Source organism: Pristiophorus japonicus, chromosome 11, assembly GCF_044704955.1.
Source record: "Pristiophorus japonicus isolate sPriJap1 chromosome 11, sPriJap1.hap1, whole genome shotgun sequence".
Classification (NCBI taxonomy): domain Eukaryota; kingdom Metazoa; phylum Chordata; class Chondrichthyes; family Pristiophoridae; genus Pristiophorus; species Pristiophorus japonicus.
In genome coordinates, this window is record NC_091987.1 from 149,426,293 (window position 1) to 150,282,080 (window position 855,788).

General features: G+C 48.1%; 4 protein-coding genes and 1 pseudogene across 13 annotated transcripts in view; 2 read left to right on the forward strand and 3 right to left on the reverse strand.

The window, feature by feature from the left end:
• Window positions 1-992, reverse strand: part of akap11 (A kinase (PRKA) anchor protein 11) — a 130,566-nt gene extending 129,574 nt beyond the window's left edge. For 5 of the 6 annotated variants that reach the window (XM_070894152.1, XM_070894153.1, XM_070894151.1 and 2 more), the window contains exon 1: window positions 906-992. The gene's annotated coding sequence lies outside the window, so the exon portion shown is untranslated. The remainder of the gene's footprint in view (window positions 1-905) is intronic. The other variant, XM_070894150.1, reaches the window with a different exon arrangement.
• Window positions 993-140,767: 139,775 nt separating this feature from the next.
• Window positions 140,768-792,365, reverse strand: dgkh (diacylglycerol kinase, eta). Of its 4 annotated transcripts, XM_070894156.1 has the most exons (31): window positions 792,181-792,365; window positions 771,036-771,230; window positions 539,849-539,959; window positions 507,386-507,466; window positions 382,368-382,472; window positions 379,137-379,269; window positions 357,986-358,092; window positions 347,340-347,465; window positions 345,478-345,580; window positions 335,587-335,749; window positions 310,410-310,518; window positions 306,884-307,023; window positions 298,448-298,532; window positions 275,887-275,978; window positions 270,361-270,460; window positions 255,552-255,834; window positions 253,601-253,726; window positions 251,267-251,407; window positions 245,158-245,275; window positions 244,403-244,513; window positions 241,010-241,106; window positions 232,426-232,533; window positions 230,003-230,116; window positions 228,223-228,357; window positions 226,094-226,260; window positions 209,596-209,701; window positions 203,438-203,530; window positions 198,640-198,759; window positions 193,070-193,178; window positions 168,921-169,051; window positions 140,768-152,530 (listed from the first exon to the last, which is right to left on the reverse strand). In XM_070894156.1, the coding sequence occupies exons 1-31, from the start codon at window positions 792,229-792,231 to the stop codon at window positions 152,441-152,443; spliced, it is 3,750 nt and encodes a 1,249-aa protein (XP_070750257.1). In that variant the 5' UTR covers window positions 792,232-792,365; the 3' UTR covers window positions 140,768-152,440. The 4 variants fall into 4 exon arrangements, with proteins under 4 accessions (XP_070750257.1, XP_070750258.1, XP_070750259.1 ...); XM_070894157.1 differs by lacking the exon at window positions 228,223-228,357; XM_070894158.1 differs by lacking the exon at window positions 168,921-169,051.
• LOC139276542 (U2 spliceosomal RNA) lies at window positions 569,629-569,866 on the forward strand (annotated as a pseudogene).
• A 59,139-nt stretch (window positions 792,366-851,504) lies between the features above and the next one.
• On the reverse strand, window positions 851,505-854,771 carry LOC139276333 (major centromere autoantigen B-like). Its single transcript, XM_070894161.1, has 2 exons — window positions 854,533-854,771; window positions 851,505-852,433 (listed from the first exon to the last, which is right to left on the reverse strand). The coding sequence occupies exon 2, from the start codon at window positions 852,358-852,360 to the stop codon at window positions 851,632-851,634; it is 729 nt and encodes a 242-aa protein (XP_070750262.1). The 5' UTR covers window positions 852,361-852,433; window positions 854,533-854,771; the 3' UTR covers window positions 851,505-851,631.
• The window catches only part of vwa8 (von Willebrand factor A domain containing 8), a 463,584-nt gene continuing 462,444 nt past the window's right edge, over window positions 854,649-855,788 (forward strand). For both annotated transcript variants that reach the window (XR_011595909.1, XM_070894160.1), the window contains exon 1: window positions 854,649-854,865. Coding sequence is in view for 1 of the 2 variants with exons in the window: in XM_070894160.1 (XP_070750261.1) it covers window positions 854,727-854,865 (139 nt within the window). In the remaining variant the exon portion in view is untranslated. The remainder of the gene's footprint in view (window positions 854,866-855,788) is intronic.

The following is an 855,788-nucleotide window of genomic DNA, read 5'->3' on the forward strand; positions in this document are numbered from 1 at the left end:
CTCCCTCCCTCAAGCCAGTCTCTCTCTCTCCCTCCCTTCCTCTGCTCTCGCTCTCCCTCCGCTCTCTCTCGCTCTCCCTCCGCTCTCTCTCTCCCTCCCTCCGCTCTCTCTCTCCCTCTCTCTCCCTCCGCTCTCTCTCTCTCTCTCTCTCTCCGCTCTCTCTCTCTCTCTCTCTCCCTCCGCTCTCTCTCTCTCTCTCTCTCCCCCTCTCGCTCTCTCTCTCTCTCTCTCCCCCTCTCGCTCTGTCTCTCCCTCCCTCCGCGCTCTCTCCCTCCCTCCTTCCACTCTCGCTCCCTCCACTCTCGCTCTCCCTCCGCTCTCGTTCCCTGCTCTCGCTCTCCTTCCCTCTCCCTCCGCTCTCGCTTTCCCTCCGCTCTCGCTCGCCTCTCGCTTTCCCTCTCCCTCCCTCCGCTCTCGCTTTCCCTCTCCCTCCCTTCGCTCTCGCTCGCCCTCTCCGCTCTCCTCCCTCCCTCCCTCCGCTCTGGTTCTCCCTCCCTCCGCGCTCTCTCTCTCTCTCTCTCTCTCTGTCCCTCCGCTCGTTCTCTCTCTCTCTGTCCCTCCGCTCTCTCTGACTCTATCCCTCCGTGCTCTCTTTCTCTCTGTACCCCTCACACACACACTCTCTCTCTCTCTCTCTCTCTGTACCCCTCATATTCTCTCTCTCTCTCTCTCTCTGTACCCCTCACACACTCTCTCTCTCTCTCTCTCTCTCTACCCCTCATATTTTCTCTCTCTCTCCCCTCCCAACCCCCAGGCCCGGGTCCGGTGTTGCTGTGGGCCCCGAGCCCTGGGCTGATGTTGGGACCGAGACTGAATGACCCCGCGCGGCGGCCGCGGTGGCGGTGGCGGTGCGGCGCCCCCAGCCGCTCTCCCTCCCCCAGTGTCCCTCCCTCGGTGTCGCTCACCTCGGCTCCCCGCTCCCGGGCCCGCGCCTGTCGGGACCAGTCCCGAGCCTCCGCCGCCGAGCGCCGGGTGGCGTGCGCGCGCGCCGCCAGAGGGGGCGCTGTGGGCAGGTCAAAGGTCGCAGCCAGGCCTCGGGCCTTGTCTTGGCCACTCAGGGTGAGCCTGGGGCCCAGCCCCCCACACAAACACTCAGTGCTGGGCTCCGATGGTTAAGAGGCACAACCAGGACAATCATTCCACGTAAATTCTCATTCAAACCAAAGAAAAGAAAGACTTGCATTTGTATAGCGCCTTTTGCGACCACCAGACGTCTCAAAGCTCTTTACAGCCAATGAAGTACTTTTGGAGTGTAGTCACTGTTGTAATGTAGCACACCGGGGATAACTCCCCCGCTCTTTTTCGAAATAGTGCACCAGAATCTTTTACGCCCACTTGAGAGAGCAGACGGGGTCGTGGTTTAAAGTCTCATCCAAAAGAGGGCACCTCTGACAGTGCAGCGCTCCCTCAGCACTGCACTGGAGAGTTAGACTAGATTTATGTACTTAAGTTCCTGGAGTGGGACCTGAACCTACAACCTTCTGACTCAGAGGTGAGTGTGCTGCCCGCTGAGCCACGGCTTACACTGGGAGGACAGTAGCATCCTCGACCAGGCCAACATTGAAGCACTGACCACACTTGATCAGCTCCGCTGGGCGGGCCACATTGTCCACATGCCTGACACGAGACTCCCAAAGCAAGCTTTCTACTCAGAACTCCTTCACAGCAAACAAGCCAAAGGTGGGCAGAGGAAACGTTACAGGGACACCCTCAAAGCCTCCCTGATAAAGTGCAACATTCCCACCGACACCTAGGAGTCCCTGACCAAAGACCACCCTAAGTGGAGGAAGTGCATCTGGGAGGGCGATGAGCACCTCGAGTCTCATCACCGGGTGCATGTAGAAATCAAGCGCAGACAACGGAAAGAGCGTGCGGCAAACCAGTCCCATCCACTCCTTTTCCCTCAACGACTATCTGTCCCACCTCTGACAGGGGCTGTGGCTCTCGTATTGGATTGTTCAGCCACCTAAGGACTCAATTTAAGAATGGAAGCAAGTCTTCCTCGATTCCGAGGGACTGCCTATGATGATGACACTGTCAAAAGGAAAAGTAATTCAATTCGTATCAGTTTAGTGACCGGGTCAACCACATACTCTACACCCTGCAGTGCCCACCGATCACGGAATGCCCCCAAACAGACCAGTGGACTCCCTCATCAGCACTGCCCGGGCACAGACAACACACACGGAGGAGGGGCAGGTAGCCACGGCACCGTTTCCACGGGCCGCACTCATCCTGGATCGGTGATTAGCCAGGTCCAGGAGCAGACCGATGAGGAGATCCTCCTACCTGTACTCTCCACTCCGCACCAAGTCTCGGGACAGGGAGAGGTTACTTGCCATTGATTTCCATCTGCAGTTTAGCCATCGTGGATTATTTTCAGTGAGAGTCAATGGACACGAAATGTGGCACCTTACTGCCGGCAGTTAAGGTAGTTTGGAGAAAAAAAAATGGCGTCCGCCTCACATCTGTCCACTTTCAGCGCTGGCCGGCATCTTGCCGACGGCATTAGCATAGGCGGGACGTGCAGCAGTAGGCAGAGCATGAGATCAGTCAGCGTGTAACGCTAATTTGACGCACGACCTGCCAGTTTCAATGTTGCCATTACAAAGAGCGCCCTCTCCTAAACACACATGGCTGAACATGTGTTCAGCTGCACGAGGGACCAGCGATACTTCCAACTTGCAGGTAAGTTGATTATTTCTCTTGTACTGGCTCTTGCAGAGTTTATATGAATACGGGCTTGCTGGAAGACAGTTATAACGTTGTTAAAGTGTGCAGGGAGTGCTGCTGGACTTTGGGAAACTGCTAGCTGCTACTGGAAGCCACTGACTGCACCACTTGCTCCCAGTCATGGAGGCTTTACTTGCAGTACCCCTCGCGCTGCAGCATGGCAGAGAGATGCAGCAAAGGCAAGCTGCTCACCGAGGGAGGAGGCCGCACCCACCTCAGGCCTACAGGGAGCACTTCTACCTGCCAGGACCAGTGTGTTTGGCGGCTCCGCTTCACCAAGGGGGAGGTCACACAACCTCCTGGAACCAGACCTGCAGCCTCCAGGCCAGTGGCTCTCCCAGTGGCCCTCAAGGTGACCGTGGCCCTCAATCTTTTCGCCAGTGGGTCCATCCGGGCCGGAGCAGGAGACATTGCTAACTTCCCACAGTTCGCCATTCATCGCTGCATCCGGGAGATCACAGAGGCTCTGTACTTGAGGAGAAGAGACTTCATTGTCTTCTCCCTGAACACAGAGACGCAGGAGAAGTGCGCACACATGACCTTGCCAGGATAGCGGGCTTGCTCATGGTGCGGAGGCGCCATCGACTGCAGGCACCGTATACCGATCCTGAGATATTCTGCAATCACAAAGGCTACCACTCACTTAATGTACTGTTGGTGTGCGGCCACACCCGGCACATCGTGACAGTGAATGCCCGGTATCCTGGCAGCAGTCATGATGCTTTCATCCTGCGCCAGTCCGCTGTGCCAGCAGGACCCGAGGGTGACTGCTCGGTGACAGGGGCTATCCGCTCTGCAACTGGCCACTACCCCACCACTCGAGGCCAGCACTCAAAGAATGACAGCCATGCATCCAGCAGACCATCAGGGTGCTCAAGCAACAGTTCCGCTGCCTTGACCGCTCGGGAGGAGCCCTCCAGTACTCGCCGGAGCGGATGTCCCAATTCATGGTCTGCTGCATCCTCCACAACTTGGCCATCACGAAGGAGCAGCCCTTGCCACCACGAGTTCCGCAACCACCACAGGAGGAGAAACATAGAAACATAGAAAATAGTTGCAGGAGCAGGGCATTCGGCCCTTCGAGCCTGCACCACCATTCAATAAGATCATGGCTGATCATGCACTTCAGTACCCCTTTCCCCTTTCTCTCCATACCTCTTGATCCCTTTAGCCGAAAGGGCCACATCTAACTCCCTTTTGAATATATCTAACGAACTGTCCTCAACAACTTTCTGTGGTAGAGAATTCCACAGGTTCACAACTCTCTTGAGTGAAGAAGTTTTCCCTCATCTCAGTCCTAAATGGCTTACCCCTTATCCTTAGACTGCGTTCCCTGGTTCTGGACTTCCCCAACATCGGGAACATTCTTCCTGCATCTAACCTGTCCAATCCAGTCAGAATTTTATATGTTTCTATATGTTTTTATATGTTCCTCTCATTCTTCTAAATTCCAGTGAATATAAGCCGAGCCGATCCAGTCTTTCTTCATAGGTCAGTCCTGCCATCCCGGGAATCAGTCTGATGAACCTTCGCTGCACTCCCTCAATAGCAAGAATGTCCTTCCTCAGATTAGGAGACCAAAACTGAACACAATATTCCAGGTGAGGCCTCACCAAGGCCCTGTACAACTGCAGTAAGACCTCCCTGCTCCTATACTCAAATCCTCGCTATGAAGGCCAACATGCCATTTGCCTTCTTCACCGCCTGCTGTACCTGCATGACTACTTTCAATGACTGATGTACCATGACACCGAGGTCTCGAGAAGGAGGAAGGGAGAAGGCAGCCTGCAAATCCTCGTTCTGGACAGGCTGTCCATGAGCGCATCATCAGATTCTGGTTCCCCTGAATGTAACCCCAGATCCCCATTGCTCAACACTTTCCCACCTTACCATCCTTCTGTCACGGAACATCACAGCATCCTCTTGGGCACAAAGCTCTAATGAGAGCCACGACTAAACACACATTCCAAATCACATTTATAAATCATTCAATCCAATCTTTCAGAACAAAGTCAACTAATCACCCTTGTGCATTCCCTTGGTGACTGTCGTCGTGTGCCTCCGCCTATTTTAGTGCTTCTAGACAGTGCTACTCCTGTGGTGGCAGCATGGCTGGTGGAAGGCTGCTGACTTTCCATAGAGGACACAGCAGATGGCCTTGCAGGACGACCTTGAGCAGCCCTGGGCCTAGAAGGCCCGGCTGTAGACTGTACTGCACCAGCTCAGGCCTGGACGGCAGCAGTCTCGGCCGTCTGGCTGACAGGCAGCAGCAAGGGCACTGGTGGGAGGACCAGTGCTGTCATCCTGAGAAAGTACAGCAGGTACGGGCTTCACGGAACCACTGCAGCTCCCCCGGGTGCAATCCAATAGAAAAATACTGCGGATGCTGGAATAGGAAATAAAAACAGAAAATGCTGGAAATCTCAGCGGGTCAGGAAGCCTCTGTGGAGAGAAACTAGAGTTAATGTCTGACGAAGGGTCATCGACCCGAAACGTTAGCTCTGTTTCTCTCCACAGATGCTGCCTGACCCGCTGAGAATTCCAGCCTTTTCTGCTGTTAATCCAAAAATACTTGGCTGTGAAGCACTTTGGGATGTCTTGAGGTCATGGAAGCTGCTATAAAGGCCAGTTCTTTCCTTCTCCGAGCCCACAAAATTCAAACAAGCTAAATTTGGAACAAGCCACAAAAGTGCAAAATTAAAGTGGGCTTTGAGGCCCAGACTGCCAGGGTTCAGAGCCACTTGTAGCCTCGGGACTGGAGGCAGGACACCCCCTGGCTTAAATTACCGTTCAATTTCTAATGGTTTTGCAATCTAATTCATTTTTTCTTGCGAATTATCGGAAGTTTCCCGCAGACAAACACCTCCGACCCCCCAAAAAATTAATGAAAATACCTGGTGGTCCCAGAGGACGTTAGGATTGCGCTGCGAGGCCTAGTTGTGCAGTCCAGCGTGCGGGAACATGTCTTCCAGGATCGTATGTGTATCCTGGGATTATGTGGGCCTGGACCACCAATCATAGTGTAGTATTCTCATTCCTAGTAATAGGTGTTCCGAGCTCCATTACTGTCAATGAGAATACCCCTAAAGTCAAATAAAACACACACAGAAATAAAAACAATACTTCACTTTAAAACATTTATAGAAATTGCATTAAATGAAATGTTTTAGAGAAACATTCATTTTTTTGAATTCAAAATAAATGTTTTAATAGTGTTAAAAATAAACTTACCTTCTTAGACAGGTTTTTTAACATTAAAAATAAGTAGTAACATTTAATTTTTCTATGTTTTAAAACTCTTACGCTGGTAAAAGTAGGCTATATCCCTGCTTTTACCAGGCGCAAGAGTTTGAAGGACATTCGCTGGGCAAGAGTTGGGCAAATAGCCCAAATCTCCGCCTATGAATGTCCTTCTCCCGGGGATGCGTGCGATCTGTCAAAGACATTGACAGATCACAAAAGCCGGTTCTCGGCATTTGCGAGGCCTCTGATCGTACACACCCAGAGAGGCTGCAATTTTCAGACCATCATGATACACATTTGTACAAGGAAAGAGCTTAAACAGGATGACTGGGGAAAACCTCATCTGAGGGCAAATGATACCTTCAAAGGCATACAAATGGCCTTGCAAAGTAAACATGTACCTAACAATAGCACCATGGAACTTGACACCATAGGAGACAAGTCAGTTCACTGTACCTGAGCCAGATCAAAGCAAAAACATACATGAGCTTAAATGGATAAACACCATTCACCAACAACAACTTGTATTTATATAGCGCTTTTAACGTATTAAAACGCCCCAAGGCGCTTCACAGGAGTGTTATAAGACAAAATAAATACATTTGACGCTGAGCCATGTAAGAAGAAATTATGGCAGGGTCAAAGAGGTAGGTTTTAAGGAGCGTCTTAAAGGAGGAAAGAGAGTTAGAGAGGGGGAGAGGTTTAGGCAGGGAGTTCCAGAGCTTGCAGCTGAAGGCACGGCCAACAATGGTTGAGCGATTACAATCAGAGATGCTCAAGAGAGCAGAATTTGAGTATCGCAGCGATCTCAGGGGAGGGGGCTCAATTTTCCCAGTAATTTGCACCATTTTTTTTGGCGCACGCCGCTTTTTTTGGCCTAAATTTAAAAATCCAAGTTTCCTCAATCTTTGTGCGCCAGCGTAACTCAGTTAGTTACGATATTTAGAGGTTAGATTTTTTTTCATAGAGGGTGTAACCTGATGTCTGTGACAGTTTTTCACAATTATGGAAGTTTGGCCAATTTAAATTTCTCCTAGGGCGGCGTATGTGACACCCCCGAAAAACCTTCTGGGCACTTAAGAGAAACCATTAAAATATCGGCGCAGAAAGACGCCATTGTTTTTATGCAAAGTTTTGGAGGGAGTCAAGAACACATAAATATCTATAATCATGCTTAAATTTTTAAAACACAGGAAATGGAAGTTTAATGGAATTCTTTAAAATTTTCATTTTTTAAAAACTGACCCGCCACCACTGAACATCTCCAAACCGGGCTCGAGGGTCGGAGCGTCAGCCGGCAGAATTAGTCCCTCGCCCGGACACGGGCTCGGGGCTCGGCTTGAAAAGAAGCCCGGGGGGCTATGGAAGGCGAACAGAAGGCATGAGAAGCTGACATTACGCATCAAACATTTCCCGATCATTGGGCCTGCTCAGACCTGGGTGTGGTCCATACTAGAGCGTCGACCTTGGGGAGAGAGAACAAGGAACCTTGTCCTGCCTGCCGTTTTGAGCTTCTTGTCAAGGTAAAATGTAATAATAGGGGCAATACTAACAGTGCCCATACCTTGTGCAAGCCTTCTGCATGATGGTGCTGTGGAGGAGACAATTGATTCGATGTCATCGCATGAGGAACCTCAGAGCACGTAGGATGATGGGCAGGAGGCCTTACCCACGTCGGGTAAATCGAGACAGGCGTTCGTACCTGCACCTGAGTGATGCAGACTGTGTCAGAAGGCCGCGTTTCCGCAAAGAAGTTGTAATTGAGATCTGTGAGTTAGTAAAAGCAGACCTGCAACCTAGAAGTGTCAGGAGGATTGCTTTGTCAGTTGAAGTGAAGGTTACAGCCGCACTTTCATTCTATGCATCTGGATCATTCCAGGCTACAACTGGAGATGTGTGCACCATTTATCAACATGCATCACATGTCTCCATTCGACAGGTGACAGCTGCACTATATGCCCGGAGGAATGACTACATAAAGTTCCCCATGACCGTCCAAGCAATGCGTGAAAGGGCTGTGGGCTTCTTCAGGATTGCTGGCTTCCCAAAGGTACAGGGCTGCATTAATTGTACCCACGTCACCTTGCAAGCACCTTTGGATGATTCTGAGATGTACAGGAACAGAAAAGGCTTCCACTCTGTTAATGTGCAGCTTGTGTGTGACGACATGCATCGCATCATATCAGTTGATGCAAGATAGCCTGGGAGCACCCATGACGTGTTCATCCTAAGCGAGAGCGTTATATCTGCCATGTTTCAGTAGCAGCCAGAAGGACACAGCTGGCTTCTGGGAGACAAAGGGTACGGCCTCGCCACCTGGCTCATGACCCGGACGGAAGCTGACTGGGAATACAACATGTCGCACATTGTGACGCGCAGCATAATAGAGAGGACCATTGGCATCTTGAAACAGTGTTTCCGATGCATGGACCATTCCACTTGCAATACTCCCCTGAGATTGTCGGTCAGTTCACTGTTGTGTGCTGCATGCTGCATAATTTAGCCATCATGAAGCAGCAGCAGCTCATAGTCGAAGACCCACCTGAGGTGAGAGTGGCTGATGATGAGGAGGAAGATGCAGATGACGAGGAGGAGGACGAGGAAGCCATGGAACTACCTGAACCCAGAGCACGACGGAGAAGGGCAGTCCGTCGTGCCCCTTTAACAATTGCTCGAGCCTTGCGCCAGCAGCTCATCCGTGAACGCTTTGCTGCCTGAAGGCTCAGCGACAACTATTCCACATGGACCATGTTTACTGTTTGGACCTGTTCCGTAATGTGTTGCGTCAATGGAACAAATACTGGAAATGATTCTTCTTTAGTTCAAAAAGTTGTTAATAATGGAACAAATAATGTAAATGATTCAGTTATAATGTAAAATATATTTTATTCAAAAGTTTAACAAACATTTGTTTGTACTTAACTTCAATAAAAAATATTCTTGCATCAAACTTTAAAGTTTTCAGTTAAGAACTTTAACATCACTTACAAACTCTAAGATCATTTAAAAACTTTAAAGATCACTTACTTGTAAATTTATATAAACTTACAAAAGGCTTTTAAGTTGAGAACCATTACAACAATAATAACAACAACAACAGCAACAAAGAAAGGCTGCACCCACCTCTCTACCTTATTGTAAGACCGCCCGCTGCGCTTGGTCTTGGTGACTCCACCCCTGCCCGCAGGCGGTGGCGCAGCATTTCTCGGGTTGGTACCAAGCTTACTCTTTCGAACATCTCGGGTAATGCGCAGCTCTTGATGGTGGGAAGGGGGGGCAAGCGGTAATGTGGAGTGCCCGGCTTGGGCCTCTTCAGAGGTTGGTCTGGAGATTGGAGTGGGAGTGGTAATTGATTCTGTCAATGGGGGCGGGGTCTGGGCGTGTTCCCTTATTGTAGCAGCTAACTCCGACATTCCCTCCCTCATGTGCCCTGACAGTGTGTCAGCTACCTGCAATATTCCCTCCCTCATGTTCGCCGACAGTGTCTCAGCTACCTGTGACATTCCCTCCCTCATGTGCGCCGACATTGTATCTGCTGCCTGCGACATTCCTTCTCTCATGTTCCCGGACAGTGTGTCAACTACCTGCGACATTCCCTCCCTCATGTGCACCAACAATGTATCAGCTGCCTGAGACATTCCCTCCCTCATATTCTCGGACAGTGTTCCCATTTCTCGTGAGAGTGTTGTTACTTCTCCTGACAGTCCCGATACCTCATCACCCACCCCAGTGATGGTGTCCAGGTCAATGCTCTCCACACTCATTGCCATCATCTGAACCACATCTGTTAGATCCTGCACCTCAGGAGAGCGCTGTCTAGCTCTCCTTCCACTTCTCACCCTGGGTGTGCCTCACTGCATCCCACTGGGACCCGCAGCCTCGGATGGTGGGGCCCTGGGTGTGCCTCACTGCACCCCACTGGGTCTCGCAGCCTCAGACGGTGGGGTCCTGGGTGTGGCTTGCTGCATCCCACTGGGACCCGCAGCCTCGGATGGTGGGGCCCTGGGTGTGGCTCGCTGCACCCCACTGGGTCTCGCAGCCTCGGACGGTGGGGCCCTGGGTGTGGCTCGCTGCACCCCACTGGGTCTCGCAGCCTCAGACAGTGGGGCCCTGGGTGTGGCTCGCTGCACCCCACTGGGTCCCGCAGCCTCAGACAGTGGGGCCCTGGGTGTGCCTCACTGCATCCCACTGGGACCATCAGTCTCGGACTATGGAAAATCATGGAATGTCCCACAAACACACACAAACCACTCAGGGAAGCAGCTGGCACCTCAATGGGCAGCCAACAGTGGGGCCTTCATCCATCTCCCTCCCCCTCACCCCCATGCTCTTGGTCTGTAAGGTAGGATTGGAAGATATTCTCCTCTTCAGACTCGTCTGCATCTGAATCTTCTTCTGCATCGTCAGAGTTGGCCTCAAGTTCTGCAAAATATAACAGAACAGACAAATGGTTAGCAGCAGAGGAGGGGGCAGGGTGGGTGGTATGAGTAGGCTCACACAGCGCAGACAGCAGGCTGATCTGAAGGACCACGATGAATGATAGCACATTGCATCAACCGAAGCGTAGCTGACGGAGACATCTCCATGAACCGAAGCATGGCTAGACCGCGCAATACTTAACTTTTAACAAAACCAGACTGTGGAATTTTCAGGACTTACCCTCTTCCTCGAGTGTGGGCCCAGCTTGAGCAGCGGTGGTTGCTTTTCTCCAGGCAGGACCCATCAAAGCAGTGACCCTCTCTTCCAAGGGTGTCAGTGGCTGCAGATTTGCCGGGCCTCCTCCTGGTCAAGTTCTTTCTCGTTTGTTGTGTGCCACTTTCCTCTGCAAAGATGAAAACATAACTTTTTAGAGAGGGTGTCTTTCCGCTGGGTGGGACATATACAGCTGGTCACATTTACAATTGCAATTGAATTGAATAAATGAAAATATTACTTACACTAACTACTTGACCAAGGTCCTGGCACTTCTTTTTACACTGGCCTCCAGACCTCGGGATGGTCACCATGGCACAGTAATCTTCTGCAAGTTGCTTCCAGCGTTTCTTCATTTCTTTTGGTGGAACTTTTAAGTGACCTTTGCTGGTATCCAGCTCGTGCCATCTGCCCTCGATCACAGTAACTAGTGCCTCCACTTCATCCTGTAAGAAATTCTTGGTCTTTGCGCCGCGTTGCATCTTATATTGCAGCTCCCAATTTTCAACTGAGAATTACATTTCTCACACAAAACTGGCTCTTCAAAAATGTTGGAATGCAGACCTGGAGCTGTTCTGGGCATGTGCGCCCGTAGCAGTCATGTCAAAAACGTCCTTTTTTTTCGCGCATGCGCAGAAGAGGGGGGCATCGTTTTTCGGCATAGACATTAGGCTCCACCCCCCGAAGCTATAGGGCAGGTTGAGCGGCGCCAAGTTCAAAAAATAGAACGGGAAAACTTGATAGTTATTTTTTGGAGTAGTCGGGGCCAAGAAAAACGAGCGTAATTCTGGCAATACGCCAAAAAAACGGCTTTGGAGAAAATCGAGCCCAATTAGTGGGCAGAAGGGCAATGAGGAACCTAGAATTGGGAGATTAACATAAAGGTCTCTGGTGTGATTGGGCTGGCTGCAAACCACCAACCCACTTTATTTTACATAGAATACACAGATAAACAGGATCTAGTTTTATAGTGAGGCACAGCTATTAGCTGCTGCTCCTTGTACCATAAACGAACAAATGCATCTATCGGTACTTTAGGCTACATTTAAATTAACAGTCTCTGAAATAACCGGCACTAACCTTTTCTCTCAAACATCGTACATCTTCGTACCTCAGCCTGGAGTTTCTCAGCCTCCTTCATCCACTCCAGAACGAGGTGTCTGACTGTTCCAGACAGACTCTGGAAAGTGGACCTCTCCAAATCCCCTTTTTCAACTCTGTGACGAGAATTGGTCCGCCGAGGTGCCAATCAACCTTCAACCAAACCCTTGCGCCATGGTGCGAAGCCTCATGTGACACCTGACTGTTGGTCTAGCTAAACCTCCCTGCCAGTCAGATTGGATGAAAACCTGTTTCAGCACCAGGGTGCGGACTGGTGTTGGATACACTCAATGACTTCCCATTGTCTCAACGCAGATGCAATATTTAAAAGTAAATAAATTATGATAGCTATAATGCCTAGCCCAGCTGGCGTTCTACCCAAGACCCAACCTAAACAATATTCTAAATGACTTGTGTATCTCTGGGAGTTAACCCTTTGTAAGTGGAATCTAACTTCACAGCATCACATTTAAACCAGAATCCCTTCTAGTTAAAAATCCCACAACGTGACACTTGCCAACTCTATCAGCTTTTCACTTGAGCACCTTATTTTACTCATTATTTAGCTTTGCTCATCAACATATCTCTCCACTTCCTTTTATGTTCACCTCAAGTTGGCTGCCGCGTTTCCCACATTACAAAAGTGACTACACTCCAAAAGTACTTTATTGGCTGTAAATCACTTTGAGACATCCGGTGGTCATGAACGGCGCTATATAAATCCAAGTCTTTCTTTCAATTTTTTTGCCATCAGTTTCAGCATTAATTTCTTGGCCTTGAGATTCCGCCAGGTTACACTGGTTTTTCCAGAAATTGGCCAGACCAGCACGAAAGATGGAGGAATTTCAAGTGCAAGTTACATCCGGCGCAAATCGAGTTTCTGCGATCTCTTGCGCTGGTTTTAAACGCATTCCACTGGAAGCAGGCTCCACCCACAAAACTGGCCATGCCTCCCAGACCGAACTAATCGCGGGGTGAGTTTCCGCTAATTTGCGGCCCTTCGAGAAAGCTCTTAAAATTAAGCTGGGGGGTAGGGGGTTTGGCTGCAAAGGCACCTTTTAAAAAGTTTTTAAAAAATATTTAATTTACTAAGAAACTGACTACTTGCACACTAAAGAATCTACTAATTGGTTCTGTATAGTTTTTAAAAATCACTTTCAGTTATTTAAAATCAGGTTACTCTCAGGTGGTAGACTGGACCCGGATTAAAAATGCTTACTTGTTGTGATAAACCCATTTTCAGCTGTATTAATAAAACTGCACCAGGTTACTCTTAAATAACCAAATAATACAAGAAAAAATAATGAATTTGTGAAACACTGGCCGATTGTGCTGGTCCGTGGATGATTTTACATTTGTGATTATGTGAATGGGGTTAAATGGAATCTGGAACCTTAAAATCAGTTCAGAAAACCAGCGCAATTTTGAGTGCAATTTGCACCCGGATTGCCGATTGTGAGACTCTACCCACTTGAGCCTTTTATTTTATCCTTTAATTTTCTATAAAGTTCTTTTCTATGCTGTCCCATTTTTGCCCTTAATTAGTTTGTTTTGCCTTTTAGGTGTCGTGGTGTGGGGGTGGGGAGATGGGGAAGGGCGGAAATGCAGTTCAGCTGACAGGATTTCACAGTAAAGAGCAGAGAGAGGACACCTTCAAACCTTTTTGTGCTGGGTGCTGATAGATTTTACAAATGAATGTCACATACCACACCTGGAGTATTATGTACAGTTTTGGTCTCCTTACCTAAGGAAGGATATACTTGCCATAGAGAGAGTGCAACAAAGGTTCACCAGACTGATTCCTGGGATGGGGGATTGTCCTATGAGCAATGCAAGGAAGGTAGTGCAGGGATCCCCTGCGGTCATTCCCCTGCAAAACAGATACACCGCTTTGAGTACTGTTGAGGGAGATGACTCATCAGGGGGGAGCAGCAGCAGCAAAGTTCATGGCACCGTGGGTGGCTCAGCTGCACAGGAGGGCAGGAAAAAGAGTGGGAGAGCTATAGTGATAGGGGATTCAATTGTAAGGGGAATAGATAGGCGTTTCTGCGGCCGCAACCGAGACTCCAGGATGGTATGTTGCCTTCGTCGTGCAAGGGTCAAGGATGGCTCCGAGCGGGTGCAGGACATTCTGAAAAGGGAGAGTGAACAGCCAGTTGTCGTGGTGCACATTCGTACCAACGATATAGGTAAAAAACGGGATGAGGTCCTACGAGACGAATTTAAGGAGCTAGGAGCTAAATTAAAAAGTAGGACCTCAAAAGTAGTTATCTCGGGATTGCTACCAGTGCCACATGCTAGTCAGAGTAGGAATCGCAGGATAGCTCAGATGAATACGTGGCTTGAGCAGTGGTGCAGCAGGGAGGGATTCAAATTCCTGGAGCATTGGAACCGGTTCTGGGGGAGGTGGGACCAGTACAAACCGGACGGTCTGCACCTGGGCAGGACCGGAACCAATGTCCGAGGGGGAGTGTTTGCTAGTGCTGTTGGGAAGGAGTTAAACTAATATGGCAGGGGGATGGGAACCAATGCAGGGAGACAGAGGGAAACAAAATGGAGGCAGAAGCAAAAGTCAGAAAGGAGATGAGTAAAAGTGGAGGGCAGAGAAACCCAAGGCAAAAAACAAAAAGGGCCACTTTGCAGCAAAATTCTAAAGGGTCAAAGTGTGTTCAAAAGGCAAGCCTGAAGGCTCTGTGCCTCAATGCGAGGAGTATTCGGAATAAGGTGGACGAATTAACTGTGCAGATAGCAGTTAATGGATACGATGTGGTTGGCATCACGGAGACATGGCTCCAGGGTAAGCAAGGCTGGGAACTCAACATCCAAGGGTATTCAACATTTAGGAAGGATAGACAGAAAGGAAAAGGAGGCAGGGTGGCGTTGCTGGTTAAAGAGGAAATTAATGCAATTGTGAGGAAATACATTAGCCTGGATGATGTGGAATCGGTATGGGTGGAGCTACGGAATACCAAAGGGCAGAAAACGCTAGTGGGAGTTGTGTACAGACCTCCAAACAGCAGTAGTAATGTTGGGGAGGGCAACAAACAGGAAATTAGGGGTGCATGCAATAAAGGTGCAGCAGTTATCATGGGTGACTTTAATATGCACATAGATTGCGCTAACCAAGCTGGAAACAATACGGTGGAGGAGGATTTCCTGGAGTGCATAAGGGATGGTTTTCTAGACCAATATGTCGAGGTGTCAACTAGGGGGGAGGCCATCTTAGACTGGGTGTTGTGTAATGAGAGAGGATTAATTAGCAATCTTGTTGTGCGAGGCCCCTTGGGGAAGAGTGACCATAATATGGTGGAATTCTACATTAGGATGGAGAATGAAACAGTTAATTCAGAGACCATGATCCAGAACTTAAAGAAGGGTAACTTTGAAGGTATGAGGCGTGAATTGGCTAGGATAGATTGGCGAATGATACTTAAGGGGTTGACAGTGGATGAGAATGGCAGACATTTAGGGATGAACTACAACAATAGTACATCCCTGTCTGGCGTAAAAATAAAAAAAGGAAGGTGGCTCAACCGTGGCAATCAAGGGAAATCAGGGACAGTATTAAAGCCAAGGAAGTGGCATACAAATTGGCCAGAAAAAGCAGCGAACCCGGGGACTGGGAGAAATTTAGAACTCAGCAGAGGAGGACAAAGGGTTTGATTAGGGCAGGGAAAATAGAGTACGAGAGGAAGCTTGCAGGGAACATTAAAATGGACTGCAAAAGCTTCTATAGATATGTAAAGAGAAAAAGGTTAGTAAAGACAAACGTAGGTCCTTGCAGTCAGAATCAGGGGAAGTCATAACTGGGAACAAAGAAATGGCAGACCAATTGGTTCGGTATTCACGAAGGAGGACACAAACAACCTTCCGGATATAAAAGGGGTCAGACGGTCTAGTAAGAAAGAGGAACTGAGGGAAATCCTTATTAGTCAGGAAATTGTGTTGGGGAAATTGATGGGATTGAAGGCCGATAAATCCCCAGGGCCTGATGGTCTGCATCACATAGTACTTAACGGAGGTGCCTTGGAAATAGCAGATGTATTGACAGTCATTTTCCAACATTCCCTACACTATGGATCAGTTCCTATGGAGTGGAGGGTAGCCAATGTAACCCCACTTTTTAAAAAAGGAGGGAGAGAGAAAACAGGGAATTATAGACCGGTCAGCCTGACATCGGTAGTGGGTAAAATGATGGAATCAATTATTAAGGATGTCATAGCAGCGCATTTGGAAAGAGGTGACATGATAGGTCCAAGTCAGCATGGATTTGTGAAAGGGAAATCATGCTTGACAAATCTTCTGGAATTTTTTGAGGACGTTTCCAGTAGAGTGGACAAGGGGGAACCAGTTGATGTGGTGTATTTGGACTTTCAGAAGGCTTTCGACAAGGTCCCACACAAGAGATTAACGTGCAAAGTTAAAGCACATGGGATTGGGGGTAGTGTGCTGACATGGATTGAGAACTGGTTGGCAGACAAGAAGCAAAGAGTCGGAGTAAATGGGTACTTTTCAGAATGGCAGGCAGTGACTAGTGGGGTACTGCAAGGTTCTGTGCTGGGGCCCCAGTGTTTACACTGTACATTAATGATTTAGACGAGGGGATTAAATGTAGTATCTCCAAATTTGCGGATGACTCTAAGTTGGGTGGCAGTGTGAGCTGCGAGGAGGATGCTATGAGGCTGCAGATTGACTTGGATAGGTCAGGTGAATGGGCAAATGCACAGCAGATGAAGTATAATGTGGATAAATGTGAGATTATCCACTTTGGTGGTAAAAACAGAGAGACAGACTATTATCTGAATGGTGACAGATTAGGAAAAGGGGAGGTGCAACGAGACCTGGGTGTCATGGTACCTCAGTCATTGAAGGTTGGCATGCAGGTACAGCAGGCGGTTAAGAAAGCAAATGACATGTTGGCCTTCATAGCGAGGGGATTTGAGTACAGGGGCAGGGAGGTGTTACTACATTTGTACAGGGCCTTGGTGAGGCCACACCTGGAGTATTGTGCACAGTTTTTGTCTCCTAACTTGAGGAAGGACATTCTTGCTATTGAGGGAGTGCAGCAAAGGTTCACCAGACTGATTCCCGGGATGGCGGGACTGACATATCATAGAAACATAGAAACATAGAAAATAGGTGCAGGAGCAGGCCATTCAGCCCTTCTAGCCTGCACCGCCATTCAATGAGTTCATGGCTGAACAGGAAACTTCAGTACCCGCTTCCTGCTTTCTCGCCATACCCCTTGATCCCCCGAGTAGTAAGGACTTCATCTAACTCCCTTTTGAATATATTTAGTGAATTAGCCTCAACTACTTTCTGTGGTAGAGAATTCCACAGGTTCACCACTCTCTGGGTGAAGAAGTTTCTCCTCATCTCGGTCCTAAATGGCTTACCCCTTTTCCTTAGAGTGTGACCCCTGGTTCTGGACTTCCCCAACATTAGGAACATTCTTCCTGCATCTAACCTGTCTAAACCCATCAGAATTTTAAACGTTTCTATGAGGTCCCCTCTCATTCTTCTGAACTCCAGTGAATACAAGCCCAGTTGATCCAGTCTTTCTTGATAGGTCAGTCCCACCATCCCGGGAATCAGTCTGGTGAATCTTCGCTGCACTCCCTCAATAGCAAGAATGTCCTTCCTCAAGTTAGGAGACAAAAACTGTACACAATACTCCAGGTGTGGCCTCACCAAGGCCCTGTACAACTGTAGCAACACCTCCCTGCCCCTGTACTCAAATCCCCTCGCTATGAAGGCCAACATGCCATTTGCTTTCTTAACCGCCTGCTGCACCTGCATGCCAACCTTCAATGACTGATGTACCATGACACCCAGGTCTCGTTGCACCTTCCCTTTTCCTAATCTGTCACCATTCAGATAATAGTCTGTCTCTCTGTTTTTACCACCAAAGTGGATAACCTCACATTTATCCACATTATACTTCATCTGCCATTCATTTGCCCACTCACCTAACCTATCCAAGTCAATCTGCAGCCTCATAGCATCCTCCTCGCAGCTCACACTGCCACCCAACTTAGTGTCATCCGCAAATTTGGAGATACTACATTTAATCCCCTCGTCTAAATCATTAATGTACAATGTAAACAGCTGGGGCCCCAGCACAGAACCTTGCGGTACCCCACTAGTCACTGCCTGCCATTCTGAAAAGTACCCATTTACTCCTACTCTTTGCTTCCTGTCTGACAACCAGTTCTCAATCCACGTCAGCACACTACCCCCAATCCCATGTGCTTTAACTTTGCACATTAATCTCTTGTGTGGGACCTTGTCGAAAGCCTTCTGAAAGTCCAAATATACCACATCAACTGGTTCTGCTTTGTCCACTTTACTGGAAACATCCTCAAATAATTCCAGAAGATTTGTCAAGCATGATTTCCCTTTCACAAATCCATGCTAACTTGGACCTATCATGTCAACATTTTCCAAATGCACTGCTATGACATCCTTAATAATTGATTCCATCATTTTACCCACTACTGAGGTCAGGCTGACCGGTCTATAATTCCCTGTTTTCTCTCTCCCTCCTTTTTTAAAAAGTGGGGTTACATTGGCTACCCTCCACTCGATAGGAACTGATCCAGAGTCAATGGAATGTTAGAAAATGACTGTCAATGCAGCCACTATCTCCAAGGCCATCTCCTTAAGTACTCTGGGATGCAGTCCATCAGGCCCTGGGGATTTATCGGCCTTCAATCCCATCAATTTCCCCAACACAATTTCCCGACTAATAAAGATTTTCCTCAGTTCCTCCTCCTTACTAGACCCTCTGACCCCTTTTATATCTGGAAGGTTGTTTGTGTCCTCCTCAGTGAATACCGAACCAAAGTACTTGTTCAATTGGTCTGCCATTTCTTTGTTCCCCGTTATGACTTCCCCTGATTCTGACTGCAGGGGACCTACGTTTGTCTTTACTAACCTTTTTCTCTTTACATACCTATAGAAACTTTTGCAATCCGCCTTAATGTTCCCTGCAAGCTTCTTCTCGTACACCATTTTCCCTGCCCTAATCAAACCCTTTGTCCTCCTCTGCTGAGTTCTAAATTTCTCCCAGTCCCCGGGTTTGCTGCTATTTCTGGCCAATTTGTATGCCACTTCCTTGGCTTTAATACTATCCCTGATTTCCCTCGATAGCCACGGTTGAGCCACCTTCCCTTTTTTATTTTTACGCCAGACAGGAATGTACAATTGTTGTAATTCATCCATGCGGTCTCTAAATGTCTGCCATTGCCCATCCACAGTCAACCCCTTAAGTATCATTCGCCAATCTATCCTAGCCAATTCACGCCTCATACCTTCAAAGTTACCCTTCTTTAAGTTCTGGACCATGGTCTCTGAATTAACTGTTTCATTCTCCATCCTAATGCAGAATTCCACCATATTATGGTCACTCTTCCCCAAGGGGCCTCGCACAACGAGATTGCTAATTAATCCTCTCTCATTACACAACACCCAGTCTAAGATGGCCTCCCCCCTAGTTGGTTCCTCGACATATTGGTCTAGAAAACCATCCCTTATGCACTCCAGGAAATCCTCCTCCACCGTATTGCTTCCAGTTTGGCTAGCCCAATCTATGTGCATATTAAAGTCACCCATGATAACTGCTGCACCTTTATTGCATGCACCCCTAATGTCCTGTTTGATGCCTTCCCCAACATCACTACTACTGTTTGGAGGTCTGTACACAACTCCCACTAACGTTTTTTGCCCTTTGGTGTTCTGCAGCTCTACCCATATAGATTCCACATCATCCAAGCTAATGTCTTTCCTAACTATTGCATTAATCTCCTCTTTAACCAGCAATGCTATCCCACCTCCTTTTCCTTTTATTCTATCCTTCCTGAATGTTGAATACCCCTGGATGTTGCGTTCCCAGCCCTGATCATCCTGGAGCCACTTCTCCGTAATCCCAATCACATCATATTTGTTAACATCTATTTGCACAGTTAATTCATCCACCTTATTGCGGATACTCCTTGCATTAAGACACAAAGCCTTCAGGCTTGTTTTTTTAACACCCTTTGTCCTTTTAGAATTTTGCTGTACAGTGGCCCTTTCTGTTCTTTGCCTTGGGTTTCTCTGCCCTCCACTTTTCCTCATCTCCTTTCTGTCTTTTGCTTTTACCTCCTTTTTGTCTCCCTCTGTCTCCCTGCATTGGTTCCCATCCCCCTGCCATATTAGTTTAACTCCTCCCCAACAGCACTAGCAAACACTCCCCCTAGGACATTGGTTCCGGTCCTGCCCAGGTGCAGACCATTCGGTTTGTACTGGTCCCACCTCCCCCAGAACCGGTTCCAATGCCCCAGGAATTTGAATCCCTCTCTGCTGCACCACTGCTCAAGCCACGTATTCATCTGCGCTATCCTGCGATTCCTACTCTGACTAGCATGTGGCACTGGTAGCAATCCAGAGATTACTACTTTTGAGGTCCTACTTTTTAATTTAGCTCCTAGCTCCTTAAATTCGTTTCGTAGGACCTCATCCCTTTTTTTACCTATGTCGTTGGTACCGATGTGCACCACGACAACTGGCTGTTCTCCCTCCCATTTCAGAATGTCCTGCACCTGCTCCGAGACATCCTTGACCCTTGCACCAGGGAGGCAACATACCATCCTGGAGTCTCGGTTGCGGCCGCAGAAACGCCTATCTATTCCCCTCACCATTGAATCCCCTATCACTATCGCGCTCCCACTCTTTTTCCTGCCCTCCTGTGAAGCAGAGCCAGCCACGGTGCCATGAACTTGGCTGCTGAAAGAAAGACTGGATCAACTGGGCTTGTATTCACTGGAGTTCAGAAGAATGAGAGGGGATCTCATAGATACGTTTAAAATTCTGACGGGTTTAGACAGGTTAGATGCAGGAAGAATGTTCCCAATGTTGGGGAAGTCCAGAACCAGGGGTCACAGTCTAAGGATAAGGGGTAAGCCATTTAGGACCGAGATGAGGAGAAACCTCTTCACCCAAAGAGTGGTGAACCTGTGGAATTCTCTACCACAGAAAGTTGTTGAGGCCAATTCACTAAATATATTCAAAAAGGAGTTAGATATAGTCCTTACTACTAGGGGGATCAAGGGGTATGGCGAGAAATCAGGAATGGGGTACTGAAGTTGCATGTTCAGCCATGAACTCATTGAATGGCGGTGCAGGCTCGATGGGCCTAATGGGCTACTCCTGCACCTATTTTCTATGTTTCTATGTTTCTATACTCATCATCATCATCATCATCACAGGCAGTCCCTCGAAATGAGGATGATTTGCTTCCACGCCGAAAAGGGATGAGTTCACAGGAGTTTCAATGAAGGACCTAATATTCCAGATCCCGAACTACATCATGAAGGCTGGAAGATGCCTGTGCGTGGATTTTTTTAACGTGTGGTGGCCGTTGCACACCAGCCACCGCACGGGCTTGACAGAGCTAGGTCTTGGTCCAGTAGCAAGGATTAACCAGGACGACTGGAGACCAGCTCTGCTGCATGGACCTAGTGCGCACACATATCGCAGTTTGGGCTGGCCCGTGCTGCCTTGGGCCCTCGCCTCTCCTGGGCCCAGTGGCACCATGGGCCAGTCCACACTGCGATATATTCTAGGCCTATATTCTCTAGAGTTTCGAAGAATGAGAGGTGAAATCATTGAAACATACAAAATTCTTACAGGGCTTGACAGGGTAGATGCAGGGAGGATGTTTCCCCTGGCTGGGGAGTCTAGAACCAGGGGTCACAGTCTCAGAATAAGGGGTTGGCCTGAGATGAGGAGAAACTTCTTCACTCAGAGGGTGGTGAATCTTTGGAATTCTCTGCCCCAGGGGGCTGTGGAGGCTCAGTCTTTGAGTATATTCAAGACAGAGATCGATAGATTTTTGGATATTAAGGGAATGAAGGGATATAGAGACAGTGCAGGAAAGTAGATTTGAGGTCGAAGATCAGACAATATCTTATTGAATGGCAGAGCAGGCTTGAGGGGCCGAATGGCCTACTCCTGCTCCTAATTCGTATGTTCATCTCAAATTGACATGCCAAGTTTCTACAGTATCTCTCGAAACCCACAGGAATATCCATTTTAAAAGTTAATTAATAAGATAATTGCATCTTTTCTAGGGGGAGAAAAAAAGAAATAAAATGATATTTCCAAAAATATGTCGTAGCTGTGGCACAAAAGATTATGGGCCCAAAATTACAGCAGCATTATTGTGTCACCAGAAGTGATGTCATGGCACTGACGCGGTCATCAATTGTGGGGTCAAGTGATCTTCAGACATGCTGTCAGGAGCAGAGGAAAACAGGAAGGCTCAAAATCATCTCCGGTATCAGCCCTGACTCAGTGTGTAACTATCCCACCTCTGAGTCAGAAGGCCATGGGGTCAGGTCCCACTCCAGATACTTCAGAACCTAAATCAAGGTTGTGTCTGCTCTCTCAGTTGGATGTGAAAGATCCAATGGCCACTATTGGAAGAAAAGCAAGGAACCATTCCCGGGTCTTGGCCAATGTTTATGCCTCAACCAGCACAAGATTAAGAGATTATCTGCTCATTTAACCCACTGCTGTTTGTGGGAATTTGTAGAGAAAATACTTTTTGCCCGCCGCATTTCCCACAGCGACTACACTTCAAAAGTAATTCATCGGCTGTAAGGCACTTTGAGACATCTTGAGGTCATGAAAGACGCTATAGAAATGCAAGTTCTCTCTTTCTTCTGAATGGTTACCAGACATGGGTTGGGGTTAAGGTTGTGGGGTGGTGCGGGGTTGAGGGATGGGAAATAGTTGAGGGAGAGACAGAGATCTGGTGCTTAAAGGGACAATGAGAACAGTGGAGAATGCAGGCAACCTGTGCAAGAAGGATGGCGGCAAGGATCAAGATAAGAGCAGCTGACTATGGGGCAGGAGGGGCAGGTTGGTTGGGATGAGTCAGCTGGAAACCTGCCAAATGTGTGGAGGGAAGTGACTGAGGCAACGATGCCACTTCCTGGAACCCCAGGACTCCATTGCATGTGCAGGAAGAACTTCAGCCAGAGCAGCAAAGATAAGCTGCCTGCTCCCCTCCCCTCCACCCTTCCGTACATTCTCTTGGTACAGACGGCAATTTCATTCATTATCTCATTGTGCTGTAGTGAAACTCTTGATACATTTTACCATCTTGTGTCAGCTGCTACCTACACGCACACCATCCCACCCAGCATACCAAAAATGAGCAAGTCTCCCTAACCACACTTGTCCTTTCTTGCTTTCTGCCACTCAACCCATTGTATATGTCCCTTGAAAGAGCTGTCCAATTAGTCCCGCTCCCCCGCTCTTTCCCCATAGCCCTGCAAATTTTCCACTTGAAGTATTTATCTAACTCCCTTTTGAAAGTTACTCATCATCATAGGCAGTCCCTCAGGGTCAAGGATGACTTGCTTCCACACGAAAAATGTGGACAGGTGTAAAAAAAGGACGGGTAACTGATGAACTCATTTTAAACGGTGGAAGATGCCTGTGCATGAATTATTTTAACGCGAGTGGCCTTGGCACACTAGCCACCACACGGGCTTGATGGAGCGAGGTTTTGATCCAGTGGCAAGGGGATCCCAGACCAGGCTCCTCTGCATGTGCCAATACAGACACACAAACTCAAACATACTCCTTCCTGCCTCCTTCCCACAGGACCTATACATGGAATTCACAGTACACATGTTACTGTTGAATCTGCTGCCACCTCCCTTTCAGGCTGTGCATTCCAGATCATAACAACTCGCTGCGTAAAAAACATTCTCCTCATTTCCCTTTGTTTTTTTGTCAATGACCTTAAATCTGTGTACTCTGGTTACTCACCCTCCTGCCAGTGGAAACAGTTTCTCCCGACCTACTCTATCAAACCCCCTCATCATTTTGAACACCTCTATAGCTTCTTTTGTAAAAGGTAACAGGACGACATGGCATGAGATCTTGCGTGATATCATTGCTAGGTACTGTCACAGAGACTCATACAACACATAACCGACAGACGTAATCATGATTATTTCCTTAATCTTCCCTGCTCTAAGGAGAACAATCCCAACTTCTCCAGTCTCTCCACATAACTGAAGTCCCTCACCCCTGGTACCATTCTCGTAAATCCCCTCCGCACCCTCTCCAAGGCCTGGACATCCTTCCTAAAGTGTGGTACCCAGAATTGAACACAATACTCCAGCTGAGGCCTAACCAGTGATTTATAAAGGTTTTGCATAACTTCCTTGCTTTTATACTCTATGCCTCTATTAATAAAGCCAAGGATTCCATGTGCTTTTTTAACAGCCTTCTCAATTTATCCTGCCACCTTCAAAGACTAGTGTACGTATACCCCCAGGTCTCTCTGCTCCTGTACCCCCCTTAAAATTATACCAATTATTTAATATTGCATCTCCTCATCTTCCTACCAAAATGTATCACTTCACATTTCTGTGTTAAATTTCATCTGCCATGTGTCTGCCCATGTCACCAGCCTGTCTATGTCCTCCTGAAGTCTGTTACTATCCTCCTCACTGTTTACTACATTTCCAAGTTCAGTGGCATCTGCAAACTTTGATCTGTAGTCCTATGTACCCAAGCCTAAGGCTTACAACCTTACTGTAATAAAAGACACTATCCAAGCATTACAGCAATACTCATGTCCTCTCTCTCTCTCTCTCAGGAAAATGTGCCCCATACTCGCCGGGAACCTCAGGCCACCACAGGTGCTGGCCCCTCCAGTAATGGTCCTCTGAAACTCATGAGGAAGGAACCTTGGAGATCCTGGGCAGACATGCACAGAATGACATAAAATTACATGGGCCTAGAAATTGAATATAGCCATGAAACGGGCAGTGTTAAGGCTAAATGATGTTAAGCTGCGCCACCTTAAAATGGTCCAAGTAGCATGCAAAACTCATGCTCAGTCCTCATTAACATGATTATAGTCATGATTTCAGTGCCAGAGCTGCTGCTCATTGGCTTGACGCTCAACAGGTGGACCAATATCGGGGCCAGTCTAATTCCCAGTCATGCGTGGCACAGGCTTTATTCAGTGCTTAAAGGGGAGGTGCATTGATGCTACAGCAACTCGTTGTCAATGTAGTGTCCTGCACCTTACTACAAACTCACACGAGGCATAGATATATCAGACACGGTCACTCTGTGACCTTCACCTTTATTCCCAGGACCAAGGAGTGCTGACCCTGGGTGGGACCTGCCCTTTTATACCTGGAAACCCAGGTGAGGAGTGTCTCCCGCAAGTTCACCCCCTGTGGTCAGGGTGTGCATTTCTAGGGTACAAGTGCAGTGTACATGAGTTACAGTTACATGACTATGTCATTGCAAGATGGTTAAATACATTACATTACCTCCCCCCTTAAGTCTTTGTTTCAGAGGTTAAGTCTGTCAGGTGGTTGACGCTCTCTCGTGGAGCGCCGCAGTTGTGGTTCTGGTGGCTGAGCCTCGCCATGCGTCTCTGTCACTTGAGGTGATTCCGGCCTGTCCGGGCTGGCCGCAGGGACTGTGCATGCTGAGGGCTGTCTTTGTTGCTCGTATGCTGGCAGTGGTGTGGGTGCCATCTCATGTTCTTCTTCAGGTTCCTCCATGTCTATGCTGAACCTTTTCTTTACTTGGTTCAAGTGTTTGTGGCATATCTGCCCATTGTTTAGTCTGACCACGATGACTCTATTTCCTTCTTTGCCAATTACGATGCCCTCAAGCCACTTGGGTCCCAAAGCATGGTTAAGAACAAATACCGTGTCATCTATTTCTATACACCTCTCCCTTGAGTTTCAGTCATGGAGCTCGGTTTGGGACTGGCGCTTGCCCTCAACAATGTCTGCCAGGGCTGGGTGAATGAGGGACAGCCGTGTCTTGAGCGTGCGTTTCATGAGGAGTTCCGCTGGCAGGACTCCCGTGAGCGAGTGCGGGCGGGACCTGTAGGCCAGCAGGAGGCGCGATAGGCGGTACTGAAGGGAGGGTCCTTGGATGCATAGCATGCCCTGTTTTATGACTTGGACCGCACATTCCGCCTGGGTATTGGAAGCCGGCTTGAACGGCGCTGTCCGAACGTGCTTGATACCATTGCCCGACATAAACTCCTGGAATTCATGGCTGGTGAAACATGGGCCATTGTCGCAAGTCATACGCGGACTCTCCACAGTGATGGATGTCATGCACGAGTTCAATATGATGCACTCGATCCACTTCGAGTATACATCGACAACGATCAGGAACATTTTCCAGATGAACGGGCCCGCATAGTCTACGTGAATACGTGACTATGGTCTGGTGGGCCAGGGCCACGGGCTGAGTAGGGCCTCCCTGGGGGCATTGCCCAGCTGGGCACATGTCGTGCACCTGCGAAACCAGTGTTCCAGATCTGAGTTAATCCCCGGCCATCATACATATGACTGAACAACGGCCTTCATTAATACGATGCCAGGGTGCTCGCTGTGGAGTTCCCTGATGAACGCTTCCCTTCCTTTCTGGGGCATGACTACCCGGCTTCCCCATAGCAGGCAGTCGGCTTGGATGGAGAGCTCATCCATCTGTCTCTGAAACGGTCTGACTTCCTCGGGGCACGCCCTGAGCGCTGGCGCCCAATCCCCAGTCAGGACACATTTCTTTATCATGGATAGGAGGGGGTCCCTGTTGGTCCAGAGTTTGATCTGGCGGGCTGTGATGGGGGAGCCCGCAGTGTCAAAAGCCTCAACGGCCATGACCATCTCGGCGCTCTGCTCCGATGCCCCCTCAGTGGTGGCCAGTGGGAGCCTGCTGAGCGCATCAGCGCAATTTTCGGTGCCTGGCCGGTGCCATATGGTGTAGTCATAAGCAGCCAGCGTGAGGGCCCAGCGCTGTATGCGAGCTGATGCATTGGCGTTGACAGCCTTGCTGTCGGACAACAAGGATGTTAACGGCTTGTGGTCCATCTCTAGCTCGAACTGTCTACCAAAAAGGTACTCGTGCATCTTTTTCACACCGTAAACACACGCGAGTGCTTCCTTCTCGACCATGCCATATCCACGCTCTGCCTGGGAGAGCGACCTGGGGGTATAAGCCACCGGTTGGAGTCGGCCATCGTCATTACCCTGCTGCAACACAACACACACCCAACCCCGTAGGATGACTCATCGTATGTTAAGACCAGTTTTTTACAGGGGTCATACAAAGTCAACAGTTTGTTGGAACACAGCAGGTTCCTCGCCTTATTGAAAGCCCGTTCTTGACAGTCCCCCCCAAACCATTCACAACCTTTATGCAGGAGCATGTGTAATGGCTCCAACAATGTGCTTAAGTTCGGCAGAAAGTTCCAAAAATAGTTCAAAAGTCCCAGGAATGATCGCAACTCCGACATGTTGCCAGGTCTGGGCGCCCGGCGGATCACCTCCGTTTTTGATTCAGTGGGCCGGATCCTGTCTGCGGCAACCCTCCTGCCCAAAAATTCGACCTCTGGGGCCAAAAACACACACTTGGCCTTTTTCAGCCGCAAGCCTACCCGATCCAATCGGCATAGCACCTCCTCCAGGTTGTGGAGGTGTTCTTCGGTGTCTCGACCCATTATGAGAATGTCGTCTTGGAATACGATTGTTCCAGGAATGGATTTGAGCAAGCTTTCCATGTTTCTCTGAAAGGTGGCTGCTGCCAAACGAATGCCAAATGGAGACCTGTTGTAGACAAATAATCCCTTGTGCGTCGTGATGGTGGTCAGAAGCTTGGATTCTTCAGCCAGTTCCTGAGTCATGTAGGCCGAAGTGCGGTCCAACTTCGTGATCAGCTTGCCACTTGCCAGCGTGACACAAAGGTCCTTCGCTCTTGGATGCAGGTATTGGTCTTGCAGCGATACTCGGTTGATGGTGGCTTTGTAGTCGCCACAAATCCTAACCGAGCCATCTGCTTTGAGGACAGGATCGATGGGACTTGCCCAGTCGCTGAATTCAATGGCCGAAATTATTCCCTCTCTGAGCAACCTGTCCAATTCACATTCAATTTTTTCATGCATCACATACGACCATGCTCTGGCTTTGTGGTGCATTGGTCTGGCGTCCGGAGTGATGCGTATCACTACTTTGGTGCCCTTGAACGTTCCGACACCAGGTTGAAACAGTGACCCGAATTTTTGCAGGACCTGCGAGCATGAACTTTGCTCCACGGATGAAATGGCGTGCACATCCCCCCATTTCCAATTCGTGGAGAGGCGTGAGTCCGGGGTCGGCGAGAGGCCTATAAAAGGCCCAACGCGGCAGCAGTCGGGAGGTGCGTGGAGCGGCGTGAGTCCGGGGTCAGTGAGAGGCCTATAAAGGTCGCGAGTTCAGCAGTCGGGAGGTGCGTGGAGAGGCGTGAGTCCGGGGTCAGTGAGAGGCCTATAAAGGCCGCGAGTTCAGCAGTCGGGAGGTGCGTGGAGAGGCGTGAGTCCGCGGTCAGTGAGAGGCCTATAAAGGCCACGAGTTCAGCAGTCGGGAGGTGCGTGGAGAGGCGTGAGTCCGGGGTCAGTGAGAGGCCTATAAAGGCCACGAGTTCAGCAGTCGGGAGGTGCGTGGAGAGGCGTGAGTCCGGGGTCGGCGAGAGACCTATAAAGGCGGAGCTTGTGCAGCTATAGGGAGAAGGCAAAAAAGAAGTAGAAATAAATAAAAAGGTGACGTCACAGCCAAGGGGGTAAGTGATTGGCTGGTGATTGGTGAGTAGTTTTTCTTTTTTCTCTTCTATAACAGTGAGTAAACTTTAGCATTGTGGTTGCCAATTTAAGTGTATCTAAGGGTTAAGTCATGGCAGGAGAGCTCGGTCACGTGATATGCTCCTCCTGTACCATGTGGGAACTCAGGGAGACTGGAAGTGTCCCTGATGACTACGTGTGCGGGAAGTGTATCCGCCTCCAGCTCCTGACGGACCGCGTTGCGGAATTGGAGCTGAGGGTGGATTCACTCTGGAGCATCCACAATGCTGAGAATGACGTGAGTAGCACGTGTAGCGAGTTGGTCTTACCGCAGGTGAAGGGTCCACAGCCAGATAGGGAGTGGAAGACCAGCAGGAAGAGTAGTGCAAGGAAGGTAGTGCAGGGGTCCCCGGCGGTCATCCCCCTGCAAAACAGATACACCGCTTTGAGTACTGTTGAGGGGGATGACTCATCAGGGGAGGGCAGCAGCAAGTTCATGGCACCATGGCTGGCTCTGCTGCACAGGAGGGCAGGAAAAAGAGTGGGAGAGCAATAGTGATAAGGGATTCAATTGTAAGGGGAATAGATAGGCGTTTCTGAGGCCGCAACTGAGACTCCAGGATGGTATGCTGCCTCCCTGGTGCAAGGGTCAAGGATGTCTCGGAGCTGATGCAGGACATTCTGAAAAGGAAGGGTGAATAGCCAGTTGTCGTGGTGCACATTGGTACCAACGATATAGGTAAAAAAAGGGATGAGGTCCTACGAGACGAATTTAAGGAGCTAGGAGCTAAATTAAAAAGTAGGACCTCAAAAGTAGTAATCTCGGGATTGCTACCAGTGCCACGTGCTAGTCAGACTAGGAATCGCAGGATAGCTTAGATGAATACGTGGCTTGAGCAGTGGTGCAGCAGGGAGGGATTCAAGTTCCTGGGACATTCGAACCGGTTCTGGGGGAGGTGGGACCAGTACAAACTGGACGGTCTGCACTGGGCACGACTGGAACCAATGTCCCAGGGGAAGTGTTTGCTAGTGCTGATGGGGAGGAGTTAAACTAATATGGCAGGGGGATGGGAACCAATGCAGGGAGACAGAGGGAAACAAAATGGAGACAGAAGCAAAAGACAGGAAGGAGATGAGTAAAAGTGGAGGGCAGAGAGACCCAAGGCAAAAAAACAAAAAGGGCCACTGTACAGCAAAATTCTAAAGGGTCAAAGTGTAATAAAAAGGCAAGCATGAAAGTTTGGTGCCTCAATGCGAGGAGTATTGGGAACCCAGGAGAGGGCTCTGAGCTAGTTAGAGTGGGTGAGAGCTCAGATGAACAGGACCCCAAGAAAGAATGCAAAAGGCAGGAGGCAACAGAGCAGAGTAGCACTGGGGTAAGTGAAACCACAAGGTGATAGGAAGGGACAATATGTATGAATATAAAGGGGCTGCAGGAGGGGTCAAAACTAAAAATCATGGTTTAAAAACTAGTATTAAAACACTCTATCTAAACGCACGCAGCATTTGAAATAAAGTAAATGAGTTGATGGCACAAATCATTACAAATGAGTATGATTTGGTGGCCATTACAGAAACATGGTTGCAGGGTGGCCAAGACTGGGAATTAAACATACAGGGGTATCTGACAATTCGGAAAGATAGACAAGAAGGGAAAGGAGGTGGAGTAGCTCTGTTAATGAAGGATGATATCAGGGCAGTTGTGAGAGACGATATTGGCTCTAATGAACAAAATGTTGAATCATTGTGGGTGGAGATTAGAGATAGTAAGGGGAAAAAGTCACTGGTGAGCGTAGTTTATAGGCCCCCAACTAATAACTTCATGGTGGGGCGGACAATAATCAAGGGAATAATGGAGGCATGTGAAAAAGGAACGGCAGTAATCATGGGGGATTTTAACCTACATATCGATTAGTCAAATCAAATCGCACGGGGTAGCCTTGAGGAGGAATTCATAGAATGCATACGGGATTTTTTCTTAGAACAATATGTTGCAGAACCTACAAGGGAGCAAGCTATCTTAGATCTGGTCCTGTGTAATGAGACAGGAATAATAAACGATCTCCGAGTAAAAGATCCTCTCGGAATGAGTGATCACAGTATGGTTTAATTTGTAATACAGATTGAGGGTGAGGAAGTAGTGTCTCAATCGAGCGTACTATGCTTAAGCAAAGGGGACTACAGAGGGCAAGTTGGCTAAAGTAGACTGGAAACACAGACTAAACGGTGGCACAATTGAGGAACAGTGGATGACTTTTAAGGAGCTCTTTCATAGTGCTCAACAAAAATATATTCCAGTGAAAAAGAAGGGCGATAAGAGAAGGGATAACCAGCCGTGGATAATCAAGGAAATAAAAGAGAGTATCAAATTAAAAATCAATGCGTATAAGGTGGCCAAGGTTAGTGGGAAACTAGAAGATTGGGAAAATTTTAAACGACAGCAAAGAATGACTAAGGAAGCAATAAAGAAAGGAAAGATAGATTACGAAAGTAAACTTGCGCAAAACATAAAAACAGAAATAAAAGCTTTTACCGATATATAAAACGGAAGAGAGTGACTAAAGTAAATGTTGGTACCTTAGAAGATGAGAAGGGGAATTTAATAATGGGAAATGTGGAAATGGCTGAGATCTTAAACAATTATTTTGCTTCGGTCTTCACAGTGGAAGACACAAAAACCATGCCAAAATTTGCTGGTCACGGGAATGTGGGAAGGGAGGGCCTTGAGATAATCACTATCACTAGGGGGGTAGTGCTGGACAGGCTAATGGGACTCAAGGTAGCCAAGTCCCCTGGTCCTGATGAAATGCATCCCAGGGTATTAAAAGAGATGGCGGAAGTTATAGCAGATGCATTCGTTATAATCTACCAAAATTCTCTGGACTCTAGGGAGGTACCAGCGGATTGGAAAGCAGCTAATGTAACGCCTCTGTTTAAAAAAGGGGACAGATAAAAGGCAGGTAACTATAGGCTGGTTAGTTTAACATCTGTAGTGGGGAAAATGCTTGAAACTATCATTAAGGAAGAAATAGCGGGACATCAAGATAGGAATAGTGCAATCAAGCAGATGCAACATGGATTCGTGAAGGGGAAATCATGTTTAACTAATTTACTGGAATTCTTTGAGGATATAACGAGCATGGTGGATAGAGGTGTACTGATGGATGTGGTGTGTTTAGATTTCCAAAAGGTGCCACACAAAAGGTTACTGCAGAAGATAAAGGTACGTGGAGTCAGAGGAAATGTATTAGCATGGATCGAGAATTGGCTGGCTAACAGAAAGCAGAGAGTCGGGATAAATGTCCTTTTTGGGTTGGAAATCGGTGGTTAGTGGTGTGCCACAGGGATCGGTGCTGGGACCACAACTTTTACAATATACATAGATGACCTGGAAGAGGGGACAGAGTGTAGTGTAACAAAATTTGCAAATGACACAAAGATTAGTAGGAAAGCGGGTTGTGTAGAGGACACAGAGAGGCTGCAAAGAGATTTAGATAGGTTAAGCGAATGGGCTAAGGTTTGGCAGATGGAATACAATGTCGGAAAATGTGATGTCATCCACCTTGGAAAAAAAACAGTAAAAGGGAATATTACTTGAATGGGGAGAAATTACAACATGCTGTGGTTCAGAGGGACCTGGGGGTGCATGAATCCCAAAAAGTTAGTTTGCAGGTGCAGCAGGTAATCAGGAAGGCGAATGGAATGTTGGCCTTCATTGCGAGAGGAATGGAGTACAAAAGCAGGGAGGTCCTGCTGCAACTGTATAGGGTATTGGTGAGACCGCACCTGGAGTACTGCGTGCAGTTTTGGTCACCTTACTTAAGGAAGGATATACTAGCTTTGGAGGGGGTACAGAGACGATTCAACTAGGCTGATTCCGGAGATGAGGGGGTTACCTTATGATGATAGATTAAGTAGACTGGGTCTTTACTCGTTGGAGTTCAGAAGGATGAGGGGGGGATCTTATCGAAACATTTAAAATAATGAAAGGGATAGACAAGATAGAGGCAGAGAGGCTGTTTCCACTGATCGGGGAGACTAGAACTAGGGGGCACAGCCTCAAAATACGGAGGAGCCAATTTAAAACCGAGTTGAGAAGAAATTTCTTCTCCCAGAGGGTTGTGAATCTGTGGAATTCTCTGCCCAAGGAAGCAGTTGAGGCTAGCTCATTGAATGTGTTCAAATCACAGATAGATAGATTTTTAACCAATAAGGGAATTAAGGGTTATAGGGAGCGGGCAGGTAAGTGGAGCTGAGTCCACGGCCAGATCAGCCATGATCTTGTTGAATGGCGGAGCAGGCTCGAGGGGCTAGATGGCCTACTCCTGTTCCTAATTCTTATGTTCTTATGTTCTTATGTTCTTATGTTCTTATGTTGTTATATCTCGGCTAGCCAACTCCTACCCAAAAGCGCGGGGCCATTTCCCAGAACGATCCAGAGTGGCGGCCGGTTCTGTAATCCATTATGTGTTACCACCAAGTTTGCACTGCCCAGCACTGGGATGATCTCTTTGGTGTACATCCGTAGCTGCATCTCAATGCGTTCCAGTTTGGGCCTTCTAGCTCTGTGTGGCCATAGTCTCTCAAATTGTTAGGCACTCATGAGTGACTGGCTAGCTCCCATATCCAGCTCCATTTGCACCGGGATGCCATTCAATAAGACTTTCAGCATCATGGGTGGCGTTTTAATGTATGGGCTGTGGAAGTCAGCCACATGAACCCGCTGAACTTCAGCATCTATGGCTTTACCCCAGGCCTCATCCTGCATTGCAGACCCCTCGTCTGGTTCCTCTGTCTCGCAGATTAGCCTCGCTACTGTCTTTTTGCACATCCTGGCCAAGTGTCCACTGACATTACAAATCCTACAGGTATATTGCTGGAACCTGCAGCTTTTCGCAGTGTGTCTACCTAACGCACCTCCAGCATGAGCTGAGATTTAGATTGCTGTTCACAAAAGGACTATTACCAGGCATTCCTCTTTGATTGCCCATTTGGCTGTTTCTAAGCACTCTGATGGTGGGTGTTAATGGTCCCATCGCGGGACGTATTGTTCCTCGAGATGGCGTGAATTGCCGATCCCCTTTCAATTGTCGTTATTGCGGGTCCACCCTAGAGCCTGTTACTGCCTGGACGGTTTCGAAATGCCCTGCGGGGTCCCGAGCTGCGTTCACCATGTTAAGTCCCTGGTCCATCGGCACGTTTGGACCAGGGCTGCGCGCGTAAATTAGCTCGGTCTCCTCTTCCCCGCCATAAAGATCTGAGCTATCAACGCTGCCCCTTCTAAAGTCAAATCCTTAGTCTTTATGAACTTCCTGAAAATGCCGGCATGATTAATGCCTTCGATGAAAAAGTCCCTTAACATCTCCCCCCTGCAGGCATCGGAGAACTTACAGAGACTGGCCAAGCGCCGCAGTTCCGCCACGAAGTCTGAGACGTTCTGTTCCTCCCGACGCCGGTGAGAGTAGAACCGGTGCCGGGCCATGTGTACGCTACTCACCGGCTTGAGATGCTCACTGATCAGCTGGCTGAGCTCTTCAAAGGACTTGTCCGCCGGCTTTTGGGGTGCGAGCAGGTCTTTCATCAGCGCATACGTCTGTGGTCCGCAGCTGGTCAGTAGATGCACCCTCCGCTTGTCAGCTGCTGTCTCTTCCAGCCAGTCCTTTGTTACAAAGCTCTGCTGGAGTCTTCCTATGAAGTCATCCCAGTCCTCACCCACACAGTAACGTTCCTCTGTGCCACCGGTGACCATCCTCGTGGTTCGGTGATTCCCGTTTCTCGTCACCAAATGTAGTGTCCCTGCACCTTACTACAAACTCACACGAGGCATAGATATATCAGACACGGTCACTCTGTGACCTTCACCTTTATTCCCAGGACCAAGGAGTGCTGACCCTGGGTGGGACCTGCCCTTTTATACCTAGAAACCCAGGTGAGGAGTGTCTCCTGCAAGTTCACCCCCTGTGGTCAGGGTGTGCATTTCTAGGGTACAGGTACAGTGTACATAAGTTACAGTTGCATGACTATGTCATTGCAAAATGGTTAAATACATGACAGTCAAGCCAGTTGGAACTGTAGCTGTTCCCACAAGCACAAGCAGCAAGAGTGAATTGAAAGTTATGGCAGATTGTCATAACAGGGAAAGAGCCAGGAGGCTCTCTGACAAAGCCCTGGAGGCGCTGGTTGTGGCCGCGGAGAGGAGGCAGTCTGTCCTCTTCCTACACACTGGAAGGAAGCCCTTGCCACATATCTACCAAAAGTCAGTCAGGAGATAGCCGCCCATGTGACGGCCGGCACTGTGGTGCCAAGGTCAAGACACCTAGTGCAGGAAGAAGTTTAATGACCTCACATGAGTGGTCAAGGTGTGGAAATTTACTTTTAAAGTTACATTTTCTGTTAAATGTATCCTTTTGTAATAAAACAAAATGGAGCCTCAGTTCTCCCAGAAGCCCCTGCAGCAGACAGCCTGTCTCTGCATAAACATACTAACCTTGACTGACAGCCAACTAATTTAGTAAAGCAGAAGCCATCTGTGTGAGTGAGTGAACCTTGAATTTACCCTCCCTAACAGAAAGAATGTCAGGATACGTCCTGTTAGAATTATACTCCCTGCTAATAACTGTCACTGTGCTAAACCTTCGAAGTATTAGATAAAGGCTGCAGATAGATATGTAGAGAATTAAAACAAGGATGTAATGTTAATTAAGTAATTAAAGAACTCCTTATCTGTAGTTGCTGACCACAAGGACAGAACTGATACATGTAATGGAACCATAATTTCTTTGTTTGTTCTTCTGTATAAAGATAATGTGTTTTTGCACTACTGTAGAAGTCTTCACTTAGCCTTTGACTCAGTGAGACTTTTCCTTGCAGCAAGTAAATCTATTAAAGGAACATCTACCGAGCTGTTTATGTCAGAGTTTCATTTTTTTTTAGTTGAATTGAGAGTCGAGATTTCGACAGTTTCATGGAGGTTCCACCAAGGTCGCTTATCCTCTATTCTGTGAGTGAACGGATGCAAACATAGTGTCTCTTCAGTGAAGGACTTAACTGGCCAGAATAAGGTGAGCATTTTGCTCGCAAAGGGTCTCTTTACTGTTGAACTGCATATGTAATCTGTTGTCCACAGTGGAGGTACTGTGATCTACGAGACTCGACATTTAAGAGCTAAAGTTATTTTTATAACCATTTCCTTCTCGGCCTGTAAGCAGAAGGGATCTGATCCTGAAAATATCCGATCTGGATGCAGCCTGGATAGATCTTCATTAGTTTAAGGTAAAAGAGCACTATCGATCGAAAGAGGTGATCCTTGTGGGATAGGATCAGAGTCCTTGTGGGATAGGACCATTTTAGATAAGTTAAGGACTCAGTCTGTAGTGGCGTACAACGCAGACTGAGAATTGACTATATGTTTAGATAGAGTTTAAGGCTATGATTTGTATACCCGCGTGGATGTTGTTTGTCTTAATTGTCCTTGTTATACTGTTGTGTTCAGTACTTTTGTGCGATATTGCAATTAACGAAATGGGAAGAGTCACTCGGGAAAATTGTGATTCGGAAAAAAAAAAATTGATTGAGAAAAGAAACAGTAACTGATTGATCAACTGCAGTTCGTGCCAACATATCTCACACACCCAGACTGAGCCCGAATTAAGAGCCTTTTCAGGCCACGTGACGGCCAGGGGAAGTGAGCGTAGAGAACTCGTTGACCGAAAGGATTGTGAGATCAGAAACTGTGAAAAATCTTAATCATCCAGAATGGGTGCCGGAGCAAGTAAAACACCACCTAAGGGCACACTAGCCTATTTTATGCTCCAGAATTGTGGTCAGTCTTCAATTGACCACCTAAACAATTGAGTAAAGTGGACTCAGGGCGAAAACAGGCCATTTCCACCCAATGGTTCATTCAATTTAGGAAGAATAGGATGTCTAGAGGAGTGTCTTATGAACAGAGACCCAGAAAAAAAAGTAATAAAAAAAGGCCTGGGTTCCGATTCTTCGAGCCCACATAAAATTAACAGAGGAAGTAAATCAATATGTAAGAAAAGGTAAAAAAAAAGAAAACCTGATAGTGACGTATGGATCCAAAAATAGAGCTGGCTAAACAATAAGCTTTGTTGAATGAAGAGAGACTTTTGTGAATGTCTGTCATTGAATGAGAGTGATTTTGACTGCGGAATTTTTCATGTGTTTTCATGTGTCTGAAAGCCTGTTTGGGAAAGTGGTGGAGTTGTCTGTTTGTTTGAAAATGTGGGTGGAACTAAAACAGAGTGAAGGTTTTTTTTTTAACCCTTCGTAGTGTTGTCCTGTATTTGGGAAGTTTAAGTGTGTGAACCTTATTGAATTATATTTTAAGTTAGAAACACAGTTGTGGATTTATTCGGATGATAAGTTACGGAGCTAGGAAATGCACAAAGGATAGGTTAGTTGAGCAAAAGATAAAAAATACATGGTCCCAGTGGTTTAAAAAAAAATTTATTTGACACGCTCACTTACTTGTCGAAAGAAAACCCGCAATCATTGATTACATTGGGTTGAAAGACATAAATTTAGTCTAGGAATGAGAGAAAGAACGGAGAAGGAAAGTTGTAATGCATTTTTTTTTCAAGCCTGCGTGGGTTTCTCGAGGCTGCAGGCTGGGAGAATATTCTCCCATTGTCCTTTGTGTAAAACCTTGAAGAGAAAGCTTCTGGCTCAGTAAGAAGATAAATAAAAGATTGACAGTACAATATTTGATTTGGGATTTTGAGATATTTCAGGTGATTCTCCTTGATAAACATTTTGGTTGTATAGGAAAAATCTTGGGTTTGGAAGCCTTTTAATAAAATTACACAACTAATGAGTCAGGAGCTGAAGCTTAAAAGGTTGTAATTTATGAGACACTGTGTCATAAAATTGAAGTTCATAAATGAGAAGTCCATTTAACACACCGATTTTTCCGGTTCAGAAGCCCAATAGTGACAAAATGGAGGTTTGTCCAAGACCTACAAGTTGTGAATGAATCTACTATATTCTCACAATGCTTAGAGAAGTTGATTTGGAATTAAGTATCCCAAACCGCTTTCCAGACTCTTAAACAGTCCCTCACTTCAGCACCAGCCTTAGGATTACCAGATTACACTAAGCCATTCAACTTATTTGTCCATCACAAGTCGGGTTTTGCACAATCTGTTCTAGACAGCAACCGGTAGCGTATTTCAGTACCCAACTAGACCCAGTGGCATGCGGAGTACCAGGATGTTTTCCCTCTTTGGCAGCAGCTTATTACGCTGTACAACAAGCTCAGACAATAACTCTAAATCATCAGACTATTTTGTATATCCCACACTGTCGAGATTTTACTAAATGTGCCACCCCACACCTAACTTCTGCAAGAACCACTAAATATGAAGTTGAACGATTATCAAATCCGAACCTTATCATTAAAAGATGTACATTCACACATGCGGGCAAAGGGGTGACGGCAGATTATATTTTGGCAACTTGGTATGCACCAGGTATTTCGGCAATTGCAAAATAAATCTGTGAAAATTGTGTTACCTGTCAGACAATGAATCCAGGTAAGACGGAAAAAGTAGAGTCTGCCTCCCACTCAAATCCTTTTGTACATTTAAAAATGAATTTTATTGAATTACCTATGTGTATGGGATTTAAGTATGTATTAGTTATTGTAGCTGTATTCTCGAGATGGATTGAAGCCTTTCCGTGTAAAAAGGCTGATGTCACTACTGTTGCTAAATTTTTGTTAAAAGAAATCGCACCGCGCTTCGGAATTCCCGCAAAGCTTTCTAGTGACAATGGGTCACATTTTACAGGAACTGTTATAAAAGAAATGTGTAAAGCATTACAGACCAACCAATGTATTCATTGCAGTTATCATCCACAATCAGCCGGACTTGTTGAAAGACATAATGGAATGCTTAAAAATAAGCTGGCAAAATTATGCAATGACACTGGTCTAAAAAGGGTAGAACTGCTGCCCTTAGCCTTGATGATAATGCGATCTGCAACTAACAGAACAACAGGCCTGTCACCGCATGAGGTGGTTATGGGACGGCCCCAACGACTACCTTTTACTGCACCGTTTACGTTAAAACAAATGGACATCCATAAAATGGAAGAAAATATGTTGAATTATTGTATTGCACTAACCAAATGTATTTCCAGCTTTCATTCACAGGTAAAAGAAGCCAAAGTCGAACCAGAAGAAGGGAAGTGTCATAATCTGGAGCCTGGACATTTCGTTGACATTAAATTTTTTTAAAGAAAAAGCAGCCTACAACCAAGATTTGAAGGACCATACCAGGTCTTGCTGACAACTAGTACTGCAATCAAGATAAAAGAAAGACCAACATGGATCCATGCGTCCCATTGTAAAAGGGAAACCAACAAGGAGGAATGAATAAGGAACTGTATGGATTATGGGGACTGATAGTACTGTGCTCAACAGGGTTGTGCCTTGTGTCATCGATAGTACCATGGGTACGGAAACACGAACAAAGGGAACTACAGGAAAATGTTTTTATGGCACTGAATCATAAGTATGCTCAAGAAAGGAACTTGTCTGACTGTTGGATATGTTCCCATGGACCTGTCCACTCCGAAGAGGGTATTCCCTTAAGATCCGTCCCCTTTAATGAATCAGAAATGGCAGAATGGCTAATAGTGCAAAATAGGACAAACCTAACCAAAGTGTCAGAAACGAAGGATCTAGCAGAATGGTGGTCAGCAGGATATAATCTTACAACTTTCCAGGGATAGTACCAGCCAAATTATAGTAATAGCCGTCAGCTACCCTTCCTAAGTATTACCCCCGGGAAAGGAAATCCTGAAGGTATGATATGCCTAGGACCAGAAGTGGGGCGCAGCAAGTGTCCCCAATTGACTAAATGGCAAGCTACGACAAATCATACTGACGGGAGAAAGATAGCAACCTTTAACTGGACTATGGTCCTTAATAAAACCTCAGGTAAAAGGTGGGACGGGGAGACCACTCGAATATGGATGGCACGGAAGGACCAGAGACTGACGTCCTATAATTGCACTTACTTTATTTGTGGCCATAAAGCCTACCCATGGTTACCAGCCAACTGGACAGGTTCCTGTTATTTAGGATATGTGATACCCTTTATTAGGACAACAAAGACTCTAAGGGATGCCTATGGAAGTCATAGACCTAAACGGGATTTGACATGGTTAAATGAAATAGTCGAGGTAATGATACCACCCTACGGAATAGCATTGAACGAATGGCAATTACGGGAACTGGCTAATTTAGTAGAATCAGTAGCCAACACAACTTCCCAGGCCTTTGAAAAGTTAAATGACGAAATGGTAGCCATTCGAACGGTGGCTCTCCAAAATCGTATGGCCCTAGATTACCTCCTAGCCAAGGAGGGAGGGACATGCGCATTAATTGGTGAAGAATGCTGTACGTACATCCCAGATAATTTAGAAGAGACCAGCAATCTAGCTGAATATATTAAGAAGAGGGTGAGAGAGTACAAACAAACTATTGGCCACCTTGTGGAATTCGGTAGCCGATTGGCTGGGATCCCTGGGAAAATCCTTGGTACAGGGTTTGATCATGTTCTTGCTGATAATCTTTGCCTTATACCTTTTGTTTGTATTAGTTAAGTGCTGCTGCGCCAGGTTGGGAGAAACAATATTACCAACCGAGACCACTGCTTGGGTTATGGTAGCAACAACTACTGAAGGTTCTTGTGTGGAAATAGAAAGACTGTGCAAGATTAGAATGGGTTAAGTTGTCCTTGTAAAGGACAAAAAGGGGGAATGTGGACATTTACTTTTAAAGTTACATTTTCTGTTAAATGTACCCTTTTGTAATAAAACAAAATGGAGTCTCAGTTTTCCCAGAAGCCCCTGTAGCAGACTGCCTGCTTCTGCATAAACATACTAACCTTGACTGATAAGCCAACTAATTTAGTAAAGCAGAAGCCATCTGTGTGAGTGAGGGAACCTTGAATTTACCCTCCCTAACAGAAAGAATGTCAGGATACGTCCTGTTAGAATTATACTCCCTGCTAATAACTGTCACTGTGCTAAACCTTCGAAGTATTAGATAAAGGCTGCAGATAGATATGTAGAGAATTAAAACAAGGATGTAATGTTAATTAAGTAATTAAAGAACTCCTTATCTGTAGTTGCTGACCACAAGGGCAGAACTGAAACATATAATGGAACCATAATTTCTTTGTTTGTTCTTCTGTATAAAGATAATGTGTTTTTGCACTACTGTAGAAGTCTTCGCTGAGCCTTTGACTCAGTGAGACATTTCCTTGCAGCAAGTAAATCTATTAAAGGACCATCTACTGAGCTGTTTATGTCAGAGTTTCATTTTTTTTTTAGTTGAATTGAGAGTCGAGATTTCGACAAAGGTGAGGGAAGGCTTCAGCAAATACCATGCCACACCATCTGCACCACAAGCCTCTAACACTGCTCAATGCAGCACACCTCCACACTCACCTACCCATCACAATCAGAGCTTCACTTTACTCTCACAAGCTTACCACTGCTCACACCCACATCTCATACCTTGCCCATGCTGACAGCTATTCCACTATCACCCAAACACATTGCACCACACTCACTCACACACTTTTCTTTCTCTTGCTGGCTAAGCTGGCACATAACTGCCGGAGCAGCAGCTTATTGGGGGTGGGGGGGCGGGGGGAGGCTGAAACGCAGGGCTTCAACCATCTGGAGGAGCAAGTTTTCCAGCAAATTGGGCAGCATCTCTTCTCACTTTCAGGCTACTGATGCTGAATGCATGCCTATCTGGCTCTCCCCCCGCCCCCCCCCCCTTCCCCCTCTGCTCACCAGAACACGGCTCTTGTGCCTTCCTGCTTTCAGATAATCAACAACAAGCACTGGAGCAGCCTCACCCCGAGGCAATGCACGAGAGTGAGCGGGGAGAAGAAAAAGAAGACACACTCACTGCATCTGTCCCTCTCAGACACCAGCTCAGAAACACTGCGTGTACTTTCATCATCATAGGCGGCCCCTCAAAACGAGGATGACTTGCTTCCACGCCAAAAGGAATGAGTTCACAGGTGTTTCACTGAAAGACCTAATATTCCAGATCCCAAACTACATGTTGAAGGGTGGAAGATGCCTGTGGGTGGATTTTTTTAACGTGTGGTGACCGTTGCACACCAGCCACCACACGGGCTTGACAGAGCTAGGTCTTGGTCCAGTGGCAAGGATTATCCAAGATGACTGGAGACCAGCTCTGCTGCCCGGATCTAGTGTGCACATATCGCAGTGTGGGCTGGCCCTGAACTCACGCCTCTCCTGGGCCCCGATCTTGTCCCTCTACAATCTCTCGCTGCTCCTTCGCCCCAACCTCGCCGCTCCTGTTGTATCTGCCCACGCTCCAATCAGCGACCCGGACCTTGATGATGTCACTCTTCGCTGCCATCGCCCTCCTGGCCGCTCGCCGCTCCATCTGTGGCCCCGACCTGCCGCTGGTGCGGGATCTGCACAGGGTGATGCACCGGGCAGTAGTGGGCTGCAGCAAGGCCAGGGGGAAAGGGTAGCTCGCGGTGCACGGGTTCTGCTGCACGGGACCCAGCTGAGGACCTCAATGGAGCAGCCTTTAGAAGAAGGGTGATGGGCGTACACACCGAACTGCTAGGTGCTATGGCAAGCCTGTCAGAGAGCCTCTGGTCAATGTGAAGGAGCGTGGAGGTGTCTGCCTCCAACATTGCAGGGGGCTCTGCGCAGAGCAAGGAGCTCAGGATTTCCAGGCTGGAAATGAGAGAAGACCGTGATAGTGCGTCTGATGGGCGCTGCCATGGCAGCACAGGTGGAAGCAACTCACTGTCTCAGTGCTACAGCAGAAGCTCAGACCACTTTCATGCAGTCTCTGCTTAGTGCCACCCAAGCTCGTACCGCTGGCATCGTGACTGGCTTTGCAAGTGTGCACCAGGGCTTGCAGGGTGTGGCAGCAGCCCAGCAGTCTGTTCTCCAACAATGCTGGGGCCCTGCCCCAGGGGAGTGGCAGTGGGTCAGTGAAGCAGGACCTTGCTGTCCGCTCTCAAGACGACTCCATTCCCATTCCCACCACAACCACCCTGTCAAAGCCCTTGCCGCTGTCTGTCAGCCAGCCAGCCCAGATTTCTTCCACCATGCTGAGGTGGTGCAGTGTTGGGGTAATAATAAGACTTCTCTTCCTCAAGGTGGACTCCCTGATATAAGGAATCGACACCCGCCCTTCATCCTTTCGTATAGTGACCACGGAATCATTCAGACGAAACATTTTCGTTCAACCGGTTTTTATTCGAGCATGCAGGGGAAGGGATCCGATGAACACTTCTCAGACAAAGGTTTTCAACTACAATTATACCATTTTTTGAGGTGTGCAGCCCTCCTACAAAACCATCGATTGGCCGACTGCTCAGACTGTCTCAGGGTGGTTCCCCCCACCTGTCCATCTCCCATCACATTTCACCCTTCTGGACTGTGCTTTTGAGTGGTGTCAACTCTGCCTCAGTTCTTCATGACATGTGAAGTAACCTTGCTTCCCAGGGTTTGCTCTCTTTTTAGACTGTTGACTCTCCGCTGCCCTTGGTGGGTGTGTTATTCAGTACTGAGTGTATGTTTTCATCTTCTATCAGTCTGTGCTAAGGGTCAATGTTGGCTACTTAGGATTCCTTAGAACCTCCTAATCCTGATAAGCCCTACAATTCAGCTCGGGTATCAGTTTTCCTCCCCTGACATGCTGCCTACAGCCAGGCCTTCTAGGGCCAGAGCTGCTTGAGGTCCTGCAAGGCCGTCTGACGTCTCCCCCATGGAAACTCAGCAGCCTACCACCGGCCTTGCTGCAGCCACTGTGGGAGCACATCTTGGGAGCGCATCTTAGGAGCACGAGAGTAGGAATAGGCACACGAGCGACAGACACTAAAGGACACTGTGATATTCTGTGACAGAGGGATAGTCTGATGGGGATGTGGTGAGAAAACAGGATCTGGGGCTTCATTCATTGGAATCAGATTTTGATGGTCGATTGGCTGTCTGCCTCCTCCCTCCCTCCCTCTCACCCCTCGTCCTCCTCCTGAGGTGTTTCCGCAGTCCCTGGAGGCAAGGGCTGCACCCTCATGATGGCCAAGGTGTGCAGGATGCAGCAGACCACCACGAAGTGGGACACCCACTCCGGCGAGTACAGGAGGGTTCCTCGCGAGCAGAAGGGGCAGAGGAACACTTGCCTCATTCACCCGATGGTCTGCTCGATGATGTTCCTGGTGGAAGCACGGCACAGGGTGTTGGGGTTGCGGAGGGGAGCCATCAGCCAGGTGGAGAGCGGATAGCCTCCATCTCTGAGCAGCCACTCTCGAGTTTGCTGCAGCGACTGGAAGATTGTTGGCATACTGGACTGGCGCAAGATGAAGGCTGCTGACAGGATAGTGGGCATTGATGGTGAGGAAGCGCTGGGTCTGGTCGCACACCGCCTGCACATTTTACGTGAGTGGTCGCTTTTGCGGTTACTGAAGATCTCAGGATTGTTATGCGGGGTCCATTAAGCCAGGTGCGCACAGTCGATGGCGCCCTGCACCATGGGGAAGCCCGCTATTCTGGCCAGGCCACATGCAAGCTCCTCCTGCTTTTCTCTGCTCAGAGAGAAGACAGCGTAGTCCCTTCTCCTGCTGTGGAGCGCCTCTGTGACCTCCTGGATGCAGCGATGGACTGCCAACTGTGAGATGTTAGCTATTTCTCCTGCCACAGACTGGAAGGATCTTCTGATGAAGAAATTGAGGGCTGCGGTGATCTTGACTGTCATGGGGAGAGCTGTGGTCGCCTTGCTCTCAGGCTGGAGGTCTGGCGGCAGGGTTCTGTGCCCACCCCCTTGGTGAAGCGGATCCTCCTCATACACTTCTCTTTATTTAAGTGGAAGTAGGAGAAGTGCTTGCAGAAGAACCATCTTCTCATCCCCGCTGTCTTTGTGAAAGATCCTGGACTGTTAGGTCGGCTGGTAGCACAGCTCCCATGACTGTGAGCAAGTGTTGTGGACAGAAGCCTTTCAATGAGAACATTCCCTGTGAGCTTAGAACCTGGAAAGAAGTTAATACAGCTGGTGGAGTTGCAGAAAGTTGCACAGAGCCAGTCAAACTGCATCAATATGTCAGGTGCAAGTGATTGCTGATGATCCCTTTAAATGTCACTGCTGGAGCCTCCTTCCTGCTTCCCAACGCTTGCTCGGTGTGCTGGTAAATGCAGCGGCGCTTGTTGTTGTTGTGAAGGTGTGCTGGTAAGTGCATCCGCGAAATCCAATGTCGCAGGTCGGGCGTCAAGTGAGCGTTGCACACTCACCAACATCACAGTCTGCTCCATTTCAATCATTTCAGCAATCGCTTCTATCGGCAGCGCTGCCCGCCATCGCAAAATGGCGGCTGCTGCGGCCTCGCCGCCAGCTGGTGGAAGAGTGGCGGCCGCCATTTTATCGCCCAATTATGGCAGTAATGGTGGCGTTAAACACCTGGATTTCTAGGTCATGGAGCCTACAAGTGCAGAAGCAATCCTACTGGTCCATGCTGGTGTTTAGGCTCCACTCGAGCCTCCTTTCATCTGTTCTCATCTAACTCTATAAGCATATCCCTCTATTCCCTCCCCCTCGTGTGCTTATCTAGCTTCCCTTAAATGCATCTGTAAAAATCATGTCGGTTCTGCCCCGTAGGGGATGGAATCCACACTGTGACTCCGGGAGGAACTCCTCAGCCACAGGGAGAAGACGGTTGATAACAGAGATTCCCCTGTAGTTGCCGCAGTCGGACTTGTCCCCTTTTTTAAAGATGGTCATGATCACTACTATCTATACTATTCACCACAACTATTCTATGTGACAGTGAATTCTACATTCTCACCACTCACTGGGTGAAGAAGTTTCTCCTGAATTCCCTATTGGATTTATTCGTGACTACCTTATATTGATGTTCCCTAGTTTTGCACTCCACCACAAGTGGAAACATCTTCTCTACATCTATCCTATCAAACCCCTTCATAATCTTAAAGACCTCTATTATGTCACCCCTCATCCTTCTCTTTTCTAGAGGAAAGAGACCCAGCCTGTTCAACCTTTCCTGATAGGTATAACCTCAGTTCTGGTATCATCCTTGTACCTCTTTTGTGCACCTGCTCCAGTATCTCTATATTCTTTTTATACTATGGGACTTGAACTCATAACCTTCACACGTCAGAAGTAAGAGTGATAGCAACTGAGTCAAGCTGACATTCAGAATAAAACAAGACTTCAAATTGTCATGTATCTTACATTATTATATATAACTGTATCCGAACATGCTATACATGACTGTAATAAGATATGACCTGTAACCACCAGCATACCGGACCACCAGGGGTGCACTTGCAAGAGACAGGTATATAAGGACAGGTCTCAGGCAAGTGCAGCATTCCAGAGCTGTGAAATAAAGGTGCAGGTCCAGAGTGGCCTTGACTTCACTACATGCCTTATGTGAATCTGTACTGAGGGGACAGGACTTTACACAAATAAATACAAAAGTTTCATTCGAGCACTCTATGTTCCCAACACTCATCAGATAAAAGTTATGTAATAATGGTGGTGGGGGAGAGAAGGAGATTACATATATCTCTCCAATAGTCGCATCTCGGACCTTCCTTAATTGACGTATCTAAATTATTGGTTCAGTTGATAACACACACGCCCCTGGGTCAGAAGATTGTAGGTTCAAGTCCCACTCCAGAGACTTGAGCACAGAATCTAAGCTGACACTGCAGTGCAGCACTGAGGGAGTGTTGCACTGTCAGAGGTGCCGTCTCTTCAGATGTGACATTAAACCGAGGCCCTGTCTGCTCTCTCAGGTGGATGTAAAATATTCCACGGCACTACCGTTTTACCTCTCCAGTCCGGCACCCTAGGGACCTGAACGATGCCGGACCAGAGAATTTTCTGGAGCACAGGATGTCACGTCGACCCTAGCATTGTCAGCGGTACTCGAGATTACCGGGGGTCACTCCGACTGTTGGGCCAGGCCGCCAGGCTACCCGCTCCCCGGCCTGGTCTGATGGTGCTTGGATGTCGGAGGCCGCTCAGCCTGCTGAGATGAAACAGATAAATCTGAGATTTACAGATAAATGCCCCCGGCCTGTGAGCACCATGGGAGCAGGCCAGGGAGCGGAAGGAGCAGCGTGGAGGCGTACCACTCCAGGGAGCAGCACGTGCTGCAGCAGGAGAGCAACGGCAGTGAAGAGGGACGTCACCAAGGTCCAGGTCACTGATTGGAGCGTGGGCAGGTACAGCAGGAACGGCGAGGTCGGGGTGAAGGAGCGGCGAGAGACTGTAGAAGGATGTGATCGGGGCCCAGGAGAGGCGTGAGTTTGGGGTGATATGTGTACGCACTAGGTCTGTGCAGCAGAGCTGGTCTCCAGTCATCTTGGTTAATCCTTGCCACTGGACCAAGACATAGCTCTGTCAAGCCCGTGTGGTGGCTGGTGTGCAACAGCCACCACACGTTAAAAAAATCCTCAACCCTTCACGATGCAGCTCGGGGTCTGGAATATTAGGTCCTTCATTGAAACACCTGTGAACTTTTTGACGTGGAAGCGAGTCATCCTCGAGTCGAGGGACTGCCTATGATGATGAGACTTACCGGGTACTGCTGGCAACACTGCTGACAACGACCCGGCCGCGCTCTGTGCATGCGCTGCGCAGAAGCCTACTGCGCAGCATTTCTCAGGCCCAGCTTCAGCGCCTCAGTCGCTCCCTCTCCACGCCGACCCGACCAAGGAGGGAACACCGGAGGCAGCGGGGAGAAGAGGAGCAGCCAGCCCCAGGACACAGCCAGCCCCAGGACACAGAGATACAACCTTTATTTTGAAGAAGAAGAGGAGGGGAGTTTTCCCTGGTATCCTGGCCAATATTTATCACTAAAACAGATTATCTGGTCATTATCACGTTGCTGTTTGTGGGACCTTGCTGTGCGCAAGTTGGCTGACATGTTTCTTACCATACAACAGTGACTACATTTCTTTATAAAAGTACTTAATTGGCTGTAAAGCACTTTGGGACATCCTGAGGGCATAAATGTGTCTGATTGTTGTGTGAGTAGGAATGAGTGAAATGAGTCGGCTTCTGTGAAGTGTTTGGGAGGCCCATCGTACTAGACGGTTAAGCTTTCTCTTATTCTACACCTAGAGAAAGTATAGATTACAAATAAAAGCAATCTTTCTTGCTCTCTTTCTTCCAAGCTTAGTGCGATAACATAAGAATATAAGAAATAGGAGCAGGAGTAGGCCAGTTGGCCCCTCGAGCCTGCTCCGCCATTCAATAAGATCATGGCTGATCTGATCCTGTACTCAGCTCCACTTCCCTGCCCTTTCCCCATAACTCTTTACTCCCTTATCGCTCAAAAATCTGTCGATCTCCACCTTAAATATATTCAATGACCCAGCCTCCACAGCTCTCTGGGGCAGAGAATTCCACAGATTTACAACCCTTTGAGAGAAGAAATTCCTCCTCATCTCAGTTTTAAATGGGCTACCCCTTATTCTGAAACTATGCCCCCTAGTTCTAGATTCCTCATAAGGGGAAACATCCTCTCTGCATCTATCCTGTCCAGACCCTTCAGAATCTTATGCGTTTCAATAAGATCACCTCTCAATCTTCTAAACTCCAATGAGTATAGGCCCAACCTTCTCAACCTTTCTTCATAAGTCAACCCCCTCATCTCTGGAATCAATCTCGTGAACCTTCTCTGAACTGCCACCAATGCTAGCAGTTGAGAGAATGTTCAGAGAAAGTTAAGAGCAATCAACTACATTAATATCGAAGTCAGGCTCACGGAATGTTTGCCAAAACAGCTACATCCGGAATGGCTGAAAAGGAGCCTCTTCACAGAAGCTAAGCAGCCTAACTAACAGAACCTGGCGTAAATAAGATCACATTATACAAAAGCAAAATGATGTTGGAATGTGTTTTTGTTCCCAAAAAAGCAGTTTCTGGAAGACACTAAGTTGTCTGGTCATCGTTTGTTGACATCAGTAAAATCATTTGTTTAAAGTAGCACTTTATCAGCTGACAGGACTGGTGCTTCGACTGCGCGCAGTGATGTAGTTGTATGACTAACAGTCCCAGCTCAGGAGGAGGGCCAAGGTTCATGAAAGATTTTGAAATCTCCAAGTCTCAAGGGCAGCCCACCGCCTGCGGCCTCTATGATCTGGTGCAGGAGGGCGACAGCAGCGAAGAGTCACGTCATCAAGGTGATTGGAGCGTGGGCAGATACAGCAGGAGCGACGAGGTCGGGGTGAAGGAGTAGCGAGAGACCGTGGAGGGACGTGATCGGGGCCCAGGAGAGGCGAGAGTTCAGGGCCAGGGGCAGCACGGTCCAGCCCACACTGCGATATGTGTGCGCACTAGGCCTGTGCAGCAGAGCAGGTCTCCAGTCGTCTTGGTTAATCCTTGCCACTGGACCAAGACCTAGCTCTGTCAAGCCCGTGTGGTGGCTGGTGTGCAACGGCCACCACACGTTAAATAAATCCATGCACAAGCATCTTCCACCCTTCAAGATGTAGTTCAGGATCTGGAATATTGGGTCCTTCATTGAAACACTTGTGAACTCATCCATTTTGGTGTGGAAGCAAGTCATCCTCGCTTCGAGGGACTGCCTATGATGATGACTATGATCTGGATACATCTGATTGTGTGTTGAGGATGAGAAAAGGCCATCAAGCCCAGTTCTGCTCACCAGCATCCTTGGAAGGTTACACCGCTCTCATATATCAACCGTCCCTTCGCCCTAGCTGCTGCAAAAAGCAAAAACACAGGTGGGTCATTCGGAGTTGTTCAAATGCTGCCCTCCTGAGCATCCCTGATTATAATCGCTCAACCATTGGTGGCTGTGCCTTCAGCTGCCTAGGCCCCAAGCTCTGGAACTCCCTGCCTAAACCTCTCCGCCTCTCTACCTCTTTCCTCCTTTTAAGACGCTCCTTAAAACCTACCTCTTTAACCAAACTGTTGGTCATCTGTCGAAATTTCTTCTCGTATGGCTTGGTGTCAAATTTATTTATTTGTCTCATAATACTCCTATGAAGCGCCTTGGGACGTTTTACTACATTAAAGGTGTAAACTAGAGGCAATCCAAAACTTGGCTGCCCATGCCCTACCTCACATCAAATCTCGCTCACCATCATTCATTCATTCATAAGCAGTCCCTCGGAATCGAGGAAGACTTGCTTCCACTCTTAAAATGAGTCCTTAGGTGGCTGAACAGTCCAATACGAGAACCACAGTCCCTGTCACAGGTGGGACAGATAGTCGTTGAGGAAAGGGTGGGTGGGACTGGTTTGCCCCATGCTCCTTCCGCTGTCTGCGCTTGATTTCTGCATGCTCTCGGTGATGAGACTCGAGGTGCTCAGTGCCCTACCTGATGCACTTCCTCCACTTGGGGCGGTCTTTGTTCATGGACTCCCAGGTGTCAGTGGGGATGTTGCACCTTATCAGGGAGGCTTTGAGGGTGTCCTTGTAACGTTTCCTCTGCCCACCCCTGTGCTCGCTGACCTACGTTGGCTTCTGGTTAAGCAACGCCTCAATTTCAAAATTATCATCCTTAGTTTCAAATCGCTCCATGGCTTCGCCCCTCCCCATCTCTGTAAGCTCCTTCAGCCTCACAACCCCATGAGATGTTGTGAGGGATGGTATTGGCTCCAATGAACAAAATGTTGAATCATTGTGGGTGGAGATTAGAGATAGTAAGGGGAAAAAGTCACTGATGGGCGTAGTTTATAGGCCCCTAAATAATAACTTCACGGTGGGGTGGGCAATAATCAAGGGAATAATGGAGGCATGTGAAAAAGGAACGGCAGTAGTCATGGGGGATTTTAACCTACATATCGATTGGTCAAATCAAATCGCACGGAGTAGCCTGGAGGAGGAATTCATAGAATGCATACGGGATTGTTTCTTAGAACAGTATGTAACAGAACCTACAAGGGAGCAAGCCATCTTAGATCTGGCCCTGTGTCATGAGACAGGAAAAATAAACGATCTCCTAGTAAAAGATCCTCTCAGAATGAGTGATCACAGTATGGTTGAATTTGTAATGCAGATTGAGGGTGAGGAAGTTGTGTCAGAAACAAGCGTACTATGCTTAAACAAAGGGGACTACAGTGGGATGAGGGCAGAGTTGGCTCAAGCAGACTGGAAACAAAGACTAAACGGTGGCACAATTGAGGAACAGTGGAGGACTTTTAAGGAGCTCTTTCATAGTGCGCAACAAAAATATATTCCAGTGAAAAAGAAGGGCGGCAAGAGAAGGGATAACCAGCTGTGGATAACCAAGGAAATAAAAGAGAAAGAGAGTATCAAATCAAAGACCAATGCATATAAGGTGGCCAAGGTTAGTGGGAAACTAGAGGATTGGGAACATTTTAAGCGACAGCAAAGAATGACTAAAAAAGCAATAAAAAAAAGGGAAGATAGATTACAAAGGTAAACTTGGCCAAAACATAAAAACAGATAGTAAAAGCTTTTACAGATATATAAAACAGAAAAGAGTAACTAAAGTAAATGTTGGTCCCTTAGAAGATGAGAAGGGGGATTTAATAATGGGAAATGTGGAAATGGCTGAGACCTTAAACAATTATTTTGCTTTGGTCTTCACAGTGGAAGACACAAAAACCATGGCAAAAATTGCAGGCCACAGGAATGTGGGAAGGGAGGACCTTGAGACAATCATTATCACTAGGAGGGTAATGCTGGACAGCCTAATGCGACTCAAGGTAGACAAGTCCCCTGGTCCTGATGAAATGCATCCCAGGGAATTAAAAGAGAAGGCGGAAGTTATAGCAGATGCATTCGTTATAATCTACCAAAATTCTCTGGATTCTGGGGAGGTACCAGCGGATTGGAAAGCAGCTAATGTAACACCTCTGTTTAAAAAAGGGGGCAGGCAAAAGGCAGGTAACTATAGGCCGGTTAGTTTAACATCTGTAGTGGGGAAAATGCTTGAAACTATCATTAAGGAAGAAATAGCGGGACATCAAGATAGGAATAGTGCAATCAAGCAGACGCAGCATGGATTCATGAAGGGGATATCATGTTTAACAAATTTACTGGAATTCTTTAAGGATATAACGAGCATGGTGGATAGAGGTGTACTGATGGATGTGGTGTATTTAGATTTCCAAAAGGCATTCAATAAGGTGCCACACAAAAGGTTACTGCAGAAGATAGAGGTACGCGGAGTTAGAGGAAATGTATTAGCATGGATAGAGAATTGGCTGGCGAACAGAAAGCAGAGAGTCGGGATAAATGGGTCCTTTTCAGATTGGAAATCGGTAGTTAGTGGTGTGCCACAGGGATCGGTGCTGAGACCACAATTGTTTACAATATACATAGATGACCTGGAAGAGGGGACAGAGTGTAGTGCAACAAAATTTGCAGATGACACAGAGATTAGTGGGAAAGGGGGTGTGTAGAGGACTCAGAGAGGCTGCAAGGAGATTTGGATAGGTTAAGCGAAAGGGCTAAGGTTTGGCAGATGGAATACAATGTCGGAAAGTGTGAGGTCATCCACCTTGGGAAAACAAACAGTAAAAGGGAATATTATTTGAATGGGGAGAAATTACAACATGCTGAGGTGCAGAGGGACCTGGGGGTCCTTGTGCGTGAAACTCTTTTTGGAGTTCACCTGCAAAAACATAAAACATTAAACGGTGCCACCTGACCTGGGTGACACACCAGACATTTACAAGGCCCTTTTTTCCTTTTTTTTTTGTGTTTTTCATTTTTTTTTTTTTTTTTTGGGCGCTAAAATCAGATTTTTCCAGTGCCCCCTATAAAAGGGAAGGAGACACTAAAAGCAAGTTGTGAGGCGCCGGCCCCCGAGGGAGGTTCCGGGGTTTGGCGCCGATGAGGAATTCCGTCAATAAATTGTGTTTCTGCCGGGTCGAGCGACTCCCGGGGGAAGTTGGGTATTGGCTGGGCGGGCTCAGGTTCGGCCTTTTCGCCCCCGCCCGCCTCAGTCCCCGGGATGCCCGGCCCGGCGGCAATGCATTCTTCCGCTGCCCCCACGCCCCCCACAACAGGCAGATCTTCCACTTCATCCCCAGGAGGCAGCGGCTGGGCAGCCTCGACTGCCTCACCCTCCCCGGGGACAGACTCTTCGCGCCTGCAGCGCAATTTGGGAGCGCTGGTGGGGGACGCGGGACACGCGGCGGGCACCGACTCCTCCGCGGAGGGATGTTGTTCCCCCTCCGCCTCATCGGAGCCGCGCCTCCTTTTGTTCCTGGGGGCGCGCGGAGGCAGGGAGACCCCCATGTCTGCCGAGGCCTCCCGCTCCGCCCCCCCCTTTTCCTTTTCTTGCCCGCGCCTGGGCCCCTCTGTGGTGTTATTCAAGGGCCCGGGCACGGGCTCGGGGCACCCCGCGCTCGCCGGTGACTGGGTTGGGCCGAGCGCGGTAAACAAATTGTCTGGCGCACCGAGGGGACCCGCCTCTAGATGTTTCTTCTTGTTCCGCGCCTTCTTTCCGCTCGGACGCTCTCCCTCCCCCCCGCCGGAGATCCTGAAAACAAAGGCCTCCGACGATGCCCGCGCACCTACGGCTCCCGGCACGCGGACGCAACTAGGGGGAGGGGTGGCGGCGGCGCCAGCCTTGGCCGCCTTCGGTGGTTTGGCGGCCTTGGAGGCGGGGCAGTTCTTACGAACATGCCCCACCTCCCTGCAGGCATGGCACCGCACGCCGTCCGACGTCCAGAAGACGCGGTAGGCAGTCCCCTCGTGCACCACATTAAAGTGCCCTTCCGTCGTGTCCTCCCGCGCCAGCCGGACAAAGAGCTGGCGGCGGAAGGAGAACACGTGGCGCAGGCTGTTCTCCCTGAGGTCGAGCGGTATGGGGTTGATCCCCGACCTTACCTCCCCCAGTTGGTGTAGGTGAGGGAGGAGGAGCTCAGCGGGAACAAAGGGCGGGACGTTCGATATGATGACACTCTGCGCGGTGGCCTCGAGAGGGTCCACCGGCAGGAATGTCCCGCCCACCGTGAGCCCCTTTTCGAGGGCCAGGGACACCGCCCGTTCCGACCCCAGGAAGAACACGGCCTTCCCAGACATCTTGGAGGCTGCGACAATGGCCGAGGGGCCGACTACCCCAGCCATCGCCCGCACGCACTCCTCAATGCTCATTGTGGGGTGAGTGTAGCTCTTGACCCCGTGTTTTTTAGTGATTAATCTGAAAGGTGGCAGGGCAGCGGGTGGCGCAGGAGGTGCCGTGGAAGCGGTTGCCACCTGCGCATATGTCCTCGCTGGCCCTGCCACCGGCGTGGATGGGGTCGCCATCCCGGGGTCCCTTTAAGGGCTACACCCACCCCAAAGTCACAGGCCTTAATGGTCTTAATTGGCCTCGTTTGATTAGACTGAGCAGAGGAGCCCTTAATGAGGTACCTCTCCCCTAGTTGGCAATTGGGGAGGGGCTTTGCTCCCTCTGCTCAGTTGTCTCAATTGTTTTGTTTGTTTGTTTTTTTTTGAAAAATTAGGAGGAAGGGGCCTCAGAGAGAGAGGGGAGAAACAGAGTAACAGAAAAAGAGAGAGGGGGGTGGGAAGGGGGGGGGGAACTGCGAGGGCATGTCTCCCCTCGCAGCTGTGGGTGGGTGCACTCCCCAGATGGCAAAAACACACAAGCACAGTCTTTGGGTTGGTCTTCAGGTGGGGGGAGAAGATGTCTTCACCTGGGGTAGCTAGAGCCACCAGGCACACACTCCTAACGATGTTAATTGGTGATTTAAAGAAACTTCAGCCTGGTAGCTCCAGCTATCCCAGGCTAGGCAAATGTGGGGGCGTGGGGGGGGTTCCAATTGTGGGGAGGGGGGCCTAGTTGTAAGCACGGCCCCCACGCACACTACCACACACACACACACCCCCCGCGATGTTCCGGCCAACAGTGGTCTTCTTTCCTCCCCCCACCGATACAACAAAGTCTTTTTGGGAAATGCACCCACACCCACCTGTAGAAGATGTAGAGTCTCCCTCCTTCCACATTGGATGTTGTTGGTCTTTTCCCCCTCTCTCCAACTCCTTGCAGAATGGTAAAAAATGTTGAAAAGTTTTCTGTTCTCCTCCTCTCCCTCTGGGTAAAGTTGGTGGTGAAGCCCCTTCCTTCCTTCTCTTCCTGGGCTGGTCTCAGGGCTCTCCAGGCAGGAGCTCAAGTTGATAGCAGCTCTCCTCACTGCTCACAGCTCCAACTGTGCAGGACACGCCTCCACTGCTCCACAATTGGTCCTTGTGCATGAAACTCTTTTGAGTTTACCTGCAAAACATAAAAACATTAAACGGTGCCACCCGACCTGGGTGACACTCCAGACATTTACAAGGCCCTTTTTTTTTTTCCCCCATTTTTTTTTTTGTGTTTTCCTTTTTTTTTTTTTGTTTTTTTTTTGGGCACTAAAATCACAATTTTCCCCAGTGCCCCCTATAAAAGGGAAGGGGGGCACTAAAAGCACCGGCAATTAAGACAAATTAAACTTAAAAAACGTAAAATCAAATTAAAATTTGGTTGCCGGGCGTGATGATGCACTCCAGTCAATCCGGTGCCCACCTCTCGCGGAAGGCCGCGAGCGTACCGGTGGACACCGCGTGCTCCATCTCCAAGGACACCCTGGACCGGATGTAAGAGCGGAAGAGAGGCAGGCAGTCAGGTTGAACGACCCCCTCGACCGCCCGCTGCCTGGACCGGCTGATGGCACCCTTGGCCGTGCCCAGGAGCAGTCCTACGAGGAGGCCTTCGGACCTACCCGCTCCCCTCCGCACAGGGTGCCAAAAGATCAGGAGTGTGGGACTGAAGTGCAGCCAGAATTTCAGGAGCAGCCCCTTCAAATAATGGAACAGGGGCTGCAACCTCGTGCACTCAATAAAAACATGGAACACGGACTCCTCCAGACCGCAGAAATTGCAGGCGGCCTGGGAGTCCGTGAACCGGCTTAAAAATTTATTGCATGGCACTGCTCCGTGCACCACCCTCCAGGCCAAGTCCCCGATGAATAGTGGGAGGACCCCTGCGTAGAGTGCCCTCCATCGGGGACCCCCGCCTCCTCCGGACGGCAAGATGGTACGCCATGGCGTGTCCGGACGGCCGGCGAGGATGGCAAAGTTGAGGGTGTGCAGGAGCAGCCCGTACAGGAAACCCCTCCGCGCGGAACTGAAAGGCACGGAGGGGATTTCCCCGAGGCGGCTCAAGTTGTGAGGCGCCGGCCCCCGAGGGAGGTTCCGGGGTTTGGCGCCGATGAGGAATTCCGTCCGGACGGGGGTCAGTTCGGACGGGATCTCCCCACTTGCTTGAGCCTCCTCGATGCACCTAATGGAGTCAGGGCCCAGAGCTGTTTTTAGCGACTCGATGGCATCGGCCGCGTGGCGGACGTTGGCAGAATTTAGGCGCCGCGCCAGCGTGTCTGGCGCCATCCAGCCCGCTCCTCCGCCATCGAGCAGGTCCCTGACCCTGGTCACCTCACCAGCCACAGCCCTCTCTTCCGACCGCCACATAAAACCTCGGCCGTGGAGGTACGGATTCCCGAGCAGCGGTTCCTGCAGGACGGCCGCCACTCCAGCCGGCGGAGAGCTGCGCTTGGTGGAGACTTTGTTCCAGACCCTGATGAGTTCCCTGTAAAAGACAGGCAGCTCCCGGAGGGCGGTCCTGGCACCCCCCAAGTTCACAAACAGGAGCTGCGTGTCATAATTGAGGTCGAGCTGCTGGCGGAAGAAATACCTCGCCAGAGCACACCACCTAGGAGGGGGCTCGAAGTAAAGGTATCTCTGCAGGGTCTGAAGACGGAAAGTCGCGAGCTGGGCGCTGACGCACACCAACGACTGACCGCCCTCCTCAAGCGGGAGACTCAAGACCGCGGCAGAGACCCAGTGCTTCCTGTTGTTCCAGAAGAAGTCCACCAGCTTCTTCTGTATCTTGGCGACAAACGCAGGGGGAGGGGTCAAAGTGACCAGCCGGTACCACAGCATTGCGGCCACCAGCTGGTTTATGACTAGCGCTCGACCCCTGTAGGACAGCACTCGGAGCAGTCCTGTCCAGCGCCCTAGGCGAGCGGCGACCTTGGCCTCCAGCTCCTGCCAGTTCGCCGGCCAGGCTCCCTCGTCGGGGCTAAGGTAGACTCCCAGATAGAGGAGATGGGTCGTGTTCCAGGCAAAAGGCCTGAGCTCCTCCGGCAGGGAGTCCACCCGCCACTGACCCACCAGGAGTCCGGAATATTTCTCCCAGTTGATCCTGGCGGAGGACGCGGCCGAGTAAATCTCCTGGCACTCACGCATCCTCCGCAGGTCAGCGGGATCCTCTATCGCGAGGAGCACGTCATCGGCGTAAGCCGAGAGGACGACCTCCACGCCCGGCCCTTGCAGAGCCAGTCCCGTCAACCTCGTCCGCAAGAGGCGCAGGAAAGGCTCCACGCAAACGGCGTATAACTGGCCGGACATGGGGCATCCCTGGCGCACCCCTCTCCTAAAGCGAAGGGGCGCCGTCAAGGACCCGTTAACCTTAATCAGACACTCCGCGGCGGCGTACAAAAGTCAGATCCGGGCGACGAAATGCGTCCCGAACCCGAAAGCGCGCAGAGTTCCGAGCAGATAGTCGTGATCCACCCTGTCGAACGCCTTCTCTTGGTCGAGGGATAGGAAGGCGACCGACAGACCAGCCTCCTGGGAACAATGGATGAGGTCCCGGACCAGATGGATGTTATCGTGGATTGTCCGGCCCGGGACCGTGTAGGACTGGTCGGGGTGGATCATGTGGTCCAGCACGGCACCAAGGCGAGCAGACATCGCCCTGGCGAAGATTTTGTAGTCCGTGCTGAGGAGGGAGACCGGGCGCCAGTTCTTAAGGAGGCGGAGATCGCCCTTCTTAGGCAGCAGGACGATGACTGCCCTGCGCCAAGAGAGGGGCATCTCCCCGGTCGCCAGACTTTCCCCCAGGACCCGCGCGTAGTCGCCCCCCAGGACGTCCCAGAACGCCCTGTGGAACTCCACGGTCAGCCCGTCCAGCCCCGGGGATTTTCCCCTCGAGAGCCGGGCGAGGGCACCGGTCAGCTCCGCCAGGCTTAGCGGAGCTTCCAGATTTTCGGCGCCCTCCGGGCTGACCTTCGGCAGGTCCTCCCACAAAACTCTTCGCGCTTCCTCGCTGGACGGATCCGGAGAGAACAGAGCCCCGTAATATTCACGGGCCCTGTTGTTGACGCCCTCCGGATCCGAGACGAGAGAGCCGTCGTCGGCCAGCAGCGTCAAGAGCTGCTTACGGACACTCTGCCTTTTTTCCAGCGAGTAGAAGAAGGGGGAGCCGCGGTCCAGATCCCGCAGGAACCGGATCCGCGACCTCACGAACGCGCCTCGGGACCCGACGAGCTGCAGGTCCTTCAGCGCGGCCTTCTTCGCTTCGTACACCGTCCACAGGGCCGGGTCCTGGACGACTTGACCGAGACGGGCTTCCAGGTCGAGCACCTCTTTTTCTAGGCACCCGACTCTGGCCGCCCGCCTCTTGGTCGACCCCCTCGCGTACTCTTGACAGAAGACGCGGACGTGAGCCTTGCCCACGTCCCACCATAGCCTCAAGGAGGGGAAGCCCCCCTGCTTCCTTCTCCAGTCGGACCAGAATCGACGGAACGAGTCCTGGAACCGCACGTCCTCCAGCAGCCGGTTGTTAAAGTGCCAGTACGCGGACCCCGTCCTCGCGCGGAGCGAAGCGAGCTCCGCCCACACCAGGTGGTGGTCCGAACACGGCACCGGCCGCATGGAGGCCGCCGGGACGCAGGAAACGTACGCCCGAGACACGTAAAGGCGGTCGACTCTAGACCATCCAACTCCAGGCCTCACCCAAGTAAAGGCGCTGGAGTCGGGGTGGAGATTTCGCCAGACGTCCACCAAGTCGAAGGACCCGACCAGGTCCCTCAACTTCTCCATCGCCGTCATGCACTGCGGGGCACCGGAGCGGTCCCTCGCCTCGAGGGTGCAGTTAAAATCCCCCCCGAGGACAATGCAGTCGCCGACGTCGACGGAGCCAAGAAGAGCGGACACCTCTTCAAAGAAGCGCGTCTGCTGCGGGCCGGGCTGAGGGGCGTACACGTTCACGAGATGGAGCGGCACGTCCCCCAGGCGAACCGTTACGTGCAGCAAGCGGCCTGGCACGGGCTCCTCGACCCCCAAGATCTCCGGCTGAAAATGCGGGCCCAGCAAGATGGCCACCCCACTAGAAATGGCGGTGAGGTGGCTCATGCGGACCTCTCCTTGCCATTCCAGGAGCCACGTGGCTTCGTCTCCCGGAACGGTGTGGGTTTCTTGCAGGAAGCACACCGCATATTTCCCCTCCCGCAGGAGCGAAAAATTGTCAAATCTACGGCGTGCCCCTCTGCCGCCGTTGATGTTGAGGCTGGCTATGGTTATCTTCATGGCAAAAGCATAGTGCAACCTCTACCTTAACCTATTGTGGGGGAGGGAGCGGAGTCTTTTGTTGAACTCCGCTCCCTCCGCAGCCCAGCGAGGAGTCCCTCGAGCTCGCGCAGCTCAAGGTGTTGCGCCTTTGTCAAGGGCCCGCCCGCGGCCAAGGTTTTGACGGCGGCGCGGACGGACCCCTTGATCAGCTCTGGCTCGGACCATTTTTCCAGGGCCAGTCGGGCTTGGTTGCGGCGACCCCGGCTCTGGGTCAAAAAGTCCCGGAGTTCCTTTGCAGGAATGAGGATGGTCTCGGCGGCGGCCGCGAGCAGATCCACCGCCTCGCTGGCGGTGGTCTCTCGTTCTTCTCCCGCGTCCCCCACCGAGTCCCCGTCCTCCTCCGGGAGGTGGCCGCCAGCAGCCGGCCCATCGACCGCACAAGGTACGGCAAATGAACCGGCCGCTCCAACCGGCCCTGGCTCTGCCCCGATCCCACCCCCAGGATCGTCAGCAGAGGAGTCCCCACTGGGCTCTTTTAAAAATGGTGCCGGGTCGGGAAATGACAGCGGAAGGGGTTCTCCCTCCGCCCCAGGAACTGGGGAACAAGGAGAGACCCGGCCAGAAGAAATCCCCAGGCTCCCCAAGTGCACAAGCTCCAAAGTAAGGGGCGAGGGTGGGTGTTCCTCCCCCTCCCCGCTGCCACCCCCCGGCCCAGCATCTACAGTGTCATAATTATTTGTTTGTATTTCTGCCGGGTCGAGCGACTCCCGGGGGAAGTTGGATAATAGCTGGGCGGGCTCAGGTTCGGCCTTTTCGGCCCCGCCCGCCTCGGTCCCCGGGACGCTCGACCCGGCGGCTACGCATTCTTCCACTGGCCCCACGCCCCCCACGACAGGCAGATCTTCCACGCCCTCCCCAGGAGGCAGCGGCTGGGCAGCCTCGACTGCCTCACCCTCCCCGGGGAAAGACTCCTCGCGCCTGCAGCGCAATTTGGGGGCGCTGGTGGGGGACGCGGGACACGCGGCGGGCACCGCCTCCTCCGCGGAGGGATGTTGTTCCCCCTCCGCCTCATTGGGGCGGTGCCTCTTTTTGTTCCTGGGGGCGCGCGGAGTCAGGGAGACCTCCATGTCTGCCGAGGCCTCCCGCTCCGCCCCCCTCTTTTCCTTTTCTTGCCCGCGCCCGGGCCCCTCTGTGGTGTTGTTCAAGGGCCCGGGCACGGGCTCGGGGCACCACGCGCTCGCCGGTGACGGGGTTGGGCTGAGCGCGGTGGTCAAATTATCTGGCGCACTGAGGGGACCCGCCTCTTGATGTTTTGCCTTCTTCCGCGCCTTCTTTCCGGTCGGACGCTCTCCCTCCCCCCCGCCGGTGGCCCCGAAAACAAAGGCCTCCGACGATGCCCGCGCACCCATGGCTCCCGGCACGCGGACGCAACTAGGGGGAGGGGTGGCGGCGGCGCCAGCCTTGGCCGCCTTCGGTGGTTTGGCGGCCTTGGAGGCGGGGCAGTTCTTGCGAACATGCCCCACCTCCCTGCAGGCATGGCACCGCACGCCGTCCGACGTCCAAAAGACGCGGTAGGCAGTCCCCTCGTGCACCACATTAAAATTTCCTTCCGTCGTGTCCTCCCGCGCCAGCCGGACAAAGAGCTGGCGGCGGAAGGAGAACATGTGGCGCAGGCTGTTCTCCCTGAGGCCGAGCGGTAAGGGGTTGATCCCTGACCTTACCTCCCCCAGTTGTTGTAGGTGAGGGAGGAGGAGCTCAGCGGGAACAAAGGGCGGGACGTTCGACACGATGACCCTCTGCGCGGTGGCCTCGAGAGGATCCACCGGCAGGAACGTCCCGCCCACCGTGAGCCCCTTTTCGAGGGCCAGGGACACCGCCCGCTCCGACCCCAGGAAGAACACGGCCTTCCCAGACATCTTGGAGGCTGCGACAATGGCCGAGGGGCCGACTACCCCAGCCATCGCCCGCACGCACTCCTCGATGCTCATTGTGGGGTGAGTGTAGCTCTTGACCCCGTGTTTCCTGGTTATAAGTCTGAAAGGTGGCAGGGCAGCGGGTGGCGCAGGAGGTGCCGTGGAAACGGTTGCCACCTGCGCATACGTCTTCGCTGGCCCTGCCACCGGCGTGGATGGGGTCGCCATCACGGGGTCCCTTTAAGGGCTACACCCACCCCAAAGTCACAGGCCTTAATGGTCTTTAATGGCCTCGTTTGGTTTGACTGAGCAGAGGAGCCCTTAATGAGGCACCTCTCCCCTAGTTGGTAATTGGGGAGGGGCCTTGCTCCCTCTGCTCAGTTGTCTTAATTGGTTTTTTTTTAAATTCGGAAGAAAGGGCTCTCAGAGAGAGAGGGGAGAAACAGAGAGTAACGGAGAAAGAGAGAGGGGGGTGGGAAGGGGGGGGGGGGAACTGCGAGGGCAGGTCTCCCCTCGCAGCTGTGGGTGGGTGCACTCCCCAGATGGCAAAACACACAAGCACAGTCTTTGGGTTGGTCTTCAGGTGGGGGGAGAAGACGTCTTCACCTGGGGTAGCTAGAGCCACCAGGCACACACTCCTAACGATGTTAATTGGTGATTTAAAGAAACTTCAGCCTGGTAGCTCCAGCTATCCCAGGCTAGGCAAATGTGGGGGGTGGGGGGGGTTCCAATTGTGGGGGGGGTGGGCCTAGTTGTAAGCACGGCCCCCACGCACACTACCACACACACACACACCCCCCGCGATGTTCCAGCCCTCAGTGGTCTTCTTTCCTCCCCCCACCGATACAACAAAGTCTTTTTGGGAAATGCACCCACACCCACCTGTAGAAGATGTAGAGTCTCCCTCCTTCCACACTGGATGTTGTTGGTCTTTTCCCCCTCTCTCCAACTCCTTGCAGAATGGTAAAAAATTTTGAAAAGTTTTCTGTTCTCCTCCTCTCCCTCTGGGTAAAGTTGGTGGTGAAGCCCCTTCCTTCCTTCTCTTCCTGGGCTGGTCTCAGGGCTCTCCAGGCAGGAGCTCAAGTTGATAGCAGCTCTCCTCACTGCTCACAGCTCCAACTGTGCAGGACACGCCTCCACTGCTCCACGATTGGTCCTTGTGCATGAAACTCTTTTGAGTCTACCTGCAAAACATAAAACATGTATCCGTGCCACCCGACCTGGATGACACACACAAGACATTTACAAGGCCTTTTTTTTTTTTTTTTTTGGTTTTTTTTGTGGTTTTTTTTTTGGGGCACTAAAATCAAATTTTTCCTTTTTCCAGTGCCCCCTATAAAAGGAGAGGGGGACACTAAAAGCACCAGCAATTAAAACAAGTTAAACTTTAAAACGTAAAATCAAATTAAAATTTGGTTGCCGGGCGTGATGATGCACTCCAGTCCCTCCGGTGCCCACCTCTCGCGGAAGGCCGCGAGCGTACCGGTGGACACCGCGTGCTCCATCTCCAAGGACACCCTGGACCGGATGTAAGAGCGGAAGAGAGGCAGGCAGTCAGGTTGAACGACCCCCTCGACCGCCCGCTGCCTGGACCGGCTGATGGCACCCTTGGCCGTGCCCAGGAGCAGTCCTATGAGGAGGCCTTCGGACCTACCCGCTCCCCTCCGCACAGGGTGCCCAAAGATCAGGAGAGTGGGACTGAAGTGCAGCCAGAATTTCAGGAGCAGCCCCTTCAAATAGTGGAACAGGGGCTGCAACCTCGTGCACTCAATAAAAACATGGAACACGGACTCCTCCAGACCGCAGAAATTGCAGGCGGCCTGGGAGTCCGTGAACCGGCTTAAAAATTTATTGCACGGCACTGCTCCGTGCACCACCCTCCAGGCCAAGTCCCCGATGAATAGTGGGAGGACCCCTGCGTAGAGTGCCCTCCATCGGGGACCCCCGCCTCCTCCGGACGGCAAGATGGTACGCCATGGCGTGTCCGGACGGCCGGCGAGGATGGCAAAGTTGAGGGTGTGCAGGAGCAGCCCGTACAGGAAACCCCTCCGCGCGGAACTGAAAGGCACGGAGGGGATTTCCCCGAGGCGGCTCAAGTTGTGAGGCGCCAGCCCCCGAGGGAGGTTCCGGGGTTTGGCGCCGATGAGGAATTCCGTCCGGACGGGGGTCAGTTCGGACGGGATCTCCCCACGTGCTTGAGCCTCCTCGATACACCTAACGGAGTCAGGGCCCAGAGCTGTTTTTAGCGACTCGATGGCATCGGCCGCGTGGCGGACGTTGGCAGAATTTAGGCGCCGCGCCAGCGTGTCTGGCGCCATCCAGCCCGCTCCTCCGCCATCGAGCAGGTCCCTGACCCTGGTCACCTCACCAGCCACAGCCCTCTCTTCCGACCGCCACATAAAACCTCGGCCGTGGAGGTACGGATTCCCGAGCAGCGGCTCCTGCAGGACGGCCGCCACTCCAGCCGGCGGAGAGCTGCGCTTGGTGGAGACTTTGTTCCAGACCCTGATGAGTTCCCTGTAAAAGACAGGCAGCTCCCGGAGGGCGGTTCTGGCACCCCCCAAGTTCACAAACAGGAGCTGCGTGTCATAATTGAGGTCGAGCTGCTGGCGGAAGAAATACCTCGCCAGAGCACACCACCTAGGAGGGGGCTCGACGTAAAGGTATCTCTGCAGGGTCTGAAGACGGAAAGTCGCGAGCTGGGCGCTGACGCACACCAATGACTGACCGCCCTCCTCAAGCGGGAGACTCAGGACCGCGGCAGAGACCCAGTGCTTCCTGTTGTTCCAGAAGAAGTCCACCAGCTTCTTCTGTATCTTGGCGACAAACGCAGGGGGAGGGGTCAAAGTGACCAGCCGGAGCACAACATTGCGGCCACCAGCTGGTTTATGACTAGCGCTCGACCCCTGTAGGACAGCACTCGGAGCAGTCCTGTCCAGCGCCCTAGGCGAGCGGCGACCTTGGCCTCCAGCTCCTGCCAGTTCGCCGGCCAGGCTCCCTCGTCGGGGCTAAGGTAGACTCCCAGATAGAGGAGATGGGTCGTGCTCCAGGCAAAAGGCCTGAGCTCCTCCGGCAGGGAGTCCACCCGCCACTGACCCACCAGGAGTCCGGAACATTTCTCCCAGTTGATCCTGGCGGAGGACGCGGCCGAGTAAATCTCCTGGCACTCACGCATCCTCCGCAGGTCAGCGGGATCCTCTACCGCGAGGAGCACATCATCGGCGTAAGCCGAGAGGACGACCTCCACGCCCGGCCCTTGCAGAGCCAGTCCCGTCAACCTCGTCCGCAAGAGGCGCAGGAAAGGCTCCACGCAAACGGCGTATAACTGGCCGGACATGGGGCATCCCTGGCGCACCCCTCTCCTAAAGCGAAGGGGCGCCGTCAAGGACCCGTTAACCTTAATCAGACACTCCGCGGCGGCGTACAAAAGTCGGATCCGGGCGACGAAATGCGTCCCGAACCCGAAAGCGTGCAGAGTTCCGAGCAGATAGTCGTGATCCACCCTGTCGAACGCCTTCTCTTGGTCGAGGGATAGGAAGGCGACCGACAGACCAGCCTCCTGGGAACAATGGATGAGGTCCCGGACCAGATGGATGTTATCGTGGATTGTCCGGCCCGGGACCGTGTAGGACTGGTCGGGGTGGATCATGTGGTCCAGCACGGCACCAAGGCGAGCAGACATTGCCCTGGAGAAGATTTTGTAGTCCGTGCTGAGGAGGGAGACCGGGCGCCAGTTCTTAAGGAGGCGGAGATCGCCCTTCTTAGGCAGCAGGACGATGACTGCCCTGCGCCAAGAGAGGGGCATCTCCCCGGTCGCCTCCTTGTGCATGAATGACAGAAGGATAGTTTGCAGGTGAAGCAGGTAATCAGGAAGGTGAATGGAATGTTGGCCTTCATTGCGAGAGGGATGGAGTACAAAAGCAGGGAGTTCCTGCTGCAACTGTATAGGGTATTGGTAAGGCCGCACCTGGAGTACTGCATGCAGTTTTGGTCACCTTACTTAAGGAAGGATATACTAGCTTTGGAAAGGGTACAGAGACGATTCACTAGGCTGATTCCGGAAATGAGGGGGTTACCTTATGATGATAGATTGAGTAGACTGGGTCTTTACTCGTTGGAGTTCAGAAGGATGAGGGGTGATCTTATAGAATCATTTAAAATCATGAAAGGGATAGACAAGATAGAGGCAGAGAGGCTGTTTCCACTGGTAGGGGAGACTAGAACTAGGGGGCACAGCCTCAAAATACGGAGGAGCCAATTTAAAACCGAGTTGAGAAGGAATTTCTTCTCCCAGAGGGTTGTGAATCTGTGGAATTCTCTGCCCAAGGAAGCAGTTGAGGCTAGCTCATTGAATGTGTTCAAGTCACAGATAGATAGATTTTTAACCAATAAGGGAATTAAGGGTTACGGGGAGAGGGTGGGTAAGTGGAGCTGAGTCCACGGCCAGATCAGCCATGATCTTATTGAATGGCGGAGCAGGCTCGAGGGGCTAGATGGCCTACTCCTGTTCCTAATTCTTATGTTCTTATGTTCTTATGATGTCTATGCTCCTCTAATTCTGCCTTCCTGACCATCCCTGATTATAATCGCTCAGCAATTTTTCTCCATTTAAATTATAATTTGCTTTTCTATTATTTCTGCCAAAGTAGATAACCTCATATTTTCCCACATTATACTCCATCTGCCAAAGTTTTGCCCACTTACTTAACCTATCTATAATCCCTTTGCAGATTCTTTGTGTCCTCTTCATAACTTGTTTTCCCACCTATCTTTGTATCATCAGCAAATTTGGCTACACTACACTCGGTCCCTTCATCCAAGTCATTAATATAGATTGTAAATAGTTGAGGCCCCAGCACCGATCCCACTAGTTCCTATTTGCCAACCGGAAAATTACCCATTTATCCCGACTCTCTATTTTCTGTTAGTTAGCCAATTCTCTATCCATGCTAATATATTACCCCCAACCCTATGAGCGTGTATCTTGTACAGTAACCTTTTATGTGGCACCTTATCGAATGCCTTCTGGAAATCCAAATACACCACATCCACTGGTTCCCCCTTATCCACCCTGCTCATTCCATCCTCAAAGAACTCCAACAAATTTGTCAAACCTGATTTCCTTTTCATAAAACCATACTGACTCGGCTTGACTGTATTATGATTTTCTAAATGTCCTGCTACTACTTCCTTAATGATGGATTCCAGCATTTTCCCCATGACACATGTTAGGTTAACCGGTCTATAGTTTCCTGCTTTCTGTCTCCCTCCTTTCTTGAATAGGGGTGTTACATTTGCAGTTTTCCAATCCACTGGGACCTCTCCAGAATCTAGGGAATTTTGGTAGATTACAACCAATGCATCCACTATCTCTGCAGCCACTTCTTTAAAGACCCTAGGATGCAGGCCATCAGGTCCAGGTGACTTGTCCACCTTTAGTCCCATTAGTTTGCCTAGTATTTTTTCTCTAGTGATAGTGATTGTTTTAAGTTCCCCCCCCGCCCCCTCCCAATAGCCCCTTAATTATCAATCATTGGGAATCTTTTAGTGTCTTCTACTGTGAGGACCAATACAAAATATTTGTTCAAAGTCTCTGCCATTTGAATGTTTCCCATTATTAATTCCCCAGTCTCACCCTCTAGGGGACCAACGGTTACTTTAGCTACTTCCTTTTTATATACCTGCAGAAACTCTTACTGTCTGTTTTTATATTTCTTGCTAGTTTCTTCTCTCTCTCATTTTTTTAGTTGTCCTTTGCTGGTTTCTAAACATTTTCAATCCTCTGGCCTTCCACTATTCTTTGCAACATTGTATGTCTTTGTTTTCAATTTGATAGCATCCTTTATTCCTTAGTTAACCATGGATGGTTGATCCCTCTCTTAGTCTTTTTTTCTCACTGGAATATAACTTTACTGATAATTATGAAATATCTCCTTAATGTCTGCCACTACTTTTCTATCGTCTTACCCTTTAATCTATTTTCCCAGACCACTTTAGCCAACTCTGTCTTCATACCTTTGTAATTGCATTGATTTAAGTTCAGCACACTAATTTGAGACCCAACTTTCTCACCCTCAAACTGAATTTGAAATTCTATCATGCTGTGATCACTCTTCCCTAGAGGATCCTTTACGATAAAATAATTAACCAATCCTATCTCATTACATATTACCAGATCTAAGATCGCCTGCTCCCTGGTTGGTTCCACAATGTAATATTCTGAGAAACCATCCCAGATACACTCTATGAACTCTTCCTCAAGGCGATTTTTGCCAATTTGATTTGTCCAATCTATATGAAGATTAAAATCACTCATGATAATTGCCGTACCTTTCTTCCAAGCCTGCATTATCTCTTGATTTATATTCTGTGCTGCAGTGTAGCTACTGTTAGGGGGGTCATAGACTACTCCCAGTGACTTCTTCCCCTTATTATTTCATATCTCCACCCAAACTGATAACTCAAAAGATGCAGATCTCACAGGGCATTGCTGTTAAAAGGATGCTTCTTATGAAGAGGCATGGCATGAAATGGATGGTGGTGTGTGCCACAGACAGACTCTCCTACCTTCCCCGCCACTGACTGCGGGCAGTCCACCTGTGTCCTCCTGCTCATGGGGACCATCTCCTGGTTGCATTGGGTTTACATCCTCTCTGTGGCTGCCTTTCTGCAGACCACAATGAAATGAGTGGCTACCTTTAGTTGGCCGGCGCAGATATATTGGTAAGTACTGCAGGGAATAGAATACGGCTAGGGTGATCTCCTGGGCTAGTTTCGATCGCCTGGATGGGTCGGAGAGGAATTTTCCCAGATTTATTTTCCCCAGTTGGCTGGGTTTTTATCTGGTTTTTGCCTTTCCCAGGAGATCACATGGCTCCGGTTGGGGTGGAGTGAAGAATGTTTCAGTATAAGGGGTTTCGCAGTTGTGTGAGGTGGACTGGTTGGACTGGGTGCTCTTTGCCTTTCCATCATTGTTCATACGTTTATATGTAACCTTCAGGGCCGCTGACCGAGGGCCATGCGGCTCTTTGTCAGCTGGCGTGGACACGATGGGCCGAAATGGCCTTCTCCTGCGCTGTAAATTTCTATGCTTCTATGTTTCATTGGGCTGTATTGCAGCAGGTGGCAGAATGTGTGTAGGACCAGGCTGCCCCATACCTGAGGATGGAGCCCAGATAGTAGCCAGAGCAATGGAATCGTGAAGGGTTCACCTCAGCACCAAGAGCTTCAATGACACCCAACATACAGCCACCTCATTGCCTTCAGCCACTGGTGGTGAACCTAGAAGGGGCAGTAGATGAGGCTCTAGAGCACGTCATCATCGCATTTAAGAAAATGGATGCGCAGTGGGGCCATGCACAACAAATAAATATCTGGTAGCACTTAAGTAGTTCCTTGTCCAAAGAGTATTCCTCCTATTATCTTGGGAAAGGGAGATAAATGGGAAATTGAAATGAAGCATTGCCCAATATTGGGTATGGAGCAAATCACCAGGTAGACGCTTGGAGCCATAGTGGACTTAATTGTAGATTTATCTGTGAGAGTCAACCTATGGTTCTTCTGTATCCCCTGCTCACGGGGACCATCACTTTCTGTAGAGGAGAGTGGAGCAGCAGATTGCACATCACGTAAGATGAGGGACTTCCGTTCACCACTCCCTGACCCTTCCTACAGCATTGCTTTAGGATCAACGCGATACGTTCAATTAAGATTCCAGTGGCTCGGTATGTCTGGTTGGAGTCATGCTTGGCTGGAGCCCATGGGTATCTGACACGTGTCATGAGCCGTGGCTGTAAAAGGATATCCTTGGCCTCCTTGCAATCTTCTTTGCGCTCACATGCAACAGCCTCAATTGCTTGAGGATGAATGCATTGTGTCTGCTGCTGGGCTAGCCGGCAATGACGCGTGATTCGGTGTTCGTGGCTGTCCACAAGCTGTAGGTCAAGGGAGATGGGTCATTGAATACATTTAAGACAGAGATAGACAGTTTCTTAACCAATAAGAGAATAAGGGGTTATGATAGGATCAGCCATGATCGTATTAAATGGTGGAGCAGGCTCGAGGGGCCATATGGCCGAGTTACTCCTGCTCCTATTTCTTATGTTCTGATGAGAGTATCCCTTAATTTCTTGTAGCTATCGTATGGCCCAACGTGTTCCATCTACGACCCTCCCAAACTCGAGGGGTTTCCTGCCATGTGAAACAAATTCATCGCACAGTCATGCTGCTGCTGATTGCCCAAGGGCACGGAGGGCATCTCGCTGGCCTTCGCGAGCCGGTGCATCAGTAGGGATCTCCTGACCCCCTCAGAGCTTCTCCACCACCTGCAAAAGGCTCAGGTCAGGAATGTGATGGGATACTCACCATCACCTGGACGGGCACAGCCACAGGAGCACTTAAGAAGCTCGACACTGTCCATGACATATCGGTGCCCCTGACTGAGTAATTACCCCCTCACCACCGAGACACTTTGGCGCAGTCGGTGCTATCGACAGCATGCGCTGCAGCAACTCTGCACTGTCGGGCCTTATTAACATGCTGCCGGCTTACTTCCTGATCCAAATGGTCGGGCAGTCGTCAGGAACAAATCAAGATCGGGCTGGAAATTCGGTTGTGTGGCACCTCAGTCAGCGCCCTGGAGATGCAGTAATGTGTCTGGAATTGTGTACCGCCCGGCTGCTCAGCTCGCAGCGCCCCGCCGGGAAATTGGTGCCAGTTTTGCAGCGGCGCTAAACGCTACCACCTCGCTGTGTACATTCAGTCAGATCATGATGTCGGTCGTCATGCAATGACCTGCTCGCGCCCCACTCGCTAAATTAGGTGAGACCGCCTCATTTAGCACTCGCCCCTAACCACGCCAGAGACACCAGGCAATACCACCTTTCGTTGGTGCTATCTGCAGCCTATTTAAGAGGGAGGAGGAGCATTAATCAGAGGTCACACTGAGCGCAACGTTTGCGCACAGCACACCACGTGAACCTCAGACTTTAACTCAGCAGATTTATCTGCCATTACCGGGTCCTTACAACTTGAGTGAGATAATTTAATGGGGGCATTACTAGTTCGCCAGCATCGCCTACTCCATGCTCTGGTTAGATGGCGTCAAGATAGAAGGGCTGTTGGCCATGTCGGGCCATGGATGAGGAGAGGCCATAGACGTCTGGACAGGAGGCCTTACCCACCCACGGGTTTACAGGCAGAAATGCTCATACCTCTAGCTCTCTGAGAAGCAGTGTGTGAGAAAGCTGCAGCCTCACATCGACACCAGGACTGTGCGGCCTGTCGCAGTGAAGGTCACTGTGGCACTCACCTTCTATGCCTCCAGCTCCTTCCAGGATGCAGGGGACATATGCAGCAGCTCTCAATACGCTGCACATCACTGCACTCGCCACATCACAAAGGCTCTCTACGCCCATAGAATGGACCATAAAGTTCACAATGTGCAAGGAGAGCCAGAATGAGCGAGAATGTGAGTTTACCAGGATTGTGAGCGTCCCGCGGGTTCAAGGAGCCATTGACTGCACACACATGGCCTTATGTAGGAAGATGATTTTGTCCCGAATTAATTTGTAGCGGGCAAAAACGATTAGTTAACACTACCGACTACTTCTCAGAGTTCGACACTGGAAAATAATGACAAGACACCAATAAGTATAGTTCTTTACTGAGTACTGATCAACCTGTTATCAACATTACATCTATCAGTCTGTCCCTTCAGCTGCTAAGCTACGTTATAGTTACCAGGTCCTCAGTTCCCTGCGTGCTCACGATCATCCCAGTGGGACGCTGATCTGTTGTGATGCACGTCTTCTGATGACTGACCGGGTCACCCATCCTTGACTGCAGACATGTTCCCACTCGTCTTTGCTGAGTCGCTGCCTCAGTTTCCCTGTGCACTCACCATCGACCCGGTGGTCTGACGGATTCGTGCGGCACAACTTCTGATGACTGACCACGTCACCTTTCTCTGATGACTGCCGTCTGCTTGCTCCCGTCGTCTGTGTGTTTTACCTCTGCCTTTTCTCAGGTGTTGTTTCCATGGCTACTGAATCCTCATCAAATTCTTTCTTTGATCCATCGATGATCAATAATCTTTGTGAGCACAGATTTAGCACTTCAGAAACTGGCCTATTGTCTGGCCTAGAGCTATCATGGACCTCAGTGTGTTCAGTATCGGTGATTACGTTTTTACAAAAGTTTGGTCAGTATCAGTGTTTAATGTCCACAAAAGGTTTAATATTATTTCCACTGTTTGGGTTTCTCTACAGATTACAGTTTGTGTGGTTTTACATTTCCACAGAAGGTTTAGTATAATTTCCACTGTGTCTGGGTTTCTCTACAGATTAACATTATGCATTTTAAACAGCAGTCTCCAAGGGTTCTTACATCTTACAGGAAGTCAGAATTTACAGCTTTCGTGTTTGAAGCATTTTATACAGAATGTTTAGAAAGGTTAATCACAGACTTCGGTTTCCTGGGCCTTACACTGGGTTTTCAAGCCCTACACCTTGCGAGCACCTTTCGAAAAGGATACTGTTATCTCTTCAGATGCTCTAAAATACTCCACGAGATAATGTGTTGTAGTAGAACTGTAGTGACCTTAGTCCATTTAATGTAACTCCAGACTGAGGATCACACATGGTGGCCTGCCTTTTATACTAGGCCTGGCACACCTGTACAGATAACCTACAAGTCTCCCACTGCACTGCCCTCAGGTGGCACACCTTGTAATAGTACAAGCAGTAACCATCTAGGATACATGATATCACTCTCCCCCAAGTCTTTAGTGCAAATCGCCTTTGCGTTGGCTGCTTTGGGCTCAGCTCTAGCTGGTTGACCCTAGGAGGGTCGTTTTCATCTTGGGTGAGTAGGTTGTGTTTTGTTGGCAGTAGAGTTGCTGGTGGTTTCTGTTTGTGCGCCCATGACCACTCCATTCTCTCTCCCCCGCCCCCCACCCCCCTCCCCCGCTTCCCCCCCCCCCACACACACACACACACACACAGGTTGTGTCGTTGGCTCATTACATTCATATACATTCAAGTTCAAAAAAAAATTGTATTTATAGTATTGCATTCGTGGTACCATGGTGAGGCAAGTACATTTGAATGGTGAGGTACATACTTGCAATATATTTGGAGTCAGTGCTGGGGTCAGCACAGGTGCATGAGGAAAAACTAGTGCCAGAACAGCTGGGTGGTGTTCAGGTAGTCTGGTGGTGGCATGGTGCCCAGTGCTGGCAGTGGGAACCCGGTTGGCTCAAGTTGCTCCTCTTGGGGCTTTTGCCGTTGCTCGAGGAGTCTGGGGAGTCGGAGAGGCGGGAGTCCAGGGAGCAGAGTCGGCGGAGGCCCATAAAAGGCCCACACTCTGAGTCCGGGGAGTCGGAGAGGTGGGAGTCCAGGGAGCAGAGTCGGCGGAGGCCCATAAAAGGCCCACACTCGGAGTCCGGGGAGTCAGAGAGGCGGGAGTCCAGGGAGCAGAGTCGGCGGAGGCCTATAAAAGGCCCACACTCGGAGTCCGGGGAGTCGGAGAGGCGGGAGTCCAGGGAGCAGAGTCGGCGGAGGCCTATAAAAGGCCCACACTCGGAGTCCGGGGAGTCGGAGGCCAGCCGGTGCACCTGCAGCAGCGAGGCAAAAAAGAGGTAGAAAGAAATCGAAAGGTGACGTCACAGCCAAGGGGGTAAGTGATTGGCTGGTGATTGGTAAGTAGTTTTTCTTTTTCTTTTCTAAATCAGTAAGTAACCTTTTAGCCTTGTTGTTGTCAAATGAAGTTTATCTAGGGGTTGAGTCATGGCAGGAGAGCTCAGACACGTGTTATGCTCCTCCTATACTATGTGGGAAGTCAGGGACGCTTCCAGTGTCCCTGACGACTACGTGTGCGGGAAGTGCATCCGCCTGCAGCTCCTGACGAACCGCATTGCGGCACTGGAGCTGCGGGTAGATTCACTCTGGAGCATGCATGATGCTGAGAATGACGTGAATAGCACGTTCAGTGAGTTGGTCTTACCATAGGTAAAGGGTACACAGCCAGATAGGGAATGGATGACGAACAGGAAGAGCAGTGCAAGGAAGGTAGTGCAGGGGTCCCCTGTGGTCATCCCCTGCAAAACAGATACACCGCTTTGGGTACTGTTGAGGGGGATGACTCACCAGGGGAGGGCAGCAGCAGCCAAGTTCATGGCACCGTGGGTGGCTTTGCTGCACAGGAGGACAGGAAAAAGTGTGGGAGAGCTATAGTGATAGGGGATTCAATTGTAAGGGGAATAATAGACGTTTCTGCGGCCACAACCGAGACTCTAGGATGGTATGTTGCCTTCCTGGTGCAAGGGTCAAGGATGTCTCGGAGCGGGTGCAGGGCATTCTGAAAAGGGTGGGTGAACAGCCAGTTGTCGTGGTGCATATAAGTACCAACGATATAAGTTAAAAAAAGGGATGAGGTCCGACAAGGCGAATTTAGGGAGCTAGGAGCTAATTTTTAAAAGTAGGACCTCTAAAGTAGTAATCTCAGGATTGCTACCAGTGCCACGTACTAGTCAGAGTAGGAATCGCAGAATAGCTCAGATGAATACGTGGCTTGAGGAGTGGTGCAGCAGGGAGGAATTCAAATTCCTGGGACATTGGAACCGGACGGTCTGCACCTGGGCAGGACCGGAACCAATGTCCTGGGGGGAGTGTTTGCTAGTGCTGTTGGGGAGGGGCTAAATTAATACGGCAGGGGGATGGGAACCTATGCAAGGAGACAGAGGGAAGTAGAATGGGGGCAGAAGCAAATGATAGAAAGAAGAAAAGTAAAAGTGGACTGCAGAGAAACCGAAGGTAAAAAGCAAAAAGGGCCACATTACAGCAAAATTCTAAAGGGGCAAAGTGTGTTAGAAAGACAAGCCTGAAGGCTCTGTGCCTCAGTGCGAGGAGGATTCGGAATAAGGTGGACGAATTAACTGCGCAGATAGTAGTTAATGGGTATGATGTAATTGGCATCACGGAGACATGGCTCCAGGGTGACCAAGGCTGGGAACTCAACATCCAAGGGTATTCAACATTTAGGAAGGATAGACAGAAAGGAAAAGGAAGCGGGGTGGCATTGCTGGTTAAAGAGGAAATTAATGCAATAGTAAGAAAGGACATTAGCTTGGATGATGTGGAATCAATATGGGTGGAGCTGTGGAATACCAAAGGGCAGAAAACGCTAGTGGAAGTTGTGTACAGATCAGCAAACAGTAGTAGTAAGGTTGGGGACAGCATCAAACAAGAAATAAGGGATACATGCTGTTGTGTATCTGTAAAGCATGCATTCCCATGTTCCGCCACCAGGGAGCTCATCCCCTGAAGTCGCAAGGGATCCCAGCATCCCTTGGGGGCACTGTATATAAGCCAGCCCCTAAGGCCTGTTCCTCACTCTGGACTGAGGTCACTATTACTTTAACCTCCCTGTGTGCAGCCTCATCTGTGTTAGGAACACAATAACTGGCGACGAGAATACGAATCCAACGCAAAGATGCAGCAAACTGTGGGCATCCTGGAGAAGTTCTCGGAGGGTGAGGACTGGGAAGCCTATGTTGAATGGCTAGACCAGTACTTTGTAGCCAATGAGCTGGACGGAGAAGGAAGCGCTGCAAAAAGGAGAGCGGTCCTCCTCCCAGTCTGCGGGACACCGACCTACAGCCTCATGAAGAATCTTCTGGCTCCGGTGAAACCCACAGATAAGTCATATGAGGAGCTGTGTACACTGGTTTGGAAGCATCTTAACCCAAGGGAGAGCGTGCTGATGGCAAGGTATCGGTTCTACACTTGCCAGCGATCTGAAGGTCAGCAAGTGGCGATCTACATCACCGAGCTAAAGCGACTTGCAGGACAATGTGAGTTTGATGGTTACCTGGAGCAATTGCTCAGAGACTTTTTTGTACTGGGCATTGGCCACGAGACCATCCTACGAAAACTTTTGACTGTAGAGACACCGACCCTCAGTAAGGCCATTGCGATAGCACAGGTGTTTATGTCCACCAGTGATAACACCAAACAAATCTCTCAGCACACAAGTGCTAGCAATGTTCATAAATTAACTGGAACTGTGTTTGCGAGCAGAAATGTACAGGGCAGAAACCACGAGTCTGCAACTGCCAGCAGGCCTCAGGTGACCCAGATGACTCAGAGTCCCCAACAAAGGATGAATGCAAGGCAATTCACACCTTGTTGGCGTTGTGGAGGCTTCCATTCAGCCTATTCATGCCGCTTCAAAGGGTGTGTTTGCAAGAGCTGTATAACAATGGGGCACCTCCAATGAGCTTGAAAGCGAGCTGCAAACTCTGCAAAACCCGCTAACCACCACGTAGCAGAGGAAGATCGGTCCATGGTGGATCAAAGCAATTTCGAGCCTCAGAGAGAGGAGGCAAATGCTGAAGTACATGGGGTGCACATATTTTCGACGAAATGTCCACCTATAATTCTAAACGTAAAATTGAATGGCTTACCCGTAGCCATGGAACTGGACATTGGCGCTAGCCAATCCATCATGAGTAAAAAGATGTTTGAGAGACTGTGGTGCAACAAGGCATTCAGACCAGCCCTGAGTCCTATCCACACGAAACTGAGAACGTACACCAAAGAGCTTATCACTGTCCTGGGCAGCGCCATGGTCAAAGTCACCTACGAGGGCACGGTGCACGAACTGCCACTCTGGATTGTTCCGGGCGATGGCCCCACACTGCTTGGAAGGAGCTGGCTGGGCAAAATCCGCTGGAACTGGGATGACATCCGAGCGCTATCACATGTTGATGTGGCCTCATGTACCCAGGTTCTAAACAAATTTACTTCCCTTTTTGAGCCAGGCATTGGAAACTTTTCTGGGCGAGGGTGCGGATCCACTTGGTCCCAGAGGCATGACACATTCACCACAAGGCGCAAGTGGTACCTCACATGATGAGGGAGAGAGTGGAAATCGAGCTGGACAGGCTGCAACGCTAGGGCATCATCTCCCCAGTGGAATTTAGCGAGTGGGCCAGCTCGATTGTTCCAGTACTCAAAAGTGATGGCACGATCAGGATTTGCGCCGATTATAAAGTAACTATTAATTGTTTCTCGCTACAGGACCAATACCCGCTACCTAAGGCAGACGACCTATTTGCGACACTGGCAGGAGGCAAGACGTTTTCCAGGCTTGACCTGACTTCGGCCTACATGACGCAAGAGCTGGAGGAGTCTTCGAAGGGCCTCACCTGCATCAACATGCACAAGGGACTGTTCATCTACAACAGATGCCCGTTTGGAATTCGGTCGGCTGCAGCGATCGTCCAGAGAAACATGGAGAGCCTACTCAAGTTGGTACCACACACATTTCAGGACGACATATTGGTCACGGGTCGGGACACCGCCGAGCACCTACAAAACCTGGAGGAGGTCCTCCAGCGACTGGATCGCGTAGGGCTGCGGCTGAAGAGGTTGAAATGCGTCTTCATGGCAACAGAAGTGGAGTTTTTGGGGAGAAAGATCGCGGTGGACGGCATTCGGCCCACAGACGCCAAGACAGAAGCTATCAGGAATGTGCCCAGGCCACAGAACGTCATGGAGCTGCGGTCATTCCTGGGACTCCTCAACTATTTTGGTAACTTCCTACCGGGGTTAAGCACCCTTTTAGAGCCCCTACATGTGTTATTGCGCAAAGGTGAGAACTGGTTATGGGGAAAAAAAAACAAGTAATTGATTTTGAGAAAGCCAGAAACATTTTATGCTCCAATAAGCTGCTTGTATTATATAACCCATGTAAAAGACTTGTGCTAGCACGTGACGCATCATCGTACGGAGTTGGGTATGTATTACAACAAACTAACGTCGCCTATGCTTCCAGGAGCTTGTCTAAGGCCGAGAGGGCCTACAGCATGATTGAGAAAGAGGCATTAGCGTGTGTGTTCGGGGTAAAGAAAATGCATCAGTACCTGTTTGGCCTCAATTTTGAGCTGGAAACCAATCACAAGCCCCTCACATCCCTGTTCGCTGAAAACAAGGGCATAAATACTAATTCCTCAGCCCGCATACAAAGGTATAACTATAACGTATAACTATATAGCATATAACTATAACATCCGCCACAGGCCAGGCACCGAGAACTGTGCGTATGCTCTCAGCCGGCTACCATTGTCCACCACGGGAGTGGAAATGGCGCAGCCTGCAAACTTGTTGATCATGGCGCAGCCCACAGACTTGTTGATGGTCATGGAAGCGTTTGAAAATGATAAATCACCTGTCATGGCCCGCCAGATTAGGACTTGGACCAGCCTAGGTCCTCTGCTGTCCCTAGTAAAAAACTGTGCACTGCATGGGAGCTGGGCCAGCATCGCCGTTGAAATGCAAGAGCCAATCAAGTCGTTCCAGCAGCGTTCTGCCACCAGGGAGCTTATCCCCTGAAGTCGCAAGGGATCCCAGCATCCCGAGGAGCACTGTATATAATCGGGCCCCTAACTTTGGAGTGTCTTATTAAAGACTGAGGTCACTGTTACTTTAACCTCCCTGTGTGCAGCCTCATCTGGGTTAGGAACACAATACATGCAATAAAGGTACAGCAGTTATCATGGGTGACTTTAATCTCCATATTGATTGGGCGACACAAACTGGTAGCAATGTGGCAGAGGAAGATTTCCTGGAGTATATTAGGGATGGTTTTCGAGACCAATATGTCGAGGAACCAACGAGGGAGCTCGCCATTCTAGACTGGGTGATGTGTAATGAGAAAAGACTAATTAGCAATCTTGTTGTGTGCGACCCCTTGGGGAAGAAACATAGAAACATAGAAAATAGGTGCAGGAGTAGGCCATTCGGCCCTTCTAGCCTGCACCGCCATTCAATGAGTTCATGGCTGAACATGTAACTTCAGTACCCCATTCCTGCTTTCTCGCCATACTCCTTGATCCCCCTAGTAGTAAGGACTTCATCTAACTCCTTTTTGAATATCTTTAGTGAATTGGCCTCAACAACTTTCTGTGGTAGAGAATTCCACAGGTTCACCACTCTCTGGGTGAAGAAGTTTCTCCTCATCTCGGTCCTAAATGGCTTACCCCTTATCCTCAGACTGTGTCCCCTGGTTCTGGACTTCCCCAACATTGGGAACATTCTTCCTGCATCAAACCTGTCTAAACCCATCAGAATTTTAAACGTTTCTATGAGATCCCCTCTCATTCTTCTGAACTCCAGTGAATACAAGCCCAGTTGATCCAGTCTTTCTTGATAGGTCAGTCTCGCCATACCGGGAATCAGTCTGGTGAACCTTTGCTGCACTCCCTCAATAGCAAGAATGTCCTTCCTCAGGTTAGGAGACCAAAGCTGTACACAATACTCCAGGTGTGGCCTCACCAAGGCCCTGTACAACTGTAGCAACACCTCCCTGCCCCTGTACTCAAATCCCCTCACTATGAAGGCCAACATGCCATTTGCTTTCTTAACCGCCTGCTGTACCTGCATGCCAACCTTCAATGACTGATGTACCATGACACCCAGGTCTCGTTGTACCTCCCCTTTTCCTAATCTGTCACCATTCAGATAATAGTCTGTCTCTCTGCTTTTACCACCAAAGTGATAACCTCACATTTATCCACATTATACTTCATCTGCCATGCATTTGCCCACTCACCTAACCTATCCAAGTCGCTCTGCAGCCTCATAGCATCCTACTCGCAGCTCACACTGCCACCCAACTTAGTGTCATCCGCAAATTTGGAGATACTACATTTAATCTCCTCGTCCAAATCATTAATGTACAGTGTAAACAGCTGGGGCCCCAGCACAGAACCTTGCAGTACCCCACTAGTCACTGCCTGCCATTCTGAAAAGTAGCATTTACTCCTACTCTTTGCTTCCTGTCTGCCAACCAGTTCTCAATCCATGTCAGCACACTACCCCCAATCCCATGTGCTTTAACTTTGCACATTAATCTCTTGTGTGGGACCTTGCCGAAAACCTTCTGAAAGTCCAAATATACCACGTCAACTGGTTCTCCCTTGTCCACTCTACTGGAAACATCCTCAAAAAATTCCAGAAGATTTGTCAAACATGATTTCCCTTTCACAAATCCATGCTGACTTGGACCTATCATGTCACCTCTTTCCAAATGCACTGCTAGGACATCCTTAATAATTGATTCCATAATTTTACCCACTACCGATGTCAGGCTGACTGGTCTATAATTCCCTGTTTTCTCTCTCCCTCCTTTTTTAAAAAGTGGGGTTACATTGGCTACCCTCCACTCGATAGGAACTGATCCAGAGTCAATGGAATGTTGTGACCATAATATGGTAGAATTCTTTATTAGGATGGAGAGTGACACAGTTAATTCAGAAACTAGGGTCCTGAACTTAAGAAAAGGTAACTTCGATGGTTTGAGGTGTGAATTGGCTAGAATAGACTGGCAAATGATACTTAAAGGGTTGACGGTGGATAGGCAGTGGAAAACATTTCAAGATCACATGAATGAACTTCAGCAATTGTACATCCCTGTCTGGAGTAAAAATAAAACAGGGAAGGTGGCTCAACCGTGGCTAACAAGGGAAATTAAGGATAGTGTTAAATCCAAGGAAGAGGCATATAAATTAGCCAGAAAAAGCAGCAAACCTGAGGACTGGGAGAAATTTAGAATTCAGCAGAGGATGACAAAGGGTTTAATTAAGAGGGGAAAAATAGAGTATGAGAAGAAGCTTGCCGGGAACATAAAAACTGACTGCAAAAGCTTCTATAGATATGTGAAGAGAAAAAGATTAGTGAAGACAAACGTAGGTCCCTTACAGTCAGATTCAGGTGAATTTATAATGGGCAACAAAGAAATGGCAGACCAATTGAACAAATACTTTGGTTCTGTCTTCACGAAGGAAGACACAAATAACCTTCTGAAAGTACTAGGGGACCGAGAGTCTAGTGAGAAGGAGGAACTGAAGGATATCCTTATTAGGCAGGAAATTGTGTTAGGGAAATTGATGGGATCGAAGGCCGATAACTCCCTGGGGCCTGATAGTCTGCATCCCAGAGTACTTAAGGAAGTGGCCCTAGAAATAGTGGATGCATTGGTGATCATTTTCCAACTGTCTATCGACTCTGGATCAGTTCCTATGGACTGGAGGGTAGCTAATGTAACAGCACTTTTTAAAAAGTGAGGGAGAGAGAAAGCGGGTAATTATAGACCGGTTAGCCTGACATCAGTGGTGGGGAAAATGTTGGAATCAATTATTAAGGATGAAATAGCAGCGCATTTGGAAAGCAGTGACAGGATCAGTCCAAGTCAGTATGGATTTATGAAGGGGAAATCATGCTTGACAAATCTTCTGGAATTTTTTGAGGATGTAACTAGTAGAGTTGACAAGGGAGAACCAGTGGATGTGGTGTATTTGGATTTTCAAAAGGCTTTTGACAAGGTCCCACACAAGAGATTGGTGTGCAAAATCAAAGCACATTGTATTGGGGGTAATATATTGACATGGATAGAGAACTGGTTGGCAGACAGGAAGCAGAGAATTGGGATAAACGGGTCATTTTCAGAATGGCAGGCAGTGACTAGTGGAGTGCCGCAGGGCTCAGTGCTGGGACCCCAGCTCTTTACAATGTACATCAATAATTTGGATGAGGGAATTGAGTGTAATATCTCCAAGTTTGCAGATGACACTAAACTGGGTGGCGGTGTGAGCTGTGAGGGGGACGCTAAGAGGCTGCAGGGTGACTTAGACAGGTTAGGTGAGTGGGCAAATGCATTGGTAGATGCAGTATAATGTGGATAAATGTGAGGTTATCCACTTTGGGGGCGAAAACACGAAGACACAATATTATCTGAATGGTGGCAGATTAGGAAAAGGGGAGGTGCAACGAGACCTGGGTGTCATGGTTCATCAGTCATTGAAAGTTGGCATGCAGGTACAGCAGGCGGTGAAGAAGGCAAATGGTATGTTGGCCTTCATAGCTAGGGAATTTGAGTATAGGAGCAGGGAGGTCTTACTGCAGTTGTACAGGGCCTTGGTGAGGCCTCACCTGGAATATTGTGTTCAATTTTGGTCTTCTAATCTGAGGAAGGACGTTCTTGCTATTGAAGGAGTGCAGCGAAGGTTCACCAGACTGATTCCTGGGATGGCCGGACTGACGTATGAGGAGAGACTGGAGCAACTGGGCCTTTAGACATTGGAGTTAAGGAGGATGAGAGGGGATCTCATAGAAACATAAAAATTCTGACGGGACGGGACAGGTTAGATGCGGGTAGATTGTTCCCGATGTTGGGGAAGTCCAGAACCAGGGGACACAGTCTTAGGATAAGGTGTAAGCCATTTAGGGCTGAGATGAGGAGAAACTTCTTCACTCAGAGAGATGTTAACCTGTGGAATTCCCTGCCGCAGAGAATTGTTGATGCCAGTTCTTTGGATATATTCAAGAGAGAGTTAGATATGGCCCTTACAGCTCAGGGGATCAAGGGGTATGGAGAAAAAGCAAGAAAGGGGTACTGAGGGAATGATCAGTCATGATCTTATTGAATGGTGGTGCAGGCTCGAAGGGCCGAATGGCCTACTCCTGCACCTATTTTCTATGTTTCTATGTTTCTATGTTTCCAGCGTCGGGCAGGTTGACAGATGCCTGTGACCTCCCTGTTCTCTCCTTGTACCCCGGGTCACTGCTGCTCCCTGAGGAGCAGACGTCTAGCAGTGCACAGGAAACTGCTGACTCGCTTGCCTGGCGTTATTTGGTTTGGGATCCTGGCTGGTCCCTGTAAAGGCCTTACTCTACAGTATGAAACCACACGAGGCACATTCTGGGGACAAGGTCACTCTCTGACCTTAACTCTTTATTCACAGGACTCTAAAGACGATGACCCTGCGAGGGACCTCCCTTTTTATACCTGTGTGATCAGGTAAGGAGTGTCTCCCACAAGTTCACCCCTTGTGGTCAAGGTGTGCATCTAGGTTGAGTGTATACAGTAATACAGTGGTATTACATTGTGGTTACATACATTACATCACCTCCCCCCCCCTCCCCCCCCAAAGTTTTACTGGGATCATAGGTTTAGTCTATCAGGTGGTCCACACTCCCTCGTGAAGCGCCGCAGTTGGGGCTCTGGTTGTTGGACACTGACGTGAGTGTCTGTTGCCTGTGATGATTCCGGCCTGTCCGGGCTGACCGCAGGGACTGTGCATTCTTCTGATCGCTCTTGTTGCTCGTTCACTGGCGGTGTTGTGAGCTCCATCTCATGGTCTACTTCAGGTTCCTCCGTGTCGATGCTGAACCTTTTTTTTACTTGGTCCAGATGCTTACGGCATATCTGACCATTGTTGAGTTTTACCACAATGATCCTATTCCCCTCTTTGTCAATTACAGTGCCCTCAAGCCATTTGGGCCCCATGGCGTGATTGAGGACAATTACAGGATCATTTATTTCTATACATCTCCCCCTCAAATTACGGTCATGGTACTCGTTTTGTGACTTGTGCTTGCCCTCCACTATTTCGGTCAGGACTGGGTGAATGAGGGACAACCGAGTTTTGAGTGTCCGTTTCATTAGTAGCTCTGCGGGCGGGACCCCCATGAGCAAGTGCGGTCGGGATCTATAGTCCAGCAGGAGACACGATAGGCAGCATTGTAGGGAGGGTCCTTGAATCCTGAGCATACCTTGCTTAATGATTTGGACCGCACGTTCCGCCTGGCCATTGGAGGCCGGCTTGAACGGCGCAGTCCTGACGTGGTTGATGCCATTGCCCGACATAAACTCTCGCAATTCGTAGCTTGTGAAACATGGGCCATTATCACTAACCAGGATGTCCGGCAAGCCATGAGTTGCAAAGATCGCACGTAGGCTTTCCACAGTGGTGGATGATGTGCATGAATTCAGAATGATGCAATCGATCCATTTCGAGTATGCATCTACCACAATAAGGAACATCTTACACATGAACCGGCCTGCGTAGTAAACATGAATGCATGACCATGGCCTGGTGGGCCAGGGCCACGGGCTGAGCAGAGCCTCCCTGGGTGCATTACCCAGCTGGGCACAAGTCGTGCACCTGTGAACTCAGTGTTCCAGGTCTGAATCAATTCCAGGCACCAAACGTGTGACCGGGCAATGGCCTTCATCAGCACAATGCCTGGGTGCTCACTGTGGAGTTCCCTGATGAATGCCTCACTGTCCTTCTGGGGCATAACTACCCGGCTGCCCCATAGAGGCAGTTGGCTTGGTGGAGAGCTCATCCATCCGTCTGTGAAACGGTCTGACCTCCTCAGGGCATGCTCCAATCCCCAGTCAGGACACATTTCTGAATCAGGGATAGGAGGGGATCTCTGTTAGTCCAGATTTTGATCTGGCGGGTTGTGATGGGGGAGCCTGCGCTGTCAAAGTCATCCACAGCCATGACCATCTCAGCGCTTTGCTCCGTTGCCCCCACAGTGCTGGCCAGTGGAAGCCTGCTGAGTGCGTCAGCGCAATTTTCAGTGCCGAGCCGGTGCTGGATGGAGTAGTCCTACGCATCCAGCGTGAGAGCCCATCGCTGTATGCGAGCTGATGCATTGGCATTGATAGCCTTGCTGGCTTGTGGTCCGTCTCTAATTCAAACTTCCTACCAAATAGGTACTGATGCATTTTTTTTTACACCATAGACACATGCAAGTGCTTCCTTCTCGACCATCCCCTATCCCCGTTCTGCTTGAGAGAGTGACCTGGAGGCATAAGCCACAGGTTGTAGTTGACCCTCAGCATTGCCCTGCTGCAACATGCACCCAACCCCATAGAACGATGCATCACATGTCAGAACCAATTTTTTGCAGGGGTTGTACAGGGTCAACAACTTGTTTGAACAAAGTAGGTTTCGCGCCCAATCAAAAGCCCATTCCTGACAGTCCCCCCAAAACCAATCGCAACCCTTACGCAGGAGCGCGTATAGCGGCTCCAACAACGTGCTCAAGTTCAACAGAAAGTTCCCGAAATAGTTCAACAGTCCCAGGAATGAACGCAACTCCGATATGTTGCAAGGCCTGGGTGCTTGTCGAATCGCCTCTGTTTTGGATTCGGTGGGCCGAATCCCATCTGCAGCAACCCTCCTGCCCAGAAACTCAACCTCAGGAGTTAAGAACACACATTTAGACTTCTTGAGTCGCAGGCCTACCCGGTCCAGTCGGCGTAGCACCTCCTCCAGGTTGTGGAGGTGTTCCTCGGTGTCTCGACCCGTGATGAGGATGTCGTCATGGAATACGATCGTTCCAGGAATGGATTTAAGCAGGCTTTCCATGTTTCGTTGAAAAATCGCGGCCGCTGATCGAATGCCAAACGGGCACCTGTTATAAACGAACAGTCCCTTGTTCGTGGAGATGGTGGTCTGTAGTTTAGATTCGTCGGCCAGTTCCTGGGTCATATAGGCTGAAGTGAGGTCCAACTTGGTGAACAGCTTGCCGCCTGCCAGCGTGGCGAAGAGGTCCTCCGCTCTCGGGAGCGGGTATTGGTCTTGTAGGGACACCCGATTGATGGTGGCCTTGTAGTCGCCACAGATCCTGACAGAGCCATCCGCTTTTAGGATGGGAACAATGGGGCTCACCCAGTCACTGAATTCAACAGGCGAGATGGTGCCCTCTCTCAACAGCCGTTCCAATTCGCTCTTGATCTTTTCCGGCATCATATACGGCACCACTCTGGCTTTGTGATGCACTGGCCTGGCGTCCGCGGTGATGTGTATCCTTACTTTAGTGCCTTTGAAAGTCCCGACGCCAGGTTGGAATAGTGAATCGAATTGTTGTAGGACTTGTGAGCATGAACTTCGCTCCACAGATGACATTGCGTGAACATCCCCCCATTTCCAGTTCATCTCGGCTAACCAGCTCCTCCCCAACAGTGCGGGACCATTACCCGGGACAATCCAAAGCGGCAGCCGATTCACTAATCCGTTGTGTGTGACAGCCAACATTGCACTGCCTAGCACCGGAATGATTTATTTGGTGTAAGTCCGTAATTGTGTCTCAATACGTTCTAATTTGGGTCTACTGGCTTTAAGTGGTCATAGCTTCTCAAATTGCTGAACGCCCATGAGTGACTGGCTGGCCCCAGTGTCCAACTCCATGCGTACTGGGATACCGTTTAGTAAAACCCTCATCATCATTGGTGGCGTTCTGGTGTATGAGCTGTGAATATTCGCCACATGGACCCGCTGAACCTCGGTGTCCATCGATTCGCCTCAAAATTCATCCTGTCTCAAAAAACCCTCTTCTGGTCCATCCACCTCATATATTAGTCTGGTTGTAGACTTCCTGCACATTCGAGCTAAATGGCCACTGAGATTGCAGTTCCTGCAGACAAATTGTTGAAATCTGCAAGATCTAGCTGAGTGTTTTGCCCCAAACCTCCAGCATGAGTTAAAGTTTCCACTGTTGGAAACAAAGGGACTATGGCCAGGCATTCCACGCTGAATGTACCTTTGACTGCTCTCAAGTACCCTATTAGTGGGTGTCAATGGCCCCATCCCAGGCTGCATTGTCCACTGTGATGGCGTTAATGTCCGTTCAGCCTGCCATTGTCTCTGATGAAGTCCTACTCTGGGGTCTATTGCTGCCTGGGGAGTGTTGGACTGCCCCTGCCTGCCTGCAGGGTTCTGAGTCGCATTGGTGATGTTGACTCCCTGATCCATCGCCGCGTTAGAGGCAGAATTGCACGCGTATATTATTTTCGTCTCTTCCTCCACTGCCATGAAAGCTTGAGCTAACAACGGCGCCGCTACCAAGATCAAATCCTTGGTCTCAATTCATTTGCGGAAAATTCCCGCATGACCGATGCCCTTGATAAAGAAGTCCCTTAGCATCTCCCCCCTGCAGGCGGCTGTGAACTTACAGAGGCTGGCCAAACGCCGGAGGTCCGCTACGGAGTCCGGTATGCTCTGTCCTTCACAGCATCCGTGGGTTAGAATCTGTGTTGGGCCATATGTACGCTACTCGCCGGTTTGAGGTGCTCCCCGATCAATTTGCTAAATTCTTCAAAGGTTTTGTCCACCGGCTTTTCGGGCGCTAGTAATTTCTTCATGAGCGCATAAGTATTTGGCCCGCAGATTGTGGACCCCTGTGGTCAAGGTGTGCATCTAGGTTGAGTGTATACAGTAATACAGTGGTGTTACATTGTAGTTACATACATGACAGTCCCAGTCCCATTTGGGAGAACTGTTGTGGGTGACCCTTTGTTCCCAGGTGTAGCCTTGGTGGCGATAGGGTCTGGGGGCTGCGCCTTAGCGCAGTTTGCTCTATCAGGCTCGTGGTGGTTGGTGCCATCGGGTGCTGAGAGGTGGAGCCAATCGGGGGCAGGGTATCGATACCGGTGCTGTTGCCCTCCTGAGGTCGCTTGCTCTGCAGCTCGTGTGTATTGGCTGCTTGTGGCCACACTCCGTGGTGCATCACTCTGGTCCCAGGGACACAGGCTACAGCATTGGGTAGCTCGCTGGACCTGTGTGCTCCCGATGGGTGTTTGCCCGCTGCATTGACTGTATGCAGTTGAAATCCTACATCGCACAACGTTTCATTACTTATTGTAAATAACCTGTAGCTCCGATCGCAATCACGCAACTTTACCTTGTTTACTGCATGTACACAACTCTGATCATCAATTACACATTTTACATCTAACTCACAGTTGCTCTTACATTGATTGAGTGTGTGGAACTGTCCCTTTAAGTGTGGCGAGTTTTGGGCCTCCTTTAAGAGAGCCTTGCCATCTTTACCCCAATCCTCTTTGCTTGGTGCCACGTGTTGCTCCATCAGCGCTGCACCTCGTCGTCTGGCCACCGCCATCTTTTTCTTCAGCGCCTCGCCTCATGGTTTGGGCGCCATCTTTCTTCCATCCACGATGTCGACTGCTGTGAAACCTCTTCTCCCCGGGTTCTGCCACTGAAGCTGGGAAGTCGTCTTTGGATCCGATTTTCTTCCTCCGGAGTCCTGCCACTGGAGCCTGGAAGGTGCGTTCGGGTCGTCCCAGCTGGATCATCTCCACACAGCCGTGCTGAGCGGTCTGTGCTTCGGGTGCTGTGCTGGTCTGCTCTCTGGTGCTGGATCCAACCTCAGGTGAGGGCTTGCTTTACCTCTGAGCACGGGGGACGTCGATCGCTGGAGGGATGAAATCTTCCCAGCTCCAATGGATCTTCTCCATCCACCTTCTTCCGAGTAGAGTTGGTCCATCACCTGCAACCATCCACAGAGGTAACTCGTGCACCGCGCCATCATGGAGTACCTTTACATTCGCACGACCAACGAATGGGATAAGTTCATCGGTGTAGATGCGCAGCTTTGCCTGAACCGGGACCAACTTGGGTCTTTCAGCCTGATTGTCCCATAGCCTCTCAAAGGCTTCTTGATTCATTACTGACTGGTTCGCCCCCGTGTCCACTTCCATGAAGACTGGAACGCCATTTATCTGGTGAATTTAAAACTGATGAGCCCTGTGATTCCCCCCGCAACGCCAGCATGGAGCTACTCGATTAGCCCCCGTCGGCGGACTCTGAGTTAAGGGACTCGGGGGTCTGTTCTCTCTCCCCTGAGAAGATTCACATTCTACAGTCCAGCCTCTAAAAGGCACCACTCTGTGTACAGTACTTGCCGGGTTTGAGTCCTGAGGATGAGTCATCCGCCTAGAGCCGCAGGTCGAGATCATGAATGCCTGGCTCACGGAGATGGCCTTCTGCAGTGTGACTGTGGTATCTGCAGATAGTAGCCTGTGAAGAAGGCCCTCGTGACCGATTCCAATGACAAAGATATCCCGCAGCGCTTCGGTGAGGTGGCCGCCAAAATCACACGGTGCCGCCAGCCTCCTGAGGTCTGCAGCATATTTCGCGATCTCCTGGCCTTCGGGCCGTCGGTGTGTATAAAACCGATGTCTGGCTGTGAGGATGTTCTCTTTGGGCTTGAGTTGTTCTTGGGTCAGCATTACAAGTTCCTCGTACGTCTTGGTTGTTGTTTCCGCTGGTGCCAGCAAGTCCCTGATGAGGCCACAGACGGTGGGCCCACAACTGGTTAGCAGGATAGCTCTGCGCTTGTCATCCAGTGTGGCTAGATTGTCGCCTGCCAGATCATTTGCTGTGAAGAAATGGTTGAGCATCTCCACAAAGGCTTCCCAATCATCACCATCGGCGAACTGCTGCAACATACCAAGGTTAGCCATTTTCGCGTGTAGGTCCGTAATCTCGTCGCCAATTGTTATGTCTTCAGTTGCTCTAATAATGACTCCACAAGACAATGTGTTGTGCTTAAACTGTAGTGACCTTAGTCCATTTAATGTAACTCCAAAGTGAGGATCACACCTGGTGGCCTGCCTTTTATACTAGGCCTGGCACACCTGTACAGGTAACCTACAAGTCTCCCACTGCAGTGCCCTCTGGTAGCACACCTTGTAATAGTACAAGCAGTAACCATGTAGGATATATGACAGATACCACTCCCTGAACGTGCAGCTGGTGTGCGGCCACACATAACGCATCCTCGCAGTGAATGCCCGCTATCCAGTGAGTGCACATGATGCGTTCATCCTGCGTGAGAGCAGTGTGCCACGATTGTTTCAGCCACCACAGGAAGGGCGCGGCTGACTGCTCAGGGACAAAGGATACGGCCTGGCTACCTGGCTCATGACCCCTCTCCACAACCCCACCACACAAATGGAGCATCGCTACAATGACAGCCATGCAGCCACCCGCAATATCATCGAGCAGACAATAAGGGTGCTGAAGCAGCATTTCTGACTCTGGAGGCAGCCTTCAATATTCCCATCAACAGGTCTCGCAATTCATTGTGGTGTGCTGCATGCTGCACACTTGGCCATCATGAGGGGCCAGGCATTGCTAGAGAGGAACACAGCCCCACCTCAGGAGGAGGAGGAAGAGGAACAGGAGCGTGACGAGGCCCCGAATGCCCAGCTAGATCAGGAGGAGGAGCAACAGCCACGGTATTAACGACACCACAATAATGCCTCAAACAACACAACAAAAACCCTCGCCAGCGAGTAAAAGAAGAAAATCACAATGTCCCGACGAAACACCATCACACACAATGAACTTAAACAATGTCTGGACAAAGGCCCCTTCCATTAGTCATCCCACAGCAGCATCCATGCGACATTTTCAGCACACACACTCATAACAATAGGATACATCAAACAATGCAACGACATATTTACAACCATTATTTACACAATGAGGACTCCTGTCCATGGTGGTCAAAGTCTTTAGTCAGACACTGCTCCTCAATGTTGCCTCAGTGCCTGCAGCAAGGCTGCTTGAGGGCTGCTGTATGTGTGGGGGAGTCAGTACATACGGCCTAGCAGGTTGCCCTGGACCAGCTCTGGGCCTGGAAGGCCCGGCTGCAGACTCCACCGCCTCAGTATCGGCAGCAGCAGCCTCGCATGGCTCGGGTGTAAACTACGGCAGGTGCAAAAGTGGAGTGGCAGTGGTGGGAGCAGGAATGTTGTCATCTTGAGCAAGGTCAGCACCTTCCATTTCCATTTCCAGCGGTCCACTACCACTCCCTCGGGATGGAGCCTCAGCATCCGGAGAAATCCGTGTGAGCACAGATTGCTGGCCTACTTCGGCACTGTCACTTTTCCGTTAGGGTGTTGGGAACAAAGAGGATGGCAGCAGTCAGCGTGTGCATGACATCACTTTGCGACTGGCTCAGAGCAGACTGAGCCTGAAACGCAGCAGCCTGAGAGTCCATGCCAGCAATCACTGACAGTATCACATCGCAAAGACCTTACGTGGCTTGGGCCTGTGATGTGATAGCTGCTGCCACGTCAACCATGGCACATGCCATCACCTCTGGCATTCCACTGTTGCTTGTTGAGTCCATCTCCCTCTGTAAGCGGGCAACAATACCAAGAGGTATGGGCAATGCTTGAGGCGGCCTCCCCCAACCTCAGAGCGAGTGCATCCATGCTCTGCGAGACCATTTCCAATGACCCATAAGCTCGCGGTGCATTTGCATGGACTCTCTGGACATTGCCTTCAAGTCCAGGTCCACATCTGACAGTCTCTGAGCAGGATTCATGGGCCGACTGACCCTCCGGGGAGCTGGCCCCCGATTTTCCCCTCGTGCTGGGCGTTGCTGCAGGCCACTGGGGCCAGGAGCCTCAGAGTTTTTGAACCCCTGAAATTCAGGGTCTTTGACCGATGTGGTGTCCCCTCTCGGTGGAACTGTCCAACAAACTGTCATCATTTTCCTCATTATCTCTGCCATCGGCCGATGTTGATGGCTCAGAGGCAGGCTGCTGCACTTCTGGCTCATCATCTATAAGCACAAAGCAACAGAAGTGTGGTTAGCAGCAGGGGAGGGGGAAGGGAGGTAAGAAGGAGGTAAGAAGAAGGTGGCATTCGACATTTATATGTAAGGAAGGTAGACTATTTTCTATGAAAGGTCATGGATCTCACAGAAATCTCAAACACCATTCACATACCATCACTGTCCACAGGGGGCTCTGCTCTGCCAGCCAACTGGTGTGCCCATGAGGATGGACACTCGCTGCTCCACCTCAGTGAGCTCCTGTATATCAGGCTTCCCTCCTCCGCTGCGCTGCTGCTCGCTCCGATTGTGAGCCAGTTTCACCTGAAATGAGAAACACAAGAAGGTGTGGGTGAGTGAGTGTGCAGCCCATCATGCGCCACATGTGCCTTCCATAGTAGAATAGCTCTTACTGTCTGGAAGTGTGCAGATAGATATTCATTAGAATCTGCATGGCTGGGCATAGTGCATGTGGGAACGGTGGGAATGGTGAGAGCCACCTCGGATTACGGATCGAGGCAGGCGGATCAAGAGTGAAAGGGTAGTACGAGGAGGGGTGAGACTGAGTAAGGAACAAGAGGGTACCCGACATTTGGATCATCATCATCATCGGCAGTCCCTCGAAGCGAGGATGACTTGCTTCCACACCAATAATGGATGAGTTCATAGGTATTTCAATAAAGGACCTAATATTCCAGATCCCGAACTACATTCTGATGGGTGGAAGATGCCTGTGTGTGGATTTTTTTAACGTGTGGTGGCCGTTGCACACCAGCCACCACACGGACTTGACAGAGCGAGGTCTTGGTCCAGTGGCAAGGATTACCCAAGACTAACTGGAGCCCAGCTCTGCTGCACAGACCGAGCACGTACACATATCGCAGTGTGGGCTGGCCTGTGCTGCCCCTGGGCCCTTGCTTCTTCTGGGCCCCAGATTCACGCCTCTCCAGGGCCCCGGTCCCTTCCCTCTACGGACTTTTGCCGCTCCTTCGCCCTCTTGCAGCAGCACGCGTTGCTCCCTGCAGTGGTATGCTGCCGCACGCTGCTCTCTCCAATGGCCCCGGCCTGCTGATGGTCTCACCAATACCCTGTATAGCTGTAGCAAGACTTCCCTGCTTTTATACTCCATCCCCTTTGCAATAAAGGCCAAGATACCATTGGCCTTCCTGATCACTTGCTGTACCTGCATACTATCCTTTTGTGTTTCATATACAAGTACCCCCAGGTCCCGCTGTACTGCAGCACTTTGCAATCTTTCTCCATTTAAATAATAACTTGCTCTTTGATTTTTTTTCTGCCAAAGCGCATGATCTCGCACTTTCCAACATTATACTCCATCTGCCAAATTTTTGCCCACTCACTTAGCCTGTCTATGTCCCTTTTGCAGATTTTTTGTGTCCTAAATACAATGTCTGCATCGTTGATCTCTTTCGTGAAGACAAACACAAAGTATTCATTAAGAACCATACGCATTTGGACACGCAGGGTGTGGCTAGTGAACTGAGCCTCAACTTTTAAAGTGGCTTCACCAACCAACACCATGGCCTAGAAAACATCATCATCATCATAGGTGTAAAGTCCTGTCCCCTCAGTACAGATTCACACGAGGCATGTAGTGAAGTCACTCTGGACCTGCACCTTTATTTCACAGCTCTGGAATGCTGCACTTGCCTGAGACCTGTCCTTATATACCTGTCTCTTGCAAGTGCACCCCCTGGTGGTAAGGTATGCTGGTGGTTACAGGTCATATCTTATTACAGTCATGTATAGCATGTTAGGATACAGTTATATATAATAATGTAAGATACATGACATCACCCTCCCCCAAGGTCTTATTGACTTTATAAGTTCAGTCTCTCAGGTGGTCTGCGCTCTCGCGTGGGGCGTCTGAGTTGTGGTTCAGTTGTTTGCCTTGGTGTCTGTTTTTCTTTGGGTGTGGCTGCTGGTATCTCGCCTGGGCTGTCTGTTTCGATTGGTGTGATTGTTGTTGACTCGCCTGGGCTGTCTGTTGGGATTGCCCTTTCCTCAGGTTGTTCCCTCTGTCTGTCCACCAGGTGTGGTGCGAGTTCCACATTGTAGTCTGCCTCTGGTTCCGCAGTGTTGTTGGTAAATCTGCTTTTGACTTGGTCTACATGCCTCCGGCAGGTTTTGCCATTGTCCATTTGTACTACCAGTAGCCGGTTTCCTTCCTTGCAGGTTACTGTCCCTGCAAGCCATTTGGGACACCTGCCATAGTTTAGTACAAACACTTTGTCCCCTATCTCATTCCATCTCTCCCTCGAATTCCTGTCATGATACTCAGTCAGCTTATGGCGCTTTGCCTCAACGATTTCGTGCATGTCTGGCAGGATTAATGAGAGCCTTGTTTTTAAAGTCCTTTTCATCAACAGTTGCGCGGGGGGGATCCCAGTCAGTGAGTGCGGACGAGATCTGTATGCCAGCAGCAGTCGCGACAGCGACCCTGCAGCGTGGGACCTTGGATTTTAAGCACTGCTCTCTCCGCCTGGCCGTTGGAGGCCGGCTTGAACGGTGCCGTCTTGACGTGATTTATGCCGTGGTCAATTATAAAGTCTTGGAATTCTGCATTGGTGAAGCACGGACCATTGTCACTGACCAATATGTCAGGGATTCCGTGCGTTGCAAACATGGTTGCGAGGCTCTCCACAGTGGTGGAGGTTGTGCTCGAGTTTAAAATGCTGCATTCGATCCACTTTGAAAATGCATCTACAACTACGAGGAACATTTTGCCCATTAATGGGCCCACATAGTCTACGTGCACCCGCGACCACGGTTTGGTAGGCCAGGGCCAGGGGCTCAGTGGAGCCTCCCTGGGGGCATTGCTGAGTTGGGCACAAATGGTGCACCTTCGGACGCAGAGCTCCAAGTCCGCGTCAATACCAGGCCACCAGACGTGGGATCTGGCTATGGCTTCCATGAGAACGATCCCCGGGTGCTCGCGGTGGAGCTCCCAGACAAATGCCTCTCTGCCTCGCAGAGGTATAACTACTCGGCTGCCCCACATCAGGCAGTCTGCTTGTAGTGATAGCTCATGCATGCGCCTGTGAAAGGGTTTTAATTCCTCGGGGCAGGCATCACGAGCCTCTGCCCAGTCACCGGTTAGGACACATCTTTTTAATAAGGATAACGTGGGGTCGCTAGCCGTCCAGGCTCTGATTTGGCGAGCCGTCATGCGTGAACCTGTGGACTCAAAGGCATTGATTGCCATGACTATCTCACATTTCTGTTCGTCAGACCCTTCCGTGGTCGCCAGGGGTAGCCTGCTGAGCGCGTCGGCACAGTTGTCTGTGCCTGGTCTGTGCCTTATGGTATAGTCGTAGGACGCCAGCATGAGTGCCCACCGTTGAATTCGCGCCAAGGCGTTGTCGTTTATTGCCTTGCTCTCGGATAGGAGGGACGTGAGGGGCTTGTGGTTGGTTTCTAACGCGAACTTGGCCCCGAAAAGGTATTGGTGCATCTTTTTGACACCATACACGCACGCGAACGCCTCCTTCTCTACCATTCCGTACCCGCGCTCCGCCCGCGAAAGTGACCTGGAGGCATAAGCTATGGGTTGTAATTTGCCCGCACTATTGACTTGTTGCAAAACGCACCCGACCCCATATGCTGACGCATCGCATGTGAGAACTCGCTATGGGTCAAAGAAAGTCAAAACACTGTTGGAACACAGAAGGTTGCGTGCCTTATTGAAGGCGCGTTCCTGGGCGTCCCTCCAAAACCAATCGCACCCCTTCCTGAGTAGCTCGTGGAGAGGCTCCAGCAGCGTGCTTAAGTTCTGCATAAAGTTCCCAAAGTAATTGAGTAGCCCGAGAAAGGCGCGCAGTTCTGAGACATTCTGGGGCCTGGGTGCTAGGCGAATTGCTTCTGTTTTGGACTCTGTAGGGCGGATTCCATCAGCGGCAATCCTTCTGCCCAAAAATTCAACCTCGGGTGCGAGAAACAGGCACTTGGATTTCTTGACTCGTAGGCCTACCCGATCCAACCGCTTTAGTACTTCCTCCAAATTACGGAGATGGGAGTCGGTGTCCCTGCCCGTGATAAGTATGTCGTCTTGAAATACAACCGTCCCCGGGATGGACTTGAGCAGACTCTCCATGTTACGCTGGAATATGGCAGCTGCCGACCTGATGCCGAATGGGCATCGATTGTGCATGAAAAGGCCTCGATGTGTGTTGATGGTGGTGAGTAGCTTGGATTCCTCGGTCAATTCTTGCGTTATATACGCAGATGTGAGGTCTAATTTTCAGAAAAGTTTACCTCCAGCCAATGTGACAAATAAGTCCTCCGCTCTGGGCAGCGGGTACTGGTCCTGTAGGGAGACTCTGTTTATGGTAGATTTGTAGTCCCCACAGATTCGTACGGCTCCATCAGGCTTCATGACTGGGACGATGGGACTTGCCCAGTCGCTAAATTCCACAGGTGATATAATGCCTTCCCGCAGAAGCCTGTCTAGTTCGTGTTCAATCTTTTCCCTCATCACATAGGGTACAGCTCTGGCCTTGTGATGGACCGGTCTAGCATCCTGTGTGATGTAGATTTTGACTTTGGCCCTTTTGAAAGTGCCCACACCTGGCTGAAAGAGATGTTCAAATCGCTTTACAACTGTTGAGCAGGAGGTTCTTTCCTCTAATGACATGGCATGGACATCATCCCATTTCCAGTTTAGTTTTGCCAGCCAGCTTCTCCCCAGCAGTGCTGGGGGGTCTCCGGGGACAATCCACAGGGGAAGTCGGTTCATTGTCCCTTTGTGTGTGACCAAGAGCATGGCGCTGCTGAGGACGATTTATTTGGTATAGGTCCTTAGTTTGGTGTCAACCCTTGTGAGTTTTGGTCTGTCTCTTTTATGCAGCCACAGTTGTTCAAATTGTTGAGCGCCCATGAGAGGTTGACTCGCTCCCGTATCCAGCTCCATGTTGACAGATATCCCGTTGAGTTGGACCCTCATCATTATAGGAGGCGCCCTGTTGTAGGAGCAGCAGCCATTGATCGTGTTGACCCGCTGTACATCAGTGTCCCGGGTACTGTCCCCACCATCTTCTGGTCCGCTTTCCGACCCATCCGATTCTTATACCAGCCGCTTTTTTGCACATGCGGGCCAAATGCCCTGTATATTCACAATTTCTGCAAACAGCCTGCTGAAATCGACATCTCCTTGACGAGTGCCCACCCCCACACCTCCAGCACAGACCTGTTCCATTGTTCAAAGTGTTCCCAAAGAATGAGGTGCGTCTGGCTGATCTCTCTTGAGCTTCTCTCAGTTTGTAGTTGATTGCTCGCATTGTGGGTCGATGAGGTGTGAACGGACGTTCCTGTGGCCCTTGATGGCTTCTGCCTGTTGTCGAGAGCCTGTGTGTGGGGGTAGCAGCTTGTTTAGTGCTGTGAACTTCTTGTTCCGATATTTCGTTAGTTGTTGTACCTGCATTGTAAATCAACCTCTTTTCTTCTTTCCCTACCAAGAATGTCTGTGCAACCAGTGCTGCTGCCTCTTAGGTCAGGTTCTTGGTCTCTTTGAACTTTCGGAATATGTCTGCGTGGCCTATTCCTTCAATAAAAAAGTCTCTCAGCATTTCTCTCCTCAATTCATCGGAGAACTCACATAAACTAGCCAACCTCAGAAGTTCTGCCACGAAGTCGGGTATGCTCTGGCCCACACAGCGTCTGTAGTTGTAGAACCTGTGTCTGGCCATGTGTAGGCTGCTCGCTGGCTTCAGATGGTCTCTTACCAGTGTGCTCAATTCTTCAAATGACTCGCTTGCTGGTTTCTCGGGTGCCAACAGATCCTTCATTAAAGCGTATGTTTTCAAACCACATCTGGTCAAGAGATGGGCTCTTCTCTTGTCTGCCTTATAGTCGCCTAACTAGTCTTTGGTTACAAAGCTTTGCTGGAGCCTTTCTATAAGGTCCTCCCAATTGTCTCCCGAATTGTATTTTGCATCTGATCCGTTGTTCGCCATTCTGTGGATTCTGTAATCCCATAACTCGTCGCCACTGTAAAGTCCTGTCCCCTCAGTACAGATTCACACGAGGCATGTAGTGAAGTCAAGGTCTCTCTGGACCTGCACCTTTATTTCACAGCTCTGGAATGCTGCACTTGCCTGAGACCTGTCCTTATATACCTGTCTCTTGCAAGTGCACCCCTGGTGGTAAGGTATGCTGGTGGTTACAGGTCATATCTTATTACAGTCATGTATAGCATGTTAGGTTACAGTTATATATAATAATGTAAGATACATGACAATAGGCATCCCTCGGAATCGAGGAAGACTTGCTTCCACTCTAACAATGAGTCCTTAGGTGGCTGAACAGTCTAATGCAAGAGCTACAGTCCCTGTCACAGGTGGGACAGATAGTCGTTGCGGGAAAGGATGGGTGGGACAGGTTTACCGCACGCTCTTTCCGCTGCCTGCGCTTGATCTCTGCATGCTCTCGGCGACGAGACTCGAGGTGCTCAGCGCCCTCCCGGATGCACTTCCTGGTCTTTGGCCAGATACGCCCAGGTGTCAGTGGGGATATTGCACTTTATCAGGGAGGCTTTGAGGGTGTCCCTGTAATGTAGAGAACCGGCAGGTACTTTACACTGTGTGAGACAGTGAGGTTCCCATCATTGCATTGGTGCATTAATATAAAGAGTGCTCACCCTGATGACCCTAGTGAGGACGTTGAACTTGCAACATTGTGTCGCAGTTCGCGGCACCGTGTCTCTTGCAGAAACATCCTGGGCCATCTCCCTCCAAAGCCTTCAGAAAGCTCATGGGAAGGGCCTCCTTCCTCCTGGAGGCTGCAGCACTGCCACCTCCTTTCAATTGCCTCTATCAAGGCATTAACGGCCGTGAGAAGTGGTGTGCTCACTGGTGGCCTTTCTGCTCTTCCATTGTCCTTCTCTGCGCAGAGTGCAAAGTTGGAACTGCGCATGCTCCGTAGGCCGCTAGAGATCCTGGGGCCAACCGATTCTAAAAGGCGTGGAACGCCTTTCATCTTCCATTCTACCGCTGAGACGTTCGATTCAAGCGCCCGAGGAGAGTTGTGGAAAGCCTGATTTAGCGTCCCCCTTGTTGCTCTTGGTGTGGTTCAACCAAATTTCCCGGTAGGAGGCACAAACTTTTAGAGGGCGCTATACTTACTGCCCTGTCAGGAATAATGCCTCAAAATAGGCGATACCGAATTTCCAGCCCATAGACCTACATTTATATAACTCAAGATATTCCAAAGCGCTTTATAGCCAATGATCTAATTTTGAAGTGTAGGCACTGTTGTAATGTTGGAAACGCAGCAGTCAATTTGTGCACAGCAAGCTCCCATAAACAGCAATGAGATAAATGACCGGATAATCTGTCTTTTAATGGTGTTGGTTGAAGGATGAATATTAGCCAGGACACTGGAGATAACTCTCCTGCGCTTTTTCGAAATAGTGCCATGGGATCTTTCACATCCACCTGAGAGAGCAGACGGGGGCCTCGATTTAACGTCTCGTCCGAAAGACGGGACACAGTTGCCCGGCCATCAAACGATCAGGTGGCTCAGAGGTCGATACCAAGGCAAGTGCAAGGACGGAGGGGAAACGGGGGTCCTGGAGCGATCAGTGCTTTGGGGAGGGGCTGCTCCTCTGGGCCCCACAAAAGAAAATCAATACACTGAGCTCGAGGGCTTTCTTGTCCCGGTGATCAAGCTCCGTCCTGTTTCAGCCTGGCGGGAAAGCCGGAGCCACATCGCCCCCCTCAGGTCAACCTTCAAATGGCAGTCGGGTCCTGATGACAGCATCGGGATCCTATCTGCATATTTTAAGAGGGTCCCTGCCAGCTTTGGGCGGGTGCCCTTGGCCCCTACAATTTAAAATTGCAGTCAACAGGCTTGGGGAGGGAGGCCAGCAAATAAGTCATTCGCTCCATCCTTCACCCAGTTTCTGCTGGGTTAGGGGAAGGGTGAGAGAGTTAAAGTTCCCCTCCGCTCCCCCCCCCCGCTCTCCATAAAGTCTGAGTGTCCACTTATACCGCCACTCTGCAATGCTGGAGTATGGCTAAAGGTCTACGTCAAGACTAGCGCACAACGTTGAGCTATGATCACCTCACTCCAGTAGGCAGTGAAAAGAAAGACTTGCATTTATATAGCACCTTTCACGACCACTGGACGTCTCACAGCGCATAAAGTATTTTTCAAGTGTAGTCACTGTTGCAATGTAGGATAAGCGGCAGCCAACTTGCACACAGCAAGCTCTCACAAACAGTAATGTGATAATGACCAGATCATCTGGATTTTTTTGTTATGTTGATTGAGGGATAAATATTGGCCAGGACACCGGGGATAACTTGTCATGTATGTAACCACAATGTAACACCACTGTATTACTTTATACACACAACCTAGATGCACACCTTGACCACAAGGGATGAACTTGTGGGGGACACTCCTTACCTGATCTCCCAGGTATATAAAGGGAGGTCCCACGCAGAGTGCTGTAAATAAAGAGTTGAGGTCACGGAGTGACCTTGTCCCTAGAATGTGCCTCGTGTGGTTTCAGGCAGTCGAGTAAGGTCTTTACATTGGCGACAAGAAACGGGAACTCACGACCCACGAGAATGGCCACCGGTAGCACTGAGGAACGGTACTGTGTTGGGGAAGACTGGGACGATTTTGTCGAGAGGCTTCAGCAAAGCTTTGTTACGAAAGAATGGTTGGGGGATGCAGCGGCCGACAAGCGAAGGGCTCATCTCCTGACCAGCTGCGGACCAAAGACTTACGCACTCATGAAGGACTTACTAGCGCCCGAAAAGCCAGCGGACAAAACCTTTGAAGAATTTACCAAACTGATCGGGGAGCACCTCAAACTGGCGAGTAGCATACATATGGCCCGACACAGATTCTACAGCCACCGACGTCGTGAAGGACAGAGCATACTGGACTTCGTAGCGGACCTCCGGCATTTGGCCAGCCTCTGTAAGTTCACAGATGCCTGCAAGGGGAGATGCTAAGGGGCTTCTTTATCAAGGGAATCGGTCATGCGGGAATTTTCCGCAAACTAATTGAGACCAAGGATTTGACCTTGGAAGCGGCGGCGTTGTTAACTCAAACTTTCATGGCGGGGGAGGAAGAGACGAAAATAATATACGCCTCTAACTTCTCAATTCTGATGGATCAGGGAGTCAACATCATCAATGCGACTCAGAGCCCCGCAGGCAGGCAGGGGCAGTCCGACACTCCCCAGGCAGCAATAGACCCCAGAGTAGGACTCCAACAGAGACAATGGCAGGCTGAACGGACATTAACGCCATCACAGCGGACAATGCGGCCCGGGATGGGGCCATTGACACCCACTAATAGGGTACTTAAGAGCAGTCAAAGGGACAGTCAGCGTGGAATTCCTGACCATAGTCCCTTTGTTCCCAACAATGGAAACTTTAACTCATGCTGGAGGTTTGGGGGAAAACACTCAGCTAGATCTTGCAGATTTCAACAGTTTGTCTGCAGGAACTGCAATCTCAGTGGCCACTTAGCTCGAATGTGCAGGAAGTCTGCAACCAGACTAATATATGAGGCGGATGGATCAGAAGAGGGTCCTTTGAGACAGGATGACTTTTGGGGCAAATCGATGGATGCCGAGGTTCAGCGGGTCCATGTGGCGAATATTCACAGCTCATACACCAAAACGCCACCAATGATGATGAGGGTTTTATTAAACGGCATCCCAGTACGCATGGAGCTGGACACTGGGGCCAACCAGTCACTCTTGGGCGTCCAGCAATTCGAGAAGCTATGGCCACTTAAAGCCAGTAGACCCAAATTAGAACGTATTGAGACACAATTACAGACTTACACCAAAGAAATCAGGCAGTGCAATGTTGGCTGTCACACTTAATGGATTAGTGAATCGGCTGCCGCTCTGGATTGTCCCAGGCAATGATCCCGCACTGTTGGGCAGGAGCTGGTTAGCCGAGATGAACTGGAAATGGGGGGATGTTCACGCAATGTCATCTGTGGAGCGAAGTTCGTGCTCACAAGTCCTACAACAATTCGATTCACTATTCCAACCTGGCATCGGGACTTTCAAAGGCACCAAAATAGTAATACATATCACCCCAGACACCAGGCCAGTGCATCACAAAGCCAGAGCGGTGCCGTATATGATGCGGGAAAAGATCGAGAGCGAATTGGACCGGCTGTTGAGAGAGGGCATCATCTCGCCTGTTGAATTCAGCGACTGAGCGAGCCCCATCGTTCCCGTCCTAAAAGTGGATGGCTCTGTCAGGATCTTTGGCAACTACAAGGCCACCATCAATCGGGTGTCCCTACAAGATCAATACACACTCCCGAGAGCGGAGGACCTTTTCACCACGCTGGCAGGCGGCAAGCTGTTCACCAAGTTGGACCTCACCTCAGCCTACATGACCTAGGAACTGGCCGACGAATCGAAATTACTGACCACCATCACCACGCACAAGGGACTGTTCGTTTATAATAGGTGCCCATTTGACATTCGATCAGCGGCTGCGATCTTTCAAAGAAACATGGAAAGCCTGCTTAAATCCATTCCTGGAACGATCGTATTCCTGGACGACATCCTCATCACGGGTCGAGACACCGAGGAACACCTCCACAACCTGGAGGAGGTGCTATGCCGACTGGACCGGGTAGGCCTGCGACTCAAGAAGTCTAAATGTGTGTTCTTCGCTCCTGAGGTTGAGTTTCTGGGCAGGAGGGTTGCTGCAGATGTAATTCGGCCCACCGAATCCAAAACAGAGGCGATTCGACAAGCACCCAGGCCCTGCAACACATCGGAGTTGCGTTCATTCCTGGGACTGTTGAACTAGTTCGGGAACTTTCTGCCGAACTTGAGCACGTTGTTGGAGCCGCTACATGTGCTCCTGCGTAAGGGTTGCGATTGGTTTTGTCAGGAACAGGCTTTGGATCGGGCGTGAAACCTACTTTGTTCAAACAAGTTGTTGACCTTGTACGACCCTTGTAAAAAATTGGTTCTGACATGTGATGCATCGTACTATGGGGTTGGGTGCGTGTTGCAGCAGGGCAATGCTGAGGGTCAACTACAACCTGTGGCTTATGCCTCCAGGTCACGCGCTCAAGCAGAACTGGGCTATGAGATGGTCGAGAAGGAAGCGCTCGCATGTGTCTATGGTGTAAAAAAAATGCATCAGTACCTCTTTGGTAGGAAGTTCAAATTAGAGAAGGACCACAAGCCATTAACATCCCTGTTGTCAGACACCAAGGCTGTCAATGCCAACACATCAGCCCGCATACAGCGATGGACTCTCACGCTGGCTGCGTATGACTACTCCATCCGGCACCGGCCCGGCACTGAAAATTGCGCTGATGCGCTCAGCAGGCTCCCACTGGCCACCACTGAGGGGGCAGCGGAGCAAAGTGCCAAGATGGTCATGGCTGTCAATGCCTTTGACAGTGCAGGCTCCCCCATCACAGCCCGCCAGATCAAAATCTGGACTAAGAGAGATCCCCTCCTATCTCTGATTAAGAAATGTGTCCTGACTGGGGATTGGGCGCCCACACACGGAGCATGCCCTGAGGAGGTCAGACCGTTCCACAGACGGATGGATGAGCTCTCCATCCAAGCCAACTGCCTACTATAGGACAGCCGGGTAGTTATGCCCCAGAAGGGCAGGGAGGCATTCATCAGGGAACTCCACAGCGAGCACCCAGGCATTGTGCTGATGAAGGCCATTGCCCGGTCACACATTTGTTGGCCTGGAATTGATTCAGACCTGGAACACTGTGTTCGCAGGTGCACGATGTGTGCCCAGCTGAGTAATGCCCCTAGGGAGGCCCCACTCAGCCCGTGGCCCTGGCCCACCAGGCCATGGACTATGCGAACCCGTTCATGGGAAAGATGTTCCTTATTGTGGTAGATGCGTACTCAAAATGGATTGGGTGCATCATTCTGAATTCATGCACGTCATTCACCACCGTGGAAAGCCAATCTTTGCAACCCATGGCTTGCCGGACATCTGGTTAGTGATAATGGCCCGTGTTTCACAAGCTACGAATTGCGGGAATTTATGTCAGGCAATGGCAACAACCACGTCAGGACTGCGTCGTTCAAGCCGGCCTCCAATGGCCAGGCGAAACGTGCGGTCCAAATCATTAAGCAAGATATGCTCAGGATTCAAGGACTCTCCTACAATGCCACCTATTGAGCTTCCTGCTGGCCTATAGATCCCGCCCGCACTCGCTCACGGGAGTCCCGCCCGCAGAGCTACTAATGAAACGGACACTCAAAACTCGGTTGTCCCTCATTCACCCAGTCCTGACCGACATAGTTGAGGGCAAGTGCAAGTCACAAAATGAATACCGTGCCCGCAATTCGAAGGGGAGATGTATAGAAATAAATGATCCTGTATTCGTTCTCAATCACTCCATGGGGCCCAAATGGCTTGAGGGCACTGTAATTGAAAAAGAGGGGAATAAGGTCATCGTGGTAAAACTCAACAATGGCCAGATATGCGGTAAACATCTGGACCAAGTAAAAAAAAGGTTCAGCATGGACACGGAGGAACCTGAAGGAGACCATGAGATGGAGCTCACAACACCGCCAGTGAACGAGCAACAAGAGCAATCAGAAGAATGCACAGTCCCTGCGGTCAACCCGGACAGGCCGGAATCACCACAGGTGACAGACACTACGTCAGTGTCCAACAACCAGAGCCCCAACTGCGGCGCTCCACAAGGGAGCGTGGACCACCTGAAAGACTAAACCTATGATCTCCAGAAGACTTGGGGGGGGGGGGAAGATGATGTCATGTATGTAACCACAATGTAACACCACTGTATTACTGTATACACACAACCTAGGTGAACTTGTGGGAGACACTCCTTACCTGATCTCCCAGGTATATAAAGGGAGGTCCCACGCAGGGTCATCACTTGTGGAGTGCTGTAAATAAAGGGTTGAGGTCACGGAGTGACCTTGTCCCTAGAATGTGCCTTGTGTGGTTTCATGCAGTAGAGTAAGACTTTACATAACTCACCTGCTCTTCTTCGAAATAGTGCCATGGGATCTTTTACGTCCTCCTGAAAGGCGGCACCTCCGATAGTGCAGCGCTCCCTCAGCACCACACTGGAGTGTCAGCCTAGGTTTTTTGTATTCAAGTCCCTGGAGTGGGACTTTCAAAGTAAGAGCCAAGGAACAGATGCAAAAGTATAGAGGCAGCCCAGCAATGTCAGCAAGTGAAAACCAACTTGGCTAAAACCTTCCCAAGTTCTACTGCTTCAGTCCCATCCCACGGCGGCCCCGACCGGCGAGGACACATCAACCGCAGGTCATGGGTATAAGAGGAGGTTGATGCCACTTCAAGATACAGCACGAGCCATTCCAGGAGGGCAACAGCTTCGAGGAGGGCGACTGGGTGACATCACCAAAACCCAGGTCACCGATTGGAGCGTGGGCAGGAACATCAGCGAGGCCCAGGTACAGCAGAAGTGCGGCGAATGATCGGGGCAAAGGAGTGGAGAGAGATCGGGGCCCAGGAAAAGAAATAGTTTGGGACCCAGGGGTAGCAGGGGCCAGCCCACACTGTGATTGTGTGCGCACTCGGTCCGTGCAGCAGAGCAGTTCTCCAGTCATCTTGGGTAACCCTTGCCACTGGACCAAGACCTAGCTCTGTCAAGCCCGTGTGGTGGCTGGTGTGCAACTGCCACTCCACATTAAAAAAGACCACACAGGCATCTTCCACCCTTCAATATGTAGTTCAGGATCCGGAATATTCGGTCCCTCATTGAAACACCTGTGAACTCATCCCTTTTTGATATGGAAGCAAGTCATCCTCACTTCGAGGGACTGCCTAATACTATACTGGGGAGCGTCACTTTAAGGGACTTCACACTCCCCTCTTAGACATTTCAAAATGCTGGACACCCATTTGCAACAGACGCACTTTCCACGAAAATATGTATGTGCGCGCACACTCCTGGGCACCTCATTGTGCTGCCGGTTTCAATATTTAAATCACCACCCTGCGAGTATTTGTGGAGAACGGTGAGCATTTGAATGGGCGCGATTGGAGTGGACAGGGCACAGGCTGCTAATCTGCGCCCTTTACTTCCTCACCCAATGCCATTGCAGGCATAAAGCAGAAGGTCCACCCCTTTGGGCGTGTACCGGAGAAAGCCAGCGCAATCACTGATAGCACATCCACCAGCATTAACACACACAGCAAACTGACCCGCTTAAGTAAATGGAGCAAACTTTAGTCACAGTCAATTTCACATTCGAACCAATCACCAGAATCGGTTAAAACAACAGAAAATGCTGGAACTACTCGGTAGGTCAGGTAGCATCTGTGCAGGGAGCAACAGAGTTAACGATTCGGGTCAATGACCTTCTGTCTGATTTTGCAGTATCCGCAGTATTTTACTGTTGCACCAGAAGTAGTTCTGCTGTGGCATGGATGCTCAGTGGCAGCTGTCTTAATTCCTACCTCCTGCCACAAGCTGGCAGCACCAGCCTGTTTTATAAAAGTCGTTGTTAAGAGATAGGAACCTTGGAACAGGAGTAAACCATTCAATGCCTGAAGCCAATCAATTAGATCATGGCTGACCTGCACCTCAACTGAATTTAACCGCCATTAAACCATATCCCTTGACATTCTTACCAAACAAAAATCTGTTGGTCTCAGTCTTGAGCAGTTCAATTGGCCCAGCATCTACAAGCTTTTAGGGGGAGTGAGTTTCACATTTCCACTACTCTTTGTGTGAAAAAATGTTTCCTTATTTCCTTCCGAAATGGCCGAGCTCTATTTTAAGATTGTGTCCCCTTGTGATTCTCCCACTAGATTCTCCCACTGTGTCCACCTTATCGGATCTCTTTACCATTACAAACACTTTGATTAGATCACCCAGCAACATTCTAAACTCAAGGGAATACAAATCCAGTTTATGCAAGCTGGCCACATATTTAGCCCTTTTAAGCCCTGGTAGAATTCTAGTGACTGTGTGCTGTGCCTCCTCCGAGGCCAATATAGTGTTCCTGAGGATCTGTGCCCAAAACTGACCACAGTACTCCAGGTGGGATCTGAACAAGGCTCTGTACAACTGAAGCATCACTTCCTCTCTGCATTCCAGCCCGCTTGAGATGAAGGACAACATTCTAATAGTTTTGTTGATGATATTTTGTACCTTCCCAATAGCTGTCAGTGATTTGTGTACCCGGAGCCCCAAATGCCAATTTGCTCCTCTGCAGTTCCTCATCTTTCACCATTAAGAAAACATTCCAATTGGTCTTTCTCAGATGCAAACTGGATGGCCTCGCATTTTTCCACATTGAACTCCAGCTGCCACAGTTTTGCCCAATCACTTTAATCAAAAAAGCAGTTCAAGATGTCGAACTGAGCTCTGATAATTATGCGTGCGCAGTCGTTGAACGGCCCATCACTTTTTTTTTCATTCGTTCCAGAATGTGGAAGTTGTTGGCAAGGCCAGCATTTATTGCCAATCCCTAATTGTCATTGAGGAGGTGGTGGTGGTGAGTCATCTTCTTGAACTGCTGCAGTCTGTGAGGTGAAGGTACTCCCACAGTGCTGCTAGGGAGGGAGTTCCAGACTTTTGACCAGTGACGATGAAGGAACGGCGATATATTTCCAAGTCAGGATGGTGTGTGACTTGGAGGGGAACTTGGAGGTGGTGGTGTTCCCATGCGCCTGCTGTCCCTGACCTTCTAGGTGGTGAAGATCACGGGTTTTGGAGGTGCTGTCGAAGAAGCCTTAGCGAGTTGCTGCAGTGCATCTTGCAGCCACGGTGCGCCGGTGGTGGAGGGAGTGAATGTTGAAGGTCATTGATGGGGTGTGAATCAGCGGGCTATTTTGTCCTGGATGGTGTCGAGCTTCTTGAGTGCTGTTGGAGCTGCACTCATCCAGGTAAGTGGAGAGTATTCCATCACACTCCTGACTTGTGCCTTGTAAATGGTGGAAAGGCTTTGGGGAGTCAGGAGGTGAGACACTTGCCGCAGAATACCCAGCCTCTGACCTGCTCTTGTTGCCACAGTATTTATGTGGCTGGTCCAGTTAAGTTTCTGGTCAATGGTGACCCCCAGGATGTTGATGGTGGGGGATTCAGCGATGGTAATGCCACTGAATGCCATGGGGCGGTGGTTAGACTCTCGTTTATTGGAGGTAGTCATTGCCTGGCACTTGTGTGGCGCGAATGTTACTTGCCACTTATCAGCCCAACCTGAATGTTATCTGGGTCTTGTGGGCATGGACTGCTTCATTATCTGAGGAGTTGTGAATGGAACTGAACACTGTGCAGTCATCAGCGAACAGCTCCACTTCTGTCCTAATGATGGAGGGAAGGTCATTGATGAATTTGGATACTGTTGGGAGAGATGTCTTACCAGAGGAAGGCACCAGCAGTCGGGTTCATGGCACCGTGGGTGGCTCTGCTGCACAGAAGGGTGGGAAAAAGAGTGGGAGAGCTACAGTGATAGGGGACTCTATTGTAAGGGGAATAGATAGGAGTTTCTGCGGCCGCAACCGAGATTCCAGGATGGTATGTTGACTCCCTGGTGCAAGGGTCAAGGATGTCTCGGAGCGGCTGCAGAGCATTCTGGAGAGGGAGGGTGAACAGCCAGTTGTCGTACATGTAGGTACCAACGATATAGGTAAGAAGCGGGACGAGGTCCTATAAGCTGAATTTAGGGAGCTAGGAGTTAAATTAAAAAGTAGGACCTCAAAAGTAGTAATCTCTGGATTGCTACCAGTGCCACGTGCTAATCAGAGTAGAGGGAGCAGGATAGTTAGGATAAATATGTGGCTTGAGCAGTGGTGCAAGAGGGAGGGATTCAAATTCCTGGGACATTGGAACCAGTTCTGGGGGAAGTGGGACCTGTTCAAAAGGGACGGTCTGCACTTGGGCAGGACTGGAACTGATGTCCTGGGGTAACATTTGCTAATGCAATTCGGGAGTGTTTAAACTAATATGGCAGGGGGATGGGAACCTATGCAGCGAGATAGGGCGAAGTAATATGGAGTCAGAAACAGATGGTAAAAAGGTAAAAAGCAATAGTGGAAGGCCGAGTAAACAAGGGCAAGAAACAAAAAGGGCCACACTACATCATAATTCTAAAAGGACAAAGGGTGTTAAAAAAACAAGCCTGAAGGCTTTGTGACTTAATGCAAGGAGTATTCGTAATAAAGTGGATGAATTAACTGTGCAAATAGATGTTAACAAATATGATGTGATTGGGATTACAGAGACGTGGCTCCAGGATGATCAGGGCTGGGAACTCAACATCCAGGGGTATTCAACATTCAGGAAGGATAGAATAAAAGGAAAAGGAGGTGGGGTAGCATTGCTGGTTAAAGAGGAGATTAATGCAATAGTTAGGAAGGACATTAGCTTGGATGATGTGGAATCTATATGGGTAGAGCTGCAGAACACCAAAGAGCAAAAAACGTTATTGGGAGTTGTGTACAGACCTCCAAACAGTAGTAGTGATGTTGGGGAGGGCATCAAACAGGACATTAGGGGTGCATACAATAAAGGTGCAGCAGTTATCATGGATGACTTTAATATGCATATAGTTTGGGCTAACCAAACTGGAAGCAATACGGTGGAGGAGGATTTTCTGGAGTGCATAAGGGATGGTTTTCTAGACCAATATGTCGAGGAACCAACTCGGGGGGAGGCCATCTTAGACTGGGTGTTGAGTAATGAGAGAGGATTAATTAGCAATCTCATTGTGCGAGGCCCCTTGGGAAAGAGTGACCATAATATGGTGGAATTCTGCATTAGGATGGAGAATGAAACAGTTAATTCAGAGACGATGGTCCAGAACTTAAAGAAGGGTAACTTTGAAGGTATGAGGCGTGAATTGGCTAGGATAGATTGGCGAATGATACTTAAGGGGTTGACTGTGGATGGGCAATGGCAGACATTTAGAGACCGCATGGATGAACTACAACAATTGTACATCCCTGTCTGGCATAAAAATAAAAAAGAGAAGGTGGCTCAACTGTGGCTATCAAGGGAAATCAGGGATAGTATTAAAGCCAAGGAAGTGGCATACAAATTGGCCAGAAATAGCAGTGAACCCAGGGACTGGGAGAAATTTAGAACTCAGCAGAGGAGGACAAAGGGTTTGATTAGGGCAGGGAAAATAGAGTACGAGAAGAAGCTTGCAGTGAAAGTTAAGATGGACTGCAAAGGTTTCTATAGATATGTAAAGAGAAAAAGGTTAGTAAAGACAAACGTAGGACCCCTGCAGTCAGAATCAGGGGAAGTCATAATGGGGAACAAAGAAATGGCAGACCAAATGAACAAGTACTTTGATTTGGTATTCCCTAAGGAGGACACAAACAACCTTCCGGATATAAAAGAGGTTAGAGGGTCTAGTATGAAGGAGGAACTGAGGGAAATCCTTATTAGTCGGGAAATTGTGTTGGGGAAATTGATGGGATTGAAGGCCGATAAATCCCCAGGGCCTGATGGACTGCATCCCAGAGTACTTAAGGAGGTGGCCTTGGAAATAGCGGATGCATTGACAGTCATTTTCCAACATTCCATAGACTCTGGATCAGTTCCTATCGAGTGGAGGGTAGCCAATGTAACCCCACTTTTTAAAAAAGGAGGAAGAGAGATAATATGGAATTATAGTCAGTCTGACATCAGTCTGACATCAGTAGTGGGTAAAATGATGGAATCAATTATTAAGGATGTCATAGCAGCGCATTTGGAAAGAGGTGACATGATAGGTCCACGTCAGCATGGATTTGTGAAAGGGAAATCATGCTTGACAAATCTTCTGGAATTTTTTGAGGATGTTTCCAGTAGAGTGGACAAGGGAGAACCAGTTGATGTGGTGTATTTGGACTTTTAGAAGGCTTTCGACAAGGTCCCACACAAGAGATTAACGTGCAAAGTTAAAGCACATGGGATTGGCAGTAGTGTGCTGACGTGGATTGAGAACTGGTTGTCAGACAGGAAGCAAAGAGTAGGATTAAATGGGTACTTTTCAGAATGGCAGGCAGTGACTAGTGGGGTACCGCAAGGTTCTGTGCTGGGGCCCCAGCTGTTTACATTGTACATTAATGATTTAGATGAGGGGATTAAATGTAGTATCCCCAAATTTGCGGATGACACTAAGTTGGGTGGCAGTGTGAGCTGCGAGGAGGATGCTATGAGGCTGCAGAGCGACTTGGATAGGTTAGGTGAGTGGGCAAATGCATGGCAGATGAAGTATAATGTGGATAAATGTGAGATTATCCACTTTGGTGGTAAAAACAGAGAGACAGACTATTATCTGAATGGTGACAGATTAGCAACGAGACCTGAGTGTCATGGTACATCAGTCATTGAAGGTTGACATGCAGGTACAGCAGGCAGTTAAGAAAGCAAATGGCATGTTGGCCTTCATAACGAGGAGATTTGAGTATAGGGGCAGGGAGGTGTTACTACAGTTGTACAGGGCCTTGGTGAGGCCACACCTGGAGTATTGTGTGCAGTTTTGGTCTCCTAACTTGAGGAAGGACATTCTTGCTATTGAGGGAGTGCAGCGAAGGTTCACCAGACTGATTCCCAGGATGGCGGGACTGACATATCAAGAAAGACTGGATCAACTGGGCTTGTATTCACTGGAGTTCAGAAGAATGAGAGTGGATCTCATAGAAACGTTTAAAATTCTGATGGGTTTAGACAGGTTAGATGCAGGAAGAATGTTCCCAATGTTGGGGAAGTCCAGAACCAGGAGTCACAGTCTAAGGATAAGGGGTAAGCCATTGAGGACCGAGATGAGGAGAAACTTCTTCACCCAGAGAGTGGTGAACCTGTGGAATTCTCTACCACAGAAAGTTGTTGAGGCTAATTCACTAAATATATTCAAAAAGGAGTTAGATGTAGTCCTTACTACTAGGGGGATCAAGGTGTATGGTGAGAAAGCAGGAATGGGGTACTGAAGTTGCATGTTCAGCCATGAACTCATTGAATGGCAGTGCAGGCTCGAAGGGCCGAATGGCCTATTCCTGCACCTATTTTCTATGTTTCTATGTTTCTTTGAAGTAGCTGAAGATGGTTGGGCCTAGGACACTGCCCTGAGGACCTCCTGCACCAATGACCTGGAATTGTGATGATTGACCTTCAACAACCACAACTATCTTCCTTTGTGCGAGGTATGACTCCTGCCAGTGGAGAGTTTTCCCCCTGATTCCCATTGACTTCAGTTTTACTGGGGCTTCTTGATGCCACACTCGGTCAAATGCTGCCTTAATATCGAGGGCAGTCACTCTCCCCTCGTCTCTGGAATTCAGCTCTTTTGTCCATGTTTGGACCAAGGCTGCAATGAGGTCTGGAGCCGAGTGGTCCTGGCGGAACCCAAACTGGGCATCAGTGAGCAGGTTATTGGTGAGTAAGTGCCACTTGATAGCACTGTCGACAACACCTTCCATCACTTTGCTGGTGCTGAAGAGTAGACTGATGGCGCGGTAAATGTTCCAATCTAAAACTGGCTGGATGGTCCTTAAGCCGCTTTGAAAAAGGCCGTGACCCCCAACGTGAATGAAAGCAGCAGCGTTCCGATCTGCAGTCAGACACGTTACCGATAAACCACGAGACCTCCCAGCTGGTTCAGGCAATTGGGCACTAAGTAGCAGTGTGGAGGCCCCGACCTGCATGAAAACACCAGCGGCAGGTCGGAGCCATAAAAGGAGCGGAAGTGCGGCGGCCCAGGAGCAGCGTGGAGGTATACTACTCCAGGGAGCAGCGCGAGCTGGTGCAGGAGGGTGACAGCAGCGAAGAGTGATGTCATCAAGGTCCAGGTCAGTGATTGGAGCGTGGGCAGATACAGCAGGAGCGGCGAGACATTGTGGAGGGATGTGATCGGGGCCCAGGGGAGGCGTGAGTTCGGGGCCAGGGGCCCAGGGGCAGCACGGTCCAGCCCACATTGTGATATGTGTGCGCTAGGTCCGTGCAGCAGAGCAGGTCTCCAGTCGTCTTGGTTAATCCTTGCCACTGGACCAAGACCTAGCTCTGTCAAGCCTGTGTGGTGACTGGTGTGCAACGGCCACCACACGTTAAAAAAATCCACGCACAGGCATCTTCCACCCTTCAACATGTAGTTCAGGATCTGGAATATTAGGTCCGTCACTGAAACACCTGTGAACTCATCCTTTTTGATGTGGAAGCAAGTCATCCTCACTTCGAGGGACTGCCTATGATGAGCTCTGTAACTAGTTGGGGGTATAGTTAATACGGAGGAAGGTGTTAATATACTTGCAAAATGAGCGTGTAATTAGCAAACTGATTTCAATGCAGATAAGTGTGAGGTGTTACATTTTAGTAGGAGGAATAATGGCCCAGAAATTCCGGCCTCCCTGGATCGGTAGGATTCCAGCGGATATACAGCACAGAATAGGCCATTCTGTCCAACCAGTCCATGCCAGCATTTATTCTCCACTCGAGCCTCCTCTCGTCTTTCCTCATCTAAATCTGTCATCATAACTCTCTATTCCCTTCTCCCTCATATGTTTATCTAACCTGCCCTTAAATGCATTTATACTATTTGCCTCAACCACTCCCTTGGTCATGAGTTCCACATTCTCATCACTCTCTGGGTAAAGAAGTTTCTTCTGAATTCCCTATTTGATTTCTTGTTGACTATCTTATATTGATGGCTTCAAGATTTGCTCTTCTCCACAAGTGGAAACACTCTCTGTATCCATTCTATCAAAACCTTTTATAATTTTAAAGACCTTTATTAGGTCACCCCTCAGCCTTCTTTTTTCAAGCGAAAAGAGACGCAGCCTGTTCATCTTTTCCTGTTAGGTGTACTCTCGCATTTCTGGTATTATCCTTATAAATCTTCTCTGCAACCTCCTCAGTGCCTTTATATCCTTTCTATAATATGGTGATCAGAATTGTACACAGTACTCCAAGTCTGGTCTAACCAAGGTTTGATACAAGTTTAGCATAACTTCCCTACTTTTCAATTCTATCCCTCTAGAAATAAACCCTAGTTCTTGGTTTGCTTTTTTATGGCCTTGTTAACCTGTCGCCAATTTTAGTGATTTGTGTATTTGTACTCCGAGATCTCTTTGCTCCTCTACCCCAACCAGGCTGTCCAAGTTATGTGACCTCCCTATTCTTCCTACCAAAATGTAATGCCTCACATTTATCTGTGTTGAATTTCATTTGCCAATTATATGCCTATTCTGCAAGTTTATTAATGTCTACCTGTAATTTGTTGGTCCTCCTCAGTATTGACTATCCCCCAAATTTGGTGTTATCTGCAAAGTTTGAAATTATGCTTTTGATTCCAAAGTCGAAATCGTTAATGTAAATAGTGAACAACAGTGGTCCCAGCACTGACCCTTGTGGAACACCACTACCCACCTTCTGCCTCTGTGAATAGCTACCCTTTACCTCTACTCTCTGCTTTCTGTCTTGAAGCCAGCTAGCGATCCATTCTGATACTTGTCCCCTGACTCTGCATTCTTTGACCTTGTACATCAGTCTCTTATGGGGAACCTTATCGAACCTTTTGAAAATTACCTCTTCAAAAAATTCAATGAGGTTAGCCAAGCAAGACTTACCCTTTTGAAATCCATGCTGACTATTCATTCTTATATTTTTGCCTTCTCGATGTTCTTCTAGTTTCTCCTTTAATAGGGATTCCATTATTTTTCCTTCCGCCAATGTTAATCCGACTAGTCCATAATTCACTGGACATGTTCTATCTCCCTTCTTAAATATAGGTATTGCATTAGCTACCCGCCAGTCCTCTGGCACTACACCTTTTTTTAACAAATTACTAAATATGTGTAGTAATGCCTCTGCTATCTCTTCCCTAGATTATTTTAAAATGTGTGTATGTAATCCATCCGGACCATGGTTTTATCCTCTTTAAGTTTGATTAGTTTATTTAATATATCTATCTTTTTATTTTAAATGCACTTATCTCATTACTAATCTCATCATCCAATGTCATGTCTACCTATTCTATCTCCCTGGTATATACTGAAGCAAAATAATGATTTAATATTTCTGCCATCTCTCTATCATTGCCTATGGCATTATCCTGTCTATCCTTTAATGGCCCTATTCCCATCCCGACCTTCCGTTTTTTATTGATGTGCCTATAAAATATTTTAATATTATGTTTTATGTTCCTTGATAATTTAGTTTCATAGTTCGTCTTTGCCTTCCTAATTGTTTTTTTACTTCTCTCCTAATCCCTTCATATTCTCCCTCATCATGCTCTCCCCTGCTGTTCATATACTTAATGAATGTCTCTTTCCTTACCCTCAATTTTTCCCTTATGGCTTTATTCATCCAAGATATCTCATCAGAGCTTATTTTGTTATTTTTATTAGTGGAATATATTTTTCTTGGACTCTGTTGAACATCATTTTAAATGCTTTCCATTGCTGTTCTATATCATTGTTTGCCAATATTGTTGTCCATTGTATTTTCCCAAGTTCTATCTCAGCCCCTCAAAATCAGCTTTTCTCCAATCTATTACCCTGGTCTTCGTCATGTTCTTCTCAATTATTTTAAAGCATATTATATTATGGTCACTATTGCCTAGATGTTCCCCTATTTTCACATCTCTTATCTGCTCTGGTTCATTCTCCATTACTAGATCCAATAGTGAATCCTCCCTTGTTGGGCTTTTTACATATTGGGTGAGAAAGGAGTCCTGTACACATTGTAGAAACTCCATTCTCTTATCGCCTTTATCTACCTCTTCCGTCCAATTAATAGCGGGGTAGTTGAAATCCCCCATGATTATTATTCTACGTTGGTTACTCATTTATTGACATGATGGCACTAACTGAAACTTGGCTGAGGGATAATGACACACTACCTTTAATTGAAGCCTCCCCTCCCGGCTATATCTTCCACCACTTGCAACGCTCAGACTGCCGTGGTGGCAGTATAGCTCTTATCACTAAATCATACCTTGGTCTGTCCCCCTACTCCTCCAGCGCGTTCTCATCTTTTCAACATCTCTCCTTATTCCACCCCTCTCACCTCTCATTTAAAATTCTCGTTCTCTACCGCTCACCCAAATATGATAAAAATGTTATCACGGACATATTCTCACTGCTTTCTTCCCTCAGCCTCTGCACCAAGTGACTTCTCATCCTCATCTCAATTCATCATGCTCTCTCTCCTCTGAGTTCAATACCCTCCTGTCCTCCCTTAATCTCTCCCTCCATGTAAATTCCTCAACCCATATTCACGGCCTCCCTCTTGACCTTGCAATCTCTCGTGGCCTTGCTATTCCAACCATATCAATTAAAGATGAAGCCATCTCTGACCATTTCCTTGTATCGCTATCAACTCACATTCCCCTTCCCCAATCCAAACCTACTTCCTTCTGCATCCACCTCTGGAAAAAAGCTCTCTCCAAACTCTCTTACAACTGCACTTATCAACTCAAAATTGTCCAACCTTTGGTCCTCTTTTAACAATTACATTTCTGCAGCCACCGATCTGCTCAACCACACCCTCACCACCTCCTTTGATGCCATATTCCCTATTAAAATTATTACTCGCTCCTAACCTGGCCATTCCCCCTGGTACAACTCTCATCTTTGCTCCCTCAAGTCAAAGGGCGCATGTGGCGGACAACTTGTTTAGCCATTCACTGCCAGATCTGGCTGGAACACATAAAACACTATCGGTCCCTATTCTTGTCACAAAAACTGCTCATCATTTCAGGATCATTCTGGATTGCAAAAATAACCCCCCGGCTACTATTCTCTACTGCTAACCGTCTCCTTAAATCCCTCTCCCCTGATTCCGCCACACTCACCTCCTACAACAAGTGTGAGAAGCTCATGGACTTCTTCGTCTCAAAGATTGAGACCATCTGATCAGCTGCCTCTGCGAGTTCCCTTCCTTCACCGAGCCCACAGGTCCAAACTTCATCTGAGGCTCCCACCTGCCCTAGCCCTAAACTCATATCTTTCTCTCTGATCTCCCCTCTTAGAAACATAGAAACATAGAAAATAGGTTCAGCAGTAGGCCATTCGGCCCTTCAAGCCTGCACCGCCATTCAATGAGTTCATGGCTGAACATGCAACTTCAGTACCCCATTCCTGCTTTCTCGCCATACCCCTTGATCCCCCTAGTAGTAAGGACTACATCTAACTCCTTTTTGAATATATTTAGTGAATTGGCCTCAACATCTTTCTGTGGTAGAGAATTCCACAGGTTCACCACTCTCTGGGTGAAGAAGTTTCTCCTCATCTTGGTCCTAAATGGCTTATCCCTTATCCTTAGACTGTGACCCCTGGTTCTGGACTTCCCCAAAATTGGGAACATTCTTCCTGCATCTAACCTGTCTAAACCCGTCAGAATTTTAAACGTTTCTATTAGATCCCCTCCCATTCTTCTGAACTCCAGTGAATACAAGCCCAGTTGATCCAGTCTTTCTTGATATGTCAGTCCCGCCATCCCGGGAATCAGTCTGGTGAACCTTCGCTGCACTCCCTCCATAACAAGAATGTTCTTCCTCAAGTTAGGAGACGAAAACTGTACACAATACTCCAGGTGTGGCCTCACCAAGGCCCTGTACAACTGTAGTAACACCTCCCTGCCCCTGTACTCAAATCCCCTCGCTATGAAGACCAACATGCCATTTGCTTTCTTAACCGCCTGCTGTACCTGCATGCCAACCTTCAATGACTGATGTACCATGACACCCAGGTCTCGTTGCACCTTCCCTTTTCCTAATCTGTCACCATTCAGATAATAGTCTGTCTCTCTGTTTTTACCACCAAAGTGTATCCACATTATACTTCATCTGCCATTCATTTGCCCACTCACCTAACCTATCCAAGTCACTCTGCAGCCTCATAGCATCCTCCTCGCAGCTCACACTGCCACCCAACTTAGTGTCATCCGCAAATTTGGAGATACTACATTTAATCCCCTCGTCTAAATCATTAATGTACAATGTAAACAGCTGGGGCCCCAGCACAGAACCTTGCGGTACCCCACTAGTCACTGCCTGCCATTCTGAAAAGTACCCATTTACTCCTACTCTTTGCTTCTTGTCTGACAACCAGTTCTCAATCCACGTCAGCACACTACCCCCAATCCCATGTGCTTTAACTTTGCACATTAATCTCTTGTGTGGGACCTTGTCGAAAGCCTTCTGAAAGTCCAAATACACCACATCAACTGGTTCTCCCTTGTCCACTCTACTGGAAACATCCTCAAAAAATTCCAGAAGATTTGTCAAGCATGATTTCCCTTTCACAAATCCATGCTGACTTGGACTTATCATGTCACCTCTTTCCAAATGCGCTGCTGTGACATCCTTAATAATTGATTCCATCATTTTACCCACTACCGATGTCAGCCTTGATCTCTCCAAACTCATCTTATCCATGAGACCCACTTCCTGCTCTCTTGACCCTATTCCCACTAAACTGCTGTCCACCCAACAGTTTCAGTACTGTGACAGGGGCAAAAACCAGATTGAAGGGGTTTAAACATTGAATTCATGGAAAGATGGTCACGGATTTGGGAGACGACAACACGTTCAAGTACTTTGGACAGGAAAGGGAGGTTGGAGATGGGGTTAGCTGACATTGTTAATGGTTCTTTCTCCTCAGGTACTGTCCCCCACTCCTTCAAATCTGCTGTCATCACCCTCTCCTCAAAAAACTTACCCTTGACCCCACTTTGCTTGCTCGCTATCACCCCATCTCCAACCTCCCTTTCCTGTCCAAAGTACTTGAACGTGTTGTCGTCTCCAAAATCCGTGACCATCTTTCCATGAATTCAATGTTTGAACCCCTTCAATCTGGTTTTTGCCCCTGCCACAGTACTGAAACTGTTATCATCAAAGTCACAAATGACATCCTTTGTGAGTGTGACAAAGGTAAACTATCCCTCATCGTCCTTCTGGACCTGTCTGCAGCCTTTGACACAGTTGACCACTCCATCCTCCTCCAACGCTTCTCCACCAACGTCCAGCTGGGTGGGACTGCACTCGCCTGGTTCCATTCTTATCTATCTAATCGTAGCCAGAAAATCTTCTGCCACTTCTTCATCATTACCTCTGGTGTCCCCCAAAGATGTGTTCTTGGGCCCCTCTTATTTCTCATCTAAATGCTGCCCCTGAGAGATATTATCCGAAAACATAGTCAGTTTTCACATGTGCACTGATGACACCCAGCTCTACCTCTCCACCACTTCTCTCGATCCCTGCTTGGTATCTACATTTTCAAATTGCTTGTCCGACATGAGCAGAAATTTTCTCCAATTAAATATTGGGAAGACCGAAGCCATTATCTTTGGTCCCCACCACAAACTGCATTCCCTAACTACTGACTCCATCCCTCTCCCTAGCATCAATCTGAGGGTGAACAAGACTGTTTGCATATTTGACCCTGAAATGAGTTTCCAGCCACATATCCACAGCATAACTAAAACCGCCTTTTTCCACCTCCAATTATTTTCCAATTATTTTCCTAATTTGTTTGCATATTTCTTCCACCACCTCCCTTCCACTATTAGGTGGTCTATAGACTACCCCTATTGGTGTGATTGATCCTCTGTAATATTGCTCGCTTCCACCCCTGCCTCAGCTCTTCTGCTGCTGAAACCCACATTCATGTCTTTGTTACCTCTAGACTTGACTACTCCTGACTGGCCTTCCACATTCCACACTATGTAAACTTGAGGTCATCCAACACTCAGCAGGCCGTGTACTAACTCGCACCAAGTCACGATCACCCATCACCCCTGTGTTTTCTGACCTACATTTGCTCCCAGTTAAACAACGTCTCGATTTCAAAATTCTCATCCTTGTTTACAAATCACTCCATGGACTTGCCCCTCCCAATCTCTGTAATCTTTTTCAGCCTCACAACCCCACAAGATGTCTGTGCTCCTCAAATTCTGGCCTCTTGGACATCTCTCATTATCACAGCTCAACCATTGGTGGATGTGCCTTCAGCTGCCTGGGCCCCAAGCTCTGGAACTCCTTCCCTAAATCTCTCCGCCTCTCTACCTTTCTTAGCTCCTTTAAGACGCTCCTTAAAACTTACCTCTTTAAACATGCTTTTGGTCATCTGCCTTAATTTCTTCTTTTGTGGCTCAGTGTCAAATTTACCTGCTTTGTCTTGTAACACTGTTATGAAGCACCTGGGATGTTTTAGTAAGTTAAAGGCGCTATATAAATAAAAGTTATTATTATTTTCCTAATTTGTTTGCATATTTCTTCCACCACCTCCCTTCCACTATTAGATGGTCTATAGACTACCCCTGTTGGTGTGATTGATCCTTTGTCTTTTATTTCTATCCACATGGATTCTATTTCTGTCTTGCTGATAGCTGCGTCATGTTTTTCTACTACCGTTATGTTATCTCTAATAGGTACATCTACTCCACTTCCCCTTTTCCCCTCTCTATCTTTTCTAAATATGTTATACCCTGTAATATTTAGTTCCCAGTCCTGATTTTTCTGTAGCCATGTCTCAGTAATCCCTTCTATGTCTGGTTCCTCGCAACGCATGATTGCCTCCAGCTCCGCTGTTTTATTATGGACACTGGGTGCATTGTTGTGACAGTTTAACTCATTTTTAATCATAAAGCATGGAAGAAGGGACCTTGGAGTGTAGGTCCACAGATCCCTGAAGGTAGCAGGCCAGGTAGATAAGGTGGTGAAGAAGGCATACAGAATACTTGCTTTTATTAGCCGAGGTATAGAATACAAGAGCAGGAAGGTTATGTTTGAACTGTATAAAATACTGGTTAGGTCACTGCTAGAGTACTACGTGCAGTACTCTACAGGAAAGTTGTGATTGCACTGCAGAGGGTACAGAGGAAATTTACGAGGATGTTACCTGGATGTTACCTGGTCTGGAAAACTTTAGATATGAGGAAAGATTGGATAGGCTGGGTTTGTTTTCCTTGGAACAGAGGAGACTGAGGGGAGACCTGATTGAGGTGTATACAATTATGAGGGGCCTAGATAGCATGGCTAGGAAGGACCTATTTCCCTTGGCAGAGGGGTCAACAACCAGAGGGCATAGATTTAAAGTAATTGGTAGGAGGTTTAGAGGGGATATAAGGGGAAATTTATTCAGCCAGAGTGTGGTGAGGGTCTGGAACTCACTGCCTGAAAGGGTGGTAGAGGCAGAAACCCTCACCACATTTAAGGGGTGCTTGGATTTGCACTTGAAGTGCCGTGACCTGCAGGGTTACGGACCGAGAGCTGGAAAGTGGGATTAGGCTGGAAAGCTGTTTGTTGGCCGGCGCAGACACGATGGGCCAAAATGACCTCCTTCTGTGCTATAAATTTCTATGATTGTTAATGTGATGCCAACCATAAAAATCTTTAATATTACTACTTTCCGCTCTTGGACACATTTGTATGCACACTTGGAAGTGGCTTAGTGAGTTGCAGTGAATGGTGAGACAAAACGGTACCTCCAGCAATGGTGGTCAGTGTAAGAGTAACGGCCTGGTCATTGTAGGGACGCTTTATGGTGTTGCTGTGGGGTGGTGCCAACTTGGGAGTAGCATGTGGCAGTCATATGGGTGTACCCTGTACTGCGTAAAGTTAAGTAAATCTGGCCATGATGAGGCCATCCCTGGCCTCCTGGGCAGCAATGTGCTCGGATGCTGGTGGGATTTGGATCGCAGGTTCCTCCTCCTCTTTTTCCTGCTAATCCTCCTCTGAAGAGGCTGTGCATTCAGAGCCCTGCGCTGATGCCCTTTGTCCTGTGCAGCATCAGGGGTTGAGGAGACGGTTGGTGTTGTTTTTTGTGCTGCTGGTGAGCCCGTTGCTGCTGTTGGGGCTGATCGTGGTCCGATGCTGAGGGCCAAGGTCAGACAGTATAAATGGCATCCATGTTGATCGAATAGATGGCAGGTTAAGTAGAGATGACAGAAGCAATCTACCAATGATATGATAAGTTCTAACAATTGAGACGAGACTGGATGGCGACTTTGCAGGAATCACCTGCAACTGGTAAAAAGTTAAATCTGTGTTGGCAATGCAGTCAGCAACAAGTTCTGCCTGAGGAAAGTGATGATCTGTGAGGTGGGAGTTTCTGTTGTACTTTTCATGCGGTGCACTAATCGACTGGATCAATGGCCACTCACCGTTCGTCTTGGGTTCACAGACGTGGTTCCCGAGTGGCGTAATTCCTTTGCTCATCCAGGGAAATTTGAAAGGTAGGGTTGAAAAGACACTTGAGGGTCTGACAAGTACCTAATAATGATTTAAATTACTTGCTTGCCTCTGCCGTTCAGGTCACAACCATGCCGCTAATGCGCCCGAGGGATCGGCGCATGGGGGAGCGATGATGGCGGGTTCCCAACACGCCCCAACTTAATTGTAATAGTTCTCCTCCTAGTGGACTACTGATGTAATGCAACTACTGATGTAAATAATAAAGGATCATGTGGCAAAGTCATATGATGACAGTTTCTGGTTAAGAGCCATCTTGTGTGTGTGTGCTGTGATAGTGATGTCATAATAATATCACATTTTGTCAAATTTCCCACCCGACCCACCTCCAAGTGAGCCTGCATGGACCCCGGAAAATCTCGACCTTAGTCTCAAACTATAGATAGGTGAGGAGAGAGATGTGCCCACTGTTATAGGCTGTTTAATGTTCCTCGTTACCTATTATGACTTGATGCTTCATTTTCCCAAATTAGCACCACATACCTCATTTACATATTTAATGCATGACGGGTCTCTCGGCAACTGTGGATCCCACTGGGCTTTTCAGGGTTGCATTGTGCGGTATTCCCAGACAAGCCCCTAAACTGTGACAGGGATAAGCAGAAAAAGCACGGAGCCTTCAAAGGGGCGGAAGCCCTGGAAATCCGGGCTTTTGCCCCAAACAACGGCCTTCCATCAGGATTACATCACACGCAGTCTGCCATTTATACTTCACTGACTCATTTTACTCAATATTGTATGGAACTAATACATTACTGAATCATGGTCATATGACGCCAGGGCTGGAAGAACTATTGTAGAGAGGACCAGAAATACTGGGGGGCCGAAATTGCCCCTTTTTTTTTTGAGATCCGTTACCCCCCCCAAAGAGGCAGCAACGGTGCGGAAAGCACACACCGCTCGGTCGGCGCAGACAGGACGACATTTTCCAAATTGTCTCTTTTATTTTTGGATCGGTGTACGGGACAGTTCCAGCCGTCTTCCCGCCCCTTCGGGCACGCGCCGATCCCTTACTGACCGGCGCCAACCCCTTACCGACCGGCGTGAGATTGCCCCGCAGGAGTGAATTGGCCGCAGCTCGGCACTACCGACAGCTTTCTGCGGCGGGAAGCTTCTTGTGGCTGGGCGGCGCATCTGCCCTTAAAGGGGAGGGCGCACTGCCGCGGCCGCCATTTTACTTCAATTGTCAGGCCGACTCCAAAGTCGCTCTTGGGTACCGGCCCACTGGCCCGGCTGAAACTCTCTCTGGTGGCCCAGTGGGTGCCACTAAAGTGGTTGCAGGGCTCGCAGTGGCCCTCCCCTTTAATGGAAAGGAAGGGACGATGACGTCAGCTGATGATTCGGAGCGGTGGCCTACCCGACCGGAACACCGCACCGACACAAAATAAATGAAGGAGCTGAATATCGTTCGACTCTCCGCCCCATGGATTGGGGCGGAGAAAAATGTTTTAAAAATGGTAAGTGCGCCCCTTTTGGGGCGGAGGGCAATTTCAGTTCCACTGGAGCAAAGGCGGCCAAGAGGAGATTTAATAGAGGTTTTTTAAATAAGGTACAGTTTTAATAGAGTGAACAGGGAGAGATTATTTCCTCTGGCTCGTGTGTGGGACGGGGCGGGGGTTGTGCAGGAAGCGAGGGTTAAGTGTCAAAGGGATCAACAATTTCAAATGATCATTAAGCGAGCGAGGACAGAGATTTATTTATATACTGAGGGTTGTTGGATCACCGAATGCTTTGCCAAAGAGAGCGATTAAGGCAAAGCCATTGCAAATTAGAAATTGGATAAATATTTGAAGCAGTGGAATATTCAGGACCGTGGGGAGAGTGGGGTCGTTGGATCAGTTTGGTTTCTCTCGCAAATGGCCAGCACAGGCTCGATGGGCTGAATAACCTCCTTCTGTTCTGCAAACTCATATGATTCTATATTAACATTCTTCCTGGTTATCAGTCTTCTTAAAGGTTTAGTAACAGACGCTAAACAACTTCTCATTGGCTGGGTTTATATTGTATGTTTCCCCTTTAGTTTTAGTGTGTACGAGAGCTGGTCTATCAATCGAATGCATACCTTACAAGGTTATATCATCAACAGCAGATCATAGGGCAAGAAATTTGGGACCGCCTCATTTGGGGCGTTAACTTTTAAAAATTGAAAACATTAACGCCAGGCGCTAATAATTTTCAACTTTTTTAAAATTCGGGGTTTGCGCTCCAGGAAAAACATGGAGCGCTAAATCAAGTGTTCCACTTCCTTCATGGAGTGCAAGAGGCAGCAGTACTTGTGCAGCGCTGCACAATAACAAGACACATCATTTGTTCAATAACCTCTTGTGTGGCACCTTATCAAATGCCCTCTGAAAATCCAAATACACCACATCCACTGATTCCCCCTTTATCTATTCTGCCGGTTACATCCTCAAAAAACTCTAACAGATTTGTCAAACATGATTTCCCTTTCATAAATCTGTGTTGACTCTGCAAATCCTATTACTATTTTCTAAGTGCCCTGTGTAAGGGGTTAATATTTCCACAGAAACCAATTGCCACAGAAGCCACCTCTGTTGAAGGCTTCTTTCCTGTAGAACACAAATACCAGTTTCTGTAGCGGCTTTGCAGTGAAATTTTGTCTTTAGTGTCAGATATGTTAATGAACTTATGAAAACGGCTATTGTAATTATGCTTACTGGTTAATGCTCCTTGACTGGAAGACAGTCACAAGACACAGAGGAAATGGGAACAGATCATGAGATTAGAACACGATAATTCAATCAACAAAATGAGGCAAAGCTCAGACGACCATCAATGAAGAATGTGATGATTGTATATTTACAGGGTATAAGAACATTAACTTCAAAATCCCTCGTCACATGGAGGAGGCGACATCAAGGAAGGGAGGGTATCCAGCGAAGGATCCCACGTCAACGCGTTCCGTGTCCTTAGTTGTATGGGTAATTACTTTGTCCCACACTCCTGATCTTTGGGCACCCTGTGCGGAGGGGAGCGGGCAGGTCGGAAGGCTTCCTCGTAGGACTGCTCCTGGGCACGGCCAAGGTAGCCATCAGCCAGTCCAGGCAGCAGGCAGTTGAGGGGGTCGTTCAGCCCGACTGCCTGCCTCTCTTCCGCGCTTACATCCAAGCCAGGGTGTCCCTGGAGATGGAGTACGCAGTGTCCACCAGTACACTCGCGGGCTTCCGCGAGAGGTGGGCGCCGGAGGGATCAACCCCGGCAACCAAATTTTTATTTGTTTTAAGTTACTGCCAAAGTTAATCTGTTTATTTTGTCGAGTTTAGTGCTCCCCCCCTTTAATCAGGGGGCACTTGTATAATTTGTATTTTTGGTGCCCTCAAAAAAAAATAAGGGGGCACTTAAATGAAAGTTTCTAGAGTGTGACCCCCTCTTTATCAGGGGGCACTTGTTTATTGTTTCTACAAAACAGTTGTATGGGAAGTACAGCCTGTATTTTAACTAGGTCTTCACTATCCAAGTTTGTGTAATGTGTGTGTGTGTTTAATAAACTGTTCTGGTTTACTAAAGCGAGTAACCTTGTCTCACCATTTAGGCCAGTCGAATCTAAGTAAATAAGGGCATTTAAAATACCTTACACCTGTTACCACGTCCTTAAAAATAGATCCTAGCACTTTCCCTATGGCTGATATCAAGCTAACTGGTCTGTAGTTCCCCGTTTTCTCTCTCCCTCCTTTCTTAAATAGCGGGGTTACATTAGCTACCTTCCAATCTGCAGGAACCGTTCTAGAATCTATGGAAATTTGGAAGATGACAACCAATGCATCCACTATCTCTAAGGCTACCACTTTCAACACCCTAGGATGTAGGCCATCGGGTCCAGGGGATTTATTGGCTTTCAGTCCCATTAATTTCTCCAGTACTCATTTTTTACTAATACTGATTTCTTTCAGTTCCTCATTCTCGCTAGACCCTTGGTTCTCCATTATTTCCAGCAAGTTTTTGTGTTTTCATCCGTGAAGTCAGACACATAGTATTTGTTTAATTTCTCTGCCATTTCCTTAGTCCCCATTATAATTTCTCTTGTCTCAGCCTGTAAGGGACCCACATTTACTTTTGCTAATTTTTTCCTTTTTACATACTTTTAGAAGCTTATACCGGCTGTTTTTATGGCTCTCGCTAGTTTACTCTCATATTCTATTTTCCCTTTCTTTAATTAATTTCTTGGTCCTCCTTCGCTGAATTCTAATCTTCAGGCTTACTGCTCTTTTTTGGCAACATTATAAGCCTCTTCCTTTGTTCTAATACTATCTGTAACTTTTCTTGTTAGCCATGGTTGGACCACTTTTCCTGTGGGGATTTTGTGATTTAAAGGAATGTAAGTTTGTAGTAAATCATGTATTAATCCTTTAAATGCTAGCCATTGCTTGTCTACTGTCATAACTTTTAATGTAGTTTCCCAAACTCCCTTAGCCAACTCGTCCCTCATACCTACGCAGTTTGTTTTGTTTAGATTTAAGACCCTAGTTTCGGATTTAACTAAATCACTTTCAAATCCAATATAAAATTCGATCATATTATGGTCACTCTTCCCTAAAGGCCCCTTTACTACAAGGTTATTAATTAACCCTTTCTCATTGCACAATACTAAATCTAAAATAGCCTGTTCCCTAGTTGATTCCTCAACATACTGATCTAGAAAACTATCTTGTATACATTCCATGAACTCGTCCTCCACACTATTACTGCAAATTTGGTTTGCGCAGTCTATAATGTAGATTAAAGTCCCCCATGATTACTGTATTACCCTTATTACCTGCACCTCTAATTTCCTGATTTATATTCTGCCCTACATTACCACTCCTGTTGGGGTCCTATAAACAACTCCCACTAATGTTTTCTGCCCCTTGCTGTTTCTTAGCTCCACCCAAACTGACTCATCATAGAATCACAGAAATTTACAACACGGAAGGAGGCCATTTCGGCCCATCGTGTCCGCGCCGGCCAACCAAGAGCTATCCAGCCTAATCCCACTTTCCAGCTCTCGGTCCGTAGCCCTGTAGATTACGGCACTTCAGGTGCACATCCAAGTACTTTTTAAATGTGGTGATGGTTTCTGCCTCTACCACCCTTTCAGGCAGTGAGTTCCATACCCCCGCCACCCTCTGGGTGAAGAAATTTCCCCTCAAATCCCCTCTAAACCTCCTACCAATTACTTTAAATCTATGTCCCCTGGTTGTTGACCCCTCTGCTAAAGGAAATAGGTCCGTCCTATCCACTTTATCCTACTTCTTGATTTTCGGAGCTAAGATCCTTTCTCGCTACTGTCTTTATCCCATCCTTTATTATCAGGGCTACCCCTCCTCCTTTTCCATTTTGCCTATCTCTTCTAAAAGTTAAGTATCCTGGAATATTTAGTTCCCAATCTTGGTCACTTTGCAATCGCATCTGCTGAATGGCTATTAGATCAAACCTATTGATTTCTATCTGCGCTATTAATTCATCTATTTTGTTGCGAATGCTTTGTGCAATCAGATATAATGCCTTTAGCTTTGACTTTTTTCTGTTTTTCCTTGATGTCATCTTAGTCAGTAATGCCCTATTACCTTTGTTACTCTCTGTCCCTTCCTGACCCACTCTGCTTATTTTTACCCCAAATTCTGCTCTGCTCCAGAACTTTGACATTTCTCTCGTTGCTTTTAAATTTACTCTTTCCTGAATCCTCTCCCCCTCCCCCCCATTTTCATTAGTTTAAAGCCCTAGTTATTCGATTCACCAGGACACTGGTTCCAGCCCGTCCCAAGGGAACAATTCCCTCTTTCCCCAGTACTGGTGCCAGTGCCCCATGAAGCAAAATCTTTGCCTCCCACATCACTCTTTGAGCCACGCATTTAACTTTCGAATCTGCTTATCTCTAAACCAATTGGCGGCTTGCTCAGGTAACAATCCAGAGATTATTATCTTTGAAATTCTGCTTTTAATTTGGATCCCAACTCCTCAGACTCTTTAAGCAGAACCTCATTCCTAGTTCTACCTATGTTGTTGGTTTCTACATGGACCACGACAACTGGATCCTCTCCTTTCCACTCCTTCCTAATCCTAGGTTCTCTACTCTCTCCACATAACTGAAGTCACTCATTCTTGGTATCATAGTGGATTCCTGTTGGAATGCTACATAGAGGACTCCCATTGAGGAATCCCTACATCGTGGATTGCTATTGGTAGTCTGTTACATAATTGAGTCTTATTCAGGGCATGGTAAATAGTGGATTCCCATTGGTCTGCAGATGCATTGGTTTGGCAGGTGGAGTATAATGTTGGAAAGTGTGAGGTCATGCACCTTGGCAGAAAAAAATCAAAGCAAGTTATTATTTAAATGGAGAAAGATTGTAAAGTGCCGCAGTACAGCGGGACCTGGGGTTACTTGTGCATGAAACACAAAAGGATAATATGCAGGTACAGCAAGTGATAAGGAAGGCCAATGGTATCTTGGCCTTTATTGCAAAGGGGATGTAGTATAAAAGCAGGGAAGTCTTGCGACAGCTATACAGGGTATTGGTGAGGCCACACCTGGAATACTGCGTGCAGTTTTGGTTTCCATACGAAAGGATATATTTGCTTTGGAGGCAGTTCAGGGAAGGTTCACTAGGTTGATTCCAGGGATGAGGGGGTTGACTTATGAGAAAAGGTTGAGTAGCTTGGTCCTCTACTCACTGGAATTTAGAAGAATGAGAGGTGATCTTATCAAAATGTATAAGATTATGAGGGGGCTTGACAAGGTGGATGCAGAGAGAATGTTTCCACTGATGGCGGAGACTAGAACTAGAGGGCAAGATCTTAGAATAAGGGGCCGCCCACTTAAAGCAGAGATGAGGAGAAATTTATTCTCTCAGAGGGTTGTAAATCTGTGGAATTCGCTGCCTCAGAGAGCTGTGGAAGCTGGGACATTGAATAAATTTAAGACAGAAATAGATAGTTTCTTAAATGGTAAGGGAATAAGGGGTTATGCGGAGCGGGCAGGGAAGTGGAGCAGAGTCCATGATCAGACTAGCCATGATCTTATTAAATGGCGGAGCAGGCTCGAGGGGCCCTATGGCTTACTCCTGCTCCTATTTCTTATGTTCTTATCCTATTTCTTATGTTCTTAAATACGCTTCAGGCAATTTGGGTAAAGATAAGCAGAGTGTGACAGAGAACAGGACGGTAATGCATCAACGATTAAGGTCAAGTCAGCAAAAAATGGTAAAAGTTTCAAATTAAAGGCTCTTTATCTGAACGCACGAAGCATTCGTAACAAGACAGATGAATTAACGGCACAAATAGAGGTGAATGGGTTTGATCTAATAGCCATTACAGAGATGTTGGGGTGGGAGGGGATTTTAGCATGGGGGAGCGGGTGTGAGTGGGAGCATGACAGGAAGCCGGCTCTAAGCTATTGACTTCCAGGTTTTACTGAGGCAGGACAAGGAGTGTGCATTTTAAATATGTCAATGAGGCCTGAAGCCTTGGATGAATCTGCTTTACGAGGATCCAGGGCCTCAGGAAATCAGCTACAGCAGTAAGGCGAGGTCAGCCTCGGAGAGCAATTCTTGTGGGCCGGGAGGTGCAGGAGTGCCTCCTCCTGGCCCCTCAAGCTCCCCTACCATTAGATCCCACCCCAACAAACCCCCACCCCGGGATTGGGAATCTGACCCCCCCTTAGAAACATAGAAAATAGGTGCAGGAGTAGGCCATTTGGCCCCTCGAGCCTGCTCCGCCATTTAATAAGTTCATGGTTGATCTGATCATGGACTCAGTTCCACTTCCTCGCCCGCTCCCCATAATCCTTTATTCCCTTACCACTCAAAAATCTGTCTATCTCCGCCTTAAATATATTTAATGACCCTGCCTCCACAGCTCTCTGGGGCAGAGAATTCCACAGATTTACAATTTTCTGAGTTAAGAAATTCCTCCTCATCTGAGTTTTAAATGGGCGGCCCCTTATTCTAAGATCATGCCCTCTAGTTCTAGTCTCCCCTATCAGTGGAAATATCCTCTCTGCATTCACCTTGTCGAGCCCCCTCATAATCTTAATACGTTTCAATAAGATCATCTCTCATTCTTCTGAACTCCAATGAGAAGAGGCCCAACCTACTCAACCTATCTTCATAAGTCAACCCCCTCATCTCCGGAATCAACCTAGTGAACCTTCTCTGAACAGCCTCCAATGCAAGGATTGTACCTCACCCCAGGATTGGGAATTGGACCCACCTTAGGATTGTACCCCTTCCTGGGGTCAGGGATTGGACCTACCTGGCCCCACCGTCTCCTCTGGAGTGCTCACTGTCCAACTGGAAGCCAATCCTGTCAATCAGGCTAACTTCTGGCAGGGGAACCTGTGACCACCAGAAGAAGCATGCTGTGGAGAATTAGCTTCTGGGTTTCCCACCCCAACCAGACTCCCCCACTCCCAGCGTGTTGGGAAGTAAAAATTACACCCATGGTGACCAAGGTTGGGAACTAAATATTCCAGGATACTTGACATCTTGAAATGACAGACAAAACAGAAAAGGAAGAGGGGAAGCCCCAGTAATAAAGCATGGCATAAGGACAGCAGTGAGAAACGATCTCGGTTCGGAAGAGCAGGAAGTAGAATCAATATGGGTGGAGATAAGAAATAACAAGGGGCAGAAAACACTGGTGGGAGTAGTATATAGGCCTCCTAACAGTAGCCATTGGACAGAGTATTAATCAAGAAATAAGAGGAGCTTGTAACAAAGGTAATGCAATAATCATGGGGGACATTAATCTTCATATAGACTGGACAAATCAAATTGGCAAAAGTAGTTTGGAGGACGAATTTATGGAATGCATTCAAGACAGTTTCCTAGAACAATACATCGTGGACCCAATCAGAGAAGAGGTTATTTTAGATCTTGTTTTTTGGAATGGGGAAGAGTGATCATAATATGATAGAATTTCTCATTGATTTCGAGAGTGACATAGTTAAATTTGAATCTATAGTATGAAACTTAAATAAAGCTAATTGCATAAGTATGAGGGACAAGTTGGCTAAAGGTAGATTGTGAAATTATATTAAAACATACGACAGTAAATAAGCAATAGCGAGAATCTAAAGAAATATTTCATAATTCTCAACAAATAAACATTCCATTGAGAAATAAAATCTCCACTAAAGAGGTTAAGGATAATACTAGATTAAAAGAAGAGGATTTAAATGTTGCCAAAAATTGTTGGAAGCCTGAAGATTGAGAATGTTTTAAAAACCAGCACAGGATAAACAAAAAATTGTTGAAAAGGGAGAAAATAGAATGAGAGTAAGCTAGTAAGAAATATAAAAACAGACTGGAAGAGCTTCCAGAAGTATGTAAATAGGAAGAGAGTAAAGAAAATAAATGTGGGTCCCTTAGAGGCTGAGACAGGAGTAATTATAATGAGAAATAAGTAAATGACAGAGATGTCAAACAAATATTTTGTATCTGTCTTCACAAAAACAAACCAGAAATAGAGGGGGACAAAGGGTTTAAAGAGAGTGAGGAATTTGAAATAATTAATATTAGTAAAGAAATAGTACTAAAGTACAAACCGACAAATCTCCATCTGTTTTTTTAATTATTCATTCCAGGGATGTGGACAAGACCAGCATTTAGAAACGTAGAAATATAGAAAATAGATTGAGGAGTAGGCCATTAGGCCCTTCGATCATGCAACTTCAGTACCCCATTCCTGCTTTCTCTCCATACCCCTTGATCCCTATAGATTGCCTATCCATAATTGTCCTTGAGAAGGTTGTGGTGAGCTGCCTTCTTGAACCGCTGCAGTCGCTGTGGTGAAGGTAGCCACACAGTTAGAGAAGGTGGTGGCGTGCTGTTAGGGAGCAAGTTCCAGTGACAATGAAGGAACGGTGATATATTTCCAAGTCAGGATGGTGTGTGATTGGAAGGGGAACTTACAGGTGGTGGTGTCCCCATGTGTCTGCTGCCCTTGTCCTTCTAGGTGGTAGGGGTTGTGGGTTTGGGAGGTGCTGCCGAAGAAGCCTTGGCGAGTTGCTGCAGGACATCTTGTACACACTGCAGCCACGGTGCACCGGTGGTGGAGGGAGTGAATGTTGAAGATGGTGGATGAGATGCCAATCAAGCGGGCTGCTTTGTCCTGGATGGTGTTGAGCTTCTTGAGTGTTGTTGGAGCTGCACTCATCCAGGCAAGTGGAGAGTACTCTATCACACTCCTGACTTGTGCCTTGTAGATGGTAGAAAGGCTTTGGGGAGTCAGGAGGTTAGACACACGCTGAAGAAAACCCAGCCTCTGACCTGCTCTTATAGCCACAGTATGTGTGTGGCTGGCGTATATCCTAGGTATAGTATATGTGGCACTCTGTCACGAACTCCATGAGGCAGGAGTATGGCACTTGAACTGTAGTCCTTTATTATAGCTCCTCGAGTGAGTACACCAAGAGGTGAGATCCCTTTTATACTGGGTTACCTGCAGTGTACAGGTAACCCCTAGGTCTCCAGCAGCAGCGCCCTCTGGTGTACAGGTAAGGTATATACAGGATGAAGGTACATTCAGGTCTAGAGTTACAATACATCATTACATCATTGGCATGCATACATAACTATAGCGTTCTAAAAGAGGTGGCTGCATTGTGGATGCATTGGTTGTGATCTCTAGATTCCAGAACGGTCCCAGTGGATTGAAAGGTAGAAAATGCAACACTGCTATTCAAGAATGGAAGGGGAGAGAAAAAAGGGAACTACAGGCCAGGTGGCCTGACATCAGTCGTCAGAAAAATGCTGGAATCCATTATTAAGGAAGTGGTAACAGGGCACTTAGAAAATCATAACATGATTTAGCAGTCAACATGGTTTTATGAAAGGGAAATTGTGTTCAACAAATCTATGAGAGTTTTTTGACAGTGCAACTAACAGGGAAGATGAAGAGGAACCGTATATTTGGATTTTCAATATCATAGGCAGTCCCTGGGAATCGAGGAAGACTTGCTCCCACTCCTGAAGTGAGTTCTTTGGTGGCTGAACAGTCCAATACAAGAGCCACAGATCCTGTCACAGATGGGACAGATAGTCTAAGTTCCCGGGCAACTATGGTGGTGCAGCGTTCCGGCCTGTCGCTGTTGGGGTTGTCCATGAGGGTCCTGACGTTCCAGGTCCAGAACTTCATATTAATGAAGTGGAAGATGCCTGTGCATGAGTTCTTTTAACGTGAGGTGGTCGTTGCACACTGGCTACCACACGGGCTTAGCTGAGCGCGTTCTTGATCCAGTGGCAAGGGGGTTCACGACGACTGGAGACTAGGCACTGCTATATGGGCCTAGTTGTCTACGGTGAGATGTTGGCCGCAGGCTTGGCACTGGGTAGCGTCCTTGCTGGTAGGTGGTCCGAGGCCTGGTTGGGGGCAGGCAATGGGTCAGTGACCCATCGGGGTTCAGGGTGGGAGGGCAGGGGGGTAGCAGGGGAGCTCCCTATGGACCTACCACCCCGGCGGCCATCTTGCAATGATGAAAGGTTGTTACACAAGATAATGGCTCATGAGGTTGAGGGTAATATATTTGCATTGATAGAGAATTGGTTAATGGACAGAAGAGAGTAGGGATAAACAGATAATTTTCTGGTTGGCGTGCTGCAACTAGTGGAGTGCCGCAGCGATCACTGCTGGGGCATCAGCCATTTACAATAGGTGGGGAAATAAGCTTTGAGGAGGAGACAAAAAAATCTGCAAAGAGATATGGACAGGCTATATAGAGTAGGCAATAAGATCTAAATTGGAGCATAATGTGGAGAAGTGTGAGGTTATTCGCTTCGTTAGCAAGAATAGAAAACCAGAATATTGTACAAATGGTGAAAAACTATTAAATGTGGGTGTTCAGATGGATTTGGGTATCCTTGTACATGAAACACAGAGAGTTAGCATACAGGTAACAACAAGCAAATGGCATGTTGGCCTTCCCAATGATGATCTGCTACATAGTAGATTCCCATTGGCCAGCTAATTCCTGGTTCCTTTTTCCTTCTTATTTGCAAGCAATCACTGACCTGATTCTAACATAGTGAAACGCGAAGGAAAGTACGTGCAGCACTTTTCCCCTTCTGTGAACTTGTACGGCACTGATATTCGAGCATTATGTATTATTTGAGGCCAATAATTAGAGAGTAAAGGAGACATACAGAAAAATCCAAATGGAAGCAAGAAATAAAGAGCAAACACAGGTAGAAAGATGGAGGAAAATGGAGAGGTAAGAGCTCAGGCTGCGATTCTTGTTCAGTTATTATTTGCAATCAATGTTCAGTGTTTTGCTGGTCTTCTTACTGCTGGTGTTTAGATTGCTGGTGACATTTCCACATTTCTGTCTATAAAACTGTCTCACTACTTCGAATAATGCCATGTATTGGCAATATGTGAAGGTCCGTGTGTAACCTTCAGGATATTGAAAATCGGCAACATGCACAGACAGAATTTATTAAAATTTAAATATTTAATAGAGGATATTTTTTGTTTTTGAAAAGGTAGATATGTTGAAGCTGGTGAAGCTATTGTACAAAACGGAATGCATTTGTATCAAGTTCCTCAGTCTGCTATTTCAATTGAGACGTTAACTAGTTTAAGTGATTAACACCCGTGTCACCTGTGGCTCAATGGATAGCACACTCGTCTCTGAGTCAGAAGGTTGTGGGTTCTCCAGAGACAGGAGCACAGAAATCAGGCTGGCACCCCAGGGCAGTACTGAGGGAGCGCCACACTGTCGGAGGGGCAGTACTGAGGGAGCGCTGCAGTGTCGGAGGGGCAGTACTGAGGGAGTGCCGCACTGTCGGAGGGGCTGTACTGAGGGAGCGCTGCAGTGTCGGAGGGGCAGTACTGAGGGAGCGCCGCATTGTCGGAGGGGCTGTACTGAGGGAGCGCTGCAGTGTCGGAGGGGCAGTACTGAGGGAGCGCCGCATTGTCGGAGGGGCTGTACTGAGGGAGCGCTGCAGTGTCGGAGGGGCAGTACTGAGGGAGCGCCACACTGTCGGAGGGGCAGTACTGAGGGAGCGCTGCAGTGTCGGAGGGGCAGTACTGAGGGAGCGCTGCATTGTCGGAGGGGCTGTACTGAGGGAGCGCCGCACTGTCGGAGAGGCAGTACTGAGGGAGCGCTGCAGTGTCGGAGGGGCAGTACTGAGGGAGTGCTGCACTGTTGGAGGGGCTGTACTGAGGGAGCGCCGTACTGTCGAAGAGGTAGTACTGAGGGAGTGCCGCAGTGTCGGAGGGGCAGTACCGAGGGAGTGCCGCACAGTCGGAGGGGCAGTACTGAGGGAGCGCTGCAGTGTCGGAGGGGCAGTACTGAGTGAGCGCTGCAGTGTCTCAGGGGCAGTACTGAGGGAGTGCTGCAGTGTGGGAGGGGCAGTACTGAGGGAGCGCTGCACTGTCGGAGGGGCTGTACTGAGGGAGTGCCACACAGTCGGAGGGGCAGTACTGAGGGAGTGCTGCAGTGTCGGAGGGGCTGTACTGAGGGAGCGCTGCACTGTCGGAGGGGCTGTACTGAGGGAGCGCTGCACTGTCGGAGGGGCGGTACTGAGTGAGCGCTGCAGTGTCGGAGGGGCAGTATTGAGGGAGTGCTGCAGTGTCGGAGGGGCAGTACTGAGGGAGTGCTGCAGTGTCGGAGGGGCAGTACTGAGGGAGTGCTGCACTGTTGGAGGGGGTGAACTGAGGGAGCGCCGCACTGTGGGAGAAGCAGTACTGAGGGAGCAATGCAGTGTCGGAGGGGCAGTACTGAGGGAGCGTCGCACTGTCGGAGGGGCCGTACTGAGGGAGCGCTGTAGTGTCGGAGGGGCAGTACTGAGGGAGCGCTGCACTGTTGGAGGGGTTATATTGAGGGAGTGCTGCAGTGTCAGAGGGTCAGTACTGAGGGAGCTCTGCACTGTCGGAGGGGCTGTACCAAGGGGGTGTTGCACTGACAGAGGTGCCGTCTTTTGGATGAGACATTAAACCGAGGCCCCATTTGCTCTCTCTCAGGTGGAAGTAAAAGATCCCATGGCACTAAGAGCAGGGGAGTTACCCTGGTGTCCTGGCCAATATTTATCCCTCAACCAACATCACTAAACTCAGATTATCACATTGCTGTGTGCGGGAGCTTGCTGTGTGCAAATTGACTGCATCGTTTCCTACATTACAGCAGTGACTACACTTCAAAAAGTTCTTCATTGGCTGTAAAGCGCTTTGAGACGTCCGGTGGTCATGAAAGGCGCGATAGAAATCTTTTTTTCTTTCTCTTAAAATAGTAGGAAGATAAATTTGGAATAAACACATTCTGTGTCTGTACAATTACCATTGCTGGCTGTAAATTCTAATCTATAGGGTTTAATTAAGGTTTATTAAAATAAAAAAACATTACATGTACTGCACATTCATTGAACAAGATCCCACTTTAAAACTAACATGAGATTGCAGTTGCACGAATAGCATTCTCTCAGATCATTTCCAACACCACCCTGTCAAATGTTAAAATTCATTTGATGCCAAGTACAGTATAGCGCCCTGTAACGATGAACCTCAATGTTCTGTATTTTGTGGTACGATCACTTTTAAAAGTGAAACAGAAATATTCTGTGCAGTGAGTGAGTGGGGCTTGTGTTATTCATTGTGAGGGTGCTGTTTTAACTCATAACATAAGAAATAGGAGCCCCTCGAACCTGCTCTGCCAGTCAATAAGATCATGGCCGAACCTCTATATCAATACCACTTTCCCGCCCAATCCCTATATCCCTGCCCAAACAGCTATCGATCTCTGTCTTGAATATACTCAAAGACTGAGCCTCCACAGCCCTCTGGGGCAGAGAATTCCAAAGGTTCACCACCCCCTGAGTGAAGAAATTTCTCCTTATCTCAGTCCCAAATGGTTGACCCCTTATCCTGAGACTATGGGCTAGATTTTTCACTATTTTTGCATGCTTAATGCCCACTTAATGTCCATTTTATCGCTGAAATTATGTATAACGCCCATATATCACCCACTTAGCCACAAAATGGAAACTGTCGGGCATTTTTCGGAAACTTATCACTGAGTGTTACTTTCTCCATGTGCGTAACGCCGGGAATAATAATATCGCCGGCCCACTTTTTTTGGGTGGAATCATCAGAACGGGTGCCCACAATATCGCTCGCCCAAAAACCCGCTCGGAAAAGTGGAACTAACCGGAACTACTCACAGCGTTATGGACGCCATGTTCTACATCACGTCACATCCTTTAAAAGGCTGCTCTGCTTCAACCGCGGGGCAGTTCGGATGTACTCTGGAGGTCTTTGGAGGTGATGTGAACATCTGTACAAACATCTTGACCATACTGAGACAGATTTGAATTTAATAGGTGTCTTCATCAGGTCATTCATTCTTTGTGACCAATCGGTGGAAAACAGAGAGCTATTGCAATGCGGCCTGTCATTTCTCACCCTCTCTTGATAACCATTAAAAAGCTGCAGACTCGAGAAGGCCGAAGGTACGCTCCACAGCATTATGTGTCCAATGTAAGACGTGCCAGACTGATGAGGAGGACCAGACGTTACACCCTCCGCTAGTACAGGAGAAGCAGTCTTACCTCAACATGCCTAACACCACCTGCCTTTGGAGACTGCGCTTCCACAAAGAGGTTATCACTGAGGTAATGCCAGCTCATAAGGGGAGATCTGCAGCCTGCCAGCACCATCAGAACTGCACTTTCCATCAAGGTCACCGCGGCACTGTCGTTCTACGCGTCGGGTTCTTTTCAGGCCTCAGCTGGCGACATTTGCGGTCTATCTCAGCATGTCATATATCGCTGCATTAGACAGGTCACTGAAGCCCTGTACGCACGCAAGATGGACTTGATCAGTTTCCCTATGACCAGGGAGGCTCAGACTGACAGGGCTCTAGGATTCTCCAGAATTGCAAACTTCCCCAAGGTGCAGGGAGCAATAGACTGTATTCATATCGTGATGCGGGCACCTTTTCAGGATGCAGAGGTTTTCAGGAATCGCAAGGGATTCCACTCCCTGAATGTCCAACTCGGTGTCAACCACTAGAAAATTATAATGACAGTGAATGCTAAATTTCCAGGCATCATCCATGATGCTCACATCCTGCGTGAGAGTACTCTCTGACTTGTTTAACAATCAGCCACAAGGTCAATGCCGGATGCTTGGGGGCAAAGGATACTCGAGCATTATGTATTATTTGAGGCCACCTGGTGATGACCCCCCTGCGTGACACCCGAAGCTGAGAGGCGATATAACGAGAGCCACAGAGCCACTCAGAATATCGTGGAGAAAACCATTGGAGTGCTGAAGCAGCGCTTTAGATGTCTGGACCACTCAGGAGGCAACCTCCAATACCACCCTGAGCAGGTAGCTCACTTCGTGGTGGTGTGCTCTATGCTGCACAACTTGGCTATCGGGGGGCACAAGAATTGCCTTAATGAGTCTGACTGTCCACCTCACCAGAGAGAGGAAGAGGAGGACGAGAAGGTGGACGTTGACATCGGCCCACACAATCAGGCTGACGCTGAAGCCACGCCCCCGCTCCCCTGTAGACCACATGAAAGGGCCCGTGGTGGCATAATAGCTGCAAGAGCCTTACGTCAGGAGCTCATCAATGAGCGCTTTGCCTGAAACGTTGGTGTTATTTACAAGGCTGACACACTGCTGGGTGTGCAGCTCATACATCAATGATGGACATCACCTTGGTGACAGTTAAATTTTAAGTTGATTGAAGTTAAGTGTAATTATACCCTTTGATGTTAAGGAACCACCAGCGTATAATGGTGCAGCTATCTGAGCCAATGCGCAACAAGGTTTTGTTAAATAAAAAACATTTAAACCGAACATTTGTTTATAATCATAAGTATTTCTGTAAAAACAAACCTTCCCCCCCGCTTCTCCTCCCCACCTCTACCCCTATGACCCTCTAGTTCTAGACTCCCCAGCCAGGGGGAGTTAAGCCCATGAAGAATTCTATACGTTTCAATCTTCTCACCTCTCATTCTTCTAAACTCCAGAATACATAGGCCCATTCTACTCAATATCTGACTCCTATTACAAACAGTGGGCGTGTACCTTGAAATGCAGAGCCTTGCAGTTAAATTAGGATTCGTGCTAATTTTGTTACACCATTTATTACAAAATTGGTGTGTCCAATTTGTGTATGTCTAAGCAAACCTACTGGCATCTAGGGATTGGCCAATTGCTTGAGAAAAAGATGAATCATCAGAATTGCTGGTGCTTCATGATTGGCTGCTCTCATCATTCCTGCTGGAGCAGTTGTATCCTCGAGATGACCCATTTTTTCGATGTGGGAATGTTTACTGCACTGCAGCTTCTGGTTATTGTGCATTTTGCTATGACCATATGCTTGGTCTGGCAGACAATTGGGCAATGCCGTTGGGGCAAGGCAGCATTTACATTGCCTACATGTATCACTGAACTACCAAGAAATTAAACTGTTTCAGGAGCCTGAGCGATGTGAGGAGTTTCAGTTCCGGCACAATGGGAACTGCAGGCGCCGGGAGAGAAGCAGAGCATTTTCAAAAAGCTTGAATTCTTTGTAAAGACCACAATGTGGGTATGGTGGGGGGGGGGGGGGGGAAGAGAGAAGGGAGAGTGACACATATGGGGAGAGCCTGTGTATGGCCCCACTGTATCCAGCCTTAAACCGATGTTCCAGAGTAGCCGAAGAGAATTTACTTGGTCAATGTGGCAGGAAGGGGGTCTAGACACCACTGGGGGGGAGGGGCCTAGACACCACTGAGAGGGGGCCTGGACACCACTGGGGGGGGGCCTAGACTCCGCTGGGGGGGAGGGACCTAGACACCATTGGGAGGGGAGGGGCCTAGACACCACTGGGGGGGCCTAGACACCACTGAGGGAGGGGCCTAGACACCACTGAGGGGGGGTCTAGACACCACTGGGGAGGGGCCTAGACACCACTGAGGGAGGGGCCTAGACACCACTGAGGGAGGGGCCTAGACACCACTGAGGGAGGGGCCTAGACACCACTGAGGGAGGGGCCTAGACACCACTGAGGGAGGGGCCTAGACACCACTGAGGGAGGGGCCTAGACACCACTGAGGGAGGGGCCCAGATACCACTGAGGGAGGGGCCTAGATACCACTGAGGGAGGGGCCTAGACACCACTGGGGGGAGTGCTAGACACCACAGGGGGGCGAGGGGAGTGCTAGACACCACTGTGGGGGGGGGGGGATCCTAGACACCACTGTGGGGGGGGGGATCCTAGACACCACTGGGGGGGGGGGGCTAGACACCACTGTGGGGGGGGAGGATCCTAGACACCACTGTGGGGGGGGGGGGGGGGATCCTAGACACCACTGTGGGGGGGGGGGGGGGATCCTAGACACCACTGTGGGGGGGGGGGATCCTAGACACCACTGTGGGGGGAGGGGATCCTAGACACCACTGTGGGGGGGGGGGCTAGACACCACTGTGGGGGGGGGGGGGGATCCTAGACACCACTGGGGGGAGTGCTAGACACCACTGTGGGGGGGGGGGGCTAGACACCACTGTGGGGGGGGGGGATCCTAGACACCACTGTGGGGGGGGGGGGGGCTAGACACCACTGTGGGGGGGGGGGATCCTAGACACCACTGTGGGGGGGGGGGGGGCTAGACACCACTGTGGGGGGGGGGGCTAGACACCACTGTGGGGGGGGGATCCTAGACACCACTGTGGGGGGGGGGGGCTAGACACCACTGTGGGGGGGGGATCCTAGACACCACTGTGGGGGGGGGGGGGCTAGACACCACTGTGGGGGGGGGGGGATCCTAGACACCACTGGGGGGGGGGGGCTAGACACCACTGTGGGGGGGGGGATCCTAGACACCACTGTGGGGGGGGGGATCCTAGACACCACTGGGGGGGGGGGGCTAGACACCACTGTGGGGGGGGGGAGCTAGACACCACTGTGGGGGGGGGGCTAGACACCACTGTGGGGTGGGGGGGATCCTAGACACCACTGTGGGGGGGGGGGGGGGGCTAGACACCACTGTGGGGGGGGGGGGATCCTAGACACCACTGGGGGGGGGGGGGCTAGACACCACTGTGGGGGGGGGGGGGGGCTAGACACCACTGTGGGGGGGGGGGGAGATCCTAGACACCACTGTGGGGGGGGGGGGATCCTAGACACCACTGGGGCGGGGGGGGGGGATCCTAGACACCACTGTGGGGGGGGGGGGGGATCCTAGACACCACTGTGGGGGGGGGGGGGGGATCCTAGACACCACTGTGGGGGGGGGGGGGGATCCTAGACACCACTGTGGGGGGGGGGGATCCTAGACACCACTGTGGGGGGGGGGGCTAGACACCACTGTGGGGGGGGATCCTAGACACCACTGGGGCGGGGGGGGTGGATCCTAGACACCACTGGGGCGGGGGGGGGGATCCTAGACACCACTGTGGGGGGGGGGGGATCCTAGACACCACTGTGGGGGGGGGGGATCCTAGACACCACTGTGGGGGGGGGGGATCCTAGACACCACTGGGGGGGGGGGCTAGACACCACTGTGGGGGCGGGGGCTAGACACCACTGTGGGGGGGGGGGCTAGACACCACTGTGGGGGGGGGGGGCTAGACACCACTGTGGGGGGGGGGGATCCTAGACACCACTGTGGGGGGGGGGGGAATCCTAGACACCACTGGGGCGGGGGGGGGGGGAGCTAGACACCACTGGGGCGGGGGTGGGGTGGGGAGGCCCAGACACTATTTGCCAGCACTCCCGGCTGAGGCCATGATCTCCATGAATTTAGACCGTTAAGCTACTGTTGCAAGCGGCCACATCGTGCCAGGGCTGCTTGTCCCTTCTACAACTAATACTGTACAAAAACATGTCAGTAACTAGCTCCAGCTCAGGGAATGATGCTTGTTAAATGTGCTGAAAGTTTCTCACGGGTAAACCAGTATTATACCAGTAATTTTGTGTGACACACGAGTCCTGTGTGTAACTGTTGATGCCCTGGCAGAATAAAATAACTGAAGTGCATAAATTTAAGGCTGCCTATAGTGACATCACATGTCCCGGCCAGAATGGAGATGATTGGGTAATTCCCCCGTCAGTCACGGGATTGATTTTACGCACAGAATTTTCATTATGTAATTATCCTCCATTGCATTCGCACTGGAAAATAATTCTTTTATCAGCAGACATGAGTTCCGTTTGCTGTAGTTCGTAGAGAATCTGTTTAGACTTTATTGTTGAGTAAATAGACTCTGTTTGATTGAGTAAATAGACTCTATTCATTGAGTAAATAGGCTCCTTTTTGCTGTAAGTCCCGCCCCGCCTTCAACTCATTGGCTGTAATGATGGTGTCAATACTTACTCCGTAAGTTTAAATATACAACATTGATTATTAAAGGAAGTGTTGTGTTTGTTTACGCAAGAATTCCCTTGAGGATATGAAATCCAACAGGCATTAGAGATTAATATAAATGAACACGCTGTTGTTCAGTGAATGCATTCGGATTTATTGAGTATTTTAGCACGTTAGGAAGATCTTAACAGACTGCCTTTCCCTAAGGCAGCTCATAATGTACAACAAAAATGAACCACCAATTCCAGCAATATACAAAAATACACATCTGAGTAACTTCCTAAATAATAAATATTCAACCATGCATTTAAACATAAAAGGCACAGAAAACAAAATCCGTTCTAGTAGTCATAAAATTACCAACTACATAAATAAATCACCCAAATATCTATATAAGTAAATGTAACATTATATTCAAAGGGTGAAAACACATAAAACATCTTTTTTTCCCAAACAGTATGCAATAAATACTCCAAATTTTGTTTATTAAAAAATAAAACTGTGCTGTTGTAAACAGTATGTAAACAAATACATTTCACTTTTGCCTTACCTTTATCAGAGTACAGAAAGACAAATCTGTTGCCTATGGGTTAGTTTTTAAATGACACTGGAAGGGTACTGAGCAGTTTAAAGCTTTACTCATTTCTGAAGCAAAAGTAGTTCCCAAATTTGGTATCACATAGACTGTTCAATATCTGGCTTTGATATGCAAGGATGAAACCTTTGAGGAAAATCAGAAAAATATCAAAGAACGGCAAGAATCTAAATATAGCAATCGGAATATAGATGGTATAAGGACTCACACAAAAGATTTATCTTGGTCACACAGGCGTTTGATGCATGCGGAAACCCATCGCCTGCAAACCAAGCTACTAAGCAATTCACACAGGTCGCGTCCTGCTTGTCAGGATATGGAAGGAACACTCTCTCCCCTAAGGAACACTGCCAGGTTGGGTAGTTTGGTGCAGGTTGGCAGTGCCAAGGTAAAGAAGGTGTCGCTGAACAATGCAATGTAAGGGAATGTTGCATATTGATGTAGGAATTATATAAAGTTTGCATAAATTTCCCATCAGGTAGTAAACTCAAAACATTTGGTCGAACAGCCAGGAGCTGAAAGTACAGGCTAGTCATATGAAAGTTTTGTTTACAACTTGTCCGGATCATTTTGTACACAGTTGTTTCCATGTTTTGTGTCAATGTCACGGCCTTTTGACATTTAGGATTATGGAGATGCTGCTTCAAAAATGCTATTGGCGCTATTTCACGACTTAATACCCACCACCCGACAAGATAAGGAAAATATAGTTCAGGAATGTATAAAACAGCCTCCCCACAAGGTGAGACTTGGAAGTGCAGGGCTTTTGCTGCAGAAGTAAGCAATGATTTAGCAAGTAAACACCAAGATAGCTTATAAACGCGATTTAAGGACAACCATAAAGAGAACTAGAAAACCGCTTGTCTTAGAAAATAGCAAGGTGACAATTTGTTACGCTGCACTACCACAAGTACCAGCACAATTTCAATACATTTACAAATATCAAAGGAGACCGCATTATGGGGAAAGGATAAAATCCAAACCGTATAAAATACATCGGAGACAGGAGGTTAATACTCGAGGTACATTTACAGATATGTGTAGTCATTACAGTGGTAAAACTGTATTAGTGCAACTTAGCCCATTAAAGATAATAAGCAAAACGTTTGACTTTACACATGCACATTTCGCTTGTAAACGCACTGTGAAATGAAACTGTGTCAAGCACCTGCCACTGGACTTTGCACTTACGACACAACTCAAGAGATGGGCTGGCCACTGGGGGAAAAAAAATCACTGCCCTTCTGATTATGTACAAACAGGAGTTATCCCCAGCACATTAAGAACTCCTCACAACTCAGTCTTGTCAGTCATCGTTCATACAGTGCAGTATTCAGAGTTGGCTTTTGTTTAGCGTTCCCAGTTCCCATGTACTAAACAATCGTTGCAGCAGTGGCTTGACACCATGGATGGGCAGGCTGACTCCTAATTAGTGTCAAAGGCCTGAAAGGATCACATTATCGTTGCTGCCCGGTTTCTCTTTCTAAGGAAGCAAAAACAAAGTTGCTACTGTGTCCCTTAAGAACCAGGTAAAAATTGTTTTTAGTGATAAGGCTTCTTTCTTCAAAGTGACTGCATAGAAGAGTAAAAAGAATTGCAGTTCATTGGCATGGATAAGTGCAAATTTGACTGAACACTTTTTAGGTACAGTTTCACCACATAGTTTGAAGATTTAGAGCAGACATCTGCTCCTGCTGACACAAGTAAAGCTAGGTATAAAAGTAATTCGTCCTGTTTGTTCTAAGGATGAGTTGCTATAAACAGCTTTCAGAAAACACATGGGAAGGGTAGATTAGGGATCAAAAAGGTTCTGTGGTCCTTATTCTCCAGGGAAAAGTCTCCTCCAACATCACGGGGGGTTTAGTCAAATGCGAGCAACACCGAACAGAGAAGGTTTGTATCTGCCTTCATTTGGAGGGGGCCTGTGCTGGAATACTTTGTAGCCATTCAGCAATCACAGCCAACTTTGCCTCAGCATGGCCTATATACCCACCCAGCACCAGAAGTGCTCAGTTCTCGTGTTGACCAGGTCAGGTCAACATAGAACTGTACCCCTTTTATCAGAAATGAATTTCAACTACAATGCCCTCAAATTGTCCGAGGAAACTGGGTGTGACCCAGGCCCCAAAGACGGGTAGGTGGCTAAATGCTGAGCATTTAGGAATAATAAGATGACTATCTCTTTATTAAACAATCTGCCTTCCTCCACATTTGATCTCCTCCGTAATCCCCTGAACCACTACTTTTACACCTTGTATCACCGGCTCAAATCTGGATAACCCCATCGAGCAAGATCTAAGGATCGCTCCACCAAACCCCAGGCATTCCCCTCCGGATGGATCTGGTGCCCAAATTTTCTAATGCCCTCATCCCAACTTGGGAACTTCTTCCATTTATTTTCATACTCGAGACTTTGGCACATAATCTAGGCTGACACTCTTAGTGCAGTAATGGTGGAGTGCTGCACTGTCAGAGGTGCCGTCTTTTGGATGAGGCCCCGTCTTCCCTCTCAGGTGGACGTAAAAGATCCCATGGCATTATTTTGAAGAAGAGCTGGGGAGTTCTGCCCAATGTCCTGGCCAATATTTAACCCTCAACCAACACCACTAAGACAGATTATCTGGTCATTGTCACATTGCTGTTTGTGGCGCTTGCTGTGCAAAAATTGGCTGCCACATGTCCCACATTACAACAGTGACTACACTTCAAAAAGTACTTCATTGGCTGTAAAGCACTTTAGGACGTCTGGTGGTCATAAAAGACGCGATATAAATGCAAGTTATTTTTTTATTTTCTTCTTTCTCTCCTGTACTGTAACATAGAAACCTATGGACAGCCTAAGCACACGAACACTTAACAGTCTCGTACCAAATTCCTCCCTGCTGTGAAATGGAGGCATTCATCTGTTTCTTTGTAGTGGATCAACAGGACTGTTAGAAAAGCAGAAGGCCCCTGGAAGTGAATGTGTAGCTTTCACAGTAACTCTCCCACCGTCTCTCTAGACCATCCTCCATAGCAGTGTAAAAAGCTGGGAAATCACACACACACAACTAATGAAGCAGGCTTTCATAGCAGATTCTAGCAGCCTACAAACAACATGCTAAGGGAAAAGCAGACCCCAGCCACTTAGTCGTACAGCACAGAAGGAAGCCATTCAGCCCATCGTGTCTGTGCCAACTCTCAGAAAGTACTACCCAATTAATCCCACTCCCTCTGCTCTTTCCCCAGAGCCCAGCAAATTTCTCCTTTGCAAATATTTATCCAATTCCCTTTTGAAAAATCCTATTGAATCTGCTTCCACCACCCTTTCAGGCCACGCATTCTAGAGGTTAACAACTCGCTGTGTAAATTTATTTTTCCTAATTTCCCCCCAAGATTTTTTGCCAATGATCTTAAATCTGTGTCCTCTGGTTACCGACCCATCTGCCAGTGGAAATAGTTTATCCCTATCTACTCTATCAAAACCCATAGAATTTGGAGCACCTTTAGTAAATCTCTCTTTAACCGTCTCTGCTCTAAGGAGAACGACCCCAGCTTCTTCAGTCTCCCCACACAACAGAAGTCCCACATCCATTTTGATAAATCTCCCTGCAGCCTCTCCAAGGCCTTGACATTCTCCCAAAGTGTGATTCCCAGAATTGGGCATAATACTCCAGTTGATGCCTAACCAGTGATTTATAAAGGTTTACCATAATGTCCTTGCTTTTGTACTCGAAGACTATATTTATAAAGCCCAAAATTCGGTGTGCTTTTTAACTTGTCCTGTCACCATCAAAGATCTGTGTACATGAATCCCCAGGTCTCTCTCTTCCTGCCCCCCTTTTAAAAATTATAACAATTAATTTATAGTGCCTCTCCTCTCTTCACAGCAATTAAAAATGTAATCTGCCTCGTGTCTGCTCATTTCACCAGCCTGTCTGTGTTCTCCTCAAGGTTGCTACTATTCTATCCTCCTCACTGTTTACAAAATTTCCGAGATTTGTGTCATTTACAAGCTTTGAAATTTTGCCCCCCATTTCCCAAGTCCAGGTCATTAATATACATCAAAAATAGCAGTGGTGCTAATATCTACCCCTGGGGACATCACTGTGTACTTCACCCAGAGAGTTGTGAACCTGTGGAATTCTCTACCACAGAAAGTTGTTGAGTCCAGTTCGTTGGATATATTCAAAAGGGAGTTAGATATGGCCCTTACGGCTAAAGGGATCAAGGGGTATGGAGAGAAGACAGGAGTGGGGTACTGAAGTTGCATGATCAGCCATGATCATATTGAATGGTGGTGCAGGCTCAAAGGCCAAATGGCCTACTCCTGCACCTATTTTCTATGTTTCTATGTTTCCCTCCAGTCTTATAAACAACCGTTCACCACTACTCTCTGCTTTCTGTCTTTTAGCCAATTTTGTATCCACATTGCCAGTGTCCCTTTAATCCCATGAACTTCAATTCCGCTAACAAGTCTATTATGTGGCACTTTATCGAATGCCTTCTGGAAGTCCATATACAAAACAGCAAGTGCGCTAACTTCATTAACTCACTGTATTACTTCATTGAAGAACTCAATAAAGTTTGTCAGACACGATTTACCTCGAACAAATCCACGTTTACTGTTATTTATTCTAACTCAATTTTCCAAGTGACAATTAATTTTGTCCCAGATTATGGTCTCTGGAAGTGTCCCCAGCACCGAGTTTACCTCTCTTCCCTTTTTTGAACAGGGGTGTAAGATTTACAACCCTCCAGTTCTCTGGCACCGTTTCCATATCCAAGGAGGATTGGAAGATTGTGGCCAGAGCCTCTGCTATTTCCAACCTTACTTCCCTCAGTAGCCTAGGATGCATCCCATTCGGACTTTTCTACTTTTGACCGTTTAAGTATCTCCTCGGAGCAGGAATCGTTCAGTGAGCTGTTCGATTGGTATGTGGGAATATAGAAATTTCCCGCTACCTGGGCCCAGTGCCTGTACATTATTACAATAATCATTCTTGTTGCTGTAGATATTAGTTCTGTGTTTTTTAATGCATTATTGAGCAGGATTCCCAACTTCTTCGTGATTATCAAGTAACAGCTCGAGCATAATGAACCAACTCATGGTACGGCAGTGTATACCCTTTGACCACAGAGGGTAAAATCCTGCTAAATCCTTGATAGAGTTCCAAAGAGCAAAACATACTTGGCATCCTGTGGGCCCACAAGTGCGTGAAGTCTGGGTGGCAGAGGTAGGTGGGATATTCGATCCCAGTCTGCTCTTGCTACTATCACGTTTCATTGGCTTGGAAACTTTCAAAGGATTTCGGCTCCAAATCCTTAAGTCGCCAAGCCTCTCCTTGCAAAGGTCCTGCACACTACAGCAGTTTAATCGGTTAGAGGAGATTAACCGCACCTCGGAGACGTAGAAGCTCAACTTGGTGGGTGAGCAATTGAACTCCTTGTTGCAGCTATTGCGCAATCTTTGAACTGGTCAAACACCGAGGGGAGGGGTTAGAATGGATGTCACTGTATTTACTATGGCAGTTTGTCAACTATTTCGTTATCTAGAAAAATTGACACTGGGGTTTGGTATCAGTGCCAGGTCCTGTGTCATTCTATACCACCTGTATTGATGAATGGCTGGAGGAGATTCAGTATTGGTGTCGGTTTTGATCATGGTGTCTATGCAAGATGAGTCAAACATGTTTGTTGTCCTATTTTTGGAAGATCGCTCTTCTTACAGGCACTGAGCGGAGGAGTGGCGAAGATTGTGGCGGAGGAGTGGTGAGGGATCATGGCGGAGGAGCGGTGAGGGATCATGGCGGAGGAGCGGTGAGGGATCATGGTGGAGGAACGGTGAGGGATCATGGCGGAGGAGTGGTGAGGGATCATGGTGGAGGAACGGTGAGGGATCATGGTGGAGGAGTGGTGAGGGATCATGCCGGAGGAGCGGTGAGGGATCGTGGCGGAGGAGCGGCGAGAGATTGTGGCGGAGGAGCGGCGAATGTTTGTGGCAGAGGAGCGATGAGGGATCGTGGCGGAGGAGCGGCGAGAGATTGTGGCGGAGGAGCGATGAGGGATCATGGCGGAGGAGCGATGAGGGATCATGGCGGAGGAGCGATGAGGGATCATGGCGGAGGAGCGATGAGGGATCATGGCGGAGGAGCGGTGAGGGATCATGGCGGAGGAGCGATGAGGGATCATGGTGGAGGAGTGGTGAGGGATCATGGCGGAGGAGTGGTGAGGGATCATGGTGGAGGAGTGGTGAGGGATCATGGCGGAGGAGTGATGAGGGATCGTGGCGGAGGAGTGATGAGGGATCGTGGCGGCGGTGCGGCGAATGAGGGTACAGGGCCTAGAAGAGCCAAGGACCCGGGGACAGCACGGGCCAGCCCACACTGCGATATGTGTGCGCACTAGGTCCGTGCTTCAGAGCAGGTTTCCAGTCATCCTGGTTAACCCTTGCCACTGGATAAAAGCCAAGCTCTGTCAAGCCTGTGTGGTGGCTGATGTGCAACGGTCACCACACATTAAAAAAGTCCACGCACAGGCATCTTCCATCCCCTAAATTGGAGTTTAGGACTAGAATATCGGGTCCTTCATTGAAATACCTGTGAACCCATGTGGAAGCAAGTCATCCTTGTTGGAGGGACCGCCTATGATGATGATGAAGTATTCCACTTGGTCCAAATATATTCCCGTCATCACCCCACCCCCCTCGTAAAGCTCCAAGAGATTCCTTTTCATGAGAACCAATCCTGGAAAATTTTAGCTATGAGGAAAGATTGGATAGGCTGGGGTTGTTTTCTTTACAACAGAGGAGGCTGAGGGGCAGTTTAATTGAGGTGTATAAAATTATGAGAGGCCTGGATAGAAAGGAGAGGCGTCAATAAACAGGGGTCGTTGATTTAAAGTAGTTAGTAGAAGGATTAGAGGGGAGATAAGAATAAAAAATTCACCCAGAGGGTGGTGGGGGTCTGGAACTCACTGCCTGAAAGGGTGGTAGAGGCAGAAACCATCGCCACATTTAAAAAATACTTGGATGTGCACTTGAAGTGCCGTAATCTACAGGGCTACGGATCAAGAGCTGGAAAGTGGGATTAGGCTGGGTAGCTCTTTTTCGACTGGCACGGACACGATGGGCTGAATGGCCTCCTTCTGTGTTGTAATTGTTCTATGATTCTATAAATTTAAGTTCTTGCTGTTTATTTGGACACTTCTGACTTAAGTGTACGGGATTAGGTAGAAGGTACAGGGCTAAACAATGTACTGTAGCGCCCTGTACCATCTGCCTGGCACTCTATCTCAAACAAAGCACCGATTTCAGGAATAGCTTGTTACAGGCATAAGAACATAAAAATTAGGAGAAGGAGTAGGCCATTCGGCCCCTTGAGCCTGCTCCACCATTCAATGAGATCATGGCTGATCTTCTACCTCGACTCCACTTTCCTGCACTGTCCCCATATCCCTTCATTCCTTTAATATCCAAAAATCTATCGATCTCTTTCTAGCATATACTCAAAGACTGAGCCTCCACAGCCCTCTGGGGTAGAGAATTCCAGAGATTCACCACCCTCTGAGTGAAGAAGTTTCTCCTCATCTCAGTCCTAAACGGCCAACCCCTTATTCTGAGACTGTGACCCCTGGTTCTAGACTCCCCAGCATCTACCCTGTCAAGCCCTGTAAGAATTTTGTATGTTTCAATGAGATCACCTCTCGTTCTTCTAAACTCCAGAGAATATAGGCCTAGTCTACTCAATCTCTCCTCATAGGACAATTCCCCCCATCCCAGGAATCAGTCTGGTGAACCTTCGTTGCAGGTTATACAACAGAGACAATTCAACAGAGGTGTTCAATGTATTGCGTTAGCCTTCCTATCGTTTCTCTCCTGCAGGCAGCAACTCAAGCTGGAGTAAAGCTCTGTAAGTGGGAGTGGGCCTCCAGTACCTCTCATCTTGTGACTACTCATCTTGTTCCAACCCAGCCTGCAGGTGTTGGTAGGGTTTTTGGACCACAGAGCTGTGACCAGCTGATCCTTCCCTGCCCTCATCCAACAACAAAAATGCACACTTCCTGCATCACTAGATTGCAACACCCTCCCTCCAGCCTCATAGCTCAGGGGCATGGAGGGCTTATATATATACAAATACAAATAAACACATATATATCATTAAGCTGAAAAACAGATTATCTGGTCATTATCACATTGCTATTTGTGGGAGCTTGCTGTGCGCAAATTGGCTGCCGCGTTACAACAGTGACTATACTGCAAAATTGCTTCATTGGCTGTAAAGTACTTTGAGACGTCCAGTGGTCACAAAAGGCGCTATATAAATGCAAGTCTTTCTTTCTTCTTTAACAGCCCAGTCATGCCCTTGCCCATTGCTGCCCTGCAGAAGACCAGAGTTGTAATCTAGGATCTGTAAGCTTTCAGCATCACACCCCATGCACGGCTAAATCTTCACCTGACTATTTCAATCCACTGCGTGGCTGCAGTTTCTACTGGGGATGGAATAACCTGACATTGATTCACGATCTCACACTGGGCGACTGCTGGTGGGAGCTGGAGTGCAAGGACCAAGTGGTCCCTTGAACAGTAAGTGGGCCTGGGAATGGGCTGAACCATTCAAATGGAGGCAGACACATGCCTTCTCATGGCAAACTACACGAACCGACTGAGACCTTTGGTGGAGCTGTGAAGGAGACCTGAATGAAGGACCCAATTTACAACTTGGCAGTATTGGCAAATAGTATTTTGATTTCGAACCTAGGGGAGATTTTGTACATGACCTCTAAGTGGGTATAAATGACTCAATATTCAGACCAACATCCATCCAGATTCAGTTTCCTAATGTCTTTTGTATATAAATTTTCTATCAGTACAACACCAATCCGAGAGAGCAGCACATATAGATCATTAAATATAGTGATGCAGGTCAACTGCATGTTTTAAATGTTATAGCACTATGCAATCAAGCTTTGTGAAAACATCAATCAGTATCATATAAAGATTTGTTATTCTTGTTGCAGAGAAGTGTCCACTCGACAGGCTGGTTCACATTAAGCACTCGAGGGCAGAAGCTGGGACTGACCCACTCTCGCTGACCCACGCCCGTGTCTCGTGAGGCTTGGAGCTAGGAGGCCAAGTTCAAAGGTCCTGCCCTTACAGGTACTGAAATTCAATGAAATTCCAAAGCCAATATTGCAAGGTGACCTGACTGCACACATTTGTCGAAAATGTAAAAAGCAGCAACAAGAAGAACTTGTACCATTAACTTAGAAAAATCCCTCAAGGTGCTTCAGAGAGGTGCAAGAAAAAAACGGGCGCGAGGCCAAAGGAGGAGATTTTAGGAGGCATGGCCAAAGGTTTGGTCATGGGCATGGGTTTTACGAAGAGTCTTAAAGGAGGAGAAACGGAGGGGTTTAGGAAGGGAATTCCAGAGAATGGGACCTAGGTGGTTGAAGGGACAGATACCCATGATGGGACGAAGGGAGGGTTGGTTAGCAAAAGACGGGAATCAGTGAAACTGAATTTGTGGGAGGGTATTGTAGGACTGGAGGACGTTACAGAGATAGGGAGAGGTGAGGCCATTTAAAGAAGGATGGGAATTTTTAAATTTCAGACATTGGGTTAGCAATGACGGGGTGAAACTTGGTGTGCAGTAGGATATGGGAAGCAGGATTTTGAATAAGCTGAATAAGGGAGAAGGATGGGAGAGCATTGGAAAAGTTAAGTCTGGAAGCGGCAAAAGAATGGACAAGGGTTTCAGCAGGAGCTGGGCTGAGGTAGGGGCAGAGGTTGTGATGCCATGGAGGTGTAAGTAGGTGATCTTTGTGATGGAGCGGGTGTGGATTTGGAAGCTCAGCTCAGGTTCAAATTCCCTTTTGAAGGTTACTGTTGAATCTTCTTCCACCACCCTATCAGGCCGTGCACTCCAAATTATAACTCTCTGTGTAAAAGAAATTTTCCTCATATCTTTTGGACAATTATCTTCAATATTTTAGGCATGTAAAAAAAAAGAGTGGAAGCAAGTCTTCCTCGGTTCAAAAGGGAATTGGATCCATGCATAAAGAGGAGACATTTGCAGGGCTATGGGGATAGTGCAGGGGAGCGCGACTAATCGGATCGCTCTTTTGAAGAGTCGGCATAGACTCGATGGGTGGAATGGCCTCCTTCTCTGCTGTATGATTCTAACTGCAGAAATCTGCACAGGTAGAATCAGTCCTCGCTTTGTGATTTTTTCTTAAAACTTTCTATTCCCTTATTTTGTCTTCTCATTTGTGTTTAGCCGAAGTTCACAGGGAGCTTCAGGGTATCCAAAAAGCTGCTGTTTATCTTGAAATGAGGGAAAGAACCAAGTTCTCCCCGCGGCTTTGGTAATAACTGCTTGTATTGGCTGTTACGGTCAAACATGCAATAATGCTTTGCCTGCCCATTAAATTCCAAAATCATGTATTGCCAGCAGACCTACACACACACACACACACACACAAATATATATTATATAAAAAATACATCCATTGCAGAGATGCTCATGATGAGTGCTACCCTGTTAATGAAGAATCAAATCGCCACTGAACTGCCCCTCAAACGAGGAAGCTGCCTCTTTCTGGATTGGGAGGCACAGCTCTCCTGTCCCCCTGTGAACCAGTCCTTGGCGAAGAAATGTGCTCATGCAAAATATAACACAGAGGAGCAGAAACAATCTCTCATCAACAAACACTTCAGTAGTAATAAGTTACACTCTATTAAACAGATATAAAACTTGTTCAAGTGTTTTAAAAAAAAGAAGCATTAGGCATATGTCATGCAATCCTAGAAAGAGTTCAAGCAGGCGACGCATGCGGTATAATCTGCATGCATGCTACACTGCATGTGTTTCTACGTCAGTCTGAATCAGACTCCTTGGCCATTGAGTGATATGTTCCGCAGACCGTATTCACAGGTCAAGAAACCACTCCAAATATTGTATAGGATACAAATCAATTCTGCCTTCTAATGCAATAAAGGCAATTGTCTACATTAAATTGATATGTAATTGCGATTAAAAATAAGCCGTTTTTAGATCCACGGCCCTCGCTGAAGGAAGTCCTGAAATATTTTGCACCTGTATTCACCATTTTGCAGCATCCTTGTTTCCAGGCGACGTTATGCAGTTCAGTGTAAACCCATGTTTAACCGATGCATATTAGGACTTGTCACGTCAACACAATCTAATGTGGCTGTTGAGGGTTAGATGCATTGACACAAAACCCTCAGTCAAACTCAAGACAGTTTTAAGGTTAGAAAAAAAAACCCACGTTAACTGAAGCATACACCTGAACATTGCATCCTGTGACGGCAGCGAGGTCACGAATGGTGCTGAGTGAGAAGCCTGCGGAATGCTGTACGATCGACAGACACCCTTGGGGAAGTCCAAACGATGCTCCTCTACTTTCTGAGATAGCACCAGACAGCTACACTTCGGGCATGGAAGTGTTTTTGCCGAGGTCCTTAATTCCCTGGAGAATTCGCTTCATGTGGCCCACTTTCGTTATCCCCAGGTCCTGAAGGAACAAAGAAAAATAAAGGCATCTTTGTATCACGGCTTTATGGAAAAGTATTCTTCCCTCAGCTACCCAAGTCACACACTGGTGCCATGTGACAACAAGGAAACAGATATCGGTGTTCGTCCGACCAAAATGTTCGTATTATAGACAACAGTAGGAGCTTTGAACTGATGAACAATATCAAAATGCCTTTCTTGAACTCTATCTCAGTCTTTGAATCTAGTTCACCCTGCACATGCAATTGCATAGGTCTCCTTCCAAGACCCTTCATTCCAGGATGGTTCAGAATGTTCCCATCCTTTTGGAGATGACAAAATATTGGCCCTGGAGCCTTTAGTTTCCGAGTCTGCACATTTCATACCAATTGCTCTTTGACGTGTGAGAACACGACTCCACCTCCCACCCCCACAATCTTGAGGGGGTACGAAAGAAAAAACGTATTTCTACAGCGCCTTTCATTAATGACCACCGGACGTCCCAAAGCACTTTACAGCCAATGAAGTACTTTTGGAGTGTAGTCACTGTTGTAACGTGGGAAATGCCAATTTGCGCACAGCAAGCTCCCACAAACAGCAACGTGATAATGACCAGATAATCTGTTTTTGTTTTGTTGATTGAGGGATAAATATTGGCCAGGACATCAGTGATAACTCCCCTGCTCTTCTTCAAAATAGTGCCATGGGATCTTTGACGTCCAGCTGAGAGGGCAGACAGGGCCTTGGTTTAACGTCTCATCCAAAAGATGGCACTTCCGACAGTGCTGCACTCTCTCAGCACTGCAATGGTGTTTCAGCCTAACATTATGAGCTCAAGTCTCTGGAGCGGGACTTGAACCCACAACCTTCAGAGATGAGAATGCTACCAGTCAGCCACAGCTGACACTGTAAAGTAAGGAGTGTAACCATTCACTTCACAGGCTAAAAATACCAGGGTCGATTTACTGAGCTCAGGCTCCCAGCAGCAGAGAGCAGGGGCTGGAGAACTGGTGCTCGAGTGTTGAGCCGACCCTGTGCTGCCTTTCAGTGAGGCTCCCTTTTGGAGTGCAGCATTGGTGAATTTGTCTGAAAAGCACTGAATGGGATTTCCCACTTTGGGAGGCAGTGATGGTAAGCTAATGTTGACCATCAGGTCCACATGCCGGCCCTCCTTGCCTGGATGTGTCAACAGATTCTTTGGCTCCTTTGAAAGGCAACACATCAACCCACATGCTCAAATGGGTGTGGCATTTTGTGAAAACTTCCAAATTGGCTTCTCCTGGCTTATCAAGATGGCTTCCTAGCTTGGCTCAGTTAATAGCACTTCTGTGCAATGTTGTCGAGGCACTGAATTGGCAGAGATGCCATCCTTCAGATGAGAGGTTAAACCAAGTCTTAGGTGCTTGCTGAGGTGGCTGTCAACGCCTCGATTTCAAAACTCTCATCCTTGTTTTTAAATCCCTCCATGGCCTCGCCCCTCCAAATCTCTATAATCTCCTCCAGCCCCACCACCCCCACTCCCCGAGATGTCTGCGCTCCTCTAATTCTGCCCTCTTGAGCATCCTTGATTATAATCACTCAACCAGTGGTGGCTGTGCCTTCTGTTCCCTGGTCCCCAAGCTCTGGAATTCCCTGCCTACATTTCTCTTTCCACCTTCAGGAAGCTCCTTAAAACCTATCTCTTTGGCCAATCTTTTGGTCACCTGCCTTAATTGCTTCATATGTGGCTCAGTGTCAAATTATTTGTCTCCTAATACTCCTGTGAAGCGACTTGGGACGTTTCACTATGTTAAAGGCGCTATATAAATACAAGTTGTTGTTGTGTCGAAGATTCAATGACACTATTTTAAAGAAAAGCAGGGAATTCTTCTGGTGTCCTGGTCAACATTCTTCCCTCACTAAAAACAGATTAATTGATCACTTATCTGATTGTTACTTGTAGGATCTTGGTGTGCACAAAATGGATACGGCACTTCCGACATATCAACGGTGGGAGTAATGCATATTGTCAAATCTTTCTGAGAACACATGAAGGCTCTGTAGGAATACATTGGGCCAAGCCTTGCTGGAGTGGGGCATCTTACGGCATGCTCCAATAGTTAGATTTTCTCTCTCACCCTTCAGCTCGAACATTTTGTGCCCTGTAAGCAGCTAGGAGTGCCAACTGCTGATGGCGTGGTGAGGGCAACAATGTATCTGGGACCTGTGAACGGACAACAGAGACCAACAAACTATCAACTTAACCAATGAGATTAAAGGATTGAGAAAGAAAGAGAAGGACTGAGAGGAAAATTGGGCGAATTCGAGTCAAATCAGGTACAGAAAGAGAAATAGAGAGAGGGAAAGATAGATTGGATTAAGAGAGAGAAAAAGAGACAGAAAGCAAAAGCAAGAAAAAAAATTAAAATTTAAAATTTGACATATTTAAATACTCCAACAACAATTCACTTCCTGAAGGAATGAGACTCCACACGTTTAAATGTTCACTTACGGGGCAGGAGCGGTTGATTGGCAGTCATTATTTACATTATTACAATGTTAAAAGGTTACTTACACGGCTCATTACTAGATTTAACTTTCTGCGGTGAGTTTAATGGTAAATTAATGTGCAAATCCAGCAAATTCATGAAACTCACAGGGAGGTTGTGGGCAAGATGCCGTTTTCGTGAGGCTCGTGGCAGAACAATGCAAATAGTCCAGTAATTTGTGGTGATTTGTAGTTCCTGGGGAATCGCTCCCTCGCCACAAGTTGCTGGCTGATTTGTGCATTACTAACAGCATGCATTGTTTAACACACCATTATTGTTTCAGCATATTCCAGTCCAATATCTTTTTCTAATCTTGAGCAGCTGTTTCTTTGGCTACATTGGAAAACCCAATAGCCACAGCCAGGCATATCGCCAATTCTAACATCTCCTATGCAAAGATCCGCATGGCAATCATTCTACCTCACCCAGCCGGCTTGTGGATAAAGTTATCCCTGTGGCCCAGGTAGAAAGGCCAGTCCCATTTATAGGGTGTTGTCCGAGTATTGATCCCACCCCTCCAGTCTGCCTGCAACAAATTGATTGTGGAAGTCCACGTGAGAAAAGGTTTGAGAATCGAGGAACATCGCGGATCTCTGTTTCTTTTGGGCGATCTGCTCAGTGGAAAGGGTCAGTGATGCCTCTTGGTACCAGTGGAGTAGGGACTCTGTGAGAACGCATATTTTTATCGACATAGAATGTAACTGCGAGAGGGTAACCAGAAATGTAACCGTTACAAAAGTGGGACTAGGGCCATGAGTCAAGTTTCTCCTCAAGAAACATTCCTGCACCTTTTACATCTCCTCTTCCGTGAAGACTGGGACTTCTTCGCGGATCTCTGTTTCTTTTGGGCGATCTGCTCAGTAGGAAGGGTCAGTGATGCCTCTTGGTACCAGTGGAGATTTTGGCTGACAAAATAGTTTCAAAAAGATAAATAGCAACAGGGAGAGTTTGGCCTCGATCTCTGTGATTTCTGTGTCACCCTGAAAGCCTGGTCCCAGAATTCAGCAGCTCAAGAACACAAAGGAATCAATTGCTGAATGGGATCTGTGAGGATTGAAGCGAAAGCCCTCAGTCGAAGCTGTGAGGGGGACGCTAAGAGGCTGCAGGGTGACTTGGACAGGTTAGGTGAGTGGGCAAATGCATGGCAGATGCAGTATAATGTGGATAAATGTGAGGTTATCCACTTTGGGGGCAAAAACGCAAAGACAGAATATTATCTGAATGGTGACAGATTAGGAAAAGGGAAGGTGCAACAAGTCATGGTTCATCAGTCATTGAAAGTTGGCATGCAGGTACAGCAGGTGGTAAAGAAAGCAAATGGTATGCTGGCCTTCATAGCTAGGGGATTTGAGTATAGGAGCAGGGAGGTCTTACTGCAGTTGTACAGGGCCTTGGTGAGGCCTCACCTGGAATATTGTGTTCAGTTTTGGTCTTCTAATCTGAGGAAGGACGTTCTTGCTATTGGGGGAGTGCAGCGAAGGTTCACCAGACTGATTCCCGGGATGGCTGGACTGACATATGAAGAGAGACTTATCAACTGGGCCTTTATACATTGAAGTTTAGAAGAATGAGAGGGGATCTCATAGAAACATACAAGATTCTGATGGGACGGGACAGGTTAGATGCGGGTAGATTGTTCCCGATGTTGGGGAAGTCTAGAACCAGGGGACACAGTCTTAGGATAAGAGGTAGGCCATTTAGGAATGAGATGAGGAGAAACTTCTTCACTCAGAGAGTTGTTGACCTGTGAAATTCCCTACTGCAGAAAGTTGTTGATGCCAGTTCATTGGATATATTCAAGAGAGAGTTAGATATGGCCCTTACGGCTAAAGGGATCAAGGGGTATGGAGAGAAAGCAGGAAAGGGGTACTGAGGAAATGATCAGCCATGATCTTATTGAATGGTGGTGCAGGCTCGAAGGGCCGAATGACCTACTCCTGCACCTATTTTCTATGCTTCTATGTTTCACTACACATCCTACACCACCAAGTCCTCACATCAGTGGCCTAAGGCCAGCGTTATAAGAACATAAGAAATAGGAGCAGGAGTAGGCCATACAGCCCCTCGAGCCTGCTCCGCCATTTAATAAGATCATGGCTGATCCAATCATGGACTCAGGTCCACTTCCCTGCCCACTGACCATAATCCCTTATCCCCTTATCGATTAAGAAACTGTCTATCTCTGTCTTAAATTTATTCAATGTCCCAGCTTCCACAGCTCTCTGAGGCAGTGAATTCCACAGATTTACAATCCTCAGAAGAAATTTATCCTGATCTCAGTTTTAAATGGGCGGCCCCTTATGCCCTCTAGTTCTAGTCTCCCCCATCAGTGAAAACATCCTCTCTGCATCCACCCTGTCAAGCTCCCTCATAATCTTATACGTTTTGATTAGATCACCTCTCATTCTTCTGAATTCCAATGAGTAGAGGCCTAACCTACTCAACCTTTCCTCATAAGTCAACCCCCTCATCTTCTGAATCAACCTTGTGAACCTTCTCTGAACTGCCTCCAAAGCAAGTATATCCTTTCGTAAATATGGAAACCACAACTGCACGCAGTGGCCTCACCAATACCCTGTATACCTGTAGCAAGACTTCGCTGCTTTTATACTCCACCTCCTTTGTAATAAAGGCCAAGATTCCATTGGCCTTCCCGATCACTTGCTGTACCTGCATACTATCCTTTTGTGTTTCATGCACAAGTAACCCCAGGTCCCGCTGTACTGCAGCACTTTGCAATCTTTCTCCATTTAAACAATAACTTGCTCTTAATTTTTTTTTCTGCTGAAGTGCATAACCTCACACTTTCCAACATTATACTCCATCTGCCAAATTTATGCCCACTCACTTAGCCTGTCTATTTCCTTTTGAAGATTTTTTGTGTCCTCCTCACATATTGCTTTTCCTCCCATCTTTGTATCGTCAGTAAACTTGGCTACGTTACACTCAGTCCTTTCTTCCAAGTCGTTATATGATCATCAAGGGCAGACTGGTGGGGAGCTTAGGCACCTGAGCATTACAAATACAATTGACATTGCCACCTGAAATGGTGGAGGATGTATCGAGGAATGTAGGAAGAGGAGTCAGCCATTCAGCCCCTTGAGCCTGTCCCACCATTCAATTTGATCATGGCTGACCTGTATCTTAACTCCCCCACCCACCTTGATTCCGTAACTCTCAATATCCTTGCCCATCGGAAATCCATCTAGTGCCCATTGTGCAAAGAAGTGCTTCCTGATGTCACCCCTGAACATCCTCGGTCTAATTTTAACGTTAGAAACATAGAAACATAGAAAACAGGTGGAGTAGTAGGCCATTCGGCCCTTCAAGCCTGCATCACCATTCAATATGATCATTGCTGATCATGCAACTTCAGTACCTCATTCCATACCCCTTGATCCCTTTAGCCATAAGGGCCACATCTAACTCCCTTTTGAATATATTCAACAAACTGGACTCAACAACTTTCTGTGGTAGAGAATTCCACAGGTTCACAATTCTCTGGATGAAAAAATGTCTCCTTATCTCGGTCCTAAATGGCTTACCCCTTATCCTTAGACTGTGACCCCTAGTTCTGGACTTCCCCACCAGAGGAAATAGTTTCTCTCTATCTACCCTATCAAAGCCTTTAATCATCTGAAACACCTCAATTGGATCACCCCTTAATTTTCTAGACTCGAGGGAATACAAGCTTAGTCTATGCAACCCGCCCTCATAATTTAACCCTGGTATCAGAATAATTTTCCCTTATTTAGAAGGGCAGAGTAAGGGAAAAAATGAAGTAATGGGTGCAAATCGTGGACCAGGACCATTCGAGCACTATGCACAATCAAAAATGGAAGGACCTGATGAATCAGGATAGCAGCCTTCTCAATTGGTGGGGGAGGATGAGGGACATAGTGCGAGGTGCTCACCCACCCCCATTGATGCCTTCCTGCTCTGCTGGAGACTGGGTGACATCCTCACCACTTTTAAGAGATGGTTGGATGGGCATTTAAAGTGCCATAATCTGCAAGGTTACGGATCTAGAGCTGGTAATTGGGATTAGACTGGATGACCTTTTGTTGGACGGCGCAGATATAATGGTCAGTACTGCAGGGAATAGAATGCTGCCAGGGTGATCTCCTGGACTAGTTTCGATTGCCTGGATTGGTCGGAGAGGAACTTTCCCAGATTTTTTCTCCCTAAATTGGCCTGGGATTTTAATCTGGTTTTTGTCTCTCCCAGGAGATCACATGGCTCCGGTCAGGGTGGAGTGTAGATATTTTCAGTATAAGGGATGTCGCAGTTGTGTGAGGCAGACTGGTTGGGCTGGGTGCTCTTTGCCTTTCCGTCATTGTTCATCGGTTTATACCTAAAACATAAAAATGCAGTCGTTATAGGAGATTCCATAGTTAGGGGGACAGACAGGCGTTTCTGTAACTGTCATTGTGAGTTCCGCATGGTGTGTTGCCTCCATGGTGCCAGGGTAAAGGACATCATAGAGAGGGTGCAGAATTTTCTGCAGGGAGAAGGGAGTGAGCCAGAAGTTGTGGTACACGTCAGTACCAACGACATAGAGAGGGCAGGTATGGAGGTCCTATGGCCAGATTTTCAAGAGCTAGGAAGGAAGTTAAAAAGTAGGACCTCGACGGTAGTAATCTCTGAATTACTCCCAGTGCCACGCGTCAGCGAGAGTAGAAATAGGAAGATAGGAACGATCAATGCGTGGCTTGAGGCATGGTGCAGGAGTGCGGACTTCAGATTCTTGGGCCATTGGGACCAGTTCTGGGACAGGAGGCACCTATTCAAAAGGGAAGGGTTGCATCTCAACAGGACTGGGACCAATGTCCTCGCGGAAAGGTTCACTAGTGTGGATGGGGAGGGTTCAAACTAAATTGGCAGGGGTTGTGCACCAGCATATAGAAGTAGAAAAGAGGAAAAGAGTGAATAAAGGAGTGAGAGTGTTGGATAGTACTAGAGAAAGAAGTAGTGCCATATTAGATAGGAGAAGACTAAGAAGCACTATAAGGAATACAAAGTCAGGGCTAGAATGCATGTATGTAAATGCACAAAGTGTGGTGAACAAGGTTGGTGAGCCACAAGCGCAAATAGCTGTGTGGGAATATGATGTAGTGGCTTAAAAATGTGAGGACTGAGTGCTTAATAGTCATGTTCAGAAAAGATAGGGATGGAAAAAAGGGAAATGGGGTGGCAGTACTGATTAGTGAAGATATTGTAGTGTTGGAAAAAGAGGATGTCCTTGAGGGGGCAAAGAATCCATTTGGTAAGAGCTGAGAAGCAAAAAAGGGCATGATCACGCTATTGGGAGTATTCTATCGACCTCAAAATAGAGAGATAGAGGAGCTAGTCTGCAGGGAAATCACAGAGATGTGCAAGAACTATAGAGTGGTGCTATTGGGGGACTTAGTTACCCAAATATCGATTGGGATAATGTTAGAGTAAAGGGAAAGGAGGGGGAGGAATTTCTGAAATGGGTTCAGAAGAACTTCCTTCACCAGTATGTTCTCGGTCCAACTAGGAAGGAGGCATTGCTGGAACTGGTGCTAGGGAATGGGGTGGGCCAATTGGACCAAGTATCTGTGGGAAAATACTTGGGTAAGAGTGATTATCGTATTATATGGTCTAGATTAGTAATGTAGAAGAGCAAGGAACAATCTAAATTGGAAGAGGGCTAACTTCAATGGGATGAGAGGGCATCTGGCCAGGGTAAAATGGAACCAAAGATTGACAGGAAAAACTGTAACGGAACAATGGGTGATCTTTCAGGAAGAGATGTTTCAGGTACAGGCTAAGTACATTCCAACAAGAGGGAAAGGTAGGGGAACCAAAGCCAGGGCTTCTTGGATGACAAGGGAGATAGGGAATATGATGAACAAAAAAAAGAGTATGATGCATGACAGGTGAGAATTCTTCAAGCAAGAATCAGGCCAAATACAGTAAGTTGAGAGGGGAAGTGAAGAGGAAAATAAGACTGGCAAAGGGAGAATATGAGAATAGAATGGCGGTTAACATAAAAAGAAACCTAAAAATCGTCTACTGACATGTAAAAGACAGAGTGGAGCCTATTAGGGACAAAGAAGGTTATATATGCTTAGAGGCGAAGGGCAAGGCTAAAATACTTAATGAGTACAGGTTGAACCTCCCTTATCCAGAACTCTGTTATCCGGAACCACCCCTCGCCCAGAACCATTCCCGGCCACCCATGCTCAGAACTCTGACATGAACAAATTAAAGTCCTTCCTCGCTGTCGACTCCTGCAATCGCTGGCCTGACCCCACGATCCACCCACCGCCTCCGCCCCCCCACCCCCCCACATGATCTCTCTGCCGCACTCCCAGCTCCAAGCCAACCAGCCCCGATATCCCCTTATTCTGTACCTGTACCATCCAATTTAATGTGACCACCCCTCATCCAGAAAAATCCCTTCTCCAATTAAATATTGGGAAGACTGAAACCATTGTTTTCCGTACTATAACTAAGACCACCTATTTCCACCTCCGTAACATCGCCCGTCTTCACTCTTGCCTCAGCTCATCCGTTGCTGAAACCCTCATCCATGCCTTTGTTACCTCTAGACTTGACTTTTTCAACGCACTCCTGGCTAGCCTCCCACATTGTACCCTGCGTGAACTTGAGGTGATCCAAAACACGGCTGCACTAACTCGCACCAAGTGTCTCATTCACCAATCATCCCTATGCTCGCTGACCTACATTGGCTTGCAGTTAAGCAATGCCTCAATTTCAAAATTCTCATCCTTGTTTTCAAATTCCTCCAGGGCCTCGCCCCTCGCTGTAATCTCCTCGCTGTGGCCCCCCCGACCTGTGAGAGAACACCTCCACAGGTCGGGCTATAAAAGAGCGGGAGCAGCGTACCCTGGGACATTGTGGCCCCCGACCTGTGAGAGAACACCTCCACAGGTCGGGCTATAAAAGAGCGGGAGCAGCGTACCCTGGGACATCGTGGCCCCCGACCTGTGAGAGAACAGCTCCACAGGTCGGGCTATAAAAGAGCGGGAGCAGCGTACCCTGGGACATCGTGGCCCCCGACCTGTGAGAGAACACCTCCACAGGTCGGGCTATAAAAGAGCGGGAGCAGCGTACCCTGGGACATTGTGGCCCCCGACCTGTGAGAGAACACCTCCACAGGTCGGGCTATAAAAGAGCGGGACAGCGTACCCTGGGACATCGTGGCCCCCCAACCTGTGAGAGGACACCTCCACAGGTCGGGCTATAAAAGAGCGGGAGCAGCGTACCACTTCAACTCCCAGCGCGAGCTGCTCCAAGTGTGCAACGATTTTGAGATGGACGACTGGGTGACGTCATCAAAACCCGGTCGCTGTTTTGGAGCGTGGGCAGGAACATCGGCGGGGCCCAGGTACAGAGGGAGTGGGAAGGTCGGTGCGGATGAGCGGCGAGAGTTTGTGGCGTAGGTGCAGCAAGAGATCATGGCGTAGGAGCGGTGAGAGATCGTGGCGGAGGTGCGACAGATGAGGGTACGGGGCCCAGAAGAGGTAAAGGCCCAGGGTCAGCACGGGCCAGCCCACACTGCGATCTGTGTGCGCACTGGGTCCATGCAGCAGAGCAGGTCTCCAGTCGTCCTGGTTAATCCTTGCCACTGGACCAAGACCTCGCTCTGTCAAGTCCGTGTGGTGGCTGGTGTGCAACGGCCACCCCACATTAAAAAAAATCCACGCATAAACATCTTCCACCCTTTGAATTGGAGTTCAGGACTGGAACATCGGGTCCTTCGTCGCAACACCTGTAAACTCGTGGGAGCAAGTCATCCTCGTTCGAGGGACCGTCTATGTAACCTTTAGGGCTGCTGACCAATGGGCCAAGATGGCCTCCTTCTGCGCTGTAAATTTCTATGTTTCTATCTATTTTGCCCTGCGCAGAAAGTCAAGGATCTCGCGCCATTTGATTGCAGAAATGAGTCTCTGGACACTAAGAGACCCATGAAACCGTTGAGAATACAGCAGTAGTTCGGGAGGAACACCTACACTTGGCCCAGGCAGCAGACCATCTCGGGTACTTGGCAAGGTACCGCAGGACTCTGTCAGTCTGGAGGCCTGTTATTGGGCCTTCAGGAAGGAAGGGAGGTGGGGAATGAATGGAGGAAATGAATTGCTGAGAGAAAAATAGTTACATTGCACCAAATAGAGACAGCTCCCCTGCCCTTGCAACTGGTTCTAAACACTGCAGCACCATCAAATATAGTGTAAGCTTTATATTTGCAGTGGTGCTAAAAATATTAATCTTGTAGCACAATAGATTTTCTGTTATCCCAAACAAAATACAACTAAGCTCTGCTCTGCTATCTGAACTGACGAGCAGCGTGTTCTGGAGACTGAGAATCATTATTCATACCTTGACTTGATTAAGATATTACTGTTGCAGGGGAAGGACTATAAAGTTGACCATGTTTGACTATGGACCAACATTTTGAATGTGACAGTTCATGTTGAAAGGAAATAGTTTTGTTTCGCGAAGTTTCATTGCAAGCAGTGACTGACCTTAGCAGAGTTTATCTTAACTAGACTCCACCATTTCTGATGTAACAGGGTGCTATCATCATCATCGGCGGTCCCTTGTATCAACGATGACTTGTTTCCACGCCAAAAAAGGATGAGTTCACAGGTGTTTCAATGAAGGACCCGAACTACATCCTGAAGTGAGGAAGGTGCCTGTGTGTGGATTTTTTTAACGTGAGGTGGCCGTTGCACACCAGCCACCACGCGGGCTTGACAGAGCGAGATCTTGTTCCAGTGGCAAGAGTGCTATAGAGCCATCCACAAGCTACAGTTCTGTGGCAGTAACTGGATGGTTACTGGAATGTGTTATTGCACCCACCACTCATGACTCAAGCCCCTCTAACCTGGCTCTCACCTCATACACAGCACTGAGAGTGCAGATATCCATGTTATTAGTGACATTCTTTGAGCTCGCTGTCTTTACTCCACTTCCTCAACCTCTCTGCTACATCAACACCACTGACCACTCTGTCCTCCTCCAGTGTCTCTGCCTCTGGACCATAGTTCTCTCTCAACTTGAGGCAGGCACCATGGTGCTGCCAGTGGCTTCTCATTGCACTCATCTTATTGAAACATGTAAGATACTGAGGGGGCTCGACAAGGTAGATGCAGAGAGGATGTTTCCCCTCGTGGGGAATCTAGAACTAGGGGACATAGTCTCAGAATAAGGGGCCACCCATTTAAAACGGAGATGAGGAGGAATTTCTTCTCTCAGAGGGTTGTAAATCTGTGGAATTCACTGCCTCAGAGAGTTGTGGAAGCTGGGACATTGAATAAATTTAAGACAGAAATAGACAGTTTCTTAAACCATAGGAGGATAAGGGGTTATGGGGAGCGGGCAGGGAAGTGGAGCTGAGTCCATGATCGTATTAAATGGCGGAGCAGGCTCGAGGGGGCCATATGGCCTACTCCTGCTCCTATTTCGTATGTTCTTATGTTCTTATAGTCTCAGAATAAGGGGTCACCCATTTAGAACTGAGATGAGGAGGAATTACTTCCCTCAGAGGGTCGTGAATCTGTGGAATTCTCTGCCTACAGGTGCTGTGGAGGCTGTGTCATTGGATATATTTAAGGTGGAGAGAGACAGATTTTTGAACGATAAGGGAGTGAAGGGTTATGGGGAGCGGGCAGGGAAGTGGAGCTGAGCCCAAGATCAGATCAGCCATGATTTTATTAAATGGTGGAGCAGGGTCGAGGGGCCAAATTGTTGAAAAATCTGTTTTCAAAAATTGTTTAAGAATTCCAAAGATTCACAACCTTCAGAGAAGAAATTCCTCCTCATTTCCGTTTTAAATGGGCGACCCCTTATACTGAAATTATGCCCCCTAGTTCTAGATTCCCCCACAAGGGGAAACATCCTCTCTGCATCTACCCTGTCCAGCCCTCTCAGAATCTTCTACTCTTCAATGAGATCACCTCTCATTCTTCTAAACTCCAATGAGTATAGGCCTAACCTGCTCAACATTTCTTCATAAGACAACCCCTTCATCTCAGGAATCAACTAAGTGAACCTTCTCTGAACTGCCTCCAAAGCAAGTATATCCCTCCTGAAATAAGGAGACCAGAACTGCACGCAGCACTCCAGGAACACTATATAAATGTAAGCTGCTGTCGTTACAGCCTGTGGTTGACTTTCTACAATCTCCCGCTTGCCTGAGTTTGAATCCTATTCATCCCAGGCTTGCTGATCGGTGCAGGGAGCCAGCACAGCGAGCATTCAAATAGTGGGATTATCTGCTTGTGTCTACTGAAAAGGTGAGATCTCAGTGGAAATAATGGAGGCGAAAGACAGCGTTCTTTGCAGAAAGCTTGTGTTTGGAGGCAAGCTGGCTCCTGGAAAGAAAGCTAGGACAATTCAAAAAGAGGGAGGGTGATTCTTGCTATAAACAGCAAGGGGTACAGTTGGTGCTCTGAGGTAGTGAACTTCCATCTCACTCGAGAACCTGGGGTTGAATTGCTGGAAGCGAGCCGATAGTAAATGTGTTTGGGCAGTCCCAGCCAAGGTTCCATTGGGCACGACAGACACCACAATACGATCTACTTGTACTGAGCCCTTAACGTGATGAATATGCCAAGGCATTTCAGAGGGGAAACAGAGGGAAGGTAAAGGGAGGTGACACAGCACATGAGTAAAGGCTTTGAGGAGGCTTTTGGAGGTGGAAGAGTGGGAACATAAAACATAAGAAATAGGAGCAGGAGTAGGCCGTATGGCCCCTCGAGCCTGCTCCACCATTCAATACGATCATGGCAGATCCGATCATGGACTCAGCTCCACTTCCCTGCCTGCTCCCCATAACCCCTTATCATTGAAGAAACTGTCTATTTCTGTCTTAGATTTATTCAATGTCCCAGCTTCCACAGCTCTCTGAGGCAGCGAATTCCACAGATCCACAACCCTCAGAGAAGAAATTTCTGTAACAAATTTCTGTTAAAGAAAGACTTCCAGAGAGTAGGATCAACCTGTTTGGCTCTTAAAAACTCTACTCCTGATCCTGCCTGCACCTCGCCCCTCTCCCCGCACCCCTCACTCCTGTTCAATTAGATGGTGCACTACTTTGGTGCCCTGTTCAACCCTGAGTTGAGCTTCAAGCCCCAGATCCTATCCGTAAGCAAGATCACTTATTTCTGCTTTTTTCTCCAATCCTCCTTCAAAATGTAAATTGTGCCACAGTACTAGTGAGCAGTCAATGTAACACCTCTGTTGAAGAGGGGAGGGCTGGATAAAGCGGGTAACTATACACCAGTCACTCTACTGCAAGCTGTGCACAAACTCTTGGAATCCTTCATTCAAGATCAGATTAGTGAACATTTCAAAGTGCATGGGCCAACCCAGGACAGCCAGCACAGATTTGTTAAAAGCAAGTCAGGTTTGAAGAATTTAAGAGTTTTTTTGGAAGGCAAAGGAAATGTAAATGTTTGCATTATTAATTTTCAGCAGGCATTTGATAAGGTGTTTCACTAAAGGGTTGTTAAAAAGATTCAGGCATATGGGACAAGCAGAAATCGGTCAGCCTGGATAGAATGCTGGTTGATGGACAGGAACCCAAAGGGACGATTTTAACCTCGGGCAGTCCAAGTCCAGGGTCCCGCGGGACTCACTGGCTGATGTCCCACACTGATAGGGCAGGTGTCAATTTTAACCTGCTCCTCTGAGCAGGCAAGAGGTAGTGGTGGGGTCCTTCTTCGAATATGCAAATCGAGCTCCGATGATGCAATTTGGGCCCCACTGCTCTTTTACCCAGAGGCCTTTGTGGGGAGGTCCCTGTGGCTTTCCTGCCAGGTCAACCCAGTGGGACGAAGGGTCAGAGCCAAAAAAGGCAAGTAGTATTACTTCATTTTGCACTTTCTCTGTGGAGCCAGGGAGAACAGAATTGCCATCTCAAGCTCCGGTCCCCACAAGGAAAGTTTAGGCCTACACAGCCCCGGGTTCCGCCACTCCTCCCACCCAATTATGAAGTCCCTCTGAACCCACAACTTAACTCGAGTGCCGTGGACTGTTCCTTCAGTCCTGACGGCCAGCTACCACTTGCCTGCCACTTTCAGGCGGAAGATAGTCAGGCTACACAGATGAGGCACGGAAGTTAAAATCTCCCTGGCCTTATGCTGCCGAGATCGGGAGGATTTGCCGCCCATCTTGGTCTGCACCCACTTGAAATCAGAGCGAGGCCGTTTAGGAGTGATGTCAGGAAGCACTTCTTCACAGAAAGAATAGCAGGAATCTGAAAAACACTCTCCCAAAAGATTTCAAAACTGACATTGATCTGCTTTTGTTAGGTAAGGGCATTAAGGGATGTGGAATAAAGGTGGAGTTAAAATACAGATCAACCATGATCTAATTCAATGGCTCAAGGGGCTGAATGGACGACTCCTGTTCCGATGGTCCTGTTTATTTGCCATTACCCCCACAATTATAAACAATCTTCTTTTAGGAAGAAGGCATTGAGTGTCAGGGCATTAGGGTTAGGGTCTTTTGCAGTTTGATTGAGGAAAAGTGAGTGTGAATGGGGTAGAACCCCAAAGGGATCATGGGGTACTGAGCCACAAATTACTAAAAGTAGCAACCCAGATTAACAAGGCCATTGAAAAATGCAAACAGAATACTGGGGCTCATTTTTAGAGGAATTGAATTCCAAACGAGAGAAGTTATATTAAACTTCTATAAATTCTTAGTTAGACCACACTTGGAGTACTGTGAGCAGTTCTGGTCCCCATACTGCAAAAGGGATATAGAGACAGTGGACAAGGATAACACTAGAACTGAGAGGTTGTAACTATCAGGAAAAGACGAACAGGCTGGCTCTCTTTTCTCTGGAAAAGAGAGGATTGAGGGGTGGCCTAATAGAGGTCTTTAAAATTATGAAGGGGTTCGATAGGGTGGCCACAGAGAAGATCTTTCCACGTGGGGGAGACCAGAACTAGGAGCCAGAAATATAAAATAGTCACCATTAAATCCAATAAGGAATTCAGGAGAAACTTCTTTCCCAGAGAGTGGTGAGAATGTGGAATTTGCTCCCACAGGGAGTGGTTGAGGCAAATAGCATTAAGAAGCTGGATAAACACGTGAGGGAGAAAGGAAGAGAAGGATATGTTGATAGTGTGAGATGAAGAGGGCTGGGAGGCAGCTTGACTGGAGCAGATACACTGGCTGGGACCAGTTAGGTCGAATGGCCTGCGTTTGTGCCGTACTTTCAGTGTAATTTGATGTAAGTGGGTTTGTGAGGGTCAGCAGATAACTCAAGATCAAGTGGCGGCCATTAAATCTTTATCTAACAGCCTAAATGGTGGGTGATAGTTTGAGAGGCAGTAATATTACACTGCCTAATCTCACTTTGGAAAATGGGCCATCCCGTTTTATCCTGATGGACCAGTCCCGGAATTGCACCAACGGCTCCTGACCATTCAGCCTGACACAGCAAGTATTGTGGAGACAGTCAGGAATGAGAGACTAAAAAACAAAAGGAGGTTAAAAGGTGGGAAAACTACAGACAACATGTAAAACAGAGAGCAGACACAGATGCACAAATATAGACATTTCATCATCTTCTGTGAAATCCAGCAATGCCATGCCCAAAGGTGCATCACCACATGGTATTTTGTGCATCTCCTCCTACACATAATGGAGTGGAGTCGAAAGACAAGTACTTTCGGGTACAATGTACAAAATGCCTTGTGGAAAGACCACGATTAGCTGCTTAATATGCACACATCGAACAACAATCAGCTTGGCAGATATTAATTAAGCTTCATCACTCCATCGCGCACAGTAAGCCAAGCCAAAGCACAGCAGAGAACATGGAAGGGCTCAAACGCAAGAGGTAAAAGTAGCATTAAAGGTCTTTAAAGGAAGTACCTTCAGATCACGCCTTTCCAGGTGTAAGAGCTCAGAGCCTCGGATGTCATGACGGATGAAGCGTTCTCTGTATTCTCCCAAGCTGAGCAGCTCCAGCCAAGAAGCAACTTCATCTGTGCCCCACTTTTGAACTACCAAAGTCAAGAGCAAAAGCCCCTTAATTCCTCCATGCTTTGTAAGCAAAGGTTAAGCAAGAATGGGAAAGTGCAGAGGAGCGAGCAGTGCTGGCAAAGAGGGTGAGGACAATAACAGTTACATTCATTGAGCCCATCACCAGGTAGCTTTCTCCGTGCAAACGATTTGTTATTGTATTGACCCTTTGAGCAGTGGACATCCTTGCACATCTCAAGACATGGCGACGTTGGCTACAACTGACAAGGTCATGTCTGTAAAGCTGTGATTTGAAGCTTTAATGCAGCAGCTCCTCACCAAAATGTGCTACGTGGAAACCAGCTCAATCGGGCACTCGCGACGAGATACAACTGATATTTTTTGCGAGGCGGGTTCCTGTTGTGGAGCCTCATTCGACAGTCGCAGAACTGGCCTTATAATGAAGTTACAGCCAAGAACCCTGACCTGTGCTCCTGTCGAATAAGGCTTCACATCAGGGGCCTATCCGAGCAAACCTACCCCTACAATGAAATCCTAGCATTTCAAAATATTATTGAGGAACGCTTTGAGGTACGATCTGAATTAGCACCAACAGTGAAAAACAGTGGCATTTTGAGTAGCGGACATTGTGTGTGCATGTGACCTGAAGACGCTGAGGGACTGTGATTCTTTCCTTTCTAAGGGATTGCTAGCGATGCATAACTGAAGTTTTTTTTAAATACAGACACAGAAAATGCCAAATGGGCAGTGAGATGCTTGTAAGCGAGATTCTATGTTTAGAAACAGAACTAACCAAACTAACCAGGCAGCTGAAGGAACGGCCACCGATGGTTGAGCGATTATAATCAGGGATGCTCAAGAGGGCAGAATTAGAGGAGCGCAGACATCTCGGGAGGTTGTGGGGCTGGAGGAGATTAAAGAGATAGGGAGGGGCGAGGTCATGGAGGATTTGTAAACAAGGATGAGAATTTTGAAATTGAGGCGTTGCTTAACCGGAAGCCAATGTAGGTCAGTGAGCATAGAGGTGATGGGTGATCGGGACTTGGTGCGAGTTTGGACAGTCGAGGTTTGGATGACCTTAAGTTTACATAGGGTAGATAGAATGTGGGAGCCGAGCCAGGAGTGCGTTGGAGTAGTCAAGTCTAGAGGTAACAAAGGCATGGATGAGGGTTTCAGCAGCAGATGAGCTGAGGTAGGGGCGGAGGTGGACGATGTTACGGAGGTGGAAAATAGGTGGTTTTAGTTATACTGCGGATATGTGGCCGGAAGCTCATTTCAGGGTCAAATATGACACCTAGGTTGCGAACAGTCTTGTTCACCCTCAGATTGATGCTAGGGAGAGGGATGGAATCAGTGGCTAGGGAACGGATTTTCTGGCGGGGACAAAATACAATGGCCTCAGACTTCCCAATATTTAATTGGACAACATTTCTGCTCCTCCAGTACTGGATGTTGGACAAGCAATCTGACAATTTAGATACCATGCAGGGATCGACAGAAGTGGTGGAGAGGTAGAGCTGGGTGTCGTCTGCGTACATGTGGAAACTGACTCCGTGTTTTTGGATATCGCCAAGGGGTCCAAGAAATAGGAGGGGTCCAAGGACAGATCCTTGGGGAACACCAGAGGTAACGATGCGGGAGTGGGAAGAGAAGCCATTCCAGGTGATTTTCTGGCTACGATTAGATAGATAAGAATGAAACGGGCGAGTGCAGTCCCACCCAGCTGGACGATGGTGGAGAGGCGTTGGAGGAGGATGGAGTGGTCAACTGTGTCAAAGGCTGCAGACAGGTCCAGAAGGACGAGGAGGGATAGTTCACCTTTGTCACAGTCACAAAGGATGTTGTTTGTGACTTTGATGAGAGCCGTTTCGATACTGTGGCATGGGCGGAAATCTGATTGGAGGCATTCAAAATTGGAGTTCCGGGAAAGATAGGCATAGATTTGGGAGACAACGTGTTCAAGGACTTTGGACAGGAAAGGGAGCTTGGAGATGAGGTGATAGCTAGCAAGCAAAGTGGGGTCAAGGGTTGGTTTTTTTGAGGAGAGGGGTGATTACGGCAGATTTGAAGGAGAGGGGACTGTACCTGAGGAGAGAGAACCATTAACAATGTCGGCTAACATGGGAGACAGAAAAGGAAGTTGGGTGGTCAGCAGTTTAGTGGGAATAGGGTCAAGGGAGCAAGAAGTGGGTCTCATGGATAAGATGAGCATGGAGCAGTCAAGAGGGGAGATGAGGGAGAAACTAGAGACAGGAATGAGTTTAGGGCTAGGGCAGGTGGGAGCCTCAGATGAAGTTTGGACCTGTGGGCTCGGTGAAGGAAGGGAACTCGCAGAGGCAGCTGATCGGATGGTCTCAATCTTTGAGACGAAGAAGTCCATGAGCTCCTCACACTTGTAGGAGGTGAGTGTGGTGGAGATTGGGGAGAGGGGTTTAAGGAGACGGTTAGCAGTAGATAAAAGTAGCCAGGTGTTATCTTTGCAATCCAGAATGATTCTGGAATAGTGAGCAGTTTTTGTAGACAAGAGCAGGACCCAATAATGTTTAATGTGGTCCTGCCAGATCTGGCAATGAATGGCTAAACCAGTTGTCCGCTACATCCGTTCAAGTCTGCGTCCCTTGGACTTGAGGGAATGGCCAGGGTGAGAGAGAGTAATGGTTTTAATAGGAACGAGAGCATCAAAGGTGGTGGTGAGGGTCTGGTTGAGCAGATCGGTGGCTGCAGAAATGTCATTGTTAAAAGAGGACCAAAGATTGGACAGTTTTGAGTTGATAAGTGCAGTTGTAAGAGAGTTTGGAGAGAGTTTTTTCCAGGGGCGGATACAGAAGGAAGTAGGTTTGGATTGGGGAAGGGGATGTGGGTCGATAGCGATACAAGGAAATGGTCAGAGATGGCTTTATCTTTAATTGATATGGTTGGAATAGCAAGAGCATGAGATATTGCAAGGTCAAGGAGGTGGCCATGAACATGGGTTGAGGAATTTACATGGAGGGAGAGATTAAGGGAGAACAGGAGGATAGTGAACTCAGGGGAGAGAGAGCATGATGAATTGAGATGGAGGTTGAAATCACCGAGGATGAGAAGTCACTCGGTGCAGAGGCTGATGACTATCACTAAAGAAGTAATACTCAGTAAAATAATGGGACTAAAGGCGGACAAGTCCCCTGGACCTGATGGCTTACATCCTAGGGTATCAAAAGAAGTGACTGCAGAGATAGTGGATGCATTGGTTGTAATCTACCAAAATTCCCTGGATTCTGGGGCGGTCCCAGCGGATTGGAAAACTGCAAATGTAACGTCTCTATTTAAGAAAGGAGGCAGACAGAAAGCAGGAAACTATAGACCAGTTAGCCTAACATCTGTGGTTGGGAAAATGTTGGAGTCCATTATTAAGGCATCAGTAGCAGGACATTTGGAAAAGCATAATTCAATCAAGCAGAGCCAGCATGGTTTTATGAAAGGAAAATCATGTTTGACAAATTTGCTGGAGTTCTTTGAGGATGTATCGAGCAGGGTGGATAAGGGGGAACCAGTGGATGTGGTGTATTTGGATTTCCAGAAGGCATTCAATAAGGTGCCACATAAAGGTAACTGCACAAGATAAAAGTTCATGAGGTTGGGGGTAATATATTAGCATGCATAGAGGATTGGCTATCTAACAGAAAACAGAGAGTCGGGATAAATGGGTCATTTTCCGGTTGGCAAACAGTAACTAGTGGGGTGCCGCAGGGATCGATGCTGGGGCCTCAACTATTTACAATCTATATTAACGACTTAGATGAGGGGACCGAGTGTAATGTAATCAAGTTTGCTGAAGATACAAAGATGGGTGGGAAAGCAAATTGTGAGGACACAAACAATCTGCAAAGGGATATAGAAAGGCTAAGTGAGTGGACAGATGGAGTATAATGTGGGAAAATGTGAGGTTATCCACTCTGACATAAAAAAAAATAGAAAAGAAAATTATAATTTAAATAGAGAAAAATTGCAAAGTGCTGCAGTACAGAGGGACCTGGGAGTCCTTGTGCATGAAACACAAAAGGTTAGTATGCAGGTACAGCAAGTGATCAGGAAGGCAAATGGAATGTTGGCCTTTATTGCAAGAGGGATAGAGTATAAAAGCAGAGAAGTTCTGCTACAACTGAACAGGGTATTGGTAAGGCCACACCTAGAGTACTGCGTACAGTTTTGGTCTCCGTATTTAAGGAAGGATATACTTGCATTGGAGGCTGTTCAGAGAAGGTTCACTAGGTTGATTCCAAAGATGAGGGGGTTGACTTATGAAGATAGGTTGAGTAGGCTGGGCCTCTACTCATTCTAATTCAGAAGAATAAGAGATGATCTTATCTAAATATATAAGATAATGAGGGGGCTCGACAAGATGCAGAGAGGATATTTCCACTCATGGGGGAAACTAAAACTAGGGGGCATAGTCTCAGAATAAGGGGCTGCCCATTTAAAACTGAGATGAGGAGGAATTTCTTCTCTCAGAGGGTTGTAAATCTATAGAATTCTCTGGCCCAGAGAGCTGTGGAGGCTGGGTCATTGAATACATTTAAGGTAGTGATAGACAGATTTTTGAGCGATAAGGGAATAAAGGGTTATGGGGAACGGGCTGGGAAGTGGAGCTGAGTCCATGATCAGATCAGACATGATCTTATTAAATGGCGGAGCAGTCTCGAGGGGCCAAATGGCCGACTCCTGCTCCTATTTCTTATGTTCTTATGTTGGCCTTGATCTCAAGTGGAGGGAGGGGTAGGCAGGGGGTGGAATTCCAAAGTGATAGTGATGCTTCAATTGTACAGAGCCTTGTTCAGTTTTCAGCATGGCACCTCAGGAAAAGATATATTGGACTTGGAAGGGGGTACAGTACAGATTCACAGCATGATACCAGGACTGAAAGGGTTAAATTATGAGGCCAGGTTGCATAAACTTGAGTTTAGAAGTTGGGGGTGCTAAAATGATGAAAGGATTCGATTGGGTAGATACCGATAAACTAGTTCTTCTGGTGGGCGAATCCAGAACAAGACTGCATAACATTTAAATTAGAGCTAGGTCATTTAAGGAGTGAAATTGGGAAGCACTTTTTCCGTACAAAGGGTGGTAGAAATCTGGATGTCGGTCCCCCAAAAAGCTGTGGATGCTGGGACAATTGAAATTTAAATACTGAGATCAATTGATTTTGTGACTTAAGGGTATCAAAGGATATGGAGCAAAGATGGGTAAATGGGGCTGAGGTATAGATCAGCCAGGATCTAATTGAATGTTGAAATAGGCTCAAAGGAGCTGCACGGCCTACAACTGTTGCTATGTTTTAAAATTATACTCTCATACTAAAGTCCTGCCCTCAACTTTCTCCCCTCTTTTCGAGAAGGTGCTTACTCATGCTGGTGTATGGTTCGATGAGCACTGCCCAACCTCTAGTATCTTGCCCAGTGACTATTCTTCACCTGTGAGCTTAGGAGGTAAGAGTTGGCTGGCCAGGGGTTTATATCGCAACTGAGGCAGATCCTGTTCTCACTAAATATCCATACGTATGAATTTTCCGGCAGGCATTATTGGATATAATCAGGAAAGGGAAACACTGACTGATTTCCTCGCCTCCTTCTTAATCTTGGAGCTTTGAAACCAATTATAATGCTATGGTGGGTCAGAGCAATAAAGTCAGCGTAGACAAGGAATTCAGTCTGGGAGTTTCCAAACTTGTAGAGCCGAGGGCCCAGGGGCAGCACGGGCCAGCCCACACTGCGATATGTGCGCACACTAGGTCCGTGCAGCAGAGCAATTCTCCTGTCGACCTGGTTAACCCTTGCCACTGGATAAAGACCTAGCTCTGTCACGCCCGTGTGGTGGCTGATGTGCAACGACCACCACATATTAAAAAAATCCACGCACAGGCATCTTCCACCCCCTCAATTGGAGTTCAGGACTGGAACATCGGGTCCTTCAGTGAAACATCTGTGAACTCATGGGAGCAAGTCATCCTCGTTCGAGGGACCGCCTATGATGATGAGAGCTTAGTATCACAACGGGCACTGTATTTACTTCGTAGGTCTAGAAAAGGGAAGGCTGATGAGTGACCCGATAAAGGTCTTTAAGATTATGAAAGGGTTCGATCGGGTAGACATAGAGAAGATGGCTGCACTTGTGGGGGAGACCAGAACTAGGGGTCAAATATATAAGACAGTCACTAATAAATCCAATCGGGAATTCACGAGAAACTTCATTAGTAGTTAAGGTGAGTAGTATAGGTGCATTTAAGGGAAAGTGTGATGAGCACATGAGGGAGAAAGGAATAGAAAGATATGCTGATAGGGTGAGATGCAGAGGTTGGGAGGAGATTTGTGTGGAACACAAAGACGGGCATGGACTGGGTTGGGCCGACTGGCCTGTTTCTGTGTTGTAACTTCGACATAAGCCACCTTACAGACTCCAATTATCACTTTAAAGGGCACACTATCTGTGCTCCTTCAGCATCCTGCAGCAGCAGGAACGAGACACTGTCACTCTTCTTCAAAAAGTCCCTTTGTATCATGTGACATAGAAAACCTAAAAAGAATCCAATAAAGATACTGAAAACTAGTTACTGGCAGACTGCTTTAAATTATATTTGGCTCATTTTGAGTTGCCAATCCATTTATTGTAGATCTTGCTATAATTTGGATGTCAAGCCCACTTAACAGCTTGTGTTTTTCTAAACTGAACCGTTTCAGCTGGCCACGAATGATGTGTCTGGCGCTCTGCACTCCTGCTGGCACGATGTTCAACGTCCTGATATGAACTGCTACCTCCCACCATGCACTTCCCAGCCTTGCTAATACATGTGTGCGTATATAAAACCTGGGGACCAGCTGCTAGACTGCAGGTCTGAAACAGTGTAGGCGCGCCGTGCTGTTAAACCCAGCCCACACACAGAGATGTACATGCTCTCACATGTGCACTCACACACATGCACACACAGCTGCATGTGCTCTCACATGTGCACTTACACACATGCACACTCATACATTCACACACAAATGCACGTGCTCTCACATGTGCACTCACACACATGCACACTCATACATTCACACACAGATGCACATGCTCTCACATGTGCACTCACACACATACACACTCATACATGCACACACAGCTGCACATGCTCTCACATGTGCACTCACACACATGCACACTCACATACATGCACATGCTCTCACATGTGCACTCACACACATGCACACTCACATACATGCACATGCTCTCACATGTGCACTCACACACATGCACGCTCACAGATGCTCATGCTGACATTCATAGGGACATGAGCAGGCCATTCTGCCCCCCGAGCCTGCCCCCTCCGTGCAATTAGATCATGGCTGAACTGTATCTTAACTCCATTTACCTGCCTTGGTTCTATAACCTATAATACCATTACCTAACAAAAATATATCAATCTCAGTTTTGAAATTTTCAATTGACCCCCAGCCTCGACAGCTTTTTTTAAGCAAGGCTCGACTCACCATCGCCTATTAAGCAAAGCCTAAACCCAAAGATTTTCACTACCCTTTGTGTGAAGAAGTGCTTGCTGATATCACCTCTGAACGACCTGGCTCTAATGTTAAGGTTATGCCCCCGTGTTCTGGACTTGCCCATCACAGGAAATAGTTTCTCTCTATCTACCCCAACAAATCCTTTACAAAATCACAATACTGTGGATGCTGGATATCTGAAATAAAAACAAAAAGTGCTGGAAATACCGACCCGCTTAGTATTTGTAGCATTTTCTGTATCTGTATCTATCAATCGGGTACATATCTTGACAATTAGACACCCCTTAATCTTCTATACTGAAGGGAATACAAGCCTGGTCGATGCAACCTGGCCTCATACGTTAACCCTCTTTGCTCCGTATCATTCTGGTGAATCCGCACTGCACCCCCTCCACCCACTTCCTGAGGGGGGGTGCCCAAAACTGAACACAGTTCTCCAGATGGGGGTCTAACCAGAGCTCTGTACAGCTGTAAGATCATTTCCTCACCATTGAATTCCTGCCCCTTATGATAAAGGCCAACATTCCATTAGCCTATTTAATTATTATTTTTGTACCTGTACACTACTTTTTAAAGTGATTTCTGTACCTGGACCCCTAAATTTCTCTGCTCCTCCAATTTCTAGTTTCTCAACACTTAGAAAATACTCCGATCTATCTTTCTTCGGTCCAAAATGGATAACCTTGCATTTCCCCACAGCGAACTCCATCTCGGACAGTGCAAATCTGGCACTAGTTCCTCCAAAAAGCTGTGGATGCTGGGATCAATTGAGAATTAAAATGGAGATGGATAGATTTTTGTTGGGTAAGGGTATCAAGGGATGTGGAGTCTAGGTGGGTAAATGGAGTTAAGATACAGATCAGTCATGATCTAATTGAATGGTGGAACAGGCACGAGGGGCTTAACGGCCTCCTCCTGTTCTCATGTTTCCGAGGGAGTTGGACATGCATCTGGCAAGAAAATCATTAAGGGGGATACAGACAGGAACTGCATATTCCTTTTGAAGTTTGGGGTGGCTGGATGGGCTGAAATGGTCCCTCCACTCATGTGCAATACCAAGTTCCTATCCTTTTCTAAAAGGCGTAAAATATAAAATAAGAGCTCCAGTTAATGATTCAAATTATAAAGTGCCACACATCTGGGTTTAAGAACATAAGAATTAGGAGCAGGAGTAGGCCATTCGGCCCCTCGAGCCTGCTCTGCCATTCAATGAGATCATGGCTGATCTTCTACCTCAACAAGGGAGCAAGCTATCTTAGATCTGGTCCTGTGTAATGAGACAGGAAAAATAAACTCCAAGTAAAAGATCCTCTCGGAACGAGTGATCATAGTATGGTTGAATTTGTAATACAGATTGAGGGTGAGGAAGTTGTGTCAGAAACGAGCGTACTATGCTTAATCAAAGGGGACTACAGTGGGATGAGGGTAGAGTTGGCTAAAGTAGACTGGACAGACTAAACGTTGGCACAATTGAGGAACAGTGGAGGACTTTTAAGGTGCTCTTTCATTGTGTGCAACAAAAATATATTCCAGTGAAAAAGAAGGGTGGTAAGAGAAGGGATAACCAGCCGTGGATAACCAAGGAAATAAAGGAGAGTATCAAATCAAAGACCAATGCGTATAAGGTGGCCAAGGTTAGTGGGAAACTAGAAGATTGGGAAAATTTTAAACAACAGCAAAGAATGACTAAAAAAGCAATAAAGAAAGGAAAGATAGATTACGAAGGTAAACTTGCTCAAAACATAACAGATAGTAAAAGCTTTTACAGATATCTAAAACGGAAAAGAGTGACTAAAGTAAATGTTGGTCCCTTAGAAAATGAGAAGGGGGATTTAATAATGGGAAATGTGGAAATGGCTGAGACCTTAAACAATTATTTTGCTTCGGTCTTCACAGTGGAAGACACAAAAAACCATGTCAAAAATTGCTGGTCACAGGAATGTGGGAAGGGAGGACCTTGAGACAATCACTATCACTAGGGGGGTAGTGCTGGACAGGCTAATGGGACTCAAGGTAGACAAGTACCCTGGTCCTGATGAAATGCATCCCAGGGTATTAAAAGAGATGGCGGAAGTAAAAGCAGATGCATTCGTTATAATCTACCAAAATTCTCTGGACTCTGGGGAGGTACCAGCGGATTGGAAAGCAGCTAATGTAACACCTCTGTTTAAAAAAGGGGGCAGGCAAAAGGCAGGTAACTATAGGCCGGTTAGTTTAACATCTGTAGTGGGGAAAATGCTTGAAACTATCATTAAGGAAGAAATAGCGGGACATCTAGATAGGAATAGTGCAATCAAGCAGACACAGCATGGATTCATGAAGGGGAAATCATGTTTAACTAATTTACTGGAATTCTTTGAGCATATAACGAGCATGGTGGATAGAGGTGTACCGATGGATGTGGTGTATTTAGATTTCCAAAAGGCATTCGATAAGGTGCCACACAAAAGGTTACTGCAGAAGATAGAAGTACGCGGAGTCAGAGGAAATATATTAGCATGGATAGAGAATTGGCTGGCGAACAGAAAGCAGAGAGTCGGGATAAATGGGTCCTTTTCAGGTTGGAAATTGGTGGTTAGTGGTGTGCCACAGGGATCGGTGCTGGGACCACAACTGTTTACAATATACATAGATGACCTGGAAGAGGGGACAGAGTGTAGTGTAACAAAATTTGCAGATTACACAAAGATTAGTGGGAAAGCGGGTTGTGTAGAGGACACAGAGAGGCTGCAAAGAGATTTGGATCGGTTAAGCGAATGGGCTAAGGTTTGGCAGATGGAATACAATGTCGGAAAGTATGAGGTCATCCACCTTGGGGAAAAAAAAACAGTAAAAGGGAATATTATTTGAATGGGGAGAAATTACAACATGCTGCGGTGCAGAGGGACCTGGGGGCCCTTGTGCATGAATCCCAAAAAGTTAATTTGCAGGTGCAGCAGGTAATCAGGAAGGCGAATGGAATGTTGGCCTTCATTGCGAGAGGGATGGAGTACAAAAGCAGGGAGGTCCTGCTGCAACTGTATAGGGTATTGGTAAGGCCACACCTGGAGTATTGCGTGCAGTTTTGGTCACCTTACTTAAGGAAGGATATACTGGCTTTGGAGGGGGTAGAGAGACGATTCACTCGGCTGATTCCGGAGATGAGGGGGTTACCTTATGATGATAGATTGAGTAGACTGGGTCTTTACTCGTTGGAGTTCAGAAGGATGAGGGGTGATCTTATAGAAACATTTAAAATAATGAAAGGGATAGACAAGATGGAGGCGGAGAGGTTGTTTCCACTGGTCAGGGAGACTAGAACTAGGGGGCACAGCCTCAAAATACAGGGGAGCAAATTTAAAACAGATTTGAGAAGGAATTTCTTCTCCCAGAAGGTTGTGAATCTGTGGAATTCACTGCCCAAGGAAGCAGTTGAGGCGAGCTCATTGAATGTATTCAAGTCACAGATAGATAGATTTTTAACCAATAAGGGAATTAAGGGTTACGGGGAGCGGGCGGGTAAGTGGAGCTAAGTCCACGGCCAGATCAGCCATGATCTTATTGAATGGCGGAGCAGGCTCGAGGGGCTAGATGGCCTACTTCTGTTCCTAATTCTTATGTTCTTATGTAACTCCACTTTCCTGCACTATATTCCTTGATTCCCTTAATATCCAAAAATCTATCGCTCTCTGTCTTGAATATTCTCCAAGACTGAGCCTCGACAGCCCTCTGGGGTAGAGAATTCCAGAGATTCACCACCCTCTGGGTGAAGAAGTTTCTCTTCATCTCAGTCCTAAATGGCGAACCCCTTATTCTGAGACTGTGACCCCTGGTTCTGGACTCCCCAGCCAGAGGAAACATCCTCCCTGCATCTACCCTGTCAGGCCCTGTAACAATTTTATATGTTTCAATGAGATCACCTCTCATTCTTCTAAACTCTAGAGAATATAGGCCTAGTCTACTCAATCTCTCCTCATAGGACAATCCCCCCATCCCAGGAATCAGTCTGGTGAACCTTCGTTGCACTCCCACTATGGGAAGTATATCCTTCTTTGGGTAAGGAGACCCAAACTGTACACAATACTCCAGGTGTGGTCTCACCAGGGCCCTATATAATTGCAGTACGACGCCTTTACTCTTATACTCCCATCCTCTTGTAATAAAGGCCAACATACCATTTGCTTTCTTAATTGCTTGCTGTACCCGCATGTTAACTTTCAGTGATTGGTGTACAAGGACACCCAGGTCCCTCTGAACACCAACATTTCCCAATCTCTCACCATTTATAAAATACCCTGCTTTTCTATATTCCCTACCAAAGTGGATCACTTCACATTTCTCCACATTATATTTCATTTGCCATGTTCTTTCCTACTCACGTAGCCTGTCTATATCCCCTTGAAGCCTCTTTGCATCCTCCTCATAACTTACATTTCCACCTAACTTTGTATCATCAGCAAACCTGGATATATTACATTTGGTCCCCTCATCCAACTCATTGATACAGATTGTGACTAGCTGGGGCTCAAGCACCGATCCTTGCGGTACCCCACTAGTTACAGCCTGCCAACTCGAAAATGACCCGTATATTCCAACTCTGTTTTCTGTCCATTAACCAATCCTCTATCCATGCGAGTATATTACCCCCAATCCCATGAGCCCTAATTTTGTTTAATAACCTCTTGTGTGGCACCTTATCGAATGCCTTCTGAAAATCAACATTTGTCAAACATGATATCCCTCTCATAGATCCGTGCTGACTCTGCTCAATCCTATTATTATATTCTATGTGCCCTATTGCCACGTACTTTAGGGTTTGTTCTGCAGGAGGTGGTGTGTAAGCCTGCCAAAGGTGATTGGTACCTGACCCTAGAGCCCAAAACCAGGCCTGAGGGGTTGGGACAACCTCTGGGGAAAATAATTATGCTTAATAATTTAGCTGATTCATGAAACAAACACCTCGTTTGTATGGATGTGAGTTCCTTCTGGTTTTCTGATTCACTCAAGTTAAAAGCATGGTATCGTCCATCGACAATTTGCTTCACAAGGACCAATGCGAATCCCAGAGTCATGAAGGAAGAAGCCTGCCCATCATGTCTCCTCTGCAGATTTCATCTTGCCTCAGGTGAGGGTAGCCACACTCAGATCCAAAGTTCCTGACTCAGCTCTGCAATCGATCCCTTCTCTCTCTGACCCCACCTTACTTTGTACTTTCCTCACTCTCAGCCCAACTCTGCAGCCTCCCCCTTTCCTGACCCAGCTTTTTGGCCTTTCCACAACACCCACTTAACTATACCCAACATCTCTTGCACCTCAACGCAAGACTTATTGAGAAAAGGTTAATGCATTTATCATTGAAGGAAAGATCAAGTTACTTTATGAGGTGAGTTTAAGTGTTTTTAAGGAGTGAGGTTTTGGAGAACGGGATCAATACAACATTGTTATAGCCTCAAGCCCCACTCCGGAGACTTGAGCACATAACCGAGATTGATCCATCAACACTACTGAGGGAGGGCTTTATTATTGGAAGTGCCATTTTTTGGAAGAGACATTAAACCAAGGCCATGTTGGCCTATTAAGATGGATGTATAAGATCCCAAGGCCCTATTCGAAGAACACAGGTAATTTTCACAGTGTCCTGGCCAAAATTCCTTCTGAAACCAACACAAGTTATCTGGGATCTTGCAAGGCAGCAACTGGCTGCTATATTTGCCTATAAAACAACAGTGACTACACTTCAAAATTGGTTGAGAGGAGCTTTGGGATATCCTGTGGCTGCAAGTGATGCTATATAAATTCAAGCTCTTTCCTGCATTACACATTAGATAGCTTTTCGAAGGCTTTATTGATACAGGGTCATTTGAAGTGATTTGAAGATAAAAACTTGGGATCGGCGGTTAGAAAGGAAAACAAATTTGCATTTATACAGGGCATGAAGAAGTCTTCAGGACACCTCAAAGCAATTCATAGCCAATACATTACTTTTGAAGTGCAGTAACTGTTGCCAAATTTACACACAGCATGATCCTACAGCCAGGTAAAATATTTTTGGTGATAATACTTGGCCAGGAAGATGGAAAAATTCCCTGCTCTTTGAATCGTGCCAGGGGACCTTTATCATCCACTTGAACAGACAGGCTGGATCTGGGTTTGACATCTTGTCTGAAAGACACACCTCCAAAGATTCAATGCTACCTCAGTAACGATGAATGAAGTCAGCTTAGTGTGATTATGTGTTCAAGTCCTGGAGTGATCCCAAAGTGTGACGGTTGAAATGTGACACAAGAATTGTGACATGACGAACAGGAAACATACATTGCTACACCACCTTTTATATACTAGTGGACCCTGTACGCCATTGCTCATGGCGATAGACTGTTTTATACCCAGAGTATTATGTCCAGGTGGATACGGGCAGCAGAGTTGTGGATGAGCTGATGTTTACGGAGTGTGGAGGATGGAAGGCCAGCAAGGAGAGCATTGGAATGGTTGAGTCGAGGTGAGAAAAGCATGGATGAGAGTTTCAGCTGCAGATGGGCTGAGGCAGGGGCGGAGTCAGGCGATGTTCGAGGTGGAAGTAGGCGGTCTTTGTAATGGAGAGGATAGGGGATCAGATAGCTCAGCTCAGAGTATAATACGATAGTGAGGTTGCAAACAGTCTGGTTCAACCTGAGGGAGTGGCTGGGAGGGTACGGAGATTGTGGCAGGGGCCCAAGCCAATGGCTTCATGGTGACTGACCAAAAACTGCATACTTACTACACGTTGCCGTAGAATTTGTATCAATTGGGGGGAGGGGGGAATTAATTCCCATGTGCCCATTTTCCTGTGAAAATTGAAAGTCAATGGTTATGGATGCTACTGCATGTTCCTTTATCTCTGTACTCAGCCTTTGTCTCTTCTGGTACACAGTAAGATGGCAGGCAAGATATACTAGACTGGACTTGGGCACGTATCGGTATTGGGAATGAGGGCTATGGGTTAGTAGCATTGTGGGGAGGAAGCTGGGCTTTGCCATCACTGGGGCTTGGCAGTACTAGGGTGGAAGTCCTGGAGTTTGGCAAACCGTAAGCGAACACCTTAAGGTCTTGCAGCACGAGGGTCCAAGGATCCTGGGTTTGACAGCATTGTCGTGGAGGTGGTGGTGATTTTGCAGCACTGGAGGGGTCTGGGGGCTTCTGGTTTGGAAATACTGAGGGGGTGGACCTGTAGTTGGGCAACACTCGAATGGAGGTCCCAAGGTTTAAAAGAACTGCTGAAGATTTGTAGTACTTCAGGGTAGGCCATTAGGTTTGGCAATGGTAAAGGGCTTTGGGATCATGGGGGGAGGGGGGGGGTGCGTGCTGCCTGAAGTGGTTTGCAATGTGAGGTCAGGTAACACTGGGGAGGAGTTTCTGAGAACTTGCAGTATTGTGGAGGAAGAATTCGGAAAGATGACCCCAAGTGATCTTCCTGGGAAAACTGAAGCATTTAAAAAAAAATTTAGTCTTGGAAAATATGTAAACTGATATTTTCAGACACTAACAATAAACACAAGGCTGCTTTAACAAACAAACAAATTACATAAACATACATTACACAGATAAACAACATCCAATACACACAATGCTTTTGTGTCAAGAATGACCACATTAAATATTGAAAAGCTAATGCTTTTAATTATTTCCCCGTGAACAATGGGGGAAGAGAGAGAAAGAATTTGGAAAAAAGTGGTTACGGTCTCTGCCCCAAGACAGGATAAAGTGTTTTTTAATTGGATCCTGGAAAATACATTCTTGGTCTGTTCCTTACCCATGACAGCCACATTCTTTGTTCTTTTTGAATTCTTAGTGTGAACAAAATAACTCTGCACTCTGATCATTCCCCTCTGTCTCTCTCTCTCTGAGCCAGCAATACTCTCTGAAGTCAAAGTTAAGCACTTGATAACAATTTTCTCTGAAACATTCCTTGCAAAATGTATTCCAATGCCAATTGGAAAGCAAACAGTCTGTGTTATCTGATTGAGTGATTCTTGACTGTTGGTCAAACAGCCTTTTCCCCTCTACAATAACCGGTAAACAAAAGGGTCCAATGTCAATGAAAACACACATTTCTTTGAGTGCTATAATCCTATGCTTTTCCTCCCTGGGTTGTTCACGGCAATTTTTAATTCCTCGAGACTCCGGGGCAATCCTGGAGGGTTCGTAACTCGATCTAAAACTTACTTTTGTGCCTAAATAATTAACATTAATGATTAATGCTGCAAAAACACCACAACCTCCATGACAATGCTGTCAAACCCAGGATCCTTGTACCCTCGTGCTGCAAGACCTTAAGGTCCTCACTTACGGCCTGCCAAACTCCAGGACTTCCACACTAGTACTGCAAAGCCCCAATATGTTCAGTTTTGGTCTCCTAATGTGAGGAAGGACGTTCTTGCTATTGAGGGAGTGCAGCGAAGGTTCACCAGACTGATTCCCAGGACGGCAGGACTGACATATGAGGAGAGACTGGATTGACTGGGCGTGTATTCACTGGAGTTTAGAAGGATGAGAGGGGATCTCATAGAAACGTATAAAATTCTGACGGGACTGGACAGGTTAGATGCAGGAAGAATGTTCCCGATGTTGGGGGGAGTCCAGAACCAGGGGACATAGTCTTAGGATAAGGGGTAAGCCATCTAGGACCGAGATGAGGAGAAACTTTTTCACTCAGAGAGGTGTTAACCTGTGGAATTCTCTTCCGCAGAGTTGTTGATGTCTGTTCACTGGATATATTCAAGAGGGAGTTAGATATGGCCCTTACGGCTAAAGGGATCAAGGAGTATGGAGAGAAAGCAGGAAAGGGGTACTGAGGTGAATGATCAGACATGATCTTATTGAATGGTGGTGCAGGCTCGAAGGGCCAAATGGCCTACTCCTGCACCTATTTTCTATGTTTGTATTTTAGAGGGTGTGTAGTCAGTGATAATAATTACATGACTAGGATACAAATGTAATTTGAAGGGAATAATAGTTTTGAGTGAGGGGTCTAATAAATTAACTTCATCTGAGACAGCTGTAGGAAGTCTGCCGTTTCATGTTAATTCTATTTGGTACATCATTAGATGGCCTTGCAGAATGGTTTCCTCACTGTCCATATGGGTGCAAGAGATCAGTTAGGCAGACTTTACAAAGGAACAACACCCCACTCCCCCGCCCCCGGCCCCCGCTTTATTTTTTCCTTTGTTTCCCATGGCAGCTGGTAATTATTCTGCCATTCACACCCTGTCTAGACTCATCTTTTGATTCTTAACTTGTGCCATTACCATCTCAATTTGGCCCATCATCTCCTTTGTCTCTCTAATCTCTCCTGCCTTCCACCATATCACAGACATAAAAACATAAGAAATAGGAGCAGGAGAAGGCCATACGGCTCCTCGAGCCTGCTCCGCCATTTAATACGATCATGGCTGTTCCGATCATGGACTCAGCTCCACTTTCCTGCCCTCTCTCCATAATCCCTTATCCCCTTATCATTCAACAAACTGTCTTTTTCTGTCTTAAATTTATTCAATGTCCCAGCTTCCACAGCTCTCTGAGGCAGCGAATTCCACAGATTTACAACCCTCAGAGAAGAAATTTCTCCTCATCTCAGTTTTAAATGGGTGGCCCCTTATTCTAAGATCATGCCCTCTGGTTCTAGTCTCCCTCATCAGTGGAAACATCCTCTCTGCATCCACCTTGTCAAGCCCCCTCATAATCTTATACGTTTCGATAAGATCGCTTCTCATTCTTCTGAATTCCAATGAGTAGAGACCCAACCTACTCAACCTTTCCTCATAAGTCAACCCCCTCATCACCGGAATCAACCTAGTGAACCTTTTCTGAACTGCCTTCAAAGCAAGTATATCTTTTCGTAAATATGGAAACCAAAACTGCACGCAGTACTTCAGATGTGGCCTCACCAATACCCTGTATAGCTGTAGCAAGATTTCCCTGCTTTTATATTCCATCCCCTTTGCAGTGACAGGTTCAGTTCAAGTCAGCATGGATTTATGAAAGAGAAATCATGCTTGACAAATCTAGAATTTTTTTGAGTATGTAACTAGTAGAGTGGACAAGGGAGAACCAGTGGATGTGGTGTATTTGGACTTTCAAAAGGCTTTTGACAAGGTCCCACACAAGAAATTGGTGTGCAAAATTAAAGCACATGGTATTGGGGGTAATGTACTGATGTGGATAGAGAACTGGTTGGCAGACAGGAAGCAGAGATTCGGGATAAACGGGTCCTTTTCAGAATGGCAGGCAATGACTAGTGGGGTGCCGCAGGGCTCAGTGCTGGGAACCCAGCTCTTTACAATATACATCAATGATTTAGATGAAAGAATTGAGTGTAATATCTCCAAGTTTTCAGATGACACTAAGCTGGATGGCGGTGTGAGCTGTGAGGAGGACGCTAAGAGGCTGCAGGGTGACTTGGACAGGTTAGGTGTTTGGGCAAATGCATGGCAGATGCAGTATAATGTGAATAAATGTGAGGTTATCCACTTTGGGAGCAAAAACACGAAGGCACAATATTATCTGAAAGGTGGCAGATTAGGAAAAGGGGAGGTGCAACAAGACCTGGGTGTCATGGTACATCAGTCATTGAAAGTTGGCTTACAGGTACAGCAGGCAGTGACGAAGGCAAATGGTATGTTGGCCTTCATCGCTAGGGGATTTGAGTATAGGAGCAGGAAGGTCTTACTGCAGTTGTATAGGGCCTTGGTGAGGCTGCATCTGGAATATTGTGTTCAGTTTTGGTCTCCTAATTTGAGGAAGGACGTTCTTGTTATTGAGGGAGTGCAGCAGAGGTTCATCAGACTGATGCCTGGGATGGCAGGACTGACATATGAGGAGAGACTGGATCGACTGGGCCTGTATTCACTGGAGTTTAGAAGAATGAGAGGGGATCTCATAGAAACATATAAAATTCTGATGGGACCGGACAGGTTAGATGCAGGAAGAATGTTCTCGATGTTGGGGAAGTCCAGAACCAGAGGTTACAGTCTAAGGATAAGGGGTAAGCCATTTTATGGCTAAGATGAGGAGAAACTTCTTCACTCAAAGAGTTGTTAACCTGTGGAATTCTCTACCACAGAAAGTTGTTGATGCCAGTTCATTGGATATATTCAAGAGGGAGTTAGATATGGCCCTTATGGCTAAAGGAATCAAGGGGTATGGAGAGAAAGCAGGAAAGGGGTACTGAGGGAATGATCAGCCATGATCTTATTGAATGGTGGTGCAGGCTCGAAGGGCCGAATGGCCTACTCCTGCACCTATTTTCTATGTTTCTATAAACCTTCCCTTTTGTTCTTTCCTCCCCTCCCCCTTTCAGGGCCCCAGCACTTCCTTAAGAATCTGTTACATTTCGAACTTTTACCAGTTCGATGACCTGAAACGTTAACTCTTGATTCTCGCCACAGATGCTGCCTGACCTGCTGAGATTTCCAGCATTTTCTGCAATATTTTTCCCATAGGAGGAGCAAATCTCTTCCTCCTTTCCAAGTCCAACAATGATGTACATTTGTCATGAGCTTTCGAAGGGTATGGCAATTGATCACACATTGTGAGAAGCTTAACTCATCCTTTGCTTTCCAATGGTATTGTTCAACATTGCTGAGAAAGCATCAATCTCTAGCCAGTTACCATCTTCAAGAAGGCAGCTCTTTCTCAAACATTGGCCCCATTCACCAAAGCATCAAATTTAACATTCACATCTTAGTGTTTAATTCCCCTCACCCCTCGCCATCTCTGTAACCTGCTCTGGCTCTACGACTTCCCCCAAACTCTTTGTTCCTCTGAGTATGGCTTTATGTGCACCCCGCCCATCAATTCACCTCACCATTGGTAGCCGTACCTTCAGCCACCTGGGCTTCACGCTCGGGAATTCCTTCCATCCCCACCCCCCAGCTCTCCCTCTCCTCCTTTAAGACCCTCCTTAAAACCCAACTCTGAGATCACCCCTCCCAATCTCCTTCTCTTGCTCAGCATCGATCTTTTGAGCAGATCTTTTGTAAAGTATGTAGGGAAGTTTTCCTATGTTAAAGGCACGAAGGAAATCCAAGTTATTGGTCAAGATGCTAGCCTCCCAAGAAGGAATGACTGTGGTTTTTGCGGCACATCGTGCCAACATGCCCAGCCTCAAGAAGGACCACAAAGCTTGGAACTGAGACTCTGTGACGGCAAACCTGATAGCAGAAATGTGACAAGTCAGTTTTCTTTTTTTTTTTGACCCTGTAGAGAAATTCATCAGCTGGAGTCTGTGAGCTGTTCATCCACTAATCAAGTGGAAAGGAAATGAGATCTACTCAGCAAAGGCAGAGGGTGTTTAAAGGGGTGTGGAATATTGGAGGACTACTGCAAAGGTAAGGATGTTAACGAGGTCATTCGGGAGCTGAGCAAATCAGTAAGGTGTGTTCAGTCACACAGGCTCTTCGTTACGTAAGAATAATCCTAAATCATTTTTACCACAAATAATGTCTGCTTCTTAAGAGAGCGTTGCTATAGGGCGGTTGAACTTTGTGTGATGCGGTTGACTTGATGGGCCTTTTCGCGCCTTTCTTTTTGTATGTCCTACATTAACTGATGTGGAGAAGGTTCCTCTGGCCTAATATCAATAACTGCCATTTGGTGCTTTTCATAAAGCCTCCTGGCCATATCCTCATTGTTTGGACACAGCATTATATCGAGTTGCAAATATATATTGCATATATAAGATGAAATGTATAAGATTCTGAGGGGGCTGGACAGGATAGATGCAGAGAGGATGTTTCCCCTCGTGGGGGAATCTAGAACTAGGGGGCATGGTTTCAGAATAAGGGATCGCCAATTTAAAACAGAGATGAGGAGGAATTTCTTCTCTCAGAGGGTTGTAAATCTGTGGAATTCTCTGCCCCAGAGAGCTGTGGAGGCTGGGTCATTGAATATATTTAAGGTGGAGATAGACAGATTTTTGAACGATTGGGGAGTCAAGGGTTATGGGGAGGGAATCAGAGTGGATCAGCCATGATCGTATTGAATAGCGGAGCAGGCTCGAGGGGCCGAATGGCCTACTCCTGTTCCTATTTCTTATGTTCTTATGTTGCCATTTGACCCAATGGGGCCCATCTGCATGGAGATTGAAAAAGTGTGTGGGAGCAGCTGGAAGGTCTCAATGAAGCAGTTTGTTGGGAATAAGTAGTCTGTGCCCTGCAACATGTGGATAATGGTGAATTTGTGACAAATTCAAAATAGTTGTAGACAGGGAACAAGCTGAAATGATCTGATGATATCAGCAACAGCCATCATTGCCTTGCTGGGCTTGGGAATAGGATTATATTTGAGGCACATTTATCCTTGGTATTCTAGACGTAAATTGTGGTCCCTATTCGAGGGAGAGGCTGGGGGATCCCATCAAGATCAAACAAATCAAAGTATCTTGCTGATAACAGTAGCTCTTCAGGTGGTTCCTCCAGTCAATGCTGCCCCTTATTCCAGGCGTGTTGCAGGCTCACGATTTAATCGAAAAGGAGCAGGTTTTCTTCATTCATCTGTGAGGCAAGTTGTGGCTTCAGAAAAACATTCAGAATATTATAAGACTCGGGGCAAAATGGTTTCATTGATTGTCGTAAAGCTGCCACTCAGGTTGCTCACACACTTTGTGCAGAAGCTGGAAACTCTCAAGAGTAGATGGCCATATCCTGTATCCTCCAACATCCCCAGCATTGAAGCACTGACCACACTTGATCAGCTCCGCTTGGCGGGCCACATTGTCCATATGCCAGACACGAGACTCCCAAAGCAAGCGCTCTACTTGGAACTCTTTCACAGTAAACGAGCCAAAGGTGGGCAGCGGAAACATTACAAGGACACCCTCAAAGCCTCCCTGATAAAGTGCAACATCCCCACTGACACCTGGGAATCCCTGGCCAAAGACCGCCCTAAGTGGAGGAAGTGCATTCGGGAGGGCGTTGAGCATCTCATCGCCGCAGAAATAAAGCGCAGGCAGCAGAAAGAGCGTGCGGCAAACCAGTCCCACCCACCCCTTCCTTCAATGACTATCTGTCCCACCTGTGACAGGGACGGTGACTCCCGTATTGGACCGTTCAGCCACCTAAGAACTCATGTTAAGAGTGGAAGCAAGTCTTCCTCAACTCCGAGGGACTGCCTATGATGGCCCCAACTCTAACATCTATGTAAAGTTAGACTGGAGATCTCCTGATTATTATCTCTCTCAAAAGATGAGTGGGGCCAAGGTTGTAAACTGCCACCCATCCAATTCAATACTGCTTCATAAACTATTTGACGTCATCATCAAGGACTGTATGGGGTATCCTTTTCAGGCTTTTCTAAAAGGCTTGGGGCACTCATGGCATACATTTTGGCAGACTGGCCTGGACTCCATCAACCATCCTCAATAATGGGCTAACCAATGGAATATGCGGGTAGCTGCTCCCCAACTGCAATATTATGGATTTACATCCAAGATCTCGAACCAAGCTAGGGGGTGGTTTAGTAGCAAAGGGAACAAGGTTTCAGGGAGAGGGGTCTCCAGCCAATACTAACCTGCTGCTTAGCAACCTAGGAGGAGAGTCAGCCTAACAACAAGCACATCTCTTTGGCAAAGTCCCTGAGCTGAGGACTTGGTCAAGCTTTTGGCGATGAGCAAGCCTGATATATTGCAATCGACCTGGATATCTGAAATCAAGATGGCTGGCGCATCGTGCCGGTCCGCTCACCACGCTGAAGGCAGGTTCCTGCCAAATAATTACTGACGGAAATTCTGAGATTGAAGATGACAGGTTCCTGGAAGGCAGTACCAGGGAGACGAATATGTAAACGGGTCCGGAACCTACCTTCACTGAGTGGCAGATAGTTGCTGCTGAAGCTCCAACATTGAGCGAGGTATGGTGCATATCAACGTGGTGGTGCAGAGGATGGCAGCAAGGCACTCATACATTAGGTGGAAGGTTAGGTTGCTTATCATGCAGTCTGGGAGGAAATGTTGGTGCCTGGGTCATGCACATGCTTATCAATTGTCCAATGACCAACGAGTGATTATCTTCCGTATGTGTGTGTGAGGGGGAGGTGGGGAGGGGGAGAGAGATATGCAGACTCTCTTTGGGATAGAGTTGGCTCTACATGGAGATTGGTACTGCGTCTATCTCCTGTGGGAAATTTTGTAATCCAATACCTGAACAGGGTGAGTCCATGGCACTCCAGGGAGTTTATGGTGGACCAGCCAGTCTGATTCAGTAATGGTACCCAGAGGGTGGACTTATAACTGGAGGCTGTAATTCTTGCCAATTAAGCTACAGAAAGGTAGGGTGATGTGGGTGCACAAAGCATCGCAAAGCTCACCAGTGCTAAATGCTGGGAAGCGTAAGCTTTTGGCTGGATAAACTCCAGCAGTACCTTCACACACATTTAGGAGAACCAAGGTGTGGCTCTGGTCAATATACTTAAGTGAGTTTAGGAAACTGGATTGTACCCCTATGGGGAGAGATCAGCTCGACTCGTGTGGATTTCCCTGACGTTTGGAGACCCTTCCTTATGGTGTGGGATCCTGTGCACGTCAGACCTGTCAAATGGAAGCAAGTTGTTTTGCTGGGAAAATCCGTTCAAATTTATTTCTCACTGTTTTTTCAATGCAGACTTAAAATGCAAAACGATCCCACTTAAAATTTCTCTGACACGAAAGGCCATTCCAAGTCCATTCTTTGGTGCTAATATTTCCAGTTTACGTGTTCAGTTAAATGGACTTAACTGCAATAATGGTAACTGTGCCATGCACGAGGATAGTTAACTGGAAGATCATTCATCAGTTAGACCACACATTCAGACAGCATCAAACCTCGAGCTTGAAACAATTTGCTGCTGGTTTTCCCCTCAGGATCAAGGGCTCAAAGGGCAGATTTTACAACGTTGTGCCTGGTATAGAGCCTCCTGAGGAGGTAACGGGCATTGGGAATTACTAATGGACGCAAAATCCCGCAAGACACGCCAACTGTAGTGCGGAGGTTCAGGAGGCGGCTGTGCTCTGTGCTGGCCATGCTGATTGGTAACATCTACCCACTGTACATATTTTCCCACTTCAGCCCATGAATTTATAGTACCTGGAACTTCTCTCATTCCCAGTTATACTCTTTGTAATGTATGCACTTGTGAGCATGCTCACAGGTTTGTAGAGCTGTTGAGTTGGGAGTGGCTTAGCCAGTCACGTGATGTTCACAAGACTCAATAAAACCCCAGCCAGTTGGGTTCGGGGGATCCACGATGAAGCAGGTGGTTGTGAGCCTGGTGGATGAACTGGTAATGTGTAGTGTGATTGTTAATAAACCAACTAGTTCTTAATAGCATTGTGTTGTTATGAATTCTTCAGCAAAGAGCCCATGAAGCAAATACATTACACTCTCCCATCACCCCAGACATTTCTATGAAGAATAAAAGATCTCCGGAAAGGGATTCTGTGATAGTGAAACCACCCGCCTTCAGCTGAAGTAGTGAGGGGAGATTAGCGACCAATGGACAAGAAAAGCAACACCTTACCTGGCTGAGGGGCCGCCTTATGCCTTTGGCTTTTCTCTTTCTTAAACTTTGGCACAATTCGGAACATAGCACTTCGACTGTTTCTTTTGGCAAATTCCAACGAATGATCCTGTTGAAAATTAGATACGGTTTGATTTCTTGTCCTTTATAAATCGTGAAACTGCCTTAATAACAGAGCCAGCCAGCTCTGTTCAGCAAAACCATTCATCTACAGATTGCTAAGTGCTGTCACATTTGACCAGCAGATGGTGTGTGGGAGTCAGTGTACAGCACCGAGTATCGACATGCACTGTAAACCTCGCAGGTGTAACAGGTGGGGAGGACATCATGGTGAGCATCCTTCACTCTCTCAACCCTAACATGGTCATGGAAAGAGCGTTTGGCACCGCACTGATACCAGCAGCAGATCTTTCCACACACGGTCACTTCGAAACAATCACTCAACACTCTACTATTTATAGTGTCGAGCACACACACTCATCTCATAAGAACATAAGAAATAGGACCAGGAGTAGGCCATATGGCCCCTTGAGCCTGCTCTGCCATTCAATATCATGGCTGATCCAATCATGGACTCAGGTCCACTTCCCTGCCCGCTCCCCATAACCCCTTATCGTTTAAGAAACTGTCTATTTCTGTCTTAAATTTATTCAATGTCCCAGCTTCCACAGCTCTCTGAGGCAGTGAATTCCACAGATTTACAACCCTCAGAGAGAAGAAATTTCTCCTCATCTCTGTTTTAAATGGGCGGCCCCTTATTCTAAGATCATGCCCTCTAGTTCTAGTCTCCCCATCAGTAGAAACATCCTCTCTGCATCCACCTTGTCAAGCCCCCTCATAATCTTATAAGTTTCAATAAGATCACCTCTCATTCTTCTGAATTCCAATGAGTAGAGGCCCAACCTACTCAACCTTTCCTCATAAGTCAACCCCGTCATCCCCAGAATCAACCGAGTGAACCTTCTCTGAACTGCCTCCAAAGCAAGTATATCCTTTCGTAAATATGGAAACCAAAACAGCACGCAGTATTCCAGGTGTGGCCTCTCCAATACCCTGTATAGCTGTACCAAGACTTCCCTGCATTTATACTCCATCTCCTTTGCAATAAAGACCAAGATTCCATTAGCCTTCCTGATCACTTGCTGTACCTGCATACTAACCTTTTGTGTTTCATGCACAAGTACCCCCAGGTCCCGCTGTACTGCAGCACTTTGCAATCTTTCTCCATTTAAGTATCAACTTGCTATTTGATTTTTTTCTGCCAAAGTGCATGACCTCACACTTTCCAAATTTTTGCCCACTCACTTAGCCTGTCTATGTCCTTTTGCAGATTTTTTGTGTCCTCCTCACACATTGCTTTTCCCAGTAATCTCATTACTGTCTTCTGGACTCCACATTTACTTTGTGACTTGGCGATAACAGGAATCATTTTCCTCTGCATTGTGCTTTAACTCCCAGAGAAAAAGCAAAGGGAAAAGGGGCAGGGACTTGTTACACCCATCTCTCCCACTCCTTTGCATTGCCCAGAAATTTCCTGGGGATCCTGGTGGTGGAGGGGGATTGGGAGATAGAGCGGTTATACCCACGAGAGTTAAACATAGAAAATAGGTGCAGGAGCAGGCCATTCGGCCCTTCGAGCCTGCACCACCATTCAATATGATCATGGCTGATCATGCAACTTCAGTACCCCATTCCTGCTTTTTCTCCATACCCCTTGAACCCTTTAGCCATAAGGGTCACATCTAACTCCCTTTTGAATATATTTAGCGAATTGGCCTCAACAACTTTCTGTGGTAGAGAATTCCACAGGTTCACAAGTCTGAGTGAAGAAGTTTCTCCTCATCTCAGTCCTAAATGGCTTACCCCTTATCATTAGACTGTGACCCCTGATTCTGGACTTCCCCAACATTGGGAACATTCTTCCTGCATCTAACATGTTTCGATGAGGTCCCCTCTCATTCTTCTAAGTTCCAGTTACAAACATGGAAACCCCCTGTAAATGAGATGGGAGTGAGGCAATGGTGCCTCCTAGTCCATTTTATTGGTGGCCCCCTGGGCAGATCCCCATTTGGATGTTTGCCCCCTGATGGTGGACGTTAGGCCTTGCACCATTCAGATTGGAGGATGAGCAGGGCCTGGGTGCCAACTGCTGGAGCCAGGCAAAAGACAAGTTCCTTTTTTTCGGACACAGCAAGACGAAGTTCAAGCTTTGTTGAGCTGTTGCGTTGGGAGTGGCTGAGCCAGTCACGTGATGTTCACAAGACTCAAATAAAACCCCAGCCAGTGGGGTTCGGGGGATTCACGATGAGGCAAGGGATTGTGAGCCTGATGGATGAACCGGTAATGTGTAGTGTGATTGTTAAACCTTTGCTAATAAACCAACTAGTTCTTAATAGCAATGTGTTGCTATGAATTCCAAGCAAAGAACCCATGAAGCGAATACATTACAGTGACTGAAGCACTTGTTTTATCAGACTTGCCACTAATAGTTCCTGCCCCTGCACCTAAAATAATTTCCAAAAACATAGTCCACCCAAGACGACCACCTTTCTCATTGTGCACAGACTCAGCTGCATCTTCTGTCCACTTGTAGCCAATCCATCGTTTCATGGGCTCCCCACGGAACCAGTGCAGGAAGCCCACCATCTTATCTGTCACTCTAGCTGATCTAAAGGGTGTCAGGACCCGTTGGGGTAGCAGTACACTAGAGCAGCATTTCATAAATATAATATACAGGCACCACACACCTCTGGGAAGGTCATCCTCATCATCAGAGGCAGTCCCTCAAAACGAGGATGACTTGCTTCCACACCAAAAGGGATGAGTTCACAGATATTTCAATGAAGGACCCGATATTCCAGTCCTGAACTCCAGGGGTAGAAGATGCCTGTGCGTGGATTTTTTTATTACGTGTAGTGGCTGTTGCAAACCAGCCACCACACGGGCTTGACAGAGTTAGGTCTTGGTCCAGTGGCAAGGATTAACCAGGACGACTGGAGACCAGCTCTGCATCTCGGTGGGTGCAATGTCATTGTCACACCCGTGCACGGGACAGTCTTGGGATTAGACATATTCTGAGGGCCATGATCAGCCATGGTTAATCGAGCCTGTGCCTGATCTGGGAGTGTTTGATGTTAATCTGGGTTGTGAAAGGAGTCCCTTTTCCGAGCAGTGTCACCTTAATAAGCAGAACATGCAACAAACTCAGGCCCTGAAATTCCTGGGATGGGCAGGGGTAAAAGCCTGATTTCTGACATGGGGATTGGCCCGGGGGGCGGCGGAGGGGGAGAAAGGGCAGGATATGCAAGATTAGCATTTATATAGCGCCCGTCATGACATCCCAAAGCGCTTTACAGCCAGTTAAGTTCTTTTTGAAGTAGTCACTGTTGTAATGTAGGAATCGCAGCAGCCAATTTCCACACAGCAAGCTCCCACAAACAACAAAGTGATAATCTTTTTTTAAACTGATGTTACTTGAGGGATAAATATTGGCCAGGACACCTGGGGACAACTCTCCTGCTCTTCTTCGAAATAGTGTCATGGGATCTTTTATGTCCATCTGAGAGAGCAGACGGGTCCTCGGTTTAACGTCTCATCCGAAAGGCGGGACCTCTGACACAGTGCAGCACTCCCTCAGCACTCACTGGAGTGTCAGCCTGGATTTTGTGCTCAAGTCCCTGAAGTGGAACCTGAACCCACAATCTTCTGACTCAGAGGTGAGAGTGCTACCCACTGAGCCACAGCTGATGCAGCAGACAATCGCTTTAAAGAATTTGACAGCCCCAGTTCTGTCTTTGCGGCAATGATACAGGGCTCTGGTGAGACCACACCTGGAGTACTGTGCACAGTTTTGGTCTCCTTACCCAAGGAAGGATATACTTGCCTTAGAGAGGGTGCAATGATGAGATTAATTCCTGGGATGAGAGGGTTGGCCTTTGAGGCGAGATCGAGTAGAATGGCCCTATACTCTCCGCAGTTTAGAAGAATGAGACCTGATCTCATTGAAACGTATAAAATTCTTAGAAGGCTTCACAGGGTAGATGCCGAGAGGCTGCTTCCCCTGGCTAGAGAGTTTAGAACAAGAGGTCATAATCTCAGGATAAGGGGTCGGTCATTTAGGACTGAGATGAGGAGAAATACCTTCATCTCAGAGGGCTATGAATCTCTGGAATTCTAGACAGAGAGCGATAGATTTTTGGGCACTGAGGAAATCAAGGGATATGGGGATCGGGCGGGAAAGTGTAGTTGGGATCGAAGATCAGCCATGGTCTGCTCCTGCTTCTAATTCCTTTCCATGTTCTTGCTTTATGTGGACGTAGAGTATGTTTGGGGGAACGAGAGGCAGAAATTTCAGTGCGTGGCGTCTATCTCACCTCCATCCGTGTCGTCAACTTCAAAAGGTGGGGGAGGGGCAGCTGCTCCTGCGTACTCCCTACTAACGCCCCGCGATCTTCTAACGGGTGCCCTCTCAATATCTTCCCTTGCCCACCACCATCACGCCTCATATGAACATAAGAACATAAGAATTAGGAGCAGGAATCGGCCATTCGGCCCCTCGAGCCTGCTCCATCATTCAATAAGGTCATGCCTGATCTTCGACCTCAACTCCACTTTCCTGCACTGTCTCTATATCCCTTGATTCCCTTAATATCCAAATATCTATTGATCTCCGTCTTGAATATACTCAAAGACTGAGCCTCCACAGCCCTCTGGGGCAGAGAATTCCAGAGATTCACCACCCTCTGAGTGAAGACGTTTCTCCTCATCTCAGTCCTAAATGGCCGACCCCTTATTCTGAGACTGTGACCCCTGGTTCTAGACTCCCCAGCCAGAGGAAACATCCTCCCTGCATCTACCCTGTCAAGCCTGGTAAGAATTTTGTATGTTTCAATGAGATCACCTCTCATTCTTCTAAACTGTAGAGAATATAAGAACATAACAACATAAGAAATAGGAGCAAGAGTATGCCATTTAATAAGATCATGGCTGATCCGATCATGGACTCAGCTCCACTTCCCTGCCCGCTCCCCATAACCCCTTATCGCTTAAGAAACTGTCTATTTCTGTCTTAAATTTATTCAATGTCCCAGCTTCCACAGCTCTTTGAGGCAGCATATTCCACAGATTTACAACACTCAGAAGAAATTTCTCCTCATCTCAGTTTTAAATGGGTGGTCCCTTATTCTAAGATCATGCCCTCTAGTTCTAGTCTCCTCCATCAGTGGAAACATCCTCTCTGCATCCACCTTGTCAAGCCCCCTCATAATCTTATACGTTTCGATAAGATCACCTCTCATTCTTCTGAATTCCAATGAGTAGAAGCCCAACCTATTCAACCTTTCTTCATAAGTCAACCCCCTCATTCCTGGAACCTTCTCTGAACTGCCTCCAAAGCAAATATATCCTTTCGTATAGGCCTAGTCGACTTAATCTCTCCTCATAGGACAATCCCCCCATCCCAGGAATCAGTCTGGTGAACCTTCGTTGCACTCCCTCTATGGCCCCAAACATGGCAGGTTTTAGGAGCCTCCCCTATTTTGTGAATGGCAAGTGATAGTGGTGTTCCCTACCTCTTCAGCAGTTGGCTGTAACACGTGATAGAGCCACGGGATCTCTGCCAGCTTTTGCAGCTCAACATCCACACGGTGCAACGCTGTCGACAGCTGCTCTTCCTGAGGCGAGTCCAGTTGCTGCCGGAAGTGCGAAGCAGTAAAACAGTTAGTGCTTGAGGTCACAACAGATATTCCAGCCACTGCTATCAGTTCTACATTAATTGCACACATCAGCATCGTTTGATTCACCACAGTCGTCTCATGCACGGTGAGTTTGGGTGGGATAGAGTGAGGAGACCCTGGTCTGGAGCCCTTCACCGTACAGGCTTCAAACATATCACCCACAGGTTAAAGCAGATCTGTTGCTGTTTATGCTTTTTCAACCATTAGTAACGTCACCAAACTCTGTACCTCCACAGTCCCTCTCTCCCCCCTCCAACTCTGTACCTCCACAGTCCCTCTCTCCCCCCTCCAACTCTGTACCTCCACAGTCCCTCTCTGCACCCCGCCCCCAACTCTACCTCCACAGTCCCTCTCTTCCCCACCCCCCCAACTCTGTACCTCCACAGTCCCTCTCTCCCCCCTCCAACTCTGTACCTCCACAGTCCCTCTCTGCACCTCGCCCCCAACTCTACCTCCACAGTCCCTCTCTTCCCCACCCCCCCAACTCTGTATCTCCACTGTCCATCTCTCCCCCACCCCCCAACTCTGTACCTCCACTGTCCATCTCTCCCCCATCCCCCAACTCTGTACCTCCACAGTCCCCCACCCCCCAACTCTGTACCTCCACAGTCCCTCTCCCCCCTCCAACTCTGTACCTCCACAGTCCCTCTCTGCACCCCGCCCCCAACTCTACCTCCACAGTCCCTCTCTTCCCCACCCCCCAACTCTGTATCTCCACTGTCCATCTCTCCCCCACCCCCCAACTCTGTACCTCCACTGTCCCTCTCTCCCCTCCCCCAACTCTGTACCTCCACAGTCCCTCTCCCCCACCCCCAACTCTGTACCTCCACAGTCCCTCTCTCCCCTCCCCCAACTCTGTATCTCCACTGTCCATCTCTCCCCCACCCTCCAACTCTGTACCTCCACAGTCCCTCTCTCCCCTCCCCCAACTCTGTATCTCCACTGTCCCTCTCTCCCCTCCCCCAACTCTGTACCTCCACAGTCCCTCTCTCCCCCCCAACTCTGTACCTCCACAGTCCCTCTCCCCCACCCCAACTCTGTACCTCCACAGTCCCTCTCCCCCAACCCCCAACTCTGTACCTCCACAGTCCCTCTCCCCCCCCAACTCTGTACCTCCACAGTCCCTCTCTCCCCCCCAACTCTGTACCTCCACAGTCCCTCTCCCCCCCAACTCTGTACCTCCACAGTCCCTCTCTCCACCCCCCAACTCTGTACCTCCACAGTCCCTCTCCCCCCAACTCTGTACCTCCACTGTCCATCTCTCCCCCATCCCCCAACTCTGTACCTCCACAGTCCCTCCCTCTCCCCCCCAACTCTGTACCTCCACTTTCCCTCTCTTACCCCCCTCCTCAACTCTGTACCTCCACAGTCCCTCTCTTACCCCCCTCCTCAACTCTGTACCTCCACAGTCCCTCTCTCCCCCAACTCTGTACCTCCACAGTCCCTCTCCCCCTCAACTCTGTACCTCCACAGTCCCTCTCTCCCCTCCCCCAACTCTGTACCTCCACAGTCCCTCTCCCCCCTCCAACTCTGTACCTCCACAGTCCCTCTCTGCACCCCGCCCCCAACTCTACCTCCACAGTCCCTCTCTTCCCCACCCCCCAACTCTGTATCTCCACTGTCCATCTCTCCCCCACCCCCCAACTCTGTACCTCCACTGTCCCTCTCTCCCCTCCCCCAACTCTGTACCTCCACAGTCCCTCTCCCCCACCCCCAACTCTGTACCTCCACAGTCCCTCTCTCCCCTCCCCCAACTCTGTATCTCCACTGTCCATCTCTCCCCCAACCTCCAACTCTGTACCTCCACAGTCCCTCTCTCCCCTCCCCCAACTCTGTATCTCCACTGTCCCTCTCTCCCCTCCCCCAACTCTGTACCTCCACAGTCCCTCTCTCCCCCCCAACTCTGTACCTCCACAGTCCCTCTCCCCCACCCAAACTCTGTACCTCCACAGTCCCTCTCCCCCACCCCCCAACTCTGTACCTCCACAGTCCCTCTCCCCCCCCAACTCTGTACCTCCACAGTCCCTCTCTCCCCCCCCCCCAACTCTGTACCTCCACAGTCCCTCTCCCCCACCCCCCAACTCTGTACCTCCACAGTCCCTCCCTCTCCCCCCCAACTCTGTACCTCCACTGTCCCTCTCTTACCCCCCTCCTCAACTCTGTACCTCCACAGTCCCTCTCTTACCCCCCTCCTCAACTCTGTACCTCCACAGTCCCTCTCTCCCCCAACTCTGTACCTCCACAGTCCCTCTCCCCCCCAACTCTGTACCTCCACAGTCCCTCTCTCCACCCCCCAACTCTGTACCTCCACAGTCCCTCTCTCCCCCCACTCAACTCTGTACCTCCACAGTCCCTCTCTCCCCCCCCCAACTCTGTACCTCCACAGTCCCTCTCTCCCCCCACTCAACTCTGTACCTCCACAGTCCCTCCCTCTCTCCACCCCCCAACTCTGTACCTCCACAGTCCCTCTCCCCCCCAACTCTGAACCTCCACAGTCCCTCTCTTCCCCCCCCCAACTCTGTACCTCCACAGTCCCTCTCTCCCCCCCCCAACTCTGTACCTCCACTGTCCCTCTCTTACCCCCCTCCTCAACTCTGTACCTCCACAGTCCCTCTCTTACCCCCCTCCTCAACTCTGTACCTCCACAGTCCCTCTCTCCCCCAACTCTGTACCTCCACAGTCCCTCTCCCCCCCCAACTCTGTACCTCCACAGTCCCTCTCCCCCCCAACTCTGTACCTCCACAGTCCCTCTCCCCCCCCAACTCTGTACCTCCACAGTCCCTCTCTCCCCCCCAACTCTGTACCACCACAGTCCCTCTCGCAGCCCCCCCCCCAAACTCTGTACCACCACAGTCCCTCTCTTCCCCCCCCCCGCCAACTCTGTACCTCCACAGTCCCCGTCTCTCCACGCACACCCCCGCCCCCCCCCCGCCTGACAAGTTCCAACCCAATCCCTGTGTCTCCCCCCACCAGAAGCTGACTTGGTTCTATCCCCAGTTGCTTATGCTCTTGTTCTTTGCGTTGAGCATGACTTGTCTCTTCTGTCCACTGCGTTGTTTTGCTTCTCCTCATCCCCGGGCGGCTGCTAATGAAGTGGTGGTGGCCCTCAGTACCGGACACAAAGTCCTGATGCCCCTCAGTACTGGGCACAAAGTCCTGATGCCCCTCAGTACAGGGCACAAAGTCCTGATGCCCCTCAGTACTGGGCACAAAGTCCTGATGCCCCTCAGTACAGGGCACAAAGTCCTGATGCCCCTCAGTACAGGGCACAAAGTCCTGATGCCCCTCAGTACCGGACACAAAGTCCTGATGCCCCTCAGTACTGGGCACAAAGTCCTGATGCCCCTCAGTACAGGGCACAAAGTCCTGATGCCCCTCAGTACAGGGCACAAAGTCCTGATGCCCCTCAGTACCGGGCACAAAGTCCTGATGCCCCTCAGTACCGGACACAAAGTCCTGATGCCCCTCAGTACCGGGCACAAAGTCCTGATGCCCCTCAGTACCGGGCACAAAGTCCTGATGCCCCTCAGTACCGGGCACAAAGTCCTGATGCCCCTCAGTACCGGACACAAAGTCCTGATGCCCCTCAGTACCGGACACAAAGTCCTGATGCCCCTCAGTACCGGGCACAAAGTCCTGATGCCCCTCAGTACCGGGCACAAAGTCCTGATGCCCCTCAGTACCGGGCACAAAGTCCTGATGCCCCTCAGTACCGGACACAAAGTCCTGATGCCCCTCAGTACCGGACACAAAGTCCTGATGCCCCTCAGTACCGGACACAAAGTCCTGATGCCCCTCAGTACCGGGCACAAAGTCCTGATGCCCCTCAGTACCGGGCACAAAGTCCTGATGCCCCTCAGTACCGGGCACAAAGTTCTGATGCCCCTCAGTACAGGGCACAAAGTCCTGATGCCCCTCAGTACAGGGCACAAAGTCCTGATGCCCCTCAGTACAGGGCACAAAGTCCTGATGCCCCTCAGTACCGGGCACAAAGTCCTGAGGCCTACCCCAGCCCAGCTGCCTCCACGCTTGCCACCACAACCGGAGGAAAGCTCATCACGAGCTTGTCCAGTGATAATGAGCCCCGATAATGGGCCATAACAGTATATACTGAAGGGCAGCCGCTTTGGAAGAGAAGGAAAGCTTGCTGCTGGACATCCCACTCCTTGATGTAGGGTCACCCTTGCTTGCTGGCTTTCCTTCTGGCTTCAATGGATGAATATAGCAAGCTCACTTACTGCCCCATAAAAATGAGAGCATTCAACGGGCAATCTGCTGTCGCCAGCAAATCCTGCCCCTGACCCGCCCGCACCGCCCCCTCCCGACCCACATCACCCCCTCCCGCCCACACAGTATGTACCTATATGTATCCAGGTGTGCACAGTGTGTACTTGTATGTACCCAGGTATCCAGTGTGTACCTGTATGTACCCAGGTCTGCACAGTGTGTATCTGTATGTACCCAGGTCTGCACAGTGTGTACCTGTATGTATCCAGGTCTGCACAGTGTGTACCTGTATGTACCCCCGTCTGCAGCGTGTACCTGTACAGCCCACAAAAAGAAACACTTGGAACATTTAGCCACGACCTGTGCAGTTATTTGCCTGCAGCATCGACAGATGCCAGAACCTTACCAGAGGGACTCTTCCAATGAGCAATGATTCTGTTTCATTATGCAGGGCTTTCACGTTACTGGCAATCTCAATCGCTGTGTTCCTGGTAAGACTCTGGAGAGGGGGGGAAAAACATGAGACAAGCTAGCTGATTGAGCCCCTCTTTAAGTATCGTCATTCATCTGCACAAGTGTTAACAAGGAGTTTCATGGGAGATGGCACAACTTGCTGCTAACAACACTGCCTTTAAATTCTACTTCAGGTCATTCAGGAGACCAGACCCAACCCTAAATAAAAGGTCATTGCATAAGAAGAAATCCAGTGGTTCCTCGACGGTACATTCACCAATCACATGCACCCGGCTGAAGAATGGGCACTGTAGTGTCATAGCCTTTCATGCTGGCTACCCATTAGGAGTACGGGATTGGTGAAGTTAGCCTCCCGCTGTGTGCCATGGATGGGAATGGTCAATCTGACTTATAGATACAGCAATGACTGCAGCCCCGACCAGCTATGAGCCCAAGATTTCTGCGCTTGCTAATTGTCACAATGACTTAAACGTGTTACGAACCAGAGAAAGTGTCAATGGGCAATCTATCAGTGCTCGGTGCTGCTCTGAGTGTTCCTTTCACTCAAAATCAGGGGGATGAGAGACTAGCAACTCGGTAGAAAATCAAGGCTAATTTAACCAAAAAAAGGCCTAGTTAAACACAGCATTGCACAGCTGCAGTTAAACCACAGAATAAGCATTTCACTCCAGGCCAACCCTGGTATTACTGTGCTTAATGATGGGCCAGATTTCAAAGTATCACTATCGCAGGGGAAGAATCGCAGAGGAGTTTCCTGCCTGACAGCATGGGTGCAACAGATATTGGCACCTATATTCTGCTGGATAATAGGAAGGATGGCCTCAATCTTAATCTCGCCGGAGCTCAGAAGTCACCAGGCAAGTTACAAGGCAGCCATTGGCAAGCATTTACACTAAGTAAGTTTGGGGTTTGAATAGATAATACCTCATCAGCAACTGTATCTTTCTGGGTACAATTAAGTGAAGCTGATGAGCTTAATTTATGAATTGGCACTCGTCAGTAAAGGATCTTCTGGGGAAGAGTGATCATAATATGATGGGATTTGACATTTATCAGACTATTATCTGAATGGTGCCAGATTAGGAAAAGGGGAGGTGCAACGAGACCTGGGTGTCATGGTACATCAGTCATTGAAGGTTGGCATGCAGGTACAGCAGGCGGTTAAGAAAGCAAATGGCATGTTGGCCTTCATAGCGAGGGGATTTGAGTATAGGAGCAGAGAGGTGTTACTACAGTTGTACAGGGCCTTGGTAAGGCCACACCTGGAGTATTGTGTACAGTTTTTGTCTCCTAACTTGAGGGAAGACATTCTTGCTATTGAGGGAGTGCAGCGAAGGTTCACCAGACTGATTCCTGGGATGGCGGGACTGAAATATCAAGAAAGGCTGGATCAACTGGGCTTGTATTCACTGGAGTTCAGAAGAATGAGGGGATCTCATAGAAATGTTTAAAATTCTGACGGGTTTAGACAGGTTAGATGCAGGAAGAATGTTCCTAATGTTGGGGAAGTCCAGAACCAGGGGTCACAGTCTAAGGATAAGGGGCAAGCCATTTAGGACCGAGATGAGGAGAAACTTCTTCACCCAGAGAGTGGTGAACCTGTGGAATTCTCTACAGCAGAAAGTTGTTAAGGCCCATTTACTAAATATATTCAAAAAGGAGTTAGATGTAGTCCTTATTACTAGGGGGATCAAGGGGTATGGCGAGAAAGCAGGAATGGGGTACTGAAGTTGCATGTTCAGCCATGAACTCATTGAATGGCGGTGCAGGCTCAAAGGGCCAAATGGCCTACTCCTGCACCTATTTTCTATGTTTCTATGACATTGAGTTTGAAAGTGACATTCTTAAGTCCGACACTGGAGTTTTAAACAAAGCCAATTATGAGGGGCGAGTTGGTTAAGGTAGATTGGGAAATCAGATTAACAGGTATGACAGTAGATAAGCAGTGGCAATCATTCGAAGAATATTCTAAAATTCTCCATTTAAACTCCATGGGAAAAATGATCCATCCGTGGCTAAATAAAGAAGTTCAGGATAGTATTAAATAAAAGAAAAGAATTATCATGGTGCAAAGAATAGTGAAAAGCCTGATGTTTGAGAGAGCTTTCGAAACCAGCAAAGGAGGACCAAAAAATTGATAAAAAGGTAGAATACAAGAGTAAATTAGCAAGAAATATAAAAATAGATTGTAAGAGCTTCTACAAATATGTAAAAAGGAAAAGAGTAAAAAAGGTAAGTGATGGTCCCTTAGAGGCTGAGACAGCAGAAATTATAATGCAAATAAGGAAATGGCAGAGAATATTTTGTATGTCTTCACAGTGGAAGACACAAACAGTATAGTGGGGAACCAAGGGGCTAATGAGAGTGAGGAACTTAAATTAATATCAGTAAAGAAAAAGTACTTGAGAAACTACTGGGACTAAAAGCCGACAAATCCCCATGACCTGATACCTACATCCCAGAGATATTGGAGAGGAATTTCCCAGATTTTTTTCTCCCCCTGATTGGCTTTGGGCTTGTTTTTTGGCTTTCCCCTGAGAATCACTGACATATGGTGGGCACGGAGGGGGGGCCACAGGCGGTGGAGGCACGGCGGGTGGTGGGCACGGGTGATGGGGGACACGGGTGATGGGGGGCACAGGCAGTGGTGGTCAGGGGCAATGGGGAGGCAAGGGCAGTGGGGGCATGGACAGTGGGGCCATGGGCGGTGGGGGCAGGGGCAGCTGGGGGGGCACGGGCAGTAGGGGCCACGGGCAGTGGGGGGCAGGGGCGGTAGGGGGGCATGGGTGGGAGCCATAGGCAGTGGGGGGCACAGGTGGTGGGAGGCATGGGTGGGGGGGCGCGGGCGGTGGGGGCTGTGGGCAGTGGGGGACACGGGCAGTGGGCAAGGGCACCTAATCGTGATGCTCCATGCATCGCTGTTCTTGGGGGAGGTTTGATGACAAGCAAATCTTTTGCTGCCTGTTGAGTTTGTACGTGTGTTTAAAAGCCTGTAGGGGGAGTTAACCTTCTGCATTACCGGTGGTGGTGAGGATGAGCACTGTCACCAGTTTTTATTGCACAATATTCAAAAGGTGGCGTCCCTCTTGGTGTCCCTCGCTGTTGACTGGTTTTGGAGGGTGTGAGGAGGGATGTGAGGCAGGTCTGTTTACACTGGAGGTGAGCTGCCCACAGCTATCCTAACCTGCAAAATAAAAGATGGCCTCTCCCTGCCAACCCCCTGCAGGTGTACAGATTAGCAAAAATAACTTTAACAGCAATGGTCACAACTGCTGCTACGGCAACTCTAATAGAATCACAATAAGATTTATTTCAATAAGAATCAGCCCATTTTTCTTGTCGAATGTGGGAGAGAGAATGATGAGTGGAGAGATAACAAAAGAAAGAGTGCGAGAGTCGGATGGAGAGAGACAGAGTGTGGAAGACAGAAGGATGGAGATAAAAATAATCAGAGAGCTGAGGGGATGGAATTAAAGGAAGAGGCACAATTAGTTTACTTTCTTTCTTTGAGCAGTGCCACAGGACCACATTAGAAACGTTTTAATCACAATGAATTAGCTAGTCCTTGACATTTGTCAGTTTAATCCCTTTAATTATGTGAATCATGAGTTCAAATATCAGACACTTTGATGGTCGAGGTCCAACGGCCACCTGAGGAGTAGAGTGTTTGAAGACCAGGCCCGCAAAATGGCCACCAGGCTCATGGTCTACAGGGCTGTAGTAATACCCGCCCTCCTGTATGGCTCAGAGACATGGACCATGTACAGTAGACACCTCAAGTTGCTGGAGAAATACCACCAACGATGTCTCCGCAAGATCCTACAAATCCCCTGGGAGAACTGGCGCACCAACATTAGCGTCCTTGATCAGGCCAACATCCCCAGCATTGAAGCACTGACCACACTTGATCAGCTCTGCTGGGCAGGCCACATGGTTCACATGCCAGACACGACACTCCCAAAGCAAGTGCTCTACTCGGAACTCCCTCATGGCAAATGAGCCAAAGGTAGGCAGAGGAAATGTTACAGGGACACCCTCAAAGCCTCCCTGATAAAGTGCAACATCCCCACTGACACCTGGGAGTCCCCGGCCCAAGACCGCCCTAAGTAGAGGAAGTGCATCTGGGAGGGCGCTGAGCACCTCGAGTCTCAATGCTGAAATCAAGCGCAGGCAGCGGAAAGAGCATGCGGCAAACCTGTCCCACCCACCCCTTCCCTCAACGACTGTCTGTCCCACCTGTGACAGGGACTGTGGTTCTCATATTGGACTGTTCAACCACTTAAGAACTCACTTCAGGAGTGGAAGCAAGTCTTCCTGATACCGAGGGACTGCCTATGATGATGATGATGATTTTGATCCCCTTTATTTCTAGAAGGGTGGGACAACACTTAATCCAGGTTCAAAAGCAGTAGAGCGTGTTACCAAGCGTTAGATGACCAGTTTGTGTGGATGAACTGCCAACAGTGTGCTGACGTGGATTGAGAACTGGTTGTCAGACAGGAAGCAAAGAGTAGGAGTAAATGGGTACTTTTCGGAATGGCAGGCAGTGACTAGTGGGGTACCGCAGGGTTCTGTGCTGGGGCCCCAGCTGTTTACATTGTACATTAATGATTTAGACGAGGGGATTAAATGTAGTATCTCCAAATTTGCGGATGACACTAAGTTGGGTGGCAGTGTGAGCTGCGAGGAGGATGCTATGAGGCTACAGAGTGACTTGGATAGGTTAGGTGAGTGGGCAAATGCGTGGCAGATGAAGTATAATGTGGATAAATGTGAGGTTATCCACTTTGGTGGTAAAAACAGAGAGACAGACTATTATCTGAATGGTGACAGATTAGGAAAAGGGAAGGTGCAACGAGACCTGGGTGTCATGGTACATCAGTCATTGAAGGTTGGCATGCAGGTACAGCAGGCGGTTAAGAAAGCAAATGGCATGTTGGCCTTCATAGCGAGGGGATTTGAGTACAGGGGCAGGGAGGTGTTGCTACAGTTGTACAGGGCCTTGGTGAGGCCACACCTGGAGTATTGTGTACAGTTTTGGTCTCCTAACTTGAGGAAGGACATACTTGCTATTGAGGGAGTGCAGCGAAGATTCACCAGACTGATTCCCGGGATGGTGGGACTGACCTATCAAGAAAGACTGGATCAACTGGGCTTGTATTCACTGGAGTTCAGAAGAGTGAGAGGGGATCTCATAGAAACGTTTAAAATTCTGACGGGTTTGGACAGGTTGGATGCAGGAAGAATGTTCCCAATGTTGGGGAAGTCCAGAATCAGGGATCACAGTCTAAGGATAAGGGGTAAGCCATTTAGGACCGAGATAAGGAGAAACTTCTTCACCCAGAGAGTGGTGAACCTGTGGAATTCTCTACCACAGGAAGTTGTTGAGGCCAATTCACTAAATATATTCAAAAGGGAGTTAGATGAAGTCCTTACTACTCGGGGGATCAAGGGGTATGGCGCGAAAGCAGGAAGTGGGTACTGAAGTTTCATGTTCAGCCATGAACTCGTTGAATGGCGGTGCAGGCTAGAAGGGCTGAATGGCCTGCTCCTGCACCTATTTTCTATGTTTCTATGTTTCTAACAGTCAAGAAGCTCGACACCATCTAGGATAAAGAAGCCTGATTGATTGGCACCCCATCCACCACCTTCAACATTCATCACTCCCTCCATCACCGATTTACAAGATGCACTGCAGCAACTCACCAAGGCTTCTTCGGCAGCACCTCCCAAACCCGCGACCTCGACCACCTATAAGGACAAGGGCAGCAGGCGCTTGGGAACACCACTACCTCCAACGTTCCCCTCCAAGTCACATACCATCCTGACTTGGAAATATATCACCGTTCCTTCATCGTCACAATCCTGGAACTCCCTCCTAACAGCACTGTGGGAGTACCTTCACCACACGGACTGCAGCGGTTCAAGGCGGCGGCTCACCAGCACTTTCTCAAGGGCAATTAGGGATGGGCAATAAATGCTGACCTTGCCAGCAACGCCCACATCCCAGGAAGGAGTAAAAATTTAAAAAATTCACAACAACCACTGACTGGTCCCAACAGGACATGACTACTTTGTCACATTCCTTACCTCTGGGAACTTTGGATGGGTTTTGTTCAGTGCATGCGAGCTTGCATTGACTGCGTGGGCTAGTTCTTGCTCCAGAAGGCTGTGGGTTTTGGCTGCCTCGCAGATTCTGAAAGTCAATAAGGAAAGAAAGCTTCAACAATACAAGAACTGCAGCTAGCAGAATAACAGAACAGGTGAAATAGTAAAGCATAAGCTACAGCATTCCCCCTCCAGCCAGAACTTCCAATCCCAGTGGCTTTACTGATCATTTCATTCATAAAATCTGAACTTTGTTTTTACACATGCGCCATTATTAAGATTCATAGGAACATAGAAAATAGGTGCAGGAGTAGGCCATTCGGCCCTTCAAGCCTGCACCACCATTCAATAAGATCATGACTGATCATTCCCTCAGTACCCCTTTCCCGCTTTTTCTCCATACCCCTTGATCCCTTTAGCCATAAGGGCCATATCTAACTCCCTCTTGAATATATCCAATGAACTGGCATCAACAGCTTTCTGTGGTAGAGAATTCCACAGGTTAACAACTCTCTGAGTGAAGAAGTTTCTCCTCATCTCAGCCATAAATGGCTTACCCCTTATCCTTAGATTGTGATCCCTGATTCTGGACTTCCCCAACATCTGGAACATTCTTCCTGCATCCAACCTGTCCAGTCCCGTCAGAATTTTATATGTTTCTACAAGATCCCCTCTCATCCTTCTAAACTCCAGTGAATACAGGTCCAGTTGATCCAGTCTCTCCTCATATGTCAGTCCTGCCATCCCGGGAATCAATCTGATGAACCTTCGCTGCACTCCCTCAATAGCAAGAACGTCCTTCCTCAGATTAGGAGACCAAAACTGAACACAATATTCCAGGTGAGGCCTCACCAAGGCCCTGTACAACTGCAGTAAGACCTCCCTGCTTCTATATTCAAATCCCCTAGCTATGAAGGCCAACATGCCATTTGCCTTCTTCACCACCTGCTGTACCTGCATGCCAACCTTCAATGACTGATGTACCATGACACCCAGGTCTCGTTGCAACTCCCCTTTTCCTAATCTGTCACCATTCAGATAATATTCTGCCTTCCTGTTTTTGCCCCCAAAGTGGATAACCTCACATTTATCCACATTATACTGCATCTGCCATGCATTTGTCCACTCACCTAACCTGTCCAAGTCACCCTGCAGCCTCTTAGAGTCCTCCTCACAGCTCACACTGCCACCCAGCTTAGTGTCATCTGCAAACTTGGAGATATTACATTTAATTCCTTCATCTAAATCATTAATGTATATTGTAAAGAGCTGGGGTCCCAGCACTGAGGCCTGCAGCACTCCACTAGTCACTGCCGGCCATTGTGAAAAGGACCCGTTTATCCCGACTCTCTGCTTCCTGTCTGCCAACCAGTTCTCTATCCACATCAGTACATTAACCCCAATAACATGTGCAGGCAGAAGTGTAGGTTATTACTTGCTTGCACAGTTTCATACTTTCTCTCTTTATTATAACGCGTTAAGAGAACTAACTTTACACATGAAATGGGATTCAGGGGTCCCTGCGTTGTAAGGTTGTGGGTTCAAGCCCCACTCCAGGCACTTGAGCACGTAATCTATGCTGACACTCCAGCGCAGGACCAAGGGAGTACCCTCTGTTGGATGAGACATTTCATAGCACCTTTCAAACAAAGGCGTGGATCTTCCCTTGTGTCCTGGCCACCTTTCCTCGTTCAACCAACACCACCAAAAAGCAGGGGGTTAGATTTTTGATCAGTTGTTGCCTCTGTTTGCGCCCCAGAGGAGCGGTAATGGCGGCCGGGCACATTTCCGTGGGGGCGGCCAATTTTTGGCGCCCTGCCGGGACGTTCAGTGCTCTGTTTACGGGGGCACAGAACAGTACCGCTTGGGAGAGGCGAGCCAGTGTGCAACGCCCCTTGGTTGCGACAGCGGCTCAAAATTTGGTTCGCACCCGATCTGTAGCGCCCCTCAGCGCCCCCTAGTGGGACCGCCTGTGAAAGCGAGCGGTCCGAGCTGTAGCAGCCGCAGTGAGGGAAGGAATGTCGACCTCAGGTAATGTGATTGTTTTATTTTTTTATTTATGTGGATGTGGTGTCAGTGAGGTATTTGGGAATGTTTTTGGTGGGATTTTTGTCGGGGGGTTTTTTCTACGAAAGTCTCTCTTTGGGTGCTCGGAGGCCGGCTATTTACCTCGGGATCTTGATTTGCTCACCCGGCCTAGCGCCCTAAAAGAGGTGTGGAACGCCTCTCTCAGCGCTCCGCCAACACTCGGGCCCAGCTGGTGAATTTTGCGGCTGGAGACACAAACCGTTTCCCAGCGCAAAATTTACCGCCCAGCCCGGGACACCGCCCCAACTGAGGTGTGGCTGAATTTCCCTTTAAAGAGCCCTTTAACTCTTCCTTAATCTCATTTGTGGGATTATGTAGAGGAGGACTCAGGGAGCAAGCAGGGCAGTAGGATTAGTTTGGGATAGCTGTAGGAAAGAGCCAACACAGACACAATGGGCTGAATGTCCCCAGATGTGCTTTAACCATACAGTTTTCCATGATGTATGGCAATTAGTTATTGTATGCTGACATAACAGTGACTATATTTCAAGAATTAATTGGCTGTGAAGTGTTGGGGCATCCTCAGGATGTGAAAGGTGCTATGTAAATGTAAATTCTTCATTACAACTAAGCACTGTTTTCTTGCTGCGAGGGTGAATACAGCAATCTCGCAGTCCCAGTGGGGAAACTGCGCCCACATTGGAGACTCATCTCTGTACCACACCATATTCTCTGACTCATGCTCACTTTCATCTCTCGTCACTCTTTCGCCCCGACCTCGCCGTTCCTGCTGTAACTGCCCACGCTCCAATCAGCGAACTGGATCTTGGTGACGTCCCTCTTCACTGCTGTTGCTCTCCTGCTCCAGCACGTGCTGCTCCCTGGAGTGGTACGCCATCACACTGCTCCTTCTGCTCCCCGGCCTGCTCCCTCTGCGCTCGGGGCCCAGGAGAGGCGAGAGTTCGGGGCCCAGAAGAGGCGAGGGCCCAGGGGCAGCATGGGCCTGCCCACACTGCGATATGTGCGCACTAGGTCCGTGCAGCAGAGCTGGTCCCCAGCCATCCTGGTTAACCCTTGTCACTGGACCAAGACCTCGCTCTGTCAAGCCCGTGTGGTGACTGGTGTGCAACGGCCATCACACGTTAAAAAAATCCACACACAGGCATCTTCCACCCTTCAGGATGTAGTTCTGGATCTGGAATATTAGGTCCTTCATTGAAACACCTGTGAACTTTTTGATGTGGAAGCAAGTCATCCTCGATACAAGGGACTGCCTATGATGATGATGATGATGATGATGATGATGATGATGTCATATGTACACCACACGATGTATCTTTGAGACAAGGCCGTTCCTCAATCGGAACGGCATCATCAGCTCATCCATTTCGCAAATACTGACCAACGGTCTGCCTTGAGCTGGTTGTGATCGGAGAGGAACCGAAGAAAGTAGGAACTTGCATTTCTATAGCGCATTTCACAACCTCAGGACGTCCCAAAGCGCTTTACAGCCAATGAAGTCCGTCTGAAGTGTATTCACTGAGGTATTGTAGAAAATGCGGCAGCCAATTTGCACACAGCAAGCTCCCACAAACAGCAATGTGCTGACTATTGTGTTCCTAACACAGATGAGACTGCACACAGGGAGGTTAAAGTAACAGTGACCTCAGTCTTTAATAAGACACTCCAGAGTGAGTAACAGACCTTAGGGGCTGGAATCCCTTGGGACTTCAGGGGATGAGCTCCCTGGTGGCGGAACATGGGTGTGCATGCTTTACAGATACACGACATCTTCCCCCCGCCAAAGTCAAAGCAAAAACTATTTACAAGGTGAGGCGGTCGGGAGCCTTTCTTTCCCTGGTGGACTGCCTCGGTACAAATGTCTGTTCTGATGTGTTGGCTGTGCCCTCGCTGGGCTGGCGTGTTGTTGGCCCTGCAGGGCTGCTGGGTGAGCCTGGCCTTGCTGGGCTGTTGGGTGTGATGGGTTCGATTTCCTGGTCCGGGGTGGTGTCGTTGACCCTTTGGGTGTGTGTTGTGGACTCGAAAAAGGTGGTGTCTGCTGTGGGTTGTTCAGGGCAGTCTGTGAACCGCAGCCTCGTTTGGTCCAGGTGCTTTCTGCAAATTTGTCCATTGTCTAGTTTGACTACAAACACCCTATTCCCTTCTTTAGCTATCACCATGCCCACAATCCACTTGGGACCATGTCCATAGTTTAGCACATACACAGGGTCATTCAGATCAATTTCCCGTGACACAATGGCGCGACCATCGTTTACATTTTGTTGCTGTCGCCTGCTCTCTACCTGATCATGCAGGTTGGGGTGAACCAGCGAGAGTCTGGTTTTAAGTGTCCTTTTCATGACAGGGGCACCACTGTGAGCGAGTGGGGTCTCGTGCGGTAGCTGAGCAGTACTCGGGACAGGCGGGTTTGGAGTGAGCCTTCTGTGACTCGTTTAAGGCTCTGTTTGATGGTTTGTACTGCCCGTTCTGCCTGCCCATTGGAGGCTGGTTTAAACGGGGCCGAGGTAACATGTTTGATCCCATTGCGGGTCATGAATTCTTTAAATTCGGCACTGGTGAAACATGGCCCGTTGTCACTAACCAGTATGTCAGGCAGGCCGTGGGTGGCAAACATGGCCCTCAGGCTTTCAATGGTGGCGGTGGCGGTGCTTCCCGACATTATTTCAAATTCATCCATTTTGAAAAAGCATCCACCACCATCAGGAACATTTTACCGAGAAACGGGCCCGCATAGTCGACATGGATCCTTGACCATGGTCTAGAGGGCCAGGACCACAAACTTAGTGGTGCCTCTCTGGGCGTGTTGCTCAACTGAGCACATACACTTCATTGCCGTACACAGGACTCTAAGTCAGAGTCGATACCGGGCCACCACACGTGGGATCTGGCTATCGCTTTCATCATTACTATACCCGGGTGTGTGCTGTGGAGATCCGAGATGAACGTATCCCTGCCCTTTTTGGGTAACACTACGTGGTTACCCCACAACAGGCAGTCTGCCTGAATGGACAGCTCGTCCTTTTGCCGCTGGAACGGCTTGATTGGCTCTTGCATTTCAACGGGGATGCTGGCCCAGCTCCCATGCAGTACACAGTTTTTTACTAGGGACAGCAGAGGATCTTGGCTGGTCCAAGTCCTAATCTGGCGGGCCGTGACGGGTTATTTATCATTTTCAAACACTTCCATGACTATCAACAAGTCTGCGGGCCGCGCCACCATCAACAAGTTTGCAGGCTGCGCCATTTCCACCTCCATGGTGGGCAATGGTAGCCGACTGAGAGCATCTGCACAGTTCTCGGTGCCTGGCCTGTGGCGGATGGTATAGTTATACGCTGATAGCGCGAGTGCCCACCTTTGTTCGCGGGCTGAGGCATTAGTATTTATCCCCTTGTTTTCAGCAAACAGGGATGTGAGGGGCTTGTGACCAGTTTCCAGCTCAAATTTGAGGCCAAACAGGTACTGATGCATTTTCTTTACCCCGAACATACACGCTAATGCCTCTTTCTCAATCATGCTGTAGGCCCCCTCGGCCTTAGCCAAGCTCCTGGAAGCATAGGCGACAGATTGCAACTTCCCCGCAATGTTAGCTTGTTGTAATACACACCCGACTCCGTAGGACGACGCGTCACGTTAGCAGAAGTCTTTTACACGGGTTATACAATACAAGCAGCTTGTTGGAGCATAAAATGTTTCTGGCTTTCTCAAAAGCAATTACTTGTTTTTTACCCCTTACTCAGTTCTCACCTTTGCACAATAACACATGTAGGGGCTCTAAAAGGGTGCTTAACCCCGGTAGGAAGTTACCAAAATAGTTGAGGAGTCCCAGGAACGACCGCAGCTCCGTGACGTTCTGTGGCCTGGGCACGTTCCTGATAGCCTCTGTCTTGGCGTCTGTGGGCCGAATGCTACCCGCTGCGATCTTTCTCCCCAAAAACTCCACTTCTGTTGCCATGAAGACGCATTTTGACCTCTTCAGCCGCAGCCCTATGCGATCCAGTTGCTGGAGGACCTCCTCCAGGTTTTGTAGGTGCTCGGCGGTGTCCCGAACCGTGACCAATATGTCGTCCTGAAAGACCACCGTGTGTAGTACCGACTGAGTAGGCTCTCCATGTTTCTCTGGAAGATCGCTGCAGCTGACCGAATTCCAAACGGGCATCTGTTGTAGATGAACAGTGCCTTGTGCGTGTTGATGCAGATAAGGCCCTTCGAAGACTCCTCCAGCTCTTGCGTCATGTAGGCCGAAGTCAGGTCGAGCTTGGTGAACGTCTTGCCTCCTGCCAGCGTCGCAAATAGGTCATCTGCCTTATTAATAGTTACTTTATAATCGCCGCAAATCCTGACCGTGCCATCACTTTTGAGTACTGGAACAATCGGGCTGGCCCACTCGCTGAATTCCACTGGGGAGATGATGCCCTCGCGTTGCAGCCTGTCCAGCTCGATTTCCACTCTCTCCCTCATCATGTGAGGTACCGCTCGCACCTTGTGGTGAATGGGTCCTGCCTTTGGGACCAAGTGGATCCGCACCTTCGCCCCGGAAAAGTTTCCAATGCCTGGCCCAAAAAGGGAAGGAAATTTGTTAAGAACCTGGGTACATGAGGCCTCATCGACATGTGATAGCGTTCGGATGTCATCCCAGTTCCAGCGGATTTTGCCCAGCCAGCTCCTTCCAAGCAGTGTGGGGCCATCGCCCGGGACAATCCAGAGTGGCAGTTCGTGCACCGTGCCCTCGTAGGTGACCTTGACCATGGCGCTGCCCAGGACAGTGATAAGCTCTTTGGTGTACGTTCTCAGTTTCGTATGGATGGGGCTCAGGGTTGGTCTGAATGCCTTGTTGCAGCACAATCTCTCAAACATCTTTTTACTCATGATGGATTGGCTAGCACCAGTGTCCAGTTCCATGGCTACGGGTAAGCCATTCAATTTTAAGTTTAGCATTATAGGTGGACATTTCGTCGAAAATGTGTGTACCCCGTGTACTTCCTCTGCCTCCTTTCTCTGAGGCACGAAATTGCTTTGATCCACCATGGACCGATCTTCTCTGCCACGTGGTGGTTAGCAGGTTTTGCAGAGCTTGCAGCTCGTTTGTTCCACAGCTCTTGCAAACACACCCTTTGAAGTGGCATGAATAGACTGAATGGAAGCCTCCACAACGCCAACAAGTTTTGAATTGCCTTGCATTCATCCTTTGTTGGGGACTCAGTCATCTGGGTCACCTGAGGCCTGCTGGCAGTTGCAGACTCGTGGGTTCTGCCCTGTACATTTCTGCCCGCAAACACAGCTCCAGTTAATTTATGAACGTTGCTAGCACTTGTGTGCTGAGAGATTTGTGCTATCGCAATGGCCTTACTGAGGGTCGGTGTCTCTACAGTCAAAAATTTTCGTAGGATGGTCTCGTGGCCAATGTCCAGTCCAAAAAAGTCTCTGAGCATTTGCTCCAGGTAGCCATCAAACTCACATTGTCCTGCAAGTCGCCTTAGCTCGGCGACGTAGCTCGCCACTTCCTGACCTTCAGATCGCTGGCACGTGTAGAACCGATACCTCGCCATCAGCACGCTCTCCCTCAGGTTAAGATGGTCCCGAACCAGTGTACACAGCTCCTCATACGACTTATCTGTGGGTTTCACCGGAGCCAGAAGATTCTTCTTGAGGCTGTAGGTCAGTGCCCCGCAGATTGTGAGGAGGACCGCTCTCCTTTTTTCAGCGCTTCCTTCTCCGTCCAGCTCGTTGGCTACGACGTACTGGTCTAGCCGTTCAACATAGGCTTCCCAGTCCTCACTCTCCAAGAACTTCTCCAGGATGACCACAGTTTGCTGTATCTTTGCGTTGGATTCGTATTCTCGTCGCCAGTTATTGTGTTCCTAATACAGATGAGGCTGCACACAGGGAGGTTAAAGTAACAGTGACCTCAGTCTTTAATAAGACACTCCAGAGTGAGAAATAGGCTTTTGGGGCCAGCTTATATACAGTGCTCCCAAGGGATGCTGGGATCCCTTGGGACTTAAGGGGATGAGCTCCCTGGTGGCGAAACATGGGAGTGTATGCTTTACAGATACACAACACTGACGACCAGATAACCTGTTTTTTATGTTGACTGAGGGATAAATATTGGCCAGGACACCAGGGATAACTTCCCTGCTCTTCTTTGGAATAATGTCAAGGGATCTTTTACATCTGCCTGAGGGGACAAACAGGACCTCAGTTTAACTTCTCCCTCGAGAATGCAGCACTCGCTCAGCCCTGCACTGGAGTGTCAGCCTGGATAATGTGCTCGAGTCCCCAGAGTGGGACTTGAATCCACGGCCACCTGACTCCGAGGTTGGCTTGCTACAATGGAGCCGTGGTTGATGGTCACAGATCGTCACTGAGCTCAGTAGCACAGTGGCCGACTCTTGATTTTCCAACTTTGCACCACAATGGCCTGATTATTATACATTTAGCTCGAGGCCATTACATTATATACCTACATGGACTTCACCCTTTGTTTACATTAACTTCCATTGGCTCAGCATTCCAGACACTTGCTGCTTCGATGGTACAAGGACAACGATGTCTCCGCAAGATCCCACAAATCCCCTGGGAGAACAGGCGCACCAACATCAGCGTCCTCGTCCAGGCCAACATCCCCAGCATTGAAGCCCTGACCACACTCGATCAGCTCCGCTGGGCAGGCCACATAGTTCACATGCCAGACACGAGACCCCCAAAGCAAGCGCTCTCTGTTGAGCTCCTTCACGGGAAATGAGGCAAAGGTGGGCAGAGGAAACGTTTCAAGGACACCCTCAAAGCCTCCCTGAAAAAGTGCAACATCCCCACCGACACCTGGGAGTCCCCTGGCCAAAGACCGCCCTAAGTGGAGGAACCGTGCCGAAATCAAGCAGAAAGAGCGTGCGCAAACCAGTCCCATCCATCTTTTCCCTCAACGACTATCTGTCCCACCTGTGGCAGGGACTGTGGCTCTTGTATTGGACTGTTCAGTCACCCAAGAACTCACTACAGGAGTGGAAGCAAGTCTTCCTCGATTCCGAGGGACTGGCCATGATGATGATGAGGTACAAGGAGGTTAGAGGTCACCGATTGTGGACAGCGCAAAGCTGCCTGTCCAGCTGCATCTAGGGGGAAAGGGTAAGCCCAACTCCCTATGTGACAATCTCAAATCATAACCCATTGCTCTCATTGTTCTTCCTACATGTGCAACAACATCTTGCATTTATATAGCACCTTTAACGTAGTTAAACGTCCCTGCTTCACAGGAGCGTTCTCAGACAATAATTTGACACCGAGTCACATATGGAGATATCAGGGGCGGTGACCAACACTTTGGTCAAAGAGGTAGGTTTTAAGGAGCGTCCTAAAGGAGGAGAGAGAGATGGAAAAGGAGAGGTATAGGGATGGAGCTCCACAGATTAGGGCCTTGGCAACTGAAGACACAGGCACCGATGGTGGGGCGAAGGAAATCAGGGCTTTACAAGAGGTCAGAAGTGGAGGAGTGCGGAGTTTTGGAGGATTGTAGGCTACATAGAAACATAGAAAATAGGAGTAGGCCATTCGGCCCTTCGAGCCTGCACCGCCATTCAATGAGTTCATGGCTGAACATACAACTTCAGTACCCCATTCCTGCTTTCTCGCCATACCCCTTGATCCCCCGAGTAGTAAGGACTATATCTATCTCCTTTTTGAATATATTTAGTGAATTGGCCTCAACAACTTTCTGTGGTAGAGAATTCCACAGGTTCACCACTCTCTGGGTGAAGAAGTTTCTCCTTATCTCGGTCCTAAATGGCTTACCCCTTATCCTTAGACTGTGACCCCTGGTTCTGGACTTCCCCAACATTGGGAACATTCTTCCTGCATCTAACCTGTCTAAACCCGTCAGAATTTTAAACGTTTCTATGAGATCCCCTCTCATTCTTCTGAACTCCAGTGAATACAAGCCCAGTTGATCCAGTCTTTCTTGATATGTCAGTCCCGCCATCCTGGGAATCAGTCTGGTGAACCTTCGCTGCACTCCCTCAATAGCAAGAATGTCCTTCCTCAAGTTAGGAGACGAAAACTGTACACAATACTCCAGGTGTAGCCTCACCAAGGCCCTGTACAACTGTAGCAACACCTCCCTGCCCCTATACTCAAATCCCCTCGCTATGAAGGCCAACAAGCCATTTGCTTTTTTAACCGCCTGCTGTACCTACATGCCAACCTTCAATGACTGATGTACCATGGCACCCAGGTCTCGTTGCACCTCCCCTTTTCCTAATCTGTCACCATTCAGATAATAGTCTGTCTCTCTGTTTTTACCACCAAAGTGGATAATCTCACATTTATCCACATTATACTTCATCTGCCATGCATTTGCCCACTCACCTAACCTATCCAAGTCGCTCTGCAGCCTCATAGCATCCTCCTCGCAGCTCACACTGCCACTCAACTTAGTGTCATCCGCAAATTTGGAGATACTACATTTAATCCCCTCGTCCAAATCATTAATGTACAATGTAAACAGCTGGGGCCCCAGCACAGAACCTTACGGTACCCCACTAATCACTGCCTGCCATTCTGAAAAGTACCCATTTACTCCTACTCTTTGCTTCCTGTCTGACAACCAGTTCTCAATCCATGTCAGCCCAATCCCATGTGCTTTAACTTTGCACATTAATCTCTTGTGTGGGACCTTGTCGAAAGCCTTCTGAAAGTCCAAATATACCACATCAACTGGTTCTCCCTTGTCCACTCTACTGGAAACATCCTCAAAAAATTCCAGAAGATTTGTCAAGCATGATTTCCCTTTCACAAATCCATGCTGACTTGGACCTATCATGTCACCTCTTTCCAAATGCGCTGTTATGACATCCTTAATAATTGATTCCATCATTTTACCCACTACTGATGTCAGGCTGACCGGTCTATAATTCCCTGTTTTCTCTCTCCCTCCTTTTTTAAAATAAATGGGGTTACATTGGCTACCCTCCACTCGATAGGAACTGATCCAGAGTCTATGGAATGTTGGAAAATGACTGTCAATGCATCCGCTATTTCCAAGGCCACCTCCTTAAGTACTCTGGGATGCAGTCCATCAGGCCCTGGGGATTTATCGTCCTTCAATCCCATCAATTTCCCCAACACAATTTCCCTCAGTTCCTCCTTCTTACTAGACCCTCTGACCCCTTTTATATCTGGAAGGTTGTTTGTGTCCTCCTGAGTAAATACCGAACCAAAGTACTTGTTCAATTGGTCTGCCATTTTTTTGTTCCCCATTATGACTTCCCCTGATTCTGACTGCAGGGGACCTACGTTTGTCTTTACTAACCTTTTTCTCTTTACATATCTATTGAAACTTTTGCAATCCGTCTTAATGTTCCCTGAAAGCTTCTTCTCGTACTCCATTTTCCCTGCCCTAATCAAACCCTTTGTCCTCCTCTGCTAAGTTCTAAATTTCTCTCAGTCCCCGGGTTCGCTGCTATTTCTGACCAATTTGTATGCCACTTCCTTGGCTTTAATACTATCCCTGATTTCCCTTGATAGCCACGGTTGAGCCATCTTCCCTTTTTTATTTTTACGCCAGACAGGGATGTACAATTGTTGTAGTTCATCCATGCGGTCTCTAAATGTCTGCCATTGCCCATCCACAGTCAATCCCTTAAATATCATTCGCCAATCTATCCTAGCCAATTCACGCCTCATACCTTCAAAGTTACCCTTCTTTACGTTCCCTGTAATCTTTTTTGGCTCTGCGCGGCACCTTTAAGAGGCTGCGGGGGCCATTGAAAATGAATGATGTTTACATTAAAATGCCGGCAAGCTGGCTGCACGGGTTCCCCGGAGCAGCGCACGCACCTTACAGGGAACACTGCTTGTAGGGCTGGAGCAAGTTACAAAGATAGGGAAGCGCGAGGCCATGGAGCGATTTGAACACAGGCATGAGAATTTTAAAATACGGGTGTTCGTGGACTTGCAGCGAATGTGGGGCCGCGAGCGATCTGTGAACGGGACTTGGTACGAGTTAGGACACGGGCAGCAGCGTTTTGGAGGAGCTCAGATTTACGGAGGGTGGAAGGTGGGAGACCGGCCAGGAGAGACTTGGAATGGTCGAGTTTGTAGGTTACAGAAAGCATGGATGAGGGTAGCAGATGGGCTGAGATGGGAGATGTTGTTGAGGTGTGAGTGAAACAAAAGCAAGATCTGAGAGACAGAGTGACGCTGTTCCTGGGAGCCCATTTGACTCTCCTTTGGAGAGGAAGCAGGCGGGGAGGAAATGTGCCGAGAGACTCCGCTTTCGTACACCTCCTGACAGCAGTCTCAGAGCAGTGGGCACGTAATCTAGGCAGGCCCAGCAAGGTGGGGGAAATATAGTGGGGCTGGTCACCACTCAACAGCATGTTGGCAGAAATACCCACTGCATGTAATAAACAGGATGTGACTCGAGGGCCACTTCACCAATTCCACACACCCAATGGCATGTTTGACCTTGAAATCGGCATGGTCCCAGCCTGCAAGACCATCAGCAGGCCGGGGCCATCAGAGGAAGCAGCGTGCGGTGGCATGCCACTGCAGGGAGCAGCGCGTGCTGCTGTAGGAGGGCAACGGCTGACTGCAGTGTGGGCAGGTACAGCAGGAGCGGCGAGGTCGGGGCGAAGGAGCGGCGAGAGATTGTAGAGGGATGTGATCGGGGCCCAGGAGAGGCGAGGGCCCAGGGGCAGCATGGGCCAGCCCACACCGCGATATGTGTGTGCACTAGGTCCGTGCAGCAGAGCTGGTCTCCAGTCGTCCTGGGTTTTTAATTGCTATTGAGGGAGTGCAGCGAAGGTTCACCAGACTGATTCCCGGGATGGTAGGACTGATATATCAAGAAAGACTGGATCGACTGGGCTTGTATTCACTGGAGTTCAGAGGAATGAAAGGGGACCTCATAGAAACATTTAAAATTCTGACGGGTTTAGACAGGTTAGATGCAGGAAGAATGTTCCCAATGTTGGGGAAGTCCAGAACCAGGGGTCACAGTCTGAGGATAAGGGTTAAGCCATTTAGGACCAAGATGAGGAGAAACTTCTTCACCCAGAGAGTGGTGAAGCTGTGGAATTCTCTACCACAGAAAGTTTTTGAGGCCAATTCAGTAAATATATTCAAAAAGGAGTTAGATGTAGTCCTTACTACTAGGGGGATCAAGGGGTATGGTGAGAAAGCAGGGATGGGGTACTGAAGTTGCATGTTCAGCCATGAACTCATTGAATGGCGGTGCAGGCTCGAAGGGCCAAATGGCCTGCTCCTGCACCTATTTTCTATGTTTCTATATAATCCTTGCCACTGGACCAAGACCTAGCTCTGTCAAGCCCGTGTGGTGGCTGGTGTGCAACGGCCACCACACGTTAAAAAAATCCACACACAGGCATCTTCCACCCTTCAACATGTAGTTCAGGATCTGGAATATTAGGTTCTTCATTGAAGCATCAGTGAACTCATGTGGAAGCAAGTCATCCTCGCTTGAGGGACTGCCTGTGATGCTCTTGAAGGGAGTGTGAATCGGAGACAGGGCTACGACAATCAGCTCCTGTGTCCTGACCGACACTGCCTTCACATCCCTTGCCCCTACTCAAAAAAGAGCAGGGGAGTTCTCCCCAATGTCCTGGGATATTAGAACATAGAAACATAGAAATTTACAGAGCAGAAGGAGGCCATTTCGGCCCATCGTGTCCGCGGCGGCTGACAAAGAGCCGCACGGCCCTCGGTCAGCAGCCCTAAAGGTTACATATAAACTTACGAACAATGAACAATGACGGAAAGGCAAAGAGCACCCAGCCCAACCAGTCCGCCCCACACAACTGCGACATCCCTTGCACTGAAACATTCTGCACTCCAGCCCAACCAGAGCCTTGTGATCTTCATCCCTCAACCATCACTAAAACTGAGCGGGGAATTTTAACCTAAAAAACAAATGGGTTGGGGGTGTTAAAGATCGGAATCCCGACCTGAACCCGCCCATTTCCGGTTTTACCGGAGGCGGGACAGTGGGAAACTCAATTTTGTGTGTAGCTGTAGCTGGTCGGGTTTTTCACAACTCGTGACCCCCAGCAGCTACAGCAAGGCCAGGAGTGGTGAACCCAGGGGGTTAATGCCCTTACACCAGTGACTATACTTCCGAAATTACTTTATTGGCTACAAAGCACTTTAGGACAACCTGAGGTCGTGAAAGGCGCTGTATATGTGAAAGTGTTTCTTTCTTTAAGCAGGGCTGAGAACGTGCGATCGGTGCATTTATCCTACAGTGGTGTGAAGAACGTACCATTTTATCCCCCCCATTGCCCTGCTGACTTGCTCCTCAATTTTACTCACTTACCTTTCCATGGCTTACATAGAACATAAGAAACAGGAGCAGGAGTAGGCCATACGGCCCCTCGAGCCTGCTCCGCCATTTAATATGATCATGGCTGATCTGATCATGGACTCAGATCCACTTTCCCGCCCGCTCTCCATAACCCCTTCTCCCCTTATTAGTTAAGAAACTGTCTATCGATGTCTTAAATTTATTCAATGACCCAGCTTTCACAGCTCTCTGTGGCAGCAAATTCCACAGATTTACAACCCTCAGAAGAAATTTCTCGTCATCTCAGTTTTAAATGGACGGCCCCTTATTCTAAGATCGTGCCCTCGAGTTCTAGTTTCCCCTATCAATGGAAACATCCTCTCTGCATCCACCTTGTCAAGCCCCCTTATAATCTTATACGTTTCGATAAGATCACCTCTCATTCTTCTGAATTCCAATGAGTAGAGGCCCAACCTTCTCAACCTTTCCTCATGTCAACCCCTCATCTCTGGAATCAACCGAGTGAACCTTCTCTGAACTGCCTCCAAAGCATGTATATCATTTCTTAAATATGGAAACCAAAACTGCATGCAGTATTCCAGGTGTGGCCTCACCAATACCCTGTATAACTGTAGCAAGACTTCTCTGCTTTTATACTCCATCCCCTCTGCAATAAAGACCAAGATTCCATTGGCCTTCCTGATCACTTGCTGTACCTGCATACTAACCTTTTGTGTTTCATGCACCAGAACCCCCAGGTCCTGCTGCACTGTGGCACTTTGCAGTCTTTCTCCATTTAAATAATAACTTGCTCTTTGATTTTTTTTCTGCCAAAGTGCATAACCTTTCACTTTCCAACATTATACTCCATCTGCCAAATTTTTGCCCGCTCACTTAGCCTGTCTATGTCCTTTTGCAGGTTTTTTGTGTCCTCCTCACACATTGCTTTTCCTCCCATCTTTGTATCGTCAGCAAACTTGGCTACATTACACTCGGTCCCTTCTTCCAAGTCTTAATATAGATTGTAAATATTTGGGGTCCCAGCACTGATCCCTGCGGCACCCCACTGGTTACTGATTGCCAACTCGAGAATGAATCTTTTATCCCGATCTCTGTTTTCTGTTAGTTAGTCAATCCTCTATCCATACTAATATATTACCCCCAACTTTTTATCTTGTGCAGTAACCTTTTATGTGGCACCATGTCAAATGCTTTGTGGAAATCCAAATACACCACATCCACTGGTTCCCCTTTATCCACCCTCTTCGTTACATCCTCAAAGAATTCCAACAAATTTGTCAAACATGGCTTCCCCTTCATAAATCCATGCTGACTCTGCCTGACCGAATTTCCAAATGTCCTGCTACTGCTTCTTTAATAATGGACTCCAGCATTTTCCCAATGACAGATGTTAGGCTAACTGGTCTATAGTTTCCTGCTTTTTGTCTGCTTCCTTTTTTAAATAGGGGTGTTACATTTGCAGTTTTCCAATCTGCTGACACCTCCTCAGAATCCAGGGAATTTTGGTAAATTACAACCAATGTATCCACAATCCTTGCTGCTACTTCTCTTAAGACCTGAGGATGCAAGCCATCAGGTCCAGGGGATTTATCCACCTTTAGTCCCATTATCTCACTGAGTACACCTCCTCAGTGATTGTGATTGTGTTAAGTTCCTCCCCCCCCGCTAAAGCCCCTTGACTATCCACTGTCGGAATATTGTTAGTGTCCTCTACCGTAAAGACTGATACAAAATATTTGTTCAGAGTTTCTGCCATCTCCAAGTTCCCCATTACTAGTTCCCCGGTTTCGTGCTGTAAGGGACCAACATTTACTTGAGCCACTCTTTTCCTTTTTATATACCTATAGAAACTCTTGCTATCTGTTTTTATATTTTGCGCTAGTTTACTTTCATAGTCTATCATCCCTTTCTTAATCATTTTTTGAGTCATTCTTTGCTGGCTTTTAAAAGCTTCCCAATCTTCTGTCCTCCCCCTAGTTTTGGCTTCTGTTAAAGGTCCCTCACACATCCAGACAAAGCTACTTGCACTGGTCATCGGGGCTATGTCCAATAAACCTCTCGCAGCGCCCCGTCCTGCAACATCCTACTGGAATGAGAAACTGTGACCTAACGACCTACCTTGTGATTAGCTCCTCCGCTGCTTGTGCACAGAGCTGGAGCTGGGTGACCTCCTCCTCCGTGGCCAGGTCGACAGACTGTTGAGGGTACAGGTGAGGTCGAAGGGCAGGTCTGCAGGAGTCATACCGCAGTTTGTCTTCCCAGGATTTCAGAGTGCTCTCAAATGCCTGTACATGAAGGTGAACAATGAAAACTGTAGCGTGTCCTGGTAGTTAGGTAGCAGAGCACAACTTGCTGCGTAAAAAACATTCTCCTCATTTCCCCTCTGGTTCCTTTGCCAATGACCTTAAATCTGTGTCCGCTGGTTACCGACCCTCCTGCCGTGGAAACAGTTTCTCTCTATGTATAGCAAAACTCATCATTATTTTGAACACCTCAATTAAATCTCCCCATAACCTTTTCTGTTGTCCCAGCTTCTCCAGTCTCTCCGCCTAACTGAAGTCCCTCATCCCTGATACTGTTCTAGTGAATGGTACTAATTGTCACACTTGTGTGTCCACTTCTCAATTATAAATGTAAATGTCCACATTTATATTGAAAACTACCTGTGTAAACTGGTCACGTTGTAATTACACCCTCCTGCCAGTGGTGGTGCTGTACAGCCTCAATTTTGCACCTCCGAGCTTTTCAGCCTGTCCTGCAGACCAAGGGCTGGATTTTTCGGTCCTTGGTGCTCTGGGTTTCGTCCTAGAGCGGCGCGAAATGGGGTGGCAAAGTCTCCTGCGTCTAGTCGCGAGCTTCGGGTCGGGTTTTGCATCGCCTCTGGTTGCGACACCATCCGAGTTTTGACTTGTACCCGACCCGTCGCCTGGAATCGCCCTCACATTGACTGCCTGGGACACCAGAGCTGGCGGTGAGGGCGGTAAAGTGCTGTAACGGTAAGTGCGAGTGTTTGCTCTTTTATATTCTCAGCAATTTGTGTTGTCGTGGCGTGGGAAATGTGTGTGTGTTTTTTAAGGTTTCCCGCCGCCCCTCCCGAGGCCTCTCTCAGAGCACACACGGCCCGGTACTTTAGTTCACGAGTTTCCCATCCTTGCACCTCGAAAGTTGTCCAACGCCTCCCTTCGTGATGCGCCCCCTGCCGCAGGGCCCAGGTGGCAAAACTTCCTTACTAAAGCGCAAACTATTCCCGGCCGGTAACTTTCCCGCCCCGCCTCCGTTTTCGCCCCGAAAACAGAAGAGCCCAAAATCCAGCCCTAAACCTCGAAATTCATCTTGAGCGATGGCGCAAAACGGGCGGTATCGGATCGGCGGCCTGATATACGCAGCCCCTGATATTCAGCTCTATTGACTGCAATGGAACTGAATTATCAGGTGCTGCGTAAAACAGGCGGTCGATCTGTTAACACCCGTTTTGTGTTCCTGCCCAACATGAATTTCCAGGCCTCACTCCCGTGCTCCAACCAATTCTACCTCTCTGCTTCCCAAACGTTTGTAGGTTTTTTTCTATTTCACTCTAAATCATATAAAATCAATTTATGTAAAAATAAGGACAGAATATATGACTTCAAAATGGGAACTGATTGACCTGTGTATGCCCTGTCCCAACTGTCTACGACTCTCTAACCCCACTTCACCCATAACTACATATTGGGCGTCAGTCCCGATGTGCATCACAGAGGGTCATAAGAACATAAGAAATAGGAGCAGGAGTAGGCCATAGGGCCCCTCGAGCCTGCTCCACCATTCAATAAGTTCATGGCTGATCTGATCATGGACTCAGCTCCACTTCCCCGCCCGCTCCCCATAACCCTTTATTCCCTTATCGTTTAAGAAACTGTCTATTTCTGTCTTAAATTTATTCAATGTCCCAGCTTCCACAGCTCTCTAAGGCAGCGAATTCCACAGATTTACAACCCTCAGAGAAGAAATGGCACCTCATCTCAGTTTTAAATGGGCGGCCCCTTATTCTAAGATCATGTCCTCTAGTTCTAGTCTCCCCTATCAGTGGAAACATCCTCTCTGCATCCACCTTGTCAAGCCCCCTCATAATCTTATACGTTTTGATAAGATCACCTCTCATTCAAATAGTAAACTATAATTCCCCTTCGATGCTGTACTCTGGCAACGTTATAGACAGCAGGACATTGCCTCCAGTGATTTAGAAGTAAATTCACGTGCATACTCACTCGGTCTCTTGTCAGCATCTGAGCTCTGTTTTTGTGGACGATTTTGATAACGCCAGGTGGCTGGATCCAGGCCTCTCCATCCACCTGTATCGGAACGCCCTCATCTCCCAGAATGGTGATCTTCACGGACCGGCACTGCAGAGTATCGGGCACTTTAATCTTTGTAGTTACACACAGTCCGACTACGACAACTGAATAAACATCATTAGGGGGCGGGCAATTTGGTGGGAGGGTTCTTGAGGCGCGAATGTCAGGCAGGCGCTAAATTTAATGCCGGAAAATGGTTATGAAGGGGGCCACAAAATTCGGTGGTTAGCGGAGCGCCAAGGGAAACGTTCCACACTTCTCTCGGGGCGCTAGGTCGGGTGAGCAACTGAATATTCTGAGCTAAAGAGTCGGCTTGGCAGCGCTCTAAGAGAGGCCTCCCTGCAAAAAAAATAGAATCGGAACAAAAAACACAAAAAATATTCCCTATACATTACTCCCCCCAAATAAAGTTAAATCACACAAAAAATATCACTCACACTCACCTCATGCACTCATTCCCTTACCGTAGAGTCCCGGGACAGTTCTGCACGCCCGCTTTCTCTGGCGGGGTCACTAGGGGGCGCTACGGGTGCAGCGCAAACTTCGGAACCCTGGTCGAGCTTTACGGAAACATGACCCTCTCTAAGTCCTCTCTGCCTCATTCTCATCTTGCGCCTCAGCTCGCCTTCTCCCTTTGTCTGGTTTCCAGGATAATGTTTTGTTAAAGCTTTTGTGCAACTTTTTTTGAAAAGCTTTCACTGTGCAACATGATCAGCTTCTTTAAGGTCTGAATTTGGATTGCATTTTCTTTTGCATTCCATTATTGTGTTGTGACGTTCTTTAAAACCTACCTCTTTGACCAAGCTTTTGGTCACCTGTCTTGATGTATCTTTATAATACCTCGGTATCAAATTTTGTCTGAAAATGGTTCTGTGAAGCACCTTGAGACATTTTACTGCATTAAAAGCACTATATAAATGCAACAAGTTGTTGTATGAACTGGAGCTCTGGCTGGAATTTGAGAAGTCAGTGATTAATGTTTCCTCTGGGAATACGATCCAGTACTTCACGCAGACATAATACACCCTGTCAGACAGTTGGCAACAGGCTAGGCTCTTCAGGAAGTTCTGTGACATTCGGAGACAATCTGGGCACTGGTCATGGCTGATGTTATCGATACCTGTTATGATTTATCAACAACTTATATTTATATAGTGCCTTTAACGTTGTGAAATGTCCCAAGGCCCTTCACAGGCGTATTATGCAACAAAATATTTGACACTATTAAATGGCGGAGCAGGCTCGAGTGGCCAGGTCCTATTCCTATTTCTTATGTTCTTATGAGGCACCAAGGAGAAATTAGCGCAGGTGTCGAAAAGCTTGGTTAAAGAGGTAGGTTTTAAGGAGCGTCACAACACAATAATGGAATGCAAAAAAAAATGCAATCCAAATTCAGACCTTAATGCAGCTGAGCATGTTGCACAGTGAAAGCTTTTCAAAAAAAGTTGCACAAAAGCTTTAACAAAACATTATCCTGGAAACCAGACAAAGGGAGAAGGCGAGCTGAGGCGCAAGATGAGAATGAGGCAGAGAGGGCTTAAAGAAAGGGTCATGTTTCCGTAAAGCTCGACCAGGGTTCCAAACCTTTAAACAGTCTTTACCCAATGGAACAGCAGATTCACCATTTTACCTGGAGATTAAATAATGAGAATTATTTTCAAATGTCAGAGCATCCTCAGAGCAACATACCCACCTGGGCTATTCTGTGATGCTGCAATTTGATAACTCTCGATACGGCCATCTGCATACTTCCAAATACCGCCACCACTTCCAAGATCTTGTCGTCAAATGAGGGTGCACCAAAGATCTAAAAGGACACAGAATTCACAACTCTGGGAAGGACAGAATAGCTGCGTGACAGCGCTTGAACCTTGAACCCTTTCCTGATGGAGTCGGCATTCCCCATGAAAGGAATTATAACTTTACAAAGTTGCTCTCCTATCACAGCAACACCTATTAGAAATGTGACCTTGGAGGACAGCGTACCCCATTTGAGGTCCGAGCCATTTCTCGTCCATTTAAATTAAGCTCTGAATTGGAGGGCAAAGTCATAAAACTATCTGACTCTTTCCACTGTTCCAACAAGCGAGAGTCTAATCACTGCCCCATGACATTCAGCGGTATTACCATCGCCAAATCCCCCACCATCAACATCCTGGGGATCACCATTGACCAGAAACTTAACTGGACCAGCCACATAAATACTGTGAGAACAAGAGCAGGTCAGAGGCTGGGTATTCTGCGGCAAGTTTCTCACCTCCTGACTCCCCAAAGCCTTTCCACCATCTACAAGGCACAAGTCAGGAGTGTGATGGAATACTGTCCGCTTGCCTGGACGAGTGGAGCTCCAACAACACAAGAAGTTCAACACCACCCAGGACAAAACAGCCCACTTGACTGGCACCCCATCCATTGCCTTCAATATTCACTCCCTCCACCACCGGCGCACCGTGGCTGCAGTGTGTACCATCTACAAGATGCACTGCAGAAAAGTGCCAAGGCTTCTTCGGCAGCACCTCCCAAACCCGCGACCTCTGCCACCTAGAAGGACAAGGGCAGCAGGCGCTTGGGAACACCACCACCTGCAAGTTCCACTCCAAGTCACATACCATGCTGACTTCAAAATATATCACCCCTTCCTTCATCGTTGCTGGATCAAAATCCTGGAACTCCTCCCCCCTAACAGCACTATGGGAGCACCTCCACCACACGGACTGCAGCGGTTCAAGAAAGCAGCTCACCACCACCTTCTCAAGGGGCAATTAAGGATGGGCAATAAATGCTGGCCTTGCCAATGACACCCACGTCCCATGAACACATTTTTAAAAACTGCACAAAGTGGTAAGGTCCTGGTTACAGGGGCTTTTTAAACCTTTATGCTTTCCAGAGGACAGAAATTTTAATGTCATGGGTATGTCGTTGACTGTTGTTTTTAGTTAGAATTCAATTGGGTAAAATTTTATTTTGGTGGCATGTGACTGGAGAAAATTGAAATATGATCGATATGATTGACAAAAAATGGTGTGATTCAGTGAGCGAGAAAGTACTTGAGCCAGGCATTTAAAAGGTTATCTGACTGTTTCCAGTGTTTGGCATCCCTCTAACATTGTTGTTACAATATCTTTTAACATAAAATGTATATATCCTGCAAAGAAACATTTATTAACAATGTAATCAACAATAGCGAGAGTATGACATGCAGGAAATTACGGATCCATTTCCGAGTGCTCAGGCAAGCGCAGTATGGCACTTTGGAAACCTGACCATCCACAACAGTGTTTAGAAAACGTGTCCACTTGTACAATATTCAGGCTCCCAATATCATCATCATCATAGGTCGAGGATGACTTGCTTCCACGTCAAAAAGTTTACAGGTGTTTCAATGAAGGACCTAATATTCCGGATCCCGAACTACATGTTGAAGGGTGGAAGATACCTGTACGTGGATTTTTTAACGTGTGGTGGCCATTGCACATCAGCCACCACACGGGCTTGACAGAGCTAGGTCTTGGTCCAGTGGCAAGGGTTAACCAGGACGACTGGAGACCTGCTCTGCTGCACGGACCTAGTGTGTACACATATCGCAGTCTGGGCTGGCCTGTGCTGGCCCCGAACTCGCGCCTCTCCTGGGCCCCGATCACGTCCCTCTACAAATTCTCGCCGCTCCTTCGCCCCGACCTCGCCGCTCCTGCTGTACCTGCCCACGCTCCAATCACCGACCTGGACCTTAGTGATGTCCAATTCAGTCGCCCTCTTCGTTGCTCTCCTGCTCCAGCACGTGCTGCTCCCTGGAGTGGTACGCCGCCATGTTGCTCCTTCTGCTCCCCGGCCTGCTCCGATGGTGCTCGCAGGCCGGGGGCCATTCAGCCTGCTCCCAATACAGACTATAATTCAATCCCAGTATTTCCTGGAAGGGCCTACCACAGTTCCTCAACAATAACCTTATAGTATTTAGTGCTTGAACTCTGCAGTTCATGAAGCACTTTGGCAATTGTCCAATTGGTGGTGGAAGCAGCTGGTTTCGGACCAGGTGCAGAGAGCAGAAAAGCCTCAAGGTCAAGGGTCAATTGTTTTGTTATTGACAGAGGGAGTCCACCCCATTCTCACGCAACTTACATCATCCTCTTTCGTCCCGCCCCAAAAGTTAGTTCCTCCGGCGTAGCTGGGAATGTTTAACACCGCGATGCCCTGGAGACTGGGGAGGGGAATATATTGTCCATCGCACTGTAACACACAAAATAAACTGTGTAAAAAGCACACTCCATCTCAACAGTTAAACAATGCATATCCATTTTTAAAACAATGCATAATCCATTTTCCATTCTATTCAAATTAAGGACGGGCGAGGGAACAGTCAGACGTTGCTCAGGGGCATTGTTTATCCCTCCCTCTAAAATGTCAGAACTGTAGTAAAAAATGTAAAGGATAGTCAGAGACTTCAGGGGCACATAATCAAAGTAATGAAATGGGCAAACACATCGCAGCTAAAACTTAATGCAGAGAAGTGTGAAGTTATACATTTTGGAAGGAAGAATGAGGAGAGACAATATGAACTAAAGGCTACAATTTTAAAGGGGTCGCAGGAACGGAGAGGCCCAGGGGTGAAAGTACACAGTTCGATAAACCTGTGACTGTGACAAGCACTGCTTGAAAAAAAATTAAGGCCAATTTCAGAAATGTAGGTGACTTTGTGCCGACCGAGCGGTGAGTCCTTTCCCAACCATGGACACCTCTTTGAGGCAGTCACGGCTCTTAAAGAGGCAATTTTGGCCACTACATCTGTGCACACTTCCTGTCTATATAGCTGACTTCCTGTTGTCCCTTTATGTCAGTTTCTCACATTATAACTTCGATATTGGCTGTGTAAATCAGCAACTCTGCTTGAACAATTTGGTTATTAGGTTCTCACAGATTGCTCCAATGAAATTTGAAATATTCAAAACAAATTTTTTTAAATTAAAAAAAAAACATAAATTTTCAAAATATCTGCAGTAAAAGCCTGCACCTCCTCTACCTGGGGGGAAAGGTCTCCCCACTCCTCTCCCCGGGGGGGAAAGGTCTCCCCACTCCTCTCCCCGGGGGGAAAGGTCTCCCCACTCCTCTCCCCGGGGGGGAAAGGTCTCCCCACTCCTCTCCCCGGGGGGGAAAGGTCTCCCCACTCCTCTCCCCGGGGGGGAAAGGTCTCCCCGCTCCTCTCCCCGGGGGGGAAAGGTCTCCCCGCTCCTCTCCCCGGGGGGGAAAGGTCTCCCCGCTCCTCTCCCCGGGGGGGAAAGGTCTCCCCGCTCCTCTCCCCGGGGGGAAAGGTCTCCCCGGGGGGGAAAGGTCTCCCCGCTCCTCTACCTGGGGGGAAAGGTCTCCCCGCTCCTCTCCCCGGGGGGGAAAGGTCTCCCCGCTCCTCTCCCCGGGGGGGAAAGGTCTCCCCGCTCCTCTCCCCGGGGGGGAAAGGTCTCCCCGCTCCTCTCCCCGGGGGGGAAAGGTCTCCCCGGGGGGGAAAGGTCTCCCCGCTCCTCTCCCCGGGGGGGAAAGGTCTCCCCGCTCCTCTCCCCGGGGGGGGAAAGGTCTCCCCGCTCCTCTCCCCGGGGGGAAAAGGTCTCCCCGCTCCTCTACCTGGGGGGAAAGGTCTCCCCGCTCCTCTCCCCGGGGGGGAAAGGTCTCCCCGCTCCTCTCCCCGGGGGGGAAAGGTCTCCCCGCTCCTCTCCCCGGGGGGGAAAGGTCTCCCCGCTCCTCTCCCCGGGGGGGAAAGGTCTCCCCGGGGGGGAAAGGTCTCCCCGCTCCTCTCCCCGGGGGGGAAAGGTCTCCCCGCTCCTCTCCCCGGGGGGGGAAAGGTCTCCCCGCTCCTCTCCCCGGGGGGAAAAGATTTCCCCGCTCCTCTCCCCGGGGGGGGAAAGGTCTCCCCGCTCCTCTCCCCGGGGGGGAAAGGTCTCCCCACTCCTCTCCCCGGGGGGAAAGGTCTCCCCACTCCTCTCCCCGGGGGGGGAAAGGTCTCCCCACTCCTCTCCCCGGGGGGGAAAGGTCTCCCCACTCCTCTCCCCGGGGGGGAAAGGTCTCCCCACTCCTCTCCCCGGGGGGGAAAGGTCTCCCCACTCTTCTCCCCGGGGGGAAAGGTCTCCCCACTCCTCTCCCCGGGGGGGAAAGGTCTCCCCACTCCTCTCCCCGGGAGGGAAAGGTCTCCCCACTCCTCTCCCCGGGGGGGAAAGGTCTCCCCACTCTTCTCCCCGGGGGGAAAGGTCTCCCCACTCTTCTCCCCGGGGGGGAAAGGTCTCCCCGCTCCTCTCCCCGGGGGGGAAAGGTCTCCCCGCTCCTCTCCCCGGGGGGGAAAGGTCTCCCCACTCCTCTCCCCGGGAGGGAAAGGTCTCCCCACTCCTCTCCCCGGGGGGGAAAGGTCTCCCCACTCTTCTCCCCGGGGGGAAAGGTCTCCCCACTCCTCTCCCCGGGGGGGAAAGGTCTCCCCGGGGGGGAAAGGTCTCCCCGCTCCTCTCCCCGGGGGGGAAAGGTCTCCCCACTCCTCTCCCCGGGGGGGAAAGGTCTCCCCGCTCCTCTCCCCGGGGGGGAAAGGTCTCCCCACTCCTCTCCCCGGGGGGAAAGGTCTCCCCGCTCCTCTCCCCGGGGGGTAAAGGTCTCCCCACTCCTCTCCCCGGGGGGGAAAGGTCTCCCCGCTTCTCTCCCCGGGGGGGAAAGGTCTCCCCGCTCCTCTCCCCGGGGGGGAAAGGTCTCCCTGCTCCTCTCCCCGGGGGGAAAGGTCTCCCCACTCTTCTCCCCGGGGGGAAAGGTCTCCCCACTCCTCTCCCCGGGGGGAAAGGTCTCCCCACTCCTCTCCCCGGGTTAAAGGTCTCCCCACTCCTCTCCCCGGGGTAAAGGTCTCCCCGCTCCTCTCCCCGGGGGGAAAGGTCTCCCCACTCCTCTCCCCGGGGGGGAAAGGTCTCCCCGCTCCTCTCCCCGGGGGGAAAGGTCTCCCCACTCCTCTCCCCGGGGGGGAAAGGTCTCCCCACTCCTCTCCCCGGGGGGAAAGGTCTCCCCACTCCTCTCCCCGGGGTAAAGGTCTCCCCACTCCTCTCCCCGGGGGGGAAAGGTCTCCCCGCTCCTCTCCCCGGGGGGGAAAGGTCTCCCCGCTCCTCTCCCCAGAGGGGAAAGGTCTCCCCACTCCTCTCCCCAGGGGGAAAGGTCTCCCCACTCCTCTCCCCGGGGTAAAGGTCTCCCCACTCCTCTCCCCGGGGGGGAAAGGTCTCCCCGCTCCTCTCCCCGGGGGGGAAAGGTCTCCCCGCTCCTCTCCCCGGGGGGGGAAAGGTCTCCCCGCTCCTCTCCCCGGAGGGGAAAGGTCTCCCCACTCCTCTCCCCGGAGGGGAAAGGTCTCCCCACTCCTCTCCCCGGGGGGAAAGGTCTCCCCGCTCCTCTCCCCGGGGGGGGAAAGGTCTCCCCGCTCCTCTCCCCGGAGGGGAAAGGTCTCCCCACTCCTCTCCCCGGGGGGAAAGGTCTCCCCACTCCTCTCCCCGGGGGGGAAAGGTCTCCCCACTCCTCTCCCCGGGGGGGAAAGGTCTCCCCACTCCTCTCCCCGGGTTAAAGGTCTCCCCACTCCTCTCCCCGGGGTAAAGGTCTCCCCACTCCTCTCCCCGGGGGGAAAGGTCTCCCCACTCCTCTCACCGGGGTAAAGGTCTCCACACTCCTCTCCCCGGGGGGGAAAGGTCTCCCCACTCCTCTCCCCGGGGGGAAAGGTCTCCCCACTCCTCTCCCCGGGGGGGAAAGGTCTCCACACTCCTCTCCCCGGGGGGGAAAGGTCTCCCTACTCCTCTCCCCGGGGTAAGGGTCTCCCCACTCCTCTCCCCGGGGGGAAAGGTCTCCCCACTCCTCTCCCCGGGGGAAAGGTCTCACCACTCTTCTCCCCAGGGTAAGGGTCTCCCCAGGGGTAAAACTGCCTCAGTTCCCAGAGTACCCCCTCCCCCACCCCACAGTTCATCTCTTGCTGTTTTAATATCTTTTTCCTCACAATAATGCAACACTTCTGAGGTGCAGGGGAGGGTATGGGAAGGGCTGGGGGGGGGGGGGGGGTGGTAGAGGGAGAGGGAGACTACTTCAGACCTGAAAGAGATCTTAACCTTACACATGATCTTAAAACTGGAAGGAAAGCCTTGTACCAAAGAGGTGGGAAATGGACAGCACAATCCACGTTTACTTGGGATCGGTTCGGATAAACGATAATACCTCGGATACCTCCAATAACTAGAACAAGTTGTGACGAGAGGTCATCAGCCTGAAACATTAACTCTGTTTCTCTCTCCACAGATGCTGCCTGACCTGAATATTTCCAGGATTCTCTGTTTATATTGTAAACTATAATACCTGCTGTGATTCTGGTCAAGTATCTGACCTTGGTATCTTTTGGCCCTGACACAAAACTTAACCTCAGCTCAGGCACCGATCCATCCAAATTCGTTTCTTAACATGTCAGTGAAATGAGAGGACATTTTTGGGGAGGGAAGGAAAGTTCAAGTGGTTCCTTACAAGACTCTCGCTTACTTTTCCTCCCCCTCTTTAGCCTTATAGAATCATAGAAATTTTCAGCACGGAAGGAGGCCATTCGGCCCATCATGTCCACGACGGCCGACCAAGAGCTATCCGGCTCTTGGTCCATAGCCCTGTAGGTTACGGCACTTCAAGTGCACATCCAAGTACTTTTTAAAAGTGGTGAGGGTTTCTGCCTCTACCACCCTTTCAGGCAGTGAGTTCCAGACCCCCACCAACCTCTGGGTGAAGAAATTTCCCCTCAAATCCCCTCTAAACCTCCTCCCAATTACTTTAAATCTATGACCCCTGGTTGTTCACCCCTCTGCCAAGGGAAACAGATCCTTCCTATCCACTCAATCCAGGCCCCTCATAATTTTACACACCTCAATAAGGTCACCCCTCAGCCTCCTCTGTTCCAAAGAAAACAAACCCAGCCTATCCAATCTTTCCTCATAGCTAAAATTTTCCAGTCCAGGCAACATCCTCGTAAATCTCCTATGCACCGTCTCCAGTGCAATCACATCTTTCCTGTAATCTGGTGACCAGAACTGCACGCAGTACTCCAGCTGTGGCCTAGTGTTTTATACAGTTATTATCCTACTCAAAATCTGATCTAGAATCTTCATAATCTGACCCCACTGGTTACAAAACATAAGAACATAAGAAATAGGAGCAGGAGTAGGCCATACGGCCCCTCGAGCCTGCTCCGCCATTTAATACGATCATGGCTGATCTGATCATGGACTCAGGTCCACTTCCCCGCCCGCTCTCCATAACCTCTCATCCCCTTATCGTTTAAGAAACTGTCTATCTCTGTCTTAAATTTATTCAATGCCCCGGCTTCCACAGTTCTCTGAGGCAGCGAATTCCACAGATCCACAACCCTCAGAGAAGAAATTTCTCTTCATCTCTGTTTTAAATGGGCGGCCCCTTATTCTAAGATCATGCCCTCCAGTTCTAGTCTCCCCCATCAGTGGAAACATCCTCTCTGCATCCACCTTGTCAAGCTCCCTCATAATCTTACACATTTCGATAAGATCACCTCTCATTCTTCTGAATTCCAATGAGTAGAGGCCCAACCTACTCAACCTTTCCTCATAAGTCAACCCCCCTCATCCCCAGAATCAACTGAGTGAACCTTCTCTGAACTGCCTCCAAAGCAAGTATATCCTTTCGTAAATATGGAAACCAAAACTGCACGCAGTATTCCAGATGTGGTCTCACCAATATCCTGTATAAGTGTAACAAGACTTCCCTGCATTTATACTCCAACCCCTTTTCAATAAAGGCCAAGATTCCATTGGCCTCCCTGATCACTTGTTGTACCTGCATACTCTAAGTGAGAACAAACAACAAGTTGCAATTATATAGAAAGACATTCGAAGGCGCTCATCAGTACTAGTGTCTCATCCCCTTGCTTTCACTTTGACTTTTGAATCTGCATGTTTCAAAGCGAGTTGTGTCTGTTCAACATTGGCCCATTCACGATGGAAAGCCTCACTCACTTTATACTCTAAAACAGAGGGTCAATGAAGCACTCAGTGAGTAGCTGAATAAGAACATAAGAAATAAGAACAGGAGTCAGCCATTTGGCCCCTCAAGCCTGCTCCACCATTCAATAAGATCATGGCTGATCTGATCTTGGCCTCAGCTCCACTTCCCTGCCTGCTCCCCACAACCCTTTATTCCCTTATCGCTCAAAAATCTGTCTATCTCCATCTTAAATATAATTAAAGACCCAGCCTCCACAGCTCTCTGGGGCAGAAAATTCCAAAGAATCCTTCAGGAAAGCAGTGATGTGAGAAACAATTAGCCTTAGACACCATAGGGTTGGAAGGTTTGAAAGCCGAGTTGGGTTTCCATTCTTGAATGCCATCCATCAACCCCTGTTGGCAGTACACCTGGATGAGGACAGGAATGTGTTTCATTCTAATGAGTTCTGGTAGTCAAATCGCCCGCCAACAATCAGCATCTTTGTTCATATATGAAGAATGGTCGCTTTGGAAATCATGGAGCTGTAAACTAGCAACCAGGGACGGGCAATAACCTCAACCTCACCAGTGTTGACCATATCCCAAGGTCAAATAAAAATAGGCCTCAAACACTTCAGCAGAATGGGGAGGGGAGATAAAATGGGCAAAGAAAGAAAGGGAGGCTGAGGAAAGCTTGGATATGTCCTGTTAACCTGGGAAAGGACTTATCATAGCTGATCCATATCTTATTGGCCTGTCAGCTACGGCTCAGTGGGTCGCCTCTGAGGCAGAAGGTTGAAAGTTCAAATCCCACTCCAGGGATTTGAGCACAAAAAATATCTAGGCGGACACTCCAGTGCAGTGCTGAGGGAGCACTGCACTGTCTGAGGTGCTGTCTTTTGGATGAGACATTAAGCCGAGGCCCCCTCTACTGTATCAGGTGGACGTAAAAGATTCCATGGCACTATTTTGAAGAAGAACAGAGAAGTTATCCCTGGTGTCCTGGCCAATATTTATCCCTCAATCAACATAGCAAAAAAACAGATTATCTGATCATTATCACATTGCTGTTTGTGGGAGCTTGCTGTGCGCAAATTGGCTGCCGCATTGCCCACATTACAACAGTAACGACACTCAAAAAGTACTTCATTGGCTGTAAAGAGCTTTGAGACGTCCGGTGGTCATGAAAGGCGCTATATAAATCCAAGACTTTCTTTCTTAAACTTGTTAGAAAGAACTTGTATTTCTACAGTGTCTTATTGCACCTCTCAGAAACACCCCGAATCACTTCACATACAATGTCGTACTTTGAAGCATAGCCATTGCAAACCCAGCACCAATTTACACACTGCCAGATCCCACAAACAGCAATTGGATGAATTGGATGACCTGGTTTTTGGTGGTGTTGATCGAGAGGGGAATGTTGGCCAGGACAACTCCTGGCCTTTCATCCATTCGTGCCATGGTGTCTTTTACACCCACCTGAATAGGCCGATGAGACCTCGATTTAATGCCCAATCGAAAGACAGCATTTCCGATAGTATTGCCTTCAAAAAGGAGCTGGACCGGTTCCTGACTGGGGCAGAGATTGCATCATATCGAAGGTCAGTGTCTTTATAGAGAACGCTTGGCCCATGTGATCTCCTGGCCTGGTTCCCATCGCCTCAGGGGGTCAGAGAGGAATTTTTATAGAGTATTTTCCCCTTATTCCCTGAGCTTTTCGCTGCTTGCTTGCCTCTCCCAGGAGATGACATGGCTACGGGATGAGGTGGGGTGGTCAGGAAGAATATAATCACGATGCTCTGGCCATCATGGTGTGGAGCAGGCTTGATGGACTAGTTGGATTCTTCCTGCCCGTCAAACAGGTAATCAAACAACGGAAGGTCCCTTCCCCTTCGCAGGAACAGAGGACTGGAATGAACAGTCACCACAAACTGGAGAATAGAACTCAGCAGATATGATGCTGAACATGAAATATATGCTGCATGGGAGAAAGCCACATTAGATATTGTGATTGCTCCCTGAAGAGTTCGAATGCAATTCACTCATGGGACAGAAGCACAGCGTCTCCTGTTTAGAATGCTGACTTGGCGGGGGCTAAACCTGTGGTATATGGAGAGGACCGGAAAACGAAGAAGAATAAAGGTAATACAGGTTGGACTTCCCTTATCTGGGACTCCCTTATCCGGCACCACCCCTCGTCCGGTATGATTCTGGTGGCTGGGGGCGCGTGCGCAGAACGGCGGCCAACCTCCACCCCGTCTTTGGGGCCCGCCAACACTCGGCCCGCTGGGGGCCGTGCCAACTCATCGGGCCCGCCTGGGGCATCGACCTCCTCCGTCGCTCCCCGACCTCAGGCCGCCTGCTCCCCGCCCCCCCGCACTCGCCCGGGCTGACCTCCCTTTATCCATCAAAATCCCTTATTCGGCACAGGCCAGTTCCTGAGGGTGCCGGATAGGGGAGATTCAACCTGTAATACTATCTCAATTCCAACTATTTCAGATACTAGAACACAAATGCCCGTCGTTACAAACCACAAAACTTTGTCACACTGAACTTTTAAACAGTCCCAACGCAGGTAGTTATTGACAGAACACTTCAGGTAAAACTCCCCTGATAATGACACCCACATTTTACAAGTACATTCATTATTAAAGGGATTTAATGACTTTTTGATGTGATTGTATCACTGATGGACATGGTCTTGTTGTGGTTTGACAAAGCATTACCTCAAGTTGCACCTTTTGTTCTAAGTTTTTATAGGTTCGCTGGAGTAGCTCTTTGGTGCCAAGCACACCATACCACATCATATTCTTGGTCCTGCTTCTAAACAAAAAAATGGACAAAATATTCAGAAAGGCACAGGCATGCTTCACTCATATTTCATACTTTATTTTGGTGGCCACACATGAAACAAAATGGGCACTGCCCCTGTCGGACGATTGATCTCGCATCACAAAATGATTGATTCCTCTGTATCAATGCAGAATTTTATGGGGTGTCGGCTAGTTTGAGTTCTGCTGACTGTACTTCTTTTAGTGAGTGTGGAGAACATTACTCATCATTCGGAGAGGGTCTGATGGCTTTATAATTGTTTTTCACTGTGAAACAAGTACCTTGATTTCAACGGGATTGGCAAGTAATGAAGCTTGCTGGTGGCTTCCACTGTACAAATGAGGTCCCTCTCTCTCCGCCATATTGGTAGTATTTTTACGATACTCTGCACCCTAACACCAAGCCTCACCAGTGGTGAGCGGGGGCAGCAGAGAGTGGGCTACAACACTTGAGCCCCGATTATATAATCTGCGCAGATCACGAGCAAGGTTCTGGGCTTCGTGACACATAGCTTTGTCTCATTCATCATCATAGGCAGTACCTCGAAACGAGGATGACTTGCTTCCACGCCAAAAAAGGATGAGTTCACAGGTGTTTCAATGAAGGACCTGAACAACATGTTGAAGCATGGATTTTTTTAACGTGTGGTGGCCGTTGTACACCAGCCACCACACGGGCTTGACAGAGCTAGGTCTTGGTCCAGGGACAAGGATTAACCAGGACGACTGGAGACCAGCTCTGCTGCACGGACCTAGTGCACACACATATCGCAGTGTGAGCTAGCCCGTGATGCCCCTGGGCCCCAAACTCATGCCTCCCCTGTCTCATTAGTGCTGACATTGATGGATCATCATCTGACTCTTCCAATTCTTCAAAGACACAGTTTATTCATGAACCTCAACAGCCAATGTCGCTTAATTTTGATGGCTTCATCCTCAATCCTTTTACATCTCCTGAGATCCTTGGCCTCACTATCTCCCCTTTAAACAGAATTCCTACAGCTCCTCCATTGGTCAATCTACCTACAAGGAGGCTGACTTCCTTTCTTATGCTAAACATTTTATTTCCTCTCAACACCTCTCTTATCTCCATGAAGCTCGAGTATTCACTGCTGCTCTCTGTCTGGCAGGTTCGCTGACTGACCCGCTTGCAGTTCTGCATGGTACACCAGGTAAAGCTTGCCAGCTAATGGGTGGCCTTCCTCTGGCCTCCAGCCCCCAAACCCTCTGCATTGCAACCTTTCTTCTCAATGTTATCAATATTATTGTACCTGGAGTAAGTGATTATCTTGCACCATCATCCTTTTACACATAAGAACATAAGAAATAGGAGCAGGAGTAGGCCATACGGCCCCTCGAGCCTGCTCCGCCATTTTAATACGATCATGGCTGATCCGATCATGGACTCAGGTCCACTTCCCTGCCCACTCCCCATAACCCCTTATTCCCTTATCTTTTAAGAAACTGTCTATTTCTGTCTTAAATTTATTCAATGTCCCAGCTTCCACAGCTCTCTGAGGCAGCGAATTCCACAGATCCACAAATCTCAGAGAAGAAATTTCTCCTCATCTCAGTTTTAAATGGGTGGCCCCTTATTCTAAGATCGTGCCCTCTAGTTCTAGTCTCCCCTATCAGTGGAAACATCCTCTCCGCATCCACCTTGTCAAGCTCCCTCCATAATCTTATGCGTTTCGATAAGATCACCTCTCATTCTTCTGAATTCCAATGAGTAGAGGCCCAACCTACTCAACCTTTCCTCATAAGTCAACCCCCTCATTTCTGGAATCAACCTAGTGAACCTTCTCTGAACTGTCTCCAAAGCAAGTATATCCTTTCGTAAATATGGAAACCAAAACAGCAGTATTCCAGGTGTGGCCTCTCCAATACCCTGTATAACTGTAGCAAGACTTCCCTGCTTTTATACTCCATCCCCTTTGCAATAAAGGCCAAGATTCAATTGGCCTCTGACTGACCCTCTTGCAGTCATTTAATCTCTCCAACCCTCCACCCTATCACAGACCTTCCCTTTTGCTCTTTCCTCCCCTTCTTGGATCACCATCATCATCATCATAGGTAGTCCCTCAAAGCGAGGATGACTTGCTTCCACATCAAAAAAAGGATGAGTTCACAGGTGTTTCAATGAAGGACCTAATATTCCAGGTAACGTGGGGTGGCCGTTGCACACTAGCCACCACACGGGCTTGACATAGCTAGGTCTTGGTCCAGTGGCAAGGGTTAATCAAGACGACTGGAGACCAGCTCTGCTGTTTCTGATCAGTGCTTGCTTATAAACAGTTAAATCTCTAACTTCTTCCCATTGTGATTGATGGTCATCGACCTGAAACGTTCGCTCGGTTTCTCTCTCCACAGCTACTACCTGACCTGCCGAGTGTTTACAGCATTTTTAGTTTGTATTTCAGATTTCCAGCATCCGCAGTACTTTGCATTTGTTTTATTACAGTGATTCAACTCTCCTCTCTTGGTCCTTCGGAGCTCTGAATAATCTGTCTTTTTCCTCGCTAATTCCCCATGATCTTGAAATCAACTCCTTACTTCCCCTATGAGAGGAAGGACAAGATCTTGCCATGGAGGGAGTGCAACGAAGGTTCACCAGACTGATTCCTGGGATGGGGGATTGTCCTATGAGGAGACATTGAGTAGACTAGGCCTATATTCTCCAGAGTTTAGAAGAATGAGAGGTGATCTCATTGAAACATACAAAATTCTTACAGGGCTTGACAGGGTAGATGCAGGGAGGATGTTTCCTCTGGCTTGGGAGTCTAGAACCAGGGGTCACAGTCTCAGAATAAGGGGTCGGCCATTTAGGACTGAGATGAGGAGAAACTTCTTCACTCAGAGGGTGGTGAATCTTTGTAATTCTCTGCCCCAAAGGGCTGTGGCAGCTCAGTCTTTGAGTATATTCAGATTTTTAGATATGAAGGGAATCACGGGATATGGAGTCAGTGCAGGAAAGTGGAGTTGAGGTCGAAGATCAGCCATGATCTCATTGAATGGCGGAGCTGGTTCGAGGGGCCGAATGGCCTCCTCCTGCTCTTAATTCTTATGTTATGTTCTTATCTCCACAGTTTGCGTTCTGAGAGCCATGGCAGAACCTCAAAACTGTGGAATTCCTTCACTCTCTCGGTTCTTCAGTTCCCCAGCAATCTCTAGGATGGCATCACCTGATCACAACGGCCTGATGTTGTAGTTTTACGCTGTGCTGTAGTGTTCTGCATTATGAGCACCGTGATTTCCCAATGTAACACAAGTTGAAAGCTATGTACATACCTGCATTTCTCAGGGTGCTCCTCACGCTTGTTGTTAAATTCCAAGGAGATTTTTGCATCTAATCCAATTCCAAAATAATTGTTCATAACACATTTTTCAGTATAACCTTCTCTGGAATTTAAAAAAACATATATTTTTTGTTAAAAAACATTCATGCGTTCTTATGATATGCTACCACACTCGACCAGCTCCGCTGGGCGGGTCACATTGTTCGCATGCCAGACACGAGATTCCCAAAGCAAGCGTTCTACTCTGAACTCCTTCACGGCAAACAAGCCAAAGGTGGGCAGAGGAAACGTTACAAGGACACCCTCAAAGCCTCCCTGATAAAGTGCAACATTCCCTCCGACATCTGGGAGTCCCTGGCCAAAGACTGCCCTAAGTGAAGGAAGTGCATCCGGGAGGGCGCTGAGCACCTCGAGTCTTATCGCCGAGAGCATGCAGAAACCAAGTGCAGGCAACGGAAAGAGCGCGCGGAAAACCAGTCCCACCCACCCTTTCCCTCAACGACTATCTGTCCCACCTGACAGGGACTGTGGCTCTCGTATTGGACTGTTCAGCCACCTAAGGACTCATTTTAAGAGTGGAAGCAAGTCTTCCTCGATTCCAAGGGACTGTTTATGATGTGCACATATCCACCCAGTAACAGTAACTTTCCAAAAAAAGATTTATTTGACAATTTACAGCAATAATCCAATAAATGTGGTTGGAGATGAGAAACGACGAAGATTGGTGTAACAAAGAACACTTCTTACAGTGAGTCTGGATCAGGATCAATGAATGGTGTTGCTACGAAAGGATCGATGTTGGCCAGTAACATTTTGCTGATGATCGAACTTCCAGCGATGGAGGCAGCAAGTCCAGCCCGTAAACCTGTGTTCAGACACACATATATCGTTAGGACCATTTCCCATACCTCGGGAGCCTCTTATCAACAAGAGCAGACGTTGACAACGAGATCCAACCCCCCCTCCAGTGCTCCAGTGCAGCCTAAGGAAGAGAGTGTTTGGAGACCGGGCCCTCAAATCTACCACCAAGCTCATGGTCTACAGGGCTGTAGTAATACCCGCCCTCCTGTATGGCTCAGAGACATGGACCATGTACAGTAGACACCTCAAGTTACTGGAGAAATACCACCAGCGATGTCACCGCAAGATCCTGCAAATCCCCTGGGAGGATAGACACACCAACATTAGCGTCCTCGACCAGGCCAACATCCCCAGCATTGAAGCACTGACCACACTTGATCAGCTCCGCTGGGCAGGCCACATTGTCCGCATGCCAGACACGAGACTCCCAAAGCGAACACTCTACCCAGAACTCCTTCATGGCAAATGAGCCAAAGGTGGGCAGAGGAAACATTACAGGGACACCCTCAAAGCCTCCCTGATAAAGTGCAACGTCTCCACCGACACCTGGGAGTCCCTGGCCAAAGACCGCCCCAAGTGGAGGAAGTGCATCTGGGAGGACGCTGACCACCTTGAGTCTCATCGCCGAGAGCATGCAGAAATCAAGTGCAGGCAGCGGAAAGAGCGTGCGGCAAATCTGTCCCACCCTCCCTTTCCTCAACGACTATCTGTCCCACCTGTGACAGGGACTGTGGCTCTCATATTGGACTGTTCAGCCACCTAATTTTAAGGGTGGAAGCAAGTCTTCCTCAATTCTGAGGGACTGCCTATGATGATGATGATCGCTAGGCAACACACAAGCAAGTGACCTATCATGCTAAGTTATGCCAGGTAAGGTTCCTGACATGGAGCCTTGCTCGATGGTAGCACAGATGCGCAGGTCTTTAAAATGAGGCTGCGTGTAGACCACAGGGTGTCCAGGCGTAACTGTCGGGAGAATTACCCAACCTTCTCCATTCTGGCTGGGGACAGCAATGTCACCATAGGCAGCCGCTGCTGAAACCCTCATCCATGCTTTGGCTACCTCCGGTCTCAACTGTTCCAATACCAAAAGCAAAATACAGCAGATGCTGGAATCTGAAATGAAAACAGAAAATGCTGTAAATCTCAGCGGGTCAGGCAGCCTCTGTGGAGAGAGAAACAGAGTTAGTGTTTCAGGTCGATGACCCTTTGGGTCACAGACCTGAAACGCTAACTCTGTTTCTCTCTCTACAGAGGCTGCCTGACCCACTGAGATTTCCAGCATTCTCGACTATTCCAATGCTCTCCTGGCCGACTTCCCACCTTCCATTCTCCATAAATGTCAGCTTATCCAAAGCTCTGCTGCCCGGATCCTAATTCGCACCACAAGAATGGAGATGTTTGGGTATTTCCCCGTCAATCATGGCTGCAAGTGACTGAGGGATGATTTTATGCACCGAATATGCATTATTAAACTACATTCCACGCGCTGCATTTTGCTGGGCGAAATAATCCTGCTGCACTTGGTTTGTCGCCGTTTCAGTCATGGATTCCGAAACTCTGTAAATGAAAATCGCAAGTCCAGCCTCGCCTCCAACTAATTGGCTGACACATGGCTGTCAATAGTCACTCTGTTAAAGTTAATCAGCGGAAAAGCAGAGCCTGGCTGATTTGTGCTCGATTCCCTGATTGTTGCACAGTGGGCAGGGGAAAGGACTCCCCGTTACCTTGTAGTGCATTAAGTGGCCCTGGTATAGCAGAGGAGCGGGAAGGTCGTGGCGGACTTACGACGAGTGATCGGGGCGGAGGAGCCATGAGGGATTGTGGCTGAGATCTGGTAAGTGATCGTGGCGGAGGTGCAGCAAATGTTTGGTGCGGAGGAGCAGCGGGAGATCGTGGCGAAGATGCGGCAGAATGTTTGTGGCGGAGGAGCAGCGAGAGATCGTGGCGGAGGTGCGGCAAATGAGGGTACGGGGCTCAGAAGAGGCGAGGACCCAGGGACAGCACGGGCCAGCCCACACTGCGATATGTGTACGCACTAGGTCCATGCAGCAGAGCAGGTCTCCAGTCGTCCTACTTAACCCTTGCCACTGGACCAAGACCTAGCTCTGTCAAGCCCATGCGGTGGCTGATGTGCAACAGCCACCACATGTTAAAAAAAATCCATGCACAGGCATCTTCCACCCCCTCAATTGGAGTTCAGGACTGGAACATCGGGTCCTTCATTGAAACATCTGTGAACTCGTGGGAGCAAGTCATCCTCGTTCGAGGGACCGCCTATGATGATGATGATTAAGTGTTAACATTAGCCTTTACAAATGTCTAAGTGACCTGGTGATATAGTGGTCACTGCATTAGCATTCTGTGTCAAGGGGAATGTAGAAGCCAGGCTGGTGTATTGTGTACAGTTTTGGTCTCCTTACCTAAGGAAGGATATACTTGCCATAGAGGGAGTGCAACAAAAGTTCACCAGACTGATTCCTGGGATGGGGGATTGTTCTATGAGGAGAGATTGAGTAGACTAGGCCAATATTCTCTAGAGTTTAGAAGAATGAGAGGTGATCTCATTGAAACATTCAAACTTCTTTCAGGACTTGACAGGGTAGATGCAGGGAGGATGTTTCCCCAGGCTGGGGAGTCTAGAACCAGGGGTCACAGTCTCAGAATAAGGGGTTGGCAATTTAGGATTGAGATGAGAAGAATTCTCTCCCCCAGAAGGCTGTGGAGGCTCAGTCTTTGAGTATATTCAAGACGGAGATCGATAGATTTTTGGATATTAAGGGAAGCAAGGGATATGGGGATAGTGCAGGAAAGTGGAGTTGAGGTAGAAGATCAGCCATGATCTCATTGAAGGGCAGAGCAGGCTCGAGGGGTCGAATGGCCTGCTCCTGCTCCTAATTCATATGTTCTCATTCTCCACACACAAGCACTTGGATTTTGGTCGGGCTGGCTGGAAAAGGTGAAGGTCAGCTGCTTGCTCCAAGCAAAGCAGAGAGAAACAGTATTCAGATGAGCGCCGATGTGAGTCACTCCCGCACACACCTTGCTGACTGAATGTGATCAGAGTGGGCAGAAAGGGCATCGCGAGGGAAGTTACAACCTATCCCGAATAAGGCCATAGTATCCATGATGGAGCCTTTAAACAGGGAAGAGAGCCAGTCAATAAGGATAAAAGATAAAGCTAAATTAAATAGCTTGGTATCGGAGAGGGTGTGTGGGGTGAGGAAAAGGAGATGGGTGGGGTTCTTACACCAGCAGCTTTGAGTACCAGCAGACTATCGGCTCAATGCCACCTCTCCCTGGCAGCTTTAAAGGTCCTACCTAAAATGAGTGCAGACAATTCTCTTGGAGCAAAGTGCACAGCACCAAATGCCCCACAGTTGGGCATGAGGTGTGTAACCTCACTCAAAAGAGGCCATTACGAGATTAGGAACCAATGGTGGCTATTCTGCTGAGGCAGTGGTAGATTGTTGGGTGGGGAGCCATGCTGCACATTGGTTGTAACATTGTGTTTTCCTATGCGGGATGTGAATAGTCACAATATCCTGATATTTGCTCCCGGAGGCGGAGGTGGGGGTGGGAGGGAGGGGACAGCATGTGATCGGAAAACCCGTTACCTCACACCAATCTCTTCACCATGTTCCCCGGAATAATTCCCCCAAAATGCATAGAGTATGTGGGAAAAACAGTACAGGCCTCAGCAGAAACCAGTTGAAGGGATTAAAAACAACTTGCATTTATATAGCGCCTTTAATGTCCCAAAACATCCCATGGGGCTTCAGAGGAGCGTTATCAATCAAAAATTGACACCGAGCCACATAAGGAGACATTGGGGCAGGTGATCAAAAGCTTGGTCAAAGAGGTAGGTTTTAAGGAGCAGCTTAGAGGAGAGAGAGGTAGAGAGGTGGAGAGGTTTAGGGAGGGAGTTCCAGAGCTTGGGGCTGACAAGTTAGAAATAAAATCCCCCTCGATCACACGCCTCTTAATATAAGCTTCTTTCGAGATTAAACTTCTCAAGATGGAACACAGAATGAAATTAGCATAAGATTAGAAGTACAGAAAGTAGCCCAGAAATTGACTTTGGTGCTTACCTGAGGCAGCATGGCTCCCCACCCAGCAATCTACCACAGCCTCAGCAGAATAGCCACCATTTATTCCGAATTATAAAAAGAGGGCGTTTTGGTGCCTGGAAACCAGCCAACAGTAACTGGGCACTGAGGAATATGACCAAAATACCACCCTAAACTCCACGGAATGTCAGTGAGACTGCATTGATGGATCAGCCTTCCTCACAACCCATTATATTCAAAACAACCAGTCTTGATGGTACGTTCAATTCTGAAGCACAATTAATAACTAATCCTAGAGTGCCTGCGTACGACAGAATGGTCTCTTACTTTGGAAATCTACTTGTTGCTATTTCACTGGAATCAATGTATGGGAAGACCTACCATTGACTCAGCACCAATAGCTCGGCATTGAGCGTGGCTGCCCGACCCCGGTGCGGTACGCCTGAGCTATGATGCAAGATCGGAGAGATGGAAAGAGGTGATCTTATAGAGGTTTATAAGATCGTAAGCTGTACGGCAAAGCTGCCTCTGGAAAATGACTTCAGATTACATTGCAAGAGTAGGACGCGGGACCAGACTAGCAAAAGGAAAGTTTAGGATTGATCAGGAACTTCTTCATTACATAAAGAGTGATCAACACATGGAATGCATTCCGAGATGGAGGTGAAAACCCTTAGAATCATTTAAGATACAAATGGTTGCTGCAATCGATGGGGGGGGGGGCGGGGGGCAGGGGAGACTGCAGGATTACTCTGGATGGATGAGCTAAAATGGGCTAATTTAAATCACATCAAGTCCCGTTCACCCATCACCCACAGGATCGCTGACCTACATTGGCTCACCGTCCAACGGCTCAATTTTAAAATTCTCATCCTTGTTTTCGAATCTCTTCAGGGCCTCTTGCCCCTCCCTATCTCTGTAACCTGCTCCAGCCCCACAACCTTTTAAGATCTCTGCACTCCTCTAATTCTGGCCGATTGCATACCTCCGCTTTCCATCGCTCCACTGTTGGCGGCCGTGCCTTCAGCTGCCTGGGTCCTAAGCTCTGGAATTCCTTTCCTAAACCACTCCCTTCTCTTTCCTCCTGTAAGTCGCTGCTTAAAATCTACCATTTTGACCAAGGTCACCTGTCCTGATATCGCCTTATGTGGCTCAGTGTCAAATTTTGTTTAGTAACACTCCTGTGAAGTGCCAGAGGACGTTGAACTATATTGACTGTCGTACGAGGAAAGATTGGGTCGACTAGGCCTGTAGTCACTAGAGTTTAGAAGAAGGAGGGGATCTCATTGAAACGTATAAAATTCTGACTGGGTTGGATAGACTGGATGCGGGGAGGATGTTTCCCCTGGCTGGGAAGTCAAGAACAAGGGGTCACAGTCTCAGGATACAGGGTAGGAAATTTAGGACTAAGATGAGGAGAAACTTTTTCACTCAGTGTGGTGAACCTGTGGAATTCTCTACCATAGAAAGTGACTGAATATATTTAAGAAGAAGATAGATAGATTTCTAGATATAAAAGATATCAAAGGGTATGGGGAAAAAGCGGGAATATGGTGTTGAGATAGAGGATCAGCCATGATCATATTGAATGGCGGTGCAGACTCGAAGGGCCGAATGGCCTACTGCTGCTCCTATTTTCTATGTTTCTATTAAAGGTACTATATAAATACAAGTTGTTGTGTCCTTGTGCCTGAGATTTTCAAAGTGATTTCTAAAGCCACTCATGATGCATGTTTGAGGGTTTACTCTCTGTCCAGATGGAAGGTCACAAAGCCCTGAACCTCAGTTTCTACACCATGGACCAACTCAATTATGCACCCACTGGAGGAAAGTAGAGATAGTCCTGATACAACCGGCTTAATACGTTTTCTACTGCATTCCTTCCACTTTCTGCAACCTCCCTCCTGTGTCAGGATGCTGGGTACCTGGGCAGATGATTCTGGTATTCAGCACTGGGAGGTTTTCTTTGCTAGCAGTCAGGGCTGAGGTTGTGAATGGGCCAGTGTAGGAAGTGGTAGTGCGATGGATTCGTCTCTCTGGAGGGGATCTTTGAGCCGATCGCAGAGCTAAATGAATGAAAAGAATAGCGGATTATTAGATTTGTTCATTGGTACTACTGACTATTACAGTGATAGAAACAACAAAAGGTTTTTGATCAAAAAAGAAAATTGGTAAAAATGCAGAGCATCTTATGGAACATAAATCTATTCCAGCAACACATTCCATTACACGCTTCAAAATTATTGCTCTTTATCATCAGTTAATTAACCAAGAATGAACAAGCGCCCATTAACTGCAGTACAGAGGGACCTGGGGGTCCTTGTGCATGAAACACAAAAGGTTAGTATTCAGGTACAGCAAGTGATCAGGAAGGCAAATGAAATGTTGGCCTTTATTGCAAGGGGGCTAGAGTATAAAAGCAGAGAAGTCCTGCTACAACTGTACAGGGTATTGGTGAGGCTACACCTGGAGTACTGCGTACAGTTTTGGTCTCCGTATTCAAGGAGGGATATACTTGCATTGGAGGCTGCTCAGAGAAAGTTCACTAGGTTGATTCCTGAGATGAGGGGGTTGACTTATGAGGAAAGGTGGAGTAGTTTGGGCCTATATACATTGGAGTTCAGAAGAATGAGAGGGGGCTCGACAAGGTGAATGCAGAGAGGATATTTCCACTCATAGGGGAAACTAAAACTAGGGGAGATAGTCTCAGAATAAGGGGCCGCCCATTTAAAACTGAGATGAGGAGGATTTTCTTTTCTCAGAGGGTTGTAGATCTGTGGAATTCTCTGCCCCAGAGAGCTGTAGTGGTTGGGTCATTGAATGTATTTAAGGTGAAGATAGACAGATTTTTGAGTGATAAGAGTCAAGGGTTATGGGGAGTGGGCAGGGAAGTGGAGCTGAGTCCATGGTCGGATCAGCCATGATCTTATTAAATGGTGGAGCAGGCTCGAGGGGCCAGGTGGCCTACTCCTGCTCCAATTTCTTATGTTCTTAACTCTTTTATATGCTCTGCTTTCGCCCAATTTTGATACATCCAACAACAAGTATTTTCTGTGCAGGCTGAGTAAGTCAATGCATTTATTCCAGGACTTCATTGAAACAGACTCAACAAGACCTGGCTATAATCTAATGCACCAGTGAAAACCTTCAAAATCTGTCAGTACCACTCAGAAGCTGATTAAACAGGCACTTAGGGTAACAGTGGCTCCCAACACAGTCAGTGCAGGGAGCCAGTGCGCATATTGTACGTGGACATCAAGATCCACGGCGCAGCCCTGGACAACGTGGACCACTTCCTATACCTCGGGAACCTCTTATCAACACGAGCAGGCATTGACGACGAGATTCAACACCGCCTCCAGTGCGCCAGTGCAACCTTCGGCTGCCTGAGAAAAAGAGTGTTTGAAGACCAGGCCCTCAAAACTGCCACCAAGCTCATGATCTACAGGGCTGTAGTAATACCCGCCCTCCTGTATGGCTCAGAGTCATGGACCATGTACAGTCGACACCTCAAGTCGCTGGAGAAATACCACCAATGATGTCTCCGCAAGATCCTACAAATACCCTAGGAGGACAGGCGCACCAACATTAGCGTCCTCGACCAGGCCAACATCCCCAGCATTGAAGCACTGACCACACTTGATCAGCTCCACTGGGCAGGCCACATAGTTCGCATGCCAGACACAAGACTCCCAAAGCAACGCTCTACTCGGAACTCCTTCATGGCAAACGAGCCCCAGGTGGGCAGAGGAAACGTTACAAGGACACCCTCAAAGCCTCCCTGATAAAGTGCAACGTCCGACTGACACCTGGGAGTCCCTGGCCAAAGACCGCCCTAAGTGGAGGAAGTGAATCCGGGAGGGCGCTGAGCACCTCGAGTCTCATCGCCGAGAGCATGCAGAAATCAAGCGCAGGCAGCGGAAAGAGCGTGCGGCAAACCAGTCCCAACCTCTCTTTCCCCCAATAACTGTCTGTCCCACCTGTGACAGGGACTGTGGCTCTTGTATTGGACTGTTCAGCCACCTAAGGACTCATGTTAAGAGTTAAGAGCCTGTAAAAGTGTTTCGACTGTATGACCATTATTGCCAAGTCACCAGGTGTGGATCAGTTTGAGATGACAACTGATACAGTGGCATCAATACTTTCAATAATTGCAAGCTAATTAGTTGACACAGTAAAGAGGCACAATATATTCAAGCTGGCTGGACCCCCCCCACCCCGATCTAAATTGAAGCTGGAAAAAGATGAAGAAATCGTACTTGTCTGGATGTCGGATTCCTTTGACTCGTCCTCCTCCTTTTCTTCCTCCTTCAAGTCCTCCTCAATGTCCTTCTTCAGTTCCATTTCAACCTGTTCTTGGGTGTGTGCATTCTGTTCGTCCACAACTACAGGGAAGAACCATCAGTAAAACACCGTGAGAGCAGGGGACTGACAGAAAGCTGCTAACATGGAGATCGGATCAGAGTAGGGCGATGGGCCACGTGCTCGTGTCTAGGGCAATAGATCCACGATTTTACTTACACGGAATTGTATCGAATTTATATCACAGAAACAGGCCATTCGGCCCAACCGGTCTGTGGCACTGTTTATGCTCCACATTCACCTCCTCTCATCTTACTTCATCTCACCCAATCAACATTTCGAGAAACTCCCCAGAATATAGTACATTTTAAAAAATTTAAGCTTTCCTAATTTTGATGTCCACGTCCTCTTAAAGTGCTTCAGTGTGACAGATGAGGGTTCGGGGCCCAGAGGAGGCGAGGGCCCAGGGGCAGCACGGGTCAGCCCACAGTGTGATATGTGTGCGCACTAGGTCCGTGCAGCAGAGCTGGTCTCCAGTCGTCCCGGTTAACCCTTGCCACTGGATAAAGGCCTAGCTCTGTCAAGCCCGTCTGGTGGCTGATGTGCAACAGTCACCACAGGTTAAAAAAATCCACGCACAGGCATCTTCCACTCCCGCAATTGGAGTTCAGGACTGGAACATCAGGTCCTTCATTGAAACATCTGTGAATTCTTGTGAAAGCAAGCTATCCTCGCTCAAGGGACTGCCGATGATGATGATCTGGCTAATTTTAATGACAATCCAGCAGCTTTCAGGTCAAATAATCAAATTATTTCCACGTAATGGGGGAAAAATTCTGCTGTGCCCCGTTTGGGGGCGGGAACATCTGGGGGGGGGGGGGGGAGAGAAGCGGGGCATTTTGCGCCAGGCCTGGAGGCCCCGCTCCCCTCACTAACTTCGGGTAACCGCCCCCTGGAAGGAAGTGGAGCGCAAAACAAATGCGCTTCACTTCCTTGCGGGGGCGCTAGTGGAGCGGACGCGCAGGGAGCGCACTGGGCCACGTACGAGGGGCTCGTCACCTTAATTAAAGGGAAGGGCCCAAGCTGCACACTCTGCAGTGAAGAAAGGGGCCTCCAGTGGGGAGCAGGAGTGCCGGGCTGACCGATCGGGGAGCGGCAGTGCCGGGCTGACCGATCGTGGCGTGGATCCCACGTTCAAAGCGCCGATGGGGCGCGGCAAACGGTCGGATGAATTTTTTTTCTTTACGGCCCGCACCTCCCCTTTAATCCGTAACCCCGCAAACCCCCTGAAGCTGTCACGGACATCTCCCAGCGCAGCTTCAGGGGGCGAGACCCAACTTAGGGTCCGGGGCACTGCCCGCGGTGATGATGTCAGCATCGTCTGTACAGTGGAGCTGGGTGCTACGGGTTACCGCCGCCGCCAAACTCCCGGCGAATTTGGCAGGAGTCGTTAGCCACGCCGCATCTGGGCGTAAAGCCGTTTGCACCCAGTTAGCGCCCCCCCGGGGGAACTAACAGGAGGCACAAGCGACCCGCGTTTCTAGGCCAATGCCTCAATTTGCTGTGGTGACCTTTGAATCCATTTTCCCAAGGTTGTCCATCCAGCACTGTTTCAAAACCCACTATGCCCCTTAACGTACTCTCGCCATGTGATCTCTGCATTTACGTTCACTTCACAAAAGAGAAAACCGAAAGGTTAAAACAAAGTTGCATTGGCTCAAGAAACAGTATTTATATGGGAGCTATCTGCACACTGTGTCTCTCAGTCCCCTTGAAATTAATCATTTCAAGAGAAAATATTTACGAAAATAAAACGGAAATTTATAGTTTGTGCAGTTTTCAAACATCTTTGCTGTTTGGGTCGATGGTCAGTCCAGAAATAACTGGCAGGGTTGCAGTGGGCTGTACCTTTCTCTGCTTGCTCGATGATTTGCCTCACTGCTTTTTTCAAACTGTTTGCCCGAAGCATAAGTTGCTCTCTCGGTTTGAAGAATTTCTGTGTGGAAGACCGAGCTGGGATGTTCTCCACATCCTGCTCCTTGCTCTCGGATAAGGACTCTTCGCTGAACTCCTCCTCTTCCCCTTCCTCCTCCACAATGGGCGGTGTCGAGCAGTGGTGGCTTGTCGTGGCCTGAGACTCATCATTCAGCGCCTGCAGCAACGAATCCAGCTTCTCATTCAGCGTCGAACACTGGGCAACGGAATACAACAGCGTCAGATCGCAGTGCGAGATTCAACAGTGCCACATTACTTTTATAGTAGTTACCGATTTATTCTTCAAGGCAGCTGCCATGAACAACGATGACAACAACTTGCATTTATATAGCGCCTTTAACGTAGTAAAACGTTCCAAGGCATTTCACAGGACGCTTCTCAAACAAAACTTGACAGAGAGCCAGTATAATGTGGATAAATGTGAGGTTATCCACTTTGGTGGCAAAAACATGAAGGCAGAATATTATCTGAATGCCGGCAGATTAGGAAAGGGGGAGGTGCAATGAGACCTGGGTGTCATGGTTCATCAGTCCCTGAAAGTTGGCATGCAGGTGCAGCAGGCGGTGAAGAAGGCAAATGGTATGTTGGCCTTCAAAGCTAGGGGATTTGAGTATAGGAGCAGGGAAGTCTTATTGCAGTTGTACAGGGCCTTGGGTGAGGCCTCACCTGGAATATTGTGTTCAGTTTTGGTCTCCGAATCTGAGGAAGGACGTTCTTGCTATTGAGGGAGTGCAGCGAAGGTTCACCAGACCGATTCCCGGGATGGCTGGACTGACATATGAGGAGAGACTGGATCGACTGGGTCTGTATTCACTGGAGTTTAGAAGAATGAGAGGGGATCTCATAGAAACATATAAAATTCTGATGGGACTGGACAGGTTAGATGCAGGAAGAATGTTCCCGATGTTGGGAAGTCCAGAACCAGAGTCACAGTCTAAGGATAAGCGGTAAGCCATTTAGGTTAATAAAGGATGATATCAGGGCAGTTGTGAGAGACGATATTGGCTCTAATGAACAAAATGTTGAATCATTGTGGGTGGAGATTAGAGATAGTAAGGGGAAAAAGTCACTGATGGGCGTAGTTTATAGGCCCCCAAATAATAACTTCACGGTGGGGCGGGCAATAATCAAGGGAATAATGGAGGCATGTGAAAAAGGAACGGCAATAGTCATGGGGGATTTTAACCTACATATCGATTGGTCAAATCAAATCGCACGGGGTAGCCTGGAGGAGAATTCATAGAATGCATACGGGATTGTTTCTTAGAACAGTATGTTACAGAACCTACAAGGGAGCAAGCTATCTTAGATCTGGTCCTGTGTAATGAGACAGGAAAAATAAACGATCTCTGAGTAAAAGATCCTCTCGGAATGATCACAGTATGGTTGAATTTGTAATACAGATTGAGGGTGAGGAAGTTGTGTCAGAAACGAGCGTACTATGCTTAAACAAAGAGGACTACAGTGGGATGAGGGCAGAGTTGGCTAAAGTAGACTGGAAACACAGACTAAACGGTGGCACAATTGAGGAACAGTGGAGGACTTTTAAGGAGCTCTTTCATAGTGCGCAACAAAAATATATTCCAGTGAAAAAGAGCGGTAAGAGAAGGGATAACCAGCCGTGGATAACCAAGGAAATAAAGGAGAGTATCAAATTAACGACCAATGCGTATAAGGTGGCCAAGGTTAGTGGGAAACTAGAAGATTGGGAACATTTTAAAAACAGCAAAGAATGACTAAAAAAGCAATAAAGAAAGGAAAGATAGATTACGAAGGTAAACTTGCGCAAAGCATAAAAACAGATAGTAAATGCTGTTACTGATATATAAAACGGAAAAGAGTGACTAAAGTAAATATTGGTCCTTTAGAAGATGAGAAGGGGGATTTAATAATGGGAAATGTGGAAATGGCTGAGACCTTAAACAATTATTTTGCTTCGGTCTTCACAGTGGAAGACACAAAAATCATGCCAAAAATTGCTGGTCACAGGAATGTGGGAAGGGACGACCTTGAGACAATCACTATCACTAGGGGGCTAGTGCTGGACAGGCTAATGGGACTCAAGGTAGACAAGTCCCCTGGTCCTGATGAAATGCATCCCAGGGTATTAAAAGAGATGGCGCAAGTAAAAGCAGATGCATTTGTTATAATCTACCAAAATTCTCTGGACTCTGGGGAGGTACCAGCGGATTGGAAAGCAGCTAATGTAACGCCTCTGTTTAAAAAAGGGGTAGACAAAAGGCAGGTAACTATAGGCCGGTTAGTTTAACATCTGTAGTGGGGAAAATGCTTGAAACTATCATTAAGGAAGAAATAGCAGGACATCTAGATAGGAATAGTGCAATCAAGCAGACGCAGCATGGATTCATGAAGGGAAAATCATGTTTAACTAATTTACTGGAATTCTTTGAGGATATAACGAGCATGGTGGTTAGAAGTGTACCGATGGATGTGGTGTATTTAGATTTTCAAAAGGCATTCGATAAGGTGCCACACAAAAGGTTACTGCAGAAGATAAAGGTACGTAGAGTCAGAGGAAATGTATTAGCATGGATAGAGAATTGGCTGGCTAACAGAAAGCAGAGAATCGGGATAAATGGGTCCTTTTCGGGTTGGAAATCGGTGGTTAGTGGTGTGCCACAGGGATCGGTGCTGGGACCACAACTGTTTACAATATACATAAATGACCTGGAAGAGGGGACAGAGTGTAGTATAACAAAATTTGCAGATGACACAAAGTTTAGTGGGAAAGCAGGTTGTGTAGAGAACACAGAGAGGCTGCAAAGAGATTTGGATAGGTTAAGCGAATGGGCTAAGGTTTGGCAGAATGGAATACAATGTCGGAAAGTGTGAGGTCATCCACCTTGGGAAAAAAAAACAGTAATAGGGAATATTATTTGAATGGAGAGAAATTACAACATGCTGCAGTGCAGAGGGATCTGGGGGTCCTTGTGCATTAATCCCAAAAAGTTTGTTTGCAGGTGCAGCAGGTAATCAGGAAGGCGAATGGAATATTGGCCTTCATTGCGAGAGGGATGGAGTACAAAAGCAGGGAGGTCCTGCTGCAACTGTATAGGGTATTGGTGAGGCCGCACCTGGAGTACTGCATGCAGTTTTGGTCACCTTACTTAAGGAAGGATATATTGGCTTTGGAGGGGGTACAGAGACGATTCACTAGGCTGATTCCGGAGATGAGGGGGTTACCTTATGATGATAGATTGAGTAGACTGGGGTTCAGAAGGATGAGGGGTGATCTTATAGAAACATTTAAAATAATGAAAGGGATAGACAAGATAGAGGCAGAGAGGTTGTTTCCACTGGTAGGGGAGACTAGAACAAGGGGGCACAGCCTCAAAATACAGGGGAGCCAATTTAAAACCGAGTTGAGAAGGAATTTCTTCTCCCAGAGGGTTGTGAATCTGTGGAATTCTCTGCCCAAGGAAGCAGTTGAGGCTAGCTCATTGAATGTATTCAAGTCATAGATAGATAGATTTTTAACCAATAAGGGAATTAAGGGTTATGGGGAGCGGGCGGGTAAGTGGAGCTGAGTCCACGGCCAGATCAGCCATGATCTTGTTGAATGGCGGAGCAGGCTCGAGGGGCTAGATGGCCTACTCCTGTTCCTAATTCTTATGTTCTTATGAGATGAGGAGAAACTTCTTCACTCAGAGAGTTGTTAACCTGTGGAATTCTCTTCCGCAGAGAGTTGTTGATGCCAGTTCGTTAGATATATTCAAGAGGGAGTTGGATATGGCCTTTATGGCTAAAGCGATCAAGGGGTATGGAGAAAAGGCAGGAAAGGGGTACTGAGGTGAATGATCAGCCATGATCTTATTGAATGGTGGTGCAGGCTCGAAGGGCCTATTGGCCTACTCCTGCACCTATTTTCTATGCTTCTATAAAAGACTTGCATTTATATAGCACCTTTCACGATCACCAGATATCTAAAAGCGCTTTAGAGCCAATGAAGTACCTTTGGAGTGTAGTCACTTGTTGTAATGTGAGAAACGCAGCAGCCAATTTGCGCACAGCAAGCTCCCACACACAGCAATGTGATAATGACCAGATAATCTGTTTTTTGTTATGTTGATTGAGGGATAAATATTGGCCAGGACATCGGGGATAACTCCCCTGCTCCTCTTCGAAATAGTGCGATGGGATCTTTTACGTCCACCTGAGAGAGCAGACGGGGCCTTGGTTTAACGTCTCATCCGAAAGATGGCACCTCAGACAATGCATCGCTCCCTCAGCACTGCACTGGAGTGTCAGCCTAGATTTATGTGCTCCAGTCCCTGGAGTGGGACTTGAACCCACAACCTTCTGACTCAGAGGCGAGAGTGCTGCCCACTGAGCCACAGCTGGCCCTGAAGAAGGAGCCCGCTGGCTTTGGGCGGGTGGCCATGCCACCTGCAACTTAAATTTGTGTTTCCTCCATTTCTTGAGTAATGGCAAGCACAGTGGAAGCAAAGCTTTGTAAATTACCCCAGTGATATATCACAGGTGACAGAGGCCTGAGGGGTCTTCATATGAATGAAGATGTGTTTCACAAACATGACAGAGGACATAAATCAGACTGATATACATCACTGGGACAAAATGATATACACAAGGCTTCGGGCTCCTTTCTCTCTTCCATTACCATAAAAAGGTTTGACAAATACTTCATCAGAAAGACAGGCTTTATTTAGAGATTGACAAGTGCTAACAGATGGATGAACAATTGTGGGATGTACCTAAGAACGTAAGAAACAGGAGTAGGAGTAGGCCACCTGGCCCCCCCAAGCCTGCTCCGCCATTCAATAAGATCATGGCTGATCTGATCACTGACTAAGTTCCACTTTCCTGCCCACTCTCCACAACCCTTTATTCCCTTATCGTTCAAAAATCTATCTGTCTCCACCTTAAATATATTCAATGACCCAGCCTCCACAGCTCTCAGGAGCAGAGAATTCCACAGATTTACAACCCTCTGAGAGAAGAAATTCCTCCTCATCTCAGGTTTAAATGGGCAGCCCCTTATTCTGAGACTATGTCCCCTCGTTTTAGTTTCCCTTATGAGTGGAAATATCCTCTCTGCATCCACCTTATCTAGCCCCCTCATAATCTTATATGTTTCGATAAGATCACCTCTCATTCTTCTGAACTCCAATGTGTATAGGCCCAATCTACTCAACCTATCTTCCATAAGTCAACCCCGTCATCTCCGGAATCAACCTAGTGAACCTTTTCTGAACAGTCTCAAATGCAAGTATATCCTTCCTTAAATAGAGAGACCAAAACTGTATGCAGTACTCCGGGTGTGGCCTCTCCAATACCCTATACAGTTGTAGCAGGACTTCTCTGCTTTTATACTCTATTCCCCTTACAATAAAGGCCAACATTCCATTTGCCTTCCTGATCATTTGCTGTACCTGAATATGGCTTTAAAAAAAAAATTGAAAGTAGTATTTGATCTGCATTTTTGTACTTAACACAAATTAGTCCTCTTTTGGTTTTCTTCAATTTATTACTGAAACAAAAATGAAATTCTCATGCTGGGGGTCATGACTGTACTGAGTTCTGACTCTGCTCAAACTGCACATCAAGTTTCAAACTGATCAAATTCTGGGGACGGACAACACTTCGAACCCGCGATGAGTAAACCTGAATCAAATGCTTTATCGCTAGGGTTATTTTCAATTCAGTTGAAGACTGCAGGGTGGATTTGAGAGACTCCCAAATTCCCACTGGGCGTGGGGGAAAGTCTCGCTCAACGGAAGTGTGGATAACTGAATGGGATGCAGAGGTCAGAGTGCACAGACTCCCCCCACACCCCTCTCCCCACACCCCTCTCCCCTCCCCCCCCACCAACCACCCCCTCCCTCCCCCCCTCCTTCCCCTCCCCTCACCCCCCCATCCCTCCCCTCACCCCCCCCTCCCTCCCTCCCCCCACCTCCCCCCACCCTCCACCCCCACCCCCCTCCTCCACCCTCCCCCCTCCACCCCTCTCCCCCACCGCCCCCCCCCCCCCAAAGACCAATTCTCCAATCTGTGTTCCCATTGAGTGAGACCCTGCTCCAGTCAGCCGTGTCTCAGTAGATAGCCTCCTGCCTCGGTGTCAGAAGGTTGTGGATACAAGCCCCACGCCAGGGATCAACCACATAATCTAAGCTATCCCTTCAGTGTCTGTTGAAGAAGTACTGCATCGGTGGAGGTGCCGTCTTTTGGACAAGGTGTTAAACCAAGGCCTAGTCTGCCTGTTCATTTAACATAAAGATCCCATGAGACTATTTTATTTTATCTCATTGACTATCCTCACAACCCCACAAGATGTCTGCGCTCCTCAAATTCTGCCCTCCTGAGCATCTCTCATTATAACTGCTCAACCATGGTGGCCGTGCCTTCAGCTCTGGAACTCCCTCCCTAAACCTTTCCACCTCTCTTTCTTCCTTTAAGACACTCGTTAAAACCTACCTCTTTAAACAAGCTTTTGATCATCTGCCTTCAATTCTTCTTTTGTGGCTCGGTGTCAAATTTATCTGTTTGTCTGTAACACTGTTGTGAAGCGCCTGGGGACGTTTTACTACATTAAAGATGCTATATAAATAATAGTTATTATTATTTAAGTAAGGGCTTTCTCCCATTGTCCTGGCTATCCCTCAAGCAACGCCAACAAAAACAGACCATTCATCTCACTGCTATTTGCCTGGCATTTTTACCTTCAAAACACTGACTGCGCTTCAAAAATAATTCATTGGCTGCAAAGTGCTTTGAGACATCCGTTTTTATAAAAAATGTTCTTGGGATGTGGGCAATTCTGGCAAGGCTACATTTATTACCCATCCCTTGGTGATGGGCCTTCCCACTAGTAAGGCCATGTTTATTACCCATCTCTCGGTGATGGGCCTTCCCACTAGTAAGGCCATGTTTATCACCCATCCCTAGGTGATGGGCTTTCCCACTAGCAAGGCCATGTTTATTACCCATCCCTCGGTGATGGGCCTTCCCAGGAGCAAGGCCACGTTTATCACCCATCCCTTGGTGATGGGGTTTCCCACGAGCAAGGCCATGTTTATTACCCATCCCTAGGTGATGGGCCTTCCCACTAGCAAGGCCACGTTTATCACCCTTCCCTAGGTGGTGGTGATGGGCCTTCTGCTTGAACCACAGTCATTCTTGTGGTGATGGTGCTCCCATGATGGTGTTAGCTAGGGTGCTTAACCAGCGATGAAGGAACTTTGATATATAAATACAAGTTCTTGCTTCCACAAAATGCATCCTTCGGTTCCTTATGCTGTTGTTTAAGCTGGCAATTCTCAAGGTGTCAGAGGTAAAGATCAACAGTCACTCCCGGCAGAATGAGAGGGAAAGCCCACGAGCTGCATGTCGGCTTCAAATCTCCCGCAACATCTCGTGACTGGGGGCAGCAGGCTGACAGAATGCCTGCTGGCTGATTCAGTCAGTCTACCTGGAAAGGATGTCATTTAGCTTCCCTGAGTTAAGTCAGTAAGCTATAGCTTTGCACTAAATGGAGCATTCAATTGTGAATTATAGAGATTTAGAATTATACAGAAATTACAGCAGTGAAACAAGCCTTTCGGCCCTACCAGTCCGAGCTGATGTTTATCCTCCACACGAGCAAAGTCCTAATCCCATGTGCCCGTCCTGTTCCCATATCCTCTTATCCCCCTTTCCTTCAACCACCTATCTAAACTATTCTTAAATGTTAGCATAGTCTTGGCTTCAATCACTAACTCCAGTAATGCATCCTACCTTGTGTAAAAATGTTTCTGTTGGTATCTGTCCGACATCGCTCATATTTGATGGGCCGAACAACTCGGCCTCTCCGGGTGTGAACAAAGTGCACACGGACCCGGAAAGGCCTCGTAAAAGCTGGTTCTATGCGCATGCACATTCCGCCCCGAAAACCGGCTTTTCCGATCTGTCAAAATTTCGTCAGACAGATTCTACGCATCCCCACAGGAAGGACATCTTGGGCTATTTGACAGATTGGGCTATTTGACCAACTCTTGCCCAGCAAATGTCCTTCAAACTCTTACGCCTGGTAAAAGCAGGTATATAGCTAACTTTTAGCAGCAACTTTTAAAACATAGAAAAATGTAATTTACATCACTCCTATTTATATTAAAAACCCTGTCCGTTAAGGTACGTTTACTTTTAACCATATTAAAAACAAAAAAAAAATTCCAAAAAATATTTTATTTTTGAAAACATTTCATTACATTTAATTTCAATTAATTTTAAATATGTGAGTTGTATTTTTTACTTATTGTGCTGTGTTTCTTGTTTTAGGGGGGGGTTTCTCATTGATAGTAATGGGAACTCGTACAAACGGAGTTCCCAATTTTATCGATGAGAATACTCGATAGTGATTGGTGGGGCAGGCCCACATGATTCCAATACAGATGTCCGTACGTGGAAGGCAGATCCCCGCGCACTGCACAGCGAATAAAGACCTCCTACGTTTCTTCGGGATCAACAGGTAGTTTCGGGTCAGAGGTGTTCGTACGCAGGAAGCCTCCGACCCGCAATTTTCGGCCCAATATGATGTCCGTGGCACCTCAATTAGGCTTATGCCCAAAATATGAACATTTCGTGGCCTTTCAATTGCTGTCGGACCTGCTGCACAGCCCCTGCCTTTTCTGCTTTTACGAGTGAGGATTAAATGTTCTCTTCTATATGTAGCTCACGATTTAAAAATTCTCATCTTTGTTTTCAGATCCCTCCATGGCCTCTCCCTCCCGATCTCTGTAACTTCCTCCAACCCCACAACCCTCCGAGATCTCTGCGCTCCTCCAATTTTGGCCTCTTGCGCATTCCGATTTCCTTCACCTCATAATTGGCGGCCATGCCTTCAGCTGCCTATGCTCCAAGCTCTGGAATTCCCTCCTGTAATGTATGTATCTATGAGGATGCTCACAGGTTTGTAGAGCTGTTGAGTTGTGAGTGGCTTAGCCAGTCACGTGATGCTCACTATCATGTATTCAACCAGCATTGTAATCCATGTATAATCTGACCTAAGTTGTACACTGTGAGAACAATGACCACTAGGTGGTGAACTTGTGGGAGACACTCCTAACCTGGACCTTCAGATATAAAAGGGGAAGCCCTACCCACTTCCTGCTCTTGAGTGCTAAGGAATAAAGGACAGGTCACAGACTGACCTTCTCTCAAGCATGGGCCTCGTGTGCATTTATGCTGTATAGTAAGGACGTATCAATGGCGATGAGAAACTGGGATTTAAACCACGCGAGCATGGCCACTAGCAGAACAGACGAGAGGTACTGTGTTAAGGAATGGTTGGGACAGAGATTCAACATTGTTAAAGCAGTACACAGTTCTCCAGGCAAACAAGGGCAATCGGGCATGCCCCAACATGTAGTCGAACCCAGAGGGGGAGTTCGACAGAGACAATGTCAAACTGAACGGCGATTCACACCACTGCAAGGGACAATGCGGCCAGTAATGGGGCCATCAACACCTGTTAATGGCGCACTCAAGGACAAAAACAGGGGCAGTCAGGAACGATCGACTGGCATGGGACCTTTTGTTTCCAACAGCAGTTCATGTTAGAGGCGTGGAGGCACACACTCAGCCGGAGTTTGCAGAGATGTGCAAAATACCTGCAGATATTGCAGAAATGAACGCTGGGGGAAATCGCTGGAAGCTGAAGTTCAGCGAGTTCATGTGGAGCACGTATACAGTTCATACACCAGGACGCCACCGATAATGATGAAAGTGCTCCTCAATGGCATCCCAGTATCAATGGAGCTAGACACGGGGGCCAGCCAGTCCCTGATGGGTATCAAACAGTTTGAAAAGTTGTGGGCATCCAAGGCCAGGAGGCCAAAATTATCGCCGATTGACGCACAGCTACGGACATACACAAAGCAGATCATTCCGGTGCTAGGCAGCGCCACGGTAGTCGTGACCCACAAAGATTCGGAGAACAGGTTGCCACTCTGGGTTGTTCCGGGGGACAGCTCCGCACTATTGGGGAGGAGTTGGCTTGCTGTCATGAACTGAAAATGGGGCGATGTCAATGCAATTTCCTCTGTGGAGCGAGTATCATGCTCACAGATCCTGGACAAATTTGACTCATTATTTCAACCCGGCATTGGCACTTTCATGGGGGCCAAGGTAGTGATTCACATAAACCCGGACGCCAGGCCAGTACACCACAAGGCCAGAGCGGTGCCGTACGTGATGCGGGAAAAGATAGAAGGCGAATTGGACCACCTGTTGAGGGAAGGCATCATCTCGCCAGTCGAATTCAGTGACTGGGCGAGCCCAATTGTGCCGGTGCTCAAGGCGGATGGGTCGGTCAGGATATGTGGTGATTACAAGGCCACCATCAATCGGGTGTCACTCCAAGACCAGTACCCGCTACCGAGAGCGGAGGACCTCTTTGCGACGCTATACGGTGATAAACTTTTTTCAAAATTGGACCTGACCTCAGCTTACATCACCCAGGAGCTGGTGAGTGAGTCGAAGAAGCTGACCACCATCACGACACACAAGGGGTTGTTTGAGTACAAAGATGTCCGTTCGGGATTCGCTCGGCCGCCGCGATCTTCCAACGAAATATGGAAAGCCTCAAGTCGATTCCAGGGACGGTGGTTTTTCAGGACGACATCCTCATCACGGGTTACGATACAGAAGAACACCTCCACAACCTGGAGGAGGTGCTACACAGACTGGACCAGGTAGGGCTGCAACTGAAAAAGGCGAAGTGCGTCTTCCTAGCTCCAGAGGTAGAATTCCTGGGGATGAGGGTAGCATCAGATGGGATCAGCCCTACTGCGTCCAAGACGGAAGCGATCCAGAGAGCACCCAGACCCCGTAACACGTTCGTTCCTGGGGCTCCTGAACTATTTTGGTGACTTTCTTCCCAAATTGAGCACGCTGCTAGAGCCGCTACACGTGCTCCTACGCAAAGGTCGCAAATGGGTCTGGGGGGACAGCCAGGAAAGGGCTTTTGATAGCGCACGCAATTTGTTATGTTCCAACAATCTGTTAACGCTATATGATCCATGTAAGAAACTTGTGTTAACATGCAATGCATCGTCCTATGGTGTCGGGTGTGTGTTGCAGCATGTCAATGCCAAGGGTCAGTTACAGCCGGTAGCTTATGCCTCCAGAAGTCTGTCCCAGGCAGAAAGGGGCTACGAGATGGTAGAAAAGGAGGCGCTTGCATGTGTATATGTGGTAAAGAAAATGTACCAGTATCTGTTTGGCAGGAAATTTGAGCTGGAGACAGATCACAAATCCCTAACGTCCCTTTTGGCCGACAACAAGGCCATAAATGCAAATGCATCGGCCCGCATACAGAGGTGGGCATTCACGTTAGCCGCCTATGACTACACAATTCGGCACAGACCGGGCACCGAAAACTGCACCGATGCACTCAGTAGGCTCCCACTAGCCACCACTGAGGGGGCTACCGAGCATGCTGCTGAGATGGTCATGGCTGTTGAAGCTTTCGGAAGTGAAGGCTCACCCGTGACAGCCCGTCAGATTAAAGTCTGGACAAATAGAGACCCACTATTGTCTCTAGTCAAGAAATATGTCCTGAATGGGGACTGGGCAGCCACTTACAGGGCCTGCCCTGAGGAATTTAAACCATTTCACAGGCGCAGGGATGAACTCTCGATTCAGGCCGATTGCCTACTGTGGGGAAACCGCGTAGTCATGCCCCAGATGGGCAGAGAGGTGTTCATCAGAGAACTCCACAATGAGCACCTGGGCATTGGCATAATGAAGGCAATTACCAGGTCACACGTTTGGTGGCCAGGGATAGATGCAGATCTGGAACTTTGTGTTCGCAAGTGCAACACGTGTGCCCAGCTGGGCAATGCACCCAGGGGAAGCCCCCCTTAGCCCCTGGCCATGGCCCGCCAAGCCTTGGTCACGCATCCATGTGGACTATGCAGGTCCTTTCATGGGAAAAATTTTTTTGGTTGTAGTAGACGCCTACTCCAAATGGATCGAGTATGACATTTTAAATTCAAGCACATCCTCTGCCACGGTAGAAAGTCTACGGGCAATGTTTGCCGCCCACAGTCTACCGGACACCTTGGTCAGCGACAATGGCCCGTGCTTCACAAGCACTGAATTCCAGGACTTCATGGCAGGCAATGGAATTAACCATGTCAGAACAGCACCGTTCAAGCTGGCCTCAAATGGCCAGGCAGAACGAGCAGTGCAGATAATCAAATAGGGGATGCTCAGAATCCATGGGGGTTTCCTACAAAGCCGCTTATCACGCTTCCTGTTGGCCTACAGATCCCGACCACACTCGCTCACAGGGGTTCCATCCGCAGAGCTCAAAACCCAGTTATCCCTTATACACCCCACCATGAAAGAAATTGTCAACAGCAGGCGCCAGTCACAGTGTGACTACCATGACAGGAATGCGAGGGCGCGATGTATTGATGTAAATGACCCTGTTTTTGTCCTCAACTACGCTGCAGGGTCCAAATGGCTCGCAGGCACTGTGATTGCCAAAGAGGGAAATAGGATTTTGGTAGTTAAACTTACCAATGGACAAATCTGCTGCAAACATGTGGATCAAACAAAAAGAAGGTTCAGCAACCCCATAGAAGCAGCAGAGGGAGAACACAATATAGAGTTCCCTCCTCCACAGGTGACCGAACACAGGGACCAAAGGGAGGAGAGCCCAGTCACTGTGGGCAGTCCGGACAGGCCTGAGGCACCGCAAACAGCAGACACTCAGGCGCTCTATAAGAGAGCGTAAACCACCAGAGAGACTCAACCTGTGATCCCAATAAGACTTTGGGGGGGGGGGGGGGAGGTGATGTCATGTATTCAACCAGCAATGTAACCCATGTATAATCTGACCTAAGTTGTACACTGTGAGAACAATGACCACTAGGTAGTGAACTTGTGGGAGACACTCCTAAGCTGGACCTTCAGATATAAAAGGGGAAGCTCCACCCACTTCCTGCACTTGAGTGCTAAGGAATAAAGGACAGGTCATAGACTGACCTTCTCTCAAGCATGGGCCTCGTGTTCATTTATACTGTATAGTAAGGACGTATCATTCACAAGACTCAATAAAATCCCAGCCAGTTGGGTTTGGGGAATCCACGATGAGGCAGGTGGTTGTGAGCCTGGTAGATGAACTAGTAATGTGTAGTGTGGTTGTTAAACCTTTTGCTAATAAACCGACTGGTTCTTAATGGCAAGGTGTTGCTATGAATTCATAAGCAAAGAACCCTTGAAGCAAAGACATTACACCTCCCTAAACCTCTCTTTAAGAATCTCCTTAAAGTCTATCTCTTTGTCCACTGTTACCTCCTTATTTGATGACGCTCCTGTTACATGCCTTACTTCATTTTTGCTCTGTTAATGGTGCTATATAAATGCAAGTTGTTGGTGTTGCAGCCTGGGGAAATTCTTCTCCGATCATGGATTAAGCCTGCAGCCATCAACTGTGTTGTATAAGGCTGAATTTTACACTTTAGGATTCCTGCCCTACAACTTTGTGCAAAGGGAGTTTATATCTGGAATTTTGCCCTGGCTGTGAGCAGCCCTGAATCATGGCTGGCATGATTTTCCGTGTATTGATTTCATTTTAATGGACCAACACAGAGGGAAATCGTGTGGGAACTTAGCCTGGATTGCCGAAATGTGCCCCCTTTGTGTGAAGCTTGATGGCAGAAGGACAACATCATACAATTTATGTTGTAATCTGCAACCCTAATAGTTGGATAGCATTGTTCTGCTCGCTAATTTTGACCAAAAAGCTAGATTTCCACACAAAATGGATCCCCGAACCTTTAAACATACACACTTTTACTGAAATTATGTGTGGTTGGATTATTAACTTTCTAGTGGATTAATACGTGTTTGAAACTCTGACAGATGGATAAAGAAAGAGAACTCCTTCACAACTGAAAGAATGTCAACAAATGGAACTCAACCATCATAACATCGCTTGAAATCCATCGTTCCCACTACAAGCTCTCTCCCAACATGTCAGGGTAGAAATTCTGATTAGTAAATTTCACACCTAGATGCTGAACACATTCTGCGTGCCATTTTTAGGCAGACATTAATTTGTTCAAAATGAATGGGTTAATAGCTACATATATACAGCACACAGAGGGGTACAGTATCAGTGTGTGAAGCGTTCAGAAAGAAAGAGCATTTATATAGCGCTTTTCACGACCACCGGACGTCCCAAAGCGCTCTACAACCAATGAAGCACTTTTGAAGTGCAGTCACTGTTGTAATGTGGGAAACGCAGCAGCCAATTTGCGCACAGCAAGCTCCCACAAACAGCAATGAGATAATGACCAGATTACCTGGTTGCAATGATGTTGGTTGAGGTTGAAATATTGGCCAGGACACCGGGGAGAACTCGCCTGCGCTTCTTCGAAATATGATCTCTTTTGTACATATTTTGCTTTTGTATATATGATCTCTTACATCCATCCGAGATGGCAGATGCAGACGGGACCTCGGTTTAACGTCTCATGCGAAAGACGGCACCTCCGGCAGTGCAGCACTCCCTCAGCACCGCACTAGAGTGTCAGCCTAGATTTTTGTGCTCCAGTCCCTGGAGTGGGACTTGAACCCACGACCTTCTGACTCGGTGCTTAAGTCTGTTGATCAGAATTTCCACCTTTGATGATTTAGAATCATCAGTGCAAGCCAACCAAAGTGCCCGAAAAATAATACATGTCTTAATGCTTACTTTATTGGCTAGCGTTTCACTCTCCTCTGTATTTTCGTTGGTCTTTTCATACGATTTGCCAACTTTGGCAACAAAGTCCTTCACAGTCTCACACAGAATTCTAGGAGACAAAATGTGAAAATTAATCTGATTACATTAGTGCTGCCTCCTGAACAGGGTTGCCAACTCAAGTTGGGCATATGCCAGGAGGTGTCATCACATGACCTCCTGCCGCCAACCACTCCACCCCCACACACTCCTGCCATTGGTCGCCAACCTGTCCATCCTTGCAGTGCATCGCCCTCCCACAGCCAATCAGAAAGTGAATAGACTCTTCAGTACCCAATTGTCATTGAATATATTTAAGGCGGAGACAGACAGATTTTTGAACGATAATGAAGTGAAGGGTTATGGGAAGCGGGCGGGGAAATGGAGCAGAGTCCATGATCAGATCACCCATGATCTTACTGAATGGCGGAACAGGCTCGAGGGGCCAAATGGCCTACCCTGCTCCTATTTCTTATGTTCTTATGTCAGTTTGTCCCCCCCTCCCCCATATCCAATATTCATATAGCTAATAAACAAAGTGATCAAACAATATTTGTATTGCCCAATTAATTGTTCTCCTGAGTTACCTGGCGATCAGGCAGTAATCCCTGGCTACTCCATCATCATCATCATCAAAGGCAGTCCCTCAGAATCGAGGAAGACTTGCTTCCACTCTTAACATGAGTCCTTAGGCGGCTGAACAGTCCAATACAAGAATCACAGTCCCTGTCACAGGTCGGACAGATAGTTGTTAAGGGTAAGGGTGGTTGGGACTAGTTTGCTGTACGCTCTTTCCGCTGCCTGCACTTGGTTTCTGCATGCTCTCGGCGATGAGACTCGAGGTGTTCAGCGCCCTCCCGGATGCACTTCCTCCACTTAGGGTGGTCTTTGGCCAGGGATTCCCAGGTGTCGGTGGGGATGTTGCACTTTATCAGGGAGGCTTTGAGGGTGTCCCTGAAATGTTTCCTCTGCCCACCTTTGGCTCGTTTGCTGTAAAGGAGTTTCGAGTAGAGCGCTTGCTTTGGGAGTCTCGTGTCTGGCATGCAAACAATGTGGCCTGCCCAGCGGAGCTGATCGAGTGTGGTCAGTGCTTCAATGCTGGGGATGTTGGCCTGGTCGAAGATGCTAACGTTGGTGTGTCTGTCCTCCCAGGGGATTTGCAGGATCTTGCGGAGGCATAGTTGGTGGTATTTCTCCAGCGATTTGAGGTGTCTACTGTACATGGTCCATGTCTCTGAGCCATACAGGAGGGCGGGTGTCACTACAGCCCTGTAGACCATGAGCTTGGTGGCAGATTTGAGGGCCCCTGACTCCAGGGCAATGCTGGAGAGTTGGTAACGCTACTCCTCAAGTTTGTTGACATGAGAATCACAGCAGCAAAGGACTGGATTGCTAAAAAGTGCCACACACTGCACACCACTCACTAAAACAGTCGCCAGCCATTCCCTGCATTTGGACGGCTGTTGCACTGATTCTACACCAGGGTCTTTTGTTCCACAATACATCATAAATACACTGCTCCTCACCTGTGGAGCATCACTTCATTGAAAATTCATCAAGGAAGTCAGAGAATAATAAACAGGATGGAGTGGGAGGCTAATTAGAACACATCAGCATGAAACGGCCCAGCAATGTGGTCCTGATATCTATCCCAGGGCAGTAATTGCAGGCAGCTCTCTCCAATGTGCTCAAGTGAATCATCTGCTCCGTTTATTCAGCAAAAACATGAATTGGTTCATATTTTCATAAGACCATAAGAAATAGGAGCAGGAGTAGGCCATTTGGGCCCCTCGAGCCTGCTCTGTCATTCAATGAGATCATGGCTGATCTGATCTTGGGCTCAAGTCCACTTCCCTGCCCACTCCCCATAACCCTCGACTCCCTTAGTGTGAAGTAACTTACTGAACGCACTAAATTAACTTCTTTACCCAAGGAGGAACTAGAACATTTGACCACAGCAGAAACCTCCCCACGTCCAGTCAGCAGCTGGTCTGGTCTGGTCTGATCCAGTGCGCTGCCTTTGGACCATGGCCATTGTGTGTTTGTGTCTCTCTGAAACTTTCTGCTTCCTTCATGGTTAAAGGAAGCGATATATTGCGTTCATTAAATTATTCTGTACAAGGCCAGAGAAGCAAGTTCGGCTGAACTAAAGAAAACCCACCACGTTGCCAGTTTACTTTCCATTGTTTGAAGCATTTATTCAAACTGAGCAATACCAGGATTTGCACATGTTGAGACCTGTAGAGTTTCAGTGCATACAGTTGTGCAAATCCACACACATGTCTAAATGTGTTTTTGTGACACAATGTTTTCACTTGCCAGCAGGTAATCAGATTTAATAGGTTTGTTTGTCTTTTTTTTAAAAAAACAAGCAGAAAGCAGCCTGCTTCCATATAATAGAATCGTAGAAATTTACAGCACGGGAGGAGGCCATTCAGCCCATCGTGTCCGTGTCGGCCGACCAAGAGCTATCCAGCCTAATCCCACTTTCCAGCTCTTGGTCCGTAGCCCTGTAGCTTACGGCACTTCAAGTGCACATCCAAGTACTTTTTAAATGTGGTGAAGGTTTCTGCCTCTACCACCCTTTCAGGCAGTGAGTTCCAGACCCTCACCACCCTCTGGGTGAAGAAATTTCCCCTCAAATTCCCTCTAAACCTCCTACCAATTATTTAAAATCTATGCCCCCTGGTTGTTGACCAGGGAAATAGGTCCGTCCTATCCATTCTATCCAGGCCCCTCATAATTTTATACACCTCTAAGGTCTCCCTTCAGCCTCCTCTGTTCCAAAGAAAACAAACCCAGAACTCTGCTGATCCTATTCTTCGACAGTCTAACCCATCAGAGTGATAGCAGAGCGACAAGGGTTAAATGACAAGGTCAGGTTGCATATACTAGGCTTGTATTCCCTCAAGTATAAAAATTGAAGGAATGATCTCATTGTGGTGTTGAAGATGACTAAAGGAGTTAATAGGGTAGATAGAAAGGAACGATTTCCTCTGGTGGGATAGGGAAGTCCTTAACAACGGGGCTTAACCTTGAAATGAGAGCCAAGCCGTTCAGAGCGATATCAGGAAGCAATTCTTCATACAAAGGGCAGTGGGAATCTGGAAATCTCTCCCGCAAAAGCTGTTGAGGCTAGGGCTCACGTGAACATTTCAAAACTGAGATTGATAGATTTTTGTTAATTATTAATGATTACCGAACCAAGGTGGGTAAATCGAGTTAAGATACAGATCAGCCAATGGTCTTTGTTAGTCATTCCTGGGATGTGGGCGTCGCTGGCAAGGCCAGCATTTATTGCCCATCCCTAATTGCCCTCGAGAAGGTGGTGGTGAGCCACCTTCTTGAACCGCTGCAGTCCGTGTGGTGAAGGTACTCCCACAGTGCTGTTGGGGAGGGAGTTCCAGGATTCTGACCCAGCGACGATGAAGGAATGCCGATATATTTTCAAGTCAGGACGGTGTGTGACTTGGAAGGGAACGTGGAGGTGATGATGTTTCCATGCGTCTGCTGCCCTTGTCCTTCTAGGTGTTTGGGAGGTGCTGATGAAGCCTTGGCAAGTTGCTGCAGTGCATCTTATAGATGGTACAATGCAACCACATAGTGGAGAGTGTTGGATGGGGTGCCGATCAAGCAGGCTGCTTTGTCCTGGATGGTGTCGAGCTTCTTGAGTGTTGTTGGAGCTGCGCTCATCCAGGCAAGTGCAGAGTATTCCATCACACTCCTGACTTGTGCCTTGTAGATGGTGGAAAAGCTTTGGAGAGTTGGGAGGGGAGACACTCGCCGCAGAATACCCAGCCTCTGACCTGCTCTTGTAGTCACAGTATTTATGTGGCTGGTCCAGTTAAGTTTCTGGTCAATGGTGACCTCCCAGGATGTTGATGGTGAGGGATTCGGCGATGGTAATGCCATTGAATGTCAAGTGGCCGTGTTTAGACTCTCTCTTATTGGAGATGGTCATTGCCTGGCACTTGTGTGGTATGAACATTGCTTGCCACTTATCAGCCCAGATCTTGCTGCATGTGGCACGGACATTACTGGAGTCACATATAGCCCAGACCGGGTAAGGATGAATCAGATGGGTTTTTAACAACAATCTGGCAGCTTTACAGTCACCGTTACTAGCTTTTTATTCCAGGTTTATTTATTAACTGAATTTAAATTCCCAAGCTTTTGAAAAAAGAACATTTGACCACAGCAGAATCCTCCCCATGTCCAGTCAGCAGTGTTCTCTAGTCTGGTCTGATCCAGTGTGGTGCCTTTGGACCATGTCCATTGTGTGTGTGGGTGTGTATCTCTGAAACTTTCTGGTTCCTTCATGGTTAAAGGAAGTGATATCAGATCAGTCATGATCTTATTGAATGGCGAAGCAGGCTCGAGGGGCCAAATTTAGTTAACTGAATTTAAATTCCCCAGCTGCCGTGGTGGGATTTGAACTCATGTCTCTGGATCATTAGTCCAGGCCTCTGGATTACTGGTCCAGTAACACAACCACTCTGCTACTATTCCCAGTAACTGAATGGAGGAACAGGCTCGAGGAGCTAAATGGGCTACTCCTATTTCTGTGCTCTGCTGGAGGTGGTTGACCGTGAGGGAATTAATCATGCTTTTTCTCCCTTCCTGTACACAGGCCTAACTTGATCCCGGCGACATGGTAGAAATTAGGGATCCGCCATGTTGGCAGCCACCACTCTCAACCCACAGCTGTTGACCAAATGGAACACGTGAACTTTACACTGTTGCCATCTACGGATACAAGTCGGTAAATTAACCCAAAGGAGCTCCAGGGTGTGCGAAAAAACATAAGCAAAAGCTGAAAAGGACAGTCTCATTCTCATCTGATCCATAAGAACATAAGAAATAGGAGCAAGAGTCCGCCATTCAATAAGATCATGGCTGATCTGATCATGGTCTCAGCTCCACTTCCCTGCCTGCTCCCCATAACTCTTTACTCCCCGATCGTTCAAAAATCTGTCTATCTCCACTTCAAATATATTCAATGTCCCAGCCTCCACAGCTCTCTGGGGCAGATAATTTCATAGATCCACAACCCTCAGAAGAAATTCCTCCTCATCTCAGTTTTAAATGGGCAGCCCCTTATTCTAAGATCATGCCCTCTAGTTCTAGTCTCCCCCATCAGTGGAAACATCCTCTCTGCATCCACCTTGTCAAGCCCCCTCATAATCTTATACGTTTCGATAAGATCACCCCTCATTCTTCTGAATTCCAATGAGTAGAGGCCCAACCTACTCAACCTTTCTTCATAAGTCAACTCCCTCATCTCAGGAATCAACCTGGTGAACTTTCTCTGAACTGCCTCCAATGCAATGCAAACAGGGAAGTCTCACGGGGTAAAAGTATTGTACCATGGGGGAATATTTATTTCAGATCAGACAATATATCCAGTTATGCAGCTTATATTTTTCCCCCGACAGTTCTGTATAAATTCAGGAAGCCGACGAACTTTCTTGCACAGGTATTACATGCATCGTGACTCACTTGGCAGACGATATTACGACAGAATGCTGGTCTGAGTTGAGGATCTTCGTGAGATGAGCAGCAACGGAATTCTCATAGGATGATATCTGAAACTGAGAGGAGAAGGTGAGACATCCCAGGCGTAACGGATTGCCCAAATATCTAAGACAGCTTATCTAGGCATTTATTACTGATTAATGACTGACGATTAATGACTGAAGTTGCATGATCAGCCATGATCATATTGAATGGCGGTGCAGGCTCGAAGGGTCGAATGGCCTACTCCTGCACCTATTTTCTATGTTTCTATGATAAACACAGTTGATGCAGCTAATGTCTCCTATGTAAACTCGCATCTGCAACATTGTGCTCGCACTGTCATCCACTGTCCTTGGTACTTAAGTTTAAACTCGCTGGAAACGAGCTTATGTTTGGTCTTTACACAATCAGTCATGAATACAAAACAAAGACAGAACATTTCTGACAGCATGGTGCTGGCAATGGAGGATGGCTGCACCAGAGCCACTGGGGGGTGGGGGAGGTGTGGCTGGTGCTTGGGGTGGGCAGCCCCCATGTACACAGGGGTAGGGTGGTCCTCACCCCTGGGGTCTACTCACCTTTCTCGGCCACATTCCAGAGCCACGGGAGCCTTAACCTCGGTCAGATTTTCACTGCTTCCCTCCCTCTCGGTTATTCTGCTGCCATTATTCACACCTCCTCGGGACCCATTTTGGTTCCTTTACTTGTTCCATTACGAGCCCCCTTTTGCCTTGTCCCAGCATCCCTCTTGTCATTGAAGCACTAATGTCCTCCACTCAATCTCTTGATCTTAACTCCCCTCCCCACTCTTCTCTGTCCCAGCACTTGCTTAAAAACGGTGAACTCTCTAACATCCTCCAGTTCGAATGAAAGGGCATTGACCTGAAATGTTAACCGTCTCTCTCTCTCTCCACAAGTGCTGCCTGACCCGCTGAGAGTTCTCCAGCATTTTCAGATTTCCAGCATTCACAGTATTTTGCTTGAGTCATGAATATACGATAGCTCACTTGAAGTCTAACCTCTGCACATTAAGACCATCTCATCTGGGTCCCTGGGGGCAGGTGGGTACGAGGACGCACCAATGGAAAGGGGATGGTAAGAAAGACCAGTTGAATTAATATAGTTCCCGATAATTGCTGACAACAATATTGCCAGAGGCCGATGAGTAGGTCAACTTACTCTCCCGACCTTCCACAAATAACCTTCCCAGCTCATGCAGCTACCACGAGCTCATTGAGGGAAGCGAAAGTGGGAGGGCGTTGGTTTTAATATATAAAGATCACTAGGAAATAAGAACATAAGAACATAAGAATTAGGAACAGGAGTAGGCCATCTAGCCCCACGAGCCTGCTCCGCCATTCAACAAGATCATGCTGATCTGGCCGTGGACTCAGCTCCACTTACCCGCCCGCTCCCCGTAACCCTTAATTCCATTATTGGTGAAAAATCTATCTATCTGTGACTTGAATACATTCAATGAGCTAGCCTCAACTGCTTCCTTGGACAGAGAATTCCACAGATTCACAACCCTCTGGGAGAAGAAATTCCTTCTCAACTCGGTTTTAAATTGGTTCCCCCGTATTTTGAGGCTGTGTCCCCTAGTTCTAGTCTCCCCGACACCAGTGGAAACAACCTCTCCGCCTCTATCTTGTCTATCCCTTTCATTATTTTAAATGTTTCTATAAGATCACCCCTCATCCTTCAGAACTCCAACGAGTAAAGACCCAGTCTACTCAATCTATCATCATAAGGTAACCCCCTCATCTCCGGAATCAGCCGAGTGAATCGTCTCTGTACCCCCTCCAAAGCCAGTATATCCTTCCTGAAGTAAGGTGACCAAAACTGCATGCAGTACTCCAGGTTCGGCCTTACCAATACCCTATACAGTTGCAGCAGGACCTCCCTGCTTTTGTACTCCATCCCTCTCGCAATGAAGGCCAACATTCCATTCGCCTTCCTGATTACCTGCTTCACCTGCAAACTATCCTTCTGTCATTCATGCACAAGGAAAATCCCCTCCGTGCCTTTCAGTTCCGCGCGGAGGGGTTTCCTGTACGGGCTGCTCCTGCACACCCTCAACTTTGCCATCCTCGCCGGCCGTCCGGACACGCCATGGCGTACCATCTTGCCGTCCGGAGGAGGCGGGGGTCCCCGATGGAGGGCACTCTACGCAGGGGTCCTCCCACTATTCATCGGGGACTTGGCCTGGAGGGTGGTGCACGGAGCAGTGCCGTGCAACAAATTTTTAAGCCGGTTCACGGACTCCCAGGCCGCCTGCAATTTCTGCGGTCTGGAGGAGTCTGTGTTCCATGTTTTTATTGAGTGCACGAGGTTGCAGCCCCTGTTCCATTATTTGAAGGGGCTGCTCCTGAAATTCTGGCTGCACTTCAGTCCCACTCTCCTGATCTTTGGGCACCCTGTGCGGAGGGGAGCGGGTAGGTCCGAAGGCCTCCTCGTAGGACTGCTCCTGGGCACGGCCAAGGGTGCCATCAGCCGGTCCAGGCAGCGGGCGGTCGAGGGGGTCGTTCAACCTGACTGCCTGCCTCTCTTCCGCTCTTACATCCGGTCCAGGGTGTCCTTGGAGATGGAGCACGCGGTGTCCACCGGTACGCTCGCGGCCTTCCGCGAGAGGTGGGCACCGGAGGGACTGGAGTGCATCATCACGCCCGGCAACCAAATTTTAATTTGATTTTACGTTTTTAAGTTTAATTTGTTTAAATTGCCGGTGCTTTTAGTGTCCCCCTTCCCTTTTATAGGGGGCACTGGGGAAAATTGTGATTTTAGTGTCCAAAAAAAAACCAAAAAAAGAAAAACACAAAAAAAAACAAAAAAAAGGGGGGGGAAAAAAAAAAGGGCCTTGTAAATGTCTGGAGTGTCACCCAGGTCGGGTGGCACCGTTTAATGCTTTATGTTTTGCAGGTGAACTCCAAAAAGAGTTTCATGCACAAGGAACCAATCGTGGAGCAGTGGAGGCGTGTCCTGCTCAGTTGGAGCTGTGAGCAGTGAGAGGAGCAGCTATCAACTTTTGCTCCTGCCTGGAGAGCCCTGAGACCAGCCCAGGAAAAGAAGGAAGGAAGGGGCTTCACCACCAACTTTCACCCAGAGGGAGAGGAGGAGAAAAGAAAACTTTCAAACATTTTACCACTTCTGCAAAGAGTTGGAGAGAGGGGGAAAAACCAACAACAAACATCCAGTGTGGAAGGAGGGAGACTCTACACTTTCTACAGGTGGGTGTGGGTGCATTTCCCAAAAAGACTTTGTTGAATCGGTGGGGGGAGGAAAGAAGACCACTGAGGGCCGGAACATCGCGGGGGGGGTGTGTGTGTGTGGTAGTGTGCGTGGGGGCCGTGCTTACAACTGGGCCCCCCCCACAATTGGAACCCCCCCCACCCCCCCCCACATTTGCCTAGCCTGGGATAGCTGGAGCTACCAGGCTGAAGATTGTCTTTAATCACCCAATTGAGGATCGTTGAGAGTGTGTGCCTGCTGGCTCTAGCTACCCCAGGTGAAGACGTCTTCTCCCCCCACCTGAAGACCAACCCAAAGACTGTGCTTGTGTGTTTTGCCATCTGGGGAGTGCACCCACCCACAGCTGCGAGGGGAGACCTGCCCTCGCAGCCCCCCACCCCCTTCCCACCCCCCTCTCTCTTTCTCCGTTACCCTCTGTTTCTCCCCTCTCTCTCTGAGAACCCTTTCCTTCCTAATTTTTAAAAACAAAACCCAATTAAGACAACTGAGCAGAGGGAGCAAGGCCTCTCCCCAATTGTCAACGAGGGGAGAGGTGCCTCGTTAAGGGCTCCTCTGCTCAGTTAATATACGAGGCCATTAAAGACCATTAAGGCCTGTGACTTTGGGGTGGGTGTAGCCCTTAAAGGGACCCCGTGATGGCGACCCCATCCACGCCGGTGGCAGGGCCAGCAAGGACGTATGCGCAGGTGGCAACCGCTTCCACGGCCCCTCCTGCGCCACCCGCTGCCCTGCCACCTTTCAGACTCATTACTAAAAAACACGGGGTCGAGAGCTACACTCACCCCACAATGACCATCGAGGAGTGCGTGCGGGCGATGGCTGGGGTAGTCGGCCCCTCGGCCATTGTCGCAGCCTCCAAGATGTCTGGGAAGGCCGTGTTCTTCCTGGGGTCGGAGCGGGCGGTGTCCCTGGCCCTTGAAAAGGGGCTCACGGTGGGCGGGACGTTCCTGCCGGTGGACACTCTCGAGGCCACCGCGCAGAGGGTCATCATTTCAAACGTCCCGCCCTTTGTTCCCGCTGAGCTCCTCCTTCCTCACCTACACCAACTGGGGGAGGTAAGGTCGGGGATCAACCCCATACCGCTCGGCCTCAGGGAGAACAGCCTGCGCCACGTGTTCTCCTTCCGCCGCCAGCTCTTTGTCCGGCTGGCGCGGGAGGACACGACGGAGGGGAATTTTAATGTGGTGCACGAGGGGACTGCCTACCGCGTCTTCTGGACGTCGGACGGCGTGCGGTGCCATGCCTGCAGGGAGGTGGGGCATGTTCGTAAGAACTGCCCCGCCTCCAAGGCCGCCAAACCACCGAAGGCGGCCAAGGCTGGCGCCGCCGCCACCCCTCCCCCTAGTTGCGTCCGCGTGCCGGGAGCCATGGGTGCGCGGGCATCGTCGGAGGCCTTTGTTTTCAGGGCCTCCGGCGGGGGGGAGGGAGAGCGTCCGACCGGAAAGAAGGCGCGGAAGAAGGCAAAACATCTAGAGGCGGGTCCCCTCGGTGCGCCAGATAATTTGACCACCGCGCTCAGCCCAACCCAGTCACCGGCGAGCGCGTGGTGCCCCGAGCCCGTGCCCGTGCCCTTGAATAACACCACAGAGGGGCCCGGGCGCGGGAAAGGAAAGGAAAAGGGGGGGGCGGAGCGGGAGGCCTCGGCAGACATGGGGGTCTCCCTGACTCCGCGCACCCCCAGGAACAAAAGGAGGCGCGGCTCCGATGAGGCGGAGGGGGAACAACATCCCTCCGTGGAGGAGTTGGTGCCCGCCGCGTGTCCCGCGTCCCCAACCAGCGCCCCCAAGCAGCGCCGTAGGCGGGAGGAGTCTGTCCCCGGGGAGGGTGAAACAGTTGAGGCTGCCCAGCCTCTGCCTCCCGGGGATGGAGTGGAAGATCTGCCTGTCGTGGGGGGCGTGGGGACCGCGGAGGAATGCGTAGCCGCCGGGCCGGGCGTCCCGGGGACTGAGGCGGGCGACGCCGAAAAGGCCGAACCTGAGCCCGCCCAGCCAATACCCAACTTCCCCCGGGAGACGCTCGACCCGGCAGAAACACAATTTACTGGTTTTAATAAAACTGTAGATGCTGGGCCGGGGGGTGGCAGCGGGGAGGGGGAGGAACACCCACCCTCGCCCCTTACTTTGGAGCTGGAGCACTTGGGGAGCCTGGGGATCTCCTATGGCCGGGTCTCTCCTTGTTCTCCGGTTCCTGGGGCGGAGGGGGAACCCCTTCCGCTGTCATTTCCCGACCCAGCACCATTTTTAAAAGAGCCCAGTGGGGACTCCTCTGCCGACGATCCTGGGGGTGGGATCGGGGCAGTGCCAGGGCCGGTTGGAGCGGCCGGTTCATTTGCCGTACCTTGTGCGGTCGATGGGCTGGCTGCTGGCGGCCACCTCCCGGAGGAGGACGGGGACTCGGTGGGGGACGCGGGTGAAGACCTAGAGACCACCGCCAGTGAGGCGGTGGATCTGCTCGCGGCCGCCGCTGAGGCCCTCCTCATTCCTGCAAAGGAACTCCGGGACTTTTTGGCCCAGAGCCGGGGTCGCCGCGACCAAGCCCGACTGGCCCTGGAAAAATGGTCCGAGCCAGAGCTGATCAAGGGGTCCGTCCGCGCCGCCGTTAAAACCTTGGCCGCGGGCGGGCCCTTGACAAAGGCGCAGCACCTTGAGCTGCGCGAGCTCGAGGGACTCCTCGCTGGGCTGCGGAGGGAGCGGAGTTCAACAAAAGACTCCGCTCCCTCCCCCACAATAGGTTAAGGTAGAGGTTGCACTATGCTTTTGCCATGAAGATAACCATAGCCAGCCTCAACATCAACGGCGGCAGAGGGGCACGCCGTAGATTTGACAATTTTTCGCTCCTGCGGGAGGGGAAATATGCGGTGTGCTTCCTGCAAGAAACCCACACCGTTCCGGGAGACGAAGCCACGTGGCTCCTGGAATGGCAAGGAGAGGTCCGCATGAGCCACCTCACCGCCATTTCTAGTGGGGTGGCCATCTTGCTGGGCCCGCATTTTCAGCCGGAGATCTTGGGGGTCGAGGAGCCCGTGCCAGGCCGCTTGCTGCACGTAACGGTTCGCCTGGGGGACGTGCCGCTCCATCTCGTGAACGTGTACGCCCCTCAGCCCGGCCCGCAGCAAACGCGCTTCTTTGAAGAGGTGTCCGCTCTTCTTGGCTCCGTCGACGTCGGCGACTGCATTGTCCTCGGGGGGGATTTTAACTGCACCCTCGAGGCGAGGGACCGCTCCGGTGCCCCGCAGTGCATGACGGCGATGGAGAAGTTGAGGGACCTGGTCGGGTCCTTCGACTTGGTGGACGTCTGGCGAAATCTCCACCCCGACTCCAGCGCCTTTACTTGGGTGAGGCCTGGAGTTGGATGGTCTAGAGTCGACCGCCTTTACGTGTCTCGGGCGTACGTTTCCTGCGTCCCGGCGGCCTCCATGCGGCCGGTGCCGTGTTCGGACCACCACCTGGTGTGGGCGGAGCTCGCTTCGCTCCGCGCGAGGACGGGGTCCGCGTACTGGCACTTTAACAACCGGCTGCTGGAGGACGTGCGGTTCCAGGACTCGTTCCGTCGATTCTGGTCCGACTGGAGAAGGAAGCAGGGGGGCTTCCCCTCCTTGAGGCTATGGTGGGACGTGGGCAAGGCTCACGTCCGCGTCTTCTGTCAAGAGTACGCGAGGGGGTCGACCAAGAGGCGGGCGGCCAGAGTTGGGCGCCTAGAAAAAGAGGTGCTCGACCTGGAAGCCCGTCTCGGTCAAGTCGTCCAGGACCCGGCCCTGCGGACGGAGTACGAAGCGAAGAAGGCCGCGCTGAAGGACCTGCAGCTCGTCGGGTCCCGAGGCGCGTTCGTGAGGTCGCGGATCCGGTTCCTGCGGGATCTGGACCGCGGCTCCCCCTTCTTCTACTCGCTGGAAAAAAGGCAGAGTGTCCGTAAGCAGCTCTTGACGCTGCTGGCCGACGACGGCTCTCTCGTCTCGGATCCGGAGGGCGTCAACAACAGGGTCCGTGAATATTACGGGGCTCTGTTCTCTCCGGATCCGTCCAGCGAGGAAGCGCGTAGAGTTTTGTGGGAGGACCTGCCGAAGGTCGGCCCGGAGGGCGCCGAAAATCTGGAAGCTCCGCTAAGTCTGGCGGAGCTGACCGGTGCCCTCGCCCGGCTCTCGAGGGGAAAATCCCCGGGGCTGGGCGGGCTGACCGTGGAGTTCCACAGGGCGTTCTGGGACGTCCTGGGGAGCGACTACGCGCGGGTCCTGGGGGAAAGTCTGGCGACCGGGGAGATGCCCCTCTCTTGGCGCAGGGCAGTCATCGTCCTGCTGCCTAAGAAGGGCGATCTCCGCCTCCTTAAGAACTGGCGCCCGGTCTCCCTCCTCAGCACGGACTACAAAATCTTCGCCAGGGCGATGTCTGCTCGCCTTGGTGCCGTGCTGGACCACATGATCCACCCCGACCAGTCATACACGGTCCCGGGCCGGACAATCCACGATAACATCCATCTGGTCCGGGACCTCATCCATTGTTCCCAGGAGGCTGGTCTGTCGGTCGCCTTCCTATCCCTCGACCAAGAGAAGGCGTTCGACAGGGTGGATCACGACTATCTGCTCGGAACTCTGCGCGCTTTCGGGTTCGGGACGCATTTCGTCGCCCGGATCCGACTTTTGTACGCCGCCGCGGAGTGTCTGATTAAGGTTAACGGGTCCTTGACGGCGCCCCTTCGCTTTAGGAGAGGGGTGCGCCAGGGATGCCCCTTGTCCGGCCAGTTATACGCCGTTTGCGTGGAGCCTTTCCTGCGCCTCTTGCGGACGAGGTTGACGGGACTGGCTCTGCAAGGGCCGGGCGTGGAGGTCGTCCTCTCGGCTTACGCCGATGACGTGCTCCTCGCGATAGAAGATCCCGCTGACCTGCGGAGGATGCGTGAGTGCCAGGAGATTTACTCGGCCGCGTCCTCCGCCAGGATCAACTGGGAGAAATGTTCCGGACTCCTGGTGGGTCAGTGGCGGGTGGACTCCCTGCCGGAGGAGCTCAGGCCTTTTGCCTGGAGCACGACCCATCTCCTCTATCTGGGAGTCTACCTTAGCCCCGACGAGGGAGCCTGGCCGGCGAACTGGCAGGAGCTGGAGGCCAAGGTCGCCGCTCGCCTAGGGCGCTGGACAGGACTGCTCCGAGTGCTGTCCTACAGGGGTCGAGCGCTAGTCATAAACCAGCTGGTGGCCGCAATGCTGTGGTACCGGCTGGTCACTTTGACCCCTCCCCCTGCGTTTGTCGCCAAGATACAGAAGAAGCTGGTGGACTTCTTCTGGAACAACAGGAAGCACTGGGTCTCTGCCGCGGTCCTGAGTCTCCCGCTTGAGGAGGGCGGTCAGTCGTTGGTGTGCGTCAGCGCCCAGCTCGCGACTTTCCGTCTTCAGACCCTGCAGAGATACCTTTACGTCGAGCCCCCTCCTAGGTGGTGCGCTCTGGCGAGGTATTTCTTCCGCCAGCAGCTCGACCTCAATTATGACACGCAGCTCCTGTTTGTGAACTTGGGGGGTGCCAGGACCGCCCTCCGGGAGCTGCCTGTCTTTTACAGGGAACTCATCAGGGTCTGGAACAAAGTCTCCACCAAGCGCAGCTCTCCGCCGGCTGGAGTGGCGGCCGTCCTGCAGGAACCGCTGCTCGGGAATCCGTACCTCCACGGCCGAGGCTTTATGTGGCGGTCGGAAGAGAGGGCTGTGGCTGGTGAGGTGACCAGGGTCAGGGACCTGCTCGATGGCGGAGGAGCGGGCTGGATGGCGCCAGACACGCTGGCGCGGCGCCTAAATTCTGCCAACGTCCGCCACGCGGCCGATGCCATCGAGTCGCTAAAAACAGCTCTGGGCCCTGACTCCGTTAGGTGCATCGAGGAGGCTCAAGCACGTGGGGAGATCCCGTCCGAACTGACCCCCGTCCGGACGGAATTCCTCATCGGCGCCAAACCCCGGAACCTCCCTCGGGGGCCGGCGCCTCACAACTTGAGCCGCCTCGGGGAAATCCCCTCCGTGCCTTTCAGTTCCGCGCGGAGGGGTTTCCTGTACGGGCTGCTCCTGCACACCCTCAACTTTGCCATCCTCGCCGGCCGTCCGGACACGCCATGGCGTACCATCTTGCCGTCCGGAGGAGGCGGGGGTCCCCGATGGAGGGCACTCTACGCAGGGGTCCTCCCACTATTCATCGGGGACTTGGCCTGGAGGGTGGTGCACGGAGCAGTGCCGTGCAATAAATTTTTAAGCCGGTTCCCGGACTCCCAGGCCGCCTGCAATTTCTGCGGTCTGGAGGAGTCCGTGTTCCATGTTTTTATGGAATGCACAAGGTTGCAGCCCCTGTTCCACTATTTGAAGGGGCTGCTCCTGAAATTCTGGCTGCACTTCAGTCCCACTCTCCTGATCTTTGGGCACCCTGTGCGGAGGGGAGCGGGTAGGTCCGAAGGCCTCCTCGTAGGACTGCTCCTGGGCACGGCCAAGGGTGCCATCAGCCGGTCCAGGCAGCGGGCGGTCGAGGGGGTCGTTCAACCTGACTGCCTGCCTCTCTTCCGCTCTTACATCCGGTCCAGGGTGTCCTTGGAGATGGAGCACGCGGTGTCCACCGGTACGCTCGCGGCCTTCCGCGAGAGGTGGGCACCGGAGGGACTGGAGTGCATCATCACGCCCGGCAACCAAATTTTAATTTGATTTTACGTTTTAAAGTTAATTTGTTTTAATTGCCGGTGCTTTTAGTGTCCCCTTCCCTTTTATAGGGGGCACTGGGGAAAAATTGTGATTTTAGTGCCCAAAAAAAAAAAGGAAAAAAAAAAAAAGAAAAACACAACAAAAAAACAAAAAAAAGGGGGGGGAAAAAAAAAAAGGGCCTTGTAAATGTCTGGAGTGTCACCCAGGTCGGGTGGCACCGTTTAATGCTTTATGTTTTGCAGGTGAACTCCAAAAAGAGTTTCATGCACAAGGAACCAATCGTGGAGCAGTGGAGGCGTGTCCTGCTCAGTTGGAGCTGTGAGCAGTGAGAGGAGCAGCTATCAACTTTTGCTCCTGCCTGGAGAGCCCTGAGACCAGCCCAGGAAAAGAAGGAAGGAAGGGGCTTCACCACCAACTTTCACCCAGAGGGAGAGGAGGAGAAAAGAAAACTTTCAAACATTTTACCACTTCTGCAAAGAGTTGGAGAGAGGGGGAAAAACCAACAACAAACATCCAGTGTGGAAGGAGGGAGACTCTACATTTCTACAGGTGGGTGTTGGTGCAGTCCCAAAAAGACTTTGTTGAATCGGTGGGGGGAGGAAAGAAGACCACTGAGGGCCGGAACATCGCGGGGGGTGTGTGTGTGGAAGTGTGTGTGGGGGCCTTGCTTACAACTTGGCCCCACACACAATTGAACCCCCCCCCCCCCCCAATTGCCTAGCCTGGGATAGCTGGAGCTACCAGGCTCAAGAATTTCATCATCTAATTAAACATCGTTGGGAGTGTGTGCCTGGTTGGCTCTAGCTGCCCCAGGTGAAGACATCTTCTCCCCTCACCTGAAGACCACCCCAAAGACTTTGTGTTTTGCCATCTGGGGATTGCACCCACCCACAGCTGCGAGGGGAGACCTGCCCTCGCAGTTCCCCCCCCCTTCCCACCCCCCTCTCTCTTTCTCTGTTACTCTGTTTCTCCCCTCTCTCTCTGAGGCCCCTTTCTCCTAATTTAAAAAAAAAACAATTGAGACAACTGAGCAGAGGGAGCAAAGGCCCCTCCCCAATTGCCAACTAGGGGAGAGGTGCCTCGTTAAGGGCTCCTCTGCTCAGTTAATATACGAGGCCAATAAAGACCATTAAGGCCTGTGACTTTGGGGTGGGTGTAGCCCTTAAAGGGACCCCGTGATGGCGACCCCATCCACGCCGGTGGCAGGGCCAGCGAAGACGTATGCGCAGGTGGCAACCGCTTCCACGGCACCTCCTGCGCCACCCGCTGCCCTGCCACCATTCAGATTAATCACCAAAAAACACGGGGTCAAGAGCTACACTCACCCCACAATGACCATCGAGGAGTGCGTGCGGGCGATGGCTGGGGTAGTCGGCCCCTCGGCCATTGTCGCAGCCTCCAAGATGTCTGGGAAGGCCGTGTTCTTCCTGGGGTCGGAGCGGGCGGTGTCCCTGGCCCTTGAAAAGGGGCTCACGGTGGGCGGGACGTTCCTGCCGGTGGACCCTCTCGAGGCCACCGCGCAGAGGGTCATCGTGTCAAACGTCCCGCCCTTTGCTTCCGCTGAGCTCCTCCTCCCTCACCTACACCAACTGGGGGAGGTAAGGTCGGGGATCAACCCCATACCGCTCGGCCTCAGGGAGAGCAGCCTGCGCCACGTGTTCTCCTTCCGCCGCCAGCTCTTTGTCCGGCTGGCGCGGGAGGACATGACGGAAGGGCACTTTAATGTGGTGCACGAGGGGACTGCCTACCGCGTCTTCTGGACGTCGGACGGCGTGCGGTGCCATGCCTGCAGAGAGGTGGGGCACATTCGCAAGAAATGCCCCGCCTCCAAGGCCGCCAAACCACCGAAGGCGGCCAAGGCTGGCGCCGCCGCCACCCCTCCCCCTAGTTGCGTCCGCGTGCCGGGAGCCATAGGTGCGCGGGCATCGTCGGAGGCCTTTGTTTTCGGGGCCTCCGGCGGGGGGGGAGGGAGAGCGTCCGAACGGAAGGAAGGCGCGGGACAAGGCAAAACATCCAGAGGCGGGTCCCCTCGGTCCGCCAGACAATTTGTTTACCGCGCTCGGCCCAACCCAGTCACCGGCGAGCGCGGGGTGCCCCGAGCCCGTGCCCGAGCCCTTGAACAACACCACAGAGGGGCCCGGTCGCGGGCAAGAAAAGGAAAAGGGGGGGGCGGAGCGGGAGGCCTCGGCAGACATGGAGGTCTCCCTGCCTCCGCGCGCCCCCAGGAACAAAAGGAGGCGCGGCTCCGATGAGGCGGAGGGGGAACAACATCCCTCCACGGAGGAGTCGGTGCCCGCTGCGTGTCCCGCGTCCCCAACCAGCGCCCCCAAGCTGCGCTGTAGGCGAGAGGAGTCTGTCCCCGGGGAGGGTGAGACAGTCGAGGCTGCCCAGCCTCTGCCTCCCGGGGATGGCGTGGAAGATCTGCCTGTCGTGGGGGGCGTGGGGATCGCGGAGGAATGCATTGCCGCCGGGCCGGGCGTCCCGGGGACTGAGGCGGGCGGGGCCGAAAAGGCCGAACCTGAGCCCGCCCAGCCAATACCCAACTTCCCCCGGGAGTCGCTCGACCCGGCAGAAAATGAAACATATGTCTATTATGACACTGTAGATGCTGGGCCGGGGGGTGGCAACGGGGAGGGGGAGGAACACCCACCCTCGCCTCTTGCTGTGGAGCTGGAGCACTTGGAGAGCCAGGGGATTTCCTATGGCCGGGTCTCTCCTTGTTCCCCGGTTCCTGGGGCGGAGGGGGAACCCCTTCCGCTGTCATTTCCCGACCCAGCACCATTTTTAAAAGAGCCCAGTGGGGACTCCTCTGCCGACGATCCTGGGGGTGGGATCGGGGCAGAGCCAGGGCCGGTTGGAGCGGCCGGTTCATTTGCCGTACCTTGTGCGGTCGATGGGCCGGCTGCTGGTGGCCACCTCCCGGAGGAGGACGGGGACTCGGTGGGGGACGCGGGTGAAGACCTAGAGACCACCGCCAGCGAGGCGGTGGATCTGTTCGCGTCCGCCGCCGAGACCATCCTCATTCCTGCAAAGGAACTCCGGGACTTTTTGGCCCAGAGCCGGGGTCACTGTAACCAAGCCCGACTGGCCCTGGAAAAATGGTCCGAGCCAGAGCTGATCAAGGGGTCCGTCCGCGCCGCCGTTAAAACCTTGGCCGCGGGCGGGCCCTTGACAAAGGCGCAACACCTTGAGCTGCGCGAGCTCGAGGGACTCCTCGCTGGGCTGCGGAGGGAGCGGAGTTCAACAAAAGACTCCGCTCCCTCCCCCACAATAGGTTAAGGTAGAGGTTGCACTATGCTTTTGCCATGAAGATAACCATAGCCAGCCTCAACATCAACGGCGGCAGAGGGGCACGCCGTAGATTTGACAATTTTTCGCTCCTGCGGGAGGGGAAATATGCGGTGTGCTTCCTGCAAGAAACCCACACCGTTCCGGGAGACGAAGCCACGTGGCTCCTGGAATGGCAAGGAGAGGTCCGCATGAGCCACCTCACCGCCATTTCTAGTGGGGTGGCCATCTTGCTGGGCCCGCATTTTCAGCCGGAGATCTTGGGGGTCGAGCAGCCCGTGCCAGGCCGCTTGCTGCACGTAACGGTTCGCCTGGGGGACGTACCGCTCCATCTCGTGAACGTGTACGCCCCTCAGCCCGGCCCGCAGCAAACGCGCTTCTTTGAAGAGGTGTCCGCTCTTCTTGGCTCCGTCGACGTCGGCGACTGCATTGTCCTCGGGGGGGATTTTAACTGCACCCTCGAGGCGAGGGACCGCTCCGGTGCCCCGCAGTGCATGACGGCGATGGAGAAGTTGAGGGACCTGGTCGGGTCCTTCGACTTGGTGGACGTCTGGCGAAATCTCCACCCCGACTCCAGCGCCTTTACTTGGGTGAGGCCTGGAGTAGGATGGTCTAGAGTCGACCGCCTTTACGTGTCTCGGGCGTACGTTTCCTGCGTCCCGGCGGCCTCCATGCGGCCGGTGCCGTGTTCGGACCACCACCTGGTGTGGGCGGAGCTCGCTTCGCTCCGCGCGAGGACAGGGTCCGCGTACTGGCACTTTAACAACCGGCTGCTGGAGGACGAGCGGTTCCAGGACTCGTTCCGTCGATTCTGGTCCAGCTGGAGAAGGAAGCAGGGGGGCTTCCCCTCCTTGAGGCTATGATGGGACGTGGGCAAGGCTCACGTCCGCGTCTTCTGTCAAGAGTACGCGAGGGGGTCGACCAAGAGGCGGGCGGCCAGAGTCGGGCGCCTAGAAAAAGAGGTGCTCGACCTGGAAGCCCGTCTCGGTCAAGTCGTCCAGGACCCGGCCCTGCGGACGGTGTACGAAGCGAAGAAGGCCGCGCTGAAGGACCTGCAGCTCGTCGGGTCCCGAGGCGCGTTCGTGAGGTCGCGGATCCGGTTCCTGCGGGATCTGGACCGCAGCTCCCCCTTCTTCTACTCGCTGGAAAAAAGGCAGAGTGTCCGTAAGCAGCTCTTGACGCTGCTGGCCGACGACGGCTCTCTCGTCTCGGATCCGGAGGGCGTCAACAACAGGGCCCGTGAATATTACGGGGCTCTGTTTTCTCCGGATCCATCCAGCGAGGAAGCGCGTAGAGTTTTGTGGGAGGACCTGCCGAAGGTCAGCCCGGAGGGCGCCGAAAATCTGGAAGCTCCGCTAAGCCTGGCGGAGCTGACCGGTGCCCTCGCCCGGCTCTCGAGGGGAAAATCCCCGGGGCTGGGCGGGCTGACCGTGGAGTTCCACAGGGCGTTCTGGGACGTCCTGGGGAGCGACTACGCGCGGGTCCTGGGGGAAAGTCTGGCGACCGGGGAGATGCCCCTCTCTTGGCGCAGGGCAGTCATCGTCCTGCTGCCTAAGAAGGGCGATCTCCGCCTCCTTAAGAACTGGCGCCCGGTCTCCCTCCTCAGCACGGACTACAAAATCTTCGCCAGGGCGATGTCTGCTCGCCTTGGTGCCGTGCTGGACCACATGATCCACCCCGACCAGTCATACACGGTCCCGGGCCGGACAATCCACGATAACATCCATCTGGTCCGGGACCTCATCCATTGTTCCCAGGAGGCTGGTCTGTCGGTCGCCTTCCTATCCCTCGACCAAGAGAAGGCGTTCGACAGGGTGGATCACGACTATCTGCTCAGAACTCTGCGCGCTTTCGGGTTCGGGACGCATTTCGTCACCCGGATCCGACTTTTGTACGCCGCCGCGGAGTGTCTGATTAAGGTTAACGGGTCCTTGACGGCGCCCCTTCGCTTTAGGAGAGGGGTGCGCCAGGGATGCCCCATGTCCGGCCAGTTATACGCCGTTTGCGTGGAGCCTTTCCTGCGCCTCTTGCGGACGAGGTTGACGGGACTGGCTCTGCAAGGGCCGGGCGTGGAGGTCGTCCTCTCGGCTTACGCCGATGACGTGCTCCTCGCGGTAGAGGATCCCGCTGACCTGCGGAGGATGCGTGAGTGCCAGGAGATTTACTCGGCCGCGTCCTCCGCCAGGATCAACTGGGAGAAATGTTCCGGACTCCTGGTGGGTCAGTGGCGGGTGGACTCCCTGCCGGAGGAGCTCAGGCCTTTTGCCTGGAGCACGACCCATCCCCTCTGTCTGGGAGTCTACCTTAGCCCCAACGAGGGAGCCTGGCCGGCGAACTGGCAGGAGCTGGAGGCCAAGGTCGCCGCTCGCCTAGGGCGCTGGACAGGACTGCTCCGAGTGCTGTCCTACAGGGGTCGAGCGCTAGTCATAAACCAGCTGGTGGCCGCAATGCTGTGGTACCGGCTGGTCACTTTGACCCCTCCCCCTGCGTTTGTCGCCAAGATACAGAAGAAGCTGGTGGACTTCTTCTGGAACAACAGGAAGCACTGGGTCTCTGCCGCGGTCTTGAGTCTCCCGCTTGAGGAGGGCGGTCAGTCGTTGGTGTGCGTCAGCGCCCAGCTCGCGACTTTCCGTCTTCAGACCCTGCAGAGATACCTTTACGTCGAGCACCCTCCTAGGTGGTGTGCTCTGGCGAGGTATTTCTTCCGCCAGCAGCGCGACCTCAATTATGACACGCAGCTCCTGTTTGTGAACTTGGGGGGTGCCAGGACCGCCCTCCGGGAGCTGCCTGTCTTTTACAGGGAACTCATCAGGGTCTGGAACAAAGTCTCCACCAAGCGCAGCTCTCCGCCGGCTGGAGTGGCGGCCGTCCTGCAGGAACCGCTGCTCGGGAATCCGTACCTCCACGGCCGAGGTTTTATGTGGCGGTCGGAAGAGAGGGCTGTGGCTGGTGAGGTGACCATCGAGTCGCTAAAAACAGCTCTGGGCCCTGACTTCGTTAGGTGCATCGAGGAGGCTCAAGCACGTGGGGAGATCCCGTCCGAACTGACCCCCGTCCGGACGGAATTCCTCATCGGCGCCAAACCCCGGAACCTCCCTCGGGGGCCGGCGCCTCACAACTTGAGCCGCCTCGGGGAAATCCCCTCCGTGCCTTTCAGTTCCGCGCGGAGGGGTTTCCTGTACGGGCTGCTCCTGCACACCCTCAACTTTGCCATCCTCGCCGGCCGTCCGGACACGCCATGGCGTACCATCTTGCCGTCCGGAGGAGGCGGGGGTCCCCGATGGAGGGCACTCTACACAGGGGTCCTCCCACTATTCATCGGGGACTTGGCCTGGAGGGTGGTGCACGGAGCAGTGCCGTGCAACAAATTTTTAAGCCGGTTCACGGACTCCCAGGCCGCCTGCAATTTCTGCGGTCTGGAAGAGTCCGTGTTCCATGTTTTTATGGAATGCACAAGGTTGCAGCCCCTGTTTTATTATTTGAAGGGGCTGCTCCTGAAATTCTGGCTGCACTTCAGTCCCACTCTCCTGATCTTTGGGCACCCTGTGCGGAGGGGAGCGGGTAGGTCCGAAGGCCTCCTCGTAGGACTGCTCCTGGGCACGGCCAAGGGTGCCATCAGCCGGTCCAGGCAGCGGGCGGTCGAGGGGGTCGTTCAACCTGACTGTCTGCCTCTCTTCCGCTCTTACATCCGGTCCAGGGTGTCCTTGGAGATGGAGCACGCGGTGTCCACCGGTACGCTCGCGGCCTTCCGCGAGAGGTGGGCACCGGAGGGACTGGAGTGCATCATCACGCCCGGCAACCAAATTTTAATTTGATTTTACGTTTTTAAGTTTAATTTGTTTTAATTGCCGGTGCTTTTAGTGTCCCCCTTCCCTTTTATAGGGGGCACTGGGGAAAATTGTGATTTTAGTGCCCAAAAAAAAAAACAAAAAAAGAAAAACACAAAAAAAAAGGGAAAAAAAAGGGCCTTGTAAATGTCTGTGGAGTGTCACCCAGGTCGGGTGGCACCGTTTAATGTTTTATGTTTTTGCAGGTGAACTCCAAAAAGAGTTTCATGCACAAGGAACGCTCGCGGCCTTCCGCGAGAGGTGGGCACCGGAGGGACTGGAGTGCATCATCACGCCCGGCAACCAAATTTTAATTTGATTTTACGTTTTAAAGTTTAATTTGTTTTAATTGCCGGTGTTTTTTAGTGTCCCCTTCCCTTTTATAGGGGGCACTGTGGAAAAATTGTGATTTTAGTGCCCAAAAAAAAACCAAAAAAAAGAAAAACAAAAAAAAAACCAAAAAAAAAACAAAAAAAGGAAAAAAGGGCCTTGTAAATGTCTGGTGTGTCACCCAGGTCGGGTGGCACGGTTTAATGTTTTATGTTTTGCAGATAAACTCCAAAAAGAGTTTCATGCACAAGGACCCCCAGGTCCCTCTGCACCTCAGCATGTTGTAATTTCTCTCCATTCAAATAATATTCCCTATTACTGTTTTTTTTCCCCAAGATGGATGACCTCACACTTTCCGACAATGTATTCCATCTGCCAAACCTTAGCCCATTCGCTTAACCTATCCAAATTACTTTGCAGCCTCTCTGTGTCAACCCACACAACCCGCTTTCCCACTAATCTTTGTGTCATCTGCAAATTTTGTTACACTACACTCTGTCCCCTCTTCCAGGTCATCTATGTATATTGTAAACAGCTGTGGTCCCAGCACCGATCCCTGTGGCACACCACTAACCACCGATTTCTACCCCGAAAATAACCCATTTATCCCGATTCTCCGCTTTCTGTTCGCCAGCCAATTCTCTATCCATGCTAATACATTTCCTCTGACTCCGCGTACCTCTATCTTCTGCAGTAACCTTTTGTGTGGCACCTTATCGAATGCCATTTGGAAATCTAAATACACCACATCCATCGGTACACTTCTATCCACCATGCTCGTTATATCCTCAAAGAATTCCAGTAAATTAGTTAAACATGATTTCCCCTTCATGAATCCATGCTGCGTCTGCTTGATTGCACTATTCCTATCTCGATGTCCCGCTATTTCTTCCTTAATGATAGCTTCAAGCATTTTCCCCACTACAGATGTTAAACTAACCAGCCTATAGTTACCTGCCTTTTGTCTACCCCTTTTTTAAACAGAGGCGTTACATTAGCTGCTTTCCAACCCGCTAGTACCTCCCCAGAGTCCAGAGAATTTTGATAGATTATAACGAATGCATCTGCTATAACTTCCGCCATCTCTTAATACCCTGGGATGCATTTCATCAGGACCAGGGGATTTGTCTACCTTGAGTCCCATTAGCCTGCCCAGCACTAACCCCCGAGTGATAGTGATTGTCTCAAGGTCCTCCCTTCCCACATTCCTGTGACCAGCAATTTTTGGCATGGTTTTTGTGTCTTCCACTGTGAAGACCGAAGCAAAATAATTATTTAAGGTCTCAGCCATTTCCACATTTCCCATTATTAAATCCCCCTTCTCATCTTCTAAGGGACCAACATTTACTTTAGTCACTCTTTTCCGTTTTATATATCTGTAAAAGCTTTTACTATCTGTTTTTATGTTTTGCGCAAGGTTACTTTCGTAATCTATCTTTCCTTTCTTTATTGCTTTTTTAGTCATTCTTTGCTGTTTTTTAAATTTTCCCAATCTTCTAGTTTCCCACTTATCTTGGCCACCTTATACGCTTTGGTCTATGATTTGATACTCTCCTTTATTTCCTTGGTTATCCACGGCTGGTTATCCCTTCTCTTACCACCCTTCTTTTTCATTGGAATATATTTTTGTTGCGCACTATGAAAGAGCTCCTTAAAAGTCCTCCACTGTTCCTCAATTGTGCCACCGTTTAGTCTGTGTTTCCAGTCTACCTTAGCCAACTCTGCCCTCATCCCACTGTAGTCCCCTTTGTTTAGCATAGTACGCTCGTTTCTGACACAACTTCCTCACCCTCAATCTGTATTACAAATTCAACCATACTGTGATCACTCATTCCGAGAGGATCTTTTACTAGGAGATTGTTTATTTTTCCTGTCTCATTACACAGGACCAGATCTAAGATAGCTTGCTCCCTTGTAGGTTCTGTAACATACTGTTCTAAGAAACAATCCCGTATGCATTCTATGAATTCTCCTCCAGGCTACTCCGTGCGATTTGAGTTGACCAATCGATATGTAGGTTAAAATCCCCCATGACTACTGCCGTTCCTTTTTCACATACCTCCACTATTCCCTTGATTATTGCCCACCCCACCGTGAAGTTATTAGTTGGGGGCCTATAAACTACGCCCACCAGTGACTTTTTCCTCTTACTATCTCTAATCTCCACCCACAATGATTCAACATTTTGTTCATTGGAGCCAATATCGTCTCTCACAACTGCCCTGATATCATCCTCCTTTTTGTCTATCTTCCCGAATCGTCAGATACCCCTGTATGTTTAATTCCCAGTCTTGGCCACCCTGCAACCATGTTTCTATAATGGCCACCAAATCATACCCATTTGTAATGTTTTGTGCCGTCAACTTATTTACTTTATTTCGAATGCTGCGTGCGTTTAGGTAGAGTGTTTTAATCCTAGTTTTTAAACCATGATTTCTCGTTTTGACCCCTCCTGCAGCCTCTTTATATTCAGTGGCCCTTTTTGTTTTTTGCCTTGGGTTTCTCTGCCCTCCACTTTTACTGATCTCTTTTCTGTCTTTTGCTTTTGTCTCCTTTTTGTTTCCCTCTGTCTCCCTGCATTGGTTCCCATCCCCCTGCCATATTAGTTTAACTCCTCCCCAACAGCACGAGCAAACACTCCCCCTTGGACATTGGTTCCGGTCATGCCCAGGTGCAGACCGTCTGGTTTGTACTGGTCCCACCTCCCCCAGAACCTGTTCCAATTCCCCAGGAATTTGAATCCCTCCCTGCTGCACCACTGTTCAAGCCATGTATTCATCTGCGCTATCCTGCGATTCCTACTCTGACTAGCACGTGACACTGGTAGCAATCCCGAGATTACTACTTTTGAGGTCCTACTTTTTAATTTAGCTCCTAGTTCCTTAAATTCATCTCGTAGGACCTCATCCTTTTTTTTAACCTATGTCGTTGGTACCAATGTGCACCATGACAACTGGCTGTTCTCCCTCCCTTTTTAGAATGTCATGCACCCGCTCAGAGACATCCTTGACCCTTGCACCAGGGAGGCAACATACCATCCTGGAGTCTCGGTTGCGGCCGCAGAAACGCTTATCTATTCCCCTTACAATTGAATACTCTATCACTATCGCTCTTCCACTGTGCAACAGAGCCAGCCACAGTGCCATGAACTTGCTGCTGCCCTCCCCTGATGAGTCATCCCCCTCAACAGTACTCAAAGCAGTGTATCTGTTTTGCAGGGGGATGACCGCAGGGGACCCCTGCACTACCTTCCTTGCACTGCTCTTCCTGCTGGTCTTTAATTCCCTAGCTGGCTGTGGACCTTCACCTGCGGTAAGACCAACTCGCTACATGTGCTACTCACGTCATTCTCAGCATCGTGGATGCTCCAGAGTGAATCCACCCTCATGCTTAAGATTGGGTGAAATTCACGATCAGACATCGCTTCATTGTTTTGCTGGGTTGGTAAATTTATCGCTGTAATATATTTGCTTCATGGGTTCTTTGCTTAAGAATTCATAGCAACACATTGCTATTAAAAACTAGTTGATTTATTAGCAAAAGGTTTAACAATCACACTACACATTACTGGTTCATCCACCAGGCTCACAACCACATGCCTCATCCTGGATCCCCTGAACCCAACTGGCTGGGGTTTTATTGAGTCTTGTGAACATCACCTGACTGGCTAAGCCACTCCCAACTCAACAGCTCTACAACTATTTTGTTGTAAACATTAATCAAATGCCCCCTAATTAAAGGGGGGGGGCGCGGTGGGGGGTCAGACTACAAAAACTTTTCAAATGCCCCCTTGGTTTTTTTTGAGGGCACCAAAAACACAAATTATACAAGTGCCCCCTGGCATTAAAACCGACAAACTTAGACAAATTAAACTTTGAACGTGTGGTTCAAATTTAAATTTGGTTGCCGGGGGTGATAATGCACTCCAGTCCCTCCGGCGTCCACCTCTCGCGGAAGGCTGCGAGCGTACTGGTGAACACCGCGTGCTCCATCTCCAGGGACACCCTGGCTCAGATGCAACCATGGAAGAGAGGCAGGCAGTCGGGCTGAATGACCCCCTCGACCACCTGCTGCCTGGACTGGCTGATGGCCCCCTTGGCCGTGCCCAGGAGCAGTCCTACGAGAAGGCCTTCCGACCTGCCCGCTCCCCTCCGCACAGGGTGCCCAAAGATCAGGAGTGTGCGACTGAAGTGCAACCAAATATTGGAAGAGGGGCTGCAACCTCGCGCATTCAACATATACATGGAACATGGACTCCTCCAGACCGCAGAAATTACAGGCGGCCTCGGAGCCCGTGAACTGATTTAAAAACTTATTGCACGGGACTGCTCCGTGCAACACCCTCCAAGCCAAGTCTCAACAGCTCTATAAATCTGTGAGCAGACATTACAATCGGCAATGTTTATCCACAGGCAATTATTGCTGGATGGCCTGCCAGATGAATATTTTCACATCACACAGCACAATCACCAAGCTCCACATTGTGTCCAAAATATCAGTAATGGCAACCACACACCAAATGTACCAAGCATTATTATTGCTCAACAGAAAACATCTCTGGTTTCTTTTATAAGAACATAAGAAATAGGAGCAGGAGTAGGCCATACGGTCCCTCGCACCTGTTCCGCCATTTAATACGATCATGGCTGATCCGATCATGGACTCAGGTCCCCTTCCCTGTCCGCTCCCCATAACCCCTTATTCCCTTATCGGTTAAGAAACTGTCTATTTCTGTCTTAAATATTTCCAATGACTGAGCTTCCACAGCTCTCTGAGGCAGCGAATTCCACAGATCCACAACCCTCTGAGAAGAAATTCCTCCTCATCTCAGTTTTAAATAGGCGGCCCCTTATTCTAAGATTATGCCCTCTAGTTCTAGTTTTGCATCTGATATTTTGAAATATTCTTCGTACAAACTTCAAAGAACTATTTTTGAAAACCGAAGGCCAAATGTCCCGAGGCTTCACTCCCAGTGCAGGCCAGCATGTCTGATTCACAGTGCTCCCGGTTTTCCAACCATGAAGTGAGATGGAGTGCGTGGCCGATTATCCGGCCTGCGCTCTAGTGAAGCAAGGCTCGGGGATGGGTCGAACCTCACCGATTTATCCTTTCGCATTCTATTAACGGCTGAGCGCAAAGTAATGTTCTGTAACCCAAAGCCTGTTTGCAGTTCGCATTGCTAAATACTCACTTGGGACTCCTCAGCATCCTCCTCTGGGGTCACTGCCAGGGCATGTTTCGGTGGTATTTTTATTTCATACGTCATGATGCTCCATCTGTACAAAAACAAAGGCAGTTCTTATTGCATTACCATCTGCTGACCAAAGGTAATCTGCTTCACAAATATAACATTGGAGGCACAAGAATATACAAACCATCCGCTGGTTACACATGAAGCACTGCAAAATGTTATGCTGTGATCTTTACTTGCAAGGGACCACTGTAAACAAATTATACTTGACTTAGCAGCTTAAAAATACTGTGCAACATTTTATGTTAACCTTTGCAAAGCAAGACTATTAGCTTGTAGCCGTAATCGCCCGTGACATTGCTCATAATGAGTCTGATGATAGGAGCGCTACACCATATAGAGCTATAAACGCACCAACATTAGTGTCCTTGGCCAGGCCAACATCGAAGCACTGACCACACTCGATCAGCTCCGCTGGGCAGGCCACATTGTCCGCCTGCCAGACACGAGACTCCCAAAGCAAACGCTCTACTCGGAACTCCTTCACGGCAAACGGGCAGAGGAAACGTTTCAAGGAAACCCTCAAAGCCTCCCTGATAAAATGCAACATCCCCACTGACATCTGGGAGTCCCTGGCCAAAGACCGCCCTAAGTGGAGGAAGTGCATAGAAACATAGAAAATAGCTGCAGGAGTAGGCCATTCGGCCCTTCGAGCCTGCACCACCATTCGATAAGATCATGGCTGATCATTCCCTCAGTACCCCTTTCCTGCTTTCTCTCCATACCCCTTGATCCCCTTAGCCGTAAGGGCCATATCTAACTCCCTCTTGAATATATCCAATGAACTGGCATCAACAACTCTCTGTTTCTCCTCTGAAGAAGTTTCCCCTCATCTCAGTCCTAAATGGCCTACCCCTTATCCTAAGACTGTGTCCCCTGGTTCTGGACTTCCCCAACATCGGGAACAATCTACCCGCATCTAACCTGTCCCGTCCCGTCAGAATCTTATATGTTTCTATGAGATCCCCTCTCATCCTTCTAAACTCCAATGTATAAAGGCCCAGTTGATCCAGTGTCTCCTCATATGTCAGTCCAGCCATCCCGGGAATCAGTCTGGTGAACCTTCGCTGCACTCCCTCAACAGCAAGAATGTCTTTCCTCAGATTAAGAGACCAAAACTGAACACAATATTCCAGGTGAGGCCTCACCAAGGCCCTGTACAACTGCAGCAAGACCTCCCTGCTCCTATACTCAAATCCCCGTGCTATGAAGGCCAACATACCATTGCCTTCTTTACCGCCTGCTGTACCTGTATGCCAATTTTCAGTGACTGATGAACCATGACAGCCAGGTCCTAATCTGCCACCGTTCAGATAATATTCTGTCTTCACGTTTTTGCCCCCAAAGTGGATAACCTCACATTTATCCACATTATACTGCATCTACCATGCATTTGCCCACTCACCTAACCTGTCCAAGTCACCCTGAAGCCTCTTAGCATCCCCCTCACAGCTCACACCACCACCCAGTTTAGTGTCATCTGCAAACTTGGAGATATTACACTCAATTCCTTCATCCAAATGTATATTGTAAATAGCTGGGGTCCCAGCACTGAGCCTTGCGGCACTCCACTCGTCACTGCCTGCCATTCTGAAAAGGACCTGTTTATCCCGACTCTCTGCTTCCTGTCTGCCAACCAGTTCTCTATCCACGTCAGTATATTACCCCCAATCCCATGTGCTTTGATTTTGCACACTAATCTCTTGTGTGGGACCTTGTCAAAAGCCTTTTGAAAGTCCAAATACACCACATCCACTGGTTCTCCCTTGTCCACTCTACTAGTTACATCCTCAAAAAATTCCAGAAGATTTGTCAAGCATGATTTCCCCTTCATAAATCCATGCTGACTTGGACCGATCCTGTCACTGCTTTCCAAATGCGCTGCTATTTCATCCTTAATAATTGATTCCAACATTTCCCTCACCACTGATGTCAGGCTAACCGGTCTATAATTACCCGCTTTCTCTCTCCCTCCCTTTTTAAAAAGTGCTGTTACATTAGCTACCCTCCAGTCCATAGGAACTGATCCAGAGTCGATAGACAGTTGGAAAATGATCACCAATGCATCCACTATTTCCAGGGTCACTTCCTTAAGTATTCTGGGATGCAGACTATCAGGCCCCGGGGATTTATCGGCCTTCAATCCCATCAATTTCCCTAACACAATTTCCTGCCTAATAAGGATATCCTTCAGTTCCTCCTTCTCCCTCGACCCTCAGTCCCCTAGTACTTTCGGAAGGTTATTTGTGTCTTCGTTCGTGAAGACAGAACCAAAGTATTTGTTCAATTGGTCTGCAATTTCTTTGTTCCCCATTATAAATTCATAAATCTACACTGAGAAGTAAATTTCGATATCTTAGAATTGATTCCTTCTCGTCGGGGAATTGAACCCCAGTCTCCCGCGTGATACTAACGGGAGGGCGCTGAGCACCTCGAGTCTCGTTGCCGAGAGCATGCAAAATGAAGTGCAGGCAGCGGAAAGTGCGTGCGGCAAACCAGTCCCACCCACCCTTTCCCTCAACAACGATCTGTCCCACCTATGACAGGGACAGTGGTTCCCGTTTGGACTATTCAGCCACCTAAGGACTCATTTTGAGAGTGGAAGCAAGTCTTCCTCGATTCCGAGGCACTGTCTATGATGATTGGTGGTCGGTAGTGAGAAAATGCTGGAATCAATTATTAAAGATGAAATAGCAGCGCATTTGGAAAGCAGTCACAGGATAGGTCCAAGTCAGCAGGAAAATCATGCTTGACAAATCTTCTAGAATTTTTTGAGGATGTAACTAGTAGAGTGGATGAGGGAGAACCCGTGGATGTGGTGTAATTGGACTTTCAAAGGCTTTTGACAAGGTCTAACAAAAGAGATTGGTGTGTAAAATTCAGGCATATGGAATTGGGGGCTAATGTATTGATGTGGATAGAGAACTGATTTGCAGACAGGAAGCAAAGAGTGGGAATAAACGGGTCCTTTTCAGAATGGCAGGCAGTGACTAATGGAGTACCGCAAGGTTCAGTGCTGGGACCCCAGCTATTTACAATATATATTAATGATTTAGATGAAGGAATTGAATATAATATCTCCAAGTTTGCAGATGACACTAAGCTGGGTGGCAGTGTGAGCTGTGAGGGGGATGCTAGGAGGCTGCAGGGTGACTTGGACAGGTTAGGTAAGTAGGCAAATGCATGGCAGATGCAGTATAATGTGGCTAAGTGTGAGGTTATCCACTTTGGTGGCAAAAACAGGAAGGCAGATTATTATCTGAATGGTGACAGATTAGGAAAAGGGGAGGTGCAACGAGACCTGGGTGTCATGGTACATCAGTCATTAAAAGTAGGCATGCAGGTACAGCAGGTAGTAAAGAAAGTAAATGGCATGTTGGCCTTCACAGCAAGAGGATTTGAGTATAGGAGCAGGGAGGTCTTGCTGCAGTTGAACAGGGCGTTGGTGAGGCCTCACCTGGAATATTGTGTACAGTTTTGGTCTCCTAATCTGAGGAAGGACTTTCTTGCTATTGAGGCACTGCAGCAAAGGTTCACCAGACTGATTCCCGGGATGGCAGGACTGACATATGAAGAAAGACTGGATCGACTAGGCTTATATTCACTGGAATTTAGACGAATGAGAGGGGATCTTATAGAACCATATAAAATTCTGACGGGATTGGACAGGTTAGATGCAGGAAGAATCTCCCGATGTTGGGGAAGTCCAGAACCAGGGGTCACAGTCTAAGGATAAGGGGTAAGCCATTTAGGACTGAGATGAGGAGAAACATCTTCACTCAGAGAATTGTGAATCTGTGGAATTCTCTACCACAGAAAGTTGTTAAGGCCAGTTCGTTAGATATATTCAAAAGGGAGTTAGATGTGGCCGTTACAGCTCAAGGAATATGGAGAGAAAGCAGGAATGGGGTACTGAAGTTGTATGATCAGCCATGAACTCATTGAATGGTGGTGCAGGCTCGAAGGGCCGAATGGCCTACTCCTGCACCTACTTTCTATGTTTCTATGATGAGAGATACATACAAGTTTTCAACACGGAAACATGTTGGCCCAACCAGTCTCTGTTATCGTTCCCCCTCCTAATCATATTTAACCATCCTCTACATTGGCAAAGGCTGAACAGGCTGGGTTCTTTTCGCTCAGAAAGAGAAGGCTGAGAGGTAACCTGACAGAGGTCTTTAAAATGATGAAGGGTTCGATAGGGTAGACGTAGAGAAGATGTTTCCACTCGTGGGGAGACCAAAATAAGGAGCCATAAATATATAAGTCACTAATAAATCCAATGGGGAATTCAGATAACAGATTATCTGGTCATTATCACATTGCTGTTTGTGGGAGCTTGCTGTGCACAAATTGGTTGCCGCGTTTCCTACATTACAACAGTGACTACACTCCAAAAGTACTTCATTGGCATTAAAGCGCTTCGGGACATCCTGAGGTTGTGAAAGGCGCTATATAAATGCAAGTCTTTCCTTCTTTATACAAATGCAAGTTCTTTATTTTCTACTCAAGAACTCACAAAATTATTATTTCTTCTCTTCAGTAATAACTTATTTTTCAATTTCCAGGCATCGTACCTGAACTCACTATTGAACAACCGCTCCCCCCCACCCCCTCCCAAATCATTTATTCCCATCTAACAAGCTCCACAGGTTCCTCTCCACAAAATTAATGACAAGGAATGCTCATCCACCCAGTACGATTTCCCCTGTACAGTCAGAGAAACCATAAACCCATTCTTTATACACTCATTTACAACTTCACTTCACCCTATACAGCCAAAACTATTTGGCTCTTCCATAAATCAAAAATGAGGGTTCTGCTCATGAAACTCTACTCACAAATTCACTGCACGTATGGAAACCGGTGTGATTCAACCAAGTGACTATTGTCCATCGTTACAATGAGACCACTTACATCAATACAATGAGATCTTGCTTTGGTGATGCCTGTACTCCTGCAAACCGATACAGACTTTTAATTAAAAGGATGGCAGCACTTTCCATCCAATTCATTGGTAAATTGATTTAAAATGACATTTTGTGCAAAACAGCAGGTGAGAATCAATGCTACAGTGCTGTTGATCAAGTCTTGGCATCAAAGAGCTCTCGGGACATTACAGTCAGCTTAAAATGATTTAGCAAACTTTCCCTATTCATTTATCAAAGACTAAATGGATTTGAATTATTATTTTTGCAGGGAATGCACTTTTTGATAAGTATCAGAGATACAATACGTTTATTTTACCAACTTCTATTCACAAGATCATAATAGGAGCAGGAGTAGGCCATATGGCCCCTTGAGCCTGCTCCGCCATTTAATAAGATCATGGCTGATCCGATCATGGACTCAAGCTCCACTTCCCTGACCACTTCCCATAACCCCTTATCCCCTTATCAATTAAAAAACTGTCTATTTCAGTCTTAAATTTATTCAATGTCCCAGCTTCCACAGCTCTCTGAGGCAGCGAATTCCACAGATCCACAACCCTCAGAGAAGAAATTTCTCCTCATCTCAGTTTTAAATGGGCGGCCCCTGATCTAAGATTATGCCCTCTAGTTCTAGTCTCCCCTATCAGTGGAAACATCCTCTCTGCATCCACCTTGTCAAGCCCCCTCATAATCTTATACGTTTCGATAAGATCACCTCTCATTCTTCTGAATTCCAATGAGTAGATACCATCAGATCATTTCAGCTTGTTCCCTGCATACAACTATTTTGAATTTATCACAAATTCACCATTATCCACGCGTTGCAGTGCACGGACCACTTATTCCCAACAAACTGCTTCATTGAGGCCTTCCATCTGCTCCACACGCGTTTTTTCAATCTCCATGCAGATGGGTCCCATTGGGTCAAACGGCAACAGAAGAACATAAGAAATAGGAGCAGGAGTCGGCCATTCGGCCCCTCGAGCCTGCTCCGCCATTTAATAAGATCAAGGCTGATCCACTCTGATTTCCTGCCCACTCCCCATAACCCTTCACTCCCCTATCGTTCAAGAATCTGGCTATCTCCACCTTAAATATATTCAATGACCCAGCCTCCACAGCTCTTTGAGGCAGAGAATTCCACAGATTTACAACACTCAGAGAAGAAATTCCTCCTCATCTCCGTTTTAAATGAGCGGCCCCTTATTCTGAGACTTTGCCCTCAAGTTCTACCCTGTCAAATGCTGTATTCATTTTTAATTGATTCCATACTTTGCAAATGACCATCATATTTTAGTGTGGCACCTATACTTTTAAATGGCCACGATGTAATTTCTACTTGCTTAGCTGCCCATGAGATATAAAAGCAGAGCTCCCTGCTCTGAAGTCATGGTTGGTCTATGTCAAATCTTAGTCTTGGACCTCCACAGCAAGGACAGCTGGACAGAGGTAAATGTGAGGTAACAATGCGTTGCCTCAATGTGCTGGATTGCCACAGTTCTGGGACCATTCCTCATTCAAAGTGGTTAGGACTCGTCTTCGAGTAATCAATTAAAGAGTGGCATAGCACAGCGAGCTAGAGGCCTTCTCACTTCATGGCTGGAGTTGATATATGGCACAGAGAAACAAATAGAAAGACTTGGATTTATATAACGCCTTTCACGACCACTGGACATCTCAAAGCGCTTTACAGCCAATGACGTACTTTTGGAGTGCAGTCACTGTTGTAATGTGGGAAACGGGGCGGCCAATTTGCGCACAGCAAGCTCCCACAAACAGCAATGTGATAATGACCAGATAATCTGTTTTTTTTCGTTATGTTGATTGAGGGATAAACATTGGCCAGGACACCGGGGAGAACTCTCCTGCTCTTCTTCGAAAAAATGCCATGGGATCTTTTACGTCCACCTGAGAGAGCAGACGGGGCCTCAGTTTAACACCTCATCCGAAATACGGCACCTCCGAAAGTGCAGTGCTCCCTCAGCACTGCACTGGGGTGTCAGCCTAGATTTATGTGCTCAAGTTCCTGGAGTGGGACTTGAACCCACAACCTTCTGACTCAGAGGCGAGTGTGCTACCCACTGAGTGGAGCTTATAGAATATATAAGCTCCAAGACACTGCACTAACATTAACATGTACTGAAACTGGATAGTCAGACCTGCATTGGGATCTTGTTGTACACATATTGGTACAAAATAAGCTATTCTGCCCTCTGTGTCCAAATTCCCAAGTTGCACTCTTGCCACACAAGGCATTTACACAGATTTCCGTTGCCTCATTACTTGGTAACCTTCGTATTGCATATTGACTGAAACGGTCAGCACCTCTTATCTCAGTTACGTCTTGTGCAATGTCCTGCTCAAATGTTCATATTTTACTCCTGACCCCAGCTCTGGTTACAAGGAGTTCATTATTTTATATTTTGTAACTGTTACTGTACTGCAGACAAATGTTAAATTCAAATGCCATCCCATTTTCAAACTTTGCACTAAAAGTACAGAAAGCATAAGATAAAAATAAAGATTATTTAAAGAGTTATCACATACTAATTGAGAGCTTCATAAACCACAAGCTCAAAGGCCGAGATTAACTTCAAGTCTTAGCCTTACTCCCCGTTAAAACATGGATAGTTTCAATTTTGTGCTAATTTTTTTCCTAGATTCTTGTTTTTCTTTTTAAGTGATCAATAGGTGTCAGTGCAATCACAAACACATGCATCGCTAAATCTTGCCAGACAGCAGAGGCACAACCAAACACTGCCATCTGCTCATTCGATACAGCATCGTGATTGTACCACCACATATCCCGTGAGATTCCCACCACTACTCCAATCTGATCATCAGCACCACATCTCCCACTGAGGTCCCGTCACAACATCATCTCTTGGGCCTCCACCAACACATCTCCCATTGAGGTCCTATCACCAAAGCAAGCGCTCTACTCAGAACGCCTTCACGGCAAACGAGCCAAAGGTGGGCAGAGGAAACGTGATAAGGACACCCTCAAAGCCTCCCTGATAAAGTGCAACATCCCCACTGACACCTGGGAGTCCCTGGCCAAAGACCGCCCTAAGTGGAGGAAGTGCATCCGGGAGGGCGCTGAGCACCTCGAGTCTCGTCGCCGAGAGCATGCAGAAATCAAACGCAGGCAGCGGAAAGAGCGTGCAGCAAACCAGTCCCACCCTCCCTTACCCTCAGTGACTATCAGTCCCACCTGTGACAGGGACTGTGGTTCTCATATTGGACTGTTCAGTCACCTAAGGACTCATTTTAAGAGTGGAAGCGAGTCTTCCTCGATTCCGAGGGACGGCCTATGATGATGATGATGATGATAATGATGAAAATGATCACCACATCTCTTGGGCCTCCACCAACACATCTCCCACTGAGGTCCTATCACCACATTGCCCATTAAGTCCCTATTGCCAATCACACTCGAACTGACCTGTCTAACATTTTGGTGCTGGCTCGTTCCAATTTTTCCAGAATCTGAGGAAGCTGCGTGTCATCATCACATGAGCCTCCCCAGCCGAGGACCCGCGCCAGGTCGTTTCCTGTGCCCAAAGGCAGCACTCCAAGTTGGCACTGCAAAGGAGCATAATCTGGACATTAGCCGCTTTAAAAATAAATTCTTCAAACAATTGCGTGCATTTTAATTTTAATAAAAAACCTTTTCACGCATCCAATTCTGACGGAAGGTCACTGAACTGAAACGTTAACTCGGTTTCTCTCTCCACAAACGCTGCCTGACCTGCTGAGTGTTTCCAGCATTTACTGTTTTGATTTCAGATTTCCAGTATCCGCAGTATTTTGCTTTTCACTTATCCGCCCTTCTTCCGCACACTCGATCTTGGTTAGGTATTTGCTTCCCATTCCTTTCTTGGATCGTCCTACGCTGCATCATGAAACGTACGAGATTCTGAGGGGGCTGGACAGGGTAGGTGCAGAGAGGGTGTTTCCCCTCGTGGGGGAATCTAGAACGAGGGGGCATAGTCTCAGAATAAGAGGTCGCCCATTTAAAACGGAGATGAGGAGGAATTTCTTCTCTCGAAGGGTCGTGAATCTTTGGAACTCTCTACCCCAGAGAGCTGTGGTGGCTGGGTCATTGAATATATTTAAGGTGGAGATTGACAGATTTTTGAGTGATGGGGAGTCAAGGGTATGGGGAGCGGGCAGGGAAGCGGAACTGAGGCCAAGATCAGATCAGCCATGATCTTATTGAATGGCGGAGCAGGCTCGAGGGGCCAGATGGCTTACTCCTGCTCCTATTTCTTATGTTCTTATCACGAGCCAAGAAAATTTTCTCTCAAGCAATCACCGATGTCACTCTGAAGCTGACAGCCGATCTATAATGCTCGCAATGTGCAAAAGGTGCAGCAACATAACATAACTTCAAAGAACAAGCTTTGAGCAAGCAGAAAATCGCATTAAAAGAGATGAATTGGAACACAAGGATGCTTGGGATTATGGGCGATAACAAACGTTTAAGGAAATACAGCTGAGGCTGCAATCCAAATAAATTCTAGCCAAATGAAAAGAACAGGTGAGAGAGCTAAAGAGGTCAAGATGATTAAATAAGGACATGAAGATGAATGTTAGGGGACGTGCACGGGATCTCCAGTAAGCAGCAGGATTAGGTCAAGTATAAAGGTAAGCAAACGCAGACAAAAAAAGCCAAGTGAAACCCTGCTTGTCGAAAGCCCGGAAGGTTTGTCAAAGCTTTACACAGTAAACATAAGAACATAAGAAATAGGAGCAGGAGTAGGCCATTTGACCCTTCGAGCCTGCTCCACCATTCAATAAGACCAGGGGCCCAGGGGCAGCACAGGCCAGCCCATACTGCGATGTGTGCGCGTGCTAGGACCTGCGTGAGAACACCAGCGGCAGGTCGGGGCCATAAAAGGAGCAGCGTGGAGGCATGCTACTTCAGGGAGCCGTGCGAGCTGATGCAGGAGGGAGACCGCAGCGAAGAGTGACCTCATCAAGGTCCTGGTCGCTGATTGGAGCGTGGGCAGATACAGCAGGAGCGGTGAGAGACAGTGGAGGGATGTGATCGGGGCCCAGGGGCAGCGTGAGTTCGGGACCAGGGGCCCAGGGGCAGCACGGGCCAGCCCACACTGCGATATGTGTGCGCACTAGGTCCGGACAGCAGAGCAGGTCTCCAGTTGTCTTGGATAATCCTTGCCCCTAGACCAAGACCTCGCTCTGTCAAGCCCGTGTGGTGGCTGGTGTGCAACGGCCACCACACGTTAAAAAAATCCACACACAGGCATCTTCCACCCTTCAGGATGTAGTTCGGGATCTGGAATATTAGGTCCTTTATTGAAACACCTGTGAACTCACCCTTCTTTGGCATGGAAGCAAGTCATCCTCAATTCGAGGGACTGCCTATGATGATGATGATGAGGCCGAGCTGATCATGGACTCAGTTCCACTTCCCTGCCTGTTCCCCATAACCCTTTATTCCCTTATCGCTCAAAAATCTGTCGATCTCTGCCTTAAATCTATTCATTGACCCAGCCTCCACAGCTTTTCTGGGGCAGAGAATTCCACAGATTTACAACTCTCTGAGAGAAGAAATTTCTCCTCATCTCAGTTTTAAACAGGCGGCCCCTTATTCTAAGACTATTTCCTCTTGATTTAGTTTCCCCGATGAAAGAAAAGATGGAGATTTTTTTTCAGTCCACTTCAAATTATAATGAAAAGCTGGAATCTGGGAACAAAGAATTACTTCACATCTACATTTACCCAGGAAGGAGGAAAAAATGTCCAATTAAATGTCAGATTTTTATGAATGGTGCCAGAGGCGCTTAACAGTGCTAGCCGGCAAAAAGAATAGTATGGTTATAAACAGCTCTTAAAGTAGGTCAAGTGCCCCGCTCAGATAACTTGCACCATTGAATCTTACACAAAATGAGGACTGAAGTTAGTGAAGCTTCAAGTGACATTCTTGTAAGTTTGGTCAATTCAAGCGAGATTGAAGTGATAAGATAAACACACAATTTAAAAGGTCGAGACACATATCTGGAAAGCACAGACCAGAAAGTTGAACTTGTGTTGGAGGGGAAGTTTTGTAAATGATCTTGAGAGAGCTAGTGGGTGAAGACTTGGACAAGAATAACTTGGCAAAGCACAGTCAGCATCGCTTCAGAAAATGGATGTCACATTCAACCAACCTGCTGGAGTCTTTCGGTGACATTGTTAATATGGGAACAGGAGAAATGCAGTTAATATATACTTCGATTTTCACATGTTTCCACATTGGCACTCCGCTGGGCAGGTCACACAGTCCTCATGCCAGACACGAGACTCCCAAAGCAAGCACGACTCGGAACTCTTTCACGGCAAACAAGCCAAAGGTGGGCAGACGAAACGTTACAAGGACACCCTCAAAGCCTTCCTGACAAAGTGCAACATCCCCACCGACACCTGGGAGTCCCTGGACAAAGACCGCCCTAAGTGGAGGAAGTGCATTCGGGATGGCGCTGAGCACCTCGAGTCTCATCGCCAAGAGCATACAGAAAACAAGCTCAGGCAGCAGAAAGAGCGTGCGGTTAACCAGTCCCACCTTCCCTTTCCCTCAACGACGATCTGTCCCACCTGTGACAGGGACTGTGGCTCTTGTACTGGACTGTTCAGTCACCCAAGGACTCATGTTAAGAGTGGAAGCAAGTCTTCCTCGATTCCGAGGGACTGCCTATGATGATGATGGCTAAAATATGAAATCCTAGAATGAGAGACAAAAGTATGGCACTAGATAGAAAACTGGTTTAAAATCAGGTCACAGAGATTAGGGATCAATGGAATGTTAAAGCAAGACATTTAAGTGTCTGCCAGTCAAGATCCATACACGTGAAGTGACCAATTCATAAGATTCCCCCAAAATAGCCTGCATGTTGGTATTAGCATACACTTTACCTGAGGTTTCTGGAGCTGTTTGTGTTGGTTTAGTTTAGCTGACAGTTCCTCACCTGTTTGTGTAGGTTTAGTTTATCAATCTCAGATAAAACCCATCCAACGCTTCCATCTCCTCCACACACAAGAATACGGAAATTGTCAAATTTTTGAAATAATCGTAAACTGAAAAAAATAATGAACAAAAAAAACGAATCAGAGGACCAACTCGACTATTCTGCAGCATAACAAGAGATTTGAATACAACCTGCTCAATGTAATGTGAAACTTTCCAAGATTCAATGCTGTCCTGAGCATGTCAGGCACTTCAGAAAGTAGGTGTGACTTTTCCTGCTCAATTGTCAGCCCAGTCACACAAGCTTATCTTCACACAATCTTCAGCCCAGTCACACACGCTTATCGTCACAATCGTCAGCCCAGTCACACACGCTTATCTTCACACAATCTTCAGCCCAGTCACACACGCTTATCGTCACACAATCGTCAGCCCAGTCACACACGCTTATCGTCACACAATCGTCAGCCCAGTCGCACACGCTTATCGTCACAATCTTCAGCCCAGTCACACACGCTTATCGTCACAATCTTCAGCCCAGTCACACACGCTTATCGTCACAATCTTCAGCCCAGTCACACACGCTTATCGTCACAATCTTCAGCCCAGTCACACACGCTTATCGTCACACAATCGTCAGCCCAGTCGCACACGCTTATCGTCACAATCTTCAGCCCAGTCACACACGCTTATCGTCACAATCTTCAGCCCAGTCACACACGCTTATCGTCACAATCTTCAGCCCAGTCACACACGCTTATCGTCACAATCTTCAGCCCAGTCACACACGCTTATCGTCACACAATCGTCAGCCCAGTCACACACGCTTATCGTCACACAATCTTCAGCCCAGTCACACACGCTTATCGTCACACAATCGTCAGCTCAGTCACACACGCTTATCGTCACAATCTTCAGCCCAGTCACACACGCTTATCGTCACAATCGTCAGCCCAGTCACACACGCTTATCGTCACACAATCTTCAGCCCAGTCGCACACGCTTATCGTCACAATCTTCAGCCCAGTCACACACGCTTATCGTCACAATCGTCAGTCCAGTCACACACGCTTATCGTCACACAATCTTCAGCCCAGTCACACACGCTTATCGTCACACAATCGTCAGCTCAGTCACACACGCTTATCGTCACACAATCGTCAGCCCAGTCACACACGCTTATCGTCACAATCGTCAGCTCAGTCACACACGCTTATCGTCACAATCTTCAGCTCAGTCACACACGCTTATCGTCACAATCTTCAGCCCAGTCACACACGCTTATCGTCACACAATCGTCAGCTCAGTCACACACGCTTATCGTCACAATCGTCAGTCCAGTCACACACGCTTATCGTCACACAATCGTCAGCCCAGTCACACACGCTTATCGTCACACAATCGTCAGCTCAGTCACACACGCTTATCGTCACAATCGTCAGCCCAGTCACACACGCTTATCGTCACACAATCGTCAGCCCAGTCACACACGCTTATCGTCACAATCTTCAGCTCAGTCACACACGCTTATCGTCACACAATCGTCAGCTCAGTCACACACGCTTATCGTCACAATCGTCAGCCCAGTCACACACGCTTATCGTCACACAATCGTCAGCCCAGTCACACACGCTTATCGTCACAATCTTCAGCTCAGTCACACACGCTTATCGTCACACAATCGTCAGCCCAGTCACACACGCTTATCGTCACAATCTTCAGCCCAGTCACACACGCTTATCGTCACAATCTTCAGCTCAGTCACACACGCTTATCGTCACAATCTTCAGCCCAGTCACACACGCTTATCGTCACAATCTTCAGCTCAGTCACACACGCTTATCGTCACAATCTTCAGCCCAGTCACACACGCTTATCGTCACAATCTTCAGCTCAGTCACACACGCTTATCGTCACAATCTTCAGCCCAGTCACACACGCTTATCGTCACACAATCTTCAGCCCAGTCACACACGCTTATCGTCACAATCTTCAGCCCAGTCACACACGCTTATCGTCACAATCTTCAGCCCAGTCACACACGCTTATCGTCACACAATCGTCAGCCCAGTCACACACGCTTATCGTCACAATCTTCAGCCCAGTCACACACGCTTATCGTCACAATTGTCAGCCCAGTCGCACACGCTTATCGTCACACAATCTTCAGCCCAGTCACACACGCTTATCGTCACAATCTTCAGCCCAGTCACACACGCTTATTGTCACAATCTTCAGCCCAGTCACACACGCTTATCGTCACAATCGTCAGCCCAGTCACACACGCTTATCGTCACACAATCTTCAGCCCAGTCACACACGCTTATTGTCACAATCTTCAGCCCAGTCACACACGCTTATTGTCACAATCTTCAGCCCAGTCACACACGCTTATCGTCACAATCGTCAGCCCAGTCACACACGCTTATCGTCACAATCGTCAGCCCAGTCACACACGCTTATCGTCACACAATCGTCAGCCCAGTCACACACGCTTATCGTCACAATCGTCAGCCCAGTCACACACGCTTATCGTCACAATCGTCAGCCCAGTCACACACGCTTATCGTCACACAATCGTCAGCCCAGTCACACACGCTTATCGTCACACATTCTTCAGCCCAGTCACACACGCTTATCGTCACAATCTTCAGCCCAGTCACACACGCTTATCGTCACAATCGTCAGCCCAGTCACACACGCTTATCGTCACACAATCTTCAGCCCAGTCGCACACGCTTATCGTCACACAATCGTCAGCCCAGTCACACACGCTTATCGTCACAATTGTCAGCTCAGTCACACACGCTTATCGTCACAATCTTCAGCCCAGTCACACACGCTTATCGTCACAATTGTCAGCTCAGTCGCACACGCTTATCGTCACACAATCGTCAGCTCAGTCACACACGCTTATCGTCACAATCTTCAGCCCAGTCACACACGCTTATCGTCACACAATCGTCAGCCCAGTCACACACGCTTATCGTCACACAATCTTCAGCCCAGTCACACACGCTTATCGTCACACAATCGTCAGCTCAGTCACACACGCTTATCGTCACAATCTTCAGCCCAGTCACACACGCTTATCGTCACAATCGTCAGCCCAGTCACACACGCTTATCGTCACACAATCTTCAGCCCAGTCGCACACGCTTATCGTCACAATCTTCAGCCCAGTCACACACGCTTATCGTCACAATCGTCAGTCCAGTCACACACGCTTATCGTCACACAATCTTCAGCCCAGTCACACACGCTTATCGTCACACAATCGTCAGCCCAGTCGCACACGCTTATCGTCACACAATCTTCAGCCCAGTCACACACGCTTATCGTCACACAATCTTCAGCCCAGTCACACACGCTTATCGTCACACAATCTTCAGCCCAGTCACACACGCTTATCGTCACACAATCTTCAGCTCAGTCACACACGCTTATCGTCACAATCGTCAGCTCAGTCACACACGCTTATCGTCACAATCTTCAGCTCAGTCACACACGCTTATCGTCACAATCTTCAGCCCAGTCACACACGCTTATCGTCACACAATCGTCAGCTCAGTCACACACGCTTATCGTCACAATCGTCAGTCCAGTCACACACGCTTATCGTCACACAATCGTCAGCCCAGTCACACACGCTTATCGTCACACAATCGTCAGCTCAGTCACACACGCTTATCGTCACAATCTTCAGCTCAGTCACACACGCTTATCGTCACAATCTTCAGCCCAGTCACACACGCTTATCGTCACAATCTTCAGCCCAGTCACACACGCTTATCGTCACAATTGTCAGCCCAGTCGCACACGCTTATCGTCACACAATCTTCAGCCCAGTCACACACGCTTATTGTCACAATCTTCAGCCCAGTCACACACGCTTATCGTCACAATCTTCAGCCCAGTCACACACGCTTATTGTCACAATCTTCAGCCCAGTCACACACGCTTATCGTCACAATCTTCAGCCCAGTCACACACGCTTATCGTCACACAATCGTCAGCCCAGTCACACACGCTTATCGTCACACAATCTTCAGCCCAGTCACACACGCTTATCGTCACACTATCTTCAGCCCAGTCACACACGCGTATCGTCACACAATCGTCAGCCCAGTCACACACGCTTATCGTCACAATCGTCAGCCCAGTCACACACGCTTATCGTCACACAATCTTCAGCCCAGTCACACACGCTTATCGTCACACAATCTTCAGACCAGTCACACACGCTTATCGTCACAATCGTCAGTCCAGTCACACACGCTTATCGTCACACAATCGTCAGTCCAGTCACACACGCTTATCGTCACACAATTGTCAGCCCAGTCACACACGCTTATCGTCACACAATCTTCAGCCCAGTCACACACGCTTATCGTCACAATCTTCAGCCCAGTCACACACGCTTATCATCACAATCTTCAGCCCAGTCACACACGCTTATCGTCACACAATCTTCAGCCCAGTCACACACGCTTATCGTCACACAATCTTCAGACCAGTCACACACGCTTATCGTCACAATCGTCAGTCCAGTCACACACGCTTATCGTCACACAATCTTCAGCCCAGTCACACACGCTTATCGTCACAATCTTCAGCCCAGTCGCACACGCTTATCGTCACACAATCGTCAGCCCAGTCGCACACGCTTATCGTCATACAATCTTCAGCCCAGTCACACACGCTTATCGTCACACAATCTTCAGACCAGTCGCACACGCTTATCGTCACACAATCGTCAGCCCAGTCGCACACGCTTATCGTCATACAATCTTCAGCCCAGTCGCACACGCTTATCGTCATACAATCTTCAGCCCAGTCACACACGCTTATCGTCACAATCGTCAGTCCAGTCACACACGCTTATCGTCACACAATCGTCAGCCCAGTCACACACGCTTATCGTCACAATCGTCAGTCCAGTCACACACGCTTATCGTCACACAATCGTCAGCCCAGTCACACACGCTTATCGTCACAATCGTCAGTCCAGTCACACACGCTTATCGTCACAATCTTCAGCCCAGTCGCACACGCTTATCGTCACAATCTTCAGCCCAGTCACACACGCTTATCGTCACACAATCTTCAGCCCAGTCACACACGCTTATCGTCACACAATCGTCAGCCCAGTCACACACGCTTATCGTCACAATCTTCAGCCCAGTCGCACACGCTTATCGTCACAATCTTCAGCCCAGTCACACACGCTTATCGTCACACAATCGTCAGCCCAGTCGCACACGCTTATCGTCACAATCTTCAGCCCAGTCGCACACGCTTATCGTCACAATCTTCAGCCCAGTCACACACGCTTATCGTCACAATCTTCAGCCCAGTCACACACGCTTATCGTCATAAAATCTTCAGCCCAGTCACACACGCTTATCGTCACACAATTGTCAGCCCAGTCACACACGCTTATCGTCACACAATCTTCAGCCCAGTCACACACGCTTATCGTCACACAATCTTCAGCCCAGTCGCACACGCTTATCGTCACACAATTGTCAGCCCAGTCACACACGCTTATCGTCACAATCGTCAGCCCAGTCACACACGCTTATCGTCACACAATCGTCAGCCCAGTCACACACGCTTATCGTCACACAATCTTCAGCTCAGTCACACACGCTTATCGTCACACAATCTTCAGCTCAGTCACACACGCTTATCGTCACACAATCTTCAGCTCAGTCACACACGCTTATCGTCACACAATCTTCAGCCCAGTCACACACGCTTATCGTCACACAATCTTCAGCCCAGTCACACACGCTTATCGTCACACAATTGTCAGCCCAGTCACACACGCTTATCGTCACAATCGTCAGTCCAGTCACACACGCTTATCGTCACACAATCTTCAGCCCAGTCACACACGCTTATCGCCACAATCTTCAGCCCAGTCACACACGCTTATCATCACAATCTTCAGCCCAGTCGCACACGCTTATCGTCACACAATCTTCAGCCCAGTCACACACGCTTATCGTCACAATTGTCAGCCCAGTCACACACGCTTATCGTCACAATCGTCAGCCCAGTCACACACGCTTATCGTCACACAATCTTCAGCCCAGTCACACACGCTTATCGTCACAATTGTCAGCCCAGTCACACACGCTTATCATCACAATCTTCAGCCCAGTCGCACACGCTTATCGTCACACAATCTTCAGCCCAGTCGCACACGCTTATCGTCACACAATCTTCAGCCCAGTCACACACGCTTATCGTCACAATTGTCAGCCCAGTCACACACGCTTATCATCACAATCTTCAGCCCAGTCGCACACGCTTATCGTCACACAATCTTCAGCCCAGTCACACACGCTTATCGCCACAATCTTCAGCCCAGTCACACACGCTTATCATCACAATCTTCAGCCCAGTCACACACGCTTATCGTCACACAATCTTCAGCCCAGTCACACACGCTTATCGTCACAATCGTCAGCCCAGTCGCACACGCTTATCGTCACAATTGTCAGCCCAGTCACACACGCTTATCGCCACAATCTTCAGCCCAGTCACACACGCTTATCGTCACACAATCGTCAGCCCAGTCACACACGCTTATCGTCACAATTGTCAGCCCAGTCACACACGCTTATCGTCACACAATCTTCAGCCCAGTCGCACACGCTTATCGTCACAATCGTCAGTCCAGTCACACACGCTTATCGTCACACAATCTTCAGCCCAGTCGCACACGCTTATCGTCACAATCGTCAGTCCAGTCACACACGCTTATCGTCACACAATCTTCAGCCCAGTCACACACGCTTATCGTCACACAATCGTCAGCCCAGTCGCACACGCTTATCGTCACAATTGTCAGCCCAGTCACACACGCTTATAGTCACAATCGTCAGCTCAGTCACACACGCTTATCGTCACACAATCGTCAGCCCAGTCACACACGCTTATCGTCACAATCTTCAGCCCAGTCGCACACGCTTATCGTCACACAATCGTCAGCCCAGTCACACACGCTTATCGTCACAATCTTCAGCCCAGTCGCACACGCTTATCGTCACAATCTTCAGCCCAGTCGCACACGCTTATCGTCACACAATCTTCAGCCCAGTCACACACGCTTATCGTCACAATCGTCAGCCCAGTCGCACACGCTCTTCAGCCCAGTCGCACACGCTTATCGTCACAATCTTCAGCCCAGTCGCACACGCTTATCGTCACACAATCTTCAGCCCATTCACACACGCTTATCATCACAATCTTCAGCCCAGTCACACACGCTTATCGTCACAATCTTCAGCCCAGTCGCACACGCTTATCGTCACACAATCTTCAGCCCAGTCACACACGCTTATCGTCACAATCGTCAGCCCAGTCGCACACGCTCTTCAGCCCAGTCGCACACGCTTATCGTCACAATCGTCAGCCCAGTCACACACGCTTATCGTCACAATCTTCAGCCCAGTCACACACGCTTATCGTCACAATCTTCAGCCCAGTCACACACGCTTATCGTCACACAATCTTCAGCCCAGTCACACACGCTTATCGTCACACAATCGTCAGCCCAGTCGCACACGCTTATCGTCACAATCTTCAGCCCAGTCACACACGCTTATCGTCACACAATCTTCAGCCCAGTCACACACGCTTATCGTCACAATCGTCAGCCCAGTCACACACGCTTATCGTCACACAATCGTCAGCCCAGTCGCACACGCTTATCGTCACACAATCTTCAGCCCAGTCACACACGCTTATCGTCATACAATCTTCAGCCCAGTCACACACGCTTATCGTCACACAATCGTCAGCCCAGTCACACACGCTTATCGTCATACAATCTTCAGCCCAGTCACACACGCTTATCGTCACAATCGTCAGCCCAGTCACACACGCTTATCGTCATACAATCTTCAGCCCAGTCACACACGCTTATCGTCACAATCGTCAGCACAGTCGCACACGCTTATCGTCATACAATCGTCAGCCCAGTCGCACACGCTTATCGTCACAATCGTCAGCCCAGTCGCACACGCTTATCGTCACAATCTTCAGCCCAGTCACACACGCTTATCGTCACAATCTTCAGCCCAGTCACACACGCTTATCGTCACACAATCGTCAGTCCAGTCGCACACGCTTATCGTCACACAATCTTCAGCCCAGTCACACACGCTTATCGTCACACAATCGTCAGCCCAGTCGCACACGCTTATCGTCACACAATCTTCAGCCCAGTCACACACGCTTATCGTCACAATCGTCAGCCCAGTCACACACGCTTATCGTCACAATCGTCAGCCCAGTCACACACGCTCATGGTCACACAATCGTCAGCCCAGTCACACACGCTTATCGTCACAATCGTCAGCCCAGTCACACACGCTCATGGTCACACAATCTTCAGCCCAGTCGCACACGCTTATCGTCACACAATCTTCAGCCCAGTCACACACGCTCATGGTCACACAATCTTCAGCCCAGTCGCACACGCTTATCGTCACAATCTTCAGCCCAGTCACACACGCTTATCGTCACAATCGTCAGCTCAGTCACACACGCTTATCGTCACACAATCGTCAGCCCAGTCGCACACGCTTATCGTCACACAATCGTCAGCCCAGTCACACACGCTTATCGTCACACAATCTTCAGCCCAGTCACACACGCTTTTCGTCACAATCTTCAGCCCAGTCGCACACGCTTTTCGTCACACAATCGTCAGCCCAGTCGCACACGCTTATCGTCACAATCGTCAGCTCAGTCACACACGCTTATCGTCACAATCGTCAGCTCAGTCACACACGCTTATCGTCACAATCTTCAGCCCAGTCGCACACGCTTATCGTCACACAATCGTCAGCCCAGTCACACACGCTTATCGTCACAATCGTCAGCCAAGTCGCACACGCTTATCGTCACAATCGTCAGCCAAGTCGCACACGCTTATCGTCACACAATCGTCAGCCCAGTCGCACACGCTTATGGTCACACAATCGTCAGCCCAGTCACACACGCTTATCGTCACACAATCGTCAGCCCAGTCGCACACGCTTATCGTCACACAATCGTCAGCCCAGTCACACACGCTTATCGTCACAATCGTCAGCCAAGTCGCACACGCTTATCGTCACACAATCGTCAGCCCAGTCACACACGCTTATCGTCACACAATCGTCAGCCCAGTCGCACACGCTTATCGTCACACAATCGTCAGCCCAGTCACACACGCTTATCGTCACACAATCGTCAGCCCAGTCGCACACGCTTATCGTCACACAATCGTCAGCCCAGTCACACACGCTTATCGTCACACAATCGTCAGCCCAGTCGCACACGCTTATCGTCACACAATCGTCAGCCCAGTCACACACGCTTATCGTCACACAATCGTCAGCCCAGTCACACACGCTTATCGTCACACAATCGTCAGCCCAGTCGCACACGCTAATCGTCACACAATCGTCAGCCCAGTCACACACGCTTATCGTCACACAATCGTCAGCCCAGTCGCACACGCTTATCGTCACACAATCGTCAGCCCAGTCACACACGCTTATCGTCACAATCGTCAGCCAAGTCGCACACGCTTATGGTCACACAATCGTCAGCTCAGTCACACACGCTTATCGTCACAATCGTCAGCCCAGTCGCACACGCTTATCGTCACACAATCGTCAGCCCAGTCGCACACGCTTATCGTCACACAATCGTCAGCCCAGTCACACACGCTTATCGTCACAATCGTCAGCCAAGTCGCACACGCTTATGGTCACACAATCGTCAGCTCAGTCACACACGCTTATCGTCACAATCGTCAGCCCAGTCGCACACGCTTATCGTCACAATCTTCAGCCCAGTCGCACACGCTTTTCGTCACAATCTTCAGCCCAGTCACACACGCTTATCGTCACAATCGTCAGCCCAGTCGCACACGCTTATCGTCACAATCGTCAGCTCAGTCACACACGCTTATCGTCACAATCTTCAGCCCAGTCGCACACGCTTTTCGTCACAATCTTCAGCCCAGTCACACACGCTTATCGTCACACAATCTTCAGCCCAGTCACACACGCTTATCGTCACAATCGTCAGCCCAGTCACACACGCTTATCGTCACACAATCGTCAGCTCAGTCACACACGCTTATCGTCACACAATCGTCAGCTCAGTCACACACGCTTATCGTCACAATCTTCAGCTCAGTCACACACGCTTATCGTCACAATCTTCAGCTCAGTCACACACGCTTATCGTCACAATCTTCAGCTCAGTCACACACGCTTATCGTCACAATCTTCAGCCCAGTCACACACGCTTATCGTCACACAATCGTCAGCCCAGTCACACACGCTTATCGTCACAATCTTCAGCCCAGTCACACACGCTTATCGTCACACAATCGTCAGCCCAGTCACACACGCTTATCGTCACACAATCGTCAGCCCAGTCACACACGCTTATCGTCACACAATCGTCAGCTCAGTCACACACGCTTATCGTCACAATCGTCAGCCCAGTCACACACGCTTATCGTCACAATCGTCAGCCCAGTCGCACACGCTTATCGTCACAATCGTCAGCCCAGTCACACACGCTTATCGTCACAATCTTCAGCCCAGTCACACACGCTTATCGTCACAATCTTCAGCCCAGTCACACACGCTTATCGTCACACAATCTTCAGCCCAGTCACACACGCTTATCGTCACAATCTTCAGCCCAGTCACACACGCTTATCGTCACACAATCGTCAGCCCAGTCACACACGCTTATCGTCACAATCTTCAGCCCAGTCACACACGCTTATCGTCACACAATCTTCAGCCCAGTCACACACGCTTATCGTCACACAATCGTCAGCCCAGTCACACACGCTTATCGTCACACAATCTTCAGCCCAGTCACACACGCTTATCGTCACACAATCGTCAGCCCAGTCACACACGCTTATCGTCACAATCTTCAGCCCAGTCGCACACGCTTTTCGTCACAATCGTCAGCCCAGTCACACACGCTTATCGTCACACAATCGTCAGCCCAGTCACACACGCTTATCGTCACAATCGTCAGCTCAGTCACACACGCTTATCGTCACAATCGTCAGCTCAGTCACACACGCTTATCGTCACACAATCGTATGCCCAGTCACACACGCTTATCGTCACAATCTTCAGCCCAGTCACACACGCTTATCGTCACAATCGTCAGCCCAGTCACACACGCTTATCGTCACAATCGTATGCCCAGTCACACACGCTTATCGTCACAATCGTCAGCTCAGTCACACACGCTTATCGTCACAATCGTCAGCTCAGTCACACACGCTTATCGTCACAATCGTCAGCTCAGTCACACACGCTTATCGTCACACAATCGTATGCCCAGTCACACACGCTTATCGTCACAATCTTCAGCCCAGTCACACACGCTTATCGTCACAATCGTCAGCCCAGTCACACACGCTTATCGTCACAATCGTATGCCCAGTCACACACGCTTATCGTCACAATCGTCAGCTCAGTCACACACGCTTATCGTCACAATCGTCAGCTCAGTCACACACGCTTATCGTCACAATCGTCAGCCCAGTCACACACGCTTATCGTCACAATCGTATGCCCAGTCACACACGCTTATCGTCACAATCGTCAGCCCAGTCACACACGCTTATCGTCACAATCGTCAGCCCAGTCACACACGCTTATCGTCACAATCGTCAGCCCAGTCACACACGCTTATCGTCACAATCGTCAGCTCAGTCACACACGCTTATCGTCACAATCGTCAGCCCAGTCGCACACGCTTATCGTCACAATCGTATGCCCAGTCACACACGCTTATCGTCACAATCGTCAGCCCAGTCGCACACGTTTATCGTCACAATCTTCAGCCCAGTCACACACGCTTATCGTCACAATCTTCAGCCCAGTCACACACGCTTATCGTCACAATCGTCAGCCCAGTCGCACACGCTTATCGTCACAATCGTCAGCCCAGTCACACACGCTTATCGTCACAATCGTCAGCTCAGTCACACACGCTTATCGTCACAATCGTCAGCCCAGTCGCACACGCTTATCGTCACAATCGTATGCCCAGTCACACACGCTTATCGTCACAATCGTCAGCCCAGTCGCACACGCTTATCGTCACAATCGTCAGCCCAGTCGCACACGTTTATCGTCACAATCTTCAGCCCAGTCACACACGCTTATCGTCACAATCTTCAGCCCAGTCACACACGTTTATCGTCACAATCTTCAGCCCAGTCACACACGCTTATCGTCACAATCTTCAGCCCAGTCGCACACGCTTATCGTCACAATCGTCAGCCCAGTCGCACACGCTTATCGTCACACAATCGTCAGCCCAGTCACACACGCTTATCGTCACACAATCTTCAGCCCAGTCACACACGCTTATCGTCACACAATCGTCAGCTCAGTCACACACGCTTATCGTCACACAATCGTCAGCCCAGTCACACACGCTTATCGTCACACAATCTTCAGCCCAGTCACACACGCTTATCGTCACAATCTTCAGCCCAGTCACACACGCTTATCGTCACAATCTTCAGCCCAGTCACACACGCTTATCGTCACAATCTTCAGCCCAGTCACACACGCTTATCGTCACAATCTTCAGCCCAGTCGCACACGCTTATCGTCACACAATCTTCAGCCCAGTCACACACGCTTATCGTCACACAATCTTCAGCCCAGTCACACACGCTTATCGTCACAATCGTCAGCTCAGTCACACACGCTTATCGTCACAATCTTCAGCTCAGTCACACACGCTTATCGTCACAATCTTCAGCCCAGTCACACACGCTTATCGTCACAATCTTCAGCTCAGTCACACACGCTTATCGTCACAATCTTCAGCCCAGTCACACACGCTTATCGTCACAATCTTCAGCTCAGTCACACACGCTTATCGTCACAATCTTCAGCCCAGTCACACACGCTTATCGTCACAATCTTCAGCCCAGTCACACATGTTTATGGTCACAATCTTCAGCCCAGTCACACATGTTTATGGTCACAATCTTCAGCCCAGTCACACACGCTTATCGTCACAATCTTCAGCCCAGTCGCACACGCTTATCGTCACAATCTTCAGCCCAGTCACACACGCTTATCGTCACAATCTTCAGCCCAGTCACACACGCTTATCGTCACACAATCGTCAGCCCAGTCACACACGCTTATCGTCACAATCTTCAGCCCAGTCACACACGCTTATCGTCACAATCTTCAGCTCAGTCACACACGCTTATCGTCACACAATCGTCAGCCCAGTCACACACGCTTATCGTCACAATCTTCAGCCCAGTCACACACGCTTATCGTCACAATCGTCAGCTCAGTCACACACGCTTATCGTCACACAATCGTCAGCCCAGTCACACACGCTTATCGTCGCAATCTTCAGCCCAGTCACACACGCTTATCGTCACACAATCGTCAGCCCAGTCACACACGCTTATCGTCACAATCGTCAGCCCAGTCACACACGCTTATCGTCACAATCTTCAGCCCAGTCACACACGCTTATCGTCACACAATCGTCAGCCCAGTCACACACGCTTATCGTCACAATCGTCAGCCCAGTCACACACGCTTATCGTCACACAATCGTCAGCCCAGTCACACACGCTTATCGTCACAATCTTCAGCTCAGTCACACACGCTTATCGTCACAATCGTCAGCCCAGTCACACACGCTTATCGTCACAATCGTCAGCTCAGTCACACACGCTTATCGTCACACAATCGTCAGCCCAGTCACACACGCTTATCGTCACACAATCGTCAGCCCAGTCACACACGCTTATCGTCACAATCGTCAGCCCAGTCGCACACGCTTATCGTCACACAATCGTCAGCCCAGTCACACACGCTTATCGTCACAATCTTCAGCCCAGTCACACACGCTTATCGTCACACAATCGTCAGCCCAGTCACACACGCTTATCGTCACAATCGTCAGCCCAGTCACACACGCTTATCGTCACACAATCGTCAGCCCAGTCACACACGCTTATCGTCACACAATCGTCAGCCCAGTCACACACGCTTATCGTCACAATCGTCAGCCCAGTCACACACGCTTATCGTCACACAATCGTCAGCTCAGTCACACACGCTTATCGTCACAATCTTCAGCCCAGTCACACACGCTTATCGTCACAATCTTCAGCCCAGTCACACACGCTTATCGTCACAATCTTCAGCCCAGTCACACACGCTTATCGTCACAATCTTCAGCCCAGTCACACACGCTTATCGTCACAATCTTCAGCCCAGTCACACACGCTTATCGTCACACAATCGTCAGCCCAGTCACACACGCTTATCGTCACAATCTTCAGCCCAGTCACACACGTTTATGGTCACAATCTTCAGCCCAGTCGCACACGCTTATCGTCACAATCTTCAGCCCAGTCACACACGCTTTTCGTCACACAATCGTCAGCCCAGTCACACACGCTTATCGTCACAATCTTCAGCCCAGTCACACACGCTTTTCGTCACAATCTTCAGCCCAGTCACACACGCTTATCGTCACACAATCGTCAGCCCAGTCACACACGCTTATCGTCACAATCTTCAGCCCAGTCACACACGCTTATCGTCATACAATCGTCAGCCCAGTCGCACACGCTTATCGTCACAATCTTCAGCCCAGTCACACACGCTTATCGTCACACAATCGTCAGCCCAGTCACACACGCTTATCGTCACAATCTTCAGCCCAGTCACACACGCTTATCGTCACACAATCGTCAGCCCAGTCACACACGCTTATCGTCACACAATCGTCAGCCCAGTCACACACGCTTATCGTCACAATCGTCAGCTCAGTCACACACGCTTATCGTCACACAATCGTCAGCCCAGTCACACACGCTTATCGTCACACAATCGTCAGCCCAGTCACACACGCTTATCGTCACAATCTTCAGCCCAGTCACACACGCTTATCGTCACACAATCGTCAGCCCAGTCACACACGCTTATCGTCACAATCTTCAGCCCAGTCACACACGCTTATCGTCACAATCGTCAGCTCAGTCACACACGCTTATCGTCACACAATCGTCAGCCCAGTCACACACGCTTATCGTCACAATCGTCAGCTCAGTCACACACGCTTATCGTCACACAATCGTCAGCCCAGTCACACACGCTTATCGTCACAATCTTCAGCCCAGTCACACACGCTTATCGTCACAATCGTCAGCTCAGTCACACACGCTTATCGTCACACAATCGTCAGCCCAGTCACACACGCTTATCGTCACACAATCGTCAGCCCAGTCACACACGCTTATCGTCACACAATCGTCAGCCCAGTCACACACGCTTATTGTCACAATCTTCAGCCCAGTCACACACGCTTATCGTCACACAATCGTCAGCCCAGTCACACACGCTTATCGTCACAATCTTCAGCCCAGTCACACACGCTTATCGTCACAATCGTCAGCCCAGTCACACACGCTTATCGTCACAATCTTCAGCCCAGTCACACACGCTTATCGTCACAATCTTCAGCCCAGTCACACACGCTTATCGTCACACAATCGTCAGCCCAGTCACACACGCTTATCATCACAATCTTCAGCCCAGTCACACACGCTTATCGTCACACAATTGTCAGCCCAGTCACACACGCTTATCGTCACACAATCGTCAGCCCAGTCACACACGCTTATCGTCACAATCGTCAGCTCAGTCACACACGCTTATCGTCACACAATTGTCAGCCCAGTCACACACGCTTATCGTCACACAATCGTCAGCCCAGTCACACACGCTTATCGTCACAATCTTCAGCCCAGTCACACACGCTTATCGTCACACAATCGTCAGCCCAGTCGCACACGCTTATCGTCACAATCTTCAGCTCAGTCACACACGCTTATCGTCACAATCGTCAGCCCAGTCACACACGCTTATCGTCACAATCTTCAGCCCAGTCACACACGCTTATCGTCACACAATCGTCAGCCCAGTCGCACACGCTTATCGTCACACAATCGTCAGCCCAGTCACACACGCTTATCGTCACAATCTTCAGCCCAGTCACACACGCTTATCGTCACACAATCGTCAGCCCAGTCGCACACGCTTATCGTCACACAATCGTCAGCCCAGTCACACACGCTTATCGTCACACAATCGTCAGCCCAGTCGCACACGCTTATCGTCACACAATCGTCAGCCCAGTCGCACACGCTTATCGTCACAATCTTCAGCCCAGTCACACACGCTTATCGTCACAATCGTCAGCCCAGTCACACACGCTTATCGTCACAATCGTCAGCCCAGTCACACACGCTTATCGTCACACAATCGTCAGCCCAGTCACACACGCTTATCGTCACACAATCTTCAGCTCAGTCACACACGCTTATCGTCACACAATCTTCAGCTCAGTCACACACGCTTATCGTCACACAATCTTCAGCCCAGTCGCACACGCTTATCGTCACACAATCTTCAGCCCAGTCACACACGCTTATCGTCACACAATCTTCAGCTCAGTCACACACGCTTATCGTCACACAATCTTCAGCTCAGTCACACACGCTTATCGTCACACAATCTTCAGCTCAGTCACACACGCTTATCGTCACACAATCTTCAGCCCAGTCGCACACGCTTATCGTCACACAATCTTCAGCCCAGTCACACACGCTTATCGTCACACAATCTTCAGCTCAGTCACACACGCTTATCGTCACACAATCTTCAGCTCAGTCACACACGCTTATCGTCACACAATCTTCAGCTCAGTCACACACGCTTATCGTCACACAATCTTCAGCTCAGTCACACACGCTTATCGTCACACAATCTTCAGCTCAGTCACACACGCTTATCGTCACACAATCTTCAGCTCAGTCACACACGCTTATCGTCACACAATCTTCAGCCCAGTCACACACGCTTATCGTCACAATCTTCAGCCCAGTCACACACGCTTATCGTCACACAATCGTCAGCTCAGTCACACACGCTTATCGTCACACAATCTTCAGCCCAGTCGCACACGCTTATCGTCACACAATCTTCAGCCCAGTCGCACACGCTTATCGTCACACAATCTTCAGCCCAGTCACACACGCTTATCGTCACAATCTTCAGCCCAGTCACACACGCTTATCGTCACAATCTTCAGCCCAGTCACACACGCTTATCGTCACACAATCGTCAGCCCAGTCGCACACGCTTATCGTCACAATCTTCAGCCCAGTCACACACGCTTATCGTCACAATCTTCAGCCCAGTCACACACGCTTATCGTCACACAATCGTCAGCCCAGTCACACACGCTTATCGTCACAATCGTCAGCCCAGTCACACACGCTTATCGTCACAATCGTCAGCTCAGTCACACACGCTTATCGTCACACAATCGTCAGCTCAGTCACACACGCTTATCGTCACAATCGTCAGCTCAGTCACACACGCTTATCGTCACAATCGTCAGCCCAGTCACACACGCTTATCGTCACACAATCGTCAGCCCAGTCACACACGCTTATCGTCACACAATCGTCAGCCCAGTCACACACGCTTATCGTCACAATCTTCAGCCCAGTCACACACGCTTATCGTCACAATCGTCAGCTCAGTCACACACGCTTATCGTCACACAATCGTCAGCCCAGTCACACACGCTTATCGTCACACAATCGTCAGCCCAGTCACACACGCTTATCGTCACAATCTTCAGCCCAGTCACACACGCTTATCGTCACACAATCGTCAGCTCAGTCACACACGCTTATCGTCACAATCTTCAGCCCAGTCACACACGCTTATCGTCACAATCTTCAGCTCAGTCACACACGCTTATCGTCACACAATCTTCAGCCCAGTCACACACGCTTATCGTCACACAATCTTCAGCCCAGTCACACACGCTTATCGTCACAATCTTCAGCCCAGTCACACACGCTTATCGTCACACAATCTTCAGCCCAGTCACACACGCTTATCGTCACACAATCGTCAGCCCAGTCATACACGCTTATCATCACAATCTTCAGCCCAGTCACACACGCTTATCGTCACAATCTTCAGCCCAGTCACACACGCTTATCGTCACACAATTGTCAGCCCAGTCACACACGCTTATCGTCACAATCTTCAGCCCAGTCACACACGCTTATCGTCACACAATCTTCAGCCCAGTCACACACGCTTATCGTCACACAATTGTCAGCCCAGTCACACACGCTTATCGTCACACAATCGTCAGCCCAGTCACACACGCTTATCGTCACAATCTTCAGCCCAGTCACACACGCTTATCGTCACACAATCGTCAGCCCAGTCACACACGCTTATCGTCACAATCTTCAGCTCAGTCACACACGCTTATCGTCACAATCGTCAGCCCAGTCACACACGCTTATCGTCACAATCTTCAGCCCAGTCACACACGCTTATCGTCACAATCTTCAGCCCAGTCACACACGCTTATCGTCACACAATCGTCAGCCCAGTCGCACACGCTTATCGTCACAATCGTCAGCCCAGTCACACACGCTTATCGTCACACAATCGTCAGCCCAGTCGCACACGCTTATCGTCACACAATCGTCAGCCCAGTCGCACACGCTTATCGTCACACAATCTTCAGCCCAGTCACACACGCTTATCGTCACACAATCTTCAGCTCAGTCACACACGCTTATCGTCACACAATCTTCAGCTCAGTCACACACGCTTATCGTCACACAATCTTCAGCTCAGTCACACACGCTTATCGTCACACAATCTTCAGCTCAGTCACACACGCTTATCGTCACACAATCTTCAGCTCAGTCACACACGCTTATCGTCACACAATCTTCAGCCCAGTCGCACACGCTTATCGTCACACAATCTTCAGCCCAGTCACACACGCTTATCGTCACAATCTTCAGCCCAGTCACACACGCTTATCGTCACACAATCGTCAGCTCAGTCACACACGCTTATCGTCACACAATCGTCAGCCCAGTCACACACGCTTATCGTCACAATCTTCAGCCCAGTCACACACGCTTATCGTCACAATCTTCAGCCCAGTCACACACGCTTATCGTCACAATCTTCAGCCCAGTCACACACGCTTATCGTCACACAATCGTCAGCTCAGTCACACACGCTTATCGTCACACAATCGTCAGCCCAGTCACACACGCTTATCGTCACACAATCGTCAGCCCAGTCGCACACGCTTATCGTCACACAATCGTCAGCCCAGTCGCACACGCTTATCGTCACAATCTTCAGCCCAGTCACACACGCTTATCGTCACAATCTTCAGCCCAGTCACACACGCTTATCGTCACACAATCGTCAGCCCAGTCACACACGCTTATCGTCACAATCGTCAGCCCAGTCACACACGCTTATCGTCACAATCGTCAGCTCAGTCACACACGCTTATCGTCACACAATCGTCAGCTCAGTCACACACGCTTATCGTCACACAATCGTCAGCCCAGTCACACACGCTTATCGTCACAATCGTCAGCCCAGTCACACACGCTTATCGTCACACAATCGTCAGCCCAGTCGCACACGCTTATCGTCACACAATCGTCAGCCCAGTCACACACGCTTATCGTCACAATCTTCAGCCCAGTCACACACGCTTATCGTCACAATCTTCAGCCCAGTCACACACGCTTATCGTCACAATCTTCAGCCCAGTCACACACGCTTATCGTCACAATCTTCAGCCCAGTCACACACGCTTATCGTCACAATCTTCAGCCCAGTCACACACGCTTATCGTCACAATCTTCAGCCCAGTCACACACGCTTATCGTCACAATCTTCAGCCCAGTCACACACGCTTATCGTCACAATCTTCAGCCCAGTCACACACGCTTATCGTCACAATCGTCAGCCCAGTCACACACGCTTATCGTCACAATCTTCAGCCCAGTCACACACGCTTATCGTCACAATCTTCAGCCCAGTCACACACGCTTATCGTCACAATCTTCAGCCCAGTCACACACGCTTATCGTCACAATCTTCAGCCCAGTCACACACGCTTATCGTCACAATCTTCAGCCCAGTCACACACGCTTATCGTCACACAATCGTCAGCCCAGTCGCACACGCTTATCGTCACAATCTTCAGCCCAGTCACACACGCTTATCGTCACACAATCGTCAGCCCAGTCACACACGCTTATCGTCACAATCTTCAGCCCAGTCACACACGCTTATCGTCACAATCTTCAGCCCAGTCGCACACGCTTATCGTCACAATCGTCAGCTCAGTCACACACGCTTATCGTCACACAATCTTCAGCCCAGTCACACACGCTTATCGTCACACAATCTTCAGCCCAGTCACACACGCTTATCGTCACACAATCTTCAGCCCAGTCACACACGCTTATCGTCACACAATCGTCAGCCCAGTCGCACACGCTTATCGTCACAATCGTCAGCCCAGTCGCACACGCTTATCGTCACAATCTTCAGCCCAGTCACACACGCTTATCGTCACACAATCTTCAGCCCAGTCACACACGCTTATCGTCACACAATCGTCAGCCCAGTCACACACGCTTATCGTCACACAATCTTCAGCCCAGTCACACACGCTTATCGTCACAATCGTCAGCTCAGTCACACACGCTTATCGTCACAATCTTCAGCCCAGTCACACACGCTTATCGTCACACAATCGTCAGCCCAGTCACACACGCTTATCGTCACAATCGTCAGCTCAGTCACACACGCTTATCGTCACAATCGTCAGCCCAGTCACACACGCTTATCGTCACACAATCGTCAGCCCAGTCACACACGCTTATCGTCACAATCGTCAGCTCAGTCACACACGCTTATCGTCACACAATCGTCAGCCCAGTCACACACGCTTATCGTCACAATCGTCAGCTCAGTCACACACGCTTATCGTCACAATCGTCAGCCCAGTCACACACGCTTATGGTCACACAATCGTCAGCCCAGTCACACACGCTTATCGTCACACAATCGTCAGCCCAGTCGCACACGCTTATCGTCACAATCGTCAGCCCAGTCACACACGCTTATCGTCACACAATCGTCAGCTCAGTCACACACGCTTATCGTCACAATCTTCAGCCCAGTCGCACACGCTTATCGTCACACAATCGTCAGCCCAGTCACACACGCTTATCGTCACACAATCTTCAGCCCAGTCACACACGCTTATCGTCACAATCGTCAGCCCAGTCACACACGCTTATCGTCACACAATCTTCAGCCCAGTCACACACGCTTATCGTCACACAATCGTCAGCCCAGTCACACACGCTTATCGTCACACAATCGTCAGCCCAGTCACACACGCTTATCGTCACACAATCGTCAGCCCAGTCACACACGCTTATCGTCACAATCGTCAGCCCAGTCACACACGCTTATCGTCACACAATCTTCAGCCCAGTCACACACGCTTATCGTCACACAATCGTCAGCCCAGTCGCACACGCTTATCGTCACACAATCGTCAGCCCAGTCACACACGCTTATCGTCACACAATCTTCAGCCCAGTCACACACGCTTATCGTCACAATCGTCAGCCCAGTCACACACGCTTATCGTCACACAATCTTCAGCCCAGTCACACACGCTTATCGTCACACAATCGTCAGCCCAGTCACACACGCTTATCGTCACAATCTTCAGCCCAGTCGCACACGCTTATCGTCACAATCTTCAGCCCAGTCGCACACGCTTATGGTCACACAATCGTCAGCCCAGTCACACACGCTTATCGTCACAATCTTCAGCCCAGTCACACACGCTTATCGTCACAATCTTCAGCCCAGTCACACACGCTTATCGTCACAATCTTCAGCTCAGTCACACACGCTTATCGTCACAATCTTCAGCCCAGTCGCACACGCTTATCGTCACAATCTTCAGCCCAGTCACACACGCTTATCGTCACACAATCGTCAGCCCAGTCACACACGCTTATCGTCACAATCTTCAGCCCAGTCACACACGCTTATCGTCACAATCTTCAGCTCAGTCACACACGCTTATCGTCACAATCTTCAGCCCAGTCGCACACGCTTATCGTCACAATCTTCAGCCCAGTCACACACGCTTATCGTCACACAATCGTCAGCCCAGTCACACACGCTTATCGTCACAATCTTCAGCCCAGTCACACACGCTTATCGTCACAATCTTCAGCCCAGTCACACACGCTTATCGTCACACAATCTTCAGCCCAGTCACACACGCTTATCGTCACAATCGTCAGCCCAGTCACACACGCTTATCGTCATACAATCGTCAGCCCAGTCACACACGCTTATCGTCACAATCTTCAGCCCAGTCACACACGCTTATCGTCACACAATCTTCAGCCCAGTCGCACACGCTTATCGTCACACAATCTTCAGCCCAGTCACACACGCTTATCGTCACACAATCTTCAGCCCAGTCACACACGCTTATCGTCACACAATCTTCAGCCCAGTCGCACACGCTTATCGTCACACAATCTTCAGCCCAGTCACACACGCTTATCGTCACACAATCTTCAGCCCAGTCACACACGCTTATCGTCACAATCGTCAGCCCAGTCACACACGCTTATCGTCACAATCGTCAGCCCAGTCACACACGCTTATCGTCATACAATCGTCAGCCCAGTCACACACGCTTATCGTCACAATCTTCAGCCCAGTCACACACGCTTATCGTCACAATCGTCAGCCCAGTCACACACGCTTATCGTCACAATCTTCAGCCCAGTCACACACGCTTATCGTCACAATCTTCAGCCCAGTCACACACGCTTATCGTCACACAATCTTCAGCCCAGTCACACACGCTTATCGTCACAATCTTCAGCCCAGTCACACACGCTTATCGTCATACAATCTTCAGCCCAGTCACACACGCTTATCGTCACAATCTTCAGCCCAGTCACACACGCTTATCGTCATACAATCTTCAGCCCAGTCACACACGCTTATCGTCACAATCTTCAGCCCAGTCGCACACGCTTATCGTCACAATCTTCAGCCCAGTCACACACGCTTATCGTCATACAATCTTCAGCCCAGTCACACACGCTTATCGTCACACAATCGTCAGCCCAGTCACACACGCTTATCGTCACAATCTTCAGCCCAGTCACACACGCTTATCGTCACACAATCGTCAGCCCAGTCACACACGCTTATCGTCACAATCTTCAGCCCAGTCACACACGCTTATCGTCACAATCGTCAGCTCAGTCACACACGCTTATCGTCACACAATCGTCAGCCCAGTCGCACACGCTTATGGTCACACAATCTTCAGCCCAGTCACACACGCTTATCGTCACAATCTTCAGCTCAGTCACACACGCTTATCGTCACACAATCGTCAGCTCAGTCACACAAGCTTATCGTCACAATCGTCAGCTCAGTCACACACGCTTATCGTCACACAATCGTCAGCCCAGTCACACACGCTTATCGTCACACAATCGTCAGCCCAGTCACACACGCTTATCGTCACACAATCGTCAGCCCAGTCACACACGCTTATCGTCACAATCTTCAGCCCAGTCGCACACGCTTATCATCACAATCTTCAGCCCAGTCGCACACGCTTATCGTCACACAATCGTCAGCCCAGTCACACACGCTTATCATCACAATCTTCAGCCCAGTCACACACGCTTATCATCACAATCTTCAGCCCAGTCGCACACGCTTATCATCACAATCTTCAGCCCAGTCACACACGCTTATCGTCACAATCTTCAGCCCAGTCACACACGCTTATCGTCACACAATCTTCAGCCCAGTCACACACGCTTATCGTCACACAATCTTCAGCCCAGTCACACACGCTTATCGTCACACAATCTTCAGCTCAGTCACACACGCTTATCGTCACAATCTTCAGCCCAGTCACACACGCTTATCGTCACAATCTTCAGCCCAGTCACACACGCTTATCGTCACACAATCTTCAGCTCAGTCACACACGCTTATCGTCACACAATCTTCAGCTCAGTCACACACGCTTATCATCACAATCTTCAGCCCAGTCACACACGCTTATCGTCACAATCTTCAGCCCAGTCACACACGCTTATCGTCACAATCTTCAGCCCAGTCACACACGCTTATCGTCACACAATCTTCAGCCCAGTCACACACGCTTATCGTCACACAAATGATGCAGAATCACAGGCAGTCCCAGTAACTGGAGCAGCTCAGCATGTGCAAGGAAAACCAAAAAAAAAACATGCTACTCATTAAAATACAAACAAAAGATTTAAAAATAATCTATATTCAATTGCATGTTGGCGATTGCACAAGTGGGTGATCATGATATGACCCTTCACACACAAAAGGCCTTTTAACCTTTCAAAACACAGTCTTTCTGACACAATCAGTGAAGCTGGCATTCTGCAAAACTCTGCCCTCCGAGTTTACACTGGCAAACATCCTGGGGTCGAAATTCGGTTTTTAATGCCATCCGTTACTGCCGGAGAGGCGGCGGTTAATGCGCACTCGGCCACCACCCACGTGGTGACATCATCGAGCGTGCAGCGCCCCCTTGCCGTCGCCACGGCGATATTCGGTGAGTACGGTGGCCTTACCGGCAGATGCCCATACAGCCTGGAAAAGGTGGTGGGACATCGAGGATCCTGGAGTGGGAGCGTCCAGGGAGCAAGGTCAGTGGTTATGATTATATTTTTCAGCATTTAGTTATTACTGGGATCAGCGGGAATTGTGAGGAAGGGAAAGTGTGGGAAACTTTTCTTTCAGTTTTTTTAAACTTGCAGCCTACCGTGGGGCAGTTGGGTGGGCCTCCTGAGCTCCCGCTCCGTGGGTGCCCGAGGGGGAGTGTGCAACGCCACTTTCAGCGCTGCTCTCTCATCTGTGGGCGGTAAAATTGAATTTTGCACGGTTTGAGCCTGCACCGACCGCCTGCCGTTAAAATCAGCACTCAACCCGTGTCACCGCCTCAAACACGGCGGGACCGAATTTCAACCCCGCTGTTTTTAAGTAGCCTTATAACAAACTAAAATATTCTGCCAGAAATCAATAACTGTCCCACACACATTTACAGAACAGTTTCTATGTCAATTCATCTGAACATATTTTCAAAATCTTCCTTACCCAAGATGAGGTCCTCCATTCATGAGATCGAAGACCTGAGCTGGATTTAACAACTGCTTGAACCTTCGGAGGAACTTGACTCCCTGATTGTCTCCGCTTTTAGAGTTGACAAAGACTAAAAGTGGGCTGGCGCAAGACGGTGGGCAACTGGCCTTCCAGAACCCTGCACAGAGAACAGTCCGCACATCAAGCTCAACCTGTCCTACAACATTAACGCTAACAGTTTGTCTCTTTACACCCTATCACAGACCTTCCCTTTTGTTCTTTCTTCCTCTCCCCCTTCCAGTGCTTGTTAAGAATCTGCTCTTAAGGCCAATGGAATCTTGACCTTGAAAGCAAAGGGGATGGAGTATAAAAGCAGGGAAGTCTTGCTACAGTTATACAGGGTATTGGTGAGGCCACACCTGGAATACTGCGTGCTGTTTTCGTTTCCATATTTACGAAAGGATGTATTTGCTTTGAAGACAGTTCAGAAAAGGTTCACTAGGTTGATTCTGGAGATGAGGGGGTTGACTTATGAGGAAAGGTTGAGGAGGTTGGGCCTCTACTCATTGGAATTCAGAAGAATGAGAGGTGATCTTATCGAAACGTATAAGATTATGAGGAGGCTTGACAAGGTGGATGCAGAGAGGATGTTTCCACTGATAGGGGAGACTAGAACTAGGGGGCATGATCTTCAAATGAGGGGCCGCCCATTTAAAACAGAGATGAGGAGAAATTTCTTCTCTCAGAGGGTTGTGAATCTGTGGAATTCACTGCCAGAGAGCTGTGGAAGCTGGGACATTAAATAAATTTAAGAGAGAGATCGACAGTTTCTTAACCGATAAGGGGATAAGGGGTTATGGGGAGTGGGCGGAGAAGTGGAGCTGAGTCCATGATCAGATCAGCCATGATCGCATTAAATGGCGGAGCAGGCTCGAGGGGCCGTATGGCCTACTCCTGCACCTATTTCTTATGTTCTTTTCAAACACTCTCCAGGTCTGACGAAGGGTCATCGACCTGAAACGTTAACTCTGTTTCTCTCTCCACAGATGCTGCCTGACCCGCTGAGATTTCCAGCATTCTCTGTTTTTATTCCAGATTCCAGCATCCGCAGTATTTAGCTTTTGTATTAACATTAACAGGGTGGGTACAACACCATGAAACAGTAAGATTGGCAATAGCTCTGCACATTTGGATAGGCTCTATGCTACAAGACTAAATTCATACAGTTACTCTTCCATTGCTTCACCACACTGGCCAATTTATAAATGGTTCAGATGGTGGGTGACAGGAACAACTTGCATTTATACAGTGCATTGCCATTTATATAGGGTATCGCCACATCCCAAAGTGATTCCCCACCAAGCACTTCTGAAGACTTGCATTTCTATAGCACCTTTCACGACCATCGGACGTCTCAAAGTGCTTTACAGCCAATGAAGTACCTTTGGAATGTAGTCACTGTTGTAATGTGGGAAACGCAGCAAACAATTTGTGCACAGCAAGGTCCCACAAACAGCAGTATGATAATGACCAAATAATCTGTTTTTGTTACATTGACTGAGGAATAAATATTGGCCAGGACACTGGGGAGAACTCCCCTGTTCTTCTTCGAATTAGTGCCATGGGATCTTTTACGTCCACCCGAGAGAGCAGACGGGGCCTCGGTTTAATGTCTCATCTGAAAGACAGCACCTCCGACAATGCCACACTCCCTCAGCACTGCACTGGAATGTCAGCCTAGATTTCTGTGCTCAAGTCCCTGGAGTTCACTCTCCTGAAGTGGGACTTGAACCCACAACCTTCTGACTCCAAGGCGAGTGTGCTGCCCACTGAGCCACAGCAGACACTGTTATGTCAGAAAATGCTGCAGCCAATTTGTGCGAAGCAAGGTTTCTCAATGAACAAATGAGAGAAATGACCAGTTAATGTATTTTTGGCAGTGTTGGTTTAGGGATGAAGGTTGCCCAGGACACGGGGAACTCCCAGCTCTTCTTCGAATATATCTCGTGAAAACAATTATACCCAATAAACAGACAGACTTGGTTCATCTGAAAGATAGCTCCTCCAACAGTGCAGCATTCCCTCAGTACTGCACTGAAGCATCACGCTCACGTTGTGAGATTTTCAACCTTTTATCACGGATGGAAGGAAAGACTTGATATAATCTAGATTAAAAAGTGTCTTTAAGTTTAAGAACGGTTAGATTCTCAGGATAGCCCCATTATGGCAGGCAGATCACAGACTGATGAAGTGTATGTCCAGATGGCTTCAGGCGATAGAAGCTGATTAAAAGGAATATCTCTGCAAACATTCACATCTTCGAGATTGAAATGTGCCACCAGTCTGATCGTTTCAGTAGCTAGTTTCGTGGGATCCACATTCACAGGAACAGCAGCAACAACGACAACTTGCATTTATATAGTGCCTGTAACATAGTAAAATGATCCAAGGCCCATCGCCGGATCATTATCAATAATAGGGGAGTTATCCCAATATCTATCCCTCAACCAACATAATTGAAACAGAGTATCTGGTCATTACAACATTGCTATTTACGGGAGCTTGCTGTGCGCAATTTGACGGCCACGTTTCCCACATTACAACAGTGACTACACTTCAAATGTACTTTATTGGCTGTAAAGTGTTTTGGGACGTCCGGTGGTTGTGAATGGTGCTACATAAAATGTTTAAAATTTGACGCCAAGCCACATAAGGAGATATTAGGGCAGACTTGGACAAGGAGGTAGTTTGTAAGGAGCGTTTTAAAGGAGGAAAGAGAGGTCGAGAGGCAGAGAGGTTTATGGAGGGAGTTCCAGAGCGTAAGGCCTAGGCAGCTGAAGGCACGGCCACCGATAGTGGAGCGATTAATGTCCCGGATGCACAACAGGCCAGAACTGGAGGAGTGTAAGAGTTCTAGGAAGGTTGTAGCGCTGAAGGAACTACAGAGATAGGGAGGGGCAAAGCCATAGAGGGATATGAACACAAGATTGAGAGTTTTAAAATCGAGGCGTTGCTAGACCGGGCACCAATGGAGGTCAGCGAGCTCTGGGGTGATGGGCAATGTTCCTGCTCTGCCGCACAGCAGCGCAAGACCCTGCACAGGCCGCTCAGCGGCTATTAAACTGTAGGCATCGTGCAAGGGCAAACCATTGAGTGGGCCGGACATTGGAGGAGGTAGGTCACACAAGGGGCAGGGCGGCATTGGTGGTGGGTGAACAGGATTGGTACGAGTTTGGATATGAGTTTTGGATGAGCTCAAGATTACGGAGGGTGCAAGGTGGGAGGCTGGCCAGGAGAGCACTGGAATAATCAAATGTAATATCAACTGTTGTAATGTAGGAAAGTTTACTACTTTCTCAATGAGTTTAATTAGGCTGAAATCTGTTGCAACAAATGTTACTTTGTATGTTTACTTGTTGCCTGTAAAATAAAGCAGCTTCGCGATTGGTTTGTCTGTCTCACTGAAGGATTAATCAGTCGACTTTTTGTCCTCGACCAGGCCAACATCCCCAGCATTGAAGCACTGACCACACTTGATCAGCTCCGCTGGGCAGGTCACATTGTCCACATGCCTGACACGAGACTCCCAAAGCAAGCGCTCTACTCGGAACTCCTTCACGGCAAACAAGCCAAAGGTGGGCAGAGGAAACGTTACAAGGACATCCTCAAAGCCTCCCTAATAAAGTGCGACATCCCCACTGACACCTGGGAGTTCCTGGCCAAAGACCGACCAAAGTGGAGGAAGTGCATCCGGGAGGGCGCTGAGCACCTCGAGTCTCATCGCCGAGAGCATGCAGAAACCAAGCGCAGGTAGCGGAAAGAGCGTGCGGCAAACCTGTCCCACCCACCCCTTCCCTCAACGACTGTCTGTCCCACCTGTGACAGGGACTGTGGTTCTCGTATTGAACTGTTCAGCAACCTAAGAACTCATATTAAGAATGGAAGCAAGTCTTCCTCGATTTTGAGAGACTGCCTATCATGATATGATGACATTGCCCAACCTGTCGGTCTACAAGTCTAATTATTTTAAATAAATTATCCGAGTGTAAGCCTTAGCTCAGTGGTAATTCTCTGTCCTAAGTCGGAAGGTTGTGGGTTCAAGCCCCAGTCCAGAGAATTGAGCTCAGAATCTAGGCCGACACTGCTGTGCAGTACTGAGAGTGTGCTGCACTGTCGGAGGTGCCGTCTTTCAGTGAGATGTTAAACCGGGCCCCGTCTGCCCTCTCAGGTGCATGCAAAAGATCCCACGGCAGTATTCAAAGAGCAGGGAAGCTCTCCCTGCTGACTTGGCCAATATTTATCTCTCAACCAGCACTACAAAGCAGATTATCTGGTCATTCAATAACAACTTGCATGTCTAGCGTATCTTTAACTCAGTAAAATGTCCCATGGCACTTCACAGGAGGGTTCTATCGAACTGCTGTTTGTGGGAGCTTGCTCTGAGCAAATTGGCTGCTGCGTCTCCCCACATCACAACAGCGACTACACTTCAAAATGACTTAAAGTGGCTGGAAAGTGCTTTGGGATGTCCTGAGGTCATGAAAGATAAATGCAAGTTCTTTCTTTAATAAGTCTCTGTTTTATTCTTGGGTCCCCTCTCCCTACCCACACTGTCCTGGGGGCAGGGTATGGGTCCTCTCCCTCCCCACACTGTCCTGGGGGCAGGGTATGGGTCCTCTCCCTCCCCACACTGTCCTGGGGGCAGGGTATGGGTCCCCTCTCCCTACCCACACTGTCCTGGCAGGGTATGGGTCCTCTCCCTCCCCACACTGTCCTGGGGGCAGGGTATGGGTCCTCTCCCTACCCACACTGTCCTGGGGGCAGGGTATGGGTCCTCTCCCTCCCCACACTGTCCTGGGGGCAGGGTATGGGTCCTCTCCCTACTCACACTGTCCTGGGGGCAGGGTATGGGTCCTCTCCCTACCCACACTGTCCTGGGGGCAGGGTATGGGTCCTCTCCCTACCCACACTGTCCTGGGGGCAGGGTATGGGTCCTCTCCCTACCCACACTGTCCTGGGGGCAGGGTATGGGTCCTCTCCCTACCCACACTGTCCTGGGGGCAGGGTATGGGTCCTCTCCCTACCCACACTGTCCTGGGGGCAGGGTATGGGTCCTCTCCCTACCCACACTGTCCTGGGGGCAGGGTATGGGTCCTCTCCCTACCCACACTGTCCTGGGGGCAGGGTATGGGTCCTCTCCCTACCCACACTGTCCTGGGGGCAGGGTATGGGTCCCCTCTCCCTACCCACACTGTCCTGGGGGCAGGGTATGGGTCCCCTCTCCCTACCCACACTGTCCTGGGGGCAGGGTATGGGTCCTTTCCCTACTCACACTGTCCTGGGGGCAGGGTATGGGTCCTCTCCCTCCCCACACTGTCCTGGGGGCAGGGTATGGGTCCTCTCCCTCCCCACACTGTCCTGGGGGCAGGGTATGGGTCTTCTCCCTCCCCACACTATCCTGGGGGCAGGGTATGGGTCCTCTCCCTACCCACACTGTCCTGATGGCTGTGACTCGGAGCTGGAGCCCACACTGCCCACTTTCTCTGCTGGGTCCAAACCGTGGTTGTCAGTGGGGTAGTGCCTACGCTTCAAAAGTATTTAATTGACTGCATAGCAGTTTGGTTGCTCTGAGGATGTGAAAGGTGCTATATAAATTTTCTTTAAACATTGGTGTTGTCTCCTACTTTCCATCAGGTTGACAGTAATGGAGAGAGTACAAAAGCCAGGAGGTTAGGCTAAACCTGTATAGAGCCCAGGTGTGGGCCCAGCTATATAAAGCCCACGTGTGGACCCAGCTGTATACAGCCCAGGTGTGGGCCCAACTGTATACAGCCCAGGTGTGGGACCAACTGTATAAAGCCCAGGTGTGGGCCCAGCTCAATGAAGCCCAGCCAGCTCAATGAAGCCCAGGTGTGGGCCCAGCTGTATAAAGCCCAGGTGTGGGCCCAGCTGTATACAGCCCAGGTGTGGGCCCAGCTGTATACAGCCCAGGTGTGGGCCCAGCTGTATAAAGCCCAGGTGTGGGCCCAGCTGTATAAAGCCCAGGTGTGGGCCCAGCTGTATAAAGCCCAGGTGTGGGCCCAGCTGTATAAAGCACAGGTGTGGGCCCAGCTCAATGAAGCCCAGGTGTGGGCCCAGCTGTATAAAGCGTAGGTGTGGGCCCAACTGTATACAGCCCAGGTGTGGGCCCAACTGTATACAGCCCAGGTGTGGGCCCAGCTGTATAAAGCCCAGGTGTGGGCCCAACTGTATACAGCCCAGGTGTGGGCCCAACTGTATACAGCCCAGGTGTGGGCCCAGCTGTATAAAGCCCAGGTGTGGGCCCAGCTCAATGAAGCCCAGGTGTGGGCCCAGCTGTATAAAGCCCAGGTGTGGGCCCAGCCGTGTAAAGCCCAGGTGTGGGCCCAGCTGTATAAAGCCCAGGTGTGGGCCCAGCCGTGTAAAGCCCAGGTGTGGGCCCAGCTCAATGAAGCCCAGGTGTGGGCCCAGCCGCGTAAAGCCCAGGTGTGGGCCCAGCTCAATGAAGCCCAGGTGTGGGCCCAGCCGCGTAAAGCCCAGGTGTGGGCCCAGCTCAATGAAGCCTAGGTGTGGGCCCAGCTGTATAAAGCCCAGGTGTGGGCCCAGCTGTATAAAGCCCAGGTGTGGGCCCAGCCGTGTAAAGCCCAGGTGTGGGCCCAGCTCAATGAAGCCCAGGTGTGGGCCCAGCTGTATACAGCCCAGGTGTGGGCCCAGCTGCGTAAAGCCCAGGTGTGAGCCCAGCTGTATACAGCCCAGGTGTGGGCCCAGCTGTATACAGCCCAGGTGTGGGCCCAGCTGTATACAGCCCAGGTGTGGGCCCAGCTCAATGAAGCCCAGGTGTGGGCCCAGCCGCGTAAAGCCCAGGTGTGGGCCCAGGTGTATACAGCCCAGGTATGCGCCCAGCTGTATAAAGCCCAGGTGTGGGCCCAGGTGTATACAGCCCAGGTATGGGCCCAGCTGTATACAGCCCAGGTGTGGGCCCAGCTGTATACAGCCCAGGTGTGGGCCCAGCTGTATAAAGCCCAGGTATGGGCCCAACTGTATACAGCCCAGGTGTGGGCCCAGCTGTATAAAGCCCAGGTATGGGCCCAACTGTATACAGCCCAGGTGTGGGCCCAGCTGTATAAAGCCCAGGTATGGGCCCAGCTGTATACAGCCCAGGTATGGGCCCAGCTGTATACAGCCCAGGTGTGGGCCCAGCCGCGTAAAGCCCTGTGGAAATGTATTTTTATCTAAGCTGATACCATACGGTATTTGTGGCCCTTTGCAATATATATATATCAAAATGGAGTCCTGGCCCTTCCAGAACTTTCTGCATTTTAGCAGTCAGCTTGCATAAACAGCTAAACCTGGTTTGAGATGGCTGATGGCCATCAGACAGCTAGGAGACAAGTCATGCTGAGACAAGTACCCCCCCCCCCATGGTGCTCTCCTATTGTCTACACCACACCAGTTCCATGTCACCCCACCCTTATCTTCTAGCCATTATCTCTTGCAGAGACCTCATCCATTTGATGCAAACAGATAAACTGACCAGGAAATTGAACTTTCCTGACACAATACAAGACAGGTGATAGCCCATTACCTATGACTCATGGAGTAATGGCCGGCTGGCCAACTGATAACCCTAACAAAAGGAAATATCTGGATACCATGTCAGGACCAGGATATAGTAATTAACTCTTTATCTGTATTCACTGACTGTGAGACAGAGCAATACACAGGGAGAGGCCATAACTTGGGTTTTACTGTATAAATATCTTGTTAAACTGAACCATTTAGGAGGTGTTCACTTGGCCCTTGACTGAGTGTAACCTTCCCCTTGCTAGCAAGTAAATTAAAGAAACTTCTACCGGAGCTGTAAGTGTCGGAGTCATTCTTTTCGGAGGTCGAGATTTCGACAGCCCAGGTGTGGGCCCAGCTGTATACAGCCCAGGTGTGGGCCCAGCTGTCTAATGTCCAGGTGTGGGCCCAGCTGTATAATGTCCAGGTGTGGGCCCAGCTGTATAATGTCCAGGTGTGGGCCCAGCTGTATAATGTCCAGGTGTGGGCCCAGCTGTATAATGTCCAGGTGTGGGCCCAGCTGTATTATGCCCAGGTGTGGGCCCAGCTGCAGTATTAAGTCCAATTCTGGGCACTACACGTTAGGAAGGACATGAAGGCTTTGGCGAGGATACATAAGGATTTACTAGAATAGTTCCAGGGATGAGGAATTACAGTATCGTGGATAGACTGGAGAAGCTGGGGTTGTTCTCCTTGGAGCAGAGACAGCTAAGAGGAGATTTGATAGAGAAACTGTTTCCAATGGCTGAAGGGTCCATAATGAGGGCACAGATTTAAGGTGATTGGCAAAAGACCCAGAGATGACATGAGGAAAAATGTTTTTACGCAGCGAGCGGTTAGGATTTGGAAAGCATGGCCCGATAGGTTGTTGGATACAGATTCAATAGTAGCTTTTAAAAGGGAATTGGATAAATACTCGAAGGAGAAAAAAGAGCGGGGATATGGGGAAAGTGCGGGGAGTGGGACTAACTGGATTGCGTTTCGAAAGAGCCGGCAGATTCGATGGTCCGAACGGCCTCCTCCTGCACTGTACTATTTCATGATTCTCGAGAGGCTGTGTGATGATGCAGAGCCCCCGATGAACAGGGAGAACAGCCAGCATTGCTTCAATGCCGTCCAGCAGCTCACAGCTGCCCATGTAAAGGCAGAGAACACAATATCCTTTCCGCAGAGCTAGCCCAGAGCACGATACTTCAAAGGGTAAAGTCACACCTCGGCAGGCAGCCAGAGAATCCTCTAACATCCATCTCATTTATAACGCTGCTCCGTGCGCGATCTCTCACTGCTTAATTCAAGCTGAAAAGGACACAGCACTTTGACAAATGTGAGGGCCGTCAAGGGTCGCTCGCGATGTCACCCCAGCATCTGGGGCACGGGCATACCGTACCATGCAGCGGCTTACAACTGGAAGGACATTTCAGCAGCACACAGACCATTGACTTCAACAGAATGGTTAAGCTCAATGGGACTCCAGGATTAAAAATAGAAACAGCACACAGAACGGGGTCATCACAAATAGAAATATCCCAGGGCAGCAACAATGCCAATAACTTGTCTTCATATAGCGCCTTTAATGTTGTAAAATGGACCAAATTCAGACACCGAGACATACAAGGAGATATTAGGACAGATGGCCAGCAGCGTGACAAAGAGCTGGTTTTAAGGAGGATCTTAAAGGAGGAGAGGGAGGTAGAGAGACGGAGAGGTTTAGGCAGGGAGTTCCAGAGCTTGGGGCCCAGGCAGCTGAAGGTACGGTCACCAGTGGTGGAGCGAGGGAATTTGGGGCTGTGCAGGAGGAGTGCAGGGATCTCGATTGGGGGGGGGGGGGGAGAGATTCTAGGGCTGGAGGAGGTTACAGAGATAGGGAAGGGCGAGGCCATGGAGGGATTGGAAAGCCAGGATGAGCATTTTAAAATCAAGGAATGCATGCTGTTAATACAATCGCTAGAATACTTCTGTAATCTCCCCTCAACGGCCTCGCTCTAAATTTGTTATGCACCTTATTCTGAACTCCTCACACCCAAACCCCTCCCCCCACCAGAGGAAATAGTCTCTCTCAATCTACCCTATCAAATCCTTCAATCATTTTAAACACAATTACTGCATCGAATGTTAGTCATCCTTGTAGATGTGATTCAAATTGAGAGGTTTTTGCACATGAACTCTCAGTAAAATGCTGCAAGATATCAACACTCTGTGAAGGGCCATGTCAACAAACTAGAGCAAGAGGGCATCCCCCTTACCGAGGTTCACACCACATCATGATGCTAGTTGACAAGCAGAGGCCCAGCAACGACAATGGGTCTTGTCAGTGCCGTTACTTACCGTCAGAATCAATGCTGTTCAGAGCAGTGGGAGGAATGATGGACACTTTGCACTGGCCCAGAGGACATTTTCGGGGATATAGTTCCTTGCAGGCAGTGTGCACCTGGCAGAGAAAGAGAGCGAAAGGCCAACAGTTACAAGAATTGACAAGGAAATGTGTTGAGTCATCTTTTATCCGGCAGTAGACAGCCTGCAGAATATTTCAGAAACACATTGACAGAATATTACAAACTCAAACTGGTTCAAACACAAAGCAATTGATAAAAAGATTAATGTCACTGTCATTTGTTAAGTTGTTAAACGCTGTACTCGGAACTTCTTCACGGTGGGCAGAGGAAACGTTACAAGGACACTCTCAAAGCCTCCCTGATAAAGTGCAACATCCCCATTGACACCTGGGAGTCCCTGGCCAAAGACCGCCCTAAGTGGAGGAAGTGCATCCGGGAGGGCGCTGAGCACCTCAAGTCTCGTCGCCGAAAGCATGCAGAAATCAAGCGCAGGCAGCGGAAAGAGCGTGCGGCAAACCTGTCCCACCCACCCCTTCCCTCAACGACTATCTGTCCCACCTGTGACAGAGACTGTGGTTCTCTTTTTGGACTGTTCAGCTACCTAAGGAGTCACTCTAAGAGTGGAAGCAAGTCTTCCTCGATTCCGAAGGACTGCCTATGGTGATGACAATGGAAAGGACACAGCATTGTAAGTGCACAGTTACGGAGAGCTACAACATTGCGGGGAAATACTCAGAACCCAAGGGCTGGATTTTGGGCGTTGCTGATTTCGGGGCGATAATGGCGACGAGGTCTGTGCCGGCTGAGCATGGGAAAATCCCGAGCTAAACAGCCGGCCTGGGAGCGCTCCGAGAGAGAGGCCTGGGGAGAAAAAAAACACCAAAAACATTCCCAATATATCATCATCATCATCATAGGCAGTCCCTCAAAATGGGGATGACTTGATTCCACGCCAAAAAAGGATGAGTTCACAGGTGTTTCAATGAAGGACCCGAACTACATCCTGAAGGGTGGAAGATGCCTGGGCGTGGATTTTTTTAACGTGGGGTGACCGTTGCACACCAGCCACCACACGGGCTCGACAGAGCTAGGCCTTGGTCCACTGGCAAGGATTAACCAGGACGACTGGAGACCTGCTCTGCTGCACGGACACAGTGTGCACATATCACAATACATAGCCCACGCCACCACAACATAAATCGCAAAAAAATAAATGGAAGAAAGAACAATCACACTTAGCTGAGGTGGACGTTACTTACCTCACTGCAGCCGATATAGGTCGGACTGCCCGTTTTTTCAGGCGGTCACTGCGGGGCGCGGTGCAGGGCGTACGGGTCAAAAATCAAGCCGGTGTCGCAACCAGGGGCGTTGCACACCGGCCCCAGAAACCCCAGCGTGGCGCTGGAAGCTGGCCGTCTACCCAGAGACCTCACCGCCACCATGGCCACCCCTCCGGAGTGAAAACAGAAGTGGGCATCACCGGATAATCCAGCCCCTAATTACGACTCACGGGTAAATTGCCATGAGGTTTGTTCCTTTATTAAGATGTGGGATGTCAGTGCTGGGAAACGGAATCCTGCCCATTCCAGGCACCTAGGTAATATTCAGCACTCGCATGTCAGGCACAGCATAGCCAGGTGCATAGTAAGGCTCCTTCTACTCTACCCCATCATTGTGTGCCAGGCAAACCCCACGACAGCACGCACCACCGCCCCCCACCCCAGCCCCCGCACTGCGCCAATTACCCCACACCAGCTGACTGGACTGGAGCGCTGCCTGATTTGAGTGATTTCCTTTCGCTCTTAAATCTTATCTGTTGCGTTCGTGGCGGCAGGAATAGGTGGAACTGCTTACCATGGCTTTGCACCAGAGACATCTCCAGTCCTGCAGGCGCAGAACACTGCCACATGTCTTGTCACACACGGCACATTTGGCACTAACAGGTAGGTTACCTTCGAGCCATTGATGAGGCATGGCGATCTACACACATGAAACAAAGCTTTAAGAACATAACATAGAAACGTAGGAATTAAGAACAGGAGTCGGCCATTCGGCCCCTCGAACCTGCTCCACCATTCAATGAGATTATGGCTGATCTTCTACCTCAACTCCACTTTCCTGCACTGTCCCCGTATCTCTCAATATCCAAAAATCTATCGATCTCTGTCTTGAATATACTCAAAGACTGAGCCTCCAGCCCTCTGGGGTAGAGAATTCTAAAGATTCACCACCCTCTGGGTAAAGAAGTTTCTCCTCATCTCAGTCCTAAATGGCTGACTCCTTATTCTGAGACTGTGACCCCTGGTTCTAGACTCCCCAGCCAGAGGAAACATCCTCCCTGCATCTACCCTGTAAGAATTTTGTATGTTTCAATGAAATCACCTCAATGAGATGTGTTGCTCTGAAACTGAAACACAAGACCCTTTTAGCACAGGAAAGAAGCCTTTCAGCCCATCTTGCCTTCACGGAATTTCAGTCCCTCTCAGGAAAGTCCAATCTTTCCTGCTCTTACCCACGAACTCTGGCACTGGCCCCACTTACCAGTGAGTTGCTGCGACTGGAGCAGTGGCCCAACCTTGTCCGTCTCCTGTGGGACCTCTTTGCCTTGCTGGCTCCCATTGACACGAGGCCTGAAGCCCAATGTCAGGGGAGCCTTGAGCCTCACCATTCAGGTGCGGGGAACGTACCCGGTGCCACACACGGCAAAAATAGCCGCACCCCATTTTCTGGACCACAGTTTTTATATTAATGGTCACTTTCCGCCATGCAACTAACCGTATCTCAAACAATTGAAGCTTTTATTGCATTAAAAGGTCTATTCAATGATTCCAGCATCCTGGGAGTGCGGGTCGGACAATTTCCGTCACTGTGCTGTAGCCCAATTTACGCCCCCTGCTTGCGTGGAGTGACTGGGAGCGTGCGATTAAAGGGGCACTGAGTCCATGAAAGAGTGCCCAACGAATTTTTATTCATGTGTTCACATGCCCACGGCACATTGGCAATAACTGACATTGAAAAGTATTGTTGCGTGACCTGCTACTCATGTAACTGTTGTTAACTGACACAAGGTTCTTGCAGCCAGCGCTATCTATCTTCATCCAATGGGTCAGAGCTGCGCTCAAATCCAGCTCCCAGTGGTGCCAGGGCAGAGTGCCAACCCAGTGGTGGACATAGATTCGTCCCTATCTCTAATCTCCTCCAGCCCCATAACCCACCCCCCGAGAGGTCTGCGCTCCTCTAATTCTGCCCTCCTAAGCATCCCTGATTATAATCGCTCAACCACTGGTGGCCGTGCCTTCTGTTGCCTGAGCCCTAAGCTCTGGAACTCTCTCCCTAAACCTCTCCACCTCTCTTTACTCCTTCAAGTTGCTCCTTGACCTCTTTGACCAAGCTTTTGGTCACCTGCGCTAAATTCTACTTATGTGGCTCGCTGTCAAATTTTTATCGCATAATACTCCTGTGAAGCACCTTGGGACGTTTCACGACGTTAAAGGCGCTATATAAATATAAGTTGTTGTTGCTTCTCGTCCATCAAAAATGGTGCTGTTTAAAGCTCCGCTTTCGATGTTTTATAGGAAAGTGGTGACGGTCCACTCAATTGCGAAATGGATTTCCTAATTCCACGCTGTCTGCATGAGTTGATCAAGGCTCTTCAAAAACCAGCAGCGAGTTAGAAAATCAATATCTAATCACTTGACTGAGTCAATGGAGTTTATGGTGTCACTTTACTGAAACAAATGACTCAATAAAGTCACATTAAACAAGCAGATAAATGACACACTTATAAACAGACGTTTGAGAAGTTACTTGGCCTGTCTCCACTGCTGATTGGATGGGAGGTGGTGGGATATCGAGCTATTAACACACCGTGAATCCTCTGGGAGGACAGACGCACCAACATTAGCGTCCTCGACCAGGCCAACATCCCAAGCATTGAAGCACTGACCACACTAGATCAGCTCTGCTGGGCGGGCCACATTGTTCGCATGCCAGACACAAGACTCCCAAAACAAGCGCTCTACTCGGAACTCCTTCACGGCAAACGAGCCAAAAGGTGAGCAGAGGAAACATTACAAGGACATTCTCAAAGCCTCCCTGATAAAGTGCAACATCCCCACCGACACCTGGGAGTCCCTGGCCAAAGACCGCCCTAAGTGGAGGAAGTGTATCTGGGAGGGCGCTGAGCACCTCGAGTCTCGTCCCCGAGAGCATGCAGAAAATAAGCGCAGGCAGCGGAAAGAGCGTGCGGCAAACCTGTCCCACCCTCCCTTTCCTGCAACAACTGCCTGGGACGGGCAGGGACTGTGGTTCTCGTATTGGACTGTTCGGCCATCTAAGGACTCATTTTTAGAGTGCCTGTGATGAGGATGATGGTAGCTCCACTTCTCTCTCCCAGCCCCGCTGCCAGCAGTACAGCCTCACAACATGAACTCCCCCATGGCATTTGTGGGGAAGTAGCTCTCAGTGCTTGAATTGTGTGACATCATTGAAAGGGAACAACTGAAGAAATGCAAATCGTCCAGCTCCAGTTCCTTATCTCTGCATAATTTGATCCCTACAACCTCTCCAGAGGCCTTTCAATCGGTGTGTCCGTGTGTTGGGCTGTGACAAGGTGGGGTTTGTGGCTCTTCACACCTCTGGAGAAAGGGAGTGGGGGGTGGGAAGTGGGCAGACATGGCAAAACCCGGAGATGGAGCGGGAGATGGTGCACACAGAAGTGACCGAGGCCCAGGAGAGGTGTGAGTTCGGGGCCCAGGAGAGGCGAGGGCCCAGGGGCAGCACGGGCCAGCCCACACTGTGATATGTGTGCACTGGGTCCGTGCAGCAGAGCTGGTCTTCAGTCGTCCTGGTTAACTCTTGCCACTGGACCAAGACCTAGCTCTGTCAAGCCCGTGTGGTGGCTGATGTGCAACGGTCACCACACGTTAAAAAAATCCACGCACAGGCATCTTCCACCCTTCAACATGTAGTTCGGGATCTGGAATATCATTGAAACGCCTGTGAGCTCATCCCTTTTTGGCGTGGAAGCAAGTCATCCTCGCTTCGAGGAATTGCCTATGATAATGATACAGAAGTTGCAACACGCAAACAGGCCGTTCGGCCCACTAGTCCATGTCGGAGTTTACCCTCCACACAAGCAAATGGGTCTAATCATATTTACCCGCCCTGTGCCATATCCTTTCATTCATCTATCCAATCCAATTTTAAATGTTGACATAGTTTGTGTCTCAACCACTAACCCTGGAAGTGAATGTCACAGACCTAAAAATCTCGGAAGAAATTTCTCCTGCCCTATATTCTAAATCACTAAACGTTTAATTTTGCATCCATGGCCCCTCAACTACTGCAAATTTCCAGAATCGGCCCGGCAACAGGAGTTAGGCCCATTACTAGCATATAAAATGAACCTAATGTCTCTTTAGCTGGCCAGTATGGACCCGTCTACAGCGCCACTATCAATATAGCACCGGACGTGTTTCCGACCCTGTTCGGGGGCGGGAGCTGAGCCCCCTAAACTGGACCTCTGTGTCCATTTTCCATCTCAAAAAACAGGCATAAGGCCCAATTTCCTCCACTACGTTCTATACACATAACTATGTTTGAAGTCCCCCAAGTCAAAAGGGCGCAGACTTGAACAGATGTGGCGGATAACTGGTTTAGCCATTCACTGCCAGATCTGGCTGGAACATATAAAACACTATCGGTCCCTACTCTTGTCTACAAAAACTGCTCACTATTTCAGGATAATTCTGGATTGCAAAAATAACCCCCGGCTACTATTCTCTATTGCTAACCATCTCCTTAAACCCCTCTCCCCTGTCTCCACCACACTCACCTCTAACAACAAGTGTGAGGAGCTCATGGACTTCTTCATCTCAAAGATTGAGACCATCCGATCAGTTCCCTTCCTTCACCGAGCCCACAGGTCCAAATTTCATCTGATGCTCCAACCTGCCCTAACCCTAAACTCATATCTTTCTCTCTGATCTCCCCTCTTAACTTTCTCTGTGCTCATCCTGTCCGTGAGACCCACTTCCTGCTCCCTTGACCCTATTCCCTAAACTGCTGACCACCCAACTTCCTTTTCTGACTCCTATGTTAGCTGACATTGTTAACGGTTCTCTCTCCTAAGGTACTGTCCCCCGCTCCTTCAAATCTGCTGTCATCACCCCGCTCCTCAAAAAACCCCTGGCCCCTCTGACCTTGCAAACTACCACCCCGTCCCCAACCTCCCTTTCCTCTCCAAAGTCCTTGAACATGTTATCACCTCCCAAATCCGTGCCGATTTTTCCCGGAACTCAATGTTTGAATCCCTCCATTAAGGTTTCCGCCCCCGGCACAGTACCGAAATGGCTCTCATCAGAGTCACAAATGACATCCCTCCTCGTCCTTCTGGACCGGTCTGCAGCCTTTGACACAGTTGACCACTACATCCTCTTCCAACGCCTCTCCACCAACATCCAGCTGGGTGGGACTGCACTTGCCTGGTTCCATTCTTATTTATCTAATCGTAGCCAGAGAATCACCTGCAACGGCTTCTCTTCCCACCCCGCATCGTTACCTCTGGTGTCCCCCAAGAATCTGTCCTTGGTCCCCTCCTATTTCTCATCTACATGTTGCCCCTTGGCGACATCATCCAAAAACACAGCGTCAGTTTCCACATGTACACTGACGTCACACAGCTCTACCTCACCACCACTTCTCTCCACCCCTCCACTGTCTCTAAATTGTCCGACTGCTTGGCCGACATCCAGTTCTGGGTGAGCAGAAATTTTCTCCAATTAAATATTGGGACAACCCGCCACAAGCTCCATTCCCTAGTCACTGACTCCATCCCCTCTCCCTAGTATCTGTCTGAGGCTGAACCAGACTGTTTGCAACCTTGGTGTCATATTTAACCCTGAAATTAGCTTCCGACCATAAATCGCCTATTTCCACCTCCGTAACATCACCCGTCTCCGCTGCTGAAACCCTCATCCATGCCTTTGTTACCTCTAGATTTGACTATTCCAGCGCACTCCTGGCTGGCCTCCCACATTCTAACCTACGTAAACTTGAGGTCATCCAAAACTCGGCTGCTTGTGTATAACTTACACCAAGTCCCACTCATCCATCACCCCTGTGCTCGCTGACCTACATTGGCTCCCGGTTAAGCAATGCCTCGATTTTAAAATTCTCATCCTTATTTACAAATCACTCTATGACCTTGCCCCTCCGTATCTCTAATCTCCTCCGGCCCCATAAACCCCCCCCCCCCCCGAGATGTCTGCACTCCTCTAATTCTGCCCTTTTGAGCATCCCTGATTATAATCACTCAACCATTGCTGGTCGTGCCTTCAGCTGCCTGGACCCAAGCTCTGGAACTCCCTCCCTAAACCTCTCTACCTCTCTACCTCTCTCCTCCTTTAAAGCATTCCTTAAAATCTATCACTTTTACCTCCTTATGTGGTTCAGTATCAAATTTGGCTGCTAATGCTCCTGAGTAAAGAACTTTGCTTTCATGTCTTAGGACGTTTTTACTACGTTAAAGGTGCAGTATAAATGTATGATGTTGTTACTCTCAGGTAACCTGTTTTATACTTGATCAAAGTGTGCTTGATGGAACACTGTAGCGGGAGCTTTACTCTGTATCTAACCCGTGCTTTACCAGCCCTGGGAGTATTTGATGGGACAGTGTAGAGGGAGCTTTACTATGTACCTAACCCCATGCTGTACCAGCCCTGTGAGTATTTGATGGGACAGTGTCGAGGGAGCTTTACTCTATATCTAACCCCGTGCTGTACCAGCCCTGGGAGTATTTGATGGGACAGTGTAGAGGGAGCTTTACTCTGTATCTAACCCGTGCTGTACCTGCCCTGATAATCCATGCCAAACCTAACTTGTTGCCGATGCAGGGATCCAAAAGTAGTAAACTGCTCCATTCGCGACCACTGAGAGCTATCACCTCGATGACTACAATAATAAACCAAGCAGACCAACTTTTATACCATAACTACAATTCCCACCACAGAACGAAAAAAACACCACGCCAATTAAAAATAATTTCCACTCTCTTGGCAAGATTTTTCACATTAAATAACTCTCCTCCCATACCTACATAAACAAATACACACCCCTTCTCCCCTCCCGACCCCAGAACTCCAATGTAAGCTGTCTTTCTGGGTTAATGTTGCTTTGCTTCAGTGCAAAAGAGGTAAGCAATGATAGCAACAACTTGGATTGATATAGCACCTTTAATACGACCATACGAACAATGACAGGCAAGTAAAGACCCTCTGGTCCATCTGAGCCTGTCCCACACAATCCCAATACCTTGTGTACATCTACACTCCACTCCAAACCATGTGATTCCTGGGAGAGGCAAAAAACAGATTAAAAAACCCAGGCCAATTTGAGGGAAAAAATCTGGGAAATTCCTGTCCGGCCCATTTAGGCGATAGAAACTAGTCCAGATCATCACTCTGGCCATTAAATTCCCTGCAGTACCTACCTTCTGTCAGAGTTAATCTCCGCCTCTGCCATAAACAAATCCAGCTTTTGCTTAATGTAGTAAAGCGTCTCAGGGTGCATCACAGGGGTGTGATAAAACAACGTTTGACACTGAGCCACATAATGAGGGAATAGGGCAGGTGTTTGGTCAAAGAGGTAGGTTTTTTAAGGAGCATCTTAAAAAGGAGGAAAGAGAGGTATAGAGGCGGAGAGGTTCAGGGAGGGAATTCCAGAGCTTGGGGCCTTGGCAGCTGAAGGCACGGCCACCAATGGTTGAGCAATTATTATCAGGGATGCTCAAGAGGCCAGAATTGGAGGAGCGCAGACATCTTGTAGGATTGTGGGGCTGGAGGAGATTAGAGAGATAGGGAGGGGCGAGGCCATGGAGGGATTTCAAAATAAGGATGAAAATGTTAAAATTGAGCCGTTGCTTAACCTGGAGCCAATGTAGGTCAGCGAGCACAGGGTAGAACGTGGGAGACCTGCCAGAAGTGCATTGGAATAGTCGAATCTAGAGGTAACAAAGGCATGGATGAGGATGAATTGAGGCAGGGGCAATATTGAGCAATGTTCCAGAGATGGAAATAGGTGGTCTTAGTGATGGCATGGATAGGTCATCGAAAGCACATCTCGGGGTCAAATCTGACACCAAGGTTGCGAACCGTGTGGTTCAGCCTCAGACAGTGCCAGGGAGAGGGATGGAGTCGGTGGCTAGGGGACAGAATTGGTGGTGGGAACTGAAGACAATGGCTTTGGTCTTCCCAATATTTAGCAATAGGAAATTTCTGCTCATCCAGTACTGGATGTCGGACAAGCATTCTGACAATTTAGAGACCGTGGAGGGGTGGAGAGAAGCGGTGGTGAGGTGGAGCTGGGTGTCATCAGCGTACATGTGGAAACTGACGCTGTGTTTTTGGCTGATGTCACCAAGGGGCAACGTGTACATGAGAAATAGGAGGGGGCCAAGGATAGATCCTTGGGGGACACCAGAGGAAACGATGCGGGAGTGGGAAGAGAAGCCATTGCAGGAGATTTTCTGGCTACAATTAGATAGATAAGAATGGAACCAGGCGAGTGCAGTCCCACCCAGCTGGATGGTGGTGGAGAGGCGTTGGAGGAGGATGGAGTGGTCAACCGTGTCGAAAGCTGCAGACAGGTCCAGAAGTACTCAATCCTTGCCATAGGTAGTCTCAGTGATGGCACAGATACACTTGCCATTGAGGGAGTGCAACAAAGGTTCACCAGACTGATTCCTGGGATGGGGGGGATTGTCCTATGAGTAGACTAGGCCTATATTCTCGAGAGTTTAGAAGAATGAGAGGTGATCTCATTGAAACATACAAAATTCTTACAGGGCTTGACAGGATAGATGCAGGGAGGATGTTTCCTCTGGCTGGGGAGTCTAGAACCAGGGGTCACAGTCTCAGAATAAGGGGTCGGCCATTTAGGACTGAGATGAGGAGAAACTTCTTTACCCAGAGGGTGGTGAATCTTTAGAATTCTCTACCCCAGAGGGCTGGAGGCTCAGTCTTTGAGTATATTTAAGACAGAGATCGATAGATTTTTGGATATTGAGAGATAAGGGGACAGTGCAGGAAAGTGGAGTTGAGGTAGATCAGCCATGATCTCATTGAATGGTGGATCAGGCAAAAATCAACAGAAGGAAGGTGGGCCGAGTGGCCTACTCCTGCTCCTATTTCTTGTGTTGTTATGTAATCAGTTGTTGCTAACCTCACCTGCCAAAGTGACGAGAGGCTGTACAAATAGTCTTGGAAACAGAGCTTGGCCCTTGAGGGAATCGCATGGGGAACCCACATTTAGCTAAAAAGTACCTAAATTTTTCTAGCACCTTTCACAACCTCAGGACGTCTCAAAGTGTTTCACAGCCACTGAAGTGTAGTAACTGTTGTAATGTATGAAAACGCAGAATCCAATTCACGCACTGCAAGGTCCCACAAAAAACAATGAAATAGTCTGTTAAGTGATGTTGGTTGAGGGGATAGAATTGGCCAGGACTCCTGGGAGAACTCCCAGCTCTTCTTTCAACGAATCCAAGGGATCTATGTCCATCCACCCAAGAGGCAGCCAATCTGATTCCCTCAGTTTCCTGACAGGCGGGTTAGGTTCAAATGGCCCTCCCTAGGTTCTCATGTTTATCGTTTCCATTTGTTTTGTGATCCCTGCTCGATTTCTTTCAGCTTCCTTCCATTCGTTGACCTCGCCTTTAGTTTGTCCACCTTCCTTCTGTTGATTTTTGCCACTATTTCTAACACTGCAATACATGGAATGGGAAATTCCCTTTGCATCCGTTGCACTTTTCGGCACAAGCACCAAAGCTGGAAGTGCACTGCACAGGCATAGTACAAATTATGTTGAAAATTGAAGAGAGCTCCTCTGTTTCAAATATGTCTGCTTTAGTCAGAATTGTCAACCTGTCATTAGGAAATCTTGGGTACTGGCCGAGAAGACCAAGAGTAAATTTAGCATTCCCAGTAAATGGCTGCCATTGAAGGGAATGTATCAATGCCTCAGTGTTACAAAGAAAAAAAAACAAAATTTGCATTTATATAGCCACTTTCATGACCCTAGGACATCCCAAAACCCTTTACAGACAACTGTAATGTATGCTGTAGTTTATGTAATCTCTCCTCATAATTTAACTGTTGGTGCCCTGGTAACATTCTGGTACAGCTATGGAGAGGCCCCAAGCATGGAATTCGTTTAGAATTGTTCGAGCAAATGCAATGTGCCGAATGGCTAACTTGTCTCAGGGATTGGAAAAGTTAGATGCGGGAAGAATGTTCCCGATGTTGGGGGAAGTCCAGAACCAGGGGGACACAGTCTTGGGATAGGGGGTAGGCCATTTAGGACTGAGATGGGGAGAAACCTCTTCACTCAGAGAGTTGTTAACCTATGGAATTCCCTGCCGCAGAGAGTTGATGATGTCAGTTCATTGGATATATTCAAGAGGGAGTTAGATATGGCCCTTACGGCTAAAGGGGTATGGAGAGAAAGCAGGAAAGGGGTACTGAGGGAATGATCAGCCATGATCTTATTGAATGGCGGTGCAGGCTCGAAGGGCCGAATGGCCTACTCCTGCACCTATTTTCTATGTTTCTATGCACCAGTGAGTATGCTCACAGGTTTAAAAAGCTGTTGCATTGTGAGTGCCTTAGCCAGTCACGTGATGTTCACAAGACTCAATAAAACCCCAGCCAGTTGGATCTAGGTCGTCCACGGTGAGGTATGCAGTTGTGAGCCTGGTGGATGAACTGGTAATGTGTAGTGTGATTGTTAAACCTTTGCTAATAGACCAACTAGTTCTTAATAGCAATGTGTTGCTATGAATTCTTAAGTAAAGAACCCATGAAGCAAATACATTACACCAATTAAGTACTTTTGGTGTGCAGCCACTGTTGTAATGTAGGAAACGTGCCAGCTCCCACAAACAGCAATGTGGTTGAGGAATAGAAATTATATAAGAAATAGGAGCAGGAGTAGGCCATTTGGCTCCTCGAGCCTGCTCCACCATTCAATAAGATCACGGCTGATCTAATCTTGGCCCCAACTCCACTTCCCTGCCCGCTCCCCATAAGCCTCGACTCTGTTATCATTCAAAATGATATAGGTCAGGACTTCTCTTCTCTTCGAGGACACTGCCCACAGTGAGCAATGAATTCACCCTCTGACTCATATCGTTTTATCTATTCATTAGAAGTGCCTTTGCAGACATGGCGGTGAAAACAGAATGGTTACTGTTATATATGTGGACTTGTATTTACTCTGTACAGCCACCAGAGGGCTCATCCCCTGGAGTCCCAAGGGATGCCATAATCCCTTGGGAGCACAGGTATTTAAGGAGGCTTCACAGGTTGGAGAGGCACTCTGGAGACCTGCAATAAAAGACTACGGTCACACTTTACTTTGAGCTCGCAGTGTTCAGTCAGATTCTTTCTCCATACACGACAGTTACTCATGGAGATGGTTATTCTTAAACTTTTCATACCTACCCCATCCTCATCCTCGATGATATCTTTTCCGATTGATGCCAGGGTTGTCCACTTGCAGTTATTGATGGCCCTCACGGCACACCTCTTGTGGGCTTTGAACTTACAAACTGCAAAAGAGACAGAGGTACAAAACTGAGTGATAAATACAGCATTGTCGAGCATTTCACCAACCAGCCCTTCCATGAATAATATGAACCATGATAGGCTAATATTAAGCAAATAAAAAATTACTAAAAGGAGATGGTGCAGACTTTGCACACTGGGGGTGGAATAAATTATTTCCAGCAACAAAGGTGATTAAAATTTAACAGGCAGAGTCCGCAAGCCGGACACGAGACTCCCAAAGCAAGCGTTCTACTCGAAACTCCTTAACAGCAAACGAGCCAAAGATGGGCAGAGGAAATGTTACACGGACACTCCCAAAGCCTCCCTGACAAAGTGCAACATCCCCACCCACACCTGGGAGTCCCTGGCCTAAAACCATCCTAAGTGGAGGAAGTGCATCCGGGAGGGCGCTGAGCACCTCGAGTCTCATCAGCGAGAGCATGCAGAAATCAATTGCAGGCAGCGGAAAGAGCGTGCAGCAAACCAGTCCCACCCTCCCTTTCCCTCAACGACTGTCTGCCCCACCTGTGACAGGGATTGTGGCTCTCATATTGGACTGTTCAGCCACTTAAGGACTCATTTTAAGAGTGGAAACAAGTCTTCTTCGATTCCGAGGGACTGCTTATGATGACTACTACTACAACAAAATGCTTTTAAACAGTGACTTTAATATAGTGTAAGGTCCCAAGGCACTTGACAGGAGTGGTATCGGACAAAGCTCGACACCGTGCCACATAAGGAGATATTTGGACAGGTACCAAAAAGTTTGGTTAAAGAGGTAGTTTTTAAAGTGGGCCTTAAAGGAGGAGAGAGAGGTTTAGCAGGGAATTTCAGAACTTAGGGCCAAGGCAGCTGAAGGTACGGCCACAATGGTAGGGTGATTACATTTGGAGAAGCACAGATATCTCGGAGGGTTGTTGCAGAGAAAGGGAAGGCGAGGCCATGGAGTGATTTTAAAACAAGGATAAGTAATTTTAAGTTTGATGTGTTGCAGGACAGGGAGCCAATGTAGGTCAGCGAGCATAGAAAGAAAGAAAGACTTGCATTTATATAGTGCCTTTCACTACCACCAGACGTCTCAAAGCGCTTTACAGCCAATGAAGTACTTTTGGAGTGTAGTCACTGTTGTAATGTGGGAAACGCGGCAGCCAATTTGCGCACAGCAAGCTCCCACAAACAGCAATGTGATAATGACCAGATAATCTGTTTTTATTATGTTGATTGAGGAACAAATATTGGTCAGGACACCGGGGATAACTCCCCTGCTCTTCTTCAAAATAGTGCCATGGGATCTTTTACGTCCACCTGAGGGGGCAGACGGGGCCTCGGTTTAACGTCTCATCCAAAAGATGGCATCTCCAACAGTGCAGCACTCCCTCAGCACTGCACTGGAGTGTCAACCTAGATTTACGTGCTCAAGTTCCTGGAGTGGGACTCGAACCCACAACCTTCTGACTCAGAGGCAAGTGTGCTGCCCACTGAGCCATGGCTGACACATGAGTGAATGGGACATGGTGAGAGTTAGGATACGGGTATCCCACAGACATACTGGGCCCTTTATAAGGATTATGTAAATCTCCATGCAATAAATGGAAGTCCAGCTTTAAGACTAATTCAGATTATATTAACACCAGTTCTCAAATTCTAATAAGAGTTTACCAACCACATAAAACGTTTTATGTTTGTGGATTAAACATACAAACTGATCTAGCATCAATTGCCATTTGCGGGAAACATAGAAACATAGAAAATAGGTGCAGGAGCAGGCCATTCAGCCCTTCTAGCCTGCACCGCCATTCAAAGAGTTCATGGCTGAACATGAAACTTCAGTACCCCCTTCCTGCTTTCTCGCCAAACCCCTTGATCCCCCGAGTAGTAAGGACTTCATCTAACTCCTTTTTGAATATATTCAGTGAATTGGCCTCAACTACTTTCTGTGGTAGAGAATTCCACAGGTTCACCACTCTCTGGGTGAAGAAGTTTCTCCTCATCTCAGTCCTAAATGGCTTACCCCTTATCCTTAGACTGTGACCCCTGGTTCTGGACTTCCCCAACATTGGGAACATTCTTCCTGCATCTAACCTGTCTGAACCCGTCAGAATTTTAAACGTTTCTATGAGGTCCCCTCTCATTCTTCTGAACTCCAGTGAATACAAGCCCAGTTGATCCAGTCTTTCTTGATAGGTCAGTCCCACCATCCCGGGAATCAGTCTGGTGAGTATTCGCTGCACTCCCTCAATAGCAAGAATGTCCTTCCTCAAGTTAGGAGACCAAAACTGTACACAATACTCCAGGTGTGGCCTCACCAAGGCCCTGTACAACTGTAGCAACACCTCCCTGCCCCTGTACTCAAATCCCCTCGCTATGAAGGCCAACATGCCATTTGCTTTCTTAACCGCCTGCTGTACCTGCATGCCAACCTTCAATGACTGATGTACCATGACACCCAGGTCTCGTTGCACCTTCCCTTTTCCTAATCTGTCACCATTCAGATAATAGTCTATCTCTCTGTTTTTACCACCAAAGTGGATAACCTCACATTTATCCACATTATACTTCATCTGCCATTCATTTGCCCACTCAACTAACCTATCCAAGTCAATCTGCAGCCTCATAGCATCCTCCTCGCAGCTCACACTGCCACCCAACTTAGTGTCATCCGCAAATTTTGAGATACTACATTTAATCCCCTCGTCTAAATCATTAATGTACAATGTAAACAGCTGGGTCCCAGCACAGAACCTTGCGGTACTCCACGAGTCACTGCCTGCCATTCTGAAAAGTACCCATTTACTCCTACTCTTTGCTTCCTGTCTGACAACCAGTTCTCAATCCACGTCAGCACACTACCCCCAATCCTATGTGCTTTAACTTTGCACATTAATCTCTTGTGTGGGACCTTGTCGAAAGCCTTCTGAAAGTCCAAATATACCACATCAACTGGTTCTCCTTTGTTCACTTTACTGGAAACATCCTCAAAAAATTCCAGAAGATTTGTCAAGCATGATTTCCCTTTCACAAATCCATGCTGACTTGGACCTATCATGTCACCATTTTCCAAATGCGCTGCTATGACATCCTTAATAACTGATTCCATCATTTTACCCACTACTGAGGTCAGGCTGACCGGTCTATAATTCAGTGTTTTCTCTCTCTCTCCTTTTTTAAAAAGTGGGGTTACATTGGCTACCCTCCACTCCATAGGAACTGATCCAGAGTCAATGGAATGTTGGAAAATGACTGTCAATGCATCCGCTATTTCCAAGGCCACCTCCTTAAGTCTCTGGGATGCAGTCCATCAGGCCCTGGGGATTTATCGGCCTTCAATCCCATCAATTTCCCCAAACTTCTACCACCCTTTGTGTGTAGAAGTGTTTCCTAATTTCACTCCTGAAAGGTCTGGCTCTAATGTTTAGACGATGCTCCCTAGTCCTAGACTCCCCAACCAGCAGAAATAGTTTATTTCTACCTACCATATTAAGTTCCCCTTAATATCTTGAAAACTTTGATCAGATCACCCCCTAACCTTCTAAATTCCAGGGAATACAACTCTAAGCTTATGTAATCTCTTCTTATAATTTAACCCTTGGAGTCCAGCTATCATTCTGATAAACCTATGCGGCACTCCCTCCAAGGTCTATGGGGCACAAATTCCGATGTCCCGAGCCCATACCAAGTTTCTACCGACCTAGGAAGGCATCAGAAAAGCTGGTTTCCAGCGCGCAATGCTAGAGCTTGACAGATCGTAGCCAGATCGGGAGCAAGGACATTTGCACGGGCAAGATTGCGGGATTTATCCATATCTTGCCCGGCAAATGTCCTCAAAAATCTTGCGCCTGAAAAAGCTGGTACATAGCCTACTGTTACAGGCGCAAGTGTTTTAAAACACACACAAACAAATTAAAATGAAATTAAATAAACTGTTGTTAAAAACTCTGCCCACTAAAGTAAGTTTATTTTTAACCCGAATTACAAAACTTTTTTAAAAAATCGGAAATATATATTGTTTTTTTTTTCTAAGGCATTTATTAACTTTAATTTCAATTAATTTTAATTATGTGAGGTCTGTTTTTTATTTTTTATTAGTGTTTGTTTTTCTCCCCCATTAATAGCACTGATAGCGTAGATATGCGACTCTCAATGCTATCAAAGGGAAACCTGTAAAATACTTACCTGATTGGCTGAGCAGTCACACATGACTGCATCCTCTGCGTGGGAACCCTCTGGGAGGGAGCGCGCTTCACAGCGCGGGGGGAGAAGGCCTCCCCATCGGAATCCAGAGCGCCTCTGAGACCACCAGGTACTTCCGTAAAATTTCTCCAGCGAGGAGGCAATTGCCCGCGGGAAGACCCACAGAGGGATTTCTGTCCCAATATATGTGTGTGATGCCCAGAGCAGCTCACAGTGCTCCAGGTGTGGTCTAACCAGGGTTTTGTATAGTTGCAGCATAACTTCTACCCCCATGTATTCTAGTCCTCTAGATATAAAGCCAGCATTCCATTAGTCTTTTTCATTATTTTCTGTACCTGTTTATTATATTTTCATGATCTATATACATGGACCCCCAAGTCTTTGGACCACCACTGTTTTTAGCTTTTCACAATTTAGAAAGTACTCTGTTCTATCCTTTTTAGGTCCAAAGTGGATGACCTCACATTTGCCTACATGGAAATCCATTTGCCAGTTTTATCCACTCGCTTAATCCATTAATATCCCTTTGTAATTGTATGCTTCCATCTACAGTGTTCACAGTGCTGACTATCTTTGTGTCAATGGTAAACTTGGATATGTGGATTTTTATCCTTTCATCTAAGTTGTTAATAATGTGAATATTGAGGCCCATTACTGGTCCCTGCAGGACACCACTAGTTACATACTGCCAATTAGAGTACTACCCATGATCCCTACTCTCGCTCCCTCTCCTGCCGCTCAGCCAATTTCTTAACCAGATCAACAATCTGCCTTCAATTACATGAACTTCAAATTTAGTTAACAGTCTATTATGAGGGACTTTATCAAATGCTTTCTGGAAGTCCATATAAATAACTTCAATAGACAGACCTCAAAATTACAAAGATTTTTAAATGCATAAATAGCAATAGGCTAGTTCCAATGGTGGATGACATGGTGAAAAGAGGGTGCAAATTTTAGATTAAAGGGGAGGTTAGAAAAATGAATTCTTCCAACAGAGGGTGGGTAGAATGTGGGACTGACTGCCACAAACCATCATTCAAGTTTAGGCCGTTATATTCTTTTAAAAAAGAATCAGATAGTTGTTTGACAAAGAGGAACGGTGAAGGGTATGCGGAGCGAGCATGAGCAGAGTTAGACCAGGCAGATCGTGGAGATCATCACCAATCTCAACATACTGGACCAAATGGCCTGCTTCAGTGCTGGAATATTCTACAACTCTATAACTCCCAAATCAAACCACAAGCTTTTATCAGCATTACTCAGACACGTTTCCAGAATCGCGCTCTCTCTCTCTCTCGAGAACCAGTGAGTCTGCTGCATATTTGTTGAAGGAGAGGACTGAAATCTGAGATGATCAGTGCAAATATCAAATATGCTACAGAAATCAATACACCCTGCTCCACTGACACCGTGGGCATGGCAGTCGGAGAATGCAACTGACTGAGCTTAAGTTTTGCAGAGGTTGGAAATCTTTCTTTTCACCTGCAGTTACTTAAATCTATCAAGGGACTAACTTATTTGGTTCTTGTCCATGATAATGCAAAGTGTATGTTGTGTGTTGGAAGGAGGAAGTTTGAAGGGCCTAAAGACATTTCCTTGTCCAGTGCCTTCTTACATTCTTTCAGATCTGGAAGTAACTTACCTCAGTGCGTTGCTCGATGTCAATCCACCCACTAGATGGGGCACTTGGCAACACAGCGATGTCATTCTGACAGGAGCTACAGACTTTGAAAGTGAACCTGTCTTTTCTCTTTGCATATACTGACCAACCCTAATGTACGTTTCTAGCATTTTCTGCTTCTTTTCAGTGTCAGGCGGCCACAGGCAACGCTCTTGCCTAAGAGTGACTGGTGTGATGTCAGAAACAAGTCTTTCTCGATTCCGAGAGAGTGCCTATGATGATGATGTCACCAGCGGAGGTGCGGCGAATGTTTGTGGCGGAGGAGCGGCGAGAGATTGTAGCGGAGGTACGGCAAATGAGGGTACGGGGCCCAGAAGAGCCGAGGGCCCAGGGGCAGCACGGGCCAGCCCACAGTGATACGTGTGCGCACTAGGTCCGTGCAGCAGAGCTGGTCCCCAGTCGTCCTGGTTAACCCTTGCCCCTGGACCAAGACCTAGCTCTGTCAAGCCCGTGTGGTGGCTGGTGTGCAACGGTCACCCCACGTTAAAAAAATCCACACACAGGCATCTTCCACCCTTCAATTGGAGTTCAGGAATGCAACATCAGGTCCTTCATTGAAACATCTGTGAACTCATCCCTTTTGGTGTGGAAGCAAGTCATCCTCGTTCGAGGGACTGCCTATGATGATGATGACAAAACTATGGATTTAAGAGGAAAATCCAAGCTATGTTCCGACATGGTATGAAAGTACGGAGCCTCACCCACTGAAAGCACGCTCCGGGAGATTGAGGGCTGCTCCCGAGGAATTACAATGAGCGGATGCAAAATAACAGAGAGTGCCCAGTACAGGATCCGCTAGCAAAATGCAGCGGGATTGGGGTCGAGAGTGTCTGAAGCTGTGCAAAGGTTCACTGCTCACTGGATCGCAGGATCTCTCACTGTTGGGTTTCCCCGGAGGAGTCTCCAGCTTCCAAGTAACAACATCTACACTTTTGTTGCCATCATCATAGGCAGACCCTCGAAACGAGGATGACTTGCTTCCACACCAATAATGGATGAGCTCACAGGTGTTTCAATGAAGGACGTAATATTCCAGGTCCACTACATCCTGAAGGGTGGAAGATGCCTGTGGGTGGATTTTTTTAACCTGGGGTGGCCGTTGCACACCAGCCACAACACGGGCTTGACAGAGCTAGGTCTTGGTCCAGTGGCAAGGATTAACCAGGACGACTGGAGACCTGCTCTGCTGTCCGGACCTAGTGTGCACATATCGCAGTGTGGGCTGGCCCGTGCTGCTCCTGGGCCCCTGGCCCCGAACTCACACCTTCCCTGGGCCCCGATCACATCCCTCCACTGTCTCTCACCGCTCCTGCTGTATCTGCCCACGCTCCAATCAGCGACCTGAACCTTGATGAGGTCACTCTTCGCTGCCGTCGCCCTCCTGAACCAGCTCGCGCTGCTCACTGAAGTAGTATGCCTCCACGCTGCTCCTTTTATGGCCCCGACCTGCCGCTGGAACCTTGCCATCACAACCCTGTTGTCAGCTTTCTCTCCGTGTTTATAGGATCCATTTTCGCTGCTTTCTTCTGACGGAGCAAGACTTGGGAGAATGAGCAGGAGCCTCAGGAACCACCGGCACCAGCACCTGGGCCTCTCAGAAGACAACAGGTAGGCTGGACTGATCGTACGAGGGACAGAGCCGCCACACACAGTCTACAAGAGCCAACATCTCGGATCTGCCGGAGGAGCAGTGCAGGAAGAGGCTGTGCAGGCAGCCTATCATGGTCCTCTGTAGCCTCCTTGGACAGGACCTGTTGGACCAGAGGGGGAACCATGCCGGTGGTCCTCACAGTAATCACAGCCCTCAATTTCTTCGCCAGCGGTTCCTTTTCAGACTGCTATCTCTAATCTCCTCCAGCTCCAAAACCCCCCGAGATGTCTGCACTCCTCTAATTCTGCCTTCCTGAGCATCCCCGATTATAATTGCTCAACCATTGGTGGCCGTGCCTTCAGCTGCCAGGGCCCCAAGCTCAGGAATTCCTTCCCTAAACCTCTCCGCCTCTCTACCTCTCTTTCCTCCTCCAATACGCTCCTTAAAGCAAAGCTCTTTGACCAAGCACCTGCCCTAATTTCTACTTATGCGGCTCGGTGTCAAATTTTTATCGCATAACACTCCTGTGAAGCGCCTTGGGACATTTCGCTACGTTAAAGGCGCTATATAAATACAAGTTGTTGTTGTTGTTACCACAGGGGACATGAGCAGCAGCTCAGAGTCTGCAGTTCCCAGCGACATTAAGCAGGTGATTGACTCGCCCTTTGCCGGGGGTGAGAAGCATGCCACCTTCCCCACGGACCTCAGCACTCAACAGGACAGAGCTCCTGCTTTGTCCCAGTGGCTGACTGTCCTCCTGTGTGGGGAGACAGTGAGCTACGACTCATGTCCACAGGTGGCTATCGGGACACTGGAACACAAGCCAGTAACATTCAGCAATAGAAAAGGCTCTCACTCCACCAATGTGCAGCTAGTGGCCGATCATAGGAACACCATCATTAACATAAGACCAAAAGAAATAGGAGCAGGAGTAGGCCACCTGACCCCTCGAGCCTGCTCCGCCATTCAATAAAATCATGGCTGATCTGATTATGGACTCAGCTCCACTTCCCTGCCCGCTCTTCATAACCCTTGACTCCCTTATCGCTCAAAAATCTGTCTATCTCCACCTTAAATATATTCAATGACCCAGCCTCCACAGCTCTCCGGGGCAGAGAATTCCACAGATTTACAACCATCAGAGAAGAAATTTCTCCTCGTCCCAGTTTTAAATGGCGGTCCCTTATTCTAAGATCATGCCCTCTAGTTCAAGTCTCCCCGATCAATGGAAACATTCTCTCTGCATCCACCCTGTCAAGCCCTCTCATAATCTTATACGTTTCGATAAGATCACCTCTCATTCTTCTGAATTCCAATGAGTAGAGGCCCAACCATTCAACCTTTCCTCATAAGTCAAGGTGTGGCCTCACCAATTCCCTGTATAGTTGCAGCAGGACTTCTCTGCTTTTATACTCTATCCCCCTTGCAATAAAGGCCAAAATCTAATTTGCCTTCCTGATTACTAGCTGTACCTGCATACTAAATTTTTGTGTTTCATACACCAGGACCCCCAGGTCCCTCTGTACTGCAGCACTTGGCAATTTTTCTCAAGCCATGCTACAACTGTACAGGGTATTGGTGAGGCCACACGTAGAGTACTGCGTACAGTTTTGGTCTCCGTATTTAAGGAGGGATATACTTGCCTTGAAGGCAGTTCAGAGAAGGTTCACTTGGTTGATTCCTGATCTAAGATCATGCCCTCTAGTTCTAGTCTCCCCTATCAGTGGAAACATCCTCTGTGCATCCACCTTGTCAAGCCCCCTCATAATCTTATACGTTTCGATAAGATCACCTCTCATTCTTCTGAATTCCAATGAGTAGAGGCCCAACCTACTCAACCTTTTCCCATAAGTCAACCCCCTCATCCCCGGAATCAACCTAGTGAACCTTCTCTGAACTGCCTCCTTTCGTAAATATGGAAACCAAAACTGCACGCAGTATTCCAGATGTGGCCTCACCAATATCCTGTATAGCTGTAGCAAGACCTCCCTGCTTTTATACTCCATCCCCTGTCAGGTAGCATTGCTTCACACAAAAGATGGTGGAAATTTGTCGAGGCTAGAGGGCTAATTGGAAATTTCAAAAAATGAGACCGATAGATTTTTGTTCAGCAAGGGTATTAAGGGTTACGGAATCAAGGCGGGTATATGGAGTTATGCTACAGATCAGCCATGATCTCATTTAATGGCAGAACAAGCTTTAGTCCTGGAAATAATACTCCATGTAACACTTCGATGGGCTGAATAGCTTTCTCCTGTTCCCATGTTCCTACAATCCTAACAAGAATTACATTTCACAACGCTTATTCGCAAGTCATCATTATCATAGGCAATCCCTCGAAATCGAGGATGACTCTAAAAGTGAGTTCTCAGGTGACTGAACAGTCCAATGCGGGAATTACAGTCCCTGTCACAGGTGGAACAGACAGTCGTTGAAGGAAAAGGTGGGTGGGATTGGTTTGCCGCACGCTCTTTCCGCTGCCTGCGCTTGATTTCTGCATGCTCTTGGCGATGAGACACGAGGTGCTCAGTGCCCTCCCGGCTGCTCTTCCTCCATTTAGGGCGGTCTTTGGCCAGGTGTCAGTGGGGATGTTGAACTTCATCAGGGAGGCTTTGAGGGTGTCCTTGAAACGTTTCCTCTGCCCACTTCGGGCTCGCTTGCCGTGTAGGAGTTCCGAGTAGAGCGCTTGCTTTGGGAATCTCGTGTTGGGCATGTGGACGATGTGGCCCGCCCAATGGAACTGGTCAAGTTTGGTCAGTGCTTCGATGCTGAGGATGTTGGCCTGAGCGAGAACACTGACGTTGGTGCGTCTATCCTCCCAGTGGATTTGCAGGATCTTGCAGGGGCAGCGCTGGTGGTACTTCTCCAGCGCTTTGAGGTGTCTACTGTATATAGTCCATGTCTCTGAGCCATATAGGAGGGCGGGTATCACTACAGCCGTGTAGACCATAAGCTTGGTGCCAGATTTGAGGGCTTAGTCATCAAACACTCTCTTCCTCAGGCGACCGAAGGCTGCACTGGCACACTGGAGGCGGTGTTGGATCTCGTCGTCAATGTCTGCCCTTGTTAACAGTAGGCTCCCGAGGTATGGAAAATGGTCCACGTTGTCGATTTTGATGACCGGGAGGCAGTGCTGTGAGGTGGGGTCAGGTTTGTCTTACGGATGATTAGTGTAAGGCCCATGCTTTAGTACGCCTCAGTGAAGATGTTGATGATGGCTTGGAGTTCAGCTTCTGAATGTGCGCAGACGTCCGCATACTGTAGTTCGATGACAGAGGATGGGACGGGACAATCCTGGATCTAGCCTGGAGGATGAACAGGTTCCCACTGGTTCTATAGTTTAGTTCCACTCCAGCGGGGAGCTTGCGAGTGAGATGGAGCATTGCAGCGAGGAAGATCGAGAAGAGCATTGGCACGATGATGCGAGTCGCAAGTAAATTGTGCATGACTGCCACATAAGGCTATGAATGTCACATGGGTGGCTGTTTAGATCCCTCGACAGTGAAAGGGTCACAAATGGTTTATCATCTTGTTGCAGCTTTTGAACTAAAAATTCTAATTTTAGTGGCTATTTTGAGTTTGCTGTAACCTCGGGACTGACCCAAGGGTTTCTATCATGTCACTGGAATGTCACATGGGAGACCATCAGCAGGCCGGGGCCATCAGAGGGGGCAGCGTGCGGCGGTATACCACTGCAGGGAGCAGCGTGTGCTGCTGCAGGAGGGCGATGGCTGACTGCAGTGCGGGCAGATACAGCAAGAGCGGCGAGGTCGGGGCGAAGGAGTGGCGAGAGATTGTAGAGGGATGTGATCAGGGCCCAGGAGAGGCGAGGGCCCAGGGGCAGCACGGGCCAGCCCACACTGCGATACGTGTGCGCACTAGGTCCCTGCAGCAGTGCAGGTTAACCCTTGCCACTGGACTAAGACCTCGCTCTGTCAAGCTCGTGTGGTGGCTGGTGTGCAACGGCCACCCCACGTTAAAAAAATCCACACACAGGCATCTTCAGGATGTAGTTCGGGTTCTGGAATATTAGGTCCCTTATTGAAACACCTGTGAACTTATCCCATTTCAGCGTGGAAGCAAGTCATCCTCGCTTCGAGGGACTGCCTAAGATGATGACATAGCTTTTGATTTCCAGAATTAAAACATACACCGGGTGAAAATGTTTAAATATAAAATGTAGCATTCTGAATTGCAAGTATCTTAGCGATGACACAAGTCGAATATATGTGACAAGAAAATTGGATATATTGCTTCCTAAGAAAATGTAATGGGGTCTGTCTCAGTGTATTCAGCGTGATGAATGTGGCTTTATCGGATCAGCAGTAACTCTCCATTAGCACATTAAGTGTGTTCTTAAGATTAGAAAAATAATTCACAGCTACAGCTATGAATTCTCATTACTTCCAATGCAAATGTTGTCATATCTGTCAACCAAGAACATGCAGGAGTTAGACATTTTGACATTTAATTTTCTCCATCCATTCCTGTTTCCACTTTATTGAATAAAATGGTCAACTCCCTGTCACAGTAAGTCTTGTCGCGGTGTATGGAAAGTTGGCTGATTGTGTGACACAGGTCCTCTAATAATAATGTCATGGGTGATTTGGTCGGTAAGCATTTTAGACTCTGGTTTTGAAAGAAAATTAAATTCTTTAATTTGATTGAAGTTTAAAAAAAACGACCTTTTCATCCTGGAGTGATGGAATGAATTCTGACGGAGCTGTCTGATCCAACTACCCCACACACAGCTTGCGTTACATTGGAAGGTAACCAAATAAAAAGACTTGCATTTATATAGCGCCTTTCACGACCACTGGACCTCTCAAAGTGCTTTACAGCCAATGAAGTACTTTTGGAGTATAGTCACTGTTGTAATGTGGGAAACGCAGCAGCCAACATGCGCACAGCAAGCTCCCACAAACAGCAATGTGATAATGATCAGATAATCTGTTTTTTGTTATGTTGATTGAGGGATAAATATTGGCCAGGACACCGGGATAACGCTTCTGCTCTTCTTCGGAATAGTGCCACGGGATCTTTTACGTCCACCTGAGAGAACAGACAGGGCCTCGGTTTAATGTCTCATCCAAAAGACGGCACCTCAGGCAGTGCGGCACTCCCTCAGCACTGCACTAGAGTGTCAGCCTAGATTTTTGTGCTCAAGTTCCTGGAGTGGGACTTGAACCTACAACCTTCTGACTCCGAGGCAGGTGTGCTGCACACTGAGCCATGGCTGACAAATACCAGGCCTTTTGTGGGACAGGTTGGAAATGGCTCAAGCACAGATGATCACATTTGGAACCACAAAATACACTGGTTTTAAAACGCTTACTAATTTGAGAGCATGGTATTAAAGAACGCTGTGATTATCTGCACGAACGTCTTTGCGGCCTTCTGCGCATGCGCACTGTTTACCGAAGCCACGCATGCGCAGTACCCGGCAGTTGCGGCCTGCACCCTGAGCCACGCTTTCCTCGGATCCATAACAAGGTGGTCACTGGATCCATTGGTGGCCGGGGTACAGGGTGGATCGGAGGGGGAAGAGAAAGAGAGAGGGGATCGGAGGGGGAGAGAGAGAGAGAGAGAGGGGATCGGAGGGGGGGAGAGAGAGAGAGAGAGAGAGAGAGAGAGGGGATCGGAGGGGGAGGGAGAGAGAGAGAGAGAGAGAGAGAGAGAGAGAGAGAGAGAGAGAGAGGGGATCAGAGGGGGAGGGAGGGAGAGAGAGAGAGAGAGAGAGAGAGAGGGAATCGGAGGGGGAGAGAGAGAGAGAGAGAGAGAGAGAGAGAGAGAGAGAGAGAGAGAGAGGGGATCGGAGGGGGAGAGAGAGAGGGGATCGGAGGGGGAGAGAGAGAGAGAGGGGATCGGAGGGGGAGAGAGAGAGAGAGAGGGGATCGGAGGGGGAGAGAGAGAGAGAGAGAGAGAGAGGGAATCGGAGGGGGAGAGAGAGAGAGAGGGGATCGGAGGGGGAGAGAGAGAGAGAGAGAGAGAGAGAGAGGGGATCGGAGGGGGAGAGAGAGAGAGAGGGGATTGGAGGGGGAGAGAGAGAGAGGGGATCGGAGGGGGAGAGAGAGAGGGGATTGGAGGGTGAGAGGGAGGGGATCGGAGGGGGGAGAGAGAGAGGGAATCGGAGGGTGAGAGGGAGGGGATCGGAGGAGGGAGGGAGAGAGGGAGAGAGAGAGCGGGGATCGGATAGGGAAAGAGAGAGAATCAGAGGAGGAGATAGAGGGGATTTGGGGGTGAGAGAGGATTTGGCGGGGTGGAGAGAGGATCGAGGGGGAACGAGGGAATTGGAAAGAGGAGAGAGAAAGAGAGGATCAGTGGGGGAGACTGAGAAGGGATCGGAACGGGTAGAGAGGATTGAGGAGGCAGAGAGAGAGGATCGGGGGGGGGAACGACAGGAGGCGGAGAGAGAGTAAGAGAGAGAGAGAGAGAGAGCGGAGCTCAGAGGGGGCTACAGAGTGGATCACAGGGTGAGAAAGAGAGGAATGGAGGGTAGAAAGAAGATTGGAGTGGAGAGGGAGAGAAGGGAATCGGAGGGGGGGCCGGAGGGGGGAGAGAGGGAATCGGGAGGGGGGGCCGGAGGGGGGGGGGAGATTGAGGAGGCAAGAGAGAGGGAAGGGGAGAGGAGGTCAGGAACTCCGCGGGGTAAAGAACACGGAGAGTACAGTGGGGATTGGGGAAGAACGTGATCCTGGTCTAAAGTGGGAGGATTGAGAGTGAGAATGTGATCCAGATGGTAAGAATGATCACGTTCTTCCAAACCCAACCGCTTTACACCTGCACCACGTTCTCCTTCTCCTCCCTCGAGACCTGGTTGATTTCTCGGAAAGCTTAGTGTGTGCGTGGCAAGTGACATCATTGGGCTGGACAGAATCTGGAAGTATGACACTGTCACTATTCACTTCATACCCAATAAACCTGTTAATGATCCATGACCCACACACAATGCCCCATCTATGGAGGGTATGGGGGGGGGGTGGGGGGGGGGGTGTTCCGGAACTTGCTTGAGGGAGGAGGTCATGAACCCGGGCGAGAGGTGGGGGGAGGAACTTGGGCAGGGGGTGAAAGTCAGGAATCAGAAGTGGGTGCAAAACGGGGGGGGATGATGTGGAGGGGGAAGGAGATCAGGAACCCGGGCGGGGGAGGGGGAAGGAGATCAGGAACTCGGGCGGGGGAGGGGTTGGGGAGATCAGGAACCCGGGCGGGGGGATCAGAAACCCGGGCGGGGGAGGGGGAAGGAGATCAGGAACTCGGGCGGGGGAGGGGGAAGGAGATCAGGAACTCGGGCGGGGGAGGGGTTGGGGAGATCAGGAACCCGGGCGGGGGAGGGGTTGAGGAGATCAGGAACTTGGGCGGGGAGATCAGGAACCCGGGCGGGGGAGGGGGAAGGAGATCAGGAACTCGGGCGGGGGAGGGGAGATCAGGAACCCAGGCGGGGGAGAGGGAAGGAGATCAGGAACTCGGGCGGGGGAGGGGGAAGGAGATCAGGAACTCGGGCGGGGGAGGGGGAAGGAGATCAGGAACTCGGGCGGGGGAGGGGGAAGGAGATCAGGAACTCGGGCGGGGGAGGGGTTGGGGAGATCAGGAACCCGGGCAGGGGAGGGGTTGAGGAGATCAGGAACTTGGGCGGGGAGATCAGGAACCCGGGCGGGGGAGGGGGAAGGAGATCAGGAACTCGGGCGGGGGAGGGGAGATCAGGAACCCAGGCGGGGGAGAGGGAAGGAGATCAGGAACTCGGGCGGGGGAGGGGGAAGGAGATCAGGAACTCGGGCGGGGGAGGGGGAAGGAGATCAGGAACTCGGGTGGGGGAGGGGGAAGGAGATCGGGAACATGTTTCGGGGATGTGGGAGAACCATTAACCATGTTCTGTTCTATGTGAGCTCTGTTCTGGTGTTGCCTTCAAGGTGACCAATCAGAGATCTTGTGTTAGAAATAAACATGACCATTAAAGAATATAAAGACTTGTATTTATATAGCGTCTTTCACATCCTCAGGACATTCCAAGCCACTTCACAGTCCATGAGGTACTTTTGAAGTGTAGTCACTGTTGTAATGTGGGGAAACGGGGAAAACAGCAACCAATTTGCACACAGCCAGTTCCCACAAACAGAATGAAATCAATGACAGATCATCATCATCATCATAGGCAGTCCCTCGGAATCGAGGAAGACTTGCTTCCACTCTTAAAATGAGTCCTTAGGTGGCTGAACAGTCCAATACGGGAACCACAGTCCCTGTCACAGGTGGGACAGATAGTCGTTGAGGGAAAGGGAGGGTGGGACTGGTTTGCCGCACGCTCTTTCCGCTGCCTGCACTTGATTTCTGCATGCCCCCGGCGATGAGACTCGAGGTGTTCAGCGCCCTCCCGGATGCACTTCCTCTACTTAGGACGGTCTTTGGCCAGGGACTCCCAGGTGTCGGTGGGGATGTTGCACTTTATCAGGGAGGCTTTGAGGGTGTCCTTGAAACTTTTCCTCTGCCCACCTTTGGCTCGTTTGCCGTGAAGGAGTTCCGAGTAAAGCGCTTGCTTTAGGAGTCTCGTGTCTAGCATGCAAACAATGTGGCCTGCCCAGCGGAGCTGATCAAATGACCTGATAATGTGGTGTTGGTTGAGGGATAATTATTGACCAGGACACTGGGAGAACTCCCCTGCTCTATGAATAGATCTGTTACATCCACATGAGAGGACAGACAGTGTCAGCTGTGGCATTCTCGCCTCTGAATCAGAAGGTTGAGGATTCAAGACCCACTTCAGAGACTTGAGTACAAAATCTAGACTGACATTTTTTGAGGAGATAACAGAGAGGATTGATGAGGGCAATGCGGTTGACGTGGTTTACATGGATTTCCAAAAGTGGTTCGACAAAGGGCCACATAACGGGCTTGCCAGCAAAGTTGAAGCCCATGGAATAAAAGGGACAGTGGCAGCATGGATACGGAATTGGCTCAGTGACAGGGAACAGAGAGTAGTGGTGAATGGTTGTTTCTCGGACTGGAGGAAGATATACAGTGGTGTTCCCCAGGGGTTGGTTCTCGGACCACTGCTTTTCTTGATATATATTAGTGACTTGGACTTGGGTATACAGGGCACAATTTCAAAATGTGCAGATGACACAAAACTTGGAAGTATAGTGAACAGTGAGGAGGATAGTGATAGACTTCAAGAGGACAAAGACAGACCGGTACAATGGGCGGACACGGGCAGATGAAATTGAACGCAGAAAAGTGCAAAGTGTTACATTTTGGTAGAAAGAATGAGGAGAGGCAATATAAACTAAAGGGTACAATCCTAATGGGGGTGCAGGAACAGAGAGATCTGGGGGTATATGGGCACAAATCGTTGAAGGTGGCAGGGCAGGTTGGAACATAAGAATTAGGAACAGGAGTAGGCCATCTAGCCCCTCGAGCCTGCTCCGCCATTCAACAAGATCATGGCTGATCTGGCCGTGGACTCAGCTGCACTTACCCGCCCGCTCCCCGTAACCCTTAATTCCCTTATTGGTTAAAAATTTATCTGTGACTTGAATACATTCAATGAGCTAGCCTCAGCTGCTTCCTTGGGCAGAGAATTCCACAAATTCACAACCCTCTGGGAGAAGAAATTCCTTCTCAACTCGGTTTTAAATTGGCTCCCCCGTATTTTGAGGCTGTGCCCCCTAGTTCTAGTCTCCCGACCAGTGGAAACAACCTCTCTGCCTCTATCTTGTCTATCCCTTTCATTATTTTAAATGTTTCTATAAGATCACCTCTCATCCTTCTGAACTCCAACGAGTAAAGACCCAGTCTACTCAATCTATCATCATAAGGTAACCCCTTTAAAGGTAACCCGGTTAAAAAGGCTTACGGAACCCTGGGCTTGAATAGAGGTATACAGTACTAAAGCAAGGAAGTTATGATGAACCTGTATAAAACACTGGTTCAGCCTCAACTGGAGTATTGTGTCCAATTCTGGGCACCTCACTTTAGGAAGGAAGCCTTAGAAAGGGTGCAGAAAAGATTTATGAGAATGATTCCAGCGATGAGGGATGTCAGTTATGTGGATAGATGGGAGAAGCTGGGGGTGTTCTCCTTGGAGCAGAGAAAGTTGAGAGGTGATTTGATACAGGGGTTCAAAATCATGAGGGGTTTGGACAGAGTAGATCGAGAGAAACTGTTCCCATTGGTGGAAAGGTCGGGAACCAGAGGACACAGATTTAAAGGTGATTGGCAGAAGATCCAAAGGCGACAAGAGGGAAAACCTTTTTACGCAGCGAGTGGTTAGGATCTGAAATGCACGGCCTGAAAGGATGGTGGCAGGACTATGCGGATAGGGCACGGAGTGGGACTAGCTGAGGTGATCTTGCAGAGAGCCGGCACAGGGTCAATGGGCCGAATGGCCTCCTTCCATACTGTAACCATTCTATGATAGTCCCAGTGCAGTGCTGAGGGAGCGCTGCACTATCGGAGGTGCTATCTTCGGATGAGATGTTAAACCGAGGACCCGTCTGCTCTCTCAGGTGAACATAAAAGGTCCATGACACTATTTTGAAGAAGTCGGGAAGTTCTGGAAAATATTTATCCCTCAACCAACAGCACTAAAACAGACTATCTGGTCATCACCACATTGCTGTTTCTGGAAGCTTACTACGCACAAATTGGCTGCCGCGTTTCCTACATTACAACAGTGACTACATGCCAAAAATTATTGTGTTGGCTGAAAGGCACTTTATAAATCCAAGTCTTTTTTTCTTTCTTTCTTGGCTTAACGTCTCATCTGAAATAAAGCATCTCCGCAGTGCATTACTGACATTAATAACTCAACGTTGAGCTTTGGTCAACCTTGCCTGTGACCACAAATTGCTTCAGTTTGGCTTTACAGTTAACATCTCCTCAACAGAGAAACCAGAGAGAGTATCTAGTCTGTTCTGAGTTTGGATATTCTGAATAATAAATGCTTCACAGAAGGAAGTTGCATTTTATATAGGACCTTATCCCAGCCTTATAACATTCCAAAGCACTGAAGAAATGCGTTCATTGTTGTCAGGTAGGCCAACACGGCAACCAACATGTGCATAGAAAGATCCCACATATAGCTCATCTGCATTATTGGTCAGAACACCAGAACTCCTCTGCCCGTCTTCCAATAGTTCCAGGGGATACTTTCAGTCTATTGGAACAGGCAGACAGCCTCTCAGACAGTGCTGCACTCCCTCAGTACTGCACTAAAGTGTCAGTCTAGATTCCGTGCTCAAGCCTCTGGAATGGGACCTGACCCTAATGCTGAACTTTAATTCGAGTGTCACACCTTTCGTTGATTTTTTTATTGGAATATGTACATCATGCACCTCATAATTTTGTTCATTCGGAACATAGGTTTGATGAAAAAAGACTTGTATTTATACACTAAAGAACCAGTGTTGCTCTGCAGGATTGAATATTATATTATTTGTCGCGTGAAATAAGTTAGCAGTGAAAAATAGAACCATATAAGGGAACCCTGCACATGACCAATTCACACCCACATACTGCAAGTGGCAGACGTGCAGATGTACAGACATTTAAAAGTAATGTAAGAGCTATACGATGCCAGGAATCAGACATGCTACCTCTCAACAAACAATTTGTTCCAGTCGTGACAAAAACCATTACCGCTCAATTCTGCCCACGGTGTTGGTTTATTATAGATCCTTTCACACTTGTCAAGGATTGACACCAACACCGCTGAAAGACATTCTAGTGCAGCATTAGTCAGGGGCGCTGAAGCCTTCAGACGTTGTGGGTCACATAGGTACATGCCGTGTAGCATCAAGGGCCACGTAGATAAAGTTTAAACCTATGTTGCCATGAATTCCCAATAGCTCAGGTTACTAATGCTAACATCATACGGTCTCCAAACTACTAGAAGGGTAGAGCAGCAAATGGAGAAAGTGCAAAAGTACTTACAAGGATGATACCAGAACTGAGAGGCTTTAATTATCAGGTAAGGCCAAATGGGCTGGGGCTCCCTTCTGTCGACAAGAGAAGGCTGCGAGAGGTCGATAAAATGATGAAGGGGATCAATAGGGTCAATGTGGAAAAGAGGTTTTCACTTGTGGGGGAGGATCCAAAACTAGGAGTCATAAATATTAGATAGTCACTAATAAATCCAATGGGGAATTCGAGAGAAACTTCTTTAGCCAGAGAGTGGCGAGAGTGTGGAACTTGCTACCACAGGGAATGATTGAGGCGAATAGTATAGCTGTATTTAAGGGGAAGTTGGATAAGTACATGAGGGAGAAAGGAATACAAGGATATGGTGAGAGGGTGAGAGGGAGTAGGGCAGGAGGAGGCTCAAGTGGAGCATAAACACCGGCACAGACCTGATGGGCCAAACGGCCTGTTGCTGTAAATACTGTGTAACAGATCTTGATCTTCTGGTTTAGGATTTATCCACCAATGAGGCAACAGCCCAAGAACAGCCCAGGCCATGACATTCAAAAGAGGACAAAGCAATTAATAAGCTAAATGTCAATGGGACAGATGACGTGGGCTCTGGCCTGGATTGATGGGGCACAGGAAGCAAAGACTGGACACCCCTGGGTTAAAGCAATGAGTAGCCAGCTGTAATGTATGCACCTGTGAGCATGCTCATAGGTTTGGAGAGCTGTTGAGAGGCAGGGGTCCCCAATGGTGGGCTCTCTACGCGGGAATCCTCCCTTTATTTATTGGGGACTTGGCCTGGAGGATGGTGCACGGAGCAGTCCTGTGCAATCGATTTTTAAGCCGGTTCACGGGCTCCCAGGCTGCCAGCAATTTCTGCGGTCTGGAGGAGTCAGTGTTCCATGTTTTTATTGAATGTGCGAGGTTGCAGCCCCTCTTCCAATATTTGAAGGGGCTGCTCCTCAAATTCTGGTTGCATTTCAGTCCCACACTCCTGATCTTTGGGCACCCTGTGCGGAGGGGAGTGGGCAGGTCGGAAGGCCTCCTCGTAGGACTGCTCCTGGGCACGGCCAAAGGGGCCATCAGCCGGTCCAGGCAGCGGGCAGTCGAGTGGATCGTTCAACCAGACTGCCTGCCTCTCTTCCGCGGTTACATCCGAGCCAGGGTGTCCCTGGAGATGGAGTATGTGGTGTCCACCGGTACGTTCGCGGCCTTCCGCGAGAGGTGGACACTGGAGGGACTGGAGTGAATCATCACTCCCGGCAACCAAATTTTAATTTGATTTAAGTTTACTGTCAAAAGTTTAATGTGTAGGTTTTAGTGACCACCCCCCCCCTATAATCAGGAGGCACTTAATTTATGGTTTCAACATAAAATAGTTGTTGAGCCATTGAGTTGGGAGTGGCTTAGCCAGTCACGTGATGTTCACAAGCCTCAATAAAACCCCAGCCAGTTGGGTTTGGAGGATCCACAATGAGGCAGGTGATTGTGAGCCTGGTGGATGAACTGGTCATGTGTAATGTGATTGTTAAACCTTTTGCTAATAAACCAACTCGTTCTTAATAGCAATGTGTTGCTATGAATTCTTAAGCAACAACCCATGAAGCAAATACATTACAGCTGGAGCAAGCTGCTCTGATACATTTTTACTCAAGTGCTGTTGAGTGAGAGCTCTTTACCTTCGCAGGAGAGTCCGTGGGAGGTGACACCGGATAGGCTTTCTCGGCAGACGTTGCAGAATGTAGGGCGGGCGTGGGAGCAGGCGTACCAGTTATGCATCCCTGAGAAATGTTCCACATTAAACTGTGCAGTCTAGTGAAGGAGAAAGCAGCTCTGTTTACCAGCACAAAATTCACAAAATGTACAAAACACCAAAACCTTCCCTGCATTTTTAAATATATTTGTCAAATGTACTTGTATATTTTAGCTTGCTTTCCTAACACAGGGACACTTCACCCTTCTAGCTATGTGTACTGTGGGAGCTCAAGACTGCATCTCTGAAACTCTTTGCTTCGGCCGCGGTCTGGAAAGTTGGAAGATTGAAGATTGATTATAATAGGCTGCTAGACGATATGGTGCCATTTATCTGTATATTGAGTATTTGAGTGCAACTTGTTACGATATGAATAATAATCTGAGTTGTGTATCGTGATTCATGACATTGTCTGTATTGGAGTGTACCTTGTTACTCTGCGAATAATAATTTGATGACATCGTCTGTATGTTGAACGATCTGGGTTGTGTATAGTAATTCAGAAAGCAGTTAGCCGTGATTTCAGGACAATGCCATTTTGATTCTACAATCAAAGAAACAGAGTTCAAAGGCTTTTTTGGTATAAAGATGAGAGTTTGACACTGGACACTAGAATCTCGGAAGATGTGTGTCACAAGCAGCCATGGAAATTGGAAGAGCTGCCTTTGTGACGTGTCTCAGTAACTTTCATACTGGGTTTGTACAGTATGAATGTCTGAATAAAAGACCTGATCCGGCCTTTACTACAACTGAGTGTAATTCGACATTTAAAGCAACGAAGATAGAAGAGCAAGACAGCCGTTACAGCATGTACTAACAGGCAGTAGCGACGCACTGGTGCAGAATGCACCAACACAATATTGCTAGCTCTTGCTGGCACAGAGATGAAAAGCTCACCCCACAGGGTAAATTTACACAATTTCACGCTCTGCTGCGAGCTTTGCCTGACAGGAGCACTTATGGAGATTTGCGGACGGCACATTTAGGGTTCTCCGGATGCAGAGGTGAGTACGACAGAATCACAGCTCACACGCCCTGACCTCTGTGAATTCCCCATATGTGTTCCTGCCAAGTGGAACACTGTGCCAGAGTGCAGATAATATAAAATTAACCCTGAGGGTGAAGATTTGCTCTGTAATGCACAATAAAGAGGTTTACAGCTTTACTACACTTTGTTCCAATAGATTGTCCACCCCCATGGTTACAAGACTGGAGGTGGGACAGGAGATTACAGAGAAGATTAATGGAGAAAATTCATACAGGTCTTATAATAATTAACTCCCAATTGATTTCAGTTAATAGATTCATTTGTTCTGTGATTTGCAAGGCAAAGAAAACACTTTGGGAAATGGTGCCAAATCTCCTACTGCAGATCTGATCTATTGAGTACTCAATCATATATTATTATAAATTGTTATGTACACAACACTCATTAAGCCGGACTCCAGTAACAGTCCTTCTGGGATTCTGAATAATCGGTCACTGGCAGCAATATTACACACTGCATCGGAACAGCAGGAGGCCATTCAGCCCCATGAGCCTGTTCCATCATGCAATCAGATCAAGGCTGATCTGTATCTTAATTCCATGTCCCCACCTTGGTTCCATATCTCTGAATATGGGATTTATACAACTGCAGCATGACTCCCCACCCCTTTCTATTCCAGCATTTTTTTAAAATATTGGGCCAAATTCACCAAATCTACGGGAGGGCGGGTCGAAATGGGAGGGAATCAGCATGGGTGATTCATGGCACTCCCAATTTTCTAATCCTCATGGATCGGAGAACCAGGCATGTGGGAATAAAGCAAATCGGGAGTGCTGCAGGTCACTAGGTCCCTTGCTTTTTGTGATATATAGCAATGATTTAGACTTGAAGTTAGGGGTATGATTAAGTAGTTTGCAGATGACACAAAAATTGTCCGTGTGGTTGATAATGAAGAAGAAAGCTATAGACTGCAGGAGGATATCAATGAACAAGTCAGGTGGGCAGAACAGTGGCAAATGGAATTCAATCAGGAGAAGTGTGAGGTAATGCTTTTAGGGAGGGTAACAATGAAAGGGAATACTCATTAAATGGTAGGACACGGAGAAGTGTAGAGGAACAAAGGGACCTTGGAGTGCATGTCCACATATCCCTGAAGGGAGCAGGCCAGGTAGATAAGGTGGTGAAGAAGGCATACAGAATGCTTGTCTTTATTAGCTGAGGCATAGAATACAAAAGCGTGGGGGTTATGCTTGAACTGTATAAAACACTAGCTAGGCCACAGCTAGAGTACTGTGTGCAGTTCTGGTCACTTCGTTACAGGAAAGATGTGATTGCACTAGAGAGGGTATAGAGGAGATTTATGAAGATGTTGCTATAGACTGGAGAATTTTAGCTATGAGGAAAGATTGGATAGGCTGGGTTTGTTTTCTTTGGAACAGAGGGGGCTAAGGAGAGACCTGATTGAGATGTACAAAATTATGAGGGGCCGAGATAGAGTGGATAGGAAGGACCTATTTCCCTTAGCAGAGGGGTCAACAAACCAGGGGACATAGATTTAAAGTAATTGGTAGGAGGGTTGGAGGGGATTTGAGAGGAAATATTTTCACCCAGAGGGTGGTGGGGGTCTGGAACTCACTGCCTGAAAGGGTGGTAGAGGCAGAAACCTTCACCACATTTAAAAAGTACTTGGATGTGCTTTTGAAGTGCCGTAACCTACAGAGCTACGGACCAAGAACTGGAAAGTGGGATTAAGCTGGATAGCTCTTTGTCGGCCAGCGCGGACACAATGGGCCGAAATGGCCTCCTCCCGTGCTGTAAATGTCTATGATTCTACGATCAGTACCAATGACCTCTTGGGCCAAGTCCTCCACTTGTTCTCTTGCTGAGCGGGGGCTCACCACCGATCCATTTAACCTACTTCTAACTGCAGCTTTGATCAAATAAGGCCAATTTCAGAGAGCAGAATTTCCGTGCTTCTGATCTGCTGCGGCCGCGATGAAATCGCTCAGAGTTTGTAGCCAGTGGGGTGTTTGACGATTGCCCTGGAGCAGACAGACATGCAATGCCTTCGATGATGTATGGTGTGAAGCTAGCCTCTCAACGAGCGCTCATTGTGGCCGTTACATTGTGCAGAACGCCCTAGCACGTGCAGTGCAGCTGGAAGCTTACCTCGTAATGCTCCCTGCTCTGTACAGATTTTAGCGAGGAGATCCAGTCCTCCATCTCCTTTCTGTTCTCAGCACAAAGAATGAGTCTTCGGAACGGTGTAATAACCTGAAACACATTGCCCCCAGTGAGCAAACCAGTGCAATAAAAACACAAACACGTTTCAAAGGTAAACAGTCCCAACAGGTCACTTATAAAATACAGCTGCAAATTACTTTGACGGACGAGCCGCTACGTAAATGCAAGTACTTTCCGACTTCCCGCCTGCTGCTGCGGTGGGACTGGGAATGAAGATGGAGCAGACAATGCCACGGACAGCTGAGCAAACGCAAGTGTTGCCCATGAAATAGCACACCAACGCACGCCATCACAGCACTGCGTTTCTGCTGAGTCGTTGCTTCCGTGCCAATCAAGTGGCAGCTTAAAATGTGTGGAGGCCATCGCATGCTGTATGAGTCATGGCACAACCAAGAAAGACTTGCACTTATATAGCGCCTTTCACGACCTCAGGACGTCCCAAAGCGCTTTACAGCCAATGAAGTTCTTTTTGGAGTGCAGTCACTGTTGTAATGTGTGAAGCGCGGCAGCCAATTTGCGCACAGCAAGCTCCCGCAAACAGCAATATATTAATGACCAGATAATCTGTTTGTGATCTTGGTTGAGGGATAAATATTGGCCCAGGACACCAGGGTAATTCCCCTGCTCTTCTTCGAAATAGTGCCACGGGATCTTTTACATCCACCTGAGAGTGCAGACAGGGCCTCGGTTTAACGTCTCATCCGAAAGACAGTGTCATGCTCCCTCAGTATTGCACTAGGAGTGTCAGCCTGGATTACGTGCTCAAGTCCCTGATTCAGCGGCAAAAGTGCTGCCCACTGACCCACAGCTGACACCTAGTAGCATTAAAATGAACACTGGTTTATCAGTATTGCAAGTGGCCTGAGGCCTGGGAGATTGTGAAGTGGGCAGGAATCTGGTAAGATAGGGTCTCAAGGTTTAGCAGTATTTTGGGGTCCCCAGGGTCCAAAAGGACAAGGCAAGGATGTAAAGGTTACAGGAACATTAGAGAAGGTTAGGAAGTCAAGTCCAGCGATCACAGGGTCTGGAGGCAACATGTGGTTCTGGAATTGGGGAGAACTAGGAATGTGGTCTAGTGGTTTGTGAGCCATAATTAACCAAGAACCACTTGTCCAGCATGCTGAACTAGTTAGAAGATTGAAGATTGCATTTTAATTAACATAGGGCTTGACTTTCCACTTTGCTGGCTAGCGCCCAAAAAATGGGCGATGTCCCAGCAACGGTCGATGTCTCAGCCTTACCGATCGCTGGAACATCGCCCATTTTTTATATCGCGATAGACCAGCGATGAAATGGGCGATACAAAAGGTTAGCGCTGTAACATGGTCCAGCGATGTGGAAGTTAACAGCTTCCCTAGCAACGGTCTTCTGCGCATGCAATTTTTTTTTTATGATGAGCGGTTTTCCCGCGTTTCGCGAGGTCAGGGGTCATCCACACATGCGCAGAAGGCTGTTGGGAGAGAGAGTGAGTGGAGAAAGGAGAGGAGAGGAGTAAAGCTGAGATCATGAGAATAATACTCGTTAATTAATTGTAATGAGATGTCTTCCGTAGAAAATGTGGACGCCCTGGCATCTTCGCCTGGGAGGGGGAAGATGCTCGGGCCCAGCAGACCTGGGAATAGGGCTTTGGAGCAACGGCAAGGTGGAGTGGGGTGCAGAGTCTGAAGTATTGAGAAGGTCTGGGCTCTGACAATACTGAGAGTAACAGGGTCTAACAGCCTTCGCAGGGAGAATCAACCAAGAGAATGGGATCCAAACTGCTGGAGGCCTCTTCTGAATCCTCGGCCCCAATCGATTCCTAACTCTCAGCCTCCTTTCCCCATCCCATCTGCAGCCCCTTTCGTGCTCACGGGTATCCCTTTGCACTCTCCCCATTTTCAGCCAGTTCAGCCGGTTTAACGTCTCATCCGAAAGAAGAATTCAACAGAGTGAGGGCTGACAGCATTCAGTGGATGGCACCTGACTGCTCCTGTGGAGGAAACTGGAAACTGGTCATATATTGGGGGGTGGTCTCACTCAATGATTGTGCCAGAGAATCTAGCATAGAGGTTAGCACACTCGATTGGCAGCGATTTTCCAGGGAAGTCAGGAATCTGGCGTGTGAAGCTATGTGCTGAACTTACCCGGCAGAGTATATGAAGCTAAGAACTAAAGCCTTTCAGCTCATCTCACTCACTTGCCACTTGTACATCTCAACCTGGAGCATTTTCATTGCCCTCCTACCCTGGCACCAAGTCATTGGGGCCGAAATTGCCCCTTTCTGTAAGAGCTGTGACCGCCTCAAAGAGGGTCGGTAAGGACCCACCGCTCAGTCGCCGCGGAGGGGCCGCCATTTTGTAAATTGCCCTCCTTTATTTTTGGAGCAGTGTATGGGACCGCCCCACCCGTTTTCCCACTGTGTCGGGCACATGCCGACCCCTTACCGACCAGCAGTGACCCCCGCAGGAAATTGTCCCGGTCGGTGGCCTGAACAGCTTTCCCCGACAGGGAGCTGTCTATGGCTGGGTGGTGCGTCTGTCCTTAAAGGGGAGGTCGCACCGCCAGCGACTCCATTCTATTTTTTATTGTCAGCCGACTGCCAGGTCAGGCTGACAATTATGCCCACGGGTTCGGCCGGGCCGCCAACAGGCAGTCTGCCTCCCCCTCTTGGGTACCAGGCTGCTGGTCCGGCCAAAACCCTCCCTGGTGGCCCATGGGATCGAACTAAAAACTTTGCAGAGTTCGCAGTGGACTTCCCCTTTAACTGAAGGGGAGGAACGGTGTGATGCGTCAGCGCGGTGCTGATGACTCGGAGCAATGGCCGTTCTGACCCGCCCGCACTTCCGCCCCGCTGACCACTATAACACCGCTCCGACCGGGAACACCAATAAAGTCCTGAATTTTGCAGGATTATACGCCCCATGTATTGGGGAGGCCAGAACACTGACAAAACGGTAAGAGTGCCCCCTTTTGGGGTGGGGGGCAATTTTGGCCCCTTATCTCTTCGCTCCCATTGAATTTGGAATCTGTCAATTGCTTTGATTCCTTTATCCAAGTCTCTATTGATTCCATTCGCTAGCAGTCCATTGCATAAATGTCTGAGTTAATTGCAGCTTATGGTTTTCTCAGTTATATAATTAACTTCCCTTCTGTTTCAAAACAAAGAACTTCTCCCTATTTACCCACTAATTCGCTCAAGACCTCAGAAACTTGAATCGATTTTCTTCCTCCTCCTTTCCCCATTTAGTCTCCCCTACCCCAGTGAAAACGATAGACAGCTCATTGTTTTAAGACCCAGCACAAGCCTTTCCTTCAACCTTTTCTGAGGGTGTCTCTAATGTTTTTTCCTGTAAGTATGGTAACCAGAACTACACTCCACAAGTTATGAACTTACATTTACACAGCACCTTATTGCCATTTTAACACGATGCACAGCACTTTACAACAAACAAATTACTCTCACAGAGGCAAACACAGCCACTGCGTGTGTAACTCGATCTCACAAACAGCAAATGACACCAATGACCAATTAACTTGCTCCTTGGTGACGTGGGTTGAGGGAGGAATGTTGTCGAGGAGACCTGGGAAACTCCCTTCTCCAAGTAGTCTTATGGGGTCTTTTAGAGCTGAACAACCTTCTGCAACAAATCCCAGGGACTCTTAATCTTAGTGTCAGCTGTGGCTCAGTGGGTAGCACACTCGTCTCTGAGTCAGGTCCCACTCCAGGGACTTGAACACAAAAATCTAGGTTGACACTCCAGTGCAGTGCTGAAGGAGTGCTGCACTGTTGGAGGTGCCATCTTTTGGATGAGATGTTAAACCGAGGTCCTGTCTGCTCTCTCAAGTGGATGTAAAAGATCCCATGGCACTATTTGGAAGAAGAGCAGGGGAGTTATCCCCAGTGTCCTGGCCAATATTTATCCCTCAATCAACATAACAAAAAAAAAACAGATTATCTGGTCATCATCACATTGCTGTTTGTGGGAGCTTGCTGTGCGCAAGTTGGCTGCCGTGTTTCCCACATTACAACAGTGACTGCACTCCAAAAATATTTCATTGGCTGTAAGGCGCTTTGAGACGTCCGGCGGTCGTGAAAGGCGCTATATAAATGCAAGTCTCTCTTATTGTGCATAGTGTAATTTGCTACTTACCTTTTGCACCAACAGTCCCATAGGCAGTTTGCGTAGTCCCGAATCACTTGTGGCAACAAACGACTTGCCTTGTTATTAATATACCCTTGATTGTGTCATCACTATTTTTATCACCAATGTGTACTATTTTATACTGGTCATTGCTAAAGGACATTCGTCCATCTAACTACTGCCAATCTCCAAATACCACATGGCAACTTCATGTTGTCTATGCGCTCACATATCCCATTTACAATACCTTCATTAATAACTATGAGGAACAACAGGGACACATTCCCGGAGTGAACTGATCCCAGTTGCCCACAGTAAGTGCTAATGATCCTGACAAAGTCACTGTAAGAGGGAATGTTGTGTCGCAAACACTGCCTAATTAGAACTGTGACCACAAGTATCCGTCACCATTTCCTCCTGACTAACCAATTCAATAACGAACTTGCAGCTTTCTCAGTGAGCGTTTACTGCAAATCTCCTGCGGGGAACCTTACCCAATAAATATATATATGAGCTTTCTAATTTACATCCTCAACAAACTGTCGTAGGTTTGTTTGCCATAACATGACCTTTATAAAGCCATGTTGTTACCCCTTTGTACCACTGAACTGCTGCCGTTAAAATATGCTTCAGTATTTTCCCACTACACATGTCAACCTAACAGACTCCTGGGACCATTCTTCTGGTTTTTATAGTTACACAATGTTCCCTCAGAAGCAGCTGCATGCGCAGTTTATTCCTGCTTCTCAGTCTAATTTTACATACATACATATTTTATCTCTCTCTCTATCTATCTAAGCTCTCTATTGCCTGGTATAGCATTCACTCTGCATCAAAAGAAACAAACTTTACTTACACAACAAGAAAATGATGTGGATGGAACCCCTCCCCCAGGAAAATTCCTCCAACTTGGGCTCATACCTTGAACAGTACCACCTCATGCAGGAAGAAAGAAAATGAACTTGTATTTAGATAACATTTTTCATATCTGCAGGACACCCCAGAGCGTTGCACTGTCAGAGGTGCTATCCTTCAGATGAGGCATTAAACCGAGGACCTGTCTGCTCTCTCGGGTGGACATAAAAGATCCCATGGCAGTATTTCAAAGAAGAGCAGGGGAGATCTCCCCGGTGTCCTGGCCAATATCAATTCCTCAACCAACATCACTAAATCAGATTATCTTGTCATTGTCACATTGCTGCTTGTGGTACGTGTAAATTGGCTGCCGCGTTTCCTACATTGCAACAGTGACTACACTCCAAAAATACTTCATTGGCGGTAAAGCGCTTTGGGACGTCCTGAGGTTGTGAAAGGTGCTATATAAATGCAAGGCTTTCTTTCTCCCTTTTCACAGCCAATGAGGTACTTCTGAGTCACCGTTTTTAAGTAAGCAAATGCGGCAGCCAATTAGCACACAGCAAGGTCCCACAAACAGCAATAATCTGTTTTGGTGGAGAGATAAATGTAAAGAAAGCATTTGTTCTTTTGCTAAAAGTGCAATGGAATCTCTTGCAACAACAATTTGCACTTATATAATGTCTTTAAAATAATAAAACATCCCAAGGTGCTTCACAGGAGTGTAGTTTTTAATTCGTCCACGGGATGTGGGCATCGCTGGCAAGGCCGGCATTTATTGCCCATCCCTAATTGCCCTTGAAAAGGTGGTGATGAGCCGCCGCCTTGAACCGCTGCAGTCCGTGTGGTGAAGGCACTCCCACAGTGCTGTTAGGGAGGGAGTTCCAGGATTTTGACCAGGTGACGATCAAGGAACGGCGATATATTTCCAAGTCAGGATGGAACGTGGAGGTGATGGTGTTCCCATGCGCCTTCTAGATGGTAGAATCTTCCTCGGTGCCATGCTCCACCTCACAGTCAACAAGCTCCCCGCTGGAGTGGAACTAAACTACAGAACCAGTAGGAACCTGTTCAACCTTCGTTAACTCCAGGCCAGGTCCAAGACCACCCCAACCTCTGCCATCGAGTTACAGTATGCAGACGACGCCTGTGGTTGTGCACATACCAAGGCTGAACTCCAAGTCATAGTCAACGTATTTACTGAGGCATACGAAAGCATGGACCTTACGCTAAACATCCTTAAGACAAAGGTCCTCCACCAGCCTGTCCTCGCCGCACAACACTGCCCCCCAGTTATCAAGATCCACGGCGCGGCCCTGGACAATGTGGACCACTTCCCATTTCTCGGGAGCATCTTATCAACAAGAGCAGGCATCGACAACGAAATTCAACATCGCCTCCAGTGTGCCAGCGCAGTCTTCGGCCGTCTGAGGCAAAGAGTGTTTGAAGACCAGGCTCTCAAATCTGCCAACAAGCTCATGGTCTGCAGGGCTGTAGTAATACCCGCCCTCCTGTATGGCTCAGAGATATGAACCATGTACAGTAGACACCTCAAGTCACTGGAGAAATACCACCAACGATGTCTCCGCAAGATCCTAAAAATCCCCTGGGAGGACAGATCCCCAGCATTGAAGCACTGACCACGCTTGATCAGCTCCGCTTGGTAGGCCACATCGTTCGCATGCCAGACACGAGGCTCTCAAAGAAAGCGCTCTATTCGGAACTCCTCCATGTCAAGCGAGCCAAAGGTGGGCAGAGGGAACGTTACAAGGACACCCTCAAAGCCTCCCTGATAAAGTGCAACATTCCCACTGACATCTGGGAGTCCCTGACCAAAGACCGCCCTAAGTGGAGGAAGTGCATCTGGGAGGGCGCTGAGCACCTCGAGTCTCATCGCCAAGAGCATGCAGAAATCAAGCGCAGGCAGCGGAAAGAGCGTGCGGCAAACGAGTCCCACCCTCCCTTTTCTCAACAACTATCTGTCCCACCTGTGACAGGGACTGTGGTTCTTGTATTGGACTGTTCAGCCACCTAAGAACTCATGTTTAGAGTGGAAGCAAGTCTTCCTCGATTCTGAGGGACTGCCTATGATGATGATGAGGTAGAGGTCGTGGGTTTGGGAGATGCTGTCGAAGAAGCCTTGGCGAGTTGCTGCAGTGCATCTTGTACATGGTACACACTGCAGCCACGGTGCGCCGGTGGTGGAGGGAGTGAATGTTTAAGGTGGTGGATGGGGTGCCGATCAAGCAGGCTGCTTTGTCCTGGATGGTGTCGAGTTTCTTGTGTTGTTGGAGCTGCACTCAACCAGGCAAGTGGAGAGTGTTCCATCACACTCCTGACTTGTGCCTTGTAGATGGTGGAAAGGTTTTGGGGAGTCAGGAGGTGAGACACTCTCCGCAGAATACCCAGCCTCTGACCTGGTCTTGTGGCCACATTATGTGGCTGGTCCAGTTAAGTTTCTGGTCAATGGTGATCCCACAGGATGTCGATGGTAGGGAATTCAACAATGGTAATGACGTTGAATGTCAAGGGATGGTGGTTAGACTCGTGCTTGTTGGAGATGGTCATAGCCTGGTACATGTGTGGCACGAATGTTACTTGCCCCTTATCAGCCCAAGCCTGAATGTTGTCCAGGTCTTGCTGCATGTGGGCATGGACTGTTCTATTATCTGATGAGTTGTGAATGGAACTGAACACTGTGCAGTCATCAGCGAACATCCCCACTTCTGACCTTATGATGGAGGGAAGGTCATTGATGAAGCAGCTGAAGATGGTTGGGCTGATGACACTGCCCTGAGGAACTCCTGCAGTGATGTCCTGGGACTGTGATGATTGACCTCCAACAGCCACAACCCATCTGGATATGACTCCAGCCAGTGGAGAGCTTTCTCCTGATTCCCATAGACTTCAGTTTTACTGGGACTCCTTGATGCCACACTCGGTCAAATGCTGCCTTGATGTCAAGTGCAGTCACTCTCTCCTCACCTCTGGAATTCAGCTCTTTGTCCATGTTTGGACCAAGGCTGTAATGAGGTCTGGAGCCGAGTGGTCCTGGCGGAACCCAAACTGAACATCGGTGAGCAGGTTATTGGTGAGTAAGTGCCGCTTGATGAGACCTTCCATTACTTTGCTGATGATTGAGAGTAGACTGATGGGGCAGTAATAGGCCGGATTGGATTTGTCCTGCTCGTTGTGGATAGGATACACCTGGGCAGTTTTCCATATGGTCGAGTAGATGCCAGTGTTGTAGCTGTACTGGAACAGCTGGGCTAGAGGCACAGCTAGTTCTGGAGCACAACAGCTGCGATGCTGTCGGGCCCAGAGCCTTTGCTGTATCCAATGCACTCAGATGTTCCTTGTTGTCATGTGGAGTGAATCGAATTGGCTGATGACTGGATTCTGTGATGGTGGGGACCTCAGGAGGAGGCCGAGATGGATCATCCACTCGGCCCTTCACACCAGCTTTGCCTTTTATCAGACAGAATTTGACACCGAGCCACATAAGGAGATATTAGGACAGGTGACCAAAAGCTTGGTCAAAGAGGTAGCCTTTAAGGAGCTCCTGAAAGGAGGAGAGAGGTAGAGAGGTTTAGGAAGGAATTCCAGAGCGTAGGACCTAGCTAGCTGAAGGTAGGGTCGCCAATGGTGGAGCGATTAAAAGCAGGGATGCACAAGAGTTCAGAATTGTAAGAGTGGAGAGATCTTGAAGGGATGTAAGGGCTGGAGAAGGTTACAGAGATAGGGAGGGGTGTAGGAGGTTACAGAGACAGGGAGGGCTGGAGGGCTGGAGGAGGTTACAGAGATAGGGAGGGTTGTGGGGCTGGAGGGGGTTTCAGAGATAGGGAGGGGTGTAGGAGGTTACAGAGACAGGGAGGGCTGTAGGGCTGGAGGAGGTTACAGAGATGGGGAGGGTTGTAGGTCTGGAGGAGGCTACAGAGATATGGAGGGGTGTAGGAGGTTACAGAGACCGGGAGGGGTGTAAGGCTGGAGGAGGTTACGGGGATAGGGATGGTTGTAGGGATGGAGAAGGTTACAGAGATAGGGAGTGGTGTAGGGCTGGAGGAGGTTACAGAGATAGGGAGGGGTGTAGGGCTGTAGGAGGTTACAGAGATAGGGAGGGGTGTAGGGCTGGAGAAGGTTGCAGAGATAGGGAGGGGTGTAGGGCTGGAGGAGGTTACAGAGATAGGGAGGGGTGTAGGGCTGGAGGAGGTTACAGAGATAGGGAGGGGTGTAGGAGGTTACAGAAATAGGGAGGACTACAGCGATCTGGTTGACATCTATCTGATGGGGCCTTGGTTTAACGTCTCATCTGAAAAACAGCACCTCTCAGTGAGGCAATCTCTCAGTACCACAATCTCTCAGTACCACAGTGAAGGGCCAGATTCGATAATGTACTCAAGTCCTTGGAGTGAGGTTAAACCCACAACCTCCCAATTCAGAGGCAAGAGTGCTACCATCAGAACTACAGCTGATATTTGTAATAATTATATTGCCACAAGTACAATTAAATAAATGAATTGGAGTAATATATGGCCCAATATATCTGAAGCCTATACTGGAAAACCATAACGAGCACGTTAGGATTCAAAAAGGTCAGGAAAATTGCTTGAAGGATCAGGAACACACATACAGAAAGGAAAAACATGCATATTTTTGGTTCACTGAAAAATATAGAATCAGTTTTTTTGTCTATCTGTTGTTGAAAAGAGTGGAAATAACAACAGTGAATGTGTAAAAGAGCTCCTCCTGTCCCCAGACCAAGCCAAATGAGACAGTACAGGCCATAACTATGAAATATACCAACTTTAAGGTTTAAAGTAAAATAGCAATAGTTTAATTTGCAAGTAGGGACTTGCCCGTTTTCCCTGACTGTTCAGCAGATATATCAAAAGAACTAGAGGGTATTTAATGGAGTGAAAACTCTATTTGCGAGCAAGACATATGGAATGCATAATCCTTCCCATTTCACCGTATGAACATACTCACTGGAAATCAGCCCTGTTCATTTGCAACTCGAGGAGAAATGAATAGAGAGCATTACCTGTTGGAGGCTGGTTAGGGCTGTCATTATTCCATGGTGGTTTGGATATTATAATGCGTGGCATGTGAAACACCATTTTAGAACTTGTGGCAGACTACATAATGGACTACTTTCTGTGTATCCATTGTTTTCACAGAATGGGCGGCAACAACAACTTATATTTATATAGCGCCTTTAACGTAGTAAAACGTCCCAAAGCACTTCACAGGAGTGTTTTAAGACAAAACAAAGAAATTTGACACCAAGCTCCACAAGAAGAAATTACGGCAGGTGACCAAAAGCTTGGTAGGTTTTAAGGAGCATCTTGAAGGAGGAAAGAGAGGTAGAGAGGTTTAGGGAAGGAGTTCCAGAGCTTGGAACCCAGTCAGCTGAAGGCACGGCCACCACTGGTTGAGCGATTTTATAATCGAGGATGCTCAGGAGGGCAGAGATCTCGGGGGGTTGTAGGGCTAAAGGAGGTTCCAGAGATAGGGAGGGGAGAGGCCATGGAGGGATTTGTAAACAAGTATGAGAACCAAGCAAGCGGTAGTGAAGATTATTCCTGAAATGTGAAGGTTGAATTCACCCATTAAAGCTTTTTGAGGCCTGGCCAGACATGGACTCTTTCTGATTTGAAAAGTACATCAAATTCAAGTGGTTACGAGGGCTCTATGTTACAGTTATCTCTTATTCAAAAAGTTGTTTGGTGCTGGTCTTTGTGACAATTAAGGAGGTTTGCTCAAATTTCTAAAAAGTATAATATATTTTGACATCTTTGAGTGGAAGACTGGCTATCATTTTAAATGTTAGCTGCTTCTTCCTCAGCCTACAGAGAATATACATGATGATCTGGTATATAAAAAGTAATTTCTAAAGCATTGAAATGTGAACGTTTACTGCTGTTCTTGGTTGAGGGAGGGACTCTTTCACTTGATCCAAAGTATGTGAAATAGGTGAATTTGTTTCCAGGAAAGGTCCAGGCCATTCAATTCAAATACAAACATCCATTGCACCATTTAAAGTATGGGGTTGATTGACAGCTCTATTTTGAATTTGAAAGACTTTTATTTTTTTTTGTTTTTAAATTGTACTTCAGTGGAGCTACACAGTACAACTTTGTTGACATGCCCCAATTTCAGCAGTCCTTCTGAAGACACCAGCATGTGATAGGCAGGACACTACATGGAAGGTTAGCAGCAATACTGCCTGATTAAGATTATGGTCAGGGACTTTGCTCAGGTCCAGTTTTACATTGAATTTTAGTGCAGTAGATGCAAATGGTTTCTTATTTTCTATACTCAGAGGAGCAAAAATCATCTGTAATTACTTCAAGTATGCTGCTTGTCTGTGTTACGGTTAACCTATTTACTGTTAATAAATATGACTGGTATTTTAGATCGGAGCTCTGGTCTAATAAGAGCGTTTATTCTAAGGTTGTACATATTCCTGGAGGTTGTAACTCCCGCCTTCATCCAGTTAAACAGCACTTTTTAAAATCCTTTTTCAAAGTTTTGTAACTAATAAATGCAAATAAAAAATACACCCAATTGTTTTGAACATTTCACCCGGGGGCTGCTCACAGCAGTGACCTGGAGACTCGCCCCTAGTTCATTCTACCACTTTCCAAAGCTCATGGAGGTCACGTGGGCTCTTTGGATGTGTTCAGTAAGCTGAAAGCTGTGATAACGTTTTTGTTGGACCCCTGGGCTTGCTACAATTACCGAGAGATTGGGCAGGTTAATGGTGCAACTCAGCATGCAGAAAGTGAGCACTCATTAAAGGAAAGGCCTTGAACATTGAACCGGAGGAAAATATCTGACGTATAAAAGTCCAAAGAGTCGCTGATTTTCAGAAAGTGCGGAAATCCTACACCAATACTGAGGGAAAATGGTTTTTGGGGCTGATGTCAGCTGTGGCTCAGTGGGCAGCACTCTCTCCTCTGAGTCAGGTGGTTGTGGGTTCAAGTCCCACTCCAGGGACTTGAGCACATAAATTGAAGCTGACACTCCAGTGCAGTGCTGAGGGAGTGCAGTGTTGGAGGTGCCGTCTTTCGGATGAGACGTTAAATCGAGGCCTTGTCTGCTCTCTAGTGGATGTAAAAGGTGCCATGACACTATTTCGAAGAGGAGCAGGGGAGTTATCCTCGGTGTCCGGGTCAATATTTATCCCTCAATCAACATAACAAAAACAGATTTTCTGGTCATTATCACATTGCTGTTTGTGGGAGCTTGCTGTGCGCAAATTGCCATTTCCCACATTACAACAGTGACTACACTCCAAAAGTACTTCATTGGCTGTAAAGTGCTTTGAGACGTCCCGTGGTCGTGAAAGGCACGATATAAATACAAGTCTTTCTTTTTCTTTTGCATTGGTTTCTACATCTGGCCCAACAATCTTCCTTTAATCCTGTTGGGAAGACTAATCTGCTGGGAAGATTCAGAACCTTGGCTTGACAGATACATCTTGGGAGTGGGAGAAGGCACTGGGAATACAAGGACACATTATCACTGTGTGGTTTGATGAGAAAGATGAGACGCACACATTCCTGACACCTGGCCAACTGTGACTGGCAATGTTTCACATTCTATTACACTGCACACCAGAGATGTTCCTGAATTAAAGCATAGTATATGTGTGTGTGTGCTTTATTTTTAGAAAAATGTATTTTTATACATATAGCGACAATTACATCAATATATACTGGCATGATGATAGCTGAGAACATTGTCTTTGAATGTGCTGCCTTCAAGTCTGAGATGTGCTCCATTAACCAACATCTAAAATTATATTCTTACACATTTTGTTAGCTAAAAAGGCTGAAGTGAAGCTCTGAATAATAATGTGTGTGTCAGACTAAACTCTTTGGGAGGCAGCGAACTGCAGAAAAATAGAGAGGAACAGTGTTAAAGTAAAAAGAAAGTACACCACTAGAACAGGAAAAACAGAAGAAGAAAACTGTACCATGAGACTACAACTATCCTAATATAGACTGGGATAGTGTAAAGGCAGAGAGGGGGAAGAATTACGGTGTGTTCAGGAGAACTTTCTTGATCAGTACGTTTCCGGCCGAACAAGGAAGGAGGCATTGCTGAATCTGGTTCTGGGGAATGAGGTGGAGCAAGTGTCAGTAGGGGAACAATTAGGGAATAGTGATCATATTATCATGAGGTTTAGGTTAGCTGTGGGACAAGGGGCAATCTCGAGTAAAAAATACTTATTGGAGGAAGGCCAATTTCAGTAGGATGAAAATGGATCTGTCCTGGGTAAATTGGAATCAAAGATTGGCAGGCAAAACTGTAATCGAACAATGAGGTACCTTTAAAGAGGAGATGGTTGGGGTACAGTCGAGGTACATTCCCACAAGGGGGAAAGGTAGGGCAACCAAAGTCAGAGCTCCCTGGATGATGAAAGAGACAGAGAGTGAGATGAAACAGAAAAAGGGGGCGGATGACCGATGTCAGGTTGAGAATACAAATGAGAATCAGGCTGAGTATAAAAAGTTTAGAGGAGAAGTGAAAAGGGAAATCAGAGGGGCAGTGAGAGTGTATGAGAATAGATTGACAGCTAACATAAAAGGGAATCCAAAAGTCTTCTATCGGTATATAAATAGTAAATGGATAGTAAGAGGAGGGGTGGGGCCGATTAGGGACCAAAAAGGAAACCTAAGCCTGGAGGCAGAGGGCATGGCTGAGATACCAAATGAATACTTTGCATCTGTCGTTACCAAGGAAGAAGATACTGGATGGGTTAAAGATTGATAAAGAGGAGATACTAGAAAGGCTGGCTGTACTTAAAGCAGATAAGTCACCAGGACAGGATGGGACTTTTTTTTAAATTCATTTACGGGATGTGGGCTTCACTGGCAAGGCCGGCATTTATTGCCCATCCCTAATTGTCCTTGAGAAGGTGGTGGTGAGCCGCCTTCTTGAACCGCTGCAGTCTGTGTGGTGATGGTACTCCCACAGTGCTGTTAGGGAGGAAGTTCCAGGATTTTGACCCAGCGACGATGAAGGAACGCCGATATATTTTCAAATCAGGATGGTGTGTAACTTGGGAGGGGAACTTGGAGGTGGTGGTGTTCCCATGCGCCTGCTGCTCTTGTTCTTCTAGGTGGTAGAGGTCATGGGTTTGGGAGGTGCTGCCGAAGAAGCCTCAGTGAGTTGCTGCAGTGCATACTAGATGGTACACACTGCAGTCACAGTACACTGGTGGTGGAGGGAGTGAATGTTCAAGATGGTGAATGCATCTTCGATGCTGAAGAAAGTAAAAGGTGAAAATTGTAGAGGTACTGGCCATTATCTTCCAATCCTCCTTAGATGCGGGGGTGATGCCAGAGGACTGGAGAATTGCAATTGTTCAAAAAGGGTGTAAGGATAAACCCAGCAACTACAGGCCGGTCAGTTAAACTTCGGATGTGAGGAAGCTTTTAGAAATGATAATCCTGGACAAAATTGTCACTTGGATAGGTGTGGATTAATTAAGGAAAGCCAGCACAGATTTGTTAACGGCAAATCGTGTTTAACCAACATGATCAAGTTTTTTGATGAGGTAACAGAGAGGGTTGATGAGGGCAATGCGGTTGACGTGCTTTACGTGGATTTCCAAAAGGCCTTCGACAAAGTGCCTCATGGGCTTCAGCTTTACTTTCCAGCAAAGTTGAAGCCCATAGAATGAAAGGGACAGTGGCAGCATGGATAAGAAATTGGCTCAGTGACAAGAAACAGAGAGTAGTGGTGAACGGTTGTTTTTCGGGCTGGAGGAAGGTGTACCCCAGGGGTGGTTGTAGGACCACTGCTTTTCTTGATATATATTAGTGACTTGGACTCGGTGGCCCCGCTTGGAAATCAGCACGGTCCCGGCCTGCAAGACCATCAGCAGGCCGGAACCATTAGAGGGAGCAGCGTGCGGTGGCATGCCACTGCAGGGAGCAACACGTGCTGCTACAGGAGGGCGACGGCTACGAAGCCAGGTCGCTGATTGCAGTGCGGGCAGGCACAGCAGGAGGGGCGAAGTAGCGGCAAGAGTCCGTAGAGGGAAGTGACCGGGGTCCGGGAAGGCGTGAGTTCAGGGCCCAGAAGAGGCGAGGGCCCAGGGGCAGCACGGGCCAGCCCACACTGCGATATGTGTGTACACTAGTTCTGTGCAACAGAGCTGGTCTCCAGTCGTCTTGGTTAATCCTTGCCACTGGACCAAGACCTGGCTATGTCAAGCCCGTGTGGTGGCTGGTGTGCAACGGTCACCACACGTTAAACAAATCGACGCACAGGCATCTTCCACCCTTCAAGATTTAGTTCGGGATCTGGAATATTAGTTCGGGATCTGGAACACTGAAACACCTGTGAACTCATCCCTTTTCGGTGTGGAAGCAAGTCATCCTCGCTTCATGGGATTGCCTATGATTGATTGATTGATTGATTGATTGGACTTGGGTGTACAGGGCACAATTTCAAAATTGGCATATAACACAAAACTTGGAAGAATAGTGAACAGTGAGGAGGATAGTGATAGACTTCAGGAAAGTATAGACAGGTCGGTGCAATGGGCGGACACGTGCAGATAAAATTTAACGCAGAGAAGTGCGAAGTGATACATTTTGGTAGAATGAGGAGAGGCAATATAAACTAAACTGTACAATCCTAAAGGGGGTGCAGGAAGAGAGAGAGACCTGGGGGTATATGGGCACAAATCATTGAAGGTGGCAGGTTGAGAAAGTGATTAAAAAGGCTTACGGGATCGTAGGCTTCATAAATAGAGGCATAGAGTACAAAAGCAAGGAAATTATGATTGAGCCTTTAAAATACACTGGTCCTCCAACCTCAACTGGAGTATTGCGTCCAATTCTGGGTGCCGCATTTTAGGAAGGATGTGACGGCTTTAGCGATGGTGCAGAAAAGATTTACAAGAATGATTCGAGGGATGAAGGACTTCCGTTTAAGTGGATAGACTGGAGAAGCTGGGGTTGTTCTCTTTGGAGCAGAGAAGGTTGAGAGGATATTTGATAGAGGGGTTCAAAATATTGAGGGGTCTGGACAGAGTAGATCGAGAGAAACGGTTCCCATTGGTGGAAGGGTCGGGAACCAGAAGACACAGGTTTAAGGTGATTGGCAGAAGAACCAAAGGCGACATGAGGAAAAACTATTTTACACAGGGAGTGATTAGGATCTGGAATGCACGGCCTGAAAGGGTGGTGGAGGCAGACTCAATCGTGGCTTTCAAAAGGGAGTTGGATAAGTGCCTGCAGGACAAAAATTTGCAGGGCTATTGGGAAAGGACGGGGGAGTGGAACTAGCTGAAGTGCTCTTGCAGAGAGCCGGCACGGGCTGGACGGGCCTCCTTCCGTGCTGTAACCCACTCTATGATTCTACAAGATTGTGCAAGTAGATGCTTTGCATGAATGGAATTCAAAAAGAGTACACTTGTGCATTCTGAGCACATAATCGGGAAAGTGTGTATCTGCAACCCATAATTTCCATCCTATAAATGATAGGCACCCCCGGCGGGAAAGTCTGGCTGCCAGGATCGTGAGAGAAGAAAATATTTCCCTGGTTAGTGCTATGTCACTTAGATCCTTCAGAGAAATCTAAACTGTGCCTAGCCCAAAGGAAGGGACACCCCTTATAATATGAGGCAGCTCCAGACCCATTTGTCTCACTCAGAAAATATGAATGGTCAAACTCTGGCTAAGGTTTCAGCCTCCTGGGTGAGGGACGTCCCCAAGGAGCGAATGGGCAGGTTTACACGGACTAAACCAGGCATTGTATTTACACCTCAGCAGCTTTCCATGATTATCCACCTTCAGCGTGCATCAGTCTATGGGAAGTCATGTCCTTGAACACCAACTCTTTGTAGAATGTTAAAGTTGGTAAAAGTTTTCTGCTTTCCTCCTCTCCCCCTGGGTGAAAGTTGGTGGTGAAGCCCCTTCCTTCCTTCTCTTCCTGGGCTGTTCTCAGGGCTCTCCAGGCCTTCCTAGGCAGGAGCAAAAGTTGATAGCTCCTTCTCTCACTGCAGCTCAGCTCCTACTGATTAGGCCACTGCTCCACCATTGGTGCATGAAAAAAATCACTGAAAGTTAACCTGCAGGTGCAGCAAGCAATTAAGAAAGCAAATGGTATGTTGGCCTTTATTAAAAGAGGATTTGAGTACAAGAGTAAAGACGTCTCACTGCAATTATATAGGGCCCTGGTAAGACCACTGCTGGAGACCACTCCTGAAGTTTTGGTCTCCTTACCTAAGGAAGGATATACTTGCCATTCAGAGTGCAACAAAGGTTCACCAGACTGATTCCTGGGATGGGGTGGATTGCCCTATGAGGAAAGATTGAGTAGACTAGGCCAATATTCTCTTGAGTCCGTCATTGATCATTGGTTTATATGTAACCTTCAAGGCTGCTGACCAGGGGCCGTGCGGCTCTTTGTCGGCCGGCGCAGACACGATGGGCCGAAAAGGTCTTCTTCTGCGCTGTAAATTTCTATGTTTCTATATTCTCTAGAGTTTAGAAGAATGAGAGGTGATCTTATTGAAACATATAAAATTCTTACAGAGCTTGACAGGGTAGATGCAGGGAGGATGTTTCCCTGGGCTGGGGAGTTTAGAACCAGGGGTCACAGTTTCAGAATAAGGGGTCGGCCATTTAGGAGTGAGATGAAGAGAAACTTCTTCACTCAGAGGGTTGTGAATCTTTGGAATTCTCTGCCCCAGAGGGCTGTGGAGGCTCAGTCTGAGAGTATATTCAAGACAGAGAACGATAGATTTTTGGATATTAAAGGGAATCGAGGGATATGGGGATAGTGTGGGAAAGTGGAGTTGAGGTAGAAGATCAGCCATGATCTCACTGAATGGCGGAGCAGGCTCAAGGGGCCGAATGGTCTACTCCTGCTCCTAATTCTTATGTTCTTATGCAAGTCCAGGTCTCCTCCAGTGGCACAATATTTTCCATTCTGCTTTACGCCCAGCAGCTACCAGAGGGGAATGTGTCCTTCAGACATGTGTCTCTGTACAGCTGCACTCTGTTACCATGTCATCCAATATCGGAAAAAAATACAGCCCCTACTTGCTTCCAGGTTTCTGTCCCTTCTGCTGTGGAGCCAAACGTCAGGAGTCGTCAACTCAGAATGGATCTTCTCGTGGGTGGAGTTAAAATAGCTGCTGTGCCACTGTGGGTGTGGGGAATCCTTCTCGAAGTTAATCCAAACCCTAGATTTTGGACTCCTTGACGAACATGACCCTTTTCCTCTGCCCCATCCCTCAGTTTGGGCAAATTTACCCTCACTATCCTATTCCTTCGCTCTAATCTCATGCTGGCACTTCCCTGCTCTCAACATGGCTTCCAGCTCCTGCCCCATTAATGCCACCTCCATTTCCTGCCTGCTATGAGCAGCTCAAAGCCACAGCACACTGTGGGAAGGAATTCCTGCAGCCAGTTTGGAGCAGTGTTTAATCAACGCAATGTAGATCGGCAATGAGAAACATTTAAAACGGCATTCAACAGAGTCCAGGAAAAATATATTCTGCTAATAAATGAGAACAAGCCAAACAGTAATGAGACACCGTGGATGAATAAGGCCATAAGGGAAACATTGAGGATAGGGAACGAGGCATTCATTACGTACATGGACAGCAGGGGAGAGCATGATCAGGGAGAATATGAAGGGATTAGGAGAGAAGTTAAAAAAAGCAATTAGGAACTATGACATTAAATTATCAAGGAACATAAAACAAAATAGTTAAATATTTTACAGGCACATAAAATAAAAAAAAAGATTGGAATGGGAATAAGGCCACGAAGGGATGGAGAGCATAATACCACAGGCAGTGATAGAGAGATGCAGAGATTTTAAATCATTACTTTGCTTCAGTATTTACCAGGGAGATAGAAAAGATAGAGATGACATCGGACAATGAGATTAGTAATGAATTAAGTGCATTTAAAACAAAACGAGGACATATACTAAATAATGGGGAGGTACCAGCAGATTGGAAAGCAGCTAATGTAACGCCTCTGTTTAAAAAAGGAGGCAGACAAAAGGCAGGTAACTATAGGCCGGTTAGTTTAACATCTGTAGTGGGGAAAATGCTTGAAACTATCATTAAGGAAGAAATAGCGGGACATCTAGATAGGAATAGTGCAATCAAGCAGACGCAGCATGGATTCATGAAGGGGAAATCATGTTTAACTAATTTACTGGAATTCTTTGAGGATATAACGAGCATGGTGGATAGAGGTGTACCGATGGATGTGGTGTATTTAGATTTCCAAAAGGCATTCGATAAGGTGCCACACAAAAGGTTACTGCAGAAGATAGAGGTACGCGGAGTCAGAGGAAATGTATTAGCATGGATAGAGAATTGGCTGGCGAACAGAAAGCAGAGAGTCGGGATAAATGGGTCCTTTTCGGGTTGGAAATCGGTGGTTAGTGGTGTGCCACAGGGATCGGTGTTTACAATATACATAGATGACCTGGAAGAGGGGACAGAGTGTAGTGTAACAAAATTTGCAGATGACACAAAGATTAGTGGGAAAGCGGGTTGTGTAGAGGACACAGAGAGGCTGCAAAGAGATTTGGATAGGTTAAGCGAATGGGCTAAGGCTTGGCAGATGGAATACAATGTCGGAAAGTATGAGGTCATCCACCTTGGGGAAAGCAAACAGTAAAAGGGAATATTATTTGAATGGGGAGAAATTACAACATGCTGAGGTGCAGAGGGACCTGGGGGTCCTTGTGCATGAATCCCAAAAAGTTAGTTTGCGGGTGCAGCAGGTAATCAGGAAGGCGAATGGAATGTTGGCCTTCATTGCGAGTGGGATGGAGTACAAAAGCAGGGAGGTCCTGCTGCAACTGTATAGGGTATTGGTAAGGCCGCACCTGGAGTACTGCGTGCAGTTTTGGTCATCTTACTTAAGGAAGGATATACTGGCTTTGGAGGGGGTACAGAGACGATTCACTCGGCTGATTCCGGAGATGAGGGGGTTACCTTATGATGATAGATTGAGTAGATTGGGTCTTTACTCGTTGGAATTCAGAAGGATGAGGGGTGATCTTATAGAAACATTTAAAATAATGAAAGGGATAGACAAGATAGAGGTGGAGAGGTTGTTTCCACTAGTCGGGGAGACTAGAACTAGGGGGCACAGCCTCAAAATACGGGGGAGCCAATTTAAAACCGAGTTGAGAAGGAATTTCTTCTCCCAGAGGGTTGTGAATCTGTGGAATTCTCTTCCCAGGGAAGCAGTTGAGGCTAGCTCATTGAATGTATTCAAATCCCAGATAGATAGATTTTTAACCATTAAGGGAATTAAGGTTACGGGGAGAGGGCGTGTAAGTGAAGCTGAGTCCACGACCAGATCAGCCATGATCTTATTGAATGGTGGAGCAGGCTCGAGGGGCTAGATGGCCTACTCCTGTTCCTAATTCTTATGTTCTTATAAACTAATGAAACTCAAAGAGGATAAAATCGTGGTCCAGATGGATTAGATCCGCGCATTTTTAAAGAATCTAGGGAAGAGATAGCAGAGGCATTACTACACATATTTCATAATTTGTTAGAAAAAGGTGTGGTGCCAGAGGACTGATGGATAGCTAACATAATACCTATATTTAAGAAGAGAGATAGAACATGTCCAGTGAACTACAGACCAGTCGGATTAACATCGGTGGTAGTATAAATAATGGAATCTCCACTGGAGGAGAAAATAGAACAACTAGAAATGAAAAATATAAGAATGAATAGTCAGCATGGATTTCAAAAGGGAAAGACTTGCTTGGCCAACCTAATTGAATTTTTTGAAGAGGTAGATGTAATTTATCTAGATTTTCAAAAGGCCTTCAATAAGGTACCACATAATAGACTGATGTACAAGGTCAGAGAATGCAGAGTCAGGGGACAAGTAGCAGAATGGATCATTAGCTGGCTTCATGACAGAAAGCAGAGAGTAGTGGTAAAGGGTAGCTATTCACAGAGGCAGAAGGTGGGTAGTGGTGTTACACAAGGATCGGTGCTGGGACCACCTTTGTTCACTATTTATATTAACGATTTAGACTTTGGAATCAAAAATTTCTAAATTACAGCAAGATATTGATAAACTTGTAGAATGGTCATATATTTGGCAAATGAAATTCAACACAGATAAATGGGAGGTACAGATGCAGCGCCTAAAATCCGGAATCCTTGGGACTGAGGCCGTTCCGGATTCCGGTTTTTCGATTTGTTTTCTGACATCACGAATTCGGAAACACCCGAGTGCAGGTTCAGGTTTTTTTTAAATGGCCTTTGTTAACCTGTGTTTTTACGGATTTCGGAACGTCCGGAGGGGTTGGAGGGCTGGATTACCGCTGACAAGGTGCTCAGGCCGGCCGGCGAGGAGACCCCGAGGTAAGGGAAGCGCCGGTGAGCGGGGCAAGGTGAGCAGGGCGATGGGCAGTGAGGCGAGGCCTGAGTTCGGGCAGCGGCGGGGCCCCGTGGTCGGCAAGGTCGTCGGGTCCGGATTCCGGAAGATTTTACGGATTCCGGACGACCCTGCCACCGCTCGATCTGGATTCCGGAACATTCGGGAACTCCCGATTCTCAGCACTGCACCTGTATTACATTTTGGTAAGAAAAATAAGGAGGTCACATATTACTTGGAAAATAAGAATCTAAAAGTATCGACACAGGTTAACAAGGCCATTAAAAAGCAAACTAAGCACTGGGGTTTATTTATAGAGGGATAGAATTGAGAAGTTGGGAAGTTATGCTCGACCTGTATCGAACCTCGGTTAGACCACACGTTGAGTACTGCGTGCAATTCTGGTCACCATATTATAAAAAGGATATAGAGGCACTGGAGAGGGTGCAGAGAAGATTCACAAGAATGATACCAGAAATGTAGGATTGTACCGATCAGGAAAGGATGAACAGGCTGGGTCTCTTTTCTCTTGTAAAAAGGCTGAGGGGTGGCGTAATAGAAGTCTTTAAAATTATGAAAGGTTTTGATAGAGTGGATACAGAGAGAGTGTTTCCACTTGTGGAGAAGAGCATAACTAGAGGTGCTCAATACAAGATGGTCACCAAAAAATCAAATAGGTAATAGAAACTTCTTTATCCAGAGAGTGGTGAAAATGTGGAACTCGCTACCACAGGGAATGGTTGAAGTGAATAGTATCGATGCATTTAAGGGGCAGTTAGATCAGCATATGAAGGAGAAGGGAATAGAGGGTTATGGTGAAAGGGTTAGATTAGGAAAGGAGGAGACTGGAGTGGAGCATAAACGCTGGCATGGACTGGTTGGGCCGAATGGCCTGTTTCTGTGCCGTATATCCAATGGAATCCTATGCAATCACGATACAGCAGACAGGATCCATTAGCAGCACTGATTAGGGCAACCCAGGAGATTCAGGGCAAGGCAGGACAGGGCACATTTGGGTAGTTCGAGAACTTGTGGGGCTACAGTTTAAACTGGGCCAGATCAGAAATGTGTCTCCTTAGCTACTCACTGTCGTCACTGACGATGGTATTTTTTCTTCCCCAAACCGAAACAAAATGGGTGTCCTCCATGTAACAACTTGTTTATCTACAGCACTGTGTGTGTGCTGGGAAACATCGCAAAGCAATTCACAGTAGGAGGGCTCAAACACTGGATGTCAAGCAGGAAGAGAAAAAGAAAATGGAGGGGAAATGAGGGAAAAAGCTAAGTTCTGCAATTACAGCTAACCTTTCAGGCAGGCACGAAGTAGAGGCATGACACTTCCTGAATATGAGCTACCCTCGAGTATGTTTACACAAATCCTCAAGTCGCTGGAGAAATACCACCAACGATGCCTCCGCATGATCCTATAAATCCCCTGGGAGGACAGACGCACCAACATTAGCGTCCTCGACCAGGCCAACATCCCCAGCATCGAAGCACGGACCACACTTGATCAGCTCCGCTGGGTGGGCCACATTGTCCGCATGCCTGACACGAGACTCCCAAAGCAAGCGCTCTACTCGGAACTTCTTCACAGCAAACGAGCCAAAGGTGAGCAGAGGAAACGTTACAGGGACACCATCAAAGCCTCCCTGATAAAGTGCAACATCCCCACTGACACCTGTGAGTCCCTGACCAAAGACCGCCCTAAGTGGAGGAAGTACATCCGGGAGGGCGCTGAGCTCCTCGAGTCTCATCGCCGAGAGCATGCAGAAGTCAAGCGCAGGCAGCGGAAGGAGGGTGCGGCAAACCTGTCCCACCCACCCTTTCCCTCAACAACTGTCTGTCCCACCTTGACAGGCACTGTGGTTCTCGTCACCTAAGAACTCATGTTTAGAGTGGAAGCAAGTCTTCCTCGATTCTGAGGGACTGCCGATGATGATGATGACCATGTGTCACAACAGAGGCCTTAGCAGAAGCCTGCAAGCTGGGCTGTGTTTTGTTAATATTGGGCAGTATTAATTATCGTGCGCAACTGTACAGAGGCAAGTACTTCAAAGCTAACTCCTGCTCTAGTAGCTGTTGGGAACACTGAAAAATATGGAAAAGTTTTCCCAACATGTCCCATAGATTGACACGTTGCAGATGGTGTGCAGCAAGGAGGGAATATAAATGAAGTAAGGCTGAAGAAAGAGTCACTGTCATGCTCTCCAATATGCAAACCAGGAATGCATTACATTAGGTTTTAGTTCAAATATTATACTGCTTCCTTTTGAACCAAACTTAATAAAACCACCATCAAAAATTACTTCTAAAAGTAGCTTGAAGCATCACTGAGAACAAAGCCCTGTACTGTTCCCTGAGCACTGACCATTCTTATACTGACCTGCCTTGCACTCCAGTGTCAGAATAACCTGATCCTCAGGCACAGCCACTGACGAACAGGGAAGCTAACTTCACAGCAATGGATTCACAAAACACATACTCATCCTGATCAGTCAACCTGATCACTTTTATCCCAAACTCCAGACACCTCCGAAAGATAAAGCTCACGAGCCTCTATTCCTGCCATCGACTCTCCCTCAAACAGAGCACAGACTGAAGGATGGGGCACCATTCCCAATCTTTCGGTTGTGAGTTTTACACGATAAACAAAAACCATTATGGCACTGGGATAGTCTGTTGTCTCCATCTGTTTTATTCTCTTTTCCATTTTCTCTCTTCTTTTTTCCTGTATTTCTCTGGACCTCCCCCACAGTGAACCTGGCATGAGTTTGGCCAGTGCTTTGTCTTGCTTTCTGTGGCTGGAGTCCGAGCAAGCGAGAAAATAAGTACGAGAGAGAAAGGAATAGGAGGATATGCTGATGGCGTGTGATGGAGTAGGGTGGGAGGAGGCTCGTGTGGAGCAAGGACCTGTTAGGCCGAATGGTCTGTTTCTGTGCCGTATATCCTATGCAATCACTTGATATAGCATGCAGGAACCATTAGCAATAAAATTCGGTGTGATTCTTAGGCTATGGAAGTGTGGCTGCCCCAACATTCATAGCAGTAGCGAAAGCTCTATTAAAACTCTAGGGCCTGTGAACAAGGAACCCACCAGATCAAGCGATCAGAGAAAATACTGGTAGCGACGAAGGGCCCAAGTTTCCCTAAAGAAGAAAAATGGCGTTAACTTACCTGGACACCGTTTTTTTTCCAGCCCCTCAGCGCTGAAAATAAAAATGCAGTTTCCTCACCATATGCGCACCCTCTGGCGCCAGTACTTCCCGATCCGACTCTCCACGGCGGAGCCTCCAATGTGCGCTGAAACCGCACAGCCCATGCGATGAAACAATTTTTTTTTTTTAAATGCGCATTCGCACAAAAAAAAGACCCATTTGCACATGCGCAGTGGAAAGTATTAAAAAAAACAGCACGTGTGGGGGCTGTGTCGTCGGAATCGAGGAAGACTTGCTTCCACTCTTAGAATGAGTCCTGTCATGTATGTAACCTTCATGTAACAACACTGCATACTATATACACCTAAGAAATGCACACATTGACCATAGGGGGTGAACTTGTGGGAGACACTCCTCACCTGGTCATCCAGATATATAAAGGAAGGTCCCACGCAGGGTCATCACTTCTTGGTCCTGTGAATAAAGGTTCAGGTCACAGAGTGACCTTGTCTGCAGAAGGTGCCTCGTGTGAATTTATAGTAGTATGTAAGGACATTACAAGTCCTTAGGTAGCTGAACAGTCCAATACGAGAGCCACAGTCCCGGTCACAGGTGGGACAGATAGTCGTTGAGGGAAGGGGAGGTGGGACTGGTTTGCCGCACGCTCTTTCCGCTGCGTGCGCTTGATTTCTGCATGCTCTCGGCGATGAGACTCGCGGTGCTCAGCGCCCACCCGGATGCACTTCCTCCACTTAGGGCGGTCTTGGGCCAGGGACTCCCAGGTGTCAGTGGGGATGTTGCACTTTTATCAGGGAGGCTTTGAGGGTGTCTCTGTAACGTTTCCTCTGCCCATCTTTGGCTCGCTTGCCGTGGTCCAAACACTCAAGACCCCACCCCACTGCTGGCCAAGAACGGGGAAACACTCATCAAGGCACTGTGTGGATCATCAGAGAATCCATTGGTGGCAGAGGTAGATTCACAGGTAGAAAATACAGCTTCCATCACCAGATGGCTGCAATGGAAAGGCTCAGAGAAGGCGAAAGGGCGAGAGACAGAGAAGGGGAAACCGTGAGGACAAAGGGATTTCGCACGGAAGAAATTGAGCCCCTGGTAGACTTAATTGAGAGTAGATGGGGAGATCTTGAGAACAAGGGGAGCTTCGGTAAAAATAAGCTTAAACCGTCGACACTTGCAAAAGTTTGGGACCAGGTTGCAGTCGAGTTTAATGGAATGTCCCTCCCCCTGAGAACCGGTGCGCAGCTAAAAAAGTGGCAGGACCTCGGACAAGCAGTGACTGTAAGTAATACGTTAAACATACATTTATTTGGACTTTAAAATATATTTATGCACTGCAATAACATCTGTAAATGCGATGGGTATGTGTGTGTGAGCGCACGTGTATTCAGAAGGACCCTCTCTTAAAAAGTTCTATTTGCATCTTTGCAGAAGATAGTGTCACAGATCAACCGAGAACCGTCACAAACTGGAGGAGGTCCGCCAAGTAGGCTGCAACTAACATCCAGGGAGCAGAAGATGGCGTCAATGATTAAATGTCACAGGAGAAGACCAATCATCAAGGCGGAAGCTGGGCCCAGTTTTCCATTAGAGGGTAAGTCCTGCAAATTGCACAGTCTGGGTTGGCTGAATGTTACGTACTGCGTGTGCTTCCTACGCTTCTCCTTCCTCAATGCTGCTAACCTGCCATCTATCTTTCGTTCCGCAGAGGTTGAGCATCAGGAGGAGACCGAAGGTGCACCTGAAGTTGAAGGTGGGAATGTTCATGGGCAGCAAGAAGTCATCAACGACGAGATGGTTACCCTGGATTTGGAGGTGCTGAACCCCTCGAGGATTCCAAGCCCTTTCATGGGCGAATCAAGCAAGAGGACTTTTCTAGATGTTACGTCTGAGGCTGTGGGTACAAGTGTGTCGCAGCAAGCCACACCTGCGAGATGTCATAGGAGGGCGAACTCCAGACCTGATCCAGAAACACTGGACTGAGAATACTGGACATCTTGTGGAGATGAACGGGCGGACATCCAACAATCTCGATTGCTCCTGGAAGCCTTTGGTGAGGTGAGGGCAGAGTTTGGGAACTGTCATTACAGGTTGAAAGACTTTCGGGACGGTTGAACGAGGTAGTACCGGCAATAGGGGGGCTCACCCAGGCTGTCCTTAATGTGAGGAGCACTTTTCCCCTCTGCACCAAATTCAAGGGTTGATCCTGACGATGAGGTTGATGATGAAGAGGAACCCGGGCATTCCACTATGACACATTTTGGCTCTGTCCCTGTTGTAGCCCAGCATCAAGAAATGCCACGCCGGAAAAGGAACAGGCTACACCTGGGGGTACGGGGAGCAAGGAAGCAGAAGTCTGCAACTACAGGCATGTGCAGGGTGGCGGCATCTACTGGGGCAGGATTGGCGCACAAGTTGATTGTTCTTTTTAAAGTTTGCTACGGTTTTGTTTGGAATAACGTTTTTAAAGTTATGAAGGTTTAAACTTAAGTAAAATCAAGCCAATTACAACTGTGCTGTACAAATGTTTAATAGACATTTTAATTTTGGACTTTTAACCTGACTCCTGCACTTCATTTTTTAATGCTGCACCAATAAATATTACAGGAGAACCGGACTCAAAATGTAAAATGGCCTCACCCCTTGCAACCTATTGGTTGAAATGATACAAGGGCAGGTTCCAGCACTAAGGTGTTCATGGGTCCTGTTCTGGGTCACTGATACATGCAACGAAGGACCTGGTGCATATATCAGTGACCCTCACCCAGTCTAGATCCATTAGCAACTTAGTATTATTGTCCACCTAAGCACTCCAACACTCCTTTGAAACATAAAAGATTTGTGGTGGTAACATTTAATATAAATTATTTATTTTCCTCTTAAGCACTCCAATACTCCATAAAAACCTAAAAGATTTGTGGTGGGATTATTTTTTTTCAATGTAATGTTCCACCTTTAATAGAGATCACTGCTGCTTGCCTTAGAGCCTGGAGTGTTGTGCACTGTCCGTGTGTGCAGACCTTGGGCCTGGGCTAGCAGTGGGCCGTGTGAGACCTTGGGCCTGGGCTAGCAGTGGGCCATGTGAGACCTTGGGCCTGGGCTAGCAGTGGGCCGTGTGGGACCTTGGGCCTGGGCTAGCAGTGGGCCGTGTGGGAGGGGGACCTTGGGCCTGGGCTAGAAGTAGGCCATGTGGGACCTTGGGCCTGGGCTAGCAGTGGGCTGTGTAGGAGGGGGACCTTGGGCCTGGGCTAGAAGTAGGCCATGTAGGACCTTGGGCCTGGGCTAGCAGTGGGCCATGTGGGAGGGGGACCTTGGGCCTGGGCTAGCAGTAGGCCGTGTGGGAGGAGGACCTTGGGCCTGGGCTAGCAGTGGGCCGTGTGGGACCTTGGGCCTGGGCTAGCAGTGGGCTGTGTGGGAGGGGGACCTTGGGCCTGGGCTAGCTGTGGGCCGTGTGGGACCTTGGGCCTGAGCTAGCTGTGGGGCGTGTGGGAGGGGGATCTTGGTCCTGGGCTAGCAGTGGGCCGTGTGGGAGGGGGACCTTGGGCCTGGGCTAGCAGTGGGCTGTGTGGGACCTTGGGCCTGGGCTAGCAGTGGGCTGTGTGGGAGGGGGACCTTGGGCCTGGGCAAGCAGTGGGCTGTGTGAGACCTTGGGCCTGGGCTAGCAGTGGGCCATGTGGGAGGGGGACCTTGGGCCTGGGCTAGCAGTGGGCTGTGTGGGACCTTGGGCCTGGGCTAGCAGTGGGCTGTGTGGGAGGGGGACCTTGGGCCTGGGCTAGCTGTGGGCCGTGTGGGACCTTGGGCCTGAGCTAGCTGTGGGGCGTGTGGGAGGGGGATCTTGGGCCTGGGCTAGCAGTGGGCCGTGTGGGAGGGGGACCTTGGGCCTGGGCTAGCAGTGGGCTGTGTGGGACCTTGGGCCTGGGCTAGCAGTGGGCTGTGTGGGAGGGGGACCTTGGGCCTGGGCAAGCAGTGGGCTGTGTGAGACCTTGGGCCTGGGCTAGCAGTGGGCCATGTGGGAGGGGGACCTTGGGCCTGGGCTAGCAGCGGCTCCATTCGACGTCCAGAAGAATGGGGAGAAGGCTGCACTCGATACCAAAAGATGACGAGGATTGGCATGCTGATTCTTTTGGAACTTTAAAATGTTTTTCCTCAGCTATTTGGAGTATTTTGGGCCGTGAGGACATCGATGGAAAAAGGTAAAGATTTTTTTTGCCATCATTCTTTTTTCATTGCAGGAGTATCAGTATGGGTAAGTTTATATTTATTTTTTATTTTTTACCTGCTTACAGTTAATTAATGTGTGTTTTTAATTACCTTAGAGTTTAATTGTAAGATGAATGGAAGTCCCTTTGGCCAGGGACAGGAGTGGGCCAGCACCGATTCTCTAACCTCCGGTAAGGGTTTTTCCCCCACAGTGTTTCTAGGGTCTCTACGCCGGTTTGAACAATTTTGTTGGTGAGGAAAGTTTGCCTTATGCCCAGAAATGGCTCGGAACCTTCTTTGCCACGCACACCAGCGGCAGAATGTACGGCAGCAAACATTTCAGCGCTGGTAATAGACGCCGACGTCCCGACATTGCGGAATCCTTGGACTGAGCTTCAAAAAATTCACTGGGCGACAAAAAAACGGCGCCCAGTGATGGGCAAAATTGGGACCTATGTGCCCAACTTTGCAAAGCACTGAGCACTTTTTTTTCGGCGGTCAGCGATTTTTCTGGTGCTCAAGCTTAGTTAAAGATTCCCCAATGTCGGGGCGTCGGCAATGTTCGGCGCCATACATTCTGCCGCTGGTGTGCGTGGCAAACTAAGTTACGTGCCATTTCGGGGCATAAGGCCAACTTTCCCCGTGAACGATATTTTTAAAACTGGCGCACAGACCCTAGAAATACCGTAGGAAAAACCCTTACAGAAATCCGCGCTGGTCCGCTCCTATCGACGGCCGAATGGACATCCTGACTGTCTTACAAAAACTTTTCGGAAATTTAAAAATACATCAACTGAATGGAGGTTTAAAAATAAAACTGATAAAAGTAAATTTACCTGTAATGCTACTCCTTCTATAATTGAACTTTAAGCAGTCAAATAAAATATAAATCTTCACCTTTTTCCTCGATGTTCTTGGTTGGCCCAAAACATCGATGTTAGAAGTCCAGGGATTCCTTCTCGATGCACCAGGCAGACAAAATCAGCATAAAAATTGAAGTCATCCATCCCAAAAAAGTAATGGAAGCCTTCTCCCGATCCTCCATGCAGCCGAATCCAACCGCTGCTCTCCCAGGCCGAAGGTGACTCTTACGCGCATGCACAGTGTGTTTTAAGGACATTATTTTTGGAACGCATGCGCTGTGCATTTCAGGCACACACTCAAAGCCCCACCCTGCAAGATAGACTCAGGTATAAGCCTGTGCGAGAAGGTGCTTGCAGAAAACTTTGGGGGAGGGCGGGTTTCAGCACTGAGGGGCCACAGAGAGATGGGCGTCCAGGTGAGTGTACGCCGTTATTTTTAATTCGGGTAACTTGGGCCCTAAGTGCGGAAGTTCCCCAGTCCAGTGGAACTCCAGCCTCTTTCGGATCGAGTACTGATCCCATATTTTTGGGATCCTTGCACTGCCTTTCAGAGTAGGCGTCATTTCCTAAATTGGCCTGGGGGGGGGGGGGTGCGGGCTTTAGTGCCCCCTTCTCTTGTTTATTTATACTCCGTCTGACAAGGAATTCACTTCGCGTCTGTGGTGCCACAGTTGCTGTGTTAGTATCTTTCGTTTCCCTATCTGGTCTGGCTTTTCGACATTTCACAAACTGCTGCACCATTCTGATGGTTGGACTTGTAGACCTTGATGTTGTGCATAGCCTGCTGAAATATGTAACCCAATGATCTGTGGCTGTCAGCCAGAGTGCAGTGAAGCATTGCTTATTGCAGAGGCTGGGCAGGTACAGCCCAGGCAAACACTCGTATTGTGCAGGATGGTTGAGTGATCATTCACAATGAACTCCAGGTGACTGAATGCATCAATGGTTGTACCGGGCAGACGGAGTGTTACGGACAGTCATGGGGAGGGGCCCCATGATGCCGTGTCTCCTCTCCATTAACACTCGGCACGTGTTTCTGCTTCACCTTTGGCCACTTCCAGAACAGCCTTCATTGTAGAATGACTCACTGCAACCCCACAAAAAAATATGCAAGTTTGGATCTGAGGAGATCAGGGCTACTCACTACAGCCTTGGGTCGTGACCAATGTTCTCGCAAAGATGTGCAGTTACACAGCGGTCCAGAGGTCCCACCGCAGCAAAGAATTCTTAACAGATCGCAAGTTCAGGATTTCTGCTCGTGCGCTTTGCTGGCAAAAACCCGGAGCTTGGCTGGTCCTTACAGGTATGAACGCACCTTGTACACACCTGCAGGGGCCACAAATTACAGCCCAAGATAATTGACAAAACAACCAGAGGGGAAGAGGAGGAGAATTGGTTTTTTTATGCAGCAATTTGGTATGATGTGAAATGTATTGCCCGAAAGGGTGGTAAAAGCAGATTCAGGACCCACTTTCAAAACGGAATTGAATATACACCTGAAAAGGAAAAATATTGCAGGGCTATGGGGAAAGAGCAGGGGAGTGGGATTAATGCGATAGCTCTTTCAAAGAGCCAACAATGGCCTCCTTCTGTGCTGTATGATTCCAATTCTGTGTGCACCCCTGTGGTCGAGTCAGTGGTTCCTACTGGACAAGACTGTTTAGAAAGTTAACGTGCAAAAAGATGTGTCAAATTTGCTGAGGCCTCACATCACCCTTGACCAGTCTACCAGTCGTGATTGAGGGTTGGACAGTGCGCCCTTGCAGCACGGTTTTTAGGGGTAGGAAAATACTTTGAGGGGGGGGTCGAAGTACACCCACTGTTAGGGCCAAGGGAGCTTAAACAGTGAGGGGGAGGGGAGGGTGGATTGAAGGAGAGGTGGAGGATGGCAGCAGATCCCCAGAGGAGAGCTCCCGAGGGAGGTGCTATCCCATCCGCCATCTTGTCTCCCCCCAGGCCGCTGGCCCCACTGAACGGTGGAATCTCTGTCGAGCACGTGGTACACACAATGGCTGTGGTCACTCTGACCTCTCTTCCTTCCATGCAGTGTACATCTAACCATCCCAATGCCTGCCCTCAGCCAGGCCTCGGGTTTCTCACCACCTCACCGAAGCGTACTGCTCAGCGCGAGCTTACGGCTCGCATCCTGCCGTAGAGGATTGGCTAACTAACAGAAAACAGAGAGTCAGGATAAATGGTTCATTCTCTGGTTGGCAACCAGTAACCAGTGGGGTGCCAGAGGGATCAGTGCTATTTACAATCTATATTAACGACTTGGAAGAAGGGGCTGGATGTAACGTAGTCAAGTTTGCTGACAATACAAAGATGGGCGGAAAAGCAATGTGTGAGGAGGACACAAAAAACCTGCAGAAGGACATAGACAGGCTAAGTGAGTGGGCAAAAGTTTGCCAGATGGAGTATAATTGGAAAGTGTGAGGTCATGCACTTTGGCAGAAAAAAATCAAAGAGCAAGTTATTATTTAAATGGAGAAAAATTGCACAGTGCCACAGTACAGCGGGACCTGGGGGTATATGTGCATGAAACACAAAAGGTTAGTATGCGGGTACAGCAAGTGATCAGGAAGGCCAATGGAATCTTGGTCTTTATTGCAAAAGGGATGGAGTATAAAAGCAGGGAAGTCTTGCTACAGTTATACAAGGTATTGGTGAGGCCACACCTGGAATACTGCGTACAGTTTTGGTTTCCATATTTACGAAAGGATATACTTGCTTTGGAGGCAGTTCAGAAAAGATTCACTTGGTTGATTCCGGAGATGAGGGAGTTGACTTATGAGGAAAGGTTGAGTAGGTTGGGCCTCTACTCATTGGAATTCAGAAGAATGGGCCCAAGTTTCGGCTGGAGTTGCTCCTATTTTTTTGGAGCAACTAGTTTAGTTTGGAGTATCTTAGAAATCACAATTCTCAGCATTTAGTTTGCTCCAGTTCTTAGTGAGTTAGTTTAGTTTCATTTTAGTTCTGTTTTTTTTCCCAAAAGGGGGCGTTACCAGCCACTTACGCCTGCTTTGCAAGTTTAGGCAGCGAAAAGTTACTCCGAACTAACTTAGAACGGAGTAAGTGTCGACTTTTGTGCGCTCAGAAAATCTTTGCGTACACTTTAGAAATTAGGCGCAGGTAGCCAGAGATAGGAGGGGAAGGGAAGTTAGAGTGAAGTTAGGGGATTTTCCAAAGCATTAAACACTTCACTTTTAAAAATAAAGAACCATTATTAATAAATGATAAATCAATCAATAAATAAAAAAATTTAAAAAATCAATAAATCAATAAATAAAAAATTAAAAGTTCCTACTTCACCTACTGCAGCATACTTAGTCAAAGTGTAAATTGCTGATACTATTTGAGATACATAGACATCAAAGGGCTAAGTTCTGGCAGGGCTGCTAATCCAAGGGCCCGGCTTCCTGAAACGAGTGCTAGCTAAATATGTCATATATACATGCTCAAAATAATTAAGTTTATGTACTGGAGTATATTATATAGCCTGCCAACATTATTTCCTTAGCACTGCAAACAAAGTGGCCTAAATCTCCCTGTGTACATGCTCCATACTGCCGTGTTGCCATGGGAACTGTTCAGGGAGCGCGCGAAGGCAGCAGCCGGCCTGTGCGGCAGGCCACACGGCCCGGGACAGAAACTCCGAACACCGCCTCATCCCTTCGGCCAGGAATAGGGTCGTCACCCGGAGGCAGGACGTGCTGGGAGGGCCAGGAACTACTGCGCACGCGCACAGACCCCACTGCGCATGCGCGCAGCTGCCGGCACTCTTTTCGGCGCAGGGCTGTAGCTCCGCCCCAGCAGCTTCTGCTGCGCTGAGTCCAAAGCAGCTCTGATAATGGTGGAGAATACCATTAGAGGTAAATATTAGGCGTGCTTTTCGTTTTAGAAAGTCGGCGGACCTCTCGGAGGTGCGCTGTTCTATGGGTCGGTCGGAACTTGGGCCCAATGAGAGGTGATCTTATTGAAACGTATAAGATTATGAGGGGGCTTGACAAGGTGGATGCAGAGAGGATATTTCCACTGATGGGGGAGACTGGAACTAGAGGGCATGATCTTAGCATAAGGGGCCGCCCATTTAAAACTGAGATGAGGAGAAATTTCTTCTGAGGGTTGTAAATCTGTGGAATTCACTGCCTCAGAGAGCTGTGGAAGCTGGGTCATTGAATAAATTTCAGACAGAGATAGACAGTTTCTTAACCGATAAAGGAATAAGGGGTTATGGGGAACAGGCAGGGAAGTGGACCTGAGTCCATGATCGGATCAGCCAAGATTGTATTAAATGGTGGAGCAGGCTCGAGGGGCCGTATGGCCTACTTCTGCTCCTATTTCTTATGTTCTTATGTTTTATGCAGGCAACTAGGCTCATAAAAACAGAAACATAGAAAGTAGATGCGGGAGTAGGCCATTCGGCCCTTCGAGCCTGCACCGCCATTAGATATGATCATGGCTGATCTTGCACTTCAGTACCCCATTCCTACTTTCTCTCCATACCCCTTGAATCCTTTAGCTGTAACGGCCACATCTAACTCCCTTTTGAATATATCTAACGAACTGGCCTCAACAACTTTCTGTGGTAGAGAATTCCACAGGTTCACAAGTCTCTGAGCGAAGAAGTTTCTCCTCATCTCGATCCTAAATAGCTTACCACTTATCCTTAGACTGTGACCCCTGGTCTTAGACTTCCCCAACATCAGGAACATTCTTCCTGCATCTAACCTGTCCAATCCCGTCAGAATTTTATATGTTTCTATGAGATCCCCTCTCATTCTTCTAAATTCCATTGAATATAAACATCGTCGATTCAGTCTTTCTTCATATGTCAGTCTTGTCATCCCAGGAATCAGTGTGGTGAACCTTCGCTGCACTCCCTCAATAGTAAGCACGTCCTTCCTCAGATTAGGAGACCAAAACCGTAAACAATATTCAAGGTATGGCCTCACCAAGGCCCTGTACAACTGTAGTAAGACCTCCCTGCTCCAATACTCAAATCCTATCGCTATGAAGGCCAACATGCTATTTGCCGCCTTCACCGCCTGCTGTACCTGTATGCCAACTTTCAATGACTGATGTACCATGACACCCAGGTCTCGTTGTACCTATCCTTTTACTAATCTGTCACCATTCAGATAATAATCTGCCTTCCTGTTTTTACACCAAATTGGATAACCTCACATTTATCTACATTAGACTGCATCTGCCATGTATTTGCCCACTCACCTAACCTGTCCAAGTCACCCTATAGCCTCTTAGTATCCTCCTCACAACTCACACTGCCACCCAGCTTAGTGTGATCTGCAAACTTGGAGGTATTACATTCATTTCCTTCGTCTAAATCATTAATGTACATTGTAAATAGCTGGTGTCCCAGCACTGAATCTTGCGGTACCCCACTAGTCACTGCCTGCCATTCTGTAAAGGATCCGTTTATTCCTATTCTTTGCTCTCTGTCTGCCAACCAGTTCTCTATCCACGTCAATACACTACCCCCAATACCACGTGCTTTAATTTTGCACACTAATCTCTTGTGTGGGACCTTGTCAAAAGCCTTTTGAAAGTCCAAATACACCACATCCACTGGTTCTCCCTTGTCCACTCTACATCCTCAAAAAATTCTAGGAGATTTGTCAAGCATGATTTCCCTTTCATAAATCCATGCTGACTTGGACCGATCCTGTCACTGCTTTCCAAATGCGCTGCGATTACATCTTTAATAATTGATTCCAACATTTTCCCCACCACCGATGTCAGGCTAAACGGTCTGTAATTCCCTGTTTTCTCCCACCCTCCTTGACTCCAGTATCCAGTTGTCTTGGACCCCCTTGCCACTGGATCAAGACCTCGCTCAGCTCGGCCCCTGTGGGTGTGCAACGGCCACCCCACGTTAAAAGAACTCACGCACAGGCATCTTCCACCCTTCAAAATGAAGTTCGGGACCTGGAATATCAGGACCCTCATGGACCACCCCAATAGCGACAGACCGGAACGCCGCACCACCATCGTTGCCCAGGAACTTAAAGACGCTTCGATGTCGACATCGCTGCCCTAAGCGAGACCCGGCGGGCAGGGGAGGGCCAGCTCAAGGAACAAGGGGGAGGTTACATCTTCTTCTGGAAAGGGAAACCAGAGGAAGAACGCCGCCTCCACGGAGTCGGTTTCGCCATCAAAAACCCGTGCGGGATTAACGAACGCCTCATGACTCTTCGCCTTACCCTATCCCGGAACCAATCCGCAACATCATCAGTGCGTACACCCCAACACTCGACTCAACAGAGGAGGTCAAAGGGGGATGTTACTCCAGCCTCGAACAATCCCTGTCCCGTGTCTCTACGGATGACAAACTGATCCTCTTCAGCGACTTCAATACCAGAGTTGGTGAGGACACAGACCTCTAGGGAGTCGTGATCGGCAGAGAGGGGGTAGGGAAAGCCAACTCTAGCGGTACCCTGCTCCTGACAAAATGCCTAGAACACGATCTGGTCATCACCAACACCTTGTTCTGTCAGAGGGACAAGTACAAGGTGTCATGGCAACACCCTCGCTCCGAACACTGGCACCTGTTCGACTACGTCATCGTTCGAGCGAGGGACTGCGAGAACGTGCATATCACCCGCGCCATGACAGGAGCTGATGACTGCTGGACGGACCACTGCCTAATCCGATCCATCATCAACATCAACATAACCCCAAAGCGGCGATGGCAACAGAAGCAATGCCACAAAAAAATCAACACCGGGGCGTTCAAAGATCCAGCTAAGAGAGCTCTATACAGCCAGCACCTCACTGCCAACCTGGAGACTCTCGATGACCCCAAGACGCAGAGTGCCCACAGCGCTTGGTTTGCCCTCAAGGCCTCCATAACCAGCGCCTGCAAAGAGACGCTCGGTCATTCAACCAGAAAACACCAGGACTGGTTTGATGAGAATGACCAGGAGATCCAGGAGCTAATAAGCCGCAGGCACAGGGCATTTCTGATCCTAATAACAACAACCCAACTCGGGTGCAGCAAAGCAGCTGTACAGACGGCTGAAGGCCGAGGTCCAACAAAAATCACCTAAAGAACAGATGGTGGGTGGAGAAAGCACAGGAGATTCAGCAGCTGGCCGACAGCCATGATGTGCGAGGATTCTTCACCGCAGTCAAGTCCACCTACAGCCCAAGGACCCACCCCACCGCTGGCCAACAATGGAGAGACACTCATCAAGGACACCAATGCAGTCAGGGCCCGCTGGAAGGAGCACTTCGAAGATCTCCTTAATTGAGACTCTACCTTTGGCACAAGTGTCCTCGACTCCATCCCGCAGCATGCTACCCGCTACTATCTCAGCAAAACCCCAGCCCTGCTCGAGGTAGAAAAGGTCATCAGCCAGCTCAAAAACAATAAGGGATCGGGAGCAGATGGAATCCGCTCTGAGGCACTGAAGTATGGCTCGAATGCATGACCTCACCGCTCTCATCTGGGAGTGCATGCCGGGAGATCTCAGAGACGCCGTAATCATGACCATCTTTAAAAAAGGGGACAAATCCGACTGCGGCAACTACAGAGGAATCTCCCTGCTGTCGGCCACAGGGAAAATCATCGCTAGAATCCTCCTCAACCGTCTTCTCCCTGTAACTGAAGAGCTGCTCCTGGGGTCACAGTGCGGATTCGTCCGCTACGGGGTACAACGGACATGATCTTCACAGCGCGACAACTACAAGAGAAATGCAGGGAACAGCAATAACCGAACATGGCCTTCTTTGACCTCACAAAGGCCTTTGACACTGTTGAGGGACTATGGATTGTCCTCCTCCGTTTCGGCTGCCCCCAAAAGTTTGTCACCATCCTCCGCCTCTCCAAGACGACATGCAATCCGTGATCCTGACCAGCGGATCCACCACAGACCCAATCCACGTCTGGACCGCGGTCAAGCAGGGCTGCGTCATCACAATCATCTTCTCGATCTTCCTTACTGAAATGCTCCATCTCACTATCAACAAGCTCCCCACTGAAGTGGAACGAAAATATAGAACCAGTGGGAACCTCTTCAACCCTCGTCGCCTCCAGGCCAGATCCAAGGTCGTCCCATCCTGTGTCATCGAACTACAGTATGCAGACGACGGTTGCGTCTGCGCACATTCAGAGGCTGAACTCCAAGCCATCGTCAACATCTTTACTGAGGCGTGCGAAAGCATGGGCCTTACACTAATCATCCGTAAGACAAAGGCCCTCCACCGACCTGACCCCACCACACAGCACTGTCCCCCGGTCATCAAATTTCACGGCGCAGCCTTGGACAACGTGGACCACTTTCCATACCTCGGGAGCCTACTGTCAGCAAGGGCAGACATCGACGACGAAGTCCAACACCGCCTCCAGTGCGCCAGCACAGCCTTCGGTCGCCTGAGGAAGATAGTGTTCGGAAGATCAGGCCCTCAAATCTGGCACCAAGCTTATGGTCTACAGGTCTGTAGCGATACCCGCCCTCCTGTATGGCTCAGGACAGATGAACGAAAGCTTGAACAAAGAGATAGGTTTTAAAGAGCATCTTAAAAGGAGGCGAGAGGGGCGGAGAGGTTTACGAGGGAATTCCAGAGCTTAGGTCCAAGGCAGTTGAAAGTACGGCCGCCAATGGCAGAGCGATGAAAATTTGAGATGTGTAAGATGCCAGAATTGGAGAAGGGCAGGGACCTCAAAGGCTTCTAGGGCTGGAGGAGGTCACAGAGATAGGGAGGACGAGGTCATGAAGTGATTTGAAAATGGAGGTGTTGCCAGACCTGGAGCCAATGCAAGTCAGCGAGCAGAGGGGTGACAGGTGAACAGGACTTAGTGCGAGTTAAGATATGGGCAACAGAGTTACGTAGGGTGGAAGATGGGAGGCCAGCCAGGAGAGCATTGGAATGGTCAAGTCTAGAGGTAACAAAGGCATGGATGAGGGTTTCAGCAGCGGATGAGCTGAGGCAAGGGCGGAGTCGGACAATATTACTGAGATGGAAGTGAACAGTCTTGATGATGGAGTAGATACGTGGTCGGAACCTCATTTCACGGTCACACACAACATCAAGGTTGTGAATGGTCTACTTGAGCTTCAGACAGTTGCCATGGAGAGGGATGGAAAAGGTGGTCAGGGAACGGAGTTTGCGACGGGCACCGAAGGCAATGGCTTCGGTCTTCCCAATATTTAGTAGGAGGACATTTCTGCTCATCCAGCACTGGATATCGGACAATCAGTGTGACAAATTAAATTCAGGGGTCAAGAGAGGTGCTGGTGAGGTGGAGTTGAGTGTACATGTGGAAGCTGACAATCTGATTTTGGATGATTTCGCTAAGGGGCAACATATAGATGAGAAATAGAACGGGGCCAAGAACAGATCCTTGGGGGATACCAGAGGTAACGATGCGGGGTGGGAAGAGAAGCCATTGCAGGTGATTCTCTGGCTACGATTAGATGGATAAGAATGGAACCAGGCAAGTGCAGTCCCACCCAGCTGGGCGATGGTGGAGAGGCGTTGGAGGAGGATGCTGTGGCCACAATTGCACAGAATGTAATTTGTGACTTTGATAAGAGCCGTTTTAGTACTGTGGCAGGGGCGGAAACCTGATTGGAGGGATTCAAACATGAAATTGCGGGAAAGATGGATACGGATTTGGGAGGCGACAACACGTTCAAGGACTTGAGAGGAAAGGGAGGTTGGAGATGGAGTGATAGTTTGCAAGGACAAAGTGGTCAAGGGTGTCTATCACAGGGATTTGACACCCTTTACAGGAAGGATGATGGATGGTACCTAAAAGTCAGGTAAGGTTGTTCAATCGTCATGGCTCCCAACAGGCAACTTGTTATGCAACCACTTTACCTGAATCTCCTCAGCCAGTGGTTCTCCCTGGCCCTCAAACCAATAAGAATTGACCATGCCTTTGTCCTAAACCTCACCCAGTGATCACGTATTACAGGTCAGCCTCTTGTGACAGTCAGTGGCAGCAACAGACACGTTCTCGCCAGCACAGGGTGCCCATCTGCGAGGGGCACTGAGCTCAGTCCATCGAGCACGGCAATAAATTCTAGTCATGACGTGTCTGGGCAGCCTTGCCCTGGGAATACAAGCAGCTGCCTGGCTTTCAGCTGACATTTCGAAAGTTGACTGAAGCAGATGTCCAACATGAGACTCCAATGAAGCAATGATCGTTAGCTCGTATTGAGCATAAACACCAGCGCTGCCCACCCTTGATCAGCTGAGCTGGTCGGGCCACATTGTCCGCAAGCCAGACACGAGACTCTCAAAGCAAGCGCTCTACTTGGAACTCCTTTACGGCAAGCGAGCCAAAGGTGGGCAGAGGAAACGTTACAAGGACACCCTCAAAGCCTCCCTGATAAAGTGCAACATCCCCACTGACACCTGGGAGTCCCTGGCCAAAGACCACTCTAAGTGGAGGAAGTGCATCTGGGAGGGCGCTGAGCACCTCAAGTCTCATCGCCAAGAGCATGCAGAGACCAAGCGCAGGCAGCGGAAAGAGCGTGCGGCAAACCTGTCCCACCCACCCCTTCCCTCAACAACTATCTGTCCCACCTGAGACAGGGACTGTGGCTCTTAGGTGGCTGAACAGTCCAATACAAGGACTCATGTTAAGAGTGGAAGCAAGTCTTCCTCAATTCCGAGGGACTGCCTATGATGATGACGACCTCCTTCACCAATCAGATTGAAGAATTTTGAATGAGCAGCGCAGCTTCTGAACCAGTCAGTTGGAACAGTGAATTCAATGTCCAAACAAGTACAGCAAGCAAAATAAAGAGGGATTAAGAGAGAAAGATAGATAGATTTTTGGATATTAAGGGAATCAAGGGATATGGGGTCAGTGCAGGAAAGTGGAGTTGAGGTCGAAGATCAGCCATGATCTCATTGAATGGTGGAGCAGGCTCGAGGTGCCAAATGGCAGACTCCTGCTCCTAATTCGTATGTTCTTATTTTTGATTTCAATACTTTGTTTATTGATTCTCGAGACTTTCACACGGTCACAGCTGATAGCTGGAGATACTGATACTGACTCAACTCACTTCTTTCCCCTGTCCCCATGCTCCTCACGTTGTGGGGTCCTGGAGGCAGTTCAAACGGTGAGGAGAGGTACCCGAGGGGAATGAGGTTGGGACCAGTGAGTGCTGGAGCAAGTCTTTGGGCTGCGTTCACATGGTGCAGAGTTATTCAAATATCCCTTGTGGATGTGTACACATCCTGAGTTGATGGGGGTGAATGCTTGCAGTAGAAAGAAATAAAGAAAGACTTGCATTTATATATCGCCTTTAGAATGTAGTCACTGTTGTAATGTGGGAAACGCGGCAGCCAATTTGCGCACAGCAAGCTCCCACAAACAACAATGTGATAATGACCAGATAATCTGCTCTTGTGATCTTGATTGAGGGATACATATTGGCCAGGACACCAGGGATAACTCCCCCGCTCTTCTTCAAAATAGTGCCGTGGGATCTTTTACGTCCACCTGAGAGAGCAGATGGGGCCTCGGTTTAACGTCTCATCTGAAAGACAGCTCCCTCAGCACTGCACTGGAGTGTTAGCCTAGATTTTTGTGCTCTAGTATCTGGAGTGGGACTTGAACCCACAACCTTCTGACTCAGGCGAGAGTGTTGCCATGGGTGAAACACCAGGCAGCTGTTACAGCAGTTCTAGACATGGTTGTTCACTTACTGAAGCTCATTCAGTAATGCAGCATCTTGTGAATCAGATATCAATAGCTGGCTGACGCTGCAATATTCAGCTTTTGAATAAGTGATCTTATTGCTTCCTTGCCAACAGAGAGTTATGTGATCTCCCCTGGGTCTTCCCACTACTTACATACTAATATGTTTTAAGTCTTGGTGGAAATTTAGAGGAGGATTGATTCCACCTTCCTACACTTAGAAGGCTGTATAAAAGTGACTGAGCGTTCCTTTTTGAAAGACGGTCCAGCAAAGCCGGCCTATCCGTGGAAAACCAGCCAGCCAGCCACGGCTGAGAATGCCAAGTGCAACAACGCATAATGGGCGAGAGTCAGACTATGTACCCACATCTTGACATGGCCTATATAAAACTCTGACAATGACTGATCGTATCTACAAGGAAGGCCGATGGCCCATAGCAATTCACAGCCAATTAAGTACTTTTGAAGTGTAGTTACTGTTGTAATGTAGGAAACGTGCCCACACTGCAATATGTGTGCACACTAGGTCCATGCAGTCTCCAGTCATCTTAATTAACCCTTGCCCTGGACCAAGACCTAGCTCTGTCAAGCCCATGTGGTGGCTGGTGTGCAACGGCCAACCCACGTTAAAAAGATCCATGCACAGGCATCTTCCACCCTTCAACATGTAGGTCCGGAATATTAGGTCCTTCATTGAAACACCTGTGAACTCATCCCTTTTCGGCGTGGAAGCAAGTCATCCTCGATACGAGGGACTGCCTATGATGATGATGACGGCAATGTTGTTAATTAAATAAAGCAATTGCAGATGCTGGGAATCGGACCCAAGTCAGAAAACGTTGCAGTCAGCACATGTAGCGAGAAGAGAGAGCACATTTATTGGGTTCTGGACAAGATTGTTAACCAGTCTTTTTCCTCCATCTCCCCGTGGAACTATTCAGAGCGGGGAGTTCTCCCAGTGTCCTGGCCAATATTTATCCCTCAACCAACACTACCAAAATGATTAGGTCATTTATTTTCCATTGCTGTGTGTGGGATCTTTCTGTGCACATTTTGGCAGTGTTTCCCTAAATTAAAACGGTGACTACACTTCACAAGTACATTGATTTGGTGTGAAGTGCTTTGTGACGTCCTGAGGGCATGCAAGACATTTTATAAAAGCAAGATATTTTTATTTTCTTTCTTATTGAGAGAGGGGGGCAGTCAGTCTCTGTGTCTGTTCAGTGGAAGTCTTGTCAAACTTGGTTGTTCCACTCTAATTCTTTTAGCACACTGCATTATGAGAATACTCCCTTTAAATGAACAATTTTAAATACACAACTCATTTGTTTTGGTCTGGTTCTGGGTTATGATGTTACATCTGAAAGGTTGGTTCCTGATCTGTCGATTTCACAATTTAAAAATTCACATCCTTGTTTTCAAATCCCTCCATGGTCTCGCCCGTCTCTATCTCTGTGATCTCCGCCAGCCCTTTAACCCTCCACTATCTCTGCGTTCCTCCAATTCTGGCCTCATCAGCATCCTCAATTTTCAGTACCCCTCCATTGCCTTCTGTTGCCTGGGCCCCAAGCTCTGGAATTCCCTCCCTAAACCTCTCCGCCTCTCTACCCCTCTAAGACGCTCCTTAAAACCTACCTCTTTGACCAAGCTTTTAGTCACCTGCCCTAATATCTCCTTATGTGGTTCAGTGTCAAATTTTGTTTGCGAACTCTCCTGTGAAACGCCTTGGGACATCTTGCTCTGTTTATGATGCGATATAAATGCAAGTTGTCATGTTTCCTCGTTCCTGTTTTTGTTTATTTTAAATAAAATGTGTCCAAAAAAATGAGCTTTATGCAGAAGAAGTGGAGGGGGAGAACTCCTGAAGAGAGACAGTTGCAGCAGTTCCAGTATGTTTATTAAAGTTTGTTAAAATATGTATCTGTAAACAGTGATAATCTAATTGATAGAACTTGAAAATATCTCTCTATCCATTCTAAAAAAAATTCAGTGAGTACTGTTTTCAAGCAAGTGTATTCGTCCGCATTGTACGTGTCACATTCCAGCAAGCTCATTGGTTGGTCTCCAGTGTCAGTGTCATATTCCAGCAAGCTCATTGGTTGGTCTCCAGTGTCAGTGTCATATTCCAGCAAGCTCATTGGTTGGTCCCCAGTGTAAGTGTTATATTCCAGCAAGCTCATTGGTTGGTCTCCAGTGTCAGCGTCATGTTCCAGCAAGCTCATTGGTTGGTTCACTGACATTTAGAAGGATGAGAGGGGATCTCATAGAAACATAAGATTCTGACGGGACTAGACAGGTTAGATGCGGGAAGAATGTTCTCGATGTTGGGGAAGTCCAGAACCAGGGGACATAGTCTTAGGATAAGGGGTAGGCCATTTAGGACTGAGACGAGGAGAAACTTCTTCACTCAGAGTTGTTGACCTGTGGAATACCCTGCCGCAGAGAGTTGTTGATGCCAGTTCATTGGATATATTCAAGAGGGAGTTAGATATGGCCCTTACGTTAAGGGGATCAGGGGGTATGGAGAGAAAGCAAGAAAGGGGTACCGAAGGAATGATCAGCCATGATCGTATTGAATGGCGGTGCAGGCTCGAAGGGCCGAATGGCCTACTCCTGCACCTATTTTCCATGTTTCTATGTCTCCAGTGTGTCACATTCCAGAAAGCTCATTGGTTGGTCCCCAGTGTAAGCATCACATTCCAGAAAGCTCATTGGTTGTTGGCAAGTGTGTGTTTTCTCTCTCGTGTGCCAGCCTTGTATTTATGTAATGCGCTTCGCAGGAGTGTTATAGACAAATAATTTGACACCAAGCCACATGAGGAGAAATTAGGACAGATCAAAGAGATAGGTTTTAAGGAGCGGCATAAAGAAAAAAAGAGAGGTAGAGAGGTTTAAGGAGAGAGTTCCAGAGCTTGGGGCCCAGGCAGCTGAAGGCACGGCCACCAATGGTTGAGCGATTATAATCAGTGAAGCTCAAGAGGGTAGAATTAGAGGAGCGCAGATACTCGCGGGGGATTATGGGGCTGGAGGAGATTACTGAGATAGGGAGAAGCAAGCCCATGGAGGGATTTGAAAACAAGGATGAAAATTGTGAAATCAAGGGTTGCTTAACCGAGAGCCAAAGTAGGTCTTGATACAGCGCGAGCTGTTCGAGGAGACGACTGGGTGATGTCACCAAAACCCAGGTCATCGACTGGGGGCATGGGCAGGAACTTCGGCGGGACCCAGGTACATCGGAGCTGCGGCAAATGACCGGGGTAGAGGAGTAGAGAGAGATCGGGGTCCAGGAGAAGAGACAGTTCGGGGTCCACAAGAGGCGTGAGTTCGGGGCCAGAAGAGGTGAGGGCCTAGGGGCAGCACGGACCAGCCCACACTGCGATTTGTGTGCGCACTAGGTCCATGGAGCAGAGCTGGTCTCCAGTCGTCCTGGTTAACCCGTGCCACTGGACCAAGGCCTAGCTCGGTCAAGCCCGTGTGGTGGCAGGTGTGCAACAGTCACCACATGTTAAAAAAATCCACACACAGGCATCTTCCACCCTTCAACATGTAGTTCGGGATCTGGAATATTAGGTCCTTCATTGAAACACCTGTGAACTCATCCCTTTTTGGTGTGGATGCAAGTCATCCTTGATACGAGGGACCGCCTAAGACAGACAGAAGAATGTAGGTCAGTGAGCACAGGGGTGATGGGTGAACGGGACTTGGTACGAGTTAGGACACGGGCAGCCGAGTTTTGAATGACCTCAGGTTTATGTAGAGCAGAACATGGAAGGCCAGACAGAAGTGCATTGGAATAATCAAGTCATGGATGAGGGTTTACATAAGAGCATAAGAATTAGGAGCAGGAGTAGGCCATACGACTACTCAAGCCTGCTCCGCCATTCAATAAGATCATGGCTGATCTTCTACATCAACTCCACTTTCCTACACTGTTCCCATATCCATTAATTCATCTGGAGTCCAAAAATCTATCTAACTTAGCCTTGAATGTACTCAACGATTGAGCATCCACAGCACTTTGGAGCAGAGAATTTCAAAGATTCACCATCCCCTGAATGAAGAGATTCCTCCTCAGTTCAGTCTTAAAAGGCCGGCCCTTTATCCTGAGACTGTGCCCCCTAGCTCTAGACTTTCCAGCCAGAGGAAGCCACTTCTCAACATCTACCCTGTCAATCCCCCTCAGAATCTTAGATCTTTCAATGAGATCACCTCATTTTTCTAAACTGCAGAGTGTATCGGCTCAATCTCTCCTCATAGGACAACCCTCTCATCCCAGGGATCATTCTAGTGAACCTTTGTTGCACCGCCTCGAAGGCAAGTATATCCTTCCTTAAATAAGGAGACAAAAACTGTGCACAGTACTCCAGGTATGGTCTCACAGCCAACCCTCCAGCAATAATGGGCAACATGCCATTTGCCTTCCTAATTGCTTGCTGTACCTGCATGTTAACTTTGTGTTTCCTGTACAAGGACACCTAAATCTCTCTGAACACCAGCATTTAATAGTTTCTCACCATTTTAAAAAAAAAACTTTTTCTATTTTTCGTACCAAAGTGAATAACCTCACATTTCCCCACGTTATACTCCATCTGCCACCTTACTGCCCACTCGCTTCACTTGTCTGTACCCCTTTGCAATGTCGGACGATTTACAGTTAGATGGAAGCTCCTCCTCACAGCTTACTGTCCTACCTAACTGTAAATCGTCCGACACTTGAATACACTGCACTCGGTCCCTTCATCTAAGTCATTAATATAGATTGTAAATAGCTGAGGCCCCAGTACTGATCGTTGTGGCACCCCACTAGTTACAGCCTGCCAATTTGTAAATGACCCAACTCTCTGTTTTCTGTCTGTTAACGAATCCTCTATCCATGCTAATACCTTGCCCCCAACCCCATGGATCATTATCTTGCATAGCAACTTTTTATGTGGCACCTTTTTGAATGCCTTTTGGAAATCCAAATATACCACATCCATCGGTTTCCCTTTATCCACATGATCGGGGCCCAGGAGAGGCGTGAGTTCGGGGCCAGGGGCAGCACGGTCCAGCCCACACTGCGATGTGTGTGCGCACTAGGTTCGTGCAGCAGAGCTGGTCTCCAGTCGTCCTGGTTAACCCTTGCCACTGGACCAAGACCTCGCTCTGTCAAACCCGTGTGGTGGCTGGTGTGCAACGGCCATCATGTTAAAAAAATCCACGCACAGGAATCTTCCACCCTTCAGGATGTAGTTCGGGTCCTTCATTCAAAACATCTGTGAACTTGTCCTTTTTTGGTGTGGAAGCAAGTCATCCTCGCTTCGAGGGGCTGCCTATGATGATGATGATGATGATGATGATGAACTCTGCTAGTTACATCCTCAAAAACTCAGAAATTTGTCAAACACTATTTACCTTTCATAAAACTATGTTGATTCTGCCTAATCATATTATGATTTCCGAAGCTCCGTTACCACTTCCTTAATAATGGATTGCAATATTTGCCCGATGACTGATATCAGGCTAACTGACCTGTCGTTCCTGGTTTTCTGTCTCCCTCCTTTCTTGAATAGCGGGGTTACATTTTCTACATTCCCATCCACTAGGACCCTTCCTGAATCCTGGGAAGTTTCAGCAGCGGATGAGCTGAGGCAAGGGTGGAGACGGGTGATGTTACGGAGGTGGAAACAGGCGGTCTTGGTTATGCTGCGGATATGTGGTCAGAAACGCATTTTCGGGTCAAATATGACACCAAGGTTGCGAACAGTCTGGTCCAGCCTCAGACAGATGTCAGGGAGTGGGATGGAGTCAGTGGCTAGGGAACAAAGTTTGTGGTGGGGACCGAAAACAATGGTCTTCCCAATATTTCATTGGAGTAAATTTCTGCTCATCCAGAACTAGAATTCTCTACCACAGAAAGTTGTTGGGGCCAGTTCGTTAGATATATTCAAAAGGGAGTTAGATGTGACCCTTATGGCTAAAGGGATCAAGGGGTATGGAGAGAAAGCAGGAATGGAGTACTGAAGTTGCATGATCAGCCATGACCATATTGAATGGTGGTGCGGGCTCGAAGGGCCGAATGGCCTACTCCTGCACCAATTTTCTATGTTTCTATGATGCCGGTCAAGCAGTCCAACAAATTAGAGACAGTGGAGGATCAAGTGGTGTGGCAGCTTGCTGGGAAAATGTAATTCCTGCTCAAAGCAAAGCAAATAGGGGATGGTTTAATTTAATTGGACAGACTTTTTAAAAAACTATTTCCACCTACAAATGACTGTTGGTGATATTAGGCTAGAATCTGCTGTAACTGGCGAATGATTGTTGCCTGCTGTTTGCTAGACTTGCCTTTGCACGTTTAATTTCCATGAGTTGCTGTGAGTGGGAGATGGAAACGGCGCGGCGCCCTTTACAGGGGATCTGGCAACTGTGTACCTCCTTCACCACTGACCAGACTTGATCAGCTCAGCTGGGCAGGCCACATTGTTCGCATGCCAGACACGAGACTCCCAAAGGAAGCACTCTATTTGGAACTCCTTCACGGCAAATGAGCCAAAGGTGTCCAGAGAAAACGTTACAAGGGCACCCTCAAAGTCTCCCTGATAAAGTACAACATCCCCACCGACACCTGGGAGTCCCTGGCCAAAGAACGCCATAAGTGGAGGAAGTGCATCCGGGAGGACACTGAGCACCTCGAGTCTCATCGCCGAGATCATGCAGAAATCAAGCGCAGGCAGCAGAAAGAACATGCGGCAAACCAGTCCCACCCTCTCTTACCCTCAACGACTTGACAGGGTAGATGCAGGGAGGATATTTCCTCTGGCTGGGGAGTCTAGAACCAGGAGTCACAGTCTCAGGATAAGGGGTCGGCCATTTAGGACTGAGATGAGGAGAAATTTCTTCACTCAGAGGGTGGTGAATCTTTGGAATTCTCTGCCCCAAAGGGCTGTGGAGGTTCAGTCTTTGAGTATATTCAAGACTGAGATCGATAGATTTTTGGATAGTAAGGGAACCAAGGGATATGGGAACAGTGCAGGAAAGTGGAGTTGAGGTCGAAGATCAGCCATGAGCTTATTGAATGGTGGAGCAGGCTTGAGGGGCCGAATGGCCAACTCCTGCTTCTAATTCTGAGTTCTTTTGTTCTTAAATAAAAAAGTGTTCACAGAAAATGAAATAAACATATTTACTTTAATGCCCCTATGATCTTTCTCCTGGGTTGTTCCCAGCAGTGCTCTGTAGATTAAGCTTTAATTCCTAGACACTCCAGGGCAATCCTGGAGGTGTTGGTAACCTGAACCAGCTTCACCATCACCATCATCATCATCATCATCATCGGCAGTCACTCGGAATTGAGGAAGACTTGCTCCCACTCTTAAAATGAGGCCTTAGGTGGCTGAACAGTCCAATACGAGAGCCACAGTCCCTGTCACAGGTGGGACAGATAGTTGTTGAGGGAAGGGGAGGGTGGGACTGGTTTGCCGCATGCTCTTTCCGCTGCCTGCGCTTGATTTCTGCATGCTCTCGGCGATGAGCCTCGACGTGCTCAGCGCCCTCCCGGATGCACTTCCTCCACTTGGGGCGGTCTTTGGCCAGAGACTCTCAGGTGTCAGTGGGGATGTAGCACTTTATCAGGGAGGCTTTGAGGGTGTTCCTGTAACGTTTCCGCTGTCCACCTTTGGCTCGTTTGCCGTGAAGGAGTTCTGAGTAGAGCAATGTCTGTAATTTGCCGGCACAGACCTCACTCTGGAAACCTGCAATGCTGGGTGTGAAGCTTCCTTGCTGAACTGTATGGTTTCGCAGAGAGAGGCACCAACAGGAGGAAGCCAACTCAAACCCCCATTTTGTTTGGGAGGGTCTATTTTCCAACATAAAATGGAGCAAAGAAATTCCTAGACAGATGGCCTTGAAATATTCTGAACTGCTCGTGACTAAGAGCTTGGTTTCAGCCTTCACGATACACACTACTCCCTACTACGCCGCGTAGAGTTCATAGCACCGATAACGTACATTTATATAGCACCTTTACCAGAGTAAAACCTCCTAAAGTGCTTTAGAAGATATTAGGACATGTGACCAAAAGGTTAGTCAGAGGTAGGTGTAATGTATGCACCTGGGAGGATGCTCACAGGTTGGTCGAGCTGTTGAGTTGGGAGTGGCTTAGCCAGTCACATGATGTTCACAAGACTCAATAAAACCCCAGCCAGTTGGGTTCGGGGCATCCACGATGAGGCAGGTGGTTGTGAGCCTGGTGGATGAACTGGTAATGTGTAGTGTGATTGTTAAACCTTTTGCTGATAAACCAACTGGTTCTTAATAGCAATGTTTTGCTATGAATTCTTAAGCAATGAACCCGTGAACAAAAACATTACAGGAGGTTTTAAGGAGTGTCTTAAAAGGAGAGAGCGAAATGGAGAGATTAAGGAAGGGAATTCCAGATGTAACAGAGCAGCCATGAAATGTACCGCAGGTCAAGTGAGATGCAAGGAAAAAATCCCTTCTTACACTGGAACAGAAACATGCAGTATGTCAGGCGGCATCTGCACAGAAAAGCATAAAGCCCTCGCCCCTCACCGGTTTTTCTTGCTTTACAGATGCTGCCTGACTGACTTGATGATATTTCCAGCATTGTCTATTGTTGTTCCAGAGACCTCCAGTGTCGGTCGTGTTTTGTGCGCTGCCTTTTGACACTGATTTGTTGTCAATGAATGGTCAAGGATGGATGGAATCATGAAACCAGGGAAAGAGAAAATAATGCAGATAGTTTCAGCCAGAACCAAAAATCAGCTAAAATAGCAAAGAACCAGGGGATACCTCTCCACTGGCACCATCCTCAATTGTCATCTGAACAAACTGCTCCCTGGGTGACGGGCACATCACTCCCTTTGGACTCACTTTTGTGCAATCGGGCAGATCTCCTGCCCTGTAAAGCATGCTGTGGGGAGCACTGCACTGGGAAGCACTCAGCCCTGAAGCAGTTATTCTTAGAAGACCAGACAAGAACACAAAGAGCGACTTAAAAACAACTGCAGTGTCACGCTGGATTGGGAAGGGCTGCAAGGCCACCGCTGATCAGGCTGAAGAGATAGCAGTGACGCAGTAACATTTTGGGCTCGGGAAGCCATACACTTCCAAGCCGACTTAATGAGTGTTTCCCAGACCTAGTGTCAATCAGAAATAGCCAAGACGCCCCCCAAGGGGACAGGAAACCTCGAACAGACAGGCTGGCTTTTGACTCGCTCAACAATTTTCACTTCCCAGTTATGAATTTCAGATGTGCGAATCTGATTTGAAACCCCAAGCATTCCGCATGGCCCGACATGTTAAATATTTGATCTGTTGTGCGGCATACACACACACACATACACTCAGTAGCTGTCTAAACCATTGCAATCTACAGGATTCTTCAATGGCTCCAAATTACACAAACCTTTTCAGTGCACAATGACTATAAAAATGTAAATACGTGCATATCTGGACAGAGCAATGCAGAACATAATGAGAAATTCTGGGCACTGATTATGGGCAGCTTGGACAGTATCATAGAATCATACCACACAGAAGACTACCATTCGGCCCATCGTGCCTGTGCCAGCTCTTTGAAAGAACGATCTTATTAATCCCACTCCCCTGCTCTTCCCCACCCCCATCCCCCAGACCTGATATTTTTCTCCCAGAAGTATTTATCCAATTCTCTTTTGGAAGTTACGACTGAATTTGGTTCCACCGCCCTTTCAGGCAGTGCGTTCCAGTACAATGAAAACGATCTGGATCGATTTTCAGCTGAAGAGAACGTCACAATACATTTTTAAGGCAGAGCACATACAATAGAAATAATTTTATTCCTGGCTCAAATCCCAGCCCTGAGCTTTTCCAGTTTAGGTGTCGGGCACAGAGTCAGCCCCATACTATAGCCTCATCTCCAACTGCGTCCTGTCTATGATCAAAATGATCCTGTAAGTAAATCAATATACACAACTATACACAGTTGAGCTGAACATCTATTCTATGTCTTTGCAGTTAACCCATACCGCAAGCTGGTTACAGGCTAAACTACACATCAAGCACTTTCAACATTACATAATATTGCAACAGGGACTACACTTCAAAAAGTACTTTGTTGGCTGCAGATATCCCGAGGCTATGAATAGCGCTACATAAATGCAAGTTCTTTCTTTTATTTTAACGGAGTGCGGGGAACAAAAGTTGCCTTGTCAAAGTTCCAACTTCCTCCTAACCAGATGAGTGGAGTAAACAAATAGAAAGAAAAAATAGGGAGGTTTACTTACCGCTGCACTCTCTCAGCTCCTGGCCGGGCCCCAGACAGCAGCTGCCTTGCTTATCCTGCCCTGCCCAGCGCCGACACTAGTTTACACATCGCAGGCAAGTCTTAGAGCGCAGCTTTCCAGCTCTCCACACTTGGACCGAGGAGAATGTGGGAGCTGCAGACACAGAGAGAGAGAGAGAGAGAGAGGCTGCTTTCCTTCACTCTCCCCTCCCCTGACACGAGTCACTAACAGCTTCCCCGTCTAATCATATGATTTAAGTGAAGAGCAACACTTTGCCCATTATTCTGGAGCTGAATGAATGCTTGCTTTACCTGGAAATGCTTCTCCCCGCCCGCCAAAGGGGGAGGCTCAGCCACTGAAGCGGACAGGAAGGCTGTCAGCGTTCAGTGAGGCTAGGCTGCTTTGCACAGCAATGCACTTTAAGCTCAAGGAAACACCAGCCCCACCAAACAGAGGGATGTCACCAGCCAGCACCTGCCCTCGGTAACTGGCTGAGCCGAGTGACATCAGAGAGAACCTCCCTCCCTCCCCAGCTAATTCACAGCGACTCTTAATCAGGCCCTGGGGGGGACAATAGAAACAGCTTGGGCTCTTTTGAATTCTTCCCTCAGCCCCCCGCCGTGTGTTTTCAAACAAGCTTTCGTGACAAAAACAGAATGAATCACAGGGGAAAGAGAGCTGCAACAGGCAATCACTTGGGGATTTGGAGCCAGAACACAAACCTGGCTGGCAGCAGTCTCGAGGGTTTAATCAAAAATTCTCCACACCTCTTGAACTCTATCATCGGAGGATTTCTGTTCAGTGGAAAGGAACTGGGCAGAGATTCAATACCAGGGATTTCGACAGCAGCAAAATATGCATCCCCAAAATGATTTGCTGCGCACCAGTAGTTCATCTTGTCTCCGGGCTGCTCACATTCGCCTCCTCTCTCAAGTCATGGGGGGAGAAATTTGGTCGCGCCTCATTTGGAACGGTAATCCGGGCCGAGCGGTAATTTTAGCGCCTTGAAAAGGTTTGCGCCTCCGCCCAGAAATTCGTCAGAATCAATTGAAGAGCTGACAGGGGGCGCTAAATCAGCCATTGTACACCAGAGCTGGGGGCGGGTAGGCGCTAACGAAAATGCCGACGGTAAATTTAACCGAGTCATTGCGCACGCGCGGAACTCCGAATCAGATTCCGGGAAAAGCCGAGCCTTAAAGGCACAGCATAGTAATGCACCTGTTAAAGTTTTCAAAATCACTTGTTTCCAACCTGTACTGTTATGTCTGTCTGGTGCTGCAAACTGGGAGGCTCACACACCGTGCTGTGTGTCAACGTTGCACTGACTGACCTCCGAGGGAAGCACTTCCTCATCCCTTTAAGTAACCACCAGTTAACGACTATGCAAGCCTGCACCCACTGTTTTTCCAGGTGTTGTTATTGGTGGGCGCTCAATCAGGCGCACGCACCAAATTTACCAACCGAGGCGCAAGCGTGGGCATTGTACCAGGAATACATCATGATCGGAGCGATCGTCAGCAGCCGGGTGCTACTGGTTTGCCCCCCCCCCGTTGAGCCTATCATGAATTTTCCGTCAGGTCGCTAAAAGCTGTGCTCCCAGTCGCTAAGCTCTAACGCTCCCATTAACGCTCCCTCTGGCCGCAAACTGAGGCATCAGGCAACCGAAAATCCAACCCATAGAGTCATAGGAGCTGAAATTACCCCTTTCTATAAGAGCCGTGACTGCCTCAAAGAGGGTCAGTAAGGACTCACCGCTTGGTTGGGCTGGAGGGGCCGCCATTTTAAAAACTGCCCTACATTTTCTTTGGAGCAGTGTACAGGACTGCCCCAGCCTTCTTCCCACTGTGTCAGGCACGCACTGACCCCTTACCGACTGGTGGCGACCCCCTTACCGCCCTGTGTAGGAAATTGCCCTGTGGGAGCGCATCAGCCGCCGCTCGGTGGGAAGCTTCTTGTGGCTGGGCGGCGCGTGCGCCCTTAAAGGGCGGGGCGCACTGCCGCAGCCGCCATTTTATTTTAATTGCCTGCCGACTGCCAGGTCAGCCCGACAATGATGGCCACGGGTTCGGCCGGGCCGCCAACAGGCAGCCCAGCACCCCCTCTGCGGCGAAACCCACCCTGATGGCCCGGTGTTTGCCACTCAAGTGTCTGCAGAGTTCGCAGCGGCCCTTCCATTTAACTGAAGGGGAGGGTCGATGTGACGCGCCAGCGTGACGCAGCATGGCCGTGATCCGCTGCCGTCATCGGAGCGGCGCTGATGACTCGGAGCGACGGCCATTACAAACTGCTGACCACCGCACATCCGCCCCATTGCAAAAAAAATAAAGAGCTGAATCTCGCCGGATTTTCTGCCCCGTACATTGGGACAGAGAAAACACTTTAAAAAGGGTAAGTGCAGCACGTTTGGGGCAGAGCGCAATTTCTGCCCCGTAGAGTTATTACGGCACAGAAGGAGGCCATTCGGCTCATCGAGTCCATATAGGGCAATCCAGTCAGTGCCATTCCCCCGCTCTGTCCCCGGAGCCCTGCAAGTTTATTTCCCTCAAGTGCCTATCCAATTTCCTTTTGAAATCATTGATCGTCTCCTCTTCCACCAGCCTCGTCAGCAGCGAGTTCCAGGTCATTACCACTCGCTGCGTGAAAAAGTTCCTCCTCACATTCCCCCTGTATCTCTTGTCCAAAACCTTAAATCCGTGTCCCATAGTCCTTGGACCATCAGTGATTGGGAACAGCCTTTCCCTGTCTATCCTATCCAAACCTGTCATAATATTGTACACCTCGATCAAATCTCCTCTCACCTCCTTTGCTCCAAGGAGAACAACCCCAGCTTCTCCAACCTAATCTTGTAGCTCAAATCCCTCATCCTTGGAACCATTCTGGCAAATCTCCTCTGCACCCTCTCAAGGACCATCACATCCTTTATAAAGTGGCAGAACTGGACGCAATACTCCAGTTGTGGCCTAACCAGAGCTTTATAAAGGTTCAGCATAACTTCCCTGTTTTTGTACTCAAGACCTCTATTTATGAAGCCCAGGATCACATATGCTTTGCTAACTGCTCTCTCAATATGTTCGGCCACCTTCAAAGATCTATGCACATGAACCCCCAGGTCCCTCTGTCCCTGCACAGTCTTTAGAACTGTGCAATTAAGTCTATATTACCTCTCCCTATCCCTTCTGCCAAAATGCATCACCTCACGCTTCTCTGCATTAAATTCCATCTGCCACTTGTCTGCCCATTCTGCCAACCTAGCGATGTCCTGTTGCAGTTGATTGGTATCATCTTCATTGCTTGCCACATCTCCAAGTTTGGTATTATTGGAAAATTTTGAAATTTTACTCTGTTTTCCAATATCCAAATAATTTATAGACATATCAAATATAGCAGTGGTCCCAGCACTGGCCCCTGGGGAACACCTCTGTCCACCATACTCCAGTCTGAAAAACAACCATTCACCACGATTTGCTGTTTTCTGTCCTTAAGCCAAGTTCCTAACCAAGCTGACACTGACCTTCCTTTTCCATGAGCCTTCATTTTGTTAACCAGCCTTTCATGTGACACTTTGTCAAACGCCTTCCTAAAATCCATAAAGACAACATGCACTGCATTCCCTTCATCAACCCACTCTGTTACTTCATCAAAAAATGCAATTTGGTTAGTCAAACATGATCTGCCTTTTACAAATCTGTGCTGGCTCTCCTTAATTAGCTTAAACCTCTCCAAGTGCCTGTTAATTTTTTTCCTGATTATTGTTTATAAAACCTTACCCACCACTGATGTTAAACTGACCAGCCCGTAGTGACCAGTATTGTCCTTACATCCTTTCTTGAACAAGGGTGACACATTTGCCACTTTCCAATCCTCTGGCAACACTCCCACAGTCGACGGAAGATTGGAAGATTATGGAAGCCTCGCCCCTATCGCCACTCCCACTTCCCTCAGCAACCTGGGATGCCAGCCATCCGGACCAGATGACTTATCCACTCTGAGCATATCCAGCCTTTTCAGTACATCCTGCCTATCAATTTGCATCCCATCCATTACCTCTACCATCTCCACTTCTACTGATATTTTGTCAGCATCCTCTTCATTAGTAAACACCGATACAAAGTACTCATGAAGTATTCTAGCCTTACCCTGTGTCTCTAAGCATATATCACCTTCTTTGTCCCTAATACATCTCACCCTGCCTCTTATTAACTCATCATCATAGGCAGTCCCTCAAAATCGAGGAAGACTTCCTTCCACTCTTAAAATGAGTCCTTAGGTGGCTGAACAGTCCAATATGAGAACCACAGTCCCTGTCTAAGGTGGGACAGATAGTCGTTGAGGGAAAGGGTGGGTGGGACTGGTTTGCCGCACGCTCATTCCGCTGCCTGCCTGGTTTCTGCATGCTCTCGGTGATGAGACTCGAGGTGTTCAGCGCCCTCCCGGATGCATTTCCTCAACTTAGGGCGGTCTTTGGCAAGGGACTCCCAAGTGTCAGTGAGGATGTTGCACTTTATCAGGGAGGCTTTGAGGGTATCCTTGTAACATTTCCACTGCTCACCTTTGGCTCGTTTGCCGTGAAGGAATTCCGAGTAGAGCGCTTGCTTGGGAGTCTCGTGTCAGGCATGCAGACAATGTGGCCTGCCAAGCGGAGCTGATCAAGTGTGGTCAGTGCTTCAATGCTGGGGATGTTGGCCTGGTCGAGGGCGCTAATGTTGGTGCGTCTGTCCTTCCAGGGGATTTGTAGGATTTTGCGGAGACAAGCTCAAGGTCTACAGGGCTGTATTGATACCCGTCCTCCTGTATGACTCAGAGACGTGGACCATGTACAGTGGACACCTCAAGTCACTGGAGAAATACCACCAACGATGTCTCCGCAAGTTTCTATCTACTGCACGCACACACAGTCGATGCCCGTTGTGTTTCTGAGCCCCGATATCGGTTGGGGCTCCCACCGCGAGACTGAAATCGGGCAGCTGCGAATCCCGCGATGGGACATCTGACCAGCTTTAGCAATGTTGGAGATAGATCCTGCCCAGTTCCCGATGTCTTTACATTAAGAAAGAACAACTTACATTTCTATAGCGCCTTTCACGACCACCGGGCGTCTCAAAGCACTTTACAGCCAATGAAGTACTTTTGGAGTGTAGTCACTGTTGTAATGTGGGAAACGCAGCAGCCAATTTGCGCACAGCAAGCTCCTACTAACTGCAATGAGATAAGGACCAGGTAATCTGATTTTGTTGTGTTGATTGAGGAATAAATATTGGCCAGGACAAATTGCAGGGCTAATGGGGAAATAGCAGGGGGGGAGTGGGACTAATTGGAAAGCTCTTTTGAAGAGCCAGTACAGGCACGATGGGGTGAAAGGCCTCGTTCCACACTGTGACTAACTCACCATCAGCTTCAGCCAGTCAGCCAGGCCTAGCGAGACAAGGCAAGGATGTCCTGCATGGACATGGTCAGTGTGGGCTCAGGTACGATGCCAGCCACAAACCACTCACTCACACACCGGAGGAACAGCCAGTGTGGATATCTGAACGGAATATATGGAATTAAGGACAGTAAGGTAAACGGGATATATGAAAATGTATAAGCCATGGAAGAATAGCTGGGAGAATGTCAGATTGCAAATAGTGCAACATCAGCATTGCTAACAGTCTTTCTCAAGGTTTCAAGTCACTAATTCTGCCAATAATATATAATTGTAACATGAAATACATCTGCAGAATTAGTAGTCACACCATTAGATTGAAACATTTAGAGGCAATGCTTGAGCTTTCAAGAAGAACATCTCATATAGATTGACTAATGAGTGGCTGAGTTAGACTGTCAATCCATTTGTATTTTGTTATCTGATTTCAAAACTGTATAACTGTTAACGCTTTACGATGTAACTTCACCTATCCGTAGGGAGTGTGTACGCTCTATCCAGAGAGTATATCTTCTGTCTGATAGGTCTTACTGGCCGGTAATAAAGACTGCTTTGTTCAAAGCACAAGAGGTATTCATTTCAGTAATTTTACTGAACCAGATTGAGAGAAAAGAATCCACATTTACATTTGGTGTCAGAAGTGGGATCTCAACGGACGACTGCCGAAAACTTGCGAATTAAGAACCAGACTAGCCTTGGACGAGACGAGGGGAAAGTGGCCACTGGAGTGAGTATGATTTCAATACTGCTCCAGTTTCCCCCGGTTTCAAAAGTCTGAGGAAAGTTTAGCCACTCGCTGGTTCTCAGGTAGTGTCTGAACGAGATCCAGGACAATCTGGTGAATACCTTTCAAACTTCGAATAGGGATAGAGATAGGGAAATTGCGCAATGACGCAAACCAAGCGGCAACTTGGAAAGATAGGTTATAGTTAGAGCTAGATAGGGATGGATGATCAATCATGGATCCAAAAATTAATAGGAAAGAAAAGAGACTCTTGTGAATGTCTGTTTAAATGAGAAATGCTTCTGTGATTTTTACTGAAAAAAAAGCCGGGGAGTTGTGGTTTGTTTTATCTCAAACAGAATGAAAGTTTGTTTTAACCCTTCGTAGTGTTGTCCTGTATGTGGGAAGTTTAAGAGTGTGAACCTTATTGAATTACGTATATTCGGATGATAAGTTACGGAGCCAGGAAATGCACAAAGGATAGGTTTGTTAAAAAAAAAGAAAAAAATTACATGGTCCCGGTGGTTAAAAAAAAAAGAAAAAAAAACTTGTTGAAAGAAAACATTCAGAGAAGGCACAGCAAAAGAACTGAGATGGATTCAAAAGGATTTTAAAAAAAAATTATATTAAATAACACGACCTTGAGGCTGGAACAATTGAGATAACGAAAAGCAGTCTACAGCCTACGTGCCAGACTTCTCTCTAGTCATAAAAAAATGTAACGTACTAAATAGGTGCTGAAAGAAAAAAATGTTCTGAGATTTTAAATTATGAAAAAATTTCACTGCAGTAAAAAAAAAATCACTCCTGTTCAGTTGGCAGAAAAACTCCAATAAATTAGGGCTTTCATTGACTGATTGGATTTAAACTGCGCAGTAACGCGAAAGGATAGGGAAATTTGGAGACTAAAAGAAATTAATTAAGGCTCATAAGACTTTAGAAAATTAGAAAATTAGGCTCACAAGGAATAAAATGGGGATTTAAATAGAGGATAGGTGTTCAACTCAGGTACGACGTCGACCTTGTATATCACTTGGCCCGTCTAGGCTCTGATTGAATTTTTTAAAAAACCCCCGCAGCAACTCGGAAGGTAGGGCCGACGCGAACGCGCAGCGGCGCAGACGCACAAACAACGCGAGACGCGCAGCGGCGCGAGCGTGCGGCCGAGAGGAGAAGGGCCAAAGCGAACGCGCAGTAAAGCGAACGCGCAGTGACGTAGACGCGCAGTGACGTAAAGGCGCAGCAACGCGAATCGCGAAAGTCAGTGCTAATGTCAGTAAGTCTTTGTAAGTCTTAAGTGTTTAGAGTTTTAAGTAAAGTTTTAAGTATTGAAATCGCGCGGCGACGCGAACCGCGCGGCGACGCGGGTAAGTGTTAGAAGTCTTTGTCTATCTTGTATTGAAATCGCGCGGCGACGCAAACCGCGCGGCGACGCGAGTAAGTGTTAGAAGTCTTTGTCTATCTTGTATTGAAATCGCGCAGCGACGCGAACCGCGCGGCGACGCGGGTAAGTGTTAGAAGTCCTTGTTTATCTTTTAAAGTTTTAAGTATCTTAACTCGCGCGGCGACGCGAGCCACGGGTCGACGCGGATTGCGCGGCGACGTGAACTGCGAGGCAACGCGGATTGCGCGGCGACGTGAACTGCGAGGCGACGTGGGAGTTTTAGTATCCTAAATCGCGCGGCGACACGGGTCAGTGTTAGCATTAGTAAAGTTTGGTTATTTGGAGTTAGTTAAAGTCAGTGTTAGTTTCTGTAAAGTCTGTGTCTATTTTTAAGTTTGTTAAATTGCACGACGACACGAACGCGTAACGACACAGTAATACGAGGAGCAGCGTGAAAATGGGTAATCAGTTAGATAAAACCACGGATGCGGATAGTCCGCTACAAAAGCTATGTGAGGAATTCCCTGAAAGAGCTGAAGACTTTAGAAAATTATCAGGAGCCCTGAATAAATTATTAGAGGATGACCAGTGGCCTCTAGGTGGCACTAGAAGCGTAGAGGTAGCAAAAAAAGCACAGGGATTAATTTGGAGAAGGGGACGAGGAAAAGGGGATAAAAATTTAATTGCAACCTGGCGACATTATTGTCAGAAATTAAAAGATGCATCACTTCTGTCAAGTTGGCAAACAAATGCTATTAAATTAGGACTTGCATTGACAGAGGGAACACATGTTAAAACTGTAGACGTCTTAAAGAAAGAATGTGCGCACGAGAAACTTGCTAAGAGATCCTCTGGGACCTCTGAGAAAGGTATTGATCAACTACGAGTTAAAATGGCTGGCATTGTGTTAACCGAGGCTGATGATGAAATTGATGAGTGGCCACTGACTCAGCGCCCAACGGCGCCTCCCGCACCCCCTGGCCTCTTGCTCCAGTCCTCTTCCCAACACCCTCCACCTAACACTCCGGTAAAAAGAGTTAGGAACAACCCCATATCACCAAAGCAACTAACCCAAACTGACTCCTCATCCTCTGATAGCGATTCAGATCCCCAGTTTACAAGCAATATAGCCGAAAGAACCAGATCTCACACTCGAAAGGGCAGAACTATATCGACATCACAAACAGTCCCGTAAATCTTCTAGTCAACCTACCAGTCCAAGTTGTGAAAGACATAGCAAACACTCCCGCCGATCGAGACGCAGAACTGTCAAGCAGTCAGACAGCTCTGAAACATCCTCCGGCCTAGAAATGATTTCCAAGATCCCAAAGTCCCGACACCAATTCCCTGTCAGACCAATGCCAAACCCTGATGCACAACAAGCTGCAGACCACCTCTCTATAGATGTCTGTGATCTTCAAACAACTATTTGATTGCTCACGTTATCCGGACAGATGGAGAGGACAGTTAGATATTATTGGCAGGAAAAGAAAGGGGAGGGGGGAGGTGCGCCCCCAACCCGGGTCAAGACTGAATACGTGACTAGAAAGGAAGAGCCATCTCGGGAGGAAGGATCAATAGAACCATAGTGTTGCATACAGGATTGGATGGATAAGCAAGGATACGGTTATACTAAACAACCAAACGGCCCGAGCCCTGCTAATAAACCTCCCTATTGTCCCCGGCATGGTATGGGAAGAGGCCAGGACTGGGTAAGAGGAATTGACTGTTTTAATTGTGGGCAGGAAGGACATTGGAATAAAAATTGCCCCTACTGTCAGCATGGAAAAGGAAGAGGAGGAAGGCAAGGGGGGAGAGGAGAATCTTACACTAACTTCTCCCAGAAACAACCCCTTTGGTCAATTGTCCCCCAATTGACTACACAGCTTGATTGTGCAGGGATCCTCCCCGGACGACGAACCCATTCTGAATGAGTGGCAACCCTTTTTGATAGATACGGGAGCCTTCATGTCTTCTGTACAATCAAAGCTTAAACTCCCTGCCTCTACTGAAACACAGGAACTTTCAGGATTCCTGGGACAAATCTCGACATTCCCAGTGTCAGAACCGGTTAAAATGGGTTACCAGGAAGAATCGGTGGAACATCGAGTTGTTATCACAACCAATCTGGACTGTAACTTGATGGCTAGAGACCTCCTTTGCAAATTCCAGTTGCATTTGGAGTGTGGAGATGATGGGATTATTGTAAAACAGGAAACCCTTAAGTGGCAGTATTATACCACTAGAATCCCTCAGTGGTGGTCTCTGGACCTGCCGCAGGCACCCTATCACGTGACCCTAGCATACGATCCCAGTGGAAAGAATCAGGACCTGCAGAACTTTTATCAGGATCACGAAGGGGAAGTGAAGGGAATTCTATTAAGGGCTAGAGTGACTGGACTGGAAAGAGAGGCAGATTTTGTGGAAGTGGATAAGAATCTGTGGAAACAGCCCCTAACAATGGCACCGCATATTGCTCGTGAAGTATTAGCCCCTCACCATGCTAAAGATTTTGGAGTTATGGTACGCAAGGCCATAGATGAGGCTGACCCTACCAGCCGGGATGTGCAAATCGTAAAACATGGCCGAACAGTCCAATTTCATGGGGACCCCGAGAAGGTCTTAACGACTCTACAGCATCATACTGGCTCCGGCATACCTGACTATGTGGATCCTCATGTGTGGGCAGAGGACCCCTCCCAAGTGGGTTATACTCCCATTGATCCGATTGAGATCCCAGTGCAGGGCAATGTGGACTGGCCCTCTATCCGACAGAACCCACTGAAATCACAGGCAATCCTAAACTGACCTTTCGGCACTGTACTGCAATTAATCTGGCCTGTTTTCTTACTGAGCCACCCCAAGATGAGGAAGAACCCAGTCATGATTGCTTATCTTTAATTTAAGAGGCCACATCAGTCAGGGAAGATTTAGTTGATGTACCAATGGAAGATCCAGACTGTATTCTTACTGAGCCAACCCAAGATGAGGAAGAACCCAGTCATGATTGTTTATGTATGTTGACGGAAGTACTCTATTAATCCAGAAGATACACGAATCTCAGGATACGCCATAGTAAACCAGGGGAATCAGGTCTTGGAATCTGCCGCTTTGAAACCGCCTATTCTGCTCAACAAGCTGAACTATTCGCCCTCACCCAAGCCTGTATCTTGGCCAAAGATCTCAAAGTCAATATCTATACCGACTCTAGGTATGCCTTTGGGGTGGCCCATGATTTCGGACAATTATGGAAAAATAGGGGATTCCTAACCTCACAGGGGAATGAGATATCTCATAAACAGTTAGTATCTGATTTGTTGCAAGCCCTCATGTTCCCCAAACGCATTGCCATTGTCAAATGTACCGCCCATACTACCGGAAATTCTCTGGTTGATATAGGGAATCGTTGTCCTGACCAAGAGGCCAAACAGGCCTCTCGTGACCAACAGATGGTAGTGCCCAAAATTATGAGTCAGACTAAAAATTCTGTGAAGGATAAGTTAGCCTCGGAAAATCCAATGCCAACCATCCAAGATGTTATAAAAGCACAGGAGGACGCTCCTGAAAAAGATAAACTGTTGTGGAAATATTATGCATGTACTTATGACAATGTTTCTAAACTCTGGACCACTCCCGCGGAACAGACTTGCATGTCTGACGAGTTGGCCTCATGGGTTATAGAATGTCTGCATTTTGCTACTCATTGTGGAGCAAGGGCAACAAGTGATACGCTTTTGGCTACTTGGTGGCACCCTAGACTCCAGGCGCTCACCCAGAACATCAGTAGTCGTTGCCTGGTTGGCCAGCAACATAATCCAGGGAAGGGAGTCCCCTGTGATTGGGGTAAAACGCCCCTACCCGAAGGTCCCTTTGAGACATTTCAGTTGGACTACATTGAGTTGCAAAAAGTTCAGTGTTACAAATATGTGTTAGTAATAGTAGATGTGTTTAGCAGATGGATTGAAGCCTACCCTAACCTGGACAATAAGACTCAGACTGTTGTTAAGGTGTTAATGAGGGAAATTGTTCCTAGATATGAGATCTCAGCTAGACTGATGACCACCTATGTTCTTTCTCTGACTCAGGCTCTGCGACTAGTTCACAACCAGGTTCAAGATGCTCACCTCGACCTCCCAGTTTTACCCGAATTGTCCCTCGTGGCACCAGGGAAGTATGGATTCGGAAGGGATTAGAGCCACAATGGGAGGGGCCTTTTTAGGTGTCACTCACTACCCCCACTGCAGCCAAGGTTGAGGGGAAAAGTGCCTGGGTTCACCTGCACCACTGCAAGCTCATCACCATTTAAACAAATTTTGCTGGTTAGTCTAATTCCTGTTTCTGTTCCAGATCTCCTCCTCCCTATAGCTGAACAAGGCAGTTGAAGGAGGATCAGTTTGAACTCTTACCTGTCAGACAGCCAAATACACTGACGGAGACCTGAAGGGAAACGTGAAAACAGAACTCTTTTTATCAGCTAAATAATTGGACTATTTATAAGATGAGACTGTGTCTGTATGCCACTGTCTGCATAATAGTGTTGATATGACAGTTTTGGCACACGGGAAGGAAGACAAAGGCGAGAGCTCCATGTAAACACCTTTTTGTATATGTCTTACGTTTATGCGGAAAAAGGGCACTTCACTAGATGCTGGGTGTGTTCACATATCCCTATACATTCCAAAGGGGGAATTCCTTTGCGCACCGTTCCCCTGACCCTAACTGAGACTGTTAGATGGATTCAAAGAAACGATATTGGAACAGGTAGCTAACCGCACTGCTGAGGCTCTGGAGGGATCACAGCTGAAATGGTAGCGATAAGGACCGTAGCATTACAAAACCGAATGGCCCTCGATTACCTGTTAGCTGAGAAAGGGGGAACGTGTGCCCTGATAGGATCTGAATGTTGCACTTCCATTCCTGATAGTTCAGGAAACATAACCCACCTTGCCGATCACATAAGGAGGGAGGTGAAGAAGTTATCCACACCAGCAAAAGAACTTAGCAGGTTTGATTGGTTTCTGGGTGGATCTTGGAGATCCTATCTAATACATGGCGCAATTGTTCTCATCGTAATAATAATTACCTGCTGTTTGATTGTTGATTGCCTTAACCTCTGCTGTAAAGTAATGATGACAAGGTTAGCAGACCCTCTTGTGGTCAAGGCTTCCCGGGTTATGATCCAACAAACTAGAGAACTACTCAACAATAATATGATTCTGGAAAGGGAGTGCGAACGGATGAATGCAATACTCATAGAATGATCCTAAATGTTATCATAGAATGATAAAAGGGGGGATGTGGATATCTGAACGGAATATATGGAATTAAGGACAGTAAGGTAAACGGGATATATGAAAATGTATAAGCCATGGAAGAATAGCTGGGAGAATGTCAGATTGCAAATAGTGCAACATCAGCATAGCTAACAGTCTTTCTCAAGGTTTCAAGTCACTAATCCTGCCAATAATATATAATTGTAACATGAAATACATCTGCAGAATTAGTAGTCACACCATTAGATTGAAACATTTAGAGGCAATGCTTGAGCTTTCAAGAAGAACATCTCATATAGATTGACTAATGAGTGGCTGAGTTAGACTGTCAATCCATTTGTATTTTGTTATCTAATTTCAAAACTGTATAACTGTTAACGCTTTACGATGTAACTTCACCTATCTGTAGGGAGTGTGTGCGCTCTATCCAGAGAGTATATCTTCTGTCTGATAGGTCTTACTGGCCGGTAATAAAGACTGCTTTGTTCAAAGCACAAGAGGTATTCGTTTCAGTAATTTTACTGAACCAGATTGAGGTAAAAGAATCCAGGAATTTACACCAGTGGGGATCAGAGGTTGGGGCAAGATCCTGCAGAAATGCTACGGCCCGCAGGTCTGATTCCCAGAGACGGGTACACTAAACCAGCTCTCTTTACCCCGAAGGCTGATCAGTAGGTCCATCAATGCAGGCAGCTGGTGCAGGAGGAACCCAATCTTCAGGTCTCTACTAAACCCAACCCCCCGGGGCCTTCATTCAAGGAAAAGTTCCAATCTCCCACATTATTGGGCAAACTGGAAAGTAGGTCTGCATGAAGGAACTTGGGGAGTTGAGAGCATAAACCCGAGGTAACTCAGCACTTTGATGAATTCCCACTTTATGGCAGGGATCTTATGTAATTGGTAATGCAGTAATTCTCAAGATCCTACAAATCCCCTGGGAGGACAGGCGCACCAACGTTAGCGTCATCGACCAGGCCAACATCCCCAGCATTGAAGCACTGACCACAATTGATCAGCTCCGCTGGGCAGGCCACATTGTCTGCATACCTGACACGAGACTCCCAAAGCAAGCTCTCTACTCGGAACTCCTTCACGGCAAATGAGCCAAAGGTGGGCAGAGGAAACATTACAGGGTCACCCTCAAAGCCTCCCTGATAAAGTGCATCATCCCCACTGACACCTGCGAGTCCCTGGCCAAAGACTGCCTTAAGTGGAGGAAGTGCATCCAGGAGGGCGCTGAGCACCTCGAGTCTCATCGCCGAGAGCATGCAGAAATCAAGCGCAGGCAGCGGAAAGAGTGTGCGGCGAACCAGTCCCACCCTCCCTTTCCTTCAACCACTGTGACAGGGACTGTGGCTCTCGTATTGGACTGTTCAGTCACCTTAGGGCTCATTTTAAAAGTGGAAGCAAGTCTTCCTCGATTGCGAGGGACTGCCTGTGATGATGATGATGATCTACGTGGTGCAGATTGTATGGACCAAAGAGCTGCAAGAGGCTCCCAAGACCTGTCAATGCAGCACATGTGTGCTAATATTTCTCATTGACTGGTTTGTGCTGTTTGAATGTTGTGGGCCTGCAGGTTTGAAAAGGGCAGTTCTTGGCATTGTTGCCCCATTGGAGCCTCAAAACCCGACTCAACTCTGAATCAGAACAATGTGTATCAGCAACTGCCAATATACGGCAACGAATGAGAATAATGATCGAAACTTGAGTGCACTCAAAATGAGTATGAAGTTGGAGACAGAACACTCGAGCCACATTTTTCCAAATTGCATTTCCTCCAAGCGCAGCATCTCCTGATTGTGTGTGCTGGATCCATGGTACAACAACGGCACTTATATAGCGCATTTAATGTAGCAAAATGCCCCAAGGAACGATAACAATAAAAACATTTGTGACACCGAGCCACAGAAGGAGATATCAGGAGAGATAGAATCATAGCATCTTAGAAATTTACAGTATGGAAGGAGGCCATTTCAGCCCATCGTGTCCGCGCCGGCCGACCAAGAGCTACCCAGCCTAATCCCACTTTCCAGCTCTTGGTCCGTAGCCCTGTAGGTTACGGTACTTCAGGTGCACATCCAAGTATTTTTTAAATGTGGTGATGGTTTCTGCCTCTATCACCCTTTCAGGCAGTGAGTTCCAGACCCCCACCACCCTCTAGGTGAAGAAATTTTCCCTCAAATCTCCTCAAAACCAAGCCCCCTGGTTGTTGACCCTTGTGCCAGATGACCAAAAATTTTGGATGAGCTGAAGTTTACGAACCTATGCAGCCCAAAAGACACAGGACCTGATTTTCCCATCCTTTGCGCTAGGAGTTTCGCCCCGGCGCGGTGTGAGATACGGCGGTGAGATCTCCAGCGCCTCGCCGTGATCCTCCGGTGGGTTTCGCCCCGGCGCGGTGTGTTAGGCGGCGGTGAGATCTCCAGTGTCCCGTCGCGATCCTCGGCTCGGGTTTTGCCCCGGCGCGGTGTGAGATACGGCGGTGAGACCTCCAGCGCCTCGCCGTGATCCTCCGGTGGGGTTTCGCCCCAGCGCGGTGTGTTAGGCGGCGGTGAGATCTCCGGCGCCCCGTCGCGATCCTCGGCTCGGGTTTCGCCCCGGCGCGGTGTGTTAGGCGGCGGTGAGATCTCCAGCGCCTCGCCGTGATCCTCCGGTGGGTTTCGCCCCAGCGCGGTGTGTTAGGCGGCAGTGAGATCTCCAGTGTCCCGTCGCGATCCTCGGCTCGGGTTTTGCCCCGGCGCGGTGTGAGATACGGCGGTGAGACCTCCAGTGTCCCGTCGCGATCCTCGGCTCGGGTTTTGCCCCGGCGCGGTGTGAGATACGGCGGTGAGATCTCCAGCGCCTCGCTGTGATCCTCTGGTGGGGTTTTGCCCCGGCGCGGTGTGAGATACGGCGGTGAGATCTCCGGCGTCCCGTCGCGATCCTCGGCTCGGGTTTTGCCCCGGCGCGGTGTGAGATACGGCGGTGAGATCTCCGGCGTCCCGTCGCGATCCTCGGCTCGGGTTTTGCCCCGGCGCGGTGTGAGATACGGCGGTGAGATCTCCGGCGTCCCGTCGCGATCCTCGGCTCGGGTTTTGCCCCGGCGCGGTGTGAGATACGGCGGTGAGATCTCCAGTGTCCCGTCGCGATCCTCGGCTCGGGTTTTGCCCCGGCGCGGTGTGAGATACGGCGGTGAGACCTCCAGTGTCCCGTCGCGATCCTCGGCTCGGGTTTTGCCCCGGCGCGGTGTGAGATACGGCGGTGAGATCTCCAGCGCCTCGCTGTGATCCTCCGGTGGGGTTTCGCCCCGGCGCGGAGCAGCATCCCCCGGAAGAGCTGCGCTCGGTGTGCAATGCCTCTGGTTGCAACACTGGTGCGAGTTTTGAGTCTTGCCCGACCCGTCCGCCCGGAAGTGCGCCTGCAATGACCGCCTGGGAAATCAGCGTGGTCGCACGATCCCATCGGCAGAGGGGAAGGTAATGGACTCCAAAGCTAAGTGCGATTGTTTTTTCTTTTAATTTTTTGTGAGATCTGTGTTGTGGTTATGTGGACATTGTTTTGGGAATGTTTTTGTGGCTTTGTTAGGTTCCACCACCCCACCCCCGCCAGACGTCTCTCAGCGTGCTCCCGAACCTGGCTCTTTAACTCGGGAGTTTCCCATCATAGCGCCACGAGAGGTGTACAACGCCTTCCTTAGCGCTGCACCCCATGACGCAGGGCCCAGCCGCCCAAACTTACCCATTGAGGCGCAAGTTTCTTTCCTGAGCACCATGGGAGCAGGCCGGGGAGTGGAAGGAGCAGGAGAGCAACAGCAGTGAAAAGGTATGTTAACAAGATCCAGGCGCTGATTGGAGCGTGGGCAGGTACAGCAGGAACAGCGAGGTCGGGGCGAAGGAGCGGCGAGAGTTTGTAGAGGGATGTGATCGGGACCAAGGAGAGGCGAGAGTTCAGGGCCCAGAAGAGCCGAGGGCCCCAGGGGCAGCATGGGCCAGCCCACACTGCGATATGTGTGCGCACTAGGTTCATGCAGCAGAACTGGTCTCCAGCCATCTTGGTTAACCCTTGCCACTGGACCAAGACCTAGCTCTGTCAAGCCCGTGTGGTGGCTGGTGTGCAACGGTCACCACACATTAAAAAAAATCCAAGCACAGGCATCTTCCACTCTTCGGGATGTAGTTCGGGATCTGGAATATTAGGTCTTTCATTGAAATACCTGTGAACTTTTTGGTGTGGAAGCAAGTCATCCTCGACTCGAGGGACTGCCTATGATGATGATGAGGCGCAAACTATTCCCGTGCGCTAACTTTCCCGCCCCGCTGCCATAATAGCCCCGAAAACATCAAAGGCAAAGATCCAGCCCAGAAGCTTGGAAACCCTTGCCTTAGGGAAGATAATGACACTGAGGTATGCATGCAGTCACGGTGCCAGTATAGTGCAGCAGCAGCTCTGTGCCATGTACAAACAATTCATCCTTTCACTACCCGCAGACTGTACAATGACAGGCTGGGTTTCAGTGACTACACTGTCCTGTAAGTGCTTTTCACAAACTCATTACTGAAAACAAAACGTGAAGGAATCTCAATTCTTTGGCAGCGGAAAAATAATTATTTTGCAAAGCATTTTGCAAAACCTCCTTGGTTACAATTGCGCATTCGGAAACGAGCCATGAATTTAATCCTACCTTTAGATGGAGGGCGGTGATTGGTTCTTATATATTCACTGAATCACTGGATAGGGAATGAATTTTAAAGAAAGCCAAAAACCAATTTAATTTGTTTCAATTTCTGATTTTTAATATATTATTTAATTTTGTTTAATTATAATAAATCTTTATTATACTGATTTTACTATTGTATTATTTACAATGTAATTTGAATTTATTTTTTTAAGTATTTTCGCCGTGAGCATTTTGTCTGCCGCTTCAGACCCGAGCCTTTAACCTCTTTTTCCACGTCCTTCTCCTGCTTTTTCTCTCTTTCCCTCAATGGTCAATTATCTAACGCGTTATAAAATTATTGTGAAGCATCTTGGGAAGTTTTACTCCGTTAAAGGCGCTATATAAATACAAGTTATTATTAGCAGACAGAGGTGTTACCGGAAGGCAGCCCAAAATCAACAGAGTGCTCCAAGACAAACAACAACAGAGTGCATTTATATACCACCTTTGATGTTGCAAAGCGTCTAGAGTTGTCAAACCTCCAGGATTGTCTGCGAGTCTCCGGGAATTAAAGATTCATCTCCTGGACATTGCTATGATCAACCCAGGAGAGAAAATCAGAGGGACATTAAAATTGCTGTGTGTTATTTAAATATTTCTGTTTATCTGTTGTAAAAATATTTGAATGGGAAAAAAGGCTGTTTGACTGGGTGAGAGGTCATGTGACAAAACCTCCAGCAATACGATAAGCTAGCGTTGGCAACCTTCGCCAAGGTGCTTCACAGGAGCATTATCAAACAATGTTTGACACAGAAGCACATCAAGAGGTATTAGGACAGGAAAGAGGTACATTTTAAGGAGAGACTTAAAGGAGGAGAGGTAGAGAGGTGGAGAGGTTTAGGGAGGGAGTTCCAGAGCCTGGGGCCCAGGCAGCTGAAGGCACGGCTGCCAATGGTGGAGCGATGATAATCGGGGATACGCAAGAGGTCAGAATGGCAGAGCACAGAGATCTGGAGGAGGGGAGTGTCATGTCCTCTGAGGTCACAATGGCACCACAGGGGTGTGTATCTGTGTGTGTGTGTGTGTGTTTGTATCTGTGTATGAGAATGAGTGTGAGTGTGAGTGTATCTGTGTGTGTATCTGTGTGTGTGTGTGTGTGTGTGTGGTTTCCTTTTGCCGTTAGTGCTATGAAGCCTGGGTAGGAACTCCAGCTCCCGAAGACCCGGTATTTAAAGAGTTGGCCCCACACATGTTCCAGCCCGACCTCTGACCGAGATTCCCATCTAGTGAGACTCCACCTCAGGAGCTCAGCCTTGCAAAGTGGCTCCTTATAACTCCAATAGGAACTTGTTCCAATCAGGTTTCATGGACCTGGCTTGGGCTCCTGCCCTGTCATTCACTGTAATGTGATTTAAATTTAATTTGCCCAAATATTCACCTTGTAGTCACAGCAGCAACATTACAGCAGTGACTCTGGGACGGACCGAGGCACCATGTAAATGCAGCTCATTGTTTATCTTCACAACATGCCTCTCGCACTCAGTGCATTAAATGGTGTCTGCTGATCACATGGGGAACTAGCTTGAAGGAACCGAATTAATATTAAGCTTTATTCTGGACAGTGAGTATTTCCAAGTACACTTGTCCCCATCTTCAAATCCCAGCGTTCCTGAGTCCACCCTAACTCTGTGACCTCCTCCAAGCCAACGTCCTCAAGTGTTGCCTCCAGCTCTCTGAATCCAAACACTCCATTCTCCACTGCTCCAGCAGCCTGGTCTCACACTTTTGAGTATCTCTCATAGATCTCTTTTTAACCTTCTCTGTTTGAGCTAAAAGAGCCCCAGTTTCTCTAGTCTTTCCTCAAAGCCAAAGCCTCTCATCCCTGGTATGAATGAGTAAATCTCCTCTGAACCATCTCAATGGCCTGGACAACCTTCCCAACACGGGCTGAAAATTGTCACCTCGCTGGGTGCGTACATTGGGCGTACCGACCTGGTGAGGCATCGCAAGAACTGGTTCTTGGGAAGCAATGCACATGCGGCTTTCAAACCAGCTTTTCCGATCTGTCAAAATTTCTAGAGACAGATTCTACGCATCCCGACAGGAAGGACATCCGTGGAGCAGAGATTGAGCTATTTGCCCAGTGAATGTCCTTCAAACTTATAAGCGTATAGCTTACTTTTACCAGTGTAACACTTTTAAAACATAGAAAAATTCAATCATTCATTTTTATATTAAAAACCCTGTCCATTAAGGTAAGTTTATTTTTAACCCTATTAAAACACATTAACATTCCCCAAAATATATTTTTCTAAAACATTTAATTTTAATTAATGTTAAATATGTTGGTGTTTTTTTTATTTATTGTGCTGTGTTTCTTGTTTTAGGGAGATATTCTCATTGATAGTAATGAGAGCTCGTACAAACAGAATTCCCATTTTTATCAATGAGAATATTCATCATCATAAGCGGTCCCTCGAACGAGGATGACTTGCTCCCACGAGTTCACAGATGTTTCAATGAAGGACCCGATGTTCCAGATCCTGAACTCCAGTTGAGGGGGTGGAAGATGCCTGTGCGTGGATTTTTTAATGTGGGGTGACCGTTGCACATCAGTCACCACACGGGCTTGACAGAGCGAGGTCTTTATCCAGTGGCAAGGGTTAACCAGGATGACTGGAGACCTGCTCTGCTACACGAACCTAGTGCTCACACATATCGCAGTGTGGGCTGACCTGTGCTGCCCCTGGGCCCTCGCCTCTTGTGGGCCCGATACCCTCATCCGCCACATCTCCGCCACAATCTCTCGCCGCTCCTCCTTTTGTGGATCATGGCAGAGGTATGGCGAATGAGAATACTCCATGTTCACTGGTGGTGCAAGCCCACGTGATTCCAAGCCAGACTTACGTACGTGGAAGACATGTTCCCGTGCGCTGTGCAGCGAATGAAGACCGCAGACCAGAATCCTACGTTCCTCCGGGACCACCAGGTATTTTCGTAGATTTTTTTCAGGTTGGAAGCCTGTGCGTGGATTTTTTAATGTGGGGTGACCGTTGCACATCAGTCACCACACGGGCTTGACAGAGCGAGGTCTTTATCCAGTGGCAAGGGTTAACCAGGATGACTTGCTCCCACGAGTTCACAGATGTTTCAATGAAGGACCCGATGTTCCAGATCCTGAACTCCAGTTGAGGGGGTGGAAGATGCCTGTGCGTGGATTTTTTAATGTGGGGTGACCGTTGCACATCAGTCACCACACGGGCTTGACAGAGCGAGGTCTTTATCCAGTGGCAAGGGTTAACCAGGATGACTTGCTCCCACGAGTTCACAGATGTTTCAATGAAGGACCCGATGTTCCAGATCCTGAACTCCAGTTGAGGGGGTGGAAGATGCCTGTGCGTGGATTTTTTAATGTGGGGTGACCGTTGCACATCAGTCACCACACGGGCTTGACAGAGCGAGGTCTTTATCCAGTGGCAAGGGTTAACCAGGATGACTTGCTCCCACGAGTTCACAGATGTTTCAATGAAGGACCCGATGTTCCAGATCCTGAACTCCAGTTGAGGGGGTGGAAGATGCCTGTGCGTGGATTTTTTAATGTGGGGTGACCGTTGCACATCAGTCACCACACGGGCTTGACAGAGCGAGGTCTTTATCCAGTGGCAAGGGTTAACCAGGATGACTTGCTCCCACGAGTTCACAGATGTTTCAATGAAGGACCCGATGTTCCAGATCCTGAACTCCAGTTGAGGGGGTGGAAGATGCCTGTGCGTGGATTTTTTAATGTGGGGTGACCGTTGCACATCAGTCACCACACGTTATTGCAACCGAGTTCAGCACAGTTCCACTGGGAACATTGTGGGCCGCCCCAATCTGAGTGAGAACACCACCGCAGGTCGGGGCTATAAATAGAGCTGGAGCACCGGGCCCTGGAACATCGTGGGTGAAGGTGCGGCGAATGAGGGTACGGGGCCCAGAAGAGGCGAGGGCCCAGGGGCAGCACGGGCCAGCCCACACTGCGATATGTGTGCGCACTAGGTCCGTGCAGCAGAGCAGGTCTCCAGCCGTCTTAGTTAATCCTTGCCACTGGACCAAGACCTAGCTCTGTCAAGCCCATGTGATGGCTGGCGTGCAACGGCCACCACACATTACAAAAATCCACGCACAGGCATCTTCCACCCTTCAATTGGAGTTCAGGACTGGAACATCGGGTCCTTCATTGAAACATCTGTGAACTCGTGGAAGCAAGTCATCCTCGTTCGAGGGACCGCCTATGATGACTGGTAATTTAACCAACAGCATGTTCACTTAAAGTGTCATCTCCCTCATCACCACATGGGGAATTTTAGAAATAGGGACAGCTTAATATCCCTGTTTTTGACTGAAATTCCGCCTACCCATCTTCTCCCCAAATCCCTCAATCCCTTCTGTCTCGAGAAATGCATCTAATGTTGCCAACCGCGGAGATGCAGCTGTACATTTCAGACAGTTAATGGATCTAAAATCAAATATGGTAGCAGAACATAATTTAAATGATCAAATTTAAAGAGATAATGGGATATTACTGACAATAAACAGGCCAGCTTGAAATTTGAAGCATTTGGCACAAAGGAATTTGTCTTTCTCTCTAGTTAATGTTGAAAGGCAGAAAATGCTTTCAAAATAATACACTTATCTTGAAAGCCCAAAACGTAATGATGGAACAAAAAGTAATTGACAAAGTGCAGTCAGTGGCCCAACAGAGGTTAACTGTAAATGCACAGCATGTTTTTGGGGATTTGAAATGTAACTCACTTTAATAAGTGGCTGCCTAGTCGGGTTTAGTTCAATGGCCTAATAATCCCTTACAATGAAAGACCGTACAATCTTAGACAGAAATTACAGGGATGTCTGATCATAGATGAATAGATGCAAATTGCATAGAATTACATAAAAATTTACAGCACAGAAAGAGGCCGTTCGGCCCACCTGGTCTATACTGGTGTTTATAGTCCACACAAACCCCACTTCATCTAACCTTATCAACATATCCTTCTATTTCTTTCTTCCTCATGTACTTACCTATCTTCCCCTTACAGGCCTCTATGAAATCTTGATTGTATGTGAAAAGGAAGAGGCTTTGCAATGGTTCCCTTGCTCGCCCTGGCTGCATGTTTCAGTGATTTGCAACACAGTACTACTGACTGAAGCCCTTTTATCTCTTTCAAAAGAAAGAAGATACTTCAAAGTATTACCGTCTGCAGTCTTCGTCAGAGAAATCTATGTGCTTGTCAGCTTTCCATCTCTTGTACAATCAACATTTCATAGAGGCATTTAAGGGAAGCTAGATAAGACAGGGAGAAAGTAATAGAAGGATATGTTGATAGTGTAAAGGAACAGAGGCACCTTGAGTGCATGTCTACAGATCCCTAAAGGAGCAGGGCAAGTAGATAAGGTGGCATAGGGAATACATTCCATTATAGAAACATAGAAAATAGGAGCATTATTAGGCCATTCGGCCCTTCGAGCCTGCACTGCCATTCACTATGATCATGGCTGATCCTCCATCTCAACACCATATTCCCACTTTTTCCCCATACCCCTCAACGCCTTTTGTTTCTAGAAATCTATCTATCTCCCTCTTAAATATATTCAGTGACTTGGCCTCCACAGCCTTTTGTGGTAGAGAATTCCACAGGTTCACCACCCTCTGAGTGAATTAGCCGAGGCATAGAATACAAGAGCGGGAGGGGGTTATGCTTGAACTGTATAAAACACTAGTTGAGCCACAGCTGGAGTACTGCGTGTAGTTCTGGTCACATTCCAGGAAATAGGTGATTGCACTGGAGAGGGTTCAGAGTAGATTTACAAGGACGTTGCCTGGACTGGAGAATTTTAGCTATGAGGAAAGATTGGATAGGCTGGGATTGTTTTCTTTGGAACAGAGGATGCTGAGGGCTGAGCTTATTGAGATGCATAAAAGTATGTGGGACTTGGATAGAGTGGATAGGACAGACCTATTTCCCTTAGCAGAGAGGTTAATAATCAGGGGGCATAAATTTAAAGTAATTGGTCGGAGGTTTAAAGGGGATTTGAGGGGAAATTTCTTCACCCAGAGGGTGGTGGGGGTCTGGAACTCACTGCCTGAAAGAGTGGTAGAGGCAGAAACCCTCACATTTAAAAAGTACTGGGATATGCACTTGAAATGCCGTAACCTACAGGGCACGATGGGCTGAATGACCTTCTGTATCGCAAATTTCTAATGATTCTATTGTGGAAATGTATTTTTATCGAAGCTGATACCATACGGTATTTGTGTGCCCTTTGCAATATATATATAACAAAATGGAGTCCTGGCCCTTCCAGAACTTTCTGCATTTTAGCAGTCAGCTTGCATAAACAGCTAAACCTGGTTTGAGATGGCTGATGGCCATCAGACAGCTAGGAGACAAGTCATGCTGAGACAAGTACCCCCCCATGGTGCTCTCCTATTGTCTACACGACACCAGTTCCATGTCACCCCACCCTTATCTTCTAGACTCAAACCACCAGCCATTATCTCTTGTAGAGACCTCATCCATTTGATGCAAACAGATAAACTGACCAGGAAATTGAACAATCCTGACGCAATACAAGACAGGTGATAGCCCATTACCTCATTCTCATGGAGTAATGGCCGGCTGGCCAACTGATAACCCTGACAAAAGGAAATATCTGTAAACCATGTCAGGACCAGGATATAGTAATTAACTCTTTATCTGTATTCACTGACTGTGAGACAGAGCAATACACAGGGAGAGGCCATAACTTGAGTTTTACTGTATAAATATCTTGTGAAACTGGACCATTGCGGAGGTGTTCACTTAGCCCTTGACTGAGTGTAACCTGCCCCTTGCTAGCAAGCGAATTAAAGAAACTTCTGCCGGAGCTGTAAGTGTCGGAGTCATTCTTTTTGGAGGTCGAGATTTCGACAGTTACTTCTTGGAGGTTCCACCGAGAGGCATACTCTCTGTCCTGTGAGTAAAACGGATACAGGCATAGTGCCTCTCCAGTGAAAGGCTTCAGTGGCCAAACAAGGTGAGCCTTTTGCTCACAAGAGGTTTCTTCACTGTTGAATCGCATATGTAATCTGTTGTCCACAGCGGAGGTACTGCAATCTACAAGACTCGGCATTTAAAAGCTAAAGGTATTTTTTATAACCATTTCTTTCTCAGCTCGCCAGCAGAAGAGAACAGGTTCTGGAAAAATCTCGAAACAGCCAGGGGAAGGTTTCAGTAGGTAAGGGAGCGCTAGTCGATCGAAAAGGGTTCCAGGTTCTTATGTGATAAAATTTTTATTGTTTTTAATTCGGACGGGGTTCTTATGTGATAAGAGTACAGAAAAAAAAAGAAAGCGCAATCGATCAAAGGTTCTTATGTTATAAGAGTTTGGGTATGGAACCATAAGTTTTATCAGTTTTTTTATTAGGATAAGTTAAGGACTCGGTCTGTAGTGGCGTACAACGCAGACTGAGAATATTGTTTGTTGTCCTTGTTATACTGTTGTGTGCAATACCTTTGTGAGAGATTGCCATTAGAAAAACGGGAAGAGTCACTAGGGAAAATTGTGATTCGGGAAAAAAAAAACACAAGGATTGATTAAGAAAAGAAACAGTAACTGATTGATCAACTACGATTGGTTCGTGCCAACATATCTCACACACCCAGACTGAGCCCGAATTAAGAGCCTTTTCAGGCCACGTAACGGCCAGGAGAAGTGGGCATAGAGAACTCGGTTGGCCGAAAGGATTGTGAGATCAGAAACTGTGGAAAATCTTAATCATCCAGAATAGGTGCCGGAGCAAGTTAAAACACCACAAAAGGCACACCAGCCTATGTCATGCTCCAGAATTGTGGTCAGTCTTCAATTGACCAAAGAAACAAAAACCGGTAAAGTGGACTAAGGGTGAAAACAGGCCATTTCCACCCGATGGTTCATTTAATTTAGAGAGAACAACATGTCTAGAGGAGTGTCTTATAAACAGAGATCCAGGTAGAAGAAAAAAAAAAGGAAAGGCCTGGGTTCCGATTCTTCAAGCCCATGTAAAATTAACAGAGGAAGTAAATCAAATGTAAAAAAAAAGAGAACCTGATAGTGACTTATGGATTCAAAAAAAAAATAAAGCTAGCAAAAAAAACGTTATTGAATGGAGAGAGACTTTTGTGAATGTCTTGTCTTTGAATGAGAGTGCGTGAATGTCTTGTCTTTGAATGAGAGTGCTTCTGTGTTTTTTCCTTGTGTCTGGAAACCTGTTTGGAAAGGTTGTGGAGCTGCCTGTTTGTTTTAGCTCCACCTACTTTTTCAAACAAAGTGAAGTTTTTTAACCCTTCATAGTGTTGTCCTGTATGTGGGAAGTTTAAGACATTTTAAGTTAGAAGCGCAGGTGTGGATTTATTCGGATGAGAAGTTACGGAGCTAGGAAATGCACAAAGGATAGGTTTGTTGAGACATGGTCCCAGTGGTTAAAAGTTGTAATGACTTTTTTTTTTAAAAGCCTTTGTGGGTCTCTCGAGGTGCAGGCTGGGGGAGTACACTCTCATTGTCCTTGGTGTAAAATCTTCGTACAAAAGCTTCTAGCTCAGTAAGAGGATTTTTTTTGGATAAAGAATGACAGTACAATATTTGAATTGGGATTTTGAGATATTTCAGGTGATCTCCTTGATCAACATTTTGGGTGTATTGGAAAAATCTTGGGTTTGGAAGCCTTTTAATAAGATTAGAAAACAAGTACTTTACATTCTGTGATCTGTGAATCACTATAAGCATAAATGAGAAGTCCGTGTAACACACAGATTCGTCCGGTTCAGAAAAAAAAAAGCCCACACAAATGGAGGTTTGTCCATGACCTACGAGCTGTGAATGAATCTACTATATTCTCACAATGCTTAAAGGATGTGGAATGAAGTATCCCGGAATGCTTTCCAGAGTCTTAAGCAGTCCCTCACTTCAGCACCCGCCTTGGGATTACCAGATTACACTAAGCTATTCAACTTATTTGTGCATCACAAGTCGGGTTTTGCACAATCTGTTTTGACTCAGTTACATGGGGACAGGCAGCGACCGGTAGCATATTTCAGTACCCAACTAGACCCAGTGGCACGCGGACTACCAGGATGTCTTCCTTCGTTGGCAGCAGCTTATTATGCTATGCAACAGGCTCAGACAATAACTCTAAATCATCAGACCATTTTATATATCCCACACTCTGTCGAGATTTTACTTACTAAATGTGCCACCCAACACCTAACCTCCGCAAGAACCACTAAATATGAAGTCGAACTGTTATCAAATCCGAACCTTATCAAAAGATGCACTACCTTAAATCCAGCCACTCTACTCCCCACGGAAGACGACGGCGAACCCCATTCATGTGAAATGGTAACCGAATTAGTGATTAAACCACGTATCAATTTAACAGATGTAAATGTGTAACCCTGATCTAGTGTACTATGTTGACGGATCAGCCCTACGAAATGATAGGGGCCAACCTAGAGCGGCTTATGCAATTGTAACTCAGTTTAATGTTGTCGAAACAGCCTCTCTTCCAGACTACTTTTCAGCCCAACAAGCCGAATTGTTTGCGTTAACTCGAGCCTGTATTCTGGCTGAAGGACACACAGTTAATATCTACACTGACTCCAGGTATGCTTTTGGGGTATCACATGACTATGGACAAATTTGGAAGATTCGCGGGTACCTGACTTCTTCAGGAACCACTATCAAAAATGCAGAACAAGTAGAAAATCTCCTGCGAGCCATTCAATGCCCCTTGAAACTTGCCATTATCAAATGCCAAGCACATACAGGCCAGTCGAATGAGGTGGCACTTGGGAATGCCAGAGCTGATAATGCAGCTAAGTCAGCAGCTCTGTCAAAAGGGGGGATGCAGGTGTCATTGTTCCCACTAAGGAAAAATAATTGCTCAGACCTGCCACCCACTATTAATGACGTGCTGACCTTTCAGACACAGGCCAGTACGGAGGAGGTGGTGACCTGGACGAAGGATCAATGTTATAAAAATCCAGAAGGAATATGGGTTCACCACGACGGCCGTGTGGTGGTGCCCAGATCCTTACTTCCATGGATTGCCCGATGTGTTCATACATTCACACATGTGGGCAAAGGGGGATTGGCAGATTATATTTTGGCAACTTGGTATGCACCAGATATTTCGGCAATTGCAAAACAAATCTGTGAAAAATTGTGTTACCTGTCAGACAACGAATCCGGGTAAGACGGAAAAAGTAGAATCTGCCTCCCACCCAAATCCAGTCGGGCCTTTTGTACATTTACAAATGGATTTTATTGAATTTCCTATGTGTATGGGATTCAAGTATGTATTAGTTATTGTAGATGTGTTCTCTAGATGGATTGAAGCCTTTCCATGTAAAAAGGCCGATGCCACTACTGTTGCTAAATGTTTGTTAAAAGAAATTGTACTGCGCTTCGGAATCCCTGCTAAGCTTTCTAGTGATAACGGGTCACATTTCACGGAAACTGTTATAAGAGAAATGTGTAAAGCTTTGCAGATTAATCAACGTTTTCATTGCAGTTATCATCCACAATCAGCTGGACTTGTTGAAAGATATAATGGAATGCTTAAAAATAAGCTGGCAAAACTATGCAATGACACTGGACTGAAATGGACAGAACTGCTGCCCTTAGCTTTGATGGTAATGCGATCTACAACCAACAGAACAACAGGCCTGTCACCGCATGAGATAGTTATGGGACGTCCCCAACGACTACCTTTTACAGCACCATTTACTGCAAAACAGATGGACATCCACAAAATGGAGGAAAATATGTTGAATTATTGTATTGCACTAACCAAATGTATTTCCAGCTTTCATTCACAGGTAAAGGAAGCCCAAGTCAAGCCAGCGGAAGGGAAGTGTCATAACCTGGAGCCAGGGGAATTCGTTTACATCAAGATTTTTAAAAGAAAAAGCAGTCTACAGCCAAGATTCGAAGGACCATACCAGGTCTTGCTGGCGACCAATACTGCAATCAAGGTAAAGGAAAGACCAACATGGATCCACGCATCCCTTTGCAAACGGGCACCCGACCAGGAGGAAGGGACGAAGGAATCAGAGGAACAGAAAAAGGAAGACTGAATAAGGAACTGTATGGACTATTGGGACTGATGGTGCTGGGCTTGACAGGGTTTTACTTCGCATTATTGATTACACCAGGGGTACAGACCCGCCACCGAAGGGAATTGCACGTAAACGTATTTATGGCACTGAGTCATAGGTATGCTCAAGAAAGAAACTTGTCGAGTTGTTGGATATGTTCCCATGTACCTGTCCACTCCGAAGGGGGTATTCCCCTGAGATCTGTCCCCTTTAACGAATCAGAAATGGTAGAATGGTTGACAGTGCAAAATAGGACAAAACTAACTAAGGGGCCAGAAACGAAGGAGCAAACAGAATGGAGGTCGGCAGGGTATAAACTTACAGCCTTCCAGGGATGGTACCAGCCCAATTATGATAATAACCATCAGCCTCCCTTCCTAAGCATTACTCCCAGAATAGAAAATCCCGAAGGTATAATATGCCTAGTGAGTAATGAGACTAAAGGACCAGAAATGGGACGCAGCAAGTGTTCCCAAATGATTAAATGGCAAGCCACAACTAATCCCACTGAGAGAAAGATAGCAACCGTTGGCTGGACAACGGTCCATAACAAAGCCCCAGGTGAAGGGTGGGAAGGTGAGACCACTCGAGTAGGGACAGTGCGAAAGGACCAGGAGCTGACGTCCTATAATTGCACCTACTTTATTTGTGGCCATAAAGCCTACCCATGGTTACCAGCCAACTGGACAGGGTCCTGTTACTTAGGATATGTGGCACCCCTTATCAGATCAGTAAAGACTCTAAGGGAGGCCTACGGAAGTCACAGATTTAAACGGGATTTGACGTGGCTAAACGGAATATTCAAGGTAATGTTGCCACCCTATGGAATAGCATCGACCGAATGGCAGTTACGGGAAATGGCTAACTTAATCGAATCAGTAGCCATCGCAATTTCCCAAGCCTTTGAAGGGATAAATGACGAAATGGTAGCTATTCGAACAGTGGCTCTCCAAAATCGTATGGCCTTAGATTATCTCCTAGCCAAGGAGGGAGGGACATGTGCATTAATAGGTAAAGAATGCTGTACGTATATCCCGGATAAATCAGAAGATATCGGCAGTCTAGCTGAAAACATCAGGAAAAAGGTAATAGAGTATAAACAGACAGTTGGCCAGGACGGTATCACCTTGTGGGGTTGGGCATCGGGATGGTTGGGATCCCTGGGGAAATCTGTGGTACAGGGTTTGATCATATTCCTGCTGATAGTCTTCGCCCTGTATCTATTATTTGTCGTCGTTAAGTGTTGCTGTGCCAGGGTGGGAGAAACTATGTTACCTACCGAGACCACGGCTAGAGTTATGGTAGCAACAACTGCTGAAGACTCTTGTGTGGAAATGGAAATGGAGAGACTGTACAAGATCAGAATGGATTGAGTTGTCCTTGTGAAGGACAAAATGGGGGAATGTGGAAATGTATTTTTATCGAAGCTGATACCATATGGTATTTGTGTGCCCTTTGCAATATATATATAACAAAATGGAGTCCTGGCCCTTCCAGAACTTTCTGCATTTTAGCAGTCAGCTTGCATAAACAGCTAAACCTGGTTTGAGATGGCCGATGGCCATCAGACAGCTAGGAGATAAGTCATGCTGCGACAAGTGCATGGTGCTCTCCTATTGTCTACACGACACCAGTTCCATGTCACCCCACCCTTATCTTCTAGACTCAAACCACCAGCCATTATCTCTTGTAGAGACCTCATCCATTTGATGCAAACAGATAAACTGACCAGGAAATTGAACAATCCTGACGCAATACAAGACAAGTGATAGCCCATTACCTCAATCTCATGGAGTAATGGCCGGCTGGCCAACTGATAACCCTGACAAAAGGAAATATCTGTAAACCATGTCAGGACCAGGATATAGTAATTAACTCTTTATCTGTATTCACTGACTGTGAGACAGAGCAATACACAGGGAGAGGCCATAACTTGAGTTTTACTGTATAAATATCTTGTGAAACTGTACCATTGCGGAGGTGTTCACTTAGCCCTTGACTGAGTGTGACCTACCCCTTGCTAGCAAGCGAATTAAAGAAACTTCTGCCGGAGCTGTAAGTGTCGGAGTCATTCTTTTCGGAGGTCAAGATTTCGACACTATGAAGCAAAGTGGGAGGACCATAAACACCAGTATACACCAGTTGGGCCGAACGGCCTGCTTCGGTGCTGAAAATTTCTATGTAATTCTATGCAATTTGCAGAGCAAAATCTATGATCAGAAATCCCTGTAAAATTTCTGTCTAAGACTTTACAGACTTTTATTGTAAAGGATTATTAGGCTGTTGAACTAAGTCCGACTGGGCAGCCTCTCAGTGGACTGCAGTAACACCAAATAACTAGTTTTCACAGAATGATCTTTGAACGCAGTAACCTTTCTTCTGAGAATTCTCCCATGTCCAACTGTTGTTTTTAAAAAGAATTAATAAAACTAACATGGTATGCCTCAAAATAGGGATAGATGGATTATAAAAATAACCCTGGGGGTTGCTAACAGGATTATTTGGATCAAATTAAGTTCATATTAGGATCAAATAGAGACCAAGACTGGGTTAACTTTGCCAGACAGAAGAAAGGGTTGAGTGAGCAGAGGAAAGGTCTGCCCGGATTCCAAAATAACTGGGATGCAATGGCAGCAGTTTGGGTCTTCAAATCATACATCTCATCCAAGCCTTTGTTACATCTAGACTACTCCAAAGCACTCCTGGCTGGCCTCCCACATTCTACCCTATGTAAACTTAAGGTGATCCAAAACTCGGCTGCCTGTGTCCTAACTCGCACCAAGTCCCGCTCACCCATCACCCCTGTGCTCACTGACCTACATTGGCTCCCAGTTAAGCAACCCCTCGATTTCAAAATTCTCATCCTCATTTTCAAATCCCTTCATGGCCCTTGTCCCTCCCTATCTCTGTAATCTCCTCCAGCCCCACAACCCGCACGCCCCCCCATACCCCGAGATGTCTGCACTCCTCTGATGCTGGCCTCTTGAACATCCCTGATTCTAATCGCTCAACCATTGATAGCCATGCTTTCATCATCCCTAAGCTCTGGAACTCCCTGCCCAAACCTCTCTGCCCTCCTTCAAGATGCTCCTTAAAACCTTCCTCTGTGACCTTGGTCATCTGCCGTAATTTCTTCTTATGTGTCAAATGTATTTGTTTTGTCTTATAACACACTTGTGAAGCACCTTGGGACGTTTTACTACATTAAAGGTGCTATATAAATACACGTTGTTGTTCTACATCTGGAAGCCTGGGTCTGAGCAGCTGTACTTCCAGTCGGTGCTACTCCATGTACAATGTCGCACAGGACAGAATCCAAAAAATAACCGCAAATGCTGGATATGTCCATTTGCATCGGAGAATGGTTAAGACAGGTTTAAGGGCTCAATTTTCCCCCAAATCTTATTTTTGGCACACTTGAAGAGTTACGCCCGTTAATTTGGGGCCCAAGTACGGCAAAAAAAATATTCTAAGTTTCCCCGTTGGATTTCTTCATTTTGGCGTGGCCTAACCCAATCTTTAGTTCGGCCTGACATGGTAACCACTCTGTCTCTCTCTCTCTGTCTCTCTCGCTCTCTGTCTCTCTCGCTCTCCGTATCTGTCTCTATCTCCCTCTATCTCTATCTTCGTCTCGCTCTGTCTCTCCCTCTGTCTCGCTCTCTCTGTGTCTCTCTCTCTCTCTGTGTCTCTCACTCTGTCTCTCTCTCTCCCTCTGTCTGTCTCTCTCCCCCTCTGTCTGTGTCTCTCTCGCTCTCTCTGTCTCTCCCTCGATTTCCTTACCTGCGCCGATTTCCTTAACTCTAGGGAAGGTTTTTCTGGAGAGGCCACATACGCTGGCCTAAGCACAACTGGAGTAACTCTCAGCAGGCCAAACTTGCCTAAATGGTCAGAATTGGTGCGGGTGGCAGGTTACGCCCCCTTTGGCTGAAAAACAAACTGACCTAAAAAAATCGTAACTAACTGAGTTACACTGGTGCAAATTGATCGGGGAAACTGTGGTTTTTCAACTTAGGCCAAAAAAAGCAGCCTGCTCCAAACAAAACGGTGCAAATCACCGGGGAAAATTGAGCCCAATATTTTGGAATGAGTGCGTTATGGGACACACAGGAGAGCCCCTAGAAAACTCACAACTGGCCAACATCAGACGAAAGGATTGACTGGGACACCGAGAGGAGCTAATAATGCTCCATGGTAATTGGTGGGAGAGGATTTAATACTGAAGTAGCTAAACATGTACAACATGCACATGGCAGCACAAAGCTTATCAATACTCAGTGCTAACTGGGAGGAAAGGTTCAATCAAGGTAACCTGATACATGATACAGCAGGAGTGGCGAAGGAGATGCTATCGAAGTGGGTATAAGTTTCTTGTTTATTTCTCTTCATCATCATCATAAGCAGTCCCTCGGAATTCTCAGGTGGCTGAACAGTCCAATAAGAGAACAACAGTACCTGTCACAGGTGGGACAGATAGTCATTGAGGGAAAGGGAGGGTGGGACTGGTTTGCCGCATGCTCTTTCCGTTGCCTGCGCTTGATTTCTGCATGCTCTCGGTGATGAGACTCAATGGTGCTCAGTGCCCTCCCGGATGCACTTCCTCCACTTAGGGCGGTTTTTAGCCAGGGACTCCCAGGTGTCAGTGGGGATGTTGCACTTTATCAGGGAGCTTTCAGGGTGTCCTTGTAACGTTTCCTCTGACCACCTTTGGCTCGTTTGCCAGGAAGGAGTTCCGAGTAGAGCGCTTGCTTTGGGAGACCTTTGTGAAAGAATTGGAAGTTGAAATTACACTTTGGCTTAACCTTTTTGCACGGATCATTTCCGTCGGATAAAGGAAGCAGAAAGAACCAGGACCAGGACTAGAATGTTTCTCATTCTTGATTTGATTGGTACCTGGGCTGGGCTGAAGGTAGCACCCACCAGCAGCACTCTCTGAAGCAGGCTGGGCTGGGTATTCCATGGCAGCTCCTGAGCAGCTAAAGACTAGGGTTGCCAACTCGGGATCGACATATTCCTGGGCGTCATCACATGCCCCTCCTGCCTCCAACGGCCCCGCCCCCACACTCCCGCCACTGGTCGCCTGACATGTCCGTCCTCACCTTCCCACGGCCAATGGGAAAGCGAATAGACACTTTATTACAGTATCCGATTGGATGGTTCTTCACAGTGCCAGCGGTGGCTCAGTGGGCAGCACTCTCACCCCTGAGTCAGAAGGTTGTGGTTTCAAGTCCCACTCGAGAGACTTGAGCACATAAATCTAGGCTGACACTCCAGTGCAGTGCTGAGGGAGCACTGCACTGTCGGAGGTGCCATCTTTCGGATGAGACATTAAACCGATGTACCCTATGTAAACTTAAGGTCATCTAAAACTCGGCAGCCCGTGTCCTAACTCGCACCAATTACTGCTCACCCATCATCCCTGTGCTCGCCAATCTACATTGGTTCCCAGTTAAGCAACGCCTCGATTTCAAAATTCTCATCCTTGTTTACAAATCCCTCTATGGCCTTGCCCCTCCCTATCTTGTAATCTCCTCCAGCCCCACAACCCCCCAAGATGTCTGCGTTCCTCTAATTCTGACCTCTTGAGCATCCCTGATTATAATCGCTCAACCATTGGTGGCCGTGCCTTCTGTTGCCTGGGCCCCAAAGTCTGGAACTACCTCTCTACCTCTATTTTCTCCTATAAGACGCTCCTTAAAACCTACCTCTTTGACCAAGCTTTTGGTCACCTGCGCCAATTTCTACTTATGCGGCTCAGTGTCAAATTTTTGTCGCATAACACTCCTGTGAAGTTCCTTGGAACGCTTCACTACGTTAAAGGCGCTATATAAATACAAGTTGTTGTTGTTGTGCCCTCAGGACAAGAGAGGGCAATAATTACCAACCATGTTTTATTCCTTTGATGAGTATCGAGTGACCCCTTCTAATTTATGTTGACACTTGATTGCAACACAGACCTTCCTAGTCTGTATGTCTCAGTACCATCAATAGTCTCAACATCAGCTTAAATCACCATGACGATATGTTGGAAAGGTCAACCTGTGAGCAATTCATTTCAAGAAAGAACTTGAATTTATATAGCACCTTATTACATCCTCAAGACGCCCAAAGTTCTTCATAACCAATGATTAACATTTGAAACGCAGTCACTTAACGTGATCATCATCATAGACAGTCCCTTGAAATCGAGGAAGACTTGCTTCCACTCTAAAACTGAGTTCTCAGGTGACTGAACAGTCCAATACGGGAACCACAGTCCCTGTCACAGGTGGGACAGATAGTCGTTGAGGGAAAGGGCGGGTGGGGAGTCTGGTTTGCCGGACGCTCCTCCCGCTGCCTGCGCTTGTTTTCTGCACGCTCTCGGCGATGAGACTCGAGGTGCTCAGCGCCCTCCCGGATGCACTTCCTCCACTTAGGGCGGTCTTTGGCCAGGGATTCCCAGGTGTCAGTGGGGATGTTGCACTTTATCAAGGAGGCTTTGAGGATGTCCTGAAACGTTTCCTCTGCCCACCTGGGGCTTACTTACTGTGTAGGAATTTCGAGTAGAGCGCTTACTTTGGGAGTCTCGTGTCGGGCATGCGGACAATGTGGCCCGCCCAACGGAGCTGGTCGAGTGTGGTCAGTGCTTCAATGCTGGGGATGTTGGCCTGATCGAGAACACTGATGCGGTGCGTCTATACTCCCCGGGGATTTGCAGGATCTTGCGGAGACATCGTTGGTGGTATTTCTCCAGCGATTTGAGGTGTCTACTGTACATGGTCCACATCTCTGAGCCATACAGGAGGGCGAGTATTACTACAGCCCTGTAGACCATAAGCTTGGTGCCAGATTTGAGGGCCGAGTCATCAAACACTCTCTTCCTCAGGCGACCGAAGGCTGCACTGGCACACTGGATCTCATCGTCAATGTCTGCCCTTGTTAACAGTAGGCTCCCGAGGTATGAAAAGTGGTTCACTTTGTCCAAGGCTGCGCCGTGGATCTTGATGACCGGGCGACAGTGCTGTGTGGCGGGGTCAGGTTGGTGGAGGACCTTTGTCTTACAGATGTTTAGTTTAAGGCCTATGCTTTCGTATGCCTCGGTGAAGATGTTGACGATGGCTTGGAGTTTGGCCTCTGAACGTGCACTGACACATGCGTCGTCCGCGTACTGTAGTTTGATGGGATGACTTTGGATCTAGCCTTGAGGCGACGAAAGTTGAACATGTTCCCACTGGTTCTGTAGTTTAGTTCCACTCCAGTGGGGAGCTTGTTGATAGTGAGATGGAGCATGGCAGCGAGGAAGATCGAGAAGAGGGTTGGCGCGATGACGCAGCCCTGCTTGACCCCAGTCCAGATGTGGATTGGGTCTGTGGTGGATCCGTTGGTCAGGATCGCGGATTGCATGTCGTCGTGGAGCAGACGGAGGATGGTGACAAACTTTTGGGGGTAGCCGAAATGGAGGAGTATGTTCCATAGTCCCTCGCGGTTGACAGTGTCAAAGGCCTTTGTGAGATCAAAGAAGGCCATGGACAAGGGTTGGTGCTGTTCCCTGCATTTCTCTTGTAGTTGTCGCGCGGTGAAGATCATGTCCGTTGTACCCCTTAGTGGACGGAATCCGCACTGTAACTCTGGGAGGAGCTCCTCAGCCACAGGGAGAAGACGATTGAGAATAACAAGGCAACAGGAGCAGATGGAATCCCCGCCGAGGCACTAAATTATGGCGGAGTAGCACTATTGGCACAAATGCATGACCTCATCTCTCTTATCTGGAAGGAGAAGAGCATGCCGGGAGATCATAGAGATGCCGTAATCGTGACCATCTTCAAAAAGGGGGACAAGTCCGACTGCGGCAACTACAGAGGAATCTCCCTGCTGTCGGCCACTGGAAAGTCACATAACATGTAGGCCAAAGGTGGCAGCCAATTTGTGCGTAATACTTTCCCACAAACAGCAAATGAGATGAACGACCAGTGAATTAAAATTAATTAAAATAGCCATTCAAAATTGATGGGTTCTGATAGATTAAATCGGGAGAAAGGGTTTCCACTGGTTGGGAGGCTCGGTAAGCAATGGACAGATTTGAGGCAATTGAGAAAAGAAGTAAGAGAAAGATGGAGGAAACAAATTTGCGCAGCGAGTGGTAAGGATCTGGAATGCACTAGCTGAAAGGGTGGTGGAGGCAGATTCGATCATATCTTCAAAAGGGAACTGGATATACACTTCGAAAGCAGAAATGTGCAGGGCTGCGGGGAGAGCAGGGGGAGTGTGACGAATTGCAAAGTACTTTCACAGATCTGGCAAGGGCACAGTGGGCCGAAATGCCTCCTTCCATGCTGCACGATTCTGGGATCAGGCAACCAAATAGGGAATGGCGCGAATCAAGTACACGGACCTAGGCACCCGATTTTGCGACAAACGATCCCGTCATGTGTGGCACAGCACTGTGAGGGGAACTTTCAAGGGGCTTACGGTTCTCAACAAGAATTAACAATTATTACAACATAATCCCTGTTGCGGGGAGCTGTCTCCTTCCCTCTGAGTAGCCGCTGAGGAACAGCCAATCTCACTGCGGAACAGAATCAATGACGTGTGAAACAAGCCACAAAAAGCTGCATCTCCAGCCCTGCCGTGTTCTGACTTCCTTACAGAGTTCAGGCCAGCAACGTCCCCCACACACACTCCCCTTACACAGAGTACACACCAACAACGTGCCCCACACACACTCCCCTTACACAGAGTACACACCAACAACGTGCCCCACACACACTCCCCTGACACAGAGTACACACCAGCTATGTGCCCCACACACACTCCCCTTACACAGAGTACACACCAGCAACGTGTCCCACACACACTCCTTACACAGAGTTCACACCAACAACGTGCCCCACACACACCCCCTTACACAGAGTACACACCAACAACGTGCCCCACACACTCCCCTTACACAGAGTACACACCAACAACGTGCCCCACACACTCCCCTTACACAGAGTACACATCAACAACGTGCCCCACATACACTCCTTACACAGAGTACACACCAACAACGTGCCCCACACGCACTCCTTACACTGAGTACACGCCAGCAACGTGCCCCACACACACTCCCCTCACACAGAGTACACACCAAAAACGTGCCCCACACACACTCCCCAAACACAGAGTACACACCAGCAACGTGCCCCATACACACTCCCCTGACACAGAGTACACACCAGCAACGTGCCGCACACACACTCCCCTAACACAGAGTACACACCAGCAACGTGCCCAATACACACTCCCCTTACACAGATTACACACCATTAACGTGCCCCGCACACACTCCCCTTACACAGAGTATACACCAGCATCGTGCCCCACACACACTCCCCTTACACAGAGTATACACTAACAACGTGCCCCACACGCACTCCTTACACAGAGTACACGCCAGCAACATGCCCCACACACACTCCCCTTACACAGAGTACACGCCAGCAATGTGCCCCACACACACTCCCCTTACACAGAGTACACACCAACAACGTGCCCCACACACACTCCCCTTACACAGAGTACACACCAGCATCGTGCCCCACACACACTCCCCATACAGAGAGTACACACCAGTAACGTGCCCCGCACACACTCCCCTTACACAGAGTACACACCAACAACGTGCCCCACACACACTCCCCTTACACAGAGTACACACCAGCATCGTGCCCCACACACACTCCCCTTACACAGAGTACACACCAGCAACGTGCCCCGTACAAACTCCCCTAACACAGAGTACACACGAACAACGTGCCCCATACACACTCCCCAAACACAGAGTACACACCAGCAACGTGCCCCATACACACTCCCCAAACACAGAGTACAGACCAGCAACGTGCCCCATACACACTCCCCTGACACAGAGTACACACCAGCAACGTGCCCCACACACACTCCCCTAACACAGAGTACACACCAGCAACGTGCCCAATACACACTCCCCTTACACAGATTACACACCATTAACGTGCCCCGCACACACTCCCCTTACACAGAGTATACACCAGCATCGAGCCCCACACACACTCCCCTTACACAGAGTACACACCAACAACGTGCCCCACACGCACTCCTTACACAGAGTACACGCCAGCAACGTGCCCCACACACACTCCCCTTACACAGACTACACGCCAGCAATGTGCCCCACACACACCCCCCTTACACAGAGTACACACCAGCAACGTGCCCCACACACACACCACTTAAACAGAGTACACACCAGCATCGTGCCCCACACACACTCCCCATACACAGAATACACACCAGCAACGTGCCCCACATACACTCCGCTAACAAAGAGTACACACCAGCAACGTGCCCCATACACACTCCCCTTACACAGAGCACCCACCAGTAACGTGCCCCGCACACACTCCCCTTACACAGAGTACATACCAGTAACGTGCCCCGTACACACTCCCCTAACACAGAGTACACACCAGCATCGTGCCCCACACACAAGCCCCTTACACAGAGTACACACCAACAACATGCCCCACACGCACTCCTTACACAGAGTACACGCCAGCAACGTGCCCCACACACACTCCTTACACAGAGTACACGCCAGCAACGTGCCCCACACACACTCCCCTTACACAGAGTACACGCCAGCAATGTGCCGCACACACACTCCCCTTACACAGAGTACACACCAGCATCGTGACCCACACACACTCCCCTTACACAGAGTACACACCAGCATCGTGCCCCACACACACTCCCCATACACAGAGTACACACCAACAACGTGCCCCACACGCACTCCGTACACAGAGTACACGCCAGCAACGTGCCCCACACACACTCCCCTTGCACAGAGTACACACCAGCAACGTGCCCCATACACACTCCCCTTACACAGAGTACACACAAAACAACGTGCCCCACACACTCCCCTTCCACAGAGTACACGCCAGCAACGTGCCCCACACACACTCCCCTTACACAGACTACACACCAGCAACGTGCCCCATACACACTCCCCAAACACAGAGTACACACCAAACAACGTGCCCCACACACTCCGCTTCCACAGAGTATACATCAGCAACGTGCCCCTCACACATTCCCGACACAGAGTACACACCAACAACGTGCCCCATACACACTCCCCTTACACAGAGTACACACCAGCAACGTGCCCCATACACAATCCCCTTACACAGAGTACACACCAACAACGTGCCCCACACACACTCCATGCACAGAGTACACACCAACAACGTGCCCCATACACACTCCCCTTACACAGAGCACACACCAGCAACGTGCCCCATACACACTCTCCTTGCACAGAGTACACACCAACAACGTGCCCCACACACACTCCCCAAACACAGAGTAGACACCAGCAACGTGCCCCACACACACTCCCCTTACACAGAGTACACACCAGCAACATGCCCCATACACACTCCCCTAACACAGAGTACACACCAACAACATGCCCCATAGACACTCCTTACACAGAGTACACACCACCAACGTGCCCCACACACACTCCTTACACAGAGTACACACCAGCAACGTACCCCACACACATTCCTCACAGAGTATACACCACCAACGTGCCCCATACACACTCCCCTTACACAGAGTACACACCAGCAACGTGCCCCATACACACTCGCCTAAAACAGAGTACACACCAGCAACGTGCCCCATACACACTCCCCTCACACAGAGTACACACCAGTAACGTGCCCCGCACACACTCCCCTTCACAGAGTATACACCAGAAACGTGCCACACACACACTCCTTACACAGAGTACACACCAGAAACGTGCCACACACACACTCCTTACACAGAGTACACACCAGCAACGTGCCCCACACATACTCCCCTTGCACAGAGAACACACCAGCAACGTGCCACACACACACTCCCCTTACACAGAGTACACACCAGCAACGTGCCCCATACATACTCCCCTTACACAGAGTACACACCAGTAACGTGCCCCGCACACACTCCCCTTACTCAGAGTACACACCAGCAACGTGCCCCACACACACTCCCCTTACACAGAGTACACACCAACAACGTGCCCCACACACACTCCCCTTACACAGAGTACACACCAGCAACGTGCCCCATACATACTCCCCTTACACAGAGTACACACCAGTAACGTGCCCCGCACACACTCCCCTTACTCAGAGTACACACCAGCAACGTGCCACACACACACTCCCCTTACACAGAGTACACACCAGCAACGTGCCCCATACATACTCCCCTTACACAGAGTACACACCAGTAACGTGCCCCGCACACACTCCCCTTACTCAGAGTACACACCAGCAACGTGCCCCACACACACTCCCCTTACACAGAGTACACACCAACAACGTGCCCCACACGCACTCCTTACACAGAGTACACACCAGCAACATGCCCCACACACACTCCCCTTACACAGAGTACACACCAGCAACGTGCCCCATACACACTCCCCTTACACAGAGTACACACCAACAACGTGCCCCACACACTCTCCATGCACAGAGTACACACCAACAACGTGCCCCATAAACACTCCCCTTACACAGAGTACACACCAGCAACGTGCCCCACACACACTCCCCTTACACAGAGAACACACCAGCAACGTGCCACACACACACTCCCCTTACACAGATTACACACCAGCAACGTCCCCACACACTCCCCTTACACAGAGTACACACCAGCAACGTGCCCCACACACTCCTTACACAGAGTACACACCAGCAACATGCCCCACACACACTCCCCTTACACAGAGTACACACCAGCAACGTGCCCCACACACACTCCTTACACAGAATACACACCAGCAACGTGCCCCACACACACTCCTTACACATAGTGCACACCAGCAACGTGCCACATACACACTCCCCTTACACAGAGTACACACCAGCAAAGTGCCCCATACACACTCCCCTTACACAGAGTACATACCAGTAACGTGCCCCGCACACACTCCCCTAACACAGAGTACACACCAGCATCGTGCCCCACACACACTCCCCTTACACAGAGTACACACCAACAACGTGCCCCACACGCACTCCGTACACAGAGTACACGCCAGCAACGTGCCCCACACACACTCCCCTTGCACAGAGTACACACCAGCAACGTGCCCCATACACACACCCCTTACACAGAGTACACACAAAACAACGTGCCCCACACGCACTCCGTACACAGAGTACACGCCAGCAACGTGCCCCATACACACACCCCTTACACAGAGTACACACAAAACAACGTGCCCCACACACTCCCCTTCCACAGAGTCCACACCAGCAACGTGCCCCACACACACTCCTTACACAGATTACACACCATCAACGTGCCCCATACACACTCCCCTTACACAGAGTACACACCAGCAACGTGCCCCATACACACTCCCCTTACACAGAGTACACACCAACAACATGCCCCATAGACACTCCTTACACAGAGTACACACCACCAACGTGCCCCACACACACTCCTTACACAGAGTACACACCAGCAACGTACCCCACACACATTCCTCACAGAGTATACACCACCAACGTGCCCCATACACACTCCCCTTACACAGAGTACACACCAGCAACGTGCCCCATACACACTCGCCTAAAACAGAGTACACACCAGCAACGTGCCCCATACACACTCCCCTCACACAGAGTACACACCAGTAACGTGCCCCGCACACACTCCCCTTCACAGAGTATACACCAGAAACGTGCCACACACACACTCCTTACACAGAGTACACACCAGAAACGTGCCACACACACACTCCTTACACAGAGTACACACCAGCAACGTGCCCCACACATACTCCCCTTGCACAGAGAACACACCAGCAACGTGCCACACACACACTCCCCTTACACAGAGTACACACCAGCAACGTGCCCCATACATACTCCCCTTACACAGAGTACACACCAGTAACGTGCCCCGCACACACTCCCCTTACTCAGAGTACACACCAGCAACGTGCCCCACACACACTCCCCTTACACAGAGTACACACCAACAACGTGCCCCACACACACTCCCCTTACACAGAGTACACACCAGCAACGTGCCCCATACATACTCCCCTTACACAGAGTACACACCAGTAACGTGCCCCGCACACACTCCCCTTACTCAGAGTACACACCAGCAACGTGCCACACACACACTCCCCTTACACAGAGTACACACCAGCAACGTGCCCCATACATACTCCCCTTACACAGAGTACACACCAGTAACGTGCCCCGCACACACTCCCCTTACTCAGAGTACACACCAGCAACGTGCCCCACACACACTCCCCTTACACAGAGTACACACCAACAACGTGCCCCACACGCACTCCTTACACAGAGTACACACCAGCAACATGCCCCACACACACTCCCCTTACACAGAGTACACACCAGCAACGTGCCCCATACACACTCCCCTTACACAGAGTACACACCAACAACGTGCCCCACACACTCTCCATGCACAGAGTACACACCAACAACGTGCCCCATAAACACTCCCCTTACACAGAGTACACACCAGCAACGTGCCCCACACACACTCCCCTTACACAGAGAACACACCAGCAACGTGCCACACACACACTCCCCTTACACAGATTACACACCAGCAACGTCCCCACACACTCCCCTTACACAGAGTACACACCAGCAACGTGCCCCACACACTCCTTACACAGAGTACACACCAGCAACATGCCCCACACACACTCCCCTTACACAGAGTACACACCAGCAACGTGCCCCACACACACTCCTTACACAGAATACACACCAGCAACGTGCCCCACACACACTCCTTACACATAGTGCACACCAGCAACGTGCCACATACACACTCCCCTTACACAGAGTACACACCAGCAAAGTGCCCCATACACACTCCCCTTACACAGAGTACATACCAGTAACGTGCCCCGCACACACTCCCCTAACACAGAGTACACACCAGCATCGTGCCCCACACACACTCCCCTTACACAGAGTACACACCAACAACGTGCCCCACACGCACTCCGTACACAGAGTACACGCCAGCAACGTGCCCCACACACACTCCCCTTGCACAGAGTACACACCAGCAACGTGCCCCATACACACACCCCTTACACAGAGTACACACAAAACAACGTGCCCCACACGCACTCCGTACACAGAGTACACGCCAGCAACGTGCCCCATACACACACCCCTTACACAGAGTACACACAAAACAACGTGCCCCACACACTCCCCTTCCACAGAGTCCACACCAGCAACGTGCCCCACACACACTCCTTACACAGATTACACACCATCAACGTGCCCCATACACACTCCCCTTACACAGAGTACACACCAGCAACGTGCCCCATACACACTCCCCTTACACAGAGAACACACCAGCAACATGCCCCACACACACTCCCCTTACACAGTGTACACACCAGCAACGTGCCCCATACACACTCCCTTTACACAGAGTACACACCAAACAACGTGCCTCACACACTCCACTTGCACAGAGTATACATCAGCAACGTGCCCCTCACACATTCCCGACACAGAGTACACACCAACAACGTGCCCCATACACACTCCCCTTACACAGAGTACACACCAGCAACGTGCCCCATACACAATCCCCTTACACAGAGTACACACCAACAACGTGCCCCACACACACTCCATGCACAGAGTACACACCAACAACGTGCCCCATACACACACCCCTAACACAGAGTACACACCAGCAACGTGCCCCATACACAATCCCCTTACACAGAGTACACACCAACAACGTGCGCCATACACACTCCCCTTACACAGAGTACACACCAACAACGTGCCCCATACACACTCCCCAAACACAGAGTAGACACCATCAACTTGCCCCACACACACTCCCCTTACACAGAGTACACACCAGCAACATGCCCCATACACACACCCCTAACACAGAGTACACACCAGCAACGTACCCCACACACATTCCTCACAGAGTATACACCACCAACGTGCCCCATACACACTCCCCTTACACAGAGTACACACCAGCAACGTGCCCCATACACACTCCCCTAAAACAGAGTACACACCAGCAACGTGCCACACACACACTCCCCTTACACAGAGTATACACCAGCAACGTGCCCCTCACACACTCCGCTTACACAGAGTACACACCAGCAACATGCCCCATACACACTCCCCAAACACAGAGTACACACCAGCAACGTGCCCCACACACACTCTTTACACAGAGTACACACCAGCAACGTGCCCCATACACACTCCTCTTCCACAAAGTACACACCAGCAACGTGCCCCACATACACTCCCCTAACAAAGAGTACACACCAGCAACGTGCCCCATACACACTCCCCTTACACAGAGTACACACCAGTAACGTGCCCCGCACACACTCCCCTTACACAGAGTACACACCAGCATCGTGCCCCACACACACTCCCCTTACACAGAGTACACACCAACAACGTGCCCCACATGCACTCCTTACACAGAGTATACACCAGAAACGTGCCACACACACACTCCTTACACAGAGTACACACCATCAACGTGCCCCATACACACTCCCCTTACACAGAGTACACACCCAGCAACGTGCCCCACACACACTCCCCTTACACAGAGAACACACCAGCAACGTGCCACACACACTCCCCTTACACAGAGTACAGACCAGCAACGTGCCACACACACATTCCTTACACAGAGTACACACCACCAACGTGCCCCACACACACTCCCCTTACACAGAGTACACACCAGCAACGTGCCCCATACACACTCCCCTTACAGAGAGTACACACCAACAACGTGGCCCATACACACTCCCCTTACACAGAGTACACACCAGCAACGTGCCCCATACACACTCCCCTTACACAGAGTACACACCAGCAATGAGCCCCATACATACTCCGCTTACACAGAGTACACACTAACAACGTGCCCCATACACACTCCCCTAACACAGAGTACACACCAGCAACGTGCCCCATACACACTCTCCTTACAGAGAGTACACACCAACAACGTGGCCCATACACACTCCCCTTACACAGAGTACACACCAGCAACGTGCCCCATACACACTCCCCTTACACAGAGTACACACCAGCAATGAGCCCCATACATACTCCGCTTACACAGAGTACACACTAACAACGTGCCCCATACACACTCCCCTAACACAGAGTACACACCAGCAACGTGCCCCATACACACTCCCCTTACACAGAGTACACACCAGCAACGTGCCCCACACACACTCCCCTTACACAGAGTACACACCAGCAACGTGCCCCACACACACTCCTTACACAGAGTACACACCAGCAACGTGCCCCACACACACTCCTTACACAGAGTACACACCAGCAACGTGCCCCACACACACTCCCCTTACACAGAGTACACACCAGCAACGTGCCCCACACACACTCCCCTTACACAGAGTACACACCAGCAACGTGCCACACACACACTACCCTTACACAGATTACACACCAGCAACGTGCCCCATACACACTCCCCTTACACAGAGTACACACCCAGCAACGTGCCCCACACACACTCCCCTTACACAGAGTACACACCAGCAACGTGCCCCACACACACTCCTTACACAGAGTACACACCAACAACGTGCCCCATACACAGAGTGCACACCAGCAACGTGCCCCATACACACTCCCCTTACAGACAGTACACACCAACAACGTGCCCCATACACACTCCCCTTACACAGAGTGCACACCAGCAACGTGCCCCATGCACACTCCCCTTACACAGAGTACACACCAGCAATGAGCCCCATACATACTCCGCTTACACAGAGTACACACTAACAACGTGCCCCATACACACTCCCCTAACACAGAGTACACACCAGCAACGTGCCCCATACACACTCCCCTTACAGAGAGTACACACCAACAACGTGCCCCATACACACTCCCCTTACACAGAGTGCACACCAGCAACGTGCCCCATGCACACTCCCCTTACACAGAGTACACACAGGCAACGTGCCCCACACACACTCCTTACACAGAGTACACACCAACAACGTGCCCCACACACACTCCCCTTACACAGAGTACACACAGGCAACGTGCCCCACACACACTTCCCTTACACAGAGTACACACAGCAACGTGCCACACACACACTCCCCTTACACAGAGTACACACCAGCAACGTGCCCCACACACACTCCCCTTACAGAGTACACACCAGCAACGTGCCCCATACACACTCCCCTTCCACAGAGTACACACCAACAACGTGCCCCACACACTCCCCTTACACAGAGTACACACCAACAACGTGCCCCATACACACTCCCCTAACACAGAGTACACACCAGCAATGTGCCCCCCACACACACACACACCCACACACTCCTTACATAGCGTACTTCATCATCATAGGCAGTCCCTCGAAACGAGGATGACTTACTTCCACGCCAAAAAGGGATGAGTTCACAGATGTTTCAATGAAGGACCTAATATTCCAGATCCCGAAATACATTCTGAAGGGTAGAAGATGCCTGTGCTGGATTTTTTTAACGTGTGTTGGCCGTTGCACACCAGCCACCACACGGGCTTGACAGAGCTAAGTCTTGGTCCAGTGGCAAGGGTTAACCAGGACGACTGGAGACCAGTTCTGCTGCACGGACCGAGTGCGTACACATATCGCAGTGTGGGCTGGCCCGTGCTGCCCCTGGGCCCTCGCCTCTTCTGGGCCCCGAAATCGCACCTCTCCTGGACCCCGATCGCGCCCCTCTACAATCTCTCGCCGCTCCTTCACCCCGACCTCGCCGCTCCTGCTGTACCTACAGACTACAAGCCAGTAACTTGCCCCACACACAAAACACTCGCCTAACACTTAATCTGGCACTGAGTTTGGAACACGTCATTAACACATTTGCGCGTTGAGGAAAATTAATTGATCTGAACGATGTCGCCAAATAGATCTGTGAGCAGGATCCAAAAATTACAAATCCATTTACATGTATTCAGAATGAGAACATTATTTGGACAATAAGTTCCAAGAAATAAAACTACATTTTTCCAGACCAATGCAAATAAACATTAGTTTTTCACAAGTCTAAACATGTAAAGGACAAATGAGAATTCTATAAGAACTATACAGTGCCTTTAACACAGTAAAACCAGACACTGAGGTGAAGGAGTTAATAGGAGAGGTGACCCCAAGCCTGGCCAAAGAGGCAGGTTTTATGGAGAGTATTTAAGGACAAATAAGAGGGGTGCAGAGGCAGAGATGCTTCGGGAGGGAATTCCAGAGTTTAGGGCCGAAACGACTCAAGGCACAGCCACCGATGATGGAGCGAAGGGAGAGTGGTGACCAAGAGTCTTACGGTGCAGAAAACATTTACCAGAATGGTTCCATTGATAAGCGACTTCAGCTGTGCGGAAAGACTGGAGAAACTAAAGAGCAAAGAAGATTGAGAGGCGATTTGAATGTGGGGTTCAAAATCATGAGGGATCTATACAGAGTAGATCGAGAGAAACTGTTCCCATTGGTGGAAGGATCGAGAACCAGAGGACACAGATTTAAGGTGATTGGCGAAGGCGACATGAGGAAAAACCTTTTTTTCGCAGCGAGTGATTAGGATCGGGAATGCACCACCTGAAGAGGTGGTGGAGGCAGACTCAATCGTAGCTTTCAGAAGGGATTTGGATAAGTGCTGGAAGCAGAAAAATTTGCAGGGCTACGGGGACAGGGCAGTGAGTGGGACTGGCTGAGGTGCTCTTGCAGAGAGCCAGCACAGGCTCAACTGGCTGAATGGCCTCCTTCCGTGCTGTAACCATTCTATGATTCTAACTCCAGAGATTTCAGCACAAAAATATTGGCTGATGCTCCAGTGCAGTACTGAGGTGCTGACTTTCAGATGAGACGTTAAACCGAGGCCCCGTCTGCTCTCTCAGGTGGACGTAAAAGATCCCATGGCATTATTTCGAAGAAGAGCAGAGGGGTTATCCCCTGTGTCCTGGCCAATATTTATCCCTCAATCAACATAACAAAAACAGATTATCTGGTCATTATCAATTTGCTGCTTGTGGGAGCTTGCTGTGTGCAAATTGGCTGCTGCGTTTCCTATATTACAGCAATTGACTACACTTCAAAAAAAAAGTACTTGATTGGCTGTAAAGCATTTTGGGACGTCCGGTGGTCGTGAAACAGTAGACACCTCAAATCGCTGGAGAAATATCACCAACGATGTCTCTGCAAGATCCTGCAAATCCCCTGGGACGATAGATGCACCAACATCAGTGTTCTTTATTAGGCCAACATCCCCAGCATCGAAGCACTGACCACACTCGACCAGCTCCGTTGGGCGGGCTACATCGTCCACATGCTCAACACAAGACTCCCAAAACAAGCGCTCTACTTGGAACTCTTTCACGGCAAACAAGCCAAAGGCAGGCAGAGGAAATGTTACAAGGACACCCTCAAAGCCTCCCTGATAAAGTGCAGCATCCCCACCGACACCTGGGAGTCCCTGGCCAAAGACCACCCTAAGTGGAGGAAGTGCATCCGGGAGTGCGCTGAGCACCTCGAGTCTCATCACCGAGAACATGCAGAAATCAAACACAGGCAGCGGAAAGAGCATGCGGCAAACCAGTCCCACCCTCCCTTTCCCTCAACGACTGTCTGTCCCACCTGTGACAGAGAATGTGGTTCTCGTATTGGACTGTTCAGCCACCTAAGGACTCATTTTTAGAATGGAAGCAAGTCTTCGTCGACTCCGAGGGATGAAAAAACGGAGCGCAGAAGACTGCAAATCTGCCCCTAGGACCCTAAATAATTAGTGAAGTAATCAATTTGCTGCCTGATTGCAAAAGAAAGGAAAGTGGAGCACAGAAGCCAGGGCTCAGCGCAGTGATTGCTAGTTTAATTTCACATCTATTGCAGCAGGTGATAAACGGACTACGCAGTTTCTAGCTTATCTGAAAGGTCCTATGGGTTTAGTGTATCCATGGTATTTCAGCATTGCAAACGCAGACTTAACCTGCAGTACTCCTGGAGGTGGATGTAGAACTAATCAATAGCATGGGCACAGTGTCCACAAATAAAACCGCCATTCACCGAGTGCGTGGAATACTGGAAGAAAAACAAAGAGGCAATGCAGAACACAAAAAACAAATGGAAAAAGAAAACATTAAAATGTGTCAGCTTTAGAAAATCCAGGGGGAACTGAAGTATCCAATGAAAGCCCCAGACAAGAGCAGGGCAGAGGTCAATTAGTCTGTGGTAAGTGGCTCACCTCCAGACCTCTCACAGCCTCGCCGCCATTTACATAAGAAATAGGAGCAAAAGTCGGCCTTTTGGCCCCTCGAGCCTGCTCCGCCATTCAATAAAATCATGGCTGATCTGATCATGGACTCAGCTCCACTTCCCTGCCCGCTCCCCATAACCCTTTACTCCCTTATCACTCAAATTTGCAAGTTCCAGTCAGGAGTGTGATGGAACACTCACTAGGATGGGTACAGACACAACTGCATTGAAGTAGCTCCATGCTATCCATGACAAAGAGGTCCGCTGGTTCGGTACCCCAGGTACTTAACTCAATCTCCACCCCCTCCACCACCGGCACGCTCTGGCTGCGATGTGTAGGCTCTAGAGGGTGCACTGCGGCAACTCACCAAGGTGCACAAAGCGCGGCAGATACAAGAGAAATGCAGGGAACAGCACCAACCGCTGTACATGGCGTTCTTCGACCTCACAAAAGCCTTCGACACTGTCAACCGTGAGGAATTATGGAGCATCCTCCTCAGATTCGGCTGCCCCCAAAAGTTTGTCACCATTTTCCAGCTGCTTCATATGACATGCAAGCTGTGATCCTTACCAACGGATCCACCACAGACCCAATCCACGTACGGACCGAGATCAAGCAGGGCTGTGTCTTCTCAATCTTCTTCGTGGCAATGCTTCATCTCACCCTCAGCAAACTCCCCGCTGGAGTGGAACTAAATTACAGGACAAACGGGAATCTGTTGAACCTCCGCCACCTCCAGGCCAGATCCAAGGTCGTCTCATCCTCCGTCATCGAACTACAGTACAAGGATGACGCCTGCGTCTGCGCACACTCGGAGGTCGAACTCCAAATCATCGTCAACACCTTCACCGAAGCAAACGAAAGCATTGGCCTTACACTAAACATCCGTAAGACAAAGGTCCTTCACCAACCTGACCCCGCCACACAGCACTGCCCCCCGGACAATGTGGACCATTTTCCATACCCTGGGAGCCTACTGTCAGCAAGAGCAGACATCGACGATGAGGTCCAACACCGCCTTCAGTGTGCCAGCACAGCCTTCGATCACCTGAGGAAGAGAGTATTTGAAGACCAGGACCCGGCATCAAGCTCATGGTTTATAGAGCAGTGGTGATACCCGCCCTCCTATATGGCTCAGAAACATGGACCATATACAGCAGGCACCTCAAAACACTGGAGAAGTACCACCGTGCTGTCTCCGCAAGATCCTGCAAATCCACTGGCAGGATAGACGCACCAATGTCAGTGTTCTCGCTCAGACCAACATCTCCAGCATCGAAGCATTGACCATGCTCGATCAGCTCCGTTGGGAGGGCCACATTGTCCACATGCCTGACACGAGACTCCCAAAACAAGCGCTCTACTCTGAGCTCCAACACGGCAAGCGAGCCCCAGGTGGGCAGAGGAAATGCTTCAGGGACACCCTCAAAGCCTCCTTGGAAAAAATGTAACATCCCCACCGACACCTGGGAATCCCTGGTCCAAGACTGGCCAAAGTGGAGGAAAAGCATCCGGGAAGGTGCTGAACACCTCGAGTCTCTTCGCCGGGAGCAAGCTGAAGATAAGCGCAGACTGAGGAAGGAGTGCACGGCAACCCAAGCCCCACCCACCCACCCGTTCTTTCACCACTGTCTGCCCCATCTGTGACAGAGACTGTGGGTCCCGCATTGGACTCTTCACTCTTCACTCTTCACTCACCTGAGAACTCAGGTTTAGAGTGGAAGCAAGTCATTCTCGACCCCGAGGGACTGATGATGATGACAACAGCACCTCCCTCCCCTGTGACCGCCACCAATGAGAAAGATAAGATAAGAAATGCTGTGGGAACATTATCAGCTCAAGGTTTCACTCCGAGTCACACACCGTCGTGATTTGGACATATGTCACTGTCTCTTCACCATAGCTGGGTCACTATCCTGGGATTCCTTACCTAGCACCATCATGGGAGCATATCATCGCAATGACTGTGGCTGGTTCAAGGACAAAGCCAACCGTCAACTTCTCAGGGCAACTAGGAATTCCCTCAGTATTGCACTGAATGGTCAGCTTAGATTACATGTTCAAGTCTCTGAATTGGGAATTATACATGTGACTTTCTGACCTGAGAGCCAAGAGTGTGAAAACTGAGATAAGGCTGGTATTCAACAATCCGTTCAATAGCTTTTTCAATGTTCCTTTTAACAGAAAAACATCTTTCCTTCCCCTTCAGATACTGGAGCCATTGGATATGGTCAAAGCAACTGATTTCTTCAGCTATACAAGTAGTTTCATCGAGGTCAGGCCAACACAAACAGCTTAACTATCGATGGACACAAATTCAGAAAACGGACTTTTTTTCTGGAAACCAAAAGCTATAAACATAGAATATAAAAATCTACATAAACTAAAGCGTACAAAGCTCTACAGTTTTCTGTTTCAAACAACAGGTTTTCTTTCAATTCCAAACACTGCTTTAAATAATCGTGGAGAAACAGAGTTAACGTTTCAGGTCGATGACACTTTGTCAGAACCCTGAAGCGTTCATCGACCTAAAACTTTAACTCTGTTTGTTTCTCCACAGATGCTACCTGACCTGCTGCGTGTTTCAGATTTCCAGCATCTGTAGTACTTTTGTATTAATACTTTGTCCATAAAAATGTAACGACTTCAGCCAAATAATGCAAATGATTACATTTACTTTCAAAAGCAGCTGCTTCTCATCCAGGTTATAAGGCAACAGGCTGTCCCAGAGAAAATTGCATTAATTTGCATATCTCCTTTTATATATATATATATATATATATATAAATAAATAAAACAGGAGAGATTACAACAGTACTTAGTGTTGCTAAAAAATCTCAATAAACAAATGTAATAGAAAAGGCAATTCTATTATAATTGTAAAGCGTGGTGGGTTTAGATATTACTGAAAGGCACTGAATGAGTTACTATTTCCCGTGTGTGAGTCAGTGTTTCCTGTGTGTGAGTCAGTATTTCCCGTGTGTGAGTCAGTATTTCCCATGTGTGAGTCAGTATTTCCCATGTGTGAGTCAGTATTTCCCATGTGTGAGTCAGTATTTCCCATGTGTGAGTCAGTATTTCCCGTGTGTGTCAGTATTTCCCGTGTGTCTGTCAGTATAGTATTTCCCATGTGTGTGTCAGTATTTCCCATGTGTGTGTCAGTATTTCCCATGTGTGAGTCAGTATTTCCCATGTGTGAGTCAGTATTTCCCATGTGTGAGTCAGTATTTCCCGTGTGTGTCAGTATTTCCCGTGTGTGTTAGTATTTCCCGTGTGTGTGTCAGTATTTCCCGTGTGTGTCAGTATTTCCCGTGTGTGAGTCAGTATTTCCCGTGTATGAGTCAGTATTTCCCATGTGTGTGTCAGTATTTCCGTGTGTGAGTCAGTATTTCCCGTTTGTGTGAGTCAGAATTTCCCGTGTGTGAGTCAGTATTTTCCGTGTGTGAGTCAGTATTTCCCGTGTGTGCGTCTGTATTTCCCGTGTGTGTGTCAGTATTTCCCGTGTGTGAGTCAGTATTTCCCGTGTGTGTGACAGTATTTCCGTGTGAGTCAGTATTTCCCGTGTGTGCGTCTGTATTTCCCGTGTGTGTGTCAGTATTTCCCGTGTGTGAGTCAGTATTTCCCGTGTGCGTGACAGTATTTCCGTGTGAGTCAGTATTTCCCGTGTGTGAGTCAGTATTTCCCGTGTGTGAGTCAGTATTTCCCGTGTGTGTGACAGTATTTCCCGTGTGTGTGTCAGTATTTCCCGTGTGTGTGTCAGTATTTCCCGTGTGTGAGTCAGTATTTCCCGTGTGTGAGTCAGTATTTCCCATGTGTGAGTCAGTATTTCCCGTGTGTGTCAGTATTTCCCGTGTGTGTGTCAGTATTTCCTGTGTGTGAGTCAGTATTTCCCATGTGTGAGTCAGTATTTCCCGTGTGTGTCAGTATTTCCCGTGTGTGAGTCAGTATTTCCTGTGTGTGAGTCAGTATTTCCCGTGTGTGAGTCAGTATTTCCCATGTGTGAGTCAGTATTTCCCGTGTGTGTGACAGTATTTCCCGTGTGTGTGTCAGTATTTCCCGTGTGTGAGTCAGTATTTCCCGTGTGTGTGACAGTATTTCCCGTGTGTGTGTCAGTATTTCCCGTGTGTGTGTCAGTATTTCCCGTGTGTGTGTCAGTATTTCCCGTGTGACTGCATGTACTTGCACCAATGTATACCGCAATCTGCAGCAAGAAAATAAAAAGGGAATATAATAATAAACGTTTTAAAATTATGAAGGGTTTCAATAGGGTAGATATGTAGAGCAAATGTTTCCAAAACTAGGGGCCATAAATAAAAGGTAGTCACTAATAAATGCAATAAGAATTTCAGGAGCAACTTCTTTCCCCAGAGAATGTGGAACTTGCTACCACAGGGAGTGGTTGAGGCGAATAGTATCGGTGCATTTAATGGGAAGCTAGTTAACTACAATATCTCCACCGTTGACTCGGAATCCATTCTTCGTTTCCATAAACCTGGCTGAAGTGTCTGTGAACTAATCCTCCATTGGAGACACTGTATATGTGCAAGTGGTTACGGTTATTGCTGCTACTTTCTCAGCCGGTGTTTCCGACGCTGTTGATGGCGAGGGTGAGCTCCCAGTGCCCGTTTCCAGCTGCTGGAAGCTGATTGCAACTACAGGGAGCAGGTTGTAACGACAACATCTCTCCAAACACACTGATCCCACACTGTTGCCACAGGTGTGCCAATCCACAGGAGCGAAGGGAGATTGTGGCGGAGGAGCGGCGAGAGATCGGGGCGGAGGAGCGGCGAGAGATCGGGGTGGAGGAGCGGCGAGAGATCGGGGCGGAGGAGCGGCGAGAGATCGGGGCGGAGGAGCGGCGAGAGATCGGGGCGGAGGAGCGGCGAGAGATCGGGGCGGAGGAGAGGTGAGAGATCGGGGCGGAGGAGCGGCGAGAGATCGGGGCGGAGGAGCAGTGAAAGATCGGGGCGGAGGAGAGGTGAGAGATCGGGGCGGAGGAGCGGCGAGAGATCACGGCGGAGGAGCGGTGAGTGAGGGCCCAAAAGAGTCGAGGGCCCAGGGGCTGCACAGGCCAGCCCACACTGCGATATGTGTGTGCACTAGGTCCGTGCAGCAGAATTGGTCTCCATTCGTCTTGGTTAACCCTTGCCACTGGACCAAGACCTCGCTCTGTCACGACTGTGGTGGCTGGTGTGCAACAGTCACCACACGTTAAAAAAATCCACACACAGGCATCTTCCACCCCCTCAAATGGAGTTCAGGACTGGTACATCAGATCCTTCATTGAAACATCTGTCAACATGTGGAAGCAAGCTATCCTCGTTCGAGGGATGGCCAATGATGATGACAATCCCACAATTACCAACGGTGCAATTTCACGACTTAAATGAATTTTTATAGTTGCTCATAGAAATAACTTCCGCAACTCGATATTAGCTGATTTTTAAAAATATTTGATTGGAAGAGAAAGAAGAGCTTGCATTTATACAGCGCCTTTCACGACCCCAGGATGTCCCAAAGTATTTTTGGAGTGTAGTCACTGTTGTAATGTGGGAAACGCGACAGCCAGTTTGCGCACAGCAAGCTCCCACACACAGCCATGTGATAATGACCAGATGAACTTGCTTTTTAATGATGATGGTTGAAGTATAAGAACATAAGAAATAGGAGCAGGAATAGGCCATACAGCCCCTCGAGCCTGCTCCGCCATTCAATAAGATCATGGCTGATCTGATCATGGACTCAGCTCCACTTCCCCTCCTGCTCCCCATAACCCTTTATTCCCTTATTGCTCAAAAATCTGTCTATCTGCGCCTTAAATATATTCAATGACCCAGCCTCCACAGCTCTCTGAGGCAGAGAATTCCACAGATTTACAACCCTCTGAGAGAAGAAATTCCTCCTCATCTCAGTTTTAAATGGGCAGCCCCTTATTCTGAGACTATGTCCCCTAGTTTTAGTTTCCCCTTTGAGTGGAAATATCCTCTCTGCATCCACCTTGTCGAGCCCCCTCATTATCTTATAAGTTTCGATAAGATCACCTCTCATTCTTCTGAACTCCAATGAGTATAGAGGCCCAACCTACTCAACCTATCCTCATAAGTCATTGGTCAGGACACCAGGTAGAACTCCCCTGCTCTTCTTAAAAACATAGGATCTTTTAAGTTTTAAGAATCCACAACATTCGAGACTGCTACCCACTGAGCCACAGCTGACACTTGGATGCAGATTTTTCAAGCAATTCAAGTGCCTGGCTGTGAATGAACCACACCAGCATCTGACGAGAGAAAGTTTCAAATCAAGTCCTACAAAATCCATTTCGGAGTGTTTTTACATTTTCAGCTGCACATTTGTGTTCATGGAGAGCCAGGTGGGTGCAGTGAGGGCAATGTAATATAAATCTTCCTGCTTCTGAAGGGTGGAATGTTAATGTCAACAGCGGCACATGATTCAAGCACTGGAGTCAAATGCTTCCATCCACAGGATATTGTGACAGGCAGAGTTCGAAACCGCTGCTTTGTTTCAATCTTAGGTTAATACACATTAAAGCAAGGAGGTGCAGATGGTGCATACACTAGACTTTTACCAAACAAGTCAAAATGTAATTTGCAGCCGAGTTCACGGCTCCCTCAGTCCTTTAAACAGCAACAACAACTTGTATTTATATAGCGCCTTTAACATAGTAAAACATCTCAAGGCGCTTCAGCAAACAGATTTTGACCGTGAGCCACGTGACGAGATATTGGGTCAGATGGCCAAACGTTGGGTAAAAGAGGTAGGTTTTAAGGAGCGTCTGAAAGGGGGAAAGAGAGGTGGAGAGGTTTAGGGATGGAGTTCCAGAGTTTAGCGCCCAGGCAGCTGAAGGCGCGGCTACCAATGGTTGAGCGATTATAATCGGAGATGGTCAAGAGGTCAGAATTGGAGTAGTGCAGACATCTCGTGAGGGTTGTGGGGCTGGAGGAGATTACAGAGATAGGGAGAGGTGAGGCCATGGAGAGATTTGAAAACAAGGATGAAAATTTAACAAAAACAAGGCGTTGCTTAACCGGGATCCAATGTAGGTGGGCGAGCACAGGGGGTAATGGGTGATCGGGTCTTGGTGCGAGTTAGGACATGGGCTGCCAAGTTTTGGATGACCTCAAGTTTACCTAGGGTGGAATGTGGGAGGCCAGTCAGGAGTGCGTTGGAATAGTCAAGTCTAGAGGTAACAAAGGCATGGATGAGGGCTTCAGCAGCGGATGAGCTGAGTCTGGGACTGAGGTGGGCGATGTTACGGAGTTGGAAATAGGCGGTCTTCGTGACGGCGCCTATATATGGTCAGAAACTCATCTCAAATTGGGTCAAATATGATGCGAAGGTTGCGAACAGTCTGGTTCAGCCTCAGGCAGTTGCCAGGGAGAGGAATGGAGTCCGTGACTAAGGAACAGAGTTTGTGGCGGGGACCAAAGACAATGGCTTCGGTCTTCGCAATATTCAATTGCGGGAAATTTCTCCTCATTCAGTACTTGATATCGGACAAGCAGTCTGACAATTTAATGACCGTGGAGGGGTCGAGGGAAGTGGTGGTGTCATTGTTAATGGTTCTATCTCCTCGGGTACATAGAAATATAGAAAATAGGTTCAGGATTGGCCATTCGGCCCTTTGAGCCTGCACCACCATTCAATAAGATCATGGCTGATCAATCCCTCAGTACCCCTTTCCTGCTTTCTCTCCATATCCCTTGATCCCCTTAGCCATAACTCCCTCTTGAATATATCCAATGAACTGGCATCAACAACTCTCTGCGGTAGGGAATTCCACAGGTTAACAACTCTCTGAGTGAAGAAGTTTCTCCTCATCTCAGTCCTAAATGGCTTACCCCTTATCCTAAGACTGTGTCCCCTGGTTCTGGACTTCCCCAACATCGGGAACATTCTACCCGCATCGAACCTGTCCAGTCCCATCACAATCTTATATGTTTCTATGAGATCCCCTCTCATCCTTCTAAACTCCAATGTATAAAGGTCCAGTCTTCATATGTCAGTCCAGCCATCCCAGGAATCAGTCTGGTGAACCTTCGCTGCACTCCCTCAATAGCAAGAACGTCCTTCCTCAGATTAGGAGACCAAAACTGAACACAATATTCCAGGTGAGGCCTCACCAAGGCCCTGTACAACTGCAGTAAGACCTCCCTGCTTCTATACTTAAATCCCCTAGCTATGAAGGCCAACATGCCTTTTGCCTTCTTCACCGCCTGCTGTATCTATATGCCAACTTTCAATGACTGATGAACCATGACACCCAGGTCTCGTTGCACCTCCCCTTTTCCTAATCTGCCGCCATTCAGATAATATTCTGACTTCGCGTTTTTGCCCCCGTAAGTGGATAACCTTACATTTATCCACATTATACTGCATCTGCCATGCATTTGCCCACTCACCTAACCTGTCCAAGTCACCCTGCAGCCTCTTAACGTCCCCCACCCAGTTTAGTGTCATCTGCAAACTTGGAGATATTACACTCAATTCCTTCATCTAAATCATTGATGTATATTGTAAAGAGCTGGGGTCCCAGCACTGAGCCCTGCGGCACTCCACTAGTCACTGCCTGCCATTTTGAAAAGGACCCGTTTATCCCGACTCTCTACTTCCTGTCTGCCAACCAGTTCTCTATCCACGTCAGTATATTACCCCCAATACCATGTGCTTTGATTTTGCACACCAGTCTCTTGTGTGGGACCTTGTTAAAAGCCTTTTGAAAGTACTGTCCTCCACTGCTTCAAATTTGCCGTCATCACCCTCTCTCCTCAAAAAAGTAACCCTTGACCCCTCCGTCCTTGCAAACTACCCCATCTCCAAATTCTCTTTCCTCTCAAGTCCTTGAACGTGTTGTCGCCTCTCAAACCCGTGCCCATCTGCACTGGAACTTGATATTTGTTTGAATCCCTCCAATCAGGTTTCTGCCCCTGCCACAGTACCGAAACGGTTCTTATCAAAGTCACAAACGACATCCTTTGTGACTGTGACAATTCTGGACCTGTCTGCAGCCTTTGACATGGCTAACCATTCCATCCTCCTCCAACGTCTCTCCACCATCGTCCAGCTGGGTGGGACTGCACTCGCCTGGTTCCATTCTTATCTATCTAATCGTAGCCAGAAAATCTCCTGCAATGGCTTCTCTTCTCACTCCCGCATCGTTACCTCTGGTGTTCCCTCAGGATCTGTCCTTGGCCCCCTCTTATTTCTCATCTACATTTTGCCCCTCGGTGACATCAGCCAAAAACGCACCAGTTGTCTGCCATACCCATTCAATTCTGCGTCCCATGGACTCAATGGAGCGAAGATGAGGACCACATCAGGGGGAACGGCCAGGGTGAGAGAGAGTTTTAATAGGGACTATAGCATCAAAAGTGGCGGTGTGGCTGTGATTGAGTAGCTGTCGGAATAGCATGGTGAATGGAGGGCCAACGGCTGGACAGTTTATAAGTGCAGTTGTAAGAGAGTAATGAAAGAATATTTTCCAGGGGTAGACACAGAAGGAAATAGGGTTGGGAGGGGGAAGGGGGAGGCGGGTTGAGAGTGATACAAGGACGTGGTCAGAGATGGCTTTATCTGTGATTAGCATGACGGGAATAGCGCGGTTATGTGAGATGGCAAGGTCCAGGGGGTGGCCGAGAATATGGGTGGGGGAGTTTACATGGAGAGAGAGATTAAGGGAGTATAGGAGGCCAGTGAACTCAGAGGAGAGAGAGCATGCTGAGTTGAGATGGAGGTTGAAATCACTGAGGATGAGAAGCCGCTCGGTGCAGAGGCTGAGGGAGGAAAGGTGAAGATATCTCGGTGAGAAGCTTGGAGTGGTACTTGGGAGGGCAGCAGAGAATGAGGATTTTAAATGAGAGGCGAGAGGGGTGGAACAAGGTAAAATGCTCAAAGGAGAAGTTGCCGGGGAGTAGGGTACAGACCGAGGTGTGGTTTGGTGATGAGCCATTCAGCCAATCCAGCGGTTTGGGCGGGGCAAGTGGTGGACGGTATAGGCAGGTGGGGAGGCTTCATCCAAAGGGACGGTGTCATCACCCCTCAGTCAGGTTTCCGTCGGGGCCATGATGTCGATGCAATCATCCACAATAAGATCATGGATTGCAAGGGCCTTGTTGACAAGTGAACAGACATTCTGGAGGGAGATGCAGAGAGGGTCGGTGATAGCTGGGCCACTGTCAGAGTCCACAGGGTCAGCATTGGGAGGGGTAAGTGGGACGGGAAGGAGATAGGAAAGACTAGCCTCAATGCGACGTGCTGGGCGGGATGGTCAGCGAGAGAGTCGGATGGGACAGTCGGTGTTGCTGCTTGTGAGGAGGCAGCGATGGGAGCCTTGATGGGCCCGTCGGAGGATGCCAAGAGAGGCACAGAGGAAAGCTGTCGGCTTATCTGAGAGGGAGTCAAGCCTGGGACGGCGGCAGGAGTCTGGGAAGGTTAAGGATTACATAAGGGTTGGGGTGGGCATTTGGGAGGGCAGAGTACTCGAGAGGGGAGAAATGAAAGGAGGCACGATGACAGAAGAGAGGGCTTGAGGAGGTGTAGAGAGATAAGAAGTATAAAAGGGTGAGAAAAAAAGGGAAATCGAAGTGATGGGCTCGGCTCTGGAGCGGCAGCGAGACTATGCTTGCGAATGGGTACAGGGAAAACTCAAACTACATAGACCCGGTTACGTAGCAATTATCAGGATCCATATTCCCTGGTAGCAAACGGTGATTCGAGAGGGGACAATAGCCGGGATTCCAGAGTTAGTCAGAGGTCCCGCGGTGAGGTAAAGTTGACATGGGTAAGGTGGAGTCGGCAAGAAGCATCGGCGAACTGTTGTCCAGGTTCAGAGACAGGTGGGGCAGGCGAGTGACGTCTGGAAGAGATTTGAAGGGTAGGGTATCGGAGGATGCAATGAGGGAGCTATTTCCGTCGATGCAGGAGGTGGGCAGAATCGGTCGCAGGGCAGAAAAAAGCGGTGGCGACATTGGAGGTCGCAGCAAGATCCAGAAGCAGCGGAGAAATAGACTTCGGTTCAGGAGCGTGAAACTCTAGCCAGGAAACCAGCCTGCGGCTGAAGCTGACAATCCAGTGGAACCAGTTGGCCTGTCACAGGCTCAACAGGTAACAGCAGCGGTGGGGGAAGGGCTGTAAGATGACCAAGTTACTTTAACATTGAAGAAACTGAGCAGCACATCAGGGACACAGCAGCGGTGTTTCTATAGAATCATAGAAATTTACAGCACGGAAAGAGGCCATTTCGGCCCATCGTGTCCGCACCAGCCTAATCCCACTTTCCAGCTCTCGGTCCGTAGCCCTGTAGGTTAGGGCACTTCAGGTGCACATCCAAGTACTTTTTAAATGTGGTGAGGGTTTCTGCCTCTACCACCCTTTCAGACAGTGAGTTCCAGACCCCCACCACCCTCTGGGTGAAGAAATTTCCCCTCAAATCCTCTCGAAACCTCACCCCAATTACTTTAAATCTATGCCACCTGGTTGTTGATCCCTGTGCCAAGGGAAATAGATCCATCCTATTCACTCTATCCAGGCCCCTCATAACTGAAATAAGTGAAATACACAGACACACACACACACTATCAGACAGACACACAGACAGAGATACCCACATACAGACAGATCTACAGACACAGACACGCAGGCACAGAACACAGACACAGAGAAGCAGACAGACACCAAGACAGGCAGAGATACGTACATCCATACAGACAGACACACACACACATACACACACACACACACAGACACAGAGATACACACACACACACACACACACACAGACACACATTCACACACACACACACACACACACACACACAGACACACAGGCACAGGTCAATTGGACCGAACGATGTGTGAAGTTTCCATTAGGTCCACAATGTTAAATCCATCTAATAATTGTTCAGCTCCAGCTGTGGTATGTCTACTGTGGAATATTAAATTGTGTAATATGTGCTTTCTGACTGACAGTGTCCCCTATATCAGTATATTCCTGTTATTACACAGTACCCCCTATATCAGAACAGGCTTGTTTTTTCGTGTCCGCCAATATCAGTACAGGCCAGTCAGTCTAACCTCGGTGGTGGGCAAATTGCTGGAAAAAATTCTGAGGGACAGGATAAATCTTAATTTAGAAAGACGTGGATTAATCAAGGACAGTCAGCGCGGGTTTGACTAACTTGAATGAATTTTTTGAGAAGGTAACTGGGAGGGTCAATAAGGGTAGTGCGTTTGATGTAGTGTATATGGATACCTGGGAGTCCTTGTGCAGGAAACACAAAAAGTTAGTATTCAAATACAGCAAGTAATCTGTTTTTGTTAGGTTGACACTGACATATCAAATACAAGCAGTAAATGGGGGGGATAGGGGAGGGGCACCAGTAAATGGGAGATAGGGAGAGGCACCAGTAAATGGGGGCTAGGGGAGGGGCACCAGTAAATGGGGGATAGGGGAGGGGCACCAGTAAATGGGGGATAGGGGAGGGGCACCAGTAAATGGGGGATAGGGGAGGGGCACCAGTAAATGGGGGATAGAGAGGGGCACCTGTAAATGGGGGATAGGGGAGGGGCACCTGTAAATGGGGGATAGAGAGGGGCACCAGTAAATGGGGGATAGGGAAGGGGCACCTGTAAATGGGGGATAGGGAGGGGCACCTGTAAATGGGGGATAGAGAGGGGCACCAGTAAATGGGGTATAGGGGAGGGGCACCAGTAAATGGGGGAGAGGGGAGGGGCACCAGTAAATGGGGGATAGGGGAGGGGCACCAGTAAATGGGGGATAGGAGAGGAGCATCAGTAAATGGGGATAGGGGAGGGGCACCAGTAAATGGGGGATAGGGGAGGGGCACCTGTAAATGGGAGATAGGGGAGGGGCATCAGTAAATGGGAGATAGGGGAGGGGCACCTGTAAATGGGGGATAGGGAGGGGCACCAGTAAATGGGGGATAGGGAGGGGCATCAATAAATGCGGGATAGGGAGGGGCACCAGTAAATGGGGGATAGGGGAGGGGCACCTGTAAATGGGGGATAGAGAGGGGCACCAGTAAATGGGGGATAGGGAGGGGCACCAGTAAATGGGGGATAGAGAGGGGCACCAGTAAATGGGGGATAGGGAGGGGCACCAGTAAATGGGGGATAGAGAGGGGCACCAGTAAATGGGGGATAGGGAAGGGGCACCTGTAAATGGGGGATAGGGAGGGGCACCTGTAAATGGGGGATAGAGAGGGGCACCAGTAAATGGGGTATAGGGGAGGGGCACCAGTAAATGGGGGAGAGGGGAGGGGCACCAGTAAATGGGGGATAGGGGAGGGGCACCAGTAAATGGGAGATAGGGGAGGGGCATCAGTAAATGGGGGATAGGGGAGGGGCACCAGTAAATGGGGGATAGGGGAGGGGCACCTGTAAATGGGGGATAGGGGAGGGGCACCTGTAAATGGGGGGGGATAGGGGAGGGGCACCAGTAAATGGGGGATAGGGGAGGGGCACCAGTAAATGGGGGATAGGGGAGGGGCACCTGTAAATGGGAGATAGGGGAGGGGCATCAGTAAATGGGAGATAGGGGAGGGGCACCTGTAAATGGGGGATAGGGAGGGGCACCAGTAAATGGGGGATAGGGAGGGGCATCAATAAATGCGGGATAGGGAGGGGCACCAGTAAATGGGGGATAGGGGAGGGGCACCTGTAAATGGGGGATAGAGAGGGGCACCAATAAATGGGGGATAGGGAGGGGCACCAGTAAATGGGGGATAGAGAGGGGCACCAGTAAATGGGGGATAGGGAGGGGCACCAGTAAATGGGGGATAGAGAGGGGCACCAGTAAATGGGGGATAGGGAAGGGGCACCTGTAAATGGGGGATAGGGAGGGGCACCTGTAAATGGGGGATAGAGAGGGGCATCAGTAAATGGGGTATAGGGGAGGGGCACCAGTAAATGGGGGAGAGGGGAGGGGCACCAGTAAATGGGGGATAGGGGAGGGGCACCAGTAAATGGGGGATAGGGGAGGGGCATCAGTAAATGGGGGATAGGGGAGGGGCACCAGTAAATGGGGGATAGGGGAGGGGCACCTGTAAATGGGGGATAGGGAGGGGCACCAGTAAATGGGGGATAGGGAGGGGCATCAATAAATGCGGGATAGGGAGGGGCACCAGTAAATGGGGGATAGGGGAGGGGCACCTGTAAATGGGGATAGAGAGGGGCACCAGTAAATGGGGGATAGGGAGGGGCTCCAGTAAATGGGGGATAGAGAGGGGCACCAGTAAATGGGGGATTGGGAGGGGCACCAGTAAATGGGGGATAGAGAGGGGCACCAGTAAATGGGGGATAGGGAGGGGCACCAGTAAATGGGGGATAGAGAGGGGCACCAGTAAATGGGGGATAGGGAGGGGCACCAGTAAATGGGGGATAGGGAGGGGAACCTGTAAATGGGGGATAGAGAGGGGCACCAGTAAATGGGGAATAGGGGAACCAGCCCACAATGCGATATGTGTGTACACCAGGTCCATGCAGCAGAGCAGGTCTCCAGTCATCCTGGTTAATCTTTGCCACTGGATCAAGACCTAGCTCTGTCAAGCCCGTGTGGGTCCTTCATTGAAATATCTGTGAACTCGTGGGAGCAAGTCATCCTCGATCGAGGGACCGCCTATGACGATGATGATGAAGAATTTTATACACCTCAATGGTCTCCCCTCAGCCTCCTCTGCTCCAAAGACCCAGCATCTCCAATCTTACGATATAGTCTAGTGCAGAACTGTAGATTTGATGTCCAGAGAAGTCTGAAGATGCTTCACAGAAACGTTATCAAACAAAATTTGACACCAAGCCACGTAAGGAGATATTAGGATAGGAAAGGACTAGATTTTAAGGAGGAGGGAGGTTTGTTTGTTATTCACGGGTTGTGGGCATTGCTGGCAAGGCCAGCATTTATTGCACATCCCTAATTGCCCTTGAGAAGATGGTGGTAAGCCACCTTCTTGAACCGCTGCAGTCCGTGTGGTGAAGGTGCTCCCACAGTGACTTTATCGTGGCAGTTTGGTACGATTTGGCGGGCAGTTAAGAGTCAATCACATTGCTGTGGGTCTGGAGTCACATATAGGCCTAGACCGGGTAAGGTCGACAGATTTCCTTCCCTGAAGGCCATTAGTGAACCAGATGGGTTTTTACAACAATCTAGTAGTTCCATGGTCACCATTACTGACACTTGCTTTTATATTCCAGATTTAATTAATGAACTGTATTTAAATTCCGCAGCTGCCCTGGTGGGATTTGAGCTTACTCCCAGGAATGAACATAACCACTATGCTACCAATCCCAGAGGTTGAGGGAGAGAATTCCAGGGCTTAGGGCCCAGGCGGCTGAAGGAACAGACGCTAGTGGTGTGCAAGAGGTCAGAATTGGAGGATCGCAGAGCAATATTGTCCCTAATTTGTTTTTGGGTGCGAGGGACCGCGAGGCCCAGTCACAGTTCCGCACATGCGCATAATTTAAGATTAGAAAAGCTGGCCCTGGACTGTGAGGGACCTGCTGGGAAAAGGAAACAGTGACGCAGAGATCTCGAGGGGTTGTGGGGCTGGAGGAGATTACAGAGATAGGGAGGGGCGAGGCCATGGAGGGATTTGTAAACAAGGATAAGAATCTTAAAATCGAGACATTTCTTAACTGGGAGCCAATGTAGGTCAGCGAGAACAGGGGTGATGGGTGAGAACATTAGCGTCCTCGACCAGGCCAACATCCTCAGCACTGAAGCACTGAGAACACTCGATCAGCTCTGCTGGGCGGACCACATAGTTTGCATGCCAGACACGAGACTCCCAAAGCAAGCGCTCTACTCGGAACTCCATCACGACAAACGAGCCAAAGGTGGGCAGAGGAAACGTTACAAGGACACCCTCAAAGCCTCCTTGGTAAAGTGCAACATCCCCACCGACACCTGGATCCTTGGCCAAAGACCGCCCTAAGTGGAGGAAGTGCATCCGGGAGGTCGCTGAGCACCTCGAGTCTCATCGCCGAGAGCATGCAGAAATCAAGCGCAGGCAGCAGAAAGAGCATGCGGCAAACCTGTCCCACCCACCCCTTACCCTCAACCACTATCTGTCCCACCTGTGACAGGGACTGTGGTTCTCGTATTGGACTGTTCAGCCACCTAAGGACTCACTCTAAGAGTGGAAACAAGTCTTCCTCGATTCCGAGGGACTGCCTGTGATGATGATGGGTGAGCGGGACTTGGTGCGAGTTAGGACACGGGCAGCAGAGATTTGGATGAAAATTTACCATAAATATAGAGACTGTTTGTACATAAGCCAATAAAGCGAAAGTATTCTAGCGGACAGCATTCCCTTTATAATAAAATCCCGGACAATTTGAGCTCCATGTCAAGAGAAAACCATCGGCATGGAGCAGCCAGTTAATGAGTGGGAGAACAGTAAATAAGGATGTCCCCGAGACTACTGCATCAAGCTTTAGCACCTTTTGTAGTTTTTTCTTTCAATCTACTATAACAAGTTGAAGCAAGCCCAGGACCGTATGGTCAATTAGACACACAGACCCGAGCTCAATGGTTTAACAAGTCAGGTTTATTCACTCACGGCAGTTGTGTGGTGATCAACCAAACAGCGACAAGGACGACTTTCCCCTGTACCTCTTCTCGCTCTCAGCTCCTTCCTCGTCCAACACCTCTCGCCAGCTGAACTATTTCCCTGCCTTTCATCCCTTCAGGCTCAGAGGCGTTCCTGATGAAAAGTAAGGTCAATGACTTCTTAAGGCGATACCACCTTGCCTTGATCATTCTGATCTTTTATATAACCTCTTAAAGCTGTACCCTTGTCAAAGATACAGAGCTCTCAAAAGACTATGGGGGGGAGAAATTCAGGTCATTTGCTGACATCATCACCGTGCGCAGCACCCCGGATCCTAAATTGGGTATCGCTCCCTGGGGCGATGACAGCGACAGTTTCAGGGGGCACGGACCGGGCAGCCAGCCGCTCACGGAGCACAGGTTAAAGGGGTGGTTGCCGGCTGTGAGGAGCGGTGTTCCCAAGGTGTCCGCCCCCCCCCCCAAGAAAGGAAGTGGAGCTCTTGATTTAGCACGCCACTTTCTTCGGGGGCGGTAACCCCAATTTCTCAGAATGAACTAGTAATGTGTAGTGTGATTGTTAAACCTTTTGCTAATAAACCAACTAGTTCTTAATAGCAATGTGTTGCTTTGAATTCTTCAGCAACGAACCCATGAAGCAAATACATTACACTTTCCCTTTAAACGATTAGTGCTAATTTAATATCTGTCTTATTCCATAATTCTACTGCACGCAAGAAGTGGTATGTCTTTGGGTTCATCAGACAAGCTTCTCAGACCATCCTCTCGGCCAGTTCCCATTGACTACAGCCCACTACCTTTCATGGTTCAGTTGGTATCACCATCGCCTCTGGGTTCAAGTCCCACTCCAGATATTTGAGCACAAAAATCTAGGCTGACACTCCAGTGCAGTGCTGAGCGAGTGCTGCACTGTCGGAGGTGCTGTCTTTCGAATGAGATGTTAAACCGAGGCCCTGTCATTTACGTCCCCCTGAGAGAGCAGATGGAGCCTCGGTTTAATGTCACATCTTAAAGACAGTGCAGCACTCCCTCGGCATTGCACTGGATCATCAGCCCAGATTATGTGCTCAAGTCTCTGGAGCGCCCAGGGATGAATTGGAAAACTCTCATTATTGTATTTCAGCTCACTGGTTCCATCACATGCCTTCACGTGATCTTCCTCAACTTCGCAAGGTGGGTAAACACTTGATTAGTCAGTGCCGTAGGCTATGAACTGCCACGCAGATCTGTTAGGCAGTAACTGGATAAATGAACAGATTTAGACACACAACAGATTTAGAGTAGTTACAGTATTAATTATTCCTTCTTAGAAGATGGAAAATAATAATGAGTTTGCATCCTTTCCATTAAACTGCCTTGTAAAGTGGAGAGGACAACTGCTGCTGAATATTCATCATCATCATAGGCAGTCCCTCGTATCGAGGATGACTTGCTTCCACGCCAAAAAGGGACGAGTTCACAGGTGTTTCAATGAAGGACCTAATATTCCAGATCCTGAACTGTGGGTGGAAGATGCCTGTGCGTGGATTTTTTTAACGTGTGGTGGCCGTTGTATATCCTGAATATTAACCTTTACATGGCTGTGTGTTGGACTGTCCAGGAACTCTCTCTCTGATGGCTTCACGTAGACTGCCCAATTGGAAGACAGGGTGAGAAAAACATCTTTAAAAAAAAATTGACTGGTACAAAGCAAATGTAATGACATCTCTCAAACTCAAAGAGGGTTACCAAACAAACACATACGCAAACAAAACCCACAAGATGCTTGTTATGTATGCAACTCTATGTAACCAGCATTCTACCGCCACCAGAGGGCATATCTGTTGGAGTCCCAAGGGATCCCAGCATCCCTTGTGAGCACTGTATATAAGCAGGCCTCCCATGCTGTACCAACACTCTGCAGTTAGAATAACGAGACTAAGGTCACATTTACTCACGTCTACAGTACTCAATCACATTACTTTATTCTGGACATAACAATGCTTGCATTTCAATCGACTGACTTAGCCTCTTCTTCGGATAGTCGACCAGACACAATGGTCCCAATCTTGCTGGAGAAACAACGGCGTGTGTTAGTAACGCGCGAATCAGCCAGCAAGGTCGGGGGGATTAAGAGATTCACCGTGAGTTGTAAATCTCCCAAACTTGCTGGTCGATTTACGGCGCTCCGCCATTTACTGCACACAAGCGGCGTCCCACCCTTAGCCCACTGTTATTTTTAACAACTTGCTCGATTTGCACATTATTGGTCATTAAACTCACTGCAGCAGTTAGGGCTCGAACTTAACAATGTAAGTAACCTTTTAACGAGGTGATAATTGTTAATGCAATCCCAAACAACCTCTCCGGACCAGAAAGGGAACAATTTAAACTGTTTAACCTCATTCCTGCATGTGGGAAATTGTTGAGAGTGATTTTAAAATTGTCAAATTTCATTTGTTTTTCTTACTTTTCCTTTCTGTCTCTCTTATCGAATCATAGAATAGTACGACACAGGAGGAGGCCACTCGGCCCATCGAGTCTACACCGGCTGTTTCAGACAGCAATCCAGTCAGTCCCACTCCCCGTTCTTTCCCCATATCCCTGCAATCTTCTTTTCAAGTATTTAACCAGTTCCCTTTTGAAGACTCCTATTGAATCTGTATCCAGCACCCTATCGGGCCGTGCTTTCCAAATCCTAACCACTCGCTGCGTAAAAACATTTTTCCTCATGTCGCCTCTGGGTCTTTTGTCAATCACCTTAAATCTGTCGCCTCTGCCATTGGAAACAGTTTTTTCATATTTACTCTATCTAAATCGTTAATGATTTTAAACATAAATTTAAGGGGTGGGGAGGGTTGAGAGCGAGAACATGACTCAGATTGGAAGGCGGATTATGTTCTCCCCGCTCGGTATGATACGGGTCATGTTGTTCCAACCGAACAAATGAGCGAATCCCTTCTCACACACTGAGCAGGTGATCAGTCGGTCCCTGGAGTGTGCGCTGATAAACTTTCAGCGCAGGCGATAAACTGAATCCCTTCCCACACACACCCCACACACACTCCTCACACACCCCACACACACACACCCCACACACACACACCCCACATCTCACACACACACACTCCACATCTCACACACACACCCCACCCCCCCCCACACACACACCCCACACACACACACACCCCACCCCCCCCCCGCACACACACACACTCCACACACACACACACCCCACATCCCACACACCCCGCCCCCCCCCACACACACACACACACACACCCCACATCTCACACTCACACACCCCACATCTCTCACACACACCACCCCCCCCCACACACACACACACACACGCACCCCACATCTCACACACACACACACACACAGCCCCCCCCACACACACACCCCCCACCCCACACACACACACCCCATACAGACATACACACCCCTACATCCCTACACACACACACACACATCTCACACACACACACCCCGCATCTCACACACACACCCCCCACACAGACACACACAAATCCCAAACCTTCCACACACACACCTCCGACACACACACCCCCCACACACACACTACCCACCTCCCCCCCAAACACACACACCCCACATCTCTCACACATACCCACACACACACACCCCACATCTCACACACACACCCCTACACACACCACACATACACCCACCCCTACACACACACACACACCCCACACAACCACACACACCCCACACAACACACAAACACAACCCCCCACACATATCCACACACACACACACAACCCCCACACGCACACACATACATCCACCACACGCACACTAACATACACCCCCACACGCACACACACATACACCCCCACACGCACACACATATACACCCCCCACACGCACACACTCACCCCACACCTCACGCAAACGCTCTCCACACATACACATACACACCCCCCACACACACACACACATACACCTCACCCTGTACAGCTGTAACAAGACTTTTATACTCCATCCCCTTTGCAATAAAGTCCAATATAACATTGGTCTTCCTGATCACTTGCTGTACCTGCAAGTGTTTCTTTTGTCTTTCATGCACAAGTACCCCCAGGTTTCGCTGTACTGCGGCACTTTGCAATCTTTTTCCATTTAAGTAATAACTTGCTTTGATTTTTTTCTTTCCAACATCATACTCGCTCTGCCAAATTTTTGCCCACTCACAGCCTGTCTATGTCCTTTTGCAGATTTTTTGTGTCCTCCTCACACATTGCTTTTCCTTCCATCTTTGCATCGTTGGAAAACTTGGCTATGTTACACTCAGTCCCTTCTTCCAAGTCGTTAATATAGATTGTAAATAGTTGGGGTCCCAGCACTGATCCGTGCAGCACCCCACTAGTTATCAGGTGCGAACCATTTATCCCGACTCTCTGTTTTCTGTTAGTTAGCCAATCCTCTCATGCTAATATATTACCCCCAACCCTGTGAACTTTTATCTTGTGCAGTAACCTTTTATGTGGCATCTTGTCAAATGCCTTCTGGAAGTCCAAATACACCACATCCACTGGTTCCCCTTTATCCACCCTGTTCATTACATCCTCGAAGAACTCCAGCAAATTTGTTAAACATGACTTCCCCTTCATAAATCTGACTGCCTGACCGAACTTTGCTTATTCAATCGCAATCTAGGCTGGCCCGTGCTGCCCCTGGGCCCTCGCCTCTTCTGGGCCCCGAACTTGCACTTCTCCCGGGCCCCGATTACGTCCCTCTACAAACTCTTGCCGCTCCTTCGCCCCGACCTCGCCGCTCCTGCTGTACCTGCCCACACTGCAGTCAGCCGTCGCCCTCCTGCAGCAGCACGCGCTGCTCCCTGAAATGGCATGCCACCGCACACTGCTTCCTCTGATGGCCCCGGCCACTTTCTATAGCCTGCCTGACAAGACTGGATCAAATTACACATTTCAGACTGCTCTACAGCAGGCAGGATCAAATTCCACATTCCACACAAACTGTTGGGTGTGTCTTGTTCTCCAAAGGGACCAATCCGAAATCTGCTCCAACCCACAGGTGTTGCAAATAAATGCTGCCGAAAATCTCTGCTGTACGCTCTCCAAAGCCTTCACATCCTTCCTAAAGTGCGGTGCCCAGAATTGGACACAATACTCCAGCTGATGCCGAACCAGTGTTTTATACAGGTTTCGCATTAACTTCCTGGCTTTTGTATTTTATGCCTCTATTTATAAAGCCCAAGATCCCATAGGCTTTATTAACTGCTTTGTTAACCTGTTCTGCCATCTTCAAAGATTTATGTCCAACACTCCCAGGTCTCTGTTCTTACATCCCCTTTAATCTAATCTTTCTTTCCCTCTTTATTTCTCTTTCTGTACCTGATTTGACACTAATTCACCCTACTTCTCTGTCGCTGCTCTGTTTATTTCTCAATCCTTAAATGTCACAGGATACGTTGTTGGTCCTGTCGTTCACCAAGGTCCCAGATGCCCCATTACCCTCGCACTTGCAGCAAGTTACAGCACCAAAAACGTTTGAGTTGAACGGTGAGGGATAAAGTTTAATTACTGGAGTGTGCACAAGATGTCCCATTCCAGCAAGATTTGGCCCAATGTCTACGGCCAGGGTTTTATGTATTTAAACAAGCTGAGTGAACCTACTTTTTAGACCAATAAATAGCATCATAGAAAATAGTCATTCATAGAAACATAGAAAATAGGAGCAGTAGTAGGCCATTCGGCCCTTCGAGTCTGCACTGCCATTCACTATGATCATGGTTGATCCTCTATCTCAACACTATATTCCCGCTTTTTCCCCATATCCCTTGATGTCTTTTGTTTCTAGAAATCTATCTATCTCCTTCTTAAATATATTCAGTGACTTGGCCTCCACAGCCTTCTGTGGTAGAAAATTCCACAGGTTCACCACCCTCTGAGTGAAAAAGTTTCTCTCATCTCGGTCCTAAATTTCCTACCCCATATCCTGAGACTGTGACCCCTTGTTCAAGACTTCCCAGCCAGTGGAAACATCCTCCCCGCATCCATTCTATCCAACCCAGTCAGAATTTTATACGTTTCAATGAGATCCCCTCTCATTCTTCTAAACTCTAGTGAATACAGGCCTAATCGACCCAATCTCTCCTCATATGACAGTCCTGTCATCCCAGGAATCAATCTGGTGAACCTTCGCTGCACTCCCTCTATGGCAAGTATATCCTTTCTTAGGTAAGGAGACCAAAACGGCACATGACTTTGTATAAGGCCACTTTGGTCCCAATAATGACAAATAACGTGAATGACTAGTTGAGGTAGCAACGTTGGTCAACTCCCATTCTTCTTCAAATTGTTCCAATGGACCTTTGAAGTCCACCTGAAGGGGCGGGCAAAGCCTCAGTTTCGTGGCTCATCCAAAGGACGGCACCTCGGACAGGACAGCACTGCCTCAAGTCTACACTGAAGTATCAACTTAGATTTTATGTTCAGTACTGGATTGGTGCTTGACGCAACAACATTCTGACTCAAGAGTTAAGAGTCCGATCAATTGAGTCAAGTTGACAAATAATGTGGACGTAGGAAGACAATCAAAGATGGCTACTGTAGAATGGCACCAATCTTTGTGAAGGAACAATATGCCAAAGCTATTTCCACCCATTTGATAGTAAAGTATTCAACTGTACAAACAAAGATTATGGCAATATCATCACACACCACAACGCTGAGGCAACAGTAACTAACAAAGGCCCCCGTTACTCTGTCTGATAATAACCCCAGTCAGGCCAACCTCCCCATCACTCGGATAGACTGACGACAACAGTGCAATCATACCGTGAAGCTGTTGTTGACGTTTTTTGTACTTGATTCGGCAACGCTTGCATCAGACAGATCAACTTCATCAAAAATAAGTGACTGTGAAGTGAAAGGGAAAAAGAGAATAATGTAAATAAAGGTGACAACTCACTGTGCATACATCCTTCTCCCCCCACTCCCCAAGGAAACCAGGTATCAACACATGCAAGGATATGTTTATGTTTGAGAATGTCCACATCAAGCTGCTGAGAAACTGTAGAGTTTCTGTTTTTCCCAATACGGAGTGGGTTCTTACTCCTACTTACCCAGTTCAGAGGCTTTAGTTGCAGGTTGGTAAGGACTGAAATGTGTAATTTGATCCAGTCATTTACTAGTCATAAAAATATTGGAAATGGGAGAAAAATGCCATGATTTTATTGAATGGTGGAGCAGGCTCGAGGGGCTGTATGGCCTACTCCTGCTCCTATTTCTTATGTTCTTATTGACATATTGGAGTTATACACATTGGAGTTCAGAAGAATGAGCGGTGATCTTATTGAAACTTATAAGATAATGAGGGGGCTCGACAAGGTGGATGCAGAGAGGATATTTCCACTCATGAGGGAAACTAAAACTAGGGGATATAATCTCAGAATAAGGGACCGCCCATTTAAACCTCAGATGAGAAGGAATTTCTTCTCTCAGAGGGTTGTAAATCTGTGGAATTCTCTGCCCTAGAGAGCTGTGGAGGCTGGGTCATTGAACATATTTAAGGTGGAGAGAGACAGATGTTTGAGCGATAAGGGAGTAAACTGTTATGGGGAGCGGGCAGGGAAGTGGAGCTCTGTCCATGATCAGATCAGCCATGATCTTATTGAATGGTTGAGTAGGCTCGAGGGGCCAAATGGCTGCTCCTGCTTCTATTTCTTATGTTCTTAAGACAAGACCAAGGGACCCTAAGTAAGGATGTCCACTCTGGTTGGATGTAACTCTGCAGGTTTCATCGCACAACCTCCCACCTCCAACTTCCCACCCAGTCATAAACAGCTTTTTTCTCCCATTTCCAATATTTTTATGGCTAGTAAATGGAAGTGTTCAAAGAAAATAAAACACATTTTTAATGCCCCAACGATTTTTCTCCCCGATTGCTCACAGCAGTGTCGAGGAGATGAACCTTACATTCCTAGAGCCTGCAGAACAATCCTGAAGGGGTTGACAACCCTAACCCCAAGTGGGAACAGGGTTACGACTGGAGTTTAATTGGCTAAAAGTGCCCAGCTTACCAGAACAATTTCAAACTCTTGGTGCAGCTGGTTGGTAAGGACAAGGCTGAGGGACCCCCAAAGTAAGGTTCCATTTGTGAGCTAGGCCTGCTGGGTGTGAGCAGCAGAGCTGGTCTCCAGTCGTCTTGGTTGCTCCTTGCCACTGGACCAAGACCTAGCTCTGTCAAGCCCATGTGGTTGCTGGTGTGCAACGGCCACCCCACGTTAAAAAAATCCACACACAGGCATCTTCCACCATTCAGGATGTAGTTCGGGTTCTTCATTCGAAACACCTGTGAACTCATCCTTTTTTTTGGCGTGGAAGCAAGTCATCCTCGTTTCGAGGGACTGCCTATGATGATGACGAGGCCTGCTGGATAATCATCAACCATACATTGGGGTACTACAGACCTTCTGGTTCAGGCGTCAGATTACTGAGTCAACCCCTTGGGTCCAAGCTCCCATCTCCAACATGTCATCCCGGTGTCACCTCAACCCTAAAGATACCACACTGACTGTACAACGCATACTCCCAATAAAGTCAGTGGATTAGGCCGACTTTTTTGGCGGGGTTGGGCCAGTTGGCCTTAACGCTTCCTGGTCATTAATGGTGAAGAGGGGTTAGTGTGGCAGAACAAACATTTTTTTTTTCACATTTCATTCCTGGCATCAATCGCTCCCAAGTCAAGCATGAGCCAGGTGCAATGTCGAAGTCCCTCTGTTCTGTGCCAATAATGTGCCTGAATCCAGGCTACAATTCCATGTCCCACACCAGTTGTCCTTCAGGCCCTTCTGAACAAGACTGGCAATTTTGTGCTAAATTACAGCAATTTTCTACATTCGACACAAGGTCAGTGGGAGCTCAGATAACACGGCTCACATCAGTGAGAATTTTTACAGCCAACAGTTAGGGTAGACATTCTGGGCACGGACTCAAACCCAGGTCCCAAAGGTGGAGGCACCAACTGATGGTGGGTTCTCAACCATTTTGTTGCTTTAATTATTTTAAGCTGAAAGAAACAGGGCACTAAATATTGCAGCATATGTTTGTTTCCATATTTTCTACGACTGCATTAGGCGAATGATCACACTCAAAGCGCCTTAGAATAAACTGACTTTTTATGAAAGTCTAGAATAGCAAACAATTAAGTTGAAGTCCAGGCCAAATCCATTAGAGAAAAGCTCATGAAAACCAAGTGACGCAAAAGTATAACGCAACAGAGTTCTGGCCAAATATTACGCTCACTTTGTCAGGATAAAAAGTTAAACACGTCAATTCTGTTTTTCTTAGTATATTAGCAAACTGAAGTAGGATCTCAACCTTCAATCTAAAATCTTTTGCCAACAAACAGCAAATAAGATAACTGATTAATGAATCTGTTTTTGGTGGTGTTGTTTGAGGAAGGAATGTTGCCAAATTACCAGGAGAATCCCTACTCTAATTCGAATAGTGCCAGGTATATTTTACCTCCAACAGGCAGATGAGGCCTCAGTTCTGAGATACCGATGGAGGGGATGAATTCTGAACTATTTATCCTCACGCCAACATATAAAGCAGACAGATTTGAGCTGTGGTACAGTTCTTCACATTGGTCCCACAATTACGCTGTGAGACAATACTTAGCTTATCTGTCTGAAATTCATCATCATCATCAATTAACTTACTGGTAATGCACTTCAATAAACGGTTAAATGTCTCTGCAAAACACCAAGAGGAATTGGAACGAGAGCAGATTAAGTGTTTGTGTACGTCTTCCACAGCATAGTTTAAGGCCACTATGTTTCAACTGTCATGCAGCTTCCGAATTTGCTTTTAATTTAGGTCCTTAATTCATCTGACAGATGTCAAGGGATTTCTTCTAAAAATACTAATCTCAGAAGATTTTTACATTCCATTCCAGTATTTAGAGCAACTGGGTTACTTCAAAGTAATCAAAAATTAAAAGCATGAATCTTTGGAAAAAAACTGTTTTTATTGGTTACCATCCTCCTCATGTGAGCTGAATTACAGAAACATTCTGGTTTTCCATTGGGTCTTTTAGAGGTCTACCTCACCCCACCCATCATACCATACTCCGCTCCACCCCACCTCCACCCACTAGCTTTGGTCTCCGACGTCTCTCCCAGGCTGCTTAGGGTTAATTTGTCCTCCATAATTTAGGTCCCATTTCATGCTCGTCACTCACAGTGGGAGGAATAACAGACACACAAACATGTCGGAGCAGTCAGTGCTGGTTCCTGTCCATCACAGACAGATCATTCTTCTTCATCATCATCATTGGCAGTCCCTCAGAATCGAGGAAGACTTGCTTCCACTCTAAAAATGAGTCCTTAGGTGGCTGAACAATCCAATACGAGAGCCACAGTCCCTGTCAGAGGTGGGACAGATAGTCGTTTAGGGAACGGGTGGGTGGGACTGATTTGCTGCATGCTCTTTCCGCTGCCTGCGCTTGGTTTCTGCATGCTCTCGGCGATGAGACTCGAGGTGCTCAGCGCCCTCCCAGATGCACTTCCTCCACTTAGGGCGGTCTTTGGCCAGGGACTCCCAGGTGTCAGTGGGGATGTTGCACTTTATTAGGGAGGCTTTGAGGGTGTCCTTGTAACGTTTTCTCTGTCCACCTTTGGCTCAAATGCCGTGAAGGAGTTCCGAGTAGAGTGCTTGCTTTGGTAGTCTCGTGTCTGGCATGCGAATGTAATTGCATTCTGCTTACAGTGAGAATGGTATACTGTACAGCAGTAACTGCACTTAAAAAGTAATGCATTGACTGGAAAGGGCAATTTGGCTTCCTGAGGAAGTGAAGAGTGGCTATCTGAATGTAAGTTTTTTCTGACTGAGAAGAACATTCAGATTTAGTGAGAATTGGTGAGACAATGGCTGAAAAGCCTATTATTTTGAAGTGTTCTCCAGTCCAGCTCTCTGAAACTATTCTCCTCACGTTGCCATGTTTCCCTCTGCTTTCAGAAACTACCTCCCCCGTGCCTTCAGTTCCCATGTCCAGCCTCTCCATTTGCTGGGCTCCATGTCCATCATATCCTATTCTGCTGCATCTTCCTGTGCACGTGAGGAGCACGAAAAATACAAGATATTGTTGTTATTAAATTTAAAAAACTTAGATTTATATAGCGCCTTTCACGGCCACCAGACGTTTCAAAGCGCTTTACAACCAATGAAGTACTTTTGGAGTGTAGTCACTGTTGTAATGTGGGAAAGCAGCACCAATTTGCGCACATCAAGCTCCCACAAACAGCAATGTGATAATGACCAGCACTGCACTGGAGTGTCAGCCTAGATTTTATTTGTACTCAAATACTTCAATTCATATCCTAATAAATCTCCTGTCCGAGTTACAATTTTGAACTTATCTAGAAAACCAGAGATGAGGAAATAAACATCAGCACACTGAAGCTCCCGGACCCTCAATCTCCCAGCAGGGAACTCATTTTCATTTGAATCACCCCAATGTTTTGCCCCGCTTGGTAGATAATTCCAAATGGTTATCACTCGGAGTAAATACGCTATTTCTCCGATAGCTGTTCAAAATTTGCATTTTACTAACTTCAATTTATATTCCCAGATTATTTTGTTAATGTGTTCTGATTAATATAATCTCGTTTTGCCTTGTGTTTAACATTTTATAAACTTTAATGAGCCCCCTCCCCCGAGCTTTCTAGATTATAGAGCTGAACCTCTCAACCTCCTCGACTACGGAGGTGAATTATGTTTCATTATTCCTCATAGCTCATCCTCTTTATACTCGGGATCAGTCTTACTGCTTGTATTTTGTATCAATGTGACAAAAGCCACACACGCTGGTGTGCTCTGGTGGTCTGACCAGTGCATTATAAAACCTCAGCACAAATTCTGCAGATTAATAAGGTCGGTTTGCCTCTTGGTTTCTCCCACCCCCACAGGGAACAAAGAGCTGTTATTGCATTTCTCTATCCTCACTCTGCTGCCTCGAATAGTCTACTACCCCAGAGCCAAGAGAGAAATTTTAATTTATTTTCTAGCTCTTACCCATCGCTCCAATTCTCTCTCGGACAGCATGGTGCTGGTAATGGAGGATGGCTGCACCAGAGCCACTGGGAGCGGAGGAGGTGTGGACTGGTGATTGGGGTGGGCATCCCCCATCAGTACACGGGCGGTGGGGTTGTCCGCACCCCGGGGTCTAACCGCCTTTTTCCACCATATTCCCAGGCTATGGCTGTGATATATTCTTTCATCATCATCATAGGCAGTCCCTCGGAATCGAGGAAGACTTGCTTCCACTCGTAACGTAGCTAAACAGTCCAATACGAGAGCCACAGTCCTAGTCACAGGTGGGACAGCTAGTCGTTGAGGGAAAGGGTAGGTGGGACAGGTTTGCCGTACGCTCTTTCCGCAGCCTGGTTTCTGCATGCTCTCGGCGATGAGATTCAGTGAGGCAGCGCCCTCCCGGATGCACTTCCTCCACTTAGGGCGGTCTTTTGGCCAGGGACTCCCAGGTGTTAGTGGGGATGTTGCACCCTCAGGGAGGATTTGAGGGTGACCTTGCAACATTTCCTCTGCCCACCTTTAGCTCGTTTGCCGTGAAGGAGTTCCGAGTAGAGCGCTTGCTTTGGGAGTCTCGTGTCTGGCATGCGAACTATGTAGCCTGCCCCGCGGAGCTGATTGAGTGTGGTCAGTGCTTCAATGCTGGGAATGTTGGCCTGGTCGAGGACACTAATGTTGGTGCATCTGTCCTCCCAGGGGATTTGTAAGATCTTGCGGAGACATCGTTGGTGGTATTTCTCCAGCGACTTGAGGTGTCTACTATACATTGTCCATGTCTCTGAGCCATATAGGAGGGCGGGTATTACTACAGCCCTGTAGACCATGAGCTTGATGCCAGTTTGAGGGCCTGGTCTTCAAACACTCTTTTCCTCAGGTGGCCGAAGGCTGCACTGGCGCACTGGAGGCGGTGTTGGATCTCGTCGTCAATGCCTGCTACAACAATGATGCTACAACATCACTAACAAACACACTATACAAGATGGCTCCAATACATCATGTGACTTTTATTGTATTTACAGCACTAGCAGCATTACCACAGTAGTCCACTAGGTGGAGCTTTGTTACAACACCGACCCTGTGTTTTGCCAGATTTCCCTCCTCACCATTTACACCTCCTCTGGACTCATCTTCTGTTTCTTTACTTGTCCTATTACCACCCCTTATGCCTTGCCATCATCATCCCTTTTGTCATTGAATCACTCCCGCCCGCCACCCTATCACAGACCTTTTCGTTTTTTTCTTTCATCTCTCCTCCCTCCCTTTTCCCCAGGCTCTGCACTTGCTTAAAAACTGTTCGGGTGAGAAATTGGCTAACCCCCGAAAATGGGCTTGAGCTATGTGATTAACCCGCGCCGTTCATAGTGTTGCTGGCAGCACGTTAAATTGGTGCTGCCTGCTGTTGTAAATGGTTGCTGAGTGCAACCAACGCTACCCGCACTGCTCATTGGCTGCGGGCCTAATATCGTTAGTGGCCAGCGCTATTTAAAGGCAGCCTGCACCTCGTAAAGGGGAGGTGCATTGTGGCTGCAAGCAATGGTGTGAATCATTTGAAAACTGAACCTGCGCTCTGATACTCTGAGCAATGGCTGAATATGCGGGAGCGCGTGCACTAAGGTTTTCAGAGAATGTACTGGTGGTCTTGACAGAGGAGAGATATCCTGCATCCACTGTGGGGGAAGGAGGCCCTCCAGACATATGCTCAGGAGGCATAGTTGCTCCAAGAACATTGCTGCATTGCAGGAAGAAGTTTAACGATCTGACACGAATTATCAAGGTGAGTTCATTATCAAATGATATATACAACCAACTGTACCAGCAGCCTCATCCATTGTTCAATTCACTACATCCCCATCACTGACCTACCAACAATCTCGATCAATCAGTACTCAACACTTCTAGTCATATGCTTTGCTCACCCTCACACATTCAGCAATGTTAAGGCTTCACACCCACAACTTAGAGCTCACACACACTGGCAGCTAGTCAACCATGACAGCCACATCATCCAAACATATCTCACTGACACTCTTCTCTCTTTCTTGCAGGAGAAGGTGACTCATAACAGCAAGCAGCAGGAAAGAACTGGAGGGGGAGAAGCGCACCTGCACGCTTTAACCCCCATGGACGAGACTGTGCTGGCCATCGTGGCAAGGGGCATCACTGAGGCCATGGCCACTGGCAGGGCTGGGGAGATCAATAATGAGAGTATCAGCATACCTAATCCTCCTCCCCTCATCCCATTTCTCCCTCATCACTCAATTTCTTCTGACGCAGAAACTACAGAGGGTGCAAGCACACAGTTCTTATTCTCTTTTACTGTTCCATTAAGACCCACCTTTTGCCTTGCACCATCATCCCTTTTGTCATTTACTCTCTCCTGCCTTCCATCCTATCACAGACCTTCTCCTTTGTTCTTTCCACTCGTTCCCTGGCTCTGTTCTTGCTTGAAACCTGTCAGATCTGTAACTTTTTCCAGATCCGATGAAAGCCCATCAGCCTGAAACGCTAACTCTGTTTCTCTCTCCACATGCTGCCTGGCCCGCTGAGTATTTCTAGCATTTTCTGTTTTTATTTCAGACTTGCAGCATCCGCGGTATTTTGCTTCTTATTTTCTCCTCTCCGTTAGCCACAATCCAACCCTTGTCCACTATCCATTTCAGATACCCAAGAACTGGAGCCTTCCCAGTCAGAGAGGGAAGAGGATGAAGAGATACTGTCACTCGATCTTACACTCTCAGCCACCAGCTCAGAGACTGACACTGTACGTATTTTAGAGGCTAGGATATAGGAGGGTTGTGTCAGCCGTGGCTCAGTGGGTAAGACACTCGTCTCTGAGTCAAAAAGTTGTCCACTCCAGGGACTTGAGCACATAAATCCAGGCTGACACTCCAGTGCAGTGCTGAGGGAGCGCTGCACTGTCGGAGGGGCCGTTTTTCGGATGAGACGTTAAACCGAGGCCCTGTCTGCTCTCTCAGGTGGATTTAAAAGATCCCATGGCACTATTTTGAAGAAGAGCAGGGGACTTATCCTCAGTGTCCTGGCCAATATTTATCCCTCAATCAACAGAACAAAAACAGATTATCTGGTCATTATCACATTGCTGTTTGTGGGAGCTTGCTGTGCGCACATTGGCTTCTGCGTTTTCTGCATTACATCAGTGACGACACTCCAAAAGTATTTCATTGGTCGTAACAAGTTTTGAGGCATCTGCTGGTCGTGAAAGACGCTATAGAAATCCATGTCTTTCTTTTTAGGGTTCTGTACATGGTGAGACACCGGGCACAAGTGCGCAGGAACCAGGGCGGGGGGAAAGGATAGGGCAGGTGCCAGTCGCCGGAGGGTATGGTCGAACACCAGTTCTGCTGCAGAGGAATCAGATGGGCACTTTGATGGGCCAGGCTACAAATGAAGGCTGATGGGTGTACACCCGCAAATGCTGGGTGCACTGGAAAACCTGCGCACAATGTCAAGGGGCGTGGAGGACTGGAGCACCATCTTAGCACAGGGCTTTGTGCCGAGCTTGGAACACATCCTTTCCAACACGGAATTGTTGATCACACCTGTGGAACCCACCATCGCGCAGCGTCTGATGGCCGATGCCTCAGCTTCCATTGCAGCACGGACAGCTTCCATCAAAGGTCCGAGTCCTGCAGTGGAAGCTCAGACCGTCTCCATTCATTATTTCGTCACATTGAGCCCGGGCAGAAAGGGATTGTCTACATTGTAGCCTTCTTTCCTCTTCCTGTTCCTCCACTTCCTGTTACACTTCCTCCTCCTCCTCTTCCTCGTGCTGCTGCTCTTCAGTTTCTCGCCCGATAGATGGTAGCAAAGGCTGTTCCCTCAAAACCACCAGGTAGTGCAGCATGCAGCATACCATCAATCTTGATGCCCGCTCAGCTGCGTACTGCAGGGCCCCTCTAGAGCGGTCCAGCCAGCGGAAGCACTGCTCGAGGATACTGACGGTGTGCTCTCTAATATTCCTGTGGCAGCTTGATTCTCATTGTAGGCCTGCTGTATACATGTGCGTAGGTTCCGAACCGGAGTCCTGAGCCATGTCGCAGTCATCATCGTCATCATAGGCAGTCCCTCGAAGCGAGGATGACTTGCTTCCACGCCAACAAAGGATGAGTTCACAGGTGTTTCAATGAAGGACCTAATATTCCAGATCCTGAACTACATGTTGAAGGGTGGAAGATGCCTGTGTGTGGATTTTTTTAATGTGTGGTGACTGTTGCACACCAGCCACCACACGGGCTCGACAGAATTAGGTCTTGGTCCAGTGGCAAGGATTAACCAAGACGATTGGAGACCAGCTCTGCTGCCCAGACCTAGTGCACACACATATTGCAGTGTGGGCTGGCCCGTGCTGCCCCTGGGCCCTCACCTCTTCTGGGCCCCGAACTCACGCCTCTCCTGGGCCCCGGTCACTTCCCTCTCCAAACTCTCGCCGCTCCTTCGTCCCTCCTACTGTGCCTGCCCGCAATGCAATCAGCGACCTGGCTTTTCAGCCATCGCCCTCCTGCAGTGGCACGCGCTGCTCCCTGCACATTGCTCCCTCCAATGGCCCGGCCTGCTCTGTCACCATGTTGCCCAGTAGCCAGCCTTTGACTTGCCGTGTGAGTCAAGTACAGGTGGAACAGAGGACTGCGGCAGCATGAAGGAATCGTAATTGCTCCCAGGATAACAGGCATTGACCTGCAGGATGCGCTGCCTGTGACTGCACACCAGCGGCACCATGACGCAGTGAAATCCCTTTCAGTTCACGAAGATGGCCGCGTTTACATGAGGCGCACGCAAAGCAATGTGTAGCACCCTGCACGAGGGAAACTCATGTGCTCGTTGCTCCTGCTTGTCTCTGGGATGAGGGGCTGAGATTAAACGGTTTCTCTGTGTATATACAGAGCCTCTTATCAACAAGAGCAGACATATAAGAACATAAGAACATAAGAATTAGGAACAGGAGTAGGCCATCTAGCCTGCTCCGCCATTCAAAAAGATCATGGCTGATCTGGCCATGGACTCAGCTCCACTTACCCGCCCGCTCCCCATAACCCTTAATTCCCTTATTGATTAAAAATCTATCTATCTGTGACTTGAATACATTCAATGAGCTAGCCTCAACTGCTTCCTTGGACAGAGAATTCCACAGATTATTACCCTCTGGGAGAAGAAATTCCATCTCAACTCGGTTTTAAAATTGGCTCCCCGGTATTTTGAGGCTGTGTCCCCTAGTTCTAGTCTCCCCGATCATTAGAAACAGCCTCTCTGCCTCTATCTTGTCTATCCCTTTCATGATTTTAAATGTTTCTATAACATTACCCCTCATCCTTCTGAACTCCAACGAGTAAAGACCCAGTCTACTCAATCTATCATCATAAGGTAACCCCCTCATCTCCGGAATCAGCCGAGTGAATCGTCTCTGTACCCACTCCAAAGCTAGTATATCCTTCCTTAAGTAAGGTGACCAAAACTGCACGCAGTACTCCAGATGCGGCCTCACCAATACCCTATACAGTTGCAGCAGGACCTCCCTGCTTATGTACTCCATCCCTCTCGCAATGAAGGCCAACATTCCATTTGCCTTCCTGATTACCTGCTGCACCTGCAAACTAACTTTTTGGGATTCATGTACAAGGACTCCAAAAGAGTTTCATGTACAAGGACCCCCAGGTCCCTCTGCACCACAGCATGTTGTAATTTCTCCCCATTCAAATAATATTCCCTTTTACTGTTTTTTTTCCCAAGGTGGATGACCTCACACTTTCCGACATTGTATTCCATCTGCCAAACCTTAGCCCATTCGCTTAACCTATCTAAATCTCTTTGCAGCCTCTCTGTGTCCTCCTCACAACCCGCTTTGTGTCATCTGCAAATTTTGTTACACTACATTCTGTCCCCTCTTCCAGGTCATCTATGTATATTGTAAACAGTTGTGGTCCCAGCACCGATCCCTGTGGCACACCACTAACCACCGATTTCCAACCCGAAAAGGACCCATTTATCCCGACTCTCTGATTTCTGTTCGCCAGCCAATTCTCGATCCATGCTAATACATTTCCTCTGACTCCGCGTGCCTTTATCTTCTGCAGTAACCTTTTGTGTGGCACCTTATCGAATTCGTTTTGGAAATCTAAATACACCACATCCATCGGTACACCTCTATCCACTATGCTCGTTATATCCTCAAAGAATTCCAGTAACTTCGTTAAACATGATTTCCCCTTCATGAATCCATGTTGCGTCTGCTTGATTGCACTATTCCTATCTAGATGTCCTGCTATGTCTTCCTTAATGATAGTTTCAAACATTTTCCCCACTACAGATGTTAAACTAACCGGCCTATAGTTACCTGCCTTTTGTCTGCCCCTTTTTTAAACAGAGGCGTTACATTAGCTGCTTTCCAATCCGCTGGTACCTCCCCAGAGTCCAGAGAATTTTGGTAGATTATAACGAATGCATCTGTTATAACTTCCGCCATCTCTATTAATACCCTGGGATGCATTTCATCAGGACCAGGGGACTTGTCTACCTTGAGTCCCATTAGCCTATCCAGCACTACCCCCCTAGTGATAGTGATTGTCTCAAGGTCCTCCCTTCCCACATTCCTGTGACCAGCAATTTTTGGCATGTTTTTTGTGTCTTCCACTGTGAAGACCGAAGCAAAATAATTGACGATGCGATTCAACATCGCCTCCAGTGCGCCAGCGCAGCCTTCGGCCGCCTGAGGAAAAGAGTGTTCGAAGATCAGGCCGTAAATCTGCCACCAAGCTCATGGTCGACAGGGCTGCAGTAATACCCATCCTCCTGTACAGCTCAGAGACAGCAGACACCTCAAATCTCTGGAGAAATACCACCAACGATGCCTCTGCAAAATCCTGCAAATACCCTGGGACAACAGACGCATCAATATTAGTGTCCTCGACCAGGCCAACATCCCCAGCATCGAAGCACTGACCGCACTTGATCAGCCCCGCTGGGCGGGCCACATTGTTCGCATGCCTGACACAAGACTCCCAAAGCAAGCGCTCTAGTCGGAACTCCTTCACACAAACGAGCCAAAGGTGGGCAGAGGAAACGTTACAAGGACACCCTCAAAGCCTCCCTGATAAAGTGCAACATCCCCACTGACACCTTGGAGTCCCTGCCAAAGACCACCCTAAGTGGAGGAAGTGTATCCGGGAGGGCGCTGAGCACCTCGAGTCTCATCGCCAAGAGCATGCAGAAATCAAGCGCAGGCAGCGGAAGGAGCGTGCGGCAAACCAGTCCCACCCAACCTTTCCCTCAACGACTATCTGTCCCACTTGTGACAGGGACTGTGGTTCCCATATTAGACTGTTCAGTCATCTAAGGACTCATTTTTAGAATGGAAACAAGTCTTCCTCGATTCCGAGGGAATGCCTATGATGATGATGGCGGAGCCTTGGTGACCTCCCTTACGCAGCAGTGCACTGCAAACTGCAAGATGTTGCTTATATCTCCAACAGCGGCCAGATATCCCACAATGTGGAAAGCTGCCCCGGTATGTCCTGTTCACAAGAAGCAGGATAAATCCAATCCAGCCAATTACCGCCCCATCCGCTACTCTCAATCATCAGCAACGTGATCGACAGTGCTATCAAGTGGCACTTACTCACCAATAACCTGCTCACCGATGCTCAGTTTGGGTTCCACCAGGACCACTCGGCTCCAGACCTCATTACAGCCTTGGTCCAAACATGGACAAAGAGCTGAATTCCAGAGGTGAGGTGAGAGTGATTGCCCTCGACATCAAGGCAGCATTTGACCGAGTGTGGCCTCAAGGAGCCCCAGTAAAACTGAAGTCTATGGGAATCGGGGTAAAACTCTCCACTGGCTGGAGTCATACCTAGCACAAAGGAAGATGGATGTTGTTGTTGGAGGTCATCACAGTCCCAGGACATCGCTACAGGAGTTCCTCAGGACAGTGTCCTAGGCCCAACCATCTTCAGCTGCTTCATCAATGACCTTCCCTCCATCATAAGGTCAGAAGTGGGGATGTTCTCTGATGACTGCACAGTGTACCGTTCCATTTGCAACTCCTCAGATAATGGAGCAGTCCATGCCCACATGCAGCAAGACCTGGACAACATTCAGGCTTGGGCTGATAAGTGGCAAGTAACATTCGTGCCACACAAGTGCCAGGCAATGACTACCTCCAACAAGCGAGAGTCTAACCACTGCCTCTTGACATTCAATGGCACTACCATCGCCGAATCCCCTACCATCAACATCCTGGGGGTCACCAATGACCATAAGTACTGTGGGAACAAGAGCCTGTCAGAGACTGGGTATTCTGCGGCAAGTGTCTCACCTCCTGACTCCCCAAAATCTTTCCACCATCTACAAGGCACAAGTCAGGAATGTGATGGAACACTCTCCACTTGCCTGGATGAGTGCAACTCCAACAACACTCAAGAAGCTCGACATCATCCAGGACAAAGCAGCCCGTTTGATCGGCACCCCATCCAACACCTTAAACGTTTAGTCCCTTCATCACCGGCGCACCGTGGCTGCAGTGTGTACCATCTACAAGATGCACCACAGCAATTCGCCAAGGCTTCTTTGGCAGCACCGCCCAAACCCGTGACCTCAGGGGCAGCAGGCACATGGGAACACCACCACCTCCACGTTCCCCTCCAAGTTACACACCATCCTGACTTGGAAATATATCGCCGTTCCTTCATCGTCACTGGGTCACAATCCTGGAACTCCCTCCCTAACAGCACTGTGGGAGTACCCTCACCACACGGACTGCAGCGGTTCAAGAAGGTGGCTCACCACCACCTTCTCAAGGGGCAATTAGGGATGGGCAATAAATGCCGGCCTTGCCAGTGACACCCACATCCCAGGGACAAATAAAAAAATGTCTCTATGTGCAGTGAAGGTGAGAAAGAAAAGTTGTTAATAATAAGTAAACAATTTTTAAAGCAGAAATCAGACAATGTTGCAGTATTATGGTCTGGCAGGACATTATTCCTTTATAAGGGATGATGTAGATGCAGCAGATGTTTTATGAGGGTTAAGATTCTGTCCTAAACTATAAGGGAGAAGCTCAGGCTGTTTACCTGTGTCACCTGAACACACTGAGGCTTTGTGCCTCAAACACACTCCAGCTTCTGTTACCGTACACAATATAAATAACTAGAGGTTACAGCTGTAATCCGAAACAGTCTCACTCCAGTGTGTTTTAAGTTGTGTCTGCTGGTGTAATGTATGCACCTGAGGTGAGTACATTCACAGGTTTGTAGAGTTGTTGAAGCACCCAGGCTGCAACTTTCCATCTTCAGACCATGCAGAGATACCTTTATGTCGAGCTCCCTCCTAGGTGGTGTGCGCTGGCGATGTATTTCTTCCGCCAGCAGTACAGCCTCAATTATGACACGCAGCTCCTGTTTGTGAGCCTGGGGGGCGTCAGGACCGCCATGCGGGGGCTGCCTGTCTTTTACCAGGAACTCATCAGGGTCTGGAACAGAGTCGCCACCAAGTGCAGCTCTCCCCCGTCTGGAGTAGTGGCTGTCCTGCAGGCGCTGCTGCTCAGGAATCCTTACCTCCACGACCGTGGTTTTAGGTAGCAGGCAGACGAAAGGGCTGTGGCTGGCGAGGTGACCAGAGTTAGGGACCTGCTCGATGGTGGAGGAGCGGGCTGGATGGCGCCAGACATGCTGGCACGGTGCCTAAATTGGGCCGACGTCCGGCACGTGGCCGATGCCACCGAGTCGCTAAAAACAGCGCTGGGCCCTGACTCCGTTAGGTGTGTCGAGGAGGCTCAAGCACGTGGGGCGATCTCGTCCAAACTGACCGCCGTCCGGACATAATTCCTCATCGGCGCTAAGCTCTGAAACCTCCCTCAGGAGCTGGTACTTCACAACTTGAGCATCCTCCGGGAAATCCCCTCCGTGCCTTTCAGTTCTGCACTGCTCATTCTCTATGTTGCCATCCTCATCTACCGTCCGGCACGTCATGGCACACCATCTTGCCGTCCGGACAAGGCGGGAGTCCTCCCTTTATTTATTGGGAACTTGGCCTGGAGGGTGTTGCACGAAGCAGTCCTGTGCAATAAGTTTTTAAGTCGGTTCACGGACTCCCAGGCCGCTGGTAATTTCTGCGGTCTAGAGGAGTCCGTGTTCCATGTATACGTTGAATGTACGAGGTTGCAGCCCCTCTTCCAATATTTGAAGGGGCTGCTCCTCAAATTCTGGTCGCACTTCAGTCCCAAACTCCTGATCTTTGGGCACCCTGTGCGGAGCAGAGCGGGCAGGTCAGAAGGCCTCTTCATAGGACTGCTCCTGGCCATCAGCCGTTCCAAGCAGCGGGAGTAATGGGCGCAATGCCCACCATTTCCCATCCCTTAATCATGCCTCACTTGTCATTCCTCAGTGGGCAGCACCCTCGCCTCTGAGTCAGAGGGTTGTGGGTTCAAGACCCACTCCAGAGACTTGAGCACATAAATCCAGGCTGACACTCCAGTGCAGTGCTGAGAGAGTGCCGCACTGTCAGAGGTGCCGCCTTTCAGATGAGACGTTAAACTGCTCTCAGGTGGACGTAAAAGATCCCGTGGCACTATTTCAAAGAAAAGGCGTTCTTCCCCGGTGTCCTGGCCAATATTTATCCCTCAAACTACATCATTCAAAAAACAGATTATCTGGTCATTGTCACATTGCTGTTTGTGGGAGCTTGCTGTGCGCCCATTGGCTGCCGCGTTTCTTACTTTACAACAGTGACTACACTCAAAGTACTTCACTGGTTGTAAAGTGCTTTGTGACATACTAAGGTTCTGAACGGCACTGTATAAATACAAGTCTTTCTAAAGGGGACACACTGAAGCTCGGAAAAATAGGATTGGGAATTCGGCATTAATACATCATTTAATAGGGTCAGTTTAAAGATCATACTACCTCTTGGTGACCTTTATAGCTTGCCATGTGTTCCTAGAAATGTAGCCAGTGATCTTAATGGCCTGGAAATCCCAGCCTCGCGGGTCCGTACGGAATGTGTACGGAGAGTGTGTACAGACCTGGGAAGGCATCGCAAAAGCCGGTTTTCAGCACACAATGCACATGCGCTGAAGACCAGCTTTTCCGATCTGTCAAGCTGCAGCCTCATCTTCCGTATTTCGGGAGCCGGGACATTTGCATGGGCAAAATTGCGGGATTTACGCATATCTTGCCCGGCAAATGTCCTCAAAACTCTTGAGCCTGATATAAGCAGGCACATAGCCGACTGTTACAGGCATAAGAATTTAAAAAACACATAAATATAATTAAATTAAATTAAAAAAACACATTTTATTTTTTTAAAAACTCTGTCCACTACGTTACATTTATTTTTAACCATAATTTTTTTTAACTTTTTAAAAACTTGGGATGTTTTTTTCTTGAGATATTTATTAACTTTAATTTTAATTATGTGAGGACTGTTTTTGATTTTTTATTATATGTGCTTAGTGTGTTTTGTTTTTTTTCCCTCAATACTAGCAATGAGAACTGGTAGATACGGAATTCTCATTGCTATTAATGAGAAAGCTGTGGAATACAGTACCTGATTGGTTGAGCAGTCACACGTGACTGCACCGTCTCCGTGGGAACCTGGAGAACGGGAACGCACTCCGCTGCGCGGGAAGAGAAGGCCTCCCCACCGGAATCCCACGCTCCTCCCTCATAGAAATGTTTCAAGTCGGAGGCAATTGCCCGCGGGAAGCCTCCGACCGCAATTGCAGCCCCTTGCTTGAAGAAGTGGGGTCATTTCCCTTTCTCAAACTCACGAGTGAACAGCCTCCAATAAAGTACCTGCCAATAAGGCACAATCCTGGCAAGTAAATCCTCAAAAGTGACAGTACTGCATGAAAATGAGCCCTATCTCTGATCCATGGTGCTCTTTGCACTGGAGTCATCACATTCCCCAAGTATCAGCCTTACACAGACTAATTTGTTGAGCAGGTTGGACCTATACTCATTGGAGTTTAGAAGAATGAGAGGTGATCTTATTGAAACATATAAGATTCTGAGGGGGCTTGACAGGGTAGATGCAGAGAGAATGTTTCCCTCGTGGGGGGATCGAGAACTAGGGGCCATAGTCTCAGAATAAGGGGTCGCCCATTTAGAACGGAAATGAGGAGGAATTTCTTCTCTCAGAGGGTCGTAAATCTGTGAAATTCTCTGCCCCAGAGGCTGGATCATTGAATATATTTAAGGTGGAAATAGACAGATTTTTGAACGATAAGAGTCAAGGGTTCTGGGGAGCGTGCAGGGAAGTGGAGTTGAGCCCAAGATCAGATCAGCCATGATCATTGAATGGCAGAGCAGGCTCGAGGGGCCAAATGGCCGACTCCTGCTCCTATTTCTTATGTTCTTATATAATCTCAACCTGGTGGAATTTACATCTCCCCATACCTCTGATTCATGGTACTAACCAAGCCCACACCCCTCCCCCCCCAGGACCTCTGATCCATGGTACAAACCGAGCCACACCCCCACCTCCCCCCGTACCTCCGATCCATGGTACAAACCGAGCCCACCCCGACCTCCCCCTGTACCTCCGATCCATGGTACAAACCAAGCCCAGCCCGACCTCCCCCCATACCTCCGATCCATGATGCAATCCGAGCCCACCCCGCTCCCCCACCTCCGATCCATGGTACAAACCAATTTAATCCCCCGAACGAATCCCCCCCCACCCCAATCCATGCTACAAACCAATCCCCCCCCTCCCCGCCCCGTACCCCGATCCATGCTACAAACTGAGCCTGCACTTATGTACATCCATTCTACTGCCTATTGGAAGATGCATTTCAATGTCTAATAGTTTCATAAAGCTCACCAAGCTAAAGTTTCATATCTAGTCCCTGACTCACGACTGAATTATGGGGCATTTGGAGCAACGATTGCTGTGTTAATTTCATAAATAATCCCTTCTGTTCGAGCGTTGTTATGTCACATTCCGCTCATATGCCCTATTATGGAGCTGTAAACTTCCGTCTGTGCTATAAAAGTTTTCATTAAAAATAATTCAAAATGAAAATACTTACATTAACTTTACAAATCTTTTAAATGCATGATATGAACAAGATAATGAAAGGTAGGATAAATATTTAACCCAAACAGAGTACCATGACATGGGAGCTTACTTAGTAAGCTGGTTTGTGGAAATAGATCATTTAATGTCTTGATTTACTGAATAAGCTTTCATCTAAATCAGTAACTTTCTCAATATGCAATAGGTTTTGTGAACGGCAGGTGTCAAAGGCTAGAAATTGGATAAGGCCAGAAAACGGACTTGGGGATCGCAATGCACAATCAACCCATTCATCATCATAGGCAGTCCCTCGAAGCGAGGATGACTTGCTTCCATGCCAAAAAGTGATGAGTTCACAGGTGTTTCAATGAAGGACCTAATATTCCAGGTCCTGAACTACATGTTGAAAGGTGGAAGATGCCTGTGTGTGTTGATTTTTTAACGTGTGGTGACCGTTGCACACCAGCCACCACATGGGCTTGACAGAGCTAGGTCTTGGTCCAGTGGCAAGGGTCCAGGACGACTGGCGACCTGCTCTGCTGCACTGACATATCGCAGTGTGGGTTGGCCCGTGGGCCCCTGGCCCTGAACTCACGCCTTCCCTGGGCCCCGATCACATCCCTCCACAGTCTCTCGCCGCTCCTTCGCCTCAACCTCGCTGTTCCTGCTGTATCAGCCCACGCTCCAATCACCGACCTGGACCTTGATGACGTCACTCTTCGCTGCCGTCATCCTCCTGCATCATTCAGAGGACTTAAGGCAGCACACAAACTTCGTGCTGCCTGCTAATTTATATGATTGCAGCATTCAGCCCAGCGCTGAATGTGCTGCTGAGTGGCCGAGTGCTCAGCAGGGGGCCCATGTTCATGCAAGGCTAGCTCCAATTTAAGCTAGCCTGCATTTCTTAAAGGCAGTCTGCACCTCTTAAAGGGGAGATGCATTCTGCCTGAAGTAGCTATTAGAACTGGCTGTGGAGGCAAGTGTGAGAAAGATGACGACTGGATATTGCTCAAAATTGGATGCAGCACTGGAGACCTTGGTCCAGGGTGAGGTCCTCTTTCCACAGTGGGGCAGGAGGCCCTCCATGCAACAGAGCAGACTGCAATGACAGCAGATAGCCACTGTGGTAAATACCCAGTAGTGTAGCTCCGAGGAGCTGGACTTAGTGCAGGAAGAAGTTTAATGACCTCACAAAAGTCGCGAAGGTCAGTGAATTCATCTTCAAATGCCATATCCCACCATCTGCACCACGAGCCTCACATAATGCCCAGTGCACCACACCTCCATCATTCACCTACCAACAATCTCTACCGGACACGCCTCACATCTCACATTCAGACACCTCACCCGCACATACTTAGCCCTGCTGCAAGACTCACACCTCAGCTCGAACGCACTGTCAGCTATTCAGCCATGGCAGGCACATTTCTCAAAAATATTACAGCACATTTCTCTTTCTCGCAGGAAAAGGCTTACCCAGCACCAGCAGACCTTAACCAGCAGAGGACTGCATCACCTCACCCCCTTGGAGCAATCGGTGCTGGCCATTCTTGGCAGTGGCATTGCTAAGCCCTTTGCCAGCGGCGCAGCTGGAAGAAGAGAAGATACCGGTATCCTCATACGTTATCCTTCTACTCTCATCCCACTATAGATAAATGGGCTTGATATGGAGATAAATGGGCTTGATTTAATAGCCTTTATAGAGACGTGGTTGCAAGGTGACCAAGCTTGGGAACAAAATATTACAGGGTACTTGATGCTTTGAAAAGATAGACAGAATGGAAAAGGAGAGGGTGTGGGACATAAGGACAGTAGTGAGAAAATTTAACACCGTGCCATATCTGAAGATATTGGGACAGTTTGGTCAAAGAGGTAGGTCTTTAAGGAGTGCCATAAAGATGAAGGAGTCTTGGCGGAGGAGCGGCGAGAGATCGTGGGGGAAGTGCGGTGAATGAGGGTACGGAGCCAGAAGAGGCGAGGGCCCAGGGGCAGCACAGGCCAGCTCACATTGCGATATGTGTGCGCACTAAGTCCGTGCAACAGAGCTGGTCTCCAGTCATCCTAGTTAATGCTTGCTACTGGATAAAGGCCTAGCTCTGTCAAGCCCATGTGGTGGCTGGTGTGCAACGGTCACCACACGTTAAAAAAATTCACGCACAGGCATCTTCCACCCTCTCAATTGGAGTTCAGGGCTGGAACATCGGGTCCTTCGTTGAAACATCTATGAACTCATGTGGAAACAAGTCATTCTCGTTCGAGGGGCTGTCTGTGATGTGTGAGAAACGATCTCAGTTCGGAAGAGCAGGAATTAGAGTCAGTATGGGTGGAGATAAGGAATAACCAGGGGCAGAAAACACTGGTGGGAGTAATTTATAGGCCCCGTAACAGTAGCTATACCGTTGGACACAGAATTAATCAAGAAATAGGAGCTTGTAACAAAGGTAATGCAATAATCGTGAGGACTTTAATCTTCATATAGACTGAACAAATCAAACTGGCAATGGTAGTCTGGAGGACAAGTTCATGGAACAAATTTGAGGCAGCGATATGTCATGGAACTAACCAGGGAACAGGCTATTTTAGATGTTGTATTGTGCAATGAGACAGGGTTAAGTAGCAATCTCATAGTGAAGGATCCTTTGGGGCAGAGTGATCATACTTTGATAGAATTTCCATTTAGTTTGAGAGTGACATTTATGTCATGAACTTAAATAAAGCCAATTACATAGGTATGAGGGACGAGTTTGCTAAGGTAGATTGGGAAAATAGATTAAATAGTATAACGGTAGATAAGCAGTGGCAAACATTTAAATAAATATTTCAAATCTCTCAATGCATATACAGTCCATTGAGTAACAAAAACTCTGCGGGAAAAGTAATCCAGCCATGGCTAACTAAAGAAGTTAAGGATACTATTAGATCAGAAAAGGCTTATAATGTTGCGAAGAGTAGTTATAAGCCTGAGGATTGGGAGAGGTCTACAAACCAGCAAAGGATGACCAAGAAATTGATAAAAAGACAAAAATAGAATGAGAGTAAACTAACAATAAATAAAGAAACAGATTTCAAGAGCTTCTACATTATGTAAAACGAAAGAGAGTAGCAAATGTAAACATTGGTCCCTTAGAGGCTGAGACAGGAGAAATTATAATGGGGAGGGAGAAAATGGCAGAGGCTTTAAACAAATATTTTGTATCCGACTTCACAGCAGAAAGTACAAAAAGCATACCAAACATAGTAGGGAACCAAGGGGCTAATGAGAGCAAGGAACTTAACGTAATTAATATCAGTAGAAACAAAGTATTTGAGAAACTAATGTGTCTAAAAGCCAACAAATCCCCATGACCTGACCACCTACATCCAAGGCTTCTAAAAGCGGAGGCTGCAGAGATAGTGGATGCATTGATTGTGATCTTCCAAAATTCCCTCGATTCTAGAATGGTCCCAGCAGATTGGAAGGTAGCAAATGTAATATTATTATTCAAGAAAGGAGGGTGAGAGAAAACAGGGAACGACAGGCCAGTTAGCCTGACATCAGTCATCAGGAAATTGCTGGAATTCATTATTAAGGAAGCGGCAACAGACACTTAGAAAATCATAATGTGATTAGGCAGAGTCAACATGGTTTTATGAAAGGGAAATCGTGTTTTGACATATTTATTCGAGTTTCTTGAGGATGTAACTAACAGGGTAGATAAAGGGAAACCAGTGGATGTAGTATATTTGGATTTCCAAAAGGCATTCAATAAGATTCCACATAAAAAGTTTTTATTCAAAATAAGGGCTCATGCGGTTGGGGGCAATATATTAACATGGATAGAGGATTGGTTAACAGAAAGAAAACATGGAGTAGGGATAAACATTTTCAGATTGGCAGACTGTAACTGATGGGGTGCCGTGAGGATCAGTGCTTGGGCCTCAGCTATTTACAATCTATAATAATGACCTAGATGAAGGGACCGAGTGCAATGTATCCAAGTTTGCTGACGATACAAAGCTAGGTGGGACAGTAAGCTGTGAGGAGAACACAAAGAGCCTGCAAAGGGATACAGACAGGTTAAGTGAGTGGGCAGTATAATGTGGGGAAATGTGAGGTTATTCACTTTGGTAGGAAGAATAGAAAAACTGAATATTTTTTAAATGCTAAGAAACTTTTAAATGTTGATGTTCAGAGAGATTTGGGTGTCACAGAAACATAGAAAATAGATGCAGCAGCAGGCCATTTCAGCCCTTCGACCATTCAATATGATCATGGCTGATCATGCAACTTCAGTACCCCATTCCTGCTTTCTCTCCATACCCCTTGATCCCTTTAGCCGTAAGGGCCACATCTAACTCCCTTTTGAATATATCTAATGAACTGGCCTCAACAACTTTCTGTGGTAGAGAATTCACAGGTTCACAACTCTCTGAGTGAAGAAGTTTCTCCTCATCTCAGTCTTAAATGGCTTACCCTTATCCTTAGACTGTGACCTCGGGCTCTGGACTTCCCCAACTTCGGGAACAATCTTCCTGCATCTAACCTGTCCAATTCCGTCAGAATTTTATATGTTTCTATGAGATCCCCTCTCATTCTTCTAAATTCCAGTGAATATAAGCCGAGTCGATCCAGTCTTTCTTCACATGTCAGTCCTGCCATCCCAGGAATCAGTCTGATGAACCTTCCCTCAATAGCAAGAATGTCCTTCCTCAGATTAGGAGACCAAAACTGTACACAATATTCAAGGTGTGGCCTCACCAAGGCTCTGTACAACTGCAGTAAGACCTCCCTGCTCCTATACTCAAATCCTCTCGCTATGAAGGCCAACATACCATTTGCCTTCTTCACCGCCTGCTGTACCTGCATGCCAACTTTCAATGACTGATGCACCATGACACCCAGGTCTTGTTACACCTCCCCTTTTCCTAATCTGTCACCATTCAGATAATATTCTGCCTTCCTGTTTTTGCCACCAAAGTGGATAACCTCACATTTATCTACATTGTACTGCATTTACCGTGCATTTGTCCATATCACCCTGCAGCCTCTTCGCATCCTCCTCCCAGCTCACAATGCCACCCAGCTTAGTGTCATCTGCAAACTTGGGAGATATTACATTCAATTCCTTCATCTAAATAATTGATGTATATTGTAAATAGCTGGGGTCCCAGCACTGAACCTTGCGGTACCCCACTAGTCACTGCCTGCCATTCTGAAAAGGACCCGTTTATTCCTACTCTTTGCTTCCTGTCTACCAACCAGTTCTCTATCCATGTCAATACATTACCCCTAATACCATGTGCTTTAATTTTGCACACTAATCTCTTGTGTGGGACCTTGTCAAAAGCCTTTTGAAAGTCCAAATACATCACATCCACTGGTTCTCCCTTGCCCGCTCTACTAGTTACATCCTCAAAAAATTCTAGAAGATTTGTCAAGCATGATTTCCCTTTCATAAATCCATGCTGAATTGGACCGATCCTGTCACTGCTTTCCAAATGTGCTGCTATTACATCTTTAACATTTTCCCTACTACCGACGTCAGGCTAACCGGTCTATAATTCCCTGTTTTCTCTCTCCCTCCTTTTGTCCTCGTACAAGAAACACAGAGTTAGCATGCAGGTACAGTAAGCAATTAGAAAGGCAAATGGCATGATGGCCCTTATTATACGGATGTTGGAAGTGCGACAGTAAGGAAGTCTTACTGCAATTGTACAGGGCTTTGGTGAGACCACATCTGGAGTATTATACACAGTTTTGTTCTCCTTATTTAAGGAAGAATATACTTGCCCTCGAGGCAGTGCAATGACGGTTCACTAGACTGATCCCTGGGATGAGAGGGTTGTCCTTTGAGGAGAGATTAAGGAGAATGCTCTCTGGAGTTTAGAAGAATGAGAGGTGATCTCATTGAAACATGCAAGATTCTGAGGGTGGATGCGGAGAGGTTGTTTCTCCTGGCTGGAGAGTGTAGAACTAGGGATCACAGTCTCAGGATAAGGGGCCGACAAGATGGGAGGAAGTTCTTCACTCAGGGGGTTGTAAATCTTTGGAATTCTCTACTACAGCAGCCTGTGAATGCTCAGTCGTGGAATATTTTCAAGGCTCAGATAGATTTTTCGACTCCAAGGGATTTGGGGATCAGGCAGGAAAGTGGAGTTGAGGTCGAAGATCACCCATCATTATCGGCAGTCCCTCAGAATCGAGGAAGACTTGCTTCCACTCTAAAACTGAGTCCTTTGGTGACTGAACAGTCCAATATGAGAGCCACAGTCCCTTTCACAGGTGGAACAGACAGTCGTTGAGGGAAAGGGTGGGTGGGACTGGTTTGCAGCACGCTCTTTCTGCATGCTCTCAGCGATGAGACTCGAGGAGCTCAGCGCCCTCCCGGATGCACTTCCTCCACTTAGAGTGGACTGGTCTTTGGTCAGGGACTCCCAGGTGTCAGTGGGGATGTTGCACTTTATCAGGGAGGCTTTGAGGATGTCCTTGTAACGTTTTTGCTGCCCACCTTTGGCTCGTTTGCCGTGAAGGAGTTCTGAGTAGAGCGCTTGCTTTGGGAGTCTCCTGTCAGTCATGCGAGCCATGTGGCCTGCCCAGCGGAGCTGATCAAGTGTAGTCAGTGCTTCAATGCTGGGGATGTTGGCCTGGTCAAGGACGTTAATGTTGGTGCATCTGTCCTCCCAGGGGATTTGCAGGATCTTGAGGAGGCATCGTTGGTGGTATTTCTCCAGCAACTTGAGGAGTCTACTGTACATGGTCCACATCTCTGAGCCATACAGGAGGGCAGGTATTACTACAGCGCTGTAGACCATGAGCTTGGTGCCAGTTTTAAGCTTGGTGCCAGTTTCGAATACATTTTTCCTCAGGTGGCCGAAGGCTGCACTGGCGCACTGGAGGCGGTGTTGGATCTCATCGTCAATGCCTGCTCTTGTTGATGGGAGGCTCCCAAGATATGGGAAGTGGTCCACGTTGTCCAGGGCCGCGCCGTGCATCTTGATGACTGGAGGGCAGTGCTGTGCGGCGTGGACACTTTACTGAATGGCGGAGCAGGCTCGAGAGGCCAAATGGCCTACTCCCGCTCCTATTTCTTATGTCCCCCTGATCCCGCAATCTCTTGTGATTTACAAGCTGCACATGGTGGAAGTATGCACTGCTTGCTTTCCCCCTCCCCTCACCACAACCCCAACCTTCTGCCTTTCTATTTTCAGACACCCAAGAAATCCAGCCTGCCCGGCCAATGGATCAACAGGAAGAGGGAGAGGGAGAGGAAAGTGAAGAAGAAGAAACTGCTTCACTCGATTTCACACTCTCAGACACCACCTCCTACTCAAACCGTGTGTTTGGAGGAGAGGTTCGAGCTGGGACTTGCAGAAGGTGAGACATCAGCCAAGGCAGAGGGAAAGGGTAGCTCAGGTCCCAGCTTCCCAGAAGGCGAGGGCGTACACAAGCTCTGCTGCACAGGACTCAGATGAAGACTTTGATTGGACGGCCGAGAGAAGAACGCTGATGGGTAGGCACAATAAAACACTTGGTGTATTGGAAGGCCAGCCAGAAAGCCTGAATGCAGTGTCAAGGAGCATGAAGGAGTGCAGCTCCGGCCTTGAATAGGGCTTTGGACAAGGTTGGAGCCCATCCTTTCCAACATGGAAGGGATGGACAAATCCATTCACACATTTGTGGATTCAACCATCATGCCGTGTCTGATGGCTGAAGCTTGAGCTTCCACTGCAGCACAGGCAGAACCCTCCCAACATAAGAACATAAGAATTAGGAACAGGAGTAGGCCATCTAGCCCCTTGAGCCTGCTCCGCCATTCAACAAGATCATGGCTGATCTGGCCGTGGACTCAGCTCCACTTACCCACCCGCTCCCCGTAACCCTTAATTACCTTATTGGTTAAAAATGTATCTATCTGTGACTTGAATACATTCAATGAGCTAGCCTCAACTGCTTCCTTGGGCAGAGAATTCCACAGATTCACAACCCTCTGGGAGAAGAAATTCCTTCTCAACTCGGTTTTAAATTGGCTCCCCCGTATTTTGAGGCTGTGCCCCCTAGTTCTAGTCTCCCCAACCAGTGGAAACAACCTCTCTGCCTCTATCTTGTCTATCCCTTTCATTATTTTAAATGTTTCTATAAGATCACCCCTCATCCTTCTGAACTCCAACGAGTAAAGAGCCAGTCTACTCAATCTATCATCATAAGGTAACCTCCTCGTCTCCGGAATCAGCCTAGTGAATCGTCTCTGTACCCACTCCAAAGCTAGTATATCCTTCCTTAAGTAAGGTGACCAAAACTGCAAGGAGTACTCCAGATGCGGCCTCACCAATACCCTATACAGTTGCAGGAGGACCTCCCTGCTTTTGTACTCCATCCCTCTCGCAATGAAGGCCAACATTCCATTTGCCTTCCTGATTACCTACTGCACCTGCAAACTAACTTTTTGGGATTAACCGGATGGAAACATTTTGCCTGCCTCTCTTCCGCTCTTACATCCAGTCCAGGGTGTCCTTGGAGATGGAGCACGCGGTGTCCACCGGTACGCTCGCGGCCTTCCGCGAGAGGTGGGCACCGGAGGGACTGGAGTGCATCATCACGCCCAGCAACCAAATTTTAATTTGATTTTACGTTTTAAAGTTTAATTTGTTTTAATTGCCGGTGCTTTTAGTGTCCCCTTCCCTTTTATAGGGGGCACTGGGGAAAAAAGGTGATTTTAGTGCCCCAAAAAAAAAAAGAAAAACCCCCCAAAAAAACCAAAAAAAGAGGGCCTTGTAAATGTCTGGTGTGTCATCCAGGTCGGGTGGCACCGATTAATGTTTTTTGTTTTGCAGATAAACTCCAAAAAGAGTTTCATGCACAAGGACCCCCAGGTCCCTCTGCACCACAGCATGTTGTAATTTCTCCCCATTCAAATAATATTCCCTTTTACAGTTTTTTTTCCCAAGGTGGGTGACCTCACACTTTCCGACATTGTATTCCATCTGCCAAACCTTAGCCCATTCGCTTAACCTATCTAAATCTCTTTGCAGCCTCTCTGTGTCCTCTACACAACCTGCTTTCCCACTAATCTTTGTGTCATCTGCAAATGTTGTTACACTACACTCTGTCCCCTCTTCCAGGTCATCTATGTATATTGTAAACAGTTGTGGTCCCAGCACCGATCCCTGTGGCACACCACTAACCACCGATTTCCAACCCGAAAAAGACCCATTTATCCCGACTCTCTGCTTTCTGTTAGCCAGCCAATTCTCGATCCATGCTAATACATTTCCTCTGACTCCGCGTACCTTTATCTTCTGCAGTAACCTTTTGTGTGGCACCTTATCGAATGCCTTTTGAAAATCTAAATACACCACATCCATCGGTACACCTCTATCCACCATGCTCGTTATATCCTCAAAGAATTCCAGTAAATTAGTTAAACATGATTTCCCCTTCATGAATCCATGCTGCGTTTGCTTGATTGCAGTATTCCTATCTAGATGTCCCGCTATTTCTTTCTTAATGATAGTTTCAAGCATTTTCCCCACTACAGATGTTAAATTAACCGGCCTATAGTTACCTGCCTTTTATCTGCCCCTTTTTTAAACAGAGGCGTTACATTAGCTGCTTTCCAATCCGCTGGTACCTCTCCAGAGTCAAGAGAATTTTGGTAGGTTATAACGAATGCATCTGCTATAACTCCCACCATCTCTTTTAATACCCTGGGATGCATTTCATCAGGACCAGGGGACTTGTCTACCTTGAGTCCCATTAGCCTGTCCAGCACTAACCCCCTAGTGATAGTGATTGTCTCAAGGTCCTCCCTTCCCACATTCCTGTGACCAGCAGTTTTTGGCATGTTTTTTGTGTCTTCCACTGTGAAGACCGAAGCAAAATAATTGTTTAAGGTCTCAGCCATTTCCACATTTCCCATTATTAAATCCCCCTTCTCATCTTCGAAGGGACCAACATTTACTTTAGTCACTCTTTTCTGTTTTATATATCGGTAAAGGCTTTTACTATCCGTTTTTATGTTTTGCGCAAGTTTACCTTCGTAATCTATCTTTCCTTTCTTTATTGCTTTCTTAGTCATTCTTTGCTGTTGTTTAAAATTTTCCCAAACTTCTATTTTCCCACTAACCTTGGCCACCTTATTGGTTTTTAATTTGATACTCTCCTTTATTTCATTGGTTCTCCACGGCTGGTTATCCCTTCTCTTACCGCCCTTCTTTTTCACTGGAATATATTTTTGTTGAGCACTATGAAAGAACTCCTTAAAAGTCCTCCTCCATTGTACCACCGTTTAGTCTGTGTTTCCAGTCGACTTTAGCCAACTCTGCCCTCATCCCACTGTAGTCCCCTTTGTTTAAGCATAGTACGCTCGTTTGAGACACTACTTCCTCACCCTCAATCTGTATTACAAATTCAACCATACTGTGATCATTCATTCTGAGAGAATCTTTTACTAGGAGATCATTTATTATTCCTGTCTCATTACACAGGACCAGATCTAAGATAGCTTGCTCTCTTGTAGGTTCTGTAACATACGGTTCTGAGAAACAATCCTGTATGCATTCTATGAATTCCTCCTCCAGGCTACCCTGTGCGATTTGATTTGACCAATCAATATGTAGGTTAAAATCCCCCATGATTATTGCCGTTCCTTTTTCACATGCCTCTATTATTCCCTTGATTATTGCCCGCCCCACCGTGAAGTTATTATTTGGGGGCCTATAAATCACACCCACCAGTGACTTTTTCCCCTTACTATCTCTAATCTCCACCCACAATGATTCAACATTTTGTTCCTTAGAGCCAATATCGTCTCTCACAACTGCCCTGATATCATCCTTTATTAACAGAGCTACCCCACCTCCTTTCCCTTCTTGTCTATCTTTCCAAATCGTCAGATACCCCTGTGTGTTTAATTCCCAGTCTTGGCCACCCTGCAACCACGTTTCTGTAATGGCCACCAAATCATACCCATTTGTAATGATTTGTGCCGTCAACTCATTTACTTTATTTCGAATGCTGCGTGCGTTCAAGTAGAGTGCTTTAATACTAGTTTTTAAACCATGCAGCCCCTTTATATTCAGTGGTCCTTTTTGTTTTTTGCCTTGGGTTTCTCTGCCCTCCACTTTTACTCATCTCCTTTCTGTCTTTTGCTTTTGTCTCCTTTTTGTTCCCCTCTGTCTCCCTGCATTGGTTCCCATCCCCTGCCATATTAGTTTAACTCCTCCCCAACAGCACTCGCAAACACTCCCGCTAGGACATTGGTTCCGGTCCTGCCTAGGTGCAGACCGTCCGGTTTGTACTGGTCCCACCTCCCCCAGAACCGGTTCCAATGCCCCAGGAATTTGAATCTCTCCCTGCTGCACCACTGCTCAAGCCACGTATTCATCTGAGCTATCCTGCAATTCCTACTCTGACTAGCACGTGGCACTGGTAGCAATCCCAAGATTACTACTTTTGAGGTCCTACGTTTTAATTTAGCTCATAGCTCTTTAAATTCGTCTCGTAGGACCTCATCCCTTTTTTTTAACCTATATCGTTGGTACCAATGTGCACCACGACAACTGGCTGTTCTCCCTCCCTTTTCAGAATGTCCTGCACCCGCTCCGAGACATCCTTGACCCTTGCACCAGGGAGGCAACATACCATCCTGGAGTCTCGGTTGCGGCTGCAGAAACGCCTCTCGCCGACCCCGGACTCACGCCTCAGCGATGCACCTCTTCACGCTGCTGCCTCGCAAGCACAGACTGCTGCCATCCTGGCTGACTTCACCAGTGTGGAAAGGGGCTTGCAGGGTGTCACAGCAGTCTTTACACTATCACATTATTAGGATTGCTGAGGACATAAGAAATAGGAGCAGGAGTAGGCCATATGGCCCCTCGAGCCTGCTCCGCCATTCAATACAATCATGGCTGATCCGATCATGGACTCAGCTCCACTTCCCCGCCCACTCCCCATGACCCTTATTAATCCCTTATCGGCTAAGAAACTGTCTGTCTCTGTCTTAAATTTATTCAATGACCCAGCTTCCACAGCTCTCTGAGGCAGTGAATTCCACAGATCCACAACCCTCTGAGAGAAGAAATTTCTCCTTATCTCAGTTTTAAATGGGCGGCACCTTATTCTAAGATCATGCCCTCTAGTTCTAGTCTCCCCTATCAGTGGAAACATCCTCTCTGCATCCACCTTATCAAGCCCCCTCATAATCTTATACGTTTCGATAAGATCACCTCTCATTCTTCTGAATTCCATTGAGTAGAGGCCCAACCTACTCAACCTTTTCTCATAAGTTAACCCCCTCATCTCCAGAATCAACCCAGTGAACCTTCTCTGAACTGCCTCCAAAGCAAGTATATCCTTTTGTAAATATGGAAACCAAAACTGCACGCAGTATTCCAGGTGAGGCCTCACCAATACCCTGTAATTGTAGCAAGACTTCCCTGCTTTTATACACCATCCCTTTGCATTAAAGGCCAAGACTCCATTGGCCTTCCTGATCACTTGCTGTACCTGCATACTATCCTTTTGTGTTTCATGCACAAGTACCCCCAGGTCCCGGGGGGAGAGGCAATGGATCCGTGGAGGATGACCCAACTGTCCCCTCAGGATGAAAACATCCGTCCTCCCACCACTGCTACAGCGCCAGTGCCCCTGCTGTTGCCTGTTAGCCAGCCAGCCCAGACTGCTGCCGCCCAGGCTGAGCTGGTGCAGTCTAAAGCCGGGCCTACTAGGCCCAGAGTCCCTTGACGTCGTCATGCAAGGCCATCTGCAGTCTCCTCTACTGAAAGTCAGCAGCCTTCCACCAACCATGTTGATTTTTTGATGTAGTATTGGATGGATAGCTGTATAAAGTTGGATTGGAATGTTTGCTTTGTGGTGGCTTTTATTTTGGTCGTATGACTAAGAGGACGCTGCGATGGTCATTAAAAGAGAGAAGTTAAGGTGTGGGAAAAATGCTGGATAGGGAATTGGGGTTGTGTTCACTCATATTGGATATTCCGGCCGGAAATGCGCTATCTGGGTTGCGTCCTTCCTTCCGTTTCCTCCTCCTGAGCCGGTGGCCGTATCCCTGGAGTGAGGCTGGAGGTCTGGTTGCAAGAGGTGGCAGAGTTCTGTGAGCACCTCCTTCATAAAGCGCAGACACCTCACACACTGCTCCTGGCTCAGGTTGAGGTAAGGGAATTGCTCTCCTACTGAGATCCCTTCTCCCCCTCCTCCTCTTCCCTCTGTGAGCAGCTTGCCCTCTTCGTTGCTGCCTCTGCTCCGTCTCCCCGTCATGCTGCAGGCGGAGTGGAATGACAGCCAAAGCCCCCATGACCGGGAGCAAGTGGCCTGACCCAGAACCCTTGAAGTCAGAAGCAAGGCTTTCTCCACAAGGCCACTCCCCGTCACCTCACCAACTTTAAACAAGTCTGGAGAGTAACAAACACTTCCACAAACTTGCACAGAGTCAGTAGAAATCAAAAAGCAAGTTACTTGAAAGCTGTCGATCATCGCTTTCAACAACGCTGAACAGCTGTGCGCAGTTAACACAGGGTGTTCGTTCCAAAGCTGACGAGAAAAATGGCAGTGCTGACGGCAAATCAGCATTGCACGCTGGCGGACGTCACGATCTGCCGACTTACCTCACTTCCAGCACACACTTCCAACGGCTGCACTGCTGTTCTCACCAAGATGGTGTCCGCCGCAGCCCGCGCCAGCCGCTCGGACACCATTTTGGACCCATTCCGGCTCCCAAATGACGGGTGCGACACCACTGAATTTCTGGGCCAAAGTCTGTCGGTCCACGAACAAGCAGAATTGAAAGCTACAAGTCAGCGTGAGGTACAGAAGACATCGACATGTCTTGCTGGCCAATGTGAAACCATTTTAACAGATATTTGAGGCTACAAGGCAAATCCGGCAGGTTGCCATTTGGCCGCCCAAGACTGGCACTTGGGAAATTGGAAAGTACTCGAGGAACATAAAAGCACCGAATGTTATCTGGTCAACTGTTGCACTCGTGTGGCTCAGTTCCAAGGTTTGCATATCTTTTTTAAAAGCAATTTACGCGTGTAATTTTGTACCCACAGCACTATTTTGAAGAAGACCAGAGGAATTCTCCCCGGTGTCCTGGCCAATATTTATCACTCAACCAACATCACTAAAACAGATTATCAGCAAAATGGCAACTGTTAAATACTTCAATGCATCTCGGCCATTACCTTCGAATCCTTGGCATAGTAAAGAGTTCTTCCCCGTAGCTTGAAGTATCTTCTTTTCCATCGCTGAAATGAGCTGGTTTGCTTCAGTAAAAATCCTTCTTTTATACTCGTCTGCAAACAAATTAAAACACAACAGTGAAGGCAACCGAGCAGGTAAAAATTCTCAAAATCAATACTATTTCTCTCATTCACAGGGACGACTACAAGTGCTGCAGTTGTACAAGTAATTGAATATCAACACAATTCAGAAAGTCCACAGCACATCACTCCCACTGTGTTAGTTGTGGCTCAGTGGGGTGCACTCTCTCCTCCGAGTCAAAAGGTTGTGGGTTCAAGTCCCACTCCAGCATATAATCGAAGTTAACACTCCAGTGCAGTGCTGAGGGAGCGCTGCACTGTCGGAGGTACCGTCTTTTGGATGAGACATCAAACCAAGGCCCCCATAGTCCCTCTCAGGTGGACACAAAAGATCCCAGGGCACAATTTCGAAAAAGAACAGGGGTGTTCTCCCCAGTATCCTGGTCAATATTTATCCCTCAACCAACATCACTAAAACAGATTATCTGGTCATTATCACATTGCTGTTTGTGGGAGCTTGTGCGCAAATTGGCTGCCGCGTTTCCTACATTACAACAGTGATTGCACTCCAAAAGTACTTCATTGGTTGTAAAGCTCTTTAGGATATCCTGAGATCATGAAAGGCGCTATATAAATGCAGTCTTTCTTTCTAGTAATGCCAGCCTGCATTGACAGCCAAGACCTGCAGAGTGGATTGTGCTGGCTCGTGCTCTATCCATTTACACACAAACTAGGAAAGTGCATTGTCTCACAATGGCGCGAGGAGATGCTGTGGGTGTGAATGGCGCACAGTTTACACGCACCCCAGGTGAAAACTTTCACACTGTTGCTGTTACTTTGTTCCTTTTAATCTTGTTACTTGCATTGCAATGTGGCTGTTAGCTGATCATTAACTCGAGTTATTGTCATAATTTTCACTCCAGTTAATTCTACAGTCCAAAGAGATGAGAATTTTCCCTGCTGTCTGCATGTTGTGTATTTTGCTTGATCACTAAGCATTTTCATGCAAACAAGCATTAAAAAATAATAAATTAAAAAAAATTAAAATATTTATTTTAGAAAAAAAAATTATTTTAAAAATATATATATTCAAGAGGGTCCTCCTATCAGGACCCTTTTTGAAGAATCATAAACATGCATTTTGCTGGTATCAACATCAGTTTGGCTCAGTTGGTAGCACACTCACCTCTGAGTCAGAAGGCTGTGGGTTATTGCCCCACTCGAGGTTGAGACTGACTCATCATCATCGGCAGTCCCTCGAACGAGGATGACTTGCTCCCACAAGAGTTCACAGATGTTTCAATGAAGAACCTAATATTCCAGATCCCGAACTACATGTTGAAGGGTGGAAGATGCCTGTACATGGATTTTTTTAACATGTGGTGGCCGTTGCACACCAGCCACCACACGGGCTTAACAGAGCTAGGTCTTGGTCCAGTGGCAAGGATTACCCAGGACGACTGGAGACCTGCTCTGCTGCACGGACCTAGTGCGCACACATATCGCAGTGTGGGCTGGCCCGTGCTGCCCCTGGGCCCTCGCCTCTTCTGGGCCCTGTACTCTCATTTGCCGCACCTCCGCCACGATCTCCCTCTGTACCAAACATTCACCGCTCCTCCGCCACAAACATTCACCGCTCCTCTGCCACGATCCCTCACCGCTCCTCCGCCACAAAAACACTTGATGCACCTCCGCCACGATCTCCCGCCGCACCTCCACACCAAACATTCGCCAAACCTCCGTCTCGATCACACACCAAATCTCAGCCATGATCCCTCATCGCTCCTCCGCCCCGATCACTCGCCGCAAGTCCACCACAACCTTCTCGCTGCTCTGCTGTACCTGGGCCCCGCCAATGTTCCTGCCCACGCTCCAAATGGCGACCTGGGTCCTGATGACGTCACCCAGTCGCCCATTCGCCCATACTTGGAGTGCTCGCGCTGGAAGCTGCAGTGGTTTGCTCCAGCTCTTATGCTCCCGACCTGCGGTGGTGTTCTCTAAAGGAGTACCGTATCACTGAACATGGTGCCTTTCAGATGTGGCATTAAACCAACCAACGCTTGCATTGTTGAAGTGGCTATAGACAATCCAATGGTACTACTCCAAGAGCTGGGAGATCCCTGTATGTCCTCATCAACATCTGCCCCTCAACCAAAACTTTCTCCCCCCAAAAACGGTTAACTGGTCATTCAACAACTTGCATTGATATGTATGTCAAAAAAAATGTTTCCCACCTGACCCGCCACCGATCACACCCGCTGATCGCCCCCACCCGCCCCCCCCAACCCCCGCCATTGTTTCCCCTGGCTCGGGAGTCTAGAAATGGAGGATATAGTGTCAGGATAAGGGGTCGGCCATTTAAGACCAATATGAGGAGGAACTTCTTCACTCAGAGGGTTATGAATCTGTGGAATTCTCTATCCCACAGGGCTGTGGATGCTGATTCGTTGAGTATATTCAAGGCGGAGATAAACTTTTGGACTCGAGGGGAATCAAGGAATATGGGGATGGGGCAGGGAGGTGGAGTTGAGGTCGGAGATCAGCCATGATCTTATTGAATGGTGGATCAGGCTCGAGAGGCATTGGGACTACTCCGATTCCTATTTTGTTATGTTAAACCTAAGGCACTTCACAGGGGCTTTAACAGATGAAAATTGAGCCATAAATTAGGACAGGTCAAAGAGGTAGGTTTTTAAAGGAGAGAGGTAGAGAGGCTGAAGAGTTTAGGGAGGGTATTCCAGAGCTTAGGATCGAGGCAGCTGAAGGCAGAGTCGCCACTGGTGGAGTGAGGAAAATTGGGGATGAACAAGAGGCCAGAATTAGAGGAGTGCAGAGATGATGGATGTATGGCTGGGGGAGGTTACAGAGTCATGATGGCTGACTGAACTAAAACTGACACAACGGTTCCCAAAATGACAGTCTGGCACTGGCAGCCTAAGTAAATCAGATTGCTTTGGTTTCCTTTACATAATAAGCATTTGCAGCACTTTGTTCTGTAACAATGCCTGGGTATCTAGTGACTGGAAAGGAAAAGCTGACCTTAATCAACTGTCCTTGGCATTCTCAGCTTCCTCCTCATGTACTCGGAACACAGACAGGAGACAGGGAGAAATATTCATCCCAAGAAGTCATCATTATCACGGTCATTTACACTTTTACAAATCACATTGTACTGAGTGTGTATGAAAATTTGTTTCCAATCACAATTCGCTAAGCTCTAAGCTCCCGAATGTCTGCGTACGTGCAGCAAAAGACAAAGGCAATCAGTAATACGTAAATAGTTCCCGAGATTTTATGGTAAGGCTTTGACAGCTGAAAGTTCGGTTTTAAGAATCTTGTGACCAAAGGGTCATCAACTGAAAGGTTAACCCTGACTTCCTCTCTCCACAGATGCTGCCTGACCTGCTGGCTGTTTCCAGCATTTTCCCTTTTCAATGACAATCTTCTTGCTGGGTATCTGAAAAGAAAGTGAGCTATTTTTATCCCAGTCTATTCTTTAATGTCTTCAAGCGAGCTATAGGTGCATTCAACAAGAGACTTCGCACAACAGATTCTACCCAAACCAGAAAAGTGATTTCCACCTCCACACCACAGCTCCCCACCTGCCTCCCTCAGCCCCCGCCACCGAGACCCTTCTGTCACCTCTAGCCTCGATTACTCCAATATCCTCCTTGCAAACCTCCAATCATGTACTTTTCATTGATCAAAGGTGGCTAAATGGCGTTGAGGTACAGACCAGCCATGATTCCACCATCAGTATTTTGTTTCTTGTTTGACATGTTAGAGCTTTTGCATCTTTTCACACTGGAACACAATGCCATTCTTTCGTATGTGTGTCACACAGTAAATGGTACAGCAGCTTGTGCAGCCACTGCCAAGCAAGTTGGGAAACATGGCAGCCAGTCTTTCATTACCAGTAGCCATTAGAGGGAGCAGCGTGCGGCGACCCGCACCGGAAATCGGCGCAGTCCCGGCCTGGAAGACCATCAGCAGGCCGGGGCCATCAGAGGGAGCAGCGTGCGGCGGCATACCACAGCAGGGAGCAGCACGTGCTGCTGCAGGAGGGCGACGGCTGACTGCAGTGTGGGCAGGTACAGCAGGAGCGGCGAGGTCGGGGTGAAGGAGCGGCAAGAGTTTGTAGAGGGACGTAATCGGGGCCCGGGAGAGGCGAGAGTTCGGGGCCCAGAATAGGCGAGGGCCCAGGTGCAGCACGGGCCAGCCCACACTGCGATATGTGTGCGCACTAGGTCCGTGCAGCAGAACTGGTCTCCAGTCATCCTGGTTAATCCTTGCCACTGGACCAAGACCTAGCTCTGTCAAGCCCGTGTGGTGGCTGGTGTGCAACGGTCACCACACGCTAAAAAAATCCACGCACAGGTATCTTCCATCCTTCAACATGTAGTTCGGGATCTGGAATATTAGGTCTTTCATTGAAACACCTGTGAACTCATCCCTTTTTGGTGTGGAAGCAAGTCATCCTCGCTTCGAGGGACAGCCTATGGTGATGATGACCAGTAGGGCATTTACATATTCGGAAACTTGCACTGGAATTTCACTCGAATAACGCGACTGAGTTAGTTCTGAGATGCAGACGCCTCAATCACCTGCCTTGTAGAGAGCGTCGGCCTGTGGCTCAGTGACCACACTTGATCAACTCCGCTGGGCAGGCCACATTGTCCGCACTCCTGACACGAGACTCACAAAGCAAGCGCTCTACTCCGAACTCCTTCACGGCAAGCAAGCCAAAGGTGGGCAGAGAAAATGTAACAAGAACACCCTCAAAGTCTCTCTGATAAAGTGCAACATCCCAACTGACACCTGTGAATCCCTGACCAAAGACCGTCCTAAGTGGAGGAAGTGCATCTGGGAGGGCGCTGAGCTCCTCGAGTCTCATCACCAAGAGCATGCAGAAATCAAGCACAGGCAGCAGAAAGAGCATGCGGCAAACCTATCCCACCCACCCCTTCCCTCAACGACTATCTGTCCCACCTGTGACAGGGACTGTGGTTCTCGTATTGGACTGTTCAGTCACCTAAGAACTCATTTTTAGAACATAAGAACATAAGAACTAAGAACAGGAGAAGGCCATCTAGCCCCTCGAGCCTGCTCCGCCATTCAAAAAGATCATGGCTGATCTGGCCGTGGACTCAGCTCCACTTACCCGCCCACTCCCCATAACCCTTAATTCCCTTATTGGTTTAGAATGGAAGCACGTCTTCCTCGATTCCGAGGGACTGCCGATGATGATGATGATGGTCACCTCTGAGTCCCACTCCAGGGACTTGAGATTATAAATCTAGGCTGACACTCCAGTGTAGTGCTGAGGGAGTGCTGCACTGTCGGAGGTGCCGTCTTTTGGATGAGTCGTTAAACTGAGGCCCCGTCTGCTCTCTCAAGTGGCCGGAAAATATCCCATTGCACTATTTCGAAGAAAAGCAGAGGAGTTATGCCTGGTGTCCTGGCCAATATTTATCTCTCAATCAACATAACAAGAACAGATTATCTGGTCATTATAACATTGTTGTTTGTGGGAGCTTGCTGTGCGCAAATTGGCTGCCGCATTTCCTACATTACAACGCTTCGAAAGTACTTCATTGGCTGTAAAATGCTTTGAAATGTCCAGTGGTCATGAAAGGTGCTATATAAATGCAAGTCTTTCTTTCTTTTTGTAAGCCGGTCGGTGGCCCCGAGATGGAATCCGTGCAATATGTCTGAGAACTGAGAGTTAAGCTTGTGTATGTAAAGGACACGGGGAAAGCACAGAGAAATGGAATTGCACTCGATAACTCCAGTCAAAGGGTTGCCAACTCTGGTTGGACATATTCCCTGGAGGTGTCATCACATGACCTCCCGGCTCCAACTGCCCCACCCACAAACTCCCATCATTGGTCGCCCGACATGTCCGTCCTCGCGGTACCCTGTCTACCCACGGCCAATTGGAAAGCGTACAGATTCTTTGTTATCCGATTGGATGATTGGTGACTGTCAGTCAAACAGCCTTTATCCCATGCCCAATATTTTTATCATTAGCAAACAAAAGCGTTCAAATAATTCAAAGGGCGGGGGAGTGCTCTGAAGTGCTCTTGCAGAGAGCCGGCACAGGCTCGACGGCCCGAAAGGCCTCCTTTTGTGCTGTAACCGTTCTATGATTCTAGGAATTTCCTGTTTTGTTCTCCTGGGTTGCTGGCAGCAATGTCTTTGAGATTAATCTTTAATTTCTGGAGACGCCAGGGCAATCATGGAGAGTTGGCAACCCTACAAAGTGCTAGTACCATCCCGGGTGCAATTCCTCTGGTGCTGACATGTGTGAGTGATATAATTAGGTTTCCGCAGAAGCACTGCATAACCTCCTATCCAGCATTTGCAATTTTGCTTTGCCTAGCGATTTTCTGTTGAAGGATCCATCTGCGATAGTCCAGGCTTTTCCCCACTGCTATTGCCTTGCGGTCATAGCTGAAAGCTATTTTCACAACAGGCCGATTCTCCAACATACTGAAATTAATACAAGCTGTGTATGGGTTAATGTGTACAGCGTTAACAGTTAATCCTTAACTGTACTACAGTTAGGATGCCCACGATATTATCCTGCTTTTTCTGATAGTCTAATCGTGTGGTGCTTTCTGCACAAGGAGAACAGGCTAAAACGCAAGGGTCAGATTTATTTATAGCATAATTATATAGATGCAGCGAAATACTAAAAGTACAATAAACTTATACATGAACTGCTTCAAAATACAAAAAGAGAAAAGAAGTCTAAAATGCTTGGTCTTTTCAGTGGTTTCTGAATAACAGTGTTGGATGATACTACATGATAGTTGACCCTCATTGGGCCCTTCTCAGCCCCTGCGCATGTAGAGGCACACCCAAACCAGAACACAAGGCTCTCTTTGAATTACATGGCTGTCGTCTCTAATGTAGAAGCAGATCCCTTGACGATCAAACAATTCCTTCTCCACAGTTAGCGCAGCGCAAATTCTCCAAAATCATACCTGGGCTACATGGGTTAAATTACAAAGACAGGTTACATAGACTACGCTTGTAATCTCTTCAGTGCAGTGCTGAGGAAGTGCCGCACTGTTAATAGGGCAATACTGAGGATGCGCCGCACTGTCCGAGGGGCAGTGCTGAGGGAGCGCCGCACTGTCCGAGGGGCAGTGCTGAGGGAGCGCCGCACTGTCGGAGGTGCAGTGCTGAGGGAGCGCCGCACTGTCGGAGGTGCAGTGCTGAGGGAGCGCCGCACTGTCGAAGGTGCAGTGCTGAGGGAGCGCCGCACTGTCGGAGGTGCAGTGCTGAGGGAGCGCCGCACTGTCGGAGGGGCAGTGCTGAGGGAGCGCCGCACTGTCGAAGGTGCAGTGCTGAGGGAGCGCTGCACTGTCGGAGGGGCAGTGCTGTGGGAGCGCTGCACTGTCGAAAGTGCAGTGCTGAGGGAGCGCCGCACTGTCAGAGGGGCAGTGCTGAGGGAGCGCCGCACTGTCGAAGGTGCAGTGCTGAGGGAGCGCTGCACTGTCGGAGGGGCAGTGCTGTGGGAGCGTTGCACTGTCGAAAGTGCAGTGCTGAGGGAGCGCCGCACTGTCGGAGGGGCAGTGCTGAGGGAGCGCCGCACTGTCGAAGGTGCAGTGCTGAGGGAGCGCCGCACTGTCGGAGGGGCAGTGCTGAGGGAGCGCCGCACTGTCGAAGGTGCAGTGCTGAGGGAGCGCTGCACTGTCGGAGGGGCAGTGCTGTGGGAGCGCTGCACTGTCCGAGGGGCAATACTGAGGATGCGCCGCACTGTCGGAGGGGCAGTGCTGTGGGAGTGCTGCACTGTCGAAGGTGCAGTGCTGCGGGAGCGCTGCACTGTCGGAGGTGCAGTGCTGAGGGAGTGTTGCACTGTCCGAGGGGCAGAACTGAGGAAGTGCCGCACTGTCGGAGGTGCAGTGCTGCGGGAGCGCTGCACTGTCGGAGGTGCCGTCTTTCGGATGAGACGTTAAACCGAGGCCCCATCTGCTCTCTCAAGTGAACGTAAAAGATCCCATGGCACTATTTTGAAGAGCAGGGGAGTTATCACCGGTGCCCTGGCCAATATTTATCCCTCAATCAACATAATTAAAAAAACTGTTTAACTGGTCATTATCACATTGCTGTTTGTGGGAGCTTGCCGTGCAAAAATTGGCTGCCGTGTTTCCCACATTACAACAGTGACCACACTCCAAAAGCCAAAAGTACTTCATTGGCTTAAAATGCTTTGAGATGTCCGGTGATCGTGAAAGGCGCTATATAAATCCAAGTCTTTCTTTTTTGCGTATAGGAGATTAAGAGCTGATCTAATTGAGATGTTTAAGCTGATTAAAGGACTTGATAAGAACATAAGAAATAGGAGCAGGAGTTGGCCATTTGGCCCCTCGAGCCTGCTCCGCCTGATCTGTAGGGTAGATAGGGTGGGGGAGTCCAGAACAAGGGGGTATAACCTTAAAATTATAGCTAGACCATTCAGAGAGTATTTCTTCCCAGAGTGGAAATGTGGAACTCACTCTCCCCAAAAGCTGTTAAAGCTGGGGGTTAATTTCAAAATTGAGATTTTTGTTCGTTAAGGGTTACGAACCAAGACGTGTAAATGGAGGTAAGATACATGAACCATGATCTAATCGAATGGAACAGGCTCCAGGGGCTGAATGGCCAACTCCTGTTCCTATGTCCCTTCCTATCTTTAGATGATGTGTGAACTGGGTGCCTGCTTGCATAATAGTTTGGTTGAGATGGAATCAGCATTCCAATGTCAGTCAACCCAGATATAACATTCCAAATAAGTAGACCCAGCGATGAAAGTAAGTTTGAATGAATCGTTTTCTGAACAGTGATATCGGCCTGCATGCCCACATACCACACCTGGAGTATTGTGTACAGTTTTGGTCTCCTTACCGAAGGAAGGATATACTTGCCATAGAGAGAGTGCAACAAAGGTTCACCAGACTGATTTCTGGGATGGGGGGATTGTCCTATGAGGAGAGATTGAGTAGACTAGGCCAATATTCTCCAGAGTGCAGAAGAATGAGAGGTGATCTCATTGAAACATACACAATTCTTACAGGGCTTGACAGGGTAGATGCAGGGAGGATGTTTCCTCTGGCTGGGGAGTCTAGATCCAGGGATAACAGTCTCAGAATAAGGGGTCGGCCATTTAGGACTGAGATGAAGAGAAACTTCTTCACTCAGAGGGTGGTGAATCTTTGGAATTCTCTACCCCAGAGGGCTGTGGAGGCTCAGTCTTTTGAGTATATTCAAAACAGACATCGATAGATTTTTGGATATTAAGGGGATCAAGGGATATGGGGACAGTGCAGGAAAATGTTGAGGTGGATAGATCAGCCATGATCTCATTGAATGGCGGAGCAGGCCCGAGGGGCCGAATGGCCTACACCTGCTCCTAATTTGTACGTTTTTATATTACAGTTCCTGTGGTCATTCAACAATCAATGTGAGTCGATACTTTCATGCAGCAGTAGGAGAAGGGGTGAGTGATGGGGATAAAGAAACAGTAGAACACGGGCGAGAACTCGACAGAAGAAAGAAAGACTTGTATTTCTATAGCGCCTTTCACGACCTCAGGACGTCCCAAAGCGCTTTACAGCCAATAAAGTACTTTTTGGAGTGTAGTCACTGTTGTAATGTGGGAAATGTGGCAGCCAATTTTTGCACAGGAAGCTCCCACAAACAGCAATGTGACAATGACCAGAAAATCTGTTTTCGTGATGCTGCTTGAGGGATAAATTTGGTCAGGACACCAGGACCAGTGTTTGAAATAATGTCTCACCCGAAAGGCGATACCTCAGACGGTGCAGCACTCTCTCGGTGCTGCATTGGAGTGTCAGCCTGGAGGTTGTGCCCCAGTCCCTTCAGTGGGAATTAGCATACTACCTTCTGACTCAGAGGCTAGGTGATACCCACTGAGCCACAGCTGACACCAGAAGGAAACGCACTGGAGCCATCATAAGCAGCAGGCCTAAATGTAACATTCAGGGTAGGGAAAAGGAATTGCTGGCAGGAACGTAGAAGGGGGGAAGTGAGCAGAGGCACTGACTGGAAAAGAAATGCAGTAAGTAAGGACCACTGGCTGTAATATTGCCCAGCAAATAACATCTCAGGGATCAAATTCTGCTTCCAGTTACTATCAACTAAGAGTACCTATGTCGTAGCTATCAGCTAACACAGCAAGGTGCCAAGGATTCCCACTCATTGCTTTAATTACATACAACAACCATTTTCATTTATATTGCATCTTAGTAAAACATCCCAAGGGGTTTCCCAGGAGTATTAGGAGAGCTGAGGGTCCGGGGCAGCACGGGCCAGCCCACACTGCGATATGTGTGCACACTAGGTCCGTGCAGCAGAGCTGGTCTCCAGTCGTCTTGGATAACCCTTGCCACTGGACCAAGACCTAGCTCTGTCAAGCCCGTGTGGTGGCTGGTGTGCAACGGTCACCACACGTTAAAAAAATCTACGCACAGGCATCTTCCACCCTTCAACATGTAGTTCAGAATCTGGAATATCAGATCCTTCATTGAAACATCTGTGAACTCATCCCTTTTGGGTGTGGAAGCAAGTCATCATCGATACGAGGGACTGCCTATGATGATAAAACAAAATGTAACACCGAGCCACATTGACATCAGGCAGATGCTTGGTCAAAGAGGTAGGTTTAAGGAGCGTCTAAAGGAGGAAAGAGAGGCAGTGAGGCGGAGACGGAATGCCAAAGCACAGCCGCCAATAGTGGAGTGATGAAAATGCACAAGAGTCCAGAATTAGGGGAGCGCAGAAATCTTGGGGGGTTGTGGGGCTGGTACAGGCTTCAGATAGGGAGGGGCGAGGTTACGGAGGGATTTGAATACAAGGCTAAAACATTTTTAATCGAGGCGTTGCTGGACATGGAGCCAATGTAGGTCAGCGAGCACAGGGGTGATGGGTAAACGGGACTTGGTGCGAGTTAGGACATGGGCTGCAGAGTTTTGGGTGAACAGTTTACGTTGAATAACATAGAATTTACCACAGAAACAGGCTATTCGGCCCAACAGGTCTATGATGGTGTTGATGCTCCACGCAAACCTGCTTCCACCGTACTTCATCCAACCCCATCTGTATATCCTATGTGTTTCTCATTCAGGTGCTAATCTAGCTTCCCCTTATTGATTTAACAAACTGACAAAAGACCATATTTAACCATTAACTACTGATTAGGGCAGTAGGGCAATAAAGGTACAGCAGTTATCATGGGTAACTATAATCTACATATAGATTGGGCTAACCAAACTCGTAGCAACACGGGGGAGGAGGAATTTCCTGGCCTGTATAAGGGATGGTTTTCTAGACCAATATGTCAAGGAACCAACTAGAGAGCAGGCCATCCTAGACTGGGTCTTGTGTAATGAGAGAGGATTAATTAGCAATCTTGCTGTGCGAGGCTCCTTGCGGAAGAGTGACCATAATATGGTAGAATTCTTTATTAAGATGGAGAATGACACAGTTAATTCAGAGGACTAGGGTCCTGAACGTAAAGAAAGGCAACTTCGATGGTATAAGACGTGAATTGGTTAGGATAGACTGGAGAATGATACTTAAAGGGTTGACGGTGAATAGGCAATGGCAGACATTTAAAGATCACATGGATAAACTTCAACAATTGTACATCCGTCTGGCGTAAAAATAAAACGGGGAAAGTGGCTCAACTGTGGCTAACAAGGGAAATTAGGGATAGTGTTAAATCCAAGGAAGAGGCATATAAATTGGCCAGAAAAAGCAGCAAACCTGAGAACTGGGAGAAATTTAGAATTCAGCAGAGGAGGACAAAGGGTTTAATTAGGTGGGGGAAAATAGAGTATGAGAGTAAGCTTGCAGGGAACATTAAAAACTGACTGCTTCTACAGATACGTGAAGAGAAAAAGATTAGTGAAGACAAATGTAGATCCCTTACAGTCAGAATCAGGTGAAGTCATAATGGGGAACAAAGAAATGGCTGACCAATTAAACAAATACTTTGGTTCTGTCTTCACTAAGGAAGACACAAATAAACTTCAGGAAATAATAGGGGCCCGAGGGTCTAGCGAGAAGGAGGAACTGAAGGAAATCCTTATTAGTCAGGAAACTGTGTTAGGGAAATTGATGAGATTGAAGGCCTGCTAGTCTGCATCCCAGAGTACTTAAGGAAGTGGTCCTCGAAATAGTGGATGCATTGGCAGTCATTTTCCAACTGTCTATCGACTCTGGATCAGTTCCTATGGATTGGAGGGTAGATAATGTAACCCAACTTTTAAAAAAAGGAGGGAGAGAGAAAACAAGGAATTATAGACCGGTTAGCCTGACATCGGTAGTGGGGAAAATGTTGGAATTAATTATTAAAGACGTAATAGCAGCGCATTTGGAAAGCAGTGACAGGAGCGTTCCAAGTCAGCATGGATTTATGAAAGGGAAATCATGCTTGACAAATCTTCTAGAATCTTGTGAGGATGTAACTAGTAGAGTGGACAAGGGAACCAGTAGCTGTGGTATATTTGGACTTTCAAAAGGCTTCTGACAAGATCCCACACAAGAGATTAGTGTGCAAAATTAAGGCACATGGTATTGGGGGTAATGTATTGAGGGTAGTGGATAGAGAACTTGTTGGCAGACAGGAAGCAAAGAGTAGGAATAAATGGGTTCTTTTCAGAATGGCAGGCAGTGACTAGTGATGTACCGCAAGGTTCAGTGCTGGGACCCCAGCTATTTACAATATACATTAATGATCTAGATGAATGAATTGAATGTAATATCTCCAAGTTTGCAGATGACATGAAGCTGGGTGGCATTGTGAGCTGTGAGGAGGATGCTAAGAGGCTGCAGGGTGACTTGGACAAGTTAGGTGAGTGGGCAAATGCATGGTGGATAAATGTGAGGTTATCCACTTTGGTGGCAAAAACAGGAAGGCAGAATATTATCTGAATGGTGGCAGATTAGGAAAAGGGGAGGTGCAACAAGACCTGGCTGTCATCGTACATCAGTCATTGAAAGTTGGCATGCAGGTACAGCAGGCGGTGAAGAAGGCAAATGGTATGCTGGCCTTCATAGCGAGAGGATTTGAGTATAGGAGCAGGGAGGTGTTACTACAGTTGTACAGGGCCTTGGTGAGGACACACCTTGAATATTGTGTTCAGTTTTGGTCTCCTAATCTGAGGAAGCACATTCTTGCTATTGAGGGAGTGCAACGAAGGTTCACCAGACTGATTCCCGGGATGGTAGGACTGACATATGAAGAAAGACTGGATCGACTAGGCTTATAGCCACGGGAATTTAGAAGAATGAGAGGGGATCTCATGGAAACATATAAAATTCTGACGAGATTGGACAGGTTTGATGCAGGAAGAATGTTCCCGATGTTGGGGCAGTCCAAAACCAGGGGTCACAGTCTAAGAATAAGGGGTAAACCATTTAGGACCGAGATGAGGAGAAACTTCTTCACTCAGAGAGTTGTGATCCTGTGGAATTCTCTACCACAGAAAGTTGTTGAGGCCAGTTCGTTAGATATATTCAAAAGAGAGTCAGATGTGGCCCTTACGGCTAAAGGGATGAGGGGGTATGGAGAGAAAGCAGGAATGGGGTACTGAAGTTGCATGATCAGCCATGATCATATTGAATGGTGGTGCAGGCTCGAAGGGCCGAATGGCCTGCTCCTGCACCTATCTTCTATGTTTCTATGGTTCTAGACATAAATTAAAACAATGTACTACACGCATCAAAATAGCACTGTTAACAGAACTGAATATAGAAACATAGAAACATAGAAAATAGGTGCAGGAGTAGGCCATTCGGCCCTTCTAGCCTGCACCGCCATTCAATGAGTTCATGGCTGAACATGCAACTTCAGTACCCCATTCCTGCTTTCTCACCATACCCCTTGATTCCCCTAGTAGTAAGGACTTCATCTAACTCCTTTTTGAATATATGTTCAATAGCGCTTCGTAGTGGCCAACATAAATCATTCTTTGTGGTTCTGCAATACTTAAAATAACCAAAACTCAAAGGCAAGGATAATGAGCACAATCCTCTCACACTGTGATCTTAGGGGGTGAAATTGGCTCTTTTTTACAGGCCCATTAGCACCTAATGGGGTGGAAGAGACTTTTCAGCCGGGGGAGGGCAGCGCTACCGCCTCCCGGGAAATTGCTCGGGAATTTGCGGAGGCGCTGCCACGGGTGCTCCAGGCTGGCGCGGAACCGGCGAGGAGGTCATCACCGTGCGCGCCGACCCCTCATGCCCCGTGGGGGAAATTGTTCGGCGGGCCAAGGGGCTCACGCGAGCAGATATGAACGCCAGCTTCACGGACTGCTCTCAGGGCGCTCATTAAAGGAGAGGACTCAAGCGCACCAGACCGCCATCGTTTTTGGTTTGCCGACTCTCGGGTCGGCTCCACGATGGCAGCCCTAGCGTGGTCCGGGCCACCATCGCTCCGTTCTGGGTGCCGGGCTGCAGGCCTGGTACCACACTGCCCTGGTGGCCCAATGGGGACCGTGCAGAGTGCGTAGCGGCCCTCCTCTTTAATCGACGGGGAGGGGTATTGAAGCGGGTCAGCGCCATGCAGAGAGCCGTGTAGCGCTTGACTCACCGTCCCAGTCACGTCCCGGGAACCGCCCCCAAAGGCAAGATTGCACTCTAAGTAATAAAACGATGACATCACAAGGATGGAGGACAGTGATTGGTTCCTCCAGATTCAATGAATCACGGGACAGGGAAAGATTCTTAAAGAAAGCTCATAACTGATTTAATTTGATTCAATTGCTGATTTTCTCATTTTAAACTTAAGTTATAATTATGGTATATATTATTTAATTTTGTTTAATTATAATTAATCTTTATTATACTGATTTTACTGTTGTATACTCCTTATTATATTATTTACAATGTCATTTGAATTTCGTTTTCTTTCGTTTTTCACCTGTGTCTATCTGCGTGGGCATTTTATCTGCCGTTTCGGACCCGAGCCATTAACCTCTTTTTACACTTTCTGCTCACGTTTTTTTCTCTCTTTCTCTCACTGGTCAATATCTAATTATTATTTGCGGGGCGGTAAGGACAATTCAGCAGCGGGGGCGGGACTTCTGCGCCGGGCACAGGAAGTCCCGCCCCCAGGCGGTTACCACCCCCAATCGGGGCACAGGGTCATTTTACCTTCTTATTTTTTTTAAAGTACAATAATTATTTCAGAAGGTGTTGCTTCCCTTGTTGCAGCAGATTAATTATTTTCAAGGTTTTGAGAGGGTAATAACAACCTGCATTTATATAGCACCTTTAACGCAATAACGCATCGCAAAGTGCTTCACAAGAGCATAATTTGACACCGAGCCACATATGGAGATATTGGGACACGTGACCAAAAGCTTGGTCAAAGACGTAGATTTTAACGAGCGTCTTAAAGGAGAAGAGAGGTAGAGAGGCGGAGAGGTTTAGGGAGGAAATTCCAGAGCTTAGTGCCCAGGCAGCTGAAGGCACGGTCACCAATGGTGGAGCAATTAAAATTGCGGATGAGCAAGATATAATGGTAGATTGTATCAGTGGTTGGAATCAGTAACAAAAAAGAGAAAAAGGTCCTTCCACAACCTCAAAATGTCCAAAAGCACTTTACAGATAAATAAGTACTTTTGAAGTGTAGTCAGTGTTGTAATGGGGAGCGACGGGAGATCGTGGCGGAGGTGCGGCGAATGTTTGTGGCAGAGGAGCGGCGAGAGATTGTGGTGGAGGTATGGCGAATGATGGTACAGGGCCCAGAAGAGGCGAGGTCCCAGGGGCAGAACGGCCCAGCCCACACTGCGATATGTGCGCGCACTAGGTCCGTGCAGCGGAGCTGGTCTCCAGTCGTCTTGGTTAACCCTTGCCACTGGATAAAGACCTAGCTCTGTTGAGCCCGTGTGGTGGCTGGTGTGCAACGGTCACCCCACGTTAAAAAAATCCATGCACTGGCATCTTCCACTCTTTCAACTGGAATTCAGGACTGGAACATCGGGTCCTTCATTGAAACATCTGTGAACTCGTGGGAGCAAGTCATCCTCGTTCGAGGGACCGCAGATGATGATGATGTGGGAACAAGGACTGAGAATCATTACTAGATGAGTGAAAGATGAAGTTAGAAGAAATGTTTTCACAAATATGAAGAATATGGGAAACAGGGAAATGGTATTTGCCATGTATCCTACGTGGCCACTGTTTGTACTATCACAAGGTGTGCCACCAGAGGGCTCTGCTGTGGGAGACTTGTAGGTTACCAGGTGTGATCCTCACTCTGGAGTTATCAATAAAGGACTAAGGTCACTACAGTTTAAGCACAACACATTGCCTCATGGAGTCATTATTAGAGCATCCAAGGACATAATAATTGGGACGAGATTACGGACCTTCACGCGAAAATGGCTAACCTTGGTACGTTGCTGCAATTCACCGATGGTGACGATTGAGAATCCTTTGTGGAGAGGCTCGACCATTTCTTCACAGCAAACAACCTGGCAGGAGACAACCCGGCCACACTGGCTGGCAAACGCAGAGCTATCCTGCTAACCAGTTGTGGGCCCACCGTCTATGGCCTCATCAGGGACTTGCTAACACCAGCAAAGACAACGACCAAAACATATGAAGAGCTCGTAACCCTGATCCAGGAGCAACTCAAGTCCAAGGAGAGCATCCTGACAGCCAAATACCGATTCTATACCCACTGACGGCCCGAAGGCCAGGTGATCGCGAAATACGCTGCAGAACTCAGGAAGCTGGCGGCACCGTGTGATTTCGGCAATCACCTCACCGAAGCGCTGCGGGACATTTTTGTCATTGGAACCGACCATGAGGGCCTTCTTCATAAGCTCCTGTCGGCGGATACCACAGTCACACTGCAGAAGGCCATCTCTGTGAGCCAGGCATTCATGACCTCGACCTACGGCTCTAGGCAGATGACTCACCCACAGGACTCAAACCCGGCAACTACTGTGCACAGAGTGGTGCCTTTTAGAGGCTGGATTGTAGAACGTGAACCCTCTCAGGGAAGAGAGAACAGGCCCGAGTCCCTTAACTCAGAGTCTGCCGAGGGGGGCTAATCGAGTAGCTCCATGCTAGCGTTGCGAAGGGAATCACAGGGCTCACCAGTACCATTTTAAAGACTATGTATGCAAAGGCTGCAGCACAAAGGGCCACCTCAAGCGAATGTGTAAGAGAACTATGACTCACTGTGTCGATAAAGAGTCTGCAGATGGCCATGAATCCAGCACGGATTATGAAACGGCAATCAGAGAGGCAGCTCAGCCCCATGATAAGGTATATAGCATGTTTACCTGCACCACCGAGTGTTCCCCGTTGAGGATGGAAGTCGAGATAAACAGTGTTCCAGTCTTCATGGAAGTGGACCCGGGGGCGAGCCAGTCAGTAATGAATCAAGAAGCCTTTAAGAGGCTATGGGACAATCAGGCTGAACGACCCAAGTTGGTTCCGGTTCAGGCAAAGCTGCGCATCTACACCGATGAAGTTATCCCATTCGTTGGTCATGCGAATGTAAAGGTACTCCATGATGGCGCGGTGCACGAGTTACCTCTGTGGATGGTTGCAGGTGATGGACCAACTCTATTCGGAAGAAGGTGGATGGAGAAGATCCATTGGAAATGGGAAGACTTCATCCCTCCAGCGATCAATGTCCTCTGCGCTCAGAGGCAAAGCAAGCCCCCACCTGAGGTTGGATCCAGCACCAGAGAGCAGACCAGCACAGCACCCGAGGCACAGACCATCCAGCACGACTGCGTGGAGATGATCCAGCTGGGACGACCCGAGCGCACCTTCCAGGCTCCAGTGGCAGGACTCCGGAGAAAAAAAATCGGACCGAGAGGCGACTTCCCAGCTTCAGTGGTAGAACCCGGGGAGAAGAGGATCACAGCAGTCGATATCGTGGATGGAGGAAAGATGGTGCCCGAACCACAAGGTGATGCGCTGAAGAAAAAGATGGCGGCGGCCAGACCACGAGGTGCAGCGCTGATGGAGCAACACGTGATACCAAATGAAGAAGAGGATTGGGGTAAAGATAGCAAGGCTCTCTTAAAGGAGGCCTGCAACCCACCACACTTAAAGGGACAGTTCCACACACTCAAGCAATGTAATACTGTGAGTTAAGAGATAAAATGTGTAATTAATGATCAGAGTTGTGTACATGCAAACAGCAATGAAAAGTTGCGCGATCGCAATCGGAGCTACAGGTTATTTACAATAAGTAATGAAACGTTGTGCGATGTAGGATTTCAACTGCACAAAGCCAATGCAGCGGGCAAACACCCATCGTGAGCACACAGGTCCAGCGAGCTACCCAACGCTGTAGCCTGCGTCCCTGGGACCAGAGTTATGTACCATGGAGTGTGGCCACAAGCAGCCAATACACACGAGCTGCAGAGCAAGCGATCTTAGGAGGGCAACAGCACCGGTATCAATACCCTGCCCCTGATCGGCTCCACCTCTCAGGCACCCGATGGCACCAACCACCACGAGCCTGAAAGAGCAATCTGAGCTAAGGCGCAGTCCCCAGACCCCATCGCCACCAAGACCATACCCAGGAACGAAGGATCACCCGCAACAGTCCTCCCAAAGGGGACGGGGACCAGCCAGGATCTTAAACCAAACAAGGTCCAGGCAAGCGAGTCAGCAGTTCCCTGTGCACTGCTAGAGAACAGCGCCTCAGGGAGCAGCAGCGACCCAGGGCGCAAAGAAAGGACAGGGAGGTCACAGGCATCTGTGAACCTGCCCGACGCCAGGAGCAACGGCAACAGCCCCAAGAGCAGGCAACTCGAGCCAACAGGGATCCCACTGCCAGCACTGGGTACCGCACCACCATCAGACTGTCTGGACACCATCCAGCAGTTCTGGAACTAGCTTGTCCTTACGCACCGGTCACCGATCCCCAGTACGCACCAATAATGTATCTCACCAGTCTAACGTATATGTCTCACAACGGAACCATAAATGTAATGTAAACTTGTTTTTCAGGACTTGAATGTATATGAATGCAATGAGCCTCCGGCATAATCTATATGTGCGGGGGGAGAATAGAGTGGTCAGGGACACACACAAACAGCAACCACCAGCACTTGACTGCCAAGAAAACACCAACCACTCACCCAAGATTGAAACGACCCGCCAAGGGTCAACCAGATAGAGCTAAGCCCAGAGCAGAGGCGATTTGCACTAAAGGTTTAGGGAGAGTGATGTCATGTATCCTACATGGCCACTGTTTGTACTTTCACAAGGTGTGCCACCAGAGGGTACTGCAGTGGGAGACTTGGTTACCTGTACAGGTGTGCCAGGCCTAGTATAAAAGGCAGGCCACCAGGTGTGATCCTCACTCTGGAGTTATCATTAAATGGACTAAGATCACTACAGTTCAAGGAAAACACATGGCCTCGTGGAGTCATTATCAGAGCATCCAAGGACATAATAGTATTAGTGCAGTTTTTTCCCAACACAACAGCGAGCACCAGCACAGGTCTCCTGTACTATCATTTCAATAATCTGAAATGCAGCAATATATGTAGCTAGATTCAATAAATAAATTGCATTTCTGCAGCAGTTTATCATCCTGAAGCATTTCACATGAAATGATTTACTTTGAAAGTACAGTTACTATTCTGCAGACAAACAGAGCAGTCACTCTGTGACCAGCAAGATCCCACAAACAGCAATTAAACTGAACGAGGGAATCACTCTGGTTGATTTTTGGTGTTGGAGAGAATCATTCGTCTTGGATACTGGGAGAACGCTTCAAAAAGTGAAACAATAGCCAATATATTCAACTCAGGAGGTGAATGTGCTGTCACTGAGCCGAGCTGACAATTATTTAAAAATAGACTGAAATGTACAGGTACTGCAAGAATGATTCTGTACTTAGCAATATTCTCCCCATCACTCCTGAAGATGGAGATCGAACCAAGGGCTATTTTCAGCACACTGCTTGCTGCACTTGTCGAAAATCCTTTGGAGTTCCGTTTTAACAAAGCTGTTTTATCTACATTCTATTCGATGATTCCACACCAAGTACCACTTACAGATCAGCCCTACTCAATCATCACTCAGTCCCTGTTCCCTCGTGCATCCATTTCAAAATCCTCACCCCTTATAAATCTTTCCATCGCCTTGCCCCACTCCACCTCGGAAACCTCCTCTATCCTAGCTCTTGCCCTTTATTCCTGCAGCTGTTTTTCCTCTGGAATCTGGAATTCTCTCCCTATCCTAAAGCTCTTCACCTTGTTATCGCTGCAACTCCTAAAAGCCAACCTCTTCTACTGACCATCTGGTCACTCCATCCTCCCAACTTCTGCCCAGAGTCCAATCTTCCCCTGCCCTCCGAAAGCACCTTCCCACAGCTCTCTACATTAAAAGTGTCAAACAAGTGCAATTATTCTCGTCATTTTGTGCTGCATTAGTGTAATAGCCAGCATCAACATAGGCAGTCCCTCAGAATCAAGGAAGACTTGCTTCCACTCCTGAAGTGAGTTCTTTGGTGACTGAACAGTCCAATACGAGAACCACAGTCCCTGTCACAGGTGGGACAGACAGTCGTTGAGGGAAAGGGAGGGTGGGACTGGTTTGCCGCATGCTCTTTCCGCTGCCTGCGTTTGATTTCTGCATGCTCTCGGCGATGAGACTCGAGGTGCTCAGCGCCCTCCCGGATGCTTTTCCTCCACTTAGGGCGGTCTTTGGACAGGGACTCCCAGGTGTCAGTGGGGATGTTGCACTTTATCAGGAAGGCTTTGAGGGTGTCCTTGTAACATTTCCTCTGTCCACCTTTGGCTCACTTGCCATGAACGAGTTCCGATTAGAACTTTGGGAGTCTCGTGCCTGGCATGAGGACTGTGTGACCTGCCCAGCAGAGCTGATCAAGTGTGGTCAGTGCTTCAATGCTGGGGATGTTGGCCTGAATAAGGACACTAATGTTGGTGCGTATGTCCTCCCAGGGGATTTGCAGGATCTTTTGGAGACATCGTTGGTGATATTTCTCCAGCAACTTGGAGGTGCCTACTGTACATGGTCCATGTCTCTGACCCATACAGAAGGGCAGGTATTACTACAGCCCTGTAAACCATGAGCTTGGTGGCAGTTTTGAGGGCCTGGTCTTCAAACACTCTTTTCTTCAGGCAGCACACTGGAGGCGGTGTTGGATCTCGTCGTCGATGCCTGCTCTTGTTGATAGGAGGCTCCCGAGATATGGGAAGTGGTCCACATTGTCCAGGGCCGCGCCGTGGATCTTGATGACTGGGGGGCAGTGCTGTGAGGCGAGGTCAGGCTGGTGGAGGATCTTTGTTTTACGGATGTTTAGTGTAAGGCCCATGCTTTCGTACGCCTTAGTAAATGCGTTGACTATGTCCTGGAGTTCAGCCTCCGTATGTGCGCAGACACCGGCGTCGTCCGTGTACTGTAGCTCGATGACAGAGGTTGGGGTGGTCTTGGATCTGACCTGGTGACGGCGAAGGTTGAACAGGTTCCCACTGGTTCTGTAGTTTAGCTCCACTCCAGCGGGGAGCTTGTTGACAAAGAAGTGGAGCATGGCAGTGAGGAAGATTGAGAAGAGGGTTGGGGCAATGACGCAGCCCTGTTTGACCCCGGTCCGGATGTGGATTGGGTCTGTGGTGGATCCGTTGGAAAGGATCACAGCCTGCATGTCGTCGTGGAGCAGGTGGAGGATGGTGCTGAACTTTTGGGGGCATCCGAAACGGAGGAGGACTCTCCATAGACCCTCGCGGTTGACAGTGTTATTCCTGAATAATTTTATCAATTTGTACACACCTTCATCGCAAATGATTCAAAGACTGCATCTCAAAACAAATTCTTGTACAGAACCTTGGTTCAACTACACAGAGTATAATGCCCAATTCTGGTCCCCGCATTGCGAAAAGGATATAGAGGCACTGGAGAAGAAGCTAAAAATGATTGACAAGGAACATACCAGAACTAAGAGGATATAACTATCGAGAAAGACTGAACAGGCAGGGGCTATTTCCTCTTGGAAAGCGAAGGCTGTGGGGTGACCTGATGGAGGTCTTTAAAATTATGAAGGAGTTCGATAGGGTAGATGTAGAGAAGATGTTTCCAGTTGTGGGGAGACCAAAATTAGGAGCCATCAATATAAGGCAGTCACTAATAAATTCAACAGGGAATTCAGGAGAAACTTCTTTACTCAGAGTGGTGAGAATGTGGAACAAGTTGTAGGTGAAGTGAGTAATACAGTTGCATTTAAGGGGAAGCTGGATAAACACATGAGGGAGAAAGGATAGAAAGTATATGTTGATGCTGTTAGATGAAGGAAGGTGGGAGGAGGCTCGAGTGGAGCAGAAACACCAGCACGGACCAGGTGGGCCGAATGGTGTTTCTGTGCTGTACAGTCTATGTAATACTGTGATCCTGACCTCCCGGCATGGAGCCTCACTAGATGGGAGTGTATGTTGTAACACTGCAGAGTCAGCGCTGCAGTGGTACACCCCTAACTCCGACACATCTCGAGTTAGGCTCCGTGCTGGGAGTGCAAGATCACTGAATTATATAGCGCCTTTCCTGACCACCGGACGTCTCAAAGTGCTTTACAGCCAATTAAGTACTTTTGGAGTGTAGTCACTGTTGTAATGTGGGAAACCCAGAAGCCAACTTGCGCACAGCAAGCTCCCACAAACAGCAATGTGATAATGACCAGATAATCTGTTCTTTTTATGTTGATTGAGGGATAAATATTGGCCCCAGGACACCGGGGATAACTCCCCTGGTCTTCTTCGAAATAGTGCCATGGGATCTTTTACGTCACCTGAGAGGGCTCGGTTTAACGTCTCATCCGAAAATCGGCACCTCCGACAGTGCAGCACTCCCTCAGCACTGCACTGGGAGTGTCAGCCTAGTGCTCAAGTCTCTGGAGTGGGACTTGAACCCACAACCTTCTGACTCAGAGAAGAGTGTGCTACTCACTGAGCCACAGCTGACAATAATGTTATGAGCAAGACAGAAATCGAAAGGCCTGGATCTCTTTACCCTTTCGCTCGGTTACCTATTGTGTATTTATCAGGTTGCTTTCGGTTTAGGTTTTAGCCTTTTGTATAAACTGCTGAATTCATCCGGGCACACACAGACTGTTGTCATCGAGCAGCTGACAGTTCTATCAGTTGCAGGTCGCTGACCTACTATTTTTAGCAATGGGCCAACAGAGATTCATCCTTATAAGTCTGAGCCATCAGTAAATGCACAAGAGAAGGCTCAGACTGGGGAGTTAGTAAAGTCTGCGCCAACTTTAAAAAAAAATAAAGGCAGCCAAGGAGCTAAACAAGTCTTGACCAAAAGAAATAGAAACAGAATGGGCAAAGGCGACAAAGAACTAAACGTACAAAAAGTTCAAGGATCGAAATGATGGAGGAGGGAAGAGAAGGAGATACAATCGGAACATCTAAACAGACATACTCATGCAAAGAGAGAAACTAAATACAAAGGGGCTGAAATTGCTCAATTTTTTAAGGCCCGTTACTGGGGGTGGGAAGGCTTTTCCGACAGGGGGGGATGGGGGGAGAGGGGGGTGGGGGTCAGGCAGATGGTGTGACGCATCCGGAATTTCCCCCGGGGGCGGGAGAAACGGTTTTCCTGTGTTTCCACCCTGCCCGGCGCTCTGACCCATTGTCGGTAACGCGCCGACCCCTTACCGACCGGCAGTGGAGATTGCCCCATGGGAGCGTTGGGTGCTGGGCAAGGGGCCCAGCCGAAGCCCTCCCTGGTGGTCCAGTGGGTGCCAAGGAGACCTCGCAGTGTCCCTCCCCTTTAAGTGAAGGGGAGGGACGTTGCTATGGGTCAGTGCGATGCAGCATGTCCCCCGACTCTCTTCCGCCCCATTCATTTTTGAAGACAAAATGGCCGACGTTGCCTATAATCTCCACCCATCGTTACTGGTGGTAATTCATCATTTGATTCGAATTATTCGCCCCAAACGGGACGGAGGGCAATTTCGGCCCCAAAGAGTGTTCGCTTGTTTCATGTTGCAACCTTTGCTTGGGACTTGGGGTGTTTTCTTCAGAAAACTGCCCACCCTATCAAGATAATGAGTGATGTTGTGACCCCAGACAGTGTTTCTGGTTTTAAATTTATTATCTGAAGCATATAATCCTTAATTATCTAGTTGTGAATAAGAGGTCAAGGTTATCACTGAAGACTGAAACTGAAATATCTCTGCAGACATTTCAAATTCAATCCCGAGATAGCCATCCATCTCTAATATATTACAATACTTCTACAGTCTCTCGCCGCTCCTTCGCCCCGATCTCACCGCTCCCGCTGTATCTGCCCACGCTCCAATCACCGACCTGGACCTTGATGACTTTATTCTTCACTGCCGTCGCCCTCCTGCACCAGCTGAAGTAGTATGCCTCCACGCGAGAAACTCTGGAGGATGTGATCGGGGTCCAGGAGAGGCGTGAGTTCGGGGCCAGGGGCCCAGGGGCAGCATGGGCCAGCCCACACTGTGATATGTGTGCACTGGGTCCGTGCAGCAGAGCAGGTCTCCAGTCATCTTGGGTAATCCTTGCCACTGGACCAAGACCTGGTTCTGTCAAGCCCGTGTGGTGGCTGGTGTGCAACGGCCACCACACGTTAAGAAAATCCACGCACAGGCATCTTCCACCCTTCAGGATGTAGTTCAGAATCTGTAATATTAGGTCCTTCATTGAAACACCTGTGAACTCATCCCTTTTTGGCGTGGAAGCAAGTCATCCTCACTTCGAGGGACTGCCCATGATGAGGATGATTACAATTCCTGCGAACTCCTGCCTATCGGCTGCTGTTATGCCTCAGTCACGTTTGCTGAGGCCTGGAGCGTGATAGTGAGGGCTGCCTCCATTACGTTTAATTGTGCACACAAATGCCTGCTATTTAGTCCTCCCACCAGGAAGTGCTATAGCGCCGGCCCCATTGTCTCACCCAATTTCCCATTCTCTACAATTTCTCAATGTGTTTTTAGTGTTTTCTGTGAATTTTTCAGCCCCACCGTCTCCTGCTGCTGTTGCCACTGGTGTCCCTTTAGTCTCTGCTGCCTTCTCCAGCTTTGCTCGCTGCTCTCCTGGGTTCCAGTGCATCTTAGCCAAGCTCTTTCCCGTTGCTGCCACTAGACCTGCACTGTACCTAGCCCAACTCATTGCCTTCAGCCCCTCATACCCTTTCTCAAGCCTCTCTCCTGGCCAGTACCCGTGGCCCCAGCTCTTACAGCCCAGGCACAATTTAAAAACTTACAGGGACATTCAGTTTCCTCTCTCCTCCCTCACCAAGATCATCATCATAGGCAGTCCCTCAGAGTCAAGGAAGACTTGCTTCCACTCTAAAAGTGAGTTCTCAGGTGAGTGAACAGTCCAATACAGGAATTACAGTCCATGTCACAGCTGGGACAGATAGTCGTTGAGGGCACGAGAGGGTGGGACTGGTTTGCCGCACGCTCTTTCCTCTGTCTGCGCTTGATTTCTGCATGCTCTCGGTGATGAGACTCGAGGTGCTCAGCGCTCTCCCGGATGCACTTCCTCCACTTAGGGCGGTCTTTGGCCAGGGACTCCTAGGTGTCAGTGGGGATTTTGCACTTCATCAGAGAGGCTTTGAGGTTTCCGCTGCCCACCTTTGGCTCGCTTGCAGTGTAGGAGTTCTGAGTAGAGCACTTGCTTTGGGAGTCTCGTGTCGGGCATGCGGACAATGTGGCCCGCCCAACGGACGGAGCTCACCAAGAACCAAATCAACAGCCCAGCAAGGCTGTGGCACCAACATCACACCTACATTTATATAACGCCTTTCACACCTTTAGGATGGCCCAAAGTGCTTGACAACCAAATCATTACTTTTGAAGTGTAGTCAAAGTTGTAATGTAGGAAACACAGCCACCAATTTGCGTACAGCAAGCTTCCACAAACAGCAATGTGACACTGACCTGTTCATCTATTTTTTGTTATGTTGGTTGAGGGATAAATATTGGCCAGGACACTGGGGGAGAAACTCCCCTGTTCTTCGGAATAGTGCCATGGGATCTTTTATGTCCAGCTGAGAGAGCAGATGGGGCCTCGGCTTAACGTCTCATCCAAAATAGACTTGCAGCAAAGGCTGGCCACATAACAGGCTTGCAGCAAAGGCTGGCCACATAACAGGCTTGCAGCAAAGGCTGGCCACATAACAGGCTTGCAGCAAAGGCTGGCCACATAACAGGCTTGCAGCAAAGGCTGGCCACATAACAGGCTTGCAGCAAAGGCTGGCCACATAACAGGCTTGCAGCAAAGGCTGGCCACATAACAGGCTTGCAGCAAAATTGAAGCCCATGGAATAAAAGGGGCAGTGGCAGCATGGATACAGAATTGGCTCAGTGACAGGAAACAGAGAGTGGTGGTGAAGGTATACAGTGGTGTTCCCCAGGGGTCGGTACTGGGACCACTGCTTTTCCTGATATATATTAATTACTTGGACTTGGATATAGAGGGCACAATTTCAAAATTTGCAGATGGCACAAAACTTGGAAGTATAGTGAACAGTGAGGAGGATAGTGATAGACTTCAAGAGGACAAAGACAGACCAGTACAATGAGCGGACATGTGGCAGATGAAATTTAACGCAAAAAAGTGGAAAGTGATACATTTTGATAGGAAGAATGAGGAGAGGCAATATAAACTCAAGGGTACAATTCTAAAGGGGATGCATGAAGTGAGAGACCTGGTGGTATATGGGCACAAAGCGTTGAAGGTAGCACGGCAGTTTGAGAAAGTGGTTAAAAAGACTTACGGGATCGTGGGCTTTATAAATAGAGGTATAGAGTACAAAAGCAAGGAAGTTATAATGAACCTGTATAAAACATTAGTTCGGCCTCAACTGGAATATTATGTCCAATTCTGGGCACCGCACTTTAGGAAGGATGTTGAAGGCCTTAGAGAGGGTGCAGAAAAGATTTACAAGAATGATTCCAGGGATGCGGGACTTCAGTTACGTTGATAGCCCGGAGAAGCTGGGGTTGTTCTCCTTGGAGCAGAGAAGATTGAGAGGAGATTTGATCGAGGTGTTCAAAATCATGAGGGGTCTAGGCAGAGTAGATCGAGAGAAACTGTTCCCATTGGCAGAAGGGTCGGGAACCAGAGGACACAGATTTAAGGTGATTGGCGGAAGAACCAAATGCGACGCAGCGAGTGATTAGGATCTGGAATGCACGGCCTGAAAGGGTGGTGGAGGCAGACCAATCACGGCTTTCAACAGGGAGTTGGAAAATAATGTGCAGGGCTACGGGGAAAGGGCGGGGAGTGAGACTATCTGAGGTGCTCTTGCGGAGAGCCAGCACGGGCTGGACAGGCCAAATGGACTCCTGCTGTGCTGTAACCATTCTATGAGTCGATGATAAATACGGCAACTCTGACAGTGCAGCACTCCCTCAGTACTGCACTGCAGTGTCAGCCTGGACTTCAACCCATGAGCTTATGACTCACAGATGATGATGTGAAATACATAATGTAATTTTTTTTTAAAGACTGGGCAATACGGGGTCTGGAGGGGGGTGCAGGGGGAGACAGGGTGGGGGGAGACAGGGTGGGGGGAGACATAGGGAGACTGGGGAGGGAGACGTGGGGAGACTGGGGGGGGAGACATGGGGAGACTGGGGGGGGAGGAAAGACATGGGGAGACTGGGGGGGGAGACATGGGGAGACTGGGGGGGAGGCAGGGGGAGACAGAGGGGGGAGAGACATGGGGAGACTGGGTGGGGGGGGTCATGGGGAGATTGGGGGGGAGACATGGGGAGACTGGGAGGGGGGAGAGACATGGGGAGACTGGGGGGGAGACATGGGGAGACTGGGGGGGGGAGAGACATGGGGAGACTGGGGCGGGGGGGAGACATCGGGAGACTGGCGGTGGGGGGCGCGGGGGGAGAGTCGGGGACAGAGGGAGACGAGGATAGGCGGAGAGGTCGGGCCTGCTCAAAGTGACACTGACTGGGGAGTTCGGCCAGTGTATAGTGAGTGCCCGCCATCCAGGGGGAGCAGGTCATAGGATTACTACCAGTTACAGCTAGCATCGGGGCATTACACCAATTGCTACCGGTTCCCTACAGACTATCAGTGAGTTATTGTATTACAGTCGGTTATGAGGGGAACCTGAGTGTTAATAGTATTACTAATAGTTATTGGTGTAATTGCAGTGCATTGATATTAGTTACTGGTGAAATCAAAGCTCCCCCCATCTCTGGTTTCCTCTCCGTGAATCACCCCACTCCCCCCCCCCCCCCCCCACTCGGTCTCACCTCCCTCAGTTTCTCCTCCCTCGGTCTCCTCTCCCTTGGTCTCTCCCGCCCAACCCCAACCCCATGGTCTCCCCGCATTCGATTTCCCCTGCCCCGTCCTCGGTTTCCCCTCCCCCCCACCCCCCTCGGTCTCCACTTCTCCCCTCCCTCAGTTTCTTCTCCCACCCTTCCTCCCTCGGTCTCCCCACCTCCTCCCCCCCACTCCTGGTCTACCCCCTTCGGTCTCCCCTCCCCCTCACCCTCGGTCCCCCCTCCCCTCCCTCAGTTTCCCCTCCCTTGGTCTTCCCGCCCCCCCCTCCCCCTCCCTCAACTCCCCGCCCTCAGTCTCCCCCTTTGCCTGCTCTCGGTGCTTCTGGTGGTAAACCACGAGCAGAGGTTCTCAATATAAGGGACCCAACCTGTATAAGGTAAATGCAATAACATGGTCAGACGTCACGTGGTCAGACCAGTGTATGATCAAACCTCCGGTAATGCCTCCAATCAGAGTTAGCAACCCTAAGTCAAACACAGACATATTACCTCTGCCAAATACAAACGCAGACAGAAATCAACGTCCCAGATATTTAAAACACAGCTCAATAATTAAAGGCATTCATATTTAGAGCTCCAACATCAATGAAGACATATTCCAATCATTGAATGAGATGCAGACCTATAAATATATAGCAGATACAAACCAGCACATCACCACAGAGACATCACTTACAATGAATGATGAAGAAAAAGGCAAAGTAGCACAAGCATGCAAAAATTTGGCAGATGGAGTATAATGTTGGAAAGTGTGAGGTCATGCACTTTGGCAGAAAAAAAATCAAAGAGCAGGTTATTATTTAAATGGAGAAAGATTGCAAAGTGCTGCAGTACAGCGGGACCTGGGGGTACTTGTGCATGAAACACAAAAGGTTAGTATGCAGGTACAGCAGGTGATCAGGAAGGTCAATGGTATCTTGGCCTTTATTGCAAAGGGGATGGAATATAAAAGCAGGGAAGTCTTGCTACATTTATGCAGGGTATTGGTGAGGACACACCTGGAGTACTGCGTGTAGTTTTGGTTTCCATATATACGTAAGGATATACTTGCTTTGGAGGCAGTTCAGAGAAGGTTCACAAGGTTAATTCCGGGGATGAGGGGGTTGTCTTATGAGGAAAGGTTGAGTAGGTTGGGCCTCTGCTCATTGGAATTCAGAAGAATGAGAGGTGATCTTATCGAAACGTATTAAGATTATGAGGGGGCTTGACAAGGTGGATGCAGAGAGGATGTTTCCACTGATGAAGGAGACTAGAACTAGAGGGCACGATCTTAGAATAAGGGGCCGCCCATTTAAAACTGAGATGAGGAGGAATTTCTTCTCTCTGAGGGTTGTGGATCTGTGGAATTCGCTGCCTCAGAGAGCTGTGAAGCTGGGACATTGAGTCAATTTTAAACGCTTCTCGGCCTTTTGGCTAAGATCATGCGTAACTGACCTGACAGGGGAGTAACCATGACCCCAACGTGGTTCTACCTGGATCAGGAAGGTGATTCTCCTATGCTTTTTGGAAATAGGAGGTGGGTGGGGTGGCTTGACCCATCCACCTCCACGGAGGTGTGTGGGGGGCCTGACCCATCCACCTCCATGGCACGAACCTGGTATTGCAGTACTTCCAGGAACGGTGCAGTGGCTCTAGGCCTTTTGACTAAGAGCATTGGCGCAGAGTGATCCTTGATGTGTGCAAGGTGACTCTGGCGTTTGTGATTTGACAAAGAATTGGAAAGATTGGCAACGAATAAAAAAATTTTTTTTAAAAATTGAGTAAATTTAAAACAGAAATAGACAGTTTCTTAAATGATAAGGGAATAAGGGGTTATGGGGAGTGGGCGAGGAAGTGGAGCTGAGTCCATGATCAGATCAGCCATGATCTTATTGAATGGTGGAGCAGGCTCAAGGGGCCGTATGGCCTACTCCTGCTCCTATTTCTTATGGTCTTATGTCAAGTGATGGAAACAATAATTACCAAATAAAAACACATTTGGACAATCAAAAACAAAGACATATGGTGTATATGGTAACACACACAAAGACCTCAGACAGACAAAGCAGCACAAATATAAAACATATACAGGGCTTCTCATGAGCGGTGCTGCAAGAGATCTGGTATGGCACACTCTTCCTGTCTGTAATGTATTTGCTTCATGGGCTCTTTACTTAAGAATTCATAGCAATACATTGCTATTAAGAACTAGTTGGTTTATTAGCAAAGGTTTAACAATCACACTACACATTACCGGTTCATCCACCAGGCTCACAACCATCTGCCCCATCGTGGATCCCCCGAACCCAATGGGCTAGGGTTTTATTGAGTATTGTGAACATCACATAACTGGCTAAGCCACTCCCAAACCTGTGAGCGTACTCACAGGTACACACATTGGGCCCAAGTTTCCACACGATAAAAAACGGGCGCCCCTCCGAGCTGGGCACCCGTTTTTCGCGCCTAAAAAAAACCTCGCAATTCTGGAGCATTCTGCAGCTCCTTGTCTGCCTGGCACGGCGCCCAGGGGGGGCGGAGCCTACACTCGCGCCGATTTTGTAAGTGGGAGGGGGCTGGTATTATTTAAATTACTTTTTTTCCTGCCGGCAACGCTGCGCGTGCGCGTTGGAGCGTTCGCGCATGCTCAGTGTGAAAGAAACATTGGCACTCGGCCATTTTTGTAGTTCTTTGTAGCTGTTTAATTTTTGAACATTTTTTAATAAAAGCACATTGCCATCAGCAAATCAGCACTGAGGCTTCTTGCAACGTTTTCACTGTCTCCTTCCCCCCCCCCCCCCCGCGGGAACAAAACGGCTGCACCATTCTCCCTGCCTGAAGCACTTTCACACAGGTAGGAAGATGGTTTATTTAATCTTTTCTTTGCTTATAAATTTTTATTCAGGTTGGATTTATTTGTATAATATTTGTAGAAGTATAAATAAGGATTTATTGTAGAATTTAATGACTTCCCTCCCCCCCCCACCTCGTTCTGGACGCCTAATTTGTAACCTGCGCCTGATTTTTTAATGTGTAGAACAGGTTTTTTCAGTTCTACAAAATCTTCACTTGCTCCATTCTAAGTTAGTTTGGAGTACGTTTTCACTGTGGAAACTTTCAAATCAGGCGTCAGTGGCCGGACACGCCCCCTTTTGAAGAAAAAATTCTGTTCCAAAGTAGAACTGTTCTACCTGACTAGAACTGCAGAAACAAAAATGTGGAGAATTGCGATTTCTAAGATAGTCCGTTCTCCACCAGTTGCTCCTAAAAATCAGGCGCGAATCATGTGGAAACTTGGGCCCATAGTCACTGCCGCATGTCCTGTGCCATAAGTTTTGAGTAATGCTTTCATGTCTAATTTAGAATTTAAAAATCCAATTTCAACATTTATAATGGAGGAACCAGTCACTATATCAGTACACTTTGGTCACATCCCAATTAAATCGTTACTTTTTCCCCCTCGTTAACTGAAATATTTAATGACAAAAAATAAGGGTTTAAATAAAATGTTAAACATTTAAGTTATGTATTTCACAACATCATCGCCTTTGAAGTCAGAAGGTCATGAGTTCAAGCCTCACTCCAGAGATATAGGCTCAAAATCTAGGCTGACACGCCCAGTGCGGTGCTGAGGGAGTTCTGCACTGTCGGAGGTGCCGTCTTTCAGATGAGACGTTAAACCGAGGCCCGGTCTGCCCTCTCAACTGGACATAAACGATCCAGTGGCACTATTTCGAATAAGAGCAGAGGAGTTATCGCTGGTGTCCTGGCCAATGTTTATCCCTCAATCAACATAACAAAAAACCCCAGATTATCTGGTCATTATCACATTGCTGTTTGTGGGAGCTTGCTGTGCGCAAATTGGCTACTGCGGTTCCCACGTTACAACAGTGACTACACTCCGTAAGTACTTCATTGGCTGTAAAGCGCTTTGAGACGTCCGGTGGACGTGAAAGGTGCTATATAAATACAAGACTTTCTTTCTTTTGATCGTATCCAGGTTTTTCTCTGGAGAGCTACAATTTACTCGGTTTCCAAAATGTAAACATTAACACAAAACGGAGGATGATATAGCTCAGAGTGTCAATGTCTCAACACATAGTAATTGTCTGGCAGCACAGCATCCATGAGTGTCAATTTGGCACCAAGCTGTGTGAAAAATAAGTGGGGGAAAAGAAATGTCTCAATGTCTGGCGCATCAACAGAAGGTCCTTTGAACATACTGTGTGATTGTGATTGTGATACCAGATGGCTGTCAGTGGAGACACATGGCTGTAATCCAGATGTGCACTCAAGATGATGTCAGGAATTGCAATGGTGACGATGAAGTGCTTTGTCACTTTCAACACTGGATGTACTGGTCGCCTGAGGAAGAGAGTGTTTGAAGACCAGGCCCTCAAATCTGGCACCAAGCTCATGGTCTATAGAGCTGTAGTGATACCCGCCCTCCTGCACGGCTCAGAGACATGGACCATGTACAAATCGCTGGAGAAATACCACCAACTATGTCTCCGCAAGATCTTGTAAATCCCTTGGGAGGACAGACGCACTAACGTCAGTGTTCTCGACCTGGCCAACATCCCCAGCATCGAAGCACTGATCACACGCGGCCAGCTCCGTTGGGCGGGCCACATTGTTCGCATGCTCGACACAAGATTTCAAAGCAAGCGCTCTACTCAGAACTCCTACACAGCAAGCGAGCCCCAGGTGGGCAGAGGCAATGTTTCAAGGACACCCTCAAAGCCTCCCTGATAAAGTGCAACATCCCCACCGATACCTGGGAGTCCCTGGCCAAAGACCACCCTAAGTGGAGGAAGTGCATCCAGGAGGGCGCTGAGCACCTCGAGTCTCATTGTCGAGAACATGCAGCAAACAAGCGCAGGCAGCGGAAAGAGCGTGCGGCAAGCCTGTCCCACCCACCCCTTCCCTCAACGACTATCTGTCCCACCTGTGACCGGGATTGTAATTCCCGTATTGAACTCACTTTTAGAGTGGAAGCAAGTCTTCCTCCATTCCGAGGGACTGCCTATGATGATGATGGATGGACTGTTGGGTGAATTCATCAATCCGATGCTCCAGAATGAGAGTCCGAGCTGTAATTCACCACTTGCAATCTTGCATTTATATACCGTAGGGTGAATTCACCAATCCAGTGTGTTCAATGGAGTGCTATGATTAAAGTTACAATGCTCAGGAGAATCCACCCTACAGTTTCTTTTATTCATTCACAGGATGTGGGCATTGCATGCAAGGCCAGCAGTTATTGCCCTTGAGAAAGTGGTGGTAAGTCAACCACATTGCTGTGGGTCTGGAGTCATGTATAGGCCCAGACCGGGTAAGGGCGGCAGATTTCCTTCCCTAAAGGACATTAGTAAACCAGATGGGTTCTTACAGCAATCTGGTAGTTTTATGGTCACCATTACTGAAAGCTGCTTTTTATTCCAGATTTATTCATTAACTGAATTTAAATTCTCCAGCTGCAGTGGTGGGATTTACACTCATGTCTTCAGAACTAGAACATTTCATTCATTTTGCTTCCAAGTTCTGCCCTTCCCTCACTTTCACATGGCCCATCTCTGACTCTTCCCCTTCCCTTCCTCGACTTCTCTGTCTCCATCTCTGGGAATGGACTATTGACAAACATTCAATATAAGCCCACTGACTCCCACAGATACCTGGACTACACTTCCTCCCAAACCGCTTCCTGTCAGGACTCAATTCCATTCTCCCAGTTTCTCCGTCTCAGTTCTGAAGACGCCACCTTCCACACTCGTGCTTCCGATATGTCTTCCTTTTCCTCAACGAGGATTCCCCTCCGCCGTGGTTAAAATGGCCCTCGACCGTGTCCGTTGTATTTCCTGCACCTCTGCTCTCACTCCTTCTCCCATCCCTCCCAGAACCATGACAGGATTTGCCTTGTCCTCACCTTTCACCCCACCAGCCTCCATGTTCAACGGATGTTCGTCCGCCATTTCCGCCACCTCCAGCGCGATCTCACCACCAATCACTTCTTCCCCTCTCCTCCCCTCTCAGCATTCCGAAGGGACCATTCCCTCCACGACACCCCGGTCCACTCCTCAATCACTCCCAGCACCCCTTCCCCTCCCCACGGCACCTTCCCGTGCAAGTTCAGGAGATGCAACACCTGCCCTTTTACCTCCTCCCTTCCCACCGTCCAGGGCCTAAACACTCCTTCCAGGTGAAACAGCAATTTACTTGTACTTCTTGCAATTTAGTATACTGTATTCACTGCTCACAATGTGGTCTCCTCTATGTTGGGGAGACCAAACACAGATTGGGTGATCGCTTTGCAGAGCACCTCCGTTCAGTCCGTAAGTGTGACCCTGAGCTTCCGGTCGCCTGTCACTTTAATTCTCTGCTCCACTCCCACTCTGACCTCTCCGTCCTCGGCCTCCTCCACTGTTCCAATGAAGCTCAACGCAAGCTCGAGGAACAACACCTCATCTTTCGTTTAGGCCCTTTACAGCCTCAAGTTCTGGACTCAAGTTCAACAATTTCAGACCATAACCTCTGCTCATATATTTTCCCCACGACTGCTGTTGCTGATTCTGCGACCTCCATTTACACCCTATCTAGACTCATCTTTAGTTTCTTAACTTGCCCCACTACCATCTCCTTTTGCCTTGCACCATCATCCCTTTTGTCTCTCTAATCTCTCCTGCCTTCCGCCCTATCACAGACCTTTCCTTTTGTTCCTTCTCCTCCTCCCCCCGCCATTTCCCCTGCATTTGTTTAAAAACCTGTTACATCTCTAACTTTTTCCAGTTGTGACGAAGGGTCGTCGACCTGAAATGTAACCCTGTTTCTCTCCCCACAGATGCTGCCTGACCCGCTGCGTGTTTGCAGCATTTTCTGGTTTTATTTCAGATTTCCGGCATCTGCTTCATTTTGCTTTTGTATTAGCCCTCTTCCGATTGGCCTGGAGCTCACGTCAATCACCCGGGTAGTGTGCGCTGAGCACACACGGGCGGTGTCAGCTGGCGGAGACACAGCAGGAAAGAGGTGTGGAGGGAGCGGCTTCATAAACCAGGGGACTGGTTCCTGGGTTCGCACCGGCCGGAAAGCACCAGTGTAAGCGCTAAACTCTGGGAGCAACAAACAGCGAGTGCTGGGAACTCTCAGGGAGCGTCTGTAAATACTGGAGAAATGGTGACAGGTCAGGGAGCGTCTGTAAATAAAGGAGCAACAGTGACAGTTCATCCTCAAAGCCTCCCTGATAAAGTACAACATCCCCAGCGACACCTGGGAGTCCCTGGCCAAAAACCGCCCTAAGTGGAGGAAGTGCATCAGGGAGGGCGCTGAGCACCTCGAGTCTCATCGCCGAGAGCATGCAGAGACCAAGCGCAGGCAGCGGAAAGAGCGTGCGGCAAACCTGTCCCACCCACCCCTTCCCTCAACAACTGTCTGTCCCACCTGTCCCACCTTGTATTGGACTGTTCAGCCACCTAAGGACTCATTTTAAGAGTGGAAGCAAGTCTTCCTCGATTCCGAGGGACTCCCCATGAAAACGATGTAAATGAAGGGAAATGGTAACTGGTCAGGGCCAGTTCCTCACACATTCCACACTTGTTCTCCGAGCCACGGTATAGCCAACCGTAAACATAACATCTTAACTGTAACCCGGATCCCTATCCCAGACCAGTAACTGTAACATCCTAGCATCGAAGCACTAATGTAATCCCAAATCCCAACCCCTAACCATAACACCCTGACCATAGTCCTAGCCTCTATATGTTTAATTGTATAACTCATTTTTATAAAGAAAAAAATACTTGTGGTGTGTTACAGGGTGTTCGTGGAACTTTTACAACATGGCCGGGGGGGGGGGGGAGGGGGGCCTCAGAAGCAAAAAGATTTGAGAACCACTGTGGTGGATGACGGTTGCCATTCTCAAATTTAGAGGGATGTGACCATTTAAAGGCAAGTGGCTGCAAATATTGTTTTAGACTTCATAAACGCTCAAAATGAATTTGAAATATTTATCAACTTTGGCAAAGGCTGTGGGAAGCAGGAGCAGGGGAAGAGGGGAAGGAAGAGGGGAAGAGTGGAGGAGGGGAGGAGGAGAGGAGGAGAGGAGGAGAGGAGGAGAGGAGGGGAGGAGGGGAGGAGGGGAGGAACCGAAACAACGAAATGTGAAACGGGGTCTCTGAACAAGTGACGGAACAATGCCACACCTTGGACACAGGCATCATCAGGTTAGGTTCCTTTGCACACAAATAACCATTTCATGACCAACAAGAATAATGAGGATTAAGGTGTTATCATGACGTAAAGCTGCAGAAGTAGACCATGTCAAGACAACAACTAGTTAGTTATGTTTAAGCAGCACTTCTAGTGGGAAAAGAAGTCACAAACAAACATCTCTTGATGAACCCGACGCGGAAGCTTTGATCTTCCGTGAAGCCTCTGGACAACCCTTAAGCGCATCGATCATCACCATCGGTGGTCCCTCGAACGAGGATGACTTGCTTCCACGAGTTCACAGATGTTTCAATGAAGGACATAATGTTCCAGTCCTGAACTCCAGGTGGAAGATGCCTGTGAGTGGATTTTTTTAATGTGTGGTGACCGTTGCACACCAGCCACCGCACAGGTTTGACAGAGCTAGGTCTTGGTCCAGTGGCAAGGGTTAACCAGGATGACTGGAGACCTGCTCTGCTGCACGGACCTAGTGAGCACACACATCGCAGTGTAGGCTGGTTCCCCTAGCCCCCATTTACTGGTGCCCCTCCCCTAGCGCCCATTTACTGGTGCCCCTCCCCTATCCCACATTTACTGGTGCTCCTCCCCTATCCCCCATTTACTGGTGCCCCTCTCTAACCCCATTTACTGGTGCCCCTCTCTAACCCCCATTTACTGGTGCCCCTCCTCTATCCCCCATTTACTGGTGCCCCTCTCTATCCCCCATTTACTGGTGCCCCTCCCCTATCCCCCATTTACTGGTGCCCCTCTCTATCCCCCATTTACTGGTGCCCCTCTCTATCTCCCATTTACTGGTGCCCCTCCCCTATCTGCTTTTGCAAAGCACCTTGTGGTGATCCACACATACCACGGCACAGGCAGATACTTGAGGCACAAATGTCGAAGTAAAATCTCTCCAGTGAGTGACTGAACACCCAGAACACACCATAGAAGGAGGCCATTTCGGCACATTGTGGCCGCGCCGGCCGACAAAGAGCTACCCAGCCTAATCCCACTTTCCAGCTCTCGGTCCGTAGCCCTGTAGATTACGGCACCACATTACTGGAAAGATGAGATCACACGAGAGAGGGTGCAGAGAACATTTACGACGATGTTGCCAGGACTGGAGAATTTTGCTATGAGAAAAGATTTGATAGGCCGGATTGTTTTCTTTGGAACAGAAGAGGCTGAGGGGAGACTTAATTGAGATGTATAAAATGATGAGGGGTAGATAGAGTGGATAGGACGGACCCATTTCCCTGAGCAGAGGGGTCAACAACCAGGGCGCATAGATTTAAAGTAATTGGTAGGCGGTTTAGAGGGGATTTGAGGGAAAATGTCTTCACCCAGAGGGTGGTGGGGGTCTGGAACTCAAGCATATCCAAGTACTTTTAAAAAATGGTGAGGGTTTCTGCCTCTACCACTCTTTCAGGCTTTTAGTCCCAGTAATTTCTGAAGTACATTTTTTTAACTGATATTAATTACTTTAAGTTCCTCACTCTCATTAGCCCCTTAGTTACCCATTATGTTTGGTATGTTTTTTGTGTCTTCTACTGTGAAGACAGATACAAAATATTTATTTAAAGTCTCTGCCATTTTCTTATTCCCCATATAATTTCTCCCGTCTCAGCCTCTAAGGGACATAAGAACATAAGAATTAGGGGCAGGAGTAGACCATTTGGCCTCTCGAGCCTGCTCCACCATTCAATGAAATCATGGCTGATCTTTGACCTCAACTCCACTTTCCTGCACTATCTCCATATCCCTTCATTCCCTTAATATTCAAAAATCTATCGATCTCTGTCTTGAATATACCCAAAGACTGAGCCTCCACTGCCCTCTAGGGTAGAGAATTCAAAGATTCACCACCCTCTGAGTGAAGAAGTTTTTCCTCATGTCAGTCCTAAATGGCCGACCCCTTGTCCTGAGACTGTGATCCCTGGTTCTAGACTCCCCAGCCAGGGGAAACATCCTCCCTGCATCTGCCTGGACCCAATCTTACTTTTGCTACTCTCTTCCTTTTTGCATACTTGTGGAAGCTCTTATAATCTGTTTCTTTATTTCTTGCTAGTTTACTCTCATATTCTATTTTCTCCCTTTTCCTCAATTCTTTGGTCATCCTTTGCTGAATTCTAAAGCTCGCCCAATCCTCAGGCTTACTACTATTCTTCGTAACATTATAAGCCTCTTCATTTAATTAGTGACAGATATATCACTTTTCCCGTGAAATTTTTAATTTCTCAATGGAAAGTATATTCGTTGAGAATTTTGGAATATTTCTTTAAATATTTGCCACTGCTTATTTACCATCATACCTTTTAATCTAATTTCCATCTACCTTAGCTAGTATGCTCCCCCCATACCTATGTAAACACCTTTATTTAAGTTTAAGGCTCGTTTCTGACTGAAATAGTTCACTCTCAAACCCAATGAGACATTTTATTATGATCCTTCTTCTATGAGATTACTAATTAACCCTGTTTCATGACACAAGCCAAACTCTAAAAAGCCAATTCCCTGGTTGGTTCCATAATGTATTGTTCTAGGATACTGTCCCAAATGCATTCCATGAACTCGTCCTCCAGACTACCTTCATCAATTTGATTTGTCCACTCTATATGAAGATTAAAGTCCCCCATGATTATTGTATTACCTTTGTTACAAGCTCCTATTATTTGTTGATTAATACTCTGTCAAATGGTATGGCTTCCTTTGCACCACCCGTTAGTCCTCTGGGGGGGGGGGGGGAGGAGGCGATAACAGGGGGCTACAGGCTCTGCGACCGGGTGCGGAGAGAGTAGCAACACCCCCGAACTTGCCCATCAGGTTAGCGGTGGCGATAAACCCGAATGCCACGATCTCCTGCGCCCCGGAGATTGTGACATCATCCACTGAACAGCGCACCGGTACACGGCAACACCGGCAGCAACAGGAGGAGGCGCTGTAGATTTGGCCGGCAGCTTGGGGAGCGGTATTTAAAGGGATCTCCGGTGAGGTAAGTGACAAATCTTTTACCAACCCTCTGTGCAATTTTTAAAATCTTTCCTTCGACCGCGATTAATCAGCCCTGCTCTGTGCTCGAGAAATACCACCAGCAATTTCTCCGCAAGATCCTACAAATCCTCTGCGAGGACAGACACACCAATGTCAGCCATCCTCGACCAGGCCAACGTCCCCAGCATTGAAGCACTGACCACACTCTATCAGCTCCGCTGGGCAGGCCACATTGTTTGCATGCCAGACACGAGACTCCCAAAGCAAGCGCTCTACTCGGAACTCCTTCACAGCAAACGAGCCAAAGGTGGGCAGAGGAAACGTTACAAGGACACCCTCAAAGCCTCCCTGATAAAGTGCGACATCCCCACTGTCCCTGGCCAAAGACCACCCTAAGTGGAGGAAGTGCATCCGGGAGGGCGCTGAGCACCTCGAGTCTCATCGCCGAGAGCATGCAGAAACCAAGCGCAGGCAGCGGAAAGAGCATGCGGCAAACCAGTCCCACCCTCCCTTTCCCTCAACGACTGTCTGTCCCACCTGTGACAGGGACTGTGATTCTCGTATTGGACTGTTCAGCCACCTAAGGACTCATGTTAAGAGTGGAAGCAAGTCTTCCTCGATTCCGAGGGACTGCCTATGATGATGATGACTGTGTTCGAGTACTTCGAGCTGACCATCGCGGATCGCGCCTGCCTTCGGCGAGTAGGGGAGTCGAATTCTTGCAGAGTCTGCAGCCATGGCTCTTCCCTTTAAGGGAGCCTGTGATATCGGCAGCGCTGCACTGGACATTGTGCAGCGCTCTGCCGCTACCGCCTCTCTTGCCTGGTTTTAGCGTTCGTGTATTCAGGTAAAGAGCCTTTAGTTTCAACCTTTCACCATTATTCTCTGCTTTCACCTTATTCGCTGATGCACTTTTACCGTTAAACTCTCTGGGGCCGAAATTCACCCCCACACGAAACGGCTTGCACAGTCCGCTCCTGAAGTGTTTTTTCCGCCGCGTCGGGTGAGGTTGCCCCTTCCAGTAAATTCAGCTCTTTGTCTTTTCAGGCGGACCGGAAGTAGGTCATATTGGGGGTGGAGGTCGGGTGGTGAGCAGATCGCCAACAAGAGGAAGTGGAGGCGGGACGCGGTTACTGCCGCTGATGACATGACCACTGGTGTGGGTCACCACAGCTCTCTCCTTAACCATAGAAACATAAAAACATAGAAAATAGGTGCTGGAGTAGGCCATTCGGCCCTTCTAGCCTGCACCACCATTCAATAAGTTCATGGCTGAACATGCAACTTCAGTACCCCATTCCTGCTTTCTCGCCATACACCTTGATCCTCCTAGTAGTAAGGACTTCATCTAACTCCTTTTTGAATATATTTAGTGAATTGGCCTCAACAACTTTCTGTGGTAGAGAATTCCACAGGTTCACCACTCTCTGGGTGAAGAAGTTTCTCCTTATTTCGGTCCTAAATGGCTTACCTCTTATCCTTAGACTGTGTCCCCTGGTTCTGGACTTCCCCAACATTGGGAACATTCTTCCTCCATCTAACCTGTCTAAACCCGTCAGAATTTTAAACGTTTCTATGAGGTCCCCTCTCATTCTTCTGAACTCCAGTGAATACAAGCCCAGTTGATCCAGTCTTTCTTGATAGGTCAGTCCCGCCATCCCGGGAATCAGTCTGGTGAACCTTCGCTGCACTCCCTCAATAGCAAGATTGTCCTTCCTCAGGTTAGGAGACCAAAACTCCAGGTTTGGCCTCACCAATGCCCTGTACAACTGTAGCAACACCTCCCTGCCCCTGTACTCAAATCCCCTCACTATGAAGGCTAACATGCCATTTGCTTTCTTAACCGCCTGCTGTACCTGCATGCCAACCTTCAATGACTGATGTACCATGACACCCAGGTCTCGTTGCACCTCCCCTTTTCCTAATCTGTCACCATTCAGATAATAGTCTGTCTCTCTGTTTTTACCACCAAAGTGGATAACCTCACATTTATCCACATTATACTTCATCTGCCATGCATTTGCCCACTCACCTAACCTATCCAAGTCGCTCTGCAGCCTCATAGCATCCTCCTCGCAGCTCACACTGCCACCCAATTTAGTGTCATCCGCAAATTTGGAGATACTACATTTAATCCCCTCGTCTAAATCATTAATGTACAGTGTAAACAGCTGGGACCCCAGCACAGAACCTTGCGGTACCCCACTAGTCACTGCCTGCCATTCTGAAAAGTCCCCATTTACTCCTACTCTTTGCTTCCTGTCTGACAACCAGTTCTCAATCCATGTCAGCACACTACCTCCAATCCTATGTGCTTTAACTTTGCACATTAATTTCTTGTGTGGGACCTTGTCGAAAGCTTCTGAAAGTCCAAATACACCACATCAACTGGTTCTCCCTTGTCCACTCTACTAGAAACATCCTCAAAAAATTCCAGAAGATTTGTCAAGCATGATTTCCCTTTCACAAATCCATGCTGACTTGGATCTATCATGTCACCTCTTTCCAAATGCACTGCTATGACATCCTTAATAATTGATTCTATCGTTTTATCCACTACCGATGTCAGGCTGACTGGTCTATAATTCCCTGTTTTCTCTCTCCCTCCTTTTTTAAAAAGTGGGGTTACATTGGCTACCCTCCACTCCATAGGAACTGATCCAGAGTCAATGGAATGTTGGAAAATGACTGTCAATGCATCCGCTATTTCCAAGGCCACCTCCTTAAGTACTCTGGGATGCAGTCCATCAGGCCCTGGGGATTTATCGGCCTTCAATCCCATCAATTTCCCCAACACAATTTCCCGACTAATAAGAATTTCCCTCAGTTCCTCCTCCTTACTAGACCCTTGTTGAAGTTCATCCATGCGGTCTCTAAATGTCTACCATTCCACAGTCAACCCCTTAAGTATCATTCGCCAATCTATCCTAGCCAATTCACGCCTCATACCTTCAAAGTTAGCCTTCTTTAAGTTCTGGACCATGGTCTCTGAATTAACTGTTTCATTCTCCATCCTAATGCAGAATTCCACCATATTATGGTCACTCTTCCCCAAGGGGCCTCGCACAACGAGATTGCTAATTAATCCTCTCTCATTACACAACACCCAGTCTAAGATGGCCTCCCCCCCTAGTTGGTTCCTCGACATATTGGTCTAGAAAACCATCCCTTATGCACTCCAGGAAATCCTCCTCCACCGTATTGCTTCCAGTTTGGTTAGCCCAATCTATGTGCATATTAAAGTCACCCATTATAACTGCTGCACCTTTATTGCATGCACCCCTAATTTCCTGTTTGATGCCCTCCCCAACATCACTACTACTGTTTGGAGGTCTGTACACAACTCCCACTAATGTTTTTTGCCCTTTGGTGTTCTGCAGCTCTACCCATATAGATTCCACATCATCCAAGCTAATGTCCTTCTTAACTATTGCATTAATCTCCTCCTTAACCAGCAATGCTACCCCACCTTCTTTTCCTTTTATTCTATCCTTCCTGAATGTTGAATACCCCTGGATGTTGAGTTCCCAGCCCTGATCATCCTGGAGCCACGTCTCTGTAATTCCAATTACATCATATTTGTTAACATCTATTTGCACAGTTAATTTATCCACCTTATTACAGATACTCCTTGCATTAAGACACAAAGCCTTCAGGCTTGTTTTTTTAATACCCTTTGTCCTTTTAGAATTTTGCTGTACAATGGCCCTTTTTGTTCTTTGCCTTGGGTTTCTCTGCCCTCCACTTTTCCTCATCTCCTTTCTGTCTTTTGCTTTTGTCTCCTTTTTGTTTCCCTCTGTCTCCCTGCATTGGTTCCCATCCCCCTGCCATATTAGTTTAACTCCTCCCCAACAGCACTAGCAAACACTCCCCCTAGGACATTGGTTCCGGTCCTGCCCAGGTGCAGACCGTCCGGTTTATACTGGTCCCATCTCCCCCAGAACCGGTTCCAATGCCCCAGGAATTTGAATCCCTCCTTGCTGCACCACTGCTCAAGCCACGTGTTCATCTGTGCTATCCTGCGATTCCTACTCTGAGTAGCACGTGGCATTGGTAGAAATCCCGAGATTACTACTTTTGAGGTCCTACTTTTTAATTTAGCTCCTAGCTCCTTAAATTTGTTTCGTAGGACCTCATCCCGTTTTTTACCTATGTCGTTGGTACCAATGTGCACCACGACAACTGGCTGTTCTCCCTCCCTTTTTAGAATGTCCTGCACCCGCTCCGAGACATTCTTGACCCTTGCACCAGGGAGGCAACATACCATCCTGGAGTCTCGGTTGCAGCCGCAGAAACGCCTATCTATTCCCCTTATAATTAAATCCCCTATCACTATCGCTCTCCCACTCTTTTTCCTGCCCTCCTGTGCAACAGGGCCAGCCACGGTGCCATGAACTTGGCTGCTGCTGCCCTCCCCTGATGAGTCATCCCCCCAACAGTACCCAAAGCAGTATATCTGTTTTGCAGGGGGATGACCACAGGGGACTCCTGCACTATCTTCCTTGCACTGCTCTTCTTGCTGGTCTTCCATTCCCTATCTGGCTGTGGACCCTTTCCCTGCAGTACGACCAACTCGCTACACGTGCTACTCACGTCATTCTCAGCATCGTGGATGCTCCAGAGTGAATCCACCCTCAGCTCCAACTCCGCAACACGGTCCGTCAGGAGCTGGAGGCGGATACACTTCCCGCACACGTAGTCATCAGGAACACTGGTGTCATCCCTGAGTTTCCACATGGTACAGGAGGAGCATATCACGTGACCGAGCTCTCCTGCCATGACTTAACCCTTAGATAAGCAACAACAATGCTAAAGTTTACTCACTGTTATAGAAGAGAAAAAAGAAAACTACTCACCAATCACCAGCCAATCACTTACCCCCTTGGCTGTGACGTCACCTTTCTGTTTCTTTCTACTTCTTTTTTGCCTTCTCCCTGTAGCTGCACCGGCTTGCCTTTTATAGGCCTCTCCACGCACCTCCTCGACGCTGCTCCCGATTGTCGCCGACACTGGGCCCCGGACTCCCTGCTGTGCCTTTTATAGGCCTCTCCACGCACCTCCTCGACGCTGCTCCCGATTGTCGCCGACACTGGGCCCCGGACTCACTGCTGTGCCTTTTATAGGCCCCTCCACGCACCTCCTCGACGCTGCTCCCGACTGCCGACGACGCTGGGCCCCGGACTCCCTGCTGTGCCTTTTATAGGCCTCTCCACGCACCTCCTCGACGCTGCTCCCGATTGTCGCCGACGCTGGGCCCCGGACTCCCTGCTGTGCCTTTTATAGGCCTCTCCACGCACCTCCTCGACGCTGCTCCCGATTGTCGCCGACGCTGGGCCCCGGACTCCCTGCTGTGCCTTTTATAGGCCTCTCCACGCACCTCCTCGACGCTGCTCCCGATTGCCGCCGACACTGGGCCCCGGACTCACTGCTGTGCCTTTTATAGGCCTCACCACACACCTCCTCGACGCTGCTCCCGACTGCCGCCGACACTGGGCCCCGGACTCCCTGCTGTGCCTTTTATAGGCCTCTCCACGGACCTCCTCGACGCTGCTCCCGACTGCCGCCGACACTGGGCCCCGGACTCCCTGCTGTGCCTTTTATAGGCCTCTCCACGCACCTCCTTGACACTGCTCCCGACTGCCGCCGACACTGGGCCCCGGACTCCCTGCTGTGCCTTTTATAGGCCTCTCCACGCACCTCCTTGACACTGCTCCCGACTGCTACCGACGCTACTAATTAACCAATTATGCCCTTGGGGTGACAGGCTGCCTGTTGGCAGTCCAGCCGAACCCGGGGGCATAACTGTCGGCCCGATCTGGCAGTCGGCCGACAAAAAAAAACATGCGGCCGCAGCAGTGCGCCCTCCGCTTGAAGGGCCGCCGCGCTGCCGTGGCTCGCACACTGACACCAAGGTGCACCGACAGATAAAGCTGTCGGAGGCACCGCACGGCGGATCAACGATTTATGGAGCAAAATTTGGCTGGAGGTGCGGGAGATTGGCGGTGTGCTCTTTGATGACGCACTTAGGAGGGGTCAGCAGCAGCGGGGCGGAAGTGGGGACCGGGGTGAACTTCAACTGGCGGCGGCCATTCGACCGCAAATCGGCGGCTACTGGGCTCCACCGCTGGGCTGCCGCTTTCTGGCGGTAAGAAGCCTTTCGGGAGGCCGAATCCCAGCCCCTCTGTCTCTTCCTGTCACACTCTGCTTATCTTTACCCAAATCACTACACTGCTCCATTGTCTTGACTTTTCTCTCAAAATTTCTAAATATCCCCTCACCTGACCACCCCCCACTAATTAGTTTAAAACCCTCTCTACAGCCCGAGTTATTTGATTGGCCAGGACCCTAGTCCCAGCACGGTCTAAGTGGAGGCCCTTCCAAAGGAACAGCTCCCTCTTACCCTAATGCTGGTGCCAGTGTCCCATTAATGAAAACCCCAGTCTCCCACCACTCCACTCTTTGATCCACGCAGTTAACTATCTGGTCTGCGTATCCCCATGTCATTTTGCGCATGGCTCAGGTAACAATCGAGTGATTATTACCTTTAAGGCTCTGCTCTTTAATTTGGAACCGAGCTCCTCAAACTATCTCAGCAGAGCCTCATTCCTAGTCCTACCTATGTCGTTGGTTCCTACATGGACCACGACAACTGGATCCTCCCCCTCCCTCTCCAAGTTCTTCTCCAGCCACAAGGCGATGTCCTTAACCCTGGCACCTGGCAGGCAACTCAACCTTTGGAACTCCCGGTCACACCTGCAGAGAATAGTATCTATCCCCTTTACTATACTGTCTCCTACCACTACAACATTCCTTTTCACTCTCCCCCGCTTGAAGGGCCTACTGTACCATGGTGCTGTGGTCAGTTTGCCCATCCACCCTGCAGACATTGTCCTTATTCACACAGGCAGCAAGAACCTCATACCTGTTGGATAAGGGCAAAGGCTGAGGCTCCTCCAGCACTGCACCTGGAGTCCCCTTATTTCTACATGAAGCTTCTCTCTGAAACTCTATCAGAAGCTTCTTCAATATCTGATGGGGCAGAGAATTTGCCAGCAGTGACCTTCATGGTTTCTGAATTAACCTACAGTAAAAATGCCTTTCTTCCCCATCCTCCCATGTTAATGCCAACATCAATAATGATACCAAAAAAGCAGTAATCTGTTTATAGGAGTTAGAAATTCACACAGTTGAGGTCCTTTGGTTTTCAAAATGTCACCTCAACAACACCTCATAAGGAGTTAAAACAGAGCTGCTGAAAGGATGAGGGATCCATAAGACTCGGCTCACAAAACATCCTTTCGAAAAATTCTCCTTAAAGCAGAATGACTATTTCCTGAACTTTCGAAACTACGAATAGCGCAGCTGGGTTGGACCACAGGAACAGGCAGAGGCCATTCAACCCCTCAAACCTGTTCCCCCTTTCAATACATCATGTAAGGTTATCCACTTTGGCAGAAATAATAGAAAAACAAATTATAATTTAAATGGAGAAAAATTGCAAAGTGCTGCAGTACAGCGGGACCTGGGGGTCCTTGTGCGTGAAACACAAAAAGTTAGTATGCAGGTACAGCAAGTGATCAGGAAGGCAAATGGAATGTTGGCCTATATAGAGTAGAAAGGAGAGAAGTCCTGCTACAACTGTACAGAGTATTGGTAAGGCCACACCTGGAGTACTGCGTACAGTTTTGGTCTCAGTATTTAGGGAAGGATATACTTGCATTGGGGACTGTTCAGAGAAGGTTCACTAGGTTGATTCCAGACATTAGGGGGTTGCCTTATGAGGATAGGTTGAGTCGGTTGGAGTTCAGAAGAATGAGAGGTGATCTTATTGAAACTTATACGGTAATGAGGGGGCTCGACAAGGTGGATGCAGAGAGGATATTTCCACTCATAGGTGAAACTAAAACTAGGGGACATAGTCTTAGAATAAGGGGCCGCCCATTTAAAACTGAGATGAGGAGAAATTTCTTCTCTCAGAGGATTGTAAATCTGTGGAATTCTCTGTCCCAGAGAGCTGTGGAGGCTGGGTAATTGAATATATTTAAGGCGGAGATAGTCAGATTTTGGAGCGATAAGGGAGTAAAGGGTTATGGGGAGCGGGCAGGGAAGTGGAACTGAGTCCATGATCAGATCAGCCATGATCTTATTAAATGGTGGAGCAGGCTCGAGGGATCAAATGGCCAACTCCTGCTCCTATTTCTTATGTTCTTATGTTCTATGGTTGACCTGTATCTTAACTCCTTTTATCTGACTTGGTTCCATAAACCTTAATACCCTTGCTTAACAAACGTTCTTCTTTTCTGCTGAACTCACACCACCATTCAGTCGCAAAGGCTAGAGAAGCACGTGACAGACACAGTATCCAGTTCAGACCACAAGGGAATCCTATTGTTACACCCCAAGCTTACGCTACTGTGAGATTTGATTTTGGACAGTGTGGGAACACTCCTGATTGTAAGACACCTTAAGAGAGTAACCAATACTGCTCTACCTGAGAAAATATCTAAGGCAGCCCCGAAGCTTCTGATACCCAGCAACCAACAGGTCTTCCTGGCGGTGGGAATTAGTCAATCTGGCAGGTTTACACGGAGATTGTCATCACTCTGTAGCCTTGGGTAACCAGTAGCATATTTCACCTATAGGCACCAAATAACTGTAGCTCAAGAGATCTATTAAAACAGGCAGTGACTCCAACCTGCCAATCCTCCCATCCCATAGTCCTTCCTCCAAGAAGGTTGATTCTTGAGATGAAGGGGCTGTCTTATGAAGAAAGGTTGAGCAGGTTGGGTCTATACTCATTGGAGTTTAGAAGAATGAGAGATGGTCTTATTGAAGGTAGATGCAGAGAGGATGTTTCCCCTCATGGGGGAATCTAGAACTAGGGGCCATAGTTTCAGAATAAGGGGTCTCCCATTTAAAACAGAGATGAGGAGAAATGTCTTCTCTCTGAGGGTTGTAAATCTGTGGAATTCCCTGCCCCAGAGAGCTGTGGAGGATGGGTCATTGAATATATTTAAGGTGGAGACACAGATTTTTGAACAATAAGGGAGTCAAGGGTTATAGGGAGCGGGCAGGGAGGTGGAGTTGAGGCCAAGATCAGATCAGCCATGATCTTATTAAATAACAGAATAGACTCGAGGGGCCAAATGGCCAACTCCTGCTCCTATTTCTTAAGTTCTTATAAGAAGCATGCTAGCTCAACTCTGTGCCTTCCCCTGGAAGCTCACCCGAGATCAAGATCATCTCTAATGCAATTCTCACCAACCCATAATCTATCACTTTACAGCACAGCATGTCATCATCTTACATAAAGACATGCTGGAACTGATGATCAAGTCAGTTCACTGGCTTCTAGCGGAGTACTATACAAAGTTAAACAAGTATAGACTCGAAGACAGAAAAACCATCTTGTACTAACTAATGTGTCCTTTCACAGGAGTGAGCACAACACCTATCAAAACAATAAAGGAGTAGCTCTCACCTCTGAGTCAGGTCATGGGTTCAAGTCCCACTCCAGATACATAAATCTAGGCTGACACTCCAGGGCAATGCTGAGGGAGTGCTGCGCTGTTGGAGGTGCCGTCTTTTGGATGAGACGTTAAACCGAGGCACTGTCTGCCCTCTCAGATGGACGTAAATGATTCCAAGCATATATTTTAAAAGAAGAGCAAGAAATTCTCCCCGGTATCCTGGCCGATAGTTCTCTCTCAGCCAGTATCACAGAAACAAAGTATCTGGTCATTTATCACAATGCTGTTTGTGGGAGCTTGCTGTGTGCAAATTGGCTGCCGCATTTCCCACATTACAACAGTGACTTCACTTGGCTGTGAAGTGATTTGGGACATCCTGAGGTTGTGAAAAGTGGTGTATAAACGCTAGTCTTTCTTTAGAAGATAAATCTCAATACCCAATCCACCGTGGTCGCTCTTAATCAACATTAAGGTCAACGTCAGGTCTAGAATTGACATAAGGATTGGGTGAGCGCATGCGTCTGTGGGAAAGATGTGCACCGTCCTTTATTTCAAAGCTGTTTCTCCATTCAGTATTTGTCGAGAGCATGATATTGCCAGGATTTTTTCAGTCTCCAATTAGCAGCTGTACTCTTCACATTCCCAATTTGTAGTTAGATCCCTGTCACTCGATGTGATGTTTGCCGCCCGTTGGTTAGCCCTCCTATATGGCTCAGAGACATGAACCATATACAGTAGACACCTCAAATCGCTGGAGAAATGCCACCAGCGCTGCCTCCACAAGATGCTGCAAATCTCCTGGGAGGACAGACGCACCAACATTAGTGTCCTTGACCAGGCCAACATCCCCAGCATTGAAGCACTGACCACACTCGATCAGCTCCACTGGGCGGGTCACATTGTTCGCATGCCAGACTCGAGATTTCCAAAGCAAGTGCTCTACTCGGAACTCATACACGGCAAGCGAGCCCCAGGTGGGCAGAGGAAATGTTTCAAGGATACCCTCAAAACCTCCCTGATAAAGTGCAACATCCCCACTGACACCTGGGAGTCCCTGGCCAAAGACCGCCCTAAGTGGAGGAAGAGCATCCGGGAGGGCGCTGAGCACCTCAAGTCTCATCGGCGAGAGCATGCAGAAACCAAGCGCAGGCAGCGGAAAGAGCGTGCGGCAAACCAGTCCCACCCTCCCCTTCCCTCAACGACTGTCTGTCCCACCTGTGACAGGGACTGTAATTCCCGCATTGGACTGTTCAGTTACCTGAGAACTCACTTTTGGAGTGGAAGCAAGTCTTCCTCGATTTCGAGGGACTGCCTATGATGATGATGATGATGGTTAACAGAGAGGTGTTTATGTATCTTCTGGTGGATTAACTGGTTTCCAGAAACAGAACAACAAGCAACTTTCAGGATTCAGAAAGGGGAAGGAGACAGTCATTGCCTTATTGCCATCACACACACAAGGGAGCCCAGCCGGCCATAAAGCACGAGCAGACACAACAACATCTCACGACCAGGAACATTCACAACTCGCTACAGAAATCCAACCACAAATCTGGAAACATGAGAAGTGCCTTCTCCACGGGCTCTTTCAAGATGAGTACATTCCGATTAAACAGACTGAACTGTCATGTGTGTAGACCATGTATACTAACTGTGTGCCACTAGAGGGCACTGTAGTGGGAGACCTGAGGGTCACCTGCATAGGTGTGCAGGGCCCAGTATAAAAGGCTGCCCACCATGCTTGTGCCTCACTCTGGAGTTACAATAAATGGGACTAAGGTCACAATAGCTCAAGTACAATGCTAAACCTCGTGGAGTCATTCATAAGAGTATTAAAGAAATAATATGAACCACCCACCCCACTGCAAGTTTACATGTATAAGGCTCTCCAGCAGAAGATGCTCTTCAATTTGAGTTCACTACTCTGATCCCATTTCCCCTCTCAAATAAATGTATGACAAATGCTGAGATTATGGCCAACATGTGGTGTACAAAAATAAACACTGCAAAGCACATGACATGACCATATTGCATAAACAATGACAAAAAATATTTTTTTAACCCAGAGGGTTATTAGAACATGGAATTCTTCACCACAAGTAGTTATAGATATCTTCATTGCTTCCTCCCTCAGCCTCGGTGATTTCAATCTCCAGTTCAGCTCACCTGCCTCTTGCTCCTCTAAGCTCACTGCCCTCCCATCATCCCTTAATATCTCTCTCCATATAAACTCTCCAACTTAGATTCACGGCCACCCCTTTGACTTTGCCCTCTCCCGTGGTCTCTCTATGCCCATTGTCTTAATCACAGACAAGACCATCTCAGAACACTTGTCTTTGTCTCCCGCCACAAACTCCATTCACCAGCCGCTGAATGCAACCCCTCCCTGGCCACTGTCTCAGGCTGAACTAGACTGTTCACAAACCTTGGCTAAGATTCTGACCTCGTATCCTCTCCATTACCAAGACCACCGACTTCCATCTCCATAACATTGCCCATCTCCACCCGTCGTTTGCCTATAGTCTAACTCACACCAAATCCAGTTCCTCCGCCATCCTTCTGCTCGCGAACCCACACTCGTTCCCATTCGGGAACACCACCATTTTTAAATTGTCATCCACATGTTCACATCTCTCCATGGCCTCATCCCGCTCTGTAACATCCTCCAGCCCTACAACCCATAGATAAATCTGCATTCTTCCAACTCTGGCCACTTACTTCACCATTGGCAGCTGTGCCTGCAGTTGTCTGGGTCCCAAGCTCTGGAACTCCCTCCCTAAACCTCTCCACCACCCTCTCCTCCTTTAAGATGCTCCTTAAAACATAAGAACATAAGAAATAGGAGCAGGAGTAGACCATTCGGCCCCTCGAGCCTGCTCTGCTATTTAATAAGATCATGACTGATCCAATCATGGACTCAGCTCCACTTCCCTGCCCGCTCCCCAAAACCCCTTATCCCCTTATCGGTTAAGAAACTGTCTATTTCTGTCTTAAATTTATTCAATGTCCCGGCTTCCACAGCTCTTTGAGGCAGCGAATTCCATAGATCCACAACCCTCAGAGAAGAAATTTCTCCTCATCTTTGTTTTAAATGGGCGGTCTCTTATTCTAAGTTCATGCCCTCTAGTTCTAGTCTCCTCCATCAGTGGAAACATCCTCTCTGCATCCACTTTGTCAAGCCCCGTCATAATCTTATACGTTTCAATAAGATTACCTTTCATTCTTCTGAATTACAATGAGTAGAGGCCCAACCTCTTTGGCCAAGCTATTCGTTACCTTTCTAATGTGTACTTAATTTTGTCTGATAATGCTGCCGTGAAGTGCCTCGGGAAGTTTTAATAGTTAAAGGAGCTAGATAAATGTTATTGTATTAAGGAAGAGACTGTAATATAATTTAGAATGGAACTGAAAAGGAAGAGTATAAAAGGATCGGTGCTTGAGCCTCAGCTATTCACAATCTGTATCAATGAGTTGGCTGAGGGGACCAAATGTAATATATCCAAGTTTTCTGATGATACAAAGCTAGGTGGAAATGTAAGTTGTGAGGAGGATGCAAAGAGGCTTCAAGGGGATCTCGACAGGTTAAGTGAGTGGGCAAGAACATGGCAAATGGAATGGACTGTGAAGAAATGTGAAGCGATCCACTTTGGTAGGCAAAATAGAAAAACAGGGTATTTTTTAAATGGTGAGAGATTGGGAAATGTTGGTGTTCAGAGGGACCTGGTGTCCTTGTACACGAATCACTGAAAGTTAACATGCAGGTACAGCAAGCAATTAAGAAAGCAAATGGTATGTTGGCCTTTATTACAAGAGGATTTGAGTATGAGTAAAGTCGTCTTACTGCAATTATATAGGGCCCTGGTGAGACCACACCTGGAGTATTGTGTACAGTTTTGGTCTCCTTACCCAAGAAAGGATATACTTGCCATTGAGGGAGTGCAACGAAGGTTCACTGATTCCTGGGATAGGTGGATTGTCCTATGAGGAGAGATTGAGTAGACTAGGCCTTTTTTCTCTCGAGTTTAGAAGAATGAGGTGTGATCTCATTGAAACATACAAAATTCTTACAGGGCTTGACAGGGTAGATGCAGGGAAGATGTTTCCTCTGGCTGGGGTGTCTAGAACCAGGGGTCACAGTCTCAGAATAAGGGGTCGGCCATTTAGGACCGAGATGAGGAGAAACTTCTTCACTCAGAGGGTGGTGAATCTTTGGAATTTTCTACCCCATAGGGCTGTGGAGGCTCAGTCTATGAGTATATTCAAGACAGACATCGATAGATTTTTGGACATTAAGGGAATGAATGGATATGGGGACAGTGCAGGAAAGTGGAGTTGAGGTAGAAGATCAGCCATGATCTCATTGAATGGTGGAGCAGGCTCAAGGGGCCGAATGGCCTACTCCTGTTCCTAATTTGTATGTCCTTAAGTGTGAGCTGATAACGGGGCGGTGAGGGCAATGGGGCATCTGAGATCTCCGTGAACAATGGATCAACAGTCGCCTTAACCACTGAGATTTAAGGACCTCGAAATAAACAGAGGAATGACAGAGAAGGAAATAGGGCAAATTAGAGTGAAATCAGGCACAGAGGTGTACAAAATATTGGGTGGCCTGGATATTGTGGATAGTAACGGTCTATTTCCATTGGTGGAGGGGTCTATTATGAGGGGGCATAGTTTTAAGGTGGTTGGTGGAAGGTTTAGAGGGGATTTGAGGGGGACTTCTTTACACAGAGGGTTGTGGGGATCTGGAACTCACTGCCTGGAAGAGTGGTGGATGCAGAAACCCTCACCACTTTTAAGAGATGGTTGGATGGTCACTTAAAGTGCAGTAACCTGCAGGGTTACAGACCTAGAGCTGGTAATTGGGATTAGACTGGATGACCTTTTGTTGGACGGCGCAGATATAACGATAAGTACTGCAGGGAATAGAATACGGCCATGGTGATCTCCTGGACGGGTCGAGAGGAATTTTCCCAGATTTTTTCTCCCTAAATTGGCCTGGCTTTTTATCTGGTTTTTGCCTCTCCCAGGAGATCACATGGCTCCAGTTGGGGTGGAGTGTAAACGTTTCAGTATAAGGGATGTTTGCAGCTATGTGGGGCGGACTGGTTTTGCTGGGTGCTCTTTGCCTTTCCGTCATTGTCCATAGGTTTATATGTAACCTTTAGGGCTGCTAACCAAGGGCCGTGCGGCTCTTTGTCGGCCGGCGCAGACACGATGGGCCGGAATGGCCTCCTTCTGCGCTGTAAATTTCTATTTTCTTAGAAAGAGAAATAAAGAGGGAAAGAAAGATTGAGTTAAGAGAGATATATAAAAAGAGACAGAAAAGAAAAGTAAGAAAAAAAATTGAAAATGTGTTATTTTGTAAACCTCTTGGAATAATTTACTACCTGCAGGAATGTGTATCCACAGTTTCAATTGTTTCATTTTGGGGCCGGAGAGGCTGAGTGGGATTGCAGGAACATAAACCTCATCATTAAAAGGTTACTTACTTCGTCCAGTACAACCCTGACTTTCTGCAGCGAGTTTAATTGACAATTAATGTGCGAGTGTCGCAATTTCATAAAACTCACAGGGAGGTTGAGGGCAAGCTGACGTTTCGCGAGGCTCATGGCGGAGTAGCACAAATCAGCCAGCAATTCGCGGGGTATCTCTAGGACTAGGGGACATAGTCTAAAAATTAGAGCCAGACCTTTCAGGAGTGAAATGAGGAAACACTTCTACACACACAGGGTGGTAGATGTTTGGAACTCTCTCCCGCAAACGGCAATTGACGCTAGATCAATTGTTAATTTTAAATTGGAGATCGATAGGTTTTTGTTAACCAAAGATATTAAGGGATATATGGGCCAAAGGCGAGTGTGTAGAAGTATTTCCTAATTTCATTCCTAAAAGGTCTGGCTCTAATTTTTAGACTATGCTCCCTAGTCATAGAATCCACAACTAGTTTCTCTCCATCTACCCTATCTGTTGCCCTCAATTCTCCAGCAATCACAGTCTAATTTGCATGTTCTGGTGGATGTGAACCTTTCCATGGTGCTAATCGAAGAAAGGCAGTTTCCCCAATGTCCTGACCAACCTTCCTCCCTCAACCAACACCACCAAAACCGATTATCTGGCTATTCAGCTCATATGAAGTTAGATCGCAGATCAGCCATGATCTCATTGATTGGTGGAACAGGCTGAGGGGCTGAATGGCCTCCTCCTGTTCCTATTGCACCTCCAATAGTGCAACACTCCCTCAGTACTACACCGACGTGTCAACCTGTATTATGTGATCAACTCTGGGAGTGAGTCCTGAATTCATAACTCTGGCTCAGAGACGGGTGCTACCAACTGAGCTAAACTGACTAAACTCAGCTTCTAACGTCAAATCAGAGCATTTCATCGGGTTAGATGAATGTTCCTCTAAGCTCATCCTTCTCATCCTTGTTTACAAATCCCTCCATGGCCTTGCCCCTCCCTATCTCTGTAATCTCCTCCAGTCCCCCATCACCTCCCCGCCCCCACCCAGCACCCCGAGATGTCTGCGCTCCTCTAATTCCGCTCTCCTGAGCATCACGGATTATAATCGCTCAACCATCGGTGGCCTTCAGCAGCCTGGGCCCCAAGCTCTGGAACTCCCTCCCCAAACCTCTCCACCTCTCTTTCCTCCTTTAAGACGCTCCTTAAAGCCTACCTCTTCGACCCAGCTTTTGGGCATCTGCGCTAATTTCTTCTTATGTGGTTTGGTGTCAAATTTATTTGTTTTGTCTTAAAACACACCTGTGAAGCACCTTGGGACGTGTTACTACGTTAAAGACGCTATATAAATACACGTTGTTGTTGCTGTTGTAAGCTGATGGTGAACATCAAAAAGGGGACAAGTTTTTAAATAATAAAACCGAGGTTTCGTTTATGCAGAGTCTGGCCTTCCTCACTGCACTATGAACTGCGATATAACAGAAGACAAAGGCTGGAAGTTCCCTTGTTTTGGACGGAGCGGAGAATATGGAACAAAGTCAGCACAGAGAGGTATTTCCCCAATGACAGACACATGCTTGCATTGAAGGGTCTGACAAGAGAACTGGGGCTGGATTTTCCTGCCGTTTGCACTGCAGGTTTTGCCCCGGAGCGGTGTGAGACACGGTCGTGAGGTCTCCTGCGCCCGGCAGCGATCGTCGGCTCGGGTTTTGCCCCGGAGCGGTGTGAGACACGGCGGTGAGGTCTCCTGCGTCTGGCAGCGATCCTCGGCTCGGGTTTTGCCCCGGAGCGGTGTGAGACACGGTCGTGAGGTCTCCTGCGTCTGGCAGCGATCCTCGGCTCGGGTTTTGCCCCGGAGCGGTGTGAGACGCGGTCGTGAGGTCTCCTGCGCCCGGCAGCGATCCTCGGCTCGGGTTTTGCGAGGGCAGTGGGCCGGGAAGAGCTGTGCCGGGTGTGCAACACCTATGGTTGCAACACCGTCCGAACCCGACCCGTCTGCCTGGAATTGCGCCTTGCATTGACTGCCTGGGAAACCAGAGCCGGCGGTGGTGAGTACGGTAAAGTGCTGTAACGGTAAGTGCGAGTGTTTGTTCTTTAATACAGTCAGCGATTTGTGTTGTGGTGGCGTGGGCAATGTTTTGGGAATGTTTGTGTGTTTTTTTAAAGTCTCCCCCTCCCCTCCCCCAGGCCTCTCTCGGAGCGCACACAGCCCGGCACTTTAGTTCGCGAGTTTCCCATCCTTGCACCTCGAAAGTTGTCCAACGCCTCCCTTCGTGCTGCTTCCCCTGACGCAGGGCCCAGATGGCGAAACTTCCTTACCAAAGCGCAAACCATTCCCGGCCGGTAACTTTCCCGCCCCGCCTCAGAAAAGTCGAAAATTCAGCATGAGCTTTGCTGACACCTTGCATTCATCGCATGCCAGGGACAGTGGCTTCAAATCCTCACCTGTGATAAACTACTATTAGTAGCGTTTCGGGCAGAGATTGATGTGACTATGATCTTAGACGCTACTTCAGTCTGGTCACAGCTCGCAAATGTAAAACTCCATGCCGACCATTCAAATGGAGAGTGAAACCTAATTATTCCTTCGACCACGGTCCAACGTTCTCTGTCGTATAAACATCTTTTTTGCGGATAATGGGCGATCAGTAGGACTGGGGGACTGCCATCGCAGAGCAGTTATCGTGCTGGTAATTCCAGCTGGCGCTAAAAGAGCTGGTGTGCCAGTTCCCAGTTGATCTATGTAACCACACATGACTGCAGCCAGTGAACTCATCGCAGAAGTGGTACAGCTGGCCACAACGGTCAACCACTTCCCCTCAGCAACAGAGGCGGACACTGTGGGGAGCAAGTGCCAGCAGTCTCGATGCAGCAGCTGGCTTTATTACCATTTCAGAGTCTCATCTTCGCCCACAAAGGCTCTGTACTGATTTTGAAGTTGTCCTGTTCAGCAATGCCTTCAAGGTGTCAGCCTTGGCTCAGTGGGTAGCACTCTCAACTCACAGTCAGAAGGTTGAGGATTCAACCCACAGCGTGGAGGCCCCGACCTCCGTGAGAACACCAGTGGCAGGTCGGGGCCATAAAAGGAGGCGAGAGGCGGCCCTGGGAGCAGCGTGGAGGCCCCTTCAGGGAGCAGCGCGAGCTGCTGCAGGAGGGCGATGGCAGCAAGGTCCAGGTCGGTGTGAAGGGAAGTGATCGAGGCCCGGGGAGGCACGAGTTCATATGTGTGCGCGCTCGGTCCGTGCAGCAGAGCAGATCTCCAGTTGTCCTGGATAACCCTTGCCACTGGACCAAGACCTAGCTCTGTCAAGCCCGTGTGGTGGCTGGTGTGCAACGGTCACCACACGTTAAAAAAATCCACGCACAGGCATCTTCCATCCTTCAGGATATAGTTCGGGATCCAGAATATTAGGTCCTTCATTGAAACACCTGTGAACTCATCCTTTTTTGGAGTGGAAGCAAGTCATCCTCGATACAAGGGACCGCCTATGATGATGATGTGGGTTCAAACTCCCACTAATTTTTATTTGAGGTACACGGTCCTTTTAAATTTGCTGCGCGGCCTTGCATGTGCGGTATCTTTTCTAGCCGAACAGCGAGTGAGCAGCATGCGCCAGACCCCTCCATTGCTGCGTAGTCACACAGCTTAGTGGGAAACGTTATTCAAGTCCCACTCCAGAGACCTCAGCATAAAATCTAGGCTGACACTCCAGTGCAGTACTGAGGGAGTGCTGCACTGTCAGAGGCACCATCTTTTGGATCAGATGTTAAACCGAGGATCCATCTTCCCTCTCATATGGATGTAAAAGATCCATGGCACTATTCGAAGAAGAGCAGGGGAGTTCTCATAGACATTTACAGAAGGAGGCATTTCAGCCCATCGTGTCCACGCCAACCGACCAAGTGCTATCCAGCTTAATCCTACTTTCCAGCTCTTAGTCCGTAGCCCTGTAGGTTACGGCACTTCAAGTGTGCATCCAAGTACTTTTTAAATGTGGTGAGAGTTTCTGCCTCTACCACCCTTTCAGGCAGTGAGTTCCAGACCCCACCACCCTCTGGGTGAAGACATTTCCCCTCAAATCCCCTCTAAACCTCCCCCCAATTACTTAAAATCTATGCCCCCTGGTTGTTGACCCCTCTGCTATGGGAAATAGGTCCATCCTATCCACTCTATCTAGGGTGTTCTCCCCGGTCCTGGCCAATATTTATCCCTCAACATTCCTAAAAACAGATTATCTGATCATTACAACATTGCTGTTTGTGGGAGCTTGCTGTGTGCAAATTGGTCAACTCATTTCTTACATTACAAGTGACTGCACCCCAAAAGCTGTAATGTGCTTTGAGACATCCTGAGGCCGTGAAAGGCGCTACATAAATGTAAATCTTTCCTTTCCTCCTTTAACAACCTTCTCAAAACCAGCCTTTTAGATTGAGCTTACCTAACCTCTCCTTTCCTGGTTCAGTGAGCACTTTCCTTGCACATATTTGTAAGGTGCCTTGATAGTAAAGGCATTATATAAACACAACGTGTTGCAAGATCAGATTCTCACAGACATAGATATACACACCCGCCCTGCAAAGGAACGCATCATCTTGAACTTCAAATCAAGACTTTTCTCAGACGTTACATAACAAAGTGTGGGAAATAGATCTCCTGTCGTGTTATGACAAGTTAGCCTGCTCCACCCCTATAGGAGTGCCTGCATTTACTTTCCCGCAAACTTGCTGAAGTTTCTCCAAGCCTGTATTGTGCAAACTAGTTGATCCAGAATTACTAGTACATTTGGATTACAAGCAAAAACTAGACCTATCGGGAATACTGGTCAATTGAAATCGGACAACAAATGACTTAAATTAAAGTCCCATGACAGGTTATTAAAGGTAAACAAGTTGAACCTGCCAAATCTGTGACCCCCTTTCCCGTAACTCCAGGTTTGAACTTCGCAACCAGCCACAGCACTGAAATAGCCCTCATCAAAGTCAGTAGCGATACAAGAACATAGAAACATATGAACATAGGAACAGGGAGTAGGTCATTTAGCCCCTCGAGCTTGTTCCGCCACTCAATGAGATCATGGCTGATTTGCAACCTTGGAGTCTAGGTAACATTCTGATAAACCCACGCTGCACTCCCTCTAAGGCCAAAATATGTGTGGTTTCCAGAACGGCTCACAGTACTCCAGGTGTGGTCAAACCAGGGCTTTGTACAGCTGCAGCCTAACTTTACCCTCTTGTATTCTAGTCCTCTAGATATAAAGGTCAGCATTCAATTAGCCATTTGGATTCGTTTCTGTACCTGTTAGTGGCATTTTAATGATCCCCCAAGTCTCTTTGGGCCTCCGCTGTTTGTAGCTTCCCACCATTTAGAAAGTACCCTGTTCTAACCTCTTTAGGTCCAAAGAGGATGAGCTCACATTTGCCGCAGTTTTGCCCATTCACTTAATCTATTAATATCCCTTTGTAATTTATGCTTTCATCCACACTGCTGCCTTATGTTTGTCTCATCGGCAAATCTGGATATATGGCTTTCTATGCCATCATCTAAGTCGTTAATAAATACTGTGAATAGTTGAGGCCCCAATACTGATCCCTCTGGGACACTAGACACCTGCCAATTAGAGTACCTGACCATTATCCCCACTGCCTGTCTCCTGTCGCTCAACCAATTTCCCAACCAGGTCAGTAATTAGCCCTCAATTCCATGGGCTTCAACTTTAGCGAGCAGTCTCTTCTGAGGGACTTTATCAAATCCCTTCTGGAAGTCCATATAAATAACATCCATAGACATTCCTCTGTCCACTACTTTTATCACCTCCTAAAAAGTTCAATCAGGTTTGTCAGGCATGACTTACATTTCACAAATCCATGCTGGCTCTCTCTGATCAGCTGAAAATGTTCAAGGTGTTCAGTCACACTATCCTTCATTATATACGATGTTGGCCTAGTCGAGGATGCTAACGTTGGTGCGTCTGTCCTCCCAGGGGATTTGCAGGATCTTGCGGAGACATCGTTGGTGGTATTCCTCCAGCGATTTGAGGTGTCTGCTGTACATGGTCCACGTCCCTGAGCCATACAGGAGGGCGGGTATTACTACAGCCCTGTAGACCATGAGCTTGGTAGCAGTTTTGAGGGCCTGATCGTTGAACACTCTTTTCCTTAGGCGGCTGAAGGCCAACATCCCCAGCATTGAGGCACTGACCACACTCGACCAACTCCATTGGGCAGGCCACATTATTCGCATGCCTGACACGAGGCTCCCAAAGCAAGCACTCTACTCGGAACTTCTACACGGCAAGCGAGCCCCAGGTGGGCAGAGGAAACGTTTCATGGACACCTTCAAAGCCTCCCTTATAAAATGCAACATCCCCACCGACACCTCGGAGTCCCTGGCCAAAGACAGCTCTAAGTGGAGGAAGTGCATCCGGGAGGGCGCTGAGCACCTCGAGTCTCATCATCGAGAGCATGCAGAAATCAAGCGCAGGCAACGGAAGGAGCGTGCGGCAAACCAGTCCCACCCCCACCCTTCCCTCAACCACTGTCTGTCCCACCTGTGACAGAGACTGTAATTCCTGTATTGTATTGTTCAGTCACCTAAGAACTCATTTTTAGAGTCTTCCTCAATTTCGAGGGACTGCCTATGAATTATAGACAATAGTAATTTTCCCACAACAGAAAGTAGGCTAACCGGTCTATAATTCCCGGGTTTCCCTCTCTCGGCATTCTTAAATAGCAGATTGACATGCGCAGTTTTCCAATCTGAAGGGACAGTTCCCGAATCGAGAGAACTTTCGAAGATTATAGTTAGGGCTATGTGACTGTGACTATGGTGAACTAACCCTCCTCGTCCTTCTCGACCTCACTGCAGCCTTTGACACGGTTGACCATTCCATCCTCCTCCAACGCCTCTCCTCTGTTGTTCAGGTGGGTGGGACTGCACTGGCCTGCTTCCATCCCTATCTCTCCAGTCGTACCCAGAGAATTGCCTGCATTGGTTTCTCTACCCACACCATGCACCGCTACCTCTAGAGTCCCCCAACGATCTATCCTCGGGCTCCTCCGATTTCTCAAGCTGTTCACGTGCTCCCATTCCCCCTGGCCATTCATCATAGCCTTTTACATTTTTCTTCCTCCAATATTTATCCATTTCCTTTTCGACAGTGATTATGGATTCTGCTATCCACCAGCTGCTCACGGGACAGCCCGTGTCCAAACAACCCTCCACATAAAAAGTGTTCTCCGAATGTCATGACAACCATAAATTTATGGCCTCTAGTTACCATGACATCAGCCAGGTTTAATGGCTGTATGGATGCCATGTTTTTGATTTATGGGTGTCATTGGAAGGCAGTTGTTTATTGCCCACCCCTGGGTGTCCCGAGGACACTGGCAGCAAACCATGCAGTGGTGAGCTATGACCAGTGGAACGGGTGACTGCGAATTTACCGTCGCAAAAGAGCTCCATTTTGAGCATCGTTATCTGATCGCCTCCGATCCTTCTTTATTCTAATGAAAAGAACTCCAGTTTCTCTGGTCTCTCCTCATAACTAAAGCCTCTCCCCTTTGGTATCATCTTAGTGAATGTCTCCTGCACTCTATTAGCCCTGGACATCCTTCATAAAGTATGGTGCTCAAAATAGGGCACTGTATTATAACTCTTTCTCGCCTTGTCTTTCCACTTTTGAAGATTTATGTATCGAAACCCTAAGTTTCTCTACTCCTCTACCCTTTGAAGAAAGAACTTGCGTTTCTAAAACGTCCTTCATGACCTCAGGATGTCCCAAAGCGCTTTACAGCCAATGAAGTACTTTTGAGGTTCCCGTTGTAATACGGGAAACGCGGCGGCCAATTTGCGCATAGCAAGCTCCCACAAGCAGCAATGTGATAATGAGCAGATAATCTGTTTTTAAGTGTTGGTTGAGGGATAAATATTGGTCAGGATACTGAGTAGAGCTTCCCTGCCCTTCTTCGAATAGAGCCATGGAGTTTTTACAACTACCTGAGGGGGCAGACCAGGGCCAGAACATCCACCTGGGTTGAACATCTCATCCAAAAGACATAGGGCCCGAAATTGGTGGATTTACCGTCCGCTGCCACCTAGTATTCTCGGTGCTCTCCCTGGTTTCTGGGCACTCGCCCTGCCGAGCGAGTTTGGTGGAGGCCTCCCACCGGTGGGGAGAGACCGCTGGGGACCACCCACTAGCGTGCGCCGGTGTGCAACGCCCACAAGAGTCCTCCCGCCCGCTGAGCTGCCAGTTTGGTCCGGACGGTCCTCCGCTCCAGCAGGAGAAAAGACCGCTGCGTGGAGGCAGGTCTGACCTCAACGGTAAGTGTATGAAGCCCTGCAAAAAAAGGTTTCTTTATGTTTTTTGCAGCGATTTAGGTGGATGGGTCCCCTGAAGGATTTCTAGGTTTTTTTATTAATGTTTTGAAAATGTTTTATTTCATCAGCTCCCCCTCCCTGGGCCCGACTCAATCCTCAGCGGTACTTGTCGAGTATTGTATCTGCCGACGAGAATGGGAGCTAGCGCCTGCTGCCGCTCAGAATCGGCACGCAAGTCCCATTTTTGCCGCCGGGCGGTCTTTCCCAGATTTTTCCATGAAACTTGGACCCAAAGTACCGTCAGGATCTCAGCGGTCCTTTGCATGGTACTTGGGCGGAACTTAACTTTCACCAATTTCGGGCCCATCGTGTATATGTTCTCTCCTTATTCTTCCTCCCACAAGGCATCAGCTCATTATTCTCCATTAAGTTTCATCCAGCATTTATCAGTCCAATCTGCAATATCCATCTGGCAGTCCTCTTTGAAATGAACCCTGCTCCCTATTTTATGTTGTAAATTTTAATACTGATTCTACTAAAACACAGTCCAAATTATTTATATATATTGAGAACAGCAATGGTTCTAAAACTAAAAATAAAATTGTTGCAATCTTTGATGTTGTAGACATCCCGAACCACTAACTTTGAAAACTGATAACATAGTGGTCAGCACTTTGGGCTTGAAGGGTGTGGGATTTGAGACTGGAATAAAGCAGGACCTGATGAGCCATAAATTTACGGTTGTCACAAAAAGACTTGCAGCCACTTCTTCACTGTGGCCTTGCCCTTAGAAGGCTCTGGATTTAATTTAACAAATTAAAGTAAATTATTTTTTGATTTCCCATGGCGTTCCCTCTCATAATTGTCTCCCACTCAGATTCTTTCTGTGTTTCTCTTTCTCTCACTCTCGGTCAGTGTCTCTCACGCTCCACCTCACACAGGGCGTAATCACATATATAATTGCAAAATGCTGCGGTGCAGAGGGACCTGAGGGTCCTTGTGCATGAAACACAAAAGGTTAGTATGCAGGTACAGCAAGTGATCAGGAAGGCAAATGGAATGTTGGCATTTATTGCAAGGGGGATAGAGTATAAAAGCAGAGAAGTCCTGATACAACTGTACAGGGTATTGGTGAGGCCACACCTAGAGTACTGCGTACAGTTTTGGTCTCTGTATTTAAGGAAGGATATACTTGCATTGGAGGCTGTTCAGAGAAGGTTCACTAGGTTGATTCCGGAGATGAGAGGGTTGACTTATGAGGGAAGGTTGAGTAGGTTAGGCCTCTACTCATTGGAGTTCAGAAGAATGAGAGGTGATCTTATCGAAATATATAAGATAATGAGGGGGCTCGACAAGGTGGATGCAGAGAGGATATTTCCACTCTTAGGGGAAACTAAAACTAGGGGACATAGTCTCAGAATAAGGGGCCCCATTTAAAACTGAGATGAGGAGGAACTTCTTCTCTCAGAGGGTTGTAAATCTGTGGAATTCTCTGCCCCAGGGAGCTGTGGAGGCAGGGTCATTGAATACATTTAAGGCGGAGATAGACAGATTTTTGAATGATGAGAGTGAAGGGTTATGGGGAGCGGGCAGGGAAGTGGAGCTGAGGCCAAGATCAGATCAGCCATGATCGTATTAAATGGCAGAGGAGGCTCGAGGGGCTTACTTCTGCTCCTATTTCTTATGCTCTTATGTTCTTAGAAGAGGAGTTGCAGTACTTCCAGAAAGAGTGAGGTAGAAGCAATGAAAAAACATCAGGTAGAGTGATCAGTCTTACCCCAGAGACATGAGTCCATTTCCTAATGTTCCTAAACCTCAGGCCCCTCCATTGCTCCTCCCCCTCAGTAGTTACAGAATATATCCTCCCAATCACTAGTAGAGACCCACTAGTATACAAAAGCTTTTGTCATGCGTATACTACTTCACATGGTGGCTGAGAAAACATCTTTGCACTGGTAAAATGTCCTCAAGGCACCGAGTGATTGCAGTAAGTAACTGCCTTGGATGTGTTAACGACATCTCAAACAAAAAGGCATCCACAGACACACCCATTCAATCTGGCTGATGTAAGCTAACACCTTCTTGGTTTTACAGGTCAGCAGTCCACATAAATCGGTTTCAACAGTCTCATCGCCGAGAGCATGCAGAAATCAAGTGCAGGCCACGGAAAGAGCGTGCGGCAAACCTGTCCCACCCTCCCTTACCCTCAACGACTATCTGTCCCACCTGTGACAGGGACCGTGGTTCTCGTATTGGACTGTTCAGCCACCTAAGGACTCATGTTCAGAGTGGAAGCAAGTCTTCCTCAATTCCGAGGGACTGTCTGTGATGATGGTTAACAGTATAAATGCCACAAGCCAGATCATGGGCACAGAAGCTTCCGAAATCCAAATTTTAAAAAATGTGCAAAAGTGGTTATACAGGTACTCCGTTTGCATGCAACACCAATATTAGCCAGTCCACTTCATCTCTATAACCTCCTCCAACTTTACATTATAACCTTTGATCTTCCCACTTTGACTTTGTGTGCATCCCTCCACTCCATTATTGGTGGCAGATCCATCAAACTGCCTTGGTCCTTCTCTTGAATGTCCTCCCGAAACCCTTTCATCTCGCCATCTCCTCTGGTCCTACTAAAAAACTGGACGATTAAAAGGTTTTTAAACTGAGCTTTTAATGGCTCAGCACCCATTCCTCTAACGGCTGTGAAGTGTTGAACAGCCTGGGGCTCTCTGCTCTAGAAAAGAGAAGGCTGAGAGGTGACCTGATAGAGATCGTTAAGATTATGAAGGGGCGCGACAGGGAAGACGATTCCACTTGTGAGGGAGACCAAAACTAGGGATCATAAATATAAGATAGTCACTAATAAATCCAATCGGGAATTCAGGAGAAATTTCTTACCCAGAGAGTGGTGAGAATGTGGAACTTGCTACCACAGGGAGTGGTTGAGGCAAATAGTATAGATGCCTTTAAAGGGAAGAGAAGAGCCGAGGGCCCAGGTGCAGCACAGGCCAGCGCACACTGCGATATGTGTGCACATTAGGTCCACGCAGCAGAGCTGGTCTCCAGCCGTCCTGGGTAACCCTTGCCACTGGACCAAGACCTAGCTCTGTCAAGCCCGTGTGGTGGCTGGTGTGCAACGGTCACCACACGTTAAAAAAATCCACGCACAGGCATCTTCCATCTTTCAACATGTAGTTCGGGATCCAGAATATTGGGTCCTTCATCGAAACACCTGTGAACTCATCCCTTTTCTGGCGTGGAAGCAAGTCATCCTCGATACGTGGGACTGCCTATGATGATGGGAGATAAGTACATGTGGGAGAAAAGACTAGGATATGTTGACAGGGTGGGAGGAGGCTGCTGTGGAGCAGAAAGACCAGCAAAGACCTGTTGGGCCGAATGGCCTGTTTCTGTGCTGTATGGTCTATGTAATACTCTACACGAGTGCAACTTATTGTTGTTCAGCAACCACCAATGTAGGTTTGGATTTACACAGGAGATCATCATCATCCTTCGGAATCGAGGAAGACTTGCTTCCACTCCTGAAGTGAGTTCTCAGGTGGCTGAACAGTCTGATACCTGTCACAGGTGGGACAGATGTCGTTGAGGAAAGGGAGGGTGGGACAGGTTTGCCGCACGCTCTTTCCACTGTCTGCGCTTGATTTCTGCATGCTCGGCGATGATACTCAAGGTGCTCAGCGCCCTCCCGGATGCACTTCCTCCACTTAGGGCGGTCTTTGGCCAGGGACTCCCAGGTGTCGGTGGGGATGTTGCCCTTTATCAGGGAGGCTTTGAGGGTGTCCCTGTAACGTTTCCTCTGCCACCTTTGGCTCGTTTGCCGTGAAGGAGTTCCGAGTAAAGCACTTGCTTTGGGAGTCTCGTGTCTGGCATGTGGACAATGTGGCCTGCCCAGCAGAGCTGATCAAGTGTGGCCAGTGCTTCAATTCTGGGGATGTTAGCCTGGATGAGGATGCTGATGTTGGTGTGCCTGTCCTCCTTAAACCCCCTCAAATAAACACTTTATCTCTTCCTGAGTTCAAGTCCCACTCCAGGAACTTGAGCACATAAATCTAGGCTGACACTTCAGTGCCATCTTTCGGATGGGATGTCAAACCGAGGTCCCGTCTGCTCTCTCAGGTGGACGTAAAAGATCCCACGGCACTATTTCGAAGAAGAGCAGGGGAGTTATCCCCAGTGTCCTGGCCAATATTTATCCCTCAATCAACATAACAAAAACAGATTGTCTGGTCATTATCACATTGCTGTTTGTGAGAGCTTGCTGTGCATAAATTGGCTGCCGCGTTTCCCACATTACAACAGTGACTATACTCCAAAGGTACCTCATTTTGTAGCTGACCGACAGCCAGGTCACATTTCTGGCGGTGTTGGGCCATGTCCTTCCAGCCCATTGGCTCTGATCTTCTTTATACAATAGATGTTTCCATGTTGTGAAATTGCCACTTGCTTCCATCGGCACAGGCTTATGCTTTGCCAGTTGCAAGCCGGCCGTATAACTGCAGGGAAATAGCAAGACCTGCTCTAGGCCTTACAGGCCAACTGTTTCAGCAATCCCCACCAGGTTTACACTTTGCTCCAAGCCGGCTTACATGGATCCTTGCTTCGGGAACTTGGTGGCACGCGACCCTGGTTGTATTAAAGTAGCTGGTGATAGTAGGGCAGAGTGTAAAAGTGATCATACCATCAATGCACATTGCAAAGAAGGAGCATTAGCATCAAATCAGTGATTGACATTTTTTTCCTTCTCGCCCTCAGAATAATTTTTTTTTGACAAAAACGCAACTTCCCGATTGCACTCATGTGCAACACATCTGAGATAAGCTCCTCTGACAGCTCAATGAGTAAAGGCACTGCCTAGTGCAGCACTAAGCCACACAGATCACACGTTTCCAACTCTGACTGTCAGCCTGTGCTGGGTTCACTGATCGTGACCAGGATAGCTGTGGAGCTTATTAGCTCGGGGGGAGGGGGGGCAGAGGGGGAACAATTGGCTTCTGCACACCCTGGGATAGGGAGAGTGTTCTCTGAGAAATGTACAGTGTAGAGGAAATGCGACAAATGAATTTGTGCTGGGAACTACGCGTGCCTTTGTTACCTCTAGACTCAACTATTCCAATGCTCTCCAGACCGGCCTCCCACCTTGCACACACCATCAATTTGAGCTCATCCAAACTCTGCATCCGCATATCCTAACTCGCACCAAATCCCGTTCACCCACCATCCCTGTGCTCGCTGAACTACATTAATTCCCAGTCCGGCAACATCTTGATTTTAAAATCCTCATCCTGGTCTTCAAATCCCTCCATGGCCTCACCCCTCCCCATCTCTGTAACCTCCTCCAGCCTTACACCCCTCCCCATCTCTGTAACCTCCTCCAGCCCTACAACCCTCCCTATCTCTGTAACCTCCTCCAGCCCTACAACCCTCCCTAACTCTGTAACCTCCTCCAGCCCGAAAACCCTCCCTATCTCTGTAACCTCCTCCATCCCCTACACCCCTCCCTATCTCTTTAACCTCCTCCAGCCCTACACCCCTCCCTATCTCTGTAACCTCCTCCAGCCCTACACTCCCCCATGATCTCTGTAACCTCCTTCAGCCCATACCACTCCCTATCTTTGTAACCTCCTCCAGCCCTACCACCTTCCCTATCTCTGTAACCTCCTCCAGCACCTACACCTCTCCCCTACCTCTGTAACTTCCTCCAGCCCAACAACCCTCCCTATCTCTGTAACCTCCTCCAGCCCCTACACCCCCTCCCTATCTCTGTAACCTCCTCCAGCCCTACAACCCACCCTATCTTTGTAAGCTCCTCCAGCCCCTACACCTCTCCCTATATCTGTAACCTCCTCCAGCCCTACAACCCCCCCATGATCTCTGCGCTCCTCCAATTCTGGCCTCTTGTGCATTCCCCATTTTCATCACTTGACCATTGGCCGCCGTGCCTTCAGCTGCCTAGGCCCAAAGCTCTGGGGTTCCCTTTTAAATCTCTCCTCCTTTCTATCTTCCATTAAGACACTCCTTCCTCTTTGGCCAAGTTTGTGGTCATCTGCCCTAATATCTCCTTATGTGGCTCGGTGTCAAACTGTGTTTTATAATACTCCTGCGAATCGTAGAACCATAGAAATTTACAGCACGGAAGGAGGTCATTTCGGCCCATCGTGTCCGCGCCGGCTGACAAAGAGCTATCCAGCCTAATCCCACTTTCCAGCTCTAGGTCCATAGCCCTATAGGTTACGGCACTTCAAGTACCTTTTAAATGTGGTGAGGATTTCTGCCTCTACCACCCTTTCAGTCAGTAAGTTCCAGACCCCCACCACCCTCTGGGTGAAGACATTTCCCCTCAAATCCCCTCTAAACCTCCTACCAATTACTTTAAATCTATGCCCGCTGGTTGTTGATCCCTCTGGTAAGGGAAGTAGGTCCTTCCTATCCACTCTATCCAGGCCCTTCATAATTTTATACACCTCAATCAGGTCTCCCCTCAGCATCCTCTGTTCCAAAGAAAACAGACCCAGCATCTCCAATCTTTGCTTATAGCCAAAATTCTCCAGCCCAGGCAACATTCATGTAGCTTAGCACCTGTACAATGAGTGACAAGTGATCAACGCCAACACTTGTTTGAAGCACGTAGCTCAAGGTACTGGTAATACAGGTCTCGGTGTTCTGATTTAGGGTTTACCCAGCAATGGGGCTGCTGCACTGAGAGAAGCCTTTTCCAAACCTCAAGAACCACAAACTTTAAACAAGACACACCAAAGAATAAGAGTTCGCCACACAATTGAGACGGAGATGCTGGGCTTCAAGGACCAGATTGTTTGGGCTTGGGTTCAACATGTATCATCATCATCATAGGCAGTCCCTCGGAATCGAGGAAGACTTGCTTCCACTCTAAAAGCGAGTTCTAAGGTGACTGAGGAGTCCAATGTGGGAATTACAGTCCCTGTCACAGGTTGGGTAGAGAGTGGTCGAGGGAAAGGGTGGGTGGAGAGTCTGGTTTGCCGCACGCTCCTTCCACTGCCTGCGCTTGGTTTCTGCATGCTCTCGGCGACGAGACTCGAGGTGCTCAGCGCCCTCCCTGATGCACTTCCTCCACGAAGGGCGGTCTTTGACCAGGAACTCCCAGGTGTCAGTGGGGATGTTGCACTTTATCAGGGAGGCTTTGAGGGTGTCCTTGTAATGTTCCTCTGCCCATCTGGGGTCGTTCTGTAATCTCTCTGTTATACATCATGCTGGATACTCTAGCTCTGATTAGACTAGACGTATAGAGCTCTGGTTAGACCATAAACGGTGCAATGGCAGATTCACCAGAATTATACCGGGGCAGACAAGGTTAAATTATGAGGACAGGTTGCATAGATTCGAGTATAGAAAATTAAGGGGTGATCTAATTGAGGTGTTAAAGATGATGAAAGGATTTGATAGGATAGATACAGAGAACCTCTTTCCTCTGGTGAGGAGTCCAGAACAAGGGGGCGTCTTAAAATTAGAGCCAGGACGTTCAGGGGTGATGTCAGGAAGCACTTCTTCACACAAAGGAAAGCTGGAACACTCTCCCCCAAAAAGATGTTCAGGCTAGGGTGTCTATTAAAAATGTCAACTCTGCGATTGATAGGTTTTTGCTGTAAAGGTATTAAGGGTTATGAATCAAAGCTGGATAAATGGAGTTGAGGTTCAGATCAGCCATGAAGGGCTGAATGGCCTACCACTGTCTCTCTGAATCTGGTTTTATTAGATTAAGTTGTAGAAAATCAGTTTATGGACCGGTCGCCAACAGTGGCCTTCAACTATTCAACACTGTAATGTTGAGGGAGTTTTTCAAATACGTTCTGGGAATGTGGGCACCACTGACAAGACCAGCATATATTGCCCATCCTGTATTGCCCTGAAAAGATGGTGGTGAGCCGCCTGTAGCGGTTTTGACATAAATCATTTTGGTTGTAATCTACCAAAATTCCCTGGTTTCTGAAGAGGTCCCAGCGGATTGGACAACCTCAAATGTAATGCCCCTTTTTAAGAAAAGAGGGAGACAGAAAGCAGGAAACTATAGACCGGTTAGCCTAACATCTGTCATTGGAAAAATGCTGGAGTCCATTATTAAGGAAGTAGTAGCAGGACATTTATAAAATCATAATACAGTCAAGCAGAGTCAGCATGATTTTATGAAAAGGGAAATCATGTTGATAAATTTGCTGCAGTTCTTTGAGGATGAACGAGCAGGGTAGATAAGGGGGAACAGGGGATGTCGTGTATTTGGATTTCCAGAAGGCATTCGATAAGGTGTCACATTAAAAAGGTTACTGCATAATATAAGAGCTCACGGGGTTGGGGGTAATATATTAGCATGTATAGAGGATTGACTAACTAACAGAAAAAAGTCGGGATAAATGGGCCATTTTCAGGTTGGCAAACTGGAACTAGTGGGGTGCCACAGGGATCAGTGCTGGAGCCTCAACAATTTACAATTTCTATTAATGACTTGGATGAAGGGACCGAGTGTAATGTAGCGAAATTTGCTGATGATACAAAGATGGGTGGGAAAGCAAGTTGTGAGGAGGATGCAAAGAATCTGCAAAGGGATATAGACAGGTTAAGTGAGTGGGCAAAAATTTGGCAGATGGAGTACAATGTGGGAAAATGTGAGGTTATTCACTTTGGTAGGAAAAATAAAAAAGCAAATAATTATTTTAATGAAAGATTACAAAATGCTGAGGTACAGAGGGATCTTGTACATGAAACACAAAAAGTTAGTACAGAAAGTAATTGGGAAGACAAATGGAATGTTGGCCTTTATTGCAAGAGAGATGGAGTATAAAAGTAGGGAAGTCTTGCTGCAACTGGGGGTTGGTGAGACCACACCTGAAGTACTACGTACAGTTTTGGTCTCCATATTTAATGAAGGACATAGTTGCATTGGAGACTGTTCAGAAAAGGTTCACGAGGTTGATTCCGGAGATGAGGGGGTTGACTTATGAAGATAGGTTGAGCAGGTTGGGCCTATACTCATTAGAGTTCAGAAGAATGAGAAGTGATCTTATTGAAATGTATAAGATTCTGAGGGGGCTTGACAGGGTAGAGAGGATGTTTCCCCTCGTTGGGGAATCTAGAACTAGGTGGCATAGTCTCAGAATAAGAGGTCGCCCATTTAAAACGGAGTGAGAAGGAATTTCTTCTCTCAGAGGGTTGTAAATCTGTGGAATTCTCTGCCCCAGAGAGCTTTGGAGGCTGGGTTATTGAATATATTTAAGGTATTTAAGATATTTAAGAATATAAACAGATTTTTCAATGATAAGGGAATCAAAGGTCATCGGGAGCGGGCAGGAAAGTAGAGTTGAGGCCAAGATCAGATCAACCATGATCTTATTGAATGGCGGAGCAGGCTCGAGAGGCCAAATGGCCTACTCCTGCTCCTATTTCTTATGTTCTTGTAATGAGTGGTTTCCTAGACCATTTCATAGGGCAATTAAGAGTCAACCATATCGGTGTGGGACTGGTGTCACATATAGGCCAGACCGGGTAAGGACAGCAGATTTCCGCCCTGTAGGAGATTAGTGAACCAGTTAGGTTTTTATGTCCGCCCTGTAGGAGATTAGTGAACCAGTTGGGTTTTTATGACAGCTTCATGGTTACATTTACTGATAACTGATTTCTTAAAAACTGAATTCAAATCCTCAAACTGCCATGGTGGGATTTTGATTTACATTCGTTGTATTCTTAGTCCAGGCCTGTGAATTACTGGTTCAGTAACGTAACCACAATACTATCATGCTCATTGCTGCATCGCCTGACGTGCCGTCTTTTGGATGAAATGTTAAACTGAGGTGAATGTAAAGATCCCATTGTGCTTTTCCTGGTGCCTTGGCCAACATTCAGCACTGACCCAACGCCCCCCCCTAATAGATTAACTGGGCACTGCGAACTTGTTGATGTCGGACTTCACTGTGCACAAATTAGTGCCCCATTTATGGACAAACCGCCAATGGCTGCACTTGAAAAGTAAATCATTGGCCATGAAGCACTTTGGGATGCCCTAAGGATGTGAAAGGAGCTATATAAATGCAAGGTTGTTCTTCCTTTTCTAATAGTTTTGAACTATAACCAATTCCACATTAAATTACAGCTAGACTGCTGTACCCAACTTTAGAAAGAATGTCAAGACCTTGAAGCAGGTGCAGAGAAGATTTACGAGAATGGTGCCACGGATGAGGGACTTGAATTATGTGGAGAGACTCCAGAAGCTGGGATTGTTCTCCTTAGATCGGAGAAGGTTAAGGGGAGATTTAACAGAGGTGTTCAAAATCATGAGGGGTTTTGATAAAGTTTTTTAAAAATTTGTTCACGGGATATGGGTGTCGCATCAAGGTCAGCATTTATTGTCCATCCCTAAATGCCCCTGAGAAGATGGTGGTGAGCCGCCGCCTTGAACCTATGCAGTGCGTTTGGTGAAGGTACTCCCACAGTTGTTTCTTGTAGCCATTTGGTACAACTGAGTGATTTGCTCGGCCATTTTAGGTTGCAGTTAAGAGTCAACCACATTGCCATGGGACTGGAGTCACATATAGGCCAGATCAGGCAAAGAAGGCAGATTTCCTTCCCTAAAGGACATTAGTGAACCAGAAGAGTTTTTTTAAACAATAATCCAGTAGTTTCATGGTCACCATTACTGAGAGCAGCTTTTTATTCCAGATTTATTAATTAATTGAATTTAAATTCCCCAGCTGCCGTGGTGGGATTTGAACTCATGTCTCCAGATTACTCGTCCAGGCCCCTGGAAAACTAGTCCAGTAACATAACCACTAGGCTATCGTTCCTCTAACTATTTCCATGCAGGAGGGTCAATAACCAGAGGACACAGGTTTAAAATTATTGGCAAAAGCACCATGGGGGAGACGAGGAGAATGTTTTTATTAAGCAAGTTGTTGGGAATGGAATGCCTGAAAGAGTGGTGGCAGCAGATTCAATAGTAACGTTCAAAAAGGAATTGTACAAATACTTAAATTTGCAGGGCTATGGGGAATAGCAGGGAATGGGACTATTTGGCAGCTCTTTCAGAGAGCTGGCACAGCCTGGATGGGCCGAATGGCCAGCTTCTGTGCTTTTTGATTCTGTTAATACCTGAAATCCCTGTAACTATTTCAACCAATGCATGGTGATATTAATGAGGTTTGACATGTCGGCATGCTTCATGCATGAACACACTCCAATTTTAAAACACAGTCCCTGGAACGCATGCTCTATCTGTTTTTAGATTGGTCTGTTAATTCGAGTTCCAAGAGGCCACTATCCACAAGTTGGTTCCCAGTATTTGTGCTGTTAAATCCTGTTTCCACAGACTGGCAGCACACTAACAACTAGTGTTACCTTGCTGAATATAAATACCAGGAGCTAGCTCAGAGATACTGAACTCCTGGGATCTGAATTAAACAATGAATCTAAAATGCCAATCCAGAATCTATTCACGAGGAGTTGTATTGTTAAAGCCAGCTCTGTTGAAGTGTTGATAAACCAATTTTTTAAAATATAAAATTACACAGTCTGGTCGTCTATCATTTCTCAAAAGAGCTTAAACAAATAAAGAATAAAAGAACTTGCATCTATATAGTGTTTACATTATCATCATAGGCAGTCCCTCGGAATCCAGACTTACTTCCACTCTAAAAGTGAGTCCTTAGGTCACTGTACAGTCCAATACGAGAACCACAGTCCCTCTCACAGGTGGGACAGATAGTCGTTGAGGGAAGGGGTGGGTGGGACAGGTTTGCCGCACGCTCTTTCTGCTGCCTGCGCTTGATTTCTGCATGCTCTCGGCGATGAGACGCAAGGTGCTCAGCGCCCTCCTGAATGCACTTCCTCCACTTAGGGCGGTCTTGGGCCAGGGACTCCCAGGTGTTTTATATTGTCAAAACAGCAAATAAATAAATAAGCAGATTATTTTAGAGATACTTTTAGTGGTATAGGCCAAGGGGCAATATTGGCCAGGACATGAGGAAAGCACTTGGCTCCTTGAATAGTGACATGGAATTATTTACACTCACCTGAGCAGGCAGGTTTCACTTGTACGTCCCATCTGAAAGACAGCGCCTCCAACAGTGCAGCACACCCCCAGTGCTGCACTCATGTATCAACCTAGATTACTTATGCAGGCCTGTGGTGAGGTTTTAACCTTTTAGCTTTTATAAATTTACAAAGATGATACCAGAAGTGAGAGGGGACATTGATCAGAAAAGAAACAGGCTGGGGCTCAATCCTCTACAAAAGAACCCGAGAGGTGACCCGATACAGGTCCTTAAAGTTATGAAGGGGTCCAATAGATTAAACGTAGAGAAGTTGTTTCCACTTGCTGTGGAGTCCAAAACAAGGGGCCATCAATGTAAGACAGTCACTAATCAATCCAATAGGGAATTCAGGAGAAACTTCTTTACTCAGAGAGTGGTGATAATGTGGAACTCACTGCCACAGGGAAGGGTTGAGACGAATATCACAGATGCATTTACGAGGAAGCTAGTTAATTAAGTACACGAGGGAGAAAGGAATAGGGGATATGGTGATAGAGTGAGGTGAGTTAAGGTGAGAGGAGGCTCGCGTGGAGCATAAACACCGGCACAGACTGTAAATTCTATGCGCTGGATTTTCGGCTTTGCTGATTTCGGGGCGGTAATGGCGGCGGGGCCTGGGAACAGTTTGCGCCTCAGTCAGCAAAATTGGGCACCTGTGCCCCGAGTGTGGGGCGGAGCACTAAGGGAGGCGTTGTAGACCTATCTCAGGGCGCTAGGCCGGCTGAGCATGGGAAAATCCCAAGCTAAACATCCGGCCCGGAAGCGCTGAGAGAGAGGCCTGGGGTGGGGGGGAACGTGAGAAAACCCCCAAAACATTCCCAATACATAACTCACGCCACAGCATAAATCATAAAAAAAACACTCACACTGCCGAGGTGGACATTCCTTCCCTCACTGCAGATGCTACACCGCCCGCTTTCACAGGCGGTCCTACCAGGGGATGCTACAGGACTGGCGGCAGCCAAAAATCGAGCCGGTGTCGCAACCAAGCTCGCCTCCTCCGGGTGGTAATGCTCTGTGTCCCACCAAAACCGGCTTCGAATGTCCTGGTGGGGCGCTGGAAGCTGGCCGCCCGGAAGTGTTTACCGCCGCCATTGCCGCCCCTCTGGTGCACTAACAGGGGCGGCAGATGACCGAAAATCCAATCCATTATGTATTCTTATGTAACTCATAACCAATTTAAGATTGGAGTTTAAAGTGTAATTTTGTCCTACCATGCACTTTTGCACAAAGTGCCATACAACAAACTCTGTGTAATGACTTTAGTGTGGCAACTTACAGACTTCCTTCGACAGGGCTGGTCTCAGCCACTGATCGGTGAGTTAACAGCCTCCCAGTCACCTTCTCCAGCATTGAGTCATTGAGTTTATTCACCTACACAACGACACCTCCCAACCAATAGAACTTTAAATGCACATCTGGTTTGATTGCTGCAGATGCTTTCAGCTGATTTTCTTAAAGAGGGCACGGTCAACTTGTGAAAGAAATGTTCCAATTGTAAACCACGTGTGTGTCACAGAGTCAGATGAGGATGGTCAGATTCACTAAACCTATTAATCTGAAGAGAAGTTATACACCAGAAGCAGTAAACTTGTTGGTCATCTGTCCGAATATCTCTGTAATATGGTTCGCTGCGAATGTTTTGTCTGATTACGCTTCTGTGAAGCACCTTGGAATCAACCAAGGTACTTTCAACCACCGTCTGTCCAACCTGCGCCCCCGCATTGGACTTAACAGGCATCTGAGAACTCATTCTTAATGTGGAAGCAAGTCATCCTCGACTCCGAGGGACTGCCGATGATGAAGGTGATGAGGAAACATAGAAACATAGAAAATAGGTGCAGGAATAGGCACCTGAGTTCATGGCTGAACATGCAACTTCAGTACCCCATTCCTGCTTTCTCGCCATACCCCTTGATCCCCTAGTAGTAAGGACTACATCTAACTCCTTTTTGAATATATTTAGTGAATTGGCCTCAACAACTTTCTGTGGTAGAGAATTCCACAGGTTCACCACTCTCTGGGTGAAGAAGTTTCTCCTCATCTCGGTCCTAAATGGGCTTACCCCTTATCCTTAGACTGTGACCCCTGGTTCTGGACTTCCCCAACATTGGGAACATTCTTCCTGCATCTAACCTGTCTAATCCCGTCAGAATTTTAAACGTTTCTATGAGATCCCCTCTCATTCTTCTGAACTCCAGTGAATACAAGCCCAGTTGATCCAGTCTTTCATGACATGTCAGTCCCGCCATCCCGGGAATCAGTCTGGTGAACCTAAGCTGCACTCCTCAATAGCAAGAATGTCCTTCCTCAAGTTAGGAGACCAAAACTGTGCACAATACTCCAGGTGTGGCCCTCCCTGCCTCTGTACTCAAACCCCCTCACAATGAAGGCCAACATGCCATTTGCTTTCTTAACCGCCTGCTGTACCTGCATGCCAACCTTCAATGACTGATGTACCATGACACCCAGATCTCGTTGCACCTCCTCTTTTCCTAATCTGTCACCATTCAGATAATAGTCTGTCTCTCTGTTTTTACCACCAAAGTGGATAACCTCACATTTATCCACATTATACTTCATCTGCCATGCATTTGCCCACTCACCTAAACTATCCAAGTCACGCTGCAGCCTCATAGCATCCTCCTCGCAGCTCACACTGCCACCCAACTTAGTGTCATCCACTAATTTGGAGATACTACATTTAATCCCCTCGTCTAAATCATTAATGTACAGTGTAAACAGCTGGGGCCCCAGCACAGAACCTTGCGGTACCCCACTAGTCACTGCCTGCCATTCTGAAAAGTCCCCATTTACTCCTACTCTTTGCTTCCTGTCTGCCAACCAGTTCTCAATCCATGTCAGCACACTACCCCCAATCCCATGTGCTTTAACTTTGCACATTAATCTCTTGTGTGGGACCTTGTCGAAAGCCTTCTGAAAGTCCAAATACACCACATCAACTGGTTCTCCCTTGTCCACACTACTGGAAACATCCTCAAAAAATTCCAGATTTGTCAAGCATGATTTCCCTTTCACAAATCCATGCTGACTTGGACCTATCATGTCACCTCTTTCCAAATGCACTGCTATTACATATTTAATAATTGATTCCATCATTTTACCCACTACTGATGTCAGGCTGACCGGTCTATAATTCCCTCTTTTCTCTCTCCCTCCTTTTTTAAAAAGTGGGGTTACATTGGCTACCCTCCACTCCATAGGAACTGATCCAGAGTCAATGGAATGTTGGAAAATGACTGTCAATGCATCCGCTATTTCCAAGGCCACCTCCTTAAGTACTCTGGGATGCAGTCCATCAGGCCCTGGGGATTTATCGGCCCTCAATCCCATCAATTTCCCCAACACAATTTCCCAACGAATAAGGATTTCCCTCAGTTCCTCCTTCTGACTAGACCCTCTGACCCCTTTTATATCCGGAAGGTTGTTTGTGTCCTCCTTAGTGAATACCGAACCAAAGTATTTGTTCAATTGGTCCGCCATTTCTTTGTTCCCTGTTGTGACTTCCCCTGATTTTGACTGCAGGGGACCTACGTTTATCTTTACTAACCTTTTTCTCTTTACATACCTATCGAAGCTTTTGCAGTCCGTCTTAATGTTCCCTGCAAGCTTCCTCTCGTACTCTATTTTCCCTGGCCTAATCAAACCCTTTGTCCTCCTCTGGTGAGTTCTAAATTTCTCCCAGTCCCCGGGTTCGCTGCTATTTCTGGCCAATTTGTATGCCACTTCCTTGGCTGTGGGATGTTTTACTACGTTAATGGCACTATATAAATGCAAGTTGTAGAGAAAGTTTGCACTGCAGCTAACTGGGTCTGCTGTGGTGGAAAGCAGCAGTTGTTTTATGATCCAGGCTGTACAAGCCTACCCTGAGAATCTCCAAGCAACACAGCCCAGCCCCCTCACATTTGCTTATTCATGTGGACTACATTCCATTATTCCCAGAACAAATTTCAAAATTTCCTTTCAGAGGATTTGTTGATAAACCTGCAGCAATAGTATCACGAGCCATAAACGCTGTTGCATTGACCCCCAGAGAGCTGCTGCCAATGCACAAATAAAGGCTCTTGCCTAAATGAAACGGTATATAAATGAGGTCAAGGTGGTGTATAGATGATGTAAGACTGGGATCTAGCTGACCATTGCCTTGTCATCAATTATCTGAGACACATTGGTTAACAGCCTCACAACTAACTTCCAGCTCCATTTGTTATTGTCTGACACAGATATACATTGAATAATGATTTGATCTGTCAAATACTCTGGGAATACTTGAGACTCTACAACCATAACTAATGTTCCTCGAGGTCATATATTGTACAAAAACCCATTAAAGCCAACGACTCAGCGCCAAGTCTCACTCCCCATCATCCCTGTGCCCGCTGACCTACATTGCTATCAAATCCCTCCGTGGTCCTGCCCCATTCTACTGTACAGATCCCCTCCTGCCTTACAGCCACCGCACACACTCTGTCCTCGAACACTGGATTGCTCCTCGTTTCCTTGCTCCTGCCACTACACAGTGTTACTTTAGGTGTTAATTGTGGCTCAGTAGGCAGCACTCGTGCCTCTGAGCCAGCAGGTTGTGGGTTCAAGTCCCACTCCAGGAACTTGAGCACATAAATCTAGGCTGACACTCCAGTGCAGTGCTGAGGGAGTGCCGCACTGTCGGAGATGCTGACATTAAACTGAGGCCCCGTCTGCTCTCTCAGGTGGGCGTAAAATATCCTATGGCACTATTTTGAAGAAGAGCAGGGGAGTTCTCTACAGTGTCCTGTCCTTCAACCAACATCACTAAAACAGATCATCTGGTCATTATCAAATTGCTGTTTGTGGGAGCTTGCTGTGCTCAAATTGGCTGCCTTGTTTCCCACATTACGATAGTGACTACACTTCAAAAAGTGCTTTGGTACATCCTGTGATCATGAAAGGTGCTATAGAAATGCATGTTCTTTCTTTTCAGTAATGGCCACTCATTCAGCCAGTACCCTCCTGCCCTCTGGAACTCCCTGCCCAGATCACTCCATCTTGCCAACCCCCTGCCTACTTTTACAAACCTCCTCAACATCTTTCTCTTCGACTTCCCCTCCAGTTTGCTCTCTACGTCCCTCTCCGACTCAGTGTCCACTGTCCTGCCCTCCTAGGCTAGGTTCCGAGACGTCTCCCTGCATAGCATCTTCACTGAGCCTGTCGGCAGTGTAAGGGTCAAACTTGTATTCAAATTCAATGTCGGGCACAAGCGAGCAAAATTAAAGTGTCCTCCTTTCATCTTCCAAAAATGGCATCTACCTAGAGGACACAATTATCTATGGATATTTTTAGAAAGTGTCTGACAGTGTTAAACCCCAGATCATCAACTCTGGTCTACTGTGACAGAATGATAAAATACCAAACTCAAACCACAGGGAAAGGAAGCCAAGACCAAGGAATTTTATGAAACCAAGGGACTACGGGAACAAAAATAAAACTGCCGGTATGTGAATAAAATTTTACATTCAACCCTCGAGAGATAAGAATCTAACACAGGGCACTGACGTCTGTCAGTGCGTCCCATGGTAGCAATGCTAGGATAAACATGAATCAGGTTTCAAAATCGCTGCAACATTCTTTTAATGTCACCCTTTCATGGTATTACTGCGGCCAGCACAGATGCTCAGTGGCAATCAGCACCGGTTGGATAATTGCAGCCAGGGCATTATAGTTTTATCTCTAGCCACAGTCTTAAAAAGCTAACACCAGCAGTGAAGCCCCACAAGATCCCCTCTGTAGGTCCATCATGTGTCGAGGACAATAATTGCTAAATTTTCCAAATATTTGACACTAGAACAATTTGGAACTGTATAATGAGTTATCTTTGAGAGAAAATTGCCCTGTAATGTTCTGTAATTCAGAAAGAACTTGTATAGAGCCCCATTCATAACCTCAGGTCATCCCAAAGTGCTTTGCAGCCAAATGTAGTCGTTCCTAGAGCGTGGGGGAACGTGCAGAGCAAGATCCCACATGCTTTTGGATATTAAGGGAATCAAGGGATATGGGGACAGTGCAGGAAAGTGGAGTTGAGGTGGAAGACCAGCCATGATCTTACTGAATGGCGGAGCAGGCTCGAGGGGCTGGATATCCTACTCCTGCTCCTAATTCGTATGTTCTTATGACCAGATAATGACCAGTGGTGTTGAGTGAGGGATTAATATTGGCCAGCACAATGGGGAGCACCCTCCTGCTTGTCATCGATTCGTGCCATGGGATCTTTTACGTCTGCCTGAGAGAGCACATGGAGCCTCGGTTTAATGTCTCATCCGATAGGCAGCTCCTCAGACAGTACAGCATTCTCTCAGTACTGCACTGGAGTGTCATCCTAGATGAAGTGCTCAAGTCTCTGGATTAGCGCTAGAACCCATGACCTTCTGGCTCAGAGGCAAGAGTGCCACAGCTAACACAATTCAGTTTACTTTAGCAGTCTAAGTTGAAGCTATTTATCCGCTTGAGTCTGTTCTGTCATTCAATAAGATCATGGCTGATCTGTATCTTCACTCCTTTTACCCACCTTTGATCCATATCGATCAGTCTCAGTCTTGAAAGTTTCATTTGACCCAGCATCCACAGACTTTTGGGGGAAGAGAGGTCACTGTGTAAAAAATCGCTTCCTGATTTCACTCCTAAATGACCTAGCTCTAATTTTATAACCTTGCCCGCTTGTTTTGGAAATAATTTCTCTGTATCTTCCCTATCAAATCCTTTTATCATTTTAAATACCTTAATTAGATCATCCTTCAACCATCTAAATTCAAGGGAACACAAGCCACATTTATGCAACCTTTAACCTTTCTGGTAAATCTGTGCTCTACCCGCTCCAAGGCCAATCTATCCTTCCCGAGGTGCGAGGTCCAAAATTCCTTTTGCTTTTTGTACCTGCCCACTAGCTGTTAGCTCCTAGTCTCTCACCACTAAAAAATATTCCAATTTGTCTTTGTCACACTCGCCAACACTGAACTTCATTTGCCATTGCTTGGCCCACCTGCTTAATCTGTTTTATGTCTCTTGGTAACATCCTCTCCCATCTGTACATCTAACTTTTCATCTGCAAACATCTCTCTATTCCTTCATCCAAGTCACTGATATATACGGTGAAAAGCAGAGTCCTTAGTACAGATCCCTGGTCAATCTGTCACATTCCACCAATCAGAGAATGAACCCTTTATCCCTACTTGCTTTCTCCTACCTCCCAACTATTATCCCATGTCACAAGGTTACCTCCAATTCCATATGCTTTTATTTATGCAAATAATCTCTTGTGCAGAACCTTATCAAATGTCTACCAGAAATCCATACAGACAACATCCATAGACGCTCCCCAGCCTCGAGGCATTGACCACGCTCACCCAGCTCCGATGGATGGGCCATATTGTCTGCATGCCCGATACTAGACTCCCGAAACAAGCGCTCTACTCCGAGCTCCATCACGGCAAGCGAGCTCCAAGAGGTCGGAGAAAACGTTTCAAGGACCTCAAGCCTCCTTGAAAAAATATAAAATCCCCACAGACTCTTGGGAATCCCTGGCCCAAGGCCACTCAACGTGGAGGAGAAGCACCCGGGAAGGCGCCGAACACGTCGAGTCTCTTCGCTGGGAGCACGCGGAAGCCAAGTACAAACAGCGGCAGGAGCATACAACAAACCAAGCACCCCACCCACCCGCCCCTCCAACCACCGTCTGCCCGGCCTGTGACAGAGACTGTAGATCTCACATTGGTCACATCAGTCACCTTAGAACTCATTTTAGTGTGGAAGCAAGTCATCCTCAACTCTGGGGGAACTGCCGAAGGAGGAGAAGAGGGATACATCATGCTAGTGGCCTTCTCAAAACAACCAACTTATTCAGTCAGTTATAATCTATCCTTCAGAAATCCACACCAACGCTCTTTGATCATCTCATGATTGCCCAGATAGGTTCCAGTAACTGCCCCTCACAACTGATGTTAAACTGTCAGGTCTGTAGTCTCCTGCTTTCTCCCTCCCTCCTTTCTCAAGTAATGGAGTAACATTTGCAATTTTCCAAGCTTAAGAATTGTTTTCTCACATCATGGAATACACTCCTTTTGGCTTTCAATAAAGCTTCAGATAGCCAGTAAGAGACTGAAGTTCTGAACACTGAGGTCTGGATTTTCAGCTTTTAAGATGCAAAAAACCTTGCGCCTCAGTCAGTAACATTGGGCAGCTGGGGCCCTGAGTGTGGGGCAGAGCACTAAGGGAGGCATTGTACACCTTTCTCAGGGTGCTTGGCCAACTGAGCAAGGGAGAATCCCGGAGGGGCCTGGGGAGAAAAAAACCCACCAGAAACATTTCCAAAAAATACCTCAGGCCACCACTACAAAAAAAAAATAATCACACTGCTCTGACCTCACTGCAGCCAGTATAGGTCAGACTGCCCGCTTTCACAGGTGGTCCCACGAGGGGGCACTCTACGCAGCGCTACGAGTCGGGTGGGAGCCAAAAATCGCTACCAGGGGCATTGCACACCGGCTCGCCTCTCTCGGACGGTAATGCCCCGCGCCCGCGCCGAAACCAGCGCCAAAAACCCCGGCGGGGCGCTGGAAGCTGGCCGACCGCTCGGAGAGCTCACCACTGCCATTGCCGCCTCTCCGGGGTGAAAACAGAGGCAGACAGGGGGGCAGAAAATCCAGCCCCAAACCTTTCACGACAAGTAAAATCTTTCAGGGATCCATACAGCAGACAATATAAGAACCTCTCCGTACTGAACAGGATCAATGGGATCCTTTCTTGAAGGATCTACGATGCTCTTCACGAAAACAAAATCAAGGATCATGAGGTGGCACTTGTTTCGTTTCGAACATCTGAAAACTGCAGGTGGTTTATGACTTGCCGTTGCCATTAAAACAAGAATCACATGGTCCAACCTGTGAACTCAGCTTGGCTCAGTGGGGCATTCTCACCTATGAATCATTCAACTCCTATTCTATCCTGACACTTGGCGTGATGCATTGTCACAGGTGCAGCCTTTCAGATGAGGTGTTAAACTGAGCCTCTCCCTAACCTGTTCCTCTAGACCATCATCCAATCTAATGACAACTCGTGATACTTGCGACTTGATTATTACTGATCCTTCCCAGAAAGATCCTCACTGCAGAAAAGCCCTTTAGCTTTAGCTCAGTGGGCAGCAATCTTGCCTCATATTCTGAAGGTCATAGGTTCAATCCCCACTCTAGTGACTCGAGCATACAATCTAGACTAACACGTCAATGCATTACTGAGAGAGTTCTGAACTGTCACGAGTGCGTCGTTTGGACGAGACATTAAACCGGGGCCCCGACTGCCATCTCAAGTGGATGTAAAAAATCTCACGGCACTAAGAAGAGCAAGGAAATTTCTCCTGCTGTCCTGACCAATGTTTATGCCTCAACCTACATCATTAAAACAGATCGCCTGGTCACTTATCACATTGCTGTTTGTGGGAGCTTGCTGTGCGCACAGGGGCTGCTGCTTTCTCTACAACAGTGACTACACTTCAAAAAGTACTTCATTGGCTGTAAAGTTATTTGGGATGTCCAGTGGTCGTGACAGGCGCTATAGAAATGCAAGTCCTTTTTCTTTCTTAATAGATCCCAGAGCACAGTTTATGAGACGCGTTGTTTGTTGGATTATGTGGTGCACACCTTTGTTGCTACAGGTACAGCGTCGAGAATCCAGAAGTCTCGGGTCAGAGGCCGCTCCGGATTCTGTGTATTTCCGGACTTCGGAATGTCCTTCCAAAGACCCTAGTCCGGAAATACCTGGGGGGTGGATGGGGCGAAGTAAGGAGCGGGCAGGGCGGGGGTCGAGGGAAGGAGAGGGGGGGGGGGAGCGGGCAGGGGAAGGAGCGGGGGGGGGGGGGAGTGGGGAATGGTGGGCAGCGGGGACTGGGGAGTTGCCGCGGGCCCGAGGTGGGGGAGAGTTCGACTGAGCGGGGGGGGAGGGGGCTGGAACATTTTCCGGATTCCGAATGAGGCCACCACGGATCCTCCCGGTGTCCGGATTCCGGAACTCCAGATTCTCGACGCTGTACCTCTATGTGAGAGCCTGCCAATATCCTGAAGAGTTGATAAGGAGCTGTACAAGTGCACGTTCATTCCAGCCATGGGGAAGATAAAGCTCCACACTCAAATTGAGAAACATAATTAGAAAAGTCTGCTGCCCTTAGGACCATGAAATTGTTTCTGACAAGGAGAATTTCCACATGTGGAGTCACACATTAGTCAGATAAACAGCTCTAATCCCCCAAAAGCTTGACCTAATCTGTTGAGGCAAAACAGAAGTTTCAAAACGACGCAGTAAAATTTGACTGGGGTGGCTGAAACGTCTGTCTTCAAAAGGAGTGAGGAGCTCCACTCCAAATGGACAAAGCGTTGCACAAGGAGCAAAGCAGCTAGAGTACATTCCTCAGTTTTTGGAAAATGTTACCCTCAAGACTCGACTTAAACTGTCACACACAGACGCACTTCATTTTTAAAAAGCTTGCCATAAAGCTTACATTTTCCACAGATTTTCATTGCTATTTTTGATTGTAAACAAAATCTGCTCGCATGTAACTTGAACACGTGCATATTCACCCATAGCCTGATTACTGTTATTTAATTCAATGCCGCAGGATCACTGAGGGAACAGTGGGAGGTGAGCGAGATCATAGGCAGTGGGGGATGCGCGGGGTCACTAGGGGATGGGCGGGTCACTGGCAGTGGGAGGTGGGCGGGGTCACTGGGGGACGGGCGGAGTCACTGGGGAATGAGCATGGTCACTGGGGGATGGGCCGGGTCACTGGCAGTGGGAGGTGGGCAGTGTCACTGGGGGGTGGGCGGAGTCACTGGGGGGATGGGCGGAGTCACTGTGGATGGGCGGGGCCGCTGGCAGTGAGAGGTGGGCGGAGTCACTGGCAGTGGGGGATGGGCGGGGCCACTGGAAGTGGGGCAGCAGATGGTGGGGGCTGAAATGACATTTTTGGGGTTGAGATTGATAGATTTAGAACATTGAGAAGCCAAAAATATAACAACGAATAGTCAGCATGGATTTCAAAAGAAAAGTCTTGCTTGACCAACCTGATTGAATTTTCTGAAGAGGTAACAGAGAGAGTAGACAAGGGTAATGAAGTCGATGCAATTTATCTAGATTATCATAAGGCCTTCGATAAGGTACCACATAATAGATTAATGAATAAGGTCAGATAGTCAGGGGACAAGTAACAGAATGGATCGCTAGCTGGCTTCAAGACAGAAAGCAGAGAGTAGAGGTAAAGGGTAGCTATTCACAGAGACAGAAGGTGGGTAGTGGTGTTACACAAGGAAACACAATTTCTATATTTGTGGATAACACCAATTGGGAGGATAGTCAATACTGAGGAGGACCAACAAATTACAGGAAGACATTAATAAACTTGCAGAATAGGCATATTATTGGCAAATGAATTTCAACACAGATAAATGTGAGGCGTTACATTTTGGTCGGAAGAGCAGGGAGGCAGTGTCTGAAAGGCTGCACCATCCACTCACTCCCTCGGTGCTGCAGTGGTGTATCCGCTTCGAAGAAAAAGCAATCCTGCATGGCTCAATCTGCTGAAGTTTCTATGGGTCCCAGAACCAAAACATGCTTATTTTTAATTGCACAATATCTACTTTCCAAGACAGTTTAAAATCGACTGTACCTTTCAGCTGTCAATTGTTCTGACCTACATAAATGACTTGGGGTTATGTGCATTTTGTAACCGCCATTATAAGAATGGTATACTGTATGCATTCACTGTGAGCCAATGTTATCAAACTACTGACCCTTGATTAATACTGCCAACCTGAGTTTCCTACAAGGTGATGAAAAAGGTAGTGACATTTGATTAAATTTGAAAATGTGTTGCCATTTTTGTCAAATATATTCTCCATCATCATCATCACCATAGGCAGTCCCTCGGGATCGAGGAAGACTTGCTTCCACTCTTAGCATGAGTCCTTAGGTGGCTGTACAGTCCAATACGAGAACCACAGTCTCTGTCACAGGTGGGACAGATAGTCGTTGAAGGAAAGCGTGGGCAGGGAGCCTGGTTTCTCACACACTCCTTCCGCTGCCTGCGCTTGGTTTCTGCATGCTCTCGGCGACGATACTCAAGGAGCTCAGCACCCTCCCGAATGCACTTCCTCCACTTAGGGCGGTTTTTGGCCAAGGACTCCCAGGTGTCGGTAGGGATGTCGCACTTTATCAGGGAGGCTTTGAGGGTGTCCTTGTAACGTTTCCTCTGCCCGCCTTTGGCTCGTTTGCCGTGGACGAGTTCCCAGTAGAGCGCTTGCTTTGGAAGTCTCGTGTCAGGCATGCGAACTAAGTGGCCTGCCCAGCGGAGCTGATCAAGTGTGGTCAGTGCTTCAATGCTGGGGATGTTGGCCTGGACGAGGACACTAATGTTTGTGTGCCTGCTCTCCCAGGGGATTTGCAGGATCTTGCGGAGACATCGCTGGTGGTATTTCTCCAGCGACTTGAGGTGTCTACTGTACATGGTCCACATCTCTGAGCCATACAGGAGGGCGGGTATCTCTACAGCCCTGTAGAGCTTGGTGACATTCAGCCTTTGAATGGTCGATCCTTAGAGTAGAGTAATCATCATCAAGTGCGTGTAATTTAATTATTCGCTTGGTTCACTGGTGTTCTCTGATTGAATCCAGAAGATAAATGCATCCATTGCTGTGCACCCTAGTTTCAAAGTATGACAAGTTCTTTTCACTGCTTGGAGGAAGGATAATTCACTTGTTTAAGAAGTAAAACACTAATTAAACGCTGTTCCAAACTAGTACATAGTACAAAAATATTCCATGCTTTATAAATGAGAAAAAATAAACAGATTATCTCAATGCTTACAGCTCTTCCAAACAATGTGTCATGGATTAAAAGCTTCCCATAACTCAATTCCCGTGCTTCAAGCACCAATCTGCAGCATGAGTACAACTCACTGTTCCTGGAGAGTATTCTATACAGTAAATCTGCAATTCTTCTACCACTAATTTATCTCTATCATGAGCCCATGCTGGAATACCTTTGCACACACGAACAGTAGTCCTGCATCCCTGTGGGCCGAACGCAATTTAAACTGGACAAAAGACGGAAAGAGGGACAAATATGGACAAAGAGAGAGACAGATACAGGAAAAGAGAGTGACAGATAGAAAGAGAGCGACAGAAACAAAGAGAGTGGCAGATACAAAGAGAGCGGCAGATACAGGCAAAAGAGCGACAGATACAGGCAAAGAGAGCAAAAGACACAGGCAAAGAGAGCGACAGATACAGGCAAAGAGAGCGACAAATACAGGTAAAGAGAGCGACAGATACTGGCAAAGAGAGCGACAGATACTGGCAAAGAGAGCGACAGATTTGAGTAACAGATATAAAGAGAGCGACAGATACAGGCAAAGAGAGCGAAGACACAAAGAGAGCGACAGATACAAAGAGAGCGACAGATACAGGCAAAGAGAGCGACAGATACAAAGAGAGCGACAGATACAAAGAGAGCGACAGATACAGGCAAAGAGAGTGACAGATACAGGCAAAGAGAGCGACAGATACAAAGAGAGCGACAGATACAAAGAGAGCGACAGATACAGGCAAAGAGAGCGACAGATACAGGCAAGGAAAGCAACAGATACAGGCAAAGAGAGAGACAGATACAAAGAGAGCGACAGATACAGGCAAAGAGAGCGACAGATACAGGCAAAGAGAGCGACAGATACAGGCAAAGAGAGTGACAGATACATGCAAAGAGAGCGACAGATACAGGCAAAGAGAGCAACAGACACAAAGAGAGCGACAGATACAAAGAGAGTGACAGATACAAAAAGAGCGACAGATACAGGCAAAGAGAGCTACAGATACAAAGAGAGCGACAGATACAAAGAGAGCGACAGATACAGGCAAAGAGAGTGACAGATACAGGCAAAGAGAGCGACAGATACAAAGAGAGCGACAGATACAGGCAAAGAGAGCGACAGATACAGGCAAGGAAAGCGACAGATACTGGCAAAGAGAGCGACAGATACAAAGAGAGCGACAGATACAGGCAAAGAGAGAGACAGATACAAAGAGAGAGACAGATACAGGCAAAGAGAGCGACAGATACAGGCAAAGAGAGCGATAGATACAAAGAGAGTGACAGATACAGGCAAAGAGAGAGACAGATACAAAGAGAGAGACAGATACAGGCAAAGAGAGCGACAGATACAGTCAAAGCGAGAGACAGATACAGGCAAAGAGAGATAGATACAGGCAAAGAGAGAGACAGATACAGGCAAAGAGAGAGACAGATACAGGCAAAGAGAGCGACAGATACAGGCAGAGTGAGCGTCCGATACAGGCAAAGAGAGCGACAGATACAAAGACAGAGACAGACACAAAGAGAGCGACAGGCACAAAGAGAGCGACAGGCACAAAGAGAGCGACAGATACAGGCAAAGAGAGCGACAGATACAAAGAGAGCGACAGATACAGGCAAAGAGAGCGACAGATACAGGCAAAGAGAGCGACAGATACAGGCAAAGAGAGCGACAGATACAAAGAGAGCGACAGATACAGACAAAGAGAGCGACAGATACAGGCAAGGAAAGCGACAGATACAGGCAAAGAGAGCGACAGATACAGGCAAAGAGAGCAACAGATACAAAGAGAGCGACAGATACAAAGAGAGCGACAGATACAGGCAAAGAGAGCAACAGATACAGGCAAAGAGAGCAACAGATACAAAGAGAGCGACAGATACAAATAGAGTGACAGATACAAATAGAGTGACAGATACAGGCAAAGAGAGCGACAGATACAGTCAAAGAGAGCGACAGATACAACGTGAGCGACAGATGCAGGCAAAGAGAGCGACAGATACAGGCAAAGAGAGCGACAGATACAGTCAAAGAGAGCGACAGATACAACGTGAGCGACAGATGCAGGCAAAGAGAGCGACAGATACAGGCAGAGAGAGCAACAGATACTGTCAAAGAGAGCAACAGATACAGGCAGAGAGCGCGATAGATACAGGCAAAGAGAGTGACAGCTGCAGGCAAAGAGAGCGACAGATACAGGCAAAGTGAGCGACAGATACAAAGAGAGCGACAGATACAGGCAAAGAGAGCGACAGATACAGGCAAAGAGAGCGACAGATACAGGCAAAGAGAGAGACAGATACAAAGAGAGAGATAGATACAGGCAAAGAGAGCGACAGATAAAGGCAAAGGGAGAGACAGATACAGGCAAAGAGAGCGACAGATACAGGCAAAGAGAGCGACAGATACAGGCAAAGAGAGTGACAGATACAAAGAGTGAGACAGATATAGGCAAAGAGAGCGACAGATACAAAGAGAGCGACAGATACAAAGAAAGCGACCGATACAGGCAAAGAGAGCGACCGATACAGGCAAAGAGAGCGACAGATACAGGCAAAGAGAGTGACAGATACAGGCAAAGAGAGTGACAGATACAGGCCAAGAGTGCGACAGATACAGGCTGAGAGAGAGACAGATACAAAGAGACAGATAGATACAGGCAAAGAGAGCGACAGATACAGGCAAAGAGAGACAGATACAGGCAAAGAGAGCGACAGATACAGGCAAAGAGACTGACAGATACAAAGAGAGCAACAGATACAAAAAGAGAGACAGATACAAAAAGAGAGACAGATACAGGCAAAGAGAGTGACAGATGCAAAGAGATCGACAGATACAAGCAAAGAGACAGTTACAGGCAAAGAGAGCGACATATACAAAAAGAGAGACAGATACAGGAAAGAGAGCGACAGATACAAAGAGAGAGACAGATACAGACAAAATGTGAGACCGATACGGACAAAAAGAGTCACACAGATGGTCAGCTAAAAGCAGACTCACAGAGACAGAGCAAGGAAGAAAGAAAGATAGATGCAAAGAGACACACGAATTGACAGAGAAAAGGAGACTCAGACACACAGAAAAAAAAGACACTGACAGACAGTATTGAAGTGATGGGGTAAATGGCCTAGTTCTGTGCCCTAAAATTCTATGATTTGACCTTAACAAGGCATAGGAGTCAGCCTAGTGCGGTTAAAAACTTCTGTTCACCACAAAAGTAATTTCATTGATTCTAGCAAAACTACAATCACAGACCGTCAGAAAATGGGTACTTCGTTCAGCAAACCAAGACATATTAAATAATGGGCCTTATAATCCTGTACCTTAACCAATACGAACCTGTGACCATCAAATCCATCCCAACTGGAGCTGGGTGCTAGGTTGCCTTAAATTCAAATTTTCAACCCATCCGGTGAGGAAATAAAATCACAGCAGCTCCGCACCAATGAGTGGGATATAATGGTTTGGGGCTTGTTGCTTTGTGAAATGAATGATTTTACAGAAAACGGACTGAAACTACCAAATAATCTGGTTGTCAAGTCTTGGCATGACTCAGTACCCATAAATCTCAGGAACATTTCATCCTATTCTGCAGAAACCTCCTGGCAGCACTTCCACAAAAAACAACAAACACAAAAATCTATTTTTAGTCGCTATTTATTCGCCAGACAAGTGATATATGAATTGGCTACAAAAATGCAATCCAAGTCATCATCATCATCATAGGCAGTCCCCTAAAATGTCCCAACAGCTGCTCAGTGAGCGCCAGGAACAAGAAATAAACACACATTCCAACTTAACATCTAGATTTAGAACTCAAGCAATTATGCTGTTTGATAATTTTGTTTTAAAACTTAGATTTGGCTATCAGATATGCTATTCCACTTCAAGGAATTAAGATGCGCTTTTCTAGATGTGATAAAAGTTGCTCCATGCGACTGCTCAACTCCAGCAGAGAAAGTTTCCTGACCGATTTGATACAGATATCTCCCCTTATCGACAGGCAGCTTAGCACCTGTACAAAAAGCGGCAAGTGATCAACGCCAACACTTGTTTGAAGCATGTAGCTCAAGGTACTGGTAATACAGGTCTCGGTGTTCTGATTTAGGGTTTACCCAGCAATGAGGCTGCTGCACTGAGAGAAGCCTTTTCCAAACCTCAAGAACCACAAACTTTAAACAAGACACACCAAAGAATAAGAGTTCGCCACACAATTGAGACGGAGATGCTGGGCTTCAAGGACCAGATTGTTTGGGCTTGGGTTCAACATTTATCATCATCATCATAGGCAGTCCCTCGGAATCGAGGAAGACTTGCTTCCACTCTAAAAGCGAGTTCTCAGGTGACTGAGGTGTCCAATATGGGAATTACAGTCTCTGTCACGAGTGGTTGGAGGAAAGGGTGGGTGGGGAGTCTGGTTTGCCGCATGCTCCTTCCACTGTCTGCGCTTGATTTCTGCATGCACTCGGCGACGAGACTCGAGGTGCTCAGCGCCCTGCCGGATGCACTTCCTCCACTTAGGGAAGTCTTTGGCCAGGGATTCCCAGGTGTCGGTGGGGAAGTTGCACTTTAACAGGGAGGCTTTGAGGATGTCCTTGAAACGTTTTCTCTGCCCACCTGGGGCTCACTTGCCATGTAGGAGTTCCGAGTAAAGCGCTTGCTTTGGGAGTCTCATGTCGGGCGATGTGGCCCGCCCAACGGAGCTGGTCAAGTGTGGTCAAGGCTTCGATGCTGGGGCTGTTGGCCTAAGCAAGAACACTGACGTTGGTGCGTCTATCCTTTGATGGATCTTGCGGAGGCAGCGCTGGCGGTACTTCTCCAGAACTTTGAGGTGTCTGCTGTATATGGTCCACGTCTGTGAGCCATACAGGAGGGCGGGTATCACAACTGCCTTGCCGACCATAAGCTTGGTTTGAGGTCCTGGTCGTCAAACACGCTCTTCCTCAGGCGACCAAAGTCTGCGCTGGCACACTGGAGGCGGTATTGGACCTCATCATCGATGTCTGCCTTTGGTGACAGGAGGCTCCCGAGGTATGGAAAATGGTCCATGTTGTCCAAGGCTGCGCTGCGGATTTTGATGACTGGGGGGGGCGGGGTGGGGGTGGGGGGGGGGGAGGGCAGTGCTGTGTGGCGAGGTCAGGTTGGTGGAGGACCTTTGCCTTACGGATGTTTAGTGTAAGGCCCATGCTTTCGTACGCCTCGATGAAGATGTTGACGATGGCTTAGAGTTCGGCCTCAGAGTGTGCGCAGACGCAAGCGTCGTCCGCGTACTATAGTTCGATGACGGTGGATAGGACGACCTTGGATCTGGCCTGGAGGCGATGAAGGTTGAACAGGTTCCCGTCGGTTCTATTGTTTAGTTGCACTCCAGCGGGGAGCTTGTTGAGAGTGAGATGGAGCATTACAGCGAGGACGATGGGGGGCGCTTGCTGAGACATGAGCATGTGACTGTGTAAAATGCAACAGGCTCAATTAAACAGGATGGTGGTTTTGTCTTACTGACAGTTTAATAGTGCTGATATTATAGTTACTACATAAACAGAACACATAACAACCAAATGGCAGCTTGTGGAAAATAAATCTTCTGAAGCTGTCCCCAGTTCGACGTCACCTCATAGTCCAGAGCTGGAGAGATCAACAATTCCTTACTTACGCAACAATAGTGTCCCTGTTAATTCAAAATAGTAGCTCAGAGTAAATCTGGACCATGCGAGTAAAATAATGTCCAATGTACATGTAATTTGTGCCCCGGTGAGGATGCTCACAGGTTTGCAGAGCTGTTGAGTTGGGAGTGGCTGAGCCAGTCACGTGATGTTCACAAGGCTCAATAAAATCCCAGCCAGTTGGGTTCGGGGGATCCACGATGACGCAGGTGGTTGTGAGCCTGGTGGATGAACTGGTAATGTGTCGTGTGATTATTAAACCTTTTACTAATAAACCAACTAGTTCTCAATAGCAATACGTTGCTATGAATTCTTAAGCAAAAAGCCCATGAAGCAAATACATTACAGTGCACAAATACAATTTACAGATCGGACTTCCTCTGGCATCTACACTATGATTTATCATCACAGGCAGTCCCTCGGAATCGAGGAAGATTTACTTCCACTCTTAACATGAGTCCTTAGGTAGTTGTACAGTACAATACGAGAACCACAATCCCTGTCATAGGTGGGAAAGATATGCATTGAGGGAAAGGGTGGGCAGGGAGCCTGGTTTGCCGCACGGTCCTCCGGTGCCCGTGCTTGATTTCTGCGTGCTCTCGATGACGATACTAGAGGAGCTCAGCGCCCTCCCAAATGCACTTCCTCCACTTCGGGCGGTCTATGGCCAGGGACTCCCAGGTATCAGCAGGGATGTGCAGCGGCAGGACAGAGTGCAAAGGTAAGAGTTTGGTAAGTTTGGGCAAGTGGGAGCGGGAGGTGTTGCTTTGTTTTGTTTTCCCCACCAGTGCTGACTCCCCGACCTGGGAGGAAAAGAAAAAGAAGTGTGACGTCACAGCAAGAGCTTCGGGAACGTCGGCGGCTGGTGCAGCTGCAGCAGGGAGAGAAGGCAAAAAAGTAGAAAGAAATCGAAAGGTGACGTCACAGCCAAGGGGGTAAGTGATTGGTGAGTAGTTTTTTCTTTTTCTTTTCTTTATCAGTAAGTAACCTTTAGCATTACTGTTGCCAAATTAAGTTAATCTAGGGGTTAAGTCATGGCAGGAGAGCTCAGACATGTGTTATAATTCTCCTAGGATGGTATGTTGCCTCCCTGGGGCAAGGGTCAAGGATGTCTCGGAGCGGGTGCAGGACATTTTGAAGGGGGAGGGTAAACAGCCAGTTGTTGTGGTGGATGTAGGTAACAACGATATAGATAAAAAACGGGATGAGGTCCTACGAGACGAATTTAGGGAGCTAGGAACTAAATTAAAAAGGATTGCTACCAGTGCCACGTGCTAGTCAGAGTAGGAATCGCAGGATAGCTCAGATGAATACGTAGCTTGAGGAGTGGTGCAGAGGGAGGGATTCAAATTCCTGGCACCGGTTCTAGGTGGGACCAGTACAAACCATACGGTCTGCACCTGGGCAGGACCGGAATCAATGTCCGAGGGGGAGTGTTTCCGAGTGCTGTTGGGGAGGGGTTAAATTCATATGGCAGGGGGATGGGAACCTATGCAGGGAGACAGAGAGAAGTAGAATGGGGGCAAAAGCAAAAGATAGAAAAAAGAAAAGTAAAAGTGAAGAGCAGAGAAACCCAAGGTAATAAGCAAAAAGGGCCACATTACAGCAAAATTCTAAAGGGGCAAAGGGTGTTAAAAAGACAAGCCTGAAGGCTCTGTGCCTCAATACGAGGAGTATTCGGAATAAGGTGGATGAATTAACTGCGCAGATAGCAGTTAACGGATATGATGTAATTGGCATCACAGAGACATGGCTCCAGGGTGACCAAGGCTGGGAACTCAACATCCAGGGGTATTCAATATGTAGGAAGGATAGACAGAAAGGAAAAGGAGGTGGAGTGGCATTGCTGGTTAAAGAGGAAATTAATGCAATAGTAAGGAAGGACATTAGCTTGGATGATATGGAATCGGTATGGGTGGAGCTACGGAATACCAAAGGGCAGAAAGCGCTAGTGAGAGTTGTGTACAGGCCACCTGAGGACTGGGAGAATTTTGTAATACAGCAGAGGAGGATAAAGGGTTTAAAAATGGAGAGGGAAAATAGAGTATGAGAGAAAGCTTGCTGGGAACATAAAAACTGACTGCAAAAGCTTCTATAGATATGTGAAGAGAAACAAAATGTAAGTCCCTTGCAGTCAGACTCAGGTGAATTTATAATGGGGAACAAAGAAATGGCGGACCAGTTAAACAAATACTTTGGTTCTGTTTTCACAAAGGAAGACAGAAATAACCTTCCAGAAATACTAGGGGATCGAGGGTCTAGTGAGAAGGAGGAACTGAAGGATATCCTTATAAATCGGGAAATTGTGTTAGGGAAATTGATGGGATTGAAGGCCGATAAATCCCTGGGGCTCGATAGTCTGCATCCCAGAGTACTTAAGGAAGTGGCCATACAAACAGTGGATGCATTGGTGATCATTTTCCAACAGTCTCTCGACACTGGATCAATTTCTATGGACTGGCGGGTAGCTAATGTAACACCACTGTTTAAAAAAGGAGGGAGAGAGAAAACGGGTAATTATAGACCGGTTAGCCTGACATCAGTAGTGGGGAAAATGTTGGAATCAATTATTAAAGATGAAATAGCAGCGCATTTCGAAAGCAGTGACAGGATCGGTCCAAGTCAGCATGGATTTATGAAAGGGAAATCATGCTTGACAAATCTCCTGGAATTTTTTGAGGATGTAACTAGTAGAGTGGACAAGGGAGAACCAGTGGATGTGGTGTATTTGGACTTTCAAAAGGCTTTTGACAAGGTCCCACACAAGAGATTGGTGTGCAAAATCAAAGCACATGGTATTGGGGTAATGTACTGACGTGGATAGAGAACTGGTTGGCAGACAGGAAGCAGAGAGTTGGGATAAACGGATCCTTTTCAGAATGGCAGGCAGTGACTAGTGGAGTACCGCAGGGCTCAGTGCTGGTACCCCAGCTCTTTACAATATATGATTTAGGAATTGAGTGTAATATCTCCAAGTTTGCAGATGAGACTAAACTGGGTGGCAGTGTGAGCTGTGAGGAGAATGCTAAAAGGCTGCAGGGTGACTTGGACAGGTTAGGTGAGTGGGCAAATGCATGGCAGATACAGTATAATGTGGATAAATGTGAGGTTATCCACTTTGGGGGCAAAAACACGAGGCAGAATATTATATGAATGGCGGCAGATTAGGAAAGGGGGAAGTGCAATGAGACCTGGGTGTCATGGTACATCAGTCATTGAAAGTTGGCATGCAGGTACAGCAGGCGGTGAAGAAGGCAAATGGTATGTTGGCCTTCATAGCGAGAGGATTTGAGTCGAGGAGCAGGGAGGTCTTACTGCAGTTGTACAGGGCCTTGCTGAGGCCTCACCTGGAATATTGTGTACAGTTTTGGTCTCCTAATCTGAGGAAGAACATTCTTGCTATTAAGGGAGTGCAGCAAAGGTTCACCAGCCGATTCCCGGGATGGCGGGACTGACATATGAGGAGAGACTGGATTAACTGGGCCTTTAAACTGGAGGTTAGAAGGATGAGAGGGGATTTCATAGAAAATTACAAGATTCTGACGGGACTGGACAGGTTAGATGCGGGAAGAATATTCCCAATGATGGGGAAGTCCAGAACCAAGGGACACAGTCTTAGGATAAGGGGTAGGCCATTTAGGACTGAGATGAGGAGAAACTTCTTCACTCAGAGAGTTGTTAACCTGTGGAATTCCCTGGCGCAGAGAGTTGTTGATGTCAGTTCATTGGATATATTCAAGAGGGAGTTAGATATGGCCCCTACGGCTAAAGGGATCAAGGGGTATGGCGAGAAAGCAGGAAAAGGGTACTGAGGGAATTATCAGCCATGATCTTATTGAATGGTGGTGCAGGCTCGAAGGGCCGAATAGCCTATTCCTGCCACCATTTTCTATGTTTCTATGTTTATCAGGGAGACTTTGAGGGTATCCTTGAAACGTTTCCTCTGCCCACCTGGGGCTCGCTTGCCGTGTAGGAGTTCAGAGTAGAGCGCTTGCTTAGGGAGTCTCGTGTTGGGCATGCGGACGATGTGGCCCGCCCAACGGAGTTGATCGAGTGTGGTCAGTGCTTCGATGCTGGGGATGTTGGCCTGATCGGTAACACTGACGTTGTTCCTCAGGCGACCGAAGGCTGCGCTGGCACACTGGAGGCGGTGTTGGATCTCGTCTTCGATATCTGCCCTTGCTGATAATAGGTTCCCGAGGTATGGAAAATGAGGGCGCAACGGAGACCTAATGGTCACCGCACACACGTGCAGGGCCAGTTTAAAAGGTTGGCTGCCATGTTGTTTAGGCACTCTGGAGTTGTAATAAAGAAGACTCAGGTCACACTAAGTTTAGCTCACAGTACTCAGCCTCGTGGTGTTCTTCTATACATAAGAATTGGCGACAAGTAACAGAATACGAACCTTCACACAACTATGGCTGCCGTTGGAATATTAGAGAGATTTGTAGAGGGTGAGAATTGGAAAGCCTTCGTTGAGCGTCTTGACCAGTACTTCGTGGCTAACGAGCTGGGAGGAGACACTAACGTGGCCAAGCACAGGGCGGTTCTCCTCACCATCTGTGGGCCTAAAATATACGGCCTCACAAGAATCTGCTCGCATTGACAAAATCAACGGAGAAGGAATATACAGAATTGTGCACGCTGGTTCAGGACCACCTCAAACCGAAGGAGAGTATCCTCATGGCCAGGTATTGTTTTTATACGCACCATCGCTCCGGGGGCCAGGACGTGGTGGATTATGTTTTGGAGCTGTGTTGGGGCAAATGCTGCGGGACTTTCCCGTGCTTGGCATCAACCACGAGGTCATTCTTCGAAAGCTGCTGGCTGCCGAAACCCTAGACCTGAGCAGGGTCATCGCGATCGCCCAGGCATGCATGGCCACGGACAATAACACCAAACATATGTCTTCTCAACATCGAAGCTCACCGGCAAGTACTGTGCATAAAATGACGTCGCTAGCAGGCCGTACTGCATATGGCAGGGCCTATACGTCTGCGGCTGCAAGACCTGTGATGACTCAGAGTCCGCTATCGGGGGTGAATGTGAATCCATTGGCACCGTGTTGGCCAGATTTGAGAGCCTGATCTTCGAATACTCTCTTCCTCAGGCGACCGAAGGCTGCGCTGGCACACTGGAGGCAGTGTTGGATCTCGGGAGTAATTATCGAGCCCCTCAATATCGATTCAAGCACTACGTGTGCAAAGACTGCGCATCGATGGGGCACCTCCAGCGAATGTGCAAACGTGCTGCGACACACCACGTGGCAGAGGATGATCGATCCGGTGCAGATCATGCAGCACAGGCAACTCAACCCGAGGAAGAAGTGTATGGGGTACATACCTTCACCACCAAGAGCCCTCCTATAATGCTGAAAGTCAAATTAAATGGAGTTCTAGTATCCATGGAGTTGAACATGGGTGTGAGTCAGTCAATAATGAGCCAGAAGGCTTTTGAGAAACTGTGGGGCAATAAGGCACAAAGGCCCAAACTGAGCCCGATTGATGCAAAGCTGCGTACGTACACCAAAGAGCTCATACCAGTCATTGGAAGTGCATCAGTGAAGGTATCGTATGATAGAGCTGTGGATGATCTATCATTGTGGAATGTTCCAGGCAATGGCCCAATGCTGTTCGGCAGAAGCTAGCTAGAAAATTAAATGGAACTGGAACGACATCAAAGCACTATCTTCAGTGGATGACGCTTTATGTGCTCAAGTGCTGAGCAAGTTTCCTTCGCTATTTGAACCAGGCATCGGCAACTTCACAGGCGCCAAGGTACAGATCCATTCTAGGCCTCAATGCACGGCCTGTCCATCAGAAGGCTCGGGCAGTTCCGTACATGATGAGGGAGAAAGTCGAGATCGAACTGGACAGACTCCAACGTGAAGGAATCATATCGCCAGTCAAGTTCAACGATTGGGCCAGTCCACTTGTGCCGGTGTTGAAAAACGATGGCACAGTCAGGATCTGTGGAGACTACAAGGTAACGATTAACCGAGTCTCGCTACAGGGCCAGTACCCGCTGCCCAAGGTGGATGACCTGTTCGCAACATTAGCGGGGGGGGAAGTCATTCACCAAGTTGGACCTAACCTCCGCCTACATGACACAGGAGCTGGCTGAAACTTCGAAAAGACTGACGTGCATCAACACACACAAAGGGCTGTTTATATACCACAGGTGCCCTTTCAGGATTTTCTTGGCTGCAGCCATTTTTCAGAGAAACATTGAGAGTTTGCTGAAATCTGTTCCGCGCACTGTTGTGTTTCAACGACATCCTGATCTCTGGTCGTGACACCATCGAACATCTACACAACCTGGAAAAGGTTCTAAAGCGACTGGACAGAGTGGGACTCAGGCTAAAATGTTCCAAGTGTGTTTTCCTGGCGCCAGAAGTCGAATTTTTGGGGAGAAAGATTGCAGCAGACGGCATCAGGCCCATGGAGCCAAAGACAGAGGCCATCAAGAATGCACCCAGACCACAGAATGTGACGGAGCTGCGCTCATTGCTGGGTCTCCTCAACGATTTCGGTAAGTTTCTACCGGGTTGAGCACGTTGTTAGAGCCTTTGCACATGTTGCTACATAAGGGTGATGAGTGGGTTTGAGGCAAATCTCAAGACACAGCCTTTGAGAAGGCCAGGAGCCTACGATGTTCAAATAAGTTACTTGTACACTATGACCCATGTAAGCATTCAGTGCTAGCTTGTGACACCACATCGTACGGGGTCGGCTGTGTGTTACAGCAAGCCAATGTATCGGGCAACCTCCAACCGGTTGCATACACATCTAGAAGTCTGTCTAAGGCTGAGACAACCTATAATATGGTCGAGAAAGAGGCGTTAGCATGTGTATATGGGGTTAAGAAAATGCATCAATATCTATTTGGACTTCGGTTTGAGCTTGAAACTGAACACAAGCCGCTCATTTCGCTGTTTTCAGAGAGCAAAGGTATAAACACCAATGCTTCGTCCCGCATCCAAAGATGGGCACTAACATTGTCCGTTTATGACTATATTATCCACCACAGACCAGGCACTGAAAACTGTGCCAATGCTCTCAGCCGGCTACCATTACCCACCACCGGGGTTGAAATGCAAACTTGCTACTGGTCATGGATGCTTTTGAGAGCGAGGGGTCACCTGTCACTACTCGCCAGAGCAGGACCTGGACCAACCAGGATTCTGTGCTTTCATTAGTAAAGAGTTGCATCCTAAATGCGAACTGGTCGGCCGTTCCTGGGGAAATGCAAGATGAAATTAATCCGTTGCACCGACGCAAAGATGAAATATCCATCCAGTCGGATTGTCTCTTATGGGGTAATCGCGTGGTTTTGCCAAAAAAAGGCAGGGAAACATTTATATGCGACCTATACAGTACCCACCCAGGCATTGTCATGATGAAGGCAATTGCCAGGTCACGTGTTTGGTGGCCCGGCATTGACTTGAACTTGGCGTCATACGTGCATCACTGCAACACTTCCTCGCAACTGAGCAATGCACCAAGGGAGGCTCCACTGAGTCTGTGGTCATGGCCCTCCAAACCGTGGTCCAGGATCCACGCAAGATTTTGCCGGCCCCTTTCGAGGAAAGATGTTTTCAGTAGTAGTGGGCGCTTACTCCAAATGGATTGAATGCATAACCATGTCATCCAGCACGTCCACAGCCACCATTGAAAGCCCCCGGGCCATGATCACCACCCATGGCTTTCCCGACTTCCTTGTCAGCGACAATGGACCCTGTTTCACTAGCTCAGAATTCAACGAGTTTATGACCCTCAATGGCATCAACCATGTTAGGTCTGCTCCGTTTAAGCCCCCGTCTAACGGTCAAGCGGAGCGGGCAGTCCAAACTATCCAGCAGAGCATGAAAGGCGTGGCGGACGGCTCCCTGCAGACCCGCTTGTCTCGCATTCTGCTCAGTTACAGGACGCGACCTCACTTGCTCACCAGGGTTCCCCCGACAGAATTGTTAATGAAGAGAGCACTCAAAACCAGGCTCTTACTAGTCCACCCGGACCTTAACCATCACATGGAAACCCGGCGACACCGGCAGAACATGTACCACGATCGCGCGGCTGTTTCATGTGACATTGATGTTAACGACCCTGTGTTTGTCCTGAATTACGGTCATGGTCCCAAGTGGGTTGTTGGCACTGTTTTGGCCAAGGAAGTAATAGGGTGTTTATAATCAAACTGTTAAATAGCCAAACATGCAGAAAGCATTTAGATTAGACCAAATTTTGATTTACTGACAACCAGGAAAGACTTGAAGAGGACATCACCATCGACGATCCACCAACACACACCCGACCAACAATCGACCTCATTGCCAATCACGGGGATGAACAAACCCTTCCTGATAGTCCGGTCAGACCAGCCACGATGCAGTGCAGCAATGGTCCGGCCAACTTACACAGGCCAGGGTTTGAACTTAGACGATCAACCAGGGAGCGAAGGGCTCCAGATCACCTCAATTTGTAATTAACTTGAACCGAAGACTTTGGGGGGTGCGGGGGAAGTGATGTTATGTATGTAACTATGTTATACCTGCCACCAGAGGGCGCGACTGTTGGAGTCCTAATGGTCACCTGCACACACGTGCAGGGCCAGTATAAAAGGTTGGCTGCCATGTTATTTAGGCACTCTGGAGTTGTAATAAAGAAGACCAAGTCACACTAAGTTTAGCTCACAGCCGTGTGGAGTTCTTTTATACACAACAGAAAGTGGTCCACGTTGTCCAAGGCCGTGCTGTGGATTTTGATGACGGGGGGCAGTGCTGTGTGGCGAGGTCAGGTTGGTGGAGGACCTTTGCCTTACGGATGTTTAGTGTAAGGCCCATGCTTTCGTACGCCTCGATGTAGATGTTGACGATGGCTTAGAGTTCGGCCTCAGAGTGTGCGCAAATGCAAGCGTCGTCCGCGTACTATAGTTCGATGACGGTGGATGGGACGACCTTGGATCTGGCCTGGAGGCGACGAAGGTTGAACAGGTTCCCATTGGTTCTATAGTTTAGTTGCACTCCAGCGGGGAGCTTGTTGAGAGTGAGATGGAGCATTGCAGCGAGGACGATGGGGGGCGCTTGCTGAGACATGAGCATGTGACTGTGTAAAATGCAACAGGCTCAATTAAACAGGATGGTGGTTTTGTCTTACTGACAGTTTAATAGTGCTGATATTATAGTTACTGCATAAACAGAACACATAACAACCAAATGGCAGCTTGTGGAAAATAAATCTCCTGAAGCTACAGAGCTGGAGAATTGTCCCCAGTTCGACGTTACCTCCTAGTCCAGAGTTTCAGAGATCAACAATTCCTTACTTATGCAACAATAGTGTCCCTGTTAATTCAAAATAGTAGCTCAGAGTAAATCTGGACCATGCTAGTAAAATAATGTCCAACGTACATGTAATGTGTGCACCGGTGAGTATGCTCACAGGTTTGTTGGGATGTTGCATTGGGAGTGGCTGAGCCAGTCAGGTGAGATCCACGATGAGGGAGGTGATTGTGAGCCTGGTGGATGAATTGGTAATGTGTAGTGTGATTGTTAAACCTTTTGCCGATAAACCAACTAGTTCTTAATAGCAATGTGTTGCTATGAATTCTTAAGCAAAGAGCCCATGAAGCAAATACATTACAGTGCACAAATACAATTTACAGATCGGACTTCCTCTGGCGTCTACACTATGATTTAACGGAATCGCCCTCTCCCTGCGGAGCTCCACGCAAGTGCAACGTGGATTGGAACATTCTCTCTCCTCAGGTACTGTCCCCCGCTCCTTCAAATCTGCTGTCATCACCCCTCTCCTCAAAAAAACAACCCTTGACCGCACTGTGCTTGCTAGCTATCGCCCCATCTCCAACCTCCCTTTCCTGTCCAAAGTACTTGAACGTGTTGTTGCCTTACTAATCTGTGACCATCTTTCTATGAATTCAATATCTGAATCCCTTCAATCTGGTTTCTGCCCCTGCCCCAGTACCAAAACTTCATCAAAGTCACAAATGACATCCTTTGTGACTGATAAACGTAAACTATCCCTCCTCGTCCTTCTGGTCCTGTCTGCAGCCTTTGACACAGTTGATCACTCCATCCTCTTCCAACGCCTCTCCACCAACGTCCAGCTGGTGGGACTGCACTCGCCCGTTTCATTCTTATCTATCTAATCGTAGCCAGAAAATCTCCTGCAATGGCTTCTCTTCCCACTCCCGCATCGTTACATGTGGTGTCCCCCAAGGATCTGTCCTTGGTCCCCTCCTATTTCTCATCTATATGCTGCCCCTTGCCGATATCATCCAAAAACACGGAGTCAGTTTCCACATGTACGCAGACGACACCCAGCTCCACCTCTCCACCACTTCTCTCGATCCCTGCTTGGTATCTAAATTGTCAGATTGCTTGTCCGACATCCAGTACTGGATGAGCAGAAATTTTCTCCAATTAAATATTGGGAAGACCGAAGCCATTATCTTTGGTCCCCACCACAAACTGCGTTCCCTAACCACTGACTACATCCCTCTCCCTAGCATCAATCTGAGGGTGAACAAGACTGTTCGCAACCTAGGTGTCATATTTGACACTGAAATGAGTTTCCAGCCACATATCCGCAGTATAACTAAAACCACCTTTTTCCACCTCCGTAACATCGTCCGCCTCCGCCCCTGCCTCAGCTCATCCACTGCTGAAACCCACATTCCTGTCTTTGTTACCTCTCGAGTAGGCTACTAGTCGGCCTCCCACATTCCACACTATGTAAACTTGAAGTCATCCAAAACGCAGCAGCCCGTGTCCTAACCCGCATCACCCATCACCCCTGTCATGTATTCAACTAGCATTGTAACCCATGTATAAACTGACCGAAGTTGTACACCGTGAGAACACTGACCACTAGGTGGAAGACACTCCACCCACCTTCATCACTTGAGTGCTAAGGAATAAAGGACAGGTCACAGACTGACCTTCTCTCAAGCATGGGCCTCGTGTGCATTTATACTGTATAGTAAGGACATATCAATGGCGACAAGAAACTGGGATTTAAACCACGCGAGCATGGCCACTAGCAGAACAGACAAGAGGTACTGTGTTAAGGAATGGTTGGGACAAAGATTCAACATTGTTAAAGCAGCACACAGTTCTCCAGGCAGACAAGGGCAGTCAGGCATGCCCCAACATGTAGTCGAACCCAGAGGGGGAGTTCGACAGAGACAGTGGCAAGCTGAACAGCGATTCACACCATTGCAAGGGACAATGCGGCCAGTAATGGGGCCATCAACACCTCAAGGACAATAACAGGGGCAGTCAGGGACGATCGACTGGCAAGGGACCTTTTGTTTCAAACCGCAACTCATGCTGGAGGCGTGGAGGCATACATTCAGCCGGAGTTTGCAGAGATGAGCAAAATACCTGCAGAAATTGCAGAAATGGACACCGGGGGTAATTGCTGGAAGCTGAAGTTCAGCGAGTTCATGTGGAGCACGTATACAGTTCATACACCAGGACGCCACCGATAATGATGAAATTGCTCCTCAATGGCATCCCAGTATCAATGGAGTTAGACACGGGTGCCAGCCAGTCCCTGATGGGTATCAAACAGTTCGAAAAGTTGTGGGCATCCAAGGCCAGGAGGCCAAAATTATCGCCGATTGACGCACAGCTACGGACTTACACAAAGCAGATCATTCCGGTGCTAGGCAGCGCCACGGTAGTCGTGACCCACAAAGATTCGGAGAACAGGTTGCCACTCTGGATTGTCCCAGGGGACGGTCCCGCACTATTGGGGAGGAGTTGGCTTGCTGTCATGAACTGGAAATGGGGCGATGTCAATGCAATTTCCTCTGTGGAGCGAGTATCATGCTCACAGGTCCTGGACAAATTTGACTCATTATTTCAACCCGGCATTGACACTTTCATGGGGGCCAAGGTAGTGATTCACATAAACCCGGACGCCAGACCAGTACACCACAAGGCCAGAGCGGTGCCGTACATGATGCGGGAAAAGATAGAAGGCGAATTGGACTGCCTGTTGAGGGAAGGCATCATCTCGCCAGTCGAATTCAGTGACTGGGCGAGCCCAATTGTGCCGGTGCTCAAGGCGGATAGGTCGGTCAGGATATGTGGCGATTACAAGGCCACCATCAATCGGGTGTCACTCCAAGACCAGTACCCGCTACCGAGAGCGGAGGACCTCTTTGCGACGCTATCCGGTGGCAAACCTTTTTCAAAATTGGACCTGACCTCAGCTTACATGACCCAGGAGCTGGCAAGTGAGTCGAAGAAGCTGACCACCATCACGACACACAAGAGGTTGTTTGAGTACAACAGATGTCCGTTCGGGATTCGCTCGGCCGCCGCGATCTTCCAATGAAATATGGAAAGCCTCCTCAAGTCGATTCCAGGGACGGTGGTTTTTCAGGGCGACATCCTCATTACGGGTTACAATACTGAAGAACACCTCCACAACCTGGAGGAGGTGCTACGCAGAGGTGCTATGCGTCTTCCTAGCTCCAGAGGTAGAATTCCTGGGGATGAGGGTAGCAGCAGACGGAATCAGCCCTACTGCATCCAAGACGGAAGCGATCCAGAGAGCACCCAGACCCGTAACACGACGGAGCTGCGTTCATTCCTGGGGCTCCTGAACTATTTTGGTAACTTTCTTCCCAAATTGAGCATGCTGCTAGAGCCGCTACACGTGCTCCTACGCAAAGGTCGCGAATGGGTCTGGGGGGACAGCCAGGAAAGGGCTTTTAATAAAGCACGCAATTTGTTATGTTCCAACAATCTGTTAATGCTGTATGACCCATGTAAGAAACTTGTGTTAACGTGCGATGCGTCGTCCTATGGTGTCGGGTGTGTGTTGCAGCATGTCAATGTCAAGGGTCAGTTACAGCCGGTAGCTTATGCCTCCAGGAGTCTGTCCCAGGCAGAAAGGGGCTACGGGATGGTAGAAAAGGAGGCACTCGCATGTGTATATGCGGTAAAGAAAATGCACCAGTACCTGTTTGGCAGGAAATTTGAGCTGGAAACAGATCACAAACCCCTAACGTCCCTTTTGGCCGACAACAAGGCCATAAATGCAAACGCATCGGCCCGCATACAGAGGTAGGCACTCATGTTAGCTGCCTATGACGACACAATTCGGCACAGACCGGGCACCGAAAACTGCGCCGATGCACTCAGCAGGCTCCCACTAGCCACCACTGAGGGGGCTACCGAGCATGGTGCTGAGATGGTCATGGCTGTTGAAGCTTTCGGAAGCGAAGGCTCACCCGTGACAGCCCGTCAGATTAAAGTCTGGACAAATAGAGACCCGCTATTGTCTCTAGTCAAGAAATGTGTCCTGAATGGGGACTGGGCAGCCACGTACATGGCATGCCCTGAGAAATTTAAACTATTTCACAGGCGCAAAGATGAACTCTCGATTCAGGCCGATTGCCTACTGTGGGGAAACCGCATAGTCATGCCCCAGATGGGCAGAGAGGTATTCATCAGAGAACTCCGCAATGGGCACCCGGGCATTGTCACGATGAAGGCAATTGCCAGGTCACACGTTTGGTGGCCAGGGATAGACGCAGATCTGGAACTTTGTGTTCGCAGGTGCAACACGTGTGCCCAGCTGGGCCATGCGCCCAGGGAAGCCCCCCTTAGCCCCTGGCCATGGCCCGCCAAGCCTTGGTCACGCATCCATGTGGACTACGCAGGTCCTTTCATGGGGAAAATGTTTTTGGTTGTAGTAGACGCCTACTCCAAATGGATCGAGTGTGACATTTTAAATTCAAGCACATCCTCTGCCACGATAGAAAGTCTACGGGCAATGTTCGCCGCCCACGGCCGACCACACTCGCTCACAGGGGTTCCACCCGCAGAGCTACTAATGAAAAGGACGCTCAAAACCCGATTATCCCTTATACACCCCACCATGAAAGAAATTGTCGAGAGCAGGCGCCAGTCACAATATCACTACCATGACAGGAATGCAAGGGCGCGATGTATTGATGTAAATGATCCTGTTTTTGTCCTCAACTACGCTGCAGGGCCCAAATGGCTCGCAGGCACTGTGGTTGCCAAAGAGGGAAATAGGATTCTGGTAATTAAACTTACCAATGGACAAATCTGCCGCAAACATGTGGATCAAACAAAAAGGAGGTTCAGTAACCCCATAGAAGAAGCAGAGGAAGAACACGATATAGAGTTCACTCCACCACAGGTGACCGAACACCGGAACCAAAGGGAGGAAAGCCCAGTCACTGTGGGCAGTCCGGACAGGCCTGAGGCACTGCAAACAGCAGACACTCAGACCAGCGCCCAACAACCAGAGCCCCAACTCAGGCGCTCTACAAGGGAGCGTAAACCACCAGAGAGACTCAAACTGTGATCCCAATAAGACTTTGGGGGGGGGGGGGAGGTGATGTCATGTATTCAACCAGCATTGTAACCCATGTATAAACTGACCTAAGTTGTACACCATGAGAACACTGACCACTAGGTGGGAGACACTCCTAACCTGGACCTTCAGGTATAAAAGGGGAAGCTCCACCCACCTTCATGACTTGAGTGCTGAGGAATAAAGGACAGGTCACAGACTGACCTTCTCTCAAGCATGGGCCTCGTGTGAAACATAGAAACATAGAAAATAGGTGCAGGAGCAAGCTATTCAGCCCTTCTTGCCTGCACCGCCATTCAATGAGTTCATGGCTGAACATGAAACTTCAGTACCCCCTTCCTGCTTTCTCGCCATAACCCTTGATCCCCCGAGTAGTAAGGACTTCATCTAACTCCCTTTTGAATATATTTAGTGAATTGGCCTCAACTACTTTCTGTGGTAGAGAATTCCACAGGTTCACCACTCTCTGGGTGAAGAAGTTTCTCCTCATCTCGGTCCTAAATGGCTTACCCCTTATCCTCAGACTGTGACCTCTGGTTCTGGACTTCCCCAACATTGGGAACATTCTTCCTGCATCTAACCTGTCTAAACCCGTCAGAATTTTAAACATTTCTATGAGGTCCCCTCTCATTCTTCTGAACTCCAGTGAATACAAGCCCAGTTGATCCAGTCTTTCTTGATAGGTCAGTCCCGCCATCCCGGGAATCAGTCTGGTGAATCTTCGCTGCACTCCCTCAATAGCAAGAATGTCCTTCCTCAAGTTAGGAGACCAAAACTGTGCACAATACTCCAAGTGTGGCCTCACCAAGGCCCTGTACAACTGTAGCAACACCTCCCTGCCCCTGTATTCAAATCCCCTCGCTATGAAGGCCAACATGCCATTTGCTTTCTTAACCGCCTGCTGTACCTGCATGCTAACCTTCAATGACTGATGTACCATGACACCCAGGTCTCGTTGCACCTTCCCTTTTCCTAATCTGTCATCATTCAGATAATAGTCTGTCTCTCTGTTTTTACCACCAAAGTGGATAACCTCACATTTATCCACATTATACTGTGTAGTAAGGACGTATCAACCTCTGTGTTTTCTGACCTACATTGGCTCCCAGTTAAACAACGCCTCGATTTCAAAATTCTCATCCTTGTTTACAAATCACTCCCTATCTCTGTAATCTTTTTCAGCCTCACGACCCCACAAGATGTCTGCGTTCCTCAAATTCTGGCCTCTTGGACATCCCTCATTATCACAGCTCAACCATTGGTGGCTGTGCCTTCAGCTGCCTGGGCCCTAAGCTCTGGAACTCCCTCCCTAAACCTCTCTACCTCTCTTTCCTCCTTGAAGACGCATGTTAAAATCTACCTCTTTAAACAAGCTTTTGATCATCTGCCATCATTTCTTCTGTGGCTCGGTGTCAAATTTATCTTTGTCTGCAACACTGTTGTGAAGCTCCTGGGGACGTTTTACTACATTAAAGGTGCTATATAAATAAAAGTTATTATTATTTGAATGCACAGTTTAGCATGCCGACACAAGCTTAACCACACTCAATTTTCTCGAAAGCACACTCAAGCAGAGCTGTAAGCAAGGTGTGCTTTGGGTTACCAACTCTGATTGGACATATTGCTGGAGGTTTCATCACATGAACTCGTGTCTCATACCATCCACTGCCCAGCCCCCAATGGAGCACCACCTTCCCATGGCCAATTGAGAAGCGAACACTCTTCATTACCCGACTCTATGATCCTCAACTTCAGTCAAACATCCCTTTCTCTCACCTGCAATATGTTTTTTTTTTATAAGTGAAAGTGTTCAAAGAAAATATTTTTAAAAAAACGTAATGCCCGGCTGATTTTTGTGCAGGATTTGCTGGCAGCAGTGTTCAATTTCTGGGGACTCCCGGACAATCCTGGAGGGCTGGATCCCTAGACGTGTTAGTATGTAACATCTATTACATAAGCTAGTTAATGGGGTCCCGATGGTGCAATGGAACAACTATGTCTGCAGGTCTTTATAAAGTGCACAAATCCAACTTCCAACAGCACATCGCTCACCAAAACCCACCAGGGCCCATCGTCACAAGGTGAGGGGTAGGGTGGGGTGAGGGGTGGATTTTGCAAACGACACTCTCACACACAGCTCTGACATTATAGCTCGAATCCAGCCCAGACTGATGGTATGAAAATCGCGTGTATGTGTGTGTGTGTGCACCTCTGATTCTGTCTCGTTCTGTCAGTCGTGAATTCAGTAAGGAAGGTGTGGAACCCAGCTCAGCACAAGACTGCATAAATCAATTACACTCAGAAAGGAAGCCTAAAAGGGATGGCTTGAGCAGGATTTGTTTTTAATTCTCAGGATGTGGTTGACTCTGGCAAGGCTGCATTTCTTACCCATCCCCAGTTGCCCTGTAACTGTGATGGTGGGCCCTGTGCTGGAACTGCGATTATCCATGTGGGATGGTGCTCCTGCAGTGGTGTTAACATGTAGTGGTGTTGCCCAACACTCTCTGTGGGTGTGTAGACAGTTTACTCGGGGACTATTTAGTCACTACAGTCGCAACAATTTGGCGAGAATTCGAGTATTGAAAGAAAGTCAGCGACAAACGTTACGTTTAAGCCAAATAAACTTTATTTCCCAAAGTAGAATAAAAGTACAAACAATGTATAAGATAGCACATAAGCCTCACTATTTGTGCTCGTATTACCCGTTAACAGAGGTGATCAATCTCCGCCACTGATGTCCTGGTTTAAATTCCTATCTTAAGGTCCAGCTTCTCTCGAGGGTGGGTCCTAGGTTCTCGCTGCCCAGGGTCTCACTGCCTAGGTGGGGTTTCCCCTCCTGGTTTATACTATTCTATAATTTGTACCATCTCCTTTGATTACACATTCGTCTGCCATGATGATTAGTTTATTCTAAACTTTATTTTCCATGATTAGTTTATAATTGTTACTGGCTATGCTAAGGAAGGATTGACTAAACTTCAGTTTCAATTGATAATTCATTTCTATGTTCAAGGCACCTTAACCTTACTCTCGGGTCTTCCCATCTTCTGTTGCCATAGCCTGCATATTTCTACAGTAGACAATTCCAGGGCACTGACCCAGCTACAATGAAGGAACGGCCAGTATGCTGTGTGACTTGGAAATGGAAAATTCACACCTATACAGTATGAGGCTGGAGTTAAGGAATGGTGTTGAGATAGATTTCAGGGAGCTGTGCGCTGTATCCGACCTGTGCCGTACAGCCCTTGATCCGGGACTGGTACCGAATGCCAACACTGGATAAGTGCACCCCATTATCCAGCACTGGGTCCCCTCGCCTCAAGAGAAAGGAAAGGAAATGAAAACTCGGCAAATCCATCGGAGTCAGTCACTAGTTTATGAAATGATGCAAGCAATGGGTGAATCTCAGTCAGTGGTGTAGTAATACAGTGCAGTTCCCCACACGTCATTTGGAGAAGTTCAAGTACTGACATTTGAAATTCCACACAAGGAATCCCAGCCATTTCTACCTGGGCTGTCTCGGGTTTTAAGGCAATGGCATTTAAGAGGCACTCAATAATATAGGTTTAAATTGATTATAATGAAATCACTAAGCATTTGCTCATTTGTATCTGCTTAACATGTTGTGATTGACAATTATAAAATCTCTCATACATATAAGTATCATCATCATCATAGACAGTCCCTCGGAATCGAGGAAGACTTGCTCCCTCTCTAAAAATGAGTCCTTAGCTGACTGAACAAGAACCACAGTCCCTGTCACAGGTGGGACAGACAGTGGTTGGAGGAAATGGAGGGTGGGACTGGTTTGCCACACGCTCCTTCCACTGCCTGCGCTTGGTCTCTGCTTGGTCTCGGCGATGAGACTCAAGGTACTCAGCACCCTCCCGGATGCACTTTCTCCACTTAGGGCGGTCTTTGGCCAGGGACTCCCAGGTGTCGGTGGGGATGTTGCACTTTATCAGGGAGGCTTTGAGGGTGTCCCTGTAACATTTCCTCTGCCCACCTTTGGCTCGTTTGCCGTGAAGGAGTTCCGTAGAGTGCTTGCTTTGGGAGCCTCGTGTCTGGCATGCGAACAATGTGGCCTGCCCATGTAAGAATATCATGATGATGAAAGCGCTCCCCTCTCCTATAAAGAATGTTGAAAGCACTAACCTGATTATCACACCCTGGTCACTCAGTTATCTTTCCATCATCTGTCCAGTATGCCTTTCAGACAGAAAAATGAAATTGGGGGAATCAAACAATTACAGAAATGTCAGTCAAAATTGACTCTTGACTCTTGTCTTCAGCCTGTTAAAATGCTTAAGTGGTTTGAGGAGCTCTTGGATTTTTTCATCTCAAAGATTAAGACTAGTCGTTCGGCTGTCTCTGCCTCTTCTTCTTGGTTCTCGACAAGCATTGCCCATATTCCCACCCCCGTATCGACCCATCTCCTCATTCTGCTTTGACCAAGCTCATCTCCTTCAAGGCTGTTTTGCAGCTTTTAAAGTCAAGTTGACACTGAGAAAGCTTCAAAGCGATGATGGAACCTATCAAACCTGAAATGTGCGAGCGATGTCCATACATGAGGTGTAGTCAGGAATTGGCAAGTTACACAAAAGATTTGACAATTTAAGAGAGCAGTCACCTTAGCTAATAGTTTCAACAGAAATTGTTGACAGAAATCAAATAGATTTGAAAAGTGAAGGTTGAGGGGTGACTTAATCGAGATCTTTAAAATTATGAAAGGTGTTGATAGAGCGGATACACAGAGAGAGTGTTTTAACTTGTGGGGAAGAGAATAATGAGAGGCCATCAATATAAGATCGTCGCCAAGAAATCCAATAGGGAATTCAGAGTGGTGAGAATGTGGAACTCGCTACCACAGGGAGTGGTTGAGGCAAATAGTATAGATGCATTTAAGGGGAGGCTGGACAAGGATATGAGGGAGAAGGGAATAAAGGGTTATGCTGATATAGAGTTAGATGAGGAAAGACGGGAGGAGGCTCGAGTGGAGCATAAACGCCGGCAGGGGCTGGTTGGGCCGAATGGCCTGTTTCTGTCCAGTATATCTATGTAACTCTACTCCTAACACTCCAGGGTGTCCATTATCTCCTTTCAAAAGCACATAGCAATATTTTGTTATTTTAAAAGCACTATAAAAATATAAGTTGTTGTTTTTTGAGCCAAAGTTATTTCTCCAGTCAGGGAATGTTGAGATGCAGAATACACTCACTATATATACTGTAGTTTGTACATCATAGTGACAAAGTAAGGTGTTCTTCACAAACACTGTATGTAGCAGGGCATGGCACGCACAGAGAGCCTGAGGTCACGGATCGGTGTTGACTGAGGCCCAAGCTTCATGTAATCACAAGACACATTCTGATTCTTCCTGTGCACGCTTGCTGACTACATCGAGCACTCACCATTATTTTATATATTAACTTGCTTTGTTTTTCATCTCTTTCTTATATCAATCGATAATGCAGCAAATAAACTGCCAGCAAGTTATTGTACCACATGCAGCAGGTCAGACAAATCATAGACCCGTTAAAATGGCACAAGATTTCTAAGCTGCTGCATTGAACATAAGTACATAAGAACATAAGAACATGAGAATTAGGAACAGAAGTAGGCCATCTAGCCCCTCGGGCCTGCTCCGCCATTCAACAAGATCATGGCTGATCTGGCCGTGGACTCAGCTCCACTTACCCGCCCGCTCCCCATAACCCTTAATTCCCTTATTGGTTAAAAATCTATAGATCTGTGACTTGAATACATTCAATGAGCTAGCCTCAACTGCTTCCTTGGGCAGAGAATTCCACAGATTCACAACCCTCTGGGAGAAGAAATTCCTTCTCAACTCGGTTTTAAATTGGCTCCCCCGTATTTTGAGGCTGTGCCCCCTAGTTCTAGTCTCCCCGACCAGTGGAAACAACCTCTCTGCCTCGATCTTGTCCATCCCTTTCATTATTTTAAATGTTTCTAGAAGATCAGCCCTCATCCTTCAGAACTCCAATGAGTAAAGACCCAGTCTACTCAATCTATCATCATAAGGTAACCCCCTCATCTCCGGAATCAGCCGAGTGAATCGTCTCTGTACCCCCTTCAAAGCTAGTATATCCTTCCTTAAGTAAGGTGACCAAAACTGCACGCAGTACTCCAGGTGCGGCCTCACCAATACCCTGTACAGTTGCAGCAGGACCTCCCTGCTTTTGCACTCTCTCACAATTCCATTCGCCTTCCTGATTAACTGCTGCACCTGCAAACTAACTTTTTGGGATTCATGCACAAGGACCTCCAGGTCCCTCTGCACCACAGCATGTTGTCATTTCTCCCCATTCAAATAATATTCCCTTTTACTGTTTTTTTTCTCCCAAGGTGGATGACCTCACATTTTCCGACATTCCATCTGCCAAACCTTAGCCCATTCGCTTAACCTATCTAAATTCTTTGCAGCCTCTCTGTGTCCTCCACACAACCCGCTTTCCCACTAATCTTTGTGTCATCTGCAAATTTTGTTACACTACACTCTGTCCCCTCTTCCAGGTCATCTATGTATATTGTAAACAGTTGTGATCCCAGCACCGATCTCTGTGGCACATCACTAACCACCGATATTCAACCCGAAAAGGACCCATTTATCCCGACTCTCTGCTTTCTGTTAGCCAGTCAATTCTCTATCCATGCTAATACATTTCCTCTGACTCCGCGTACCTTTATCTTCTGCAGTAACTTTTTGTGTGGCACCTTATCGAATGCTTTTTGGAAATCTAAATACACCACATCCATCGGTACACCTCTATCCACCATGCTCGATATATCTTCAAAGAATTCCAGTAAATTAGTTAATCATGATTTCCCCTTCATAAATCCATGTTGCCTCTGCTTGATTGCATTATTCCTATCTAGATGTCCTGCTATTTCTTCCTTAATGATAGCTTCAAGCATTTTCCCCACTACAGATGTTCAACTAACCAGCCTATAGTTACCTGCCTTTTGTCTGCTCCCCTTTTTAAACAGAGGCGTTACATTAGCTGCTTTCCAATCCAATGGTACCTCCCCAGAGTCCAGAGAATTTTGGTAGATTATAACGAATGCATCTGCTATAACTTCCGCCATCTCTTTTAATACCCTGGGATGCATTTCATCAGGACCAGGGGATTTGTCTACCTTGAGTCCCATTAGCCTGTCCAGCACTACCCCGCTAGTGATAGTGATTGTCTCAAGGTCCTCCCTTCCCACATTCCCGTGACCAGCAATTTTTGGCATGGTTTTTGTGTCTTCCGCTGTGAAGACCGAAGCAAAATAATTGTTTACGGTCTCAGCCATTTCCACATTTCCCATTATTAAATCCCCCTTCTCTTCTTCTAAGGGACCAACATTTACTTTAGTCACTCTCTTCCGTTTTATATATCGGTAAAAGCTTTTACTATCTGTTTTTATGTTTTGCGCAAGTTTACTTTCGTAATCTATCTTTCCTTTCTGTATTGGTTTCTCAGTCATTCTTTGCTGTCGTTTAAAATTTTCCCAATCTTCGAGTTACCCACTAACCTTGGTCACCTTATACGCATTGGTTTTTAATTTGATACTCTCCTTTATTTCATTGGTTATCCACGGCTGGTTATCCCTTCTCTTACTGCCCTTCTTTTTCACTGGAATATATTTTTGTTGAGCACTATGAAAGAGCTCCTTAAAAGTCCTCCACTGTTCCTCAATTGTGCCACCGTTTAGTCTGTGTTCCCAGTCTACTTTAGCTAACTCTGCCCTCATCCCACTGTAGTCCCCTTTGTTTAAGCATAGTACGCTCGTTTGAGACACTACTTCCTCACCCTCAAACTGTATTACAAATTCAACCATACTGTGATCACTCATTCTGAGAGGATCTTTTACTCGGAGATCGTTTATTATTCCTGTCTCATTACACAGGACCAGATCTAAGATAGCTTGCTCCCTTGTAGGTTCTGTAACATACTGTTCGAAGAAACAATCCCGTATGCATTCTATGAATTCCTCCTCAAGGCTACCCCGTGTGATTTGATTTGACCAATCGATATGTAGGTTAAAATCCCCCATGATTACTGCCGTTCCTTTTTCACATGCCTCTATTATTCCCTTGATTATTGTCCGCCCCACCGTGAAGTTATTATTTGGGGGCCTATAAACTACGCCCACCAGTGACTTTTTTCCCTTAATGGGCCCAGGTTTCGAGCCGCGCCTAGAACGGCGCAGTCCCGACCTGGACGTCGTTTTTCGCGCCACAAAGTGCGCCTATAAAACCCTCCAGATTCTCCACCTCCCTGCAGGTCCTCTGGCCCTCGGCGCAACGCAGCAGGAGCTGTATGGGGCGGAGCCAGGTCCCTGCGCTGAAAACAGTGCCGGGACCTCTGCACATGCGCACTACAGTGGGCGCGCAAGTGCAGTAGCTCCAGGCACCCAAAACTGTGTGGGAGGGGCCGAAGCACGCAGCCCCTAGCCCTGGCCGAATGGCCTCACTGGGGCTGCGTGAATAAGGCTCCTCCCACGGCCAGCTCCTGCTTCCTCCCGACCCGACTCCCGCTTCCCGCCTCCGGACCGGACTCGACACCGACCTGACTTCCGCTTCCCTCCCCCACCTCCGGACCGGACTCGACACCGACCTGACTCCCGCTTCCCTCCCCCACCTCCGGACCGGACCCGACACCGACCTGACTCCCCGCCCACGGACCTGACCTGACCCCCCCGGACTGGACCCGACCCGATTCCCGCTTCCCCCGCCCGGCCCACGCCTCCGGACCGGACCCGACACCGACCCCCCGCCTCTGGACCGGACCCGACACCGACCCCAACTCTCGCTCCTCCCCACCCCCCCCCCCCGGACTGCATCCAACCTGACCTCCCTCCCCCCGACCTGACCTCCCTCTCCCCGACCTGACCTCCCTCACTCTCCCTCCGACCCGACCCAACGCCACCTACCTGTAAATCTGGTGCTGGGGACGGGCCCTGCCCGAAGTCTCGGGCCCAGCCGGTTCAGCCTCCCTCCCCCTTCTCCTTCCTTCCCCCCCCCGCCCCCTCCTTCCTCCCAACTCCCCATCTCCCCCCCTTCTCCCCATCACTCCCCTATCCCTCCCCCTTCCCTCCCTCTTCTCCCCCCCTCTCCCCCTCTCTCCCTCTACCCCCCTCCTCCCCCTCCCCTCGCTGTCAGAAACACAGACACTGACAGACAGAGAATGAGAGACACACACAGATAGACAGAGAGATAGAGACACTGACAGAGGCACACTGGGCAGGGGCATCCCAGCACGCTGTTGGAGCGCTCCCGATGCTGCAGTCGGTAAGTAGAAAATGTTTTATTTATTGATTTAAAAAAATATATATTTCTTATTAATTTTTTTTGATTGATTTATTGGTTGATTTATTGATATATTTATCATTTATTATTGATGATGGCTCTTTATTTGTAAAACTGAAGTGTTTTGTTTGTAAACTTCCCTTTAAACCCCCCCCCCCCCCCACCATTCCCTACGCCTGATTTGGAACCTACGCCTGATTTTCTAAAGTGTAGACAAGGTTTTTTCGAGCGTACAAAAATCTTCACTTACTCCATTCTAAGTTAGTTTGGAGTAAGTTTTCACTGACGAAACTTTGAAAACAGGCGTAAGTGGCCAGACACGCCCACTTTTGAAAAAAAATGTTGTTCCAAAGTGAAACTGTTCTAACTGACTAGAACTGGAGCAAACTAAATGACGAGAATTTCGATTTCTAAGATACTCCGTTCTACATCAGTTGCTCCTAAAAATCAGGAGCAAATCATGTGGAAACTTGGGGCTGCTATCTCTAATCTCCACCCACAATGATTCAACATTTTGTTCATTAGAGCCAAAATCATCTCTCACAACTTCCCTGATATCATCCTTTATTAACAGAGCTACCCCACCTCCTTTCCCTTCTTGTCTATCCTTCCGAATTGTCAGGTACCCCTGTATGTTTAATTCCCAGTCTTGGCCACCCTGCAACCACGTTTCTGTAATGGCCACCAAATCATACCCATTTGTAATGATTTATGCCGTCAACTCATTTACTTTATTTCGAATGCTGCGTGCGTTTAGGTAAAGTGTTTTAATACTAGTTTTTAAACCATGATTTATTTTTTGACCCCTCCTGCAGCCTCTTTATATTCATACATATTGTCCCTTCCTATCACTTTGTGGTTTATACTTACCCCAGTGCTACTCTGCTCTGTTGCCTCCTGCCTTTTGCATTCTTTCTTGGGGTCCTGTTCATCTGAGCTCTCACCCATTCTAACTCGCTCAGAGCCCTCTCCTGGGTTCCAAATACTCCGCGCATTGAGGCACCGAGCTTTCAGGCTTGCCTTTTTATTACACTTTGACCCTTTAGAATTTTGCAGTATATTGGCCCTTTTTGTTTTTTGCCTTGGGTTTCTCTGCCCTCCACTTTTACTCATCTCCTTTCTGTCTTTTGCTTCTGTCTCCATTTTGTTTCCCTCTCTCTCCCTGCATTGGTTACCACCCCCCTGCCATATTAGTTTAACTCCTCCCCAACAGCACTAGCAAACACTCCCCCTTGGACATTGGTTCCGGTCCTGCCCAGGTGCAGACCGTCCGGTTTGTACTGGTCCCACCTCCCCCAGAACTGGTTCCAATGCCCCAGGAATTTGAATCCCTCCCTGCTGCACCACTGCTCAGCCATGTATTCATCTGAGCTATCCTGCGATTCCTACTCTGACTAGCACGTGGCCCTGGTAGCAATCCTGAGATTACCACTTTTGAGGTCCTACGTTTTAATTTAGCTCCCAACTCCTTAAATTCGTCTTGTCGGACCTCATCCCTTTTTTTACCTATATCGTTGGTACCAATGTACACCATGACAACTGGCTGTTCTCCCTCCCTTTGCAGAATGTCCTGCACCCGCTCCGAGACATCCTTGACCCTTGCACCAGGGAGGCAACATACCATCCTGGAGTCTCGGTTGCGGCCGCAGAAATGCCTATCCAATTGAATCCCCTACCACTATCACTCTCCCACTCTTTTTCCTGCCCTCCTGTGCAACAGAGCCACTTGCTTACCACTCTCTGAGTCAAGAAGTTTCAGACGGCTAGAATCATACAGCACACGAGGCGGCTATTCGGCCCGTCGTGTCTGTGCCGGCTATTTGAAAACGCAATCTATTGAGTCCCACTCCCCCACTCTTTCCCCATAGCCCTGCAAATTTCTAATTTTCAGATATATCCAATTCCCTTTTGAAAGTTACGACTGAATCTGCTTCAATCACCCTTTCAGGCAGAGCGTTCCAGATCGTAACAACTCACTGCGTGAAACAATTCTCCACAATTCCCCACCTCGATTTCTTGGCAATTATTTTTTTTAAATGATCTCAACTCCTCTGCTCACCAACCCACCTGTCGGTGGAAACAGCTGATCCCTTTCTGCTCTTTCAAAACCCCAATTCATTTTGAACATCTGTTTTAAATCTCCCCTTTGTCTATTCTGCTCCAAAGAGAACAATCCCAGATTCGCTCGTCTCGCCACATAACTGACGTCACTTATCACTGCTACCATTCTGGTAAATATCCTTTGCACCCTCTCCAAAGCCTTGACATCCATCCTAAAGTATGGTGCCAAAATTGCACACAATACTCCAGCCGAGGCGTTTAAAATTGGACCATTTCGTTTATATCGCCTGAGCTTATTTTTCCCTCCAAAATGCATCACTTCATATATCTCTGCGTTAAATTTCGTCTGCTATCTGTCTGCCCATTTCACCAGTCTGTGTCCTCCTAAAGTCTGCTGCTATACCCCTTCACTGTTCACTACTTTTGAGCTTTGTCTCATCTGCAGACTTAGAAATGATATCCTGTATACCCAGGTCCAGGTCATTGATATAGATCAAAAAAAGGCAGTGGTCCAATGCTGACTCCACTGTGTACTTCCCTCCAACCTGATAAACAACTATTCACCACTCGTCTCTGCTTTCTGTCTCTTAACCAACGTTATACCCACACAGCCACTGCTTTCATTTATCCCATGAGCGTCTCGTCGCCGAGAGCATGTAGAAATCAAGCGCAGGCAGCGGAAAGAGCATGCGGCAAACCAGTCCCACCTACCCCTTCCTCAACGATTATCTGTCCCACCTTTGACAGGGACTGTGGTTCTTGTATTGGACTGTTCAGCCACCTAAGGACTCATTTTAAGAATGGAAGCAAGTCTTCCTCGATTCCGAGGGACTGCCTGCGATGATGATAATCATGATTATCCCATGAGCTTCAATTTTCTTCTGAATTCCTTACTGAACTTATTGGTGACTATCTTATATTTCAGCTCTTAGTTCCGGTCTCCCCCACAAGTGGAAATATCTTCTCTACGTCTACCCCCTGATAATGTTAAAGACAGGTCACATCTCAGGCTTCTCTTTACTGGAGAAAAGAGCTGCAGCCTGTTCCGTCTTTCCTTTTCGAAACAAAGAAAGAAGGTGCAGGAGTAGGCCATTCGGCCCTTCGAGCCTGCACCACCATTCAATAAGATCATGGTTGTTCATTCAACTTCAGTACCCCATTCCTGCTTTCTCTCCATACCCCTTGATCCCTTTAGCCGTAAGGGCCACATCTAACTCCCTTTTGCAAATATCCAACGAACTGGCCTCAACAACTTTCTGTGGTAGAGAATTCCACAGGTTCACAAGTCTCTGGGTGAAAAAGTTTCTCCTCATCTCGATCCTAAATGGCTTACCCCTTACCCTTAGACTGTGACCCCTGGTTCTGGACTTCCCCAACATCGGGAACGTTCTTCCTGCATCTAATCTGTCCAATCCCGTCAGAATTTTATATGCTTCTATGAGATCCCCTCTCATTCTTTTAAATTCCAGTGAATATAAGCCTAGTCGATCCAGTCTTTCTTCATATGTCAGTCCTGCCATCCCGGGAATCAGTCTGGTGAACCTTCGCTGCACTCCCTCAATAGCAAGAATGTCCTTCCTCAGATTAGGAGACCAAAACTGAACACAATATTCCAGGTGTGGTCTCACCAAGGCCCTGTACAACTGCAGTAAGACCTCCCTGCTCCTATACTCAAATCCTCTCGCTATGAAGGCCAACATACCATTTGCCTTCTTCACCGCCTGCTGTACCTGAATGCCTACTTTCAATGACTTCTGGTAATATGTAGACCAGAACTGTGCACAGAACGCCAAGTGTGGTCTAACCAAAGTTCGATATGAGTTTAACATAACTTCCTTGCTTTCCAATTCTATTCCTGTAGAAATGAACCCCCAGCTCCTTGTGTGCACGTGTTATGACATTGTTAAGCTGGGTGCTACTTTGAATGATTGATGACTCTGTACCCCTAAATCCCTTTGCTCCTCTAATTCATTTAAACTTATATTCTAAGGAAAGGAAAGAAAGACTTGAATTTATATAGCGCCTTTCACCGGACATCTCAAAGCGCTTTACCGCCAATGAAGTACTTTTGGAGTGTAGTCACTGTTGTAATGTGGGAAACGCGGCAGCCAATTTGCACACAGCAAGCTCCCACAAACAGCAATGTGATAATGATCAATTAATCTGTTTTTTTGTTCTGTTGATTGAGGGATAAATATTGGCCCCAGGATACCGGGGATAACTCCCCTGCTCTTCTTCAAAATAGTGCCATGGGATCTTTTACGTTCACCTGAGAGAGCAGACGGGGCCTCGGTTTAACGTCTCAACCGAAAGACGGCACTTCCGACACTGCAGGGTTCCCCCAATACTGCACTCCTTCAAACCCCTGGAACCCAGGGACTTGAACGAGTAGGTGACCTCCTGATTCCTCCTATCAAAATGCACCACCTCACATTTATCTACATTGAAATTAATTTGCTCTTTTGTTAATGTCTTGCATTTTCTTGCAATCCTCCTCAGTATTAACTAAATCCTGAAATTGGTGTTATACGGAAAGGTGATATTGTACTACCGATTCCCAATGTTATTCATCAATATAACTGGTGAACAACAGTGTCCCAGTACCGATATCTGGCTGCATTTAAAATGTTTGACCTAATAAAGCTTCGCAGCAATGCTACACTTAAAAATACATTCGAAAGAATAGATTTTAATTGATCCTGGAAGAGGACTATGAGTTGGAATCTCTGATGAATTCAGATGATATCAAAACCCACAAGATCAAAGCTTAGCTGGTTTGTAACTAAAATCTCCCTCCCCATAGCAGAATAAGAGGTCGTGAATGGCGGTGTATAAATGCAAGTTCTTTCTTTAACCAGCAGTTCTTGAAGGGACATCTGGTGGACACCAATGTTCCGTCTAAGCTGCACAGTAATGGGAAAGGTCCCGTGAATGCTGCTAACCGGCTTTCCATTGGTTAAACGAAATTTAAAGGGACCGTGCATTAAAAGGGAGATGCAGAGAGGATGTTTCCACTGATGGGGGAGACTAGAACTAGAGGGCATGATCTTAGAATAAGGGGCTGCCCATTTAAAAGTGAGATGAAGAGAAATTTCTTCTCTCAGAGGGTTGTGAATCTGTGAAATTTGCTGCCTCAAAGAGCTGTGGAAGCTGGGACATTGAATAAATTTAAGGCGGAGATAGACAGTTTCTTCAGGGATAAGGGATTATGGGGAGAGGGCGGGGAAGTGGAGCTGAGTGCATGATCAGATCAGCCATGACCGTATTGAATGGCGGAGCAGGCTCGAGGGGCCATACTCCTGCTCCGATTTCTTGTGTTCTTAAAAGGGACAGGGCGCACAGAACAAAACACGGCTCTCAGGGAAACATTGGTGGACACCCGATAAAACGTTTCTTTCTCTTATTCAGGGGGAGCCAGGAGTGTTCCTCTTAGCTCCACAAAACACTGCGGGCCACTTTCCGACTTACCCTCCACCACATACCACCACCCTCCAGAATCAGTCACCACCCCCTCCGGCTGATTTCCTGCCCTCCCACAACTGATGAGCTGCTCCTTCTCCACCTCACAGCCACTTCGGACAGAGGTCTAAAATCCCCCACCCACAGCACAGTAAGCTGGTGTGTCACCAGGAGAGCATTATGTACAATCATTTGTCAAGACAGACAAGGACACAAGTGATCAGACACACGTGACAGAGGAATATTACTGCATCATCATCATCATAGGCGGTCCCTCGAACGAGGATGACTTGCTTCCACATGAGTTCACAGATGTTTCAATGAAGGTTCCAGTCTGAACTCCAATTGAAAAAGTGGAAGATGCCTGTGAGTGGATTTTTTAACGTGGGGTGACCGTTGCACACCAGCAACCACACGGGCTTGACAGAGCTCGGTCTTTATCCAGTGGCAAGGGAACCAGGACGACTGGAGACCAGCTCTGCTGCACGGACCTAGTGTACACACATATCGCAGTGTGGGCTGGCCCGTGCTGCCCTGGGCCCTCGCCTCTTCTGGGCCCCATACCCTCATTCACCGCACCTCCGCCACGATCCCCCACTGCTCCTCCGCCACAAAAACACTCGCCGCTCCTCCGCCACGATCTCCCCCCGCATCTCCGCATCAAACAGCTTCAAGAAGGTACAGTACTTTGAGTAACAAAACATCTTCTGTTTCATTTCAGATTTCCAATATTTGTTCCATTGTTATCTCTATTATTGCTCTAACTGCCACTGAAAAAAGGGGCTTTGCAGGCCTGCCACACCAAATCGTGAATGGTGGTGGACAATTAAACAACTAACGGGAGGAGCAGCCTCCATGAGCATCCTCAGCAACGGTGGAGCCCAGAATGTGAGTGGAAAAGATAAGGCTGAAGCGTTTGCAACCATCGTCAGCCAGAAGTACCAAGTGCATGATCCACTCAGGTACTTCGAGATTCCCATCATCATATATGCCAGTCGCTAGTCAATTCAATTCACTCCATGTAATTTCAAGAAACGGCGCACTGGATATAACTATGGGTCCCGGCAACATCCAGGCTGTAGCGCTGAAGACTTGTGCTCCAGAACTAGCTGCACCTGTAGCCAAGCTGCTCCAGTACAGGTGCAACACTGGCATCTAGTCGACAAAGTGGAAAACTGCCCAGGTATGTCCTGTTCAGAAAAAGCAGGACGAATCTAATCCGGCCAATTATCGCCCCATCAGTCTACTCTCAATCATCAGCAAAGTGACAGTGATATGAAGCGGCACTTACTCACCAATAACCTGCTCACTGATGCTTAATTTGGGTTCCGCTAGGACCACTCGGCTCCAGACCTCACTGCAGCCTTGGTCCAAACATGGACAAAGAGCTGAATTCCAGATGAGGTGAGAGTGACTGCCCTCGACATCAAGGCAGCATTTGACCGAGTGTGGCACCAAGGAGCCAGAGTAAAACTGAAGTCAATGGGAATCAAGGGGAAAACTCTCCAGTGGCTGGAGTCATATCCAGCACAAAGGAAGATGCATTTGGTGGTTGGAGGCCATTCATCTTAGCCCCAGGACATTGATGCAAGAGTTGCTTAGGGGAGTGCCTTAGGCCCAACCATCTTCAGCTGCTTCATCAATTCCCTTCCTTCCATCCTTAGGTCTGTCGTAAGGTCAGAAATGGGGTTGTTTGTTGACCATTGGCAGAGTGTTCATTTCCATTCACAATTTGACAGATAATGAAGCCGTCCATGCCTGCATGTAACAAGACGTGGACAACATCTGATAAGTGCCAAGTATCATTTGTACCACACAAGTGCCAGGCAATGGCCATCTCTAACAAGAGAAAGTCTAACTTCCATCCCTTGACATTCAACGGCATTACCATCACAGAATCACCACCATCAACATCCTTAGTGTCACCATTGACCAGAATCTTAATTGGACCAGCTACATCAATCCTGTGGCTAAAAGAGATCAGAGGCTGGGTATTCTGCGGCAAGTGTCTCACCTCCTGACTTCCCAAAGCCTTTCCACCATCTACAAGGCACAAGTCAGGAGTGTGATGGAATACTCCCCACTTGCCTGGATAAGGGCAGCTCCAACAACACTCAAGAAGCTCGACACCATCCAGGACAAAGCAGTCCGCTTGATCGGCACCCCATCCAACACCTTAAACATTCACTCCCTCCACCACCGGCGCACCGTGGCTGCAGTGTGTACCATCTACAAGATGCACTGCAGCAATTCGCCAAGGCTTCTTCAACAGCACCTCCCAAACCCGTGACATCTACCACCTAGAAGACATCAGCAGCAGGCTCATGGGTACACCACCACCTCCAAGTTCCTCTCCAAGTCACACACCCTTCTGACTCTGACATATATCGCCGTCCCCTCTTCGTCGCTGGGTCAAAGTCCTGGAACTCCCTCCCGAACAGTACCTTAATTGCATGGTCTGCAGCAGTTCAAGGCGGCCACCTTCTCAAGGGCAGTTAGGGATGGGCAGTAAATGCCAGCCTTGCTAGAAATATTCATATCCCTAGAATGAAATGTAATGAAGGAGTCAAGAGAAACGACACAACTGATTGAGCCTGGTCTACGGTGCTCAAATTCAATTCATCATTGAGGGCAGTACTTCCCCACAAATGTTCAGATCAGCACTTCAATGTGCTTCATTCTTAGATTTTAAAAAAGCCGAGACCAATTCACCAGCCAGCTCTAATTAGCCGAGTATTTCCATATCTGCCTCATAGATTCGCTATTATGCTTTGAGCATGAAGTTGGCAGAGCAGAAACAATTATACACCATCAACTCAAAGTTTCAAATTAACCTCTCCAGTGACATGCAGCTATTTTTCCCAGTTATCGAGGGGATAACTAGCAATTATGACTGTCACTTTCCAAGTCTGTGTACTGAAGGACAACAGGCCTGACAAGGGATAGAACGATTAGCAGAATGCAGTTCTCAACAGGAAAGTGACCACAGCATCACAAACTCAATTTCGCCCCTATTAGTCTTCTCTTTTAATCACTTGGTGGTAATTGGCTCGTCCTTCAGAGCCACCGCTGAAACCCACGGAGCAGCAGTTGTATAACAGATAAAATGTAACCAACACTTACTGTCAACATGGCACAGGTTGAAGGACTTCATCACTGGATGTCACATGAATAGATGCCACATAAATCAGACCTCCAGGAATACATCAAACTGGAGTTGGCAACCCAATCGCTACCACATGGAGTGGTTGAGGCGATTAGCATAGATACATTTAAGGAGATGCTAAATGAGTACATGAAGGAGAAAGGAATAGGATGGGTTGGTAGGGTTAGATGACGCAAGGTGGGAGGAGGCTCGAGTGGAGCATAAACACCGGCATAGGTCTAATAATTTATTATTTAAATGGGGAGAGATTACAGAATGTTGCAGTACAGAGGAATCTGGGGGTCCTTGTGCATGAAACACAAAAGGTGAGTATGCAGGTACAGCAAGTAATCAGGAAGGCAAATGGAACATTGGCCTTTATTGCAAGGGGGATAGAGTATAAAAGCAAAGAATTCCTGCTACAACGGTATTGGTGAGGCCACATCTGGAGTACTGCGTACAGTTTTGGTCTCCGTATTTAAGGAGGGATATACTTGCATTGGAAGCTGTTCAGAGAAGGTTCACTCGGTTGATTCCTGAGATGAGAGGGTTGTCTTATGAAGAAAGGTTGAGCAGGTTGGGCCTGAACTGATTGGAGTTTAGAAGAATGAGTGGTGATCTTTTTGAAATGTGTAAGGTTCTGAGGGGGCTTGACAGGGCAGAGAGGATGTTTCCCCTCGTGAGGGAATCTAGAACTAGGGGGGGCACAGTCAGAGTGAATAAAATGCAGATGAGCGTTGTAACCGAATAGTTTGTTACAGGAGCTTGTGGCGGGGGAGTAATGCTTTTCACTCTTTCATTATTAACTTAGAAACATAGAAATTATAGCGCAGAAGGAGGCCATTTCAGCCCATCGTGTCTGCGCCGGCCGACAAAGAGCCGCACGGCCCTTGATCAGCAGCCCTAAAGGTTATATATAAACCTATGGACAATGACGGAAAGGCAAAGAGCACTCAGCCCAACCAGTCCGCCTCACACAACTGCAACACTCCTTATAGTGAAACATTCTACACTCCACCCCAACCGGAGCCATGTGATCTCCTGGGAGAGGCAAAAACTAGATAAAAAGCCAGGCCAATTTAGGGAGAAAAAATCTGGGAAAATTCCTCTCCGAGCCATCCAGGCAATCAAAACTAGTCCAGGAGATCACCCTGGCCGTATTCTATTCCCTGCAGTACTTACCATTATATCTGCGCCATCCAACAAAAGGTCATCCAGTCTAATCCCAATTACTAGCTCCAGGTCCGTAACCCTGCAGGTTACTGCACCCCAAGTGCCCATCCAACCATCTCTTAAAAGTGCTGAGGGTTTCTGCATCCACCACTCTTCCAGGCAGCGAGTTTCAGATCCCCTCCAGATCTGTTTAAAGAAGCCTCCCCCTCAAATCCCCTCTGAACCTTCCACCAACCACCTTAAAACTATGCCCTCTCGTAATAGACCCCTCCACCAATGAAAATAGGCCCTTACCCCTTACCACTATGTCCAGGCCCCTCAATATTTTGTACATCTCGTTGAGGTCTCCTCTCACCTCCTTTGTTTCAATGAGAACAAACCCAGCCTATCCAATCTGTCCTCATAACTAAGATTCTCCATTCCGGGCAGCATCCTTGAAGATTAAGTCCTAGTTTTATAAATCATGGAGGCACAATTGTTATCCCGTAAGGTATAACATATTAGGCCAGCTAATTAGATCAGTTGTGATAGACAGAGGGTAAATTGGAAAGTATGTGTTTCCCTTCAGCTCAAAGGCAGACCTATCTTTATTAAGCTCAGGGACTATAATTGTCAAGATATTCAGGGCAGGATATTAATGCATTGTGCAATCCAAGTGCAACTTGCAGAGGTAACTTTGCCACAATTCAAAATCTCAAAGTCCCAGAGTTACATTATTATGGGTTATGGGGAGCGGGCAGGAATTGAATTCATGATCGGATCAGCCATGATCTTACTGAATGTCGGAGCAGGCTCGAGGGGCCAGGTGGCTTATTCCTGCTCCTATTTCTTATGTTCTTCTGTACAGAGTTTAAAGTAGAATCAGCAATGACAGGTGGTTGAATAGTTCTCAGATCTGGCGAAGGGTCTATATCCTAATTATTAACCTGTCACTTTGCTTAACAGATGCTGAAGAGCCTGCTGTGTAGTTCTTATGTTTTCCAGTATTCATTACATCAGAGAATACTGAAGGAAGTGAACACATATTCCTGAATTCCGAAAAATAATCATGAGCATGTTGCTCCGTTAGACAGAAAGTGTCATGGTACAGCTCAATTTAAATGTAAGTTATGGAGATGGGACAGATTAAGCAATGTTTCGAAGCATAGGCTCGAAGGGCCGAATGGCCTACTCCTGCACCTATTTTCTATGTTTCCATGTTTCTATAATTGCTTTAAAGCTTTCCGACCAAACCTGGTATTAATCTAAGTCTACGTTATTGCAGGTGCAAGTGTTTTTAATGTGCTTGATGTTCACAAATGGATAGATCTTATCTAGAAATCAACTGTCGAGACGATCATCCCAGGAAGGGTTAACACATCCACCACTGTTTCTTTCTGAAAACACATTTTTTCATTCAACCTCCTACTCGGAAGAAACTAAACTGCTCATTTTGCCGTACAACCACTTTGTTCAAATTCTCAACTAGACGGAGGGACGACTGTTTGTTGGAAATCAATGAATAACTAGATATTGAGCTTCTGTCTGTGTGTTGGGCAGTGAACACACAGCAAGGTTTTGTATTTTAATATGCCACAAACTTTTTTTCTGCATTATCCCACGGGCCCCAACGCTCCAACACCCAATCCAATGGTTTTAGCTTTTAACAGTCAGGACGCTCCCGGCCACACAGCACAACCCAATCTTTTGCCGGGCTGCCCCCTCAGAGCACATCCTGCCCGACTGCTGTATAACTGCTGGCACTGCCTCACGAGCATCTTGGTGCATTAGTGAAAACCTGCATGCCTGGCTGATAACGAGCACAAAATTCAACCGAGAGAAGAGATTTCACGTATTTAAACTAATTCAATGCAGCCTTTGCTGTGCATCGGGGTGTGGGTTACCGACTCCCACTGACGGCCATTAAAAAGGACCCCAACGAAAAACACTCCTGTGAAGTGCCTTGGGACATTTTACTTCGTTAAAGGCGCTATATAAATACAAGTTGTTGTTGTTATAGACGACTAATTTTTCGCCATTGCTGATCTTTTCTTTTTGGCCTGATCAGATAAAATGAATGATCTAGCCCAAATGTGACAAAAGCGGTGTCTCTGTTGGGCCTTTGAACTCAGAATGCCCTTTCGAAGGAAAGCTTCCTGCTCTCAGAACGTTCTTCCGCAGGGTGGAGGCGGGGGGGGCGGGAGGACGGAACTGTCTGAAGGGTATCCTTCCTGTTGCAGCCAAGTACAGCTCCTGGTGGTCCCAACCACATAGCAGCTCCCTCACACTCACAGAATCACACAGTGCAGGCGGAGGCCATTCGGCCCATCGTCCTGGTGCTGCCTCTTTGAAAGTGTTATCCAATTGGTCCCACGCCCCTCAGCTTTCCCCATTGCCCTGAAAACGTCTCCTTTCCAAGGTTATCTCCAATTAAAAACTCCCAAGCAAGTCTCAGTGCCACACTGTCAAGTTCCCAGTACTGGCTGGCCTCAAGATCACACTGTCGAACTCCCAGCAGGCCTCAAATGTGAAATTCCCACAACCAGCAGACCGCAATGTCTCCATCAATTGTTCAGGTGGTTTTGTATTTTGCCATTAACTGTAAGCCACTAATTCAGCAAAAATATATAAAATATGACTTATTTCGCTGATGACTGCAGTATTCAGTGCCAATCGTAACTCCTCAGGTAATGTAGCAATCCGTGCCCACATGCTATAAAATCTGGACGACATTCAGGTTTGGGCTAATAAGTGACAAGTAACATTTGTGCCACACAAGTGCCAGGCAATGACTATCTCCAATAAGCGAGGGCCGAGCCACTGCCCCTTGACATTCAACGGTATTACCATCATCGAATCCCACACCATCAACATCCTGGGGTCACCATTGACCAAAGCCTTTCGAGCATCTACAAGGCACAAGTCAGGAATGACACCAACACTCAACAAGCTCGACACCATCCAAGGCAAAGCAACTCGGTTGATTGGCTCCCCATCCACCACTTTCAACATTCACTCCCTCCACCACCGGCGCACCGTGGCTGCAGTGTGTACCATCTACAAGATGCACTGCAGCAACTCGCCAAGGCTTCTTCGGCAGCACCTCCCAAACCCACAACCTCTACCACCTAGAAGGACAAGGGCAGCAGGCACATGGGAACACCACCACCTGCAAGTTCCACTCCAAGTTACATACCATCCTGACTTGGAAATATATCGCCGTTCCTTCATCGTCGCTGTGTCAAAATCCAAGAGCTCCCTCCCTAACAGCACTGTGGGAGTACCTTCACCCCACGGACAGTAGCAGTTCAAGGCGGCGGGCTCACCACCACCTTCTCAAGGGCAATTAGGGTGGGCAATAAATGATGGCCTTGCCAGCGACGCCCATATCCAGAGAATGAATTTTTTTTAAACTGACAATAATACCATCATCATCACAGGCAGTGCCTCAGAATCGAGGAAGGCTTGCTTCCACTCTTCGAATGAGTCCTTAGGTGGCTGAACAGTCCAATACAAGAGCCACAGTCCCTGCCACAGGTGGGAGAGACAGTCGTTGAGGGTAAGGGAGGGTGGGACTGGTTTGCCGCACGTTCTTTCCGCTGCCTGCGCTTGTTTTCTGCATGCACTCAGCTCAAGAACAACAAGGCTACGGAAGCAGATGGAATCCCCGCCGAGGCACTAAAGTGTGGCGGAGAGGTGCTGTTGGCGCGAATACATGACCTCATCTCTCTCATCTGGAGGGAGGAGAGCATGCCGGGAGATCTCAGAGATGCAGTGATTGTGACCGTCTTTAAAAAAGGGGACAAGTCCGACTGTGGCAACTACAGGGGAATCTCCCTGCTATCAGCCACTGGGAAAGTTGTCGCTAGAGTTCTCCTCAACTGTCTTCTCCCTGTGGCCGAGGAGCTCCTCCCGGAGTCACAGTGCGGATTTCGGCCCCTACAGGGCACAACGGACATGATCTTTGCAGCGCAACAGCTGCAGGAAAAATGCAGGGAGCAGCACCAGCCCTTATACATGGCCTTCTTCGACCTTACAAAGGCCTTTGACACTATCAACCGCGAAGGTCTATGGAGCGTCCTCCTCTGTTTCGGATGCCCCCAAAAGTTCGTCAATATCCTCCGCCTGTTCCATGACAACATGCAAGCCGTGATCCTTACCAACGGATCCATTATAGACCCAATCCATGTCTGAATCAGTGTCAAACAGGGCTGCATCATTGCTCCAACCCTCTTCTCAATAATACCAGGCCCACTCTCAAACACAAGAATGTTAAGCTGCTAATTAGTAGGTTTCTTAGTGTTTGCACTGCCATGGAAACAAGAAACTGGTAACACGAGTGACGGAGACAAAACCCTGAATACCGACACAAAACTGCAAATCCCTCGGCGGGTTCCCAGCAAATAAATACTTTTTTTCCAAAAGAGCATCAGGTTCCCCTCGAGCTCCATTGCAACGTTTGAAGATCATCTCTGATATGATCTCTTTTATCTTTATGATAGCTTCACCAGAACGTTACCCTCGACCAAATCTGGACTCAATTGCTGAAGGATTTTAAGGAATTATCATTAATTTATTCAAAATTCCATAACAAATCATTGATCAAATAATGATTTTGTGCCGAATATGCAAGAACTAGTGAAAGCTGGCACTGCCACTACACTTTTAACCACTTTGAAGAGTAACCATTGGGGAAAGATTAGTGTTAGAGAACACAGATGCATTCATTTCATAGACAGTTTTAAATGGGCGGAACGGAACAGAGATGAGGAGAAATTTCTTCTCTCTGAGGGTTGTAAATCTGCGGAATTCGCTGCCTCAGAGAATTGTGAAGCTGGGACATTGAATAAATTTAAGACAGAAATAGACAGTTTCTTAAATGATAAGGGGTTATGGGGAACGGGCAGGGAAGTGGACCCGAGTCCATGATCGGATCAGCCATGATTGTATTAAATGGCGGAGCAGGCTTGAGGGGCCGTATAGCCTATTCCTATTTCTTATGTTCATGGCCCACGGGTTCGCTTGTTTCTTCCCCATTCCCTGTCACTGCTAGTGGGAGACACACACAACCTTCGGCCACTTGCTGAGCTTAGCGCTGGAAAGAGTGCGTTACACTACAAATTATCCACACTGCTGATGCTAATTCTCTGGGTGCACCAAAATACCAGTGCTGTCTGCGCTCAGCCTTGGCTGCCACTCTTACTGGCAGCTTTCCAGTGTACTGGAATTTCTAGCCCCGTGTGCCCTTTAGTCATTGCAGCCTTTTCACAGAGTTGTGTAGAGTGTCAGCTGTGGCTCAGTGGGCAGCACTCTCGTCTCTTGAGTTCAGAAGGTTGTGGGTTCAAGTCCCACTCCAGGGACTTGAACACAAAAATCCAGGCTGACACTCCAGTGCAGTGCTGAGGGAGCGTCGCACTGTCGGAGATGCCGCCTTTCCAATGAGATGTTAAATCGAGGCCCAGTCTGCCCTCTCAAGTGAACGCAAAAGATCCCACGGCATTATTTCGAAGAAGAGCAGGGGAGTTCTCCCTGGTGTCCTGGCCAATATTTCTCCCTCAATCATCATAACAAAAAAAGATTATCTGGTCATTATCACATCGCTGTTTGTGGGAGTTGGCTTGTGCGAAAATTGGCTGCCGCGTTTCTCACATTACAACAGTGACTTTTTTCATTATAGACAGTCCCTCGAATCGAGGATGACTTGCTTCCATGTCAAAAAGTTCACAGGTGTTTCAATGAAGGACCTAAAATTCGAGGTCCCGAACTACATCCTGAAGGGTGGAAGATGCCTGTGCGTGGATTTTTTTAACGTGAGGTGGCCGTTGCACACCAGCCACCACACGGGCTTGACAGAGCTAGGTCTTGGTCCAGTGGCAAGGATTAACCAGGACAACTGGAGACCAGCTCTGCTGCACGGACCTAGAGCGCACACATATCACAGTGTGGGCTGGCCTGTGCTGACCCTGGGCCCTCGCCTCTTCTGGGCCCCAAACTCACGCCTCTCCTGGACCTCAATCACATCCCTCTACATTCTCTCGCCACTCCTTCGCCCCGACCAGTGATTACACTCCAAAGGTACTTCATTGGCTGTAAAGTGCTTTGAGACATCCGCTGGCCGTGAAAGGCGCTATGCAAATCTAACTCTTTCTTTCTTTGTGACAACAGTATGTGTGAAGAGCAATTAATGCCTTACTGCAGCCTCAGAGCATACTGTGCCGATGAACATTACTATCACCTGTGGTGCTGAAATACAACCCAGGGCAGCGACACACACGTTGTGAAGTTATTCTATACATGCACCAATCAGGAGGAACACTCCATGCAACTAGGTCACTTGCAATTTGAAATCCAGATCTTCAGTCGTCAGAACAGGCTGCAGGTCAAGGCAGGATGAACCACACATGTGCAGGCATCTGTTCATTCATAGCCATTTTATGCTTGAAAAAACTTCAAATGATCCAGTAATTCAAATTAAGCAATGTAAATAAAACAGCTCAGAAAGTATACTGTGCTCAAAAGAAGATCCAAATGAACCAATAATCCAAATTAAGCAACTTAAATTTAAAGAGGAACAGACTGTTCTGGTATGCTGCACAATGATTGGCCTCCCAATCTCTGCCAAGTCCTTCTGGGTGATGTGCCAAGCACAGACACAGTGCTGACCTAGAAACAGAAAAGGAACAGCCCCTGCCACTCTCCGAATAATCAGACCAGAAACCTGGGAACCTGGTCACCAGCTTGTTGGCTCGGTCAACTAAAGGGAGCAAGAATGAGGAGGTTCTGTACAGCGCAGAACAGGAGGCTCGCATGGACTATAAACACCCGCGTAGATCAGTGGGGCCAAGTGGCCTGTTTCTTTCCTTTGAATTCTACGTATGTAAATCTGACTCACTAACAAGGCATGGTGAGCAGCTCTGTGCAGTGTCCATTTTATAAAGTATACAGAGAACCTGAAAAAGGTTTGGTGTTACCCTTGAGGGGAAATATGAAAACACACAGATGTTAATTGTATTAGACACGTCACATTTGAGGTTTACAAGACCATTTTGCTGTCACTGATTGTATATTGATTTCTGCATCCTTATATTGTATATTGATTCCCCAAACCCTATATATGTATACTGATTTCCCCCATCCCTATTATATATTGATTGCCCCATTCCTAAATATATTATATACTGATTCCCCCACCCCTATATATTATATAATGATTTCTCTACCCTATATATTATATACTGATTTCCCGATCATGCTATATTATATGATTGCCCCACCCCATATATTATATACTGATTTCCCCCATCCCTATATATTATATAATGATTTCTCTATCCTGTATTATATGATTGTCCCACCCCTATATATTATGTACTGATTTCCCTATATATATTATATACTGATTCCCCCACTCCTATACGTTATGTACCGATTCCCCCCTTGTCACTGCCTCACCCCATATCAAACATATCTTAATATTAAGATGAAGGGGTGTAAAATGGTGGGCACTGCAGCAACAACTCCTGGATATACACCGACAGAGGAGAGTGCGAGACTTCCTATCAGGAACTAGGAACACTGGCCCTTAAAGACTTTGGAAAGCAGTGTAACTGTCAGTCTGAGTGATTACATGTCATCATATATCCTAACGATAACTTCACGGTAGGTGTGCCTGACCAAGTTCACTCGCCTTCCACGTCATCAGGGGCTGTTACTCATTCCTGAAGTACTGAGGAACGATGGGAAAAACTGAACTCAAATCAAGGAGGAAAAGGAGCTTAATTAGAGGAAAGGAAGTTCAACAAAGGGCTGAAAACTGCAGAGGCCACAGGTCAGCTGTACCACATTAAGCAAGGCGGAGGGAGGTGATTTGGCCCCTCTCGCTCACCCTTCCATGGAGACTCATAGGTCCTGGAGTTGGAAATTACCGCTGCATTATCGTAGCTTTAAATATAATCGACATCTGACAGACAGCCACTTTTGAAGTTAGGTAGTCATTGACATACATTCAGGGCTCACCTCCAACCACCATACAGCTATTGAAAGGCATGCTGGGACTTCTCACTCAACACCGACATCCTAGAAAATGACCTTTGGCAGTAATGGCGGATGAACACAACATTCATTGTGGCATTTCTCTGTTCGATATTACAAAGGAGGCAGTTACCCATTTATTTCAATTTTTATAACCCCAGAATTTCCGATGCATGCTCCTTACTCCCAGCACAGAAGGAGGCCATTTAGCCCATCGTGCCTGTGCCTTTGAAATAACTATCTAAGTATTCCCAATCTCCTGTTCTTTTCCCATAGACCTGCAAAATGTTCCTTTATTTTTATAGATATACCCAAGGATATATCCAATTCCCTTTTTAATGGGAACAAAAGCCAAAAAGCTACCCCTTTGAAGTACATTTCTTTTAATCACAAAGCATTTAAAGGATTAAGAGACTGGTCACATACAATGAGCTTCTGACAAGATTTAAATGACAGCCTCTGACGAAATAGCACAGCTTCAATAATATCTGCTGCAAATTCAATACTCTACATCTATGAGGATGACTGAGGGGATTAAAATATATTGTGGTTTCATGCGGCAGTCATCTGTATCTATGATATTCGCAGAGTAATAGCAAATGAGGCCATTGATTCAGACGTCACATCTTGAAAGGAGAAAGAAATGGCAGTGTTAAGCCAGTTTACAAAGATAAAATCCCAGCAATTATCACTGTACCATTAGAGAAATTATATAACCTTGCCAGGAATCTAAGGCATATCTGTCCAATTTTTTATTTTCGTGGCTCCATAACATATTTGTAGTCCTCAAGGACCACACAAGAACATAAGAACATAAGAAATAGGAGCAGGAGTAGGCCATACGGCCCCTTGAGCATGCTCTGCCATTTAATACGATCATGGATTCAGCTCCACTTCCCTGCCCGCACCCCATAACCCCTTATCGTTTAAGAAAATGTCTATCTCTGTCTTAAATTTATTCAATGTCCCAGCTTCCACAGCTCTCTGAGGCAGCGAATTCCACAGATCCACAACCCTTAGAGAGAAGAAATTCCTCCTCATCTCATAAGAACATAAGAACATAAGAATTAGGAACAGAAGTAGGCCATCTAGCCCCTCGAGCTTGCTCCGCCATTCAACAAGATCATGGCTGATCTGGCCATGGACTCAGCTCCATTTACCCGCCCACTCCCTCATTAAAAATCTATCTATCTGTGATTTGAATACATTCAATGAGCTAGCCTCAACTGCTTCCTTGGGCAAAGAATTCCACAGATTCACAACCCTCTGGGAGAAGAAATTCCTTCTTAACTCGATTTTAAATTGGCTCCCCCGTATTTTGAGGCTGTGCCCCCTAGTTCTAGTCTCCCCGACCAGTGGAAACAACCTCTCTGCCTCTATCTTGTCTATCCCTTTCATTATTTTAAATGTTTCTATAAGGTCACCCCTCATCCTTCGGAACTCCAACGAGTAAAGACCCAGTCTACTCAATCTATCATCATAAGGTAACCCCCTCATCTCCGGAATCAGCCTAGTGAATCGTCTCTGTACCCCCTCCAAAGCTAGTATATCCTTCCTTAAGTGAGGTGACCAAAACTGCACGCAGTACTCAGTTTTAAATGGGCGGCCCCTTATTCTAAAGATCACGCCCTCTATAAATTTACTACCCATATAAACTTCTACCCAAGTTCACTCTTAATTCCCATATATCCAAACGACTGATACAAACAGATATTACATAGAATTAACAGCACAGAAATAGGCCATTTAGCTCAACTGATCTACGCTGAGTGTGGGCAAACATATTGAAGGCTACAGAGAGGTCAAGGAAGGATAGTCCATCATGGTGATGGTGACAGTCACAGTCAGATGTTATTTCTGATGTAGATTTCGGGGCTGTGGCAGGGACGGAAGCCTGACGGGAGAGATTAAAAGGAGTTGTGAAAAAAATGGCCGCAGATTTGGCAGGCGACAACACGTTCAAGGACTCTGGAGAGTAAAAGATGGTAGGAGATGGGGCGATTGTTTGCAAGGACAAAGCGATCGAGGTGTTTTTTTTTGAGGTGATGACAGCAGATGTGAAATGGAGTGGGTCAACAGCCGAGAAGAGGGAACCATTTACAATGTCTGTTCGAACGTCTGGGGGGCCAGGAGGGGAGTTGGGTGGTCAGCAGTTTAGTGGGAATAGGCTCAAGGGAGCAGGAGGTAAGTCTCATGGACAAGATGAGCTCGGAGAGGGCATGGAAGGAGGCGAGAGAGGAAGTAGAGGGAGAGGTTGGTGCTGGCGGACGTTTGGCTTGGTGGGCAACGGGGAAGTTACTAACAAAAGGAGTACATCCACGAGCTCCTTGCACTTGGAGGCGAAGGTGGAGGAGGCGGGGCAGAGGGATTAAAGGAGATGGTTGATCGTGGAGAAAAAAGCCTGGGGTTATCTTGGCTCTGCAGGATGATCCTGGAGCTGTAGGTGAGCAGAGACTGAAACCTGATCGTGTAGACCAGCCAGATGTGGTGATGGATGGCTAAACCAGCTGAGCACCAGATAGACTCAAGTCTTACCCCTTGCACTTGAGAGAGTGAAGATGGAAGGCCATATATGGGAACAGATCATGGTGGGAGACAAAGGCAAAGTGGGATGCGAGGGAGTGATTGAGCAGATACTGATGGGTGCAGAAGTATATGGCTGGCCGAATGGCAGGCCAAAGGTTGTCCCAGTCATGTGACCTCTGCCTGCCACTTACTGTACTGATTATAGACACGGAGCTACCCTCTCCTATTGTGATCCGGTTTCCCTCCACCTTATGTCCTGTCCTTTTATTTTTCCTAAAATGCCAAGTGCTAGCCCTTCTTGTCAACAGTATGTCAATATTAACTGCCCCAGTAATATACATGCCATCTTAATTATACAAGTGTGCACATATTTTGATAATATAGTTCTGAGAGGCGATGTTGCTACTTTCTTCAGTGGCCTCAAAAAATGGCTGGAGCAGATTGACATTCTATGGTGAGTTAAGGTGTCCCAGTTTTAGATCCCGCGGCATTGGTGCGAAACAGTCTAAAAAAAACCTAATCTGCTCCCTTGTGTGTGCATGTCTACCTCAACTGACAGCCAACCCTCTTATCAGTTAAATATAGGGCAGCATGTTGTGGGAAGTTCTCCCCAGTGTCCTGGCCAATATTTATCCCTCAATCAACATAATACAAACGGATTATCTGGTCATTATCACATTGGTGTTTGTGGGAGCTTGCTGTGCACAAGTTGGCTGCTGCGTTTCCCACATTACAACAGTGGCTACACTCCAAAAGTACTTCATTGGCTGTAAAGCACTTTTAAATGTCCGGTGGTGATGAAAGGCTCTATAGAAATGCAAGTCTTTCTTTATAACAGCACTGTGGCAGCACCTTCACCACACGGACTGCAGCGGTTCAAGAAGGCGGCTCACCACCACCTTCTCAAGGGCAACTCGGGATTGGCAATAAATCCTGGCCAACGATGCCCGTATCTCAAGAATTCTTTTTTTTAAAGTGTAGAGCTGTGCATAGTAAGTCTGTCGATCAAACCTGGGAACACTACCACCTCTGTGCAGAGAGGAAATATTCCATTTCCCTCCACAGTCAGAAATCACCTTCGGCAGTATAAATTCACGCACTGGGAAATGCAAAACCTCCCTGCCTCCCCTCGCATTCCAGCAGCTGCCTCCCTTCAGGATAAATCTATATTTAAAACCCACTCTCAGCTCCCAGATTTCCTGTCCTCTGGCTGCAGATTGAATGGAGTTGTTTTCGCTGCCACTTCACAGCAGGTTTGTGGGAAATACAAGTCACCAAACACTCAGTGAACAGTGACTACAGCCGGTAAAGCTTCCAGCAATCATTTCATAAACTGACAGCACTAGTGACTTGCAATAAAACCAGGTCTGAGCTAAGTGCTATTTTGGTTTCCATATTTACGAAAGGATATGCTTGCTTTGGAGGCAGTTCAGAGAAGGTTCATTAGGTTGATTCCAGAGATGAGGGGGTTGACTTATGAGGAAAGGTTGAGTAGGTTGGACTTCTACTCATTGGAATTCAGAAGATTGAGAGACGATCTTTTCAAAACGTATTAAGATTATGAGGGGGCTTGACAAGGTGGATGCAGAGAGGATGTTTCCACTGATGGTGGAGACTAGAACTAGAGGGCATGACCTTAGAATAAGGGGCCACCCATTTAAAACTGAGATGAGGAGGAATTTCTTCTCTCAGAGGGTTCTGGATCTGTGGAATTTGCTGCCTCAGAGAGCTGTGGAAGCTGGGTTATTGAGTTAAATTTAAGACAGAAATAGACAGTTTCTTAAAGATAAGGGGTTATGGGGAGCGGGCGGGGAAGTGGAGCTGAGTCCATGATCAGATCAGCCATGATCTTATTGAATGGCGGAACATGCTCGAGGGGCCGTATGGCCCACTTCTGTTTCTATTTCTTATGTTCTTATGTCCGTATGTTCCTATAAGTGTGCATCCCTCTGTCTCACCTACAATCGGCAAAAACTAGCAGCACTTTTCCCAGTCTCCGTTTTCTCTGGGCATTTTGCTGTGTATTCAGAAATCTGCTGCGTAAACTTGTTTATTGGTGTTCTGATTAAAACCCTCGCTTAATATCCCAACAGAGAATTCAAGTAGGAATTAAATACATGATCTACATGTGCAGATGATATGTTTATTTTACGTTTTATCCAGCCCATCTTTTTTCCAAGTGCAGCAGGATGCAATGATGGGACTGATCTCTGCCCGCCTCTAATTCTGGCCCATTGAGCATCCCCGATTTCAATCTCTCCACCATCGGTGGCCGTGCCTTCAGCTGCCTTGTCCCCAAGCTCTGGAACTCCCTCCCTAAACCTCTCCTCTCTCTACCTCTCTCTCCTCCTTTAAGATACTCCTTAAAACCTACCTCTTTTGCTCAAGCTTTTGGTCATCTATCCTAATAACTTCTTATGGGGCTCGGTGTCAAATTTTGGTAATAATCCTTTGGTAATAATGCTCCTGTGAAACGCCTCGTGACGCTTTGCTGCATTATAGGTGCTATATCAATGCAAACTGTTGTTGCTGTTGCAGCGAGAGATGAGCTTCAATCGGCCTTATGTGACTAAACGACGTCACAAACAGCATCAATGCCCGTGAAACTCAAGGTAAAGTAAAACAAGCCAAGGGAGAACACCTCATTTTTTTGGAAGCTTCTTCAATTGTACGCTTTCTCATGGAGCAGTCTCATAGGGCTCAATTTTTCCCAGTGATTAGCGCCGTTTTATAGGCCTCAATTTTCTCCAAAGCATTTTTTTGGAGTACTTGAAGAGTTACGCCCGATTTTTTGGGGCCTAAGTACGCCAAAAAAAAATTCCAAGTTTTCCCATTGGATTTGTTCATTTTAGCGAGGTGTAACCCGACCTTTAGTTTTGGGGGTGGAGCCTTGATCTGCGCAAAAAAGATCGGGCTGCCATGGTAACCAGGGACACAATGCGAGCTGAGGCTGCAAGGTGAAGCATACAGCCAGCTCCTAACATATTAAAAGAATTGAAAAACACATAGCAGCAACTTACCTCCAACCCCGCCCGAAGGGCTTGTTCTCTCTCTCTCTCTCTGTGAGTGAGTGAACCAGGGACCGAGAATGGGACCGGACAGCCTTCAGGCAGGGTTGGAGGTAAGTTGCTGCTGTATGTTTTTCAATTCTTTCAGTGTGTCCGGGCTGCACCGATTTCCTCACCTGCGCCGAATTCCTTAACTCTAAGGAAGGTTTTTGTGCAGAGTCCACATATGCTGGCCGAAGAAGAACTGGAGTAACTCTCAGCAGGCCGAACTTCCCTAATTGGCCAGAATTGGTTCGGGTGGCAGGTTAAGCCCCCTTTGGCTGAAAAAACAACTGACTGAAAAAAATCGTAACTAACTGAGTTACACTGTTGCAAATTGATTGGGGAAACTGTGGTTTTTCAACTTAGGCCAAAAAGAACAGCCTGCTCAAAAAAAAGCGCAAATTACCGGGGAAAATTGAGCCCCGAGAGTAACTGTGACCATTCAGTTTCACTTCTTCATTTTACAAGGCGATTCATTCCAGTTGAAGCTTCCCTCGCAGTCAGTGGGTAGCAGAAACCCATAAAGACCAAATGTCTCCTGTTCAAATTCTGCTTTGTACTGAGTTAGGCCGATCTCAGTCAGCATCGTGATGGCCGCAGTACAATTTGCCTCAGTGCCCTTGGCGAAGGAAGACAGAGGGATGAGAAAAAAACAATTTGCTCGGGCTCCTGACCCCAATTGTGGCCCAGTGATGGATGTTGGACGAAGGCAAGATCTGGCCGGGCTGTGAGGCCTTCTGTAGTGGAGCTGCCAGCTAATGCTCACCGTTCTGGCCAACACATGGAGACTGAATGCTCCGGCGAAGCACTGGAAGGTTGCCAGCCTCTGTGGAACTCTCTTCAGCAATAGTCGGAGGCTACTGATAAAGACAGACACCAGACAGTGGGGTTTTGCGTCAGATCACCTTGCACCTTGTAGTCTCTGGTCCATTTATAGCAGTAAATGAATTTTACACCACTCTCTTTTCGAATTACTTTGAATCAATTAAGCCGTGGCTCAATGGGCAGCATCCTCGTCTCTGAGTCAATAGGTTATAGGTTCAGGTCCCACTCCAGGGACTTAAGCACATAATCCAGTATGACACTCCAATGGTGCAATGAGAGTACTGCATTGTCGGAGGTGCCGCCTTTCACCTGAGATATTAAACCGAGGCCCCGTCTGCCCTCTCGGGTGGGCGTAAACGATTCTATGGTACAATTTCGAAGAAGAGCAGGGGAGTCCAGGGAGTTTTGGCCAATATTTATCCCTCAACCAACATCAGTAAAACAGATTACCTGGTCGTTATCACATTGCTGTTTGTGGGAGCTTGCTGTGCTCAAATTGGCCGCTACATTTCCCACATTACAACAGTGACTACATTTCACAAAGTACTTCATGCAGGAAGATGCAGGAAGAATGTTCCCGATGTTGGGGAAGTCCAGAACCAGGGGTCACAGTCTAAGGATAAGGGGTAAGCCATTTAGGACTCAGAGAATTGTGATCCTGTGGAATTCTTTACCACAGAAAGTTGTTGAGGCCAGTTCGTTAGATATATTCAAAATGGAGTTAGATGTGGCCCTTACGGCTAAAGGGATCAAGGGCTATGGCGAGAAAGCAGGAATGGGGTACTGAAGTCGCATGATCATATTGAATGGTGGTGCAGGCTCGAAGGGCCGAATGGCCTGATCCTGCATCTATTTTCTATGTTTCTATGTTTCATTGGCTGTAAAGCACTTTGGGACGTTCAGAAGTTCTCCTTCAACATAGAGAAACTTCCCAAGGCACCTCACAGATCAGTATATGGCAAACAGACGACAAGCCAGAAAGGAAAAGATTAGCTGGGTTTGACCAGCAGTTTGGTCAAAAAAATGATTTTGAGGAGGTTTTTAAGGGAGAGAGATGGTAAAGATCAGGGAGGGAATTCCAAAAGGGTAGGATCAAGGCAGCTCGGTCACAAATTGTGGGGCAAAGTGATGGGGTACAAGAGGTCGTGGCAGAGGAAGAGAGAGATTGGGGGGGTCTGAAAGGGGACAAAGAGGACTGAGTGCAGGTGGGTACAGGGGCAGAACTATGGAGGGATTTAAAGATGAGGATAAGAATTTCAAACGAGAGATATTGGGGGCGGGGAGCCGATTTGGGCCAGTGCAGGACTCCAGTGACTGATGAGTGTAACTGCACGCAGGGCAAGATCTAACTCTGTCCAAACAACACTTTGTACAAATTGATCATTACTTTTTCACTGTTGTATTGGCCACTGGAACATTTTGCTCGTTGTTCCAAAACCAACAGCTGGGGTTGAGCCAACCCAAATGAATTGCGTGTCAGAAGACTTTCCATTTGGAGGAAGCTGCTGATACAGTACCAACAGATCATGGCATTCTAATTTAGCATCTACTCACTAAAATAGCCCTTTCCAAACCCACAACATTCAAACAGGCCAAACCAGCAAACAGGAAATATGAGCACAAGTGGGACTGAGTGGCCTGGCAGTGGGCTCCATGCGCCCCTAGGGCTGCCAGTTAATTTTACAGAGATTCTGATTACGCTGGTACAGTAAAACCTTGAGTTCCATACACATCGAAAGAAAAAAGAGGTAGAAAGAAAGAGAGAGAGAGAGAGAGAGAGAGAGAGAGGGAGAGAGAGAAAGAGAGAGAGAAAGAAAGATATTTGGATTTATATAGCGCCTTTCACAACCACTGGCATCTCAAAGCGCTTTGAAGTACTTTTGGAATGTAGTCACTGTTGTAATGTGGAAAACGCGGCAGCCAATTTGCGCACAGCAAGCTCCCACAAACAGCAATGTGATAATGACCAGATAATCTGTTTTTTTGTTATGTTGATTGAGGGCTAAATATTGGCCAGGACACCGGGGATAACTCCCCTGTTCTTCTTCGAAATAGTGCCACGGGATCTTTTACGTCAACCTGAGAGAGCAGACGGGGCCTCGGTTTAACGTCACATCTGAAAAACGGCACCTCCGACAATGCAGCACTCCCTCAGCACTCCATTGGAGTGTCAGCCTAGATTGTTGCGCTCAAGTTCCTTGCGTGGGACTTGAACCCATAAACTTCTGACTCAGAGGCGAGAGTGCTACCCACTGAGCCACAGCTGACACATACACATCCATATACATAAACATCACATACATATGCATATACACATATATGTACATATACACATACCAATAGTACATCTTCAGCTTCCTCACTCTTGTGTCTCTCTTGCTCTGGCTCTTCCTCTTCCTCTTCTAGATCCGATTCTTCAGAGAAGCACTCCATATCTGAACCCTCGAGTCCAAAACACATTCAACCTCCTAGCCATGATCTTTACTTCATTAAAGCTTCCAATTTGACAACACCGACAGCTTGTGCAACAGTCAGGATTGGTTATGCTGGCATGTGCTGCTTAGAAAATGTCCGCATCACTCTGTATTTGGATGGTTCGAAGAATATCCCAGCATGGGGAGCAGAGAATCAGAACAGTATTACAAAGTGTGCAACTAAAACTCGTCAAACATTTCTAGTTTGAGAGAGGACCAAGAACGTGGCACACTCTGGACCTACATGGACACAGTGCTGTATATTCGTGTTTCTGTGCAGAATGTAATCTCCTTCGGGTATTTTAAAGTTAATCCAATAATGTTCCTGTTTTTATCTCCCGGCAATGATCTTATCGCTCTGTAACTTCATTTGGAAATGGATGGTTGTTGAACACCTGCTCTACATTTCTAGGGCATGTATGTTTAATGAGGTTAGACAAGAGCCTGGCATTTAGTCTCTGATGCTAGTCTTAGTGCGTGCACCAGTGGGGATCTTGTTCAGCAAGCCATTATCAACCTTCTACAGTAATATCACCAAGTATTACCAAACTCAGTTTTAAAAACTCACAGTGCAAATGCAACACAATAAAGTGGCGAAAGATCATATTGTACAGCAAGAACTAATGTGTGTCATGCTGTATTTCAAATGATATTTCTATTCCTATTTCCTCTTAATTAATCCATACTCGCTCCATGTACCATGAAAAACCCCCAATTTACAGTAAAGACTTGAAGCTGTTCAGAGTGATGGCCAGGAAGCTTTATCAGTCACTGTGGGTCTGAAGTTTCATTGCCTTTTAGCATGTGGTACATCCATAATCACCCTCAGATTTCCCTTTGACATGAGAAGCTCGGTCTTGGAGCAACAAGACTACGGACAGCACGGACATGATGGGCCGAAGTGGCCTCCTTCCGTGCTGTAAATTTCTATGATAACAGCCTACTCTACCCATTGCTGTGGTGACCAAAATCTGAAAAGGAATGATTTACAGTCCTGTAGGTGTAGCGCACACTGCTCCTCCATTAAGACAATTGATACTGATTCATACCGCTCGTCGCTCTCTGCATCCTGGGAAGGGAAACCATGCTGAAGGCACTGTTGCAGGGATGGAAACTTAATTGGAGAGGTTGAAACATGGAATTGTAGGAAAGGTGGGCACTTATTTATAGGCAACAACATGTTCAAGGACATGAGAGGAAAGGGAAATGGAGCGGTAGTGTTGGAGGGGTCTAGGGTGGGTGGTAACGGTGGTTTTGGTAGTGAGGGTGTATGTACCTGTGAGGATGCCCACAGGTTTGTAGAGCTGTAGAGGTTACATCCGAGCCAGGGTGTCCCTGGAGATGGAGCACGTGGTGTCCACTGGTACCCTCGCGACCTTCCACGAGAGGTGGGCGCTGGAGGGACTGGAGTGCATCATTTCAACCGGGAACAGAATTTTTATTTGATTTGATTTGACAAAGGTTCCCTTTATGTTCAACTGTTAACTTGTGTTTTTGGTGCCCTCAAAAAAAAATCAAGGGGATACTTGAATGAAAGTTAGAAACATAGAAAATAGTTGCAGGAGTAGGTCATTCGGTCCTACCAAAATAGTTGTAGAGTGCCCCTTTAATAAGGAGGCATTTGATTTAAAGTTCTACTTTAAAATAGTTGTAGAGCTGTTGAGTGGGAGTTACGTGATGTTCACAAGAATCAATAAAACCCCAGCCAGTTCGGTTCGGAGAATCCACGATGAGGCCAGTGGTTGTGAGCCTGGTGAATGAACTGGTAATGTGCAGTGTGATTGTTAAACCTTCTGCTAATAGACCAACTAGTGCTTCATAACAATGTGTTGCTATGAATTCTTAAGCAAAGAGCCCATGAAGCAAATTCATTACAGGGGGAACAGCACCTGAGGAGAGGCACTCATTTACAACGGCCAAGGGGAGGGAGGGAAGCAGCAGAGGCAGTTAAATAGATGGTCTCAATCTTGGTGACAAAGAAGTCCATGAGCTCTTCGCACTTCCGAGTTGGAGTCGAGGATGGAGGAGGCAGGGGAGAGGAGTTTAAGTCGACAGCCGGTAGTGGGGTAGAGAAGTTGAAGATTATCTTTGCTCTCCACGATGTTCCTGGAGTAGTGGGCTAGAACAGTTGTGCGCCTTATATACTGTTGTCTACTCTCCTTGGGTTCGAAGGAGTGAAGATGGGGCCAGGCCGGGGGGAAAGACTGGGATGGGAGACAGTTAAGGTTTGGCTAGGGTGAAGGGTATCAAAGGTGGAGGTGAGGCAGTTTTTGAGCAGTAGCATAGCTACAGAAAAATTGGGTGAATGGAAGAGCAAAGGCGAGGCACTTGGGAGTTTGAAAGTGCAATTGTAAGTGACTTGGGGGAAAGTTTTTCTAGGCACAGTTGTAGAAGGAAGTGGAGTTGCAAGGTGGAATGGGGATGGGAGTAGTGAAGGTACAAGGAAGGAGTTGCAGATGGTCTTCTCTGTGATCACAACCATAAGAGTAGAGAGGTCACATGAGATGGCATGATCTAGGGGTGGCTAGAGAATATAGTTATTATGTTTGTATTGTACCTATGAATGACTCCACGAGGCAATGTGTTGTACTCAAACTGTAGTGACCTTGGTCCTTTATTCCTAACTCCAGAGTGAGGCAGCCGCATGGTGGCTCCCCTTTTATACAGCCCCTGCCACCAGGGCAGGACAGGAAACCCCAGTCTCCATTGGTTGCACCATCTAGTGGTGTCAGCATGTATAGACACAGTGTAAACCTTATTGAAAGTACATCAGGTAAACAAGTCTCCATCTTATGCAACTATACAGTGACTACACAGAGAGTATCTCTATAGTCTGTATATATAATAGGTAGCACAGTTTATATGAGGGAGAAGCTCAGAGAGGGCAGGAATGGAACAAAATTAGTACAAGGTGAGTTGAGATGGAGATTGAAAGGATGAGGAGTCACTCAGTGCAGAGGCTGAGGGATGATATCTCGAGGAGAAACAAAGGACAGAGGTTGGGGGAGCACTCGGTAACACCGATTTTAAAGAGGCGAGAGTGATGCAAGGAGCCGAGCTGTTGACAGGAAGAGGATCTGCCAGAAAAGTTGGGGGAGGCACCGTGGTGTCATTTGGTGATAAAGATCACACGCCACCGTGGCAGTTTGGGAAGGGCAGCTGGTGAGAAGTATAGCCAGGTGGACAAGCTTCAGTTCGGGGAAACTGTCGTCACCCAGTTGCCAAGTTTCAGTCAAAGCATGATGCCAATGCGATCAACCACAATCAGGTCGTGAATGGCCCAAGGGCAGCAACAGATGGGCGACGAGCTACAGCTTCTATTCCTGTTCTCCAATCCCGCTCACAGAGTTAACCTCTGCCTTGCCAGCAGATCCAGAAAGATGATCATCTCCATAGGCCATCTGGCTCTGTACGTGTTCAGCCTGTCGCAACACCCATCTGTTGTGTGTGTCTTCCGAGAGTCTTAAAAGAAGTGGCTGCGGAGATAGTGGATGCATTGGTTGTGATCTACCAAAATTCCCTGTATTCTGGGGCAGACCCAACGGATTGGAAAACCATAAATGTAACACCCCTATTTAAAAAAGGAGGCAGACAAAAAGCAGGGAACTATAGATCTGTTGTTGGGAAAATGCTGGAGTCCATTATTAAGGAAGTAGTAGTGGGATATTTGGAAAAGCATAATTCAATTAAGCAGAGTCAGCATGGTTTTATGAAAGGGAAATCATGTTTGACACATTTGCTGCAGTTCTTTGAGGATGTAACGAGCAGGGTGGATAAGGGAGAACCAGTGGATGTGATGTATTTGGATTTCAAGAAGGCATTCAATAAGGTGCCACACATAAAAGGACACCCTCAAAGCCTCCCTGATAAAGTGCAATATTCCCACTGACACCTGGGAGACCCTGGCCAAATACCGCCCTAAATGGAGGAAGCGCATCCGGGAGGGCGCTGAGCACCTCGAGTCTCATCGCTGAGAGCGTGCAGAAATCAAGCGCAGGCAGCGGAAAGAGCGTGCGACAAACCAGTCCCACCCACCCCTTCCGTCAATGACTAGCTGCCCCACCTGTGACAGAGACTATGGTTCCCGTATTGGACTGTTCAGCCACCTAAGAACTCATGTTAAGAGTGGAAGCAAGTCTTCCTTGATTCCAAGGGACTGCCTATGATGATGACATAAAAGGTTACTGCACAAGATAAAAGTTCACAGGGTTGGGGGTAATATATTAGCATGGATAGAGGATTGGCTAACTAATAGAAAACTGAGAGTCGGGATAAATGGGTCATTTTCCAGTTGGCAAACAGTGACTAGTGGGGTGCCGCAGGGATCAGTGCCGGGGCCTCAACTATATTAGTGACTTGGATGAAGGGACCAGATCTAAGATAGCCTGCTCCCTGGTTGGTTCCGCAACGTACTGTTCAAGGAAACTATCCCAGATACACTCTATGAACTCCTCCTCAAGGCTACCCTGGTCAATTTGCTTTGTCCAATCAAGGTTAAAATCACCCATGATTATTGCCGTTCCTTTTTTACAAGCCTCCATTATTTCTTGATTTATACTCCATCCAACAGTGTAGCTATTGTTGGGGGCCTATAGACTATAACCACTAGCGACTTTTTCCTCTTTATTATTCCTTATCTCCACCCAAACTGATTCAACATCTTGATCTTCTGAGCCAATATCATTTTTCACTAACGCACTGATCCCATCCTTTATTAATAGTGCTATCCCACCTCCTTTTCCTTTCTGTCTGTCCTTCCGAATTGTCAAATACCCCTGAATATTTAGTTCCCAGTCCTGGTCATCTTGCAACGACATCTCTGTAACGGCTATCAGATCATATCCATTTGTATCTATTTGCGCCGTCAACTCATCTATTTTGTTACAAATGCTACATGCATTCAGATAAAGAGCTTCTAAATTAGTTTTTTTTAACCATTGAATGTCAACGGGAGGAGGTTAGACTCTCTCTTGTTGGAGATGGTCATTGCCTGGCAGTTGTGTGGTTTTAATTTTAACGCTATGCCCCCTCGATCTGGACTCCCCCCACCAAAGGGAATAGTTTTGTGATGTCATGTAGAGTGAATTGAATTGGTTGAAGATCTGTGATGGTGGTGACCTCAGGAGAAGATTGAGAAGGATCATCCAGTGACACTTCTCACTGAAGATGGCCATGGAAGGATCTGAACATAAAGCAAAGGATTTTGAATGCGGTATGTCAGGCGTTATACTTCGAATGAAGCGTTAAACTGAGGCTCTATCTGCCTGCTCAGGTGGGCGGTTAAGATCTCATGCCACTATTGAAAGAAAAGCAGGATTGCTCTCAGACTCCAAGCCAACAATGTCAACACCATCGAAAACAAATTTTTATGGGACTTGACCACTGAATCCAATTTTTTCAAACTTTAAAGTTGCAGGAGGATGGAATACTTTGTGCGTCGTCGAAGTTGTGAGATGTTAGCCTTCCAGGCCCAGTTTCTGGAGGTTCCACCTGCAACAACTGCGAGCTCCTCGATGCATTAAAGGCTGAAATGGGCAGCCATAGTGAGCGAGTGGGGAATGCATCGAAATATCAGGGAGGGAGAAGTTTATATACGCGAGATATTAGAGAAGACCACACTAGGGGTCGGAGTCGCAGAGGAGACCCGGTACCTTGAGGAGCAGGATGGGTTCCTGTTAGAAAGGAGGCCAGAAGTCGTGATCAGGTCGTGGGGCAGGAGCAGTCAACCCTGGTGCCCTCCAACAGATTCTCCCCTCGACAGAGAGATGATGAGGACATGATATGGAGACTCAGGAGGTGCCTGCGACATGCACTGGAGCAACCCAGCAGCCTCAGGTGAGGATGTGCCATGCAATGGGGCAACCCAGCAGCCTCAGGTGAGGATGTGCCATGCAATGGGGCAACCCAGCAGCCTCAGGTGAGGATGTGCCATGCAATGGGGCAACCCAGCAGCCTCAGACGAGGATGTGCCATGCAATGGGGCAACCCAGCAGCCTCAGACGAGGATGTGCCATGCAATGGGGCAACCCAGCAGCCTCAGACGAGGATGTGCCATGCAATGGGGCAACACAGCAGCCTCAGACGAGGATGTGCCATGCAATGGGGCAACCCAGCAGCCTCAGACGAGGATGTGCCATGCAATGGGGCAACACAGCAGCCTCAGACGAGGATGTGCCATGCAATGGGGCAACCCAGCAGCCTCAGACGAGGATGTGCCATGCAATGGGGCAACACAGCAGCCTCAGACGAGGATGTGCCATGCAATGGGGCAACCCAGCAGCCTCAGGCAAGGATGTGCCATGCAATGGGGCAACCCAGCAGCCTCAGGCGCGGATGTGCCATGCAATGGAGCAACCCAGCAGCCTCAGGTGAGGATGTGCCATGCAATGGGGCAACCCAGCAGCCTCAGGCAAGGATGTGCCATGCAATGGGGCAACCCAGCAGCCTCAGGTGAGGATGTGCCATGCAATGGGGCAACCCAGCAGCCTCAGACGAGGATGTGCCATGCAATGGAGCAACCCAGCAGCCTCAGGCGAGGATGTGCCATGCAATGGGGCAACCCAGCAGCCTCAGGTGAGGATGTGCCATGCAATGGGGCAACCCAGCAGCCTCAGGCAAGGATGTGCCATGCACTGGAGCAACCCAGTAGCCTCAGGCGAGGATGCGCCATGCAATGGGGCAACCCAGCAGCCTCAGGCGAGGACGTGCCATGCAATGGGGCAACCCAGCAGCCTCAGGCAAGGATGTGCCATGCACTGGGGCCATCCAGCAACCTGTCAGGGAAGGATGGAAATAGAGATAGAATAGCAGACAAGTTGGGGTATTAAGGATTATTCGATGTACCGATAGAATTCTGTGCAAACCGCACCCAGCAAAACGAATGGTATGTTGCCTCTCAAGTGCACGGGTCGAGGATCTGTGGGACTAAGTTGACAGAATGGAGAGGGAGCAGGTGAGAAACCAATTGGTGTTGTCCACGTGGGAACAAATAATGCAGGTAGAAGTAGACCAGAGGTTTTTCATGCTAAAATTAAGGCATTAATCCTGCCACTTTATAAATCATTGGTGCGACCACACATGGAATACTGTGTACAGTTCTGGTTGCCACAGCACTAAGAGAATATTGCAGCTATTGAAAGGATATGATCGGGACCCAGGAGAGGCGTGAGTTCGGGGCCAGGGGCCCAGGGGCATCAGGGGCCAGCCGACACTGCGATATGTGTGCACACTGGGTCCGTGCAGCAGAGCTTGGCCTCCAGTCATCTTGGATAACCCTTGCCACTGGATCAAGACCGAGCTCTGTCAAGCCCGTGAGGTGGCTGGTGTGCAACGGCCACCACACGTTAAAAACATCCACGCTCAGGCATCTTCCACCCTTCGGGATGTAATTCGGGATCTGGAATATTAGGCCCTTCATTGAAACACCTGTGAACTCATCCCTTTTTGGCAGGAAGCAAGTCATCCTCGTTTCGAGGGGCTGCCGATGATGATGATGACAGAAGAGAGCAAACAGCATGATTGAAGGAAGGAGGGATTGGATTGCGAGGCAAGTTTATGTAAATTGGGCATTTTCTCACTGGAAAAGAGAAGGTTGGGAAGTGATATTGTTGTTAGGATTCTAAAGGGACTGGATAATGTGGACCATGACAAGCTGTTTCACCTTGTCCTTAACAGTAGAACCAGAGGACACGGCCTACGCTTGAAGGGAGTAAATTCAAAACTAATCTGTGGAAACAATATTTCAGCGAGCGAGCGGTCAATCTACAGAACCTGCTCTCCAAATTAGATCGATTTATTTCATAAAAGCAGTATGTGAGTAATTTGAGACATGACATGTAGTAAGTGTAGCTCGGGAGGAACAGGGTACGTTGGACCCATGGTTCCCAAAGTTATCCACCACTGGGAGTTTTCCTCATGTAATGTCTGGCTCTGTTGTGGATTAATTGATAAGAGATCGGCAGCATCTGTGGAGAGAGAACGTTTCTCTCTCCACAGCATTTTCTGCTTTTATTTCAGATTTTCAGCATCCACAGTATTTTGCTTTTGAACTGAGAGATTGTTTGCTATTGGTCAACAATTCCATCATCATTGTATCATGTGACTACCAGGATGGTGGATGGCAAAGTAGATCTTGGTCTTTTTTTCGTCTAGCAATGCCTATCTTCCTAAATTGGTCACCCTTGAAACATGCAGAAAAGGAGAGAGTTGACAATAAACCTTTCAAGTGCCAAGCAGGACTGTGTGCTCATGCCCTGGGGAGAGAGACTACCAAGTCATTCGGAGGGAAAATGGGATGAGTGAAAGGAAAAAGTACATGAAAGGAATAGAAGGATATGTTGGTAGGGTGAGATAAAGTCAGGTGGGAGGAGGCTCATGTGCAGCGTAGAACAGTTGGGCTGAATGGCCTGTTTCTGTGCTGGACACACTGTGTAATTCTATGATATGTTGATTGGGCGAGATGTATGTCCTGTTCATGTTAGTTTATTATAGTAAGAAAACGAGTCCCGAATCTGAGTAATAGTACAGTTTGAACCTCCCTTATCTGGAACACGCGGGACCTGGATAAGGGATTTTTCCGGACGAGGGGTGGTCACGTTAAATTGGATGGTACAGGTACTGAGCAAGAGGATATCGGGGCTGGCTGGCTTGGGGCTGGGAGTATGGCAGAGAGATCATGGGGGGGGGGGCAGTGAATCACAGGGTCAGGCCATCGATTGCAGGAGTCGGCTGCGAGGAAAGACTTCAATTTGTTCATGTCAGGATTCTGCGCATGCGCCACCTGATGGCCGGGAATGGTTCTGGACGAGGAGTGGTTCCGGATAAGAGAGTTCTGGATAAGGGAGTTTTGGATAAGGGAGGTTCAACCTGTACCACTCAGCTATCATACCACAGAGGGGTACATTTTATGATGTCGTACTGCTGGTGCAGAGTTTTGTGTAATGGGAGCTCATATTGGGAAGTCAAGGGGAAGCACAGTCCACTGCACTATTTTCTGTCCAATCAATAGTTGGATCATGCAGGGGTGTGAATGGGTGTGCTGACCTCTGCACCCAATTCCGAATATGGGCTTCCATCACACAAAACTCCGCTAAATTGTAAAATCTACCCCAGTGTGATAGCGGGAAATGAAAGATATAATTATCAGGCAATAAGAGACTTTAGCTCTAACCTCTAGTAATAGAGATGCATTCTCCAATTCAGTTTATCTTTCCTCAACAGTGCTAATGATGATAGTTAGACTAGCTTTGTGAGAAAATGATTAAAATATAATAATAATAACTTTTATTTATATAGCACCTTTAATGTAGTACAATGTCCCTGGGCGCTTCACCACAGTGTTACAGATAAACAGATAAATTTGACACCAAACCACAGAAGAAATTAAGGCAGATGATCAAAAGCTTGTTTAAAGAGGTAGGTTTTAACGAGCGGCTTGAAGGAGGAAAGAGAGGCAGAGAGGTGGAGAGGTTTAGGGAGGGAGTTCCAGAGCTTAGGGCTCAGGCAGCTGAAGGCACGGCCACCGATGGTTGATAATGAGAGTTGTTTAAGAGGGCAGAATTTGAGGAGCACAGACATCTTGTGGGGTTGAGAGGCTCGAAAAGATTACAGAGATTGGGAGGGGCAAGTCCATGGAGTGATTTGTAAACAAGGATGAGAATTTTGAAATTGAGGCGTTGTTTAACTGGGAGCCAATGTAGGTCAGAAAACACAGGGGTGATGGGTGATCGTGACTTGGTGCGAGTTAGGACACGGGCTGCTGAGTTTTGGATGACCTCAAGTTTACATAGTGTGGAATGTGGAAGGCCAGTCAGGAGTGAGTTGGAGTAGCCAAGTCTAGAGGTAACAAAGGCATGAATGAGGGTTTCAACAGCAGAAGAGCTGAGGCAGGGGCGGAAGCGGGCAATGTTGCAGAGGTGGAAAAAAGGCGGTTTTAGTTATGCCACGGATACGTGGCTGGAAACTCATTTCAGTGTCAAATATGACACCTAGGTTGCGAACAGTCTTGTTCACCCTCAGATTGATGCGAGGGAGAGGGATGGAGTCAGTGGTCCCACCTAGCTAGACATTGGTGGAGAGGCGTTGGAGATGGATGGAGTGGTCAACTGTGTCAAAGGCTGCAGACAGGTCGAGAAGGCTGAGGAGGGATAGTTTACGTTTGTCAGTCACAAAGGATGCAATTTGTGACTTTGATGATAACAGTTTCAGTACTGTGACAGGGGCAAAAACCAGATTGAAGGGGTTCAAACATTGAATTCATGGAAAGATGGTCACGGATTTGGGAGGCGACAACACGTTCAAGTACTTTGGACAGGAAAGGGAGGTTGGAGATGGGGTGATAGCTAGCAAGCAAAGTGGGGTCAAGGGTTGTTTTTTGAGAGGGGTGATGACAGCAGATTTGAAGGAGAGAGGAACAGTACCTGAGCAGAGAGAACTGTTAACAATGTCAGCTAACATGGGTGCCAAAAAAGGAAGTTGGGTGGTCAGCAGTTTAGTGGGAATAGGGTCAAGAGAGCAGGAAGTGGGTCTCACAGATAAGATGAGCTTCAAGAGATCAAGAGGGGAGATCAGAGAGAAAGATATGAGTTTAGGGCTAGGGCAGGTGGGAGCCTCAGATGAAGTTTGGACCTGTGGGCTCGGTGAAGGAAGGGAACTCGCAGAGACAGCTTATCAGATGGTCTCAATCTTTGAGACGAAGAAGTCCATGAGCTCCTCACACTTGTTGTTGGAGGTGAGTGTGGTGGAGACAGGGGAGAGGGATTGAAGGAGACAGTTAGCAATAGCAATAGTAATAGCTATAGTAGCTGGGGGTTGTTTTTGCAATCCAGAAATGATCCTGAAATAGTGAGCAGTTTTTGTGACAAGAGTAGGGACCGATAGTGCTTTATGTGTTCCAGCCAGATCTGGCAGTGAATGGCTAAATCAGTTGTCCGCCACATCTTTCAAGTCTGCGCCCTTTTGACTTGAGGGAGCGAAGATGAGGGTTGTACCAGGGGGAATGGCCAGGCTGGGAGAGAGTAATAATTTGAATAGGCACTAGGGCATCAAAGGAGGTGGTGAGGGTGTGGTTGAGCAGATCGGTGGCTGCAGAAATGTCATTGTTAAAAGAGGACCAAAGATTGGACAGTTTTGAGTTGATAAGTGCAGTTATAAGAGAGCTTGGAGAGAGTTTTTTCCAGGGGCGGATAAAGAAGGAAGTAGGTTTGGATTGGGGAAGGGGGATGTGGGTCGATAGCGAGACAAGGAAATGGTCAGAGATGGCTTTATCTTTAATTGATACAATTAGAATAGAAAGGCCACGAGAGATTGCAAGGTCAAGGGGGTGGCCATGAACATGGGTTGAGGAATTTACATGGAGGGTAGTACAGGCAGAACACCCGAAATCCATGGTTCCAAAAGCCGTAATTGTCTGAAAACCAGACATTGGGCAGATCGCAGGAGTCGGCATCCGGAATCCGTAAATCTGTTCCAAAAACCAGACTTTATAAAAAAAAAAATTTTAAACGCCGCAAATATAGACCTGCTCCTGAGCCTTTCGGAATGCCACTTGACCCCGACCCACATGAGACCCGAGCCGACCCGACCTAACTCACGTTTGACCAGAGTCGACACCCACCTGACCCACGTATCCCCCTCGATCAGGCCCCACCCAAGCTGACTCAGTTGCTGTGGTTTTGCCCGAAACTAGGCCCAAGGGTTTCCGGATTCGGGATGTTGGATTTCTCCTCGTAAATCCAGAAAAACCCAAAAACCGGAATGACCTCGGTCCCGAGGTTTCGGGATGTTCTACCTGTATGTTCAATGCAATAGTTGAGGCAGTGCCAGACCACGGCTTCTGATTAAACCATGCAATGGATCAATAACAAGATAATGTAATCTGAGTATCACACCTTAGGAAATATGCCAAGACCTTGGAGAGGAGATTTACTAAGAGGAGGTATCTAAGAATGATACTAGGGATGAGGGACTTCAGTTATGTGGCGATGGCAGAGAAGCTTCAATTGTTCTCTTTAGAGTAGAGAAGGTTAAGAGATGATTTAATACAATGCGGAATTTCCTATCACACATAGTGGTTCAGGCGAATACCATAGATTCATTTAAGAGGAAATGAGATAAGTACATGTGGGAGAAAGGAATAGAAGGATATGATGACAGACGCACCAACAGTAGCGTCCTCGACCAGGCCAACATCCCCAGCATTGAAGCACTGACCACACTTGATCAGCTCCGTTGGGCAGGCCACATTGTCTGCATGTAAGACACGAGACTCCCAAAGCAAGCACTCTACTCGGAACTCCTTCACGGCAAATGAGCCAAAGGTGGGCAGAGGAAACATTACAGGGACATCCTCAAAGCCTCCCTGATAAAGTGCAACATCCCCACTGACACCAGGGAGTCCCTGGCCAACAACCACCCTAAGTGGAGGAAGAGCACCTCGAGTTTCATCGCCGAGAGCATGCAGAAATCAAGCGCAGGCAGTGAAAAGAGCATGCGGCAAACCAGTCCCACCCACCTTTTCCCTCAACGACTATCTGTTCCACCTGTGACAGGGACTGTGGCTCTCGTATTGGACTGTTCAGCCACCTAAGGACTCATTTTAAGAGTGGAAGCAAGTCTTCCTTGATTCTGAGGGACTGCCTATGATGACGATGATAGGGTGAGATGAGGCAAGGTGGGAGGAGGCTCGTGTGGAGTATTAACTCCGGCATAGACCAGTTGGGCTGAGTGGTCTGCTTGTGCTGTAAATATGTTGTAATTCTGTGTCTGTAGCCTCCCCCTTCACATTCTGGAGGGGGACACGAAGTGTGCTGATGACTGAAGACCTTCCAGGTGAGTCAGGGGGAGGAGGTTGGGGCAGATGAACTCCCGATGCTGCACACACATTATACGTTCGCAGGCACTGATCTGGCAGCTAGATAGCAGCAGTCACTTTATTCGTTACCGTGCTGGGAATAAATCAGGCCTAAAGCACACTCCTTTAAAAGGAACAGTGTTGGTGAAATTCCACTCACTTGGCCTGTTTACCGGTGCAATAGTACCTTGAGGCTTGGATGGAATAGAAACTGTGACACAAGTCATTTATACTTTCAAAGTTCATTTTACCCGACTTATCTCTTCCCCTAATGTAGTTACATCTGCATTTCCAACCAAGTCTTTCAGTCATCTACAAAACAGTGAAGCACATCACCATCTAATGAGCCAGATTATGAATTTATTTAATTGCTATCAGTTTTCATCTGCTGTAATCATTTAAAAAGGGCTGTAATTACATTTCAGTAACAAAACAGAGTGCAATCATTATTGGAAAACATGAGCAATGAGACTGTATTTTACCAACAGATACTCCCAGGAACAGAAGCAAGTTGTTAATAAAAGCCCTGGCAGAACATTTGCTTTGTGTTACTTGTCATTTCTATCACATCCACAAATGAGAAAAGACATTGGTTCCTGTCTCTGATCTAGACGCTGAGGTCTGGCTCATTAAAATCAAATTATATAGGCGACACTTGGCTAGAAAAACACCATTAGAAGGCCACTAATGCATGATTATAAGATATTATTAAATAGACTCAGTCTTTATAGCTTAACAAAAAGGCTGACGCAGGGGAACGATTGCATTGATGTTTTCACAAATTTTTCCAGTAAGTGAGGTGCTTGAATTTAATTTTAAAAGTTCCGGTAAATCAGAATAATCGGACGAGCGTTAAAAATGAGAAGCTGTAGAGTTTGTCCAGTTCTTAATAACGGTTTGTTTTTCAAGGGACAACTTGCTGCACTGCTGATTCGGTTAATAAGCAAGGCTCACCTTCCATTATGTGATATATTCACAGAGCACAGCACACACAGCTCCTAACATGGCAGGCAGCTCTCTCGGAAGGCTCCGGAAATCTGCCTGGTTCTGTTTGTTATTAACCCTGCACTTGCAGTACACAATACATCCACATCCACAATGTGGAACTACAAACATTACAAGCTTACAGACATTACACTTCTCCCTCCTTAGTGAAGAGGTTATTATAACAAACATCATACATAACTTTCATGTTTATACATAACACAGGATAGAAACTTATTTTTTTCCATATTTACAAATTTAACGTTACCACTTGTTTTCTGTTTTGAAGAGGATACCTTCGCTCTCGAACAGAACCTTCCAAACATGGTGTCGATTTCACACTCATTCGAGGCTCATCCTGAGGAACGTTTTCCTCCACGGAATTTCCTTGATTTTCATTTGAACTCACTAACTTCAGGCTCTTTGTTTTCCTGACTCGGACTCAGACTTTCATTCTGATTCTCTCTTGGATTTGTTTCCAGTACATTGAATTTAGGATTTGCTATCTGATGAGTCAGAAATAATTGAATCATTCCCACCTTTCAACTCTTTCCATGTCTGTAGCTAAAATATGATCAATATGAACAAACCTAACCTCTCCATTATCAAACATCTTTACCAAATATGTGCGAGGACCACATATCTTCACCATTCTTCCTGGCAACCACTTTAACCATTTATGGTGATGGTTCTTCACTCTCACCTTCTGGTTTAATTTCACACTTCTCTCTTTTACTCTACCTCTATCATGATTCTCTTTCTGTCTTAATTGTGTCTCTTCTACGGACTGTGCAAAATTTGGCTTGAACAACGAGAATCTGGTTCATGGCTATCGTTTGAGAAACAACTCTGGTGATATTCTACCAGTAGTTGTATGAGGAGTATTTCGATATGTAATCAAAAAATTAGCCAATTTTGATCCAATGACAACTGTTGTTTCCTTGGATTTGGATCTAACATTTGTTTTATGAGGGCACGTTTTACAATTTGTACAGTGCGCTCTGCTGCACCATTCGAAACAGGATGGTATGGTGGAACCTTGGTATGTTTCACACCATTTTTGCTCGTGAATTGTGCGAATTCTTCTGAACGAAATTGTGGTCCATTATCCGAAACAATCTCTTCAGGGAGGCCAAATGAAGAAATAATTTTCGCAAAATGTCCAATGTTTTACTTGTTGTTATTTTCCACATTGGAAACACTTCAACCCACTTCGAATGGCTATCAATCACAATGAACAATTGTTGTTCTTCTAACTCAGCAAAATCAATATGTCGCCTTTGCCACACCCTGGGAGGCCATTTTCATGGCTGTAATGGTACTGGTGGTGGTTGCTTGCTTACCGATTGACATGTCGTACACTGACTCACAATGTACTCTATATCTTTATCAAGACCTGGCCACCATAAATAACTGCGTGCAAAACTCTTGGTCAAACACATTCCCAGGTACTGGTCGTGGAGGTCTCCAAATAATCTGGACCTGAATTTATTTGGTATAACCACTCTTGCACCCCACATGATACATTCTTTATCGACTGATAATTCATTCCAAGAATGAAGAATGGATGAATATCTTTGTCTGTTACCTGGTTTGGCCATCCATTTGCAATATACTCATACACCTTTGACATCACTGGGTCACGTTTGGTTACTCTACCAATCTCTTCAACTGTGACTGGCAGTTCATCAATGTATGAAAAATAAAACACTTCTTCCCTATCGGGTGTAACTTGTGATGGGGAAGGCAATCTAGACATTGCATCAGCATTACTGTGATCAGCTGATCGTCTGTATATGCTGACAAAATCAAAGCCCATCTCTGCAATCGGCTGCAGCTAATGTTGGAACTGGGGACTTTGGATGGAGGATTGCTGTTAGGGGCTTATGGTCTGTAATGATGGTAAACTTACGACCATACAAGTATTTGTGAAACTTCTTGACCCCAAAAATTAATGCCAAAGCTTCCCTTTCAATTTGAGCATAATTACTCTCACTGGCACTGAGTGCGCATGAAGCAAAAGCAATTGGTCTCTCCTCCCCACTACTTAATACATGAGAGATCACTGCCCCAACTCCATATGGAGAGGCATCACATGCTAGCTTAATCTCCTTAGATATGTCATAGTGAACTAACATGGTGCTCTCTACCAATTTGCTTTTACACTCCTTGAATGCTTTATTGCATTCTTTTGACCACTTTCAATGGACCTGTTTTTTCAAAAGTTCATTCAGTGGATGTAATACTGTAGCCAAACTTGTAGGAACTTCCATAATAGTTCAAAAGACCCAAGAATGAACGAAGTTCAGTGACATTCCTGGGAGTGGGTGCATTGTTAATTGCATCCAATTTTTCCATGGTTGGATGTAAACCATCTTTGTCTACTTTGTACCCTAAGTACTCCACTGAGTTTTTAAATAACTCACACTTATGAGCAGACATTCATACTCAGTGCTTCTCTCGTCGTTTGAGGACTTCATTCAATATGTTATTATGAATTTGCCTATTTGGTGCTGAAATTATTATGTCATCCAAATAACATATTACCCCTTCAATACCTTACAAAATCTGGTTCATCGCCACTTGGAATATGGCAGGGGCGCAAGACACTCCAAATGGTAGCCTATTAAATTGATATAGGCCTAAATGAGTATTTATAGTCAAACATGACTTGGACTCCTCATCTAGTTCAAGCTGTAAGTAGGCATTCGTAAGATCCATTTTTGAGAAGATCTGACCACCTGTCAGTGTTGTGAACAAATCTTCTATATTCGGCAATGTATTGTGGACATTTTCCTCTAGAACCTGGTTTACAGTTACTTTATAATCACCACACAATCTTACCTTACCATCGGACTTAGGTACAACAACAATGGGTGTAGCCCAATTACATCGATCTATCTTACAAATAATGTTCTCAGTCTCTAGGCTTTTGAGTTCTTGTTCAACTTTCTCCTTGAGTGCATATGGTACGGAACGTGGCTTGTAGTAAACCGATCTAGCGTCCTTCTGTAACCTGACACTTGTCTTGAAGCCTTGTATCGGACTGCCCGTTTCGCAGAACACCTTCAGATACTTCTTGATAACCTCATCCGTCGATGAAAATCTCGCTTCCACACGGAAAATCTCACTCCAATCCAGCTTCAGTGAGCTCAACCAATTTCTTCCTAGCAAGGCAGACTTGTCTCCTTTCACTACTGTTAAGGCAAGTTCTGAAATTGATCTTATATTTCACCGGTACGGTGATACGACCTACCACAGGAATTTTCTCTCCCGAGTAGCCTCGCAGCTCTATCTTGGATTTCTCCAGTTGAAAATCACACAATTTGTCGCGGTACAGTGACTCCGGTACTACACTCTCGGATGCACCCGTGTCAATTTCCATTGGTATATTGAATCCCGCAACATCTATGTGGATTTTGATGCTTTCCGAATCACTGTCCGTTAACCTCATGCTCCTGATGATGTGTAATTCAAACATCTCCTCGTCCTGTTGTTGTTCTTCCATGCTATGTAATCTCCTAGGATTTCTACTCATAGCTTTGAACGCTGGACTCATAGCTTTGAAAGTTGGTTTACCCTTCAGTCGGCATGCCTTCGCAAGATGCCCAGTCTTTCTGCAGAAGAAACACTCTGCCTTCACGTTATGGATAACTTTGAGCAATGTGCTGCCCCAGGCACCTATAGCACGACTTCGACGCTCTGTTAGAATTTCTAGTTTCTGAGACCTTGGGCCCCCACTCTTTTACCTTGAACCTGCAGGTGATTTACCTCGGTTGACTGACGACCATAATTATTATTTAATTCTCGGGAATATTGTTCGGCCATGCCCATCGACCTCGCTGTCTGACAAGCAATCTCAAAAGTCAAGTCATCCGTCGTCAATAACTTCCTTCTGATCGCATCATTTTTCACCCCACAAACAAAATGATCCCGTAATGCGTGGTTTTGAAAGTTTCCAAAATTACAGTGCATCGATAGCTTTTTTAATGCTACGATGTATTCACTGATACTTTCATCAGCCTTTTGATTCCAAATCCCGAAACGATAGCTTTCAGCAATTTCTAACCGTTTGGGGTCATAGTGCTGCTCCAGCTTCGTTAAAATCTCTAAGCGTTGTGTCCTTTGGCTCGTCAGGCACAAGCAGATTTACAAGAGTGTCATATAATGCCGGACCTGCCTCCGATAAGAAAATCGCTTTCTTATGTTCCAACACAGCCCGGTTCTGGACTGCATTGTCTGGAACTTCGATTATGTTATTTGCAGTGAAATACATTTCTAGCCGATCCACATATGCTTTAAAACGTTCCCGGTTGTGTCAATATTCCTCCAAATGTCCGATTACACCTGCCATTTTAATCTCTAGCTGTTTACACTGTGTGCTGTATTTTACCTTGGATTTTGTAGCTTTTTTCCAAAGACAGAAACTTCCAAAGTCTCTCTGTCGGCTGGCTAAATCCTTCCCCAACAAAATTGAAGCTTTAAATCATCTGAAAAAAATCCTATCTCGCCGCCAAATGTGATATATTCAGAGCACAAGCACACACAGCACCTAATATGGCAGGCAGCTCTCTCGGAAGCCTCCGGAAATCTGTCTGGTTCTGTTTATTATTAACCCTGCATTTGCAGTACACAATACGTCCACATTCACAGTGTGGAGCTACAAACATTACAAGCTTACAGACATTACACATTACATTGTTAGCAGGTCGTTGGAAGCAGGCCGGGGAGCGGAAGAAGAAGCTTGGCGTCGTACCACTCCAGGGAGCAGCACGTACTGGAGCAGGAGAGCAACAGCAGTGAAGAGGGACGTCACCAAGATCCAGGTCACTGATTGGAGTGTGGGCAGGTACAGCAGGAACGGCGAGGTCCGGCAAGGTCCGGCAAGAGAATGTGGAGGGATGTGATCGGGGCCCAACAGAGGCGTGAGTTCAGAGCCAGAAGAGGCGAGGGCCCAGGGGCAGCACGGGCCAGCCCACACTGCGATATGTGTGCGCACTAGGTCCGTACAGCAGAGCTGGTCTCCAGTCATCTTGGTTAATCCTTGCCACTGGACCAAGACCTAGCTCTGTCAAGCCTATGTGGTGGCTGGTGTGCAACCGTCACTACACGTTAAAAAAATCCACGCACGTGTAGTTCGGGACCTGGAATATTAGGTCCTTCATTGAAACACCTGTGAACGTTTTGACATGGAAACAAGTCATCCTCGATTCTAGGGACTGCCTAAAGGCTTTGTGTCTTAATGCAAGGAGTATCCGCAATAAGGTGGATGAATTAACTGTGCAAATAGATGTTAACAAATATGATGTGATTGGGATTACGGAGATGTGGCTCCAGGATGATCAGGGCTGGGAACTCAACATCCAGGGGTATTCAACATTCAGGAAGGATAGAATAAAAGGAAAAGGAGGTGGGGTAGCATTGCTGGTTAAGGAGGAGATTAAGGCAATAGTTAGGAAGGACATTAGCTTGGATGATGTGGAATCTATATGGGTAGAGCTGCAGAACACCAAAGGGCAAAAAACGTTAGTGGGAGTTGTGTACAGACCTCCAAACAGTAGTAGTGATGTTGGGGAGGGCATCAAACAGGAAATTAGGGGTGCATGCAATAAAGGTGCAGCAGTTATAATGGGTGACTTTAATATGCACATAGATTGGGCTAACCAAACTGGAAGCAATACGGTGGAGGAGGATTTTCTGGAGTGCATAAGGGATGGTTTTTTAGATCAATTTGTCGAGGAACCAACTAGGGGGGAGGCCATCTTAGACTGGGTGTTATGTAATGAGAGAGGATTAATTAGCAATCTCGTTGTGCGAGGCCCCTTGGGGAAGAGTGACCATAATATGGTGGAATTCTGCATTGGGATGGAGAATGAAACAGTTAATTCAGAGACCATGGTCCAGAACTTAAAGAAGGCTAACTTTGAAGGTATGAGGCGTGAATTGGCTGGGATGGATTGGCGAATGATACTTAAGGGGTTGACTGTGGATGGGCAATGGCAGACATTTAGAGACCGCATGGATGAACTACAACAATTGTACATTCCTGTCTGGCATAAAAATAAAAAAGGGAAGGTGGCTCAACCGTGGCTATCAAGGGAAATCAGGGATAGTATTAAAGCCAAGGAAGTGGCATACAAATTGGCCAGAAATAGCAGCGAACCTGGGGACTGGGAGAAATTTAGAACTCAGCAGAGGAGGACAAAGGGTTTGATTAGGGCAGGAAAAATGGAGTATGAGAAGAAGCTTGCAGGGAATATTAAGACGGATTGCAAAAGTTTCTATAGATATGTAAAGAGAAAAAGGTTAGTAAAGACAAACGTAGGTCCCCTGCAGTCAGAATCAGGGGAAGTCATAACGGGGAACAAAGAAATGGCGGACCAATTGAACAAGTACTTTGGTTCGGTATTCACGAAGGAGACACGAACAACCTTCCGGTTATAAAAGGGGTCGGGGGGTCTAGTAAGGAGGAGGAACTGAGGGAAATCCTTATTAGCCGGGAAATTGTGTTGGGGAAATTGATGGGATTGAAGGCCGATAAATCCCCAGGGCCTGATGGACTGCATCCCAGAGTACTTAAGGAGGTGGCCTTGGAAATAGTGGATGCGTTGACAGTCATTTTCCAACATTCCATTGACTCTGGATCAGTTCCTATGGAGTGGAGGGTAGCCAATGTAACCCCACTTTTTAAAAAAGGAGGGAGAGAGAAAACAGGGAATTATAGACCGGTCAGCCTGACATCGGTAGTGGGTAAAATGATGGAATCAATTATTAAGGATGTCATAGCAGTGCATTTGGAAAGAGGTGACATGATAGGTCCAAGTCAGCATGGATTTGTGAAAGGGAAATCATGCTTGACAAATCTTCTGGAATTTTTTTGAGGATGTTTCCAGTAGAGTGGATAAGGGAGAACCAGTTGATGTGGCATATTTGGACTTTCAGAAGGCGTTCGACAAGGTCCCACACAAGAGATTGATGTGAAAAGTTAGAGCACATGGGATTGGGGGTAGTGTGCTGACATGGATTGAGAACTGGTTGTCAGACAGGAAGCAAAGAGTAGGAGTAAATGGGGACTTTTCAGAATGGCAGGCAGTGACTAGTGGGGTACCGCAAGGTTCTGTGCTGGGGCCCCAGCTGTTTACACTGTACATTAATGATTTAGATGAGGGGATTAAATGTAGTATCTCCAAATTTGCGGATGACACTAAGTTGGGTGGCAGTGTGAGCTGCGAGGAGGATGCTGTGAGGCTGCAGAGCGACTTGGATAGGTTAGGTGAGTGGGCAAATGCATGGCAGATGAAGTATAATGTGGATAAATGTGAGGTTATCCACTTTGGTGGTAAAAACAGAGAGACAGACTATTATCTGAATGGTGACAGATTAGGAAAAGGGGAGGTGCAAAGAGACCTGGGTGTCATGGTACATCAGTCATTGAAGGTTGGCATGCAGGTGCAGCAGGCGGTTAAGAAAGCAAATGGCATGTTGGCCTTCATAGCAAGGGGATTTGAGTACAGGGGCAGGGAGGTGTTGCTACAGTTGTACAGGGCATTGGTGAGGCCACACCTGGAGTATTGTGTACAGTTTTGGTCTCCTAACCTGAGGAAGGACATTCTTGCTATTGAGGGAGTGCAGCGAAGGTTCACCAGACTGATTCCCGGGATGGCGGGACTGACCTATCAAGAAAGACTGGATCAACTGGGCTTGTATTCACTGGAGTTCAGAAGAATGAGAGGGGACCTCATCGAAACATTTAAAATTCTGACGGGGTTAGACAGGTTAGATGCAGGAAGAATGTTCCCAATGTTGGGGAAGTCCAGAACCAGAGGTCACAGTCTAAGGATAAGGGGTAAGCCATTTAGGACCGAGATGCGGAGGAACTTCTTCACCCAGAGAGTGGTGAACCTGTGGAATTCTCTACCACAGAAAGTTGTTGAGGCCAATTCACTAAATATATTCAAAAAGGAGTTAGATGAGGTCCTTACTACTAGGGGGATCAAGGGGTATGGCGAGAAAGCAGGAATGGGGTACTGAAGTTGAATGTTCAGCCATGAACTCATTGAATGGCGGTGCAGGCTAGAAGGGCCGAATGGCCTACTCCTGCACCTATTTTCTATGTCTATGTCTATGTCTATGATGATGAGCAGTACAGTGTATAGAAAACTGACCACACTCGACCAGCTCCACTGGGCAGGCTACATTGTTCACGGGCCTGATACAAGACTCCCAAAGCAAGTGCTCTACTCGGAACTCCTACAAGGCTAGTGAGCCCCAGGTGGACAGAGGAAACGTTTCAAGGACACCCTCAAGCCTCCCTGATAAAATGCAACATTCCTACTGACACCTGGGAGTCCCTGGCCAAAGGCCGCCCTAAGTGGAGGAAGAGCATCCGGGAGGGCGCTGAGCACCTCGAGTCTCGTCGCCGAGAGCAGAAAACAAGCGCAGGCAGCGGAAGGAGCGTGCGGAAAACCTGTCCCACCCACCCTTTCCTTCAACCACTGTCTGTCCCACCCGTGACAGGGACTGTAATTTCCGTATTGGACTGTTCAGCCACCTAGGAACTCAGTTTTAGAGTGAATGCAAGTCTTCCTCAATTTCGAGGGACTGCCTATGATGATGATGTATAGAAAACTAGTCTTTAGTTAAAGCTTAACCCCCGCCCACCCCCCCACATAAGTACAAAAATATTATAAAAACTCAAAACATATCCAGTTGCCAAAATATGAGAGTTCTAAATTCCTGATCCAGTGGGGTTCCGCAGGGCTCAATGCTGGGTCCCATGCTTTTTGTGGTATATATCAACGATTTAGATTTGAATATAGGAAGTATGATTAAGAAGTTTGCAGACAACACTAAAATTGGCTGTGTGGTTGATAATAAAGAGGAAAGTCATGGGCTGCAGGAGGATATCAATCTACTGGTCAGGTGGCAGAGTAGTGGCAAATGGAATTTAATTCAGAGAAGTGTGAGGTGATGCACTTTGGGAGGACTAATAAGGAAAGGGTATACACATTAAACGGTAGGCAACTTAATAGTGTAGCTGAACAAAGGGACCTTGGAGTGCTTGTCCAGAGATCCCTGAAAGTAGCAGGCCAGGTGGATAAGGTGGTTAAGAAGGCATACGGAATGCTTGCCTTTATTGGCCGAGACATAGGATACAAGAGCAGGGAGGTTATGCTGAAATTGTATAATACTTTGGTTAGGCCACAGCTGGAGTATTGCGTGCAGTTCTGGTTGCCGTATTATAGGAAGGACGTGATTGCACCAGAGAGGGTGCAAAGGAGATTTACTAGGATGCTGCCTGGAATGGAGAATCTTAGTTATGAGGACAGATTGGATAGGCTGGGTTTGTTCTCATTGGAACAGAGGAGGTTGAGAGAAGACCTCATCGAGGTGCACAAAATATTGAGGGGCTTGGACATTGTGGATAGTAAAGGTCTATTCCCATTGTTGGAGGGGGCTATTAGGAGGGAGCATAGTTTTAAGGTGGTTGGTGGAAGGTTTAGAGGGGATTTGATGGGGGGCTTCTTTACACAGAGGGTTGTGGGGATCTGGAACTCGCTGCCTGGAATATTTGGTGGATGCTGAAACCCTCAGCACTTTTAAGAGATGGTTGGATGGGTACTTAGAGTGCAGTAACCTGCAGGGTTACAGACCTAGAGCTAGTAATTGGGATTAGACTGGATGACCTTTTGTTGGCTGGCGCAGATATAATGGTAAGTACTGCAGGGAATAGAATACGGCCAGGGTGATCTCCTGGACTAGTTTCGATCGCCTGGATGGGTCGGGAGGAATTTTCCCAGATTTTTTTCTCCCTAAATTGGCCTGGCTTTTTATCTGGTTTTTGCCTCTCCCAGGAGATCACAAGGCTCCGGTTGGGGTGGAGTGTAGAATGTTTCAGTGTAAGGGGTGTCGCAGTTGTGTGGAACGGACTGGTTGGGCTGGGTGCTCTTTGCCTTTCCGTCATTGTTCATTGTTCATGGGTTTGTATGTAACCTTTAGGGCTGCTGACCAAGGGCCGTGTGACTCTTTGTTGGCCGGCGTGGACACGATGGGCCGAAATGGCCCCCTTCTGCACTGTAAATTTCTATGTTTCTAAAGTCCCAGGAGTCAGATAGAAGATTTCTTCGGAATTCCACTCTGGTAGGAGAAGTGTTACTGTGTTCAAAAGCAACGTCAGTCTGCATCAAAAGGCTCAATTCACTGAGCGAGATGTGCTTGGTGGTACGATCCGGTTGTGCTAAACCTTTATAAATCACTGGTTCGGTACAATTCTGGGCAACACACTTTAGGAAGGATGATAAGCCCTTCGAGAAGTTGCAGAGGAGATTTACCAGAATTTACCAGGGATGCGGGACTTCAGTTATGTGGAGAGACTACAGGAAGTTGGGGTTGTTCTTCTGAAGAACAGAAAGGTGAAGGGAAGACTTAATCGAAGTATTGACAATCATGAAGGGTTTTGATAGGATAAATAAAGAGAAACTCTTTCCAGTAGCAGAAGGGTTGGTAACCAGAGAACACAGATGTAAGGTAATTTTAAAAACACTTTTATTTATATAGCGACTTTAACGTAGTAAAATGTCCCAAGGTGCTTACAGCAGTGTTAACAAGAAAAAACAGATACATTTGACACCAAGCCACAAAAGAAGAATTTAAGGCAGATGATCAAAAGCTTGTTTAAAGAGGTAGGTTTTAAGGAGCGGCTTAAAGGAGGAAAGAGAGGTAGTGAGGCGGAGAGGTTTAGAGAGGGAGTTCCAGAGCTTGGGGGCCCAGGCAGCTGAAGGCACGGCCACCGATAGTTGAGCAGTTATAATGAGGGATGTTCAAGAGGGCAGAATTTGAGGAGCGCAGACATCTCGTGGGGTTGTGAGGCTGAAAAAGATAGGGAGGGGCAAAGCCACAGAGTGATTTGTAAACAAGGATGAGAATTTTGAAATGGAGGCGTTGTTTTACCGGGAGCCAATGTAGGTCAGCGAGCACAGGAGTGATGGGTGATCGGGATTTGGTGCGGGTTAGGACATGGGCTGCTGAGTTTTGGATCACCTCAACTGGTAAAAGAACCAGAAGAGAAATGAGGAGATATTTTTCTACGCAGTGAGTTGTTGTGATCTAGAATGCACTGGCTGAAAGGGTGGTGCAAGCAGATTCGATAGCAACTTTCAAATGGATAAATACTTGAAAGGGGACGAGTTACAGGGCAATCGGGAAAGAGCGTGGGAGTGGGTTTAATTGGGCAGCTCTACCTGTGGCACAGGCAGGATGGGCCGAATGGCCTCCTTCTGTGCTGTATCATTCTGTGATTCTATGGAAACACTCAAGAGTCAGAGCTTCAATGCGAATACCTTGGATACTTGGCAGCTCAGTGACAGAGCAGATCCTGTGCAAGGGAGCGACTGGCTCAGCGAGTGGCAATGCATGCATTCATTCCCCCTCAATCAAATCCCAATCTGTGTCATGCCATCCGGGGGGGGGGGGGGGGGGGGGGAAAGGGGGCGGCTGGATATTTAATTTCTACGACATAAATCGGCCAGCTAATTAATCTGCATTGCTGCTTTAGCAGTGGACTCAAGTAAGAATCAAGAGAGGTTGTACTGTGATCTGAAAACTGTAAGCTGAAACATCAACAGATGCCCACTGATGACCTGTACCAGCTTCACCTGGCACTTCCATTCTCTGTAGCACATTCCAGTGAATTCCATTGTCAAGCTGAGCTGCTTACAACTGAAACGAGCTCCATCTCTGTCGAGAGGAGAAATGGACAGGCAACATCACAGTCAACTTTCTTAACGGAGTTATCGACTTAGTCTTCTCAGCAATGACGGTCACACATCATTGGTTTACTCACGGCCTAGATCTGTGTGGCTTGACGAAGTGCAACATCCCACCGACACCTGGGAGTCCCTGGCCAAAGATCGCCCTAAGTGGAGGAAGAGCATCCAGGAGGGCGCTGAGCACCTCGAGTCTCGTCGCCAAAAGCATGCAGAAACCAAGCGTAGGCAGCAGAAAGAGCGTGCGGCAAACCAGACTCCCCACCCACTCTTTCCCTCAACGACTATCTGTCCTACCTGTGACAGGGACTGTGGCTCTCGTATTGGACTGTTCAGCCACATAAGGACTCATTTTTAGAGTGAAAGCAAGTCTTCCTCGATTCCGAGGGACTGCCTATGATGATGATGATCTGTGTAGGTCTGCCTGCAGTGATTCAATTACCACTTGTCCAGCAGAGGCAATTAAATTCAGTGAATTCTGTTTTTGGAGCATTTGTACACACAAATCAAGTTATGAAGATTATAAATATTAATACAATTTAATCACACAGTGCTGTAACTCAAGAGACAAGCAAGTGAGTGGTCTCCGACTTTTTCCAATGAGACTGCAAAGTGATCAATAGTGGCTCATGTCCAGGTCTCACTTCAGCAGGTGCTGCGTAACATGAAGAGTATCTGGGTTTAGCAAGTTATTACAGATTGTATTCAGGACACGTTGGCTTTATCAATGAGAGATATTAGAGCCATGCCACAATAAATCACCATTAAATGGCCAGGCTCTTTGCAGACATCTGAGTAGGAGAGACAAGGTCTGAAGAACGTACAACCAAAGATGACCTGCAAAGTTCACTTAGACCAGCAAAATTCAATGTCTCCGGAACTCCAGGAGAATTAAGAAATAATGTGCATATATGTACCATCCCTCTCACCTCAGGTCTTAAAGCACTTCACAATCAATGACATTTGAAGTGTGATTGCTGTTGTTATTTAAGTAAATGTGGCACCCCATTTTGCAACCAGCAAGAGAGATGCTTCGCCAGTTAATCTAGGGTGTCGGTAGCGGTTGAGAAATAAACATTCGCCAAGACATCAGGAAAGCAGCCCTGCTCTTCCTCAGAAAATGCCAGAAGATCTTCTGCGCCCATCTCAATGACTCAGTTTAACACCTCATCTGAAAGAAGGCGTCTATGACAATGAAGCACTCCTTCAATACTCTACCATGGTTTGAGCATGGATTACGTGCTTGAATTCTGGAATAGGAATTGAGCCCACAACTCGAAGGTGAGAGTAACACTGGGAATACAGATTCTTGGTGAAAGGCTAAGCTCAATTTCATTGATTGAAAACTGCTTTGCATAGTTTAACCTGTCGTGGAATCCTCTCTCATTTTTTGGTGAAACAGAAGTGTTAACTGTGGCTCAGTGCGCAGCACACTCGCCTCTGAGTCAGAAGGTTGTGGGTCCACTCCAGAGACTTGAGCACATAAATCTAGGCTAGCCCTGCTGAGGGAGCACTGCTGTCTTTCGGAGGAGATGTTAACCGAGGCCCCATCTTCGCTCTCAAATGGATGTAAAAGATCCTTGGCACTATTTCGAAGAAGAGCAGGGGAGTTATCCCCGGTGTCCTGGCCAATATTTATCCCTCAATCAACATAACAAAAACAGATTATCTGGTCATTATCACATTGCTGTTTGTGGGAGCTTGCTGTGCGCAAATTGGCTGCCATGTTTCCCACATTACATCAGTGACTACATTCCAAAAGTACTTAATTGGCTGTTATAATGAATTTGCTTCATGGGTTCGTTGCTTAAGAATTAATAGCGACATACTGCTATTAATAACTAGTTGGTTTATTAGCAAAAGGTTTAACAATCACACTACACATTACCAGGCTCACAACCACCTGCCTCATCGTGGATCCCCTGAACCCAACGCTGGGGTTTTATGGAGTCTTGTGAACATCACGTGACTGGTTAAGCCGCTCCCAACTCAACAGATCTACAACTATTTTAGTTGAAACGTAAATCAAGTGCCCTTTGATTAATGAGGGCACTAAAACCAACAGATTAACAAATTAAACTTTAAACATTAAATGGATCAAATTAAAATTTGGTTGCCGGGGGTGATGATGCACTCCAGTCTCTCCTGTGCCCACCTCTCGCGGAAGGCTGCGTGCTCCATCTCCAGGGATACCCCTCAACAGATCTACGATTTTGTTGTCAACAATTAAATCAAATGCCCCCTGATTAAAGGGGGGGGTGGGGGTTGCACACCAAACACTTTCAAACAAGTGCCCCCTTGTTTTTTATTTTTGGGGGTTTTGAGGGCATTAAAAACACAAATTATACAAGTGCCCCCTGGCTAAAGTGGGACGGGGGGGGGGCACTAAAACCCGCACAATAAACAAATTAAAGTTTAGACAAAAACATCGAATTAAAATTTGGTTGCCGGGGGTGATGATGCACTCCAGTCCCTCCGGTGCCCACCTCTCGTGGAAGGCCGCAAGTGTACCGGTGGACACCGCGTGCTCCATCTCCAGGGACACCCTTCAACAGATCTACAAACCTGTGAGCATACTCACAGGTGCATACATTGCAGCTGGAGTGCGCCTTGAGATGTTGGGTTGTTGTGAAAGGCGCTAAATAAATACAAGTCTTTTTTTCTTTAAGGGAGATGAATTGAAATGGTGGTTTTCACTAAACATCCCACCAGTCCCTTGAGGCCCATCTTCTGCTCGCAGACTGTGAATGATGGGTTTCTCTTGGGCCTCTATTTCTGACCCGTCTCGCTGCTGAGCTGGGACTCAGGGCTGTGTCGTCACCATTTGTTGCTGCCCAGTGGCACAATGCAAAGGAAGGTGGGGCTACCCCAACGCACAGCAAGTGACGAGGAGCTACACTTTCAATAGAATTGCTCACCCTCCTGCTTGCTTTACACCTCTCCTCGGCAAGTTGCCTGGGCTCCACCTGACTGCCTCTAATTGCTCCATTTGCGATCAGGAGCTCAGCTTTTGCAAAATCCAATGGGCCCCTTCCCCCCTCCTCCCAATTTGTGGTGTGGCATGCTGAAACATTTTCTAAAAGTAGTCTTCGAGCAAGACACTGTTGAGGTTTGGGGCCTTCAATATAAAGTAAGTGAAAGACACTGAATTAAACGAACCTAACTCACTGAGAAATTAGATTACTCAACAAGGCCCACGATCTCTGCAAATGCCCCGACATTCCAACTCAAACAGGGAGGCCAGGCGTTGGGGCTTGGCAAGTTTCTCTTAAAACGGTAACTGAGACAGCCCTGCAGCAACACGTTTTATGTTCACTTCACAGCTGGCAGCACTGATGTCAAAATGAAACACATTGGGCTCAAATTTGCCCAAGCCCATTTTCTGGCACATTGCCAGAGTTACGTCTGTTTTCCTAGGCCAGAAATGCGGCAGAAATATTTTAAAAAGTTTCCCCGATGTACAATTCAAATTTGGCGCCGCACAGCGTGCCCAGTCACCTCGCGGGGTGGAGCCTCCTGTCTGCACTGAATTATCGATGCTGCACCTTCTGCGCATGCGCGGGAAAAAAGTGCAGTTTCTGACGGTATTTCAATGGACGCGCATGTGCAGGACAGCTCCAGGGTGGTAATCGGCCATTTTTAAAGAGCCAGTTGTGTGAGAAGGAGTGCTGTGCGAGAGCCTTGGAAAAATCAGATCTACAGCCATACAAGATGCAACGTGGTGCAAGGACCAAGAATTTCTTACAGGATGAAGTGGAGGCACTAGTTACTATGATCGAGACCAGATGGCACGAGCTGGGCACCAGCAGAGGTCACATAAAAGTTCCACCCAAAGAAATGAAGAAACGCTGGAACCAAGTTGAAGATTACTGTGCAATGGTGACCACCACGAGATCTGGAGGCCAGTGTAAAAAGTGGCAGGACCTTGGTCAAGTAGTTAGTGTAATTAATATTTTCATTTATTCAATGCAATTGCAATTGTAAATGTGACCAGCTATATATTTCCCACCCAGCAGAAAGACACCCTCCTTAAAAAGTTATATTTTCATCTTTGCAGAGGAAGGTGGCACATAATAAAAGGGAAAAAACTCGACCAGGAGGAGGCCCGGCAAATCTGCACCCAGTGACACCCTTGGAAGAGAGGGTCGCTGCTTTGATGGGTCCTGCCTGGAGAAAAGCAACTACCATTGCACAAGCTGGGCCCACACTCGAGGGAGAGGGTAAGTCCTGCAAATTCCAGAGTCTGGCTTTGCTAAAAGTTAAGTACTGCGCGGTCTAGCCATGCTTCGGTTCATGGGGATGTCTCCGTCAGCTACGCTTCGGTTGATGCAATGTGCTATCATTCATCGTGGCCCTTCAGATCAGCCTGCTGTCTGCGCTGTGTGAGCCTACTCATGCCACCCACCCTGCCCCCTCCTCTGCTGCTAACCATTTGTCTGTTCTGTTATATTTTGCAGAACTTGAGGCCAACCCTGACGATGCAGAAGAAGATTCAGGTGAGGACGAGCCTGAAGAGGAGAACATCTTCCAATCCCACCTTCCAGACCAAGAGCGTGAGGGGGAGGGGATGGAGATGGGTGAAGCCCCCACTGTCTTATTGACATTGGAGGAGGTGCAGGTGCTGTCCATTGAGGTGCCAGCCCCTTCCGTGACTAGTGGTTTGAGTGTTGGTGGGACATTCCATGGTTTCGTAACGTCCGAGGCTGCGGGTCCCAGTGCTGGAGTGCGAGCCACACCCAGGGTGAGGAGGGGAAGGAGAGCTTGACAGAGCTCTCCTGACGTGCAGGATGTAACAGATGTGGTTCAGATGATGGCAATGAGTGGGGAGAGCACTAACCTTACACGATCACTCCTGGACACCATCAGTTGGGTGGGTGATGAGATAGCAGGACAGTTGGGAGAAGGAACAGCAATCTCACGAGAAATGGGAACGATGTCAGTGATCATGAGGGAGGGAATGTCAGAGATGGTGCAAAGACTATCACTGAACATGAGGGTGGGAATGTCACAGGTAGTTGACACACTGTCCGGGAACATGAGGGAGGGAATGTCGGAGTTAGCTGCTGCAATAAGGGAACACGCCCAGACCCCGCGCCCATTGACAGAATCAACTGCCACTCCCACTCCAATCCCCACACCAGTCTCTGAAGAGGCCCAAGCCGGGCCCTCCACATTGCCGCCTGGGTCCTCCACATTGTTACCCCCCCCCGCAACAGGTGCGCACTACCCAAGATCTCAGAAAGAATAAGCTTGGTACCAACCTCAGAAATACTGCGCCACCACCTGCGGGCAGGGGTGGTGGAGTTCCCAAGAACAAGCGGTGACATTCAGGCTTGGGCAGCTATGTGGCAAGTAACATTCGCGCCGCACAAGTGCCAGGCAATGACTATCGCAAACAAGCGACAGTCTAACCACTGCCCCATGACATTCAACGGCATTACCAGCGCCAAATCTCCCACCATCAACATCCTTGGGGGTGCGGGGGGTCACTACTGACCAAAAACTTGACTGAAGCTGCTTCAAACAGTGTGACAACAAGAGCAGGTCAGAAGCTGGCTATTCTGCGGCGAGTGTCTCACCTCCTGACTCCCCAAAGCCTTTCCACCATCTACAAGATACAAGTCAGGAGTGTGATGGAACACTCTCCACTTGCCTGGATGAGTGCAGATCCAACATCACTCAAGAAGCTCGACACCATCCAGGACAAAGCAGCCCCTCGATTGGCACCCCATCCAACACCTTAAACATTCACTCCCTCCACCACCGGCGCACCGTGGCTGCAGTGTGCACCATCTACAAGATGCACTGCAACAACTCACCAAGGCTTCTTCGGGAGCACCTCCCAAACCCACGACCTCTATCACCTAGAAAGACAAGAGCAGCAGGCACATGGGAACACCAATACCTGCAAGTTCCCCTCCAAGTAGGCCCCACGCGATCGTGACTTGGAAGTATATCGCTGTTCCTTCATCGTCATTGCATCAAATTCCTGGAACTCCCTCCCCAACAGCGCTGTGGGGCGCATGGACTGCAGCAGTTCAAGGCGGCGGCTCACCACCACCTTCTCAAGGGCAATTAGGGATGGGCAATAAACGTTGGCTTTGCCAGCGATGCCCACATCCCAGGAATGAATTAAAAAAAAATCTTTGCTAAACTTTCCTGCTAACTCTTTGCATCTGTGGATTAGCCTCATGGCCCCTTCCTTCTCTGTAGAGTTTCTAGTGCTTGGAAGTTTCCTTTGTGTCTCGGTGGGCAGATCTAAAGCTAGTTCTCAAACTATGGCCTGGCACAGCACTGCACAGCTTCAGATTTAGATGCTACTGTTTTGGCAATATGGCCCATCAGTCTGTTTCTTTGCTTGATTGTTGCTTCACAATGATTGGAAATGGTCCGTATTGACTCACTCCCCCAGCCAGTTTGATGTTATTCATTAAGCACGTGTCCAATTTTATCTTCCGTCTTACACGTACCTATGCTAAATTTGACCAATTTACATTGCGTTTCTGAATCCAGGTCGGAATTTCTTTCATTTGTTTCTTTCTGTAATTAATTATTCTTGTTACCTTGGTGTTTAGCGCTTGTTTACGCAGTATAATTTTTTTGTTTCTGTTCTCAGTGCATAACACTATGAAGGAGATATGAACTGCTTTTTGTCAGCAAAATCACCAACGTGTATATAAGAAACGTATTTAGAATTTCACTACAGACTGCTAACATTGGACAACTTCCCCCTTACTTTCTCTTGTACTCCACAGCACTAACTCGGGAACTGTCGGATATAAACTTCAGACTGTATGCACTCCAACTGCAAAACTATTGAAGTGAATACATTCAATCATCTGTTTCCAGGCTCTTGCCAATATGGTCAGCTGATGCAAGAATGTCTGCAGTGTGGGAAATCTATCCTAACTCTAAACAGCAGATTCAATTGATAGACAGTGCGAGCAATTCAAGCTTTGACCACCTGTTCGGGAAGACAATTTGTTATTGATTGTGCTATTTATAGACCAGCAGCAGCTCAAGCAGGATTTCTTAACAGCGATTGTCACTTCGATTTAGAAACATAGAAACATAGAAATTTACAGAGCAGAAGAAGGCCATTTCGGCCCGTCGAGTCTGCGCCGGCCGACAAAGAGCCGCACGACCCTTGGTCAGCAGCCCTAAAGGTTACATATAAATCTATGAACAATGACGGAAAGGCAAAGAGCACCCAGCCCAACCAGTCCGCCTCACACAACTGCGACGCCCCTTATACTGAAACATTCGACACTCCATCCCAACCGGAGCCATGTGATCTCCTGGGAGAGGCAAAATCCAGATTAAAAACCCAGGCCAATTTAGGGAGAAAAAAATCTGGGAAAATTTCTCTCCGACCCATCCAGGCGATCAAAACTAGTCCAGGAGATTACTCTGGCCGTATTCTATTCCCTACAGTACTTCCCATTATATCTGCGCCAACCAACAAAAGGTCATCCAGTCTAATCCCAATTATCAGCTCTAGGTCTGTAACCCTGCAGGTTACTGCACTTTAAGTGCCCATCCAACCATCTCTTAAAAGTGCTGAGGGTTTCTGCATCCACCACTCTTCCAGGCAGCGAGTTCCAGATCCCCACAACCCTCTGCGTAAAGCAGCCCGCCCCCCTCAAATCCCCTCTAAACCTTCCATCAACCAGCTTAAACTATGCCTCCTCGTAATAGACCCTTCCACCAATGGAAATAAGCCGTTACTATCCACTATGTCCAGGCCCCTCAATATTATGTACACCTCAATGAGGTCTCCTCTCAACCTCCTCTGCTCCAATGAGAACAAACCCAGCTTATCCAATCTGTCCTCATAACTAAGATTCTCCATTCCAGGCAGCATCCTAGTAAATCTCCTCTGCACCCTCTCCAGTGCAATCACGTCCTTCCTAATAATAAGGCAACCAGAATTGCACGCAGTACTCCAGCTGTGACCTAACCAAAGTATTATACAATTTAAGCATAACCTCCCTGCTCTTCTGTTCTATGCTTTGGCCAATAAAGGCAAGCATTCCGTATGCCTTCTTAACCAGATTTCTGTGAAGCAAAATGGTGGATGCTACCTCAGGTTGTGCATTGCTGCTCAAAATGGCAAGCAAACATCCTTAAGATGCAACAGTCACAAAGCATCGTGCAGAACAAGGGAATATTCTCTTCCCTAGTGTAATGTATGCACCGGTGAGTACACTCACAGGTTTGTTGAGCTGTTGCTTTGGAAGTGGCTGAGCCAATCACGTGATGTTCACAAGACTCAATGGCCCCAAGTTTCCACACGCGGCAAAACAGGTGCCCCTCTGAGCTGGGCGCTCGTTTTTCGCGCCGAAAACGGCGCCTGAAAAAAACCGCGCTATTCTCGAGCGCTTTGCAGCTCTATGTCAGCTTGGCGCGGCGCCCAGGGGGCGGAGCCTACCACTCGCGCCGATTTTGTAAGTATGAGGGGGCGGGTACCATTTAAATGAGTTTTTTTCGTGCCGGCAACCCTGCGCGTGCGCGTTGGAGCGTTCGCGCACGCGCAGTGTGAAGGAAACATTGGCACTCGGCCATTTTTGTAGTTCTTTGTAGCTGTTCAATTTTAAACATTTTTTAATAAAACCACATTGCCCTTCCATGATCAGCACTGAGGCTTCTTGCAGCAGTGAGAAGGCTGCAGGAAGCCACCGAAGTTGAGGCAGCCGTTTCCTGACGGGCCCGACTGACGGCAGGGGGGCCCCTGCCGTCGGGAATGGCTGCCTCAACTTCTGAGGCTTCCTGCAGCCTTCTCACTGCCTCCCCCCCGCTGCCTCCCCACCCATGCCGTCGGGAATGGCTGTCTCCTCCCTGCCTCCCCCCTGCTGCCGTTGGTCGGGCCCTTACTGCCTTCCCTCCCCTGCCGTCGGGGACGGCTGCTGCCGATGGTCGGGCCCTTACTGCCTCCCCTCCCCTGCCGTCGGGAACGGCTGCCTCAACTTGTGAGGCTTCCTGCAACCTTCTCCCTACCTGAAGCACTTTCACACAGGTAGGAACATGGTTTATTTACTCTTTTCTTTGCTTATGAATTTTTATTTAGGTTGGAATTATTTGTATAATATTTGTATAAGTATAACTAAGGATTTATTGTAGAATGTAATGACTTCCCTTCCCCCCCTCCCCCCCCCCCCACCTCGTTCCCGACGCCTAATTTGTAACCTGCGCCTGATTTTTTAATGTGTAGACAAGGTTTTTTCAGGCCTACAAAAATCTTCACTTGCTCCGTTCTAAGTTAGTTTGGAGTATGTTTTCACTGTGGAAACTTTCAAATCAGGCGTCAGTGGCCGGACACGCCCCCTTTTGAAAAAAAAATTCTGTTCAAAAGCGAAACTGTTCTAACTGACTAGAACTGCAGAAAACTTAAATGTGGAGAATTGCGATTTCTAAGATACTCCGTTCTCCACCAGTTGCTCCTAAAAATCAGGAGCAAATCATGTGGAAACTTGGGGCCAATAAAACCCCAGCCAGTTGGGTTCGGGGGATCCACGATGAGGCAGGTGGTTGTGAGCCTGGTGGATAAACTTTTGCTCATAAACAAACTCATCATCATAGGCAGTCCCTCGAAACGAGGATGACTTGCTTCCATGCCAAAAAAAGGATGAGTTCACAGGTGTTCCAATAACGGACCTAATATTCCAGATCCTGAACGACATCCTGAAGGGTGGAAGATGCCTGTGCGTGGATTTTTTTAACGTGGGGTGGCCATTGCACACCAGCCACCACACGGGCTCGACAGAGCTAGGTTTTAAGCAAAGAACCCATTAAGCAAATACATTACATCTATAGACATATAAACCATTTTACATGAACTAGTTGATCTCCTATGACATTGGACAGGGGGAATTAAGACCTGCACATGCTGAAACTTTGCATCTTGTTGATGGTACACTCTAAGATTGTGTGCAACATAACCGGCTGCTGGAGCGAGATGATTCAAAATTAGATGAACAAATTGAAGAGCATAAGTTACAACAAAATGTGCTTCTTTTGGCAACTCATCCCACAGAAACCAACATGCAGAACCACCCACCGACATCAATGCAACATTATTGATGAACATTGCAGCAAAGCTGAGCAGGCAACTTAGAATGAATAAATTAAAGCACCAACCAGCACTGAATCAATACATTCATGGAGCAGCAGGCATCAGAAATGGATATACAGGTTAGACCTCCAAAATCCGGAGTTCCGGAATCCAGAATGTTCCTGAATCAGGGCACCAGGCCGATCCATGGCGGGGTCGTCTGGAAACCGGAAAATGTTCCGATATCCAGACTCCCCCCCCACCCCCCGCCTCGGCGAACCGACTTCGCGCGGTCCGACTTCGTCCCAGCCCCCGTCTCTCCCCTTCGCCTCGGCTGCCTGACCCCACCTATCTCGGGCCAGACAAGGAACTCCTCCACGGCGGCGGGGCCCCGCCCGATCAGGTCCTCGGAGGCGGGGGCCCCGCACTAACAACATCTCTTCGGTGGGGCCCCGTGCGAACAAGTCCACGGTGGCGAGGCCCCGCTTGGCGGCCCAACAGCTCATCGACGAACACCCACCCCCACCTCCCCTTTCTGACGTTCCGAAATCCGGAAATACCCAAACCTGGGCTCGGGTGTTTCCGGATTCGTGAGGTCAGAAAGTCCGGAAAAACACGGAATCTGGAACGGCCTCGGTCCCGAGGGTTCCGGATTCGGGACGCTGCGCCTGTATTAATGTAGCAGTGAGCACCTGCAAATAATAGGTAAGCATCAGTGAGTTAATAAATTCATAAAGTACTGGGCACTCCAGTGGGTCAATAATTAGTGAAGCAGCGGACACCAGTAAATTGACAAACTCAATGGAACAGTAGGCACACAAATTAATGAGGATCACACCACTAAATCGATGGAACAACAGGAGCTAGTGAGTGAATATCCCCTTCCTAGCTTTGTCTCTTGCTTCTGAAGCCACTAATTGGCTTTTCACCAGTTGACTTTTCAAAAAAGCAACGTGTTTGCTGACTATAAAAGGTAAATTTGAAATTACTAAAAGCCACGAAGAGAAAGCTTTCAGTTTGCCAAGGCATTTTCACAATAAGTATATATATTTGTATTGGGGAAGACAAGAGGTAACAAGAGGTTTGTGGGGTCAGGGATCAGAGGTCACAGGTCACGACGATGAAGGGAGAGGTGAATCAGCCCCAAGTTGGTAAGCTCAAGGACAATCACTACAGAAAATAAACAGGGCCTGAAGCTGAAATTGGGTGCCCACCCCGAAACCACCAAGGAAAACAAACAGACTGCATGAGAAAGAAGAAACACTTGCATTTATAGAGCACCTTTCACGGCCATCAGACGTCTCAAAGCGCTTTACAGCCAATGAAGTACTTTTGGAGTGTTGTCACTGTTGTAATGTGGGAAACACAGCAGCCAATTTGCGCACGAACAAGCTCCAACAAACAGCAATGTGATAATGATCAGATAATCTGTTTGTGTTATGTTGATTGAGGGATAAATATTGGCCCCAGGACACCGGGGATAACTCCCCTGCTCTTCTTCAAAATAGTGCCATGGGATCTTTTATGTCCACTTGAGAGGGCAGACGGGGCCTCGGTTTAACATCTCATCCAAAAGATGGAGAGCAAGTAGATTGTTACACAAGGCTCAAAAATGGTGATGGTGGGAGTGAAGCCTGCAATACAGGCAGGAAGCTACTGTTTGTGAGAAAGATCACTGGTTTTAAACACTCAAAAAACATGGATACTGTAAACATTCTGGGAGGGGGGGGGTGGAGTAAAATGGCAGGTGGAACTGGGCTACACAGCGTGACCATTTAAGAAGGCCTACAGCTACCGCCTCACGTCCCATCGCCACCTAGCAACCACAGGCCCTGCAGCTAGTGTGACAAATGTTGGTGTATATTTTTTTCAATTGTAAAATGTTGACAGGCTCTGATGAAGGCTTTCCATTTTAAAACTCGGCATAAAAGAAATACTTGAGAGAAAAGACTTGGACATAAAAGGGTCACAGAAAATCACGATGTCAACTTTGTGGGCTGGAAGTGCAGTCCAGCTGAAAGACTTAATAATACAGTGTGTTGATATAGAAGAAACAGAACATGGAGCCAGTTAGGAACATGGCATGAGAAACAAATTCACAGAAAACGGGACCTGGGCCCATTTAGGCAAAGGAAACTCGCAAACAAATGCCACCACATAGTGTTTTAACTGCTTTACAAACTTGCTTTCGAAAACCAGCTGGTCTTTCCCTGTATGTTCATATTATACACAATTTACCATCAGTGGGCAGTTATTTCTCACATTTTGTTAAAAAAATATATTGCTCTTCAAACTGAAAAAAGTAAAAAAACAAATAAAAGCAAGCCTACAAATTGTTCCCCATAATCTGTTTGTGTTCTGTTGATCGAGGGATAGATATTGGCCAGGACACCGGGGATAACCCCTCTGCTCTTCTTCAAAATAGTCCCAGAGAGTATTGGGCCACTCAAGATCAGAAAGCAAGGCACTGGGGGCTAAGTCAACTACGGACTTGGATGCTCCACAAATCGCACTCCCGCCCACTTTAGCCATTGTACAGCAGGGAGTTTGTAATCAGATTCTAAATAATAAATGAGTGACACAATATAGTCACGCCTTGTGCTGCCTCCCCACTGTCCTCAATTTAAAACCTAGCCCCGATACCTCTTTTGGTAAGTGATGTGGGATTTATTCCTGTGCACCAAGTCATACAAACATAGAAAATAGGTGCAGGATTAGGCCATTTGGCCCTTCGAGCCTGCACCACCATTCAATATGATCTTGGCTGATCATGCAATTTCAGTACCCCATTCCTGCTTTCCCTCCATATCCCTTTAGCTGTAAGGGCCACATCTAACTCCCTTTTGAATATATCTACTGAACTGGCCTCAACAACTTTCTGTGGTAGAGAATTCCACAGGTTCACAATTCTCTGAGTGAAGAAGTTCTCCTCATCTCATTCCTAAATGGCTTACCCCTAATCTTTAGACTGTGATCCCTGGTTCTAGACTTCCCCAACATCGGGAACATTCTTCCTGCATCTAACCTGCCCAATCCTGTCATCATCATAGACAGTCTCTCGGAATCGAGGAAGACTTGCTTCCACTCTAAAAGTGAGTTCTTAGGTGACTGAACAGTCCAATACAGGAATTACAGTCTGTCACAGGTGGGACAGACAGTGGTTGAGGGAAAGGGATGGTGGGACAGATTTGCCGTACGCTCTTTCCGCTGCCTGCGCTTGTTTTCTGCATGCTCTCAGCGATGAGACTCGAGGTGCTCAGCGCCCTCCCGGATGCTCTTCCTCCACTTAGGGCGGTCTTTGGCCAGAGACTCCCAGGTGTCGGTGGGGATGTTGCATTTTATCAGGGAGGCTTTGAGGGTGTCCTTGTAACGTTTCCTCTGCCCACCTGGGGCTCGCTTGCCGTGTAGGAGTTCAGAGTAGAGCACTTGCTTTGGGAGTCTCGTGTCAGACAAGCGACAGTAGGGCCCTGATTAAGTCTGGCTTGTTCTGAATTAGTTGATCTCAAACAGTTGAATATCCTGCTCACAATTACTAGGCTCATACATGGTACAGGTAGTAGAGGATAACTGTGTTCTATGGAATAGTACCTCGACATGGGTCAACATTGAACAGAAAACCCTGCCTACTGCAATTCCTTAAAGACACTTCCATGCGGATAGAGACTATGCAATCATTATCTTGTCATTTCAGGTCAACTTCACATCACCCAGCACATACAAGAATCTGACGTTTGTAATTAGAATAATTTCTCAGGGCAGGGTGAGCAACCCAAGGCTTCTGAACACATGCACCCCCCCAGCTCTGGCAGCTGAGCACTACTCGTGCTTGTAATTCTTATCTGCGTTTTAGCTCCATTTGAATTTTGTGCGCCTGGAGGTTTGGAAAGGGCCGGTTCTAGCATTATTATCTTAAGAATATAAGAACATAAGAAATAGGAACAGGAGTAGGCCATACGGCCCCTCGAGACTGTTCCGACATTCAATAAGATCATGGCTGATCCGATCATGGACTCAGCTCCACTTTCCCGCCCGCTCCCCATAACCCCTTATCGCTTAAGAAGCTGTCTCTCTCGGTCTTAAATTTATTCAATGTTCCAGCTTCCACAGCTCTCTGAGTCAGCGAATTCCACAGATTTACAACCCTCTGAAAGAAGAAATTTCTCCTCATCTCTACTTTTAAATGGGCGGTCCCTTATTCTAAGATTATGCCCTCTAGTTCTAGTCTCCCCCATCAGTGGAAACATCCTCTCTGTATCCACCTTGTCAAGCCCCCTCATAATCTTATACGTTTCGATAAGATCACCCCTCATTCTTCTGAATTCTAATGAATAGCGGCCCAACCTACTCAACCTTTCCTCATAAATCAACCCCCTCATCACCGAAATCAACCTGTAAACCTTCTCTGAACTGCCTTCAAAGCAAGTATATCCTTTCGTAAATATGGAAACCAAAATTGCACGCAGTGTTCCAGGTGTGGCCTCACCAATACCCTGAAGAGCTGTAGCAAGACTTTCCTGCTCTTATTGATGGATACATTCTGGTCCAGAAGACCAAAATCTGTTAGTGTCAGGAACACAAATAAACAACAACTTGCATTTAGATCGCGCCTTTAACGTAGTAAAACATCCTAAGGCGCTTCACAGGAGCGTGATCAAACAAAGTTCGACACCCAGCTAGAAGAGGAGAGATTAGAACAGGGAGAGGTGGGTTTTATGGAGAGTTTTAAAGGAGGTGCAGTAGAGAGGCGGAGAGGTTTAGGGAGGGATATTCAGTCCTTCGTGCCTAGGCGGCTGAAGGCATGGCCGTCAATGGTGGAGCAATGAAAATTTGGGCTGCGCAAGTGGCCAGAACTGGAGACGCAGAGATCTCGGAGGGTTGTAGGGCTGGAGGAGGTTAGAGAGAGAGGGAGGGATGAGGGAATGAAGGGATTTGAAAATAAGGATGGGAATTAAGATCGCGGTGTTGGCGGACGGTTATATATGCAGACTATAGATATACTCTGTGTAGTCACTGTATAGTTGCATAAGATGGAGACTTGTTTACCTGATGTACTATGAGGTTTACACTGTGTATATACATGCTGGCACCACTAGAGGGTGCAACTGGTGGAGACCAGGGTTTCCTGCCCTGGTGGCAGGGGCTGTATAAAAGGGGAGCCACCATGCTTGTGCCTCACTCTGGAGTTTGGAATAAAGGACCAAGGTCACTGCAGTTTGAGTACAACACAGTGCCTTGTGGAGTCATTCATAGGTATAGTACAAACATAATACCGACAATGTAGGACATCGATATATTAAGAAAAAGAGAGTAGTGAAGGAGAATGTGGCCCATTAACGACGGAAGCAGGCGGGACTATGATGGATAATAAGGAAATGGCAGACTTGTTAAATGAGTATTTTGTATCTATTTTCACAGTAGGAGAGGAGAACAATTTGGGGCTGGCTTTGGGACATCCAGTTCAAGTGCACGTTGTCAGCTCATCGCCGCTTTCATGTCAGAAACCGGATTGTGACAAAGTTATACCCTGTTAACTGGTGATTTATTTCATCACTATGGGCAGGACCGTGCTATGCTCAAATTAGCTACTGCGTTTAGCAACAAAACAAGTGTGACTGCACTTCAAATCTAATTCATGGGCTGTGATATGCTTCAGCATATAACACAGTATACAAATGGGAAAGATAAATGACTTCAAACAAAATCACAAGAATAATACAAGTGGATAAACAACAACAACTTGTATTTAAATTGTGCCTTTAACGTAGTGAAACATCCCAAGGCGCTTCACAGGAGCATCATGCGGTAAAAATTTGACACCTAGCCGTGCAAGTAGAAATTAGCGCAGGCTTGGTCAATGAGGTATGTTTTAAGGAGCACCTTGAAGGAGGTAAGAGAGGTAGAGAGGCGGAGAGGTTTAGGGAGGGAGTTCCAGAGCTTGGGGCCCAGGCAACAGAAGGCACGGCCACCAATGGTTGAGCGATTATAATCAGGGATGCTCAGGTGGGCAGAATTAGAGGAGCGCAGACATCTCGGGGGGGTTGTGGGGCTGGAGGCAATTAGAGATAGGGAGGGGCGAGGCCATGGAGGGATTTGAAAACAAGGATGAGAATTTTGAAATTGAGGCGTTGCTTAACTGGAAGCAAATGTAGGTCAGCGAACACAAGGGGTGATGGGTGAGCGGGACTTGATCCGAGTTAGGACACAAGTCGGGATAAAGGTAAATTTAGTGCTGATATTTGGTGGTGATCAACGCACAGAAATGATTTTTAAGCAATAGTGGAAGAAAAAGAACCATAGAATAACTTAAGAAGCAACTGGATGTTGCGATGGTGGTAAGGGGGGTTGGGCTGTATCGGTTTTATTTCATTGATGAGCTTCCAAATGGCCTTCCTCATCATATCTTGTGATCGTGATCTTGTTCAGAATATACCAGTTCAGGCCAAGATGTAGTCAAAATGTAGCCAAAGAGATCATAAGAGGGTCCTTCTTTCTAATGCTAAAAACGTTTTTCTCCTCAGAAACTAACTTTGAGTGTACAAAAATATTGCTATATATGGAAGTTTAAAAAAAATCTTCATGGCAGCAAATTCAATAGAAAGGGAAAACTGCAGTCTCTTCTGGGGAAAAATAATAAGGATAGATATTGCTGGCAGTTACCATGGGAACAGCTAATATGAGAAATGCCACTGCACCCCTGCAGATCAGCATGATGGTTTGGGCAGCCCGTGAGAAAATCACAAAAGCTTAGTCGCCCTCACACAAATTGTGTCCTGCATTAATCCGCCATGAAATCCTTTCCCAGTGACGGGCCAGGGGGTCTCCGTGCTGTTCTGGATCCTCTACACAGACCAAATTCAAGAAATTGGCAGCATTCCCCAATGAGATATTAAATAGCGCATCAGTTACAGTCAGAGTGAGTGAACCTATTCTATTGGCCCCAAGAACTTCGTGCACCATCTGCAAACTCCACTCCATCTTTAGCTGCTTGATAAGGGGCACAGATAATTGTCTAAATTACTCAAATCTCTCTCTTGGTAAATAAAATGAAATTCAATGCAAATATTAACGTCTCCAGACTCTTCAAGACGCGTACACGACACTAAGAAAGAAATACTTGCATTTATATCATCATAGGCAGTCCCTCGAAGCGAGGATGACTTGCTTCCATGCCAAAAAGGGATGAATTCACAGGTGTTTCAATGAAGGACCTAATATTCCAGGTCCCGAACTACATATTGAAGGGTGGAAGATGCCTGTGCATGGATTTTTTTAATGTGTGGTGGCCGTTTCACACCAGCCACCACACGGGCTTGACAGAGCTAGGTCTTCGTCCAGTGGCAAGGATTAACCAGGCCGATTGGAGACCTGCTCTGCTGCACAGACTGGGCTGGCCTGTGCTGCCCCTGTGCCCTCACCTCTTCTGGGCCCAGATTCACGCCTCTCCTGGGCCCCAGTCACTTCCCTCTACAAACTCTTGCCGCTCCTTCGCACACTGCAATCAGTGACCTGACTTCGTAGCCGTTGCCCTCCTGCAGCAGCACGCGCTGTTCCCTGCAGTGCCATGCCACCGCACGCTGCTCACTCCAATGGCCCCCCCCTACTGATGGTCTTGTAGGCCGGGACCACACCAATTTCCGGGCCGGGGCGCTGCACGCCGCTCCCTCCAATGATCCCGTGAAGCTGTCGAGGTTTGGGAACGGCTGCATTGCCTCTCCCTCACATAGCCTCTTACTGTTGTTGGAAGGAGCAGCACGCGGCTTATATAGCACTTTCACAACCACCGGATGGCTCAAAGCGCTTTACAGCCAATGTAGTACTTTTGAAGTGTAGTCACTGTTGCAATGTGGGAAACGCGGGAGCCAATTTGAGCACAGCAAGCTCCCATAAACAGCAATGTGATAATGATTTTGTTGATTGAGAGATAAATATTGGCTAGGCCACCGGGGCTAACTCCCCTGCTCTTCTTCAAAATAATGCCATGGGATCTTTTACGTCCACCTGAGAGAGCAGACGGGGCCTCGGTTTAACGTCTCAGCCGAAAGACAGCACCTCCGACAGTGCGGCGCTCCCTCAGCACTGCACTGGAGTGTCAGACTGGATTTATGTGCTCAAGTTCCTGGAGTGGAGTAAGAGAAACATTTCCTTTTGAATGTTAACATATGGTTATATTACACGAATGCAGATATATTTATATACTGGCTGATTTTTCCTGGTGTTGTTCAACATGAATCAGAGGCCTTTTAAGAACAGGATTGTTCAGCCCACTACGATTATCACAGACACTGATTTATCAACATTTGTGGAGGCCAGCATGGGGCTTAGCTGATGAGATTAGCTGAGTCAAAACATTATTTTATAGATTGATTTTTGAAAAAAACGACATAAGAAGTGAGAAATGTCAGAGGGAGAAAAATTATTAAATTGCTTCATTAGGTATGGGCAATAAATGCTGGACTTGCCAGCGACACACACACATCCCAGGAACGAATAACAAAAATATATCACCAGAACAGATTATCTGGTCATTATCACATTGCTGTTTGTGGAAGCTTGCTGTGCACAAATTGGCTGCTGCTTTTCCTACATTACAACACTTCAGAAGTACTTAATTGGCTGTAAAATGCATTGGGACGTCTGAAGGTTATGAAAGGATGCCATTTGAACCCTTCAATTACAATCCTGCCATGTAATTTATTTAGAGGCAACTATTACACAGGCATCTTCCACCCCCTCAATTGGAGTTCAGGACTGGAACATCGGGTTCTTCATCGAAACACCTGTGAACTCGTGGAAGCAGGTCATCCTCGTTTGAGGGACCGCCTATGATGATGACTCTCAAAATGCAAGGTTTTTTCCTGTATAGTCGAGCTATGTTTAGTATACATAAACATGTAAGCATACATCATATATGTCGTTTTATGAGAACTGAAGTGTTATACCACGCAATGCACAATATATTAATATGCTGCTGTGGTACAGCCCTATCCCATTAATGCCACAAGCTAAACACAGCCTGTGTTCAAATCAGATTCTTTCCATCGTGTACACACCCATTCCTCGTTTTTTTTTCTCCCAAAATGTATTACCTCCCACTTACCCATGTTGAATTGCATTTGCCACCTGTCTGCCCATTGCGTTAACCTCTCTATCTTAGAATTAAAGAATCATACAGCACAGAAGGATGCAATGTGGCCCACCATGCCTGTGCCAGGTCTTTGACAGAGACCTGTACATTTTATTACCAACACCTGAACCATCCGATGAGGGTTTTGTCTCTGTCACTGGTGTTATCAGTTTCTTGTTTCCATGGTAGTGTAAACACGAAGAACCCGACTAATTAGCAGCCTAACACTCTTGCGTAACAGAGAGTGGGCCTGATAGTAGTGTCAGTGCAATGAGTCATATTACAGATGTATTTTCAGGCAGTGCATTATAGATCATAACAACTCACTGCATAAAAACATTTCTCTTCGTCTCCCCTCTAGTGTTCTTGCCAATGTCCTGACCAACAGTAATCCCTCAACTAACATAATGAAAAATTGGCTGCCGTGTTTCCTACATTCCAACAAGACTTCATTGGCTGTAAAGCGTCTTGCGACGTCCAGTGGGTCATGAAAGGCACTATATAAATGCAAATAAAAATGGTAACTGTGTCTTCTGGTTACCGACCCTCCTGTCAGTGGGAACAATTTCTCACCATCTACGCCAGGCACAGAATATAAGAACTTAAGAAATAGGAGCAGGAGTTGGCCATACGGCCCCTCGAGCCTGCTCCACCATTCAATAAGATCTTGGCTGATCTGATTATGGACTCAGCTCCACGTCCCCTCCCGCTCCCCATAACCCCTTATCGGTTAAGAAACTGTCTATTTCTGTCTTAAATTTATTCAATGTCCCAGCTTCCACAGCTCTGAGGCAGCGAATTTCACAGATTTACAACACTCAGAGAAGAAATTCCTCCTCATCTCGGTTTTAAATGGGCAGCCCCTTATTCTAAGATCATGCCCTCTAGTTCTAGTCTCCCCTATCAGTGGAAACATCCTCTCTGCATCCACCTTGTAAAGCCCCCTCATAATCTTATACGTTTCGATAAGATCATCTCTCATTCTTCTGAATTCCAATGAGTAGAGGCCCAACCTACTCAACCTTTCCTCATAAGTCAACCCCCTCATCTCCGGAATCAACCGAGTGAACCTTCTCTGAACTGCCTCCAAAGCAAGTATATCCTTTCGTAAATATGGAAACCAAAACTGCACGCAGTACTCCAGGTGTGGCCTCACCAATACCCTGTATAGTTGTAGCAAGAAGTCTCGCCCCGCGAGCGAGAGTGGGCTTACCGTCCCCCGAGAGGAACTGCGGCGCAAAATCTCGCATTACAGTCCCTGTCAGGTGCAGGACCAGGGTGCCGTGATACGCGAAGTTTACGGCGCAACGCTGTGGGCTGCGTAGCGCTGGCAGGGTGGACGGGGCCGTCCCCTTCCATTAAAGGGGAGGGGCCAAGCTGCCAACTCTGTAGGTGGGGAACGGGGTGCTGTGGCAGCAGGCCGGCACACGAGTGGAGTGGCTGGGATGCAAAATCGCAGCATGGACCTCGCCATCTAAAAAGGTGGCTGCGACCAGGAAGTCGGCCATTTTTTTTTACTGCCACACCTCCCCTTTAATTTCCGCCCCGCGAGCAGCCGGCCCACAGCCCGGTATGCGCCCCGCGAAACTGTCGCTGGCATCGCTGGCGGCAGCTTCGCGGGGCACTACCGAATTTTCGCTCCGGGACGAAAACGGGTGACTGCGCGCGTTGATGACATCATCGCCAGCGCAGCAGTCCGGGGTGCTACTGGTTACCGCCGTCGCTATACCCACGCTGAATTTCCCGGGGGTCGGAAGTGTTGCCGCGCCCGGGCGAAAAGTCCCCCGGGGGCTGCTAACGGGAGGCGCAAACAACCCGAATATTTCCCCCTTGTTCCCCATCATTCAACCAACTTTCTATCCAAACATATACCACATACCTGCATTTTTCTGACAAGCTTCTTCAGACACCTTATCAAATACCTTCAGAATATCCTTATAGTCTCATTTACTTCTTCAAAAAGGAGCAATTAATTTTGACATACATTACACCTTTAACAAATCTGTGTTTGGCTGTCCTTGATTGACTCATGAATTTCCAATAGCTCACTAATTTTATCTTGCATTACGGATTCTAAGGGTTTGTCCTCAACTGACATTAGATCAACTGGTCCATGTTTACCTGATTTATCTGCTTTGTATCTCATCTACAGACAACGTGGACCACTTTCCATACCTCAGGAACCCACTATCAGCGAGGGCAGACATCGACGACGAGGTCCAACACCACCTCCAGTGCACCAGCGCAGCCTTCGGTCGCCTGAGGAAGATTGGGCCCTCAAATTTGGCACCAAGCTTATGGTCTACAGGGCTGTAGTGATACCCGCCCTCCTGTATGGCTCAGAGACGTGGACCATATACAGTAGACACCTCAAATCACTGGAGAATTACCACCAACTATGTCTCCGCAAGATCCTGCAAATCCCGCAAATCTCCTGGGAAGATAGATGCACCAACGTCAATGTTCTCAATCAGGCCAACATCCCCAGCATCGAAGCACTGACCACACTTGACCAGCTCCGTTGTCCACATGCCCGACACAAGACTCCCAAAGCAAGCGTTCTACCCGGAACTCCTACACGGCAAGCAAGCCCCAGGTGGGCAGAGGAAATATTTCAAGGAACCCTCAAAGCCTCCTTGATAAAGTGCAACATCCCCACCGACACCTGGGAGTCCCTGGCCCAAGACCGCCCTAAGTGGAGGAAATGCATCTGGGAGGGCGCTGAGCACCTTGAGTCTCATCGCCGAGAGCATGCAGAAAACAAGCGCAGACAGCGGAAGGAGCGTGCGGCAAACCAGCCCCATCCCTCCCTTTTCTTCAACCATTGTCTGTCCCACCTGTGACAGAAACTGTAATTCCCGTATTGGACTGTACAGTCACCTGAGAACTCAGTTTTAGAGTGGAAGCAAGTCTTCCTCGATTTCGAGGGACTGCCTATGATGATGATCTACTTTCATTTGTAAAAACCATGCAAAATATTTAACTTCTTCACAGTGCCTTAATCCTCTACAATTAGACTCTCCCCTTCATCCGAGAGAGCTCTTATCTTCTTTTATCTAATCATTCTTTCACTTATTATAACAGCTCTGACTATTTCTTCTATCTGCTAGTTTTTTTTCCATATTCCATTTTAGCCCCCTCATCTTCCATTTCACCTCTTGATAACACTCCTCATGATTATCCTTAGGATTTAAACACAGTATGCAGTACGGTGAACTTGTGCACAAATCACAGAAAGTCAACATGCAGGTACAGCAAGCAATTAGGAAACCAAATGGTATATTAGCCATTATTACAAAGGTATTAGTGTACAAGAATAAATAAGTCTTATATAGGGCCTTGGTGAGACCACACCTGGAGTACGGTGTACAGTTTTCGTGCCCTTACCAAAGGAAGGATATACTGGCATTAGAGAAAGTGCAACAAAAATTTATTCCTGGGATGATGGAATTGTCCTATGAGGAGAGATTGAGTAGATTTGGCTTATATTCTCTAGAGTTTAAAAGAATGAGAGGTGAACTCTTACAGGGCTTGATAGGGTAGATGCAGGGAGGATGTTTCCTCTGGCTGGGGAGTCTAGAACGAGGGGGTCAGAATAAGGGGTCGGCCATTTAGGACAAGGATCTTTGGAATTCTCTACCCCAGAGAGCTGTGAATGTAGAGTCACTAAGTATATTCATCACAGAGATCGCTAGACTTTTGGATACTAAGTGAATTAAGAGATATGGGGATAGTGCGGGATGGTGGGATTGAGGTAGAAGATCAGCCATGATCTTATTGAATGGCGGAGCAGGTTTGAGGGGCCGAAAGGCCTACTCCTGCTCCTTTTTCTTACGTTTATTGCTATACTGTCAAAAGTAGCCAACGGTTAAACATTCCAGATCTTCCTGGAAGAGGGAGAGAGATTTATGTTCAGATTTCATTTGTTCATTCCATTTCTGTATCTTAACATGACGCATCAGGTGTACTGAAGAGGGTTTTGACCTGGGCAGGGCTACCAGCACTGGCTTCTCATGATTCCACAAACACACACTCTCTCAGCTTTGATCATCACCAAAGGAAAAAAAAACTAGGTTAGTGTTGGAACTTGATAACCCAAATATTATCTTACATAGAACAACAATGGCCCAGATTTTGCTGGAGAGGGGCATCTCACATGGGGTCCAGTTAGTTACACTTCTTCCTTCACCCTTCAGCTCTCAAAATCTGCGCTGTAAGTAGCTGGGAGGGCCAGCTGATAACGGCGCGGTGAGGCCAATGGGGCAACAGGGACTTCAGTGAACAGGGACCAACAGTCTAGAATCATAGAAAATAGGTGCAGGAGCCTGCACCACCATTCAATATTGCAACTTTAATACCCCATATTCCTGCTTTCTCTCCATACTCCTTAATCCCTTTAGCCGTAAGGGCAACATCTAACTACCTTTTGAATATATCTAACGAACTGGCCTCAACAACTTTCTGTGGTAGAGAATTCCACGGGTTCACAATTCTCTGAGTGAAGAAGTTTCTCCTCATCTTGGTCCTAAATAGCTTACCCCTTATCCTTAGACTGTGACCTCTGGTTCTGGACTTCCCCAACATCGGGAATATTCTTCCTGCATCTAACCTGTCCAATCCCATCAGAATTTTATATGTTTCTATGAGATCCCCTCTCATTCTTCTAAATTCCAGTGACTTTAAGCCTAGTCGATCCAGTCTTTCTTCATATGTCAGTCCTACCATCCCGGGAATCAGTCTGGTGAACCTTCGCTGCACTCCCTCAATAGCAAGAATGTCCTTCCTCAGATTAGGAGAGCAAAACTGTACACAATATTCAAGGTGTGGTCTCACCAAGGCCCTGTACAACTGCAGTAAGACCTCCCTGCTCCTATACTCAAATCCTTTCGCTATGAAGGCCAACATGCCATTTGCCAACTTCACCGCCTGCTGTACCTGCATGCCTACTTTCAATGACTGATGTACCATGACACCCAGGTCTCGTTGCACCTCCCCTTTTACTAATCTGTCACCATTCAGATAATATTCTGCCTTCCTGTTTTTGCCACCAAAGTGGATAACCTCATATTTATCTACATTATACTGCATCTGCCATGCATTTGCCCACTCACCTAACCTGTCCAAGTCACCCTGCAGCCTCTTAGCATCCTCCTCACAGCTCACACTGCCCCTAGCTTAGTGTTATCTGCAAACTTGGAGATATTACATTCAATTCCTTCATCTAAATCATTAATGTATATTGTAAATAGCTGGGGTCCCAGCACTGAACCTTGCGTTACCCCACTAGTCACTGCCTGCCATTCTGAAAAGGACCCGTTTATTCCTACTCTTTGCTTCCTGTCTGCCAACCAGTTCTCTATCCACGTCAATACATTACCGCCAATACCATGTGCTATAATTTCGCACACTAAGCTCTTATGTGGGACCTTGTCAAAAGCCTTTTGAAAGTCCAAATACACCACATCCACTGGTTCTCCCTTGTCCACTCTACTAGTTACATCCTCAAAAAATTCTAGAAGATTTGTCAAGCATGATTTCCCTTTCAAAAATCCATGCTGACTTGAACCGATTCTGTCACTGCTTTCCAAATACGCTGCTATTACATCTTTAATAATTGATTCCAACATTTTCCCCACGACCGATGTCAAGCTAAAAGGTCTATAATTCTGTTTTCTCTCTCCCTCCTTTTTTAAAAAGTGGTGTTACATTAGCTACCCTCCAATCCATAGGAACTGATCCAAAGTCTATAAAATGTTGGAAAATGACCACCAATGCATCCACTATTTATAGGGCCACTTCCTTAATTACTGTGGGATGCAGACTATCAGGCCCTGGGGATTTATCGGCCTTCAGTCTCATCAATTTCCCCAACACAATTTCCTGACTAATAAGGATTTCCTTCAGTTCCTCCTTCTCGCTAGACCCATGGTCCCCTGGTATTTCCGGAAGGTTATTTGTGACTACTTCATGAAGACAAAATAAAAAGTGTTTGTTCAATTGGTCTGCCATTTCTTTGTTCCCCATTATAAATTCACCTGATTCTGACTGCAAGGGACCTATATTTGTCTTCACTAATCTTTTTCTTTTCACATATCTATAAAAGCAGTCAGTTTTTATGTTCCCTGCAAGCTTACTCTCATACTCTGTTTTCCCCATCCTAATTAAACCCTTTGTCCTCCTCTGCTGAATTCTAAATTTCTCCCAGTCCTCAGGTTTGCTGCTTTTTCTGGCCAATTTATATGCCTCTTCCTTGGATTTAACACTATCCCTAATTTCCCTTGTTAGCCACAGTTGAGCCACCTTCCCCGTTTTATTGTTACGCCAGACAGGAATGTACAATTGTTGAAGTTCATCCATGTGATATTTAAATGTCTGCCATTGCCTATACACCGTCAACCCTTTAAGCATCATTTGCCAGTCTATCCTAGCCAATTCATGTCTCATACCATCGAAGTTACCTTTCTTTAAGTTCATTAACTGTGTCACTCTCCACCTTAATGAAGAATTCTATCATATTATGGTCACTCTTCCCCAAGGGGCCTTGCACAAGAAGATTGCAAATTAATCCTCTCTCGTTACACAACACCCAGTCTAGGATGGCCAGCTCTCTAGTTGGTTCCTCGATGTATTGGTCTAGAAAACCATCCCTTATACACTCCAGGAAATCCTCCTCCAATGTATTGCTACCAGTTTGGTTAGCCCAATCTATATGCAGATTAAAGTCACCATGATAACTGCTGTACCTTTATTGCACGCATCCCTAATTTCCTGTTTGATGCCATCCCCAACCTCACTACTACTGTTTGGTGGTCTGTACACAACTCCCACTAGCGTTTTCTGCCCTTTGGTGTTCCGCAGCGCTACCCATACAGATTCCACATCATCCAAGCTAATGTTCTTCCTTACCATTGCAATAATCTCCTCTTTAAACAGCAACGCTACCCCACCTCCTTTTCCTTTCCATCTATCTTTCCTGAATATTGAATACCCCTGGATGCTGAGTTCCCAACATCGGTCACCCTGGAGCCATGTCTCCGTAAACCCAATGACATCATATCCGTTAACAGCTATCTACAGTTAATTCATCCACCTTATTACGAATGCTCCTCGCATTGAGACACAGAGCCTTCAGGCTTGTTTTTTTAACACTCTTTGTCCTTTTAGAATTATGTTGTAATGTGGCCCTTTTTGATTTTTGCCTTTGATTTCTCTGCTCTCCACTTTTCCTTATCTCCTGCCCCCATTTTACTTCCCTCTGTCTCCCTGCAGAGATTCCCATCCCGCTGCCATATTAGTTTGAACCCTCCCCAACAGCACTAGCAAACACTTCCCCAAGGACATTGGTTCCGGTCTTGCCCAGGTGCAGACCAATGAGATTTAAGGATTGAGAAAGAAACCAAAAAAGGACTGAGAAGTAAATAAGATGAATTCGAGTCAAACCAGGTATGGAAAGAGAAATAGAGGGAAAGAAAGATTAGGTTAATAGAGAGAGAAAAAAAAAGTGACATGGAAAAGGAAGAAATATATTTTTAAATTTTAAATTTTTAAATCTCCAACAACAATTTACTAGATGTAGGAATGTCTCAGTTTAAATTGTTCCCTTTCTGGGCTGAACATGTTGATTGGCATTACAGGAACATAAATCTTATTAAAAATGTACTTACGCTATTAGTTACCAACCCTGACTTTTTAGGACAAGTTTAATTTGAGTTTAATGTGCAAATGCAGCAACATCATGAAACTCATGGGGTGGTGGAGGGCGAGATGCTGTTTTCGCGAGGCTAATGTCAGAGCACAAATCGTCCGATAATTTGTGGTTATTCACAATTAACGGGGTCGCTCTTCCTCGCCACAAATTGCCGGGCGATTTACACACTAATAATGGCGAGCACCATTAAACTCACCAGTATTTGGCAGCACATTCTGGGCCAAGGTTCTTCTATTCATTGCCTTAGTTGTCCTGGTTACTACGACAGCAAGTTTGGAGTTACTGAAGTCTTTTCCTCCCATGAAATATATGAATGGTAATCCCATGGATTAAAATCTAGAGAGAACATCTTCTAGCCTTTGTTCTCTGTGATACAGATGTGTGTATCTGCCAACAGGAGAGTCAAACAGCTTTCCATACCTGCTTTTGAATGAGAACCATGCTAGCAGGGTTACTGGGCGGAAGATCAAACTCTGATTGTAGTTAATGCGTCTCGGGTTAATGCCCATCCACTCTGCTGACTGGATATTAATTCTCTTCTGGGTAAATATTGGATAGTCATAGCTATTACATTTATATTTCAATACATTTTACATTTGCACCAAACAGCTTGTCAGTCGTTGTCGGACCCTGCTGGGTTTTACGGAAAGTAACACAGAATGCTCGATGACTTGCTGAATAAATTCATTTTTGTGTCACTTTAGCCCTCGTTGCCATAAAAACCACTGATAAGTCTCAGCAAGCTGAAGCAAATGTTGGTTATTATCAATCATAATTAGAATAGTACAGTGACTGACCTTTGACTTGGATATGTCATTATCGTGTAATGAGAATTTCACTCAACAGTCAATCACATGTGTGGGTACTTAATGAATTAAAGCAATATTGCTGAGCAATTTGTGGTTAATCTATGATTGAAACAGTCCAGTGCTGTGGCGTCTCTGCACTGCATTAACAAAAATTTACATTTCCTTAAGGACTCTGCCTCCACTTTCGTTCATGTGTTGGGAAATTCACTGTCCTTGGCTTTCAGCTTTTCAATGTTTATGAGTTTCCCTCTTTCCAGACCAGGTTCTGAGTGATGAATATCATATCTGTTAAAAATTCCTTGCATACAACACCGCCCATCCCCCCCACCCCGCGCACTCCGCCAATTTTCCCCTCTTCTAAAGCCGCTGACTCAATGGTGGGATTTGGTTCTGTGGATACTGGCAGCACTCTGGTATCTCACCCAAGTAGCCAAGGCAACAAATGTCAGGAGGGAATTGAACTGTGGAATGCAGCCCAGCCCAATCCTATCATCATCACATAGTGGTCAACCGCTGTCCAAAAACGTCTCTGATTCCTTTCCCTTCCAGAGCCGAGAGGACAATTCAGCGCCCCTAACTGAGACGAGTGGACAGAACACAGACCAGGAACCAGGAATGCAACCGGTGCTCTTCTGTTGTGCGTGGCTGCTATTGCGACCTGCGTGAGAACACCAGTGGCAGGTCGGGGCCATCAAAGGTGCGGCGAGTGGCAGCTTGGGAGCAGCGTGGAGGCCACTCCAGTGAGCAGTGCGAGCTGGTGCAGAAGGGCGACGGCAGCGAACAGTGACGTCATCAAGGTCCAGGTTGGTGATTGGAGCGTGGGCAGATACAGCAGGAGCGGCGAGAGACTGTGGAGGGTCGTGGTCGGGGCCCAGGAGATGAGTGAGTTCGGGGCCGGGGCCCAGGGGCAGCACAGGCCAGCCCACACTGCAATATGTGTGCAAACTAGGTCCGTGCAGCAGAGCAGGTCTCCAGTCGTCCTGGGTAATCCTTGCCACTGGACCAAGACTAAGCTCTGTCAACCCGTGAGGTAGCTGGTGTGCAACGGCCACCACACGTTAAAAAAATCCACGCATAGGCAACTTCCACCCTTCAGGATGTAGCTCAAGACCTGGAAAATTAGATCCTTCATTGAAACACCTGTGAACTTGTCTTTTTTTGGCATGGAAGCAAGTCATCCTCGATACGAGGGACTGCCTATGATGATGATGACTGCACCAGGTGGCGGCTTTATCCACTAGTCTCATCAGGGGAGCTTTCTAGACACGACAGAAGTTTTCAGAAGAACTTTTTCCTGACCAATCAAATTATTCTAACATGGTATTCAACTGTTCCCCTCCCCCAACCCCCAAGATAAAATAGTTAACCTGTTCTTTAAACACAATCAGCTAACAACAAGCCTTAACCAGAATTCTGATTAAATGCATTGTTTTTCAGAGTGGGGGTCCCAATTACGAAGGGGTCTGCGAGAGTCATTCCATTTCCGTCGTGGAGGCAGCTGAATGGATAACCTCAAACCGAGTGACAAAAGGAGTCTAGGAGCTCCTTGCACTCGCTGTTGGAGGTGAGGGTAGATGGAGCAAGGAAGAGGGGTCGAAGGAGACACTTGGTAGCAGAGAAAAGAAGCCGGGGGGTTATCTTTGCTCTCCAGGATAATCTGGAGTAGTGGGCCGTTTTGGCAGCACTTGATATGGTCCTGCCAGATCTGGTGACGGATGGCTAACCCAGATGTGTGAAACTTACGCTCAACCAATTGTATCCATTGGACTTTAAGGATGACAGAAAGAAAGAAATTCTGCTGGGGACATGAGCATCAAGAGCATCACACATAAGATTGCACCCCATTTGTTTGATGGTTTTGCAGCTTTTGAAGCCAAGTTGCCATTGAGAAGCAAATGAGTTGAAAAAACGTTTGTGCGTTATCACAGCTTCAAACAGATCATAGAATCTGTCAAACCTGAAATGTGCAAGCGGTGTCCATAAATGAGGTCATCAGTAATTGGCAAGTTCCATGAAAGATTTGCCAATTTAAGAGACCAGTCGCCGTATAAATTGTTGACAGAAATCAAATAGATTTGAAAAGTGAAGGCTGAGGGATGACCTAATTGAGGGCTTTCTAATTCTGAAAGGTTAGATTAGGCACACAGAGAGGGCTGAATTTTCCGGTCCTCTCTGCCTCTGTTTTCACCTCGGAGGGGCAGCAATGGCAGCGGTGAGCTTTCCAGGTGGGCCGCCAGCTTCCAGCGCCCCGCCGGGGTTTTCGGGGCCGGTTTCGGTAGGGGCGCGGAACATTACTGCCCGGGAGAGGTGAGCCGATGTGTAACACTGGTTGCGACACCGGATCGATTTTTGCCTCCCGCCCGTCCCGAAGCGCTGTGTAGAGCGCCCCCTACTGGGACCGCCTGTAAGAGTGGGCAGTCCGACTTGTACTGGCTGCAGTGAGGTCAGTCATGTCCACCTCAGGTAAGTTTTTTTGCAATTTATGTTGTGGTGGCATGGGCTATGTATTTGGAATGTTTTTGGTGGGGGGCTTTTTTCTCCCCAGGCTCCTCTCAGAGCGCTCCCAGGCCGGCTGTTTAGCTCGGGATTTTCCCACGCTCAGCCGGCCTAGCGCCCTGAGAGAGGTGTACAACGCCTCCCTTAGCACTCCGCCCCACACTTAGGGCCCAGCTGCCCAATGTTACTGACTGAGGCGCAAACTGTTCCCGGGCGCAAACTTTACCGTCCCGCCGCCATTACCGCCCCGAAATCAGCAAAGCCGAAAATCCAGCCCTGGAGTGTTTTAACTTGTGGGGAAGGGCAAAACTAGAGGCCATCAAATTAAAATACCAAGTTACCAAGAAATTACATAGGGAATTCAGAAGAAACCCACAGAATGGTGAGAATGTGGAACTTGCTACCATAGGGATGGATGAAACAAATAATATAGATGCATTTAAGGGGAGGCTAGATATGCATATGAGGGAGAAGGGAATAGAGGGTAGCAATACGGTGGAGAAGGATTTCCTGGAGTGTATAAGGGATGGTTTTCTAGACCAAGATGTCGAGGAACCAACTAGAGAGCTGGCCATCCTAGACTGGGTTTTGTGTAACGAGAGAGGATTCATTAGCAATCTGGTCGTGTGGAGCCCCTTGGGGAAGAGTGACCATAATATGGTAGAATTCTTCATTAAGATGGAGAATGACACAGTTAATTCAGAGACTAAGGTCCTGAACTTAAAGAAAAGGTAACCTTGATGGTATGAGACGTGAATTGGCTAGGGTAGACTGGAGAATGATACTTAAAGGGTTAACGGTGGATAGGCAATGGCAGACATTTAAATATCACATGGATGAACTACAACAATTGTACATCCCCCTGTGTGACGTCAGAGTAAAAAAGGGAAGGTGGCTCAACCGTGGCTAACAAGGCAAATTAGGGAAAGTGATAAATTCAAAGAAGAGGCATATAAATTGGCCAGAAAAAGCAGCAAGCCTGAGGACTGGGAGAAATTTAGAATTCAGCAGAGGAGGACTAAGTGTTTAATTATGAAGGAGAATTAGCAGTATGAGAGTAAGCTTGCAGGGAACATACAAACTGACTACAAAAGCTTCTATAGATATGTGAAGATAAAAAGATTAGAGAAGACTAATGTAGGTCCCTTGCAGTCAGAATCAGGTGAATTCATAATGGGGAACAAGGAAATGGCAGACCAATTGAACAAATACTTTGGTTTTGTCTTCACTAAGGAAGACACAAATAACCTCCCGAAAATACTAGGGGACCGAGGGTCTAGCGAGAAGGGGGAACTGAGGGAAATCCTTATTAGTCAGGAAATGGTTTTAGGGAAATTGAAGGGACTGAAGGCCAATAAATCTCCAGGGCCTGAAAGTCTGCATCCCAAGAATTTAAGGAAGTGGTCCTAGAAATAGTAGATGCATTGGTGGTCATTTTCCAACATTCCATGGACTCTGGTTCAGTTCCTATGGATTGGAGGGTAGCTAATTTAACCCCACTTTTTAAAAAAGGAGGGAGAGAGAAAATAGGAAATTATAGACCGGTTAGCCTGACATCGGTGGTGGGGAATATGCTGGAATCAATTATTAAAGATGTAATAGCAGCATATTTGAAAAGCAGTGACAGGATCGGTCCAAGTCAGCATGGATTTATGAAAGGGAAATCATGCTTGACAAATCTTCGAGTTTTTTGAGGATGTAACTACTAGAGTGGATAAGAGAGAACCAGTGGATGTGGTGTATTTGGACTTTCAAAAGGCTTTTGACAAGGTCCCAAAGAGATTAGTGTGCAAAATTAAGGCGCATGGTATTGGGGGTAATGTATTGACGTGGATAGAGAACTGGTTGGCAGACAGGAAGCAGAGTGGGAATAAACTTGTCCCTTTCAGAATGGCAGGCAGTGACTAGTGGAGTACCGCAGGGTTCAGTGCTGGAACCCCAGCTATTTACAATATACATTAATGATTTAGACGAAGGAATTTAATGTAATATCTCCAAGTTTGCAGATGACACGAAGCTGGGTGGCAGTGTGAGCTGCGAGGAGGATGCTAAGATGCTGCAGGGGAATTTGGACAGGTTAGGTGAGTGGGCAAATGCATGGCAGATGCAGTATAATGTGGATAAGTGTGAGGTTATCCACTTTTGTGGCAAAAACAGGAAGGCAGATTATTATCTGAATGGTGACAGATTAGTAAAAGAGGAGGTGCAACGAGACCTGGGTGTCATGGTACATCACTCATTGAAAGTAGGCATGTAGGTACAGCAGGCGATGAAGAATGCAAATGGCATGCTGGCCTTCATAGCGAGAGGATTTGAGTATAGCAGCAGGGAGGTCTTACTGCAGTTGTACAGGGCCTTGTGTGCAGTTTTGGTCTTGTAATCTGAGAAAGGACATTCTTGCTATTGAGGGAGTGCAGCGAAGGTTCACCAGACTGATTTCCGGGATGGCAGGACTGACATATGAAGAAAGACTGGATCAACTAGGCTTATATTCACTGGAATTTAGAAGAATGAGAGGAGATCTCATAGAAACATATAAAATTCTGACGGGATTGGACAGGTTAGATGCAGGAAGAATGTTCCCGATGTTGGGGAAGTCCAGAACCAGGGGTCACAGTCTAAGGATAAGGGGTAAGCCATTTAGGACCGAGATGAGGAGAAACTTCTTCACTCAAGAGAATTGTGAATCTGTGGAATTCTCTACCACAGAAAGTTGTTGAGGCCAGTTCGTTAAATATATTCAAAAGGGAGTTAGATGTGGCCCTTACGGCTAAAGGAATCAAGGGGTATGGAGAGAAAGCAGGAATAGGGTACTGAGGGTGAATGATCAGCCATGATGTTATTGAATGGTGGTGTAGGCTCGAAGGGCCGAATGGCCTACTCCTGCACCTATTTTCTATGTTTCTATGTTATGCTAATAGAGTTAGATGAGGAAAGACAGGAGGAGGCTCGAGTGGAGCATAGACACAGACATGGCCTGTTTCTGTGCTGTCTATCCTGTGTAAATGCTGTCGGCGTTAATGATTGCTTGTCATTAGAATTGATTGAATTTTAAAACATCTTGATTGTTGAGTCAAGTGCAGCATTACATCTTGCATAACATCTATAAGTTGCTATGTGCGGGCAGTTCAGTGAGTGGCCTGAAGTTTCACATTCAACACTTGTTTCAATATTTGAGAGCACATGCCGATTGTGACAGGCAGTCAGCATTTGGGCACTCTACACCACTGATGGATTCAAATCTCTGCTTCTTAGAGTTTGCATTTCCAATCGGCTCCCAGCTTAGATAAATTGGTTGATAAGAATGTGAATCATATTTTACATTAGTTCATTCATAGTTTTTTGCTGCAAAACCGTAGCCAGGATTTGGTGTGGTCATTCATCTCAAATAGTTCCTCAGCAGTACAGGATGTTCACAGGAGACACTACATCAGGCAGTGTTCAAGTGTTTATATTGGCTCTTCACATTCACATCTGGTACCACCCCAGCTCTCGCTCGATTGAGGGCACACCAGGAGGAACAAATTTCCTGACATTTTGTTACTCCATAACCTTCCTCAGTAGAATTTTGGGGTAAGGAATTTTCAACGGAAAAGCGCTTTCTGGATTTCCCAGCCTCTTGGATGGTGGATCCATGCAGGAGGTGCCTAGGATCATACACCTGTTTTAGTCTCTCCTTTTTATTAAAGGCTCGACCGCCTCACTGATGTTGGGGAATTGCTACAAAGCTGTATAAGTGTGGGAGTAAGATTCAAAGTCCTCAATTGGTCTACACGATTGATTGAGTTCAGTACAAGTACTGGAGATCACCTTTTTCAGCATCCTAATGTCATCATCATCATAGGCGGTCCCTCGAATGAGGATGACTTGCTTCCACATGGTTCACAGATGGTTCAATGAAGGACCCGATGTTTCAGTCCTGAACTCCAATTGAGAGGGTGGAAGATGCCTGTGCATTGATTTTTTTAACGTGTGGTGACCGTTGCACATCAACCACCACACGGGCTCGACAGAGCGAGATCTTTATCCAGTGGCAAGGGACGACTGGAGACCTGCTCTGCTCCACGGACCTAGTGTGTGCACATATCGCAGTGTGGGGTGGCCCGTGCTACCCCTGGGTCCTCGCCTCTTCTGCCTGTTCCCTCATTTGCCGCACCTCTGCCACGATTTCTCGGCTAGGACCCCGCGAAGAAACCAGATCAGCAGCGGGAAAACAAAGGCTCAGGATCTACATCGGAGTATTGCATTCAAAATGCGGCGGGAGATCGCGGCGGAGGTGGATCGTGGCGGAGGTGCGGCGGGGGATCGTGGCGGGGGATCGCGGCGGAGGTGGATCGTGGCGGAGGTGTGGTGGGTATCGCGGCGGGAGATCGCGTCGGAGGTGGATCGTGGTGGAGGTGCGGCGGGGGATCGTGGCGGGGGATCGCGGCGGAGGTGGATCGTGGCGGAGGTGTGGTGGGGATCGCGGCGGGAGATCGCGGCGGAGGTGGATCGTGGCGGAGGTGTGGTGGGGATCGCGGCGGGAGATCGCAGCGGAGCAACGGCGGGAGATCGTGGCGGGAGGTCGCAGCGGCGGAGGATCGCGGCGGAGGTGCGGCAGGAGATCGCAGCGGAGGTGGATCGCGGCGGAGGTGTGGTGGGGATCGCGGCGGGAGATCGCGGCGGAGCAACGGCGGGAGGTGCGGCGGGAGATCGTGGTGGGGGATCGCGGCGGGAGATCGCAGCGGAGCAATGGCGGGAGATCGCGGCGGGAGATTGCAGCGGCGGAGGATCGCGGTGGCGGAGGTGCGGCGGGAGATCGCGGCGACGGAGGATCGCGGCGGCGGAGGATCGCGGCGGCGGAGGATCGCGGCGGGAAATCGCGGCGGCGGAGGATCGCGGCGGGAGATCGCGGCGGCGGAGGATCGCGGCGGGGGATCGCGGCGGCGGAGGATCGCGGCGGGAGATCGCGGCGGGGGAGGATCGCGGCGGCGGAGGATCGCGGCGAGAGATCGCGGCGGAGGATCGCGGCGGGAGATCGCGGCGGCGGAGGATCGCAGCGGAGGTGCGGCGGGAGATCGCGGCGGAGGTTTGGCGGGAGGGTACGGCGGGGGATCGCGGGAGGGTACGGCGGGGGATCGCGGCGGAGGTTTGGCGGGAGGGTACGGCGGGGGACCGCGGCGGAGGTTTGGCGGGAGGGTACGGCGGGGGATCGCGGCGGGGGTGCGGCGAGTGTTTTTGTGGTGGAGGAGTGGCGAGTAATCGTGACAGAGGTGTGGCGAATCCTAATGTGCTCCATCAATGTCAGCATTCAATCCAATGTGACCCCAGGTTACATCAGATACTCATACTGCTCGAGGATTGGACCATCAGACATTACCTAGAGATTTTAAGAACATAAGAAATAGGAGCAGGAGTCGGCCATTTGGCCCCTTGGGCCTGTTCCGCCATTCAATAAGATCATGGACTCAGCTCCACTTCCCTGCCCGCTCCCCATAACCCTTTACTCCCTTAACGCTCAAAAAAATCGGTCTATCTTCGCATTAAATATATTCAATGACCCATTATTTTTGTTATTCATTCACAGGATGTGGGGGTCACTGGCAAGGCCGGCATTTATTACCCATCCCAATTGCCCTTGAGAAGGTGGTGGTGAGTCGCCTTCTTGAACTGCTGCGTCCGTGTGGTGAAGGTACTCCCACAGTGCTGTTAGGGAGGGAGTTCCAGAATTATGACCCAGCGACGATGAAGGAACGGCGATATATTTCCAAATCAGGATAGTGTGTGACTTGGAGGTGGTAGTTGTAACTGTTGGTCGAACACTGGAAGTGCTGTGCGGCGAGGACAGGCTGGTGGAGGAACTTTGTCTTATGGATGTTTAGCATAAGGCCCACATCGTTCGCATGCCAGACATGAGGCTCCGAAAGCATGCGCTCTACTCTGAACTCCTTCGCGGCAAACGAGTCAAAGGTGGGCAGAGGAAACGTTACAGGGACACCCTCAAAGCCTCCCTGATAAAGTGCAACATCCCCACCGACACCTGGGAATCCCTGGCCAAAGACCGTCCTAAGTGGAGGAAGTGCATCCGGGAGGGCGCTGAGCACCTCGAGTCTCATCGCCGAGAGCATGCAGAAATCAAGCGCAGGCAGCGGAAGGAGCGTGCGGCAAACCTGTCCCACCCACCCTTTCCTTCAACCACTGTCTGTCTCACCTGTGAAAGGGACTGTGGTTCTCGAATTGGACTGTTCAGCCACCTAAGGACTCATTTTGCGAGTGGAAGCAAGTCTTCCTCGATTCCGAGGGACTGCCTATGGTGATGATGAGGACATAGAAACATAGAAACATAGAAAATAGGTGCAGGAGTAGGCCATTCGGCCCTTCTAGCCTGCACCACCATTCAATGAGTTCATGGCTGAACATGCAACTTCAGTACCCCATTCCTGCTTTCTCACCATACCCCTTGATCCCCCTAGTAGTAAGGACTACATCTAACTCCTTTTTGAATATATTTAGTGAATTGGCCTCAACAACTTTCTGTGGTAGAGAATTCCACAGGTTCACCACCCTCTGAGTGAAGAAATTCCTCCTTATCTCGGTCCTAAATGGCTTCCCCCTTATCCTTAGACTGTGACCCCTGGTTCTGAACTTCCCCAACATTGGGAACATTCTTCCTGCATCTAACCTGTCTAACCCCGTCAGAATTTTAAATGTTTCTACGAGGTCCCCTCTCATTCTTCTGAACTCCAGTGAATACAAGCCCAGTTGATCCAGTCTTTCTTGATAGGTCAGTCCCGCCATCCCGGGAATCAGTCTTGTGAACCTTCGCTGCACTCCCTCAATAGCAAGAATGTCCTTCCTCAGGTTAGGAGACCAAAACTGTACACAATACTCCAGGTGTGGCCTCACCAAGGCCCTGTACAATTGTAGCAACACCTCCCTGCCCTTGTACTCAAATCCCCTCGCTATGAAGGCCAACATGCCATTTGCTTTCTTAACCGCCTGCTGTACCTGCATGCCAACCTTCAATGACTGATGTACCATGACACCCAGGTCTCTTTGCACCTCCCCTTTTCCTAATCTGTCACCATTCAGATAATAGTCTGTCTCTCTGTTTTTACCACCAAAGTGGATAACCTCACATTTATCCACATTATACTTCATCTGCCATGCATTTGCCCACTCACCTAACCTATCCAAGTCGCTCTGCAGCCTCATAGAATCCTCCTTGCAGCTCACACTGCCACCCAACTTAGTGTCATCCGCAAATTTGGAGATACTACATTTAATCCCCTCGTCTAAATCATTAATGTACAGTGTAAACAGCTGCGGCCCCAGCACAGAACCTTGCAGTACCCCACTAGTCACTGCCTGCCATTCTGAAAAGTCCCCATTTACTCCTACTCTTTGCTTCCTGTCTGACAACCAGTTCTCAATCCATGTCAGCACACTACCCCCAATCCCATGTGCTTTAACTTTGCACATTAATCTCTTGTGTGGGACCTTGTCGAAAGCCTTCTGAAAGTCCAAATATACCACATCAACTGGTTCTCCCTTGTCCACTCTACTGGAAACATCCTCAAAAAATTCCAGAAGATTTGTCAAGCATGATTTCCCTTTCACAAATCCATGCTGACTTGGACCTATCATATTACCTCTTTCCAAATGCACTGCTATGACATCCTTAATAATTGATTCCATCATTTTACCCACTACCGATATCAGGCTGACCGGTCTGTAATTCCCTGTTTTCTCTCTCCCTCCTTTTTTAAAAAGTGGGGTTACATTGGCTACCCTCCACTCCATAGGAACTGATCCAGAGTCAATGGAATGTTGGAAAATGACTGTCAATGCATCCGCTATTTCCAAGGCCACCTCCTTAAGTAATCTGGGATGCAGTCCATCAGGCCCTGGGGATTTATCGGCCTTCAATCCCATCAATTTCCCCAACACAATTTCCCGACTAATAAGGATTTCCCTCAGTTTCTCCTCCTTACTAGACCCTCCAACCCCTTTTATATCCGGAAGGTTGTTTGTGTCCTCCTCAGTGAATACCGAACCAAAGTACTTGTTCAATTGGTCCGCCATTTCTTTGTTCCCCGTTATGACTTCCCCTGATTCTGACTGCAGGGGACCTACGTTTGTCTTTACTAACCTTTTTCTCTTTACATATCTATAGAAACTTTTGCAATCCGTCTTAATGTTCCCTGCAAGCTTCTTCTCATACTCCATTTTCCCTGCCCTAATCAAACCCTTTGTCCTCCTCTGCTGAGTTCTAAATTTCTCCCAGTCCCCAGGTTCGCTGCTATTTCTGGCCAATTTGTATGCCATTTCCTTGGCTTTAATGCTATCCCTGATTTCCCTTGATAGCCACGGTTGAGCCACCTTCCCTTTTTTATTTTTACGACAGACAGGAATGTACAATTGTTGTAGTTCATCCATGCGGTCTCTAAATGTCTGCCATTGCCCATCCACAGTCAACCCCTTCAGTATCATTCGCCAATCTATCCTAGCCAATTCACGCCTCATACCTTCAAAGTTACCCTTCTTTAAGTTCTGGACCATGGTCTCTGAATTAACTGTTTCATTCTCCATCCTAATGCAGAATTCCACCATATTTTGGTCACTCTTCCCCAAGGGGCCTTGCACAACGAGATTGCTAATTAATCCTCTCTCATTACACAACACCCAGTCTAAGATGGCCTCCCCCCTAGTTGGTTCCTCGACATATTGGTCTAAAAAACCATCCCTTATGCACTCCAGGAAATCCTCCTCTACCGTATTGCTTCCAGTTTGGTTAACCCAATCTATGTGCATATTAAAGTCACCCATTATAACTGCTGCACCTTTATTGCACGCACCCCTAATTTCATGTTTGATGCCCTCCCCAACATCACTACTACTGTTTGGAGGTCACTGGAAGAACTGCCCCATTCTTCGTCAAATCCTAAGGTTAACCTGAGACGGAAGCCGGGGCCTCAGTTTAACATCTCATCTGAAAGACAACACCTCTGACAGTGTCAGCATAGCTATTGTGGTCACGTATCTCGAGTGGGAATTGAACCCACAACCTGATGACTCAGAGAAAAGAGTGCTACCACTGAGCGATAGCTGACACAGAAGTTTAATTTTCACAGGAACAACGAAAAGCAAGGCTCACTTGAAAAAAAGTATTCCTTGGATTCAGTGTTGTGTATTGTAATTGTTTATACCTGGCCCATGCTGTGTAACTAGGAGTGCGTTCATCCTCCATAAACTAAAACAACTTTGCACCGACACGAAGCTTGCAATATAAGCTGGTTGCAAAGACCCTTACTGACGGCCAAACGAAGGAGAGCAAGACCCCGTCCTCCACGGTCTCCCGCGCAGCTCCTGTCAGATGTACATGTGCCGTGCACAGGTGAGGCCAAAGCACTTTGCAGCGACACCACAGCTGGAGTGTGACTGCACCAGCAGCAGCAGCTGGCAGAGGGAAAAGGCTCGAGAGCCCTGCAGCAGAACCAGGCAGTTTAGTTTCAAGGTTGGCAGCGTGGTCATTTTGAGGGATGAAAACCAGGCTGCAAAAACCACTGTGCATGTTACATGGAGGGCACAGTATGTGTTCCCCCAAAATCATCCATCTGAGCTGCTACATTAGGTCACCCCGCTCTCCCTCTCACAGGGGCTCAACTTTCCCCAAAGCATTTTTTTGGCGTATTTGAAGAGTTACGCCCGAGTTTTTGGGGCCTAAGTATGCCAAAAAAAAAATTCTAAGTTTCCCCGTTGGATTTCTTCATTTTGGCGCGGCCTAACCCAACCTTTTGAGGGTGGAGCCTTGATCTGCGGCAAAAAGATCGGGCTGCCATGGTAACCAGGGACACAATGCGAGCTGAGGCTGCAAAGTGAAGCATACAGCCAGCTCCTAACACATTAAAAGAATTGCAAAACACATAGCACCAACTTACCTCTAACCCCGCCCGAAGGGCTTGCGGTCCGGTCCCATTCTCGGTCCCCATTCTCTCTCTCTCTCTCTCTCGGGAAGGTTTTTCTGCAGAGGCCACATATGCCGGCCTAAGCAGAACTGGAGTAACACTCAGCTGGCCAAAGTTCCCTAAATGGCGATGGTGGCTGGTTACGCCCCCTTTGCCGGAAAAAAAATCTGACCTAAAAAAATCGTAACTGAGTTACATTGGTGCAAATTGATTGGGGAAACTGTTTTTTCAACTTAGGCCAAAAAGAGCAGCCTGCTCCAAAAAAACGGTGCAAACCACTGGGGAAAATTGAGCCCCAGTGAGCAGAACTAGGGGACAGGGTAATCAAGTTTCCTCTTCTGTATTCTCTGCAGCAAGAATATGCTTTCTTTCTGGAATGAGCAGTGATCAGAGACGATTACATTTTGTTTGATAAGGCTCCTGCGAAGCGCCTCGGGAAGTTTTACTACGTTAAAGGCACTATATAAATGCAAGTTGTTGTTGTTGACGTGCTCAATAATATCAATCCATTTGAAGTGGGGAGCAGGGTCTTTTTAACTCCGTATGCAGGCAGCAGTGGCAAGGGTCAACAGATAACAGCTTTAGGAAGTTAAGCCGCAACAGGGCAGATGGCGGAGAGAAAGTAATCAGATTCTTGCGAGGGGTTTGCAAAGCTGTAAATAATTACCTCAACAAAGGATAGAACCTTTTTAAAGTGTTAATACTGATAGAAAATCAGGCCTTTCAACCCAACCTTTACAAAAATCTGACTTTGAAAGCTCTAAGTAGAACAGAAGGCAGCTTTTCAAAAATGAAAGGCAAGAAGCACTCCTTGGACTTTAGTCAATGCATTTGCAACACCATGTGACGAGGTACCTTACCCCACTTGGGTGAGGCCAAACTGTTGAAAACAAATGGGTTCGTCAACAATCTCTCATTGACAGAATTTGTTCATGTGAGGACAGAGACAAACTTCCTGTATACCCTTCCTCCCTCTCATCAAAAGGCCACTTGTGATCCAAAACACAATCATTTTAATAATTTATCTCCGTGCCGGTCTAAACTTCGACTTCCGATACATTGCACCTGTAAATACTTTAAAGCTGGCAGCTTGGGGATTAACTGAAGCAAGGAAGTAGTCCCCATGATTGGAAGTTAAAACCGACAGTAAATGTCAGCACTGTAAAATGGTATTATATTGTCTCAATGCTAAATGTCAGGGAGCTGGAAATTTAGATTAGCTCCATTGCAAATTATTACAGCACATGATTGCTAGAGTTGTACTTAATATAGAAACATAGAAAATAGGTGCAGGAGTAGGCCATTCGATCCTTCGAGTTGTTGGGGCTGGGTCCAGTTAACTGGAGCGTGTGCAGAAATGCTGGAGGTTAGTAAGACAGGGCCATAAATAGCACAATGGTACCTTAGGAAGAAGCACATAGCCGTTAATAAGCATCTTATTGAAAACACAAAATTCATCCATAAGAGCATTTATTACACAACCTCCTTGTGGCATTCCATGCAAACAGACAGAATATAAAAAGGATGGAATTCGACAAACATTAGGCATGTGTTTTTGTTTTCTGTTAGCCACTGCCACAAACTCCAATGCAAACTAAAGCAGTCCTGTAACTAGACTTCATGCAGAGACAGAGAGCTGTCCAATAGAAAATAGAACATTTTTTCCTTGTGAGCAACCAAGCAAATAATTAATCGTCAGGCTTTAGCATAATTCTAATCATATCTAAATATAAAAAGGAACATTTGAGCATTTTCTGGGGCCTGACAAGGCTCAACAAGAGAAAACCAGCTGAATTAATAGCTGGTCTGTTGATAACCCCCTAGGCTTTCCTCTGCATTTAACTCTGACAAGATAACGATGAAATGTGGTTCTGTTCAGTAATTTGCTGATTCAAATAAATTCAAAAAAAATTGAATTCATCGTAGCAGTACGGGTTTTAGAAATGCGGGCATTAAATTTATCTGTCTATATCATTTTTAATATAGTGAAATGCTGAACTTTAGTGAAGGAAAAAAAAACTTGCATTTATATAGCGCCTTTCATGACCACCGAACGTCTCAAAAGCACTTTACAGCCAATGAAGTACCTTTGGAGTGTAGTCACTGTTGTAATGTGGGAAACACAGTAGCCAACTTGCGCACAGCAAGCTCCCACAAACAGCAATGTGATAATGACCAGAAAATCTGTTTTTTGTTATGTTGATAGAGGGATAAATATTGGCCAAGACACCGGGAATAACTCTCCTGCTCTTCTTCGAAATCGTGCCACGGGATCTTTTAATAAGGAAGACACCTACTACTTGTAAAATAAGAGTCTAAAGGCACAAAGGGATCTAGTGATACAGATTCACAAATCATTGAAAGCTATAGAAAAATGCAAACAAAGCACTGGGGTTCATTTCTAGAGCAATAGAATTCAAAAGCAGAGAATGTACATTAACCTTATATAGAACCTTAGTTAGATTACAGCGAGTACTATGGACAGTTCTGGTCTCCATATTATAAAAAGGATATAGAAGCACTGGAGAAAGTGTAGAAAAGATTTACACGGTTGATATCAGAACGGAAAGCTCATAACTATCACGAAACACAGAACAGGTTGTGGATCTTTTCTTTAGGAAAGAGAATATTGAGGGGTGACCTGATAGAGGTCTAGAAAATTATAATGAGGTCCGATGGGGTAGACCTAGAGAAGAGATTTCCACTTGTGGGTGTAATATATGCACCAGTGAATATGCTCACAGATTTGTAGAGCTGTTGAAAATCCCCTCCGTGCTTTTCAGTCCCGCACAAGGGTGGGGGGGATTTCTGTATGGGCTGCTCTTGCACACTCTCCATTTTGCCATCCTCATCTGCTGTCTGGACATGCCACGGTGCACCATCTTGCCATCCGGAGGAGTCGGGAGTCCCCAATAGAGTGCTCTCTACGCGGGAGTCCTCCATCTATTTATTGGGGTCTTGGCCTGGAGGGTGTTGCACGGAGCAGTCCTGTGCAATAAGTTTTCAAAGTCGGTTCACAGATTCCCTTGCCGCCTGCAATTTCTGCGGCCTGGAAGAGTCCGTGTTCCATGTTTATATTAGATATGTGAGGTTGCAGCCCCTGTTCCATTATTTGAAGGGGCTGCTCCTCAATTTTTGGCTGTCCCATGCTCCTGATCTTTCGGCACCCTGTGCGGAGGGGAGCGGTCAGGTCGGAGGGCCTCCTTGTAGGACTGCTCCTGGGCATGGCCAAGGGGGTCATCAACCGGTCCAGGCAGCAGGTGGTCGAGGGGATCGTTCAGCCTAACTGCCTGCCTCTCTTCCGCGGTTACATCAGAGCCAGGGTGTCCCTGGAGATGGAGTACGCAGTGTCCACTGGTACGCTCACGGCCTCTGCGAGAGGTGGGCACCCCCGGCAACCAAATTTTAATTTGATTTAAGTTGCAGTTAAAAGTTTTATTTGGAAATTTGTGGGTTCTGTTGCCCTTGCCAAAAAGGGAGCACTTTGATTTAAATGTTCGACCAAAATAGTTGTAAGAGCTGTTGAGTTGGGAGTAGCTGAGCCAGTCAGGTGATGTTCACAAGACTCAATAAAACCCCAGCCAGTTGGGTTTGGGGGATCCACGATAAGGCAGGTGGTTGTAAGCCTGGTGGATGAACTGGTAATGTGTAGTGTGATTGTTAAACCTTTGCGAATAAACCAACTAATTCTTAATAGCAATGTGTTGCTATGAATTCTTAAGCAAAGTACCCCTGAAGCAAATAGATTACAATGGGGGAGTCCAAAAATAGGGGTCATAAACAATGTTCCTTTGAATTTTTGGTGGGGGGGGGGGGGGGTAAACGTGCTGCACGGGCCAGTCAAATGCCCACGCATGCTGGGTTATTTCTATTTAAAAGCCGGTGAGCTGATCTGTGAGTGCTCCAGAGCGCTGCACAGCCACACAGCTTAACAGGAACATTGGTCATAAGTATTTGATAGTCACTAATAAATCCAATAACGATTCAGGTGAAACTTCTTTACTCAGAATGCAGCAAGAATATGGAACCTGCTACCACCAGGAGTGGTTGAAGCGCTGAGCATGGATATGAAGGAGCAAGGAATAGAAAGATTATGGTTGTAATGTATTTGCTTCATGGGTTCTTCACTTAAGAATTCATAGCAACACATTGCTATTGAGAACTAGTTGGTTTATTAGCAAAGGAGACTTTTGTGTCAATCATTGGGCTGCACAATTGTGGAGTTTCAGGGAAAATGTGATCTGAGAAAAACATATAGCCCGAATTAATGCACATTAAGACAGTCCTGAATTCAAGCCCATTCATGGATCTTAGAGTAATAAAATGGAGTACTGGGTCACACAAGCATCTTTTATTGCTGTACACACACCTATATCCATTGCATTGAAAATCAGTTTACAAGAAGTAGAAGTGATTTCTCTGGAAAATAAAATAAGCCTATTTTAATTAATTAGTTATCAGAGGACTCCATTGATATGATGGACTGTGAATCTCATAAGCTAAATGGAATTAGGTCACGAAAGACTATTGGAAAGACAGAAGTTGGTATACAATAGATGATGATGGCTGGACGACACGTTCCCAAGGAAATAGCCCGTTAATTCACCTCTTAACCCTATAAGGCCCACAGTGCCACTTCTGATGAAACGCCAAGCATTGAACAAAATTGCACAGAGAAAAAAAATTCTCCACAAGTGATCATGCAGACTGGAGAGTGATGACATGGTCATCATATACCCGAAAATGACTGATGAAGGGCATGCAACCGAAACGTCCGAACTTGTCAGATGCTTACTGATAAAAAATGACCTTTTGGTCGATTTTGACTCATTCATCCAGAAACATCCTCCTTTCCACAACACCAACTTAAAAATAAAATGCTTTCACCTCCACTACCATCCCAGAAATTCATCCTCTTGTGTTGAACACTTTGGGTTAACAGCTTCCTCACATCACTTCTGAATTTGGCTTTTACTAGTTTCAACTTGTACACTCTCCTCCTATTATCACGGTTTAGCTTGTAGGTTTCCGAATTTCCCTGGTGAATACAGTTTATTGTCTTATGCAGTCTATAGGGTTGCCCTTCAGTTGTCTCCTCTCAAGACTCAAAAGCCCACATTTCTCCAATCTTTTCTCCTTATTTAGTCCTCTTATGCTTGGATCAAACTCAAAACTCTTCTCTGAACTGCCTCCAGGGCCTGAATATTTCAGTGACCGGAAATGAACACAATACTGATGGTGAGGACTGACTAGAGTCCTATATAGTTACAGTATCAATTTGTATTCAACAGTTTTTGACTGCATTGTTCAACATTGGATTTCCGTTTAGTTTGTGTCCAATCACTGCAAAACGGCAAACACTGGGTCTACAAGAACTGCTTAACATAAAAAAATAGGAGCAGGCCCCTCGAGGGGCCGGCTCCGCCATTCAATAAGATCATGGCTGATCTGATTATGGACTCAGCTCCAATTCCCTGCCCGCTCCCCATAACCCCTTATTCCCTTATCGTTCAAAAATCTGTCTATCTCCACCTTAAATATATTCAGTGACTCAGCCTCCGCAACTCTCTGGGGCAACAAATCATCCTCATCTCAGTTTTAAATGGGCGGCCCCTTATTCTGAGACTATGTCCCCTAGTTTTAGTTTCCCCTATGAGTGGAAATATCCTCTCTGCATTCACCATGTCAAGCCCCCTCATTATCTTATGTTTTGATAAGATCACCTCTCATTCTTCTGAACTCCAATGAGTATAGGCCCAATCTACTTAACCTATCTGCATAAGTAAACCCCCTCATCTCCGGAATCAACCTAGTGAACTTTCTTTGAACAGCCTCCAATGCAAGTATATCCTTCCTTAAATACAGAGACAAAAACTGTATGCAGTACTCCAGGTGTGGCCTCACCAATACCCTGTACAGTTGCAGCAGGACTTCTCTGCTTTTATACTCTATCCCCCTTGCAATAAAGGCCAACATTCCATTTGCCTTCCTGATTATTTGCTGTACCTGCATACTCACTGCCAATTCTCTCTCCATGCTAATATATTACCCCCAACCCCGTGCCCTTTTATCTTGTGCAGTAACGCTTTATGTGGCACCTTATCGAATGCCTTCTGGAAATCCAAATATACCACATCTGCTCGTTCCCCCTTATCCACCCTGCTCGTTACATCCTCAAAGAACTCCGGCAAATTTGTCAAACATTATTTCCCTTTCATAAAACCATGCTGACTCTCCTTAATTGAATTGTGCTTTTCCAAATGTCCCGCCACTGCTTCCTTAATAATGGAGAGCATTTTCCCAACGACAGATGTTAGGCTAACTGGTCTATAGATTCCTGCTTTTTGTCTGCCTTCTTTTTTAAATAGGAGCTTTACATTTGCAGTTTTCCAGTCCACCGGGACCGCCCCAGAATCCAGGGAATTTTGGTAGATGTTCACTATCTCTGCAGCCACTTCTTTAAAGACCCGAGGATGTTAGCCATCAGGTCCAGGGGATTTGTCCGCCTTTAGTCCCATTATTTTACCGACTACTACTTCATTAGTGATAGTGATTATATTAAGTTCCACCCTCCCTATAGCCCTTTGATTATCCACTATTGGGATGTTTTTCGTGTCTTCTACCGTGAAGACCGATACAAAATATTTTATTCAATGTCTCTGCCATTTCCCTGTTCTCCATTATTAATTCCCAGTCTCATCCTCCAGGGGACCAACATTTACTTTAGCCACTCTCTTCCTTTTTATTTACCTGTAGAAACTCTTACTATCTGTTTTTATATTCCGTGCTTGTTTACTTTCTTCCCTCTATCTTCCCCTTCTTATTTTTTTAGTCGTTCTTTGCTGGCTTTTAAAAGTTTACCAATCCTCTGGCCTCCAACTCGTCTTGGCCACATTGTATGTCCTTGTTTTCAATTTGATACCATCCCTTATTTCCTTAGTTAGCCACGAATGGTTATCCCTTCTCTTACAGTCTTTCCTTCTTGTTGTGAGTTATGAAATCTCATTAAATCAACTGTCCCATACTTTAATCTATTTTCCCAATCCACTTTAGCCAACTCTGCCTTCATAGTAGTCTCCTTTATTTAAGCTTAGGACACTGGTTTGAGATCCAACTTTCTCACCCTCCAACTGAATTTGAAGTTCAACCACGTTATGGTCACTCATTCCTTGAGAATCCTTTACTACAAGGTCATTTATTAATCCTGTCTCATTACACAGTACAAGATCTAAGATAGCCTGCTCCCTGGTTGGTTCCACAACGTACTGTTCAAGGAAACTATCCCGGATTCACTCTATGAACTCTTCCTCAAGGCTTTGTCCAATCAATATCAAAACTGAAATCCAGTGCTAGAATGAAATAAGACTGACATAAGAAATTACTTTTTGTAATTAATGAAAAAACTGTCAATTGTCTTGCAGTAACGGGGCAATTATCCTCATCTTTCTGGCAGTATAATCCAATACATTTTCTTTAAATTCAATACTAAATTGAAATGGAATTATTGGCTCAAAATATAAATCTGGAATAACTATATTTAATTTACTCCCCCGAGTATTGCGTTTATTCAAATGCAAGAGATAATAGAATAGGCCAGAGTTGAAGTTCATTGCCACTGGCAACTGCTAACGTGCGTTAGAAGAAAGTTACAGATCAACATGGCCATTAGCTAAGAACTTTATTATATACCTACAGTCCTGTGGGTGTAATAAAGGTTATTCATTATCAACCACACATCCTATCCCTCACCAACATTGACTACTTCCAACTTCCCACTGCCCACCCCCACCCTAACTACACCCCCATCACTGGGGGTTAGAATTATATAGAATTTACAGCACAGAAACAGGCCATACGGCCCAACAGGTCGGTGCCTGTGTTTATGCTCCACACGAACCATCTCCCATCTTACTTCATCTCACTCGATCACCATATCCTTATATTGCTATCTCCCTCATGTATGTATCTAGCTTCCCCTTAAATGCATGTATGCTAATCGCCCCAACCGTTCCATGTGGTAATGAGTTCCACTTTCTCACCACTCGTTGGATAAAGAAGTTTCTCCTGAATTCCTTATTGGATTTATTGGTGACTATTTGTATTTATGACCCCTAGTTTTGGATCCCCCCCCCAGCTCCCCACCACCACCAGAAGTGGAAAAGTCTTCTGCCCTATTTGGGGTTGAAATCCTCATTCACACGTTATTACCAAACCTGACTTGATCGACATTCTCTTCACCAGACTCATGTGTTTCATCCTTTACTGACTTCGCCTGATCCAAAACTCTATTGCCCACAACCTAACCCATCCTATTCTGCTATAATTCCCATACTTGCTGATCTCCATTGCCTCCCCATGCTCCAACAGACAGAATTCAAAACCCTCATCTTTGTTTACAAGTCCATCACACCTTGCCTTGCCCCACCTTGCAGTCTTATGAGCCAACATACATCCTCCAATATTCCTACTCTAGCTTTATTCACCACCCCGCCATTGGTAGCACATGATCAAAAATTGGAACGATCACTCTAATCCTTACCACCTTGCTACTTTGTTCCACACCTTCAAGAGCCTGTTCAAAACCTGTCTTTTTGACCGCGCAAGATCACCTCACCTAATCATTCTCCCACTACCGCTTGGTGCGCAATTTGCCTCTGGGAAGAGTCTTGGGGCGTTCACTCCATCAAAGGTGTTATCCAAGTTCAAGTTTGTCATTATTCATTAGCATCTAATGTTTTCTAAACTTGAAAATAAGCCTTTTGCATTGCAGAAACAATCAAATAAAATTTGCCCTTCTTAAAATAAGATATACAGTATTGTCATCAGATTGTATATATATTTAACAGCTCCCCAAGATGACCTGAAGCCAGGGAGCACTCCATTGTGCAGTGGTTATTTTCTGTTGCTCCTTGTTATCAAGCTGATTACTGATGCATTCAAGGTAGTTTTGGGCAGCAGAAAGCCAAGTCAAAGAGCGTGTGAGATCACTTACTTATTCGAAGGTGGCTACCAGCAGGATGGAGACACCTGAGGCAAAGGCTGAGACAGAGCCAGGACTGGGATTAGACCAGCCTGCTCCAATATCGCTGTTCCTAATAATTAACCACCTTGGGTTGAGCTTTTAACAGCACAACCTGAAATATTGAAAAGAAATCCATTGCCCTTATTAACAGATTGCAGAACAGTGAAAGATGGGTGGACTCCGTTTGATTAATGTACAGAAATGGATTGGATACAATTCTCCTCCACTGTGATCTCATACAATAACTGAACAAGAACTCTCCACATGGTTTAACAATTAACATGCTTAGTTTACTGAAGTTAATAAATTGGATATTGGGCATCATCTGTGATACATTAAAAGTCTTCTGCATGGTGGACACTTCTTTGAAACAACGCATCTTGTCACACCTGAGATGTCACGGCCCAAACGTTAAACTTCAGCATATCCTGAGCCCCTGTGAGCAATGTCGCAGTTGCATATAGTGCACCTTGAGCCAAAGGTCTCAAAGGATTTAAATCATGGCTATACTACTTCTTACAACAATCTTTAAGGAGCACTGAATCAATACATCACAGGAGGAGGCCATTCGGCCCATCATGCGTGTGTGTGCCAGCTCTTTGGAAGAGATATCCAATTAATCCCAATCCACTGCCCTTTCCCCTTCAAGTATTTATCCGATTCCCTTTTGAAAGTTATTATTGAACCTGCTTCTACTACCCTTTCAGATAGTGCATTCCAGGTCATAACAACTCATTTGGTTAAAAAAAAAAGTCATCTCCCCTCTGCATTTTTTTTTTACCAGTTACCTTAAATATGTGTCTTCAGGTTATCAAGCCCCTCTCAATGGAAGCAGTTTCTCCCCATGTACTCAAAAGCCTTCATAATTTTGAACATCTCTATTAAATCACCTCTTAACCTTCTCTGCTCTAAGGAGAACAATCCCAGATTCTCCAGTCTCTCTACATAACTGAAGTCCCTCATCCCCGGAACCATTCTAGTAAATTTCCTCCACGCTATCTCCAAGGCCTGGACATCCTTCCTAAAGTGTGGTGCCCAGAATGTAACGCAATACTCCAGGCTAAGGCCTAACCAGTGACTTATAAAGGTTTAGCACCATTTCCTTGCTCTATGCCTCTATTTATAAAGCCCAGGATCCCACATGCTTTAACAACCTATTCAACCTGCCCTGCAACTTCAAAGATTTGAGTATGTACACCCCCAGGTCTCTCTCCTCCTGCACCCCATTTAACATCGCACCATTTAATTAAGATTTCCTCCCTTCATCCTTCCAAAATGCAATGTTTTTCAGTGGATTCGTTTCCATTTTTTTTTAAAAAGGATAGATTTCTAAATGTGCGTTTGCTAACTGAAATATGTTACGTACTTTTATAACAGGTTTTAGTTTCCATGGTGATGATTACTTTTTAGTGCTTCCTCTCCAACAGCGGCATGCTTTGAATCTGCAAAAACTCTGCTGCTACTTCAAGAAAAAGTGTTCATTATAATAATGGGTTTCAAGAAATAAAGTGTTTAATAATAAAACTCATAACTGCAGCTCAAATCCAGAAATTTACATAAGTAGAAATACATAGCAGTTACAACACAAAAACAGGCCGCTCGGCCCAACCACTCCGTGTCAGTGTTTACCCTCCACACGAGCAAACAGCTCGAATTACATTAACCCGCTCTGTTCCCTTATCCTTTCAAACCCTTTTCCTTCCCCCATCTCCTCTATTTATAAATAAAAATTACAGGATCCCATAGCATTGCATTAACATTAAGGGGGATGTGGTATAAGAACATAAGAATTAGGAGCAGGAGTAGGCCATACGGCCCCTCGAGCCTGCTCCGCCATTCAATACGGTCATGGCTGATCCGATCATGGACTCAGCTCCACTTCCCTGCCCACTCCCCATAACCCCTTATTGTTTATGAAACTGTCTATTTCTGTCTTAAATTTATTCAATGTCCCAGCTTCCACAGCTCGCTGAGGCAGCGAATTCCACAGATTTACAACATTCAGAAGAAATTTCTCCTCGTCTCTGTTTTAAATGGGTGACCCCTTATTCTAAGATCATGCCCTCTAGTTCTAGTCTCCCCCATCAGTGAAAACATCCTCTCTGCATCCACCTTGTCAATCCCCCTCATAATCTTATACGTTTTGATAAGATCGGCTCTCATTCTTCTGAACTCCAATGAGTAGAGGCCCAACCTACTCAACCTTTCCTCATAAGTCAACCCCCTCATAAGAACATAAGAACATAAGAATTTGGAACAGGAGTAGGCCATCTAGCCCCTTGAGCCTGCTCCGCCATTCAACAAGATCATGGCTGATCTGGCCGTGGACTCAGCTCCACTTACCCGCCCGCTCCTCATAACCCTTAATTCCCTTATTGATTAAAAATCTATCCATCAGTGACTTGAATACATTCAATGAGCTAGCCTCAACTGCTTCCTTGGGCAGAGAATTCCACAGATTCACAACCCTCTGGGAGAAGAAATTCCTTCTCAACTCGGTTTTAAATTGGCTCCCCCGTATTTTGAGGCTGTGCCCCCTAGTTCTAGTCTCCCTGACCAGTAGAAACAACCTCTCTGCCTCTATCTTGTCTATCCCTTTCATTATTTTAAATGTTTCAATAAGATCATCCCTCATCCTTCTGAACTCCAACGAGTAAAGACCCAGTCTACTCAATCTATCATCATAAGGTAACCCCCTCATCTCCGGAATCAGCCCAGTGAATCGTCTCTGTACCCCCTCCAAAGCTAATATATCCTTCCTTAAGTAAAGTGACCAAAACTGTACGCAGTACTCCAGGTGCGGCCTCACCAATACCCTATACATTTGCCTTCCTGATTACCTGCTACACCTGCAAACTAACTTTTTGGGCTGAGATGTGATGCCCCACAGCGAAATAGCTTGCTAACACTGGTGGTCTAGGTGGAGCACCAGAGGGCTATTGGCATCCACAGAATTGGACCTCAGCAAGAGTCAGCACTGGCAGACGGCACTCCCTTAGTCATGGTCTGAAGTGTTAGCCTGGATTATGTGCTCAAGTCTCTGGAGTGGGACTTGAAGCCACAACCTTCTGAGTCAGAGGCGAACAACTGAGCCACAACAAACACCTAGAAGAGGGGCTCGGTGGATCAATGCAACTGGCGCATAACAGATTCCCAAATGTTGCTCTTCTGCTATAGTGATTTGCTCAGCGTGGGAATAAGGACAAGTGCAACACAAATAATGAAGTGAATTCCCGTGGGTTTTTTTTTAGGCTGCGAGATTGATTTATGGCCAACCAAAAATGACAGTGTGTAATGGCATGGAGCCTCAGGTGAGGCTGGGTCCCATGAAACCTCCAGCAGGTAACTGGAACACGGATGATGGAGGTTGTTATAAATGTTTCCAAAACAGCTGGAAGCACTGAAAACAATTCCTGGCACCTAGAGTTAGAATAAAATACTTCCAAAAACAAATTAAAGTAAATCTACTGACGCGCCAATATACTTTTGGAAATAGAAGGACAGATTTACAAAGTTCTACAATCTGTAAAATTTGACAAATGCAATGCTCAGATCAGTGATCTCTGCACTGACTGCTTTATTTCACCACTATGCTGGAACCCACGCACCCATCACTGGGGGAGATGTCTGAATAGTATTCATGCACAAGGACCCCCAGGTCCCTCTGCACCTCAGCATGTTGTAATTTCTCCCCATTCAAATAATATTCCCTTTTACTGTTTTTTTTCCCCCCCCCCCCAAGGTGGATGACCTTACACTTTCTGACATTGTATTCCATCTGCCAAACCTTAGCCCATTCACTTAACCTATCTAAATCTCTTTGCAGCCTCTCTGTGTCCTCTACACATCCCCAGAATCAACCTAGTGAACCTCTCTGAACTGCCTCCAACGAAAGTATATTCTTTCGTAAATATGGAAACCAATACTATTGGCCTTCCTGATCACCTGCTGTACCTGCATAATATCCTTTTGTGATTCATGCACAAGTACCTCCAGGTCCCGCTGTACTGCGGCACTTTGCGATCTTTCTCCATTTAAATAATAACTTGCTCTTCGATTTTTTTTTCTGCCAAACACTTTCCAACATTATACTCCATCTGCCAAATTTTTGCCCACTCACTTAGCCTGTCTATGTCCTTTTGCAGATTGTGTGACCTCCTTACACATTGCTTTTCATCCCATCTTTGTATCATCAGCAAACTTGGCTACGTTACACTCAGTCCCTTCTTGCAGGTCGTTAATATAGATTGTAAATAGTTGGGGTCCCAGCACTGATCTCTGCGGCATCCCACTAGTTACTGGTTGACAACCAGCGAATTAACCATTTATCTCTATTCTCTGTTTTCTGTTAGTTTAGCCAATCCTCTATCCATGCTAATATATTACCCCCAACCCCGTGAACTTTTATCTTGTGCAGTAACCTTTTATGTGGCACCTTGTCAAATGCCTTCTGGAAGTCCAAATACACCACATCCACTGCTTCCCCTTTATCCACCCTGTTCGTTACATCCTCAAAGAACTCCAGCAAATTTGTCAAACATGACTTCCCCTTCATTAATCCCTGCTGACTCTGCCTGAACGATTTTTGCTTTTCCAAATGTCCTGCTACTGCTTCTTTAATAATGGACTCCAATATTTTCTCAATCATAGATGTTAGGCTAACTGGTCTATAGTTTCCTGCTTTTTGTCTGCCTCCTTTTTTAAATAGGGGCGTTACATTTGCAGTTTTCCAATCTGCTGGGACCTCCCCAGAATCCAGGGAATTTTGGTAAAGACAACCAAAGTATAGTAAAGTATAAAAGCAGAGAAGTCCTGCTACAACTGTACAGGGTGTTGGTGAGGCCACACCTAGAGTACTACATACAGTTTTGGTCTCAGTATTTAAGGAAGAATATACTTGCATTGGAGGCTGTTCAGAGAAGGTTCCTAAGATGAAGGGGTTGTCATATAAAGAAAGATTGAGTAGGTTGGGCCGATACTCAGTGGAGTTTAGAAGACTGAGAGGTGATCTTTTTGAAACGTGTAAGATTCTGAAGGGGCTCGACAGGGTAGATGCAGAGAGGATGTTTCCCTTCGTGGGGGAATCTAGAACTAGGGGGCATAGTTTCAGAATAAGGAGTCACCCATTTAAAACGGATATGAGGAAGAATTTTTTCTCTCAGAGGGTCGTGAATCTTTGGAATTCTCTGCCCCAGAGAGCTGTGGAGGCTTGGTCATTGAATGTATTTAAGATGGAGAAAGACAGATTTTTGAATGATAAGGGAATAAAGGATTATGGGTTGCGGGCAGGGAAGTGGAGCTGAGTCCATGATCAAATCAGACATGATCGTATTGAATGGTGGAGCACGCTCGAGAGGTCAAATGGCCGACTCCTGTTCCTATTTCTTATGTTCTTATGTAACATTGTCAAGAACTTGATATTATTCAGTTAATTGACCTTTATAAAATTTTCCTTTAGTGCTCAATCGTTTATATTGTATTTTAGCGTTATTTAAATCTAGCGGAGCAGGCTTGTGTGTCCAACCTGTGACCCCTGAGCCCAAGCTATGCAGCCCTCGAAGTGCAGGCAGCTCAGGTCTGTTTGTGAGCATATTTCTAAATTTCTCTGCGCCTTGTTTGAATTCTGTAGGCCTGGAGGTTTAGAAAGGACTGTTGATGTGCTGTTGTCTCATTGGTGTTATTTAATAAGGAATTCAGGAGAAACTTCTTTACCCAGTGTAATGTATTTGCTTCATGGGTTCTTTGCTTAAGAATTCATAGCAACACATTGCTATTAAGAACTAGTTGATTTATTAGCAAAAGGTTTAACAATCATACTACACATTACCAGTTCATCCACCAGGGTCACAACCACCTGCCTCATCGTGGATCCCCCGAACCCAACGGGCTGGGGTTTTATTGAGCCTTGTGAACATCACGTGCCTGGCTTAGCCACTCCCAACTCAACATCCTAACAAAGCTGTGAGCATGCTCACAGGTGCATACATTACAGTGGCCTTTTCTGGTTTTCTCAGGAAGGTTATTCTGAAGGGAAATCAGCCACATGTTCATTAATGTACACCTTTTAAAGAAATCCTTATTCAGTAGCTCACAAATTAAAGCCGGTTAACCGCACAGGATTCAAAATTATGGCCCAGAAATTCTGGCCTCCCCGGGTCCGTACGGACCTGGGAAGGCATCGCAAAAGCCGGTTTTCAGCGCACAATGCGCATGTGCTGAAAACCGCCTTTTCTGATCGGTCAGGCTCCAGCTTGACAGATCCTCCGCATCTCAGGAGAGGGGACATTTGCAGTATTTACTCATATCTTGCCCAGCAAATATCCTCAAAACTCTTGCGCCTGATAAAAGTAGATACGGAGTTCCCATTGCTATTAATTGAGAATACTACACCTGATTGACTGAGCAGTCACACGTGACTGCATCTTCTGCGTGGGAACCCGGAAGACGGGGCCTCCCCACCAGAATCCCACGCTCCTCACGGACCACCAGGTAAATTCGTAGAAATGGTTCAGGTCGGAGGCAATTGCCCGCGGGAAGCCTCCGACCTGAATTTCAGCCCCAATATATATTTTGAAGCAGCTACAAACAAACAGTCAGAATCAGGGGAAGTCATAACGGGGAACAAAGAAATGGCAGACCAATTGAACAAGTACTTTGGTTCAGTATTCACTAAGGAGGACACAAACAACCTTCCGGATATAAAAGTGGTCAGAGGGTCTATTAAGGAGGAGGAACTGAGGGAAATCTTTATTAGTCGGGAAATTGTGTTGGGGAAATTGATGGGATTGAAGGCCGATAAATCCCCAGGGCCTGATGGACTGCATCCCAGAGTACTTAAGGAGGTGGCCTTGGAAATAGCGGATGCATTGACAGTCATTTTCCAACATTCCATTGACTCTGGATCAGTTCCTATCGAGTGGAGGGTAGCCAATGTAACCCCACTTTTTAAAAAAGGAGGGAGAGAGAAAGCAGGGAATTATAGACCGGTCAGCCTGACCTCAGTAGTGGGTAAAATGATGGAATCAATTATTAAGGATGTCATAGCAGCGCATTTGGAAAATGGTGACATGATAGGTCCAAGTCAGCATGGATTTGTAAAAGGGAGATCATGCTTGACAAATCTTCTGGAATTTTTTGAGGATGTTTCCAATAAAGTGGACAAAGGAGTACCAGTTGATGTGGTATATTTGGACTTTCAGAAGGCTTTCGACAAGGTCCCACACAGGAGATTAATGTGCAAAGTTAAAGCACATGGGATTGGGGGTAGTGTGCTGACGTGGATTGAGAACTGGTTGTCAGACAGGAAGCAAAGAGTAGGAGTAAATGGGTACTTTTCGGAATGGCAGGCAGTGACTAGTGGGGTACCGCAGGGTTCTGTGCTGGGGCCCCAGCTGTTTACATTGTACATTAATGATTTAGACGAGGGGATTAAATGTAGTATCTCCAAATTTGCGGATGACACTAAGTTGGGTGGCAGTGTGAGCTGCGAGGAGGATGCTATGAGGCTACAGAGTGACTTGGATAGGTTAGGTGAGTGGGCAAATGCGTGGCAGATGAAGTATAATGTGGATAAATGTGAGGTTATCCACTTTGGTGGTAAAAACAGAGAGACAGACTATTATCTGAATGGTGACAGATTAGGAAAAGGGAAGGTGCAACGAGACCTGGGTGTCATGGTACATCAGTCATTGAAGGTTGGCATGCAGGTACAGCAGGCGGTTAAGAAAGCAAATGGCATGTTGGCCTTCATAGCGAGGGGATTTGAGTACAGGGGCAGGGAGGTGTTGCTACAGTTGTACAGGGCCTTGGTGAGGCCACACCTGGAGTATTGTGTACAGTTTTGGTCTCCTAACTTGAGGAAGGACATACTTGCTGTTGAGGGAGTGCAGCGAAGATTCACCAGACTGATTCCCGGGATGGTGGGACTGACCTATCAAGAAAGACTGAATCAACTGGGCTTGTATTCACTGGAGTTCAGAAGAGTGAGAGGGGACCTCATAGAAACGTTTAAAATTCTGACGGGTTTGGACAGGTTGGATGCAGGAAGAATGTTCCCAATGTTGGGGAAGTCCAGAACCAGGGGTCACAGTCTAAGGATAAGGGGTAAGCCATTTAGGACCGAGATAAGGAGAAACTTCTTCACCCAGAGAGTGGTGAACCTGTGGAATTCTCTACCACAGGAAGTAGTTGAGGCCAATTCACTAAATATATTCAAAAGGGAGTTAGATGAAGTCCTTACTACTCGGGGGATCAAGGGGTATGGCGTGAAAGCAGGAAGTGGGTACTGAAGTTTCATGTTCAGCCATGAACTCGTTGAATGGCGGTGCAGGCTAGAAGGGCTGAATGGCCTGCTCCTGCACCTATTTTCTATGTTTCTATGTTTCTATATCATGAACAGGATACATCATTAACATAGATGCAAGCGTCCCTACTTCAGCTAACAAAGTTGAACTGCAGTCATACTTTGAACCAGAGCATGTGTCAATGTTAAATAAAGTAAGTAAATTTCTGGTTTGCTACTTTTTTTCAATTTGATGCAAAGACCTAATCTAAATATTTTATGCAACCAACATTGTAAATATCATAATGCACAAGACTGAAATTTCTCACTCATTTCTTCACTTCTTTACACCCAAACACTTCAAATACTTGATCAGACCCGAGATATTATCTATGTCAAAATCTTGCAGCTAACCCACATCCATCACACTGCGAAGTTTGCATCACACCAGCTCCTGACTGGCTCAAATATTACATTCATAAAAGAGCAACTAATCACAACTGGACAGGTCGAGAGGTATGCATCCAGCAGATACAAAAACGAGCAATGAACCAACAGCTACCAATAAAACAACAGGGAAAAGAGGAACCAACAAAATCATTCAAGATATTTTCAATAATCCTTCAGTAATCATCTTGTTTTGTCAGTAACTTGAGGGCATATTTCTAAAACTGAGGTTTGTACGATAACAAAACATAATTTACCAGAAAATCATACTCAAAGAGTTGACTTTTTGTACCTGTATTTAAAATCTCTCCCATCATGTTTCCCTCGCAAGGCCAGCCTCTCAGCTATCAGCTCCCTGTAATGAAGGGGCTCACCAGACAGGAAACTACAACTCCAAGAATACTTTGTGTCACTCTGCAGCACTACAGATTACAACTCTCAAGGCCACTTAAGGCTGGCCAACATCAGAGTCTAATTAAGACATCTCGTTTTGGGTTGCACAAAACTCCAGGTTTCGTTTTTGATTGACAGTTAGACTGGGTCATTCACACAGTCATAGAAATTTACTGCACAGAAGGAGCCCATTCAGCCCATCGTGTCTGCGCCGGCCAACAAAGAGCTATCCAGCCTCATCTCACTTTCCAGCTCTTGGTCCGTAGCCCTGTAGGTTACGGCACCTCAAGTGCGTATCCAAGTACTTTTTAAATGTGGTGAGGGTTTCTGCCTCTACCACCCTTTCAGGCAGTGAGTTCCAGACCCCACAACTCTCGGAGTGAAAACATTTCCCCTCAAATCCCCTCTAAACCTCCTACCAATTACTTTAAATCTATGCCCCCTGGTTGTTGACCCCTCTGCTAAGGGAAATAGGCCCTTCCTATCTACTCTATTTAGGCCCCTCATAATTTTATACACCTCAATTAGGTCTCCCCTCAGCCTCCTCTGTTCCAAAGAAAACAAATCCAGCCTATCCAATCTTTCCTCATTGCCAAAATTCTCCAGCCCAGGCAACATCCTGGTAAATCTCCTCTGTACCCCATGTCCATAGAATGCCACTTGCTGTATCTCAGAACAAACCAGCATTTATAGAGCACACTTCGCAGGCAGTTAATTACTGTTAAAGTGCAGTCAAATGCAGCAGCCAAGTCATACAAGGCAAGGTCCTACAAAGAGAAAATGAGATGTACCCTGTATAGCTTTAGTAGTGTTGACTGAGGGAGAAAGTCCCTACTCTTTCGAATACTCCACCTGAACAGACAGAAAGGGCCTTGGTATAACAATACATTTGAAAGATAGCATCTTCATCAATACTTTCTCAATTCTGCACTAAAGTGTCAACTCGGATTATGTATTCAAATCCTGGAGGAGGCCAGAACCCAGACCATTCAGACTAACCACCCTCTGTCTGACAATGGTGATGGCTCGGACATCACTTAAACCCAAGGAAAGTTTAATTATTACTATGGACAAACAGTCAAAGGCAGCTGTGTACATTTTTCTGCACTGTCTCTGAGGTAACTTAGTGACATTATAACCTGCCTTTTGACCAAGTGCTTGGCCCCCCCATCTCCTCCTTTGGCTTGGCTTCCATTTTTGTCTGATCACGCCTCTGAAGTGCCTTGGACATTTTTCCTATGTTAAAAGAACTATATGAATGCAAGTTGTTGATAGGAAAACAACCTTAGTCTCACAAACTCTCTGCTCTTGGAAACCTTCCACCTGCCTCCGGCTCCCAGATAACAGGAAATTCCATCCACCTGTTCCAGCCCCCACTTTAAACAACTATTCCAATGATCTCCCCATTGTGCATTCACAGCCCTATTCTCCACTCCTTAGGCCATGTCTGGACTTTTTTTGGGCAACATCACAGGAATTCTACTAATAGAAATAAAATCCTGTTGGTTCCTGAACTAATATTTTGTCCTTTTGTTTAAACAATTTGAAAGAAAGCAGAAGCTTAGAGTGTGTATAAATTAGAATTTTGAGCTACTTCATATTAACCTAATTTGGGGTTTGTGAGTCAGTCCTAGAGACAGAACGAAGCCCTGTACAATTTGGCTTATTAAAAATAGATTCAACAGCTTATACTAATACACCCTACATAACAGTCTGAGATTTGAATTATATTAAAAATCATTTTACTTTTCAAAGAAAATGGCAAAGCTCTTGTTTGGAAAGGAAGGGCCATTCATCATTTTTATCACAAGAATGCCATATGCAATTAATGTGTTGCGAAGTAATTTACATTGTTGTGTTTGTAAACAAATGAAAAAGCTTTGCCAAAATGGTAATCCTAAAAAGGTCACCTAACCAAATGTCTTAATTCTAAATCATATCATACATCAATATTAAATCATATGTCTGCCGCACTACTTGTCAACATTTCATTATAGGTTCTGCTGTCCATATTTAGAATGAGAACTTTCTCTTAACTTGTCACGCAGTATTACACCCCACAAAAACCCCCACCCCCAGAGGAAGCACTATAGTGCTACCAGTGTTGGGAGAGGATAATTGCATTGAAAAATTTACATAGGCAGTTCCATTATAAATGTGGGCAGAGGAATGTATAATGGAAATATAAAATTAGGAATTACTTGAAAACAGGGATTGAATCATATCTGCACTTTGGTCAAATTATTTCTCAGTCTCCGGGAGATTGACTAAAATATACAATGACTTGCGCAGCACAACGTATCTGACTTATTTGGTAATCACAACTAGAATGGAACAAATATATTTCGTACAGCAAACACACACAGACATTGTCGTTTACACTGGATGCACCAATAGCATTGAGCCCCTATAACTTAAGTTTTAAAATTCTACTGGCAACTTGTAGCTTGGACCAACTTCACCCAGATGCCATCAGCTGGTGCAGGCAAGAAAATAAACAGGGGTGCCCACCAGTCGGGGAGGGAGGAAGTCAGGACTGACCCTGGGAGGGCAGACGCACCAACGTTAGCGTCCTCGACCAGGCCAACATCCCCAGCATTGAAGCACTGACCGCACTCGATCAGCTCGGTTGGGCGGGCCACATTGTCTGCATGCCAGACACGAGACTCCCAAAGCAAGCGCTCTACTCGGAGCTCCTTCACGGCAAATGAGCCAAAGGTGGGCAAAGGAAACGTTACAGGGACACCCTCAAAGTCTCCCTGATAAAAAGTGCAACATCCCCACTGACTCCTGGGAGTCCCTGGCCAAAGACCAGTCCGCCCTAAGTGGAGGATTAGTTCCTTCATTGAAACACCTGTGAACTCATCCTTTTTTGGTGAGGAAGCAAGTTGTCCTCGTTTCAAGGGACCGCCTATGACGATGATGATGGAGGAAGTGCATCTGGGAGGGCGCTGAGCAACTTGAGTCTCGTCGCTGAGAGCATGCAGAAATCAAGCGCAGGCAGCGGAAGGAGCGTGCGGCAAATCTGTCCCACCCACCCTTTCCTTCAACCACTGTCTGTCCCACCTGTGACAGGGACTGTAATTCCCATATTTGGACTGTTCAGCCACCTAAGGACATGTTAAGAGTGGAAGCAAGTCTTCCTCGATTCCGAGGGACTGCCTGTGATGATGATGAGTTTCTGGCAGCTTCAGATGGCCAACTCTCTTTCAGAAAATGATGAATGTGTTGAGTGGGAACCTCCCCCTTTTGTGGGTTGCCAGGCGGGAGGTACATTTGCCTTTAAGCTGGCCCCGGGCCTGCTGCAGGAGGCAGGCGCTTCACTCCCGCTGCCATGGGGACGGCGGGGCTCCCGCCGGGCCGCTCCCTAGCAACCGAGCCTAGCAACGGGCTGCAGGCCGAGGCCCGGGCGGTCGCCCCCTCACACACACACACAACCTTACCTTGCTCCTGATCTGGCCGGAGGTGGACACTTTGCGGATGAGTTTCTGCGGCCCTTCGTGCTCTCCGTCGCTGTCCGAGGACTCGTCGCCGGCCGCTGCCGCTCCTCCTGTTCCCGGACCGGCTCCGGGCGGCGGCGGCTGCTGAGCCCCGGGCCCCAGTCCCGCCATTGCTCCAGCCGCCGCTTTCTCCGATTCCTGCAGCAAGAAGAAAGACTTGGCGTGAGGTCGAGCCGCTTTCCTGTCCGCGCCAGATCAGCGCCCAGCGGCGCCCCCGGCCTTGGCCGCCATGTTCCTGCCGGACTCCGGGCACCGGGTGAGGCACAAAGTTCGAGACACTCAGATAAAGAGACAAAGTGAGACAGAGACAGAGAGATACACACACACACACACACACAGATAGAGATAGAGAGAGACAGAGCGAGACACAGATAGAGATAGAGATAGAGCGAGACACAGAGAGCGAGAGAGAGAGACAAAGTGAGACAGAGACAGAGATACACACACACACACACACAGATAGAGAGAGAGAGAGACAGAGCGAGACACAGATAGAGAGAGAGAGAGACAGAGCGAGACACAGATAGAGAGAGAGAGAGACAGAGCGAGACACAGATAGAGAGAGAGAGAGACAGAGCGAGACACAGATAGAGAGAGAGAGAGACAGAGCGAGACACAGATAGAGAGAGAGAGAGACAGAGCGAGACACAGATAGAGAGAGAGAGAGACAGAGCGAGACACAGATAGAGAGAGAGAGAGACAGAGCGAGACACAGATAGAGAGAGAGAGAGACAGAGCGAGACACAGATAGAGAGAGAGAGAGACAGAGCGAGACACAGATAGAGAGAGAGAGAGACAGAGCGAGACACAGATAGAGAGAGAGAGAGACAGAGCGAGACACAGATAGAGAGAGAGAGAGACAGAGCGAGACACAGATAGAGAGAGAGAGAGACAGAGCGAGACACAGATAGAGAGAGAGAGAGACAGAGCGAGACACAGATAGAGATAGAGATAGAGCGAGACACAGAGAGCGAGAGAGAGAGACAAAGTGAGACAGAGACAGAGAGATACACACACACACACACAGAGAGCGAGAGAGAGAGACAAAGTGAGACAGAGACAGAGAGATACACACACACAGATAGAGAGAGAGAGAGACAGAGCGAGACACAGATAGAGATAGAGAGAGACAGAGCGAGATAGAGATAGAGACAGAGCGAGACACAGAGAGCGAGAGAGAGAGACAAAGTGAGACAGAGACAGAGAGATACACACACACAGATAGAGATAGAGAGAGATAGAGCGAGACACAGATAGAGATAGAGAGACAGAGCGAGATAGAGATAGAGACAGAGCGAGACACAGAGAGCGAGAGAGAGAGACAAAGTGAGACAGAGACAGAGAGATACACACACACAGATAGAGATAGAGAGAGATAGAGCGAGACACAGATAGAGATAGAGAGACAGAGCGCGAGACAGAGCGAGAGAGAGAGACAAAGTGAGACAGACAGAGAGATACACATACACAGATAGAGAGAGAGAGAGACAAAGTGAGACAGAGACAGAGATACACACACACACACAGAGATAGAGAGAGACAGAGAGCGAGAGAGACAAAGTGAGACAGACAGAAAGATACACACACACACACAGATAGAGAGAGAGACAGAGCGAGTGAGAGAGACAGAGATAGACACAGACACAGAGCGAGAGAGACAAAGTGAGACAGAGAGAGAGAGAGAGATACACACACACACAGATAGAGATAGAGAGAGACAGAGCGAGACACAGATAGAGATAGAGAGAGACAGAGCGAGACACAGATAGAGATAGAGAGAGACAGAGCGAGACACAGATAGAGATAGAGAGAGACAGAGCGAGACACAGATAGAGATAGAGAGAGACAGAGCGAGACACAGAGAGCGAGAGAGAGAGACAAAGTGAGACAGACAGAGAGATACACACACACACAGATAGAGATAGAGAGAGATAGAGCGAGACACAGATAGAGAGACAGAGCGCGAGACAGAGCGAGAGAGAGAGACAAAGTGAGACAGACAGAGATACACATACACAGATAGATAGAGAGAGAGAGAGACAAAGTGAGACAGAGACAGAGATACACACACACATAGAGATAGAGAGAGACAGAGAGCGAGAGAGACAAAGTGAGACAGACAGAAAGATACACACACACACACAGATAGAGAGAGAGAGACAGAGCGAGTGAGAGAGACAGAGATAGACACAGACACAGAGAGCGAAAGAGAGACAAAGTGAGACAGAGAGAGAGAGAGATACACACACACACAGAGAGATAGATAGACAGAGAGAGAGATACACACACGGATAGAGAGAGATAGAGATATACACAGATATACATACACAGATAGAGATAGAGAGAGACAAACACACACAAAGATAGAGTGAGAGACAGACAGACAGTGAGTGAGACACAGACACAGCGAGAGAGAGAGCAAGAGATACACACAGATAGAGATAGATAGACAGAGAGATATACATGCACGGATAGAGAGAGATAGAGATACACACAGATAGAGATAGAGAGAGACAAACACAGAGAGAGAGAGACAGAGTGAGAGAGACAGAGAGTGAGACACAGACACAGCGAGAGATAGGGAGACACAGAGCCGAGAGAGACAGAGCAAGCGACAGAGAAAGAGAGAGACAGACACATACATAGAGACAGACAGATAGAGAGACAGAGACAGACACACAGATAGATAGATACATAGAGAGAGAGAAAGAGATAAACACAGAGACATAGATAAACTGAGACACACAGAGCTAAACAGAGAAAGAAATAGAGGCACAGACAAAGAGAGCGATAAATAATTAGAGAAATAAGCAGAGAGACACAGATAAACCCAGAGACAGAAAGAGAGAAATACAGAATGATAGAGATAAACACTAATAGAGATAAATAGAGAGAGAAAGCAGATAAGCGGAGAGAGAAACAAAGATAAACTGAGATAGATAGAGAAATAAGCAGATATAGATAAACTGAGAGTGAGACTGAAACAGAGAAAGAGATAGAGATAAATAGGAAGAGATAGAGAATGGAATCGAGATGTAAACAGAGGAGAGAGAGAAAAATAAACAGATCAACGGAGAGAAACAAAAATGGAGAAAGATTTGCAGACACGGGATGACAAAGAACAGAGAAAAATAGCAAGAAATAAATAGATGGACAGAGACAGAAGTTTGGGAAGATGAGACAGATAAGACACACAACAGTGAAACAGAGCAGCACAGAGACAGAAACTGGGAGAAAAAGAGCACACCAGGGAGTAAGACAAATGCACAGACAGACTGAGGGGCATACAAACAGACAAGGGAGATGCAGAAGAGAGATATGCACAGAGACAGACGGAAACAAATCTGAAACACTGACCAACAAACAATAACTTGCATTTATTGTAGCACCTTTAGTGCAGAGAAATCCCAAGGGATTTCACAGAAGCGGCATTCAAACAATGGCACAGATGCCGAGCCAGAGCAATACAAAGAGAGGTACTAACAGAGAAAGAGAAACCAAAACACCACAGATTGAGACAGACACGGATAGTGTGTGTGTGAATAATATAGACACAAACATTCAAGGCACAGAGATAGGGACATACAGCTGGGGGAGGGGAGCGAAGTGGAAGAGAGCGCGTGAGTGACACAAGGAAACTAAAAGGCACAGAGATTGTCAGAGACAGACATACAAACACAGACACCAAGAGTGAAACAAACTGAGAAAACGGCATAGGCATGCAAAGAGAGAGCAAGACGGATGCACGCACACAGCCGTTGAGAGAGGGAGACACTGAGAATGACAGACACATGCAAAGATGCAGAGAGACAGACCAACAAATAGGACAAACACACAGAGACCGAGTGTTTGACAGACTGAAGGAGGAAAAAAGGCAGACACACACAAACTTAGACAGGAATGAAAACCAACAGACACAGAAAACAAGAAATAGGAGCAGGAGTAGGCCATTTGGTCCCTCGAGCCATGGCTGATCTGATCTTGGCCTTAACTGCACTTCCCTCCCGCTCCCCATAACCCTCGACTCCCTTATCATTCAAAAGTCAGTCTATCTCCACCTTAAATATGACCCAGCCTCCACAGCTCTTTGGGGCAGAGAATTACAAAGATTCACGACCCTCAAGAGAAGAAATTCCTCGTCTCCATTTTAAATGGGCGACCCCTTATTCTGAAACTATGCCCCTAGTTCTAGATTTCCCCACAAGGTGAAACATCCTCTCTGCATCTACCCTGTCGAGCCCCATCAGAATCTTATATTTCCAATAAGATCATCTCATTCTTCTAAACTCCAATGAGCTGAAGCTCTACCTTTCTTCATAAGACAACTCCTTCATCTCAGGAATCAACCTCGTGAACCTTCTCTGAACTGCCTCCAATACAAGTATATCCCTCCTTAAATAAGGAGACTAACACTGTATTGGCCTCACCAATACCCTGTACAGTTGTAGCAGGACTTCTCTGCTTTTATACTCTATCCCCCTTGCATTAAAGGCCAACATTCCATTTGCCTTCCTGATTACTTGCTGTACCTGCATACTAACTTTTTGTTTCATGTACAAGGACCCCCAGGTCCCTTTGTACTGCATCATTTTGTAGTCTCTCTCCATTTAAATAATAATTTGCTTTTTTATTTTTCCTACCAAAGTGGATAACCTCACATTTTCCCACATTACACTCCATTTGCCACCTTTTTGCCCACTCACTTAGCCCGTCAATATCCCTTTGCAGATTCTGTGTCCTCCTCACAACTTGCTTTCCAACCTATCTTTGTATCAGCAAATTTGGCTACTCGCTCCCTTAAATTGAAATTAATATAGATTGTAAATAGTTGTGGCCCCAGCACTGATCCCTGTAGCACCCCACTAGTTAGTTTGCCAATTTATCCCGACTCTCTATTTTCTGTTGGTTAGCCAATCCTCTATGCATGCTAATATACTACCCCCAACCCCATGAGCTCTTATCTTGTGCAGTAACCTTTGATGTGGCACCTTATCGAATGCCTCTGGGAATCCAAATACACCACATCTACTGGTTCCCCTTTATCCACCCTGCTCGTTAAAGAACTCCAGCAAATTTGTCAAAGATGATTTCCCCTTCATACAACCATGCTGACTCTGCTTGACTGTTATGATTTTCTAAATGTCCTGTTACTATTTCCTTAATAATGGATTCCAGCATTTTCCCAATGACACATGTTAGGCTAATTGGTCTATAGTTTTCTGCTTTCTGTCTCCCTCCTTTCTTAAATAGGGGTGTTACATTTGCGGTTTTCCAGTCCGCTGGGAATGTTGGTAGATTACAACCAATGCATCCACTATCTCTGCAGCCACTTCTTTTAAGACCCCTAGGATGCAAGCCATCAGGTCCAGGGGACGTGTCTGCCTTTAGCCCCATGAGGAAAGGTGGAGAGATAGAGGAGTTTAGATAGGGAATTAAAATACATGGAACCTCGGTAGTTGAAGTCAGAACCGCAAATGGTGGAGCCAAAATAGTGGGGCATGCATAGGAGACTGGGGTCAGAAGTGCAGAGAATTTGGAACAGAGGGAAGCAGGTTTTGTCAACTGAGATAGTTACAGAGCTAGAAAGGAGCGAGGCCATGAGGCGATTTAAACGTAAGGATGAGAATTTTAAATTTGAGGCATTGGGGGATTGGAAGTCAGTGCAAGTCAGCAAGAACGGGATGATGAGCGGGCATGGCAGAGCATGGGTAACAGAGTTTTGGGTGAGTTGAAGCCTATGGAGGGCAGATGATTCCAGGCTGGCTTGGAGAGCATTGGAATGGTAAAATCTGTAAGTGACAAAGCCATGGATGAGGGTTACAGCAGCAGACGGGCTGAGGCAGGGGTGGAGCAAGGCGATATTATGGAGGTGCAGGTCGGAGGTCGTTTTGATAGTGAGGATATGGGGTTGGAATTTCAGCTCGCGGTGGAATGGGACGCTGAAGTTGCAAGCAGTCTAGTCGAGTCTGAAGCATGGCTGGGGAGGAGGATAGCGTTAGCGGTGAGTGTATGGAGTTTGGGGTGATGGGTGGACGGAGGGGGGTGGTTGTTACTAATTGGTTTGATAGTGGGAGTTAGAGTGAGAATGAAAGAGGTGCACAAACACTGCGAGATATAGATGCTGAGTACAAGGCACACGGAGAATGTCAGAAACAAAGTGAGAGATACCAACTGAGAGACAGAGTGTGATGCAGCAAGTATCAGGGTGACCGGCAAATGCTGACTGTAACACCCACCCACCCTGCTCCGTCCGCCCATCACCCCAAACTTTGAGGAGAATAAAATGGGGTCTGCTTAGGATGAGATGGGTCGAAGTTGATGAGCATGATGAGGGCAGATTTAACCTGGCTGAACTTCCTGTGATAAATTCAGTAATCGGTACCTGAGCTATGGAGGGCTCCAAGGCACTGTTGACCAGCAAGTCTGGCTCATTAATCAGATCTGGAGAAGTACACCGACCACTTTGACTCGAGACTCTTCCCACTCAGCTCCAGCGAACCCTGCAAGCCAATGCTTGCCGGCTGGGGTTGCCTTGGCTGGACAAACGGCCGGAGGCTAATCAGTTCTGTCTGCTGGTAAGTTTTGTGGGTTAAACTGATTAAATGCTGAGACAGAATAGGCTACGAGCAAAAGAATACAATTGCTATGAAAGACGGGCACAAAAACAAACACTGCAGCCATGCAAGCAGCTATAACTCTTACATGCTTTTCCAAATATATTAACTCAAAAAACGGTAACTAAACAAGGCACATTGAGTATCATTAATGAGCACAGCATCATCTGGCAAACCAAATACCTTATTATAACAAGCACATTGGCCTTTAGGAACAGAAGAATCACGAAACACACACACTGACCCCCAGAGATAGAGAGAGAGAGAGAGAAAAAGATCGCTGAACACACACTGATCCCCAGAGAGAGAGAGAGAGAGAGAGAGAGAGAGATCACTGAACACACAGACTGATCCCGAGAGAGAGAGAGAGAGAGATCACTGAACACACACACTGATCTCCAGAGAGAGAGAGAGATCGCTGAACACACACACTGATCCCCAGAGAGAGAGAGAGAGAGTTCACTGAACACACACACTGATCCCCAGAGAGAGAGAGAGAGATCACTGAACACACACACACTGATCCCCAGAGAGAGAGAGATCACTGAACACACACACACTGATCCCGAGAGAGAGAGAGAGAGAGAGAGAGATCACTGAATACACACACTGATCCACACAGAGAGAGAGAGATCACTGAACACACACACTGATCCCCAGAGAGAGAGAGAGATCACTGAACACACACTGATCCCCAGAGAGAGAGATCACTGAACACACACACTGATCCCCAGAGAGATCACTGAACACACACACTGATCCCCAGAGAGAGAGAGAGAGATCACTGAACACACACACTGATCCCCAGAGAGAGAGAGAGAGATCACTGAACACACACACTGATCCCCAGAGAGAGAGAGAGAGATCACTGAACACACACACACTGATCCCCAGAGAGAGAGTGAGAGAGACTACTGAACACACACACTGATCCCCAGAGAGAGAGAGAGATAAATCACTGAACACACACACTGATCCCCAGAGAGAGAGATCACTGAACACACACACTGATCCCCAGAGAGAGAGAGAGAGAGATCACTGAACACAGACACTGATCCCCAGAGAGGGAGAGATCACTGAACACACACACGGATCCCCAGAGAGAGAGAGAGATCACTGAACACACACACTGATCCCCAGAGAGAGAGAGAGATCACTGAACACACATACTGATCCCCAGAGAGAGAGAGAGATCACTGAACACACACACTGATCCCCAGAGAGAGATCGATCAGTGAACACACACACTGATCTCCAGAGAGAGAGAGAGAGAGAGATCACTGAACACACACACTGATCCCGAGAGATAGAAAGATCGCTGAACACACACACTGATCCCGAGAGAGAGATCGCTGAACACACACTGATCCCCAGAGAGAGAGAGATCACTGAACACACACACACTGATCCCCAGAGAGCGCGAGAGATCACTGAACACACACACTGATCCCCAGAGAGAGAGAGAGATCACTGAAATCACACTGATCCCCAGAGAGAGAGAGAGAGAGAGATCACTGAACACACACACTGATCCCCAGAGAGAGAGAGAGATCACTCAACACGCACTGATCCCCAGAGAGAGAGAGAGAGATCACTGAACACAGACACTGATCCCCAGAGAGAGAGATCACTGAACACACACACTGATCCCCAGAGGGAGAGAGAGATCACTGAACACACACACTGATCCCCAGAGAGAGATCACTGAACACACACACTGATCCCTAGACAGAAAGAGAGAGAGATCACTGAACACATACACTGATCCCCAGAGAGTGAGAGATCACTGAACACATACTGATCTCGAGAGAGAGAGAGAGAGATCACTGAACACACACTGATCCCCAGAGAGAATCACTGCACACACACTGATCCCCAGAGAGAGAGAGAGATCATTGAACACACACACACTGATCCCCAGAGAGAGAGAGATCACTGAACACACACACTTATCCACAGAGAAAAAGAGAGAGAGATCACTGAACACACACTGATCCCAGAGAGAGAGAGATCACTGAACACACACACTGATCCCCAGAGAGAGAGAGATCACTGAACACACACACTGATCCAGAGAGAGAGAGAGAGAGAGATCACTGAACACACACACTGATCCCCAGAGAGAGAGAGATGACTGAACACACACACTGATCCAGAGAGAGAGAGAGAGAGATCACTGAACACACACACTGATCCCCAGAGAGAGAGATATCACTGAACACACACATTGATCCCCAGAGAGAGAGATCCGTGAACACACGCACTGATCCCCAGAGAGAGAGAGAGATCACTGAACACACACACTGATCCCCAGAGAGAGAGAGATCACTGAACACACACACTGATCCCCAGAGAGAGAGAGATATCACTGAACACACACACTGATCCCCAGAGAGAGAGAGATCACTGAACACACGCACTGATCCCCAGAGAGAGAGTGATCACTGAACACACACACACTGATCCCCATAGAGAGAGAGATCACTGAACACACTCACTGATCCCCAGAGAGAAAGAGTCAGATCACTGAACACACACACTGATCACCAGAGAGAGAGAGAGAGATCATTGAACACACACACTGATCCCCAGAGAGAGATCACTGAACACACACACTGATCCCCAGAGAGAGAGAGAGATAACCGAACACACGCACTGATCCCCAGAGAGAGAGAGAGAGATCACTGAACACACACACACTGATCCCCAGAGAGAGATCACTGAACACACACACTGATCTCCAGAGAGAGAGATCACTGAACACACACACTGATCCCCAGAGAGAGAGAGAGATCACTGAACACACACACTGATCCCCAGAGAGAGAGAGAGAGAGAGATCACAGAACACACACACTGATCCCCAGAGAGAGAGAGAGAGAGATCACTGAACACACACACTGATCCCCAGAGAGAGAGAGAGAGGGAGGGAGAGAGATCACTGAGCACACACACTGATCCCCAGAGAGAGCGAGATCACTGAACACACACACTGATCACCAGAGAGAGAGAGAGAGAGAGAGATCACTGAACACACACACTGATCCAGAGAGAGAGAGAGAGATCACTGAACACACACACTGATCCCCAGAGAGAGATAGATCACTGAACACACACACTGATCCCCAGAGAGAGAGATCACTGAACACACACACTGATCCCCAGAGGGAGAGAGAGATCACTGAACACACACACTGATCCCCAGAGAGAGATCACTGAACACACACACTGATCCCGAGACAGAGAGAGAGAGAGATCACTGAACATATACACTGATCCCCAGAGAGAGAGAGAGATCAGTGAACACACACACTGATCCCCAGAGAGTGAGAGATCACTGAACACATACTGATCTCGAGAGAGAGAGATCACTGAACACACACCGATCCCCAGAGAGAGAGATCACTGAACACACACACTGATCCCCAGAGATACATCACTGAACACACACACTGATCCCCATAGAGAGAGAGATCACTGAACACACACACTGATCCCCAGAGAGAGAGAGATCACTGAACACACACATTGATCCCCAGAGAGAGAGAGTGATCACTGAATACACACACTGATCCCCAGAGAGAGAGAGAGAGAGAGATCACTGAACACACACACTGATCCCCAGAGAGAGAGAGAGAGATCACTGAACACACACACTGATCCCCAGAGAGAGAGAGATCATAGAACACACACACTTATCCCCAGAGAGAGAGAGATCACTGAACACACACACTGATCCCCAGAGAGAGAGAGATATCATTGAACACACACACTGATCCCCAGAGAGAGAGAGAGATCACTGAACACACGCACTGATCCCCAGAGAGTGAGATCACTGAACACACACACTGATCCCCAGAGAGAAAGAGACAGATCACTGAACACACACACTGATCACCAGAGAGAGAGAGAGATCATTGAACACACACACTGATCCCCAGAGAGAGAAAGTTCACTGAACACACACACTGATCCCCAGAGAAAGAGAGAGAGAGAGAGAGATCACTGAACACACACACTGATCACCATAGAGAGAGAGATCACTGAACACACACACTGATCCCCAGAGAGAAAGAGACAGATCACTGAACACACACACTGATCACCAGAGAGAGAGAGAGAGAGATCATTGAACACACACACTGATCCCCAGAGAGAGATCACTGAACACACACACTGATCCCCAGAGAGAGAGAGAGATAACCGAACACACGCACTGATCCCCAGAGAGAGAGAGATCACTGAACACACACACACTGATCCCCAGAGAGAGATCACTGAACACACACACTGATCCCCAGAGAGAGAGAGTTCACTGAACACACACACTGATCCCCAGAGAGAGATCACTGAACACACACACTGATCCCCAGAGAGAGAGAGAGATCACTGAACACACACACACACACTGATCCCCAGAGAGAGAGATCACTGAACACACACACTGATCCCCAGAGAGAGAGAGAGAGAGATCACTGAACACACACACTGATCCCCAGAGAGAGAGAGATCACAGAACACACACACTGATCCCCAGAGAGAGAGATCACTGAACACACACACTGATCCCCAGAGAGAGAGAGAGAGAGGGGGAGGGAGAGAGATCACTGAGCACACACACTGATCACCAGAGAGAGAGAGAGAGAGATCACTGAACACACAAACTGATCCCCAGAGAGAGATCACTGAACACACACACTGATCCCCAGGGAGAGAGAGATATCACTGAACACACACACTGATCCCCAGAGAGAGAGAGATCACTGAACACACACACTGATCCCCAGAGAGAGAGAGATCACTGAACACACACACTGATCCCCAGAGAGAGAGAGAGAGAGATCACTGAACACACACACTGATCCCCAGAGAGAGAGAGATCACTGAACACAAACTCTGACCCCCAGAGAGAGAGATCACTGAACACACGCACTGATCCCCAGAGAGAGAGAGAGATCACTGAACACACACACTGATCCCCAGAGAGGGAGAGATCACTGAACACACACAGTGATCCCCAGAGAGAGAGAGATCACTGAACAAACACACTGATCCCCAGAGAGAGAGAGAGATCACTAAACACACATACTGATCCCCAGAGAGATAAAGAGAAAGAGAGAGAGATCACTGAACACACACACTGATCCCCAGAGAGAGAGAGAGAGATCACTGAACACACACACTGATCCCCAGAGAGAGAGAGAGAGAGATCACAGAACACACACACTGATCCCCAGAGAGAGAGAGAGAGAGATCACTGAACACACACACTGATCCCCAGAGAGAGAGGGAGGGAGGGAGAGAGATCACTGAGCACACACACTGATCCCCAGAGAGAGCGAGATCACTGAACACACACACTGATTACCAGAGAGAGAGAGAGAGACCACTGAACACACACACTGATCCCCAGAGAGAGAGAGAGAGAGAGATCACTGAACACACACACTGATCCCCAGAGAGAGAGAGAGATCACTGAACACACACACTGATCCCCAGAGAGAGAGAGATCACTGAACACACACACTGATCCCCAGAGAGAGAGATCACTGAATACACACACTGATCCCCAGAGAGAGAGAGAGAGAGAGATCACTGAACACACACACTGATCCCCAGAGAGAGAGAGAGATCACTGAACACACACACTGATCCCCAGAGAGAGAGAGATCATAGAACACACACACTGTTCCCCAGAGAGAGAGAGATCACTGAACACACACACTGATCCCCAGAGAGAGAGATCACTGAACACACACCGATCCCCAGAGAGAGAGATCACTGAACACACACACTGATCCCCAGAGATACATCACTGAACACACACACTGATCCCCATAGAGAGAGAGATCACTGAACACACACACTGATCCCCAGAGAGAGAGAGATCACTGAACACACACATTGATCCCCAGAGAGAGAGAGTGATCACTGAATACACACACTGATCCCCAGAGAGAGAGAGAGAGAGAGATCACTGAACACACACACTGATCCCCAGAGAGAGAGAGAGAGATCACTGAACACACACACTGATCCCCAGAGAGAGAGAGATCATAGAACACACACACTTATCCCCAGAGAGAGAGAGATCACTGAACACACACACTGATCCCCAGAGAGAGAGAGATATCATTGAACACACACACTGATCCCCAGAGAGAGAGAGAGATCACTGAACACACGCACTGATCCCCAGAGAGTGAGATCACTGAACACACACACTGATCCCCAGAGAGAAAGAGACAGATCACTGAACACACACACTGATCACCAGAGAGAGAGAGAGATCATTGAACACACACACTGATCCCCAGAGAGAGAAAGTTCACTGAACACACACACTGATCCCCAGAGAAAGAGAGAGAGAGAGAGAGATCACTGAACACACACACTGATCCCCAGAGAGAGAGTGATCACTGAACTCACACACTGATCACCATAGAGAGAGAGATCACTGAACACACACACTGATCCCCAGAGAGAAAGAGACAGATCACTGAACACACACACTGATCACCAGAGAGAGAGAGAGAGAGATCATTGAACACACACACTGATCCCCAGAGAGAGATCACTGAACACACACACTGATCCCCAGAGAGAGAGAGAGATAACCGAACACACGCACTGATCCCCAGAGAGAGAGAGATCACTGAACACACACACACTGATCCCCAGAGAGAGATCACTGAACACACACACTGATCCCCAGAGAGAGAGAGTTCACTGAACACACACACTGATCCCCAGAGAGAGATCACTGAACACACACACTGATCCCCAGAGAGAGAGAGAGATCACTGAACACACACACACACACTGATCCCCAGAGAGAGAGATCACTGAACACACACACTGATCCCCAGAGAGAGAGAGAGAGAGATCACTGAACACACACACTGATCCCCAGAGAGAGAGAGATCACAGAACACACACACTGATCCCCAGAGAGAGAGATCACTGAACACACACACTGATCCCCAGAGAGAGAGAGAGAGAGGGGGAGGGAGAGAGATCACTGAGCACACACACTGATCACCAGAGAGAGAGAGAGAGAGATCACTGAACACACAAACTGATCCCCAGAGAGAGATCACTGAACACACACACTGATCCCCAGGGAGAGAGAGATATCACTGAACACACACACTGATCCCCAGAGAGAGAGAGATCACTGAACACACACACTGATCCCCAGGGAGAGAGAGATATCACTGAACACACACACTGATCCCCAGAGAGAGAGAGATCACTGAACACACACACTGATCCCCAGAGAGAGAGAGAGAGAGAGAGATCACTGAACACACACACTGATCCCCAGAGAGAGAGAGAGAGAGATCACTGAACACACACACTGATCCCCAGAGAGAGAGAGATCACTGAACACAAACTCTGACCCCCAGAGAGAGAGATCACTGAACACACGCACTGATCCCCAGAGAGAGAGAGAGATCACTGAACACACACACTGATCCCCAGAGAGGGAGAGATCACTGAACACACACAGTGATCCCCAGAGAGAGAGAGATCACTGAACAAACACACTGATCCCCAGAGAGAGAGAGAGATCACTAAACACACATACTGATCCCCAGAGAGATAAAGAGAAAGAGAGAGAGATCACTGAACACACACACTGATCCCCAGAGAGAGAGAGAGAGATCACTGAACACACACACTGATCCCCAGAGAGAGAGAGAGAGAGATCACAGAACACACACACTGATCCCCAGAGAGAGAGAGAGAGAGATCACTGAACACACACACTGATCCCCAGAGAGAGAGGGAGGGAGGGAGAGAGATCACTGAGCACACACACTGATCCCCAGAGAGAGCGAGATCACTGAACACACACACTGATTACCAGAGAGAGAGAGAGAGACCACTGAACACACACACTGATCCCCAGAGAGAGAGAGAGAGATCACTGAACACACACACTGATCCCCAGAGAGATCACTGAACACACACTGATCCCCAGAGAGAGAGAGAGAGAGATCACTGAACACACACACTGATCCCCAGAGAGAGAGAGAGATCACTGAACACACACACTGATCCCCAGAGAGAGAGAGATCACTGAACACACACACTGATCCCCAGAGAGAGAGATCACTGAATACACACACTGATCCCCAGAGAGAGAGAGAGAGAGAGATCACTGAACACACACACTGATCCCCAGAGAGAGAGAGAGATCACTGAACACACACACTGATCCCCAGAGAGAGAGAGATCATAGAACACACACACTGTTCCCCAGAGAGAGAGAGATCACTGAACACACACACTGATCCCCAGAGAGAGAGATCACTGAACACACACACTGATCCCCAGAGAGGGAGAGATATCACTGAACACACACACTGATCCCCAGAGAGAGAGAGATCACTGAACACACACACTGATCCCCAGAGAGAGAGATCACTGAACACACGCACTGATCCCCAGAGAGTGAGATCACTGAACACACACACTGATCCCCAGAGAGAAAGAGACAGATCACTGAACACACACACTGATCACCAGAGAGAGAGAGAGAGATCATTGAACACACACACTGATCCCCAGAGAGAGAAAGTTCACTGAACACACACACTGATCCCCAGAGAAAAAGAGAGAGAGAGAGAGATCACTGAACACACACACTGATCCCCAGAGAGAGAGTGATCACTGAACACACACACTGATCCCCATAGAGAGAGAGATCACTGAACACACACACTGATCCCCAGAGAGAAAGAGACAGATCACTGAACACACACACTGATCACCAGAGAGAGAGAGATCATTGAACACACACACTGATCCCCAGAGAGAGAGAGTTCACTGAACACACACACTGATCCCCAGAGAGAGATCACTGAACACACACACTGATCCCCAGAGAGAGAGAGAGATCACTGAACACACGCACTGATCCCCAGAGAGAGATCACTGAACACACATACTGATCCCCAGAGAGAGATCACTGAACACACACACTGATCTCCAGAGAGAGAGAGAGATCACTGAACACACACACACACTGATCCCCAGAGAGAGAGAGATCACTGAACACACACACTGATCCCCAGAGAGAGAGATCACTGAACACACACACTGATCCCCAGAGAGAGAGAGAGAGAGAGATCACTGAACACACACACTGATCCCCAGAGAGAGAGAGAGAGATCACAGAACACACACACTGATCCCCAGAGAGAGAGAGAGAGATCACTGAACACACACACTGATCCCCAGAGAGAGAGAAAGAGGGAGGGAGAGAGATCACTGAGCACACACACTGATCCCCAGAGAGAGAGAGAGAGATCACTGAACACACAAACTGATCCCCAGAGAGAGATCACTGAACACACACACTGATCCCCAGGGAGAGAGAGATATCACTGAACACACACACTGATCCCCAGAGAGAGAAAGAGATCACTGAACACACACACTGATCCCCAGAGAGAGAGAGAGAGAGAGAGAGATCACTGAACACACACACTGATCCCCAGAGAGAGAGAGATCACTGAACACACACACTGATCCCCAGAGAGAGAGCACTGAACACACACACTGATCCCCAGAGAGAGAGAGATCACTGAACACAAACTCTGACCCCCAGAGAGAGAGATCACTGAACACACGCACTGATCCCCAGAGAGAGAGAGAGAGAGAGAGATCACTGAACACACACACTGATCCCCAGAGAGAGAGGGAGAGAGATTACTGAACACACACACTGATCCCCAGAGAGAGAGAGAGAGAGAGATCACTGAACACACACACTGATCCCCAGAGAGAGAGAGAGATCACTGAACACAGACACTGATCCCCAGAGAGGGAGAGATCACTGAACACACACAGTGATCCCCAGAGAGAGAGAGAGAGATCACTGAACAAACACACTGATACCCAGAGAGAGAGAGAGAGAGAGAGATCACTGAACACACACACTGATCCCCAGAGAGAGAGGGAGAGAGATTACTGAACACACACACTGATCCCCAGAGAGAGAGAGAGAGATCACTGAACACACACACTGATCCCCAGAGAGAGAGAGAGATCACTGAACACAGACACTGATCCCCAGAGAGGGAGAGATCACTGAACACACACAGTGATCCCCAGAGAGAGAGAGAGAGATCACTGAACAAACACACTGATCCCCAGAGAGAGAGAGAGAGATCACTAAACACACATACTGATCCCCAGAGAGATAAAGAGAAAGAGAGAGAGATCACTGAACACACACACTGATCCCCAGAGAGAGAAATCACTGAACACACACACTGATCCCCAGAGAGAGAGAGAGAGAGAGCACTGAACACACACACTGATCCCCAGAGAGAGAGAGAGAGATCACTGAACACACACACTGATCCCCAAAGAGATCACTGAACACACACTCTGATCCCCAGAGAGAGAGAGATCACTGAACACACACACTGATCCCCAGAGAGAGAGATCACTGAACACACACTGATCCCCAGAGAGAGAGATCACTGAACACACACACTGATCCCCAGAGAGAGAGAGAGATCACTGAACACACACACTGATCCCCAGAGAGAGAGAGAGATCACTGAACACACACACTGATCCCCAGAGAGAGAGAGAGATCACTGAACACACACACTGATCCCCAGAGAGAGAGAGAGATCACTGAACACAGACACTGATCCCCAGAGAGGGAGAGATCACTGAACACACACAGTGATCCCCAGAGAGAGAGAGAGAGATCACTGAACAAACACACTGATCCCCAGAGAGAGAGAGAGAGAGATCACTAAACACACATACTGATCCCCAGAGAGATAAAGAGAAAGAGAGAGAGATCACTGAACACACACACTGATCCCCAGAGAGAGAAATCACTGAACACACACACTGATCCCCAGAGAGAGAGCACTGAACACACACACTGATCCCCAGAGAGAGAGAGAGAGAGATCACTGAACACACACACTAATCCCCAGAGTGAGAGAGAGATCACTGAACACACACACACACACACACACACACTGATCCCCAGAGAGAGAGATCACTGAACACACACACTGATCCCCAGAGAGAGAGAGAGATCACTGAACACACACACTGATCCCCAGAGAGAGAGAGAGAGATCACTGAACACACACACTGATCCCCAGAGAGATCACTGAACACACACACTGATCCCCAGAGAGAGAGAGATCACTGAACACACACACTGATCCCCAGAGAGAGAGATCACTGAACACACACTGATCCCCAGAGAGAGAGAGAGAGATCACTGAACACACACACTGATCCCCAGAGAGAGAGAGAGAGATCATTGAACACACACACTGATCCCCAGAGAGAGAGAGAGATCACTGAACACACACACTGATCCCCAGAGAGAGAGAGAGAGATCACTGAACACACACACTGATCCCCAGAGAGAGAGAGCGATCACTGAACACACACACTGATCCCCAGAGAGAGAGAGAGAGATCACTGAACACACACACTGATCCCCAGAGAGAGAGAGAGAGATCACTGAACACACACACACTGATCCCCAGAGAGGGAGAGATCACTGAACATACACACTGATCCCCAGAGACAGAGAGAGATCACTGAACACACACACTGATCCCCAGAGAGAGAGAGAGAGATCACTGAACACACACACTGATTCCCAGAGAGAGAAAGAGATCACTGAACACACACTGATCCCCAGAGAGAGATCACTGAACACACACACTGATCCCCAGAGAGAGAGAGAGAGAGAGATCACTGAACACACACACTGATTCCCAGAGAGAGAAAGAGATCACTGAACACACACTGATCCCCAGAGAGGGAGAGATCACTGAACATACACACTGATCCCCAGAGAGAGAGATCACTGAACACACACACTGATCCCCAGAGAGAGAGAGATCACTGAACACACACACTGATCCCCAGAGAGAGATCACTGAACACACACACACACTGACTATATGCCAAAGGAAATATGAATTACCTCCAAAATAAAGAGGAATCTCTGGATAGGTAGAAAAATCACCACAGACACACTGATTCTCTCGCAATAAAATCACCGCCAACACACTGAGTGGCTCAGAGTAAAATCGCCACAGAGAGAGAAATTATTGAAACACACCGTTGCAAAGATTACTGAATCTTATAGGCAGCTCTATGTCACTTGAAGCACATTGTCACAGAGAGAAATCACTGAAACGACACTATCGGACAGAAATCATTAAAAGTACAGACACAGAGCGATAAATCACCAGCCTGCCTGTCACAGAGAGGAGAATCACCAGGAACCGCCGTCAATGTGAAATCAGTAAAACAAGACAGAGAGAACTCACTGAACATAGAAAGGCTAACCGCCACTTCAGAAAACTCGCAGCAAGTTGCCGGATTCTCTTTTAGCAGAGCCCAGTGGGAAAAGACTATCAAATGCACGGAGCTGCAGGTTGAAGAGTGATTGAACTGGTCCCGGCTGAAAAATCAGCTATTCCGGAATCTTAATGCATCTTAATTTAAAACAAAATCTTTATCTGTTAAAAATGTCTGCATTGTTTTTTTGAAGGTAGTCCCAGTGACATTTGCGGTTACTGACCGTGGGAGTCAAATTTCCAATAAAACCACAGTGTTAAACCTACCTTACTTTTACATATTTAAGTCAGACGTGGTATTTTTTGTTCAGAATTATCTGGGAGAGGAGGATTGGAGATCTCAGCTTGAATTAACACATCTAGAATTTGTTATTATTTATCTTTGAACAGATACATTTTGCCACTGTGTGTCCTGCAGTAAGACTATCTGCCCTGCACATAGCATGAAGACAAGGTAGAACGGAGATGAATATGTAGGTAAGAACCTACCATGTCATCCCGCCAGCTCCCCAGTGATTTTCGGGGCGGGGGGGCGGGGGTGGAATTGAAGAAATTAACAGAATCGTTTCATTTTTGGCTTTAACTCCAACCTTGAAAGGTTTAGGACGAGCGTTTAGTTACAGTATCCGGCGATGTCCACCTGCACTTGTGGATTAGATGCCGCAGGTAAAAATTAAATATTGCAATTATTCAAAAGGTTCAGGAGAATCCACCGACAATTTTATTTAGACACCTACACTAACTAGACACAACAATCCAGGTATGGGTTTCACTCCAACCTTCTCACGTGGGCGTTTGCATTTCACTTAAGTCTGCGTAACCAGAAGCTGGTAACACGCAAAGTAGAATTAAATGGTGGCGTGTTGCACACACAAACGAGCTGGTAAAATACCTATCCGTGCGAGATTGGATTTAACTCGAGACAGGGGCTGTACTTAAACCCCCACCCACATACAATATGGGGCATGTGTTCTTTGAAATTGCAATGTGTAAGCATCTTGCCTGTGAATCAGGCTTGAGCTGTTTCAATTGCAGGTTTGATAAAATAACGATCGAGAACTTGTTGTAAAGTCACACTTCCAACGGGAACCGATTGAACAAAATGCGGCCAGGATTGCATTTCGATGGTCGGCGGTGAATTATCTCTCCAGCTCTGCACTGACCTCGTCAGGATCATTCCGACATTAAACAGGAAAGCAGCACACATTGATCGTACATTAGCAGACACACACACACAGCGCGATGGTGGTGCCCGAATCACATCAACTTGGTTTAAAAATGGCCAGACAGTGAGACTTCGGGTATGTTAGGCTTGGAAGGAATTAACAGCTCCGAACGCCCTGCATTTGGGGGCTGTGCAGTTTATTGTCTGTCAGAACGAACTTTAAGTTCTGGAACAACAAAAATCACAGCGCGTGTATTTTTTTGCTTCCTCTCGAATGCATGCAGATTTTTTAACAGATACTAACTTATTGGCAGGGCTGTCTCTGCGGGGGTTTGCTTGGGAGCAGATCTCCGGGGGAGGGGATGAAGGAGCCCCTTTTCTACATTTTAGTTCAGACATGAGGCAATCATCACACAAGCAATTGCGAAACGATTGAACTCCTGTGTCGGATTCTGCTGAGCGAAAACTGCTCAACACTCGGGGTCGCTTTCCATCCCACTGGATCAGTCAAAACGTACAACTCAAGCCCCAACATTTCAATAATATCATGTCAATGTCTGCGTGCAACCATGGTTTAACTTCCAGCTTCCCCCTGAAGTATTATTTCCTCTCCTGTACCTCCCCAGCCTCTGACCCCACACTCCATAAAATGCGGCATCTTATGGCAAGTGGCGCTACTTCAGTGTTAAAAGTCAGATCCAACTTTCTAATCATTAGACACATTATATATCGCAACACTATACATTGAGGCTATTTAAATAAACACACACACATCTGCCTTTTAAATGCATTTCTCCCCTCCACCCATGCATGCCTATTTATTATTAATAGGTTCTTTTTAAATTTGCAAACCGAAAAGCAAATGACACCTTTAGCCACCAGCAGTACCAGAGATCCTAAGTCAGTGGAGGCGTTGCATTGCGAATAAGCGAAACTACCCACCATCGCTTCCCACGCAGGACTCCGGCTGTAAGAGTGATACAACTCGTCCATCCTCGGCACGGCCCCCACCCAGCCTCGGCGGGGCTGCTCTTGTGCGTGCAGTTTGTTTTTTGCCCGGCGATCCCCCCCTCGCTTGCAGTCACTTTGCCCCCGGGTCCGCTTCCTGCTGCTCTCGCTTTCTCTGCTCGCCTGTATCGGCCTCCACGTGATTCACTGTCACTCCTAATAAGGATGCGAGACCTTGCAACGCTGTGGGTGACGCAGCCCAGGCTGCGGCGAGGCTTTCCCCGGGCCAGCAACAGCAGCAACTTGCGTTTATATAGCGCCTCTAAACCCTGCCCCCCCAAAAAAAATCGTTCCCAGGACGTCCCAGATATAACACATGGATCAGGCCTGGTGACCATCATAGGCAGTCTCTCTGAATCGAGAAAGACTTGCTTCCACTCTTAACATGAGTTCTTAGGTGTCTGTACAGTTCAATAGGAGAACTACAGTGATCAAAAGCTTGGTCAAAGAGGTAGGTTTTAAGGAGCGTCTTAAAGGGGAAGAGAAAAGACTTGCATTTCAATAGCACCTTTCACTGCCACCGCTACCAGACGTCTCAAAGCGCTTTACAACCAATGAAGTACTTTTTGCAGTGCAATCACTGTGGTAATGTGGGAAACACGGCAGCCAATTTGTCCACAGCAAGCTCTCACAAACAGCCATTTGATAATGACCAGATAATCTGTTTTTTTTAATGTTCATTGATTGAGAAAGACTTTCATTTATATCGTGCCTTTCTCGACCACCAGACGTCTCAAAGCGCCTTACACCTAATGAAGTATTTTTTTAAGTATACTCACTGTTGTAATGTGGGAAACGCGGCAGCCGATTTGCGCACAAGCAAGCTCCCACAAACAGCAATGTAACAGCATCTGTTTTTCGTTATTTTGATTGAGGGATAAATATTGGCCAGGACACCGGGTATAACTCCCCTGCTGTTCTTCGAAATAGTGCCATGGGATCTTTTATGTCCACCTGAGAGAGCAGACGGGACCTCAGTTTAATGTCTCATCTGCAAGACATCACCTCTGACAGAGCAGCACTCCCTCAGCACTGCACTGGGAGTGTCAGCCTGGATTTCATGTGCTCAAGTCCCTGGAGTGGGACCTGAACCCACAATCTTCTGACTCAGAGGCGAGAGTGCTGCCCATAGAGCCACAGCTGACACTGAAGAGGAGAGAGAGGGGTAGAGAGCGGTGGGAGGTTTATGGAGGGAATTCCAGAGTTTAGGGCCCAGGCTGTGGAGGCTCAGTCTTTGAGTATATTCAAGACAGAAATCGATAGAACATAAGAAATAGGAGCAGGAGTCGGCCATTTGGCCTCTCGAGCCTGCTCCCCCATTCAATGAGATCATGGCTGATCTGATCATGGACTCAGCTCCTCTTCCATCCCCACTCCCCAAAACCTTTATTCCCTTAAATTCTGTCTATCTCGCCTTAAATATTTTCAATGACCCAGCCTCCACAGCTCTCTGAGGCAGAGAATTCCACAGATTTACAACCCTCTGAGAGAAGAAATTTCTCATCTTAGTTTTAAATGCATGGCCCTTATTCTGAGACTATGCCCCTAGTTTTAGTTTCCCCGATGTGGAAATATCCTCTCTGCATCCACTTTGTCGAGCCTCCTCATTATCTTATATGTTTCGATTAGATCACCTCTCATTCTTCTGAACTCCAGTGAGTATAGGCCCAACCTATTAAACCTATCTTCATAAGTCAACCCTCTCATCTCCGGAATCAACCGAGTGAACCTTCTCTGAACAGCCTCCAATGTAAATATATTCTTCCTTAAATACGGAGACCAAAACTGCACGCAGTACTCTAGGTATGGCCTCACCAATATCCTGTACTGTTGTAGCAGGACTTCTCTGCTTTTATACTCCATCCCCCTTGCAATAAAGGCCAACATTCCATTTGCCTTCCTGATTACTTGCAGTACCTGAATACTTACTTTTTGTGTTTCACGCACAAGGACCCCCTGGTCCCTCTGTACTGCAGCACTTTGCAATTTTTCTCCATTTAAATTATAATTTGCTTTTCTATTTTTTCTGCCAAAGTGGATGACCTCATATTTTCCCACATTATACTCTATCTGGCAAATTTTTGCCCACTCACTTAGCCTGTCTAAATCCCTCTGCAGATTTTTTGTGTCCTCCTTACAATTTGCTTTCCCACCCATCTTTGTATCATCAGCAAATTTGGCTACATTACACTCGGTCCGTTCATCCAAGTCAATGGCCTGGAAATCCCAGCCTCCTCGGGTCCGTACGAGTTTTCAGTGCACAATGCACATGTGCTGAAAACTGGCTTTTCTGATCTGTCAAGCTCCAGCTTGACAGATCCTCCTAATCTCGGGAGTCCGGACATTCACATGGTCAAGATTGTGGTATTTACTCATATCTTGCCCAGCAAGTGTCTTGAAAATTCTTGCGCCTGATAAAAGCAGGCACATAGCCTACTTTTACAGGCATAAGTTTTAAAACACATAAAAACATAATAAAATAAAATTTTTAAAACACATTTTATTGTTTAAAAACTCTACCCACTAAGGTAAGTTTATTTTAAACCATAATTTTAAAAACATTTTTAAAAATTGGAAAAATATATTTTTTATAAGATATAAATAACTTTAATTTAAATTAATGTTAAATATGTGGTGTATTCTTTCTATTTTTTATTAGTGTTTGGGGGCTGTTTCTCAATCGTAATAATGGGACCACCAATGGGGAAATACTGTACCTGGATTGGCTGCCCAGTGACATGTGACTCCAGCTCCAGCTTACGGATGTTCCGATGTGCATGCTCTCCGATGCGCAGTGAGTGGAGGCCTCAGGACCGGGATCGCTGGTGGGCGCAGCAGACCAGGTAGGTGCGCATCTTTTTTAACTTTTTCACTCGATCGAAGCAACCAACCTGGATGTCTAGGCGTATTAATACAGGTTGTAAATAGTTAAGACCCCGGCACCGATCCCTGCGGAACCCCACTGGTTACTGTTTGCCAACCGGAAAATGAACCATTTATCTCAATTCTCTGTTTTCTGTTAGTTAGCCAAACCTCTATCCATGCTAATATATTACCCCCAACGTCGTGAACTTTTATCTTGTGCAATAACCTTTTATGTGGCACCTTATCGAATGCCTTCTGGAAATCCAAATATACCTCGTTTCCTCTTATCCACCCTGCTCGTTACATCCTCAAAGAACTCCAGCAAATTTGTCAAACATGATTTCCCTTTCATAAATCCATGCTAACTCTGCTTAATTGATTCATGCTTTTGCAAATGTCCAGCTACTGCTTCCTTAATAATGGACTCCAGCATTTTCCCTTTTTTAAATAGGAGCGTTACATTTATGGTTTTCCAATCTGCTTGGACCGCTCCAGAATCCAGGGAATTTTGGTAGATTACAACGAATGCATCCACTATCTCTGCAGCCACTTCTTTTAAGACCCTAGGATGTAAGCCATCAGGTCCAGGGGACATGTCCGCCTTTAGTCCCATTATTTTACCGAGTATTACTTCATAGTGATAGTGATTGTATTAAGTTCCTCCTTCCCGATAGCCCCTTGATTATCCACTATTGGGATATTTTTAGTCTCTTCTACCGTGAAGACCGATACAAAAGTCTCTGCCATTTCCCTGTTCCCCATTATTAATTCCCCAGTCTCATCCTCTAGGGGACCAACATTTACTTTAGCTACTCTTTTCCTTTTTATGTACCTGTAGAAACTCTTACTATCTGTTTTTATATTTCGTGCTAATTTACTTTCATAATCTATCTTCCCTCTCTATCATTTTGTTAGTCATTCTTTGCTGGCTTTTAAAAGTTTCCCAATCCTCTGGCCTCCCACTAGTCTTGGCCACACTTTATGCCCTTGTTTTCAATTTGATAACCTCCCTTATTTCCTTAGTTAGCCATGGATGGTTATCCCTTCTCTTACAGTCTTTCCTTCTCATTGGGATATATTTTTGTTGAGAGTTATGAAATATCTCCTTAAATGTCTGCCACTGCTCATCAACTGTCTCACACTTTAATCTATTTTCCCAGTCCACTTTAGCCAACTCTGCCTTCATACCTTTGCAGTCTCCTTTATTTAAGCTAAGGACACTGGTTTGAGAACCAGGTTTTTCACCCTCCAACTGAATTTGAAATTCAACCACGTTATGGTCACTCATTCCGAGAGGATCCTTTCCTAGGAGATCGTTTATTAATCCTGTCTTATTACACAGTACCAGATCTAAGATAGCCTGCTCTCTGGTTGGTTCCGCAACGTACTATTCAAGGAAACTATCCCGGATACACTCTAGGAATTCCTCCTCAAGGCTACCCTGGCCAATTTGCTTTGTCCAATCAATATTAAGGTTAAAATCGCCCATGATTATTGCCGTTTCTTTATTACAAGCCTCCATTATTTCTTGTTTTATACTCCATCCAACAGTGTAGCTACTGTTAGGGAGCCTCTGGACTACACCCACCAGTGACGTTTTCCCCTTATTATTCCTTATCTCCACCCAAACTGATTCAACATCTTGATCTTCTGAGCTAATATCGTTTCTCACTAATGCACTGATCTCATCCTTTATTAACAGTGCTACCCCACCTCCTTTTCCTTTCTGTCTGACCTTCCGAATTGTCAAATATCCCTGAATATTTAGTTCCCACCCTTGGTCACCTTGCAACCACGTCCCTGTAATGACTATCAGATCATACACATTTGTGCTGTCAACTCATCTATTTTGTTACGAATGCTGCGTGCATTCAGATAAAGAGCTTTTAAATTTGTTTTTTTACCATTTTTTCCTGCTTTGACCCCACTTTCTGATTCACCTTTATATTTATACACTCTGTCCCTTCCTGGCACGCTCTGGTTTTCATTTCCCCCAGTGCTATCCTGATCTACTGCCTTCTCCTTGTTCTTTGACTTTTTACATTTTCGCTCACCTGAACCCTCCCCCCCACTAATTAGTTTAAAGTCCTCTCTACAGCCCGAGTTATTTGATTCGCCTTGATCCCAGTCCCAGATTTTTGAATATTGAGGAAATCAGTGGGACAGTGCAGGTCAGTGGAGTTGAGATAGAAGATCAGCCTTGATCTTATTGAATGGCGGAGCAGGCTCGAGGGACCGAATGGCTGACTTATGTTCTTAAGTTCTAATAGTGGAGTGAAAAAATTATGGTTGTGCAAGAGGTCAGAATTGGAGGAGCTCAGAGATCACGGACGGTCAGGCAATGTTCCTTCTAAGTGGCGCGGCCACAAACCAATCGCCAAGGTCCTACGCAGGCCACTTATCAGCGCTGCGACTGGAAGAGATACGGTGCAGCAAATTTAAAGGGCCCATGCAGGGAAAGAAAATTAAAGGGAACATTGGTTGTAGGGCTGGAGGAGATTACAGAGTTAGGGAGGGACGAGGTCATGGAAAGAGTTGAACACAAGAATGAGGATTTTAAAATCAAAGCCAAGCAGGATGAGAGCCAACAGAGCAGAGAGAGCCAGAGGGGTCAAGGCCGAACATCAGCCCTAAAAGTGAGCATGCTGCACTACATCCAGCAATACTTCTTTCCAAAACACGTACACATCACAGTTTTAAAAAAAAATTATAGAATGAACAGAATGTACTCTACAGCAAGCCTATATATAAAACTGAGAAACTAAGATGCATCTCTCATTAATGTCCTTATTTATATAATCTCTTGCTTAATCCAGTTTTGGTGGGTTCCTTTGTTAGGGGCCTTGGCAATTCTCCTGAGTTTCTCAATTTAAATTAAAAAAAAACTAGTTTTTGGACTCCTGACACAGAGCATTCCCACTTTTTGTGCTTCACTCCCACACTATACTCCAAGATCTTTTTATCACTCAAAGGTTGGAACTGTCCTTCTGTAAGATTAGGATCACAGGTCACACACAGATACCCAAAGGATCTTAGGAGTTATAAGGCATTTTATTAAAGGAGCGTTAGTTCAAATATAGTCACACACAATACACAATCAGGATAGACATAGTAGACATACGACCATGACAAGTAGCTGGTACTAGTCCTGATCGGACAGACAGCTGGTGGCACGAACAGTTCTTATCTGCACCGTCTGCTCTGAAATGCCTTCTAGGACTTTTATTCTCTTTTTAGGGGTGGGCCTGGTGTAGGATATTGGCAGGACCATTTAACCTATGATATGTCGGGTTCTTTGTCTCAACTCTTAAGTGAAACCCTCCTCTTCACATCCTCCCAAGGTTGGAGTCAGACAGGCCATTCTTGGCCTTCAGATGTTTGGAGCTGCCTGTTATCAGTTATTTATGTTCATGCTGATCAAGCCGCTTTAGCTATTATACCATGGAATGAATCTTCAATTCCAACACCAGTCTGAAGAGACTTTTTGGTCTCAAGTTATTTCTTCCAAGTCACGATTTCTTACACTTCAGGTTCAGCATGAGACCTCTGGTTATACTCCGGTTCCTGCACAATGGCTGAGGTAAATTTCCAATATCATGGATCTTCCCTTTAGGGTTGCCAACTCCAGTTGGACATCTTCCTGGAGGTGTCATCACATGACCTCCTGCCTCCAACCGTCCACCCAACACACCCATCTTTGTGGTACGCCGCTTACCCACACCAATAGGAAAGTAAATAGACTATTATCCTGTTGGATGATTCTGGTTAGTCAGTCTAACAGCCTTTTCCCCATGTCCAGTACTTTTATAAATTGTAAACAAAAGTATGCTTCACCTGGTCAGGCTATCCCCCAGCCTCCAGCTTTCATTCTTACAAGTGTCAGCCGTGGCTTAGTGAGCAGCACATTCGCCTCTGAGTCAGAAGGTTGTGGGTTCAAGTCCCACTCCAGGGACTTGAGCATAAAAAATCTGCACTGTTGGAGGTGGCGTCTTTCGAATGAGATATTAAACCGAGGTCTCGTCTGTTCTCTCAAGTGGATGTAAAAGATTCCATGGCATGATTTTGAAGAAGAGTAGGGGAGTTATCCCCGGTGTCCTGGCCAGTATTTATCCCTCAATCAACATAACAAGAAAACAGATTATCTGATCATTATCATGTTGCTGTTTGTGGGAGCTTGCTGTGCGCAAGTTGGCTGCTGCGTTTCCCACATTACAACAGTGACTACACTTCAAAAGTATTTCATTGCCTGAAAGGTTGTCAACCTTACTTCCCTTACACAGAAAAGTGTTGGACAATCAGGCCCTCAAATCTGGCACCAAGCTTATGGTCTACAGGGCTGTCGTGATACCCGCCCTCCTGTATGGCTCAGAGACGTGGATTTTATACAGTAGACACCACAAATCGCTGGAGAAATACCACCAACGATGTCTCCGCAAGATCCTTCAAATCCCCTGGGAGGACAAATGCACCAATGTTAGTGTTCTCGATCAGGCCAGCATCGAAGCACTGACCATACTCAACCAGCACCGTTGGGCGGGCCACATTGTTCGCATGTCTTACACAAGACTCCCAAAGCAAGCGCTCTACTCAGAACTCCTACACGGCAAGCGAGCCCAAGGTGGACAGAGGAAATGTTTCAAGGACACCCTCAAAGCCTCCTTGATAAAATGCAACATTCCCACTGACACCTGGGAGTCCCTGGCCAAAGACTGTCCGAGGTGTAGGAGGTGCATCCGGGAGGGCGCTGAGCACCTCGAGTCTCATCGCCGAGAGCATGCAGAAAATAAGCGCAGACAGCGGAAAGAGCGTGTGGCAAACCTGTCCCACCCACCCTTTCCTTCAACCACTGTCTGTCCTACCTGTGGTTCCCATATTGGACTGTTCAGTCACATAAGAACTTACATTTAGAATGGAAGCAAGTCTTCCTCGATTTTGAGGGACTGCCTATGATAATGATAACCATCTCAACAGTCACTTGCTTGCTCTCCTTCATCTACAGACCATTTTCTACTTTCTACACTATACCCCTCAGAGACAATTCTCCACCCTCACCAAGGTGCATGTACCACCAGTGCATAGCAACTGAGGATCTCCCTTCTGGTACCACGCAGTGAGAGACTATCTAGGTCAAGTGGATCACATGCATACTGGCCAGATCTGGACAGTGTATATAAACAGATGGATGACCCATTGCATGAGTCAGACTATATTTTTTTTCAGTCATATTAAGGGAAACAAGGGATACGGGGACAGTGCAGGAAAATGGAGTTGAGTTAGAAGATCAGCCATGATCTTATTGAATAGCGGAGCAGGCTCGAGGGGCCGAATGGCCGCTTCTGCTCCTAATTCTTATGTTCTTATGTGAAGCGCTTTGAGACGTCCGGTGGTCGTGAAAGGCGCTACATAAATGCAAGTCTTTCTTTCTAAATCCAAGTCTTCTTCTTGTGCGTACTGTATTTCACTCTTGCATTGTGTTCTGGCGCTTTGTCCTCTTCACTCTTGTCTGTCATTCTCCAATCTCCATACTTTATTCAAATTGAGTGGTCTCCAGTTTCTGTAAGTCAAGCTGTTGTGCTTCGTCCTCCACTTTCTCTTTTTCATGAACCCTGAAATGATTGAGATGGGAATAGCAAATATTCTGCAAGTATTAAGCTCTGAAACTCCCTCCCTAAACCTCTCCGCCTTTCTGCCTCTCTTTCTTCCATTATTACAACAGTGACTACACTCCAAAAGTACTTCATTGGCTGTAAAGCGCTTTGAGACATCCGGTGGTCGTGAAAGGCGCTATATAAATGCAAGTCTTTCTTTCAGATGCTCCTTACAACCTACCTCTTTGACCAACCTTTTGGTCACCTTCCCCAATTTCTTCTGATGTTGCTCGGTGCCAATTTCCTCCCCCCCCCCACTCCCCCCGTCTTATAACACTCCTATGAAGTGCCCTGGGATGTTTTACTACGTTAAAAGCACTATATAAATACAAGTTGTTGTTGTTGTTGCATGACTGAAGACTGGTACCCTTGGAAAGTGAAGGAATGAGCCCCACCTGCAGAAAAAGAGATCAACATTGTGAAGCTGGATCTGTGCAAAGGAAGAGCCAAGTAGATGAGTGACAAGCATGGACAGATGCAGGAGCCAGCAAAGGGGAAGAGCATAATTGCGAGATCTTGTGAGGTATATGGGACAGCTTGGTTATGACTAACCACACTCCAGTTTCTGCAATTTGCTCTCATGGACCATTTTCCCTTCTAATTAATCTCCCTGGACCATTCTCCAGTTTTTTAATTTATTAAGAAAAAACACTTCAACTCACATCACTCAAATTATACAGTACAAAATGGCTATTGTAAGTCCTGCATCGACCAAACAATGTTAGAGTAAATCTCGCCGACAGCTCCACTGTTGCTAATCCTCAAACACATCAGAAGATCAATTCTCAGCAAGCAATCTGAGCACAGAGCGTTTTATATTAAACCATTCTGCAGCCATGTTAGATTTGAATCTGTATTGCTAATCTCACTCAACCACATTCTGGGTTTCATCACCTTCAGACTAGTAGTGCCAATCTTTCTTTATGATGTATGCCAACAAATTATGCTGGATCACCTAGAATGTACAAAAGATGATCTAATGAAGCATGGTCCTTGCTAAACCCTTGGAGAAATTGATAAAATCTGGTTAATAAAAAATCAGTGCCAAACCTTCCCCTGCTTCCTTACAATGGGAACAACGTGAACAGAATCATTCCTTTTGTTAAAGTATATGTTACTGAATTGCTGAGAAATTTTAAATGTTCTAAACAGAGATGCATACATTCTTACTGGCGTCTTGTTATTTCTTGTTAGAGCAAGTAATTAGGCAGGCAAATGGAATGTTGGTCTTTATTGCAAGAGGGATGGAGTATAAAACTGTACATCATCATCATCATCATCGGCAATCCCTCGGAATCGAGGAAGACTTACTTCCACTCTAAAAATGATCCTCAGGTGGCTGAACCGTCCAATACGAGAGCCACAGTCCCTGTCACAGGTGAGACAGACAGTCGTTGAGGGAAAGGGTGGGTGGGACTGGTTTGCCGCACGCTCTTTCCGCCGCCTGTGCTTGATTTCTGCATGCTCTCGGCGACGAGACTTGAGGTGCTCAGCGTCCTCCCAGATGCACTTCCTCCACTTAGGGCGGTCTTTGACCAGGGACTCCCAGGTGTCGGTGGGGATGTTGCACTTTATCAGGGAGGCTTTGAGGGTGTCCTTGTAACGTTTCCAATGCCCTCCTTTGGCTTGTTTATCATGAAGGAGTTCAGAGTAGAGCGCTTGCTTTGGGAGTCTCGTGTCTGGTATGCGAACTACTTGGCCTGCCCAGCGGAGTTGATCGAGTGTGGTCAGTGCTTCAATGCTGGGCATGTTGGCCTGGACAAGGACGCTAATGTTGGTGCATCTGTCCTCCCAGGGGATTTGTAGGATCTTGCGGAGACATCGTTGGTGGTATTTCCTCAGCGACTTGAGGTATCTGCTGTACATGGTCCATGTTTCTGAACCATACAGGAAGGCGGTTATTACTATAATCCTGTAGACCATGAGCTTGGTGCCAGTTTTGAGGGCCTGGTCTTCAAACATTCTCTTCGTCAGGCGGCCGAAGGCTGCACTGGAGACACTGTTGGTTCTCGTCGTCCATGCCTGCTTTTGTTGATAGGAGTCGCCCAAGAAAAGGGAAGTGGTCCACGTTGTCCAGGGTCACGCCGTGGATAGAAACATAGAAACATAGAAAGTTACAGCGCAGAAGGAGGCCATTTCGGCCCATCGTGTCCGTGCCGGCCAACAAAGAGCCACACGGCCCTTGATCAGCAGCCCTGAAGGTTACATACAAACCCATGAATAATGATGAAAAGGCAAAGAGCACCCAGCCCAACCAGTCCACCTCACACAACTGCCCACCTCACACAACTGTGACAACCCTTATAGTGAAAACATCTACACTCCACCCCAACCGGAGCCATGTGATCTCCTGGGAGAGGCAAAAACCAGATTAAAAACCCAGGCAATTTAGGGAGAAGAAAATCTGGGAAAATTTCTCTTCGACCCATCCAGGCAATCGAAACTAATTCAGGAGATCACCCTGGCCGTATTCTATTCCCTGCAGTACTTACCATTATATCTGCGCCATCCAACAAAAGGTCATCCAGTCTGATCCCAATTACCAGCTCTAGGTCTGTAACCCTGCAGGTTACTGCACTTTAAGTGCCCATCCAACCATCTCTTAAAAGTGCATCCACCACTCTTCCAGGCTGCGAGTTCCAGATCCCCACAACCCTCTGCGTAAAGAAGCCCCCCCTCAAATCCCCTCTTGATGACTGGGGGGCAGTGCGTTGCAGCGAGGACAGGTTGGTGGAGGGTCTTACTGATGTTTAGCCTTTCGTACGCCTCAGTAAATACATCGGCTATGTCCTGGAGTTCATTGTCTGTATGTTCGCAGACGCAGGTGCCGTCCGCGCACTGTGCTCGACGACAGAGGTTGGGGTGGTCTTGGACCTGGCCTGGTGATGGCGAAGGTTGGACAGCTTCCCACTGATTTTGTAGTTTAGTTCCACTCCAGTGGGGAGCTTGTAGATTGTGAGGTGGAGCATGGCAGCGAGGAAGATTGAGATGAGGGTTAGGGCGATGACGCAGACCTGTTTGACCCTGGTTCAGACGTGGATTGGGTCTGTGATGGATCTGTTAGTAAGGATCACGGCCTGCATGTCGTCGTGGAGCAGGCGGAGGATGGTGACGAACTTTTTGGGGCATCCGAAACGGAGGAGGACTCTCCATAGACCCTTGTGGTTGGCAGTGTCAAAGGCCTTTGTAATGTTGAAGAAGGCCATGTATAAGGGCTGGCGCTGTTCCCTACATTTTTCCTACAGCTGTTGCGCTGCAAAATTCATGTCAGTTGTACCCCATAGAGGACAAAATCCGCACTGCGACTCCGGGAGGAGCTCCTCGGCCACAGGGAGAAGGCGGTTGAGGAAGACTCTAGCGACGACTTTCCCAGTGGCTGATATCAGGGAGATTTCTCTGTAGTTGCCGCAGTCGGACTTGTCCCCTTTTTTAAAGATGGTCACGATCACTGCATCTCTGAGATCTCCTGGTATGCTCTCCTCCCTCCAGATGAGAGAGATGCGGTCATGTAGTCGTGCCAACAGTTCCCCTCCACCATACTTCAGTGCCTCAGCAGGGATTCTATCCGCACCCATAGCCTGTTGTTTTTAAGCTGTCTTATGGCTTTTTCTACCTCGTGCAGTGTTGGGGTCTTACTGAGTTGGTGGTGGGTTGCATGCTGCGGGATGGAGTTGACAACACTCGGGTCAAAGGCAGAGTCTCGATTGAGGAGATCTTCGAAGTGCTCCTTCCAGCCTTGGTGTCTTTGATGAGTGTTTCCCCGTTCTTGGCCAGCAGTGGGGTGGGGCCTTGGGTGTTTGGACCATAGGTAGCCTTGACTGCGGTGAAGAATCCTCGCACATCCTGGCTGTCGGCCAGCTGCTGTATCTCCTGTGCTTTCTCCATCCACCACCTGTTCTTTAGGTCCCGGGTTTTTTGTTGGACCTCAACCTTGAGCCATCTGTAACGTTGCCTTACAGCTCCCGAGTTGGGTTGTTGCTTAAGGCTCAGAAATGCCCTGCGCTTGTGATCTATTAGCTCTTGGATCCCCTGATCATTCTCATTAAATCAGTCCTGGTGTTTCCTGGTTGAATGACCGAGCGTCTCTTTGCAGGCACTGGTTATGGAGGCCTGGAGGGCAGAGCAAGTGCTGTGGGCATTCTGCGTCTCGGGGCTGTACAGGGCATTGGTGAGACCACACCTGGAGTATTGCGTAGTTTTGGTCTCCTTATTTAAGGAGGGATATTCTTGCATTGGAGGCAGTTCAGAGAAGGTTCACGAGGTTGATTCCTGAGATGAAGGGGTTGTCTTATGAAGAAAGGTTGAGCAGGTTGGGTCTATAGTCACTGGAGTTTAGAAGAATGAGAGGTGATCTTATTGAAACATACAAGGGGACTTGACAGGATAGATGCAGAGAGGATGTTTCCCCTCATGGGGCAATCTAGAACTAGGGGACATTGTTCTGAATAAGGAGTTTCACATTTAAAACGGAACTGAGGAGAAATTTCTTCTCTCAGAGGGTCGTGAATCTTTGAAATTCTCTACCCCAGAGAGCTGTGGAGGCTGGGTCATTGAATATATTTAAGATGGAGATAGACAGATTTTTGAACAATAAGGGAGTCAAGGGTTATGGGGAGCGGGCAGGGAAGTGGAGTTGAGGCCAAGATCAGATCAGCCATGATCTTATTGAATGGCGGAGCAGGCTCGAGGGGCCAGATAACCTACTCTTGCTCCTATTTCTTATGTTCTTGTTATCTTATTTTATAGTTTAAAAGTGCTGGACTGAGGCAACCTGCAAGCAGAATCTTAGCCTGCCAGCAAAGCACTGGTTAGAAGGGAGTAAAGAGACGAGAGCCGCCATTCTAACTTCGGGCAGTCATCCCGCATGTGGGGGTCAAGGTGAGTGACAAACCGCTCTGACCTCCACAACATCAGTATTCTAACGCGCACCAAGTCCCACTCACCCATCATCCCTGTGCTCGCTGACCTCTATTGGCTCCCGCTTTGACAACGCCTCAATTTCAAAATCCTCATCCTTGTTTTCAAATCCTTCCATGGTCTTGCTCCTCCCTATTGCTGTAATCTCCTCCAGCCCCGCAACACCCCGAGATCTCTGCATTCCTCCACCATTGGCGGCCGTGCCTTCAGCTGTCTGGGCCCTAAGCTCTGGAATTTCTTCTCGTAACCTCTCCGCCTCTCTACCTCTCTCTTCTCCTTTAAATTGCTCCTTAAAACCTGCCTCCCTGACCAAGCTTTTGGTCGCCTGTCCTAATATCTCATGTGCCAAATTTTGTTTGATAACACACCCGTGAAGCCCCTTGGGACTTTTTATTACATTATAGGTGCTAAATAAATGCAAGTTGTTGTTATTACAATGTATTTGCTTCATGGGTTCTTTGCTTAAGAATTCATAGCAACACATTGCTATTAAGAACTAGTTGGTTTATTAGAAAAATGTTTAACACATTACCAGTTCATCCACCAGCCTCATCGTGGATCCCCCGAACCCAATTGGCTGGGGTTTTATTGAGTCTTGTGAACATCGCGTGAGTGGCTAAGCCACTCCCAACTCAACAACTCTACAACTATTTTGGTAGAACAATAATCAAGTGCCCCTTGCCCAGGATAGGGGCCGTTCCAGCTCTTCAGGCGCCATCCAGCCCGCTCCTCCACCATCGAGCAAGTCCCTGACCCTGGTCACCTTGCCAAACACAGCCCTCTCGTCGCTTGCTACCTAAAACCGCGCTTGTGGAGGTACGGATTCCTGAGCAGCGGCTCCCGAATGACAGCCGCCACTCCAGATGGGGGAGAACTGCACAACAGCTCTACAACTATTTTAGTTGAAGACAAAAATCAAGTGCCCCCTGATTAAAGGGGGGGAGGAGGTGGGGGGGGCACACTCCAAAAACTTTTCAAGTGCCCCTTGTTTTTTTGCGTTTTTTTTTTAGGGTACCAACACACAAATTATACAAGTGCCCCCTGGCTAAAAGGGGGGGGGGCGACGGGGCATTAAAACCGGCACAATAAATCAATTAAACTTTAGACAAAAAACATTAAATTAAAATTTGGTTGTCGGGGGTGATGATGCACTCCAGTCCCTCCGGCACCCACCTCTCACAGAAGGCCTCGAGTGTACCGGTGGACACCGCGTGCTCCATCTCCAGGGACACCCTGCCTCGGATGTAACCGCAGAAGAGAGGCAGGCAGTTGGGCTGAATGATCCCCTCGACCGCCCGTTGCCTGCACCGGCTGTTGCCCCCCTTGGCCATGCTCAGAAGCAGTCCTACGAGGACCTTCCGACTTGCCCGCTCCCCTCTGCATACGGTGCCCAAAGATCAGGAGTGTGGGACTGAACCTGTGAGGCATAGTCACAGGTGCATACATTACAGTTATTGCCTGAGAGATTTTAACTCCGGGGCCTCGCCTACACAGGCCCCATCAGAATGCCACCTGATACCGGCAGGAAGCAGCAGCTAGCCAGCAGCCGAGAGCAGAATGTCAGGCAGCAGGAAGCTGTAATTGGGGACTGAAGGATCGATCCCCTGGTACTCAGGTAAGTGGTCAGGAGAGGGTTTTGAGGGCCTCATAGTGGGGGTGGGGTGATACCGGGGCAGAAGAAGAAGATGTGTGGGGCCCGGAGGAGACACCCCTCATCCACCTCACCCCACAGGAAAAGTAAAATAAAAAGGAAAACCACTTACCTCTGTGGGTCTCTTCTGGCTCCGACTCCTCTTCCCGCTAGGTTGTTCCAGTCGGGAAGGCACAACCACTTCGCAATGCAGGCTTCTGGTTAAAATAGCAATCAGGGCCCCATAACACATCGGAGCATATTTCTGCATAAATCTGCATATTTAAAGACAGACCCCACTGGTTACTGGTGCTCAGAAGAAATGGTAAAAATTTGCGGAGAGTGGGTCTGTGGCGATTTTAACTGTGCATATGTTTTTGCCGGGGACAGGGCAGCGAGGGGGTAAGTGGGTAATGGGGATAAAAATCACCCCATAGGAATTCAGGGCAGCATTCCAGAGCAGTTGGGAGTGAGTAGTGGCGTCCCTCAGTGTTCCGTTCTGGGGCCAGTTCTGTTCATCGTGTCTATCAATGGTTTATACATAGGCTTAGAGGGAGTCGTATCAAAGTTTGCAGATGATACTAAAATAGAAGGTACAGTTTGTTCTCTCAAAGAACAAAGAAACCTCCAAATGGATATTGATAAGATGGGGAACGGACTAAATAGTGGCAAATTGAATTCAAAGTCAGTAAGGGTGAGGTTGTACATTTTAGTACAAAAAAGCAGGAGTAATTAGACTGTGCAATAAGTTTATTGTTAAATGTTCATCATGTTACCGTCCCATCCATGCTAAAAAATAACAGTCGTAAAAAGAAATATTGACCCATAATGTCTCATCATCATAGGCAGTCCCTCGGAATCGAGGAAGACTTGCTTCCACTCTAAAAATGAGTTCTTAGGTGACTGAACAGTCCAATACGGGAATTACAGTCTCTGTCACAGGTGGGACAGACAGTGGTTGAAGGAAAGGGTGCTTGGGACAGGTTTGCTGCACGCTCTTTCCGCTGCCTGAGCTTGGTTTCTGCATGCTCTCGGCGATGAGACTCGAGGTGTTCAGCGCCCTCCCGGATGCACTTCCTCCACTCGAGCAGCTCTGCTGGGCGGGCCACATTGTTCGCATGCCTGACACAAGACTCCCAAAGCAAGCTCTCTACTCAGAACTCCTACACAGCAAGCGAGCCCAAGGTGGGCAGAGGAAGCGTTTCAAGGTCTTTGGCCAGGGACTCCCAGATGTTGATGGGGATGTTGTATTTTATCAAGGAGGCTTTGAGGGTGTCCTTGAACGTTTCCTCTGCCCACCTGGGGCTCGCTTGCCGTGTAGGAGTTCCGAGCGCTTGCTTTGGGAGTCTTGTGTCAGGCATGCAAACAATGTGGCTCGCCCAGCAGAGCTGGTCGAGTGTGGTCAGTGCTTCAATGCTGGGGATGTTGGCCTGGTTGAGGACACTAATATTGGTTCATCTGTCCTCCCAGGGGATTTGTAGGATCTTGCGGAGACATGGTTGGTGGTATTTCTCCAGCGATTTGAGGTGTTTACTATATGGTCCACGTTTCTGAGCCATACAGGAGGGCAGGTATCATAACGTCTAGGGCCTCAGTAACTACCTCCCTCGTCTCACTCAGGATCCTGAGATATATCCCATTGGGCCTTGTTGCCCCACTCAGTGGGACTGCCCTGTGTAGTTTCTCCAGCAATGATTTCTCTTCCCACTCCTGCACCATTACCTCTGGAATACCTTCCTATACCTGCCCCTCAGAGACATCATTTGCAGACATGTTGTGAGGGTCCACATGTACAGCTTCACCTCTCCACCACCTCTCTTCACCCCTCCACTGACTCTGTGTTGTCAGACTGCTTGTCCGATATTCAGTCCTGGATGAGCCTCAATTTTCTCCTGTCAAAAACTGGGAATACCAAAGTCACCATCTTCGGCCCCAACCACAAACTGTATGGGGGCGAAACTGCCCTGCGGGTTGCCGATTGGGTTGCCAATTAGTAACTGTCTGCAGCCGGGATGCTCCGCGTAACGCTGGCGACCTTCAATGGCTCAGCCCTTCGCTTAAAGGGGAGGGCCGCTGCGCACTCTGCAAAGCCACCGATGGCTTCCATTAGGCCACCAGGGCATCGTTGGACCGGGCCTGCAGCCCCGCACCCAAAACGGAGCGCCGGGCTGCACGATGGTGGCCCGGACCATGCTAGGGCCGCCATTGTACAGCCAACCCGAGAGTTGGCAAACCAAAAAACAGATGGGGACCCGGGGCACTGGCGCCCTCGAAGGAGTGCCTCAAGAGCAGCCCACGGGACAATTTACCCTGTGGGGTCTTAAGGGGTCGGTGAGGAGTTGCCGCACACGACGATGACATCATCGCCAGTTACGAAGTGGCCCGGGGCGCTAACCACGGGGCGCGGCCAGCGCCCCTGTAAACTCCCGAGCAATTTTCTGGGAGGCAGTAGTGCCCCCCCCACTCCCTCCCCCGGGGGAACGTCTGCTCCGCCCCGTTAGCGCCTCCCGGAGGCGTGAACGGGGCTTTAAAAAGGGGCAATTTCGCCCCCTGTGCCCTCACCGCTGATTGCAAGCTTCGACCCGACCACTGTCGTAGGCTGAACCAGACTGTGAGCAACCTCAGCATGCTATTTGACCCTGAGCTGAGTGTCCAACCACACATCCTCTTCATCACCAAGACTGCCTACTTCCACCACTGTGACATCGCCTATCTCCGTCCCTCCCTCAGCCCATCTGCTGATGGAACCCCTCGTCCGTGCCTTTGTTACCTCCAGACTCGACTATTCCAATGCTCTTCTGACCGGCCTCCCATCCTCCTCCCTCCATCAACTCTGCTTCATAACCTGCTCAACCATTATCCCTGTGCTCACTGACCAATAATGGCTCCTGGTCCCTTAACATCTCCAATTTCAAATTCTTATCCTTGTTTTCAAATCTCTCCATGGTTTCGCCCCTCCCTATCTCTGTAACCTCCTCCAGCTCCACAACCCTCCTCCAACTCTGTGTTCCTTCAAATCTGGCTTTTTGCATTTCCCCAGCTCCCTTTGCCCCACTACTGGCAGAGGGGGAGTGGGTCTAGGTGCATTTTGTAGTAGTCCTGGGCTTAATAGCACTGGGAATGGTGGTCGGGTTTGGAATGGTCAGAGCTGGGGTAGGGGTCTTGCAGTTTCACAGTGTGGCAGCAGGAGGTGATAACATGGGCAGATCCTTTGAGCTGGCATCACTGTGGAAGAGGGGATCTGGCATTTGGCATAATTGTGGAATATGGGCGTTCAGATTTGTCACAACTGGGGTTTGAATGTGACGTTTGGCGCACTGGCAAATTCCCGATATATGTGAGGAAAGGGACAATGTGTAGGCCACATAGCATGGACTGGGGGAGGGGGATCCCATGTCAAGCAGCAATAGTTTGTGATTTTACTTGGAACTCCTTCACGGCAAACGAGCCAAAGGTGGGCAGAGGAAACGTTATAAGGACACCCTCAAAGCCTCCCTGATAAAGTGCAACATCCCCACTGACACCTGGGAGACCCTGGCCAAAGACCAGTCCGCCCTAAGTGGAGGAAGTGCATCCGGGAGGGCGCTGAGCACCTTGAGTGTCATCGCCGAGAGCATGCAGAAAACAAGTGAAGGCAGCGGAAAGAGCGTGCGGCAAACCTGTCCCACCCACCCCTTCCCTCAACCACTGTCTGTCCCACCTGTGACAGGGACTGTGGCTCTCATATTGGACTGTTCAGCCACCTAAGGACTCGTGTTTAGAGTGGAAGCAAGTCTTCCTCGATTCCGAGGGACTGCCTATGATGATGATGATGTGACTTTTTAAAGAGACAAGAGACCTCAGTAAAGATTTAATTTTCTTTTTGTGATTGGTTCCTGGACATGTATTGCTGTCTCTCTGATGCAAAAAATGTAATCTAATTACTATCGATAAAACACAGATGGTTATTAGAGTTTTAAAATTTTAGCTCATTCGTATTTTTTAAATGTGGAAAAATCACTGTGATAAAGAAAGACACTGTAACACCGATTTTTACTTGGGGCAGGGCGGGGGGTGGCAAATCTTTGTGATGGAGGGGATATGGGGCCGGGTGCTCAGTTCAGGATCAAATAGAGTGCTGACGTTGCAGACAGCCTGGCTGAGATTGAGACAGTTGCTGGGGAGGGGGATGAAGTCAGTGGCTGGGGAACAAAGTGTGTGGCGGGGACACCTCCACTGCCTCTTATTTGTCACACTGCTTGTCTGCATTCAGTCTTAAAGGATATTTCGGCTCATCCAAGACTGAATGCAGACAAGTAGCGTGACAAATAAGAGGCAGTGGCGAGGTCGAGAGACGTGGTGATGAGGTAGAGCTGGGTGTCGTCAGCGTCCCTGTGGAATATGACAGTGTTTTCTTTTATTCATTCCCGGGATATGGGCATCGCTGGCAAGGCCGGAATTTATTGCCCGTCCCTAATTGCCCTTGAGAAGTTGGTGGTGAGCCGCCTTCTTGAACCGCTGCAGTCCGTGTTGTAATATAATTGCTTCATTCGCTCTTTGCTTAAGAATTCAAAGCAACACATTGTTATTAAGAACTAGTCGGTTTATTAGCAAAAGGTTTAACAATCACACTACACATTACCAGTTTATCCACCAGGCTCACAACCACCTGCCTCATTGTGGATTCCCCGAACCCAACTGGCTGGGGTTTTATTGAGTCTTGTGAACATCATGTGACTGACTAAGTCACTCACAACTCAACAGCTCTACAACCATTTTAGTTGATAATATTAATACAAGTGCCCCCTGATTAAAGGGGAAGGGCACTAAAACCGATACAATTAAACAAATTAAACTTTAGACAAAAAAAATTAAAATTTGGTTGCCGGGGGTGATGATACATTCCAGTCCCTCTGGTGCCCACCTCTCACGGAAGGCCGCGAGCATACCGGTGGACACCGTGTGCTCCATCTCCAGGGACACCCTGGCCCGGATGTAACCGCGGAAGAGAGGCAGACAGTTGGGCTGAATGACTCCCTCGACTGCCCGCTGCCTGGACCGACTGATGGCTCCCTTGGCCATGCCCAGGAGCAGTCCTACGAGGAGGCCTTCCGACCTGCCCGCTCCCCTCCGCACAGGATACCCAAAGATCAGGAGTGTGGGACTGAAGTGCAACCAGAATTTCAGGAGCAGCCCCTTCAAATAATGGAAGAGGGGCTGCAACCTCACACATTCCATAAAAACATGGAACACTCCTCCAGACCGCAGAAATTGCAGGCGGCCTGGGAGCCCGTGAACTGACTTAAAAACTTATTGCATGGGACTGCTCCGTGCAATACCCTTCAGGCCAAGTCCCCAACAATAAAGGGAGGACTTCCACGTAGCGAGCACTTCAACAGCTCCATAAACCTGTGAGCATACTCACAGGTGCATACATTACACTTGTGGAGAAGGTACTCCCACAGTGCTGTTGGGGAGGGAGTTCCAGGATTTTGACCCAGGGACGATGAAGGAACGGCCATAAACTTCCAAGTCAGGATGGTGTGTGACTTGGAGGGGAATGTGGAAGTGGTGGTGTTCCCATGTGCCTGCTGCCCTTGTCCTTCTAGGTGGTAGAGGTCATGGGTTTAAGAGGTGCTGCCGATGATGTGTATTCAAATGATGTCGCCGAGGGGCAGCATGTAGATGAGAAATATGAGGGAGCCAAGAATAGATCTTTATGGGACTCCAGAGGTAATGGTCCAGGGACTTGAGCACAAAAAAATCTAGGCTGACACTCGAGGAGCCGTCTTTCGGATGAGACGTTAAACTGACGCCCCGTCTGCTCTCTCAAGTGGATGTAAAAGTGGCATTATTCGAAGAAGAGCAGGGGTGTTATCCCTGGCGTGCTGGCCAATATTTATCCCTCAATCAACATAACAAAAAAAGATAATCTGGTCATCATCATGTTTGTGGGAGTTAATTGTGCTCAAGTTGGCTGCCGCGTTTCCCACACTACATCAGTGACTACACTCCAAAAGTACTTCATTGGCTGTAAAGCACTTTGAGACGTCCGGTGGTCGTGAAATGCAAGTCTTTGTTTTTCTTTTTAATGCTACTGAACCTGGACCAGTGCTCATAATACAAAGTTATACATGGAGTTTCACTTCACCACCATACAGTCTTTACAGATGCACCTTTATCTCAATGAGCGCAGAAGAACTGGATAAATGTCAAATGTATTATTGCCCATACCCATGCATGGAGATGTCAATAAACACCTTCTCCCAGAGACACTCGGTGGACCCTCCTCCCATTTGAGTCCAAATATCACACCCTCTTGCCAAAAGCTTTAGTCTGACAGCCTCATATCAGATGCTAGATTCAATGCAAGCCACTTTTGATACCAAGCATCATTTCCTTCATTGACAAATGTCAGAATAAAGAAAGCAGCTTGTCTCCACAAAATTTACAGGAGGGTTTAGTTCCCATTATGGAGCCCTGTCCCTTCAAAGGGTTAATCGGACGACATTTGAGACAAGGGATAAATATGGACATCATAAACAAATCAAAACATTGACCATGGGATGAGAGGAATGTCCTATAATGAGAGATTGTGTAGAATGAACCTATACTCACTGGAGTTTAGAAGAATGAGAGGTGATCTCATTGAAACAGACAATATTCTGAGGGGGATTAACAGGGTAGTTGCTGAGCGGTTGTTTCCCCTGGCTGGAGAGTCTAGAACTAGGAGGCATTGTCTCAAGATAAGGGGTCGGCTATTTAGGACTGAGATGAGAAATTTCTTCACTCAGAGGGTTGTAAATCTTTGAAATTCTCTACCCTAGAGGGTTGTGGGTGCCCAGTCGTTGAGTATATTCAAGGCTGAGATCGATAGATAGATTTTTGGATCCAGGGAAATCAAGGGATACGGTGATCATGCAGGAAAGTGGAGTTGAGGTCGAAGATCAGCCATTATCTCATTGAATGGGGCCAAAGGGCCAATCCTGCTCCTATTTCTTATGTTCTTATGACCCCTCAGAGCGTCTGAACCATCTACAAGGCTCAAGTCAGGACTGTAATGGAATACTCACCACTCACCTGACTGGGTCAGCCACAACAACATTCAAAAAGCTTGACACCATCCAAGATAGTGCAGCTTACTTGATCAATGCCCCTACCACTGGACCCAATATCCACCCCCTCCACCATCGGCTGCAGTGTGCACAATGTACAGGATGCACTGCAGCAACTCGCCAAGGACACTTTGGCAGCAGATTCCCCCCCTGCAACCTCCACCACTGAGAAGAACAAGGGCAACAATGGGAACGCCATCACTTCTAAGTTCCTCTCTAAGTCACACACCATCCTATCTTGGGCATGCATCGCCATTCCTTCATCGTCACTTATTCAATATACTGGTTGAACCTCCCTTAACCGGAACCACCCTCATCCGGAACCATTCCTGGCCACCAGGCAGCGCATGCGCAGAACTCCCACATGAGCAAATTGAAGTCTTTCCTCGCTGCCAACTCCTGCAATCGTCGGCCTGACCCTGCGATCCACCGCCTCCCCCCCGCCACCATGATCTCTCCGCTGCACTCCCAGCCCCAAGCCACTATCCTCGATATCCCCTTGCTCAGTAACTGTACCATCCAATTTAACATGACCATCCCTCGTCCGGAAAAATCCCTTATCCAGAACAGGCCAGGTCCCGAGGGTTCCGGATAAGAGAGGTTTAACCTGTACCAGAATTCCTTACCACCATTGTGGGAACACCGTCACTGCACGATCTACTGCCACACCTCAGCATTCCAACTGCAATGCTGCATAACCCCAGCAGCCCCTTCCAGTGCAGCCAAACCACTGCAACCTCACTGCAATGGTGCCTAACTTCAGCATCCTCTCCAAGTACAGCCAAACTCTGTGTCACCCACCTTAGTGCAACCAAATCTGAGAGCCAGATCCCTAGTGTTACCAACGTTCAGGACCACCGCCAGTGCTGCTAAAGTCCAGCACTTCCCCAGTACTGCTAAACACCAGGTACCTACCTTCAACCTCGTGCATCTTGCAAACCGTCTAGTTGCATATCCTCAGCTTTAAAGAGGCGAGAATCAAATCCATAGATGAAGGAACATATATAAAATAAAAAACACTCATTAGGACTATAAGAATAATCCCTCAAATCCATCACCAAACTCATGGTCTACAGGGCTGTAGTAATACTCGCCCTCCTGTATGGCTCAGAGACGTGGACCATGTACAGTAGACACCTCAAGTCGCTGGAGAAATACCACCAACGATGTCTCCGCAAAACCCTGCAAATCCCCTGGGAGGACAGATGCACCAACGTTAGCGTCCTCGACCAGGCCAACATCTCCAGCATTGAAGCAGTGACCACACTTGATCAGCTCCGCTGGGCAGGCCACATAGTTCGCATGCCCGACACAAGACTCCCAAAGCAAGCACTCTACTTGGAACTCCTTCACGGCAAATGAGCCCTAGATGGGCAGAGGAGATATTACAGGGACACCCTCAAAGCCTCCCTGATAAAGTGCAACATCCCCACTGACACCTGGGAGTCCCTGGCCAAAGACCGCCCTAAGTAGAGGAAGAGCATCTGGGAGGGCACTGAGCACCTCGAGTCTCATCGCCGAGAGCATGCAGAAATCAAGCGCAGGCAGCGGAAAGAGCGTGCGGCAAACCAGTCCCACCCACCCTATCCTCAACCACTATCTGTCCCACCTGTGACAGGGACTGTGGCTCTCGTATTGGACTGTTCAGTCACCTAAGGACTCATTTTTAGAGTGGAAGCAAGTCTTCCTCGATTCCGATGGACTGCCTATGACGATGACGATGAAGAATAAATAAGGCTGCTGATTTACAGTTTTCACAGAAAAGTGAAAAGTTGCGGATTTGAATCCCCAAACATCAATAAAAACCCCAGGATACCATAATGTGAAAACAGAATCTGACTTATTCTGTGACTGTAAATCAGTGGTCCGGAGTGTGGTTTGAACAGTGTAATACCTTTATTACACTATTATTATTATTGGTAGCACCCTCGCCTCTGAGTCAGAAGGTTGTGGGTTCAAAGTGCCACTCCAGAGACTTGAGCACAAAAATCTAGGCTGACACTCCAGTGCAGTGCTGAGGGAGCGCTGCACTGTCAGAGGTGCAGTCTTTCAGATGAGACGTTAAATCGAGGCCCTGTCTGCTTTCTCAGGTGGACGCAAATGATCCATGGCACTACTTCGAAGAAAAGCAGGGGAGTTCACCCCTGTCTCCTGGCCAATATTTATACCTCAACCAACATCAGTAAAACAAATTATCTGGTTGTTATCACCGTGCTGTTCGTGGAAGCTTGCTGTGCGCAAATTGGCTGCCTCATATCCTACATTACAACAGTGACTACACTTCAAAAAGTACTTAATTGGCTGTAAAGGATTTCTTTCTTGTAAAGGGGATGTACCTGGTGCAATTTCAGACGTCTCTGGAAAGATTATTGTATTTTGGACTAGTTGACGAGGGGCAGTTTAACCTTTCTTTAACATGGAACTGGAGAATGAAGGCCAATCAACGTTTAGATGTCAGGTACACAGGAAAAGTGGTTCATTTGAAAGAGATTATTGTAGTCGACGTCTATTATTGTCCTCCCAACCAGGCGCATCTGCCCAAATTGAAAGAGGAATAAAGCTTTTGATGAAATATAAAAGTAGCTGGCATCAGGCAGGGACCCAACAGTGAATAATGATCCTGGCGAGCTAAAGAATCCAGACTATAGGAGAGGTCAACAGCCCCACAGCATCAGAGGGTGTCCAACCATTCATCAAAAAGTACAAAAGAGCTCCTGGGCCAGTGCGCTATTGAACGATGGACAGATTAGTCCATTGGCTCCCATAGACAGAAATAGAGACCCTGAGATAGGGCAGATTGTACCTTCAATTATAACTCTTCCTTTTTTTTCCCTTCTCCATAGTGCAGTAGCCCGGAAAGATTCTCACTGGAATGTTTTAGCTGTAATTTTACAAATATCTGTCCCTCAGGAGGCCAAATATATAAAGAACAATCTAAGAGAACTATGCTGTCTTACAGCTCCAGATTTCCTGATCTCTTCTGAAAACAGCTTCTTTATGTTGGGGGACAGTTCAATGAGCATCAACGGTTGCCGTAGTTACCATTCTTCAAGCATAAAGCCTTGGTGGTGAATGTTGACTGACTCACCACCAGGGGGCATCACAGTTGAGTTCCATCTGGTCCTCACCCATTCCCAGCAATTGTTCTCTTCTTACGTATAGATATGAGATCAACAGAGACCGAGGTGATATACTGCAAATCTATAACTGTAGCACTCTCACCTCTGAATCAGAAAGTTGTGGGTTCAAGTCCCACTTCAGAGACTTGAGCACAAAATTCTAGGCTGACACTCCAGTGCAATGCTGAGGGAGCACTGCACTATCTTTAAGATGAGACATTAAACCGAGGTCCCATCTGCCCTCAGGTGGAAGTAAAAGATCCCATGGCACTATTTTGAAGAAGAGCAGGGGAGTTCTCCCCGGTGTCCTAGCCAATATTTATCCCTCAATCAACATAACAAAAAACAGATTATCTGGTCATTATCAAATTGCTGTTTGTGGGAGTTTATTGTGTGCAAGTTGGCTGCTGCATTACGACAGTGGCTACACTCCAAAAGTACTTCATTGGCTGCAAAGGATGTTCTTTCTTGTAATGGTGATGTATCTGGTGCAATTTCAGAACGTCTGTGGAAAGATTATTGTATTTGGTTGACAAGGGGCAGTTTAACCTTTCTTTAACATAGAATGGGAGAATGAAGACCAATCAACATTTAGATGCAATAAAGGCCTTATGAAGTTAGCTCTGATGTTTGTTGGAGTCCAAAATGACTTGGGAATGGGTCCGAAAGTCAAAAGAATTCTGTGGCCCAAATTGGGTTGGCACCTTTTGCCAGACAAAAGTAGTTTCAGATGATGGGTGGGGTATCATCTGTCATAGTCAAACTGCAAGCTGAACATAAACAGCACTGGAGTATATTTATTTCAATATTTTTTGGTTTTGCTCGATTAAATATCTGTAATAGGTTCCATCTGGTATGCATCTATCACACTTCAGATGTCATACTTCAAAATGCCACACTTTGTTGGCTATACAAAATAATCTTAGCAATCATTTCATGAGTTGTTCTGACCTTGAGCCAGAACTATTAATTAGAATTGCGCTCGGATTGACATCATGAATTCAAAAGCAATAACAATTACATGGATTTGCCTAATTAGACCACTCCCCCCAGGGAATATATCATCATCATAGGCAGTCCCTCGGAATCGAGGAAGGCTTGCTTCCACTCTAAACATGAGTTCTTAGGTGACTGTACAGTCCAATATGAGAACCACAGTCCCTGTCACAGGTGGAGCAGATAGTCGTTGAGGGAAAGGGTGGGTGGGACTGGTTTGCCGCATGCTCTTTCCGCTGCCTGCGCTTGATTCCTGCAAGGTGCTCAGCGCCCTCCCGGATGCTCTTCATCCACTTAGGGCGGTCTTTGGCCAGGGACTCCCAGGTGTCATTGGGGATGTTGCACTTTATCAGGGAGGCTTTGAGGGTGTCCTTGAAACGTTTCCTCTGCCCACCTTTGGCTCGTTTGCCGTGAAGGAGTTCCGAGTAGAGCGCTTGCTTTGGGAGTCTCGTGTCAGGCATGCAAACAATGTGGCCTGCCCAGCGGAGCTGATTGAGTGTCGTTAGTGCTTCAATGCTGGGAATGTTGACCTGGTCGAGAACGCTAACATTGGTGCGTCTGTCCTCCCAGGGTATTTGCAGGATCTTGCCGAGACAACGTTGGTAGTATTTCTCCAGCGACTTGAGGTGTCTGATGTACATGGTCCATGTCTCTGAGGGCGCATGGCTCAGAGACGTGGACCATGTACAGCAGACACCTCAAGTCGCTGGAGAAATATCACCAACGATGTCTCCGCAAGATCCTGCAAATCCCCTGTAGACCATGAGCTTGGTGGCAGATTTGAGGGCCTGGTCTTTGAACACTCTTTTCCTCAGGCGGCCGAAGGCTGCACTGGCGCACTGGAGTCGGTGTTGAATCTCGTCGTCAACGTCTACCCTTATTGATAAGAGGCTCCCGAGGTATGGGAAATGGTCCAAGTTGTCCAGGGCCGCGCCGTGGATCTTGATGACTGGGGTGCAGAGCAGGGCGGCGGGGACAGGCCGGTGGAGGACCTTTGTCTTACGGATGTTTAGTGTAAGGCCCATGCTTTCGTATGCCTCAGTGAATATGTTGACTATGACTCTGCATGCTACCCGCCACCACCTCAGTAAAACCCCAGCCCTGCACGAGGTAGAAAAAGCCATAAGGCAGCTTAAGAACAAAGCTAAGGGAGCAGATGGAATCCCCGCTGAGGCACTGAAGGATGGCGGAGAGGCACTGTTGGCGCAAATGCACTGTTGGCATGAATGCATGACCTCATCTCTCTCATCTGTATGTGCGCAGATGTAGGCATCGTCCCCGTACTGTGGTTCGACGACAGAGATTGGGGTGGTCTTGGATCTGGCCTGGAGACAACGAAGGTTGAACAGGTTCCCACTGGTTCTGTAGTTTAGTTCCACTCCAGCGGGGAGCTTGTTGAGTGTGAGATGCAGCATGGCAGCGAGGAAGATTGAGAAGATAGTTGGCGCGATGACGCAGCCCTGCTTGACCCTGGTCCGGATCTGGATTGGGTCTGTAATGGATCCGTTGGTAAGGATCACGGTTTGCATGTCGTTGTGGAGCAGGTGGAGGATGGTGGATGGTGACGAACTTTTGGGGGCAGCCAAAATGGAGGAGGACGCTCCATAGACCCTTGCGGTTGACAGTGTCAAAGGCCTTTGTAAGGTCAAAGAAGGCCATGTATAAGGGCTGGCGCTGCTCCCTGCATTTTTCCTGTAACTGTTGCACTGTAAAAATCATGTCTGTTGTACCCCGTAGGGGACGAAATCCGCACTGTGACTCCGGGAGGAACTCTTCAGCCACAGGAGAAGGTTGCAGAGGACTCTAACAATGATTTTCCCAGTGGCTGATAACAGGGAGATAGATTCCTCTGTAGTTGCCGCAGTCAGACTTGTCCCCTTTTTTAAAGATGGTCACGATCACTGCATCTCTGAGATCTCCCGGCATGCTCTCCTCCCTCCAGATGAGAGAGATGCGGTTTATGTATTCGCGCCAACAGCGCCTCTCTGCCATACTTCAGTGCCTCAGCGGGGATTCCATTGCTCCCCTAGCCTTATTGTTCTTAAGCTGCCTTATGGATGTTTCTACCTCGTGCAGGGCTGGAATTTTACTGAGTTGGTGGTGGGTAGCATGCTGTGGGATGGAGTCGAGGACACTCGAGTCAAAGGCAGAATCGCGATTGAGGAGATCTTCAAAGTGCTCCTTCCAGCGGGCCCTGACTACCTCGGTGTCCTTGATGAGTGTTTCCCCGTTCTTGGCCAGCAGTGGGGTGGAGCCTTGGGTGTTTGGGCCGTAGGTGGCCTTGACTGTGGTGAAGAATCCTCACACATCATGGCTGTCGGCCAGCTGCTGAATCTCCTGTGCTTTCACCACCCACCATCTATTCTTTAGGTCGCGAGTTTTTTGTTGGATCTCGGCCTTAAGCTGTCTGTAATGCTGCCTTGCTGCTCCCCAGTTGGGTTGTTGTTTGAGGCTCAGAAATGCCTTGCCCTTGCGATCTATTAGCTCTTAGATCTCCTCGTCATTCTCATCAAACCAGTCCTGGTGTTTTCTGGTTGAGTGATCGAGCGTCTCTTCGCAGGCACTGGTTATGGCGGCCTGGAAGGCAGACCAAGCGCTGTGGACATTCTGCTTCTCGGGGTTATCAAGGCCGCCAGGTTAGCAGTAAAGCGCTGACTGTATTGGGCTCTCTTAGTTGGGTCTTTGAGTGCCCCGGCATTGACTTTTTTGTGGCACTGCTTCTACTGCCATTGCCGCTTTGGGGCTATGACGATGACATAGTCGAGCAGGTGCCAGTGTTTGGAACGAGGGTGTTGCCACGATACTTGTCCCTCTGGTGGAACAAGGTCATGTTCTAGACATTTTGTCAGGAGCAGGGTACCACTGGAGTTGGTTTTCCATACCCCCTCTCTGCCGATCACGCTTACCCAGAGGGCTGTGTTCTTGCCGACCTTGGCGTTGAAGTCACCGAGGAGGATCAGTTTGTTGTCCGCAGGGACACGGGACAAGGATTTTTCGAGGCTGGTGTAAAAACCCTCTTTGGTCTCATCTGTCGCATCGAGTTGTGGGGCGTACACACTGATGACTGTGCCATATTGGTTCCGGGATAGGGTAAGTCGGAGAGTCATGAGACGTTCACTAATCCTGCAGGAGGGAGTCTCTGAGGCGGTCGACCTGCTCATTTTTGATGGCAAAACCGACTCCGTGGAGATGGCATTCTTCCTCAGGTTTCCCTTTCCAGAAGAAGGTGTAACCTCCACCTTGTTCCTTGGCTGTCCTTCCCCTGCCCGCCGGGTCTCGATTTGGTGGCGATGTCAATATCAACGCGTCTAAGTTCCCGGGAAACTATGGCGGTGCGACGTTCCAGCCTGTCGCTGTTGGAGTTGTCCATGAGTTCCAGGTCCCAAACTTCATGTTAAAGGAGTGGAAGATGCCTGTGTGTGAGTTCTTTTAACGTGAGGTGGCCGTTGCATATCGGCTACCACACGGGCTTAGCTGAACAAGGTCTTGGTCCAGTGACAAGGAGGTCCAAGACGACTGGAGACCAGGCACTGCTATATGGACCTAGTTGCCTACGGCGAGATGTGGGCCGCAAGCTTGGCGCTGAGTAGCGCCCTTCGTTGAGATGGTAGGTTGTCCAAGGCTTGGTTGGGGGCAGGCATTGGGATAGTGTTAAATCCAAGGAAGAGGCATATAAATTGGTCAGAAAAAGCAGCAAACCTGAGGACTGGGAGAAATTTAGAATTCAGCAGAGGAGGACAAAGGGTTTAATTAGGAGGGGGAAAATAAAGTACGAGAGGAAGCTTGCTGGGAACATAAAAACTGACTGCAAAAGCTTCTACATATATGTGAAGAGAAAAAGAGTAGTGAAAACAAACGTAGGTCCCTTGCAGTCCGATTCAGGTGAATTTATAATGGGGAACAAAGAAATGGCAGACCAGTTGAACAAATACTTTGGTTCTGTCTTCACGAAGGAAGACACAAATAACCTTCCGGAAATACTAGGAGACCGAGGGTCTAGTGAGAAGGAGGAACTGAAGGAAATCCTTATTAGGCGGGAAATTGTGTTTGGGAAATTGATGGGATTAAAGGCCAATAAATCCCCGGGGCCTGATAGTCTGCATCCTAGAGTACTGAAGGAAGTGGCCCTAGAAATAGTGGCTATATTGGTGATCATTTTCCAACAGTCTATCGACTCTGGATCAGTTTCTATGGACTGGAGAGTAGCTAATGTAACGCCACTTTTTTTAAAAGGAGGGAGAGAGAAAGCGGGTAATTATAAACCGGTTAGCCTGACATCAGTAGTGGGGAAAATGTTGGAATCAATTATTAAAGATGAAATAGCAGCGCATTTGGAAAGCAGTGACAGGATCGGTCCAAGTCAGCATGGATTTATGAAGGGGAAATCATGCTTGACAAATCTTCTGGAATTTTTGACAATGTAATTGAGGGAGAACCAGTGGATGTGGTGTATTTGGACTTTCAAAAGGCTTTTGACAAGGTCCCACATAAGAGATTGGTGTGCAAATTTAAAGCACATGGTATTGGGGGTAATGTACTAACATGGATAGAGAACTGGTTGCCAGACAGGAAGCAGAGAGTCGGGATAAACGGGTCCTTTTCAGAATGGCAGGCAGTGACTAGTGGGGTGCCGCAGGGCTCAGTGCTGGGACCCCAGCTATTTACAATATACATTCATGATTTAGATGAAGGAATTGAGTGCAATATCTCCAAATTTGCAGATGACACTAAGCTGGGTGGTGGTGTGAACTGTATATTGTGAGGAAGACGCTAAGAGGCTGCAGGGTGACTTGGACAGGTTAGGTGAGTGGGAAAATGCATGGCAGATGCAGTATAATGTGGATAAATGTGAGGTTATCCACTTTGGTGGCAAAAACACGAAGGAAGAATATTATCTGAATGGCGGCAGATTAGGAAAAGGGGAGGTGCAACGAGACCTGGGTGTCATGGTACATCAGTCACTGAAAGTTGGTATGCAGGTACAGCAGGCGGTGAAGAAGGCAAATGGTATGTTGGCCTTCATAGCTCGGGGATTTGAGTAGAGGAACAGGGAGGTCTTACTGCAGGCCTCACCTGGAATATTGTGTTCAGTTTTGGTCTCCTAATCTGAGGAAGGACGTTCTTGCTTTTGAGGGAGTGCAGCGAAGGTTCATCAGACTGATTCCCGGGATGGCAGAACTAACATATGAGGAGAGACTGGATCGACTGGACCTGTATTCACTGAGTTTAGAAGGATGAGAGGGGATCTCATAGAAACATATAAAACTCTGACAGGACTGGACAGGTTAGATGCAGGAAGAATGTTCCCGATGTTGGGGAAGTCCAGAACCAGGGGACACAGTCTAAGGATAAGGGGTAAGCCATTTAGGACTGAGATGAGGAGAAACTTCTTCACTCAGAGAGTTGTTAACCTGTGGAATTCTCTACCGTAGAGTTGTTGATGCCAGTTCATTGGATATATTCAAGAGGGGGTTAGATATGGCCCTTATGGCTAAAGGGATCAAGGGGTATGGAGAGAAAGCAGGAAAGGGGTACTGAGGTGAGTGATCAGCCATGACCTTATTGAATGGTGGTGCAGGCTCGAAGGGCCAAATGGCCTTCTCCTGCACCTATTTTCTATGTTTCTATGGTCAGTGGTCCCCTGGTGTTCAGAGTGGAAGGAGGTCAGTTTATAAGCAGTGACCATAAGACGCTAGTTAGGCCACAGCTAGAGTGCTGCGTGCAGTTTTGGTCACATTACAGGAAATATGTGATTGCATTATGAGGGTACAGAGGAGATTTACGAGGATGTTGCTTAGTCTGAAGAATTTTAGCTATGAGAAAAGACTGGATAAGCTGTGTTTGTTTTCTTTGGAACAGAGGAGGCTGAGGGGAGACCTTATTGAGGTGTATAAAATTATGAGGGGCCTAGAGTGGATAGGAAGGACCTATTTCCCTTAGCAGAGGGATCAACAACCAGGGGGCGTAGCTTAAAAGTAATTATAGAGTGAATTGAGTAAATTTCTTCACCCAGAGGGTGGTGGGTGTCTGGAACTCACTGCCTGAAAGGGTGGTAGAGGCAGAAAACCTAACCACATTTAAAAAGTACTTGTATGTGCACTTGAAGTGCCATAACCTACAGGGCTACGGATTAAGAGCTGGAAAGTGGGATTAGGTTGGATAGCTCTTTGTCGGCCGGTGCAGACACGATCGGCTGAAATGGCTTCCTTCCGTGCTGTAAATTTCTATTATTCTAAGAGTCCAGATCAAGTTAGCAGCTACACATCGCAACATGCTCCAGATGATTCAAGAGCAATGCCACGGGAGATCTGTTAATAGATTAAAGAAGTACTTGCCGACATGCCCGAGGAAGATTATTGCTATTGAGTGGTGATTGGTGTTTTACATAAGAAATAGGAGCAGGAGTAGGCCATTTGGCCCCTCGAGCCTGCTCCGCCATTCAATTAAGATCATGGCTGATCTGATCATGGACTCAGCTCCACTTCCCTGCCCGCTCCCCATAACCCTTTACTCCTTTATCGCTCAAAAATCTATCTCCGCCTTAAATATATTCAATGACCCAGCCTCCTAGGGCAGAGAATTCCACAGATTTACAACCCTCTGAGAGAAGAAATTTCTCATCTCAGCTTTAAATTGGCAGTCCCTTATTCTGAGACTATGGCCCCAAGTTTCGGCCCGCGCCGAAAACGGTGCACCTCGAGCTGGACGCCTGTTCTCAGCATGGCGCGGTGCGCTCTTCACAGCGGGGGGCGGAGCTAAACACTCGCGCCGATTCTGTAAGCAGTGGGGGGCGGGTCCAATTTAAATGAGCCAATGTGGTGTCAAACAAACATTGGCACTCGGCCATTTTTAAAAGGACTCGGCTGCCGGCCAGCCACTGACGCCACCCCTTAAGCGTGGCTGAATAGCCTCAACCCCCTTGAAAAGCTGCGTGCGTCCGGTGTTGATCCTTCGGCTGCTGGCCAGCCACTAACAGAATGAAGGCCTGCCTGCAGCACAGCAGCTCAGCTCGAAGGCTGCTTGCTGCCGCTGTTGGGGCTGCCGTCGAGACACTGACGCCACACCCCTGCCTGACTCCAACATGAAAGGCCTGCCTGAAGCACAGCAGCTTGAAGGCTGCTGCTGTTTCACACAGGTAGGAACATGGTTTATTTAATCTTTTCTTTGCTTATAAATTTTTATTCAGGTTGGATTTATTTGTATAATATTTGTATAAGTATAACTAAGGATTGATTGTAGAAGTTAATGCCTTCCCTTCCCCCCCTCCCCCTCCCACCTCGTTCTCTACGCCTAATTTGTAACCTACGCCTGATTTTCTAAAGTGTAGACAAGGTTTTTTCGAGCGTACAAAAATCTTCACTTACTCCATTCTAAGTTAGTTTGGAATAAGTTTTCACTTTGAAAACAGGCGCAAGTGGCCGGACACGCCCCCTTTTGAAAAAAAAATTCTGTTCCAAAGTGAAACTGTTCTAACTGACTAGAACTGGAGCAAACTAAATGCCGAGAATTTGAATTTCTAAGATACTCCGTTCTACACCAGTTGCTCCAAAAAATCAGGAGCAACTGAAGCCGAAACTTGGGCCCAATGTCCCCGAGTTTTAGTTTCCCATGAGTGGAAATATCCTCTCTGCATCCTTGTCGAGATCCCTCATTATCTTACAAGTTTCAATAAGATCACCTCTCATTCTTCTGAACTCCAATGTGTATGGGCCCAACCCCCTCATCTCCGGAATCAACCTAGTGAACCTTCTCTGAACAGTCTCCAATGCAAGTATATCCTTTCTTAAATACGGAGACCAAAACTGTATGCAGTACTCCAGGTGTGGCCTTACCAATACCCTGTACAGTTGTAGCAGGACTTCTCTGCTTTTAAACTCTATGTCCCTTGCAATAAAAACCAACATTTGGCTTCCTGATTACTTGTTGTACCTGCATATTAACTTTTGTGTTTCATGCACAAGGACCCCCAGGTCTCTCTGTACTGTAGCACTTTGCAATTTTTCTCCATTTAAATTATAATTTGCTTTTCTATTATTTCTGCCAAAGTGGATAACCTCACATTTTCCCACATTATACTCCATCTATCAAATTTTTGCCCACTCACTTAGCCTGTCTATATCCCGTTGCATATTTTTTGTGTCCTCTTCACAATTTGCTTTCCCATCCATCTTAGTATCATCAGCAGACTTGGCTACATTACACTTGGTCCCTTCATCCAAGTCATTAATCTAGATTGTAAATAGTTGAGGCCCCAGCACCGATCCCTGCGGCACCACACTAGTCACTGTTTGCCAACCGGAAAATGACCCATTTATCCCAACTCTCTGTTTTCTGTTAGTTAGCCAATCCTCTAGCCATGCTAATATATTACCCCCAACCCTGTGAACTTTTATCTTGTGCAGTAACCTTTTATGTGGCACCTTATCGAATGCCTTCTAGAAATCCAAACACACTACATCCACTGGTTCCCCCTTATCCACCCTGCTCGTAACATCCTCAAAGAACTCCAGCAAATTTGTCAAACATGATTTCCCTTTTATAAAACCATGCTGAATCTGCTTGATTGAATTATGCTTTTCCAAATGTCCCGATACTGCTGATGTTAGGCTAACTGGTCTATAATTTCCTGCTTTTTTCTGCCTTGTTTTTAAAATGGGGGCATTACATTTGTGGTTTTCCAATCCGCAGGGGCCGCCTCAGAATCGAGGAAACTTTGGTAATTACAACCAATGCATCCACTATCTCTGCAGCCACTTCTTTTAAGACCCTAGGATGTAAGCCTTTAGTCCCATTATTTTACTGAGTACTACTTCATTCGTGATAGTGATTGCACTAAGTTCTTCCCTCCCTATAGCCCCTTGATTGTCCCCTATTGGGATGTTTTTAGTGTCTTCTACCGTGAAGACCGAAACAAAATATTTGTTCAACCTCTCTGCCATTTCGCTGTTCTCCATTAGTAATTCCCCAGTCTCAACCATAGTGGAACAACGTTTACTTTAGAACATGGATACTGGCGGTGTGATATGCCAGAGGATGTGTTGTTTCATAAGGAAAGGACCAGGTAAAACATAACCACTGGGAATTTCCTTCGGGGTTTTTCCAATTAACTGCCATATCCTCTGCAGAATATCAGTGGAATCACTAGATAGATATAAAAATGGGTGTGAAGTGTAATCACTGTTGTAACGTAGGAAACGCAGCAGCCAATTTGCTCACAAGATCCCAAAACAACAATGTGATAATGACCAGCTAATCTGTTTTTGTGATGTTGATTGAGGGATAAGTATTGGCCAGAACACCGGGCATAACTCCCCTGCTCTTCTTCGAAAAAATGCCTTGTGATCTTTTGCACCCACTTGAGCGGGCAGATAGGGCCTCGTTTTAACTTTTTAAAATTTGTTCTGGGATATGGGCGTCGCCTTCTCGAACCGCGGCAATCCGTGTGGTTTCATTAAGTTTCTGGTCAATGGTGACCCCCAGGATGTTGATGGTAGGGGATTTGGTGATGGCAATGCCATTGAATGTTAAGGGTGGGTGGTTAGACTCTCGCTTGTTGGAGGTAGTAATTGCCTGGCACTTGTGTGGTGTGAATGTTACTTGTCACTTATCAGCACAAGTCTGAATGTCATCCAAGTCTTGCTGTATGCGGGCATGGACTGCTCCATTTTCTGAGGAGTTGTGAATGGAACTGAACATTGTGCAATCATCAGCAAACATTCCCACTTCTGACCTTATGATGGAGGGAAGGTCATTGATGAAACAGGTGAAAATGGTTGGGTCCAGGACACTGCCATGAGGAACTCCTGCAGCGATGTCCTGGGGCTGGAATGATTGACCTCCAACCACCACAACCATCTTCCTTTGTGCTAGCCAGTGGAGAATTTTCCCCTGATTCCCATTAACTTCAATTTTACTAGGACTCCTTGATGTCACACTCAGTCAAATGCTGCCTTGATGTCAAGGGCAGTCACTTTCACCTCACCTCACTCTCATCTCATCCAAAAGACTGCACCTCTGACAGTGCAGCACTCCCTCAGTACTACACTGGAGTGTCAGCCTAGCTTTTTGCACTCAAGTCTCTTGAGTGGGACTTGAATCCACAACTTTCTGACTCAGAGGTGAGAGTGCTACCACTGAGCCACAGCCGACAGCTGAAAAGGTTCATACCTGGGGCGGGCAAATGGGGAAGCTGCTTGGATCATGGGCCCCACACCCCCAATGCTGTTTGCATGCAGTGGGCAGGGTGGGAATAGCCAATGGCGGTGGAGCTAAATCCTCATCGGGGCAGTGAGGTAACAGTAGTCATCACTGCTTGAATTTTCCATCTTCTTCTGCTGCGATCTGATCTGATTTCAGGCAGGATTGCAGAGCAGAATCCCAGCTTATATGTCTTAAAAGAGACATTTTACTGTATAGCTGTAAATGTAGGCGCAGTGCTGTGGAAGAAAGAGTAGAGGGACTTGGGGGTATAGGTTCATCCTCTTCTTCTTAGGCAGTCCCTCGGGGTTGAGGATGACTTGCTTCCACACTAAAAATGAGTTCTCAGGTGACTAAAGAGTCCAATGTGGGACCAACAATCTATATCACAGGTGGGGCAGACGGTGGTTGGAGGAAAGGGTAGGTGGGTAGTCTGGTTTGTTGTACGCTCCTTCCGCTGCCTACGTTTGATTTCTGCATGCTCTCGGCGACAAGACTCGAGGTGCTCAGCACCCTCCCTGGTGCACTTCCTCCACTTAGGGCGGTCTTGGGCCAGGGACTCCCAGGTGCCGGTGGGGATGTTGCATTTTATCAAGGAGGCTTTGAGGGTGTCCTTGAAGGGTTTCCTCTGTTCCCCTGGGGCTTTCTTTCCGTGAAGGAGTTCCGAGTAGAGCGCTTGCTTTGGGATTCTTGTGTCGGGCATGCAGACAATGTGGCCCGCCCAACGGAGCTGGTCAAGCGTGGTCAATGCTTCGATGCTGGGAATGTTGGCCTGAGTGAGAACACTGACATTGGTGCGCCGTAGCAGGCTACCCGCCACCATCTCAGCACAACCCCAGCCCTGCATGAGGTAGAAAAGGCCAGCCATCAGCTGAAGAATAACAAGGCATCAGAAGCAGATCGAATACCGGCCGAGGCACTAAAACATAGTAGAGAAGCACTACTGGCGCAGATACATGACCTAATTTCTCTTATCTGGAAGGAGGAGATCATGCCAGGAGATCTCAGAGACGCCGTAATCGTGACCATCTTCACGAAAGGTGACATGTCCGACTGCGGTAACTCTAGAGGAGTCTCCCTGCTTTTGGCCACAGTGAAAGTTATTGCAAGAATCCTCCTCAACCATCTGACTGTGACTGACGAACTCCTCCCAGAGTCGCAATGCAGATTCTGCCCACTAAGGGGCATAACAGACATGATCTTCACTGCACGGCAATTACAAGAGAAATGCAGGGAACAGCACCAACCCTTGTACATGGCCTTCTTTGACCTCACAAAGGCCTTCAATACTGTCAACCATTATAGGGATTATAGAGCGTCCTCCTCCGCTTCGACTGCCTTCAAAGGTTTGTCACCATCCTCCGCCTGCTCCACGATGACATGCAAGTCGTGATCCTGACCAACAGATCCACCACAGACCCAATTCACATCCGGACCGGCGTCAAGCAAGACTGAGTCATCGCACCAATGCTCTTCTCGATCTTCCTTGCTGCAATGCTCCATCTCACCCTCAGCAAGATCCCCGCTAGAGTAGAGCTAAATTATAGAACAAATAGAAATCTGTTCCGCCGCCTCCAGGCCAGTTCCAAGGTCATCCCATCCTCTGTCATTGAACTACAGTACGCAGACGACGCTTGCGTCTGCGCACATTTGGAGGCCGAACTCCAAGCCATCGTCAACAGCTTCACCGAGGCGTATGAGAGCATGGGCCTTACACTAAACATCTGTAAGACAAAGGTCCTATACCAACTTGATACCGCCACATAGCACTGCCACCCGGTTATCAAAATCTATGATGAGGCCTTGCACAACGTGGATCATTTTCCATAACTCGGGAGCCTACTGTCAACAAGGGCAAACATCGATTACGAGGTGCAACACCGCTTTCGGTGTGCCAGTGCAGCCTTCTGTCGCCTGAGGAAGAGAGTGTTTGAAGACCAGGACCTCAAACCCAGCACCAAGCTTATGGTCTTCAGAGCAGTAGTGATACCCGCCCTCCTATATGGCTCAGAGACCTGGACTATGTACAGCAGACACCTCAAAACACTGGAAAAGTACCACCAGTGCTGTCTCTGCAATATCCTTCAAATCCATAGGTTCATAGACCATTAAAGACAGCCTCAGGTTGTGGAAAAGCTAATAGAATTCTAGGCTTTGCTTCAAGAGGTATAGAATATAAGTGGTAATGATGAGCCTACATAATACCTTAATGAGAATACTCTGGTTTATTGGACTCCACAGTGTAGGAAGGATATTGAGGCTTTGGCGAGAGCACAACACAGATGCACTAGGATGCTGCCTGGAATGTGGAAACACAGATACAAAAAACGCATCTTTCGAATAACGCATATTATGGTGCGATATAATCGAAGTTTTTTATGAAAGGATGGAACAGGGTAGATGGCAAGATACTGTGTCCAGTAGTTGAGGGATCAAAGACGAGGGGCTTTAGATACAAATAAAATAAATTTAGAACAGAGGGCAGGAGAAATTTATTCACAGAATGTTGTCAGGCTGTAGGGTTAGTGGTTGAGGCAGAAACTATGTCAACATTCAAGATTAGATTAGATGGGTGAAGAAATTTGAAGAACTATGAGGAGCAGGGAAGTGGGAAGAATTGGATAGCTCTTCAAAGAGCTGGCACAGGCATGATGTGCCGAATTACCTCCTTTCTGTGCTGTATCATTCCATTATCCACTTTGGTGGCAAAAGCACGAAGGCAGAATATTATCTGAATGGCGGTAGATTAGGAAAAGGGGAGGGTAACAAGACCTGGGTGTCATGGTTCATCAGTCATTGAAAGTTGGCATGCAGGTGCAGCAGGCGGTGAAGAAGGCAAATGGTATGTTGGCCTTCATAGCTAGGGGATTTGAGTATAGGAGCAGGGAGGTCTTACTGCAATTGTACAGGGCCTTGGTGAGGCCTCACCTCGAATATTGTGTTCAGTTTTGGTCTCCTAATCTGAGGAAGGACGTTCTTACTATAGAGGGAGTGCACCAGACTGATTCCAGGGATGGCTGGACTGACATATGAGGAGAGACTGGATCAACTGGGCCTTTATAGACTGGAATTTAGAAGGATGAGAGGGGATCTCATAGAAACATATAAGATTCTGACGGGACGGGACAGGTTAGATGCGGGAAGAATGTTCCCGATGTTGGGGAAGTCCAGAACCAGGGGACTCAGTCTTAGGATAAGGGGTAGGCCATTTAGGACTGAGATGAGGAGAAACTTCTTCACTCAGAGAATTGTTAACCTGTGGAATTCCCTGCCGCAGAGAGTTGTTGATGCCAGTTCATTGGATATATTCAAGAGGGAGCTAGATATGGCCCTTACGGCTAAAGGGATCAAGGGGTATGGAGAGAAAGCAGGAAAGGGGTACTGAGGTGAATGATCAGCCATGATCTTATTGAAGGGCCAAATGGCCTACTCCTGCACCTATTTTCTATGTTTCTATGAAGAGAAGGACATTGAAGGGATATGGGAACAGGGTGGATTAATATGATTGGAACAATTCTTGCGTAGAGGGTAAAAGCAGTTGGGCCGAATGGCCTGTTCGCCTTTTGTAACTTGTAGAGCTACCGGCGCTCAGCGGTAAAGGTGGAAAGATGGATATAAGAGATGGCAATTAGATCAAAGGAAGGTATCAGAGAGAGAACCAAAGAGAGAAACTAAAAATCAACTTTAGAGCTGGCAAAAAGTGGATGGATAGTTAGATAGCTGGAAGGATGAAGTAAAGAAACAAAGGATGAAATCGATGCAGGAGAGACTAGAAAAGGAAAAAATAGCATAGAGCAGGGATTTGGTGCCAGCGTGCATTGTTCTAGATTAGAATATGGTACAAGGCAGGATAACCAAACACAAAGGCAAGTAAATTGAAGAGGTAAGAAAACATATATTTGACATTTTTCCGGGTAGTTGCCCATTTTCCCTTTCCTGGACTTTGATACATATTAGCTCTGATTGAAAAGATGCACATTATCCAAGGCCAGTGCCATCAGGAAGTGTCAGCGGCCAGAGGTGCTGAGAGGTGGCGTGCTCTATTTGAACCCCTTTCCTGTGAAGGAGCCTCCCAGTTTCTGTTCAGAAAAGCTGAGAAGAGCTCAGTACGTGGGGTATCTGAAGATGCCACCCACGCTCGAACGGTCCGTGATACAGCACACAGCGTCACCCATGTACGTGCCTCTTTATTATCGAAATTATCTCCCTTTTCTTTATCCTGAAGGTACGATTCTTTTTTAGTGGAGTACAGTTTGATGGATGCTGACAGCCCTCCTCCACCGAGCCAAAGTGGTCATCCTTTATGTGTGAGAAAGTTACCGATTCTCGATAAACTTCCTCAGGAATCACTAAATGCCGATCAGGAGCAGGAATACTGTCTGATTCTGCCCTTCCTAGACCAGGAGTGTTGAGGCTGATTGCGACACCCTTACTGCCACCATGTCTGGGGCTAGGCATCAAACCTGGGATCTTCTGGTCTGCATGTCTTTGCAGTACACTGGACAGTGGCTTTCCTCACAAAAATACTTGAGCCACTTATTTTTAATCGGAACTTAAGGGAAAAGTGCCTCAATTCTCATGGTGGTGGTCATGTGGTACAGGAATATAGAAACAGGAGTAGGACATTCAGCCCCTCGATTCTGTTCCACCATTCAATAAGATCATGGCTGACCTGTATCTTAACTCCATTTACCTGCCTTGGTTGGTTCAATAACTCTTAATGCGATTATCTAACAAAAATCTATCAATCTCAGTTTTGACATTTTCAACTGACCCTCTGCCTTAAACAGCTTTTTAAGGGGAGAGCGAGTTCCAGATTTCCACTACCCTTTGTGCGAAGAAGTGCTTCCTGACATCAGCCCTGAAGGGCCCAGCTCTACGTTTAAGGTTATTGTAATGTATGCACCTGTGAGTATGCTCACATGTTTGTAGAGCTGTTGAAGGGGAGCGGGTAGGTCCGAGGGCCTCCTCGTAGGACTGCTCCTGGGCACGGCCAAGGGTGCCATCAGCCGGTCCAGGCAGCGGGCGGTCGAGGGGGTTGTTCAGCCTGACTGCCTGCCTCTCTTCCGCGCGTACATCCGCGCCAGGGTGTCTTTGGAGATGGAGCACGCGGTGTCCACCGGTACGCTCGCGGCCTTCCGTGAGAGGTGGGCACCGGAGGGACTGGAGTGCATCATCACCCCCGGCAACCAAATTTTAATTTGATTTTATGTTTTAAAGTTTAATTTGTTTTAATTGCCGGGGTTTTAGTGTCCCCCTCCACTTTTATAGGGGGCACTTGTAAAATATTGAATCCCTCTAAAAGAGTTGTAGAGCTGTTGAAGGGGAGCGGGTAGGTCCGAGGGCCTCCTCGTAGAACTGCTCCTGGGCACGGCCAAGGGTGCCATCAGCCGGTCCAGGCAGCGGGCGGTCGAGAGAGTCGTTCAGCCTGACTGCCTGCCTCTCTTCCGCGCGTACATCCGGGCCAGGGTGTCCCTGGAGATGGAGCACGCGGTGTCCACCGGTACGCTCACGGCCTTCCGCGAGAGGTGGGCGCCGGAGGGACTGGAGTGCATCATTACCCCTGGCAACCAAATTTTAATTTGATTTTATATGTTTTAAAGTCTAATTTGTTTTAATTCCTGGTTTTAGTGTCCCCCTCCCCTTTTATAGGGGGAACTTGTATATATTTATGCTTTTAGTGCCCAAAAAACACAAAAAAAAGGCATTGATAAGTGGTTGGAGTGTCCCCCAGATTAGGGGGCACTTGATTTAATTAATTATAGTTTTCTCCAAAAGAGTTGTAGAGCTTTTGAAGGGGGCACTCGGTTTAATTGTTTAATAATCTTCAACCCAAAAGAGTTGTGGAGCTGTTGATGAGAGGTGGCCGCCGGAGGGACTGAAATGTATCATCACCGCCGGCAACCAAATTTTAATTTGATTTTAAATGTCTAAAGTTTAATTTGTTTTAATTTCCGGGTTTTAGTGCCCCCTCCCCTTTTATAGGGGGAACTTGTGTGCATATATATGTTTTAGTGCCCAAAATAAACCTACAAAAAATTTAAAAAATTAAAAAAAAGGACCTGGAAAAATATTTGGAGTGTCCCTCAGATCAGGGGGCACTTGATTTAACTGTTTATTTTGTTTTCCAACAAAAGAGTTGTAGAGCTGTTGATGAGAGGTGGGTGCCGGAGGGACTGGAATGCATCATCACCACCCGGCAACCAAATTTTAATTTGATTTTAAACGTCTAAAGTTTAATTTGTTTTATTGCCGGGTTTTAGTGTCCCCCTCCCCTTTTATAGGGGGCACTTGTATAATTTATGGTTTTAGTGCCCAAAAAATACCCCAAAACCCCCACAAAAAACACAAAACTCCCCATCCAAAAAAACAAAAAAGGGCCTTGATAAGTGTTTGGAGTGTCCCCCAGATCAGGGGGCACTTGATTTAATTGTTTAATTTTGTTTCCAACCAAAAGAGTTGTAGAGCTGTTGATGAGAGGTGGCTGGAGTGCATCATCACCCCCCGGCAACCAAATTTTAATTTGATTTTAAATGTCTAAAGTTTAATTTGTTTAAGTTGTCAGTTTTAAGTGCCCCTCTCCTTTTAGCCAGGGGCACTTGTATAATTTGTGTTTTCGTGCCCTAAAAACCCCCCCCCAAAAAACAAGGGGGCACTTGTTTGAAAATGGCACTTGATTTAATTGATTACAACAAGAGTTATAGAACTATTGCAGTGCCCTCAGGAAAAAAAAACAGGGGACACCTGAAAAGGTTTTGGAGTGCGACCCACCCCTTTAATCAGGGGGCACTTGATTGTTTTCTACAAAAATAGTTGTAGAGCTGTTGACAAGAGGTGGGCACTGGGGGGTACTGGAGTGCATCATCAACCCCGGCAACCAAATTTTAATTTAAACCACATGTCTAAAGTTTAATTTGTCTAAGTTTGTTGGTTTTAGTGCCCCCCCCTTTAAGCCAGGGAGCGCTTGTATAATTTGTGTTTTTGGTGCCCTCAAAAAAAAACACAAGGGGGCACTTGAAAAGTTTTTGGCGTGTGACCCCCTTTAATCAGGGGACACTTGATTATTATATCTACAAAATAGTTGTAGAGCTGTTGAGTTGGAAGTGGATTAACCAGTCATGTGATGTTCACAAGGCTCAATAAAACCCCAGCCAGTTGGGTTCAGGGGATCCACGATGAGGCAGGTGGTTGTGAGCCTGGTGGATGAACTGGTAATATGTAGTGTGATTGTTAAACCTTTGCTAATAAACCAACTAGTTCTTAATAGCAATGTGTTGCTATGAATTCTTAAGCAAAGAGCCCATGAAGCAAATACATTACAGTATGCCCCCTTGTTCTGGACTCCTCACCAGAGGAAATAGTTTATCTGTCTACCCTGTCAAATCCTTTAATCATCTTAAACACAGGTATGTGTCCTGATTTGACTTCTTTAAATAGCAGTCACCCGAATCAATACACCTTTTATATACAAGTAAATGAATAAGGTGTTGAACAAATGAACAAACTGCAACATAGGACCATTAGCAGTCAGTGATGAAATGCAGCATGAACTGGGACAGGAGCCAGCAATCAATATGTGACTAAAGGGGTGCAAAATAAGATTTGTTAGTCTTGTCGGACTAAGCTGGATTGTTCTACTTTGTTTAAGTCTTTGGCAATTTAGCGATATGGCTTATTATTAATGGAGTAACTGAAGCATTTGAGGAGATTTCAAAGCTTCATTATTGGACATATTGAACACGGGGCATCATTAACTGTGCCAAGCACTAAAACCCTTTAATAACCTTGTGCTCTTATTGATTAATAGCAGATCTATCACATTAAATCAAAGATTTTATAAGAGCAAGGGTCTTCATAGAATTATAGAAATTTATGGCACAGAAGTAGGCCATTCGGGAGTTCTGCCAACAAATTGGAACATGGGAATTGCTCAGACAAAAGAAGAGCAAGGTCCGCCTCGTTTGACTTCTACCATCCCGATAGTCACATGATACAACAATGGAGGTGTTGTTGACTAATCTTAGCAATCAATCTCTATCAGTTAATCTACAACCGACCCAGGCATGAGGCGAGGTAAACCCCAGTGCTGGAGGCCTTTGGAAACCATGGGTCCAAAGACACCTGTTCCTCCGGAGTCTGTTACAGGCTTCGACCAACACGGATACAATGGGCCGAATGGCATCCTTCTGTGTCGTAATTTTCTATGATTTTATGACTTACCACATGCCTCAAAGTACTCGTGCACTGTATCGCACAGTTTTATTTCCTGAAAGAAATCTATCTCATTTGCATACGAATGAATCAATACTAACTGCTCCACCGTCTTCCCTAAATATTGTTTCTGCAGATTAGTGTTGAATTTACCCCCCTTCTTCAAGTGTCGGCCATGTCCTCTGATCCTACTGTGTTGGACAAGGTGAAACAGATGGCTACATTTATCGAGTCAAACTAAGGACTGATGAGCACTAGGGGTGGCCCTGGGACCTGGCAACAATGAGATGGGGATCTCAACATCTATCAATATTTTGAGGTGAATTCCCATGGCTGTTAACATTCCAGGAACACAAGAGAGGGACACCTTTAGGAACACGGGACCAAATCACTGGAAGATGAATCTTGGGGGCACTGGAAAGCGAGGTCTTGGGGTCTGGAAACATGGGATGGTTCTGGGATCAGGGAAGAACTGGGGTTTGTGAATACTGAGCAGGATCCTGGGATCTAGGAATGGGTGAGCAGATTAGTCAGGGGAATCCTGTGTGTCGAGCATGTTTGTGGCATTTGGGGTGGAAAGGGTCGGGGGGGGGGGTGTGTGAGTGGGTGTAGACACTAACAAAGTAGTGAAGGTTGCTGTGATGTGATCTGGCAGTATTGGGGAGAAGGGTCTTAGGCCTAGAAATTCATCTTGGGCGATGGCGCAAAATGGGCGGTATCGGATCGGCGGCCTGTTATACGTAGTGCCTGATAATTCAGCTCTATTGACTGCAATGGAACTGGTTAGCAGACGCTGCATAAAATGGGCGGCCGAGCCGATACCGCCCGATTTGTGTTACCACCCGAGTTGAATTTCTAGGCCTTGATGTCTTTTGGGGCAGAGGCCCAAGGAGAAAGGGACTGTACTCTCAAGTTTGTAGAGCAGTTGAGACTCACCATGGCGCACCATCTTGCTGTCTGGAGGGGGTGGGGTCCCCAATGGAGTGCTCTCTATGCGCGAGTTCTCCCTTTATGTATTGGGGACTTGGCCTGGAGGGTGGTGCACGGAGCAGTCCCGTACAATAAATTTTTAAGTTAGTTCACAAACTCCCAGGCCATCTGCAATTTCTGTGATCTGGAAGAGTCCGTGTTCCACATTTATGTTGAATGTGTGAGGTTGCAGCCCCTCTTCCATTATTTGAAGGGGCTGCTCCTCAAATTCTGGTTGCACTTCAGTCCCACACCCCCTGATCTTTGGGCATTCTGTGCGGAGGGGAGTGGGCAGGTCGGAAGGCCCCCTTGTAGGACTGCTCCTGGGCATGGCCAAGGTGGCCATTAACCGGTCCAGGCAGCGGGCGGTCGAGAGGGTCGTTCAGCCCGACTGCCTGCCTCTCTTCCATGGTTACGTTCGAGCCAGGGTATCCCTGGAGATAGAGCACACGGTGTCCACCGGTACGCTCGCGGCCTTCCGCAAGAGGTGGGCACCGGAGGGACTGGAGTGCATCATCACCCCCAGCAACCAAATTCTAATTTGTTTGAAGGTTTTCGTTAAAGTTTTAAATGGTTAATTTGTGGGTTCTAGTGCTCTTGCAAAAAGGGAGCAATTTGATTTACGTTTCAGCTAAAATAGTTGCAGAACTGTTGAGTTGGAGTGGCTGAGCCAGTCATGTGATGTTCACAAGACTCAATAAAACCCCAGCCAGTTGTATTCGGGGGCTCCACGATGAGGCAGGGGGTTGTAAGCCTGGTGGATGAACTGGTAATGTGTAGTGTGATTGTTAAACCTTTTGCTAATAAACCAACTAGTTCTTAACAGCAATGTGTTGCTATGAATTCTTAAGCAAAGAGCCCAAGAAGCAAATACATTACAGCACCAAATTGCCACTGGCCCTTATTGAACCAACAAGCCTCAACACCCCGTGTGTTCCTATATGTCAACCTTCTCTTTCAACGTTTCCAAATACTCCCCAACATTTTCCCTCTTGTCAAACAGTTCTATCTTCTTGGTCCTGCCTTAGAGCATTTAAACCTTGAATTTTCTGCTTCTTAGAGCTAACAGATGGAAAATCATACGCTGGTTTCCTGAAATACACTCTTGGAGTGTGCCAGGGGTCCTGAAATAGAAATCTGTATATTAATATATTTACTCTCTTATCCGGTCTTTAATGGGCATACATTTCCTTAAACAAACAAAAATGCTCAAAGTCCTTCATTTTTGCAGTTTTCCAGGCTTTTATATATTAAAAAATTCCTTAAGCCTCAAAAATAGTTCAGAAGAGAGTCAATCCTTTCTCCATAAAGAATTTCATTGTTTACTTTTCTGTCGATAGAATCATCAGGATCACACAGCTGGTCAGAGGGAGGTGTTACCTGTCAAAAACTGAAATAAATGGCAGCCTTGTCTAAAATAAAGCGTTGGTAAGTCACTATCCAATTTATTTCAGTCTTTTAGATCCAGCAAAGTTTTAATCCTCACAGGATGAAGTGACAAATCCTATTGATGCACCGATTACACGCTGGGAAATGCTACAAGCTGCACATCTCCAGAGTGCACAGATGTGATTAAAAAGTACCTAAACTGTTCTGAGGTACAAATCTCCAATTGAAGCCTGGGCTTTTGAGACAGGCTACAGCTGTGAATTGAGAAGTTTAATGAAGATATCAAAAGGCACAAAGCACAATTCAAAGGGTAAATTTAATCATGTTATTGTTTTTTCCCCCCAATTTTGATGATAACCTCATTTTGAACGCTATAGAATCATACAGCACAGAAGGAGACCATTCAGCCCACCATGCCTGTGCCAGCATTGGGCCAGCCTTGGTTCCATATCCCTCAATGCCCTTGCCCAATTAAAATCTATTAATCTCAGTTTTGAAATGTTCAATAGATCCCCAGCCTCAACATCTTTTTGGGGGCGAGAATTCCAGATTTCCATTACCCTTTGTGTGAGAAGTGTTTGCTGACGTCACCCCTGATCGGCCTAGCTCTAATTTTAAAGTTACGCCTCCTTGTTATGGACTCTCCCACCGAGGAACTAGTTTTTCTCTCTTGATTTCCAGAAACAAAAGGCATCAAGGGGTATGGTGAAAAAGTGGGAATATGGTGTTGAGATAGAGGATCAGCCATGATCATACTGAATGGTGGTGCAGACTCGAAGGGCCGAATGACCTACTACTGTTCCTAGTGTCTATGTTTCTATGTTTCTACCTTATCAAATCCTTTAATCATCTTAAACACCTCAATTAGATCAAAATGTTGAAAATAATGCCAGGTTCCAGGTTCCATCCATGGGCAGTGCGGAACGAGCTGATCTCAGCCGGAACAGTAGTAGAGACAATCTCGCTAACCTCATAACCATATCATATCAATATGATCATCATAGGCAGTCTCTCGGAATCGAGGAAGACTTGCTTCCACTCTAAAAATGAGTCCTTCGGTGATTGAACAGTCCAATACGGGAATTACAGTCCCTGTCACAGGTGGGACAGATAGTCATTGAGGGAAAGGGAGGGTGGGACAGGTTTGCCGCACGCTCCTCCCGCTGCCTGCGCTTGCTTTCTGCATGCTCTCGGTGATGAGACGCGAGGTGCTCAGCGCCCTCCTGGATGCACTTCCTCTACTTAGGGCAGTCTTGGGCCAGGGACTCCCAGGTGTCAGTGGGGATGTTGCACTTTATCAAGGAGGCTTTGAGGGTGTTCTTCAAACATCTCCTCTGCCCACCTGGGGCTCATTTGCCATGTAGGAGTTCCGAGTAGAGCGCTTGCTCTGGGAGTCTTGCGTCAGGCATGCAGACAATGTGGCCTGCCCAGTGAAGCTGGTCGAGTGTGGTCAGTGCGCCCCCAATCGTTTCTGCACACCTCCTGGCTCTTCATTTTCACGGAAATGCCTCCAGCAGTGCGTCCTCCGACTCGCGACCCTGCAATTAGCTTCTGGCTCACTCGCCCTCGAAACCTGTCTCTGAACCTGGACAACAGTTCGCCAATGCTTCTTGCCGACTCCTCATCATCATCATAGGCAGATCCTCGGAATCGAGGAAGACTTGCTTCCACTCTTAAAATGAGTCCTTACGTCCAATACATGAGCCACAGTCTCGGTCACAGGTGGGACTGGTTTTCCTCACGCTCTTTCCGCTGCCTGCATTTGATTTCTGCATGCTCTTGGTGATGAGACTCTCTGCACTTCCTCCACTTAGGGTGGTCTTTGGCCACCTTACCTACATCAACTTTATCCCATCACGGGACCTTTGACTAACTCTAGACTCACTGCTATTGTCCCCTCTCGATTCCCCATTTACTACCAGGGATATATGGATCCTAATCTTGCTACAGATACAGGTCTATGTAACTAGAGTGCTCCCTGTGTCCATTCGCGTGCACATTTTGGCTACCGCACCAAACTCAAGCCCAACGCTTCTATTTCCATGTTTTTTCTTCTTTTCTCTCTATCCTTCCTAGACCTCTCTCTCCTGTCATCGTGCCTTCTTTCATTTCTCCCCTTTTGCCTTCTCTGCCCTCCCAAATCCCTACCTCACCCCACCCTTACGCAATCCTCAACCTTCCCAGACTCCTTCCGCCGTCCCAGGCTCGACTCCCTCTCAGATAAGCCGACAGCTTCCCTCTGTGTCTCTTTTGGCATCCTCCGAAGGGCCCATCGAGGCTCCCGTCGCTGCCTCCTCACGAGCAGCAATCCCAACTGTCCCAACCTGCTCTCTGGCCGAGCTTCCTGCCCAACATGCCTGCTGGGGGCTAATCTTACCAATCTCCTTCCTGTCCCACTTACCCCTCCCAATGCTCACTCTGTGGACTCTGACAGTGAACCAGCTATCACCGCCCCTCTCTGTATCTCCCTCCAGAATGTCCGTTCACTTGTGAACAAGGCCCTTGCTATCCATGAGCTTATTGTGGATGATTGCATCGACATCATGGCTTTGACGGAAACCTGACTGAGGGGTGATGACACCTTCCCCCTAAATGAAGCCTCCCCACCTGCCTGTACCGTCCACCACTTGCACCCCCTCCCCGCCCCCACTCCACCATAGTGGCAGTGTAGCCCTTATCAGCAGATCACACCTTAGTCTGTCCCCTATTCCTCTGGCGCCTTTTCCTTCTTTGAATATCTCACCTTGTTCCATCCCTCTCGCCTCTCATTTAAAATCCTTGTTCTCTACCTTTCACTGTTTTACTGAGATATCTTCACTGCTTTCCTCCCTCAGCCACTGCACTGAACGACTTCTCATCCTCGGTGATTGCAACCTCTATCTCAACTCATCATGCTCTCTCTCCTCTGAGTTCACTGCCCTCCTATCCTCCCTTAATCTCTCCCTCTATGTAAACTCCCCAACCCATATCCTCGGCCACCCCCTAGACCTTCCCATCATACGTGGCCTCGCTTCTACCGTCTTGTGAATCACAGATAATGCCATCCTTGATCACTTCCTTGTATCGCTTTCCATCCACATCTCCCTTCTTCTTCCCAACCCTATTTCCTTCTGTCTCTGCTCCTGGAAAAAAATCTCTCCCAATTCACTTGCAGCTGCACTTTCATAATCCCAACCATACAGCCTTTGGCTCTCCATTCACCACCACATTTCTGCAGCGACCAATCTGCTCAAACATAACCTCACCTCCAGCTTTGATCCTTGTCCCTACTAAAACCAGCACTCTCTCTCACCCAGGCCATTGCCCCTGGTGCAGCCCTCACCTCTGCTCCTTGTCCAAGGGCCCAGACTTGAACGGATGAGGTGGACAACTGGTTTAGCCATTCACTGCCAGATCTGGCTGGACCACAAAAAGCACTATCGGGTCCTGCTCTACTCTGCCAAAACTGCTCACTATTCCTTCTTTCTCTTCTACAAACTCTCTTCTTGAACCCCTCTCACCTGCCAGGAGCTGATGGATTTCTTTGTTACTAAGATCGAGACCATCTGTTGAGCTGCCTCTGCCACTTCTCTTTCATCCTCTATCCCACTGGGCCAAACTTCCTCGAAGGTTGCCCTAGCCCTGAACTCGCATCTTTCTCCAGTTTTTCTCCTCTCTCCCGTCATGCCCTCTCCGAGCTCATCCTGTCCATCAGACCCACCTCCTGCTCCCCTGACCCTATTCCCACTAAACTGCTGATCACCTCAACTTCCTGTTCTGTTTCCCATGTTAGCTGACATTGTTAACGGTTCTCTCTCCTCAGGTACAGTCCCCTCTCCTTCAAATCTGCCGTCATCACCCCTCTCCTCAAAAAAACAACCCTTGACCAATGTTCCGTGTAATTTTATTTGGCTGCACGGCCCCTTTAAGGGGCTGCACGGCCCATTCACAATTCTGTGCATGCACTTGTTTTCCTGTTTGAAAGCCGGAGAGCTGGCTGCACGAGAGCTGTGCGAGGGAACATTGCCCTCGACCCCTCCGTCCTTGCAAACTACTGCCCCTTCTCCAACCTCCCTTTGCCCTCTAAAGTCCTTGAAAGTGTTGTAACCTCCCAAAGCCGTGCCTATCTTTCCTGGGACTCCATGTTTGAATTCCCCCCAATCTGGTTTCGGCCTCTGCCACAGAACCGAAACCGTTCTTGTCAAAGTCACAAATGATTTCCGTTGTGAGTGTGACTGTGGTAAACTATCCCTCCTCATCCTTCTCGACCTGTCTGCAGCCTTTGACACGGTTGACCACTCCATCCTTTTCCAACGCCTCTCCTCCATCGTCCAGCCGGGTGGGACTACACTCACCTGGTTCCATTCTTATTTATCCAGTCGTAGCCAGAGAATCACCTGACATTGTTAACGGTTCTCTCTCTTCAGGTACTGTCCCCCTCTCCTTCAAATCTGCCGTCATCACCCCTCTCCTCAAAAAAACAACCCTTGACCAATGTTCTGTGTAATTTTATTTGGGTGCACGGCCCCACATCGTTACCTCTGGTGTCCCCCAGGGATCTATCCTTGGTTCCCTCCTATTTCTCATCTACATCATCCGAAAACATGTCAGGTTCCACATGTATGCTGCCCAATGTTCCCTCTCTGGGTGTGCGGCTCCTTTAATGGGTTGAGTGGCCCATTGAGATTTCTGGGCATGCGTGGTTTTCCCATTGTAAAGCCGGTAAGTGGCCTGCACGGGACCTCCAGACTGCTGCGTGGCCTAACAGCTTAACCTGAACATTGACACTGTCAACACCTAGCTCTACCTCACCACCACCTCTCTCCATCCCTCCACTGTCTCTGAACTGTCAGACTGCTTGTCTGAAATCCAGTAGTGAATGAGCAGAAATTTCCTCCAACTAAATATTGGAAAGACCAAGCCATTGTCTTCTGTCCCAGCCGCAAGCACCGTTCCCTAGCCATTCTTCTCCCTCGCAACTGTGGTGTTGTATTTGACCCCGAGTTCAGCTTCTGACCACCTATCCATGCCATCACTAAGACTGCCTAATTTCACCTCCATAACATTGCTCGACTCCCCCCTTGCCTCAGCTTACCTGCTGCTGAAACCCTCATCCATTCCTTTGTTACCTTAGACTTCACTATTCCAATGTACTCCTGGCCAGACTTCTATCTTCCATCCTCCATAAACTTAAGCTCATCCAAAACTCTGCTGCCTGCATTCTAACTCGCACCAAGTCCTGATCACCCATCACCTCTGTGCTTGCTGACCTACATTGGCTCCCAGTTGAGCAACGTCTTGATTTTAAAATTCTCATCCTTGTTTTCAAATCCCTCTATGGCCTCGCCCCTCCCTATCTCTGTAATCTTTGCCAGTCCTACAACCCTCCAAGATCTCTGTGCTCCTCTAATTCTGGCCTCTTGTGCAATTCAGATTTTAATCGCTCTACCATTGGCGTCCGTGCCTTCAGCTGCCTAGGCACTAAGCTCTGGAATTCCCTCCCTAAACCTCTCCGTCTCTCTACTTCTTGTTCCCCCTTTAAGATGCTCCTTAAAATCTGTCATAGTAGTTCATGTGGCTTGGTGTCAAACGTTGTTTGATAACACTCCTATGAAGCGCCTTGGGACGTTTTACTACAAGAAGGGTGCTAATATAGATGCAAGTGGTTGTTGTTGGGAGAGGCAAAGAGAAAAAAAATCTCTGGTAAACTCCACACTCCCGCTGGTGATCACGCAAACTCCTGGAGACCCACCTTCTTACTAAAGTATGAGGTGTCTTCCCCTGCCCTCTCAGCAAAAGACCTCACAGCGCTACCTTGAAGATTAGCTGGGGATTTCTCCCCCAATAGCCTGGTCAATATTTATCCCTCAACCAACAGCTAAGAACAGATGATGTCATTATCAAATTGCTGTTTGTGAGACCCTGCTGTGCACAAATTGGCTGATGCATTTCCGACATTACAACAGTACCAACACTTAAAAAAAAATATTTCATTGGCTGTAAAGCGCCTCTGGGTCATCCTGAGGTTGTGAAAGGTGCTATATAAATGCGACGTTCTAGTCTGTCTTTCTTTTCCACTTGCAGGAATTTTCCCAACTTCCTTTAGAATTATTCGGAATGAATCTGCATCCCTTTAGAATATTGACAATGCTTGCGGAAGTACCCGGACTGATGCAGTGCAGGACTTGTCTATCCAACTTTTGGAAATTGCACTCATGGAATCATAGAATGGTTACAGCACAGAAGACCACCGTGCGGCCTGTCAAGCCCGTGCTGACTCTCAGTTAGTCCCACCACCCGCCCTTTCTCCATAGCCACGACAATTTTTTTTACCTTCAGATACTTATCCAACTCCTTTTTGAAAAATAAGATTGAGTCTGCCTCCACCACCCTTTCGGGCCGTGCATTCCAGATCCCAACCACTCGCTGCGTAAAAAAGTTTTTTCTTACATCGCATTTGGTTCTTCTGCCAATCACCTTAAATCTGTGTCCTCTGGTTCCCGACCCTTCTGCCAATGGCAACAGTTTCTCTCTATCTACTCTGTCCAGACCCCTCATGATTTTGAACACCTCAATCAAATCTCCACTCAACCTTCTCTGCTCCAAGGAGAACAACCCCAGCTTCTCCAGTCTATCCACGTAACTGAAGTCCCTCATCCCTGGAATCATTCTCGTAAATCTTTTCTGCACCCTCTCTAAGGCTTTCATATCCTTCACAAAGTGAGGTGCCCAGAATTAGACACAATACTCCAGTTGGGGCTGAACCAGTGTTTTATACAGGTTCATCATAATTTCCACACTTTTGTATTCTAGGCCTCTATTTATGAAGCCCAGAATCCCGTATGCCTTTTTAACCACTTTCTCAACCTGCCCTGTCACCTTCAACGATTTGTGCCCATATACCTCCAGGTCTCTCTGTTCGTGTACCCTCTTTAGGATTGCACCATTTAATTTTTATGTCCTTTCTACCAAAATGTATCACTTCACATTTTTCTGTGTTAAATATCTGCCACGTGTCCGCCCATTTCACCCGCCTGTTTATGTTTGTTTTCTGCATACTCTCGGCGACGAGGGTGCTGAACACCTCGAGTCTCATTGCCGAGAGCATTCAGAAAACAAGCGCAGGCAGCGCCACCCTTTCCTTCAACCACTGTCTGTCCCACCTGTGACAGAGACTGTAATTCCCGTATTGGACTGTACAGTCACCTGAGAACTCACTTCTTTGATTCCGAGGGACTGCCTATGATGATGATGTTTATGTCTTCCTGAAGTTGATCACTCTCCTCCTCACTGTTCACTATACTTCCAAGATTTAGGTCATCTGCACATTTTGAAATCATGCCCTGTACACCCAAGTCCAAGTCATTAATATATATCAAGAAAAGCAGTGGTCCTAGAACTGACCCCTGGGGAACACCACTGTATACCTTCCTCCAGTCCGAAAAACAACCGTTCACCACTGCTCTCTGTTTCCTGTCACTGAGCCAATTCTGTACCCATGCTGCCACTTTCATTCCATGGGCTTCCACTTTGCTGACAAGCCTATTATGTGGCACTTTGTCGAACGCCTTTTGGAAATCCGTGTACACCACATCAACCACATTGCCCTCATCAACCCTCTCTGTTACCTCATCAAAAAACTCAAACAAGTTGGTTAAACACAATTTGCCTTTAACAAATCCGTGCTTGCTTTCCTTAATTAGTCCATACCTATCCAAGTGACTGTTAATTTTGTCCCTGATTACTGTTTGTAAAAGCTTCCCCACTACCGAGGTTAAACTGACTGGCCTGTAGTTGCTGGGTTTATCTTTGTACCCTTCTTTGAACAATTGTGTAACATTTGCAATTCTCCAGTCCTCTGGCACCACCCCCCCGTGTATCTATGGGGGATTGGAATATTATGGCCAGTACCGCCACGATTTCTGTCCTCAATTCCTTCAGCATTCTAGGATGCATCCCATCCGCTCCTGGTGATTTATCTACTTTTGGTACAGCCAGACTTTCTATACCTCTTCTTCATCAATTTTCATCCTATCAAGTGTCCCCACTACCTCCTCCTTCACTATGTCAATGGCAGAATCCTTTCCTTGGTGAAGACAGATGCAAAATGCTCATTTACTATCTGAGCCTGCCCTCTGCCTCCATGTGTAGGTCTCCCTTTTGGTTCCTAATCGGCCCCACCACTCCACTGCCTACCCTTTTACTATTTAAGTGCCTCTTGGACTTTTGGATTCCCTTTTATGTTGGCTGCCATTCTATTCTCGTACCTTCTCATTACCCCTCTTATTTTCTTTTTCACTTCTTTAACCTTTCTATATATAGCCTGATTCTCAGATGTATTTGCAACCTGACATGTCATCCAGGGAGCCCTGACTTTAGTTGCTCTGCCTTTCCCCCTAGTGGGAATGTACCTCGATTGTACCTGAACTATTTCCTCTTTAAAGGCAGTCCATTGTTCCATTACAGTTTTGCCTGCCAATCTTTGATTCCAGTTTACCCGGGCCAGATCCGTTCTCATCCCACTGAAATTGGCCTTCCCCCAGTTAAACATTTTTACTCTAGATTGCTCCCTGTCCTTTTACATAGCTAATCTAAACCTTATACTATGATCACTGTTCCCTAAATGTTCACCTGCTGACATTTGCTCCCCTTGACCTACCTCATTCCCCAGACCAGATCCAGCAATGCCTCCTCCCTCGTTGGGCTGGAAACATACTGATCAAGAAAGTTCTCCTCAACACACTTCAGAATTTCTTCCCCTTCTCTTCCTTTAACACTATTACGATCCCAGTTTCTATTAGAATAGTTGAAGTCCCCCATTATTACTACTTGATAGTTCTTGAACCTCTCTGTAATTTCTCTGCAAATTTGCTCCTCCATATCTTTCCCACTATTTGGTAGCCTATCGAATACACCTAGTGGTGTAATGGTACCTCGATTATTTCTTAACTCTGGCCATATAGATACTGTTCTCGACCTCTCCAGGACATCATCCCTCTCCAGCATGGTAACTTTCTCCTCAAGCAATAGTGCCACACCACCTGCTATCTTTCCTTTCCTATCTTTCCTGAACACCTTATAACCAGGAATATTTAATACCCAATCCTGCCCTTTTTTGAGCCAGGTCTCAATTATTGCTACAACATCATATTCCCTTGTGGCTATTTGTGCCTGCAGCTCACTTACCTTGTTTACTATGCTTCGTGCGTTCACATACATACACTTCAAACCCATCTTAGACCATCCTGTATTCTCTCTTAGTTTGACCTCACCCAATACCTTAATATTTCTTACTTTAGTGCTCTCTGCCTCCCAATCCTTTGAGCACTTTATTCCCCCTATCTAATGTTACATCCTGTGCCCACCCCCGACAAATTAGTTTAAACCCTCCCCAACAGCACTAGCAAACCTCCCCGCAAAGGTATCGGTTCCGAAAATCAAGAAGTAGAATCAGTTTGGGTGGAGCTAAGAAACAGCAAGGGGCATAAAACATTGGTGGGAGTTGTTTATCGGCTCCCAAACAATAGTTGTAATATAGAGTAGAGTACAAATCAGGAATTTAGAGGCGCATGTAACAAGGGTAATACGGTAATCATGGGGGACTTTAATATACATATAGATTGGGCAAACTAAATTTGTAGTGATAATTTGGAGGACAAGTTCATGGCATGTGTACAAGATAGTTTTTGAGATCAGTATGTTGAGGAACAAAATAGGGAGCAGGCTATTTTAGATCTAGTATTGTGTGATGAGAAAGGGTTAATTAATAACCTTGTGTAAAGGGGGCCGTTAGGGAACAGTGAGAAATTATAATGGGGAATGAGATGGCAGAGAAATTAAATAAATACTTTGTGTCTATCTTCACGGAAAAAGACGCAAAAAAGCTCCCGGAAATAGTGGAATACCAAGGGTCATGGGATAATGAGGAACTGAAAGAACTCAGTGTCAGTAAAAAAATAGTACTGGAGAAATTAATGGGACTGAAAGCCGATAAATCCCCTGGACCTGATGGCCTACATCCTAGGGTTTTGAAAGAAGTGGCTATAGAGATAGTGGATGCATTGGTTGTCATCTTCTAAAATTCCATAGATTCTAGAATGGTTCCCACAGATTGGAAGGTAGCTAATGTAACCCCGTTATTTAAGAAAGGACGGAGAGAAAAAACAGGGAACTACAGACCAGTTAGCCTGATATCAGTAGTCAGGAAAATGCTAGAATCCATTATTAAGGATGTGGTAACAGGGCATTTAGAAAATAATAATAGCAGATTTATGAAAGGGAAATCATGTTTGACAAATCTGTCAGTTTTTTGAGGTTGTAACTAGTGGAATAGCTAAGTGGGGAACCAGTGGACGTGGTGTATTTGGATTTTCAGAAGGCAGTCGATAAGGTGCCACACAAGAGGTTATTCAACAAAATTAGGACTCATGGGATTAGGGGTAATATGGATAGAGGATTGGTTAATGGACAGATTGGGGGTAATATGGATAGAGGATTGGTGAATGGACAGAAAACAGAGTCGGAATAAACGGGTCATTTTCGGGTTGGCGGACTGTAATTAGTGGGGTACTGCAAGGATCGGTGCTTGGGCCTCAGCTATTCACCATTTATATCAATGATTTGGATGAGGGGAGCAAATGTAATATATCTAAGTTTGCTGATGATACAAAGCTAGGTGGGAATGTAAGTTGTAAGGAGGATGCAGAGAGACTTCAAGGGGATATAGACAGGCTAAGTGAGTGGGCAAGAACATGGCACATGGAATATAATGTGGAGAAATGTGAAGTTATCCACTTGGGTAGGAAAAATAGAAAAACAGAGCATTATTTATATGGTGAGAGATTGGGAAATGTTGGTGTTCAGAGGGAGCTGGGTGTCACTGAATCTTAACGTGCAGGTACAACAAGCAATTAAGGAAGCAAATGGAATGCAAGTCTTTATTACAAGAGGATTGGAGTATAAGAGTAAAGATGTCTTACTGCAATTATATAGGGCCCTGGTGAGACCACACCTGGAGTATTGTGTATAGTTTGGGTCTCCTTACCCAAGGAAGGATATACTTGCCATAGAGGGAGTGCAACGAAGGTTCACCGGACTGATTCCTGGAATGGGGGATTGTACTATGAGGAGAGATTGAGTAGACTAGGCCTATATTCTCTAGAATTTAGAAGAATGAGAGGTGATCTCATTGGAACATACACAATTTTTACAGGGCTTGACAGGGTAGATGCAGGGAAGATGTTTCCTCTGGCTGGGAAGTCTAGAACCAGGGGTCACAGTCTCAGAATAAGGGGTTGACCATTTAGGACTGAGATGAGGAGAAACTTCTTCACTCAGAGGGTGGTGAATCTTTGGAATTCTTTACCCCAGAGGGCCATGGAGGCTCAGTCTTTGAGTATATTCAAGACAGAGATCGATAGATTTTTGGATATTAAGAGAATCATGGAATATGGGGATAGTGCTGGAAAGTGGAGTTGAGGTCGAAGATCAGCCATGATCACATTGAATGGCGGAGCAGGCTTGGGGGGTCGAATGGCCTACTCCTGCTCCTAATTCTTATGTTGTTATGTTCTGGCTCTGTTGAGTTGCAACCTCCCCCAGAACCTGTCCCAACGCCACAGGAATCCAAAGCCCTCCCTCCTGCACCATCTCTCCAGCCACGCATTCATCTGCTCTATCTTCCTGTTTCTGTACTCACTCGTGGACAAGAACAGCGAAGGATCCAAGAAGGCTGGATGGATAAAGTAATTGCAGATGAAAATCAGAGGATGACAATATCGAATGTAAAGGAGAAGGCCATTAAGCCCCTCGAGACTGTTAGATTAGGCAGCACCCCACCACAGTACTGCACTGAAGTGTCAGCCTAGATTATGTGCTAAAGTCAGGTTTGAACAAATATGGAGGTAGGAGATGGAGTTTGTGGTAACGTGATGGGACAAGGCAGGACCTGTGCCCCTTGTTTGATGGATGGCAATGGGGAGGTGCTGCTGGACGAGTTGGTTCCGAGAAGGAAGGGAGATGATTTGGGGGAAAAGGAAAAGGGCAGGAGGATGGAGAGTGTGAACTGGGCAGAAGAGTGCCAATTAAATGGAGGTGGGGCCAGAACCATATAAACAATTGTAAAACAAGGCAACAGTCCATTTCAGTGACAGAGACATGGCCAGATTCACACAGATAGAATATTCATCTTCATTCTGTCATTTTTTTTTGCTGACAAACAGATTGAATTATCCAGTGGTGTGAATGAATAGACTTTAATGGCACAGTACAGCAAAACATTTAGAAAAACATCATAAAACATCAAAGCAACGACTGAAATTCACGTGAACAAAACTTGGGAAACTGTACAAGCCACGCAATGGAAAGCAGTGTCATTTCGCAAACTTCTCTGTGCTTGGCAATTGCTTCTTGCCCGCTGCACATTCCTCCACAAAACTCTCAATTTTATTCAGCGCAGAGAAAAGTTCCACTGGGACAGCTGGCTGAGTTTCAAGCCACTTCCTCAGCAACTGCACATAGCTGGATGCCATGGCAGTGGTGGGGGCCGGGGCCTCAAGCAGTGCCTGCTCACTGGACCCACTGGCTTTGGTCTGTTGCTCGCTCTCAGTCCCAGCAGCACCAGGTGCAGCGCCGACCACCTTTGTGTCTTCCAACGCACTGGTCCCACCACCAGGACGGTCACTCGCCCCACCGTGAGTGGACCTGGATTTAATGGCGTGACGGTTCTTGAAGCGGCTGATCCACGACGCCGAGACAGGGTCGCTTCCAAACTCCTCGGCGAATTCGTTGGCCTTCTCCAGGAGGATGAGGTCGGAGAGCCCCGGAACATTGGCAGCTCTGACCTGCTTGAACCAGCCCAGCAAAGCCGACTCGACGTCGGGGCAGGACGAAGTCCGCATCCGCTTCCTGCGGCTGGAGAAGTTCTGCTGGTGGTCGGCAGCGATCCTCTCCTTGTTTTTGAGGTAGGTCGAGAGGGTGGCAGGAGGGATGTTGAATTTCTGTGCCACTACCTTCTTCATCTTTTCAGGGTGCTCCTCCACGTATTTGATGATATTGTACTTTTCCTCGATGGTAAGGGTCTTATACTTCTGGCCGGTCATGCTCGCAAACCTACTCAGTCACCACTCAACCAGGCACTGCACTCAAGTAGGAAGGAGAAAGCTTGTCCAAGGACTTGATGTTGATCATGAGGTCAATTGAATTAAGCAGTACATAGCATTGGTCAGGACACGTTAGTGACAGGAATTCAAATGAACCAACAATTCAAATTAAGCAAATCATTCCAACACAAACAAATTGGGGAGATTTTGATTTGAATTAACAGACAATACAAAATAAGACAACGAGACTGTGGCTGCAATGTTTCAACAAAAAATTAGAAAAGCTCTCTATTACTTTTGTTCCAGACAGTCCTACCTCACCCAGTGACCCCAGCCCTGGTCCTACCTCACCCAGTGACCCTAGACCTGACCCCAACTCACCCAGTGACCCTACCTCACCCAGTGAACCCCAGCCCTGTCCTACCTCACCCAGTGACCCCAGCCCTGGTCCTACCTCACCCAGTGACCCCAGCCCTGGTCCAACCTCACCCAGTGACCCCAGCCCTGGTTCGACCTCACCCAGTGACCCCAGCCCTGGTCCGACCTCACCCAGTGACCCCAGCCCTGGACCTACCTCACCCAGTGACCCCAGCCCTGGTCCGACCTCACCCAGTGACCCCAGCCCTGGTCCGACCTCACCCAGTGACCCCAGCCCTGGTCCGACCTCACCCAGTGACCCCCAGCCCTGGTCCTACCTCACCCAGTGACCTCAGCCCTGGTCCTACCTCACCCAGTGACCCCAGCCCTGGTCCTACCTCACTCAGTGACCCCAGCCCTGGTCCTATCTCCCCCAGTGACCCCAGCCCTGGTTCGACCTCACCCAGTGACCCAAGCCCTGGTCCGACCTCACCCAGTGACCCCAGCCCTGGTCCTACCTCACCCAGTGACCCCAGCCCTGGTCCGACCTCACCCAGTGACCCCAGCCCTGGTTCGACCTCACCCAGTGACCCCAGCCCTGGTCCGACCTCACCCAGTGACCCCAGACCTGGACCTACCTCACCCAGTGACCCCAGCCCTGGTCCGACCTCACCCAGTGACCCCAGCCCTGGTCCGACCTCACCCAGTGACCCCAGCCCTGGTCCTACCTCACCATGTGACCCCAGCCCTGGACCTACCTCACCCAGTGACCCCAGCCCTGGTCCTACCTCATCAGTGACCCCAGCCCTGGTCCTATCTCCCCCAGTGACCCCAGCCTTGGTCCGACCTCACCCAGTGACCCCAGCCCTGGTCCGACCTCACCCAGTGACCCCAGCCCTGGTCCGACCTCACCCAGTGACCCCCCAGCCCTGGTCCTACCTCCCCCAGTGACCCCAGCCCTGGTCCGACCTCACCCAGTGACCCCAGCCCTGGACCTACCTCACCCAGTGACCCCAGCCCTGGTCCTATCTCCCCCAGTGACCCCAGCCTTGGTCCGACCTCACCCAGTGACCCCAGCCCTGGTCCGACCTCACCCAGTGACCCCAGCCCTGGTCCGATCTCACCCAGTGACCCCCCAGCCCTGGTCCTACCTCCCCCAGTGACCCCAGCCCTGGTCCGACCTCACCCAGTGACCCCCCAGCCCTGGTCCTACCTCCCCCAGTGACCCCAGCCCTGGTCCGACCTCACCCAGTGACCCCAGCCCTGGACCTACCTCACCCAGTGACCCCAGCCCTGGTCCTATCTCCCCCAGTGACCCCAGCCTTGGTCCGACCTCACCCAGTGACCCCAGCCCTGGTCCGACCTCACCCAGTGACCCCAGCCCTGGTCCGACCTCACCCAGTGACCCCCCAGCCCTGGTCCTACCTCCCCCAGTGACCCCAGCCCTGGTCCGACCTCACCCAGTGACCCCCAGCCCTGGTCCGACCTCACCCAGTGACCCCCAGCCCTGGTCCTACCTCCCCCAGTGACCCCAGCCCTGGTTCTACCTCCGCCAGTGACCCCAGCCCTGGTCCTACCTCCGCCAGTGACCCCAGCCCTGGTCCTACCTCCCCCAGTGACCCCAGCCTTGGTCCGACCTCACCCAGTGACCCCAGCCCTGGTTCTACCTCCGCCAGTGACCCCAGCCCTGGTCCTACCTCCCCCAGTGACCCCAGCCCTGGACCCACCTCACGCAGTGACCTCAGGCCTCACTCAGTGGGCCGGGCCGGGTTGGGCCGCCTGTCCCACAATCTCGGGGTATCTCTGTAAACTCACCGCCGCGCTCACTCGCTCTTGGTGCCGGGCCCGCGCTGCTCCTCGTCGCTGCCGCCGCCGGCGGCTCCATTTCCGCCGGAAGCCATTGTGTGAGGGACCGTCCCCCGGCTCCAGGCCCGGCCCGCGTCCGCCGCCCGCCGCTTCCCCCGGCCACAGGAGCGGCGACAGCTCCTTCTCTCCCCGGCGGGCGCAGCATGCAGGCCCGGCTGCTGCTGGCACACGCAGGCGGCGGGGCGGCGGCCTTGCGGCGGCTCAGGAACATTGTGGTGCGGCCGCTGAGTGGGGCCTGCCGCCCGGGCTCCCCCCGGCTCAGGCGGCTGGCGACGGCAGCAGGTGCGGCGGGGCTTCGGGTTCGCGTCGGTGACCGTGAGCGTGAGCGCGGGACACACCGTCCCCCGGGATCCCCCCTCTCACAATCTCCCCCCCCCCCCTCTCACAATCTCCCCCCCCCCCTCTCACAATCTCCCCCCCCCCCTCTCCACAATCTCCCCCCCCCCTCACAATCTCCCCCCCCCCTCTCACAATCTCCCCCCCCCCCCTCTCACAATCTCCCCCCCCCCCCTCTCACAATCTCCCCCCCCCCCCCTCTCACAATCTCCCCCCCCCCCCCTCACAATCTCCCCCCCCCCCTCACAATCTCCCCCCCCCCCCCTCTCACAATCTCCCCCCCCCCCCTCTCACAATCTCCCCCCCCCCCCTCTCACAATCTCCCCCCCCCCTCTCACAATCTCCCACCCCCCCCTCTCACAATCTCCCCCCCCCCCTCTCACAATCTCCCCCCCCCCTCTCACAATCTCCCCCCCCCCTCTCACAATCTCCCCCCCCCCTCTCACAATCTCCCCCCCCCCCCTCTCACAATCTCCCCCCCCCCCTCTCACAATCTCCCCCCCCCCCCCTCTCACAATCTCCCCCCCCCCCCTCTCACAATCTCCCCCCCCCCCCTCTCACAATCTCCCCCCCCCCCCCCTCTCACAATCTCCCCCCCCCCCCTCTCACAATCTCCCCCCCCCCCTCTCACAATCTCCCCCCCCCCCTCTCACAATCTCCCCCCCCCCCCCTCTCACAATCTCCCCCCCCCCCCCTCTCACAATCTCCCCCCCCCCCCTCTCACAATCTCCCCCCCCCCCCTCTCACAATCTCCCCCCCCCCCTCTCACAATCTCCCCCCCCCCCCCTCTCACAATCTCCCCCCCCCCCCCCCTCTCACAATCTCCCCCCCCCCCCTCTCACAATCTCCCCCCCCCCCCTCTCACAATC

Excerpts from the sequence above, each read along its gene's own strand:
- dgkh (XM_070894156.1), bottom strand. The coding sequence starts at position 792,231 with ATGGACGAGTTGTATCACTCTTACAGCCGGAGTCCTGCGTGGGAAGCG. Across the intron at positions 358,093-379,136 it reads CCACGGACTCTCCTGCGAAG|TTTGTAAGTTCAAAGCCCAC; the intron begins GTAAAGAGCTCT and ends TCTCTTTTGCAG. Across the intron at positions 244,514-245,157 it reads GATCCTGATCCAGACTCACT|AGAAGGTTATACTGAAAAAT; the intron begins GTAAGAAGTGTT and ends TTTAAATTCCAG.
- LOC139276333 (XM_070894161.1), bottom strand. The coding sequence starts at position 852,360 with ATGACCGGCCAGAAGTATAAGACCCTTACCATCGAGGAAAAGTACAAT.